Here is a 1,151,214-nt window from a genome sequence, read left to right as displayed (position 1 = left end):
TTCTATATTATATTTTTAAATATTTAGGATGACGGTCTTTTCGTTTGGCGCAAGAGAACCACGAGGACGCTTCTTTCTGGGAGAGAGAAAGTCTGACTCCTGTGCTTTGTCAGATGGGGCTATTTCCCGGGAAGGGCCAGGTTGTGGCTCCATAACGTTTAAAATCAACAAACGATCACATCGCGAAAGTTCAACAATCAAAATCCGGCCAAGTGCCAGTTGGAGTCGCGCATTGAGGGTTACAAGTCTACTTACCTGAGACATTTTTTCTTTTAATTTCACCATAGTATATAGTAGCTGATCGCCGCCGCGCGCGTCCGCCGCGGGGCCACTTCAGCCGACCTCGGCCAGTCCTCCGCGCCGCGCCCCTTCTACGTCAACGAACGGTTAACAAAAGTTAACCGCCAGTTAGTTAAACACATTTTTTTTTTTTTAGTTAAACACATTTATTTACAAAAGCACAATACAATTTACAGACACATAGATTTGCCAAACCGTGAGGTTTGTTGGCAGAAAATCCTCTCGTTTACAATACGAAGTTTACATTGTATTGAGCAAGTATGTAAGTACACAAATGAACAATATAAGAAGGTACAGATCAATCATAATCATCTTGATAAGGCAGAAGATAGGTAATAATACACTAGTTGTTCATATTTAATATGTCATGTACCTATGAAAATATATTACAGGACAATAAGGTTCTTTATCTTCAACAGTAAGTACAGTAAACAAAGTCACAGTAATTCACCGGGCATGTAATGTAATTTCAACTTAGTTTTAAGCATATTTTTACAGGTCAGGACAGTCCCCGGCACTGGATTCGCAAAGCCGATGATATTGTTCGCGTGTTTGGTGTCTCTTATACTCTGTAATCTACCTACTCCGTTACCCTTCCATTTGAAAAAGTATATTGACCCCTTAATATGCTCACTTAAAAATATTATATTAGAAAATAAGCTGTTTACCTGGCTATGGCTATGTTATATTAATATCATGTATAAAAAATGTATTCTTTCTCAGTTGAAAGTGGGTAACATAAATTATATTTCGTTACTGTCTATCTTAATGAACGGTTATCGCGTAACCAGCCGTACCTATTCCTATAAGTACTTTAATTGTATTAATAAACGTGTTGAATGTCATGTTGATGAGGTTTATTACGAACTTACTGTTGATTTTTTTGTCCATCGAGTTAACAGTCTGATTATTTGTTTGAGTTTATCTTGTTGTCTGGCACTGATAACGCTGTTGCTAGGCGTGCAGTGGGCTTCTACGCTTGATGTGGTATCTACCTACCTATTATGGTTCAAAGTTGTTCTGATCAAATATTCATCTAGCATTATCTATTTAAGTCATTTATTTTATTTGTTCTCATTTTATATATGTACTAGAGATGCCACGAATATTCGGCAACTATTCGGTATTCGGCCTATTCGGCCAGTTTTTTCAGTATTCGGTATTCGGCCGAATAGTAAGTAGTATTCGGCCGAATACCGAATACTTAAAAAAGTAGCAAATATCTTACAAAAAGGAATAAAAAAATCAATTTAATCGAAACATTTAACTATCAAACAATAATTAATTGCGAAAACCTGAATACAACATCACGCCACGACAGTTGCGCTTTTCTTCATAAAATATACAATACCTGCTACTGAGACACAGGTATTTTTTAACAAAATATATAAGGTTTGGCTACTGATTCGAGTTGGTACAACTGGTGGTCAACCAGTTATACAGATCTGCCGTCAGATTAAGAAGAACACTTTTTAAATAAAACTATAACTTACTGAATTATACTGGATCACCTGCCGAATATTCGGTGGCCGAATATTCGGTATTCGGCTGAGAGCGCTGGCCGAATATTCGGTATTCGGTATTCGGCCAAATCACTATTCGTGGCAACACTAATATGTACACATAATCAACAATTAATTTATACACAGACACACCTACAAAACTTGATATTATTACCTATATACAATATTAAAATAGGTTTCACTTATAGGAATGAATAAGCATAAATTATTTACAGTTGGTATTTTCAACGCCGGTTCGCTATCCACTGGACAAGATGAGTTTATAGCTACCATGCAACAATACTCAGCTGACATAATGGCTATTAATGAGACTTGGCTCAGGGAGGGGGGCGATGACAGCGCCCCGGTCGTGCCGGGGTACAAGCTGCGTCACGTGCCGCGGCCGCGCACCCTGCGAGACCGCGGCGGGGGCGTGGGCTTCTACGTCAGGCACGGCATCAACACGCGCATACGGGCACATCCCATCTCACCCACCGTCGAGCAAATGTGGCTCAGTTGCACCGTCAACTCAATCAAACTTCTTGTAGGTACTGCCTATAGGCCAGAATGGGTAAAGGTAGACACATTTCTTGACGCGCTAACCGATTCAATTACCTCATTCTCAGGCTATGATAAGTTAATTTTAATGGGAGATTTCAATATCGATCTTCTTGTCCAAAATAATAAAACTGCTTTATTTACAGATTTTCTAAGTGTTGTAAACTTAAGTCAAAAGGTACAACAACCTACTCATTTTACCGCGAGTAGCCAAACTTTAATAGATGTAGTGTGTACCGATACAGATATTACCAACTTAACTGTGGATCATATTCCAACTCTGGGAAGACATGCTTTTGTGACAGTCGGCATAAATATAAAAAAACCCAAAACACCGCCTAGATTTATTATTATTAGACCTTTTAAAGATATTCTGTGCGATTACTTTAATAGAGATCTAAACGCCATGGACTGGGAAAGTGTTACGAGGAAGGACTCTATTGATTCTATGATAGATTTATTTAATTCAATGATTCTCCAATTATTTGACCTGCATGCCCCGGAAAAACAAATATGTATCAGGGATCGCGGTTACCCGTGGATTACTGACAATATCAAACATATGATGTTCCTTCGAAACGAAGCCTTTAATCGTTACAAAAATACAAAACTGGATACACACAAGGAGTATTATTTAGAATTAAAAAGGTTGGTTAACTCTGCTATGTACAGTGAAAAACGTGCTTATTACGAAAATTACATTAATAAAAATTGCAACGACTCGGCGATGCTTTGGAAGAACCTCAAAAATACCGTACTTCGGAGTCATAAAGATACTGATTTGCCGTCACAATTTAATGATCCTGATGCAATAAATCAGCACTTTCTGGATTTACCATGCAAAGAAGACATAAATTTTAAAGAGCTAGCGTCTTTTGAAACAAAACGATTTTGTGAAAATACATTCCGATTAAAAACTGTAACCAAAGAAACTGTTGAAAAAATTATTAATAATCTTAAATCTAATGCTCAAGGTATTGATCGTATCACTATCAATATGATAGTTCTCACTCTTCCTCGCACACTGGACACTATCACTTTCATTATAAATTATTCAATTTCGTCGTTCACCTTTCCGGAACTATGGAAAACAGCACTTGTTAAACCGATCCCTAAAACTACTTGCCCTTCGACTTATAATCAGCTCAGACCGATAAGTCTCCTAGCCTGTCTATCAAAGGTCTTAGAAAAAACTGTAAGCTATCAGATGACACAATATATAGAAGATAATGGTATATTACCGTCTGTTCAATCTGGGTTTAGGAAACTGCATAGTACATCAACTGCATTGCTAGACGTCGTAGACAATATAATTGCATCACAAGACAAAGGTAAGGGTACCATTTTAACACTGCTAGACTTTTCACGCGCCTTCGATACCATTAGTGTTCCACGGCTACTAGCAAAGCTTTCTTATTACGGGTTTGATGCTGATACAGTGAAATGGTTTTACCACTATCTCAATCAAAGATCACAAATAGTAAAGTTGAGTAAAAGTAACGGGAAAACACATACATCATTGTCGTACCCAGTGACCAGAGGTGTCCCTCAAGGCTCCATCCTTGGACCCCTATTGTTTGCTCTCTATGCCGCTGATGTCGTAGAGTGTATAAAAAATTGTCAATTCCATATATATGCTGACGACCTGCAAATTTACCTATCGTGTTTTCCGGATGGCACTGCTAATGTAGTTAATAAGATAAATGAAGATTTGAATAAGATAGTAGAATGGTCCAAGAAGAACTCATTATTATTGAACCCTACAAAGTCAAAGTTCATGGTAATAGGCTCTAGAAAACAAGTCCAGGGTATTAATGCTATGAACCCCGACATAAAGGTAGCTGGAGAATCGATTGAAAAAGTTACAGAAGCTAGAAATCTAGGTATCTGCTTTGATTCTAATCTTCGTTTTGAAAAACATATTCTATGCCTGGTCTCTAGTTGCTTTTACCGACTAAAAGTATTATACCGTATTAGACCTTATATTAAAACGGAGGTACGTATAAAACTTTGTGAGAGCTTAGTACTATCTAAATTGAATTATGCAGATACAGTCTATGGACCTTGCCTTTATGCCAAAACACAGCGCCTACTACAGCGAGTACAGAATGCCTGCACTAGATTTTGTTATGACATCCCCCCCCGCACTCATGTGACACCTTACATAAATAAAAGTAATATGTTGAAAATAGCAAGTCGACGGTACCTACATTTTGCATGTTTATTATTTGGCGTAGTTCATAGACACATACCTGAATATCTTTATAATAAACTAAGGTGGTCCCGTGACTTCAACATGCACCGAACGCGAGCCTCCTCGTACCTGCTGCTCACTCCTCAGCACAAGACCGCCATATTCAAAGCATCGTTTTCTTTCAATGCTACTTCCTGTTGGAACCGCCTAGACCCAAGCTTGCGTAACCTGAAATCAGTCACATCATTTAGGTCAAAGTTAAAGCGAATTCTCATCTTCAAACAAAAACTGGGTTGGTGTCCTTGGTCCCTCTAGCAGTGTAGCAGTAGCGCTTACATTACTTGATTATTGCTCTTAAATATTGTATTATTTTCTATTATTTTCTCTCGTATATTATGTTAAGTATTATTTATTTACTATATAGGTATGTGTAGTACTTACTGGCATTCTTGTCACGACACGTGGGGGTGCTGTTTTCTCACTCAATCCCGAGAGATCAGGCCATCAGTCTTTGTGTTGATGTTCCACTAGTTTACTCTTTACTTTCTATGGTCCTCATGTGTTGTTGTTCTCATGAAGTGAAAATCTTAAACAGAAGAAATGAATTTAAATAAAACAAAACGACTGTTCAGATGAGCCTTGAACATGGTTGCTCAGCACTACAGATGCTGGGCACGCGACCTACTAAGATTCCGCTGACGCGCCGTAATACACGGACATCATACAAAGACATTTATGTGAATGTGTGTGTTAAATGAATTAGTATAAATAGCTAGGTTTTTTGTAAATAAATTTGTCTTCCACTAGCAGTCGGGTTTCACTTGTCTGTTGCGGGAGTCCATCCTCACCCTTATCCTTCACTGTGGCAAAGCCACCTTAGCCTTAATCGGTCACGTGAGTCTGCGTGATTGGCAGTGAAAAAACCTATCCTGTGCACATTGCACGCCGTGCACATCCCTTTTTCCTTCCCACTTTCCGTCTGTTGCCTTAGGTCGCCTGGCGCGGACATCCTGTACCTATTTATATATGTATATATCACACAATTATGTGTAGGGCTAGGGTTGTAGGGAATTAGGGACTTAGGCTCATTAGGTTGTAGGGTGTTAGGCACACCGGAACATTAGGGCCACCTCCTCACCCTGGGTGAGGTGCGCCTGAGACTGGCTATCCCGTCGCGAAAGTCTGAAAAAACCGCCAGACGTTTCGAAGTGGAAAAACTAAGAGACCCGGTATACAGGGAGGAGTTTCGTCTATCCCTTCGGAACCAATTCGAATTACTGGAGGAACTCGAAGACGAACAGATGGAAGAGTCCTGGAGCCGCATCCGCACGGCGTTCACCAGAGCTGGCGAAGAAGTGCTTGGTTACTCAAACCAGAGGAGAGAGGAGTGGATGTCTGCAGAGTTATGGCAAGCCATTAACACCAGAACACTCATCAAAGCCCAAATGCTGCCCCATCCTGGAGCATGTCCTACAGAGCTGCAGGAACGGTATCGATCACTGCGCTCATCGATCCGAAAGTTGGCACGACGAGACCGCAGAAGAGCTTATGATGAACTGGCCGATCGAGCGAACTCTGCTGCAAATCGGAAAGACATGCGTGAACTCTACGGAATCACCAAACGCATCAGTGGCCAAGGTTCCCGAACACCGAAAAAGCCGCTCAAGGACCGAAATGGCAGACTCCTGTGCACTTCTGGAGAGCAATTGAGCCGGTGGACAGAGCACTTTAAAACAGTATTGGACCGCACCCAGACAGAGCCATCACCTGGAGGGGACGTCAGTGGAGGGGATAAACTACTGGATATTGCTACGACTCCGCCTAGTTTTACCGAAATAGTCGTAGCAGTTAAGCAGCTGAAGAGCGGTAAAGCTCCAGGCATAGACAATATCCATGTGGACATGCTGAAAGCTGACGCCCCGACAACTGCTTCGCTACTCTACCCCCTTCTGACCCGAATCTGGGAAACTGGAGTGGTGCCTGCCGAATGGAAGCAAGGCCTTTTAGTGAAAGTCCCTAAGAAAGGTGATTTATCCCAGTGCGACAACTGGCGCGGCATCACCCTGCTTCCTTCTGCCGCTAAAGTGTTAGCAAAAATATTGCTCAATCGCATACTGGACAAAGTATCACCCACGCTCAGAGAAGAGCAAGCTGGATTCCGCCCCGGCCGCTCCTGCGCTGACCACACCAACACCCTGCGCATCCTGATAGAACAGTGTGTCGAATGGCAATCCGAACTATATCTCGCGTTCGTAGATTTTGAGAAAGCCTTCGACACCGTGAAGTGGAGCGCGCTGTGGTCCAGCCTGTACCGTAGAGGGATACCGAGCGCCATAGTGCGAATTGTCCAGTCCCTGTACGAGGGAAGCACGTGTAGGGTGATACATGAAAAAGAGCTGGGCTTACCAATAAATATCACCGCCGGTGTAAAACAGGGTTGCCTCTTGTCCCCGCTACTATTTATTATTGTGCTGGATGACGTCATGCGCGAGGTGACAACAAATGTCCAAGGCATCAGTTGGGGTACAAGTGTTCTGGAGGACCTCGACTACGCTGATGACATTGTACTGATATCGCCAACATTAGCCCAACTGGAAGCAAAGTTGGAGAAACTGCGAGACACTGCTGACCAGATGGGCCTGCGAATTAACCGTCGAAAAACAGTGGACATGCGCGTAAAGTCGACTGACACCGACCCACTTGTTCTGGAAAATGAAAGCCTACAGACAGTATCCCGTTTTGTGTATCTCGGCAGTACAGTCACCAACCAAGGTGGGACGGACGAAGACGTCGCAGCCAGAATAAATAAGGCGAAAGCTGCCTTCGCACAACTAAGACCGGTGTGGGACTCCAACGTGCTCAAGCGTCGCGTGAAAATCTCCCTTTTCAACTCCGTCGTCAAATCGGTTCTGCTGTTCGGTTGTGAAACGTGGAGAGTGACTAAGGGATTGATGAACAAACTACAAGTGTTCGTCAACAAATCCCTGAGGTCGATCCTCCGCATCTTCTGGCCGAACACAATCCGGAACGTTGACCTGTGGAACGTGTGTAAGCAGACCTCCATCGAACAAGAAATCGCATTGCGAAAATGGAGATGGATTGGCCACACCATCAGAAAAGGAGCCGAGAGCAAAGCGAGCATTGCCTTCGAATGGAAACCGCCGGGCGGCCACCGCAGACGCGGTCGCCCCGTGCACACATGGCGGCGCACAGTGGACGGCGAGCTGCGAGCGCAAGGCCTGAGCTGGACGGAAGCCAGAGCGGTTGCTGAGGACAGAACGGCGTGGCGCACGCTTGTGAAGGCCCTCTGTACCACTGGGGTACCATAGGACAGCAACAACAACAACCTCACCCTCACGTAATTGTATCTCCGTACAGTCAGCCGGTTATCATACAAACACTCGACACTATCAAGTACTCTCTTGACGCACATACAACAGACTAACACTTTACATTAACACTAGTCGGCGACTGTACAACGACATATAAGTAGTAGGTAGTTCTAATGAAGACTGCTTCAATATAATGTAGGGTAAAAGTACTAGTAACTGGCAGTTTAAGCGACTAGCAACACAAAAAAATATATTAAAAATAAAGTATTGGCCTGATTTAAGCACCGGTAGGCTTGAATTACTGGCAATAAGATGACGAACAATTATAGGCATAAATGGTAAAGATATATGATTAATATTCGATTTTAATGAAGTTTATATCCACTACCCCCAAAAAACCTAGTAACTGGCAGTAAAAATTAGTAACTGTCACATAATGTTTCAGTAACTGGCACCTTTTAAAAAATCATGCAATTAGGTCAATAAGTACTCAAAAATCAATAATATATTTGATATTAGGTAATGTACAATTACCTGTCAAGGTTCTGTACCGGCAAGACTCAAAATCACCGTTGTAATGGTCGACTTCTACGACAAAATGACAGTACAAGTATGCGACGAATCGTGGGTCCATATGAATGCAACAAATCGAGAAACCCTTGGATTTGGAAACGGAAATGGAGAAAGCAAATGCTTGTGGACCTTGATGTATTTATTCAGCAGCTTGGGAGAAATGACCTGGCTAAGTTGAAGACTGCTGAGTCTGCTGACGGTAGTATAGTTGCCTCTAAGCTGAAATTTCTTTCGGAAATTGAAGGTTTCTACGGCTTTCAGCTTCACATGCTCTGGGTAAAGACAGAATTAGTACAGCTCTTCTGAAAGCTATTACTATCCTCAAACAGCTTCAGAAGCTCTTTAACCAATTTTGTTTATAAGTCATGTTTTCAAGCTGTTTTATAAGGTCATAACGAACCGTGTTTCTATCAAGTTCTTCAAGGACTATAAGAAAGTCTTTGATTCCATTTAGACCTGGGCAGTTCTGGAATTCCCTCGTTGTAACATGCATAGCGGCCTTTATGCAGCAACAGTATATTATGTCTACCTTGGACAGTCTATTCGACTAGGCAGAAGCTGTAAGGTGCATAAAACAAAATATGTATTACTGGATTGGACTGCATAAGGGAAGATTTGACAAATTTTCACATAAAATGCCTGAAGGCAAAGGTCTTCAGTCAATGCGTCTTACTGGTGATGACGTATGGATCATAGACGTGGATCGTGACGTATGGATCAGCGGGCATTGGAAAGATTGGTGCTTCTTTGAAGGACCATATCAGAAATAAGGTACCCGTAATAGAACTTGAGTAACCGATACAGCTCTTAAATTCTGTATGCTCAAGTGGCATTAGGCCGGCCATAGCTGCCGAAGTACCGATGACCAGTGGGGCAAACGCGCTCTAGAGTGGAGACCACGAACAGGCAAGGGTAGCGGCGGATACCTTCGGGCCAGCTGGACCAATGACCTTATAAAGCTGACCGGTAGTGGCTGGATGAGGAAGGTTGAGAACAGAGTGCAATGTCACTGCTGGTGAGAGGTCCAGCAGTGGACAATTACAGACTACTGTAGATTGCCTTGATTTTAGTCATTTTTCTGAAAAGAAACATGAAAGAAATGTTTACCGCACCAGTAAGTGCCAGTTATTGGTGTTAAAAAAAATGTATGCAGATTAGTAACTGGCAGCCCCGTGCCAGTTATTGAAACAAAGCTGCCTAGACACTGGGGGTTTTTACAGTGCACTTTAAATCGTATTTTCTGTCGATAGAAGGTATAAAATAGCTTAAAATCACAGAACCCAAAATATTAGTAACTGGCAGGGGGGTGCCAGTTACTAAGTGAAGATATAAATTACATTTCAGTAACTAGCACCCTCAAATATAACTCAAAAGCAACTAAAATCACAGTGAATCGGGCTATTATGATATTGTTTAGACCTTCCCCTACTTCCTTGTTATTGTCACACTATCAAAAACTTATTTATTTTCGCGAAAACAGGCCATACAAATTTTGGTGTCTCCTTAAGAAAAACTTAACGCACGTGCATTTTTTTGGCGATCTTCGCCGCTTTGACTGAGATAATTTCCAGCGCCGGAAAATACTTACCTAGCGGCGTAAAATTAAACTATAATATCAATAAATAATTGGAGATTGCTGTAAACACATCAAAGATGGTCTTACTATATCCAAAAGCTTAATATATTTAGTTTTATAGTCAAAGTGCCAGTTACTGACACATGCCAGTTATACCACGATTTACCCTAATTAATAATTCATTCGTTTATATTATTATTATTATTACAATGTACATCAGATAGTTATCAACATAAAATGTCTTACCTTGCATGTTACTTTATTTAATTTTCTTTGCGTAGTCCGCCATTGCAAAATGGATCTTATGTAGTGTGCATTGTGTCCATTTTTCACTCACAGTAGTGTATATTTTATTATGAAACTGTTTCACAGTTGTGTTCAGCCGGACGGCACGGGCTGGTCTGAGCGCTGAAGCAAGTCAGCGATGGCGACCGGTCTCGCTCGCCCGCTGAAACGCCGATGGCTGTTTTGAACTTTTCGATTAATAGGGTAACGTAACGTACCTAGGGACATTTTCGACTACCCCAACTTTGAATGAAGCTATCGCAGCGTACAACTAAGATATTAATGTGAAATTTTCTTTATTCGGTAGGATATATAATCTATTATCACTAGTATTTGTGCTAAAGCTTTAGTGTGGCCAGATTTTATTAAATTAAGATAAAAGTAAAAATGCTTGTTTTGACCCAAGGTACGTTACACGTTTGTACCTTGGGACACTGTTTCTTATAGCATTGTACTATGGAAAATGCAAACTTCTAAATAACGCCTTATATCTCTGTTCTTATTGATTTACTGCATCTCTCTTCTGTCTAGTTTCACTCTGGCACTAATAAGAACAGAGATATAAGGCGTTATCTAGATGTTTGCATTTTCCATAGTACAAAGCCATAGGAAACAGTGTCCCAAGGTACAAATTTAATCGTGTCCCAAGGTACAAAAAAGCAATATTTAACCAAAATTTAAATATCTTTATTTTTAATTTAGGAATCTTTCAGATAATTGCCATGTCATAAAATTAAATAACTGAAAAGTTATACGTGACATCCATGTCTTTATTTTGAGCATGCCTCAATGAGATAAAGCAACACAAAAAACTATACAAAAGCTACTTTTGACTCCAAAAAACTTCATATTGTCTTCACCACACACTCGATGCTGGTATGATCACGAGACTCACTAGTTTTGCCAAGCGAGTAAAATACTATGCCTAGGGTAGAATTTTAATGTGTTTATTTAGCCGGATTTTAAAATACAATCAATGTCCCGAGGTACAAGCGTCCCAAGGTACGTTACGTTACCCTACCCTCAATTTGGGTAATATTTAATTTATAGATATTCTGCATTATGTCCTATTATAGCTTTCACTTGTATGTTATATTAATGTATATTATATTGTATTTGGTTAGTATTGCTATTTTAGTATCACATATATTATTTATTTATTATATTGTGTACGCCTTGGTACCTACTCATGGATGGGAGATAGTCACAAAGGACGCGACTGAAAATCAGTGCCGCGTCAGGTGGGTGGATGCCACCTCACTTGAAGCGGTGTAAGCTGAGGCGCGGGCCTTTTCGGTGCTGGACAACACACACCGTTATGTTGTATGCCTGTTATGTGTAAAATTAAGTATCTACCTATAAGTTTAGTCATATAAGTTCTTTTGTTTTATTTGTTGTTTGCTGTGTGTATTTCCTTGTGTATTTTTTGGTGTGTGGTGCTGGTCACCGAATAAATAATTTTTATCTTTATCTTATCTAGTATGGAGGTACATTTGTTGAAATATCAGCTTGATATCTTTAACCGTTTCTGAGAAAAAGGGTGGTGATAGACAGACGGACAACAAAGTGATCTTATAAGGGTTCCTTTTTTCCTTTTGAAGCCTTACCTCAAAAGGAAATCCCAAAAAAGAATAGTGACAATCGGATCAATACGAGATATTCGTAGACAATTATACATACCAACAAGCATATAAACATACATACATAAAATACATATATAAAATTTTGAATATTTGTTTATTAGCTCTAATAGATTGTAGACGACGTTGGAGACAGGGCGAAGTGGAGAGAGAAAACGAGGAAGGCAGACCCCACCACCATATGGGACACATAGCCTGAAAGAGAGAGAGAGAGCTCTAATAGATTGTCATATTTGTGAATATGGTGCAGTTCCTATAATCTTACAACATACCTAACATATGTACTTACCGAATTAAGAATCTTTTTTTGAAATGGATTGAAAAGGTTTATTATCCTTGAATTTAGTAGGATAAGTGATGCCATGCTAAAGAATTAATTAATTAATTAAAATTAATTTGATACATTTGTCATGAGTCGTGATCCTACTTAATATTATAAATGCGAAAGTTTGTGAGTATGTGTGTGTTTGTTACTCCTTCACGTCAAAACGGCTGAACCGATTTTAATGAAATTTGGAATGGAACTCCATTCCATAAGCTGACACCCTGGATTAACACATAGGCTACTTTTTATCGCGGAATTCCTACGGAAAAACTTATAAAGGCGAAATAAAAGCTGGTATTGAAATATTGGTTATTTTTGTATTAGTTCACTTGGGCAAGTAAGTAAATATTTAGATTTATCTTTTTGTATGAAAACATTTTTAAAAATTATTGCCCTGAAATGATCCAAATTTTTCCTTTATTCGGTGAAGATCTTTTCTAGTGGCATCACTTATGAAATGTCAGAATTCCGCGAGATTAAAAATTAGAGTATAGAACCAGCGCGTTTATCAAGAATATTTTTTTTTTAAAGTTTACTTAAATGCAGACGGTTGGAGTCTGTAACTTACAAGACTTTTTATTAAAAGAAAAATCTTGTGTAAACACACAAGATTTTTCTTTAATTTTACTTATTCTAACGATCTTCCGAGATCGATATAGTTAAATAGTATTTCCTTGTCGAGAATCTATTAAAAAAACATTTTTAATGATACGATACGATCTTCCAAAATCGATTAAATCGATTCAAAGTCATGCGGTTTAGATCGAGTATCGATTCACGGAGTTACGATCCATTACGATCCAAAAGATCGATTCAAGCCAGAAAATCGGACATCCCTAGTACAGATACGGCTTGATCGTGAGATGCAAGGAACATAGATAGATAGCATGGTTCAGGGTGTTAAGTTGTGCTGGTTTTACGGAGATAACAATTACTGGCAGGTATTTTATGTCAAACTATCATATTATGTAATTTTATTTCTTTTAAACTGTTATTTATTATTTTAATTAAATTTATTAATTGTAGTATATGTGTACTTTTTTTCACACCTACCGCCCAAAAAAAAGATTATTCTGGTTATCTAAAAACCCGCATGCAAAAAACATACTTACCTGACTTTTGTTATATTGTAAAAAAATGTATAAATATTTGTTTATATAAGTATTCAAGTTGATACCTACTTGTTAAAGTAGTAACAAAAAAATATGCGATAAAAAATATTTATTGTTAATCGTCTGATAATTCTTCGATAAAATTGCGATGGACTTATGCTAACGCTACAAAAGGACGAGAGCGGGGCCTCGAGCGGGGAAGCGGGGGAGAAATAGATTTTTGGGCCAGGTGTCTAGAAACTTTGCGCGGGTTGTATGGTCTAAACTTTTTTGGCCGAAACATCACTTTGCCAAGACTTATGTGGCATAAGCTCGGCATAAGGCTCGTTTCGTCTAAAACTCTTTAGGGACAATCTTTAAACATCTAAGTTTCGTTTGCTCAAATTAATGTTCGTCTATACCAATGTATAATCTTGTTTCTCCTAATGTTATCTTAATAAATAATATATTAAGTATAGCTGTTCCCGCGCGCTGCGCTTCGCCTTAAAATGTTTTCCCGTGGGTATTCCGGGATAAAAAGTAGCCTATATTCTTTCCCAGGGTCTAGACCGAATGTATACCAAATTTCATTCAAATCCGTTCAGTAGTTTTGGCGTGAAAGAGTAACAGACAGACAGACAGACAGACACAGTTACTTTCGGATGTAGTAAATGTACAAATTGTGGTAATTTTCTCCTACATCCCGAAAATAAAGATATTGAATGATTAAAAAATCGAAAGTTAACGAGCAATATAATTATTACAAACCCCATGAGATAAAACCTAAAGATAGGTGCGACGACGAGCAAAGCGAGGAGGAGCGTGTTAGGTGCACATGTTCATCAAAATCAAAGCGGAGCGCAGCGAAGCGGAGCGGAGCGTTTTCCAAACAGCGGAAACAATACAAGGCACCAGTTTGCGCTATAGAGAGAGACGCTCCGTCAAAGTTAAAGCCAAACAAATATTATTACTTTGTATAAACCTATTATAAGGAGGCCTATACCCAACAGTGGGCGATAGAAGGCTGATGATGATGATGATGATGATAAACCTATTAGTTATTAGGCTATTCAAGATTTGGCCATACCATTATTAGGCTAAACAAGATAATGCGAAATAACTTTTAACTAATCGAGATTTATGTCATACGATTTTCGGCGAAACGAGACTTTGACCAAACGTTACTATGCAACCGAAATGACGACCGAATGGCGTAGTGGTTAGTGACCTGACTACTGAGCCGATGGTCCCGGGTTCGATTCCCGGCTGGGGCAGATATTTGTTTAAACACAGATATTTGTTCTCGGGTCTTGGATGTGCCCGTAAAATGGCAATAGGCCCGCCCCCTATTACATTGGGACTAACGTAACACTCTGGCGAAAAGTGGGTGCAGCAATGCACCTCTGCTTACCCCGCAAGGGAGTACATTAGTACAAGGCGTGAGTGCGTGTTTTTTTTTGTGTTACTATGCAATACGAGATTAAGCAAATAAATCTTAGGCCAAAAAAGGTAGAACCATCCAAAATACTAAGGTGTTGATTTCCCGCGTGCCGATTTGTGACGCTGTCATTCAAAACCAGTCACAGTTTCATTGGATTCGCTATCCTTTTCTATCTTGCCAAATTTCCGTAAGGGATTTTCTTCTCCCTCGCTCGCTTTGTTGGTATATACGCTAGTATACAGGGTGATTGGTAAGTCGATGTATTCCTTTAAATGGGTTATAGTCGAAGGCATTTCCAGTCGATTGAACCCCATAATTCATTATCCGAAAGTCAACCATTTCTGAGTTATTTAAGTTTTTTAAGAATTTTGCTAAAATTTATGTTTAAAAGCAAAATATTTCAAAAACCAACGATTTTTTAAATATTTTTTTGATTGTTTTGCATTGGTGACACCTTAGTCAACTAATCATTATCATTAATTGCGCAAAATTTAACTTAATTTAGACACAGTGCTTCAAAATAGATGAAACGTTAAGAAAATGTTACGAAAGATGAAATCAAAAAAGCTAATTAAAAAAAGAATTTTATCTGACAATTTTTCAGGCACTACAGCTTAAAAACATACCTAATCAATTAAATTTATAAGCTTTAAAATGACATATTCCAATCTAAAATCAATTAAGGTATGACCAAGATAATAGCCAAAACAACCGCATAGGCGGACAAAGTAGGGAAACAACCAAGATTTTGTTCCAATTTTAAGGTAAGAAGTATTGTAACTAGACTTATTCGAACCGTTTACTAATAATTGTGTTCCAATAGTGCGGTTCCTCAAATGCCCAGATCTAGGACAAGGTTGCTTCACCGAAATAATGCTTGTCCGATAACACGGTTAGCCAAAAGTACCTTTCGATGACGATAGGTTCAACGATAGAATGCTTTTTAGACTTTAGACGTTAGTTTTTAAATATTTTGCTTTTAAACATAAATTGTGGCAAAATTCTTAAAAAAACTTAAAACTTAAATAACCCAGAAATGGTTGACTTTCGGATAATGCATTATGGAGTTCAATCGGCTGGAAACGCCTTCGTCTACAACCCATTTAAAGGAATACATCGACTTTCCAATCACCCTGTATACTAAGTCTATGGATAGACCGTACTTGATTGCACAGAAATACAGAAAATACAAAACATTGAAGGTAAGATTGGTGCTGGTGGCCTTAGAATGTACTTCTCTAATGAGAAGGTTATAGAGAAAATAATACTGGAGAAGGTGAGATATTCTTTAGGAAAGTTGTTCAGTTGGGTCATCATTTCTAAACTCGGATAGTCGCATTGGCCGGCAATAGCATACCTACGCTTAGAATAAAGATATTATTGACTATGGCTAGTTTATGGACACTTGTGAAAAAGTACTCTGTGGCTAATAGGGATGTGACAAACAAAACTAAAATTGGTGTCGTATATCGATAAAGTGATAGCCAATAGATAAGAGAGTAAAATAATACTAATGAGTGCCGCCGCCGTTATGAATGGTATGTACTGCATGGTAAGAAAAACTTATGAAAATGAATTAATTTTATCGATACAGCAGCTTCGCTTACTCGCCACATAAGATAATTATCTTATCGTGTGGTTATTTTTTAATTTAGTAAACATTAACAGTGCCTAAACTACCACACAGTGTTGACAGTCTCACTCTGAGCACTGTTTTTTTTTTTTTTATTGCAGTGCTCTTGTATGAAGGTTATAAGGCGCCGACACACTAGCGGACGTGGCTTACGGACGCGGCTGTCAGCCGCGACTGATAGTGCGCATGGTCTTTTGGGACAGTTAGTGCCAGATCGCTCTCGGACGTCTGAAAGCTGAACGACAAAGACGTCCGCTAGTGTATCGGCGCCTTTACAAGAGCCATTATCTCGTATCGATATGTTGTTTGTGTTTTTTTGCTAAGTTGGAACTTCTCTAGTAAAATAACCACAGATTAAAAAAGCAGCCACGGCCGCTCGCGTCGCGAATCGGATGGGATGTGTCAAAATTTCAGAAATCCTCTCAAATTGAAATTTTAATTGCCTCACGCAAAGTAAGATTTTGTTGTAACTTAAATGATGTGCGTTTCCGTAATAATGAAAAAACATTCGCTGGAGTACCTTATTATCAAGTGATGCCATTGCAAGCGTTCTAATACCCCGTTAGTGAAGAGAATTGTTGTTTTCATTTGTATGTCATCGGAGTTCGGTCAAAAATGGCTGCTCAACGACACAAGTCGCAACAGAAGAACATTTCCTCGATATTTTCCAAGCTCCACGGCGCATTTAGCGACGCCGTGTGCCCCACGAAGCTAGCGACAGACAAACGGACATTAGACAAAACGTGGAAACTCATGGACAAAGTGGTGAAGTTGTGTCAACACCACAAAATGAATCTGAAAAACAGTCCCCCGTTCATCCTCGATATTTTACCGGATACGTACCAGAGACTGCGAGTGATCTACTCCAAGTATGAGGACAATATGCAGGCGTTAAACAGCAATGAGCACTTTAATATATTTATAATAAATTTGATTAAAAAGTGTAAGCAAGCCATCAAGTTGTTTAAGGAAGGAAAGGAGAAGATGTTTGATGAGAACTCACACTATAGACGGAACCTGACGAAGCTCAGCCTGGTGTTCAGCCACATGCTCAGCGAGCTGAAAGCGATGTTCCCGAGCGGGGTGTTCGCCGGCGACCAGTTCCGTATCACTAAGAGTGATGCCGCAGAGTTCTGGAGATCCAATTTTGGGAACAGGTTAGTCAGAGTTATCATTATGTATGAAGAATATGTTTACAACACAGTGGAGTGCCTAAAAACTCTTTCTTTCAGCTAATCTAAGTCAGTGTTTTTCAACCTTTTTCATGATGCGACCCCCTTGGTACAAAAAAATATTTCGCGACCCCCTTCACCCCTCAGTTTTTTTATCATACTTTATGTATGTGTAGTGTATCATACAGGGTGTCCCAAAAGTCAACGTCATCCCTTAAAGGGCTGATAGGTCAGCTCATGAGAGGCCAGAATATCACAATATGACCTTAGTAAAAACTCGATAATTTTCGAGATATTGACACTTTTATAAATTTGCTGAAAATCGACACCTTGGATCAGTTTTTTGCGTGCCGCCGGTACAAAAATCCATATTGTTAGAATTTGTTTGGTGTTGCATCACCCTGTATAGCCCTGCTATTGATCGCAGTCAAAAAAAATATCTAGTTAAAAACACGGTTTTCAAAGTCATAAAAGGTAATCGTATTTTTTTAAAAACAACTTTGACTCTACATACTGTAAAAAAAATATACCACGCAAACCTGGCACCTTATTTGAAAAGATTGCTCATTTAATGCAGTTTCCAAAATGGTGTGAAACGTTGCTATTGTTTTAATTAACAAAAAAGTTATTGCTATTTTAGTACAAAACGACCTCGATGTAAAATTGTTTGAAGGAAATTTATCTGACTGAATTTATTAAGGGTAAGTCATGTTTGAATGAGTAAAAGTAAAATAGGTGGTGGGGTCAGCCGTGGCAACATAGATGACGCAAAAATAGCTAAGAAAAAACTTACCAAACTCTTATAAAACTTATTTTGCGTTTTTCACACCTTATTTAAAAAAAACAAACATTTATTGACTTTTATTTTTATTTTTCAAAATTATAACACCACATTATTATATTAAGTACATAATCAGCAAAAAATAATACTCATTAATGGTCATAATCATAATTTTGAGAGTTTGGTTTTGTTTAACAATAACTTTAAAATAAATAACAAGTAATTAGAGGTAATGTTAATGACAAACTGATCTGTCCCTTTTTTGGATACTGTGGGTGTACAATGTACATGTGTAAGCGTTTTACTCGTACAATATCACACATTAGCACTACTCAGGAATGTACGTTACCATGCGCTACATTTATGGGGAATGTGGAGTTGCTATAGTCCACTTTTTTCGAGAAAGATACTCAAAATGCGTTTTTTTTTTTATTAACTGTGACAACGTTGTCTCTTCACTCCCGGCCACACCACCTATTTTACTTTTATTCATTCCCACATGACTTACCCTTAATAAATTCAGTCAGATAAATTTCCTTCAAACAATTTTACATCGAGGTCGTTTTTTACTAAAATAGCAATAACTTTTTTGTTAATTGAAACAATAGCAACGTTTCATACCATTTTGGAAACTGCATTTTTTTTTTTTTTTTGTTCTCTTTCTCATCTGCCATCGACATTCTGTCTTCATCAGATTGTTTGTTCATTATCCCTCGTTGTTTTGGGTGATGGTCCAGTGAACATCATCTCCTTGGTTTCTAATTCCAGCTTATCTCCACTTAGATTCTGTCACTGAGGGACAGGATGTGCCATCGCTTCAACCGTCGAGTATCCTCGGGGTCACTCATCAGTAGATCTCTCGCTAATTTGTTGGTATGTCCCTGTAACCTGTCCTGATATTTGGAGCTGTATGAGCATATTTCCTCTTTCACTGTGGGCATCCCCAGGTACTCGTGTATTTCAGCATTTCGGGTATACCAAGTAGCACCAGATATGTCCCTGAGTACTTTATTCTGAAAGCGTTGTAGGATTTCCAGGTTGGAGTTGCTTGCAGATCCCCAGAGTTGGATGCCGTAAGTCCAGATTGGCTTTATGGTGCACTTGTACACCAGCAGTTTGTTGTTGAGTGAGAGAGGCGACTGTCTTCCTATCAGCCAATTCAGCTTCTGATATTGTAGGTTAGCTTCTGTTTTTTTGGCTTTGATGTGTTCAGCCCAAGTAAGTCGTCTATCTAGTCTCAGACCAAGGTACTTCACACAATTTTTATGCGGTAGTTGTTCCCGTCCCAAGTTAACAGGGGGGCAGTCACCTTTGCGTAGGGTGAATGTGACGTGAACCGATTTTGTGGCACTGGATTTGATCCTCCATTTTTGCAGCCAGACATCAATATCGTCCAGTTGTGCTTGCAGTTTCTGTGAGGCTAGGATGGGGTCTTTATTGCTCGAGAGACAGGCTGTGTCATCAGCGTAAGTTGCCATAACAACATCATCATCTTTGCAAGGCAAGTCGGCTGTGTAGATGGAGTATAGCACTGGACCGAGGACTGAACCCTGTGGGACAGATGCTTGGATCTCATATAGTTTTGAAGTAGTTTCTCCTATTTTGACTTGGAATTTCCTGCCATGTAGGTAAGATTTGAGCACCATGAAGAAGGAATTAGGTACCAGGTTTTTCATTTTAAATAGGAGACCCTTGTGCCACACCCTATCAAAGGCCTGTTGTATATCTAGGAAGGCTGCAGAGCAGTACTCTTTTTTTTCTAGGGACAGTCGTATCTTTTCCACAATGCGGTGTATTTGTTCAACAGTGGAGTGCTCTTCTCGAAATCCGAACTGATGATCAGGGATAACTTTTTCTTCATCGAGTATAGGTTTTAATCTTCGCAGGAACACCTTTTCAAACACTTTGGATAGTAATGGTAGCAGGCTTATAGGCCTGTACGAGCCAGGATCAGTGGGTGGCTTGCCATCTTTGGGGGTCATACATATCTGCGACACTTTCCATAGTTTAGGATAATATTGTATTCGAAAGACAGCATTGAATAGCATTGTCAGGAAAACTACTGGCTTTCTAGGAAGATGCTTCAGAATTTCCCCAGTTATGAGGTCAAAACCCGGTGCCTTTTTGTTGCTTAGCTTCATTATTGTTCGGTGTAGCTCGTTGGGTGTCACTAGTTTTATTGGAGGTGATAGTTGTTGGTCACTATTTATCACTTGGTCTATTTCTTTTTCAAATTCCATCATATTTGAACTGTTTGGTGTGAAAACTTGACTAAGGTGCTCTGCAAAGACATCAACTTTCTCTTGTGGTGTTTTAGCCCAAGTACCCTGCGGTGTTCTGATAGGAGGAATTGGTTGCTGTGGCCTTTTCAAGTTTTTTGTTATCTTCCACAATGAGTAGTTGTCTTTCTTTGTGGCTGAGAGTTGAGATAACTTATCTTTAAAGGTTGCATTTTGATTTTCTTCTATTATCTCCTTTAGTTCTCTGGCTGCTCTATTTAGATTCATTTTGTCTTGAGAAGATCGACTCAGTTGCCACTGCCTTCTGAGTTTTCGTTTTTCACCGATTTTTCTTCTTATTTCCAATGGTATGTTTACTGGTTTTGCTGAGAATTTGATTTCAGGTGTTGAACGCCAGGCTGCTTCATCAGTGGCTTCATCAATATCTTCTTCTGTTTTCAGTCTCACTTTTAGATCTACACCTTCGTTGAGATACTCTGCAAAGGCGTCCCAGTCTGTTTTATGGTTGTAGAGTGTCAATGGAGGCTCTCTATAAATTATATTTGTACTGAACGTACCTATGACAAGTGAGTGGTCAGATATTGTGTCTAGACAGGATTCCACGTCACAGTATAAATCTGAAAGACCCTTTTTTATAAAGAAATCAAGCAGGTCGGGTATTTTATTTGGATCTGTCGGCCAGTAAGTAGGTTCACCAGTGGATAAGGAAGTCAGCTTGCAGGAGTCTAAGCACCTTTTGAGTTCACGCCCTCGAGTTGTGATTAATCTTGAGCCCCAAAAGGTGTGCTTGCTGTTCCAGTCGCCGCCGCTGATAAATCTGGGGCCCAATGATTTGAAATAGCAAGCCCACATTCCCTCACTCACAGTGTGTTTGGGAGGGCAGTACACAGCGCTGACATTGATGGCTCCACTTCTACCTTCCACTGTAACAGTGGTAGCTTGTATATACTCTTCTTGGAATGTACTATGAAGGTGATGTTTTATACTGCTCCTTATTAGGACTGCTGAGCCACCTTGTGAAGTGCCTTTAGGGTGATTACTAACATAAATATTATAGCCATCCAAATTAAACTCCTTGTGGTCATTTAAGTGGGTTTCCGATATAAGCATTATGTCAATTTTATTTATTTCGAGTATTACTGATAGTTCATTTTTGCTTGACGTAAGTCCGTTTATATTGTATGTTCCAATTCTCAAGTTATTCATGGTAGTTTCTGCACAAGCGTTGTTAAAAGGTTCATAAGAATGACCATGTTGTTCAGAAGGAGTTCTATTTTTTCAGCTTGTTTATTCATTGTATTCATTAGTATTGAGTAGATATTGTTGCCGTCATCATGGTTTTGATGTATTTGGATGTTAGGCTGCGGTCTGGTAGAATCAACAGCTGGTGATGATGATGATGATAGTGGATTTGTTTCTTTAGCAGATAAACACACCGTAGCATCTCTGTAGGACATGGTAGTTGTGTTCTTGTTTTGTTCCATGGAGACAGGTACGCTGCTTCTAGATACAGTTTCCTTTACTTTGTCCGCTGTATGCTTCAAAGTGTTACGTTTGGTTTTCCTATTCATCATTTCAACATACACATTGCATCACTTATAATTGGCCGGGTGTTCGCCTTCACATAAGGTGCACTTGGCAGGGGTGTTGTTACTCTTTGTGCATTCTGTAGTTTTATGATCCTCGGCACATTTTACACATTTGTATGGCCTCATACAATTATTTTTTGTATGACCATACTTTTGGCACCTTGTACACTGAGGAATAATGGTACTTTTCCTTGGGTCTTCGATGAGTACTCGCTGGTGGAAGATATATCTTATTTCCTTTACCAGTTTGTTGTTTTCATTTTGCTCAACATTGACAATGAAGATGTTGTATGGTTCTTTAGTACCTCTCCTTCGAATGTTAACTACTTCACCTCTTACCTTGTTACCAGTATCTTCGATTGCTTTTATGATCACATCCTTTGGAGTAGTGTGATGTAGGTTTTTAATGAAGAACTTGACAGAGCGGTCTTCTTTCCTGGTGAATGTGTGCCCAATAAGCCCCTTCTCCCTAATGTGCTCAATGAGCTTTTTGTAAATGTCTGCTGTTTTAGAGGATAATATAAGCTGATTTTTTGAAACAACTTTATATGAATAGTCGTCCTGGCCTACTACTTCTTCGATGCTAATGGTTAGCTGGTTTAGGTCTTCCACACCATACAAGAATATCGGCGGAGGTTTGGAGGGTTGTTTGGGTTTCATACCAACCAAATTTGGGACAGATTTAATTGTGCTAGTGTCATCGACATGCAATGAGGAGTAGCGGTTAGTTAGTGGCACATCCTTTTCAGGAGATGGTGACTGGTTTTGTTTTTTTCTCTTGTATCTACTTTGTTGGCTAAGCACTGGCACTGTTTGCCAGTCATCTTCACTTAGTGGTGGTTGGTTTTGAGGATCAAGATTGATTTTGGTTGATAATGATAACTGGGACATTTGATTCCCAGCTGATGTTTTGGAAACCTTTCCCGTGGTCGAAACTACTGGGATTGGTGGTTTAGCAGGTTGATTCACTTGTTGTGCATTCATATTGCCGTTGTGAGGTGATTTATTATTGAAATATATAAGGATTCATCATTAAAATTTGTTGAAATTTAAATTTAGGCAAAAAAAACAATTTGAGGGTATGCAACTATTTTTTCGAAGTATGAAGAGTTGTTAGGTGAAATTATTTTCACTGATTTGGTGTTATTTCACTGTGATTTTCAAAGATAACACTTTCACAGGTGCCACTGATGTTGATTCACACTTCACAATAGATTTTAGCCACAAATTCACAATGTTTTGCATGAAACTGAAATTATTTCCTAGAGCACATTTGCTTTGGGTGACAGTTGGAGAAAAAAAAAAACTACTACTAAAATAGCATTAACTTTTTTGTTAATTAAAACAATAGCAACGTTTCACACCATTTTGGAAACTGCATTAAATGAGCAATCTTTTCAAATAAGGTGCCAGGTTTGCGTGGTATATTCTTTTTACAGTATGTAGAGTCAAAGTTGTTTTTAAAAAAATACGATTACCTTTTATGACTTTGAAAACCGTGTTTTTAACTAGATATTTTTTTTGACTGCGATCAATAGCAGGGCTATACAGGGTGATGCAACACCAAACAAATTCTAACAATATGGATTTTTGTACCGGCGGCACGCAAAAAACTGATCCAAGGTGTAGATTTTCAGCAAATTTATAAGAGTGTCAATATCTCTAAAATTATCGAGTTTTTACCAAGGTCATATTGTGATATTCTGGCCTCTCATGAGCTGACCTATCAGCCCTTTAAGGGATGACGTTGACTTTTGGGACACCCTGTATATGTCAGTATTTCCAATATTCATTCCATACGACGTACTTATGATCTTCATGATTAGGATTCGGATATAAGTACATACTTATCGGATATAAAAACATATTATTTTACAATTACACTCACGGGCAAAGAAAAGGTTCTACTCAGAAAAACAATTAATTCTAAACGGTAAAAGCTAGCTTAATGATACCTTCTGCAACATTAAAGTACATTTAACAGAGCATCAGGATATAACTAACTAATAACAGTAGTATTTTGTTCAATTTTTTTATTAAATATTTGAAATTGTTTCAGTTGTTTGGTATCGGAATTTTATGTGTTTTTACTTTTTCATTGCTCGTGAGTGTAAATACATCAAATAAGTTGCCATACGGTCCGCAACGAAAAAAAATAGTTGTGGTCGTTGTCTTTGAACTAAAATAACTTTGATGCTTGACACAATCTTTTACTGAAGAAGTCAGTTTTATACCTGGTATGAAAATGGTTTTAGATAATTTTGAAAGAATAATTGTGTAATCATTTCTGAGAGCAAGAGATATCGGAGAACACTGGGTAGAGGTGGATCTTAAATACATTTCTAAATGCAGCCATAAATGAGGCTAATTTACCAAATAAGATCAAAAGTATCTGCGGATGGGATGTTACACCTGGAACTCTTCTAATTTGAATACCTTTTGGTTAATGAGAAAAATAGAATACTCGAAATTGAGAACTGCGGCTTTGAAGTGTTTGATTCCATTTGCCACCTCGTACATACTTATGCGAGTTGTCATTTTCACCGATGGTCCAGATAAAACATTTTCATTGATGGCCCAGATAAGAAGTAAGATAAATTCAATTTGGAAAACTATTTAATACTATGTGTCGCAAAATATCAACAGATCCACAATGGAATTTTTTTTATTAATAAAAAACAACACAATAACGCGCGTCTTAAGCTGCGTACACACCGGGCCAACGAACGGCCAACGAAGGATATTTATCGTTCGCTAGCGTTGGCCTCCGCATATCCAAGTAATTATCAAATTGGACATCTACACGCTACGCTCTCTAGTTTCAACTGAGCGTTCGTTCGTTGGCCTTCGGCGATCGTCCAAACAGGGTTCGTTAAAATAGCTCGATTTCTTTGATGTTGCCGCCACGCTTCGGATCGCCGGCACACGCCAACGAGCGATCGTTGGCATTCGCTAATCCGTCCACATTGCACCAACGAAGGCCAACGAAACCCGTTCGTTGGCCTTCGTTGGGCCGGTGTGTACGCAGCTTTAGGATTTTATTTTCTGTTTATTGAAATGTTTGTGAGTAATTATTCTTTTGTTAAAATTCTCTTACAGTAAGAGAATTTTAAATCAGAGTCTTAATAATAAATATGAATATGTATTGGTCTTTATTGGTTTTCTGTACTAAAGTACTCAGTTTTTTCGACCCCTGGCGACCCCCCTACAGAAGCTTCGCGACCCCCCAGGGGGTCTAAACTATACTCAAAAGCATATAAAAGTGCTTGAGTTTCTGGAATGGTCACCTGAAAGAGAGAATACTGTGTGTGAATCACAAATATTTGATGGACTCTAGTTTATTTATAGGCTCAATAGGAGTTAGTGTACATTTTGTTAGTTTCTAATGTTACTGAGAAGGGCTCTGATTAAGATTTTTTTTTAAATTGGATGAACCGCCTATCGCCTATTGACTTGACTTGAAAATATTTGTTATTGGCACATTGCTGAATAAAAGATACTTATGCCTATTCAGAGGAGGCATAGTGCAACAGTAAACATAAGTTAGTTAGTGATTGTTGGACCAAGGTGGGTATAGACCGTTGAATCCCTTATTAAGTTAATTCAATAAAAGCATTTTTTTTACTCAAAACATGAACAATGTTCATAGTGAGAATCAAACCTGTAACCTTCATTGTTATAAACTTTCAATGAATGCAATGTGTAGGCAAAAGAATCAAAATTATTATAAGGTATTCAATTAGAAAAAAAAAAATTGTGTGAATTGAAGTAGGTATAAAGTAAACAATGGGATATCAAAATTATTGTGTTAGTGTGAATATCTGATGATTACTGCAATCAAATCTATTTATAGCCACAATGCCTAGATGGTAAATAGTGTACTTATTGCTATTTATAAGTAAATCATCATTGGTCTGTTTTTTTATCGGTCGGTCAGTTTGTGGCTGGAATAAACACGTACGGGTGGCTCACAGTCAGGCTCGACACTATTTTAATATCTGGGCATTACATGGGAAACACCTCCACGGGTGTATGCACAAAGATATGTCTCTTTCTAGGAAGAAGTTTAAAGCTAAATTGAAATGGTGTCAAAATAATCAAGACCAGATTAAAATGGACATCATAGCTAGTCACCATCAAGCTAAAAACTTCCGTAAATTCTGGAAAGAGACAAATAAATTGAACCCTAGAGTGGGCCTGCCTGTGACCGTGGATGGAGTAAGTGAGCCTCGGGACATTGCGAAATTTCTTGATCGCTTTAAGGTACAGTCTCCGTTGGGTCCAGCGGCGTCGCCGCGGGTGTTCGCGCCTGGCAGCCGGCGTGCTGGTGACGCATCTGAGCTGGGGCAAGTCGCCGGGACACGACGGCCTCAGTATCGAGCATTTGCAATATGCAGGCGTGCATTTGCCAAGGATACTGGCGCTGTTTTATACTCACTGTATAAGACACGTGTATCTACCTGAGGAGCTAATGATTAAGGTGGTGGTGGTGATGTGGTGCCAGTGATTAAGGATAAAAATGGGGATGCCTCAGATAAGGCAAACTATAGACCGATATCACTGGCGACCATATTAGCTTAAGTGTTGGACAGTGTGCTTGACTCATATTTGGAGAAACACCTTCAACTGCACGATGCGCAATTTGGCTTTAGAGCTGGATTGTCCACGGAATCAGCCATACTATGTCTCAAGCACACTGTTCGATATTACACTGACAGGAGTACGCCTGTGTATGCATGCTTTCTGGACCTTTCGAAGGCATTTGATCTCGTGTCCTATGACATATTATGGAATAAACTTTATAGCGAGACCGATCTACCTGTAGAGCTCACAGAAACATTCCGATTTTGGTACCAAAACCAAACTATAACTAACAATTCCGTACGATGGGCTGGTGCAATGTCGGACATGTATAGGTTGGAGTGCGGGGGGAGGCAGGGGGGTTTGAGCTCACCAAAACTCTTCAGCCTGTACATGAACGACCTGATCGAGAGGCTCAGCGGCGCCGCAGTCGGCTGTTCTATTGATGGTAAAATGGTCAACAATATCAGTTACGCCGACGATATGGTGCTGCTGACGCCATCAGCACGTGGACTTGAACAGCTACTGAGCATCTGTGAAAACTATGCAACCGACCACGGACTCAGGTACAACAGCAAAAAGAGTGAGATTCTAATATTCAAGGCGGGTAGAAAAACATCACCTATTCCGCGACCCTTGATATTAGACGGCTCTCCTCTGGCGCAAGTTGACAAATTTAAATACCTGGGTCACTGGGTGAACGAGGACCTCACAGATGACCTCGACATGGAACGGGAGCGCAGGGCATTATCAGTGAGGTGCAATATGTTGGCCCGCAGGTTCGCTCGTTGCACGGAGGATGCTAAAGTAACCTTGTTTAAGGCATACTGCACTACGTTCTATACGTGCGGCCTGTGGGTCAAGTATACGCAGAAATCCTATAATGCCCTGCATCCAGTATAATAATGCCTTTAGGATTCTGTTGCGGTTGCCGAGGTTCTGCAGTGCATCAGGGATGTTTGCGGGAGCGGCTGGCGGATTCCAGGCAATCTTGCGAAAAAGAGCAGCATCACTGATGTGTAGGACTCGTGGCAGCGGCAACAGTTTCCTAAGGATTATAGCCGAGAGGTTGGATGGCCCCTTCCTGCAGCATTGGTCAGATCTGCACGTCCCGCCCATGCCAGTTCAACGTGCTTTTTAACTTTTGGGTTACTTGTTTGTTTGAAACTTATTATTTTGTGACATTATATGCGAATCCTATATTTATATTCTATATGACTGCTTTTTATCAATGACATTTTAAATTTATATAAATCTTACTGTATTATTTAATTTAATTTTATTTCCTGTCATTTTATTTCTTATTTAATTTTGGTTATTTTACTTAAAAAAAATTGTGACTATTTTGTTTACTAACATAGGCTAAGGACACATTGTTACTAACACATTGTATGGATTTGATAATCTGAAAATAAATTGATTTATTTATTATTTATATTTATAAAGTTACCGATTTAGGGTCAAAAACAATATGCTAAGAAGAAGCAAACAAGTAAGAAGGTAAAAGCTAAGGACAAAAATTTATGAGGCTCCTTGAGAGAAACCTATCTCCATTCTGAACAAGAAATATTCATGGGTTTGATGGATAAGGGCTATTCAGTGCTAATTTCATAGACTGGATTGTTAAAAATATTATTATGAGCATGAGAACAAAATCTGCTAGAAAACTTTTAAAAAGAATAAAAACAAAAAATAACTGAAAAAAATATATATATGTTGGTGAGAAGATACATTTTGTGGGATTAACCCACTGTAACTGAATCATGTCAGTTGTAGGAATTAATATTATTTATCAATCTAATCAGGTAATCAGTGTTTCCCAAATAAACTCCGATTCTCATAACTTGACCAAAAACTTTTGCTTGTGAGTCAATAATAGTGGATCTTGCATATTTGCTAACTATTTGAAAGATTATTAGCAGATTACATGTTATGCATATTACGCAATAAGCTAAAAATGATATATTATTATAATTGGTCAAGTCACGTAGATTTTAGTATAATACTTGTTATCATAACTTATCTGCTATAGCCCTTATATCCATGCAATATTGATAAAACACTACGGATATCCTGTGGTAAATTGAATATTGTGATATCTAAGTACTCCAAATTTATGATAAGGGTGAAATAAAACTGATGCAACTTATATTTCAATAAAAACGTCATGACAAATTTTATTTCAATAATGGTAATAGCAATTCTTTAATAAACCTAACTAAAATTAATTTAGCAATGTCAAAACTTTAAATACTTTGTTCTGAACTTCAACTTTACTAACCACTTCATCATACAGACCGATTAGCCTACTCCCGGTTCTATCGAAATTACTGGAGAAAGCCATATCTACACGACTCAATGAATGTATCAGTGAAAATTCTAGCATACCAGAACATCAATTTGGTTTCCGTTGAAACCATGCTACTATTGAGCAAGTTCATAGAGTATGTGAACACATAAGAAATGCTCTTGAAAACAAGAAGTACTGCTCCGGGGTGTTTCTTGATGTACAGCAGGCATTCGACAAAGTATGGCATAGTGGGCTTCTATATAAGATGAAGAGAATATTACCTCACAATTTATACTCAATTTTAAAATCCTATCTTGAAGATCGCATATTTTATGTGAAGCTGAATGATGCTTACTCATGCTTCTATGATATCAAAGCTGGAGTACCGCAGGGCTCAATACTAGGACCATCACTCTACCTATTATATTCAGCTGATGTCCCAGAATCAGAAAGTGTCATGACAGCCACCTTCGCAGATGATACCGCGGTTTTAACCTCCAACGAGGACCGGGTAAAGGCTTCGAAAACACTACAGACACATCTAGACAAAGTCCACACTTGGATGAATGAATGGCGAATCAAAGCTAGTGCATTGAAATCAAGTTATATCACCTTCACTCTGCGAAAACAAGACTGCCCTGCTGTAAACCTCGGTGGAGAATTACTGCCACACTGTAATGTAGTGAAATACCTTGGCTTCCACTTAGACCGTAAACAGACCTGGAAGACTCACATTCAACAGAAACGAGACCAACTAAACCATAAATACAAATTTCTGGAGTGGCTCCTGGGGCAGAAAATCTCGACTATCTGTGGAAAACAAGACCTTAATCTATAAATGTCTTTGAAACCAATATGGACATACGGCATTGAATTGTGGAGAACAGCCAAAACATCTAACACAGAAATACTACAAAGGTTCCAAAATAGTGTGCTCTAAGCTATAGTAAATGCCCCATGGTTCTCAAGAATGGAAGATATCCACGAATACCTAGGTCTTAACACAGTTAAGGAGGAAATCAATATGAAAACAAAAACATACAAGGACAGGATTACCCACCATCAAAACAAGCTTGCCCAAATGCTTAGCGATCCACCTAAGACCAGACGCCTGAAGAGGCTTCACACTAGGGCATGCAATACCGGAACAATTTTCAATACCGGTATTGAGTTCCGGTATTACAACTCAATACCGGGATCCCGGTATTAATACCGGTATTAGACTTCCTTGTAATAAATGGCATATACTGTGTTTAAAGGTCGTATACATCAAAATAAAACAAGAAAATGCAATCATATTCTGTATTTTGTTGTAGATTTTTACGAGAAATCAGTTTTAGAGTTTAAATTTTAGAATAAACTATTTTTTTACATCCGGTGCCGGTTTACGCATGGTCAACAGTAGATTTCTAGCAGCCGAAAACTGCATTAAACGGTTGGGAACAAGTGCGCTTTCACAGTATATATGTCGCAGGCATCTGGTTTAATCTTCTTTTTGATTGAACCACTAGCCCGTTCATTGGATGCCGCTACTCAATTGTATGACTAGGCCGAACGTTGACTGTACAAGCGTCCCAAAACGTCCAACTAGTTAGCTGACTTAAAATCAGTCAGGTGGCGAACAAAACAAACATGGCGTCTAACAGCTAACAGCTGACACAAAAAGCACCTATATTGTTAGTTTTTTGCAAATAAATTAGCTTTAAAGTGCGTTATTTGTGTTAAAATAGTGTGACAACATGGATTTACCTATTATTACGCCGCGGGCAGATAGTTTCAAAGAAAAATTGTGGCGAAACTGGATAATTATGAACAACAATATGAAGGTACGTTTATTGTTATTGTTTAGTTAATTTGTGAGACAAGAGCTTTGTAACATAGTCTTTTTGTTGACTCTTGTCTGGTCATGTTCACCCTAACCAGGCATTACAAAGTTGCTTTACTATATCCCATTCAACGACTTCGCTGAATGACGTTCAGTCAAGACGTCGAACGTTACAATCAACGACTTGACGAGTTGTCCTTTAGTCATACAACTGAAAAGCACCATCCAATGAACGGGCTAGTGGTTTAATCAAACAGGAGATTAAACCAGATGCCTGCGACATATACACACACAAGGCTAACTAAATCTTAATCGCTTTATTTATAGCCTATAAAAGTCCGATTCCGGTATTACTTCAATACCGGTATTAACTTTCAATACCGGTATTGAAAAAAGCGGGAATTTTGTACGGGATCCCGGTATTACGAATACCGGTATTGCGGTATTGCATGCCCTACTTCACACATGGGATAACCTATAAAAAGCAAATAATAAAGGGTGCCTGACAGTGGGAGGGCTACCTTACCAAGCCAAAGTCTCTTAACACAACTGCTCATAGTATACGTACTGATCGCATGTTTGCAAAATCATATATAAAAAAAATAAAAAATAAAAATTTCACCACTATATTCATGGGTGACACTTTAAAATTTTCCATTTAACGCATGAATAGGTAGGTACTATTGCAAAATCTGTAATTAAATTGACGATGACCACAGATAATATATATTTCTAGAGTACGCACTTTGGTAAAATGGAACGTACTAGGGATGCGACACATCAAAGTCATCATTCTGAAAACGATTAAAATTTATACAATATTAGAATTTTTACAACATTGTATTATACAGGTTGTCCGAAAAGTCAACGTTATCCAGCTCAGGAGTGGCAGGATATCGTAATATGAACTTAGCGGTGGTAGCTCAGTCGGGTAAGCGCCAACTTCTCATGCCAGAGATGCGGGTTCGAATCCCGGCGCTGACATGGACCAATGAGTTCTTGTCTGAATTTAAGTACAATGTATACCATCGCTCTTACGGTGAAGGAAAACATCGTGATGAAACCTGCATAATATCTAGATTTAGCACATCTAGATATGTGAACCCACCAACTAGCAGTGGACCAGCGTGGTGGGAAATGGTCCAAGCTTAGGAAGGCAGTTTAGACCTTGGGGATATGCACAAAGGTTCCATTCGAGAGAGCCAGATTCGATAGTTTTCGAGATACTGACACTTTTATAAAAGAGAATGGCCAAATCTGACCCGCTTTGCAGCCATTAACCAAACCTAATTTTCAGTAATAAAAGTGTTCTAAATGAGGGATAAAGATTTACAAAATATATACCACTTTAAAAAAAATTAAAGGTGAGTTAAATAATTAACTATCGAGAGAGGTAGACAGGTAGGTAAAAACATAACTTTTCCTTACATATTCCTATTCGAGATATCTTTATTTTAATGACACTTCACTAACTATACAGGTTCGGAACAACTTCTGCTATATGACTTTAAGAAATTCTAAGTCAAGTGACCAACGAATTTTATATGGAGAACCATTTTTTCTCGCGAATTATCTGGTTAGAGTTGTAAAACAAAAGTTGTTTAGAAGTATCACCCCCTTTTAGCTTACCACTTTTACAATACCTTGTATTTTCAAAACTATTATTTTAGGGTATGCAGCCAGAAACAATACATCACCACCCTTCACTGCTAACAAAATGTAAAAATTGTTGGAGGACGCGTGTCAACATGTCACTGGCGAACACTAGGCGAAGGCGGTCGATAGAACAAAAAGAATGATACTACAGGACTGTGATCGTTTCGCTCGGATAGATTGTTTGCGAGATGAACTGATCATCAATGTCGGTGTTGACTCTGATACATCAGATTCTGAGAGCAATAGCAGTAGTAACATATACTGAAAGTGGCAATTACCTATAATGTGTTTTCCGAAAATACGAATAAATTCATATTTATATTAATCTATGGAGTATATACAAATCGATAGGTTCAAGTCGATAAGATTTCACTCTCGGACATCTCTAGAACTCAAACTCAAAACGTCCCACATATCATAGGCTCTGAAAAATGGTGTAACCTAACTTCAATCCCAAAACAACATGACAACTTTACTGCACATACTTAATGTCACGTAGAAAAGGATGCATTGTACCATAATAATAGAGAGCGACGGAAACGAGCTATAGAACTTGCTGGGCAATATTGCAGAAATATCGATCGCTCAGCGATCCTCTGGCAACCTAAATAAACAATATCGGCCATACTGGCCATTGTGGCTATATGGCTGGGATATTACTGCAACATTGCTTAGTCTGGCTGATGTTGCCGCCACAAATTGCGGAAAAATATTTCCCGTTTAGAAGCATCTTATGGTAGTCTGAGTGACTTTCTGTCAAAGAGGCCCATAAAAAAGTCAATCAAGTAAACAACGCGCCTAAAGTTGAAGTTGTTTAAAGTTTTCTTAATCTTGCTTACAAGTCTTAAAAGTTATTTATTATTATGGCTGGAAGTGGAAACTGCAGCACGGGGCAGGTGGAAGAGCTCTAGGATTTCCATCCTAGCGTCAGACCTCGCTCGCGGTCGAATGAGGAGAAAAAATATGATTATTTTTATTCTATCAATTGTCTGAAAGTGGTTTTCTATCGACGAGGCAAGAGGAGAATGTGTACTTGTTCCCTCTTATCTATAAAATCTTGTGTGTGATCCTAAACTAAAGTGTTTTACTGATCTATCAATCTTCATAAAAATGCCATATTTGTTTTGTTCACCACCTGACTGATTTTAAGTCAGCTAACTAGTTGGACGTTTTGTGACGCTTGTTTAATCAACGTTCGGCCTAGACATACAATTGACAACATTTCAAAATTTTATACAGTTGAAATTCGAAAACCATTTAGAGATATGGCTCTAATATTCACAAAAAAAATGTTTCCGATTTTTCTATTGATTTATTTCAGAGAAAAACATAAAAATCTAAATTATCATTCGTGACATCACGATGTGGCATAATAATTAAATGCGCTTTTACTTCTAAAACATGATAAAAAAAAAAACATGTTATGTCACTTTGACAATGACAATGACAAACGTCACTCAAATGTCTGTCACTTTTATGTGTCCTTGTCAATGACGGAAGTTTGTGATTGGTCCTTGCCACAAAATAAAGTTGAAGTTGAAGTTGATTGGTTCTTTGTTCATGTCAAGTTAATGTCATCCAACTTTTTTTTTTAGGTTAGGCAGGCAACGATAATATTTTTATCCAAAGCCTCGACGTGACGTCACTCATACTATAAATATTTTGAACTTTGAAATAAAAAATATATATTAAAACATAGAAATATTAAGAAATAAAAAAATACGGGTCATCTAAATTTGTGATATCTACTCGAAAATAAAATAAAATCGGTGAGCATTTTATTTGAAATGTTGTCAATTGAGTAGCGCCATCCAATGAACGGGCTAGTGGTTCAATCAAAAAGGAGATTAAACCAGATGCCTGCGACATATACATACAATGAATGGCAAGACGTGAGAAGAAACTTAACCATAAAAATAACTAAACAAAACAAAAGATTTAAAATTACAAAGTGCCTTCGCATTGTTTGCGACACTGCAATGTAATTAAAGCTTCTATAAATATTAAATTGTCATTCGCCATAGAAGTTTCATTGCTTGGGGAAAGTTGTTAGTAAGTACTGAAGTTAATTTTTTTTGGAGGATATTGCTTAGTAAATTGTTGAATTGAATGTTATGATTTGTTGAATACCTAAACACAATTAAAGCAAGCATTTCTGAGTCACCCTGGCTCAGCAATGGGTCATCCATACAAATTTTATCTCATTGATATGATAACGCACAATGATGTCTGCATGGCGTTTTTATCTACGCAGATAAACGTCACTAAATCATGATTCACGTTATACACGGCGGCGGAAATGTGGTTTAAAGTGATAAGTTAATAGTGGCACTTCTTTAATAGGGTTTATCTACATAAATAAAGATGCATCCATGCTTCCCGTTCTGGCCTGGGCATATTTAGTGTGCCAATCACGGATATTGAAGAATTTCGACTCAAGTCGATAGCAATCTGTATGACATCTTGATCAACGGCGTAACGGTTGATACTAATAAAAATAACAAAAACTCCAGTAACCCGCCCATCGACTAAAGTTGACAATATTCGTGGAACGCAATACAATACAAAATCCTACAAATATTATCAATAAGAAAGTTTGTAAGTGTGTTTATGTTTGTTACTTCTTCACGTCAAAACGGCTTAACCAATTTGACACATAGGCTACTTTTTATCGCGGAATTCCTACGGGCAAACTTTTTATGGCGAAGCGATGCTCGCGGAAACAGCTAGTACTTTCATAAAACACATACTGTGCTACCACAAAAAACTGTAAACACTGTTTAACAAGTGTTTAAAACGAAATTTGACAGATTTTGTAGTCGTTTGACAGCGCTAAACACCAGTTAAATACTGTCTACGTTTTTGCGGTAAGGCCCATATACTTTTTTTCTTTTAAAACACACATTTTTCCCATCCACCCACAGCACACTGGTGCCCTGGAAGATATTTCGCGAGGAGCTCAATAGCGTGCACCCCATCTCCAGCGGGCTCGAGACTATGGCGCTCAAGACCACGATAGACTTGACATGCAACGACTTCATATCCAACTTCGAGTTTGACGTTTTCACACGGTAAGTTAGAAAAGATTCAGCCTCAGTGTCACCATACTCTGTGAGATCGTAACATGCATTGACAAAGGAATAAAGAGAGGACATGGCATATCCACGAAAAAAATGCGCCTACCTAAACTTTGGTTTCAAGTAAAATGGCGGCTTTTTTCTTGAAAAATGTAAACAAACAAATTGTTTGACAGCTGAAGTACCTTGTGTTTGGATGTCAATCAAAATGGCGACCGGTCGCAATGTTGTAATTTTAGGCAAAGACAAAACTACTGTTGTCCTTTTTTACGCAGGATAACACCAATAAGTTAAAAAGAGACGACGATATATTTTTAAGTACCGATTTTTATGCCAGGTCCTCTCTTTATTCCTTTGTCATTGGTAACATGGGATTAGTCGTTGACTTTTGACAGATCTGTCAAGAGTTTAATATGGAGGTGACATATAATTGATGATATTACAATGTAACAGGGGTCTTAATGATCTAACAGACTATGGTGAAACTAGGCATATTTTTTTAGGGTTACTGGCGCTAAAAAGTTAATAAAAATTAAATGTATTGCTCTCTTGCTCTGACATTAATACTGTGAAAGCAAGAAAGCGAGCTCAAGACGATGGCGTTCAAGACCACGATATACCTCACATGCATATCCAACTTTGAGTTTGACGTTTTTACACGGTAAGTTTCATACAATACAATATGCTCTTTATTTGCATAAGTGCCCATTTCTCCATAGTCGGTTACCTAAGTGACTGGGATTTATTCATTATTTATACGTCATCTCCATTTAAAATTCTTGACAGATGTGTCAAAAATCAACCACTAATACTTATGCTCTAACCAATTATGGAGAAATTGGCACATGAGGTCCTAATTTAATGTATTGAGCACCTGTAAAACTTATGGATGCAATAAATGATAGAGTATTTAGTCAAATCATTTCAATCAATAATTCATACAATCTGATAAAGACTAATTTATAAAATGAAAGAAAGAGAGAAAGTAAAAAAAACCAAAGGAAATAGTTAGTACAAAAAACCACTTATAAACAAAAAAAACAGTACACAAAGCGCCTTATTGCTTAAATCAATCTCAACCAGACACAACATTTGGATGGAAGAGATAATATAATAAGTTTTAAAAGTTTTTTTCAAATAGCTTATTTTGCATAGTATACCTATCCTACTGCTTGGTAAAAGCCAGTTTATGTAAAGTCATATAAATAACGGTGTTTTTTTAAATAAATGATTTGGTGGTATTTTATTAGTGGCAACGTTTATTGCTGCAATTTTCGCTAATGATAGTTACAATCCTTGTTCATTTTTGTACACTGAAATTAAATATCTGTCCCAAGAATCCTCTACAATCAGCCTACACTTATATTTAGCCCTCATCTCTATAAATCCACAAGAAATGTAGGCAGTAAAAATAACTGTTCAACCCGCGACAGAGTTGCATCTAGCAATTAAAACACGACAGTTAAGATGAAACCCCGTAAGTAACGGTGCTCAGTCGGTTATGGCGACAATATTGAGACGACCTGTTTCGCACTATTGATTCCTTTCAAAAAAGGTAAGAGTTTACTTATCGGTATCGTATGTATCAGACAAAACAGATTTTCATAAATCTATGGAGAAACGTCGTCAGTAGTGCCGATGAAGTGGACGCACTGGTGTGAATTTGTATACAAATAATACTGAATACCGAAAGGTAGACGCTTACCCGGCTGCTTTCCCAGTAGGCAAACTGTAGGTATGCTATAGACCGAGTCAGCGGCGCGGCGTATCGGTTTAGTGTTTAGTTGGTTAGTTTTGCTCTCACTATACGCAATTTGCCTACTGGGAAATTGCGTGGTCGCACCGTGTTTTCCGTATATTTTTATGCAACAATGGTGCCTCATCCTTATTTATTATTTCCGCCAACAAATTCATTGCATGGTAAATTAAATTTCGTCAGTCTAATTATAAATACATCATTATATTTACTTGTGGTATTATAGATACCCTCGTGAGACCCAGAGACAAAAAAAATCACAACTTTCAGTTTTCGGTGGCTGCAAACTACTGCTTTGTCTGAACCCTGTCGTTGGGTATCCCCATTATGTCATCGTATAAGATCTCGGGGTCTCTATAGGCTTATTTATTTATACTATTGCACAATTTACAAAAGTATATGTACAATCAGGTGGACTTAATGCTAAGAGCATTCTCTACCTCTATAGGTTAAAATCCTAACCTATTTATCTCCATTTCCGCAGCCTATTCCAACCGTGGGGCACCCTCCTGCGCAACTGGCAGCTGCTCGCGGTTACCCACCCCGGCTACGTGGCTTTCCTGACTTACGACGAGGTGAAGGCTCGCTTGCACAAGTACATACACAAGGCTGGGAGCTATGTGTTCAGGTGAATATACCTTGTACATTATACAGGATTTGGGAATACTGAATGAAGTCATTTTAGAAGGGATAACTCAAAAAACAGCAACCATACCAAAACAAGCATATTCGCAATTAACAATCAGTGTCAAATATCTGTCAGATCTATAAAAGTTACGTCAGGTTTGACAGTCGAGCGACGCTGCATAAGGATTCTACGCTGTTCGGTGGTGGTAAACCCACAGCACATTGATGAGCTGGTGCTTCTTTGACGCTCTGGACTGTTAGTTACTCTTTGTGTTGTATCATATTGTTTCCTGTATTTATTGTTGTTGTCAGTATGTAACGTATGTCAAATAAGTACAAAAGTTTAAACCAAGTTTAGCGGCAGTTTGACCGTGCCAAACAATCGGTTTTACGTGTGACTAAGTTTTGTGGTTAGACCGATTTTGTTTATATGTATAATGATAGGTACATTATTATGAAAAAATACATATAAAAATACCTAATTTATCAAAAATCCGTTCAGTAAATTTTGCGAGAAAGTGCATCCATCCATACTTTTTATCCACTTTGTAACGTAAGTAAAATAGAATCCTAGACTTTTTAGGTTATTCGCTTCTCCTTTCCTCCCGTTATCTATTAACATTATGCCATAAACATTAATTTCTCCCATTACCCCCAGATTATCCTGCACCCGCCTCGGCCAGTGGGCCATAGGCTACCATAGTACCTTTGTTGTAATTTGTAATTTGTAAAAATTTGGAGAGTAATTTGTAAAAATTGACGTTCATCAGAAAATTTTATATTTGTACGATGAATAAAAAATTTTGACTTTGACTTTGACTTTGACTTTGTTGGTCAATTGTCATTTTTACGAATCTCTGAAGTTTTAGATTAAAAATAGTCTACAATGACTCCTTTCTTCTTATTTTTGCAACAACTGTAGATGTTTTTGTAGTCTATATGCGTCGACTCGCCTCCAGTTATGCCTCAAATATTAATTTATCTTCTAAGTATTTTACGTTAAATTAATTTTCTCCATTTTATTCCTCAGATTATCGTGCACCCGCCTCGGCCAGTGGGCCATCGGCTATGTGACAGCCGACGGGGAGATCCTGCAGACGATACCACAGAACAAGAGTTTGGTGCAGGCGCTTTTGGATGGATACCGGGAGGGATTGTGAGTACCGTATGCTGTATACACAGGGTGTTGAAAAAAGAGTATACTAAGCCGGGAGGTGTAGTTTGAACAACTTTTGTTCTGCGACTTTTGAAAATTTGTAATCCTTTTCAGCTTACTATATCAATTTTGGAACACCATGTACAGGTTACAAATGGCAAAAAGGGTATGCTTAGCCTGTGTGTGGTGACTCTGAGGCTCATTCCGAAAACATTAAGCTACGCTGTATTCATTTTACTTGTAAATGTGATTGTTTCTTTGTTTAAACCATATTTTCTGCTTTGTGGTGTAAACTCTAATTAATAGCTTTTAAGAACCATATCACAATGAAACCTCGTATTTTAGAATATAGTCGTTTATTGGTTGTTTTCAAGGACCTTACTACAAATTCATACACAAATATAAAGACATCAGCTAAAACGAAACCATACCGCGATCTACACGACTACCTACAACGCCATCTATGAGCAGACTTTGCAACTATAAACTTATAAAACTGAACAGTGGAAATAACGTATTTTTCCTCCTTACAGCTACTTGTACCCGGACGGGCGGGATTCGAACCCTGATCTCAGCAGCGCGATCATCTCGCCCTCCGAGGACCACATCACCGTCACGCAGGAGCAGTACGAGCTGTACTGCGAGATGGGTACGTCACAAATATGTCACTCGGAATAATGTGTCACTCGTAATAATAACCAAATAACTCAATATGTCACTCGGAATATTAAATCGAATGAATATAAATAATATAAATAGCCTTTGACAGTGGTAAATTTGGTGCCTTCAGAATCGCTTACCAATATACCCGAAATACTCAGCAATTATTATTATGGGACCTTGAACTGAAATCGCCATAAAACTATAGTACTTACAAAACTAATAAATGAAAGAACTGTTAATTTTTCGTGATATATCGGAGTTTGTTTATTATTAAAGTGAACGGAAAAGTCCGCGAAATCCCAACTATAAATCAATATTTAATGAATTTACGTTTGTGATTTCAGGCAGCACATTTCAGCTGTGCAAGATCTGCGCTGAAAACGACAAGGACATCCGGATTGAGCCGTGCGGCCACCTGCTGTGCACGCCCTGCCTCACCGCCTGGCAGATTGTGAGTATACAGCCTTATAATATATATATATTATAGAATAGAATAGAATAGTACCTACATTCAGTAAAAGAGAAACCCCAGGGCAAAACATTCTGCTGCTGCTGTTATTGGTTGTCACCATGTCACATGATTGTGTGTAGACTGACTTGTTTACTTTATTAACCCCAGGCCCCAGACGGAAAAAGATGAGTATTTATAAGTTAAACGTGTCTGTGTATATGTGTATCTGTCTGTAGTAGTGAAGCTCCCAAACGACTGATTAGATATTTTTTTAAGGGTGATGGATAATGTTACCTTATAGCCATGTTTTATCAGAATCGGCTCTTTAATTTATTTTCTGTACACCTAAAAAAACAATGCTGCAACTGTAATACCATTGTCTGTCTATACGCGTAACCACGTCTAACCCCCATTTCCCCCTCTACCCCCCAGGACTCAGAAGGCCAGGGCTGTCCGTTCTGCCGCGCGGAGATCAAGGGCACGGAGCAGGTCGTAGTCGACGCGTTCGTGCCGCCGCGCGCGCCGACCGACCACAAGTGAGTGAACTGGTCGAATTACGACCAGAGGTTAAAGTTGGTTGAATTTAGATAATATTGAAATTGGAGTTGTTGGGTCTTAGAAACAAGTGATATTAATGCTTTGGTCGAATTTCGACCAGACAAAAATTGTGGTCGAAATTTAACTGTAAGATTAGGAAGCTTGGTCGAAATTCGACCACAAGTAGGAGAGGAGCCAAGGAGTGTGCTGGTTGAAACTGGTTGGATTAAAGGTAGAAGTTGGTGGGATTTTGGTGAAATAGTGCCTGGAGCTTAGGCGAGTTGAAAGGTTAGTGTGCTGGTCGAAATTCGATCATATACTCCGCAGGTGGGCGACAAAATACTTTTTTTAGTAGGCACTAGAACGTAAGTACATGTTATTTGTATATCTGGGGTCAGTGGTGTCCTAAATAGGTTTTTTTAAAAACCTGTAGTAAGGACTACCGGTAAAGTAGGTACAAAAATACTATTACATTTCCAATTTACTTAAATAAAAACTATAAGTTTGCCAAATTCGACCACAAATGTTGTAGAGCTCTTCTAACCCAGCTGTTATCGGCTCTAGAGGGTTCCTCTATACTGACAAAAAACTTACGAACTAGATAGAGGCGTGGCTCTGAAACCTTAGTTTTCCGTCGTATATAGTGACCCTCCTGCTTCCAAGAGAATACCTATTGTAGATGTTGTAACAACGTGATGCGTTTCGTTCCAGATCAACTAAGACTGCAGTGAAACCGGTGTCGTCTAATTCGTCCGGGTCATCCGGATCTTCTGGGTGTAATGGGTCAAGTTAGTATCTTTAAATTACTATATCAAGGGTCACTTTTACCAAACGCTAAACGTATTTAAACGAATCTTGTACTTATTGACAGACGTTTGACAGGCGACTAAATACATTTGCGTTTGGTGAAAGGGAGACCGGCAAATATCTATGAAGGCTTTATTAAGATCTGGTCCAGAAGGGGCGCAATACGCGCGAATAAAGAGTCTGGCGTATACCCGTTTGCAATAGAATCCAACAATCATGTAAACAAACCAAATTGTCACGACTACTCCGTAATCACATACATTTGACGATCAATAAAATTATGAACATAGTCTGATTTCAACGAACGCACCATTGTTTTTACATTATCTTCAACACGATTTAACTTGTATTTATAAGTTAAATTTGTTAAAACATTTACAACAAAACAATACGCTGTCAATGTCAGTCCGCCATATTTGTTTACATGATTGTTGGATTCTATTGCAAACGGGTATAGTGCACGCGATTTACGCGCGTATTTTGAATTCGCGCGATGCTTGTGGACGCGATGTATTGAAGTCTAGTATCTCAACTACGCGCGTATGAATTCACGCGAAACGATTCGCGGCGAATTCGCCCCTTCTTAACCAGGTCTATAACTTTTTTCCCACAGGGATATGATATGATCTTCCATAGTAACTATTGTAGTATATTAAAATACCTTTCTAATGACATGTCATGTCTCTATTGGTTCTTAAACCATTATATCTAGTCCTCCTTTCACCTTAACCTACAAAACTTGTGAAAGGTTTAATTCCATTGATTTTTAAACTTCATTAAATGCCATAATAAAAGGATAAAATATGCTGGCAAAGAAAAAAAAAATCATCGTCATCAGTATGACATGGTTTATAACCGGACATAGTGGGTGACTCGCATGAGAGTCACCTCTCGCTACCCCTTCAAGGATTACAGTCGTGTGCATTTGTATGTAATTTATCAAATGTCGACCGAATGGCGTAGTGGTTAGTGACCTGACTACTGAGCCGATGGTCCCGGGTTCGATTCCCGGCTGGGGCAGATATTTGTTTAAACACAGATATTTGTTCTCGGGTCTTGGGTGTTGATATTTATATTTAGTAGGTATCTATATATTTGTGTAGATATATCAGCTGTCCGATACCCATAACACAGGCTAGCTTGGGGTCGGATGCCCGTGTGTGAGATGTCCCCACATATTATATTATTATTATTATTATGTAATTTATCAAATGTACAATATTGCAGGCTCAACAGACGCGACGTCAAACAGCGCTAACGGCTGGGCTCGGAACACGGCGTTCAACGGACTCACCGACGACATTGACGACGCAGAGGTACGTGGTGTGACGTGTTGCGTTAATTTATAGTAGTTACGTTATAGGCCCCGTAAAGTACTATTGCGCCATAGTCCATCGCTACCTTAGATTAAGGGCCAGTTTTTTGATCCGTGGTCAACTTTAACCATTAGTTAAAGGACTTGTCAAGCATGACAGCTGCATACGAATTTTGATGGTTTATAAGTAATGGTTGCCATTTTTTACCAATGGTTGAGTTAACAAGGGATCAAAAAACTGGCCCTAAGGCTGCCTGTCCACCAGTGTGGAACGAGGGAGCGGAGCTGTGTGTAAAAATGGACCAATGAGATTGCATAAAAACTCCGCTCATGCAATTTGCGCTCCGCTCATTGGATGATTTTTGCCTCGCACACCGTTCCGCACTGCGGGACAGACACCCTAACTATATAGAAATAAATGGTGTCTCGCATACAAAAACCAATTCAAAACTGTCCTCATTTTGTATACTGTCACCCTTATAACAACCATTCTAATCCTAATCCTAATTCCTAACTTTCCTAACTAATATTATAAATGCGAAAGTAACTGTGTCTGTCTGTCTGTCTGTCTGTCTGTTACTCTTTCACGCCAAAACTACTGAACGGATTTGAATGAAATTTGGTATGCATACGGTCTAGACCCTGGGAAAGAACATAGGCTACTTTTTATCCCGGAATTCCCACGGGAAAACTTTTTAAGGCGAAGCGAAGCGCGCGGGAACAGCTAGTAATGAATAAAGTCACCAATCTTCTAGCTCATAATAAGAGCTCTTCTAGAAGTGAGGAGATAACTCCTTGGCGAGAGGTTCTTTTGCACCGACACTCAATCTTGTTCGTATATTGTTAATCTAAGAGCGGAATCAAGAATGACCATTATCGACGTGTCGCCGGGACTAAGGTTAATGCACAATAGCAATTTACGGGACCTACATCGGTTCCAGTGACAGCTGATCCTTTACAGTGCATTCCATAATATCTTATGTAAGGTCAATTATATAATAACAATAGCAACAATATAATTATTCTTTTTAATATCCAACACTTCTTCAATCATTTAGGGTTATAAGCCAAAAAAAAAAAATCTTCCATCTCTTGTTTGGTACTAAGGCCCGGGTCTCCAATTACGCGCCGTAGATCGCGTCCAGCGCCACGCCGTAGGCCGCGTCACGATGCTCACTACGTCTACGCGCCAACGTCGGCGTGTGAGGGAGACCGCATCAGTACATTTCTATGGTGAGCATCGTGACGCAGCCCACGGCGCGACGCTGGACGCGACCTACAGCGAAAATAGGAGACCCAGGCCTTATTTAGCGTAGCATCAAATGCTTGAATGAAACCACGGAATAATAAAATTCTCTTGATACTTTTTTGTCAGAGAAAAATTGGCAATGCCCATATTTATATAAAAGTGTGCTGTTTGAAGTTATAAAATTGCGACCTTATGATTTTACTTTGCAATGCACTGTAGGAGGTTATGTTTGCATGTGGTATGTTTATTTGTGATTGTTTTTGCTGGAAACCACCTAAAAGGAAATATGCTTGACTGCAAACATAATTTATTTAGACATCCTCATTTTCATAATCGACATTTATCACCGATTTGTTGTCGCGATCGGATCGACCACTGATAATATTCCACCCTATGAATCTGAAAAAAAACGGAATATTCTATTTGGATTCATTTATTCTAATTTAAAATTATAACTCATTTTTTATTTTTCACACAATCATGTCCATTTCATGTAAAGCCTGGTTTATTTGTTTGCATGTCGTTTGTTTGTGTGTGTGTGTTTTGTTTTTATATCGTGTTTTTTTTATTTGCTCTTTGCAGAGGCGCGAGCGAAAATCACCGCATGCCTAGTCTTGTGCACGTTGAACCTTCCGTCTGTTGTCATTAGAGTCATTTTAGATTGTCGCTTTCAGATATTTAGGTCCGCCATTTTGAGATAAATGTCAAGATTGTGCTGACATGTAGCGGTTTCAATAGTAAACTCTTTGAATTGGTTTATGAAAAGGGCTGTATTTTCAATGGTCAGATGAATGTTATGTGGGGAATAATTCTGATGCCTTCGCGTATGTATTAAACCGTGACAGCAACCATGTGATGTCTCAGATAACATTTATCTTACTATCGCATAATCAGATATCTGAAAACGACAATTCAATTAATTATGATTGTTTTTCTAGTGTTACATATAGCTATTCGTTATAATTTGCATCTGCTGTCGGTTCACGGGTTTGTTATCGACGTAGATAAACGGCACTATATCACGATTCGTCATAGATACGCCGCTCTGCCCCTGTAGCACAGCGCGCTATTAAGACGTGACAAGAGTTCTCCGTCTCGCTCGCTCTTGAGGCTGCGCGATGTGAGTGAACGCGATGCAAAACTCTTGTCACGTCTTAAGTGCGCCCCGTACTAGCCCTTCTGATTGCTGGAGCACGCATATAACGCGTTTATCGACGTCGATAACAGCCCCGTGCCGCGGCCGCTGTGTTGTTTATATGGGATGCATGAATACAGGATGTTGTTCAAGATTTGTTATTATTATGCCGTAAAAGAATGGAAAGTATTACAATGTACTTATTTAAAAGTAAATATTCTTAACATATTTTTAACAATTTAGATTAATTTAACAACATTTTGTAAAAGGACCCGTTTTTTAATATGGAAAGATGATTAAATAACTAGGCCAGAGCACGAATATGCAGTCTTATGGTCTAAAAAACCAATTTCAGCGTGGCAATATTTTATATCTTTTTTTTTTAAACTGGCCCGAATTGAATTTAATTACATATTTTTATTGTATTATTCTTTCGCAAATGTTCAAGCAAGGCATAAATTTTTCAAAAAAAATACTTCTATGAATAGTTTAGAAAGTGAATAGTTGTATATAAATATAAATTCATGATTTTAGAATATCAGGAATAAGACATTCCATTGTGTTTATTTGTTTTTTTTTATAACACTTTATAGTTTTTTATATAAATTGGTTTGATTTACTGCTTTGTTTGTTCTTCTGTATGGTTTTTTAAATAAATGAGCTTAGTATGGTTTAGTAAGTTTAGTGAGTTTAATATGGGTTGGAATATAATCAGTGGACGTACTCAATCCCATGTATATTATTATGTGTGGCACATTTGTCACACAAATCAATCTGTTACGAGTCGAGCACAGATAATATTCCACACTATGTCATATAGGATAATTATTGAGGAGAATGACAATCAAAATTTAGTTACAATAGTAAAGGCCCAGTCATTTAGCATTGTATAAGGCGTTTGATAAAAAAAAAACTTACAATACTGGGAGAAACTACAAATAGATGTCCGAAAAATATTTTTTATTCATATCAGTGCTAAAAATAAATGAATATTTTTTGACAATGTTACTACGGAATCTGATATTGAGTTACACGAAACCACAACGGAAAGTGACAGCTATCAACGAATGAATAAAAAAATCGAATGATTAATATTTTTGACACATCATGATAAAATTGATTGGATTTTATTAGTAACTATGTTTTAGTTCTTTATTTTTATAACCTATACTTTTAACAGTAGTTTTGTATATGGTTTATTTATTGTTTAGTTATACACTGCCAGTTTTATAGCATTTCAGCATAAAAAAATTATCTTTACACGTAAAGAAATATCCAGTAAAGAAATATCACTAATATAAGGTTTTTACGTATGAGAATCGAATAATAAGCTGTGTTTTAAAAATATTATAATTATGTTCTAATGAATCTCAAATTTTTATATTTGATTACCAATTTTCGTTATTTTTTATGGTATGAAATTCTTTTTTATTTAAATTTTTTGACCCAGTGACCAAGACTATTTGTACAATGAAAAATGCATTTCAGTAAGTTTTTTTTAAATATGTTCTCTTATTAAAGTTTTGTTGTATTGTTAAAGTATTCTTTTTAATTTAATATAAAGTATAGAAAATGAGATTTCTATAAATAAAAAAAACAGATATGAATTGACAAAAACTTTTTAATGAAATGAAATCTATAGAACTGACTATGCATTTTGCTGGTAACATTTCATGATTCAATGTTATTATAATAGGTACACACGGCAACTCCAAATGGTTAGCAGGGCACACAAACGTAGTGTATGTGTGCACACTAACGTGGTCTATGTGTGCAATAAAGCAGAAATCGGTAAATACACCAGTAACAAACCACACACACACACACAACAGCACAAACGAGTTTGCGCGTAGGCAAACGCCCTTACACCAGCTGTGACATAAACATATCAACCGGTCGAGTAAGTCAAATAGTTATAAAATTGACTTGAAGCAAAATTTCACAGCTTGTAGCTATACTCTTCGTAGCTCATTGGTAGTATGTTAGACTTATGAAACATAGGTCGTGAGTTCGAGTCCACTGATGGGGTATATTTATTTTACTTTATTTAAATTTAGCTTTAATTTAAACGCTGTTGAGTATAGAATAAATTTATTTGAAATTGACAAATGACTACAAGCTGCATAGCTGTCGACTATTTCTCTTCGCAAAAAATATATGATTCGTTCTTCATTTGAGAAGTAAAACCATTCTACCCTCATACAATATGAATAAACGAAATTAGTTTTTAGTTTTAGTGACAATTCACCTCTGCGTCTGCATAGTGATTCACTTTGTGATTTGTCAATTTATAATTAATTTATCTTCGCAGTCACTATGGAAAGTCATTAACCATGTTCAAAAAGGCGGAGATAATTGTATTATATGAACAAAATATTACAATTAGTGAAATCGCAAGACGTTTAATGATATCGGTAAGTAACATAGAACTGCAAATATAATTTTATTTGACCGTTAGAATATTTGTATTTGTATATGCTAAGTATTTGTATTTTTTGTTTGCAGAGGAGAACTGTTCAATTATGGGTTCACCGATACGCAGATTTGGGACATGTAGACAGTAGTCGTCTATACGGATGCATCACCACGCCATCGAGAAATCGTAGCTGCACATAGCGCTGATCCGTTCTGCAGCACCTGTTCTACGGCCACAACACATATTCTATCCCTACGAACCGTACGGGTTCACTTGCGTGCTGCTGGGTTGCGGTGTCGGAGGCCGACGAAGAAAATTGCTCTAACCGATCAGCATCGTCGAAACAGAGTGCGTTTTGCGACTGACTATTTTAAACTTTGATTGGTGCAACAATGTGGTGATATTTAGTGATGAAAAGTCCTTTAAATCAGACAAGGATGGACGTAAGATATTATGGCGAAAAAGTGGTGAAAATTATAGTTATTGGGATTAGCTCAGTAATTTTTATTTTTCCATTTGTATAAGACTTTAGTTATTTGGTTAAATACTTATTATTATTTACAATTATGGGTAAGCCAATGTGTTAATGATGTTATTGTTACTGAGGTTGGAATAAGTTATCTTATTTCTAGCTAATTAACATGTTGTTTCATATAACTAATGACTTGCCTATTTACTTTAGTAAAACAGCCAGTCCATCCTTTTCTGATGTTTATTATTATTTAAAACTGCTAATTGAAAATTTTCCTTATTAATATAAACTACAACTATGTTTTAAAACGAAAAACAACAAAAACGTAACATCCTTAATGTTTATGTTACGGCAAGAATAAATTTGGTTATTTTAACACTTAATAACTTGTTTCATTTACTTTCTGTGTTGCTTTTATTCGTATATACTACAATACTATTATTAACCATCTTAAAAAATTAATTAAATCTATAAAAAAAACAAAAAAGGAATATTGTAAGTTCAGTGGGATTTGAACCACCATACCGAAAGTTGTAAGTCTTGTATCATACCAACTGAGCCATTCAATCTATTACAATGCCTTGCAAAATTTTGCTTCATATCATAAAAACAATGAATCATTGTCACTGGCACAACTACATGCTTACAATATCCATGTGTGGGTTGCCCAGAACTAAATAATAACGTCGACGTCGCCGACACACACATACACTACCTACGTTAGTGTGCCCTGCCGACCATTTAACGTTGCCGTGTGTACAAACACCACAAAATTATGGAAAAAATACCCCAGCAAAGAATTGTACTTAATGTATTTTTTTACACAATTTTTACTAATGACTTAACGTTATTCTTTATCGATTTAGTTAAGTATTTAATTTATTTATAAGTGTAATATAATTTTGATTGTCTGCAATATACGCTTGGTGATGTGCTTGTGTTGTTTTTTTAACGGCGAGAGTTGACTTTTTGTGTGTGTATTCTGTACCGAACCGTCACATAACTAGTCATTTTGAACAAGTCGAAATGTTTTTGAACTAATAAAGAAAAAAATATTAAAAGTGTTTTTTTTAGATTTCTAAAAGTAGAGTCGCATTTTATACATAGAATATAAAAATTGTTTAGAATGATGAGTTGTGTGACCTATTTCGGATTGCATAACATGATTTGCAATATATACCCTAAGAATGTGCTTGGAATATCATATTTTAGCATGTGCTGTTGAGTTTTTGTAAGTATATTGTTTTTTTATTATTTTTCCTTAGTCCATGTACCTAATCCGTACCTTACTTTACCTATACATTATATCTTTTTTATACTTACTTGATATAAAATATAGGTAATTTCTGTGTCCCTTTATTTAATATTATAACATATTCAAAAATTAGTTGGGCACTGGAAAAAAACTACTTTATCATCAAGCTAGCTCATTTCACATAAAAGAGACAGTCTTCTATTCAAATTTCCCTAAAGAAACCTTAAAAAATATTAGTAAAATACTTATTTTCGAAACACATTAACTCACAAAACCCCCTTCAAACCAGGACTGGGCAGAATTCAACGCGGCCACTTCAACCATCGATTCTCTCCGCCCCGCCGCAGTAAGATCGCCTCTAGCGTCTCCCAGAGCACCTAGGAGGGTGCCCCCGTCCAATGAGAATGCGTACGGGGAACTCCGGGCCCCCCCGTTACCCCCTAGGAAGAGTCTGTCCCCGGGGGAGACCGGGCTGGTTAGTGCCGAGAGCGCGCATGATATTAGGGTGGCTAAACATGGTAAGTTTTTGTTAAAATTTGTGTTTTAGGAAAGTGTTGTGATAAGTCAAACGGGTTAGTTAGGATTATTATTTTAGAATAGTTTTTTGTAATAGCTATATAGCAAAAAAATATATCTTTGTAAAAATGTTGTTACGTGTGATTATTACAAATATTTTTTACAAAATTTGTTCAGAATGACGTACTGAGACCTTTCGGCGATTTCACAAACCGTAGCCTGTTAAGTGCCTATGTTATCTGAACTAGAGTCGTAGAGTGCTACGTGACTTGGAAAATCATACACCGTTTACACGTCATATTAAATTACTTTGTCTGCTGTTTATTATCCAAATATATATCCCGTTACTTCAACTCTCATACCAAACAAAACTAAGTACTAAATGTAATCCAAAGTTTACAAGAACTTAATTTAAGCTTTAAACTTAAATACAATCTCAATAGCATACAGTTCTCCCATATTAATAATGCGCATGCAAATCTTCGCAAACTGTCGTATTCCCGGAAACACCCGAATCATTGAATCGTAAAAGCCTAAAACAATGCACTTGGATTTTGCACCTTGATTTAAAGAAATAGGAGACAATATCATGTGTACATAATCGAAAACAATTCGGACTATCGGCGGCTGTCACCAATCAGTCAAAGATCCTTCAGTTCTTGTCAGTCAGTTCTTTGGAATTATATGTATAGAGCTGTTATTACACATCTTTCTTGGTTTTGTTTTCAAATGTGAATTTAATTTCCACTTTAATAAAATTATTGTTGATGACGCCTTATTATGAAACAAATTAAAGAATAAAATATATGTCAGATTGATATATAGACTTCACTTTGTAAATAAAGCCACACCCAAAAGATCAAGTTTGTAATTGTAATATTAATGTGAAATGATCAGTGCTGTAAATACTTTTGAACTGAGATTTTAAAATTTTAATGTAAACCTTTGTTTGAAATCCATTTTTCTTCTTATAATATAAACCTTGTGTTATTCAAACCTTCTTTCATCCATCTTTACATCAGCTTCAGTAATACACTTGAAAAGTACTGTAACATTTCCGAAGTAAATTTTAATATTACTTATGACAATATTATGAATTATCGAATCATACCTATTTCGTTACTGATAAATCAATATCTCTTTTAGCACCAAATACATAATTCTACTAAAATTGCATGAAGAAAATGCACTTAACCACTCTTAATACATATAGTTTTCTAACGCTCGGGAAAAACGACTGTTGCCGAACAATGACGAAGATTTCTATGCGCATTATCAATTTTGGAGAACTGTACGTTGATGTCCAATTTTTATCCTCATCTTCTACTTAACATCCAACAGAGCCCCGCCGTAGATCTCTAGAACCAGAGCCGGACGTCCGGCATCGACTGACGTCCGTCATCACCGGGTCCACCGAGACCATCACCGGCATCATCGACACACGACACGAGGTAAGACAGATCATTTAAAGGGCTAGCACGAGTAGCACGGGGCGCAATTGACAACATTTCAAATAAAATGCTCACCGATTTTATTTTATTTTCGACGAGATATCACAAATTTAGATGACCCGTATTTTTTTATTTCTTAATATTTCTATGTTTTAATATATTTTTTTGATTTCAAAGTTCAAAATATTTTTAGTATGAGTGACGTCACGTCGAGGCTTGGGATAAAAATATTTTCGTTGCCTGCCTAACCTAAAAAAAAAAGTTGGATGACATTAACTTGACATGAACAAGGACCAATCAGCTTCAACTTCAACTTTATTTTGTGGCAAGGACCAATCACGAACTTCCGTCATTGACAAGGACACATAAAAGTGACAGACATTTGAGTGATGTTTGTCATTGTCATTGTCAAAGTGACATAACATGTTTTTTTTTGTTTATGTTTTAGAAGTAAAAGCCCGTTTAATTATTATGCCACATCGTGATGTCACGAATGATAATTTAGATTTTTATGTTTTTCTCTGAAATAAATCAAAAGAAAAATCGGAATCATTTTTTTTTGTGAATATTAAAGCCATATCTCTAAATGGTTTTCGAATTTCCACTGTATAAAATTTTGAAATGTTGTCAATTAAGACGCGACAAAAGTTCTCCGTCGCGATGTGAGTGAGCGCGATGCGAAACTTTGGTCACGTCTTAAATGCGCCCCGTGCTACTCGTGCTAGCCCATAAAACTCTGTTTTTAGTCTCAGATACTAAATTGGCAGATTCTGAACGGTTCATCAACAGATAGTCCCGCGATTAAATGACGTATCATTCTATTGGCGGGACAATCGATTTGTAATCTTACTAGGGTTCCTGCTCGAGAATTCTCGAGCTCGAGAAGATTCGAGAAATTCGGCTTGGTTCGAGACGAGAAAAAAATCTGAAGACTCGAGAATTTCTCGAGCCTTGAGATAAAAATTAAGAATATTCAATTAAAATTTTCCTGCGCCGCTTATACAACACACATGCATACCATGCCCGTGTAAATTGATTTATAATGTTTCATCTCCATTTAAGCTAGTGCTGCCCATGTAGCACGGGGCGCTATTAAGACGTGACAAAAGTTCTACGTCGCGCTCGCTCTTGAGACTATGCGATGTGAGTGAGCAAGATGCAAAACTCTTGTCACGTCTTAAATGCGCCCCGTACTAGCCCTTCTTTACTGATAATACCAATGAATGATTAAAAGATAACGTATAATAGTAATAATAATAATAATAATAATAATAAACCTTTATTTCAGGCATCAGTGGCCCATATTATAAACTAAACACATACATTTTAAATCATACAAAATAATAAATAAAATAACATAATTATAAAATTTAACTAACTTAAACTCTAGCACTATCAATAGCAGGGGATTTAATAGTAATAGATTACGTACTGTTTCTTAGTTCAGTTCAGATGGACCAAAAGAAGTCATCAGATGTTGTTTGGCTCTAATTTTTTTTTCTAAATGAAAAACTTCGATCCTGTTTTTTGATTAAGTATGTTTATTTGAACCTTTACAATTTTATTGGTAAAGTCGAGAAGATGATATAGGCCAAATGGGCGCCATCACAATTGATTGCCATACGGGCTCGTTTTATGGCATTGGCATTTCTCATCAGTTCAGCATAAACTTCGGGCGAGAGATTCTCGCATTCGTGTCGAATGTTGTCCTTAAGGGCTTCCAGAGACACGGGCTTATTTACATAAATACGGGACTTCAAAAAACCCCAGAAACACTGTCTGGGACTGTTAAATCGGGCGATATTGCATGAAAAAATGACAGATAAAACGAAAAAAAAGACGACCCGAAAACTGAATTAACACGATTATTCAGCGTTCTTGGGGAGTAGGTCCACGGTTTCTGAACTTGTATTCAGCATTTGTCTAGTCCACCAATATCAAAACTGATTTGAAATTGGCGGCCATTTGCACAAATGAGAGCAACTTCCAAGGGTGATTACTTTTGGCCCACCTTGTACTAGTAATTAGTAGCTAGCTAGACAGGTAATTATGCGTATTAGTAGAGTATTTTCTTTTTGATTACATTTACAAAGTAAAAAAAAAGGAGATTTTGAGTTTTTTTTAAATTAAGGCTTTTTTCTAAAGGTCTTCTTAGAAAGGCTCGAGACTCGAGAAGACTCGAGAATTTGGGCTCGAGAATTCTCGAAGCTCGAGAACGAAAACAGGTCGAGAAATCAGAAACCCTAAATCTTACTTATACACTTACGGGTTTTCGGTTCCTATGAATTATTATTATCATAATAACAAACATAATATTTGTAAAACTTCGCATTCCACCCACAGGTCCCGCCAGACCCTAGAAGCTTCGAGAAGCCCCGTCGAGCCTGCACCCCGCAAACCAACAGCCGGCCCCTCCCCGCGCCCCCGCTCGAGAGAACACCCCCCCTAGACCCCTCAAACCTCACCACGGAGATACGACAAATGTCCGTAGAAAACCGACATTCGCCCCAAGAAAGACTGTCTCAGGAACCGCCTAATAGATCACAAGAGACAAGACAGAATTATCCGGAAAGAATAGCGTCAGAACCGCGAATACCTCATTTAGAGCCTAGAACTGTCACGCAACCGGAAACGCTACCTCAAGTGGAACACAGACTTGTACAGCCGCCAGAATCGAGAATACAACACTCAGAATCAAGAATACAGCACTTAGAATCGAGGACACAACATTCAGAATCCAGAATACAACACTCAGAATCAAGACCTCAACTACCAGAGCCAAAAATACAACACTCAGAACCAAGACCTCAACTACCAGAGCCTAGAATACCACATACAGAAAGAGCGCAGCATTCGGAAGCGAGATTGCAACATTTAGAATCAAGAATACAGCAATCGGAAGCACGAGTTCAACACTCAGAATTGAGAGTACAACAGTCAGAATCTAGAGTACAACACTCAGAATCTAGAGTACAGCACTCAGAATCCAGAATACAACACTCAGAATCAAGACCTCAACTCCCAGAACCGCGACATACGGAAAGATCGGATCACGCGCAAGCTAGAATACCGAATTCAGAGTCTCGAAGTAATTTTGTATCTGAACATAAGCCGAGTCAGCCTCCAAGACAGAGATCCTTGCCTACCTCAGCTAGTATAGGTGATGTTAAACCAACCAAGTCTGTTACGATGCCAAAGTTTCCTTCGCAAGATATAAAAGATCCTCAGTACGAGAATGTGGAAGTGGAAAGAAGAGAAGAATTGGCAGCCGCAGGTAAAATTAATTAAATACATTTTAGTTTCATTAATAAAAAAAACACAAAAAACAAACACGCCTTGTACTAATTGTCCCTTGCGGGGTAGGCAGACGTGCATTGCTGCACCCACTTTTCGCCAGTGTTGTTATGTTAGTCCCAATGTAATAGGGGGCGGGCCTATTGCCATTTTACGGGCACATCCAAGACCCGAGAACAAATATCTGTGTTTAAACAAATATCTGCCCCAGCCGGGAATCGAGCCCGGGACCTTCAGCTCAGTAGTCAGGGTCACTAACCACTACGCCATTCGGTCGTCAGTTTCATTAATAAATTACGATTATTAAATAATACAACAAAACTTCATGTAACTATGGTACTTAAAGACAAAGACATTTATTTGCGTCAAATGCAGATTCATTTTGTAACCTTCCCAGTAATCGAACCTAGGGCTTCCGAAAATTAAGCTACGAAAACTGGCACCTACTTAAACTTATAATACTGTTGAATTTAACGTTTGTTTTTTGTCCACAGCCAAAAAATTCAACCCACTGACACACGACAAGCACGGGCGGAAATACGGCGAAAATGTCTCGTACGAAAATATAAATTTAGATTACATTGCACGTTTAGTGGGCGAGGGCTACCCCAAAGATATAGTCGTACGAGCATTGGGCATCACACGGAACGATCTAGAGATGGCCTGCGATATATTACACGAGTTCGGGGCAAAAGTACCCAGTGGTTGTTAGCAAAATACAACGCCGAGAATGTATTTAAAAAATGTGTTCTGGGAACTGTATGTTTTTTAGTCATTGTTAAAAATACAGCTGTCAGAACATGTTGGCATCTTGCGATTGTATTCGAATCTGAGGATTGTATTTATGCGAGGTGTATATCAATGTTGGGACGGTATTTGTAAAGCTGCTTGATTTCTTATGAATTAGTAATAGTCTTCATAGTTTTATTGATAATAAGGATATAATTAGGCTGGTGTATGTTATTGGATTTTCAATAAAAGCAGCTATTTGGTGACGTCTAAACTAAATGTAAATAATATTAAAATTTGCCTCGATATTGGTATAAAACTTCAATATTTTATGTCTTGTAAATTTTTGGATAATATTTTAAATAAGTTTTGACCCCCTTTAAGAATTTCGCAAACCATTTTTGATGTTTTGATCATTGATAAATTTTACCTAAATAATAATTGTGTAAGTCGTTTTGCAATCGCTGTATATATCTATAGATTTAGGTAGGACTAGCCAATAAATAACGTTGAAAACAGTGTGATAGTATTATATAGGTCTATATATCATGCAATGTTCAAAAATCTTTTCGATTTTACGAAAAATACTACGATCAGTGAGATATAGGACATAATAAGTACCGATTAAGTATCGCTGTTATGTATGAAACCACTATCTTTAACGTCTTCGTAATAAGTGCTACTTTTCAACGAATGCCGATTTTATTTTCTTAACTGCAGTTTTAAATATTGAGTGACCGCACTACATAATAGAACTGTAAACCAGACATCTAATTTATAATCTCCTAAGGGTGAGGCCCCATTGGTGCGTTGTGTCGTCGCTGCCATACATTTATATGACCGTTCCTTTAGGACGTCGCGACGCAACGCAACAATGGGGCCTTGAGGTAATATTTTCTACATACACAATGATTTGTGTTACATTGAAACCGTTTATTTACTTAACTATGGGCCTGATTCACAATGTCTGGTTAGTGGCTACCTGTGAGATAAAATACATGCTGTCACTGTCTAAAAAAATATTACAGAGAGTGACAGCATATATTTTATCTCACATGTAGCCACTAACCAGACGTGAAACAGGGCCTAAATGTTATTATATAATATATGTACTAATGCACTCCCTTGCGGGGTAGGCAAAGGTGCATTGCTGCACCCACTTTTCGCCAATTTCACAGTTATCTTGATTTTAACTGTGTGAATTAGAATGTTATATCAAAATAATACGCTCAATACTTTACACAAGTTACACCATTGACCAGAAAGCAGCCAGGTTGCCAAGTTAATTCACTCATGTTGTACGAGTAGGTAAGTACAGTGCTCCAAAATTGATAATGCGCATAGAAATCTTTGACAGATCGGTAGTTTTCGATTATGTGACACATGATATTGAGTCCTATTTCTTTCGATCAAGGTGCAAAATGCTAGTGTTATTTTTAAGGCTCTTACGATTTAATGATTCGGATGTGAAGATCTGCATGTGCATTATTAATTTTGGACAAGTGTACCTATAGTTTGTATTAAGTACATTCTTAATTTTCGCTCGATACCGAAACATACACGATCAGTATTTTTATCTTTACTCATACCTAATTGTGTTACATCACAGTAAATATGAATTTGTTAACAATAGGTAGGCATTACCGAAAATACATACCCTTATTCATAGGAAAGTTATAGGACTTTTTAGCTATTGTACTGTTTTGTCCCCCTCTGTCAAAGAGCAAATTGTTCATTCAAGGTGGATAGCAATCGGTTCCTCGATTTACACCTATCTATATATAATTTTATAGATATAGAATATATTTTTTCAATATTTATATTAAGCTGTACAATATTTTGACCGCCTGTTTCACAATGTCTTGATAAGGGTTATCTGTGGCATAAAACTAAAGCTGATACTGTCTAACATTATAAGTATTTTAAACAGTTTAAATTACTTGTTTTGCTATTTATCCCAGAAATAACTCTTATTTGCACATCGTGAAAGAGCCTTGTAATCTTAATATTCTTAGGGCCTGTTGCACAATGTCTGGTTAGTGGCTACCTGTGACCTGTGAGATAAAATACATGTTGTCACTGTCAAAAAAATAATAACAGAGTGAGAGCATGTATTTTATCTCACAGGTAGCCACTAACCAGACATTGTGAAACGGCCCTTAATGTATTGTATACCTACATAATTTGATGACACAAGGACTTATGACACTTGCAATACTAATCTATTTAATAATTATTGTGAAGAATATTTATAAGTAAATAAAATTGTTCTAGTGATAAGTAGTATCAACTGTAAACAAGGAGAGCGGGATTTAAATGCTTTTTATATTAGTAAATAGAATTCTCGTATTATAAAATATAGATTTTTGAGTTTTAAAATTATGTTTCTGTTTTTAATTTTCATTTCGTTAGAGATTCATGTTGGTTTTTTTTATTAGATTTTTGCTTGAATCGATTAAAATATGTATTAATAAGTATGAAGTCAAATTCTAAAACTAAATATAATTAAGTAGGCACTAGTTAATTAGCTCAACCTACTTAAATCTAAAAACAATGTAAAATCGATTTTAAAAACGTTTCCATTTGAAAACAACTTCAGCTTTTTAGAACTCAAACCGAATTTTACAAAACAAACATATTTTTCTGATTAAAATCTTTTTTGTATGATGAAAAACCCTTTTCTAACATTTTGATTACTTGAATGTACTTTAGGACATAGACACGACGCAAATAACTACTTTCAAAACGGAAAAGTCTATGGATATTTCTATTGTACACTTTCGTACCTTGTCTAAACTAATACATCGTCAATACATGAGTCGGTTTCTTAGTTTGAGAAGGTGTAAAAGTGTATAGCTAAAGTCTGTTTTTTAATCTCAGATATTGACAGATTCTGAACGTTTCATCAACAGTCGATAGTCCTGCGATTAAGTGACGTATCTTTCTATTGGTGGGATTATCTATCTATTCTACTGTATTCAAATCTCACGTCAGTAGAAATAAAGTATACTTACCTATAGTATTTTGAAATTATCCTCATAATATTATTATTTTTATCTCATATCTACATATACTTATTATTATTATATACTTAAAATAAATACACTTAAATCAAAAAGTTATGGTTTTCTTCAATTTTATTGATTTCCCGCTGATTTAGTAGACAACCGAATCAAAATCACACAATCTTGTAAACTATGAACAATCGATTTTCTAAGCTTCTCATACGTCATTCAGATTGCCGATAAGTTAGGTAGGTAAGGTAAGTATAATGATTTATGAAAACACTAGCTGTTTTCCGCGAGCTTCGCTTGACCTTAAGAAGTTTTCCCGTGGGCATCACGGCATAGGGCATGCAATACCGGTATTGCGTAATACCGGGATCCCGGACCAAATCCACGCTTTTTTCAATACCGGTATTGAAAATTAATACCGGAATCGGACATTTATTGGCTATAAATCAAGCGATTAAGATATAGTTAGCCTTGTGCTCCTATATACTATGGAAGTGCACTTGTTTTCAACCGTTACATGCGGTTTTTGGCCTTTGGAAACCTACTTGTTGTCCATGCGTTCTAAAATTTTAACTCTAATACCTACTCAATTCTCGTAAAAAATATTACATAATAGAGAATTTGATTGCTTTTTCTTGTTGTATTTTGCCCTATATACGACCTTTAAACAAAATATATGCTATTTATAACAAGGAAGTCTAATACCGGTATTAGTTCCGGTATTAGAACTCAATACCGGTATTGAAAACATTACCGTTTGCATGCTATCACGGCATATACCTAAACTAGCCTATGTGTTAATCTAGGTTGTCAGCATCCTGCATAGAAATTTCACCAAAAAACCATGAGTTTTTGTGTGAAAGAGTAGCATACATCCTAACAAACTCTCATGCCTATAATATTAGTAATTCTTAGAAGAGGCGCGACCAATAGTCCTCAATATAAGTCTAGAATTTCTATGATTAAACCTACTCGTCTGTTAGCCATGAAGGGGTTAGGTATCTTGTTTGTACTGGCTGCCCTGTTCGCGTTGGTTGTGGTAAGTCACTCAGCTGCGGCTACACGGGTTCGTTATCGACATAGATAAACGTCACTATTTCGCAATTCGCCACAAATACCACCTACGGCGTTGTGATTGGTGGAACGCGCATTAACAAGTTTATCGGCGTCGATAAGGAACCCGTGTAGACCTGCCAGAGTATGTCCCCAGTAGGCAAACAGTTTTCCTCCACTGCATATGGAATTATTTATTTGAATTTATTTACAGCGGTTTGCTAGTTTTGGGCTCATTCTACGCAATATGCGGCGTTATAGTTTGCTTACTGGGAAAGCATCGTTAGTGCCAATTTCTCCATAGTCGGTTAGAGCATAACCAGGGAGTAGTGGTGGAATTTTGACACATCTGTCATGAATTTTATATGGAGATGACGTTTAATTTATAACTAATCAATCCCTGTCGGTTAGATAACCCACTATGGAGAAATTGGCACTTAATCGTATTAACATGGGAAATGCGAGTTTTTACTCTGTCCGAGTAGTGGCGAGGAAACGCGAATTTGCATTTGACGGTCGACTGGTGAAGTGGTTAGTGACCCTGACTCCTATGCCGAAGGTCCCGGGTTCGATTCCCGGCTGGGGCAGATATTTGTTTAAAGACAGATATTTGTTATATTTATATTTAATATTATGTATCTAACTATGTATTTGTGTCGATATATCAGCTGTCCCATATTACAGGCTCTGCCTAGCTTGGGGTCGGATGGTTTGGGAGAGTCCTATCACCAAGCCATACCTACCTACAGTCATATTTAAGTCGATTATCACTGGAATGTGTTTAATAAAACTCTATACCCCTATAGGCCCTCAACAGAGCCGCGAGCACAGGATTCGGAACCTCCGTTTATGTTTGAGAGCACAACACTAATTTCACTTTTGGGTACTTCACTTTTGGGATTAAATTAATACTGCACGTGTAATTCCTTTAAACAACTATATTCAGAAAATTAACTTAACGACTTATATAATTTCAGTGAAACGAAACCATACCGCGATGTAGAATATGGTAGGCAACGCCATCTAACAATTTAATATGGAACTAAAAACTTTATTAAACATTCCGCCCCCCAAGGACAATTTAGTCCTTGAAAACAAAACAAAAAACAAAGAGAAAGAAGGTTTGAACAAAATTACTATGAGATTAGTTACACAAAACAAAACCTTAAAACTATATTAGACTCTAGTCTACAAGTAACAGAGAAGTGGACTGTATATATATAAAAAAAAATAATAATATTGAAATGGCAAATGGAGTTAAGAATCTGATGGTAAAGGGCACAATTTTGTTATAGGACGTTTAAAAAAACCATCCTTATATTTAACAGTAACGACTCTTGTGAGACCATCTTTACCAGGATGTTTTTCTGTTATTCGGGCTAGAAGCCATTTTCCTGGTGGTAGTCTTTCATCTTTTACTAAAACTACTGATCCAACATCGGGTTCTTTCTTCTCAATTTGCCATTTGTAACGTTGTTGCAACGTTAATAAATACTCTTGATGCCATCTAGACCAAACATCTTGCAACATTCTTTGTATCATTTGCCAACGATCCAGATGGGAAAGTCGTATATTTTCGTACGATTCTTCAGGAATTATAAAATGACTCTGACCTATCAAAAAATGACCTGGTGTGAGCGGTAGAGGATCATCTTTAGAGTTACTCAGGTAAGTTAATGGGCGAGAGTTTACGCAAGCTTCTACTTGTGCAAGTAAAGTTGTATATTCTTCAAACGTCAGTAATGTTTGGCCTATAACACGTTTGATATGCCCTTTTATCGACTTAACACCCGCTTCCCACAGTCCTCCAAAATGTGGTGAAGCAGGTGAAATGTAATGCCATGTTGTGTTATCATTTGCAAGAATGGGAATAATATCTTGAGCGAATTGAGATTGGCTATTTTTAAACATAATATCTAATTCTTTCGAAGCTCCAACAAAATTGGTAGCGCAGTCACTCCAAATATTACTACAATGTCCGCGTCGGGAAGTGAATCTTCGAAAGGCTGCCAGGAAGGCAGACGTGGTAAGATCGCTGACTAATTCAAGATGAATGGCCTTGGTGACCATACATACAAAAAGGCATATATAAGCCTTACAGGTTCGTTTACATCTCCCCGCATACAATTTTAACGTTACGGGACCAGCGTAGTTAACACCACTGCAAGAAAATGGTTTATCTGGCGTAACTCTTTCTGATGGGAGTTGGCCCATCAACTGTTCAATTGATGGTGGGTTTTGTCTAAAACATTTCAAACATTGATGAACCATTTTCTTTACAAGACTTCTTGCACCAATTATCCAGTACCGTCTACGCAATAAATTTAGAGTTAGTTGTGGTCCACTATGTAATACTTTCAAGTGAGCATCAATAACAATAATTCTAGTCAAATGACAATTCGAAGAAAGAATTATAGGCGATTTTTCATCATAGGATATAAGAGAATTTTGTAATCGACCAGACACTCTCAAAATGCCGTTGACATCGAGAAAAGGACTCAGTGACTGGAGTTTACTAGATTTGGGTAATTTCGATCCTGTTCCGAGTAATTGTCTTTCATTGTGAAAGTGCAGGTCCTGTGACAGTATTATACAGATATCTAAAGAACATTTCAGTTCATTCACAGTTAAGTGATTTGAGGAGACATCGTTAATATGATTACGGTTTGAACCTACTTTATGTTTACATCTACGATAAAATCTCATTATCCAAGCCGTTACAGAAATCAATTTCGACAGTTTTGAAAAGCGGTTTAGATAGGAATAAGAAAATATTTCATCTTGTTGGGTCATCATACTTGTTTTAATTTCAGAGGTTTTAAGTTCTATAGAAGTATCTGGTATATTTGATTGTGGATATGAAATATTTTCAGATTCACGCAGAAAGCTTGGACCGTGCCACCACATTTCGTTATCCTGTAATGTTTTAGGGCTTTGACCACGAGTTGCAGCATCTGCTGGATTGTCAGATGACTTAACGTGGTGCCACCGATCGCTGCTCAAAACATTTAGAATTTCAGTTGTGCGATTAGCGACATAAGTTTTCCATACAATTGGGTGTCTTCGCAACCATGATAAAACAATCATTGAATCAGTCCATGCAAACGTTTGTGATATATCAACATTAAGACTTTGAGTAGCATCTTTCAAAAGTCTAGCTAACAAAACAGCTCCGCAAAGTTCTAAGCGAGGGAGCGATACCTGTTTTACCGGAGCTACTTTAGTTTTAGCAATTACAATCGATACATGGACGTGTTTTTTTGTAATAACACGCAAATAAACAACAGCTGAATAAGCCGCAGTAGATGCGTCGGAGAAACCATGAATTTCCACTCTTTCGTCATTCGAGAATGTTGTGTATAGCCATCTATTTAGCGGAATTGGTTTCATGTGTAGCAATTGATCTCGAAAACACGACCATTCTTCGAGTAAATCGTGTGGAAGTTCATCATTCCAATTAACGCCACTTAACCACAATTTTTGTAATATAATTTTAGCGATAACAATTATAGGTCCCATATAACCTAAAGGATCAAACGCTCGAGCAATATCCGACAGCACGGTGGTTTTTGTGAACGTGGTTTCTTGTCTTTCAACATCAATTTTCAACTCAAAGCAATCTTTGTGTGCATTCCATCTGATACCTAAAGCCTTAATAGAATCATCCATTATTATATTCAAAGATTTATCTTGTAGTTTGTCGTGATCTGCAATTTCCTTTAAAACCACTGAGCTGTTGGATGACCACTTGTGCATCTGAAATTGACCGCGTAACATCAGAGAGGTAACACGTTTTTGTAACTTTATAGCTTCACTTTCATCACTAGCACCGGTAAGTAAATCATCCATATAAAAATCACTTTTCACTACACTCACTAGTTCTGGAAAATTTGCCTTCTCATCCTCAGCTAATTGGTGTAATGTCCGTATAGCTAAATATGGTGCACATGCCGTACCGTATGTGACGGTAAGCAAACGTTTTTCGACTATCGGTTCATCAAGAGTGTTACGCCATACAATCCGTTGATAATCAACATCTTCTTTAGACACCAAGATCTGCCGATACATTTGCTTTATGTCTCCTATCAAACAAATCTTATGTTGTCTCCAGCGCACAATTAGATTCGTGATATTTTGCAACAGAGATGGTCCTACCATAAGTCCTTCATTCAACGATGAACCATCTGACGGCTGTGCTGTACCATCAAAAACAACTCTTAACTTAGTACTGACACTTGATTCTCTGATAACAGCATGGTGAGGAAGATGGTAAATCTTATGATTGGGTATCTTACTTGGGTCGGTCACTTCTTCCATGTGTTCTAGTTTTTCATATTGTTCTATAAATTCTGTGTAGTCCTTTTTGAATTCTGGTTTTTTTACAAATTTTCGTTCCATGTGCAATAATCTGTTGACGGCTATATCTTTGGAGTTTCCTAATTTGTGTTCGTAGCCATCTTTAAACGGTAATCGAACTACATATCGTCCATCAGAATTTCGTGTGTGAGTTCGTTGGTAGTGATCTTCACATTTTGCATCTTCTAGTGTTATAGGTGCTTCGTGACATGAATACTCTTCAGTTTCCCAAAATTTTCTTAAAGTTTGATCTATCTGTACTAAAGTCTTGTTCACTACTACGTTCAGGGAGTGAGAATTGGATATCTTCTGTAAAGCTGAACCAGATATTAGCCATCCTAACATTGAGTTCTGAGCTATGAGATTTTTATGTTTGTGAAGTCCATCCAATAGTATGACTGCATATACGTCAGCACCCAGCAGAACATCAATAGGTCCAGTTTTGTTAAAAGTCGAATCAGATAGTTCCAGTTTCTTTAGTTGAGGCCAATCATCAGTGTTAAATTCTCCAGTGGGCAATGATTGTGTTAATCCTTTTATGACATGCGCGTTTACCTTTGTAACATATTTATTGTCTATGGGAGAGTGAATTTCCAAGTCCACTGCATGTTTTGTGAAAACTGGAGCGTTACCGATACCAGTAATTGTAGCTGGTAAGTTGTGCTTCTTTAGGCCAAGTGTCTGTGCAACTGATTCTGTGACGAATGTAGCTTGAGATCCTTGATCAACTAAGGCTCTCAGTTTATGCATAATTCCCCGTTTATCTTTAACTCCTATCACTGCAGTTGCCAAAACCACTAGGTTGCTGGTGGTGGCCTTCATACTAACTATCTGACTGTCTTCTCCTTCTGGTTCTAATTCAGTGGTGGTGTTGACAGCAACTTGTGATGATTCCGGTTCATTAACGTTTGTTCTATTTTCATGTAAAAGTGTGTGATGTCTTCTACCGCATTTCTTACAAACTGTTGTTTGTCGGCAGAATTTGATAGAATGGCCTTTAATTAAACAGTTAAAACATAATCCGTTATTCTTTACGAAATCCTTTCTTTGTTCTATGTCTAATTGTGAAAATTCAGTGCAATGACAAATATAGTGTTGTTTAGTGCAATATGTGCATTGCGTTTCAGTTTCAGTCGTAAATGTCTTAACTTGTCTTGTGTTGGTGTTATCTCGTTTATAAGTAGTATCCTTTTTTGTCGTGTTCTGTACCATTTCTAACGCTCTGAATCGTCCTTCAATATAATTTGTCAGTTCTTCAAGAGTAGGCAGGGTTGTGGATGCGCCTAAGGACTGCTCCCAACACTTGTGTGTTTCTGGATCTAATTTTGAAACCATGACATGAACAACAATCGGATCCCAGTCTTTGGTATTTATTTCTAAATTTTGTAAACTATTCAGACACTCTCTCGATGCATCTAAAAGCTCCTTTAAGCTACTTGAACTTTCAACAGTAATTTTTTTCTGATTGAGAAAACGGTTTAATAAATTATTTACTATAATTCTTTTATTACTGTATCGTTGCTTTAGTGTATCAAAGGCCTTTCGATAATTTGCAGCTGTAATATCAAAATGGCGCAGGAGCTGATCTGCTTCACCTGTTAGACTCGTGCGTAAATAGTGATGTTTTTCTATGTCAGATAACTCTTGATTATCATCAATCAATGATGTAAATAGATCCTTGAAATGCATCGGTAACATCCAGAAAATGTCGGCAAGCTAATAGGTGGCAATTTAACTTTATGACCAGATGTATTTGAAGTTTGTGGTTGACTGGTATGTTCTTCAGTAGACTTAAGGAAATCCTTCAGAGTACCTTTAAAGTCCATAAATAATTCTTCTGTATCATCATACACTTCTTCTGTGAAGTATCGATCTGATTTGTTTTCTGTAGTAACGTTTTGCTTTATTTGTTGATGTTGTGACTTAAATTCTGTCCAATACCCATCCAACTGTTCTAGTCTAGTTGATAAATAACCATGAGAGTATCTGGATTTGGACGTTTTCTTAAAGTTGCTAACCAATCTCTCAATCTGTTTTTTAACTTCATATTGTGAATCAGTCAACCTTGCAAACGACATCTTGTTACAATTTGTTCAATGATAAATTTTCAATAAAATTTTCTAAGTCCAGTTCGCATACAAATTTTGTTGAAAATAATTCTATGTCCAGGTTTCATACAAAATTTACCAAAATTTTTTTAAGTCCAACTTGCATACAAATTTCGTTGAAAATATTTCAAAGTCCTGGTTTCATATAAAACATGACTAAAATTTTTCTAAGTCTCGCTTGCATACTAATCTTGTCATCAAATTCGGCTAAGTCTTTTTAATACTAAACTCACGAATTATCCGGTTCGTCCTAGGACCAATGTTTGAGAGCACAACACTAATTTCACTTTTGGGTACTTCACTTTTGGGATTAAATTAATACTGCACGTGTAATTCCTTTAAACAACTATATTCAGAAAATTAACTTAACGACTTATATAATTTCAGTGAAACGAAACCATACCGCGATGTAGAATATGGTAGGCAACGCCATCTAACAATTTAATATGGAACTAAAAACTTTATTAAACAGTTTACGTTGCGTATCGTCAAATGTCACTGTCAAAATGTAAGGCAAATTTGTTAGTTTCAAAAGTGGCATTTGTTTTTTCGAAAATAGTGACAGTTGACGATACAGCAGGGCGATCACGAAGAATATAGAATCGAATGCGAGTGCGACTAGTGTCAACTTGACAGCACTTTCGAACACTTTTTACCTATCGAATTGACAGTTGTCGCACTCGCATTCGATTCTATACGTTAGCTCTGTTTTTCGTGATCGCCCTGCTGTTCTTTTTCCATATTACCTATGTAGATTCGAAAATAGTATCGAATCCTGTGCTCGCAGCTCAGGTGCTCAATAGTTACATTTTATTATTTGTTTCTCTCCTTGGCTACTCTACTACCTGAAAATCTAAACCCATGACGGCTCTTGCAGGCTAAAGAGGCCGGCGGCGATACGGCTCGCAACAAGGACTACACGGCCAGGTACGCCGAGATCGCGGCGCCGGTGCCGGCTGGCGTGAACGTGGAAAAACTGGTCAAAATATTGAAGGAGGCGAGTCGCAGGAATTATGATGACTTGAATATCAAAAATTGAAATTTTAATGATGAAGTGTAAATAAATATGTTGCTGTGATTTTGACTGATTTATTTAAATTATACAGGGTGTTGCAAAGAAGGTATACTAAGCCGAAACCTATATTTATAAGAAACCTTACCAACATGCTGCACACGCAGGTAGTTTGCAACACCATAGGTTAGGTAGGTACTTATATATACTTACATAGGTATTAAGTACTGGCGCTCGGCTCACTGCACGAGAGTGGAGGCGGCGGCGGCGGCGGTTCGCTATACAGGGTGTTGCAAAAAGTAAATCGGTACTTACTAAGCCTTAATGGGGTAAATGACTCAGGGGGTCATTCTGGACAACTTTTGTTCTACGAGTTTTGAAAATTCAAATGCAAAGTGTTGCAAAAAGGGATATAAAATGAATGAACACCGATAGGAATTAAAAATAAAATTTATTTCCACTTGAATAAATCTCACATTATGATGTACCATTGTTCACTCACGCACTACCTAAATGTACCTACACACTGAGCTAGGTGTAGTGTGTAGAGCCACACAAATATGTGATCGAGTGACAGATACGCACAACGCACTTGTAAAAAGTGCGTACGATGACATCATCTGTCACTCGGGCAGAACGATCGTGGCAGTAAAAGAAATAATTTTATATAAGATACTGGTACAGATAACTGTGACATAGTTGTAATAATCTAAACAAAGTTACCGTACCGTTAACAATAATAAGAAAAGGTTCAAAAGGCTGATAAGTATAAGATTTTTTCATGAATACAATAATTTGTCTTAGGAGGATAGATCAGTACAGTAGGTATACGTTTTTGATATCTATGGAGTTCATTTTTTTGCGATTTAGACATCCTTTGCATTTCTTCTAGTTTGGTTAAACTCCTATTTATGTAATAGGTACTTTTCTAAGTTATTTTTACCATCTCACAGTAACTCTGTACCTAATATAATAAATATCTTCTAACAGGTTGTCCCGAAAGTTGTGTAAAGACATAAACATAATATATTTTAAACGTGTTTAAGATTAGGTAAGGTTCAAGGTTTAACTGTACAGAAATAAACATATTTGTATGTAAACATGTGTCACTTGATACTGTTGGGTTTAATAAAATATTCCAGACAACCCGTATGTAAGAAATTGCAAGTTTGTACAAACTTTAACGACTATGAAATACTACTATAATGTAATTTATTTTATTTTTTAGTTTTGAATGCATTTTATTAACTTGTATTTATTTTTTAGTTTCTAATATACCACCATTTGGAAACTAATGACATTAAGTGTGTCTGATAAGGTTTTTTTGCTATCGTAAAAAATCTAGCAAAATTTTAGTGGCTACAAAAAATCACCTATACTTATGACGCCTACCGGTATATTAAAAGGACTACGAAGAAGTCAGTTCTTACACTCCAAGTAGTGGAATATTAAAAACACTATTATATTTTACTTAAATCGTGTGAAATGGTAAATGTTTATGTAGCTATAAAAGCGTAATTTGTGAGTGTGAAAATTCGTATTAAAAACACAATCGCAAAAAGTATAGTCTTACATTATAAACTTCTATGTGCAGTCAACTTCACACGTAAATTATTTACCATATTATTATAATAGGTACAGGGTTTATAGTTATTATAATTTAGGGCTTTTAATTATATTGCGAAATGACTGCAAAGTCATTCAATAGGATGAAGTACCTATATAGCCGACGCCTTTGACAGAATACCAGTCAATAAGCAGATAATTATGGTAATATTCGATAAAAGGTATCATACATTTCTCAATAGCTAATATCGTAAAATAAAATTGTTTGATGTTGACTGCACATACAACTTCTAAATATTTGATTTGATTAAGTATTTAAATGTGAGAAACCCCTCCATGACAATATATCGACACAAATGAGTGTAAACACAGTTCGAGTATCTACATTTATTTTAATAGCACAAGTGGTGAAGTTTTGATTTCCCCTGACGCACTCCCGGCGAGGCTGGCAACACAGAAATTTGAAAAAAGTCGCATGTCAAAAGTGCATCAAGATTGAAAAGTATAAATTGCGATAACAAACTTCTATTTGATAGAAAAACTCACATGCTCATCCTAACATTACATACCTACTTAAAGTAACTGACATACATCCAATAATCTACATTGAATGTTAAAAGGTTTCACTGACACATCAGTTCAAATCTGGCCAATCAATGATTCTGTAAAAAATACAATTCATAAATGGTGGTGCAGTGTTGTTAGAGGCAAATAATTGCCATATATGCCTATAAAATTAAAATATTTATCGTATTAAATATTTATATTAAATTAATAAATATTTCATATTAAAATTAAATACGTACTTAACCTTTAAACGTCGGTGTAGATTGCTGGATATATCCTCCTAAGTATATAGTATACGTTATTATATACCCACACAAAGAGCAAAATAAAGCATCACAATTAAAAATTCACATAAAACCGATGACAGTAAATTGAAAACTTTTTTATACCTACCGACAGTGAAACATGAACATTATTGCTATAACTACAAAGTTCATAATACTTTGATCACAATGACATATACATACAATACACAGCTATTTTACGAGTGATTATTTTAAAGGTGATACGAAGAATTTATTTTTCTGGCCCTTATGGTCTTTAGAGACTCAGAACTTTAGTTTAAATTCGAGTTGTAGTGTCACTATATTCTCTGACCCGGTAATTTAACGTCTGACGGATGTTGAACTAATACGTCAGATCTATCAACGGGTCAGATAAATATGTGGCACAGTATAATTTTGCACATTTAGGTTATTTTTTAATTCACAACTCCATAAAGCACATTTGAAAGCTCTGCCTTATTAAAAACAATCGAATAAAAATTATGTTCCTAAGACAATATGTTTTTGACGTATGTTTTCAATAAATGTAAGGTCCAATAAAAAAAAGTTGTACCTATTTTGACCGCCTCAATTCTTGTTTGTAGTACTTTGACTACATGCTACTATTAAATTGGTTACTAGGACATAATTTATTTATTTTAACTTTTCCTGAATATTTTAAGTGTAGGTATCTAATTTAGAAACTTCAATAGTTTTTTAAAAATTAAATTAAATAGTTTTCTTTTTACTGAAAATTGGGATGGCCAAATCGGTACCTCTAAGACAACTTGTGAAAAAAAAGTTTAATATTTTTTCAGTAGCACAGCATCGAATAAGAACAAAAAAAACTATGTGTATTTTTTTATAATAATTGATTACTCATACTCTAAAGCTAATTAACTTGAGCGCCCAAACTCTTTGTACAATAATAAAACACGGTTACATTTAATTACATAATTATGGTAAGCATTTTACAAACGACATCACTGTGCGATGGTAGGCAAACCTTGTCTTTTTTATGTAAAAAAATAATGAAAAAAACAATTTCATTGGAAATAAATAGATTTAAAAACATGGCTTACCATCGCTCAGTATCTTACGATACAAAAAAAAAACTTATATAACATATTGTTTATTACGCTAATATATATCTTATTAAACATACCATTGACATATTATTAATTGTATGAGAGCGGTCAAAAGTGAATTTTTATACACATACAATAATAATTTACAGTAAAAAAAAAACAGAATTAAACCCGGATGATTTTTGACATTATTACCATGTGGGTGACAGCCATATAAAACATACATATTGGCACATCATTAAAAAAAAACTTATACACAAGTCATTTCTTACATTCAAATCTATGTATAATAAGATTTTAAGTCACATTTCGCTAAATGAAAAACTTGACTTAATTCTAGTGTATTTTTTTCGATAGCTACGGAGATCAAAAGTTGTATTAGCTCCATAGGAAAAGGTCAATCGTTTAGAAAAATCCTCGAAAGAGATTATTTTGTATTGAAACATTGTACTTACATTACTCAAACACTGGCTGTATACTCCTAACGGATGCAATCGCAAATATATCTTAGGAGCTGCCAACACTCCGCGCAAATCTACATATATTATACACCGAAAAAAAGCGATTCTAACAACGTTGTCCCTACAGAAGAAACTGTTACACAGCTCCTAAGCTATATTCGCGATCACGCAACCAGGTACCTTACAATAGAAAAAATTAACAAAGATATACATTAGACAGTAGTATTCGAAGCGATGGATCGCCCTGTCCCCGTCCTCCATACGGTGAGTGAGTGTCGTCAGAAAGAGACAGCAATGTCGTCCTACCATTAGGTAAGGATTCGTATATTGAGCTAGGCGAGGGGAGGACGATCCGGCAACCTTCCGCCCTGACACCCCACCGCTATCACCACGGGTTGACAATTGAAACGCGTAAACACGTACAGGGAATACACGCAACGTCTAGCGTCTCAGCCTAAGCGTGAACCACCGAAACACAAAAGTGATTGACAAGACCAATCTAAAAGGATCATTCGAAAACCTCAGATTTAATTTATCTTCCACTGCTTAGAACTGATTCTGTAGACAAGTGCAAGTAAATCCGCGATTTCCAAACCACCCACTCAAGATCCGGCCCAAAGCTAACACGACGCAACCTAAAAATCGAAGGAATCGGGAGGCGGTATCGGCCCGACATCCAGACAATCACACTCCGGCGATTTCGCCCTCTTCTGTCGTCGCAGCGTCGCGTACGAATACGAGTAGCTCTGATGCTGAACCCTGGGCCTCTTCTCTTCTTCAACCCTCAGACTTAAGCTCGACTTCTGTTGCGACATCGACGGGCAAGGAGAAAGCGGCGGTCTTAGATAATCCGATCTGGCTAGAGAGAGTTCCGCTGGGGTGTAGGCTGCTAGGAAGTGGGCTAGCGCTCCGGTGTTGGTGGTCATACCTCCGTTGGCTATGAGCAGCATGTCGTCAGTGGATAGGCGGAGCGAGTCGGAGCGGGGCGGCGGCGGCGGCGGCGGCGGGGGCGGCGGCGCGGGCAGTCACAGTTTCAACTCGTTGGCGATCTTCGACGCAATGTTCTTGAAGCCGATGCTGGTGCCTGGGGAGAGATGATTCATTATTGGTATGCGCTGTTTAAATTTATCTTATGATAGTTGCAGGGGTTTATTTTATTCTATTCTATTCGTTGTGGTATCGGTTACAAAAGCACCTGGCCCTCTCGAATGGAACCCTTGTGCATAACACTAAAGTCTAAACTCCTTTCCTAATCTTGGATCACTTCCCACACATGTCGCCGTGCACACAGAGCCGGAGGTATGCTCTCTAAATACTCCTTTACTGAACCAGAAACCTCTCAAAATGCTCTTATACTAACCTAGACAGACAAAAGACGGAGGCAGAACGAAACTTCTGCCCTATATCTACAATCTACAACGTTTCCAGGCGATCCAGTAAACTAACCTTAAAACACCCAATCAATGCCCACGCTGTCCTATACCAGAGCACTATAGGCATCGTTTATCTTCCACAGTCCCTGATTCCCAAGGCTTTTAGAGCAACTCTTGGCATCGAAAGGATAAGGGTCACAAAACGCTCGACGTCCCGCTCTCTCCTATAAGACACCTGCGAGTGCAAGCGAGAGCACTCACCGGAGATCCTCTTGAAGCGCACGCCGTTGAGCGACAGGCGCGGCAGCTTGCACACCTCGATCTCCCACTGCACCAGCGAGTCTGCGTTGGGGTCTCCGTGTACACAGAGGAGCAGGAACCGCTCCCGCTGTTCGTAGTCGCAGTTGTTCGCGTCTAGCACCTGAGGGTTGGAGTATGGATACATTATTGGTCTGCTATAAGCCCCGTAAAATGCTATTACGCTTGAAGTTTATTCGAAGTGATATGACGTTTACGCCGTCAAAATGTAGTGCTCTGCATTACAGATATTGCGCTTGAAGTTTGTCAAATGAAATGAATGCAAATTTTGTCACCGAGAGCTCGTCGATACGAGCCATTAATTAAAGAAGTGCTTGCGGTGGACAGTGACAACCAGGCGCAATTGCATTTTAGGGTACTTATACAAGTCATAGTAGGTATAAATGTCTGTCTGTATCTACATTATATTGTGTATGTATAGTTGAATCTTTAAAATTACACAACTGGTTTTCCCCCAGGTGTGTCGGCCATCTGCCTCTGATTATGAGAGTGATGGAGCAGAAAGTGTTCTTGTTTACTGCGCACATAATTTGACACTATAAACTAACCCCCTTATTCATAAAAAAATACTGTACGCTTTAGCTATTGAACTGTTCTGTCACTCTCTGACACAGAACAATTTGTTATTTGACAGAGAGTGACAAAACAGTTCAATAGCTAAATCGTCTTATGGATAAGGGCATAACACATTATCTTGTAGTCTTCCACCCCTTACCTTCCGTATCTCGGCCATGATCTCATTGGGATCCCGCGAGGAAGTCGTCTTCATGCTCCACGTGAAGCGCAGCGAGCGCGGCTTGATCTGCTCCTCGTTGCCCTGGCTGCAACGCGCGAGGGGTTAACATAGTGTACCGCAGCCGAGGGGTTAACAATTGGGAGACTCTAGCTTAAGAATAACGAAGTTTCGGCGATGCGTAATACCACGATTCTATACAGAATATTTCACCCGCGTGTGCAGCAAGTTATATCTAAGCCCGGAAACACCCTGTAAGTAGCGTTAGGATGCATTTCCACCAGAAATGTGCTATGCATCATTCAAGAACAGGAACGCTGCTGAAACGTCCCGTTTGTATGACAGCTACTTATCGTTCGTTCTTCTTAAAGCTAGAGTAATCTTCCTTGTTTAGTTTATGAAATCCCACAGACCATATAACCAAGACTATGTAAAAGTAAACGGTGTGAAAAGCAAATCGGGGTAAAAGACGGAGTGTGGGGAAAGTAGTTTTCGAATCAATGAAAGTGTAACGATTTTGAAAAATTGCGAATGTATATGTATATCTCGGTTACATGTGGTCTGTGTAATTCTCTTAAAACAAGCGATTGTAAATCATAAATTCAGTACAGTGAGGTCCTGTCAAGGGACTTCTTTAGGGTGTTCGGTCCACGTAACTTGGCCATCTCTTTTTCTTTTTTAATTAAATGTATTTTATATGCGATATGACGTCGAAATTTTTGGTCAATTTACGTGAATCGCGGTATAAGAGGTTGTAAAAAAGGTATTGTAAGAAAACCAATGTCAGGAGACTGAGAGGACAATAAAATTACTTACTTACAGTCCTTTTACTTTTTTTCATAGAGTGACCTGCAAATATACCTTTTTTGGCTTGCATTACCCTTTTTCTTTCCCTTTGTATACCTACTTACTATCCCAAGACTAGACTAAATTATACAGTTTATTTTATAATAGACAAATATTTTCTTAGGGAGATAAATTTTATGTTTTATTGTGTATATTTTCAAATAAAAACAAAGGGAACATTTCAAATATAAATGCACAAAAAAAACACAAAGTACAATGACAAACAAAAGTGTTAAAACAATTTTCGTTCTTGTAAAAAAAAAGTTTAGCTATGGAAAAAAAAGTAATTATAATTACCCAAGCAGGGTTTGAGGGCTAGCACCTACGCCTACTACATGCTTCGCTGGGGTGCCGTCCATAGGCCTAAAACAAAGAAAAACCACTAAGAACAAACGCCACAAGACTCGCCAAACTATTGTCGAACTTCACTCGCATACTTAAAGTCGAATTTCCAATGCTCGTGTACAGATTTAGTGTTGGAAACTCGACTGAAAGCACTCAATAGTTCAGTTCGAAACAGTCAAAGTTAAATTTAGTGTCTTGAAGCGTCAAGAATTGGGAATAGGGGTTTTCAGATCAAACATATCGTTAAAAAATACCTAGGAACGCGACATGGCGCCATTGACCTTTTAAATAAGAAATTTTGTCTTTAGAGCCATTTTACCCCCTTATTCATAAAAAAGTTAGTGAACGCTTTAGCTATTGAACTGTTTTGGCCCAGAACAAATTATTCTCTGACAGAGAGTGACAGAACAGTTCAATAGCTAAAGCGTCCACTAACTTTTTTATGAATAAGGGGGTTAATCTTTAGGAACAGGTTATTCTAGTGATATTTTTAACAGATATCTTTGATCTGACTTAACACAGAAGGATTCATACAATTAAGGGTGACAACAGTTAACAACATGTGTCATTTAAACATAAGTTAGGGTAATGTGCATTGTTATAGACTAGGGGCGTCTTGCACAACAAAGTTAAATAAATTTAAATCTATGACCTCTTGCTCTGACATTATACTGTCAGAGCAAGAGACAAACTATTTAATTTTGATTAACTTTGTTGTGCAAGACGCCCTTGATATAATAAGAAAACACAAAAAACACACTCACACACACACACATATAAGGAAAACAAAAAAAAAACAAAAAGTGTAATTAATTGCTAATTAGGCACTTACTCAAAACGTACTGTGCATTTGTGCAATAAAATAACTCTGAAGTACTTACCGTGTTATAATACTTGTTCAGTACTTAAGTACTTGTTGAGTTTTTCTATTATTTTCACTACCTAAAATAATCTAACTTACTGCATGCAGATAGATAAAATAACAAAACAATTGTGAAAATACAGCTATAAAGTATTTCAAGTAACAATGATATATACTGTTTCAAGGTAGTGTAGTAGAAGATAGGCAGGTTTATGTGTTATGGGAGAATCGATCCTAAACAATAAATAAAAGGAGATTCTGGTCACAGATATTAAATGGTAAGTTTTTGATACATCCATAGTTATTTTGAGATACCATGCTTGTTTTTTATGATCGGTCCAGTGTTGATTTCGGTTAGTCAGTGAAAAACGGATTTAAATAAAAGAATATGGATGGTTGGATGGAATATTACATTGATTTAAAGGGACAAGTCAATTTACAGATTGAAAATGAATGACAGCTAATGCAAAGTTGATATTATTTAAAATGTACCTACATAGATATAAGAGAAACTACATCAAAATACGTAATTCAAATAACATTATAGGAATGCACTATTCCATCGAACCGGTCCTTCTATTCATAATTTAATTTTAAACCAAATCATGCCAATATTTTTGTATAATGTTTTATGTCAAAAAAATCACTCAAATAAGTCAAAAATATTAATTTAGTAAACGAACTAAAGCGAGCAATGAGAACAAATTCAGAACATTTAAAAAATACTAACAAGGTTGTTTTTATCAGTGATTGAGCCGAAAAATGCTGAAGGCGGCTAATTTGGCAACGTAATTTTTTTAATTACTTATGATGTAGTAGTTTATTGGCTTCATCAGTAGTAAAACACGTTTGTCCCTTGTCAAACTAAAATTCCGTCAGTAATTTGAATAAATGAATAGGCGGTTTGTGAGTTTGACAAGTTACAAAAGTGTACCTACTTACGAAGCATTTGTTTTATTATTGACCCTGTTTAATTGGCTAAATAACTGATAGAAATCCATCGTGTGAACTTAAGAAATTATCAACTGTTATCATTATCAATCATTGCCCGCTTTACCCAAAACCACTCCTGAATAGAAGGAAAACAAAATTTCTGGTATACCCGACTGAGATCTGATAAATTTAAACCAAATAACGCTTTCAGTTTTCACTTGTCCATTGATATATTTTGGCTCCTAAGTATTCGTGTGACCTAATTATTAGATTTCAAATTAAGTCGGAAATATTTAGTATAAGTGCCGGGTTCCAATCCAGAGGACTTATACCTACTAAATATTTCCGACTTTTATATCTATAGGAATAGGAACCAGTGTTCCTGTGAGCCAGTTACATTCTCATTACCATACCATGGCATAATAATAAAATCCTTCTTAACATAACAAAAGTAAAATGTCACGCCTTGCAGTGATAAATAAATAGTAATGTGAGGTTACCTTTTCGCGGTGGTCAGAGTTTCATTACTGCAGAGCGCAGACACAAACTGTTTTTTTTATCAACGTCCATTATTCTTAGCAAAGTCTAAATCATTACTTCTTATAAAACTCAAAAACGCCGTTCGTTTAGCATTATCAGATCTCAGTGTCCGAGTTTATAGCGTTGTCACAAATTTTATTACTACTTTACGGACTTCAAGCTAAAAATTAACAAAAAAAAATATTTTTCGACAAACCATTATGACGACAAAAAATTATGTTCCACAGTATATCTTAAAGAGACGCAACTACTATTCAAAGTGCTAACTATAACTTTTTATTAACTTTCACCGCTTTTCTTAGTGGAACTACTTTTTTAGGTGGGTATATTGTTCCAGCACAATCTGTTGCACATTTGAAACTGCCACAAAACTCAACTTGCACTAGATATAAAACTTTATTATCTCATAAAATTTATGGCTGTGTGAGTCACAATTGTAAGGTGGCCCGAGAGCGAGTCAGTAACTGAATATGACCCTAACGTCTAGTACGGGTTTGATGTTAATCGAAATCTTTAAAAGTTTACGTTTCATTGCATACAAAGTGGCACCTCTTGCAGAAACTATCATGAAACTTTTTAAATATAATGTATGCAGATGCCAGAAGAAAACCTAAACTTTTTTCGTAATCGGAAATTGCAAAACCCGTACTAGAAGCTCCTATCAGTCCGTAAAAGTAGTAATAAAATCTGACGGCCATTCACGCGGGGGCATGTCAAAACCGAAACACGTTAGATTATACTCCCAAACAGTGTACCTCCTTGTCTGTATGTCGAGTGACGAGAAAATGCGCGGTTTCTGGCGCGATGCGGGGTCGCCCAACACGGACAGGCTGCCACATATACAGGGTGATTATAAACCAATTCTGGGGTAGTAGCACGGGGTGCAATTATGACGTGACAAAAGTTTTGCATCACGCTCAGTCACATCGCTCAGCCTCAAGACCGAGCGCGACGGATTACTTTTGTAACGTCTTAAATGCGCCCCGTGCTAGCCCGTCTGTTGCTGCTTGTACTCATTTACCTGAGTAAAAGTACTGATGAAAATACCTGAAGGGGTGTTTAAGGTAAAATAGCGATGAACCATAAAACATTTACCTGTCAATGTTTGATTAAATTAATAGTTTGAGTTTGACATGTGCTAAATTAATTTATATATTATTTATTTAGGGTAAACAGTGGTGAAATTGGCCACCCCCAATAACTGGCCACACAGCTTTTTATTCGCCTAAAATAAGAAATACGATGACAGCACGCCATCTGTTACAGCTTGACACTAACCACTAGTAAGTTGTCGTTCATTTTAGTTCACACTCACTCCGCTTGAAGGATTGGTCTTCAAAATACCCGCAATTTTCTGACAGTCGGCGACAGTGCGTCTTTTAAAATGGTTGTGCGCTAAGAAAACGTTAAGCGAAGACATTATTTCGAGAGGCGATATTTTTTGTCCCTAGCTTCTGTGAGTGACTTTAAATAGTGACAACGATAGATTTTGAGGTAAGCAATAATAATTTGTACTGATTTAATCCTTAATTTGATTTTTTATTGCATTTTTCGACTTGGCCAGTTACTGGTTCCAGTTTTATAGTATTTTTAGTAACTGTCCCCCCTATGCCAGTTACCCCAATTTGCTACTTGCAAGTAAATTAACTTAAAATACAGCTTATTACCTTGGTTTTAAATAGCATTTGCTGTGGTAAAAATTTTGTAAAAATCGTTCAATATTTAGTAGTAACTGGCATAGGTATTCTAGTGGCCAGTTACTACATGGCCAGTTACTGAGAACTATTTTATGTTTCAGGATTATGCTAAAATCTCTTCAAGATAATGGTAGCCCAGCCCATCAGTCTTCTCTCCAGCTTGAAGTTGATATTCAGAGTGCCTCCAAGAAGTCGTTGATCTAAAATGTATAAATCATATTGTGTAAATCACTCTCAGGCATCTCTGGATATGTGCCGCTTGTCAGTCATAATGAAGTCGATTTCATTTTTCGTCCTACACCATCGGGGCTTGACTATCACTTCCGTTTGATCATCGTTCACTTCCTCCGGGGATTCATTAGACATTCTGGTCTGTCTCATTCGAGGAAGTCAACAAGAATTTGCCCTCTCCGATTTCTGCTACTTAAGCCATGGGGTCCTACCCTCAATTCTTTGCATTCTTGTACTCCCACTTTGGCGTCGAAGTCCCCCATCACAATGGTGTATTGGGTCTTAGCAGTACACTTGATAGCCCTAGAGATATCTTCGTAACTATACTGCTTCGACTTCTGTGTCAGAGTGTGTCGAGGTTGGTGCATATACCTGTACGATCTTCAAGGAATCCCTCTCGGTTAGTTTAAGTACAAGGTACGCTACCCGATTCGACACACTACTGATCTCCACTAACTTGTTGACAAGGATCTTGTTGACAAGAAATCCTACGCCACATTGGGACAGTTGGTTACCCTCCCGATGGTAGAACATGTGGCCAGACTTCAGGGTCATCGTGTCCCTCTCTAAGGATTTCCGATAGCCCTATTCTATTCTGTGTGGGGGTGTCAGTGCCTGCATCTGGCTCTCTCGAATGGAACCTTTGTGCATAACCCCAAGGTCTAAACTGTCTTTCTTAGCTTGGACCATTTCCCACCATGCTGGCATTCCACTGCGGGTTGGTGGGTTCACATATCTAGATGTGCAAAATCTAGACATGCAGGTATCCTCACGATGTTTTCCTTCACCGTAAGAGTGATGGTATACATTGTACTTAAGTTAAAAGAACTAATTGGTACATGTTAGCACCGGGATTTGAATCCGCATCTCTGGCGTGAGAAGCGGGCGCTTACCCGACTGAGCTACCACCGCTCTCCGATAGCCCTAAGATGTCCTTATTTTTTTGCCCAGCTCTACCTCGTGTTACATCATCTTCTCGTCCTCTCTCAGTGTCCGTGCGTTGTATGTAGCAAGTTATATTTTATACAATCTTAAAATTAGTTCAAGAAGCAGCTAAGATTTAAGGATTTGCCTTAATATAAACTTGAAATAATTCAATATGATTGTTAATAAAGATTTCTGATGATTTATAGATAAGAAACTTATTTTTTGTCATAATAATATGTGAATTGTGACGTTGTTACATTGAAGGAGTATTGAATTGTAGAAGTATTTTTGTTTTTATATTAAATTTTGTTAGAAAATCCTTCCTTCATTGGAAGGAAACCCGTGTTCCAGCAGGTGGGGACGTGATGATGATGATGAACTGTTTATTTGTTAAGAAATATTAGATATTTCTCATTATTAAGTGTTAACACATTAACTACGTCATAACACATTAATTGTAATAGGTTTTTTATAATGTTTGCAGTACTTATAAGGTTAAAACTTGTCATTTTAGTTAATTATATTAGGTGGCCAGTTACTGCAAAATAAGAGGGCCAGTTACTAAAATTTATGGCCAGTTACTACACAAAAGTGATACTTTTCATTTAGATAAAGATATTTAAATAAATTGTTCTTATTGGTTATTAAATTGATCAAAAAAACAATCAACAGGATCTAGTGAATCATTAGATATATAAATCACCTAAATCAGATCATGCATTTAGATGGAGCACACACGTAAAGTGGCCAAGGTGCTTAAGTGGCCAGTTACTACCCCTTTTCCCCTATGTTGGTACTATAAAGCTGACTGTACCTACTGCCAAAACCATATATATATATATATATATATATATATATATATATATATATATATATATATATATATATATATATATATATATATATATATATATATTTATTCTGTACATAAATCATGCCCTACAGTTTAGTTAACTTTAAGTATAAGAAATTTAATAATGATTGTTGCAACGTATTGAATAATTGATATAAAAAAGGGGTAAGACTGTATACAGAAAGAAAGCTGGAAACTTATAAGCGCTTATTACTTTACTATGGGTTCGCTTTTAGCGACAAGGCCGCCTATTGATTTAACTCCACTGTATAAATTGTTATTTGTGTTCTGTTTAGTCGATAAAGTAGTATTCTATTCTATTCTATGGATATTTTTACCGCGCTAGTTCGGTAAAGTTTGAAAAAGTAAGAGCTTATGTAGGGGGTGAGTAATTGATATATGAGGGGTGATAGACTCTAAGGAGTGATAAAGAAAACCGCCCGGATTGAATGCTGTAAAATTACTGAATTTATTAATAACTAAAATGTTGCGCGTGTAAGTAAATGATGACGGTGCGACCTACTTGAGAAATGTACGTTGCTCGTACATGCTGCCTCTCTAAACAAACGAGAAGACAGCGATTAAGTTTGGTTAAACTCTGTAACAATAAAAATGATGACCTATTCTAAATGATATAAACTCACTAACTAATGATACAAGGGTGATAAACAATATTTAAACTCTAAACTAGTCTAGAAACATTTATTAAATTGGTTTTAATCACTGATTGAAACTTTTAATTTATTATACGCACACGTTAACCTTTTTTGGTAATTCACTTACACATTGCACACGCGACACTACCACTTCACTAACACTATCGCTGGTGGGAGCGGGCTCGCCCTCGCGGCCGGCGGCCGGCGCGCCCTGCCCCCCGGGAGCCGGCGGCGCTGCGCTCTGCCCCCCGGGAACCTGCTGCGACGCTGCTAGCTCTGGACCTCCTCTCTTCATTCTCCAGTATATCGTCAGGCTTCCAACTACTATGGTGATGACCAGGATGATATATACCAGTGCATAGTGATGGATATCGTGTATGCTTAAAGGTTTGCTAGATTGCTCCTTGATGAAGTTTATCTTCGTCTGAATTTCGTTCCAGCTGTCTTCCATCTTCGGGAGGAATTCAGAGTCTTCTGATGTGTTAATAATTGTATTTAAAATTGATTTCTGCTGTGATACATTGATAGCTGTACTGATATTTAATTCGTTAAATAATTTATTGTGAGCATAAATCGTGAATGAGTCACTCTTAAGAGTGCAACCTTGACCTAGGTCTACAATGCCATTATTGTATATGGTTTTGATAGTGACACCAGCTGGGCAGAATATGCGGACGGTGCATTCATTGCAGCACGCGTACAACCACTTATTGTTATCGTGTAACTTGATCCATTTCTCGCTACACGTTGATAGTTGAGATCTACAGGTTGGTGTATTTGCTTCACTATCAATTAGATTCATTTTACAAAGAGACCTTTTGATATTTAAATTATAAATCGGCTTTTCTAAAGAGCAAAGTATTTTTTCTTCTGATACGGTTGTGCATTTTTGCAATTCTTGTTCTGATAGAAGGACTCCCATGTCCTTTCTTAAATTGAATGCTATATAAGGTAGAGCGGGAATGACATAGAAGGTATGGTTATCTTTTCGCTGTGGCATGGATATTATTTTATCTAATTGTAATAGTTCGTTATTGACGAGTGGTATGTTCACTTCCATGATTAAATAGTCATTGCGTACTCTGACAAATACTCTTAGTAGTTTGTATAAATCCTTTATGGATGCTTTGCTTATAGGTAAACTAAGATCACCCCGTAGTTGTCTCGATATGATATTGAGTTGTGCTTCTAATTGTTCCGGTGACAACAAACGAGAGTCAATATGTCCTTGACTGATATCTGTGACCATATTGATGAGGGAGTTTTGCGTTGCTCTTAAATTCGTCAAGATGATATGAATTGCTAGGGATGATGACATAATATAAATAGTGTTATTGTAGTCCAGTCTTACACCATTTATGGATGTTGTTAAGTTTTTAATATGATTTCTTATGAATGAGAACTGTTTTTTCATGATATTTTCATTGCGATGAAGTATGTTGCTTTCGGCTTCTAGAACTAATGTCTGGTTCTTTACAAGATCTTGAATATGATTTTCATTTTGTGTAATTTTTTGAATATCTTTTTCATACTGCTCAGCAAAGTTGTCATCTAAGATACCAAATAATGAGTTGGCCACATAGCCTACACCGTTAATTAGGCCTCTCTTCTTCCTTTTACTGTGGGACCTTAGCAATGTGTTGTAGTGTTCTATTTCGCTGATCTCGTGTTCTAACTGCATTGTCATACTTCCGTATTGAGTGTTCGACGTATCGCAGAGTTCTTTTATATGATATACGTATTGTTTTACGTCATGAATTCCTTGCCAATAAGTAGACATGTTATAGAATACGACTAGTTTCCAGCGATCTTTGATAAATTGCATATCGGATATCTTGTCAAAATAAAATCCTTGGCTTTCTTGCAGTGATGTCACATTGAATGTTGGGTTGTTCTGTGCTGAACTGGTTGATAACAATGTCATGAATAGAAGTAACATTGTGCAAACTAGTGATTTTAGTGATAGGCCTTTTGGCTGTTGTTTATTTTTATGCTGATTAGCGTTTACGCTTGAGTTGGCTGATGTGTTTTCTGCGGAATTTTGAACAGGTAATATGATTAATTTGCTGACTGGTCGTTTGATGATATTTCCTTGGGTTTTTAAGGTCACAACTCGGATGTGGTTGTCCTTTCCAGGGTGAATTTCAATTACTCTTCCAATGGCCCATCTCCCAGGGGGAATGTTATCCTCCCTTATCACAACTATGTCATCCTTCTTGATGTTTTCGATTGGGGTTCTCCACTTGGATCGAGCTTGAAGTTGCTGTAGGTAATCATTCGACCAACACTTCCATATCTGCTTATTCATTGCTTGGATAAGTTGCCATCTTTTTGGGAGACTGATGTTATCTGATTGTACTTGCGGCCTAGACAGTATGGGTCCGCCGACCAGAAAATGTCCTGGTGTAAGATGGTCGTAATCTGGGTCTTCAGTTAATGCACATAATGGTCGGGAATTTAAACATGCCTCCACATGAGTTAAAAGTGTGGTGAACTCCTCGTAAGTAAGTTTCTGATCACCGAGTACTCTCTTTAGATGGTACTTTAAACTTTTAACTGCCGATTCCCACAATCCTCCAGCACTTGGCCATGCCGGGGCGTTGAAGTGCCACTGTATGTCCAGATGATTGATGCTGTCGAAGAAATCTTTATTTATGTTTTGGATAATTTCTTGATATTCTCTCTTAAGCAGGCGATTCGCTCCCACAAAATTTGTCCCATTGTCGGAATAGCAATGTGAGGGAGTAGAATGTCTATTGCAAAATCTATGGAAGGCCTGCAGAAACATTGGTGTACTCAAGTCTGACACTAGTTCCAGGTGAACTGCTTTAGTTGCGAGGCACACAAATACTGCGACGTAGCCCTTGCTAGTTCTTATACCACGCCCTTTATTTGATTTTACCTCGACGTGACCCGTGAAATCTATTCCAGTGTGTGTGAATGGTCGTGATGGGGTTACTCTTGGAGCAGGGAGATCTGCCATGATCTGTTGGTGCGTTTCTGTGGTGAAACGACGACATTTGACACACTTTCGTAACTGTCTTTTGACGGTACGGATACCGCTGACTATCCAAAATCTCTCTCTGATGTACGACAATGTCAGTCTGGCTCCTCCGTGCAGTGTCCTTTGATGTGCTTGATTTATCAACAATTCCGTTAAGCGGCTATGGCTTGATAATATGATCGGATGTTTTGCTGATGCGTTAATATGAGAGTTCCGTAAACGTCCTCCGACTCTTAGTATAGAGTGTTCATCTAAGAAGGGGTTTAGGCTCACTAACTTGCTGTTAGTTGCTACTCGTCCGTGTTTTTTCAGATGAGTGATATCTTCCTCGTATTCTATATGCTGATATTCTTTTACGATTAATTGTTCCGCATTGTTTAGCTCTGCTGATGTCAATGAACTTGCTGATTCCGTATTGTGCCCTTTTGATGACTTCGCAATGAACCGTAGTATCCACGCGACGACTCTTGTTACATGCGACATAGAGCTATGTTCACACAGAAGTGTATTCGTAAATGGTGCGGGTTTGGCCTGGACTGTCACGTTTACTTGCGCTGCTTTCTTTTCCTCGATTTTGGGAGTTTCATATTTTATGGTAGGTGCGCTCTCGGGGTCATAGGTTTTTAGCCATTCTGGCCCTTCCCACCATAGTCGATGTTCTTTCAATTGCTGAGTAGATATTCCTCTAGACGCGCAGTCCGCGGCGTTATCCTCTGATCGAACATGTCTCCAATTTGATGCCGGAACCACTTCCTTAATTTGTTGCACTCTGTGGCTGACAAATTGTTTCCACCTTGTAGCTTCTCCCTGTAACCATCCTAATGTTATCATGGAGTCTGACCATGCAGTGATTGTGATGTTATCTTTACTTTCGTAGGTTTGTAAGACCGTTTTTACGAGTTGTGTTAATAACAATGCGCTGCATAATTCCAGTCTGGGAATTGTTAACACTTTGTTCAATGGCGCAAGTTTAGTTTTCGCCGCCACAAGTGTTGATATGGTCTCGCCTTTATTATTTTGCGTCACGATGTAAATAACGCAAGCATAAGCTTTTTCTGACGAGTCGCAGAATGCATGAAGTTGGAATGGGCCTTGCATGTTTCCCAGGTGCCTGGTGATTATTAAGCTGTCGATATTTTGGAAGTCTTGCTTGATTTGATTCCATTCCTGCATGATTTCTTCCGGTACTTCTTCGTCCCATGATACACCTGTCGTCCATGCCTTTTGGAACAACAGTTTCGCTCTGATAGTGATAGGCGATATCCAGCCAAATGGGTCAAAGATCCTTGAGATATCAGAGAGCAACTTTCTTTTAGAGAGTGATTTGTTGATGGTATTTTCGAGTGGGTTTTTAAACGAAAATGTATCCGTTGCTGGGTTCCACCGTAATCCGAGAGTTTTCCGTGTTTCAATGCATTTAAAATCTAACGGGGTATCCAACTGCTCAGATGATAAATCTTTGATAAGCTCCAAATTGTTGCTGGACCACTTTCTGAGGTTCATACCGGCGGCCTGGAACATTTGTATGAGCTGCTGTTGTAGAACTTTTGCTTGTTCTATGTCATCATGTCCGCTCAAGAGATCGTCCATGAAGAATGATGATTTTGCTGCTTCAGCCGCTAGGGGGTATTTTTCGGCGTGATCTAACCCAATCTGCTGGAGTGTTCTAATAGCTATATATGGGCTGGCCTTGAACCCATAGCTCAGAGTCGTAAGATGATAGTGCTTAATTGGTATGTCAGACGACTCTCTCCAGACTATGCTTTGAAGTGGCTGATCCTCTTCTCTCACCATTATTTGTCGGAACATCTTCTCAATGTCACACACCAGTACATACTTGTATTGTCTCCATTTCAGGACCAATGGCAGTAGATCTTGCTGTAAGTTTGGTCCACGTTCCATGAGATCGTTGAGGCTGCTGCCTGATGACGTCACTGATGATGCGTTGAAGACTACTCTTAGTTTTGTAGTGTTGGAGTCCAATTTTAACACTCCGTGGTGTGGAAGGTAACACGAAGGTTCTGTTGATGTGTAAACTTGGCGCATATGGCCAAGCTGCTCATATTCACGCATGAATGTTTTGTAGGCATCTGATAGCTCGGGATTTTTATTTAGTTTCTGCTCGATTTGCTTGAATTGGGCAATAGCCTTGCCCTGTGATGCACCGAGCTGTTTTTCAAACCCAGACTTCATAGGGATGGCGACTTCGTATCTGCCGCTCTCTAATCGTCTCGTGGTTGCTTGATAGAATTTCTCGCACTTCTCATCTGCTTCAGATACTGATGATTTATCCTGAATGTCCTCTATCTCCCAGTATTTTTTAATGTCGGCTAAATTATTTATAACCACATTGCAATTCAATGTTCTAACGTTTCCTGATAGAACCCAACCGAGTTTTGTTTGTTGTGCTATCGGTGCTTGAGTCGGGCCCTTTATTAGTCCACTCATAATGATATCCGAATATACGCTCGCGTCGAATAAAATGTCAATCGGCCTGGACACGTTATACTCTGGATCTGCTAGTTTAATGTGCTGGAGATGAGACCATCCTTGCCTTTCAAATGAACTGTTAGGTAAGTTGTTGATAACAGTTGATATTATTAATGCTTGAGTGGAAAATGCATGATCATCATAAATTGACTTGCATTGCATAGTTATCATGCCCTTGCTTTGCTTTGAACTCGTGCCTATCCCGGACACAGAGGCATGATAGCTGATACGTTTTAATCCCAATATTTGTGCTGCATTTTCTGAGATTAGAGATATCTGCGACCCTTGATCCAAAAGTGCTCGAAGGGTGATATAACTACCATCTGATTTTTGGACTTGAATTAAGATGGTCGTTAGTAATATTTCCTCATCGGGGCTAGCGACGTGATTAACATTGTGCTTGCTTGGTGTCGACGAACTTTGCTGTGTGTAACCTGATTTTACGTTGTTCGCAAATGCCTCGTGCAGTAAAGTGTTGTGCTCAGCATTGCATTCCTTACACCGTTTGGTCGAATTGCATGTTTTGTCATGATGTTTGTATAGACAATTTACACATATTTTCTGTTTTGAAATCGCCCTCAATTTAGTTTCCGGCGACATGGCGATGAACCTTTTGCATCTGTACAACTCGTGTTCAAAGTTGCACAGTGGGCACCTACTTATGTATGACGTACTGTTAGCCTGATAATAATTTTTGTAAGGAGTTTTCCCACTGGTGTTCTTATATTGGTACGGAGGCTGCTTAGCCGGTGCAGATGATGTTGATGATGTGTTCTCCCGTTCCTTCCTCTGAACAGGTTCTAAAGCTGTGAATTTGCACTCCAGAAACGTCATAAATTCACCTAGACTTGGTAGTTCCCTCGGCGACTTGCGGGATTCTTTGTAGTCGGTGTAGGTCTGCACGTCCAACTTCTTAGATATTAAATGAACGAGAAGTGGGTCCCATGTGCTGGTATCAACTCCAAGGTTATGTATCGCATGGATGCATTCCATCGATGTATCATGAAGCCGCTTCAACTCGAATGATGTTTGCTTATGTACATTTGGTTGGTTTAGAAATACCTCGATTTGGTTGGTGAATAATATTTGATGGTTGCTGAATCGGTGAAGCAAAATTTCCCATGCTGTATCATAGTTTTCTGCTGCTATATGGAGGTGTTGGATAAGGCGCTCAGCTTCTCCCTTGAGCTTACCTTTCAAATGCTGCATTTTTTTGCGCCTTCGAGAGAGTGCTATTATTATGGATAGCTTCCGTGAATAAGTCATGAAAGGTTGGCCACTGTGTATAATTACCCGTGAAGACTGGTATCTCCAATTTAGGTGTCGACTGATGCTGGTGAACCTTAGCAATTAGTTTTTGGTTCAGTGTCCTTTTCATGTCCTTATATAAGGTCTCGTGTTGACTAAATTCTCCCTCATACTGTTCATCCTCTCCACAAAGAATATTATCGATCTTAAAATGCAATTCGTCAATAATTTGCCAACGCGACTTGATAGTTCTTAACTCATCCTCTAATTCCCAATTTTCCGTAATGTACTCTACCTTAATGCTCTTTAAAAGTCTCGTAAATGCTCTAAAGTTCGTCCTCTGCCTAGCTATCAATTCGTCGACCTCTCCACACGGCTCCGTGGCTTGATCTACCTGCTTGCTGCTGCTGGCTTGTAGCACCGAAGAAAATGCTGTTCGGACTTCCTCGCAAAGGTTTAAAGTTGCCTCGTAGACATTTTCAATGAAGTACTTGAAGGGATTGTCCTTGTACGGTAAAAGTAACTCGTGATTAGATTCGAACTCGCCCCAAAGGTTATCGAGTGCTTCCTGCCTAGTTTTTAAATAAGCTGGCGTTTTCCGCTTAAGCGGATCCTTTTTGAAATTGATTTTAATGCGGTTGATACACTACACTGTATGTGCACTGTGTCCGTGAAACGCGAATGTCCCGCAGTTGACCACGCGTTGGTTCAAATGCTCGAAGGACCAAAAAAAATGTAGGGGGTGAGTAATTGATATATGAGGGGTGATAGACTCTAAGGAGTGATAAAGAAAACCGCCCGGATTGAATGCTGTAAAATTACTGAATTTATTAATAACTAAAATGTTGCGCGTGTAAGTAAATGATGACGGTGCGACCTACTTGAGAAATGTACGTTGCTCGTACAGCTTATAAGTTTCCAGCTTTCATTATGTACAGGGCCTTAGGTAAGTAAATAAAACCAGTCATGTAATTGTTTGAAAACTTGATTATTTGGACAAGCGTAATATATACACAAGTATATATTGTATCGTGTTCACAAAAATGCCTTATATACTCACTGTTGATACAGTTTTGCCTCTGCATAAATTATAAACTATATTACTGAATAAATGCACGCTTTATGAAAGTTTTCGACACATTCGCTGTCTAATGGGAAAAGTTTTCAAAATCAGTTTTTAACTAAGTATATTTTAGCTATTGCAAAATGTCACAGTATATTGATGATATATTATTGTGAATAGAACACTCTTAAATACATCTTTTAATTTTGAAAAAGTTAAAAATGAATTTAACTGGAATTTGAAACGGTATTTGACACATGCCTAAGACGGCGTTGAGCTTCTGTTATACAGTTTTACAATTTTGAAAGGTGATCGTTGATAAGTGTGTTTGTTAAAGTGTTCCATTCACAACAATTTAGAAATACGCTTGATTTCCATTATAATATTACTTCTTAAGTGATAAAAAAAACTATAATAATGCGTGGTAAAGCAAACGTAAGAAATAAATCTCAAATATAAAATGCTAATTTAAAAAATCTAACTAACTTAATTGATAATAACCTACAATCTACTGAAAACCTAAGATCTGAGAATTGACTCGACTTCCAAATTTAACATCACAAATATACAGGGTGAAACAGATTTTTTTTAAACCCTGTAAATATACTCGAAAATGTTGAATTTACAAAATAAACAAATATAAGATAAGTACAAAATATCGATACTTCAGTCATAGACTAGTTATGAAAAGTTATGATAAACTAACATTACATGACATATTAAACAAGAAGAGTCGAATTCTCAAATTGAATCTGTACTGCATCTGATATCTGTACAAATCATATTTATACATAAGATAAGCCCATCAATAATGGCACGAATCCAAAATGTTGGCATTAACTGAATCTACCTCTCGGCACCGTACGCAACGGACGCATCGCATTCAGTATTCTTTGTATAGAAATTCACACAAATGCGTCCATTTCATCGGCATTGCCGACGCCTTTTCTCCATTCATTAGGATATGAGGACGCTTATGTACCTTAAGACTGATCAAGTCAAAAACAACCACCATATTAGATTCGATTCTTTATCGATGCATCTTTTTATAGTCTACCAAATGTAACAAATACATAATGTAATTAATGAATTTTCTGACGTCAGTATCATTCTGACTTCAGAAAATATTATATTCAACTTTATATTTTAGGTGGCTAAAATATCTTTTGATATATCAAATTCATAATTGTTGCAACTGGTGGCATTTTAACTTCATAATGTATTTCTTACATCTGTAGGTAACTGAATATGAGATAAGTAGCTTAAAATAAAATTATTGCTCTCTACAAAATGCCAGGTTGTGCGGGATTGAACAAGCTTGAACGTCCATTCTTTTATAATCGTTATAATATAACAACAATATGATTTCTCAGAGGTCTCTTTAAATACTCGACAATACTAATATTTTATAAGAACTACACCTATATCCATCCCCTTTCATTCCACACACTACCTACTTTAGAGTAAGATAAACATAACTCGTCAGTTGTGAAAATAAACCATTTTTTGGATAAAATTTTATATGACATTACTCTACAAAAAAGACATGATGACTAAAATAATTATATAGGTAGTGTATAACTTTTTTTTGTTACGGTTACAAATTGTAAACACCCATAAACAAGGAAACAATGTTAATTTTATTAAAAAACAATCGTATTTTTGAACAGAGCACCTAGATAGACGTCATTCCTCAAACGTTTTGTTTAATTTTATATTTGTTCTCAAATCTACACGACCGTGTATTTTTCGTCGCACACGTTCAAATACTGATACTTCAAAATACAACCACAATTACTTTATGCTTACAAGAAAATGGACACAAAACACTCTATGTATAGGTCATCGCGAACCACTAGGTACGTCCCCACTGCTGGGGCACGGGTCTCCTTCCAATGAAGGAAGGGTTTAGGCCTAGTGCACCACGCTGGCCAAGTGCGGGGTGGTACTGTGTAGGTACGTGTAAGTGGTATAGGTACCTACTGAGCCGTAAAGGGGTGACTCAGAGGGTCAATCAAAACAAGTTTTGTTCTACGACTTTTGGAACTCAACTCAAAACTAACAGATAGTGATAGTATTTTTGTTTCTACAATGTATGGAACCATGTCAATAGTGTATAAATAATTTTGTTTCATTTTTCTAACATCCTGTGTCTGCTTATTAAATCTTAGAATAGTTATTTCGTTTATTAAATCTTCACATAAGCAAAGTATTGTGGTTGTAGTGTTAGAACATTATGATTAATTAGAATAAGAAAAAAAATCATTAAGGCATATGAGTAAAAATCGACAGACAAACACACAACTCCTTCCATATACATAAATTTTATTTTCTATATGCATCTTTATTTCTCTACTGATACAATATGGGCTATAGGAAAATACGGGGGTCTACTTTATACGAAATGAAAATAGACATTTGTTTGTTTGTATGTACAGAAAGATTTTTTACCATATTTACTTACTTAACCCTTTTTTTATTAAATATTTAGACTCAAATATAAATACCCATTTTTCAAAATCATCATAATTATATTTTCAGACAGATAGTTAATATTTTTATACAAGTAGGTTCCAAAGCATATTTGATAAACGCATAAAAATATAACCAAAATGCTCAATCATATTTTACCCGGCCGCGTCAGAAGGGGGCTTATGTGTTCTAGTCTTATGAGCTGCCATACTTGCTTTCACTTAAAATGGTAACACTATCTGAGTATTTGTACCAAAGCTTAGGGATCGACCAGTCACACACTAAAAACATTAATCTAACTACTGTTAACATAAATTACATGTCGTTGTAACTTAGCGCTAAGATTCACCGATCGGCCTAGGCTTTTTGTCAAAATTTGAAAACTAGAACGCAGCGCGTGCGAGTCACAGACGTTTTTTCACAACCTGCCAAGCAAATAAGTAAAACATCTACACGCTAAGACGAAACCACACATACATAGTTCTCACTCACACATTCGCAGTCGAAATGATGTTTTTAATTTACTTGTAGATTTCTCTAAGAAATATTAAAATATAAAGGGGTATATTATAGATAGATCTTAGTAAAACTACCATTAGATTTTAATTTTACAAAATATTTTCAGTCATCGAGTTTATGCCCGATTTAGGGCAAAGTTCGAATCACATATTTTTTCTTTAAACTTCAGAAATTAAATGAAATTGCCCAGATCAAAAAAGAAAATTTTCTACATCACATAATAGATTTTTTGTTAACCTCCACGATTGAAGAGTACCATAATAGATTAATTAACAGAAGAACCCTAATATTGGGACCCTGGAATGTAGACACAAGAGTTGAAATTCAATAGTTTTTACCTGCATTTTCTTATTAAACTACAAACATTGAAATGCGATGCGGAGCGACTAGATCACCCAAAACCACGTGCTGTTTTGATTAATTCATATATTTTTTTTATTTAAATTATTTATGCCAGTTATTTCACATAATAGCTGAGTTTTGTATTTTGGCTAAACACAAAGATGAATTTGATGATAGCAAATAATTTGCATTTTTTATGAATTTAAAAGTTTGCATTCTTTTTAATTATTATTATGTGCCACATAAAAAAATAAACAACACGCAGATTTAACCGCCGCCATATTTAGTCATTCCCACATATTTTACACAATGAATAATATTAATACAGTTAGAACACTACCTACGAATGGACCACTTACGACTAAAATATAATACAATGCAACATTTATATATAATTATATTTTTATATGAAATAAGATTATTCATATAAGTTAAAGATGTACAAGTTCTTTTTACAATGTAATTTTTATAACGTTCTAAGCTCTTTTAACGTACTTGCAGCTGATTTTTATGAAACGAAAAACAAAGTAAGTACTTATGTAGGTATGAATGCTAATAATAACTTACTGAGATATGGATAGAATAATTATTTTTGCATCGATGCAAGTTTCGAGTCCATAAATTCAATTTAATAAAAAACACTAAGGTGATGATAACCGTTATTAAGAGCCGTTACTATAGTAACAATAATAACGATCATTACTAAAGTTTAAAACTATCAAAGTCAAAGAAAAATCAGCGTCAAGCACGTTGTTTAATTCTTCTTCTCGCCGCCGCCGTCCGCCATCTTGTCTCATGGATTCTGATTCAACCTGCGTACAATGGAACGTTGGGTGAGCGACCGACCAATCAGGTTCAATCGCAACCCTCTTCCGCTTCCGGCGCAAAAACTGCGCAACCTCCTTTTACTTCTTACGTGCCAGTATTTTTTTCACTGACTTTTGTTTTTTTGTCTCTTCTCGCGACGCCCACAGATGCACAATACTATTGTCACTAACTCCCTCCGTATGTAAGTAAAGTATAGTAAATTAACGTACGTTGCAACAATCACGTTAAACAGGGTTGTGGATACTAAGAAGCGACGGTCTATCGTGACGCATTAGTTGAAGCTTGAACGGTTAGGGAAATAAATTAGTCAAAGACAACTGGGGATGCACGAGTTAAAAATACTAACTGCCTCTAAACAATTTTGACAAAACTAAAACTAATGTCTGACGAATAGGTCTCGAGATACCGGTTCAAAAATTTAATTTAAAATCAAATGTATAAATATTATAATTTTTTACTACGGCAAAAAAAAACAATTCGTTACTGGCAACACTTGGTGCTGGATATTTAAAATGGCGGCCACACAGTGCTGCCGCGTGGTGGACAAATTGAAACAAGCAGTACAGACAACATTGAAAGCAAGGAGATAAAACAATTTTAGTGTAAAAAAACAGCTTTTATTTGGGGGTTAACGGATACTTGAGGGTCTATTCTACGGTACGGTTTAGGGGGGAAAAGGACATCAGGCGAAAAAATCTCGGGTGAAAAAACGCGCTATTTCGTCTCTGGTAATTCCAAAATCCGGCTAATCTTACAAATGTGCGTAGAACAAAAGGGAGATAGGAGTTTTTAGCATCGTGCATCCCCGAACGACGCGAGAAAACAAAAATATTTAAATAAAATAATAACTTTTCGGAGTACGGTAGCCTCTGAGGGTGACAATTGAGCATAAAACGACAAACACAAAATATATAAATTACGACGACTTTGTTTTAAAAAAAATGTTATTTTGTAATATTGTTGGTTATTTGTTACTTTTACAGGTGTTGTTACCGTGCTTTTTTTGTAAAAATACAAATCTTATTGGTTATAATTCGTGTGCAAATAAAATAAGTTTGTATTTTTACACTAAACTGCATCTCACAACACCATACAGAAGAAAATAGATGAGGCATAGACAGAAAGGTACCATTTCTACAGATTCTGTTTTTCACTTCATGTAATAGAACCTTTTTGTCTATTGCCTTATTAGATTGAAAAGGGAATGCAAAGAAATAGAATAGAAAAAGGTATAAGTCACCCGCAGTAAACTTTTTTGTATTCGCATGAAGTGTGTTTCATAAAATTGGTAAAACTTATTTTTCATTTTTATTTTTTAGATTTCCAATAAATCTCACTATTCAATGACAGTAAAAAAAACATTACAAAAAAGTTTTACCAACTACTGTAGAATAAAAAACTATAAAAATGTTAACCTGAAAACGTCAAAAATAATATATATAGCAAAATATATATTATTCAAGAAAAACAGTTATCCACAACCCTTTTTAATAAAAAAACAACATCTAATACACCCAAAAAGAGGGTGACAGATAGACAACTATAATTAATTATTGATTATTTAAACACATACTTGTATATGTATACATATTATATTATTATCTTACATTGTGATAGTGAGTGATCAAAATATAAAGTGTGCAATGAAAAAAATGTGATGGCACTAAACACAAGTGATAGGAAAGCTAAATAGTGCTGTACTATTATTAGACCAATAGAGATCAAACCTTCTATAAGTATGTAAAATTTCACATGTTCATTTATGCGAAATCAATTATTTATTATCATACCCAAGGTTACATATTTATAGTTTCTGGTAAGTATCTTAACTGATCTTTAAAACCAATGTTTGTAAGGTAATTAAAACTTTTAGAAGTTTACCTTAAAACAGTGGTAACAACAACTAAACTATACAAAAGCAAAATGGCAGAAAGAAGAGGCCTACACAAGTAAGATTCCCAAAAACATTTAAGTATGTATACTATATTTTTTTAAATCAGTATTTACAAACTCTATCACATTACAAATGAAATAACCCATCGAATATTACAATTATAATAATATATGTAGACCTCTTCTATACCCATATTCTTCCAAATATTTTCTAAGCTACACTATTTAGCTTTTGATAGCAAGGTAGTGAGAAAAATCTATTTATGTAGACAGCAAAATAAAAAAACCAAACTTCCGGATGGTCCGTCAAATAAGTTTGGCATTTTAGGTTAGTCAAATTGTAACAAAATAAGAAATGAGTAGATGTCTTAATGTGAATACGAGTATAATTATGTTGTTGATGAATTTTACTAGCCGCATATCCACGGTATCAATGAAACCACATTATAAAATATTATATTACATAAAACAAACCGCCAAGTTCAGTTTCTTTTGATTGAAAATCTCCGAGGATTTAACTCGCGAGATTCGGGTGAATATACGGCTATGGTATGTATAATACTTTCGCTTAAAAGCTGTCTTAACAACTTGTATATACTGTGTGTTGCTCCATAAAGCTGTATTATAACTTGTATGTGTTTACTTTGTATACAATATTTATCGACGTCTACACGCATCTTTTTTAGCTCAACACAGTTACATATGGCACAAAATCCGCACTATATTTTCATTCTTCAACATACCGTTATGTGTTTTTGATAAGTGTTTTGATGTGTAATGTGTCTATGTCTATCCACCCATCTCTAGCTGAACACAGTAACATACGGCACTAAATCCGCACCATATTTTCATTCTTCATAAATGTGTTTTTGATAAGTGGTTTGATGTATAATGTGTCTTATGCCTATTATTGTCTATTTACACAACTTTTCTAGCTGAACACAGTAACATACGGCACTAAATCCGCACCCTACTTTCCTTCAACTTACCGTTTACTGAACCTGGAGGAGATCTTGCTGAAGAAGGAGGGGCGCGCGGCGTGCGGGGAGCCGCCGTCGCCGTACGCGCCGCCGGCGGACGAGCCGCGCGACCGCGTCTGACCTGCAGGGGGGGAAAGAGGGGATGATTTAGGAAAACTTTTTTTTGGCATTGCAAGTTGTAAAAATATTTGATTTTCAAACCTTTAGTCTTTTATGAGACGGCATTTTGTACTGTTTTGTTCATAAACAGATTACCTAGTTAGCTATTATTGTAATTTTGGGTAACAACTGTAGAAAAAGTACAATTAGTTGGCTAGCTTTTTAATTGTAACTTATCGCTCATCTATAGAATAGCTACTAAAACAGACAAATTCACTAGGATATATTTTTGCAAAGCAGTATTATTGAGAAACACTTCAGTTCTCTTGTCGAATTTGAAGTTTTGCTGTTGATGTTGAGATGTATAGTAGGTAATTGACACATTTACAATGTAATCTATAACCAACACTGTAGGACTACGTAACAAACACCAGCTATGTATGGTTAGCTGCATAAGTAGCTATAAACTTGTGTACCTTGTCAAACTACTTACATATCAAACCTCAATGTCTGAATGAATATTTTTTTTGTGATTTTGACAAGGTACAAAAGTGTATAGCTACTCATGCAGCTGAATGTATGTAGCTACTACTATAGGTGTGCAACTCACCTGAGTGGAAGGTGGACCTGTAGGGCACATTCCTCGGGAACACGAGCGGATTGCCCACTTACCTCAGCACAAGCTTGCTTGTGTTGGGGTCCACCACTCCACACTAGGCCAGCGTGGTGGACTAGGCCTAAACCCTTATGTATGTACCTACCTAGTCTACCTATTGTGCTGAATGCATGCACCATACCCGCCTACCATAGTTCTTTAATTATTTGTATTGTTATTGTGTTAAAGAGAGCATGCTGTACTGCCAATAAACTACCTAAAAGTTGGGCGGTGTTTAGTTTCAAGTCAAATTGTACATATTTTGTACTGAATAAATAAATAATCAGTGCCCCAGCAGTGGGGACGTGATGGGTCGTGATGATGAATTGCCATATAATGGGGGTCCAACTCACCTGAGTGGAAGGTGGACCTAGAGGGCACATTCCTCGGGAACACGAGCGGGTTGGGCACGTCGCGCCGCGCCGCCGCGCCGCCCGTCGTCAGCGCCGTGGTCAGGCTGGAAATGTACACGTACAGGGTTATACAGGGTGTTGCTAGAGTTATTATTGTTAGGTTAATGCCAACATCTTGTCATGTGAACATTATTGAACAAACTTTTTAACAGTGCTATGTTATGCCCAATGCAAAAGGGGATGAATTGATTGTAATTTATGGGAAACATTCAAGACCCAATAACTGAATCATTGTTTTTTTTTTAAGAATTAGGGCATTACGCACGAGAGAGTAAATACATATCATTTTCCAATATTCAAATGTTACATAAATGGATACATAAAAATACACAACACATAAAAAAAATACTTTTTCTAGAAAACCTACAAAAAATATAACTTTCCTACAAAATCTACGTAAGGTCCGAAAATGTGAGAGTTTTGAAAAACTCCATACTCAAACAACAAAACATGTAAAAGCAAAAAATTAAGCGTGGACTGTCCCTAAAGTCGTACTTAGGTATAAAAATGCTTAAAACCCAAAACAAAACAAATTGCCAATGAAAAAGCTTGAAAAACAACTAAAACAAAACTGTAGCTTACAACTTAGAGACCGCAGAACAATACATATTTTAAATAAGCATCATAAGCGTATCAAACTCTTAAAATGTACGATACAAATCTACAAAACCTCCTATGCATAAAAAAAAATCTATTTGCACATAGCTTATAAATGGAATGATAACTTAATTTTACAGTAAAGATAAGTCACAGATAGCCAGTAACTTAACTTAATTTCAAGCTAAGTCACATATAGTCAATAACTTGACTTAATTTTACAATAAAGCTACGTCACAGATAGCCAGTATCTTAACTAAATTTTACAGTAAAGCTAAGTCACAGATAGCCAGTAACTTTACTTAATTTTACAGTAAAGCTTAGTCACAGAGAGCCAGTAACTTAACTTAATAATTAACAGTAAAGCTGAGTCACAGATATCCAGTAACTTTAAACAATAACTTCTTCAGCTCAACAAAACAAAACAAAACCATATCTACAAAACACAGTCTATGCACCCTGCAACATCTGACCTAGGCGTGGGCTGAGCCAAGTCCCTGGCAGACGCGTTGGTGGCCGTGTCGGCGGCCGGAGACCCAGCACTCGACGATACGGACAGCGATTTCACGTGGCCGGCGCGCTTCTCCTTGGTAGTGGATGATCCGTTTTTGGTGTCCAGGTTTGTGGTGCTGCGTCCGAGTGGGTGGGCGGGTAAAGATGAGGGTTTTGTGAGAGCTAGACTTGATTTTTGTAAGGTTATGGGTGTAGATAAATAAAATGTACATACTATAATATAAATACTAACACATAATGAAGAGGTATAATATTTGCTATAGACTTATCGGAAATGGTAAGATAAAGCACTCAATTATTGTTGGTGTTAATAAAGACAGAAAGTTAACATTAGACAGGTGGCCGGTAGTGGCTGGATGTGGAATATCGAGGACAGAGTGTTGTGACTTCCTAGTTCTTACTAGCCTATGTCCTGCACTGGACGATTATTGGCTAACGATGAGGTTCATCAACAGTAGATAGCCATGAACTAACTCATACAATATTGTATAGCCAAGGAAAGCCTTGTCCACTGACAGACGCGAGTTGACTGATTTCGAGAGACGCCTATGTCAGATTAAGGCTGTCACTAAAGCTGGAAGAAAATCAGAATCTGTCAAATCTAGTGAGGGGGGGTTGAGGTATGCGGGGCGTTCTACGGACAATGACATGAAATTTTAACATAGTACTCGAAAACATAAAAGTGAAGACATGCCACTTTGTTAAAAATATACTAAGTAAGTAATATTGTTTTTTGATACGAAAATATTTATTTTTATTTGAAAGTATTTTTAATATTTAATAATTAATTATATATAAAGTCGTACCCGTGCCGATATTTATACAGGTTGTTGCAAAAAGGGTTTAATACTATGCCGAAACCTACGTGTGCAGCATGTTATTGATGTTATAGAAATAAGCCAGGAAATGAAATCAGAATGTAAAAAAATCGCGAAAATATTATCAGAGTTTAATAGTTCAGGGTGTTGTATTAAACTCTGCCCCCGTGTGAGGTATAAGAATAGTAAATAAAAAAAGTATAGTTAGCCGAAAGGGCGTTACTCAGGCGTCACTCTGAAAAACTTTTATCCTACGTAATTTTTTATATTCGTGAAAAAAACGCTTCTTCATATAATTTTTTTTTGGTCACGTGACCTTTTAGTTAGACGACCTGTTTTTTTTTGGTGTTTCAAAAGCAGAGCAGTAGTTTGCAGAACTCTGCATATACAGGGTGTCACAAAAGGTGCTGGCAAAGGGATATGGGGAGGTCACCAGAAAAATAATAACATGTAAGTACCCCCGCAAGGGAGTACATTAGTACAAGGCGTGAGTGTGTGTTTTTTTTTTTAAGTACTTATGTGTATTTGGGATATGATAGAAATAATATTTTTGTTTCTTAAAAACCAAAAAATTTACACCTTGCTGCGCTCTTTTGCTCACTGTAAGTACACCTACAAATATTTCTGTATTAAAAAAAACGGTTTTGTAATAACGATTATAAAAAAAAGGTTATTTTCATGTCAAGGAGTCATTTACCTAATTACGATTTCACTCAACAGCAGGTGAACTGAAAAAATAAGTTCTAGTTCTATCATCACTTTAGATCGCAAACATTGTAACTCCACTTTTCTCGGCGAAAAGTACTCTTTGGTGTCAATAGAAACGTTTTTTGAATTCACATGTTTTCCTCTTTATTCGAAAAAAAAAAACTGTATTCCGCATTTTACCATTTGTTTTCCTCTAAACCCCAAACCGTGATTTTTAAACAAAAAAACTTAGTAATTACCCTTTATTCTCATATACAACGTGCGATGTAGGCGAACGTGAACGAAAACTATGCAATAAGCCTTTGTTTTTATTACTACTTTAGTAAATTACAATAACATACTCAACAGTGTTATTTTTTTTTTGCAACGTTATGTTGTTAAATTAAGATCTAATATTTTATTAACATGAAGTTACTTTCAACTTTTTTTTGCATCTATGCGTCGAATCACAGTATGACGGCTGCTGCAGCTTCCTGCTGTCCTGCCCTCCAACCAATCCCACCAGTACTGCAGGTTGCGTCGAATACGAGCCATTCTCTTCGACTTGACAAGACAGGTGCTCCCGGAAGGATCATAGATCGCACGGAACCCGTACCGTATAGATATAGAGGCAACGGACTCCTTTGCAACAGCCCCCCAGATTCGGAAGTAGCCCATGCACTGCATGGCGAGCACAGCTGCAGCAATTTTTTCGTAATGAATCATTGGGATGTCATCCCCGAAGGAGGCTCTCAGCCTACCTCACGACCTGTGTGACATTAGAAAAATGCATTGTGCTAACGCCGTTTGCGAGCTTGATTTGCAGGACCGCGTTGTATGCCAAGTTCCACAGCAGAGGGGTCCAAGACCTACCGCTGTGGAACTCCGCAACTGAACTTCTTCTGTGAAAACAAACCCTCCCTTTTCGCATCCTTAATGTACTTGTTAGACACGTATGACCTCTGTCAATTTTCTGCAGATAAGAAGACAAGTGATGGTATACAAGAGCCGCCCTAAAGGTTCGCCCTCTAGGGGATAGAGTTGAACGCGGTTACTATTTTTAAGCAAACAGCCAGCGCAACAACTCGCCCGTGGTTCTTACGACTTCTCCTGCTCCGACAGTGAACGAACGCAAAGTATTGTACCCACTATTCGAATCCGCATTTCGGATGCCAAACTGACTGTCCGAAAGGTCGAAACCGTACCACCACAGAGGTATGACTCGTTCGAAGAGCTTATCAGGCTCTTACAGCAATCAGATGTGTCGGTACACTGAAAGATAATCTACAGGCCTGCTTTATTTATTTAGGAGCACTAATGGCCTCCTTTCAGTCATTGAGTCACTGGCACTCAGGCTGCGGTTGAACAGGAAGATAGACTGTCTAAACAAATCATTTTTAGGCTAGTTAAAAAAAACTTTAGGTGGGTAGTATGCCAACTAGAACTACAAATAAAACAGTATTTTTGTCTCCTCTAAAATTTGGTCACGAGGAGTTACGATGATTACGATCTAAGGTGACGCTGACGATATTTTATACAAGGTATTGAAAAAAGGGTATAAAGCTTAGCCAAAAGTGGATTTAGGTGCCATTCTGATCCACTTTTCTTCTACAATTTTGAAAATTCACGTAACAAAACCTTTTACATAGAAACTTATTCGATCACGTGACTTTTTACTATAGAGACCGAATTTATTTCTCGAGAATTTCCAAAACTTGGAGAACAAAAGTTGTTCAGAATAACCCCTGAGTCAAACCCTTTCGGCACAGTATACCCTTTTTGCAACATCCTGTATAGGTAATATCAGGTTTATAAAAGACCTGGGCCTGTAGAGTGAGACTCGGCATGGGGAGTCATAATTTATAGATCTTTTAGGTTGCAGTGGCGAATGGGCACTGGTAGCCCTGCCCTTTTCTATAACTATAACTATAGGTAATTTTATGGCAATTTAAAAATGGTATAACATTTATCTATTTGAAAAAATCATTAAAAATATATATTACCTATCACCCTAATTAAAAAAAAAAATCAGCCCTTACTTTAAACTTATAACACCCCTCTATTTCCTTCAGGGGTTAAAAAACCTGTGTATTTAATATTTTCTTATGAGTTTTTTTTTAAAAACTAGGCTCTTACATAGTTGTACATAATATTATGCGGTATTTTATTCCACTTGTAACGCATAAAATTCATAGCTACAGTAAACATTTCATTTTTTTCATGGCGAGATACAGTCGCACTTAACCGCTTTTTTGCAAAGCTTGTTAAATAGATTTAAAAAATTATGTAAATTTTAGATCTTCAATTTTTAAAAATACTTACTTATTTTTAACAACCTGTAGTGTACAGACTACCACATCTTAAAATATATATATTTTTAATTAACTACGGTTTTTGGTTTCAAATAAAACAAATTATGAACTTACTTTTCAACACTCTGTATATTGTGTAGCTTACCTACCATACACAACCGTTAAAATAAAATAAATTACCCCTCAGAATATAAACAGGCTCGCGCTTTGGCATACTGCATTGACCGTATAGTTCTTATTCGGAGAATCTAATAAGTGTCATTATGTGCAATGTTTACCTTTATCTATGCATCTGTAACTCTATAGTAAAAAATGTAAACAAATCGAAAAGGCGAAATGTTTTCTAAGAATTTTCGTCTTTTCTGCATCTAAAATGATTAGAAAATTAACTTTCCATAGCAAATGCATATGTATTATAATACTTGTAGTCATAATTTGTTGATTTAATCAGTTTTTGTGAAATATTTGATAAAAAATAAAATGGCGTGGGTATCGCTCCTAACAGGCCGCCACCAGGGCGACGACTGAAGAAATCTGAAATCTGTCACGGTGTCATCATTTTTAAACCGGAATTTATTAGTTTTTTGCAAAAAAAGTTGACTTCTGGTCCATTAAATCCAACTCTTTAAGGTAACTTTGTTAAGAATTTAATTACCTACACATACATATAAGATTCCATGAAAATGGGCCCTCTGATTTCGAGGGTTTTTTCATAATAAGTCAAAAAATGGCAAAAGACATGGTGTGTTTGCATTTTTTTTTAACATACTTATTATAATCCTGCACCAATTTATAAGCAACTAACATGTTCAGTATACCCTCTGCTACAATATATATTTTTACCAATGTGATAGAAGCCACCGTTTTTCCAATCTAATCAAGTATATCAAGCCGACTTTAGCATTTTAGCTTTAGGGATCCCCTTAACCCGCGACTTTAAAACTAGGGATGTTAACGCGTGTCTGTGTGTATGTATATGTGTATATCGTCGTGTAGCTCCAAAACCATAGAACCGGTTTCCGTTTTGTTTTCTGCCAGTAGTTCGTCCTAAACAGCACTACATTCCTATCTATATCTCTTTCTCTCTCTCCCTCTCTCTCTATGTACTGACCTGGCGGGATCGTGAGGAGGCGACAGCTTGAGCGGCGCGGGCGCGGCGGCGTCGTAGTTGGTGGTGGAGCGACGTTGGGACGAGGAGGTGCTAGTCAGGGTGCGGGATCCTGGAAATAGAATAGCTCATTATTACTGTACTGCGAACCGAAAATCGAAACTAAAACTAAACTCTTTCAAAGCAGCGGCTAATCTCTCGCGGTATTGCATAACGGACAGCCGTATTGAATGACGCATGATGTCGAATACAATCCAGCGTATTTTCATTCAGCCGTATTCAATACGGCTAAACGATGCCATACAAAGCGGCCCTGTTTTGTAATGCGGCTAGCCGCGGATTAAACGATCCGCCTGCAACATAAATACACTACGGTCCCTTCTTTAGTAGCCATCGAAGTCAATGTTTCACTGAATGATGCGGTTAGTTTGAAAAGTGTATACGCAATAACCTGGCAACCTGATGTCCCCCCCCCCCCCCTGATAAAACGCCACCCTATATAAACGAATGTTCAGGGGGAATATCGAAATATGAACAACTAGGTACCTTTAGATAGGTAAATCATTGCCAGTGTGTGTGTGAAATGAGACGTAATCATTTTCAACGAATAAAGTTACCTACTGTAGTAAATAAATCTACACATTATATCAGCGATTCACTGGAAGATTTAAATGAGAGATCTTATTAAGTAATGGACAACTTACGGGGTTCAAGCTTGGGTTGCGCACTTGTGGGTCTAGCTGCACCACCTTGGACCTGAAATTAATAAAAAAACGGTAAATAAAAAAAGTTGTACAATAGAAATCATGAAACTTGACCACTTTTAAGGTTAGGATGGCGCAGCGGTTAGCAACGCTGACTCTTGTGCCGAAGGTCCTGGGTTCGATTCCCGGCCGGGGCAGATATTTGTTTAAGCACAGATATTTGTTCTCGGGTCCTGGATGTGCCGTAAAATGGCAATAGGCCCGCCCCCTATTACATTGGGACTAACAGAACACTCTGGCGAAAAGTGGGTGCAGCAATGCACCTCTGCCTACCCCGCAAGGGAGTACATTAGTACAAGGCGTGAGAGTGTGTGTGTGTGTGTGTGTGTTTTAAGGTTAATTAAATGTATCATTAATTGTTATTTACCTGCATTTGGGCGATCCGCGCCGTGTTCTCTTTAATAGAGGCCGAGTCGATTGTGTTCTGAAAACAACAAAACAAATCATTCACTTACAAATCATGATAGGTTTTTATATTTTTTTTCTATTCAATTATGCACAAAAAATCCCGATCTAAACTAATTAATAACACAGACAATGATATTTGCCTGATATAAGGATCTTATACCATGTCTGCTGTGTATGTGCATGGATACCTAAGACTATGCCAGTTCAAACACATAACAGTATTATAACGTGGCCAAACCGCCGAATTATATTATAAACGGTAAAATGGATCCTGAAGAACGGACTGGTATGTGAATAACCGACTAAGGAAAAGCCAACGTTACCTACCTCAGAATTCGGCAACATGGCTCTATAATCATGTACATAGCGTCTGGCCATTATCCAGTGCAATTACCACTATTGACTTGAGCCTACGATGATACTATCTATGGTGTAATGTAAATATCACTTCGACTAAACTTCAGGTGTAATGTCACTTCGACTAAACTTCAGGTACATGAACAACTACAGGGTGTTGCAAAAAGGGTATACTAAGCCGAAACCGACATGTGCAGCATGGTATATCTAAGCCTGAAACTGAAATCAGAATTTGAAAATCCGCGAAAAAAAAATTCATTTTCCATAGAAACTTTGTTGGTCACGTGACTTTTTACTATGGAAAATATTTTTTTTTTAAATCCGCGAAAAAAATAATTAATTTTCCATAGAAACTTTGTTGGTCACGTGACTTTTTACTATGGTTTTTTTTTTTCGCGAATTTCCAAATTCTGATTTCAGTTTCGGGCTTAGATATAACATGCTGCACATGTAGGTTTCGGTTTAGTATACCAATTTTGCAACACCCTGTATAATAAAAAACAAAACAAACCTGTCTTTTAAAATTAGACGTGGCCGTGGTGGTGGTGGAAGTGGCGGTGGTACTGTTGGCGGCCGTCGTGGCGCTGTTGCCGCCTACTGGGGAATAACATTACAAGAATTATAATTATATGTTAGATAGTAAAGGCAAGCTTAGCGTGGGACGCCATCTGGCTCACTGAACCGATGGCCTTAGACAAGCCAGTGATGGCTGGATAAGGACAGTGGTGGACAGATTGTGGCGCTGCTTAGAATGGTGAGTAGTTGACATCGTGGTGAAGTTACTTGTCTGTCAGCTTAGGGAAATTGCAGTCTGATAAAGTTGTACAACTGATTTGTTTCAACCTGTGTAAGGAATCCTCGCTTAGGCGATACAATATCCCTTGAATCTGAGAGGACAGCATTTTATGTAAATAGCGCTTCTTCACTTGCCAATTCAAGGGTAAACTACTCATGTCCTCATGTTACGGCCCGGCGACACATGAATAAATTTAATTTCCACACGCAATAGATTTATATTTAACGACGCACTAACAATCAAAAATCCATAATCAGCACCCCTTTTTTGTCAAACCTCTGTCAAGTTATGTCAGATTAGATCGTTGTTGATATGGACCGCTGCACCGAGCGGTGCGACGCACATCTAGTGTCAGCGGCACACAGCTAGTGTCAGCGACATACTATTTATGTCAACGCCATACTATTCATGTCACTGTCTCACTCACCCTGCGTCCGTAGCACGTCAGCCCCCGAGGACGCGCGGCGCGAGGCGGCTGGCCGCGCGGTCGCCGATATGGACCGCTGGACCGAACGGTGCGATGGTGATGATGCTCCGCCTGCTGGTGATAATATAGACAATTATTGTGGAGAAAGAATTTTGAGAATCGTGTTGTAAATTACGGAGATATCGTCGTAAGTAGGACTTTTTTCATGGTAAAAAAAATAGAAGAGCATCAGCAAAGTAAAGGGGAAGCCGTGGTTGATAGCGGCTTAAGACCATAAAGTTTGTGGACACATAAAAATGCAAGCTAGGTCCGTAACTAATTTCATAAGTATTATTTTACTATGTAATTTAATAGCTAACAATTACTGTCGGTCGGAGCATCCATCATGGAATGACCCAACGAAGTCTAATATACCTCCTTGTTTCTTCATCTGTGGCATAAATACTAACCCCCTTATTCATAGAAAAGTTATACACTGTTTTGTCCCTCTCTAAGATAAGACAAATTGTTATTTGACAGAGAGGGACCAAATATTAAATAGCTAAAACGTCCTATAACTTTTCTATGAATTAGAGGGCAATATTAGCTGATGATAATACGCACCTGCATTGTGAGGCTGGGCGGGCGGCGGCTGGGCGGGGGCGCCGGGCGCGGCCGCCGTGCGAAGAGATAAAGACGATCCCGACCTACTGCCGTCTGACTCCGGCTGTTGAGAGAAAACACAGATAATTAATACCGTGAATATTTTTTTTCTTTAGGTACTCTTTCGAAGAGTTTGTGTCTGAGACTAGGCACATACGTCCTGCTGTGTTGGTGGTCTTTCTTGGGTTGTATGGAAGAATTAAGATTAAGCGATAAAATCCCTCTTTTTAGTTGTATAGAGTTAGTTAGTTAGAGTTATATAGAGACCTATCCAAAAATTGCCGATTTTTTATTCATGGCCGATGATGATGTGTGACTTACCCCTTCGATCTAGCACGTCACATTAAAATCGTTTGTAGAAATCGTTTGCGAAAATCGTTTGTGAAAATCGTTTGTGAAGCTGATCGAAGAGCAAGCAGGGATTCTTCTTTCTTGTAGGGCAGGGCAGGTGCTTGTAATGAGAAGGCTTTTTTCTTCTATTATTTGGAGGCTTCTTTGCTTCTTGGAGGCTGCGACCGGAATGATCGAGGCGGCCCGGACCGCCTATATTTAAATGCGCTCTCCGCCGCGCGGGCGGTGGGAGGCGGGGCAAGAAATGCGTCGACCAATCAGAGCGCTTTGCACCATAAGCGCCCTCATTGGTACTATCTACTATCTATTATCGCGCCTAACAAGCCTCATAGTTTATTTATTAATAAACAACTTATACTAGGTATATTTACAAACTATTACCTAACATTATACCTAACTAAAAACAATAACTTTATTATATATTTCTACCTACGAACTACTTAACTAGATAAACTTTAATTATTAAACAATAACTCAAATTATAAACAATTAAATCAATCATCTAATCTAAACAGTCTTGAACATCTCTCCCGCCGCAGCTCTTGTAGCTGGAATCTTGCGTGTTCAAGTGTTGACTGGCAGGATGACCAATTTCTTCGTAGGCCGCCGGAGTACCCCTCTGTTGGTGCGCACGTCGACTGTTCGCACCTCGCCGTCTGGACCGGGGTAGGTAGACACGACGACTCCGCGTGGCCAGCAGTTCCGTGGTAGAGTCCCGTCCGCGATGAGCACGAGGTCGTCCTTCTTGATGGCCCCGTTGGTGGCTCGGGGCTCCCGCCGGTGTTGCAGCTCCGGTAGGTATTCTCGTACCCAGTGTTCGGTGCATTTGCAACCTAACACCTTGTGCGCGCCCGCCGCGCCGCCGCCGCTTGGCGACACTTTACCTAAAGACATTAGTTCACGTTCGGACAGCAATTACGCCGCGTGTGCTCACCAGCATATCAATAATTATCATTGTTCACCATCAGTCCATTCTAGTTATAACATATTGAAGTGAAATAAACTATTATTAATTAATCAAGCATCTTATCATTTGAACTCTAGTACTTTAACGTACATTTTTGGTCCTTCGAAACCTCTCGAGGATCACGCGCGTCGGTGTCGGTAACTCGGAACTTTGACTCGCGTGTGACTTGTGTGAACCAGTGAAGTGGTGGTGAACCTAGCAGATTGGATTTCAGTGAGGATACTCCTCGCTTATCAACTACAGATAGCAAGGCTTTGCGTGTGACGCAAGCTTGCACTCAGCATCAGCAGCAGCAGTAATCAAGTAAGATCTACCCTTACTATACCTTATTAACCATGAGCATGGATACAGCAATGGATTCTCTCTACGAGAGTCAAAAGAACATCTTCGAAGCCATGACCAAGCTTCTTTCTAATATGAAAAAAGACCCTGCCGATAGACGGACTGTCGACAACTGTAGGCGGAAAATGGAAATGTTAGACTTATTATGGTCGGAGTATGACGCCAATAACAAAAAGCTCCTTCCATATGAGTCTATGGAGCATCAGTACTTTCAAAAAGGTGAGTTCGAATCAACAAAGAAGCTCTACCGTGACATCAAAGCATACATCGAGAACTTGGAAGGTGAGATCAAATCAAGCGCCGGCAGGACAGCAGCAGGTCAGCAACCAGCACAGCATCAGCAGACTAAGCAACCTCCCGGAAAATCCCAACCTGGGACATCAGCACAGCAGCAGATATCAGCCACGCAGCAGCAGACAATGGAGCCTGCAGCACAACCAGCGGTACAGTATAAGTCGAGAGGAACTAATAGCAAACTCGACGACTTACTCCGTAAGCAGACAGTTAATTTCAAAGCATTTATCAGAACGGTTAATACCATAAACATCGAATCGGTTTCCGAGAAATGGGAGTTTCAGGATTTATTGAAGTCTCTGGACAGCCGGTGGACGGTGATTGACTCTCTTCACTGGGAAATCATCGACGCATTGGAAGGTGAGGAGGACGACGCATATGAAAGTATGTTTAGCAGACATGAGTCAACATATAATCGTATCAAAAAGGCGCTAAATTCTAAGATGTGGTCAGTTTCACACATTGAAAAGTCTACACCTACAATAGAACTACCAGTCTTTACGGGCAGTTATCAACAATGGGTGTCATTTCGAGATCTATTTTTAGAAACCATACATAAAAATCCATCGTTATCAAGTGCACAAAAGATGCAGTTCTTAAAAAGCAAAGTGAAAGGCGACGCCGAGCGACTCATTCAGCATTTATCAATCAGCTCAGAAAATTACAGCATCTGTTGGAAAATTTTAGACCACCGTTTCGAAAACAAGAAGTTAATTTTTACTTCACATGTCAACACTCTTCTGAATTTACCTAACATGCAAGCACCAGCATGTAACCAAATTAAAAAGTTACATGACATCACCGTGGAAAGCCTCCATGCTATTAAGAATCAAGGCGTGGACATAAGTACTTGGGATCCTCTACTTGTGCATCTGTTATCGCAAAAATTAGATAGCATTACGTACGGTGAATACGTCGAATCATTAGGCAACTCGCGAGAACTACCAATTCTACAGGATTTCCTAGATTTCTTGGAACTTAAATTTATCACAATGGAATCAGCACGTAGAAGGCAGGAATGCACACCAAAAAGCAGCAACATTCAACAACAGCCACTTCCCCATCAAGTACCTACTCAGAAATTTTCGGCAACTTCAAGCCCAAGAAAAGCATTCATTCCCAGGAACGGCAACAACGAAAACGTGGGCAAACCGTTTTTCAAGTATTCCCACGCATCAACAAGCATCAAATGTCCACTGTGTGAAGCCGAACACGGTTTGTTCATGTGCGACAAGTTTCTGAACATGCCGAATGATATCAAATTAAAGACACTGAACAATCATCAACTTTGCATAAATTGCTTGTATGACCATCGCGGTAAAAAGTGCATTTCGACAAAAACATGCCGGGCATGTAACAATAAGCATAACACGTTGCTACATGACGCCTTAGCAAAGCAGAAATCCCAGGAAATGCCGCCGCCGGTAACTAGAGTAGCAAATAACAGAAATAATAATTCCCATGTGTCACAGTCACAGGGTGATGCGTCGGAAATTTTACTAACTACAGCATTAATTAAGGTGACTTCAAGGGATGGAAATCAACACATTATGCGAGCCTTAATAGATCAGGGTTCCCAAATTTCCTTGATAAGTGAACGCGCAGCACAGCAACTAGGTATAAAACGTCAATCATGCAACGGAGTTATATTTGGAATAGGAGAAAAGGAGAACAATTGCAAGGGGATGATCGACATAACTTGCCAATCATTACACAGTGACTTTGTTTTTAATGCAAGGGTAATGATAATGAATAATTTGATTAAAAATCTTCCGCAAAAAACATTCAGCAAACCAGCATGGAGCCATATATCAGATATCAATTTAGCAGATCCCGAATTCTATGTCAGCCGCCCTGTTGACATTTTATTAGGTGCGGAAATTTATTCATTAATCATGATGGACGGAATCATTCGTGGCGATGAAACACAACCCCTGGCCCAGTTGTCGCAACTAGGGTGGATTCTATGCGGCAGCGTGACTACTTCGTATCACTGCAACGTCGTTTTAAATCAAATTGAAGACATACAGCAATTCTGGCACATCGAAGATATCCATGATCAAACCGAGATGTCAGCCGAAGATCAAGAATGTGTGGAATTTTATAATTCTACTACGCGTCGTCTACCCAGTGGTCGCTATGAAGTAGGGCTACCACTAAAGCTCGCTGAAATTGAAAAATTAGGATCAACAAAAGAAACCGCCATGGCGCAATTCAGCAACTTAGAGCGTAAATTAGCAAGACAAGATTCTCTAGCAGAGCAATATAAACAGTTTATGAAAGAATATCAAGAATTAAATCACATGAAAATATCAGAAGACAGAGAGAAGAAGGGATGCTATCTCCCACATCATGCTATTCAGAAAGAGAGTGAAACAACGAAGGTACGAGTTGTATTCAACGCAAGTAGCAAAAGTACTTCCGGTCTAAGCCTCAATGACGTCATGCACAAGGGCCCCAATCTACAACAAGATCTCATGGGACTTATATTGAAATGGCGACAATATCGCTATGCGTATACCAGTGATATTGCTAAGATGTACAGGCAGATTATGATGAGAGAAGCAGATCGGGAATATCAGAAAATTGTTTGGCGCGAGTCACGTGATCAACCAATACAAATATATCAATTGGCGACCTTGACCTATGGAATGAAGCCAGCTTCGTATATAGCAATGATGACCTTGAAGAAACTAGCAGCTGATGAACGCCAAAATTACCCGGAAGCATCAAAAATTGTAGAAAGCTCATTCTTTATGGACGACTTAGTCCATGGCGCCCACAGCATAGAGGAAGGGAGACGAATTATTTCTGATCTTAACAACCTTCTTCAATCAGGAGCATTCACACTGAGAAAGTGGGCTTCTAACGAGCCCACACTCCTATCAGACATTCAGCAAGAACAACATAGCAACAACAACAATTATACATTCAGATCAGAAAACACGGCGAAAACTCTAGGCCTCCAATGGAACTCCGAAAATGATACATTCACATTTAAAACGGACATTCACAACCACTCATCATCAAAAATAACAAAAAGAGTTCTTCTATCGGAAATATCACGGTTATTTGACCCGCTCGGTTGGATAGCACCCGTAACAACAAAGCTAAAATTACTTTTTCAAAAGGTGTGGTTAGAGCCTAATTTACAATGGAATGATCAAGTCCCCAAGGACACACAGGAAGAATGGCTGAGATTAAAAAAGGATTTAGCTACACTAAGCGAGTTCGTGATTCCGAGATGGCTAAACAGTCTACAGGATGACGTCATAGAATTGCATGGATTTTGTGACTCATCGACTAAGGCTTATGCTTGTGTTATCTATGCACGCATACAGAGGGAGGGTCAGGTTTCCGTAGTGCTCGTTGCCGCCAAAACCAGATTGGTACCAAACTCAAAATCAGTGTCGCTTCCGAGATTGGAGCTATGTGGAGCAGAATTATTATCAAAACTCATGTCAAAGGTTACAGAATGCCTACAAAATTATCATAAAAAAATATTTGGCTGGTGTGATTCTATGGCAGTACTTGGATGGCTGCAGGGAGAGCCCCAGCGATGGAAACCATTTGTGGCAAACAGAGTTGTAAATATTATCAAAGTCATGGGACCCGAATGTTGGAGATACATAAAGACGAAAGAAAATCCCGCTGACGCGGCTAGCAGAGGCTTGACGTCATCGCAACTAAAGGAGCATTCGCTATGGTTTAATGGGCCGGCGATGTTATCAACAACAGCTGATTTGAACAAGGAGCAACAACAAGCAAACTATTCCACCAATCAGGAAATAAAAATCACCAAGCAATCAAATGTTGTCCAAAAAGAGCCACCATCATTTAACATTTATGAGAGATTGTTTGAAAAATACAACTCATTTACAGAAATGTGCCGAAGCCTTGCATGGATTCTACGTTTGAAAATACCTAGGACAGCCAAAAAAGTTAATTACCTAACATTACAGGAACTCAATCACGCAAGAATGCTCATAATTAAATACATACAAAGAAAAGAGTTTCAAGTGGATATCGAGAGATTGGAAAATGGACTTTATCCACAAGCAAACAGCAACCTATTGTGTCTCAACCCGTACGTGGGCGAGGACGGTGTGATGCGAGTCGGAGGCCGACTACGTAACGCCAACATCGACGAGGAAACGAAACATCCCATCATAATACCATACGATAGCAAATTAACAACGTTACTTATCAATCAAGCACATGAGTTGTGTTATCACGGTGGACCACAACTGACATTAGCAATTTTACGTAAACGTTATTGGATTATAAAGGGAAATCGAGCCACAAAGAAAGAATTACGTCGTTGTATCACATGCAGAAAGCAGGAACCACTGAAGCAAAAACAATTAATGGGGGACTTACCAGAATACAGAGTCAACCCAGCACCAGCATTCTACCATACAGGCGTCGATATGACAGGATTTGTTGAGGTCAAGGCCAATAAAGGCCGCGGTATCAAGACGACTAAAGGCTACATTGCGCTCTTCAAGTGTCTTGTAACAAAAAGCATACACATCGAAATAGTATCAGATATGACCAGTGAGGCCTTCTTAGCAGCACTGCGTCGGGCAAACGCTCGCAGAGGCCCAATACAGAACTTATATAGCGACAACGGCACCAACTTTTGCGGCGCCAATAGGCTATTACAGCAGGAATATGACCAAATCCAAAGCACATTCGACGACACCCTACTAGGAAGCATAGCCGACATGAACATTCAATGGCATTGGAACTGTCCATCCTGGCCAAGTGCAGGTGGTATATGGGAAAGATCAATTCGCAGCTTGAAGCAACATCTGAAAAGAGTGGTTGGACATCAGAAATTGACTTATGAAGAGTGGAGCACTTTGCTGGCTCAAATCGAAGCGTGTCTTAATTCACGGCCCTTATGCGCCCTGTCAGATGACCCGAATAACCTAGATTTCTTAACACCAGCTCATTTTTCTACGGGAAGACCAGGCCAAAGCATTATAGAGACCGCACACGATGCCAGAACTAGATGGTATTTAATCTCCAAGCTCTTCCAAGACATATGGCAGCGATGGAGAGATGAATACCTAACCACATTGTCACCGAGAAGCAAATGGTTAACACCTAAATCGAACATCAAAGTCGGAGATCTGGTAACCATCCATGACGACAACATGATATCAGCAGGAAAGTGGCCCATGGGGCGTGTAACCGAGATACACCCAGGCAAAGACGGCCTAGTGCGTGTGGTAACACTAAAAACTAAAAATGGATTTATAAAACGACCTGTTTTAAAGTTATCAATCCTACCCCTACACAATCAAGAAAATAAACAAGAAGAATTGCCAAAAAACAACACGGACAGCGAAGCACAAGGCGACAAGCATAGCAAGACAAAACAGCAAACAGCAACTCAGCATTCCAGCTTTATGGCAATAGCACTTGCCTTAATATGTTTCCTAAATATACTGTGTCCAGCATCAGCATCATACAATATAACAGATTTAGAGAGCAACAAAACATTGTATTTTGATTCATTAGGGAAAATGCAAATTCTGGGAGATGAGTGGCGACTCATCACTTACTATAACATGACACCATATTGGGAAGCAATCACGGCAGTAAATAAATATTCAAAATATATAGATCATACATGCAAACAAATACAAGAGCAAAACTACTGTCATATGATATTATTACAAGTAGGTCACGATGCCAACGAACTCCAGCATTACAACGAGTTGTTGTTGAATCAGCACTTCTCACGGTCAAGGACTCGTCGAGGCATTATAAACATCGTAGGCAATGTTGCAAACTCCCTGTTCGGAGTATTGGATGACCGCTTCGCCGAACAATATAAACAAGATATAGAGCATATTCAAAGAAATGAGAATCATTTATCTTATCTACTTAAGAACCAAACTTCCATAGTTGAAGCCGAATTTAACCTATTAAAGAGAACTGAAGAAACCATCGCCAAACAACATACCATCATAAATCAGCACATCAGTCAGCTTAGTGGAATCACCAATTCAATGCAAACAGAAATACAAGGAATGTCACGATTGCAAGATGTTACCCTGTCAGCATTAGCAGTCAGCAATATGATTCAGAACTTACGAAGAATTCAAGACACTCTTTTAAACACAGTTACTGATATTTATCACGGCCAAATAAATGTGCACTTGTTAACACCCAATCAGTTGAGAGAACAACTTCAGACCATATCAGCCCAATTAACAAATGATTTGAGACTGCCTATAGATAACATTCAAACAGATTTTTATAAGATGTACAAACTCCTTAATATTCGCGCCAGAATGTTAGAAGACTACTTCATTTTCGAAATCACCATACCATTAATTAGCCGAGAAAACTACAACCTATACAAAATAATACCTCTACCTCATCAAATAGAACAGCATATGATAAGCGTTGTCCCAGAGTCAGAGTATATAGCAGTCAATTTGAGAAAGGACTCGTATATCCTAGTGTCTTATAACGAATTACTAGCATGTAAATATGAAGATGGCTCATACAGGTGTCATTTATCATCTACTCTCAATCATCTAAACTCTGATGAACAATTCTGTGAAACCGATTTAACCAATAAATGCAAAACAACCAAAACTGTCTGTCGAAATAAATGGACGCAATTAAGCAACCCATCAAGCTACTTATACTTTGTCTGCAACACATACGCGATAAGAGTCATATGTGACAAGGAAGTAGCAGCTCGTCAACTCAGCAAGGTTGGGATCATTGCCCTCGACCATACTACTTGCATAGCAAAGGGAAGAGATATCACGATACACTCGCGTCAGCAGAACGCTCAGTCTGTAGTAAACACAGAGGCAGACGTATACATACCGAGCATATCAATAAACAATGTGTTGAATATTTCTACACCAATAGAGACAAACTTAAATGAAAATATGGACCCTAAAATTAATGGATCCTTAAGCAGACTAGGAGAACAAATTAGAGAAATGAAAACTGTAGTGAACAGCTACGAGAATGAGAGTATATCGAGTCACGACATACACCAGTACTCCATAATGTACGTGCTGGTGTCAGCAGCGGTAGTGGCAGCAGCAGTGTTCCTGTGGAGACGCCGCCGGCGCGCAGGGGCCGCCGGCCGGAGCGCGCCGCGCCCCCCCGCCCGGGCCGCGGCTGCCGCGCGCTCCCGCCACGCTTCTTGTGAGATGGCAGATATGTGTAGTGCGCGAAAAGTCTCTTTATCCGTAAAAAGTGATTCATGTGAAAATAGTGTTAGTGTGCATAAACCGAATCGTAATTTCGGTCGTAGTGTTAGTGAAAGAGTGAAGGGGAGGCAAAATAAAGCCACCTCACCAATTATGAACAATCGCGTATTTAGTGTGCACGATTCTTTAGTTTAGTTATCATTTACATTTAAGAATATTGTTTTATCACCTTGTAAGCATTTCATTCATCTCATCATTCATTATTATCATGAAGTACTATCAAATATTGTTAAATGTCTTCCAGCATCATTTCCCGGTCGGGAGCATGTTCGGTGCATTTGCAACCTAACACCTTGTGCGCGCCCGCCGCGCCGCCGCCGCTTGGCGACACTTTACCTAAAGACATTAGTTCACGTTCGGACAGCAATTACGCCGCGTGTGCTCACCAGCATATCAATAATTATCATTGTTCACCATCAGTCCATTCTAGTTATAACATATTGAAGTGAAATAAACTATTATTAATTAATCAAGCATCTTATCATTTGAACTCTAGTACTTTAACGTACACCCAGCGCGCCCAGAACATGTCTGCCAGGCGTTGACTCTTCCTCCAGTCCTTGCGGCCGGCCTCGTCGTCCTCGGTGAAGGCTCCCGGCAGCGGCACTCGTGACGGCTCGCCCAGCAGGAAGTGGTTCGGCGTGAGGGCTTCCTCGTCGTCTGCAGAGGTCGACACGTGGGTGAGTGGCCGACTGTTGATGGTGTGCTCCGCCTCGACCAGTAGTGTAGCGAGGACCTCTTCTTTCGGCGCGCGCTCGTGCAGTGTGACTTGCAGCGCGTTCTTGACGCTCCGCACCAGCCGTTCCCACGCGCCGCCCATGAATGGCGCGCTCGGAGGGATGTACCGCCACTGGATGAAGCGCACCGACGCCTCCTCCTCCATGGCCGCCAGCGCTGCTTTCTTCAACTCGACGTCGGCGCCCCGCAGGTTGGTCCCGTTGTCGGAGTGAAGCTCGGAGGGACAGTTGCGCCGCGCGATGAACCGTCGCAGCGCCATGATAGCCGAGTCCGTGCTCAGGCTGCCGGCGATCTCGAGGTGTACTGCTCGAGTGGTGAGGCACGTGAACAGCACGCCGTACCTCTTCTGCTTCGTACGACCCACAGTGACCATGAGAGGGCCAAAGTAGTCGAGTCCGGTGTAGGTGAACGGCCTCTGATGATGCGCGAGCCGTGTATGTGGATGGTTGCCCGTCGACGGCTGCGCAGGTGTGGCCTTCCGTATGCGGCAGGCCAGGCATTGCTTCACTTCGCTGCGCACGGCGTGTCGTAGTCTCAGCACCCAGTAGTGTTGCCGGACTTCATTCGCAGTTGTCTCGAACCCGCCGTGGTGAAGCTGCTTGTGTACCCAGGCGATGTACAGTCGGGTCCACCGATGATTGCCGTCGAGTACTGCCGGTTCACGTTGCGATGGGGTGATGTCGGCGGCAGTCGCTATTCTTGAACGTAATCTGATGATCTTCTCTTCGTCGAGTATGACTGATAAGTTGTGCAGTCGACTCGTAGTAGGTATAGCGACGCTTTTCTGTAGCGCAGCTATTTCTTCAGCGAAGTTTTCCTGTTGTTGCGAGCGTAGCCACAGTTGACGCGCGCAGTGCATGTGCCGAGCGCTGAGAAGTAGGTACTTCCGCACAGCCGTCTTCACGGCGGGCGTAGCGGCCCGCGTAGCTGTTCTCGGCGTAGTACTTGTCCACGCAGGGTCGGCCTCTTCATTCTTCTTAGTGCGCTTATGCAGCACTGTTTGTTTCTTCGCACGTAGTAGCTCGATGAATTGTAGTACCCGTGCCGTCGCTCGAATAACTCGCATAAAGTTGCTGAAGCGAGTTATGTCTGGCAGGGCCTCAGACAAGCGTGTGGCGGCGACAGTGACGAGTGTTCGCTCTTCCCCCGTATCTTCTTCGACGATCTTCTCTTCTCGCGGCCAGTGCTCCTCCGGTAGGTATAGGAAGGCGGGGCCGCGGTACCACCGGTGACTTGAGTTGAAGTCCGGGGGCGTGTCGCGTGTCGCGTCGTCGGCTGTGTTCTCCTTTGTAGGTACCCAGCGCCACTCCTTTGTTTTCGTAGTGTCGCTTATCTCGGCTACGCGGTGTGCTACGAACGGCTTGTAGGTACGTGGGCCATTTCGTAGCCACGTGAGTACTGTTCTTGAGTCCGACCAGTACACTCGACGACTCGGCTTCAAGTCGTGTTCTTCGATGGCGGCTTGTGCGAGGCGGCATCCCAGCACGGCCGCTTGCAGTTCGAGTCGCGGGATGGAGACCACCTTGTTGAGCTGTGCGACTCTTGCTTTTCCGCTGACGAGTGACAGGTGTGTGTTTCCCTCTTGATCGACGACCCTCCAGTAGACGACAGCAGCATATGCAGACGAACTTGCGTCGACGAAGATGTGGAGCTCGCGGGTGGCCGCGCCGCTGTATGAGGCGTAGCAGCGCGGCACGGCGAGGCGCGGCAGCTGTTGCGCGTGCTCGATCCAGCTCCTCCATGCTCGAGCTTCGTTGTCCTCGAGTTGCGCGTCCCAGTCGATGCCGGAGCGCCAGACGTCCTGCAGGATGCGCTTCGCTTGCACGGTGACTGGCGTGGCGAGTCCGAGCGGGTCGTAGATCGACATGACTGTCCGCAGCGCTTCTCTCTTCGTAGGTGTGCGCTCGCCGCTCAGTATTGCCTCGGGGATGCGATGTTTGTTCAAGTTGAAGGAGAGTGTGTCGTCCTCCGGGTGCCACACCATGCCCAGCAGCTTCCCCGGGTCCAGTTGCAGCAGTCTAGGGTCTTCAGCTTCAGATGACGACAGCTGAGCGAGCACGATGCGGCTGTTCGACGTCCACTTCTGCAGGTCGTAGTTCGCGAAGTGATGTATCTTGTTGACTTCAGTGGAGATGCGCACCGCCTCTTCTTCTGTTTCGTAGCTCGCCAGGTAGTCGTCCACGTAGTGATTTCTCACCACGGCCTCGGCTGCCTCCGGGTAGATGTCCTTGTAGCGCTCGGCGTTGCTATTTTTCACGTAAATAGCTGTACACGGTGATGAAGTCGCACCGAATATAACGCTCTTCATGCGATACTCGGTAGGTGGGCCGGCGCGTCGATCTCCCCTCCATAGGAAGCGCTGCATGTCGCGATCTTCTTCTCGGATGTGAACGCGCATGAACATATCTTTTATGTCCGCGCTCACCGCCACTGCATGTTGCCGGAACCGCATGAGAACCCCCGGGAGTGACTGCAGGAGGTCTGGGCCGGGCAGCAGCATGTCGTTGAGACTTGTCCCTCTCGTTCGAGCGGCGGCGTCGTGGACGATCCTCAGTTTCTCCGGCTTCTGAGGGTTGATGACAGCGAAGTGAGGCAGGTACCAGATCTTCTCGTTCTTCTCACGCGGCGCCTCCTCAGCGTAGCCGCTGTCGAGCAGCACCTGCATCTGTGCGTTGTACCGCGTCTTCATAGCTTCGTTCTTGTCCAGCTTCCTCTCGAGTAACTCGAGTCGTTTCATTGTACTCGAGTAGTTGTCGGGTGGCCGAGGGTCGTCTTCCTTCCACAGGAGGCATGTTTCGTAGCCTCCCGCCGGTAGTGCGCGCGTGTTTTCTTCTAGCTGCGTAAGCGCGCGTCGCTCGGCCTCTGTGTATGATTTCTTCTTGTCGACGCACAGCGACTCGAGTGCGAAGTGGTCCCGCATCATTTTCTCCATTGTCTCTTCTTGAAGCGGCTGCACCGTGAGGTGGTGCACGCGCTGCACTGCCGGCTGTCGGTACTGCACGCCGTGTAGCACCCACCCGAGCGTCGTGAGTGACGCCACAGGTTGTCCGCGCGCGCCCGACTTGAAAGCGTGCGTGAGCAGCAACTCCCAGTTATCTTGCCCGAGCAGGATGGTGGCGGCGCCTCGCTCGTAGAGGATGTCTTCTTTGATGTCCTGCAGGTGTGGGCAGCTCTCGATGATCCCCGCAGGCACCGTCTGAGGCGAGACACCGATGTCCGGCACTGTGCGCGCGCAGATGTCGACTTCGCTCGTGTTGCGCCCGCAGATCTTCAAGTTGACTCGGCGCGACTCACTGGCGTCGATCTTCATGCCTGACACCCCTTCTATGTAAAAGGGTGACGGCGGTCCCGTTGCTCCGATCTGCTGCGCGACTGCTGACTCGATGAGTGTGCACGTCGACCCGTCGTCTAGTAGCGCGTAGGTGTCGAGCGACCCCTTTGGCCCGGTGACTCGTACTTGTAGTATCTTCAGGAGCCCCGTTGCACTTCTTTCTTCTCGCGCTGTTGTTACCGCTTCAGATTCTTGGACGACTTGCGTACTGGCGGTCGATGTGTAGGTACCGCCATGCAGCAGCGGATGGTGCATGTAGGTACACCCGTCCTTGTCGCACTGCTTCGGCTTGCAGGAGTGTCGGTACTTGCGGATCTTCATGCAGCGGAAACATAGTTTGTATTTCTTCGCTATGTCCCACCTCGCAGGTACTTCGGCTCGCTTCAGTGTCGGACAGGCGGCAGCTTCATGCTTCTCGCCGCAGATGGGGCACGCAGGCTTCGCAGCTGTAGTTGTGTCGACGTGGTACGTGCGCGCAGTCTTCTTTGGCGCGGGCTCCCGCCGGTCACTCGCTGCGATGTCCATGGGCGCGAAGCGGCTGCACCGTGCCGCGGCCCGCTTGGCGAACTGCGTCAGCTTCACTAGGTCGGGGATGTCTTCAGGCTGCTCGGTGATGTAGGTGTAGCACTCGTTGCGCAGTGTGGCCGGCAGCTTTTCCACGACGTTGTTGACGATCTCCGCATTGTGTAGGTACTGCTCCTTCTTCAATGCCACCACTGTGGCCGTCGCGTTGGTCATTGTCGCGGCGAAGTCGCAGATGGCCTTCGGAGTGTCGACGATCTTCGGTAGTCTGCGCAGCTTCTCTATCTCGTGAATGATGAGTGCGTCCGGCCTCCCGAATTGCGCAGACAGCAGCTCCATCACTTCTCTCGTAGAGGGCGTCCCGATGAACAGGCAGTGGACGGCCTCCTTCGCTGCTCCTTTGATGGCTCTGCGCAGTCGAGACAGGTTCTCTTGCTCCGTGAGGGACTGCGCAGATTCTTCATAGGCCGCCTTGAATGGCAGCCAATCACTCGATGCCCCGCTGAACGTTGGTAGCTCGTTGACATGGCGCGGCGCGGCGACATGTTGAGGCGGCGACGGCAGCGCACGTGCAGCGAGGGCGATGGCTTCGGCTAGCTCCTTGTAGTCGAAGGCGCTCGGTCGTGGGTCGTAGCGATGCTGCACCGGACGCGGCGGCTCGTACACGTGCGGCTCTGACGTGTACGGGTTCGGTGGCAGCTGTACTCTCGGCTCGTCGGCACCCATGGGACACGGCTCACGACGTGCAGACGGCGGCGCGGCGTTCTCCAGTGCGGCTCCCGGTGGACTGGCTTCGATGCGCGGCTCTGGCATCGATGTCCGGCGTGGGAGGCCCGCTGTCGCTCCGGCGTCTTCTCTCGGCACGGCGTGATGTGGTTGCATGGTCAGCGCGAGAGTACTTTGTTGTACCCACTCGGACATGCGGACACCCCTTATGGTGGAGGTGTCGTCTTCTTCTTCTTCATCGTCCGTTTCTTCTTCCAGCATGGCCACCCGTACGGCGGCTAACTCCATTTGTTTCTTCAGAAGCTCTTCCTTGGCCTTCAGCAACTCCCGGCGGCGACCCTTTGAAGACGCATTTGAACATGCGCGACGTGGCGTGTGCGGCTTGACGGGCTTCGGCGTCGCAGGGGTAGGCGCGGGGGGCGCGGGGGCAGGGACACGGGCTGTAGCGGAGGCGGGCGCCGTGACTTCTGAGGCGGCCGCAGTGCTTGATGCTTCGTTCGATGTGTCCGTGGATGCTCCCGTCGACGTGTAGGTATCCCCGCTGCTCGTGGTTGCCGTCGTCGCGGTGGCCTCAGTACCGGTGCTGTCCGTGGCACCGGCTACCGAGGCTGACTTGGAGGCGCTTCTTGTGTTCACCATGCTTGATCTTCAATCCGGCGCTCGAATGGACCAGAAAATGTGACTTACCCCTTCGATCTAGCACGTCACATTAAAATCGTTTGTAGAAATCGTTTGCGAAAATCGTTTGTGAAAATCGTTTGTGAAGCTGATCGAAGAGCAAGCAGGGATTCTTCTTTCTTGTAGGGCAGGGCAGGTGCTTGTAATGAGAAGGCTTTTTTCTTCTATTATTTGGAGGCTTCTTTGCTTCTTGGAGGCTGCGACCGGAATGATCGAGGCGGCCCGGACCGCCTATATTTAAATGCGCTCTCCGCCGCGCGGGCGGTGGGAGGCGGGGCAAGAAATGCGTCGACCAATCAGAGCGCTTTGCACCATAAGCGCCCTCATTGGTACTATCTACTATCTATTATCGCGCCTAACAAGCCTCATAGTTTATTTATTAATAAACAACTTATACTAGGTATATTTACAAACTATTACCTAACATTATACCTAACTAAAAACAATAACTTTATTATATATTTCTACCTACGAACTACTTAACTAGATAAACTTTAATTATTAAACAATAACTCAAATTATAAACAATTAAATCAATCATCTAATCTAAACAGTCTTGAACATGATGATTATTACTACAAACTATAAATGTAAGTAGGTATAAAATAATATGTTCTAATAAATGTCTAAGAGCGTGTCCCACAATGTCTGAATAACGGCTACCTGTGGGCTAAAACCAATGCTGTAACTCTCTGTAATTTTGTTAAAGACAGTGATCAGTCGTTTATCCCGCAGATAACCATTATCCAGACATTGTGAAACAGACCCTAAACAAACTCACATCGGTGCTCTTCCGTCCCAGCAGCAGATACGTGGCGAACACATCGTCGTACTTCGCTTCAGCCAGAGAATACTCGATCTCCTGCCGGTTGTAGCCGAGGCACACTAGCGCTTCTGTAGACAGAGAGACAGACGAGGGGTTATAGTTAAAGTTGTAATATGGGAAAGGGAAGACTAGTATACCTTGCAAAATATTGCATGAGACCTATGACAGCTGTGAAACCCATAGATTTTAACTGTCTTTAGTTCTGTTTCAATGGAAAACGAACTTTATTCAGCAGGCTAGAATCAGTCAATCAAACGTCATAGGACTCATGCTATATTTAACAAAGCATAGCACTTTTGTAGACATACAGATAGACAGGGAATTATAGTTACTGTTGTAAAATAATTGAGGGTAAAAAGTGTATAGTTATACCCCTTGAAGAGTTACTTTTATCTGGCGATATTCGATTGCTGAGCCGTAGCAATGGGTTAATCGATATTATGCTTAATACTTAACACCAAAGAAAAGTGGGCCAATTTAATACTTAATTCTTGGCGCAGTCTTTATTGAAACCGGAACAAAAACAAAGTTTTGTCCTCTGTTCACTAAAAAGAATTGGGGTGGAAACCGTTCCAAATATTGGATTAGTATAGCGCTAACGCACTAGATAAGTATATCGTCAAAAAGGTTTTTAAAAGACTAAACGAGGTAAAAACTTATTAGTTTTATTTAAGTTTAAACAAAAAAACTTTATTTTATTTAAGTTTTAATACCTCCTTTTGACTTGTAAACCATTTTTTTAACATGGATTTCTTAATAATTCTTTAAAACTTAACAGTTATAGCATGCGTCACTATTTTTGTAGTGGTAGATAAAATAACAAGCAGTAGCAATTCTAAAGGCAAAGAATTTAGTAACTTGAGTCCTTTAGGATCACTATATTCACTATCATTATGTCTTAGATGTTAAATTTTATGTCTTTGTGAATTTAATTATTTGATTTATCATTTATCTACCACTGCAAATCTAAGCTGTAACATAGATAACAGGCCGAATGGTATCGCTAAGATTAATAATAACTTTTATAATTTAGCTTAACTAGACAAACAAGACATGCTTATTATAATAAAGTTTCCTGATATATTGTTTTTAATATCTAATTCATGCAATATATAAAACATCCTAGACTATGTAAGGTAAAAAAGTTAAGATTTAGTTTTAGATCAGAACGGATCATGCACAGTTTAATTTAACATTCAATACATTTTAGGGCATACAGGGTGTTTCAAAAAGTTACTTTCATGACCTAGAGACATTTTAAGCCATATGTAACAAAAGCAAAGCTTACAATGACAATAATTGCTATTATAAGTAACTTTTTAGCACCCCGTGATCTTATGAAATAACCTAAATATCTATTAATATCACATAAACAGCTAGATTCTATTTAAAACTAACACAAGTAACACCAAAATCATATTTAAATGCAGCCAAAAACGCGGAAAAATCTTTGAAATGCTTTCATCTACTCAAAAAAACTTTTAATTCAGAAAAAGACAAAAACACAAGACTCTAAAGTCGGACAAAGACAAACTATTTTATTCTCTAAGAGATTTTTTTCTGTAAACTGAACTGGCAAAATGTTTTCGTTCTTGTAATTTTAACTGCATGTTATGAAGTCAAATTTAAAACGATCTGTGGAAAAAGGTTTTGTAATGCGCTTTTAGAAATTAACAAAATTTATTTTCGTGTAATCCAATTTTTCACACATTATATTCTGAAAACAAATCAGATTTTAAATCAGTACCATAAAATTAGCAGCAAAATATAAATCAAATTAAATTCATTGCACGGACTTAAAAAAAAAAGACAAGACAAATACTTCTTTAAACATTCATGCGTTAAACCACAACCGACCTTATGACCTACAACATAACAGTCAAATTACAACAACAAATAGCAGTTCAGTCTTGAAAGGCAAAAATTCTAATAACACGAATAAAATTCAACGTTTGTTTAAAACGTTTCTTAAACGTACCGACTTGTGCTGTGCCTATTGGAACGAATAGCGAGCATGAAACCAAAATATGGCGCCTTACTTATAAAGGAAATATGTAGAATAACTGTGCGGGGGTTTTAGATGAAATATTGTGTTTAAAAAAATGGTATAACAAGCCAAAAGAAGGAATTCCCATATTACCTGACTATAAAAATATGAGAAAATTTAATAAGATTTAAAAAATGACAGGGATTCTGACTCCAATTTAGCTTATAACATCATTTTTTAACACAGTTAAAATATTGAAAACAAAAACATAAATTAAAATTGTCGCTAAAATTTCACAGCCTGAACAAAGAACATCGGACCGGCTGAAAAAAATACGAATTAGGTAATCCTAGCCTAACCTTTTTTAGAATACTTTGTAGATACTAAAGTTGTGTAAACCTACAAAAAAAATGTTAGAAATACGTAAGTTAGTAGTACTTATTGCAAGATTTCCTTACCTATACTTGAGTAGATTAGATATTTATGGATACAAGGTTTATCCAGAAATGGTGAAACAGTCTCTTTACCCAAAGACTTTGCACATCATATTTCACACTGCACATTTCACATTCATCTCTGATGTGACTAATAACTTTCGAACACTTAGCATCTCATTCGCCCATTTATCTTATTGTACACATATTCACAGATCCTCACCTATCCACGTGTGTTTCTTAGCTCTTACCCTCTTTCTTTCTAATCCCCTTACCATAAATGGTAGCATCGATCTAAATGCGAATCAAAACTATTGCGTTTGAATACAAATAATAATATATAATATAATATAATAATATACGAAATCAGCCCCTTTTTCTAGACAGCAACCTTGTTACTTCGATTACTAAACCCGCTCTTATCGCTGTCTATACGACTCTAGAGCTCTTATCCCCCTACAATAAAGCTTCAAATCCACTCGCCTACCTGCTTGTGGTCCTTTTAGTACTTGATATCTATTAAATACGGTTACATAGGGTACGAAGGCAGCCCCTTTTCTATACAGAAACCTTATTATACCACTAAATTTGTCTCTTCAGACAGTCTACTACCCTCGTAAATCTTATCAATTAGCTCACCTATCCGCTTGTGGTCCTTAAAGTCCCTCAAGTCCTGGCTAAGCGATTAAATACGGTTACATAAGGTATGATATCAACCCCTTTTTCTAGATAGCAAACTTATTACATATTCCCGTTTCTAAAGAGACAAACAATCCTCTCACCTATCCGCTTGTGGTCCTTAAAGTCCCTCCTAGGCTCCTGGTGAGGCCTTAACTCGTCGTCTTCGTAACCGGTGTTCATCCACTTGTCCCTCATGATGCCCTCGAGAGAAGCTCTCTTCGCCGGGTTGAGTACCAGGAACTTCTTGAGCAGGTTCTCGCAGTCCGTCGACATGTAGAATGGTATTCTGGTGAGGAGTTAAAGATGGGTAGGTAAAAACATAGAAATGTAGAGAAATAAGCAACATAAACGGTGGTACCATTGGTGGGTGTGTGCTACACAGAAATTACAAAAATTGTAGTGTAATTTCTTCTAGACTACCTTGGAGGAGAGTTATGTTTGTAACCCTTTTACGCAAAAACTACTAAATCGATTTCGATGAAAATTTTAATTTAGACAGTAGACACCCTATACTAACACAAGAAATACCTTTCATCGGGGAATTTCCATCCCAAACCCTTCTAATCCAAAACTAAGCTAGCCGCCGTTTCGTTCGATTAACTATCTCGATTGCTGAACCATATGCCCAACTGTCTGAATTGCTGAACCGATAATGATGCGTACCTGTACTTCCCGCGCAGCACCCTCTCCCTCAATTCCCTCAGAGTAGATCCGTCGAAAGGAAGCGAGCCCGACACGAGGGTATACAGGATCACGCCCAGAGACCAGACATCCACCTCGGGACCGTCGTACTTCTTGCCTGGAATAGGAGAAAAATTTACGGTTTATGTAAGCACAATGCAAGAAAGTTGACGACAGCGGACTATTTACGCGCTGTGTGTGTGTCATTTACTTTTACATGGAAGCCAGGCTGTGTGTGTTAGAAATAAATAAATTTTCTTTCTTCTTTCTTTCTTTCTTGTTAATAAAAGGATATGTATAGGTTTCACTCGGGGAAACAAGAGCAGGCTATTACAATCTTCGATACAACTATGGGTCTCAAATAATTCGCTTGATGGCCAATATGGCCATCCCTGTCGATTGTCCAGACATAAATATTAACATCCGACAAGCCAGGCAGAGTAGAGGTTGTTGTATACAATAACCTCCAGTATTGGAACAGGTTTACAACGTCTATTGTTTCATTATTTTATAAAAGTAATCATCATAATTTATTACAAATATGTGAGTGTTACATAGTTCTTAAATAAGTATTACATAGAACTAAATATAATTTATTCCATTCATTCATTCATTCTAATTCTTTTTTGCGATTGCTATATTTGTTAATAGCATACCTTGAAACAGCTCAGGCGCGGCGTAGGGCGGGCTCCCGCAGAAGGTGTCCAGTTTGGATCCCGGCGTAAACTTTTTGGAGAAACACTTCAAATATGTTTGTGCATAGCTTGAAACGTGGGACGCTTTCCTGCCCGCTGGACCGACGACCTTAGGCGGGTAGCCGGTAGTTGCTGGATGCGGAAGGCCGAGGACCGAGTGTTGAGGCGCTCCTTGGGAGAGGCCTAAGTCCAGCAGTAGATGATTATTATTGGCTGATGATGATGATGATGATACCTTGGAACAGCTCAGGCGCGGCGTAGGGCGGGCTCCCGCAGAAGGTGTCCAGTTTGGATCCCGGCGTGAACTCGTTGGAGAAGCCGAAGTCAGCAATCTTGATGTTCATCTCGCCGTCTAGCAGGAGGTTTTCCGCCTGAAATGAGAAACATGTTTGTGCGTTTATAAAAAGATCTCATATAAATCTGATTACATAATAGGTACTTGTGTATGATATTGGGCTATAAATTTCACAGATCACATTAATTTTTATCGATGATATATTGTAGTTGCGGTGGCTACAGACATGTTACCTAGAGCTTCCTGGGTATCTACCGGATACCTACCTTATTTATGCAGTGGAGGCTCGATGAGTTACCTTAAGATCCCTGTATATGCCAGCTCCCGTAGACCAATAGCGATCGATTGACAGTTTTTATACGGCGTTTTATCCAAAATCATTTTAGACACATGACCACCTAATAAGTTTACCTTGAGGTCCCTGTGTATGATCCGCTTCTGGTGGCAGTACTGGACCGCGGACACGATCTGGCGGAACTATCACTACATAGTCGCTTCCTGCGTCTGTCTGTATGTAGATTTGCTTGTACGCTTGTATCTTTAAAACTACCCAACGGATTTTGATGCGGCTTTTTTCAACAGATAAATGGATTCAAGAGGAAGGTGTCTGTGTACTTTCCATCCCAGAATTATTTTGAACTACACTCGCGAGCAACCAAATCGACTCAAGCCTTGACGGCGCAAACATACATTAATACAAGTAAAATTATGAATAGAAATAATAAAAATGATATGTCATTTAAAAGCTTAAGATGTCAGCTTTAATTTGATATCATTATTATTGAAATCCATTCATCATTTTTGAAATAAATGATGTCTGAACGCAATTGTAGGAAAAACGGGAATTTAGGAAAAAAGGGTATGGGTATCGTATTATACAAATTAAACAAAAAATGTTAAGATAAAAATTTATTTATTTAAATCAATACTTTGTATTGCCCCCTCTTGCCCTAATTACAGCCTGCAGCCTGTTTCTCATAGACCTTATCAACTTTTTGACAGTTTCCTGAGGAATGCCGTCCCACTCCTCTAATAAAGCTGTCTTCAGCTCGTCCACGCTTGCAGGGACTGGATTCCTGGCCCGAACTCTTCTTTTGAGCTCGTCCCATAAGTGTTCGATGGGATTCAGGTCAGGACTGAGCGCAGGCCAGTCCATCGTGCGCAATTCCTTCTCTCTCAGAAACTGCCGACTGACTCGTGCCGTGTGGCAGCGGGCATTGTCGTGCATTAGCACGAAGTCTTCACCGACAAATTCTGCATAGGGCACAACATGACCGAGTAGAATGTCGGTGATGTACCGATCAGCTGTTAACCCGCCTCCTCGGCCGCCTCCAGGCACGAAAACAAGTGCGGTTTTTCCCTCTAGAGAAATACCAGCCCACATCATGCAGGAACCGCCGCCATATGCTACTGTTTCAGCGAAACAACATTGGGCAAATCGTTCCCCCGGACGCCGGTAGACCCGGCCTCTCCTGTCACTGCCATGCAGACACACTCTGCACTCATCAGTAAACAGGACCGACCGCCATTGCGCAATGCTCCAATCGAGATGCTCTCGAGCAAACTGAAGACGCGCTTGTCGGTGGCCTGCAGTCAATTTGGGGCCTGATGCAGGTCTTTTTGGTGTCAAGTTGGCTTCCTTCAAGCGTCTTCTCACTGTCCACTCGCTGACAGCCACTTGTCGTACACGTCTCAGTTCTTGCTGCACATCAACGCCCGTAAGGTGTCGATTGCGCAGCGAGGTTGAGACAATGAAGCGGTCGTCTCTCTCTGAAGTGCAGCGGTGGCGGCCCGTTCTTGGTCTTCGATTGAAGGCACCAGTCTCTTGGAACCGTCTGTATACTCGGGATACAGCAGACTGGCTCAAGTGGAGCTGGGCAGCGACTGCTCGCTGACTTAACCCTTGTTGCAGCAAGGCAACAACTTGAGCAGCTTCTTCTGGTGTGGTATCCATGGGTTTGCGAAAACAAGGAATACAATGCAACGAGATGTGTACCGGTCAACTTGCAACAAGCGACTGATAAGGTACACCGGATGTGGAAAGGTTTTATAGCGGGATCAGGTAGCGCAAGGCGTGGATTCCTAATGAGGTAATTAACACTGACGGGCAATTAAAATGCGTCATTAAATCTGCGCTTAGTTTTTTTTTATGGTATTGATCTTAATTGAAAGCCTAATTCTTCAGCTTTCGAATGACATATCACTTTTATATTTACCATTTATCGTTTTAGGAAAATCAATGTATATGTGCGCCGTGAAGGCTTGAGTCGATTTGGTTGCTCGCGAGTGTATTTTTTTATTAAGAAGTGACCGATCGACAGTTTTCCATATGAAATAATCCGAAAAACCCTTGTTTTAGACACATTGCCACATTACAAATGAAGGGTTTACCTTGAGGTCCCTGTGTATGATGCGCTTCTGGTGGCAGTACTGGACCGCAGACACGATCTGGCGGAACTTGGCGCGCGCCTCCTTCTCCTTCATGCGGCCGTGGAGGACCAGGTAATCGAACACCTGGAAACATTAATATAAACTAGTGTGAGCATATATTTATTAGAGAAATAGTAGGTTTTGGCGCTCAGGGAAGTTTGTATGTTAGAATTTCGTAAACTGGTATAAGTACACTAAGCACTTTCTAGGTGCTAATATGCTTGTTATACCTACCTAGTCTACCTACCGAGTAGGATGGCTGAGACATTATCCTCGGCCGAGCACTCGGTCATTTGCTAGCCGCTCATCGGCCGATGATACTGTCTCGTCACTCTACTCGGTAGGAGTATCAGCAAGCCGGCTTTTTTCCGCGGCTGACGCTTAAATAACTGGGTAGTTAATCCTTTCACCATGGTGATATATCATTGTAATTCAACCTACCTATGATACCTTAAGAAGACGGAAACCCAAAGACTTCGGCAGGACATTTACCCTTCATGATTTATATGAAAAATAGGGGTTTTCCCTAATAAATGCTCTGGATGTGTCAGTCATAATAGACACTTCATAATTTCCTCATAAATTAAAATCAATCTCACCACATTATTATGTATATTTGGCAACGAGAGTCGAGTATATCTACAATCTATTTCGGCCTGCCAGTATAGCGATAAGATAGCGTAATCTATCGCCCTTGCCTTGATTGATATTTTTGTACTGATATTTATTTGACCATTGAGGAAATTACTTTACAGATTATTTGTTACCAAGACGCATTGACGAACCACAAAGTATGTAGGTATGTACCTAATCATGAAAATTATAATTCTTGACATAATATATTATTTAGCAGCTTTACTGATTCATGCAAACATAATGCTCACGACTGTAATCTCCGAAGGGGTAGTGGTACATTTGCATATACCTATACTCATTATGATAGGTCGCGAGCCGTATCGCCATTTTAGGATGAGTACAATGCCCTTAGGATACAAATCTAGAACCTAAATGTGCATGTTTCTTCACTATGTTTTCCTTCACCGTAAGAGCACGTGGTACAATATATAGTAATTAAATTCCTCGGGCCCTACCAGCGTTTAACTCATTTTTAGTGCTGTCAGACGCCTGTATAACAGGCACAGGGGTATAATCGTGACAGTTCTGACATTGCGAAAAAGAGACGCTTAGCTACATTAAGCGTAAGAAAGAAACGTTAAGCTGTAAATGTTTTTTGTCCTTTTTGCTGTGGCGCCTGTTTACGTCAGTTCTCTTTGCCAAACAATGAAACAAATGAAAAATCTTTGCCAAACAAAGGCTGACAGTTACAACAAAATTTTCTAAATGCTATTTATTTTTGATTTGCTAGTGATTTGTGGATGTTTATTAAGTTTATTAGACTATTATCATCACTTAACGAGTGTGTGACATGGGTGGGTGGATTTTGTTCGGTTGTATAGAGCATATTGAACGAAAACACGATGGAATGATGGAATGATGGATGAGATATATTTTCACATGTAAGTAGATACTATCAAGTTTAACAAGCTTACATTCATCATAGTACTATCTATTGGCTCGATTTTAATATAAAACGATACTAATTTTAATACTGTAAGGTCTTTTAGTATCAGTTTTAAGTAAAAATTACGAGGTACCATATCATAACAAATCACATGGTGTTGCAAGTTATTGAAAATTTATTTTACCCACAAATATTATAGTATGCAAAGAAAATACTAGAAATTGTAACGGACTCGGGTTGGGTTTACAAATGGGGCGCACGAATTCGGTTTTTGTGAAGATTGTATTTTGTAGAAGTCATTCTCCTCTTTCAAATGAGGTGCCTCTCATTGTGAGGAAACGTTCGTTTCGTTTTTTTCTTCTATGTGTGATTTCTTCTGTATAATATAAAGTTTATTGTATTGATACGAAATGCGTGTTTCCTTTAAAAAAAACCCCATCACATATTTGGCCCACGATTATAATGCTCATGCTCATCCATTTATCTCTGCTTCATAGGTTTCCGACAGAAAAAAAAATATCAAGAAAATGGATAGACATTACCGGTCGCACAAATTGGGAACCAAAGAAACATACAAAAATTGTGTTCGGCACATTTTGAAGAGGATTGTTTCGATTGGACGAAGACAATGAATCATACAATCCACTCAGTTTGTGTATATTAAATAATTATATTGAAATCAAATAAGTATGAGTAAAGTTTTTTTTCTTATATCGTCGGTTGACAGGAAAAACTCACTAAGGCTGATTTTTCAATATTCAGATAAATGTTATCTGGGTAATACAAACATTGAGAAACATTGAGACACAACAGCATCAAAATTATTTCCCAGCAAAACTTTTATCTGGCTATTGAAAAATTAGCCTTTAGTGTCTTTTTCCTATCAACCGACGATATACTCAAGTTTTGTTTTTGTTATTATGATAAGTTAAATTTCCCCATATTTAGGTTTAATTTTTTTGTCGGCAACATCTATGATTTGAGTGAGAAAGAGAATAGTGCACACGGCGATTGCCAGTCTAGAGGTAGTAGGTCTATGATAACAGGTCAAATTTTGTTTCAAACACTTGTTTGTTTTTTGAGGTAATACTAGCTGTATTTCTAACAAATAACAACTGACCTCTCCCCCGGAAGCGTATTCCATGACGAGATAGAGCGTCTTCTCCGTCTCGATGACCTGGAACAGCTTCACGATGTTCGGGTGGTCCAGCATCTTCATTATCCGCACCTGGAATTACATAACGATATCCGGTTATTCATTATTCGTACCTGCAATTACAAAAAACCAAAATTTTCTCTACGACCCACCCTCACAAATTATCACAACCCATCGCATCCCCACTGCCGGTGCTCGGGTCTCCTTCTAATGACAGAAGGGGTTTAGGTCTAGTCCACCGCTGAGAGAGTTGTCGAGTAAGTTAGCAACCCAAATGTCGAAGGCCTCTGATTAGGCTTAAGGACTGCTGCTGGAACAGCAACCAGGACACGGCTTAGCATGCCGAAAGACACATGCTAAAAGCTGTCAGTTGGCTGTCAAACGCCTTCGCCTTTCATATGTGTGTCCCCATTAAACAAGGTTTGATTTTTGTGGTAGCAACACGGATAATTTCTACACAGCACCCACCTCTCCCAAAAGTTGCTATCCCTACTTTAAAAAAGTAAACAGTCCACCCCGTCACTCAAACACTTTCTATCTTTACTAAAGTAAAAAAGAAAAAGAAGCCTTTCCACAGCACCCACCTCTCTAAACAGCTTCTGCAGCGAGCCCGGATTGAGCTGCGTCTTGTCGATGATCTTGATGGCCACCTCCTTGCCTGTGGGGACATGCTTCGCGAGCTTCACCTTCGCGAAGTTGCCCTTGCCTATGGTCTTCAGCAGCTTGTATTTGCCTGGAATGAAACACGTTTTGAGGTTAAGAAATTGGCCAAATAGGTACATGCGAAAATAAGCTTGATGGATTGACTCGAGGTTCCGTTTAGAAAGTCATGAAAATCTACTCCGATAGTGTAAAGTTTGCTCAAACGACAAAGGCAACAAGATTTTATTTGAGAGGACCATACGCATATAGGACAGGATAGAAATGGAGAAAGACATATTGTAGCAAGTTTTCAAGAGTTTCCATTAGCTGGGTGAGATAGAGTGGAGATTACCATTAGAGGTATACCTAAGTATTAAATGTAAACAGCTCCCGTAAAAACGGGCATTGTTAGCTCTTCTCTGTAAAGAATTATACCTTTTATCGTAAAAAGTACCAAATTAAATTTCTTTCCTATTACATAAAAACTTTTAGGTAAAATCTCTCAATAACGTAACTGAAGTTAGAGAATCCTCTTATAATTTGTTCATAACTTTTATGAGCCCGATTTTTGGGGCGCATTTTGTTTGGTAACTTAATAGAAGAGTGTCATAATCTTTCAATTTAGTCGAGTCCCCTTCCAAATTATCTATTGGGGTGCACAAAAGGAGCCTCCCCGAGTGACGTATAGTGACGTATCAACTGAACTTTGAATACCTCCGTCGCACCCTGGGCACCTGGGCAGTCAGCGACTGACGCTATTCCGACTATCCAATAATTTCACCACGTTGATAAACCTTAAACTAGCTCTAGTCTAGTGTTTGTCAGCGACACGCTAAGAAAAAGATGACATTCCAAACCCACCATCCGTTTCTGGACTCACATTTAACATTTAAACCCTATTCTCGATTTAGGGGCGCAAAACCCCAATAAAACCCCAACCACTCACCCAGAACCTAACCACCACCACACACAGGTTAATTGACCCGGTTCCACTTGCCAAGTTGCCAACAAGCGAGGCTGATAGAGGCAACATCACGGGCCTCGCCGTGCCAAATAGCCTGAGAGGGCGGACCAAATCGGTGGACATTCCGTTCGATTGCTAAGCCTATCGGTGTTATTTGTACCTATATTGTTATGTAACTGGTGTAATGTTTAAGTGAGTTTTCTTGAGAGCTTCTCGCTTTAGATTGCGGTCCGGATCATAGGTGTTTGTTGAACCTATTGGACTTTTAGGCCACTTCTAGGGCCATAAAGGTATAAATACTGATCTTAAACATGCCAAACATATATAAAATAGAACCATTTACACACATATTCGTATAAGAGCTTATATTCACATATTTATTCACGGGCCCTGATAAACGTCCGAAACATGGCGTAACCCCCAAATACATACCATCAGTAAAAAAACGTAGCAATAAACCTCTTACTGCCCCGCAAGAGAGTGCGTAAATTCAGGAGTATTTATATTTATGGTAGGTCCATCGCAGAGTTATCCCTAAAGCCGTATAAAGTAACATCGAGGCTCTTCCCAACACATTTATACTTATTCCAACTGCCTGAAAGCGGCTTTGCGTGAGTTGTGCAATAGTTGTCAAAGACGACTTTCTGCGCTGAAACTTCGCAGACTGTGATGTTTAGACTTCTACCCTCCCTAAGTTCAGTGGCCAGCAATGAATTTTGAGCTCACTATGGTCATTCAAAAAGTTTACCTCGGCGATTGTCAAGTTATTACACGGCAGCAGAAAACGCCGCATATTTTCTGGCCAATTAAATTTTAAGTTAGTCTATCTACCTGAATATAATTAGGTACTTGTTACAATTAGAGACTGTCGTATCCTACGCTACGCTCTAGGATGCCCTCTAGCCCGCTGGACTTTACACAGGCAGCCGGTAGGTAGTGTAACTAGTAAACGTGCCGATTGTGCGATAATTCTCGTAATTTCTTTCGTCGATGTAGAGAGTGACCCCCCTGTAACCTGATGTATTTTATCCTCAGTAAAGTCACGGTAGTATGATGGTATCCTCACCTGTGTGGGGCTCCTCGGCTGTGCAAGTGCGCGAGGAGACCCCGGTGCCCTAGCTAGTGGTAGCCGGCAGTAGTAGAATCAGAATGCCTTGAGAGAGGTTCGCTAAACAAGACGTGACATCTTCGTCGCGCTCTCTCACAACGGAGAAATTTTGTCACGTCTTGTCTTGCGGCTCGTGCTAGATATACCGATGGTAGTGTATAGCTATATAAGTGGTGTGCTCACCTATGTGTGGCTCCTCGGTGGTGCGCGAGCGCGAGGAGACGCGCGTACTGGACGATGCGCCGCCCGCCCCGGCCGACGACTCGGACGCGCTCTGTGAAGTCAAAGTCAAAGTTAAAGTCAAAGTGGGTTTATTTATTTATTTATTTATAAACACTTTATTGTACATTATAAAGTTACAATTAATAAAAGGTGAAGAACATTAAAAGAAAACTAACAATGTACAAAGGCGGGCTTATTGCCAAAAAGCAATTTCTTCCAGCCAACCCTTGTTAGGTTGGGAGAAGAGGACATTAACGCTTTCAATCAATTAATAGCACAATAAAATATAAACAAAAATTTAGCCTATCAGTATTTCTTAATCTTACTTAAACCTACCTACAAAATATGCATAACTATAGTACAATAGGTTACTTATACACTCGCGAGCTACATACGAAATAGTTCCACCTGCCATTGCCGTTCCATATTATGAGGATATACGGGTGGTAACATAAGTAGGGATAAAAGGGGTGCATGTAATAAGTTATTACAAGGAACGAGCGACAGATTTTGGCACGATGTTACTAGTACAAGAAGATTGCCAACGGGTTCGGCGACGATCTGAAGTCTTTACTTAAAAAAACTTTATTAATTATCGAAAATAGGGGTCTTAAATAAAAGGGCCTAATCCGTTACTGGTGTTACAAACTTCCTAATACCTTTTCTTGCTCATATATTTTGTGTCCAAACTTTTATATAAAATCAGTGCGCCCTTAGCTTTACTAAAATCGATTGTGCGCCTCCACAATCGCTTTAAATATCCGCTGTTACACACAACAAGAAACTAGGTAATGCTACCCACATACTACAAGGTACACACATGTAACAAGTAAACTACATAGTAACATCTTGTAACCCACACAACACACAACGCAAGTTCTTATCTCAATCGCGATTCGACTTGCGTGTTCGCACGTCATACTTACTGCAACTAATACACTTATTTATAACAATTATCACTACCATAAATAAGTGCCGTAATTTACAGAGTTTTTCCAAAGAGTTTCAATGAGAAAATGCCGTTTTTTGCAACAAGTATAGCCACATGGATTTCTAAAACCAACGTGGACACTTATGGTATACATTTTATATGGTAAAAGAAAGTGTTTATACCTATATAGTTAAATCTAGGTAGCTTGTGAGATTCGCGTCGGTACGGGTGCATTATAGATGTCGATAAACTCGTTTAATTAAAAATCACAGGGCCGTATTAATCGTGAACTACGATAAAGTTACCTAAATTATCTACGTCGTCGACAACAGACCAAACAACGTGCAGTAGGGACAGGCATACATAATACAAAATAACTTATATCAAAACATTCAACACACAGAATATGGCAGGATTTAAAATAAAACACTTCTAATCTTCAGTAATGTTCACAATTTCATGTAAACCTTGGGGTCTCTTTGAAGTAGGTAATTTCAAACAATGATTGAACTCTGAGCCCCGAATAGCTATTTACAGAAAGCCGGATTAGAAGGGAAGGCTTTACTAATTGGATTGAAATATTACCGCGTTTAGTAAGTTCATAGAAAACATGTTAAGCCCACTGAACAAGGGACAGTTAGGCAGCGTTCCCACTACGCCGGACCGGCAGATCTGCCGAAAACCGGACTACGGACAGAGTGTTCACATTACATCGGATCCCGGAAGAAATTCAGACAGTCCTCAGTTGAATTTGGACCTGCGCGCACAATGGACGACGAATTTGTTGTGTTGTGGTGGTATCTTAATAGAAGGCAAAATAAAAGAAAACATTGGGTACACCGAGCGAGCGGGGGACAGATACCGGCACAAACTCACAAACTCGTTCACATTACTCCGGGCCCGGTCGTTCTACCGGCAATTCGTAGTGACAAAACGTTCGGTAGAAATGCCGGGCTCGGCAAAAATGCCGGACCCGGGATAATGTGAATAGCTTCATATAAATTGTACAGCCACTAGCTCTTCCGGCAGATTTACCGGCGCGGCAGATCTGCCGGTCCGGCGTAGTGGGAACGCTGCCTTACCAACTGAAATAAGACAGTCGAAAATTGCTGGAATATAGACGGAATTAACGTCAGATTAAGCAAAAGAGAAAGGAGTCTACACACCAAACCCGCCGACACAGCCCGGCGGCTTGGTGTCGGCGACCCAAACCCGCCAACCCGCCAACATGTGTCATAGGGCTGTGTCGGTGAGTGTCGGCGGCAAGAAATCAGTACAACTTTTTTAGTACTTGCACGCGCGGGTACGAGTCGCCGACATGATTCTTGAAACAAAGTCGCCGACACCAAGCCGCCGGGCTGCGTCGGCGGGTCGGCGGGTTTGGTGTGTAGACTCCTTAACAAATTAAGTAAAACATAAGTCATTGGACCACACTTAAGTTAGTTTTCTACTCTTAGGTGGACTTACTTTATGTGCTTTTTTAGTCTGAGGTATTTCATTATAAGTTACGGGCTAAGGCTGTGTTTCCAGAAGGTATACTTTTCCCCCGTTAAGGCATGCAAAACTAGCAAAATGTGATAACCGCAGCTAACATTAAATATCCTTCCACTCAAAGGTTGTCTTGAAAAAATCGCGATAAGACATAAATTTTTATATAATTGTATTTATGTGTTAGTCTATAAGTTTTGTAATTTATTTTCTGTTTGTGTACAAATAAAGAATGTGTGTGTTTCTATTTTTTTTCCTTAATCTCTAGTGTCCCACTGCTGGGCAGAACTTTCCACTTATCCCTTTCTTGGGCCTGCTCACACCATTCCGTGCTAAAATTGTCCAGGTCGTCCCGCCATCTCCTTTTTGGTCTGCCTCTGCGCCGGCGGCCGTTGTTGGTGTGTGTGTAAGAATATGTTATTCTATTCTAACTCGGTCGGCGGCGAACAGTTCGACTACTGCGATCGCAGCCGTCCACAGTGAAAGACTGATTGAAACAATACGGTTTGCACAATAGCCGTACATTCAACCGCAAGGTAATGCGACCCCACGGAAGTACGCTATAGATATCGAATTTGTATTCAATTTCATTGCGTACATTGTTACCTACTTATAGTACCCAAAGTCTGTTTTAAAATTTCAGATACTAAATTGGCAAATTCTGAACGGTTCATCAACAGTCGATTGTCCCGCGATTAAGTGACGTATCGTTGTACTGGCGGGACCATCGACTGTTGATGAACCATAAAAAATCTGTCAATTTAGTATCTGCGATTAAATAACAGACTTTACTTATTTATAAGTACACCTTTTAACTAATTGACAGAAACATCTTCAGTTAGAGATCGTTCTTAGCGACAAGATATTGAGCATTGTTCCTCACCATCCATTCGATTCGGTGCCCAAAGTTACATTGAACTCTATTGTATAACTCGCTATTGTCAAAACACACCGACAATGGTGAGAAATTAGCCCGTAACTTGTGTAATTTGTTAAAACATATTTACAAACATAATTTAACAGGTCAACTTTCAAGAAAACAAAAAACTAATTCAACATATCATGCTTATGCTGAAAAATATCACATTTGATTCGACGGCTTATAGGCAGACAGATTACAAACTTGATAATTAATCCTTCTTACTTATCGGCCTGGAAAAAAAACTTACTAACGGGAGCTTACACTACGACTATGTGTCAAAACTACACGACGCCATTTTTTCTACTCCACCAGTCCATGTCCAGCATGAGAACCTAAAGAGAGATATCATGTGCCTTTGTCGAAGTAGCGACCATCCGAATAACAGATAAGAGCTTCCAACCGACCAAAAGCTACTCAGCTTACCCCATAGCGACCGGGCTGTAAACACCACCTATGAAGACCTACGTCGTTTCGCTAATATTCAGATCGCGTCTACCAATAGCAACCACGCAGCGTACAGCGCGCACCAATAGCAACCAAGCAGCACAGAGCTTCCACCACTAGCAACCCTACTGCACAGAGCTCCCACCAACAGCTCTCGCACAGCACCAATAGTGACCGGGCCGAACACACCACCTATGAAGACCTACGTCGTATTGCTGAGATTCAGTATTCAGATCACGCCGACCAATAGCAACCGTACAGCATAGAGGGCGCACCAATAGAGAGCCTGCAGCATAGAAGTGCGTCATAGAGCGCGACCATTAGCGAGAAACCGCGCTACAATAGCAACATAGCAGCACAGAACGCGCACCAATAGTATTCTTGATGCATAGAGCGCAGATTCTGAGAGCACCAATAGCAACCCTACAGCAAAGAGCTCACACCATCAGCTCTCGCCCAGCACAGAGCACACATCGCACCTCTTGCAGCGCGCACTCGGACACGCCGTACAGCCGCTTGATGTCGGCCATGGCTCTGGCGCGGCGCTGGCGCCACAGCCGCGTCAGGAACACCGGCGCCAGCAACAGCTCCCACCAACAGCTCTCGCGCATCACCGGCACAGCACGTACCTCGACAAGCGCGTACTCGGACACGCCGTACAGCCGCTTGATGTCGGCCATGGCTCTGGCGCGGCGCCGGCGCCACAGCCGCGTCAGGAACACCGGCGCCAGCAGCGGCAGGTAGCGCTGCCGCATCGTGCGCGGGTTTATTGTGACGGGGGCACTTCACGCGGTGGTGGCAACCCTGGCTGACGGGCCAGGCGAGTGCGAGGCGGGATCTTCGTTTGGTTTTTGGTGATGTAGCAGCAGGAAACCGGTTTGTGGCAACCCTAGCTGAAATGCCAGGAGCGCGACGCGATATTGTTTGGTTTTTTGTTGATAGTGTTCTTTTTTTAAATATTTTCAATTTAGTAGTTTATTAGGTTTACACTAATTAAATACAGTTCAATATAAACACTGCACTTATTGTCTTGAGTTTAAAACAGCAACGTCACTTTATATAAAAGTAAAGTACTTATACAAAACGAAGGATCTAAGAACGGTGGTGAAAATTTACCCTTTTTTAGTAACAACAACAACAACCGAAGTGTCAATAATTCGTATTTTTTTATGAATAGTAATACGTACAAGTTGGATTCATTGAATGGTTTCGATACTATTAGGTAAACCTGTAAAATTAGCACTTCGTAATACAGTGTCACTTAGCTTTTAACATGTTGTCAACTTATATCATTAGTTGTCAACTGATACGACATCTGACAAGGGTATGACAGATACAAACATGAAAACTGTATTTATATGAAAAGGCAACATCCAATGTTGTCACTAATATCACAAATATACGAGTACCTTTCAGGTATATTTGTTTGATAATAGTAAATAAAGTATGGCTAGTTTAAAGACACTGCATTATAATTTTAAAACTACTACATAAATTAAGCATAAACTGTCAAATGCCCTTTAAACAACGTCAGATTAAACAAGGAACTAAAACGAATCAAAAATTCACCAACCAAATCATTACAAACCAAAAATCGAAATTCAAAAATAGAACGCTAATGTTTTTATCGCGAATTTACTCTATTCTTAGCGGCCGGCGCTTTCCCGTCACACGGCAGACGCGAAACCTTTTACCCGATTCGTTGTTACGCATTCGATTATTTCATTTGTTATTTATTCGATTCACTTATTCGATCCTTGTCTCTCGGACAGGGGATGCCGACCACCGGTGTGATACTGACAGCATGACGAGCCCATCGGGACGAATACACCATTTTGGTGGAAGTGATTTGAGGGCTTAGGCGAGAGTAACCACGAAACATACCGTCGGAGAACTTGAAGTTAAGCAGGACTAAAGTGTGAAACGCAGCGTTGTGATTGGCTGACTTGTCACTAAGCTGCAAAGTTCACGCTTATGTAACGTTTACTGAAGTGACCGCGAAAAACGACCCGCGTAAAAAGACTTCGGCTTTTAAATTTAATGTATCGTCAACTTTTGAGGCAAAGCAGTGCTGCCGCAGCACTAGTTCTCTATATAATCTAGTCTTTCTATCTGTCTGCTGTATTATAATGTCATGTGTTTATCATTACCTAATCGAGATGTCGAGTGTTGATATTATGTCAAAGGAGCAAATATTAGCACAGCTACTTACTGCCGAGATCGACCATAGCTTATCACTGGTAGAGGATAACAGCTACATTAGGACGGCAGATTCACATCTCCCCAAACCCCGTGTCCTGTCCACGGCTCTCTATAAACAACACGTCAGTACCTACTGAAGCCTGAAAGCGAACGCCTGAACGCTTCGTAACCCAGATCGCGTTTATAACGGTATAGCGCGGGCCACGGTTATAAGGCTCGCACTGTACAAAGCTAAGCTATGCTATCTGTTCTCGTATTGTATTCTTCTTTATTTGTGAGCGTGTAAAGCCACGTTCACAGTAGGATAACTGGGAGGAAGGACTAAGTTAGCGGCGTTTCGATTTAGTATATGCAGAGTATTCACGGTTTGCTAGTTTTGCGCTCACTCTACGAAATTTGCAGCGTTAGTATGCTTTGGGTCAATATATTCTTTCCGATGGCTGGTTTTTAGATAAGGTAGTTTCTCTATAGGTACGGTCAAGTGCAGAGAAACCTGACCCCCCCTCTCATAGTAACAATGCTTCTGAGGGGGGTCAGGTTTATCTGCCTCTTACTATACCTATCATACAAGTTGGTTTCGATATAGACCTATAGCAGAATAACTTCGGTGGATGAGCAGATCGAGTTTGATCGCGGTAACTGATGATAGGGCAGTGTTTCAAGGGCTTTTAAATATTGTTATGTTTTGAAATATTGCAAGGTTTTAATTGGGAGAGCAGTGGATGGTGTAGTAATTAAAGACTTCGCTCATTAGAGAAAGAGGCTTACATATTATGCCCAGTTTCTAACTTGAAATTTCTCGGTAAGCACAACATGATTATGGAATGCAGCTCTGTCATTGGCTGAACGGATATGCTGAACAAGTCTTAAGTTTTGCTGCTTTACATTAACTTAAATCAGACATTGAGCATTAAACACTTGGCCAAATCTGGCTAGAGGTGGAAACACGTGCGAAGGATCAAACATACTTAATAAAGACAATACTCTTCTTTTTCTTTAATAATATTGCGAGTCGTATGTCACTAGTTGGTGATAAAAACCATCATGATGCTGTTAAATTTGGAATATTTTTGGTTACATTTTGGAAACACTAGACTGCAAACTAACTAACCTTCAATAATTATGCACGCATGCAAGTCATAGTTTAATTTTAGACAAATATTTAGCAAGCAGCCCATTTAGACATGGGTTTGTTGATCCATCACGTTCTTAGTGGAAACGAATAAACACGATGTAATGTGCAACCCACCTTTATTTACTAAGCTATAAAGGTATACCTTAGTCAGCCTTCGCACCTGCAAGGTCGAGGGCATATAAGTGGCAAGGCAACACTTCCTGGGAGAGTCCTATGTCCACCAGAGGACCCTTAGGTATTTATGTACAGATGAAACTGCTATATCGTACCTAGGCATACTATGTTAGTTTAATTTATCTTAATTTAAATCGAAACCGTATAATAGTTTTACCTATGTGTTCGAATTTACACGTAATTCAGCAAATTTTGCACTCATTTGTATAAGTACTATACAACATCACGACCCATCACGTCCCCACTGCTGAGGCACGGGTCTCCTTCCAATGAATGAATACCTACTATAGATACATGGAAAATAAGAAGTTTACACAAAATAAACAGACGCTCTTTACTAGTTCTCATGCGTTCGCTTTACGCAATTCTGTCAATGAGAGAGATTACACAAGTGACTTGTCTACTTCAATGAATGCACATTGTACGACGTGGTACAGTATACAAAAAACATCACCCGTCCGCAAAACTATACTGCAAGCGAGAGCATAAAGCGACTTCGAATTCTGGTCGGTGGCAGTAAGGATAACATGGTCTGCTAACCGCAGCCGCAATTATCAATCCTTAAGATAATCCTTATCTGTCAAACTTCTGTCAGTTTTGTCAGATTTGACGGATATGGAGTGCTGCTTAAGGATTGTGCGTATTTTCAAATTTTTGGTGGTGGTAACCGGGAGAAAGTGGTAATCAACAGGGCATAGTCAGGTAACTATTTCAAGAAAACTGTTAAATAGCATTTGGGTGCTTAGTTGTTGAGCTTACCTTACATTACAGTATCACAACAACTTGTGTGAACAAGTGAATGTGTGTTCAAGAATGACAATGATTTCGGGTGAAAGTTTTTATTTTTAAACAATCGAGTGAATTTTTTGAGGATGTTACGTACACTACAAATTTTATTATGCAATGTGATGAGGGTTGTGTATGTCATTCGACATTTTGCCTCGCTTAGAAAACCCCTTTAGCATAAGGCGTAGTTTTTTACTCTCAGATACTAAATCGACAGATTCTGAACGGTTCATCAACAGTCGATTGTCCCGCCAATTAGAACGATACGTCACTTAATCGCGATACAATCGACTGTTGATGAACCGTTCAGTATCTGTCAATTTAGTATCTGAGATTAAAAAACAGACTTTAGATCATTCAGATACAAATATTCAGTAACCATACCTGCACCATCGGACAGCAGTGAGTCGTACAACAACTCACTCGGATATCACGCGAGCTGCGAGTGAATCGACACATGTTCCTAAAGTTCTTCCTCATCACACTCTCTAGTTTCATGACTTCGTCAATAATGTTATACTTAAAGTCATCTGGGTACAGACACGCCGTCATTAACTTTTGCAATTTTTTCAAAAAATAAGATTTTTATGGTAAACGTTTCCCCACTCAGCGCGTGCTATGGACAAAGTTAGCCGTGTCCACATCGCTCGTTCACAATCACAAATTAATTATGTTTACCGTGAGTATATATGTACTTTTAATTATTGTATGATATTATATATTGTATGATCATTGCAAGTCCCACAAATACTATGCGCTAAAAATATTATAATCGGTAAAGACAATCCAAAATCGGATACTACTCGCGATGGCCAGCGCTGAACTAGCCAAACTTCGGGGAATCCGACCAAATGCAAATCAGATAACATAATCTAATAAACTTGATATTGACCGAATAAATGTTATGCCTCTTCAACCCTTTAGTTACCTAATCCCGCTATGGCCGCAATACATAATTAAATAAATGCTCAACGAAATCCGAAATTAATTCCTTAAATTATGAATGAGCACGTAGTACGTAGGAACTTTTGATCGATCAATCAAAACATATGGATCCCTAAAAAAGTTATAATCCATTCGAATATGTAATTTACGTTACCTTTATTTAAACATTTGTGACTTACACACTCGCGTAGGTATAAATTTCACTGCTTATTACCTGCGAACAAAAATGTCAAAATTAGTAATGTTTTGTACTTAGGGGTTACATAAATTACTCCACATACAATCGCGAACAATGAAAAAGTTCCACCAATAATATGCAGAATCCTCTGCTCTGGGATTGGGTAAATTGTCGTGACATGACGCACAAAGCCGGGTCGGCTAAATAAGGAAAAGTCTAGGAAGAAGAAGAAGAAATTGGTTAGGATATTCTGATCAGCTGTTAAATGTTCATCAATATTGCAGACGGCGCGCGGCGTTATCCTAGCCTTTTCCGTTTAAGAGTAATTTTGTGCCATGTCACTGGAACTTTTTCATTGCTCGTGAATGTACATACAGTAGGTACATACAGTAGGTACTTACATAAGTAAACAAACATAAACAATAGACGCTAAATATAATTGGCGCGAGCGACCTTCGCGGCCGTTGCCTTTAAAACTATGACTAATAGTCACAAGTTATTTATTTATACGAATTGAGCTATAACGTATTGGTATAGGTACTCATAATTTAACGTTTCTTTATTTAAAAACATATGTTGCCTGTGTGAATTTAATTCAACTTAGTAAATAAAACTTAGCCAACGCCTGACAATCATGTACCTAAGTTATATCATAAGTAATTTTGTTACTAGATGTATTGGGGTTATTTATATCATTGACTCTTGTGGCATACATAGCTCCCTAAAATATTGTTATGGTTAGTTATTGTATGTACCTATCAGAAATGTATACGTGATAGAGTAAAATTGGAAAGTCACGTTAAGTTTTAATATATTAGTTTGGTCTACAATCTACACAGACGTCACCATTTTTATATTGATAGAAAAAATATTATTCGCTTCGTACTTTTCATAGTAAACACAGTACAGTAGCTCATAAACTTAGAATTGTTATACTAGTCTGACTTATTTTTATAATGCAATACCAGTACAACAATACATCACCACCTTATTATAATAATTAACCTTATGAAAGTTTAACTACGAGTCACTTTGCCGTCGTAATAATGCCATCCTAAATAATTTGCCGATGGCACTAATTAAGTTAAAACCGCAGCACATATTTATCCGAGCATAAAAATGTGGTAGCCGTGTTCAGCCACAATACAAATACGTACAATCCAAATATAAACATACCTACTTTGGTACGTTAGAATTACCAACATTACCATTATTTTACAGCACAACCTCTCTATGTTTTGATCCGATTATTTTCCTAACACACAACCGAACCAAACCAACTATTTAGTACATGTTGTTACAATGACATATTCATATTTTTATGCATATAAATATGTACTTTCTTTACCTATTGTAATTTTACGGTCTTATGAATACCTAGGTTTCAGAGTAGCAAGATACCCAAAATATTGTCTTTGATAAACCTACACAATGATGTCGATTCTGAAGGCACGAATTCTCCCTTTTAAAATTCGACTCTATTAATTTGACAGCTCTAAAATTAGAATCTGTGCCTTCAGAACCGACATCATTATTCCTCTACTGCAACTCAACCAATCATCTCAAGACAATCACTTTATACGCTCACGAGACACTCACTCATACCTGGTTGACAGACGACCGTGGTGACGTCACAGCCTTCGGAGACGACGGCTCGGGCGCGCGGTGCTCCGCTAGCACCTTGTGCTCATGCTTGGTCCCCACCACGGAATTCTTCATCCTCTCCATCCGAGCCTGGATCGCCTTGCGACTTATCACCTTCGTTTTCTCGTCCTTCGGACCCCCATCGGCCAGTTTCCTCATCAATCTTGCTGTCGCCGCTACTGCGTGCTGCTGTGTGTCTGAATTCGTTCTCGACAGTCTAGTAGCCGGTCTGGCGACTGGAGTGGCCCCTCCTGTGCTGGATCGTGTCGATTCGTTTCTGTTGAACGGAGCCACATCGTGCTCCGTGTCAGAATCCACAGCTAAATACCCTCCACCGCCTACAGATGACACGCCAGTTCGCAGCAGATTCTCGTGTTCCGCGTATCTGACTCTTTCGTCCACTGGTAGGTCTCCGTTTTGTTGTCGTTCAAGACCTCTCTCCATCTCTCCAATCTGTCTTTCCAGTGTGCGCAACACATCGTCGGAAGGGGGCGCCACTGGGACTGGGTCGTCTGGGATCTCGATTTGTTTGAACGACTTCAGGTGTATCGGGTGGGCTCGTGTTATCTCCAGCTTCTTGGGGGCTATTCCCGCTGATGTGATCTCGTATTGAGTTCTCTGAGGGGTGGTCCTCTCTAGCATGGCTAGCGATACTGGGGACGACGGGGGGCCTCCATTGACCGAAGGCTCCTCTTCTCTTGGAGACGTCACCTTTGGAGATCGGAAGCTCTTCCGCATAAAGTCCTCTCGCGTTAATTTTCGTTCCATTTTTACTAATATTTAATCACTAATTAATACTACTCGTCCATTGTTCATCACCGACTCATGTTTTGAACTTATCACAGTTTTGCTATCACTTGCTGCTTATTTATCGCTTAATACATTAGGTCATGCGTTTATCTGTGGAATTATCTTCGTTTTATCTTCGAATTTCGACCAAGCCCTACCCACAAGCTACCTGCAGTCTATATTATTTACCGAAACAACCCGAATCGATCAAGTTGCAAACTCGATCAGAGAACTTGAGCGTGGAATAGTTCTAACAATAGAGGTGAGGTGAAGGCTTCTCCACATGCGATGGGACGTCAGAGTGACGCGTGCATTAGTCTGACGCTCGTCTGCGAGGAGCGGCAACGTCGCTCCACTGCTTTCGCAAGCCTCAATAGACGATAACAGTCAACGATCTAAAACAAGTGCACACCGACTACCGACACATATAACAATACAGACCCGCAAACTGAAGTAAATAAACCTAGAAAGTCGCATGCTCTTTTCAGGGCCCAACAAAAAGGTTACAGTTCGGTTCAAACAACTTGCAGCAAATGCACTTTTGTACCTTGTCAAACTGCCTATTCATTCTTTAAAAGATTGACAGCTCGTTAGTTTGACAAAGCACAAAAGTGCAATAGCAGCCAACTTCATAACTATCAAGTTCTTTAGACCAAACTGTACCGTATCTTAACCAATTTTTCAAAATTACTGGCAAAGATGGTTAAAGATTTTAGTATTGTATTGTGATTTTATATAGCCTTGTGTGAAGTAATGGCACCACTTAAATCAATCATGGTACGGGGGAATAGCCCACACTGCTTTGATTGTACTGAAAGATCAACTCAAGTACGCTGTGTGACGCACAGACCATTGTCATTCAGTATTGATGGCCGAGAGGCGATTAGTACAATCGATATGGACAAATATAGACCACAGCTGATGGGTCTATAATATACAGTGAAGTCGTCAAAATTTGACATGTATTTTTTTATATAATACGGATTTAACCGATAGGAATCGCAGTCGTTATCGCAACAAACATAAATTCCATAATTTTTATAAATCCATAAAGATAAAAGACGAAGACGTACCATAATATTTTTGACGAGACAACCCTTTTATAAGACCTATTCTGCAAGTACCAGGAAACAAAACAATTCGAACTATTTATCGCAAAAAATATAATAATAGCTAGACAGATTACAATTAGAGAAAAAAAGCGATTATTACGACAGTTTAGCGTGACTTGGTCACGAAATATCCGCATCACAATGACTTCAACCTTGCAGTGTCATTGATAATTCAGTTCAAAATACAAAACAAGGGATTGGAACGAGAAGTGATACGATTGCATGAAACATTACGTATGCAATAAATGCGAAGTGCGGCTTACGGAATAAGGATGTTACGAAAACTATTGATGGAAAACCATTTGCACACTATGCAAATAAAATATTTATAGACAATTAGTAAGAAATGGATGCTAACTATGTCAATTCTTCTATAAAGGAACTGAACATTAGTAGCATCAAACATTAATTTTGTCTATTCACAAATGAATACACTGAATCATAATTTGTTCACTTCTACCAAACGCGGAGTTCATTTTATACAACCATCAAGTAGTTAAGTATGTTTGCAAACAAAATGACAAAAAATACTGCACCGTATTATTCACACTATGTAATTTATCTTTAGAATGAACACTTAGAAACTCACATTAAGGACATTCAACACAGATAACGTTACTGTAGACGATGTGGTCATTACCAACTCAAACAATGTATTTAGTAAAACCTTAAAGTATAGGGAAGATAACAAAAAATATCGACGTGCAAAGAAAGGTGAGAAAATTTAAATCGATAATATTGTCGAAGACTTAGTTAAAAACTATAACTGTGGCTGCAAAACCGTAGAGACTAAAGAAATTAAAAAGAGCAGCTTTGAAGGAGGACCCGAATATCAATGATAACGCTTATTGACGTTTCCAAAAGAGCCACGATGACCAAGTGTCAAAGCAAACAGATAATCTAAGACAGCATAATCCCGAAATCCTGGGTGCGAACGGGACAGCAGATGGCCGACGATATCTGAAAAGATAGAAAGAGAACAACAGTGTTAGTAAAAGTGAAACCTGTCGACCAATCACCGAGTATCCCTTTAGCTGCACATAAAATTGTCGCCCTCGATCCACATATATCTGAAAGAGATGAAGCTACCAACACCATTGAAACAGAAATGTTTAAAGCCAAACGACACAATATGAATATTGACGATTGTGGAAATGATACCTTTTAACATAAAAGAATTAGAATAAACGATAACTCAATAATTTTCTTAGATTTGCAGGATGCAGATTTCTCATCGATCTTATTTTCATCATACTATTAGTTATTGATTGAACAAGTTTGTATATTAAAATAGTTATCCGAACGGTCTATAGTTTAGAAACAACTGCGACTAAAGATCCAGTTTTTGCTATTTATAACGTACAACAAATTAACTTGTATCCTGAAGATATAATTTTCTAATTAAGATGGTTAAAAAAAAGACGATATAGAAAGTAATCTATCAAAGGATTTAAGAAAGTAGTCGATCCGTGGTTACAGATGTGAGCCGATAAAGCAATAAAATAAATTAATCTCACAATACCATTCACCTAAAAGGATTCGGTCATTTATTAATTGGTGCTATTCATAAAAAAGAAATACTTTCTCTAATTTACAATTCTTACCTACTTCTTGCCTAGTGGTTTTTTTTTAGTATGAGAGAAAATAAAGTTAAAAGGTTCTAAGATATTAAATACTTAATAATATATAATACTAGTTAATTAATGTTGTAGGTAAATGAGAATGGGAGCTCAAAAGTACCTAATGAATTTACGGCAAACGAAATCAACAGAATCAAATAGAAAACGCGTGGAACAGTGACAGTCGATAACCTACCGTCACCTGTACCAGATAACAGATTTATTTGTTTGACCCGATCGACTGACTTATGACCTTATATGACCATACGTTCAACCGAGCCAAAGCTGAGGGTTGTAAGGACATGACATTATTCGAAGCATAAGTCGTTAGGTACTTCTTCATTTAGCTAATGGCTATGGAATATATGAATAAAACATGGTCGTTGTAAATGTTTAAACTGCACTGAAATAAAGACTGTGTACCTACTTGTATAAGGTAACATTTTATCAGTGATCTTGCCGCAAGAATTATAGCGAACGGTATAGGTACTTATATAAGTCTACGTGAATATTTTGCCAAAGGTTGTCTTGAAAAAATAGATATTAGCGATTATACCGCAATTTTTGTAGGTTACTTAGGTTATTGTGTGTGCACAAATAAAGAATATTCCATCTATCTATCTAACCACGAAACCTAATAGCATTAAACTTGACCTTACAATAATAATTACTACCCCGGTCTCTCACCACTCACAAACGTTGACAAATTAATTCAAGACTCATTCGAGCGTAACTTTTTTTTTTACTCCAAGACGGTTGAGGACATTTTCTACGGTTCACTGGTCGTATGACCATTATCTAGAGAGGTTGTAATGGTAACGATTGACTGTTAAAGATCGGCTATAAACAATACACCCTGCTTGTTGTAAGTAAAAGTCTCATTGGCTAAGATAGATAGATGGACAGACGGAAAACTAAAGTAGGTATAACACTTCTCTTTTGGCAGGGGACTAAAGGCTTTACCACTAAAAATTTAGATCAATACGGAACGCTTTTAAAACGTTATTTAACGTTTTTTTTATTGATGTATTCAACACCAAATTTGGTTTATTCAACGACAACTCTTGTCAGATTCAACGCAACAGAGATAGCAGGAAAAAAGTTTCAATTAAACCTATAACTAACTACTCAAAAACCACAATTATATTCCACTGACATTAATTATTTCACACAACATCAATTTATTTAACAGACATTAGCGCCTGTCAGAAACAGCTTTCGATGACAATTTGTTGCATTGACGTGTTTGTCGTTTGAGGAATAGCATTGCAAATTATTAATTGTAGGTAGGTACCTACATTACAAATAAATATTGAGCCATTAATAATTTACCCGTAAAGACAACATCTCAACATTGATACAGTTAATTAACATTTAGAATACTTGACAGTTGATATTTTTGATGATTAATTTAAGTATAGGAACTTAATCAACTGTCCAAGTATGCTCGAATTGCTAATGATTGCACAAGCCTTGTTTCGCTAGTATAACATCAAGTACCCATGTAAATAATTTAAAATTCACGTGTTCAATCAAACCTTGATATATCAAGTACTCAGTACAATATTACTGTGCAATTATTAAGATTAGATCCATGTGCCCACACTGTCGGTACAAGATAATTCGATTGCTCCAAAAACTCATTCAGTACGAGCAATAAAAGCATCAACAGTCAATTCAGGGTTGCCGCATTCATGTTTTATATTGTTAATATTTTATGGATAAGGTGTGGTGTCTGAATTTTAAATGTTGTACTTTATTAATATAAGTAGGTATAGATCGGAGGTTTATATGCATACTTTGATACAAAACGTAAAGGTTTTTTTCTCTAGATACATGCATAGTAGAAAAACCTGCCCGAGTTTAGTCGGCGAATCGTAACTTTAGCTTCTAACATTATATTTGATTACATCTTCCGAATACAAATGTACCTTATAAAACCCCCGTTTTTCATTACCCGTGCTTATTTTGGCGGCCGAAAACGCCTTATCCTAACTAAATTGTAGGTACATCCTAACTAATATTATAAATGCGAAAGAAACTGTGTCTGTCTGTCACTCTTTCACGCCAAAACTACTGAACGTATTTGAATAAAATTTGGTATGTACATATGGTCTAGACCCTGAGAAAGAACATAGGCTACTTTTTATCCCGGAATTCCCACAGGAAAACTTATTAAGGCTGCACTTCCAACCGGCAACCCTAGAGCGGTACCTCCAACAAGTAGGTACCTCCAACCGCAGAGAAAATTGCAAATGGCCGCGTTACGGTACTCACCCGTATACGGTCAAGATTAATTGTGACCAAAATGCGACGGTGAAACGGGGCCACGGCATGATTTATAGAGGACGAGACGCCACGCTGGCTTCAAACCGGGTTTTTAAGCGATACTTAAAAACTAAAGACTCTCGCCCTTATCCTTACTCCTTACTTATAATATTATAAATGCGAAAGTAACTGTGTCTGTCTGTGTGTCTGTCTGTCTGTCTGTTACTCTTTCACGCCAAAACTACTGAACGGATTTGAATGAAATTTGGTATACATACAGTCTAGATCTTGGGAAAGAACATAGGCTACTTGTTATCCCGGAATTCCCACGGGAATACTTTTTAAGGCGAAGCGAAGCGCGCGGGAACAGCTAGTTCATAATAAAATTTGTGGACGCTTTAGCTATTGAACTGTTTTGTCCCTCTCTTTAAAGAAAAAATTGTATCTGTCAGAGAGTGACAGAACAGTTCAATAGCTAAAGCGTCCACTAACTTTTATGAATACCTATATGTAATACGGTATATGGTCCACAGAAACAAGACATAGGTAGGTATAACAGTCAACAAAATCGAAATCCAGAGTTAAACGCCCGTCCTACGGTCATAATAAGGAGCCGAGGGTAATGAACATTCGCGGATGACGATGAATGGATAATGCGGGTGACATTTCTTGCCCAATTGCTCATGGTCTTCCCCGTAGAATATAATAGCCATTTTTCCGAATGGGGAGTATTTTATTTCAATTGTGTATGTGTAGGATTACGGGAGTGGCCAGCATAGGCCAGCTGTTGCGCTTGGTGAAGAATAGAGAGGAGTATGCAGAGTTGACCGCCAACCTCCAGTAGTGGTGAACCACTTAAAGAAGAAGTATCTTTCTTCGTGCACCCCATACATACTGATGTACTAAATAATATACCGCTATACCTACCAACCCAGCGTCTGCGTGTTATCAGCTCTATCGCTATCAGGTGTGCCTTTGGAAAATAATCTCACGTTGTCGGTGATACGCGATAACGCGATAACACTCTGTTGTATGAAAGCGTAATGGACTAAAATTAACTCTCTACTTTTGAGGAGTAGATATGAATAAGGCTGCCCATGTTTTCATCCTATTTCACGCATTACTACAGTGCAGTGGCATACAGAGGGGTTACCACCATCGAAACAATCCTTATGCAACGTCGCTCGCTTGTCAAATCTGACGTTGCTTATATGGATCTGACAGATGTTTGACAGGCAAGCGACGCGCTTACGGATTGTTAATTGCTAATGTTTCGGTGGTAGTACGGTAGCAGTTAGGAATGAAGGTATCAAGCACTACGTATCCAACTTAAATGAACCTTCATTTTGATAAGAATAGGTTACATAAAATATATATATATATAACTTTGATTTACTACAAGCACAATAATGATTACTTTTACTGAAATAGAAACTGTTCATTTGGGGGTTCTAAAAATAAAAACTTGACCTTGAGTCGAATAGAAATACAACCGACTTCTTATGTAATAGCCAACTAAATGCCATAATAGCACCCTCTTATCGTACGAAGCCCGAATACTAGCATTAATACTTTCTACGTTAAATTAGGAAGTACAAAAACCAAATTCACTCGCGAGCAATGAAAATGTATGACTGAATATTCTGATAGATAAATATACCTATGATGCAAAGAAAGACTTGAAAACATTGATATTAGAGAGCAATTTCCCGTGACAATAAAAGCGACATGCTTTTACGAGAAACCAGCAAACATCATCAAGTATAAAATGTCAATGCAAATCTATCGTGTCTAGTCTTGTGCTTCGTTTACGTGCGTTTAGATGGTAGCGTTATTTCATGGTGCTGGTGCCACAGCGAATTACGTTAACAGGAAGTTTTATAGACTAATGAGGTCTAGGATTTGAATATATTGCCTGTATTTATTAATTCATTATCCTCATGCCCTATACCTTCAATCTAAAAAGCCCAGACAATTCCTTTCAATCCAAGACCTTTTTAGCTTTCATACTTTATAATTAATCACTTTATTAAAAACTATAATTTTCTATTCAAGTAGCGCGACTCGGCCAAGCGACTCGACTGCACCGAACGCTGCACCTCACCTTGGCCGAGAAACATTCAATAGGGAAACATTCCCTTTCGCTCCCTCGCTGACGCAGGCTAATGGGTGTGACAGAGATGCACTATGGCAAGCAGTTTACACTACTGTGGCTGATGGTGATGTCAAACGTATCTACAGAGAAACCCATCTGACCCGGTGACAGATGACGTAAACATTCGCATTTCCGCCACTCTTCTGGGAATCAAGTCAGGGTCGAAGGATCAATATTGAAGAAGAAAAGTTTAATATTTTGTTATTCGTAACACTGTCAGAATGCAACAGTTACTTACCCACCAATGGCTATGTATCCCGCAAAAATCACAAATAAAAATGTAGATAGATACGGTCTTAGAGTCATTCTTAAAATCCTAAACATTGTAGGCACGCGATATGACGTCAAAGCTGCCAGGAGTGGGTTACTCAAGCTTGAAAAAAACAAACGAACGAGAGCTGTTTTTTTTATTTGGCTCACTGAACTGAGCTTAATTCTTACAATTTTCAAAATCTACAGCTTAACTACCTCTCAGTGAATAAGCCCTACTAGCTGTCTTGAAATCGGTGCGTTTAATACAAGGAGGTATAGTCGTGGTTAGCGCATCGTAGCTCTGAAACAGTTTTCCGTTACCTAGAGTGACTTGCCAGTTCTGGCATCCCCGTTGTGGTACATTCTTGGATGCCTCAAAAGAATGCTTTGAATCGCATCGCATACCTACCTGTGAAGCTTCCCTCTGGTTAGCAAGCAGCGGCTTGTATTGTTCAAAATTTTGTAACAAAAAATATTCAAATTCAAACGTTCAACTTTTATAAAGAAGACTATGAAAAGCGATGTTGTTTGGCAACTTGAGAAACTTGGTATTTCGTATTTCAATTTCCAAACAAATTAATTGCAAAACTCTTTGATCGTGTCAAAGTTTTATAGTGTTTCGGCTGTTGGCGCAAACAGAAAGCTGAAACAAATCCTGAAATGCAAATATAATATCCGTTCCGATTTTCGAAACAAAATTTGCATAACAAATGTTGATATTTTTTCAGGTTTATTATTTTGTCGATTTCATTTTGACAATCTCTAAACTTAAATATCTTTTTCCTTTGCGTGTTTACAGTCTGACTAAGCCGATTGCAACTTTTATGTATTTGCTACGTAACCAAGCTTTTATACAAAAATATCCAACAATAATACAGCTAACGTAATCCGCTAAATTTTGTTACACCTTAACACGCAAATACATTGAGTTTTACTGTGTTTTTTTTTCGGCTTATTAAACTATTTCCTCATAAAAAAATGAATTTCTAAACATGCTATTACTACATCACATACAAATATCACTATCACATCACATACATGTATCTCATACTGTATGAAAACATGTATGTCCTTTAACTATTTTCATAATCATAACGCACAGAAGCGGGCATAACACAACGCCTTGAGGGACGCCCAATAGTTTTTATAGATTAGGCGTCAATAAACTTTCATTTTTTTTTACTTTAGGCGCAAAATTATAATTTACCGAAACTATTCAAGCTCAGCAGAAACTTAACATTGCCTCTTGGCAGAATCCGTGCTTAGCCGTGTGCCATTGTGTTGCGCTCACAGGTTCAAGAGGGTTACTCTATGTCGACGAAAAACGAACCAACGATAGGGGTCGTGCAATCGGCACGTTTAATACAACGAGATAGAGTCGTGGCAAGCGCAGCAGTTTTTCCTCTTAGAGAATGACCCCCCCCAGAACCGGTCGGTAACCTTGTAAACTTTCAATTCGTTAGACTTATTGCATCTAAACGAGCTTCGGTTAACTTTGTCGATTGGTAACTTGGATTCGCTTCGATTTTAATCGGTTGTTAGTTCGTCTGCGGACTCAGTTAGGGTTTAATGGCTTTCGTAGGTTTTCGGAAATGACATGTTATTGGTTCTATATTAATCACATGTTCAACGTGGATTTATATAAATATATCCATTTTTATTTCAATTAAATTTCATAATCTTGTACTACGTGGATTTTTTTCATAGAATTTTTATTCAAATACAGTATTTTTTCAGCAGTAGTACAGAGTACCTACCTGCCGTCCTCTTAACCCAAAATAGGCTTAACGTTACCAAAGAAGAAGGAATTGAAAAAAGCTAAGTACATAAATATGAAAATATCCAAGTAAAATAAAAATCGTATCATGTTTCCGTCAGAAATGGATGTTAGCATATCATCAACCTTACATTCGGGGGTGTTATAAATTTATCTTACAATATTTTAACATAGTGTAGGAGCACAAGAAGAAAATTATAGTATAAAGTATAATAAATACCTATTTAACAAACGAAAAATCGGTACTTTTTACCCCGTATGTGTGCGATTGCATCGTTGACTTTTTTAAAGTAAAATAAATAAATACACAAAGACAAATTGAGAACCTCCTCCTTTGACGTCGTTTAATAAAGAACACCTACCTACTAGTGTATCAGGTTCCCCTCTAGATACTCATTTTGCCCCTAGATACCTCGCAACACCCTGTATGTAAAGAGGGTGCGACCCACTCAGCCGCTCGCGAGGAAAACACGAGAGTAAATACACATTCAAGGGCACTGGCGCCATTGCGGTGATTTTATCAACTCGTAACAGGCATTTCTGATATCTAATGCGACTCTTTATGAGTTTATGACACTGTCTAGAGTACCAAGTTGTCGTTTTATACAGGGTGTTGCAAAGTGGTTTAAGCCGAAATGGGGTGACAAAGGGGGTCATCTTTAACCGCTTTTATTCTACGCCTTTTGGGAAATCACTACAAACAAAGTCATCCCCATAGTACAAAGTCACATTACCAATGAAGTTTGTATGGCTCTAGCAAGTTATTATTACGACATTTTTCAGATTTTCACCGTCTCCACAGAACTTTCACAAGGTACCAACGCATCGTAGGGAGCTTCCAAAATGGAACCGTGTCACATTGACCGGGTTACTCCTTGCAATACGGGCTTGGACTATGTAGGTGGCCTACCTTTCAGAGTGAATGGTGCCGGTATTTCACCTATCTGAGAGGTTCTGATTTAAACCACTGACCCCAAAAATTGAGGTGTTTTTATTTAAGCCTTTATTGCAGAAATATTTAAATAAGTGTACAAAGGGTGAACTTAATGCTAATGCATTTTCTACCATTCAACCCAAAGGAACTGCAGGAGAAACTATGTTATTAAAAGGGTTGTAGGTAGGTATACAATGTATGGGATTTCTATGCGTTTAGTTTTTGAAAGAACTCAACTTGGTAGAAGGACTACAAAGTATTCTCATTCTCAGCTAATGAATGGATTAGCAAAGGATTAGATTATAAAAGGTTACTCCTTCCCCTGTATCTTTTTACTTTTAACCGGATAACAAAGTACCTACGCGTACTGCCTGCTATGAAAAATTCAATATAAATTTACAGAACATTCAGAACAACGGAACTCCCGTTTTCAAATAAAAAAGTCATAGGCATCAGCTGTAGATTCTGTAGAACCTCCTGCCTTAAACCACACACAAAACACTATCTTAACACAACGAGCTTACGGTCTAAATTCGAGGCTGGAACTGTTACAGGTTTCCTGAAATTGTTCAATGTACTCATATAAAGGTGGAAGTTGAACTATGTCGAATAGAGTCCAACACTTGCTGTTCAAAATTAACTCTTACTACGCACGAATTAAGACTCGTTTCCAATGTATGTATTATCCTATGCCTATATGTGGTTCTTACGGTAGGCTTGTTCAGATTTTCATAGTTTGCGGGGCGGACTATCGCGCAAAATATCAGAACTGATAAATTAAGAAACTATGTTCTGAAAAACTGAAATCTAAAATCTCATTTGAATTCCACTAAAAACAACCGTTATTGCTTTTCTCTTTTGACGAAGAGGTATTATTTTTTGTTCTTCCCTACTTTCTGCCCCTGAAGCTCCTGCAGGTTGACTGGTAGAAAATGTTTTTAGCATTAAGTCCACCTGATTGTATATGTACTCTTTGTAAATAGTGCAATTAAAGTAATAATAAATAAAAACAGATTATCCCTGTCACTTTTTGTATAAACGCTTGAAAACATAAGGTTTTTTTTGTCAAATGGCGGCGGTTATTACAGTTTCAAGTCATCAATTCCTGCAATAATCCAGCTTATGGCAATATCCCTCCGACTACGTACAAGCAACAATAGCTATAATTCATAATAGTTACCGACTATGTGTATGTACCCACAGGATGCCAAAGCAAATTGCCCGGCTTAATAATGTATTAATAACACTTGAGATTTCGATATCTAGCAATAATATTATGTAGCCAATATACACAGCCTATACCGTACACTGCGTACACAAATACAAAGCTTGAAAGCGTTGGCGATCTACCATGTGCCTATAATAATTATACACCCAGCTTCGCGTGGGACTTTGATTATTTGGTGAAAGCGTAGTGCCAGAGTGTTGTGATGTTGTGATGAAATTACAGAGTTCTACATTCACACGTCTGTTTTTTAATCTCAGATACTAAATTGTCAGATTCTGTCAGTCGATTGTCACGCGATTAAGTGGCGTATCGTTCTATTGGCGGGACCATCGACTTTTGATGAACCGTTCAGAATCTGTCAATTTATTATCTGAGATTAAAAAACAGACTTTTATATCTTCGCAAAGCCTTGAAAACGTTATTCCGTCTGGCAACACCACTTCCGTTTAAAAATGGCGGCCATTGTAACACTCTTTCGCAAGCGGAAATCAAAGCCTGGGCCACTCTGACAGTACGATTGCGTTTTTATTTTTCAATTACCATTCTTTGAAACCAAGTTTTCTTATCTGTTATGAAATTTATATTAAAAGAAAATATTCAAGGAATCCCTTTAGTATGATTTGTCCACAGTGGGTCATATAAGTTGGGTTACATAAATAGATCAAAATATTTTCTTTTAAAAATATAGGAATATAAACAGCAAACATGTCAAAATTTACATACGAATTGCCGGGAATTAAACCACGTTCTCATGTTTTTACTGCAGTTCAGTTTTTACATAAGTATTTTAGTATTCATGGCGGCAAATGAAAACAAACCATCCATTTAAAATATAAATAAAACAGTATGAATAACTTATAAGTTATATCAAGAAACTACGAATGCCGGGATTGAAAGAATCTCTACATGTAATAGTATTTTGTGGGTGGAACATTATCATTGCTCGCGATTCTATAATTTAAAGCACAAATCGCTGTCCAACACGTAACAATGTCACATCAATACTGGCCTCAACGAAGATAGAACCATAACGCACACTGTTAAGGATATAAAGTCCACCAACAATTTACACCTTTACACCTTATCTATGAAACATATCACTATCTTTGATTATATATTATACATTAGCTGTTAAAAAGATTATCTCAGATTCTCAGTAACTACCAAGGAATATCGTAATAATCTCCAACTTTTTCTGTTGCATGTTGGCAGAAGAGGACAGATGTGTGTGAATACAGGTGTTATAGATTTTCAACAGTTGGTTGGTTGTCGGTAAATACGAAGGTTTTAATAATGAGAGTAAGAGATTGTATGGTATAGTATCGCTGGAACAATATGCATAATATTTAGCGTTGTAATGTAATATTTTAGCTAAGTTACACATATTATTATGATGATGATAACAGAATGTTTGAAAACAATCAATTTAATAAATGAATCACTCCACAATACAAAAAGTATAAGGAAGGACTCAATAATAAAGTTAATAAACTATTAAAACAGTTTCACTGGATCATGACTCAAAAGTTGGAAACAACAGAAAAACCAACTCTATAACACAAGAGTTAAGGACAATCATTGGTTACTAGAGGAAGAAAGAATTAGTGATTTTAAAAAGGTATCGATATCGTGTCGTGATGTAAGTAACATTCAACAATTCCAAAATAGGTATAATAACCTACTACGAGAACTACGGCAAAAACGGAAAAGAAGTTTCGAAATAGACATTTCCTTATACAGTATTCGCAAGGCACTTAGTCACCGATAAAAAAACACAAACGACCAATACTCCAATGTCCTACAAACTGGACATAAACGATATAAACACGGTACAAAATGAAAACATACAACTTTTCCTGCACAGCGGAAATGGACCGACCAGAACGGAAACCGCACAGAACCCTGCAAAACTATCTGAAAACAGCACAATACAGATTTCCAACAATTGTAGATTATAAAAAAACACATTTATCGAAACAGCTGAAGGTCGATAAACTTTCATCGTTTAAAAACCTTATACAATGTGGTTGCACGGGCGTAGATTCGAGTTATTATCCGGAGCGGCAGAGCGAAACGCAACGGTACATCCAGATCTGTGTACAACTGCCGGAAACGAGCACAAAACACTTTCAGCGACGGCAAATCCTGACGACACTGACACTGTAAAACTCACACTCGTCAAACACCGCACTGGAGCACTCAAATTTGAATTTAACGTAAACAAAGATGGCGACGCGTCGTTCCGCGACGGCGGCCGAGACGCAACTGAAGGAGGTTACGCGGCGCCGGCGCAGCCCCGCGCCCCGTTATCAGGCTGTGCGGGGGGACCGCCGAGAAAACGCACAAGATAACAGACACGCGAAAATTATGACATTGACGCCCCGATTCCGAAAGCAGAAGTTCTAGATTAGAGCGAAATTTGTCAGGTAAATACGTGCGTACTTTTTAGTTGGAGAAAATGCTGTATTTATTGGTTACACCGATGAATCTTCAGAAAATACAGAATGTAGAGCATTCACAATGTAAGCCATATTTTATTTCCATCATTAACACATAGTCATCCTTGTTGATGAAGACATTCGCGACCATTTTTCATAGTCAATTTATATTTTTCATTGATGGACTAAATTTTAAGGCAATTTACTTCCTTTATCCCGAAACACCAAGTAATAAATATGCAATACGACAATGCATAAGACAGTCGAGTGTTTGCCCAACTGGCGAGGCCGAGCGTGGCCGAGTCGTGTTGTGGGGAGAGTTTGCCAAAACTGGTTTCGAAGCTACCGAACGCCGGACTCGCAGCAAATTATTGCCCCAAAATAATGAAAGAAAGCCTCCGCGAATTGCAAACACCGATCATTGATAACCAAGAAAGTTATACACATAATACATATAACAGTATTGTGAACAATTATTAGGGCTTTCGTTGTTTATTTGTATAATATGGATGCTCCCTGATCCCTGGGGTCCGCCAAATACACTATTTACCTTGGCCAGTGAAGCCTTATTAACCGACTTCAAAAAAAGGAGGAAGTTCTCAATTCGTCGGGATCTTTTTTTTTTTTTTTTTTTATATATTTTTTTATGTATGTTCACCGATTACTCCGCCGTTTATGGACCGATTTTGAAAATTCTTTTTTTGTTGTATTGGGTTGAGCTTCCAGGTGGTCCCATTTTTTTTTCAGAATTTTATCTCTCCCCCAAGGGTGGGTAAAGGGGTAAAAACAGGGTATGAATTTCCATTTTGGGCACATATTAACCGATTCTAATGAAATTAAGAACGTAAATATAGTTCTTATAACAAAAAAATATGATGGTGACCTTGAGCTGATCTGATGATGGAAACGGAAGGCAGTCAGGGGAACTCCTCAACGGTATATAGCAACTATACTTCGTGTTTAGGCTTGAATCAGTCGTATTGATTAGTAGGACTTTTTGGTATCATTTGCACCTTACTTTTGATTGAAAATTATTTGCAAATAAACTAAAAACTATAAAATAAAATAATAATTAAAAAAATTAAAAAACCGACTTCAAAAAACCACTAAAATGTAAGAAATAATTTAAGGTTTACACAAATTCTACTCGTATGTGACAGTACAAATATACCTAAGCAGGAACTGTTCTTTTTTGAAGTTGGTGCCATATTTCTTTAGATTACTTTGTCACCGCACCAACATCAAAAAAGAACAGTTCCTGCTTAGGTATATTTGTACTGTCACATACGAGTAGAATTTGTGTAAACCTTAAATTATTTCTTACATTTTAGTGGTTTTTTGAAGTCGGTTTTTTATTTTTTTTTTTATTATTATCTTCTTTCTGTGGTTTTATTTGCTCTTTAACACCTTTCTATTTAATTTCACAGTACAGGGAATGAAGTGACATGGCATGATATTCATTATGTAAATATTAACGCCGATTGTAAAAAATATGACAGTCATTAAAATTTTACCAGATTTCATTTACATCATGGTCATCATCATAGATTTTCAAGTCACACGCAGAAAGTGGGTGGGATGGTGGATATTTCATTTCAATCAACCATAATTTAATTTAAAAAAGTATGAACTGAAACATGACATTTTCGCCCATAACATCTGCTGCAGAATTTGTACAATATCACAAGCCCATTAACATTTCGGGTGCCTAAAACTGCCGTTAATAATAAACTAAAAGCAATTAACAAGTATGCTGCGGGTAGCCATTTGTTACTGCATAATGTTCGCGAGACGCGGAGACGTTTACCTCGACTAATAGCTCAGTTATTTCACTGCTACTAGTCAATAGGGATGCTACAACTACAAGCTAAAAAATTCTTACAGTATAATATAACTTTTTCCGCGGGGGTCTACGAACCCGCAATATGCCCGCGTGGCCTAAATCCCCTTCTTGATTGGAAGGAGACCCGTGACCTAGCAGTGGGGACATGATGGGTTGTGATGATGATGTCTACTTGCCCTGGAGTACGGCACACCACGGTAATTGTTAATGGCAAAGGAAATGATTCGTTTTACAAAGATGTTGCTCACTTACCGTAGTTTCTGGAGTGCCCAACCTTTTGTACAGTGTTCGGTTTGTGCCTTGTGATTAGTTATGTGATATGTCAACACTCACTACCTTTACTACACTAATGCATCCAAACTGGTCCCAATACTTTTGGCTGCCGATAAATTGGTATCCTAAATGTCTTTACTTAAAATGGTGCTCTCTGGAAATAGAGTTTTCGCGGGAATTGTAAATTATTGAGCGCTCAGCTGCCTCCACGATCCTTTAGTCTAAGAGACAGGCTTTAGTTGGTGACGGGCGGCAAACACGACTTTGCTCTTTATTCCTATAATTCCTTAAGTGTTATGTGAGGTTGCAGTTGAATGGAGACTGTAACTTCAAACTTAGCTTGAGACACTAAAGGCCTGTTTCATAATGTCTGGATAATGGCTACCTGTGGGATGTAAGACATGCGGTTATTATTTGACATACAACCACTACCGGATACCTATCTAAGGTCGTCGGTCTATCGAGCCGGAGAGCGTCCGACTCTACGCCTGTTCGTGGTGTCCCCTAAATATCTCGTTTGTTTGAAGTCAATTCATTTCGAAACCCAATGGCAAATTATTCGTTCATGCTACTTGCTAGAGAGCTGGTTGTGATCAGCAGGCTTACAGAATGTCACTTAGAGCCCTAAAGGCTGTTGAGGTATACGAGAAGTGACAATGTAGAGCGGACACGCAAGTGTTAGGAAACACAGTGTGGGACGGCAAAGCCACCATTGACAGCGTAGGTGGTGTGATATTATGCAAACAGTGGCCATTAGCAGTGGATTTAGAAAAACACATGGTCTGACGTGAAGAACGTAAAGGATCACTATCATAAAACCTTAGGTTGGTAAATTATAATTATTTTAATATAATTGATATTGATTTATAAAATTTGGCGAGTAATAAAGCCACAGTCGTTTATACTCCAAACTACTGTTGCCACGAATAGTGAATTGGCCGAATACCGAATACCGAATATTCGGCGACGCTGCCGGCCGAAGCGCCGAATATTCGGCCGCCGAATATTCGGCGCTACAACCTGTTTTTTTTGTTCCTGGAACTGCTTTGAAGAAGTCGCTACAGATTATATGAGAAATGCTAATTATTATGAGGCAGAATGCTGTGGCAAACGAGTTGAATTTTTATTTGATAATAGTTCGCCTAGATCGCATGGCTGATCCTTACAAGTGGTGGTCACTGGTCAGCAAACAAAAAACAATACCCGAACCTTTTAATATTTGCAAAAACTTATCTTTCTTCACCTGGAAGCAGCGTTTATAGTGAGAGGTTATTTTCTGAGGATGGTTAGAATGAAAAGCGCAATCGTGGGCTACCAAAAATGCTGAAATGCTCGTTTTTATCCAGCACAACTTACTACTGATTAATTTTAAGTACTAAAATGTTGTGATTTGGAAATAAATACACAATTTGATTAAAATAACAAGTAATTTTTTACATGATTTACTATTCGGTATTCGGCCCGAATAGTACGCACTATTCGGCCGAATACCGAATACTGAAAAAACTGGCCGAATAGGCCGAATACCGAATAGTTGCCGAATATTCGTGGCATCTCTACTCCAAACGTTCAAAACAATCCACTGCAACCTTTGACAGGCATCCAAAGGAGCAAATTCAGCCTATTCCTAAATGCCAGGATTAAAATTATGTAAAAAACATACAGCTTGTAACATGTATAAACCAAGAGAGAGAAAAAGCGAAGATTCCCAGCTAAACTGCAATCTTGTAGAGTGTTCGCGATGGAACAATGACGACCGTTGCGCTGACAAGTGAAAGTAGAGACGACACCCACCACTCCGCACTTAGCGACTTCCGATAACAATTTTAAAATATAGACTCCGCTTAGACTTGCTGCTTAAGTACTGGAGATACAACATCTGCGCTGTGACCTAGTTTTGGCGTCAACTGGATGTTAACAGGCTCTATAGATGCGTTTTAGTTTTTGACTGTATTCTGTGATACAGGTAAAATAATTGCTTCTGTTTAACGAAATTCAGTAAATTGTTATTTGGTTTTTAAACTCCGCCATACAACATCATTTATTCTCATGTAATTGGCACACGGTTGAAAAGTTACATAAAGTTTATTCAATTTAACTTTCATGGCCAATTTTACTTAACAACCTTCCCCTTTTCGGTTTTCCATGTGTGGAGACAGGACTTGACAAAAACATAATTCGAGCCGCGTCGAGATTTCTTTCCAGTTACAATACACGTAAAGTTTTCAACAATTTACTCCAAATAAGATACTCAACCTAACCTCAACAAAGGAAACTCCGAAAGTCAGTGTCAAAAATTAAAACAACAGAAAAACACAGACCAACAATGACGAATCGGCGAAACGCGACAATGAACTAGACAAGGAGGTCGCGGCGAAAAATCTAAAACTTTAATCTGTGGTCTGTTCTCTCTCAACCGACAATCACTCTAGCGGCGATCGCTTTAAGGTGTGTGGTCGTGTGGTGCTAGACTGTAGTGAAAGGCCCAAGCAGGTTTCCCGCGTCAGATGACGCAACGCCCCACGTGACGAGCTGTGAGTCAGCAATGGCTGCTCCCGCGTCGGCCATGCGTGTAATGTCAGACTCTGTCGGGTACACTGGCTCGTTAATCATCGTGTGCGATGTTGACGACTGATGAATGATGAGCATGATGATACAATCAACGGTACAGTTATCGCCAAAATTGGCAAAGCTGAAAACTTGACAAGGTTGAGGAATCATGTCAAGATCACGGAAAGTTGAGTTGACTACTCTACTCTATGTGTGTAAACAAAAAGAACAAAGATCTTATAGCAAAAACATTCAACTAAGCAATGGAGACCTCGAAATCGATTCGCGAATCACAGACAACGCGGTCAACGCGCAACACCAAATTGTAATTTATAACAGAATTACAATTTAAAGTATTCGCATCGAGCCCGCTCACTTCGACCGGTAGACAAGCCGTCGACCCGGTTCGCGAAAATCACGCCCTGATGAATCACTCTGCGAAGCTTTGTTTTTTTTTTCCGCACAACCTCCACTGGCCAGCCAGTTACTCGAGCGAGATCGGTGGCGAGCAAAGAGGACAGTTGGAAAATGGAATTTTAAAACTTCATCGAGGGACTTTTTTTTTGGTTCGATGCAACGTCTTCTTGCGCGTGTATTGATTTAACTTTTAGAGGTACCTTTTTAAAGTTTTGAATATTATAAAATCGAATCTCAAAGGTATTTCAGCCATTACTTATTTTCTTTCGGAAATAATGTTAGGGGAAATGGAACCGTTGATTAAATACCTAATCTGTTCGTCATTAAAATGTTATCTCAGCTTGCATGAGCTGAACCCTATAATCTAGCACACGTCCGTTTTCACAATAGACAATGCAATAATCAATAAAATAATTAATTGCATTTTGCTCTGATTGCGATACTTCCTCAGAGTCACAATAATACAATTTCATTACTGATCATTATTATAGCAGGAAGCTACACATTTTATATTTTTCTTTGGGACATTTTCATAGTCTAAAAAATGTTTTCTTCGAAGCCTCAAGCATTTTGCTTTTAGAGTTTTTCTTAACAAACCTAGTAGCGCCATCTACCTACAATCAACAACAAACAATAACAACTCGTTCAGCTCAAAACCAGGCTTTTCGTCATTTAAAATTCGAAACAAAATGAAGCAATGGATGTATGAAGTATTATTTTTAAGTCAATAAAGTAGTATTCTATTCTATTCTATTCTATTCTATGAATGAGAGCGGGACTGAAACATGCCGTTTTAAAATCTGCGGATGCGTTAGTTGGTGGGGATCCTGTGAGGGGTGACGAACCTTGTCACAGAAACGAAGGTTATCGACACTCTACCTACTGATGTAGTGGAAATTGACAGGGTTACTACGAGAGTTGTACTCAAAGTTAATAATAATTTAGCCCGCATGGCCAGGGTACACCAGACGTATATAAGGTAGGTACAGTTGATATGTAACTCTGGGAACCTCCCAGAGTTACATATCAACTTTCGATTCAGTAAACAATCTTCTAATTTTCCGATAACTTTCGTTCCACAAAATTCGTTGTTTTGCAAGTCCTCAGTATTTATTCACGGACTTTTCAAGATCCCATTATAAATCAGAGCTACTTATCGGGAGTCCTCGTCATCAATTATTAAAAGCAGGCAAATGTAATAAACTGGCACAGAGGATAAAAAGATTTGGGAACCCTCAAAATATATTTAGTTAGGAGAACTGACTTAGAACATTAGAACAAAAAAAACAGACAGACATGTAAAATCAATTGTGTTTTCCAGTCAGGAGTTATAAATAAAGTTACATACGCAGTACAGCATAGATATCGGCAGTGATGTATCCTATAATCGTAGGTAATACCCAAAACAACGATTTGAACCAAAAGTTAACTTTAAAAAAGTCAAATCAGTTACAAAGCCAAAGACAAGTGGAATACGACATGGGGAGTACAAAATTGAAAACCCATCAAAATACTTCCCTACCTATGGCGGGATGCTTCTCAATGGGTTAAATAGACACAATTGGTGCAGAATGACTGTAATTATAATGTTTTTTTATTCGCCAGTCACACTCCGTTTCTTATTAAGGTTAATCGTTGGCCGCGCAGTCACTTTTTTGTTTTGTCTATGCTATTTTTTTATCTTTGCGTTTTATTTTTCTCTGGTCATCTTTTTGTTTTAACTGTGTCCTTAACACGATCGAAGATTCAATCAAAAATCATTATTACTAACTAATACCAACTAAAGCTTTTTAAATTCGTCTAGTTCTCAATCTGTTTTCGTCGGCATGGGGACATTGACCTCAAAGTTTTTTTAATCACTCAACTGTAAGTACTTCAAAACATGATCCAATCACAGACCTCAATCGAATAAAAAAAACCTTCCGCAGAGTAGTTCCGAACAAAGTACTCATTATTATGGTAATCATATTGATGTCTAATCTGTTCGTGGCTTGTAAAGCCTAGTTGTAACCATTTGTGGGAAGGGGCCTTAGCTAGGTTGTTAGGCCTATGACTCTATAACTATAAGTTTTTGCAGACACGTTGAAAAAACACCAAAGTTTAGTATAGATACACGTGGGGGTGTGTTTCCTTTTTATTACTTTCACAGGAAAATTATTATGAAGTTAGCTCAAGAATGAACTAGATGGCGTTGGCAGCTGCCAATGAAAATTTAATCGGGCACTTTCGAAACCACTAGCTCTATCTACCGGTTATACACAGAACTTTTTAACCATCGACCAAACAGGTATCGACATTGTCTTATACTCAGTTTAAGTAATTTGCAGCCACTGCCAAGCTCGTACTAAGATAGATCCCTTACATTATATAATGAATTTTTAATAAGTAAATCTTTTATATAGAATAGAATATAGTATATTTGAATGATACAGAATTAAAACTTAGTTGGTGCAAAAAAAAGTTATACTTCAAACGATCAATAAATTTACGGTCAATCAAACCGTCCCGCCGACTAACCAGGATGCAGGAAGACATCCAATCAGCGAGAAGAATTGAACAAGTCCATAAAAACTGCCGGGTCTATACATAGACTTTGAGCACCTCGCGATATGACTCTGTAATCCGTTCCTGGATGATGCCTTTTCAGCCTTTGTGCGAGTGTCGCTGCAGCTGACGGGATGGAGCATATTCGAGCACATTCTTGAGGTTCTTTTATTCAAATAATAACAACAATAAATATCTTGTAAATAGATCTGCCTAACAATATTTATATGAAACTATTAGTACCTACCGAAGTAAATAGTAGATTATGAACCAGATCGCCACCGTCACTTCTTGAGATATAATTATGTATGAGGACTATGCCAAGTATCACGTCCTGTTTAAACGAAATATAGTTCTGGACATACTACCGGCTATATCATTTCATTGAAATAAAATTAAAACAGCTATTGAATACAATTTTTTTTGTCATAAATAGATTGCGGTAATGTCTGAATATAGTCAGACAAAACTTACACGTCAGTTTTTATACAAGGGCTTAAAACTTATAACACAAATAATTAGACTGAATAAAATAGCGGGAGCACATTACAGAAACATGATCGTCATATAAACGTCACCGCGTAAGCCTCCAAGTTATTTACGAGACGCTCAGTCGAGATAAGTGCCATTATTCGCTGATGTAGGTATTTGCAAGAGGAATATCCAAATTCTAGCGAAGGCATGGTAGTTATGTTATCGTAATTATGTGCGTGATAATTTCACCGATCTCCGTTCTGAAAAGTGGAATCTTATAAGAATATTATATTTTGTATTTTAAGGATTGTTTTCAGGGAATAATAATGGAAATAAAAGGAATTTACTGAATTACTCACATACAACCTCTTACAATAAACAACAAAACTAGAAATGATGCAAAATAAGATTTAGGATAATCAAATAAATCAATCATGAAATCCTCTACAAATATAACATCTAAATCTAACACAAAGGAACAACTTTGATCTTGACAATGCCTATGAATTGTTAAAGAACGAAAATGGACATAAACTCAATCGGATCCTGACAAGTTAAATAGCCTTTGATGGGTCATAAGACTCCCTCAACTCGTTTCAATTCATGCCTTAAAATATTTGCGTTACGGTTCAATATTGAACGGATATTTGGGAGTACCCCGAAAAGTTTAGTGTCCATCTTTGAATAAGGATGTTGCTAATTTTCGATTTTACTTTCATTGCCACTTAAATTTGGCGCCTGTGCTAAAACACCAAATGTTGTACAAAGGCCAATATACACTCTTTTTATCAGCATAAATTCAGGTTGAATGGCGTCCCACGTCACGTTTTAGTTTTCGTTGGTTCGTCGTGGTTTCCACAATAGAACCAAACCTTTACCCAACGTTATTCAGATAATCTCCAGATATGGCTGGCCCACAACAACTTCATTTTGCAATAACAATATCAATGATACATTAACACTTTAGTATGTATAGCTAATCATTTTATGAACAACATTATTTTACTCGTACATATGGTGATTACTCATTACCACAATGACTTATAGTTTAATAATATGTGTGTATAGGTAGAATACATTCTCAGTAGGTACTTAGCAGTTCTAATGAAATCAAACATTTGCTATGACCTAAGGGCTCGAATTCGAGGCTAGGATAATATTTTCCTGCTAGCAATTATTATATTACTATTGACATACACACACAGGTCTATATGTCAATACCTACCTATAGTTTTTTGTAGCATAACTAATGAAATGTCAGAATTCCGCAGGATTGAAAATTAAGAGTATAATAGTAATTGCTAAAATTACATGGTACTTATGTAAATAAAGTTACATCCAACAACTGGAAGACTTTTCATTAAAATATTTTCCGTTTACGTCCAAAAGCTTTATTTCCGTGACCTTCCAACGTTAACAGTCAGACATCATAACAATACCTTGTTGTGTGAAGTGTAAATGACTGGAGAGGATGAAATTTTCGCTGTGGCCTCGCGAAATACTGTCTTAATTCTAATAAACGTAGATTGCTCAAGGAATTGTGAGGAAGAGAACCGTGCTCTTTACTGACCTCATTCTTTTCAGGCGATTTGGATGTTAAAATGGCCTCTGGCAGAAAAAAATATATATTCCATAAACGTTTTTCGGGAGGGCTCGTAAAAGCGCGTTTAACAAAATGCAATTTAATTCTTATCGGTTGAGGCTCAGCCCGAAAACGATGCTACAGAATCGCGTAAAAATTAAGCGTAAATATAAAAGCTTTACTTATCGGAAAGGTTGAAGGTACAACCAAAAAGGAGGTTCATTTTCGCAGCACTCAAAAGTACGAATAACCAGACCAGTTTAAAGGAAACCCCTTTTTGCAATCCCAATATTTGGGTCAATCGCTTAGAAAAGGGAAAGCCTCTCAGGCAACTTGTTCAATTTATTGAGCACTAAAATTCGCGTTAACCTTCAGCGCAACACCTGTTCGATCTTTTATTAAATTTCATTAAATCGAAACAGTGGAACATAATCATAATAAAATACTATTCCATTTTAACTAAACACATCGGAAACCAAAAACATAATCCATCTACCTACGCACTACCGCAGCACGCAATACTAGTGTGAATAAGGGCTGATTTTTAGTAGTCATATAAATATTATCTGAGGAAACAAAATTGTTGTTGTCACTGTTTTATAAATACCACCATATTGACACGACAGCATCAAAATTATTGCCCAGATAACTTTTATCTAACCGTTGAAAAATCAGCCCTATGTCGCAAAAATCGCACTTTCGGCCAACCGTCACGTGTAAACTCAGACAAGGGAACAAAATCCACCCACCTTATGCACATGCCGATGGTGTTGCACCGGCGGCGGCGGATGGTGCTGCGGGAGCTGGTTCTGTCCTGTCACCACGACAGGCAGGCCATCCACGATCGTCACCATCACCCTCTTGTCCGCGCTTCTCCGCCTCTCCAGAGAGTTCCTCCTTCTCCGCTGCTCATCCGTCACCGGCCGAGCCAAAACCGTGCGACGCTCCAGTCTAGGGTTCGGTAGATTCTCCGCTTGGCGAGTCGCCGGCGTGTGGCTTTTGGATCGTTTGAGCAGTCTCATGACGTGGGATTTGATGGCTTCAGGTTTGCTCGCTTGCGGGATGTCTGGTTTATGTTTGTAGGACTGGTGGCGCTGGACCGACACCGTATGGCCCATGGCTGGTGGGGCGACGTTGGACAGGGATTTGACGGCGTGAGCTGCATCGACTTTGTGGCCGGCCACACACGACACTTCGTACATACCGCTCGCTGTTTGTACAATCACTCACACTTCATTTTTCCACTGCACGGAACCACTGATCAGAAATGTTGTGGCTTTAGTGAACTGTTTAGCTGTGCGTTGATATGTGGTTGATATGGTATTATCGGGAGTCAATATTGAACTGTCTATGTTAGTGTTTAATCAAGATGATAATGTGGCTTTCGGTCCTGTATATGACTGCGATTACACCTGTAATATTAGAGTTTGAATCTAATGAACTGACGGAAATCAATATTGGATGTTTAATGATCACTAGACAGGTGCGTGTATGCAATACAAATGAACCACAATGCCAACAGGCATAAAGTCTAGACTTCTCAGTAGCTGTTGACAGGTACTTTTTGCGCGTCAAGCCAGTGATACATCATTTCCTGTTAGGTGCTAGCATTGATTAAATAAAAGCTTTGCAGTTTGATGCTATGAAGGCATCCACGTGCATAAAAACAATTTGCGGTATCCTTCGCAATGTCATTGAGTAAATAATTTTCTGAAATAGAGATAATTTCCCAAGAACACGGACGCCAACCTTGACCGCACCGTTAGATTACTCGAGTCCCCCCATCTGACAAGTTGTCTGTATAATTAAATTATTATCAGTCGAGAACTCTTTATCTCGCTGTAACCGTCAAAGCTTACCCTTGACAGTGGTATCGTTAGTTAAATAGCGCGATCTGACGTCACACAGCTATTCCATCGCGACAACACTCCTTCCTATTAAGAACCAGGTAGTTAGCAAATATTAACCAACATGTAGTATAATTGTAATTGTAACTACTTGGATGTCTCACGCGATGAAAAACACAAACTGATTCAATTATTCCGCCACCGGCTTACGCACATGGCATGGAAAATCACGCATTAGAATACCGCAGGTATTATTAACACAAAACATTCGTGTTTGTAAACAAAGTTGGACTGGCAAGAAATATTTATCTTACTATGTGTTGCTTTACATATTTTTCTGGATAGAATTGGGGCGGAGCGTCGCCGCACGTCCGTTCCGGCCGGTGGTTCGCGATGAACTGAACTAATACAAAACAAACGGTGGGCGCGCGGCCCTCGCGGGTCACTCTAGCTAACAAAAATCTATATTTCTGTGCGAAACCACAACTCGTTGTACTAAACGCATAACAGCCCTCGATAGTTGATTATTTCATCAAGATAGAGTAGCCCTTCTACGCGCGTATGGGAATCGCGTTCTTTGTTGTGTTAACGTAGATTACGGACAATCGCTCGTAAAGAGTTTGATAACAAATTGTGTGTACAGTGGCATGTTTATGTCCGACAGCGTATTGACAGTGGCGGTCTACTGGGTATCAAGTGCAGTTGGTAACACGACGTATCATGAAAGTATGTATAATATTTAGTTAGACCGCTAATACAATATGAATGCTCAATGTTAGTGAAGCTTTCGTAGCCTAATAGAACAAAATGCCTGTTACTAATATTAATACCCGTTTTAATATGGATAACTTACGGAAACGGGGGTACCTACTTTTTATCTGGCATGTCTGCATACCTATATCTTCAACATTTTATCATAGTGTCTGCTAGAGGCGCTCATTTGTATGAAGAAAAAAAACGCATTTTTTTTTCGTCAAGCAAAATCTGCAAACCCACACTCAAAGTAGAATTATTGTCTCAAAGAATTCCTACGTAATCTAGGTTATCTGAGTCGGCAAATTTTATACACCATAGCAAATGTAAACACAATGTAAGCATGACTGTGTTATAGACCCTTAAACGTAAATAACCACATACAATTGCATACCTAAGGCCGTTTTATGTTACGACCGCGGCCGTGAGTACCTACCTAGTATCTGTTCTATGTGTCGATACAATTTTAATCGCATTTGAATAATACCTACATTTGCATAAAGTATTAAGGTATGTACGTGACATACCTATATGCGGATAGAATATTTAAAAATAAAACAGAAGTAATATTCTGAAATGTGGATGATTACGGGCTGATGATGATGATCCGAAAACGGTTATAAAATATAAGGGTAAATTGGGATGCATAGGGAATTATATTAAAGGTGAACTATGTACAAAGCTCGCAGGAATGCTGTGAGATGATCGCAGTTTATTTTAAAAAAGACCTAACATATCGACTGATTTGGCTGAAAATTTTAACGAACCTAAACGCGATGCGAATGAATCATTTCACACAAACAATAAGGGAGTTTCATTTCAAAATGCATTTATTCCTTGCACAACACACGGCGATATCTTCCATTATTTCAATCCAGATATCAGATATCTGGTGTGTGGTAACAGATGCGGGTTTAATACACCGGAGTGCAATAAAGTTGCCAACCACCAAGTACGGTCGTCAAAAAAGTCCCAGTATGGTCGGCAAAAAAAGAACTTTTTGCAAAAATCTATAAACATTATTGCAAATACCGTAACCATTATCAGACGCATCGGAAAACTCCCGACTTAAAATCTTTAAACATGTTAAAACATTTGTCTATTCTCACTGTACACAACACTTCTAGCACAACATTGCAAAAGCTGGCTTATTGCTCGGTGTAGTCGCAATGAACATTGCAGATGTAATTATTAGATGTGTCGGTAAGTAAGGGAAAACCTGCTTTTGTAATAACCGAGGTGCGAGCAGCGTATTGCAGAGAGCAAGAATTGCCACAGACAAGGACAACCATATTAAATTTAATCCTTTCATTTCCTCCTTGGAAATTCTTCTAAAAGATGAAAAATTAAGGACCAAAAATGATTTAGTTAAAAACATAAAAACGACTTGGGTTCCTTGGACATTTTTCGGCCAACTGGACTAAATAGTTTTGACATGCGTAAAGGGTGGACGAGGAAGGTTGAGGACACTCTGCATAAGAGATCAAATGATTTTTTGGGTTCATTAAAGTTATATTGTATTCTATAAAGTTGTAGTATAATATGTCGTGAATATGAATAGGTATCCCCGCATTTTCATAAATAATGTACACGCGCGCAGCTCAATCATGTTAATTGTAGGATTTTCATATTTTCTAGGTCACATGGACCCTGTGGGACCAATTTTATTATGCTAACGGGTGTTCCAAGGTACTTTAGGCTTACTGGGACCAGTAATTAAACAATTTAAGTATAATTCTGAATCGCTGGCATTTTTTTTCAAAGCATCTTACTTATTTCATGTTAAAATATTAGTCAAACTGATATAGAAAATCTGTCAAAAGTGACTCACTTGTATTGTATAAATGTATAAGGTTAGCAATTTTTAGTCAGCCGATAGGTTCTTCTTTATCAAGTGAAATATACTAAACATCGCGTTTCATCTCGATCCATATCAATCTTCATTTCTCAGACCTTTTTTCCTCAAAAAGCAAATAACCTTTCGTCTTCAATTGTTGATTCTACAACAGCTGAACTTATCGCACCGTTGTCATTTTTTCTCGTCCCTACCGAAACCTACGTCACCAGCAGCCTATTCAAGCTTCAGCAACGAATATAAACTCTATCTGAAGTATTGCAATGTGACAGCGAGCGGCGGCGAGGGTCGGAACTAGCCGACACACTGACACACACACAATAGCTGCCCTGTCAGCGCGGGCGGTTATAGCTGGATCTGTATGTGTACACACTGTATGTCGGGCGAGTTGACTGTGCATTACACGGGTTTTATTAATATCCTACTACTAACCTACGTATGTACCAATGTAATAAATGCGAAAGCGAAGGGATTTTTGCACCCTTTATGATATCACAACGGTGTGCGGGAAACAAAAAGTTTAACACGCAATGTATCTTCAGGATCAGATGAAAAAGTCCTGGTGCTTCTTAAAAAAAAAGTTACGAAGGCATATTTTTTAAGGTTCTAAATTCACCCCGCCGTGGCAATTGGCACTTAATTTATATATAGCTTACTATCTAACCATAATTATCGGTAATTTTCAGTCCAGCATTTACTTAGTGGTGACTTAATACACCTATGAGACATTTACTAGACATATCGGGGACAAATTACAGAGAACCGACTGCACGGCAACATTAGCGGTTAAATGGAAACTCAATCTTGATTCAGCAACTCGCTACAAAACACAATACTGTGTTGGAGTTGGAGCATTAATACTCACTGATATACTACTGAGATAATGTTAATATCATGTCATGTAATTTCAGTGTTTGGAGCTCAGGTGTGACAATGCAGGCATCATAAGATATATCATAACCCTATCACAATGAAAATACCTTACAATTTTTTTTGTCTCTATTATTTATTTCGGATGATGGAAGCCTTAAGTAATAACGATATTTTCTGCGACTATAATGCGATTGCCATTCATACTGAGATCATCCACATGAACGCAGCAAAATGTTGTGCCATTCATTTTTATACAATTCCAACCGAATACCTAGGGCGTGCAAAACCGGTTAACCGGTTAACCGGAAAACCGGCTAACCGGACAATATATCACGGTTTTTCATAACCGGTTTTGAGAGTTCAAAACCGGAAACCGAAAACCGGGTTTTCACCGATTTTGATCGTATTTTTATATACTTTTTTACATACATTAGAAGTTGAACCCATAAACTCTAAAAATAAAAGAATTTGTATATCGGTTGGCACACTGATGGACACTAGATTAATGGTGAAACACATAAAAAAGCACTAAAATATTGTATGGAAATTGAGTGACGATTTTCTGGTGCACATGCCGGCACTCTGCCTAGGCGCAGTAAAGCAAACACGACGTCAGTGACCGATGTGTGCGTGTGAGTTCACATTTTTTGCTGTATGAAAACTTATTGCTGTGTGAAAAAAAGGTACTCTGGGTGCAGATAATTATAACGTTGAAATCTGGCCCAATAAAGCACAACAAGGTGGTCTTCATACAAACTCTAGGTAAAACAGGACTGCATTGACCGTTGTTGAAAATATAATTAGGCCAAGTGCGGGGACTGCATTCGACGTTATGGACTTTTTAGGGTTCCGTAGCCAAAATGGCAAAAACGGAACCCTTATAGTTTCGTCATGTCCGTCTGTCCGTCTGTCCGTCTGTCCGTCTGTCACAGCCGATTTACTCGGAAACTATAAGTACTACAGTGATGAAATTTGATGGGAATATGTGTTGTATGAACCGCTACAAAAATATGACACTAAATAGTAAAAAAAAGAATTGGGGGTGGGGCCCCCCATACATGTAACTGAGGGATGAAATTTTTTTTTCGATGTACATACCCGTGTGGGGTATCAATGGAAAGGTCTTTTAAAATGATATAAAGTTTTCTAAAAAACATTTTTCTTAAAGTGAACGGTTTTTGAGATATCAGCTCTCAAAGTCGTAAAAAGTATGTCCCCCCCCCTCTATTTTTATAACTACGGGGTATAAAATTCTAAAAAAAATAGAGGTGATGCATGCTAATTAACTCTTTCAACGATTTTTGGTTTGATCAAAGTATCTCTTATAGTTTTTGAGATAGGTTGATTTAACTGTAATTTTGGTTAAGTTATTGTGCTTACTACGGAACCCTTTGTGCGCGAGCCCGACTCGCACTTGGCCGGTTTTTTCATGAAGTGTTGAGGACGTCAAATCAAATGCAGTCGTGTCCATCAATGAGTTAGGCTTTAGGTTGATATGAACAAATCTGTAATACATCAAAAAAACATTCATCATCTTACTGCTACTATAGAGTGGTCGTCAGAATCAGACGATAAATGTTTTTTTTTTCAAAATCTGCCTGTATGTTTAAAATATACAATTATTGATGATAACAAAACGATATAAAAACACCATTAAGGTGCCACACACTTTTTTTAGATGTGATAACAGTAAGTACTATGATAATTCTTATTTAACTTTTTTTCCTGTTCACTAAATTATTATTTTGTCATATGGTTGATTAAAAATAGGTAAGTATATCATAAAAAATGTTTTATTCGTATGTTTTGTGGATATCTCTATCTAAGAATATGGGTTCCTTGTTTAATTAGTACTGTATGACAAAAAATATTTAAGTAATATCAAAACCGGTGAAAAACCGGTTACCCGGTTTTGAGGCTGAAAACCGAAAATTCAAAACCGGTTTTGAAAACCTTCCGGTTTTGCACGCCCTACGAATACCTACATCACAGATAAGACAAACACTCAAACACGGTAGGCAGTGTAGGCACACGACGACGCTAGTAGGTAACGTGAAACAATTCCGTTTCAGTGCCACTTCCCGTGCCAATCAATACGGCAGGCACGACAAGCCAGAGGGACCAAGTTTAGAATCGCATTCGAAAGTGCACACCGCACTCGACATGACAACTGCTCGGGCACAATCGATTCAATCGAATGTCAGAATCGAGAACTCGGACGGGGGGAAGTGAGGCGTGTAATCGGCAGACTGAATTATGTACGTTTACTATTCACCGGCGTTGCAAGAGCAAGAGTAATAGACGATGAAATGGAACCAGTCGCACATGGGTGGTTATTGCAACGATGACTGCAAGCATTGCTTTGTCATTACCATCAGATTCATCAGCCTGTATAGCATGAGGCGTTTACCAAGGATCGTCAAAATATTGTGTCCTCGACTTTTCTCATCTGGTCGCTACCTATAGAACCATCTGCCTAGGGCTTAAGTGCTATTTCTTTGTCTTTTGTCTGTCACCATACTATCAAAGGTCAACCACGCCAAAATGCCCTACAACTACGTCAGTATATACAACATATCGTATACATCCACTATACAACCCAGTTCTTACAATTCGGTAGTCGCCCACAGCAACAACGTTGAGATCTAAGTAGTAAGTTTTTGGCGTGGTGCGTTCCGGGTAAAATTCAAATATCTTTCGTAAGATAAATTTATAAAAGCTAAAAAGGTTTTCTACAGAAACCGTTGGCGTGATGTTAACACGAGCGAATGACGTCACGAATCAACATTTCCATGAAACAATTATCTACTCTGTCGGCTCGTTATCAACAATACAACCTCTTTGTTATGTCACTTGTAAAATTATCAAAGCATTTTTTTATAATATTGTTTTCTGGACGCTTTTGGAAGTTCTAAGCACAATATCTACATACCTAATTATGAAATTTTACCATTTCTTTGAAGTCTTGATAGGAAAGTCCCTAGTATACATTTTCACCACTTCCAAGAATCATTATTTGTTTTAAGAATAATTACGAACACCAGAGGTCCCAGTGCAATGCCTTGCGGTACTCCTATCAACTTGGGCCGTTCTGCTAACACCGAGTATCAATTCTATATTATGAAACTTTCACTTCATCGCCATTCATCCGTTGTCGTGTATTGTTCGATACGGGGAAGTGTTGTACGACAACTAATGTGTTATGGTTAGCTACGGTTAACAACAGCTATGGAGAACGATATTTAATTATTAAATTATTATTTTAACCCCTAGATGTGAATCAAATCATCAAAATCTAAGCTTTCGCTCTCGGTGGATCCTCAATCAACTTAGATATCTGGGGTTACCGATTTTGGAAAGTGATAGTTTTATTTATCATAATTTTATGTAAGTTAGGATTAAATTTTTGGATTTTTTTGCCATTCGGTTTTTAGAACGATTTTTAGAAACAAGTATAGTCGTACGTTCAAGGTTTTGGACTAAGACATGGCATGACCATACTATTTAGTACCAAATAATTGAAGCAGGTACACTAGGTACATTATTTATTCACCATTAAAGCAATTGCATCTAGCTCAGTATTTCAGTGGCTTTGATTGGTTTTAAAATTCATTGCATCACTTTCAACCAATAGAATAAGGGAAATAGTGATTTGAGAATGTTTAAAAGATAACGTTTCTGGGCTTACGTCCTTATGACATCGTAAGCTAAATAGTCGGTAATTATTGGCTGAGGAAGGCCGAGGACTGAGAGTTGTAGCTAGAGGATTGGCGACTTGATGATGTGGGCTAGCAGCTTATGATGAGAAATAAAAGATCAAATTTTGTGGTAGTAATAGCCCTACAGCAAGACAAGCCAATCGTGAAATAGCGATAAATCAACCAAAACGTTTAAGTAATAAGTGCCTGTATTCCTTGCCTTTTTTTCGATTATGAAATATTGCTACTAAGATAACGATATCCGGTTTTAATCAGTACGCATGTTAAACCAATGTTTGGAGAGATATTAATCCAATATAAATATTAGCATTTAGACTGTTTTTAATTGCCAAGGATATTAATATTGGTTTACCTCTTGTGTGCAAATATTATTCCGCCGCACACATACAAAATATGTATTACGTAACTTATACATACACATTGCATTAACAATCATTTAGATATATCGGTATTACATATTTAACAATGATTAAAGTAAAGGCAACCTTCCTCATAAAAAATTATAAAAAAAATACTTTATAAAATTATCTTTGATCTTCTGCGGCTTTTTGTTTGACTTAGCTTTATCCGTACCGAATCTTTAATTATGAAAACAGCTAGCACACACATATACATAAGTTATAATAAAAAAGTTACATATATCATTTGATACATAGCAGTACATAATATTCACGTAACCACTTATATACTCAACACCAAAGTAAATAAGCGGCACGGCTGGCAAATATTATAATAATAACATGACATTCTCAGCTAGTCATTTATCAAGATTGCCATCTCTCATTTCCAAACACTATCCTTATATTCCTTACCTCATATTAAAATACGTACCTCGGGGGTGTATTATTAGCACCATTGCTGGTTGCGAATGCGGAAAAGTTTCGTATGAAGAAATATATTTTCTCTAAAGGATTATTTGAAAGATTGAAAGTTATTTTCGTGGAAAAGTTTTCCTATTTCCACTCCACCTTTTTGCATAAAAATCCAAAGTATTCAGGTTTACCCACTGTCTGTCAGTTGACACTTGAAAACTCAAATTTAATCGGGACTTGTCACATTTCATGCAGCACTATGATTGGCTGAATCGTCATTTACACTCACGGGCAATGAAATAGTTTCACTCACAAAAAGCAGACACCAAAGGACCTCAATTTTTTCCAACATTTAATTTAAAATTGTAACACAATATTATTGTTTTTAGTAGGTAATATCCTGTTGCTCTGTTAAATGTACTTTAATGTTGAAGAGGGCGTCATAAAGCTAGCTTTTTCCGTTAAGGAGTAATTTTGTATTTTTCTCAGTGGAACCTTTTCATTGCCCGTGAGTGTAGTAGAACCTTATTCCATGCTAACGTAGATATACAAACAGACACCATACAAAGGCTCATGAAACGCGATACTTTCAAAGGCCCTTAAAGTTCCAAGCTTGTAATTGTCGGTAATTACCAAGGGTCAAAAGGCCTGCTACAGGTACTTTGCTGCATAAATAAATCTCTTGGCTCACAATTTGCCATGTTGAAAATGTGGGTACTTCTTAGATACAGTGCTTTTGATTTCAATAACACATCTAAATCTAATCGTTATAACGTTTTAACTGACAATTTCATTGAACTCACCTACGAATGCATACAGTATCTTTATTTAAACTTATGTGGTTAATTTGTTGGTACGTTTTAAAAGATTTCCCGTTGGCATTCCGTGATAAAACATAGTTTATGTATGCTATAGCATCAAATCCAAGCTGTTGTAGTTTTTGCGTGAAAGAGTAGCACATAGATTTTCGCCTCTACAATATTAGTGTAATTAATGCGTGGTATTTAAGCAGTAAATAACCATCTATGTATAGGAGCTTAAGTACAAAGACAAAGTTATGTCACCAAACTATGTATAGTACCTACGTAGTTGTCTCAAATAGTTTAGGCGCAAGTTAAAATTAGGTTAAGCGTAGCTCTCAACTGTAAGTTGTTATGCCTTAAAGTAGTTGACTTAACCAACTTGTCACCAGTAAACATCGTAACATCCAGTTTCTGGAAGGACTATTGCACGTCTAGATTCCAACAACGCTAACTTTACAACAGAATCAAGGGAAATATAGTCTATCATCTTTTAACCGTTGCAAAGTTAACATTTTCTGACTGTAATTCCTTTCTGACCGGTGAGATATTTTTAGAATCGATTCTTCCTAAACTTTTCGTATATTGTGTCTATTTTATGTATTTCTATGAACGAGTTCACACACACAACTGTATACCCAATACAAACCGCAGAATGAAGTACTAATAAGATATATTGCCAATACAAACATACATTCATAAACTAAAGCATAGACTAATAAAGCTTCACAATAATTAAGTAAAACCACCCTACACGCTCGAGTGAGTTTGTTAAGAAACCATACAACTAACGGTTGCGTACTAAGAAACCATAGCTATGGTTTTATCTGTGATTGCATTACAAATAGGTACTCGCTTTACTCTCTCAGCACAAGCTTGCTTGTGTTGGGGTCCACCAACCCGCACTAGGCCAGCGTGGTGGACTAGGCCTAAACCCTTCCTTCATTGGAAGGAGACCCGTGCCCCAGCAGTGGGGACGTGATGGGGTGTGATGATGATGACTAGCTATAATTAAGTATTAATTAATTTCGAACCATTACTTAATGGAGACATCATCCGTTACACTGTCCTAGAATCTAGATATAAATAGATATACATACTAGATTTATAAGAACGTGGGCTTCGCTCGTAATACCGATATATAATTAATATTATTACGACTCGTCTGATCGTAATATTTCATATACGATTTGCATTCGTCTATCTACATAAAGTCAGTCACGTCCCAAGCTTCCTTTGTCCACTACGTATATAAAACCGTCCTTACACTACACAACTTGTTGGATTTGTCTATCCGTAGAATCAGAGCCTAGGCCTTCGGGAGCTTGAAAACATCTGTGACAGTCGAGTTGCTCACTTACCCGACAACTTGAGTGCATTGTACTCATTCAAAAACGGCGATACGGCTCGCGACCTATTACGTGAGTACAAATACTACAAATGTACAGCGAAACGCGGGTGACTCGCTTACGAGTCACCTCTGACTACCCCTTCGAGGATTACAGTCGTGAGCATATGTATGCAGTACCGGCGTTAGGGTAGGGCGCGGTTGGGCGACCGCCCAGGGGCGCCGGACTTTAAGGGGCGCCGTTAGGCGGCGCCCCTTTATATTATTTAAAACAAAAACAGGAGTAACCACTTTCTGATCAGGCAAAAACGATTTCAGACTTATGAGTTCATCGCTCAACACACATGTCTGATTTGGAATTTACATTTCATTTGACGACCGAATGGCGTAGACGACCGAATGGCGTAGTGGTTAGTGACCCTGACTACTGAGCCGATGGTCCCGGGTTCGATTGCCGGCTGGGGCAGATATTTGTTTAAACACAGATATTTGTTCTCGGGTCTTGGATGTGCCCGTAAAATGGCAATAGGCCCGCCCCCTATTAAATTGGGACTAACATAACACTCTGGCGAAAAGTGGGTGCAGCAATGCACCTCGGCCTACCCCGCAAGGGCGTGAGTGCGTGTTTTTTTTAATTGAAGATCACTACAGAGTTTGATAAGGTCGTGTTTTTCTGGATTCTGTTTTAAATTGTACAAATAAGACTAAGATTCCGAGTACTCACATAACTGTTCAAATCTTTCATTGAGTGAAGTTAAAGTTAACGTCGTGGTCGTCGTGTCCAAAAGACAGTTGAAAAATTCAACCTCAATTTTTTTTTTCTAGAGAAGTTATAGGCTCATCTTGGGCAAAAAGAGTTCGCCGATAGAAAGGCTAGAAAAGTAAAATTTTATTAGTTTTTTTAATAAATGTTTAATTTTATTATGTTTTATTTAATTTCATTATTATACTTCGCCTTATTTCGAATGGGTTTGAATTTCAGTTAGGGGGCGCCGTAGAAATCTCGCCCAGGGCGCTGGTAGTACTAAAACCGGCACTGTATGTATGTATGTTGTAGAATCAATATTCAGCCTATAAAGAGTGGCTAGGGTGTGGTTTTACGGCCTTACTATAAATACTAGACACACGTTTAACAGATGAGGTGTTAACACCGCTTAATTTAAATTGCATAAGTTTCAAATACTATGTTTATTATGATTTCGAGAATGCTAAGGTGATAACTAATAGTTCAGCGAAGAAAAAAATATATTTAATTATGTACCTAAAACACAAAAAACTGCGAACACTTTATACCCAGAAATTACTTGTTTTTAGAATTAACTTTAAACTAGTGAGTGACTAACGTCATTAAGAATTTGTACCTTGACTCAATCGGCACTATACCTGCCTAGGTACTTAGGTTTCAATACCTACTTAGGTTTCGAGGAAAAGGTAAATACACACAAGTCTGAACTTTATCACTCAGTACCTAAACACAAGGTCCTGTCACTTTGACATTTAAAACTTGTTCAGAACTTAATGAGGTGGTCATTACAATAAATTATGTATTACCGACATTCCGGTCTGGGCTCGAAGACAATAAGGCTATTGCACAGTTTTGATTTTAGTTTCAGAATAGGGACCTAAATATTTTATTTATATTAAATGTGTAAAGGTTATTATTAAGTTGCAACCGTCTTGTAATAAAAATAATCATAAGACCGTGTAAATAACTAGGTACTTACCCCCTTATTCATAGAGAAGTTACAAAGCGTTTTAACTAATAAACTGTTTTGTCCCTCTCCGACAAAGAACAATTTGTTCTTTGACAGAGAGGGACAAAACAGTTTATTAGTTAAAACGTCTTGTAACTTTTCTATGAATAAGGGGGTTAGTATCTATGCATTTTTTTATTTTTTTTAACTTATCCTAGATTGTTTCTTTATTGATTTGCTGCATAGTAACAGCTTTTTCAGATACTTTATTGGCTTTTGTCATCCTCACTGATGACCTGAAGACCTACGACACCTCCGGATGGGTCCGAGCCCTATACGGTGGCCGATAGTGGTTGTATAAGAATATTTGTTATAATATTTGGATACCTTCCTCATTTATTCTGTATGTCTTTCCTCTATCCAAAGGTTGCCTGAAAGTGTTCGCTTTTAGGGATAAGGCCGCCTATTGAGTAATATCCATTGTATTTGTATTCTAGTAACTCAATAAAGTAGTATTCTATTCTATAAGGAAGCTTTAAAAAACGCTCCTAGGGAGAGACCTATGTCCGACACGCGACACCGGACAAGCCCGACAGTGTAGGTCCGTCTGAACGCTCAAATCAAATAGCTATTCATCTACACGGCCGGCGTATGATGATGCTTAATTCATGAGTAACCGACCCTGAGTATTCATACTCATAGTCGCAATACGAATATAAACCCTATTGCCTTCTAGGCGGCGAGGCGCGCCTTTGGAATTTTCGTCACTTTACACGCCCATAAACAAATAGCAGTAAGTGTGAAATTGGAATTTACACCGGCTTTGTTCCAAGTGTGTGGTAAAGAAAAGTCGAGGATGAAATTATGAATGGAGTAAGAAATGTTGGTGTCAAAACATTGAGTGACGTTGAAACAAACAGTGAGCGAAAAGCGAAATTATCAGGTTTTAGTGGTTAACAGGTTCCGTATTGACCAATCGGGTGTTACCACAAAAACTACACACGCAAAATAGATATCAAATATTTTATTCAACTGTAAAACATACTTTGAACCTGTTTTGAACCTTTCATAGGCATTTTAATAAGTATAATTTCAGTTGGGATCAGCAAATTACAGAATCCTTAAGTACGTACAAAATATAATACTGTTAATTAGTATTATTATAGTAAGTACGTACAAAATATAATACTGTTAATTAGTATTATTATAGACATGATGTTGAATCATGTTGTATTTCAAAATTGATTACTTTTCTATACCTAATAGGTACACGAATTACAAATTCTTATAAGTAATGTGAGATCCTGTGGCATAAAAATTCACCAGTATACCTATCGGTGAGTAATCGAAAAATTACTAAAGAATTTTGTCAAGTGAGTGAACATAGATTCGTATTGCGGGACAATAATAGGATTCCTCAAGTATCGCCGTGTCACATTATAAAAGATTGCGAGAATCCTTTGTATTCTCGGTGCGTCCTTATCTGAGAGCCGAAATACTCGTTCAGGACCGAATCAAAGCTATTGTGCTACAATAATACATACAACTTAGTGATATCTGACTGAGCAATTATTTATTTATGACAATGAATGAATATGCCGTGTGGAAAAATCCACCGACAGAACCGGTCCTGCTCGGTACAACATACCGACACAGCTAAACAATTCAATAATAATACATTACAACAAAAACAAACCACATGTACACTGAATATTGTCCGAGTGTAAATCCTCCTTTAATCCAAAGAGCACACTATCAATCCAAAAATCACTGGCACGCACATCCAGAAATTCCACAAAAAGGAAACAAAAGCACCTCACATCGAATGTGTTTCACATTTAAAAATCGAACGCAGATATCGAAATCCGAATTTTCGTTTAACCGTGACGGCCCGTGCGGCGTACGGGGCGAATCGAGAACGACTGACTGCGAACAGCCAGCAAACGTCACACGAGCCTCGAGATATCGTTGCCTCAGCAAATAGGTATCCAGCCACACTACACTCACAGTACCTGCTATTACCAGCAGGCACATTGGAAAACTATGGAGATGTTTTGTAACTGGCCGGATAGAAATAGCTGTGTACACCGACCGTATTCGAATTTAGAACTACGACAGACCGCCATCGGGATAGTGTTGCCAGTTCAAAGAGGTTGATAAACAGAAGAAAAACCTTTCAACGGACGAATCGGACGATAAATCAATTGAACGGCTCTCTAGGCAGCTGAGTTTTCCCGCGTTATCTTGTTTGTTTTGATAATGTTACGCCGTGCAACGCTGTTTATTTTGCAGTCGTTAGGGTTCAGTTGGTATCGAAGGTCCTTCATAATTAGTTTCTTATACTCTATCTAGTCTATAGGTTACAAAAACAGAGGAGGAACGACGGCGTCGCGACGCTGGCCAGTGCGCGTGAAATTAGTTTTTAATAAAAAAGGAAAACCTCCTTTGTGTAAAAGAAAATGTTGATGAAAGTCAACGTTTTACTGGCTGGATGAACTTAGAGGAAAAAATATGAGATGTTGACATCGAGGCGGGAGCCAATGCACCAATAAGAGGTCTAGACTTTATCAGCCAACTGCAGATTGGAACATTCCAACTTTTCAAATTTATAAAACTGAAGATAAACGTAATGTTTGTAAATATTGAAAAATATATACAAAATTTTCAATGTAATTACTTCGTAAATGACTACCTCTCAGTATAGACAGACAGGGAACAAATAATAGGTTTATTATTAATACATAACCGTGGGATAAAGCATACAGAGTAAAAAAACTCGAAAAGGAAATGATGACAATAGAGGTTGTTTCGTCGACCTTGCGAGACGCAAGTTGGGTGACAAGTTATAATCTTGTTCTTATTTAAGTATAGCTTTCAGTTATGTCCAGATGCCCAGTGTGCAAATCTGCTAAGGGCATAAACTGAACTTCAATTCATATTCAATTTATTATCTCATAATATAATTTTAATGTGTTTCTAATGTTATGTGCTGTCTAAAGGATGTTGCAAAAGTGATAATATATTTGTTTATTATTATATTAATTGTTATAGCACTTTTGCAAAACTATGAATATTATAATACCGAACCGTTTTCATAACTATGTTTATAATGTATTTAAGCTGTGGATAGTAACTCTGAAGTATTTTGTGCCTTTGCAACAACAAGCTTATATTAACTGAACAATGTCCTTTGAAGTCGTGTACTTACTTAATTAGTTTAATTACACTCTCTTAGGTTTCAGCATTTTAACTCAAAATGTATCTCATTTAACTAAAATTACAGTTGAGTCTTGAATGTAAATTTTCCGATTCAATTTAACAAAAGTGCTAATAAAATTAGTTTCCCAGACCAACGACTCGACATCTCAACTATTTTCAACCGTCAAAATATTTATGAAGAAGGTAAATCTTGTTACTGTAAGTGCCTATTTTACAATGTCTGTCTGGATAGCTCCAAATAGCACCAGTGAGATATACCTATAGGTAGGTTATAAATACTGTAGATAAAACTTATGTTAAATTAAATCTACATGCATTTATCATACATGTCTTTAATCGCTATTTAATTATTATGAAACAAGGAGAATAATCTTCGAACAAGTTCCAACTTCCCTTTCGGTAGGTACTTAGGTAATTAGTTTCACTCTCTTATATTCATACGAATATTCACATTGACCGAACATTCGGTGTCCAATTACGAACCGAGAAAACTACTTTTAAATACTTAAAGAAAAGTACTGGCTGGCAAGAGAATTCTCTTTTTATTTTTCTTAATTCCGTAAGCTCCCAGCTATTTATTTTTCATAAATTCGTAAGCTGCCAGTGTATTTTCCGCGGCATTGTTTGGGCCCAGCAAGGAGTCACCTTGACACGCCGCTCCCGCGCAATCATCCAATTGGCGGGAAACCGGACAAGATGGCCGACTGATAAACGTCAAGGCGCTGCTAACCGTTTTGTATTTTAAACCGAGACGTATTTTAACCCCCGAGGCAAAAATAGGGCTGTTATAGGTTCAAGTATCTGTGAATGGTAGCGTATCACCCAAACGGCCGAACCGATTTTCGTTTAGTTTCTTTCCGATCATAGATTGATAGAATGATGATGATGTTACCCCGATTGTTATTAGCCCTATTTTATCAAAATCGGCTTAGCCGTTCTAAATCTATGTTTTACTGTTTTGAAGACGGCGTCATTGAGCTAGTCTTTTCCGTTTAGGAGTAATTCAGTGCTGTCACTGGAATTTTTTTTATTGCTCACGGGTGTATACGCGATAATAATAACCCATAAGCGAAACAGAAGGTGTTATAATTTTGTTAATAGAAAACCAAAACACATACTTTCAGATACAAGCCACCCAGATAACGGTGGCCCTAACCGAATGACGCAAGTCCAGTGTACATTGTTCCAAACAATATACAATATTATTGGTTGTTATCTAAACTGGCCAAGTAATTAACGTGCCATTAGAAAGGGCCTCGGAAATGGGTCACAATTTGGTAATGCACATGCCAGCGTTGCGGACGCAGTGTTACTGTTGTTACACTAATAAACTAATGTATTTCAAAACCAATTGTTGTTTTAATAATGAGTAAGTATATCTAGATTATGTGAACACACCAACCCGCAGTCTAAAATTATTGCAATCCTTTACTACCTTTTAACATGTAACGCACTTTTTTATCAATTTTCTTATTGGAAAACTTACATAATTCAATAGATTGAGCAGTAAAAGGCCCTTTACAAGTTTACCCTGATAGATCTTTCATCATCATCATACCATTATCATCATTAGCCATTGTTGGATGCATGCTCACTCAAGTTCATGTTCTCAGTTGTGAAACCGGCAGTAAGGCTACTTACTTATGTTTTTACTTAAAAACTGATAAGAAGTAACCTTGGGGCGCGGTGCCACGAATCTTCGTATTAATCAAAGGAAACTAGTGTTCCGGGAAGTCCCTATTAGCAATTAACATTAACGAGCATAGTGCTTGTGTGAATTTGAAGAAATACAGGTAGGGCTGGCTAGGCTGACGACCTAGACAGTGCGATGAAGAAGGCCGAGCACGAAATTTCATGGCGCTCCTTGGTCTTTGTCCAACCGTGGACGATTATGGCAGATGATGTTGACAGGGTAGACCGTTTTTTAAGGCATCGAATGCACATAGTTGTTAATCATCTCCCAGACAAGAAATATTTCTTAGCGTTGCAAAGGTTAAGGCATAAAATGCATCAATTGAAAATAATCTCAAGACTCACGGTATTCCGCGGTTTTCCTAAATTGGCAATGATGCAAGGCAATTGATGATCTCAACCTCAGAACAAAAACCTGCCTGAATAACTTGCGGTCATTAGGATTCACCGTTGTTTGTATAGCCGTGTATATTGCTCATCTTTTACTACATGTAGTATAGGAGTTGCATTCAGTGGCGTGCTTTGGGAGAGGCTTACGTCCAAAAGTGGCAGCTATAGAATGATGATGACGTATAGGGGTACCTTTCCACCAGAGATGTGCTATGCTGCCATGATGTGAAATGAAATCTGTTCCCATCAGTGCATATATATGATGGGTGTATATCAAACGCATCCATAGCAACGCAGAATAGCACATCCTCGGTGGAATAGCTCCCCAAGTCTGTAACCTACATCTGACCATCAATCCACCAAATAGGTATATTTGCAGTGAATCTCGACACGTGATGTTATATTGACGCATATTTCCTCACTCGCATGGTGGAACTCCCACGCCACTCCGCTCCAGTGGACTGAAAGCCTAAAGGGATTGCTGCTACCACACCCACGCATAAACGTAGTGCTGTCTAAACCAAATATAAAATAAATAAATAAAAATGTTGGGGACATCTCACACACGGCCATCCGACCCCAAGCTAGGCAGAACCTGTGTTATGGGTGTCTGACAGCTGATATATTTACACAAATACATAGATAGATAGATACTAAATATAATATGCAACAAATTGAATATTGTTTACATATGCAACCAAACAATTTTGGTATTTCAAAAAATGGGTTCTCACAGTAGTCAAATCGTTAAGTACAATTAAATAAATGCTTTACCTACATCACATACTGCCTTTCTCACAATGAAGAAAACACTCTACACCTTCTCTTAACAGTTTACCGGAAAATAGGCTTTTAGGCGGATTTGTATCGGAGCTTTGAAGGGGTCTAAAGCTCAAATTTCCCATTCTAAGATTTGATCTTTCATCTTGTCTTGACGGAGACGCTAGATATCATGAGATAAAGATAACATACATGAGGGATAATTAATAAATTATAAAATGTATGGAGTAGTATGGAGTTAGCTGTCAGTGGCTGACACCCTGTATTAACACATAGGATACTTTTTATCGCGGAGTTCCCTCAAGAAAACTTTTTAAGGTGCAGCAAAGCTAGTAACTCATAAACAGTGTGCCCCAAAAGTGAACGTCATGCATAACCACTGCACCACCCGGAGGTCTTGAAGATACGAAGCCAAGAAAGGGCTCATTAGCTGATGAATAGTAAACTAGCAAACACCGAAACCGGAACTAGATTCCACCAATCTGCATAACTGTAATCCGGAACGGGCGGGAAGCCAAAAGCGTAGCTTACATTGTAACCAAATTTCCTTTCCATCCCTCTTAATGCCTACGTTGTAAGGTTCTGGATCGTTCTAGAAGGTTCCTGCCAAGACTTGTCTTCCCGTGTAAGATATCCGCTTCTCATTTTACAAGAATTGCATTTGACCTTTCTGGTTTTCGAAGAGAAAGCCACTTTGCTTTAATTACATTTGGACGTTTGAGAGGTTTGGCGAATTTGAAAGTCCTGTTTATTTGCCTCTATTTTTTACACGTTGACCACTTTTAGCCCAAAATGATTTTCATTAACATACATATTCTATCTATGGATATATTAAATTTTTCATCCTTTTCGGACTTTAAATAGACAAACAGGCAGCTATAGTGGCGCTGTAGATAAATGTTAATTGGTTAAATATACTAAAAATACCCATCCTTTTCGTCCGAGCTTGAAAATGAACTTTATTTGCTACTCTCATACACCATATCTCTCCTTAGCTTGATAGAGTGTGATGAATCCTGCAATTTGGGGCGCACTTACTTACACTAATAAATTTGTCGGAAGTCGGAAGGCTAATTCTGGCAACATAGTGGATTCGTGGCCTTATTTTATTTCAAGCAGATGAATGAGGAAGGCTGAGGACAGAATGTTGTGGCGTTCTTTGGGGCCGGCTATTATCTATACCAGTGAATAATTAGTTAGCTGACGATAGCGATGAAAGCTTTTCAAACCGGTAGCTACCTGATCTCTTAAAGTGCCATGAGACAGGCGTATTTCAAGCAGTAGACAAATTACCCGTATGTATTCAAATTGGTCTACAAACTGACGTCTAGGATAGGAACAATCCAGGGCATCCAGGCTTCATCTGTCTAGTTTCCGCAATCAATTTAGGATTTCAAGTTTGAACTAGAGGTTATTTTTAGCACAAGCATACACGTATAGGTACAATCGGGGACTTGCTGGCTACTATTGGACTCGGAAGCTTAATTCCTGAGTCAGAAGGCCGAATATTTGACACCTCATGTTGCGTTTCGGATACAATCGCTGACTTTGACCGTATGACACATAAATGGGGTTACCTACGTGGTCAAATTGAGTTAATGTGGTGACTGCCCCGGACGGAATTAATCCAGGGTCAGAAATAGGAGATAGCTAGCTAAGCACGCTGAGGTTACGCAGTTAGTCATCGAAAATAAATATACTTAGCATCTACGATAAATAGGAATAATTTACTCTTGTTAACATATTTTTGTGACTGATGATGTTGACCATCCTTAGCCCCGGTTTCTTTTCCTTCTACTCCCTAGCATTCTCCTTATTTAGGTCGGTTTTGTGCGTCATATCACGCCATTTTACACTATCCTCTGTCATACCATCTGAATCAACATATTATCTTCTTTCAAGCCATCCAGCTACGTCTTTCTAAATCATCCTCTTTTACGTCCTTCAGGCCGGACAAAATATTTTAACACCCGAAACAGCAAGCAATCTCTCAGAATATAGACGCGGAAACACCGTTATCGACGGAGGTGGGGGCCACTCTATATGACGCTGTGTGTGCCAGGACTCTATTACACACACACACACACACACACGCACTCACGCCTTGTACTAATGTACTCCCTTGCGGGGTAGGCAGAGGTGCATTGCTGCACCCACTTTACGCCAGAGTGTTATGTTAGTCCCAATGTAATAGGGGGCGGGCCTATTGCCATTTTACGGGCACATCCAAGACCCGAGAACAAATATCTATGTTTAAACAAATATCTGCCCCAGCCGGGAATCGAACCCGGGACCATCGGCTCAGTAGTCAGGTCACTAACCACTACGCCATTCGGTCGTCGACTCAGGACTCTATTTTGTTGCATTAAACGTGCCGATTGCAGGACAGCTCTAGTTCGTTCGTTTTTAGCAGTATAGAGTAACCCTCCTGTATGCGGGACGTGGTTTCTACGTCCCATGAATATGAAATGCTCGTGGACGTGTTAACATTACTACGAAATTCCTTCAATACAGCTAATATTTGTATTGTACGATTTTGTCTTGTATGAAATAAATCGGAAGAGAAGACCCCAAATGCCTCAATTAATTACATGTTATTATCTTGCAGTTTTAAAAAGTTATTTCAAAAGTTAAAGTGTACGTTATTTCGTTTGTTTGTTCAATGGTGAAATAAGCAACGTAACGAGCGTGTCTAAACTGTTAATAACCTTCCACAGACCAGTTAAACTTAATTGGGTTGCTGAAAAGCGGCGAAAGTTGACGAATTAAAAGAGGATTTTAACAAAATTTTGAGAGTTTTCTACTCAAAGTAGATTTTTAGGAATTTGTTGCCAAGTTTAAAAAAAATAGGTAAGTACAGCAATGTTATAATTATGTCCAATTAAAACTTCGAAACAAATTAACCGCGGAAGAGAGAGAGACAGAGAGAACTAATAAAAAACATGGCAATACGATTAGGAGCAATCTTATCATTGCAAACAAAATATTTACTAAGAGGCCAGTGACGTAAAATCAATAGACCCTCCACTCTGCAACCTGTGGCGCCATCTAGTGGCGAACGACTGAACTTATTGCAGGCTTCGTAAGCTAAATGGTTTATTGGTTGCCAGTTTCATTGCTAGAGACTTATTAAGAAAAAAAGTTCTACAGTACCGACGAAAAGGTTACGCGTTTTGTTCTGATGTAATAAAATAAAGTTTCATAAGCAGTCGGTTCAACAAACGAGATATATTTTGAGTAACATAAAACGCTACCAAAAATAGTAGCCCACGTGAACACCAAATTGGATTTGAGGAGATGAAAAGTGATACTAATATATACCTACAAATAAAATGGTAAACAACGAACGTATTCTGAGCTTTTTCTTTGTCAGATACAATACAACACATGTTAAAATAAGTTATCATTATTCAATAAACCTATTCTAACACTAGATTACTACGCCCAGTTTTTCATCCCAGCAAATCTACCTTAACCTGAAATGAAATCCTGCAAAGACCATCCAGCCAATCACAGCGCTAAAGTTTCCCTCAACTCAAAGTCCTCAGTAGTTAAACCGGCGGAGTTAGAGAGTGACTCTTCAAGAAGCTTCAACTAGTAATGAAAGTTTGATGCGGGCAAAAAACCTAACACATGTTCAGTTTTAGATTGCCTAGTCCCTTAAATAGGGCCTGTGTCGTGGTATTATATACTTTAAAGTAAGGGCAATAGAGGTAGCTAACAAGTGATGTGGAGAGTCCAGGCGATTGTGGAAAATGATGTGGTATGAAACTTGACGGGTTAAAGTGCATATTGCTTGGGCTTTCTCGTGTTTTATGATTTGCAGGGCTTGTTGTTGTAGATAATTTCGATGGAATTATTATATTTACACAGTAATGTGTACGAAAGGAGCCGCCTTATCGAGTGAACATGGTAGGTGAGAAGGTTCTACCGTTTTTGGCCTAAGATTTATATCTCTAATCTCGTATTGCAACGTTTGGCCAAAGTTTCGTTTCCCCAAGAATGTTAGGGCATAAGGTCGTTTAGTAAACGGTTATATCGCATAATCTTCATTAGTCTAACAATGCTATGGCAAAATCTTGAATAGCCATATACAATTACACTAAACCAAAAAACATCTCAACAACTAATTCAGCTACAAACCGCGCCGGCCGGTTTCCACAAACTTGGTTAATTCGATAATCCGCGGACAGTTAAACCGAGACAATCGGTCACGAAATATTAAACGGATTACAACTTGCTAATCCCGTGAAGGAAACTCTAGACAAGGTTAAATTGTGCCCATCCGGCCGGCCCGTGGAATAGAGGGAGGAATGTTATCAGTGGTCCTAGACGTGTAAGTACGACTGTCATTATAAGGTGATATGTTAATAAACATAGTAGGGTTAACAATGTCGTTGTTAAACACTGTGATACTACCAAATAAATAAAACCTTGTTTAGTAAATGTTTAAATCAAAATTTGACACATTTGTGAGACGTTTGACAGCCTGCTGGCAGCGTTTAGCATGTGTCAAAGTTTTGATGTGAAGGCCCTCAATATTCATATATATTCAGACATTGATGCGAATGCAGCATAGAAGCTCCAATGTTTATCATCAGAAGCATCTAGCAGATACCAACAGCTGTTTGAGGAAAATGCCAGTAATAAAAATAATTATGCGCATAAGGCGGTGGCAACCCTCAACCTCCTTCTCAAACCTACATTGTAAGTTTTATTTACTATTTCTGAAGGTAAAGCGCATTCCCAACGCTGCATCCTTGACCGACCAGCGCCCTTATTTAGCTTATTGATCGCAGACGTGGGGGAAAACAAACAAACATCAGCATTTCATTATTGGCATTCCCCTCAAGCTGGATGCCAAATATGTTATTATGAAGGTTCGACCAATAGCTACTTGAGTTTCGCGCACGCTGCACGGCATGACCCTAATTCAAAATACTGCTATCCAAATTTTTGGCATTGAAGCGAAAGGTTCCCTTCAATCAAGGTGCAAAACTCATCTGACCTCTTCTAAGTGGCGATACACAACACTGTCTTCTTTCTGCTTTTCGGAAATGCTGTTCTTAATTCCTGTCAAGCCTTCATCCTTATTTAGGGTCTTCTTTCTGTGTCATGCTTTGGTATTTCACTCTATCCACTATGATCCCATTATCAGTCATATTTTATTTGGTCTTCATCCCTCAGACGTCACAAAGGTATCATATTAAAAAACAAAGTATTACATTTACAGTGGCGTCCTCCGATTGACCACAAACCTATAGCGGTAGCAGTTTTAATTTCAATCCTTACTTAAGTTACTTAGACATATTCTACATCTCATAACGTAGTAGTAGTGTAGTATAACTTTATTAATGTACATAAACACTTAAAATAACATTTAAGACTAAAAATCTATAGAACACTAAGGGCGGCCTTATCGCGAAAAGCGATCTCTTCCAGGCAACCCTACGAGCTAAGAGAGACAATTTTGAGTATTAATGAGGAAGTTGTACAATAACGATTCAGATTAGACTATCTTCTCCGTAGAACGGGTACTTAGTTTCTGTACGTTCAATTGGTTAAAACATAACCAATTAACAATGAAAGAATCTAACAACGAAGCAATTAACCGGACAGTTATGGCATCGCTTTTCGTGACGGACTCGTGTCATACAAATTGCTTCCTACTTTATTTATTTTAACCTCTCATCGAATACTACGTGTCCTATACGTTTGAAAAAGTGTACCACCGCATAGTTCCAAAACGATACGACGCAATAGGAATGCATCATCACGATTCACGACCCATTACGTCCCCACTGCTGGGGCACGGGTCTCCTTCCAATGAAGGAAGGGTTTAGGCCTAGTCCACCACGCTGGCCTAGTGCGGGTTGGTGAATAAGAATGCATTTTTCTTTAATTCTAGTGTAGGTTAGGTATAGGTACCTAATCCATATTTTATCATGATCACTGTTTGAAATGGTACTTTATCCAAGTTTTACACGGCAAATCTTGGTACGCCACAATAACGAATGCAAGGAACGCCTATAGCTTAGTCACTGGTTGTCAAGCACGGACCAAGCTTCCGTGGTGACGTCATAGGTGTCTCCACAACCGACTTTACGGTACCTACTGATTACCATAATATGTTTGGCGGCGCTCTAAACTATTTATATTGATGCGCAAGGCTGATTGTTGGGCGAGGCGTGGCACTGTTTTGGCAAGAATTGATAGGCTGTTGACTGGAATTTAATTACGCTATTTCAGCCTTTGCGTGCTTATGGGGATCTGTTGGGGATAGCCAAATTGAAGAGGATGCTTATGCCGATACGCAATTGTTTTTGAGATCACGTTTCTTTAGGCGACCGAACGGTGCAGTGGTTAGTGGATGCGAAGTCTCAGGTTCATTTTTCGAATGAGGCAATTGTTTTCGTATGTATAATTTCTCTCCTCCGAGGTAGTCTCGAAGATATTTCTCTTAGCAATAAGGCCACCAATTGTACCGTCTAACTACCTGTTGTAGTTTCTGTATTTGTGTGCAATAAAGAATTATCTAGGATAATCGGTGTCTGAATATGAACATGCATTGACATTGCTATGACCCGCCAGTAAGAAAGCCTAGTCGGCAATCATGATCGGACAGTTATAATGAAGACCATAGACAAACCTAGAATTATGTTCTGGGTCCGCCACGTTGCAAAACTAGGGGGCATTGGCATCTAAGTCTGTAGACCTGTTGCATAAGGCAACCCGTAGCTACCAGGCCCTCCAGAGCCGGGTTCGCAATATACGAAAACGAAAAAAGTTTACGTTTTCTTCTATCTTCTACATTATGTCAAATGGTTCATGATAGTTTCCGCTAAAGGCGGTACTTTGTATGCGGAACGTAAACTTTTATATTCATCGACAAACTATCAATATACAATCCTTTAGCATCACTTATCTGTCAAACATCTGTCAGATCCATACAAAATATGTCGATTTTGACACATAAGATATTTGCTTAGTTGTGGTAGCTGGATAAGGAAACCCGAGGATTATACCGTCATTAAGGCATTGTTCGTACTGAAATATTTATAATAACGAATTTATAACAAGTCATATATCTGGCGTCATTTAAAGGCTTTCTACAAGTAAATTTAACTGGTTTAAAAGTTTATCGATATATTTTTTAATAATAAATGGGAATTAGAGGGCGTCCCACGCGGAGTCTATAAAAAGCCCTTCGTCTATGAATAGAAGACAGTCGGATTGAGTCTTATATTGATTTTACATATGTTTTTGTTGTGAAACCTCTTTAAAACGCTCAATATGTAGTTTTAAGGCAATAAATCACCACACTTTTTCTTTAAATATCCGTAATTTTTCGTCCCGGAAAGATTCTTTCAGTAAAAGCTTCAAATTTGGACCGAATTTCATAAATTTCGTGCCAAATTTATGATATCATCGGAGGTGAACGGTAAATTATCGTAAAAAGGGGCTGTCTTGCCCTTTAAGGAGCTACAGAGCTGAGCATAATACGTTTAAAACATGTACTGTTACTTTCTGGAATAAGTTTGCAAGTTTTTAAAGGTTTACTGCCAAAAACATTGATGTACCTACCTACATATCTTTTAAAAAGTTTATTGACTTTAACGACGGTGAACATACTAATCTTATTAATTCCGAGGGTGGTTCAGGGCTAGCTAACGTAAAATAAGGTTTCCGAGCGCCTCTATCTCGTTGTATTAAGAGTACCGATTGCATGACAACTCTCGTCGTTTTTCTGTCAAGATAGTGAGGGTTACTCTATGTATGTCCTCTGGTTCGCTTATTCGACTAGGAGCTGGATGAGGAAGTCAGAGGACAAACTCTTGTCTAACAGTGGATATTTGGCTCAAAGATTACAGGCCTTGTCTCTTCAAGTACCTATCTAAGTTTTTTTCGTAGAAAGTTATACTTATTTATTTGATGCTCTGACGTGATTGTGATATTTAACTTAATTTATTTTTAATTTTATAATGTATGATTTTGGTATTTTATATTTTTGTATTTTTAATTATGATATTTTTAATGAAATTTTATTTTAATTTTAATTTAATGTAAATGTAATGTTATTATTTATGATTTTATTGCATGTGTTTTAATGATTTTTTGTAATTAATTATGGACCTGGTTGTTTGAAATAAAATGATTATTATTATTATTATTATTATTATTTGACCTTAAGATTAGCCGGTCGAGCCTTGTGCTTATCATGTTATATCATACGAAACCTGTATTGAAACCTTCTGTGCGACTGAACCAATGGCTTTAAAAAGCCGAACCAAATTATCATAATTTTATAATATGATTTTTATACGCAATCATAATTTGTAACGAGTTGTTACGAGATATTTCGGTATTCATTACAAGGCAATAGGGAAGTGGTTTGGGTGACCTTAGCACACATTTCTCTCTACTTTACAAAACAAACAATTTCTTCTGGCTCTATGGTATTTTGATAAGATGATTAAAACATAAAACGCCGTGGGCTCTGCTAGTTTTATCCCATTATCTTCCTTGTAAATAATTACGGGCATGAGTGTTAATGTTATGTGTATACATGTTACATATTACACATCGTATACGCGAGAATTTTCCAAAGTTGATTAAAATGGCCACCAAATCCGTATTTTGCAATCATTTAACGGAAAATAGATTTCAGGCAAAACTGCAATGCTAAAAATATTCAGGAAATATTTCAAATAAACTTCTAAAGTGACTACTTACAGACATAATAATATTTAAGGCAGAAGTATTTATCATCGCTTTTATGTTAATGTATCCAATATTTTAGTGAGTTTACCCACCCCATGCTCAATTGTTTGTTTAATTGGACTCCATTCAAGCTGTTACCATTTTATTTTAACTTATTTGAGTAAAGCTAAAACTATTCTGTTCATGTATTGTTAATTGTATCCAATTGAGGAACTGACTACTTAGTTTAAAAAACCGGCCAAGTGCGAGTCGGGCTCGCGCACAAAGGGTTCCGTAGCAGCAAATATAATAAACTTTAAATCAACCTATCTCAAAAACTATAAGAGATACTTTGATCAAACCAAAAATCGTTGAAAGAGTTAATTAGCATGCATCACCTCTATTTTTTTTAGAATTTTATACCCCGTAGTTATAAAAATAGAGGGGGGGGGACATACTTTTTACGACTTTGAGAGCTGATATCTCAAAAACCGTTCACTTTAAGAAAAATGTTTTTTAGAAAACTTTATATCATTTTAAAAGACCTTTCCATTGATACCCCACACGGGTATGTACATCGAAAAAAAAAATTTCATCCCTCAGTTACATGTATGGGGGGCCCCACCCCCAATTCTTTTTTTTACTATTTAGTGTCATATTTTTGTAGCGGTTCATACAACACATATTCCCATCAAATTTCATCACTGTAGTACTTATAGTTTCCGAGTAAATCGGCTGTGACAGACGGACAGACGGACATGACGAAACTATAAGGGTTCCGTTTTTGCCATTTTGGCTACGGAACCCTAAAAAGGTCTATAAATAGTTAATGAGTGGTTTACCTTATTTTCATATTATATAGTGCACAGTACAGTCATAGAAAGATCGAAAAAACCGTACTTATACAACAACAAGACTGACTGGCCTGGCTTCAAAAAATACTTGCAGGATCACGTTGACCTAAAACTGCCTCTGAAATCGGAAGACGACATTGACTGTGCTACAGAATATATAACAAGCCTCATTCAACAAGCAGCATGGCTGAGCACACCTGATTATGAAGGTCCAGACAGTAGAAATATGTCAAATAAAAATAATTTGCCACTGGAAGCCAGAGAAATGATTTTGGAAAAGAGACGTCTGCGAAGAAAGTGGCATAGTAGTAGACACCCAGAGGACAAAAAGGCCCTGAACAAAGCAGCTGCTGAGTTGAAGAAGTTCTTGGCTGAGGCTGAAAATGACACACTGCAAAGGCGATTGGAGTTATTAAATGCTACTTCCAACAATGAACACTCCCTGTGGAAAACTGTAAAGTCTTCACAGAAACCACAGCTCATTGAGTACCCACTGAAACGCCCAGATGGTATGTGGGCCAAAACTGATGAAGAAAGAGCGGAAGCATTTGGAGCCTTCCTTAAAAATGTATTCACTCCTAACACAGACACTGCAGACAATGCCTTTGAAGAGGAAGTTAAATCATTCTTACAAAGTGACCTACAGCTAAGCCCACCTATCAAAAGCTGCACACCTCGAGAGCTAAAGGGAATCATTAGAGAACTACAGCTGAAAAAGGCACCAGGATACGACCTCATCACTGCTGAAGTCCTACAGCAACTCCCAACAAAAGTGCTTGTCTTTCTGACTACACTTTTTAACAGTATGTTAAGGATTGGATACTTTCCTAACCAGTGGAAAGTCTCCCAAATAACGATGATCCTGAAAGCTGGAAAGCCACCCCATCAAACCTCATCATATCGACCAATCAGCCTTCTGCCCTTGTTATCGAAATTATTCGAAAAAGTCATCAGTCGACGACTTAACCGATGGCTCGAAGATAACAGGATAATACCACAGCACCAGTTTGGCTTTAGAATGAAGCACTCTACAATTGAACAGGTACACAGAGTATGCGATCACATCAGGCACACCCTAGAAAGAAAAGAGTACTGTTCAGGGGTATTCCTTGACGTGCAACAAGCGTTCGATAAGGTCTGGCATGCTGGACTCCTATACAAATTAAAATTATGGCTTCCTCACAATTTGTTCCAACTGCTGAAATCCTACATAGAAGATCGCATTTTTTATGTGAAGATAAATGAGGGAACGTCGTCTTTTCATGAGGTAAAGGCTGGAGTACCACAAGGGTCAGTACTGGGTCCATCACTGTACCTAATTTATACTTCTGACGTCCCAGAATCAGGAAATATTCTAACTGCCACATTTGCAGATGATACTGCCATCCTGGCATCGGACAAAGACCCCGTATCAGCCTCAAAAACTGTACAAAGACATCTTGACCAGGTCCATAACTGGATGAAAAGATGGAAGATCAAGGCAAGTGCAGCCAAATCCAACCACATCACCTTCACTCTAAGACGTGACAACTGTCCTCCTGTAAAACTCGGTGGTGAAGTTCTGCCGCATCAGACGGTCGTAAAATACCTCGGATTCCATTTGGACAGGAAGCAGATCTGGAAAACTCACATTCAGAAGAAAAGAGACGAGCTGAACCAAAAGTATCGGTCACTGTCATGGTTACTTGGGAGACAGTCAAAACTATCAGTGAACAATAAACTGCTAATCTACAAGGCTGTATTAAAACCTGTCTGGACCTATGGAATACAACTGTGGGGATCAGCAAAAACCTCCAACATCACAATAATGCAGCGGTTCCAAAATAGTGTTCTAAAAACCATAGCCCACGCACCATGGTTCACTAAAATTGATGAGGTCCATGAATACTTACAAATGCCCACGGTTAAAGCGGAAGTGGAAAACCTGTCAAGGGCCTACAGAGATAGGATTGCTGATCACCCCAACAAGCTGGCTACTGACCTCACCAGTTGTATTCCAATAAGAAGGTTGAAAAGAAAGCACATTTGGGACGGTCTAGGACCAATTGAATAAGAAGGCAACCCAACGATGGGAGGGAGTGCCTAAAACGCCATAAAAACACACAAAACAACTGCTTATGGTCACTCAAGACCGATTGCATGTTACAGTGCCTACAAAAAAAAAAAAAAAAAAAAAAAAAAAAAGTGCACAGTTGTAGCTACTTAATTTACTACTTATTTAAGTTTTTTATTTATTTATTCATTTTCACAATTCCGATTAAGATTAAAATTTTCAAAGATTTAAAATACCCCTGTGTTTGGCAAAATTAAACCATTTGGTAGGTACATTGTTATATGTGACATAAATGAATTAATATTATCTTTTCTAAAGGAAGCTGCCATGTTAAACACTCCAGTGAATCTGAATAGTATAAAACATATTAATTTCCTTACATTTAATGCTGTTAATACTTATTTTTGTAATAATCCTGCATTATTTCAGACGATTTATACATTATAATAGGTGACTATGGTAACCATTAAACTACTTGTACCTATTAATAGGGACTCCTATGTACTATATGTATAATTATATGATGACTCTTGCAGACATTAACGTAACATTGAGTAAAAAACATCACAAGAAAGCAAACAACGTCAAATGCTGAAAACATGTGGAGAAACAACACAATAATTTAACAGTCACGAAATGCAGTATGAATAATAATACTTACACCCTAGGACATACTGAGTCAATGACCATGCCATAATCATTACATAGTGTGGGACGCCCCCTATTCAACGTTATGTCTGTTTTTCGTAGTGGCTGGATGAGGATGACCTAGCCCATAATAGTGTGATGTTTCGCTGCTCTCCTTAGGCTCATTCAACCACTACCAACAGAGACCCATTCTAGATGAGGTGTACAACACTATGTTAACATTTTAGGGACCTACAATCTATGTATAGCTTGCTGTATTATAAACTAGCTGTTCCCGCGCGCTTCGTTTCGCCTTAAAAAGTTTTCCCGTGGGAATTGCGGGATAAAAAGTAGCCTATGTTCTTTCCCAGGGTCTAGACCGTATGTATACCAAATTTCATTCAAATCCGTTCTGTAGTTTTGGCGTGAAAGAGTAACAGACAGACAGACAGACAGACAGACAGACAGACACAGTTACTTTCGCATTTATAATATTAGTTAGGATGTATTGAACTGCTTGATGGGAACTATACAACAGGGTAATATGGATAAATCTGTTTAATCATAGATGTATTAGCATGTTACCTACTTATATGCATACAAGTATGTATGCTAGTCTCATGTAACATGTTATCTGATACTTTGTAAGAGGGAAACAGTTTACATTTTAAGTTATTGTGAACATTTAACAAATCGTTTTAGATTTACACATATGTACTTACCCCCTTATTCATAGAGAAGTTACAACACGTTTTAACTAATAAACTGTTTTGTCCCTCTCTGTCAAAGAACAAATTGTTCTTTGTTGGATAAGGGGGTAAGTGTTTAAATATGTTTCACCTATTGTACACTTTAAGTATACTTTGAATAAAAATTTGTGCAGTATTTACTCATTAAATAGTGTACACTGTACAGTGATGAAGTAAAATATTATTTCTCAGTTATAAATAGATTGCTAGTTCACAATAGTGCAGCAGAGGAAGAAAACATTACTGTAAACTAATAACTAGGCTGTCTTATCCAATTAGGCTGTACACTGACTGAACATGCAACAAAATCTAGGCTAGCCTGTTATTCAATACCTATTTACAAGATTTGCAAATCTTGTATTTTTGTACATGTCACAACACTGATGTAACACCATCATAAAACCGCGTAGCAACACAAAAGTACCAGGAAACTAGGAGCGCTGAAGAGTCTCCTTGCATTATTTATGTGTGTCAACGGCAGAATGACGCTAGAAGCGAGAGATTTCGGTGGCGTTCACTGACACAGTTGTACTAGGGTGTAAGAGAAAGTGGGTGGTGACTTACCTTGAAGATGGGCCGGGGGTGGCGCGGCGCGACCGTGGTGCTGGTGGTGGTGACCGGGGTGGGCGCTGGCGACGTGACATGGTCCGCCGGCAGAGATTCCGGCACTGTTTGCAGCGTAGGCCGCATCGTCGTCGACATCTTTAACACGTCAACACTTAACACCCAGCTAGCCTACGGTGATCCCTCGCATCCTCTACTCCCGCCGCGGTCACAACCCTGCCTACAGCCGAGGGCTCACCCAGAAATCTCACTCGAATGGGTAGCAAGCGCACCCTGTGCTGACTGCTGTCACATAAACACTAATAAGGATTCGCGATTAGCCGTTTACCGCGACGCGGCTGACTGATGTTGGTGTCGCGGGTGTTTTATAGAGACGCGCCGTGGATGAATACACATCCATTTAATATGAATATAACTAAATTTACACCCTAATCTCAATAAAAAGTCCCCACATTCTTGAATTCACTCTCAAGATGGCGGATCGGATTCCAGCTTTTTTTGACAGTTTGACTCTTTAACGGCTATGGAGTTTGTGTTTTTCAGCCACATCTTTCTATACTAGGAAAACTCAGAATAATAACAGGCTTTTGAAAAGTCGTTTTTCTATTTTTATAATCAAGTTATTTGTTTATAATAACATATTTTATACATAATATCATTTTATAAATAGATAAAATACCTAGAAGTCTTTCTGCTCGAACAATATTTTTGTCTCATTTATATAAACTGCGAGACTTTTTGGGACTACTAATGCCATCTATGGGGCATTTATATGATTATAATAGATTCTATCCCATCATTTTGTGACTACTAATGCCATCTGTTTTATTCTTTGAGATTTGTCTTCTTCATGGACTCCAAAAGAAATAGGGAAATAAGTTTGATCACCAACAATCAGCCGTAATCGTCCACTGCTGGACATAGACATAGTAAGTTAGTGATCCTGGTTCATTCTAATTCTCCATTTAATATCATATAGGTGCCTGTATAGTTTGAAATAAATTAACTATCGTTAGTTGTAGTACCTGCCTAGATCCATAGAGAAAAGAACACTACGTTTTAGATCTATTACATCTGCGATGTCCTGAAGCATATACTCGTACATATTATTGTAGAGATATGGTAGGTAAAAGCAAAGTAGGTAATTTTGAAAGAAAAACCAAGTTGTTTTCATGTAAGTATTTATTTTAACCATTCAATATGTACAGGATTTTCATAAAATAGAACTATAATACTATAGAATATCAGATCTTTAGGTTGAATATAAACATTGACTAGACATTAATGAATAATGGAATACACAGGATGTTTGAAAAAAACGTATAGTAAGCCGAAGGAATCTCAGCACGTCATTTTCATTAACTAATTCAAATGATTTTTTTCTCAGTATATCACATTACCTATCACTTTTCTTTATTCTTCACTAGCCTAGGTCTAGTGTTAGTCACCAACAAGCTAAGAAGAACATCTATCACTTTCCCTACTTACGCCTAAATGTTAACGTTTTTGTGTGCCATAGAGTTTAATAATTATAAACTTTGTTGGCTAGGTTAATGATATCTAAGCATCTTTTCAGCATGGCCATACTTTTATTTCCAATCCCTTAAAGTTTAAAATAATTGAAATTGATGAGAATGACGAGCTCAGATATCCACTTTCGGCTTAAAATACCATTTAGACCACTGTCGATGTAACAGTGTCTTTTCTTCTGGCACTATATAACGTCCCTAACTACATTACACCGAAGAAAAATATGTAGACTGGAGATCGCCATTTGTATACCTGTAAAATAGAAATATAAACTATTATAACAGTATGAAAACACTTTGTCGTCTTTGTATCAATTTATCAATACCTTTTTCAGTAACGTTTTAGTATGTGGACCAGAATATTTTCAGGAGTTTACTAGCAGAAAAAGTTGTTAATTGATTGATATTAAAAAATATATATATTTGAATAAAATAGGCATTAATAAAATAAAATAAAAATAGTTTTATTGTTCAAGTAAAGGTACATATTGATTCAACATTATAGAAGTTACAGTATTACTATTACCCTTATGTACTAAGATATGGAAAACTTCCAATACCTGTACTAGATAGAATCTGTATTACAGGTATCAGTGCCCTCCCTGGAATTGTTCTACTATAGTTAGGATGTAGTCATTTTTTACATGTTTATGTACTTAATTTGTTTTCAAGTTAGGTTATATTTTAGATCGGTACCTTTAAAATTACATAAAAATGAAAAGAAAATAAAAAAAAATATAATAATTTAACATGCTTTGTTGTGTGTATGTGTAAATGACTGTGTACCTATGTGTGTTAATGTATGTGTGTAAGTGTATATGTGTGAATGTGTATGTGTAAATGGATTTTGTTAGTATGATTGATTGTGTAAATTTCTTCATTCAACCAAACCAACCTTTGCCAAAACCTTCTCCAGAAAAAACTAGCTGTCAAATGTTGCCAGCTGCAAATTCAGCTGGCGCTCGATGCGAACATTGATAGTTCTGGCAACACCAGTCCAATGGCCTGAAAAAACAAAGCCAGCTGACGTTAGTTTGTATCGACGCTGTTCATTGGTTTATGCATGCACTTAACTTTATTAGACTACTATACTTTGTTAAATAAAGCATAAGTCCTATGACGATTGATTTACCGATGCTTATGCCTAGTAAATAAAGTATTTTTTTCCTTGAAAACGTACAAATGACAATTAAAAGGAATGGATTTGGCAGCTGTCATAGGACTCATGTTGAATTTTACAAAGTATAATAATAAAGACAAGATTGTTAGTAAGTCTGGATGATGATTGTTATCCTTCCTTTCACAAAAACAGGTAAAGAATGCATTTTATGAGGCATGTAAAAAGCTGACGCCCTGGATTAGAACATAGCCAAATTTCTCCTTACACTATCGTGTCGACGACAAGAAATAGAGCTAGAATGAGATTTGTCACCATGGTGAAATAATTAGCCGTTCAGAATATCGTCACTCCATGATAATCATCATCAGTCCATACATTCACTGCTGGACATAAGCCTCTTCCACAACCCACCACCTGTCTAAGGTCATCCGTAGGGCCTCCCACGAACAATATAGGCAGGTCGGATAAACCAAACCATACCGCAATGTAGAATAGCGACGACACCACCATCTAGTGAAACCTGTAGGTAAACAAAATCTTTAACTTTAACGGTCTCCCACCTCATTCTCGAGCCGATCCTCGTCGTTCTGGTACTGCACGTCCAACTCGGAACTCGTCACGCTGTTCTCCCAGTCCTCTGATGATTCGTCTGATGACGACTCCACGTCTACGTCTGGAATAGGGGAGAGAAGAGAGGTTTGTGTTATTTCGAACGTTTATATGATAAGGTAGGCCTGACTATTAATGCCTCATTCTTTCTATGAAGTAGGGGATTGACGTTATACGGTTTAGATAGGAAAAGGTGCATATTTTAAAAAAAATGCACACGTCAAATCGGACATCTTGATAATCCTCAAAGAGTCTGTTTTTGACTCTCCCGATTAAGGAGGCCCTAAAATAATATATTAGGGATTATTGTCTGAAATCATGGAACATAGGTCGATAATAAAGCTGACTGTCAGCTTTGAAAAGAAAAGATAAAAAAGAACAGAAAAGAAAAGCGTACAAATAATACAGCGACACGCTTGCGAGTCACCTCTGACTACCCCTTCGGGGATTACTGTCGAGAGCATAATGTATTGTAGAAAAGAAAAGAAAAATCTTTCAGAATACTCAACAAAAAACTATCAGTATATATGGTTATCTACTCTACTCACTGCTGGGGCTCCGGTCGCGGTGGTCTGCGCGCGGCGCGGCGCTCCCGGCAGCTACAACGGCGCGCGGCGCGTGCTGTAGCTCTGTGTAGCGAATGGCTGGGTGCTCCTGTGGGGGATTGAAGTGTTGATTGTTAGTTTTACAAAAGCTCGAGAGGTACAGGTAGTAGAAAACAGGTTACATGTTGGTTTAACAACGTATCCAAGTCTCAAATACCTACCACCTCTGGCCATCCTGACATACGTCGGAGTATCATCATCATCACGACCTATCAGGTCACCACTGCTGGGGCACGGGTCTCCTTTCAATGAAGGAAGCGTTTTAGGGTTCTTACGCTGGCCTAGTATGGGTTGGTGGACCACAACACAACACATGCAAGCTTGTGCTGAGAGAGTTGCCGGGTAAGTGGTCAACCCAACTGTCAGATGTTTTCAAGCTGCCCGAATGCCTTCGACTAGGCTTAACGACTGCTGCCGAAACAGCAGCCGGGACCCACAGCTTAAAGTACCGTCCGAAGCATGTACACAGTAAAAAGAATACTTCAAATAAGCCTAGGCCACTCTCTACTCACCGGTCGAGTCAGCTCGCAGACTGGGTTCCCTCTCATGTCTATGCATTCAATAACTGAGGACGCGATGTAGCTGTCGTATATGTCACTTGGCATGTGGGAGATCTGAAACCAACATATTTATGGTGCTAAGTTTTATTATGTATAACTTTTAAAATAATAATAATGTAAAGAGGTGGATGGATTCATGCCATCTCTCTTTTATCAAAGTTTTGTCCTACTTATGTGCAGGCTTATTTTCATAGCTTTTATAAGCTGTTAGAGCAGTTTTCTAAGAGAAGAAATAAACTTTGTTTTGTCAGCTTTTACCCTAAAGGGATGATATACACAATACATATACTGGCAGATGGACAATAGCAACTGTTTTTTTGATAAGGTCAAGAAAAAAATTGTGAATCATGATTCTTTTTAATCAAAATCAGTTCATCCTTACCTGGTTATCATTCAGCTGCAAGAACATGAGCTCCTTGCACCTAAACAAGGCAGAGGGGAACTGCTGCACCTATAAATACAATAATTATTCAAATCAGTTCAAAATCCTTTAAAGTTTTGAAAATTTGAACATTGCCTGTAAACAATCTACTGTAGGATATGCGACTCCTAAGACAATTTAGAGTTGTTATCTCCTATATGGGCAGGTGGCTTGGAGCTATCATAAGAGGGTATGATTGCTCTTCCAAAAATTAATAACTTCCTGAATATTTTCAGATATGATTAATTACAATACAATTTCATAGAGTACTTACATAAATATTAATAATACACAATGTTAACCACCCACCTGATTATGTCTCAGGTTGCAGTGGACAAGTGACTGCAGGTCCCCGACCGAGTCTGGGACCTCTTCTATGTGGTTGTGTTCCAGGGTCAGCCATCTGTCAGAGCATTGGTCGTTTAAGATAATATAATTATAATAATTGGTGATAAAATAATGCTCATATTTACAATTCCAAATTCCCGTCCAAAAAGGCGATTTTAAATTGCATGAATAGTCGTTATGTCGGAGCCGCACTAGCGTGTGGCGCGCCCCGCGCCGACGTGCAGGCTGCGAGCGCCGGCCTGGGCGCCGCCCGCCCTGCGCCGGACCGCTCCATGCGGCTGATGCACTTCACGGCTCTAGAGGTGCACCGGATAATTAAGCTACGTATACCGCATAAGCCCACAAAAGATATATATGACACATCAATGGAGTTGCTCAACGTCATTGCCGAGCCAATCGCTCCAGTATTAGCAACACTATTCAATAAATGTATCCGAGACGGTGTTTATCCGGTGCCCTTGAAACAAAGCAAGGTTGCACCTATATATAAAGGTAAAGGCAGAAGAGATGACCTAGACAAATATAGACCTGTATCTGTCGTACCCGCTACCTCGAAAATATTCGAGAACGGGATAAGTACTAGGCTCACTTCATTTCTGAGTTCGAGTTCGGCGCTGTCTCCTCGTCAGTACGCGTACCGCGAGGGCCACTCCACGGCGCAGCTGGTGCGGGAGGTGGTGGACCGCGTGCTGCGCGCGCGCGACGCTCGCCTGCAGGTGGCCGTGCTCTGCTGCGACCTGTCCAAGGCATTCGACGTCGCCGACCACGACGTCATCGCCGCCAAGCTGCGACACTACGGCATCGGTGGTATGACGTTAGCCCTCCTCTCAGACTTCCTGAGAAATAGATCACAGGTGGTTGTTGGGGATAAAGGTAAGACGAGATCAGACCCACTGAGTACGACAATAGGAGTGGCCCAAGGCTCGTCGGTGTCCAATATACTGTTCTCGCTACTGCTTAACGACCTCCCCGACGCAGTCAGCGGTGGGGAGGTGTTCATGTACGCCGACGACGTGGCGGCGGTAGCCACTGCACCCACTGTTGAGGGCCTCGAAGTGCAGCTGAATGTTACGGCATCTCAGCTGGCTCAGTGGTTCCGACTTAACGGTCTCGTTCTTAACATTGAGAAAACCCATTTCTTACACTTTGACCTATCAGGGCGACCACCGAAGCCAATACATGTCGTAGTCGGTAACTCGAACATAGATCAAGTAGATGTAACTACGTTCCTAGGTTTCGAGATGGACAGAAAACTGACATGGGGGCCGCATATTGATAAGATGTGCGGACGGCTCGGCGGCGCGTGCTTCGCCTTGCGGCGAGTGGCGCGGGCCCTGCCGCGCGAGGCGGCGCGCGCGTGCTACTTCGCGACCGTGCACTCCGTGCTGCAGTACGGCACAGAGCTGTGGGGGCGCGCTGCCGACTGGGAGCGTGCCTTCAGAATGCAAAAGAGGGCAATTAGAGCGCTAGCAGGCGTCTCGTGGGATACCTCAGCCAAGCCGCACTTTAGGTCGCTCGAAATCCTCACGTTGCCGTCGGTACTGATACTGCAGATTGCACTTTATGTGAGGCAGAATCTACCCACATACAAGAAGCACAGTGACGCACACGGATACGCGACCCGGGGCGCCGACAGACTCGCTGAACTGCCGCGAAGACTCGCCAAGTTCTCCAAGACCACTCGCATCGCGGGCCCGGCAGTGTATAACTCTCTGCCAAACGATGTTACGTCCGCCACAAACATACATTGTTTTAAGTCTAGGCTTAAGAAATGGCTTGTTGAGCAAGCATTCTATACCTTTGATGAATTATTTACTGTATAATTATTCCAAATACCTATCTACGTACTTTGGCTATTTTAATTATTGAATTTATTTTAATCATTGAATTTATTTTAATCATTTTTAATTATTTTAATTATTGTGAGTTTGACTACGGGTACACTCTCTTTTTTTTTAAATCTATTGTGAACATAATGAATATTATAGTTACTTATAATAAATATAATATTTGTAACATTTTTTTTTTGACGTGTAATGTAAAAACTTACCAATAAATATGTTTCAATGTTTCAATGTTTTTCAATGTTACAATTTATTTTATTTCCTTTATTTTTTATTTAACTCTTTATGTACAAATATTACAATTTATTGGAGAAATTGAAGTTGACCATAATACCTACTTATAAATGAAGGAAGGTCTCAAATTAGTTGAAGACATGGCATTCAAAGTACAAGATAATTATATTTTGTACTGAACTAACTTGGCCTATAAATAAAAGAAAACATGTGTAGCTACAGTCTAAAAATAGCTACAATCAACTTGGCCAATGTCAATGCAATAGACAAATGTAAAAATAGATACTTGCCTGAGTTTTGTTAGTTTTGAAATTTCTTCCGGTATTGTTTTCAGCTCATTGCCTCGCGCCCCGAGCGTGTCCAGCTTCTGAAGCTTCCCAATCTCCTTCGGGAGCTCCCGGAGCCCTATTCTATTACACCACAAAGCCTCAAGGTTCTCCAATTCACCAATTTCAGGAATGAGAATGCTCAATGGATTGTAACTTAAGTTTAGGTTCACCAAACTCTTCAGGTTCTTTATTTCCGGCGGCAAAGCGGATATGTTGTTGTAATCTAGCGTCAGAGTCGTCACATTTACCAAATTCATGAGTTCAGGGGACAGTGTTGTTATTTTATTCGAATGTAAATAAAGATGTTGGACTTCGCAACAATCATAGAGGAGGTCCGGAATATCAACGATTTCGTGCGAGTTTAAGTTCAGCCGAGACTTCTTTTTGGCCTTAGCCTGTTCTATTTGAGCCAGGATATGGTGATCACGGATAAATTTTAAAATCGCACTCATTTTCTTATGTTTTTGATAACATTGCAAAATTTTAGAAATATTTTTCTATGGCGTTTTGTTTTTTTTTTTTCGTTTAGTAATTTTAGTTTGACGTGGACAGTTATGGATTTTTATTTCAGTTTCTAAACTGAAACGGAATTTGAACCAATCAAAAATGAGCAAAAGTTCATAGACACGAAAGAGCAAGGATACGTTCAAATGTTATTTTCATCTACGAAGAATTTTAAAATATCGGAATAATGACGTGAGCAAAACGATCGATTGATACTGAGGGAGTGCATCAGCCAGTGGAGCAGGCTGCAGCTGCTGCTACGGTGCTGCTGCAATCATCAGTAATAACTTAAAGACGTTGGAGCATCAGTGATGTTATTTTACTTATTTTACTAAGATATGGTGGGAATGTAAAGCAATAGCTAGCCAGCTGGGGCGAACCGAGAGAGTCTTCTTGAGATTTCTTGAATGTTCGTTAGTTTCAGACTTTTAGGAGGTGACATGATTTTTGAACGCGTTCATAAAAAACATGGCCATGGCTGTTGATGGCGACTGTTGAGTGCTTCTTTGTGAAATAATGTATTTGTTTCTTTGTTTTTTCAACGTGTGAAACCGTATATTTGTGCAAATCATGCCGTAAATAAAGACGCTGATATTAATTAGTTGGTAAGTTCAGCTTCTGTTGTGTTTTTCAATCTCCTATAATGACCATTCACCAGCAACGTGTGAAAAGAAATTACGTTAGCATTTTACAATGGAAGCTACATATCCGATTGTTTCAAGGTGTTTTCACGGAAATACATGCTGATGACCTTACCATAATTGTATGGAACCTTTTAAGGTGTTTATCTGGTGAAAATATTCTCAAAATATGACCTTACATGACATAGCACGCAAGATTTGGGGTCATCGAAGTTTTTCAATGGTTCATTCTTCCGAGTTGGTTTCGTGTCATTATAATGTACCAACAATGTAATTGTTTATTTTACTAATGTACGCTAGCGCCGCTTATCAGTGATACTAAGATTATAAACATAAACATGTATAGAAATGGACACTGGGGTGATAAATAACAGTGTAGACAAGAATTTCAAACAACTTTCCTATCTAGACGCCGATTTGCCGTTATATTATTTGTTGAAACTCTCACATTATCATTGTTGAATGTTAATTGTTGATAATGTATCCCTAGATGGTACATTATAATTGCAGGAACACTTTCTTACCCCCTTATTCATAGAAAATGTATAGGATGTTTTAAATATTGAACTAGATAGGACCAAACAGTTCAATAGCTAAACTGTCTTACAACTTTTCTATGAATGAGAGGGTTAGTTTCAATAAAACAATAATTTATTTTCCCTTGTAAAAGCTATGTTTAATATTCAACTCATTAATTATCTACCTATAATATACCTACCTATTTATAAATTTTCATCATTATAGAAAAAAATGACAAATTGACCCTCTCTTTTCATACCTGGCTCATAGGTTCCCATAATGCTAGCTGCATTACCTTGCTGTATAGCAAGGGAGATCCTTTGAGCCAGATACAATCCCGCATCTGTTTAAAATACTAATAATAACTACCAAGACTACATCATAACTATGTACAATACATTATTATGCCTACAACGGGTAACTTTGTTGTGTACATTTGTGCTCAAATGATTATCTCAATTTTTGAATGACTACAATGGGTACACATCTAGAATGTAGATGTGTAGGTTTCCTGAACATGATTTCTGTCACCATAAGAATACAATAATAAAATCCTTCAAAGGTTCCCATGATTATTTTCTGATATCTACATCTATGAATGTGTACAACCCACTAACCCAGCCTAGCTCAGAAAACATACTATCAGCAATTTACTGAATGCAATTAAATAGTATGACTTTAAACTTCAATATTAAATTACCTGTACTGTCAACAAAACATTATCAGCTATACCCTGATTACACCTACTGAGTAGAGTGGTGAGACAGCATCCTTGGCCGAGGATAATAAAATAAAACAAATCATCTTATTTAGATACTTCTACAAAACAAAAACTTCTCATTATTCCAGATATCCTCCGACTACGCCATCCAGCAAGATTCAACATAACATGAATACAAATTGACCCACCTTTAGCAATAAGTGTAACCAATACCAAGACAGGTTTCATTTTAAGTTGACACAGTCTACATAAGAGATCAAGATGTGGCCGGCATCGCAGTACTCGTCACAGCATGTGAACCCGATCCAGAGTAACCAGGCGAGGGGTAATGACCATCAGAACCAGCAGAATTTGAAGACACTCGGCATGACATCCGCTATTTCTATGGCTGGTAAGTGGTTTTACAAACATTTATTACCTTTGATGGTGTATTTTTTATTGGCCCTGACTACTATGCAGAAGGTCTTGGGTTCCATTGCTGTCATGGATTCTGCCACATCTGTCACAGTATTTGATCAGTATATGGGAAAAATATGGGTTTGCACTCTATCTGTTCAGTATTATATACTTGTGTTCTTCCAAATAAGTAAAGGTTGATTCTTTTTTAATTGAAGCCCTGCTTAGTCATTGCCCCAACTTACCTGTTTACCCACTATGTCAATAACATAACTAGCTTCCGATTTACTACAACCACCCTCTCCATCCACAGGCCCAAAGCCGATAGACATCGAAAAGACCAACGAGCTGAAAGAGTCCCTCATCCCCTACGGAGTGTTTGAATCTGAGGCTGAGCTCCACCATCGTATGGAGGTGCTGGGAGCCCTTCACCGCATCGTGAGGCAGTGGATCCGGGAACTGTCGGCCAAGAAGAACATGCCTCCGAGTGTGGCCGACACTGTCGGCGGGAATGTTTACACCTTTGGCTCTTATAGGCTCGGGGTATGTAGCTAGCGCATTTTTTCTTTAAACACTTTGCTTAAGCGGCCGCTAGCGCTACACGAGTCGATAAACTCTTTAAACGCTCGTTCCACTAGTCACAGCGCCGTATTTATATCACATCGCGATATAGTTATACTGTCGGCCGGAACGTGTACACCTTCGGATCTTACAGGCTCGGGGTATGTAGCTCTTTATCCGCATTACTTCAGTAGCTGCTACACGGGTTCGTTATCAACATCGATAAACTCGTTTAACGCTCGTTCCGCTAATCACAGCGCCGTATTTATGGCAAATCGCGATATAGTTTTGTTTGTCTACGCCGATAACAAACCCGTGTATCGGCAGCAGTCTTTACTAAATCGTAGTAGTAGTCTTTAGTAATCGGCAAATAGGTAACCCCGACGTGATAATGTCACTTCACACTTTATCGATGACAAGACGGTGTCAGTTGAAGTGTAGCGTGGGAAACCCCTTTCATTCGTTTACATTGCTCTGAGTAATCGTAATCGTTAATATGTCGGCCAAGAAGAACATGGCATGGCCATGGCCGTGCACGGCGTGGCCGAAATGTGTACACCTTCGGCTCTTACCGGCTTGGGGTATGTAGCGTGGGACGCCCCTCTTTCCGTATGCGCTGCGGAAACTATTGTTGATAGAAATTGACAAAAGATTCTTCTAGAATTTTTACAAACACACAGTTCTTACATTTTTACGTACCGTTATGTCGTGATCACACTATTTCATTATTGAAAATATAAGGTTGTGGAAACCTTGATATTAAACTCGTAAGGTTGTCCTCAACCTTGTGTAATAAAGTGATTCGATTTTTTTTTGACAATGACCTCGAAATTATTACTAACCTAAGTTAAATTAAAAACCCACAGCAATTATAATTAAGTATAACAGGATTTTATGGGTGTTATTTAACGCAACGAGCGTTTACCTAATAACAAAACTACTTCGCTGTGTATGTTTTGTATGAATAAGAGGTCAGCATGCATAAGTTTCACAAGGCAGTGTAGCTACTTTTATAAATCCGCCTGTACCTATCCAACAAATGAAATAAAACAACACACCTACAAAACCTAAATCCAAATGTATTTCTTGTTAACACACAGACACACAAAACTCATAACACCTCTCTCCCCGCAGGTGCACCACCGCGGCGCCGACATCGACGCTCTGTGCGTGGCGCCGCGACACATCGACAGAAGCGATTACTTCCAGTCGTTCTATGAGCTGCTGAAGCAACAGCCTCAGGTAAGGTGGCAATTTTTGTTTATTGGGGAATATTTACTGTTGTGGCGCTCCATGGGAGAGGCCTATGTCCGGCAGTGGATGATTATTGCCTGATGATGATGATGATGAAGGGGAATATTTATAAGTATATTAAAAGAAAATAGTTTAAAGCAAGTTTAAGAGGCGGTAGATAGATAGATGTGCGTGGCGCCGCGACACATCGACAGAAGCGATTACTTCCAGTCGTTCTATGAGCTGCTGAAGCAACAGCCACAGGTACAGTAGCCATTTTTATTTATTGGGGAATATTTACTGTTGTGGCGCTCCTTGGGAGAGGCCTATGTCCGGCAGTGGATGATTATTGCCTGATGATGATGATGATGAAGGGGAATATTTATAAGTATATTAAAAGAAAATAGTTTAAAGCAAGTTTAAGAGGCGGTAGATAGATAGATGTGCGAGGTGATGTGACACATCGACAGGAGCGATTACTTCCAGTCGTTCTATGAGCTGCTGAAGCAACAGCCTCAGGTTGCACTGTTTATGGAATATTTACTGTACATTCCTACAATAACCTGACCAATATAAAAAACAACCATCATTCAACACTAAGCCCCAGTTTCATCATACTCTGTTAGATCATAACAAGGGATTAGATGTTGACTTTTGACACATCCATCTATCACGAATTTAATATGGAGATCACGTATAATTAATGAGATTACAATGTAACAGGGGTGTTAATGATCTAACAGAATATGGTGAAACTAGGCATAAAACTAGCATAACTTTAGAATGGCTAAGCCGATTTTGAAAAAATATGGCTATGAACACTCAGGCTAACATTACATATGACCCAAAAAAACAAATCGAAAGTTCCGCTGTTTAGGACCTACGCTACCACAGACAGATACACTGATACGTTAAACTTATAACTCACCTGTTGCCATTTTTACTTTATACAGATCTTGTTACTCTTAACACAAGATTCAAAATCTCTCTTCGCTTTTTCCACAGGTGAAAGACCTACGGCCGGTGGAAGAGGCGTTCGTGCCCGTGATAAAAATGAACTTTGACGGCATAGAAATAGATTTGCTATTCGCGCGGCTCGCGCTGAAAGAGATACCCGGTAAGTCTCAACTATGTGAGTAAATGCGACGCTTTTGTTTATTTATTGTGTTTGTCCTTTGTTTGTTATATTATTTTAATTAGTTAACGATACACTAGGAGAGACGTAACTTGACGAAGACTATTTGTAACTTTTTTATTGCGGCTAGAATGCGCTCCGGTGTCTGAATATTCTCTTATTAGGGCAAAACACCCAGTAACTGACCATGTGCCAGTAACTGACCACCTTCCTCTTCAACTCCAATAAATAAGAAATATAGCCAAGCAGGGCCATCTAGTGAACATCCAGTCTATTTTGTGGTTCATTGAGAGCATTACTGATACCAAAGATTTTGCCAGCCGCCAACAGATGGATAGTGAGCGATCGAAAAAGTTCAGCTGGCGCGCGAACCGAGTAAATTGCAGTTGTGACTAACGTATTTGTTAAGGTAAGTGAATTTTTTGATCGTAAAATTTACCATGAAAAAAATTGAAATCATTGAAAGAAAAAATTATACCATATAGATTTAATTATAAAGATTACGTTTTTGATAAGATTCAGCTTGTTATTTGACGTTTGATTGTTTTTAATGGGCTGGACAGTTACTGGATGACAAAACAGCGATTTTCCAATAACTGACCACCTATGTCGGTTATTGGGATTTTTGGTTGAAGCTGAATTTAGGCAAAATAAGAACGTAATATTAAAGCTCATATGTGCCATTTTCTTGTGTCAAAATATGAGCATTCTATCTTCACTCCTTCCATTTACTGACATAGGTGGTCAGTTATTGGGTAAATTGGTGGTCAGTTACTGGTATTATTATATATGATATATTTTTACAGCTTTCAGCGAGATGAAGAAGCGCCAAGATGGCAAAAAAGTATAGAAAAGGCAATTCCACTTGTCTGAGACAAACTAGGATCAACAAGACATTCCAAAATAATTCAGGGTGACTTGCAAGCACCTTTTAAAATATAGAGAATTCAAACATAAATTCCAAGTTTGTTCCAGATTCGGTATTAGCTGATGAGGAAGATAAAAACGCTAGTGGAGCATACTATCAGCCTAGGATAATGTGGATTCTCCAGGATAAAGACAGATGTCACCATTTTTCCTTAAAGATAATCCCTGGAGCAGTCCTTTCAAGAATGCAAGATCAGGAGACAAATGGCTTTCACCATCTCACTCTATGAAAAGATACTCAAATGCTATCTTCAGAACAGCTGAAGGCGTACCTAACCAATGCCAGCGCTTGTGAACCAGATGAAATTGGTTCCCCGAGCACAGAAGCACTTGGCGAACAAGACCTCAATGACGCCATTAATGACCCAACCCGAATATACGTTACCGACGAAACGCGCCTCCACATTTTTCCAAAGACAGGCAAAGCCACTTCAGCAAAATAGGAAAAAGAAAGCATCACTACAATGCTAGCACCCTCACCCGGTGCACCAACACGCCCTTCAATGGCATTATGAACGGCCAGCGGATTTCAAACAGAACGGTAAAATTGGCACACCAGAAATGGGGCATTCTTCTATAAGTTGTTACCACGACCAACACCCCAGCCATTTGGAACCGATACCACAACTATCCGGAATCCACTGGCAACGCTATACTATCATTGGCAGACACATTAGTCCAGCAGCGGAAAATGCAGAAAGTACAGCGATGTTCTGCTTCAGTGACGCCTCTTCAACGAGGAAAAGATTCCCTGTCCCCCTTGCAGAAATGACTACTCCTGTCTTTGGCCAAATACTTACCTACGAAAGCACTTTTCAACAGCATCCTAAATATTCCAGTTGAATCCTCAACAAAGTCATTGAAATCCCATTCGTCAAGGCATCCATCTTTGTATCCTGAAAAACTAACCCCCAATATTTGATTCGGTCATAATTACAATGGCTAGCCTCAATGACTCTTTTAGCCGCACTGAAAGTCTCTGGGTGGGGTTTCAGCAATAATGAAAACCATCTGTCTCTTGTCCTACATCCTTGAAAGGACCGGCGGGGAAAGGGCCTACTTTTCCGGCGGGGAATTTATGTTTTCACAGGCCGACAATACAATCCGCCACGATTCCTCCTCCTCATCAGTTGATACCGAATATGGAAAAGACCGGCTTTAGCGCTTGGATTCGCTACTTTATATTTGATAAAATGCTCGTTTCTGGCACCATGAATGCTTCATGGGCCTGTCCCACTGATCCTGGCTTGTTCCGGACAAACAAAATCGCCCTTTCTGTGACTTATCTGACTACATTGGGGCCACTTAATCTCCCTGAAAGCTGTAAATTTAAAATGCGTGTTCACTATGTGCATGTGTGTTTATTCCTTTGTTTTTAGTATTTAACAAAAATGCATAAACTTGTGTTTTTAATAAATAAATGGTTGATTATTAGGATAAGATATCATTTAAATTATGCATTAATCTGATTAATTAATTTAATGCAATTTTCAGTTAAGAAACCTTGAGCAAAAGTGATGTGTCACACATTAAAAGAGACCAGAGGATCGGTACTATTACATGAAGTAATCAAATAAATAAATAATAATAAGATTTAATCATAATTCCATTTTTAAACCATTTTAAATTGGTGGTCAGTTACTGGCATGGAGTGTGGTCAGTTACTAGATTTTAGTGGTCAGTTACTGGGAAAATCACTACTTTTTGTTTGCAAAAATATATAAAAAAATGAGTAACTTCTACATGTTTGCTATTTACTCAGGAATGTAGCTCTGTTATTCTAGTTTCTAAAACAAAAATCGGATTTAATAAGGGATAAGAATTGAGCCCGCTACAGATAAATTACTGGAACAACTCCCTTAAGGTGGTCAGTTACTGGGTGTTTTGCCCTATTACAAATCTGGTCATTCTGGTCTAAGTTACATCAAGGTGAATATGGCCACCATTTTGGTCAAGTCAAGTGGTCAACTATTCGAATAGGGAGGCCTTTGCCTTTGGGACATATACCCAAATGTCTATCTATCCAAAAGTAAAAGCATTATTTTATCGTTATCGGATTGCTGGAAAGCTCTTTTTACCACGACTAAAAGTATTTTTTTATTTGTTGGACACGCATTTGCTTTATCTGTAACTGCACCATTAGCATGTAGCGCAAGCTGCGCAAGATTTGATAAAAGCTTTAGTATTGTGTATAAGATAATGTGCTTGTCCCACAGAGATGTGCTATGCAACCTTGCTTTGGATGCGTTTGATATCCACCAATCATATTCAATGGTCTACATCACAACGAATTTGAGCATAGCTGCATAGCACATCTCTGTTGAAAGGGTGTCTTTCCTTATTGCATGCATAACTACATACTCGATATTTAATGTCTACCAAAATCACACTAAATAGTGGACCAACGAAAAGAGGGTACAATAGTTATACAGGGTTATTGGCAAGTAGACCGGATCCTTTCAGGAGGTGATAGAGGAAGGCATTTCCAGTCGATTAAACCCAATAATGCATTATCCTAAACTTAACCATTTTTAAGATATTTAATATTTAAGGTTTTTTTAATTTCTTGCCAAAATTTTATGCTTGAAACCGAAAATAAAAAAAACTAGCCACATTTCAATATTTTTTTTGGTTGTTTTGCATAAGTAACACCTTAATAAACTAATTAAAATAATCAAATGTGCATTGTTCGGCTTAAATTAGACATAATACCACAAAATAGTTAAACATTTTGAAAAAATATTCAAAACGCGAAAACAAATAAATTAAATTAAAAAAGATTTTCATATGACATTTTTTTGTGCACTTTAGCTTAAAAACATGGTCAACTAATAAGCTTTCAAACAAGATAATTCAATACCAAATCGATTAAGGTATCACCAAGATATGGCCTTTTTTAATTTAATTTATTTGTTTTTGCGTTATGAATATTTTTTCAAAATGTTTAACTATTTTGGGGTATTATGTCTAATTTAAGTCGAACAATGCACATTTGATTATTTTAATTAGTTTATTAAGGTGTTACTTATGCAAAACAACCAAAAAAAATATTGAAATGTGGCTAGTTTTTTTTATTTTCGGTTTTAAGCATAAAATTTTGGCAAAAAATTAAAAAAACCTTAAATATTAAATATCTTAAAAATGGTTAAGTTTAGGATAATACATTATTGGGTTCAATCGACTGGAAATGCCTTCCTCTATCACCTCCTGAAAGGATCCGGTCTACTTACCAATAACCCTGTATATAACAAAAGTTGTTCAGATTGACCCCCTGAGTCACTTTCTGTTGGTCCACTCCATTATTTAGGGGACAACCTTTATAATGCATGCATAACTGTCTCCCCTCCCCTCCTACACTACAACACCCAATTTCCCTCCACAGATTCCTTCGACCTCCGAGACGACATGCTCCTCAAGAACCTCGACCAGAAGTGCGTCCGCTCGCTGAACGGATGCCGAGTGACGGACGAGATCCTGCGCCTGGTGCCCAACATAGACAACTTCAGACTGACGTTGAGAGCCATCAAGCTGTGGGCCAAGCGTGAGTGAATTACCTATAGCTGTACATTTTTAGAGAGAAAATTGGAAAAAAAGGAGTAAATTAGCTATACTTTTGTAGAGAGAAAATGGGGGAAAAAGTAGGGAAAAATCGGGATAGAAAGGTGTTTTTCGTATTTAGACAGCTCCTAAATCGAATACAGAAGCATCAATAACAAAAGCTCTGGGCCAAGCGTGAGTGACTTAGCTATATATTTGTAGAGAGACTGTGGGCCAAGCGTGAGTGACTTAGCTATACTTTTTTAGAGGGGAAATTGGAAAGAAGGGGAACAAAAGTAAGGAAAAATGTGACCAAAAGTGCATTACGAAACGGGCACTACATCGAATAAACTACTATTCAGCAAGCGGAGGACGCATTGGCCGCCGTGAATGTTGTGTTGTGCTGAAGGTCTGCGGGTTCAATCCCCGCTTGGGCACACATTTGTTTGTTTTTTGTGTAAGCGGTATGATTTCATCCATATCCAATCAGTCTTGCAAGCGACCCGTGTCTTGCAGTTAACTTTAAATGTATTGTGTTTTCAACCATTTCTTTCCATCCGCAGGTCACGGCATCTACTCCAACACACTAGGCTACCTCGGCGGCGTGTCCTGGGCGATGCTGGTGGCGCGAACCTGCCAGCTGTACCCGAACGCGTGGCCGGCGACCCTCGTGCACAAGTTCTTCCTCGTGTTCAGCCAGTGGAAGTGGCCGCAGCCGGTGCTGCTGAAGCAGCCCGACGAGGTCAACTTGGGCTTCCCGCACTGGGACCCCCGGGTGAGGAGGATGTGGGAAGATGGCTAATGAATTGTAGATGGGATGTAGAAAGCAGTCATAATAGCAAACTAATAGATAGATAGGATATAGGAACTGATCAAAATAGCAAATACCCCGGGGTTAGTGATTGCTGCTAGTGGCATAGGATTTAGAGGATTTAGGGGATTTGCACGAATTTTGCAGATCACACGCTCCGCTCAGCTATCAGTGCTGGAGAACATGAGTGCCCGATTCAGCTAAAAACTGTACGGGTTTCAGTATCACCCAGTATCATCATCATCTTTAGCCAATAATCATCCACTGTTGGACATTGGCCTCTCCCAAGGAGCGCCACAAGACTCGGTCCTCGGCCACGATGTCACCCGTGAAATAAATGAAATTATCGGGATCGTATCTGGCTCAAAGAATCTCTCTGGCTATACCGCGAGCTTTTTGATTAGGTTAAGTAGTTTGTAATTTGCATGTTTATTTGTTAATTAATATTATTTTATAGTTCTTTAAGTGACATTGATTTATTTCAACAGTATTTTTCTCCATTTCAGGTGAACGTATCCGACCGCTTCCACCTGATGCCGATCATCACGCCCGCGTACCCGCAGCAGAACTCCACGTTCAACGTGTCCGCGTCCACCCGCAGCGTGATCATGGAGGAGTTTAGACTGGGTATGTGTGTCGAGAGACCGAGATTCGACCACCCTAGAATCCTAATCCTAACTATCCTAACTAATATTATAAATGCGAAAGTAACAGTGTCTGTCTGTCTGTTTGTTACTCTTTCACGCCAAAACTACTGAACGGATTTGAATGAAATTTGGTATACAGATAGTCTAGACCCTGAGAAACAACATAGGCTACTTTTTATCCCGGAATTCCCACAGGAAAACTTTTAAAGGTGAAGCTAAGCTCGCGGGAACAGAGGTAGATAGGTAGGTACCTCTGACTACCCCTTCGGGGATGACAGTCGTGAGCTCACATGTTTGAGTAGTCGTACTCGTCTGCCTGATGCCGATCATCACGCCCGCGTACCCGCAGCAGAACTCCACTTTCAACGTGTCCGCGTCTACTAGGAGCGTAATCATGGAGGAGTTCCGGCTGGGTATGTGTGTCGAGAGACCGAAAATCGACCACCCTAGTATCCTAATCCTATCCTAATATTATAATTGCTAAAGTAAATGTGTCTATCTGTTACTCTTTCACGCCAAAACTACTGATCGGATTTGAATGAAATTTGGTATACATACGGTGTAGACCCTGGGAAAGAACATAGGCTACTTTTTATCCCGGAATTCCCACGGGAAAGCTGTTCCCGCGCGCTTCGCTTCGCCTTAAAAAGTTTTCCCGTGGGAATTACGGGATAAAAAGTAGCCTATGTTCTTTCCCAGGGTCTAGACCATATGTATACCAAATTTTATTCAAATCCGTTCAGTTATTTTGGCGTGAAAGAATAACAGACAGACAGACACAGTTACTTTCGCATTTATAATATTAGTTAGGATTAGGATTAATTTGACACAAAAAAAAATACATACAAAATTTTAAAAAAAGTATATTTAAAGACTAACAGAGGTAGATAGGTAGGTACCTCTGACTACCCTTCGGGGATGACAGTCGTGAGCTCACATGTACGAGTAGCGTGACTCGTCTGCCTGATGCCGATCATCGCGCCCGCGTACCCGCAGCAGAACTGCACGTTCAACGTGTCCGCGTCCACTAGGAGCGTGATCATGGAGGAGTTCCGACTGGGTATGTGTGATGGGGGATGATGAATTGAAAAAAAAAATTACACCATAAACAGCACATTTACTAATAAAAAATACTTATAGACTAACAGAGGTAGGTAGATAGGTAGGTAGATACTTAGGTACTAGAAGAAAAAAACAATACATTAATGCGTCTACCAGGAGCGTGATTATGGAGGAGTTTAGACTGGGCATGTGTGTTGAGGGACCGGGAATAGTTGCGGTAGATATTATTCTTAGCGTGTTGGTGGCAAGTACGAGATACTAGAGTGTAATGGCGGCGGGTAAATTGATTTGTTGGGAAGCCGGTGTGAAAGCTGCATATTAAATATCAAATCAGTCAATGTAAAAGGGAAGCCATAATGCGCGTAGGGTTGGTTACCGTATTGAAGGGATGCCAGTCAGATTATTTGTCATTCCATGACTGCCAATTTGCACAGTTTATATGTATCGCGCGAAGGCTCGCTTCATTTATTTATTTATTCATGCCAATATATTTTTCGTTATGTAAAATAACATCTTACTTAACGAAAGTCAAAAATAAACTTACCCCAGGGCTCGCTCGTAGCACTGTTTTAAACTGCAATTTAAGCCTCCAAACACCACACACTCAACCCATTCCTCTATCTCTTTCCAGGCCTAGCGATAACCGACGAGATAATGCTCGGCAAATGCGGCTGGGAGCGCCTATTCGAAGCGCCAAACTTCTTCACCCTGTACAAACACTTCATAGTGCTGCTAGCTTCATCAGCTGATGCGGACAGCCAGCTCCAGTGGTGCGGGCTGGTCGAGAGCAAGATACGACATCTTATTGGTGAGTAATAATAATATGTGGGGATCATCTCACACACGGCCATCCGACCCCGATCTAGGCAGAGCCTGTAATATGGGTATCCGAACAGCTGATAAATCTACACAAACCAATATTACATAGGTACATATTAAGTGTCTTTAAACAAATATCTGCCCCGGCCAGGAATCGAACCCGGACCTTCCGCATCGCAGTCAGGGTCACTAGTCGCTGCACCATTCGGTCGAAGACTAAGAGACGAGGGATTCATTTACACAGTTATCACTCTTATTCCATCTATAGCGGTGCTGAAGCCTGAAAATTTGAAAATGCAATGGTGGTGGTGTAGGCTGGCTTTCAAAAAAGTCGCTTTGTGCCTGAAATTCAGGCCCTGAACTTTATGTAGTTCCGAATTACATTGAGAGCTAAACAGAAATACTACAAAAAACAAACTTTATGAAATACCCGGCGAGGAGTTCAGTTCAGTAATGAAAGTTACTTTGTTTTATCACTTTGCAAACATGCGATTAGTACGTGTACTATTAGCAGTTGTGTTGAGACACTTTGGCAATGAACGTTACCTATACATTTATTAAATGTGTACGTTTGTTCACAGGCACCCTAGAACGCAACCAGCACATCACGATAGCCCACATCAATCCCGAGTGCTTCAATTCAGTCCCGCTCAGCACCAACAACGGACAACCGCTGGCTTTGCCACCTGGTAACTATTTGAATCCAAAACATTCTGTGTAAACACAAGCATTTTCATGTTTATTGATTTCTCTGTCCAACACAAAACTCATCTGTTTTGATTATTGTAACTCGATTTGACTGCATCTTCATAATTACCATATCGCCAGTGTTGTGTTGATCTCAGAATTTCTATTCGAATTCAGGCGAAGGCTTGTGAAAGCTGACGATGACGTTATAGAATTTAAATAAGTATACTTAGTATCTCTTTCCCAGTACTAAAAATATGGTATTCATACTTTCAGGCACACCTGTACCTGAAATACCACCTGGAGAACCAGCAAAGAATGAAAATGTAAGTATCCATAAATATAACTTCTGTAAGTACGGACGCCTGAATCCTTCGAAGAGGCTGATTGTGAAATGTGTCAAATTAAATAAACCAACCCACTAACCACTAACCAACTCTTACTTCTAACTTTCAGGGAGAAGTCATAGCAAACCTCTGCTCAATGTGGTTCATCGGGCTGGTCTTCGAGAAGAGCAATGTCAATGTGGACCTCACCAATGACATCAAGTCGTTCACCAAGTCTGTTCACTACCAGGCCGAAAACTGCTCCGTGCTGAGAGAAGGGATGAGCATTGAGGTAACACTATGAAGATAAAGAAACATTTATTTGACACACAGACAGCAACAACACCAAAAAATACCGACGGTAAAACAATAGCTTTTGCCGTCCAGAGCGTCAAAAAAGGCACCAGCTCAGCATGTGCTGTGGACAGTCAGGCAAGGCGCTGGTTTTTAGATGATAATTATCAAGTTCAATTAAAATCCTCATTGTCCGTAGCAATTAAAACAGGGTTATGCCATAGCCTGCACGCTTATTGGGCTGTTAGGAAATAGCATAGAAAACAGAATCATGACAATGAATGGCAAAGAACTCGGTATCCCCTCCATATCGTATGTCTTTATGTAGCCGTCTCTATATACCAGAGACGGCTATATAAAGCTGCACTGAATCCCGAAATCTTTACACATACATACTTCTATCTCCCTCTAACACCTACACCTATCTCCCTCCATCCAAAGGTTGTCTGGCAGAGATCGCTTTCAGTGATAAGACTACCTTTTTTACCCTAATTAAGTTTCTATTACTATTCTATTAGTCTTTGTTGTCGTACAAATAAAGTGTATTCTATCTATCTATCTCGCTCTCCCCCAGGCGCGTCACGTGAGACGCAAGCAACTCCACCAGTACCTGTCTCCCTCGCTCCTGAAGAAGGACGGCGCGTCCAAACGCAAGACCGAGCCCGCGCCGCCGCCGCCGCCGCCCGTGAAGAAGACGAAGCGATTGTCTGAGACTAGCGTGAGTTGAAGGGAAAAGATTTTTATCAAAGTAGAAATATATGATTTTAAAATTAGGCTTTTATCCCACAAAGGATAAATAGTCATGTCAATTTAAGAAGCTTTCTCTTTGTCGTCGATAGATATTTGGATAGAACACTCCATATTTTTCACCATAAAAGAAAATATTACAAAACAACAACTGTAAAATAAACAATACAAAAAGCATCCTATTCTACTATACTCATTCTCAACCCAACAGACGGACGACGTAAGCGTCCTATCCTACAACGAGGACTCAAACTCTTCCAACCTCTACGAGGTAACTTCAAACGGAGCGCCGCAACCCACGGAACAACCTGCCACCACCGAAACCATCACCAAGCCTGAGAACGTTCCAGAGCACGCATCGACATCGACCATAGCATGCACGTAGCAGTACGAAGAGTGGCGGAGACGCTTCATATTCGGACATAACAAGTGGCCGCGGGTCAAACGGAACGTGTAAAAAGTATAAAACAGTGTAGTGTATAAGTGACAGTGTTGGTACGGACAAAAGAGTAAAGATAATCTGTGGTATGATTATAGTGCAATGTTTTGTGGTGCAGTGCAGAATTGATTTTTTGAGTTGGTGAGTAGTTTTGGATGTTTAAAGGATTGGAGCGTTGGTGCGGCAGTGTTGTGGCAAGGATCTTTGATGGTATGGAGAGAAGTGGTTGTGAACTCTATTAGGATTGAGTTAAAGTGGTGAATTGAGTAGCAGTTTGGCCTCAGTTGGTTGACTATGTGCAGTTAAAAATGTGCTACAACGCATAGGTTTAGGTGTTACTTTACTTTGCAGCTCCAGACTACAGATTTCTGGTTACAACACTGTTGCATTAACATTCCAGAGACTGATGGTTAGGTCTTTATTACAAACTTTCTAATTTGGTCGTGTAATGTGTTTCTGTCTCACTTTGGTCATATATATGTGCCAGTGAAAGGAAAATATACATACACTGACTGTATTAGGAAGGTGTAATAAATGTTTAAGCTTTATTACGCTATACTCTGTCAATGATTAACACCTTGTTATAATGCTGAAAGATAAGGAAAGAATATGAAAATGGCTATCTCACTCTAATTGTAACTCTGTCTTATGGTCCTACATACAGGCGCCATTTAAATAATGTTTCTTTGTCTGTCAGCGTTATATGACGGACAAAGGCTATTTCACAGTTTGTGTTAATTGATGACTGAGTCTAGTGGATATAGGCTCTAGTCTTAAGAGTCTTATGCGGCTATCAAGGTTATATGTTTTTGTGAAAGTCGCTCCGTTAGTGTGTTAACACATTTTGAATGAGGATTTTGTACAAATGACTCATGAGAGTCATGAGTCATGGCAATATAGGGGCAAAAGTAAATTTTGTTGCAATGACTCAAAGTGCTATTTAAAATATGTGATAAATATCTGCTCTCCTCTCCTAGCCGATTTTATCACATTGGAAATAGAACTGAAAGTCATTGTTACAATGTTTATTTTTGCACCTATTTTGACATTATAGAATTGACTATTATTTTGTCTAAGGTCGCTACTTGCTACAAATCTTCTATAGATACAACTTTGATTATGTACGCAACTACCCCATGAATCTACATAATGAAAATTCATTCAATAGGTTCTGGAGCTCAAGTTTATATAGAGCATTTCATTAAATAACACACATGAAACAAAACAAAATCTAACCTCATTCCAATGTGATAAATATTGGTGCAATAAATAAATAAATAAATAAGGGTTTTGACAGATCAAATAACTGGTGAAACGGTATCTCCCTACTTATTTAATTAATATACCTATATATTGTATTTAAAAGTCTTCATTCAAAATGTGTTGCCACATTAATATTGTATTTTTCTACCTATCTGTGGTCACTCTTAAGATTCAACATGTTTTTATAGAAAATATAAAACCACCCTAATTATGTACCTAATATACATAAAATTGTATTTAAAACGGTCTCAATTCGGTGTATGTTTGTTAGTAGAAAAAAAAAACAATTACACGTAGAATATAAGTATCTCCAGTTGTAGACGAAATTTGTACTTTATAGTCCAGGTTTTTATTCGAGTCTATACCGCATACCTAGCACGGGGCGCAAGACGCTCACGACAAGACGTGGCAAAAGTTTTACGTCGCTCTCGAAGTCCTGCTATATTAGCGAAAGGATTTTTATCACGTCTTGTTTTGCTTGTCTTGCGCACTGTGCTATGTATGCTGAATTGAATATTATATTGAATGGCTCAAATAAAAATCTGTGAAAAGATAGCTGCATAAAGGCCGTATTATGTATAATGGCATATGAATATTATCTACCTGATCAAATTACTTTATTTTTTACTTCTCTAATTACGTAATAAAGTGAAAATGTAAAAAAAATATCAAAAGACAAATAATGAACATAAAAATATGATTAAAAACAAAATGATTGTATGATATGTATATTATTTAATATTAATATGTGTATTAAAGTATTTGTATCTTTAAAATTTTATAGACATTGATATTGAAAGCATTTTTGGCAAAATGTGTAGGTACAAAACTTTATAAATGTCTGTAGGTTCTCCCAATGCTGATTGGTTAACAGACCATCCACAAAAGGCGATATAAATGTATGAATTTTATTTACAAAAAATGTAGAATTATTATATTTTGGAAGGGAAAGCTAAATTTGTGCAGTTTTCGCCAAAAAGGCTTATCGAGATTTGGTACCGACTTCCAGAAAACGTAGGAGGTTCTCAATTTGTAGGGATATTTCTTTTATTGGTTGTCAACAAGCCCAAACTACACTTCGTTGTAAATCGAATAGAAATTAATGCAGATATTATTATGAGCAAGTCTTAAATTGTCTTTGGCATCATCTAAAATAACTTTCATATAATAGTTGTACGAAATTGGTCCCTTTTGCCTACTATCTACTACAGCTGCTTCATTTTTTATTTATATTTCTGGTAAAGAGTTTGTGTTGCCAGGTATATGAAAACATTACCCCACAATTAACTACAATTACTATTGATAAATATTTTTTTAAACTCTTTGGTTTTTACACTTGAGAACTAGTTTTATCAAGAAACAAAAAAGGCGACATCGATAATACTACAGCAATGGATATTATCAAACAAAGTAAATAAATATTTTTATGCATAATGTGTCGGCCACTCTTTTTAAAAAATAAATTATTTATTGCTTTCTGATTTGTCCAAAACAGTCGGCGAAGAAAGCGTCCTGGATTCGGTTCCCCAATAAGGACAGTTTTCTTTAAGTTTCACATACAAAAGTAAAACGTCAGTACAGGCGTAAGTGACCAATATTTTACTATGTGTTCTCTTATTTTCGTACTGACACAGGTATAATTTTGTATTTGTCGAGTAAATTTCCTGTCGGCAAGTCATATCCTTGTCTAATCACTTAGTTATGCCAATTTATTTACTAATATTTCCATTTAATTTTCAAAATATACTTTTTTGGTTAAATAAGCAGCCAATTTTGATTGAAATTTTGTTCGTCCATTACGATGTTATTTTAGCCAATATTGTATACATTTATGTTTTTTTCTTTATTACTTATTATATTTTATTCTTGCAAAAATAATATGTGTAACTTCTAAGCTAAAGTGAGATACACATTTCTTATAAAACAGATTCATGCTTAGTAAAATTACATTTATTTACAAAATAGTGTGTAAAAGTGTTGATCTCCAAAAATCAAACCACAAATCAAATAACTTTGCCAACGAAACATACCCAAGCAAAGATATTTTTTTAGTTCCCATACAAAATTCCACAGTTGTTATGAAACGTTGTATTAGACCGAAAAAGAACTTACATTTGTAAGGCTATCTTTCTTTAAGTAGGTTATAAAGTTTTATGAATAGAAAAATCTCGTGGTGAAATTTATCGGTGGCATATCTTTTACTCCCTTTATAATGCTAGTAAAAAATATCTTACTGGAACATTTAGGCTCTTTACAAAAAGGACGCTTTTTGAACTGATGGAAGTGTCAGTTTCATGCTATTTCCGATTCATTGCTGATAAACGCTTTCTAAGTATCCGAAGAAAAAGCTATCTGTACTGGAAATATAATCGTTCTTTCTGTATACGACCTTACTCCTCTCTAATCCATTCTTATTCTTTACAGATGCAAAATATTTCTTTACGTAAGTTTAAGAACAAAATGTATCAAAGCAATACCGAGAGATATTATTGTTGTTTGCCAATGAAATAAGTTGAAATGGTGGAAATACGAAATTATAAAGATTATTATTTTATCTAATGCGGATAATAATAGCAAATTGTCGTCAGCATACTGTTAAAATGTACACAGGATGGAACATTATCAGTAAAAAAGTGAAGAAATTATAGGGAAACCGGAAAATGATAGTTTTTCATGCTGTAGTTTATTTTTTATACCGCGCCATTTTTTTCTATTTTCACAAATTGATAAAGTTCCACACTGTATATTCGATCTTATCCAAGCTAAAATACCAATATCAAAACTACCTGCAACTGTTATGTTCAATGAGAATGAAGAATATGTTTATTAGTACCATCGGGACTCAGCTAGGCGTAACAATACATGCTCAGTACATGTCATATTTACTAAGTACAGTTCAAGAGTATTTTATTGCTCAAATTATTACAAAACAACATCAAAAGTATCAACTGTCTTTGTCTCTAATAGCTCATGAACTGTACATCTTTCATACATTTGAACTAAACGCAATAAAAGTAATATTAAATGTTGCCAGGGCCAAGCTCCCGATTGTACTTTTAATATCTTACAATCTGTGACACAAGACTATGTATTTGTTTGAATATTTTCCTAATATCCCTGCAGATAAAATTCTAAATACACATTGCGGAATGTAAATGGGGCAATACAAAAATGATCTCCGTATTATTATTTATAATTTTTGTCAGCATTTTCGTTATAATGTCTTTATGTGTTGCAGTTACAGCGTATTTGTTTTCGAAGGTCGTTAGTCGTCGATTTTAGCTGAAGCCGCATCAGTCTTCTGCAAAGCGATGATGGTTTGACGCAAGGCCTACAACACTTGGTTAATAGGTTAGTTTAAATCAACACTTTAATGAATCAAACTCATAAAAAACAAGTTCGTTTGAATGAACGGAACTATCGCGTGTGCCACATTTCGTCTATCGTCACCATAGCGCACTTGTTTTTTATTTGCAAATGTTTACAAAGTAGCGTAATAGATTAGTGTTTATAAAGTGTAATAGTATGCGGGTTTCCGTCCGTTGATTCTCCTGCGATCATGCACATTATGTGATTCAATTATGAAGCGGCATATAACATGTCTAAACCACTACCGGATACCTGTCTAAAAATTGTTCTCATGGAATGTTTACTGTCCAATTCCAGGATATCGGTGACCCAGCTCATGTCAGTTGTGAGGGCTTCCAACGTCCGAGAATCAGGTGAAATCGCTTAAACCTCAACTAAATGAAGGTACTGTTACCCTTGCTGCGCGGCCCCTCTTACTTGCGGTGGATGTTTAGTTTTTAATGTAACTTATCGAAATATCCATCATCATTTTAACACCTCACTTTAAGGTTCCAAGTATTCTGACTAACAAACATCCTCGAATGTTGTAATTTCAAATTTCCTCTAACCCTCTAAAACTATTACTTCTTTGTTATATATGGTATTTATTTACTTGGTGTTAATTTTTATACCTCCAATAACTATAGGATTATTATTTATAATCACCCACTTAGCATGGTAATATATTATAATCTTCTGTATCTAAGGAAGGCCCATAGTTACTCAACTATTCATCCAAAGCCACAATATCGTTCAAAATTATATAAAAATTATGCAATCGTCTTCTCAAGAGTGTGACCCAAGGATGGCCATAACACTTAATCCTCGGCCTTCCTCATCAAACTACTTCCATCTACCATTCTGTCGTGGGCATCCCGTTGCGTCTCCACTTGAAAAGTCGTCTACCCATAAATGTCGCACCTTTAGTACATTAACGACCTAAGGCTGGTTTTAGTGTACTGCACTGATGCATTGCACCCCTCTGTACACTGTGGCCGTCAGGGTGATACTAAAACGACACGCACTGATGGTCCGCGCAATACTAAAACCAGCCCAACCCAAAAATCCGTTTAAAGGGGAAATCTCAAAAAAAGAGTGGACTAAGTGGAGTCCATTCTGTTTTTAGTTCAGTCGATACTGTACTAACGGTGCGTGCAGTCATATCCATATCCATTCCTAACTAGCATAGAGTCTCAAAAAATAATAAAGTTACATACAATTCTTTGTTTCAGGTAAAAACCATCGCAAAATTTGTAGTTTTCCAATTTATAAGAATTTATTACTGTGCGCCGTACAAAGGGTTTATTTAGACGAGTGGATCATATGGTCCCGAAAGGGGGATCATATTAGTAAGCGGTTATTTTTAAATGAGGTTCAGCGGTACGTTATAGTTAATTTTTTAAGGCCTTTAGTTGTGTACATAGGTAGGAATAAACAATATATTGATTGAAATTAATGTTTATGTGTTTCATTTTATTACCTTACCTTACCACAATGAACATAATATTATCTGAATGTTAGGTATATATATACCTATCTGAGGAAAGGAAACCTCCAGGAAAAGTGCATTATAATTTATTATATAAGTTAATAGTTTATAGCAAAAATAAGCACTCTGGCCTAGAAGGATATTTTTATTGAACCCTTGACCGATTGGTAGTTTATTCAGATCCAGTGTGCCAGCCGAAAATAACTAACTTCTAGTGTCTGAAAACGCTAACCCCCTTATTCATAGAGAAGTTAAAACGTCTTGTAACTTTTCTATGAATAAGGGGGTTAATTTGCAACGGGTATGTAATTCTTAGCAGATTAGTAGGTACTTTTTTGATCCCTAAATCCAGAACGATGAGACCTAATAAATTTTATTTGATTTTGGCATTTGTTTCTGTTGCAAACTTAACGAGTTTTCGGAATACTAACGCCATCTATGATTCAATTAATAATCTTTCAGAAAACTTCCTGTTTCCCTAGATTTCGGGAAAATTTATTAAACTTGCAACACAAGCATGACTCAGAATCGTTCAGAAACTTGCAACATTAAAATTTCGTTTCTGTCATGGAAGTAATATTATGGTTTTTATTACATCATAAAAACATTATTAAAGATAATTTTACAAAAATAACTACCTGACTTTATTATAAGTTAAGATTTCCTCTTAAAACCTAGCTAGGCAGCTAGCTTTGCTCATGGAATACCTATTTAGAGTTTCCGGACGCACATTAAAAAACAACTCAACTTTCTGACTTTTTGTTGTTGGTAAAAATCAGGCTGATTTTGTTTTGATAAATAGTTCCTTTTTCGAATACTCACAAAGAATGGTGGGCGCTATGCCTGTTAATTTAATACCAAAATTTTGCAACGGCGCCATGGACAGCCAGAACAACCGACAGGACGGCGAGCTACTGGTCGACATCGGCAGCCGTATCAAATGCAGTGAACATTTTGCCACCGTCAAGTATATCGGAGAAGTCCAGGGCTACAAAGGGACCTGGTACGGTGTAGAATGGGATGACCCTGCCAGAGGAAAGCACGATGGCTCTGTTGACGGGATCCAGTACTTCAAAACATCGGGCCCGAAGTCTGGCTCTTTCATTCGCCCTAACAAGATTGAGCCTCTAGTAACTTGCGCCGAAGCTATAAAGAAGTGCTATGGTGATAAGGAGGTAAGTTTGTTAGCTTTAGGGTCTATTTATTGGGTATTCAGAATGTTTCAAGTATGGGGAGGCTTTCGTTTGAAGCTTACAAATGAGGTCATCCACCTACACAAAGTGATTGTTATTGTAGGTTCTATTTAAGCTTTTCTATTAGTTTTATTTACCTTTTTTATAGTTAGAGTTTTGCAGTTAAAACTATTGCTGCTGCTGTATATAATTTACAACAAATGTAGTTACTTAAAAATTGAGGGTAATAAGATATATTTAAACAGTGGACCATACAGACAATAAGTTAGTTTGCGAATGAAAAGATATGAAGATTCTTTTTTCAAAGTCACAGAAATGCAAAGCAAACACCTAATATCTTCACTGGCTGGAATCCAAACCAGTACTTTCATGCTGGCCACATTATACTGGCAGGAAACATGTTTCTAGAGACCTCAGTGTTTTTTTTTTTTTTTTTTGGGCCCCTTTCTCATCTGGCATTGACATTCAATTCTGTCTTCATCAGATTGTATGTTCATTATCACTCGTTGTTTTGGGTGATGGTCCCGTGAACATCATCTTGGTTTTTATTTCCAGCTTAGCTCCACTTAGCTTCTGTAACCTCAGTGAATAAATTGCATTAAATTGTAGGATGAGATGATTGCGGCGCACCGCAAGAATGTCATCAACGAGTGGAAGCGGGAGATGGGTGCTCCGTTCATTGAAATGGTGGGCTTCGAGAAGATTCATCAGAAACAGTAAGTATAAAAATTATGCTATTGTATAATATCAGCACTTGTACAATCATAAAATATAGCAAACAACAAGATGATTGTGTAAAAATTACTTTAATAAAACACCCTGACTTTCCAAGACCATTCCAGCAAGTATTCCTGATAAGCAATGAAAATAAAAGCACAATTTCAGTTTTTTATAGAGCATAGTTCCATATCAAACCTGGTTACAAAATAATGGTATAAATTTATATGAATATAATTACATTTCATCCTATGCCACAAGCAGTTTTTAAAATACACACACCGAATCAACATCAACCTTTTCTCCAATCTCCTTAACAGGAAACTGGACCGCCTCGTAGAAGTGTGTGTGCACAACCAGAACGTCTGCTCCGCGGGGGATGTCTCCGCGCTCTGCCCCGGCGTGCAGGTGCTGGATCTGTCCAAGAACCTGTTCTGCAACTGGCGCGAGGTGATCACGCTGGGGGGGCAGCTGCCAGGCCTGTGTGATTTGGATGTCAGGTAACCAAATATTATACAGTAATTTATGGATCTACAGTATTTTTTGGAAAAGTAGTAATTTTTGGAATAGGGATAATCAATATATAGTCTAAAGAGCCATACCAGAATTTAAAAAGTGATATGGTTCAGTCTTCAGTGCCCGCTACAGAGTTCCTGTTCATTATCGACATAGATAAACATAACACTATCGCGATTCCCTATAAATATGGCACTGTGATTGGTGAAACGCGCATTAAACGAGTTTGTTGACGTCGATAACGAACTCTCACCATGTAGACTATACATGCAATTGCTGCTCACTTGTATGTATTGCCAGACAGATAGCATCTGTTCGCTATTTGTAAATAGCTTCTTTATTCGCGGATGTTACACGTACCATGTAGGTAGCAGATCGCATGAAATAGTTCAGGGGCAACTTTTATAATATGGCGATCTAAAACAAGCATTTAGATGTAATAGTTTGATTTATTACTAACCCTAAAAATCTATTTTCCAGCAACAACCGCATGCCAGTAGACATTCCACAAGAAGCCCTCGCCCAACTTTCTCGAAAGTTCCCGAACCTTCGCAAAATAAACCTCTCTCACTGCGACTACGAATGGTCTGACATCGTGGCCCTATCCCAGCTCTGGCCCCAACTCACAGAAATGGTCGCCGCTTTCAACCAAATACACAGAATATTCCCCCCAACTGACGTTTTAAGCAATCTATCTGCTTTGTGGTTAGATGGCAACCCTATAAAGTCGTGGGGGGAGGTGCTAGGGTTGGGACAACTGAAGAGTTTGAAGATGTTGAGTCTGAATGACTGTGCGATTGAAGAGATTAGGTTTAACGATGTGCCCAAAGAGAAGGTGGATGCGTTTGAGAATTTGGAGCTGCTGTTTTTGAACAGGACTAAGATTGGGGATGTGAGTATTTTTTTTTAATTGTTGATTTTGTTGGCTAATCTGTACTTAGGATGTGGATGAAATTTTATTAATGAACTTCTAGAAAGATGGTCAATGCACCCAACATTAGATATACACACTAATACTTAAATTCTGTTCTTCAGACACTAATAAGTCCACTGTTTATGAGTCTCTTTTTTTGCACTTATGTGGTAGAGCTCATTCAATAGAGTAAAATCTAAAGTTTTTCTTAAAAAGCGGACTAATTATTTTCTACCTCTGAGGTACAGAATAGGACCATAAAAATTACATTGTAATGATTGATTCACCAACGTCCAACAGCTTTATAATACAGAAATTTATAATTTCAGTGGCGCTCAATAAGTGAACTGAATAAACTGAAGAACCTGAAAAAGCTGTACTTCCTGAAAAACCCGATACAAGCCGGCGGGGACTACGAGACCACCGCGCAACTGATCGTCGCTAAAATTGGATCTCTACAGGTAATATATACAATATTTACATAGTTATTGTTTGTTTTCTTTTTATTCTATAGTACACTTGATCCTAGTTGATCATAAATATCCTTCCACCCTAAGGTTGTGTTAGAAAAATCAATTTCAGCGATAAACCACAATTTTTGTACCTACATATGTGTTGGAATTTTTATATTATGTACTTTTTATCCCTGAATTCCCACACCTTTTAAACCTTTCCTGTAAAACCATTGAGAGCTAAACGAAGCTCGCAGGAAACCTAAATATCTTTTCCCATTCAGAAATCGAGTGTTTCTGATTGTAAACCATAGGCAGTTTCTAATTTACGCCATAACATTGCAGGAGCTAAACGGCTCGCATCTCACTCCTGAATTCCGTCGCGGCGCAGAATACGACTACATGAAGCAACATGGCGCCGAGTGGAAGAAGGCACAAGCTAATGAGGCTATGAAGATGGCTTTTGATGTGGAACACCATCGCTTTGATGAGCTTATTACTAGTGAGTATACAACTAGCTTTCCCGAAGTATAAGTAAAAAAAAAACGTCCCGACTAAAAATACCTCAATAATGCCTACTACACTGGCTGGGTTTCATTAATTTAAGATGAAAGATATAAGAGATGATGTAGGTAGATGACAGATAAAAACGATAAAAAGTTAATTAATGCGTAATAATAATTATTGCGTAAATTAATGGCACTTGTTTTTTAGCGTTTTCATCACCCAAAGGTGGATCTACTACTAGATCTAGACATTGAAATCACTGTTATTTGTTACAGAATACGGAATCCCAGACGACAGCCTTCTCGAGAAACAAGTGAAAAACAACTCGCTAGTCTCCTCCCTGCTACAAATCACATTACAAGACGAAAACGGAACGAAATACGTCAAGAAATTCCCCGCAACAATGTCTGTGTCGAAACTGGTCACACTGGCTCAAAGACTGTTCGCTAAACATGGCCACACTGGAACTCCAAACTTGTATTGTTACAATGAACAGAGAAAAGACGCAGAAATACATTTGGATAACATTATGAGGGATCTTTCGTACTTTTCCGTCCGAAACGGCGACACAATTTTGGTCCGATGAAGTTTCTGAACGTGGAAATAAAGATGGCGGCCGTGGGTTTTGGCGCGCTTTTGCCTTTTAATCGATTTTTCTTTTAGCACCGTTTAGCGATTGCCTCGAATTTGTTTTGGTATCGTTATTGAGAAAGTGTGCCGTGCGTTTTTCAAAAGCATCTGGGATGAGTTTATTTATTATGTTTTTTTTTTGTAATTTTATTTATTTTATTTTGTCTTATTTGACGCTTTTTGTAAAAAAAAAACGAGTTTTAAAAAGTAAAAAGAAAAGTTTTGTAACCTGCCAGTAGGTGGAGATTTTGTTCGTTTTTTTTTTAGTTTGCAGTTGCTTTTGAAAAACGCCAACAAAATGTAACTAAAAATATTGATTAAAAAACATACAAAAATAACAACTACACGCAGATCTAAATAAAATATAGTAACCTTAATTTTAAAATGATATATTTTGAGTAAATTATATATCGGTATTTACCACGGAATTGAATTGAGTAAAAAGTCCAATAAACAATTCACTTATCTATTTATAACTGCAGTTTTATTGTATGATAGAAAATCGTTGACTAAAATAAGTAATATAAACAAGGTGGAGTTATATCATTGAATGACCTGAAACTCGTCCACTATCAGCGCGGCGGGCGTTTTAGGGTGCCCGCACACGATAGTTACTAATATTTTTTACCGAATTTCTGTAGGACCTGTGCTTCTCGTTATTTATGTTCATTGGACGTGCGTTGCACTATTACCAACAGTTCGACTTTTCCCCCTACAAAAAGTCGGTCACCGATTGTCGGTCGTGTGCGGACACCCTTGTGCAGCAAGAGTTTGTTCATGTGAAGTAATCTCAAAATAATAATTCAGATTTATCACAATATATTTTTAAATAACAACACCAAGGAGTTTATATCTCTCAGTGCTGGCATGGTGCTGGCCACTCAAGGTTGCGCTGCCATTGGCAACGGCTGTGTCAACAAATCTTTGTTTACAAGTGGCAGATCGCTAGCACGGACACAGCCTCGATTTAGTTACAAATTAATATTTCTAACACAAATGTAATGGGTAACTGTATAGCCAGGGTATTACGGCGGCGAAAAATCAAAAGGCACATAGTTTTAATCCTTATAGGCTTGGACAATGCGGGTAAGACGAAAACAGTCCACAATTTAACAGGAGAAGCAAACTCTGATGTCGTCCCAACAGTGGGATTCAAAGCTGTTAACTTAGTCCACAAAAGTACACCAGTAACCATCTATGATTTGGGTGGTGGGACAAATTTTCGGCAGATTTGGTGCCAATATTACAGTGAGGTGCATGGGGTGATATTTGTTATCGATTCGAGTGATTTCGCACGCTTGGATGAGTGTAAAGAGGTGCTAGAAGAGGTGCTATCGCACGATAGAATATCGGGTAAGTTGTTTGTTGATTTTCGCACGGTAATCGCTATGGTTACTCGGGGTTTGTGGGTAGGTAGGGTAACGTAACGTACCTTGGGACGCTTGTACCTCGGGACATTGATTGTATTTTAAAAACCGGCTAAATAAACACATTAAAATTCTACCCTAGGCATAGTATTTTACTCGCTTGGCAAAACTAGTGAGTCTCGTGATCATACCAGCATCTAGTGTGTGGTGAAGACAGTATGAAGTTTTTTGGAGTCAAAAGTAGCTTTTGTATAGTTTTTTGTGTTGCTTTATCTCATTGAGGCATGCTCAAAATAAAGACATGGATGTCACGTATAACTTTTCAGTTATTTAATTTTATGACATGGCAATTATCTGAAAGATTCCTATGAATTAAAAATAAAGATATTTAAATTTTGGTTAAATATTGCTTTTTTGTACCTTGGGACACGATTAAATTTGTACCTTGGGACACTGTTTCCTATGGCTTTGTACTATGGAAAATGCAAACATCTAAATAACGCCTTATATCTCTGTTCTTATTATTGCCAGAGTGAAACTAGACAGAAGAGAGATGCAGTTAAATAAATAAGAACAGAGATATAAGGCGTTATTTAGAAGTTTACATTTTCCATAGTACAAAGCTATAGGAAACAGTGTCCCAAGGTACAAACGTGTAACGTACCTTGGGTCAAAACAAGCATTTTTACTTTTATCTTAATTTAATAAAATCTGGCCACACTAAAGCTTAAGCACAAATACTAGTGATAATAGATTATATATCCTACTGAATAAAGAAAATTTCACATTAATATCTTAGTTGTACGCTGCGATAGCTTCATTCAAAGTTGGGGTAGTCGAAAATGTCCCTAGGTACGTTACGTTACCCTACCTATTGAAATGACGTTCGTTCCAGATATGTTAGTTTATGTGATAAAAATGGTAATTAAGTGTAGGTGTCTGGTGTTATCACTTTAGGTACTTACCTACTTATCCTAACTAATATTATAAATGCGAAAGTAACTGTGTCTGTCTGTCTGTCTGTCTGTCTGTTACTCTTTCACGCCAAAACTACTGAACGGATTTGAATGAAATTTGGTATACATACGGTCTAGACCCTGGGAAAGAACATAGGCTACTTTTAATCCCGGAATTCCCACGGGAAAACTTTTTAAGGCGAAGCGAAGCGCGCGGGAACAGCTATTTGTTATAAAATTACCTAACCAAAGTTAAAAAGAGGTAAGTGGCTAGACTCATAATCATCACCAGCCAGTTACACACTGCTGGACATAACTAGGTCTCTCTCAAAAAGCGCCTTCAGCATTTTACCTTTGGTCTTCCTCATCAAGCCACTACGGGCGTGTAGGTAGGTGGTCATAAAAGCTGGATACGGCGTCCAACACTTCTTTTGCTTCCAACATCTGAGTTAAGCATAGAAAATGTGTGGTTACCATACTGAATTATTTCTGAATAAATAAACTTACATAGCTTCCTACCCAAGGTTTTAAGTAATTGTTCATAAAAGACGAATCAACCACGTTAGTGAATAATTCTTGCGTAAGAATTTTCACGGATTTTATAAATGTGTCACGGCTACGCTACCTACAAACACTTACCATTAGAAGTAAATAGCTAAGCAAACTGCTCATTTGCCTTGTCCTTGGCATAAATTTAGATTGAATGAAATACAGAAGTATAGGTAATTTATATGAGTGAAGGTACGTATTTAAGTACCCACCTGAAAAATACATTTACTTAAGCATTAACTAAAAACTTACTAACTACCTATCTAAAGTCGAGCTAAAGGCCTATTAAAGGTACTTTATCTATTTCAATCTGGCTAATTTATTCAGCAATAAATAGGAGTGATCGTTATGTCATTACGATCGATTGTCAGCCGTAGGCATAATATAAACCTACGCAAATCACCTATTCAAAGATATTGAAATGAAAAAACTCTTATCCAAGGAAATGAAGTTAAAGATGGTGGCATCGCGTTTCTGCTGAAGGCGGGAAATCAACGGAAATGAATGTTTCTACCGTGTTTCTGGTTCCATTTACCTCATTGGATAATCGCTTCCGTTTCCAATAATCATTCATATCTGCGCTATAAGTATTAAAAATAAATCATCAGGGTATTTAAATATTTTTGGCTGTAACTATGGAGGTATTAATATTGTTTATGTTCTAGGTAAACCGATCCTAGTTTTGGCCAACAAGCAAGATAAGGCTGGTGCTTTAGATGACATAGACGTGGTTGAGAAACTCAACATTGAACCATTAGTGAATAAGTGAGTAAATAACCAAGTTGTTATTAGTAGCTTAATTATTTAGTCAACAGATGGCGCTGTCATTACATTACTCTCTCTACAACCAAGAGGTTATAAATAAATGAACTTTACAGATACCGATGTCCAACCCTAGTAGAATCTTACAGCGCTTCACTGAATGTGAAAAACAAAAAGGAACAAATAGACCCAGGCTTAAAGAAGGGTTACCAATGGCTGTTGAACTACATCGTCCGGCGATACGACGACATCAACTTGCGAGTTCAAACTGACATTCACGCTGAGCTGGAAAGACGGAAGATTCAAAGCAAGGCGCACAGGGCATCACAGACTTTCACGGCTGCTAGCGATGAAATAACGACTCAAACAGGTTTTGACAACCCTACCTATGATAATTTCACTAAAAACTCCACGCCAATAAAACAAAATGGTCAGGAATGTGGAGTGATTATTGTCAAACCTATCCGACATGAGAACAGCAGTCGCAATACCACAGTAACGATAGAAAGTCGGGAAGATTCTGGCAACACAAGCCTTCCGCGGCCGAAATTATCGCCTTTCTTTGGCAAGGAAAGTGATAATTCGACAATAACGGATGGTGGAAAGATTGAACTGGATGTGAGAAGTGAATTTAGGAAACTATCACCGATTGTGAGGAACTTGGGGCCGGTGAATGGGTTTCAAAGCCGCTCCGATTCGTGCTCGTCTAAAAAGTCAGAGGTGAGGATGACATTTTCATATTTATTCCATTATAATAATGCAGTCAGTCATCTGGCCCATATAAATTCCGTAAACACCTGCATAACACTCTATTTCTTTTAGGATGGAGTGGTGGTAAGCAAGAATTCGTCGCAAATATCAAAAAATGACACCTCACAAATTAATCAAAATGGCGCCTCTCATGTTTCTCAAAATGGCGCCTCCCAGAGTTCACAAAATGGCGGCTCGCAGAGATCAGCAAATGTGACAGAGGTGTGTCTCGGAGACTCGTGGGACAAGAGACCAGTGTTGGTCAATGAGGCTGAGGTTAATGGCGACAATAAAGAGGTTTTTCATCTGGATCGATGTGAGTTTGACGCTTTTATTTAATGTTCACCTAAGTATTAACTAATTGCATTTTATCGAACATTTTCAATTTATAGTCCAGTCAATAAATAACTCAAAATGAGGTGTAGAGTGCGTGAGCAGGTAACTAAGCGATTCCTTCAGAAACTTGTTCAGGGGGCTTAGGTTGTTAACATACCAAAAGTCCTGACTCCTAGGTGATGAGCGGGGGGGGGGAGGGGGGATAAAGGTACGATTTTTTGGTTTTTAGCTTATATCTCGAAACCGGTGCATCGGAGAGAAATATTTTCGACTGATGAAATGAAGTTCATAAAATTATCTAAAACTTTTATATCATATGTTTTTTCTAATTCCTAACAGTTTACGAGCTATTACCCTCTGAACAAGTTGAAATTTACAAGAAAAATGTACTCATGTCAAAACATTCATAAACATTGCATCATATTGCCTAACCTATTCATAAATGAAAAAAATGAATAGAAAAGAAGTTATAGATTTTTAAATTCTCTTTTAGAATATATATACATATGCTGGTTAATGGCCAACCCACCTAAAGTTACTGCTATTTTACTTACACTTATGCTTACTAACTCGGTGAGCTATGTCAGTGTGTTAAGCAAAATGCAAGTATAAAATAGCTGTAACTTTAGGCGGGTTGGACATTGACCAGCATATGTATATATATTCTAAAAGGGAATTAAAAAATCTACAACTTCTTTTCTATTCATTTTTTTCATTTATGAATAGGTTAGGCAATATGATGCAATGTTTATGAATGTTTTGACATGAATACATTTTTCTTGTAAATTTCAACTTTTTCAGAGGATAATAGCTCGAAAACTGTTTGGAATTAGAAAAAAACATATGATATAAAAGTTTTAGATAATTTTATGAACTCCATTTCATTAGTCGAAAATATTTCTCTCCGATGCACCGGTTTCGAGATATAAGCTAAAAACCAAAAAATCGTACCTTTATCCCCCTCCTCCCCCCCCCGCTCATCACCTAGGAGTCAGGACTTTTAGTATGTTAACAACCTAAGCCCCCTAAACAAGTTTCTGAAGGAATCTCTTAGTTACCTGCTCACGCACTCTACACCTCATTCCTTGACTGGACTATTAACTTTCTGACTATAATGGTTATTTGCGACGTCGCATTACTTTAACCACGAAAATAGCACCAGAACAACACTAGATGGCGCTCTACATTGTTCTTATTAACAAAAAATCCTTGATGTTGATTCCAAATGTAGCCAAGGGCCCAAATTAAAGGTATCTCTCATCAAGAAGGCCATGCCTCATTCCTTTTATGACAACGCAGTTTTGGACACTAACCACTGTCGATTCTTACCAGAATAAATTTCAGTTCTTAGGCATTTCGTGTGCTCTTTGCTACGTTTGACTCTCATTCATAATTACCATCTTTCCTTTCCCCCGCTAGCAATCTCCAAGACTCCCTCCACCCTCCCCGCGCGCCTCGCCGCCCCCGCGCGCCCCGCCACCACGTCGCAACTGGTGCGGCGGCAGCTGGAACTAACGGCCACTACGCACAAGCGGCGGCTGAGTTTAAGATGTGAGTGCTTTTTGGCGATAGATGGCGCTATTATATTGGGTGGAAGTTTACTTGGAAGTTTTAAGTATGAACTCGAATTTTACCTGCCAACGGGAAGTAACTAAACTGAAAATTCCCCTCTGTATAGAAAAAAAGTTTATTTATTAGGTTATTGTAGGTATAAGAAACAAAATTTCATAGTATTTACAGAAACACACACATCCTTGTAGTAGTTAACTAATAATGATATACATAGAGTGAAATTTTCAGTGTAAAAAAATATATTTTTATGATACCTACTTCCAGATCTGCACCGCGCTAAAACGTCTCCGGAGCCGGAGGGGCTCCGGGTCTCGGGTTCGAAGCACGACAAGGGTGACTTTGCGCAGGTAATGTAGTATAACGGCCGTAGATAAAGAAAAAATATGGACATGGTGGACGGACGTGATTAGGTAGGTAATGCTATGTCGACCTGTACTATGATATTCGTAGATTAAAAAAATACTAAAAGGATTTTATGTTTATTTTAATCGAATGCATGTCAATAACTTTCTGAACCCACTTATGTCACGTCCGCCATTTTCATATTGCTTCTTTATCTAGGCCAGTTATACTAGCTAGCCTAGTTTTAACTATACATACCACAATATTTAATCCTTACTAATATTATAAATGCGAAAGTAACTGTGTCTATCTGTCTGTCTGTTACTCTTTCACGCCAAAACTACTGAACGGATTTGAATGAAATTTGGTATACATACGGTCTAGACCCTGGGAAAGAACATAGGCTACTTTTTATCCCGGAATTCCCACGGGAAAACTTTTTAAGGCGAAGCGAAGCGCGCGGGAACATTAATAATAATTTCCAAAGCTTAAAAATATATTTTTGACAATAAGTACTTCTCTAATATAACAAATATTTTTTACAGGCGCTCAACTATTTGCGTCAGAAAGACCAAACTCAGTGATACCGGTTTATAAGGTAAGTTTTGCTTTATAATATAATCAAATTATTTCATTGATTTTTCGCCTTTGACTCGTTAGGTTAAAGTTTAAGGGATAACCTACATGTGTATACGTAGGGGAGACCAGGGACAAAAGTAACAGTTTGTAGTTTCTGTCTGATTTCTCGTTATTAATAACATTTACGATAAAATAAATATAGTCACATAAAACTTTCGTATATAGTCTACAACTACGAATTTTAGAAAATTTAAAGCCTCAAAAAAAAAAGGGAAATCGTTACTTTCGACCCCATGGTCAGGGCGAAAGTAACAAGGCATGGGTCGAAAGTAACAACCCATAAATTCTGCCCAATGTTATAAATACGATTCAAAATAAAGAACAAAAAAATCAATCAAATTATTTAGTTTAGAAAACTTCTTAAAAAACTATCAAAACTAAAAAAACTTATAACTTATTGACAAAACTAAAAAAAACTACTTAAGATAAACTGTAAATGAGATCCATCATTTAAACTGAGTAACTGATAAGAAGTTGTTTTATTTGTGCTATAATATACAATATTATGGCACAAACATCTAATCAAAACAACAAAAAATAAAAATTTACAATGTGACATGGCAAACTTACCAAAGTAACATGTTACTTTTGTCCTGCCGCGAGCTGTTACTTTTGTACCCATCCCCATTTTTGAAATATCAGGTTATTCGAAAACAATTTATAACATGCTACAGACAATCTTATAATGAATCAATGAGCAAATAGTCATATGGTTCATGGCATCTTATTTCTACGTAAACACTAAATGAATAAACACCAAATAACTTACTTTTGGTGTGTAAAATCACGAAATGCCTACTAACACAAACTTGCACCGCGGCTCGGGCGCGGAAAATGATATCATGCGCGGGGGGCAGTGCAAGCTGACAACCAGCGGTCGCGAGCGACGTTTCGGCTATTGGGGAAGTCTACAGAGTCTTTGTTACTTTCGACCCGCTGTTACTTTTGTCCCCGGTCTCCCCTACGGTGGCCTGCGCCTAAAAGTACACAGGCAGAGTTTTTAAAATAGCGATCTCAAGCTCACATGCTGTTCAAGCACATCCACATAAACACCACTGCTACACACATCACGTCCCCGGATTTATAACAGATGTAGCTGGTCCCTTCATCATCAGGGATCGCTATTTTAAAAACTCAGCCTGTATACTTTTAGGCGCAGGCCACCGTACATAATATTGTTTTATTGTTTACAGAGATCGCACATCAAGATGGATGCTTCGGTATAAAATAGAAGAATGTGATGTATTTGTACTTTCGTAGTTAATATTCTAGGTTTTCAGTCAGGGAATAGGTACCTATATATATATCAGTTTATATACAAGGCTGTATGCAACGAATTTAAACGGGAAATACTATTTAGGATCGTGTAGAAGGAATAAGTATATTTATTTTAATTTTGTTTTTATGTGAAATTATTACTGTGAGTAAGTACCTACTTGCATTTAAACTAGACTAGGCTACGTTAGTTAAAACCTAGTTATAAAAACTGTTATCGTAAAATGTGTACTAGAGGTAACTTTTCTACACAACATTTTGTAAGTTACAAATTGGAATACTATATTCATAATAAAACAAATATATTCGTTAATTTTACTTTTTTTTTATTTCGTCCCTAGTACCTAACAATTTTTTGTCAGGATTAAAAATAAAACAAGTTATTTATAATAGTAATAAATTATATATTTTTCGTTTTCCGGTAGTCAGTGTTGGATACAAGATTTGGGTACAAGTTAAGTTTACTATCAGATACTACGTGTTTTGAGGGACTATTAATCTAGGTTTAGGTTAATGTTGAATCGGATAAATAAGTCAGCACAGTTTCGTTCACGTAAGTTGACCAATTCGCAGAAGGAATTTAGGAGGTGCATTATAACTTCTAGGACTAGGAAGGACTAGGCCTATACCCTTCCTTCATTGGAAGGAGACCCGTGCTCCAGCAGTGGGGACGTGATGGGTCGTGATGATGATTATAACTTTATCCATAAAGGAACAACAGCCGCCGTTTTGGTCTTATTTCGTGAACGGAACTGTAACTGTGTGATTTTGGGGATATTTCAATCCTGTCGCTGGCCATATGAAATATCGATACAAAGCTATTACGTAACAGACATTGCTATTTCATACACTTAGGTGATATTATGTGTGTTTTTGTGATGTGATTTTCTCTTACAATATGCACAGAGTAGGTACTTAAATGAAAGATATCTTGTTCAAGCCTAAAAACTCTTATACTTTAATAACTATAAATAATTTACACTCATTTAAGAATTAGCTAGGTATAAATAAATAAAAAAGTTAAAAAAAAATTGAATCTCCATGGACTAAAGCCTCGTATTCACTAGGCGACAAATTTTCGCAGAACCTGTCTAGGCACATGTCGTCTACGTGTCGCCGCGACGTCGCGCTCTGTTCTGCGACGTCGCACGCGACAATATAGCGACATCTACGTGTCGCAGAACAGGTTCCGTGTTTTGGCTCGCGAGACAGAACTTCCTGCGACATCAGTCTAGCGCACAGAGTACTTTGTGTCTAGCGACCGCTGTTGCAGAGTGTGGACGCGTGCGCGACTTCTAGCATCAACATGCCCGTAGAAAAAACTTATTGACTTCCTCGGGCGACATCTCGGCGGAGACTGCTGGTGTGGACAAGCAACATGTATCACGACATGTTACCAAAATGTTCTGAGAACACGCACCGTAGATGTTCTGTAACAGTCTCAGAACTTGTGCCCTAGTGAATTCGAGGCTTTAAAGAATATAAATACATAATTATTTTATACAATTTTGTTACACAACAATGAAAACATCTTAAACACAAATTTATTATGTACAAATGGTTTGTGTATAGGTATATAATATAGGTACTTATTATATTAAGCTATTTCACTATAAATTATATAAAAAAGAGCAATACTGTTTTTAGTTAAATTGATTTAAATGCAATTCATAGGATACTTTCTAGAACGTTATGAGTTATTATATTAAGTATGTCATGTACTTACGAATCTCATTTTTATCAATAAACTTACCAACCATTTTATATCTACAGACAAAAATATCTACATAAAGGAAAACAAACATATACGATGGCACACACATAGGTACTGTATCATAGTAATATAATCTTAACACCCTATAGTATAATATTTATTTAATTTACATTAAATTTATAATATTATGTCTATGTTAAGATAAGTCTCTTAATGAAATACTTACGTTTTGCAAAGAGGATATAAGAATCAATATAACATATTTTATAGGTACTTACACTTAATTTAAAGTTTCACTAAATTGTCACTGTAAAAAAACTTTTCCTAAATACAAAAACTAACCTTAAATGCTATTGACTGTACAAAAAAGAGTTTTATACAAAAGAGCATAGTCTTAACGCATTGAGCGATTTCTATCGGACAACCTAGGAACGGACTAAAAGGAAGACTAAATACGATTTTTTTATAACTAGGAATGCAATGTAAAAAGAGATCTTTGGTAAATACAATACGTATGAGTAATTAATGTGCGATTTAGAACCATTCACCAGCAAAATTATCCACCAAAATAAAACCAAAGCAACAAAAAACAATTTATAAAAGTAATAATAATCCTAATAAACTCGCCTAACAAACAATAAAAAACAACAAATTCAAAATTGGTTAATTGTGTTCTGGGCCTACAATCTTCTTAGTGATTCGGTAATAAACACTAGAACTGGACTAAAGTTTGTCACCAACATAAGTAAAATATACGCTCTTACTAGAGGCTAATTTCCACAACCCTATCGCGAGCTATGCTGCCTAATAGACGAGTCATCATCATCAGCAAAACTTGCCCTATTCCTCGACCTTTCACAACGTTTTTGATGTTGCCTTATGAACGCACTCAGCCTATTCAAAAGAAACTGCTTATCGTGACCCTCCAACACCAACTGGCTTTTGAGAACAGTCACCATATGTCTGTTGGCCGCCGATACAGCCCAATAGTAGTACAAGAAGAAAAGTAAAATGGCAAATGCTGGGACGGCGAAAGTCGATGTGCCTAGAAGGAAGATGATTTCCCTGAAGAATCTAGGAAGACGCTCGAAAGTCTCTATAACAAAGGCCCAAACTGTTGCGTAGGATCGGAAAGGACCACAGTTTATAGATGGGACGATTTCGGCTATGGAATAGGCTACAGGGGCTATGGATACTAAGAAACCTAGCAGCAGGATTGAGGTGAAAAGACTTTTTGAGTTAGAAGCTCTATAGACGGTCTCAGATGGCGTGCAATTGACTAGACACGTAAACTTTTTAATGTAGAATATTAGGAAGTAGAACATTGTCCCCAAAATCGGTAGAAACGGGCAGAAAAACGCACCTAACCATATGATAGTTTGTGTATAAACTATGTCTAGAACGTGTTTAGGCAAGTAGAAGTGTTGTTCGCCGACGAATTTTAAGCATTTAGACGACCTGTGTCTGGCTAGAAATGCTCGGGGCAGGTTTATGAAAAACGTCGTTATGAATTGGATGACGAAGTCTGTGATTATTAGCTTGTAGAATTGTTGTCCCGCGTAGCTTTCCCAACATTCCATTATACTGGAGTCTGTATTGTCATAAGAACATACATTTCTGTTTGGAGCTGTTACCCGAATGTATAAGTTGGATAGAAGAACACCCAAAGATGACAATCTTAGAAGCACTGTTCTTAACAGAGAGAATATAATGACCCTGGCTGGGGTGTAATTCTCGAATGCGATCAAATAACCGAAGACTTCTGGCACAATTATATTCAAAACTACAATACAAATGAACGGCAAAAACTCTAGCAGAAGACTCTCTAACTGACCAAGCAAATGCATGTCATCTCTATAAAGACTTAAGGTTAACTTTTCCATGAGAGTTCCATTGATTTCTGGGGTCCAATGCGTGTTGGTAACTCCAGTTCTTTCGTTCAACTTATCCATCGAATAGTTAAACGAGACATAAATTGCCAATCCTGCAGCTAAAAGAATCGCTATCACTATGATATTGATGACTATCCGGCGAATATACAACAGTATTACATTCTCTCTTGTCCTTAACTGTTTTTCTTCTTTAAACCTCTCTTCTTCTAAGCAACCTCGTAATTCATTGAACAAAGCTTTGTGTTTGATATTTGAGGACTTATCATTATGTATGCAAAAGTCCCAACCGCCGAAAACCAGGTTACAATACTGGTAGAATTGACCTTCATTTTCTACTAACTTTTCTTTAAAACCTTTAGCAGCTGACTTTACAATCGCTATTAAAGAAAATAACGCCCAAGATATAGCCACTAAGATATAGGCTAATGGCATATTATAATACAAGACTTCTGTCCATAGTTTAAGATAATACGCATAGATTTGATTACTATACACGCCGTAAAACAATATAGTCCGTTCAAAGACGCCTGTCCCTTGAATTAAATCCACGGCTATATTACTATCGGTGACATTTCTCTCTAAATATGTTTGCGAACAACAATCAGTGTGATTCGTGTTGAAATCGTGACACACCACCTCTCTTTCGACTAGCAAAGTTTTGGGTAAGACTAGAAACAGTATTATGGTAACAGATATGGCTAGGTTTAGGAACAAAAGCCAGCGAAGGAATAGAAAGAAGGATACGACTCCTGTACCGAAATTTCCTTCGATTTCCTTTAAAGCTGAGCTCCATAGCTCCATTTTTCCGAGTGTTTCCGTCAGGCGGATGCGGAAACGGTGCCACACCTTCCGTTGCCGCCACTGGAGTTGCTCCAAGCCTTGTAGACGGAGTTTTGTTGCGTTCTGGGAAAAAATAATTTTATAGTTAGCCAAGAAATCAGGTAAAAGTTCATTTATGACATTATGAGTCTTATGTTCGTTCATGGTCAACTCATCGATTTGTCCACTTTCATTATAGATAAGTATTGGAAGTCAGTGTTTCAGTGCAAAATTTAAAATTACATATATTACATCTGTAAAAAGTGTAAAACTAAAATGGCGTTACATTAGTTTCTCGAATGGATCATATAGAAACAATTTACTATAGAATGTAATATTTAAGTGGAACCTCAAACCAGTCGGCAGTCTGCTTACGGCTTAGGGTATTTCTGCATTTCTGTATTTATTTCAGCGAACATCGCATCTAAACATAATAAATTTAATAAATATAACCCTTATTTATACTATAAAACATTTACGATGGGACAGACGACTGTGAGTGACCGACTTTTTGTAGGAGCAAATAGAACGAGCTCACGTCGGTCAGAAAATGTAGGTAAGTATGTAAATGAGAAGAAAAACAAAACGTCCTGATGATCTGCCCTACAAAAGTCGGTCGTGTGCGGGCACCCTTATATTAGTAGTTAATGTATGAGCTTCCCGACCTGCAATCTCGCCTTCAGCTCCCGCTTCTGCGGCATGGGCACCGGCATGGCCTTGATCTGCATGATCTCCTCCATAGGCTACTTTTTTATCGCTAAATTCCCACGGGAAAACTTTATAACGCGAAGCGAAGCTCGTGGAAACAGCTAGTTTCAAAATAAATGTTTTAAAAATTGGGTTCTTTTGGTGTCGGCATTTTGTAAGTGCAACAAACTTGTTACTTGCTCTAGTGTAGTATGTTAGTAAAAGTGCGTGCTTCCCAACCTGCAGTCTCGCCTTCAGCTCCCGCTTCTGCGGCATGGGCACCGGCATGGCCTTGATCTGCATGATCTCTTCCCATGTGCGCTCCTCGTTGGATAGGTTTTCTGGGGAAAAATCATAATGTTGAAATTAAACCCATCATGTGAGGTCACTTTGATAACGCTTCTGAGGAAAATGTAATATCTTAGCCAAAAGAGAGTGACTCAGTGGGTCATTCAAAAAAACTTTTGGAAATTCGCAAGTGGAAAAATGGCTTTATAACCTCCATAGTAAAAATAAACGTGACCAAAAATGGAGAATATATTGAGTGAGCCGCAAAGTGACGATCTGAAATTTGTGTGAGCTGCAAACTCAAATTAATTTTCGGTTCAAATTCGGTTCCGGTGGGAGTCGGCCGCGGCTGCTCACTGAGATAGTCAGGGCGCGTAACGCTGTAAACTGCGTACAGTGAGCGCAAAACTAGCAGACTGTGGACACTCCATTTCAAATACATATATGGAAGAGCGTACTAAATCGGTAAGCCGCAAACTCAGTCGGTCGCTAATAGTTTGCCTACTGGGGACACGCCGTTAAAATATCATTGAAAATTCTATTCTAACGTACCTGAGAGGTCGGGCAACATGGACAGCGTGATGTCTCTGCTCTGCGTGGTTCTCGCGAACGTGGACTGGCGCCGCTCATTTTGGGATCTCACTCGTTTTACTGTAGTTGCTGTTGAGCAATAGAAGGGTTAGAATATCTTACAGACTGCGACATTTGTTGAAAAAATTAATAGTCAATAATAGAAATGAAACGGACAAACCGTATACCTATCCAGCCGAATAGTACCTATCTATCCGGTATATGGTGTAAGGAGTTAGGTAATATGGTAAGTAAACGCCCTACCTTACATACTGAAGATAGAACATTTTACAAGAAAAATACCTTTGAAAGGAAACAGATTTTTTTGTTAAAACTCGTTTCGTTTTGGCTGATCCTGGAATCAACCCGCTCAATACAGCAAAAAATTAGATTTTACTCAGATTTTACTGGACTGTTATCATTCCCTAATGTCATTTCCATTCATTTTCTCCCATATCTTACTACTCTGTCATATATTATGTTTACCATAGCTTCCGCTAGAGGCAGCACATAATTTACCTCGAGTGGTAGCTGTTTGATAAGATTAGTTTCACATTATTTTGTTATCGAGTTTAATTTCCTTTTTTCTAATGAGTACGGATTAGACAGATAACAGTAATTTACATGTGATCAGTATTTATCAATAACATATTTATCACCGGATGTACATAGATATAATGAAATTATTTATACACACACATTCCTTAGCCACAACCAAGACCCGAGAACAACATGACTGCATACATGTGATTAAAAATATCGCACTACCAATCACTTTCTCGCCATCACCTAAAGCTAACTGGTAGAGAATGCTACTAACCTTAAGTTCGTCACTAAAATTGGCATCATTGTTACCAAATAATGGCACCAATTATTATATTTTTTCTCTAGCGTCGATCGTGGCTGGATGAGGAATGCCGAGGACAAAGCCTTGTAGCGCTCCTTGCGAGTCCTATATCCATGTCTAGCAGTTGACTATTACGGCATCATAATCATGAGGGTAGGGTAGGGTAAAAGACGAAGCGAAGCTCGCAGGCAACAGTGCAGCGATTATAAGGGCCACTTGCAGAAACATATTAGTGTCAATTTTATATGAACTGACAGTCTGTCAGTTAGTACAAAATGTATTTAAAATTTGATTTAAATACAATTTTAAATACGTTTAGCGTTTGGTAAAAGTGACCCTTAGTGTAGTTTCGAAAATAGTATCGAATCCTGTGATCGCACCTCTGCTAGTTACCTATGATAATAGCCACGTATCTACCTGTCGCATGCCTCGAGTTTGCTTGAACGAGATCCAATGCTCGGTATGTATGGCCATCATCGAGGGTACTTTTATACAAACCGAGCATTGGATCGCGTTCTAGCAACCCGAGGCATGCGACAGGTGGATACGCGGCTATTGACGTTTCTTTGTGTACAACATTTAACCCTCGTCGTGAAAAGAGTGGTATAACTCTACTCACTGTTCCGGGCCTGCTTAAACGGCAGTAGCGTGTGCAGTTTTTTTTAAATATTATCATGATTTGTTTGTAAGTGTCCCCTGAGGTAAAAAAGGGGTGTTATAATACTCACTGTTCCGGGCCTGTTTGGACGGCAGCAGGGTATGTAGTTTGGCCGCGTCAGCCTTCTGCAGATGTTCGAACAACTCCTGTTCCCCACCCGGGTACAGCTCCTGTGGGTTATTGAATAAGGGTTGGCTTTAGTTGTGGAGTGTAGGGGATAGGATGGCGCTGTGGTTAGTAAGCGTGAATGTTTGGTTGAGGGTGCGGGTTTGAATCCCTGTCGGGGCAGATTGGTAGTGACCGGGAAATAAGTGTAACCCTTATTTTTATGACAGTGATTATAAATAAGTAGATATTAATAAAGTTACAATAAAGGCTCTGTAGGGGATTTCTTATGTGAATCAAGGTAAAAAAAATACTGGCCAAATATGGGTGCTATGAATCCATATACATAATTGAATAGCTAGTATCTAGATTTTAAATCAAAATTCTTTGGCCAAATCGACTTGCTATGATTCACATGACTCTGATTGCTTTACCATTTTCCGTCGCAGATTTTTTATCTTAGAATTCACAAAATTTCAAATCTGACTACTTAGGGGCCGAAATTGCCATAATATTGTGGAGATTGCCCAGCTTGCTCACCTGATAGAACTCCCCCCCGGCCTCCTCCCACCCCTCCGTCTTCTTGGAAGACCGCGCTTTGTTCTTAGAGGAGTTTCCCCCCGACATGGTGACGGATTAGTGGGACATGGTGGAGGTTAGTTGTAGATCTGTGGATGAATGAGAATATAATTTATAAATACAATAATGATAGTATGCTTCTGTTTATTTTATGCTTAGTTATTTAGTTCACAAATGAAAAGAGATTTATAAGTACGTTAATTAGTCCTCCTGTCTTTGTATGCAAATAATAAATATGTGGTGACATCTCACACACTGCCATCGGTCCCCAAACTAGGCTGAGCCTGTAATAATTGGGTAAGTATCAGATGGCTGATATACCTAATACAACACATATCATAGAATATACTGAAAACGGCGTGGCGCACTCTTGTGATGGCGTCTGTACCACTTTAGGATAGCAACTAGTATACTTAGAACTTGACCTATCTATATGAAGTTTTGTAGGTCCAATTATTGGTTCAGGGTCCTAGAAGACATAGTCTCTACTCGAAAAGGAGTTCTTGTGGAGACCAAGAAAAGGCAAGTTTAGTACGCGACACTCTGAAGTTGAAGTTCTTTGAAGAACTAATGATTTTAAACAGGTGGCCGACACTGGGTGACGAAGGCCATGGAAATGTGACATGGGACACTCTTTGGTAGAGGCTTAGAAGGAGGTTAAGGAAACAACAACTGAATAAATCTGAATTGTATTGTTTATTTCAAATATCAAAGATATATTTGATAAAGTTAAAGCATGATTAGCTTATTCATAAATGAATTTGCTTCTTTGTTTTCCTCATCATCAAAATGTTATCAATATCCTATCGGTTATCAAAGATATAGCAAATCACAAATAAAATTCCCATCTTGATAATAACTTAATGACATGATAATGAATGGCTTTCCCCTAAACCTAAAGCCAAGAAGTGTGTTTACTAAGACGTTTTCCATGTACATGCTATAAACAAGATTACACTTCAATTAATCCTTTAGCAAGGTACATAACCTCGTCAAAGTACCTTCAAGAGGACCTTATTGACTATTGACTACAAAGGTAGACTGGAAGAAATCGCGTTAAGGCGATAAGTCCGCCTTTGTGTACATAGACTGTCAACCTGTAATGATCTGTATGATATATATCTCTATACCTACTTTGTATGTTTCTATGTGTATGCAATAAAGTGAATAAAGAGTTTAAATAAATACTTTCCTGCTTCATCTACTTAGTCTACTGTTTTTTCCACTTCTGATCCTAAGGAAAGCTTCAGATATTTCCAAGATTTATTGAACAAAATAAACCTAAATACGTACAGGGTGTTGCAATTGGCAAGTAAAGTAGGCCAAAAGGGGATTATCAGGGGGGTCGAGGCCCCCAAGGACAAGGGGAGTAGCGCTGCGATTACGCGCGCGGCACCCACTGTCCCGGCGACCACCACCGTCCCGGCGACCACCACCAACACCGCTGGACCTCGACTCCCCACTCCCAGGGGTAGCAGGGGTAAAAGGAGCAGCTATGCTGCCACCGTCGCGGCGCCGGCCGGTGGGCTTCAGTCCACTGGTGAGCGCAGGCCTGCTGATGCCGAACTAACCTCGGCTAAGCGGGTCCGCCCTGACGAGACAATCTCTCCGAGGGGTGGCGCCAAGCGCGCAAAAGTTGCTCCTGCAGCAGGTCAGGCCCCAACCTACGCCAATGTCGCGCGGACACACCTGCATGTCGCCCTCGTCACCGTGCCGGCGCGCAGCCTCACCGAGGACCAGGCCAACGACCTGAAGGTGGCCGTGCAGAAGGTGATAATTCAGCAGCTGGACGTCCCGCTGACTGAAACACCCTTCTGCCCTCTCTTCAAGGGAAAACCACACCTCAGCCATGGGGCCTTGAAGATGTGGTGTGAAGACGACGAGACCCTCGCGTGGCTGAAGAAAACGGTCGAGGTGATGCCATCGCCTGTGCCTAACACCAAGCTCGCGGTCATCGGGCAGTCGGAGCTAGTGCCCAAGGTGAGAGCTGGACTGCTGGTTCCTGACACCTGCACTGTCGAGCCGCTGAGCATCCAAAGAGAGACTGAGACGTAAGATTAGGAAGCTGTTTAATAGGGCCAAAAACACTAGACACTATGCTGACTGGGAGCTATATAAAGAAGCTCAAAAACATTACAAAAAACGAATAAGAATCCGCCAAGGAGACTCATGGCGTCGATTCTGCGAAAACATTGAATCCAACAACGAAGCAGCTAGAGTCCGAAAAATCTTAGACTGCGGTCAAAATAAAAACCTTGGCTGCCTAAAAAAAGCCGATAAAACCTATACTAACAACGATAAAGAAACGTGCCAAGTACTCCTTGAAACGCATTTCCCAGACTGCCGCCTCGTTGATGATCTGACCTGGGATAATAGCGAGCACTCGAACCCATCAATATCTGATTGGATAACCGCCCAAGAATTAGTAACCGTTGAAAAAATTGAATGGGCCATAAACAGCTTTCTACCTTTTAAATCAGCTGGTTTGGATGGTATATTCCCCGCGCTCCTAGTGTGGGGACAACGGGTTATCGTGCAAAGCTTGACGAATATTTTTAAGGCTTGCTTAGCACATAACTACATTCCTAAACAGTGGAGAGAGGTGAAAGCAACCTTTAAATGAAATGAAATGAAATGAAATAGGTTTATTTGCACGAAAAGTGGTACAGTATAGGTGTTTAAAGAGTTTACATTACAATAATATAGGTTCCTCACAATTCACCTGTTAAGGCATGCAAAAATTTGTCACAAAGCTATACACTATAATTCATGTTAATTTTAATGTTAGGTATCTTAAACTGACATTATTTACATAATTAAAACTTAAGTAGGTGTATTAGAATTTACAGTTATTTACGATATTATAAATGTAAGTTAGTTTTATTAGTTATTCGATACAAATATGATTAAAGTTAAGGTACTCTTCGATGGAATAGAAACATTGATTCACAAGCCATTTATGCAATTTCTTTTTAAATATGATAAGGGGATGACTCTTCAATGGCGCTGGTAATTTATTATATATTTTAATTAACATTCTGTAACAGCTGCGCTGGCAAAATGTTGTTCTACATGGTGGGTACACTATTTTGTTTGGATGACGAGAATTCTTTTTTATGTCATCATACCATGTGAACAAGGTTCTATGTTTGTGAGCAAAACACGCCATTTCGTAAATGTAGAGACTCGGCAATGACAAAATATTCAAGTTTTGGAACAATGGTTTGCAAGTGTCTCTAGGGGCTGCACTGCAAATGGCCCTTATACACCGTTTTTGTACAATAAAAACTCTATTGATGTCTCTGGCGTTTCCCCACAGTATGAGTCCATACCGCAGAACTGATGCTACATAGCCGTGATATGCTGTAAGTGCTGTAGACTTATCAGCGGTCTTGTTTAGCCTGTGTAGGGCGTAGACAAAGCGGTCTAATTTGTTACAGACTTTTACTATATGCGGAAGCCATGTACATAACTCATCCATGATTATGCCCAAAAATGTTGTAGAAGTTGTATTTTCAATAATTTTATCGTTACATTTTAGTGTCATATTTAGTTTTGTCATTTTGTTGTTTCTGAATTGTAGATATTTTGTTTTGTTTTCATTAACTTTTAGATTGTTTGCACTTAACCAGTTTGTCACCTTATTAATAGTAGTATTTATATGATTTTCAAAATTAACAGTGTCATTATTTTTTATAACTATGGAAATGTCGTCTGCGAATAATATACACTTATCATTTGTGATTTCAGGTAAGTCATTGATATATATTAGGAATAGTAAAGGCGATAAAATCCCTCCCTGTGGAACACCATAGTTATTTGTTTCGGGTGTAGAGCTGTGAACTACCAGCTCTCTGTTTTGCGATAGTGTTGTTATTTGCACTATTTGTTTACGATCCGATAAGTAGCTGTTTAGCCAATCGCGTGCTATACCTCTAATCCCATATTTCTCGCATTTTTCTAGGAGCACTTTGTGGGATACAAAATCGAACCCCTTAGACATATCGAAAAATACAACAGCTACTGGCTTTCCTTTATCGATATGCTCTACCACTTCAGTAATGAGTTGGAATCCAGCTAGGCTCGTAGATTTATTTTTTTGGAACCCATTTTGCTCTATTCTTATAGTGTTATGTTTTAACAAAAAATTTGTTACACGTCCTTCCATTGCTTTTTCGTATATTTTAGACAATATGCTTATAAGTGCAATGGGACGATAGTTGTTAATGTCAGCTTCGTCATCTTTTTTATGGAGTGGCTTAACAACAGTAAATTTCAAAGCAGTCGGGAATTTACCCGTAGATAGAGAACAATTTATTAAATAAGAGAGTATGTCAACTAAGTAGAGTGCACATGACTTAATAATTTTTGTGTTAATTTGGTCAAGACCTACTGAGTTGGTCACGTTAAGAGATTTTATAATGGTCATAACTTCTTTGCTGTCGCAGGGTTTTAAGTATATAGAGTCATGAATAGATGTTTTCTGTTTTATTTTCAAATTGGTGTTTTTTGATTTAGTTTCGCTATCGATAAATGTTTTATAGAACTCTGTAGCTATGTCAAGTGGGTGGGTCAATGTTTTATTATTTAAATTAATTTTTTCTATATTGTTTTTTTGTTGATTTTGTCTGTTTTCTTTTATCAATGTCCAAACTGCCTTACATTTATTTTTTGAGTTGTTAATAAGTTTTTTACTGGCCATTACTTGTGCTTTGTTAATACATTTTTTTAATGTTTTTGAATATGTTAAGTATTTACATTTATTTTCTTTTGTTTTACTTTCATAATACTTATGACGTAGATATCGGCTTTTTTTGCATGCTAGTTTTATGACTGGTGTGACCCATTTTAAGCCGTTGCGGTGTGTATTTATTTTAACTTTCAAAATAGGAAAGCAGAGGTCCTAAAACAGTAGGAACATTTCTTTGAACTCTACAAATGCTTCGTCAGCGTCTTTAATTTTGTATACGTGTGACCAAGAAAGTGAGCTTATACAATTTATGAATTTGTCAATGTTATCTTGGCTGTAGTCTCTTTTTTTAATATAGTAATGATGGTTACTTGCTTGTAGGCATGTTTCGGTAGGAAATGTCATCAATTGGCATGTGTTGTGGTCAGACAAACCGCTTTGTACAGTTTGCGATGATTTTATGTTAGAGATGTTACTGGCAATGTTGTCGATACAAGTTTTTTGTCGAGTAGGTTCCTTTATGTGTAATTCAATATTATGGTTTATTAATAAAGCGATTAGTTCTTTCGTTTCTTTGGTATTTTTTAAGATGTCAATGTTTAAATCCCCGCATAAAACAATATTTTTTGTGCGTTTGGTGTTTAATTTATGTAAAAGACTTTCCAGTTGGGTGAAGAATGTGTTTAAATTTGATGACGGCGTACGGTATATACAGATTACAATACATTTAATTTGTGGAATCTCTATTCCACAACATTCAAAACATCTCTCGATAGAGAAGTCTTTCAGAATTGGAATTTGTTTTGTTTTAATCTCGTTTTTAACGAAAATACAAACTCCGCCCCGTTTTTGAGTTTTGCGTGAGTATGATGACGCCATTTTATAGCCTGAGAGATGAGCATTGCTTTCGCTGCCCTGCTTGATAAATGTTTCACTAAGGCAGATTATGTCAGTATGTATGTCTTTTTTGTCGAGATCGCTAAGAAATATCTGTACTAGTTCACGTTTACCTAAGAAACCTGCGATATTTTGATGGAAGCATGTAACATAATTTTCTTTACACTGAGGAGGGACGAAAAAAATTGTTTTTGTTTTGATTAGTCGGAGTGTTTATAAGTTTGTTTGTTACCATTTTCGTGATTGGAGTTGGGCTTGGCAATTTGCTATTTTGAGTGATATTATTTTTATGCAATAATGATTTGATGTTTTTTATAAAACTATTATCGTAGTCTCTACAGTCAATAGAAAAGTTTATGGCTTTAGCAGTTTGTGCAAGGTAAGCTTTCCTGCTTAAGAAGTCAGGATTAGAGTCCAGAAATTCGCAATTGGGGAAGCTTCCGCATACTGTTTTAAAAGTGCTGTTTATCATGTTTTCATTAAGGTGAGAGCTTTTGAAGACTCCTAGTACAATAACTGAGCAGTTTTGACATAATTTCAAGGCAAAGCAAAGTTCTGCGGTTAGTCTCGTAGGATTTGTGTCGTTTTCTCCCAAACATAGCACCACTAAGTCTTCATGCTTAAAATTGATAGCTCTCATAGATCGCACAATTTCATCGGATTTTGCATTCGGTTTAATAAATGAGAATATCTGGTAGTCTTTGTATGGTGAGTCTTCTCTATCTATTGATATTGCTTTCGATAGTCCTCTACATTGTTGAGAACCGAAAAAGTATATCTTGCTTTTCGAGTCCGGTTGTGTCATCTTTGATTTATTTAGGGTTTCAGAAACTGCGCTATTTGACTCTTGACATCCATCAACCAAATCTTGTATCTTTGCGCTGGTAGAGTTTGTAGAGTTTGTAGAGTTGTCCGATATTAGACTCGTATTTTTAGATTGGTCCTCCACGTCGACGGTAAAATCTAGTTTCCTCTTATTTATACGTTTCTTACGGGATTTTTTTCCTGATTTTTTTGTTGTGCTTATCTTGTCATTGCAGATTTTCTTTAAAGTGTTTATTTTAGATTCATTACCTTTAGTCTTGTTTCGTAGTTCGGTGTTTTCTAGAGTTAACCTGTCAACCTCTGCGTTTGCGCTTTTTAATTGCGTTTGTAAATCGATTATTTGCTGTCTTAGTTCCTGAACTTCTGATGGGCCACCATCAGTAGATAAATCAGGCAGACTTGTAGTTTCGAAGTCTGACTCACAAGTGGCGCAGCTTGTCTCGCTATCACTCGGTGTCAGAACCTTTCTATTATTATTTTTATAGGTTGCATAGTCGTCACGTCGGCCATGTGAGTTACTGGAAGCTCCTTGGGAAAGACATGCGATGCATATGTATTTTTCTTTGTGTTCTTTTGTCATAAGACAATACCGTTTGTCGGATACATTCTGGCAGTCTAGGCAATATGACTGTTTGCAGCTTTTACATAAAAGTGACTCATTTTTCTTTAGTGGCATTTTGCTGCATTTGTGGCATGATGTGTTTGCATAATTTCTTTGCCGTTTATCCATGTCCTTTTATTAATCAAATAAAATTTATGTTTGCGTGCCCTCTAGTGGCGGTTTTGATTCCAATTACCTGTATATTCAATTTAGTGCCCTCTAGTGGTGAGTAGCAAGATTACTTAATCACCTATTGATTATATGCCAGGTTCACTAATTACAACCTTAGTAAAGCAGCTAGTTTAGTAGTTCTGCGTTCTTCTACTAGATGTCACTGAGTTGTGTTATTTATAAAAATTTGAATATTAGGATTCGTTAAGTCCAAAGGTCATTTGTATTGTACACAGGTTTTTGTAAAAATTCTTGGTGTTTATATGCGAAATTGATCACTTTGAGTATTTAACTGAATTTACCTTGTGAGTTATAATATTGTCACTTTACACTATTGTTGATATTATGTGTTTATAATTTGGATAATCGAAAAGTTATCAGTATATCCTTTTATAGCACTTTTTAACACTTTTATAAGTATATACACTGAGATAACACTATCACTTATTATTTGGTCTATCCTGAGTATTTCAATATATTTTTTTTATTGATTCTATTAACTTTTACTTTGTAAACATTTAAAATTACGTGGAGTTAATGTTACTCGTGACACTAGCGCCCTCTCTCTCTTTATTCCTAAATCAGGAAAAAGTGACTACACGGATCCAAAGTCCTACAGACCTATTAGTTTAACGTCGTTTCTACTAAAGACCCTAGAAAGACTTTGTGACAGACACATACGAGATAATAATCTCAAACAAAAACCATTACATAACAGCCAACATGCCTATACCGCTGGCAAATCGACCGAAACAGCACTCCATAGCGTAGTGAACAAAATTGAGTGTGCGCTAACAAACAAAGAATCAACACTAGGTGCCTTTATAGACATAGAAGGGGCCTTTGATAAAACAAACTTCGATAGTATCAACATTGCCTTAACCAAATATAATGTTAATCCTACTCTACGGGGTTGGATAAATAATATGTTAAAGTTAAGAGCAGTACAACTCAACCTAAACGGGACAACCAGATGCATTGTAGCTAAAGGCTGCCCTCAAGGCGGGGTCCTTTCACCTCTACTGTGGAATCTGGTAGTTGACGACCTCCTTAGACGACTCAACAGCAGCGGCTTCTATACAGTCGGCTATGCAGATGACCTCACCATCCTCATTAGTGGGAAATTCGAGAACCTCCATTGTAGCGTTATGCAGGCCGCAATGAAGATTGTCGAGCAATGGTGCAGGGAGTATCGACTAAAAGTCAATCCCAGTAAAACAGAATTAGTCCTATTCACTAACAAGAGAAAACTCAATAACATGAGCTTGCCTACATTATTTGGTACTCAACTAACACTTTCAACTGAAGTGAAATATCTTGGCATAACGCTAGATAACAAGTTGAACTGGAATAAACATCTCGATAACAAAATAAAACAGGCTACGATCGCTTTCTGGCAGTGTAAGCGAATGTTAGGAAAAACCTGGGGCCTCAAACCAAAATTAACATTATGGCTGTACAAAGCTGTCATACGACCTACCATAATTTACGGTTCTGTAGTCTGGTGGCCCAGAACAGAACTTAGCTCAGTAAAAAACAAGCTGCAAAAGCTACAAAGGCTTGCATGTGTAGCCATCACAGGATGCATGAAATCAACACCCACGGCCGCACTCGAGGTACTTCTCGACCTTCCACCATTACATCTCGTGGTGAAACAGGAAGCAGCTGCCGCCGCTTTTAGACTAAGAGCAGCTGGCCTCTGGGCAAATAACTCAACAGCGTCACACACATCCATTACGTTGGAAGCCATAAAACATCAACCAATGATGGCAGCGATTGGTGATCGAATTCCGCTTATCCATATATTTAATAGGCACTACAACATTCAATTGCATGAAGAACCAAGAGATCAGTCCAGTATATATGAACTGAGAATATACACTGATGGATCCAAAAAAACGTCAGGTACGGGTGCTGGTGTCCACTCAGATGACCTAAACATTCATTTTTCACTGGCACTAGGCAAATACAACACAATCTTTCAGGCTGAATGTGTTGCTATTACACGGGCCGCTAACGCAGTCAAATCTAGAAAGGTTACGAATCAACGTATTCGTATCCTATCTGATAGTGCTGCAGTTCTGCTAGCTTTGTCTAGCAAAACTATAACTTCGGGGCTAGTACTAGAGTGTCACTCAGCTCTAGAATCGCTTGCCTCACAAAACAATAACATAACCCTCCAGTGGATAAAAGGGCACAGCGGGTCGCTGGGGAACGACGCTGCTGATGAACTTGCACGAAAGGGATCTGACACTGCACCAATAGGCCCAGAGCCGATAGTACCGATCCCTTTCAACCAAATTCGCTCTTGGTTACGTTCCCGAACGACAGAATGCCACACCAATCTCTGGAGTAACAGTGCCGAGTGCAAACAAACAAAAGCTTTTGTACCACTAATTAATACTAAACTAACACGCAAATTATTATGCTTGGACAGAGCAAACTTACGTGTCGTGATAAGTACCATAACAGGCCACTGCCGGTTAAATAAACACCTATATCGCATGAAAATCTCCACCACTCCTCTTTGCAGAAGTTGCATGGAGGAAGATAAATAAATAAATAATAAATATAAATAAATAAATTCTTTATTCACAAAAACAAGTGGTACATTACAGGGTTTGGGACTCTCCAGTTAAGTATAAACCTGTATTTGAAGAGGCCCGCTCTTTTTGTCCAATATTACATTCTTGTTTACTTATGAAGTTAAAATTATGCATATAACAATATTTTAGGTATGATAACTCATTATATTTAATTTAGTTACAGTGAAAAGTAGCTATATATGTATATAATTATTATAAACTCACGTGCAAAGAGACAGTTCCACTTAGAAAATTTAGAATTTGATCACAATATTGACGTTTTTAGTTGGTAATATTCTGGCGACTCACTGAGTCAGCTTTTTCCGTTTAGGAGCAATTTGCTGCTTTTTCTCACTGGAACCCTCTCACTGCCGTGAGTGTATTATCAAAGAAGTTAAAATTTTAAATAAACATAAGGTTGGTATTGTAGGTACAAAGTATGAATTTACGTTAATAATTTAATGATTTAGCAAAGTATGAATTTAGTTATGTAGTTAAAATTATATAAACAAAAGGCTTATTGTTACTTTTAACAGTAGGTATTTAGGTTTCATAACAATAAATTTAATGATGTAACTGTTACTTAGGTTCGTGATTTTAGAGATTCAATATTATTCTGAATAATATACCTAAGTTATGTTTTATTATACATTATTAGATAAAGTTAATTTTATAATAAGTACTAGTATGTAGGTTCATAATTATGTTAGGTACAATGGTTCAAGATAATAAATTTTCTATTTCTTCATAAGTTAAGGATTTCAACCAGATCGTTAAAGTTCTTTTACATTCACGGTATGTTAGGGAATAAATGTTTAGAATTCTATTTACTTTATTATACAGGTTTACAGATTGAGCTGAGAATTGTTTGGATGCAAAATTTGTTCTTACTGTTTTAGGTTTAATTACACTATATGCGTTTCGTTTTTGAAGAATATTTAAATCAATTGTTGTATTTTTGTGGGTTATAAGGAGGCACTGTAAAATATATAATTTTCTCACAGTTAACACATCGGCGTCATGATACAAATGTGCCGTTCTGTATCTTCTGTTCTTTTTGAGCATGACTTTTAAAATAGTTCTCTGTGCCCGTTCGATACTTATAAAGTTAGTTTTAAAAGATGAAACAGCTTTCCATGTCTTGTTACATTGCAAAGGCGTGGAGACACTACGATCAAAAATCCTCGGATCTCCGGGGTCCCTCCGGGAAGCCATGAGCAACCTAGGTCGTCTACTGGCTTTCTGGCGTGAGCTTGGGTGGCTTAATAGCTAGTCACCCAATAGGTATTTCACGCATAATGGCCCACCTTGGAGGCTAAATGCGGAAAATCAGCTCGCCATGATAGATAGATCAGGGGGGTCATTCTGAACTAAAAATAAATTTAGAAATTTTATTTTATTAATATTGGTGAATAATATGAAATTTTATTTCAACAAAGTACAACAGTGTAATTATGGTTCTGCACATGATTGTACCCCATTGTACGCATCATAGCTAGTGAGTCAGATTGAGGCAATTAGATCTGAATAACCACTGAATGGCCACTTCAACCAACCTGATGAATTATGTAGATGATATTAATTGTAATATTAGTCTTAGCATGTTGGTGACAAACCTGGCTTGGTTCTTATCCCTAGAGCCAAGCCCTAGGGTTTGTCACTATGGTGAAAGGATCAATCAGTCCAATTAGTTCTCAATTGCTGACTATCTAGGGTGTATTGGGCATATAGATACTCTCCGGGATGCCACTCCACTAATTCAATAAAATTCATATAAAGACTGACCTTAAACATAATCTGCTCCCTGAGTACCGCACACCCCACATTCAAGCTACCTCAATTGCAGTGTATGATAAGCAAGGTGCCTTGGCTATTTCATCTATATATTGTCCTCCTAAACATAAAATAACAGCTACAGAGTTCAATAACTTTTTTGGTACCCTCGGAGGAAGATACATTGTTGGCGGAGACTGGAACGCCAAAAATACATTCTGGGGCTCACGTCTCACAGTCACCAGAGGAAGAGAACTCAAGAAGAGCCTAGACCACAATGGACTTCGAGTGCTGACTACCTGCCAACCCACATACTGGCCAACGGACCCTAATAAACTACCTGACCTCCTGGACTTCTTCACATATAAAGGCCTGCAGAGCTACTACTACAAAATTGAAAGTAACTTTGATAGTACATCTGACCATACCTCTGTAATAACTACAATGAGCATTACAGTCATAGAAAGATCGAAAAAACCGTACCTATACAATAACAAGACTGACTGGCCTGGCTTCAAAGAATACTTGCAGGATCATGTTGACCTAAAACTGCTTCTGAAATCGGAAGACGACATTGACTGTGCTACAGAATATATAACAAGCCTAATTCAACAAGCGGCGTGGCTAAGCACACCTGATTATGAAGGTCCTGACAGTAGAAATATGTCAAATAAAAATAATTTGCCGCTGGAAGCCAGAGAAATGATATTGGAAAAGAGACGTCTGAGAAGAAAGTGGCATAATAGTAGACACCCAGAGGATAAAAAAGCCCTGAACAAAGCAGCTGCTGAGTTGAAGAAGTTCCTGGCCGAGGCTGAGAATGACACACTGCAAAGGCGATTGGAGTTACTAAATGCTACTTCCAACAATGAACACTCCCTGTGGAAAACTGTAAAGTCTTCACAGAAACCACAGCTGATAGAGTACCCATTGAAACGCCCAGATGGTATGTGGGCCAAAACTGATGAAGAAAGAGCGGAAGCATTTGGAGCCTTCCTTAAAAATGTATTCACTCCTAACACAGACACTGCAGACAATGCCTTTGAAGAGGAAGTAAAATCCTTCTTACAAAGTGACCTACAGCTAAGCCCACCTATCAAAAGCTGCACACCTCGAGAGCTAAAGGGAATCATAAGAGAACTACAGCTGAAAAAGGCACCAGGATACGACCTCATCACTGCTGAAGTCCTACAACAACTCCCAACAAAAGTGCTTGTCTTTCTGACAACACTTTTTAACAGTATGTTAAGGATTGGATACTTTCCTAACCAGTGGAAAGTCTCTCAAATAACGATGATCCTGAAAGCTGGAAAACCACCCCATCAAACCTCATCATATCGACCAATCAGCCTTCTGCCCTTGTTATCGAAATTATTCGAAAAAGTCATCAGCCGACGACTTAACCGATGGCTCGAGGATAACAAGATAATACCACAGCACCAGTTTGGTTTTAGAATGAAGCACTCTACAATTGAGCAGGTACATAGAGTATGCGATCACATCAGGCACACCCTAGAAAGCAAAGAGTACTGTTCAGGGGTATTCCTTGACGTGCAAGAAGCGTTCGATAAAGTCTGGCATGCTGGACTCCTATACAAATTAAAACTATGGCTTCCTCACAATTTGTTTCAACTGCTGAAATCCTACATAGAAGATCGCATTTTTTATGTGAAGATAAATGAGGGAACGTCATCTTTTCATGAGGTAAAGGCTGGAGTACCACAAGGGTCAGTACTGGGTCCATCACTGTACCTAATTTATACTTCTGACGTCCCAGAATCAGTAAATATTCTAACAGCCACATTTGCAGATGATACTGCCATCCTGGCATCGGACAAAGACCCCGTATCAGCCTCAAAAACTGTACAAAGTCATCTTGACCAGGTCCATAACTGGATGAAAAGATGGAAGATCAAGGCAAGTGCAGCCAAATCCAACCACATCACCTTCACTCTTAGACGTGACAACTGTCCTCCCGTAAAACTCGGTGGTGAAGTTCTGCCGCATCAGACGGTCGTGAAATACCTCGGATTCCATTTGGACAGGAAGCAGATCTGGAAAACTCACATTCAGAAGAAGAGAGACGAGCTGAACCAAAAGTATCGGTCACTGTCATGGTTACTTGGGAGACAGTCAAAACTATCAGTAAACAATAAACTGCTGATCTACAAGGCTGTATTAAAACCTGTCTGGACCTATGGAATACAACTGTGGGGATCAGCAAAAACCTCCAACATCGCAATAATGCAGCGGTTCCAAAACAGTGTTCTAAAAACCATAGCCCACGCACCATGGTTCACTAAAATTGATGAGGTCCATGAGTACTTACAAATGCCTACGGTAAAAGCGGAAGTGGAAAACCTCTCAAGAGCCTACAGAGATAGGATTGCTGATCACCCCAACAAGCTGGCTACTGACCTCACCAGTTGTATTCCAATAAGAAGGTTGAAAAGAAAGCACATTTGGGACGGTCTAGGACCAATTGAATAAGAAGGCAACCCAACGATGGGAGGGAGTGCCTAAAACGCCATAAAAACACTCCAAACAACTGCTTATGGTCACTCAAGACCGATTGCACGTTACAGTGACTACAAAAAAAAAAAAAAAAAATATAAAGACTGACTGATTACGGGTTCCGACACCAGGCTGAAGCATTCTGATGGAAGGATGCTGCGATCCCTAGGTCCCTGATTAGGTGTAATGGGATTGATGACAATAGCATGATTCAGTTACTTATGATGGTATACATAGCTGTGTTAACAAGTATGAATTATAATTTATATGTATTTCAATCTCACTGCTCGAAAGCCATGTTTAAAAGTTTAAAAAAGAAATAAAAATCATGGTCATTATAAATGCTGATGCACTGATGGTTTTAAAATAATGATGTATTTAGATACTTACAGTCGTCGAAATATAATAGGCCTGTTTGGATAGGTACACAAAATTGCTATTTACTCTTGATTTACTAGATGAAATACATAAAAAGACACATAATCTGGCATATTATTTAATGGCCAAAAGAAAAAATAACTTTTAAAGCACCAAAAGTTACTTATTGTTTAGATTTTTTATGATTTAGGTTTGACACCAGCTGTCATCCCATACATTTTGGAACTGTCCAAACGGGCCTATTATATTTCGACGACTGTAACTTTTTATAAATAGTGGAATTTATACATATTATATAGATTTTACATGGTGTCTAGCAAATCAGTGTCATCATCATCATTAGCCCACACCCTCCCGTGTCTCAAACAGATCACACCTGCTTTTGTTCTAAATAAGGTCAAAGATCATTGCTCTCAGAATAAAACTAGTTGCAGTGCTACTTAGCAACCAAAGGTTAGGTCTTATTAGCCTAAATGATTAGCACTTAAGTCTAAATCCAGGCCATAGCTCGTATTTTAAATCCCGAAGTTATGTGAATTGTAAATATTTACTTATGTTGTGAGAATTCTGTTTATATCAGAAGAAGAAGAAACTATAAATAGTCTCAGTTAGGAATCGGAATATTTTGATTATTGCTGTTGATTCTACAAAATAGGTAAATTACCTCGACTTTGCAGGTCTACCTCCGTCTTTCTTATAGATTTCCATTGATAAATTTGTGTTGTTTTTTACTGTCGCAAAGTTTTTTTCTATTTATCGGTAATACAATAGATTTTAAGAACTTACCCTTCAAGGATTATGGAACGAATATTTCACAACACAGCAATTCTCTTCAATATAACTTGGTAATAATCACTGTAATTCTGATTTTAATAAACAATTAATTTAAAATTGAGGTTTTATGAAACGAAACTCGGATCGAAAATTGCACGGAAAATTGACTTTTTTCTTTGTTTTTTTCCAGTGTTGCTATAATATAAAGCGTATTGTTCCTTATTACAGTATCTTATTGTTTTCTTATTAAAGTTTTTTTCTTTGCAATCAAAACAAAATTAATTACATATACGCGTAGGTATACGCAAACAGGAGATAACTAAATAACCATCTTGATAGAATCGACAACTTTGTGTATTATTTCACAAGAATATGTCACTTTTATTTTACACTATTTTCCCTAGAACACGGGAACCGAATGGAAGAGCGATTGTTCAATTTCTGCTTCTGTCAAAGCTGTCAAACTCGATCTGTTCAAAAACTATCTTATAATTTTAACCACCGATGCGTTAAGAACTTAAAACTCTTTCTGCCTTTTTTATGATTAAATTTACAATATACCTAACTTTTTATTAATTAAACATATTGTAGCAAGTTGTAAATAAGTATATTTTTTTAATTAATTACTCACTTTTAGTCCTATCCTCTATGTTAATGAGATGAGGTTTTTCGAATGTGTCAAATAAAATAATCCCCCTCTTCAAGTTCACGCATTTCGAATCCCTTACTCGAAGTCACTCCAACCAAATCACTTTGCGCTTGTTCAAAACTTCGGCCACTGATATTTACCTACTTACATTTTATGACGTAGGTAGTTATATCAGATACCTATAGTTAAAATGAAAATCTTCTGATTTTATGAAAGCTTTAATATAATACCGAAATAGGTAGGTATTGATTCACAAAACAATTTCCAAGTCAACTTTGCAAAAAAATCGGTTTACCGCTTTATCTGCGGGAAATCTAAAATCACATTTCCGTTTTCCGACTTTCCGAGACAGATCCACCGACTGAAAGCGACAACCGTCCGCGGCTCGCGTAAATAAATCTGAGGAAATTGCTTCAGACTACATCCGGTGTCGTTAAGATTCGCTCAGTTTCGCGGCAATTTTGTGCGCAGCCAATGGGAAGAGCGCATTTTAATGCTGACCAATCAAGGGCTCGCATTGCGGATAGCGATCCTAATTGAGCCAATGCTATTACCATCCTGCAACGCGACGATATCCTGCGTGGAAAAGCCCGGGAACGCGCTCTGGAGAAATCACCTGCGCAGCATCGCTCCAAACGCCGCTGCGAGATCACATCTCGCGAAAAGTAATGATTATTTTGGTCCACAGACGTTTAGTTCTGCGTACTCCCGTCTGGACGATGCGCGGCGCACGGGAATCCGTATTTTCCTACAAACAGTTAAAATGTAATAATTCGTGGTGAAAAGTGTGGAAAATCGTCGCGTAGTTTTCCATACGATTGTTTTAAGTGGACGTTTCAGTTTTGTACGGATGTTGAGTGGGTTCGCGGGTGTTGTGTCTTGACAGCGGGAGATTGGCATTCAAACAATTTCGTGACCCTCCATCGCCCATTAGCTGTTTGTGCGCGTATTGTATTGCGAGGTGTGGGCTGTCGCTCCTGCCTAGTACTTCATGTAGTGCGTAGAATGTGTTAAGTGTACCGCAGAGACTCCGTGTGTGGACAGTGCTAACATGCCCCCCATCCGAGGTTTATCGACCGACTTTGGAGGCGTGTCTTGGAGACCGGCCATATTCTATCTTCGCACTTCGCCACATTGCGTGAGGTCGCGATCCTGAACAATAAACAGGGACAATTCTAGCGTGCGTGTGCCGTGTGGGACTCTGTTATGTGGGCGAGCGTGCCGCCAGCCGTGCAATATGCGTTGTCCGAGAAGTGCGACCGAGGCGAGTGGCCAGAGACCAGCCTAAACACCACCCAGCTGTAATGGCGCTGGCTAAAGCGGTACTCATCCTGGTCTTGATCGCGGCAACCGTCGCCGATTACGACAATGAAGTCGAAAGCGAGGCTAAAAAAGCCGTGGCGGCGGAAAACGCGCAAACCCGATCAGCGAATCCGGGGAAGGAGAAAGGCGCGTTCCAGAAGCTCAGTCTCATGCTGAACAGAACTGAAGACGGGAAGAGACGGCGCGGCAAAGAGAACCTGTCGAAAATCTTCGAGATGAACCGCAAACACAAGTCTCAGAGCGAACGCCATGACCACAACGACATGTTGAACGACAATGAAGGCGCCATCATCAGCGAAGCTGAAAACGATACTAATTCGTTAACAATAAAGATGAAAGAGCTTCGGAAAGACCTTCCACCAGCTTACGAGGCGGTCAACAAATACACAGTCATGCCAAAGATCACTGGTGTCTTCTGCAACTTTGAGAACAGTTCCCAAGTAGACATGTGTCTCTGGGAATGGAACACCACTGTGTCTAACTACGGATTGGGGTTCAAAGTGGCGACGGCGGCTGATGTGGAAAGGATGAATGACTCCACTTCAGGGTTGCGGTTTTCAGGGCCAAGCACCGATGCGGATGGCAATGTCGATGGTACGTTTGCGAATGATGTTTTTAGCCCCGTAAAATGCTATAATTGAGTCTGAAGCATAGTAGTGATAATAAGGTACTTACTTACATGTAATTCACGGCTTCAACGTTTCATCAATATTATACATAGACTTAGATAATAATGGTAATTATTGCTTACGTGCACTTTCATCATCAGATGCAACTGCTTTTACGGTGCTAGTGACGCAAAAGTTGTATAGAATTAAAAGCGGAAAGTCAGACATTGGTTCAGAGGTGCGAATGGTGCGATCATAGGATTCGATACTATTTTCGAAACTACAGTAAGAGCCACTTTTACCAAACGCTAAACGTATAAAAAATAGTACTTAAATCAAATTTTAAATACATTTTGTACTAACTGACAGACGTATGACATGCTACTTTGGACAGACAGACACGTTTAGCGTTTGGTGAAATTCTACCTAACATGGAAAAAACAAATGTCACTTTTGGAACTAACAAAATTGCCTTACATTTTGACAGTGACAGTTGACGATATGCAACGTATACGGAGGTTTCAAATCTTATAATCGCTGCACAGTATACTTCCGAACCGGCGTAAGTACATCGTAAAGCAAAGCTGCGAATTTTAACACTTCTTGACATAATGTACTTTCGAACTGACGTATATCGATCGCAATAATGGTAGGTATACTTTATGCCTCACAAGCAGAGGAATTCCATAATTTCGAACTGATGGAGGTACACATCGGAATCATAAACTTTATAAATTACAAACAGCGCAATTTCGTACTTCGAAATTCAGTGGCGGAGTCGAAAATACAAGAGCTTACATGTGTATAACAAATTAGTAATAAGTTGGTAAACTAAGGGTCTGTTTCACAATGTCTGGATAATGGCAATCTATGGGATAAAAAAATGCTGTCAATGTCTAAAACATAATTACTGAGATTGATAGCGTGTTTTTTATCCCACAGGTTGTTAATATCCAGATATTGGGAAACAGGCCCTAAACATATTAAAGATGCAACATCACGAAATTAGTAAAGAGGTATACCAAAACTTAAAAAGCAATATGAGTATAGGTACCTAAGTACCTAAGTTCCTACTTATTATTAATGTGTCTATGAACTACTTTTAGGTTCTAACTAAACTGAAATCCTTTCCGCGATTTTGCACTATTAGCTCGTTCATTGTATATACGTAACACTTTTATTGTTTTCGAAAAAAGCTAAGTAGTTATTGAGTTTTTACACTCTTGACACACCCGTGTCCGATTCTCACCTAACTCACCCACTTTCGGCTTTCAATGCCACGTTTGCATCATTATATTTACAGGATAATTCATGTACTTTTTTAAATCCCTTCAAAAGCAAATAAAAACAAAATAAAGAATTTAAGTACTGTCACGGTCATATCCTAAATACTTCTATCACAGGATTCGATACTATTTTCTAAACTACAAACATATGAAAAAAACAAATGTCACTTTTCTGGAACTAAAAAGTTTGCCTTACATTTTGACAGTGACACTTGACGGTACTGTTCTTTTCCATAATATGTTTGATTCGATGATAGTATCGTATCCTGTGATAGACGTACAGACAGATTACCCAAGTCCTCGTTGTTCTATGGTTCAGACAGTGTGCCATGTTGAGTTCAGCTGAAGCACTGATAAAAACCCATTGCAATAAATTCCACAAAATCAATAAATTAATAGACATTAATAGACATCTCTGGAAAAAACCAGACATAAGAAGTAGCTCGTATCTAATAAAAACTTAAGCCTACTTACATAAACGTGTAGGACTTAGGTAGGTTTTTAAGTCTACTCAAGTAGGCTTAATACTAATAGGTATTTTGTGCCTAATTTACAGTATTTTTTACCTAATTACATTAAAAAAAACGGCCAAGAGCGTGTTGGACACGCACGTGAAAGGGTTTCGTAGCCATAAGATGGACCGACCGCTGGACAAAAATTTTTTCCATACATTACCATTTAGTTAGGTTAGGGCAACGGCACGTTATAAGTTGGTTGAGTTGTATAAAAATAAGGGGCCGTCCATTAATCACGTGAGGTCGTTTTTCTCATTTTTTGACCCCCCCTCCCCCCTGGTGATATTTGGTGAGGTTTGGGACCACCCCCCCCTCCCCCACCCTGGATCACGTGTATTTTTTTGGTAGTCTATGTAAAGGCTATTTTTGACTAGAAAAAATATAACGAAACTTGCGTTTTCAATTGAAAAACATTTATGTGAAATTGCAATAAAATTTATACTAGGGTAACAGTACCGGTTATCGGCCACTTAAGCGACTTGTTGACTTCAGAGTTAATTTCTATCATAATGTTGTGTGTCAAGATTTTCCAAAAAAATATCATTGGATCTTTCAATAGTCTAGTTTTATAAAACCTTCAGTTTATAGACGTAGCAGTTATACATGATTTTAAAAAATATATTTTTTGTAAAAATAGCAAATATACCGGTTATCGGCCATTTTACCCAGTTATCGTCCACCAGTGCACTGGTTATCGGCCACGTAATTCACAGTACAAAAACGAGTCTTATTCAGTAGTTCATATAGGGTTTTTGAAATAACAAATTAAAATCAAAAGTCAAATTAGCTACTCTTGGCATTGGCATCCATAAAAATTATAGGCCGTTTTATTATCTAATGGCCGGAATCAGGTTTAATTTTACCTATTTTCGGCCGCCTACTATTTCAGACGGCCGGAATAAGGTGTAATTTTTACCTATTTTCGGCCGCTTATTTCGACGGCCGGAAACAGGTTTTGTTTTAACTGGTTATCGGCCGCTAAACATTCGATATTTTTTTAAGGTCATATCTTTGAAACTATGAGGTATTCTGGCGGCCGGAATCTAGTTGTCAATTCACAAAATTCTAGCTGTTCACTAATATAATGGAATCTATGTTAGTGCATTTAAGGTTTCCGCAATATAGGCAAAATTGAATGACTACACTTATACCGGTTTCCGACCACCCGGCCGGAAACTAGATTTTGAAATAAATCGATAACCTATTGTCCGACCACCAAAAATATTACTGTTTATTAATGTTTAGGGTGGTTTAGGCACTTGAATATTGAAATTAAACATACTTTAATACACACAAACCAATTCAATTACTAATAAAACAGTAGGAATACTTAAAAACTTACCTCTGAGAATCAATCCACCTGCTATTTTTTCTGCTAAATTTGCCACGCATCCACACACAAAATTTTGAAATGGTGACTGAGGGCTCAGTTCGCAAATTTCGAGGTCATGCCGTTGGATTATGAACCTTGATGTTCGTTCGGGTCGAATGGCGCGAAAATAGAAAGGAGATGTCTCAATACTATCCTTTTATTCAAAATAATGTGCGAAGTGGCCGGAAAGGGGTAGTGGCCGGCAAACCGGTACGTTTACCCTATAAATCGTTCAAATTTTTAGGCCGTTCAAAATTTCGGTTCAGAAATACCTCGCTTTTTGTCAAAAAATTAATACACGTGATGTGTAACGAGCCCCCCCCCTCCACCTGGTGATGTTTCGTGAGGTTTTCCGTACCCCCTCCCCCCCCCCTTTGAGCCTCACGTGATTAATGGACGGCCCCTAACTACAATCGAACTATAAAGTCCTGACATTAAAGAGTGCGATTTAGCAAAGACTTTTTATCATTATCAGTTATTTACTTATTACTTTTACATACATTTAAAAAATAAAATACCATTATAGCTTTTTAACGGATTTGCCCTTTAATAAATAAAATAAGTAGGTACATCGATTAAATACGGTTTGTAACAATTAGTTAGGATCCACTTCCGTTTTCAGGACTTTATAGTTTTAATGTAAGTATAATGATACAGAGTCCGCTGTAGTTTTCGTTGAAAGTACCTACTTGCTTGGAGGTACCTACACAAAAAAATTTGTTCAGAATTATTGTAATAGTAAGTATTTCAAAAGTTTGCATTTGTTAGAGGGGGGGGAGGCAGTCCAATTATTTTTCGATAATTTTAAAAACCAATTCTTGTATTCTCAGTATACAAATACATCTCTCCACCAATTTTCGTGGCAATCGGTGCAGAAAAGGCGGAGAACGAGTCAGGATAGATAGACAGACAGACGGACAGACATGACGAAACTATAAGGGTGCCCTAGTAGACTTACGGGACCCTAATAAAAAAAATGCATAGCACTCAAAGTTGGTACTTATGCAAAGCCATTATAATATCTGGACTTTACTAGACAGCCCTTTTATTTATAAATAGTTAATTGAAAAATTCCCTCATTTAAATCACTATAAATTATCTGTGTTTTCAGTAAAGTATGATTTTTTTTTTTTGCACATAAAACACATAATAAGTAAAAATTCAATCTTATTTTACAAAACAAAAAGTATTCTTGCGCACATCTTACATTTAAAATCACAAAATGAACAGGGGCCCCCGAACTAGGCTTTGCCCGTATCTCGGGGTACCATTAAAATCAAAATCTTAATATAGCAACCTGTTTTAGTTATGTAAGCATTGGTACCTACTTAACTGTTAAGTACCATCTATTTGCAGAACAAACAACCTCTATATCATTCTTATTAGTTCTTTCTTTCTAAAACTTACGTACCTATATGCTAACCTCTGATATCCCAATACCTTTAATTATTTTAAATCCAACTTTAGCTTGATTCGTTCCGGAGCCTTGTTACACAGAACAGAACGTTGCCGGTAACAATAAAATACTTATGTAAAATGTAACAACAATATTAATTAACCCTTATTTATAACCGTACATGGATGCCACATTGTTTTGAGTTGAGAGTTTAGGTAGCTAACATAATTTTAATAATTTATTAGGTACACAAATTTTATTATTAAGGGCGGATTCGACCAACGTCGAGTAACTTTTTACTCGAGAGTAAACTACCAGTTACTCGCGAGTAAGCAGATTTTGCATTCTACCAAACCTGAAACCAAGATAAGTAGCTTATCCCAAGAATAAAATGTTATACCGCCAAAATTTACCGTGTAACGAGCTTATCCGAGAGTAATTTTGTAATGGCGGCAGGACATCAGCTGATTAGAAAACCGTCATAATGACATAAACACATCTGTCAAATCATAAACAAAAGTACGTTAAAAGGCAAATTCTCAGAATAACAACAGCGAATAAAATATTAAAACATAAACAATTTCCTACTATTATAATCCATTCAAACTAAGTTGGCATGTCATTTCTATTGCATGCTTTGAAAACGCAGCTATTTTTATTTTAGTTGCAGTATAGTTTCGTTCCTCGTTCATTCAATTAATCATGGTATAACTTGGTAGAATGCAAATGTACTTATCCCAGATATTTACTCGCGTACCTATTAATTTTATTCCGGTATAGTTATTCTCGTGTAACGAGATGTTTGGACGAATCCACCCTAAAGCGACAAACCTCAACAATTTTTGCCGGATAGGCGGAATTTTGTTTAGGTTTGTATTTGGTACATTTTTTTCTATAATAATTTTACTTATTAAGTACGTTCCTACTTAGACTCTCTGTAAAGTTCTAAAAATAACTACTACTAAGCTGTATAAATAGGTACCAAGTATGGGAGTGATAGTAGTTGACCAATAGGTAATTATACAGGTGTTGCAAAAAGGGTATACCAAGCCGAAAGGGAGTGACTCAGGGGGCTATTCTGAACAACTTTTGTTTTACAAGTTTTGGAAATTCTTCTTTTTGCAACATCCTGTATGTGCTAAGGCACAAAAACACCACAATGCCACAATAAGGGAAGGATACAAATTTTAAAAACAAAACATCTTGCTATTAAATAAATGATCTAAGTAACCTTGCTTCATTTGTCATGCAATTCACTATGAGAAATATAGAAATAAAAAAAATTCTAATATCAAGGACCTAACAAATGCGTCTAACGAAGATGAAATTGTGCTTTTACAAAATTATCTAGTTGTTGAGATGTATTGATCAATGATTGCATCCAATTGAGTTAAGTAGTTAGTTAGGTTCCTACTGTTATTGCAACCTAGAAATTTATTTCCAACCGTAATTTGAACTACAAGCGTAGATACCGTAGACGTGCTACAACGCAAACTTTGCAACACAAACAAATGCCAGTACATAGAATGATCGACGCCCTTGGCCACCACTCCGATACTGCTTTGGTCCATCTGCCGTCTTCGCGCCTTGCCTGTTGCGCTGCCCATCTCCATTTCAGCTTCGTGATCCGTCTCCCAACGTCTTGAACCTTAATCCTAACTATGTCGAATCTCTACGTTCTTACGTTATAGGGAAAAAGTCTCCCATCGTTGGCCCGTTGCAAAGTTAGCGTTGTTGTCCAGCATTGCATTGAGTCTGCCTCCACTAAACAACAATGGTAGTTCATTAGACCGGGATTAGTATTCAAATCTCGATGTCACACACAGGCCATCGGTGACCATTGTTGTATTACCGAGCTGTAGGATTAGATCTCACTTAATTAGGGCCATAGTCTATGGTTTTAGTCCAGCCCCTGAAAAGCTATGTACCTACTTAGTTATTGCATCTACAGTAAGGGTCAATTCAGACGTACCACAACCACACCACAGCCACAACCACACCACAACCACGCGATGTGGTCGGGCGTATATTTTGTATTGACAATGAATAATCCAATTCACACGTGCCACATTTTGCCGTTGTTATCGACCACCTGTGTAATACGACCACATCGCAACCACATCGCAACCACAACGCAACCACATCGCAACGGCAACGCCGCCACGCGGCGGCGGCACCGCGGCCACCTCCTCTCCCTATTAAATGCACACGACGACGTGGTTACCACATCGCAATGACAGCGACAACGCAACCACATCGACATTTTGTCGCTGCCACAACGCAACTGCAAAAAGCCGCTGTCACACTATTCACACGTAACCACAGCTTGACCACATTTTATCGCTGCGACGTGGTGTGGTTGTGGTACGTGTGAATTGACGCTTAGGTCCGAGCCCCTAGTACGGGTTATGAAATTTACAAAAACGAAAAAAGTTTAAGATTCTCCTGTCATCTGCATACGTTATGTGTCAAATGTTTCAGTCTAGTTTTCGCTAGAAGGGCCACTTTTTATGCAAGAAAACGGAAACTTATAGTTTTTGACAAACTATCAAACCTGTACTAGAACCCTGCGAACACCTTGATAGTTCCTGAAATTAGCTGAAAATGCACTTTTGTCCCTTGTCAAACTAACGAACCGCCTGTTCATTCTTTCAAAGATTGACCGTTGGTTACTGTGACAAAGGACGAAAGTAATCGCAGCCTACCATATGGACCAATATGGTATAAATGGTGAAATGGACCATAACAAATTGCCGTTATTTACCTAATCGATGACCTTTAGATCAGTTAGATCAGTTAGATTAGATTAGTTTATTAAAACGGCCAAACGCGCACAAACATACACATACAGGTCACACTGAGAACCTCCTTTTTGAAGCCGGTTTAAAAGTGAGTTCAGCGCAAAATAAAACACGTCTTACCATCCAGACTGGGTTACTTTAGAATCTCTAGATTGACAAAAACCGAACGAACGAGAGATGTCTTGCAATCAGAGTCGTGAGCACAAGTTTCGATCCTCCGTTAACGTTGCGTATCGTCAACTGTCACTGTCAAAATGTAAGGCAAAGTTAGTTCCAAAAGTGACATTTGTTTTTCCATATGTTAGGTGGAATTTCACCAAACGCTAAACGTATTTAGTAGCCTGTCATACGTCTGTCAGTTAGTACAAAATGTATTTAAAATTTGATTTAATTACGTTTAGCGTTTGGTAAAAGTGACCCTTCGTGTAGATTCGAAAATAGTATCGAATCATATGCTCGCTGCACCGTACGTTTAACACAGCGAGATAGAGTCGTGGCTAGCAAGTAGCACATCAGGGATCCGAAACTACGTTTTTCTTAAGCTTCAGTGACCCCCCTTAGATACGCAAAACCACCCACATAGTGACATTTAGCACAAACTTGTGTACACTTATTTCTATAAACATGTGTATGTATAACTTATGTATAACTATGTATGCTAGGGCTAATTTTAAGGTAAGGAAAACCATCCACCATTCCGACTTGGCTAAAGATGTATCAAACACGCTAGTAAAAAGTCACGTGACCAATAAAGTTTCAAAGGAAAATTATATATATTTTTTCGCGAATTTTACATTCTGATTTAATTTCCGGGCTTAGATGTAACATGCTGCACACATACGTTTCAGCTAGGTATATCCTTTTTGCAACACCCTGTATTATTATCACCAGGCCTTTCGACATTGCATTCAAAACACGTTTGTTGTTTGCAGGTCACTTCTTGTACCTCCCCGTGGACCCCACTACCGACAACATGGTGATCAAGTCACCACCCTTCAGGGGACTTTGGGAGTTTTGTAAGGTAAGGTATTTTCAGACTATAAATATTTAATGTTGATGAAATTGTGGGGTAAATGAGTTATTAGATTGCCGACCTACTATAGAAGTTGACACCTTAAGAAAAATAAGAAATGAGTTACTGATTGGAGACCACGAATTACCAAAAGTAGCGTCGGACGCCTTCCTGCTGAACCATCGGCCTAGATAGGTAGCTGGTAGTGGCTGAAGAGGAAAGCCGAGGACAGAGAGTTTCGGCGCCCCTTGGGATGCCTATGTCCAATAGTGGCCGATTACTTGCTGATTATGATAATGATTTAAAAAGGTTTTGCTTTGAAAAAATTACTAAAGTACCTACCCATATATATAAACAAAACGTACTCAACCGCTTCATTTTGTAGAGGTACTTATGAGTTGAGACTTTACAACTACATTAAGTGTGAGGACTGAGGACCTATTAAAAGAACGGTCTTAAAAAATATATGGTATCAACATCGCTGCTGCCTTACCGCTGCGCTGCGAAGCCGCAACGTATCAATGGGGCATCCATCCTAACAAAATATACTAATTTGCCTGTAGTTACCTAAGTAGTTACTGCTGACATCCATAAGCATCGTCTCTCGTCTGTCAAACATCCGTCAGATCTATACAAGTAACGCCTTTACTAGCGAGCGCCGGCGCCGTTGCGTTGCTTATGGATTGTTCGTTGATGATACCCCAACACAACTGCTCTCCCTCTAACTAACCCCCCGTCTCTCCCACAGTTCGAGGCCCACATCCACCAGTCCAAGATGGCCAACGCGAGCATCCGCCTGGTCTCAGAGTCCACCAGCAGCGAGGTGCAGTGGATTCTACTGGAGCTCACCGGGAACAACTTGCAAGTGTGAGTACAGTCGACAACAGAGATATGTGACCAGAGCAACATGTGTCAGAGTGTACCAGCAGCGAGGTGCAGTGGATCCTGCTGGAGCTCACCGGGAACAACTTGCAAGTATGAGTACAGTCGACAACAGAGATATGTGACCAGAGCAAGATGTGTCAGAGTGTACCAGCAGCGAGGTGCAGTGGATCCTGCTGGAGCTCACCGGGAACAACTTGCAAGTGTGAGTACAGTCGACAACAGAGATATGTGACCAGAGCAAGATGTGTCAGAGTGTACCAGCAGCGAGGTGCAGTGGATCCTGCTGGAGCTCACCGGGAACAACTTGCAAGTGTGAGTACAGTCGACAATAGAGATATGTGACCACTACTGGCCACCCCAGTTTGATCCTCGCGTATGCACTAAAATATTTTTCATTGGTACAGTCCACAATAGAGATAAGTGACCTCCCCGTGTGCACTTTTGCAGACAGACGTAACAGTGTGATCCGTATCTATCTTGAAAGCTGGTAGAGGTTCTTACATTTAGGGCATAGGAAAGATAGATCTGGGTTTGGATAACCTGCTTAAGTAAGTATCTCTATAGCTGTCTATACCCACGCCTGTCTCTAAGAGGGGTAGGCAAAGATTAGGGATCTCCACGTGTAACGATTGACATATTTATTTAACTTATTTTTCATTGAGCGCAAAATTTAGCACTAGTACGGTCAACAAAAACGATAACCAGACCCTGGGCCAAACGGTTTTATTTAATGCCTTATCCGAAATTCAACCTTTTAAAAGGCTTGTATTTAAACCTCCACCAGAAATTATATGATACTGCCGCCAATAAATTCGAAATCTCCGCCAAAACGGATAAATCATCACCAAATCATGCTTCCCAAAATATTTTTGAAATGAACCAAGTTATTTTTTACTGCATACTGTAAAACTATATTGACACCATTAAAATTTATTTCAAACCAAATAAAGTATATCATCGCTATATAGATGTAACCAATATATTCTTTTATCAGTATCATTTTAATAATCCTTTCTAACCAAAAAAGTAAAAGTAAATATTAAAAATTTAGTTTATACCAAATAATAAATAGCTTATCCCAAAACAAAGTCACTTGTTAAATTGCTTTATGAATTAATGAAATCATTAGTATGTGCCTAGTAAAATCTATCCGTTACGCCATCTCGACTCCCATTCGTGTGGCCGAGGGTTTGAATTTTGCCATGTACCAATAAATTCTATAGAAATAAGGAATTGAAATACAATTTATTATAGTTAAGTGCTTGGTGCTTGGGGTTTCTCTGATGGATCGTATCAGAAATGAGGTTATCTGTCAGAGGACTAAGGTTATTGACATAGCTGTCAAAATATGCAAGCTGAAATGGCAGTGGGCTGGTCATATCTGCCGAAGAACCGATAACTGTTGGGGTAGACGAGTTCTCGAGTGGAGACCTCGAACAGGCAAACGCAGCGTGGGACGCCCTCCTGCCCGCTGGACTGACCTTAGGCGGGTTGTGGTTGGATGAGGAAGGCCGAGGACCGAGTGTTGTGGCGCTCCTTGGGAGAGGTCTATGTCCAGCAGTGGATGATTATTGGCTGATGATCATGATGATGATAGGTAAATGTATGTATATGAGTATGCGGGCGCGGGGGGATGGCGCCGCTTAAATTTGACCTTGTCCAGAAGGGGTGAATTTGCCGCGATGTATTGAGGTCGATGTACTAGACATCAACATTGCGTCCACAAGCATCGCGCAAATTCAAAATTCATGCCGCACCACTCTTAAAGCCGCAAATGCCTACATATTAAAATTAACAGGTAAATCGATTACCTTTATTTATACTATATTTTATATTGTTTTTGGGTAGGATAACTTGGTGATATAAAAAAAAATTGAACACTTAGTTTTGGTGTCAATGTTTATATTTTAGTATAGCATAATTTGGTGATGATTTATCCGTTTTGGCGACGAAAAAGATTTTTTATTGTAAACTTGCAATGGACAACATTTCATTTTCTTTACCCTATATGTTTATTAGCTATTCGGAAAGGTTATAAAAAAATTGAGGACCCGTATTTTTTTTATTTTGTATATACATGAATTTTTGCATGTTATTTTTAACTTTAAAGTTAATTATTTTAAAACCGGAAATGACATCACATATTAGGCTCAATGTTTATTTTTGTCTATTGCCTTAGTCTCGAAAAAAAACATAAATGACACTGACAAGTGACATTTAAACTTTGTTTACATGCCAACCAACAAATGGGTCATTTTCAAATGACATTGATATTTCTGATGATACAAAGTAGGTACTTATCATGTAAAAAAATAAACAGAAGCATTTTTTAAGCTATGTAGGTGGTGGCACGCTCTGGGACATATTAAATAGAGGTAATCTCTTAATAAGTACTAACCATTTTAAATTAAAAAAATAGTCAGAAAGTGTCAGAAAAGAATTTATGAAAATGACCCAAATAAACAACAACGACTCGATAAAACGTCAACGTCAATCAAAAATGAAAGTGACAGTTACTTTGTTTTTTAAATCTATAGGCTTTGATCATCAAAATGCATCGCACCTGATGCATGACGTCATCAGCACTTTTTTACTATTTTATGATTTTCTCGAAAATGATACATCCAAAAAATACAAAAACATTTTTTTTTGTGGCCTTGAGAGCTAAATCTCGAAATGGTTTTCGATTTATAGCAGCTTTAGTTTTTTGAAATGTTGTCCATTATTTGGAGGCGTGTTTATTTATTTTGGAACGTAAACGTTTTTTTTGGGGTTTCGATTTTGGAGTTCATTTAATTAATATGGTTTTAATTTTTTTTTTTGGTGCAATGTATTAGCGTACAATTATTTTTTTTTGGTGATGATTTAAATTGTACCCCTTTTAAAAGACATTTTAATTTAAGGTTTTTTTTTCGTGACATGAATAAATGTCACCTTTGATCGCACCGTCATGGGTCAATGGAGGTTTAAAACTAAAGTACAATGTTTGCGCTGGAGGCGGTCTCTTTTGCTGTCTGTACTACTCTGATACTATAAATGGGGCAATTTTTCAATTTATATTTAAAAGAGACGACTCGAGTGGCAGATGTGTCACCTCCACATCTAACTAAGTATAAATAAATTATGGAGCGAGACAGAACTATAAGCCTATTCTGAACTGCCCCTGCCGCCGCCGCCGCCGCCGCAAATTTTACTTAGCTCTATCTATACAGAAACACAGTTCGGTTCAAACAACTTGAACTGTGGTTCTGTGTATAGAGTAGGTTTAGTGTCGGTTCAACCGAACAATCTTAATCCACTGCAGGATATGGGCCTCCTCCATAAGACTGGAAGGTGTTTGCCATAATCTCCACGCTTGTCAGGCGGTTTAAAGTCTTGGAGATGGAACAATATCAAATCAAATGATTTACTTAGGTGTTGCTAAATTGCTATCCCACTAACTACTGACGCTATAAAGGACACTGCCCGTCTGTCTGTCACTAGACTTTATATTTAGGATTCCGCGGCAAACGGCTCTAAACTCATGTAAGAAGAAGATAGAATATGTAAGTGCAAGTTGAGTTCATTTTGTTCTGTTTTGTGTCTGGATTTAGTCTCCTTCCCTCGCATGAATGTAGCTACTTGTGTAGGTAGGCGGTTAATGCATTGTGTAGAGTTAAGTTGTTGACCGGAAAGGAATTCAGTTATCGTGGGTGTTTATTGTGTTTGTGTAGGTAGCCTACATACTAGGTATTAATAATGCAACAAAGATGGTTTTACCTATTTAGGTTTTAAGTTTTGATCTTGAACTTGCACTTGCCAGCGAAAAGGAGTTACAATAATGAACCGACTGTGCATTGTATACTTAACAGAGAATATACCTAGGTAGGTACTTAATTAATTATGAAATATGATTGCTAGGCAAGGCTGCTAGGCAGGTATCTACGTGCTGAAAACAATAAAAAAAAAAAAAAAAAACACGCACTCACGCCTTGTACTAATGTACTCCCTTGCGGGGTAGGCAGAGGTGCATTGCTGCACCCACTTTAACTTTTGAAAACAATAAAAATGTATAATTACTAATATTACTTAGGTACTTATGCTAATCCATGAGCTCATTAGATTTTGTACGTGATTATCGTAAAACACAATTATTACCAAACCGTGATAAATATTTCCGTCAAGTCTCATTATGATTCACAATTTCACTCGTCCTTGTATCGGGGATATAGCTCAGTGGTAGAGCATTCGACTGCAGATCGAGAGGTCCCCGGTTCAAACCCGGGTGTCCCCTGGTAATCTCTTTTGTTTTATAGTTTTTTTGGTTTTCTTTTTATAATGGAGGCGTTTTTAATTATATTTTGATTCCTTAGACGGTGCAGTCAGATAATGATTACTAACTAAGATTATGATTCTAAGGGCTGATTTTTCAATTGTCAGATAAACGTTATAGATCTGGGTCTGGGGAATAGAATTGTTGCTGTCACTGTCTCCTACAAACATTCTGACGCGACATCATCAGAATTATTCTCCAGATAACTTTTATCTGACCATTGAAAAAACAGCCCTAACAATAATTGATTATCATACCTTAGGTATGATGGATAAGACATAGGTATTAGGTACGTACTCGTATTCGTTTTGTTCTACTTATTTTAGGCCCCGAGTTCGAATTTCAGATTTCGCCCTCGGATCTATACCTTATTTAAGGATTTCTTGGGTCTTTCATGGGCAATTGTTGGCGGGCACTGATAATGACGACAGGATGTACTTATCTACATTGAACCCCATTAAATTGGCGTTTTATGAACTTTCAGAGATGCGTAAGAGTGTTCGCTCATTCCCAATACAAAGAGAGGATCCTCCGACAAATCGGGTGGTGTGGAGACAGTGGAGTGGCCCGGCAGCGATAGACCACCAACTAAAATTATAGTATACTCAATGATGACAACTAACCATCATAATCCTTGTCCCCAGCTGGCACCCAATACGCTTCACCATCGGCAAAGTCCTCCAAGAAGTCCGAGTCATGCTGGAGATCACTCGCCCGGCGCAGATCTCGCTCAACCAGCCGTTGCCCCACATCGCTGTGGACAATATCAGGATGCTGGAGTGTTTGCCGGAACCCCCGGTGTTTAATGGGGAGTGCCAGGCTGGGCAGCTGAAGTGTAATATTATTAATGTGAGTAGATTTGAGAGTATGTTTTGATTAAAGATGGGGAAATGCCCGTAAAAATCAATTTCTCGAAATTCCTTTTGTAACTTCTTATTTCATTGAATTGCAACTTAACAGACTATACCCTACTAAATTAAGAAGTCACTCCGTTTGCTCGTGAATAACGTGTATTAAAAATGGGAGGACCATTAAAAACATTCTTATTCTATGTAACTACACGGACATTCTTACTTTAAACGATGGGAACGCGGAATATGAACATCGGTCCTTACGTCTTCTTAATTTTAGAGTGTTTTGTTTAACATACATATTTCACATTACAGCAAGAATCCTGCATCAAGCTGCAACAGGTGTGCGATCTAGTCAGGGATTGTGATGATGGCAGCGATGAACATCGGAATTGTGGTAAGTTGTGATCTTCTTCTTAAAGTGCCTCTCCACTACTGGAGGTTGGCGGTCAGCTCTGCATACTCCTCTCTATTCTCTAAGTTGTGATGGTTTTATCACAATATTTTCTAAAAAGGTCACTGAGTAAAATATTTTCTAATATGAAATCTGAACTAAGTATACTTTTATTTTTATATGCGTCACACTTTGTTTCGTTTCAGATAAAATGCCGTATGGAGCATATTGTAACTTCGAACAAGACAATTGCGGCTTCGAGAATGTACCACAGTAAGTATTTTTTAATATTATACAGAAACCTAAACGGACCTGAGACCGCTCCTTGTGGTACCCCTCTATAAAACATGAACAAAACACAATGTCTAACTCAACCTTTCTTTCACAGACCGATCTTAAAATGGTCCAGACACAGTGGCCCAACTCCGACAGACAAGACTGGACCAAACTACGACCACACGTGTGGACCACCAGAGCTTTATCCAACCTCAGTCGTTGTCCCACCCCTTTACCCTGCACATTTGAACTACACTCTGTCCTGTCTTGGATACTATTTCTTTGTGAACATGAACGTGACGGGTCCAAATAAGGAGAAGGCGGATTTTGCATCGGCTGCCATTATGCAGTCGGTGCTGTTCAACCCACCTCCCTCGGTCCATGGGAATATTAGCTCGCCGTATTATAATTGCTGTATGGTAAGTGTTCTCCCCTTATTTGATAACCTTATGCTACTTAAATATTCGGTAACCTATTGTAATCAACTCCATTTTAATTAAAGCACTCTTATCGTGAAAATCCGGCTTTAAAATCTTTAAACATTTTTCTTAGAAATCAAAGCTCTTCTGCACTCTGCAACATAAAAAATGCCTTTAATTTTCCAACTTACATTTTACTTTGCCTCTCAAATTCACTGTGTTCAAATAAATTTTCAACCCTATCCATCACACCAAAGCTACTTTGTCAAACACCTTCATCTCTTCCAGATCCGCTTCTACTACCAGCAAAACGGCCGCAACTACGGCTCGCTCAGCCTCGACGTGGTAGAGTTGACCGCCCGGGGCAACATCACCACCCCGCTCTGGTTCTCTACGAAGGACAAGGGAGAGAACTGGTATAGGGCGGCCATCTTCCTTCCTAATGTTACTAGGAGGTATGATATGGGTTGATTTACCTCCGTATTCATAGAAAAGTTAAAGGAAATTTTAGCTATTGTACTGTTTTGTCCCTCTCGATCAAAGAACAATCTGTTCTACACAGTTCAATAGTTAAAATGTCCTTAAACTTTTCTGTGAATAAGGGTGTTAGACTACAATAATCAGTATAGACTTATGGTTAGCTGTATTTGTTTGAATGATTTTTGAGTAGGTTCACTGCCAACTTCTTTCTTGAGGTTAATAGGAGGTAGGCTGATGATGATACCTTCTGTGCCACACTACCTACCTACTATCTATAATATGAGAAACTTTATTCACCACCTCGACTTATTTTTTTTTTCTCTATCATCCTCAGGTACTTCTTTCAATTCAGAACACGCATGGGCATGCGAATATACTCTGACTCGGCTATAGACGACTTCTCTATGGCACCAGAGTGTTTCGGACTGAATATACCGAAGGAAGACTTGAAAGGGTACAACTATTATGAGCCACTGCTGCATGAGAATACTACGCCGCATCCAGACTTCCAAGATCGGCCATGTGAGTAATTAAAATAATTTTTCAATGTTTTTAAGTTACAGCGAAATGTTTTAAGGGTCAGGAAGGTGATATGGATGCAAGAGATAGCTTAGCAACTGTAAGAGACGATGTGGACGATAAGATTAATGGTAACGAACCAATTTGCTGCTTAATAGCAAATGATCTTCAGTTGATTGTAATAACCACCCGCTGTGCAGTAATTCTTGTTCTATTAATCGATTTAAGTCAACATCCAGGAAATCTATATTGCTAATCTGTAAACACGAGGCAAAAGGGTTCATCCTATTGGCGTAACTGAACTTCATATCTGAGATTGTGATTTACATAGCTGGTTATGTGCATCATACAGTAGTATTTTGAAAGAATACATATACTGCCCTTTGTTTGACTTACTTATATTTAAAATTGGTGCCTTCTGAATTAGCTAAACGCTGCACTTTGAAGGATAGGATACACTATTTACAGATGTATACAGCATGATACGAGTACCCAGTACTATAATTTTATAGAGATAGAAGATGGAACTTCGATTGAAAAATATCTAATTATACAGCCATTCCAAATATACCTCAAACCAAAACACAACATTTCCCTTCACAGACTACCGTTTCTCCACTTGCGGTGCGACCGGCAGATTCGGCCCCAACCAGACGATGTGTGACACGGCCTACCACAACACTGACGTGTCAGTCACTGTGGTGTCAGCACCCCCTTTCCAGGGCATACAGGTGTGGGAGGTGCCGGAGGAAGGGTATTATACGTGAGTATAATCTTAGTTATCTAAAATCGGGGAAAGCTATGGATCGCACCCAGTGCCGTGCTTTGGGAGAGGCCTACGTCCAGCAGTGGACTGCTACAGGCTCATGATGATGATACTCTTAATTATCACTATCTGCCAATAAACTGGCTTATTTACATTTGTCCAGCTCTAGTGCTTGTCGAATGCTAAGAAGCTGAAGAAGATCTTCCACTACGATGTCGTGTAATGAGTGCCAGAATACTCTGTCCTCGTTATTATTCATTTAACATTCCGGCGGACTATAGGGATATTAGTGCTTCAGTCACTTGAGTGGCACTCCTTTGTTTTTGTATAATCTGGTAACGATAGAAGTAGCATTACCAGACTGCTTGTGTGATAATACAAAACCAATCCTCTCCAACTCCCAACATCTCCACCCCCAAACTACAGCATCATACCTATTCCTCCCCCAGTATAATAGCGCACGGCGCGGCCGGCGGCCTGGGGTCGGCGTGGACCGGAGTCTCCCACGGCGCCACGGCCCGGGCCATGTTCCACCTGCACAAAGGAGAACTCATCTACATGCTGCCTGGCCAACAGGGGCTGAACGCTTGTAAGAAGGTGAGTTTCAATAACATTGCCATTCCTCCAATGTCACAAGGCCTCTTGTTGACACGCGATTTTTGCCAACTTTAGATGTTCCATCTGGATAAGATCGAGCTAATGTAATACTGTCAGGACAACAGGGACTGAATGCTTGTAGGAAGGTGAGTTTCTAAACTGCCATTCCTCCAAGGTCTATTGATTTTCCATCTGCACAATGGGTCATATCTACATGCTGCTACGGTAACAGAGGCTGAATAAAAGTAAGTAGGCGGGAGTGAAAACTAAGATTTGCTATGGGTTTTTAAATAAGTATTATAGTCGGAGTCTCCCACGGAGCCACGGCCCGGGCCATGTTCCACTTGCACAAGGGAGAACTCATCTACATGCTGCCCGGCCAACAGGGGCTTAATGCTTGTAAGAAGGTGGGTTTCTAAACTTCAACTGATATGATTGGTTTCAAAACTGACATTCCTAAATACAATAGGCTTCTCTTGTTGTCGCGCTTTTTTACCGACAAAATCTACATTGACCAACCAGTATCAATGGACCAACCGAAGATTTTCCATCTGCTCAACGGAGAACCTTATCTAACTAGGTATATGCTGCTGGGGTAGCAGGGGCTGAATGCTTGTAAGAAGGTAAGTTTGAAGGCTGCGATTCCTCCAAGGTCTATTGTTGTCACGCGTTTTTGGTGGCAAAATCTGCACTGACAAATCTTAGATGTTCTATCTGCACAAGGCGTCATCCACAGCTAGGGCAACAGGGGCTGAAGTATTGAGTTCGTTACTGACACGTTGAGAAGGCAGGTATTTAAGGTCCTTAATTTTCAACTCTCTCACTAAGCCAGTCCTCCAACCCACACTAGTCCAGCGCGGTGTACTAGGCCTAAACCCTTCCTTCATTGGAAGGATACCCGTGCTCCTGCAGACGTGATGGGTCGTAATGAATTTTCAACATATCTTTTCCATTTCACAAAACCCACATCTTCTTCCCACAGACCCTCTCAGCGCAAGACAGCCAGGAGTGCGCGCGGCGGCCGCAGAACAGCTCACAGCTGTACACCAGCAAGACGCATGAAGTGAGGAACACTCACGTTCAGGACGGTGGCGGGGGCGGCGGCGGGGGGACCTACGTGTTTGTGGTGAGATGTTATTGTTACCTATTCTATTCTCTTCTATTCTCTGTGTGGGTGTGAGTAATTGCACCTGGCTCTCTCGAGTGGAACCTTTGTGGATATCCCCAAGGTCTAAACTTCCTTCCTAAGCTTGGACCATTTCCTACCACGCTGGTCTGTGCAGTGGCGGGATGGTGGGTTCACATATCTCTAGATGTGCTAAATCTAGATATGCAGGTTTACCCAACCCATATTTCTTCATCGATGACAACACAACTTACTACACGTACGAATTAACTGTGCACAAAAACCAGAGGTCATATTGAAGTGCTTGCAGCTTTGGCATACCCGGCGTGACCCCTGGTTCTTGTTGGCCAGGTGCACAGTTAATTCACACGAGTAGTTAGTATGTATATCAACAATATTTACTTCACCACAGCGCGGCAAAGACGGCGATATCCAGCCGCTCCTAGTGGCGGGGGGCGGCGGCGGGGTCTCCGTCGGGGTGTTCAGAGACGACGGCACCCACACACTCTCATGTCGCCATGGTGTTGTGCCTCAGTGTTTAGTTGGCGAGACTCCTTCCGCCTTTTTTTCTACTTCGATGGTTTCTATTCTATTCTATTCTATTCTGAGAGGGGGCGAAGTTCCTGTACGTGTCTCTCTCGAGTGGAACCTTTGTAAATGTCCCCTTAATTTCAGCTCAGCCAGCCTAGCTCCCGAGTAAACTGGAGCAGCAAGCCTGGGTGTTGCAATAGCTGAGATAGGGGCTCTGTTGGTCCAAGAATAGACAATCTTGTTTCTGTAGTGGGTGGACATTGGACAAGCTAACAGAATGTGTTCAACCGTCTCATCCACTTCCTTGCATGTCCTACATAAGGGACTAGTTGAGTTACCTATGGTATGTAGTACTTCGATGCTTATATCAACATTCCTTCCCACAGCGCGGCAAAGACGGTGACATCCAACCGCTCCTAGTGGCGGGGGGCGGCGGCGGGGTCTCCGTCGGGGTGTTCAGAGACGACGGCTCGCAGCACGGGAAGACCTTCACTAACGCCACGCCCGAGTCGGGGTACATGTATGGGCAGCCGGGGAAGACTTCTGGTGAGTTTTAGGGGAACTTTTCAGGGACCTTTTCTTCTTATCGTGTCGGTGACATAGACACGAGATAGATTGGCCAGTGAGATAAGCGATAATCACTGACTGTTTATAAGGATAGGTGTGGTCACTTGGTCGAAGAGCTTCTTTATTAGATTAATACTTAGTACCTAGTAACTGTAACTAAGTAAGCATTTAACTTTAAGTTTAAATTTTTTTTTTTTAAATTATTTAATGTTAATTACCTATTTTATTCATTTAAGAAATTTTTATTTTGTTTTTTTTATGTTCAACATTATATAAATTCCGCGATACAGGTTCGCCTAGTGCGGAATTTGCAGATAAAACCATTGTAAAACATGTTTTATGGTAATAAATACTTTTTACTTTTACTTTTACTTTAATTTATGCAATGCAATGCACCTCTGCCTACCCCGCAAGGGAGTACATTAGTACAAGGCGTGAGTGTATTTTTTTTTTTACTTTACTTTACTAGGGGTACTTCCCCTCTCCGCGGAAGATCAAAGACCTAAGTTACTCAGAATATAAGGTTGAGGATGGCGATTTCTACATTTTTGGACGGGATCGAAAATGGGATTCCGCGGGTAACATTCTATTATGTTTTCGGATCTTTAATATTACTATACTTAAGCAGGAATCTTAAAACTAGCAAATCCAACATTTTACTTTTGAATGTAACTTCCCATGTAATGTTAACTGAATCTCAACACAACCATTCCCCTCTCCCAGGAGCGGGCGGCGGCTGGCTAGCGCGCTCGGGCCCCTCAACCCCTGGCTTCGAGCTGGTCCGAGGGTCCGCTCTCAGGGCGGGCGGGGCGGGCGGCGCGGCGTGCACCGGGGGCGCTGACGGCGGCTTCGGGGGCGGCGGCGGCGGCTGCGTTAGAGGGGGCGGCGGGGGTGGGTGGCTCGGTAAGATAGATTTTTTTTTTTTTATTTTATTTTATCGTATTCGGAAAACTTACAGCTATCTTAAACTAGTTTACATTTATATGATGCATCTAAGAGCCATTTAATAGTTTTCGCATATGGTAGTAAATTATTACAAAAAGAAAAACAGTTATGGTAAGTCACATTTCATAGATAGAATATTCTTTACTTTTACACAAACAGAAAAGAAATGACAACACTTATACAGACTGTTGCAAAAAGGGTAAACAGTATACTAACCCGAAAAATAAAATGCAATGCTGCACATTAAGGTTTCGGCTTAGTATACTTAACCTTTTTGCGACACCCTGTATAGTAACACAAACATAGGTACAAACATGGCGGTCTTATCGCTTAAAGCGATCATTACAAGACAAACTTTTGGTGGAATGATATTTAATGATCAGATAGGTCAATAGTACTAAAGAAAGAGCTACAACTAAGTCCCGGCTTGGAGCTAGTACGAGGGTCCGCTCTCTTCGGCGCGGCGTGCAACCGGGGTGGCTCGGTAAGATAGAAGATAGATTGTTAATTGCGAAACTCGGGTGTTTTCGCGTTGTTCTATGATTGCGAATGTGATCTTGGCATCAGACGCAAGAAGTGGGGTTAAGATGACCGAACACGCCTTTAACAATCCTTAAGTATCGTCGCTTGCTCGTCAAATCTGTTGTTTAGAGGGGGCGGCGGCGGCGGGGGCGGGTGGTGAGATGTTGGGCGCTTGGAGTAGTGAAATGAGTAACGCGTCGTGTCTTAACTGTATTGAACTCTCTTTATTCAGTAAAATAGTACATATTTATATGAAGGTTCTGGAATGCGCTATGACGTAAACATGTCAATAAAGTCTAGTTTGGCTATCTATTAAATAGAAGGAATGTGACTCGTGACGTATGTTGTTTAGAGATAGTATTACAAATATTTATGGAATGCATTGTACTACGTCACATGCTACAGTGGCTCGGTAAGATAGAAGATAGATTGTTAATTGCGAAACACCCGAGTCCGCGTTGTTCTATGATTGCGAATGTGATCTTGGCATCAGACGCAAGAAGTGGGGTTACCATGACCGAACACGCCTTTAACAATCCTTAAGCAGCGTCGCTTGCTCGTCAAATCTGTCGTTTAGAGGGGGCGGCGGCGTGGGCAGGTGGCTCGGTAAGATGTGTTTTGAGGAAGTGGGAATAAGGTCGCCGGTTTCATTACCGGGGGTGAATTGAGCCGTGTCGTGATTCAATTTGAAAGTGATTTTTGAGGATCTCTGTAGGGTGGAATAAGTACTTGAACTGAGATCTTTTCAAGGTATATGTATTAATGTAGAAAACCTGGTGCTTTCCTAAAACAGATGTACTCAGGCATGATACGGAAGCGTTTGCTGATATCCAGTAGACACCAATCATATTATCATTTTGTCCACCAAGTTTGGACTGATATCACCAAGGACTTTGTATATGATATCACTGATTTCTTTCACATCATCGCAGAATCGCTTTGTGCCCAACTCTGGTGGAAATACACCCTAAACATTACTTCTGTCTTCGACTGTAGACAGACTTTCTTCCAGACAACCCGGCCAAATTAAGAAGGTACCTGAAATGCCCAAAAACAACTGATTTAATTACAAATTATTTTCAGGTGGCAACACAAACCAAGGCCTGCACGGCGGTGGAGGCTACTCCTACATCGATACGACTCGCTCTGTCCGTGAGCTGAGCTCAGTGAACATTGCCAATCACATGAGTTCGGGGGAAGTTATCATCATACCCGCTATACATGTGAGTATATTTAAATACTAGCTGTTCCCACGAGCATCGCTTCGTCTTAAAAGGTTATCCCGTGGGAATACAGAGATAAAAAGTAGCCTATGTATTAAACTAGGGTGCCAGCTAACTCCATACCAAATTTAATTACAATCGGTTCAGTCGTTTTGACGTGAAGAAGTAAAAAACATACACACTAACAGAGTATGGTGAAACTGGAGAGACTGAAACTTAATCTCAGATAATAAATTGGCAGATTCTGAACGTTCATCTACGGTTGTCGGACATCGATTGTCCCGTGAGGAACCGTTCAGAATCTGTACATTTAGTAAAAGTTATTGCCGAGTTGCAGAAAGGAACTTTACGCTAATGTCGTCATTAAATCTATGTCTCTGTCCGTATACTGTAAAAGCAAGGCTTTAAGTTACTTTCGCAACTCAGCGTATGTCTGCTGTAAATTAGTGGAAGATGTTATTTATAATTTGATGACGTCACCAGGCCTGCGACTGCGACTATCGCTGCGTGGCCCTCAATGAGTTCCGGAGCGAAGTGCGCTGCTACTGCCCCACCGAGAGCTGGTCCCTCGACGCGCCAGATGGCACCAAGTGTGTCTGTAAGTATCCCTATAGGACTAATTGTGTGTTTTGAAACGGGGTCGCTAGATGGCGCCTCGAGTCAGCAAGTGTGTTTGTAAGTACTGCTATATGTAGTTGGTATAAGATGTTCTTATTGTTATCACTAGATGGCTCTGATGGTTTTATGTTTTTTGTACGTTTTTTTCACGTCGCGCCAGATCGCATTAAGTAGATAATTAATAAACAAACTCATGAAATATAGGCTGGATTGAGAAACCAACCATACCGCGATGTACAATGGTGACGACACCGCCATCTAGTGACACATATTACTCAACGAGTTCCGGAGTGAAGTGCGCTGCTACTGCCCCACCGAGAGCTGGTCCCTCGACGCGCCAGATGGCACCAAGTGTCTTTGTAAGTACCCCAACCCGGCATTCCCTAAAGCCTAACCTTAACGGCATTTTCTAAAACCTAAAGAGCTGAGCGAAACGAGGTCATATAAACCAACCTCGCATTCCTAAACCCATGAGAGCCGAGCGAAGCGAGGCAATACATACTTAAAACCGACATTTCCTAAACCTTAAAGAGCCGAGCGAAGCGAGGCCATATATCTCAACCCAGCATTCTCTAAAGCCTAACCTTAACCCCGTATTCCTTAAAACCTAGAGTACCGAGCGAAGCCAGAGCGATCGACAAATAATTGTAAAATTTTACGTCGATTAAACCATTTGACTTGACTTTGAAGCGAAGCAGCGCAAACCTAACCAGGATTCCCTAAAATGTAAAGAGCCGAGCGAAGCGAGGCCATATAAACCTCGTATATCTAAACCCTTGAGAGGTTTTTATTGCCTCGCTTCGCTAGAAGTAAGGGGTGACCCAAAAACTCATTCTGAGTGACTTATTTTTAAAATTTTCAAGAGTCGAAGCTTCAATTAATTAATATTATAGGTAAATAATTATGTAGTCAAAGTTTGAGTGCCAAGTAACTAGGTAAGTACCTTAATTAAAATTTTAACTTCGTATTCACGTCAATATACGGTTGTGTCCAAGGGGACACAACCACACCCCCTTTTATAACGATGACTTTACTTACTATACCTTGATTTTTAATTCCGTAAAATTCTGACCTTTCATAAGTGATGCTACTACACACATAACACATACACTCACGCCTTGTACTAATGTACTCCCTTGCGGGGTAGGCAGAGGTGCATTGCTGCACCCACTTTTCGCCAGTGTTGTTTCAGTCCCAATGTAGGTAATAGGGGGCGGGCCTATTGCCATTTTACGGGCACATCCAAGACCTGAGAACAAATATCTGTGTTTAAACAAATATCTGCCCCAGCCGGGAATCGAACCCGGGACCTTCGGCTCAGCGGTCACTAACCACTACGCCATTCAGTCGTCATTCACTAGATGCTACTAAAAAAGCTCTTTACCGAAAAAAGGTAAAATTTGGATCTATTTCAGGACAATAAAAAATAAAATGACAGATAATGTACCGAATAAATTTTTATTACTATATTTGATTCTTTAGCTGGCATCACTTCCTACTAAATTCAGGGATAATAAACCTTTGGATATCAAAAAAATATTCTCGATTCGGTACATATTATTATGTTTGTAAGATTATTGATCAAAACATGATTGTATGTAGTTATGTTTATAAGTTTGTTGGTATGTATGTTTGTCCACGCATATCTCCGAAACGATTGATCCGATTGCCACTATTATTATTTTTATTGCCTTACATTGAGCAGTGTGAGTTTCATCAAAATCGGTTAGTATTAATAATGATTCATCATCATCAGCCTTCTATCGCCCGCTCTTGGGTATCTAGGCCTCCTTATTTGTACCCCAATTCTTCCGGTCCTGTGCCGCTCTGGTCCACTGCTTCCCCGCGACCCTGCAGATGTCATCGGACCATCTAGCAGGTGGTCTGCCAACAGCTCTTCGTCCGTCTCTACGCCACCACCATCCACCAATGATTAGAGATTTAAATAATTAATTATATTTTGTTTGTGATTAAAAGTATAAGATAAATGTTTTTTTGAGCGCCGCACTTAATAGAAAGGATACATTCACTAACAAATAAAATGTATAGACTCAGATGTTCAGGGGGGTCATCACGAGACAGAGCCGTGGTTCACGAGCGCAGAAACTTTGGAAAAACAAATATGCAGCGATAACCACGACTCTATCTCGTTGTATTAGGCTTACCGATTGTATGACAGCTCTTGTTCGTTCGATTTTGGTAGTGGCCCTCCAGATTCGTATTGAAAAACGTGCCCAGCCAAAAAATGTTTGTGATCTCTGACATGTCAAAAATTTATAACTGTCAGAATACTACGGAATTAAAAATTGGACTTTACAATACAATCAACATTTGGAACGTAGAAGCCAGGATCCACACTTATAGTTCAGAATGACCCCCTGAGACATAGTTTCAGTTTCAGTTTACTTATTTCAAATTTATAGCTCTCTCAATAAATGGAAGGGTGTCAACAATAGGGTAGTTTACCCTACCTATAAAGGTATACCTACTGTTTTGAAAGTATTAAATCGTATATTTCAGGTTGTAATTATGAATTTGTGTAATATTGATCCGTAAAATGACACAATTTTGTAAGGTTCACTAAATAAAAAATCGCTTATAATTAATTGCCTTTATAGTCAGTGGCCTATTCTTAGATCAACATTATCTATTCTTGGACTAACAGAGCGCCTTTCTCATGACTTGCTGCTCCAGTTTACTCGGGAGCTAGGCTGGCTTAGCTGAAATGAAGGGGATAAGTACAAATGTTTTACTGGAGAGACCCACGTACAGGAACTTCGCCCCCTCTCAGAATAGAATAAAATAGTTGGTTGCCGACTAATTACATATTTTCAATAAGAAGGGAATGAGGTGATAATAAGGTAATTAATAAACTCTGATACACAAGATACATTAATGGACAAGATTGTTGGAATAATGATATAAACTAGTACAACCTTATTGTGTGATAGAGTTCTATTTTAGAAAAGCAATGTGCTCTATGTACAACTGACATCTTCCTCTTTATCGTCTTACCTGTCTAACCGTGTACATATCCAATAAAAATCCAAATTACAAAAAGTAATCTAGCTGTTTTCAATTACGCCTACCCAATAGGTTATGGGCCCAGAGCTTAAATAAAACACTGAGCATATTATTTCGGCAATATTTAAACTAATTACCGGAAAAAATAATATTGTGAAAAGTGAACTGTCATATAAGTGTCGCAGGCAATTTGTAATATCTCGCCGTTTACATACGGCGTCGTCAGTTTACAAACGCTCGCTGTTTTGTAATTTGCCGAAGGCATATTGTTAACTCGTTCAATCGTTCTGATTTCGATGTTAATTGAAGTTTTAGGGTGACCATGATAAAACACAGTTTGAACTTTGAACAAATGGAAAAATCTGACTTTATTTCACGATTTCAAGTAAGACTTTTTACTTTTATTTTCTAAAGTAGGTACCTAAGCAGGTACATAAGTTTAAATATTTAATAAAAAGATACATTTTAATAAAAAACGTAGTCATTTACACAGAACAATAAAACTAGGCATTTCCAGATAAAAACAATCACTGGTGCTCGAATGCATTAAACTTAGGAAAACGCTAAACACTTTACTAAACAATTTATGAAGCTCTAAATTAATATCCTGCATGTGTCCTCCGTACACCGGGATCTATGGATAACGTAGTAGTTTTTAGGTGCGGGATAACCTCAAAAACTTTGTCGCTTGTCTACGGCCCTTTTTACTGCTCCTGAACTGTTATAAATGACTTTAAAGTCACAATTATTAGGTGAAAATGCTTCTACACTCGTAATATTTGCACTGTTTTGAGTATTTATTGAGTCACAGAACCACTACGTGACGCCATTTTTGTTGTCGTGATCTACAGCGCCGCGCGTGGTAAGAACCAGAACTAAATTCTTCAATCTGCCGCGGCATTATGTAAACGGCGTATGGATTGTCAATGAAATCATTTGGCATATTATAAAATGACACGGCAATTTACATTTTGCCTTCGGCATATTACAAAACAGCGAGCGTTTGTAAACTGCCGACGCCGTATGTAAACGGCGAGATCTTACAAAATGCCTGCGACATAAGCATGGCGAACACAGCGGCGACTGCTTTTCCTCTAGAAAAACTACGAGGTACCTATGGATCATTATACTAATTGGAAATTACTAATACACGAAGATCTTTGGGATTGCTATCAAAGCATGGAAGACTACATCGGCAGGGTGAGTGATGTCTCTCTAAGAGACATGGAGCACTTATAGAAGACCACTTCCTGGCAGTAATTTTGCTTAGTGGGTCTATATTACTGCGATCCACTGATAAAGCAAAGTTACAGCAAGAATGCCAGAGATGAGAAGTGAAAGAGGAATCAGCAAGCGCTTGTAGAAAAGTCATGATGATGGTGACATTTTCTACGTGATGGAGTCGGACTCATTGACAAAAGAATAAAGAGGACTTGGCATAAAAATCGGTACTTAAAAATATATCGTCGTCTCTTTTTAACTTATTGGTGTTATCGTACGTAAAAAAGGACAACAGTAGTTTTGTCTTTGCCTAAAATTACAACATTGCGATCGGTCGCCATGTTGATTGACCAAGATTGACATCCAAACACAAGGTACTTCAGCTGTCAAACAATTTGTTTGTTTACATTTTTCAAGAAAAAAGCCGCCATTTTAATTGACACCAAAGTTTAGGTAAGCGCATTTTTTTTCGTTGATATGGCATGTCCTCTCTTTATTCTTGTCAATGGTCGGACTGCACAGCAAGTGGCAGTGGGCAGTGAGGAATTGATGCTGTCATCTGATGGTTCCGCTGCTAGTGCAGGTCCTCCTTCGAGTCAGAAGCGTGTATAGGGTAAATGTCCCTATTGCTGTACCTATTATTATTAGGGTAAAGGTTCCTATTTTTGTATCTTTATTTTGTTGTTATTATGCTTATTGGCGCCAGGTATCGACAATATACATGTAGATATGCTGAGGGCTGATGCTCCAATGTCTGCTACTTTACTGTTCCCCCTTTTGACCCGTATTTGGGAAGCCGGACAAGTACCCGCTGAGTGGAAACAAGGACTCCTGGTGAAAGTTCCAAAAAAGGGGGACCCATCGCGATGCGACAACTGGCGCGGCATCACGCTACTGCCCGCTGCCGCCAAAGTCTTAGCTAAGATCCTGCTAAACCGCATCGCGCCGAAAGTAGCAGTGACCCTCAGAGATGAGCAGGCTGGCTTTCGCCCTGGACGCTCCTGCACTGACCACACCAACACCCTACGGGTCCTTATTGAGCAATGTGTCGAATGGCAGTCGGAGCTATTTCTGGCCTTTGTAGACTTCGAAAAAGCCTTCGACACCGTGAAGTGGACCGCGTTGTGGTCAAGTCTACAACGCAGAGGCATACCAGCCTGCATCATCCAAGTGATACGCTCGCTATACGAGGGCAGTACATGTAGGGTCGTACACGAAAAAGAGCTTGGGGCCCCAATACGCATTTCAGCTGGCGTCAAGCAGGGATGTCTCCTGTCACCGCTCCTATTTGTTATTCTCCTTGACGATGTGATGAGGAACGTGGTTACTATCCCGAGAGGTATAAGCTGGGCTTCAGGTGTCCTAGAGGACCTAGACTACGCGGACGACATCGTGCTGATTTCGCCAACTCTCGACCTATTACAAGAGAAACTCGCACACCTGCAGGAGGAAGCCAGAGTAATGGGTCTGCGAATAAACCGACGCAAAACAGTCGATATGCGTATCAAGGCTAAAACCTCGGACGCCTTAACACTCGATGACCAACGCCTGGACTCGGTCGATGCATTTACTTACCTCGGAAGCACGGTCACCTGTCAGGGAGGAGCAGACGAGGATATAGAGAGCAGGATCAAGAAGGCGAAGGCTGCGTTTGCCCAGCTCAAACCTGTTTGGGACTCGAATGTGCTCACAAGGCGGATAAAAATCTCCCTCTTCGACTCCATCGTGAAGTCCGTATTGCTCTTTGGTTGCGAAACGTGGAGAGTGACGAAAGGGCTGACGAACAAACTGCAAGTGTTCGTCAATAAGTCCCTCAGGTCGATCCTACGCGTTTTCTGGCCGAAGACAATACGTAACGAAGATCTGTGGAAGCTGTGCCGACAATCTCCCATCGGCAAGGAAATTGCGAAGCGAAAGTGGAGATGGATTGGGCACACTGTACGGAGAGGAGCTACGAATGCCGCAACTATAGCCTTTGACTGGAGGCCACCAAATGGCAAGCGCTCCCGGGGACGCCCTGTCCAAACATGGCGCCGAAGCGTCGAAAACGAGCTGCGAGCCGCTGGACTAAGCTGGAGTGAGGCCAAAACTACAGCCGAAGATAGGCGGAAGTGGCGGACGTTAGTGGAGACCCTCTGCACCTCTGGGGTGCCATAGGACTGCAACATGCTTATTATTTTTATTAAGGGCCACTATTTAACACAAAATGTAGTGAATGTATAATTTTATAGAGACTGATTGTATTTTTGAATGTTCTTGGTTTGTATTAAGTAGTACTTTTGTTTTTGTAACTTAAGTTTGTGAATTAGTTTCACGTTTAAGGAGTAAGGTCACAGTGCATATTATTATACTAGTTTAAGGGCCACTGTTGGAATAATGATGTAAACTAGTATAACCTATTTGTGTGATTGTGTTGTATTTAAGAAAAGTAATTTCTATACTTCATCTATGTGTACCTGACGTCTTCCTCTTTATCGTCTCACCTGTCTAACCGTGTACATCCAAATAAAAATCCAAATTACAAAAATTAATCTCGCTGTTTTCACTTACGCCTACCCAATAAAGATTTCATTTTTTTTACCCTATATTTTTATTAGCTATTCGGAAAGCTTATTAAAAATTAGAGGACCCGTATTTTTTTATTTTTTATTTACATAAATTTTTCCATGTTATTTTTAGCTTTAAAGTTTATTATTTTAAAACCGGAAGTGACATCACATATTAGGCTCAATTTTAATTTTAGTCCTTTGTCCTTGCCTCGAAAAAAAAACGTAGATGACACTGTCAACTGAAAACCAAGAAATAGGTCATTTTCAAATGACAAAAAAAGTGTGACATTGATAATTCTGATGATACAAAATAGTTAAAATGAAACATATATTTTTACTAAGCATTCCAGTCAAGCATAATTGAAATACATGAATACATAATATATTACTATTTTAAAATAAATATAATGTACCCCAAATTTTTCAGCTATGTAGGCGGTGGCATGCTCTGGGAAATATTATATAGCGAGTCATCTCTTAATGCGTACCAACCATTTTATACATAAAATAAATAGGTACGATCAATAAAAAAAAAGTCAAAAAGTGTCTGAACAGAATTTATGAAAATGACCCAAATAAACAACAAAACGTCACAATAAAACGTCAACGTCAATCAAAAATGACAGTGACAATAGGCTTTGAGCAACAAAATGCATCGCACCTAATGCATGACGTCATCAGCACTTTTTTACTATTTTATGAATTTCTCCAAAATCATACATACAAAAAATTCAAAAATATTTTTTTCGTGGCTTTTAGAGCTAAATCTCGAAATGGTTTTCGATTTATAGCAGCTTTAGTTTTTTGAAATGTTGTCCATTAAAAATTACTTTTTTAATGTTTTATTTTCATTATTATTTCAATAATTCTATTACTATACTAATTATTTATAAATTTTTAAATTTTTTCTTTAAATAATACTTTAACCCATTAAATAAATGGGGGTTAAAGTATTATGATGGGGGTAATTTAAAAATTAAAATTATTTTTATTAATTATAAATATTTAAATTACCCCCATCAAATCAATTGAATTAAACAATATGTTTTCAATGTAAATGAAATTCTTAAATTAAGCTTTAATTTGATCTTTCTAGAAACACTTTCCAGTACCTCTACTTTGTTACGACTTATTTCAATTTATAAATGAAAGCGACGGGCAATATGTACATATTTTAATTTTTAATCATTTTAATAAATTAAATAAAATTACATTTAAATCCACTTTCAATAAAAATTTTCAATTTTAAATTCATTTAAATAAATTTATTGTAATCCATTATATTCTTAATTATATGGACAGGATATCTCCTTCATGCTTCATGAAAAAAAAACAATTTCACCCGAAAGAACCGTGTATTCACGAGAATTTTATTCAGCATTGCTTTTAATCCAATTGGTGAAGGCAGACACCTTAGTGTACCTCGTAAGTGAAAGATCGGTACAATTTGTACGGGTCGTCGCGACTAATCCAACAAGCATGCCATCCATGTAGAGAGGCCCTCCCGAGTCTCTATTACAAGTGTATCTTTCTCCACCGTCTAGGATACCAGCACAAATCATGTTCTCCGGTAAAGCTTGATAACCAGCGGCAGCGGCGACAAAACGACGGCTGCATTCGTCGTGGTTTATTGTGTATACGATCGCTTGTTGCAGAACTTCGGAATGGTTACTGAACTAAAAGGAATAAAGAAAAATATATATTTTAAAGGTCCTAGAAGACCAAAATGGTATTGAGCGTCATAATAGACTCGTAATCGACTTTAACAACACCGGACACTAAGTTTACTATTGTTTAAGTGCGTCTCTTGAAGAGGAAAGAAGGATCTGCGAGTGACGTAACTATACGACGATCGTACGACGACGTAGGTATACACCAGTATGCGACGCGTGACAAAATGTGGTATTGTTCTGTGTGGTGGTGTTGAGCCCTCCGTGGTAGGTAGACTATTCCTTATACAGGGTGTTGCAAAGTGGTAGGTATACTAAGTCTAAAGGGGGTGACTTAGCAGAGGGTCAATCTGAACAACTGTGGGTGTCTCTATTCTATTCTCTTATTCGTGGGGATGTAGGTACGGTGGCCTGCGCCTAAAAGTATACAGGCGGAGTTTTTAAAATAGCGATCCCTGATGATGAAGGGACCAGGTACATCTGTTATAAATCGGGGGACGTGTTGTGTGTGATGTGTGTAGCAGTGGTGTTTATGTGGATGTGCTTGAGCAGCATGTGAGCTTGAGATCGCTATTTTAAAAACTCCGCCTGTATACTTTTAGGCGCAGGCCACCTTACATGCACCTGGCAATCTCGAATGGAACCTAGAACCTGCCTAGGAAGGCAGTTTAGACTTTCTCGGACCATTTCCACCACGCTGGTCCACTGCGGGTTGGTGGGTTCACATAATCTGGATGTGCTAAATCTAGATATTTATGCAAGTTTCCTCACGATGTTTTCCTTCACCGTAAGAGCGATGGTATACATTGTACTTAAGTTAAATTAACTCATTGGTACATGTCAGCGCTGGGAATCGAACCCACATCTCTGGCGTGAGAAGCGGGCACTTACCCGACTGAGCTACCATCGCTCCAGACCCGACTGAGCGACCACTGCTCCGTGCAATCATACCAAGTACTTAATAGAAAACTTACCATCGTTTCACCCCAACCAGCCTCCTGAACCTCATGGTTGTCGGGCACTTCCAAACCGGATGGAACGATAAAAGCAGGCTGTATAACATTAGACATCGGCAGTCGTGTCCTTAGCGTTAGCAAAACGATATTAGAAGTCCAATTTTTTCTAACAAAGTCGGGATGGATCTGGTAATTTCTTACGCGGACAATATGGCCACCCTTTTCATATTTGCTGGATCCTGCGCGGATACGCAGATTACACGGCTTAACTTTTTTAGAGCTGTAAAAAGGTAGTTTGTTAGGAGTGGCACCCATTTTTTCGTTATTATCTTAAAGAAATTAGCCGAGAATAACACAAACAAAGCTCATGCCAATCAGAAAACAGTCGTCTGTCCTATTCCGTTTCGTCGTGTACAGAGTAAAGGCGGCGGTTCGCGCCCGCGACCGCGCCCGAGGGCCGAGTGTTGTGACGCTCCTTGGGAGAGGCCTATGTCCAGCAGTGAATGATTATTGGCTGATGATGAGAAGTAACAATCGACTCAATTTGTATAGGGTATACAAATTCGCGTTTGTTCAAGTCCCCATCAGGGTCACAAGTATAGAGAATAGGTAACAGAACTTATTGAATAATGGGCTACTAACAAGCGGTTCGCAGTAGATACGACGGTGCGTTTGGAAATAATTACTGCGCCGCAAATAAAATGCCATTTGCCTCCATCACGTCTTTCCACTTGCACTATGCTCGGGTATTCTTCGACGCTCGAGGGTTGTCCTCCGATGATGTAGACCCCAGCATCCTTTAGCGCAGTCGCTGTGGCTGCCAAGGCTGGGGATAACGACGATAAACAGTCTAGGTGCAATTAATAACGAAATAATTTTGTCATCGACCCACCTATATCTCAAACGCTACATTACTCACATGTCAAGCTTAGTGCCAATTTCTCCATAGTCGGCTAGAGCATAACCAGGGAGTAGTGGTTGACTTTTTACACATCTGTCATGAATTTTATATGGAGATGACGTATAATTGATGAACCAATCCCTGACGGTTAGATAACAGACTATGAAGAAATTGGCACTTAGCCTTTGCTAACGATAAAACGATTATTCCTATCAAACGCTCCATCATCATCTCATCATCTTCAGCCTATAGCAGTCCACTGCTGGACGTAGGCCTCTCCCAGAGCACGCCACTGGATGCGATCTTTAGCTTTCCGCTTCTGAAACGCTCCATCAATTAGCCCAAACCAAAATCTCTGAGTCTCGAAAGATTTATATGGAGTCGCAAAAGTTTCAATAATATTTCTGTACTTGTAGGAAAAAAAACTTTGTTAAATTAAAAAAAACTTACTAATGATAATGAAAGCAGAAGTGGTCGAAAACATCATAATATCGCTTCTCAACTACCAACTGTAATGTCTTGAAAAGTAATGTTAATTTAATTTCAAAGTATCTATAATCGCATATTCCAGGTGAACATAATTGAATGATTGAACATAATGTAATCGTGAACCGTTAAATGAGATAATTTGGTACACAATATTTTTATAGTTGTATTGTACTATCGGGGAATCGGCTGACTTCTTTTAACTGTTAATTTTGTCTGAAAATGCCATAAAAACTTTAATTCCGTTAAATGGAAAACAGCAAGGAAATTATGATAAATATATACTTAATTATGTATAAACTTATAGGATTATATTTTTGCAATAGGTAATCTAAACCAGTTTTTTTTTTAAGTTACCAAAAGTGTACATTTTATAGTAGACAGTATAAACATCCCATCTTGTTCCAGTCGAGGACGACTGGCTGCGCATCCCGTGGTACCTGACGATGGTGATGTCGGGCGGATTCATCGTCGCCCTCGCCATTGTGTTGTGCGGCTGTCTGTACCTGTGTAAGTATCGTGCGCGGAACTAGTTGGCCGCGCCTTAGGTATGTGAGCGGTGGGACGGGGAGGCGGGGGCGCTTGTTGTCAATGTCATTACTACTAAGTCCAAGCGCCCCCGCCTCCCCGTCCCACCGCTCACATACCTAAGTCGCGGCCAACTAGTTCCGCGCGCACTATAGCTAATCTAACCCATAGAAAATTACCTACATCTTCAGTTAGCGAGCGTTGTGAAATTTGATTTTCAGTTTATGAGCGTGAAACTGATAAAAACAACAAACAAGTTAACTGCGAATTGCGTTTGAAAATTATGGTTAACCGACCAAATTAAGACCGACCTTTTTATATGCAGCGACCCTGCTATTTCGGAGACGAAAAGTCAATCGATATAAATTTATAGCTTAAATAGAGATTTAACACTAAATCTAGATTTAATATGACTGTGCAAGTGGCCCCTAGCTTAGTTTGTGGCTATTTCACGTGAATGAAATAGCCACAACGCATGGAGTGCTGCTTCGCGTGTTTTGAAACTATACAAGGCCAGAACGCAGAGGGTGGGCTCACGTATATTTTCAAATTAAAATGGTGCCATGATTTACTTGAAAGTATACAAGGCCATTACGCACTAATCGCGTATATTTTCAAGTAAGTTGGGCTAAAATTATGGCTTGAAAATATACTGCAGCAGTTACCACTGCGTACTAATCGTGTATATTTTCAAGTGCCAAGCGGCCATCCGAGCACTTGAAACTATACGTGATTAGTTACCAGGTAGCCCTTCTGAATTGTTGCTCTCTCTTTCTTTCATGCGAAATAGTAATAAGTCTATTGTTTTCGAAACATTGCATTATCATTCAGCACTTGGCATTGTTTTCGTAACGTGTTTTTTGTTTACATTACATGGTACAGTTAAAAAGTAAATTGATTTAAATAAAACTGAAGAACTGTTTTAAATAGTAAAAATTATCTCAGAAGAGGGTGTAGAACAATTCATAAAAGACAATTACGGTGAATTCAAAACTTGATGAAAAATATGTCTGTAATAGGTCTATAGGGTAATACCTACTGCACTCACGAGCAATGAATAAGTCCAAGTAGCAAAAGGTCAACACCAAATGACCCCAATTTTTTAAAACATTTAATTTAGGATTTGATCAATATTTACTCTTTTAGTTGGTTATAATAATATTTTGATACACTGTTAAATGTACTTTAATATTGCCCACGGCGTCATTAAGCTAGTCTTTTCCGTTCAGGAGCTATCGCCACTGGAACTTTTTCATTGCTCGTGAGTGTAATAGGTATCACCCTTAATTCATATAAATAATAAGATATTAGTATTCTTACTTGTTATTTATCAACATTCTATAGGTATGACAGGCAGAACAAGTAAATTGTAGTCTTGTACATTTACCGAAATAGTTAAGTAAATCAGAATCAGCATGTAGGTATAAATTATACGACAAGTACGCCAACCAAGCAACGTGCGTAATAGCAATGTATATTTTCAAGAACGATTCAGTAAATCCCAACTTGAAAGTATACGCGATTAGTACGCACAAATCGTGTATATTTTCAAGTAAAATAATATTTTTTTTCACTTGAAACTATACAGTGCTAGTACACTATGGGTGCGTTCTGGCCTTGTATAGTTTCAAAACACGCGTGCTGCTTCTATAGTAACAATAATAATACCTACCTAATGTTTTACGTGATTAATCCAAGAAATTCCAAGTAATATCTCACCTTATCCGTCATTTTGCATAGATATCTGAATTTTCGCTTAACAATTATTCAAACCAACCTTCCCACCGCCAGACAACTCCTACCAACGCAAAAAAGAGGCCGCAATCCGTCGGAAACACCTTCTAGAGCAAGAAGTCCAGTTGCACCGCCTCCGCAACCCGCCAGGGGGCGGGGAGGGGGCCCTGTCAGCCTTCAACCCCCACTACGGGAGTGAGAGCATCCTACCCCAGGGGATAGATGTGAGGGGGTTGCCGCAAGTCGCTAGGGAGAGCCTTAAGTTGGTCAAGTAAGTTTTGGTGATTTTTGAATGCGTGTGGTAAATGCGTACAGTTTGGGGCAGATAAAGCTGACCATTGAGTGTCAATGTTACGATACGAGGGTTGGGTTTCTCTGCCCAGTGTTAACATAATTTTTTGAGGATATTTTTTTTAGTGATAGATCCGGTACCTTGTTATTATTTTAGCATTTGTTTTGCTGTAGTTACCTAGGTATAGAGATTAAGTTATTTTCGGGTCAGTCACTAATAAAAAAATCTCGTAATGGTGATGGTTAAATAGAATATTCGGAACGTTTTAACTAATCCAACAATTTGCGTGTTTGAATTTTCCTTATGGGCGAAATCTTAGATTATTTAGTATTTGCACGCTAGCGCTAGATAAGTAGGTACTTTTGCTGAATTGTTTACATACCGCTGGTTGTAGGTTTGAGCTGGTTTAAGTTGAGTCAAACCATAACATTTTGATACTTGAAGTTATATTTTTTGTTTACTTACTAAATTCTCATTCTGTAACTCGGTTTTTCTTAACTTAAGGGTAGTTTCAAATAAGCATTTTTATTTTATAGGAGTATCGGACAGTACCGTCTGGCATATTGCAAAACAGGGCTCTATACTTAATGGAATATTTCTATCTCCTGGAAGAAACAGAACAGGCCGTCTAAAAAGAGAAATTGATGATTTTACTATGTGTGCCCTTGGTCAACAAATCCGGATATTTTATACAGTTTAATAACGTTATCTAAATAAATATTTATTGGTTTCACTATTAGCCTTCATATTAATACCTTCTAGCTTGAATAATGAGCTTTTTGGTGGATGGTAAGTTGTTTTTAAATACAGAAATAAGGTAGGTAGTCACAGGCAAAATTTCAAGTATCAAAGTCAGTTTTGGTTCGCTATATAGGGTTACTACATGAAAGATAGCTGCGCCCTCATTTAATTTCAGGACTTTATAGTTTCACTGTACGTTACAGCAATTTTGAGGGTTTATACTCCTATTTTTATCCACAAATAGGCAAGATATTTTTCTTCAAATTAGCGTTTTCAAACTGTATCTAGGCATAAATTAGATTCCAAAGAGCTCATTACACCCACCATGTAATTTTATTCGGGCGTATAACCGTTGAGCAACCATAGCTCCTCTCATCCACAGCCGTAACAATCCATGGAGATGGTATGTTTCTTTGTACACAATACATAGATAGGTAACACTTGACATGTCATCGCTCAATGTTCCTATCATTACTTCATAAAAATCGATAAGTATTGGAAGAGAGACTGTGCTGTGTAAACCTAACCTAACTTCGTTCATTTCATCCATTCATTCGTTAACATTATATCTATTCATTCGTTCAACCGTAATATCAAAGATTGCTTGCGCATTTGTTATCTTAAGGCCTATTCTGACATCATACATCACAATGTTTTCAGTTACAAAAATCGTGTGACAAAATATGTATAAACAAAATGTCTGAATAGGCCTTAATAATTGACCGAAATATACTGAGTGAGCCTTTATAAAGTACACATCTCAAAAGGGATTCTAAATTCTGAATAACTTTATTTAGATTAAGAGAAAATTGCAAAACACTTTATAAGCACTCATCTGTATATTATGTTTTGTACCTAACCTTTTCAGCATTACCTGTTTGACACTAACAGCATGTTAATTTGTTGTTGTACTTTGTTCGTCAGACATAAATGTTTATTATGTGTCTTTTAAAAGTACCTACACCCTAAGCAAAAACTAAGGGAGCTATGGTTTGACATGTGTATCTGTTTATGTTTATGTGTTTATATTTTTATATTTATACCTTTTCTGATGAGAGTTTGGAGTTTGAAAAAGTTTTGAAGGCTTCGGCAACCGAAATCCGTCCAGTTTAACTAAAGACCTACACATTTAACTTTTATATTTTTCTTAATTTTTTATTTATTTTAGAGGCCAATAATAACATTATTCATTATTGACAGTGACATCTAGCGGATAATAATCTAATTACTGCAAAATCTATCACTCAGGGCCCTCGGACAAGGCGCGTTTGGTGAGGTCTACCAGGGTCTTTACAAGCATCGGCTTCAGGATACGGTGGAAATGCCGGTCGCAGTCAAAACACTACCGGAGTTGTCTTCGAGCCAGGTCAGTAGCAATTTTGTCCTTTAAATGGTGTTGGAATGTTGTTCCAGCAATATCTTTCCTAATTTTTGAAACTGCCTCGTAAAGCTGAAGTTCTGGGGACATAAAACTCTGTATTAGTTACTTTTTAAACGCACATACAATGTTTGTTTCAGGCTGAGTCCGACTTCCTTATGGAGGCAGCCATCATGGCAAAATTCAACCATCCAAACATCGTCCATCTGATTGGAGTATGCTTCGATCGGCATCCAAGGTAAAATTCTTATTTATTAATTATATATTTTCCTTGAAAAAGTGTTCTGTCAAATTTTCATCTCTATTCCATCCAAAAAATATCTGCTACAGATAGCTATATGCAATAAGGCCACTTTCAGCACTGTTTGATTTTTGGAGCATTTAAAGTGTGTATTGTGTCTTTTAAACAAAAACGTTGCTTCATTTCTACATTCCACCGTTAAAACTTCACATACCCACTTATCTTGACAAGAGTTTTATACCCTCAAACAGATTCATAGTGCTAGAGTTGTTAGCTGGTGGAGATCTGAAGAACTTCCTTAGAGAGAGTCGTCCGAGAATCGAAAGGGCCACGGCTCTCACTATGAAGGACTTGCTTCTCTGTGCGTTGGACATCTGCAAGGGTTGCCGATACTTGGAAGCTAAGCGGTTTATACATAGGTAAGTTAGTCTAAGGTTAGCTTCCAATAGTAAAAAGGAAGTAATAGTGTGTGGTGACTTTAATGTTGACCTATTAAGTGACTCTCCTAATAGGTCGAAATTACTGTTACTTTTTAAATCATTTAATCTTTTTAATGTCTTTCTGGAACCATCTAGAATTACATCCACGTCTGCCACTTGTCTAGATAACATATTCTGTAACTGTGAGTTTAAAGACAGTAGTGTGATAAATTGTCTGAGGTCAGACCACAGTGGGCAGACCATTACCTTAGTAAACACTGACAAGACAAATAAAACTAAGGTGAGATGCAGACCGATTACTACAAAGAAAATTGACAATTACTTGAAGAAACTAGACGAAAAACTTCCGAAGGTTAAAGTAGATTGCAATTCTAATGAGATGTATACTAACTTATTTAAGATAATAGCTGATGAGTTTGAGAGTAATTTTAAAACGAAGGAAGTTTTGATAGACAATAAAATTAAATTTTGTGACTGGGCTACAGATGGTATTCGCAAAAGCAGGGCGACATTATATGATCTGTATGAGATGAAAACATTCATACTCCGCCCTGACTTTCAATCTTATGTGAAGAAATATAGCAAAATGTACAAATGTGTCTGTCACTGTGCGAAGACAATTTTTATTAATAACAAGATTAAAGACTCGGCTAACAAATCTAAGGCCATTTGGAATATAATTAATAACGAAACGGGGAAGAATCGAACACGCGAGACTAATTTATCTTTAAAGGTAGGCAATGACATAATAACATCAAATGACGAGGTGGCGAGAGTCTTTGAAGAGTTTTTTACGAACATTCCTTTAGAGACTACCTACTTGCAACCTAGATTCTTCAGCTACATTAGCTGAAACCCTGGCGAAGGAGAACGCACCTTCAACCGATAAGGAATTTAAATTCAGATATATTAATACATTAACTATTATAAAAACATTTAAGTCTTTAAATATGAAGAAAACTGAAGACTTGTGGGGAATGTCAGTTAAATTTGTTCTTTCTATTATTAATAAAATCGCCCCAATTTTGGCTAACATTTTTAATAAATGTATCGTTGAAGGTGTGTTCCCAGATCTTATGAAATTGAGTAAAATTATACCTCTGTTCAAGAGTGGGGATATGGAGGACCCTGCAAATTTCAGGCCTGTCTCGGTTCTTCCAGTTTTGAGTAAAATATTTGAGAGGGTCATACTCAATCAGATGCTTTTGCATTTCAATGAAGCTCGATTGTTTCATAGCCAACAGTATGGTTTTACAAAAGGCAAATCAACAACCGATGCCGGTACTGCGTTAATTAAGCACATATTTGACGCCTGGGAAGACCATCACGATGCTATTGGAGTCTTCTGTGATCTATCGAAGGCGTTTGATTGTGTAGACCATCAGACTTTAATTTCGAAACTGAGATACTATGGAATAGGAGGAAAGGCTTTAGATTTGATAGTTTCATATTTAGACAAGAGGCAACAAAGGGTCGATATTAACAATACTAAATCACAGGGGGCTCATGTAAAGATAGGCGTCCCTCAAGGATCTATTCTAGGACCATTTTTATTCCTCATTTATATTAATGACTTGCCTTTTATGGTTGAAAAATTGACTAATATAGTTTTATTTGCTGATGATACTTCTTTGCTTTTTAAAGTTAAAAGAAGTGAAAATAATTTTAATGAAATTAATTCTATTCTATCTGACATACACGATTGGTTTACCGTTAATAATCTTCTATTGAATTCTAAGAAAACGAAATGTATTAAATTTACACTGCCGAATGTTAGACAATGCGATACTAACATTATTCTAGATGGGAATAAATTGGACCTAGTTAATGATACTGTTTTTCTTGGGATGACTATAGATTCAAAGTTACAGTGGGGACCTCACATTGAAAAATTGGCTGGAAGGTTGAGCTCCGCAGCTTTTGCTGTACGGAAAATTAGACAACTGACCGACGTTGAAACCGCCAGATTAGTTTACTTTAGTTATTTCCACAGCTTATTGTCGTATGGCATTTTGCTTTGGGGAAGAGCCGCTGATATTGAAACTATATTTGTATTACAGAAAAGAGCCATCCGCTCTATATACAAACTAGGTTCCAGGGATTCATTGAGAGAACTATTTAAAGAAATTAACATCCTTACAGTTCCATGTCAGTTCATTTTTTCCAATTTAATGTATGTACGAAAGAATATTTCAACTTTTGATACAATTGGCAGTAATCATGACATTAATACTAGGAACAAGCATAAGCTGGCTTTTCCAGCGATGCGTCTGGCGAAAGTTAATAAATCGTTTTTAGGGTACTGTATTAGATTTTATAATAAGCTTCCAACAGAAGTTGCTCAAATGCCAGAGAATAATTTTAAGTGTTACATTAAAGAGAAACTCTGTAAAAAAGCTTATTATAAAATTGATGATTACTTAGAGGACGTTAATGCATGGCTGTGATAAGTAGTTAGCTCTGCTCATATTATTATAATAATCATTATTAAGCTTATAAGTACCTATTGTATACCAACTAGTTTTAAGTCTTTTTTTTGAAAAGATGGCTCAGGAGTTTCTTGCCTCCGTTCTTCTCCTTAGACAGAAAGAGCCCCCCCTTGTCCGAACGGAGAGTAATTTGTAAAAATTGACGTTCATCAGAAAATTTTATATTTGTACGATGAATAAAAAATTTTGACTTTGACTTTGACTTTGTTAGATGTGACAATAGTGGGTGTGATGATCGGTCATTAGTCCATTCATTTCAGTAAATATAAAATTTACTAAAGGCCACATTTACGAACAAGCGCAGCAAGTTGATAAAATATATCATAACTTCAAATGGGTTCATAGCATTTTTTTAAAATCGCTATGCTGATTTAATTTCTTGAATCTAGCAACTAAGACGTAGACTATGAAAGGGGGTCAGGATTCTCTGCCACTGTGACGGTACCTACCAAGTCTCTAGAAGGCAATTTAATTTTAGCCGGAGCGGCCTTTTATATTGGAAATTCATTACCCTACAAGATTATAAGATAAATAAAAATATCAAACGCCTAGTAAGCCTTAAAAAATAAATATCAAACGTTTTATTGTCCTCTAAAACAGAGACATCGCTGCCCGCAACTGCCTGCTAACCTCGCGTGGACCGGGCCGAGTGGTGAAGATAGCAGACTTCGGCATGGCCCGAGACATCTACCGCTCAGACTACTACAAGAAAGGTGGCAAAGCCATGTTGCCCATCAAGTGGATGCCTCCAGAGGCTTACATCGATGGAGTGTTTACTATTAAGACTGATGTTTGGTGAGTAAAAATGACAGCTACAATTTTTGGTACTTTTATGCTTAGTTTTCAACTTGAGAATGTTACGTTCATCTTTATTCAAGTATGGTATGCAGCGCCGTGATTTGCTGAATTGGGACTTAAGATAATTAAGCATACCTTTGGTAATTTACTTACTTATCTGTATCAAAAGGGCTTGCACCAAAAAGTTAATCAAAATTGAATCTTTGCTCTTTTGATTTGGATATTATACTGTCAATGCAAGACAGAAATTGATTTGATTGCGTTTAAATGTTTGGTGCAAGCCACCCTTAGTTTAGTTTTTAATTGGTATTGTCTTATTTAGGTCGTTTGGTGTCCTGCTATGGGAAGTGTTCTCTCTTGGAGTCATGCCGTATACAGGGTGCTCCAATAGAGAGGTCATGGAAATGGTCTCAGGGGGTGGAAGACTTGAAAAACCTTATGGTATGTTACTAAACACTAAGATAAATAGGTTAAATTTCGAATTATCATACATTGGCAATTGCAAAGAAATTATTGTTTATTAAGTTTCACTCATAATGTGCTCTTCAAATTAACATAGTTTTTCAGCTAAAGTAAAGCACTTATTCAAACATTTAACTTCTACAGGTTGTCCTGACGAAATCTATCAGCTTATGTGTGAATGCTGGAACCCCATTCCTGAAGAGCGACCGACATTTGCCTCAATGTTCGACAGACTTAATACTTTCCTTCAGGTGGTAAGTATAGGAACAAACACTCTGGAACTATAAATTGTAAACAACGCAAAGGAAGGCAGTTAAATTATGTCATCCAAGTAAACTGAAATGACTGTCATTTTAACGATGCAAATGCATAATTAAACCATTGACATGTACTAGCTTTAACAAAGTAAAAGAGTAACAGAATATTCTTGTAAATTTTATTGACTTATTGGATTAAAGGGCACAATCCATTACACTTTTCTTCAACACGTAAAAATGATCGTATCCCTTTACCAGGTCTAACTATGTATAATACAACTGTTCTTCCTCTAAAAAGCATCAGTCAACAGAAACTTTTCAATACATATCATCTGCCTGCGACAGTGAATGAGATGGCCAATGACCAACATTTTAATGATATTTATATATTTTATAGGATCCAGAAATCCTTAGCAATCCATTGCCAGTACTTCGTACTGCTCTTCCACCGTCTGAAGAATTTAACACAAGACCTAATGGAATACAGGTATGCAGACTTTTATATTACTTAAATAGATTTAGCAAATACTTATAGTACTTGGTTAGCAGTTAACATCTATTAGTGATTTATTATATTAATTACGTAGTATCACAAAAATTTCGTCAATCTAATATAAAAAAAAATATAAAAAATTCAAAACATCTTAACATCATGTCAACTGCAAGCCAAGGTTGTTAATACTTTGAAATAAGGTTTTACTTTACGACCAAATTTAACATAATCTTCTCAAATATTCTAGTCATGAAAAGTATTTATTTGAGTGTGTAGGTGACCCCCCACAGATTAAAATTCCTAAATTACTAATAATGCTGAATTTCTTGTTTTTTACAAACATTTTCGCTCTGGCTACTAGAAGCAAGTAATGGGAGCTAATTCGAATTTACATACACTCCAAAATTGGTCATTGGACTAGTATTTTACACAAATATTGACAAAAACTAAGGATTACACTTTGTACATAATTAAAAGACTGAATCCGATCTTAGTTTCTGTCCGAAAGTAAATGTCAGTAAGATTTTGGAGTGCAAATGTAAATTATTTAATAATAATAATATAAGTGTTAGTGGTTCGTGGTTTTACATTCGTGCTTGAGAGTGCCGCATGAAACTTATAACGATTTCTTATAACTCTCCCCTTTTTTCCTCATTTGAATGATTCATTGCTTAGAAACCCATAGATTACCCTGCCCTCGTAGATAGAGATTAATTGGAATGTTAAAATCTATCAAAATTATGAATTTAACGTCTAAATTCAATGCATGATGAATTATGACTAGTTTCAAGTTTAAAAAAACTAAAATTTAAATTGGAAAATTACCAATAATTACCTGATTGCATTTGTTCAATATATTATATCAAGAGTCCGCTTTTATGGTTTTCTCATTGTTAACGATTATTTATTTATATTTTTAACTGGCTCCATATGACCACGAACTTTTTTTTACGTAAGGGACGACACTTAATAAGGTACATTTCAAATAATCTCGTAATCTTATAAAAATAATACGAATACTAACTAAATGTTTACTTGCCTAGTAGCTATAGCGGGAATTTATACCTTTCTCTTTTAATCTACCTTACCCCTTTATAGCACTGGATTTTATAAAAATACTGAAGTAAGTATATGTATTCAAATCAAATTGAAAATGTGTTTTTTTATAAAATCCAATGAGACTTTTTGTGCACGACTAGAAAAAAAAACTTAAAAGATACAAGATTATAATCCAAAAGCGCTATGCTATGATGCTAAAATATACCTAGTCCGTGCACTTTTAATAACTGCGATCCGAACTATAGCATTTAAAAACCGTAACTAGACTATTTTAAAAAATACAAAAGCTAGTGAATTCCGATTATTACGGTGGATGCTAAAGTTCAGATCGCTTGCCCAGTAGTAAAAGCGTCATAGATAAAACACTACAATTTGTAGATGGACAATTAAACATAACCAAAAATACGACAACAAAATTAAATAGTCCAAAAATTAAAGACAAGGAAAAGGACGGAAAAAAGTAAATTGTGCTTTGAGTTATTGAAGCGCATTTGTTGGTAACCCTACCAAATTGCGGAGTCATCACGATGACATCATCCAGATAGATTGTCCGTGTACGACTAGTAGTGTTTGATCCATGGTGTGCATGTCTGCAGCGAGCCCCCCCTCTGGACTACCTGGTGCCGCTGGGACCGAACTCCGAGCCGCAGCCCGATAGGTACGACGGGTTTTGGACGGCTGGCAGATTTCGAAGATTACATGACATTTACATTACATGTTTACATGATCGTATGCTTTATGGCGAAACGAGCAGTGTTCGCTACCTATTATTACTCGCAAAGTGCTCTTAATAATTATGAATATTTGGTTTATTATTATAATATTAAATTTTTGCCTGTTTCCTAATACTTCTACAAATCAAATTATTATTAATTAGCAAAAACCAAAATGTTGCCTGCCTACTAGAGGTAAATTCGTTGTCATTTAAATTTTCTTCCTCGGTACAAAGCTCACTAGTTATGTACAGGCTCATTAACCGTGTTAGGATATGAATGAATGATTGATGATGATTTCACATTTTTTCCTATAACTAGAATGAACCTAGAGTTCTCCCTTAGCCTTATTCTAGACATTTTATTTTAACCTACATAGGTCTCTGCCAGCCAACCAAAACTTTCAATTAATTAAACCAATTACCTACCTATTTAAATTAATTATTTTTGGCACTACCCTTTACAACTCGATGTTGTCAGTATAGTAACAAACTGTTAACTTTTTCCGCTTGGTGATTATTTCTCAGGTTTCTGAATTAAGTTAACGTGTTTATTACGATTAGTTTACTTAGTATCTGTTTTGTGAAAGATGACTATCCAGTAACTAATAAGTTTATCTTATCAAACCTTGCAAAATAATTGTTGATGTTCTAAATAATTACTTGTTAAGTACATACAATACATTACTACTGCAAGTGAGCTTGAGAAATCATCACAGATTAATAATGCCTATGACTAAGTTAACAGCCGAAATATTATTTCAATGAACTCAATTTATGGAACAATATTTTTCTCTACCGATCATACATAATTAAATACGTAACTACTAACAAAATTCTACTTCGGAAGTTTTAGCTTTGTCAAAGGTATGTATCTAGGTAGGTATTCTAAATTACTCTTCTTCCAACAATTTCATCCACTGCTATGATTAGAGACAAAAGCAGACCTACCTATACATATTTGAGCATGTCATTAGAATTTTTAAACCAATTTTTTCCGCCGCATTCCCCATAGTAACATCATCTATGTAAATAACTTAGTCAGTTACCAACTTACAAAATTAAATACTTACCTTGGGGTTAACCCTTGTTTAAATCCAAATTAAATTTCGAGTCCATCTTTAAGTTCCTTTAAATTGATATCATATCATTTTATTCATCAATACCTACATTATTTTTCTACACATTTTTGGTATTGAAATACATACTTCTTACCTTATTTCATGAAATCCACCTTCTTGAAACTAAACCTGTTTTGCCAACATTTAGGCTAACGGACCCATTGCTGGATGCTCATAGCAGCTCCCCAACGGTGACACCAGAACAGCAGAAGGATTTTCAATATCCACCTCTGCTGAAAGGTATGTGAACTGCATTATTGTTTCTATAGTCTGGGTATAAAGGTTCAAAGTAGGTTATGAAATCTGGAGTACTCAAAACTTTTACATACTTTTACAGAATCTACTTTTCTTCACTTAGTTTTATTACTTGAAAGAAAATAACTGATCAATGGTACGGATAGGTACGCCTTAGCTGTTATTCCTACGAAGGATAGATACTAGAGCCATAATAATCATGTTTTTTCTTCAATGCATACCAGTTTCGACATGAAAGCAATTCTGTTTAAGATATTGTTTATTGCGAATGCGCGGTGGTGGTACGGTATAAGATACTGATGATTTTATGGCTACAGCATCAGCCGGGCTGTATTAGGTTAAAATCTGTCCTTACCAAGTCGTTTCCCTTGCAGCATCACAAGACTATGGCAGAATTCCAACGGGCGGGTGGAGAGACGCAAGAAGCGACGCTGGCGCTGGCTCCTCTCACGAGAAGATCACAAAGTTTCTGCCGTCTAACTCCACTGACAGGTTTCTTACATTTTTATATCCTTTGGTCTAAACTCTAGACTCTAGAGTCTAGAGTCAACAGTGACTAAGGAAAGGAGTCCATACAATACAATTCCCATCTGCTCCCCTTTTGGATTGACTAATTGTACATGACGATATTTCATGGTTACTTAATTGTTTAAAAAGTTTTGTGTCTTGAAGTTTTTGGTACGTCTTTTTTCGCTTAAGCATTATTGAAATCCCATTGCTAAGAAAACTGTAATTTAACACAACTGATACTTTCCATTTTCCAGACTAATAAGCTCAGCTGAAGATCAATCGATAGACGACGACGATGACGATGATGACCTGGACGAAGATGATATGGTTAAACCATACAAACAGAAACCAACATGGAAAGAGACTTCTTTCAGTCAAGTGGCCGTCACTGTAGAGCCGAAACCCAAAGAGGCTGCACTAGCCGTAAGTTAAACAACGATTTCAGAGGATTAATACACAGATTGATGCCAATTAATTTTTATAGTCCAAATTGTCTTTTACGTCTTTTGATTAGGATGTTTAGAATTAGGCCTTTCAAATAAGTTTAAAAAAAACTTGATGAACAGTTATTGCTTTATTCCTTGCTCTCACTTTCAGCAAACCCGAGCAATTTAGTAATTTTCACATAGGTACATTAAGAGGCAGATAAACCTGACCCCCCTCAGAAGCATTGTTACTATGGGATGGGGGTCAGGTTTCTCTGCACCTGACCGTACTTATGACATGTACAAAGATGACTGCCTAAGAATAAGACATGAACTATAAAATATTGGCAGATTCTTATCACTTAACGTATAATTTTCGCAGGTCGACAAGCTAATAAGCATAACACCGACGTCACCGAAACCACCAGAAAATGCATTATCTAAAGCCATAGACGCAGATAAGCCTAAAGACAAAAATTTGGCAGTTGAAACAAAAACGGCACCAATTGCTTCCCCTGACCCGACAAGAATCAATGCATGGGCTAACAACCCGCCACCTCTTACGGCTAAGCCTAAGCCTTTATGTCTAGACGCTGCACAGCTGGAACAAAATCTGAACGCATTAAAAAAGAACTCGGGCTCAGTTAATCTGAACACTATGAATATATTACCGCCATACATTAATGTGGTCACACCTAACAAGCTCTCCGAATCAAAGACTATAAAAATTGATCCCAAAAAGGCGGTAATACACGATTTGCAATCGCCCAAAGAGGAAGAAGTGGTTAAAGAGGAAAGCAAACTGAAAACCTCTAGTTCGGCTGCTAGCCTTTTGAATGGACCGATGACTGATGTCCCGTACGCCGACAGTGATAATGCCTCATCGGGCTCCAGTAATGCGCCTAACCACATCACAAACATACAGAAGAGCGTTCAAAATAACTATCAAGAAGTCAATGTAGGCAAGAAGAAAGTGACAAAACAGGGTAGCAATGGCGGCACTGAAATAGCAAACGAATCGGAAATCAGCTGCTAAACGCCGTTTAGTTTAAAAATGGAACGGTTCGTTTGGAAAACAAAGAGTTGTATTCTTGAAAAGAAGGCCGTCTATCGAAGTTCTAAAACTGAGCTGTTATTGGTTGTGGTGCGAAATTAATCATGTTTTATACGAATATAAGTGAAGTGTCACCGTTGGTAAACGCGGTTAAAACGATTTTAAACGTTAGTGAAATATTATTACCTGTAAATATATAAGGATTTTTTAAATACACTGATATATTTAGTGACTGTTATTGATGTAGGTAAACTACGAACGGAAGATAATCAATTGGTATGTAAGGCCGTAACTTAGGAAAATTGTAACCAAAGCATAGCTTTAAGATAATATTTTTTGTCTTGTACAAATTGATGTGTTGATTTTTTAAATATTTAATAAAATATATTATAAGTAAGTGACATAGACATTGTTGTTTTACAAGTATGTATAATGTCTTCCCGAAGACCAGCTGGCTTGTAGTTGATTAAAGTATAAATATGTTGTTTATTACATTTGCTCAATGTGCTCAAATAGTTCGCCATGTCCAGTGTTCCATTAGCAATATTACATTTGGCAGAATCTATAAGAAAACCATGCCATGCATCTTGTATATTAAACCCTAGCCCATAACCTTAAATGTAAATGGCTAAGAGAACACAGCTTTTTTATAAAAAATAAAGTTTTTTACTCTAATATTTAAAGTCCTCCCTAATTTTCCCGTTTTATACTTTATTTCACTAGCTACATAGATTTTTATAAGAAGGTTTTTTTTAAGTTTTTTTGTTTTCAACATTTTGGGTTAAGACTACCATAAAAATCACGCAAATTAAGTATAACTATACCTACTTAGATATAAATAGGTGTGATTATAAACTTTACCTATAGATATGAAAACAAAAACAATGAAACATTCTCTCTTTCATACTTCATACCCAATCAGATACCTACTTTGGAGAAACAGAAAGAGCAAAAAAATATATAGGTAGGTACACAGTCCGTGTTTCAAAAAAATGTAATAAATAAATTAGGTTGTTATGTTATTTTTCATTTTATGTGATGAAAATTGCGTGTCATTTTCACTATGTGAAGGGAACTTTTTAACAAGAATCAGTTCTTTTACTTATAAAGTTGTTTCAAAACGCCGTTATTATGCAAAAAGAACTACAGTTTCGACTACACTTTCATCGTCTTTTCTAAATAAAATCAACGCTGTAAAAATCTAACTTTCATAAAGATTTTGCTCGAAGAGGATCTCTGAATAGCTCTGTATAATTTTCTAAAGAAGTTGGATATTTAATTTTTTCCCACAACCCTATTATTAAAGATTAATTTATTTTAATAATATACCTAGTATTTTTTATTTTTTTTTGGATTTGCAAAATATATTTTAAAAAAATACAATGGAACTTTGTAATTAGATTTTAAGTAAGATCCGCCCCAGTAAATTGATGAAAATATGAATTATTTATAAATCATACATACTTAAGTATGAAGTGTTGGAAGTACTAAGTGCTAAAGAACTTTCATACCAACCGTAGTTTAAATTCATTTATGTTATTGAAGCTATATTGAAATACAGTATAACAATTAACTATTTAAGGTTTTATAAAACTTTAATAAGGCACATGAAATTAAATACGTAACAAAAGTCAGACTCTCCTCATACATGTATACCTACTTGTTAGTGCATATAATTATATTAGATCCATAAGTACTTACTGATTTGTTATCATAAAACCAAAGCCTGATAGCGTAGGTACGTACCTATACATTTTTGTCAATTTCGCACCTTATTTCACAGCGTCACAAAACACAGAATGACAAAACAGAAAGAGATTTGACTCAGAAGTTATGATGCTAAAAAGTATGAAATTTTATGTCTACAGTTTTTTTTGTATATTGTTGAGTATTCTGGGCAAAATAGAACATGAAATGGTATCCGCACTGTAACTATTTAAATGGTTGAAAATTGTATTTTCGTGTTTTATTCAAACCATACTTTTTTTGTAAAAATCCGTCTGCTGATGTTAAAATATGATGAGTTCTAACAAAACGGATTTAAAATGTCGTATGTGTTTATCACATAAGTGGAGAGGCTTTAATTACAAGTAAGATATACTTAGTAAATTAAGAATATTTATAACAAGAATATAAATTATTTCGCTTTTTTGAATAGTGCCAGCAGTATTTCTTGTAATGCCAACTTTTCATGCATTTATATTTATTTCACAATTAGGCATGAAATGACAGGGTATGGGGTTTTTATTGCTTTTATAAATACTTACCTAAAGAAAAATCTCCTAAATGTATAGTCTCCTAAATATGTAGCACCATAAAGCATATTAAATGGTTTTTCCATTTTCTTTTTTGCTCGGTGAATAACGTTTTACTGTCACTAGAGAACGACGTTGCTCAATTTTAGAATATTTCTTTTATTATGATTCCTTCTTGCTTTTTAAATAATAATTCGGAAAAAGGAAAATGTGGTTGTGACATAATGTATAAAGAAAGAAAGCTAAAAGACATGGCAAAGTTCCTTTTTATATTTCTACAGTGACTTTGAAATGTTATTCCCCTTTTTAGTTTTAAGAGACCAATTCTATCATCTGGAATTTTTTTTATTTGGAAAAAAAACAACGAATATTTATCAATTCTCTTGATCTAAAACTGAAAATATTATGCTTATGTTATTTAGTTTGTGTTCTTCAGACACACAAGCACAAACTAACATACTTAGCCTTTATTAAATACAAAAAAAAATATTTTAATGCACTTTGTTTTAATCGATTTTTTTTTTGTAAAAAGTTTAAAATGTTTTAATTAAATATACCTGCCTACCTTAAATAAAAAAATCACATGATAAGCTTTTCAATCAACGCGATGTGTGTAATCAAAATCATATACTTACAAAATATGTGTAGTTAAATTGTGCTAAACACAATACATCTCTACATTACTAGTATGAACAATGAAACATTAAGTATATCTATCGTGCAGTGAAATTCAATAGACAAAACTTGACGTTGATCTGTGTACAGATGTGTATAATATACCGAATAACCATTTTTATATAACAGTAGGTATGAAAATGTGCTTTGAATTTACTGAATGTGCACATTAATTTATATAATACCTATTGCATGTATGTATGTGAGAATGAAATGTAATATTTATAATATAAAAGAAACGAACAGTGTTGAAATAAAATAATAAATGTAAATATTTAATGGTTTTTCTTATAAATCCTTTTTATTTTATATTTTTGTAATTATCTACCTAATTAATTATTTCGAATTCAATTTATAATTTAAGTCTACAAAAAGCAAAAACAGATATAAAAAAGATTTTTTTTTATTAAAAAAAAAGTAATTTACAGAACACACTCTTCCGTAACATTTAATATATATTTTATATCTGACATTCACAAAACATCATCTCGTTAACAATATTAAGTAGTAATTATACATACACAAGAAGTACAATTTATACGTAGGTACAATACATTCATTTTCTGGGGTTACGTAAAATTAAACATTCAATAAACAAAAAAAAGCAGAATTACTGATAGTATTTTTAGTATCATGCTAAGTTTTTGTAACTTCTGTCTGGTATATTATTTATTTTCTTTAATAAAAGTTTGTAGGTAACTGCTCAAGCCATATTTTAGCACATTTTCAATACTCAATACTTTATTGCATCCATTTTATTTGACTTAAGTATTAATTATAAGTAGATCGAGTGTGCTTAGCCATTTCAATGAATATAGGTACCATACCATAAATAACTTATACACTAGCCGATACCGTAAATAGTTATAGGTACATCACCATGGTAACTAGTTAGTAACATACTGCAAAACTCATTTTACATTATAATATTATGTAGATAAGTAAGTATTTATGTTTTAAACAAGCGCCTTGTCGAATGAATACGTCATTTAATTTAGTATTTTTATTGCACAGACAAATTAAATCCTACATTCAATATAAATAATTTCAAAAAAAGTATATTTAACAAATGACTATAAGTATTTGTGCGTGTCATAACATAAGGTAACTAGAAGAACAAAACATAACTGTATACTAATGATTAAAAAACAAAATATAAAATTATCAACATAGTTTCAAAATGGTAAAAGTTACTGTATTGTCATTTTTTTTCTACAAATGAGGTAGAGTTAACACTTTTTTAAACCTCAGCTTTGAATTACTCAAACCAGATGTAGGTTTCCATATTTCATTGTTCCCAGCCAGCTAAATAAATAACAAACAAAAGCATTTTCGCTACATTTACATAAAACAACAGTAAAAAAATATTGAAAAAAAAATCAAAAGTGTTTATTTTGCCAATAATTTATTGTAAAATTCTGCCTGGCTTTGAGGTTGGGCACTAGCGATCTCTAAGACTAATCCTACACTTTGTATAAAATTTATTTTGTAAGATACTTATTTTTGAATATACCAAAACACTTAAGTAATCGCTTCCAGAAAACCATTTTTATCCTTATATCTAATGTTGTAATGTCTACACGAGTTGGTAATTAATTATTTTTTAAATATCATTTATATGTAGCATTAAAATTTTAATTGTAAATATGCATTTTTGTATAAAAGATCTAGTTATTAGCACTTATTTATAAGTAGGAGATGTGTATATTTCCTAAATTAGCATTATTATAATGTAAATGGTAAACTGCATCTATACATAATATAGTTATAAATCTTTTTTGTGCAGACATTGCGGTTGTTTATCAGATCTGTTGTTTCCGATTGTAACACTATTTTAAATGAATCTATAACATTCGTATATTTTTGTCCGTGTAAGGCGACGAGATGTAATTCCTGTAAAAGAAAATTTAATAATTGAAAAAAAATTCACCTAATATTTTTATACAAAGCGTGGTATTTTAGGGCTGTAAAATTGAAAAAACACATAGCACAACAAGTCTTCTTCTTTTTGCAATATAGTTTAAATAAAAGAGTTTTTATCAGATTTAATTAATTCATCATCCTTTTCGACCTGATAAAATACCATGCTGCGAATCATAATGCACAAAAACCACTCAGAAAATATAACGCGACACAACAACTAGAATGTAAAATGTTATGTGCTAAAACCAAAAATAAAAAAAGATTAATTATTTAATAAAAAAAAATAAAAAAGTTTTACTGCAAAAAGTCCTGTGTGAAATCGGTAGCAATAGCAAATACAATTTAGAGTTAACCGACCAAATTAAGGAGACATAAAGAATATTTCATTTACGATTATAAATAAATTGATATAAGTAAAACAAATACATATAACAGCATAATAAGAATAGTTATCACTAAAGGCTAGATCGTGAAACAGTTTCCTTTAAAGATTTAACACACATCGATAATAATTATATTTATTTTAAAGCTATAAGTGCATATCCCGAAATGTTGTTTAATTGGCAATAACGAAATTGGAAATGTGCAACTAGGTTAAATCTATCAAATAAAAAATTTAAGAACATGCAAATTGCAGCAAAAAAACATGCAGAACCACAAACACCAAATTATTACTACTTTAATACATTTCCTAAGGACCTGATTTGAGAATTAGTTTCTGTGCTTTTTAAAAGGAGGTTGGCCTGCAGTCTTCTCGATTTATTCACTCAGCACTGGGAGCATAGATCTAGAAAAATAATTATAATATGTTCATATACCAAAGTAAAATAAATATAGGTACTCGTATACTAGAGAGCTAGAAGCTATACTTAACAAGTTTTTTTTTTAGTTTAAAAAAAATATGATGATTTTTATAAAAAATATATTTTGCTATATAAAAACTACTGTTTACCTTCCATTCCCAAAGCTATGGGAATGAGACCTTGGCAGCGTAGAAAAATAAATAAGCATAAATACTAGCCAATTTTAAATATTCACTAATGCTAAACAAAAGTGTCCAATATCAATTAAAGTGAATCATTAATTAAGTTCATACATTATATTAATAAAAGAAAGGACCAGTAATTTTATATAGGACACCCTGTAGGTAGTATATGTACAGGGTGTTGCAAAAAGGGTATACTAAGCCGAAACCTACATGTGCAGCATATTATATCTAAGCCCGAAACTGAAATCAGAAATTGAAAATTCGCGAAAAAAAAATTTCATTTTCCATAGAAACTTTGTTGGTCACGTGACTTTTACTATGGAAAAAAAAAGTTTTTTTCGCGAATTTCCAAATTCTGATTTCAGTTTCGGGCTTAGATATAATATGCTGCACATGTAGGTTTCGGCTTAGTATACCAATTTTGCAACACCCTGTATATACTAAGTTTGAAAAACTTATTACTACAATGTCTACGATGGATGGGGGTGAATAAGCTGCATGAATCAGGAAGAGTCTATAAATGCAACACTTTAACCTGTAAAGTAAGGATTACGAATATTTTAAATGGAGCTAGAACGGAGTTAAACATTAGAGTATTAGAAACTTTGCATACAAAAAAAATATCTTTAAGTAGAGGTAAGTTGAATCTATCAAAGCATAAAAAAGTAGGTAAAATCTGTAATAAAAGTAGCGTATATTTTTGACTCACAAAAGAAAAAATATATAACTACGCCACTTGAATTTTTTAAAGTATTGCATTTAATTAGTTTTGTTAGACTATGAAGCTCTGCAAAGATCTTATTTATAATTTTCTAAATGCTTTAAAACATTATAAAATATTTTCCCATGTTTCTACTAAATGAAAGATAACTAAATACTTATATTCACTATACGAGTCGTAAATTAAGGGCCAGTTTCTTGATCCGTGGTCAACTTTAACCATTAGTCAAATCAAGCGTGACAGCTGCATATTAATTTTGTTGTTGTTTAGCCATTTATGACAAATGGTTGAGTTATGTGAGTTATGAGTCATTCACAAACGGCGATGCGGCTCGCGACCTATCACGTGAGTACAATGTACATCGAAAAATGGCCCAAAACCTCTGACTACCCCTTCGGGGATTACAGTAGTGAGCATAATGTAGTTATGTATGTATGGTTGAGTTAAATACGGATCAAAAAACCGGCCCTAAGCAAACAAAGCTGCCTCCACATTTATAAAATTTTAAATTACCTACCTATTTCAGACATTGCCGCTACGCTAGTAATATTACTTAAATGATTTCAGACCATACTAGCGTACCACGAATCTCTACATTTTTTTAAATCTTATACCTACCAAATTTAAATAATAAATATTTTTGTAATTATAAAAAATGAATTTAGTACTTAAGTTGCCGCCGACCGCCCTTATTGTAACTTGTCGGTAGTACGTATGTGTAAGGTACGGTTTACGGTACGGTGAAGGAAAACATCGTGAGGAAACCTGCATATCTAGATTTAGCACATATAGATTATGTAAACCCACCAACCCGCAGTGGACCAGCGTGGTGGGTCCAAGCATAGGAAGGCAGTTTAGACCTTGCGAATATGCACAAAGGTTCAACTCGAAGCCAGGTGCTGGTACTTACACCCCAAAGAGAATATAATAGAATAGAAGGAATTCATTTAGTAACTTGCCAGTCTGTACGTTTGTGACGCCGCAGACAACCCTTGTAACCTGTCGATAGTATGTATGTATGTGTAAATCAACTCACAGCTCCATACTCTGCACGGTGGACCGGGGGCAGGTGCCGGGCACTCTCACGTGGCACTGCTTGTGGCAGCGCAGCAGGCAGTCGCGGCACTCGTAGCCCTGCTTGCCGATGCGGCGGGCCACTGTCTTGGTGCACACTTCGCAGGTTGTGCCGCTGTAATGAGGCGTTTATCAAAAAAAAAGTAAAAAAAAAACTGTCAAACCCTCAGGTCAAAGATTTTGTGTTGGGTCACTCATAATAAATTCTGAGAGGCTGACGATATTGTTCTTCTCTTTTGACTACGCCATCTTTTAACTAACACAAAAACTCAACTGGCAGCTGTCAAGGAAAACTATTTCACTCATCACCTATTTCATTCATCATCTCTTTAATTCATTAGTCAAATTCATTTTTGCTTTCGTGTCTTTTATACATTATTGGTATGTCATTCATCACCTATTTCGTTCATCGGCTATTTCATTCCTTTCTCATCAGTTTCATTCATTCATCAAAGACTGCTTGTGGCAGCGCAGCAGACAGTCGTGGCACTCGTATCCCTGCTTGCCGATCCGACGGGCGACTGTCTTGGTGCAGACCTCGCAGGTTGTGCCGCTGCAATGACGCGATTGTTAACAAAAAAGGCTTAAATTATTGGAGAAATAAAGGTAAAAAAACTGTCAAACCCTCAGAACACAGATTTTGTGTTGGGTCACTCATAATTTATTCTGAGAGGCTGACGGTATTGTTCTTCTCTTTTGACTACGCCATCTTTTGACTAAGATAAAACTCAACTGGCAGCTGTAAAGGAAAACTATTTCACTCATCACCTATTTCATTCATCATCTGTTTAATTCATTAGTCAAATGCATTTTTGCCTTCGTGTCTTTTATACATTATTGGTATGTCATTCGTCACGTCTATCACATTCATCGTCTATTTCATTCCTTCCCCATCAGTTTCATTCATTCATCAAAGACTGCTTGTGGCAGCGCAGTAGGCAGTCGCGGCACTCGTAGCCTTGTTTGCCGATCCGACGGGCGACTGTCTTGGTGCACACTTCGCAGGTTGTGCCGCTGGAATTTTATGGGGGGTTAGGGGTTGTGGATGCTTAAAGGATGAGTCAAGTCGTTTCTATATTTGTCTCTGGTATTTCATTCATCATTTGTTTTGTGTGGTGTTTCATTCATCATCTATTTACAATATTTTATAGGTGTTTCAGTCAGCTCCATCGAAATATGTATAATGCGCGTTATTTTAATTTCGTTATTTCATTCATCATCTATAGGTCTATTTCGTGCGACATTTCATTCATCATCTATTCCACACGTCGTGAAATCATTTCAATCATTATCTATGCTATACGACATATAATATTTCATTCATCATCAGTATCTATTATATTACACGGCATAATCATAATTAATCGTATAATAAAGTATTTACACATACTCATGTCGTTTACCAAGGAGCAGAGAAAGCTGTTCCCTCTCAGAAGCATTGTTACTATGAGAGGGGGTCAGATTTCTATGTACCTGACCGTACTATTTCATCCATCTTAAATTTTAACACAACTCACCCGCTCAAATGTTTAGCGATAAACGTGTGCTCGTTATAGATGTGCAGTTTGACACCTTTCCTCCGCCATCTTGATCTCTGCGCGACGGTCAACGGCACCAGGTAGTGTTTCTTTATGCCAGCCTCTATGGTCTCCAGAACCAGGGTCGACGCCTCATGGATGAACGTGCGCGCCGACGCTGTACTGAATCCGGAAACTTCACTAAGGGAGGACCTTTGGTTTTTAATTTTAGAACGATTTGAGAGGATGTTGAAAAGCGCGTTCAAGTTTCCGAACGTAGTTTTAGCGTGCGAGTGAACGTTGCGTTCGTTTTTTAAAAACGGTTGCGCAAAGAGGTGCATTGCGGTCAATTTTGAAAAAAGAATTGATTTGTAATAAAAAATAAATTAGAATCGATTAAGTATGTAGTTTTAATTTTAGAACAAATCCATGCAGAATAAATAAATGTGAGAAGAAAACGTGATTCATAGACAAACAAATGAATGCAGAAGCGTGCAGAAAAGAGGGTTTCGTATGATTTTAAAAATATATAAATATTTTTAGTAAAAAAACCGATGTTACCAGATTGCAGAGTGCGATTACCCCCAGCGTAAGTGAATGTTGACAGATGAAAAGAAAGAAATTACACTATTAGTGCTGAGTGTTGGCACAATTATTAAAAATATGTGTTTGTTTATGTCATCAGATATAATAACCTTGTGATGTAGGTATAATGAAATTGTGTCAATCAGAAGACATAAACAAAACAGAATTAGTTTGCAGTTGCTAAATCAAAAATCTTCATTATTCCCCAAAAGTATAGGGACCAAAACTTTTGTATAAAAGGACGTCGTGTCACCTGAATGAAATAAATAACAATAATGAAGTGATATTTTTCTTCGTATGCCCAGAAAGAAGGCCAAATTTTCCTATGTCTTTATCCTTCACCCTTTCCTCAATAGTGAAAGTAACATTTACAAAAGAGTTGACATAAATATCTCCTTCCACCACCTCACATCGTCTCCGGTGTATGAATGATAGACGAATAACAATTTAGACATAAGTACATGAAATGTATGAAAGTAGCCCTGTGTAACTCACAAACAATATAATCCAGCCAAATCAGGAAGTTTTAACCTCCCACTCATAAAAATAAATAAAGTCATAGATGGCGCTAGTTAATAACTTTTACATAGAAGATTTAGGTAAAAGTTAGCTAATAAGTAGCCTTGTAACTTTTAAAACCATTTCTTTCGTCAACAAATATTGAATTTAAATTATTCGACAAGATAACCGTATTTTTTTTTCAGTTTTCCTAGTCTGAATGTGAGTTACACAGAGCCAGACAGAGACAGCTATACACTAACAAGTGGTGTAAGAAAGAGACGACTATACCTGCGTGAAGTCCTTGACTCGTCGCCGGACTGCACGGGCGACGCGCCGGCTGAGTAGACGTTCCTGTTGGGCACGGCTAGCGCTTTATCTGTAATATGAGAATAAAATGTAACTATAGCACCTAATATACAGGGGAATGTTACCCACTTATGAGTACCCAAATTAGAAAATTTATAAAAAGTACATATTTTCAATAAATAACTATTATATAATTAAATATTCAAAATATAAAATAAAGTGCATGAAATTAAATTATAATTACAAGTTTATAATATTAGTTAATAAAGTAAAACGCTTTTAATTTAATATATTATTTACAAACTATGTTATTTAAGAATAACTTGATATCATTTGGAAATAAATGGCTATATTATACAGGGGAATACATAGTGGACGAGCGTTGATATGCTACAATACGAAAAAATATTACTAGATCTTTTCTGATTTATACATTCTCTAGGCTACATTTTTAGACAAAATATAACATACAAAAATTTTTAGTTATTTCTAAAAGCGATGTACCAGACAATCTTTTACCAATTCAATACTTCGCGTAAATGAGCTCTATCACTTAAGTAAGTGTTAAAAAAAAGAGACTAAAAAAATTGGCTTATTCCTGTTTGCCTCTAAGTACAGATATACATTCACCTTTACTTCTCACTGCTTGTAAGTAACATTAGACTGAGGGCTTAGTTTAGGTTTTTCATTACCGATCAAGCAGTGAAACCTAACGTAAAATTATATCTCTCCCACGCCATATAAATCCACGTTTACTCAACTTTACGAAGAGGTCCTAATCTAAAAATGTAGCCAACAATGTATACTTCAATTAAAAATGGTCTAGTCATATTCTTTCGCTTACTGCTTCTCAAACAGTGTAAAAACTCCACTCACCATGATGGTTTCTCTCAGCGCTGATGCTGCGTATGCGGTTGTTCTCCGCGTCGCTGTCCTGCTCCATGGACTGTCCGCGCGTGCGGGACCTCCCCAACCTGGAGGTATAGTGGAGATAGGTTATACAGGGTGTTGGGGAAATGGTAGTCAGAGTTACAGTGATGATTTTGAACGACTTGTGGGTATTTGCTAAATTGAAAGACTTCTTTAAGTTTTTGTTTGGTCGTGTTTAGAGTTTTTGACCGATACCATAACTATAACCAGGGCGAATTAGATTGACTCCGACACTTACTAACTGACTGACTCTGTCCTTGTCGGTCAGATGCCAATGTCCCATGTTGTACTATCAATAATTGTTTTTTATTGGCTCGGATTAACTTAAGGTCAGTATTGCTATTCTTTTAGATCCATTTTGTTAAGTAAGTCTTTCTTGTCCAAATCTTATCATGATCCATTTTAAACCAACTTACTTATATAATATTGGATTTAATTCCTATCTTACCTTCTCTTAATAGTTCCGAAGAAGTCCCTCCTCTTTCTCCTCGGTGTTTTCTCCGGCGGCAGATCCGTGGAGTCGTTGGCGTGGTTCACGTAGTCTCCTTGCTGTTAACAGTTATTTATGTGAAAAATATATTTGCAATAGATCCGCCATTAGGGCCGTTTGAAACCGCAAGTCATCCACTACCGGTAGCGGTAACGGTATACTTCGCTTTTTAGTTCCACAATTGCCATTATGTACCTACGTAATACCGTAAACCAGGGCGGCGGCGGTTGAGTCGGGTAAGTAATACGAGGTATAAAAACGAATGGTATAACATTCACAAGGTATACGCCCATATGATATAAATTTATTAAGTATAACGATCACTGTGCATAACATACGAAAGGCATAATTACTAAATACATAATTTCGTAAAGAATAACGTTCAAAAAGTATAATTTCAATTGATATAACGATTAAAATGCATAACGTTTATAATATATAACATTTATAACATATATTCTACAACGGATATAATTATCATAATGTATAATGCACAAAAAGTATAGAAGATTGTCGTATTGTATTTTCATTATCATTGATGTTATGTGGGGGGAACGCTCCGCTCCGCTTCGCTGCGCTCTGCTTTGGTTTCGACGAACATGTGCACCTAACACGCTCCTCCTCGCTTTGCTCGTCGTCGCACCTATCTTTAGGTTTTGGTACTAGGGGTTTTGGCATTATTATTATTATTGACGCTATGTGGGGAGACGCTCCGCTCCGCTTCGCTGCGCTCCGCTTTGGTTTCGACGAACATGTGCACCTAACACGCTCCTCCTCGCTTTGCTCGTCGTCGCACCTATCTTTAGGTTTTGGTGCTAAGGGGTTTTGACATTATTATTATTATTGACGCTATGTGGGGAGACGCTCCGCTCCGCTTCGCTGCGCTCCGCTTTGGTTTCGACGAACATGTGCACCTAACACGCTCCTCCTCGCTTTGCTCGTCGTCGCACCTATCTTTAGGTTTTGGTGCTAAGGGGTTTTGACATTATTATTATTATTGACGCTATGTGGGGAGACGCTCCGCTCCGCTTCGCTGCGCTCCGCTTTGGTTTCGACGAACATGTGCACCTAACACGCTCCTCCTCGCTTTGCTCGTCGTCGCACTTATCTTTAGGTTTTGGTGCTAAGGGGTTTGACGGTGTTTGGTAATTAAACACAGATTATGTTATTGTATGTTAGTATGTTTTATGAACTGTATACTAAATGATAGTATATATTTTAAACGATATACGTAATGTATGTTATACGAATTGATATTAGTCCTCGTAAGTATTATATATTTTGATATTATATAAAATGTACGTTATACCAATTGAATCTTATACCTTATGAAAATATAGATTTTGTTGTTATACGTAACGTTCATTATATGTTGTGAACGTTATTAATGTGAAATTATACATTTCGTTTTTATACGTCGCAATACGCACCCGTTGAGTCTGCAATTTGAATTTATAGCACAAAATATTAGGTACTTAAATATCTCAGTACCTATGTACACTTGTACTTGTACAGTATGGGAGAAAGAAACCTGATAATGCTACCTGAGAGAGGTCATGTTTCTTTACTGTATGGCTACTACACGAGAGTTTAGTAAAACAATCAGTCATGCAAAGGGCGGTAAAAACAAAATCATTCATAACATTATATTTAGTTAACTTACAAAAAATAAAAAAAAACCTTACCGATGAATCGCCGTTCGTAGCCCCGTTCTCCTTTATCCGAACACTCTTCCCAGGACTTTGGTTAGGGCTAGACGTGACCAGTTTTCTATTCTCTGCTAGTTCGTTTTTCTCGCCATTAGATGGCGGTACTGAGTTCTGGCGCTCCACTTCGATGAATTTGCCGCATTGAGTCATTTCGACCTTTTCGTCAAATCACGGGTTAGTTTTTTAGTGTGGCAACACAAAGGAAAAAAATTAAACACATTCAGTGTGGTTTGTTTGGGTTATTCAAAACATTAACAAACATAGGTATTTTTCAGTAATTATTTACAAGGCAGATAAAAATAATCCTTATTGTATGTAGGATATGTAACATTTTCAGATAATCAATTAAATATTTTCCTATCGAAATAAGTAAAATAGTAAACTCACCTTAATAGACTGCTTTGGCTCCTTTTCATTTTCAAAGTTATCCAAAACATGCATCACACCATGCGAACATTGAAAAGAAAAACAATCATTTGTTAGACACTTGAATACAAAAAATGTGCATTGCGGGTAGAAACAAGTATAGTCTAGTTATTGCCTATAAAAATCCCTCCGCACCATCATCAGACTGTTGGTCCACTGCAGTGCATAGACCTCTCTCAAGAAGAACCATAACATAACATTCTGTCTAAGGTCATCGCTCTAGCGGACCGGAGGGCGTCCCATGCTTTGAATGCCTGGTCGTTTTTAGGTTTTCAGGCCTGACTTTAATCGGTACCTAGTTTTAAACCTGCATTGGAATTTTCGAGTACAACAGTAGCCTCCACTTTGACTGCCATTGCAATTGAGATGGGGTCAGTTTGTTCCGCCCCTGAATGTACAACTCACCCGCTGCACGGAGTGTATGATGAGGGTGGACTTGTTGGCGGCGCTGGTGGGGGACAGCTCCAGCTCTCGCAGGGCTTGCTCCGTCAGCTGTTGGTGTTCTGGACCTGGGGGATGATTAAATTTTATAAAGTAAGGTAAGTGCTAGGTTTTCAGGTGTGATTCGCTTCATCTTAAAAGGTTTTATCATGAGAAATTCGGGATGAAATCTGACGGCGCGGAAATCAAACTGAAAAATATAGTAGGTACAGTAAGGTGCAGAGAAACCTGACCCCCCTCAGAAGCATTGTAAGTTTGAGAGGGGGGTCAGGTTTCTCTGCACCTGACCGTACCTAGGTCTTCGACAGTTCATTCATTTTAAATGTCGGCAGCCATTCTAAATAGTTTTGCACTTAATTAAATTTCATGTTTTTGAAGGATGAACTATTCAAAAAGGAAGAAAATCTACTAGACTATATAAGCGGTGGTGGGACCCCTACAAGTCTGCGTATCTCACCGTTCTGCTTGAAGATAGTCTTGGTGGTGGTGGTCAGTCCCTGCGGCGTCTGCTGGCGGAGCGACTCCTTGATCTTGAACGGACGCGAGCCCATGTCCGGGATGTCGGCACCCTCGATGAACAGGAACTGGAAGAAGAAAACATTATGTTGTAATAAATCGTGTGTTTCTTGCCTCCATTCTTATCCGTTCAAAGATAAATGAAACTTTCCAAGCGTAGTGGTACTCATTTTTTTGATTTGTTTGTGTACGATGTTCAACGTATAAGTAGTACAGTCCATGGATGCAGATATATATCTGATCCGTCCCCAATACAAATTTTGTACCGGCTATTCAAACACGTTGACTCTGATAAATTTCAAACCCGACAAACTTTACCTTACATAACTGTGTAACTGGTTTAGCAAAGGTGTAAATAATTATGTATATCTTACCTCAACAGTAAGGGTTCCTGTGACGTCATGCTCATCCTCCATAGGTCTGGTTTGTAGAGCAATCTGTTGCCTCTGGGACGGAGCGGCTAACAGCTCGTCTATACCAACTAGACCGAGACCCAGGAATCTGTCAAGAGAATAACGTATCAAATAGTATTTTGAATTGTTTTAATCATTTATTCATTCCAAGTCTCGTTGTATTGTGGCACGTGATTGTCTGTAATGAGAAAATTTATGACTTTACGCAGTGAAAATCTATAGAGTCGATTTGGAAATAAGCGTTAACAAGATCAAAAGTAAAAATTCAAGTTGGTGTTTGTTTTTAGTATAAGAAATACGAATCGTTTGAATGTTTCCTTCACTAAAAACAGATGTTTTATAAGGTTTTTATAATGCTGACGACTGCCAAGTCAGGACCATATCTACTTCCAATAGTGGTCTTTAACATACTGTTAATTTGATGCACTCCAGATGATAAGTAGGATGACGATGATGATAGCGACAATGATAATGATGATGATAATAAAGATGGCATGTACTTTAAGTACTTATTATGTCCTTGAAAGATGGTGACAATGATGATGATAATAATGGTGTCGATAACGATGACTCACCGGTGCTGGTTAGACGCAGTTCCTGTCGCGGGCGCGGCGCTCCGGTCGTACACCTCAAATAGCAGCTCCGCTGTTTGTGGCGACAGGTCACTGGAACAAGAGAATAACATTAACATTTATATACATACAAAAATATACAATTTATAGCGACATCTGTGGTATATTTTTCCTTCAACTGAAATCAACTTAAATATCTTTCTACCGACAGGTCTATCACCGTGGTGAAAGGATTGGCCAGTTTAAGTAACTGACAATGATGACAAACAATAATAATATGATCCTATGGAGAAGCGAAGGTGTCGCCACTTCTGAATTGACAAGGCAGGATTGTCCAACCAAGCTGGTCGGTATAGCTTGGTGGGCGACTGTCCGATGGTTGCCTATTGGATATTCGTACTTATTTGAAGATGGGATCTAGGGCTTGCATATGGCTTTCTCGCCACACTGCCATCTGTCGGTATTCTCTTTGCAGGATCTATATCTTTAAGCTTTCACAAAAAACCTGATACAAGTCACTCACAACAAGAAGTGCTCCTCCCACTGCGGGGAGTCGGTGTCTCGCTTGAAGGCGGTCTGGTTGCGCTGCGGGGGCTCGTCCATCTCCACCACGCAGTAGGGGGAGTGGCAGCCGGACTTGCCTGAGGGCAGGAAACTTGGGTGTTAGGTATACAAATAATGAAGTGTTGAAAAAGTGGTATAGGAAGCTGAAAGGGGTGACTTATGACCCCCCATCCTGAGTATATTTTGTACTAAAACTTTTGGTAGTTCATTAAAAAACATCTACTCCCTAAAGTCTCAGTTGAGTCAGAGTAACCCCTAAGCCCCTGACTCCTTTTGGATTTACAGTTTATACAGTGTACAACATTTCTTATGTCATTTATGTCTTATATGGCCAAAAGCGAACTCTACAGTATAGGGTGAAATATTATAAGCGTATTAAAGGGAATACAAAGAATCTTTCATTTACGTAGCCGGTAGTGGTTTTATGAGAAAGCTCTTAGGGAGCATTTTATCAAATTGTAACTCAATGCTTGGGGAAGGCCTATGTCCAGCAATACGACGGACAATAATTACGGTATTTTGACGATGATGACATATTATTTCTCACCTCCAATCCCCTTAGCGCCGACCACTTTGACCAGCAGTCGCTTGTCGCCGATGAGCTGCGCGATGTTGGTGGTCGAGTTGGATGTCGGCGTGTAGAGGGCGCGCTCGTGAGATAACTGTGGACGACGGAGATTTATTTAACATAGCTGTTCCCGCACGCTTCACTTCGCCTTAAAAAGTTTTCCCGTAGGAATTCCGAGATAAAAAGTTGCCTATGTTCTTTCCCAGGGTCTAGACCGTATGTATACCTAATTTCATTCAAATCCGTTCAGTAGTTTTGTCGTGAAAGAGTAACAAACAGACAGACAGACAGACAGACACAGTTACTTTCTTATTTATAATATTAGTTAGGATTTCATTGATGCGTGAAAATAGGGAGAGTTACTGTAGCTTGATGAAAAACGAACGAAAAATAGCATGGCCAAGTCCACCGCAAGCAAAAACTACCATTGATGAATTGTAATTTTTTCAAATTTCAATCCCGCTACCGCAGGCAGATTACTGGCCAATAAATTATTATTGCCTTGTAAAGGCCATGATAGCGTTTAATATCAATTCGGTGCAATAGCAATTAACGTGGCGTGCACTCGATAAGGAAAAAAACGAGAAAGAAAGTGGATAACGCAGCAGCGCTCCAAAACTTAGTTTTAATAAGCTAGGGTAATCTCTAATGAGGATTAAAAATCTATTTATTGCCTAACTATTTCATTGGGTTTCACCGTCTAAAGTTCAAAACAACCGTTTTTCTAAAATCCACACAACCCTATGGTTCACCCAAAAATTTAATGAGCTGTTACAAAACCACCCCTATTGCCACATACCATAGAGTCATAATGCAGCGGCAGGCGCGGCGCGGGGTCGGCGTGTCTGCGCAGGCGCGGGCAGGTGGGGTACCCGGCCAAGTTGAAGTGCACGTTGGTGTTGCGCAGAGCACAGACTACGATGTCACTGGAATTTGGTATGGTTATAATTAGGGTAAACAAGGCATGAAGGTAAGCGTGAGTAATTTATTGGGGTAAGATTTTGGATCCCGCTGTTAGTATTTATAAACTAATGTTCATCGCATAGGTATAGTAGGCACTGTCTGTAATGAGCTCGTGAAAATATATTTTAACGAATAAAAACTCGCATTAATAAAATTGTTGTGCAAAAGGGTCAGGTTTCCCTGCTCCTTTTTGTACAGTAAATAATTAAAATACAGAAAGTAAAGATAAATATTAAATAATATTAATCGCTAATAAATCCTTTAGTGATATGCAAAACTTTAGTTATTTTAGCTACCTTACTGCAATGGTTAGGCTGACTTTAAGGATAATATTATTGTATAAATTAGTTAGTAAAAAAGTTTCAATTTCATGTCTTACCTGATGGTGGTCTGTAGATCGCTTTCCTGAGTGTTGGGTCTCAGCGGTCCGACCGGTGCTAGCGCCACCTTCACCTAGAATTGAAAAGAAATTATAGCCATTAATACCATCTAGCTCCCTGGTACTCAACCTTTTTTTTTAAGGGCCCGTACAGGGTGACGTGCCGCGCCAATTTTGGGTTTTCAATGCTCTTCACACAGCACACGCAGTGATACGCACACATGTAAGTTTGCACAGTGGGTCGATAAACTTTTACTCGCCAACTTTATTGACAATTATGTTCAAGTACATTTTGGGTGATTGTAGGGTAAGTAAGTATAATTCTTACTTACACTGGTAGGCACCAGGAAAGAGTAGAAATTAATAGGGGTGCCACTTTACTCTATACTCGGAACCCGATTAGCTTTCTCAAACAAATGTGGTATTTACTTGTAGAAAGGTAACTACAAGTATTAAAGTGTAGATAATAAGTTTCGGGCATCCTCCAGCCAACTGAACCCCGACGACAAAGCAAAGTAAATACATAGTGTCGCAAAAGGGCTATACTAAGCCAAAAGGGGATGACTCAAGGAGTCATTCTGGACAACTTTTGTTCTACGAGATTTGCAAATTCGCGAAAAAAAATATTCGTTTTCCATGGTAAAAATACAGTCATGTCCAACAAAGTTTCTATTTTGATGTATGAGGTATTGTTAGAAGCCTATTGATGGCGCGATGGTTATAGGCTATGTGACGTTCCATTAAAATGTACATAGCGCCCTCTAGAGGACATAACGTGATGATCGAAAAAATAATAATTCAACTTTGCCGTGTAAGGTATCAAATGAAAGGGCTTGATTTTCACATTACAAAAATATGCATATTGAAGGTATTTAAATAACAACACCAAAATTATTGAAATAAAAAATGATCATGACGTAAAATTTCATAAAATAAAAACAACTAAAAAGTTACAAATAAAAAAATACAATTATAAACAAACGAAAAACCCGACTGTACGCTAAAAACATGAAAACAAGTCCCAATGTTAATGCAAAGTATCGCAGGCGGGGAACAACTTGACCGCCACTCAAGGCCGTTTTCTAAGTAACATTCAGCTAAATGGTGAACCCTCTGCTGGTCCCCGCCTACGATACTTTCCATTAACATTGGGACTTGTCAAGAAAACTCAACAGGGGTTTCCATACTAAAGTGAACAGGACTGAAAACCATCACACTTTTTACCTTTAAATTGCGCTAATTTTGTTAGTTTTTCTGTTGAATTTTGTCCACCTTTTCTGATTGTTTTGGCCATATCTTGGTGATACCTAAATCGATTTGATATTGAAATATCTCATTTGAAAGCTTATAAGTTGACAATGTTTTTAAGCTGAAGTGCACAAAAAATTGTTGTATGAAATTCTTTTTTAATTTAACTTATTTCTTTTTAGGTTTTGAATATTTTTAAAAAATGTTTATCTATTTTGAGGTATTGTGTCTAATTTAAGTCAAATAATGCACATTTGATTATTTTAATAAGTTTATTAAGATGTTACTAATTCAAAACAAACAAAAAAAGTATTGAAATATGGCTAGTTTTTTTATTTTCGGTTTTAAACATGAAATTTTGGCAAAAATTCAAAAAATCTTTAAATATTAAATATCTTAGAAATGGTTAAGTTTCGGATAATGCAATAGGGTATAATCGACTGGAAATGCCTTCCTTTATCACCTCCTGAAAGGATCAGGTCTACTTACCAATAACCCTGTATACCGCTTTTTCAATACCTTTAAGTACAATTTTTGGTAGCAGCATAATATTTTTACTTAATTTTAGGGTTTCGAACGTCAAAAGAAAAAAAGCAACCGTTATAGGATCTCTTTGTTGTCCGTCTGTCTGACTGACTGTCTGTCACCACCCTTTTTCTCAGAAACGGGTAAAGATATCAAGCTGATATTTCGCATAGATGGGGAGTACCCCAAAAAAAATATTATGGTACTCCCTGTCCCACACAAGTAAATTGGGGCTTATATTTTTTCCAGTTATTTTGATGTGTATCCTTTTTTTCTTTGTTGTTTTGTATAAGTATGTGTTTCTTTTCTTTAAATCTGTATTTTTTTTGTTGTTGCTGTCTATGTGTCGAATAAATGTATCTTTATCTTCAAATCACGCCATCTATCGTTTGTTTTTTTTGTGGCTACTGTCTATAGAAGAAATTCCGTCATTGACAATTTTACGTTACGAATTTATTTTTATTTATTTTATTTTTATTTTTACATTTTCGTGGAGAACCAACAGCATTTTGTTAATAAATAATTATTACTTATGAACACATAACAACTTGATGCCATTAACAGAATGAACTTAGTAAACCCAGTAAACCTAACACATCCAGAGGAAAAATAAAATCTCTTTCTCTCTCTCTGAAAAACATACTTAATAGCCTAAACTCGACGCTTTTAGCTATTAACATCTTTGAAATAAAATTGAGCCACCACCGTGTTACTGCCCTCATCAGATCCTCACGAGACCATACCTCAACCAGCACCAAGAGACTGTATTTTTGATCCCTAACCTAATGTTCGTGCGTATTGTCATCACTTAGATCCATTCGCTATATTCCTGCTCCTCATCAGACCTTTACGAGACTGTAATGTCACGAGAATATTGCACACTATCTAATTTAATTTAATGTATTGAATATACTGGAAGAATTATGCTTCCTCAATTTCAAATCAAATTATGTTGGTGTCATAAAAGTTGAAAAAGTGCAATGACAATCAATGTGCAGTGATTTTGTATCTGTACACGATAAGATCGCGAGCTGTCAGTGCTGCCTAAACCGACGTGACCCTTCTTTGGAGGCCAGCGGCCAACTGAGTCAAACGTCACTTGTGTTTATGATTTTATAACACAGAAAGCCGCCATAGATATTTGTATGAAGATTTGAGGGAAAAAAATTGCTCAAGTTTGGGATTAATTTACACAAAATAAGTGTGTGTTTATTAAAAAACAAGGTATTTAGCGCCTAGTCAAAGCCTTTAACTTTATAATATGATAAAAATCATATGAAAATTCTTAATAATTACGACAAAGTTGTTACAATACGGGAGTGTGATTTTCTGGTTTTTCGTCATATTCTGAATTTTATTTACAGTTATCCATAATCATTTACTTGAATTCGAATCATTCAGCACCTAGCTAGACTCTTCGGCTACCTGTGTGATTTTTTTCAAGGTTGTAGAGCATTGTTTACTACATAATTCTATGACAATGCCAACCCTCGATTCCCCCTTGCAGACCCTTAAGGGCCACAAAAACGTTTGAGTGATGCTGTCGCTGGCCAAAAGCAAAAAAATGAATGTTTTTTTAAACTATTATAAAGCGATGTAAACTATTGAATAAAATATATAAAAAAACATGCATATTCCCTATTATCTCTCATGGCATGCGGGCTACTGATAAAGGCCTGGCGGGCCGCAGGATGAGTATAGCTGTATTCTAGCTAGAAAGAAAGAGTATTTGTGTGAACCTACCCACCCGCATTGGGCCAAAGTGGTGGGAAAAACACCAAGGTAGGTAATATATAGTGAGGTCTCCAACACAGGAGGAGGAAAAGATTGCATTGGAGTAGTCAAATGATGATTATGATGATGTTGATGATTACTATTATAATTATAATAATAGGAATGCATCGGTCGATTAACACTAAGCTATTTTGTGTGCCAAACGTTCTTTGGATGAAATATTATGTGGTTCAGGGGGTAAAGTAACTACAGAAGTAGGTAACGAGAGCTGTTTATTCGATTTATAAACTACCTATCGACATGGGTCAATATCTACTGTGGATGAACCATACCAGACATGATATTAATAATGCTTGCTGATAATTATGCTGAAAGCGATAAAGATGATATTGATGAAGATGATGATATTGCTGAAGATGATAATATGGATGAAGATGTTGATAATAAAGATGATTAGGTACATACCTCGGGCCAGCCGTCGCACCGCAGCTCCCCGGTCAGCTTGTCGGTGATGCACACCACGGAGATGCGAGCGCGGAACCTGGAGTAGAAAGAAAAAAATATATGTATATATTACACAGTTCGCAATTCATACTTTCAGACCCCCATAATCAACCATCCTCTAAATACTAAAGATTTTCGGAAAAAATAATCTTTCTAAGTGATATGACAGCCTAAAAAGGTTCGCTTAAAGAAATAGTAAGTGATAAGACCGCCTTTGCTACCTCTATCCTACTAATAAGTATTATAATGGCGAACTTACTTAATATTATAAGTAAGTAGGTCTCCATGGATGTTTGTTACTCTTTCACGCGAAAATAGCTAAAGCAACGGATATTGAAAGCTGCTGATACCCTGGATTAATATTATTATCATTGGCAAAAGCTACGAATAATAAGTTCTGCAAGGAATGCAATTTGGGAGTACAAATAAAGAATATTTCTAAACAAAATAAAAGAACAAAAGACTCAACTTTTACGTAAAAAATGAACACATGTAAATTTTCTCACACTTACGGTAGGTACCAGCATGTTGCCTACCTCTTGAGAGGTCAGGGACGCTTGGCACGAGCTAGACATTATTATTATTTAGAAAACCGTACGTATTCGTATTGTAATATTTTAATGATAGCTACTATTTACATAAATTATGTGTCCTTTTGTTTCTTGGTGTTGAAATATAGGTTTCAAACACACTTTTCGTATTTGTTATAAGTATTTAGGTAAGGTATGGGTAGGGTCTACTAACTGTACAAGGTTTTAACTGAGTCATAATCATGATATCATCATCTTCTCAGCTACACAGCACTGCTGAACATAGGCCCCCCAATGTTTTCCACCTTAACCTATCGGAGGCGGCCCGCATCCAGTGCTTCCCCGCGGACTTGACTATATCGTCCGTCCATCTCGCGGGGGGCCGCCAAACGCTGCACTTGCCTGTACGTGGTCTGCACTCGAGGACTCTTCTGTTATTTCGCATTCCGGCATCTAGCCACCATAGAGTAAATAAAGTACGTTAACGGCCACTACCGGCTAGGTACAGCTCAGGTGGCAGACAATCTGACCTATCTCGGAGTGCCAAATGCTATAAAATCTACTGCCACAAAAGCCTGCAGAATTAAAAAGTAACTTACTTGTTCACATTGACCCGGTAGTGGGACACCTCCACCTTTTCCCCGCGTTGGCTGAAGGCCTTCAGCTGAAACGCGGGCGTAGCGTCGCAGTCACAGGTCACAGTCTGGAATGAAGAGGAGGTAAGGTTTAGAAAGGTATTAAAAGAAAAGTATTTATTATTAAAACATAAAAATATCACTGGTACTTTTATTTAAATGCAAAACGTGTACACCTTCCTCTTTTACTCTTTAAGTCTTTCATTCACCCAAAGGTTGTCTGGAAGGGATTGCTTTTAGCGATAAGGCCGCCTATTGTGCTTACTCCTTTTTTGTTATTTAATGTATGTTGTGTGTTTTTTCAATAAAGTTGTATTGTATTGTAAAAGTTATGTTCAATACTAATATTATAAACGTGAAGTTTGTAAGTATGGATATGGATGGATGAATGTTAAAAACGGGAAAACGGATGGACTATTTACACCGGAATTCCTACTGGAAGCGAAGCATAAGTAGTGGAATTTTATGAAAGGAGATCGAAAAAGAAAGTCAATTTCCGATTGTATGTTTCTTGGGGAATGTTGTTCAGTTTGACCATTATTCAGATCATTTTATTTGCTACTTATCACAAGCTATTACAGATTAAGTAGCTATTAAAATCACGCCATTTACCCTACACTACTTAAATAACAGAATTTATACAAATATAGACCTAATTCGGGTCAGACTACTCAAGACTTTCACAAAAAGTTTGTTGCTGCATAATTTCGCTGAACCAGTTTTTTAAATGCAGGTATAGGTAGCCTTTAGTGACCTAGTCCGTGTTATTAAAGTATACCTACCTACCTATCCTAACTAATATTATAAATGCGAAAGTAACTGTGTCTGTCTGTCTGTCTGTCTGTCTGTTACTCTTTCACGCCAAAACTACTGAACGGATTTGAATGAAATTTGGTATACATACGGTCTAGACCCTGGGAAAGAACATAGGCTACTTTTTATCCCGGAATTCCCACGGGAAAGGCCTTTTTAGGGCGAAGCGAAGCGCGCGGGAACAGCTAGTAATCTATAAAGTTTACGTCCACGAATGGACAAAAAACATGTTTTAGGAGAAGAGGGGGTGCAGTGGATAGCGGGACGCAATGACTCACTATTGTGATCACACACACTCATATAAGTACATTAGAAAAAAATAAGAACCTACTTATGTACTTTCAGATTTGCAAAATTAGAATTGCACCTAGCTCTTTCACTTTCAATTTACTGTGCATTTTTGCAACACCCTGTATAATTAGGTAATAAACCTACTGAACACGTCTTGATGGTACTAATGTACTAATGACTCAATCAATGTAAGCATCAACACAATGTCTTCTTAGTCACGAATAGTCACGATATTTACTGTGGGAGTAACTACATTCATAGTTATGTTATGACCGGTGCCATTTCTCAACCACTCGCCTTTAAAGGCGTCCGTCGCTTAATTATTTTATTTTATTCGCAGATCTATTAACTTTGGCACACGCCTCGAAAGTCGTGTGTCGAGAATGTAAGCCATTTCTGGAGACTACGGAATTTCCAGAACAAAAGTTGTTCAAAGTTATACCCTCTTTCGCTTTAGGTTTCGGCTTTGTTTACAACACTCTGTATGGCGCCAACAGTACGAACTACACACAATTGCATATTGTTTGTTATTACGAGTATGAGTGTTGTGACCTTTGCCAAAAAATCTTAATGGCAGCATCCAAACTACGCACGCACATAAAACCAAGGTAAAGGTTGACTTTTAGACTGTAAAAGCTGGTTCATTAGTCGTTTTACTATACAGGGTGGAGTTTATCAGTGCGCCACCCGAAGGTCATCGTATCTGTAACCAGTATTGTAACGTATCTGTAATGACCAGCTATCCACACTTGTATCACACTGTACTTTTGAAGTACTTACTTACCTACATGTTGTACCATCTTAGTATCAACAAATCATTAAAATTTTAACGAAATTATCGCAGTACTTAGTTTTTTTGTTTATAAAAACTTATGTTTTTACATCGTTATGTAAAAATAGTCTGTTATTATGACTCTGCACAGCTACCTTGAGTCTTTTAATGTGTGTTATTTCGAAAAGCCAGTGTCATGGCAAATCATTATGTCAGAAATTAACTTTACTTCTTGTTTATGTATAGTATAGTTACTAAGAGCTCGATACCGAAGATACGGAGATATAAAAACTCCAGAACCGAGATATTGCCAAGATCTCAAATGAAATTTAATAAAAGTATTCTAGCGATCTTCTAGCTGGCATACTGTTACAAACTTTTTTAAAAAATTAAAAAGATATTATCTAATTTGTAAATAAGTAATTTGTAATTTATATTTTAATCATGAAAAAAATATTACAATATATTATTGTATAATATTATAGTAATTTGATGTTAAATCCCTGCACCTAAACCTAAAAGGACACTCCTTTTTCACCCAGATTGCATTAGATAAAGTTTAAAAAATCTAAATTTAAGCAGGTCCCGTTATCCATTCACGCCACGCCATGTTATGTTTGTAAATATGTAGTTATCAGTGTGTCAACATTGCGTGCTTTTGTAACACAAGTGGGAACACATGCTAGAAGTAAAACAAGCCCAGAGGGTCAAGTGTAGGGTTGTCTTAACCGATCGAGCAGTGAAATTCGACTCAAATTTGTATGGCAAGGAGTTAGCGTCTCTCCCGCGTCATACAACTACTTTATATCTGGTTTACTCTTTGTATCTGGATGTAAAAAAATTACGTTAAACTGTCTACAGTCAATAGAGCTCCTTGGGAGAGGCCTATGTCCAGCAGTGGATGTGTGCCATGTTATATTCCGCATGATCATTTAAAAACTGAACAGTCATGCGACATGAACGCAGACATAGCAAGTGGCAGTCCTTCAAGTCTGCTTGCTAACTAATAATTAACTAAGTTGATGCAAGATGTAAGCAGATACTAATAGATTTGTACGCAAATAGCCGTCGATACAATACTCATTTACTGAGAGCTAATTAAGTAAATGAAGGAAAACATCCTGAGGAAGCTAGATGTGTAGGGACAAGGGACGTCTAGAATCTCAAAACCTATTTTTTTTACTCTTGACGGAAAAAGAGTGGTATTATAAGTGTGTCTTGTTACTACTAACACACACACACACACACACACACACACACTCACGCCTTGTACTAATGTACTCCTGCGGGGTAGGCAGAGGTGCATTGCTGCACCCACTTTTCGCCAGAGTGTTATGTTAGTCCCAATGTAATAGGGGGCGGGCCTATTGCCATTTTACGGGCACATCCAAGACCCGAGAACAAATATCTGTGTTTAAACAAATATCTGCCCCAGCCGGGAATCGAACCCGGGACCATCGGCTCAGTAGTCAGGGTCACTAACCACTACGCCATTCGGTCGTCCATACTACTAACATAGCTCCCAAATGGCTGAACCCATTTAGGTTTTGTATTTTTAGGATCGTAGGATTCGTAGGTAGGTAGTTAATGTTACCCCGAGTGTTCTTAGCCACGTTTCATGAAAATCGTTATGCGACTTAGAGGAAACTGACTTATTCTAGGGAAGAATTTCAGGTATATATAGGAAGATTAGGAAGTAAATATCTAAGAATGTTTGTAAATACTTATAAATAGCCATATTTTTTGTATTGTATTGTGTTATCTGTAAGTAGATAGGTACATTTGTGATTTCGGCACGTGAATCACCGTCAAAGTCAACACTAATCGACTAATGCACTGGTTACGTCATAGCTATGTTCGATGTGATGATAATAAGCACATTTTACAGGCTTGTGAACTCATCACTTCATCGGTAATGTTTATAGCAGACATGAAGGGTTCGTCAGTAACCGTCATATGAACTTTCACGTTAAATTATATGCATTTATTTATATTATTTTAACATTATTTGTTAATTCCGGGACAAAAAGTAGCCAATGTGTTATTCCAGTGTCACAAACTGAATGATAAATTATTTTAAAAAATTGCAATTATTGAATTTAATGAAATATAAGTTTTGACTTTGGATAAAGATGGGTTGTGAAACCGGCTATGAGACACATGTCTTAGACAAGCAGTCATCATCCGTTTAAAATCATTTGAATAAAGATGCGCCTTATAAAAAACCAAACCGGTTCGCAATCATTAGGTATGAACTGTATAACGCTAGCATAGAATATCCGCTAAAACTTACGATTCTACATCTTCAAATTATAGTAGGTATAGTATAGGTAAGTACTTACTTAAGCCTTTCTTATTGTAGTTAAGGACTAACTTTTAAAGCTCACACACGCTCTTGATGCATTATCAAAGTATCAAGTAAAGGAAGTGTCAATCCTGTAGGTACTACTTAGACGTAAAGGCTTGATTTTTTCTTTATACAGCTGCCGCTATAAGAGTTCCTTATCGACGTAGATATATTTACTATAGCGCGGTTCGCCACAACTATGGCGACGCTGTGGTTGGTGGAACGTGCAATAAACGAGTTTATGGACGTCGATAACGAACTCGTGAGCGGCTGCAGGGTGTTGCAAAAGTTATACCTAATTACCACATTAGTAAGTTGTTCAGGATGACCCCGAGCATAGACATTTTGTTTTTGTCCATGCCCCGACTCACCCCATTTTGGCTTAGTATTCCCTTTTTGCAAAACCCTGTATAGTTTCTATGCAGTCTAATATTACAACGTTTATAAAGTACAACTCACCACGTCATCCTTGGAGTCGCACTCACAGAACACGTTGCTGATCGACGGCGGCTGGCTGTCCAGCGCTCGGACCAGCTCCACGCCGATACCATGCTGGAAGAAGAGCGGCGGTTAGTTAGTGAAGTGTGCTGTTTGGTGGAATGGATTTACAATACAATACAATACAATCCTTTTTATTTGCACTAAAAACAGAAAAAATACAGAAAAAACTTAAAAATAAAAACAGTACAAAAAGGCGGCCTTATTGCTTATAGCAATATTTATATACGATATATAGGATTTACAATTGGTACAAGATTCTTAATTGGTGCACCAAAAGGAATTTATGCAAAGAACACATTGCTGATGGAGCTTAAGGCAGAAGAAGGGGGGTTAGTGCACTGTTCGGTGGCGTGGATTTACTTCTTATACAAGTATAGTGGTAGACATATCTCAGAAGGGCTAGTACGGGGCGCATTTAAGACGTGACAAAAGTTCTTCGATGTGAGTGACACACACACACACTCACGCCTTGTACCAATGTACTCGCTTGCGGGGTAGGCAGAGGTGCATTGCTGCACCCACTTTTCGCCTTTTTTGTTATGTTGGTCCCAATGTAATAGGGGGCGGGCCTATTGCCATTTTACGGGCACATCCAAGACCCGAGAACAAATATCTGTGTTTAAACAAATATCTGCCCCAGCCGGGAATCGAACCCGGGACCTTCGGCTCAGTAGTCAGGGTCACTAACCACTACGCCATTCGGTCGTCTGATGTGAGTGAGCGCGATGCAAAACTTTTGTCACGTCTTAAATGCGCCCCGTACTAGCCCTTCTGATTTACTTACAACAGTCCGTACTGCACGGGTCAGTTATAGAAGTCGATAAACTCGTTTAATGCTTGTTCCACTAATCACGGCGCCGTATTTATGGCGATTTGCGATATAGTGACGTTTATCTACGTCGATAACAGGCTCGTGCAGAGCGGAGACAGTATTACAACTTCACAACTATACAAGGAAGCTTTTATGTTCTATGCTGATGTTGTGTAGTAAAACAACATGGTGGGGATTGGTGCGCTATTTGGTGGAGTGAATTAAAAAATAATATTTAGGGATTACAACCGTATTGTTTATAAATAAAGGTTACAAGTTGTACAACTATACCTAGGTAGAAACTAGATAAAGGCAGACAACGCCAACTTTGCAACGGATGGAACATTTTTTATACACTTTTTTGGTGTTGGCACTTGTTTATATTCAAAATATAATACTATTTTAATATTTAATTAATATTAAAATACTCTACTGGCGGTAAGTGCGCTGTTTGATGATGGATTTACAATAGTTGATCAAAAATATTATATCTATATAGGTATTTTGTGAAAAAATATGTTGACATGTAAAGAAAGGTTACTGAATTAAATGTGTTCTTAACGATTGTTGGTAATGAATGGCGCATTAAAAATAACAAAGTTTGGGGACATACACAGAACCCGACTTACCTATAGATACATTAATTTATCTGTCTAGCTAGCCAGTCTGTGCCAGTGACTTGTCTGACCTAACGATAAAAGAGTAGTAAGTAGTTAAGTACACCTACATGCATTTACCGATTTTGTATTGGACTAAATGACACGGCTACTTATTAAGGTACTAGCTACCCGCGAGGTTCACTTTGCCTTAAAAAGTTTTCCCGTGGGAATTCCGGGATAAAAAGTAGCATATGTTCTTTCTCAGGGTCTAGACCATATGTATACCAAATTTCATTCAAATCCGTTCAGTAGTTTTGGCGTGAAAGAGTAACAGACAGACACAGTTACTTAGTTAGGATTAATTAGGATTTCAGGTCATCACTTAATAATAGGGGCAATATTCAATAATACACGCACTGGCAATGTAAAGTTCCAATGAAAATAGCACCACATTATTCCTAAACGGAAAAGGCTAGCTTAATGACGCCATCCGCAATATTTAAGTACCTAAGTAAAAGTACATTTAACAACGCATCAATATATTAACAACTAGAAACGTAAATATATTTTGTTTAATTTTAAAATTGATTAAAATTGTTTTAAAAACGAACTAACAACGTAGGTAAGTAACCGTATGTCAATCAGAGCAATGATTAATAGTGGGCTCAGTAATGCTAAGTTCGTTAATTCACAAAATGCTAGCGTCGGTTGCCAAGAAATAGTCACTGATAAGATAATAGTCACTATTTTGAACGTTGGCATGCATGCATGCATACATTATATGTAGTTTATATAGTATATACATACATAGTATATGCATACAGTATATATAGTATTTAGGTAGACAGGTAGATAATATTTTAGCTCGTGTGTTATCAATGTTATCATTATCAATGGTATAGAGCGGTGGTAGCTCAGTCGGGTAAGCGCCCGCTTCTCATGCAAGAGATGCGGGTTCGAATCCTGGCGCTGACATGTACCAATGAGTTCTTTTAACTTAAGTACAATGTATACCATCGCTCTTACGGTGAAAACATTGTGAGGAAACCTGCATATCTATCCACTAGATATGTGAACCCACCAACCCGCAGTGGACCAGCGTGGTGGGAAATGGTCCAAGCTTAGCAAGCCAGTAATAGACCTTGGGGATATGCACAAAGGTTCCACTCGAGAGAGCCAGGTGCAGGTACTTACGCCCCCACAGAGAATAGAATAGAATGAATAGTAGAATGGTATGGGTATACCGGATGGTTAACAGATTATCTATTCTGGCCACAACGGTGGTAGCTCAGTTGGCTAATGCACCGGCTTTCCAAGAAAGAGGTGATGATTCAAATCCTGGCCGTGAATGTTAATATGTAGGTAGCAATTACAATCATCATCAGCCAATAATCATCCACCTGCCAACATCCTGCTGGACATAGGTCTCTCCCAAGGAACGCCACAACACTCGGTCACCGGCCGTCCTCATCCAGCGACTACCATATATCTACCGACTACCCGCCTATATAAAGTCGTCGGTCCAGCGGGCAGGAGGGCGTCCCACGCTGCGTTTGTAGGTTGCAATAGCAATAAGTTACTAAAGAGGATATTCCACACATTTACTGCTGGACATGTACTTAACTCAAAGTTGTATCTTTTCTTTTCTCGTAATTGCACAATAGCAAAGAAAGATCAATAAAAAATGTTCCACCTATAAAATGTCAATACCAAAATTGAGCACATTTAAAAAAATATTTAATTTAGAATTTGATCAGAATTTTTTGTAACAATCTCATGCGCTGTTAAATGTTCTTCAATATTGACGGTATTATTAAGCTAGTCTTTTCCGTTTAGTAATTTGCTATTCCGGCCGGGGATCGAACCCGGGACCATCGACGGCACTTCTTTTGTTCCTACAATGAGGTCCAAACTTTCAGGCACACCCTGTATATTTCAGAACTCAGAAGTGCAGAGCATAATTTATACATATATATGAGTGTTCTTGGGCTGTACGATGCATTGAAGATAGTAAACATCAAATATTTGTTAACTTAAGAAATACCTAGGTGACCTAGGTATTATGCGTATCTTTTTCCTTGTTATTACTTACTTAGGTATTGAATTTAACATAATTCTACACTTTGGCTTAGTACCTACTGAGGTGCTTTGTTTATATATGTCGCAGGCAACTGGTTTAATCTCCTGTTTGATTGAACCGCTAGCCCGTTCATTGGATGACGCTATTCAGTTGTATGACTAGGCCGAACGTTGAATGTACAAGCGTCACAAAACGTCCAACTAGTTAGCGGACTTAAAATCAGTCAGGTGGTGAATAAAACAAATATGGCGTCTAACAGCGAACAGCTGACACAAAAAGCACTTGTATTGTTATTTTTTGCAGCACAGCTTTAAAGTGCGTTATTTATGTTAAAATTGTGTGACAACATGGATTTACCTATTATTACACCGTCGGCGGATAGTTTCAAAGAAAAAATGTGCTGAAAATGGATAATTATGAACAACAATATCAAGGTACGTTTATTGTTATTGTTTAGTTAATTTGCGAGATGAGAGCTTTGTAAAATAGTCTTTTTGTTGACTCTTGTCTGGTCATGTTCATCCTAACCAGACATTACAAAGTTGCTATACTATATCCCATTTAACAACTTCGCTGAATAACGTTCAGTCAAGACGTTGGACGTTACAGTCAACCACTTGACGAGTTGTTCTTTAGTCATTCAACTGAGTAGCGTCATCCAATGAACGGGCTAGCGGTTCAATCAAACAGGAGATTAAACCAGTTGCCTGCGACATATACATATTAATCTACAAATTTACTTTAAGTACCTACCTTTAAACTATATGCTATAGTACCTAGGTTACCTGTGTTATATAGGAAAGTAATTTAATGCATAAGTACTTATACCTAGGTACATGTACTTATACATATAGTAAGTACATAATGTAAATACCTTGTGCGACATAATGCAATAAAACTATCGTTGACTCCGAAACAGTTCCAGACATACGAACGACTGCTGTTCCTGTTAGGTTCAGGATTCAGAAACATTTGTATGTATTAAATAACTATAGTTTTTCAATTTACTAGGTAACCTACCTACTTGACAAATTATTAATGTGAACTTAACAAGACTATGTGACCTGATAATCTAGACTTCATGCAAATATAGATCGGTCTAGATTTTTGTGGCTTGCCTGCTACCCCATCAATCTTCGCGGAAGTCATTCAAAAAACTCATCAACAGTGTTGCCAGGATAAATATATTACCCAATTATAAATATATTTTTATTACTAGCAACACACACTGGCATGTTGACAGTTTTCCTCCATTAATTTGTCAGAATTGTATTTCCTGTAAGCAGGTACTTCCGGTATAACTACTTGTTATTTTTTTACTATTATTTTTATTATGGTTTTCTAATCTATAATAAAGGTTGATGGTGGTTTGCAATGATATTTTTACATAAGTTAACAGGAAATGCAACTTACCTCTTCGACGGACTTTTTCGAAAACTCGTTCATGGACACAATCCATTGCTGCACCAACTCGTTGGTGATCACTAAATCGTTATATAACCACGTCAACAGATCGTTCACCCATTGCACACTCGGGGGGTCCGGCCCCGTACACGTAGGGACTATCAAACTTTGATGCTTTTTTAAATTAATAATAGTTTCTGGGCCCGGAGACATACGACCTAACCTCCTCTTGTTTGGCGGCGTTGGCGGCACAAACCCTGTGCCCTTAGGCTTAGACGTAAATGCACCAGTCTTCACTTTAGCACTAGTAGCTAACACACTGTCAGCTGTGTTTATTATTTCGTTCGCTATATTTTTTTTCGGATCCTCGGCCGCTACGGGCGTTTTCGTCGGTTTCACTTCTGCCTCCACTGGTTTTTTCGTCGTGAAACGGGTGTAAGCCCATTTTGCTATGCCGAGCAGTACGATGGAGAATAGCAACCAAATGAACATCAACATCACTAGGTTATCCATGGCTGTGTCCATATAATCGAAGCTACATATAAGATCGTCCACTGCTTCGGCTAGATCGGCCATAGCTTTCCATGGTTTTTGCCACCATTTGGCAAGGGATCCCTCGCCCGCCGCGCTACCGTATGTTACTGAGGCCTGGCCGAGCATTTTTTTTCTATTTTTGAACAAACTATTTCTGGACGGAGCTCGCTATCTCTTTCCCGCGTTATTTTAGTTTTCGAGTGCGTTCCGTTTGTGCGTTTAGAAAATTATTTTAAAGCGTTCATTTTGGTAGTCTGTGATTAGGCAGTGGTGAAACGGAACGGGCAATATTTTGTAATTTTTTGGCTTAGCGCGCCACAATTTGAAATTTTTGAAGCCGGCAGTTTTAATTAGTGTTGCTAGTTTTGAGAAGTTTTGCACTGATTTTTCATTTTCACTTCCTCTATGAATTTTCACATCTGAAACAAAAGAAAAGCGATTATAGAATGTCATATCTTTTAATACAATCATAATAATAATGGGTCTGAGCCTGGATACATAGGTCAAATCTCAATATGCCTCTCTTATTATTGTTACATATATGCATAATTACTTCATAACCTTGCTGATTCAACCATGTGAGACCAATATCTTATGCCCTAGAATGACAACGTTTGTTCTAAGCGGGCTATTATTTAGAGAACAATAGTCTATCAGAAGATTATCGAATATCAATCAGAAGGATTGGACTGGATTTAAATAAGGTAGGTCCCTTGTCTGAACGTCGAAGTACGACAGAATTATAGTGGTATACATGTCGCAGGCAACTGGTTTAATCTCCTGTTTGATTGAACCACTAGCCCGTTCATTGGATGGCGCTGTTCAGTTGTATGACTAGGCCGAACGTTGATTGTACAAGCGTCACAAAACGTCCAACTAGTTAGCTGACTTAAAATCAGTCAGGTGGTGAATAAAACAAATATGGCGTCTAACAGCTAACAGCTGACACAAAAAGCACCTATATTGTTAGTTTTTTCCAAATAAATTAGCTTTAAAGTGCTTTATTTGTGTTAAAATAGTATGACAACATGGATTTACCTATTATTACACCGCGGGCGGATAGTTTCAAAGAAAAAAAGTGGCGAAACTGGATAATTATGAACAACAATATGAAGGTACGTTTATTGTTATTGTTTAGTTAATTTGGGAGATAAGAGCTTCGTAACATAGTCTTTTTGTTGACTCTTGTCTGGTGATGTTCACCCGAACCAGACATTACAAAGTTGCTATACTATATCCCATTCAACGACTTCGCTGAATGACGTTCAGTCAAGACGTCGAACGTTACAATCAACGACTTGACGAGTTGTCCTTTAGTCATACAACTGAATAGCGCCATCCAATGAACGGGCTAGTGGTTCAATCAAACAGGAGATTAAACCAGTTGCCTGCGACATACACATATTATATTTAAGGAAATACCTAGAACTACTTCCTTGAAAATTTAAATTAAAGACATTAATCGTATTTGTATATAGAACACAGGCTAGGTACATATATATTCTATAGGTATATATTGCGTTTATTTTAAATATATCGATTTATCAATATGTCTTTATAGGATCAGAGAGCCCTCATCGTATCTTTTAATATCTACAAAAGCTATTTTTATTCGCATACCTACGAGTATATCAGTTAAAAACCTATAACTATAGTTAACATTTTTCCGCAGTTAGCAAAAACGCCATAAAGTTTATTACTGTTCTGTAATTATTTTTTTACACACCTAGCGAGCATGACTCAATGAACCACGAATATATTCTGATAGCCCAACCTTATGACCTGACCTTCTGGCCACGACATGACATCATACAGACTCGATAAAGATACCAGTGTGTGGAATAAAAATACGTAATTATTAATTTTAGACCGAACTTTTGAACTGGTGGAATTGCCAGACGAACCTTGGGCTTCTGTTGGTTGGTAGACTGAATTGTTTGAAGTGTGCCCCGATGCTAAACAGATTTCTATAATAGAAAAAAACTGCATCATCGTACTAGATAGTTAGGAGTTTTCGCTGAACGTTTACCGGTTATATCATTATTTTAGAAGGAAAAACTCACAATGCCATCCACAAATAATTAATGTGGTTTTTACAATTTCGTAATGACCTAAGTATTTTTTCGACGTGTAATTAAAGCAATTCCTTGGTTTGTACATGTCATGTTAATTAGTTTTCCCTTGATATTTTGTTAACATGGTTCGTAGTTTTCATGGTTATTAGTAATTACTTCATTGGAAAAAAATACTAATTTGCTCAGGGTATTGTTAATTATCTCTTACCTTCAATAGTCAAAAGGATACTATTTTCAACAAAGCTATTTTTACAGTAGGTTGAAGTACTTACCTACTTCTTAAAATGTTTAGGACAATTTCATACATAATTTAGATAACTATTTTAAATCATAACCGGATGCACACGCTATGTGCGGTAAAGATATAAAAATGTAGATAATCATCGTGTAAAAGTTCCCACGCATAAAAATTACAAACAGAAAACTACAATATAGGTCAAAAACATATTCACTTTTTCAACGACTTTTAGTCACAGATCTCCCCTTTAACTCAGAAAATAAATTTATTTATGAACTATTCTTTGCCGATTTTTATTACTCTCTGCCAAAGTTTGTAAATAAAGTTGCACGTTTATCAAATTCACCAATGGTTCTCCTAAATCGGGTCGACTAAACTCACCACTTTGCTAACGAGATAACGTCTTCAAAACCAGGCTAACTTACCACTCAACCTTATTTCAAAGCGATATTGTAACTGTGAAGAATATTAGTTAGTTATGTGCTGTGGATAACGTATTTGAAGACAGTTATTTATGCCACTAGCTAAGTTACCAAATGTAAAAACAAATTAATGCATGTTTTTAAGTGTATAATATAAAGATATATATAAAACGTACGTAAGTAGGTATGACACAAAGTAAGCGGTAAAAAGGAAAATAGTAAAGAACATGATAATAATTAAAGGGCCCACCGAAGCAAATCACACTAGCAAGGGCTATTTAACCAACAGTTATTTTATGGTCTTATTACGTACGTACATACTCATTCGTACTTTCCAAAAAGTGTTCAAGTATACTGTATCTTGTTCATTTTATGGTTTATGTTTAACAGGGATTTGTTCATATTTGTAGCTCTAAAAAGGGTGACGCAGTTCTTTATTCTGATCAACTTTTATCCCTTAATAACAACTTACTACCCTGTATTAAATAAAATCATTGTAACTTGTTAGTTAGGTATTTTCAAAAAAATATTTTCTACGCCTCCTATCGTTTGTAGCTTGTCCCATTGCTGGTCTACGGCCTTTTTATAGATGATGCTCTTCTTGCCTAATGGACTTCATTCAAACAATATTACAGGTCCTTAACACGAAACGAAAAAAAAATAGCTTCATAATTTTTACTTTGTTAATCCGTCTGTCGGTTGTTTAGAAGCCTTCTTGGGTGTGAATAAATTACTATTGTTTTACCTTATAACTATATAACTAAAAATAAAATGTAACCTTTGGTAGGTTCTTAACATACCAAAAGTCACCAATCACTAATTCATTTCATTCTAATCTCGTACCCCGTTAAACAGAGGTCACACATCCACATTTTAGCGAGGGATTGTGTCATCGGCCCCATTTAAATCTCTGTTCTTATACCTACCTATGTAGGGCGAAGTGAGATGCGATAGGAATTAGCATTTTATGAAATGTTTTATGTGTACGATTTATTATGAATTATATGGAGACGACTTTCTATGTCGTACACTGTAAAATATATTAGTTAAATATACAAAAAAAAAACTAAGTAGTAAGTTGGCAAAAGCCTAACGGTAGTACCTCCAAACTTGAGTAATTTTAAGTAAATTTCGAATATATTATAATAAATAATAAATTTAAAATATAACTAATATAGTTAATTTAAAAAAAATATTTATATATATTTTTTGTATAAAAAATTAAGACTTTTTTAGAATACGTGTAGTATATATACCTACTACTACTACGAATCTAATATTGTTTATAATAGGTACTAGGGTAACAGTACCGGTTATCGGCCACTTAAGCGACTTGTTGACTTCAGAGTTAATTTCTATCATAATGCTGTGTGTCAAGATTTTCCGAAAAAATATCATTTGATCTTTCAATAGTCTAGTTTCATAAAACCTAAAGTTTATAGACGTAGCAGTGATACATGATTTTTAAAAAAATATTTTTTGTCAAAATAGCAAATATACCGGTTATCGGCCATTTTACCCAGTTATCGTCCACCAGTGCACTGGTTATCGGCCACCTAATTCACAGTAGAAAAACGAGTCTTATTCAGTAGCTCATAGGGTTTTTAAAAAACAAATTAAAATCTTCAAGTCAAATTAGCTACTCTTGGCATTGGCATCGATAAACATTATCGGCCGTTTTATTATCTAATGGCTGGAATCAGGTTTAATTTTACCTATTTTCGGCCGCCTGCTATTTCAGACGGCCGGAATCAGGTGTAATTTTTACCCATTTTCGGCCGCTTATTTCGATGGCCGGAAACAGGTTTTGTTTTAACTGGTTATCGGCCGCTAAACATTCGTTATTTTTTTAAGGTCATATCTTTGAAACTATGAGGCATTCTGCCGGCCGGAATCTAGTTGTCAATTCGCAAAATTCTAGCTGTTCACTAATATAATGGAATCTATGTTAGTGCATTTAAGGTTTCCGCAATATAGGCAAAATTAAATGACTACAATATACCGGTTTCCGACCACCCGGGCGGAAACTAGATTTTGAAATAAATCGATAACCTATTGTCCGACCACCGAGAATATTACAAATTATGAAAAGGTTTGTTAGTTTAGGCAATTGAATATTGAAATTAAACATACTTTACTACACACAAACCCATTCAATCACTAATAAAACAGTAGGAACACTTAAAAACTTACCTCTGAAAATCAATCCACCTGCTATTTTTTCTGCTAAATTTGCCACGCATCCACACACAAAATTTTGAAATGGTGACTGAGGGTTCAGTCCGCAAATTTCGAGGTCATGCCGTTGGATTATGAACCGTGATGTTCGTCCGGGTCGAATGGCGCGAAAATAGAAAGGAGATGTCTCAATACTATCCTATTATTCAAAATAATGTGCGAAGTGGCCGGAAAGGGGTAGTGGCCGGCAAACCGGTACGTTTACCCTATGATATCATTTAATATTTTGCACACGATACTTTATAATTACCTACTTATTTAACAACAAGTAAATTATAATGGTATTCCTCCACTTTACAAAATACTTAACACGATTTCGGTTAATTTATTGCCTAATTTTCATGAATGAGGTAATCACACGAACGGAACTAAATATTCAAGTCCGAAATAATGTCCAACATTACTCATTAAGACCGGTCCGCGTAATGTCTGCATTAACTTTTAATGCACCTAGTCGGCATACCGTGAAAGTATTGATTGAAAACAACTTAAGAACTCCTTACTTACCTAACTTCATTCATGCCCAAATAACAATTCCGGCATAACACGTTTACACAGCAATGTTTTCAGTCATCCAAAGCGTGCTTTACAAACATTTCAATATTTAACTGCAGCCACAATATTGCACACACGGAGAACGGTCTTTTTAGTGACTTCACAACGTTATTCTGTCACGTTTTCCTTAAAAAAACATGACAATAACAGAGTCGCTTTACTTAAGACCCGTGGAATCGATAGAATTTGCCGCGAAAACGTGTCCCCTACGCTGTTGCCCGAACCGCACTGCAGTGCCGGTATTGCTATTGGATCGCCTTGGTTACCCTTTAGCCTTACCTTGTTGATTCTATTATGAATCCACTCGGAATATGATTTTGTACACAACCTTTAATAACCTACATGATCTATACGAAATTTATATAAGTAGATGTTTTATAGTCCCATTAAATATAATTACATAGTATAATATTATTATTAGTACATATTTTGTTAAGTTAACTCACTTGTTCAAAAAATATTTCTATCGGCACTGAAACAAATGAGATATTGTAAAAAAAACGAAAGTAAAAAGTATATTTTAACAATACGTTACATTTCATAATGGTAATCATAACACAACTTTTAATAATCTGAATATGCAAAATATAACAATCAATAAAAATTTATCGAAATCAAAAGGAATTTAATTTTATAATTACTGGCAACATTTTGCTTCATTGTCAATGTCAAAAATCTAAATTAATTTTTGTTTGTTGTTGTTTTTACGTGAATTTCAATTTGAGAAAACTTGTAAAACATTAAAATTTATTACAAATACGAACCAGTTACTTACGCTATGCATACTTAAGAAGCCCTAAACCTTCCTTCAGTCTTGGTTATCCAAAAATGACCTCCACTAGCCCATTAGACGAGAATTTGGAGGAATTGAACAACGTCCCCTACGATAATTTCGGAAGCAACCAGCCAGAATTCGATTTAAATGCTGGAGAGAACGTCGTGGCTAGTGCCATAGACTACGGAGACGTGAACGAGGATGACTCTAATGCTGAGAGCGGCTCTGAGGGGGCTCCCACGGAAGATACAGACGAGGAATCTGAAAATGAGACGATTGATGCAGAAGCTTTACCTGACGAAATTCCTATTGTAAGTTTTGGTTTTGTAGCCTAAATTATACGGCAGGCTCCCGGTGCCTGTTCGTTTTGCTAACCTGAATCCTATATATCCTATTTCACCTATGTGTAATGAAATTCTTCATATTTTTTTTAAAGAAGATAAGCCTTACTTTTTTATCAATAAACTAAGTCTTTGCTATCCAACGCCCACCACTTTTTGGAATTCTCCCACATTCATGTTATATTATTTTAGTACTTACCAAGCCAATTCTGGGAAGAAAAGCCTTTATAACTCAGCAATATAGCAGTGTTGTAATGGTTAAATATTTCTTAAAGTTCATTCTTACATTATCAGTGTAGATTATACTTACATCAGTACCAAACCTCTCCAGGACATTCCAGCTCCAGTTGACACCAAACCCCCAGCTCCGGAGAGCTGGCCGACCCTCGAGATACTTCCAGGCGGAGTCATCAAACCAACAAAGGAAGAGGATCTCTCCGAACCAGAGAACGAAGAACCGATTGAAGATAAAAGCGAGGATATGATGTACGCTTGCGCTAAATGCCCGCAACGGTTCAAGTTTCTGTTTGCGCTGGTGAAGCACGTGAGATGGCACGAGGATGAGAAGAAGAGGGAAGATGGGGCGGATTTGAGGAATTTAAGTAAGTATGCTACATAGATAGAGAACCAGGTGCAGGCACTAACACACTCACAGAGAATTTGAGAGAATATAATAGATTTGCAACAAAACTTCTTTAGCTCTACCATCCAATCCAATATTGCAGTCCTTTAAATACTCAACTATTTAACCCATTTTACAGTCCATAAAATATAGTTATTAGGATAAATTATTTTATTCTGCTTTCAGGCAATTTGGAGAGAGAACTCATATCAATAAAGAACACAAGACTACAACTCACCAAGAAACATAGGAAACAAAAACTCGAAATAATGGCTAGGTAATGCAATACTATAATAATTACTAATAACAATAATGGATTTTACTTTGTTTCAGCTATGATCACAATTTTCCTAATTACGCACAAATTCTATTGCAAACCTGTGTCGATTATATGTATTGTCATTGGCTTTGACTCATACAATAAATTGAGAGACCAACAGAACTCTATATAGAATTTCAGTATGGGGTATCTTTAAACTGTTAAACTCAAAACATCTCCATAATGACACAGTAATCATCTTAGCTGAAACACATGCAGCAGGGACAGACTCGCAAGTCGAACTTATTACAAGTCTCTTTTGTAGTATGAAGTTAATGTTATTTGTTTTGTCATTTCAGAATGGCGAAAGCAGTCGGCGATCTTACAGAAATTAAAGGTCTCAGAAATAGAAGACAGTGAAGACCAAGTGTTATAATAAGCCGTATAAGTTAAGTTGTTATTATTTGTTTTTTTAATACATAGTTTTTCTACTTTAGATTTGATGTCTTTTCAGACTCTTTAGGTCAGAAAAAGAAAATCTCAGGTTTTTAGGAGTAAAGAAACATTGTATGTCCGTCAATAGACTCCGCTAAAGTTATGTTTGTGACAGCCTACTAATACTACTTATATTTTATTTAATGAAGTATTTATGTCGACAGGTTTAGTAGGTATAACGCGAGCTGATAAATAACTATCTCAAAATGGCGGAAGAACTTATGCTATATCCCTCTCTAATCGCAGCTTTCTACACTCCTACCACCCCCAAAAATGTAATGGCCGCCATTTTCATATTCATGAAGATAATCAGCAATGCTTACTATTGTCCAGTGGAAAATGGACATTATACAGAGTGTTGCAAAAAGGGTATACTAAGCCGAAAATGTATAGGTACCCTTTTGCAACACCCTTCATTTTACGATGTGCGTATAACCTATACGTATAGTATAAGAGACTCTAGTCAATTATTAAAAAGGAATTGATCCAGTGTAAAGCATTTCTTTAACTTTTCTAATATAATATTTTCATCTCATATTTTATAGTTTTCCTAATCATTTTCATAATCATCATCACTCGATCTCGATACGAAATGGGACGAGTTGAAGGCCCGACCACCAGCGGCCATAAACTATAATTATGTAAACGGTGTCTTAACGTGTGCCCAGTGTGCACGAACGTTCCAAGCCAAGATTGGCTATATAAGTCACTTGAGGGCACACCAGCGGAACCCTCAGCAACTATAAAACACGGAGTTTGAACGCAGTCGCCATGGCCGAATACGGCTAGGAGAATATATATAATCATTTTGGGTAAATGGTAGTTGGGAGATAAGTATATGTTCAAGTTTCTTTGCAATAAGATGTGTTAGCAAATCATAAAAGTGACTTATCTTTAAACTTACTTAAGACTGTGACTAGATGGCACACTTTTCATGAAGAATTCCCAACTGTATACAGTGTGACTCGACGGGAACAAAGGCTATGTGCCTTGCATAAATATTGTTCGGTAAAAAAATATACTAAAGGTAGGAGGGAATAACGAAATGAAACAACTGATCTTCACTTATATCGAGTGTATTCCGGAGATACATTGGTTACAAAATACTTTCCAACCGCCCTGCCAGTGAATTCAAGCTATTTAAATATAAGCTTTCGCAATTCCGTGTAAACTCTTGAGGCGATCTCGCGTTCCTTTATTATATTACATTCTAAAAAGTATAAAAGCGGACCTTCTTTCGCTGACCTGACGCAATAATTTAATAAAAAGAAAGAAAAAACCACCGCGCTTAGTTGAAGTTAATTTTACTTTGAGCTAAACTTATTCTTTAGTTAGGAAAAAAATATATAATTAATAATTATTAGTATAATTTCAATTATCACTTTACATAAATATCGTTTCTACTGTCATACGAACCAGCCTATACACAGTAATATACAAAAACCGGTTTATACCGACTGGGAGAAAGCTTAGGAGAACGATATAGTATAAAAAGAACCCACTGATTGCGGTTAGCCGGCACATCACATTGTTTTCCATCGCACCCTATACAACGCTACCAGAAAAAGAAACAACCCATAGACAACGCTTTGAAAAAGTTAGATGACAAGACCTTCAAAATTCGAACATGAAATTTCGATGATTCAAAATTGCACTTCCGGTTTGAGGTTTTTCTTTCCTGGCAACACTGTTAGGGCGAGATGGGATGCAAAATGGCGTCCCGGCGTAGTGGCTTAGATAAATGCGTTTACTGGCGGTCAGTGGCGCGTAGCTTCTCCTCGACGGCCTCCTGCGAAGCCTCCGACAGGTCAGTGGCCTGGATGTACTTCTGTACACCGACCAGAGATTTCTTCAGGGCGTCGAAGGAGCTGGAATAGGGAAAATAGAAGAGTTAATTTTAAATTTTAATAAAGTTCTAACGTAAATGGCTCTGTACCTGCACTGCTGGACTTAAGCACATAAGCCTCTCCCAATGAACAGCATCTCACACTAATCGTACAGGCTATGCATAGTGTGATGACCCGTGTGTTGTTGTCGTTGAAGAAAAAGACATTCAGAGAATTCCGAGAGTAAGTCGTCTTTTAGGCCCGGGTCTCCTATTTACGCCGTAGGTCGAGTCCAGCGTCACGCCGTAGGCCGCGCCACGATGCTCACTATAGAAATATACTGATGCGGTCTCCCTCACACGCCGACGTTGGCGCGTAGACGTAGTGAGCATCGTGACGCGGCCTACGGCGCGACGCTGGACGCGACCTACGGTGCGTAATAGGAGACCCGGGCCTTACTCGAGAGTAGGCAACCTAATACGTCAACTCATTCTCGTAATCCACCCATGCATCATTGATGAAATCGGGCCAGGCAACGATCAGACAATGTTTTAAAACACCCACCTAGAGTACAACATCTTCTTCTTGACCTTGGCGGTGTCGGGACACCACGACATGAGGAACAGCTTCTGTTTCTTGCTCGCCTCCGACGTGCCCTGGCACTGGTGCGTGTACTCGAAGTCGAAGAGGCCATATCTGGAATATGGAGGGTTTTAGGTTAGAGGCCATATATGGAACGTGAGGGGATAGGGTTAGAAAATAATGTGTCATGTGTAGAAGAGAGTTGATAGATTCTGACAAATTAATTTGAACAAAAGATAGTGCTTCTAGGATAGAAGGCAGAACATCTGATATCGTAAGACTTGAGCAGCACACTGATCTGGGCAGTCTATTGCTCCCAGTTATATCGGACGCTCTTGTGGATACCTAGATTCTCAGACGCATACCTTTAGAATCCGTACCGATAGTGTCTGTGCCTTATAAAGACACAAAAGCATCGACAATTTGCCACAGAATCTCGACAAACGCTTCAAAACACGATTTGGCTAGGAAATGAAGCCCAAAAACGCTTACACCCACCTGCTCCCTCCAAGTGTCTCACTTCTGCCAATTTTGCAATTAATTACGACAAAAAATCATCCGGCTAAGATTGGTCCTTGGTCCCCTAAAAGATGGTTAAAACACCATCTCCAGACACCCACCTGCACTCGCCGGTGCCGCCCTTCTGCAGGTCCTCTAGGAAGCCGTCATACTCGGCGTTGCGGCCGCCCACCGTCTCCACGTCGATCTGCTTCTCGTCGCGGATGTAGAACACCACGTAGCGGTGCTTCTTGTCCTTCTTGATCTCCTCGTATGTGGTCTTGCACGCGTCCGACACGGTCACGCCTGATGCCTGGTTGAGGAAGAGATTGTGATAAGTTTGGGTGTCGGAAAAGTTCACAACAGATACCCACTGACACATTTAAAGCAATTACAATCCATACGCAGCATCGCCTGTCAAACATCTGTCACATCCTTATAAGTTACGTCAGATTTGCAAGTTTTGCGAGTGACGCTGCTTATGTATTTTTATTGCTTATGTTCGGTGTTGGTAACCACAGTACAGTTTGATCCTAATAACTTGAATGTTCCTGAAGTTGGCTGCAACAACTTTTGGTAGTTTTGGTTCCTACACTTTTGTGCTTTGTCAAACTAACCAACTGTCAATCTTTGAAAGTATGAATAGGATAGGCCGTTTGTTGGTTTGACAAAGCACAAAAGTGTAGTAATCGCAGCCAACTTCAGAAACATTTAAGCTGTTTGGTCCGGTGTCGGAAAAGTGCACAGTATAAGTACACATAAACACGATACGACGTCGCGGCGTAAAAACTTCTTCGCACTCACAAATATTCGATAGGAGAGAGCGAGAGAGTGGCACGTCGCGACGTCGCCGTCGTATCGTGTTTTTATGTGCCCTATGGAATAAGAGTTGGGGTTTCGGAAACAATTGCCCTAAAAATTATCGAACAGAAACCTCTTAAATGTAGAATAATACCATTGTCAGGTCAAAGAAATAAGGTAGACGGTTATTTGAACAGAATCACATTAAATATATGGATATACGAAACGGCTGCCAAATATACCTAAGTAGCTGTTCCTGCGAGCTTCGCTTCGCCTTAAAGAGTTTTCCCGTGGGAATTCCGGGATAAAAGTAGGCTATGTTCTTTGTCAGGGTCTAGAGTGTCTAGATCTAGACCATATGTATACCAAATTTCATTCAAATTCATCCAAGTAGTTTTGGTGTGAAAGAGTAACAGACAGACACAGTTACTTTCGCATTTATAATATTTGTTAGGATTATAATATTATTAGCATACGATACACTCATAGATACGCATTCAATCACATCACTTCCATAAATAAATGTACCTAGCAGGCTTAGATCAACCATGACCAAATCACCTAGCAAAGGATAAAATTGCAAATGAAATCAAGAGTTCTACAATCGAATTGGAAATCTGAAACCTGAGGGCCAACACTACCGCTTCGCGAAGTTTAAGACCTACTGAGCTAAATACACACACGGCGTTGCGATAATAATTGGCCTCTTTGGCCACAGCACATGCTGAGCTGGTGCCGATTTGACGCTCTGGACAGCAACCTAGTTTGTGTGTTTATATTATTATTTATTATATTGTTATTTTTTTGTTGTATTATTTTTCTTTTTTTCTGTTTTTGTTGATCATTGTGTCAAATAAATGTTTTCTTTCTTTCTTTCTTTCAATAAAGGTAGCGTTGGCGTGGCAGTGATCTGATATAAGAATAACATGGTATTCGTAAAGTTGGAGTAAACCCCTAGCTACGGTTGATTTGCTACGTTGCCGCTCTGTCTTCTAGATTAGCAGAATAATATTCCACAAAGTGATAAACTGCAGTTTTCACGTCAACACCAAAATTTCAAAGCTACGGATAAAGATCTGACGTCATAATGTTAATTAAATTACTGTATTCTAGCCTAGCTTTCACTGGGTCATAAATTTACATGAATCTCATCCTAATCCATGCGTCCTAGTTTCATATTATATTTCATTTCATAAATGAAAGTTGGTATGTAATGAATGGTCGCTAGAAATAGTTTTATGAATATTTTATTTAATTTAAAAAGTATTTAAGGATATTTTTTAAACTTACGATTTAGGATGTAGTTCTTTCACGTCTAACGTCTGCGAGAGTAAACTATGAATATTATCAAATATTTTCGAAGTTTACTTCATTAATGTTACTGTTACACATTACATAGCATACGCCATTACCTAACAGCCGCATAGAAATATAAAATTACGTCCAAACTTCATGACCATATAAGGAAATGTTCTTGCTTTTGCAATTTCTGCAACTGTGATGACGATGAATGGCGTAGTGGTTAGTGACCCTGACTACTGAGCCGATGGTCCCGGGTTCGATTCCCGGCTGGGGCATATATTTGTTTAAACACAGATTTTTGTTCTCAGGTCTTGGATGTGCCCGTAAAATGGTAATAGGCCCGCCCCCTATTACATTGGGACTAACATAACACTCTGGCGAAAAGTGGGTGCAGCAATGCACCTCTGCCTACCCCGCAAGGGAGTACAGTAGTACAAGGCGTGAGTGCGTGTTTTTTTTTTTTGATGACGATGACTAATTATTATCTCAATACATAACGTTTTAGATAACCAAGTTAGGAGATATATTATTATCAAAATAACAAAACCTCATGAGTACAATATAATCTAATCAATTGATATCCAGCTGGTAAATAGCTATGTATTGATAATATACAAGTATTGAATACGACATAAAGTAAAGTTTCAACAATGGGTGCAGTACATACAGTAAAACTATAAAGTCCTGAACTCCTGACATCAAAGAGTGCGATTTTGCTAAGACTTTTTATGATCATCAGATATTTACTTACTTTTACATACATTTATAAATAAAATACCGATCGATTATGGATTTTTAACGGATTTGTACTTTGATAAATATAACAGATCGATTAAATACGATCTTAAACAATTAGTTAGGATCCAACTTCCGTTTTCACGACTTTATAGTTCGACTGTACACAGTTAATGTAACCTGTTAGGTTCTTACCACTACAGACACGAGACGTTTCGCTTTTAGGTATTCATATCGGCGCTTGGGAGAAGCATTTTGCATGAAGGGCGTAATTTCTGTATATTTAGTATAATCGTAATAGTTAAGACGAGATAATAAATCGACCCCACGTGACACGAATCCAGATATACTGTAACCTTGAACACTTGGCGCTGGATCAAATTTTACTTTTGTTAATGACTTGACTTGCTCTCGCGGCGTTTACTGAAATTCACCGAAAATCTCATGTCGGCTTTCTATCGGAAGGTTTATCTAGCTTGACAAATACCGAAAGCAATATTAAATATTATTGTTTAATTAAGACGACCGAATGGCGTAGTGGTTAGTGACCCTGACTACTGAGCCGAAGGTCCCGGGTTCGATTCCCGGCTGGGGCAGATATTTGTTTAAACACAGATATTTGTACTCGGGTCCTGGGTGTTGATATTTATATTTAGTATCTATCTATCTATGTATTTGTGTAGATATATCAGCTGTCCAACACCCATAACACAGGTTCTGCCTAGCTTGGGGTTGGATGGCCGTGTGTGAGATGTCCCCCCATATTTATTTATTTATTTATAATTTAATAACTACAACGAAATAAACTCGTGTTTAGTTCAGCGCTCCGAAATTTCGTTTTTCCTATGAATGAATAGAATGACCCCTACGCATTGAAATTTGTAATGTATGTTACGGTGCGGTTAATATTTCCTTAGTAATATTTATGAGCATTGTAAGAATTATTTTGGACTGCAATACGTTGTTAATTATGTTGTGTCTGGCGGGGTACAGAATACATACATTTAAATATATCCTAATCCTAACTAATATTATAAATGCGAAAGTAACTGTGTCTGTCTGTCTGTTACTCTTTCACGCCAAAACTACAGAACGGATTTGAATGAAATTTGGTATACATACGGTCTAGACCCTGGGAAAGAACATAGGCTACTTTTTATCCCGGAATTCCCACGGGAAAACTTTTTAAGGCGAAGCGAAGCGCGCGGGAACAGCTAGTTTAAATATATTATTTATAAAAGAAGTGAGAAGCCAGCCCCAAACGCTCCGCTACTATTAAGTACATAAAAGGAACTACCATTATTAAAAGAAAACAGTTATTTACGGCCATCATACCTACCTACACCTTGTTTTAAACGTTAAAGCAATATAATTGAAAACCATTGTAACAATTCCAAAATCCATGTCTTATTAGGAGTTAAAGACTACATCTATCCCTTTCCAAGCTCTCCCGACACAAACGAATAGACACACGCGCACAACGTATAACATCTTTCTGTTTCAATAACTGACTAATCATCATCACACTAAACGCCGAAAACGGTAAAACAACTAGTCATACAGACAAAACACCCGTCACAACTCTCTTTATAGCTTCGAAACAAAAATTGCACGCTAAATCGCTAAAATCAATGAGTGCGCATGTAAAAAGGTCAGTGACTCATACCGCGCTATTCCAACCTCTACGTCTACGGAGTAAGGTCGCAAACCTTGAAACACATTATCCGTACATGGCGATCGCCTTATGCCTGATACAGATGTTGTTAGTAATGACTTGAGCTTGTTTTTTTATAATAATTGAGTCAGTGAAATATACATTTATTATTGTGATATTGACGTGACGTGGTCTGGAGTGGAGACTGCTAGGCAAACTTAGTGTAGGACGCCCTCGGCTAGGTGGGGTGACGACTTGCGAAAAGAGACTGGTAATAATTGGATGCGGAAAGCTACCATCCAGTGGCGTGCTTTGGAAGAGGCTGATGATGATTGTGGTTTTAGTAATTTATCAACTTTCCACTTGTGAATATTCGGACACTTCAAAGTACGGCCGTATAATAGTTATAACTCAGTTAAATCTAATATATTACTGTTCAATCTAATATAGTAGTTATAGAACTGACAATGACTAATACTACACGACTGACGATCTCAATAAGGTAAGCTGAATATTAAAATTTGTGCTCGCGCGGTATGATAGGTCGTGTATAGCCTTTTCGGAATCTAGATTTGCAGGTTTCCTGATAAAACATCATGAGATGAGACAAATTGACAAGTACAATCGACAAATCATATCTGTAACCACCTTCTGTTAAAGAGCCTTTATCAGTCAAAGGTGAAAAACGAGCTGAATATTTTATGGATAGGTAGCTGTATGTAATATTATTTGATAGATAGATAGAAGAAGCTCCATTAAATAAGCTTTTTAGGCTATGAATAGACCAAAAATACCTCCCGCAAAGATAAAGTTGAATGAATATACCTAATGGTGTTTTTTACGATTAACAGATGAGATATTTATGGTGTGATAATAGAGTATTTTATAGTAAAATAATGAAGGAATTTGTTAATTGTTTATCTGTTGGTAGTAAGAGGGACTATCCAATATTTTGTTAACAGAATTAATTTAATACCATAGACATTTTATAGGAAAGTTTTTTTAAAAAGGAAATCTTATTCATACATCAGAAGGAGTAGAAGAAGACAGTATACCTAATAGGTAGCGATTTTACCTATTCATCTAAGTTTAAGGTAAGTATCACTTCAAGCAAGTGAGATTGCCTAGGTATAGATAGGCCCTATCATCTTAGATGGCTGTTTCGACTGGATTCTACAACATATTTTTTTACTTTGTAGGTACTTTGTTTGGGTTAGTTAGAAGATAAACATAATCATTACTCACTCTTAGCTCTTGATCTAGGGGAACTCCACTGTATAATACACCATATCCCTTGTAGGGAAATGAGATCTAGATTCAAAGCTGATTGAATTTTCTACAAATTAAATTTTGTAAAATAAACTGCAAAGAATTATAAATGGGCTCCTCTTGCTCAAGGGCTAAGGGTGAGTACTTGATTTATCTTCTAACTAGTCCAAACAAAGGTACAGCTCCATAATATCATATTTTTTGTGTAATTCTTTACGTAGATGATTACTGAATCAGTAAAAATGGATCTAGGTATATTAAAATATGACATAAATTATATGATCATGCATCCTAAAACAAATTAAAATCCCAAATCATGAAAATTTAAAAGTTCTTAATAGTTTTATAGCTAGACAAATATGTCCATCATGGTTTTGGAATGGCCCATCCCCACATATTTATGATAGGAATCTTACAAAGAAATGATTATTTCATGTAAAATGTATAATTAGTTATTTCCAGACTGAATATTTACAAAATAACAACCAGTAAGAATGCAATGCTATCCTCTCTTTAAAAATAAAATTTGTTTACTAAACATTGATAAGTAAGACTGGCTGAAAATTATAAACAACTCAACAACAAGAGATTAAACCAAATACCTATTCAATTAAGCTGAATTGATAATTAGGAAAATTTAGGTAAGCCTCAAAACATTATTAATAATTCATTAAGAAGTCCAAAACATTTTTTACAACCTACCTACCTATCACTAGTAGAAGTCAATGACCTCATCAGTATGCAGATTACACCAAATTAATTTAGCAGGTAAAATATACTCAGAAATAGCTGAAGCATTCACAGATAACTGTTTCTTGTAACTTGCCACATAAATGCTTCACAAAATAGGAATACAACCTCTTTGTACAAAATTATTCACCATGATCAAGCAATAATGACTCTTCGCGACTATGATTCATCCTATAGGAAACGTATTGAGTCGTATTGCGTTATTCATCAAACCTCACCGACAGAAACGCGGTAAGCATTCACGAAGACTGTTATCACCCCTATGAGTCATACATCACAAAAACAATCCTGAAACCTCTATTACTCAGTCTACAGTTGTTTGGGTGTGTCAACTTAGCAGGTTGACGATAAAATTGTAATCCGCAATATACGACCTTGACATTGCCGTTGCAAAGTAAAAGTCGAGATGAAGCCACGATGTGTCTGGGTGTTCTGACGACCACAAACAGAGTGTATTGCCCCGAAATAGACTCGGAACGGCAGCGACGGACGCGCGGCGACGTCTATACCATATATGGTAAAAGTGGCGTGCGGCTGCGCTGTGCAATCCTTGATAAACGGTTCGACGCCCTCTCCGCTCCGCCGGCCGATAACACGATGTTATTACGAAAAATATAACACCAACCACGGTATTTCACTGGCCGCTACATTCCTACATCCTGCGGTGTGTCTAAAAAGACGTTGCAGACACGTAAACTTTGCGCACTTGAGTGAAATTTAACACCAATGAATCGCGTACCACCAACGTGGATGAAACACTGATGATGGGCGGTCGGGAACGGCTTGAGAACACTCACTTGCAAAATCGGCGAAAACACAACACGTGGCGGTAAAAAGCACTGAACAGTGACAATTATTTCAACGAAAAGGCATACGAAATCGGTAATGGTGTGCAAAATATGGCGGCACCGGTCGTAGTCGATAAATTTCCGTTTGAACTGCACCTTTTAGGCGGACTCTCGGACACTTTTAGACATCATCAACACAACACGTTTTTGTTTCACTATTTTATTTATTTCACTTACCATTTTTTGATGTTATACACGTAAAACTCCACCACTTATTTCTACACCGACTCTACGACAACGACGGCAACGACACGAATAGTAAAAAAAATACTGATGTTGCCATCCTAATCTCTAAAAAAACTACCTCATAATTAAAAAAAAAAAAACATTTTGTGCCATTGTCTTGAGTACAAACATAAAATAACTCGTTATTCTATGGTAACGTAACGGCACCAGTAATGGACATGGAACCAGTAATGGACACTTACAAACTTATTTTGTTTAAAATAAGAGTATGCATAGTTTTACGAAAATTGCAACTCCTTAGTTTCAAAGCCTAGACATCCCTCCTTGTTATATAGACAAGTTACTTATGTCATCCATTTAGATTCAAAATTGTGAGGCAAAAAAGTTTATTTGACGGGGGTTCACAAATGAAACCGAGATTTGTTAAGGAATTCGTCAAGGTCTTAAGTGTAGATTTTGGTCGGTGATTTCGTTTTATTTTAGGTATATCAAATTGCTGTGATTTTATGGAAACTATACTGAATTACGCACATATTTTATAAAAGAATAGGAGAGCTTACGTTTATAGAAATGATTTCAGAGGGGGGTGTTCATTACTGGTTTGCAAATTTTCATTAAATCCAGTTATGGTCAGGTGTCGAAAATAATGTTTTAAGGTAATGTTGAATTTTCTTATTTCATTGTCTTTAGAATTTCATTATTATATTGGTAGTTTTTGTAAATCATGAATAAAATGAAGGATACCAGTATTGTACAGGTGTCCATAATTGGGTGTCCATCACTGGATTTTTCATATTGTCTTAGAAAAACGTATATACGCCCAAGCAAATGGGAGATGCTATTATGGATGTACATGATGGCCACTGCAGCCATGCGTTATGGAGACACAAAACACACACTAGTGTTCCAGAAGAAAATTATCTTTATTTAAAACATTATTAAAAAAAACATTTACTTAAAACTTATTACGATACTTAAAACTTATTATGATTGAGAGTGGTGCCTTCCTTGCACTGCTCACTTGACACACTCAATATATTGTTTATTTTGTTAATTTTTAAATAACAGCTTAATTAAAATGTCACCGATTACCCACAGTCAAACCAAAAATATTGGTTTTGTGGGAATTCTTCTGTACCCTATGTATCACTGCAATGTTTATAAATAAATAATAATAATAAAAGTATTGATCCAAGATGCATATGAAAATCCAAGTCTTCACGCGACTGTTGCTGTTGTAGAAAAACACGCTCACAGAAGCAGAATGTACCTAATTGAAATAAAACTAGTAGTAAGTAAGTAAGTAGTTAGCACATCTAAATATGTGAACGCACCAATCCGCAGTGGACCACCATAGTGGGAATGGACTATTTCCCTTAACTTAGGAAGGCAGTTTAGACCTAGGGGTACAAGCACAAAGGTTAAATTCGAGAGAGCCAGGTGCAGGTACTTATAGCCCCACAGAGAATAGAAATAGACAGTGATCGTGTGACGAATAGAACAGTTAAGCTTGGTAAGAATATAATGAGAATTTGAAAAGAAGGGATTTTAAAAGGAGAAGGAATCAAGAGCAAAATTTTTGTAGAAAAAAGGGAAGTGAGATAAAAGTGCGAGCGTCCGTAGTCGAGCGGACCTCAGTGATCGTAACTGATCGCTGAGGTTAAGCAACAACTGACACGGTCAGCCATTGGATGGGTGACCAATTTCAAGTGGTGCTTTTCTGGACGCTTCCGTGCTTCGGACGGCACGTTAAGCCGTGGGTCCCGGTTGCTGCTTCGGCAGCAGTCGTTAAGCTTAGTCAGAGGCCTTCGGGCGGCTTGAAAACATCTGACAGTCGGGTTGCCCACTTACCCGACAACTCTCTCAGCACAAGCTTGCTTGTGTTGGGGTCCACCAACCCGCACTTGGCCAGCGTGGTGGACTAGGCCTTAAACCCTTCCTTCATTGGAAGGAGACCCGTGCCCCAGCAGTGGGGACGTAATGGGTCGTGCGTGCGTGCGAAAAGAAAACACTTAAATTAAAAGCATTTTCTGGCTGGTGTAAATGCAAGACCTGGATAACCCAGATGATATGATATGACAAGAGGATTTTAGGAACGCAAGAAGTTGAGACGAGAGTGTTGTTGAGAGATGGTGGCATTGGCTTAGATGTGGGTGCCCGTACTTATACGGTCAACGGTAAATTTACATGTCTGCGATACATGTGGCAGTCAAAACACCTCTCCATTACAGTGAAAGATATGTATCACCAACGATACTAATGTCGGTACTGTTATACGCTTGCGACACCTGGTAGATCACAAAGATACATAGGTACACAGAAGGTGCAGGTCTTCATTAAACGCTGTCTCCTGTGGAAGATTTTCTGGCCCGAGATGATCTTGGAGGAGCAAGGGGGAAGTTTAAAGGAAAGAAACTGACCTGGGAGGAACGGTTGTCCGACTGGATACAGTTGCAGGCCGCATATGGCGCTGGTTGGCCATGTATGCGCTGCGTGGGGCGTCTCCTCGCTGGTCTGCGACGCGACCGCTGCGGGTGGGGATCACCGACGGACACTTGGATGGACTTGTTGGGAAGCGCCACCTTATCTCGGTCTATTGGTGCTTGACCCATCAAGATCCATCCGAAGATAGACCTATGTGCCGTAGGTAGTCCTTCACCCAGCTGGTACGACGACCCATCCAGGATTCGACTGTAGAGGTCCACGCCTATCAGGAAATCAATGGGACCCGGAACAGACAGTCTATCATCAGCGAGCGTGATGCTTTTGCACCGCTCTAACACGCTCGGACACAAAGGCGCACTAGGGAGATCCCCCGTGATGTGCTTCAGTACGACGGCTGTGGCCACCAAGGCAGGCTGGGATGCACCCTGAGGGGATGCGATCCTGCACTCTACGCTGCCATTGGAGCGCTGCTTACCTCCCAAGCCGTGAAGAAGCCTAGAGCTAGTGCGGGGAAGCCGCAACTGCTGCGCCAGTTCCTCTGTGATGACAGACACCTGCGAGCCGCTGTCTATCAAGGCTCTCACCTGGTGTATGTGACCATTGTGGTCGTACACCCCCACCATGGCAGTTCCTAACAACATGGTGTTTTGAATTGAACCATGGCAGACCGTGGAGCCGGGCGATGAGTCTGCGGGTCGACCATCCTTAGGTGCTGTAGATGATGATGATGATGCCAGACTACATGATGATGATGATGATGATGGTGGCAGGTGTAGTTTTGTGTGATGATGTCCACCACACACTAGACACCTGCACTTGGACGTGCACCTACTTACTGAGTGTGCACGCAAGCAGTTACAACACAAGCTCCCTGCGCTGAACAGGTGTCAGGGAATTGAACCTGTCGCACCTATAAATGGTGTGATTACCCCGACAAAGGGCACAAGACACAGCCACTGCAGTGAGAGTCACTGTAGTGTGTGAAGTCCCCGTTTTGACATTATTAGAGTTGCTTGACCCCCTGGAACCCGAGCCACCAACAGTCTCCAAGACTCTCAACTCTGTTTCCAGAAAGCCAAGCAAGTCTTGGAATGTTGGGATAGTATTAGGTGAACCCCCTAAACCGAGTTCGAACCTACTACGAAGGTCAAAGGGAAGCTTTCTTAAAATTATATGGAGCAACAAGAAACTCCATGCCTTGACCTCAAAACCAAGCACACTCAGAGCCATAGTATTCTCCTTTAGGGTGTTGACTAGCTTCCGAAGGTTGCCAGTCAACCCTTGTTGACCGAGTGTCACAGCAAGTATGGACTCCAAGTGTGTGTCGGCAATGAGTCTCTTGTTGTCATATCTTTCCTTAAGGAGCTGGTAAGCTATCTCATAGTTCCCATCGGCCAGCTCCAGATGCCTAACTAAACTAAGAGGTTCCTTGTCCAGAACACTCAAAAGGTAGTGCATCTTTTGCACACTGGACAAGTCCCCATTAGTGTGTATCAGACTGTCGAACAATCCAATAAAATTTGGCCAGTCAGTGTAGACCCCAGAGAAACTGCTCAGACTAATCTCAGGCAACTTGAAGTGAGTAGTTGATCTCACTGGCTCCACATCCGCGACGCTGTCTGTCGACAATAATCCCTCAGCTATCACTTTAACCGAATAAAAGATCTCATAAAATTTGTTGAAGCGTTGGTCAGCCTGCTGCAGCACGGCGTCATCCACAGGCAGACCCTTCAGGCTGGTGTAAGCGCCCTGGTACTGGTCGCGCATCCGCCCCAGATCCTCGAAACGAACCCTGAACATAGATAGACCAGGCGCATCCGATTTTGCCTGAAGGTTACACGCCAACTCGTAGACCCCAAGCAAGTACTGCTCCGCAGTGTCCAGCTGGGCCATACATATTTTAATAGGGTCGGCTGAGGCACCCTTAACATGTTTAATTTCCGATTTCATCATTATTTATAATTTGATTTACAATAAAAATATAACCTAAACAGTCCCAGTTGAATTAAAAAGTAATTTGTCAGACGTCAACCAACTAACCGATTTTTACCGATTGACCATAGACAAAGGGAAAAACTAAGTGACGTCACGATGACACACACAAAACAGCTGGCTAGAAGACTTCAGTTACGTGCTGAAGTTTAGACAAATGTTTGTAAATAATAAACCGGGATGGACTGGAATAGGGAATATCCGGTTTACGAAGGACCATGAAATGGAGGAGCAAGGGGGAAGTTTAAAGGAAAGAAACTGACCTGGGAGGAACGGTTGTCCGGCTGATCAAATGCGTTTGACCTCTTCGATTTTCCACCCGTGCTTCTCCAGGTTGATGTGCTGATGTACCGGTGCGCGGCGTAGAGCTACGTGTGTTGTAGTACGCGGCGGATTGTGCTTCTATCGCGGATTGAGTGACGGGAGCGTAAGGTGCGTCGACCGACTCGAATCGCGGCGGTGGTAGAAGTGGACGAGGGTTGGTCGTTGAGGTGGCAGATGACAGCTAGTGTTCATCTACCTGCAGTTTCCGTTAGGATAGGGAAGGTGGGAAGGAGTTACAAACATCTGTGTACCTGTCTGTCAGCTGTTTGTGTGTGTACCCACGAAGTTCCTTGACCCTATGCCTATGGCCCCAACAGATCTCCAACATAGATCTGAGGAAAAGCTGCCATGAAGATCCTTTTGGTTCACAGACAAAACGCCGCAAATGAAGTTGGAATAGCCATACCCTGCGTAGAGACTAAAACAAAATCCTGAGACAGGCTCTCGAATGGAATCAGCAGGGTAAGCGTAAGTAAGGCCGCTAAATAGACCTGGCGGCGCTCGATCGGACGGAGATGTGGGAAGTTTGAATCACGTGGTCCGATGCAAAGCTGGCTAATGTCAACAGTATGCGATAGAAAACTGTTGTGTTTGCCCTCTGCCCCACTGGGGGAACATAATGATACAAAGAAAATGAATAAAATGCAGGAAGACAGGATTTATAATGTTATGAATTGGAAATTTTAGTGTTTCCGTAAAAACTTTTTTTAGAAAGTTAAATTAGCCGTCTTTGATAGCTCCCACAGTGTAACTGGCGACCAAGCCTGTTTGTGTAAACGTTTATGATTACTAATCATAGTTATAATTATAATAATATAAGCATAAAATCATATTTTATACTTTTATCCAATAAAAAATCACTGTCCAACATTGGGTGTCCATAACTGGAGTTTGGGTGTCCATTACTGTGGTTTTAGGACATATTTTACAAATATACAATTTCCTGAAATACTAATCGTTCAAATCGAGCTAGTGTACATTCATCTTAAACAGCAAGATATTCCTACGATTCATACCAACTTTCAATATTCTAACTCAAAAACTGAGCGATTAACTTCCAAATCATTTGTAAAAAATCCTTAAGGTGTCCATTACTGGTGCCGTTACGTTACAGGAGATCTACAGGAACGACCGGTCGTGCAGCTTATATTAATACGACGTGTTAATATAAATATAATATAATATAAATTCATTTATTTCAAGTAACCACGGACTCATAATATAAAACATCAAATTTACACATTAAAAATACAATTTACACATAGAACACAAACAAAATTGGATTAACGGATCAAATTAACAGAAAATTTAAAAACATTCATTAGGTACAATAATATTATGCAGTAAAATTTAAAATAAATTATCAATAAGTAAAATAATATAAATAGAAAACAAAGATACTTTTTTGAATAATATTGTCAACGTAAATAAAATTTATATAAAAACAAACATACAAAAAATCATAATAATTAAAATTTAATAATATTATATCTGCCACTGTTCGTTGTGACATGTTTTTGACAGCAGTGGCGGATATAAGGACACTCCTCTTTGTTTGCAATCATCGCAAGGACAGTGTTGGCGCTGGCCCGCACCCTCCGCACCAGGGACGCGCAGCGCTTCCGCACGGTCGCGTGGAAGCAGTCAGTGCGCGCCCACGCGAACATGCCTGAAGCGCTGCAGTAACGGGGCAGCCCCAACACTGCCCTTAGCGCGTTATTATACTGGACTTGAAGGGCCCTAATAGACTTCTGCGTGTAGTTAGCCCACAAGCTGCACGTGTATAATGAGGTACAAAATGCTCGGAAGAGAGTTATTTTTACATTTTGTGAACAACGTGCAAACCTGCGAGCCAACATGTTTGCTCTTATCGATAGGGCCCTTCTTTCCCGCTCTATATCACAGTCTTTGAGGTCTGGTGTTAGAACATGCCCAAGGTATTTAAAATGTTCCACCCGGTCCAAAGGCACGCCATAAAGTCTGATGGGCGGCACACCGTCGGGACATTTTGAACCGGCCGCAAAGACCATGTATTTGCTTTTCGGCACATTATATTTCAGACCATGACTCATTGCGTAATCCTCACAGATCCGCAGAAGCTTCCTCAGACCGCAGACCGACGCGCTCAGCAGCACCATGTCATCTGCGTAGCTCAAATTGTTTACACATACGCCGTCTACGTGACATCCGACATGCTGCTTGCTAAGCGCGACGATCAGCGCATCCACATATAGATTAAAGAGTGAGGGGGAGGTTAACCCCCCTTGTCTCACCCCGCACTCCATACCGAAAGACTCGGACATCACGCCCGCCCATCTCACGTTGTTGACCTGGTGCGAGTACCAGTACTGAAAAATTGTAACTAGCTCATGAGGCAAGTCGATATCCCTCAGTTTTCCCCATAAGATGTCGTAGGAGACCAGGTCAAAGGCTTTGGAGAGGTCAAGGAAGCAGGCGTACACCGGAGTCTGTCTATCGGTGTAGTACCTCACTGTGTGCTTTAAACTTAGTATTGCACTCTCAGTTGATAGGTTCGGTCGAAAACCGAACTGATTACCGTGCAATACCAAGTGATTTTGTAAATGCACATTCAGTAAGGCATCAAAAACCTTCGCAAGGATTGTCGCCAGAGATATGGGCCTATAGTTATTCATATCTCCAACGTCTCCGGTTTTATTTTTCAAGACAGGCACCACCACCGTAATTAACATCTCAGGAGGTAAGTAAGAGTGTCTAACACATAATGTAAGGAACATTGCCAGAACCCTAGATATATGAGGACCCGCGTATTGGAGATGCTCAATGCTGAGACCATCATGACCTGGAGATTTTCCTCTAGATATAGACCTTATTGCCTTTGCTATTTCTTTTGCTGTAAAACGAGTACTCATTTTCTGTACATGGGTCTCAACATTGGGCATCGTCCGAGCAGGGCCCAGGGGAGAATTGATAGTAAACTGGTCCCTAAACAAGTTAGCAATATCCTTCGGGTCACTCACTCCACCAACACTCACCGGGTTAAACTAATAAGTTTTCAGTTAAGTACAATAAGCTTTAGTGAGATTTAAGTAAACCTACTTAAATTAAATTCTTATAACATGGTGCTCAGATGCGATTCCCTTACCTAGATGACTCAATCATATAAATGTTAGCTGAAAGTTAATAAAATATTAGGAGCCAATCCAAACAGTGCCTCCAAGTAGAAAACCATAGTTTAAAGAATACCTACTTGGAGGTAGGTACTTTTTCATTTACAAAAGTCATTACTTTAGGCACATGATAGGATTCAATCCTACGATGTCTCGAATTAAATGCTTGTCCATAAAACTGCGTTGCGACGTTGCATTGCAATAATCTGCGACTATTTTGTCAGTTTTTAAAGGCAAATGCTTGATTGCTGTCGCGTTTTTGCGATGCGAGGTCACAACGCAGTTTAAAAAAAAAACTACCAACATAGTAGGTTTTTTATGAAGTAGGAATACTTTTATGAGTTAAATTTCTTTATGTTGGTAATTAGTAAGTTGATTGTCCAATGAACAGATTTGTCAAAATAGTTGATTGAGGTCAAAACATGTTCTCATAAATTCATGTAAAATACTGAAATATTAATGTACGATATAATTTTTTTTATTAAACCTTTTGTATAAAAAAATAATATTGGTATGTATAAAAAAATTACTAGTGGAATAAACTTGAAAAAAATACCAATATTAGTATAACATTTGAACCGGATACAAAATGGCTACAAACCTAACAGAAAAAATTAAAATGCTGCCAGATAAGAAAAAAAAGGCTATTTGGTTATATTTGAGCTGGCAAGACTTGAAAAAACTAGTTTTGTTGTTGCCAGTTGAAAATATGGTTGATGCTAAGAATAATGTCTCCAATATTTACAACAAGTAATAAAAAAAACAGAATAGAAAAAGAAAAACGTATTTTTTCTGTCAGACAATATAACCTCAAATTCATTTTGAAATCCTCTTTCATTTCAGTTTTTCAATATTATGCCGCTTGGAAAATTCGGGAAAATTACGATTTCTTGGTAATTTGTCTCTTTTATTCTAACCTGTACTGTTTTTGTTACCTTACAATAAGTTCTTTTGGTATAGGTTATTTCATGAGAACATATTTCATAATATCTTCGTAATCAACATTATTCTTCATAAATTTCAGTCAAACTGACGACATAGCTAGGCAACCGAGCTAGCTCGCTTAGACAGACAGTTTCCATAAGAACCTAAACAATTTTTTTCACATTTTCAGGGCGATAATCACAGTCACTAGTCTATCCCTATTCGTAGTATCACGGAACTCTATCAATGCTAACCGTATAGAGAATATGAAAGCTCGAGAACGCATGCGAAGATCTAACGAAGGAGAATACGAAGACGTCTACAGAAAATTGTGAAGAGGACAGAAACTCTTCTGTAATTTTTACTTGTGTAAGTTTGCTGACTGTATTTTGTTTAATGCTTCTTTACTTTTGTGTAAGGGTCTTGGGTTTGATTCCTGGCCGAGGATAGTGTCAGTGCAAAAACTAAATACAAAAGTATTTACATTAACTCATTAATAAAGGCAATAATTAATATTTGCCATTGACAACCCTTATCAGAAAAGAAACTACCATTACATAGTACAAACTTCTATTCCCTAACAATAAGCACCATCCTTTGTCACCTTACAGAACTTCCAATAAGAAACCCGTAGCACCACAAATCCAAGATGGCCGGAGTGCAGATAGACCCCGCCAAGCTCCAGATGGTACAGGAGCTGGAGATCGATATGATGTCCGACATGTACAACCGCCTCGTGTCCGCGTGCCACCGCAAGTGCATCCCGATTAAGTACCATGAAACTGAGCTAGGTGGGTTGGATTGGGCTTATGTAATTTTTTGTTTTATTTACCTTTTGCATCCCAAAGTTGTACAATACACAATAGATTGTTATTGTGTCTGATTTCACAGGATGGAACTGGTTGAAGTATTGCATCATCAAGCCCTAACAATACAGAGATTTTGAACAGTCTTCTCCCAAACAGTTACCTACACACTCAAAATTATTCTTTCCTCAACTGAAAGTGGTATCAGACAGACAAATAAAGGAAACTTTATTCATTTCTGTAAACTATAAGAACCTACTACAGACACCTGCTAACCTACATTATAATATGCTTTGGAGCATTGGAAATGGGTAAGTAACACGAGGTATAAAAACGAATGGTATAACATTCACAAGGTATACGCCCATATGATATAAATTTATTAAGTATAACGATCACTGTGCATAACAAACGAAAGGCATAATTACTAAATACATAATTTCGTAAAGAATAACGTTCAAAAAGTATAATTTCAATTGATATAACGATTAAAATGCATAACGTTCATAATATATAACGTTTATAACATATATTCTACAACGGATATAATTATCATAATGTATAATGCACAAAAAGTATAAAAGATTGTCCTATCGTATTTTCATTATTATTGACGTTATGTGGGGGGAACGCTCCGCTCCGCTTCGCTGCGTTCCGCTTTAGTTTGGACGAACATGTGCACCTAACACGCTCCTCCTCGCTTTGCTCGTCGTCGCACCTATCTTTAGGTTTTGGTACTAGGGGTTTTGACATTATTATTATTATTGGCGCTATGTGGGGAGACGCTCCGCTCCGCTTCGCTGCGCTCCGCTTTGGTTTCGACGAACATGTGCACCTAACACGCTCCTATTCGCTTTGCTCGTCGTCGCACCTATCTTTAGGTTTTGGTAGTAAGGGTTTTGACATTATTATTATTATTGCCGCTATGTGGGGAGACGCTCCGCTCCGCTTCGCTGCGCTCCGCTTTGGTTTCGACGAACATGTGCACCTAACACGCTCCTCCTCGCTTTGCTCGTCGTCGCACCTATCTTTAGGTTTTGGTAGTAAGGGTTTTGACATTATTATTATTATTGCCACTATGTGGGGAGACGCTCCGCTCCGCTTCGCTGCGCTCCGCTTTGGTTTCGACGAACATGTGCACCTAACACGCTCCTCCTCGCTTTGCTCGTCGTCGCACCTATCTTTAGGTTTTGGTGGTAGGGGGTTTGACGGTGTTGCATAATGTAACACAGATTATATTAGACGAGTATGTTAGTATTTTTTATGAACTTTATACTAAATGATAGTATATATTTTAAACGATATACGTAATGTATGTTATACGAATTGATATTAGTCCTCGTGAGTGTTAGTTATTTTGATATTATATCAAATCAGGGTGTCCACTCAGAATCCTCCAAAAAATTCCCTGACTTTTCCCTGACTTTCCCTGACCATTTCAGAAATTTTCCCTGACCAGAGATAAAAATAACCAAAAGCTTGATTTGAAAGTTTTCCGTTCATTTGCGACACTTATTAAAAAAACTTCGACTGCGTAAAATATTTGGCTGTAAAAAGTGTATATTAAGCAGAGAGAGAAAGTGACTCAGGCAGATCATTTTGAACAACATGAAATTCTAAAAAAAAAGATTTTCCACACAAACTTTGTTAGACAGGTGAAGATTATGAGAAAAAAAACGCGAATTTCAAAAACACGTAGAACAAAAGTTGTTTCGAGTGATCACCTGAGTCACCATATTTCGGCTATGTACATCTACCACTATTGCAACATTATGTATAGAAAGCAATCCTAATCCTAACTAATATTATAAATGCGAAAGTAACTGTGTCTGTCTGTCTGTCTGTCTGTCTGTCTGTCTGTCTGTCTGTTACGCTTTCACGCCAAAACTACTGAACGGATTTGAATGAAATTTGGTATACATACGAACTAGACCCTGGGAAAGAACATAGGCTACTTTTTATCCCGGAATTCCCACGGGAAAACTTTTTAAGGCGAAGCGAAGCGCGCGGGAACAGCTAGTGATAAATAAATAAGTACCTACCGACTAATTTTTTTTGTACAACAAAGTTTGAATACTTTTATTTTGCCATAATGTGTGTTTCTTTTTACCCGACTGCCGAAGGAGAAGGGTAATGTTTTTCGTATAAATTTACAAAATTGAGAAATAGGTATATATTTTTTTTATTTTCAAAATGTCAAAAGTTTGAGGTTCAAACTTTAAATGACTTTTTCTTGGGTTTCAAGCGGGATCCACTGGTTATTATTGCAAAAGACGTTAGTTAGACCTAGTTAATTTTATTTAAGCACACTTATGACTTATGATGGTAGGATTAGTACAGAGTGCTTTGAAGAAATACGCCTCCTCATATTTTTTTTGTTAAAATGAGAGTTTGGAAGCAGGTAGATAAAATAAACTTTTAACTTAAATAAAACTAGTACTAGCACCTTGTATAGTAATCTTATGACCTTCAAAACCGAAATAACTCGAGTAAAGCGTGTTAAGCTTTGTAAATACCGTAATTAATTTAAATAAATCAAAACCAAAATCAAATATTTTCGTATGGGCGCGACGTTTAAAAAAATCATTAGGTGCCGCGTGAAGGAAACGCTTCTGCATGCGCTCCCGCTGCCGTAGCAAATTATGAGAATTGATGAGTGGAATTAGCGCCGATTCAGCGCGTCTGCACCAACACGTTAGGTGGGGACTTATCTTTCATCACAACTCTTAAAACAAAAGTTGTTCAGAATGGCAAGCTGAGTCACACTCTTTTGAAAGAATTTTAATTAAGGGAACATCATTTTACTATTGAACAAACTATGAACTGAGTCTGGAATCTGGCTTACGAGATTTTATTTTATGACTTACATATTTTACGTTTAAAAAAGAAGATAATTAATAACTAGTCAAAGAAAGAATTACAATTTTGCAATAATATATGCTTTGCTAGTCATTTTTCCCTGACTTTTCAGGTGGCCCATCAATTTCCCTGACTTTCCATGACCACCTTGAGCTTCCCTGACTTTTCCCTGACTATCCCTGACTTTCCAGAAAGTGGACACCCTGCAAATGTACGTTATACCAATTGAATCTTATACCTTATAAAAATATAGATTTTGTTGTTATACGTAACGTTCATTATATGTTGTGAACGTTATTAATGTGAAATTATACATTCCGTTTTTATACGTCGCAATACGCACCCATTGGAAATTCATGATAAACCTTCTTCTGAAATTCGATTGGTCACATAACTTCAAGACCTAAGGAAAATTCATTATAGTCCCATGATCATCATCCAACATAATAATATTAATATAGGTAATTTACCAACTCTAATTACCTAAGTCTCACTCCCTCTCTCCCATACACCCCCAGACAAGAGCAAAGCAGTCACATATTCATTATTCACAACATAAATGACGTAGTATACTAAGGCGGCCTTATCGCTAAAAGCGATCTCTTCCGTAGATATTCTTTATTTGTAACTACACCTTAGCATTCCAACGATATACAATATAAAACTATGTGTAAGTCCTTTCAATAGTTTTATTTACTCTATTCTTTAACAAATTGTCCCCTGAATCTGCAGGCAAGGGCGAGGCGGTCTGCCTGGACCGCTGCGTGGCGAAGTACCTGGACGTGCACGAGCGCATCGGCAAGAAGCTGTCCACCATGTCCCAGGGCGAGGAGGACCTCACCAAGATCAACTTGCAGGAGAACAAGTAGTTGTGTTTGAAGTTTAAAAATGTAAGGTGCGTTGGTAAAGAAAAGGATCCAAAATGGCGTCGCCTTGCGAGGTAACTCTAAGTTACGAAAAACTGTCATTGTTTGTTTTCACTACATGAGCTCACGTTCGTTACACTTTTTGTAAAACTATAATTAAAACCCTCTTGTTCTGTAGTAGACAGTCTAAAGTTGAGACCGTAAACTGGTATTACGAAGTACGAAACTCCATTTTAGATTCGTTTCTTTAGTTTTACGCCTTATACGAAATATAGTTTATTTTTTACATTGGCTATTGTGGAAAATTTACAAGACATTTCCACAATTTACTGTGACTATGTAAATCATTCAAATAGAGTTGTCTTCACCTAAATTGGCACATAGACGTAATTTGTAACTATATGTTGCCTTAAAATCACTCTAATAAACAATAGCTTTAAAAAATAAACTTAGATTTTATAAGTTGAGAAAGGTTTAATTTTCCAAAAGCAAGTTTGTAAAGCTGTTGAGTACCTATTTAGTTTTTTTTTGTAATTACAATATTTTTCTACAATGACATGATGAGTGATGAAATATTGAAAGTACTTATAAAAAGAAGCATAACCTATTCTAAATAGAGTACAAAATCTCCTTCAAAAGTGCATTTGCTGTTTGACTAAGTTGGCTTGTTAGATATAGTGGTTGTATGTGTTAGAATAGAAATGTTAAATAAAAAAACGTTAATTTTATTCCATTTTTTATTGAATAATATTAAAAACACTGCGAACTATACTAACTAATCTACAGTAGGCTTAAAATGTCATTTAAAGTCACACAACACCGATACTACAATGTTTATATGTTTTATATATTTTTAGACTAGAATTATCTAGTGTGTATAGGCATAATATAGACACCTAATCATCCCTGACCTCCCTTGGAATAGGGATGACATCGCGATAGCCAAACGCATACGTCGTACTAAAGCTCTGAATAATCTTCCCCAAAACATACACATTGGAGCAGAAAAAGACTATACCTTTCAGCCAAATCATTATAAACACCTCCCTACTCTTAAACTCTACGAGATAAGCGTAGAAAAGCCAAGCTCCTTGAGCCAAGAACCAAATGATAGAAAACAGGACCGCGCGAGGTGGTTTTATCCTCAAATTGTGCACAACTAGTGGTAATAGTGACAAGAACCAGATGAAATACTGCGATGTTAGGACAGAATTGTAAGCGACCAATACAACTGCTTGGCAGAACAGGCAAAAGTGCAGTGTCTTAGGCGAGGTCCCGAAAACTAAGCTTAGCCCTCCCAGAATTATCATTTCAAACGTCTGGATGCAGATTTTAACGGGATCCACGTTGACATTGCCAGCTGTTAGGTACGAATAGTAGAATAGCACAGAAAAGTTGTGTCTAGTATCTTTGCGGAATATATGGTAGATATAAGTTTCGAACAAGAAGTCATAGCCGTATAAAGAATACATTTCGTGAGTCAGACTGCCTAATGTCGTAATGCAAGCGACGGTTAAAGTCAGCTGCCTTTCGTTCGGTAATAGACTTTGTACATAGTCCCTGAAGGTTATATTCCGGTCAAAGTTGTACTCGCCGAGAGATAAATACATGGGTAGGCTGAAAACTATGGGGTATATGCGTAAATGTATGGCTACGCCGAGAAATATGCCAGCTATGATGTACTTAGGACGTCCAGTTGTTATATGCGTTTCAAGAAATAGTAGGGCTAGTATTATACAAAGGCAAGGGATAGAATCTGCGTTGCCTCGAGTCGATATAGCAATGCTCATAGGATTGTACAGCCAGAACAGAGAACAGAAAAGCGCAACTTTTTCTGCATTCTCCTTGTTCTTTGCTTGCGGTAACAATTGGCAACGAATCAACATGTGGATACTGACGGTAATAAGATTATCAAAGAAGGAAAAGAGTACTTTTCCGAAATACTTCCCGAAAAATAGATTCGGGACGAGCATATACGCTATCAGTGGGCTGTATCTATAGGTGTGGCGTTTGTACGGACTTTTGCCGTAAAACACATGCCTGGCCGCATCTGTGAAGACTTTGTAATCGACATCAGTGTATGGCACCTCGGAATACTTGTCGTGGTATTCAGCATACAGAATCAAGACTAGTCTGATGAGACTGCCTATAACCAGATGCCATTTCAATGGCAAGTTCAAAAGGTCTTTCAAATTCATTTTCACTGATTTAACTACACAGTTTCTTAAAGACGAGTTTTAAGTCCTTTAGCAGCGGATTGCAGACACGATTTAAACTCTACAAATTCCTTTTCACACTCGGATTTCTTAACGTCCTCGTTTAGCAAAACACACCGGGCATACAAGGTGGCTTGTTTGGAACACTTGGCGAAAACCACAGGATACTTCGCGAATCTTTCTTTGGCTTTTTTGACAGCTTCCATTATTTAGTTCTCAACGGTTTTCTGGTTGTAGATAAAGGTGGTAGGGGGTTCGCTGAAGTCGATTTCCTCTCGGGGCGCGATGAAGATGTCGTAGATGGGTTTGGAGAAGAATATGGCCACTCCGAGGGTGGTGAATGTGAGTTGGAAAGTCTTCGGGTAGCGGTAGATCCAGCTGCGTTGACCTAGAGTTTTACTGCGGCGCGGATCACGAGGGTCCATTATTCCTGGAAAGAGAGGTTTATTTTGATTTTAGAGTAAGTATTTGTATAAGGTAAGTTAAGGAAATTTATAATTAGGTAAGTATCCACTTTCATAACAACTTAATGTTAAGATCCGGTTAGCCAGTAGTGGTTGGATGAGGTAGGCCGAGGATAGATTGTTGTGTTTTTTTTGGGATTGGCATACCTATAATACGTTTAACAGTGGACTATAACGGGTTAACGATAATGATGATGATTATAAAATCCTGTGAAGATCTAGAATCTGTTAGCACTGGGGGTGGATAGTCAGGCATGTATGTGTTTGTCAACTCTAGGTTAGTCACCTATTGTAAGTAAAAAGAGGGCGAACATCTTTTATAGAATGTCCAAATCTCTCCCTTTCGGTTGACATCCCTCAGGGTGCCTATCTACCAAAGATTATAGCACATATTATCTGGATGGATAGGTACCCTAGGGTCACTTTTGCCAAACGCTAAACGTATTTAAAATTGTATTTAAATCAAATTTTAAATACATTTTGTACTGACAGGCTGCTAAATAAATAAAAACCTAATATGTGGCAATATCTCACACACGGCCATCCAACCCAAAGCTAGGCATAACCTGTGTTATGGGTGTCGGACAGCTGATATATCTACACAAATACATAGATAGATATATACTAAATATAAATATCAACACCCAAGACCCGAGTACAAATATCTGTCTTTAAACAAATCCAGCCGGGAATCGAACCCGGGACCTTCGGCATAGGAGTCAGGGTTACTAACCACTACACTAAATACGTTTAGCGTTTGGTGAAATTCCACCTTATTCTAACACCCTGTTTAACCAACTCCTTACCTTGTCAGGCCTGTCAGTGACCGGCGCGAAGACTCGCGGCTCCAGACTATACCCCTCACAGACGAGCGAGCGCGGCTTGTGGCGGATGCAGCACTGGCGCATAGCTTCGAATACGGACGCGCAGCGGGCCTCTTGGTATCCTTGTTCTGAGGGTGGAGTGGATATTAGGGGTGGTATAGACTGGGAGGTTTATCTTGGTAACTTGTTCTGGGGGTGGCAAGGCGGTATTAGGGGTGGTGTAGACTGGAATGTGTTGGTTTATGTCGGGTACCCACTGGGGGAGAAATATCGAGCGTCTTGTGACTCTCTTTAGTAAGTAATTGGCTTATGGTTGCCCTGTCTGCTGTGTATGGACGATTGTGTTGGTAGTGTTAACAAGGTGGTGTTTGTTAATCTTGCTTCTCAAATTCTCAGTACTCCATCTACATTTTGATTTAAAACTTTCAAGAGTTTTCCGCTAGAGGCGCCACTGAGTAGGCATGCCAGAAAACGTAAATTTTCTATCATTTACTGTAAATATGAAAACCCGTGGCTTACAGAGCTTCTATACACGCGATAGGCTCATCTTCTCAGTTCTGACCAGTACTCTTATTTTTCTTCAAGTGTAATGTAACTTAGTAGACAACGTTCAAGAAAGACACGATGTAAAATTGCGAATAAGCTCATGCTATCGTTAGGTACTTTTAGGTTTGTCTACGCTCCTTCCTTAGGATAAGCTAAGGATTTTTTTTAGCGTGTGGTGACTAACACCAGAGGTTCAGGGGTTTGTCATCATTGGTGAACGGATTAACCAGTCAGATAAGTTTTCAGTAGAGGAGGAAGAACAAATTTTATTTGATGGTACTGTTGATAAGTACACTCTTTTCTTGATCCCTTTGGGTCCATGATGGCCTATACATAAAAATATATAAAAAGATTTATACATATTCAAATAAAACGACATATTTAGCAATTTATACATACTTATATTTCATTTAACAATATTATAATATGATATAATCGACATTCGTGCCTAATCTCATAATTAGAAAAGAAATACAGTTTAAATAAGTGAAATAAACTCATTAAATGTAATTATTAATTACAATTCGAAAATAATAGTTAACATGACTTTCACCTAGTTTACAAAATAGTATACATTTGTAAAATATGCTATTATAAAACAAGACACCCTCAGAATCGAATATATTTTTTGTCTTTACTTGATGTAGATACAAGACAATACGATATGAACCAAAACCACAATATTATAGGCGTTATAGCCTCTAGGAATAAAGCTCTGTATTCTATACAATATCGAATGACCTTCTTAAACCATCCCAACACTGTGGCATAACGTTTTAAGAATTAGTTAAAAACAGGTTTAAATAATTACAATTTTAAAATTCCATAGACAACAGACTGACACATTTTTTTTCAAATCGTATTTGTATGTTAAAAAAACTTAGTTTTATAGGCTTGAAGACTTTACTGACTCGAAAAGTTTATTTGAATACCTTTGCGACCGCTATTAGAGACAGCTCAACAAACTTTGCATAATTTACCAGATTACTTTTGAAACGACAATGAAAAGTTTGTATTTAATGTAAAATTCAAATTTCTATTAAAAACACAGTCCTCAACGAATGGAGTGTCGCACGAAGAGTAAATGATTGCATTCAAATAAATTAAAGTCAATTGATGTTCGTTGAGGCTAAGCAGGATATCACTCGCATCGACTGCGATAACTTTGCATTCCTCCCAATTTGGACAAAAGCAATAGTTGATTAAAGTTTTTAGCTTTCATACCATAAAAAACAGTCGTTATTATCAAAAATCTTTGAACATGGCGAATTTGCATACGAATGTCTTATTAACATCTGTTTCCAAACTGATGTACTAATTAACATTACTGTGTTGGTCAATGTAGTATAACAGAAACTATACCTACATTGAATGGCAATAATTTCATACAAAATGCTGTTGTTGTTACTTTAAAACATTAGCCACCGTTCTTGATTGTAATTACAACAATTTCTCAGTAAATACATCAATTTGTTTAAATCTACAAATCACTTTTACTTTGTACCTATCCTATCCAAAGAATAACAGATTTTATAACAACTTAATTAACAGTTCAAAAATATTATAAGCAGGTAAGAATTTTTCCAATAAACACAAGCCATATAAGTTTAAAAAACAAATATTGACGGCCGACTAATGCCGTGTTTCTCACTTGAGAATGTCTATGATTGGCTGAATTGACAAAACTTAGGTAGCTTTACTCAAATGAGAAACCGCGCCATAGCAATGACCTAAGTTAAAGTATGTAGTGAATATTACGTGAGTGGACAATTAGACTGCACTATATGGCAACATCGCAAGTCACCTGAGAAGGTCCTATATCAATTTATCACCCTCAGCAGTACTTTATAAACGGGCTTATACATAGGTAAAGATAAGAACAGTTCCTCAAACAATAACATACAAAAAGAATAACGAATTATTCTAGAAATAAAATGAAAACAAATTTAATGTTTGTTGAAAGAATCATCAAACTCATTTATATTATAGTCATGTACTAACCATTATTATCTATATAAAATAGGTATTTTACACACATACAGAGAGTTTATAAATACTGTGTTCTGATAACAGTATTCTTTTTTATTAATGACTGTATTGCTTCAATGTATTTTTTGATAAGCTACACTAGGAGAGATAGCAGAAGTTTAGTATAACAATAATTAATGCAACATAAACTGAAATACATAATTAATAATACAGTTAAAATGGCTCTTATTTTAATAGTTCAACCTTTATTGCTATAATATTTTATTTTCAGGACAAAGAAGAAAGAAGTCCTCATAGATAAAATGTCCATGCCACGTATGATAAGAATGCTATAAAATAACTCTGAATATAGGTACAATTACAAATATTTTATCTCCTGAAATAAAGGTTCCCTATTAAAATAGAGAGAGAATACTTTATTTAGATGGATAATGGCATATAAAAGCATAATTTTCTAATCCTAAAGGCCTGAATATTTAAAACAAGTCTCAACTAATATACAAAAAAATATTTGTTAAAACAGGCAATGCTAGTCTAAAATATTTGATTATTTAAAAAACAATATAAAGAGCTTATATATCTTCAGTTAATTTAGTGCTCTATGATATATACACCTACATTTAATGAAAAATCTATGTAAATAAGCCTTACCACAGAATCAACATTAACATTATTTTGTTTTACAATTATTTATTTGATATCTAGGACAGATGGGACTTCATAAAGTCTTCATGATTCTAGTGGTGACTCCAATATTTTATATTCAATATGATTATTTTGGAATTTGCTTCCAGATTCAAACAATTGTTTTCAGGTATGAGAACGTGCAAGACACATCGTACTGTGCTTGCACGTTGATGTTACATTTACACATTGGCTATTGATCACCTTGACTTCCTTCCGTACTGTCTGGTCGGGTCAGCACAGGCTTCTCGGCTATCTGTGGTTTCTCTGCTACAGCTGGTTTTTCTGCCAGCTGAGGTTTTTCTACCGCCTGCGGTTTCTCTACAGGTTTATCTTCCTTGTGAACCTCAATGTGTGTATTCGCTAACTTGTCCGTCACTTCTACAGGAGATTCCTGCTGCATTTCTGAAGGACCGTTGTGAGTTTCACTGTTTTCAGGAAACGGTGGGGAGACAGATCTGGGGGGTAATGAGTTTTGTGTGCTCGCTGGAGATACAGCCCTGTTCTGATTTTCTTCGCTGATGGCAGACTGCTGTCGTGCCTGTATTGATGGATTGGTTGGGTGCTGGAGGGTTTGCGGCAAATGTGGATTATGCAATGGGAGTCTAGATTTGTCACTTTTCCTCCATAGAGTCACTTCCTGCTGTTTGAAGTACCTCCTGTCTTCCGTGTCCATCAGAACAAGGTTTAGGAAATACCGTACAGAGAATTTGTTGTTTATATCTCTCATGGTCGGCGTGAGGTCGTAACCGGCTAAGAAGACCCTAATTGGAATGCTTTCTCCTCTAACTGGAGCTCCGTCCATAATCTCATACTTCGCAACAGTTTCGTTCTCCGTGAAAGTGTTTGGCCCGGACCCTGTCGTCTCTCTCTTAATAATGGATATTTCCATGTGTTTAATCTTAATGCGTACAAGTAGAAAGTATATTTTGCCAACAATCACGTCTTTCAAATGATACTTGGACTTGTTGTATTCGAATTCTATGTGGAGACAGTCTTCTATGCCAACCTCCATTTTGATGGAGTTGAGCACGTCAGGGTAGCTACAAAGCGTATGCACGGCAATATCCACCTCCTTTATGACATCCGTGAGCCGCCTGACGATAGTCGCTCGAAGCAAGTAGCGTAGTCTGACATTAGAGCCGCTGTAAACCTCATAAGGCTTTTCCACATTCGCGAACTCGAAGGGATACGACGTGTGCTGGAGTAGGTCCCCCGGCCGCGCGAGCTCCTTCACTAGCGATATGAACTCGTGGTGGTTCCCTCTGTCGTAGAACAACTCGATCTGACCTATCAGTTCGACCTTGATGCCGTGGTGCTCGAGCTTGGAGCCCGGCTTCCTGAGCGTCACGTTCACGCGCCCCGACACCGTCTCCCCGTCGTAGTATAGTAATAGCTTCTCCTTCTTGCCATCCTCAGTTTTCACTTCAGCCACCTTCCGTTTGTCAGCATCATCGAACACTATTTCGATATCAGCCGTTTGTCCGAACCCGAAAAAACTCATTTTCGCACTTAACTTTTAACCGAGATTCACGAACGGGTTTACGCTTCGTTTGTGGAGCGAAATAGTGGTTTACATAAGTAAAACATTGAAAATACGGCGACGAAACGCCCGCAATATTCGTAGAGGCGATTGGATTGAAAGATAGAAGTAAAGATGGCGACTAATTTCGTGTCGGCTGTCGGGAAAGAAGTTGATAAATAAATTAAGTTGATAATACTTACCAACAAGGCATTTCTGGATACCACAGGCGAATTTTTTACATGGATCTTTCGACATATATTTTTAGAATTACTCTTTTTACACAAATTTGGAGAAAAAATCTATTTTGATCATGTGAACAACAATGATCTTCCCTTGAATTTTTCAACATGGCAATAATCTGTAATCAAAATCTTGGAATAAGGATTTTTGCATAGAACATGTTTGTTTCTTTTCTATGATCCTCCTAACTTTCTCGGGATGTTTGTTGCTTGTTTGTTTCCATGATTCTAAAAACTTTCTCGGTCACCGGCTGGGGTGGGGCGGCCCCTTCTTTCGACTACTACCTTTCTGAGGTCATCATTATTAGTTCAGGGGGCTGAACGTTTTTACTTGTGTCCGAGGCTCAGAACCAATGAACATAAGTACTCCTCTATACCTTGTTTCACGGGGAAAGACATCTGATACAAACAATAACTACCCTTATTCGAATGTAATAAGGGTCCTGTCAGATGTCTTTCCTCGTGAAAAAAGGTATAACGAGTACGAGAAGCACCATATTTCTTCCATGAGAAGCACAGATCTATAATGATCCGTATCGAAACGAAAATCCGGCTAAACGTTGATCCGCCACATTGCAAAGGGGGCCCTGTCTTTTAATGCGGCTAGCCATAATGAAATACGGCGGATTTAACGATTGGGCTGCGACATACACGCCTATAATCAACAGTGCCACTCAACTTGCCAGTTGACTCGCGACGCTCCTCTCATCCGACATGTCCGATGTTGTAACGTAAAAAAAATATGCGTCGAAAATCCTAGTTTCAGAACGAATGCTATTGGATTTGACATTTCTTTGACAGTTTCTTTTTCTTTGGTTTTCGAACGCGGCCTACGATTTTCCACAAAACGGGGCCGATTATATTTTGTGAATAAAATCGTTGAATTTTTAGTATAAAACATGGAAATATCTCGTTCTACACTTGGACTTGCAGCTGGAATAGCCGGGACCCTGTTCCTTGGCTACTGCGTCTATTTCGACCAACAACGTCGCAAGGACCCCTTGTTCAAAAAGAAATTGAGGGACCGTAAGTTCAATAAATCTGATTATTCCCTACAGTTACTAAGTTCTAATTACGTAAGTAAATATATCAAAAACCTAATTCTCAATTCTGCAAACACTAGCTTTGTTTCATAATTAAGACATGCTTCACTGCATTGCATCTGTAACCTATAATTTTCTTGTGCACTTTTCTTAGTGTAACCTACAATTTTCTGTGAGAGTGCATTTCTTTGTTTGTTTTCTGATAGAAAGTGAAATTTCACTATTCCATTGTTGTTTGTTGTGTAATGGGAACGGGGCAGTGAATCTTGTGACATTGAATTGATTGCCAAGATTTACATACATAGTGCAATATAAAAGTACATACAACTTCTCTTCTATTCATCAATAAAGCTTAAGCAAATTGAACAAAGGTATTTTACACTTAAGAATAACAACTATGGATAGGCGATGCTGTAAGAAATTCTTATAATGTATAGTGCACATAGAACTTGTGCCTTCTCTCATATCACACTCATTGAATTAAGATGGAATGAAGTGGAGATTTATTCCCCCAGTAAGTCCCCAAAAAAAAAAGTCCCCGTTAGGGTGGGGCACAGGAATGATTGGTCTATTTCCGAAACGCATATTAAGATTAAATTTTATATTCAGGTCTATCAGGTCTACTTTTCCTTGAAGCTAAAACTATGCAAGGTCCAGGACATTTCAGCCGGTTTAGTCCTTTTTTTCATAGATTACAAAAACTACAAAAGTTTTCATTCCATGATATTGTCCTTCCAGGCAGGAGGGCAGCCCAGCAGGGTGGTTCTGCACGGAACCTCGGCGGTCCTCTGCCAGACATGAGCGACCATGAGGCCATGCAGAGATTCTTCCTGCAGCAGGTATGATCTCTCTTGCTATGATCGCTATGCTTTCTCCAATGGAAGCTTTGTCCATATCTTGCAATGGTCTAAAGTTCTAAACTCTATTGCTATTTTGAGCTTAAACCATTTCCTACTCTCTCTCTCTCTCTTTCAGGCTATGTGTCCCATATGGTGGTGGGGTCTGCCTTCCTCGTTTTCTCTCTCCACTTCGCCCTGTCTCCAACGTCGTCTTCAGAGACTTGGCAGTGTCGTAGGTCTTTTTGCACTACGTCTATCCATCTGGTTTTAGGTCTTCCTCGGGATCTCCGACAGGGGGCGGACAGGCGCAGTGCTTCGTTTCCAACATAGTCAGGTGGTTTTCTCTTGACATGTCCGAACCATCGCAAGCGGTTTTCTTGGAGTTTGTCGGCGATGTCGCGTACTCCCAGGCTGCCGCGAACGTACTCATTGCGGATTCTGTCAAGCCTTGTGACCCTGCACATCCACCTCAACATCTTCATTTCAGCCGCTTGGACCGCTCTGACATGCGTTTGCGTCGCTGCCCAGGTCTCACTGCCATACATTAGGACCGGGCGTATGATGGTTTTGTACACAAGACCTTTCAACCTTACCGGCATTCTTCTGTCACAAGTAACACCAGTTACTTCGCGCCATTTTAGCCAGGCGGCAGCTATTCTGTGTTGGATGTTGTATTCCACTTTACCAGAACTGTGCATCATGTTTCCCAAATACTTATATTGGTCGCACTTGATGACTTGTTGGCCGTCGATGATGATGGGGCTGTCATCTGGGTCTGGTTCGTTGCATGCCATGTATTGGGTTTTAGTAACACTTAGCTTTAGGCCGCCTTTTTGCAACTGATGTTTCCACTCCAGAAGGGCCTTTTGTAGGGAGGTTCTGCTCTCCGTGCAGATTGCTACATCGTCCGCGTATACAGGGTGTCCCAAAAGTCAACGTCATCCCTTAAAGGGCTGATAGGTCAGCTCATGAAAGGCCAGAATATCACAATATGACCTTAGTAAAAACTCGATAATTTTCGAGATATTGACACTTTTATAAATTTGCTGAAAATCGACACCTTGGATCAGTTTTTTGCGTGCCACCGGTACAAAAATCCATATTGTTAGAATTTGTTTGGTGTTACATCACCCTGTATAGCCCTGCTAATGATCGCAGTCAAAAAAAATATCGAGTAATGCTGTACGTTTAAAAAAAACACAGTTTTCAAAGTCATAAAAGGTAATCGTATTTTTTTATAAACAACTTTGACTCTACATACTGTAAAAAAAATATACCACGCAAACCTGGCACCTTATTTGAAAAAATTGCTCATTTAATGCAGTTTCCAAAATGGTATGAAACGTTGCTATTGTTTCAATTAACAAAAAAGTTATTGCTATTTTAGTACAAAACGACCTCGATGTAAAATTGTTTGAAGGAAATTTATCTGACTGAATTTATTAAGGGTAAGTCATGTTGGAATGAGTAAAAGTACACCCACAGTATCCAAAAAAGGGACAGATCAGTTTGTCATTAACATTACCTCTAATTACTTGTTATTTATTTTAAAGTTATTGTTAAAAAAAACAAAGTCTCAAAATTATGATTATGACCATTAATGAGTATTATTTTTTGCTGATTATGTACTTAATATAATAATGTGGTGTTATAATTTTGAGAAATAAAAATAAAAGTCAATAAATGTTAGTTTTTTTTAAATAAGGTGTAAAAAACGCAAAATATGTTTTATAAGAGTTTGGTAAGTTTTTTCTTAGCTATTTTTGCGTCATCTATGTTGCCACGGCTGACCCCACCACCTATTTTACTTTTACTCATTCCAACATGACTTACTCTTAATAAATTCAGTCAGATAAATTTCCTTCAAACAATTTTACATCGAGGTCGTTTTGTACTAAAATAGCTATAACTTTTTTGTTAATTGAAACAATAGCAACGTTTCATACCATTTTGGAAACTGCATTAAATGAACAATCTTTTTAAATAAGGTGCCAGGTTTGCGTGGTATATTTTTTTTACAGTATGTAGAGTCAAAGTTGTTTATAAAAAAATACGATTAGCTTTTATGACTTTGAAAACCGTGTTTTTTTTAAACAAACAGCATTACTCGATATTTTTTTTGACTGCGATCAATAGCACGGCTATACAGGGTGATGCTACACCAAACAAATTCTAACAATATGGATTTTTGTACCGGTGGCACGCAAAAAACTGATCCAAGGTGTCAATTTTCAGCAAATTTATAAAAGTGTCAATATCTCGAAAATTATCGAGTTTTTACTAAGGTCATATTGTGATATTCTGGCCTCTCATGAGCTGACCTATCAGCCCTTTAAGGGATGACGTTGACTTTTGGGACACCCTGTATAAACGTCCACGCAGCCGTACTCTGTGCTGTTTCCGTCAGCGCATCCAGGACCAAGCAAAACAGGAAAGGGCTTAGGACTGAACCTTGGTGTACCCCTTCTGCTACAGCAATGGGCCGAGTAGCACCTACAACCGTCCTCACAACAGACCTTGCATTTTTATACATGTCCGCAATGATAGTGACATACTTCTCAGGGACGCTTTTTCTGCGTAAGCTCCACCAAATAGCAACTCTCGGTATGCGATCGAACGCTTTTTCCATGTCCAAAAATGCGATGCATGCACAGGGGACAGTTCTTAGCACGGTATTCTTCGGCAATAGTATTTAGAGCGAACATGGGATCCGTAGTGGATACGCCGGGAACAAAGCCGTAGTGGTTTTTTGAGAGTGAGCACTCCTGCCTCAGTCGGCTATCAATCACTCTTTCGTACAACTTCATTGTATGGCACATAAGTTTGACTCCACGGTAATTATTACACTCAAGTTTACTTCCTTTCCCTTTGTAGATGGGTACGATTGTACTTAATCCCCATGCAGATGGCATTTTCGATGTCTCCATCATGCGATTGAAGAAGTTTGTGAGTAGAATAATGCCGTGGTCACTAAGGCACTTCCATGCTTCTACGGGTATTCCGTCGGGACCTACTGCTTTCTTATTCGACATCTTTTGCAAAGCCCTCTTTACTTCCCATGCATTTATTGGAGCAATCAAACCTTGGTTTTTGTGTGCTTCTGGGAGATTGATATTAACGGGTATTTTGTTTAACAGATCTTCGTAATATTTTTGCCAGGTTGCTATGATTTCTTTGTCTTTATACAGTAAGTCGCCATTCCATATATATATTCCATAAACCATTTCCTACTATGATGGCTGATATTGTGGATTGGTTTTTACCTTAAGGTGCTTTAAGTCTAGATGTGTAGGATTCATTGACCATGGCAGCACAATTATGGGTTTGTGGGTCGTCTTGGGCGTGGAATAAAAGTACCTAAATCCTTATTTGTAAAGAATTCACATTTACAGTTTGCCAGTTTCATGGAACATTAGTAAGTTCCAGTCATGGCCAGCAAAACCCTATAATATACATAGTACATGCATATTATGCTCACAGCTGTATACCCTCTTTTCTCTCTACATTTGTACTTAGTGATAGGTCGTGAGCGATTTCGCCATTTTTGAATGAGTACAATGCACCTATGGAACACATCTACATCTAGATAATATAATATACTTCATCAGAAACTAACCAATCTGTGTCTCCTACTCCAGATCCAGCTGGGTGAGGAGCTGCTGGCTGCGGGCGAGCTGGAGGCCGGCGTGGAGCACCTGGGGCAGGCCGTCGCCGTGTGCGGACAGACGCAGCAGCTGCTCAGCGTGAGTGTCACACTCTTTAAGATTACCCGTATTATATGTATTTGAGTATTGTGGTTGCAAGGTTCATGTCGGCGTCCAGTCGCCGATTGTAGTATTATGCTGTTAACACAGGATTGGCCAGCCAGATTAGTCATGTCGTGTGTGACTACCCAGAATTCTCCAAAATTATATTTAAAAAAATGACAGATGATTTGTTTCAAAGTCTGTTAATAAAGTACAGTTGATATTCACGAAAGCAGCCTTCCCAAACACCATAAATAAGACTAAAACCACAAATGCTTTTCACTACGATAAGATGGTACTGCAAATATGACACACAATAACATTTTCGCTTGGTGTGATCATCATCTCTAATCCCTGGCTATAGTGCTGGACACAGGCGTCGGCCTTCCTCATCCAGCCACATTACCGGCTCATATACATATAAGTTCGTCAGTCTGGGCCAGAGGGCGTCTCACGCCACTCTCCCTCCTATATATACCAAGCTTATAACTATACAACTACCTTTTTCCCTCACAGGTGCTGCAACAGACCATGCCAGCCCCAATCTTCCACATGCTGCTGAAGAAGCTCCCGGAAGTGTCGGAGCGACTGCGGGCCTCCATGAAGGCAAGCGGAGCCTCGCTACAGGAGGAAGATGTGGAGTAGGCTAGTGCGGTTGTGGAGGTTTAGTGCTGTTGGGACTTAAGTTTTGTGTATAATGTGAAGTTTGTGTAGAAGTAAAGGGCAAGATTACAAGTTACAAAACCCAACCAATTATAAAATTGGTAAATAACGCCCTTAACTCAAGGGGTTATAGTAAAAAATATGGTGGGATACGTAGTATTATATCCTATGGTGGATTGAGGTTTAAATTGAGTCATGCTGGGCTGGGTTTTGACGATATTCTCGGACCGAGTGCTAGTCTGTTTTATCAAGTATGAACCTTGTAAATATCTCTAAATCACTACCGTAAAGAAAGCTATAAACATTGTGTGTCCCTTAAAACAATCGGAATTTGCTGCGTTAGTCACACACGGCATAAAGCCACAAACAAAGATTGATTGATTGACCTTGTTCCTATCAAGGAACATATGTAAAAGATACGTCATTTAATCGCGGGAGAATCTGAGATTAAAAAACAGACTTTACATTGAATTTAGTTACAACAGCACTAAATTTATAATTAATTACTTCAGATTGGCTCTACTGTAGTGGCTTTGTGGCATTGGATATGTTTTACTTGGAAATGTTTGTGTTATACATTAATAATATTCTTGTGTCAATATGCATAATTATGTTGAAAATCTTGTCGAATGATACCAAAGATATCTTTCATCCTATTAAATTGATATAAAACTTGTTAAAGGATCTTATCTAATGCCGCGAACTCACAAGTCTTAATTTCCTGTTGAAATGTAATGTAACCAAGGCACGGGTTAATAATTTGTAGATTAATTAAAGAACAGTAGTATTTAATTTAATGAAATTGAAATAAATTTACTAGATTTCACCAAACTTTATAGCAAGATATTATTTTTGATAATCATTTCATTCCCAACTATGTTGAAAGTTGAAAACAACTAACTCGTGCCTTTTGCAAAATAAAGTTAGCGATTAGAATTAATAATTTAAATAGAGATGATTATAACGCCATCTTTTGGCGCAAATTTATATCTTGAAGCTAAGCTATGGTTGGTCAATATGTTTACAGCTCAGGCCAATCAGAAGGGTCGATAAAACCTGTCTCAAATCTGATAGGCCCTTTCGATTATGTACCTACCTTATTGCTATTTGTAGGAAGTAGTACTTTACTTTCCATTTTTGTTCGAAAGATGTAAAAAAGAGAGAAAACCAAAATAAAAATTATTGTAAAATTTATGTAAGAAAAGAATAATAAAAATGTTGTGCAAAAAAATATAATACTTCTTATTTCTTATCTCTACGCTGGCATCAAAGCCTATACCTATACAGATTTATTTTTTACTGCTCGTACTGTGTGTTATGTCCTGTGACTCGTATTCACGATAAGGGCATGGTAAGTACTTAAATCATAAAAGAAACTATTTTTGGTGCAATTAACATTTTTATAAAAGTAATATCTACAAATACATGATAAGCCATTATTATTATTATATTAATACACAATATCGAATGCAACTGTCAGACTTGCTTGTTAGCACATTTTTATACATAGGTATTATCCGTAATTCAGATTGGCTACTGAACATAAATGAACTTGACAAGGTTTTGTGTTCTAAAGACTATAGCCAAGACATAGATGCCAAAGTTCAGACTACGTAGGCTAATTCCATGTTAATTTTGTTTCAATATGCATTACCTAAGCCCAGATGTCATTATCATCAGCCGGTAATTGTCCACTGCTGGACATAGACCAAGAAACGCCACAACAATCTGTCATCGGCCTTTCTCATCCAGCCACTACCGGCTACATATCTGAGGTCGTCGGTCCAGCGGGCCGGAGGGCGTCCCCCGCTACGCTTGCCTGTTCGTTCCCCAGATACTATTATAATGGTTGGAAATAACGACTGTATGGGTATAAGTATAAGCTAAGTCTAATACAAGGATGGGATCAAACTGATTTGAATAAAGGTACCTATGTAAATGAATTCTGATATTAGATAAGAAGTAGGTAACTAAAGATTCATCGCTATCAGTCCATACTTTAACAGGAAAATTAAATACCAAGTTAATTTAAAATTCAGTAGCCATCACAATTTTCTTTAACTGATTACAATTACATATGTCATGGAATCTATTTATTCTTATAATAATTATTCAATTTTTCAATACGCATAACACGGTACTGTATTGTGGCCATAATTAACTGTCTCTAAAGATGCAAAAAACTACGTAAGTCTTTCACACGGGATTAAAAACAGGGATTTCATCTTTTACCTTTATAATACCGATTAATATTCCAGGTTTTACAGTTAATCATCAGTGTCAGTATGACCATAATTTGTTTTAATTCAATCATTTGGTTTACAGTTAATATTAATTTTCTAGCTTGCCAGTAACACAAGTAGTGTTCCTCTGTACAATTAAACGTGAAAAAGAAATATGTTTACAAAACTTTATCTTGACAAATGTTAAGCGATCTGTTACGAAGGTTTTATAGCGCTAAAGAAGCTGTTAGCTGAGATAGAAATAAACTTATTACAAATAGCATGTAACAGAGAGCTTAACATTAAATTCACATATCTGCAATAGTTTGCTACAAATTCGGTAAGAGGTTTTACACAATACGAGAAGTTAGTTGTATTAGTTAGAAGACTATACGCGATTTAGTATGGCGTGGTCCTACCGCCATCTAGCGGTATACATTTGCCGTAGCGCCATACAAATTGTCTTTTCGTTTTTAATGTTCCAACTGTGAGAAAACCTCCTACTACTTAAACCCTCAGAAGGTATCATGTACTACATTTTTGTAAGTCACAAATAGTTTATTTGGTAGTCCTAGTTTTAGTCAGATTCAAAGCGATACATGTTAAATTTTTTATGGAAACATATTTCGTCCACAATGATTGGCACCTAAATTTGCACCCACATTATTATTTACAAAAAGTTTAAGAAAGCAAAGAAATCGCGTAGTGTTTTTATTGAAATTCTTTCAGGAGGCAGTGTTAGATATTTTGTGGTGAGTTAGTGGTTGAATTTTTTATTTTTATTTTACAGTCTTATTAAATAATTCAGTTATGCTAATTTAGCTATTCATTTGTTTTTTCTTTCACGTTTTATCAAAACTGCGGGTCAGTCGGTTGAATAAGTTTTATCGAAAGAGGTTTGGGGATAAATTTCTGCGTTCATCTAATCAGGTTTTGCTAAAAAGGCAGTGTTATTTTGAAACTTAGGAACTTTTAATTTGTATCTCTGTGCTTGTTGTTACATGTGTGCGAAATACGCGCGGACTAAAAAGAAGCGTGATAGGCAAAATTTACTGAATGAAATAATGAAATGAAACGTACCTAACTCTAACAGATAAAATTAAATAGGATGTTTTTTTCATGATAGATAGTTGTTGTGATAAGGTGAAACACATAGTACTTATATATTTTACTTGTTCATGTTTGGACTGTTTGGCGATATTATAATATTATTTATATTTCAATGATTTGAAAATGATGTTTTATTGATACTTTTATGTTACATATTTAAATATAACCACCCCGCATGTAACATACAATGATAGTACATTAAATACTAATTTTACACTAGAAATTAGGATGTCATTATTTGAATAAAAAGATTATTACCATTTTACATAAAGCTATACCGAATCAATTCTCTACATTCCCAAATTTGGTACCTTTATTTTTCGGTATCATAATAATGCGATATCAATATCGGACCGTAACGATATTACGGTACCGAAACAACATACCTTAACTAAGTTTATGCATTTTCCATTATGAGTGGGTTAGTGGTATTATTACTGTCCCGCAAAAATACACTTTTGACACCAATAAAAAAGCACAAATTTATCATAAATTGACTCAGTGTGTAGATAGCTTTTTCTCCAATCCTAATTATGTCGAAATTTTAATTTCGTGCTCATTTTCTACATCTGTAAAACTATTTTTGGGGTTGTAGTATCAAAAAAACTGTCATAAGTGTATTTTTCGGAAAATTCATAAGACATACAGTTTTTAATATATGTTTGTATATCTTACTTACATAAAATTGCGATTCACGTACTAATCAGTATATTTTATTAGATGAGTAACTACTACCTTCGCATAATCGCCAGATTACGACTCTAAATATAATATGAATATTACACTTACTATATTATGTATATATTTTTTGCGTATTTTTATGTAATCACAGTACATAAATATTATAAATGTCTAAGTAACCTAAGCATATATAGTAGTCACATATTTCTTTTTGGAACATAATCTTAGAGATCAGCAATATCGAATAAATCTAAATGTCTATAAAAAACGCACACAAAAAATAAATTATTCTCATACAAAATAATGTCTACAAGTATAACACAAACCGGTTTTAATAACCGTTTCATTTTGTTCAAAACCCATACATAAAAGTACGCAAAGATATTATTCAAATGTTCGAACCCTTACTTACTACACGTACATTTATAATAATACAGATTATCGAATAAATATTTTTAAGTATAAAATTTAAAAAAAAACACAACTTGCTTCGATTTTCGTGCGTTACGACCTAACCTTCATTTATATTATTCCTTTACTTTAGTTATAGCTCCAACGTATATTTCTTTACATCAATTTCCAATACATTTCTCAAGCGTACCTAATATAGGAGGCACTTTGTCTATAGTCTGGCAACTTTGTGCATAAACTGCCTAATATAGAGGGGTAGTGGGATAGAAAACGAAAAAATATTTCATCGGTTAACCTCAAGTCAAAAGACTAAATGGGGTAATGCTGATAAAACCGTTATAAGTACGCCAGTTGCCGTTTAATTCCTCAAGTCGGTTGCACCTGAAATTGCCAGACTAAAGAACAAGTTTTGATAGTTTTTGAAAACTTTGTAATGCCAGATGTACGGAATACAACATAGTATACACAAACTTTCAAAACCTTTCAAACTCTTTTACCTTCAAGCATTAAATATACCGCAGTGTATATTCCTTTCTAGCCATGTTTTTGGTAAATTCATCTTAACATTGTATTTTTGGAATCATAAACAAAATAAATTAGCAAAACAATTTTTCAAAACGAAGGGTTTTATTTACATAAAGTAAGAGCTTTCTCATAATTTTGTGACAAAGAAAAACTTAAGTCTAGTACTGTCTTATTGATAAAAAGGGTAATAAGTAATATGTATGATTCCAAAAACACCGCCATTTCCTACAACCAATTCAATTCATACATTCAATACGTTGATGTTTTTTTTAAACAGATTAGTGTACATTTTAATTATTCCTCAATCTACTTCTGCCACAGAGTATCTCTTTCTGAGTTAACAGATTAAGAAACGAAATCCTATACTAATTATATTTTATCTGTTAGTCTCATTTGACACAACTGAGAGTTAGACATAGTATATCCCAGCTGCCGCTACACGGGTTCCTTATCGACATCGATAAACTACATTTAAACGCGTTCCACCAATTACAGCGTCGTATTTATGGCGAATCGCGATATAATAACGTTTAACCCGTGAAACGGCAGCTGGTTGTAATATTATCGGTAAAAGTCACTCTCAATTTGTCTTTTTGGACTCTGTGACAGACAAACATGCCTACAATCATTATTATATATATGTAATACGTCGTTTAATCACATTGTGACCATGCCGCGCGGATGAACCGGAAAATCTCGAAAAAATACTACAAAAGTGTCTAAAGTTAAAAAGAGCATCTACGTGATAGCAAAAAATTAGGCTCTATTGTAGGTATGAATAAAGTACATTGTATATTAGACCCATTTAGCACTTATAAAATAAATATGGTATATGTTACTGTATGTGCGAGTTCAGTTCATAATTATGCAGTTTAGGTAATCACTACCAATACAAATGATCCAAACTATTTTAGTACCAGTTGTCTTGTAAAATGTATAAATCAGAACCGTTTTTTAACGCATGCATTTTTAATCGCATAGGATATGCGATCTGAATGAAGAGAATCTCCAAAAATCAGTCATACAAAACCTACAAAAAGCAAAAAGTGATGATAAAAAGTCATAAAACAGGCCCAAAGACACAACTCTTTCACCTTTCATTTTGTTTCTACGTCCATACGTAAGTTGTAACTTCAAGGTTTCACATTCGTTGTAAAATGAACCTTATAGCGGTGCAGTAAGGTAGAGGATTCATCTGGCGGCGGCCGGGACTAGTATTGGGAGGCCTACGCCTTTACCTGCGCGCCAACTCGGCCTTCATGGCTGAAACAAGGAATATTTCATTAATATCACATCCTGTGTAGCGATCACAGGATTCGATTCTATTTTCGAAACTACACAAACATATGGAAAAAACAAATGTATCGTCAACTGTCACTGGCAAATTTGTTAGTTCCAAAAGTGAAATTTGTTTTTGTTGTTTGTTTCCTGTGATCGGGGCTCTGATAACACTACAAAGCAGTTATTTTCTAATAAGTAATTTAAATAAACTACTGAGTTTAGGATACCGGTATAAAAATACATGTCAAAACCGGTACGAAAAGTAAGTCAATACCGGTATTAAAATACCAGTTCATATATATTTTTAAAGTGCACTATCATAATAAAATAAAAAAAAAGATATAGAGAGATAAAGAAATAAAATGATAGTTTTGCAGATGGGTAAGAAGTATTTCAACACCCAGAGGTACCTGGTTGATCCCCGAGTGCGAGTACTTTCTTTGTCTTTTTACGTATAAGAACCGATATCGTACAGGATGTTGCCAAACTGCGGTATACCCACATATACCAATAAGCAGAAAGAGGGTGATTTGGCGGTCATTCTGAACAACTTTTGTTCCACGACTTACACACATAAGATATTTATTTTGACATTTTCATGGTTCATACGCACGTACTGAGTGGGGAACCTTTTCTAAACAGGTATTTCTGCAACACCCTGTATATCTAGCTACACTACTCACCGTCCACGATCTCCCGCTTCATCTGCTGTATCTGTGTCTTCACCTCTCTGAGCAGCTCCTGCTTGAACGCCTCCCACTCGCAAGCGCCGGGCGCGCCCTCTGTTGAGCCGTTCACTTGCTGTGGGGGGAAATTGGGGTTATTAATATGATAGAAGTGGTAATCATAGATCGAAGGGACGATGGGATTTTGTTAATTACTCTAGTTGTTTTCCCGTCAAAGAGTAAGCCCTTTCTCCCACTACGCGACTTTCAAGCGACGAGATGTACGCAACCCATGATCGCCTATAAAAACGGGTCTTCAACGCGTCGTTGAAGACTCGTCAAATGTATGCAACCAAGGGTTGCGTCGCAGTCGCGTCGCTTGAGAGTCGCGTAGCTGGAGAAGGGGCTAACAATCATTAATCCATACTCATCTACTATACTCTGTACCAGAGACAAATAAAAGTGACCTCTTATTATTATGTTAGTGTCAAAAGAAAACGACACGTATCTCTCTCTATGCACTTCTGTCTTTTCTGTGTCGATCCCACGGAGGTTCCGTGGTACAGAGCGGGGTGAGCGACGGCGTCAATCAGAGATAGCAAACCTTTTTCTACGAGTTTAGGTTTTGAAAAGTAGTTCAAAATCTATTTATCACCAAAAAAGAATGGTACCTAATCACTGTGTCTTGTATATAATGTAGCCACTTGTTAAGTTTCCATAATATCTATATAATGTGGGTATGTTGGTTAATAATTATGTTACCTTGAGTATGGTCTCCTCGCTGGCGGAGCCGAAGCGCTTGCGGGCGGAGCGCGGCGACTGCGGCGTCTGTTGTTGTTGCGACTCGGCGCTCGCTGCAAGAATAATTTTATATTATTTTATAAATTGATTTTTTATTATACAGGGTGTTGTAGCATGTTATATCTAAGCCCGAAAATAAAATAAGAATGACAAAAGTCGCGAAAAAAATGAATCATTCTGCATAGTAAAAAACACACGTGACCAAAAAAGTTTCTATGAAACCCTTTTGTAACACCTGTATAAAAAATTGCTATTATAGTGTTGATTTGAGGGTTCAGTTTTTACCGGAAAAACAGAACCCTTATAGGATAACTGTATTGCCCGTCCATCTGCCTATCAAGAATGTTTATCTCGGGAGCTCGTGAAGACCTAGTTAAACTTTAAACCATACATTCACTCAGCACATGCGTTTGGACTCACCGTTTCCATTGCAGTTGTTGTTGAGGCGGTGCGGCAGCGTGGCGGAGCGCTCCCAGCTCTTCATGGGCGTGTTCGACAGCGAGCTGTCCGTCGACGACTCCTGCGAATAGACAACGCAATGTTTTAGCCCTCTTAATAAAGTACCAGGAGAATACCAGGAGAGGATGAGGACACACCAAAGAGTTCATACAGTAGAGAAATAATTATACTCACTTCTAAGGCCAAATTGCGTGGTCCAATAGCAACGCAGTAAACGGGTTAAGCAGTACCTTAAATAAGACTATAGTATGTAGAACGTTCGCCGCAACCGCCATCTAGCGGCGAGCGCAGTAAACTTTTTATTATTTATTTTAAACTTTTTTTCTTTCTAAACACTCACCATATTCTCGTTCTTATCAATATGAGCGCGGCGGCGGGCGAGCGTGCGCGCCATCTCGTGCATGAGGTGGAGGGGGGGCGCGCCGCGCGGGGAGGGGGGGGACGCCGCGCCGTTGGAGCTGCTCACTGCTGGCGACTGCGGGGGGGGGATAAAGGGGATTAGTATTTTTGTGGCGATACGGCTCACGACCTATCACGTGAGTAAAAATGTACAGTGGCTCAATTGCGAGCCACCTCTGACTACCCCTTTGGCGTTTAAAGTCGTGAGCATAATGTGTATATGTATTTTATGAGCTATTACTGTGGGAGTTCCAGCAAAAAAAGTTGCCCCAGAGACTACAATTTTATAAAAAATAGTCCCCGCCATGTTTCCGTCCTTCATTCCGGATCAAACGTACCTTAGTACTCCTTAGAGTGACCTGCTGCAGCTGCGCGGGGGGCGGCGGCGCGGAGGGCGGGAGGCGGGCGACTATCGCCTTATTGGAACCCCGAATCTTGTCATAGCAGTGTATAGCACACTACAGACTAGATAAGACATTGAGTAAAAAATACTTCCCACCATTTTTCGGTCGTTTTCTATTCAGTAAACTATGTCCAACCGACTTTTTCTTAGCAAAAATTTTCCGTCCTACTATCCGGATCAAACGAGCTAGCACCTTATATTTTAGTCAACTAACCTTGGTACTCCTTAGAGTGACCTGCTGCAGCTGCGCGGTGAGGGCGGGGGGCGCGGGGGGCGGCGGCGGCGCGGGGGGCGCGGCCGGGGCGGGCGGCGGCGCCGGCGGTGCTACTGGTTGTTGCGGCTGGGGAGTAATTATATTGTGTTTAGATAGCTTTTTAACCCTCCAACAAAAAAGAAGTATGTTATATCTGTACCTCTGAGGTAGACAGTACCATGCGTAAATTAGCTCTATCACATAAGTGTAAAAAAAGAGACACAAAAAAAGTGGACGTGTTACTGTCTAAGTCTAACTCTAAAGTACAGCAACAACTGAGTGTTCTTAGCCATATTTTAACAAAATCGCCTTAGCTGTTTTAACAGGTTTAGGTTATTAAACAGTATTCTCCTTTTTTTGATTACTTCATTCAGATACCAGCCATTTAAGGTCGTCTCACGCTACGCTTTCGTGGTCTCCACTCGAGAACTTGTTAACATATAACCGAGTTCTTCGATTATTTATAATTCTTTTATGTTATAATACATACCATGGGTGGTGGTTGCGGCGCGGCCGGCGGCGTGGGCGGGGCCAGGGGACCCTGAATAAAAAAATACATTATTACTAATAACTCACACCTAAAAAAATATTGACGATCGGATGGCGCAGTGGTTAGTTACTCCGCACATATTGAACTCCGCAGTGCCGGGTTCAATATTTGTTTTTGTGTAAACTAAACTATTGTTGACGGGTTTTGTGGAGTTGTTTGGTTTGAGTTTGGTTGTGGGTTGAGTGGTGCCTGAAGGATACCAAAATGGCGAGTATTTTATTGCACCTAAACACAACACAGGCAAAAATCGGGTGCAGCATTGCAGCTCTGCCTACCTTGCAGGGGAGTATTGATAGTTATAGCCGCGATTGATTTAATTATTTGTTAATTCGTAAAGTAATATAATTATGGGTCTAAATAAATAACTATTTCTTTGACCATCATGTGTAGTGTTCGTTCATTAACTCACATTGTTGGTAGGCGGCAGGTTCTGGTGCGGCGGCACGGGCGGCGGCGCGGGGGGCGCGGGGGGAGCCAGGCTCATGTTGGGGGGCATCGGGGCGCTGAGAAAGAACATGTATTAGTATCATATAAATTAAGTCTCTTTTTTAATCTCAGATTCTGAAGAATCCACAACCGTTCGCCGACGGCCAGTTCGCCATAGGACGGTTGGTCGGCAGGACGTTTCATATTTTTCCGTTTCCCCGACAGGATCTTTCACCATGGACGTTTTGGCGACAAATTTCAGTTTTAAATCCTCGGGCAACAGTTAATGCAACGGGCATTGCCCTTTTTATATTTGTCTCTGTCGCACACGCACAGTAATATTGCCCTTACTTTCGCACCTTGATGGCCGGCGGCAGATTGTGATTGGTTATAGATGCAAAGGTCAACGTTCGATTTTTACGTGCTTTCCGACCAGCCAGTTTCTGTAATCTATTCATTCCTCTAAACTAAACAGTAAATTATACTATGCTATAGTTATTGGGATATTTACCTAGAAGTGCGATGATGCCCCGACGCGGGCGGCTGATGCGGCAACGTATTGTGAAGACCGTGCCGTTCATTCATCTAATCTAAACACTAAAGTCTACTTTACAAGGTGTTGCAAAAAGGATATACTAAGCCGAAACCTACATGTGCAGCATGTTATCTTATTGTTATCTTAGCCCAAAAATAAAATGAGAGTTTCAAAATTCGCGAAAAAGTTTATTAATTTTCCATAGTACCCTTTTTGCAACACCCTGTATAAGCTAAACCCACCTAGAAGTGCGATGATGCCCCGAGGCGGGCGGCTGATGCGGCAACGTATTGTGGAGGCCGTGCGGGGGCGGCGCGGGGGGCGTCGCCTGTTACTCTAGCTTGACGAATAACTGACAAACTATAATGATGCCATCCATTACACCAGGAGAAAGAGCGTTGGTCAACGCTGCATTCCTCCAAATATTTCATTTTTGGTGTTCTAGATAGAACTGGTAACTATAGTTACCGTAGTTTCTATAATTTCTTCTTTCCTCTAAACTCTAAACACTAAAGTATAGTGATATGGATATTCACCTAGAAGTGCGATGATGCCCCGAGGCGGGCGGTTGATACGGCAGCGTATTGTACAATCGGCTACAAAGAGATATCTGACCACTCCTGACTTAGCAATGGCATAATACAAAAGTACTGTAGCAGATTGTATCAATAAAGAACGTTGGCATTGTTGGAAATTAACCAGTATGAAGGATATTAACTCACCTAGAAGTGCGATGATGCCCCGAAGCCGGCGGCTGATGAGGCAGCGTATTGTGGAGACCGTGCGGGGGCGGCGCGGGGGGCGTCGGCGCGGGCGGCGGGGTCGGCTGTTGCACCTGGAATGTAGACGGAATATTTAGTGTGTGATGGAGAGATATTTAGTTCGCGCCTGGACATAGGTAGTTGAATCGTATTTTTCCATTTACATTGGGTTATTGTTAGTAAAATAACGGTTTTACCACCGAAACTATTCACCGAGATAATAAGCTTGTGAGTTTCATTCAAAGAACCGGTAACCGATGGGGTAAACATGATCTGGAGTGGAGAACGCGATAAGGCAAACGTTAGAGTGGGTCGCCCTCCCGCTAGATGCGGTTACAACTTACAAAAGATTGGTCAAGGATACGGAAAGTTATAGATCACATCCAGAGGTGTGCTTAGGTAGAGGCCTTCGTCCAGCAGTGGACTACTAGATAGATTGAAGAAGAATTACTCTTTAATAAAGAGCAGTATGCAGAGCTGACCGCCAACCTCACACTCACACTAGAAAAAGAATTAAAAAAGTAGCTCTCCCCCCCCCCTCTCTCTCTCTCTCTCTCTCTCGCTACCTGGTGGTGTGTATGCGGCGCGTGGTACTGGCTGGGCGCGTGGTACTGCGGCTGCGGCTGGTGTTGCGGCGCGTGGTATTGCGGCTGTTGCAGGATGACCGCGTCCTCTCGCGTCATTGACAAGATTGGCTATAGCTATATAAGCCACATCCGGGCACACCAACGAAGCCTAAATCTCCACTAACAGTCGCCGTCGCCGTATCGGCATGGAAGACATCTCTCAAGCTCACTCTCTCTCTCTCTCTCTGTACCTGGTGGTGTGTGTGCGTCGCGTGGTACTGGCTGGGCGCGTGGTACTGCGGCTGCGGCTGGTGTTGCGGCGCGTGGTATTGCGGTTGTTGCAGGATGACCGCGTCCTCTCGCTTCATTGTTATTATATCTGTACTTTTGGCATATGCGGTCGGACATTTACCACCGGATAATATCCGGATAATCAAATTTCAAAACGGATAATATCCGGATAGTAAAAAGTTCCAGATCTTGCAAACCCTAGCTCTCGCTATGTCATTGTTTCTGTACCTGTGGCACATCCGGGCACCAACGAAGCCTAAATCTCCACTAGCAATCGCCGTAGCCGTATCAGCTTGGAAGACATCTCTCAAGCTCACTCTCTCTCTCTCTCTCTCCCTACCTGGTGGTGTGTGTGCGGCGCGTGGTACTGGCTGGGCGCGTGGTACTGCGGCTGCGGCTGGTGTTGCGGCGCGTGGTATTGCGGTTGTTGAAGGATGGCCGCGTCCTCTCGCGTCATTGTTCTGAGGGTTGGAGAGAAAGTTTAGGTTTAGTGAGGTCCGGTGATGATAATGATCGAAGGAAGGAAGATACAGGGTGGGGAAAGATTGAGAGAATAGAAGGAGAAGGTGCAAAAGTTGTTGTAAATATGGATGTCACATGAGTGTTGAATGTTCCTCGCATTTGCAGTCAAAATACTCAATTTTAAGTGTTAGTAACATGTACGTTATTACATACTATTGGTATAATAAACCATAAAACAAAAAATAACTAAATAAATCATCGCCCGTACCCCATATCCTCATCATATGTTGGGTGCTGGTTGTTGTGTCCGTTTTACGCACCCAGAATAAGGACTTCAAACCGCTGATTTATCTTCTAACGGATAACTTAACATGTACTTAACTTAAACTTAATTTACTTAACATAACGAATATTTCGAACGGATTTACATGAAATTTTGACTAGGTACAACATAGGAAACAAAAACAAAAAATAACTAAACAAATCATCACCTGTACCCCATATCCTCATCATAGGTCGTGTGCTGGTTGTTGTGTCCGTTGTAGGGCGCGGGCGCGGGCGGCGGCGCCGGCGTGCCCGGCTGCTTGTTCGCTAGTACCTGCGGGGTAGGGGCGAGATTAGCATGGCTGCTTTGTATGATGAGGGGAGGGGAGGGGGGATTGGGTTGTATGCTAGTACGTGCGGGGTAGGGGCGAGATTAGCATGGCTGGTTTGTATGATGAAGGGAGGGAGGGTTGGGTTGGTGAGCCTGGTACTTAGGGAATGCATTTTTATATGATGTTAGAAGGATGGGATTGTTAGCTACCTGTGGGGTAGAGGCTAAATTCTAATGGCAGTTATGTATGTTGAGTGAATGGTTGGTGGTTTTGTGTTTAGTGGGGGGTTGGGTTGCGCTTTTGAAGAATTTCAACTGCAACTTAGCAGGTTATAACTTCAACATCTTAAGACGAGGGTTGTAGGAAGTGTAGAATAGGTAAGTGAAAGAGATTAATGCACCCAAAACTATTTTTAGTGTGGAGCCAAGCTAAAAACACAATTAAAACTAAAAATAACTTCAGTCACAAACAACAACCACAAAACACATAATTTAAGACCATCAATGGATCTATATTAAAACACACACCTTTCTCAACTGGCACTGAACCAAGAATTCACCAGGAAAATGATCACGAGACAAAGGACTTTCAGGGAGGAGCGACAACTTTCGACTGAACTGTTTTGGGTGAAGGAAAATGAAAATACACAGGTGGGCTATTTAGAGTATCGATGCGATACAAATGCGACTATGATATAACACATCGGGTACCGAAATATCAAGATCTTATACTGCCCTAACCACCATAAATAGATGTTTCAACCCACTGTAGACCACTTTTAAGAAAAGGCCAATTTTTTTACCACGTAAAGCTCTGTTTTCATTTGTATCATGTGCCTTATCGCTTTATAAACGCTTCGTCACCCTGAATACGAAGCCAGGTGTTACTGTGTATTTTTGTACTACAGCTCATTGAATTGATCATGCTGTACTTGAGCTAAAAGTTCTTGCGAAACTGTCTAAACCAACATCGTGCAAGAACAATCCCCGAGCCCGTAACGCTGTAGCGTTGGCTACAACTTACAGCAAATGCTGATATAGTTCTATTTTTCACCTAATATTTAATTAGTTTTATTTTTATTGCATATTTTCTTTTTTTTCTTCCTTTTCTTTTAATGTATCCTACATCGTGCAAGAGCAATCCCTCGATCCGCCCGGTTGTACTATGAACCTACATCGCGGAAGACTATTCCCTCACCTCGAGCGTGTGCATCATGGCGCGCGCGAAGCTGTCGGCGTCCTCGCGGCACGAGAAGTTGAGTCCGTACACGTGGCGCGCGTCCCGCCACTGGTGGAACGTGGCCGTCGCCTGGTTGTACTTGAGGCCGCGGACGATGCCGCAGTTTATTACTACCTGGAATTGGAGGAGGTTGAGGTTACAATGTGGTAATGAGGCAGCTGAAAGGGCGGCTGAAGATTGTGGTTAGAATGTGGAGTTTAGGTAGCTGAACGGTATGTGATATTACTACCCGATGAATGATTGTAAGGCCTTAAGTAGACAGAGCATGGGATATGGATATGAGTGCAGTGTATTACTACCTGGAAGTTTGAGAGGTTGAGGTTAGAATGTGGAATGGAGGTAGCGGGTAGGGGTGGTAAAAACGTTTAGGGAATAATTGTAAGACTCTAAAGTAGACAGAGCATGGAATATAGATATGAAATCCAGCCATATTAAAAATAAAAAACAATCAGACACATGGTAAACACAATTTTTATGAGGAAGGCTGAAGACAGTGTCGTATTGTGGCACATCGTTGGAGAGAAAATGCGAAGCTCGTGGGAACAGCTAGTTCTATATACATTTATTTTTTGACCGCTCTGTCAATAAAGAAATGGACCAGTGAACCAGTGTTGTTAGCGGCGGAAAAGTCCAGGGTGGACCAAAATCTTATAAAATACTAGCTGTTCCCTCGCGCTTCGCTTCGCCTTAAAAAGTTTTCCCGTGGGAATTCCGGGATAAAAAGTAGCCTATGTTCTTTCCCAGGGTATAGACCGTATGTATACCAAATTTCATTCAAATCCGTTCAGTAGTTTTGGCGTGAAAGAGTAACAGACAGACAGACAGACAGACACAGTTACTTTCGCATTTATAATATTAGTAAGGATAATTCAAACGCAGAATGCAGATTTTGGTTAGTTTTTTCATGGCAGACTAACAAACATACACCCAACTACCAACTCATAAACTTTCGCGTTTATAAGTTGGACTAAATGCCTTTATTATTATCATTCCTCCACTAAAAGCCATAAAATTATCTCATGTACTGAAGCGGAATGTCTTTATTAATTGAAGGCATCCCGCTAAATATTTGCGGCCTTTAATAATCTGATCGCGTACTAAATAACAAATTGCACTGATTGCCGCTACTATGTAAAGGTCAACTCATTCGGTGGACGGCAAATATGAATCAAGACATCTTTTTAATTCATACCGGTTTAGTTTTAAATGGCACTGGCGATGGCGATATGATCAATAATCGATAACGTAGGAACGGAAGTTTCCACGTTAGTATCAAAATACAACTTCTTTCTTATTTTAATACTTTATTATTATTAGGATTGGAAAATTATATATTAAAAGTCTGGTTTTTAAGCCAAGAAATTTGTTCATAACTTTGCAACGGCTATACAGATTTTTGGTCTTTGCTGCATTTTATACTAAAGTTTACCAACTTTAGTTGTTTAGTCATTTTCTCTGGTATGAAACAGACAACAAACTAAAAAATAGTCTTTTAAAATCAGTCCACTCGTAATGCCTACAACATCCCTGTAATTAAAACCGAGGGGTTAGAAATGTAAATTAAAACTATTAATATCTCCGAGCGCCGGCAATCTAATATGCTGAGTGAAGAGTTAAAGTCACTTTAGCGTGCTTAATGACCGATGTGGCCCACTTCAGACCATTACTTCTTGCTTTCATGACTTCGGTATTCGGTATCGTAACGGAAACTTTCATTTCAAGGTCAAGAATAACTTATTTACTAGAGTTTGCAACAGATATATATTATAACACCACCAAAAAAGAAAGGGCAAAGACTATTCTGTCTTCTTTTTAGCGTGAAAAAGACACTAGAAAAAGAAGAGCTGGCTCTACACGGGTTCATTATAGACGTAGATAAACATCACTATATCGGGATTCGTCATAAATACACTGTGATTGGTGGAATGCGCATCTGACGAGTTTATCGACGTCTATAACGAATCCATGTAGCCCTGCCAGGATTTGTCACTGAGGTGAAGGATTGGCCAGTACAATTAGCCGTATATCATCTAGGACACTGGGCACTTGCTGGGCAGTCACGAACTGATGGTATTCTGACTGGCTAATCGGCTACGTAGTAGTCTACATAGTTCACCCAGCGCTTCTGTCTATAGCTCTCGTACAAGCTGCAGAAGAGACAACTGACCTCGTGGTCGTTGAGCTTCCGTCCGACGACGCGGAAGGTGTTGTGTTGCGTGTGGTGGTAGATGTGCACCTTGGACAGCCCGCACGAGGTCCCTGATGGGACCCAGCGCTTCTGTCTATAGCTCTAGTAATGTCCTCCTAGCCGAATTTCGACCACGTTCTATCACTCTCATAACCCAATGGGACGGATTGACCGACACGACTGGAGAGAGCAAGGCGCAGGACCGACTGCTTTACATGCCCATCCGACAGCATGGATCGCTACACTGTTTCGGACCTCAGGTGATCAGCCTTCTATGTCTTAACCAAACTTAGAAACACAAATTGATGGTCCCACCCGGGAATCGAACCCGGGACCTCAATACTCAATACTTTTATTGCATCCATAAGTAAGTTTTACAGGTGTATGACCTCAGGGTCATGATGCGAAGCTTCTACCACTAGACCACAGAGGCAGTAATATAGCTCTAGTACAAGCTGCAGAAGAGAGAACTGACCTCGTGGTCGTCGAGCTTGCATCCGACGACCTTAGGCGGGTAGCCTGTAGTGGTTGGACGAGGAAGGCCGAGGACCGAGTGTTGTGGCGCTCCTTGGGAGATGCCTATGTCAAGCAGTGGATGATTATTGGCTGATGATGAAGAGACAACTGACCTCGTGGTCGTTGAGCTTCCGTCCGACGACGCGGAAGGTGTTGTGTTGCGTGTGATGGTAGATGTGCACCTTGGACAGCCCGCACGAGGTGCCTGATGGGACCCAGCGCTTCTGCCCGTCGTCGTACACCATGACCGAGGCGCGCGCGCTGCTTATTGATTGCTCGCTGTGGAAGAGAAAGAGATTGGTTAGTCAAAAGTTGGTAACAAATGATAAATTTTACAACCCGAAAGACTAGTAAGCAAATCCGAAGGTGGCTGTATGGGGCATTGGTTGCTGGTCATAACCAGGCGGGTTACTCTATACTGATGAAAAACGAACGACCGAAAGTTGTCGTGTAATTGGCACGTTTAATGCAAGATAGTCGTGGCTCGCGCAGTAGCTCTCCGAACCTTAGTTTTTCGTCATGTAGAGTGATGACTCATACAGTCTTGATAGAAATCATGACAAAAGCGGCCTCTTTCGGCATCTTAAAGTTACTACTACATTCTATAGAAACTATGCACTTATTGCTAGGTCCTATAAATAGTTATTCAACGATATACTATTTTCTCACTTTGCGCAACTTTGGAGTTTGTGATTGTGACAATTTTTTACTCAAACTCGTTCATTTAATTTTCATCAAGTTTGTAGGTTCAAGGAAATGCGATTGTATTTAAACGTTTTGGTCCCATTTCCTAAACAGCCATTGTCAATCTTACGGCGAGACATACCACAGAAGTTATCTCACTGTGTTATTGTAGGTAATTATAATAACCACTTGTAAAGTAATTAACAAACATAACATTTACAGATAACTGCCAGATAACAATGTTTATTATTAATTAATGTCGGTGTGTGATGCATACCTTCAGATGCCATAGTTGTAATTATTAATAGTAGGTAGGTAATTATAATTTTGCGTCGCACTTTGAAAACGGAGTGAGAATACGTAGGTTACGTACGTATAAGGTATACATATACAAAGACGATATTATGCATAAACAATAATTACGGTGTATTTGTATACGTATATTACGTATTCTCCACAACATTCTGAAATAAATATTATTTTAACCGAAAATTAGATGTTAAGACCTTTTCTTTTCTCTTTTTATTCCTTTGGCCAAAAGCAATTCCTAAATTTCCTATGCCTGTAAGGTGTCTTTGTGCAAGGCAGGAAGTTAAACTGTATTATCATATTAGCGTCACAGTTACTATGTAGTACAGAGTGGTTACAACACTATCAGTGCTGCACTGCACATAGGTACCTACTACTTGTAAATGTAAATACACCATGAATCAGTGGCACAGTATATTGATTTATAGAGTAGAAGGTCTGAAAACTTTTACTTTGCTTTCATTTTCGTCGGTCAGGGGCCCTAATACTAGAGTACTGTTAAATTTGCAAGAAAAAAACGTACTGTATTTTTATTGAACGACTATTATTATTTATTTAATTATTCATACACATTTTATTGCATACAAAACATAGTTACAAAATGTAAATTTAGAAATAGTAAGTACACAAAGCCCGTTGCCAAAAAGGTGACTCCTTCCATGCCATACATTTATCTATCTTCTACACTGCCCTTAGTTCACCTGTGCCGTGGGTCCGTTGGTTAGATAAGAGGCTTCCCAGCACTAGTGTTTGCTGCGTGTAAACGGACCGAGTGTTACGTCGGCAGATAAGTGCAGTAATGAGCGTAGGCCTGCGCTATGTAGGTCAGGCGTAGGGGCTAGGAAGCGTGGATTTTTTCCTTTTGGAAGTCTTCGGATACCTTTTTAGGGTTCCGTACCTTGTTTTCCGTCTGTCTGTCGTTCATTGCCCTGTTTCTCAGAAACGGGTAAAGATAATATCAAGCTGATATTTCGCATAGATATTATTATACAAAATTAATTAATTATTTTATTAATAGTAGTCTTGTACGGAACCCTCAGTGCGCGAGTCCAACTAGCACTTGGCCGGTTTTTTTAACTGTTTTCCTACTTCGTCTACTTCGTTAACTTAGCATAGTTGCAGACTGTTTAGTTATTCTTTATATTGAGCAGGCGAAGGTAATATTGCACACAGACAGATGGGCTCAGATCGCCTCTGACTAGGTGCCATGAAGGTCCGTTCACTCAGACCCAGAGGTTGTGCGACCTGGTCTGTGTGAACGGACCCTAAGAACGCTTCTGGCGTAGTTAGCCAAGGCGAAAATATCGAGAAAATCTCGTTTTTTGCCAGTATGACCGGAAGTGGCACAGAGCCGAGCTTCTGGAGTATCACTCTAAGAAGAGTCAGGTATATGTGCAGGCCACTGTACATAAGAACTCAACTTTAACGACATTATCACATAATAACGAGGACGTGGGTGCAGGACAACCGGGTCAGCGGTCCCATTCCTCGGGACTCATCGTACTATGTATAGTGACTACTGCAGTAGACTAGTAGTACGCAGACAGCGGAAGTACAGGATAGAAGCTTCATCATCCTACTGAACCGAACTTTTAACAACCTGTTAATTTTGTTCCATTTCTGGATACCTGTCCTTTTCATGGCCCTCTTTGCTACTACTAAATCTGACGTAACTTGTATTGATCTGACTGAAGTTTGACAAGGGATGGTGGTACGGTAACTAGAAGAAGATGGTGCTGGTGGGCAGACCATGATGCCATCATTGTATCAAAGATAATGTGTCGGTGGTGTTAACCCCAGCAGTGGACGGCGATACTAAAACTACTTATTCTTTAAGTCATTCCTCCACCCAAAGGTTGCCTGGAAGAGATCGCTTTTAGCGATAAGGCCGCCTATTGCTTTAACTCCACTGTATAAATTGTAATTTGTGTTATTTTTAGTCAAAAATTTTTTATCCAATGAAGGAAGGGTTTAGGCCTAGTCCACCACGCTGGCCAAGTGCGGGTTGGTGGACCCCAACACAAGCAAGCTTGTGCTGAGAGAGTTGTCGGGTAAGTGGGCAACCCGGTACATATGAAGAATTATCCTTTAACGACATTATCACATAATAACGAGTACGTGGGTGTACCACAAGCGGGTCAGCGGTCCCATTCCTCGGGACTCATCGTACTATAACTGCCGTAGTAGACAGAGGGAGTGTAGGGGGAAAGCTTAGTATCCTACTCCATTTTCCTCCTCTCCAACTCCATTTCTTTAGCAACCTTTGGAAAAGGTCTAATATCCTTGTCATAATGGAAACTCCAATTATTATGAAAGGCGTCCTGGTCATCCCACCATCCACATACTTCTGGGTCAGCATATGCGCAAGACAATATTAACTTGATTTTATTTTTTATCAACCATGAGAAAACATTGGATCAATGCTCACAGTGGTAAACGTTCTATTTTACGCAAATGAAGAAATTTTCTTCCTTCATTTTCGTTGACATAATTTCTACATGAGCTTGTATTCTGCACTCTCGGTTTGGCGACTCAACACAGCGGAAGGGCTAATCATCAGGAAGGTTACTACATTACAAGCGGAGGACGAACGTCATTGTACTCGTTTAAAATAGTGTAAAGACAAAATAAAAAAGTTATTTAAACGATACAAATGTGTGGTTTTGTCCATCTCAGCTTAAAATGATAAAACACTGTATAAGATTTAAGCTGATATTTGAAAAGATGCTCGATATTATTGTGATTAGCACAAGACAAGTCTTCTGCTGGACATAGACCTCACGCAAGGAGCACCACAAAACTCTGTCCTCGGCCTTCGTCATTCTGCCACTTCTCAAACATGAAAAAATAGGTAATTTTAATCGATCTACAGTGTATATTATAAGTGTGATATATTATAAGTGTCTGTGTCTTGTGTAGACTCTACACAAGACTCACTCATAATTCATAATACACACAACTTAGGAAGTGTATTTAACACCCTCTTTTTCCGTTGGGATAGACGTATGCTTTAGAATCGGTCTACATATAGGTACACAACTTAGGAAGTGTATTTAACACCCCCTTTTTCGGGATACAGATATAAGATCTATGTATACATGCGGCCATAAAGATTAGGGTTAGGGGATATTTATTTTATTACTCATACTCCAAACATAAGTCATACGGAATACGGATAAAGCCATAGGGAGTGAATGAGTCACTCTAAAGTTATACGGAAAATTGTATTCTAGGTATTTTCCATATATGACAACGTATAATAAATATAATAACGATAGGTGTTTTTAATTAAATCGATGTTTTTATGTACCGTTTACCATGAATTGGGAAAGTTTTGCCTTATACACGCGATGTTTGCGCAAGTTCAGTAATAAACAACTTAATAACCTGTCTGTCTGTGTAGTTAATTAAATAGACTTTTGTTGTATTAATTTGAAAAAGAATACCTACTTTTTGTTGATCATAAAAGGATCAGTAGGAAAGTTTACAAATATACAATACTTTATTCTTTCTTTATTAGCACCAAAAAACACAGAAATACAAAAAAGTATACTTAAAAAGAAAAACAGTACAATAAGGCGGCCTTTACTTAGTAACAAAGTTCGCAAGTAAGGTTTTTTCGTGAATAAGAGTCTAAAAACTTTTAATAGATAGACTGGTCAACCAAAGACTTTTACCTAACTATTTAGGTAGGTATGAGGTAGGTATAATAAATTTTCACGGCATAAAACATAACAATAACAAAACAATAGACGCATTCTATCTAACCCTTAATCATTGGACAATAGGTCGGCAAAATGCCAATGCATTGTGCACCTACTCCACCTACTTTCCATTCTTGGAGGTTTGCGTAAATTCCCGTATGTTTTCTTACAACATACATAATCTATTAATCACTCATGCCATGTAGGTCATTGTATTTATCCCCTTGGAAGGTAGGAAGAGATGCATTGTTGAACCCATTTTTCGCGAATCTTGAGTCTCAATGTGTTAGGTAAATAGGAGGATAGGCGTACTATTGTATTATTTAGCGACTTTGTTGGTTTGCCGTCGACACAATTTAGGCAGTATACTAATAGGAGACTTCTCTAGCTTAACTAAAACGAACGAACTAGAACCGTCAGAGGTAAAGGTATGTTTAACGCAACGAGATGGAGCCAGGTTTAGCGCAGTAGCGCTCCGAAACATCGTTTTTCGTAACCCAGAGTCACCTCCCTGTTTGGTTGTCATAATAATTAACTTTTAAAATAGATTGTGCTCCTAAGGTTTCCTTTAACAGTCTGTTGTTTACCACATGGTAGCGGCATAGCCATGCTAGTAGTAGCAGGTGTTGTATGATCAATCAACTGTGCATGAGTAATTTCACACTATGCTGCTTCCATGATGGCATTAAGTCAATTTCACAAGTTTTTTCCCCACTATGCTCCTTATTTGTTCAGTTTATTAGCAGTGTATAGTTAATGCTACATGACTAATTGTATAATGAAATGGCACAGTCAAATGAGATTGATATAATGATGATGATGAGTGAGGCAATACTGCTACTTAGAATATAATACAAGTCATAAGAACATTAGGTAGGACAGTAAAGGGTATTTATGACTAATAGCCATCTCATTCAGACAAACTTTGGGTGTGGGTTATGCCACTACAAATAATCCCTTGTTAATAAAAAACCTGACCATATTTTTATGAATGAATGTTTTCATGTAGAAGAAAATCTATGGAGGATAATAAAATAATAATATCTTTAGAGAGATTAGGTGCTTAGTTCTATTTTTATGGTAATAAAACCACATACCTAAGTACTTCATGTCGCCTACTCAATGATACTATGGCTCATCAGTGAAGAGGCTTATAAATACATCAAGTGGAGGAATATATTAATTCCATTGTTTGACAAATGCTTAGACATGTGCAATTAGACATTTTGAGATAAACAATATAAACATCCTATGAAAAATATACTTAATATTCAACAATAACTGTTGAATTGGTTGGCCCAATACAGGATAATTAAGAAAAGAAAACAAGTCTCATTCAAAAGCAGACGGGGTTAAGGCCAACATGTTTGGCAATGGCAAAACCATCAACTTGTTAAAGGGACATTCAGTTGACTAGTTGGTGGGCCAATTAATGTGATGTGCAATCCAACGAGATGTTTAGCTGTTGGGAGATAAATAAAGTTACTTGAGAATTAACTAAATTTATCCTGTATTGATACTTTTAATGCAACAAAAATATGATAAATAAAATTGGAGAGCAAGGGTGTTTCATGTTTCACTTTTTTTATATTTATGTCTAAACATGTTCAATGTTTTATAATTATGAATTTTTGACCATATTGAACTAACAAAATGTAGAAGTTTATGTTCAAATGTACATTTTGCTCCTTATATTAATTTTTTTTCAAATACCTAGTGTAACACTGATGGTAAAATGTATTTTTTTTTGTCTGAAGCACTGAATTAGATGTCTGTAAAGCCCAATTCATGAGCAATGGACAGACAGGAAGGAGAGTGGTAAGGATACCATGGATGGACGGTTTTAAAAGGAATGGATAGTCTGGTTATATCATCCCAGGGTGGGTCTAAGGTACATCTCCATCCCCAATGAATTAATATAAATAACTTGTACTGTTCATTGGTTTGATCAAGGTAAATAACAGTTACATAGAACAGGATAACGTAAGGTAAATAACAGTATACATAGAATGGGATGACTAACATAAAATGTGTCCTAATATTTTTTGGTCAACATTGAATTATTTATCTGAAGGAAATGGCCTAGATGTGCATCCGGGTTTTATTTCATTGATAATAATTCAATTTTCGACTACTTTTTATGTTAACACAATGCACAGCTGGAAGGCAAATAAATGGGGTTGCTTACAATGAAATTAAATAGGGTTTTAAGCTTTAAACAAGGGAAGCAAATATATACTGCTGATAAGTTATTATCGCGTCGATACTTGAATCAGAAAGACTCACGCATCGCTCCTAAAATTGGTTCATTTCGTAAGTTTTTTCAAGTGCAATACAAGCTTGCAAGCTAAACAATATCGACGGTGTCCTATTCACCACGTTGTCGGGAATAGGCCTTGACCAGCGTATCCTACTTCGTCTCTTTACCACTGAATTTCTATCAAAAATACCATGTAGACCACCCATGGATCATTATATTTTTACGTTTCTATGTTTTGTTTGGGTGTGGAAGTCAGCAATCGAATTTATTGTATTGTATCGTGTTTACATGTTGCAAAAATAGCACGGCGGCCTCGTAGCCAAAAGGAAGAGGCTGTGAGTAATGTTTTCGCGAATATTGGTATTGTCTTTTCATTTATTTTGTTAACGAAAGCAGTGAAGTGCGATGAACTCGCAAGGTACCCACCTCATTTTGGAAGCAATTATCCTTTGTATTAACTATGTAAACGCACTAAAGCACATCACACCACAATAGTTCACTTATAAACAGCATATTCTCACTGATACAACAACGTACAATGAATCATTATTATTTTATCGGCGCAAAAACACTTCCCGGACACCACGAAAGGTAGCCATTTTTGACAAAAATCGCTTTTTCATTTTTCACATCCCCCGAATCCCGATTTTGGAAGACGGACGGACGCTTCAGTGTTGCCAGAAATTATCGATTTTTTTATTCGACTAGAGATGACATGACAGTCTCAATGTCTTTTTGCCGTAAATGTTATTTGTTAATAAAAATCATTTGATAAACATACTCGTATGAGTGGATCCGCGTAAAAATATTTATAAACAGTAGGTATTTGAAAATAACTTTAAGTTACACATATTCATGTAAGTTATTTTAATGATAAACAGATGGCGTTGTTTTATTGATAGATAAAACAACGCCATCTCGGAACAGCGACTTGACTGAATGTTACTCTCTCAGAATAATGATGGTTTTCCACCGGCGGCGGTGGCAAGGCAAGAAACATCTTGCTTCGCCATGATGGAAATCTACCATAATAGCGGCATCACGATGTTTGATTTCTCTGTAGATCGATCTTACAGGTTTTTTAAATAATCGCTATACCTTGCTGTGTAGGTTTGAATACCTGAGTCCGCGTTGTTCTACGGTGGCAGCCAGCCATGCATTGCTCATTATAGTTTTAGGGGTATGTAAAGTTTAGTAGATGTCTAATAAAGCTGCGTACAGACCGGCCAAACGAACCCCAACGAACGGCTTCCGTTGACCTCCGTTGCCGCAATCTGCCCTGTATTATGTTTGATAAATATCCATCGATGGGCGTTAGTTGGGCCGGTCTGTATGCAGCTTTCGAAGAGCTCTCTCTATACAAACACAAATGTAAAAAGAACATGTTTTATTAGCACAAAACTTAAAATATAATTTATAACATTTAAGCATTACCAGTATACTTATGATATTTCTTATAATTCGAATACATGTTAGTCAAAGTGACCTGACCAGGTTGGCCGGCCAACTCGCGCCGAAGGAACGTCATAGTATGTGTAGAATCAGATGCTTGGATCAACAGAGCTACAGAATTTTCCAGATGCTGCCGCAGCTGTTTCGGAGGTCCATTTATTTCGATGCTGGCACAGACATCGCCGACGGTGTAAGCGGCTAGGCGAGATATGTGCATCTTACGCTTCACAATAGCTTGTGTTAATCTGTGGATAAAATAAAATAAAATATATATTTAGAAAATGGTAACACTAAAAACATTTATAAATTTTGACACATGGCAACACCGAAGCAAATTGCCACATGCAAAAAATGTACACCCAAACAGGCAAAATACGCACTTCTCTATTGAATGTCCGGTTCTTGCAAGTCTCTCCTCTATACTCCTCTCCAAGGTGGTATCGGATGCCCTTTCACAGGCACTCGCTACGAGCTCCCTGTAACAGTGCAGGTAGCATGGCCATCTGCAAGAAAAAATGAAAGGTTTAAGTATTCATTTCTGTTTCAATAAAATTCTGCCCATAATCATTAAGTTTGGAAAGCTATAAATCGCATCCAGTGGCGTGCTGTGGGAGAGACCTACGTCCAACAGTGGACTGCTATAGGTTGATTGTCGCTTCATTGATTGCTATTAACTTTTGTAACTTGTCGAACTCGCATGATTGAATGAATAATGTATTTGTGAGTTTAATAAGGTACAAAAATGTATAGCTACTAGAGAAGCTTACTGTATGGCTATTAAAGAAATATCTAACAAACCTGTCTTCTAAAAGCTCCTCCCGGTTCTGTAGAAACGTGTTCAGCACCGCGACAACACCCTCCGAAAGCTCAAAGTACGCTTGCCAAGAGACTTCGCACTTCACCAGGCTGGTCTTAGCGCCCATCATCAGTTGCGCCATGGCCAGGCACTCGAATATGGAGTCTATGAATTTGTAGTCGAGAGGGATCTGGAATGAAAGAAAATATATTTTATAGCATTATGTTAAGCGGCTCACGATAGTCACTAAGTCACCAGCACCCGGATCTGGAAAAAACAGAGACAACAAAGTACTGTAACTTGACAGCACCTTCGAATAGAATACGAGTTAAAACACTCGAACTCGATTCTATACATTTAGCTCTGTTTTTTCCGGATCGGGGTGCAGGAATAAAGATTTAAAAAAATATTTTTTTGCTCTATAAAAATGATTACCTTCTTAGCAGCAGTAATAACATCACACAGCGAATCAAGATCCAACTTGAAGATTTTACAAAACCCATCATCTACTTTCACTACGGTAACAGTATTTTCTTCTTCATCTTCTTCATCATCGTTTAAATCATTTTTAATATCCACCGACTCGTAGTTTTCATTAACGAACTGGCAAACATTCTCACAAATGCGGTAAAATGTTTTTGATATGGCAACACATTTTCGTTCGACGATATTTGACTTTAGGCACGATGAGAGAAGGTATTTCAACGCTTGATGGGATGTTGTTAGAGTATTGTAACTGGATTCGTCCAGCTTGCCTTTTGGAGTCTGCAACAATAAATAAACGTATAATGTATAATTACAGATACTTGGGTGTATATTGTATAACGTGCGCAGATAAAGCACCAATTTCAAAATGGCGGCTATACCATAAGTGGGAGTAGCAGGGAGCATTGACCGACCTATGAATAGGGAGAAACAGCACGACTCTGTACGACATTTTCATATGGATTCTTTATGTGCGGGCGTTATACCACCTTCACCACTTATACCAACTTAAAGGAGTACCAAGAATCAAATGGCTACCAAATTAGATTCACGAATTTTGCTATGGAGATGGATTGCATTTTATGCCATGATATTTTAATATTTTATCTTTACTTGCAGACAAAAAATAACCTCAAACTCACCTTCAAAATAGACAAAGTAAACAGATCATTGACCACATTCCCAACGAATCCATCAACTGAAAGCAGCTCGCACAGCAACTTAACGGTCAAAGAAATCTCTTCCAGGGCACCCTCCTTATTCTTTCCTTGACATTCAAACAAGAGCAACAATCTGTCTTTAATACTTTTCCATATTTGTATCAATGTTTTGTCTTTTTCTTGGAATATATTGTGGGTTTCTAGTTTCTTCGAGTTTCGCAATACAACGTTGAGTAGTTGCACTGAGAGCTCGACATGCTCGGTCTTGGCCGCCGGCGTTCGAATGAAGGTTATCTGGAAGAAATGTTCACCATGTTAGGTTTACATAGATTTATGTATAAAATGGCTAATATAAATATTAACGTCTAGTACGGGTGTCATAGTTTGTGAAAAACAAAATGTACTTATAACTGTAATATCTATAAAATATAAATAAAGAAACTTACAGCACTTTGAACTAAATACTCCAATCCAGTCCATAGACATTCTAGATTCTGTATTTCATCTGCATTTGTCGTCTCACAATATTTAGAAAGAGTCAGAGAAAATGCTTCCATAGCATTCAATGTTGCCAGGTTACTTTCTGTAATTACCCCACCGTCGTCAGTGTTGCCTGACTTATCGCCGATTTTCCCCAGTTCAATATTAAAATTGATTCGTTTGAGGCATTTCAGTAGCGCTTTGTGTAAGTCCTCTTGGAGTTCAGCCAAAATTGATCTGTAAGCACTGGTGGTTATGGCCCGTTTCTCTTTGGCAATAATTGGCAGAGTCAAGCAAGTGATCTGAAATACTTTTTCTGTAAAATATTCGATGTTTAATGTTTCCTTTTTGACTTTTTGGTTTGTCATCAATATTTTTACGAGTACTTTGACTGTTGCGCTGTCCGTCTTAACTTTTTTTACTGCAGACTCCAACAAACATTTGACGATAAATAGTGGATTTACATTCTTGATTTTCAATGTTAGCAAGTTGATGAAATCTTGATTTTCGAAATCGAAAATGTAGTCTATAGGAAACAGCTTGTAAACATCTGGATACTTGGAAGAAAGCTCAAATATCGATACCAACAGATGGTCAATACTTTTCTGGAGCTTTTTGGAGTCAGCTGACTTTTTCAATGCCAGTAAAACAAATATGGCTGACAACTGACAGTTTTCATCCAAGTTTTGTATTTGCAACTGTTTTAAAATATCTATGTAGCTGGCAACACTACTATCAAATTCCCTCTTGATCGCCATCTTTTCAAAATACTCTGGCGGATTTTTAATTTCACTCAAAAAGTTTGTTAATTCAAAACTGTTTTTGCCGATGGCTTTACTTAATAACGGGCTAACTTCAGCCGTTTCTATGGTCTTTGCCAGATGTTTGAGACATTCCATTACTAGTGCATTTAACAGCTCTCTATGGTTTGAAATGGCTGGATTTTCCAGACACACTTCTTCCGAATTTGCCAACAATGCTTTGATAATCGTCTTAGCTGTTTGTTTTAACTGATGAGAGTTGAGATTTGTGAAGATGGCTCTGGCTATAAAATTATCTTGTGCTAATTCTTGTATATTCGATGGTAGACTTTTGACAACTTGTGTTTTACTTTCAGTGATGACTTCGGAAGCTTCTCCGCCGTTGTTGAGAGTTGTTATCAACTCAGCCGCTGTGATTTTTACAAGTAGGAGTTTGTCCTGAAATAAATAAGTAATTTTAAATTTTATAGCAGTAGGCAAAACTAGGAAAGTTATTAACATAGGCAGAGGTTCCTGCCTCGATCAGGAATCGAACTCGTGACTTTATTTAATGTCTTCACGTCGCACTTTGCCAGAACTATGCAATCATCCAATTTTGTATATTTTCTCAAAATAAACAAAATTTCATATTCTTTCAATAACACCAAAAACACTCACCAAAGCGACCTTAGTCTCTTCATCTTCTACCCTAGAGGCCAACGCAGTCCACTGCTCCCCACTCAAACATGGAAGTAAGAAATTAAAGTCATATACTTCGGCATTCTCCGGCAGTTTCAGAGCAGTGACTTTGACATGGCTGTTGTGAATGTTCAACAGTTTTAGTTGCGCGTAGCTTTTGCATAGATTGAGGTAGGAGCGCGTTAGTTGGGCATTCTGGAATGGTAAAAAGAAATTCTGTAGAAACAATTTAAAATGCAATATTACTATTAGTACCTAATACTATGGTGTATGTACATAGTGCCAAAAATGAATGGAATTCGACCAGGTGTTCCATCTAACGACGGGTCTGTCATCAGTGCAACGCAACTACACTCACGGGCAATGAAAACGTTCCATTCACAAAATTCCAATACCAAACAAACCAATTTTTTTCAATCTTTTAATTTAAGACTTGAACAAAATATTTCCGTTTTTTGTTGGTAGTATCCTGATGCTCCGTTAAATGTACTTCAATGTTGCAGAAGGCGGCAGTAAGCCAGCCTTTTCCGTTTAGGAGTAATTTGGTACTTTTCTCAGTGAAACCCTTTCATTGCCCGTGATTGTAATTCGAATCGACAACCTTTTAGCCATCGACACGGTAATACGGCGAGTGTAATTTCTTGATTCGCATAAGTTACATTTCTATGAATATTTTAACTTTAATTTTTATTTTTCAAAATAAATCAAATCAAAATCTTTATTCATAGTAAAAAACAAATCAACGTAACATAATAGTTTTGACGACTACTATCATAACTAGGCTCACATGTAGCCTGTATTTATGATTAAGTAGACCTCTTATGAGGATCGTAACAGTGATCGGCGGTGACCTGTTTTTCAATGTTCAAACAATATTTTTAATATTAATATTAATATAGTCTAGACATATTCTGATAAACACTTACATAATCCACTTTCAGCAGGCATTTACCGAATTTCTTCAAAACATCCTTCTCAAAGTTTTCAAAACTCATCCAAAACTCCTCAGCAGTCGCCGCCGGCACTGTGTGGTCCGCCATTTTGTTGCTTTCAAAATAAACACACAAAATGGAGGACAGTACTTCTGCCAGTGTCGTAGTTGATGGTCCTGAGAGAAATATTAATAACGTTAGGGATAAAAATGGTTTGGTAACATTAATAATAATATGTCACAACATCACTAGGTATATCTAAATTGATAATTATTCTAACACTACAATTTAATGTACGTTTTTTTGTATCTTGTAATGTTAAAGTGTGTAATATGGGTGTCTAGCCTGAAATTAATGACTATTTTTTTATTACTATAAATAAAGGTTATAATTTTGCTGCTAGTGACAGTCGAGATACTTGACGACACGTTGTTATCTACTGCAAACTGCAACCTAATGTAATGCACAAATTTCTATACTACTAAAACTTACCAACATCTTCTTGCAACATGGCCAAGCAGTATTCCTCGAAATGATTGCAGAGAGTTCCAAACAGATCACTACTCTGTCTAAATAACAGGGTTGATGCCAATTTCCCATACATTTGCAAACTCTCTTTAGGAAACACATCAAATCCATTCAATATTTTAAGTTCAATCTTCTGAGCATCAGTTCCATTTTCAATACACTCCAATACTTTTTTCTTCAGTTCTAATTGCTCTGTGTTGCCAGCTTCCAATAAAGACTTAATATGGGGTAAAATTTTGCCCACAAATGTTGTCCCTCTGCTTAATTTAAAAAGTATTTGCATCAACAAATTCAATGTTTTTGAGTATGATTCTTGTATTTGTAAGTTCGTTTTTTTCGCCACCATAAGAGGCGGTAGAATGACATCTAACTTCTGCTCAATCAACATGGGGTCCAATTTTAATACGGTTTTAATAATTTCCAAGGTTGTTTTATCGATTTTGCCTTCCAATTTCAACTGCCCCATCATCAGTGATTGTAGAAATGTTGCAAAGGTCTTCTTTATATGCATTTTGGTGCCACCAGCAATGTACGTCAGTTTTACCGTAACATCAATTTCATTTTCCAGTATAACTTTTAACATGTGCAGCAACATATTTCTTTTGATTTTCTCAGCATTGCCTTCAAATACTATGGTGGGCATTTTAGTAGTTGGCCTCAAATAGTTTTGCTCAAAACCTAAACAGTCGGCTGCCATTACATAGAATAAGAACACCAGTTGACTATCATCTTTGAAGCTTTGTACGAAAATTCTTATATACTTTTCCAGGAAAGTCAGGTCATTTGTTGTCCTTCCATTTGGGAATGTGTAGAATGCCGTCATGACTTTTAGTATACCCTGAATACTGTCCCCTTTCTCCTCTATAAGTTCGTTGACACCTTCTTTTTGGAGCACTGTTCGTAAAAATACAGTAAAGAAAGACTTTTTGCTATTTGGAAACAGGATGCTTTGACAAACATTATGCACATCATTTTTGTTTTCTGTGTCTATGTAATCAAGAATAGTTTCTATATTATCTTTTTCCAAAATTTTGGTTATCAATTCAAGCTTCTTCCTTGAGTCTTTGTAGTACTTTGTGAGTCTAGTGAGGACTCTCTTTGCTAATTCAGTATTTGATTTAGTTTCTTCATTTTTAAATAGTTTTAGCAGTGACTTTGTTAGAAAGCAAAATTCATTTATATGTGAATCCAGCTGGGGCGAGATTTTATCATTTTCTATGAATGTCAGAATGTGTTGAACATCTTTTTCAGTTAAAGGATGATTTTCGACATACTGTGCGGTCAGCTGAAACATTTATTAAGCCATTTAAATACACATACTTAAATAATAGTGATAATCTACCAAAACATGTCGTCCACTGCCATAAATTTTCCACTTTCTAGTCTAATTAATTTGTGGACAAATAAATTATTAACAAATATTATATGAATAAGTTAATTTCAATATTTACAAGTTGAAAATTTACTTTAAAAATATCCTAACAAAAAATATCATTATAAGTTGGGAAGTATACTTGACCATAGAAAGGCAGTAACCAGTGTGCATACTTACAAGGATCAATTTCGTCTTGAGTTCCTCGCTGATGTGATCGGCGGTGTCCACCCAGCCCAGAACATTTCCAAACTCATCACCACTAAGTTTGTTTTCAGATGAAACTTCAAGTAACCATTCTCCTATAGCCCTCTCCTTGGGCACCAGCGGGAAGTAGTGTGTTAAAACTACATTCTTGGCTAGCTTTAAACGCTTCGGCAAAGCGAGAGTCTCGTCTTTTAGTTTACGTTTGAGAACTGAAAAAGAAAAAGATGTGTTTTTTTAGGTTAGTATGTTCAAGTTTTTTGTCGTTTTTAATACAATTATGGGTAATTTTTAACCAGCCTATGATAGTTTGTACACCAGAATACTTATTTAAATATAAATCTTACCGTTTATAGGGTTTTCAGACATTTTAATTCTTAAACTTCGTGAACATAACCTCAAGTTTTTGTTGATGTTGAGGTTGTTTTTTTAATTTTGTAACGTGGGTTTGACATCTGTCAGTTTGAGAGCGCTAAAATGTTGCTATTTTTGCTAAGTTTCTAGATTCTGTACCATAGACAAAGCCAGATATTCACCATCAAGCATGTCGTATGAGTTTTCAAAAACTGGAAACCATAGACAACTATGAAAACTATATTTTTGAGGTGGCAACATTACCGGACGCGCCGCCATTATCAAATAATTTCGCTCGCGCCTCGCGCCATATTGATTTGTGTTCGCGCTGCCTTCGAGAAATAGTGAAATTATTTATCCCATTGCTATGAAACTACAGCAATATTCGTGTTGATAGTAGGAAACTTAAGATATCGTGTCAGTGATCGGTGATTAACCATGGATCCTGCTAAAATGAAAGTGGTGGACCTGAGGTCCGAACTCGGAGCCTTGGGTTTGGATACGAAAGGGAATAAGCCGGCGCTTGTAGAGCGCTTGAAAAAGGCTCTAGAATCAATGACTGGGAAAGGTATTGTCTCTATGATTTGATTTCCTTCCACGCTACGTTATTTATTAACAACTATTACTGGTCACAAAATATTTGCGCCTTTGTTTTGTAACTAGTTTGGTTGACCGCCAATGCCTGATGCTTTCCCAAACAACACGTGTCAAAACCCTACTTGTTATATCATTATACCCGCAAATTTTTCTCCTCACCTAATATTGAATGTTATAATATGTAGGGTTATGTACAAACCCAACCATCATCAGCCAGTATGCTTTTGATAACCATAATAAAGTTGTCTGCATCTTCTCAACATAGCCGTTGTTTGGGCGGCATTTTGGTCGATGACAACAACATTAGGTCATATTTGTGTTCCGAAGGTATCATTTGAGATATAACGTTATACAAAATTAGGATTAGCATAAGCTCTATGCTTTGTTGATGTTGGTTCACAGCAGCAAGCTTAAACAAAACCTTGTAAAATTTATAATATTTGGTATACATTCTGTGAGACTTGAATTATAAGCAAAACATAATAACATACCACATAAACATCAATAGGTCCTATAACCAAAAGCCTTTACTTTTATTCATGCTTCCCTTACATTTCAGTTCTTCCCGACACCTCAATCTTGGACACATCAACGGAAGACCTGGATGAGACGGGCACTCCGAGGAGAGCTGGCCCCGCCGCCCGGACCCGCCGCAGGTCGTCATCCACCAGGATCCAGGCCACTCCAGCTAAGGTATTGTGTAGATTGTTTTAATGGGTTTTTTGTGGGAATTTTAAGGTAAATTATGTTGGGAATTGATGCATAAACACTTTCTTGCTAGCAATAAGCTTGGATGTAAGATTAGTGGGAGAGGAATTAAATAGTCAGTGTAGCTTACTATTCCAAATCTTCCAAAAGTTTCATTTTATTTCTCATTATAATCATGTCACTACCCATTATTAAAAAAAATTAAATGATGGACTTAAAATGATTACAGCTATATTATGAGTAAGTACAATATTTCACCATATATACTAATTCTAGGCACCGCGGATTGAAGAGCCTCCGGCTATTGTCGAGGAGGAGCCCCCAACTACTGAAGAGCCTGCAGCTGTTGTTGCGGAAGAGCCCAAGGAGATTCCAAAGGAGTCCACACCAGAGCCAGAACCGGTTCAAAAGCCTGCAACCCCTGTCAAAGAACCAGAGCCAGAAAAGCCAGCAACACCCGTCAAGGCCCCAACACCTGTTAAGGCACCTACACCGGTGAAAGTGCCGTCTCCAGTGAAAGCAGTGACTCCTGAGAAGCCGAAAGAGCCAGAGAGAGCTCCGTCACCACCCAAGGAAAAGGAGTCGAAGCCGGATACTGGATCGGAGCTGTATGAGCCAGGACTGGACTCTGGAGATGAAGGGGCTGATGATGCAGGGTAAGGTTTTTTAACCTTTGTGTCCCGTAGTTGCGATATTGGGCGAAAAACAATAGATTATTACTGTGTCTGATTTCATGATTCAAACAGGTTCATTTAATTCAAAAATAAGTTTGAGCCTAGGTGTAAAAGTTGGTTTATTATTGTAAAACAAGCAAATGGTTGTATGTAGGTATCTATTCACCAGACAAATCACAACTACCTACTATGGTGTAACAATTTTATGATACTAGCAGTGGGGCTTGTTGATAAATATTTTCTGATATTTCAACCATATTGTAACATTTCTAACCATACAATGTAGGTCAAAGCATTGCCATAGCAAATATAGTATTGATTTTATGTAGATTACTGGTTGTTTAATAATAAGCATAATTACATAATAGTCATTGGTCATGAGCATGAATCATAATGATCCGTTATTAGATAGATGGTATCAGGGTCGTGTAATTTTAGTTAATTGTAATTTCATATATTTTTCAACATTTATACTTTATTTCAGGAGCAAATCCCCACCTCCAGCTGAAGAAAAAGGTTAGTTTTTTTTTAAGTTGTATTTTTTATGTTCCCAAACATAATTCAAAAACTTTTTTAAATGTAATATCTTCATAATTTATCACACGAAGAGGGCGATATCATTCAACAGTGCTAAGTCGCAAAGTGGCATTTGTTTATAAACAAATTCTTTCCTCTTGAATCTTTATTCACACTTCACCAGACTTCTCTTCAGTTGAGAGGTGAATGATTCAACATAGTGATTTATGTGTTGCAAAAATTCTGTTACAACCCTAGATACCCCTCAAGATTAGGGCCAATATCAACAGTGAAAGGGACGCAAAGTGAACAGTAGTTTTATTTATAAGACATTATAAACTGTATGTGTAAAGTCCGAATGTGTAAAAACAATTGGCACTACATTCAACCGTTTTTTCGCATTGCACAAGACTTCAAGAATTGCTCTTTCTCGCTTCCCATTCAGTGTAGATTATGCCTTATTCACATCACAGCCTATCACATCGTCACTGCACGGGTCTCCTTCCAATGAAGGAAGGGCTTTAGGCCCATATCTTATTAACCTCTAGAATGCCGTGTGCCAGATCTGTCCCAACCCCCCTTGTCTGCCTAGTGACAGATCTGTCCCAAGAGCACTTCATCGCGATTTTTGTGATTTTAGTTATTAATTACCACGAAATAGAGTATGAAATCACCTGTAATTTATTCTATATGAGTGAAACAACCATCGACAACATTCATTGAGTCAAAAACTTCACTTGTTTACTAGTAGCGCGAAATTCAAATTTTGGTACCTTGAACAGTCCTTGTACTCGCGACTGTTGGTAATAAAATAGTGATTTCGTATGGAAAAAACGTCAAAAGGTAAGTAAATACTATGTTTTCTTGTTATTTATTCAATTTTGAAGGTATAGTGATAAATCAATAATATAAAAAATTACAAAAAATGTAGTTTTTATCGATCTAAAATTGTACCGGATTATTGCCTGAAGGGTGCGTAACTTTCTAAACTGTTTTCTAGTCTTTTATGTAAAAACATCAATAAATTATTTATTTCATTTATAAAGATAATTTTATTGATAATACATATTTATATCGGTTTATTCAATAAATAGCCAAAATATTAGAGAATATCTATATTTATCAAGGTGCATCCAAAATTCACACACACACATACGCAAACAAAATGGCCGCCGCTCGTGTGTGTACACGAAGTGCGTTAGGTTGTTATACAGCGTGTTTTATTTTTTAGGATCTTCGCTCTAGTAAACGTGAAGTTTAGGCTCTTTAGAATGATATCGGTGTGTAGATGAGTCTGAGAGGGTGATCACCTGTCCTATTTATATAAATAAATATATGTATTTATATATGTATATATTTATAGTATGATATTTGTGGAAAGTAGGTTAACAAATAACTAAATATGATTCAGTAAGTAACTTACTTTTAAGTTTTTATAATTTAGTATACTAAAATACGAAACATTATAAAAATATTATCATTCATGTTTTATTTCATCAAAAGTGAACACCCTTGATTTGGGACAGATCTGTCACACGGCGCACTGGAGCAAGCTCTTGTCACGCACACATGCACATGTACAGAAAATTGAGTCTTTTGAAATAAAGCAAATTATAATCAGTTTTCAAAATGTAAATTATGAATCTATTTACTCTAGAGTTTATATTTTATTGATATCAGTTGATAGCTATATAATCTCTTCAAGTAATAAATATAAAAAACCTGGATTGAAACTAAAATTATATTGAAATAGAGGTATTTTTCTGTGATGGGTGCAGTTTCAAGTAAAAATCTGTAATCAATGACCTATAGAAATCAAATAAAACAATTGTAACCAATAAAATTCATTGTAACACGTTCGTTAGCTATCTAACAATAAATTACAATCGATACATTATTGATTACCAAACAATAATACCCAAATATTCATATAAATGTGATTCCCGCGCGGGCGCTCTCTACTGTCAAAAAGCGCCGGCAGACGGCGGTTACATGTGTGCGCGGCTGCTCGGCATAGGAAAGGTTAACAGTAACTTATTCACTTGACATTCCACAGCTGCCCCCGAAGAGTCGATGGAGACGGATCAGGCTTCGGAGGAGAAGAAAGATGGTGATGAGGCTGGCAGTCAGCCGGCCGAGGGAGATGCTGAGATGAAGGATGGAGAGAAGGGCGAAGAGGTAAGAGATTCTTTACCATATTTTTTGCCCCCAATAAAAAGAGGGTTGTTATAAGTTTAAGATGTCTGTATATCTGTCTGTGGCAATGGCTGAACCGATTTTCGTTTTGTTTTTTAGGGAGACATTTAATGTTACTTGGAGTGCCCTTATCCATATTTCATAAAAATCGGTTCAGTAGTTTGAAGATAATCAGAACTTTCTTACCATATTTTTAAAAGTTGTTTAAAAGTCGTCATAGTTGGCCAAGTGAACAAGTTGACTCTTGTGCAGAGGACGTAGGACTTTAGGTTCATGATTATTACTCCTTCGATAGTAGTAGTATTTAATTATCGAAATACACACGGAGAACACTGGTTGTAATGTGTAATATGCGTAATCAGGCCAGGCCAGTTCATCTGTTAAATTGCAAAAGTTAAAATAATTCTTTTTTTTACGTAGGTAATAGCATTAAGTTCAAAATATCGTTGCCATATTTAGACTAATACTGGTAAAATCCTAATCCTAACTAATATTATAAATGCAAATGTAACTGTGTCTGTCTGTTACTCTTTCACGCCAAAACTACTGAACGGATTTGAATGAAATTTGGTATACATACGGTCTAGACCCTGGGAAAGAAGTTAGGCTACTTTTTATCCCGGAATTCCTATGGGATTTTTTTTAGGGCTTAGCAAAGCTCGCGGGAACGGCTATGCTTAATAAGTTTGTTCCTTACAGCGTCAGCGTTACATGACAGAAGAAGAGGAATGGGACGAGCTGAACGAGAGACTGAAGAAGAAGGAAGAAGAGCGGATCGAGCGAGAGAAGCAGCAGGCGGAAGAAGACGCCAAGAAGTTGGAGGAGGTCAGCAAGGTAAGCTAAAGTCAAAGTCAAATTGATCATATGAAATTCTCATCCAAATTGTCATCCTTTCAAAATAAGACTTGAAACTAGTTGGTATACAATACAATATAATCGTAATGTGTGTATGAGCAGAGCTAACTTCCAATCACCACCATGCATTAAGAGCTATGCTGTTTTTCATCATCAGCCAGAAATCGTCCACTGCTGGTCATAAGCCGTCCAAGTGATCCATTTGCGAGAAAACAGTCGGTATGCCTACAGTACAAACCTACATAGCCAATGGAGGATTCAAAGGTCTGGCAATATGGCTACAAGGAATGTTTTGTTTGTAAACAGTTTGTAGACGCTTGTTATAAGAAATCGCGATAAAGGCATAATAGTTGTAAAACGATAAGGCGACTTAAGCATTGATAACAGTCATAAGCATTTGAATAAAAACGACTCGTAGCTCTAGCATACTATACGAAACCAAGTTAATTTTATTGTTAAGCACTAAGTTTCTTAAAAATAGAATATAATATAATTAGTTTATTAAGAGTGAAGTCTGAATCCACAGACAAACCAGTAAACTGGTTTTGTGGGTCATTGTCAATTGTAATGTGTTTTTATGATTACTTAATAAATACATTGAAACAAACAACAAACAAGGATGTTTTACATAAATAAACATTTCTGGCTGATGATCAATTTATCCTTTAATAAAGCAAATGCAATATGAAACCGAATATGACACCTAAATATGAAATAGGCGTTTCTCTGATGGATCGTATCAGAAATGAGGTTATCCGTCAGAGGACTAAGGTTACATAGCTGTCAAAATATGCAAGCTGAAGTGGCAGTGGGCTGGTCATATCTGCCGGAGAACCGATAACCGTTGGGGTAGACGAGTTCTCGAGTGGAGACCACGAACAGGCAAACGCAGCGTGGGACGCCCTCCTGCCCGCTGGATTGACGACCGTAGGCGGGTGGCGGGTAGTGGTTGGATTAGGAAGGCCGAGGACCGAGTGTTGTGGCGCTCCTTGGGAGAGGCCTATGTCCCATAGACTTAGTATATACTAGCGTATAGACGAACAAAGCGAGCGAGGGAGAAGAAAATCCCTTACGGAAATTTGGCAAGATAGAAAAGGATAGCGAATCCAATGAAACTGTGACTGGTTTTGAATGACAGAGCGTCACAATTCAGCACGTGGAAAATCAACACCTTAGTATTTTGAATTTTTTGCGTACATCGTGGTTTATTTTCAGTATATCTAATTGTATTCAACAATGGTAACATCTTCTGCGAGTGATTGTGGCGTTAATCATAGAAATAATCCTGAAAATTGCACATTTCACAGGTAAATACCAAAATCGTCATCACTGCTATGACGCGTATATTTTTGGTTAAAACTTGTCTTTTATCCTGTATTTAATATAAAATAATGCCAATGCTGTTGTTTACTTTCATATTTTATGTATGTGGAAGTCCATTTGTTAATAATTTACAAGATTTTAGTGGATATATTTTTCTTCAATTTATTTTACATGTACGCTAGGGATTGACTCAAATTAATCGATATCATTATCGATATTTTATCTTGAATGTTAGCTATAAAAATAAGTCAGGGCAAGGCACATCTTTTAACAAATACATAAACTAATTATTTTCTATAATTTGTCCAACAGATTCCCTCTATAGATATTATAATAAGCCGAACGTGGTTGAAATAAGTTGGACGCGTTGGTTGGAATCCAAAGAAGAACTCTACCATTTGCAGCAATTCGACTTAAGAATGAATGTAAACTTCATAATTTAGGAAACGAAACTGTAATGAACCAGTTAAATAAATAAATATGTGGGAACATCTCAGACACGGCCATCCGAGGCAGAGCCTGTAATATGGGTCAGACAGCTGATATATCTAAGATTGTTCTGTTTAAAAGTCAATAAAATAAGGAGCGATGAAAAAAGTGTTTTTATTTTTATTTATGCATTTTTTTACACTATGTCAAAATTATAATCTGGACAACAACAGTCTATGGAACAACTCTCCAAGGGTCGAACATCGAACTTCAATAACTTATCGATGGTCCTCCAAAGTAAAGAAAGGTACATCACTAGCTAATGCACACACTGAAAAATCAAAATTGGTCACGTTTTATCGAGCTGTCAGTTCGTCTATACGCTAGTATATACTAAGTCTATGCTATGTCCAGCAGTGGATGATTATTGGCTGATGATGATGATAATATGAAACCAACCTCACAATTACATATATTTATACGCACTATAATATGATACTCGTACGATAAAACGTATAGAATCTAAAGTTCTTAAAATATTTTGTGCATGGATAGGTCTTATTATGATGATGATAGTAAGCATACGCATGATAAGGAGATTTTTATGGTACACAATAACACACCATATATTATGTTACAATGAAATAAGAACAAAATTATAAGATTCATCAACTTATTCACCTGCACTTTCAAAGGCTCCTAAAAATGGTCAAGGTACATGTTTCATAGTGCATTAATTACCCAACAGGACCCCATAAAGCTGCAGCGTCTGAAGCGCAAGCAGGAGAAGAAGAAGCGCTGGAGCGACTTCTACAGCAACGTGGCCATCACCAACGAAGTGCTCACGCCGCCCACGGTACGTATTACACCAGCTGCCGCTACATGGGTTCGATATCGACGTAGATAAAAGGCACTATATCGCGATTCGTCATTAATTAGGAGTTGTGATTGGTGAAACGCGCTTTAAAGAGTTTATCGGCGTCGATAACGAACCCGTGTAGCGGCTGCTGTTTTAAAGTATAGAAATTCCAAGGTTGGGACCCTGTCATGTGAAGGCCTAAGGATCCGTTCACAGACAGACTTGGAGAAGAGAGCATTTTCGAATTAGTACCTTCAGTCATTGTAACAATGTTTATTTTCGCATGTGCGCCCATTTTTACATTAGGTACTGAATAAATAGACACAACCAAAAATTTACTATGTTGCTCAAGGTGTTCTCAAGGTTCTATTTCCAACATTATCTTTTCTATCTGAGTCATTCTTCTTCCTTTAGAATACTGAATCATTTAACAGTAATGTAATAATACGTGTTTGTTCGCAGGAAGAGCCAGCGGCCGTCGCTAAAGGCAAGAAAGACGAGGTGGCCGAGAAGAAAGTTACCGAGCCTGAACTTGATGAGGACAAGATTACTCTGTCTTGGTGTAAGTAGCTCTGAAGCAACATTTGTTAAAGTGCTGTTGGTTAAAGCTTTATGGCTCGCGCACATTTTGAGTTGTGCCCCAGTATTACTAAATAGCTGTTCCCGCGAGCATATCTTCGCCTCAAAAAGTATTCCCGTGGCGATAAACTGTCTTGACTTTCATACTTTCATCCCCTATTTTACCCCTTTAAGGGTGGAGTTACTGAAAATCCTTTCTTAGTGCTCACTTACACTACCTAAGAAGCCTACGTGTCAAGTTTAATGATTGTAGCTTGAGCCGTTTAGGCTGTGCGTTGATGCCTAATCAGTCACTTTCTTTTATTTATATAATTAATTAAAATTTACAGACGACAGCGACCTAAACCAGTACATCGAGGTGCCAGACCTGACATCAGTAGTGCCACTAACCGAGGGCGCGTTCAGCCACGCGTGGGCCGGCGCGCGCGCCTCGCACGCCGTCAATAAGGGGAAAGTGTGCTTTGAGGTACGTTTATTATGTATTACTGACATAGACCTCACCAATTCGGCTTTGTTAATCTGTGAAATCCATACATACACTTTACGTCAGCTTCGACAGATAAGCAAAATCGAGCACAGAGAAAATCGAACGTCGCCCTTTGCATCTACATCCAATTACAATCTCTGCCGCCGGCCATCAAGGTTACTGTGTGAGCGTGAGTTCAATATTACTGTGCGCGCGAATGCCCGTGTGTGTTTGCGACCGTGCTTTAGTAAATCAATATCTGGTGACCCCGACGTGACTAGTACCCAGTACATCGAGGTGCCAGACCTAACGTCAGTAGTCCCGCTAACCGAGGGCGCGTTCAGCCACGCGTGGGCCGGCGCGCGCGTTTCGCACGCCGTCAATAAAGGAAAAGTGTGCTTTGAGGTTAGTTACTATTAATTAAATACATGTATTCGTCATTTTCAGACCGTAATAAAACCATGCCTCACCAAAAAAAGCTTGAAATTCTGCATTCTCTCTTCATCTGTCAAATCCATACACGTTACGTCAGTTTTGACAGTTATTAGTGGTGGATGCAAAGGTAAATGTTCGATTTTCTCTATGCTCGCTGACCATGCTTTAGTAAAGCAATATGGGCTAGTACGTGGCGCATTTAAAACGTGACATAAGTTTTGCATCGCGCTCACTCACATCGCGAAGCCTCAAGAGCGAGCGCGACGGAGAACTTTTATCACGTCTTAAAAGCGCCCCGTGCTACAGGGCCTGGATTATAATAGTATAACATTAGTGGTCCCACTGGAGAGGTGCTTTGAGGTCAGTTATCTCATATTGTATCTGTGGGGTATCCAACTAATAAGGCCACTGCCAGTTTCTATAACTCTATCTTCCGATGACTGGTAGTTACTTTCATAATAATATGATTTGGACAGTTTGTAACTTTTAATGTATCGAAATATTATGAAAGTATGTAACTACCTATGTTATTGAAACTGGCAGTAAGTCGTGGCCTTGCGATAAACTTTATATTGACAACATCGTAATCTAGAGTGACCCTCCTAGCCTTACCTTCCTCCGCCTACTTGTTTTGTATCTGTATGTGGGTGTTTGTATTTTTATTTTTTTGTGTGGTCTTGTTTTAGGTGCGCGTGGGTTCTGTGGTCAGTGCGTCCGAAGACGGCACGATCACCAGCGGGATCCGGGTCGGATGGTCCACCGATGACTCGTCCTTGCATTTAGGTGAGAATACACACACTTAATTCCCATTCCACGGGAAAAGACATCAGGCCCTGTAGCACAGGGCGCTAATAAGACGTGACAAAAGTTCTCCGTCGCGCTCACTCTTGAGGCTGCGCGATGTGAGTGACGGCGATGCAAAACTTTTATCACGTCTTAAATGCGCCCCATACTAGCCCTTCTGACAGCACCCTTATTACATTCGAATAAGGGTAGTTTTTGTTTGTATCAGATGTCTTTCCCCGTGAAAGGGGATATAATTACTTAGCTGTGACATACTGCAGCATATTAGGCCCACCGGACCCTGAGAGATGGTTTTTCCGCAAAAACAGACTACCAGACTGCAATATTACCACATATTTACTTCCTATGTATTTAAGTTACTTGAACACATGGGTAAAAAATATATAGTAGGTACCTATCACACATAATATTCTACAATGACTTGTGAGACTTTTACTTCACAAATCAAATGTAGGATGCGGTCACAATTTTAAAATCGCTCCGCACTGTTGTTACAAGTCCTAATAGAAAGAAAGAAAACGTAATATTTGAGCATGAACCGCGAAAATGATGTCAAACCCCCTGATTTAATTCACACGATGCTAAAACACCATATAATCCCTACAACGATGATTGATTTAATAAACAAATCTATCCCCAGGCGAAAGCGAGCTGAGCTGGGCGCTAGACTCATCCGGTCGCGCGGTCAACAACGGGGAGTTCAAGGACTACCTCGGCGAGGGGAAGGCTCTCGAGGAGAAGGACGTCGTTGGCGCTTATGTTGTGAGTATTATTGATTAAAATGTGACCATTGTGGTGTTGCAGAAATGGACTGTAAGATAAATTCGATCTTAAATGTATTGCTGCCTTGCTTTAACAGTATATGGAATGAAAGAAACAGATAAATCTTTAATGCCGAAATAAGCCTAAAGTCCCTCTCTGCAACTCGGCCTGGCCATGGCCTAATTAATTGTTGTCAAGTATTTTGATTCAAACATTATGAAAAACTGGGAACACCCAAATATTCCGAAAAACTTTTTTCCGAATTTGATAACCCCGAATATGTAATTTACGAAATATTGCAATACCGATTTTTTTAAATACCGAATTATAATAATCACGAACATTATAATTTCGAATATTATAATCACGAATATTGTTATTACGATTGTTAAATATACGAATGTTAAAAAATACGATTACTTTAATATACGAAAAATAAAATACCGATTTATTATAATCACGAAAAAGTCAAATCCCGATCGGAAATATGATAATTCGTCATTTTGACAAAAAACATAAACGTATTTAAAACTTTAGAACCAAAACCAAAAGATAGGTGCGACGACGAGCAAAGCGTGGAGGAGCGTGTTAGGTGCACATAGATATCGAAAAACAAAGCGGAGCGCAGCGAAGCGGAGCGGAGCGTTTCACATAATATAGCTTAAAAAATATTGTTTTTATACGCATTATGCTGCATTATTCATATAACCATTTCTTGTTAACTAAGAAACATTCGGGAATTTGTATTTTCGGAATATTAAAACTTCGGGATTCGTAATTTTAACAATTCGATATAATAAAAAATCGTACTTTTGAAACATCGACATAATAATATTCGGAAAATTGACTTTCGTCATTTTAATAAATGTGTTGTTTGAAATTTCGTTTATAAACTATTCGTGATTTTCGTTATTCGGAAACTTAAAATTCGGGATTGTGAATTATTCGGAGCTATGAAATTCGAAAATTTAAAAATCGTTATTTTCATATTCGTAAAAAAGTAATTCGGAATTATGTAGTGTACCCTGAAAAACTATATCAAAATTCACGATACGGAAGGCCGAGGACCGACAAAGACAAAGACATTTATTTGCGTCAAATTATGTATTACCTAATGTAACATCATAATGTTACATTAAATTTTATAATCAGTTAAGCACATTTCACCTTACAGGCATGCAAATATTTAGGCCAATAAAAATTTATCAATGAAATTTAGAAAAATACAATAAGTTGAAACTAATAAAAATCTAGACCCATAATTTAATTACAATAAATTAAATTATATACATATAAATAATTATTACACTGAATTAAGACGACCGAATGGCGTAGTGGTTACTGACCCTGACTACTGAGCCGATGGTCCCGGGTTCGATTCCCGGCTGGGGCAGATATTTGTTTAAACACAGATATTTGTTCTCGGGTCTTGGATGTGCCCGTAAAATGGCAATAGGCCCGCCCCCTATTACATTGGGACTAACATAACACTCTGGCGAAAAGTGGGTGCAGCAATGCACCTCTGCCTACCCCGCAAGGGAGTACATTAGTACAAGGCGTGAGTGCGTGTTTTTTTTAAATTATAACATACATTTTTGTTTATAAAATAAAATAATCCAAATTACAAATTCAAGTTACAAGTCCGAGTGTCGAGTCCGAGGCTCTCCTTGGGAGAGACCTAGGTCCAGCAGTGGATGATTATTGGCTGATGATGATGATGCGACAAATTCATATAACAGCTGCTCAGGTGATCCTACAGACTGCAGACCCTAGCCCTAAAACGATTCCTCTATTCCAGGACCTAGACTCCAGTCCGTGCACTGTAACCTTCACGGTCAACGGGGCGGACGCGGGCGTCGCGTACCAGTTCGACAAGACGGCGCTGGGGGACAAGCCGCTGTTCCCGCATGTGTTGACCAAGAACCTGTGCTATAAGGTCAACTTTGGGCAGGAGAAGTGAGCATATATTGTTTTACGCACACCTATTTATAACGATTATAGAATGAAATTGAAAGTACATCGCGAGCATGGTAATTAATAATTATAATCAGCTCGTAATCATCCACTGCTGGACCCCACACTCAGTTGTAGACCTTTCTTAATTAAGTCTGTACCGTTTAATTGGACGGTTTATCAGAGTGTCTGCAGGTATGTCATTCTCAAGGCATTGCCATGCCGTAAAACTACCTCTATTAGCCAGGCACATTTATCTATGTACACTTTTCATGACATAATTATGTGCTTCTCCTCATGTTACAGTCCATATTTAAAGGAGAGGACATAGTTATATTACCATTAAGTAATTCCTAACCTCATCATTTCGGTAATTCCTCATTCTTTCTTTAATCCTAATGTTTCAACCCTTACCCCAAACAGGTACAACTTCCTGACCAAGACCAAGATAGTCCGCCACCGCGTCGAAGTGCCCATCGAGCAAGTTCTAGAAGAGAAGAGACAACGCGAAGCCGAGATACAGAAGGCAAAAGACGAGGCAGCCAGGAAGGAGACGGAGAGACGAGAGAGAGATAAGAGGGAGAGAGAGGAGCGAGCTGAGAGGAAGCGACAGGTGAGTGTAGTTAGTGAAGGGTTTTAGAGAAGAGACACAGTAGTGTAGGGTTAAGAGGACAAAAGAAGGAGACCGAGCTGAGAGAACGGAGAGGAAGAGAAGCCACTTGTATTGAAGGGTTATAGAGAAGAAACAGGAAGGAGAGAAAGAAACATGTGGGAGAGGGAGAAGAGAGGGCCGAGAGAAAGAGGTGAGTAGATACAGAAAGGTAGTAACTTGTAAGGGTTATAGAAAAGAAGAGACAGGAAGAATTTTTTTTAGCACTTCATTTTTGTTTCATACCTTCAAAATCTCTTCCAAAACTCACATCCATCAGTATTATTACTAATTCACAAAACATTCCACCACAGGAGCGTGAGAAGCAAGACCGCGAGCGCAAAGAACGCAAAGCGCAAGAGGACAAGGAGGCCGGCGTAGTTCCCGAGGAACAGAAGGAGACAGAAGATGGAGAGGGAATCAAGAAGGAGACAGAAGATGGAGAGGGGGTCAAGAAGGAGGGAGACGATGCGGAGAAGGAGGGAGACGTGGAGATGCCGGCTGCTGATGATGCTAAGGTATGCTGGAGTTTCAGTGATTTTTTTTGTTAGTTGGTTTTGATATGAACCTGCGGAAGCTGAAACGTTAGTTTCCGAGGGCTGTTGAGCTAACGATGACTCTATCTCGTTTTATTGTATTAAACATACCATTTTCAGGCCTTAAGGACAGCTCCCTTTTTTGTCAAGCTAGAACCACCACCCTGTAATTTGTTGCGTGATTTTCCGCATATCTGTGCACGCACTGTAGCATCAGGGGCGGTAGTCAAGTACAAACAATGAATAGCACAATCATTGGTTCAGCAATATTTCATGTGTTTTACAGACAGAAACTATTGGACTAATTCTACCAACAACCCTTTATTCTTTTGAACTCTATTCCTTTGAGTGGTTTAACCTTACCACAAACCTTAATCTCTACAGGAGAATGGAGCAGAGAAGCCCGCAGAAGCAACTCCTCAAGAGGAGACCCCGGCCGAAGTGAAGACCGAAGAGAGTCAAGATGCAGAGATGAAGGAAGAGGTGAAAGATGAGAAAGAGTCAGAGGAGAAACCAGAGAGCGAGGCAGGTTAGTACACCCTGGCAATAAGGAGTAACATTATTATTAAATTCTTTATTGCACATAAATTTATTTGTACATAGGCGAACTTAATGCTAAAAGCATTCTCTTCCAGTTAACCTTGGGCGTTGTGGAGAAAATGATAGGTAGTGCGAAAGACAATGAGAAAAGTTTAATTCTGTTTAATATCTATTGTTTAACACTAGAATATATACTTACTTATACATAATATCATAAAATAAACGTAAAAAATATACTTATAAATACATAATATATACATAAATAAATAAAATATATAGTTACTATAACAAAAAATAATAATATCATCGTCACACTTACAAACTACAACAAAACAGATAAACTATATATTAGATCTGCTGCTGATTGTTCTGTTTCTGGAGGTAGTGCAGACGAACCTTAGACTTAAAGGTTTCTATGGACTGCGATTGCCTTATATGCAATGGTAACTCGTTCCACAGGCGAACCGCTGACACGGTGAAAGAATCCGAATACCCTGCCGCATTATGCTCTGGGGTACGAAAGAGCAAATTTCGACTTGACCGTTGAGGACGATCAGTAAAGTCAAAGAATGAGAAGCGATCGGTTAAGTAAGAGGGGGCACAAGGATTATAGACTATACCATATACTAGGGAAACAATATGAGCATTCCTTCGATGACGGATGTTGAGCCACTTGAGTTTATTACGAAAATCGGTGACATGGTCATACTTACGCAGGCCAAAAATATAGCGAATGCATAAGTTGAGCAGACGGTCGAGTTTATCAAGTAGCTCTTCGGTGATATCAGGGTAGCACACATCTGCGTAGTCAATGATAGGGAGCAACAAGGAGTTGACTAGCGTAACTTTGGTCGAGTATGGCAGGAAATTCTGCAACCGTTTTAGTCCATGCATCGAGGCATAGATCTTGCGACTAATTTCTGAGACATGCAATTCCCATGACAGGTTATTCTGGATATGAAGACCAAGGTTTTTAACACTGTCACAGTAAGGCAAAGTAACCCCATCGAAGATTACTGGTGGTAGTGGGCCGTTTCGCAGTCTAGCCAAGTGATACCTGCTGCCAACAAACATAACCTGGGTTTTAGAGGGATTAACTAGGAGACCGTAGTTTGCTGTCCAATTTTTGACTGCATCGAGATCAGCAGTCATCCTGTCAATAGCCTCCAAAACATCACCGGGACCACAGGAAACATACAGTTGCAGATCGTCAGCGTACAAGTGGTAAGAGGTGAACTTGAGAACGGATACAAGCGTATTGATAAATACTGAAAAAAGGATTGGGGAAAGGACACCGCCTTGGGGCACGCCGGCTGTGACATCACACCAGTCAGATTCAATGTCATCGGACCGGATGCGCTGTCGGCGACCACTCAAGTAGGAAGAAAACCACTCGGCTACTGAGCCAGACATATTAAGAGAACGGAGTATGGACAAGAGGATATCATGATCGACACAGTTGAAGGCGTTGCTAAAGTCAAGAAGTGTAAGGAGGGTTAGTCGGCTATCGTCCACGGCCTTACGAAGGTCATCAGTAATTTTAATTAGAGCAGAGCAAGTACTATGGGATGGACGAAATCCCGATTGAAGGGGGTTTAGGAGATTGTTAGAGGAGAGAAAATTCGAGAACTGCCGCAACACGACGCGTTCAAGTACCTTTGAAAGGAACGGGAGAATTGATATGGGCCGGTAGTGTTTAAATTCAACAGGACTCGAAATTTTTGGGACGGGAACCATGAAGGCCAATTTCCAGAGGGTGGGAAACGTGCCTGAAGATAAAGAGAAGTTGATGATAGAGGTAATAGAAGAAAGGATAGAAGGGAGAATCGGAAGCAGCATGTCACGGCCGATGCCGTCACTGCCAACCGCCTTGCTGGGGATAGAGAGAATAATCTTATTAATATCTGTCTCAGTAACCGGTGTAAAATGGAGGGGAGAAGATACTGCGATAGGCAAAGCTTGAATATTGCTGATGGTGAGGGCTTTAGTGACAGGATCAAGGATATGGGGAGGGGATGAGAAATGTCGGTTGAGGCCGTCCTTATCAACAGACAGTGGCTGGTCCTTCCTACACCTTCCTAAACCCAGGGAATGGAGAAACTGCCATAAGTTCTTGGATGAACAGTTTTCGACTGACGAGTGGATATGCCGACGCTTTGCATTTCGGATCATCTGATTGCAGCGGTTTCGCACGAATTTAAAATTATTCCAGTTGGCCTCCGATGGAACCTTCTTATGCTTGCGGCGCAGTGCGTCACGGTATGCCATCTGCTTGCGTATCGCAGGTGTCAGCCAAGGGGCTGGGGGCCGCTTCATTCGGACTGGATGTAGAGGCGCATGACGATCCAGAAGGTCGGTGACGAGGCTATTAAAGCACTTAACCTTATCGTCGATATTGTCAATGCGCTCTATTTGTGTCCAATCGGTGCTAGCAGCATCATCAGCCAGTCTTTCATGGTCCATACTCGCAAAGTTACGCTGAAATATAATTTTAGGTTTCAGTTTGGGAATTCTTAATTTGTACGAGGCAAATATAAGATCGTGATGGGAGAATCCAGAGGCAGTAAACTGCCCATGGGTTGCAATCCGTTCACTGCTAGAAGTAAGAATATGGTCTATAAGGGAATGAGAGTCATTTACGTGGTGAGTGGGATCTAGTTTTGGGATATGAAGATTTAAAGAAGAAGTTAATGTGAGAAACTTACGGGAGCGGGCACTATCTTGCAGAAGGCAAGTGTTAAAATCACCCATCAGGACAGCATGTTCATATTCTGGCAGATGTGTGGCAAGCAGTTGTTCAAGCGCGTCCAAGTAGTCGGAATTGGGAGGGGCATAAACGACACCTAACATAAATTTATTAGTGTTGAAATTAAGTTCGAGGAGAATGAATTCCATGCCTTTTTTATAGTGAGGTGAGGAAGTTGCTAGTATTTTGTACTTAATGTCAGCACGAAGGTAAATAGCAACACCTCCACAACCCTTATCAATTCGGTCATTTCTTATTAAGATATAACCCGGCAAGGAAAAAGATGTTGTAGGGAGCGACGGTTTAAGAAATGACTCCGACACTAGACACGCATGAATACAATTACTGGTGAAAGTTGAGAGAAGTTCGGAATAATGGGAAGGAATGCTTTGAGCGTTAATGTGGCATAGATTCAGATTCTTAGGGAATGGAGAAAAAGTGTTGTGAAGCAGATCACTGAGATGAACGCAGTCACTAGATGCATCTGAAAGGTTATCAATCGAGTCCAAAGAGTAAAACAAATCAGAGTCAATCGATAAATCCATACGCTACAGGTAGAAGTATTGTGTGACGATGACGAATATAAATAAATAAATAATATTATATATACTAGAAAAGATAATTATACTATATATTATATAATTGCTATATACTATGGCTATTAAACTATTTACTGAAACCTAAACACACTTTGTCCACATCCACCGCCGGCACACTGTGATGAGAAGAGATCCTGCAACACAAACATAATTCCTCGGAACATTAACTAACTTATTTATAGAACACAGAATAAAAAGGTAAGACAAAATATTTTTTAAGTTGTGGCAACATTATGCGATTATCACGTGACTTAAGTCTGTCAATGTCACTGTCACAAACTGTCTATGTCAAAAATCACACCACATGTCCACATAAAAATACAAAAGATAAAGAAAAGTCGTAGCAAAACAAAATAGACTACTGAGGGTAGGTAATTTCGAAAGTGAAATATTATTAATAAAACTCAAGATATAACAAGTACTATACAACTACCTATGAGGTGGACAGTTTGGACTTTTGGACTCATGTTATGCAGCTTATGACTACAACTTTGTGTACGAGAATGAAATTAGGTTGGTAAGCAATTTATCGGTTAAACAATAAAGAGTTCTCACACTTGGGAACACCCAAATATTCCGAAAAACTTTTTTCCGAATTTGATAACACCGAATATGTAATTTACGAAATATTGCAATACCGATTTTTTTAAATACCGAATTATAAAAATCACGAAAATTATAATTTCGAATATTATAATCACGAATATTTGTTATTGCGATTGTTAAATATACGAACGTTAAAAAATACGATTACTTTAATATACGAAAAATAAAATACCGATTTATTATTATCACGAAAAAGTGAAATCCCAATCGGAAATATGATAATTCGTGATTTTGACAAAAAAACATAAAAACATCTTTAAAACTTTAGAACCAAAACCAAAAGATAGGTGCGACGACGAGCAAAGCGAGGAGGAGCGTGTTAGGTGCACATAGATATCGAAAAACAAAGCGGAGCGCAGCGAAGCGGAGCGGAGCGTTTCAAATATAGAGCAAAACAATTGCCAGGATTTTTATTGTGTTCAACCTTAAAAACCTTAGGACCTAAACCTAAAGATAGGTGCGACGACGAGCAAAGCGAGGAGGAGCGTGTTAGGTGCACATAGATATCGAAAAACAAAGCGGAGCGCAGCGAAGCGGAGCGGAGCGTTTCAAATAATAGAGCAAAACAATTGCCAGGATTTTTATTGTGTTTAACCTTAAAAACCTTAGGACCTAAACCTAAAGATAGGTGCGACGACGAGCAAAGCGAGGAGGAGCGTGTTAGGTGCACATAGATATCGAAAAACAAAGCGGAGCGCAGCGAAGCGGAGCGGAGCGTTTCATATAATATAGCTTAAAAAATATTGTTTGTATACGGATTATGCTGTTAATAAACCTACTATTCCTAATATATATCTATTTCTTGTTCACTAAAAACATTCGGGAATTTGTATTTTCGGAATATTTAAAATTCGGAATTCGTAATTTTAACAATTCGATATAATAAATAATCGTACTCTTGAAACATCGAAATTATAATATTCGGAAAATAAACTTTCGTCATTTTAATTAATCTGTTGTTTGAAATTTCGTTTATTATACTATTCGTGATTTTCACTATTCGGAAACTTAAAATTCGGGATTGTGAATTATTCGGAACTATGAAATTCGTAATTATGAAAATCGTTATTTTCATATTCGTAAAAAAGTAATTCGAAATTCTGTAGTGTACCCCTCACACTTATTTGTTGGCAGTACCGACTAATTTGGCCTTTTTTGCAGCCCGGTCCAGTGCTGGTCGAGATGCTCCGTCTGCCTGGGTCTGTGTGGGCGCCGGGGTCTGGGCGGGCACCGGTATCGCGTCGAGGTCCTGTCTGGAATTGAGACGGATCTTGTGGCCACCGTCCGGAGACTTGAGGAAGACATTGCCGTCCTGAGTCCAGCAATACCTCATTCCGAACCGGCGACGGGCTTCTAGGAAGATGTCACGTCTTCTGGCCGTCAGGAACTCGCAGACAGAGACCGGTGTGCCTTTGAGCACCTTTTTATTGTCCCACACAAGTGCCCGAGTAGCCCTATCACTAAACCTGACCAGAATGGGACGTGGTCGGTCTGTGGCTGTAGGAGAGCCACTCTGAAGTCGGAAGCACTGTTTAATCTGGGACTGCTTGAAGTCACTGAGACCCAGTTTCTCGACACACATAGCCGTCACCACAGTGGAGATCCCTTCATCAGGGGATTCACTAACACCACGGAAGAGCAGGAACTTGCGTCGCCCCTGGTTGTCGAGATCATCGGAGACCTGGGCAACTGCCGAAATCTGCATCCGCAGGACATTGAGTGCTTGGAGCATGCACTCCCTGAAGCTCCGGAAGTCTGCAGCCAGCTGATCCAAGCTGGGAGTGGTGGTGCTGGTGGCAGCCAGGCGAGCATCAAAGGCGGCCAGCCCCTGGCTCATCTTGGCCTCCAACTTGTTGATGGCAGCCACGGGGTCGGGTGATGCCTGTGTGGGCTTGCTGTTTGTCCTCTTCTTCATGTTGTGATCGTTTTTGAAGTGTCAGCAGTGGATTGTGTTAACTGATTATTTATAGTGCATAGGCCAGTATCTTTTATGTACTTTGGTAGATAATGAAGTAAGTATACTTTTAGTAACAAAAGTGTTGGAATAAATGTAAATAAACAAGATATTTTTAATTAATTAAATAAGAAAACAAATACACAAGTGTATCCGTTGACTACCCTCAAAAAAAAAAACAATTAACAGGGGAACCTGTTTACTTAATACATGGCAGCACAAGTAGCTTTTTCAACGGGCACCTTAACGTTGTGCCATTTTATAGCTCCCTTGATTAAAGAAACATAAAAATGCCGGTTGTTACATAAGTAGAATTATACCTACGATTACTTTGAGATACCATGAGTCACACCTCAATTTCCTCTGTACGCCTCCGCAATCTGTAAAGAAACAATTTAGTTATAAATACATACATACAATCCCCGAAGGCGTAGTCAGTGGGGACTCGCAATCAACCCGCTTTTGTTATAGTGTCCTATACCTATGAAGTCAAATCTATCGCACTTGAACACATAATAACCTCATTATGTCATTGTATCAACAGAAGGCCCCGTCCCTGAAGTGACCGAAGAGGAGATGTCTACCGCTGGCTTTGTACTGGACAAGAGGATCAAGTTTGTCATCAGGTTAGTACATACATAAGTAAATAGAATTTGTCAAAAAGTTAAAAGTCCTCTCAGCAGAAGCATTGTTATTTGTTACTATGAGAGACGGTTCAGGTTTCTCTGCACATGACCGTACAGCAGGTTGAGTGGCATTCCACGCTGCCTTTTTGAAGTTAATCGTTTACTGGGTGTAGCAAAAGTGGTATATAAGCCGGAAGCGGGTCATTCTGAACCGTAGTAAATCCCGTGACCAACAAAGTTTCTATCTATATATTTTTTTGGCGAATTTACAAAATTTGTAAAACATAAGTAGTTCAGAATACCCTCTGTCTTCTTTGTACACCACTTTTGCAACATCCGGTATAGCAAAAGTATATTTTTTAACGTCTGTAAACTTACATAAATGCCCTCTTTGTCCACAGATTTAACGTGACAGAAGAGATGGACGGGTCAGAGCCTCCACTGCTGGAAGGCTACGTCTTCATAGCGAGTGCCGAGCTAGTACCTGGGCCTAGGAGGCCGCTCACTAACGCAGACTGTGAGGTAAATGTTGTGTGCTATTCTAGATAACGTAGGGTTCGAAACAGAAGAAACCCCAATACACATCGTGATATTAATAGTTGTCTATCTACACGTGTTCGTTATCAACGTTATGTACGTAACGTCATGGCGATTCACCATAAATACGGCGCTATGATTTGAGGAACGCGTATGAATTAAAATGGCTATCGATGCCGATAACCAACTTCTGTTGCGACCACTGATCAACATAGCCTTCTAGTATACTCAACCTAGGCAGTATATACCCACCCCCATTCGGCCTTTACTTACTAAACCTCCCCTTTCACAGGTGATCCTAATGGTGGGCATGCCGGGCGCCGGCAAGACGCACTGGGCGCGGCGCCACGCGGCCGCTCACCCCGAGCGCCGCTACAACATACTGTCTACCGGAGCGCTGTTCGACAAGATGAAGGTACGTGGGGGGTGGTGTGGAGGGGAGGGGGGTGGTGACGCCGCGGATTGGGTTGGGTCGATGGTGGAACTTGTTGGTGGTAGGGTGTTGTTTTATTGCAGTTGAGAATGTTTAGAGCTACAACGTTTTTAGATCTAATTCGTGTCCATAACAAAATCCCTATTACTTTTGCTACGGCCAACTTGTGCCGCCAGTTGCAAATGAATCATAACTTCTGTTTAAAAGCGTCTTCCGAAAAGTAAAAACGATTAGATTGTACTGTACCTTTTGGAGAAAAGCTTTTGAAAATAAGTTACGCTTTTTATTTAGATTGGCGTCTCAGATTAGCGCAGGCAATAGTAATTAGGCATAGTCCGATTACTCTTAAAGTTATACATGAAAAATAATATATTTAAAAGGTCACGATAATGAGTTCCATCATTGATCCAAGTTTGGTTTGCGGCGTTGTTATCACCCTGTCAATGGCTAGTTCTCTATTCGGAAACCTTACTCTATGCCACATAAATTAATGTCTAACGAATAGAGAATTAGTGCCTCCAAAGAGATTTAAAAAGATTGTATGCCAATGAATAAACTAATAAACAGTTCTTTTCAGCTAAAATTAAGGTTTGACTGTGTATGAGAAGTGGCACGGCAGTGCAATGTTACTAATGAAACGTCTGTATTTTCAACAGGGCAACAGAACAACCAATTTGTACACACAAACCTAATTCGATACATTTACTTAGACAACATTTAGCCGACAGAGCGCCACTGGCACTGTTATAATGATACCAGCGGACTGACAAGCAAGGAAGGATATTACCGCATCGGCGCTCGGATCCCTGGTATCATAAACCTATATTTCTCTAAAGCTAGACCTAAGTATCTCGCACCAACCTCTACCCCCTTTTATTATGTCATATTACGCATTCACTAGGTGGACTGTAAACCATTCCGTGCGACCTACGAGGGACGATGGGACGCTTTGGTGTCCAAATGCGCGAAATGCGTGCTAAAACTATTGGAATTCGCGCAGACGAGACGACGAAACTATATTCTGGATCAGGTGAGACTTAGACCGTAATATATTAAGCTTATAATACTATATTGCAACTTGAAAACTGTTTATTATGATTTGATTTTGAGATGTGTTGCGCAGTTGACCTTTAATCAGGAGCAATCGAGATTGAGAAGACGTTTTGGCGAAGTGAATGGCTAATGACCTTAAAGAACGTTGTACAAACGACAAGAGGATTTTAAAATGCCGTTGTAATGATAATTAAATACGCAGAACTAATGTTTTTGTTTAGATCTTCAATCGCCGCGCGTAAAAGGTACGTTTTAAATCTAGCCGTAAGATTCCAACAGTTACATGACCGTAGAAACGATACACTGCTTCCCCAATAGCTTGTAAGGTTCATTCCCAACAGATGACGTCCAAAGGTGAGTTAAACCCAAGAAGCAGTGTATGTGACTTTGCCAAACGCTACGCATCTCTATTGGGCTTGTTTGAGAGCACTGCCAACAGACAGGGGATGAATATACTCAATTAAAATGGTTTTTTTACAACTTTTGCTTCACATCATTCTCCGTGCGCCGGTCGTCATCGTCATATCGGTTTCGATACCTGGTATTTGCGTACGTAGACGAACGTATACCCGTCGGCGCAAAGGCGGAAATTGCGGGATTTCGACGGATACCGGCGAGTGGCCGTGGTGATAGTCCCCGATGAAGCCACCTACGAGGAGCGACAGAAGCAACGCGAAGAGGCAGAAGGCAAGGAGGTGCCCGACGGAGCGATCATGGACATGAAAGGTTAGACAACCGAGACAACCTCCTTCGCAACACACAAAAAAAGAAACAAAAAACGAAAAAAAACTGGCCACTAATGTTAAATTCTATGTTCCAACAGCAAACTTCTCGCTGCCGGAGAAATGCTCGTGGCTAGACGAGGTGATCTATGCGGAACTGGACGAAGAAGAAGCTAAGAAGGTTCTCGAAGGGTTCCACAAGGAGGCGAAGGCTGCGGGGGTCAATCGCGAGAGGGAGAAGAGAGACCGTTCGCAGTCGCGCGACGGGCAGCAGAATAAGAGACACAGGTCGAACGACAAGAGGCATAATAGAGATGACAGAAGGGGAGGCCGAGACGGCGGGAGGAGCGATCGCAGTGGTATGTAGGCTGTAGAATACTATGCTGTTTAATGAAGAATATTATTTATTATAATTTTGGAACTGTGCTAGAATAAAATTGGTGGAGGCTGCATTTATCCGGCTCGAAGGACCAATGTTTAGTACTGATGACAAAAGTAGCTTGTGAATGTTAAACCTAGCCATTGATGAATCTTCATGACCAGCTATTAAACATCCACTGCTCAGCCAGAGAGCGCCTGATCCAGCGGGCAGCATTGATGAATATTTAGTGTACAAGAATTAGGCTGAAATAACTATACACAACAACTCTCGACTTCTATATTTAATATAATAACAAGTTGCTTAGCAAATTCACTGTTTAATCATTCTTGTCTTCTTATGGGGATAACTGCAAAAATCTCTCTTTAACTAATCACTCTCTACAGAGGACCGCTGGGGCGGCGGCGGCGGCGGCGGCGGCGGCGGGCGCTGGGGCGGGCGCGACGCGCGCGGCGGCGGGGGCGGGCGGGACTCGCGCTGGGGCGCGCCCCGCGACCGCGGCCCTCCGCCCCCGAACAGGGGCGGTGATCGGTGGAACAAGTATGTATTGCTGTAAAATATTTTTACAATGGTCAGGTAAAAGTTATATGCGGAATGGTTCGATCATATATTCGAAGGGGGAATGATTCTCATTTTGTATTAGACAGGGACAGAAGCCCTATTCTTTACATCTATTTTTTCCCCAGACAGATGTTCAAGGCGAAGCGGGTCACGCGATAGGTATCGGGCCGTATCGCCGATTTGCAATGAGTACAATGCACTTAGGGTACACCTCTAGAAAACTAGGAGTGCAGGTTTCCTCACGGTGTTTTTGTTCACCGTGGTATACTTAAATTCCTTATTTCTAAAGAATTTATTGGTATATGGCAGGATTCAAACCCACGATCTCACGAACGAAAGTCGAGATCTTATTAGTGGTGGGAAAAACAGCTACATTTTGATAACACGCTACAGACGCTATGTTACACATTTATAGCAGGTTATTTAATCCGCTACATTATAACGATATTGAAGAGCAAAAAAAAAAATTGATGAAAAAAAAAAATTTATGAAAAAACCAATGAACTTTCCTTCATACTTTACAGGCTTAGGACTGTCTATAATGGCACATCACTGTTTCCATAATGGCACATCACTGTTTCTCTTCATTTTTTATGAATTATTGTCAAACGTTCTTTAATTGCAATAACTATTTACACAAAACACTTTCAAACCACAAAGTAATATCCTTTCAATGTTTCATCCACTTACGAAAACACACGTAAAGTAAAGATAGGTAAATTGTCCAGTCAAAGTTCAATCACAAAACATTTAAAATACGAAATTGTCCTCAGAACCAAATTGTCCGTTAGAAAGTACCTATTTACACTTACACAAACACTATTTATTTTCAATTTTACACTAAACCTAAATAAACACTATACATATTTTAATACGTAATTTAAACTATTTATTATTATGTATATTTACAAATATTTATTTACAGCACTCAAATGCAACAAAACAAACAACGCGATCGTAATTCGTAACGTTGCGCGAGGCACAATTAGCATAGCGGCCACCCGTGGCCGTTGCCAAATCGCGACTGCGGAGCTAATTTCAGCAGATAGCGGAGCGCTATTGCGTAGTGAAGCTTGCAGCTTCGCAGCGTCTCGCTCTCTCACACGCGAGTCGCGCGACGTTGCACCGTTGAGAGAGCGAGACGCTACAAAGCAAGTGAATATCGCCTGCGCGGTCATCGCGCGCCACGTCTCGCGGCTGCGAGAAATAGCGGAGCCGCGAGGCTCCGCTATTTCTAGCAGTAGCGTCGTGGCAACGGCCGCGGGCAGACGCTGTCCAATTTTGCGAGCTAAGATCGCGAGGGCGCGTCGCGTTATAATTATAGCAGCATTTGCGCGTTCATAAAGCGAATGCTATTCGTTGCGAGCAAATCACTTGCTATGTTTTTTAGCTATATGTTATATTAACCTCCACTAGATCTTATCACACAACCACGGCTCAATATTATGTATTATACAGATGTAATTGCAAACATCTGCGTTTCCGTAAATGATTCTTAAGAAATAAAGAAAATTAATTAATAATAATCATAAGGAAAGTTATGTATATTCCAACCATACCTCTAGATTTTAACCTAGCTTCCCATCCACAGTCGCGGCGGCAACGACTTCGGCGGCGGCGGCGGGCGCGACTTCGGGCGCGACGGCGGTGGGTTCCGCGGGCGCGGGCGCGGCGACCGCTCCGGCGGGCCTCCGCGAGACAGGAACCAGGGCCCGGACCGGTTCAACCGAGGAGACAGGCCGAATGGTGAGTTAAATCAAAATTTGGCACAGTTATAAGGCGTTTGATAGCCAACTATCCAAGTTTTAATATCTAGCGACTTGGGTCTCTAGACATTGAAACTTAGCCTGCCTTTGGTTCCTGTTGCATCAGTAGAATAGACACCATTTCCGCGGTAGCTTCCATGGGATTTCCGGAGTAAAAAGTAGCATATAAGCATTCAGGCATAATGTAGCCTTATGATGGTAAAAGAGATCCGTTAGTCTAGCTAGTTAGTTGTCGGCGGCTGTAGTAGTGACTTCGGGCGCGACGGCGGCGGGTTCCGCGGGCGCGGGCGCGGCGACCGCTCTGGAGGGCCTCCGAGAGACAGGAACCAGGGCCCGGACCGGTTCAACCGGGGAGATAGACCTAATGGTGAGTCAGGAAGATACTTTTGACATACTGACAAACTACAATGAACGGTTAACTTAGCTAAGAATGCGTAGCAGTCTGAAAAGGTTCTTGGAAAGCAGGCAGACCAATTCTAGAGTGGAAACAGAAGGGATTGTAGTGTGTTTACAGTTCTATGATAATGATAGATGATAAGATTTGGGGTTATGTTAAGGCTGATAGTACCAAACCCAATGAGCGCTGTTTTAACACTAATTTATTTCCATTATAAAATATTACTGCATAGTAAACAAGTAATGTATGTGTGTGTAAGTATCAATCTGATTTCAACCTTATAGCAATATACATAATACATATAACATCTAAGTAAGTACCTATTGTACGGTAGCCGTAGCCCGTACATCCTGCCCACTCAAAAGAAGGAAGAGCATTATATAAAATAAGATTTAAATGTTACTGTAGCTAAAGTAAAGTTGCAAGTATAATGATAACTGTAAATTAAATTAATTAGGTATAAAATGCAATGTTAAGATATTGAACTTAAATATTTCATTCAAATACAAAAAATACAATATAGTAAGTACTTAAGTATTTCATTCACACACTTCACTATTAATGATTACGGAAGGAATGTCTAATCTAACTGAGCGCGGTCGAACAGTCGGCGTAGTCCAAGTGTCGTGGTGGTCCGCGCTTGGGGTGCCGGGGGCGAGGGCGGCGGGGGCCGGGGCGCGGGCGGCGTGGGCCGGGGCGGGGGCGCGCGCTCGCAGCAGCCGCAGCGGCAGCGCCGGGGGGGCGCCGCGGGACTCGATGCTCCTTGTGGTCAGCTCGAGGCGGCGCTTGTATTTTCGCCATCGCAGGAGAGAGTATACAGCTCCGGAGATGATGACGACTCCCATTACGGTGTACATTACCGAATACTGGTGCACATCATGAATGCTGAGGGGTTCGTTAGCTTTCTGCTTCAGGTCGTCAATCTGTGTTTTCAAATTGTCCCAGTCTTGAATGTGGTCTTCTGGAACGAACGGCGTCATATCTGACGTATTCACGATCTGGTTTAGAATTGATGATCCAACAATGTATGTATTATCAGTTTCCATCTGCATGTGGCTCATATAGTTGCTATGTCCAATGATCGAGAATGTCGTACTCTTTACTGCACAACCTTGACCTATATCCAGTATACCGGTCAACGACTTCAATGTCATCTTGTTATCAGGACAGAAAATGCGCAGCGAGCAGTTCTCACAGCATGAGTACAACCATCTATTGTTGTTGTGTAATTTAATCCACAGCTCGTGGCACGGCTCCGCTCTTGTACGGCACATGGGTTTGTTATGAATGCTGATGTTGCATATGCTCTGTGTCATCTGAACTTGATGTATGAGTTTATCAATGGAGCATAGTATTTTATTCACTGATGTGTGGGTGCACTCCTTTACTTCACTTTCCGATAGCAATATAAGTTGATCCCTTCTCAGGTTAAATGCGATATACGGAGTTATTGTTTCGATGATGTAGGACTGGTGAGGTAAACTGATTATTTTGTCCAGCTCGTATGTTTCTTTGCTCACCAGCGGTATTCTGACTTCAATAATTAAGTAAGATTTTCCGACTTCCACATGAATTTTCATTAATTTATACAAGTCTCTGTAGTCATGTTTATCAGTAGGTACAGTCAGATCTTCAGGCAGGTGACTGTAAATGACCTTCATTTGCTCCTCCAGCTGTTCTGGTGGCAACAAGTGCGCGTCCAGGTGCCCGTGGGTGAGGTCTGTAATGGTGTTGATAAGGTTCTCTTGTACACGGCGCACGTTGGATATCATGATTGATGCTGAGAGGGCCGCTGATATGATATAAAGTTCATCATTGTTTTGCGTCAGCAGTTTATTATTGGCGAGTTTCACTTCTTGAAGGTGTTTTTGGATCATCCCAAACTGCTTGTTCATGATGTCCTCGTTCCTTTGTAGAATGTTCGACTGTGCTTCTATGACACTCGTCTGGTTCTTGAATAGAAGTAGTAGATGGTTTTCGTTCATAGATATCTTCTCAATGTCCTTCTCATACTTTCTTGCGAATCGATCATCTAAAACTCCAAATAATGAGTTGGCTATGTATCCAACTCCGTTGATAAGGCCTCTCTTTTGCCGTTTGGTGACGTGTTTCTTGAGTATTTTGTTATAGTGATATATTTCTGATAAGTCGTGTTGTAGCTGATATACGATACTCTGGTATTGTGTTGATAGATGATTTGAATCCAGAAATTCTTCCAGCTGATAGACGTATTTTTCCAGGTGGTGCAGTCCGGACCAGTATGTACTCATATTATAATACATGATTAATTTCCAGTCGTCTCGGATGATGCTCATATCGTACATCTTGTCGAAATACATGTTCATGTTGTTGTTAAGTTGTGTGATATTGCAGTCGCATTGTGCTGAAGTCATCATTGATAAGAAAAGTAGTAGCGCCATGGATATGTAGTGACAAATGCCTTTCCTTGTTGTTCGCTTTGGTCGCCCGCTGGCCTTGACCGTGGGAGTTGTCACTTGATCGGGCGCGTCTGCTTGCGAATCAGCTGTTGTGACGTCATCAGTCGTTGGTGTCGTGCATTGTACGTCGCTTATCTGTGACGTGGCGTGTTCTTCTCTAACTGGCAACAAAGCCAATTTTAAGATCGGTCGTTTTATGATGCCGCCTTTCGTTTTCACAGTAGCTACCCGGACGTGTCCGTCTTGGCCCGGGTGTACGGCGACGATCCTGCCCAACGCCCACTTGCCAGGGGGTAGGTTGTCGTCTTTGATAAGGACGACGTCATCAACTGCCATGTTTTTGGTAGATGTTCTCCACTTTGTTCTTATTTGCAACTGTTGTAGGTAATCTGATGACCACTTCTTCCAGAACTGTTTGTTCATTGATTGGATTAAACGCCATCTCGTAGTCAAATTCATTTGCTCGGGATCCGTCTTGGGCCTTGTGATTAGTGAGCCGCCCACCAGGAAGTGTCCTGGAGACAAGTATTCGCCATCCGGGCTTTCACTTAATGATATGAGAGGTCGTGAGTTGAGGCACGCCTCGATCTGATGCAGTAGAGTGATAAACTCTTCGTAGGTGAGTTTCTGTTCGCCAATCACTCTTTTGAGATGATATTTTAAGCTCTTGACGGCAGCCTCCCAAAGGCCTCCTGCTGATGGGTATGCTGGCGCGTTGAACTTCCACTGTGTGTGGTATTCACTGCTGATCTTACTTAGCAGGTCTTCATTGATAGTTTGGAGGATCTCTTTGTACTCCTTCTGCAGCAGCCTGTTGGCGCCTATAAAGTTGCTTCCTCTATCGCTGAACATGCACCGGGGTGTAGACCGTCTGGCGCAGAATCGGCGGTAGGCAGCTAGGAATCCAGGTGTACTGAGGTCAGATACTAGCTCCAAGTGTACGGCCTTTGTTGATAGACATACGAATACCGCCACGTAGCCTTTGTGTGTTCGCACGCCGCGTCCTTTGTTGGCCTTGATGTCAAAGTGCCCAGTAAAGTCGACACCTGTGTACGTGAACGGGCGGGATGGCGTCACTCGAGGCTCCGGCAGGTCTGCCATGATCTGATGTCTCTGTTCTGAGTTGAATCGCCTGCATTTCACGCATTTGCGCAATTCTCGTTTCACCGTTCGGAGCCCGCTTAATATCCAGTATCTGTCTCTGATATATGATAATGTTAGGCTCGGTCCACCGTGTAGCGTGGCGGAGTGGGCTTGTTGTACGATGAGCTCGGTGAGTCTGCTGTGACTCGGTAGGATGATGGGGTGCTTGGCTGCATGACTGAGAGACGAATTGTTGAGTCGTCCGCCAACTTTCAGCAGTTCATCACTCGTATCGATGAATGGGTTGAGGCTCAGTAGTTTACTAGAAGTCCTCATATTCTCCTTTTTTGACAATCTTGATAAGTCTTCTTCAAATTCGACCGATTGTACACTTTTGTCAATTAAATTATGTGCTTGTTGCAACTCCGCAGTTGATAGGTAGTTTTTATATGATACTTGTTGTTTATTTTGCAGCCACTTTATGTAACGTGATAGCCAAGCGATAGTGGTTGTTACTCGGTGCAGTGAACTGCATTCGTTTAATAACTTGTCCACTAGGTCATTCTTATGACATAAGGCTGCGTTCACATTGTTTTTCTTGGTCTCAATTGTTGGAGGATGATATGTCTTTTCTTTGATCTTCTCTGTTTCGAATGTGGACAACCAAGCCGGGCCATTCCACCACAGCGGGTGTTTGTACAGCTGTGCAGCAGTTACTCCTCGTGTGGCACAATCAGCTGCATTTTCCTCTGACTTGACGTGATGCCAGCATGTAGCAGGGATGATTTCCAGTATGGAACGTATTCTGTTGGCGACAAATGGTTTCCACCTGTTGATGTCTCCGTGGATCCAGCCAAGGACCACCATAGAGTCGGTCCATGCGAAGATCTGTGTGTTGTCTGATATGGTCTCCATGACTTTTTCCATAAGTCGTGATAATAGGAGCGCGCTACAAAGTTCAAGTCTGGGTAGCGACGGTTTTGTTTTCATCGGCGATAATTTTGTTTTCGCAGTCATGAGTGTTGATGTAAACTCGCCCTTATAATCATGTGTTGTGATATAAATAGAACAAGCAATAGCCTTCTCCGAGGCGTCGCAAAATCCATGTATTTGATAGTTTGATTTATCTCCCAGATATCTAGGTATCTCGAAATGATCTATGTGTTGAAGATCTTGTTTTAGTTGCTCCCAGTCGTTGTTTAGCGATTCTGGTAATAGTCCATCCCAATCTAAGGGTTTCTCGGACCATGTTTGTTGGAATAATAATTTCGCTCGGATAGTAAGCGGTGATAACCATCCTAGCGGATCAAATATCACTGATATCTTTGATAGTAACTCTCGTTTTGTGAGTCGTTTTTCATTGTTTTCTGATTGATATTTGTTCTGGAATGTGAACGTGTCACTTGTAGGGTTCCAGCGGATGCCCAACGTCTTCCTGGATTCTGAGCACTTAAAGTCGAGGGGGGTGTCAAGTTGCTCGGCTGATAAACCTTCAGTTAGCTTCGCTGTATTGCTGGACCACTTTCGGATATTCATGCCAGCCCCTCCCAAGATGTCAATAAGTTCTTTTTGTAGCTGTTTTGCTTCTTCGATCGTGCTCGCTCCTTCTAGAAGATCGTCCATGTAGAATGACGTCATTAATGCCCTTGATGCTAATGGGTACTTGTCTGCTTCGTCGATCGCCAACTGTTTCAGTGTTCTCATTGCCATATATGGCGCGGCCTTCAGCCCAAAGACGATGGTCGAAAGTTGATACTCTTTCAGGGCTTCTTGTGGTGACTCCCTCCAGACTATGCGTTGTAGATACTGATCTGACTCTCTGACGTTGATCTGTCTGAACATTTTCTCTATGTCTGCAGTGATGACGTATTTGTGTTGACGCCACCCCAGTATCAAGCTTTGTAAGTCTTTCTGAAGGTTAGGACCACGTTCCATCAGGTCGTTCAGGCTATATCCAGACGAAGTCTTGCTTGACGCATTGAATACTGTTCTCAATGCAGTAGTGGTTGATTCTAATTTCAACACACCGTGATGTGGGAGATAGTACGAAGTTTGTACTTGTTCGCTAACTAAGTGCATGTGGTTGCGATCTTCAAAATCTCTCATGAATTTTATGTAACTTTCTAAAAAGTTCTGATTTTTCTTCATTTTGTTTTCTAAATTATGGAACTGTGCTATGGCTTTTGATTTTGATTGTCCTAGTTTTTCTTCGAAGTTGGGCTTCATAGGTATAGCCACTTCATATCTTCCGTCCTCCAGACGTCTGGTAGTGGATTGGTAGAACTCCTCACAGTACTGCTCGTCCTGTGTGAGATCATCTGGTTGATTGGTAATCTCTTCAAGCTCCCAGTATTGAGAGATGTCTGATAAATTATTGACTACCACGTGACAATTGAAGGTTTTTACGCTTCCTGATAATATCCAGCCCATTCTCGTCTGCTGGGCGATGGGTGCCATGTTAGGACCCTTGATAAGACCACTCATAATTATGTTAGAGTAGATGCTGGCGTCCAGTAGTAGGTCAATAGGTCTTGATACGTTGTACTGGGGGTCGGCCAGCTTGATATGTTGCAGGTGGTCCCATGGTTTTTGATTGAAGGTCATGTTGGGAAGATTCTTTATGACGTGCTTTATGACTAATGCTTGAGTGGTGAAACAATAGTCGTCATGAATTGATCGACAATCGAGTGTAATCATTCCTTTGCCTTGTTTCGAGCCATTTCCGATGCCTGATACTGAAGCATGATAGCGTTGCCTTGGTAAGCCTAACAGCTGAGCAGCATTTTCAGATATTAGGGATATCTGGGAGCCTTGGTCGAGTAGGGCCCGCAGGGTGATATAACGACCATCAATGGACTTGATTTTTAGTGAGAGGGTCGTCAGTAAGATCTCTTCGTCATCTGTGGCAACGTGATTTACGCTGTGCTGCTTGTTATCTTGGCGCGAAGTTGAAGGTGAAGGCATCGTAGGTACTGTATGTACGGGTGTCGAATTCGACACGGACACGGCGGCGGCTTCATTCATGCGCGGCATATGTGCGCGCGGCGGCATTTTGCTGACATTGGCGTAGGCATCATGTAGAATGGTGTTATGTGTGTTCTGGCACTGTTTGCACCTTTTTGTTGAAACACACGGATTGTCGTAGTGTTTGTAGAGGCAATTCTGGCAAACGTGTAGTTTTATTACTGTAATCAGCCTTTCCTCGGGGGTCATTCTGACGAATTTGTTGCATTTATACAACGCGTGACTGTTGTTGCATAGCGGGCAATTCCACGTGCATGTTGCAATAGCTTGCAGTTCCCTTTTTGGAAATTTTCCACTGCGATTCCCGCCTTGATTTTGATAATACGGCTTGTTCTGTTGATATGGCCTGTTTGATGTAGCTGATGTTGTTTCTCTTTCTTTCTTATGTATGGGCTCCAACGCTGTGAATTTGCCTTCTAGGAACTCCATAAGCTCAGAAAGCGATGGCAGGTCACGTGGCGATTTCCGTGCTTCTTTGTAATCACCATAGGTCTCGATGTCCAATTTTTTTGATATGAGGTGCACCAACAGAGGGTCCCAAGTACTTGTGTCGATACCCAGGTTCTGTATGGCATGAAGACACTCCATCGTAGTATCATAGAGACGTCGTATCTCAAATGATGTCTGCTTCTGCACAATCGGCTGATTTAGAAATGCTTCAATATGCTTTGTAAATAACAATTGTTGATTATTGTATCTATGGGTCAACAGATCCCATGCTGCGTCGTAGTTTTCGGATGATATATGAAGATGCTGGATGAGTCGCTCCGCATCTCCGCGTAGTTTCCCTTTCAGGTGCTGCATTTTTTGGCATTTAGAAAGGAGATTGTTGTTATGGATGCTTTCCACGTAGAGGTCGAAGAAGGTGGGCCACTGTGTGTAGCTTCCAGAGAACACTGGGATGTCGATGCGAGGGGTTGATTGTTGAAGATGCGCTGTTGACGCTAGTTTAAGATTCAAGTCCCTCTTGATTGATCTGTAGGTATTCTCGTAGATTCCAAATTCTTCTTCGTAAATTGAATCTGATCCCTGGAGATAATTATCGATCTGTAAGTGTAAGTCGTCGATCGCACTCCATCTTGATTGTACATTCTTCAGCTCGTCTTCCAGTTCCCACTTGTCGCGTATCTCGTCCACTTTGATATTCTTCACCATTCTGTTGAATGCTCTGAAGTTGGTTCGCTGTTGCGAGAGGAGGTCAGCCACCTTGCTCGGGGGGGCCTCCGTGGACGTGGATGCGGAGGGCGCCGGGGGCGCGCGCGCCGCCGGGGGGACCGCAGGGGCGGCCGCGGCCGACGGGCCGTAGGCGGACGGGGTCAGAGCAGTAGACGCTGACGGGATGGGCACTGACGGTATCGTAAGTTTCACCTGTCTTGGATTCACTAACGGTGATTTCGGTTGCATTTCCTCACCTGATGCAGCGGGAAACGAATGGATCTTGCTGCGCACAGAGTCGAAGTAGATCCTTGATTGTGAGTACTGATCTTCTTTGAAGTAGGGCTCGATGTCATTTTCGTAAACGGCCAGCTTGTCATTGTTTGACTGGAACTCCGCCCACAGTTTATCCAATGTATCCAGACGCTCGTCCAGATACGTGCGTGTCTTCCGTCTCGCAGAATCCTTGCTGAAGTTGCGCTCGATCTGTTTGATCAGCTCGATGATATCAGATTGCCGTTGAATTAGGCTTTCCATGTTGATAAGTTGAGACTGTTTGTCGCTGTCTTGATATGACTGTATGTCACTTGATATACTTCCTCACTAATGTCGAAGCGAGAGCTGGTCCTCGATGATAGCAGATGAACTGCGTGTTCCGAACCTGGGACTTCCAGATACAGCCTTGTGCGCCTTCTCAATCTGACTGGGGAGGGCCGCTGGTGGCAGGCCAGCCAAACCGAATCGCAGCTGCACCAAGAAATCACCAGAAACTTCACACTATTGATTGTTTATCACCACACGGACCGCTGGTCTTTATTTTCGAAGGACCAAAAACTGTAGCTACCGGAGAACACTGGGATGTCGCACCTACTCATGGGAAACACAGTATAATAAAAAACCGACTTAAAAAACCACTAAAATGTAAGAAATAATTTAAGGTTTACACAAATTATATGTGACAGTACAAATATACCTAAGCAGGAACTGTTCTTTTTTGATGTTGGTGCGGTGACAAAGTAATCTGAAGAAATATGGCACCAACAACAGTCGGTTTTTTAATTATTATTTTATTTTATAGTTTTTAGTTTATTTGCAATAATTTTTAATCAAAAGTAAGATGCAAATGATACCAAAAAGTCCTACTAATCAATACGAATCATACACGAGGTAGTTGCTATATACCGTTGAGGAGTTCCCTTGACTGCCTTCCGTTTCCATCATCAGATCAGCTCAAGGTCACCATCATATTTTTTTGTTATAAGAACTATATTTGCGTTCTTAATTTCATTAGAATCGGTTAATAATTAATATGTGTCCAAAATGGAAATTCATACCCTGTTTTTACCCCTTTACCCACCTTTAGGGGTGAGATAAAATTCTGAAAAAAATGGGACCACCTGGGTGCTCAACCCAATACAACAAAAAAAGAATTTTCAAAATCGGTTCATAAACGGCGGTGAACATACATAAAAAATATCCCGACGAAATGAGAACCTCCTCCTTTTTTTGAAGTCGGTTAAAAAGTAGCCTATAGGTAAAAGAGCCAGTGAGATTAGTTGTCGGTGGCTGTAGTAGTGACTTCGGGCGCGACAGAGTAACATGCGATGTACAACGCATTGAAATTACCGGGGTCAATTTGCCATGGAGCATAGTCCTTATGAAATTCTCCTTCCATGTAGCATTTACGTTAGTCTGTACAAGGTTTAAACAAGCTACTTGTATCCAGTGGCGGCTGCACCTCAAGTGCGCCCGTGCAACGCACTACCATTTAAAAACCTTCTAAAAATGTACCTTCCTTCTTCCTATACCATACTAGGTACGTGTAAAAAAAAACTTCACAAAAAATACCAATATAACAACCGTAATACCTACCCTAAACAGAAATTACATAAATCTGATTATCGTTACGAGTTAAATTAAATCGAGCTGGCCTATTTTGATTTCTACTGCGAAAGAATTAGATCTTATTTTTGCTTGAACAAAAACGGCCTCGTGCGCTCGGATTGTCGCACGGCGCGAGCTCCTACACATAGTATGAAACAGGATGGAAATCGCCCGGCGCGTGAGACGGAAGATGTTCAGTACAAACTGTATGCAGTTCTAGGATAAATCCGTGCGCCGCACGCGACCGGAAATTGCCGAAACAATACGAATGACGCCACGGGAGGCGCGGGCGCGGGCGGTGGCCTTGACCGGTGGCGTGACCTACGAACGATGCACTTGTCATGTCATTGTCAGTTTCACCTTTCGCGCGCGAATACGTTATTAATTTGCTAATTACTTATTAACTAAGAAAGTAGTAAAGATTTCGTGTGTGTGTGAGTGAAAATGAGTGCAAAATACAATATTGACTTCATAAAAAACAATAGGACATTGCAAAATAGACTGGACATTAAATCTGCTGGGCCGCCTCGGCCTTTAGTGCAAAACAAAAAATGAAACTTATAAGTACCTACCTGAATTTTCAAAAGTGAAATGTTCAATAAAAAGAAATGGTTATGTGGATGTGAGAGACTAAATGCTTTATTTTGCTTTCCGTGTGTTGTTTTCGTTTCGTCGGAGAAGCTATTTCGCGTCAATAAATAAGGTAAAATATACTTATAATTTTTTTACTTCTAATTGTAATAGTTAATCTATTTTTCTCCAAAAAATTACTAAACCCATAAAGTGCACCACCGGGTATCTGAGGCACCAGCCGCCACTGCTTGTATCCCTGTGCGATGTCGACAAAAATCGGCTTGCACGTGGGATTACGGGATAAAAAATACCCAATAAAATACAAGGGCTACACCGAAAAGATCGGGAATAGAATACTTAGGAATAAATTAGAGTGAAACCTTTTTGGTGTATCAAATGTAGTGGTTTTTCAAACATAATTCCATTTTCGAATTTTAAAAAAAGTAAAAAATAAAAGAGTATTGACCATTTGAATTTGACAAGTCGGTGTAAAAAATGGAGCTTACGCGGGAACATTTCCGTGCAATAATTTTTCACAACTTTCGTCGAGGTTTATCTCAAGAACAATGTCTCGCCGAGCTTGTTTCTATTTATAAACTTGAAGCACCAAGTAAAACGACTATATATCGTTGGTATTCTGAGTCTCGCCGTGGACGTTCCTCTCTTACCACAGTCCCTTCTACTGGTCGGCCACAAACAGCGGTAACACAAGATAACATCGATGCTGTACGCCAGTTAATAAAAGAAGATAGACATGTGACATACGAGCAGATTCGGGCTTCTCTCAGCATTGGTATGACAGCCATTCAAACCATTTTACATGAAGAACTGGGTGTCAAGAAGTTAGTTTCGCGCTGGGTGCCCCACCGGTTTGACCGAGGAACAAAAGTCGGCTCGTGTTAATTGGTGTCGATCTGCTCTGCAACGGTTCAATGGAGGCAGTTCAAATGCTGTCTACAATATCGTCTCTGGTGATGAATCGTGGATTTATTCATATGAGCCCGACAGAAAACATCAATCGGCAGTTTGGGTCTTCGAAGGTGAGGTCAAGCCAACAAAAGTTATTCGCTCACGCAGCGTGTCGAAAAAAATGGTCGCTTCGTTTGTATCGAAAACTGGCCATGTGGCTACGATTCCATTACAAGAACAAAGGACGGTTACTGCTGATTGGTACACAACAGTTTGTTTGCCGGAAGTCGTAAGAGAACTTCGTAAAACTAACCCGAATCGTCGTATAATCCTTCACCACGATAATGCAAGCTCTCATACCGCTCGCAAAACAAGAACGTTTTTAAATATGGAAAACGTGGAGTTGATGGACCATCCTCCGTATAGCCCTGATCTGAGCCCCAATGATTATTTTACATTCCCAAGAATTAAAGATATGCTACGTGGTCAACGGTTTAGCGGCCCAGAAGAGGCGGTCGAAGCTTACAAATCAGCTGTTTTGACAGTATCCACTTCAGACTGGAATTACTGTTTCAATGATTGGTTTAATCGAATGAAAAAGTGCATTGAATGTCACGGAGACTACTTTGAAAAACAATAAAAGTAAATAATTTTATGATATCTTTGTACTTTTTTCTATTCCCGATCATTTCGGTATCGCCCTCGTATGTACCCTGTAAAAACATCTATTTGCCTTATCCATAGCTCTCTTCGTGAGACTTACATATTTATAAAATTATATTCTATCCCCAGGCGGCGGCAACAACCCGGGCGCGGGGTCGTGGCAGCGCGGCGGGCAGATGAACCAGAACCGCGGCCCGGGCGGCCCCGGGCAGGGCCCGAACCGCGGCCCGCCCGGGCAGAGGTCCGGACCTATGCAGAAGGTAATATATGTAGGATGGCAGGTTTGCATAGTGAAATTTAATGTATAACATTTACGTCGTATGTTCGACGTCATTTTATCCCGGATTAGCAGTTATTTAGATTAGAGATTTTGCTGTATAATGCATGCTTTTAATATAGCCCATAGTAGGGTTGCATACATTTTGGTGGTAGCGGCGACTGTACTGGTCGCCCCGCTATGGCGTCCCGAAGAAATATATGCCATTGAGTATTTTGAAAGAGAACCTAGGCAATAACTGTTTAGATATGAATTATGAACATAAAAAAGAAACTCAGATATCTGCTGAAAATTTCAAGTCAATTCTTAGCTACCTATCTAAGAATATTTCGTCGTATCTCGCCTATTTTCTCACATTATTTGCGAGTAAACAACTAAATAAAAAATATTAATGATTAACAGAACGGCGGTCCCCCGAACCAGGGCGGTCCCGGCGGGCAGCAACAGAACTGGAACCAGTGGGGCGGCTGGGGCAACTGGGGGAACTGGGGCAACCAGAACCAAGGTAACGCACTACTACTTCTGCTCGGCACTCATTATCTGCATTAGCAGGCATCAGCGGGTAGATTTCTTATTAGGCACGTAGACATTTCTCGTATGCCTGCATATAGGAAATGTCTAAACACCAATAAAAGTAACCCAGGCCAATTATTAATATAATTTTTATAATTTTATCTTAACCTCTAGAATGCCGTGTGCCAGATCTGTCCCAACCCCCCTTGTCTGCCTAGTGACAGATCTGTCCCAAGAGCACTTCATCGCGATTTTTGTGATTTTAGTTATTAATTACCATGAAATAGAGTATGAAATCACCTGTAATTTATTCTATATGAATGAAACAACCATCGACAACATTTATTGAGTCAAAAACTTCACTTGTTTACTAGTAGCGCGAAATTCAAATTTTGGTACCTTGAACAGTCCTTGTACTCGCGACTGTCGGTAATAAAATAGTGATTTTGTATGGAAAAAACGTCAAAAGGTAGGTAAATACTATGTTTTCTTGTTATTTATTCAATTTTGAAGGTATAGTGATAAATCAATAGTATAAAAAAATACAAAAAATCGAGTTTTTATCGATCTAAAATTGTACCGGATTATTGCCTGAAGGGTGCGTAACTTTGTAAACTGATTTCTAGACTGTTATGTAATAACATCAATAAATAATTTATTTCATTTATACAGATAATTTTATTGATAATACGTTTTTATATCGGTTTATTCAATAAATAGCCAAAATATTAGAGAAAATCAATATTTATCAAGGTGCATCCAAAATTCACACACACACATACGCAAACAAAATGGCTGCCGCTCGTGTATGTACACGAAGTGCATTGGGTTGTTATACAGCGTGTTTTATTTTTTAGGATCATCGCTCTAGTGAACGTGAAGTTTAGGCTCTTTAGAATGATATCGATGTGTAGATGAGTCTGAGAGGGTGATCACCTGTGCTATTTATATAAATAAATATATGTATTTATATATGTATATATTTATAGTATCATATTTGTTGAAAGTAGGTTATCAAATAAGTAAATATGATTCAGTATGTAACTTACGTTTAAGTTTTTATAATTTAGAATGCTAAAATACGAAACATTATAAAAATATTATCATTCATGTTTTATTTCATCAAAAGTGAACACCCTTGATTTGGGACAGATCTGGCACACGGCGCACTGGAGCAAGCTCTTGACACGCACACATGCACATGTACAGAAAATGGAGTCTTTTGAAATAAAGCAAATTATAGTCAGTTTTCAAAATATAAATTATGAATCTATTTCCTCTAGAGTTTATACTTTATTGATATCAGTTGATAGCTATATAATCTCTTCAAGTAATAAGTATAAAAAAACCTGGATTGAAACTAAAACTATATTGAAATAGAGGTATTTTTCTGTGATGGGTGCAGTTTCAAGTAAAAATCTGTAATCAATGACCTATAGAAATCAAATAAAACTATTATAACCAATAAAATTCATTGTAACACGTTCATTAGCTATCTGACAATAAATTACAATCGATACATTATTGAGTACCAAACAATAATACCCAAATATTCATATAAATGTGATTCCCGCGCGGGCGCGCTCTACTGTCAAAAAGCGCCGGCAGACGGCGGTTACATGTGTGCGCGGCTGCTCGGCATAGGAAAGGTTAAAAATTATAGGCCAATTAGTTTCTCGTTATTCCGATTTTTTTTAACAGGATTTCCGCGTGCACTTAATTAACCATATTTCTCCCCCACAGGCAACTGGGGCCAATGGGGCCAGTGGCCCAACTGGCAGCAGGGCCAAGGCGGCCAACAAGGGCAAGGCCAGGCGGGCCAGCAGGGGCAAGGGCAGGCGGCGGGCAAGGGGCAGGGGCAAGGACAAGCGGCGGCCGGGCAGGGGCAGTGGCCGGCTAACTACACTGCTCAGCAGTGGTACCAGTGGCAGCAGTGGCAGCAGCAGCAGGGGTGGCCGGCGGTGAGTTTAACCTTAGATAGGGATGCTTTACATGCCGTCCGAAGCACGGAAGCGCCCAGAAAACAACCGGAATCGAAATTGGTCACACATCCAATTAGTGCCATGTGTTGCTTAAGATCAATGACCAGTTACGATCACTGAAGTTAGCTCGACTATGGACGACTTGCAATAAGTCCGGAGCTACCGTGGCACTGACACACGATAATCTATTTTGATTTTGTACACGCACTGGGCCTCAAGTCTGCTATTGGTTATAAAAAATATCAATGCAGATATCCTATAGAGACTCAATAGAGACTCCATTGTGATTGGCCCAAAAACGGTAGTCCCTACGACTCACGGCCAGTCTCGATAAAATATAAATGCTATTGACACAGAGTGATCGTGACGTCATCTTGGCATATTATCAGTGTTGCCACTTTTGTTAGAATTGTAAAGCCAGCATGCACGGATCGTCCGACTTGGGCTTAATTTGAAGATTTTTCACACTATTTATTTAAAAGTATAACTGTTTTATCTGATTCGATGCTTTTTAAAATCAATAAAAGACGTGTTATGGCATTTAAATATATTTTTCATATATTAAACTGGCTGTATAATTAAGACCATAGGCAAAAAAAAAACTCTATTGTCGTGTCGATTTGTTTGTTACACAGAGTAGGTAATATAATTATTATATGGTTTTGTTTCTTATGTCAACTTTAACATTGCATCGTTTTGTTTTGTTTCGGTTTTCTCTGTTAGTTGTGGATAAAAAAACATACAGACGAATTCGTTCATTTCCCTGTTGAAAAGTGATCTCTTCGCGAAATTATCGCAAATATGGATTATTTATCGATGAATGTGCAGTTGTGCACGCTTTGAAAGCTGAATTAAGGAAAAGAGGCGCATAAATAAGCGGTCTCAAAGAGCACCTAATTCGGAGGTTAGTTTGTTTACTGTTTACAAACTTATTTTTTACCAAATGTATGCTTGTTTGCTTAGATAACAGTTATGTTTTTTCTTTTTACAGACACCAAGACTATGACCGTAACAGTAACTTGGTTGGAAACGTAGAGGACAGCATCATACAACAAAATGATTCAGTGTATACTGTTGAGTGGCCTTCAGAAACTTTGTATAGCAGTGTGAACACTAAAAATTAAACTCCAGATCTAGATATTGTCACCAATGAGTAACTACTTTGGAATTTATGCACAGTGTACGGTGGCCTGCGCCTAAAAGTATACAGGCGGAGTTTTTAAAATAGCGATCCCTGATGATGAAGGGACCAGCTACATCTGTTATAAATCCGGGGACGTGTTGTGTGTGATGTGTGTAGCAGTGGTGTTTATGTGGATGTGCTTGAGCAGCATGTGAGCTTGAGATCGCTATTTTAAAATCTCCGCCTGTATACTTTTAGGCGCAGGCCACCGTACATACCATCGCTCTTACGGTGAATGAAAACATCGTGATAAAACCTGCATATCTAGATTTTCGAACCCACAAACCTGCAGAGGACCAGCGTGGTAGGAAATGGTCCAAGCTTAGGAGTGGAGTTTAGACCTTAAGGCGATATGCACAAAGGCTCCATTCGAGTGAGCTAGGTGCAGGTACTGACACCCTCACAAATAATAGAATACTTAGTATACTATACTACCATTATTTAGTTTCAACTAACAACTCAACCAGCATTCATTGTGTGGATTACTAATGTGTTATATTTTTTGTATAGCAGTGTGTTTAAACGGAAAGGATAAATAAAAGTTAAATCAGTGTGTAACTCTTTTATTTTTATTGTATTTATTAAATGCCTAATCCATATTTACATTATGTTCTTTCTGAAATTGGTTATAATGATTTTCACAAACACGAGATTGTCGGATAATAATTATTTCACAAGCCACTGTTTTAGAACAGTTTTATTACTTGGTAACATATGTCCTCCTTTTCTTTCCGAACATAACGGATCTGCACAACAATGCGGGATAGTAACTCGATATGATGATAGTTATTTTATAATTAATAAGCTTATAAGATTCAAGATTTTAAAACTTTATTGAGAACCTGCTCCTTTTTTCGGAGTATGTTAAAAATATGGCTAAGAGAATAATGCAATGAGTATCTGAAACGTATAATAAGTATACCTAAGTATTAGATAGTCTTCTACCATCCAGTTCAGAACAATTTTTTGCCAAATTATAGACGGCTCCAAACCTTCATAGATATACCATCTTTCCTGCGTTATTCTTTGGCTATCAGGGGAGTTAAATCCGCGGCAATCTCCTTCACCACATGCTTACTGAGGCGAAATGTCCTCACAAACTCCGAGTCCGGCAAACTCACGAGAGGATCGACATTCCGGCTCATGAAGGCGCGATTTCGACGCCGCTCCTTCAACTCCCGCCGACCTCTGTCCACTCTGTCTGCTAATATTAGCATTTCCCACCGCAAATTTAAATTATAATTCCGATCCATTATGACAACATCTGAATAATACGTGTATATTAGGTGTATCTGCTCAATGGCCTCAGAATGGTAATTTTTGACAGATAAACCGTAATGAAGCAACTGACGGAAACGTCAATAAATAGTGGACTACGCAAATTGTCACCCGAGAGACGATATCGGTGTGGCACTTGTCAGTGGACTAGCGTGTTGTTCAATGTATTATGAGTGGCTTCCATCCAACTTCCATCGAGCTGACACTATGGTCTTAAAAAATACAAGACTGCCAAATGTGTAATTTTGCGCTGTTGACATACAATCGACATACAATTATACTCTAATGCATTTAGTAGACTTGGGGCCCTGTTCGAGTGGCTTAAGTGAAATTACTCCACGTTCTGTTTCGAAAATTCTGTCATTCATTAATAAATGTCCACCAACCCAACAACCGCGATAGACCCATCCTTCATTGGAAGGAGATCCGTGTCCCAGCAGTGGGGGCGTAATGGGATGATGATGATTAATAAATGTTACTGTTTGTATTCCAGTACCAGGGGCAGCAGGGCCAGCAGGCGAGCACGCCGGAGCAGCAGCAGATGTGGGCCCAGTACTACCAGGTATATTCAGATTTAGATTTAAATATTTTTATTTATAAGAAAAAAACACACATTTTACACGCAAATTTACGCGCAAAACGCGTACAATAAGTCGTGGCAAAAGTTTTGCGTAACTCACGACGCGCGGCCTTCAGATTACAGTTTTTTTTAACCTATGTCAGAAGAAGAAATGCGTGTGCCATGGAGTTAAGTTTTAAATATTTTAACTTTTAACCTCTAGAATGCCGTGTGCCAGATCTGTCCCAACCCCCCTTGTCTGCCTAGTGACAGATCTGTCCCAAGAGCACTTCATCGCGATTTTTGTGATTTTAGTTATTAATTACCACGAAATAGAGTATGAAATCACCTGTAATTTATTCTATATGAATGAAACAACCATCGACAACATTCATTGAGTCAAAAACTTCACTTGTTTACTAGTAGCGCGAAATTCAAATTTTGGTACCTTGAACAGTCCTTGTACTCGCGACTGTTGGTAATAAAATAGTGATTTCGTATGGAAAAAACGTCAAAAGGTAAGTAAATACAATGTTTTCTTGTTAATTATTCAATTTTGAAGGTATAGTGATAAATCAATAACATAAAAAAATACAAAAATAATAGTTTTTATCGATCTAAAATTGTACTGGATTATTGCCTGAAGGGTGCGTAACTTTCTAAACTGTTTTCTAGTCTTTTATGTAAAAACATCAATAAATAATTTATTTCATTTATAAAGATAATTTTATTGATAATACATATTTATATCGGTTTATTCAATAAATAGCCAAAATATTAGAGAATATCTATATTTATCAAGGTGCATCCAAAATTCACACACACACATACGCAAACAAAATGGCCGCCGCTCGTGTATGTACACGAAGTGCGTTGGGTTGTTATACAGCGTGTTTTATTTTTTAGGATCTTCGCTCTAGTGAACGTGAAGTTTAGGCTCTTTAGAATGATATCGGTGTGGAGATGAGTCTGAGAGGGTGAACACCTGTCCTATTTATATAAATAAATATATGTATTTATATATGTATATATTTATAGTATCATATTTGTGGAAAGTAGGTTAACAAATAACTAAATATGATTCAGTAAGTAACTTACGTTTAGGTTTTTATAATTTAGTATGCTAAAATACGAAATATTATAAAAATATTATCATTCATGTTTTATTTCATCAAAAGTGAACACCCTTGATTTGGGACAGATCTGGAACACGGCGCACTGGAGCAAGCTCTTGTCACGCACACATGCAAATGTATAGAAAATGGAGTCTTTTGAAATAAAGCAAATTATAATCAGTTTTCAAAATGTAAATTATGAATCTATTTACTCTAGAGTTAATATTTTATTGATATCAGTTCATAGCTATATAATCTCTTCAAGTAATAAATATAAAAAAAACCTGGATTGAAACTAAAATTATATTGATATAGAGGTATTTTTCTGTGATGGGTGCAGTTTCAAGTAAAAATCTGTAATCGATGACCTATATAAATCAAATAAAACAATTATAACCAATAAAATTCATTGTAACACGTTCATTAGCTATCTGACAATAAATTACAATCGATACATTATTGAGTACCAAACAATAATACCCAAATATTCATATAAATGTGATTCCCGCGCGGGCGCTCTCCACTGTCAAAAAGCGCCGGCAGACGGCAGTTACATGTGTGCGCGGCCGTTCGGCATAGGAAAGGTTAATAATGTCTTTTAACAATTTAAACTAACGTTACGTTTTTTTTACAGAACTACGGCGCTAACGCGGCCAACGCCGCCGCCGGCGCCGCCGCGCCCGCCGCTGACAAGAAATGACATCCAAGAGACAAGTACGACAAGCCAGACAAACGATGAACACTCACACCACCGTATAACACCTCGTCATACCATCGAGCGTCGGTGCGGAGGCTAAAGATGCGTTGTTATCTCATTTCGGTAGTCCAAAGTTAGAATTGTATGGCAACACTGATATTGACTGTTTTGTCTGAGTATAAACTCTTTTAACATTTGCGTCCCGAAGTCAAAATATCGCGCCTGTCGATAATAGATTTCAAGCGGTTATATTGGTAAATTGTAGATCAATCAGACTATCCCATTACCCATCGCAATACTTACAGTGACATAACGTATAGGTACTTTTTTCTCAGGCCATGAATATATTTTGTTGAGACTCAGAGACCAAAAAATTCACAACTGTCGGTCTCTGGGTCTCCTAGAGGTTAACTGAAGGAAATAATTATGTCTACATCGGCGCTTGTTGGATGATTAGGCTGTGTTTGCTACACTTTACAATAGATTTGATTATGATAACACTCTTTGCAAGGTTTATGAGTTCCATAATACTGACTTTTAAGTTTTAAACTGTAATAAGATGTAACTCAAGTTTTAAAGTCGCATAGCCAACCGTGGACAGGTCAAGATATGTAAATTTTAAGTAAACCATTTAAGTTTGTGATGACGATTGCTTAGTTTGTAACAACTATAGGAGAATGTACAATACCTTTTACATTTAGTATGTTTTACTAAGAATAGTCTTGTATAACAAAATTGAAATAAGAAAAACTTTGGTTTTTTGATGGACAGAATGGGAAGTAAGAATATCATGTCTGAATGTTTGTTTAAAATTCGCTTTTAAAGTACATCACCAAAGGACTAAAGTTGATTAAATCAAATATTTTGATATTCCATCAAAATTGCTACGATGAATGCGTAGTTTTAATATTTTTAAGATTACCTCTATGACTAAGTTACTGTATGAAGAAATGTATGGAATTTGTATGAAAGTTTTGTATGCGCGGATGTTTAAATGAAAAATGAAATTTAGTTAAGCACTCTAGATTTGGTGTCAGTTTGTTTTTAAATATCATCATACTGATGTTAATTGATTTAATTTTAATATAATGTATGAATTAGAGATTGAGTTGTTTTATTTCTTTTATCTGATGCCATGCAAGGCCGAGGCCAATACATAAATAATACCTATCTTATTTTCGTACAGTCGTTGGTACCGTTAGCAAGTAATAACATAAATAAGTACATACATGTAACGGGATAGTACCTATCAAATAACATTCGTACCCGACGCAGTAGTTAGGTATATCAATTTATAAAGGCAGTAGATAAAGAAACAATAGGAATATACTGGATTGAGTTCGTACGTTCGTAGGCCTGTCAATACTTATGGAACAACCGCCATTTTCACATTCAAATAAAGATACAACGGAGAGCCTACTATATTCTTCTCTCAAGTCATACCACCATACCTACCTACTTGTATTGCTGACGGTATCTACAGGTATAATATATTATGTAAACCGAACTTGGTATCACCGTGTGCCAACCACCTAGCTTCGCGTGCTGGCTGTAATGAACGCTGCAACCTTTTTGTTTTGCCATTCTTAAAGCTTACGTACAATGAAGGTAGCTATATCATTCAACAGTAACTAAATATCATACATATAAAAACATTTAGGTACACAAAAGTACAGAACACTTACACTTTTACGGGGCCGAAAGTTAGATCAAACGCGGGACCTTTGGCATAGCAGTCAGAGTCACTAATTTCCGATAGAAGTTCTTACACGCGTATTAAGAGTACCTATATCGTATATACCTTCGCTTACCTTCTACGTTTCAAAATATTCAAATGTAACGGTCCCCTTCTAGTTACGACGCTCCAGTATATTAGTCATAAATTACTGAAACTAAAACGCAAAGATCGCGTGCCTGTAATGTAACCTATCGGTTACTGATTTTCCCTCCAAAACTGGAAAATGGCAGCCCTTTGTCTTTCCACACGCGAGACACTGCCAGGCGCGTGGTCCGGGAGCTTACTTCAGAATTGTTGTAGAAGAAGGAAATAGTATGCAATGTACAGAGGTGTCACAAAACTCACAAAGCAGTAGCAATAGCAAAGGTAGAGCCTATAGGTTATGGCTAGTTTTTCAAAGTTTTTGACCAAATTGAACATAAATAAAAAACTCGGTCAAAGTATGGATTTAAAAGCACCACGGCCATAGCCTAATAATGAGTTCTAGGCATGATAGGTAAATATAGGTAACCTGATAACTGTTAACTCATCGAGCTTTGAATGAAACGTCTACCACAGGGCATTATTTGTAAAAAAAATATGAGGGAAAAGTCCTCTCAAAATTAAGTCGGAAAATCTGCCGCTAGCTCTTGGACTATAAGAACACCTACCCATCCCGAGAAAAGTTTCCGTTAGAGTGAAATCGACGTATCAGTTTTCCCACAAGGGAAAAAGAGATAAAACACAGGAAGCCAAAAGCTTCTTATTTCGAATTTCATTCTTTTCCAGAGCGGCAACACGTTCCATCCGGCCGCGGTTTTTTAAATTTCGAAAAAATTTCTTCGCAGCCAGTAACAGTTGATTTTATTTCTAATTAGTGTTGCTGTATTGAAAAAATATATCTGAAACTAGGGTAATAGTTTGAGACATGGGTTCAACTAGTTATAAAAACGGTGGCTACAAGGTGAAGAGTGGATCCAGTGTCGGCAGTGACAAGGAGATGAACGGAAAGCTTCGAAGGAGTAAAATTAGGTGAGTTAGTTATTAAAAAAACATTATTAAGATACTTTGTTACCTATGTTTTTTTTTTTAGATTTACCTACTGGTGTGGTAACTCGTTATGTCGGGAACGCTGACTGTTATCTAATAAAGGGTCCCAGGTTCAAGTCCTGGCGGAGAACATTTGTTATTTAAAGGCATATTCTTATGTTCTCTGACGCTTTAAGGCCTAGGATTAATCTGAGCTATTACATCTATTAGGACTAAAATAGCATCTATCTAGGTACCTAGGTAGAAATATAGCCCAGGAAGTCAAAGGGAATACCACCGGTCGGTGTTACCTACTAACCTGTGCACCCTTAGACAAGTAAACCACGCACCACACTACGTCTCATACATTTGTAATTTCCAAAAGTTGTCGACGCAGAACAAAATTTGTTGAAAATGACCCCCTGCTTCACCACCTTAAACCGTTTTGTATCATTTTTGCAACACCTAATACCTATAACGAATGCACCTCACTCTGGTCATACATCCGTAAATGTTATTAGGTAGGTAATAGTTTATTTTTTTATTTTTAAGTCTTAATGTTATAGGTACTTATTTATAAAAATGTTGGTGTCTCAACGTTATACTTATTTACTTATTTATAAAAAATTGGTAAGTACTAATCAAAAATCAGGTTACGGGTTAGATTCCCGGATGGGACTGTATGTGTGTATAGCTGGTAGAACTATAACTATTAAAATTATTTATTTCCGAATACGTTTACAATAACTACTATACTGCGTAAGGTCAACCGGGGCCAAGTCGCCTACGGGGCTAATGCCTCGAATCCATTTATCTTCCGAACCACATACTTTAGAACTACTGGAGTCATCTGCTATCTATCTTTGTAACTGAAACTTTTACCTCTGACCAATAGATGTCGTTTCGGCCACCTCAGGTTTCCTGACACGTTTTTTTGAATCGTTCCAAATGTGTGTTTGTTTAAAAGAATCTATGTTTCCTAACTGTAAATACTGTTATTGTTTTGTTGCTTTACATATTGTTTTGATTATTTTATTGAAATAACGTAAGATTCGGACACAATATGTAATTACAAAATTGTAGGTTTAGCTTTTATTTTGGGTAAATGCCTCTGGGCTGATGGGGTTATTGCCTCTATTGCGGCGCAATAGCCCCATTTTCAGAGGTTCTAAACTTTTTATGTTATGAGAAATGAATTTAATACACTCACGAGCAATGAAAAAGTTCCAGTGACAATTAGCACCAAATTACTCCTAAACGAAAAATACTACGTTAATGACGCCTTCTGCAATATTGAAGAACATTTAACGGCGTATCAGAATTAACATTCTTAGATTGGTAATCCAACTAACACGTAAATAATTTTAATATATGATAAACTAAATATTTTTAAAAATTGGCGTCATTTGGTGTCGACATTATAATGTTGTTAACACGGTATATAGAAAATAATCATATAATAAATAAAAAATATTCATTTTAACAGAATGATCCCACTTGTTTTTAAAACTCTAAATAGTTTTGTAATGATTAAAATTCTGCCAGACTCTAAAAATGGTATACTTACTAATTTAAAGTTGCGGTTTGATTGCAAATTATAAAAAATATGCCCTTGTATGCTTTTACACTGTATTTTAATTTGTCACGTAAGTATTTATACTTTTTTAAGTCCAATAAAGTTATCATAAATAAAATGTTGAGCACCCCTGGAATCTTGGATGGGGTAAATGCCACTACAAGAAATTAGGCTACGCAGGCGCCATAGCCCCAAAAATTTTTGATCAACTGATTCTCCTTAACTAAGCGCAGTATTTAGTTTACAAGCTAATAATTAGCTACGTTAATAGTAATTCTATAAATTATATCTACTTAAACTTGTAAAAACCTCTTCCAAGCACACAAAACTAGTGAAAGAGGCATTAGCCCCACTAGGGGTTATTGCGCCTAAAAATGCCATTTTTTGTAGAAACCTCGTTTACACGTAGAATATATTTAAAATTCTACAAAATTGCATCAAAATATGAAACTAGATAAAATTTCCTAATATGTATCACAAGTTATAGCTTAATAGGGCGTATAGTCTGTTTGTTATGATCAAATGAATATGAAAGTCAAAGTATTGTGGCGCAATGGCCCCGGTTGACCTTATTTTCCATGTTTAATAGTCTGATAGGTACCTAAGTTGATGTCTGAAAATTTAAATATTACATGCTGTTAAAAGGTCATCAAGGGACTAAAACGGAATTTTGGGTGTTCCCATTTAAAACAGTTGGTCCGGCGCCTGGCTCTTAATTTTCAATCGTGTCGGTCGTCAGACTCATCAGTCCCGTTATTGGGTGTAGTTACCTCTATGTTAAGGCTTATGAGTATACAATAGGTGATTGGAAATTAGAGGCGGATTCTTTAAAAAGAGATAGAAGATAATGTACCTAGTTACCTAATTGTAGTCGATTTCAATAAGGCATGTACTATCCGAAAGTGAACCAAATCTGATATATTAATTTTATTTAAAAAATATAAAAGTTGACCTTTTTTGATGGATTTACATTATTAAGTTATTGAATAATATTAGTAGCTATTAAATGAACATAACTAACGTTATCTTAGGCCATAGACTTCATAACATCAAAATTAAAATAAAATAAAACACTCACTTTACAGACAAAAACCTTTCACTTTCGGATAGTACATCCCTTAATGAAATCGACTAGAATTGACCTCTTCTATCTCGCCTTAAGGGGTCCGCCACTAATTTCCAATCACCCTGTATAAGATAACAGGCATGGGACATGCGCTGGATGATGTCCATGAAATTGGCCGCCAAGATCGACCGAAAAGAGCAGTGGTTAGAGACGCTGATTATATGCCGAGAGTCCCGGGTTCAGTCCTAACAAGTGCGTGCAGAATGGCACTTCTGCCTACCCCGCAAGGGCTTCTAAAATAACCTATGAGGTATGAGAGTGGCTATATAAGTATTTTCGGTTCTATCAGTACAATCGAGAGTATATAATTTTATGAATAGATATTCAATTCAATAGATATCGTTAGTAATTTTCCATGTAGGATTCACATAGGATGTGCCGCTCTACTTAACTTAGATTAGATAACTACATAGGTAGGCATTTGCCTCCTCTAGTACTTAATCCAAACTTATTTAAATCAGTTATTGATCTCTTTGCACCCCTGTCGTTATGCACTTGTTTATAACGACGTGCGTTACCATGGCAACCGTTAAATCGATAATTAACAAAAATCCCCCAGTTTACAAAAAGCCGTAGCGCAATGCGCAAGTTCCCAGCATTCCAACGAAAAACAATTTATTAATATTATTTTAAATCAAAAATGTAGTTTCTAAACGCAACCTCTTCAGTTGAAACTTTTTAAACAATATTCCACTTCTTTTCGCGGGAAACCTAAACTCTTTTTTTATTTATTTTTCTCAAACAGTTCCAAATGTCCTCAAACTTTTTGCTCTAAAATTAAATTATTAATATTTTTCTTTTAAAATGTTTTATCCGTACAACACAAGGAGGCCGAGCAAGATGGAGTTCGGTACGAAGCGGATTCCGGACTACACCGAGATGGCCTACAAGGAGGCCGTGGGGAAACTGCGATATTTCCTATCTGGGAATTATTCGCCCAGTGTAAGTAATTTGGAGATTTTATTTGGCAACATTATATGTAATTTGAGATGGAGTGGAGGTTCCGTTTCCGGATTACTTGATTGACTTGAATGCGGCCAATGCGCAGGTTTGAATCCCTACTGAGGTTAGTAGAAATAGTTACCGATAGCTAATTAAAGCATTTAACCCTACAGAAAATACAATGAGATTTTAGTTAGAAGTTCAAATATAAAAAGCTTGAGCCTTTTGGGTACCTTTCGTAACAAGCATAATTAACCACATAGGTACCCTACGTTCAAAATGAAAAGTGGGGGGCCATGTACAATGTAGGTACTCACATAAGGCATCGGTTTTTTTTTTAAGTTTATAAATTTTCTTTGCGCCGTTAAAGCCCAAGCATGAATTTATAAATCCATGTAATTTTATTTACATGCTTTTAGAAACCATAGCATCACCGATATCCTTAAATAAAATCTGACTTAAATTGTATGGATCTGACAAATGTTTGACTGTCAATTGCTAATGTTCGGTGGTATTAACCCCCCAGGTCCGCTCCTACGTGGGCTCCGCCTCCATAAAGAACCTCGACGAGCCCGACCTGGACAAGAAGTACCCTGGCTACCTCCCCGACTACCGGCCGCGGCCCAAGCTGACTACGAAGTACACCACTCTGTATGCGGACAGCCTTAGCAACTATAACCCGGCTAATGTGGGTAGTGGTGAGTTATTGCGATTGTTTAACATAATTAAATAGGTGTGCCCGTAAAATGGCAATAGGCCCGCCCCCTATTACATTGAGACTAACATAACACTCTGGCCACTGGTACTAGTTATTATTCTGTGCTCTGGCGAAAAGTGGGTGCAGCAATGCACCTCTGCCTACCCCGCAAGGGAGTACATTAGTACAAGGCGTGAGTGTGTGTGTGTGTGTGTGTATATCTATTACACGACAGTCGTAGAAAATTAAAAAGTCTCACCTGCCAATGTCGTTCCATATCACTTTTTCCGCGAGCATCGCTTCCCCCTAAATGGGTTACCCGTGGGAATCCCGCGATAAAAAGTAGATACAGTCACGTAAACCTTCCTCCGTAACAAACAACATTTATGCTACAGAACTCCTTATAGCCCTCCCTGACCACACGGCTCCTTAATCACACCCACTAGTTCAACGTCTACCCACGCTAAACCATTTCTTTTTAATTTAGGGGCCGTCCATTAATCACGTGAGGCTCAAAGGGGGGGTGCGGAAAACCTCACGAAACATCACGAGGGGGGAGGGGGGGGTCTCATTAGACATCACGTGTATTAATTTTTTGTCAAAAAGCGCTATGTACTAACCTAAACCGAAATTTTGAACGGCGTAAAATGTGAACGATTTGTAGTTTGTAGTATACCTTGTTGACACGGATAGGATTAAAATAATAAATTTTATTGCAAGTACACATAAGAAATGTTTTTCAATTCAAAACGCAATTTTCGACATAGGTATTTTTTCTAGTCAAAAATAGCCTTTACATAGACTTCCAAAAAAATACATGTGATCCAGGGGGGGGGAGGGGGGGGGGTCGTCCCAAACCTCACCAAATATCACCGGTGCAGATATATCAGCTGTCCGATACCTATATTACAGGCTCGGCCTAGCTTGGGGCCGCATGGCCGTGTGTGAGATGTCACCACATACTCGTATTATTTCTTGCAGCGCCCCCTGCGCCCCCCGCGCCCGCCCCCGCGCTCGCCTCCACCAGCCCCGAGGTGGTGCACTTCATACAGAAGCAAGAGGAGTATATCGAGCAACTGGAGCGCGAGAGCCAGTATTGTCGGGTATGTATAAATGGCGACATAATGTGAATGCGCACTAAAAATTGATTTGAAAATGCCGGTCGTTTCTTGAGGCACAGACGCGACGCTGCTTGGTATTACCATTCTGAAGATGAGTCAATCTGAGCTCCAAAGAGTACGTGAGTAGTAGTGTGTGTCATACTCAGGTCGACAAGGTTTTTGAAAGCTAAGCTACCCAAAAGTACGATAGTAGCAGTCAATCTTTCGTCTGAAAAGGAATCGTTGAAATCACCACCTGCCAACAATGGTTCACTACTGGACACAACACTCCACGTTCTTCTTGTTCAACAGTCCAAGCATTTCGGAAGGCATCCACTACATTTACCTGTTCGTGGTCTCCCATCGAGAACCTCTAAACCCACACTTCAGTTTGGTATACGTTCTATCTATTCTTTTCTCTGCGAGAGGGTATTAGTGCCTACACCTCACACTCTCATAACGAACCTTTGTGCAAAACCCCTTAAGATTTAAACTTCCTTAGCAAACATGAACCTTCCACTTCCAGGACGTGCATGTATTACTTGTACGAAACCTTTGTGTATAACTATCCCCTTAAGGTTCAAACCGTGGTTTACTTCTATCTTTCCACATCCCCAGGACGAGCTAAACACCCTCCTCGGTAAAGTCAAAGAGGTCATCTCCGAGAACTCCCAACTCCACTCGGCGAAACACGGCGAGCTGCTGTCCCGCGTGCTGCAGGGCGCCGGCTCCGAGACCGACGAGCTGCGCGACGAGGGCAGCACCGGCGCAGACAGCGACCATCAGGTGAGGAGGTCTTTAGGGTCTTTAGGTGGGGTTTAGGGACTTACTCAGCCATCTCAGCGACCCAAACGTGGCAACAGACACAAGAAGTAGTAGTAGCCACAATGGGGTCCTTAAGTAGCGTGTCGCTCGCTTGTCAAATCTGTGGTATCTATCTTGTATGGATCTGACTGGTGTTTGACAGACGAGCGGGATTGTTAATTGCTAATGTGTCGGTGCGTGTTGATACGGTAGCTGCTGGTCTCTATCCAGTCGCATATCTCTGAACTCTCAGCTACACTCGGGTCAAATCTTTCGTAACTTGTATGGATATGACACACGTTTGACAGTCGAGCCACACTACTATACGGATGCGGTGGTGGTTCGGTAGCTGGTCTCTCTCCAGTCTCGTGTCTCGTCGCTCTCAGCTGCAGTCGGCGGCGAGCTGCTGTCCCGCGTGCTGCAGGGCGCCGGCTCCGAGACCGACGAGCTGCGCGACGAGGGCAGCACCGGCGCAGACAGCGACCATAAGGTGAGCTGGTAGATAATTTATACACAATTTTTAGGTTCGCATACATTTTATTGATGACTCAAAGAATATAGGCTGGATGGTGAAACCAAACCATACCGCGATGTAGAACGGTGACGACACCGCCATCTAGTGACACGTATAGGAACTAAAATCTCTAACTTAAACATGCCGCCGCCCAAGAACGGTTACGTTCTTCAAAATGTGTAAATAAACAAGGTTAAACAAATCAAAACTTTGAGCTACCTATCTAACGAATAAATGAATTGAGATCATATAACAACAATACAGTAGGTAGTAGGTAACCTTATTCAACAACAATAAAATATGTGAGTTTACAATTTTTAACAAAAACAATCTAGCTTTTCTAATTAAGTAAGTGCTTAAAACTAATACTAAAACTAATAAAAACATTCAGGTCAAGGGAAGAGGGCATAATTTTGTTACAGGTCTTTTAAACACATTATTTTTACATTGTAGCGTAACAACTCTAGTTATGCCATCTGCACCTGGATGTTTTTCAATCACCCGACCTATTTACCAGGGGGTAGTCGATCGTCCTTTACCAATACAACGGTTCCTATCGGTATATCAGGTTGATTTTTGGACCATTTATAGCGATGCTGCATATTTGTTAAGTACTCTGATTGCCAGCGACGCCAAAGGGTTTGAACAAATCGTTGCACTGTGTGCCAGCGATTAAGGTGAGAGACGTTAGTATCGACTAAGCTTTTTCCTGGTACTACAATAGGAGGTTCTCCTATGAGAAAATGTCCGGGAGTTAACGGAGGTTCATCAGGAGATGAATCCATTACAGTGAGAGGTCTCGAATTCACACAAGCCTCAACTTGCGTAAGGAGGGTTGAAAATTGTTCGTACGTGAGTAAAGTCTGTCCGATTACACGTTTAAGGTGTCCTTTTATGGACTTTACACCGGATTCCCAAAGTCCGCCAAAATGTGGGGCACTTGGTGGGTTAAAATGCCAGGTTGTTTGATCATTTGCCAGAAGTTCAGCAATTTCTGAGACGACAGTGGATTTCAGACTCTTAAAAGCCAAATCTAATTCTCGGGAGGCACCGACAAAATTGGTACCACAGTCGCTCCATAGATCCTGACAGTGTCCACGACGTGATGTGAACCGCCTGAATGCGGCTAAGTAAGCAGCGGAAGTTAAGTCACTCACTAACTCCAAGTGAATGGCTTTTGTGACGGTACACACAAATAGAGCTATGTAAGCCTTGTAAGTCCTATTACATCTACCTGGGTACATTTTCAACAAAAACGGGCCAGCATAGTCAACACCGGATGTGAGGAAGGGACGAGTTGGTGTAACTCTATGCTTCGGTAAATTACCCATGAAAGGGGCAGTTGGTTGTGCTCGTTGTTTAAAACATATTATACATTTTCTTACAATTCTTTTTACAACATCTTTACCACGAATTATCCAGTATTTATGCCGAACATAATTAAATGTGAGTTGGTGACCGCCGTGTAATGTCTTGTGATGTGCATCAGAAACAATCAGTTCACTCAGATAACATTTATTACTTAGTAAGATCGGTGACTTCATATCATTTGAAATAGGAGCATTTACAAGCCGACCTCCAACTCTCAGTACATTGTTGCTATCCAAATATGGGTTCAATGTGTACAATTTACTTGTTATAGGAACAGTTTTTCCTTGTGACAGTAACTCAATTTCATTCTTGAACTGTACAGATTGCGACATTTTTACACAAGTATTTACAGCGTAATTCAGTTCAGTTGTAGTCAGGTAAGTAACTAGTTTTTGTTTCTTTTCTATCTTAGCCTTACAATTATTTACAAATCTCAGACAAAAGGCTGTGACACGAATCAGTCTCAGTAAAAGTTTAGTTACTTTATCACTCTTAAGGTCCATATTAATTGTTAATTCGAACAAATCACTTTGAGAGTTCCACTTTTTACCTTTAATGTTCACTTCACTTTCAGGACCCTGCATAGAATCGGGTATTTCACATAACAACTTTGCACTATTAGACGACCATTTGTGTAGAGGTAAACCGCCGCGTCTCATTTCTACAGCTTCTTCTTCAACTGCGTGATGTGGTAAGTAATATTTACTTTGTGTTTCTTTCTCTTTTTCAGGTGTTAATCTAATTGTGTTCTTTTCTTTTTCAGGTATCAAATCAACATCGTCTGTGTCTTCGTCTTCTTCAGTGACAATCTCCATATGATCTAGTGAGGGTTTTTGAGTCGGTGAATATTCTTCTATCTCCCAGAATTGTCTTAGCAGGTGAAGAGTGGTTACTTTAAATGAGTGTGTATTTACAATGTTGTGTTTCTCTGGTTGTGATACCTTTCCTGATATCAACCATCCCAGTTTTGAGTTGACAGCTATCAGCGATTCATGTCTCTCTATACCTTCAAGCAGAATCTGTGCATGAACTTCAGCTCCAAGTAATACATCAATCGGACCTGGCTTGTGGAATTGTGGATCTGCGAGTATCAAATTCTTAGATGAAGGCCAGTCGGTTGTGAATTCTCGTATAGGTAAGATAGATGTGAGTTTCTTCTTTAGTATGTAAGCGTTTACTTTCAGCGTGTCTATTTTCAGTGTGACCATCGATTTTATGGGTACAGAATAGTGGTGGGAAAAACGGCTACATTTTGATAACACGCTACAGACGCTATGTTACACATTTATAGCAGGTTATTTAATCCGCTACGTTATAACAATATTGAAGAGCAAAAAAAAAATTGATGAAAAAAAAAATTGATAAAAAAAATTGATGAAAAAACCAATGAACTCTCCTTCATACTTTACATGCTTAGGACTGTCTATAATGGCACATCACTGTTTCCATAATGGCACATCACTGTTTCTCTTCATTTTTATGAATTATTGTCAAACGTTCTTTAATTGCAATAACTATTTACACAAAACACTTTAAAACCACAAAGTAATATCCTTTCAATGTTTCATCCACTTACGAAAACACACGTAAAGTAAAGATAGGTAAATTGTCCAGTCAAAGTTCAATCACACACAATCACAAAACATTTAAAATACGAAATTGTCCTCAGAACCAAATTGTCCGTTAGAAAGTACCTATTTACACTTACACAAACACTATTTATTTTCAATTTTACACTAAACCTAAATAAACACTATACCTATTTTAATACGTTACTATTTAAACTATTTATTATTATGTATATTAACAAATATTTATTTACAGCACGCAAATGCAACAAAACAAACAACGCGATCGTAATTCGTAACGTTGCGCGAGGCACAATTAGCATAGCGGCCACCCGTGGCCGTTGCCAAATCGCGACTGCGGAGCAGTGTTGCCGCAACGGAGTTCTCAAAACGCACATATCCAGCGCTGAAAACGTACATTTAGGGTTAAAACCGTACATGAGCTGTTTTTTTACTAAAATCACTCAATTTAGCTTTTCCAGCTCTTTCGCACCTGCTCGTCAGCAGAAGTACTATATTTTAATAGATTTTAGTCGTGAGAAACGTACCTATATTTATTATAGCATTTTAAAAAGTGTTACAATGTCCTAAAACCTTCAGAGTAGGTACCCCGCAGTTTTATGTATGATATATTTATACTCATTGTAATCATGTAATAATCATATTGGTTGAGAAAATAATCATACAAGAAAATCAAAATCGTAACTAATTGTGGTTAATAATTTTTTTGCTGCGATTCCAAAAAAAATACGTAAAATAGTCCATAAACAAAGATTTTACACATGATAATCATGATATTGGAAGTTAAGTTTAAATGGTACATTACATGGACCAATTATATACACATTACACATGGGAGGCTAAAATAGTACGTCAAATGTGTAAAATGTACGCTAATGGCAACACTGCTGCGGAGCTAATTTCAGCAGATAGCGGAGCGCTATTGCGTAGTGAAGCTTGCAGCTTCGCAGCGTCTCGCTCTCTCACACGCGAGTCGCGCGACGTTGCACCGTTGAGAGAGCGAGACGCTACAAAGCAAGTGAATATCGCCTGCGCGGTTATCGCGCGCCACGTCTCGCGGCTGCGAGAAATAGCGGAGCCGCTCCGCTATTTCTAGCAGTAGCGTCGTGGCAACGGCCGCGGGCAGACGCTGTCCAATTTTGCGAGCTAAGATCGCGAGGGCGCGTCGCGTTATAATTATAGCAGCATTTGCGCGTTCATAAAGCGAATGCTATTCGTTGCGAGCAAATCACTTGCTATGTTTTTTAGCTATATGTTATATTAACCTCCACTAGTACAGAATCGTTTGCTATACCTGTGACATTTCCGACGACTGAAGTGCGATCGAGTTTCAGTAGTTGTGCTGCTTCTTCAGTCACGAAAGACGCCTGAGAACCTTGGTCTATGAGGGCTCGAAGAATGATTGTATTGCCGTTTTTCGCTTGAACAGGAATATGCGCTGTGGCCAAAATTGTTTGTTCACTTTTCGTTACGGCTTTCATCGAAACTGTGCATTGTGGGTCATTCTCTTTAGCTGTGGTGGTCTCGGGTGTTGTGGTTAGGTTTGTTGTGAGGTTCTTTGGATTCGTGTAATGCAGCAGAGTGTGATGACGTCTTCCACACTTTTTACATGATTGGCTCTGTCTGCAATTACTGACTGAATGACCTTTTGTCAAACAGTTGAAGCATAAGTTGTTGTTCTTTGTGTATGTTTGTCTTGCTTGTATCTCGAGTGATGCGAACTCCTTGCAATGACAAATGAAGTGATTTTGTGAGCAGTATGTACAAGTGCTTTCTACTTCTGCAGCGAATGATTTATTTACAGTTGATTTTTGTGCTGGTAGTGTGTGTATTTGAAATTCCCTTTTATATGTACAGTTTCTTTGTGTTTCTTGTGTAGATAACAAAAGCATTTCTAGGGTTCTGAACCTTCCTTCCATAAATGTTGCCAACTCATCAAATGATGGTATTTCGGTGGATGAACCCAATGATTGTTCCCAAAGTTTGTGAGATTCTATGTCTAACTTTGAAACAATTGTGTGTACAATGATGGCATCCCACTTATCCGTCTCTATTTTCAAATTGTTCAGGGAATTCAAACTTTCTTTAGTTGTGTCCAATAATTCCTTCAAACCTGTGGCAGACTCAGCTTGTAGTTTCTTCTGGTTCAAGAGGCGATTTAATATAGTATTTACAATAACTCTTTTGTTATCATACCTCGCTTCCAGCATCTTCCAGGCTTCATCATAGTTAGCTTCCGTTAATGCGAAATGTTTCAGCAAGTTTTCAGCTTCACCAGACAATGCAGATTTAAGGTAATGATGTTTCTCAACTTTCGATAGGCTATTGTCATTATGTATCAAGGATGTGAAAATGTCTTTGAAGCTTATCCATTGACCATAGTCTCCAGAAAATGTAGGTATCGATATTGGTGGTAGTCTTGGTCTTATCTTTGATGTTTCAGATTTTTCAGTAGTACCTGTGTTCTCCTGTGAAGGCTGACTTTCAGATTTTTGTATAGTAAACTGGGCATCTTTTATTAATGTTTTCAACTCCATGTACAGTTCCTCAGTTTTGTCATAGTTCTCATCTGGTTGAAAATCTGATTGCCTCAATACATCTTCTGATATCGTACGTACTATATTATCATGTTGTGAAGTATAATCCGACCAATATTTGTCCAATGTTTCTGAACGTGTCTCCAAATAACCTTTTGTAATCTTACTTTTAGCACATTTCTTTGTATTTACATTTAACTTTTCGATGCGTTTTGCAAGATCAATTTGAGCCTTGATAATATCCGCCATAGTTTTATTTGTGATTATTCTAAGTCCATAGAATAAATTTATGAAAATTTTACAAGTCTTTTTTCAGCACTCACCGCCTCGCGCGGGAGAAGACTTGTCAAAAATATTAACCAACGTAGCACTGCACTTGCACTTTCACTGACTTTTATTTACAATCCGGTTCGAAGGACCAATAGATAATTTATACACAATTTTTAGGTTCGCATACATTTTATTGATGACTCAAAGAATATAGGCTGGATGGTGAAACCAAACCATACCGCGATGTAGAACGGTGACGACACCGCCATCTAGTGACACGTATAGGAACTAAAATCTCTAACTTAAACAGCTGGTCTGAGGGACTCCTAGTGCGGGCGATCCAAATTGAAGGTGTCTGGTGTCTAAGTTACTAAATTGCTCCGCTGGCTCAGCGACCCGAAGTGGATCTTGGATTCAGACACAAGAAGTAGCTACAGTGCAGTGGGATCCTTAAGTAGCGTCGCTTGCTTGACAAATTTGTCACGACTTGTATGTATCTGATAGATGTTTGACAGGCAACCGAATTGCTAAAGTGTCGGTAGTGGTAACTATAGTAGTCTCTACTGTACCATCACCAACACCAATTAAGAATCCTTCAGCAGCATCGTTCGATTGTCAAATCTGTCGTAACTTGTACGAATCTGACAGATGTTCAAGACAGTCGAGCGACACTACTATACGGATGCGGTGGTGGTTCCGTAGCTGGTCGCTCTCCAGTCTCGTGTCTCGTCACTCTCAGCTGCAGTCGGCGGCGAGCTGCTGTCCCGCGTGCTGCAGGGCGCCGGCTCCGAGACCGACGAGCTGCGCGACGAGGGCAGCACCGGCGCAGACAGCGACCATCAGGTGAGCTGGACTGAGGGACTTGTCGAGGCGATCCCTCAGACCAAAGTATTATCTCATCACATTATATAAAATTTGACAGATAAGCAGCGCTGCTTAAGGATTGTCGATCGGTAATATTCGCTGGTGATACCACTGCTGGTTTGGGGTTTACTTACTTACTCCGCTGGCTCAGCAACTCGAAATGGATCTTGGTATCAGACACAAGACGTCATCATTGTTTTCTATCCTGCGCGATATCTATCCGCTCAAGAAAATTATACCCTCGTAAAAAATCACATCATAATGTAGGTTATGTTTGTCCTGTCCTCTGAAGCGTTCCTGTTTGCTGTTAAAATTCCCTCTAAATTCTATTATCTTGTCTACCAGCACTCGCCATCCAAGCCCCGCCGCCGATCATCCAGACCCCGCACTCCCAAGATGGAGGGCTCCAGCATCATGTTCGAGTCTCAGAATTAAGTGCAGATTTAGTTCTGTAGGTTCTTCTATAGATAGCTATGATAAAAACTCACTTCATATGCATAATGTCGTAATGTTTGCCCTGTCCTGTGAAGCGTACCTATGCTGATAAAAGTCCTCTAAATTCGTTATTTTCTTCTCAACCAGCACTCCCCATCCAAGCCCCGGCGTCGCTCATCCAGGTCCCGCACTCCCAAGATGGAGGGCTCCAGCATCATGTTCGAGTCTCAGAATTAACTGTAGATTTTGTTATATAACAAAAAATGTATAGGCTCTTTCTAAAATGCTATAGGTAGCTTGGTGGGTATACTACCACCGAAAAACAGAAATTCGTCAAATCTGTCGTAACTTGTATTGATCTGACAGATGTTTGACAGGCGAGCGACGCTGCTGATTGATAATTTCTAATATATCGGTGGTGGTACCGCAGATGGTCTCTATCCTGCGCGGTCGCTCTTACTGTATCCTGACTAAAAATTATATTCATTTCCAATAGCACTCCCCATCCAAGCCCCGCCGCCGCGCGCGCTCCCGCACTCCCAAGATGGAGGGCTCCAGCATCATGTTCGAGTCGCGCATCGCCGAGCTGGAGGCGCAGCTCACGCAGGCCAGGATCGACTTGAAGAAGAGCCAGGTAATAGCCTCCCGAGACCCAGAGGCAAAAAAAGAACACTACTTTCAGTTTTCGATGGCTGCAAACTGCTTTGTCTGAAGCCTGTCGTGGGTCTGCCCTTTATGTCATCGTATGTGGTCTCGGGGACTCTAGAGATTAGGTTAGCCAGATAATATACAAACACACACGTACATATATCCGCAAAATGGCAATAAGTTTGCTAGTGAAGGAAAACTTTCGGTGAAGGAAAACATCGAGAGGAAACCTGCATATCTAGATGTATCTAATGCTGGATAAGGTTATCGCTTTAGTCTCCTCGCTTGGCAGGTTGGAGATAGGTATGAGGCGAAATAAACGTACCCACGGACGTATGACGGACCGGATGCATCATGTAAAATAGGCTTGCAGTGCAGGCAGACACAACATGCAATATTTGACAGCAGTACCTATGTTGTAGTTACTGACAGAACTACGATTAGAACTAGAAAGCATGAGTCGTCCACCATTTTCAAACAGTTTCTTTATTCACACCCGTTTACCGAATATCGCTTTTATTTGGTTGACTGCCTTACTTGTTAAGTAAATACCTCAAGGTGCTTGAAACTGATGATTTTCTGTTAACAGGAAGAGAATAACGACAACAAGCGCAAGCTGGCCTCGGGGATTGTTGACTCAACTTGCCTCGACGGCTTCAAGCGACAGATTGACAACTTGCAAAGGTTCGATTTTGTATTGATTTAATTAACTATGCGTCGGAAAGCTATAGGTCGCATCCAGTTTCGTGCTTTAGGAGAAAACTACGTCCAGCAGTGGACTGCTATAGGCTGATGTAGATGAATTACGCAGAGCGAAGGTGTTGCCACTCCTCCATTGAAAAGGGAGGAACCTCCGACCAACCCGGTAATAAAAAAAATCGCTTGATTGACAAATTATATATTTTGGTCATGCCATTTTGACGCACTCGATTTCTAAGCTTAAATGCCTATCGAGGATAGATGGCACAATGCAGTTGGACCTAATCGCGATTACTATCAGCATTTAGATAAAATATTAGCAAAGCAGATGTGTTTTTGCCACACAATCTATACTTTATGCTCTTCATGGCATTTTTTCGCAGGGACAAAAACTCTCTCGAGTCGCAGATAGCCAAGATGAAGCTGAGTCTGGAGCGGCGCGAGGACCCGGACTGCTACAAGCGAGGCTCTGACGCCGTCGAGCAGCAACTGAGGGAAGAGAGGAGCAACTTGGAGGCCGAAGTGCGCAGGCTTAAGGTGAGGGGAATATTTTGCTTTGTTCTATCTGAATATAGGCTTACTTACTGCGGCAGCTACCCAAAATATGTCTTCATCTGGAATGCTATGCTCGTCATTTGTCGCGGCCTTCACGCAGTGTCTTGCTAGTCGTGAAGTTTTTATGATTAGATTAAGAAATGCTACATCACTCGCCATCGATTTTTGTATTCGGTAACCTGCAGTAGTCTACTCATACGGTTTATCTGGACAACGATGTCGGAACCGAAAGGAGTCGACTCAGGGGTCATCATCAACAACTTTTCTTCAACGACTTTTAAAAATTCACGGATATCTATCACTATTAGAGTAATCTAACGGACGCTTACCTTAAACCTCCATCCACCGGCCGTCACTGCTTCGGTTGGAAAAGATTAAAAAACAATTTTGTTACAGTAAGGAAAAAATATCTCCCACCTATACACGTTCCCAAGTCAGCGTTGCCGGACTGAACCTACATTGTTCCACAGGAGGACCTAGCCAAAGAGCGCGTGCGGGTCCGCGAGCTGTGCAGCGAGAGCGCGCGGCGCGCCGTGCACGAGCGCAGCGCGGCGGAGCAGCGGTACACGGCGCACTTCGACGACCTGTCGCACGATCTTGCCGCGCAGTATGATAATGTTGCTAAACTGCAGGTTAGTATCGCCCTTTGGTACCTTGTCAAATTAACAAACGATGTATCATGGTGGTAATAGGTCCACTAGAGCAACGCGGCCGAGCAGCGGTACACTGCGCACTTCGACGACCTGTCGCATGACCTGGCTGCCCAGTATGATAATGTCGCTAAACTGCAGGTAAGTTGGGTTGCTTTTGTACCTTGTCATACTAACAAACGACATTCAGAATTCAGACACAACTCACATAGTCACTGTAATGATTAAATGTATCGCAACCAACGATATGCTGGAAGATACAACTTATCATATTAAATATCAGCCCCTTGTAAGGACGTGCGCTAGTTAAATATTATTGTATATTTATAAGTCGATTGTAGTTACAAATTTAGAAAATATTAGTTTTTTGAATATTTATTTATATTCCAGCTGGAGTTGGAAAGACAACGTCGCGACGACAATGATTTAAAAAGGGAAATTTCCATGAAAACTGCCGTCATCGAAGAGCTGAAGATGGAATTGAAGAACAAAACTTGTGAGTGACTCTTTTTCCTTTGCATGGATCTAGCGAGGGGATTCTACCAAATATCATTCAAGAATCATATCAATAGAATCATTATAAAACCAGCTTTTTAAAGAAGATTTGTTTTTCATTAATTGGTACATCGGGAACATTTTTAAACAATTTGTTTTTACTCTCAAAAATCTTTGTTATATGAGCTAACATATTGTTAAATGCATAACGTTTACCTAGATGATATAATTGTATATAAACGGAACTCATTTGTCTCTCCAGCCTCTCTCCAGGCGGACCTGGCGCAGGCGCACGCGGAGAAGGCGTCGCTGGACGAGGAGCTGGCCAGCGCGCGGCTCGCCATCGAGCGCCACCAGCGGCAGGCCAAGCATGAGACTAACCGACTCAATTCTGAGGTAACGTGTGTAACCGCTACACGGCTTCATTATCGACATCGATAAACTCGTTAAATGCGTGTTCCACTAATCACAGCGGCGTGTTTATGGCGAATCGCGATATAGTGACGTTTATCTAGCTGCAGCTGAGGTGTAATAATGTTAACGCCGAACCATTTGTGTTGTTTTAAACACTGCATAGAGTTAGGTCTAACTGCTATTTCAAGCCTGCTATTTGACAAATTTTGGAAACTGTTTTATTTATAATTACAACTGGTTTATTCGGAGTTTACGCAGCCAATCATAAAGTGGAATTATGAAAATGAATGACAAAGAAATTTACGTTTGCTTAAAATTGTCCTATCAAAATGTTTCAAGTTTTTTTTATATATAACATCCTGTTTCAGATCCAGTCCCTGCGTCAGCGCCTGGATCGTGCCGACGCAGATCTAGTACATGCTCGTCGCGAGAACTTGCGTCTCACTGAACAGATCGCTAATTTGGAGACAGAGGTAATATCATTACTATAGAAACTTACTTATTTTTAGAATGTACTTCTACTGTAACTTCCCTTCTTGTGTCATTTACTAATTTCGGTCTTACATTTTAAAACTCCGACCCGCTTGCCAATGAGGAGATAATGAAAATTTCCCTCCAGTCTTGCAAGAGGCCCATGTCCTACAGTGGATTGCTACGGGCTGGGTGTGCGTTTAAATACTTGATAGAATAGTTGTTGAAAGAAAGATAAAGTTAGTAAAAAAAAACATGAAACACGAAATCTTTTGATAGTCAAATTGTATAAATTGCATTTTAGGTAAATTGATAGTTATCCGTTCTATTCCTTTTTATGTTTTAGTTGAAGATGAAGGACTTGACTCCAACATCTCCGGTGAGGAACAAGAAAGAGAAGGAAATAGAACACGGTAAGTTAGACTCTTAGAATAAAATAGTATTCAAATAATAATTATAAAGCTTGCATTAATTTGATTGATTGGCAGTTATTTAACAATTCTTATAAAAATACAGCAATAGGTGGAACCAGCAAGCAAAGCACTTCTGAGTTTATTATTACTTAGATGGTTAATATTGTTATGTTAATTTTTACGTTCATCTAATGGGTAAACTATTGGTGTTTTGAAATTATTACAACTAACTACACTATTATCGACTTTATCATACAAATTAACTTCAAAACATTTATAATTTACCTTTTCATACATAATAGTTGCATGAACTGTCACATGAAAGGGCTTATAATCTCAATAGTTTATTCATCAGATTGTTTCTCTTGAGAAGAGAAAGGCATAAAACGCTTTAATATATAGTATTTATTATAAAAAGCATGATGAAATGACGAACAGCTTTGCTGATACATTTCTATTAAGTTTAAGGAGTTTTAAAGCATAAGGGTCAACGAATTATACAATGAAAATGCACCTAATCTTACCTTATATTTTCAATCTCCAATATTTGCATTGCTGTAAAATTTCCTTATGTAAAACTCAAGTCCCTATACCTGATAAGGTCCATGGTTTAAGCAAGAGCTTTTCCGCAGCTAAAACCGTGGCCGAGCTGGAGACCATGATCCAATCACAAAACAGTCTGATGGAGAAACTCACGGGTGAATGTCGCTTGCTCACTGACAAGCTCGACGACGCCAACCGTAGGCACAAGTACGGACATTACTTAACTATCCTCGCATGCTGTTGAATAGTATTCCTTGATCACATTTCTGTAAGCCGTGCGAGATCATCTACTTATATTTTTACAGAAAGCTTTAATTAAATCTTATGTACTATAGAAAGGTGATGGTCTCTCAATGTTTACAAATACCATTCTCTTTTATTCTATTTGCACCTTTGTACTTACATAAATTATTGAATGTTCACATTTGTGTATTGTTATCATTACCCGTACAAAGTTAAGTGTCAATATTAGATTGCTAAATAAAATCGTGCTGTGTTTTTATTGGTGGCAGGCAGAGCGCAGAGTCGCAGCCGTGCAGACGATCCAATGAGAACACAGCGCGATCGCTCAAGATCCAGAGAGCAGCCTATCCCGCGGCGTCGTACGCGCCGCTCAGAAAAAGAGTCCGCTTCGTCGAATAGTCAACCACCGATCATGGTGGGGCCACTGACGACAAGACAGGATCTCACAAGCGAAAAGGGAGAGAAGATCTTCAATCTACCGCTGACTATTCAACAGCCCTTTTTACGAGAGAAAAAGGAGCCAATCAAAGTTGATATAAGCGTTAAATTAATACCGAAATCTCGAAAGAAAGATCAGAAAAGAAAGAGCCGTGATTCCAATGTTAATATTGTAGAATGCGATAGTCATAGAGGTGTAAAGAATAGCATTAGTATGGAAGTTGCAGAAGGTAGTGTAAATCTTCTGAAAGAAAATGTTGAGATAATAGAAGCTGACGATGATGGCGTCGCTTTAAGCACGGGATCATCGGAATTACAAGTAGAAGCACCAAAAGTAGAGGAAGTAGTTGTTGAACCAATTGAAGAAAATCTTGCTTTCGGAGAAAAGGAAGATAATCCAAAAGAATCAACAGACATCAAAGAAAAAAGTTTAGAACAAAATATGACAGTGGAAGTCAATGAACCAGAAGTAGAAGTAGTCACGGCTAGTAACTCGGTACAGTTACCACCAGAAAAAGAAACAGAAGACGATGCTGAACCAAATATTTCCGAACCTTCAGAAAAAGAAGAAGGAATTCCCGGGGAAGAGCTTATCAATAATGAAACAGATCTTCCAAATACAGATGAAGTAGAAACTGTCGAACAAAAGCCTAACGACACAACATAAGTCTAGCTAAGCGTATTTATTGCTTTCACAGCAAGTGCCTTACTGAAAATGTGTGATTTAATTGACCCCATTGAAGTTAAATAAGATCCCAGCCTTTTCTAGACTTGTGTTATTAGTCTTCATGCTCATTTTTGTTCGTGTAAATAAGAAATTCACCGATACTGTATTTTAAATTAAATGTTAGAAGTAGATACACGTGTGCAATATTCCTTCAAAATGTATACTTCTATAAAAATATGAATCAACCATCTATTAACATTAGTGATGTAAAATTAAGATTTTATTGTTATATCCTAAAATTTTAGTACGTGTTAATTTCAAAGAGTTTGTGTTATTAATTAATTACATGTTAATATTTTGTTAAATGGTTAGATTAGAGTTTTTTTACATTGATGTATAATAATTATTATTATCTGTTTACTATATTTAACTCCTCGTGTAAGGGTAATGTTAACACTACTTAAAATTGTGCATTAAATGTTTTTTGTGAACTAAAAGTACTTTTTATCATAGTCACTTAGAACGTTGATCCATTTTATAGAAAACGATTAGATGGTAAAATAGCTTCCACCTAAAATTGACTATATCTAAGCTTTTAATTACTTTTAATACCTATACAATCACCTGCACAATCATAATCTTTGTTTTACAGAACAGAGAGGATACAATTGCTTTGCAGAAATTCTGAGCTTATGAAGAAGCTACGCAACCTTTGGTGTTCCCATAAAAAGTATTGCACTACTGTTGTTGCACCTATCAGGAGTTACACACCCATAAGTGGCTATCCCCATAGCAGGTCGTCTTACGACATCGATCGCACCTACCCTAGATACAGTAAATACAGACAGTATGAGGGTAACTTGGGAAATCTAAGTCGATGTCTAAGCGATCTGTCTTTAGACAAATACGGTGGAGAGTCAGACGATGATCCGTTGAAGGTAGATATGGAGAACGGTTTTTAGCAATTGCATGTCTATTTTATTTCGTAGAATAAAGTTTTGTATATTATTTGATTATTTATGAGTGTCGAGTCTTGTGGGTATTGGATTGGCATTATGTTTATTTTGTATTATTTGCTTCTAGCATGCGAGTTGCATTGAATGATAATTTCCTTCTGATACATATTTACCTAGGTGATGGTATTGTAAATGGCAATACATGTATAAGAAATACTGACCTAGGAGTACCAAATCTAAAAAGAAATCCAATAGACTTTATTAATATTAAATCTTTTTCGCATGAGGTCAATAAAAATACATACCTGAGTATCTCGCTGCATATATCGGAGTGTGAGTTTGTGAATAGTAAAACTTTAGCACTTGTTTTCTGTGTGAGTGTATTTCACTGTGTGGTGTGGTTGCTTCAGGGAAGAACTGGCCTCTCTGCATCGCCAAGTAGACAGCCTGGGCCGGACGATACAGCATGCTAACGCACCCAACACCTATTATGAAGGTAACGAATACAATGCGGGTAATTCTTAACTTTTAAAGATGCTTGGGCTATTTAAAAAAAAAACGATATTCCTATACTCACTGTAACGGCACAAAAACTGCTGTGCATAGTGACCACTCAATTATTAAAAATACCACATTCGCATTACTCTGAATAATTAAATTGTACAACTATTAAAATAATTTAAAACCTTTGTAGCACCTTCCACGCACGCGGCCGCAGCCCACGGAAATGTCGAGCCAGCCCCCCCTCCCGGACCCGACCATACCCGAGGCCACCCCCCCGCTCACCCCGCGCTCCGACGACAGCCTTCAAACTCAAGCGTCGGAGACCGCCACAGTAACTCGCAATCCCGACAACTCAGTCGACAACCTTCAAAAAGCTCTATAAGAATGGAAAACCAGCCCGAAGCTATGCCACCAGTTAATTCACAAAACGAACAAGAATATGTCAAAGATAGTCCCGTTAAAGAGCAGTATTATGTTGATGAAACGCCAGTGAAGGAAACGTACGAAAATGCTAAGGTTGCTGAAAACATATCAGAGGTGGAGCAACAAAATTACGAACAGCCTCAGCCAGAATATGCACAAGAACCAACATACAGCGAAGAACCAAGCCATTTTGAACAGCAACAGGGTGAATATAATCAGGAGCAGACTTACCAGGACCCAACATATGCACAGGAACCAGCTAACTATGACCAGTCTTACGCACAAGAAACTCCCACCTACCAAACTGAAGGATATGACCAAAATTATGAACAGCCTGCTTACACAGAAGGACAGTATCCTGAGAATTATGAACAACAGTATGCTGATCCAAACGCACAATATGAAGGCCAGTATGAAAATTATGCAACCGACCCTAATCAGGCTTACCAAGGTGATCCGAACTACGGTAATCAAGCATACGATGCTAGCAATCCAGAGTATTCTCAGGTACAAGATGCTCAGAATACAGAGTTTGCACAGCAAAATCAAAATATACCCGCGGAAACCAAAGATTACGTGGAAAGCAAAGTTACAACTTCACCAATCGCAAAAGTACCGACTCAAAGTTAGCTAGTTTAAGCAAATATATTAAAATAGCCAGAAGAAAATTCTTCAGTATTAAGTTAGTTCAATTTACTTGAAGAATGTAAGTAAGTATAATAAATATTTTAGAAAGAATATCAGAACGCCATGCAAGGTAAAATTAACTAATCCCTACACATAACAAACTTTCGTATGTCGTCGGTGACCATTTGGCAAATATGTTGCTATGGTAGAAAATTGGGATAACAGGCTAAACAATATAAAATTTCCTGTTAGATTATAGACAGATCTCTAATTAAATGCTCAAAAAGTTTATTAAAGGGCACAATCTCCTATAGTTTATAAGTACAATTTTATTAATTTTTGTGCAATATTGTTGATGTTTTTGCTTAGATGTTTTGTTTTAGAGAAAAAATAGTAGGTATATTTTGCAAAATTACAAAGGTTCTGGAATAAATTATGTAACTATGTCAAGGACTGTTATTAAACACAGTATTAAAGTAGTGCTTTTGATGTTACGGTTATAGTGAATGTACCTTTTTATTTTGTGAAAATTAAAGGAAAAACTGTTGTTGCTTTTTTATTGTCTACTCTTTCTACCTCTATTACACTAGCGATAATTTTGGAATACCTAAGTAATAGTTTCTTAAATTATTAGATTAAACTATATGGACAGTTGAAAATTCATATAGATTGAGGACAATAGGCTGTCATAAGAAAGACGAAATTCAGAAACTTCAATATATTTTATTACATAACTTTATAAAGTACACGATGGTATAAGTAAACAGTTTTACAAATATGTTGAAACCAAATGTTATGTATTCTTTAACCAAAAACCAAGCTGAAATCATAAGTTCATAATCATAATTTTACTACTAAACATAGAATGAATATCTTTGAGAGGCAGTCATGGTAGTGGTACTGTTACCTAACTACAAAACAAAACTGTCTGGAATAATTTACGTAATTATTGTTATTTTCGATTAAGAGCATTTTGGTTTTCACAAAGAGATGTTTTACATTTTAAAGTGAGACTCAATAACAGTGATTTATTTCAGCGCTATTTAATGTTCAATTTATCAAACATAAATAAAATTGTTGACCTCTTTCAAAAGTCCAGCCGAGGGTTTTTAAATTCAACTTGGTATTTGTCTTTTTAGGCTGAGTCATAAAAACTAAAAGACTATATAATTATGTTAAAATAAATGCACACACTAAACACGACAACCAAATTCGCGCACACGTAAAACGGTGTATGTATACAGTAAGTTGTTAAAACATATATAACTAATACTAAAAATGCTTTGGATAATATCTAAAAACTAAAATCAAAGACTATAAACTAAAATGGCCAATCCAGAATCGCTTAGAAAAAGTGCAAAACACAAGTTATTGTCATGTTAGCAAAATTGATTTAAAACCATAAAAAGTAAATAGTAAAAAAGTTATTATATTTTATGTAACTTTTATGTTTGCAAATCTTATTATTTTAGATGGTGATAACAACAACATAAAAAATATTTTCGTCATCATTATCGCCCATAAAAAGTCTTAAAATTAACTACTTAGGTATAGAGTAAATTCCCATAGTTTTTTTACATCAAATTAATTTAATATAACAATCATTATATCTAAAAACAAATGTAGATTTATTTTATTCGATAGGGCGGTTTAATTAACGTATATGTGTATAAACCAATTAACCTAGTTATGATGTTAGTATTCATTAGTTGATGGATTATCCTTATCGAATAAAAAAGTACCGACAATAAACCTTTTAAATTATGCTTTGCAGATATTTTGGAGATCCGTAAGTTTATGAAGGTTTTACTTAAATACTCAACGGTTATTTCATTTTATAGGGCAAAGCATTCACGTTGTGTAATTCGTGCGGTGAAATAAAAATTCAAGATTCTGTATTAGTCACTAACTTGGAAAAATTTTACCAATTATATCACTGAATTCTAAAACTATGTTATTGTTATTGTGTGTTTCATTATTATTATCATCATCATCATTATGTTATAGGATAGATTTGTATGTGAACGTAACACGAGTTCAAAATTAAAAATGCTTTTGTCCCATAAATAACATACAAACTTAATTAACTGCTTGAAATTTAAGTTTAATGTTATACATTTAACAAGGGTCTTAATAGCGATTGTATTTAAGTTATTATGGACGACAAGTACATTTTTCTCCATTAATTCCCTATATTAGTATATTATCCTAAATTTTCAATTTAATATAGAAAATTCAAAGTTCACTCCTTATATGAAACACAAGGGTGTAGTGGCACAAAAGATTACCCCCCTGGACTAAGTAATAAAAGTGATAACACCCTTTAAATTAATAACTCATTGTGTCTGTGATCTGTACTGTCAAGATGCTGATTATTATTGTAGGTGTAGGCAAGTTTTTACCAAGAATAGGTACAACAAATATTTGAATTTAGACCATGAAGTTTCATTTGTTAGTTTTGGGGTGTTATACCTTTATTATAAGTAAGGAGTACACAACACATTACTACCGCAGCAGTTAATAGATTCATAAGTTTGTAAAACTTTATGAAAATTATTATATCATCAAGATAAACGTGCATGTATGCATACAAGTTCAATGCATAATTATGAGTTTAAAATGAATTTATACCGGAGATTCTCCAAAATGATTAAATTAGAGAATAGCAAGCAAGGAGCAACTAATCTCATTGTTACGGTGTAATAGTTGGTACCGGTGGTAGCTGCAAACATATCTGGTGATATTCACTTACTAGATCCTTTATCCAGTTAAAAACAACCTAAATATAAAATGGGTGTTTGTGTAACGCAGACGGTAGTAATGTAAATTTTAACAGTCCCTATGAGGGTAACATGACATGATTCTTTATTCTGACATTCTAAAGAATCGTATTATGTTCAAGCTCTAGCTATAGGGACGAACTTAACTCTTATTTTATTTAGGAGATATAAAAAGTATCTTTGGCGCATTGTCAAACTCGAGAATTATTTAAACATGATTATTTAAACGAGATTGCACGGCATAGAATTTTATAATTGAAATTCAGAGAAAATATTTATCTGTTGACTGCCGACTTCTCGACTGATACTACCTAGGTAAATCATAAAAAAAGCAAACTAAAAATAAAAGCAGAAATGATATCCGAAACTAAATTTATTAAGTAAATATATTATTTAAAAAACGTGGTAGCTCCATCTAGCGGCGAGCGCTTGGACTTCGTTTGACAATACGCCAAGTTTATTCTTACATTAATTAGATCTACGGTTTGATCGTCTGATCGCGGCCCGACGCCAGCGCACGCCGCCGTCATCTGAAAATAATAGTAAACGGTTTTGATATGTAATATTAGATTTAATATGTAGTACCACAAAGATTAAACAATGTTTGAAGAGTGTGTAGAATGGTATTTGAGATATATTTATAATGTATTTGACAGCTCTAAACATCTGTTAAACACTGTCTACGTGAACACCTTTTTCAAAAGAAATTTCCGGATTATATCCAATATAGCCTTACACCAAACTGCAAAACTACTACTTTCTCAACGATACTACTAGTAATTAGAACGTCCATAAAACCAATTGTTGGGACAAGACTCTCTATTTTCATAAAACATTATCCTTCAGACCCTAGAAACAATAACAAAAAACGTGTGTCTATACTTCAAAGTGTACTCACAATGCTATTGAGGCGTTTGTGGCGAAGAGGAGCGAGAATGCGCCGCCAAAGAGTGCTGTAGCGCGGCAGGGGTCAGCCACTCTCTGGAAACCACATGCCAAACGGTTCAGCATCGCTCGGCGGCGAGTACGGCGCCCTCTGAGCGCATCTGTCTAAACTACACAAATTCGCCGGCGTCAAAACGGGGGTTGTTACATTTGATGCCATGACCAATCCCGTTGCGGCGTTTTTTAAAGCTTGATGATTTTACGATTATGGATTCTAGAAATGAATTTTTTTTATGCGCAATAATTACAATGTTTTGTGAGAAATTATACGAATAACCGTTAATTATAAAAGATATGAGATGATATGGCAATGGTCACTATAATTTTTAAATCAAGGAAAACCTAAATAAATGTACTTCGCCATAAAAACAAAAAACTACACACAACAATAACCAATAATGAATATATCGGATTTAATGCAAAATCACACAACATATAACACAACTAACGCCATCTATTGGTAATCACGACAAGATGAATTATGATATAACACAGCAAAAACTCACATGCGATCAAACCGTAACCAATTAGAAGCAAACTTGGCATATTTATTTAAGAGTGTCTGCACGTCTTATAGTTATTGCAGTCGACGGTACTGCAAAACGAGTGGACTTTGTTATGTCAACAATAAGGAAGCCATAAGTTGTAAGTTTAGAGCCTTAAACGCATAAATTAATTGAAAAAATCGTTTGAGATTTTACTCGATTAATCTTCGAATACATTTTGCTAATGAAGAATTGTGAAATTTGCAGCTTGAATTTAAGGCAAGGTAATCTAAGGTTCAGGCGATGACTGAAAGATGCAGCTAAAGGTAAAATGACTAATAAAGGATGAAGCGCCGAAGGACAAACAAGCTTGCAGCGACATCTAGCGTGCTTGACTTAAACTATTCGCAGAAATTCTCGCAATCTGATTATGTACATGCTTTCATAGAACATGTAAATCTCATTTTCCATATTCCGAATAAGAATAATTGTGACGGTCCAAACAAATTAACTTATCAACTTCTTTAAAAATTACCATGTTTATAACGTCTTTTATCATTTATATAAGGCGTTTATAAGACTGTCATCAAGGTCAGAACCATATATTCGCTTATCCCACGACACACAACACACAAACGTATAACAGCACTCACTTGGGCAGGCACCGCTGCAGGAAGGGCACGCACGAGCTCACGTACGCGAGCCGGTTCACCCACGCCGGGATGTCCTGGTTGCATAACGCCTGAGGGGTTAAGGGTTAAAGTTTAATATTGCATAACGGCTGAGGGGTTAAGAGGAAAAGTTTAATGTTTAGGTGGGTTTGCAGCTTATGTCGATGTGTTAAGATGCTAAATGAGATGGTCTTTAAGAGCCGGTTTACCCACACCGGGTTGTCCTGGTTGAATATAGCCTGATGGGTAAAGGGTTAAGTTTAGTATTGCATAACGCTTAAGGGGTTAAAGGTTAAAGTTTAATATTGCATAACGCCTGAGGGGTTAAGAGGAAAAGTTTAATGTTTCGGTGGTTTTGGTCCTTAAGTCAATGGCGATAGGAGTATAATGGGATGGTCTTCTTTAACCCTAGAGTGCTCGCGCTATGAGCATTTTGCCCCGCTCAGCAAAGAATGTTTAATATTTTGTGAAGTATGCACTCCTCAAGGTCCAGCGCCTATGTAGCTGCCCTCTCGGTCCTCTCCTACATGTAAATTAAATTTGGAGAAATTCAGTGCACAGGTTACAGCAGGAAGAGAGAATTGAAGAGAGTGTGTCGCACGGGGCGGCAAAATACTCACTGCGCGAGCACTCGCGTCACTAAAATTAAAGTTATTTTTTATACATTTTTTATGAAATATTATAAGTTTTTCAGTGTTTTTTGGTAATATAATGTAAATGTAATGTAGGTATGTATTTATTTCAGTTTACATTCGATTTACGATATAACTTTGTTAATTTGCTAACCAGTTCATTTTTCGAAGAATTTACCTGAAAGAAATAGCTCTGCCCATAACTACACCACGTTTAACAATAAAATCTTACATATGGACAGTACATAAGTGTTTTTTGTTGGTTCGGTGGTACCAATCCCCCGTTTTGTACCATCGGACCAACAAAAAACACCCTAAAGAAGGGAGGGCACATGCTTATAACTATGTCCATATAAGAAAAATAGCAGGTCAAAAAAGGGTGCAATACATGAAGAAAGTTACTGTGCAACGAACACTTTAAGTTCATGTTTCAGGATTGTATTGCTGAAATAAATGCTCTAGATGACGATAAAGTCAATTTTTTTTAATAATTTTGAGATTTGTTGATTTTGTGTGGCTTAAGACACATTGATACCTAAAAGGTCAGAAATTTTCCCAAGGCATGAACGATAGGTCATATAGTGAAAAATTATAATATTAAAACTATAAATATTACTTTTTCTAATACCATATGATTCATTTTATTCAAATTATATACATTTATAAGTTATCGTATTTATTAAGTGTCCAAAAAATACATTTTAATATGGGCGGCAAAATGCTCCCCACGCGAGCACTCGCGTCACACAAAAAGGCGCGACTACTCTAGGGTTAAGAGCGTGTCCGAGACAAACAGAGCTAGACTATGGTTTGTCATTGTGGTAAAAGGATTGGACAGTTAGATCAGCGTCAGTTTCCGACTGATCAGGGTGCGCCCGACGTATAAGGTACAGTCAGCAAAAGATATTGTAACTTAAGATATATGTATGCTTATTCTTAAGTATAAGTTATTGCCAACCCAGCTCAAACAGTTTGAACCTAAGACTAATTGGTATTTTTCTGACTGTAAGTACATTTGACGTCTTCAAACTTCAATTAAATTCCTACATAATAAAGTTATAACCATAAAATGAGGAAATAACCAGTTCACCAATAATAATAGGAAGACTAAACAAGTAAACTGAGTACATATTTCCTAACCTTGTGAACTCAACGACAATAAATCCATAGATAATAAAGCATTGTTTCACACTCGTGTCTGCGATAATGACATTTAATTAGTTACGAAACAGCAATTATTACGGTAAACGACATAATTGGATGTGTAATGTTTTTATTGTTTATATGAGGTTTGTTATTATACAGACTCCGAATAGCCAATCGTAACGTGGGACGCCCTGCGGCCTTCGTTAGATCCTAATTATCATTAGCACGTAATTGTTCACTGCTGGCCAAAGCTCTGTCCTCGGTCTTCTCATTCAACCAATACCGGTAGCCAGTACAAAGAAGATATTCTAGTGGGCTGAAGGGTGTCCCACGCTATGTTTTACATGTATTCAAAATACCAACCAGACAGAAAGCCGACGTGAAGTGATTGCAGTTGTTGTTCATTAAGTGGTATCTGAAAAGAGGCGAATTTTTTTTTAGCACATTATTATTTTATTACCAATATTTTTTTCCAACAGTTGAAGTAAGTATAGTTATTTTAAATAAGGTCACACAACTCGTCATTCTAATCACTGTAATACGGCGAGATGGCGCAGTGGTTAGCGACTCTGATCCCGGGATCAGGCACCGGCTGCCCCGCCGTATTAATAAAATATTCAAAGCTTTTCATAAGTAAATTTAGGATCATTAGGGTTTACTTATTTCTATTGTAAATTGTGGGTTTAATGGACCGGGTTTCGATGCCTTAATCGCCACCGAACATTAGCAATTAACAATCCATAATAAAGCAGCGTCGCTCGCCTGTCAAACATTTGTTAGAACCATGCAAATTACGTCGACGCTACTACGACTGTTAATAGCTAATGTGTCGGTGGTGATAGCCCCGCTGCACGCACCGGTCCCCGCGGAACTGCTTGCCCAGCTCGGCCACCAGGCGCCGCACCTCCTCCTCGGAGAAGCGGGTGTAGCCGATCAACACACTCTGTCTGTCAACACATAGGGAACAACATTAATATACAGGGTGAAAAAAAACTAATGGGCCTTGGAGTGAAACTAAAGTCTTTTTTAATCTCACATAATAAATTGACAGATTCTGAACGGTTCATCAACAGTCGATTGTCCCGCGATTAACTGCCAGTTTCTACTAGTGTTGCCACGAATAGTGAATTGGCCGAATACCGAATACCGAATATTCGGCTACGCTGCCGGCCGAAGCGCCGAATATTCGGCCGCCGAATATTCGGCGCTACAACCTGTTTTTTTTGTTCCTGGAACTGCTTTGAAGAAGTCGCTACAGATTATATGAGAAATGCTAATTATTAGGAGGCAGAATGCTGTGGCAAACGAGTTGAATTTTTATTTGATAATAGTTCGCCTAGATCGGATTTCCGATCCTTACAAATGGTGGTCAGCAAACAAAAAACAATACCCGAACCGTTTGAAATTTGCAATAACTTATTTTTCTTCACCTGGAAGTAGCGTTTATAGTGAGAGGTAATTTTCTGAGAATGGTTACAATGAAAAGCGCAATCGTGGGCTACCAAATGCTGAAATGCTCGTTTTTATCCAGCACAACTTACTACTGATTAATTTTAAGTACTAAAATGTTGTGATTTGGAAATAAATACACAATTTTGATTGAAATAACAAGTCATTTTTTACATGATTTACTATTCGGTATTCGGCCCGAATAGTACGCACTATTCGGCCGAATACCGAATACTGAAAAAACTGGCCGAATAGGCCGAATACCGAATAGTTGCCGAATATTCGTGGCATCTCTAGTTTCTACATGTCTATCTATCCATAACTGGTTACTTTCATACGATTTTGACATAATCAAAAGTAACAATCTGTCAAAATCGTATGAAAGTAACTACCACTTATACAGGGTGTTGCAAAAAGGGTATACTAAGCCGACACCAGCATGTGCAGCATGGTATATCTAAGCCCGAAACTGAAATCAGAATTTCAAAATTCCCGAAAAAAAATATTTATTTTTCATAGAAACTTTGTTGGTCACGTGACTTTTTACTATGGAAAATGATTATTTTTTTTCGCGAATTTCCAAATTCTGATTTCAGTTTCGGGCTTAGATATACCATGCTGCACATGTAGGTTTCGGCTTAGTATACCAATTTTGCAACACCCTGTAGATAGATAGAGTTATAGAAACCGGCAGTTAGTGACGTGTCGTTCTATAGGCGGGATAAGCGATTTTTGATGAACCTGGCAATCAGTTCAGAATCTGGCAAATTAGGTAGTATCTGAAATTAAAAACCAGACTTAACCTTTTACTGAAACTACTGAAAGGAGACTTTGATTGTTTTGAAAACAATACAAACTGCAGTCGAATTAAGCTGGGAATCGAACCCAATGCGGTGAAAATAATAAGTTCGGATTTTATTACACCAATCTAAGGGGTTAATCATGGTGATAATTTTCTTTGAAGTAACATAGTATCTTAAGTAAAAGTAAAACCATGGTTCCGCAACTTTTCCACTACGACTTCAAAAAATCTTGTCAAAAATCGGTCAATAACTGTACAACTAATTTATTGAAAAATACTAATTTAAGATCGACCCATTTTCTATAAATATTCGGAAAAGGTCAACTCAACCGGATACTCCAGACGTCTACTCGGTTCAAGGCTTTAGCGAGACAATTGGCCATGCTACCAATTTATGATATGTATTTTTTATAATTTATTTTGAAAATATAGACCATTTTAAGGAACTAATTTCGTTATTTTTGTATTTTATTCATTACAACTATTTTTAATATTTATTTAAAATTTGGCCGGCTGAATGTAAGTATGACGTCACATAACATTATATATGCATAATAGAATTTATCCTTGCCTGCGCCACAAAAAACAAGCAAGTGTCTCTTAACGTCAGTGTGGCAACAGTGAGGTAGAATGTCATTGTCATCTAACTCTAAAATCATAACATTGTTAAACCCTCACCTGTCGGCGGCCATTTTTCATATTTCATCATTCAATATCGTTATTTTCGGGATGTAGGAGAAAAATACCACAATTTGTATATATACTACATACCTACTTAATATATTATTTATTTAGATAATATCACGAGAAACAAGATTAAGTTAGGTTAAGTTCAACGATTTCAAAAGGAATGATACGCCCGTCAGAACGTTTTGTCAAAAGAAAATGAGACCCGCGCGCTAGCCCTAATTCATACAAATTATGACCGATTTATGAGATTTTAGGGCCAACGCGAGGGTGCCATTTTCTAGAGCGGTTGGGCCTGTCCTTACGCTAGTAATATATAAGGCAATGGTTAAGTTGGTGATGATTAGGAAAAAAAAGTTTAGACCATACGAGTTATGCAAAACGAGTTTTGGTTAATAAAGATTAGGGAAGATGAGGGGAACCAAGTTAGGATAATATAATATGTAATTCAAAATTTATTTAATTCTTTATTGCACAAAAATAAGAAATAAATGTACAAAAGGAGGGACAGGAGGTACAGCAAAACTAGTACAAAATATTATTTATATTACACTAATAAATTAAAATAATACGCTTCGTTGATCATTTTTACTATTTAATAATTTTTTAATAACGTGCCTCATTGAGGCAAATCGAGCGCCAGGTTTTATATAAGGATATAAAGGTCGTTTGGCAGCCGATTTAACAGCCGATAGGTTATATGCCATCCTTGTCGTTTTTTTTACACTTAGTTGAGGTTAAAGCAATAGTTCACATAGGCAATATCGCTCACTTAAATACGGCAGACCAGTAACACCTTTAGAGAAGGCGGGACATAATATGTGAGCTATTTATTGTCCACCTTATAAAGGTTGGTCGACAGCCGAGGGGTTAAGCTTCGGGCAAATTTCGAGAGTCAGCTTTTTCGAAATGAACGATCTTTTTGCCATCTTAGTATCCGCTGGTTTATTATTTATTCGTAGTAGAGTTTCAAAACAAGGTAGAAAATAAATCTTCTTCTTGTAGTGCCTCTCCACCATGCTACTTAGGCGAAACAAGTCTTCCCGTTTATTATTGTAAAACGTAGACTAAATATATTACTAGTTTATGCTACCAGCTTTAGTCTACTGATATGTGTAAAATTTCTGCATTAAAACCGGTTCAAAATATTTAAGTACCCCCCCTTATTCATAGAAAAGTTATAAAACGTTTTATCTTTTGCACTGATTTGTCTCTCTCGTCAAAGAACAAACTGTTAAGCTAAAACGTTCCATAACTTTTCTATGAATAAAGCAAGGGTTGTATTAGAGCCGATGCATCCGATTGCAGTCCGACGCGACACGTTGCAAAACGCGGCTTGGCTCTCATATAACCCTGGCTTAAGGGGGTGAGTCCACGTTTTATGTATATTAGGTAGACGTTTAGTATAGGTTTAAAATCGACCGCCACTCACCGAAACCGAAAGTGCTCCCCCAGCTCCCGCTCATCGCGCGGCGTGATGTCAAACACTCCCGTGAACGAGTACGGGTGCCCCCCGTACGCGTACTCACAGCCGTGGACCTGCACGCCGCTGTGGAACACGCCCAGCCCTGCACCCGCCGTGTACCTGGCAACACCACTCCTGTGTTACAAAGATAATAAAATAACGGGTTTTTGTGTGAAAACTGCATCGACATCGGATGAGTAGTTTGGGAGATAGAAAGGTTTGATTAAAATTCAAGATGGCGGACGTTTGTTAGACGCCATCTTGGGTTTGGTGCGTCAGATAGATAGCGCAGGGTAAGACGAGTATTTATCTAAAAACGGCATCTAAATCGGACAATTAGTTTGGGAGTTATGCTAGAAAGTTTAAATTGTGATGTTTGCCATCCGCCATTTTGAATCTACAGTGGCGCGAGGCGCCGTGCACCTGCACCCCGCTGTGGAACACGCCCAGCCCCGCGCCCGCCGTGTACCTGGCAACACCACTCCTGAATCAGGCAGAGAAAGACTAGTTTTTATGTGAAAACTGCATCCAAATCGGACGATTGGTTTCGGAGATAGAAAGATTTGATTGAAATTCAAGATGGCGGACGACAAACGGCTGCCATCTTGGATTCATTACGTCAGATAGATAGCGCAGGGTCAGACGAGTATTTATCTAAAAGCGACATCGAAATCGGGTGAGTAGTTTGGGAGTTATGCAAGAAAGAAGAAATTATGACGTTTGTCATCCGCCATTTTGAATCTACAACCGCGCGAGGCGCCGTGCACCTACACGCCGCTGTGGAAAACGCCCAGCCCCGCGCCCGCCGTGTACCTGGCAACACCACTCCTGAATCAGGCAGAGAAACACTAGTTCCTGAATCAGATAGATAACAAAATAGTGGGTTTTTGTGTGAAAACTGCATCTAAATAGGACGGTTAGAGGCGGAAATAGAAAGGTTTGATTGAAATTCAAGATGGCGGACTTTTGTATTCCGCCATCTTGGACTTAGTGCGTCAGATAGATAGCGCAGGGTCAGACGAGTATTTATCTAAAAACGGCATCGAAATCGAACAATTAGTTTAAGAGTTCTGCTAGAAAAACATAATCGTCCGCCATCTTTAATGTAAATACGAGCGAGGCGCCGTGCACCTGCACCCCGCTGTGGAACACGCCCAGCCCCGCGCCCGCCGTGTACCGTAGAAGGATAACGTAGCTAGGTTTGGTGAAAACTGCTTCAAAATCGAGTGAAAATTGCATCGAAATCGGACGATTAGAGGCGGAGATAGAAAGGTTTGATGAAAATTCAAGATGGCGGACATTTGTCAGCACTAAACTTGTAGCCTCGGCCGAAAAAGTGTCTTCCGCGGATAGGTCAAGCAAGACTCAAGATTTCAACACAACACTCACCAGTTAGTCCAGTACATGTCATAAACGTTGAGCGTGACGGGCGCGTGCCCCGGAGCCGGCGTGGGACGCCCCTCGCGCCGCGACAGCAGCGACATGCACGAAGGAAACATCGCGCACGCGCCGCACGACTGTGGGACGACATTCAGATTAGTTTATGAAGGTGCTCCTATGGGTGCTTACATAGAGAATCGGGTTCCCTGTATCTACATGTACCGGTAACCTGATTATTAGTGATTATGCAAAAGCACTCTCATTTCTAAATCTCTCAGTGCGCGCTTTCGCATAATCAGGTTACCGGTACAGGCAGATACAGATACCCGATTCTCTATGTAAGCACCCTATGTCTTGATACATCGCAAAGGCATCGACTGGCGTGTAGACATAAAAAAAACATTTGGATATCAGTGGTCTCTCCGGGAAGTCCTAAGTGACCTATGTCGTCTACGGGCGTTCTGGCGTGAGCTCTGGCTGACAGCTAGTCACCATAACCCACAAGCGCCGCACGACTGTTGTACGACCGTAGATTTAAGATAAGATGGTGATATTCTATCGTATCCTATCACCATCTATTCTATTGATTGATGGATGAATAAATGGTGGGAGGACCGTAGATTTAAGTTATGATGGTGATATCTTAGGGTTTCTCACCGTGATGAAAGGATTGGCCAGTCAAATTAGCGTCAGTAACTTACTGTCCAGGGTGGAGGAAAGAAAGAAAATCCCGAAATGTTTTTTTTTACAAATAGTATGTATGTATGTAGTTATTACACGTGGAATGCATTATTTATAATTTATAATTTATAATTTATAACGAACGCTAGCCGCAACACACTTACGACGCCGTCGGCCGTGTGGCATCGCTCTAATAGTTTCTTACTTACTCTTAAATAGTTGCTTACAAAATAAACATATTTTATAAAGAAATACAAAGATATAATATAACTTGTGAAATGCTATCAAACAAAATATCTACTACGTAGGTGCTACGAACGGAAAAAATGGCAAAATGAAATCACATCTACAAAGCTCCTAAATAATATTTTTTACAATAGCATCAATAAATTCTGATTTATAACAACTACACGATTGATAGCCTAGACAAATACCTTGATTTTAAAAAGAGAGTACCTACTCTATTGAAGTCTTTTCTCGCTTAGTTAAAATATATTTTTCGCTAATTATATCAACTGGTTTTAGCAGTAGGTATCCACCCTGTGTAAAAACAATATCATCAACATCATTAAGTTACTTACAGCTAAAGCAGCTAGTAGAAGAACTGGCATTTCAGATGGAAAGTGGATATCGGTTTTTCAGACATATTTTTATTTGATGCTAAGTAATTCAGGCTTTCATTTTTTGAGGGTTTATTCTGAGTGGAGAAAGAAAATATTATGTTAATTTAATTACTAGTAATTATTAACTACTGATGATATTTCATGGTCTATGCTCGACGTTTGTCTCATAAAGTCATCACGTAATATTCTATGTTTTGCTATCACTCATCAACCTGTATTCATCCGCTGCTAGACATAGACCTCTCCCAAGGAGCGCCACAACACTTTGTCCTCGGCCTCATCCAGCCACTACCGGCCACCTGAATGGCTAGCACGAGGCACAATTAAGACGTGACAAAAGTTTTGCATCGCGCTTACTCACATCGCGCAGCCTCAAGAGCGAACGCGACGGAGAACTTTTGTCACGTCTTAATTGCACCCCGTGCTAGCCCGCCAGGAGATCGTCCGGCGCGGCGTCCCACCCATGGTACGTTCAGAGAACTCATTTACACCACCGGTCATCACTTATTGGCCATATTATTATTATACATATTTAGAAATACAGCAGCATTATCTACACTACACCTACTAAGCTTAGGAGGAAAATTTGGTAAGTATTTCTATGATTTCGGGGAATTCAAAGCTACTAGAATACATTACTTTTTCGATATCATTATTTATTCCTCTGTATTTTCTTTAACATAATAATATGTCAGTGAATGCGTGGTAGATTGGAGTTTATTATTTTCTTTATTGATTTTTCTTTTTTAGTTTAATTGATTAAGGGTTCCATTATTTCAAAAAAACAGACAACTTTCATCTTTGTTGGGGGTTTATAACTGCGGTTACATTATCAAATTCTAATAGGTGTTGTATTTAGACTAAATAATTTAGTATATATCATTTGATTTTATCTATGGTTAGATGGATTCGTGTGGGTAGCTAATATGCAGTTACATGACCATAACATATAGATTTATGAATGTAGTTTCTTTCCTGACATTTCTGGAGCAATAAGAGATGTAGCAGGTAGGTACTTAATTGAAGTATGATAATCTACCTATGTACGATAGGATACGTATTCAGCCCTTTTGTCCAAACACCCACCTCCAGCAGCTACTTCACAGCTCCCCGATGCCCCGGATGGCTCCGAGTGCACCCCTGTGGTCACGTCCGACGAGGTCCTTGCCGCAGTATTTTCGTTCAAGAACGGATCAGCCGGTGGTTTGGATAGTTTATCACCCCAACACCTGAAGGACCTCCTCTGCGGGTCCACGGGGGCGGCGGGCGAAGCCCTGCTGGCGGACCTGACCAGGCTGATCGGCCTGATGCTGTCCGGCTCAGTCTGCGAGGACATCACTGAAATCCTATACGGTGCCAACCTGGTCGCACTTATTAAGAAAGACGGAGGCATCAGACCGATCGCCGTAGGGAACACTATCCGCCGTACGGCCTCCAAGATCTGCTGCCGTAAAATGCTCCCGGAGCTATCTAAGAAGTTCGAGCCGATTCAGCTCGGCTTCGGGACTAAAGGGGGCTGTGAAGCGGCGGTACACGCTGCCCGAACATTTATCACCAAGGGAGATTTTCAGGTGCTGCTGAAGGTGGACGTTAAAAATGCCTTCAATTCCATCAATAGAAGCGCTCTGCTGACAGAAATCCGATCCCACGCCAATCCAATTTATAAATATATCTGGCAATGCTATAGCAAACCTTCCAAGCTGTCGTACAAAAACCACCACATCCTTTCTGCCACAGGCTGTCAGCAGGGCGACCCATTGGGACCAGCAATATTCAGCCTGGGCATCCATCCACATATTTCGAATCTAAATTCCAAATTCAATGTATGGTACCTCGACGATGGGACCCTAGGGGGCGATGCTTCCACAGTGCTGCAAGACCTTAATTCGATCATACAAAATTTCAGCACAATTGGCTTGAAACAAAATTTTGGAAAATGCGAACTCCATCTCAACGAATCCCTTTCAGACACAGAAAAATACGACATAATTAACAAATTCAACGTCCTGGCCCCTAACATCAAAATTGTCAAAAGAGACGGTCTGCGCCTCCTAGGTGCCCCCATCTTGGACGAATCCATCCCTGGCTACGTTCAGGACCAAATTAATAAATTCGAGGATTCATACACCCGCATGTGTGACATCAACCCACACATGGCGATGCACATTATGAAGTATTGTTTGTTCGTGCCAAAATTAACATACGTGTTAAGATGCTCCAATTTATGGAAGTTTCCACTTTACCTATCACATATAGATGAAGTCATTAAGTGTTCCATAACCGAAATTCTGAACTGCCGCATGGATGACCGAGGCTGGACTCAAGCCACCCTACCTGTACGCTACGGTGGCATTGGGATACGCAAAGCCTCTGACGTAGCACTGCCCGCATTTTTGTCCTCCGTATACAGTACACGGGACCTCTTTGGAAGAATTATAACTCCATCACTTGGTGATTTAGAGGTGCCGTGTCTGACGGAGGCCAAGATTGCATGGCTGAATGCTGCTGGTCCCGGGCAAGATATCCCGACAGACACGACGTCACAGAGGCTATGGGACGCGCCACTTTGCGCAAAAAAAGAAAAGCAACTATTGGAAACCGCAACCGATGCAGTAGACCGAGCCCGTCTCCTGGCCTCCAGCACTCCACAGTCGGGATATTGGCTGAATGCCTACCCTTCGGCAAATCTAGGCACGTTGCTGGACAGAACTACTTTGACAGTGGCCATCAGCCTGAGACTAGGGCTTCAAACCAATGAGCCACATCGCTGCCGCTGTGGGGAACATGCTGACCGCCGCGGTCACCACGGCTTATCGTGCGGCCGCAGTGCCGGGCGTATAGCGCGCCATGCCGCACTCAATGACACCATCCGCCGGGCCCTTGCCAGTGCAAATGTTCCCGCTACCTTAGAGCCAAGCGGGATCATGCGGGACGACGGCAAGAGACCCGACGGCATGAGTCTGGTGCCATGGAAGAGGGGCCGGCTGCTGGTGTGGGACGCAACATGCGTGGACACACTAGCACCGTCCCATCTTCCATCTACCTCCAGAGAGGCTGGCGCTGCGGCCGGGCGGGCGGAGATGATGAAAGGCCGCAAATATGCATCCCTAGGAGAGGGGTACATGTTTGTGCCTTTCGGAGTCGAAACCCTAGGGCCGTGGGGACCGGAGGCACGTCAGCTTTTTAAAGACATCAGCATCAGACTAATAGAAGTCTCAAGGGACCCTAGGGCTGGCTCTTACCTCGCACAAAGGCTAAGCATCGCTATACAGCGGGGTAACGCGGCCAGCGTCTTGGGTACCCTACCCGACAGTGGCAGCGATCTGGCCAGCATTTTCTTTTTAGTTTAATTTTAATTTTGGGAACACCCAAATATTCCGAAAAACTTTTTTCCGAATTTGATAACCCCGAATATGTAATTTACGAAACATTGCAATACCGATTTTTTAAAATACCGAATTATAATAATCACGAGAATTATAATTTCGAATATTATAATCACGAATATTGTTATTACGATTGTTAAATATACGAATGTTAAAAAATACGATTACTTTAATATACGAAAAATAAAATACCGATTTATTATAATCACGAAAAAGTCAAATCCCGATCGGAAATATGATAATTCGTGATTTTGACAAAAAACCATAAACGTCTTTAAAACTTTAGAACCAAAACCAAAAGATAGGTGCGACGACGAGCAAAGCGAGGAGGAGCGTGTTAGGTGCACATAGATATCGAAAAACAAAGCGGAGCGCAGCGAAGCGGAGCGGAGCGTTTCAAATATAGAGCAAAACAATTGTTAGGATTTTTATGGTGTTTAAACTTAAAAACCTTAGGACCTAAACCTAAAGATAGGTGCGACGACGAGCAAAGCGAGGAGGAGCGTGTTAGGTGCACATAGATATCGAAAAACAAAGCGGAGCGCAGCGAAGCGGAGCGGAGCGTTTCAAATATAGAGCAAAACAATTGCTTAGGATTTTTATGGTGTTTAAACTTAAAAACCTTAGGACCTAAACCTAAAGATAGGTGCGACGACGAGCAAAGCGAGGAGGAGCGTGTTAGGTGCACATTGATATCGAAAAACAAAGCGGAGCGCAGCGAAGCGGAGCGGAGCGTTTCAAATATAGAGCAAAACAATTGCTAGGATTTTTATGGTGTTTAAACTTAAAAACCTTAGGACTTAAACCTAAAGATAGGTGCGACGACGAGCAAAGCGAGGCGCAGCGAAGCGGAGCGGAGCGTTTCACATCATCATCATCATCATCATCATCAGCCTTCTATCGCCCACTGTTGGGTATAGGCCTCCTTATTTGTACGCCAATTCTTCCGGTCCTGTGCCGCTCTGATCCACTGCTTCCCTGCAACCTTGCAGATGTCATCGGACCATCTAGCAGGTGGTCTGCCAACCGCTCTTCGTCCGTCTCTAGGCCACCATTCTGTGACCGCCTTTGTCCACCTTCCGTCCTCCCGACGAGCCAAGTGTCCCGCCCACTCCCATTTCAGTTCGGCGACCCGCATACCGACGTCGAACACTTTGGTCCTTTTGCGGATCACCACGTTGGGAATACGGTCTCTAAGCGAAATTCCTAACATGGCTCGCTCCATAGCTCTCTGTGCAACTCTGATTCGGTGCACAGTTTCCTTGGTCAGCGTCCATGTTTCGGCACCGTATGTTAGTGTGGGTAAGACACATTGGTTAAACACCTTGGTCTTCAGGCATTGTGGGATCTTAGACTTCAGGACATCATCAAGTTTTGAAAAGGCGGCCCATCCCAGTTGAATCCGCCTCGTGATCTCTTTGACCTGGGATTCTCGGCCAAAGGATAAACAATGTCCAAGGTAAGTGTATTCATTCACCACCTCCAGTTTATGGTTTCCAACAGTAATGTTGGAAACTTCGGTGGGAATGCTGGACATGACCTTAGTCTTGGACATATTCATCCTCAGGCCAACCTTCAGGGATGCTTCATGCAGTTCTGCGAGCATACACTGTAGATCCGAAACGTCTTCAGCCAGAATGATGATGTCATCAGCAAACCGCAGGTGCGACAAGCGTCTGCCATTTATGTTGACTCCTCTCTCATCCCAGTTAAGAGTTTTCATTACATCTTCCAGTACATTTGTGAAGAGCTTGGGTGAGAGAGTGTCTCCTTGGCGAACACCCCGTTTAATCTGAACGGGGCTGGTAAGGTTATGCATGCGCACCTGCATAGTGGCGGATCCATATAACTCCCGGAGCGTGTCAATGTATCGCTTGTCGATGTTGCAACGATGGAGAGACTGGAACACGGCCCAGTGCTCGATGCTGTCAAACGCCTTCTCATAGTCGACGAATGCGCAGCATAATGGCCGATTTCACATAATATAGCTTAAAAAATATTGTTTTTATACGCATTATGCTGCATTATTCATAAAAGATAACCATTTCTTGTTAACTAAGAAACATTCGGGAATTTCTATTTTCGGAATATTAAAACTTCGGGATTCGTAATTTAAATAATTCGATATAATAAAAATCGTACTTTTGAAACATCGAAATAATAATATTCGGAAAATTAACTTTCGTCATTTTAATAAATGTGTTGTTTGAAATTTCGTTTATAAACTATTCGTGATTTTCGTTATTCGGAAACTTAAAATTCGGGATTGTGAATTATTCGGAACTATGAAATTCGAAATTTAAAAAATCGTTATTTTCATATTCGTAAAAAAGTAATTCGGAATTATGTAGTGTACCCTTTAATTTTATATTAGTTAGTTTTAGTTAGGCATTAATAATAATTTAATTAAGAAGTAGTATGTAAAATGAAGACGTTCAACAAAGCAAGAAGAAATACAATAAGATTTTATATGTGAAATGATGAAATCTCAGAATAACCTATGTACTTTACATAGTTACGATATAAGCTGCATTTTATCACAGGATGTAAAAGTTAAGACAAAAGTGACAACATAACAGACCAACCCATCATAGATTACGAAATGACCAAACAAGCATAGATTACAATAATCCTTCTAGACTTGGAGACATAAGTTCAGTAAACAGAGATACCTATTAACAGTACATACCTCAAGATCATTAACTGATTATGTTTGCTACATTTCAGATAACAGATAGGCAGGGTAATAGAGGGACAGTGATATGGACAACCAACACTAAGAAATGTAAAGATGAAATTATAATTAATAATCTTTTGGATGATTTTTTACCCTCTTTTCATTGACAACAAAACCTAGAGCTAGACTAGGTTTGTGTTTGTGGGGATCACAGTATAAAATAATTCTCCTTAATCAATCAACTAACTAAGGCCAGAGCCTTTGAAGTTCCTGTTGTGGTAGGTGCTAAAAGCTGGTTGTATTTTGTGTGAACACCACATTCGGCCTACTGGCCCAATATATGAAAATATCAAAATATATGAAAAAAAGAATCAAAATATATGAAAACCAATCAGATTTTCCCTACATTGGCAATTAATACATAAAAATGGCAGAGAAGCGAAAATAATATTTTAAAGCCTTATTGTGCTCTCATTGCTTTGCTTGCAGTTTGCAGTATCCACTGTACAGTTATACACACATGCAAGACATAGACTGAACAGGACATAGACAAAACATTACAGACACAAAACAGATAACGCAAAGTGCTGCACAATACAATTTTGTGAACAACATAAATAAACAACGAGACAAAACATTCTTTCTTACGATGTTAACGTTATTGAAGTGGTCGTCACTGAGACTGGACAGTGAGTCTATAATGAGCCTGTCCTCCTCTCCGTCTCCGTCCTGCGGAGGACTTCGTTTGTAGCGGACTCGGCACAAGTCACTGTCACATCTCCTCATTGGTAATCATGCCCGTCCAAGTACGCTGAATACTGAAGGGAATTCGTCATGAACATTTGAAATATTTTATTGTCTTTTTTTAGCTGTTGATAAGTTTGCAAGTTAGTTAATTTCTTAGTTCAAAACTTTGCTAGGCAAACTGCTTTTATAAATTATTATTTTATGCAGCAAAACTTAGAATACTACACAGAGGATGTCATTTTCAACCTTTGTGTTTCTAACACGTGTAGAATGCCTAAAAAATGACGAATCAAATGAATGTAAGGTTTAACTTGACCAAATCTGTAGGTAGATTTAGAAGTTGAAAAAATTACTGCAACATGATGTGACTATAAAAGTACTATGATTTCTAGTTGTGACGTTAGAAATTATCATCTAATTTGCAAGCCAGCACTTTATACCTTAATTAAAATAGGAAAACTCTAACTTACAATTAAATGCCGCCTTGTTTGGTGTGCAAGTTTGTTCCATAGAATTCGGCTGCACTATCTAATATTTAGCTCCATCACTAAATTGTTTTAATTAATGGTTTTTAGCTGTAAATAGTGGCTGCAATACGAAAGAGTATTTTAGAAAACAATCGACATATTATTAAAAAATGTGTATGAATGACAAATCTGACATTTAAAGTGTAGTGATACCTTACCAAAATAAATAATTTACCCCAACCACTCATTTCTCAGTGTTCGATTGCAAAGTCGCCGGGCGTATCGCCGTTCATATACGAGATAAGACCAACCATTCGTACGGTGTAGGGAGTTTTCAAAGACAAAGTAGAGGGTAGAGGCGGAATGCAATGCTGCCAACGCAACAAAAGCAACATTCAAGTTGTCACTGTCAAAAACAGGTGTTTTTCTCTGGCTTCATGTTTTTGGCTTTGTTTGTTTGTGTTCCATCTTCAATAAACGTGCTTATTTCGACGATAATAAAAATATCTAGCAAACAAAATGCCTAAACCTACCAAGCTCCACGCCAAGGGCAAGCCCACCTCCATACAGAAGCCGGTAACTATTGACGATACGGACTCGGTGGATCCTGAAGAAACTGCGAAACAATTCCAACTGGAACTCTGCTGGTGCATACAGCAGCTGGAGAAGACGTTGAGCGACAATAAGGCAGAGCAGAAGCATTGTGAGTAAACATTACCAGATCCTCTGCCTTAATTTGGTTACAAATTATAACCAAAATGGTTTGCCAACATTTAACCTCAAATCTTAATTATTGTTATAAATTATTTAGGCAAGTTATTTACTGAACAGCTGATTCTTATGAGTCTTTCTAGCTGCTTATATTTTACAATTGCTTATAAAATTGGCTAAGATCAAAATTAAGATATAATTTTCTTAGTAAAAAACTTATTTTAAGTAAGTACTTAGTTATGTGCTATACTTACCCCACAAAAGCATACTTTAATACTTTTTACCAGTGCTGAATCCTTATATCTTCTTATAATGAGAGAAAGAATTACTTTCACCTAAAATTAATAGAATGGCTTAAGTCATATCATAAAGATATTTATTGTGCCTGTAACTATACTTATTAATTTATGGACTTTTAAATAAATGATTTGAATTTGAATTTTCTTATATTTCAGTACAAGAAACATGGAAAGTATTGACAGTGCTCAAGAACAACAACCAGCCCATCATCAGAAAGAGACAGCTCATGAGGACACATTTTGGAGATTACCGAGCAAAGATGGCCGCTGAGGAAAAGAAATTAGCTAAAAGTAAGACGAAATTTGTATTTTCAATGAATCAAATAATTACTTTGTGGCTCTTACCAAGCAGATGGGTCTAGTGAGAGTTTTGCCTAACTTAACTGTTTTGTGTATCTTAAGTTAAAGTTTTTATCATAAGCTTGTCTTCATAAACAATAATAATAATGTGTCTTTTCTGTTTCAGTGGCAAGTAAAATCAAAATAAGCGACAGTTCATCAACACCTAAAGCTACATTTCTGAGAAAATCTGCTTTTCTAAGCACTGGGGATAGTTCATTTCGGTTCAACTTTAATGTACCTGCAGATCAAATTGATACTGGCAACCCAGAACCTGCCATGCAAAGTAGTAATGTTGGCAACACTGAAGAAAAAGTTATCGAGCCAGCAGAAACAAATGATAGTGCCAAACCTTTTAAATTTAAGTTCAGTGACACAGAGTTTAAATTTAATTTTAATAACTCATAGATTTTAACGAAAATATATTTAAGTAAACAATAAATCAACTTTATGTAATTTATATCCTTTATTTATTTAACATTTCTTAAGTAAATTAGTTACAATACTTTATCCTGTTAGATTTAATTACATTTATCGTAAAACATACGCTTTTTAGATAGTTCTTGTATCATAGAATACATAATTATTTTACCGAAAAACAAATTTAAGCCACAAAACTTATAAGATACTTAGGATCACCATAAAATAAAATACATGGAATAGTGTGGCGATCTCTTATTTTACAGGCACTTTAAGTCTGCCTGTAACCTATAACATCTATGAAAAAAATAATCATAATATTCTCTATGGTACATAAATAAAAATATGGCGCCAAAAGGCCAAAAGTGAAATTAAAATGGCGTCTTAGTTTACACTTCAATTTTATTGCAACAATCGCTTTTAAACCACCTCATAGCTATCGGGGTGGAAGCTGATTTCCTGTGAGAAGTCTACAGGCGTTCCGTCGTCCGCCTGAGTGACCTTCATAGCCTTGATCATGGCGTTAGACGTCTCTGAGGTCCATGTCACGTTGATGGGGAAAAAGTCGTTGGGGACCGCTGGGTTTACGCTGGAATCAGAAATGGGTTTGGTTGAAATATGTTTGATCTCTAATGCTACAGTACACACTAACCAATTTGGAGGGTGTTGGTAACAACCAAGGAAATTGGAAGAACGTAGCACATTGGCGTTCGTTAGTAAGCGCGGTGTGACTGGGCATAGTCATTAGATTAAATTACCAAGTTTATAAGGCGTCCTGCCAGTGATGAAGTATGGTGCAGAGACGTGGACACTGACGGTAGGACTGGTCCACCGATTTAAAGTCGCTCAGCGTGCTATGGAGAGAGCTATGCTTGGGGTTTCTCTGATGGATCGTATCAGAAATGAGGTTATCCGTCAGAGGACTAAGGTTACCGACATAGCTGTAGCGAAGGTATAATTTTCTTGAGAAGTTGGCCCTGTACATACGTTAGTAATATATAAGTCAATGTATGTGGGATGAAAATAAAACCGCAGGTGCACTTAAATAAACGTTATTTAATTTATTAAAAACCCATGAATCGACAGAACAATATTTCTTGCTAAACGCCAATATTCGAGAGACTATAAAAAAGTTAACATCATAGATCATAGACAATAATTCTATTACACTACGTTCAGAAATTATTATAGATCCTACAGCTCGGCCATCCTGCAGATAGTCTGCCCTCAGACTATAAAAAAAAAATTTTATAAAGTACTCTACCTTTAAACATCATGTTGAAAACTTTTTATAAAAATATAAAATCTGCAACTTTCAGTAAATTTTACTTAATACTTAACAAAATATAAACTTTACAACAAAAATACTTAGCACTATTAAATGTAGTACAATGTAAAGGATGTTCTTTATTGATGAAATGTTACCTATTTAAATACTACATTTAATATAACACAATATACCTACTAAATTTAACATAACAAAAACATCCTGCCTGACGCAATTTTCACCCAAAAACTGTACATTATGCAAAACACAAAATATAAAATTAAACCCGGTTGATGCAATGCCTTTAAAATTACATAAACAAAAACAGATCCCCTGAAAACATGAACTTTCAGTGAATAAAATACACACAAGGATCATACCTAACTATTAATAACCTAAGGTCATAGGCCATGGCTTCATGCAGTCTGCAGCCGTAGATGTGTTGTATGGCCCTTCTGCAGAGCTATCCGCCTTCTGCACATCATAGCGGTCTTTGCCTTTCACCTTTATAACTTTGTATGGACCAAGGTACTTTGCTCTTAGTTTCATGCTAGTTCCAAACTGTGTCCGTTTGATAGCTACCAAGTCACCAACCCCATACTTGACACTCTCTTTTCTCTTCTTGTTGTAACTGCGTCGATTTTCTTCCTGCAACTTCATTATCTGAATCTTAGCCATCTCACGGTTCTTATCTCTACTATCCATAAATTCTTTATGTTCTTCTTCTTGTAGTAATTTGAGTAACTCTACATCTTCCTTCTGTCTCATTTTTGTACCAATGAGTAACTCATACGGACTCATGCCCACACTTCGCTGATATGTACTGTTAATCATCCTTTGCACACTGCTTACATGTCTATACCATAACTTTTCATCTTCTATGCATAGCTTAGTTAAAACTGAAACTATAATTCTATGAATCCTTTCCACTTGCCCGTTTCCTCGAGGAACTCCAGTTGTTATTTGAATGTGTTGGATATTCTCACGATTACAGTACTCTGCAAAGTCATTACTAGTAAAGGCAGCTCCTCTATCTGATATGATTCTGTCAGCATTTCCAAATGTCTGTTGGTGGATGAGCATCTTATCCAACGTCTCCTTTGCTGTGGTTCCTTTGGTGGGGAATAACCATACAAACTTGGTAAAGGCATCAACCACAGTCAATATATAGTTGTATTGCTTCTTCGTCTCAGAAAGTGGTCCTATATGATCAATATGTAGCGTACTTAGTGGTATACTTGCCTTCTCAATGCTATTTAAGTAACCTTCTTGTTTGCCTTCTTTCTTCGATGCTAGTATGCATGGGATACACGTTACTATAAACTCATCTATCTTCCGTGCCAAGTCTTTAATAAAGTAGTCTTTATCGATCATGTCTAACATTTTCCTCTTAGCGAAATGCCCAATTGCATGTGTTCTTCTTATTATATCTATTTCCATTCCTTTTGGTATGACTATCTGTCCTCTATCACCTTTGTATAGCAAACCATTATGTTCATAGTAATCAGCATAAGGTTTAGTCTGAACCACCTCCATTATAGCCTTTACACCATCATCTGATTGCTGCGCCAGTCTTATTTGGTTGTGAATACCATTCGTAACTACGGCAATGCATGGGTTCCGACTCAAGGCATCAACATGTCTCATCTTTGAACCGGACCTGTGTTCTACTGTGTAATCATAGTCTTGCAGTAACAAAACCCATCTTGCCACCCTCGTAGTTAAGTCCTTCTTCTTAAGTGTCATCTCAAATGCTAAGCAATCTGTAACAATCTTGAATGGAATGCCCAACAGATATTTTCTAAACTTCTTTACACCTTCAATGATTGCTAAGGCCTCCAGCTCATAACTTGTATACTTCTTTTCAGAATCTGTTGTCTTCTTACTCATGTAATATACAGGATGCATGGTGTTGTCATTAGGATCTTTCTGCATGAGTATAGCGGATATTGCTTGCTGAGAGGCATCTGTATGTAATTCTGTCTGGAGAGCAGGATCAAAGATCTTCAAAATTGGATACTCACACAACTTCTTTTTCAGATCTTGAAATGCTTTTTCTTCCTCTTCACCAAAATGAAATGGCACATCATTCTTCAACAGCTCCGTCAGTGGTCTGGCTATAACAGCATATCCTTCAATAAATTTTCTGAAATAGGATGTCAATCCTATGTAGCTCTGCACCTGCTTCACGGTTTTGGGCTTCGGGAAGTTCATCACAGCATCCGTCTTGTCTGGTGATGGTCTGATTGTTCCGTCTTCTATTACATATCCAAGATATTCTACTTTAGTTGTTAGTAGCTCACACTTGTTCCAGTTTATCTGCAGACCATATTCAGCAGCCACCTTTAACACCTCGGTCAATCTCTCCAAAGCCTCCTTGTAATCAGTTGCTGGTATAATAATATCGTCGATGAAGACCATAACGTGTCCTTTATTCATCAGCTCCCTGAAAATGATAGTGATGAAACGTGTGAAATAGTTCGGGCATATTGATAATCCAAACGGTGCTCTCGTGAACTCGTACTGTCCGTTATGTGTCACAAATGCCGTGTACTTTGTACACTCATCTTTTATTTTCAAATGAAAGAACGCATCTTTTAAATCTATCTTGCTATACACCTTAGCCTTCTGCAGCTTGTCAATATGATCCTCTATAATCGGTAATGGAAATTCATCTTTCACCATCTTTTCATTGACACGCCGATAATCCACACAAACTCTTAGTTTACCATTTTTTCTTTTTACTAAGACCAGAGGACTAGCATACTCCGAAAAGCTTGGCTTTATTATGCCCTTATCCAACCACTCACCTATTTGGTTATCAACATCCTCTTGCTCCTTAAATGACAGTCGCCTTGGCCGCTGGGCAACTGGCATTTCATCTTTTAAAATTATTTGCATCTCAATTGGGGCTTCTTTTGTTTGTACAGGCTTGTAATTATTCACTAGTTGTTCAGTTTTGCGTCTTATTTCAGGATCTGGTACATAAGCTATTGGTGTTACATCTGATTCATCTGAAACCAAACATTGTAGGTATTGATACTCACCTTCAGGTATAATATTCACTGACCCTTTATCAAAAATAACCATTGTTTTGTCCAAGAAAGGTTGACCTAAAATCATTTTGTAAGGCATTGCATCTTCAGGAACAATAAAGAACAGTAACTCATAACAATTTCCGTCTATTTCTAGTACAGAGTTAAACTTGCCTAAAGACGAAACTTTGGAACAACCTAGGCCAGACATCTCAACCTTTTCTTTTACATAATTATTCACCGTCATCATCGGAAACACATCTTCAGTTATTAAATTTAAATCGCTACCGGAATCTACCAAACATTCTAACTTTTTTTCACCAATCTGAATAAACTTTACCGACATGTTTTGTTTTCGAAGTTTGTTTACAAAAGTTTGACAACTCATAGGGGTTTGACAACTGTCATCACTACTCACGTCAGAAGTGTCAAAACATCCACAGACTGTTGCAGTGCTGCCAACTTGACCACCATCTGTATTATCGTGCGCCGCCGCCGCCGCCGCCGTCGTCGCTGTCACGCACATCGACCGTCGTGGCTGTGTTCCGCTCGTACCAACCTCACGGCCTCGATGCTCTGCCATTGATGTTGTATTTGAAGTTGCATGACAATGCGGAGCAATATGGCCGAACTGATTGCACTTGTAGCATTTCACCCCGTTTTTGCAATCGCTGGCGAAATGGTTCACGTCTCCACACTGGAAACATCTCCTTTGAGGTGGTGTGGGAGTGTTTCTCGCCGCTACCGCTGCACCTGTCCTTTTTGCCATAGTTGTCGCCGCCGGATGGTTATTCTTGGCGGAGTTCTTCTTCATCGTTTCGTAGATCTGCAACCTCTCCTTGAGTACAGAGTAGGTAGATACTCCGTACAGCATGACTTTGTTCGTCTCAAAGTCGACGATGCCATCTACTATGTATTGTATTGCCACGTAGTCCGGGAATTTACCCCGCTTCCCCAACTCCTTCATAATTAACATGTACTCATAGCAGCTTTCGTCCCGTTTTTTCTTTCGATTGGTCATCAGCTCGTGAATATCCTTCGTGTTCACTTCATCGGGGAACTCCTTTAGCAGGGCCTTCTGCAGTTCGTCGAATGTTTTGAAATTTTTTTCAGAGCGGAGCCACAGAGCTGCTACCCCAGTCAGTGCCCTTCGCGCCATCAACAGTTTCTGTGAAGGAGACCAGCTGAACACCTCCGCGTTGTCACCGATCTCCTCCACCCACTTTGCCGCCGTGTACGTCGGGTCCGCTCCCGAGAACCGCGGTATTGTTGCCTCGATGTTGTGCAACAAGGGTTGTCCCGCCGCCGCCATCGTGTCGTCTTTATCGGCCATTACGTATACACCTTTCACCGTATTCAAATATATCACCTTCTATGCTTTTATGTCCACCTTAATTTCACCTTCATTAATTTATAATTTTCACCGAATTTTCACAATAATGTTCCTTCTAGTACGCCGCCATCTTTGCTGTGTGGGAATCGCCACCAACACGCTACCCCTTTTACACCTTATTTACAACATCTTCAGCACCTTTGGCTTATTTCCATCCCGGACGAGCCCCCAAAAGTTGTGGGATGAAAATAAAACCGCAGGTGCACTTAAATAAACGTTATTTAATTTATTAAAAACCCATGAATCGACAGAACAATATTTCTTGCTAAACGCCAATATTCGAGAGACTATAAAAAAGTTAACATCATAGATCATAGACAATAATTCTATTACACTACGTTCAGAAATTATTATAGATCCTACATGTATATACCTAACTAAGATATAATATACTCACGTGAACTCCAGAGTGCCGGTCTTGTGCTCCTCGTCTATGACGGGGATACTCCACACTAGCGACCGTCCCTTCTGCGAGTAGCTGCCCTCCCATTGGTGGACCACTACCGAGCTGTTGCCGGATCTGTGGAGAGAGATTGACGGATAAGTGAGTGGTGCTTGAATTTAATATAAATTGGTCACTACTGTGCTATAGCCGAAATCCGGTTTTATGTTATGTGAATCGGAAAGCCGTACCTTTCCATATTTTTTTAAAAATCAGATCGCGTATTAAGTACCCGTTAAACTTTGTGTATTTTTTTATGTAATACAGTAGTAAGTATTTTTAAAGTTGAAACTGAATAACTCACGGCAGAGGAATTTTGAGGACGACATCAGTGAACACTATATGCTCTCTAAGTCTCTATGCAGCTCAAAATGTTGTATCTTTACTATGCCCTATGTATATCACTTTTGCAACATCCTGTATACATGCGTACTCACGGCAGAGGAATGTTGAGGACGACATCAGTGAGGACCAGGTGCGTCTGCTCCAGCTCAAACTCGATGTTGACGTCGCAGCCGCCGCCCGCCGCCTCCGACGGCCAGCAGTTTACTGGAAGAAATTGTCGGTTATTAGATATGTAGATGTCAAACCGATAAATATACTGCGACCCCTATGTCCCTCATTAAGGTCTGTTTTTTTAATCTTAGATACTAAGGGCGTCTTGCACAACGAAGTTAAATAAAATTAAATAGTTTGCCTCTTGCTCTGACATTATACTGTCAGAGCAAGAGGTCATAGATTTAATTTTGTTGTGCAAGACACCCTAAATTGACAGAAAACGGTTAAAGAAAATTAATTACAAGAAATAATTTTGTTTATATTTCCGGTTTTGCCACTTAGATACAGTTACTCACAACTCCAACTAACTGTGCAACAGGTAAACAACAAAAAAATACAAAAAAAGTTTCTGCAGTTTTTTCTGGTATAGCCACTTTGCTTCCGTTGCAAAGTTAGCGTGGTCGCACTCTAGATACTTACTAGAAAGTGGGGTCTTGTCCCCCCCCTGCAGCCGCCACTTGAGCACGCCCACGTCGCTGTGCAGCGGGAACGGACGCTGAGATTGCTTTAGGGCAATAAGTCCGCCGGTGCGGAACGCCTCTTTGTCCACGTTCGGGTGGGTCTAAAGAGGAAATGGTGGGTAATTTTTAATATAATAATAAGTTTATTACAGAATAAGCTTAAATCTAATAAGATCCGATGTACATCAGGCATCAGCGCTCTTCCAATAGAGTCAGTGAAAATAATATACCATCAACAAGTGGTAGGTTCAGGCCCCAGTCGGGAATGAAACCCGGGAGCAGCTTCATTACCTACACATTTATAGGTTATAATGTAGCTATCTCTTTCGCGGAAAGAAGTAATCTTTAATTGTACTTTATACTACCGCCCGAACTAAAGCTATGCAGTACCTAAATATTAAATTCTGTAGACTGCGAATAATATGCGGTCTTATGACTAAGAGCAATCTACAGTGAATATTTAATGACCAATCAAGCTAATTAATGAACAATCTACAGTGAATTTACCTGTAGCTGAAGTGCTCTGGTGTCCTTGTTGTCGAGGTGCACGCGGATGCGGCCAAACTGCTCGTTGCTGATGCGCAGAGTCAACAAGCCTGCCGGTAACAATGACCATACATTAATTTATAATTTTATTAAGTCTGCTAGTACATTTTTTGTATTGGTAACCCTTAACAATCTCATTATTTAACGCTTCAATAGATTTTTTCTAGACCTAGACCTAGTCATTTTGCAAAATTAAAGTGGCACATTGGTAGCGGACGATATAAGTAAGTTCACCTATGTATTTCTATAGAATTCTTTTGATAGCTAGCGACAAGGCTGCCAATTTACAACAGTCCCAAAGAAATAAAGAGATTTTAATGATAAGGTCCAACCGCTCTCGCCCGCCTATGACTAATTGGGTCGCGTACTACTACATGGGTTGCGTCGCAGTCGCGTCGCTTGAGAGTCGCGTAGTGGGAGAAGGGGCTAAGGTCCAGTGGGCCGGAGGGCGTCCCACGCTACATTTGGATGCACTTACCTGATAGCTCGTAGTGTTGCACGTCGCCGTCGCGCCCCGCCGTCAGGTTCAACCGCTCCTCGAAACGAAGGTGGACACTGAAACAAAATAAATACATGTAATATAATGTATAAGTATACTATATTAATACACTGACGAGCAATGAAAAGTTCCATTTACAAAATGTCGACACCAAATGACCCCAATTTTATAAAGTAAAGTAAAGTAAAAATGGTTATTTCCTTTAAAAATATTTTGATAATACTCTGATGCGCTGTTAAATGTACCTACTTCAATATTGCAGACGGCATTATTCTTTTCTGTTTAGGAGTAAATTGGTGCTATGTCTATAGAGCTTTTTCTTAGCTCGTGAGTGTATTTTAACCGTACTAACCATTCTTTTTCCGGAAGCAGTGTTTTGACAAACTCTAGCTGTATTTAACCTCCTGACGCCCAGCCGTTATTTTATTTTTTAGGACTATCTGCCCACGGTCCTCACACAAGGACTATTGCGTTTACCTAGCTTACTGCCCAGAAACTTAAACGTGAATAAATGTCGCAAAAATTATTACATAGTGTTCCTAGTAGTATGTACGGTTAATGCATTAAAAAAGGAACCAGTTTCAATAGGTTTAAATTCGAAAATCATTAGTTCTCATGTGAGGACCGTGGGCAGTTAAAAAAAGTTTAATTTATTGGTAGGAAATATATTTATAAGGTAATTTGTTAGAAATAACAAAACTTATGAAATAAGAACCACTTAAGAACACATTTAACACTTTAAATCAGTCTCACATAAGTTTAGAACTTATATTTATTCTAGATAAACTCTTATACTTATCAACTATTATAATTATTGGGATCAATATAGGAACAAAATAAGATAAAATGAAAGGCTCAGCTAGCAGCTCCTGGGTATCATCATCACAAAATTCAAATTCTACGGGTTCATGGTGAGTCATTTATGTCATGTCATCGTCCTCCGAGAGATCTATGTCCGACATAGCTAAATCTGCTTCAATTTCTTGGATTTCGCATTATATTTTGTAAAAAAATACATAAATAAGTATATCTAAAATTATAGTATAGCGGTCCAGAGTCCTCAAGTGAGGACTATACGTTTATGCCATTGACGACCACGGTACTCAGACGAGTACTAATGTAAATAGATGATCATAGAATATTATTTAGAACCTTAATTGATAAAATATTACTATTCGTCTCTTGCTAATATACTTAACAATAAGGTTTTATTAAAGTTATTGTATTAAATGATTAGATCACATACGTAAAATGAGATTACAACTTACTTAGTCGACGGTGGCCCCGCCATGGTTCCGTTTTTTGACGTTTTTACAATGAACGTTTGATTATCCTCAGATGTCACTTAAGACAGCTGTCAGTGATGGAATGTTAAATCCATTGATGCAATCCCAAAAAATAATGGCGGTAAATTCAAATATGGTTCAAACACAAAGTATTCGTCCTCGGAGAAGGACCGTGGGCATTTAGTCCAGAAAAAATATGTTATAGCTTGGGCAGAGACAACTATACTCGTTAAGTACTCACAGAAGGACCGTGGGCATCAGGAGGTTAAAAACTATAACTTATAATAAGTCTTAAAGTACTTGATTTTAGTTAAGTGAAGTTAAGAGTTTAATAACAATTTTACTCACTCATTGTGATCTTTATGAACCACTTCCTTCTCCTTCCCGGGCGCGGCGGCAGTTGGAACCGTGTCGCCCTCACTGCGCAGACGCGAGACAAAAGAGTCTGCGTCCGTGGACTTACACCCGCGTCCTATGTCCAGCTATGTACATAGGACACGGAATGCTACTAAAACTGGGTGGCATTTTATCAGTGACGCTGTAATTTCCAGTTTCCAGGTACGCTTCATACTGAGCAAATTTCATTAAACTTACATATTCATCTGCAATTTCTACAACAGCTGTTTTTCCCGCGACTTCGGAATGGGGCCCTCACTTCTTAGCTACATTACTCACTCGTTATGATCCTTGTGCACCACTTCCTTCTCCTTCCCGGGCGCGGCGGCAGTTGGAACCGTGTCGCCCTCACTGCGCAGGCGCGACACGAACGAGTCTGCATCCGTGGATTTGGAGCCTAGCTTCATGGCGGACCGGCCTGAAGGACGCCTGTTGGAAGGGGAAATGGGTTTTGTGAAAAATTTCGGTAACTACCAATGACTGGCAATGACCAGCGGGATAGTCATTGTGGTAGCGGCAAATTTTGCATAATACCTGAGAAGAATCCAACCAATATAAAATGTCCGCATTTTGTTTACTGTCAAATTGTTTTAAAGTTCAACCTAATGACAACCATTGTACCAATGAATAAAGTTACAAATCTTCTTACAGCTCAGTGTTAGAAGTGGGGTGTTATTTGTCGAGACGTTTCTTTTGCACTGACACTCGATCTTGTTAGAATATCGTGAATCTAAGATTATGAATTTCATCATAAAAATCCCGTCAGTTTTGGGTGCCACAGACAGACACAAATAATTACAAACACCCATCTTTCCCCGTCAGTGGTTAATTAAATACATACTGTTGCTCGCGCGCCGGTGTAGTGTTCACTTTCTCCACGTAGGGCTCGGCCGAGGAAGCCGACGACATGGACGAGCTGCCGAAACCACCGCTACTGCCTGGAGGATAAGGGTTGGAATTGAATAAAATGTCTGTGATAGTTTTGAAATTGTGCGAGAAATATGGTTGTTCCCAGGTTACAAACAGCAATTTATTGGATTATGATTTTATTTTACATTTTTTTAGGATACAAATGACATTTGCCTATGATCTATCTAAAGCCATGAACAGTTGGACTTTTACCTACGATCTCACAAAAAAAGACCAAGTAAAACTCTTGTTTAACGTTATCAAATACTTGACAAATGTTCTTATAAACTAGTGTTAAACCGTGTTTTAACTTTTTAGTAGGTAACAATGCAGTCATTTGCTTTATCATTAGCCCTTACAATATTCTTCTACTTCAGAAAGATATTCACCAGTGAAAGATTACCTAAAATAGAAAGGTTCAGAATCTGTCGATTTAGTATCTGAGATTAAAATACAGACTTTACTTGACAGGCATATATCCACCAGTGAAAGATTACCTGACGATGTTGACAAAAGTAAAATAGTCTCTACACCACTCACCATAAGACATATTACTGCGCGGCCCGCCTCGCTTGGCCGCTTCCAGTTTCTCTCTCTGTAGCTCCTTCGCTCTCTCACGCATGCGGTTAGCGGCCTCTCGCTCTTGCGTCTATGAACATAAGGGTCATAATTAGTGGTTATTCTGGAAGTGTAGGGTAGTCTTTACATAATGAGATTGTCTATGTCTATGGTTTTTCTATGGTTAGTTTGAATAGATAGTGATCGTGTTTTTCATCAACTCTAGAGTTACAACACAACCTTGAGTTACGGGCAAAAACCAATAAAAAAAATTATTGGCATGCATTAATAAGGCTTCAATTTGTGAAAAAAAATTATATATTACCTGTCTGACGGCCTGATAGATTTTCTCTTCATGGGAGTCCATTTCAACAAAAGAGCGAACCTGTAATGAAAAACAAAATAAGTGGATTTTTCAATAGCTTATTGTACTGGTCAAGATTACATAATGTACGCGGTATGTTCAGAAATGACAATAAAAAAAATAAAAACAATAAAACTCTGTTAATACTTCTTCCACTTATGGAGTAATCAAAATTTTTCACGATATTTGCACGATTAATCAAAGCAGGACCGGCGAATATCTATGGAGGCCGTTAATGTTTCCTGGACCATTCTGTCCGATCTTTCTGTACGTCGAAAATGTGCATAATTTTCCATAGAAACTTTGTTGGTCACGTGACTTTTATTTTAAAGTATGGAGTATGATATATTTTTTGCGAATTCTGTCATTCTGATTTGATTTTCGGGCTTAGATATACCAAGCTACACACGTACATAGGTTTTAGCTTAGCTAACCCTGTTTGCAATACCCTGTATAATTTGAATATCTTCCATAACCATTTACAACCGTCACGAACCTGTGCCAAGTTAACGCTCTCCCGGTAGCCGAGCGCCACGATCTCGTCGAAGGCGAACAGCAGGTTGAACGCCTGGTTCAGCACCTCCGTCTCCGTCAGGTGCTGACAGTATTCCGGTACCTGCGGGGAATTGAGTGATTGTATTGTATTTTTTTTTTTAAACATGTAACTACCGAAATTGAAATTGTGTTGCCACGTACTTTTTTACTGCGTTGCTATTGGTCCTAACAGTGACCCATCTCACTCTGACAATATCGAAAATCGAGCCGGAAATGTGCTAAGGACTTACTAGTACTCGATTGTTAAAAAAATTGATTATAGGATTAAATTAAGGTGAAGTTTTGTGATAGTAACTCTCTGGTAAGTGTAACTAAGATATCAACTAAGATTTCTTAGATTCATATAAATGAAAGCATGTAAAATATGTTTGTCTATGAATAAAAAGTATGATATTCTTCTGATATTGAAAATCTTTGCTGGTGAAATTCACAGCTTTTGAAAATTCAGCAATAATTTATCACAGAAAAGTGTGGGTTCAAAGTTATAAACTTTCTGAATGAAAAAATTAATGGGGCCGATCCAGTACTGACCACTCGACTGAAGAGGCGCAGAGTCTCCAGGTCCTCAAGGATGTTGCTGGCCTTCGTGGTGATGAGCAGCATGTACAGCTTGTCCAGCGGCTGGTACACATACCTGGTGACAGATTGTGTGAGGAATTATATACATGGAATGATAGAGTAGTTTCATCAGTAGGTTTGAAAATGTAATTTATTGACGCGGATTGTGTCAGGAATTATACATGGAATGATAGGGTTTATTCATCAGTTTTATGGTATGAGAATCAACATTTTGATTAGTCTGTTAGAACATAACCACTTGAAGGTTTGTATATTTTTATATGATTATAGAAAGTAAGAATTGGATTTTCTAAATGATAATATTAGTAGAAGGGATAAGTGCATAAGTAACAACCAAAATACTACTAATGCAACTTCACTGACCTCACAGACTCAGTCTCGACGAAGGTGTGCTGCCTTCCCGCCGTCATGAGCTTGGGGAACGCGGCCAGCAGACCCTCGATGCGCGCCTTCGTCATCTCCACGAACTGGCGGGACACCAGCGCTGGAATTATAATCATAGACTATGATTCATAGTGTAAATCTACAGTGCAATATAATTAGTCTAATATTTTTTGTCTTTGTTTGCACCATTGAAGACAAGTTCAATTCAATTTTGGTTGAATGGCTCTTTGCCGTGTGTGACTAATGATCCTGAATTAGGTAGGAGGTTATAGCATTATATATCCAAAGTAACAGTGTTTAAAAAGAGGCGCCTTTAAAGCTTAAGTCAATCTCTACCAAACAACCTTTGGATGGAAGAGTTGACAGACTCTAAGTATTTTTGACCAATGATAACGCACATAAATAAATGATTGTGTTAGCATGTGTGGTAGTATATAGGTGGTGTAGGTACCTTTTCCCGATTTCGTACATACTGTAGCTGCTATGAGCACCTGAAACACAAGAAAACACTAAATTTAACAACACAAATTCGTAAACATAAGCCGGATGGAAGACGTTTTTATCGGTTTTGGGCAACTGAGGGAGAACTTAGGTATCAGAGGACATGAAATAAAAGGTTTTAGGTAGTCGTAAGTAAATAACATGTGTACCATTTTGTTTATAGCCGGAAAATCAGCAAATTACATGAAAATTCTGAAAATTGAACGTAAATTGACAGCACACGAAGCTGACGTGTAGATATATTTTTTTATATAGTGTTGCCAGCACATGTAAATTCTGCCAAAACATACCAAAAATCTCGCGAAGTTGCGAACCGTATAACCGTTTTTGGCTTGTTACGTTGGTAGCCATGTCAAGTGAAGTATATTTTCTATGCCTTGTCTATGGATGTCAATGACAACTGTTAACTGTTACTAACTTCATTGTTTTGGCCGCCATATTGAAGCTTACATTTTATAAACTCTGTTAGTTTTTCAACTATAAATTAAAATCATGACGACTACGAAAATAGATCAAAAAGCATACTTACAGAAGTACCTCACAGGTTCCTCTGGAGACAAAAAGAAAAAGAAGAAGAAGAAGGCCCCCAAACCTACTGGGTACGTAAACACTTTTAATTTTGAGGTTAAACCTTTGAAAATCATCTCAAATGGCATTTATTTACCACATTCTTCCTCAAACAATGTCCACAATCATTATCCCACCCTATCACCACCCATATTAACCTTCAAACCTTAAATTCCAGCTTAAAAATCATCGATGATGATTTAGACTACTCCAAACTTCGTTCCCTTGACGGTGATGAGCTGGATATCCTAGACCAGGGCGAAGACGCGCCTCAGATAGCTGGAATAATCGATGAGCGCCCCGAGGAGGTGATCAAGGCCGAGGAGTACAGCAACCGGAGCTCCAAATGGAGAGTTATTACGCAGGTTGGTGTTGCATCATGTTGTGTATGTCTTACTCGCCTAAATACTCAGAGTCACCCACATAGTCTACCAAGGGTGGAGATTATGGCTATAGCCTCTCCAAGCTACCTGCCAAGAGTGGAGATTTCTTGGAGGAGCTCATGTTCTGCAGTGGAGTTATTAGGGGTTGTGTTTTTTGCATTTCAGTACTTAGAAAATCTGGATTTGTTTGCCCAAGAGTTGTGGCACAGTTTGTGTCATCCCATGGTCAGAAATTATTATTAAATGAGGCTAGGTAAGCCTGCCTAATTCACAGTAGTCCTCTTATGAAGTAAGCTGGTAACTGTAACTATAAAATTGCCTAATTAGGAAAACTTTTGTATTTCAGGATGATGGCTTCAACAGCAAACTAAAAATTGAAGAGATTACAAAAGACAAGAAACAAAAAGAGAAAGAAAATGAAATTATCTTTGGAAAAATGTACAGTGACTCGGAAGATGAAGAAAAGAAGGGTTCTGATGCATCACCTCCAAGAAAATCTACCAACTCCAAACAAAAGCCTGACATAAGTAAAAAACCACAAAATAATAGTGACAGTGATTTTAGTCCTCCTAGAAAGAACAGTAAGAGATCACCTCCACCAAAAACTACTAAAAGTAAAAAAGATTATGATTCAGATGTTTCTCCTGTTAGGAAATCTAGCAGTTCACATCAGAAGTCTCATAAAAGTAAAAATCGCCAAGATAATAGCGACTCTGACTTCAGTCCACCTAGAAAGGATAGCAGGACTTCTTCACCGCCCAGAAAAGCATCTTCAAGTAAAAATAACTATGACTCAGAAGTATCACAGCCTAGAAAACATGACAGTAGAAACCAATCTAGAGAGAAAACTAAGAAACCCAGCCGCTGGGGTGGCTATGACGAATCTAGAGAAAAAGAATCTTCTAAATCTAGAAGAAAATCGCCAGAATCAGACATTCCAGTCCCAAGAAAGTCTAGAAAATACTCATCAGATGCATCACCTCCTAGAAAGACAAATTCTTCATCAAAACGCAGGAAATCTCCAAGCGAAGATCCATTGCCTCCGCGTTGGAAAAAGAATTACGATTCCGACCAATCACCTCCAAGGAAGTCCAGAAAAGACTCTCCAAAGCGACGGAAATCACCAGACTCAGACGCTTCACCACCTCGGAAAAGAAGATCTTCAATTGACAAACATAAAGATCAAAGATCACAGAAAAGGCGTCAATCATCGGACTCTGATATGTCACCGCCACGGAAGAACCAAAGGCATAGAGCCCCATCACAAGACAGTGACGCTTCGCCACCACGGAAAAACAGAAGACCAGAATCTCCACAAAGAATAGATAAAAACAGTAGAAGAAGAAATGATGACAGTCCACCACCTTCAAATAAAAAGATGGAGAAAACTCTAGATGGAAAGCTGGCTGGTCTGCAAGACGCTGGCATGTTGAGGAAGGAGAATGAGGCTTTCAGGAGAAGGGAAGATGAGGTGTTTAGCAAAATGACGGATGATGTTTCGGGGAGGAATGCTCAAGTGGTGTCTAGAAAGACTGGTGAGTTTTCTTTGCTTACCTAAATAATTAAAAGGCTCATATATATCAAAGATACATCATGAATCATCAGAGAATTTCATGGTTATGATATCCTTAATCTTCCCTATACATATAAACAGAAGTACACTGTGTACTATGTGACCTTTAGAAATTGTAACAAGATTGAACTTAGGATATGGTACGATTAAAAAAAAAAAAAAAAAAAAAAAAAATTAAAAATTGTTTATTTCAAAACTTTCTTAATTTTAACAAAAACAAGGTAAAGGCCTCCTATTAAGTATAAAAATACCTGTGCCAGGAGGTCTCGCTCTCCATAACAAAAATAAAATAATAATACTGCACAGTTAAGAAATAAACTTTAAGAGAAAAGAAAACAATTATATCTAATATTTGTAGTGTGTATATGTATGTGGTATGTGTGTGTGAGTTTGATTGTGAGTCTGAGTGTAAGTGTGAGTGTGAGTGTGAGTGTGAGTGTGAGTGTGAGTGTGAGTGTGAGTGTAAGTGTGAGTGTGAATGTGAGTGTGAGTGTGAGTGATGGTTTGCACAATGTTTCGAGGGTTAAGTATTGTATTCCAATATTTTTTCTGTTTCTTTATAATTTATTGTTTTTATCCAGATAGTTAACGCTTTTTTATTTTCGTACAAAGTCTTTGGGTATAAAAATAGAATTTTATTAATCTGATTATATAGATGAGCTGATTGGTTATTAAGTTGCTTTTGAGCAAATAGTGTGTTGCAAGAGCGTGTGCCTGCGACCGCATGATGTCTTCTTCTGGTTAGGATAGTGGGATCATATGTTAAGCTTTTATGTAATCTCAAAATAGTATATAGGACATATAGTTTTCTTACTGTTAGTAAATTGCTTATTTCATATAGTTTCTCAGTGGGGAACCTGTATGGTTTGAAAAACATTACTTTAATGAGATGACGCTGTGCTCTTTCTAATTCTATAAATTTTGTCTTATATGCCCCACCCCATATTGGAATGCAATATGTAATTACAGCCTGAGCCAGGGCAACATATACTCTAGTCAATAGGTTAACAGAAGCCACATGTCTTAGGTTTTTAAATATCCAAGTAAGTTTCCTAATCCTATTACCTACCAAGTCGATGTGAGCGTACCATGACAGGCGCTGGTCAATCATGACTCCAAGATATTTTGTACTAGTTACCTTGTCAATGCTAATACAAGTGCAGTCATCATTCATATGATTTCCACAAGTGTGTACTTTAATGTTGAAATCTGTGTCTGGCTGTGAATTGTTATATATGGAGAAACATATGTATTTTGTCTTTGAGATGTTTAACGATAGAAGATTCCTCTGAAGCCAGTTTGCCACCCTGACGATTACTTCCCCATTGCCGCTGACAACCTTCATCATTGCTGTTCTTCAAATATAAATTTACTATACAAATGGTATAACTTTACAGGTAAGAAGAGAGAAACATCAGAGGAAAGGAGACAGCAGCAAGAGAAGGCAGAAAAACAGAAAGTTATAGATGACTTGTACAAGAAATGGGGCAAGGGGTAAGTTCACACTATTCTACTTTTGAGTTAGTTTTCATCATCATCATCAGCCTATAATCTTAATGATCCACTGCTGGACACTGTTGAATTAGTACTATACCGATATTTTATTATAAGTACATAATAAATTATTGGTTTCTGCATGAATTCTAGAGTAATAAGTAGCCTACAACCTAAATTTTGCCAGCTCTATGCTTATAGTAATATTTACTAGACAAAATATATCTTCAGGTTTAGTACCTGTGTATACCTATTTACGAAGTAATAAAGTTTTGGTTTGTTACGATCATATCCATATTTTACAAAGAAAGTGTGTCAGTACTTCAATGAACTTACCATATTACAAAATCTTACAAAGTTCGCGTTTATATTTCCAGTCTAAAACAAATAGAACAGCAAGAGTCCCGCTACCAAGACTTCGTGCACGAGGCAGCCAAGCCGCTCGCCCGACACAGAGACGATAAAGATTTAGAGTCAACGCTGAAAGATGTGGAGAGAGACGGAGACCCGATGTTAGCGTACATTAGAGAGAAGAAGCGGGATAGAGGGGAGTTGCCGCCTGGTGAGTTTTTGAGCAATTTGATTAAACATAAATAACATAAATACAGTACAAAATAAAAGTTTGTTGCGGCCACAATAAAGAAACAAATGTAAAATGGCGGCCCTACCTAACTATACTGTAATGACTGTTGAGACCTTCCGCACAACAAGGATGCTAGAAAAGCTGACAAAGGCTGTGTGGGTCAATTAATAATATAATTTTTAGTGCCGCCATTTTATATTGCCTTTTTTGATAGGCGCTTACTTATAGGTACTTACCAAAATTCCAACTTTACCTAAAAATCTCAACCTATTTTCTCCCGCCAACAGAGCTGCCAACCTACAAAGGCAATTTCCCGCCAAACCGCTTCAACATCCGCCCCGGCTTCCGGTGGGACGGGGTCGATCGCTCCAACGGATATGAAACCAAATACTTCGACACACAGAGTAAGAAGAAAGCTCAGGCCGACGAATACTACAAATGGAGTTCTGCGGACATGTGAATTTAAGAAAAAAGTTAATGTTGGCGCCATTTTGAATTTGAGCTGTCAGTGTCAAAATTAGTGGTTGTATTTGGATAGTACAGTCAGCTACATAAGGACTTAACATTTTCCTTTTTATTCAAACATGTACGGTTTTTTAGTTTGACAATATGAAATAGTGCAAAATGACAGTACTGTTAATTGAATTGTAAATAAGTGGAATATATAAAGTTATTTTAAAGTAATTTATTTTTCCTTGCCTTACCATTAAACATTAAATAGATCAGTAGAAGTATAAATGTTATAGAAACAAACTTTAAAATAATGTTGATATTATAAATTAATAAACCTATTATAACTTTATGTCTTATCTGTAAAAGGATGACAGCAATATATTCAAAATGGTCTTCATTCATAAAGTTCATTTCTGAAACTGGGAGGATAAGAACAAAGATAGATGGTATTTTCTTATGACTTTTTTATTTATCATAGTATTAATATGTACAACATAGCACGAACTAAACGCATTATTAATATAACGAAAAATTACAAACATGACTGCGTAAATAAAGTTAAAGACAAGAAGTAAATAATTAGGTAAATATATTTTATATGAGAATCGATGTATAATTCCGACGTAGTCGTCATCACAAATTAAGGAATATTCAAAACTACTAAATAATTTAACCAAAGAAATCATTTTATAAAGTCCAAAAATAAAAAAATTCAAGAACATAAAAAATTATTGTTTTTTGTTCTTCAATGCCAGTAGTTTAAACATTTGCAGAAAGTTTAATATTGATCATAGAAAGGATATATCATGGTAGGCCAAAACAAGCAAAACTACCAATTTCATATTATTAAGAAATTCATAGATAATAACAAAATTATTGTTTTCATCGCACTTTCGCAAAAATGGTTAAGAGTTACATAATAGAATTTTCACAGTTTTATTTCAAGATTCTACTTTTTATCTAAGCTTCGCATCACCGTATTATGCCAATTATATTTTAATATCAAGTTTCTACTATACAGCAATATAAAGACTTGATACATTTCACGCCTTTCTACATAATATACTATTGCACAGTAAGTATATAATATTATGCCCATTAAATTTACTTATAGTAAAAGTAAAACTCTCCCACTTTAAACGTTATCTTTAGATAGCAAACATTTTGTTTCGAAAGCAGTTATAAACTGATATTTAAAAATAGCAACAATTTTATATAATTCCGTTTTTTCTAACATACTTATTACAGATATTTTAGAGAAATAAGCATTGAAGCATTTGCGTAGATTTTTCTCTCCTATTTCACTGTTAGAATACAATTTCATAAATATTTTGATGATCGGACGGATTCTAGGCGAAAACATAAAGTATGTATAAACAAATCGCATTGTATTTGAGCTAACAACATTAATTTAGTTATTTCATAAAAAGTTTATTAGAGAGATACAGTCATGGCCAAAACTGGAAACCCATAAGTATGAGAACAAGATAAAGATAAGTAATACAAAACATTAAAAATAAACGAATAATATGAAAACTAAGAATACCGATTCATTAAACATAATATTATACTTAAGTCTTTTTGGTCTTGACTGTACAAAGAAATAAAAATAGACATCAACTACCTTACATACAACATCTAAAATTTAATAATTTCACTAAAAATTCTATCAGCAACTAACAAATACGATTTCTTATTGATATTTGCACAAAAACAATCCATTTTATAAATATACCTATGGAATTGCTAAACCCAAAGTTAATCCCGAAAAATCTCATCACTTTCGTTTTTTTTACAAAATGACTGAAAGTTTAGTCTTTTTGTATCAAATCCGATTAATGTATTACGAAATCTCAGTTAATTAGAACAATTGAACATTCCGACAACAGTTATTAAGGTATAATTTTTAATAACGTACAAACCCTATATAAATCCTATTACATACACATATCACATCGTTTTCAGACTAACTTTAATCGTAGGACTGTGACTGTAAAATTATTTTTAAATAATATTTTAATCAATGTGTTTTATAGCTGTAACCTGTAACTATTAAAAATCATTAGATATAATATAAATGTTGGCTATTAAATTCATTATTGCCTATAAAACAGTTAATAGAAATGAATTTATATGATAAATAGTTACTATAAATTATAATCACAGTCCTAAAATCAAATAGACGCATCTTAATTTTGACAGAATCTTCGTACATAGTATAAAATAACAAGTGTCTCAAACATTTGAGCCATTCCCATGTTTGCACAATCCCTAGGCAAAACTGTCCTAAAATACGCTGGTCACGGCAATACCGACGTATTATAAAAATCCTGAAATTATTGATTATTTTATCACTCAATGTATAAAAATAACTATAAGCGAATAAATAATCTGAAATAAATATTATAAATTAACCATAGGCATCCCGTATGCTTGATTTCCATTCAAGTAGACTTTAAATTTAATGTGAAAATTCCTAAAATGGCAGTGGTTATATTGGATAGAATTGAGCTTCTCTAATGATGACGAACAATTATTAAGAGTGGGTGCTTTTACATCTCAAGATCTTGCGACACACAACACTTTTAACTGGTGTTATATTTTAATGTATGAAGTGGGACCAATAAGCTCCGATATTTTAAGACAGTTCTGCCTAAATCTACACCCAATTCTATACATTTCCTTTACATCATTATAAGCGTAGTTTAATTCGTTAAATGGTTGGCTACAGCTAAACACAAACAACTTTACTCAGTAGTCAGCTTCAAAAGTCATTCTAATATTCTCCAAACCATAACTTTTGTAACCTGAATTATTTTTTTCTTCGTGTGCTAAAGCCACGTGTTGAAAAAGATAAAGCAAAGTTTATTTTAAGTTTAGTTCGTTTCAAATTGCTTACTTTAATTAACAAGCTAAGATCATAGCAATTATTAATTAAATGTTTACAAATGCATTTCGCCAACATTGTGAAAATTATACTAACTTAAGAAACCGACTGTCATTCTAACAATATCTACCATTCTGGTAACAAAACGCTACGTTTTTGACACTTCTCTTTAAGCTGCAGCAATAAGGACAAAACATGGCTACCAAAAGCACTACGAACGATAGCCTGGCCAATCAGAGAATGCCATTTTGCCATTTATCAAAATGGCTGCTCGTCCAACCAATCACAAGAGAGCTTCAGTGGCGCCATCTCCAATTAGCTTTCAGCCGATTCAGAAAGCTACAAAAGTGTGTCTACCTTTTTATAAAACAAATGTTTGATCTACTCTGATGGTCTGAAAGTAATAATTTAACTTCAATACAAATTCGCCGTTTGTTTTTCAGTCGTTTTCGATCGTAACGTCTTAATAAGACACTTTCAATATTGCCATTACAATAGTCATTTAATTACTTCTCGATTCAAACTTTGCCAAGGAGTTTTGTACCTTAACCCGTTATGTGTTTAGAAGCCATTGTCGCTCGACACTTCTCGATTCAACCCAAACTTTGCCATGGAGTTTTGTACCTCAACCCGTTGTGTTTAGAAGTCGTTATCGCTGGACACGTCGTAGGATTCAACAATTTGCGTCGACGGCGGCTGGTAGCGCAGGGTGGCTGACGCTAAGACCGGGCCGTGGAACGATTGTGAGCGGAGGACACTGCTGTAAGAAGATTCAAGAAGTTATTATAAAAATGTAGACCAAATATGCCCAATATAGAGTTTTGGACTTTGTGCCGTGGATTTAAGGTACAAAATCTACAGACTGTTGCAAAAAAATAAATGAGAATGTAAAAATTCGCGAAATTGCGAGTTTTGGCATGAATTTCCGGTCTTAGATATAACATGCTTAACACGTAGGTCTCGGATTAGTAAGACTTTTTGCAACATCCTGTTTATTTTATTTTCTGTTGTACTAAGGGAGAGGGTAAGTAAATTGTAATAAACAGTTAACGTTCAATAAAATTTTAAAACTGAGTGCAAAATTTCTTCTAAGTAAAATTAAGAATACTGAAAAATGCAGTCGAATAAAAATTTAGTTAAATGTAAAATTCAGGGAAATTTAAAGAAAACCAGACAATGAAACACACAGTAGAAAAGCTTTCTGACATCATGTTATATCGCATTAAAAGAGACATACTCATTTTACACAGTGAAAGACAGAATTAGTGCGTATAAAGAACCGATCCAAAGTTTTAAAAAAAACCCTTACTTGTTTACGAAAATACAAAATTTTTCAGGATGAAAGTTGTAATTTGAAATAGTAAAAAATATGTAAATTACCACTTTATATTAAAAAAACGGTTATTAGGTATTAAAATTTAAGTTAGTCAAGCAGAATAGGCGTTACATAAGCGAATACCCGAAAAAGTTAGTGCTTATTATAACTGCCATAATAAAGTAGGTAAGTAATTTGGGTTAGGATTAAGCATTGGGCATATTTGATATTTATACCTTACTTATATTTAAATAAAAAACTGGTGTAAAAAGATTTCAAATAATATTTTTTGTTAAAAAAAAAGCTCAGTGGATTGTTTTGTTGCATACACCAGTTTTTTACGACACCCTGTGTAAAGATAGTGATTCCCATAGGTAAGCGAAAGCATTAAACATAATCATCATATTATAATCATACCTTAAACCAGAGTTTTACTGATTTAGTATGGAGGTCGATTTCAACAATATCGAAATAAAATTTAGTGGAAGAGGTCAGTCATTTCTGTAAAGAAAATAATATTGTGAGTTAAAAATTATGTTATGAAAAGGTGTTACCTGTGTGTGTTATTGTCTTGTTTTTATGTTATTTACCAAAATATACATACAATCTATAAATATGGATGGTGGACTCTGTGGAGTGTAAGAACCTGCACCTGGCTCTCTCGAATGGAACCGTTGTGCATATCCCCTAGGTCTAAACTGCCTTCCTAAGCTTGGATCATTTCCCCACCACGCTGGTCCACTGCGGGTTGGTGGGTTCACATATCTAGATGTAGATATGCAGGTTTCCTCACGATATTTTCCTTCACCGTAAGAGCGACGGTATACATTGTACTTAAATTCAAAGAACTCATTGGCATGTCAGCGCCGGGATTCGAACCCGCATCTCTAGCGTGAGAAGCGGACGCTTACCCGACCGACCTAAGTGCAGATTATACGTCACTTGAGAAGGCTCGTATCCAGCTGTTGGTATTACCTGGACGTGCTGGCGGGTTGCTTCTTGGCGGCGGCGGCGGCCTTGCGCGGGTCGTAGGACGCGCGCCGCTTCCACTTCTCCAGCTCCTGCTTCTTTTGTTCTGGGGATTGTAGTGACGCCATTTTAAATACATAAGTACTTATTATTAAAACATAAAATAATATCTCTAGTATTTAAATGCAATATGTGTACACCTTCCTCTTTTACTCAATAAGTCTCTCATTCACCCAAAGGTTGCCTGGAAGAGATAGCTTTTAGCCATAAGGCCGCCTATTGTACTTACTCCTTTTGTTATTTAATGTATGTTTTGTGTTTTGTTCAATAAAGTTATATTGTATTGTATAAATTGAAAGTTTTTAAGTTTATCAAGACTCATATGACATGCGATTGAGGATTTGAAACGTAGTTAGGGGAATTCTTGTGTGAAACGAGCTATTATAAGCGTTTAAAATCTGCAAGTAGAAATGGCAGTGGATCGACCACATAGAGGTATAAAAGTATGCCAAAAAATAGTTCTCGAATGGAGACCACGAATTGGCAAACTTAGAATGAGTCAATTTAATATTTTAATTCCTGAAATCCCATGGAAAACACCTAAACTCTTTTACCAGCAGAAGTCGAAATTTTGAACTACATTATATGCTGTTAACTTAAGATCCAAAACCGAAATATTTCATTGTATTTAAACTTTTCTACCAGTTAAATGGTTAAAACAAAGGTTTCATTTTAAACAAAAACATTGAACCTTGATTGGGCAACATGCTTATGGATTTATACCATTGAGTTAAGATTAAAAAACCTAAAAAATATATTCTACTAGTCATGCCCTATTAAGGGTTTAAAAATACAATTAAAACCTCACCTAATTCATACTGCTGTGCACTGCCCTTATTAACCTTCCCCTCATGATTGGGCAGCACATTCACATACGTCTTGCTCGGGTCCCTTCGCAGAAAGTTCTTGGGACTGCTCTCGTTCTTGTACTTGGATATATCCAGGTATCTCGGCTGGATGTTCTTCTTGCCTTGGGTTATTGATGTGGTGGATGATGACATTGAGTAGTCGCCGCTGTATCTGTGGGGTTGCGGGTGGTTTTTGAGTGGGGGTTTGGGGTGGATTTTTGGAGGAGTAATGGTGAGATTTTCAGTAAATATATTTATTTAAAACCCAATAATTTCAGGTCGAAAATCTTGTTAAGATTAGATTATGGATTCAATTCATCAATCATCCATATGAAAATGGGTTAAGCCGAAAGAAGACTCATGGATTATTATGAACAAAAATTTTGCTGCCTCATAGAAACTCTGTCACGTCACCTGACTTATTACAATGGAGAAGCAATAATTTTTTGAGATTTTCCAAAACTGAGCAAAAGTGGTGCAGATTGAGCCCCTGAGTCACAAAGTTTCGGCTTAGTTTACCACTTTTGGAATACCCTGTATATCTTTTGCAGTCTGTACACACACACCTGTTAACATTAGCCGTCCCGCTCCCTCCCGGGTGTCGTCTGACTACCTCAGCACTCTCTGTCCCACTCTTATTACCTGTATCTGTCTCGCTCTATTGTATAGATAGTAGATACCTGTTAACATTAGCCGTCCCGCTCGCACTAGGGTGTCGTCTGACTACCTCAGCACTCTCCGTCCCGCTCTCGTTGTCGGTGTCACTCGCGTGGGTTAGAGATGTCTTCTCGTGGCTGAATATTGATGAGTTTCTGTTGGAGAGAAATGGTGGTTAGAGTAAATTATGTGTGTTAGGGGATTGATGGTCTAGCTACTCTAGCTATTCAGTTTGTCAACGTTAACCGGAAAAAAATCCTCGAGGCCCTCAGAAGACCTAGCATGGGGCGCAAGACGTGACAAAAGTTTTACGTCGCGCTCACTGCTAGGCTAGCAGGACATACAACACACAGACTGTGTAATGGTAATACATCAACATTCGATTACCCAATAAATTTTTAGCCCACAGATCTTTTCGTCCAACGAACGTATCGACCACAAAATATGTACGTACGTAGTTTGAGGACGAACGTTCGTTGGGCGAAACATATTCTACGGACTAACAGTTCATGTGTCAATCGACTGTGGATAAATCGCTACAGAGTCGAATTACGTAATAATATTGTTTTGAAAAAGGACAAGTATATTGGTGGTATAACTACCGTACATAAAGAAACACGATGACAATCACGTCTGTTACATAAGTCTGAGCAGGAAAAGCTATTGAAAGACCTACGATTAAAGCGAGATAGCATTATTCTCTCCGCCATTTTCATACTGTTTCTTTATTCAAGTGCGTTATAAAAAATACACTTATGTCTAATAAACTAACCTCGGGCTGCTACCATTAGTAGTAGAATTCGTATCACTGTCCAGTATAAACGTCTTCCGTTTCTCTATGGTGTCTTTGAACAGCTCTACATTGTCTCTGGTGGGTGTGACGTCATCGAGGATGAATGTTTTTCGTTTGTCCGCGTCCGCTTGGCGTTTTAGCGTGTCTGTTGAGTGGTTTTGCTGTGGAGGAGAAATAAAAGAATGAATTGGGATGAAACCATTGATGCACACAGGACGTGTGGTGGCTAAAACGCCTCAACCCCTCATTCAAGAGACCGAGTTTTCATATCATGGCAATGGTGATGGAAAACATCGTGAGGAAACCTAAACATCCTGATTTTAGTTCTATGTATGACTTTGAATAATTTAGGTTTATTTTTACTTTTTATAGTAGCTAGATCCTTGATGGTGATGGAAAACATCGTGAAGAAACCCCCACATCTAGATTCTGGATGTCTAGGTCTTAAAATATACTGCCCATGCAACTAAAAAGTTACGCCAAAAGATTATACATATATCCCAAATTATCCGTAAGGACCTCTGGACCCCTAAATTACGAGTACTACTTTTCCACCATCCTCTGGCCTAAATTCCGAACCGACTGAACCAATTTGGATGAACTCTCTCCTCACCGTGTCCCTAGTCTGCCGTGCCGGTGGCGGCGAGTGGTCGGAGCTCATCGTCGCGTCGTCGTCGAGGTCGGAACTGTAGTTGGGGTAGTGCACTGGAGAGGAGTGGCTGGAAGGAAAATAGGAGGAAAAAAAACATTAGTAACCAAATAAATCGTAGTAATGTAATTAATTTTTAATTATTTTTTTATGGGCATTTAGCATTTATGCGCTGGGGGCATAAGCATAATCTGACCAGTAAAGCTGAAGGTGGAAACGTACTTACGTGTCGTGTCGTGCCGTGACGCACCAAAAGCATATCGGTTTCATACATTTAATATGGTGAGGGACATATTTGCATGTCGTTTCGCGACATGTTATGCGAAATGTATGAATCTGAGCGTCACGACACGACACGACACGTACCTAAGTGTGCCGGGAGCTTAATTCCACAACGTAAATTTTAAACCTACTTAATATACTGTCAAAGAGCTCTATGAATTCGGGGGTTCTTTATAGGCAGTCTAAAAATACAAAACCCACCTAGGACTGCTCAAGTCATCCTTACTGCACCCGTTTCTCTTCGCCTTCTCCTTTCTCTTTCCCTCCTGCGCGGCTCGCATGGGGTCATATGTCGCTCGTCGCTTCCAGTTGGTGAACTCAACCTCCTTGGTGGCCAGGGCTGAGGAGGAACGGTGCTGGCTGGGTTTGTGGCCTGGGGGTAGAAAAAGAAGAATAAAAAGGTTGGTAGAAAAAGAGGTTTGAAAGAAGAAAGTTGGTGGACAAGGGAGGTCTTGATAGCAAAGAGGTTGGAGATTAAAAAGATTGGTAGGTACAAAAGAGATAACAAGTTATGAGCTGTATTTTTTGTAACCTTAGGCGAAAAAGAGGGGTGTTATAGTTTTAACGTGTCTGTGTATCTGTCTGTGGTAGCTTAGCTCCCAAAAAACTTAACCGATTTTCGATTTGTTTTAATTTTTTGGGTCATAGGTAATGTTACCGCGAGTGTTCTTAGCCATACTTTATCAAAATCGGCTTAGCTGTTCTTTAATTTATGCGACTTTTAGTGTTGAATGTCGGGAGTTTTTAGCGTAGGTTAGATTATTCGATTATTTGACAAATAAATTATAGTTTATAGCTCTACAAGCCTATCGTTTCGTTTCATCCCAAATGCCAATACTCCTTACAAATCTATTTCAAAACATACCACTACAGACTCTAACAACGGAAGCGAATATCATAAAATTCATAACACAAGTTCTCTTTGAAAATCGATCGCTAAATAACTTTCGACATATGGTTTCCATGATACGGCAACATTCAGACGTCTGGCCGACGGTAAGTAAACACATGTGGCATAACAATTACTCGAGTAACAATTGTTAACAGCGTGTAAGGTTTGTTGGTGCAACGAATCGGTTTTGAGGTTAAGGGGAAGTTCGTTTTATAGTAACAGGAACTAAAGAAACTCACTATCAATGAAAAACTTCCAGTGACATAGCATAGCACCAAATCACTCCTAAAAGGAAAGAAAGCTTAATGACGCCGCCGTCTGCCGTATAGACGTTCGTTCCTTTAACAGCGCATCAGAATATAACCAACTAAAAACATAAATGTTCAAATCCTAACTAATATTGAATGCGAAAGTAACTGTGTCTGTCTGTCTGTCTGTTACTCTTTCACGCCATAACTACTGAACGGATTTGAATGAAATTTGGTATACATATGGTCTAGACCCTGAGAAAGAACATAGGCTACTTTTTATCTCGGAATTCTCACGGAAAAACTTTTTAGGGCGAAGCGAAGCTCGCGGGAACAGCTATTTCAAATAAAATGTTTGAAGAAATTTGAGATATTTGGTGTTGGCATTTTGTGGGTTTTTTCATTGCTCGTGAATGTAATAGACGACTTATAAAGTTTTAGAATAGCTACTGAAAATAAAATAGAAAGCATTTTAAACATTAAATTTTAAATTTGTAAGTTATTTAACGTGAAAAGCACTTCTCCTTAACAAGTAAAGAATGCACAGTCTGAAGGTTAACGCCAATATGTAACATTTATCGACATGATGCCAAAAATATACGGCCATTACGAGACGGAACCAATCTTACAAGTATTTCTTTATTTTCGCCATAATGGGCTTTTAACACGAGTGGTGTCTGTGTTAATGTTTCTTATAAAATTGCAAGAGAATCAAGTAAATAGTAAGCTTAGCGTGGGACGACCTTCGGTACTCTGACGACGGTCTTAGATAAGTAGCCGTAAAAAGGGTATTTTCATGATTCGGATTTACGAGTATCATCAGCCATTAATCGACCACTGCTGGACATAGGCCTCTCCCAAGGAGCGTCTTCTTCACCCATCCACTACCGAATACCCGACTAAGGTCGCTGGTCCAATGGGCCGGAGAAAATTCTGAATAAGATGAACATAAAAGAAAAGCCTTACCTTTGTCCTGTCCTTTAGGTTGAAACTCCCTTGTAGAAGACCTGGACTTGGTCAGCCTATTCGTTGCCACTTGCCTCGGCTCCGACACCCGCCGGCTGTGGTGATTGGTTGGCTTCGACCGCTCCTCTCTGCTGATTGGCGGTTCAGACATCCGCGAGTTCAACGGCCGCTTCTCATTGGTCAAGCGGCAGGAGTTCCTGACCAATCCCGGCCCGAATTTCCTTTGCATTTCCGGCGTATTCGGACATCTTGGCGAATTGCTTGGCGCTACAGATTTCAAATCTCGCACTAACGGTCTTTTGTATCTTAGATCGGGTGAGTTTTCCGGATTCATAATCCTTCCAGAATCAATGTAATTATTATTTTGTCTGACAGTATTAAAAGAGCTGGATCGTCGCATGGCCGACCCAAAAGCGACGTTACACGGAGTGTATAAGATCTTCAATGGCTTGTCTATGCCGTCGCTATACACCCTTTGATGGCCCGCTTTCTTATCGCCTAGGTTACGGGATTGATCAATCTTTTCATTATTATTCACAGTTTTAAGCCCTTGCATCGAATACGAGTTCCTTAAATCACTACAGACATTACCCTCTTTACTATCAAAGGATTTGTGCCGTGTGTGTTGTTTTACGTTCAAATTACTCAGTGCCACAGGCCTATCTGACGACGGACTGTACAGACTAGCATCGTTCTTCTGATCCGTATCTAGAGACCTTGACGCGCTGTTCAGAAGCAGTCTCGTGCTTTCTGGAACTTTCCCTGAACCGGTGATGACGTAATTGCCGGGATTTCTCAAAGGACTGCCCGGTTCTGCAGTTTTCCTCTTAAGACGGTAGTTTAAGGAGTTGGACCTGCTCAACTGGGATACAGGGAGGCGGGATATGACAGTCTTATCCGTGTGCAGACTGGAGGTGAGTGAAGCCGCCATATTGAATGGGTTTGGAGTGTTTCTGGACGTGTGCAGTTTCGCTTGTAGGTTCGTGATGGCGTTTTGCGTCTTTTGGAGATACGATTCGGTGTCTTGCGTGGCAGGGATAAGGTCCTGTAACAAACAAGATTACATTTTGGTTTATTTAAAGAATTAAATAGTGTAACTTAATTTAACCGACGATATGTAATACGGTTTTTTGCACATTGGTTGAATCGCATAGTTTCCTGCAAGTGGCATATGCACGTTGGCTGATAAATGATTTTATTTATTGAATACATGTTACACTAAAATAAGTGTACAAAAGGAAAAAAAATCATCTCTTAATTCTAAACGGTTGTTGACATGCTTAAAATATTATTATGTATTATTTAGGTATTATGGCAGGGGTGATTGACTGGTTTCTTATGTTATAATACCTACATATAAGTAAACAATTATTTTATTAAGCACTATGTAGAGCAACATTATTACTGTACTCGTAAAGTCATAAACCTTACTTATTTCTTAGCTTATCAATCAAGTATCAAAGTTATCATTCTGATTCATGAATGGTATGGAAAAACAACAGTAAACTAAGTTCAAAATACTATGTAAGGTAAGTACATCATTATAACTGAAAATTTCATGACAGCAACAGTTATCATTAACTGAAAGCTTAGTTTTGTGGAAATTAACGTGAACCTTTTAACGTTTAGTGCGGCGCGCCCAGCCCGTTAACAAGGTATTTGCATGCGATAACGCAGTTTGCGTTAATATATACCTACATGGATGTATTGTGTTTCTTCCATCCGAATAATGTCTGGTAGAGATGGCTTTAAGGAATCAGCAAATAAACTGAAAAGGGTCATAAAACTCGTCATTCTAAACAACTTGTCTCAAGAAATTTGTAAATTAATCTTCGGTAAACAAAACATATCTATACGGTCTTACCGAAAAAGCTATAGACATGTTAAGCACTGTAAAATCAAATAGCGTATGCACCTGTCATAATTATATCGTGTCAGACACCCGTTAAACCTGTTGAAACTTTGTCGTAAATAGAATCGTAATATTTTTGCTATTCTTTATACTAATGAGGCATTAATTAAGTTTCATGATTCATAAATATAATGTTCAATAAAGTTACCGAATGGCGTAGTGACCCTGACTACTGAACCGAAGGTCCCGGGTTTGATTCCCGGCTGGGGCAGATATTTGTTTAAACACAGATATTTGTTCTCGGGTCTTGGATGTGCCCGTAAAATGGCAATAGGCCCGCCTCCTATTACATTGGGACTAATATAACACTGGCGAAAAGTGGGTGCAGCAATGCACCTCTGCCTCTGCTTACCCCGCAAGGGAGTACATTAGTACAAGGTGTGAGTGTTTGCAATAAAGTCTTTATCTCAGCCTGTTTAATTTAAAATATTTTAAAACCATAACCTCATGCACTACAAAGACCTAAGGAACATACGAAAGGAACTGTAAAAATATACTTTCTAACCGTTTAAATTGGCCTGTCTGTAGTCTGTGCGTTATTTTCCATGGCCCGCTGCCCCTCACACTGTGTTTTACTCAAGTATTATTGAATGAGTACTTTTGTTTTCGCAATTAAATGCGTTTTAAACACAGATTTTACGGTCTAAGCGGAATTTGAATTTAACGTAACGGTTAATACGTAATCGGCCTATTTAACTGAATAAGTAATTGCTAATTAACTAGTGGTAAGTGCGGCAAATTTTTTATTAGACGAGGTACAATATGAATGTGTGAAAAATTCAAATAGGCACACTACTAATAAAATTAATTCACCAATTTTCGGTATACGTTTACGTTGCTACTCACAGACATACATTACATCCGAAAGAGAGTCACTATTATTCGATATATAAAGATAGTATCGGATTTTTTAAGTTAAATTTTATGCACAAAAAAAAAAGATAAAACAAGCACAGGAAATAAAAATAAAACAGTCAAAAGACAGCCGGTATTGCACAGAAAGCTACAGGTGATGCAAAAATCGTATACCTAAGTACCTACTTAGTAAGCCTATATTGGTCGACAATTTACATTAATTCAAACTTATGACACCCCTCATCTCGGCCTTGGCTCAAAAGTTGTCAATACCATGCCTTTCCAACTGCACCCACAGTCGGATGCGCGCGCGGTTGCATACCAAATTATGTCCGTCCGATTGTCTGTCTTGCAACACTGAGGGGACTCTACCTAATGGAAAAGTAAGTTTCGGAGCACAGCTGCGATAGACAAGACAAGAAAGCAGGGACGGTCAATAACACTTTTTCTTAGTCACATCACACGACACAAACAACACACACATTGAACATCTAAGTAAGACCCAAGAACAAATAGTTGTCTGCCCCGGCCGGGATCGAATCCAAGATCTTCGGCATAGCAGTCAGAGTCATTAACTACTAGACCATTGGTACTCAACCTTTTTTATATAAGGGCCACAAACACGTTTAAGTCATGGTGTCGCGGGCCGCAAGCAATTTTTTTTTACTATTATTAAGCAATGTAAACTATCGAATAATAAAAAACACATGCATATACTACTCTGTGTAAAAAGTACCGGGATAAGATCAATAAAACAAAAAAATACTTATTGTTATTCATCCAAATTTATTTTATCCTTTTCAAAGTATACTCCTTCAGAAACGGTACACATACGCCAACGAATTATCCAATCATCACAACATTTTTTTAAACGCTATTTCCAGAGTTGTGTTTCTGTTTAGTATATGCGGCAAATTTTCCTTTTTGTCTTCTATCGATGGTTAGTTAACTGTTTTCTTTGACTAACTATCGAGGTGTTATTATTTGCGGGTTATGTAGAATTAAATACAGCAAATTTGACGAAGAAGGCCAGATTTGTAGAAAAAAATTCGTGAAAAGATTTTGCACCACGATATCCCACCTTTCGCACAAGAATCATCATTGTGAATGAATTTTTGAGCAAACATTCAACAAATACCATCCCACCATATTAAATCAGATATATGGCTGCAGCTCACGGCTCTAGCTTCTTTTTTTTCTAAACTCAAATTACCACTTCGAGGCACTGTTTTCAATCGATAGAAGACAAAAACTCTGAAAACAGCGTTTAAAATAATGTTGAGATGATTGGATAATTCGTTGGCGAATGTGTATCGTTTCTGAAGGAGCAAACTTTGAAGGTGATAAAATAAAATCCAAATTTGGATGAATAACAAACATTTTTTTTGTGTTATGGATATAATCCCGATACTTTTTACACAGAATGTATATTCTCTATTATCTCTCACGCGGGCCATTGATAAAGGCCCGGCGGGCCACATGCGGCCCGCGGGCCGCAGTTTGAGTATAGCTGTACTAGACCATTAATTGGTATAAGCTATAACCACGACTCTACCTCTTTTAGTGGACTAAAGTTTCTTAAACGACACACTCAGAGAAAATTAATGACTTAAAAAAAGGCTGATTACAAAGCCTGTAAAATTTTATTTCAATGCAATGAAGAAGTTTACTCATTGTGGTAAATGCACTCGGTTTTTGTATACTGCTGTAGACAGAAAGAGCCCCCCCTTATCCGAACGGAGAGTAGTTTGTAAAAATTGAAGTTTATCAGAAAATTTTATATTTATACGATGAATAAAATATTTGACTTTGACTATAGCTAGAGTAACCCTTCAGAGCGCTTCCTTTCATTCTTGCGGCTATATTGTGATTGTTGTTTATTGTTCTTGGTGATTTGATGAAATCTGTTTTTGATCGAGTGTCAATATAATAATACAATGCGGTTGGATGAGGAAGGCTGAAGTCAGAGTGTTGTGGTCCTCCTTGGGAGAGGCCTGCAGCATTCGACCTCTGTTGGCTGGCGATAAGAATACAGTCTATTAATTTCATAAATACCGTGACAAACTCCCATAAAACCAGGGGTTCTGCTTAAGTTATAAAGTGTAAAATATGTGTAGGTAATAGTACATTATTTAAACTAACTACAATATTTGGATCATCACGACCCATTACGTCCCCACTGCTGGGGCACGGGTCTCCTTCCAATGAAGGAAGGGTTTAGGCCTCGTCCACCACGCTGGCCAAGTGCGGGTTGGTGGACCCCAACACAAGCAAGCTTGTGCTGAGAGAGTTGTCGGGTAAGTGGGCAACCCGACTGTCAGATGTTTTCAAGCCGCCCGAAGGCCTCTGACTAGGCTTAACGACTGCTGCCGAAGCAGCAACCGGGACCCACGGCTTAACGTTCCGTCCGAAGCACGGAAGCGTCCAGAAAAGCACCACTTGAAATTGGTCACCCATCCAATGGCTGACCGTGTCAGTTGTTGCTTAACCTCAGCGATCAGTTACGATCACTGAGGCCCGCTCGACTACGGACGCTCCATATATTTGGATGCAAGAGATAATTTAAACAGTGACTAAACCCGCATCTCTGGTGTGAGAAGCGGTCACATTACCATTTGAGTTATCATAATAATATCGCCCTTCTAATTAGGTATTTACCGGATAATGTTGGATATGTAGATAAAAGGTCGCTATTTTTCAAGGTATATGTCAGCATCTGCATGTTGAAAAATAGTGACCTTCCTTCCTTCTCAGCAGATGTTGCATAAATTTAGCTAAAAATAACCTCTATAGTGCCATTAAATGACTAAAGGCATATATGGTCTTAAAATATATGCCACGGTACGTAATCATACTAAAAATCGTCCACTTCTGGACATAGGCCTTTCCCAAGAAGTCTTCGATACAGCAAACCACTAGATAGTTTCTGAATTTAGCTGCTTTTACACAATTGTGCTTTATTAAAGTAAACAAGTTTAGTGTCAATATTTGTAAGAATGAGTTTAATCGCAGCTAACTTCAGGAATTATCAAGTGGTTCAGACCGAACTATACCTGTCTAAGGTCACAAGGTCGTCTAAGTACATCATCATTATTTGCCCTGTTTCCCATCAGCATGGTAAAACACGCTCGATTGCCTCAGAACAATGATTCCACCTGACGTGTGCGCACAGTGCGTCATCCCATGACTCACGCCGTGCGAATGTAGCGCGCATGGAAGGTGTACGTCGCTGTGCGCGCAAAAAAACGACCAAAAAAGCGCATGAACTGTTAGCGGGGGTCAGTTCCGCTAATTTTAGAATGGAATTGTGGATGAGGATGTAGGAGTCTAGAATTGGATGGTAGAATTGATTGGTGAATTGGTGTTATGGTTTGTTGACTGTTTCTGATGTGTTACATAACTGTATGAACCGATGAATTGGTGATATTGAAATCATTTTTGTAAGAGTAAAATCCGTAGAATTCTGTCTAAATATGTAGCATGAAATCTAAGGTAGGTACGTAGAAAAATGTTTTTGTATTTGTTGTCACTGTAAGCTCATACATAAATAGCTTCAGGCTGTCAATAATTTAAATTTAGAACTACTATAGATAAATATATATATTTAGACGTTTATGTTAAAGTAAAAAATAAAAGTGCTAAAAGTTTTTTAAGAAAGTCTAAAGAAGTTTAGCAGAATCGCTCCAGGTGAGCTCACAAATTAACTGTAGCTTGAACACAACAAAAGGAGATAAATTGAGGTACTTTTCACTTTGCAATGATGATGGTGACTCAGACTTTCGGACCTCAACTCGTATCGAGTGGAGGTATAGCTGTCTCGTTTATCAATTTGTTCGTGTTGGTAGATAGATAAGTAATAAAATAATATTAAATATTATGTAGGGACCACTGAGTTTGAGAGTAGTTTGTAAAAATAGACGTTCATCAGAAAATTTTATATTTTTACGATGAATAAAAAATTTTAAGTCTGAGTTTGAGTTTGACAACGGCTATCCGACTCAAAACTAGACAGGGCCTGTGCTATGGGTGTCGGACAGCTGATATACCTAAGCATAGTAGTAGTGTAGTCTACGTTTTGTTATTCTGATTTGTAATCTAAAACTTTATAAAAGTTTTTCTTCCGTTTCCTTTCCGTTTGTCATCGCAGTTGGGCTATTCAGACTGATCGTATAAACTAAGTTTCATCTAAATCTATTAGTGTCTGAGTGGATACGTAACAAACATACATATACAGGGTGAGTCTTTCGTAGGCACTTCTGTATTTATGCACTTTTAAAATATTATAAGTAGGTATCTTCTACAAAGTTTTAGAACAAAAGTTGTTTAGAATGGTAATGGCAACCATTATTTCTCTCGATCCAATACGATGTATTCATACACCTTGTATTCCTAATGTATTTTAAAACACCGAAGATGATAAAGCAATTTCCAAATGGATACTGTGTTAGTTGACTCCATAGGTACATTTGTGAGAAAAATCGAATCTTACGCAACAGTTAGAAAACGTCGATGGAAAAGTTAAAATATTTCACTTTCACCTTATGAATTTCGGTGTCATACTCTTATCTACCATTATTCTGTGGTATAATACACATCCAGTTAATAGTCCACTGAAGAAAAGGGATTCCTCCAAGACTGCAGGGTTATTGCCATAATCTTGCCATAAATTGATTGCCAGGCGGGTTGGAGATATCACAAAACACCCCCAAGGTCCGAGAAAAATCATATAAATATGTATTTTTAAACAAAATATCTGCCCCGGGCGGGAACCGAACCCGGGACCCTCGGCACAGCAGTCAGTCACTCACTGCGCCATCGGTCGTCAATCAAAAGTACCCATATTAAAAGTAGGTCGGTATAAAAATGTTTAAATTTTGATCGAGTGTCACGATAATTTCACGAGAAAGCCACTTCGCATTACATCTATCACTTTTACTTCGTAAATTAGATTCTTGATTAATTAAAATTCTCTCAATACGGAAAATTGTTTTATTAAATCATCTTAAAAATGTTTTGTACCGTTCTAGAAAACATGTTATTTTAATGTTTACTTCCTGTTTAAAATCTTCTTCTTACCGTGTCAATGACAAACAGGAAAGCTGGCCTAGGGTTTGTCACTGTGGTGAAATGGATTAGGTGATACTAGTTGATAACGTCAAGTTTAGCATAGCTTATTTATGGAATTCAGCGTTGTTAATACCTAAATTGACGTTGAGCAAGACTTAGTGCCAATTTCTCCATAGTCGGTTAGAGCATAACCAGGGAGTAGTGGTTGACTTTTGACACATCTGTTATGATGAATTTTATATGGAGATGACGTTTAATTTATAAATCAATCCCTGTCGGTTAGATAACCGACTATGGAGAAATTGGTACTTAAGTTCATTGTTATGTAGGCCTAAACAATATAAATAATTAAACTTTGAGAAGGCGTAAATATGCCTCTATTTACTTATTTATGTAAGATTTATGTTAAAATAATATTAGCTTTGACGGTTTCTATTGGTTTGACCGCCTACGCTGCGCCTTGTCAAGATGGTGGATGGAATCATCACAAGGATGAGAATAAAGCCTATTAATTGACCTTTTAACACAATAGCACATAACATTCTTCTGGATGGAATGTGCCGTAATCTAAACACTTAGAAGATAAGTTAAATCTAAGATCCGCACGAAAAAAAACTATTTTAGAAGGTTAAAAGTTGTTTAGAATGGCCACTGTTCACACTGCCCTTTCGTCTTATTACACCCTACATATTTTCAAACACCCTGTATATGTATAACCCGTGGTATATTGGAAATGGTACCCTCAGCTTTAAGAACCAGTGCTACCCACTACCCAAAAATGGTGACAAATATTTGAATGCATGTGTGCCAATAATTTTGACAGCTGTGACAGTGACACACATACAAGTCCAGTTATAATAACTTTCTACAGTGTGTTTATTTTTTTATTTTATTTTGTCAAATACCTAAGTAATATTTTGTTCCCTTAAAAAATAAGATTAAAATCATCCCACATCCTTTCTAGAGATGGTTTGTAAATATTTATTTACTAAAACTCCAAATATACTTTTTTTGGTTTATGAATGGTATGAATGAAAAAAGTTGTTTTAGAACAGTCAAAAGTCTTAAATTAAACTTTTAATAATATTCGTTGTAGGTATTATCTCATAATATTATCTACTATCCAGCAAGCTACAAGTATTTGTCAACAAATGCTTAAGGCGAATCCTGCGGATTTACTGGCCACGAACCATTTCAAACGCGGAACTGTGGAGACTGACCAAGCAGAAACCTATCGACCAAGAAATCCTCATTAGAAAATGGAGGTGGCTGGGGCATACCCTTAGAAGACCTGGAGAAACTCCTTCGAAGCGCGTACTCACCTGGCAGCCACCTGGAAGCCGTAAAAGAGGCCGCCCAAAAACAACCTGGCGACGTTCTGTGGAGAGTGAGGCAAAGGTTATGAGGATGGAGTGGGAGGATCTCGCAGCCGCTGCCCAAGATCGAGTCAGATGGAGAAATCTTCTCAAAGCCCTTTGTCCCTGCTGAGGGACGTCAGGATGGATGTATGTGTATGTGTATGTATTATCTACCTGCTATTAAAAATAAATCTGATGATGACTTGATGACTGCTATTACCCTTGAAATGATGTCAGAAAGGTAACACTATAATTGGACGCGAGATCTGTTTGAACATCATTAATGATGATGATACAATAGATCAAACATGTCACTTACAACATTTAGCGATTTGATACAGTCATGATAATGGTTAATACGGCTTTCTTACGGCGAAAGCGTAGACCGAAATAGCAGCAGTTTAACACTTACAATAACATTCGGTCTTAGAACTAGTTCAAACAGGCGGACTTATCGCTAAAGGCGATCTCTACTATCCAACCTAACCTAAGGTGACTTAGACTTAGACTTTGTGATGTAATTGGCAAGTCGTACCAACATTATAAATACCTACGGAAATAGAGGAAATTAATACCTACTAATGTTTCATAGCTACATTGACTTGGTGATAGGTTCAGCTGAAAAAAGGCGGGATGGGTCTTTCACGAAGTTTAAGGTTTTAAATTTATATTTTTAGAAATTACCTATAACTTCAAAATAATCATCATGTACACAGTAAGCGTAGGCTCGCCATAAAGCGCTAATTAATTCACTTTCGCCGACCTTGCGACCGCCGCTCCCGCGCGGTGACATGCGCCCAATGCGGACACGCCTTTAGAATTACATGCCTAATTGGCCATGCTAACTTTCTGAACAAGAATGGAATGCTTAAAACCGTTTCGAGGAATATGCTTTCTGTACAATTTCTACTTATCAGATTTTAAAATAAGCCTCTATTTTTTGAATTATTTAATAAAAACCATAAAAACTAATAACCTTCATTTGCCCTTTAAATTTTTTGTAAATTTGGATTTATGCACAAAATGCATTTGCCAATTAACAAAGTACTCTGTGGCATTTGCCTACAAAAAAACAGTTAATGTCAAACTCAAACGTCAAAACGTGTGTTTATTTATCTTTGCCATTTGTTACAGAGAGGTTAGAAGTAGTAAAATTGATTTAATTTATAAATGAGCAAAGTAGAAGGAAAGAGAAGGTCTGGAAGGAGGAAATTGACGTAGCTGTGCAATATCAAAGAGTGAACCGGTGTAAAAACCGTGGAAGAAATATTTAAACTAGCCAAGAATACAGAGCGCTGCAAAGAGCTGACTTCCAATGGTGGAGAGGCAATACAAGAAGATTTATTTTCTACCTTGTTTTGAAACTCTACCACGAATAAATAATAAACCAGCGGATACTACGATGGCAACAAGATCGGTTCATTTCGAAAAATCTGACTCTCGAAATTTGCCCAAAGCTTAACCCCTCGGCTGACGACCAACCTTTATAAGGTGGACAATAAATAGCTCACATATTATGTCCCGCCTTCTCTAAAGGTGTTACTGGTCTGCCGTATTTAAGTGAGCGATATTGCCTATGTGAACTATATTTATGTTGCTTTAACCTCAACTAAGTGTAAAAAAAACGACAAGGATGGCATATAATCTAATAATCTAATATAATAATGATATCGGCTGTTAAATCGGCTGCCAAACGACCTTTATATCCTTATAAAACCTGGTGCTCGATTCGCCTCAATGAGGCACGTTATTCAAAAATTATTAAATAGTAAAAATGATCAACGAAGCGTATTATTTTAATTTATTAGTGTAAGTAATATAAATAATATTTTGTACTAGTTTTGCTGTACCTCCTGTCCCTCCTTTTGTACATTTATTTCTTATTTTTGTGCAATAAAGAATTACCTAAATAAATTTTGAATTACATATTATATTATCCTAACTGGGTTCCCCTCATCTTCCCTAATCTTTATTGACCAAAACTCGTTTCGCATAACTCGTATGGTCTAAACTTTTTTGGCCGAATCATCACTTACTTAACCATTGACTTATATGTATATTACTAGCGTAAGGACAGGCCCAACCGCTCTAGAAAATGGCACCCTCGCGTTGGCCCTAAAATCTCATAAATCGGTCATAATTTGTATGAATTAGAGCTAGCGCGCGGGTGTCATTTTCTTTTGACAAAACGTTCTGACGGGCGTATTTTTCCTTTTGAAATCGTTGAACTTAACCTAACTTAATCTTGTTTCTCGTGATATTATCTAAATAAATAATATATTAAGTAGGTATGTAGTACATATACAAATTGTGGTATTTTTCTCCTGCATCCCGAAAATAACGATATTGAATGATGAAATATGAAAAATGGCCGCCGACAGGTGAAGGGTTAACAATGTTATGATTTTAGAGTTAGATGACAATGACATTCACTGTTGCCTCACTGACGTTAAGAGACACTTGCTTGTAGTTTGTGGCGCAGGCAAGGATAAATTCTATTCTGCATATGTAATGTTATGTGACGTCATACATACATTCAGCCGGCCAAATTTTAAATAAATATTTAAAATAGTTGTAATGAATAAAATACAAAAATAACGAAATTAGTTCCTTAAAATGGTCTATATTTTCAAAATAAATTATAAAAAATACATATCATAAATTGGTAGCATGGCCAATTAAAAACGGTACCCTACAACCTAAAAGTGCCATATGCTACTAATATTTTTTAATATTTAGTGAGGTATTTTTTTATGAAATTAGACCTTTTAAGCAGAACAAACATAAAGGCTATTTTTTATCCCGAATTCCCACTGAAAATCTTTTTTCGCTATTATTAAGAAAAAAACATAAAGTTCCATAGTTAACGCACACTATCAAAACCCGTGGGTACTAGGGGTACTACTAAACGGAAACGGAAACCACAAAAAGTTTTCTAGGAGCCACTGGGTCCTGTAATCGATATTGTATAACCACCTGCCCAGGGGCGTATTTACCCTAGGGCTAAAAGGGCTACAGCCCGGGGCGGCAGGCGGCGAAGGGCGGTCCAGGGGCGGCCGGAAGGCCGCCCTTGGGCTTTAGGTTAGAGTATTAAAAAAGTACAGAACAATATTTTAGGTCGTAAGCCTAGAATGGCCCCGAGCCATCTTTCCACATGTTGATTTCATGTCTTAAGAAATATGATTTAAAGTATGAAAGCCGGCCTTTGTTCTTTTCTGAACTGGTGGAATAGTCAAAATTTTTTTCGCCTCGGTATTTTTTTAAAGGAAATCTAAAGACAAAAAAAAATTGCCTCACTCAGTCGCCCTGCACAAGTTTATTTCTAAAAGTTCTAAAATGTTCTCGTATATCCAGAAAAATCTTATTTTTTTGTTCGGAAGATATTTATTTATTTATTTATTCTTTTATTGCATATCATTATCTATGCAAATCTATCACCACAATGTTCTTATACATTTATGTAGGTCGGTAGGTAATCTACACTTCTTCTTCTTTCGTGTCAGTGAACATGAAATTTTTTGAATTTTTCCAGACCAAAAAGAAGCAACTTTGATAGCATTCTGGTTGAAATGGAGTAAGTCTTCCCGAGTGCAGGTGAAAGGGCACAGGGTACAGGAGCGCAAATGTACCAACGGTATAGCCCCACTTGCAAAGATTGACCTTGCAGCAGCCTACCCCTGCTCGCAACCGATTTCGAGTCTTCCAAATGTGCCAGGGGAGACTGTTACCGGGAGCAAGAGGTAGGAAAGGATCCTGGGGCTGCTTTTCCTCCCAGAGCCTTAGCCTTGCGTTTTGTGGGTTTTCATCCGTTAAGGACACCTCACTATTTAGAAAAGCTTTGCGGCTCTTAAGGCGGGAGGGGCCGCAGTATGTGATTACTCACAGTGGATGTCTGGAGTCGCATTCTTGTTTGGCTTTCTCAACAGAACATGCCACTTTTCGCCGTATGCTCGGGGCTGCTATCCGAGCCAGAGAGTAGACTTTGTAGAGCGGTGTCGGTTTGAGGCATCCCCTTACTATACGAACTGTGTCGTTAAGAGCAAAATCTACTTCTCTAGCATATGTGGACCTTGCCCATATCATCATCATCATCAGCCAATAATCATCCACTGCTGGAAATAGGCCTCTCCCAAGGAGCGCCACAACACTCGATCCTCGGCCTTCCTCATCCAACCACTACCGGACTGGCGACCTAGGCGGGTACCTAGGTCGTCAGTCCAGCGAGCAGAGGGCGTCCCACGCTGCGTTTTCCTGTTTGTGGTCTCCATTCAAGAACTCGTCTACCCCAACGGTTATCGGTTCTTCGGCAGATATGACCAGCCCACTGCCACTTCAGCTTGCATATTTTGACAGCTATGTCGGTAACCTTAGTCCTCTGACGGATAACCTCATTTCTGATACGATCCATCAGAGAAACCCCAAGCATAGCTCTCTCCATAGCACGCTGAGCGACTTTAAATCGGTGGACCAGTCCTACCGTTAGTGTTGAGAAGCAGAGTGCTAGGCTACTTGTTCGTAGAACTTGCGGACAGGCGCCCCAGCTGATAGACGTAAGCCGTCGCAGCAGAAGGTTGTTTCAAGAGCTGACTTTCTTCTTGGTGTTTTGGCAGTGGAATTGTACGTGAGTGATCTATCCAGCGTCACTCCGAGGTATTATGGTGACGAGCAGCGCTGGATTTTTTAAACATGAAAGCCGGCCATTGTTCTTTTCTGAACCGGTGGAATAGTATATTTCTTCCGCCTCTGTATTTTTTTTAAGGATATCTAAAGGAAAAAAAATTGCCTCACTCAGTTGCCCTGTACAAGTTTATTTCTAAACGTTCTAAAATGTACTCGTCTATACAGAAAAATATCATGAGAAAAATATCATAAAAAATATCGGAAGATATCATTATCTATGCAAATCTATCACCACAATGTTCTTGTACATATGTAGGTCGGTAGGTACTCTACACTGACTGCTCTTTTTGTTTTCTTTCATTCCTTGGTGGGGCGGAAAACCACAGCAGCCCAGGGCGCGCAATCTTTAAATACGCCCCTGCACCTGCCCTGTGGGTGCACTTTGCAACTTCCTTTGACCAATGATAGAAAAAGAGGGACGTTATAGGTTTTACGTGTGTATCTGTGTGTCTGTGAAACGTAGTTGCGAATGGAAAAGAAAGTCTTGATCGATAAAAGTGATTTTAAAAGGATTTTACACATAATTTCATTTAAAAACTGTTAATGCAAATAATAAATTCGACTCCACTTAAGTTATTATTACTATAGTGATATCATCAATATACGTATAAAAGTTACATACTTCATACATACCTACGTCTCGTCTGATGACGAATTGGCGTAGGCTGTTCAAACATGGCAACTTTGTATTAATAAACTGCATGTACGTATATCTACAACTTAATTTTATTCACACATTATAGGTAAACAGTTGCTCAATTAAATTCAATTAATAAATCATCAAGTTTTTCAACAAACACTTAAAAGAGCTAGACTTCCAAAATTTTAGCATTACGCCACAAATGCTAAACAGTTTTCGAGGCTGTATTTATGCGAAAATTAGCCAAATCGCGAAATACTAGACTTACTAGCGAATATGTCTCGTATTAGCATAACAATAGCCTATTTCCTACCGCATTTGGTTTTAACTGGCGTTTTGACCTCGAATAATAGATGTTTTGACACAAATAGATAGATATAACTTGTTTTTGGTATTTTTATTTATTATTTATAGCTGGTATTAACAACCTATCAAATAAGAACGTTTGCAATATGAAAAACCACATTATTTAAATTTAGGGTGCTAGTTTAAATCATAAACAAAGCTGAAGAGTAACTGCCGATGCCGATTTTACAAACTAACTGAGCGTAACCAACGTAAAGAATAGAATAGAATATAATAAAATTTTATTTCAGACCACGTCCATAAAACATAAAGTAAAGTAAGAGTAAAGCCAGCTCCATACTCCCTACGAGAGGTTTTGTCTCGGGTCTCGACACTATTAAAACCAGGTACAGGCTGACTCTGCACTCTCATTTTCGCTGCTTCTCTTGTAGTTTTGTCGAGAGTCTAGACTGCGCTTAATTTAAGTTAATGCAGATGTCATAGGGTTTTTACAAAGTGTATAAAGGCACGTTAAGCCGTGTGTCCCGGTTGCTGTTTTGGCAACAGTCGTAAACCTAGTCAGTGGCCTTCGGGCAGCTTCAAAACATCTGACAGTCGGGTCGCCCGACAACTCTCTCAGCACAAGCTTGCTTGTGTTAGGGTCCACCAACCAGCTTGTTGGACTAGGCCTAAAACCCTTCCTTAATTGGAAGGAGACCCGTGCCCCAGCAGTGGGGACGTGATGGGTCGTGATGATGATGATGTAAGTGACTCACCGGTGTCTGCCGCCGGTGCAGGGTGCCCACCGGGCTCGGGATCTTGGTGGGCGTAGCAGCTGACGACAGCGAGGCGCGGGACCCGCCTGCAACAACACAAATTACATTTTGAAAAAAAATATTACATATACAAAAATTGTTTAGGCTGTTGTAATATCGTGCGGAATCTATCACGCCTCGTGCCCCGCACGCGTAAAAACGCGATAAAATAATGACGTGCGATGCGAATGCTTGATCAAATCCGTACCATATTATAAACACCCTTACAGGTAGCACCTGTAAGGGTAACAATCCCTATAATAAAGTTGGTGTGATTATTGGTTCGAAGTAGAATATAAACTGTCTGCTATCAATAAATAAATACCTATCTACTTCGATGCCTAATATATATAAAGTATTATTTTCCTCGAGTTCAGTTAATCCGGGGTGTCTTTCTAGATACCAAATTACATCAAAATCGCTCCACAGCCGTCGTCTCGTGAGAGAGTAACGAACATCCATACTTACATTTAATTTCCCGTTTATAATATGTATAAGTACTAAACCTGACTATACTATCTTCTTATAATGCTAGAACGATGTAATTTTTACTACAAGAGATAAACTAACACTAAAACGGCATAAGACACGTACGTAAACAATTAGTAGTGATAACTATACCTACATTTAAATCATGTCGTAATAAATACCTACATATTGAAATACGTATAGCATAACATAATCGTTAACGCATTGTAATGTAGGTAGTAGGTTGTGCAGTGATGCACTAAATTTTCGCCTATATCCCAACCAAATACTCAAGAGATTTCTAGGCACCCTTAAATGCTTTTCTTCCAAATAGGTATTACAATACAATACAATACTCTTTATTTGCTCAAAAAGAGAAAAAAATCCTAACTAATATTATAAATGCGAAAGTAACTGTGTCTGTCTGTCTGTCTGTCACTCTTTCACGCCAAAACTACTGAACGGATTTAAATGAAATTTGGTATACATATGGTATAGACCCTGGGAAAGAACATAGGCTACTTTTTATCCCGGAATTCCCACGGGAAAACTTTTTAAGGCGAAGCGAAGCTCGCGGGAACATCTAGTATAAAATAAAACTTAAAAATTAAAATAAGGCGGCCTTATTGCTTATAGCAATCTGTACCAGACAACCTTGAGATATTATATGCTATGCAGTTATGCTGTGATGATATGAAAGAAATCCATTTTCAACAGTGCTGTGCTATATGGACCAATGAATATGATTGGTGGATATCAAACCCATCCATAACATAAGCAACGTAGCATAGTACATCTCTGGTGGAAAAACACTCTAACGTCCAAAAACAAGAATGAATCCCACGTTTGCATACGATTAATGTCTAAAAATCCAGGGAGGTCTAACAAAGCCAGTCTATCTATCCAGACTTCAGCCCTGCCTGTAGGATGTGGCGTAAAGCGAGGCCGCACCGCATTAATTATTAACAGAGGATGCCCGTCCATAGTAACCCCCTTAATATGATGCTAAATGTGAGGAGAACTAATATTATAAGGTATCTTTAATAATTGCTCATGTAAAAAATGTACAAACTATTGGCTATTTCCTGAAAGCGTTTGACATTTTAAAAAACTCTCGAGGAATTTATGGGATAAAAGGTAGCATCATAGCCATAGGCCTATTTACAAAACGCGTGGCTGGCCTGGGATTCAATCCCACTTTGTAATCATTTTTTTATAAATAAATGATCGATTTTACATGACGAAATTAAAAATCCTCGTTTTATTTCAAAACAACAACTGAACGGAAAGGTATGCATAAAACTAGTTACTTCAAAGAGATTGGCTTTTGTTTATAGCGAGCAGTATTAACCTTGGCCATAGTATCCGGTTTACGATTCTATAACATTTGTAAGAAGTTTTGTAATACCTTTTAATAGTTAAAGGGATTTTAGGTAAGGTCAGAGAGTTTTTATCTTTCAAAGTTGCGATTTGTTAAAGTTACTGGTTGAGTAGGTACAATATACTGCACTGCATAGAAGTAGCCACATATAAGAGTATTATGTTCCTTGCACATATAAGAAGCTCGTCAGTGCTAATAGGTTGAGGAAAACCTGTTTTCATAAGTCCTAAAAATCCAAGGCCCGAGATATTCACGAAAACATTTCTACTAATTGCTTCCATACATAGTGCCAAAATCGTGCCCGCTTATTCAATCCTAAGGTAGGTATTTAGCACATGAATAGATAAAGTGTATTTAATATGTTGGCATGCTGACAACAGCTTTCATCACATATTTATGAAGGGTGTGGCAGTCAGAGACAGAGAGAGCATTTTAATTTTATTAATTGTTTTAGCATTTTGGGTTCAGTACAGTCAGCAAAAATAATGTATGCCCTCCAGTGCAAAAATACTACAGAGGGGTGATACATGACATGAAATATACTTTACACCAAAGCCCATTTTTAAAGTACGGTCAGCTGCATAAGTAGCTATACACTTCTGTACCTTCAACCGTCAATGTTTCAATGAATGGATATTAGGTGGTTTCAGATTGACAAGGTACAAAAGTGTACAGCTGACCGTACCCTTCAATTAATTAGTAGAATAGGTAATCTAGGAAACCTAGATTACAGTTAGGATTAGCACTGGAATAAGGTTAAGTAAATTACCTAGTGATGGTGATTACTGGGTACTTTGATGTTGCTCCCATTTGTTTCTAATTAGGGTTTCAGGTCAAAGCTAATTGAGTGTAGAAATTAGTCCAATACCAATACTAGCAGTAGATTATTTGCTCGTTTGATTTGCGGACAATAAAAGGACCTCATATGAAATGAAAGGGTTTGTCTGTGGGAATTTCCAAGGTTGAATATGTACCGAAAATGTAGGTATTAGATGTCAAAGTACATTAACTAATCTTGTAAAGTCAGAAAAAAGGATCCACCCCCAGTCGTTTTCATATTAGAACCCAGTTAGGGAGTCATAGAGGACATGAATAAAAATTAATCATCTCTTTTGTTGAATATTTCAGGATATACCCCTTATAAATTAAGTTTCCCCTTTACCTTATAACATAATTATTAATTAAAGTATACTTACACTTATTCACATCCCATCTAGGGCTCAAAGGGTTCCTGTCAGGATCACCAACAAAAACACTAGTCAAAACAGGTTCCTTGCTGAGGGAATTGTTGTTATACTCCTTAACACTCTCAGCCCAATCCTGGATCCACGTCTTGTCTCCTTTACACCGGTTTAGGCTCATATTGGACAGCTTCCCTACTACTTGGTCCTGAGATATCTCAGCGTGGTCCCCGCAGTCATCCCGTAAAGCTTTCAAAGTGTTACGCAGAGCCGTGCTTTCAAACTTTGCTTCTTCAAATGGAGGTTTTGTTGTGCTCAATGATATGGGTACGGATGATTCTCGTGATAGTCTATGTACATAATCGGTTTGGTCTATTTCTGACTTCGCTAGACTGCAACGTCTGCGGTTGTGAAATTCGATTTTAACAGGAGCCTTAGAGCTTAGCACACCTGATGTGGTGACAGAAGTGAAGTTACCAAGATCAGGTTCCGGTTCATGTTTTGCGAATGTTTTCTCTGTTATGGTTCGTACCCTGTTTTTTATTTTTTCTAAGTAATTCCTAGTTGACTTAATTTGTTTACTAGTTTGAGCAGCCAGGTCATGGTCTGTAGGAGATTCGTAACAGCATGATATTTCTAGAACATTCTTCTCTTTTGACACCTTTGTGGGTATGTCAAAAGTCTCTTGGCTTAATAGTGGACTTCGTAATTTTCGAGGCTCTTTAGTTATGGCAGTGGGATAGTCAAATACAAGTTCTGGGTCTGATTCACCAGCAGCCTGCCTTTTCAATGTATCCTTCATTGTATCTGTCAACATATCTGATCCAAACTTTCTATCAATACTCATTCTAGCCTTCTGTTCCTCAGTGTAGTTATCTCCCTCTATAGTGTAAGTCCCAGTTGATGAATTATTGGACTCCCTATCCACTTCATCATCAATAAACAAAGTGGTTTCAATCACCTTTTTAAACAACATATCTGGAGTTTCTGACATGGCTCTTGCCTTACGAATAACTGGGCTTCTTGGTCCATGCTCAGGAGTGGACAAACCATTATCTGGTGTTAGTATATCTAACTCTGGACTAGAGATATCAGTCAACATAACCGCTTCAGGGCTAATAATATCTGGCATTGTACTTTTAGGTTGATAACTGGATGCAAGGTTGCCGTAGCTAGGTGTCCTGTGGACATCCCTCAAGTAGGAACTGTTTGTGTTCTTCAATGGAAGGTTCAGGCTTTGCCTGGAAGGAAGGATATCACTTCTCGACATTATACTGTCAACAATTGGGCTTTTGGACACTCTCTTCGCTAAAAGAGGCTCTACGATTGGCGACTTAAGATTCCTATGAGTATTGGGGCTGGTTATGTGCGTTCTATCTACATTTTGTGCCAGTGGACTCTGTTTTAGCTTGATGGAGCCGGAGAGGCAGTCTTCCTGGTCTGATGAGAAGTAGCCTTCAGAGTTGTACCCTTGGGCTTTCCGCGGCAGTTTAGCGCTGACGGGCGGCTTGGTGACCACCGGGGCAGGCCGCGTGAGGCTCGCAGACATCGACTGTATCCTTTGATGTCTCGCCTTTGACTTCTGAGCCAGCTCCTCCAGTCTACTCTTGTCGACTTGCTTCCCCTCGCCGAAGTCGATGGTGAAAGCCATGGGGTGCACTTTAGGGGAAGTTTCAGCCTCCTTTCCTTTCTCATCTTGAATCTTGTTGGAATTATCTAGGCTGTCACGGCTCGGTGATTTACAGACGGTTGGATCCACAACGCTCGGCCCGTCCGGTAGAGGACTGGAGGCATCCTCCGCGACACTCGCACTCATCGTTTATGGGTTTACAGATTTGTAGCACAATGGTTTCATGGTCACAATTACGAACACCTAAAAAAACCACTCAGCCTTTGTTTCACTATCACGAAACTGTATAAGTAACGGCACAGTGTAGCGTTATCTACAGATGCTAATTAGGCACTACTAAAATACTTTCCAAAAGTGAAAAGAGAGCATTATTTATTCGAATTTAGGTAGGAAAATATTAAAACTCCACCTATCGCGACGAGAGAAGGGTGGACGATTATTTTCAACTCCAAAAAAATGTCAAAGCAGAAAGTCGAAAACGTCAAATTTAGTGTTGCCATTGTTGATAGGAAGAATAATAAAGATTTTGATCATCATATTCATCCTCATCACCATCATCAGCTTGTAAAGCGATGACTGCTGGATAAAGGCGAGGGCCTCACTGAACGCAAAATGTATTTAGATTGGGGTTGGTACCTATACTAGCTTTGGACTTCTCTCGATTTGCCGGACAGTCATTGATATCTAGACCCGACAAAAATCTACGTGTAGGTCATGCTGCCATGCTGGATCATACAATCACAAAATTCACAAACTAATCTGTGATGCACTTGTACCTAACTTCATTACTTTGGTCTAAAAAACTGATTGATTTTCAGCTAACTTCAAGGCACAGAATGTCAAAAAATCTCACGCACGTGTTTGTGTTTTTATTCTAGTTTTACGAAAAATATAAAAATACATGAAATAAAATGAAGCACAAAAGGTTTGAAGAGAACATATTAGTGGACGAAGCCTATACTAACTACAGTCGGGCCGACAAGAATGAGGATCGCAAGAAAACCGCTGGTATTGCAAAGCACTTTGCAGAAACTTTAGAATACGATGAGAAAAAGAAGTGGTTTCATCAGGTAATGTAGCTTTATAATCGTGTATCAGTTAGTTACTGCTTCTAAAATTCAATACCAATAATGTGTACTGTCGAAATCAGCGAAATTTTCAAGAAATCGTTTAAATTGTTAGGTACTTTTACAGCATGCTTTATATTTATTTTACTTGTTATAATTAGTTCTTAATTTATAAAATATATAGCGCCTCTGTTCATACAACGTATTAAGTCTACTCTCCCTGTTACAGCTGCCCCAGGAGCCTCCAGTCTCATCAAAAACTTTAACCCCAGAGAAAATAGAAGAGCTTCGGAAGGAAGCTAGCAGTGCGTTGCACGGGGACACATTGGCTTATGAAACAAGTAAGATCTTTACATGGTATTTATACCAATAGAGCAATTTCGGTTATTTCATATTTCACATAATATTATAAAGAAGTAAGATTTGTGTGTATCCAAATTGTGTGTGTCTGTAACAAGAAACTCAAAAACGAATGAAGTAATTGCTTCACTATTTTAATACCAATGCTACTTTACTTAATATCCAATAATTTTCACAGGAAACCCTTTAAAAATTGTGTGAAGCTTGCTCATATAGGTTTTATAAAGTAAAAGATTCCAATACAAGGTGTGTAGGATAAGTGGCTGTTTCAGGAAGACGTAAAGACAAAATTCCTAAGGAAACCGCTAAACCAATTTTATAGTGATACAATAGTAAACTGTATTTTATTATCTTCTTTCAGAGTCCAACAGAAGTGGTTCATCAGATCAGCAATGGGCGAGGACATTGCTCAACAAGGGTGCTATTGGTGACAGAGTGGCCGCTGCCACTATTTTAATTCAGGTATATTTATTATTAATTAGCAACACTCTCATATTTTATTTGGACTTGGTAATCTGATTTACTGTCAGTAAAACTAAGTCACACTGATAATTCTGTTATTATTTTAGGGTAAGGTTTATAATAAGTGAAATAAAGAGTTAATTTATTTTCAGGATAATCCTATATTCAATTTGACTGCATTGACAAACCTTATAAATCAAGTGAAACCAGCAAAGAAGAAGGATGGCATTGCTATTATAGGTAAGATCATAGATAATAATTTAAGCTGTGTATTTTTCTCTACATAATATAGAAGGAATAATATTTTGGTACAGTACAGAATACAGAGGGCCTTTACAATCCCTGGCTTATGACTAGCTCTATAAAAAATCTTCTTATAGTGCCTCTCCATCATTGGAGGTTGGTAGTCAGCTCTTTGCAGCACTATCTATTCTTGGCTGGTTTAAATATTTCTTCCATTATAAAAATTGGCAGTAAAAATCTAGCTATATATATTTAAAAAACCTATTATCCGCTTTGAAGGCAAAAATGTTTAAATATTTCATTGTATTTTCACCTTACCTCCATGACATACTTTTGAAAATAAGGTGGCAACATTAGTAAAAGGTACTAAGGCACGGTTTCGCGATACTCGGTTAGATCATAACCAGGGATTAGTTGTTGACTTTTGACACATCTGTCAAGAATTTAATATGGAGATGATGTAGAATTGATGAACTAATCCCTTGTTATGATCTAACCAAGTATCGCGGAACCGGGCCTTAGGGCCAGTTTTTTGATCACTAGTTAACTCAACCATTAGTCAAAAATGGTGACCATTAGTTAAAAACCATCAAAATTCATATGCAGCTATCATGCTTGACACACGACTTGACTAATGGTTAAAGTTGACCATGGATCAAAAAACTGGCCCTTAGTTAGTTATAGGTACCTACCAAATACCAATATACTATTATAGCTAATACCTTCTCTCTCTTCCAGATGCCCTATCAGAGCTGCTAGTCTCAGAGCTCCTCATCCCAGACACAAAACTACGTACATTTGAACAGCACCCGCTGGCCGAGATTGAAGAGATGACTTCTGGCAATAAGCAGGCCAAGAGGAACGTGCTGAAACTGTGGTTCTATGAGGACAGGTTGAAGGAGCTATATGGGAGTGAGTATTCTTTTTTTTCTATTTTTGTATGTTTTTTTTATTGCTGTTTCTTTTTGACATTAGTAGAAGGTACCTACTACCAATTAACCCATAATTTTGTATCCAATGACAACACCAGCCTCCCATAAATCGACTGGCAATAACACTTTAAGTACCAACAAATATGTTGCATGCTTAAAGCATCCAAACTTGCTCAACAATAAATGATACTTACATTTATACACATAATGGAGCTTTTGTCAGTACACAGCTCTCCCCATGTCATGAAGTCATCACATCTGATAAAGGCTTCAAAAGCTGTTGGCAGATAAAGCAATATTTTTTTTTTCTCTCAAATCCAAGATGGCCTACTAGTTATTGTCAATGACAATTATTACTCTAAGGCAACGGTCAGCAACAGGCGGACCGCGGTCCGTTTGCGGACCGCGAAAGGTTGAACCTCGGACCGCCAAATATTGTAATGAAGGCGACAAGTATAAATGAATACGTAATATTTTGAACCATCCTAACTTAGTACCTACCTAATCTAATTAGTCTGTTTACAACATCGACATCGATCAAATACATCGCGCCGCCGCTCGCGCCGTCGAGTCGCCGCGCGCGCTCTGTTCTTATTTACTTATAGCTTCTCCAATGTCCATAATAATTATAATAAGGTGAACTCTGAAGAATTGCAGTGTTTACAAAAATTTTGGCCGATCTTAGCAACGAAATCGCCACAAGGTTCCAAGACTTTGGAGATATGGGCAAGCTATCTCTGTTTCATAAGACACCCTTTGAAGTTGATGCAGCCGCCGAATGGAGTAGATGTGTTTGCTAAGCAAAAGTCCTTGCTCCAAAGTTATGTTATTACAAATGGAAATAATCGATCTGCAAGAAGATGTGTCTTTGTAAATATATATAAAAAGGTGTCAACTGAAGAATTTTGGGACAAACATGTCCCATAAAATATCAAAATTGCAAAAAACTTGCCATTAATTTGGCGACTATGTTTGGATCGACATACATTATGCAAAACATGTTTTTCCAAAATGTTTTTTTTTTAACAAATATTGTTTGAGATTAACATACGCTTACTTAGAATACACTCTTCGAATTGCTGTTCTTTACGAGAACCAAACTATAAAAACCTGGCTCAGGACCGCCGATGCAATTTTTCTTACTGATTTTAGTAATAAATAGCTCTACTTAATTATTATCAAAAAAAAATTCTGGACCTTTTAAAATTTTTCGACCAATATCCGGACTCTACCTAAAACTACTTGCCGACCCCTGCTCTAAGGGCTGATTTTTCAATAATCAGTTAAAACTTATCTGGGGATTAATTCTGAAACTGTCGCATCTGTAAGTTAGTATTAGACAGTGACAGCAACAACTTTATTAATCAGATAACATCTATCTGACGATTGAAAAATCAGCCCTAAGTTGTCAACATATTTATTTATTCATTTCATATTAAATATAACGCCACAACTCTCCTCAGCATACGTGGAAGCGCTGAACAAGTTCGCTCACGACTCAGTGGAAGCTAACAAGGAGAAGGCGGTGAGCGCCATGTCCTACCTGCTGATGCACCATCCGGAGAGGGAGAAGGTAATTCAGTGGATATTGTTGAGTCCTGGAGTTTCTTTCTTCCCTTCTGTTCATAGAATAACGAGTACAAAAATAAAATGAAAAATTATCAAGAAAAAAAAGTTTTATATAGGTAATAATAAAAAAAAGAAAATTAAGTGCGAGTTGGACTTTACTACCACACTAGCGTACCATTACCTAGTAAAGAGCAATGCATTTCTTTTTACCATAACAAATAACTAAAATGCAAAAAGTTGCTGGTTCGATCCTCGACTAAGGCAGATATTTGTTTAAAGACGTTTGTGTCGTGCAATACCTCCAACCCGCCTGCCAGGCGTGGAGATTATGACAATAACCCTCCAGTCTTGGAGGATCTCATACCCTGCAGTGGATTATTACAGGCTGTGCTTATTTAGCCTTTAAAATAATTTTCGGCTTACCATACCACTTTTCAACACCCTCTATATCTCCCACAGATGCTGCTAAACAACATAATCAACAAGCTCGGAGACCCGTCCCAAGCTGTCGCCTCGAAAGTGGTCTACCACCTGTGTCAGTTGCTCTTCAACCATCCCAACATGAAGAGTGTCGTACTAGCTGAAATTGAGAAGATGTTGTTCAGGTAAGGATTTTATGAAATTTTTGTTTTCAGCGGTTTTGGCAAAATTTGTAACCGCGGAAATGCCACATTTCACGCGGATATACATTTGAGGCGAAGCTCAGAAACTGCTAGTTCTAAAGAGATGGTCTCTCATCTTCTATTAATTTTTTCCGATGTTTTCAAGTCAGGTGATTCAACTCACACCTCTTGTAGGTTGACTGGTTGAAATTGCTTTTAGCGTTAGGTCCACCCTTCTTACACTTGTATGAATATTTTTGCAATTAATAATTTAATAATAATAAAATGCCTCATATAATTCATAGATTTATTTTAATAATTTTACTGTATTGTATATAGCTAGGTACAGTTATAACAGTTTGTTGATATTCATGGATTATGCCTGTACTAAATATTCATAAACATTTTCTTTCTTACTCATCTATCTACCTTTCGATTTCAGGACAAACATCTCCCCGCGAGCGCAGTACTACGCGATCTGCTTCCTGAACCAGTTCTATCTGGGCAAAGATGACTCGAAGATAGCCGAGAACCTCATAAGAATATACTTCTCGTTCTTCAAGGCCGCTATTAAAAAGGTGAGTTTGTAAAACAAAGTACTAGTACATATTCCATTGTCTGTGACGGTGTAAGTACCTGCGTATGGCTCTCTCGAGTGGAACCTTTGTGCATATCCCCAAGGCCTTAACTGCCTTCCTAAGCTTGGACCATTTCCCACCACGCTGGTCCATTGTTAGTTGGTGGGTTCACACATTTAGATGTGCAGGGTTTTTAACAATAGTTGCTACACTGGCATTTTATTTGTGACAAACTAACTAACGCTTTTTACCACTTACAGGGTGAAATCGAATCCCGTCTAATGTCAGCAATCCTAACCGGAGTGAAGCGAGCCTACCCATTCGCAGACAAGGAACGTCTGACCCAGACGTCCACCCACATAGACGCTATATACAAGCTAGTGCACCTCGCTCGCATGAACATAGCTATACATGCGCTGGCTCTGTTGCACCATGTCACTGGTGGGGCGGAGAAGGACTCAGATAGGTGAGGTTATAACAATATATACAGGGTGTTGCAAAAAGAGTATAGAAGGGGTAGTAGAGAGGAGGCTATTCTAAAAAAACTTTTGTTATATAGGACTTGGGGTATTACATAAGTTTTGCATCGCGCTCACTTACATCGCGCAGCCTCAAGAGCGAGCGCGACGGAAAACTTTTTCAGGTCTAAAAAGCGCCCCGTAATAGCCCTTCTGTATAGACAGATAGACACAGAGAGTTGACATAGACGCTATATACAAGCTGGTGCACCTCGCTCGCATGAACATAGCTATACACGCGCTAGCTCTGTTGCACCATGTCACTGGCGGGGCTGAGAAGGACACAGATAGGTGAGTGTATAAGTTTAAATCTAGGATAAAATGTATATGTAAGCAAATACTAGAGTCCTTGACAGTGTTGATGGGTAAAAGATAATATTTTAACTGGTAGCTATATAAATAAATAATGAACACTAAGATTAACCACCTATTTACCTTGTAGATGTAAATGGCTAGCAAGTGTATATCAACAACAAAAAGACTCACTCATCATGAAGATATACACTTGCTAGCCATCTTCCATATTACCATTCCACAAGGAACTTTTTCGTCTAGTTAGTAGTTACGCATACGTAATGAATAAATTTGTGTAGGGTTGTAATTTTTCTTTCATCATATTATATAATTTGTTATTTCCATTACCACTGTGTTTACTTCGGGTAAACCCCTTATGGAGTCCCTCGGGATTTTAGCAACCTCGCTAGCGCAATCCAATTTCATCGCTTGAGTAAAAATACCATTCCTTCTCCACAGATTCTACACAGCACTCTACCGCAAACTAACAAACCCTGAAATCTTCAACACGACGCATTCAGCATTACTCTTCAGTGTCATATACAAGTGCATCAAAGCGGATACTAATGTGGAGAGGGTGACTGCGATGATCAAGAGACTGCTACAGCTGTGCGCTTATATGACTCCTGCGCAGGTCAGTTTCTTGTGTGAAAATGGTATATGTATTAGAATAAAATATTACAGTGCTAAATCTCTGTTGAATTCTATACTTTTGTGGTAAGACCAACTGTTTCTATCTATCCGGCTTGAAGGACCACTATTTGAGTCTCAGGCTCCTGGTATTTATTTTAATTGAGTTCGTAACTTCTTGAATGATACTCAGATAGAAATAAGAATAGACTGTATTATTTAATACAATAAGGCACTGATTGTGCAAAAGATCGAGAAATATGTTGCGCGGTCGCAGAGAGCGAGAGTGTGAAAAACATCAATTTACAATCACATGTACAATATGTACATCACTGTTTTTGTTGTTTACTTCCAGGCTTGTGGTATGCTGTTCCTGATATCTCAAGTGCTGAAGGATTCCAACAAGAAAGAAGCCATCAAACTCACTTGGACTAAGAGGGAATTGCCAGAAGATGTAAGTTTATTTTAGTTTCAAAATACATTGGTACTGTATTACCACAAAAAACTTTAAACATTGTTTTACAAGTGCTTAAAACGTAATTAGAAGATTTACTACGCATTTGATAGTGTTAAACATCTGTTAAATACTGTCATTTAGTGTTTATGGTAAGGCCCATAGAGTTTGTTGAAGTTTTATGACCAATATATAAGGTTTCCGTTTTTTCCTTTTGAGGTATGGAACCTTAAAAAATAATTGGTATAACAATCACCTATTGCATTGTTATTAGAAAAATGTTTACTGTTTGATATATTTTCGACAAATCTGTTCTGAAATTGTGTTTAAATCAATTTTATTTGTATAATTAATTACAAATTCCTATACAATACCTCATTAAACTAAACTAAACAGGAGGTAAAAGAAGAAAAGCCTGAAAAATCAGACGAACCGAACGCAGAAACCTCTACTACAGAAGTGAATAACACCATAGAGTCAGTGGAAGACACGACAACGGTCGAGGAAGTGAAAACTGAAGACAAGAAAGTGAATCTACTTATTGGTGATAAGAAAGATTTGTGGGCAGGTTAGTTAATTAATTTATTAATTATTATAGTAGCTTTTCTGTAAGATGTTTGCCTCGCGTTAAAACAGGGTTTCTAGTGGGAATTCAGAAATAAAAGCACTCAGGGACACTGTAGCTTTATAATGGTGAGCAATTTGGCTACGTACGAACGAACACGTATTTACTTACGAATGAGGAGAGAGGTTAGCATAAAACTAAAACACATTTTCCATCTCATCACACCTCTTCTAAAAAATTGCAAGAATTGCCTGAAAACACGCATGAAAATTGATCTTCTGACTCTCGTGTTTAGGGAAAATTTCTTTCTTACTAAGATTGTTTCTTAAAATTAAAACGAAATTTAATGATGACCGCACCCCACCCCATATTCTCCTCTTCATTTAATATTTACTATCGAGCGAATATTAACATAGATCACAACTGAACCACCCCCCACTAACACCCCCCTTTCTCCCCCCAGACGACGACGAAGAGCACTACGTAGACCTAAAGCTAGACTCCCAAGGTCAGGTCAAGGTCGCGCGCCGCCGCGCCGCCGCCGCGCCGGGCTGGCTGCACAAGACGCTCGCTCGGGCTGATGATGATGATGAGAAGCAACTGAAGAATTGCATACTGATGAAGAAGACCGCTAATGTTGATAAGGTTAGAAACTGTTGCTGTCGCTTTTTTGGTATGAAGGGTTTAGGTGCACGATTTCGACTAAAATATACCGTCTAAAGGACTATTCGACTGGTAGCAAGCAATATCATACAGGTTAGTTTATAAAATATAAAGAAACTAAATAAAAATGGCGGCCTAAATTTGTAGCAATACAGTTATAATTACAGCTGTATCCGCTTATAAAGAGCAATATTAAAAATGGCGGGTAAAATAATAACAGTGTCACAATATACAATAAGAACACCAGATAGACCTGAAGCCAGACTCTCAAGGTCACGTCAAGGTCGCGCACCGGGCTGGCTGCACAAGACGCTCGCTCGGGCTGATGATGATGATGATGAGAAGCAGCTGAAGGACAGCATACTGATCAAGAAGACCGCTAATGTTGATAAGGTTAGATACTGTTGATATCACTTTTTCCCAGCTGTCCGCCGATTTTCGACTAAAATCAACTGTAAATAGCAAGCTTATGAAGGAAACCGTTAATATTGATAAGGTTTGATACTGTTTCTGTAATTTTTTGCTGATGGAGAGTTTAGGCGCCTAAATGCGCACGATTTTCTACTAAAATCGGTCGCTAAATAGGTGGAAATCAATTGCATACAGGTTAGTTTAGTTATAAGATTCATAAATAAAGAAACAAAATGATAATGGCGGCCAAATTACAAAGAAATATGTTTGATAACTGTGTGCATAAAGAAACAATATTAAAATGGTGGACTACAAAGAATGCGTTATTATAAGGTAATAAGATCCCTACGTAGACCTAATACTAGACTCTCAAGGTCATGTGAAGGTCACTGGCCCGGGCTGGCTGCACCAGACTTCGTGTGCGAGTCCGACGCGCACATGGCCGGTTTTTTAAATATACAAAGTGAAGCCCCTAGTGGTCACAATGATGAAACAAATGACAGAAGGTGTACTTACGACATAACGTTGTTTGTAAAACCTGTATTTAGGGTGGTGTTTACAACAGTGCTATTCGCTATATCAGTGGTTTCATCCGTTTTTTGCATAACAAAATTGCGTGCCTCTGGCGGAATAATCATGAAAATTATGAGAGATTATATTACGAACACATTTTCGGTTTCCACACTAGTTAAAACATGTAATTTGCATATATAATTCCAGGAAATAACCTCCTACAGTCCCTACATGCGCAACCCCGTGTTCGCGGGCGCCACTCCGCGCACATCGAGCTGAGTGTACTCGCCCGACACGCGCACCCCACTGTGGCTAGATACTGATAGTGTGTGGAAATGGTGGACAGTCTAGTGTCTAAATTCTTTACTAGATTATGTAAAGGACGCCATTTTCACAATTATTATTTTTTTTATTTTTTATTTATAGACACTTTATTGCATACTAAAAAAATAACATACACAGACAAAATACAAATTGAGAAGAAGTTAGTACACAAAGGCGGGCTTATTGCCAAAAAGCCAATTATTGTTTTTTTATTCACAAAGCTCATCTAAGATACGAAATCAAATGATTGTAATAAACCCGAAACCGCGACAAATCGACACAAAACACACTAACCACTGCGATTTACTTATAATACCAGATACTTTATAACTGAGCTGAGCGTGCTCGGCCGACACTTCCACCCCACTGTGGCTAGATACTGATAGTGTGTGACAATGGCGGACAGTCTAGTGTCTAAATTTCTTACTAGATTATGTAAAGGACGCCATTTTCATAGTAATTGTTTCTTTATTCACAAAGCTCATCTAAGATACGAAATCAAATGACTGTAATAAACCCGACATCGCGGCAAATCGACACAAAAGACACTAAGCACTGCGATTTACTTATAATACCAGTGCGCTCTGGCTTTATAACACTAGGCTTAGTAAGGGTTGTAATGGTTTTCGCCGTTTTCCATTACAAAGTGGCGCCTCTAGCGGAATTTACCATGAAACTTTTGACACATAATACTTACCGTATTAGAAACCACTGCGCTATCCGCTGTATTTATAACAAAATGGCGCCTCTAGCGGAATATACCATGAAACTTTTGACAGATGACGCTGTTAGGCAGTAAGAAAACTAAAATACCTGTATTTAGGGTGTTGTTTATTATAATTTCCAGGAAATAACCTCCTACTCTCCCTACGCCCGCAACCCCGTGTTCGCGGGCGCACATCACTCGGCGCACATCGAGCTGAGTGTACTCGGCCGACACTTCCACCCCACTGTGGCGTTGTACGCGCAGAGGATTTGTAACAGTGAGTTTATACATATTCATTGCTATAAGATTAAGGCCCGGGTCTCCTATTTACGCCGTAGGCCGCGTCACGATGCTCACTACGTCTACGCGCCAACGTCGGCGTGTGAGGGAGACCGCATCAGTACATTTCTATAGTGAGCATCGTGACGCGGCCTACGGCGTGACGCTGGACGCGACCTACGGCGTAAATAGGAGACCCGGGCCTTATACTTTTTTTACATACATATTATGGTCACGACTGTAATCCCAAAAGGGGTTTTTTAAAATTAAAAATAGTTACCCCCATTATCTGGCCGTTCACAGATGAAATTAATCTGTCACACAGTGTTCTTATAACTATAACCACTGATATTCTAATATAAAAAGAGGAACACACGACATATAGCCCTCCCAAGTGCCTCTCAAAGTATTCTCAAAGTTGAAGCGTGCAATAAAAGATAGTCTTTTCTCATATAGTAGAAAGAATACATGTTTATGGTCATGAAATACATACACTGCCACCAACTTATCTGTTCTTATATATTTTCTTATACAATATGTTTTTAGTTTTTGTGAGCATGGTCAATCTATAAAAATATCATAACTGTCATTGCTTATAACCATTGTAACCCCTCCACAGACCAAATAATCCAGTACTCCGGCGACCCTCTAAAAGACTTCTCCGGCATCCGTTTCCTGGACCGCTTCGTGTTCAAGAACCCGCAGCGGAGACCTGAAGTGAATGAGGATGAGGGAGTCAAGACTGTCCGCGGGTCGCACCCCAAGTTCGCTGTCAGGAAGAATTATGTTGCTAAGGGTTTGTAGATTAATGTAAATTATGGCTATATAAATTCCGCCGCAGAAAAAATCTAGAAAGAGTGGTTTTGTTTTGTAACACTAGCGCTATGCTACGACCGATGATGGAACTTCTCACTGAATATAAATATGTTCAATATAAGTAGGAATTGTGTGGCTAAAGGTTAGTATTTAATAAATAAATATGTGAGGACATTCACACACGAAAATCCGATTGAACTAGGCGTGTAATATGGGTGTTGGACGGCTCATATATCTACATGAATTCATAGATTGATGTAGAGTGTTGCAAAATATGTTTAATCTTTAGACAACCCCTAACGTTACTATAATTTATATAACATCATTATGTGCGCTATAATAAAAGCAACACAACACTCTGTCCTCGGCCTTCATCATTCACCCAGACAGTTACTTTTATCAGAAACAATTTTATCTGTTTAGTCATAATGTTTGCAATCATGAATTCATTATATTTCAGGAATAAGGAGTATACCGGTGACATCATCGACGTACCTGAACGAGGACTCCAAGAATATCCCAGTGGACGAGCGGTTCCTTTACGAGTAAGTGACGGTATTCATTATAAAAATTGCAATGAAGGCTGGAAGGTATCCCTTTTAGCCCTAAGATCGCTTATAAAATAAGTCTCTTTGTTATAAAAGCAGACAGTTTATTCGTGAAACAAAAAATGTGACTATTGAAAAGTCTATTCTAAAGTAGAATGGATTTACACACTATATCAAACTCAAATATGTTTCATATACATACCTACATACATACACGCTCACGCCTGTCTCCCAGAGGGGTTGGTAGATATTACAGATTTAATACAATATGTTTCAACAACTACATATTTCTAGGTTCTACCTTTTTTGGCATAAGATTTATTTGCCTAATCTCGTATTGCATAGTAACGTTTGGTCAAAGTCTCGTTACGCCGAAAATCGTATGGCATAAATCTCGTTTAGTAAAAAGTTATTTCGCATAACATTGTTTAGCCTAATAATGGTATGGCCAAATCTTGAATAGCCTAATAATGCTATGGCATAGGTTTATATAAATAAAGTAATAATATTCGTTTGGCTTTAACTTTGACGGAGCGTCTCCCTACACAGCGCAAACTGGTGCCTTGTATTGTTTCCGCTGTTTGGAAAACGCTCCGCTCCGCTTCGCTGCGCTCCGCTTTGGTTTTGATGAACATGTGCACCTAACACGCTCCTCCTCGCTTTGCTCGTCGTCGCACCTATTTTTAGGTTTCGATCTCATGGGGGTTGTAATAATTATATTGGTCGTTAACTTTCGATTTTTTGATCATACAATATCGTGATTTTCGGGATGTAGGAGAAAAATACCACAATTTGTACATTTACTACATACTTAATATATTATTTATTAAGATAACATTACGAGAAACAAGATTATACATAGGTATAGACGAACATAAATTTGAGCAAACGAAACTGGGTGCGTATTGCGACGTATAAAAACGAAATGTATAATTTCACATTAATAACGTTCAAAATATATAATGAACGTTACGTATAACAACAACATCTATATTTTCATAAGGTATAAGATTCAATTGGTATAACTTACATTTCATATAATATCAAAATAACTAACACTCAAGAGGACTCATATCAATTCGTATAACATACATTACGTATATCAATTAAAATATATACTATCATTTTGTATAAAGTTCTTCTCATATCATACAGGGTGTCCCAAAAGTCAACGTCATCCCTTAAAGGGCTGATAGGTCAGCTCATGAGAGGCCAGAATATCACAATATGACCTTAGTAAAAACTCGATAATTTTCGAGATATTGACACTTTTATAAATTTGCTGAAAATCGACACCTTGGATCAGTTTTTTGCGTGCCGTCGGTACAAAAATCCATATTGTTAGAATTTGTTTGGTGTTGCATCACCCTGTATAGCCCTGCTATTGATCGCAGTCAAAAAAAATATCGAGTAATTCTGTATGTTTAAAAAAAACACGGTTTTCAAAGTCATAAAAGGTAATCGTATTTTTTTATAAACAACTTTGACTCCACATACTGTAAAAAAAATATACCACGCAAACCTGGCACCTTATTTGAAAAGATTGCTCATTTAATGCAGTTTCCAAAATGGTATGAAACGTTGCTATTGTTTCAATTAACAAAAAAGTTATTGCTATTTTAGTACAAAACGACCTCGATGTAAAATTGTTTGAAGGAAATTTATCTGACTGAATTTATTAAGGGTAAGTCATGTTGGAATGAGTAAAAGTAAAATAGGTGATGGGGTCAGCCGTGGCAACATAGATGACGCAAAAATAGCTAAAAAAAAACTTACCTTACTCTTATAAAACATATTTTGCGTTTTTTACACCTTATTTAAAAAAGCAAACATTTATTGACTTTTATTTCTATTTCTCAAAATTATAACACCACATTATTATATTAAGTACATAATCAGCAAAAAATAATACTCATTAATGGTCATAACCATAATTTTGAGAGTTTGGTTTTGTTTAACAATAACTTTAAAATAAATAACAATAATTAGAGGTAATGTTAATGACAAACTGATCTGTCCCTTTTTATGTGTAAGCGTTTTACTTCATTATATCACACATTAGCACTACTCAGGAATGTACGTTACCATGCGCTACATTTATGGGGAATGTGGAGTTGCTATAGTCCACTTTTTTCGATAAAGATACTCAAAATGCGTTTTTTTTTACTAACTGCGACAACGTTGTCTCTTTTCCCACTCCCGGCCACACCACCTATTTTACTTTTACTCACTCCAACATGACTTACCCTTAATAAATTCAGTCACATAAATTTCCTTCAAACAATTTTACATCGAGGTCGTTTTGTACTAAAATAGCAATAACTTTTTTGTTAATTGAAACAATAGCAATGTTTTATACCATTTTGGAAACTGCATTAAATGAGCAATCTTTTCAAATAAGGTGCCAGGTTTGCGTGGTATATTTTTTTTACAGTATGTGGAGTCAAAGTTGTTTATAAAAAAATACGATTACCTTTTATGACTTTGAAAACCGTGTTTTTTTTAAACATACAGAATTACTCGATATTTTTTTTGACTGCGATCAATAGCAGGGCTATACAGGGTGATGCAACACCAAACAAATTCTAACAATATGGATTTTTGTACCGACGGCACGCAAAAAACTGATCCAAGGTGTCGATTTTCAGCAAATTTATAAATGTGTCAATATCTCGAAAATTATCGAGTTTTTACTAAGGTCATATTGTGATATTCTGGCCTCTCATGAGCTGACCTATCAGCCCTTTAAGGGATGACGTTGACTTTTGGGACACCCTGTATATGTGTTTAATTACCCAACGCCGTCAAACCCCCTAGCACCAAAACCTAAAGATAGGTGCGACGACGAGCAAAGCGAGGAGGAGCGTGTTAGGTGCACATGTTCGTCGAAACCAAAGCGGAGCGCAGCGAAGCGGAGCGGAGCGTCTCCCAACATAGCTTCAATAATAATAACGCTGTGAAAAACCCTAATACCAAAACCTAAAGATAGGTGCGACGACGAGCAAAGCGAGGAGGAGCGTGTTAGGTGCACATGTTCGTCGAAACCAAAGCGGAGCGCAGCGAAGCGGAGCGGAGCGTCTCCCAAAATAGCTTCATTAATAATATCGCTGTGAAAAACCCTAGTACCAAAACCAATGATAATATATTTGTTTGTTCATTATACATAATGATATTATATCCGTTGAATAATATATGTTATAAACGTTATATATTATGAACTTTATATGTTTTAATCGATATATCAATTGAAATTATACTTTTTGAACGTTATTCTTTACGAAATTATGTATTTAGTAATTATGTCTTTCGTTTGTTATGCACAGTGATCGGTATACTTAATAAATTTATATCATATGGGCATATACCTTGTGAATGTTATACCATTCGTTTTTATACCTCGTATTACTTACCCAACGAAACTTAGGTGTTTAAAGATTGTGCCTAAAGAGTTTTAGACGAAACGAGCCTTATGCCACATAAGTCTTGGCAAAGTGATGGTTCGGCCAAAAAAGTTTAGACCATACGAGTTATGCGAAATGAGTTTTGGTCAATAAAGATTATGCGAGATGAGCGGAACCCATATTTCTATTCAGCTAGTTCAAGTTGACACCAACCGTTACTAAATTAGCTGGCTGATCGACCCGTAGTGAATCTCGGACGCCCCACCTGGGTGGCGCCCAGAAGGCTGCCCAGGATAGGATTTTGTTTAAAACAACCCCCCTTTCCCCTACCCAGTTACCTCCAGAAGCGTCGCTCGGCGAAGGCCTCCGACGACGAAGACAGCGACAGTGACAACGACTCCGTGACCAGTGAGGACTTCGAGCAGTACCTGGACTCTGTCACCGGCACCGCCGCAGCAGGTATTATATACTTAGATAGACTGATAACATAATAAACCGTCACTATACAACATTTTTTAAGAAAATTTATAAGTTAGTGCAATATATTCAGATTCAGCGTCAATCAAAACCGTTATTACTTCCTAATTTACATTTTTTTTGTATAGTGACGGTATTGGAATAAGAGTGCGCCATGCTCACGACTGTTATCCCCGAAGGCGTAGTCAGAGGTGGCTCGCAAGCGAGTCACCCGCTTTTGGCTGTACATTTGTACTCACGTGATAGGTCGCGAGCCGTATCGCCGTTTTCACATCTAGAATATCAGGTACTTAGGTAGAATATCAGTACGACTCCGTGACCAGTGACCCCCTGGCCACAGCCAATTGCGGCGCGGCGTGCGGCGCGGCGAGCGGCGCGGCTAGCGGTGAGCGCCGAAAACAAACGCTAGACAACGTACGAAGTATGCCACAGCTAGCCGCGGCGCGAAATGCGGCGCGGGTTGACTGGCGCGGTGCGCGGCGGCGGCGGGCGGCGCGGTGTGCGAGCGAAACAAATGTACTAGAGAGTATCGAGGCGGCCACAGCTCAAAGCGGCGCGCGCGGCGGCATCAAGTGGACGGACTAGCCAACGCGCGACCAAAACAAATAATTTTGTTAACGCCGCCGCGGTCGCAACTGGTCGAGCTGTGGCATACCACCGCAATCCGCACCGCCCGCCGCCCCTCACGCCGCACCTCATCCCGCACCGCTGAAAGCTGTGGCCACGGCCTGAGGACTTCGAGCAGTACCTGGACTCTGTCACCGGGACTGCTGCACAAGGTATTAACACTTTCCCGTGTTTCACTTTAATTTGTTTAAACTGGAACACCACCAACTCAAATTTATAATTTCATTGTAGAAGCGTAAACTTTGACGTGGTTATGACTAATTTATGAGCTATCTACAGAGGCGCGAGCATAGGATTCGATACTATTTTCGAATCTACACGAAGGGTCGCTTTTACCAAACGCTAAACGTATTTAAATCAAATTTTAAATACATTTTGTACTAACTGACAGACGTATGACAGGCTACTAAATACGTTTAGCGTTTGGTGAAATTTCACCTAACATATGAAAAAACAAATGTCACTTTTGGAACTAACTTTGCCTTACATTTTGACAGTGACAGTTGACGATACGGAACGTTAACGGAGGATCGAAACTTGTGCTCACGACTCTGGTTATATGCCATCAAACTATTGACAGGGTAGTTAACCTAACCAAAAACGTATGAATGTAACTACTACTAAACCAACCCATAACTTCCTAACAAAAGGCAAATACATATTTAATTTAATACTCCAGACTACTGATCCGAAGGTCCCGGGTTCGATTCCCGGCTGGGGCAGATATTTGTTCTCGGGTCTTGGATGTGCCCGTAAAATGGCAATAGGCCCACCCCCTATTACATTGGGACTAACATAACACTCTGGCGAAAAGTGGGTGCAGCAATGCACCTCTGCCTACCCCGCAAGGGAGTACATTAGTACAAGGCGTGAGTGTGTGTGTGTGTGTATAAGCTATAATTTAGTGAATTACTAATAATAATGATTTTTATCAATTCACAGAAGACTCGGACGAGGAGCTAGACTTCCTGACTGAGATGGAGAAGGCGAAACAAAACAAGAAATCCAATAAGAAGAGCAAAGACGAGGATGAACAGAGCGATGATCAGTTGGGAGGTATGTGTTTAAATAATTTGAGAAAACAGTGCTTATTAGTATAATAATTAGTATACAGGGTTTTGCAAAAGTGGTAACTATAATTAGCCGAAATAGGGGTTATAAAAGCTCGGTATTCTTTGCAACTATTGGAAAAAGTAAATAATACAAGTTCCTATTTGTAAAAAGTCACGTTACTAACAAAGTTTCTATGGAGTAGACATTCATTTCGCAAATGACAATGGGCGTTTTGGGACCTATGTCCAATAAAGACGAGACATACATCGTTGGATAGCTATTTTCAAGTGAGCAAAAAAGTATTATGACGACAAATCCGTATAAGTTGTCCATTTCGAAATATATTCATCGGAAGGAAGTATTTTTCTATGGCATTGCACTCTCTCTTTTGATGACAGTTAGCGCGTAATACACGTAAACACGTATTATTGAAATTGGAAAAATTACTTTGAACTGGTTTTATTTACAGAGATAATAAAAAAATATAATATTATATGAAATATGATCATTTTGTTATAAAAAATATAAAAAGAAAGTGAAAAACTAACAAAAACATTAAAATTACAGAAATAAAACATAAAAACTTTCAAGGTACGATTATACTAATTGGACAGTAAATCAAGACTAGCGCTTCCGTTATTCATATTCTGCTAAAAAATACCTTTTCAACGACGTATCACTCATTCCTATTGGTGCTGGTCCCAGCTTCCATAAATTTTTGCCCATCATCATTTCTAAAAGTTGTAGAGGTCGGATCGACCCCATGAGTCACGACTTTCGGATATTTTTTTTAACATTTAACTTAACACCGGCAACATAAAACATAAATGATAAAAACGCGTCGTGTTGACCACCTCAGCTGAGGCAGGGAAAAATAATAAAGGTGCTTCAGGGGGTTCTTTAACGAATTCTTCTCCACAATGACCGTGGCTTTTGCAAACTGTGGTAGACTTATTAAAATATTTTTTCACTAGACAAATAATTCTAAAATTTTACTTCGAACAACGAATATTTCAATTTCAGGTGACGACGACGATGATGATGAAGAAAACGAAGCTGGCGGATTCGATGATGATGATGATGACATGGAGGGCGAGGAAGGTGGGCTTGACTTTGGTGATGATGAAGGTATGGTATAGTTTTTACTTCTTAACTGTTGTCCACTTGACGTTTCTTCTTCTTCTTCTTCATTCCCGCTACTCCCCTTACACTTTACGTTTGGTCATAAAAAAACGAGGGAATTTCGGGAAAAAAATAACCCTATCCATGTGTACCTATAATCTATGATGTTGGCTTTCTACATAATATTATGCATGTGCTCTTTTTGAGAAACATCAATAGAAAATTCCGTGTTTAAAGTTACTTATTAGTACCTATATTTTTCATGTTCCGTATGTCTCTTATATTGTTAAGAAATATGAGTTATTCTTCACTCCATTACAATTACAATACAAAAAGAAATTTTGAAAGTCCATAAACCAGCTCAAAATACCTATTTTCTACCACCCAACTTTATAAATTAGCTCAAAACGACTTTTCACTGAAATCCCTATTGTTTCCTTGTACAGAGCTACTCCTAGAAGGCAGTGATGATGAAGAAGATCAGATTGAGGTGCCGGGCGCCAGCGGGAAGAAGGGGGGAAAGAACAAGCTGGGGCTGAAGCTTAAAGGTATGCTTCACATAACATTTTATATTCTACTGCTGTATCTGCTGAAGAACGAATGATCAGCGTAGTAGAATATCAAGTAGAGTATACGAACAGGCAAATGTAACGTAGGACTAGAGAACAAAAACTATGCAGCGGATAAAATATAGGAGATTATTTTATTCTTTGCAAGGCATATCATGTCAGTGTCCAAAATTTATAACAAAAAATCTTTTTTGTGTGGGCTTTTGTTTCCGTTGCGAAGTTAGCGTCATCGGATTCTGTGGTTAAGTGGCGCTCTTTGCCAGATGCGAAGCTCATTAATTTTACAACTTGTCAATCACTAAAGTTTAAACATCACTTTGCAGGCAAAGACGACCTCGGTTCCCTCTTCGCTTCGGCCGAAGAATTCTCCACACTCCTAGAAGACACGGCGACCAATAGTAAACAAGGCTCCAGTAATGCTGTCTCTAACACAGACAACTCAAGCATGAAGCAACTAGCTTGGGAGGACACCAGAGACAAATGGCTCAAAGGTTACAACAGGAAAATGCACGGCGCTAAAAAAGGCAATTTCAAAAAAGGAAAGAAGCCACAAAATGGCGGATTCAACAAGATGGCGGATAAAAAGGCCGGGAAAAGGAAAGGGGGGAGTATAGGTGCGGCCGCGTCGAAGAAAAAGAAGTTTAAGTGAATGATAGTTGTAAATAAATGATTGTTTAATGTGTATTTTTATGCTTTTTTTTTTAATTTGATGCCCTTTATTTAGTCCCCGACTGAGCGTAACGGCTTTCACCCCTTGAGTAACAATGTATTCAATGTTCACCTGTTATCTCTGTTTTATTCATCTTAGCTTAGATGTATAATTTATGCATGTTTACATAGCTCCCTGACCTCTAAAACAAGCAAGGCTACATGATATTGATTTTACCTTGAAAACTAAGACATTGTGTTGTACCTATACTTGAATATAGGTTTCACTAGGCATAAACAGCTCTTCAGTTATTCGTATCATTCGTATGATACGTAATGTCTAAGTTTATATTGGTTGGGAAGGTACTTATTAATTTGATCCACGAAATAGGTATTATTATTATGAAAGAGCTACAAGTTTTACGTGCAGGCAGTTAGTTCGTTACCTCTGTAGCTCCATGTTTTATGAATGGAGTTTATATGCCTGTTAGATTGGATACCCGAGCTTTTCGTAGTAGATAATTAGTTACAAACATCGATATCGTCACATTTTACAAATAGGCAGATAGGTAAGTATCTCAGTTAGTAAGTCTTATTCTATTGAAATTAATTACGTAGCCCACCAAATATTTTTCAGGTTGAATGCTATTTAAAGTTCCATTAAGGTCCCAAGGTCAAGTATGATAAATTTAATGTAGGTGCTTCTTCCTTTTCCTTTATCATAAGATAAGGACCGCACAAGAGCGAGGTTACGATTAGCAACTCCTTACAAAGCAATAATATTGCAAAATCGAAAGTAAGTAGGTACCTACCATTACTGCTAAATCGATTAGCAATACATAAATATGCAACGATTGAATGTCCAGTCAGCCCATTTGTTGACCGCGCAATGTATAGCGTCGCTTGTTGACAGAAGGATCAAGTTTAGGTACCTATACACGATACCTATAGATATTAGATAGGTATTCAGCGCGCCGCGATAGCTGCGCTGTGTTTCTATGGAAAATAAACCTCAGTGACCGAAAATACGCGTCATTTGCACCGAAAGCCATTGCGTGTGTACCTGCAACTGCAATATTCACCAACAAGTTGTTATTATTTTGTGAATGGACTAAAAAGCGCGGAATTCTCAGTGCATGTTAGTACAGACAAGTTATTTATAGCCGGTTTGTGTGTGATTTGACTGTTTTATGTGACTTTTTGTGTGCTGGGCGGAAACCTGGGAATTTGAGTTTAAATATACGCATAATATTGTGTTAAAATAACAATAACTATACGTTAAATTCCTTAAATTAGCTAGATGCGTTTAATTACAAACGTTCCTGTTTACGGAGTTCAGTGTATCGAACTATCTACATACTAACAGAAGTTGGAAAAGTGTATAAAAAATTCTGAAAATAATTTTTAATATTTTCAATAATATTCCCGAATTAATATTTTTAATTCAGATGCATTGTATATCCTGTTGTTTGCATTTTATTTAAATTGGTAACAAATTATATGTGTACAACGGAACGTAACAATCAGGAAATGGCAAAAGGGCAAAAACAAATCTGACAACTATATTGACAGCTTGATAATTGCCAGATGAAAAATACTTTCTCCAAACTCAGACATTTTTAAGTAAAACTTGTCTTTGGCTATAAAATCAAGATGGATTTACCATTACCAGATTATGAAGAAGTAACGAACATATCGGATACAATAGTATCCTCAACCACAACTATGAGTGACAGTCTAGCTTCACCAGACACAACAGATACATTTCGCATGAGCTTGGATAACTTTTCATTGATTGGTGAAAATGTTACAATTGGAGAAAGAAACCTGTCATTTGATACTGCGGCCTGTTTTAATGTTGCTACCCCATGTTCTTCAACGCCAACAGTTGATAAGGTTGACCCCTTCATACAAGGAACTTCTACTCCACTGCAAAATTCTGCGACACAAATTAACCGACCGAAAAACTTAAAGTTGGATATAAGAAATGAATTTTTAAAACCATCGCCTGTTGCAATTATGTCGCCGGCAAGAATGTTACAATTTGAAATGGACAAAACCTCAAGCGCGACGCCGACAATGAAAAGAACTCCAATAGACTTTGACTTCTTCACAAAAGCAAATTATGAGAAATTTATGTTTGAAGAGCTCAAAGATGAGGAACAAGCAAATGAAGAGGACAAGACAGAGAAAGAGTTTGAAGAAACACCTGTTATCGTGAAAGCTGTTCGTCATGAAATTGGATATGGTATGTATTCATTTTATACTTTTGTAGCACCGCCCGCTGGCGTCGTGAATGCGGCCTAAGATCCTTCAAGAGGACCTCGTCTAATTTCCTACTATCGTCTAACTACTTTCTTATTTCGTCCAATATTCTTATGTATGTTTGACCAGTTTGACCTACCGCCTACTGAATTTTATATAGAGGTTCTAATGTCGCAGCCCTTTGCTTGCAGCAATAGAGTGGCTCTCAGCTGCCGAATGTACCTATGTGTAAATTTAATAATCATTTAATTCAGATCGGTACAGTAAGGGCGAACTTACCCACGTCCCAGACATGTTTAAATAAGCAACGTTCCATGTGGGAGACGCAGAATAATAATTCAAGTACAGATATATTTTATTAAAATTACCTACTTATTTACGTCATATTTCATATTGTCTGTAGGTGTCATAGTTTTAAGCATAAATTGTAAAGGTGTTGATATGAAGTAATAGTTTCTGCTACAAAATATAAGAAGTAATATTTATTATACAATTTAAAAGTCAGTATTTATTAATGAAGAATTAAAGAATTAAATGATGAATTAAAGATCCGTATTAAAAGTTATGACCTTCAAATCGTTTAGGGAACCTACCCATAAGCTGTTCAAAGATTGTGAGGTGTTGTCAGTTCGGCAATTATACATACTAAACGCAGTGTTAGCACAACATTCAAAAACTATTTATGATCCCCAACTTAAAACAATCAAACGAAGGCATGACATTATTTGTCGAACTCAATCTTTTAACACTATATTCACTAATAGATTCTTTTGTTTTCTTGGACCATATATATACAACAAATTAAATAGCAGTTTAAGTTTATACCCAAACTCCAGGGCTGTAGCTAAAAAAATACTGCAAAAGTGGCTCATAAACAGAACCTATCAGGAAACTGAGGACTTGTTGGTTGTTGTTACCTAACTAATTAATTAGTAGAATTACAGCTAGATACATTATTTCATTGCTATTATTTTATTTTATTTTTTGTTAAAAATCCTTTGCATCTAATTTCATGTTACCCATAAATAATTATAAAATTAATTACCTACACTATAAACTTCATTATAAACTTTATTGTTTGTTTAATTTAAATAGCAACTCAAATTCTCTTAGTACTTATCTGTATGTAACTTAACAATGTAACAAGAGTAAACGCTCACAAAATACCTTCATTGTCAATACTACATGTACCTACTGGCTAGAAAAACATTTCCTCCTATAGTACAGGCTAGACCTAGTTTAGGTGGAATTAAAAATGTAAATAACACATTCCTAGATTACCTAAGTACCTATATTGAGCACTGTTAAAACACCAATAACTTAAAAAAAAAAAAAAAAAAAAAAAATGTTCAGAAATAAACAATATAATAAACAACAACAAAAAAAATTGTCATTTTAGGTTCAGGGTAAAAGTTTAGAATAAAATAATGATAATCCATTCGTGACGACTGGCAACACTGGTTATTTTTCTGCGTCGCGCTGAGCGAGCAAACGTCTCCCTCGCGCTAGCATTTTATAAATATTTTTATAGTTTACATATCTAGTTAGTTATATAGCAAATTAAACTGTTAATATTTGTAAAGCAAATAGTGTAGTGACAGTGTAAAAAATATACACTAACGAACTGTGCCGTGAACGGATTGTGCCCGCAGTGTAGTGTTTTTTACGATTACCTGGATTGACGCGTAGCTAAAGTGCAAACGAACCGAAATATTCGGTCTTAGGAGCGAATTTCGATAATAAAATAGTGTGAAAGTACAGTAAACGCGAGTGAAATTGTCAGCTAACCGACCAAAAAGGTTGACATTCGGAAAGGACAAATCGCAACATGGAGAAAGGTTTTCAGTTTGGTCGGGTTATCTGACGTTAGCAGCGCCACCTGGTGGCGACAAATTTGCGGGTCGCCCGATCGTCGGCCGATTATGCTTGCAAAAGAATATACGTGTCGCCGATAGGTACTTTCACCAGTAAAGTTCAAAGTAGATTTATTTTTAATTTATTTCCGTCGGTCCGCGCGCGGCGTGACGCCCTCACGCTCGCAACTGTCGTTACGACGAAAAGTTTGTGGTGAAAAAGTGTGGTGTTTTCGGTGCTGATGGTGTTGAGCGGCGGCTGACACGATGGCCACCGGCGAGATGTCAGTCCCTGACAAGAAGCCCGAGCACGAGTCCGGCTACTATGAGGGCAGCGACCAGGAGGGGAGCATGGAGTGCGGGTGCCCCTCGCCAGTAAGTTCCAGAAACTCCTCGCATTCCACCAAGCTTAAGAGGAGGAACTCTAAGGGCAAGATGCCGAGTAAGAAGCTGAGGTCGGACCAGGCCAACGGGGTGTGCAGCAAGCACAGACAGGACAAGAGTGTGGAGATAGTGGAGTGCAGTGGCGGCGAGGGGAATGTGACCAAACAGCCGGAGACGGTGGCCGCTGTGCCGGGCCCGAGCAAGCGCAGCTCGTCTGTGGAGCTCATCGGAGCAACCGTGCCCGCGCCGGCCCGGGATTCCATTGATTGGAATCTCGTGGAGGCCAGTAGGATTAGGAAAAGAAGTAAAGGTATGTGTTGTTTTGGTTTTTTAAAGTAATAGTTGTTAAAAAATATGACTCTGAATGTTTATCACTCTATCAATGTTGTGACATCTTGTACTTGGTAAGAATTTCTTTTGGTTACTAAAACATGCTGTTTCTTTAAATAAATGTTATACTTTATTGCAAAATTTATTGATAGACACAGCCACTCTAATAACAACGTGAATAAAAACACAATGCATTAACAAACAAAGTAAAATAGTCAAAAAGTGGAATATTTGTTCCAGCCAACCCTATGTCAATTTCCAAGCGTTGTTTATAGATTACTATTGCATAAATTTTGGATCACATAGATATTACCTATGTGTTATACTTACCAAGATATGTTTTTATTATTTTATGGGATTAGCAATTGGTGGTCAGTTTATAAGAAGCCCTTTCCCCAATAGTGGGATACTTAACAGACTACATTTTAAGAAATAATTTTTATGTAATATTGCATAATGTAATACAAGGGAAACCATCCTTGTTCATTCCACCATGGAACCCTTCAATATAATAAATTTAATCAACTCACAATATTTCATTACTTTGATTCTAAAGTGGAAAATAAACTTAGGTATAGGTCTACCTACTAACTAAGTGGAACTGATGTCTTTAATGGGTATTAAATACAATAAAAAACACACCTAATAACATATTTCATATAATGTTTGCTACAAAAATGATTTAAAATTTAATTTAAATTGAATTGGGCAGATTAGAAATTAACAGGAATACAGTAATGGTCGATACTTCCCCACCCTGCACAAAACAATCTACAAACTCATTTCGTGTGTATCAAACACTATCAGAAGTAAATTTAATTTTAATTAAATGTTCCATTCCGTAAGTAGGCCGAGTTATTTTTAGTTGTTGTGGCCAGTGCCAAGCACATTTTTTCCCTTATCACTCCTTGTGATATGAACTTTACTTTCATTGAGTATTTGACACACTTGGTTTGTGTTATCTTCTGTGAGAATAACCTAGAATAGAATATGAAAGAACTTCTGAATGAATGAACCAATGCTGATGAAAGAATGAAGATGGAATCATGTAACATACATACAAATAATGTATACCAAAGAACCTATAAACCAAATATACATATATATAGAAAATAGAAAAGAATAGATTTGTATTCTATAGCAGCCATATCGCAATAGAAATGTACATAGGAAACTTCACCATCCTCTTTTTCAGTTGGTGTTTAGGTAAAAATTTAAATATAATAGGTTACAAAGACAGTCTTGTATGTGTCCTAATTTTCTAATGGGGAAATAATAATATGGGGTATACAATACAGACACTAATCTGACTGGCCAATCCTTTCACCACAGTGATAAACCCTAGTCTATTAGTGTATGTCACCAAACTCACTAGCATCCCAAGAATAAAATTGAAGACATTGCCTGTTTATTTATACAATAGAATAGATATACCTATAATTACTTGATGATATTATATTTGTAGACTATAATTAATTAATATTTATGGGCTTGTCCCCACAACTTGTGGTTTACACAAATGATAAAACACGATAAAATTGTATGCAATTAATTTCATATTATCTCTTACGAAAGTAAAAGCAAATGGCACATAAATAAGGTAGACAATTATAAATAAGTTTGTGTTTTTTTTATTTTACAAAGTCAAGAGTGCATTGACATGTTGCTCGTAGGTATTTGTACACATGCACATATGTTTAGGATCTGTTCACAGTTACACTAGTTAATTGAATATTTCTTTTGTAGGATGAAATGACTAAACTTAGTTTTTTCATTAGATACCTAATTTCAGTCAACAAAAGTTTGATACCTACTTAAAGTCACAGGAGAGAGTAGATGAGTCCACAATTTCGTTCATGTATTGGATTAACTTTCATAAAGCCTGTAAATCATAATATTGAACAGTGTTATACAGGGTGCACCTTTACTTTTGTTGACCAATTACTGCACAAACCATAGTCAAGTAAAACAAAACTAAACCTTCACATGTAGATTCCAGCTGAGTACCATAAATCTAAAACGATGATTGGCTCGCGACAACGACAATTCACCACTTAATTACCCATCAGGGATTACCCCACACAGTAGAAAGGCACAACACCCATTTTTTGCTGTAAGTTAAAACTGGTAACAAGCCCGCTGTGCGTCTGCCCTAATGCTTCGCGTATCCATTAAACAAAAGATAAAGATGTGGTAATTATGAATGCGGAGTGGCGATTGGTAAATGAGTTTCACACAAAAACTAATTAGGATTACAATACAATGAAAACATATTTTGCAATGTTTAGGTTTTTTCCTTTTTGTTTTTAAGGCAGTAGGGGAAGTCCAAGAGAGAAGGTTTTAATTGCTAAATAATATATTCATCATCATCATCAATATTACCATATATTTGTGCACTCCTGGACATAGGCCTCTCCCAAGGAGCGCCACAATACTGTCCTCTGCCTTGAAAATGTTACAAAGTTATAAGTCCCTTTTTCTGTCGCAGGTTAAACATTTATACACAAATAATTGTTATCAGTTTGCCTGAACTGTTAACCCCTTATCTGCCAGATGGGTTTCCCCTATCTGTGGATAAAAACATAGAGAGATAATTTTATGCCTAATGGAGGCATATGGTGTAGAAGATTTTGTATGCATTGGTTTTTCTAATGGTAATTTTTGACAAATAATATTTTTAACCCTTTGATCGGAAATTTGAAATGAAATGTTGTTAGTTTAACTAGTCTGGGTGTGTTCGTGGCAACTGGCATCGTAGAGTACGAACAGATGGACCGATTTTAGTAGTTCATTTCGGTTTTAGTAACATCTTCACAAAATATTAGCCTTTAACTTAACTCAACGTTTTTCTCTAATTAAGTACAAATTACGTTCACGCTCAAGTATATTTTTTTTTATACACATATGTAAATATCCAGAAACGAGAACCAATAACCTTGTGTTTTGACCTAGCCATGACTTTGTATAGAAACACTCGCCTATATACAACATATAAATTCATACATACATCATACATAGCCAAAGTTATATTATTATCAAAGAAGCCAGTCTTTTTCACAATAACCAGAGATGTTGAGCTAATTTCAACAGTAATATCAGGTGTTTAGTGTTAATTTAGAGTGTAGTGACCTTCCACGTGAAACACGTGGCGCTAGGGTTGAACATTTCGTTGTTTTGTTTAGGGTTGTCAACTCTTGAGGAAAAGTTTGTTATTCTTTTTTAGGACTTGTTTGTATGGGTTCCATAAGTTTAGTTAGATGCCTGATTTTGTGTTATTTATAATAATATTGAAATCAAGTATAATTATAACGAGTTGTATACTGTATGTTAATTCAGATTGTGGTTTAAGATTAGTTATTTTAAACTGATTTTTTTAAGCTATCCGGTTTTTGTTTTACAATATTTAACGTACATAAATTCATAATTACCTACTTGAGGTCTATACGTTATCAGGTTTTGAATAGGTACAAACCACTTTTATGTTAATTTATGGTATTTTTTGCAGTGACTACTAAACTAACATATTTTTTTATAATAACAATTCAATTGTTTTGTTGCAGTTAACCTCAATGGGGCGGCCAAAGTTGACATATCACATTTCGATTTGCTCAAAGTGCTTGGCACTGGAGGTGAGTTTATTAATTTTTATTATATATTATTGTTAATGCACCCTGAAATTCGTAAACTGTATTGTAAAATTTACAAGAAGGTAAAAATTTACTTTGAACAACACGAGTTTCGACTCTTTACGTCAGTCGAAATTCGTATAACACAAACGTCAACTTTAAACCTATTTTAAAATGTCAAATAGCTCTATGAATTCGGGGGTGGTAATCATAAGTGGCGGTTATTCAGATCCGTAACCCTGGAATATTCACCCTTGGGTGGATTCTGGTAAATGCATGTCCGATAATTTAATTACCACTTACTTATAGGTAAAAAACAAATTTTTTTAGAATAGGCGTGAGTTTGTATTCAAAAGGAGGTGTAAAATTAAAAACATGCAGACGCCTATTCATGATGATTATGATATGTATGTAAGATACTTACAAATAATTTAATATAAGTACAATAACTACATATTTTTTAAATCACTCTAACGAACTGTAACTTGCAAAAGTAGATTTTTCAGAACTACACGGGGGCATACCTTTAAGTGACTCATGTCATGTTCCTACACACTCATAACTAACATAATAATCCTCTTACTGCATCTATCATTTGATGCAATTACTTACACACGGCTGTAGGTTTTGCGTTTCCACAAGACGTGAGGGTCAACTGGCCTGTTTGTGTCCGTTATACGCTTTCGTACGCGATAGAAAGAGACAGGAGGTTAGGGGAGTGCGTTCGTGATGAGCAATGTTCATATTTGAACCGTAACTGTGCATGGTAAACTGTTTAAATGTTTCTTCTGAGAATGAGGTTGCTTTTCTCAGTAGTAGGTAAAACGGTTGAGGCGGAATCAGATATTACAGGTCCATAGCACTTCTGTCCTCTACCTTCCTCATCCAGCTAAAGTACGAATGAATTATAATACTATAAATCTATAAAAAAAACCTAAGTTTGTATATATCACCGGGCCTTACTCTTCTTTTTTGTCCCGGAATTCCCACGGGAATTTCAATGTGCAGCTCGGGCCCAATTGCCAGTTTAGTAATAAGATTGTGCAAATGTAAATAATTGCTGTCTGTTAAAAAATGAGACTTTACTTTTCTATATCAATAATAATTTGACTTTGAACAAAAATAATGTCTCTTTTGTCTTTTGCGCAGCTGTCCTGTTGCCAGCCAAAGATATTTAAGCCAACATTTCTTTTTAAAAATTGAATTTCGAACATCATTAAAATCAGCCGGTCACATTGTCATCGAATCTAGTTTTAAAATAACTCTTATCCCAAAGCTAGAAGATGCTATTTTCTTCGCACGAGCGGTATTCTCACGCCTTATCCTTTTTCGAAAACGTTAAAATTTAAATGTGACGTGTGTGCATTGACCATAGAGGGGGTCGTTGACCCCAACAGCTGGCTAGCTGTGGGGTGTTTAATAACTTTACATACGATTTTATTAGCACTTTTTATTACTGCATACATGCAATTATTGCTTATGTGTGTGTGTGAATTTTTTGCTAACTCTTTCGTGTGTGATGGTAGTTTGTGACTTTGTTGCAGTACTGAACTTTGGCTATCGAATAAAACTGATACCGTTACTTTCTAATATCATTATTTTTTTCTTGGCTTGTGTGTCTCATACGCTAAAATTTGTTTTTGAATCTCACACTCAGGGATAAACTCTATAGCCTTTCTTTAAAGTCTGTTTTTTAATCTCAGATACTATGTTGACAGATTCTAAGACGGTTCATCAACAGTCGATTGTCCAGCCATTAGAAGGATACGTCACTCAACCGTGGTAAAATCGACCGTCGATGAACCGTTCAGAATCTGTCAATTTAGTATCTGAGATTAAAAAACAGACTTTAAAGAAAGGCAGTATAGTTTATCCCTGTGTGAAAGAATCAGCCAGTCAGTATTTTCGGTCGCTAACTGCCCATAGTGCACCGGACGTATACTACACCACACGGTAACATCACATAACACGTGATTAGATAGCGCTAGGAACAATACGCCACCGCAACGTGTGGTCGACAGTACCCACATCCTCTGGCGATCAGGTTACACGGTTCAAGATAAGCTGTGGAAGAGGGAAGTACGAAAAACTGTTGTGGCGGCCTGTTGACACTGTGACAACCCTATTCACTGTCCCTGAGCTGGTGATTTTGATATTACTGTCAAATAGTTTTGTTTATAGATTAGTTATTCATCCAACCAAAAAATGGTTTTGGCAATAAGGCCGCCTATTGATTTCATTTGTAAAATTTACTTATCATGACTCTTTTATGTATAGAATAGAATAGACTTTTTTATGTATAAGTCTACAATTAATTTCTTATATTATCGCTGGGCAATCTGGACATAGGCCTCTCAAAACTAATCTTCGTCCTTCCATGTGTAGCCACTACCGGCGACCACGATTAGCAAAGACTGTTTTAATTACTCTCTCAGTCAGTACGGACGGAGATATGCGAAGGTTTTTCCCATGCAATTGTACAGTCGAAAGCAAAAGTTTTCTGATAATGATGTGAGTCGAAACATACTTGGTTGGTTGATTAAATATAATATTTAAATACAGTTACCATTTATGTCTACCACGAAATATATTTAAGAAGACTATCTACTCCAATCTGCTTATTATAATTCTTTGTCTATCGCACAATTATAACTATGAGTTCACGAAAGGCGCACGTAATGCCAGACAACCTACAAGATAAGGTCGATATACCTATCGTTGTAATGTTCCGATGCTATTATTTTATACCTTTTTGCTCTTCGTGAACGCTTCCTGCACAAAAACAACAATAATTACTTTTCCTGTATAGTCCATGCATTTCATTAAGACGGTAACGGTCTCTGACATGCTTAGACTATAAATGGTAATAAGTTAAAAGGTTACAATCGGTAACCTTTTTTTTTTAAACTTCCTACTTTGTCTGGTTTATGCTTCATTGGTTGTTATGCGATTCTACCTAGCCAGTGTGGTTTGATATCTGTTTTATAGTAAAAAATCCAAACTAAAATGATCTCTTATGCATAATCTTTAGGTGACGAACACTAGGGCTAAGATTTATCACCGTGTTGAAATGATCGCCCAGTCAGACTGCCCATGGATACGTCACTCCCTACATGCTTTATGCATATTGTGATGTGATGTTAATAATTTTCAGACAATTATCTGTATCTAAAATCTGCAAAATTGTGAACTAAATTTATTCTTAGACAGCTATTTATTGGATCACGATTACCGTCACAACACTTCTTGAGATACGCAACAATGTGATATGTTAATACGTGATTACGTGTAACGTATTATGCTGGGCACCGAGTAGGTTCTGACAGCACGGGTGCATAACAAGACGTTGTTTTCATAGCGAGATCAATGGTGATTTAGATCGGGGGTGTCCGATTACTTAGCGGAACCTACAGAGGCCCTCAGGGCTACCGGGAAAAGTCAGGGATACTCAAATTAAACATTAACAAGGCATAGGATAGGGTTGCACCAAAAAAAACGGCGAATATAAATAGTACCTGTACTGTAGGGTTAAGTATTAGGGTACCGCTGATCCAGATATCTTCCTCAGGAATAATGACTGTATTGTGTTACCTACCTAACGGAAGTTAAAACCTCGAACAGGAGCCAAAATTTGAAAGGATGAACCGTGTTTGATTAAACATGGCTAAGTAGTGGGAACAGTATTGATTAAGTCGTATTTATTATAACCACAAAAATAAATATTGAAATGCGTCGATCCGCTTTTTAGCTTGTAGCCATGACCACAGACAAACAAACAGCTACTCAGCCACACTTATAAGAGCTACATTTTTCCATCAAATACAAAACAAGAGCTACATTTTTCCATCACATATAAAACAAAGTTACAGTGAAAGCGAATGGTCTTGCGCGTAAACTGTTGATGGATTTGATGCACAATAGATAATGTGAATTATAGGTATTATTTGTGTTGTAAATTGACTTGATGACGTCAGTATTTATCTCGTGCAAAACATGCCGTCTTTATGCGCATACGCAGGACCTTACACATAACATTGTGTACGTCATAGCACGCGCCGCCCTGCGTCAAACGTCATACGTCACAGTGACGTTTCCGGTTGTTGACCCCGCGTCGTGATGATTTGAACCCGTGCGGTAACTTTTATGAGAGGGGTATTGCTTTAATTAGTCATTTGATACATCGTTGAGAGACTTGGGAGGTTTGGTGCAGTGCAGATGCTATAATGTTTTATAAGAGTGAAAAAATATAAACAAATTACTCACGCCTTGTACTTGTTTATTTTGAGTGGTAGGCAGGGGTGCATTTATTGCTACACCATGTTTTTGCCAATGTTACACCCAATTAAATGGATAATAAGCAAATTGCGTTTTTCGGGCGCTATCAAGATTCGAGAACAATATGAAAATTCATGTTTAAACAAATATCGATTGCCTTACGAAAATATCTCTACACAGGAAATGATGATGTTTTAGAAACAGCTGCTAAGACATTGAAGTATCTGAACAAAGTCACCCTACATCTATGTTTATTTGAGGCTCACTATCAATACCAATTACCAAACAGAACTATTTTCGGAGCTATGTAACTGAAGGGTTACTCTACACTGACGAAAAACGAACGAACCAGAGCTGTAGTACAATCGGCACATTTAATACAACGAGATAGTCGTGGCTCCGACAGACCTCCGAAACTAGGTTTTCCGTTATATAGAGTGACCCCCTGGCCGGTAATGATTCGAAATTCCATAGACAAATTACATGTGCATACGAGCGCGGGCCATGCACTCAAAGAGGTTTAAATAGTTTAATGTAACGTAAAAACAAGCGGTTGGTATGGATGGTATTTAATAATGAATACAATTTTGTAGTAACATTGTGCTTTGGTTTAAAGTTATATTAAATAGTGTGGAGTATTGAATGATATATCAAATAATATGGCTGCTTAATGTGTCCGATAAACTGATCAATATCCGATAAAAAGGTCCATTATCCTACTTTCGGGGCGTTTACTGATAACTTACACCCTGCAAGAATTAGGTGAAGCAAAAATTGGTCCAGTGTCTCTAATGCTCTAGTTAAATCAACCAAATCAACTTCGTCTACCTACACTACAGAACAAAGACTTCCAATTAAATGGCAAAGACCACCTTACCACAAACAGCCTATCCCAAATTTAAAACAAAAGCCTGCGCGTTCGATATTCAAAAATCGAAACGGAGACCGTAATCAGATCTCCTGTCGTGTAAAGGACGTCCGGCGGGTCGTTGAACCGCCGAATCTGGCGCGCTTTGTAACGGCAATGGCGGCAGGTCGTTCGCCCGTCCTTACCGCGCCGCGACCTTACGCGATTGATGACTCCTGGCAGCCTGCGGAAAAAAAAACAAAACCTTGTCTATGAAGAATAAAAACCCACGTGTGCTAGTCTGTGGTGGTTGAGGCCCGAGGAGGGAATGTTGGTGCGCTTAGTTCCTCGTGGTTTCTGACAGCCTGGTACTTTTGGTCTTGTTGTAGCTTATAATCAATATCCAAAGGTTGTGTGGTAGAGATGGCTATAAGCAATAAGGCCGCCTCTTGTCATGTTTTATTTTTCAGAATTTATTGTTCTTGTTGCAAATAAAGTGTATTGTATTGTATAATTTCGACTTATTTATTAGTACAGTGCACTTGTCATAAAATTATATTATTGATAAGGCCTTTTAAGCGTTTTCGGAATAGGCAGAGGTGAATGTTTGCGTTTTGTCGATGGTATGTAATAGGGGGCGGGTTTATTGATATATTCTAAGTAATTTGTAGTCAAGACTCCAAAACAAAACGTTGGACTGTTTCATTAATTATTTTAACTAAAATTCTTTATCATAAATAATATTGGGCCGGCATTTTACTTTGACTAAGTATTTGCAGAAGTCTTCATGTAAAGTAGTACGTACCTATCTTCTTTTATCTTTTTTCAATAATGTATTGGCATTTGGCACTCAGCACTTCCGTTCGTGTGCCATTTGAGTAATAAAAAGTCTTTAATGATAATTACTACTTAATATTCCTGCGACCTTATGATTGCCTGGTAGCAAGGTTGATGACTCCTAGAGTTAACGTAATGGTCGGTGGTTTCGAGAAATTCAAAATGGCACTTTTTACACTGGTTGTACCTACATAGCAACTGTTTGCTAAAAGGTTAATACATATTATTTGGAATAGGTTTGTTAATACATATTATTTGGAATAATGTTAAACTATTGCCCGTGAACTATCAAAAGGACAGTGTTGTACAGTGTGGAAATCACAGTAAATCTAACTCTTTTTGAAGCCTCTAAATAAAATTCAGAATGAATTAAGAACCCTTATTGTAACGCCCAATGTACCTACCAAAACAAATAATGAAATCTTACAGAAGAGAGCCCTATTGTAAATATTATGATGTAGGATTGTAAACTTTAAAAGTACATGAGTAGGTTGCCTTTTAACGTCTATGGAGGACAAAATAAGAGCGAAGGATGTTTAAAAATACGGTTTCGAAGTATCTTATTTACGATTTAGTAGCAACGCTTATCTTGACCTTACGTAACACTGGCTCATGAAATATTTAAAAGTGTTTGAAATCGTTTGAATTGACAAACTAACCAAGATTTCAGCTTACTCAGTACTCACGTTTCCCCTTAATTATGACATAAGGTAATTAGTTTGAACAACAAAATATGCGTGGGTTTGATGTGACTGTTCTGTTTATACCCTAAATATGAATAATATTACCTTTTATTGTAAGGGGTAACACATAATTAAAGCACTAGAATTACAATAACGTTGTTACATCCATTGCTTTTTGAATTTGAATCCTCGTCAATAGGCCCTATTACAATGCAAAACGAAGCCAAGTAGACGACAGACCAAAAAGGATTTAACCTAGAGTTTGTTAACCGTCCTTTCTGGTTCGCGACCTCGTTTCAACCGCGCGAAGTTTGATGACTCTACGGGCGTGGAAAAAAAGTTGCTCGCGCCGCCTCTTTGATACTCTGCTGCCCTGGTATAGTGCCACAATCTTATCTGTTCCGGTGGTCAAAATGTGTACTAACGAGACGTCATTGTCAAACGTCATTTCATACTCTGTGCGTTATTTGAGTTGTCAATTTCTGCGAAGAGGCTGACGCTACGTTATTTAATTTGTTTTGTGATTTTCGGGGTGTAATAATGCCAAAAGCGCTGAAAAGTGATGCAAGAAAAGTAATACTAGATATATTGGCTTTTATGCAAGAAGGATAACGTATTCAGGCGCCTTTAATTCCGTTTGAAAAATTGGAAGAACGAGTTGCAGCGGTTACAGGTTAGTGTTGCCAAATATGACGAATAATTTTACCCATATACTCACATGTAATTTTATTAATATTTTCCCGAGTGACCCGTACCCCAGCAGTGGGGACGGGATGGGTCGTGATGAAAGTATATAATCTTTATTTTTCTTTGATTACAGGTGTGAGTGAAGCTGCGATCCTATACCTTAGGCAGTATACCAAGAATAATTTCTCGCACCTGCAGTTATTTTAGACGAAATAATGATGATTAATGATCATCATCTTCTTCTTCCACTACGAGTATCAAGGGTTGGCTGGAAGAAATTTATTTTTGGCAATTAGCCTTTGTACATTGTCTGAATTTCTTTTAATTTTATGCACTTGTTTCTTGTTACTTTAGAAAATGAAAATAATAAAGTGTTCATAAATAAATAAATAATAATTAAGTACTTAATAGTTTTTTTTAAGTCTATCTATCTCGTTATTCCCACGACCCACAGATATTACCTATATCATTGTAAAATCTAGATTTAATGTCTTAAGTATAATAGAACATAATCAGAACTATTTTTGTTTCTGTTCACCGTGGACAAATTTTTTATACAACAAATGTCGTTTGATATATTATATCCTCTTTCATTTACTATCGACCCTATATTTTGATTTATCTATACTTATGAATGTACCTACCTAATTATAAAAATAGGTAATAGCAGAAATGCATTGTCGTTTAAACCAGAAATAGGCAACATTTAATCGATGGCATCACTGGCTTCGATCACAGTGACGTCGCCACCGGAACAGATAAGATTGTGGCACTATAGATGAGTTTACGTGTAAGTGAATATCTAATGTGAGGAAATTAATATCTACTGTGAATCTTTGGTGTTTTGTGAAGGTTTTCTGGATAAGATATTTCTTATCGTGAAAAGCTGTACTTACAAGAATTTAGTAAAAAAAAGTTATTTAATGTGTACAAATATTGTAGAATATCTATTTCAGCCATCCGATTTTGGTCGTAGAGTAAAATAAGTACTTGCCAAAATTCTGTAAGGCCTATTTTGATGACGATTGGGTATTATATTATGTAAATGGGTGACACAGGCTGAGAACCAATCAGGGTGGAGGAACACCGACAATTCAGCCAACTAAGCGCATAAGTAGAAACAAACACCTTCATAACATGTATATGTCGCAGGCATCTGGTTTAATCTCCTGTTTGATTGAACCGCTAGCCCGTTCATTGGATGACGCTATTCAGTTGTATGGCTAGGCCGAACGTTGATTGTACAAGCGTCACAAAACGTCCAACTAGTTAGCGGACTTAAAATCAGTCAGGTGGTGAATAAAACAAATATGGCGTCTAACAGCGAACAGCTGACACAAAAAGCACTTGAATTGTTATTTTTTGCAAATAAATTAGCTTTAAAGTGCGTTATTTATGTTAAAATAGTGTGACAACATGGATTTACCTATTATTACACTGCCGGCGGATAGTTTCAAAGAAAAAAATGTGCTCTAACTGGATAATTATGAACAACAATATCAAGGTACGTTTATTGTTATTGTTTAGTTAATTTGTGAGATGAGAGCTTTGTAACATAGTCTTTTTGTTGACTCTTGTCTGGTCATGTTCATCCTAAACAGACATTACAAAGTTGCTATACCATATCCCATTTAACGACTTCGCTGAATAACGTTCAGTCAAGACGTTGGACGTTACAGTCAACCACTTGACGAGTTGTTCTTTAGTCATTCAACTGAGTAGCGTCATCCAATGAACGGGCTAGCGGTTCAATCAAACAGGAAATTAAACCAGATGCCTGCGACATATACATAATTATCTTAAAAACAAAATTTGTAGCAAGGCATCTACATAAATACACTTTCATTGTTCATAATGTCGGTTTATTAGTAATTTTACGCCACCGTTGCATCGCGTGAGCTACCGACACTCTCATCTTGACTAGAGAATAATCTGTGACACTTGCTCATAATCTGACATCTGGTGTTCGACACGAAAGTAAGAAATGCTTAACCGCCGTGCAATAATTAGTGTATTGTACGTTGGTGGCACGGGTCTGTGAGATTTCACCAAATAACGTACTGTAGATGAAAAACTGGTTACAGATCAAAATCGATTTATTCTTTTGGGATCTCTACGTTGCCACACACATAGACAGTCAAAACACACACACAAACATCGTGTCGGTGTGGTTAAAAAAATAACATCTGGAATATGAGACCTATAATTCATGCCACTAACCTATTTTGAGTCGTTCTAGTTTTCGTATTTTTGTAACCCAATTTGCTTACTATTACGTATTAATGAGAATTGTGTATTATTATATCGATTCTATGACCCAAAAATGGATGTAAATTAATCTCTATTAAATTGATCGCTTCACTAATCGAATGGTGGTATGGTAACAGAGATCCTAGGGTTGTTAAAAAGGTCAAAACATGTTATTTATTATTACTTTATTTCCATATGTATTTGTATATTTATAAATAAACAGAAAAACCTAAAATATGATCACATCAAAGATTGGCATTCAGAGTTCGTTGGCCGGTGTCAGTAACCTGCTATCGTTTGAGGATTCCAAATAAATAGGAACTATATTTCTGCTAACTACTATATACTATACTAATATTTCGCGTGATTTGGGTTTGTAGCTTTAACTAGGTGTTATGTAAACTTCGGAGCGTCGCTTTAATATTTTTCTCCCGTGGGATTTCCGGGACATAATATGATTTTCTGTTGGTCCTTTCCAATCCTTTTTGTTTTAAAATTGATCCAATCTTGTTTAAGTTTTAAAACAACAAATATTGTTATACAAAACTTTCACCCTACACATTCCGCACGCAAAATCTTCGTCCTACGTTAAACGGCGAACAATATTCAAAAGGCGAGCAGTATGCGGGCATATTGTAAAAAAAATATGGCCACCTGGCGTCGAGCCTTCGTGTTGCTACCCTACGGCTTCCCGTTTAGAAATAAAAACTGTCAAGCGTGTCGTTGATCTGGTAAGGAGGGGGTTCCGTTGATCATTTGTATGTGTGTTAATTTTGCAATATAACTTATTGATGCGTAGATAATTAGGCGGTCTTATGGAGAAAAGGCTGAAAGATATTTGTGGGTGGTCGAATGAGATATGAAAATAAATAATTGATGTTGAATAGTAAAGTTAATTAGTAAGCAGTATCGCTAGAAACGATATATTTTATAAAGCATATGTGTTAATCCAGGCTGTCAGTTAACTCCATACCAAATTTCATTAAAATCGGTTCTGCCGTTTTGACGAGACGGAGTAACAAATATTAGCACTCACACACATACTCACAAACTTTTGCCTTTATAATATTAGTAGGTTTTGTACAATGAATAATGAACTCAATATTTGACGATTGAACCCTGCATCGGATGCGTGCGCGCAGGTGATACCGCATCTCCAGTAGTCAGCTGTTGCACCCAAGGACGTCTCTGGAGGCTTGCCGCGGTTACTGTAGGCCTTAGTACAGGTTTTGTAGAGGTAGTTTGGAATGACTGAAAGTTTCTAAAAGTTTCCGCTAGAGGCGCCACTTTGTATGTTGTAAGAAAACTATAACGTTGCCGTTGATTGATTTGATAGTAATTTATACAACTAAGTATCTATTGTATACTATACTTCTTGCTAATTAATTTCGAACAAACAAGTATAAACCGGATAATGCCTTCTCAAGTTCACAAAATCGGGATACCTTACCTATGCTTTACCTAGTTTACCTGGCTTTACATGCGGGTAATGAGCTTCTACGTAAATTGTTAGAAATATATTTGCCTTAACTATACATTTTAAAGATAGACTTTACATTAAAATGATTTTTTTAAGCGAAAAAACCTAGGATTACCCCAGCATTTGTTAAGTCAACACATCTATTTATTGTATTATGTAAAGTGCAGTCGATCAGAGGCTATATAAATTTATTAAGTACAGTACTTACTGAGTTTTATAATATTGCTGACCAAAGAAAATTATCTTCAGATAACCAGCACAAACTAGACAACATATTCGGCACAAATATCTACACAGATATCTATCACGTAGTTACACACGACACGGGTATCCGAACGTGCGTCGCGCACACACGTGACCTGCCCACGTGGGGGTTATTGTCAACTAATGTACATAATGTGTAATGTACGTTTAACTTTGCACTACCAACACCAAAAAAGTATAATAATATGATGACAACGTTTTTCTTGCCCCCAAGAGGATGGCAATGGCATAGCATACGAAATCCCATAGATATTTGATGACTGCATAGGAAACCAACTAAGACATAAGTGAACGTCAAAAACGCATTCTCTCAACCGCCGAAGTTTAGTGTACTAAGCTCGGTACAAAATAAATAGATAAAAATGTTTTTTTGTTTTAAATTTCAGATATTGATGTAGTAGATAAAAACTACCATCTTTTGCCCGTTACATAGTTAGCATTGGTCCCAATATCGCTGTAATCTCCAAAGTGGTGCACGCAAGTTTTAATTTGTGACACAAATGCATTCAGGAAAGAAACTTATGTCAATAACAGTATTTCAGGCATCATCCCGTCTAGTACAGGTTTCATAGTTTATCGAAAATTATAAAAGTTTACATTTTCCCGCATACAAAGTGGCGCCTCTAGCAGAAATTATGATAAAACTTTTGACAGATAATGTATACAGATGACAAAGGGAAACCTAAACTTTACATACTAGTAACTAGACGGTCTGCTCTCAAGAGCTTAGGCGCCACAGTAGCCACACATCGCCTGCTGAAACATAATGTCTTGTAAATTCACGGAATATCATCCAATCTCTGCGTTTCTTCGTAGGTATAGCTTCACAACAATCGGACAATAACAAATTCAATTCTGTCACCGCCATTATCGACCTTACTGTTAGACAATAAAGCCCTAAAGGGGCCCTCTTAGATCAACAGATGGGTGGTAAATTGACCTGCAAACACACAGGAAACAAAGTCTGAACGATCGTTTTATTTATCTGTTGACAAACAAACGAATTTGCGCGGATATACTACGCATTAGGGTAGTGGGTCAGTCAACTTGGTGCTTGCTTTGCTTTGGCTCTATATGATGTGTAGATGTAAGCGAGTAGGTACAGAGTACAGTCAGCCAAAGAGATACCTGTCCTGCCTCAGTGTAAACAGTTTTATCATAATAGTCACAGATGATGGAGTGATTGCAGATATTAAATTATTAATACGTTATAGGTATTATACTTGATAAACGAGGTATATTGTGGTGGTTAATATAAACATTAAAACTGAGGTAGGTAGATGCTTATATCTTTTGCTGAAATACATCCATCATGGGTTTCCAAAGTAAACCTAATAACGCTTTCTTTTTCATTCATCTGATTTCTCGAATATGTACTGATGTGGCCTCTATCGGAAGCTATCCTGAAACATTTGACAGAAAATGTGATACTACTTATTGCTGTAATGTGTCCTTACATTGTATTTGTGTGAATGATATTGATAAAGCCACTAGCCCCGCAACTAGCGATACATTTGATAAATAAATAAAGTTATCAACAGTTTTATCGTGCAATCAATTCAATCAATACGGTTTGATTGGGTGTCCGGCGCTTGTACGTTGTGTGAAATTGTTGTTTACAATTTAGTTGTATTTAGTTTCGCATGGTGCGAGAAATGTTGACTTTTTCATGGAATATTTTAATATACAGGATGTCGGTAAAGTGGTAGGTATACTAAGCCGAAATGGGGTCACTCTTAAACCACTTTTCCTTAACGAATTTCATAAATTCTTAATAAAAATATACTACTTATAAATGGCTATGGTTGGATGGTTGTCTAAGTTGGATGGTTGTCTAAGTTGGATGGTTGTCTAAGTTGGATGGTTACACTACAGATGAAGATAAGTTCCATGAAAATGGCACAGACGTAGACGCTAGCGTGAATCAAAACCACTTTCATTATTGACAAACAAAAGCATAGTTGGCAATCTTCATATTGAATTGTCGCTTGAGTTTCACCTCGGCTCCTTATTCTGATTGCTTTTTACTAATGTTACTTTAAAATAATTATGTATCTGTATATTAACCGGTCTTTAGAAAAGCATGCTGAAGATGTGAAATTCCAAAACTGTTCCAACTCAGCATTATGGTATGTAACAACATCAAAGCGATGGTGGACTTCCAGTTAAGAGGCATAATTTTAATTTAATCATCCAAATGTAAGTCTTTTCAAAGTTTACTAACCCAGACGTAAAAAGAGGGGTGTTATAAGTTAAACGTGTCTGTCTCTGTGTAACCGTATGTGGTAGCTTTCAATCGTCCCAACAGGTCGTTTATTCGTTTTTTTTTAAGTTAGTAAATTATCATTGAAACTGTTTATGAAACTGCAATGTACTTGCCTAATATTTCTCCAGAATATGTATGCCTGAATCATGCTATCGGACAAAGATGTATAGATTATGACATAGCTCGGTCTCTTTCGCCCATCGCAAGTATTTGTGCAGTCTCAAATTCTTCGTTCTAACGTTAGATATGAACGGTTACCCGACCAAGTGAAATATACTTCTCGCAACTTGGCCTAATGGCTGAGGGCGCTCTATTTTAAACCCTTGTCAGTCGAAATAAGGTTGATCTTGAAATTATCATGTTTTACAGTTAATGTAGTTAACGGCAGATGTAGCTATTATCGCCTGTATGCCAAAGAGATAGAGGCTATTGTAGTGAGAGTTGCATTAGTATACCAATAATGTACATTACAAACAAAGTGCTCCTTAATTTATCACAGTAACAGTTGAAATGTTTCGATTTATCTGCACTTAGTCCACTATCTTTGAGGTTGTGTATTGTTTGTGGATAGTTTTGTTTTAGTGCCGTTAGTAATGGAGTTTAGTGTCCATTTTTAGGATTGCATTCTTGCTTTATGGTGCATTTCAAACTTTTTTTAAACTAAGTAATGTATCTGATTTGTCCGGAAATCTAGAATTTAGATTCTAGTTCTTTTAAAATTTTACTATAATCGTATAGAATACTTACCCTACTCCGTAGATTCAGTAGTGAACGGTACTTACACAGAACATAGAACGTAACATAACGCCCTGTACCCTGGAGCGATGCCGATGCGGTAACGGATCGCCAGTCGTACGGTAACGTGCTATCGTCATCGCTCGCATCGCGATCGGGGAAATTGACGTGTTGTTAGTAAATAACACACTTCTGTAGCTACAGTAGGTACTGGGTACCGGATGGTGCAGTGGTTAGTGGCTGAATGCTGTGCCGAGGGTCCCGGGTTCAATCCCCGGCTGGGCAGAATTTGCTCGATTTTATAGGGTGGATTATGTATCTGTTTTGCTGACTGTACATACATAGAGAATAGTATGTCTATTGCTGGACATTGGCCCACTCCAAGGACTGGAGGGTAGCGTCGGACGCCATACAGCTCACTGGATGAATAGGTATACAACCGGTAGAGGTTGGATGAGGAAGGCCTACCGTGAACTATTGTGGCGATCTTTGGGAAAAGCTTATGTCCAGAAGTGGAAGTTTGTTGGTTGATATGATACAGGAAATTTGTATATTCTGTTATAAGAGATTGAGGTTTTACTTCGATTCAAATTAACGAAGAAAGCGAGTAAGGGCCAAAGTTCACTATGTGAAGGTGATATCGTGATTTTCGCATACAAAAAGTAGGTTTTGGTGTCACGCATGCGAATTGTGTAAAAACAGAGATAATTCTTTGCTTTTCTTGAAGAATACATAATGTATTATTATTATAAGGTACTGGACTAGGTCATTGTCATGTTTTTGACGCGAAAAAGGAAACTTTTCCTGTTGGTCACTAGTCGATTCGCTAACTAACCGGGGGTTTCACAACGGAAAAAGTCTAGTTAAACAGGAATTAAGTATGAAATGCGCTGTGATTGGTTGAATTGTGACAGCAGGACATACGGTCATGCTTAGGTAGATCTATATAACCTGACTGAATACCTATCTCTGTCGGTTTAAATAATTTTCTCAAAATATTACGCTCGCAAAGCATGATACACAAAGCAGGTAGGTATTATATTCTCAGTTCACTATTGTGTCTATATCGGGCCTCAATTTACTAAAAGCCTGGTCTAATTATTCAAAAGCCCTCAAACTCCCACGCCAGACCTCAAAATCAAGTACCCCCTTATACTCCCTGTCTGTGACCTCACCTACAGACGAGCTGAGGTCACGGGCCGACCTTGAGGGTCACGGGCCCAAGTTCATGACCCCAAGGTTGAGGGCACCAAGGTCAAGGTCGGAAGTTCGGAGGCTGTATGTACGACCTGAGGTCTCTGACTTCCAGATTACGTAAAGGGTAGTGATTTATTAGAGTTTCTGAGGGGATTTCGATTGGGTTTTATGAGTTATGATTTGTTCAGCGGTGAAGATTATTTATGTAATTGGTGTTAGGTAACCCCTACATCGGGACTCGTGTTTCTTTAATATACTCGCATTTTACTTGCAAGCATCGCAGTAACAATAGTCATGATGTGTTTATGAAAACCAAAATTACATTAAGTTTCTATTTTTTTTAAATCATTTAAATTAAATGTCTTAAGATTTCCGCTTTTTCAGTCTGTTTCAAAGCAGTTTAAGGTATATCAATCCTCCATGTCATAGCACTTATTACATATGCCTAGTTCGGTCAGTTCTTTATGTCCTCGGACCAACAGGCCGATTACCACCTACCAACAACCTCACAACTTCCACCTCAAAACCAGGAGTTCCCTTTAACCTTTCTAACCAATATGTGCCCAAAGGCCTCAAGCCACCTCAAAACCGTGATTTCATTTGTAAGCTTCCTTCACTCGTTGCAGCATACGGCTGTTTTTAACAGCTTGCACATTTCCTCACGCATGCGGGATTGCACGCCATTTTCCAGCGTACATATTCCATGCGTTACAATGATTACTTGCACGAACACGTGCAGGGCAATCCCGCGTGCGTGATAAAATCAGCATGCTGTTAAAAACAGCCCAAGGCAATGCCAGCAATCTATGCAGTTGCGGAAGCCTCCAGACTACGTCACACCTTATAGAGTGTCCTAATGCCCCAAAGTGCAGTCAAGGAGACCTGATGAAGGCCAATGATCTCGCAATAAGAGTAGAAAAACACTGGAGGAAGTTAGCTTAGTGCATTTACACGATAGAAGAAGAAGAAGCCCAAGGCAATCAAATCCAGTTCTTCACCTTCCTAACCTTTTCTCTCTGTTTGTTGCAGCATACGGCAAGGTGTTCCTGGTGCGCAAGCGCTGCGGCGCGGACGAGGGGCAGCTGTACGCCATGAAGGTGCTCAAGAAGGCCTCCATCGTGCAGAAGCTCAAGACGGCCGAGCACACCAGGACTGAGAGACAGGTGAGGGCAGCAAAATAACTGATGTAGGGCGATAGTAGGTAGTTGTAGGGCGAAAAGGTAGGACAACCGATTTAGTCTTAAATCTAGGTACTTTTTAGCCCGGATCTGGATGTTTTCTAGTTATGTTGTAAGGGCGAGGGGCAGCTGTACGCCATGAAGGTGCAGAAGACGAAGACGGTGCGACGCAGGTACGAAGGACGGTGCTATCGCGAGAAGCGGTGTTTTCCAGACGCAAGGTTTGTAACGTTCCAGATGCTGCTTATAACGATTTCTTCATAAATTACATAATTAAGGCATATGTATGGCAAACAGTTATAAATAATGAAATACGCATGGTAACCGTCTACTATTTATGGTAAAATACGTGGATAGTGTGAGGCGCCTAGAAACAATCATACTATCTGTCCTTGACTACGGTTGGTTCATTAGAATCTTCATCAAATTACACCTATTTCACACTCAGATAACAATATTCCGTGTTTGTGTTTTGTAAATTAATTGCTTATCAAAGGTCACACGATTTGTTTCCCTGTTTACTTCGGCTAAATGTTTAATAACTGTATGTAACAGTTACCTACAAATATTATAATATGTTGTTAATAACACATTAGGCCTAAGTTGTCGATTTAAATAAAATAAAATTAATTAAAATTAAATTAATATGTTAGTTTAGGTGCATGTATTTATCCATAGAAAATAAATAAATAAATAAAAGACAGACCGTAGTCCAGCTCTCCTGTGTTTATTATAATCCAAGAAGATTATCGCAATGTATAATTTCCACGAATTAAACAAACGTATGAACTCGCCAGATAATTACTTATTCATAACTACAGATTATGGTTAATTCTTATCAGAAATTACTGTTATGAAATAACCTCAAATTACTCAAAAAATATGTAGAATCTTGAAAAAAATGAATGCGAAAATCGTGCCTAAATGCTTAGTACTCTCCGCCAATGCCACTATACATTTAATAATGCTAAAACTGTTTGTAGGTCACGGCTGGTACCGCTAGTTTAAAGAAATTAAGGCTGCGCAATACGTTTCTACCAAAAAGCGAGGCAGCAAATTTTGACATTTACTTCATAGAATAATAGTTTGGTAAGATCATCCAGAGAAAGGAGAATAATGTTGGAAAGGGCCAAAAGGAGGTAGTTCACCAATTCCAGAATCCATATTTTTAACACCTGTCGCAATAAGATGGGATTTATAAGTTCAACGCGTCTATTTTATGTATCTATCTGTGAGTTGTAGCGTAGCTCCTAAACCGACTTTCGCTTAGTTTTATTCGGATCATAGATAACGTTACCATGAATGTTCTTATACATATTTTGTTAAAATCGGCTTAGGTATTCAAATGTTATGCGGCTTTTAGTGTCGACTCGGAGGTATTTAACGATTGGTTAGGTTATTCATCATCATCATCACCCTATAGCAGTCCACTGTTTGTCGTAGGCCTCTCCCAAAGCATACCACTGGTTAGGTTATTAATAAAACTTTATTGTTTTGCCCTCAGGTGCTGGAAGCGGTGAGAGAATGCCCGTTCCTGGTGACCCTCCACTACGCGTTCCAGACCGACTCCAAGCTACACCTTATACTCGGTAAGTCTATGCGTTTGTTACCGATTCACTCCCTTTCATAAGCAGTATCGCTTATCAGTCAAACATCTGTCAGATCCATACAAAGTGTCAGTTTTGACAGATATGAAATGTTCTTTAAGAATACCACCGTACATTTTAACTTGCCCTACTGTTTCCTATTTCCACACATGACATGATTTTTCGGAATTGACTGTGCTAAGTCTCGCACAGTACAAGTGCCATACAAAGCAAGAATAGAATAGAATTTTGTTTTTTAAAGCTAATTCGTGGTGGTGGTAAGGTCTGCTACGTTTTGTTAAGATATTTTCCATTGAAAAAACAGTTAAAACTTTACTAACATAGTACGTAGAAAATACATTTTCTGTCAAAAGTTTCATGATTGTTACCGCTAGAGGCGCCACTTTGTTCGCTAGAAAACGTAAACTTTCATAGTTTATGCAAACTATTACCACCCGCATACTAGGCACACATAGGCTACTGTAAAATAAATCTTTGTGATAATAATACTTTTTTTTGTTCTGATAACAGATTTGTAGTCACCTTGCGATAAGCATACGTCAAGGTTAAATATAAATATTTTAATGTTTATTTCCGCACATCAACCAGATTTTGTTCATCTTATCTTAAGGATTGGTTGGTTTATTAGACTACTGGATATAGCCCTCACTCATTTCTCTTCTTTTAACCCTTTTACGTCAACCAACCCTCACTAGGCCAGCGTGGTGGACTAGGCCTAGTACCCTTCCTTCATTGGAAGGAGACCCGTGCCCCAGCAGTGGGGACGTAATGGGTCGTGATGAATCCTTTTACGGACAAATATTGCCACCATATTTGGAAAGTGATGCGGATGATAAAGTTTATGTCAAAATACCATTAATCCTTTTAACTATTCTACGTTGTAAAGGTTTAGATTAATTATAATTTATATTCCGGAATTGAATAGAAAAGTTTTTATAAACGACCCCCAAATTCATACCATTTCGACTTACCACTTTTGCAATTCCCTGTAAATATATTTCTGGATAAGGAAACCTTTTCTATCATCAAACGGTTGCTATACAGTGAATCTAACGACAATGGGCCACACACCTGTTTAAATGACTCATTAATTCAATTGACTACTAAAAAGTTGTACGTTTGTGTTAGGGACAAAGTTTGTCAATTTGTATTTACAAGAAGATGATGATTGTTTATTTAGAGGTGCTCTTATTAGTTTTTTTAAAATAGTTTATGTATTTTCCCACTGCTTAGCAAAGACCTCCTCTTTAATTTTCCACTGGATTTTACTTACTAATAAATCAGATTAACTTACAAATGTAAAGCAAAAGTATCGTAGAAAAGTCTCCTTACAGTTATACAAACAAACAGGTCACCAAAAAATTCGGTTACCTCACAATTATAGTTACCAAGCCGACCACTGCCGTTGGAAACAAAACCTTAAGCGTATGTAAATAAGAGCTACTAAACCGCAAAGCTAAAGTGGTACATGCATTGAGTTACTTACGCAAGCCTCGAATGCTCCCTTGACACACTTTAGCGCCGGTTTCAAACACTTGATGATAAAAACTAACAATCAATTTTCCGCCTTATCCTTAGACAAATAGGGTTCATTTTCAACCGGTAGTAATGAGCAACAATAGGTGAAAAAACGTGGAAATTTCAGCTCTGATATTGAATGATTTGAGGTGATTTTTCAATGGATAAGCGCAGCGAGATGTAATAGTTTTTCTGTAACGATTAGTCATAATAAAAATACGGTATTGAATCGGTTCGACAGGTAAAATAGCGGAGATGGGTGGATGATTTGTTTCGTCTATGAACTACCTATTTATTTATTTAAATTCTTTATTGCATACACATAGAAACATACAAAATAAGTACAGATGATTACAGTTTACAGTCTATGTACACAAAGGCGGACTTATCGCCTTAACGCGATTTCTTCCAGTCAACCTTTATGGTGATTTGGCAGAATTTCTCTAGAAATAAGCTTTTGTCCTTCTATCATCGGACGAAATGTAACTAATTTCTTTCCTAAGTTTCCAAAACGGTATTTATCTGGCAAAATTTTCTGCGAAATGGATGGCTTTGTTACATTGTTTGTTTAAATGATCGAGTGTGTTCCATCAAAATCAGATCAGTATACCGGAAAAGAAATGGTTCAGGCATGATAGGGTTACCTTACCCCCTATAATCATAATCAGATAACTTCTTTAGGTACCTATCCAACGATTTCGAAAAAACTTACCTAACATCTAAAATCCAGAAACAAAATGTACAATTTGTCTTTTGTAGAAATGGGATTTCCAAAATGAGCTATATCACATAAGTTGAAATAAAAAAAGAAACCTCACAAAAGGACTTCGTTGTACCTAACTATACTTACTAAATCTGTGTACTTTTCGTCAACATCAATTCGTATGAGTTGCAGAAATTAATAACAGTTTCCGCGAACAAAAGTCGACCCGAATCGCATCGGAAATACTCGGCTGCTAAATATAGATCGCCCGATACTACTACCCACCTTCCCCGTGCGAGGGAATCAAAATTAAATGCACTTTATAAATAGACTGCTCGACATTTAGAATAGAATACTACTTTATTGTACGAGCAGCGAGAGAGAGATAGGTGTCCCGTGGGAATCCCGGGGTAAAAGGTTGCGTGTAGCAAGGATAATGAGGGATGTTATTAAGAAACTTTTGTCCGGGATATTTATGTGCCATGGTCTAAGGTCAAGTCTAGTAACAAATTTACCGTGTACACAGGATGTTGCAAAAATGGTATACTAAGCCGAAAGGGGGTGTCAAAACAACAGACTGCAGAAGAGTTTCATATTTTTTCAAGTGTTTTATAAAAGATTGTGATCTTTCAAAATTTGCAATGTCACCTTGACCTAGTGGTGTCTCGCGTGTACTCTTTATTTGCACACACTATTGTATTTAATATTTAGTATTGCAATGGATTTAAACTATCTATTTTTATTTTTTTCTATAGAAACTTCGTTAGTCACGAGACTTTTTTATTATCTCATTAAAGTAATTTGTCGAACTCTAACCATTTATCGATGACTTTTATTTCCCCCTATTTTCTTAACACCTAAAGTGTTTAGATGTATAATTTAGCACTTCACACAGCCTACCGTATCGCATAGATCAATCTCGTTTTTTCTCACGCAAATGTGATCTTTATTATTATTGAAATAAGAGCGGAATGTGATTAGAAAACTGATATTGAATGGCAGTATTGTCAGTAGGATTGAGGTTGGGAACAGAGGCAAGAGTGCGCTTGAAATATTGTTTAGTTTTAAGTATGTTAACTGGTTTAGTTATAACTTGTTACTTCTTCTGAGAAATTACCTTAATCATAACCATAACTTTTCATATGAAATAGCTGCACCGGTTTTGACTAAACATCTTATTTTTCTTCAAGCGAAGAACAGAGAGGAGCTGCTGAGTCAGCTGAGTGACTGACTCGTGAAATCGGATAAAACATTTAATATTATAATTTAAATTATAATTTAATATTTTCTTGGATCATCATGATGTGTGTTGTCCTTTTTAAAGCCAAAATTCGATCCATGCGTCAAAATTTGCGTTACTATCACCCCTCTTTTAACGTAAAGGGAAGTAAATGTCCGGAAATATTACATGTCATCCGTTAAGCACACTCAAACAAGCAATATAAAATACTCCTATATGATTTTATAATCTAGGTGAGCTATAGTTAACACCAATTAGCATACTAGCTCTGTCCCTTTCGCACTCACGGGCGTGTGCGTGGGTCGGAAAGAGACGATGGTACCAACTCGACGATATCTTAAAATAGACCATCTTAACTTTGATTAGGTGTCGCGCACACTTTGAATTGAATTACTGTAAGTTGGTGGTTATGAGGATACATGTATTGTTTTTTTTTATAATTGGATATTGACGATTACCCATCCGCATTTTTAAAAATTATAATATTATATAGCTTTAAAATTTATACAGCAATATTGGTATTGTTAGGTATCCACCAATTATACCGCCAAACAAGGTGTAACTTTTTTTAAAAAATGTTTCTTAAATAGTTTTACGGGTTTATATTTTATATATTTTTCTGGGTTTATATTTATATATTTTTCTGGAGACCCTTGCCAGCTACGTAACCTTTTGGGATACCCTGTGTAAATACTAATAAGCATTATGAAACTGACGTATTAAGTTTGTTGTATCTTGCCATCGACAGTGCTATAATAAAATAATAAATAGTAATTTATTTCAGGCTAGACACCCATATTACACACACTTTAAGATTACATGATATATATAAACAAACGTATTTACACAGATAAATTAAATTGTAGTATTACAATATAAGCTACAAGTGTGCGCCGGCCCTAACGCCGGACGATCCGTGCCAAGGTCCGTAATAAGTTTGACCCAGATATCGCGATATGCAACTGTTACACGCACAATTTGGCAAGTTTAAGGTTCGCCAATCATTAGAGAAAAGGTTGACGGGCTGTCCGGTAGGAAAACGTGGCGTGGGACGCCCTCCTAGAGCATAGGCTGCCTTTTCACCAGAGCAAGCCAGCGGAGCAGTGTGTGAGGTAATAATCGTTCAAGGACATTGAATAGGCTGAGTTTTTATCCAATTTCAGTGGCCGATATTTACCTCGCACACCGCTCCGCCAGCCCGCTCCACTCTGATGGGTAGTCAGCGACTGGCATCTAACTGGCTAACCCTCTTACCACGGTTTAAAACCCTAGTTCAGCTCTAGTGTTTGTCACCAAAACGCTAAGAAGAAGAATAACAATAACTACCTAAATAGGTTAAAATACACGTAATAAAATACCCCAAAATTGAAACCACGCGACCTAATTTGATTAGACATAGATAATACTGAAACTAGAATTTCCCTGATTACAAGGTTTCACCTTCAGGTCAGCACACTTTTTTATAATTATGTGCAAAATTTTAAGTTTATAATTATTTCTATTATTTAATTCTTTATTGCACAAATATATTTAATAAATGCACAAAACTTGGCCAAATGCTAAGAGCATTTTCTACCAGCCAACCTACAGGATGTATAGGAAAATTGGTAAAAATATGTGCAAAAAAAAAAAGTATGTAAGATGAAAGAACTAAAAATTATGCCGAAATTTGGCAAGGTTTAGGTTTTCCCAAAGGCTGTGAGTCATTGGGCGTAGGATCACAAATACGCATTTAACCCGCATCGTATTGTTTTGGTTGCACCATTTCGGCTTTTTGTCTTTGACCTACTTTAGTTTAGGCTATTGGTTTACCTCAAATGTAAAGTAACGTTGGAATAGGAAATAAACTAAATGTTTCTCTCTTGGCTGAATCTACTTAATCATGAACTTTAGCCTCTGGCTGCATTTGGACTACAATGTATGCAATCATATAGCATTACATCGGAAAGCTATAGATAGATCGCATCCAGAGACTGCTATAGGCTGAAGAAGAATAAGATGAAGAATTCATAACGGAAGCTTTACTTATATACAGAACGGCTAAGCCGATTTTGATAAAAATATGACTAAGAACAATACCTACGGAACTTCGCAACCACAGACAGATACACACAGACACCTCAAATTTTTCTCCGGGGGTAAAAAATACAGTTATCAGGCAGTTTATTGGCCACAAATTCACTCTCACAAACATCTCATTCACTCAATCGGCACACATTACATCACACGGCGTCAGTTTCGCAAGTCTAGCAGCTAGCCGCGTCCGATATGACCTGGATACAGTGTAGCTATGCATAAACAGTGCCGCAGTTTGTCAAGTTCAATGTTTTGTCCCACCGCCCACTGAATATGAATACTATTAGGTTTGACGCTGGGAAAGAAAGTGGGTTTGTGAGAAGACGGAAATAGGGTTTAATGAATTAAAAAAGGAGGAGGTTCTTTTTATTTTATTTTATTCGGGAAAACAAACAATTGTACAATGTTTTATACTAAAGAAGTTCTCAATTTGTCTCTATGTTTCGTTTTTGTGAATATGGAATATTATAGTGTGTTGTTTATTAGCGACGAGTGTGTGGCTGTATCGATTTTGATGTAGAGTATATTTTATCTTTGCTCCTTTTTACTGTATATGAGTACATTCTACATGAGGATGGGAGAAAGGCACCCAGGCCAGGGGTAGTGCTACAGTTTTTGAAATTCGTGAAAAACAAAGTCGTTTCCATACTAAAAAAGTCACGTGAACAACTAAGTTTCTATGTATATAGTTAAGTAAAAGGGCTATATTCATATTATTATGATGCAATACCTTTCGTAGTACCTAATGGTTATGTGTAACTTTTAATAACTGACGCCACAATTTTATTTTCAATTTATTACGAAGATATTGATAGTCATGTTACAAGTATTTGATTTGCGTAAATGTTGTAAATTGATGCATTAAATTAATAGTTTTATTTTAGCACTTAACTTTTTGGGAAAGCCGTTTAAAAAACCAAACTATTATGTGATTTCGATGTATTATTGATTATACATAGTTTCTATTACACGTATACCATTACACTGTATCGTAATACTCGTAATATTCTGATTCAGTGGTGTTACCACCATCAAACATTAGCAATAAAAACTCACTCGCTTGTCAAATCTGACGTTTCTTGTATGGATCTGACAGAGGTTAGACAGGCGAATGTCGCTGCTTATGCACTGTTCGCTACTACCTAACCACCACCGCACATTAGTAATCAGCGATCCTTATGCAGCATCGCTTATCTGTAATAACTGCCAATTTTTTTATAGAACTGACAGATTTAGGCAGTCAAGCGATGCCCCATGGGTTGTCGGTCGTGGTAGGCAGGGACAAGTGTTTGTCTCGCTATGTCTTCTTCTTCTGAAGGAAATACTTCTGTGGTGAAAATATTTGCCTTACAGACTACCTCATAGTAACTGACAGTTGATTCATCCGTCGAGGGGGATTCTTCGTCCTAATAATACACTCACGAGCATTTAAAAAGTTCCACTTACAAAACTACGACACCATTTAAAAAAAAAAAAAATTTAAACTTTGAACACATTAACTTAGGTTTTTATTTAAATAAATGAGGTAACACAACAACGTATAATACCCCTATCTCTCCCGCAGACTACGTGGCGGGCGGCGAGCTGTTCACGCACCTGTACCAGCGGGAGCACTTCACTGAGGATGAAGTGAGGATCTACATCGCGGAGATCATACTCGCGCTGGAGCAGCTACACAAGGTGATTACGGTTTAGACCGAATGGTGTAGCGGTTAATGATGCCGAAGGTCCCGGGTTAGTTTCCCGGCCGGGCAGATGTTTCCACTCGGGTAGATACATATATACATATGCTCACGACTGTAATCCCCAAAGGTGTAGTCAGAGCTGCTTTTCGCTGTATGTATATAAGAACTAGCTACGAGCCGCTGGACTAAGCTGGAGCGAGGCCAAAAGTACAGCTGAAGATGGACTGAAGTTGCGCCTGGTGCTGGAAACCCTCTGCACCTCTGGAGTGTCATAGAACATCAACATCAGCTTGTATTGTCCACTACTGAGCAAGCTGTATAGGTGATCTATCTTATCTAGTGCTAGAGACCCGAGGGTTTTAGCATAAGTGTCTTCAGTTGCATAACAAGACATGTAAGGTTGATTCATCTACCCCCTTAAATTTAGTTCTTCATCTCTTTCTACTCCTCATTGACACTAATCTCCCCATCTCTCTCCCTTACCAGCTCGGCATAATCTACCGCGACATCAAACTCGAGAACATCCTGCTGGACGCTGAAGGCCACATCGTACTCACAGACTTTGGTCTCTCCAAGGAGTTCTGTGGCAATGAGAAGAGGGCGTACAGCTTCTGCGGGACCATAGAGTACATGGCGCCCGAGGTGGTGAGGAGCGGCTCGCAGGGGCATGATATTGTGAGTCATTTTGTTTTATATATACCTGCATACATCCATTCTGACGTCCCTCAGCAGAGACAATTGGCTTTGAGAAGATTTCTCCTTCTGACTCGATCTTGGGAAGGGAATTTTGTTTTATTGTGCTTTTTAATTTGTCTGTGCATATAATGTATAGACCACCAAAAGATCAAGAGGGTAGCTATGTTCGTAAATGGAACTATGACTTTAAAAATGAATCATACATGATTCGGAGGACTGCATTGTGACATTTCGAGAAACGGCTTTCCCGTGGACAATCCGAGAAAAAATTACCTAGCCTTTGTTGGTGTTTTTTTTTTCAACTATCCAGTAGTTTCGAACAATAATTTACAATCAATCAAATCTTTTCAGCAAAGTTTTTAGTTTAGATTGTATAATACATCGTCCAATATACAACAGTAACTCGGCTAATGAGTGCAAACATTGTACATAATATACTGAGGATAAGTGTGTGGTGCACAAATCCGTTTAGCTTGTCAGCCGGCCCACTGCCCCACTATACATTGACCTGACCTTTTTGTATACTTATGCTTACTTGGCGGAAAGAATAATCTTAAATACCTATAATAATATACATAGGATAACTACAGAAACAAAAAGGCCATACCCCAACATAACAACTGAAGTTATTGATTATATAGGTTTTAAGAAACTCTGTCCCTGAATACTCTAGATAAAGTCCAATCTAAATAAGACATATTCCAATCTTTCCATCGAATTCGAGCTCACAGGAGCACAGACACTCAAATCTGCATCTCGAACGTATAAAATACGAGTAACAACCCTAGTTAGCGTTCAGTAGTTAAAACAACTAGTTTTCCTCTCACGTTACACGAAGCGATGCAATGTCGCGGCAAATATAAAAGTTATATTATTTCAATTAAAACTTTCGCCGCCGCCTTCGTATGAGGTCACTCTATGTTACGAAAAACTAAGACTCAGACCACAGCTGCGCGAGCCACGACTCTATCTTTCTATTAAATTATTTATGGTATACTATTAATTCATAGTACACTTAACCCTTTTCATCGAAATATCCTTCCACCGAAAGGTTGCCTGGAAGAAATCGCTTTAAGCGATAAGGCCGTCATTTGTACATATGTGTTTATCTAAGTTTTTTGTAATTTTTATCCATGTTTTTGTGTACAAATAAAGAATATCTCTTCTATTCTTGTTGTAGTAAACGTGCCGATTGCACGACGGCACTCGTTTGTTTGTTTTTGTTAGTATAGAGTGGCCCCGCTGCAGCGCATGAATACGGGATTCCCCGTGCGGTGAAACTGATACGTTATCTATGTACATACAATGAAATACTGTTAACTGCTTTATATTTTCCATCAATAACGCTAACTAACGTGAACGGGGTAAATAGAAATGGCAGAGGTACACATAGGAACATTAATCTGCCTAATCAATTATCGTTAGTATCATTTAGCATAATAAATAGTGCATACTTACCTAGGTAAATAAAAATAAAAAACCTATGTCTTCTGGAAAAGTTGATGTTCCTATGTACCCCTGCCATTCCTATTTATCTCGTTTTACGGTAGAAAGTTAATTTACCAACAGTTCAAGTACAATTTTTACTAGAATAAAAGAGATATTGAGCTTTGTAGAGCCATGTTATGCACATTGGAGGATTACAGATTACAATATTTACGATACACAGGGTAGAAAAAGGATCTTCTGTATATTTATAGTATATTTCATCATATATTTTTCTATGTAGACATAATTTATAAGACCACGTAGGTTGCAGTTGGTGTTAACATAAGATCATATATTTTGCCAGTGTTGAAATTGTAGTCTCACAGAATTAAACGTTAGAACCTATTTATGATCAGCTGAAATATTGTGTAGCGCATTTGTTGCCCAATATTAAGTGAGAATCTCTCATATATTTTATTCTGATGGCAGTTCATCATCATCATAAACTAAACCAGGTCTGAGTCCCATTCTGGATGTAACATACGTATACATATAATACTTACTAGCTGTGCCCGCGAGCTTCGCTTCGCCTTAAAAAGTTTTCCCGTGGGAATTCCGGGATAAAAAGTAGCCTATGTTCTTTCCCAGGGTCTATACCATATGTATACCAAATTTCATTCAAATACGTTCAGTAGTTTTGGCGTGAAAGAGTAACAGACAGACAGACAGACACAGTTACTTTCGCATTTATAATATTAGTTAGGATTTCATCATATCTTTCTCTATGTAGACATAATTTATAAGACCACCTCGCAGTTGGGTAGGTGCTAACATAAGATCATATATTTTGCCAGTGTTGAAATTGTAGTCTCACAGAATTAAACGTTAGAACCTATTTATGATCAGCTGAAATATTGTGTAGCGCATTTGTTGCCCAATATTAAGTGAGAATCTCTCACATATATTTTGTTCCGATATTTACCGATGACAGTTATAATAATTTCATCATAATTCATCATGATAATAAACTTTGTGAGTATTGATTGAGTCTGAGTCAAATTCTAGATAGGTATATAATATAATACCAAAGGACACACTCAAAATGAAGTCGCCCTTTACTCATGTAAAAATATCAATCGTTCCAAAAGCGAATTGCCAGAAGTTATGCACGTATTATCTTTGAAATAAATAAAATCTTATAAAGTAACGAGTGCCGGCCAAATATAATCGCGAAGGAGACCTAATTCTCGTTATCAAACGCAAAATTGAGATTTAATAACCTCGCATCAAGGCTCATAATACAATGACAACGCGCTCAGCCGAGTCTTCAAACAATGAGATTTAGTTTTTATTCCCAACAGTTGAACGTGCGTTTTGGAATGGCAGCGATTCGTTCCGTTTTCACTTTCACTGGATGGCCCGTTATTAATGAATCTTTTTCTCATGCCTTGTGTAGAGAAGCGTTACAGTTACTTGTTACCAGTGTTATGTGTGGATTGTTCTAGAACTCTGGTATTATGATAGCTATTGGAGAACTGTGAAGCGAACGTCAATCCTAAGTAATATTATAAATGCGAAAGTAACTGTGTCTGTCTTTCTGTTACTGGATTTGAATGAAATTTGGTATACATATGGTCTAGACCCTGAGAAATAACATAGGATGCTTTTTATCCCGGAATTCCCACGGGAAAACTTTTTAAAGCGAAACGCGCGGGAACAGCTAGTATGAATATAATATTTTTGACGCCGAGAGGTTGACAACATAATTTTGACTATGGTCTTATGTTTGCCAAGGTTATTATATTTAGTTGTATTGACCTTTAATGTTACCCAAATATAAGTGTCATATCGGATTTAAGTATTTAGCTACTGTGAGACAAATAATATCAAATATACCATTTTTGTTCTCCCCCTTATAATGTAGAATTTATTTTATCAATACCTTCATTTATTATTACTTAAAGCAGTATATTTTCCGCCATTTTGTCACGAGGCGGTTCTCTCTTTCGAAGAGAAAGTGCCTCATTTACTGTATCAAAGAGGATGGAATAACTTTAAAAGAAAATACTATCAGTGCAGCGATTATAAGATTCGAAACCGTTTACGCTGCGTGTCGTCAACTGTCACTGTCAAAATGTAAGGTATTTTTTTAGGTCCAAGTGACATTTGTTTTTTCCATGTTAGGTGGAATTTCACCAAACGCTAAACGTATTTATGCGTCTGTCAGTTAGTACAAAATGTATTTAAAATTTGATTTAAATACTATTTTATACACGTTTAGCGTTTGGTAAAAGTGACCCTTAGGTAGTTTCGAAAATAGTATCGAATCCTGTGATCGCACCTCAGTAAAACTTTAAAAGAAAATACTGTCAGGTTGTTTGGAAAACGCAATAAGGAAAAAACACCCTCAGATTATGTTACAGAGTACACCCAACACTCCCACGTGGAAAAATCACGAGATACTGTTCATTAGACAAAGCTAAACAATCTTTTGATATTATTACCCATTGATTTTGGATTAATTTCTCGTATTCGACGTTTTATACAGGACAATTTAAGAATATTCGTGATTATATTTCACTTCCCATAGTTAACTTACCAACCAATTTTCTATGTAAAGGCAAATTTTATTTTCCGCATTATCAAAAGTCGGATAACAATAGTTGTTTAGGATGATCTCTGTCACTCCCTTTCGGCTTACTGAACCTTTATTTTTACACCCTGTATAAAGTCGGTGTTTCACCTACTTAATCTGCAATGTAATTCACATACCTACGCTTATTATCGACAATGCGGCCACAATGCTAAAAGCATTGCCAAAAAAAATGTAACTCAAATCAGGGCAGTTCACAACTCGTGATCAGTACAGTAGAAATATTGCAGGCAGTGCTACAACTTACAACTTGATGACTTGCGGGTCAGTGTATAGTTGTATACTGGGGGAATAGACAGTCAGGCGGTAGTGAATGGATGAGGAAGGGTGAGGACAGAGTGTTGTGGTGCTTCTAGAGAGATACCTATTTCTAGTTATCACTCGGATAATACAGAGTCCTATACTTATATCGCTCATATAATTATTGCAAGATTATGTACATAGTAACGCCTGGCATTGTTTAAAATAAAGTGGTCCTATTAAGAAGTCGGCATTTTTTCTATCTGTCTTCTGGAGAAGCAGTCCTTATGACCGAAAATACAGGTTCCAAGTAATCAATACATCAAACAATGGCTGTTTTAAAAAGTCCTTGCTCATATCATATCCCTAACAATCAGATCCAAAAAAAAACAACCTGAAAAAAAATCATCCAAAACACCTGAAACCCACAAAAGAGGCCGCACGCAGCCATCTCACTGTCGATGTCGCCGCGCCGCCTCGAGGTTGCGTATCTCGGTCAGTGGGCCACCGCCGCGTCAGTGGGTCGGCCCGCCCCGCCCCGCGGGGGTTGGAGGGGGGGAGGCATCCGTGAACTTGAACCGGGATGGTTGAGGCTGGTTGGTGGGGCCTATTGAAGAAGTCATGCGTAAGTTCTTGTTACTTCTGGAAAGCGTTTCAACAAAAATGATAGGAAAGTGTTAGAAATTGGACCTCGTGCAAATAAAAAAATTTAGGAAGCATGGTTACACGGGTTCTTTGTAGATGTCGATAAACTTGTTAAGTGCGAGTTCCGCCAATCACAGTGCCTTATTTATGGCAAATCGCAATATGATAAACTTCTATGTCGATAACGAGCCTATGTAGCGGTAGCAGCTCTCAGGATCAAGTACGTACCTAGAATTGGCAATTTCATAATTATTTCTTGAAGTCAAATGTATAAAATCTATCTTTACATACTCAATTGAAAAGGTTGAAGTGTGAACTTAAAAATTGGCATGGGAAATTGCAGTTTTTACGGCTTGCGTGATTGCCTTCCATCGGTCGATTGTTAGTTCTTCGTCTTAGTAAGATGACCGACTGACATTGACACATTGACAGCTTGAATTTAACAGCTAACCTTAGTTCTCTGACGGCTGACCTCATCATCACCTATTGTAGGAAAGCTAAATTAACTAGGTTCTTAGCGATTGCCGAGGGTCTACGGTTCGATTCCCGCACAGGGCTAAATGCCTTTTGAGGTCTTGTGATGTTGATTGTTTGTGTTGTGTGATATCTCGAACCCGCCTGCTAAGCGTGGAGATTATGGCAATAATCCTGCAGTCTTGGAGGAGGCCTATGTCCTGCTACCGTACCACGACCGACACATTAGTAATTAACAATCCATAAATAGCGTCGCTCGCTTGTCAAACAGCTGTCAGATCCGTACAAGTTACGTCAGATTTGACAAGCCAGCGACGTTGCTTAAGAATTGCTAATAGCTAATGTTCGGTGGTGGTAACCCCACTGTAGTGAAGAATTTTCGGACTGTGTGTGTGTGGATGCAGAATTCGGGCATAAATATGTAGGTCGCAACCTTAAAAGATATAACGGTAGACATAATTCTGTATGAAGAGATGATGTGATAAATTATAATTATTAGACAGTGTGAAATACGTGTGAGAAAGTGACCATTGTAATTTGTAATTAAATGATTGTGATCTGGCAGTGTTCTTGTGAGGCCGAAGTTTGTCCGTTTTAATAATAAAATTCATGCTGTATACATTATAAGTAGTTAGGTAATAAATGTATTTATTCCTGTATAGGGTGTTGCTAAAGTCACATAATAAGCCGAAATGGGGTGACTTCAGAGTTACCAGCAGTGGCTAACACACTGAATGTCGGCTAATACACAAAAGATTACATATCGTTATGAAAGCCTTAGAATTTCGTTTAAATTTATCATTCAAGTTCCAACAAGCAATCAGCATACCCAACCGAATACCGCCGGAGAAAATATTGCAACAAGAAAAAAAAACAGGCTCCGAAAAATTACAACACACTCGAGCTTGTTTAATCAAACGGCACTAAATAGATTCCGGTTTTCAAATTAGCAAGATCCGTTACCTACGGTCCGCCATTTTGTTTTGCCAACGTAACAAACAAAATCAGCTGTCTTCAAAACTATAACGTCCGGTTTGCAATTGCGAATATACCGGTTTAAAATAAGGTTATTTTTTCGTTTAAAACCAGTGTTGGATAGGTTCAGGGTTGTTGGTTTTTTTACCGTTATGTTTTGTTTAACTGAATCATTTGCTCCTTCAGGCTAAGTTGGAGGATATTGCTTTTAGCGATAAAATATATAAGATACTATTGAAAGTCAGCGAATGACTATTCTGACTGGCTGATCCTTCCACCACGTTGACAAACCCTAGTCCAGGTGTAGTGTTTGTCACCGACGACATGCTAAGAAGTGATATAAGTATTCTATGACGTTTTTTATATTAAGAAACTGGCATTTATAGTAACAGCTACTTTAACATTAAAACTGTAAATTTGACTATTTAAAATACATTTTAAACTATTCAAAGGTATTCTCATTCAGCTGAAACATTCATAACCCTGCACCCGCGCCGCAGGTCGACATTAAAATTAATTAAAATCGGTTCAGTAGTTCACGATGCATTGAGCAACCGCTACATTGTAGATTCAATACAATTTATTTAATACAAAGCAAGTGTGGCATTGTCTGTTTGTGTGTAATACAGGAAAATATAACTTGTTCTCGTAATGTATGTGAATAACGGGAATCCTGGGATAAAAAGTAGCCTATAGCACCAAGAAAATATAGTAGCAAGATATGGTGCAAGAATTTATAAATTGGTTCAGTAGTTTCGGAGCCTACTGATTGCAAACAAACTTCAGATAATATAATGTTTCCTATAATTCATATTAGTGTAGATACCTACTATTTTTGCCCCACAGTAACCGTATCCTATTTTTCCTATAGCATAGTAATGATCTTTACATAATCACAAGTAGGTACCTACGGCCATAATTAAGCAAATCAGGCAAATGAAGGGCGTCCAACACTACAATTCATCTACCATTTTATTAAATCTTTACAACGGTTATCATAATGCAGCCATTTAAATACAAACTTCGCCAGCACCCGTGTTTCAACATAGTTTTTACTTTCATTTTAACTTTTGATTTAATCTCCCAGTCATGTTCTACCGAAAACATCTAACATTACCAACCATACAATTCAACTAGTCTCGCCTAGTACTCAGCTTGTAGTCCGTATTTCTGTAGCATTAAAGAAGGTTTTCGTTGGACTCGCAACAAGTTCATGAGACAGTTTTGTATGAACGGCGAGTTTTACCCACACTTGAAAGTTTATTATAATAATGTTATGTGTATCAACACTGATAATTTTAATACGCACTAGATGGAGTGTCAGTGCAAAAGAAACGTCTCGAAAAATAACACCCCACTTCTACCACTGAGCTCTTATTTTGAAATAGTTCGGTTTGACTATTGTGACTGTATTATTTGGTACAATGGTTGTCATTAGGTTCAAATTAAAACAGTTTTTTGCTTTGTTTTTGTATGTGACACATCTTCTCCGTGCTTCGGACGGCACGTTAAGCCGTGGGTCCCGGTTGCTACTTCGGCAGCAGTCGTTAAGCCTAGTCAGAGGCTTTCGGGCAGCTTGAAAACATCTGCCAGTCGGGTTGCCCGACAACTCTCTCAGCACAAGCTTGCTTGGGTTGGGGTCCACCAACCTGCGTAGTGGACTAGGCCTAAAACCCTTCCTTCATTGGAAGGGTACCCGTAACCCAGCAGTGGGGACGTAATGGGTTATGATGATGACACCATCTTGTTCCTACATTATTAATCTAAGTGTATCACACACACACACATATACAGTCACATCGGTCGCGTTTCTGTCTCAAACATTTGCGAGACCTGAATTTATTCGTATTATCGCTACAGAAATGAGGTTACAATACGTTTTGTATGTTCGCTGTAAGGCACTGGCCACTTGGTAAAATATAAACTCTTTGGTGTCGTTATGACTTTAATAAAAAGTTTAGTTGTTCAGATCCCAGACAAATGATAATGTAGAGCTATGTAGAATATTATACACAAAAGTTGTACAGGGTGATCGAAAAAGCGTATGGTTACTATAGTTCGCCGAAGCTGGGTGACTCAGAAGCTCATTCTGAACAACCTTTTCTTGGGAAAATTTGCTTCTTTATACAAATTTTGTTGCTTACGGACTTTTTCCCGTAAGTCGTAGAACATAGTACGTTTTTCAGAATGACAAGTTAAGTGAAACGAAGTGAATTCCCTTTATTTGAAATGATTTTATGATGAATTAATTTATTTCTACAAAGAAACCTCAAATCGCATCAAATACATCAAAATTCAACGCCCAATTTACTGCCGAACCAAAATCCGCATTCCCACCGGCCCCCTGCAGTCGAATTAGCATCTTATCAACCGGTAATACGGTCGATAGTTGCGTAACGTTGCGGCGGATAACGTCATTACTTTCTTCGTACCGTTATAACGTTGGTTGAAAACGAACGTTACCGTTTAGTGAGAACCTGAGACACGTCACGTAGGGATCATGTAAAGTTGGCCGCAGTGTCAGATTTAAACAAGTTATGTCATTTAGAAAATGATTTTGGTAGGGGACCTTCGAGTAGAAAGGTTCTGGAGTGGAACCCCGTGTCGGCAAACGGCGTGTCGGTCGCCCCCCAACCCGTTGGTCTGATGATCTGCGAAAGGTAGCGGGAAGCCGCTGGATGCAGATGGCAGGTGACCGTTTGGGGTGGCGATCGTTAGGAGAGGCCTATATCCAACAGTGGACTATAGAAGGCTGAGAGAGAGAGGGGGACCTTGTAAAAATTAATGATTTTCTGGAAGAATATGCCATGGTTGTCGATTAGTAATAAGGCGTCTAATTCTGATATATATTTTTTGTTTGATGTAATTACTATTGAACAAAAGTAGTTTTGTCTTCATCTTCAGCTATGCCACCACTTTACTAAGGACTTGTTGAAGTCATGTGTAAGTTAACATCTACCATTTTTCCAAGATCTGGTATGACATTGAGCTTAAACGTGCTCATAACTAAAACAAAAATATAGTTTACGTGAAAACATCTAGTAACATGCATGCACGCATAATATATTATTAATAATTATAAATGGGAAAGGCGTGATCTATTTCTTATAAATATGAAGAAAACATGTAAGTACATCTAGTGGAGTTTTCTAGGAAAAAGGAATGATTTGAAAATTCTCGTTTTTTCTTATTTTTAATAGAAACTTTGTTGGTTTTGTGACTTTTTACCATGGAGAGTTGAATTTTCCAAACCTAAACGACCCCTCGGTTTCTCCATGGTGAGTAAAAGACAGGAAACCTCCCAACTCATACTCTACAAGCGACCAGCCATCACTTCACTTTCACCGTGTAGTTTAGTTCACAGATTCACTTTAAAAAACGAATTCGGTCCGTCACGGCCAATTTCACAACGGGTACACAGTGAAATCTATATTAAATACATTACTCTTACATTACTACAATATTTATGTACAGGTGTTGCAAAAAGGGTATACTAAGCTGAAACCTACATGTGCATGTGCATGTTATATCTAAGCTATGTTATTCAATAAATTTTGGGATTTCAATTGCTGCATCTAGGTCTTTTATAACAGAAGTTTTTCAGAGATCCCGTTGTGGTCCTGAGTCAAACTCTTTCTGAGGGTTATTTTACAACTTATCCAACACATATTAAGCAATATAATGTATTTGCTCTGATACATAATAGTGTCAATATGAATAACTGTTTATATTTTTACTCTATCAAATCGATTGCATTTCTTTTCAATACAGAAATATTATTATAACCTCGCTATAGAAGAATACATAACTACATAATATAATACATAACGCGATGCACGTGTATAAAATCAAGGATACTGTACAATTATATCATGTTATATGTCCTTGTTATGTAATTTAAACCTGTGGGAATCGGTAATGTCACAGGTTTTGTATTGTTTGTTTATGTATTTTAAAATGATATGTTTTGTGTTCTCATTATACCTCATTATGTACGTAAATGTATTTGTTTCCGATTTATATTTTCTTGTCTTATAGTGTCGGTGACAAGCACAAGAGCTAGACTAGGGATTGTCACCTTTGGTGAGATTGGCTTGTCACTAGATATTGTGTCAGTGTCAGTCGCTGACATATTTAAGTACTCTAATATCATTGTAGATGGTTTTTAACTTTGGATGTGTTGAAACTGAAGAGTTATATGTTACCCATAGCACATAGCGTTGGCTACCCATAGCACAGGGTATCCTAGTTTCTTCTTCAATCCCGCTACTCCTCCGAGGAGTCTGGGGCTGACACCAGGCGCTTCCATCCTTCTCTATCCTAGTTTGGGAGCCAGGAACCCATTTCCAAACCAAATAGGCAAATAAATGTTTTCATTTCATTTTCATGTTGCAGTTAATTTCGTCTACTCGAGTCAACTAACGGTTTTGCGGCAGTCACAACCAAACTTCAGTTTGAAATGAAATTTCAAATCCACTGTTGCTATCCAATATACTGCCAAAAAATCTGTAAAATCTTCTCGACCTACAAACTAATATCTTCACTTGCATACAGCCCTAACTACCCACCCCTGTCACCCGAATACCGCCTCTAAACTTCACCTATTAAGGTTAATTTTGCATTAGCCGTGTAAATGTCTACAGGAAATATTATAGCTAGCGTGTTTCTCTGGCCTCGCTTGCGCCACGATCAAGGCTCGCTCTCGCCGTTCTATTTTCGTCTTTACGTGTGTTTGTTTAAGGACTGTTTTGTATTAATAGCGGCGGCAGTGTATATTGTCTGTGCTGAAACTGTCCTAGGCAAGGTTAGTTATGTATTTGTAATTTGTGTTATAAGTTTGTTTGTGAATGGGCTGAAATTCGTGATTTTTACTGTTATGGGCAAATTAGTATGATCATTCGAGTTATATCGTATTGTATCCTAAACAAGTTAGATATTAATGTTTCAAAGTGTTTTTCGGTATCGTTTGGCCGTAAACGAAATCTCGCAAGTGTCTCTTACAGTATTTACACCGAAACCATTACAAGTTGTAATAAAATCAGAGATTTGGGAGTGATAATGGACACCAAGTTGATTTTTGGTCACCACATTGAGAGCGTGGTTAATAAAGCATATAGAGCTCTTGGTTTTCTTATACGGTCTTGTAAACATTTTAAACGAATGAAATCGATCAAAATGCTCTATTGTGCTTTAGTAAGAAGTCATCTTGAATATGCATGTCAAGTTTGGAACCCACACTATGAGATCTACAAATTGAAGCTGGAATCCATTCAGAAAAAGTTTATTCGGTACTTGTGTTTCAAATTTAAAATCCCTAGAATAAGTTACGAATTCCATTGTAATCAATTCCATTTACTTCCTCTTTATATTAGAAGAGATGCGTCAGACATCGCATTTCTCCTGAAGTTATGTCAGAATCTCATTGATTGTCCTGAATTATTAAATAAAATTAACATTTTAGTTCCCCAACGTCAAATCCGCCGTAAGTTAATTTTGCATGTGCCGGTGGTTCATACGAATTACCGTCGTAACTCATTTCTTTTAAGAGCATCCCACTTGTTTAACTCCCTGGCAATTGAATGCAGTGATATTGATTTATTTAATAGTGATGTCAAGAGCATTTATTATTTCTTAACTGATAAGTTTAGTTCTAAGTTTGTCTAGCTTTTTTTTTGTGTTGCAATTATCTTACCTTTAAGAATGTAGGTTTTAGTTTTATTAATATTTTATTCGCAATTGGTTGTACAAACAGCGGCTTCCCTGGCTTTTTTAAAATTGTAAGCTATTAGTGAAAACTTTTAATTGGCTTTTTGTTTTTTACTTTTTACTATATATAATAAATGTGTTAGCTGTAAGTTTTCTTAAATAAATAAATAAATAAATTAATTAAAATTTTATCAATTTGATTTTATACTATATACATAACTTTTCATACTAAAATTTATAGTTGTGCTCATTTTATCAGCCTACTAATATAAAGTTCACTGTCAAAATTTAACCTGTATAATACACTCACGGGCAATGAAAAGGTTCCACTGAGAAAACCACCAAATTACTCCTAAACGGAAAAGGCTAGCTTAGTGACGCCTTCTGCAACATTGAAGTACATTTAACAGAGCATCAGGATATTACCAGCTAAAACAGTAATATTATGTTCAAATTTTATATTAAATGTTTGAAAAAATTGGGATTGTTTGGTGTCAGTTTTTGTGAGTGGAACTTTTTCATTGCCCATCAGTGTATATTGGATGGATTTTTTGCGAAGGAATACACAGGTATAGTAGCTGTCAAAGATACAATAAGTCAAGTTTAAACGGGCGATAAAATCGCATATAATGCATTGTTACCTAGCAATAACAAAGCTATAACCTCAGTTACCAAGCGAACTAATATTCTAAAACCCGGTTTCACACTTAAGTTACTCTACCTAAGATTGAACTTATGAGCTACTCAACTACAATTCAGCCAATCGATGCGCTGCATTCAACAGTTAAGTTCTGCTTTACTTGACATTATTATAAGTTGTGAAACTGACAGTTGAGCATATTTTGTTATCATACATAATTATGTATGAAATTAATCATAATAAGTACCTACAAGAATTGTTAAATTGAACCATAAGTTTCAGTATTTAGATTTGCAATTTCATATTCAGGTTTTCATCCTGTATTGTTGGTATTTGGACTATTTGGTCCATGTCTACTTTACATTTATATGTCATTTCATTTCGATGTAATTTATCTGTTCAGGCAATTAGCCAAAATTATCAAAAACGTAGGTACATTCTAGAGCAGATATACCCCTCAAGCAGCAGTAACACTCTGAGAGGGGTCAGGTTTTTTTCCTCAGACTGTACTCTATGCCTTCATATCACATTTTGCTTGCCACTTCAAAATAAAAGCTAACTAAGTAAGCCAACAATGGCGATTTTTTTCCTTATTATACACGTGTATTGCCGCTTTTGTATGAACATTCCTTTATTAGGCTGTTTGTTGGCGTCTATGGTTATTCAGGTTTTTTTTTCTATCTATAAAATGCCTGTTGCCTTGTGAAAAATCTGTCGGTAATCCACTTCTGGTTGTGTTAGCCGAAGTACAGTAATATAGAGTCAGACATCGCTAACTTTGCACCGGGTAAAAGATGGTAGATATTTTTTTCTTCAATGGTATCCCCAAATGAATGAAAATTATTATGAGTAGTGGTCAGTGCTAGAAATTACAAAGAATAATGCCGTAATAACCTTATTGTTGTTATTGGCACGAGTTTTTGATGCAAAGTTACAATTGTCGGACTCTAGACGTGAACTTGAGTTCGTAGAATGCATTATCGTGTGTTGTTATGTAGCTGTATCAGTTGTATTGAATTAACAGCTTTTCACATGAAAATAAAATAAACACTCAATACATGTAAGCTCATACAAGGAAAGCAGAAATACAATATTGCATTCACTACGCTTCCGTGTAAGAGTTCATAGTTCATACAGAGTGTTACAAAAAGGGTTAAGTAAAAGTTTTTGACGATGACCACCTGTGTCACCCCCTTTCAACTCTGACTCACAACACCCTGTATATGAACGGAAAGTCTAGGTAGAGAAGTGAGCGTCCATTGCGGGATGCAATCCTAACTAATATTATAAATGCGAAAGTAACTGTGTCTGTCTGTATGTCTGTCTGTTACTCTTTCACGCCAAAACTACTGAACGGATTTGAATGAAATTATAATAATAGGTATACAGATGGTCTAGACCCTGAGAAAGAACATAGGCTACTTTTTATCCCGGAATTCCCACGGAAAAACTTTTTAAGGCGAAGCGAAGCTCGCGGGAACAGCTAGTAATAAATAAATAACGGGCAATAGATTTCACAATTCTTGCAATCATTAATAACGATGTTGATGTTAACTATCGAATATAAAAGTAAATAACTATTGAAATATCGAAGCAATAAACGTATTGAATCTTCAAATATCGTGATTTTGATGTCGTGCAAAAACTCGAGCCAATAAAAGTAGGTTTTTAACTAGCAACCCCGATTGATTTATGGCTTTCAAATACCTTTCTTTATGTGTACAAACTAGAGTTGGTTCGTGGCTGAAATTGGACTAGATAAATAATATAAATATTTTTGTATTTATGGTTCCATGTTTGTCACTTGGTATAGTTTTCACAGTATAAGGTAAATACTTTCTGTATTACAAAAACAACAAAACTTTAAGCATAATTTAATAAGTGTTTAAAACGAACAAGTGTTTTGACAGCGATAAACATCTGTTAAATACTGTCTTTAGATTTTGATGCAAAATCTTTGTTGTTTACCTACTAAAGTCACAAAAGATTTGTTTCATCACAGTAAACTGTAATGCTTTTAGCATTAAGTCCACCTTTTGTACACTTATATCTCATATTTGTGCAATAAAGTATTAAATAAATAAATAATTTTATCGTTTGCACAAAATATCAAAACATACACACAATTTTGTAAAAAATAGCAGATATTGTTTAGTATCATTGACCAGCCTTTAGGGAAATTCGCTTATAAAATTCCATCCCATCTACCTGTTCTTAGACAAAAAATATCTCATTACTTTGGCAAATTGACCTTGTTGTAGCAGCTAGTTGGTTGGCTTGCGAAAATTTCTAAAGAGCGGAGTGAAAGTCGGCGTATACTCTTTGGTACTGGCACGATTTTGGGCTCGCCAAATACTTGGCTAAGTACTTTAGTCGCCAGAGAGAATTGTATGAAAGTGTTGCTGTAATCGGCGAAACGAAAAAAGTAAAGAAATTAAAGTAATTCGAAGTCGGTTAAAAATGCCAAAGTTTCATCGAAACGAACAGGCCTATTTTATTATTTGTTATTTTGGTTTAAACATGACCGCAAGATTCGCAAGTTTGTTATTTTGTAATAAATCTTGTAAGTAACACACGTAGGGTATAAATTGAACTTGGTTAATGAAATTGTTTAGGTAAACCTTGTATAACCTAGTGCCCGGCCACTAATCGATAAAGTATGATGAACAAAAAGAAATAGAGCGGATCGCTTCCATTTTCTTTGCCATTGAATAGGTTTTAAGCCCTGTTCCACTAAAAGTATTTGCATTAGTCGACATTAACAATGCTTTCAGAGAAGCAGGTTGTTTAGTTTTTTATAGATTACTTTTTATTCAGCGAAATTAGGTTATACAAATTGTTAATTCCTCAAGTCGTGTATTGTCAGATAAAGAGATGCTCAGTATGTCCATTTTCCATATTTCAATATTTTTTTGTTGACTGGTAAAATTTGTAAAACTTACTGCAGAGTATTAGCTTCTCTTTCTTCGACTTACTAACTAATAACACTGTATCCCCCATAATGTAATCACACTACCGATACCTTCCATTATTTACCAGAATGGTAGCGTTGAACACGTTTAGTAATCGATATCCGAATAAGGTTTTAATAACTCGGTTCTTTGTTGTACTAAACTTCGTCGTTTATTTATATTTGGCAAGGGTCCTTGGATTAAATTGTGGTAGTTTGCTAGTTATAATAGTTACCTATGGTTAAATCTTTTCTGGATACTGTAGCTCCTTGGCAGAGGCCAACAATCTTCCACAACTATGTGTTATTTTAATCCAGGTGTCCTGCTAACTAAATCTCAAATTTCTAAAAAAATTGTCCATCCGATTTCTTGTGAACGAGTAAAAAACATCCATATTTACATACAAACTTTCACGTTTATACTTAGTATAATTTTTATTATTGTTGCAGCACAAAATTTCATATTATATGGTACTTGCAGAAGTATGTTTGCCACGCCTATTTACACCGTTGCAGAGACGACCTCCGCAATTTGTATTCCCAGCTTTATACCCTTGTTACACCTACCGAGTAGAGTGGCGAGACAGCATACTCAGCTGATGCTCGACCAATAAACGGCTTGCAATTGACACTGTCTCGGCCACTCTACTCGGTAGGTGTATTCATACCCTTAGCGAAGAAAAATCACTCTTTTACCATATCTAATAGCAAACTTTTCCTTCCTTCCCAGGCGGTAGACTGGTGGTCGGTGGGCGTCCTCACTTACGAGCTACTCACGGGCGCCTCACCCTTCACCGTCGAAGGAGAGAAGAACACACAACAGGAGATCACGAAGCGCATCGTGCGCTGCAGCTACCCCGTCCCGCCGGACGTCGGCGCCGAGGGGCGGGACTTTATCAAGAAGTAAAGCGGGAGGCGATAGATGGCGCTTAGACAGTATTTAACTGGTGTTTAGCGCTATCAAACGCCTACAAAATCGTTTTTAACACTTGTTAAACAGTGTTTTAAAAATCTGACAAATTTACTTATATACACTTGTTTAACCGTGTTTGTGTAGCGTGGGACACCCTCATGTTGTCCGTTCACTGTCGAAGAAGTGAAGAACACCGGCACCGTAGAGAGAGTGTAGTGTCTCCTGCAGGTTTACTGGCAGAAAATGCTTTTAGCACCACCTTATCGTACATTATTACTGTTTGTAAATTGTGCAATAAAGAATAAATAAATAGCAACACTCAGCAGGAGGGCATATATTATGATAATACTAAGATGAATGACATATTAAATATCCTAATCCTAATAATATTATAAATGCGAAAGTAACTATGTCTGTCTGTCTGTTACTCTTTCACGCCAAAAGTACTGAACGGATTTAAATGAAATTTAATATACCGATCGTCTAAACCCTGAGAAAGAACATAGGCTACTTTTTATCCCGGAATTCCAACGGGAAAACTTTTTAAGGCGAAGCGAAGCTCGCGGGGACAGCCAGTAATTAACAGTATTATTTGTGTATCGCAGGCTGCTGGTGAAGGACCCGCGGCGGCGGCTCGGCGGCGGCGAGGGCGACGCCGAGGAGCTCAAGAGACACCCCTTCTTTCAGGTACGGACTTGTATACTATGATAGACATAGACATCATTTCAGTTAGTGTGTAGTATATTAATGAAACTACATTCCTTTTTAACATGTGTTTGGTGTATCTACCTATAATAAATAAATAAATAAATAAACATGTGCACTGCACCCAATCTTAATCTAAAGGTTGTCTGGCAGAGAGCGCTTTTAGTGATAAGACCGCCTATTGTATCCTTATTAAATTGTTAATTGTACGTTACAATATAATTGTGCAGATACATACTTAAATAGTCGAGAAATATTAGTCTGGCTCTTGAAAGAAACTATTTTGGATAATCTTTAGCTATCAAAAATTACAGTATCTCATAATTATTCTTCTACCATTTCAGTTACAAAATTGCTGCAAAACTGATGCTATCGTTTAAAATCATTGTCTGAACCAAAACACTCACTTTTTTCCTCAATCAAACCCCTATCTTATTTAACACATAACACACACATAACAAAATACAGCATCTTCACCATCACCTCCATCTCTTTCGCAGAAACTAGACTGGGAGCTGGTAGCGCGCCGCGGGGTCGCCGCGCCCTTCGTCCCTTCCCTCTCGCACGCGGCCGACACGTGCAACTTCGCGGACGAGTTCACGCGCATGCCGCCGACCGACTCGCCCGCCGCGCCGCCGCAGGCCTCACACAAGCTGTTTCTGGGTGAGGGGAATTGTCTTCCGCGATGTAGGATTAGTTCAAGCAAAGAGTTTCTGGGTGAGGGAATCCATCATCGGCCTATAGCAGTCCACTGCTAGACGTAGGCCAAAGCACGCCACTGGATGCGATCTTTAGCTTTCCGTATCCAATCATAAGCAGCCACCTTTCGGAAGTCGTCACCCCATCTAGGACACTCCGGAACACGATTTCCCCATCGGTCATCGGTTCTTCGACATAGTGACCAGCCTACTGCCACTTAGCTTACTCTCGGTGAGCTGTGTCGGTGGCTTTAGTTCTCTGTCGGATTTCTTCTTAAGCTTACTAACTCGGTGAGCTATGTAGGTTCTTTACTTCTCTGTCGCATGACTTCGTGCCGTCGCTCTCGCACGCGGCCGACACGTGCAACTTCGCGGACGAGTTCACGCGCATGCCGCCGACCGACTCGCCCGCCGCGCCGCCGCAGGCCTCACACAAGCTGTTTCTGGGTGAGGGATTAGTCTTCCGCGATGTAGGATTGGCTTAGCTCAAGCAAGGAGTCGCCCGCCGCAGACAAGCTGTTTTTGGGTGAGAGGATCCATCATTAGCCTATAGCAGTCCACTGCTGGACGTAGGCCTCTCCCGAAGCACGCCACTGAATGCGATCTTTAGCTTTCCGCATCCAATCATATCCAGTCACCTTTCGCAAGTCGTCAGCCCTATAGCAGTCCACTGCTGGACGTAGGTCAAAGCACGCCACTGGATGCGATCTTTAGCTTTCCGCATCCAATCGTAAGCAGCCACCTTTCGCAAGACGTCACTCCATTTAGCCGGAGGGCGTCCCATACTACGTTTGCCTAGTCGCGGCCTCCACTCCAGAACACGTTTACCCCATCGGTCATCGGTTTTTCGACATAGTGACCAGTCCACTGCCACTTAAGCTTACTAACTCCGAGTTAGTAAGCTTAAGTGGCAGTGGGCACGATACCCGTTTTCTAAACTACGTATTATTTTATAGTGCCTGTCATTCCCGACGACTTGGTCATAAACAACAGGCACTATACCTTCAGTCAGACGGCAGTCTGACATCAGGGATCCATGGAGCAGTGGATCTAGCCGCTGCAGCGTATAGCCACAGTACTCACAAGGAGAGTGGCAGTGGGCAGTGGTGGCAGTTACTAACTCGGTGAGCTATGTCGGTGACTGTAGTTCTCTGTCGCATGACTTCGTGCCGTCCCTCTCGCACGCGGCCGACACGTGCAACTTCGCGGACGAGTTCACGCGCATGCCGCCGACCGACTCGCCCGCCGCGCCGCCGCAGGCCTCACACAAGCTGTTTCTGGGTGAGGGGATTGTCTTCCGCGATGTAGGATTAGTTCATGCTAGGACTCGCCACAGGCTAGCCATAAGCTGTTTCTGGGTGAGGGGATTGTCTTCCGCGATGTAGGGGTAGGGTTACTGGGGGTTTGGTATAGGAGTGGTCGACCTTAGGGCTGATAGTGATGGTTGTTGGATTTATGATATGAGTCTGCCTGTAAGGTTCCGCAGTGGCAATATAACACCCCACATAAGAATGAACATCAAAGCATTTTCCACATTAGAACTGTATTAGTGATAGACATACAAGGATAACACAAATAATTTTTACCACTGCCAAACTTAAATAAAATACCAATGTAGTAAATGAAACTTACGTAACCGATCATAAAGTTGTAACTCGAGCAATGTCTTTTACGTTTTAGCTGAAAATTGGTGCCTCCAGAATTACCACCATTCATTTATTCTCTGTATAAATATATAAAAAATATTTAAAAGCAACTAAACCGTCCTTTCTTTACATAGACATATTCTAAACCTATCCATTCTCCCTTCCAGGCTACTCGTACGTGGCTCCGAGCATCCTGTTCTCTGACAATGTCATCTCTGATCAACTCTGGCAGGAGGCCACCGGGCAACAGCAGGATAAGCTCAAGGGGTGGATCGCTAAGGTAACCTATAGAAATAAATCAGTCTGTAATCGTCCACAGATAGACATAAAATATGCCTCTCCCAAGTAGCTACACAACAGTCGCCTTCCTCTAGTACTATGTATGTAGTACTATGTACATTGTAGAAATTTTACAAATATGGCCGGCTCATTGCCACTTGAGCTTGCAAAGAGCTATGTCGTGTCGGTTATTTGAGTTCTCTTACGTATATCCTCATTACTGTGCACTATTTTGCAGAGAAACCACGAGTATAACAATACGGTTACTGTTACTATTACTACTAACTCCCTGCTCCCTGTCACAAAAATAGCTGTTGTTGTATGCATGATACATAACATTACATATTTTTCTTTTGTAATCGGCAGGACTCGCCGTTCTTCCGCAAGTACTCAGTGGACCTGTCGGCGCCGCCGCTCGGGGACGGCTCGTACTCCGTGTGCCGCCGCTGCGTGCACCGCCAGACCGGCGCCGAGTACGCGGTGAAAGTGAGTACAGTATGAGTACAATGTACTCACGAGGGAAATGTGTCGTATAGGGTGTGCCGCCGCTGCGTGCACCGCCAGACCGGCGCCGAGTACGCAGTGAAGGTGAGTACAACACGAGTACAGTGTACTCACTCTGAAGATAGGTCCTACTGTGCGTCACAGTAGCGTAGATTATGCCGTACAACTGTACTCATCCCGTAGAAGGCTCTTACCATATTCTACTATGCTACTTTAAATGGTCCTAGCCCAAAAACTAAACACGAGTGAAATAATCTGTTAAATTCTCGACAATCATATTCTCAATTCAACTTATTTTGATTTTACACTAAATCTTTAACATATCGCTATTTACCCGTCCACAGATAGTGTCCGCCCACGCCCCTCACGTGAGACAGGAGGTGGAGTGTCTCCGCGCCTGCCAGCGCAGCCCCCGCGTCGTGGAGCTCGCGGACGTGGTGCACGACGAGGTATGTACACACTATGTACACACTATGTACACTGTATGTATGTAGTAGTATGTACAACAGGAGGTGGAGTGTCTCCGCGCCTGCCAGCGCAGCCCCCGCGTCGTGGAGCTCGCGGACGTGGTGCACGACGAGGTATGTACACACTATGTACACACTATGTACACTGTATGTATGTAGTAGTATGTACAACAGGAGGTGGAGTGTCTCCGCGCCTGCCAGCGCAGCCCCCGCGTCGTGGAGCTCGCGGACGTGGTGCACGACGAGGTATGTACACACTATGTACACACTATGTACACTGTATGTATGTAGTAGTATGTACAACAGGAGGTGGAGTGTCTCCGCGCCTGCCAGCGCAGCCCCCGCGTCGTGGAGCTCGCGGACGTGGTGCACGACGAGGTAATAATAATAATAAATATGTGGGGACATCTCACACACGGCCATCCGACCCCAAGCTAGCCAGAACCTGTGTTATGGGAGTCGGACAGCTGATATAGGTATTTACACAGAAACATAGATAGATATTATTTAAAAATGTTATTGGTATGAAGATTGCGAAGTTTTTGCGAAGAAGGTACCACAGAAGAAGGTGAATCAATCTCCTGTATCCTGATGGAATATCATTCCAGGATATTCAAACAGGTCTTAAACGAGCTTGATTTGTTTTACTTTATGAAAGAATGCAGTTTAGGTCGCCCAGGACTTTTCAGAGCGTCGTATAATAAAAGCTGTTCAGATTGATCGCCCGAAACGCCCGTTTCTGCTTAGTTTTATACATCTTTTCTCTCTTTCACTAACAGTATTTCTATCCCCAACAGGCCTTCACCTACATAGTAACGGAACTATGCACGGGCGGCGAGCTAACCCTGCACAAAGTGGCGGCGATGTGTCGCGACACGCGCGCGCGGCTCGCCGTGCAGCTGAGCGACGCGCTGCGGCATCTGGCCGCGGAGGGCGTCGCGCACAGGGACGTCAAACCAATGGTGAGGGGGGGATGAGGGTGGGTGAGGAATGGAGAGGATGGTAATAGTAGTGTAACTTATAAGGGAGGATTGAGGATATTTAGGTTCCAAAAGAAGGAGTAGGAAAAAGAATTGACAGGCGTACAAACAGCATGCTCAACCATCACCGTCATCTTTAGCAGCATCGCTTGTTCGTCAAACTTCTGTCAGATTTATACAAAAATTATGACAGTTTTTGACAGATAAGCAATGCAGCTGTTGACGCTACACGGGTTCGTTGTCAACGTAGATAAACTACACTGTATCGTGATTCACCACAAATGCGGCGCTATGATTGGTGGAACGCGCATTAAACGAGTTTATCGACGTCGATAACGAAACCGTGCCGCGGCCGCGGATTGTTGATTGCTTATATTCGGTGGTGATCTTGATAAGAAAGCAGCTTCACATTCATTGGACAAAATATTACCATAACTTTATAAGTATCTTATTCATAACATATGTTATTTTCCTCTTCCCAGAACATTCTGCTGACGTCGCCGCGGCTTCAGGAGGCGGACATCAAGCTGGGGGACTTCGGGTTCGCGCGGTTCATCCCGCCCGACCGCTCGCGGATGACCACGCCTTGCTTTAGGTGAGAAATTTGAAAATAATTAGGTTTACAAGTGGGAATTCCGGGATAGAATGTTAATATCGGGTTGTGTGTTAATTCAGGGTGTCAGGTTTCATAAAAAATGGCCCAGAGGTTTTCCCGTGAAAGAGTAATAAACATCCGTCCATCCATACTTTCAAGTTTCAAGAACGAAGCGGAAATAGCTAGTGCTAAATAACGTTTCCAAGATTTTCTCTTTTGGTCTTTATTTAGCGTCGTCGTAAAGAAATCTCAACTTTCCAAAAAGTTTTAAATAAAATTATGCACAGTTAAAGTACATGATGAATCACGTTATTGATGTAACCCTGCTAATTTAGTCCCCGAGCGAGGAGGAGTTTGGCGCCTGAGCGAAATTATCAATTTGTATCCCCTTTTTTAGCCACTTTTATCTTCAGATCCTGACTGTACTACCACAAAAAACTTGAAACAGTGTTTAACAAGTGTTTAATGTGAAATTTGACAGATTTTGTAGGCGTTTGACTGCACTAAACAGCTGTTAAATACTTTGTAATAAGGCCTTGAATTTTTCACATTGCAAACTAACCTCCCCTTTCCTTTCCAGCCTCCCCTACGCGGCGCCCGAAGTCCTAGACCGAGTCATCGGAGTCTCCACGTCCTACACCGCGGCCTGCGACCTCTGGTCCCTCGGCATGACCCTGAGATACCTGCTGCTGGGAGTCGAACCCGGGTCTACTAGGGAACCGATACATACCGCCCACGCAAACGCGCATAATTTTGTGTTGGAAGGTGAGTTTTTTTGGAGAATTCCTCTAAGTTCCTCAGGTTTCCTCAAGTGTCCTCTTGAGTTGTTTCGGTTTCTCCAAGTCTTATACTGCCGTCTGCGACCTCTGGTCCCTCGGCATGACCCTGCGCTACCTGCTGCTGGGAGTCGAACCCGGGTCCACTAGGGAGCCGATACATACCGCGCACGCGAATGCGCATAATTTTGTGCTTGAAGGTGAGTGATTTTTTAAGAAGTCCGGTATACTATGAGGAGTCAGTGACTGACGCTAACGTTTATCTAACTGGCCAATCCTTAAACCATGGCGACAGTTGGTGTTAGCCACAGACACATCGAAGAATATAAGAAATTAACATCTTATACTTTTAGTTCCAGGCAAATCTACACTGAACTTTTAGCGGCAAAAATATATTTAATTTTATTTCCAAATCCGTGATTACTTTCTAAAGGAATATTCGTGGTGGATACATGTGGTAATTAAAGATAATTAATCAGTTAACTCGTTTATTTTAAAATGAATAACGGATTACGAAAAAAGAACAGATTTGACAGCTGATTCAAAATTAAGTCTTAGCACGACAACAGCGCCATCAGTGCAGAGCAGAATTAGAAACTATATTTGGTTGCGTTCCAATATCACTAACACTTTCCGCTACATCATTTATGTCTCATTTTGAAACGACAACTAAACCCTAAATTTTCATATCCACAGGTCCAGAATTCGACGCTGCCCCTGACTACGTAAAGAAAGTCCTGACCGGCTTACTACAGCAGGATCCGTCGCGCCGCATGCCGCTGGAGACCGTTCTGGAAATATTGAGGACCGCAGTGGGGATGGACGAGGACCGCTTCCAACTCACCGTGAGTATCTTACTCGTATTATATTACAAAACGGTGACATACCCTAGTCGTCGAAAAACTTGTTTGATGCGCGTTCTACAAATCACAGCGCTGTATTTATGGTGAATCGAGATACAGTGACGTTTATCTACATTTATAACGAACCCGTGCAGCGGGGACACAAATTATTGAGGTAGATAAACGACACTATATCTCTATTGGCGATAAATACAAGGCTTTTATTGGTGGAACGCGCATTAAACGAATTTATCGACACAGATAAAGCATACAGTGTAGCAGAGACGGTAAATAAAGGTAAGTGCGCTATAGTAGAGCCCCCGACTACGTAAAGAAAGTCCTGACCGGCTTACTACAACAAGACCCGTCGCGTCGCATGCCTTTGGAGACCGTTCTGGAAATATTGAGGACCGCAGTGGATACTGACGAAGACCGCTTCCAACTTACCGTGAGTTTCTTACAAATATTTTATTGCATGTAACGGTGACAAACCTATTCTAGCAGTGGCCGCGGCATGGTTTCTCGACGTCGATAAACACGTTTAATACGCGTTTTACGCGTTGTAGTCAGAGGTGACACGTAAGCGAGCCACCGGATTTTAGCTATACATGCATGGGTATTTTATAATGTTACTACTTATTGACGTAGATATATCCTGAACTGCGATAAATACGTCGATAACAGACCCGTTTGACATAACTTTTTGTATTGTCTGCCACAACTTCTTTTTAAGTATTTGAATTTGTAATTATAACAACATATTCTTATTTTCATTGCAGGACATGACCAAAGCGGACCTCTACAAGCGGCGCAGCAAAAACAAGCAGCAACCGAGCACCGAACCCAGGACCTCCAGCGAAATGGAGGTCGACACCAAGGATACCCTCATGGAAACTATCAACAACATCAAACAACGCAACGAAATGAATTCCATAGAGAATGACGTAGAACTGATCCGAGCCAACACACAAGATACACCCGTCAATGAAATCAAAGAACCTACTTTCACGCAAGAGGTGGAAGATATACCTCATGTCAAACCTGTAGAAAGAACCTACGCCAAGTCTAGATCTAAGCTGGATGAGTTTATTTACATAGAAAGCAGTAAAGGTTTGGATGGAACAGAAGTGGCGTTCCCGAAATCTACACGCTCTAAGAAAGCTAAGGAAAGCCCGTCGCCTGTACCTAAAAAACGTAGGAAAGTTGAGGCAAAGGCTAAGGTTGATGATACAGTGAGGCAATTGAGAAGTAAGGCGGTAGAGAAGAAAGACACAAAGAAGGTAGAGGCTACTAAAGTGGAGACAAAGACTCGGGCGAAAAAGACAACGAAAGAATCTATAGAAAACGACAAGACTACTAAAGTGACTCGCGTTACCCGCAAACGTAAACATGAGGAGATTTCCAAACCGGTCCTTAGAGAGAAAGGACAGAATGCAGATGAGACGAGCAAGAGCGAGATAGCTGCTAGAAAGACGGCTAAAGCTAAGAAAACTAAACCAGATCTTAAGATAGACGTAGAAACAAATGTGCATATGACGCGCTCGAGACAGAGAAGATTAGAAATCAGTCTTTCCCCGTCTCAAGTTAAGAGCGTAATTCCAGCATTCTCCTTCGAATCTGACCGTAGAATGACTTCAGTTGATAGCGCAAAGTCCAAGTCGCCTAAAGGCAACGCTAAAGGAAAGAAAGCTAAAGTAGCAACTAAAGTAGCTAAAGCCGCTACGAAAGTAGCTAAAACAGCAACTAAAGTAGCTAAAACGGCGACTAAAGTTACTAAAACGGCGACTAAAGTTGTTAAAACAGCGAAAAAGACGCCGGTTCGTGCGACTAGAGCCCGGGCGGCGCGTAGGTGAAAGTGCTAAGATAACGTTGATTTCTAGGCTATAAAAAATTAGGTTACAATTGTGTAGTGACGAAGAGGGGTGATCCGAAGTGATCTAAATATTGTGGTGGACAGTGCATCAAGTGTTGTGTTAAGAACTTGATTAACAATCTTTGTGAAATAATGGAACAATGTTTATTTCTGAATGTGTACGCAGATTTGGAAATTGATTTTTGTTAAGTCTTTAATATCTACTCGAGTAATGTACTTGAGTTTATCAAAGATAATTTAGAATTTGAAAGGACGAAACTTCACGAAAGTTTCAATATCGTTTGAAGGGAAAAAAGTATGGGTATTTATGAAAAAGATTTTTAATGATAAAAGTCGTCAATTGACGAAAGACATGTATAGTTACTCCAAACTAGGAATACAACTAATGATGACATGTTTTAATATTGTTATTCGTTTTATTTAATGTTACTATTATTTCTTAAGGTATTTTCGGTCTTAATAATATTACCATTAGATTTAATTCTTCTTCTTCGTTATTTAGTGATGTGGAATAGGTTATACAACGGCATTTCTTTGGGGTAACTTTCCAATTGTTACCCATGAGGTGTTGGGGTACCCTTGCCTGAAGTCGGGATGACCCGTTTCACACATCATTAGTTAGTTATGTATTGCATAGTTGATAATTATTAATTTAAGGATGTCTTTGGCATATGATGTCCCGTAGTAATTTCTAGTAATTTCATGGAATTACTGCACTCATTTTACCGTTCATTCTTAGTCTAACAAATAATATATGTTGTATTCGGAAAATAATTTAGATCTGTAGGGGGTGATTTCAAAATCGCGACCCACAAGAGGCTACGAAAATTCACAAAATTCAAATCAATAAACAGATCTCTTTCAAATAAACATGATTTTAGGTTGTTTGTGTGTGTGTATATTTGTTTAATTATAGAGAACTAGTTCTTAAAATGGTAATTGATAAATTAAAAATTAATGATGGATTACGATTTTCCGTTCTTTTCGTCTGCCGATTTATAAAAAAATAAAATTATAAAAAAAGGTGGCATGATTTGTTAGGTTTTATCAATAGATTCGTTTTTAAATTTAAAATATATTATTTTTCTTAGGCTACTTTCCATTTTTTGCTTTTTTTTAAACGCTTTTACCAAATATAAAGCAAATCTGTTATTATTTGATCTGAAATACGCAGATTCCTCTGACTTTTTGAAATATTTAGCGGAGCTAAGTATTAAACTGAGAATTTTTCAGGTCACATAACTTATGGATTTTGCACAAATATGTTTGTATGTACATAATAGTATTTAGTACAAAAATGGTGAATGAAGTATATTATATGTACTATGTATAGCTAACAAGTGGATCTTAATACCAAATTTGTTGTTGATTTTAACGATCTTCAAAGAATTTATCTCTGTTTTGTGAAACTTCCATTTTCTTATAAAAGATCCGCATAAGAAGTCCTCATATCATTTATATCATAAATAACTTTATACAATACTGCTGTTAATCTTACAATCAGATGAACAATCTTCTTTTCCTAGCTCTTAACTTAATTTTCTTCCAAAACTTTTTATTATCACTTATAATTAGCAAATCTGTATTTTTAATTTATTTTTCTGTAACTAGTTGTTGAAATTTGTAGTTTAATTAACATCGAAACGAAGAGTTCTGTCGAAATGTTATTTAATGTTACACTGAAATCCGTTATTCTAGGTATTAGCTGAAGTCGACGTCAGGGATTTTGTGAAATGACCAGTCGATCTGACAAACGTGCTCAATTTGCTTTGACTAGGATATTTATAAAATGCTTGACATTTACTTCGCGCGCGGCGTGGCATTAGAGACAAACAAAGTAATATAAAAAGCATAATTAAAATATTTATAAAATTAAAGATTGATTTGAAGAATATGTACTTGTGCTTACAAATATAAGTCTGAATCACTCAGTAATAACTCAAGTGTACTACCGCATTTAGTCTTTACTGATGTTGAACACGAATTATAAATCATTTATATGTTATTTAACTTTGATCTGCGTGTCAAAAACTAAATTAAATAAATCTAAGCTTTTGATTGCATTACAAAAATACATCTCAAATTGTTTAATGAATGTATTACAAAATGCACTTGCCATGCTAGCTCGAGCTATAGTTACTATGATTAAATTAATATTGTTACCAAATCACATAAAATACCCAAATACAACTGTGAATTTTGGTCGATATTATTATCATTTACTAAACCGAGCTCGCGGCAAATGCAGCTAAAAAAGTGGCCCGAATCTAGCCTTATTTTCCTAAAAAAATTAGATAGACGCTAACTTTGGCTTTGCTCATTATTAGAGGACATTTCAATTATAGAAATTTCTGACAAGTTCGGAGAATTCATGTGAGTTAAAATTACACCATAAGGCAGTAGGGCTACTTTATCAGTATAATAATAGCATCATAACCGTAGAAACAATCAAATTTATGTAAAACTTTAATTTCTCATTCGTTGGAAATTGAGAATTTCCCTAAATGCTTTCGAAAGCCTTACGCGTCGACGTAAACATTTGTTAAGTGCACTTAAAAATGGATGAATGTACCAAAAGATTATATAATTTTATAATAAAGTGTATAGAAGTTGTTAGTGGGTCGAAGTGAGTTTTGTAAGAGGGTTGTAAGCTGGTGGCGTACGGATTGTAATAATTATACCATTTTAACAATATTCCTCTGATATTTTATTTTTCTAACCCTCAACATTAAAACACCAAACAACCCCCTAATGTCATTAAAAATATAGGTAACAAAAAGGGGTTTGTTACCAGCAAAAAGTGATTCAGGGGTCTTTTTGAATAACTCTACGCCTTTTGAAAATACATGAAACAAGTTATGATTCTCCATAGCCCTTTCGAACCTGAGATTTTTTTTCTATCATATGTTAAAAAAATTAGCATAAAATTGCCTTTTATGCCTAAAAGGGCCTGGAAAAATAATAAAAAAATTCATGCATTTTCCGTTTTCCCGGAAAAGCCATAGCACGTTCGTGCTATCTGGGTTTCAATACCACTAAAACACAATTGTGCATTACCATATTTTACTTAGGATACCTATTTAATTGACTGAAATAAAAAACAGAAAATATGTATTAAACACTTTCTTAAATCAATCATTGCAACAATATTATAAGAATTATAAAAAAAACTTAGCTTTTTGACTATTTTTTTTAATTCTAATGATAATAATATAGTTTTGAATTCCGAAACATAAATAACATATTTAAGGCGTGAAAAATGAAATCGAAGTGCATATTAAGGTACAACACTAAAAATAAATCATTATTAGCTTAAATCTTAAGTTTCAGCATATATTGAAAATAATAATAATAATGATAATCATAAAATAGCAGGGCAGCTTCTGGCCAGCTGTTAGGCATTAGGGACTCCACCCACCAGATTCTACGGAGAACCCCTGTTCCTCGTCTCTGGCTTGCCTTTACTGGTTTTCCAGAACACTGAAGAGGAACAGGATCTCCCACCCCTTGCTTGGCTGGTTTGAGTGGTGTTTCGCTAGAGCAGAAATGCTCAAGGAAGCATGTGTTACCCAGTCAGGTATTGTAGAGATCTTCACCCATAATTTGATTATTCTGAGAGCTGTGGAATCCCTCTCCATCCTTAGTACCTCATGTCATGTTGCCCCCTTGCTGCTACGCCACTGTAATGTGCTAGCGACTGTTTTGGGGGGTGGGGGTTCACGGGCTGTGTGTGCAAGTCACCCCCTGCCTTTTTATCCATGTGCGAAATATATAGGTCAGACAGGAGCCATAGTCCTTCCATAGTCCCAGTTACCGAGTCCATTTAGCACCCATTCCATAACCCTTTATTTATTTTCTCCATATCTTAGAACAGTCCTGCACCAACTGGGGGGTTTCTTTGGGCTTTCTTCTATAGTCTAAGCAGGGAATATCGTCGGTTGGTGTCACATTTCATATAGATTAATGTTGTCAAACGGGTCCCTACATAATAATTTGGCCCATGAACGCCTTCCAAATGTCTGGGACCCCATGAAACTGGTTCATGGAACGAAAAGTACTATTATTATGACAAAACCTACCTCATGCAATTTTGTGCATTTGTACATTTTGAACCTGAACCGCACATTTGTGCGTTTCAGTTTTGTCGGTCAAAAATTATCACTAATCATTGTGTTGCGCAAACTTTACTATGCTAACAACAAAGATAAGACTGTAATATTACAATGTAGGATAAAATATGTGAAGAAAATTTGCTAAAACAGCAAAATTACATTAATTCCTAAACACGCTCGCTTTCAGGTTCAAGGAACGCCGCCAATTTTTTCGCCTGTCACAGGCCAACTGTCTTCAAATATCAACCACAATTTTTTTTGGCATTTACAACGATACGCACAAACGATGCGTTTCGGTTCCACGCGGTGAAATAAGTTTAACGCTAAAGTAGAATTTCTATAAAATCGAGCGCACATTCGTATCATTCAGGTTCGAAAGGGATAGGAGCATATTGTTATTCACGTAGCTTTTTACAATGGAAAAATTTATTTTTATCGTGATTTCCAAAATAGGTAGAATAGACTTGTTCAGAATTACCCCATGGGTCACACCATTTCGGCTTAGTATACCACTTTTGCAACACCTGGAGATATATATAACTTCCGTTAATAATGAAACAATATAAAAATGGCGGTTGGTACATCAGATGGAGTTAGAAGACAGAAGAATTACTTACTAAAGTGGACATAGCACGAGTCTTTAATTCATTTTGATATTGTTTCTTTATCTGCTCGTGTTATACCATGAAGATAGCTTATGTGTATGTAGTTATAATGTATGAGTTTATAAAAGAAAAAGACAAGAAAAGTAGGTACTAATTCATTTTTATTAAAAGCGTAGGTAATTTGTGATGCTACAATTATTAAAACTGACCTTTGACAAAATGTGTAAGTATATTACAGGTATATTACACAAAAAAACAATTATTTCGTATTTTTAAATTATGCATGAAAATGTGCAAACAGGAACTTGTTGGAATGGTAACAAAACATTCATTTGTGACTTGAAAGTGTAAAGTCTATCAATGCCTATCTATCTATACCTATACAGATAAAAATACATAACTACTCTTATTACCCAATTTCTAAAAAAAAATTATGTGTCCTTTACTAGGAGGAAAATTTTGCGTCATTGAAAAAAACCCTTATGGAGGACCGACACTCCTAACCAGTTATCAATAAGTAAGTTTAAAATTTGTCATTAATAATTATTTTATAACACTTTCACCACAAGTATATTTCAGTGAAAGTGTTACAGCCGCTTTCATTCATCATCCGACCCCAAACATTCGTCCAACACCACACCATCATTCAGTAGTGAAGACATATCGCTCATATCTAATTTATCAGTTAAACTCGCATCTTCTGCTGTCTCTATGCCATTTTTGTCTTCCTTTATCTCTGTTCCATTTTTGGCTTCCTTTGTTCCAGTCATTTTATCATCTTTATCCATTTTACTTTCTTTGTCATCTTCATCAGCTTTTTCTTTCTTGATGTTTTCTTCTTTAACATCCACTGTCTTTGCTTCTGTAGTTTCCTTTGATTTAGTTTCTCCATCGTCATTCGTGCTAGTTTCTTTTTTCACTTTACTTTTTGTTACTTTAACTTTCACTTCTTCAGGCTGTCTGATGAAGTTGCACATGGGAACTACACTCAGTGAAACCCCTCCTGTGAAACAAACAAGCCATATTTAATATTATCATGGCAAGGTTTTAAGTTTCGTGAAACGTAAGGACCTTTTGAAACTATGAATCATTAATATTATTAAACATTTGGTGCTTTTCCACCAGATATGTGCTATGCAGGTATGCTACGATGTGAAATAAATCTGTTCCTACCAATGTTATATGAGGACCAATGCATATGATTGGTGGATATCAAACGAAGCCGTAGCAACGTATGATAGCACATGTCTGGAAAGGCATCCTTGTTCTATCAGTAGAACTAAAATCTTGCCTATGGCATTGTACTATCTGTATGATAGGTTTAAAATATTAAGGCTCTGATTTACAATATCTGAATAATAGTGTTAATATTTTATGTATCTCTAGATATATCAGCAGTACCCATATTACAGGTAGAATAAGTTGTGGTCGGATGGCCGTATGAGTGATACAAAAACATAATAATGAATATATAATGGTTACCTGTGGGATACAATACATGCTGCCACTCTCTGTATTTTTTATGTTCTAGACAGTGGTAGCCATTATCCAGATATTGTGAAACAGGTTCTAACTAAATGTTCTCTTGGCGATGGTGGTATCAATCGTCTGTTGATGAACCGTTCAGTTGGTACAACAAAACTTTAAACACTGTTTAACAGGTGTCTAAAACAAAATTTGACAGTTTTTGTAGGCGTTTGACAGTGCTAAACATCTGTTAAATACTGTCTAAGTTCTTGTGTATCGCCCTTAGAATATAAAGTTTAGACAGTCCTACTCACGGCTCCTCCTCATATGGAGCGCTTGTACTCTATCAAAGGCGCTATAGCTCTCGAGGCGCACTATGAAGGTCTAGCGCACTATATACTTACCAATTTTCCTCCTATATAAGTAAATAAATAAAGGCTAGACAGAAAGGCTAGCACAGAGCGCAATTAAGACGCGACAAAAGTTTTGCATCGCGCTCACTCGCATCGCGCAGCTTCAAGAGCGAGTGCGATTGAGAACTTTTGTCACGTCTTAATTACGCCCCGTTCTAGCTCTTCAGAATTACTCACGGCTCTTCCTCATATCCAGTGCGCAGACCCTATCAAAAGCACTATAACTTTTGAGGCGCACTATGAAGGTCTTGCGCGCGCCGGCGTGCACGAATTCGCAGCTGCGACACTCGTATCGGGAGAGGAACGACGTGAGCCATGCGGGGGGCATGGGCGAGAGAGCCGTGATCTGGAGAAAGAACAGTGATAAGGGTCATAAAGTCATTTCTATTCTTCTGTTGCGAGCTCGCGAACGCATGGTTGGCAGAAGAAAAAGAGGCAATCCTACGTCTCGTTATGCTTATAATTATGTGCTGTGACCTTTATACAGTATGACTTTATGACAGTAAAGGCACTCGTAGCGGGAGAGGAAGGACGTCAGCCTCGCGTGGGGCATGGCGGTGAGCGCTGTTATCTGGGGGGAAAGATGAGTGTCAAATGTGTTGAAGTCAATTTTGATACGAAGATACAGACCTACCCTAAGTGCATTGTAATCATTCCAAAGCGACGATACCGCACGCGACCTATCACGTGAGTGGAAATGTACAGCGAAAAGTGGGTGACTCGTTATAGCGATCTTGAGTGTGAAACGTGTTGATATAAATTTTGATACGGAGATACCCTAAGTGCATTGTACTCATTCCAAAACGGCGATACGGCCCGACCTCACGTGAGTGCGAATCTACAGCGAAAAGCCGGTGACTCGCTTACTAGTCACCTCTGACAACCCCTTCAGGGATTACAATCATGAGCAAATTATAATGTATGTTGATATGAAGGCGGAAAGTTGCGCGCTACAAAGACCACCCGACAGACAAACCGAGTCTTTTATAAGCTAAAGCGTATGTAAACTTATTTGATATTTGTATTTACCTTGGCGTACAATTTCCTTGGCACATTCAGTATTCTTTCTGACACATTCATCGCTATAACCTGAAATAAGAAAATAAGTAGATAAATATGTATAATTATATTTTACTAGTAGTGAATGTGAAAAAACTATATTAGGGTAACAATAATTCTTTGTAATAGTAAATAATAAAAAAAAAAACATAAAGAGAGGCCGATAAGAATCGTGTGGTATGACGGTATGAGCCACTCATGGCTGCAATTTTGTTCTGTCACTATACTCACTATACATTCACGGGCAATGAAAAGGTTCCACTGAGAAAAACACAAGATTACTTCTAAACGGAAAAGGCTTGCTTAATGACGTCTTCTGCAACATTGAAGGACATTTAACAGAGCATCAGCATATTACCAACTAAAAACGGAAATATTTATGAAATTGGATTTAAAAAAAAATTAAATTTATGAAAAAAATGGAGTCGTTTCGTGTCAGCGTTTCGTGAGTGGAACTTTTTCATTGCCCGGGAGTGTAAGATATGTACAAAAAGTTTAGATAAAAACTTACACTTTTCAGCGTATCAAAGGTTTCGGTCTTCAGTTTCTCGATGGCCACGCGCTCCACCTCCGACCTCGCGTTTTCAGGAAACACGCTCTGCGCCTGAAAACACATGGAAAAAGTATTAGTAAGATGCCGCTTCCGTGGTTTCCCGTGGGAATTCCGGGATAAATAGTAGGTACATACTTGTGATAAACGGACGTAACGTTAGAGGTGAGAGTAGCGTTGTAAGATTGTTTTGCCGAGTACGAGGGCTACACCGAAAAGATCGGGAATAGAATACTTAGGAATAAATTAGAGTGAAACCTTTTTGGTGTATCAAATGTAGTGTTTTTTCAAACATAATTCCATTTTCGAATTTTTAAAAAAGTAAAAAATAAAAGAGTATTGACCATTTGAATTTGACAAGTCGGTGTAAAAAATGGAGCTTACGCGGGAACATTTCCGTGCAATAATTTTTCACAACTTTCGTCGAGGTTTATCTCAAGAACAATGTCTCGCCGAGCTTGTTTCTATTTATAAACTTGAAGCACCAAGTAAAACGACTATATATCGTGATAGACATGTGACATACGAGCAGATTCGGGCTTCTCTCAGCATTGGTATGACAGCCATTCAAACCATTTTACATGAAGAACTGGGTGTCAAGAAGTTAGTTTCGCGCTGGGTGCCCCACCGTTTGACCGAGGAACAAAAGTCGGCTCGTGTTAATTGGTGTCGATCTGCTCTGCAACGGTTCAATGGAGGCAGTTCAAATGCTGTCTACAATATCGTCTCTGGTGATGAATCGTGGATTTATTCATATGAGCCCGAAAGAAAACATCAATCGGCAGTTTGGGTCTTCGAAGGTGAGGTCAAGCCAACAAAAGTTATTCGCTCACGCAGCGTGTCGAAAAAAATGGTCGCTTCGTTTGTATCGAAAACTGGCCATGTGGCTACGATCTACGATTCCATTACAAGAACAAAGGACGGTTACTGCTGATTGGTACACAACAGTTTGTTTGCCGGAAGTCGTAAGAGAACTTCGTAAAACTAACCCGAATCGTCGTATAATCCTTCACCACGATAATGCAAGCTCTCATACCGCTCGCAAAACAAGAACGTTTTTAAATATGGAAAACGTGGAGTTGATGGACCATCCTCCGTATAGCCCTGATCTGAGCCCCAATGATTATTTTACATTCCCAAGAATTAAAGATATGCTACGTGGTCAACGGTTTAGCGGCCCAGAAGAGGCGGTCGAAGCTTACAAATCAGCTGTTTTGACAGTATCCACTTCAGACTGGAATTACTGTTTCAATGATTGGTTTAATCGAATGAAAAAGTGCATTGAATGTCACGGAGACTACTTTGAAAAACAATAAAAGTAAATAATATTATGATATCTTTGTACTTTTTTCTATTCCCGATCATTTCGGTATCGCCCTCGTATGTTATCAGGGTGTCCACTCTAAATGCTCAAAAAAAATCCCTGACTTTTCCCTGACTTTCCCTGACCGTATCAAAAAAATTCCCTGACCAGAGATGAAAATAAAAACTTTATTTAAATAATTTTAACAAGAAATTGATTCGACACAGTTTTGATCACAAAAAACCGGCCAAGTGCGAGTTGGACTTGAGCACTGAGGGTTCCGTACAAGTCTACTGTCCTGAGATAGTTTTCCTTTTAATTTCGTCATTATGTCCTACATCCGTGATTTTTTCTTGATTTTTTGAACCAACCATTTAGTCAGCAGGACACTTAAGTCTAACAAAAATTAGCACTTTGAAGCTTAATATTTCGTAAACCAATAACTGAATCAAAACATTGTTTAAGCATACCTATAAACATTTTGAAAGACCTATTAAACGATACTCCACACCATCAAAACTATCTCAGGTAAGTAGACTTTGAAAGTTTACGAGTAATAATATTGTGATTACAAACTTACATTTAAAGTTTCATTATTGACCACGACGTAGGTATATCGATGTAGGGCAAAATATAATTTCAACTGCAAAGTTAGTTTGTTTTTTGAGAGAGCTTATCTTTGTACGGAACCCTCAGTGCGCGAGTCCAACTCGCACGTGGCCGGGTTTTTCAATATTTTATTTTACTACTTTGTTGGGCCGTATGTCTCTGGGAAATAATAGGTTGATAAGCTTACTCATTTCTATAAAAAGGGTGGTGACAGACAGGTAGACGGATTCGACAACAAAGTGATCCTATAAGAATTCCTTTAAAAAAGGGAAAAATCCTTTTGAGGTACGAAACCCTAATTACGTTACTTGAGATGTTATAATTTTGAATCTTTAGCAAATTTAGAAAAAAGTATAAAATCTATAATCCTAGTAATTTATGGTGTCAAGTTGTCAACATTCAAAAAAATCATGGATATTTAGAAGTAGAAAAAACGTTTTCTCTTTTTGAATAGACGAACAAGTGATATACTTCCCTCTTAAAACTAAATTTGTTTTGAATGGTGAGATGAGTCACCCTCTTTTGCAATAACTTGTATACAGGAAACTGTTTACATTCTAATTTCATTTTCGGGCCTAGATATAACATGCTGCACATGTAGGTTTCGGCTTAATATACCCTTTTTGCAACAGCCTGTATATACGGGACATAATAACCATTCAGATAATCTTTTATAATTCCTAATATTTTTATTTCCATCTGCCATATTTTATTAAACAATGTAGATTTAAAAAACTTAATTCAGTCAGAAATATTCCAAAACGTAAAGAGATTTTTTATTTTATGACTTATGTGTTTCACGTAAAACAAAGTACTTGTAAAAGAGAGTACAATTATGCTAGAAAAAGGTATTTTTTCCCTGACTTTCCAGGTGGCCCATTAATTTCACTGACTTTCCATGACCACCTAGAGCTTCCCTGACTTTTCCCTGACTTTCCCTGACTTTCCAGATAGTGGACACCCTGGTTATATAACAAAAGCGTCTACAAATGTATACAAACCTTTCTTGTCGCAATAAACATTTCACATTAACAAGCAATAATAGCATTTTGAGTTTCTGAATTTAACTATATACTTATTAAAGAAGATACACAGAAATTCCTGAAAAAAGTTCTATTCCCTACAGTTAAAAAGTCACGTGACTAACAAAGTTGCGCAAAAACGTTTTTCTTCCCCTACATAGCCTTTTCCAACACCGTGTATATGTACCCACCTCTTTCATAACCTCCTGTAGCTCTCCCTCCAAGGCGTCTCTAAGGCAGGGGCTCAGCTCGTACTCCCTCTCTTTCTCTCGCGGCTTCTCTTTCTTGGGGGCCAGGCGCGCTGACTTTCTTACCGCTGGAACAAAATAACATAATTAGGTATTTAATTATTTTATACACCCTTTATTGTATACAAAAGCACAGTTACAAAACAATCAGTCAGAAGAAAATTAGGTGTATGAATAGGCGGGCTTATTGCCAAAAAGCAATTTCTTCCAACCACTAGTAGTAGTGTGTAGTACTTATTTACATACATAACATACTGACTGTCCCAGCAATATGACGAGTAAGATACTATTTAAAATTGAGCGAAGTGGTGGCATAAAGGATAGGATATCTTCGTAGGCATTCGATTTATAATCGAAATTATATCCATAAAAAACTAAAAGGTTAGGAAACCTGTTTATTTTTAAATAGCTACAAATCCTAAAATTTGACTAGAATAGAATGAAACTACCAACCTCTACTGGGTTCCTTCTTAACATCTTTCTCCGTAGTCTTCTTAACTTCTATCCTCTTCTTGTCCTTCTGTGATTGTCGCCCTTCTTTGGCTGGTGTTTGAACTTCTTTCTTGACAGTTATCTTCTGTTGTTCCTTCTTTACTTCTATCTTCTCTTCTTTTATCTGCTTTTCCAATTTCGGAGAATCTTTCCGATTTCCTATAACAATAGAAGGGTTTTTTGTTATTTAGATATTAGTATTAGATTTGGATATTAAAACTAACGGTAACGAATATCGGAAAATTGCCCATAGGTTTTCTTGGAAGAGATCGCTTGTAGAGGTGAGGCTGCCTGTAGTATCGTTGTTGTAGAATGTGTGAAAACTCATGTGTAGGTTCTTTTTCATAGCCCTGAAATTAATGTTTAATATAAAGAAAAACACATAGAGACAATTATTACATTACACTTACCTTTAAGTGTAGTGGAATCAATGCAGCCAACAGTATTAGTAGGTCGTTAAGTTGACATAACTTTACTGCTTGTAGAACACTTCTGCATACTAGGATACTGCAATAAAACTAAACACTTACCTATTTCTGTGAATTAAACTCCTTGAAATCATGACGCCTAAATATAAAATGAGAGAAAGAAAATCAGAAGCTTAGTGGAACGAAAAGAATAATAATTAACAACAATATGTGGATCCATCAAGCACCCTGGAGCGATAAGCTTAAACAGCTATGTGGTAATGGCTGGATGAAAAATACCCCAGTGTATGAACACCTACACGCAAAGGTCGCATGGGACGCCCTCTTGTTCGCTGGACCAGTGACTTAGTCAGTAATAGCTGGGTAAGGAATGAAGTTGAGTCGGAGCAATCTAATTTTCTTTGTAGAACCTTAGTAGAAGCGTTGAACATGACTCGTCCAAGATCATACTTAGTCTTATCCGTTGATTGGTTGGCAGCGTTAAGGCGCTATTATAAGCAGAACTAGCGCCGCCAGTTGAAAAAAACATAACTTTCGTTTGAAAGCGTTTTTCCAAAAACTGCCAAGGCAATCCCCCTCGTCATGCTTATTCCAATGTTTAGAACCTACCTCATAATTCCTTGTGCTAGAAATCTAGAAGTTAATCTCAAAATCTCTGAAAAAACTGCGTTACTGAAGAAATTACAAAAATGTATGTACGGAAGCAAAGGTACAATATGTCATATCAGGGAAACCCATGCTAAAAATAGACTGAAGACCTTCAAATTGCAATACCAAGAAGATTACACTGTGCCTGTTATTTTAAAGCTCAGAATTGAAGATTGCACCATCTATATTAAGATATCATCAGAAAGTTTGGTGTTAGCGGAGCTCTGAAATAAATTCAGAAGAACATAGGCAACGATATTCATCCCATGGATTAACGGATACCGACACGACTGAAAAAGATGGGCACAGGGCCGACTGCTTTACGTGGCCATCCAACTGAATGATCACATCATCATCACAACCCATCACGTCTTCACTGATGGGGCACGGGTGTCCTTCCAATGAAGGAAGGTTTACAGGCCTAGTCCACCACGGTGGCCAAGTGCGAGTTGGTGGACCAACTGAATGGATTATCAAATCTATCAATCATCAGCTTTCTTCGACCTGACAAGTTTCCTATGTAGTGTAACCAACGTTAGAAACCCCTGAAATTCAACACCAAAAATAGGCTAACTTTTGAACGGTTAAACCGATTTTGACCAACACTCAGGATAACGGGGCCTCTATGGTCTTGTTGAAAGGAGAAACATGTTCCTCTTATGTGTTTACTACTGCAAAACTGTGACAATTACTGGAAAAATCCTCGGTACTGGACTCGGTGACTCAGTACGCTAGATCAGCAGACCAAAACATATACAGACGAATTAAGATCCCCCTCCTTTATTCGAAGTCGGTTAAAATAGAACACACACTGACTGAATCTGAAAAATCCTGAGAAAAAGCCTTAACTAGGAAAGTTTTTAATATTTGAAAAAAAGGGTACCTTTGATACTGTTGATGACTCCGCAGGCTCGATATTTGCCTTTGTAGTTTCAATTCATGATACAATGATGTGCTTACTAATCATGTAGACCTCCTATTAAAATAATTAAAATACTAGAATACTAATCTTAATAAAAGATTTTACAAACCTTAACCAGCTGGCTCCCAAACTGAAAAACAACATCAGCAATATAAAATTCACAACTGAAAATAGGGTACTCACCTGAATATCTACTGCAAATTCTTCAGCCTAAAAGTTTCCTCATTCGCAGCTCTACGTATCTTTAGCGACAGCATTGATCTTCACAGCTCCTTTACAATACACACATTCTGAAAAATAACTTAAAACACAAACATCTTGAAATTACACACAAAATCATCATCAACCAGTAATCATCCTCTGCTGGACATAGGCCTCTCCCAAGGAGTGCGACAACACTCTGTACTCGGCCTTCCTCATCTAGCTTCTACCGACTACCCGTGGTCCGCTTTCATTTTCAGGACTCGAGAACTCGTTTACTGGTTTTTATCTGGCTCACTGGCAGCTTGCAAAAGCCATGTCTGTCACGTTAGATGACTGCGGAGAAGGTAGCAAATCATCAAGTTAAATCGGTGGATCGTGTATCCAACTGTCAGTGTCCACATTTCTGATCCATAACTGAAAATAACAAAGTATACGCCATACCATTTCAAATACGTACCGATTTCCAAAACGTTTTTTACCACGAAATAAAATAAAATCCTGGATTTTAGTCTCCCTGAAACCAAGTAATGCACCATCGTCCACCTGAAAAACATACTAAAACAGATCAATGTTTTACAATAAGCCACCTACCGTATCGCTTACTCAAAAACCCTTTGAAAACAACTTCAAATAAAACAAGAATTTCGTCTACAATAACACCAGTTTATTAAGACATAAAACAAACTTATATTAGAGAAATACAGAAGATTTTTTTTCTGAAACAAAAAACTTATTCTAATACAATAACTTCAGAATCTTTGTCGTCAGTAATTTGCACGCCATCACTAGAAGATCCACTATTATCAGACCTCCTCCGTCTGCGGTTGCCATGTCTATCTCTGTCAGACATTCTACGATCACGGCCGCCATCTCTGTCTCTTTCTGACCCGCGCCTACGGTCATCACGCCTGCCTCTTTCCCCGTCCGAAACGGCATCTCTGTCTCTTTCTGACACGCGTCTACGGTTATCATGCCTGCCTTTTTCCCCGTCCGAATCGGATTCCAACTCCATATTAGCCACATCGTAGCTATCCTTGCTCTCAGACTTATACTTTTCAATCAGTGCGTCCAAATCCCAGTAATTATGCTCGACTTTAACCGTCTTATCGCGGTAGTCCAACGTGAAAGATATATTCTTCAATGCGAGCACAGAATCCAAGTCTACGTCCACATTCAATTGGGACCTCTCTTTCATCCGTCCGATCGAGAATATACTCCCGTACTGCCACTTGTGGAAGTCTAGACCCTTGATGCCTCGATTGGACGCTTTGAGCGCATTGAGAATGTTGGACTTGTAATCGGTCGCATGGATGTCTCTAGGCAAGGCCCAGTTGAAAAGCAGTTTCATTTTGAAGTATTTGCACGATGACACATCGTCGCCCATGACCATGATTTCGTGCTTATTCAACTTGCCGATATCGGTCAGGCGGACCAGCCACTTTCGCGATTCGTCGTTCTCTGGCAATATTACGAAATAACCAGGGTTACAGAAGCCGTATTTAAGGAAATCCGTTCGCAATTTAGCTTGCGGATCCTTTAGGTAGCTGAATAGTTTGAAGATCACGGATTCTTTGATCCCTTTCGCTTGTTCTGGCGATATCATCTTGTTTCCTTTCAGGCACATCTTTACCATCTTCGGATCATAGGAAAGGACAGGCATCGGTATAGCTGTGTGAGCGTTTTTCACCTCCGCTTCAGAAATCGAAACCCCTTTCAATCCCTGATCGAAAGCGTCCTTATCAACGGCTATGGCTTTCAAAAACACGTTGACCTTTTGCAGTTCGTAACTGAGCATCATTTTGCTCTTTTCGAGCACTCTGGCTGACGACGGTGGCATGTCGACATAGATTCTGGTGCCCATGTGGTTGACCAGTTTTTTGACCAGCTTCCACTTGCTAATGTTGATGCCTTCGATGTTTCGATTCTGCATCTCTAGCTTCTCGAGAGGTTCGAGTTTACGGAACTTTGAATGCCCAGGAAGCCAGACGGCTGCCCTTTCGTACCAAAGCTCTTCTTTAGTGTAAACCAAAATGTTGAATGCTTTCAACGAACTAAAGTCTAAATGCATCAACCAATTCCTGGATTGCTCATCGGCAGTAGCCACTTCGTAACGGTGAAGACTTTGCAAACCCTTTAAAGTGAAGGCGGGGGCCCAACCGAGATTCGCGTTGGACTCAAAAATTTGCGAGACCAAAAAGTTTTTGAGCGCCTCAGCCTCTTTGCAAGTTATGATGTCAAAATCGTCTTTGCACAGATACAAGTTGAAAGAATCCTCATCAGCGTTCATAAGTATTTCAGCGGCCTGTTGCTGATTCTGTTGTAGTTCCATCATCGCACCCCCGATATAGCCTGTTGGGTTCAACCCTTGAATAGGTAAAGTTTGAGGCAACATAACGTTTCCTGGCATAATTTGCGGGGCTACCGGAAAGCCGCTGACTAATCCAGGCGGCGCGGCGATGTCCCAACCTGAAAACGAAGGACTCCCAAGTTAACATCCGACATCTTGACAAAGACAACTCGTGTTTGATGGAGGATGGGTCAGACTTACGTGATGTTTGCGGTTCCGCGGGTGCACCTACAAAGAAGGATGAATGCTCAGTTAGATAACGCGGGTTATTCACCGAAATATAAACCAAGTGCTTTATGTAAAAGCTCCTAATGGAGCAATTTGAGATTTCTCATATTCTCCAATGTTATTTTTTGATTCGACGAAAAAAAAAGTTTAATTTTGTTATTTGAGGAATTATAAAAATTTATAACAACGGATGAAAATGTTATGGTTTTATTTTTAAGTGTTGTAATATATTTTGAGTAAATGAAATAACACCGCTATAATCTATTGTTATTAAAATCTATTGTGTAATTACGGTATTATTAGTACTTATTTAATAAAATGAAAAAATGTGACGGTTTGTATGAATTAATTTCTGTTTTGTTACCATTCTTGGGGCCTAAATAATTAAATTAACTTTAGGTATTCCTTCAATTTAACGTATTTAAAGGAAAGCCACAGTCTTCTGAAATGACATTATCAATGGAAAAAAGTAGTATATTCTTTAGAAATCAGTTAAAAATTCAATAATGTCTCAGTTTTGTTACCACAGTCAACAAATCAAGAATTATTTTTAATGCCTGAGGCGTAATTTAAACAACAACACATTAATAACTTTTACATAGGTTGGGGAATAACTGATATTAAATAATTAGAACCAAATAAATTATAAAAGTAAAGAGTTGTCAACAAAATAGTACAAAATCTTCTAACAAAATGCAGGGACAGCTACAAAACGGACGGTAACAAAATTGTTGGGCTTGGTTTACATGGCACCAGCACAAAATTTGAAAATGATGAATCTAAAACATGAGCCTAATTTCACATGAAATTCACTTCAAACATCTTCATAATAGGTTTAACTCTAAATTGGGTTATATCGCTCGAAAAAACACATTTAAAACAAAAAAAATACAATAAATAAACAGTCATAACAATCCGACTTCCGTTATTAAAGTCGCCATGTAAACCTGTCGATTTTGTTACTTTTTCGTTCCAACTATATGTTACCGTACCCACGGTAACAAAACCGAAGTAACAAAACACGCCCACCTAACCTTTGAAAAAATATAAGAGCCGTTCAATTACTAGCAGTGATAAACCAAATACCACAATTTATTTAGCATTAACCATGCCTTTTTATATTAATTTATCGAAAGAAATGTGTTAATAAATAATTGATTACGGTAGTAACAAACTTGACGACAAATTTGGTCACAGTTCGACCGGTTATAGAGACAATCTCACTGAGCTACCCACGGAGGCCTTTTTAAATTTTTTAAGCGGCAATCTCTAATTTCTTAGTATTGCCATATTTTAAAAACGAAAAATAAGCATTTGGTAAATTTTCTATAGGAAAAAATGCGGTAACAAAACCGACATTTCCGGACGTATCAAAATGAGGGCCGCAATTGTTTTCGATTTAAAAATATAAAACGGCTATTATTCGCACTTTTAATGATGTCAAACGATAATTATTTAGTAGATCTTCCGTAAAAACCACTCCAAAAGTTCGGCTACTTAGTAAAATTTTGAATTAATTGAGCTTATAGTTTCATTTTATGCTGGGGACAGGGCAAAATCGTGGGTCACGAATTGTTAAAATATTTTTGTAAAATTCAGTTTAAGAAGGATTTAATTACATTTTAGTTTTAAATATAGTCAATAAGTTATATTTTCAGTTAAAAGGCATTGTTTACCAATATAAGGAAAGAAATCCCTGCAAATAAATAAAGAAGTTGAGGGACATGCCAAAATGGCCGTTGTTATAAATTTTTATAATTCCTCATTTATAAAATAGGGAACGTGAATTATAAAATTAGTTATATTACCTGCATGTGTCACGTTGCTAGGAGATGGCCTGGTAATCTTCTGAGAGTTTTCAGGCATTTCTGAAACATAAGATTACATTTGGAAAACATATTTTGGATGAGGCGAAAAAGGGGAACTATTAAAGCGTTGTAGATTTTGCGTAGATTTGGACTTCAAAAATGTAGATTTGGTGATAGCTGAAAATGCTTGCAAGTTGAAAACATATTTGCTGAAAAAAAAATACACTGTGGATGCCACTGTTCACTGTTTCTTAAATTTGTTTTCAATCCTCAATCCTTGAGGGAAACCATATTTATAAATCACGAGTTATTCATTTAAAAACGTGAAAGTTGCATATAATTTAGAAAATATCATTGAAATTTTAATACCGCCATTTTATTACATGTAGCCACGTGGCCCCGATAGCTCTAACAACTAATTTTCATGGCGCATTTATTAGAAAAACATATTTCTGGGCGCTGCTAGTTATTGATTGAAACATTGCTTCCGAAACTCAGTTTTTCGTCAAACCAGAATGGGCTCCTGTACGATATCACGTTTTATGGTGTTTAAGAGGTAATTGTTTCAGTTAGTCAACTCTTACTTTTTATTTTAAACTTCACTTTCATACCAGCGGCATGGCATACCTATTCATCTACGACCATCAACCTCGCCAATCATATCAACGTGATTTAAGGGTGCCATCCTAACATAGATTTGCTATTCAGCTATGCTGCGATGGTGTGAAAAAAATTCGTTCTGAACAGTGCTATGCTATGTGGAACAATGAGTAGTAGCATATCATATATCTGGTGGAAAAGCACCATCGGCAGATCGTGATGTAGTGAAATTTGAATCGCTCAAATTAATAAAAACGATTATTCAAACAATATTAGTGACCGTGACCAAAAACGGGGCGGTGGTTTAGCCGTTTTTAAAAATAAATGATTCGGAAAAAACAAACACCTTGAAAAACTTACATAGTTGAAACACTGATTTCAATAAGAACAAATTTCAGAAAGAGTACTAGTTGTGATATATGCTTGATGGCTAGTTATTGGACAGGAAGGAAGGGAAAGGAAATATGATGTCATCACTAGTAACAAGAGGCCTATTAGAAATTAATCAATTGACATGTTATCTTTGGAAATTCAGGGGCATTCTTATTGTAATCAGTATCAGTATTGTTTACCATGTAGCTTTTGTAAAACCGACCATAAAATTATTAAAGTAGGGCAGTACTTAAATATTGAATACCCTCGAGAGTGTAAAAGCACTCTTTCCGCGAAACATGTAAAAAAACATCAATAATAAAAAGTCCAATGATCTTACCTGCAGATTTCCTTTCAATCCCAATCTTCTGGAAAACATCGTCCATCATTTTCTTTTCATCTGTCTTGGTATATGCGAGCGAATATTTTTTATGAACGTCGCAAGAAGGTCCAAACTTCTGGCCAAAGTTTAGTAAAATCTTTAGCAACACCATGTTAAGTTCTTCCAAAATCCGCTTAAAGTTTTCTCCGCTTGGGTTTATTCCCTGGTCCTTCACGATTCTACGTCGTATCTGGTCTATTGCCATCTTGAATTTTTCTTTCACCAACTCCTTTTGTGTTTTCAATGCCGCCGCGTCCGTTTTCTGAGTTTTCGCAGCGGGTTGTGCTGATGCCGCTAAATGTGTCATTGAACAACCATTTAGCCATATCAAGCGATTTGAAGCCATGTTACATAAACGTAAACATATAAAGATATAATTTCATTTATCTCTATTGAAATCTGGTCTACTCCAATCTTTACAGGTAAGAATAAAGTGATGCTTTGAATAATGTCGGGGGTATTTATAACTTTACAATAACACAGTGACTTCGTTGTTTTAGCCGACGCCGTGAAAATCAACAAGGAATTTCATCAGAACATTTACGTAACCATAACAGAAAGTAGACGCATCATAAAAATTCAAATTACATTTGTAACAAGGGGGGCCATCTTACACAGTAACTCGCATACTCGTATCGAACGAAATTCATTCTTGATTCTCTGAAACGCCGACTCTAAACCACTACTTACCTTCGCCGGATCGCTTCAGCGATCTACCCTTCGGCAGACTTTCCACCACATCTGCCAACATCTCACTCTGTTCCGCCTCGTTGTACCTCTGGATAAACCACTCGACAATATCGTTGGTCGCCACCGTCCGAGACCCGAAGTTGCTGAATACCTTCATCGACAACGTCACCTTTAACTCCTCGTAGACTCTCGAATCCGACACCTTGTGTTTAGAGCAGATTCTATCAGCGATCTTTTCGGCCGCACGGTCCCTTTGCTCTTTGGCTAAAGACGGTACGCGTCTGTCTTGGAAACGCGGCGGAGAATTTTGACGCCGTGCGTCTTTAAAGTCTGGCTTGCGAAATTCTTCCTTTCTGTAGTCATCTGGGCGTCTGTCATCGTGGCGATCTTTAGGATCGAAGTCTTTCCTATCCACAGTCCTCTTGAAGAAAGAGTCCCTGTCTTCTTTGTCGTCTCGTCGGCGGAACGGTTCTCGATCGAAATCCTTTGACCGCAACTCTTCTCTGCGCTTCAAGTCGTCTTCGGGACGATACTTCGGTACATCTCTAGACTTCCATACGTCGCTGGTGTCTTCCTTACGATGGTCGCTTCTTGATGGGCCGTCTTTGCGATAGTCGTCGAACCTCGAGCTGTGGTGATCAGGTTTGTCGGGCCGTCGCTCCCAAACTGCCGGCCGCTTCTCCTCCTTCTCGAATCGTTCTGGAACCTTCGGTCTGTTGAAAGTGTCACTCTTCCCGTGCCAAGCCGGTGGCGGAGGGGCGTCCAGCATATCTGGACTGTTGCGTTTCTCTTGAGCCCAAGATCGTCTGGGAGACCTAGGCGATGGCGAATGTCGTTTAGCGCGGAACCCTATAGGCGAACGATCGCGGTGGACGGGCGATCGCGATCGCTTCTCGCCAGGGCGATCGAAAGGCCTGGTAAACTCTCGCCTATCGTCTTCGGGTTTCTTGTAAGAGTTGCCGTTTCCTTCTACCCAGGGGGATGTACGTTTCGGTACGGGGTACTGAACGTTTTCAGTGATGCTGCCGCGGTATCCACCTGAGTATTGGCTTGGGGCCTGCAAATTAAAACGGTTATTGCAAAATGCACAATGGTTATGGTTTTAAGATGGTGGAATATGTGGTGCTGAAGATAAGCCTGCACGGCTTCCCAAAATATTTGGCTGCTGATTAGGTACTAATATAATAATTGCTATTTAAAAATAACTGAGATGCGGAGTATTTTGAAATATGGCATCCCATTGAGAAGACTTTGCAACTCTTTGCAAGCTCCAATATACATAATAATGTAGACACCTCATTACACACTTGGAATAAAATTGATGCTGATAATCATATAAGATTGTTGAACTAGATCATATTGCCTTCTGAAACGCCGGTCTGTATTAAACTTCTGATAGCATCTTGTCCATAGAAACTAACTTTCTGCGTTGTATCCTTCTTTGAAAATCTTTGCGTATAATTATGTCTCTGTGTGTATAAAGATACATATATATTTAATCCTTCAATTTCGGTTGTCTATTTGATCAAAATAATATTCATTATGCAATATGGGTTTGCATCGGTGCACGCAAACCCATGTTATGTTTCCGATATCTTCGTGTTCCTGTCTCAATTCATAAGATTGCCAGTTTACTAAAAACCTCTGTATTTTTATTTTTATTCAGCATGACTATACGTAAAATTTTACATCGATTTTCGTTGGGATAAAGTTCAAAACGATGTGTGAATTGTGATCTATAATAATTTTGCCCAATTTAGGGATACATCTTCTAGATTAGCTGGTTTCCGACTCGCTGCACCGTCGACAGGTGATGGTTGGATGAGGAAGGCCGAGGATGTAGTACCTTTTATTGCGCTAATGTCGACTGAAGGTTTTAACTCTCTGCGTCTCCGTTAAACCAGGTAAATCTGCACTATTTCACTCGTAGTTCAACATAAGAGGTGTAGGGAAAAGTGCTTTATGGCTTATAGAAAACAGCAGTTTCTGAAGACTCGGTGAATTTGGGGTTGCTTGTATTGTATTGCATTACACCCAGCCAGGAGTTACCCAGATTCTCGGATTACGCCGGGCCAACCAGGTAGCAGTTTTTTAAGGTTGATTTCCACTTCAAAGTTTAGCTTATGTGTTGATTTCCCTCGCATTTAGCATTTGACCAATTGCACCAATACGCAATGAGACACGAAGTCCAAGTTTGTTTACTTGGCTTGTTTCTTCTTGCCAAATTGGATTCACAAATCTTTATAGAAAACAGCTTGAAGATTTCGCTTCTATCCTTTTTTATCTTCGCTGGGTATACTACAGCGCCTGTCAAAGTCTGCACAAAATGGCTACCCTACCCACGTTACGATTAAATAATGAGATCCATAAATTCAGAAGAGCAGCAGTCAAAGTAATTAATGTAATATCGCTGGCTGATCATGAAATGATAATAACTTTGGTATTTCTTGTGGTCCGATATCTGATTTTTCATATTCTTTTCAGGATTTAGCAACTTCTAAGACCTGTTTAGTCCAGGATACACACATTGAGACTGGTGATAGTTCCTTAAATTAAATATCAATCAGATTCATATTATAAAGGTTGTGTATGTAGCACGATAGATCTTTTAGGTCGCAGTGGCGAATGGGCACTGGTTGCCCTCCCCTTTTCTATAACTATGCAGCACGATGACAGTTGAAAATTGGCGTCTTCTCTAAAACCAACGAATTCGCCAAAACATGGCGGGGAGCGCTGAGAGGTAGTCTTGAGGTTGTAGTCATTGGCTCCGGCGGTGATCGGCTCGCATGTAGTTCCAATTCTATATGATGCCAAATACATAATATCTGGCAATGAGTGGTCTATAGGCTGCGTCGTTGAGCACGTTCTAACATCGCTTTTCAAGTCAATCTTCCAATCTTCTATACCCGTCCCATCAAATCCTATGGATCCTATACAATGGTGTCATGGCGATGATACGGTGGTGTAGAAAATGTGATGATAATGAAGAAATGGCCCTTTAAAATACCGATACCAATTGTCTCGTAGAGTTTTCAGAACCTGTCAGCATTCAATCAGGACATAGAAGAATTAAAGTATGATTAGCTCATGTAATGTGTGTTGTTGATGACTTATAATCAGGAACCAAAGTTTCTCTCGCAGCTTCTACTATTCCTAATGGATTTTTGCGTATTTATTTAGTTCTCCGTAGATATCTATTCAGGATATTATGATAAGTGGCTCAAGCTGGTAATAATAATGTCCTCCTGGCGCCGAATTTCAACGACGGCGACCAATTTGCCACCTACAGTAGTGTAGTAGTAGATTATAGTGCCCAAGTGTGTGCGTAGTAAATACGAGCACTCTTTCTTCCATCAACGGATGACCAACGCGACTGGAGAGAATACCGTTAATAACATATTATTCAGGTGACATTCAAAGGGTTAGGTTTCCGTAATATCCATGAAATTCCTTATTTATTTCAAACAGTTGTGCGTAGAGGTCCTGCAACTACGGATTAACGGTGAAATTTCGACGCTCTGCAGGGTGAAAATGATGTGATGATGCATCCACATTCTAGTATTGCCAGTAAATACTTTGATCCGTATTTGATTCCGCTAAATGTATTTCCAGAGTTTGTAGTCCATTAGTAACTTCTATGTGGAAAATCCAATCGAAAAGTCTTAGAATAAGCTCGAGAAATTAGGTCCGGTTCCGTAGGTACGCTCGACTTGCTTGTTTTCCCATCTTTTTATATCTTTTAATTAATACATTTGTTCTGTAGTGTAGGTACTTTTCCCTTTTATAAATATTGTACATGTATTGTACTTTAATGACTTCTTAAACATTTCACAATTATTTTCAATCCATTATGTACCAAATTTCACAACCTAAACTTAATTTAATTTAACATAACACTTTTCCTAGTGTGAAAATATTGCTCCATCTAGCAAAAATCACACTCACACAATTTTTTTACTCCCTGAAAAGACCGTAAGTGTAAGAATGAGTTGTATTATTTTTTTAATATGTTTAAATGACTTACCGGCCCCGGTTCATATGCTGGCCGTACTTGTTTCACGGCTGGTCTGGGTTCGAATTCCGGCTTTTCATACAGACGGGATGGCGAGTACCTTTAGTAAGAAACAGTCGTGTTAGACTTTAGACTGAATTACAAACAAAATATATAGGATGTTGTGCAAAAATCGTAGAACAAACGTTGTTCAGAATGACTACCTGACTCCAATGATATTAATACAAATTAGATGGAGTGTCACTGCGAAAGGAACGTCTCGATAATTAACATCCCATCCTGCCACTGAGCTCTTATTTTGAATTACATATTTCAGTCCTGATTATTTCACCCTGGGCACTCAGTCACTGACTGACTGACGCTAAACTGACTGGCTAATCATAACCTAATGGTGGAAGTCCATACTGAAAAATGCCAGTTCAGCTTTTACGCTAAGAAGAATATACACATCAAAACGTACAAATATAGCAAAACTATCAAACCTCTGCGGGGACCGTCTTGGAGAGACTTTCCTGCCCGGAGACAATCTTCTACCAGGAGACATCTTCCTTCCAGGGGAGATCCTTCTACCAGGGGAGATCCGTCGACCAGGAGACATAGGCCTTCTAGAAGGAGACATCCGTCTGCCAGGGGACGGCTGTCTGGGGGAGACCCGTCTAGGGGACATCCGACGGGGCGGGGAAATCCTTCTTCCTATGTGGGGGAAATGCGTATTATGTCTTGGTGAATTTGTCGTCAATGTGCTTTGGAGTGAAATGGTATATTGAGTTTTTTTTTTGTATTTTTTACTTTATGAAGTTTCTTAGCATTTATAGTTTTCAGAGCAAGTATATTAATAACTGTGGATTTTATTTATAAAGAAAAAAAAATCATAAAAAGGAACTACAAAAATTGGCAAAAAACTTACCAGGCGACATCCGTCTTCCCCCATCATTATCCCTCCCCATATCCCTTTGCATCTCATCCCTTCGTCCAAAACCATCCCCTCTCCCGTCACCCCCAAATGTCTCCTTCCTTACAAACTCATCCTTCTTAACCCCTAAATCTGGGTTAAACAAATCATTCCTTATTCCCAATTTAAATTCTTGCCTTTTTGGCTCCGGTTCAAAATCTCTTTTGTTTTCCATAGGTCTTCTGTCATCCATCTTGTTAAATTCATCCCTGGCATCTCTGAAATCCCGTTTTTCTGGCCCACGTCCCATAATGTCCATCAAACGGTCTTTGGCCGAGAAGAAAGGTTTCTCATTTGGTCTGAAACCTTCTGGGACTCGCAAAATGCCTCCTTTAACTTCTGAAGGTTTGTCTTCTTGGTATGGTTTGTTTTCGTAAGGGGCTGGTTTTGAGTAGTTGTCTGCTGGTTTTTGGTATGGGGGCTGTGAAAGAAGATTTCAAAGTCAGTAAGTCAGTTCATTGTGTACAAATAAAATATATCTATTGGATGAGATGCTTACATGGGACAGCTTTATATAATACGGGACCGAATTGCACAGTGGTTACAGACTTGGCCTACAGATAGGTCTAATGTGAGCCATGTGTGATGTGAGTGTAACAAATGATTGTATTTTCTTTTTTTTTTGTTCCTTTTGTGTGTATACTTAAAAGGCAACAAAAAGTAAGGTGTAGTAAGCCTAAATGGTATGACCCAGGAGTGTTGTAAATGACGTAAAATTTGATGTAAAATTTTACAATTGTTTGTCAATAGTCATAATATTTCTCTACCACCATTGCACAAAGGCTCTCGGCTTACAACACCACTGTTACAACACCCTGTATATAACCAACCTGTGCGCTGGCCCAGGGCTGCGGTAAAAGTGATAGTAAGTATTAAAAAAGGGTGTAGTAAGCCGAAAGATAAGTAATTTTGAACAACTTTTGTTCCGAAAATGACAACTACTACTGGTGCCGTTCCGGCTTACTACACTAGTTCTGCATCACCCTGTATATAATGGGAGATTTTCAACCATAGACAAACAACCATAGATTATAGATGACTTCATACTCAACACCAACAGCACCACATTTTTTTTTAGATGCCGGCTAATAATGCCGATTGTTTGTCTATGGTTGAAAATCTCCCAATAGTCCCATTACTAACCTGTGCATTAGCCCAGGGCTGCGGCTTGGGCGGGTCGCGCGCGTACTGCGGGGGCTCCGGGCCGCGGTACGACGAGGGGCCTTGGAACGTGTCTTTCGCTATTGTTATCTGTGGGTGGAAAATAAATTTTATGTTGTTAATCCGTGTGTTTATATGAAAAGTCTAAAATATCAGTCAGCAATAAGTAGGTAAGTATCCGAAGAGTCAAAGGAAAAGATTGTTGATTAGACGATATTCATCTAGATTCTAGAAGGTTAACAAAATGGCTTCTTTTGGTGATGGTATTTTTTTGGAAAATGGTGGTGGGCAGGGTTGCCGGTAGTGGTAGGATGAGGAAGGCCGTGGACCGAGTGTTGTGGCGCTCCTTGGGAGAGGCCATGTCCGACAGCGGATGATTATTGGCTGATGATGATGATGATGAAGTGTTAACATCTCTCCCTGGAACACCTTGTATATAGCAGTAACTAACCGGTTTCTCAGCAGGCGATACATAGGGCCTGCTCTGCTCTATGGGGGTGTCCATGATCTCTATGTTACGCAACACGTGAGAGCGGCCGGGCGCGCCGTGGGTATTGGGGTTGTTCTGTTGGAAAAATATTTCATATATTAGTCTTTCCCGTCTTTGGGGCCGTCCATTAATCACGTGAGGTCGTTTTTCTCATTTATTGACCCCTCCCCAGGGGGGACCCTGGTTATATTTGGTGAGGTTTGGGACCACTCCCCCCTCCCTCCACCTGGATCACGTGTATTTTTTTTGGAAGTCTATGTAAAGGCTATTTTTGACTAGGATAATTTTTTTTCAAAAATTAAAATCAATTATCTAAAATTAAATTTACCGCGGGGAGTCGTTGCTTAGCAACGGCGGGCGAGTCAATCAAGGTCATACTACTATTCGTTCAAATTTTTGCGCCGTTCAATATTTCGGTTCAGAAATACCTAGCGCTTTTTGAGAAAAAAATAATACACATGAATAATTCATGTGACATGATGTCTCACGAGACCCCCCCCCCTCCCCCCTCGTGATGTTTCGTGAGGTTTTCCGTATCCCCTCCCCCCCTTCCTTTGAGCATCACGTGATTAATGGACGGCCCCTTTGCTTCAAATAGTTTCCCATAGAAATGAAATGTTGGCTATGTGTGTATGTGCCAGAGTGTCAGCTTCTTACACATCAAATTAAATATAAATTTGGAAGAGGAAAAAACAACTATCTATCTCTACAACTATCCTATTTCTGTACTGTTTTTTATTTTGTATTTTTTTATTCATATAAATAAACAGAAACAGAATAACGACACGCCTATGACCACATAAAATAAAAGGTTATGGTGCAAGTAAACAGAGTTTGATACACTACTGACCTGTTGTGGATTCACATTAGCCGGGTACTGTCCATAGGCCGGCGTCGGCTGGACCGGAGCGCCCGCGTACGCCTCGCGAGGGTGCGGCTGCGGCGCGGGCTGTTGCTGTGGGCGGAATGGTGTTATTGTAGTAATGGCAGTAAGATACTTGAGCTTATTGACTAGTGTTTTAAAAACCATAGCCTGTGAACCATGGTTCACTAAAATTTATGAGGTCCACGAGTACTTACAAATGCCTACACTCAAAGGAGAAGTGGAAAACCTACAGAGATAGGATTGCTGATCACCCAAACCAGTTCTATTCCAATAAGAAGGTTGAAACGAAAGCACATTTGGGACAGTTTAGGGCCAGTTGAATAAGAACTAAGAAGGCAACCCAACGATGGGAGGGAGTGCCTAAAACACCAAAAACTATGTGTCAAACAACTACTTATGGTCACTTTGTTGATAGCATAAATGATTGCTAGAAAGAGTAGCCTACATTCATATGTGCATTTCAATATTTATTAGCTGACGCTTTACAAAACTGCAAGCCGGCAAGGCCAAATAGGTAGTCCCATGATACAGTAGAGAATTATGTTGCTTGGGTTATATTGGGCTCCTTGTGTGCACTCCTCCATTCATACTAATTCACTTATATAATATACAATGCCCAGCACCTTAAGAAACAGACATACCTGCTGCTGTTGCTGTCCATATCCCATACTCTGCCCCTGGTACCCATAGTTTCCTTGAGCCGGCACCGGGTTAGGGGTCCACTGCGGCTCCTGGCTCCATGGGGCTGGGGCAGGCTGGGCTCCATAGCTCTGCATGGGTGGCTCACGGGGCCCTCCGTAAGTTGGTGCGGGGGCGGCGCTGTGGCCTCCATAGTTTTGTGACGGTGCATTGTTGTAGGCCGGTGTGGGGTTGCCGTACTGGTTGAAGTTCTGCTGTTGCGGCTGTGGTTTTTGTTGCTGTGAAGATAAAAACATGTAACATACAAGATAAAATTGCAGAACTGAGGATTTGTTCTGTATTGCTAGAAGTTTTGTTAGCAAACTTTCATATTGTTTGTGTAATTGGGTTTAGCCATAGAATAAAAAAGTAAAGTAAAAGTAAAAATGTTTATTTCCTTTAAAAATATACAAGAGATGGTGAATGTACTGACCCCCACACTAGGCAATGCCTGTCCCGTGGAGGATAGAGATAATAATTAATTAATTAACCCATTTAAATACTGTTACTTTTGATATGTTAAAGGAAACCCAGTAGGTCATTCAGATTTAAAAGTTACAATAATGTAGCAATAGTGTAGCCATTTTAGGGGCAATACTGAAATAAAGATTCTTTCATATTCATTCTCTTTCTGCATCAGGTAGAATAGGGGTAGTCAAATTGAAACCATACAACTCCTAAATCAATGTATGTGGCATATAACACTCACGGGTGGTTTCCCAACCGGCACGACGCGAAGCACGTGCCCCTCCAGCCGGAAGCGGTCCAAGGACCTCATCAGCGCATTCCCCTCATCATCATTAGCCACTCCGACCCTGACTTTCTTCATGTTAGGGTCATCGTCGTTTATCAGGTTATCCAGAATCAAATCGTCGATGTTGCACTGATCGCGTATTAGCTGCTTCAAGTCTTTGTATTTTACCTGTAAAGCAAGATAGAATGGTTTTGGAATATGAGAGTTGTTTGGTTCGAAGTTTGGAGTGGATTTTTGAGGCTATGTAGCAGTGAAATTCAGTGGTGGATTTTCACTTACATGCGCTGGTAGTCCATGGATTGTGAGCATCATCTTTTCAGTGTTTTGTGTTACTAAACTAAATTAATCTGCCAACCAGGAATTGCACACAAATTATCTAAATGTAAGAAAACAATAATTTTCAGAATTTTCGGCAGGCATCGGCTAAGCCATAGAGAAAATTGTATTGTTTTTTTAATAAACCATAAACTAAAAAAACATAATAAATTTTGCCAGTATTGTCTCATAGACAGAAAAACAGCCATACACTACCAGATTGGTTGGTTTTCAGTACCAATCCATCCGACCAACGTTTTTATTCTGAGGGTGCTTGTTTGTACTTCAGCTATGGCATGTTTTTTTAGTCTGTGGTGCGTTGCTGCTAAATGTGTTCTGTGGTTGCTGCTCTATCTATATTAGTATATTGTCCGTCCGTGGTGTTACTGCTCTGTTTTTTTGTGCGGCGAAAAATCATTAGAATTTTAGTAATTTTACTGATTTATTATTAAAATAGGTTAACGTAACGTGATTTCTACGACGCGAAAACAAACAAAAAACCACGATGCTGCTTACAATACATAATTTACCGCTTAACGTAAGTAACTACATCTCAGCTATATTACCTTCTCCTCATCTGCTTTTCCTTTGATCCAACCAGCCACTAATCGCTTAAAAATGCTTCTTCCAGATGCGGTATGGTGACATCAAGGATCTGCTGAAGGACAAATGCGGCCTCACCGACCTCATTCTCGACAAGTTAACAAAAGATGGCGACTCAAAGAAAGTCACAGTTGGAGTGGCCGATGATGGTGATGCGGCTATTCTAGTGAGGAAAATTAACGGCCTGTATTTGGGCAACTTGCAGCTGTATGTGGAAGACGCTAGGAAGAAACCGGTACGATACAAGCAACTTTAAACTACTCCCTTTTTTATAAAACATTGACTTAAAATTGTGCTGGTTCAGTCCAGAGCCAGAGCTTTAATACAAATTTCATCATCATCATCATCATCACAACCCATCACATCCCCACTGCTGGGGCTTGGGTCTCCTTCCAATGAAGGAAGGTTTTTTAGGCCTAGTCCACCATGCTGGCCTAGTGCTGGTATGTGAACCCTAACACATGCTTGTGCTGCAAGCATATTTTACAAAAAAAATATAACTTCACAGCTTTTATTAGTCTATCTAAGAGCCAGCTCTCTATGGAATGTGTCTTATTCGTGAAAGACTGAAAAATCATCACTTAAACTCAAATCATTTGTTGCAGGACTCCGAACAACCTTTCCGCACTAGTTCAATGATGAACACGGGAAATTTCCTGCAACCGCCCCAAGTACGAATGCCGGCTAACAACATACAACAACAACAACAACAGACACCGTACGCCGAAGACATCCAGACGAGATTCTCCAGCGAAAGCCAACAGAGATATCCTAACAACAATCAAAGCAATCAAAAGAGATTCCCCAATGATAATAACTATAATCAAACGCATTATAACAGTGATCAGAAATCGGGAGGCTCAAATTTTCAGAACAACTATGCTGCCACGTCTGCCACTAATATGCCAATGGCTGCGGCAGCAATGTATCCAGCGGCTGATCAAATGAGCCAGCTTCAAGGCACGGCGGCCATGTACGCTATGCAACAACAGCAGATGATGGCCAACTATCAGATGATGGGGTATTACATGCCGCAGGTTCCGGTAAGTTTTGTTTTTTGTATTATGTACTAGCTGTTGCCTGTGGGAATTCTGGGATAAAAGTATCCTATCCTGGTTCTTAGCTACCTCTCTACCAAGTTTCAGCTGATTTGGTTAAGCATTTTTTGAGTTATATATAGTGACAGGACTTTGTGAAGGTGAGGGATAAACTAGCATTATAATGTGGTATAATCTAGTTGTGGAAACTGTGGAAACCCATTAACCGAATGAACCAGTGTGGAGGGAAATGGTCCAAGCTTGAAAAGGCAGTTCAGACCTTAAAGGTTAATGCAAAAGTATCATTTAAATGATCTAGCAAGCACTTAGGGCGCCTTCAAATTAGTCGCTAAGTGTCGCGCTGCAGTCGCGCGACACTTAGCGACTAATTTGAAGGCGCCCTTAGTCCCCTGCAGAAAATATCATAGAGCATTACATAATATCCAGAGTATAGATTTGCTGAAATTGCTAACAGGCTTATTATTTTTTGTGATCCTGTATCACAAAATTATGTGCTATTTGCAGATGTGACCTTGAGGCATTGACATCTTTGAGAGACCTGATTGCTGAATATTGGTACACACTTAGCACTCATAGCAGTCATAGCCCATAGCAGTCAACTGATGTTGTTGATATTACGTTTACTTCTTTTCTGACATGTCCCCTGCTTATTTGGGCCAAGCTCCATGACATGTTAAAATTTACTGACCTCAGGAATTACACAAATCATAACTGTGTTTTGTGGGAGCAAATGTTTGGGATAAATCATCATCAGCCTATATTCATCCACTGCTGGACATAGGCCTCTCCCAAGGAACGCCACAACACTCGGTCATATTTTGACAGATATGTCGGTAATCATAGTCCTCTGACGGATAACCTCATTGCTGATACGATCCATCAGAGAAACCCCAAGCATAGCTTTCTCCATAGCACGCTGAGCGACTTTAAATTGGTGTCCTACGTCAGTGTCCACAGTAACCGGAATTATTATGCCACAGATCTCTGTCTACAGGCATTCATGATATCAGTTCTGGATATCATAATTTCTGGACATTATGGATTTACATCACTTTTGATGTAAACCTATGTAACAGTCACACTGTTCTGGATTTTATAACTTGAATTGCATAAACACTGCAAACTAAGGCAGTGGCCAATTTGGCAATTCTAAAAAACTGTGAAATGTAATAATATCACGAAGGTCTGCTAACTGCGACTTTTTATTTTGAGTACTTCTGATGTGATCGCGACTTTCTTAACCGCTAATAAGGAATGCTGCCTAGACCCTTTGTTTTCACTATTAACTCAAAGGGTTTAACACCAATACAAGGCGGGATCCATATTCCCATTGCCATAATAAGGGTTATATCGTAGTGCACCCTATAAGCCTAGAAAATGTTTATATTCTGATGAGGCATAACAACACTACCTACTCTTTTATTATACCGCCTACACTACACTACCTATGTACAAAAGTTTCCGGGTAAATACAAACTTTATTAGATCTTTAATATCTATGTAAAGTTATGCATTTACTCAAAAACCACCACACACGTCGTGTTAATTTTCACCCTAAAGGTTTGTTCACAGGACCAAAACTATAGCGCTTATGCTGCGGGTAACCAGGCTGTGGCTACGAATATGCCTCAAGACATTCCTCAGAACACTGACTGGCCAGTCCAACCTTCCGGAAACGACTGGGAAGAACCGCCAATGGAAACGGAACCGGAATACCGGGGAAGAAACCAGTCCGACCGCCGGCCGCGCCCACGTCGGTCTCGCTCGCCTCTACAGCCGCAAAACGATCGATTCGATTTCGGCAATCGATACGAGCCGGCGAACGACAGGGGACGGGACGACAGACCAGTCGAGTCTGGACGCCCATCTCGATTCCACGATAAGGACGCTGACTTTGGCAACGCTGGAGGTTTCGATAGAAACGGCCGTCGTGATAGGTCACCGCCCCGGAAAATGAGTCGCTTTGACCGCGACAATAAGACCGACTTCCTTCTGCCTCCCGGTCACAATTCCGGGCCAAGACCTGCCTTTGGTGGGAGGAATCATCGTGATGAGCCTCCCGCGCAGAGAGGTCTAGGTCAAGAGGAGTCTTTTGGACCTAGAGGGTCTAGACCTTCTAGGTTCGAGCGATCGGACGACAGGGCTCCAAAGCGTAGATACGATGAGACCCGTTCTGGGCCTAGATTCGACGAGACCCGTTCTGGACCTAGATTCGACGAAACCAGATCTGGACCTAGATTTGACGAATCCCGCTCTGGACCTAGATTTGACGAGACCAGATCAGGACCTAGATTTGACGAGGCCCGCTCTGGACCTAGATTCGACGAGACCAGATCTGGACCTAGATTCGACGAGGCCCGTTCTGGACCTAGATTTGACGCTCCGACCCGCGAACCGTACCCTAAAGCGTTCCCGGAAGGGCGCGCTGACCGACCGGACAGAAACTTCACGCAAAAAGAACGAGGATTCAAGCAAACCATGCCGGACAGGTTCGAAGATTCGAGGGGTCCCAGAGACCCAATGTCGAATCCGAGACCGACTGTCCAATTAACCCCGGAACAGTTGGCAATAAAGCAACAGAATCGATTGAACACCTACCGTGGAATGGCGACTGCGACCATTTTGAAGGAGGTCCTGCAAGGCAGACGCCCGTTAGAAGTGCCAGAGCAGAGGGCTTTGAAACAAGCGATTAGAGCTAAAGTGGACGGCATAAATGTGCCCAGAAAAACTCCTGTGCCGATCCTAAAGGAAGAGATAATACGTTTGTACCGTCAAAGGTACTCGACCGCTGGTGATACTAAGTTCTTCCATGCGGTCATGCGTGATTTCAAGAAAGACTTGGAGAGTTCTCTAGCAGGTAAGGGATAGTTTTCATTGATATTTCAAGGGTGTTAAAGGGCTGGTTTAACGTGGTAAAACGTTTAGCCTGTTATATTACAACAATTACAATTAGGGTTCTAATATGAACAGCTCTTTAAGTGAATATGCCTTTCAGTAGAGCTTTTATGAGAATTTGGTTCGAGATGTTAATGAATTTGATGTTTCTACTATATTATTATGACCCCTTTGATATATCTATGAATACCTATGCTAAAGTATAAATTCTTAGCTTGTTTCGGATTGCATTTCTAACTGTATGGACTTAAAACTTCAATTTAAGTACGGTTTGAAGCCAGAATTTTTTTTGTATTAGTTTTTAGCCTCTACTAAATAGTCGCTAATCTAAGGTTGAAAATCGCGAGATAATATATTATTGTTGATATTATTATCTGTTCCCCAATAAAACTCCAACATCTTGGAGTTTCAAAAAAGTGAACACCGGAAAGTTGAAAAGACATGATTTTAGACATCAAGTGCATTAAGAAGTTTATTTAAAGAATGTAAGAAGAATGTTTTTTCGGAGCATTTTCTTTCGCAGTATTTTAACGAAACTATAACTCTTGAAATATGCCTACATTCTTTTGTCACCTCAGTATTCTGACCTAGAAGGTATGGCTCCTAGAGGAGATATGGTTTCTAAAGGTAACAGGACATAAGAGGTATATATAGGATTACTAGCTGTTGCCCGCGAGCTTCGCTTCGCCTTAAAATTATTTTGTCGTGGACGACTCCCGAACTACCTACCCAATAACATGCCATGGTGGTATTAAATTAGATGAAAATTGACAAATAAGTACAAAGATACTTGACTAAAAATGATTTTCATGACTTCATTGAGCAAAGACTTGTGTAGCAATGGCAGAATAGTAATTTATAAATGTTTAATTTTAAGCATCTAACTTATGCAGTTTTGGTTTTTTTCATACTACTTATTTTTTTCACTTTAACTCCCATTTTTCAAAACAAAACCATAACTTTACTAAGGTGTGCAGACATGTTAGATTGAAAAATCTAGGTATCTTGCAATATCCTATTGTAACTAAGCTTTACGGCTGTTTTAACAGCATGCAGATTTCATCACGCACGTGGGATAGCACGCCATTTTCCCGCATCTCGTGTGCATATTCCACGCGTTACAATGAATACTTGTATGAACGCGTGCGGGGAAATCCCACTAACTCCGGTTTTTGTGGGAAAATACGGTACCTACCTAAGCTACGTCCCTTTCAAATTTCAAGTGTCTACGCTACGTTTAGCCTGTGCGTTGATATCGTGTGCGTGTCAGTCATGGGAATTCCGTATAGAAAATCTCTGCACATTTTTCCTAAAACACCTACGTAATAAGTTTCATGGTTTTATCTTCAAAAATGACGCATAAGAACTATTAAGAACCAAATGACAATGAATGATGAATGAAACCTCGTATTGAAAAGTACAGTCGTTTATTGGGTTGTTTTCGAGGACCTCCAAAACTTACTATATAAATTAAACTTCTAAAACCTAACACCCATAAAACTTTCAACCCCTATATTACACCCCCACACTGGGATTTTTAAAAAAATGCTAATTATAATTTTTTTGTGATTATATGTAGTGCCTAAATACAAAATACCTATAATGTTTTTATCTTCAAAAATGACGAACTTCATACAAAATATGAACCCCTATTTCATCCACTCACAGGTCGAAGTTTCAAAAACGCTAGAACAAAATGTTTAATTATTACTCATCAAGTGCTTAAATATAAAGTTTATTTAAAAAAAGATCTACCCCGGCCGGGAATCGAACCCGGGACCTTCGGCATAGCAGTCAGGGTCACTAACCACTACGCCAGTCAGCCGTAGTATTTTTATCTTTTAAAATTAAGTATTCGCATACAATTTTAACCCCCCCTTTTAACCACTTACAACCTCCGTTCCGCAATAAAAAGTAGCCTATGTTCTTTCTCAGGGTCTAGACCATATGTATACCAAATTTCATTCAAATCCGTTCAGTAGTTTTGGCGTGAAAGAGTAACAGACAGACAGACAGACAGTTCCGGATATAACCAACAGATGGCACTAAAAGCGCAATACAGAGAGCTTGTATGGAACCGAGGTCAATTAATATGAAGATCCTACATCGCGGTATTAAAGTTTTTCAGTTGTCTGAAATAAATACAAAAGCTAATATGTAAAATCTATTCTATAGTAGTAGAGTCAGACAGTGACTTTCGCATTTATAATATTAGTTAGGATTATATCTGCCAAGCAGATATCTGATCCATTTATGATCCCATATCAGGAAACAAAATTAACTGCTTCGAAATTATCAGAAACAGATTTATAACAAACAGCATTTTTCTGTTTTGTTAATGCTCAGACTGATTCAGATTCATAATTAAATTGACGTAAAATTTAACAATAATTTTTGGATGTCAAAATTATGAATGTATCTTCTGTCTACACTGAGGAGAAGAAATGGCAAATGGACTCCTCGAGGACCTGTAGTCCAATGTTGGACTTGAACCTCCAACTCTGAGTTGAACCTGACTTGGAGACCAATGTTGGTAAGTGGCTATTTACTTAATCTCCACAGTTGGTATACTGATTGGAGACATCCAACATCCAACCATCCATTGCCCGATTATGTTAAATTTTGAAATATTTCGACGAGATATTCATAATCTCGAATCCTAAAAGTATTCTGTACTTATATGAAAAGTCAGAAGCAAATGTGGAACCGAAAATCTATGCATAGGTGCATTATCCGATAACATAAATAAATAAATAGTAGCTTCAAGCAGACAGATGTTTAGAAGGCATAGACCAACCAACATTTAAACAATTTTAAAACATTGATTGGTCTATTTTGTGGCAATATACCTATAGTTAGTATCTACACGTTGCATCCACAAGTGTGTATCAAGGATGTTTTTTAGATATTCAGTGCATCCACATCCATTGCAAAATGCCATTGGATGTTACATGCAGTTTTTTGCATCCAGAATTGGTGCTGTTACTGCTCTTGACATGGTTTTCGGTGGAAAAACCAATCAGAGAGTGCAACATCATACAATGCTGCTAATAAGTTCAAAGATTATGGCTATGCTCATGCAATAGCTTATAGACCAAAATGCCATGGTATAAGAATATGGTCGAAATATTGCCTTTCACGATAATGCTATTAGAAGCGTCAAGCAACTACTTTTATATAGCGATATTTAAGCTATTAAAAGCTATGGCGTTAATTGCACAACTATGATTTCTAATAGACTTCAGGTGAATTGGCAATTTTCGGGACTTCTATAACAAATATTACTTTATAGTAAACTTGAATGCAGTTTGCCGTAAAAACAAGCGATTGTTGAAACTTTTCAGCAACAATAATAATTATATCATGTATCTCTTCATTCTTTGTGTTATACGATTATTAGCGTCTCATCAAATATCAAATCGAAGATGTTTTATAACCTAAATCTATCGTTGCAAATTGCAATTAAACTCCCTAAGCACAATTTAAATTAATAGAATATTCATAGAAAATATGTATATAACCTTAATTAATAGATAAATAAATTGGTGACTATATTTCAGAGGGGGAGCCAGTACATGACAAGAGTATAGAAAAACCCACTGGAAACGGTACAAGGCCTCCTAGACAAGGTACAAATTACTACAAGACCGAAATTCAAAACCAAAACTTTTGAACGTCTGAACCGATTTTCATGAAACATGGCTAAGAACACTCGGGTTAATATTGCCTATGACCTTAAAAAGCAAAACGAAAATCAGTTCAGCCGTTTGGGAGCTACACTACCACACTCAAATTCAAAATTTCAAAATTTATTTCAAAAATATACAGACACTCAGATATACAGACACGTTTAACTTATTAAACCCCTCTTTTTCCGTTGAGGGCTAATAGGGAATATGCATAATTTTTTAAAATACTTTTATTGGATAGTTTTACATCACTTTATTATAGTAAAAAAAAATTCAACGCCTTAATAAGTAATTTAAGGTATTTTAAAGAAAGTAAAAAAATTACAACCATCACGACCACTTTGAAATTCCCGTCAGGATGGCGGGCTGGTGTGACGTCATAATCTTTTAATTTCACGGCTCAGAATAATGAGTCCCGTCAGTCGGCATAGTTTTTTTTACCTAATCAAGTAATCACAGAGTACTTTTGTATTTTCAACAAACCAATGTTGTCATGGTAACAAACGAAAAAGGAAGTGTATAAAGTGTGATCAGTGGCTGTTTTGTAATGGGAGCTCGTAAATAGCTACTAGTAGCTCTTTTGAAATGGGAGCGCGCAAACCATAGGACCTTTGTACACAATATTACGCTATTATGGCAATATGAATATAAAGTAATATTTGTATTGTATGTAAGTACTCACTGTAACTTTGGTTCTCAGTAAGAGAGGCTAGGGTTAGTGGGTCATTCTATTCTATTATCTGTGGGGGTGTAAGAACCTGCACCTGGCTCTCTTGAATGGAACCATTGTGCATATCTCAAAGGTCTAAACCCCCTTCCTAAGCTTGGACCATTTCCCACCACGCTGGTCCACGCGGATTGGTGGGTTCACATTAGGGTTTCTGATTTCTCGACCTGTTTTCGTTCTCGAGCTTCGAGAATTCTCGAGCCCAAATTCTCGAATCTTCTCGAGTCTCGAGCCTTTCTAACAAGACCTTTAGAAAAAGCCTTAATTTTTTTTAAAACACAAAATCTTTTTTTTTTACTTTGTCAACTTAATCACAAAGAAAATACTCTCCTATCCTAACTAATATTATAAATGCGAAAGTAACTGTGTCTGTCTGTCTGTCTGTCTGTCTGTCTGTCTGTTACTCTTTCACGCCAAAACTACTGAACGGATTTGAATGAAATTTGGTATACATACGGTCTAGACCCTGGGAAAGAACATAGGCTACTTTTTATCCCGGAATTCCCACGGGAAAACTTTTTAAGGCGAAGCGAAGCGCGCGGGAACAGCTAGTTACTAATAAATTAGCTGTCTAGCTAGCTACTAATTACTTGTACAAGGTGGGCCAAAAGTAATCACCCTAGTGGAAGTTGCTCTCATTTGTGCAAATGGCTGCCAATTTAAATCAATTTTGATATTGGTGTACTAGACAAGTAGGATACAAGAAGCCGTGGAGTGATACTCCCCAAGAACGCGGAATAATTATGTTTATTCAGTTTTCGGATCGCCTTTTTTTTCGTTTTATCTGTCATTTTTGCCTGCAATATCGCCCGATTTAACCGTTTCAGGCAGTTTTTCTGGGATTTTTTGAAGTCCCGTGTTTATGTGAATAAGCCCGTGTCTCTGGAAGCCCTTAAGGACAACATTCGACATGAGTGCGAGAATCTCCCGCCCGAAGTTTTCGCTGAAGTGATGAGAAATGCCATAAAACGAGCCCGTATGGCAATCAATTGTGACGACGCCTATTTGGCCGATATCATCTTCTCTACTTTACCAATAATATTGTAAAGGGTTAAATAAACATAATCAAAAAACAGAATTGAAGTTTTCCATTTAGAAAAAAAATTAGAGCCAAACAAGATCGGATGACTTCTTTTGGTCCACCTGAACTAAGAAACAGTATTACTACCTTATCTTTAATTCATTCATTGGTATTATCAGTACAGCATCTAGCTTAAATAGAGATGAAACATAATAAATCATAATACACGGCATGGTATGCGTGTGTGTTGTTAAGCGGCGCAGGAAAAAGGAAAATTCTATAGATTGGCAAGTTGCTTGGCGACCCTCCTTGCGGGGTGAAAGACGCGGAGGGGACGAGGTACCCAAGACGACAGCGGGTAGCGGGAGGGTAGCGGGGAAGGGCAACGCGTGCACTGCATGTCATTTTTACAGCAGTCTCGGCCGCGCAGCCGAGGCGGCCACATGTCTTATATAGTCTGTCATAATTTGAGTGCGACCCATATGAGATCATTGATCCTGAGACCATTAGTCTTAGGATGAGTGTTGAGGCCTTTTTAATATTATCATTATATTATTATTAGGTATTCGTCAACAAAATAACGTTAAAAACAACAAATCGTATAATGTCTCAATATAGGGGCTTCTTGTAGAACAGCGTACCGGATCAGTCATGCTACGCGGCTAAAGGTTGGTACTGCGCAGTCAGATACAAAAAAGTAAACAACAAAGACGAAGAGTCCACATGACAGTGCGTCAGTGGTCAGTTCTTGTAACTAGGAAAGCAACCAAAATTTATGAGATTTAATGAAAGTAATTAATGAGCAAAACACAGAGAAAAATAACAAAATTGATGAAATTTTGAAAGAAAATGGTCATATCGTGCTTCGCCTACCCCCATACCACCCGGAATTAAATCCTATTGAACTTGTTTGGGGGTTCGTGAAAGGCGAGCTCGCAAGAACGTCGATTGACTCTAACTTAGATAAAGAGATAAAAGACTTTGAGTTGCTTTTCTCTAATTATTCGCCTGAAAAGTGGAGAAATTGTGACGACCATGTCATAAAAAATTAAGACGAATATTATAAATCTGATAGAGTATTTGACGATGTATTGGACAGTTGTTAAGGTAAGGTATGTTATTGTTTATTTATAATTTAATGTAAATTAAACATAAAATATTATAGGTGTACACTAAACTAATATGACTGGCGTACTCTAGTACATTATACTTCAAAGTAGGTATAATGTTTTTTGGTTTTTGTCTTAGATTTATAATTGAAGTTAATGAAAACGATGATGAAGATAAGGATGACGACGACGATGAACAAGTTCAAACAGAGAGTGAACATGAAAGTGACATGGAAATTGATTTATAAAATAAAATACTTTTACATAAATAAATTAAAATTCAATAGATATTCTGAAGGTAAACATCCAAATTTTAATGCTGTCAAACTATAAATTTTAAGCTAAATATGACATTTACGGGAACACTCATAGAATAAAATTTTACTTACGTCAGAAATAGTTACAAGCTATCGCGAGATTAATCCGGGCACACTTTTCTACGTGTGTAGCATGTCGTGCTACCTCGCCCCCGCCACTTCTTTCACCCCGCAAGGAGGGTCGCCAAGTAACTTGCCACATTATAATTGAATTAATTTTTATCTCAAGGCTCGAGAAATTCTCGAGTCTTCAGATTTTTTTCTCGTCTCGAACCAAGCCGAATTTCTCGAATCTTCTCGAGCTCGAGAATTCTCGAGCAGAAACCCTAGTTCACATATCTAAATGTGCTTAATCTAAATATTGAGGTTTTCTCACGATGTTTTCTTTCACATGCTACATGATTATCTCCGAATTTAATTCTACAAAAATAATAACGTATAACATACATATTATCTTTTATTTATAATAAAAACTTTTCCGCAGCTGGCCACAGTTTACTCGTTCATACTGCGTAATAAATTTAATGTGTCCAGTTCTTCTGATTACGAGAATTCTTCCATAACTTAATTTAGAAAAAAAAATAACTTTTGAAATATACTAACGACCATTATAACCTAAAAGTAGAAAGAGCAACTTGTGTCATGTTCATGTCATAATACTTACAATACAAATTTAATTTAATTGTGTTGCAATATGGAGCATATTTGAGTGGCTCGTTGACTAGCGAATGGCTGTTTACGCCTCATTACAAAAGAACAACTAGTGGCAGCCCATACACTACCAACAAAAAATATAAAAAGTCCTAAACTTTGCAAACAAACAAGCATTTCAAACAAGAAGTGGAGAGGTTATAGGAGGCTAGGATCTATTAGAAGAATTTTTATGTGATCCATCGTATCTGATCACAACGAGCATCACAAACACTCGGTGACATTAACATTTCTTTGTTTACACTTGACATTTATTTAACTTCCGCCGTAAACGCAAAGAAGTTATTATTCTGAGATTGATATATAAAGAATTTTGACGTCACATCCGCCCTAAGAAAATCGGTGACGTTTCTCTGAAATTAGAATTTACCGAAGTATTTTTGTACTTTTCAACTTCATTTACTTGCTCAAAAATAAATTATAATCAAAAATATTGATGGAGGCGTAGTTATTAAATAACAAAGTTTATTATAAATAATATTTGACCTTTATTTGAACCTCTTGCATATTCCCTATTACACAGATACACATTCCATAAATAGTGTGAAATTGATTTGTGATTCTGTTTTTAATAGTGTAAATGAAGTGTTTTGTAAAAAAACGTTAAATTTTGCAGAGTCGCGTCCCGAACCGAACTCCATCATAAAACAGAAGCCAGTGAAAGGTGGAAAAGCAAAACCGAGTAAAAGTAAGTAAATTCTAATAGATTATTTACATACAATACATACATATGCTCACGACTGTAATCCCCGAGGGGGTAGTCAGAGGTGACTAGCAAGCGAGCCACCCGCTCGCTGTACATTTGTACTCACATGATTGGTCGCGAGCCGTATCGCCGTTTTTGAATGAATACAATACCTATACCATTTTCCAGGGGCAAAGACATGGGTGACACTTTAAAATTTTCCATTTAACGCATGAATACTATTGCAAAATCTGTCATTTTATTGACAACGACCACAGATAATATATATTTCTAGAGTACGCACTTTGGTAAAATGGAACGTACTAGAGATGCGACAACTCAAAGTCGACATTCTGAAATCGATTAAAATTTATACAATATTAGAATTTTTACAACATTGTATTATACAGGTTTTCCGAAAGGTCAACGTTATCCCTTAAATGGCTGATAGGCCAGCTCAGGAGTGGCAGGATATCGTAATATGAACTTAGTAATAATTCGATAGTTTCGAGATACTGACACTTTTATAAAAGAGAATAGCCAAATCTGACCCGCTTTGCAGCCACTAACCAAACCTAATTTTCAGTGATAAAAGTGTTCTAAATGAGGGAAAAGATTTTAAAAATATATACTTAAAAAAAATGTATAAGGGAAAATCTAGTACAGTACAAACACTTGATCTTTCAGCACCTATATCTTCGTTCTCCCATGCCTGTATACGAATAATTTCATATTTATATTAATCTATGGAGTATATACAAATCGATAGGTTCAAGTCGATAGGATTTCACTCTCGGACATCTCTAGAACTGTCTAACTCAAAACGTCCCACACATCATAAGCTCTGGAAAATGGTATAATAGATTTTTTTTCTCTAAAATACATAATCTTGTGTTTAAAACTAAACATTATACAGAATAATAAAATAAACTAGCACTAACTATTTACTGTAGGTACTCGTATTTAAAACTGTACTCAAGAGAAATGCAATAAATATACATTAAATCTAACTGTTGTATTCCTTTTTTCAGGTATGAAAAGCGTCTTCAAAAGTAAGTAAACGAATCATTGTACTCCTCAAGTATTTTTTATCGTTTAATTTAAATTTTTAGATACCTTATGTTTACGGGTTTAGGTAGCCCGGACCAAGACGCAAAAGCTATGGCGGTCGACCAACCAGCTTTAGAAGAAACTTCTAGAATGACATCGAAGAAAACCGAAAACGAAATTCCGATACTAAATGTCGAATGCTCGTGGCAATATTTTGACAGCAAAGTGAAACGCAGCGAAAATGATCGCGCGAAACCCATTCTTTGCAGCAATATTCCATCTGATTCAAAGATGGCGAATTCTTTGGCCGGTTTAAGCGATGATGCAGCGAAAACGCGCATTGAAAACTCTACTGACAAAGCTGAAACGACCATTTTAAAACCCGATTCTAAAGAGGCTACTGACGCTGCGATCCCGCGCGATTGTAGTTGGGGTTTAGAGACAACACATAAACGCTTAACGCCCAGAGGTTGTAGGGGTAAAAGGAAAAAGAAGAATCCTGCATCAAAATCTGGGCTTACAGTTGAGCAGACGACTCTAGAATCTGACCTTGAAGCTATTTTAGCCGGAGGATATACGTTTTCATACGATGATGTTAAAGACGTTCCTTACCAATTAAGTATAGCTGTAATCGTGGCTCCTAGGAGAGAAATGACAGAGACACAAGCGAATGACATAAAACTGGCATTGCAAAGGAAGGTTTTTGAGCAAGTAGATACGGAAGATGAAGGATTTGTGCCACTGTTTCGTGGTATACCCCAATACAGCGAAGGAGCCTTAAAATTGTGGTGTGTAGACTACGAAACGTTATCCTGGATTACGGAAATAATTGAAACTGTACCCTCTCCTATACAAGGGACAAGATTAAATATAGTTCAACAGAAAGATTTGCTGGTAAAAGTGGGTATTTTAGTCCCTGACTTTAGTGAGAGCAATCGGTTAATACTTCAATATTTTACTCGTCAAAATGCGTGCTACGATATAGGGTCATGGAAGATTTGGTCCAGAGAAAAGCATGGCAATAATACGTTTCTTACTCTAGGAATACCGAAATCAGAATTGCCAAAGATTATGGAGCGAGAGCGTAGAATAGACTTTCTGCTTGGGAGTATTTATGTTAGATTCTTTGATAAAAATGGCGTGTTGAGCAGAAATATACCTGAAGACGTATGTTGGGAGACAACCGAAGCTGAGAAATCAGTTTCTATAGAGGAATGCGGTTCTAGCGAAGAGACTGATGAAAGAACTGTTGGTAAATTGAAATCTTGCATCCAAGGATGCATTCAGAAAATTGGTCCTCTTTATGTCATCTTTTAACTAAAAAATCTTAAAGTGGCGCAATTTTTGTATGATCCTCAATAACAATCTCTGAGTATTGTTACTTAAATTAATTAATTTAATTATTATTATTAATAACATTTATAGAGCGATTATACGGGTTGATTTAGCAATGCGAACAGTCGCTTCACCCGTGTAAATGCCCCATTAACTCCCCATTTTATATGCATGCATTCCTAAATCTCCCTTTTATTTCTTTATATAAAGATATAGGTATGTAGGTATAATATGTATATATTTTATTATGAATAACATTGTTAATTGTTATTTACATTAAATTCGCAGCTCAAAAACAGCTTCAGAAGTTGGAATACAGCGGGCAGACTGTGTACACTCTAGAGCCACATTTGGAGAAAGCACTAGAAGAAGAAATAGATATTTTGGGTGAAGTGGTAAGTTCAGTTAAAACACATTGTCTTTCATCATCATCATCATCACAACCCATCACATTGGGGACGTTGTATACTGGGGCACGGGTCTCCTTCCAATGAAGGAAGGGTTGTCTTTCATACCAAACACAAGTCCAGTAAATATTTAACCAAAAGGAAATAGGCCATCTCCAACTGGAGAGTTATAGCTAAAATGTCCAACATTGGCAGTTAGATAGGAAATATCACACACAATTAAGATCCGAGAGTGATTATTAGTGTTGCCACGAATAGTGAATTGGCCGAATACCGAATACCGAATATTCGGCGACGCTGCCGGCCGAAGCGCCGAATATTCGGCCGCCGAATATTCGGCCAACCTGTTTTTTTGTTCCTGGAACTGCTTTGAAGAAGTCGCTACAGACTATATGAGAAATACAGGAGGCAGAATGCTGTGGCAAAAGAGTTGAATTTTTATTTGATAATAGTTTCAAAATTAAAAAAAAAAATCCTAGATCGGATGGCCGATCCTTATAAGTGGTGGTCAGCAAACAAAAAACAATACCCGAACCTTTTGAAATTTGCAAAAACTTATCTTTCTTCACCTGGAAGTAGCGTTTATAGTGAGAGGTTATTTTCTGATGGTTACAATGAAAAGCGCAATCACGGGCTACCAAAAAATGCTGAAATGCTCGTTTTTATCCACCACAACTTACTACTGATTAATTTTAAGTACTAAAATGTTGTGATTTGGAAATAAATACACAATTTTGATTCAAATAACAAGTCGTTTTTTACATGATTTACTATTCGGTATTCGGCCCGAATAGTACGCACTATTCGGCCGAATACCGAATACTGAAAAAACTGGCCGAATAGGCCGAATACCGAATAGTGGCCGAATATTCGTGGCATCTCTAGTAATTATGCTAGCACAAAAAAACTTTAAACTTTGTTTAACAAGTGTTTAAAACGAAATTTGACAGATTTTGTAGGCGTTTGACAACGCTTAAACACCTATTAAATACTGTCTAAGTTTTTGTGGTAAGGCCCAGCAGCCTTACTCCCAGCGATGAGTGGCTGAATCGATTTCACAAATATCGCTAATTTCTTACTCCCACCGCACATTTTTGCGGCTCATAGTGTTATGACGTCACGCAAACCGTTCAGTGAAAATTATAGCGTTACTAAGCCAGAAATTCGCACCAGATTATAATGTCAAAATTGCACTGAGCCGCCCCTTTGAAAAAAGTTCCTATTCTTGCAACGCAAAGCCATTACAATGGCTAATTTTCCTATTTTTGTAAGAAAAAGAGCCTGTAATTATACCTACAAAGTGATGTGAAAGTAGTTACTGAGGATACGTGAGGATTGCAAACCAGTCTCCCTGGATATTCAAAGGAGTTGACGGACAATTTGATTGAAGACTTTAGCTCCATGAAACTAGCTGATTTTAGGGTAACAAATAAGGTGAGTATCCACGAACATAATAGAGGTACATGTGAAAGTTTCTTCAACTAAAGGCGGTGATCCATTCGCGAGCAAAACCTCCAATAACCTCTAAGTCCGCGGTCTAAAAAACCTCCAACGAGGTTACAAAAAGAAGGTTTGCTGAAGTAAAGTGACAAAGACCCTTGGTCTGGAAGCACGCCACGACTTTGCCAATGATGAGTGTAGACTGTTTGGTTCGCTAATGGATCACCAACGAGATTCGACAAGCCAACAAGCAACAATCTATACCGTCGCCTCGCCAGTGGATGACCGCCTTAACACTCATGTTCTTAAGGCATGAAGAAGAAGTCTTAAAGGAAATATCCTTCAAAACAAAGACAAACCTTATTTTACCATTGTTGTAGTCCTATGGCACCCCAGAGGTGTCATAACATCTGCCACCTACAGTATTGTGCAAATTAATGTGAACACAAGTGAAAATTTGAAAAAAATACATTTATTAGTTCTAGAATAAAAAAAACAGAGACATATTAATACAATTTAAGTTGTTTTAATAGAAATAGTGTCTTCCTTGGCTTTTATAACTTCTTCAAAACGTTTTGGCATAAAATCGACAAGGTTTTAACAGTTTTCTGATATTAACTGGTCTAAAAAACTTGTATGAATTACAGCCTCAATAATTTTTGTTTTTCTTGTGCAATCCGTTTTACGAAGTCTAACTTTCACGATGGCCCACTTATTTTCAATGGGATTAAGTGCCGGTGAGTTCTATGGCCATCCAAAGGCATGATATCTTGTTGTCCTTGAAATATTTAAGCATAAATTTGGACACGTGGCATAGAGCCGAATTTTGTTGAAAAACTTATTGACCGTTAGCATCAACTTTTCTTAGTTTGGGGCTGTTTTTCTTATATAGGTACCGGATGACTTGTGCCCATCGAAGGGATGATGGACTCGCTAAAGTACAGTGACTTCCTAGAACGGAGATTAGAAGTTGAACTAAGAAAATTTTATGATAACAATCACTAAGTTTTTCAACAAAATTCGGCTCCATGCCACGTGTCTAAGATTATGCTTAAATATTTCAAGGACAACAAGATATCATGCCTTTGGATGGCCAGAGAACTCACCGGCATTTAATCCCAATGAAAATAAGGGGGCCATCGTGAAAGTTAGACTTCGTAAAACGGATTGCACAAGAAAAACTAAAATGATTGAGGCTAGAATCCATACAAGTTTTTTAGACCAGTAAATATCAGAAAACTGTTAAAACCTTGTCGATTTTATGCCAAAACGTTTTGAAGAAGTTATAAAAGCCAAGGAAGACACTATTTCTATTAAAACAACTTAAATTGTATTAATATATCTCTGTTTTTTTATTCTAGAACTAATAAATGTATTTTTTTTTAAATTTTCACTCGTGTTCACATTAATTTGCACAATACTGTATCTTTGTTTAAACCACCTATGTTTGGTCTCGCTCCAGCTAAGTCCAGTGGCTAACAATATATACCTACTAATAATAATAATAAGATAAACCTTCCTATACTATCATTATGTCTGTAACCTAAACCCCATGATACTAACCAGAATTTTGGTATTTGTAGGTTTTTACTGCGTTGCAACTGGCTCCAGACTGGAATTTATAACCAAGACTAAATATTCAAGTGCCTATCTGAAGTACTTAACAACAAGTTGTATTTAGATCTTATGAAGTTAATACCTACATAAGAAACTAAATTGGCATATCATTCTGCTACTGAGTAAGTCACTTAAGCTGATTTCAATTTACTTATTTGTAGCAAAAAAACCCTAGCACAAACACTTTAATTTTATGATGCACTGACAGTATGAAAAATAATTTACTTGGCTTGCTTATCTAGATTCTATATCTATAAAATATTATTTGATTCATCTGTTTTCTAAGTACCTTAGGATTAAACTGTAGTGCTGCGGTGGGTATCTTTTGTAGTAAAAAAATATACCTATGCTGGCTCAATCTCCACCTACTACAGAAACAAGACTATCTATTCTTGGACCAACAGAACGCCTATCTCAGCTATTGGAACACCCAGGCTTGCTGCTCCATTTTACTCGAGAGCTGGCTGGCTGAGCTAAAATTAAGGGGATATGTACAAAGGTTCCACTCAAGAGAGCCACATACAGGAGCTTCACCACCTCTCAGAATAGAATAGAAAATCTACTAAATAAAGTTGTATCAATACCTTGATAGTACAGTCAGCAATAGATATTTATGCCACCCCAGTAACAAAAATTTGATCCTCATGGGTGGAATAATAATATTTTATCTATACTTACTAACTTAAGTATTACTTACCTTAATATTAGTTATCATTATTTTCCATGTTACATAAATATTACCTATCAGTGGTCATAATATCTAAGGGCTTGCGTTGGGGTGGCATACATATCTCTTTGGTTGACTGTACATATATTATTATTATATCCTAACCTATAGAATTACTATTAATCTATATTTCTATCTTATTTCAGATAATCAAGAAGCAGTTTTTTAGCTAATAGAAGAGAACCTTATGCTTGATATTTCAGAACACTAATAATAATTGTGATGTGATTTAATATGATACTTAATAAACACAAAATACAGCAAAAACCATGTTTCATTTAATTATTTACCTGTTGATGTTGCACTTGACTAAGAGGTAATTCATGATCCTATTGATTTATAAAGGCTTGATAGGAAGTATTCCTTCTTAAGAGTCCGGCAATGATAACATTGCAACATGGAAGAATTGTATAAGTATGTAACATTGTAAGTTGTACTTTTAATATATGGATACCTTACCTGTTGCAATGTTATACCCTTGCTATTTCACCAACTGAGCAGAGTGGCAAGACAGTACTCTTGGCCGATCTAAGCCATTCCGTGGATCACTATTTAACAGAGTGCTCAGCGGAGGACACTGTCTCCGGCCGCTCTACTTGGTGGTGTAATCAGGGTGTTAGCATTATCTGCTTTATGAAGATTAGCTAGATACATTTTTTTATGTTTAAAGCAGGGTTTACTTACATGATAACATTGTGTTTTTACATAAGCAGACACTTGGTCCATGCATAATGTTACAATACAACTAATATACTATTACTGCTTTAAACATAAAGAATAAAAAATAAAACAGCCGCATTCAACTTTTAATATGATTAATACATTACGAGTAATCGTTTATAGAGTTTACAATGCATGAGTCTAATAAGTACATACCTAAACTATGATCACTTACGACTTACGAACTTTTGGATTTCGATATGATTATGGAATTGTATTAAGTATGTGGTTGAAAGCACGATCTTAGAGTATGGGTTTGCACTTATTATTCAGAAATATTATCACGGTACTAGATATTGTCAGTATTTCACTGTAATTCTAGGTTATGTTGAGTATTTTTTCAATAAATTTCCGCCTTGATTTAAAACTTTCACAAGATATTTCCTTGGCTATACGGTGACACGCAACGTCTTCTTCTTCTTTCTGTAAACAATGATTGATAGTTTAATATCTATCTAACTTTGTAACAAATTATCGTAATATTTTATCGGTCTATTTTATAAATCGAGTCGATCTGAGTCTGCAACTTAACCACTCCATCAGAATACTATACTTACGTCATATTATTATGTATTTAGTGCACAAATATCTATTTAAATAAGGAAATTCCATTTGTAATTTTGTTTCATTGTTATTGTATGTTGTATGAATGAATTTCACAGGTTCACAGAGTATTTTGATTTTTAGTTTGAATGCGTTCAAAAGCCCCTAATTTCAAATTTTAACGTTTACAAAGTTAAGTTTTTGTGAATAATAAGTAAAAAATGGCATGAGTGATGACTTTAAACTAGTGTTTAATAAGTATTTTAATTAATATTTTACTAACATTGAAAAAATAAAAACATAATATGGAGTGATGATTACCGGATTTCTTATTTCAAGCTTCGCTAGTACTTCGAACGCACACCAATTTTTTCCTTGTCAGAGCGAGAAAAAACACAAGATCTTATACAATTTTATAGAGCGACATCTCTTTCTTTCACCTCTATTGAAATACGATCGCAACATCGGCCTGATATCGGCTTACTTCGGCTACCGTTTCAAAAATAATCACTAGTCGTTTCTTGATATATTTTCTACGTTGTCCCTGGTCCGCGGCTCAGTCAAAACCGAGGTGGTGGTACCAACTGAATCGGCCTAAATTTTTGAACTGAGTTTTAATTGGCTTTTTTGGATAGCAACTATTAATCGCTGGGAGTAAGGCTGCTGTAAGTTTTTGTGGTAAGGCCATAAATGTTTATCTGACAAATATCTGACTCAGCCAGAGATCGAACCCGCGATCCTCACACACAGCAGTCAAGAGTCAGTAACGACTATTTGATTGTGCCCAACATTTTTGGGTGTCTATTTTTTTGAACACTATACATACAATACATACATATGCTCTAGAGTTCTAGACTATAATCCCCAAAGGGTTAGTCAATCTAGATGTGCAGGTTTCCTCACGATATTTTCCTTCACACGCTGAACATTAAAGCCTGTTGTATTCTCTGACTCAGCCAGAGAAACACAGCAGTCGTGAGTCAGTAATGATTATTTGAGTGTGACAATTTTTTTTATGTGTCTAGTTTTTTGAACACCTGTATGTTAAAGCCTGATGTATTATTCACAGGTGAAAGAGAACTGCGAGGCTCCTCAAGACGAGGCCGACACCGTCGTCTACAACCACATCAATGATGTGGCCCTTGACGACTTTAAACAGGTAACTACGCCCTTTTAACGTGTCTTTTGTAACATTCTGGCTACGCTGAAATACTTTCCCTCAAATTCATACACCGTATTTTAAATTTACAAGCAGGTTAAAATTGACATTGAAACACGAATTTTGACTCTTAAATCAGTCAAAAAGATGAAATTCGTATGTCACAACGTCAATTTTAAAACTTATTGTAAAGTGTCAAAAAGCTCTATGAATTTGGGGGTTGTTTAAAGTCGATTGTTATCTTTTTTTTCTTCTATTTATTGTAAGAGAGAGCGACATATTAGCGAGCCATGAAAAAGTTACAGTGACCACCAAATTACAATTAAACGGAAAAGACTAGCTTAATGACGCCGTTTGCAATATTAAAGTACTTACATTTAATAGCGCACCAAAATAATTATTACCAACTAAAAATGTAAATATTTCGTCCAGGTTGGTTCAAATGTCAAATTAAATTATTGGAAAACTTAGGGTCGTTTGGTGTCTGAATTTTTTTCATTGCTCATGATTATTTATTTATTTATATAAGACACATCAACAGTACATGTTACAATACACTTATAAAAGAAAGGTTAGAGAGGTACTTATCAATAACACTTTTAGATATCCGACCGAGCATTTGTACCATGACTGTGAAGTGCTCAATGTCAGGCAGCTATACATTTTGTCGACTGTTCTAAGGTACCATAGAAATGCTCTATTTACATTAAATGTTTTGTCAAGAAGGAAAAGACAAAATGTATGGCTGGTGCCTCACACGCGCACAGCTTTTGCTAGGCGTGCACCATGCATCCGAGGACCATTCCTCTATAGTATTGCAGATATAAAACTAAAAATTTTGACTTGCACCAGATACACTTGCAAGAAAAAACTGAAAAAGTGGTTATTAGGACTTAATTATTTTCAAACTGAACGAATTCTTGTTCCTCTAAAGTGAATTTTTCAATTCATTATCGCCACGCACAGTAATAAACACACCCTCAAACTCAAACGTACATTACATATACTTTACATGCACTAACATATTCAAACTCTTCTCACATACTCACACTCACGCACTCTCTGTAACTCGCACACACATATACACTCTCTCTCTCAAGCACACACACACACACACACACACACACACACACACTCACACACACACATACACACACACACACACACACATACATACATACATACATATACACATAGACACATACACACACACACACAAACCCATACACAAACATCAAATAATAATAACTATAAATTAAGATGATAACATACAAAAACTATGTACAACTATAAGTTACCTACAGTATTGCTTTTTTATTTCTTTGATAAGTCTCACTTATACCTTATTTAACTGTTACTATGTATTAAGAACGAAAGAGACTGGCGCCCCCAACACAGGGTATCCTAGTGGGGGAGCTAGGGATCTTAGTTTTACTAACTTGTACTCTTTTTCGAATCTAATAAAGAAAATTTATTATTATTATTATTATTACACTGAACATTTTTTTATGAACCCGCTTTTCTGATTCCAGACGCTATCCATAGACGTAAAGAAGCGCATCCTCAACATCAAATCGGGTCTAACATTGCGAGTGTTCTTCAACCCGCGTCCGCCGAAACGACCCGTTTTCGACGAACACATGAAGAAATATGGCGTCGTTTCGGTGAAGAAGTCCGAAAGAGGGAAGTTCTGGCTGATCGCCCTCAATTCGTATGCGAATTATGACAAGTTGTTCGCTCTGCAGACCACTACTATAGGTGAGTGGGGTTTATTATTTAATTTAATAAAACGTTTATTAGAAAAATATATTCAACGACATTTAAAACCCCCATCATTCAACATTAAAAGACTCATATTTTTTAAACGGCTAAACAGATTTGATTACCTTTCACCCAAAAGAAAACGAATTCAAAATCGGTTTCGCCGTTTCGGAGCTACTACGTTACCACAGACAGATAAACAAACTCACAGATATACACAGGAATGGTACACCTATAATTAAGGCACCCATCTTTTTCATCGGAATCCAGCCGTTTTCCCGTGAAAGAGTAACCAAACATCCATCCAGCCATACTTACCATCTTATATTCCTGATGACTTACTAGTTACACATGTCCCCCACAGAGGGCAGCACAGTCAACTTCAAGCCTCTCCACGAGGGAAGCCCCCTCCAAACCCTACCCTACCCTACCTTACCCAATACCCAACCCTACCCTACCATTCTTACCTTTTAAACCTTCCCTGGACCACGACAATCATTTCAAGTCCAAAATTTGCCAAATCGCTATAGCCATTCTCGATCTTTAAAAGGAGACTAACGAACATCCATTAATTTTTATTCATATAGATAGATAAAAAAAGGGTTCTCTGACTTTTTAATACGTATTCTGTTAAGGGTCTGCAATAGGGAATCGAGGGTTGGCATTGTCATAGAATTATGTAGTAAATGATGCTCTACAGCCTTGAAAAAAATCACACAGGTAGTTGAAGAGTCTAGCTAGGTGCTGAATCATTCGAATTTAAGTAAATGATTATGGATAACTGTAAATTAATTTCAGAATATCAAGAAAAACCAGTCAATCACACTCCCGTATTGTAACAACTGTGTCGTAATTATTAAGAATTTTCATATGATTTTTATCATATTATAAAGTTAAAGGCTTGGACTAGGCGCTAAATACCTTGTTTTTTAATAAACACACACTTATTTTGTGTAAATTAATCCCAAACTTGAGCAATTTTTTTCCCTCAAATCTTCATACAAATATCTATGGCGGCTTTCTGTGTTATAAAATCATAAACACAAGTGACGTTTGACTCAGTTGGCCGCTGGCCTCCAAAGAAGGGTCACGTCGGATTAGGCAGCACTGACAGCTCGCGATCTTATCGTGTACAGATACAAAATCACTGCACATTGGTTGTCATTGCACTTTTTCAACTTTTATGACACCAACATAATTTGATTTGAAATTGAGGAAGCATAATTCTTCCAGTATATTCAATACATTAAATTAAATTAGATAGTGTGCAATATTCTCGTGATATTACAGTCTCGTAAAGGTCTGATGAGGAGCAGGAATATAGCGAATGGATCTAAGTGATGACAATACGCACGAACATTAGGTTAGGGATCAAAAATACAGTCTCGTGCTGGTTGAGGTATGGTCTCACGGTGGTGGCTCAATTTTATTTCAAAGATGTTAATAGCTAAAAGCATCGAGTTTGGGCTATTAAGTATGTTTTTCAGAGAGAGAGAAAGAGATTTTGTTTTTCCTCTGGATGTGTTACTGGGTTTACTAAGTTCATTCTGTTAATGGCATCAAGTTGTTATGTGTTCATAAGTAATAATTATTTATTAACAAAATGCTGTTGATTCTCCACGAAAATGTAAAAATAAAAATAAAATAAATAAAAATAAATTCGTAACGTAAAATTGTCAATGACGGAATTTCTTCTATAGACAGTAGCCACAAAAAAAACAAACGATAGATGGCGTGATTTGAAGATAAAGATACATTTTTTCGACACATAGACAGCAACAACAAAAAATACAGATTTAAAGAAAAGAAACACATACTTATACAAAACAACAAAGAAAAAAAAGGATACACATCAAAATAACTGGAAAAAATATAAGCCCCAATTTATTTGTGTGGGACAGGGAGTACCATAATATTTTTTTTGGGGTACTCCCCATCTATGCGAAATATAAGCTTGATATCTTTACCCGTTTCTGAGAAAAAGGGCGGTGACAGACAGTCAGTCAGACAGACGGACAACAAAGAGATCCTATAACGGTTGCTATTTTTCTTTTGACGTTCGAAACCCTAAAATTAAGTAAAAATATTATGCTGCCAAAAAATGTACTTACAGGTATTGAAAAAGCGGTATATAAACAAATTATACCAGCAGAGGGTTCACCATTTAGCTGAATGTTACTTAGAAAACGGCCTTGATTGGCGGTCAAGTTGGTCCCCGCCTGCGATACTTTCCATTAACATTGGGACTCGTTTTCATGTTTTTAGCGTACAGTCAGGTTTTTAGTTTTTTATAATTGTATTTTTTTATTTGTAACTTTTTAGTTGTTTTTATTTTATGAAATTTTAAGTCGGTAGGTAGTTCATGATCATTTTTTATTTCAATAATTTTGGTGTTGTTATTTAAATACCTTCAATATGCATATTTTGTAATGTGAAAATCAAGTCCTTTCATTTGATACCTTACACGGCAAAGTTGAATTATTATTTTTTCGATCATCACGTTATGTCCTCAAGAGGGCGCTATGTACATTTTAATGGAACGTCACATAACCTATAGCCATCGCGCCATCAATACGCTTCTAACAATACCTCATACATCAAAATCTATCAAGCCGTTTAGGCTACAGGAGGGAATAAAGAAACAGACAAACATACATATATACATACATACAATCAAAAAACATTACCCTCCTCCTTCGGCAGTCGGGTAAAAAGGAGTAAGACAGGGGGTCATTCTGAACTTTTGCTCTACGAGTTTTGGAAATTAACAAAAAAAAACCTTTTTCATAGAAACTTTGTTGGACATGTGACTTTTTACCATGGAAAACGAATATTTTTTTCGCGAATTTGCAAATCTCGTAGAACAAAAGTTGTTCAGAATGACCCCTTGAGTCATCCCCTTTTGGCTTAGTATAGCCCTTTTGCGACACTATGTATTTACTTTGCTTTGTCGTCGGGGTTCAGTTGGCTGGAGGATGCCCGAAACTTATTATCTACACTTTAATACTTTTAGTTACCTTTCTACAAGTAAATACCACATTTGTTTGAGAAAGCTAATCGGGTTCCGAGTATAGAGTAAAGTGGCACCCCTATTAATTTCTACTCTTTCCTGGTGCCTACCAGTGTAAGTAAGAATTATACTTACTTACCCTAAAATCACCCAAAATGTACTTGAACATAATTGTCAATAAAGTTGGCGAGTAAAAGTTTATCGACCCACTGTGCAAACTTACATGTGTGCGTGTCACTGCGTGTGCTGTGTGAAGAGCATTGAAAACCCAAAATTGGCGCGGCACGTCACCCTGTACGGGCCCTTAACCAGGGCTGTAGGCTGTGACTATTCAAACTAATCCAAAATCATATAGGTAAATCGGTTCAACCGTTCTAGAGTTATAAATATAGATTCCTGATTGCTAATTAGTTCCCCTTTTCCCCACAGAGGGCAGCACAGTGAACTTCAAGCCGCTGCACGTGGGAGGCCCTCCGCCGAAGCTCACTCGAGACCAGTTCAAGCAGATCAAGAAGGCCCGGGTCGCCAGCAAGATACACGACTATGATGAGGAGAAGTTTGTTGTGCTTGGTGAGTGGAATATATGCAGATTTTTATAATTATGTACGTGCAGGGTGTTTGCTGTTAAAGTGGTATACTAAGCCAAAAGTTGTTCAGATTGAACCCTTGAGTCACCCCTACAACTTAATTCGTTCTACGATTTTTGGAAATTTTCGCGATTTTTACACTATAAAACAGTCACATGACCTTCAAATGTTACTATAGAGAAGCATTTTTTTACTAGTATACCATTTTTGCAACACTATAGATTGAAGTTATAAAACTAAAAGCATTTTACAAGAAGCCTGTGCAGCGATTACAAGATTTTCGAACCTCCGTTTACTTTGCGTATCGTCAACTATCACTAGCAAAATGTAAGGCAAATTATGACAATGGGCAGATTGGGACCACCCTCCAATAGCATTAAGACTAACATCGTTGGATAGGTCTTGTCAATAGGAATAACTTTTGCTATGACAGCTTTGTTGTCACAGTTGTCCGTTCAGAGATATTTGACTTATAAGTTCCGATACTCGTCAGTTCATCTTACTGCTATTGGAGGCTGGACCACCCTCCAATAGCATTAAGGTTAACATCGTTGGATAGGTCTTGTCAATTGGAATAACTTTTGCTTTGTCAGCTTTGTTGTCACAGTTGTCCGTTCAGAGATATTTGACTTACAAGTTCCGATACTCGTCAGTTCATCTTACTGCTATTGGAGGCTGGACCACCCTCCAATAGCAGTAAGGCTAATGTCGTTGGATAGGTCTTGTCAATAGGAATAACTTTTGCTTTGACAGCTTTGTTGTCACAGTTGTCCGTTCAGAGATATTTGACTTATAAGTTCCGATACTCGTCAGTTCATCTTACTGCTATTGGAGGCTGGACCACCCTCCAATAGCAGTAAGACTAATGTCGTTGGATAGGTCTTGTCAATAGGAATAACTTCCAGCCTCCAATAGCAGTAAGATGAACTGACGAGTATCGGAACTTATAAGTCAAATATCTCTGAACGGACAACTGTGACAACAAAGCTGTCAAAGCAAAAGTTATTCCTATTGACAAGACCTATCCAACGACATTAGTCTTACTGCTATTGGAGGGTGGTCCAGCCTCCAATAGCAGTAAGATGAACTGACGAGTATCGGAACTTATAAGTCAAATATCTCTGAACGGACAACTGTGACAACAAAGCTGTCAAAGCAAAAGTTATTCCTATTGACAAGACCTATCCAACGATGTTAGTCTTATTGCTATTGGAGGGTGGTCCCAGCTCCCATATATTTTTGCCCATCCTCTTTTGTTAGTTCCAAAAGTGATTATTTTTCCATATGTTTGTGTAGTATCGAATTGACAACATTTCAAAATTTTATACAGTTGAAATTCGAAAACCATTTAGAGATATGGCTCTAATATTCACAAAAAAAAAATGTTTCCGATTTTTCTATTGATTTATTTCAGAGAAAAACATAAAAATCTAAATTATCATTCGTGACATCACGATGTGGCATAATAAATAAACGCGCTTTTACTTCTAAAACATGAATTCAATTCAATTCAATTTTGGTTGAATGGCTCTTTGCCGTGTGTGACTAACACGGCTAACTGGGCCAGAGTCACGTGACCAATGCTCACAGTATTGGAAAGCAGTCGTTACGGTTATTTTAGACTATTTACACAGTTAAAACCTGAAACAACCAGACAAACACAATATATACAAACAATAAGTGGACATCACAAGTAATGGTTAGATTTGTTAGTATATATGTACAAACACATTTACAGTTTAATATTGTTAGTCTTAAGGAATTTGTACAGTATATTAACAAGGGGAGTATGTACAAGGGTAAGAAGATAGTTAGTATTTACAGGTTTGGGAATGGTGGGGGGGAGGATGTCATATAGGGAGGTTTGAAGGTTGGGACATTCGAAAAAGAGATGATCAACAGATCCTTCACTGGCACCGCAGTCGCAGACAGAGCTATCACGGACCCGAATCCTAGCCAAGTGCACCGGGGTGCACGCGTGGCCCAGACGCAGTCTACAAAGAGTGGAAGTTGCTGGTTTATCTAAGTGTTTTGCTTTAAAAAACCATGGCTTTTTTGGGATATGAGGTTGGATATGGGAGTAAAATTTACCTTTAAAATTCCTAGAAGTGTCCCAGGACACTTTCCAGGATCTATCCAGCCTCGGTCCTGCGAGCGAGGCAAGGTCATGGGCAAAATTTTGGTAATGAGTGTCCAGGCCCAAGCTAACGGCATCCTTAGCAAAGGAATCTGCACACTCATTACCAATAATACCACTGTGCCCAGGTATCCAAGCGATAGCTACTTCTATACCCTGAGTCATGCAACGGAATAGGGTTTCTCTAATTTTTAAAATGATAGGGAATTTGGATTTGGATTTAAAGGGAAAGGAAATAATTGCTTGTAATGAACTGGCCGAATCAGAAAGGATAATAGTTTTGTTAAGTTTGTGTGACTCAGCGTACAGAAGCGCCTCGAGAATAGCTGTTGCCTCGCCCGTGAAGACCGAGGACTCAGGGGGACGCTTAAAACTGAGTGCAACTTTGTACTTGGGCAGCCATACGGCCAAACCCACGTTGCTGTTTTCGGAGAGTTTGGATGCGTCAGTGAATATGGGGAGCCAGCCTGGCCACTCTGAATTGAGTTTCGCACTTAGAGCTTTTTCAGCGGCAGGAGAGTCTTTACTGATACCTAAATCCATTACTACATTGGGCTGAAAAACTAAGGCGTCGTAAGGAACATCAAACAGAGGGTAAATACTAAATTTGGATGTAGGGTGGGGGAGGTTAGAAGAAAAGATATAAGTTTTTAGTAGATAGGAAAGTCCATGGGTTTCTTGAGCATTACACAGACGCTTAAGGATATCAAGTTTGGGCAACAAAGGATGGGAGTTAGATTGCCAGATTCGAAAGAAAAACCGATCACATAAGTATTGTCTCCGAAGTGAGAGAGGAGGGTCAACACACTCAACCTGGAGGGCATTGGTAGGGGAGGATTTCATCGCACCTGAAACTATGCGAAGGCACTTGTACTGCACTTTGTCAATTTTCTCCAGAGCTGCTTTATTGCAAGGGTCTATAATGAAGGCAGCATAATCGAAATGGCTCCGGACAATCGCATTATATAGCAGTTTTTGTGAGTAAGGGTGGGAACCCCACCAAACACCCGACAGTGATCTGAGGACGTTGACACCCCTCTCACACTTCCGAGCCACATAGCTCATGTGATGGGTACCCGATAACTTGGAATCCAATATCACGCCTAAGAATTTTACTTCACTTGATACAGCAATTGAATCTTCTCCAATAACGATGTCCACGTCAGGGACGTTGCGCTTCTTGGTAAATACGACTGCTGTACATTTTTGAGTGGAGAGGGATAAGCCATGTCGAGTCAGCCAGTCCGAGAGGTATCTTAGGGCCAGGTTCAGCTGGACATTTGTCTCTCCTAATGAAGAAGAAGCGTGGTAGAGTGCAAGGTCATCAGCATATTGTAAAATGTCGCAAAAGCAGTCAACGGACCGTTCAAGATCGTATGTATAGAGGCTGTACAGGAGAGGGCTCAAGACTGATCCCTGGGGGAGGCCTTTCCAAACAAATTTTGGGTGGTCTAGGGAAGATGATGGGGATTTTATAAATATGGATCTCTCCATTAGTAGGCTGCAAACAAGACGGGTAAGCTTCACTGGAATACTCAGCTGGCGCATTTTCTGCCTGAGCACAGGAAGAAGTACGTTGTCGTAAGCAGATGCTACATCAAGAAAGACACCCACCAGGTATTCTTTCCTCTTAAAGGCAATTTGGATGTCTGTAGTGAGTATCGCAAGGCTGTCCAAAGTACTCATGCCTTTCCGAAACCCAAACTGGGTTTTGGCTAAGATACCTTTGTTTTCGACTAGCCATTCGAGCCTGCACTTTATTATGTGTTCGAGAATTTTAGCCAAGGAAGAGGATAGGGCGATCGGTCGACGGGAGTTTGGATCACGAGGGTCCTTTCCGGATTTCAAAATAGGTACGACTATTTGTTTACTCCATGAGCTCGGAGTAACTCCGTACTCAAGGAAGTAATTTATCAGCTCCAAGTAGACCTGCTTGACCTTGAGGCTTGATTTTGAAAGAAACGAATATGGAATGCCATCAATGCCTGGAGTTGAATCGGATAGACCTGATAGAGCAGATTGAAGTTCGTCCATAGAGAACGGTGAATCCAATCTGTCTGAAGATTGTATAATAGACGGGGGAGGAGGAAGAGAATCATAGTGTGGGACATATGGAGGGGCCAGCTTGTCGCTGAACCCTTCGAGCCATACAGAGGGATCATTGGATGTGATGTTTTCGACGTTCAGAGATCCACGGAAACGTCGAATGTATCTCCACACTAAGGAAGGGGGAGATCTGGGGGAGAGACGTTCACAAAACCTGAACCAGCCCTGTTTCTTCTTTTTTTTAAGAAGCCTTTTAGTGCGAGCCGCAATGTGTTTATAATTAATAAAATTGTCCATGCTCATGTTTGAGAGATAAACACCCTCAGCATTATTGCGCTCGTCTATGGCCGTGGTACAGTCGGAATCCCACCAAGGCGGTGAGACTCTTTGGCATTTGCGAGTTTTCTTGTTTTTCGCTGAGGATGTCAATGCTCTCTCAAACATGTCGTAGTTGGCGAGAAAATTGTCACTAGTACAGGGCTGGATCAGGCTAAGTTTATCTTCTACTGATGAGATGAAGATGGACCAGTCTTTCTCGCCAACCATGTACCTTGGAAAGGCACATCTGTCGGTAAGAATGCTGGACCTGTTGGGAATAGTGATTGAAATGGGAAAATGATCACTTCCAAAGGTATTTGGAAGGACCCTCCAGAATATTGATGATGAAAGAAGAGGAGAGCAGAAGGATAGATCCACTGCACTTTTAGGGTTTTGATGAGGATGGACTCGACGGGTTGGAGACCCGTCATTTAAAATGCAAACATCTAAGGTATCAAGCACGTCTAAGAGGGCGACAGAGAATGAGTCAGTACGATAAGAGCCCCAAGAGGAATGGTGGGCGTTAAAGTCCCCCATGATCAGGAGGGGATGGGGGAGGGAAGAAATTAAATTGTAGAAAGAAGGAAGAAGAGAAGGGTGAGGATCAGGGAAGTAGACGGACACGAATGTAACGCCTATAGCCCTAAGAGCCACGACGTTAAACTCCTGCCCGTGGGGAGGGATAGGGATAGAAGAAAAGGTAAGGGAACGCTTTACTAGCAAAGCGCACCCAGCATACCCGTCATCCCTGTCATCCCGCAGACATGAGTAACCAGAAACCCGAAAACGGGAACCCGGCACAAGCCATGTCTCCGAGATGGCAAGGACAGCGGGCTTGATGTCATCAATTAATGTGAGCAGTTCGCTTTTCTTGCTGTTAATGCTCTGAGTATTCCACTGAAGAACCCGGATCGGGTTCGCAGCCATTGGGGATGGGTTCAGAGCCATTGTGGCATAGAGACGAGATAACTTGTAATTTTTGGGCAACGTTGGGCGGTAGGGTGTCACTGAATTTAGCCAGCAGACTAACAACCAGAGACAAGAGGTGGTCAAGCAAATTGTCGTTAGGAGTGATTACACTCAGGGCACTTCCATTAGGAAGTGAAGAAGATGGAGAAGAGATGATAGCCTGATGGGCAAGTTTGTCGTATCCAGGACGAAGGGGAGACCTAGGCCTGCGTTGTGTGACTACAGTTTTTTTGTAGGAACGGTTGGGAGACTGGCCATTTGGTTTAGTTGAAGCGACTTCAGCAAAAGACTTTTTGCTTGAGGGTAAGCGAGCATCTGCCTCAGCAAATGAGATGCTGTCCTGCGACATAAGCACTTTAATTGATTTTTGCCTTGACTGTTCAGGGCAATTCTTGTCAGTTGAGGGATGATTACCAGAACAGTAAAGGCATGTTGGTTGGGAAGTATTGCACGATTCACCCAAGTGTGGTTGAGCACACTTGAAGCACCTTGGTTTTGAACGGCATTGAGCCTGGGTGTGTCCAAATCTACAGCAGGCATAGCATTGAATTGTGGGGTAAGTATACCTCACAACTTCTACTACAGCCCGGAAGGAGTAAATTTTCTCAGGTAGATATTGTCCCCTGAATGTAATCACTACATTTTGTGTTGGGACGTGTGTTGTTATACCTTCGTTGACCACCTTTCGGCTGAATCTGCGGGCTTTCAGGACAACCCCACAGCCATGTGGGAGATCAAGGGAGTTGACAAAGTCATCTAGTGATAGATCCACCGGGACTCTTTTGGCCACACCCATTCGGGTTATGTTGTATGTGGGGATTTCAGCTTTAAATTTGTTTGGTGCAAGTGCGGGATGATGGACAAATTCATTGGCTGCCTTTGCGGTCTTAAACTCAACTGAGACTCTGTTTCTACCAGTCATTTTTACACCATCTCGTGTTATGTCAGCTACTTTGTTTTGATATAAAAATTGACCAAACTTGATAGCCCTAAGGGGGGCACCAGAAGCAGGATTTCCTGATTGGATCTCCTGACTAACATTAACAAGAAATGGACCTGCGTCTGTTTCGTCGTACACCTTGGTGGCGTCGAGGCTTGGGTGGGTATAGATAGTCTGGATGCTAGCGGATGCCAGATCTGGACTAACAATAACGCGCTTACCTTGCGTTTGCGGTAGTTGATCATCCCTGGGACGCTTTCGCGTCTCCTGGGACGGTTCCGTGAACATCGGGGGGGATAGCGGGGGTTGATCGGGTGTAAGCATTTCGCCATCAGGGGGATCCGGCGGGAGCCGGATCGGAGGATCCGAATGATGCTCCATTATTTAGAATGGAACCGACACTTTTAGAGAGAAGGGATTTATGGACGAACACAACACTAAACACTTACCAGCACCACAATTACGACAAAAAACAAGAGTTAACTGGTTAAATTGACCCAGAAAGGGGTCCAAGAAACGCGAAAATTGAGGAACACGTGAGCACCAACCAACGCGAACCCCGGAAAAAGCTAAAACATGAACAAAAAAAAAAAAACATGTTATGTCACTTTGACAATGACAATGACAAACATCACTCAAATGTCTGTCACTTTTATGTGTCCTTGTCAATGACGGAAGTTCCTGATTGGTCCTTGCCACAATATAAAGTTGAAGTTGAAGTTGATTGGTCCTTGTTCATGTCAAGTTAATGCATAGTTAATGTCATCCAACTTTTTTTTTTAGGTTAGGCAGGCAACAAAAATAGACGCATTTTTCCTGAAATAAAAATGACATATTATGTATCTAGCCTATCTGAAACCTAGTTAAACATTGTGAGATTTGGCGTTTCGACTTTCTCCGTGTTCGGCATCATAAGGGTCACAGTGACAGTTAAATAAAGTCAATTTTTCTCTCCACCTTTAGTTTGCAAGGTGCGGGTGCCTAGGTATATAAATAGAGTGAGTCGCCCGCGCGCCTCAGTTGTAATATCACCATGCAGAAATGACTAGGTTTCAGATAGGCTAGATACATAATATGTCATTTTTATTTCAGGAAAAATGCGTCTATTATGTAGTCTGAGCCTATCTGAAACCTAGTTAAACATTGTGAGATGTGTTTATTATCGCATGGTGGAGAGAAAACCAACTGTGACCCATAAGCTACTGATGAGTGTATCAGTAGATAAATATTTGAATCTATAAATTTATAATGCATAGATTTCTAGGTAATAGATATACTAAAAAGAAAGGTATAAGTATACATAAGACTTAAGTACTTCCTTAATATTCCTGACTTGTCAGAAAGTTATGGAAGGTATGTACCTATACATATAGGTAGGTATTTATACATATGGATACACACAGTGCCTCTTCGAAAGCAATACTTATAAGTAATTATTGATCAAAATCTTGTTATTGTCAAGGCAATATTTTTAACATACACTAGCCGAATGGATGGAACCAGTGAAATACTTTGCAACAATATTTAAAAGTTGTAAAATGTAGAATATCGATCCAGGCCGCTGGGGCTCAGGTCAGCACATGCTGACTAGGGTATGTAATTCTGGACTGACCTCAGAAATGCAGCAGCCGACCCTGGAGCCTCGAGGACCTGCTCAGTCAGCCCTGTATGACGACACGGCCTGCAACACCTGGCGCGGCATCTAGTCCTTGGAACGAGGAGTGGTGCTTGAAGGGAAGATAATTTTACTAAATATCTCAGCCTCATCAGCTACTGGAAAAGATTAGATGAAGGCTGTGACACTGGCGGATAACTAAGTATTCAGTTTTTCAAAACATGATGCAGGTCACTATATTCATATTCTAGATTGACAAGTAACACACAGTCTAATTTTGTATTCTAACTAACTCGGCGGTTAACGAGTTCCTGTGCAGTCCTACTAGGAAGGAAAGTTATTTTATAAGCCTTTGCACCGATTTTGTGGGCTACTATCATTCTGTATCATCATGTGTGAATATTATGAGCTCTGGCAGCATTCCTTGGTAGATGACATCAATTAATAAAGATTGATTAACACAACAATAACAATTATAATAGTTGATAAATGAAACCCGGCTAACATGTCTTAACTGGGTAAGTAAATGATCAGTCATGCCACCAGGATAAGTAAAATGTTCAGTACTTCATATGAAAAACATTAACAAGGTCACCTTTAGGTATGTTCGTCAACACTAAGGGCAGGTCTCGGCCAAAACCTTAAGGCTTCGCCTTGTTGCAACTTCAAAGATACGTATGTAGGTACCTACTTACATTGTTGTAGGTTCGATTTTAAAACCATTAAGTCAACCTAGATAAAACAAAATAAAATAGCTCGATTAAATAAAGATGGTACGTAAAGATGTTAGTTGTACCTGATCAGACCTGATGCAACGACAGCCAACATAGACTCTCTAATCTGTGGAAGCAACAATCATGGTGGCGGGAACATGGACAGTTGGACGAGCCACCTCGAGCCTGACTTATCAATCAGAACTGACAGTTCGCCAACAGCAGATAGCTTGCGGCTATCTATAGGTAAACTTAGGTAGTTAGCTATACCCAAGAAAAATTCCTTGGACATCGATATTACAGTGGAACTGCGAATAACTGTGACATTCTTTAAAACAAAAAGGCTTGTTGTGGTTGTCCAGCTAAGGAAGGTTACCTACTTCAGCGACCTGGTATTGCATTCTGAAAGAACTGCGAAGAGCTACTATTATGACTAATAATTATTACTTATTTAGAAAGTTTTCAGCAAACTCTAATAAATCAAGCAGCTACCACGTCACCGCTGCCCGGTTATAACTCTGTACTAGCTTAGTAGATATATATACCAGTTCTAGCCTTCAGCTAGAGGCCAGGAGCTCCTAAATGAGATGCGAGTACGAGCATGACACAAGTAATTTTTTACTCGGTAACTAGTTACGTAACTAACTGAAAGATCCATAAAACGGTTGAGGATTACTAAAATGGAATTGTGAAAACGGCACGTCTGCATCTTAACCAGTCAGTCTAAGTAGTTTCAGCAGATACAGTGTTGAAAAATAGTTATGAAACGTTTGCGCCAGAATCAAATTAAAATACATTTTCATTAGAGAAGCCGTTTAGGCATGAATAGGTACTTTCACCCTTTGGATTGTGCTCCAAATGATGACCTTCGAAATTCATAGAAATTTAATGACGACTGCCATTGTTTATTATCTAGCCCCGTACATTGAGTAGGGCTGCGGCTACACGTGATGTGATACACAGTACACAGTAGGTATATGCATGTTCCCAGAATAGTGGAAGTTATAATTTTACCAAAAGGTAGTCGTCTCGTGCAAGAGCACCGTTACTCGATTTATTCGATACACAACTAGTAGACAGCTGCTGCGTAGGAGGTTCACGCATTTTTCAACAAAGAGCTCGGATACACACTCACAATCCACTGGGACATAAGGAAGACAGCTAATATGGTGCCACTCAGAAACCGCGATGACACTCCGATCATGATCACCCGACAGTAGGATCATAATAAATTCGGTAACTTGTGAAGCGGTATGGTATAGCAACAGTGACTTTCACGAAATCAGGAATTAGCTCAGTGCTTTTAGGATGAACACTCGCCGGTGGGATTCACTTTGCTCACAGACGAGAAAAGAAAATACTCAAAGCTGGAATCTGCCGATGTGTCATGACACTTAAGATAGTGTCTGGGGGGTCACTTTATATCACGAAAAACGAACTTTCAGTGCACTGCGGCGCGAGCTATCTGTTTGTATGTATTAAACGTGCCGATTACCTACACGACAGCTCTCGTTCGTTCGTTTCTCATCAGTATAAAGTAACGCTCCTGTACTTACCGTGCGTCACCATTCCCATGAGCAGTCCAATGATCTTTAGGCAGTTTAGAACAAAAGCTGCATTAGACAGTTTCTTCAGCAGAGACATCGAAATAAAAAATTGATTGCACAACTATCCCCAGGAGCAGTCTACAGGTCACTTTGGGCAGTTCAGAAGAAAACTCCTTTAATAGAATACCCTACCTCAGCGGAGGCATCAAATTGAAGTGCTATAACACTTTTAGAAGCGGTGCACGTACGTTACCCGATTTGTCGTCATCCATGCCGATGCGGCTACGGCGACTGCAGGTGGTTACTCAGTCTTCGTTGGTGTGCCCTTGTATGGCTATGCTTGGCAGTAAACGTTCGTCTGCATATGCCAAAATCACTGATGAATAGCGCACGTTACTCGATACCTTCTAAATAAGTCACTCCTAATGATGGCTGATGATGATGATGACCGTGCTAGCAATAGTGCAGGCGGTTCCGCTGAGCATAAAATCTCTTCCCAGACAGGGGGCGTTTGGATCCGGCAACCAGAACAGGAGTGCCAGGTGTGCGCAGCGATGCAGGTGGGACAACACAGCGGCCAGGGCAGGAGTACATGGTTGGGTCTATGCAGCGATGCAGGTAGCACAAACCGGTGGCCAGGGCCAGGACCGGGTGTACGCTGCGATGCAGGTGGCACGAGACGGCGGCCAGCGCAGGAGCACAGGGCCGGGTGTATGCTGCGATGCAGGTGGCACGAACCGGTGGCCAGGGCAGGAGCGCAGGGCCGGGTGTACGCTGCGATGCAGGTGGCACGAGACGGCGGCCAGCGCGGGAGCACAGGGCCGGATGCAGGTTACACGAAACTTCAATTTCACCGAATCGGCCTGCCTACCCTTCAGCGGGTAGGTACCGGCGGATCACATTACTCGCCGCACATGCCACAATGTCCCAACATACTGAAACTCGGAGCCACGTGCTTCCTGTAAAAAATCCTATGACGGTCCTGGAAAGCTCCTGTTTGTAAAGCCTTACATAAGCTATAATAAAGTGCATTATTGTAATAGCAAAGTTTTTATCAACTGTTTTCTAAAAATATTAGAAATTGAGGGTAGAAAAATATATTTTTATTATTTTTTCCTGTATAAAATAAACATTATGCTTTACTTAAAGCGATCATTAATGTAAGTATCTAGCTCAGGCGCCACTAGTAGGACCGGAATATGTGATCAATCATCACCACGACTATTGAATCGGACCCTACTGCGTGGGATAAAAACCCCAAGCGCCGGAGCATTATGACCAGTGGCTGAGCTTTTAAAAGCAGTAATTAATAGCATTTTACTCACGGCTTATCAGCTCAAACCTTCGTTGCGAAATCCTCAGCAATGGCTGCGTGCGCAGCAGCCGGTAGTCCTCGCTCCCCGACGCCACGTGTCGCGGCGGCCGCGCCCCGCGCCGCCTGGTCCGCATCACGCTGCTCCCGGCAGTGAGGACTCCGCAAATTCAATATTATATTTTTCCTCGTTCGGAGCGAAGCCGACGAGAACCGTGGCTACATTGAGCCATTTTGCCGAAGTGTTCACTTCAAAAATCAAAAACCAACTGAGGCGCGCGGGCGACTCACTCTATTTATATACCTAGGCACCCGCACCTTGCAAACTAAAGGTGGAGAGAAAAATTGACTTTATTTAACTGTCACTGTGACCCTTATGATGCCGAACACGGAGAAAGTCGAAACGCCAAATCTCACAATGTTTAACTAGGTTTCAGATAGGCTCAGACTACATAATATTTTTATCCAAAGCCTCGACGTGACGTCACTCATACTAAAAATATTTTGAACTTTGAAATTAAAAAAATATATTAAAACATAGAAATATCAAGAAATAAAAAAATACGGGTCATCTAAATTTGTGATATCTCGTCGAAAATAAAATAAAATCGGTGAGCATTTTATTTGAAATGTTGTCAATTGCCACCTTAGCCCGTGGTAGGCCCTCTGTAGAGCGTCATCGTGATCCTCGAAGTTTGACTCTTTGTATTAGTTTGATTACGTATCAGTTGTCACGATGACGCTTGCAAGCTACTTATAAACTTACTAATTTATTGAAAAGTAGGACGTTGTAGCTATTAGTTCTTTGACGGAGAGGGACAAAACGTCCTATAACTTTTCTATGAATAAGGGGGTTACAGTTAGATAGATGAATTCGGGGGTATGACTATAATGATGATGATTCTTGGATTCATACCTACGACTAAAATGTTTTTTTTTCTATTACAGATCAAGATTTCAGCACTGATGTTATAGAATCCGAAGAGCCTGTTAAAACACCGACTCGAGCCAAGGAAATAACTCAAAAGAGCGGCGTGTTGAATGAAAACGATCTGAACGACTTATTGAATGTAAACGAAGAGGATTTAGTGGATTACTGACGACAGTGAGAGGTCCTAAAGGTGGCAGTTGGCGGACAATGCGACATGTCTTCGTATGCTGCTGTAATGTCATGTAGTCAGCCGCCAATTGGTACCCTTAGTGAATGATAAAATGTTCGGCTCTTGAGCATATTAGGGATACAAAATTTAAGCTTTTGTATTTGTAGGTGAATAATACAATAATACATTTACAAAATTTTGCTTCTAAATCTTGGACAAAGAGCGATCCGTATGTATCAAAATGAATTAGGTAAGTACTTACTTACCAAACGTAAATGTATACGTACATTTATCACATTTAATATAAATCTTATAAACATATGATTTAGGTTTAAGTTCAGGAATTAAGCGAATGAATTTGATTTAAGTGTTAAAATGTTTGATTGTATTTGGTTGGAATTATTGAATAAACGAGTATTGTTTATTAACCGTTGCTGTTTTAATTGCATTCCCAGTTGTGCATTACTTACCATTCTTACCACATTGTGTTGTGTGTGTGTCAAAAATAAACAATAAATAACATTGTTTTTAAACACACTTTTATTTTAAAATGCTCTATTACACTAGAAGCTAAGACATTCAAATTGGTTTATAAATTAACAATTTTAATATGTACTTTATAACAAAACCATCAGATGTTTCCAGGTTAGGTACAGTTCGGTTCAAACAAGTAGGTAGTCCTTAAGTTGTCAGCTATAACTGACTATACTTAACGCTAAAATTGTACCTTGTCAAACTAACAAACCACCAAAAAGTGAATAGGTAACTACCTACATTCTTTCTTTTTATTAGACGGTTTGTTACATCGACAAGGTACAAAAGTGTTGTAGCTGACATCTTCAGGGACATCTACTATATTTTGGCAGAATTGTACGGTTAGCATAATTTTCTTTTGGGCAAATTGGGCAATAATTTATGTGCATATTTATTTGTTCACATTATTTAAACACGGTTTCTTAAATAATCCTTAGTACATTATTGTTGTAAAATACTTCGATAAAGAATACATTTGGTGTTGCAATAATAATAAAAGAACTAAAATAAATTATGTCTATATTAGTAGAAACACACGGATTTCTATGGAATAAGGCATCTTAAAAGTTAAATAAATATGATGGGCATTACTGAATCTCGCATTTATAATAATTATAGATTGTTAACTGATATTAATAACCAGATTAATGTAAATTAATAAAATTATTTAAGCTTAACTTACTTATCATCACTAGGTTAAATATATTTTTATGTACAATAACTAACAAAATTAATTATTTAATTTAGCGTTGTAAGTCCTTAAGAGTAATATTTTTACAATATGTTTTTATACTATTATAAAATACACGACACGTATTCGTAATACCTACCTACAATTATATTAAGAGATTGCTCTTATATATTATTTCAAGCCAGTTGATAAATATATATATTTATTCGATGATTTAATTCATACGGACCGTACAAAGCAAACTAAATTGGCTGTAGGTTACGTTTTTATATTTTAATAACGAATGGGTAAAATAATTTAATTGAGTATGTACAATGTTGAGAAAACATTAGTCCACTGAACACAATTGAAGTATATAAAATCTAGGTAAGTAAACTCCAGTATAAGTAATTCATTATTTTAATAATTAGTTAAGTAGAATGACATCGTTTAGTCAAATCACTGACTATTTTATCAACGTCTTTACTTACATTATCATTAGGATTTATATCTCAAAGACAAGTTTAGTAGGTAGTCTAGGTAGTAATTATTAATTTCGAGTTTTATTTAAGATCCGAGCTAGTAGGTACTCCTCAAAACATGTTTGCATTTCCACAGAAACTAATTCTATGAAAATGCTGATCTGAAGTATCGTCTCAAATAAGCATAATTATGTGTGTAGCAATACCTACTTAAAAATATCGAAGTCATTACTACACATCTACTAGAAAGATGCTGCTTCTTATTCGTATTCTTAAAACGCTTTATCTTGTACATGATAAAAAGTCAGATCGGTTACATTCCTGTAATTTCAAGTGTCGCTTATTTTTTCACCACTTCTATATTCAAGACGTAGGTAATCCAGGATATTTCTGACCAGCATGGCATCGCTCACGCGTGGCACCTTTGTGCATTTTCATCCTAGTTCCCATTAAAATTTCCCACTTGGGATTTTCAACAGCTACATAGCGAGCTTCCAGATTTTAAAAAGTCCTTTCATTATTTAAAGTTCTCAAAGCTGCCACTGTACTATCACGAGTGATCTACCATCACATTCCAGCTATTATAGAGGTATGTACAAGCTTTCAGATCTTAACACGGAGTTGCACAAAGGAACTTTAAGCTAATGTCGGCATTACACGACATCGCCTACAATACTATTGCTGCCTTGCTTTGGCCGTATGCTAACAGAAAGAGACAGACATAGATTTAACGCCAACATTAGTGTATTGTTCCTTTCTGCCGACATAGGTAAGTCCTTCATTATTTAAAGTTCTCAAAGCTGCCACTGTACTGTCACGAGTGATGGTAGTGTAGATGAGCCAGCGGGTTGTCATACAGCGGGTAGAGCGGCGCGGGCGGCGCGGCCTGCGGCGGCGGCGCGTCGCTGTCGTCGTCTGTGGATGAGTCGAGTTGCTTGTCGCCGGTGCCGTTGCTGGAAGAGAGGAAACGTTTTGAGGTTAGGTTTTGATTTTTTAGGTTAGGTTTTGGATGGTATGTGAGTTGAAGCTGGTAACTGAATTCTGAAAGAACGTCGGTGGAGCGAAGGACGTATGGGATAGATAGATCCTTCTTTATTATTAGGTAGTATTGAGAGGTTTGGTTGCAGCTTATACGGATCGAAGGATAGCACTGGTAAAAACTGGATTCAGCAATACATAACTGTCTGCGTAGGCATAAATATCCCGGAATGGAGCACTTAACGGTTATTTACCTAACCCAATAACGTCCACACCAATATACTAAAATTAATCAGCTGATGCATTGAAAATGTCGAAGTAAAAAACGTCTAGACCACCCCTATTTTATAAACTACCTCCAGCCCTACAGCATCTGTAGAGTAACAAATAAAAATATTCGTCTATTCTTTATAAAAATAATAATAATAACAACCATCCTTTACAGACAGCGCACAACGCCGGCCGGGTAACCTGACACCGCGTCATAATGTGTTTAGAAGGACGAATCCCCCATTATAGTGGCTAAACGAATAAGTGCCGGCTTAGCATAGGATGTAGGTAGAGATATACAGGGTGTCCCAAAAGTCAACGTCATCCCTTAAAGGGCTGATAGGTCAGCTCATGAGAGGCCAGAATATCACAATATGACCTTAGTAAAAACTCGATAATTTTCGAGAAATTGACACTTTTATAAATTTGCTGAAAATCGACACCTTGGATCAGTTTTTTGCGTGCCGCCGGTGCAAACATCCATATTGTTAGAATTTGTTTGGTGTTGCATCACCCTGTATAGCTCTGCTATTAATCGCAGTCAAAAAAAATATCGAGTAATGCTGTATGTTTAAAAAAAACACGGTTTTCAAAGTCATAAAAGGTAATCGTATTTTTTTATAAACAACTTTGACTCTACATACTGTAAAAAAAATATACCACGCAAACCTGGCACCTTATTTGAAAAGATTGCTCATTTAATGCAGTTTCCAAAATGGTATGAAACGTTGCTGTTGTTTCAATGAACAAAAAAGTTATTGCTATTTTAGTACAAAACGACCTCGATGTAAAATTGTTTGAAGGAAATTTATCTGACTGAATTTATTAAGGGTAAGTCATGTTACGTTGTGTAAAAGCGTTTTACTTCATTATATCACACATAAGCACTACTCAGGAATGTACGTTACCATGCGCTACATTTATGGGGAATGTGGAGTTGCTATAGTCCACTTTCTCGAGAAAGATACTCAAAATGCGTTTTTTTTATTAACTGTGACAACGTTGTCTCTTTTCCCACTCCCGGCCACACCACCTATTTTACTTTTACTCATTCCAACATGACTTACCTTAATAAATTCAGTCAGATAAATTTCCTTTAAACAATTTTACATCGAGGTCGTTTTGTACTAAAATAGCAATAACTTTTTTGTTCATTGAAACAACAGCAACGTTTCATACCATTTTGGAAACTGCATTAAATGAGCAATCTTTTCAAATAAGGTGCCAGGTTTGCGTGGTATATTTTTTTTACAGTATGTAGAGTCAAAGTTGTTTATAAAAAAATACGATTACCTTTTATGACTTTGAAAACCGTGTTTTTTTTAAACATACAGCATTACTCGATATTTTTTTTGACTGCGATCAATAGCAGGGCTATACAGGGTGATGCAACACCAAACAAACTCTAACAATATGGATTTTTGTACCAGCGGCACGCAAAAAACTGATCCAAGGTGTCGATTTTCAGCAAATTTATAAAAGTGTCAATATCTCGAAAATTATCGAGTTTTTACTAAGGTCATATTGTGATATTCTGGCCTCTCATGAGCTGACCTATCAGCCCTTTAAGGGATGACGTTGACTTTTGGGACACCCTGTATACCTAGCACTTTCATAAGAATCATAATTAATGAGTTCGTGCAAAAATATTAAGTACCTACCTACATATCTGCAGATGTTGGTACAAAATGTACCTAACTAGGTACTTATCAAAGCATTTTAAGGTCTGGACAGGGTCGTTTTAGAGGGGATAACAGAATGGTTTGAGCAGACTTGTCAAATTTTATAGAAATCCTTGAAACTTTGTAAAAGTAAAAAGCATTTATTTCCATAGAACATGTTAACAGTGGTTCCATCTGCAAATTCCGCACTAGGCGGACCTGTATCGCGGTATTTATATAATGTTGAGCGTAACGTTTGTTCATTGCAAAATGGCTTAGCCTGTATACCTACGTAATAATTAAGTTAAAATTCACTCATTATTATTAAACTTGCATATAATATCGGTGTCATTAATTACACCATTAGGTACCGACCATTTTGCCCTCCCTCCCAATCATAACCAAAACCCCTGCCTCATTACCTTTCACCTACCAAGCATTAATTAATCCATCCAACTTCAATATCTGAAATCCTGTTATATTATAACGCGGTTGCCATCAGCCGTCATTATCTATGGATTGACGAGACGAGCCGCCCCTTCTGCCAACAGTGAAACCCGATACGCCGCCATGTTGTTTCTCTCCAGCTGGCTTTCAACTTGGACTGCTCGGTTCGACCTTTTTAACTGAAATACTGGGTCTTATACGATTATGTTTGTGCAGGTTTGTAGGTCTCTTTTTGTGTGAGACTAACTCATCTCATACCCCATAGAAGCAAACGACGTATTTGAAACGCGCAGACGATAACTTTACTGTATCGGGAACCCGAATTTTCGGCACCGTAGAAGCTGATGGGTTTGCTTCTATGATATACCTAAAAGCACCAACAAACAAAGCACCTATACAACTATACATAGGTACCCACGCCGTATTAATAGGTACGCCATAGTGCACTTTAATACCCGTTAAACGTTGTTTAATATTTTTGATCGTGTGGCATTTTTTTATGAATATGTTAGCTGACTGAAAGACCCATGTTTGCTCTAAATTACAGATTCAGACGATGAAACTATCCAGTTGCACTGACCCACTTTATTAACAAATTACATTGTCTGCGTCTAGCCCAACTGTCTAATAGTGCATGTGGGGAACCATGAACTAATTTTACATTTAATTATTAACAAATTTTTGCTAATAACTACTAATATTTTAAAATAATTGTTTATAAAAAAACATAAACATTAATTTTACACCATTTCGTAATTTGCCCAAAATGCATTTTGCCCAAATTTCCCAAACGCTATCTTTTTTGCTGATTCTATTTTTACCTAATTAACTCTACTAGCTTTGCCCTAAGTGTCGCTTGTGGGGACATAATAAAAAATTAAGTTGTCCAATGCCCAGAGTACTCCTACTTTGTTTTAATGTGCATTGAAACTGCTGAACCAATTTTTATAAAACCTAGGTAGGGTAACTGTGGCTACACTGGATCGCATAAGTATACAGTGAATCATCGATTCCGAAGTCGGACACATTCGTCATAATGTCGATATTTTTGTAGGAAAACGCGGGACAATCGACTGTTGATGAACCGTTTAGAAACTGTCAATTTAGTAAGTAACTAGGTATCTGAGATAAAAAAACAGACCTTAGGTTGGCACTATCGATCGGCATCAATCGTCTAACAAAATATCGATAGGTTACGCACCTGTTAAACGTATGACGCCTCTTTTTCCGTCGAGGGTTATAAAATATAACCAGTATAAGAGCATAAAACTACGCCATTTGGCTGGCTTCAACCAAATGTAACCCGATACTTTACTGTTAATAAGGACGAACGACACGTGAATCTCAATGTTACAGCTTTAGAATTAAAGTCGATTTTGTATTGGACGTTGTGAATAATTAAAGTTGCTTTTAATAATTTCGAAATGTCTAGATATTATTGAGCTGTAGTTTAGTTTTAGCTCGTTACCCTGTTTTCTGTTTTGACTATCGGTTTATTAACCCGTGACTGTAAGCGGGGAATGTTTTAAGTTTCCGAATGACGTACTTAGTGGTTATTGACTCTGACTACTGAGCCGAAGGTCCCGGGTTTGATTCCCGGCTGGAGAAGATATTTGTTTAAACACAGATATTTGTTCTCGGGTCTTGGATGTGCCCGTAAAATGGCAATAGATAGGCCCGCCCCCTATTACATTGGGACTAACAAAACACTGGCGAAAAGTGGGTGCAGCAATGCACCTCTGCCTACCTCACAAGGGAGTACATTAGTACAAGGTGTGAGTGTTTGTTTTTTTATGTTGGTTTCATACCCCCTTACGTTACTTATGTAGGTACCTACCTATTTAGCATTGCTGCACGACTTATCGGCAGTGTTTAATGCAAATTTAGTAAGTAAAATAGTAGTTTAGTACCTACGTTTTAAAGTAGCCTCCACGAGAGACGTATTGCTCAATCAACTGCATTATACAGAGTGTTTCAGCCGAAAGAGGTCTCAGGGGGTCAACCTGAACTTTCGCTCTACGACTTTTGAAAATTCGTCCGGCGCATCCTGTGCAGTCAGGCCCGGGTCTCCTATTACGCGCCGTAGGTCGCGTCCAGCGTCACGCCGTAGGCCGCGTCACGATGCTCACTACGTCTACGCGCCAACGTCGGCGTGTGAGGGAGACCGCATCAGTACATTTCTATAGTGAGCATCGTGACGCGGCCTACGGCGTGACGCTGGACGCGATCTACGGCATAAATAGGAGACCCGGGCCTCAGCGACTGACGCTAATCTGACTGGCTGGTCAGTGGTCAATCCTTGTACCTACCTCGATAACAAACTCTAGACACAACTACACAACCTAGTTTTTGTCAGTGACACGCTAAGAAGAAGAATACTTCAGTGAGTGTGTAGACAGGTACACTAATATATGTACACTCACGGCGGGCAATGAAAAGGTTCCACTGAGAAAAACACCAAAATACTTCTAAGCGGAAAAGGCTAGCTTAATGCCGTCTTCTGCAACATTGAAGTAGACATTGTGCAACATTCAACAGAGCATCAGGATATGACCAACTAAAAACGGTAATATTTTGAGTCAATTTTAAATTAAATCTTTGAAAAAAAATGGGTTCGATTGGTGTAGACATTTTGTGAGTGGAACTTTTTCATTGCCCGGGAGTGTACTAATCAGATTTATTTAGTTCCTATGTACCTAATCAGATTTATTAACTTATTTTATTCTAACTATTCTATTCTCTGCGGGGGTGTTAGTGCCTGCCCCTGCCTCTCTTGAATCGAATGGAACCATTGTGCATATCCCCAGGCCTAAACTGCCTTCCTAAGCATGGACCATTTCCCACCACGCTGGTCCACAGCGGGTTGGTGGGTTCACACATCTGGATGTGTAGGTTTCCTCACAAAGTTTTCCTTCACCAAAAATATTTTAATTTTTTTCTCCCATCACAGGCATTCACAGGCTTCCAGAAATTAGCAAACACGTCACATTCATTACGGAGCCACTACTCAACATGTCGGCGCGCCCACCCCGGGCAAACAAAGCTGAAATCATAGACAAACGATGGGTATAAAAAAACTTTTGGGGTTCCGTGAACTTTTGGCAATTAAAAAAAACTTGAAATGAGTTTAAAGTAACTCCTATATAATAGCCTACAGTCATAATAATATTATGATAATACCTGCATTGACAGTTCTGGAAATCAAATGAAATGTGCCTAGATTTTCTGTCAAATGTTTTATTTATTAATGTTTTTAGTTGGGTTGGGTGTAATTAATAACGCACATCAACTGCTTCATCAGGGATTGCAGTAGAGTGACTGACTCTCGATTCTTATTTCTCCAAAACTGTCTCCAGTCTTAGAAAAAATGGTCATACTTCTTATCAAAATTGTGAAAAACAAAGCTAAACTAGAGTTTACCACCGTTATTAAAGGATTGGCCGGTCAGATTAGCTTCAGTCGACTAGCCCTGCCCAGTAGTCTGGACTGTCAAGTAGTAATTCGTCACTAATTAATTTCCAGAATAAATATGACGGAACCACTCCAGTAAGAAACAAAAAAAAGATGCCGCATTTTGCCCTTTTTTTCCTTCAGTCTCGGCCGGGCACCGAACTCGGGACTTCTGCTCCAGTGACTCAGAACAGATGCGCTTTGTCCGAGCGGAAACGAGACAGGTATATTGGAATTAAGATTTTAGGGCGGCTTTTTGTTTTTATCTTTCATGGCTGGTGCTGAAAAGTGTACGATACTTTTGCTTGGATTTGGTTGTTAAATTCGTTTGTTGTAAATGGTATTTATTCCTACAAGTGTCACATTTACAGTCATCAAAAGAGACTCATCATAATCACAACCCATCACGTCACCACTACTGGGGCACGGGTGTCCTTCCAATGAAGAAAGGGTTTTAGTCCTAGTCCACCACGCTGGCCTAGTGCGGGTTGGTGGACTAGTCTATTTATAATCCCTCCCACCAGGGTTTTAATCCTAATAGTAACAGGTGAAAGATACAGAGTTTAATAATACTTATTCATACCAACCTAATTTCAATCCGTGACTTTTAAACTAATTGCTTGCGCTGGGGGATACAATTACTGAAGTAGGTAAGTACATAATTATCTCTTTTGTAGACTGTACTTATGACTCTACCGTTCTTCACGACGGTTTTTTTCGAAAATTTAATTCCCAATATCATCGCCACGTTGCATGAATATCGATTCAGCAATTCCAAAGTTAAGTGCTCCAGTTTATTGGAGGGAATTTATCAAAAATTATGCAATGCTTCTGTCCGAAGTGTACTTTAGAGTCGGTCCAAATACCCAGTAAAAAAATTGCTCAACAGCTGATTACAATATCCGACTCAGCATATCAAATGACACACATGTTATTTAAAACGTCAGCACATAGCATTGTTCTGTTGACGACACACTTGCTTTAGCTTTTTTAAATAGAGTAGCTCGGTATTAAGGTAAATTTAATACCTCTCTGTAAGTACCTACCTATTCTTCATACTTAGTTAAGAATTACGAGAAAATGTCGAATAAATAAATAAAAATGGAAATGGGTGAAGATCACCACAAGGAAGTGTCCTAAGTCCTCTTCTTTTCGTAATTATCTCAAAGTACTCACCGTGAGATGAATTTGTATACACATAGCATATAACAATGATATAGTATAGGTCATCAAACATATAAGATATATAGGTATTCCATGCTTATAGGTACTATAATAGAATATATTGAGTACTAACCTGTCTTTATGTTCAGCTTGCCTGTCCCTTTGTCTTCTATTTTTGAACCAATTTGAAACCTGAAATAGTAAATAATGGAATTTAATTTCTGATATAACGCAACGCACATTGAACTTTCCCCATCGGTTATATACTTCTTATTACGTAAGGAAGTTGTCAATTTCCCGGCTGATGATGAACAGAAGCATATCAAATCTAGTGATAATTTCTACAACCTTGGGAGCAAAACGACTCAATATTTTTTACTTCACTTGACAGAATGATAATAGTATTTGTCTACCCCGTGACCTGACTTATCCCCTTTCATTATACCCTTTTTTAACAACCATCAGTCCTAACACAAAGACACAAGACACACACGCCAAGACGTGACAAAAGTTTTGCGTCACTTTCGTTTCTCTTCGTCATTTTCGTCGTCAAACTTTTTATCACGTCTTGTCATACGCGTCTTGCGCCCCATGCTAGGCCTGCTGGTACATACCTGCACAGTGGTAAGTCCAGTGGTCTCGGCCAGCTCCCGCTTCTCGCGCGGCGAGGGGTACGGGTTGTGCATGTACCAGTCGCGAAGCACCGAGCGGGACTTCTCCTGTTGGACAAGAGGCTTTGGATAATGTTGTCTACAGCTAACGTACCATGACCATGACCGACACATTAGCAATTAACAATCCATAAGCAGTGTTGCCCGCCTTTCAAACATCTGTCAGATCCATACAAGTTTGATAAGCGAGCGACGCTGCGGTGATAAACCCCACATGTGTACAAAAGATGGGCGATTCTTTCTATACCTTGTAGTCCGCTATGAATCAAGAAGAGTCAGAAATTACAAAGAATAAATATTGCAACGTTAGCGTTGTCGGATGGATTAACCAGTCAGAGTAGCTGTCACTATCTTATACCACTGTATAGCTACCGTAACACCATCGACACAATTTAGCATTTAACAATCCATAAGCGTCGCTTACTATCTTGTATCATAAGCAGTGTCGCTCACAATCTGTCGTATCTTGTATGAATCCGACATATTTTTGACACACTAGCGTCGCTGCTAAAGCATCATTAACAGCCGCTGTGTCGGTGGTGATACGGCCGCACAGGGCTCGGCAGCTCCCGCTTCTCGCGCGGCGAGGGGTACGGGTTGTGCATGTACCAGTCGCGCAGCACAGAGCGGGACTTCTCCTGGGAAGTGGCAATTGTTTTGATTATTTAAGTACTTTCACAGAAGTCGTGAGACTCGTGAGAAACTATGGCTTACACGAAGGCACCTAAATAGGTATGTAAACACGAACGCTACCAATTTTGCAACAACAAAAAAAAACGAACACTAATACCATAATTTAGCAACAAAAAAAATGTAGCGTTGATATTCCAGCCCGACTTTAGCCAGCTGATAGTAAAAGGCGTACGGCAGGGTGTTGCGGCGTTCCATATTTATAAGATGCTGGGCGTTTAGTCATAAATGGATGATTGTTTTCCGATGATGATGACGATGCACATGATAGAGGTATATTATAGTTACATTTATAAATGTTTCTATATCGTCAATTTTCAGACAATCGCATCAACGTCTAGTCTAATCGAATGCGGTAGCCAACAAAACTGTCCTGCGATCACAAACAATTTATAATAGGTACGGTCAGCTGCATAGGTCGTTATACACTTCTGTACCTTGTCAAACTGATGAACCTTCAATATTTCAATGAATTGATAGTTGGTTTCAGAATGACAAGGTACAAAAGTGTATAGCTACTTATGCAGCTGACTGTACGTTCCGAAAGGATATGACAGCGACGCTTTTATCAAGATCTCATACAAACCCTGGTGAACCGCCTATAGAATAGTTCAACATTCTTTATAGCTGGACCCGCCTCCATGTAGCTGGTGGAGGAACAGGAACTAACCTTGAAGCAGTAGCTGGTCTCCTCGCCGTCCCAGATGGTCCGGGGCAGCGGGAACTTGCGTCGCACGCGGTACTTGCCCACCGCGCCCAGTGGCCGCCCGCGCAGACGCTCCGCTTCCATATAGTGGGCTGGTGGAGGAAGGTTAGGTTAGAAGAGGTTTATGAACAACTGTTTTCCGCAAGCTTCGATTCGCCTTAAAAAGTTTTAGGAATTCCGGGATAAAAAGCCTATATGGTAATACAGGATGTCAGCTAACTCCATACTTACTAAATTTCATTAAAATCGGTTCAGCCGTTTTGACGTTCAGAAGTAACAAACATACTCATAAACTTTCGTCTTTATAATAATTAGTAGGATAAATTAAATTTAACATAGTATCTTAATATCAGGACTTAATCAGTGCTCCCCAGGGAGCTTATTTAAGCCCGTATCCTTTCTTAATATATCTCATATACCCTACTGTTATTACTTATGCTATAAGTAGACCCAAAAAAACTTCTCACCTTTAAGCCACAACGTCTGCAACTTCGCATGGTTATGTGGACTGAAGGTATGCGACTCTAACAGCTTATAGAGCTCCTTGAAGTTGCCTCTGTGGAAGGCGACAGTGGCTTTGGCCTTCAGGGCTTTTCCTAATATATCTCGAATGCCCTACTGTTATTACTAATGCTATAGACCCAAAAAAACCTCTCACCTTTAAGCCACAATGTCTGGAGCTTAGCATGGTTATGTGGACTGAAGGTATGAGACTCTAACAGCTGATAGAGCTCTTTAAAGTTGCCTCTGTGGAAGGCGACGGTGGCTTTGGCCTTCAGCACCGACTCGTGTGCGTGGAGACGCTCGCAGGCGGGTAGGGACCAGAGGAAGCGGCCTAGGCGCTCGATGTTACCAGCTTGTTGGAGTACCTGGAGACAGTGAAGGTATAAGTACTTTGTTGATGCGATAGTGGTAGAATTAAGTATTTTTGAACGCTTCCTTAGCTATATGTTTATAGTCGGCGGTGGGACAGCCAACTCCACCTAATGGTAGGTAAGTATTTGATACTATATTGAACAGACATTTAGATTTAGATTGGTACATACAAATAGGAGTGCAAAAGGTACGCTTAACGCTTAAATTTTATACAGGGCAACATACAGTTATCTCACACATTTTTTTGACCACCATACTCTGCTGGTAATTATGCAGCAAATGTCTTAAGATTCGGTTTCTCATATGAGTAAATCTACCCTAAACATTCACTTAAGTCCTGTTAATGATAATTATTCAGCTAAGTAATCTTATTCTGATGTTCTGATTGTTGTAACCGGCAGTAAAAATAATAAATAGTGTTTATAAAGCAGAATTTCATGTACCTACTTATCAAGTTTAAAGTCCATGTTTTGTCTCTAGTATAGTCGAAATTTAGCTGAGCTAAGGTATTATTGGGCAGAAACGCCTACTACCTACATATTTTATCCTATGCTCGTGTAGAAACACGTTGTTTGCATGTTGAAAAGATGCTCGCGGAGTTTCTTGTCATGCCTTCTCCTCGGTGACAGCCTTTGTGAAATGGTGGTAGAGTAATATTATGACTATCGACAAATAATTGTAAAATTGTATGTTGAATAAACTGATAAGTATACTCAATTATATTCTATAATTTCAATGCCTATTGTAAGAGTAAAATTATTGTTTACTGATGAGGTCTTGGGTTCCAATCGAACGGTGCAGTTGATAGAAGGGTGGGTACAGCGTTAGTGACTGCGGGTTTGATACCCGACCTGGCATATATATATATTTGAAAGAAAGAGAGAAAGAGAAATCATTTAAATACTTACTTGCTAAAGGGTAAGTAATACGAAGTATAAAAACGAATGGTATAACATTCACAAGGTATACGCCCATATGATATAAATTCATTAAGTATAACGATCACTGTGCATAACAAACGAAAGGCATAATTACTAAATACATAATTTCGTAAAGAATAACGTTCAAAAAGTATAATTTCAATTGATATAACTATTAAAATGCATAACGTTCATAATATATAACGTTTATAACATATATTCTACAACGGATATAATTATCATAATGTATAATGCACAAAAAGTAAAGATTGTCGTATCGTATTTTCATTATTATTGACGTTATGTGGGGGGAACGCTCCGCTCCGCTTCGCTGCGCTCCGCTTTGGTTTCGACGAACATGTGCACCTAACACGCTCCTCCTCGCTTTGCTCGTTGTCGCACCTATCTTTAGGTTTTGGTACTAGGGTTTTTGATATTATTATTATTATTGGCGCTATGTGAGGAGACGCTCCGCTCCGCTTCGCTGCGCTCCGCTTTGGTTTCGACGAACATGTGCACCTAACACGCTCCTCCTCGCTTTGATCGTCGTCGCACCTATCTTTAGGTTTTGGTACTAGGCGTTTTGACATTATTATTATTATTGGCGCTATGTGGAGAGACGCTCCGCTCCGCTTCGCTGCGCTCCGCTTTGGTTTCGACGAACATGTGCACCTAACACGCTCCTCCTCGCTTTGCTCGTCGTCGCACCTATCTTTAGGTTTTGGTACTAGGGGTTTTGACATTATTATTGGCGCTATGTGGGGAGACGCTCCGCTTTGGTTTCGACGAACATGTGCACCTAACACGCTCCTCCTCGCTTTGCTCGTCGTCGCACCTATCTTTAGGTTTTGGTACTAGGGGTTTCGACATTATTATTGGCGCTATGTGGGGAGACGCTCCGCTCCGCTTCGCTGCGCTCCGCTTTGGTTTCGACGAACATGTGCACCTAACACGCTCCTCCTCGCTTTGCTCGTCGTCGCACCTATCTTTAGGTTTTGGTACTAGGGGTTTTGACATTATTATTGGCGCTATGTGGGGAGACGCTCCGCTCCGCTTCGCTGCGCTCCGCTTTGGTTTCGACGAACATGTGCACCTAACACGCTCCTCCTCGCTTTGCTCGTCGTCGCACTTATCTTTAGGTTTTGGTGCTAGGGGGTTTGACGGTGTTGGGTAATTAAACACAGATTATGTAATATGTTAGTATGTTTTATGAACTTTATACTAAATGATAATATATATTTTAAACGATATACGTAATGTATGTTATACGAATTGATATTAGTCCTCGTAAGTATTATATATTTACCCCCTTATTCATAGAGAAGTTACAAAACGTTTTAACTAATAAACTGTTTTGTCCCTCTCCAACAAAGAACAATTTGTTCTTTGACAGAGAGGGACAAAACAGTTTATTAGTTAAAACGTATTGTAACTTTTCTATGAATAAGGGGGTTAGATTTTATATAAAATGTACGTTATACCAATTGAATCTTATACCTTATGAAAATATAGATTTTGTTGTTATACGTAACGTTCATTATATGTTGTGAACGTTATTAAGGGCCCGTACAGGGTGACGTGCCGCGCCAATTTTGGGTTTTCAATGCTCTTCACACAGCACACGCAGTGACACGCACACATGTAAGTTTGCACAGTGGGTCGATAAACTTTTACTCGCCAACTTTATTGACAATTATTTTCAAGTAGTGATTCGAGGGTAAGTTTAATTTTTAATTACACTGGTAAGCACCAGGAAAGAGTAGAAATTAATAGGGGTGCCACTTTTCTCCATACTCGGAACCCGATTAGATTTCTAAACAAATGTGGTATTTACTTGTAGAAAGGTAACTACAGGTATTAAAGTGTAGATAATAAGTTATACTAAGGGTATACTAAGCCGAAAGGGGATGACTCAAGGGGTCATTCTGAACAACTTTAGTTCTACGAGTTTTGCAAAAACGCGAAAATAAAAATTCGTTTTCCATGGTAAAAAGTCACGTGTCAACAAAGTTTCTATGATAAAGGTTTTTTTTGGTTAATTTTTAAAACTCGTAGAACAAAAGTTCAGAATCAGTCTCACTTGTTTTAACCCGACTGCCGAAGGAGGAGAGTAATGTTTTTTGATTGTATGTATGTTATGTTTGTAAGTATATTTTTTGGTGGCAGAATAATATTTTTTCATATTTTTAGAGTTTCGTACCTCAAAAGGAAAAAAGCAACCGTTATAAGATCTCTTTGTTGTCCGTCTGTCTGACTGACTGTCTGTCACTGCCCTTTTTCTCAGAAACGGGTAAAGATATCAAGCTGATATTTCGCATAGATATGAGGAGTACCCAAAAAAAATTGGGGTACTCCCTCTCCCATACAAGTAAATTGGGGCTTGGGGCCGGTTATTTTGATGGTGTAGGTAGGGTATCGTTGAATAGGTCTTTTAATATAATAGGTATAAAAAAAAGGTTAAAATATAATTATTTGGCTTTTACCCTTAAATTTGGGGACCACACCATAGACAAATCCTAATTTAAAAAATGATTTCAATAGATGGCGTGATTTTATGTTGGGTAACTCAGAATAAGAAGTGATGATATCTCTGAATAATAATGGTTAATGGTGCTATTCCGCTGAGCATCGAAACCGGTGGGACGCTAATGAAAAGTGGTCATGGAAATGCACCAGGGTAGACCCTGCTCCTAGAACAAGGCATGAGTTTGTGATTTGTGTGCGTGAAAAGCGAGGATGGAAACTTTGAATATTTTCTTGATTTTTTTATTATTGATGCAATAACATATAATTAGTATTATTCTGAGTTACCCACCGAAGTCACCCCGTGGCAGGTTGACTAGATAGGTACTTTTGCGAATCACGCCATATATCGTTGTTTTTATTTGTGGCTACTGTCTATAGAAGAAATTCCGTCATTGACAATTTTACGTTACGAATTAATTTAGTAAACCCAGTAAACCTAACTAATCCAGAGGAAACCTAAAATATCTTTCTCTCTCTCTTTGAAAAACATACTTAATGGCCTAAACTCGATTCTATTCTATTCTCTGTGGGGGTGTAAGTACCTGCACTCATATCCCCAAGGTCTAAACTGCCTTCCTAAGCTTGAACCATTTCCCACCACGCTGGTCCACTGCGGGTTGGTGGGTTCACATATCTAGATGTGCTAAATCTAGATATGCAGGTTTCCTCACGATGTTTTCTTTCACCGTTAGAGCGATGGTATACATTGTACTTAAGTTAAAAGAACTCATTGGTACATGTCAGCGCCGTGATTCGAACCCGCATCTCTTGCGTGAGAAGCGGGCGCTTACCCGACTGAGCTACCACCGCGCCCAAACTCGATGCTTTTAGCTATTAAATCTTTGATATAAAATTCAGTCACCTCCGTGTTACTGCCCTCATCAGATCCTCACGAGACCATGCCTCAACCAGCACCATGAGACTGTGTTTTTGAATCCTAACCTAATCTTCCTACGTATTGTCATCACTTAGATCCATTCACTATATTCCTGCTCCTCATCCCAGGGCCGTGAGGACCGGAGGCACGTCAGCTTTTTAAAGACATCAGCAGCAGACTAATAGAAGTCTCAAGGGACCCTAGGGCTGGCACTTACCTATCACAAAGGCTAAGCATCGCTATATAGCGGGGTAACGCGGCCAGCGTCTTGGGTACCCTACCCGACAGTGGCAGCGATCTGGCCAGCATCTTCTTTTTAGTTTAATTTTAATTTGATATTAGTTAGTTTTAGTTAGGCATTAATAATTATAATTTAATGAAGAAGTACCATGGACTTAACTAATAAAAAAAATTATCATTTAATTTATTGAATATAGTATAAGAATTATGCTTCCTCAATTTCAAATCAAATTATGTTGGTGTCATAAAAGTTGAAAAAGTGCAATGACAACCAATGTGCAGTGATTTTGTGTCTGTACACAATTAGATCGCGAGCTGTCAGTGCCGCCTAAACCGACGTGACCCTTCTTTGGAGGCCACCGGCCGACTGAGTCATAGAGAAAAAATAAACAATTGTGTAAAGAGTGCCATCTGGAGGAGTTTTTTGTCATACTCTATACGTCATACTAAGCCTACCACGCCATCTCTTTATATTGCTCAACCTCATTGTACATACATACAGGGTGCCCTGTTGGGACACCCTGTATATATAGATATTGTTATCACAAGTTAATAGCCGGATCTCCACCAAACGATCCAATGCGATCCGATCGCCCGATCCAAGAAGTTTAGTATGTAAGATTCCTTGGATCGCGCGATCGGATCGCGTTGGATCGTCTGGTGGGGATCCGGCTATTAACTTCAATCTATAAAGATATAAGACATATTTGCCTTAACGTACATACACCACACAACAGTTATTACATTTATCAGCTAAATTTAAGTTCAATCTATTTATGTACCTACCTACATGCAACAATAAATAAAAAACAAATTATTATATAATTCTTTATTACCTCGCATATAACAATGTTTCAGTTCAGTTTTGTTCATGTCACTTTTAAAATAATATGCGAGTGGGTGTGTGTATTCCTTTCACCATGAAAACCAATTCATGTTTTGCTAGTTTATGTTTCCCAAGAGAAGCAAATCTTGTCACTTGTGGTGATAAAGTCATTTCGTCCAATAGTGCATCATTTATCCTCGCGAGGCAAATCTTTGACGACATTTATCAGTTTGGTACACATAGTATTTTAATCTTCAGCGGATATGAAGATGTCGATCGCTCTTTGCCAGTGCCGCCATTTCAGCTCGGTTCCCGTGGAACCACATGGAACCTGGATCCATATGGAATCTGTCAGGTCACAAGAATTTCATAAAAACACTTTTTGCGGATAAAGATGCTTTTTCTTGACACACCATGTTTATTTTTATTTGTAGGTATATAAAATTTATAAATAACGATATACCGAGAGTAAAGGCTTTTATTACAAAAATGTTATTTGCGAGACATTGTAAGACAACTGAACTGACACTGACACGCAATTTCTTCATAAAAGCCATAGATCATGACAATGTTAACATTCAAATACTACTTATCTATGTGTCTTGTTATTGTTCTATGGTCTTGTTGATAACGCCATCTTACATCTTTTTTGGTAGTAAGAGTAATATAAAGAGATGGCACTACCTTCTACTAAAAGTTCAGCCATTAAGGCACTGACTCCCCCCTGGACTGAGTCAAACGTCGCTTGTGTTTATGATTTTATAACACAGAAAGCCGCCATAGATATTTGTATGAGGATTTGAGGGAAAAAACTTGCTCAAGTTTGGGATTAATTTACACAAAATAGGTGTGTGTTTATTAAAAAACAAGGTATTTAGCGCCTAGTCCAAGCATTTATCCTTATAATTTGATAAGAATCATATGAAAATTCTTGATAATTACGACACAGTTGTTACAATACGGGAGTGTGATTTACTGGTTTTTCGTAATTAATTTACAGTTATCCATAAGCATTTACTTAAATTCGAATGATTCAGCACCTAGCTAGACTCTTCGGCTACCTGTGTGATTTTTTTCAAGGCTGTAGAGCATCATTTACTACATAATTCTATGACAATGCCAACCCTCGATTGCCTATTGCCGACCCTTAATGTGAAATTATACATTTCGTTTTTATACGTCGCAATACGCACCCCTTGCTAAATAAACATGCAAACCTATTTGTACTATAATAAAAGGCTTTGAGCATTAAGTCCACCCTTTGTACTTTTATTCGTAATATTTGTACAATAAAGAGTGAAATAAATAAATAAATATGGACAAAATAATGATGACAATAATTTATGAAAAAGACACGTCTTGAAAGGGAAAATAATCATTTCAGTCAAATTACTTACTGATATCAAAAGTGATAAGTAGGTAATAAATTATTTTTATGTATATACTTGCACCACAACTACCTCACAATCATATAGACTTACTCTCTTCCATCCAAAGGTTGTCTGGTAGAGATTGCTATAAGCAATAAGGCCTCCTCTTTGTACTGTTTTATTTTTATGTTTTGTTTTTTGTAATTTTTGTTCTTGGTGCAAATAAAGTGTTTTGTATTGTATTGTAAATTAAAATTATTCTGTTAGTATCAATAACATTTGGTTCCTATTCAATTCCTATTACCTACATTGATTCCATTTTGTTTCCATGATAATAATGATGTAACTGCCTCTGTGGTCTAGTGGTAGAAGCTTCGCTTCATGACCCAGAGGTCCCGGGTTCGATTCCTGGGTGGGACCATCAATTTGAGTTTCTAAATTGTGGTTCTAAGTTTGGTTAGGACATAGAAGGCTGATCACCTGATGTCCGAAACAGTGAAACGATCCATGCTGTCGGATGGGCATGTAAAGCAGTCGGTCCTGCGCCTAGCTCTCTCCAGTCGTGTCGGTCAATCCGTCCCATTGGGCTATGAGAGTGATGGAACAGAGAGTGCTCCTGTGTACTGCGCACACACTTGGGCACTATAATCTACTCCTGCGTAGATGGCTGATCTCAGTTGAGATTGGCCGCCGTGGTCGAAATTCGGCTAGGAGGACATTAATAATGATGTGACTTATTAAAAGCTTGCTTCGTTGAAGAGCGCTCATTAAATATAATTTTCAACAACTTCCGTTTGAAAGCATTATTTAATATTATCTCGATGTCCATTTGTTTACATTAATTATTAAATTAGATTAATTTATTTTCTGGGGCCCTATCGCGAAGTCCAAACGAAATAACATTTACGAAGTATACTTTATAGTGTCTAATTCACAGTTCGCGATAGGTGGAGTTTTTTTTTCATTATCACACACCGTTTTGGTTATTATTCTGAGGTAATAACCCCCCGTGGCGACCGCCCCTCACTTCGTCACAATTACTTAGGTGCGGTAAGCGATACCCTGCATTAGGGGGTTGAATCGGCAATTTCGTATGTTTGTTTGTTTCATCTTCAAGTTGAACAGAAGAATCCCTATGGTATTGTTTTTATCATGTTGAAAAAATACGCGGATATTACGGTGACAGAATTTTTATAAACAATAGGACTTTATTTCTTGGACAGTAAATCAATCATGCTAAGACCTAAATCATCATGGTAATAAATGATCTATCGCTAGTTACGTAGGTAGTGCCGATGCAGTTTAAAACTTTGCAACTTTAGTATCCCAGAAATCTGTTTTCTTGGTTATAACTAATAATATCTAGGTAGGTATCTACGATGCAACATGCATTTTCTCATTGATTCTATAAATAAAAACAATTCAAGCTCATAACGACCCTTGTGTGTTAAAAAAATCCCAAACAGCTAGGATTAAAAAGTACTCAATCAACTTTAAAATTGGAACAATAAAATCCTTAAATTTACGCTTCACGCACTGGCTGCGGCGAAACGAAAAAAAAAGTAAACCGATAAGAATCACCAACTCCACAGAGGTTGAATAGCGTTTATTGATTTAGGCCCCAAAAAGAAATAAAAAATCTACCGGACGTCCTAAGCTACATGTGGGTGCAATCCTTTGCAAATATAGCGCAAAAAAAGTGCAAATATGACAGCTGTGTAGGGGCCGATGCGAGGTACCCGTCGACTCCAATCAGTAAAGTCAGTGAGGAGTTTAGTTCACAAAATATATTAAATAAGTATTACAGAAAGATGGACTGTAATGGTTCAGTTGTAAGTGACGACTGATCTAACTATGTAAGATCTAGGTTAAGTAAACTGCTGCGTAAGACAACATAACTCTAGGTATGTGAAAAGGCTGTAGCCTGTACATGCTCCCAAGGGCACAAAAAAGGAAAAAAAAATTAAAGTACCTTAAGTTTTAAAAATCTCTAGTAAGTAAGTGTATATAAGTTAAGTTATTATATCACCTAGCTAATTACAAAATTAACAATAAAACTCTGAACCATATCAGTTTACATAGCAAAAAATTAAGTAAAATAATCAAAACTAAAAGTCAAAATTAAATCCTTTTGAGTTCGCTTGCTTCTGCGACTCAATAGGAATAGCTCTCTGGTGCATAATCTCCTGTAACTCCATTCCTTGGTTGGAGTGAGTGTGTCGACCCGCGCCGCCGCCGCCGCCGCGTGCCGCCGGCCTCCTGCCGCAGCGCGCTCGCATCCACCACCAGCATCCGGCTGTGGCTGCTATCACCAGTAGTATTGACGACACCGCGTAGTTGCCTATCTCATGCACGGATATCGAGTTCAATGTCACCTCGTGCTGCTTCTGCTCTAGAATTCGCTCCTCAAGTTCACGATGATTCTCAGTCAAATTTAGTATTTGTAAGTTTTTATCCACATGCTTCAAATTGACGGTGACCAGGTTGTTAGTAGAGTCTATAGTAGGAACTTGTATCCCGGTATCTACATCCACTCTATTGTTTCCATAGGTGTTGTATGCGTAAATAATTTCATCCTCCTTCTGCATTACGCAATCCTGTCCAATCACAATCATTCCGGTGTTATTCAATGTTGTACTGGTTTTCACCTGACCCCCGCACATTATGCGTAGTAAATATGAATCACAACAAACAAATATCCAGTGATTCGGTTTGTGCAATTTGATCCATTTTTCCGAACATGTGTCTTGAGTGTAGTTGCATTGTAAGGCATTTCCCTGACTTAACAATTTAGCTTCGCACGGAGCCGCTTTATTGTATAAGTTGTATATTGGGTGCCGCGCGTGACATAATATATTGTTATCGTCTGTTGTTATACATTGCTGCACTTCTAATTCATCCATGGCTATGTAAGTGTTTTTCACAAAATTAGTAGCGATGTAATCCATGGACCGCCTTATCGTTAGTTGACTCTGTCCAATTTTCATTGGTACCGGTATAGTGCGATATAAGACATATTCGTCATCGCTTATTAGTGGTATGTGCAGTTCAAATAGCATGTAGTTTGTTATTCTCGCTTTGACGTAGATCAACTTGTAAAGGTTGTTTATGTCTTTCCGTAGGTCTTTGACCGGAAAGGAGAGTCTTTTCTGTAATGTGGATGAAATATGACTCAGTTGATCAATCAGCTGACTGGGTGTAAACAGTCTCATATCCAAGTGTCCTCGGAGTACGTCAGTAAGTGCGTTGGTAAGCATTTCTTGCTGTTGTTTCAAGTCTGCTATTAATAAGTTCGCCGTCAGTGATTCAGCATTTAACTCATTCATTACTGCTAGTTGAAGTAATCGGTTTTCAATCTTTGAAAAATCCGATTCAGTTTCATTTATGTATTTATTGATGGTTTGGAATTGGCTGTTGATAAACTTCTCATGGCTCTTGATAAGTGAATTCTCCGCTTCAATTATAAGTGTTTGATTCCTCATGAATTCTACTTGGTAGTCATCGTTCATTTGCAGCTTTTGTATGTCTTCTGCGTACTTATCGGCAAAGTTTTGATCTAGTACGCCAAATAAGGTTCGTGCGAGACTTCCTACGCCGTTTATGTAGCCTCGTTTCTTTCTTGATGAGTGGTCAGTTAATAACATCATGTTGTTTTCTGATATCATTTTTATTTCATGTTGCAAATGATCTGTCACTTGACTACAGTACCCGACTTCTAATCTTCCACACTGCTTGCTTAAGTGATCTACAAACCGCTGAACCTTTTCCGTAGTTTGCCAGTAATTTGTTAAGTTGTAGTACACCAGTACAATCCATTCGTCGTGTATGACTTGAACCTTGGCTATTTCATCAAAGTACATTGGTCGATTAGCTTCAAATGGCGTAACTTGGTATTTCGCTGATGTTTGTGCATTACCCGTCGGGAATATCATAAGTGTTAGCATAAGTGTTGTTATAAAGTTGCACAGTCTGCTCCTTTTGGTTCTAGGCTTCAGTTTGTTAGCAGTATCTGTCTCTTTTGATTTATGTTGATCCTTTTCAGTTGGTAAGTTATTGTCAGTTTTCATTGGCAATGGAGTCAGGAATACTCTGAGCACGGAATAGAATACAAACGTGGGGATTTTATTATTCTAAGGATAGATGAGATGAGATCAAGATAAATAACATGTGAGTTTCTGGTTATTTGGGTGCTATGCTAATTTTGAGTTTTTTTTTGTGAATGGTTACCAGAAGTAAATTATTGGCCATTCAGTTAGTAAGCTTTAGAGTTAAAGTACCTAGATTAGTTTTTACGGGACTTTACTCTTAAATTTATAAATAAGTAACGTTTTATAATCTAAGGCCGTGTAGTGTAGGCACTAGGAAAACTGTTAGCGTTGAGATACTGAAATAGTCAGCGCGCGTAACGCTGCAAACTGCGTACTAAACTAGCAGACTGTGGACACTTCATTTCAAATATAGGTATGGAAGAGCGTACTAAATGTATAATACGCCGTAAACTCAGTCGGTCGCTAACAGTTTGCCTACTGGGGACACGGCCTAATAGTTTTGACTGCAAAGTTCAAAATTTAAATTTTTATTCATTGTGCATTTTACGCCACACAAATCATAATCATTAATTGACACATTCCTCCTTCGATACGATCATATTTTAATCCGTTATTTCATGGATGTTTTTTTTATCGCCAGCCAGTATCGTTTATTTACTCTTCATCGATTGCGTCACACACATACAGCCTGTATTCATCCCTCCGGTAACCTTGGCAACGGGGAGCGTTACTAACCGGATATCCGGTGTCGGTGGGCGTGCCCATTCCATTTAACCAATGAGAGTACGGGGTTCCCTAAAGTATCTACCCCCAGAATAATTATTCATAACATGTAGTTAGTGTTAAACGTTTAAAAGTTTAGTGAGTAGGTAGGTACCTATATATAGTCACTGTAGTTAAGTAGTTAAAAGAGTTATAATTAAATTATTACTTCCTACTTGTATTGTTTATTAGAAAGAAAGAAAGAATAAACCGTGTTTAGTACTTACGTTCTCTTTTCAAAAATCAAACGATAAAATCCTCAACTTACTACACTATGGAAATCCGAATGATTTTAAAACGATAACGGCATGAAATGGCTTACCTCGCATACGCACGCCACTTGCTCCTGTGTGAAGCCGAAGCTCGGCAGGGGGGCATCTTTGGGGGGGCTGGCCTCCCGCTGGCCCCACTCGGGCCCCCCCAGCATTTCCAAGTTCTCGTCCCCGGCCACTTTGACAGATTCACAGACAACTATTTTCGCGCCAACGCCGCGATACCGCAAACGTCACTTTAGGCCTAAAACCGCGTTGCGTAAGATTAAAAAAATATTTTGTTTAGCGCGCGTTGCGTGAGATTTGAAATTAATTTGGTTTATTTAAGTTTGTTTTGTTAGTAGGTATTTTAATGCGTTCACTGATTTGTTTTTGAAATGCACTTTAAAGGCTTTAAAGGTACACAGGAGGCGGCAGGCCCCGAAGCGTTTACACAAACCGATTATTTGATGTTTGGTTTCCAAAAGCACAAAACCGAGTTTGTTTACTAAGCGGAGTAAGTTGTTTTTCGGGTTATACGGTGGGAAGGTTTGAAAGTTTTAGTTTTTATCCGAATTTCATATACTGCCAGTCTCTATCTGGTTTCACAGTCAACACTTTTATTTAATTTGAACGTTATTTTATTTGTGAATTTGTTTTGAAAACAAATATGGCTTTCGGTTTTTCGTCTTTTTCTCATTGTAGACGAAAAGTTGCTGTATTTGGCGCCGCCGCAGTTATTATCTGAAACAAGAGAAACGGTGATTAGTTAAAAATAGACCTACAGTCATAAAGGTTAGGTTTAAAGTCACATATTTAAATTATTTTGTATTTAAATCAAATTTTAACTACATTTTGTACTAACTGACAGACGATTTACGGGCGACTAAATACGTTTAGCGTTTGGTGAAATTCCACATAAATACCGTAAAAAATATAAAAATATAAAAAAAATCTAAGTATAGTGCCACAAACTTATCTGTTCCGGTGAGAGCGAACTAAATTGGTCCATACCTCATTACTTACTAAATGAATTTCATATTGACATAGATTATATGGACCAATTTAGTTCGCTCTCACCGGAACAGATAAGTTTGTGGCACTATACGTGAACGTAAAACTCAATATTTCAAACTGTTTTACTACAGAATGAGAAATTTCCCGACGCCGCGTGTTGGAATGTCATCAAGATTATTATTTTTAACTTTTTTAAAACAAATTGGAGATGTTGTTCTCTATATTTTTACTATAAGTAAGTACCTACAGGTATTTATATTACACACTTTGTTCTCTTCACCTTCACCTTAGTTGTAAAAATATTTATTTGGTATATTGTTTTATAGAGCTTAACTGTAAAATTAAACAAATCAAATAGCACATAACTCGACTCTTGTAAAAAAAAATATATCTCACCGTCAGGCATTAGTACCTACCTACTTTTTGTCATAATATCATAGAGAAGTTAAATTAATTTATATACTACTTCTGTAGACTAACTACCCAGGCCTACAGAAAAAAAATGCTATAGAATAAATGACACATGAATATATAGTTTACCTACGATAAGCTTTCATAATATCTTCTGAATCATCACCTCTTTGTTTTCATCGCTAAAAAATAAAACACCAAAAAATACCTTCCAAATTTAAATTCCGAACACTGCCACAAAAATCCTCAAAAAATTCGAAAACAATTAGTAAAAGCAACCGTCTCCCTCCCTCTATTGCTTGTAATCGATGTGTGAACGAGACAGAGGTAGGGTTTAATGTTAAATGTTAGTGTTGTTTATCATCGACACGATCTCAAGGGGGGCCTCGCTGATGTATGGAGTTGACGAGCGCTCTAGTGTTGGGTTTTATCGATAACGTAATTGTTTTTAGGAATGCTTACTTATTATAATATTACTTACCTATAAAAGAAACATGCTTCTGAAATGTTATAAATTGCCCAACTGGGAAGTTCATTAAACAAGACAAAAAATATTTATTTTTATTTGTAGTTCTTGTACTTTTTTAATAACAGTAAATACATACTTGGTACTTTTAACATTCATGTAACTAAGTATATGCCATTATCAAATTATTGAAAAGCCTCTTGTTCTATTCTAAATACGTACCTACTCATTGGAAATTTTAAAAGCTTACTTATTACTCTTCCTCTTTGTTTCCTCACAATAGTTACAAAATAATATCATTCGTTTTTAACTGAGTACTTATTAGGAGTAAGTACTTAAGTTCTTACCTCAAAACCTATATACACGGGTAGGTACTATTTAACCATCATACTACCAAACTATACAGAACATACACATACACCCTCATCAATTACAAAATAACAACTGCATCGATATCGACAAAACAAAACAATAATCGCGTCCCAACACTACACCCCACGTGGCATGATGGCATCCCCGATCCTTATCAAACGACACCAGCTGTAAAACATACGATTTATCGACATTTTACATCGGAACGATAAATGGTACAAATCACATCACTATTAATTTAAAATGATATGACCGGGTAATGTTTTGAGATTTGGACGCTACTAAATTCGTTTTAATGTTGGTTTTTAATTTTCGAGCTTTGTGTTAGAGAGATTTAAACTTTATAATATTTTATGACTAAAATGCACGGGCCTACCTACCTATCCTACTTAAGTATTTAATTCTATTTATAAAGACGACCGAATGGCGTAGTGGTTAGTGACCCTGACTACTGAGCCGATGGTCCCGGGTTCGATTCCCGGCTGGGGCAGATATTTGTTTAAACACAGATATTTGTTCTCGGGTCTTGGATGTGCCCGTAAAATGGCAATAGGCCCGCCCCCTATAACATTGGGACTAACATAACACTCTGGCGAAAAGTGGGTGCAGCAATGCACCTCTGCCTACCGCGCAAGGGAGTACATTAGTACAAGGCGTGAGTGCGTGTTTTTTGTTTTTTGTTTTGTTAGTTCCAATCAGTGGCGGATTAACCTATAAGCACGACAAGCACGTGCTTGGGGCCCCGGGCCACCAGGGGCCCCCATCCTCTGCTGCTGTTTCATTTTATACCTACATTTAATTCATCCACAATATGTGCGATGTAATGAGCTTGCTCTGATTAAAAGGCCTCACGCGTAGTAGTAAGTAGGTATCACCACAGTTTTGCCTGCGCAGGCCGGCTTAGACACGGAATACCGTGCGTGTGGTTGGTAAAGGGCCTACCACACGCGTAAGTGTTACCACAGTTTTGCCTGCGCAGGCCGGCTTAGACACGGAATACCGTGCGTGTGGTTGGTAAAGGGCCTACCACACGCGTAAGTATTACCACAGTTTTGCCTGCGCAGACCGGCTTGTACTGTACATGGAATTCTGTGCGAATGGGTGGTAAAACTGTATACCGCGCCAACCCCGAAGCGCGGCTTGCGCATTTTTCGACATGTTTGAAATTTTGATAATTTTGCCATTCATTAGTCTTCTCTTAAATCCTTGAGTAGTTTAACATGTGAATGATTTTTTCAATTTTAGGTACAGCATTTTTTGTCCACTTCGATCGTGTACGGTTTGATTTTTGGGAATAGCAGGCAACTAGACTTTTTTCTAGTGAAATAATTACCATAACCAGTAGAAGAAATGGTTCCTCTCCTCATTGGGAAACATTGTTTCCAGTTTCCACGCCGAAGATTTTGACAAAAATGAGGCTTGCGCGTACTTAACTGTGCCGTGTGATAGCTCGGTGTACCTGCGCAGTAGTAGGGTAAAGGCGGGATAGATGCCCCAGTGGAATAGGCGCCCCATTTTTAAAAAACCTAACTTCCCAACTTCGCAATTAAGAAACTAGACGCCGCAAGCCACCCGCACCTCGGGTAGCCAGGCACCGTCGTCGAGTGGTCACGTCGCGTTTCGCTCGTGTGTGAATTCATATCCGCGGCGAACATAACGAACGCGTAAAAAAATTAAAGGTGCATATTTGCTGTTGTATAACTTTATAAATATGTGTTATCTCCGTCATATTTTTTATTACGTCAGTATATTGTTTCATAAAGTATACATTCTGATCTAAATGTAAAGTATAAATAGTGGCTCATTTATTTTTATTTACTTTATAAAATACGGTGGCATCTATCCCTGTCAAAAAGGATAGTTGCCCTGATTTTTTACAGTATAGGTGCCCCTAGGGGCATCTATTCTTCCATACATCCCGTATACCCAGATTGTATTATAAGTGCTTTGAATATATATATATATAATTTTAATATATTTTTGCGTTTTATTTTTATTTTTCAAGTGTTTATGTATAGATATTTACACTTTTTATGGATTTACTTTTGTCTAAGTTTTTGGTCTTTTTACTGATTATAGCAGAATATGCCACAAAAATACAAAAGAAAAGAAGGAGTGTGAGCGCGTTGTTCTATGACTTTTGTGTTTTATATTTTTTCTAAACTATATGACTTAAATACTGGGGATAAATGAAAAATACTGAAATTTTGCCATTCCATCAAGAACATGAACAAATACTTTTAGAATTTCATAGTGATCGTGTTATTTACTTCATAATGACAATGACCATAAAAAGATTTAAAAAACTGCAAAATACTTTTTCAAATAAAATAAAGACCAAAAAAATATATGAATATTATTAATATAATATACTTGTACAGTATGAAGGGCATCTATCCGTGCTAGTATTTTCAAGGTCGGGCAACTATCCATAGGGCATCTATCCCCAACAATGGACTTCTGCAAAAAGCAAAAATCTGAAAAATCTATAGTTTATAGGTCCAAAAAGACAAATCCCAGCTAAACATAAAGGATTAAACTAGTTACATTCATAAGGATTATTTATGAAAAACCAATATTTTTTAAATTAGAAGCATATTTCAAAAGGTGGGACATCTATCCCGCCTTTACCCTACTCGTAACTGTGGTGATACTTGCGCGTGTCGTAGGCCTTTAAGGCAAGCAATTATTTTTTTAAATGTTTTACATCCTTTTTTACAGAAAATTTATAGGACGTTTTAGCTATTGAACTGTTTTGTCACTCTTTGTCAAGCAACAAATTGTTCTTAATTAGGGGCCTACTTAGGCTTTGTGCTTAGGGCCTCCGATGCCCTTAATCCGCCACTGGTTCCAATGTAATAGGGGGCAGGACGCTGCTGCTCTTAGAGTAATAATGCTGCTTATGGTTTTGTCCGTGGTGGTACGGTAGCAGGGCTATAGTGGGCAAAAGTGAAGGAGGCGGCTCAAGATAGGTAAGCGTTGAATATCTAATTATCTATAGCCCTAATGTGTACCTACACATGGGAGTAGCAAGACTAGAAGTTCAGTTTCAAAGCTGAACTGCTGAGAACGTCAAGATAAGCAGAGTTTGAATGTGGAATGCAGCGCTGTGATTGGCTAAATTATAAAAATTGAGTTCAGTTCAAGCTTAGGTAGATTTACTTACTCAAGCGTTAGAAGAAAAAAAAACTGATGAAATTTTAGCGCGAATACCGCCCGCCGAAAAACACAGATTACGCAACGTTTTTTTTTTCACAACTCAGGGGTTAACAGAGGACATGGAACTCTCTTAAAACAGCCTAATGATTTGGAGACAAAAATATTCTTAGTTTCAAACACACGCACAGTCGTTCCCTATTTATAACTTTTAGGTCAGCGACGGCGCCCAACTTGCGAGTGGATTGTTGATTTCGATGTCGTTTTTGGTTTTTCTGCGAGACGCGGGTTATCAATTTATCCATATTGACTGTGTGCACACCAATAATAATAATATATCCATCATGAAATCATCTACAGGGTGTTGCAAAAAGGGTATAAGCCTAAGCCGAAAGGGGGTGACTCAGGAGGTCATTCTGAACAACTTTTGTTCTACGAGTTTAAAAAATTCATGAAAATAAATTCGGCTTAGTATTATAGCCCTTTTTGCAACACCCTGTATACCAATAATAAACATACATACCAACGTAATATCAAGTAAATTCGAGGTGTTATTGTTGCGGGGAAGCAGTTTTAACCAAAGCGGCACAGGACCGAAAAATAGCGTACAAAAATGGAGGCCTATTTATAGCATCTGTACCCAAAAGTGGGCTATAGAAGGCTGATGATGAACGCTCTGTAAGTATATATCATAAAATTCATAAATAGGAAAACCTTTAAAGATGCAGCAAGGAACGCAGGCATCAGATAGGTACAAGGGTGAATTTCCCGCGGCCAAAATTTGCGTGGCATCAATGAAATCGGTACTAAAAAACAAAGTTCTAATTTTCTAATATTTTTTCCGGTTATGTGGAATAGTAATCTATATGAAGCACTAAATATTGTATCAATAGGATTAATGGATACTTTACAAAAAAATATTAAACCTCCAAATCTTTCATTGCCGTGTTTGTCCCCAGGTCATCTCGTTTTGTATTATTCTTCATTGATGAAAAAATATTGAGTGTTTAGATTTAAACTTAGTTTCATTTGATACATTAATAGTTAAAGTATTGTTTCGAAATACATTTATTCAAATAAATAAAGAATATAACGAACGGTAAGTGAAAATTCATGTGTCCCAGAACTACATTTCATCGCCGTGACCTAAACATGATCAAGGATATTGTTTTATCTATGAACTTGGGTCCCCCACTCGGTGCGCTAATCGTTTTTTACAAGTGTTGCCTAACTACTCGACGTGGAAAGAGGTACACAGGTGTCCACGTTTTCGCGCTACAGTGAAAATTATATTTGTTTTTGGTCACTGGACATTTTTTCTTTCATCGCCGTGGATAGATATAACTTCTATAAAATTAAGTTTGTCTTCTTGAGTAAGCATTCAAAAGAAAGCATTTTGAAAATATTCATCTTGTAAAGTGTTTGTTTCTTCGAATAGTAAATACATTTTTTGTTATTTATATTTAATGCCTTGATTTTCATCGCCATGCTTTCATTTCCGTGGTTTCCGTGGCCAAAATTTGCTATGGCAATGAAAAAAAAGTCACGGCAATGAAAAAAATTTCATCGCCATGTCTTGTAAAATAATATGTATTCATTGCCGTGGCCTGGTTATTCATTTCCGTGGCCAGGTTATTCATTTCCGTGGCCAGGTTATTCATTTCCGTGACATATGTTTTCATCGCCATGGTATGTACGATTAGGCAAATAAAAATATATTTACCATCTTTTGTAATACAGTTAATAATACCGATCACTGAAATTACCTACAGGACTTGTCAAATTACCTTTTTTTGCAGTTCGATAAAAAGGGGGGGGAATCGCGATGTATATAAAAAAATGTATAATTTATCATTAATAGCAATCACAAAATAAGTATTATTATCGTCACAGGACTAAGGTTACCGACATAGCTGTCAAAATGTGCAAGCTTAGGCAGGTAGCCGGTAGTAGTTGGATTAGGAAGGCTGAGGACCGAGTGTTGTGGCGCTCCTTGGGAGAGACATATGTCCAGCAGTGGATGATTATAGGCTGATGATGATAAAATACATTTCATATTATTATATCAATTAAAATATACTTTCATTTAGCATAGAGCTCATAAAATATTCTATCATATCACGTAATCTGTGTAAAATCCATCAACATCCACAACACCATCAAAACCCCTAGCACCAAAACCTTAAGATAGGTGCGATAACAAGGAAAGCGAGGAGGAGCGGTTAAGTGCACATGCTGCGCCCCACTTCGCTGTTGACGAACATGTGCACCTAACTGCACCTATCTTTAGGTTTTCGTGCTTTTGGTGGTTTGTTCGGTTATTTGTAATTCAGCACAGATCATGTCACATCATAATATATTTTAAAATTAACAGTTCGTATACTGTATAATATTATCATCATCATCATCATCATCATCATCATCATCATCATCATTATCATCATCTCAGCCATAGGACGTCCACTGCTGAACATAGGCCTCCCCCAATGATTTCCACCTTGTCCGATCGGAGGCGGCCCGCATCCAGTGCTTCCCCGCGGCCGGTACGTGGTCTCCACTTGAGGACTCTTCTGCTCCACTGACCATCAGTCCTTCGAGCAATGTGTCCGGCCCACTGCCATTTCTGCCATTTGACTCGATAGGCCATGTCGGTTACTTTGGTTTTTCTACGGATCTCTTCATTTCTGATTCGATCACGTAGAGATACTCCGAGCATAGCCCTTTCCATAGCTCGCTGGGTGACTCCGAGCCTATTTAAGAGGCCTAAAGACCACGTCTCGGCACCGTAGGTCATCACTGGCAACATGTATAATATTATACTTTATGAAAATATAGATGTTATACTAGGTAAGGTTAATTATATGTTGTGAACGATATTAATGTGAAATTAAACATTTCGTTTTTATAAGTTGCAATACGAACCTCATAATACTACTTAAAGAATTCCATACTACATTCTTTATTATTTTATACATACTGTCGTTCTTTCTTTCGTTTCAATATCTATCCAAATATTTCTACCATACATAATCTGTCTAAGTTTGCGTTTCCCTCACAGTTTTTTTTTTATTGCAGTGGGTTAATTCTTTCATATCCATAGCACAGTTCTTTCATTGCCGTGGACGTTAGTTTCATTGCCGTGGATGTTTTTTTCATTGCCGTGGACGCTTATTTCATTTCCGTGAACGCATGTGTCATCGCCGTGGCACGAAATTTTTGATCATCTGTATCTCGTTAAGTTTTTAACTTATCTGATAGCCATTAAGTAAGAACACTAACATTAACAAAAACTTTAATAAAAGCGCTTTTTCAATATAAAAAACCTAAAGATAAAAAAGTCCACGAAAATGAAGATTTTTTAGGACTTGTTGAAATCCACCCACAAAACTCATTTGGTTGGTGACATGAGTTGCTGATTCTGATGCCTATTCTATGGTGAAGTAAATATAAAGAAATGTTTTCACAATTACACGGTACCGCTACTTCAGAAATTACAAAGAATTATTTTATTTTTGCCCTAATATTTTGTTTTTGGAATTTGCACTGCTCCTATTGCAAAGTTAGCGTTGTCGATTTCCAACATACACAAAGCCGATTATAAATCTACAATCGACATAGGTAGTGACACAAAAATAATCTTCCCAATTTATAAAAAAAACTTCGATCTGAATGACTGAGACTCAAAGGCTAGCTGGAAATCAGCGCTGTGGCCTTACTGTCCACAACTTATGCTGAGCTGGTGCCGTTTTGACACTCCGTTGTGTTATTGTATTGTATTTTGTCTGTATTTTTGTTTTTGTCTCATCTTCTATTTTTTTTGTTCTTGTTGTTTTGTATATATATTATGTATTTCTTTAAATCTGTATTTTTCTTTTTGTTGTTGTTGCTGTCTCTATGTGTGTTGAATAAACGTATGTATCTTTATCTTTAATCAACGCCCAGCCTAAGCTATTGAACGTATCCTCCTGAAACTTTCAGGGATTGTTTTTTGTAGCATCCGCTAAGAAACGATTTTCCAAAGTTCGATTCCTAAAGGGGTAAAAAGTGGCGGGGGGGGAAGTTTGTATGAGATAAAGTGATTCCTGAGTTGATTTTTGAGTCTAAAACATTAATTAGGTAAATAAAAGTATACTTACGTAACTACATAAATCTACTTACCTAGGGGGGTATTCGCTTAGTTTGGAGAGAATGCCTAGTGATAAATTAAACATACATTAATACAATACCTTCCTGTCAACGTAGGTATATTTTTATTGTACAATTTGTAATTAATAATACCAGAACATATCAATAATGCAAACGTATAACTACATTAACTACTGTCATAGGAATCATAAGCATAAGGCTGGCTCCCTATCGCGAATCTGTAATCCCCGAAGGGGTAGTCAGAGGTGACTCGCAAGCGAGTCATTCACTTTTTGTGATAGGACTATAGGACCCTAATCACTTCGTAAAAAGTACTTTGTTTTGACTTCGCGATAGACTCCCCGAGTCCCAGATCAATAATGCAAACCTAGCTACTGTAATAAGCATTACGCTTCTAAATTCATAAAAAAAATTACAATACAATACAATCCTCTTTATTTGCAACAAAAACAGAAAAACATACCAAATAAAATAAAAACAGTAGGTACAAAATTGCGGCCTTATTGTTTATAGCAATCTCTACCAGACAACCTTTAAAATAACCCTAACTACTAACTATATAATATCTACTATTATTGCCTGATATCTCGAATCTGAGGGGTACCCTCATTTTGCTGGATCGCATTTGCAGGATTCCAAAGTCTATGAATGAAGGTATTTATTTGTGTCTATAGGTACTTTGTTACATTTTAAAGTAAAGGTGGCTTAGCTCTACCTATTAAATTGTGTTGGTTTGGAGGGTGTGAACCTAGGCATTCAACTGGATAGCTTTATCAGCTACTTAGGTAGTTACCTACCTATATTCTAGGTTGTAGTGACAACGTTTTGCCCTGACGTCGGCAATATGCCAACAAATCCATGACCAATTCCTATTATAAAGTCGGTTAAACGGCCGACATTTTAAAATTAAGGAAGACATCCAGAAGCATACTTACAATCATGTGCGTCGCTAAATTAAGACCAGCCTCGCATCACACAGCACCAAGTAAAAGCTAAAAATACACGAGCCAGCACAATAAACAATTTACAACAACCGTATGCCTGTTTTACACTGAATTTCCCCACGAAATGCCTTCTTCTGAGCACTATTAGGCAACCGATCACAATAACACTGGCTGACACACGAAAAAAGTTTTTATTCTCTTCCTTAAATGCTTCGGTTCGGAATTTGAAAATACGTGCGCGCGGACTCGCATCGAAAATGGAACTAGTTTTGCTCGAACGAAGAACTTCCGTTCCGCGCTCTGATTGGTCGGTGAGAATCCGGGAGATGGCTCCGGCCAATGGGAGTTGACCGAAGTGTTAACGGGTAACGCCTCCTATTGGTTGGGTGATGGATTCGCCATTTTTTTCAAGTTAATAATCAGTTGGGTGTGTTTGAGGGCGGATGCAGGTTGTACCGGTTTTGAAACACAAAGGGGCCTGAAAAGGCTTCTATTTTAGCACACAACGGCAGAAACAGCTGACATCCTTGCAGTGAACTCTATCCTACCAAAACGTAGGGTGGCGTATAACTACTTAACTATTATTGGCCATGTAAGTGTTAAGTATTAATAAACATTTTAGTGAGTCACAATAACTTTTCATGACTTATGCTCTGAAATCACGTGAAAATTGCCTGAAAAGAGGGATGAAAATAGCAAGCGCTTGATAATATGGGATATGGTATAAGTTACTACCTACATAGATACTTAGAACAGACAAAGGTAGCATGGGACGCCCTCCAGTCCGCTGGACCGACGGCCTTACACATAGACAGCCGGGAGTATAAATTATGAGGAAGGCCGCGGACAGAGTGTTGTGGGGCTCCTTGCGAGAGGCCTATGTCCTGCAGTGGGCGATTACGGGCTGATGATGATGAATGACAGAGAGGTACAGCAGATAATAGCTTTGTAAAGGTAAGCGTCCACGTTTCGACATCGGACGCAACGGACACATCGAATTCAGGACTCTTTGTATAGAAAATCTCACTGCGTCCACTTCATCGGCTTTGACGCCGTTTCTCCATACATTTATGAAAATCCGTTTGGTCCGATACGTACGATACCGATAGATGGACGCTTACCTTATGGAATTACGGCGGGAAACCACGCCCAAACAATCAAAAGTTCTTAATTAAGAAACAAAACTCAACAAATTATGAACGAATGCCGACCACAGTTGTTTAAACAATTAACGACTCTAACGAGTCTATTTAAATAGTTATTTTCGAGCGTTTTCAAAAGCTTCTTCCAAAATGCCGCACATGCTCATTTGGTCTATTCTTCGGTTTAAAAAAGTAGGTTCTACATCTACAGGTATGTTTTTTTATAAGATAACTTAATGACTAAAAATACCGATCACGTGGTTGCAGGTGGTCAGATGTTTAGTCGCCTATAACAGAAAAGAAGATCTTAATGATCTTATAAAAATATCAATATTTTTTTTATAATCTGGTCTATTACTATTAAGTAGGTAAGTACTTAACTATGTAAAATTTTCTGTTAAGTATGACTGCCGGTGATAAGTACTTTTTTAATAAATAAATAAATCATACTTACCATAAAAAGTGTAATTGTACTGGCATTTGTTAATTAAAAATAAATTATAACTTCATAAAATACATAAATATATGTATAACTTAATAAATAATAAAGTATATACTACCTACATAATTGTATGTGTATAAGCACCAAGCATCGATAATTGCACAATTAACTACCTCTAGCTTCTGATAGAACCAAAATCCACCAGTCTATAAACTTAAGAACTAAGAAAAGCAGCCTTTATCACCTTCTCTTAAGCCTCTATTTCAAATAAATAACCATTGTGCCATACCAATGCATTGAATATGGTCATTATACGCATATTTGCTTCTTTTGTGAGACCATAGACACACATTTGGAGAACCATACGTCTTTTGTTATTTGACGTTTAGCGGTAGACATCTTGTTTTTGCTGTCAGATTTATAATAGGTTGTTCCTTCTTTTTAGGGCTGAATAATGCAGTGAAAGAAACGATGCTTTAAGATTGCAAGCTTTAGCTTTCCCTAGTCAAACCTTCTAAGCTCTCCATTAGAAACTTCATTAAACAGCTTTCAAATGATTAAATTACTAATCAGCAGTGACAGATTTAAGTAAGTATACCTATATAAAGGGTAATTGGTAAGTAGACCTGATCCTTTCAGGAGGTGATAGAGGAAGGCATTTTCAGTCGTTTAAACCCTATAATATCCGAAACTTAACCATTTCTAAGATATATATTTAAGTTGTTTAACTATTTTGAGGTATTATGTCTAAAGTCGAATAATGCACGTTTGATTAAAGAAGATTTAAGGTCGAACTTAGTTATGTAAACTGAAAAATTTTATAGCCTATATTATTTCTTACAAACTTCACCACAACTGTTTTAAACCTACACAGTTCATTAGGTAATATAAAAAAATATAAGTACTTAACTTATTTAATAAACAACAGAATAAGTAGCATAATACGGAACCCTCTAAACTTAGGCGCCGTTTCAGCACAAAGGACAATGGTTTTTTTTCCTCAAATCACAAAGGAGCAGTCAAGTATATCAATAGGCTGCTATACTATAGGATTATCTATACAAGATCTTGTACCAAATAATATCAGATAACATGTCTATTGTTTTTTTTTTTCGCATCTTGCAAACTACTTAAACTTGTTGAGATCGGAAAAGATGAAAAAATCCAATGAACTGTGTGATTTTTTAATGTAGGATAGATTATAGTTGCGCGTTTTTTTTTTTATAAAAGCTCATAAATAAGATAAAATTGCTTGAGAAAGTACCTCTAATCAACAGCAATTGAAATTTTGCAGCTTTGGAACTTATAAGGTCTGTGGTATTTTTCAAATATGTATTTTTTATCAAAAGATGTATGCCACCCCAGCGCAAATACTTAAATTTTACTTTTACTTTACTTTACGAGATATGAAAATTAAGTTTAACCTAGCTATAGAGATTTTTTAGTAGGTAGGCATACCGAGTGTTCACAGTTTGTTTTCTGTGAACGCAGCCAAAACTTGTGACTCTTGTGTGAGAATCAATGTAGGTACTTATTGGTAAACCGCAAGGACGCATCATGTCGTATCGTGTGTCGGGAACCGAACCGGGAACCCTCTGGTTGCATCACTGTGGGAGACTACTCTCTCACCCTCACAAAAATTCATACCCTAAATTTCATAAGTAGTTAAGTATAGGTTTATTAATTAAACTAAGTATATAGATGTATTCCTTTTAATAAAGTAGGTACGCCAGTATACCTACCCAACAATCTTTTAGTTCATACACCCAACAGTTGTCTGGAGTGTCCGCTTTAGTCATATTTATTGGTGTGCAGAATCAAATAACGAGTAAACATAGGTAGGAAGGTACTCTATCTACCTACCTAACTCAAGTTTCTGAACAAATTTTCATGAAATTTAGGTACTTAAGTAAGTATACATGAGCGTATATACCTACAGCATACTTACCAAATTCTGTTCTTAACACGTATGATACTTTGCATCCCGGAATTCCCACGGGATCTCTTTTTAATGCGAAGCCCACTTTCGGCAGTTAAGTAAAAATTAAATAAGTAAGTAAGTACTTACTTGTATATACTTACCTATTTTCTATCTATACGTATCTATAATACATGTTGTTATAATTTTTTGTCTTACCTGTTAAAAAGCGCTCGTTAATCAAGCCCCGTATTACAGAACACAATAGAAGGCGAGTGGCCGACAATATGTCGAGTAATGACTTAAAAGCTACCGATAGTGTAATAATTGTTATTGTTATGGTAACAGGAGCGTGATTCGTGTCACAAAAAACCCCGTCGCTTTCATCTCGTTTTCAGATTTTTACGAACGAGGTGTCAAATTGCGATTCACATGGCACTAAAACCCAAGCTACATAGTAAGATCGTTTAGAGATCGCAAAATGAATGAACGAATGGAGAATGACGCGATTCATGTCATTTTTGTTGAACTTTTTGATATCGCCTATCTGTCATATTTTGACGTTTAAGCGATTTTAAACTTTCGAAGAAAAGGGTGAAATTGTAAGATCGTTTTCAGAAAAAATACCTACTGCTAACAGTGAAATTGACCATGTACGCATCTCTCCAACATCTTCAAGCCATTTTTCAGCCGGACAGCCGTCCCTACGAGATTCCATCTTTACCGAATTCGTAATTTTCCTTTATAGTAAGCTTGTATTAGTGATATTTATTTGATTGGCGTGGGTTTTAGCCTGAGGCCCTCGCAGAATGAGGAAGAATATTTTTCCCTCAGTGTGCAAATTGTAAGTTAATGAATTAAACACATTGTAATGCATGTCTATTTTATTTATTGATAGAACTAATAAATTCTATGAATTATCACAAATACATATATTAGGTCCCTTTACCACTTAATAAAGCTACAGATAATGGCAATCAAAGATTAAATTGTCTTATTTTTTCTCATATTCTCTCTTATAGGTTGACTGTTACAAAATGCTTTTAGCCTTGTGTATAGTTATTAATACTTATATAATACAATATTTTGTTAACAATTATTAAACTATTATTGTATATAGGAACTTAGGTAATCAGTAATCACAGGTGCTCCTCTGTTTGAATTGACGCATGAAGAAGAGGAAGAAGAGAGGCGTGAGGCCATTGAAGGCCAGGCGCAGGGACGGGATCCTCCCGCGCACCGCCAGTCTTGATTGTTCCTTTCATTAGCCTAGAAAAGACAAAATCAAAAGTTCAGTATGATATTGTTCTAAAAAATTACAGACACTAACAAAACTACACTGTAACATAAATATTCAACATCAGTTTTCCTAACACATTATTGGGGTAGCAATGAAGTTAAATTCTATTCTATTATTTAGCCAAACATTTAGGAATAACCTTTTTCCATATGAGGAGCCCCTGCTCAAGAAGCCTCTCATTGACTGCAGCCTGTCTGTTCATTGCTTCAGCTATTCATTGTGAGGGCTGAAGCCGTGGCCCTCTCACAACGCAGTTGCTCCATCTGCAACTCAAGCACATCGGCTGCTGCTTGTGTTCATCTCGTTCATGATTCTAAAACAATTCAAACAGAAATTGGATACATTGTAAATTACAATACCTTCTTGACTACAACCGGTTATATTTCCAAAAAAATAGGTTAATACATTGATACTTACATGTCTCAGTCGTATTTCTCTAAGTTAGTTAAACTTCCTTTCTTCTTATTTTCCAAAAAAACTACGTTGATACGAAAATGAGCAAAGAAAATCAATGTTTTTATGTAGAAAACATGGCGGCTGTCAAAAGTGCCACAGGTTATGAATTTCTTCAACGTTGAATTAAAAAGCCGTTTCTGGATACTTGCTATCGACACTAATTCCAACAAAATATATTGTAGGAACAAAATTATTTAAAACAATTAGTGGTAGTATTTATAATTTTTGCATGGCAATTAAAAAAATATAGTTTCATTCATTTCACTCAAGCCATCCCAATACGAACTAGCGATATGAAAACGAGATCAAAGTATGTGTGCTATGAATCGCGTTTTTGAACATTGCGGATTTCATCTCGTAACTCGTTCGTATCGCTTTACAAATATTTCGGTTGAGATATGAATCGCGCCCCAGGAGGGGTGTTTGTTGAAGGGGCTTTTGGTATCGAAGCTTGTTATTTTATTATGAATGGGTTTTTGGTGTAAGATTTGGTTTTTGAGCTTAGTGGCGGGATTTTGCATGGGGATGAATATTGGAAAGCTTTCGGCTGTTCATTGACAAAATTGCATCATAATTATAAACGTGACGATGGCTTAAAGGCCCAGTGGCCAAGCCAAAACCCTTATAAAAAAAAAAAAAAAATAAACGTGACGATTACGATTCATAAGTAGAACTCAGAAGGCGTAAATCAGTGTTTTTCAACCTTTTTCATGATGCGACCACCTTGGGAGGAAATTTTTTTTCGCGACCCCCTTGACCCTTCGGTTTTAAATGGTCGTAAATGACACGGTTTCTAAATAAAGTCTGACAACGCTATCGCTAACTTAGGTACCGACAAATGCAAGATAGGATACATATAATTTAAAATGAATGAAGTAAATTAACTATGCAGTAACATGGCAGTAACTAGCTGTCAGTGTCGGAAATTCCAAAAAATAATGTGAAGACGTAATTTAATACTCTGAGCCCCTGTTCCACAATGTCTGGTTAGTCGCTACCTGTCGGATAAAATACATGCTGTCACTGTCTAAAAAATAATAACAGAAAGTGACAGCATGTATTTTATCCGTCAGGTAGCCACTAACCAGACCTTGTGGAACAGACCCTGAAACTTTTTTAGTGTTTGCAAATGGTTTGCACTTATAAATACCTAAGTTTTAATTTTTAAAGCTTTATCGCACTCTATTATTTGGTCTTCGACTTTGAGGGTAGGTATAACTACCTAAGTGGCACACCCATTGACGCACTTAAAGAAAATTACACTGTGAATAATTGAAAAAAAAACTCTTGAAAGTATATATAAATCTACTTGTGATTTTATCACCTAAGAAAGATGAAGGGGCTGATAATACGCACTTCAACTCAACAATAGTAACAAGTAAGCCAATTTGTTATTATAATTTACAATGGGGAACACATATCTGACTGAGGATTATCGAAAAACAGATGGGGTGTACGAAATAAGCCTCCCCGAGTAACTTAGACGTACTCTACCTTATAATTTGATCATCATCATCATCTTCAGCTTATGTCTACCGACTGCAGGGTATAGGCCTCTCCTATGCTATGCCTCTTTCACGGTTCTGTGCTACACTCATCCAGTTTGGTCCAGTTAAGTAGGTACTTTCCTAATGTCATCGGACCAACAAGCCAGTGGTCTGCCGACCAATCCTCGTCCTTCTCTTGGCCACCACTCCGACACTGCCTTGGTCCATCTGCTGTCTTCTCTCGCCTTGCCAGATGTCTCGTCCTGCCCATCTGGGGATTCAGTCTTACCTTATTTAAACTAGTGCAATTCCGACTGTTAAAGCAGTGATAAGGCCTAAAAAATCTTATGGTTGCCTGTTCGTCCGCCCGTTTCTTTACCCCAAAGAGCGCCAGAACTCACTTAGCTCGGTCTTTCTAAACCACAGCCACAACTAGATATAACTGTACCTGTATAAGATCTTTGGTCTAGCTGAAGGGCGTCCCACACTATCTTTGTCTGTTTGTAGGTATACTTCTTCCAGCATCGGTCTTCACGCCGATCCAATAACATTGCGATAAAAATCACGATCGTAATTATCCTTTTTTCTCGGTTTGGTCACTAAAATGTTGTATTTAATGGTTTTACCGTCGAGTTGCGACTGTTAATGTTGAATTCTTAGCATTCTGATGTCGTGTAGGACATTAGCTTGTCTTGTTTCAAGTAAAATGTGTGTTTTTAGTCAATTTATTGGGCGTGGAGTAAGCGCGAGAGGCGAAGGGGCGAGCGTAGGGATGGGCTAAGGATTATCTCTTTTTATCGACGACCAGATGATGAGTGGTTAGTGACCCTGATTGACAAAGGTCCTGGTTGGATTCCCGGCCGCGGCAAATACTTGTTTTATGACGTTTTCTTTTTTTTGTCCATACTTATGTTGTTATACATATACTTATCGAGCTTAGGAAATCTGGTGACCGTATGACAGTAGAATTCCCCACTCGACAATACAGTGATACATTTTTGTTGAACTTCTATTTAACAACTCTACAAGGAAAAAACCTCAGAGGCTTGAGTAAAAATTCATTTGGTTAGTGGGCGTTTAGTTAACTGGCTTTTAACTATACAAAACCCCTTCTTTTTTAAGCTTCCAACAAACTTCAAGTACCTAATTGACTTCTTTTCTTATGTAAGAAGTATTTTTTTTTTTTTTAATCTTTATTATTTATAGGGACTTTTGTACACTATGTAGTGACGATGACAGTCCCATCGTGACTATTATACTAACATTTACAAATAATTAATAATTCATTTTACATTAATAAAGAATATAACATTCTAGCTGCTCCCGAAGTGGGTTCAGCCAGAATATTATGAAACACACCAACATCAGTAACGTTCAGCTGCAAAGTTTGAATAATCATATTTCTTTTGGGTGCGTAACGGACACATTCCAGTAGTAAGTGGTATAAATCTTCTTTGCCACATACCTCACAATTGGGAGAGTTAACCTTTCTCATTAAAAAAGCAAATTTGTTAGATGGTATATGGCCAGAACGCATCCTATGAGCTACAATTATTTGTTTTCTACCCAATCTAGCACACAAGAACCATGGGATACGAGGAGGCTCGCTCTGAATGCTTTTATACCAAATGCCTTTCGTTGTAGATCTTTCATCAAAGTATTCGCGCCATTTAACGAAATTTTTTAACTTGTATTTACCCAAGACTTCTGAGTAATTGGGCTGAACATTCAATGGAAAACCCTCAACTAAAGCTCTTTTTGCGAGATGGTCAGCCTCCTCGTTTCCGTACAAACCAATATGAGCTGGCACCCACTGCATTGTCAATGCTATGTTATTGATTTTAAAATTATTAACTTGATCTAAAACTTCGTAGGCGATTGAAATCCCCCTGTGTCCAGATGCGCATCGAGTCACATGCTGTAAGGAACTTTTGCTGTCTATTAGGATAACTATTTTTTGAATTCCCAAGCCGCTTGCGTATGTCAGAGCTTTGGACAATGCAATGAGTTCTGCGGTCATGATAGAAATGTTACATGTTAAATTAAATATTTCAAAATAACCATTATTAGGATCATAGAAAGCTGCACCACTACTTTTATCTGTCTTAGACCCATCAGTATAAATAGCGTACCAGCCATTATAGTTTGTACGAAGTTCCTGGACAACATTGCTCTTCAAAAGATTTCTCTCATACAATAATTTGGAATTCTTTATACTATCTAGACTAGTCTTAACACTATTTTTAATATCAATGTTGGCGACCCATGTATTTAAGGTAAACATATGCAGTGTATTACAACATGATATAATTTCATCCTTTGTTTCATTAAATGAGCTGAGCAATAATGGAATCTTCTTTTGCCTCCAATTATGGGATACACTGAGGTCACCTAGCAATTTAATCGTTTCATTATTCGACCAAGAGTGACTTTTTAAACAAAATTTATAGGCCAGGTATTGCCTTCTCAAAGTTAACGGTGGAAGACATAACTCGCTCTCCATTACGTGGATGGGTGTGGTTTTTATAAACCCACCAATCACTCTTAAGGCCTGATTTTGCAATGTATCCAATTTGGAGATATGGCAAGTGGCTGCATTATCGTATAAAAATGACCCATAGTCAATTCTGCTTCTGATAAGTGCTATGTACAATCTACGGAGATGTAGCGGGTGAACACCCCATCCAGAACCTGCTAAAACTTTTAAAAGAGATAAATACTTTTGGGCCTTTTCGCATACTTCATTTATGTGCTTACCCCATCTTAAAGATCTGTCCAACCAGATACCCAAGTATTTTATGCAATCAGCAGATCCAAGCGTAGTCCCCTTGACAGAAATATTAACACATTCTCGCCTATGGCCTCTACTAAAGATGCAAACTTTAGATTTAAGTACTGATAACTCTAGGCCTAGTTGTTCTATGAGTAATACAAATGTATCCAATGATTGCTGTATACACTGCACGCTATCCTGAAGTTTGTTATTATTAGCATAGAGCACAAAGTCATCGGCGTATTGCCCTATAAATACATCCTTAATGTTACGACAAATATCAATAGTGGCTAAGTTGAACAGTAGAGGGGATATGGGGTCACCCTGGGCAATACCTTTGCTTGTCCATCTGATATGTACTATATTGTTTTCTTCATCGCTTTTAATTTGAAGATGTCTTTCTTTTAGATACTCCCAAAGGTATAGACATATGTTGGCCCCTACTTTCAACCTATCCAGTATAGTAAGAGCTCTATCGATTATAATATTGTTGTAAGCACCTTCAATATCCAGGAAGCAAGCCAAGGTAGCATAATTCTTAGTGAATCCAAGTTGTATATGTGTGATCAGTCTCGCTAAACAGTCCAGGCAAGATTGAGCTCTCCTAAACCCAGTCGTATAAGGAGATAATAACTTATTATGTTCCACAAACCATTCAAGGCGTTTAGTGATCATTAAATGAAACGTTTTGCACAAGCACGACATCATAGCTATTGGTCTAAGCTTAGAGATAGAACTGGTAGATTTGGGGATTGGCATTATGATTACTTCTCTCCATTGAGACGGGACATAGCCAGTACTGAAAATATAATTGTATAATCTTAGTAAGTACTTCTTTGCGTCGTCTGGGAGCTGAGCTATCATTGAGTAAGAAATTTTATCGATTCCAGGTGTTGTGTCTTTAGTTTTTAAGCTATTATCCAGTTCCTGTATTTTAAAATCGGCATCTAGAGTTGGGTTAAGGGATGTAAAAATAGGAGTTAGGGGTGTTACAAAATCAGGTGCCAACGATGTCAGTAGTTCATTTTTACTCTGCTCGCTGGAAAATGACTTTGCTTGTTTGTAGCCCTTCATCCATCTCATTTTCCGCCATAAATCAGACGAAGAGGTAGATTCATCTATAGATGAGCAAAATTGATACCAGCTCTTGCTCTTAGCCTGCCTTATAAGTCGTTGTGCTTCTGAGATTTTTAGCTTTAGACTGTCTAAATTTTGAGGAGTCGGATTTTGCCTAAACGATTTGAGTGCTAATCGACGTTGAGCTACTACTTTAGAAAGATCTTGATTCCAGTATACTTTAGGCACAAACTTTCTAGCGGGATTTGTACAAAGCTTTATGTCAGGAATATTTTCCGAAGCAGACTTGTTTAATATATCTAAAAAGAAATCATAACTTTCTTGCACGTTTTGAATCTCAGTGGCCGATGATAGCGCTAAAGAAATGAAATTTCTGTATTTAGGCCAGTTGGCAGCTTTGTAATTCCTTTTTATAACAAAATTAAGGCAATCCCGGTATTGTATACTCATTTTGATAATTAGATGATCACTGCCTAAATTTTCATTGGTTACATCCCAATCAATGTTCGTGGCAATATCTGTGGAACAGAATGAAATATCTGGGGACGTCTTTTGAAGCACTCCATTCACTAACCTTATTCTCGTTGGTCTGCCATCATTGAGTGAGATATAACCATTATCAAGAGAGCTGTCAAATAATTGAATACCTCTTGGATCCGTTTTACAGGACCAGTTTGAATGGTGTGCGTTGAAGTCTCCCGCAACTATAGATTTTTCGGGGAACATAGCGAAAATACTATCCCAATCCGACTGAGAAGTACGCACTGGGGAAGTACAGTAAATTGAGAAAATATTTTTAACTAGCTTACAATTAAGGATTTTAACATGTACTATTTCTATACCCGGATTACTAATGTTAACTGGGCTTACAAATGCTTTTATAGATTTATGGCACAGTACTGCAACGCCATTACGCCACCGTAAGAATCGCCTCTGTCTCTCCTGTACACATTATAGCCACTTACATTAAATTGGGAATCGGGGTCCAACCACGTTTCACTGAGCACTGCAATATGAACCTTTTCTCTATTTAGTAATAGTTCAAAATCAATTAATTTTGGTATGACACTTTGGGAATTCCACTGAAGTATATTTATATGCATATTAGAATAATTACTAGCCATTATTTAAATAAGAAAATATTTTGTTGATGATATCTCCCTCTCTAATAGTTTGTACAAACAGTGTTGTCAGCTCTTCTAATATGGTTTTTATGCACAAATTTATCTTCTCTTCTAATGGTTTTTCAGATAAAACAATGTCCTTCATTCTGTGTAATGTCTTCCAAATTCCTAAGTTGCTTTTTTTGTTTTCGACATATTTCTTACTTTTATTTGGATGTAAGTCTTCTTCTCCTTCTTCTTCAGTGTGATGTGTATTGTTCTTCCTTTCAGTTGTTTTCCTCTTTATTCTACATTTACGTCTCCCAGCAGGTTTACGAGAAGGTAGGATTACAGATGCATTATCTACTTCTTCGCTAGTTTCTTCAAGGCATGAGAATGATTGTGTTAGCTCCGTAGTATGTTTGTTGGTTAGTGCATCTCTATACGATTTATTTCTGTTTGGCTGGTTGCCTGGAGGTAGGGTATGTGCGTCCAGTGTTCTTTCTTCCAAATGAATGGGTTCTGGTACATAGTCGTTAGTTGGTTTCTGTTTAACGAGCATTTGCAAGGCTATTTTGTATGTGAAGTTATTTTTACTCATTATTTCTCTGATTTTCTTTTCTTTTAGATATGCTGGGCAATTTTTATCTAAGGCAATATGAGGTCCCCCGCAGTTAATACATTTAAATTCTTTTGTGGCGCAGTTGTCATGTTTTTCACCACATTTAGGGCAAATAATTTTCTTTGTAGGGCAATAGTTTCTTGAGTGGTTAAATTTCCAGCATCCACTACATTGCGAGACAGGAAAGGTGTATGGCTCAACCTTAAATCTGCACCCGTATCCAGATATATACGAGGGTAAGGAAGGCCCTTTAAACCGTAAGCGAATCACTTCACTGTCCACCCACTGTCCATCTTCCGTAAGTCGTTTCAGTCTTTTCATAGCCAGAATGTCGTACTTACATGTGTACGATTTCATTATCTCTTCCTCATCTATATCTAAATCAGCATTTCTGACTATCCCATAGGTAGAATTCACTTGATCCGTCTTTTGGCATCTATAGTCTAATTCCACAAACTTTGGACAGTTTAGTAACTTTTCCGCATCCTCCAAGTTCTTAAATACTATGAAGGCTTTGTACGGACCCTTGTATTTAATTTTAATTATGTTTGAGATGTTTTCCGATTTTAATAATTTAGCCATGCCAAATTGCTTTGGTAGAATTTTTTTCGACGTCACACTTACTTCAAAATTATTCGGGGAATCTGAGTTTATTTCAGATTCCGACCGGCTTTCGTTTCGTCTTGAAAAACTTCTCAGCAACTTTTTAGCCTTTCTACTAACGACAGTAAATCCCTCATTATCTTCCTTCTCTTTACTCTCTTCACTCTCTTGCCTCGGTCTTTTCTCCGAATATCTTGTAGGTTCACCTACTTCTCCGCATTCCATGTTTTCTGAGAGTGGTTGGACACACTCAGAATTCACAATCGTATCTTCATGTATATCACTTCCCGACGGATCGCACTCAACACTCTTTGACCGTATAAAACTATCCATTCTCGTAATAAAATAACCACATGTGGGTAGTTATAGATTACACCGGCACAAGAAGCGAAGTTTAACCGAAAGACGTGTTCTCGCTTCGGCGGGTCACGCGCGACTGATGTAAGAAGTATGTCGTTTTATAAACTCACCCCCATATTCATAAAAAAGTTACAGGACGCTTTAGCTATTGAACTGTTTTGTCCCTCTCTGTCAAAGAACAAATTGTTGAAAAGAGAAATGAAAATGAAAATGAAAAATGAAAAACGTTTATTTGCCATAAGAGAGGGACAAAACAGTTCAATAGCTAAAGCGTCCTGTAACTTTTTTATGAATAAGGGGGTCATACTCCACCCTACCAATCGACAACCCAAAACCATCGACACTCCTACCCCATCCCTACCGCCAACTGACGGGGACCACCTAGTCGTAACCCGAGCCGGGGCTCCGGTCCGGAGCGAGATGGAAGCGATGATAGCCCGTGGCGTGGCAACTAGGGGGTTTTATGAAATATTTGTTATTTACACTATACACTCACGAGCAAAGAAACAGTTCCACATTTACATACAAAATATCAAAATACTAAATGCCTCAATTTTTAAAAACTTTTAATTGAATATTTGTTTACGTTTTTAGTTAGTAGTATTCTGGTGCGCTTTTAAATGTAGTTTATAATATTGCAGAAGGCTACATTAAGCCTTTTCCGCTTAGGAGTAATTTGGTAGGTACCTACTTTTTTCACTGGAACTTTTTCATTTCCCGTGGGTGTATTAAATCTTTGTTTCCTACCTATAAAAAAGGCTTTCAAACTACAATTCTCAAGCCTTTAAAGTAAGGCTGTTGGTGGCGTCACACTCGATATAATAATACCTATATAGTGTTCATTTTGCGAAGCTTGGCTAAAAGCTACTTTATAATAGGTACAATTTCTCGAAGTTTGCCTGAAAGCTACTTTATAACTAATATACATATTAACATATAACATGCCAGCCAAATAAGTACTTAGAAAGATAGTCTACTTATCATACCTACCTACCCCATTGGACTACACCAGATGTCATTTTAATTATAACACCTCGTTTTTGGTCCGGCGGTTAAAGAACTAAAGCGGTAATTCAATCTGGGTGCTTCGGCCCAGACCGCAGCCCACAATGTCGGTGAGAGCTCATAGGCCATCTGTATCTATCGCACCCTGTATAGATGGGTTCAGTAACTTGGTAGTAGGTAGGTACTTAACCAATTTTCCATTATTTTTTTATGGGAAGCATTTTGTGAGCCTCTTAAATTACTAATGCCGAGTTGCAGAAAGGAACTTTAGGCTAATGTCGACATTAAAATCTGTGTCTCTCTCTTTCTGTCCGTATACTGTCAAAGCAGCAATATATTTAACATCAACATTAGCACTTAGCTTAAAGTTCCTATCTAAAACTCAGCGAAAATCATAAGTACAAACTTATACAGGGTGTTGCAGAAATGGTAAGTATATAGTCAGCCGAAAGGATCATTCAGAACAACATTATATTATGTAGTCTGAGCCTATCTGAAACCTAGTTAAACATTGTGAGATATGGCGTTTCGACTTTCTCCGTGTTCGGCATCATAAGGGTCACAGTGTCAGTTAAATAAAGTCCATTTTTCTCTCCACCTTTAATTTGCAAGGTGCGGGTGCCTATATAAATAGAGTGAGTCGCCCGCGCGCCTCAGTTGGTTTTTGATTTTTGAAGTGAACACTTCGGCAAAATGGCTCAATGTAGCCACGGTTCTCGTCGGCTTCGCTCCGACGGGGAAAAATATAATATTGAATTTGCGGAGTCCTCGCTGCCGGGAGCTGTAGCGTGATGCGGACCAGGCGGCGCGGGGCCTGCCGGCTGCTGCGCACGCAGCCATTGCTGAGGATTTCGCAACGAAGGTTTGAGTTGATAAGCCGTGAGTAAAATGCTATTATTTACTGCTTTTAAAAGCTCAGCCACTGGTCATAATGCTCCGGCGCTTGGGGTTTTTATCCCACGCAGTAGGGTCCGATTCAATAGTCGTGGTGATGATTGATCACATATTCCGGTCCTACTAGTGGCGCTTGAGCTAGATACTTACATTAATGACCGCTTTAAGTAAAGCATATGTTAATTTTATACAGGAAAAAATAATAAAAATATATTTTTCTACCCTCAATTTCTAATATTTTTAGAAAACAGTTGATAAAAACTTTGCTATTACAATAATGCACTTGATTATAGATTATGTAAGGCTTTACAAACAGGAGCTTTCCAGGATCGTCATAGGATTTTTTACAGGAAGCACGTGGCTCCGAGTTTCAGTATGTTGGGACATTGTGGCATGTGCGGCGAGTAATGTGATCCGCCGGTACCTACCCGCTGAGGGTAGGCAGGCCGATTCGGTGAAATTGAAGTTTCGTGTAATCTGCACCCGGCCCTGTGCTCCCGCGCTGGCCGCCGTCTTGTGGCACCTGCATCGCAGCATACACCCGGCCCTGTGCTCCTGCGCTGGCCGCCGTCTCGTGCCACCTGCATCGCAGCGTACACCCGGTCCTGGCCCTGGCCACCGGTTTGTGGTACCTGCATCGCTGCATAGACCCAGCCATGCACTCCTGCCCTGGCGGCTGTACACCCGGTCCTGGCCCTGGCCACCGTTTTGTGCCACCTGCATCGCAGCGTACACCCGGTCCTGGCCCTGGCCACCGGTTTGTGCTACCTGCATCGCTGCATAGACCCAGCCATGCACTCCTGCCCTGGCGGCTGTACACCCGGTCCTGGCCCTGGCCACCGTTTTGTGCCACCTGCATCGCAGCGTACACCCGGTCCTGGCCCTGGCCACCGGTTTGTGCTACCTGCATCGCTGCATAGACCCAGCCATGCACTCCTGCCCTGGCGGCTGTGTTGTCCCACCTGCATCGCTGCGCACACCTGGCACTCCTGTTCTGGTTGCCAGATCCAAACGCCCCCTGTCTGGGAAGAGATTTTATGCTCAGCGGAACCGCCTGCACTATTGCTAGCACGGTCATCATCATCATCAGCCATCATTATGAGTGACTTATTTAGAAGGTATCGAGTAACGTGCGCTATTCATCAGTGATTTTGGCATATGCAGACGAACGTTTACTGCCAAGGTTGGTCATGTTAGCCATACAAGGGCACACCAAGGAAGCCTGAGTAACCACCTGCAGTCGCCGTAGCCGCATCGGCATGGATGACGACAAATCGGGTAACGTGCACCGCTTCTAAAAGTGTTATAGCACTTCAATTTGATGCCTCCGCTGAGGTAGGGTATTCTATTAAAGCAGCTTTCTTCTGAACTGCCCAAAGTGACCTGTAGACTGCTCCTGGGGATAGTTGTGCAATCAATTTTTTATTTCGATGTCTCTGCTGAAGAAACTGTCTAATGCAGCTTTTGTTCTAAACTGCCTTAAGATCGTTGGACTGCTCATGGGAATGGTGACGCACGGTAAGTACAGGAGCGTTACTCTATACTGATGAGAAACGAACGAACGAGAGTTGTCGTGCAATCGGCACGTTTAATACATACAAACAGATAGAGCGGCTCGCGCCGCAGTGCACTGAAAGTTCGTTTTTCGTCATATAAAGTGACCCCCCAGACACTATCTTAAGTGTCATGACACATCGGCAGATTCCAGCTTTGAGTCTTTTCTTTTCTCGGCTGTGAGCAAAGTGAATCCCACCGGCGAGTGTTCAACCTAAAAGCACTGAGCTAATTCCTGATTTCGTGAAAGTCGCTGTTGCTATACCATACCGCTTCACAAGTTACCGAATTTATTATGATCCTACTGTCGGGTGATCATGATCGGAGTGTCATCACGGTTTCTGAGTGGCACCCCAACAAACATTTTACCCTCAGTTACAGCTATTTTTATAACTTTAACCTGTATAACTGTGTTATAATTATCTCAGTTCTAACATAAAGCGATAAAGATGAGTTAACAAATGAAATTAGTGTTAACAGCAGGTTTAAGTGTTACAATGGTATTAGTCAAAGCAATTATAATTAAGATGTTATAGGTTTAAACTGTTTCTAGAACCTAAAGCTATACAAGAGTGCTCACTGACACCTGTTAACACTTATGGTTGTTAAGTGGTTTCCTTTAATACTCATATAAATCTTTAGGTGTCATATTGAATTTAGGCTGCAGGAATTGGTTATAAAAGAGATTTTGTCAAGAGTGCAGTAAGACAAGATTCTTACAGTGTTGGAAAACTCAACAATGCAGTTTTAATCTTTAAGGTTAACTTAACTTACGCTTATTGCGTTAGGCAAGTAGACTGTAAAAGTAAAGGTGTTAAGCAAGACTGTGCGGATCGACTAAGACTGCATAATACCCTTGGCTAAGGGTGTTCTATTTCAAAAAGTGTAATATATGACTTAGGTGAGTCTATATGTCTTAAATGTAAGTTCGCCATTTGCATTGACGACCTAACCTATAAATTGCTGGGATAAACAATATTATGCTTTAAAATACTTACTTATTTATGTGAATTTTGTCATTCCAGTCATGCCAATCGATTTATGAAACTAATGGACATACAGCAAGGATACAAAAAAATACAAAATTGAGTCGTCTATTTTATATTTACTTATGTTTCATTTGAAATCCTTAATAAATTCGGAGCGCATTAAAATTGAGGTGGGAAATATGGTATACATTACAGTAAAATTACAATGGCATATTATTTTCAATTCACAAAACATGTTAAGTCAAGTAAATATATTATATTTACTGTTATTTAGTAATAATCAATACTGTCACTCAAATACTGTCGCGTATGATTGCTGTTGACACTATTATTTTCAAAGACATACAACTTGTATGGTAAAAGTGTATTCGAAAAACGGTAACATACTCACTTAACCCTTTTTTACCAAACAAATAAGAGTTAGGGAGTCAAATAACCATTCTACAACTACAACTATACCGGTAAAAGTTCTAGCTGAGAGGGATTAAACGCTCTTCTATAGTAACTTTAGCACTTCAATGACACCGTACTACAGGCTTTCTATAACTTAAACACTTCAATGACACCGTTTTACAGACTTACTAAAGCCTTTACTCTCAAAATCGTGGGCCTCTTTCGTGGTTATAAGTGAGTTAGAGCACTCTCCTACACTCTTATACAGCTATGTCTTAACACTTTAATTTTCGAATGGAACCATTATACAAGTTATATGAGAGTTTTTTTAACGCTACGATGTTAGTTGGGACCATATTAGCTGTCTTCCTTATGTCCCAGTGGATTGTGAGTGTGTATCCGAGCTCTTTGTTGAAAAATGCGTGAACCTCCTACGCAGCAGCTGTCTACTAGTTGTTTATCGAATAAATCGAGTAACGGTGCTCTTGCACGAGACGACTACCTTTTGGTAAAATTATAACTTCCACTATTCTGGGAACATGCATATACCTACTGTGTACTGTGTATCACATCACGTGTAGCCGCAGCCCTACTCAACGTACGGGGATAGATAATAAACAATGGCAGTCGTCATTAAATTTCTATGAATTTCGAAGGTCATCATTTGGAGCACAATCCAAAGGGTAAAAGTACCTATTCATGCCTAAACGGCTTCTCTAATGAAAATGTATTTTTAATTCGATTCTGGCGCAAACGTTTCATAACTATTTTTCAACACTGTATCTGCTGAAACTACTTAGACTGACTGGTTAAGATGCAGACGTGCCGTTTTCACAATTCCATTTTGAGTAATCCTCAACTGTTTTATGGATCTTTCAGTTAGTTACGTAACTAGTTACCAAGTAAAAAATTACTTGTGTCATGCTCGTACTCGCATCTCATTTAGGAGCTCTCTGGCCTCTAGCTGAAGGCTAAAACTGGTATATATATCTACTAAGCTAGTACAGAGTTATAACCGGGCAGCGGTGACATGGTAGCTGCTTGATTTATTAGAGTTTGCTGAAAACTTTCTAAATAAGTAATAATTATTAGTCATAATATTAACTCTTCGCAGTTCTTTCAGAATGCAATACCAGGTCGCTGAAGTAGGTAACCTTCCTTAGCTGGACAACAACAACCCTTTTTGTTTTAAAGAGTGTCACAGTTATTCGCCGTTCCACTGTCATATCGATGTCCAAGGACTTTTTCTTGGGTATAGCTAACTACCTAAGTTTACCTATAGATAGCCGCAAGCTATCTGCTGTTGGCGAACTGTCAGTTTTGACTGATAAGTCAGGCTCGAGGTGGCTCGTCCAACTGTCCAGATTAGAGAGTCTATGTTGGCTGTCGTTGCATCAGGTCTGATCAGGTACAACTAACATCTTTACGTACCATCTTTATTTAATCGAGCTATTTTATTTTGTTTTATCTAGGTTGACTTAATGGTTTCAAAATCGAACCTACAACAATGTAAGTAGGTACCTACCTACGTACCTTTGAAGTTGCAACAAGGCGAAGCCTTAAGGTTTTGGCCGAGACCTGCCCTTAGTGTTGACGAACATACCTAAAGGTGACCTTGTTAATGTTTTTCATATGAAGTACTGAACATTTTACTTATCCTGGTGGCATGACTGATCATTTACTTACCCAGCTAAGACATGTTAGCCGGGTTTCATTTATCAACTATTACAATTGTTATTGTTGTGTTAATCAATCTTTATTAATTGATGTCATCTACCAAGGAATGCTGCCAGAGCTCATAATATTCACACATGATGATACAGAATGATAGTAGCCCACAAAATCGGTGCAAAGGCTTATAAAATAACTTTCCTTCCTAGTAGGACTGCACAGGAACTCGTTAACCGCCGAGTTAGTTAGAATACAAAATTAGACTGTGTGTTACTTGTCAATCTAGAATATGAGAATATAGTGACCTGCATCATGTTTTGAAAAACTGAATACTTAGTTATCCGCCAGTGTCACAGCCTTCATCTAATCTTTTCCAGTAGCTGAAGAGGCTGAGATATTTAGTAAAATTATCTTCCCTTCAAGCACCACTCCTCGTTCCAAGGACTAGATGCCGCGCCAGGTGTTGCAGGCCGTGTCGTCGTACAGGGCTGACTGAGCAGGTCCTCGAGGCTCCAGGGTCGGCTGCTGCATTTCTGAGGTCAGTCCAGAATTACATACCCTAGTCAGCATGTGCTGACCTGAGCCCCAGCGGCCTGGATCGATATTCTACATTTTACAGCTTTTAAATATTGTTGCAAAGTATTTCACTGGTTCCATCCATTCGGCTAGTGTATGTTAAAAATATTGCCTTGACAATAACAAGATTTTGATCAATAATTACTTATAAGTATTGCTTTCGAAGAGGCACTGTGTGTATCCATATGTATAAATACCTACCTATATGTATAGGTACATACCTTCCATAACTTTCTGACAAGTCAGGAATAATAAGGAAGTACTTAAGTCTTATGTATACTTATACCTTTCTTTTTAGTATATCTATTACCTAGAAATCTATGCATTATAAATTTATAGATTCAAATATTTATCTACTGATATACTCATCAGTAACTTATGGGTCACAGTTGGTTTTCTCTCCACCATGCGATAATAAACACATCTCACAATGTTTAACTAGGTTTCAGATAGGCTCAGACTACATAATAGACGCATTTTTCCTGAAATAAAAATGACATATTATGTATCTAGCCTATCTGAAACCTAGTCATTTCTGCATGGTGATATTACAACTGAGGCGCGCGGGCGACTCACTCTATTTATATAGGCACCCGCACCTTGCAAATTAAAGGTGGAGAGAAAAATGGACTTTATTTAACTGACACTGTGACCCTTATGATGCCGAACACGGAGAAAGTCGAAACGCCATATCTCACAATGTTTAACTAGGTTTCAGATAGGCTAGATACATAATATGTCATTTTTATTTCAGGAAAAATGCGTCTATTATTCTTAACATAACGTGTATGTAAGGAACAGGTGATAAGTCATTAGGGGATAATCTTTTCTTGCACTTCGAAAGCGTCAAAGTAGGTAGGTACGAATACGGCGTTATTGAAAAACAAACTGCAATATTCGTACCTACCAAAATGTGTGGTGTCGGTACAACGTGGTACCATTATTGGCTAATTTTGAACGATATCGTTCAGAATTATCATATAAATAGCCTCAGAGTGATCGTCGGAAATCTGAATAATTCAGACATTACCAGCATGACACTATGGAGGAATATACAGGTGAAATTTTATCAGTGATGATCACGGTCCCTTTGCCTGATGCTTAAATTTATCGATTTGTAGACTATAAGGGCCTTACCAAAAACTTAGACAGAATTTAACAGGTGTTTAGCGCTGTCAAACGCCTACGAAATTCTGTTTTAAACAGTGTTTAAAGTTTTTTGTGGTAGCACAGTAAGTAATTATATTATCTTAAGGTTGTTGCAAAAATGGTATGTAAAAGTTATAGAACAAATGTGCTGTCACCCCCTTTCGGCCGGCACTATACAATCTATACATACCACTTTTGAAACATCCTGTATTGTAATTTACCTACAATTTGAGAGATAAATAAGACTTGGTTATGTTGTTTTAATGCAAAATAAAACTTTATTAATAATTGGAAAAAAATGGAAAAATAAATAGGGTAGGTACATTAATTTCATGACATAAACTATGTCAAATTATACGCATAATCTCGCAATATCGAGGTATCTATAACTGTTATTTAAATACAATTAAAATTGCTACGCTAACAATAATATAATACAATTGACTAACAACTAGCTGGAATTATTATACGATAATTAATTAATTAATATTTTTATTTACAAAAAAAGATAATTGTAATATATTACACAAGCAAAGCTCTTTAAATTCTATGTTAAGACTAATATATCGAAAATTGTCTTTTATTCATTTGTTAAATATTTTATGATCTCTTGTTATTCACCATTACAATCACATATATTTGGTTTTAATCTTGTTTTAATTGAATACAAAATAACATAAAAAGGCTAAATATGGAAGTGCTAATAAAATATGCGAATGGCAGATCATTTTTGTTTTAAAATCAATTTAACATGCTATGTAGAGCTAGCAGTCCAGCAATGCTAGCTTTGCAACAAGATTAACTCGTGATACAAAAATATATACATATTATTAGGGCAATAATTTATTATTCTTTGTAATTGCGAATCGAACTTACGTCTTTTTCTTTTTTATTGATAATAATAAATGTTGTTAAACGGGCCTCTATATGTTGGTTTCGGCCCCGTGCAAACCAATCGTCCGGGATCTAAGATGGTAACGAAACGACATAATCATTATCATCATCATCATCATCTCAGCCATAGGACGTTCACTGCTGAACATAGGCCTCCCCCAATGATTTCCACATAATCATACATCAGATAAATAAACATGAAAGTAACCTTACATATTTCACCTGTTGCAAAGTTGTTAGATTGTCTGACTCTACTCATAGGTATTCAAATAATCATCTAGAAATACTAAAAATATTGTTTTCTTTAAATTCCTTTAACACATATTTTATTCTAATGGTGTTCTTAGTACTTAATCCTACATAATTATTTGAAGAGCATAAAGTTTGTTAGTTTGTTTTTTTAAAATTTTCGGATTGGCAAGTAGCTTGATAGAGAGTGTTTTAGCTTATTTTGTGCATAATCAAAATCAGTTCAGCAGAAAAATCTAAAACTGTATATAGGGAGGGGGTGATGACTATGACGTATGATTGACTAAATTCATAGATTTGCAAATGAGAAGACTAAATAGATCTAGATTAAATACGTGTTTCTAGATCAGATAAAAAGTTCATAATAATAATAAAAGTATAACCATAAATAGATATTAAGTTTAAGTAAATACACAGTGCAATTTTTTAAAGATAAAGCATGCTGAAAATGCCTGAAAAATATTGCAACAAAATTTTGAACAGTCACAAGACCTATGTGTATGGAATCCCATACATTTTGAGTTAACAACCACAATAGCTTAAGAGTAGAAGGTTCAATTTATTGTTATCACATTAATAAAATATCTTATATAATTTCTAATAATTTGAATTTTTAATGTGGTATTCTATCGAAAATTCACTCATTTCATCATTTCCAAAAGCCTCAATATATTTCAATTTATTTCAAAATATAATATTTTAAAAGGCTCTGAAACAGTTTTCTGTGATTGGTTAAATTGATTCGCCATTTTGAATAAACATTCGACAGTGCTGCCAAAGTTTCATCACTCTAATATTACAGCATTTAACTCTAACATTCCAAGTCAATTTTCGCATAAAATACCACTAAAGAGAAGGGAATAGGTGCATAAATCGCATACAATATTAATTTCTACAGCTAGTCAAAACATTCGCTGTATAATTATTGCAGTTTCGCCCAAAATCTGAGCTAACTCGGCCGATTTTAGTGTTTTTTTCTCTCTCTCTTCAGCATCTCATTAAAAAAATAACTAAAATTATAGATGGTGTTCTAAGTTCCAAGGATTCTTGGGTTGGGTAAAAAACAGCCCAAAGCATAGACGGAGTGTCTATACTTTGGGCTGTTTTTTACCCAACCATCATAACGTAATCATCTATTTCACGAGCAATAAAACAGTTCCACTTACAAAATGTCGACTTTAATGTAGAATTTGATCGAAATACAGGTTGAGTAGTTCGTAGGTGCATGTCCGGAAGTATGTTACAGATCTCTTCATTCTGAACAACTTTTGTTATGATGACCTTGGGATATAACGTAAAAAAAAGATGCTTCCCCATACAAAAAATTCTTGTTTACGTGACATGGGATGGGGTATAAGTATATGGGGAGTAGATATTTTTTATCGAGAATATCCCAAGGTCATTATAACAAAAGTTGTTCAGAATGAAGAGCTCTGTAACATAATTCCGGATATGCACCTACGAAAGACCCACCCTGTATTTACGGAGTAATATTCTGATGCGCTGTTAAATGTACTTCAATTTTGCAGACGGCGTCATTAAGCTAGTCTTTTCCGTTTAGGAGTAATTTGGTGCTAGTATCATTGGACTTTTTAATTGCTCGTGAGTGTATTTAGTTATTTTTTTAAAGAGCTGTCTAAAAACTTCTTCAATAAACAAATGAGTCTCCATGTATTTTTTGCATTTAAACCAATCAATCGCCAATTTTATCATTATTTATTCATTTATTAAAATCGACCACAATTAAATAGTTAATGTTAATACTTTATCTTTTTATTACCTATCGATATAGATTTTTATCCTTATAAGGGGGGTCCATTTTCTACACAATCTATTATTTGTGTGCCTGATATCACAAATTATTATCATTACCCGAAACTATAGTCTCAGTAAGCTTAGTAATAAACTGCTGAGGAACCCATAACAGGTACCAAGAATTTTAAAGTATAGCGTGGGACGCCCTTTAGCCTTCTGGATCGACGGCCTTAGGGTGCTTACATAGAGAATCGGGTTCCCTGTATCTACCTGTACCGGTAACCTGATTATGCGAGAGCACTCACTCACGGAGCATTTCCCGGATTTTTAAATGTCATGAGCGCTTTCTCATTATCAGGTTACCGGTACAGGTCGGTACAGGGAACCCGTTTCTCTATGTAAGCACCCTTAGACAGGTTGCCGGTAGTGGCTGGATTAGGAAGGCCGAGGACCGAGTGTTGTGGCGCTCCTTGGGAGAGGCCTATGTCCAGAAGTGGACGATTACTAGCTGATGAACAAAAAATATCTCACAAAAAAGTACTGTAATAATTTGTGATAATTTTGGGCAAAAACTATAAAGGAAATATTAATAAATATAATCTAATTTATTTAGTTTACACCTGAAATGGGTCAAAATAGCACGAGATCTTTTAAAAGCTAGTATTTTAAACGGTATTAACTATTTATTGCTTTCAAAGAACACTATTATTACATGGAATGGTAATTTAATTATACTTTAATGTTCGACCAAACATAATGTTAAGTATTAAGGGCCTGTTTCACAATGTTCTGTGGGATAAATAACACACACACACGCACTCACGCCTTGTACTAATGTACTCCCTTGCGGGGTAGGCAGAGGTGCATTGCTGCACCCACTTTTCGCCAGAGTGTTATGTTAGTCCCAATGTAATAGGGGGCGGGCCTATTGCCATTTTACGGGCACATCCAAGACACGAGAACAAATATATGTGTTTAAACAAATATCTGCCCCAGCCGGGAATCGAACCCGGGACCATCGGCTCAGTAGTCAGGGTCACTAACCACTACGCCATTCGGTCGCCATAATGTTAAGTATTAAGGGCCTGTTTCACAATGTCTGGATAATGGCTACCTGTGGGATAAATAAAAGACATGCTGTCACTCTCTGTAATTATGTTTTAGACAGTGACAGCGCATATCTTTTACCAATGGTAGATCTGCAATAAACGTTTGGCCAAACATTGAAATATAATGCAGGTTTTATTGGAAATGGCAGTGCTACTTATACAGGGTGTCGGAAAATCCTCATACACACTTTATAGTTTATTAAGTAAAGTATGCGTAGGGAATATTTTATAACGAATTTCCAAAAGTCATTGAGCAAAAGTTTAGTTGCTCAGAATGACGAGTTACAATGCTCCTTTTGCGACACCCTGTATATTATATTAATTAATAATGCACGTTTTTGAAATGCATATTACCTATGGATTTATTAGTGTTAAGAAAGATAATTGGAATATTATAATTGGGTTAAGGAAATGTATTTAGTAAGAAGGTTTAGTTTGTCTCTAATCATACGCCATCTTTTTTCCAAAATACGCACCGAATCTAATTTTTTACTTACAAGGCTAAGAAATGTGAGAAGAAATTTTGTTTTAGCAATAAGTCCGCCTTACTTATATCATTCCAAATATCTTTGTTCAAAATATTGCTGCTTTGGTGTTCATTTCAATTTAAGTCTTAATTTAAACTTTTAGCACAACATTTTACCCTAGTACTAATAAACCTCGCATCACTTTGGGTATAGTTATTATTAAAATTTTCGTTGCGATGATTTTCCATAATTTAGACTTTAGATATACCTATAGGGTTTTGCAAAAAGGGTATACTAAATTGAATTATCAAAACTCGTAGAACAAAAGTTGTTCAGAATGACCCTCTGAGTCACCCCCTTTCGGCTTAGTATACCCTTTTTGCAACAGCCTGTAGTTCACGGATTACTTAGTCCAAAGTTATGCCTGGTTTATTAGTAAGATCATTCAGGTTTATTCCAGTGTTCATGTTTAGACCTATTTCATTCTAAATCAACTTAGATATACTAACTTTCATAGGAATCGCCAAATCAATATTAATGTCATCGAAATTTCTCTCTGAAACCAACCTGTGGGGTTACCACCACCGAACATTAGCAATAAACGATCCTTAAGCAGCGTCGCTCCCTTGTCAAATCTGACGTAACTTGTATGGATCTGACAGATTTTTGACAGGGGAGCAGCAGTTAATTGGTAATGTTTCGGTAGTGGTAAGGTAGCTGAACACTGAAATTTTCCTAAAAAAACTAGGTATTTCACTATCATTAAACATTAACTTTAAATTCATCACTATAATCTCTATACACAGACTTTTAAACAATCAAATCTAACTCTTTTACCCTATCACATAAGGTACGTTTTTAATAATAATTGGAAGAGAAAACTCGCCTTGCCGTGCGACTTTTAACTGTAACCCTTATTGCATAAGGTCGCTTATTCAGTAGGACGCCTCGTGTCCCGCTAGAATGTAGAGGTCATTGCCATCATCACTGGAAATCGCATTGTTTTGGACCAGCCGAGATTCTAGTACCACCACCCTGCGGAAGAAACAATTGCATTATTTATTTAATTCTTTATTGCACAAATATAGGAAATAAAGGTGCTAGTGCTAAGAGTTAATTAATCCTAATGTTATAAATTATAAATCACACGAATAAAGAAATGATATATCAGCCAGAAATATTATAAATTGTATTTTATATGCCACGTCCATAAGGAAAAGGTATAAAAATGGCGGGCTGACTCATAATATTCTGCCATTTTTAAAATTAGCGCGCGTTATATTATGATAATGAATAGAAACCCTGGAATAACATTCATAATTTTAGAAACCTTTGAGTACCTATCATTAGATCCAATAATACACAACAGTGTCAATTTGAGTACAAGTGTACTTGCCTCCGCCTACACTTGTACTCACTTCTCCCCATACCCAGCACTTTACACCGTTTGAGTACACTGTACTCTCCGTGATTACACTGTACTCACTTGTCGGCGCCCAGCAGCCGGTACACGCGCGACTGGTCCGTGATCTCCTGCGTCACGTCCCCGTTGCATATCTTAGCTGAGTACACTGTACTCACACCGCGATTATCCTTTTACTCACCTCCCCATACCCAGAACTTAACACACACAAACCCCGGTACATATCCTAGTCACTTGGCGGTTGAGTACAGTGTACTCATCTTGTACTCACTTGTCGGCGCCCAGCAGCCGGTACACGCGCGAGTGGTCCGTGATCTCCTGCGTCACGTCGCCGTTGCGCAGAGACCGGCCTTGTACTCCGTGCCGGTGGAACGCCAGGACTGAGTCTTGGAGGCACACTGGGGAGGTGGGTTGGAGGTTAGATTTAGGCAAGACAGGTAGCTTAATACCTAGTTTCACCATAGTCTGTTAGATCTTTAACACCCCTTTTGTATTAGACGTCGTCTCCATATTTAATTCGTGACAGATACCTATTCCAAAAGTCAACAACTAATCCCTTGATATGATATAGCAGAATATGGTGAAACTGGGGTTAAAAATATAAGTTTCATACTGTTATTGTTGTAATTGGTTGTCTGAGAAAAGTGTGTGTGTACTGTTCGTAAGACACTCATGAGCAACGAAAAAGTTCCAGCAACACAAGGAACGCCAATGGCAGGTGGAATTTTAAATTATTGCTTGTGAGTTTAATTTAAGTCCGCCGTTTGTACAATAATTTCATTTCTGTGACTATTTTTTTATTGTAGCTGGTAGTGGCTGGATGAGGAAGGCCGACTACAGAGTGTTGTGGCGCTCCTTGAGAGAAAGCAGTAAAATATTACGGGCTGATGATGCTTGGACGCTTACATACGTACTAACCAGTGCCTCTAACGGTCGCTTCGCCTAAAAACTTATCCCGTGGGAATTCCTGGATAAAAGTAGGTATCATATGTTCTTTCTCAGGGTCTAGACCATAATATGTATGGATACCAAATTTCATTCAAATCCGGTCAGTAGTTTTGGCGTGAAAGAGTAACAGACAGACAGACACAGTTACATTCGCATTTATAATATTAGTTAGGATTCTACTTACATATCCGATCAATATGGAAGTCGAACACGATCCGGCTCACAAAATTACTCTTCTTCTCCTCTGGAGCCCGCCATCTTGCCGCGTCCAGCGACGGTGGTAATACGGGGACCAGGTCGATTATGTTCTCGTGGCATACTAGCACCTGTTGGTAAAAGGGTTATTGTTAAATGGCGACTTGTATTGTGTATACTACACAAGTACTACTGGATGGTCACTGTAGCTTGACGACAAGCTAGCTAACGAGAGCTGCACAGTCAGCTGCATAAGTAGCTGTGCACTTTTTTACCCAGTCAAACTCACAAACAGCCTATTAAAAAAGTTTGTTATGTAGCTAGTTTGAGAGGGAACAAAGATTCAATTGTGCAACTGACCGTACCACCACAAACGCATTAGCAAAAATAACGATCCATAAGCTTCAGAAAACTTCTGTCAGTTCCATACAAGTTACGTCAGATTAGAAAACGCGCGACACCGCCTATGGATAGTTAATTGCTAATGTTCGGTGGTGGCAACCTCACTGTTATGCAAAAGGAACGTTTAATAGAACGACATAGAGTGGTCATCGCAGAAGCGCTACGTTTTCGAAAGATACGGTGTAACCAGCGGCCGCTACACGGGTTCGTTATCGACGTCGATAAACTCGGTGGCTCGCGTTCCACCAATTATAGCGTCGTATTTTTGGCAAATCGCGATATCGTGACGTTTATCTACGACAAGCCACCACAGCATGGTATCTTTCTAGAAACAGATAGATCTTAATACGAGTATACATGGATATTTTTTCCAATTTTGTGTCAAAATATCACACATCTTAAGCACAAATCCTATGGACGACGAAACTCTTAAATTTGTGGGTCTTCAGCAGATAATAAATAGACACAGTGTGTAGATATACTCACAGTGTCCTTATTGAGCTGGTGCGCGGTGTGCACGGTGTGCAGCCGCTCCGGGCGCGGTATGACGGTGTTGCTGCTTCCTAGTGACAGTTCTAGTTCGTCGGAGTGGAACCAGGTGGCGCCTGCGAAGGAAAATGATATTTTTAATGATGTTACAGATTCTCGCGACTGTAATCCCCAAAGAGGTAGTCAGAGGTGATTCGAGTTTTCGCTACACGCATTAAAATATGTACTCACGTGATAGGTCGTGAGCCGTACCGTTTTATTACCGTACCACGAAAGACACATATACTAGCAATCAGCAATCCGTAAGCAGCACCGGAATCGCTTATCTGTGTCAAACTTGTCACATCTATACAACTAACATCATCTTACAGTGGATACTGATGGAGTAAGCGGAGTGTCATAAGTTTAACGTGTCTGTGTATACGTGTGTGTCTATCTGACTGTGGTGTCTAACGGTTGTTCCGATTTTCGTTTAGTTTTTTTTCGGATCATAGATAGCACATACTTTATCAAAATCGGCTCAGCAATAACTCACCAGAGTTGATGTTGATGAGGTGCAGCCGTATCGGCCTCCTGCCGGCGCCGACACAGAGCAGCGGGTACTCCAGCTCCGGGACTATTATCAGCGAGAACACTGTGAGGGGTGACGGCACCACGCATTCTATGTTCTGTGGGCAAGAAATTGGAGGGTAAATACAGGGTGTTTTGAGGTGAAATGGGTCCAAAAGGTTTTTATGATTATTTATTTATTTTTATAGTTACACCAGCACCATATAAATTATAACTGTTCTAAAAGATGTTCAGAAAGACAGTCATATTATTGTGTTAAATATACATAAATTTACTCAAATTTAATGTAATGTTACAATGGAGAGGACTGACAAGAGCGCCATCTAGTATCAAACCGAAGAAACAAATTATGCTTTAGGGCCACTTTCTAGTTTCTACCGACGACGGCGCTCTTTATGTCTCTGTATCTCCGAAACTACTGGACCGATTTGGATGATTCTTTCTCCATCTAGCAGCTCATTTAACCCTGGTTTATCTTCCTTTGATAGGTCACCTTGACCTTGACCTTCTCACCTTGAGCAGCATAAACTTGTGCAGCGGGTCGTACCACTGCATGAGGAACAGGCCCGACGGCGTGGCGCCGCACAGGTACTTGTAGCCGTTGTACGGGTTGCGAGCTACGGCGCAGCGGGTGCAGCCTGCGGAGGTTTTAGGGGTTTAGAATGAGTGGAAAATTTGGAAAGTTTTTCTCTGTGTGTACTTTATTTATCATGTAGCAATTGGAAAATAATCATAGACGCTAACTTTACATCAGGGAACAGATGCGATTTTTTTTTCTATCTAAACTTTGTAATTTATGAGACTGATAATTATGTCTTGCTAAACTTCATTAGTTTATGGCTACTGGCTAAATATAAAAATAATTTTCCATATTGCCAATTTAGCGTTTCAGCATATAAAGAATATAGTTTTGAGGCGGTCAAAACTGTTGTTTTTATTCGCAACACTTATTTTCGAACTAACAATCTTCTTTCATATTCTTGGTATCCTATGCCCCACGGCAGGGGACAGAACAATACATCATGATTCACGATGTGCAGTTTTTGGTGTCAAATAAATTATACACTATTCTAATAATACATAAAACAATATAAAACCCCACATACCTCTAGTATCACTAGCCCTAGTCGACAACGCATGCCGCCGCGGCAGCAAGCGCGGCGGGAGGGCCAATAGCGTGCGAGACTTCCGTGCCGCGAGTAACGCGACCAATGAGTGACGGTAGAGCGACGGCGTCTTGCCTGGCGGATCAATGGGAGAACAGATGTTAGAAACAACTCAGCAGTAAAAGTTATTGGATTCATTTGATTGAAGAAATGATTGGGACTCTTTGGTTAGATAAATTCAGAAATAAGTTTAAAAGGGCCAATAGCGTGCAAGATTTCCGCGCCGTGAGCAGAGCGACCAATGAGTGGCGGTAGAGCGACGGCGTCTTGCCTGGCGGGCCAATGGGAGAAGATATGTTACAGGAGTAATTAGAATAGTGGACCAATGGGACTAGTGTTGTTATAGTAACGGTTACAGTTGAAGTTATTTCGAAGTATGTAGATGGCTGTAGCGAAACACTACAATATTGTCTGAATAGAACTTTTTACGGTTTGAACAGAGTTTAGTGAAACCTACCAACTAGTGAATCTGTCTGTATAAATAATTATTTTTTTTAAATAATTTGTACCGATCATTGACTTCTAGCGTAAGGACAGGCCCAACCAGCCCAAAATGGCGCCGTCCAAAATGGCGCTAGTCCTTAAATCTCATATCCCAATTTGTTAGAATAAGGGCCAGCGCGGGTAACATTTTCTTTTGGCAAAATGTCCTGATGGGCGCATCCTTCCTTTTGTAACCATTGGTATCGATATATTTATGAAATATAGGATTTAATATGTAAAAACACACCTGACAGCGACATCAGCACGTCTTTAATAACGTGCAGCCATATCGTCCGTCGCGGGTAGAGCTGGTCCATCGCCGTCTCGTGTAATTCGTTCAGGTTTAACGAGTATATGCCTTCTTCAGCACCTGTGTGAGGGGAAATATGGGTTACATGGTGCATTGATACCCAAGGGGTGAAAGCCACTTATTTCATCACCGAGCGGGGTTTAGCGTGGGGCGATAATAGACCGAGGGATTAAATAAGGGGTGCAAATGAGGTAAACACTGTGCTTTTCATTACGAATGCGAATAAAAATAAACGTGAATGACAAAAAAATAACACTTTATCTTCTTCCTATATTTTGCGTATATATTTGCAATATACAACAAAAATATTTGCTCTATTATTGCGACCAATAAAGAATTATTGGTCGCAAGTTAAATATCATTGAGCCTTTGGTTTTTGAGAAAGTTTTTACTTGAAATTCCTTTGCATTTGAGATGTCAGAAAGCAATATAAGTGATGAAAGGACTCACCAATAAGAATATACTGATCTCTCGTTTCAGGATTGATCCAAGACGCCGTACAGTTTATTCGCAGCGGACATCCGTTGAACACCTGAAACAAATAAACAATATGATGATAACGCCATCTAGTGACAATTATTTAAACTCTATTAAAGATGGACGCAGTGGGGGCACCAAAATAGCCCTTTTTTGTAGAAACTAGCGCCATCTAGCGGCAATTAGTTAGTATAATGTACACACGGCAACGTCAAATGGTTGGCAGGGCACACTAACGTAGTGTATGTGTGCACACTAACGTTGTCACGCAGAAATCAGTTTACACACCAGTAACAAACCACACACACACACAACAGCACAAACGAGTTTGCGCGTAGGCAAACGCCCGTATACCAGCTGTGACATAAAAATATCAACCGGTATCGGTAGTGTTAGTGAAATAGTTATAAAATTGATGTGAAGCAAAATTTCACTGCCTATGTCTATACACTTCGTAGCTCATTGGTAGAATGTTTGACTAATGAAACATAGGTCGTGAGTTCGAGTCCACGGATTTTTATTTTTATTTAACTTAATTCAAATTTTGCGTTAATTTAAACGCTGTTGAGTATAGAATTAATATATTTGAAACTGACAAACGACTACAAGCTGCATAGCTGTCGACTATTTCTCTTCGCCAAAAATATATGATTCTTTCTACATTTGAGAATTAAAACCATTCTACCCTCATACAATATGAATAAACGAAATTTGTTTTTAGTTTTAGTGACAATTCACCTCTGCGTCTGCAAAGTGATTCACTTTGTGATTTGTCAATTTAATTAATTACTCTTCGCAGTCACTATGGAAAGTCACTTAACCATGTTCAAAAAGGCGGAGATAATCGTATTTATATGAACAAAACATTACAATTAGTGAAATCGCAAAACCGTTTAACGGTAAGTAACTTAAAATTGCAAATATTTTATTTGACTGTTAGAATACTTGTATTTGTATAAGCTAAGTATTTGTTTTTTTGTTTGCAGAGGAGAACTGTTCAATTATGGGTTCACCGATACGCAGATTCGGGACATGTAGACAGTAGTCGTCTATACGGATGCATCACCACGCCATCGAGAAATCGTAGCTGCACATAGCGCTGATCCGTTCTGCAGCACCCGTTCTACGGCCACAACACATAATCTATCCCTACAAACCGTACGGGTTCACTTGCGTGCTGCTGGGTTGCGGTGTCGGAGGCCCACGAAGAAAATTGCTCTAACCGATCAGCATCGTCGAAACAGAGTGCGTTTTGCGACTGACTATTTTAAACTTTGATTGGTGCAACAATGTAGTGATATTTAGTGATGAAAAGTCCTTTAAGTCAGACAAGGATGGACGTAAGATATTATGGCGAAAAAGTGGTGAAAATTATAGTTATTGGGGTTAGCTCAGTAATTTTTATTTATCCATTTGTTTAAGATTTTATTTATTTTGTTAAATACTTATTATTATTTACAATTATGGGTAAGCCAATGTGTTAATGATGTTATTGTTACTGAGGTTGGAATAAGTTATCTTATTTCTAGCTAATTAACATGTTGATTCATATAACTAATGACTTGCCTATTTACTTTAGTAAAACAGCCAGTCCATCCTTTTCTGATGTTTATTATGATTAATATAAACTACAACTATGTTTTAAAACGAAAAACAACAAAAACGTAACATCCTTAATGTTTATGTTACGGCAAGAATAAATTTGGTAATTTTAACACTTAATAACTTGTTTCATTTACTTTCTGTGTTGCTTTTATTCGTGTATACTACAATACTATTATTAACCATCTTAAAAAATAAATTAAATCTAATAAAAAAGTTCAGTGGGATTTGAACCACCATACCGATTATTGTAAGTCTTGTATCATACCAACTGAGCCATTCAATCTATTACAATGCCTTGCAAAATTTTGCTTCATATCATAAAAACAATGAATCATTGTCACTGGCACAACTACATGCTTACAATATCCGTGTGTGGGTTGCCCAGAACTAAATAATTACGTCGACGTCGCCGACACACACATACACTACCTACGTTAGTGTGCCCTGCCAACCATTTAACGTTGCCGTGTGTACAATCAGAAGTGGGACAAGATGTTTTTTGATTCTTAGAGGTTGCTAGCTTCATGTTTAGATCCTCCTACCTTACTAAAGCAAGCGCCCATGTGCACTTTAGGCGTGGGGGGTAGTCCATTGGGCGCGCGGCGGGGGCGGTAATATGAACCTTATTACTAAGAAACTAATGCTATTTAGCGGTGGTTCTATGTACTAATGTATAATCAGAAGTGGGATAAGATGTTTTTTGATTCTTCTCTTCTTCTTCCTAACTTCATGTATAAATCCTCTTACCTTACTAAAGCAAGCGCCCATGTGCACTTTAGGCGTGGGGGGCAGTCCGTTGGGCGCGGGGCGCGGGGGGGTGTGCGCGCGGCGCGGGCGGGACCGGCGGGGCGGGACGGGGGGGGTGCCTGTGCCTGAGAAGATGGGATTGAATGGTGAATCAAATTGTCATTTATAACATATAAGGGCCACTTCAAACGGAAGCGTTTTCAACCCCCGACAAAAAAGGGGTGTTATTAGTCTAACGTGTCTGTGTATTTATCTGTGTGCCTAGCTCTCGACTGCTGCGTTACGTTACTCAACCGGCACAATAATTAAAGGAATTTTAAATCGAATCATTACCTGTGATGAAAAGTGGATCCTCTACGAACTAGACTGGACACTAAACAACCGAGGCTGGTCAATCGCTCTAGGCCACTGCTGCTTCAGGACAACGCTAGACCACACACTGCACAACAGACGGCTACCAAATTAGAGGAGCTTCAATTAGAATGTCTTAGACATCCACCGTACTCTCCGGACCTTGCTCCAACAGATTACAATTTTTTTCGCAATTTGGATAACTACTTGCAAGGAAAAAAATTCAACTCCGATGGGGCAGTCCAAACCGCCTTCAAAGATTTTATCGATTCCCGCCCGAATGGTTTTTTTAGTAAGGGGATCAATGAACTACCTATGAGATGGCAAAAGTGCATACATAGCAATGGTACATACTTTGATTAATTTAATATATTTCATTTAAAATAAAAAACGACTTTATGTTCCTCCTATAGAAAACGCTAATTTGATATGTAAGTACCTAATACATTGGTGCATGGCAATAGTGGGATATAATGTTATAATTTACGTGTATGATCAGTAATATTGCCAAACTGATCTGATGCATGCGCTATTAAATGTACTTCAATACTGCAGAGCTTTTTCAATGCTCGCGAGTGTATTTCAACTAGGTACTTTCGTCTCCGTATAGATGGTCAAAACCATAGAATAACAAGTACAGTAGTACTAGTACTCGTTATTCTATGGTCAAAACACTTTAGTACACACACACACACACACACACACACACACTCACGCCTTGTACTAATGTACTCCGTTGCGGGGTAGGCAGAGGTGTATTGCTGCACCCACTTTTCGCCAGAGTGTTAGGTTAGTCCCAATGTAATAGGGGGCGGGCCTATTGCCATTTTACGGGCACATCCAAGACCCGGGAACAAATATCTGTGTTTAAACAAATATCTGCCCCAGCCGGGAATAGAACCCGGGACCTTCGGCTCAGTAGTCAGGGTCACTAACCACTACGCCATTCGGTCGTCTTTCACACTTTAGTACTTACTGTTATTATCTAATTTAGCCTTATCCCGTTGGCTATCAGACAGACTCCGTTGCCGCTGACTCACGCCCGCGCCCTCGGAGGCTGTGTCTGTGCTCTTGTTATCTCGGCTTATCTCCTCGGCGATCCTGAAGAGAGTATATTCATTGTTATTAATTATTATTGTTATGTGGGGATGTCTTACATACGGCCATCCGAACCCATGCTAGGCAGAGCCTGGATTATCGGATAGCTGATGTATCTACACAGATACATAGATGCAAAGTTGCTTACATATTATATTATTATATAGATAAACGACAACCAGACACAAGGTAAAAACAAAGTGATCATCACACGAATGTTTGGGCGGGATTTGAACCTGCGACTCTAGAGCTTCGGAGGCAGGTTTACTACCGACTGAGCTAGGGTGTCCTCAATTATTTCACTACACTTCTGCCAACATGCCAACTATGCGTTTTAAATCCTCGACCTTTCATTCAAAAGTTTACCATATACAGTATTGTACTTACCTAAATATCTCATCCACTGACGACGTTTTCCTTTTACTATCGATCTCGCATTGACAAAACTGGTCTAAGTCTATGCCTTGCGTTTCAGTCTCTACTCTATTATGACATTTCCTATGTTCCGCCTTGTCATCCATGTCTAAACTCATGTCAATTTTCCGACACAACTCTTCATCCGTTCCATTCTCTATCCTATCCGAATCTATTGACAAACTGTTCGCAATTTGCAACGCTCTGAAGTTAGAAACAGATATCTTCTGCTTCTTGCAAACGTCACAGTAAACTATCCCTGAATCTGAGTTCTGATTGGAGCAATTCTTGTAATAGCTCAAAATATCCCCGTTTGAATTACAGGAATCGCAATTACATTTAGGAGGCACAGATCTTTGTAAATCACTTAACGCGTTGTCATTCTTCTGAGGTTTCGGACAGAGTAGGCACTCGCAGTTGGGATTTCTGATCTGTGGCGAGTCGAATACTTGTTCCGAGGTTTGGTCCGCATACATTATGTCTGCGTCGAGCTTTCGGCTTAGGATATCGTCGGCCGGTAGTCGAAAATTCGCCGCAATGCTTTGGTAAGTGTTTGTTGAGTTTAAGAAGTTTTGTTTCAGCTGTATGCACTGTGATAAGTGTTGGTCGTGGATTGAAAGGCCGCTGCCAGACTGTGCCATATTCGAAGCGTCAGCTGTCATCGGTAGGGTTGCCCTGTGAAAAAAATATAGTTTTACCACTTCTGAATTTTAAGTCTATTTTTTTGGGTTAATACAGATTGCCTTTTTAACACAAGGTTTTGTGCTTTGCATCACTGTGTTTGTTATGGTGTCAGTAATAAAGCTGATACTTAGAAAATTAGTAGATTATGATTAAAACGTGATAGTAAAGTGTTTTAGTTGCATTCAATATTTTTTCATTGGTCATTGCAAAATTAGCAACCACGGAATGTTGTTTAAACAGAATAAATACACTATTTTGTAATAAGTAAATTGTGGAATAATATTAGCAAATGCTGATGATATATAGACAATTAGACATAGTGTTGGACCTTTTCGAACACACTGAGTTAGGACAGAGTGTTGTGGCCTTGGGAGAGGCCTATGTCCAGCAGTGGATGATTTAGGCTGATATTGATGGTAACGATAGCTAGGGCAAAAGATGATGTAGTTATTATAATTAATGATGATGCAGACATGACAGGTAATACTACTTTAAGCCTAAAGTGATATAAAAAATAAATAAGTACATAGTTTGTGAATAGATACGTTTGTTCAATATAACAATAATAAACCTTAAAGACTTTGATGTATGATATAGGCTGCACCAATAAAGAATAGGGAATGAGTTTAGAGACGCCATTTTAAATTCGTATGTTTGTTGGCGCAGCTTATTTTCATTGTGAAATTATTATTTTTTAATGTGGAGTTAAATAAATATAATTGTGGTATACGGTACTTGAATAATAAAATACAAAAACAAAATAAGTTGAATGCTAATAGAAGAATCAAAAATACCTTAAAACGTAACTACATGCGTTCACAAATACTATTTCACAAGCATAAGCATAAATTTATTAGCACTATTAAAGCAGTATTGTAAAAATAAAAGGGTGTTTAACATTTATTAGTCAATTGTGAACATTTTATAGTGTGACGTGGTAAAACAAGTCATTCTGGCAAGTAAGTAATAACTTCGTCAAACTCATTATTATCAGGAATCTTAAAAAAAAATAAATGTAACGGTCATATTATAAAACAGTCCATAATCTATAGAAATATAAAACGATATTTATGTTTTATAACCAGCCGACATTTTGATTTGCATGGAAGCCAAACATGCTAACCAAAAATAAATATTTTGTCCTACATGCAAAACCTTCAGTGTTGCCAACTTTACTATCATAATAAGCCATACTTTTTCCTACTTAATTTCAAGTCTTAAATAACAATATTGAACATCAATAATTTTGAGGTACATACTATACGACTGTATTAACAATGAAACAAAGAACCTATGCTGCCATACTAATAATAAATAAAATATAATTATACATTTTCCACACCATATTTTACCTAAATAGTTGGCAACACTGTAAAAAAAAAACTCAAAAGTGCTCAACACAAATGTTTCTCTATCTACAGGTCAACACAAAGTATGGGGCAATTCCTTACGCTCAAATTTTAAACTTATATGTGCGAAATTAATAAGTAATAATTTATATAAAACAGTATTTATCGAAAAGCGAATTTTAGATAACTTAAATAATGCAAAGCTCTGTTTTTATTGGCTAGTTCGGCAGCCATTTTGTTTACCCAACTCTCTGTTTGGCTAAAAACATTCGACAGTGCTGCCAAAGTTTCCAAATTACACCGTTGTTTAGGTTTAAAATTTGCGCGTTTGGATATAGCCCCTATGTCCATGCATTGAGAAGCCAGTTTTACCTTAGCATCAACTCTTCGTCAATGTATTGTAATAGGCTCCTATAACAAGACATAAGAATGGTATGTAGGCATAATAGTGGCAATATACGGGGCTTTTAGGGGGAATATTTACTTGGTATAGTTTCTTTTAGCATTTAATGGAATAAGGGCATGATATCGACCAATAGGGGTACAGAATTCAAGCTACGTGAGTGAGTGATCTTTCCCTATTGGTAGATATCATAACTGAATTTGAATTTATTATATTCTAGTGGCTACTTTTAGTCATATCGTGACGGTAAATACTTTTCATCTTTAGCATAAATCAGAGGGAAATATGTATAAAATCGTTAAAAAAAACTGTCTTAAGATTTTATGATCCACACGGTATCACAAAGAGGGTTATTAGTAATCAAACTTAAAACAATAAAAGAACGTTATAAAGGTTAAAAAAAACAAAAGAAAACAAAACTATTAACGAATATAAACTGCCTGAAACGAGAAAAAAAAGTAAAAACATTATGGATGTAAATGATTATAAAAGTATGGGGTCCAAGAAATAATTGTAAAAATAAACACTTAGTCAAAAAAAACAACAACACTATTAATTTAAAACAAACTAAAAATAGGGGGAACGAAGATTTTAAATTGTATTTTCATCAAAACGAAAAATGGTTTCTCAAACTCACCCAACTACACTACCAACTAATAATCATGCAGACAAACAAACCAATAATAACAATATTTACAAACATACAAAAAGAACACATTTATGTATACACGTTCCAAAAAAAACTTATTTCTCAGCCAAAAACTTTCAAGTCAAAAACGTTCCAAAAACATAACAAAAAAAACTTTAACCGAACCTCATTTCCGAAAGAATAATCGATAAATATCTGAAATAAATGGGAGCAAACCAAGAGTAAATACGGAAACTTGAATGTAGGTATGTAAGGGGTATAATTTGATAATATTTTATAACCTAATAGTGTACCTAGTAAAATCATTGAATAGTGTTGAATGGACATCTGAAAGAATCACAGTGATTATATGGAATGTGATTTTGTACATCGTTCTATTTTTATACCAACTCATGAATTTCATATCCCCATTTTCACATTGTTTAAAATCCTAACCTCTGTAAAAACCCTAATAATCATAAGACAGCGAAAAGCGGGTATCTCTCTTGTAAGTCACCTCTGACTACCCTTTCGGGATTACAGTCGTAAGAATTTATCTACTTGTTGCAAAAAGGTACACTAAGCCAAAACCTACGTGTGCAGCATGTTATATCTAAGCTCGGAAATGAAATCAGAATGTAAAAGATAATAAATAATTAGATATAACATGCTGTGCGTTTCGGCTTAGTATACCCTTTTTGCAACACCTGTATATTGTATCATTTCACCCACTCCTAAACTAAACCATAAAAACAGTCTATACTCACTTCTCGCTAGCCGGCATGGTATCAGTGCTCATATCCTGAGGATTGTGTTTGGGACAGGACATGAGCGAGGCCACGCTCCAGCCCTCCGTGGACTGTCTGTTGTGGTGGACTGTGGGGAGAAAACCATGTAGGATTAGAAGGTGGAACCAGTAAGACGATAGAGCTTTGTAAATTGCGGTCCTAATCTTGGTGTTTTAGCATTATTAAACTCATCACTGTTGCAAAAAATTACAGATTATGGTAGCTGAATATATTTTTTAGCTCGCAATGACACTAAATAAATAAATAAATAAATAAATATGTGGGGACATCTCACACACGGCCATCCGACCCCAAGCTAGGCAGAACCTGTGTTATGGGTGTCGGACAGCTGATATATCTACACAAATACATAGATAGATAGATACTAAATATAAATATCAACACCCAAGACCCGAGTAAAAATATCTGTCTTTAAACAAATATCTGCCCCAGCCGGGAATCGAACCCGGGACCTTCGGCTCAGTAGTCAGGTCACTAACCACTACGCCATTCGGTCGTCAAATCCCCAATATCCCGAAATTGAGTTGATGAACACTAAATAGGGTCTATATAATGTCATTTTAAAGAGCTAACCTGGAAGTTTCTGTTATGGACTACATCAGGAATGAGAACTAAGGTCCGTATCTGAGAAGTAATCGATAACCATTGGGGTAGAGTAGTCCTTGTGGAGTAGAGTAGTGCGAGAGACCACAAAAGAACATGGCAAAGGTTGCTTGTTATTGAAATATATCCAGTCATATAATGATTCAGAGACCAAGATTGACGATGGTGATAATGTCAATAGTGTATTACTCAATATAAAAATAAAAATAAAAAAAAACACTCACCATTCCTCTTAATAGTATCCCCTTCGCAACTCCTCGAGACATCCGCCGAAAAGTTAATAACAGTCGGCATAGACCTCAAACTCAAATCATCATCCGCATCCAAATCCACTATCGGCGACCCATCATACACCCCCGAGCGTCTATTGGACGAATCCTCCGCTAACAACCTCACGCGATTGGTCGAAGTCTCATCGTCCAATAGCGAGGTGGGACGCGCGACGTTGTCTGACATTAGCGAGCGGGGGCGCACGTGATTGGCTGACAGGTTTTGCCTGCCCTGCTGTTGGTCCGTTCGGATGCCTCGAGCCGTGTGCTTTGACGCTATTCGCTGGGGTACGTTTGATAGTGCCTGTGGAAGGAAATTTGAGGTTGTGTTTTATTCTGATTATAGCAGGATTATTGTCAATATATGCCCTGATTGTACTACTCCAAACACTTTAGCAATCAAGAATCATAGCAGCATCGCTTGTCTGTCAAAAAACTGTTAGATCCATATACATTATGTCAGTTTTATTAGGTTAGGAATGCTGATTAGGGATTGTTAAATGCTTTTGTGTTGTGATGGTACAATTACAATAGCTGATCTACTGGATACTATAGGGAAGGACTTAAATAAAGGGTGGTATTTCATCAATGAAATTCTCAAAGGCATGTACGAACATAGCATAAAGATAATGTAGGGTTTCTTATCAACTTTCATAACGGCATCAACTTTAATATTTACAAAAAACCACAGTATCTAATTGCCTATGGGAAGCTCACTGATAAAATTCAACCCAATATTTTACTCACTCCTTCATCGTCCTCTTGACTATGGCAGGTGCTCGGCGGGTTAGAGTACTTCTGCAGCAGTTCCACTGATAAACGCTTACTCAATGAATCTTGCATTACGAAGGGGTGCTGTGAACAAATAATTATATATAATTAATATATTAATTTATTAATGACTTGTGTTTAAGGATTATTTATTCTGTGTGAATTACAGGTTGAAAAGGTAATTAGGGTAACCCATTATTTAGTTTGGTTGCAATTTTATTCTGCATACGTGTATACGTACCTGAAATGTTGTCAACCAATGAAAATTTTGCTGGAAGATATTATCATAATATGTATGTACGTCGGTTTTGTATTTCTAATATTGTACTTAATATAAAACAAACACAATAGGTATATAATATTAGAAATGACATTTTTTTCATTAACGTGGGACGACCCGGCACAAGTATAGTGCGTATACATATGTTCTTGTGCGACTCCCTTTCGACTCACTTTCAATAACTTGTCGGCCGTGGGTCGTTTCTTGGGGTTCTTAGTGAGTGCCGCCTTCAGGAACGAGTGACGCCGGTTTGAATCCCGACTTGGACATCAGGAAGAGCACCCCGTATAGTATAGAGCGTACTTGTGGCACTAGTATACAGGGTGTTGCAAAAAGGGTATACTAAGCCGAAACCTACATGTGCAGCATGGTATATCTAAGCCAGAAACAGAAATAAGAATTTCAAAATTCGCGTTAAAAAAAAACATTCTTCATAGTAAAAAGTCACGTGAACAACTAAGTTTCTATGGAAAATGAAATTTTTTTTTCGCGAATTTCCAAATTCTGATTTCAGTTTCGGGCTTAGATATACCATGCTGCACATGTAGGTTTCGGCTTAGTATACCCTTTTTGCAACACCCTGTATAAGTATTTCGACTCACTTGCAGCAGCTTGTCGGCCGTGGGTCGTTTCTTGGGGTTCTTAGTGAGTGCCGCCTTCAGAAACGAGTGGAAGTGTAGGGACCAGCGCTCGCGCTCCTTCAGTACCGCCGGTTTGAATCCCGACTTGGACATCAGGAAGAGCACTCGCATTGGGTGTAACTCGAACATCGGTGGTTGGAGCTCGGCTAGCTCTGGGAATGAGAGGAAAAAATATGGTTATGCAGGGTGTTAAGGATTCAGAAGTGGGACAAAGAGGATTCGAAATGTCGACAATTTGAACCACTTTTTTTGTTCTACTACTTTGGAAAATAACGTTTTTTATATTGCCTGTTGTAAGCTAATCTTTGTTGAAACTTATATTTACAGTTATTGAACTGGCAGCTTTTGGTAATTGAGGCTTATAAGCTGTAAGTAAGTAAAGATAGAAAGAAAATAAATATTGTATGTTATACCTATAGCTGTAATTCCACACGCCCAAATATCGCAGAGTTGGTTGTAGCCACCTTTCCGTTCCACGGCTGCCACCTGAAATCAGAAAAAAATTTATTGTATTGCTGACTAGTTTTTTAAATTAAAGCCAAACGGCAGTAAAAATAGATAGGCGCAAAAACTTGTGAAAATTATCTCCATTAGAGGGTGCTGTAAAAGTGGTAAGTATAGAATCCAAAAGCGGATGACTCAATTGGTCATCCTGAAAAACGCTTGTTCTACACCTTTAAAAACTCAGGATGAAGGTTTGAAAATGAGCCCCTGATCCACTCGCTTATCAGATACACCACCTTTGAAAAAACCTTTAAATATCTCAACGCTAACAACTTAAAATACACCATGATTCCTCCCACAAAACATCCAAACCCTACCTCAGGCGCCATCCAATACGGGGTCCCAATGAAGGACTTCCACTTGTTTATGGTGGCCGTGATCTGAGCGGACACTCCGAAGTCATCTTAATTACATTTTCAATAGTCATATAAGTGTTATCTGACGAATAACATTGTTGGTGTCACTGTCCATTACAAACATTCAGATGCTGTCATCAGAATTATCCCCCAGATAACTTTTATCTGGCTATTGAAAAATTAGCCCTAAGTGCAAAAGCTTGTCATAATAAATAATCTCCTTTTTTTTTTACTCTCAATCAATATCAAAAACCCTACCTCAGGCGCCATCCAATACGGGGTCCCAATGAAGGACTTTCTCTTGTTGATGGTGGCCGTGATCTGAGCCGACACCCCAAAGTCCGCCAGCTTCACGAATCACACATCTCACATACACGAATCATGACGTTTACGTAAGTCGATAAAGATGCCATGCAACGGGGACAGAGTAGCTCTAATCTCAACGTTTCACTACTTGACTCCTAGCACTATTTACTTGGAGCTTTCTCATAATAATATGTTCCTTTAGCTGTGTTTTGGCGGTTCAGTATCATCCCTATTGCATCCCTGGTGCTATTTCAGTCGTCGAACTTTCAAATTATTATGTAGCTACTAAAGTATAGTCTTTCAGATACCTTTAGATGGACAAACACATCCAGAAGGGCTAGTACGGGGTGCATTTAAGACGTGACAAGAGTTTTGCATCGCGCTCACTCGCATCGCGCAGCCTCAAGAGCTCTTGTCACGTCTTAATAGCGCCCTGTGTTACAGGGTTAGAACCTACCTCAGGCGCCATCCAATACGGGGTCCCAATGAAAGACTTCCTCTTGTTGATGGTGGCCGTGATCTGAGCGGACACTCCGAAGTCTGCGAGCTTCACGTCCCCGCACTCTGTTAGTAGGATGTTGGCGCCTTTTATGTCTCTGTGGGGGGGAGATTTGGGGTATTAATGTAAGGAACAATGAGCAAATTTTACTGTACTACCACAAATAACTTTAAACATTGTCTAACAAGTATTTAAAACTAAGTACCAACTTCTCCATTGTCGGTTATCTAACCGAAAGGGATTGATTTATAAATTAAACGTAATCTCCATATAAAATTCATGACAGATGTGTCAAAAGTTAACCACTACTCCCTGGTTATGCTATAACCGAGAATGGAGAAATTGGCACTAAGTTTGACAGATTTTGAAGGCGTTTGACAGCGCTAAACACCTGTTAAATACTGTCTAAGTTTTTGTGGTAAGATCCTTAAGGTATTTTTGGAGTTGCGCGTGGAATGTGTCATCATCAACACGACATATCACGTCCCCACTCCTGGGGCGTCCTCCTAATGAAGGGAGGGTTTTAGGCCTAGTCCAGCACAAGTAGAGCTGGACTAGGGTTTGTCACCGTGGTGAGAGGATTAGCTAGTCAGATCAGTTGTCAGTCGCTGACGTACCAGGGTGCGCCAAATATGCATAAAATACAGTTAATACGTCAATCGGGAAGGCTCCTTTGTACCTCATTGCAATAAATGCAAAGAACTTAGCTATTTTCGTAAAGTAAGGGGCTGTATACTGTAAAGTTCTTCAGAGATTTCTATCGTGAGTACATACAAAGACGAATGTATAGCAAAATAACGTTTTCTTCCAGCCAACCTTTGCTAAAGATATACCTGTGCATCTTGCCCATGCGGTGTAGGTACGACAGGCCGGTCAGCGTCTCGCGACACATGAACGCTATCTGGAGCTCGGTTAGGGGACCCGTCACGTGGTATATGTCCTGGAGAGAAAGAGAGATAGGATTAGTGGGGAGAAGGAGAGAAAGAAATGTTGGTTTAAGGTCATATATGTATGTGCTATACAACTCTGTTGCGTGAAAGAAATCTGTTCCCACCAGTACTATGCTATGTTGACCAATGAATATGATTAGTGGACATCAAAGGCATCAATAGCTATTTAGCATAGCACATAGCTTGTGGAAAAGCACCCTAAAAGTTGATTAACTTCAAACGAATGTTGAATATAAATGAACCTTGAGTCTTTGGTAACAAGATTTATAGAGTCTCGTAGTTGCTGCTCATAGAATCCGACAACGCTAGCTTTGCAACGGGCAAAAGATGGCAGATATTATTATTGTCAGCCCTGAATGAACGAAGAAGAATAAGACGTATCTCGTCTGTGTCAGTAATTACGATCTTATTTTGGTATTGGTACTTCTGTTACACAGTTAGCATTGTCCAACTCTCCACAGACGGACACTGACAAAACTAATAACACCACTCCTTACCTGCAAGCTCCCTCCACCACAATACTCCATAGAGATCCACAGCTTATCCCGTCTCAGATACGACCCGTAGTACGCGACTATATTCGGATGTCTACAGTCCTTCATCATGAGGATCTCCTGCTGGATGATGGCGAAGTCATCTCCTGGCTCCAGTTTGATGACTTTGATGGCCGCTAGCTCCCCGTTGTTTGTGAGGCGTTTCGCCTGTGGGAGAAGAAAGGGAGGATTGAATGAATATGTGGGTACAGTGCTCCAAAATTGATAATGCGCATAGAAATCTTTGACAGATCGGTTGTTTTCGATTATGTGACACATGATATTGACTCCTATTTCTTTCGAACAAGGTGCAAAATGCAAGTGTTTTTTAAGGCTCTTACGATTTAATGATTCGGGTGTGAAGATCTGCATGTGCATTATTAATTTTGGACAAGTGTATATGCAATCAATGGTGGCCCAAGCCCTAGCTAGGCAGAGCGTGTAATATGGGTATCGGACAGCTGATATATCTATACATATATACAATACATACATAGATAGATTAAAACCCAAGACCTGAGTACAAATATCTTTCTTTAAACAAATGTCTGCCCCAGCCGGGAATCGACCCCGGGACCTTTGGAATAGCAGTCAGGGTTACTAACAACTAAACCATTCGGTCGTCTATTGTAAACGGGAAAAAATTAAATTTGTAAGTAAGGATGGACAGATGCTTGTTGCTCTTTTACATTTAGTATGTGGGAAGCTGACACCCTGGATAAACACGTAAGCTAATTCCTAAGTGATTTTTTAAGCGGGAACAGCTAGTTAAAGGATAAAAGAGCCCTATATCCGGCACTGTAAAACATTATGATGGGTTATATATAAGTATCTTCTATTTAAAGGTCATGGCATGAGCAATTATTACCTACTATACCTACGTATCTTCATTACATGACTCACCCTACAAGTGTTGTAGGTACCTACAGTTTACTTATTACCTTGTTACTTTACAAAACGGCGTCATCTAAATTATATTTCCTTATTACGTAGATTATAAACGTATCATCATAGTATTCATAATTATATAGTTTATTTACTACATTTAATTGTTCAACGGGTATATTTTCATAAGGTCTATGTATAACATTCATTTTATTCTTAGTGGACGCTAATCCAACTGGCTAATCTTTAGATACGTCACTCGGGGAGGCTTCTTGTGTGTACTCTATACCGTATCTAGCAATCATCATCAGCCCGTGATCGTCCACTACTGGACATAGGCCTGTCGCAAGGAGCGCTACAACACTCTGTCCTCAGCCTTCCTCATCCAGCCACTACCGGCTACTATTCTTTCTCGTTCACACTTCGCTTATCGTATCAATACGGTTTTAAAACCATTTTCCGAGGGGGGTTACTCTTGCTTCATCTAATACTGAAGTTTCGGGGTTCAAAGAGCGACTGGGCGAGAAAGTTAAAGCACAAAACGGTCTATAAAAACCCGTATTACAAATTAAATAATTCGAATGAAAGATTTGAAAAAAAACTGTATTCTTCAGAACAATAAGCAATGATGTAATCGCGTTAAACTCCCTCGTTTGTATGTTAATGATAACGAGACGCGTGCATTTTTAAACAGCTGTAAAAAGTATAGCAAGTGTGAATCGTAATTGCACATTACTTAGGACCTGTTTCACAATGTCTGGATAATGGCTACCTGTGGGTCAAAAGACACGCTGTCACTGTCTGAAACATATTTACAGAGAGTAACAGGTAGGTATTATCCAGACACTGTGAAACCGACCCAATCTAATAAACTCCGATTGCTTATATGACACCCACCCTAAAACCTTGTGTCTTTCTAATAATGCTAAAAAAAACGAGAAATTCAGGCGTTTTTTTTTTCAGATCTTTTAAATACTTCCAGGAAGCTTTATCGGTCATTTTTGTTGTGAATAAATATCTGCCCATGTAGGCTGTTGAACCATCAAAAACTTCAAAAAGAAGTCTCAAAAACTATACATTTCGCCGCGGAACCCAAAATATTCACAACATGATAATGATGATGCAACGCTAAAACGAAAGTAGGCCGCGAATCAGTCAAGTTTACCGAGATAACAACGTTTTTCAGAAATATGGCGTATTTCCGTTGCAAATATTCTTCAATGAGTATCTAGGATAAGTATTCCTTTGTAAAAGAAAATAATGGTAGGTATATATTTTACCTGCCTGGTCTTATTCCATTCTCTGTTGGGGTGTAAGTACCTGCACTTGGCTCTCCCTTTTTATGCAAATCCCCAAGGTCTAAACTGCCTTTCGGAGCTTGGACCATTTCCCACCACGCTGGTCCAGTGCGGGTTGTTGGGTTCACATAATCAAGATGTGCAGGTTTTCTCACGATGTTTTCGTTCACCGTAAGAGCGACGGTATACATCTAGTACTTAAATTCCAAAGATCTTGTTGGTACATGTGAGCGCCGAGATTCGATCCAGCATCTCTGGCGTGAGAAGCGGGTGCTTACTCAACAGAGCTACCACCGCTCCTATACCTGTCTGGTTTAAATACCTACATATTTCTTTTGTTCCCACAAACACGCATGCGAAGTTAAAAGGCAATTTTATCGGATTTACCACTTAAGCCCATTTCCTTCAATAAAAAGGGTAACTAAATTAGGTACATAAGTCATTCTGCAGAGATTTGCAAAGACATTTCCTGTATTATTTGTTTGAAAAAACATATTTTATTTACTTTCGTTTACAGTACCTACTCTACGTAGTTACATAAGATGCAAAATATTATGTAGTTATTCAACCTTGCCCAACAATTTTGATAAGTATTATTGTAGTAGATAAAGGTAGCGATTCTAAAAGCACAAATTATCAATTTACACTATCAAAACATAAATAGCATATTTTTTTGGATCATCACTTGTTAAATAGGTAAGTAGCTAGTACTTCAGAACTAGCAAGTGTTTTGAACTCAACTTTACAGAGGTTTAAGTACTAGATAAACATTAAATTTAATCCACAGTCTAGTTAAATCTATGGATTAAAATCCAATTTTCATTGTTATTGTACACTGACTACACTATATACATGTAATATTGTATCATCTCTAAGATAATATCATACCATTGATAGCCAGTGATCAGGTGAATTCAGGTGCAATCTTATCTATACTGGCAATGCCTAACTTAAAAGATTCACATCAAACATGATAGGGTCTGACAATGGTAACTTTGAAAAAGATGATATATATTTTCTTTCTGATATGAATGAAGAATAGTATGACAAAATGTGTTAATCATCAGAGGTAGTTAACCGAGTAAATAATTTTTATCTTTAGTTTTTAAATAAATTCAAATAAAATTAAACACTAACATTGTTTACCTTTTATACCTTGTACCTGACTCTACAAGTAGAACCTTTTTGTCCTTTGCCAGCCTATCTATGAGCTCCTTACAGGTACATAGAAAAATATATTAGATGAAATGGTGCTATTTAGTTAGCATAAACATGCATTCATTTAAACAAGTCATTGGATATTACAGCTTCGAGATTATGTAAACAAATTCTTGTAATAAACAGGAACATAGATAAGAAGAATAGACTGTTTTGTTTAAGGATGGACCCAATTTGAGTAGGTAATTGGATGGGTGGGGGTGGAAATAAGTCACTTTTAAGGCTAGAATGGGGTGCATGTAAGAGGACTCCCCAAATAACATACCAACTGAACTTCGTATAAGGTGCAGGTGGCTAATTCAGCACTGGTTGGGTTGTTGTTACTCATGTAAGGCCATACCCACACCAAGATTGTTTACCATTTATGCCAAGTATGAAAAAATGCAGTCCTCTATCTATACATCTAGGCAATCAAAGACTAATGCACTATGTCTGGATAACATTTTCACCATGGTAACAAACCCTAGATATGGAGTCTTGTGTTTGTCATCGACACACAAAGGAGAAGTAGTCCAGAATCCCCACAGGATATCTTTTAGGTGAAGTGAAGTGTGTTTGCAGGAAAGACTAGTTTGAGTATAACTTTCTCACATATGTAAATGGTAGCCACATGTTGGCTTAATTCGGAATGCAAGTGTTGTACAACATGTGTGTTGAATGTTGAGATGGAATTTATAAAAAAAAGTAAACTTAAACAAGAAAATAATTTTAGGGTGCATGTTTTATGTGTTTCAACGACTTAAAAAGCGGTCTGAATGGTGAAATACGTGTAAAACTATGTAATTACGAACGGGGAAACGAAATCGAAGAGTTATTTACAAAATTATGAACGCGAGAAACGCCTAATGAATGTGCCAGCTAAACAGATAATTCTCGTGTTAACCATGACTCATCCGAGTGATTAATGAAAACTGTGAGAGGTGTGATTAAAAGCTTTCTTTTAATACCTTGTACACATCTCCATAGGTTCCTGAGCCAATTCTTTGAATAAGTTCATATTCGTCCTGCGGGTTTCTTCTGGATATGTCCGAGCTAAGGACACCACCGCCGTGCGCCATAATCACTAGTGTACACTAATTTTATTTACACACTTATTTCATTGTTAGAACATAACTGTGATAAATTAACTGGTTTAAATAATTATTTTTGAAACAAAAATTAATCCTACTTTCGACATCATCTATCTTGATTTTTTTTGTTGTTTTTTTTTAGGTGTTGCCATGCGCTTCTTAATGTCATCAATAATATTCAAGCATAGTCTGTGCCTCGCTCGGGGCCTACACTGCGAATGCGAGAGGCTTATCTCCACCATTGTAAAACTGGGATGGCATGGGGAGAGGGTGATGATGATGAAGTTAGCAAAATGCCTACGATGACTACAGATACTTACTACCCGTTGCGTAAGTTTGTTACTCAGGGTGCCTCGATCTTTCGGACATATCCGTACGTGTATGGCTGGCTGAGCTGACACAGACTATAAACGGTTGCCTGTGTTCATTTTGACCTTATTTTGACATAATGATTTTTACAGCTGACACTGACACTTCTAATGACAGGTGACACTGACAGATAGTTTCAGTTCAGTGCCAGAAATCTCAGAATTTACTGTTTCTTTTACTGTTTTGCTCCAGTTTCCGCAAAGAAACAAAATAATGCTATACTAAGTGTTGTTCTAAAATACACAGCAACCATGGAGATCAGCACGACCGTTGATAAACCCAAGAACATAGCGCCCGACGTCGCATTGAATGCAGTTCTGATTCCCAGCCAAGATTTGCCCAAAGAAACCCCTACAGTTTCCGGGTACGACTGGGAAAATGGCACAGACTACAACAAAATACTCGAGAGTTACCTCCGCACGGGCTTCCAAGCCACCAGCTTCGGGAAAGCTGTTGAGGAAGTGAACAAAATGCTAAAATGTCGGTCGGTACCTTTGACAGACGAAACTAGCGACCCTTACGAAGAAGACCTTTTTATCAAGAAGAAGACCAACTGCACGATATTCTTAGGCTACACTTCCAACATGATATCTTCAGGGCTGCGTGACACAATACGGTTTTTAGTTAAAAACAAACTTGTTGACTGCATAGTGGCTACTGCTGGTGGTGTAGAAGAAGACTTTATTAAATGCCTTGCCCCTACTTATATTGGCGATTTTAACCTCAGTGGCAAATCCTTAAGGACTCGAGGAATCAACAGAATTGGTAACCTCTTAGTGCCTAACGAGAACTACTGCAAATTTGAAGAGTGGGTAACACCATTACTAGATGAAATGGTCACAGAGCAAATAAAAGACGGTGTTCTGTGGACCCCATCCAAAGTGATAGCTCGATTAGGAGAGAGAATTAACGATGAGAGCTCAGTATGCTACTGGGCGTGGAAGAATAACATACCAATATTCAGTCCTGCACTAACTGATGGCTCTCTCGGTGACATGATGTATTTCCACTCATTCAAGAAGCCAGGTCTCGTCATTGACATTCTGTCAGACTTACGCAGACTGAACACAATGGCAGTGAAAGCAAATAACACTGGTATGATCATACTCGGTGGTGGTGTGGTTAAACATCACATTTGCAATGCAAACTTAATGAGAAACGGTGCAGATTTCTCTGTTTACATCAATACAGCGAGTGAGTTTGATGGCAGCGATGCGGGGGCACGGCCCGATGAAGCCGTGTCATGGGGGAAGATCAGACCTCAAGCTACTCCGGTCAAACTCTATGCGGAAGCTACACTTGTGTTCCCATTGCTTGTCGGACAAACATTTGCTAAATATTACTTTAGTAATAAGAAGAATGTTTAGTCAAACCGGGTTTGGTTGATACTCAGAGACTTATTATAATTATTATGATGTTAAAAAATATTCTTATGTTATGTTTCTTTTTATTTTAAGACTCAAAAAATGAATAAAGTATTCTCTCACACCTTTGTGTATTTTATTCATATGAATTTTAGGTTACCTATAGGTGCCCAAGAGTTTTATTTTTGAGATAATATTCACAATTATTTCACCAGTGCCTACCATACCATCAAGCTGAGTTAGAACTCTTTCCACCGGTAGCAACGCTCATGCATTTTTTATATTAGGTACCTACCTACTTTCTTATTATTTTAATAACTACTTACCTACTTATATTGGAGTTGTTTCTGTGTATGTGAAATCAACGTATTTTGACTACTTGACATAGGCGTCACCCAATGAGCTCCACATTCCTGTCCTTGGCCAGCTACACTCTCTAATCTTGAAACTTTGTAAGTACCTAAGTACGAGTGAGTATAATAACGAGCACCGAGCGGAGGTAGCTCATTCGGGTAAGCAACCGCTTCTCACGCCAGTGATGTGGCTTCGAATACCGGCGGGGGCGCTGACATGTAGGAAGGTACATACTTACTGATGAGTTCTATGGAATTTAAGTACAATGAATACCATCGCTCGGTAAAGGAAAACATTGCGAGAAAACCTGCATACCTAGATTTAGCACATCTAGATATGTGAACCCACCAACCCGCAGTGGACCAGCGTGTGCTGGGAAATGGACCAAGCTGGAAGTCAGTCTCCTAGAATATGTACGTCGGAAGCGATTATCTTATTATTTATTTATCTGCCTATTTTTTACCTAACTACGAAGTAACGAATCTAGTATTTAGTAGGTACGTATACGATACTAACGAGGCTTTGAACTCAAGGGCAAGTTTTAATTTGAAAATAAATCGTTGATGAAAAAGCTCGCTCCAGCAAGAAATTAAAAAGTAGCGGAGCGTTTCGAGCTTCACAATAGCTCGTGTTGGAATACCTAGTTGTTCGTATTTTAGGGTTCTGCGGATATTTCGGAGTCCATTATTAAAAATAAAGTTTCTAAAATATCGGACCCTGACTGCTTAGCCGAAGGTCCCGGGTTCGATTCCCGGCTGGGGCAAAAATTAGTTTAAAGACAGATATTTGTACTCGGGTCTTGGGTGTTGATATTTATAATTACTTAATTTGTATCCATGTTACTATTTGTGTAGATATATCGTCTAAGCCCTCTATCCACCATGGCCATAGCACGATCGAACAATCTACTGCTACTCGCCGCCAGATGGCGTTACAAGAGTAAACTTGTCTTGTCAATGATGTCGTAGTGGCGTGGTGTAACGGATAGGGTCTCGATGACTCTCGGTCTTGAGGCCGTAGGTTCGAATCCTGCCGGGTACGTACCAAGTACCAAACCGCCACCACGAATTCTTTAGGAATAATGAATCTAAGTACAATTATATTATGTATACCAGTGTTTTTCAACCTTTTTCATGACGCGACCCCCCGGGTATTAAAAAAAGATTTCGCGACCCCCTTGACCTTCGGTTTTTTAACATGTACCTAGGTATGTATAAAGGGCCCAAAATAAATTTGGGTTTTGTTTTATGGGCTACCATTTAAAAGGTCCTAAATACAGTCAAAGTATCTTATTAGTTATGTTAAATTCAGGGTGTTGGAAAAAGGGTATACTAAGCCGAAACCTACATGTACATAATGGTACACCTAAGCCCGAAAATGAAATCAGAATTTCAAAACTCGCGAAAAAAATATCCTTTTTGCGTAATTCGATTCGGTTATTATTAACAGCCTCTGGATTCACTTTGAAAAATCTGAGAAGAGTTGTTAATTTAGACGTAATTTTGAAAACCATTTACACTCCCGGGCAATGAAAAGCTCCACTCACAAAATGCAGACATCAAACGACCTAAATTATTTCAAAGATTTAATTTAAAATTGTAACAAAATATTACCGTTTTTAATTGGCAATATCCTGATGCTCTGTTAAATGTACTTCAATCTCGCAAAAGACGTCATTGTGCTAGCTTTTTGCATATAGAAGTGAATTTCTCAGTGGAACCTTTTCATTGCCCCTGAGTTTAATAAAGTTAATATTATTTCTTATTATTTTCTGCACTCATTGGAAGCAAACAATCAAACCTGAATCAATCAAAAAACTTCTCTAATTTAATAATTTACGGTGGGAGGCAAGATGAAGTAAGAGTAGACTCGAGCTAATTGTATTCATCTTCTGTATGTAGGTATCAACAAAAGATTTCTCGGGAAAACTACATATTTTGGCCAGATTTAGTAGTTTGCTATAAAAATCTATGCTCGCATGGATGGAGCAAAATGCTTATGAGCGCTGATCTATCTTATAAAGAAATATTGATTAAATTATTGTCTATATGGTTTTTATTCACAACATACCCAGCTTTTTTGGCCTCTGGCGACCCCCCTACAGAAGCTTCGCGACCCCCCAGGGGGTCGCGACCCACAGGTTGAAAAACACTGATGTATACCACATCCTACGCTTACGGTGAAGGAAAACGTCGTAGGGAAACCCCAACAAGTTCTAGATTCTAGATTTGTACCTTACGTGAAATGTACTTACAGTGAAACTATAAAGTCCTGAAATTAAATGAGGGCACTGCTATCTTCATGTAGCAACCCTATATAGCGAATCATAACTGACTTTGATACTTGAAATTTTGCCTGTTAACTTCCTACCTATTTATGTATTTAAAAACAACTTACCATCCCCAAAAAAGCTCTTATACAAGCTAGAAGGTGTTAATATGAAGGCTAATAGTGAAACCAATAAATATTTATTTAGATAACGTTATTACAACTGTATAAAAAAACTGAATCTGTTGACGAAGGGCACACATAGTAAAGACATCAATTTCTCCTTTTGGACGGCCAGTTTTGTTTCTTCCAGGAGTTAGAAATATTCCATATTTTGCCCTCTTTGGCACGCTGGTCCGATATAACTATAAAATAAAATAAAAAAATATTTTTGAGTTACACAATGCCCCCCAAATTCACACAATGTGAATTTAGTAAGTAAACAAACATATATCTTCAAGTATCAAAATGTTAAGGTTTGACTCAACTGAAACCAGATGAAACCTACAATCAGTGGTATGCAATGATTTCAAAAGGAAGGATAGGCCCTTCAGAACATTTTACTCAAACCTTCTTCATACAAGCAAAATAACTGTTATCTGTCATAATTTGTTTAAACTATGTCAGTGCCTAGCAACTATCTTGACGACGTAACCTTGTACGTGCGTTAATAATTTACCATCCCGGACATTGTTTTATTATTTGCAGGCGCCATATCAATAATTTAAGACAAATCCAACTACTAAAATTAAAACTGTTATGGGCTGTAGACCTGTAGAGCGTCCCGTACAAATGGACTAAAAATCACGCTCCAAAACGTAAGTGTGTGCAACAAGAAAATGTTCTCGGAGGATAGTCAACAAAATTCACAAGACCATCTCTCGGCCACAGACAACTGTCGACTGAGGAGCGTTGGCCCTAAAATTACCGTTTTAGGGCCAACGCGCGGGTGCCATTTTTTTGAGTGGGAGGCCCTGTCCTTACGCTAGTAATATATATGTCAATGGTGGTATGTAAACAATGTTCGACTTGGGCTCTAAACCTAGGTTTATCGATAAATGAAGCGTTGGTACTAATAAATAATGAGTTATTACAATTTGTACAATGCTACATACCCGTCATAGACGCTGTACGAGCGTAAACATCCTCCAAATTCGACAAAATGTGTCCAGCTTGATGTTCCGCTAAACATTGCATTAAAACTCGATAAATAACTTCACTAGCTTCACTACGAATATTTTTCTTCATCTTCCTAATTGCAACCAAGCGTAAATTGTTGCTTTTATCTAGATTATCCTTATGATTAATAAGAAAATTCAAAAAAACAGCCAACCGCCTATTGACATAAACAATTGTTATGACTTTTATGTTTCTTTTGTAATGGTGCCAGGCTCCTGAAAATTTTAGTTCCTCAAACATTAATTTCAGGACTTTATAGTTTCACTGTACTAATTAAAAAACGGTGATACGGTTCGCGACCCGTAAAAGAGTACCTAGGCCTATGTAAGATATTTATATTTAGTATCTATCTATCTATGTATTTGTGTAGATATATCAGCTGTCCGACACCCATAACACAGGTTCTGCCTAGCTTGGGGTCGGATGGCCGTGTGTGAGATGTCCCCACATATTATTATTATAAGATTCTGGATCTAGACTGAACTTAATAATATTATTATATGGGTGTTAAGTGTAGGTATAGTAGGCCGAAATTACCTAAGGATCATTCTGAACAACTTTAGTTCTACAACCACTAAGTTCCCTTTCGGGAAACAACACTCTGTATATAGACAGTATTGTAGACAAATAACATGCATATAACTACAAATAATATTTATGCGTTTATTTATAACTAGCTGTTCCCGCGCGCTTCGCTTCGCCTTAAAAAGTTTTCCCGTGGGAATTCCGGGATAAAAAGTAGCCTATGTTCTTTCCCAGGGTCTAGACCGTATGTATACCAAATTTCATTGAAATCCGTTCAGTAGTTTTGGCGTGAAAGAGTAACAGACAGACAGACAGACAGACAGACACAGTTACTTTCGCATTTATAATATTAGTTAGGATTCCACTACGTTCGTGTTAAAATTCCTTCGGGAGAAGTTTGAAACTCTGTTGGAATTTCAGCCTCCCCAATAATAAAAGATTACCAAAATATACCCAACTAACATCTGTCTACCACACCAAAAGGCGTGGGCACCTAGATCGATTGCATACATAAGTAATTTTAAACTACAGCCTGGCATTTGGACACTAAAACGATGCGCCCAAAAATAACCAAGTCTAGAATGAACGACCTTAGGTCATTCACAAAAATACCTTCGATTCAACTCTATTATTCCACATTTAGGTGAATTAATTTGAGGACAGCCGCAGATGTATGAAATAGGCCAAGGAGAGGCAGTGCGCATGCGCGAAACAATTGATTTTCCCGCTTTTTGACGTCAACCAAGATGTCCGCTCGCACACAGCCTCAGTATAAAACGGAAATTTAACTTAAACCCCTCGTTTTACCGACAAAACTGTAGATCTAATCCTTAAGCCAAAAGTTGCAGTGATAGTAACAAATATTATATTTTGAATAGCGTTTTTGAATAGTGTTGAAAGAAAGGATTGTTAGATCTTAGTCGCGATCGGTATGGCTTCAAAATTTGGCAAAAAAGGATTACTCCTGACAATGGACGGGGCTGCACTTGTGATTATGAAGTTGTTTTGTATATGTAAGTACGAAATTTAATTATTTCTTAACAGTATTAATTAGTATTAAACACGATATTCAATAATTTAATACACGAATTTCCGTTACTACAGACGCCATAACATAAAGGGAAGGAAAGAAATGGCTTCCATTCCATTGTTTCAGATATATATTTGTAGCAAAATTGCTATTTTGTGGAGCGGTTTGTAAAATGCTGTAGTCGTCAAAATAGGCTTTTAAATATAAAAACTGAAAAAGATTAGTAATATCTCCAAAAATGTTATGAAAAAGCGCATGTGAGAATCTTGTCAGTATTTTTTCATGATTTGTAGGAATCCTTATAAAATAATAATGAATTCGTTATTTTTATAGCATTATGCATAAATGGTACATGCCACATGCCTCATCATTTACTAGTCTAGACTTATTAATGGGTACTTAACTAACTAATATAGAAAGTACCTATGTGGAATATTGTATAATTTCTCATCACTCATATGCCGAGTTGCAAAAACTTTAAGCTAATGTCAGCATTTAATCTTACTGTCCATAAACTGTCAAAGCATACAATACGACAGCAATACATTTATTTAGCTTAAAGCTCCTTTATGTAACTCAGTGATAAACTTTAAACGTGTGCCTAATGCCGTTTGAAGGCATTCGGTACCTTGAAGACCTACTTAGTCTATTTTCCCATTTTGATCACATGGTGAAGCATTTGTCCTACCTCGTTGAGTCGTTGTATCTAGTCATACGAAATCTAGGTACCTACCTACATCTAGCCTAGCTCATCTCGCACTATGTAGGTATGTAATTACTATCTTCTTGTAATTTCTTTTCCTGACTAAAGTTAAGCATCCACCTTTTGGAATCGTACTCAACGGACGCATCGCATACAGAATTCTTTGTTTGGTATAGAAATTCACACAAACAAGTGCGCATCCACTTCATCGGCATTGCCGACACCGTTTCTTCATACATTTATGAAAATCCTATTGGGTAATCCTAGTGCGATACATGCGATACCGATAGGTGGACGCTAAACTACCTTAAATCTACCCTAAATAGCCAAATAATATTGAATATTGCACAATACATGGGCCTACAACGACCTTCTTCACCCAACCCTTCTTCATCCAATCGCTATCTATTTACGTCTAAGGACGTCATTTCTTAGTACCTACATACACTCGCTAGCAATGAAAAATTTCCAGTGACCATTACTTTCTAAACGAAAAAGCAAGGCTTTTAATGACTTCATGACGCCTGCAATATTGAACCCCATACCACAATGATCAGGTGACAGCGCATCAGAATATTAGGTACTTACTTACCAACTAAAAACCTAAATATTTTTATAAAATTCTAAATTAAATGTAGGACATAAAATTGGCATTTTGTTAGTGGAACTTTTCGTGAGTGTATTAAATTATTGCACAATTCCGATGAAACACATTCGAACGTCAGCCGCCCGCCCACGGCGTGAGTGGGCGGCCCCACGGCCGGCTGATTCATTCATGAGATCACGACCCGTAGTAGCTTAGTAGGAAGGAGTTGCTTAGTACGGGGAAGGTTGAAGTTAGATCTGGCGCCGGTAGCAAAATAGCAATCTACCAATTTAGCCCCTCAATGACCTAAAAGCCGTACGAGCTTTCTTATGTCTTTAAGAATACCTACCTATCCGAGATTTTGCAATATTCAGGCTTGCTGCTCCAATTTACACGGGATTAGTAGTTTTACTGGCTGAGCTGAAATTAGGGGGTATTTATGAAGGTCCCGGGTTCGATTCCCGGCTGGGGCAGATATTTGTTTAAACACAGATATTTGTTCTCGGGTCTTGGATGTGCCCGTAAAATGGCAATAGGCCCGCCCCCTATTACATTGAGACTAACAGAACACTCTGGCGAAAAGTGGGTGCAGCAATGCACCTCTGCCCACCCCGCAAGGGAGTACATTAGTACAAGGCATGAGTGTGTGTGTGTGTCACTAGAGCGTTCATTGGATGGCGCTACTCTATTGTATGGCTAAAGGACAACTCGTCAAGTCGTTGAATGTAACGTTCGACGTTACTTGACTAGTTAAGTTCTATTCTGAGAGGGGGTGCTCTCTCAGAATAGAACTTAACTAGGTTTAGTATACTGGTCTACGTCTAATTTGTTATACCTGATTATCTTCAAAGATAGGAAAGGGAAGGATGTCCTAATCGCATTAGAAGTAACCCATTAAGGTTATCAACTTATTCTTACTTCTGACCTTTAGTATTCGCTTAGGTACAAACTGCGGGATTCGTTTATTTTTTGTAACTGAATTCGACTTCCCGTGGGAAATCTACCTATTCCGAGGGTATTAACAAACTTTCTGCATATCCCATTAAGTGATAAATGCCTTAAAACTTGGCTCATTTATTCCCACCACTGGTCCACTGCAGGTTGGTGCGTTCACACAATATCTAGATGTGCAGGTTTCCTCACGATGTTTTCCTTCACTGTAAGAGCGCGTGGAATAATTGCAGCTACTTAAATGCTTTATTTCTGAAGAATACATTGTTACATGCCACGATTTGAATCCAAAACCTCTCCAATAAGAGCAGAGATCTTATCCGTTACGTCACCACGGCTCTCACAACTACAATACAAAGTTTTCCCAGTTGAAAACACCGGTAGTTCTGTTTCTGAGTTTACAGCGCAACCTGTCCAAACTTGTCCTGTGAAAAGCTTTTAGAAGTTCTCGTGCTTTTAATGATAACAGCTGTTTCCAAGTTAAACATTAGCTGTGCTGTGAAAGTAGGTAATTAGAATACCTTAACAGAAGTAGTTTAGTCTATGGTCTATATTATGCTTATGTATACAATGTACATGAGGTAACCACGCAAGGAATTTAGTCTATGGTCTGTATTATGCTTATGCATGAGTAATGTAGAGGTTAAATTGTAAATTAGCTACGAATAGCTGTTAAATACCTCCCTACAGCTACGGTGGTAGTTTTGATTGGAATTTAGTAGTTAAATACAGTATGTCGGGTGCTTAAACTACATTTGGAAAGTTATTATACTGATAAAAGTCCACCTTTTATATTTAAAAAGGGCAGCAGGAAAGAGTTCTAATGCAACATATAATTTAATCCGTAATGGATTCCGATAACGTTATGATATTGTCATGTAGGAAGCACGCTATCAAACCATCAAGGCCTTAATAGAGGGTCTTGATTTGATGTGGTATAAGGAAGGTGTGATATAATTTGAATAGTCTACTTACACCTATAGTACCCCTATTTAATTACTAAGGCCCACCAATCGTACCACCATTTCATTATAGGTTCTGGTCGACTCTAATAAATAAGGTATAATAATATCCCCACGGTCCAAACGCTCATCTAAGCTTTGACCATTTCCCACAACTATGGTCCCTTGCGTTGTGAATATCATTATGGTGACCGAACCACTTCTTCCAGGAGCCGTTGAGTGTGCGCGATGCAAAACTTTTGTCACGTCGTATAGCGCCCCGTACTAGCCCTTCAGGAGCCGGTTCCTCTAATTTATTTATTAATACTTTTATTGCACAATTTACTAAAGTACATGTACAATCAGGTGGACTTAATGCTAAGAGCATATCCATAGGTCGCTGTTTCATATCCTGCTCGAAGGACTATGTTGCGCAGCGGACTGTATGTGGTTGATTTGTAGGCACTGGGGTTGCTTGTAGCTCGAGGAAGTAATTAAAACGGGAATTGTGGATTGATCCGTGTATTTTCTTGTTGAGAGCGAGAGAAACGGAAGAGGAAGTTGTACATAGACAATGAAATAATTTATATAGATGATCCATAGACAATTAATGTTTCTAGCCAACACATTCTCTACCAGTTAACCTCATCCCGCCTGATTGTTCCAGTGCTGCTGGCGGGCATCAGCCAGGGTCTGCAGCTGGAGAGCCAGGCGTCCACGCGGCGCCCCCGCGTCACCAAGTACAGCAAGACGACGGTCGCGCCGGGCGGGCCTACGGTTAGTATCTCCAATTCTCCAGTATCTACACTGTACAGTGTACAGCCTCGCTAATAATATGGACCTGCTACCGTACCACCAACGGACATTAGCAATAATCAATCCATAAGTACCAGCGCTGTGGCCTCACTGTCCAAAGCATATGCTGAGCTGGTGCCGTTTTGACACTCTGGACAGCATCCTTTATTTGTTTGTTTTGTTTGTTCTGTATTAAGTATTCTCGTTATTTTGTTATTGTTTCTTTTTCTGTCTTATTATTTTGTCCCAGTGTGTCAAATAAATGTATCTTTCTTTCTTTCTTTCTTTCTAAGTAGCGAGCGTCGCCCCGCCTGTCAAACATATGTCCGATCCATACAAGTTACGTCAGATTTGACAAGCCAGCAACGCTGCTTCACACTATTGTTTGGTAAAACGAAATTAGATTGGCCGGAGGGCCTTCTGTATAGAAACTGGAGGCTACTTACTTTTATGGCTATCGGTATATGGCTACGGTATCCTTATGGCTGCCATCAATTGACTTACATAGAACAGCTATAAAAAATCCTATGGCGATACGTCAAATGTGGTAATGTCACGTGTAAGAATTCTGGGGTCTGTGCTTGGTAAACATTCGAAATTAAATATAAGTACCTAAGGGATAACAACACAAGGGTCTATGTTTCACTCATCAAGATTTTTTAAAGACCTAATTTTAAAGAAAATAGAAATATGTAGGTAGGTGCATGGATAGAAATAGCCAATGCTAACCGTTGTTAGCCTATCATTGGAAGCTATCGTATTAATTCGAAGCCCTAGTGTATTTCCATTTAATGGCGCAAACTAACCACCACCTATTGCATTGAATTCGCCCTTCACGTTTCTAAATGCAATATAAATTGCCTGGCTCACAGCTCGAAAGTACCAAGTGGTAATTTCACCACGATCAGAAATTCTGAGGCCGATGCTTGGGGCCTTGACCACACGACCCGCCTTGGATAGCTTCTATCAGTGCGGTTTGAAGGATTCGCCCCTGACCAACTACGACTGTGATAATTATTTGTAGGCACTGTAATCAGAGGCAGTCTTAAAGTTTATGCAACAGAATAACATTTATTAGGTATGTATAAAACTTTATTAGGGCAACAATTTTGTCTTTCTAATTTGTGGCACTGATGTGGTATGACTTTTTCTTCTTCATTGATTTAGGGACAAGTACTTACCAGTTAATAAAGACAATCATATTTTACCTGTTGCTTAGGTTGTAGAGGACAATTTTAGAGTATATAGGCACTGAATCGATTGTGTTTTTGAATACGAAGAAAGCTTAATTATGTTTTTAGAGTAGGCGGAAGCTTCGGTATGTTTTTAGAGTACATAATAATATTTAGGTCATTTTTATCCCAGAATTCCCACAAAAAAGCTTGCAAAGCTTCTCAAAGAGATAGCTTACGTACCTTAATAAGTTTTATATTTTATTTGAATGTGTTTTCACGATCATTTTCGTTGAATGTTAAACCGGGAGAGTCGGTAACTTGAGTCTAGCTTTTCGCGTTTTAGGCCAAGGACTTTGGCGAGGATTTCGCCGCAACATTGTAAACTTGGCGTAGATATTAAAATATATTCAGTTTCTGCCCTGAATACGCAGTATATCGTTACATAATATTAGCGATGTTATTACTTTGGTCGTTAGTTTGTTGAATATGTATACGTACTTATTTGTATTAAATAGGAATATGCAATATCATCATTCAAATTCTGTGGTTTCTATTGTACCACCGTCTTTAACAATAAAGCTAGGTTAGGTATAATAAGTTTAATTAGGTATAACGGCTACTATTGAAAACTAGCCTAAGTCCAATGGCTATCAGTTCTTCAGCAGATGTGATTATGCAACTGCCACTTCAGTTTGCAGAATTTAACATCTCAACTAAGATGGTTGATCTTATTTTCTGAAATATCCTTTTAAATACTAGGGGGTCACTCTATAATGTCGAAACACGAAGTTTCGAAGCGCTGTTGCACAAGGCGCAAGCCACGACTCTATCTCGTCGTATTAAACGTGCCAATTGCACGACAGCTCCCGTACGTTCATTTGTGTCGTCGGTATAGAGTAACCTTCCTGGCCACTCGCACACAAATTGCAGCCTCGAGGGCGTGTGTGCCATAAACTTTAGTCACAGTTGGTTTAACACGCCATTTTACGCGTCGGGAAGCCAAATTCTCAGTCGCATGACTCGAAGTTATTCGCATAAGGTGGTAACTTTATACAGGTGAAATGTGCTCGGCTTATATTTTGCTTGCAGTCTCTCTGAAAGATCGCATCCGCAATTAAGTGATCCGACAGAGAACTAAAGTCACCGATATAGCTCACCGAGTTAGTAGTTAAACTTAAGTGGGCTGGTCACATCTGTCGAAAAACCTTTATTTTATTTTCTAACATATATCAAATTTATCCAAGATTGCACTGTATAAGTTTTATGTTCTTGTAAAGCCGTATTTAAATGGGTTAATTATTATCTCTATCCTCCACGGGATAGGCATTGCCTAGTGTGGGGGTCAGTAAATTCACCATCTCTTGTATATTTTTAAAGGAAATAAACATTTTTACTTTACTTTACTTTACCGATAACCGATGGGGTAAACGTGTCCTGGAGTAAAGACCACTACTATAGGCAATCGTAGTGGGGGCTTGCAGCTGCCTTACAGCCTTGCCTTGCCTTCCAGCTAGATGGCTTGACGACTTGCGAAAGGCTGGTAATGTTTGAATGCGGAAAGCTATAGATCGCATCCAGTGGCGTGCTTTGGGAGAGGCCTACGTCCAGCAGTGGATAGCTATAGACTGATGATAGTGATGATGAGAATTGGGTTATAGATTCTATTGGATGACGGCACCGTAGCTAAGGCGGTAGTGAAGCTGCTTTTGAAGCTTGGTGCCGCGGGTTCGAATCCCGAAACGTCTGTGTGATGAGCATTTCTGTTTGCCTTGTGTCTGGTTGTATTTTATCTATTTACTATGTATCTATCTATGTCTTTGTGTACATAATAATATATCAGCTGTCCGACACCCAAATCACAGGTTCTGCCTAGTTTGGGGTCGGATGGCCGTGTGTAAGATGAAGATGTCCCCACATATTTATTTATTCGACGTCCAATTTTCTAAACCTCTCCTCTATCATTCTCCAGCAGGAGCCAGCCACAGAGCGGGCGCTGTCCACGGCCACCTACCGTCTCCAAGGTCCAGGGGGAGAGACTTGCATCCTGCTGACGGTGGACGCGCTCATCGACATCTCCTATGTGACCAAGCTTAATGAGCGGGCGGTGAGTTTATATTACCTATACCGTTTTGTAAATTCGCGAAAAATAAAATCGATCTCCATAGTAAAAAGTTACATAACCAACAGAGTTTCTATGGAAATAATTTGCGAATTTGCAAAAGTTGTTTGGAATGACCCCCTGAGTCACCCCCTTTCGGATTAGTATAGCTTTTTTGCAATACTCTGTATACCTTTACGATATAATTCTTGAGATGCTATAGCATGAGGCGCTATTGCACCGACATGTAGCCACGGAGCACGGAATTCCACTTTAGCGTGTAACTATTACTGGAGGCTTGTGTGTGTGTGTGTGTTTTTTTTTTTTATTTTTCTGGAGGCTTCAATGGGGTGTTTGATTATTAGTCACTGATACGCCAGTGGTGTGAAGTAAGGTGCAGTAGCTACTCTAGGAGGTTATTTTCATGATGATACTTAGTTACTACCAAAATATTTGCGTGGCAGGATCGTTAACCACGGGAAATGTACAGGTTACAGTAGGTAAATAGCTTGATTTAGAATTTGTGTAACTAATAGAATTCATGGAAAAATATAAAATAAAATACCTAACCACCATTTCTTCCAGGACGCGAACACATTCGTGCCGAACAGCGCTAAGGTGGACGGCACGTGCCGCGACGGCGACGCCGAGACCTTCGCGCTCAGCTTCAAGGAGTTCACGCTTGAGTGGACCTTCGAGAAGGTTCGTTCTTGAAATTTGACTTTGGCGCCCGACGTGGGACAAAATAAATCATATATTATTGACACCATTAGACACAGGTTTACAAGATATTAAACAGTAAGAAGGTAATAGTGGAATTAATTATTGAGAGTGGACTGTGGAGAAATGTTTACTGCTTTGTAATCCAAACTTTGTCGAAACAGTAGTAGGTATGCGTTGTGAATAGTTTCAATAGTTAAATATATGCAAATAATTCGTTATTTTTGAATCAAAACTGTCTAACAGGTATTGGTACCCAAACATGGGACACTATTTGACTTTTGCGCCCGATGTGGGACAGCTTCTTAAGTTTGGCTTTAATTTTTGATGCCTCTTTCTATAGTTTGGTGAAAGGTTTATTAATAAAAATCATTTGGTGTAGTTGTAATGAGTTACGGTTCGAATAAGTTAATCTGTAATTGGTCCCAGGTTGGGCGCCAACGATAAATAGTATCCCATGTTTGGGCGCCAATATTGTCCCATGTTTGGGTGCCAATACCTGTTACGCAGTCTTTGAACTTAATCACCTTATGTATTTCTTTGTATATATTTAACTATTGACAGTAATTGATTGAAATGCACACAAATTTATTGTATTCCCCCATATTTATAAATGTTGGATGCCAAAGCAGTCCCTCGATGGGCGCCAAAACGTACCCTGATTGGGCGCCAAAGGGTCAACAAGTCTATGCACAATAAATAATGCAGAACATGTACCAACTTACCTTATGCCATTTTTTTAAATTAATTTAAAAAATATTTCAGACACCTGGTGGAGAGCGTTGGTATTGTGACAATCTGAGGCTTACGTATAACTCCAGCGCCAGAATTCTAGAACACGCCGCTAAACAAGGTGAGATAGTTAGAATTGTATTATTTATATAATTTACTGGGATACTAATTTTTTCATTATGATCAAAAAGTTAAAATGCTTGCTTCAGTAATTAAAATTCTTATAATAGAGTAAGTCAACACAAACATTATTTTCCAGGTCGCAGAGTGACGTTAGCAGCGCAGTCCACACTGCTATTCCCCACACCCGTCGGGAAGTCCTTCTTCTGTCCCGAGGAAACCGTCATCGACCTAATAGAAGGAGATGCTACGTAAGTAAAGTTTATACCTATTTTTTTATTCGTATTCCGGTGGGACCTGTACATAAATAGACTAATTATAAAACAAAGTTTTACAAACATACTTACATTAAGTATTTACATGCTAAATAATAATGTAAGGCGGTGGTTTACTACATCATCACGACCCATCACGCCCTTACTGCTGGGGCACGGGTCTCCTTCCAATGAAGGAAGGGTTTTAGGCCTAGTCCACCACGCTGGCCAAGTGCGCGTTGGTGGACAATTACGATCACTGAAGCCAGCTACGTACGCTTCGTAGTCGTAGTCGACTACGGATGCTTCTACATAAATATCCGATTTAAAATCTCTTATCGCCTTACCGTGTCATCGAGGCTTTACTCAACCACGGCTCTAATTTGTGATATGTTTCCAATATTCCAGTAACACGGCGGGCCACCGCGCCAAGCTGTACCTGCGGCAGATGCGGCTGCAGGCGTTCATGTTCAAGCGCGACGGCGAGTTCGGACCGCCCTGGCACTGCTCCGACTCCGCTAGAGCCAGGTAATACTAACTATACTACCTCTATGTAGAGTAGGGTACTGAGAGACCCTTTATAAGCATAACCCAGGATAACCCAGGCACTACTCGTCCAGCAAACTGGTGGGTGTCTCGCGCTACTGAGAATACTGCGATGCAACTCATAGTCGCCTATCAATCGCGAAGTTTACACATTGTGTGCGTATCCAGCCGAATATATGTACCTATATATGGCAACTTATCCCAAGCGACTCGCAACAGAAGCACAAGTAGGTAGCTTGGGAGAACGGGCAAAAGCCCTCTAGATCCCTCTAGATTTGCTTATAGGGGCACGTAGCTATACTTGAGGCAGATGCGGCTGCAGGCTTTCATGTTCAAGCGCGACGGCGAGTTCGGACCGCCCTGGCACTGGTCCGACTCCGCTAGAGCCAGGTAATACTAACTACCTCTATGTAGACTAGGTACTGAGAGGGAAAACCTAGCATGACACATGACCCAGGCGTTACTCGTCCAGAGGTCTGGTAGGTGTCCAGCGGGCCAGTAAGTGTTTCATGTTACTGAGAATGCTTACTTCTCTCACGACGCTGTTCAAATGCTATACGACTGCGCTGCAACCCGCGTTAGCCGAACAAACGAGAGAGTACGAATCTAGCGGAAAATCATTTACACCGCATAGAAAATTTGCCATATCTATGCCTTTTGACTTAACTTTAAATTTAAACACAATTTCCATAGCCTCAAACCATACCAAGGTATCATAGCCATTCATGACACACTTAACTTTGCTAAACTTCGCGTTATACCTATATGAAATATTGTGAATGCGGCATCATATCGCGCCAACTAAATGAAGAGAAAAGTGACTTGGGCTCTAACTATACACTATCTGTTTTGCTGACTGTGCCTTTTCTCTGTCCACAGATCTGAAACAGCCCCGGTGGCGGTGGGCGCGGCGCTGGCGCTGGCGACCGCCGGCACGCTGCTTGGGTACGCCGTCTGGAGATACGTGAAGGTCAAGAAGGTGCAATACGACACTATGGAGTGAGCAGGTTTGTCTTGTAATAGGTAATAGTGAATAGACTAGGTAGAAAAGTCTGTGGTACAGTGAAGGAAAATATCGTGAGGAAACGAGCATAGCTAGATTGATGAATTATGCCACGTGTTCGCACGGTCATAGACAAGGTAGATAAGTCTATGGCACACAGGGAAGGAAAATATCGTGATGAAACCTGCGCGTGTACTTAGATTTAGCACCTGCACATCTTTTAACACCAATTTACTGCCAGTTTCTATAACTCTATCTATCTATAACTGGTAGTTACTTTCATACGATTTTGACATAATCAAAAGTAACAATCTGTCAAAATCGTATGAAAGTAACTACCAGTTATAGATAGACAGAGTTATAGAAACTGGCAGTTAGATGTGAGAACTCAAAAACCCGCAGGGGATCAGCGTGGGGGGAAACTGCCCAAGATTATATAATATAATATAATAATATAATATGTGGGGACATCTCACACATGGCCATCCGACCCCAAGCTAGGCAGAACCTGTGTTATGGGTGTCGGGCAGCTGATATATCTACACAAATACATAGATAGATATATACTAAATATAAATATCAACACCCAAGACCCGAGAACAAATATCTGTGTTTAAACAAATATCTGCCCCAGCCGGGAATCGAACCCGGGACCTTCGGCTCAGTAGTCAGGGTCACTAACCACTACGCCATTCGGCCGTCGAAGGTCGATTAAAAAAGAAGGCATTTTAGACCTTGTAATTTAGGAGATACCTACTTACATATTATGAAATATGACTCGAGAGCAGGTACAGGTATTTTCAAAGTAAGTAATATAATTAATTAATAGGTATCAAACCAGTTATACTACAAGAGATGAGGTGACCCTTCGACCCCAAAGTCACGCCATCTAGCGTGCAGTAGCGATATTCATACAGATAATACTAGTGATGTACTACATTTCTATATAAATATAATTAAAAATATTAAACATAATATGTAATTTAAATATAAATAAAAATATTTACTTTCAGACCCACAGTGAGGGGACAGTAACATCATAACACAAGCAAAATAACGTGTACAACTAAATAAATGAAGGAGTGAATTAAAAAAGACGCTTTTAAAATAAAATTAAATGGAACACCAGGAAGAATTTGTTAAAAAATATAGTGTAGTAGCTGTTACAACATGTAATTTATGTTACTTTCAGTAAAATAAATATGTTACAGACAAAGTGTAAAATGTAGGTAGGTATTAAAAGTTGCATGTAATGTAGCTTTCGTGTAACCTGTGGTCGAACGTACGGTCAGCTGCATAAGTAGATATACACTTGTGTACCTTGTCAAACTACATAACCAACTGTCAATGTTTGAATAGGCAGTCTGTGAGTTTGACAAGGTACAAATGTGTACAGCTACTTAAGCAGCTAACTGTATCACCTATTATTCTTATTATTTTGATTCAGCTTTATATTTTGTATTTATGGTTTTATAATGGTTATGATGTTTTCCGAATGCGTAATTTTATAAAAACTATTACCTATGTTATCATGTCTGCAGTGTACGTTATACGATCTAACATATTATAGGTATTTGCTGAGGAAGTACTTAACTACTTACTTTACATAAACGAAAAAGATATTCTGTCAACCAACAAAAACACATACTGAAATAAATAGCTACTTTGATAAGTATAATTCAAATGTAATATTTCAGATTTTAAGTATATTTTCAAAATAAAGAAAAATTGAATCATACATAAAATAAATTGTGCCTAGTTTTAGGTATAACGGGTTGCATAGCATTTGTTTCTGTATTAAACGACCCCAAATCACACTGTCGTGTTTAACGCAAATCTGGATATAGTGACATTCCGTGCAGCCCGGACATAGCGCTTTTGAAGAAATATGTATGTAGAAAACCGATTAATGAATTAAAGATTATTTCAAGATTCAAATACATTATTAATGTTGTTGATGGTGATAAAGTTCTAGAAGTAATATAAGGTCTTACTTACTTTAAAATATAAATTATATATTTAATCCCATATAGCCCCCAAATATGCGATAGGTTAGATTATAGAAGTTCATTTTAGGTTATTTACAACAAAATGATGTAAGTAGGAAGAAATTGAGATATTTTGTGAAAATGTTTGTCTATCAGTTGAAATTCACATAATACTCTTGCATTGTTATTTATTTGTAAGTCCATGTACTCAATTATTAAAGACTACGATGTATATAATTACATAATATACTTAGCCCGGCATTCTTATACGCCTTAATTTATTCAATTGAAAATATCTTAAAATGTAGTAGAAAGATACAGCCAAATATTTAAATAAAATCTGACGATGATATAATAATAATGAAAGTGAAGTGAAATGAAAAGTACTTAGTGTAATTTAAGTAAAGTTGATACTGTTTAGTAGGGGGAATATAACCATCCACTGTTACATAGAAAGAAAATCTATAAATAATACGCAAAGAGTACCTAGATGACAAATGATAAAGTCAACAAATGAGGAAATATAATTGTGGATAAAAGAATACTACCGGCCCATTGCATGATGTTCATGATTTAAGGAGTTGTATAATAATTATATATTTATATTTAAAGGACAATGCTCGTTGAATTACTTTGAATACATATCAGATATGATAATAAAGTATAATTTACGAGGAACACTATATTTAAATTGTGTAAGATAAATTATTTATTTACGAAATAGTTTGCGGTAGAAGCGGACATTTATATATATTATGGGAATATTACGTGTAAAAGCAATAATGAGCTATATGTTTTTATTGATGCCATTCTTTAAATGAGATGGTTGACTTTGATGTCGTATATTTATTTAAGACTTTTTGTTTACTAGTGTCTGGTGGAAATATTAATTCATAAATCTGAAGTATATAAGCAACAATATTATATTTTAAGTGTACAAACTTATATTAATCAGTAATTGTTTAAGATCTATAATAGTATAAGAATTTCCATTTATGTGTTGTGTAACTCGATCATTTTATCTGTTTTTATCAAATATACGGCTACCTCTCTTCTTCTTCCAAGTAAACTCGCAGATTTTGGAAAATTTTAACTCTTCCTAAACTATTTTCCTTAGCTTTAGATGTTTGTACAGTACCTATAAATGTTAAAAGAAAGACACTAGTAAACATCTAGTTTTAAAATTGTAATGCTTTCAAAGAGTTTTATATTATAATTATTGTAATATTATTACTTGTACGCCTAATTTTCACTCGACATCTATACCTAGCGATAATCTAGCCAAAATTTGGGAATCAAAATATTACCGTCTATGTAAGTCGTGAAATAAACATTAAGGGCCTTACCACAAAAACTTAGACAGTATTTAACAGATGTTTACTGCTGTCAAACGCCTACAAAATCTGTCAAATTTCGATTTAAACATAAGGTAAACAGTGTTTAAAGTTTTTTGTGGTAGTACAGTAAGGGTCGAAACCATTATAGAAGGAGTTCAAAAGGAGAAAGATGGTTCCATAGACATCATATTCATAAAATGCTGAGTAAAACGTTACCTACTTATATATTTTATTCAGATAAAAATGGCTGAATCCGGAAATTTGTGTAGTAAACCTGCCAGTAAAACATCTTAAAATACAAATAATATCAAGTCTCGACATAACTGATTCCCAATAGAACCTACATGAGATATATCTAGATCAAGAGCATAGGTAGGGTAATAATAGGTTAGTGGATAAGCGATGCTGATTTATTATGTATATTGTGTATTGTATAAGTTAAATACATAAGTCAGTTCCAGTATGTGATTTTGTAAACCTTATTTGTATGAGGCTAGTGTGACATTAGATTTTAAGTTTTAAGAATATATTCCTTCGTAATTTCTGTGTTTGTTCGTTGCTTACCGCTGTATATAGAGTGAAGCTTTCGTTTTTATAATATGATCCTTACAACCCATTTTAAGTACATAATTGTACGTGATGTGATGATATCAAAACTAATTAAGTACATGACAATTTGATTTGACACTCCATAAAATTAAGTTCATTTTTTTTAAAAGCTCATAAAGACACTCAAAAATATGACATTCCAGAAATGATTGACTGGTTTTGACAAATGCCTAATCAAGGTTTTCACACGCTGGTTTTTTTAAATGATATTTTTCATACATTATTACTTATTGAATTGAAATTGATTTCTTCATTGCACAAAATTACTCCAAAAAAATAAATATATCCAGTTTTCAAAAAACTATTACCAAAACTGTTTGAAAATTTTCAGAAGCATTGTCTACTTAAATATTATAGATAATTGAATCTATTTTCCTAATATTTTGTATGCACCCCCAGTAGATGTTTTCCCCGGATAGTTTTGTAGCATTGTTACGAATATATAGGTGCATTTATATTTAAAAAAGATAATGTACTAAAAATTATTATATGCCATACGATTTGTCTTCCAATAACATTGATCTTATAACAATAGCGTAAAGTATTGTAGCTTATTAAATGTAAAGACGTAATTCGTAGTGTTGTACTTATCATGGTATAACGATGAGGTTAAAATGTCTAGTCATTTAAAGAAAAGGGTATAAGTTTATTGTAGGTATACTATGTTTAAAATAACAAAACAAAGATCCAGAAGCATTTTTTTTGCTAATATCAGCATTTGTTTTAAAAGACGTGTTTTTTTGCCACACTTTACAAAAAAACACTTCGCAATATATCGTAATCTTTTAATTAAGTAGATTTTCATTAATGACTAGACTTTTCCCGTATTGCTACATCGTGATAAGTGACTACGGGCTACGCAAATTAAATTGCCATTTTGTGTGGTGCTGTTATGACTTTATTATTATTAAAACATTTTTTCAATTACTAGAATAATGTCGGTGTGCAAAATTTAATAAATACCTATTGTATTTGTGAATGAACTTTTGACCTATGGCTATAAAATGTGGGTATTTTGGTGTGGTTTAAAGCACATGACCAATTGTGAGCCATTTGCTAGCTAGAATAAGAGAGAAGGTTTTCTGCAGTAATAAGCTTCACATAATGCTATAATTACCTTCATAAATTTTTCCAAATCTTTAAATCCTAAACTAATCTTAATGCATTCAAATTAAAATATTCTGCCTAATTAAAAGCACTACAATTTTGAATTTTAGCCACTTAAATCCACACATCTGTGTTTGCCTAAAATGAAGAAAATAATTAATATTTAATAACGACATAACAGTCACCATTGTGTTATATCTAAGTGACATATCTCAAATTATTGTAATTTAGTGAGTACATTTATTGAAATTGTCTTTATGAATAAATGACGTCAAAATTTGAAAAGAAGACTTTTTTTATACTTAAAATTAAATTTTATTATCATTGACAAGATAGAACAAAACATACCTACATTAAATAGGTATATAATTATATTCGTATCATAATACTATAAAAAAATTCTTGTTAACAAATTAAAATTGTTGTCAACACATCACTAAATATCATTTCCCATTTTAGCGCCATCTGTGCACTCAGCAATAAAATTAAAGTTCCCGCTACTCGCCGCTCGATGTCACTACGTGTATAGGAAATGCATACTGCACTGGATGGTAAGATAAAGGTAGGTGGTACCTATACAGCCTATACAGTAATATTAAAATTTATTATAAATCGGCTAATTCGTTAAAACATCATCATCATCATCATCAGCCAATAATCATCCACTGCTGGACTTAGGTCTCTCCCAAGGAGCGCCACAACACTCGGTCTTCGGCCTTCCTCATCCAACCACTACCCGCCACCCGCCTAAGGTCATCAGTCCAGCAGGCAGGAGGGCGTCCCACGCTGCGTTTGCTTGTTCGTGGTCTCCACTCGAGAACTCGTCTACCCCAACGGTTATCGGTTCTTCGGCAGATATGACCAGCCCACTGCCACTTCAGCTTGCATATTTTGACAGCTATGTCGATAACCTCATTTCTGATACGATCCATCAGAGAAACCCCAAGCATAGCTCTCTCCTTAGAACGATACAATAAATATAATGATGCGGTAAGTATAAGAAATGAAAACGATAATCTTTGGTTGCCGGTTTCTACAGGTATATAACACTTATAACATAACTAGCTGTTCCCGCGAGCTTCGCTTCGCCGTAAAAAGTTTTCCCGTGGGAATTCCGGGATAAAAAGCCTATGTTCTTTCTCAGGGTTTAGACCATATGTATACCAAATTTCATTCAAATCCGTTTAGTAGTTTTGGCGTGAAAGAGTAACAGACAGACAGACAGACACAGTTACTTTCGTATTTATAATATTATTTAGGATAGTTAGGATTAGGATTGGGATTGGGATTATACCATTTATACTTTAGTTAGCTGAATGGAAGTTGCTCAGCAGCACCGTTTGAAAATACGCGAAATACTTTTCCTACCATTTTTGAAATCTCAGTATAATAATAATAATATGTGGGGACATCTCACACACGGCCATCCGACCCCAAGCTAGGCAGAGCCTGTATTATGGGTTTCGGACAGCTGATATATCTACACAAATACATAGATAGATACATATTAAATATAAATATCAACACCCAAGACCCGAGTACAAATATCTGTCTTTAAACAAATATCTGCCCCAGCCGGGAATCGAACCCGGGACCTTCGGCATAGCAGTCAGGGCCACTTACCACTACGCTATTCGACCGTCAAAGCATATGTGTCGCAGGCAACTGGTTTAATCACCTGTTTGATTGAACCACTAGCCCGTTCATTGGATGGCGCTATTCAGTTGTATGACTAAATGACATCTCGTCAAGTCGTTGATTGTAACGTTCGACGTCTTGACTGAACGTCATTCAGCGATGTCGTTGAATGGGATATAGTATAGCAACTTTGTAATGTCTGGTTAGGGTAAATATCACCAGACAAGAGTCAACAAAAAGACTATGTTACAAAGCGCTTATCTCACAAATTAACTAAACAATAACAATAAACGTACCTTCATATTGCTGTTCATAATTATCCAGTTTTGCCACTTTTTTTCTTTGAAATTTTCCGCCCGCGGAGTATTAGTAGGCTAATTCATGTTGTCACACAATTTTAACACAAATAACGCACTTTAAAGCTAATTTATTTGCAAAAAACTAACAATATAGGTGCTTTTTGTGTCAGCTGTTAGCTGTTAGACGCCATATTTGTTTTATTCACCACCTGACTGATTTTAAGTCAGCTAACTAGTTGGACGTTTTGTGACGCTTGTACAATCAACGTTCGGCCTAGTCATACAACTGAACAGCGCCATCCAATGAACGGGCTAGCGGTTCAATCAAACAGGAGATTAAACCAGATGCCTGCGACATATACATTTCTTGAAGTATTTATAGATCGAAGATGTAAAAGCAACCTACATGATATTATTCTCGGCCGAAAATCAAACTTGAGCCATCTCACACCCTTTGCACCTGCACAAAACAGTCCCGATAATCAGGTGGGTAATTTAACCAACTTTACGGATAATTTGCGATTGCTGCGCCCTCTAGCTTTGATGTTGTTACACTAACATATGTCCGTGATTTGCGTATAATCTTGACAGAGGGGCAGTGTGTTTGTACCCTTATTTTTGCAATACTTGTACAGCTTTGACTTCGAAGATTGAACCCGTAATTAAATAATATAATTTGATAAACGATTTGTTATAATAACAGCTGCAATATTTACAAAAGTCTGTTTAACCCGGGATTTAAACCTAACCGTAGTTGAAATTTAACATATGATTCATTTGTAAATGCATGAAGTTTGTTGGATGAGCCGATTTTAATAAAATTATGTCCACATTAACACAAAATAACACTATCACGCAGGTATAATATTATTATTAGGTACGTAATTTTAAAAAAATGCTCGAATTAATTTCGAAATTAGTTCATAACTATATTTTTTATTACATCGTTTCGTACACTAGTATACTAGACTAGAGTATAAGATTAGCGTCAGTCGCTGACTGCCCAGTTGCCAAGGTGCGCTAGACATATTAGGCCTGGGTCTCCTATTTTATGCTATATGCGGCGTCCGACTTTGACGTAAACGTTTCGATCAACGTCCTACGGCCTACTTGTCGGCGTGTGAGGGAGACCGCATCAGTACATTTCTATAGTGAGCATCGTGACGCGGCCTACGGCGTGACGCTGGATGTGACCTACGGCGTAAATAGGAGACCCAGGCCTTACAAATGACCAGCTACCGTACCACCATCGACACATTAGCAATTAGCAATCCATAAGCAGCGTCATTCACCTCTCAAACATCTGTCAGATCCATACAAGTTCAGATATTTTTTATTGCTAATGTGGCGGTGGTGGTAAGCCCACTGGAGACCCGTGCATTATAATAATTGGTAATAGGTGGATGTGGAAAGTCAAAACGGGTCCACGCCTAGATTTGTTTGTAATACAACCCCATCTGGGGTGTCGCCGCGTTTTCGCGTCAAATTGGCCATAAAACAAATTGTCTTGTCAACGAATTTATTTAATTAACCCCTCTGGGACGTGACGCTCATTATTATTGTAAAGGAAAATTGGATTTAATTGAGTAGTTTTCTTTTAAAGGGGTGTGTTTTTTTATTGTTAAATATTGGACCGTACTCGTTGTAAAAATCTCCAAAAGTCGAAAAAAAAGAGTTTTTTTAAGTATTTTTTTTATTAATTTTGGTAACAAACAGTACCTACCTACTTACTTATCTACTTTAAAAGTTTCTAGAGTTTAAGAGGTTTCAAAAACACGTTGAATACTTAGATACTACGTTTTTTTATCGCTGTTTTAAAAAATACGCGTGTAAAATATTCCACATTCTCAAATATACTTTTACAACCACGACAAAAACACCCAAGTGACAAATTGATACAAAAAAGTCTTACAGCGACCTCAAGGTAACAAAAATGCGAAGCTTTTAACTTTTTTTTGCACAAAAACAGTAGCAATATGTCTAAAAAATCCCAAAATATCTTAATTAGAGGTGTGCTTTAACATTTTTGACTTGTCTTTTTCTTCTTACACGTAATTTAAAAGAACAGCAATTTATTTTTAACGCCATTTCTTGATTTATGAACACCAAAAGGATGTCGTTGGTTTCAAATTATCACGATTATTGTCTTGTAAAGGAGAATAAGTGGTGGCTTTTTATCAGTGTCGTTCCCGTTACCGTCAAAGTGCCTAGTACCAACGTACCTACTAAGCAACTTCTATTACAGGATCAGATAAAATCTAGTATACCTATTCATATTTATTTTTACAACTTAACATTTGCAATTGCCAGCTAGTTGTTAGAGCCAGCAAAGTTATTATAAGAATATAATAAACTTTGTGTATTTTATTATGTCTCTTCAAGGATTAATAGTACATTAAGGTTACATTACATACCTTAGATTTAGCCATGTTATTTATACCTATATTAAATTAAGGTAGGTAAGTTAGTTCAAAAGTTAAGTGAATGTCACATTTATTTAAGTAGGTAAGGACAAGGTCTATTAATAACTTCGGCTACACTCAGTTTTTACAAAACAAATGATTTATTACAACCAAATATACTTACTTACTAGATCAAAGTGCGCAGTCCTCAAAATCTCAGAATAATAACCTCTTCACAGCCGCTCAGATTGCGTCAACACATTGCGTTCACACAATAGAGCTGTTCATATGCTCAGTAAACTATTGTGTTATTGTTGGAATACTCGTAACACGGGATTAATACAGTGTCACGCCTTTGCCCTGCGGGTTTGAGAAAAAAAATGGGGAGTAGCGCTTTGGTCTATGGTCATTTTGGCGCGGAGGGTTCTGTAGTCTTTTTTGTTTAATTTTTTGGAGTAGGTAATAATATTTTTTGTCAGCAATATGGTATCTATTCTCCCAGTTCTTTAAAAACTAAATAGGTACACAATTTTAGTATTAATGAGTTTAGGAACTTTAACTATTGATAAGGTACTAAAGACATAAAACTTGAGTTCATGGGTTTAAAGGTATTTGACACGAAAGATATTTCACAGCGATTAAAATCCCCCATTATAACCTGGACTAGTTATTATTCTGTGTTATGACTAATAGTAGAATTTCACAGCTGCCTAGTGAAGATTAAATAAAAAAAATGTTGTTAGTAACAAAAAGCTTTTTGTTTTTTTATCCAACGGAACCCTAAAACGCAACACATTGGAAAATAGCACTTAACTTCTAACGCATCAAGCACCCATATCGCTTTGTTAAACAAACACTATGCCACTGCACAAATATGTTCCATAATCCGTTATTATTAGAGCACTTTTTGTGTGCTATGAGAAATATGGATATTTCCGTAGTGGGATCCGGAGTTTGGACTCAAACTCAAATAATCGGCGCAACTAAGAAATATAGGTCATGTATACTACGGAGCAATAGAGTCAGTAAATTATAACTTTACAACGGGGTAAACATTTCCTTACATAAAACCTGCATTATCTGTACCTACATATTTCTAAATTAATGAAGAAAGTAAAGTAGTTCACTTTACTTAAGTACCACTTAAAGTGACATAAATTACAATATACTGTACGGTGGCCTGCGCCTAAAAGTATACAGGCGGAGTTTTTAAAATAGCGATCCCTGATGATGAAGGGACCAGCTACATCTGTTATAAATCCGGAAACGTGTTGTGTGTGATGTGTGTAGCAGTGGTGTTTATGTGGATGTGCTTGAGCAGCATGTGAGCTTGAGATCGCTATTTTAAAAACTCCACCTGTATACTTCTAGGCGCAGGCCACCGTACATAGCAGGAAGCTTAGAGGTGGTACTGTTAGAGTGAGAGTCTGTTGCAAAATTATCGTTCAACTTAGTTAAATTCAAATAATTTATTTCCATTTACAAGTTTATTTACCAAAACAAATTTAGGGCCCAATCCAACAGTCTGAAGCGGTCTCGCACTAAATATTCTATTTTCCTCAAAATTTGAGGATTACGGATTATCAAAATCTCAACAAGATAGGCGTGTGATATGGATCAAAGCTTCTAAGGACATTTTGCAAGTGTTAAATCCTTAATGGGCCGTAGAATTCTGTTCAAATATGTCACACAAAAGACCATTTTTTTCTTTGAGTTGTCGCGTTGCTCAATTTGATTTTATGCGTCAGTGGTTTTTTTATATGTTCTGAACAATATGTCATATGTGAGTATAGTTACTGTTGCTCCTTATCAAAAGTATAATACATATTAAGTAGGTACTATATGTACTATATGTGTATCTGAGGGAATCGTGTCCCTTACGTCCTTAGGCAGTAGGTATTTATTAGGTTTTAAATTGTAACGTAAGAAAAATAGAAGATTTATTCATAAAGGTACTAAGTACTTAAATTAAATATCTAGCTACCAGAGTGTATTTCGCTTACTTAGGTAGGGATAGCAAAATAAGCACAAATTTTGTAAAACCGACATAATTACGTTCTCAGTCTTAGATTAACAATATGTAAGTAAACAAGATGGAGTGTCAGTGCTAAAGAAACGTCTTGACAAATAACACCCCACTTCTACCACTTGAGATATTATTTTGAATTCATCATCATCATCAGCCAATAATCATCCACTGCTGGACATAGGCCTCTCCCAAGGAGCGCTACAACACTCGGTCCTCGGCCTTCCTCATCCAACCACTACCGACTACCCGCCTAAGGTCGTCGGTCCAGCGGACAGGAGGGCGTCCCACGCTGCGTTTGCTTGTTCGTGGTCTCCACTCCAGAACTCGTCTACCCCAACGGTTATTATTTTGAATTAGTCCGGTTAAATATATTGGGACTTTATTCATTGGTACAATGGTTTCCATTAGATTAAACTTAAACGGTTTACCAGTAAACAAAATGTGGACCGTTTTTTGCTTTGTTCTTGTATGTGTCTCACCATCCTATTCGTATATTGTTAATCTAAGTACTTAGTACTTGTATGATTCTGGGTGGTAAATATCAACAGCTCATGTTGATCATTACTTACGTAATTCAACCGTGAGAATGAAATGTTATCGTGAAAATGCTAACATATTTACTCAGACAATTTCTGAATATAAAATCCTAATCCTAACTTAATATTATAAATGCGAAAGTAACTGTGTCTGTCTGTCTGTTACTCTTTCACGCCAAAACTACTGAACGGATTTGAATGAATTTTGGTATACATATAGTGTAGACTCTAGGAAAGAACATAGGCTACTTTTTATTGCGGTATTCCCACGGGAAAACTTTTTAAGGTGAAGCGAAGCTAGCGGGAACAGCTAGTAATTAATAACCAATGCAGTTTTACGAAGAGAGGTTTACTATGACTAGGGTGTCGCAAAATCCGAAAAAAATTGACGTGTGAATACTCGTATATAAACAAATTCTGTTACAGAACTTTTGAAAATTTATGAAAATAAAAATACTCCATAGTAAAAAGTCGCTGGACCAATAAAGTTTATATGGGGAAGCTTTATTTTTAAGCCAAATTACCTATATATTATGTACCTTTATTATGCAGGAATTTTTATAAACAAAATAATAGAAGTCCTAGATAAATACCTAGATAAATCTTACAACACCACTGTTTTCGTTCTTACGAGTATTTCATTTATTCGAGTGGCGCCAATAATCCAATTAAACAATTAATTTATTTACAATATTGTAAATTTAAATTATGTATGACTTGTATATGACCCCCCACAGAGTCATAGCCAGAATTGGCCTTAGTTCTTATACCGCTGGTTTTTAAATGGATGTGTTTATGTAAACATTACTGATAGGAAATCTTTTATGGGGAGCGAGGCGGCGTATGGTGTGTATTACCTATGTAGATGTTTGTATGCGTATGTAAGGTATATTATAATAGGGGAACCCGGGGTAAGATGGGGCCACGGGGTAAGACGGGACCCCCCACATATATGCAAAACTATACATCTTAGGAATCTAAGTAATGAGTCAATAGAAAGGCTTAAATTATTGACCTTTAGTGCGCCAGTGACAGCAGGCGTGAGCGCATGCGTTTTTGTGTAAGCTCAATTGTTTGTTTTTGCGTAGTGTCCATGTTATTTTGACCGGTAGAAACAACGTCACAACACAGTAACTAAAATAGTGGTATTTTTGGTAATTGTGTGTTTTTATTTAAGGTTTGGTACGCTTTGTTTAAATATCGGCAAAATCACTTTAACATTGAAAGTATTTTTTTTATGAATTATTTTTATAAAAAATATAACGTGGGGCAAGACGGGGTATTTTTGGAGGGGCAAGATAGGGTACGGATCTGGCTTGGTTAAGTATTTTTTTTCTCCAAATCGATATTTGACATTGTAGAAGGGCTCTAAAAGGGCTACAGGGAAGTTTGCTAAAAAGACAAAGCAGATACTGCCTACGAAGAAGAATAACAACGAAGATGACTATGTCTACCTCTACTGTGAGGATATCAACAGTCCTACTTTAAATCAAAGGAAAACTGGGTCGGATGTCAAAGGTGCAGGCGTTGGGCTCACACTGCAGGTGCTGGTGTTGACGATAAAAACACAGAAGAAGTGTTGTTTGTCTGTTTTGTACCCCACATTGTATACTTACCCCATCTTACCCCGTACACGGGGCAAGATGGTTTATTTCCCATTTTTTACATTTCTTAAAATAAGTCAATTGTAATGATTACTTTTTTGGCAAAAGCTGTGCCAAAGTGTTCGTCATTAAGTTCCTAATGAGCCATAAATAATTGATAACGTTGTGGTTATAAAAACCTGTTGTTCTTTTTATTTTCCCTTAGCGACCCCGTCTTACCCCGGGTTCCCCTACTAGCTGTTCCCGCGAGCTTCGCTTCGCCTTTTCCCGTGGAAATACCACAGTAAAAAGTATCTTATTTTCTTTCTCAGAGTCTATCCGTTCAGTAGTTTTGGTGTGAAAGAGTAACAGACAGACAGACAGACAGACACAGCTACTTTCGCATTTATAATATTAGTTAGGATTATAATATTTGTAGACTAGCAGACGTAGGTTCCCGTCATAATGAACAGATATTAGACGTCATATTAGACCAACTCAGAAAATGCTGTTGAGAATGCCCTTATAATTGCCATTATAACCATTGCCATTTAAATTTGCCATTATAACCATTTAAATCCATAGATTTAAACTATTCAATTATATAATGATATAGAACAGCAGGTCCATTCATAAAATTTCACCCTGTATGTACAATTTATATTATTGACCGAAGCTATGAACGTTACAAGTTCGATTCCAGGCACCGTTGCACGGGTCCATTATCGACATCGGTAAACGTCACTATATCGCGCTTCGCCATAAAAAAATCCGCAAAACGGCCGTATAATTCTGCCTCCTATAACATTAGGACTAAGTGCAATTTCTCCATTGTCGGTTAGAGGTTAGAGCATAACCAGGTATTAGTGGTTGACTTTTGACACATCTGTCAAGAATTTTATATGGAGATGAAGTATAATTGATTAACCAATCCCTATCGGTTAGATAACCGACTATGGAGAAATTGGCACTAAGTATACAACTATACAGTATTTCTACTAATAAAAGTATAGATTGCATCCAGTGGCGTGCTGTGGACTGCCATAAGCTGATGATCATGATGATAATGATGAATGTTTCTACGAGTAATTTGACTGAGTAATTCTTTGACAAACAACGCTATTATTAGATCCACTCACATTTCATATTCTACCATTTTGACAGGATTCATGCTCGGGTTCGAATCTTGACGGTGCGTAAAATGAAATTTTAGTATGATACAGTCATCTTGATGTAGGTACCTATCAAATATATTACGTGTGTGTAAAAAGAAACATAACTTACCTATGTGAAAATGACGTATAGACACATAATCATGACATGAGGTGGTTATTCTTAACATCTTTTGTCCTTCAAGTATTTTAAATTCGTGAAAATAATACATACCTACTGTTTAAGGAAATGTTTTTTGCGCATTTACAAAATAGGCTAGAATGATCTTTTTGTCACCTTTTAACACACTGTAAAAATCGTAGGTTTATCAATATTCCATCCTCCCATTTATGTACAATGGCTCTCATTTTTTTTAACAAAGGGTTTTATTCCTTGTCTGGCTATGCTATTTAGCTACCAAAAGCGATATCACGTGTAGACTCCAACTGTCTCCAACAATGCTATCTTTGCAACGGGAAAAATATAGGATATTATTTTTTAATTTATACTTTAAATAAATGAAAAAAAGTAAATCTGGTAAGTAATAGTGAACACTTTTGAAGCCTTCAAAGTAAAATTACTTTTAAGGTGACACTATTTTTTCTTCCAACGCTACCACATCAGTGCCAGGAATTACCTAAAGTCTGTTTTTTTCTCTCTCAGATACTAAATTGTCAAATTATGAACGATTGTCCCGCAATTAAGTGACGTATCACTCTATTGGCGGGGTATTCTATTCTATTCTATTCTGTGGGGGTAACAGTACCTGCACCTGGCTCTCTCGAATGGAACCTTTGTGCATATCCCCAAGGTCTAAACTGCCTTCCTAAGCTTGGACCATTTTTCCCACCACGCTGGTCCACTGCGGGTTGGTGGGTTCACATATCTAGATGTGCTAAATCTAGATATGCAGGTTTCCTCACGATGTTTTCCTTCACCGTACGAGCGATGGTATACATTGTAGGTACTTAAATTCAGAAAAGAACTCATTGGTACATGTCAGCGCCGGGATTCGAACCGGCATCTCTGGCGTGAGAAGCGGGCGCTTACCCGACTGAGCTACCACCGCTCCATTGGCGGGGTATCTGAGGTTAAAAAACAGACTGTTACGAGTTACGAAGCTACCTTTGTGACTCTAGTTAGCTGTAACGTGCAAAAAGACACCGCACCCGGTTCCCATGACATCCGAAATGGCTATTTTATGACGTTTATCAAAGAGGGCTTATCAATGAGTGTCAGGTTACAAGTGTTGTGTATGCTTTATGCTGTGAGGTGGTTTGAGTTTACTTGTCTTAGGTATGTTTTAATTAGATAATAAAGTCGATTCTGTAGGCACAAAATGTTATGTTAGCAATGACAAACTAAAAAAATGCTAATTAAAACTAGGATTTTACCTCCTCAGGTTTGAAATGAATATAAATAAAACTGTCTGTTACTCTTTCACGCCAAAACTACTAAACGGATTTGAATGAAATTTGGTATACAGATAGTCTAGACCCTGAGAAAGAACATAGGCTACTTTTTATCCCGGAATTCCCACGGGAAAACTTTTTAAGGCGAAGCGAAGCGCGCGGGAACAACTAGTATTCAATAAGTAGCAAAAGAAAATAATCATTGCACCTTGAATTTTTTAAAGCTGTAACACGCCGAAATTACGAACTTAACACCGGTACATGCAGCTAAATCACTTGAAAACACATTTAATAACCCTCGAAACCTGAAACCTTAACTACCACCCTTCAAAGCGACGGCCAATCAGAACGCGCCATTTTCACCCTCGCGCCTTTTCCAGCCAACCAGCGAGCGGCGTTCATTCGCCGCCATTTTGAATGTCAAATTTCTGGTTTCGGGTTTTTGTCCTTGTCTTTTAAGGGATATAAGAGAGGGAAGGAAGGTGTGTTTTGCGTTTTATGATGCTGAATTGAGGAGTACCGGTGTTCAAAGATTCTTGGGTGTTGAATTACGGCAGAGGTGAGGTATTGAGGCACACATTGGGAGCGATTATGCAGCGACCAAATATAAATTTAGTGGCAGTCCTTATTAGTTTCATGTTGGTAGGAATATTTTTGTTTTGATATACTTACCTAACATCTCGTAATTAATGTTTATGAATCGACAAATTTTAAAAATAGTAAGTAGTTAGGTACTTAATTGTCTTTTCTCATTCTATGCTTTTCTTTTTTTCCCGGGCCTCTTTCGTGTATCCGTATAATACATTCCCATCATCAGCCAATAATCATCCACTGCTGGACATAGGCCTCTCCCAAGGAGCGCCACAACACTCGGTCCTCGGCCTTCCTCATCCAACCACTACCCGCCACCCGCCTAAGGTCGTCAGTCCAGCGGGCAGGAGGGCGTCCCACGCTGCGTTTGCCTGTTCGTGGTCTCCACTCGAGAACTCGTCTACCCCAACGGTTATCGGTTCTTCGGCAGATATGACCAGCCCACTGCCACTTCAGCTTGCATATTTTGACAGCTATGTCGGTAACCTTAGTCCTCTGACGGATAACCTCATTTCTGATACGATCCATCAGAGAAACCCCAAGCATAGCTCTCTCCATAGCACGCTGAGCGACTTTAAATCGGTGGACCAGTCCTACCGTCAGTGTCCACGTCTCTGCACCATACGTCATCACTGGCAGGACGCACTGGTTGAAGACTTTTGTCTTCAGGCTCTGAGGAATGGCCGAGGAGAATATGTGACGAAGTTTAATACATTCCCACCTATTACAAAATACATTGGTTAGACTTAATTAACTAGTACAGTATTAGTTAAACGTATGTTTAATCCCCCCAAAAAATATTAGTTATGTACCTACTTTTTACCTTTTGCTTTTATTGCAAATTATGTATGTATATTGTATACCTACTTACATACACTTACTAGTTCAGTCCATTTAATGTTCTTTTTTAGAAGTCTAGACTTTAAAAAAGTAACAAAATCGCCTGAAATCTGATACGCGCGTGCCTAAAACTGAATTTGCCTGGCCAAAACTTTTTTATGTTTTGTTAAAACAATACTTACACATAGTAATTTAAACCAGGTAACCCTCTTAATAATTATTCCTTTAAAACAAAACACAATGTCAAAAATGTTACCTAAATTTTGGTTTACAAACAATAACCTATAAAAGCCAGCAACACTATAAAAAAGATTATACCGATGTCCGATAGACTTAAGTTATTTAACATGATCTCACTAGATCAACGTAGGACTTTCCTAGGGCAGACTTTTCTTTTTAAATTGCTCAATGATCAAATAGATTCCCTTAACCTACTTTCTAAAATATCAATATAAGAGTTCCTAGAACATCAGCTCGTGTCTGTAACCTACAGCCTCTCTTCGTTGCACACACTTCTACTAAATATACTGGTAATTCGCCTTTAAATAATTTGTGTAAATCACTTTGATATCTTTTCTAACTCTTTTAATAAATTTAAAAATATTGTATTGAACAGCTTTAAAGTACGTGAAGATGCATAACTAGCACATTTAAATTTTTTATAAAAAAAAAATTTTGACGAACGACTAAAAGGTTGTCTGATAGAGATAGCAAGCATAAGGCCGTTTTTTGTACCTTCAAGTTGTCATTTTGGAATATACTTTCATTCACGGTGCAAAATAAAGAGTGTTCTATTATATTCTACTATTTTTGCAACACTCTGTAATTAGCTCTTCCGCTCTTTGCTCATGTCTTCAGTATCACCGATTCTTAGCACAGTAACTGTGGACATCAGAATGTACGGGGTAAATTCCTACAGGCGATATAAGTTAACTCGTACTACATTACAACATACAGTGTGACATGGCTAATTTTCCTACATTAAGGTGAGTATAGATAGACTTTAACATTTTGCCGAGCATTCCTGTGTAATGTAACGTTCTTATACGAATAATAGAATACAGGCAAAATCGTGATAAAAAGTTCGTTAAAAAACATATCAGAGAGCGGCTCGTTGTTTTATTACAAGTAAATGTTGTAATCTATACTGACCTTTAAGGGCCCAAACACACACACTTCGTTGCGACGTCGCATCGTAAAAACATGCGACTGTTTTGACGGTATTTCAGGGCATATGCTTGGTCGCAGGTTTTTGCGGTGAGACATCGCAATTCAGAGTTGTGTCCAAACCTTATGGTTGGCATATCTCTGGTCCAAGCCCTTATATAGTATCTTCTTCTTCTTCTATTAAAAGCTGCGGTCTTGTTGATGCTCTATTCTATTTTATTCTATTCTCTGTGGGCGTGTAAGTACCTGCACCTGGCTCTCTCGAGTGAAACCTTTGTCCAAGGTCTAAACTGCCTTCCTAAGCGTGGACCATTTCCCACCACGCTGGTCCACTGCGACTTGGTGGGTTCATTCACACATCTAGACGTGCTAAATCACACTACAGCCATCACACTAGAGTTGGCTCGTTGACTCTATATTTATTACGCAAAGAGGTTATAATATAATTTGTAAGTATTTATTTACTTATGGCATTCACAATACAAGGCATCCTAGGTATTTTCTCCGTCTGGGTGTTAAATGACAATTTTACTCGGAACCTGTGGTGTTATGTTAATATTGGCGAAGTCACAGGAAACAACACCGTATTGTTTCATATAGAGTCCAGCAACGATAACTTTGCAACGGGTAAAAGATTGTAGTTTTGCTTTTATTGGTAACCATTAAGGGCTTAGGTAAGTATGTAGGTAGAGGTACTATGTAGATAAATAAAACGTATATACGTCACCTAGTCATGACAGTGTAAAATGATTTAAAAGAATGATTGTTGCCCTAATATAATTTATTATATTATAATATATTTTTGTCGTGGAATTCCCACGAGAAATCCCAAATAAAAAAAGAAACATAGTAACCACATGCCATCTTTCAAAAATCTTTTATTACCTACCTAACTATTCATATTTATTTTCAAACATTGAATGGAAGGAATTTATATTTTGAGGCTTTTATAGAAGTACTTATCGAGTTTAAAATACGAACAGGAAAACGGAGCGTGGGACGCCCACCAACCCGCACACTCACGGGCAATTAAAAGGTTCCACTCACAAAATGCCGACACCAAACAACCCATTGAATTGAAATTTTGAACAAAATATTTCCTATTTTGGTTGGTAGTATCCTGATGCTCTGTTAAATACTCTATTACTTAGTACTTCAATGTTGCAGAAGGCTAAGCTAGACTTTTCCGTTTATGAGTAATTTGGTGCTTTTCTCAGTGGAACCTTTTCATTGCCCGCGAGTGTACATCAAGCGGGTGTCTACCTAGTGATAGATTGATGAGGAAGACCGAGGACAGAGTGACGTGGCGTTCCTCGGAAGAGGCAAGCCGTGGACCATTTTCGCTGATGATGATAACAATACAATACAATACAATATAACTTTATTGAACAAAATACACAACATACATTAAATAACAAAAGGAGTAAGCACAGGAGTAAGCAGGTAAAAGCGATCTCTTCCAGGCAACCTGATAAATTGATGATGAAACAATAACTTTACTTTTACTTACATTTCCAAGATATTTTCACAGCAGATTGCAAAAAAGTCCTCCTAAAGGAACCTTGAAGGCTGTGTAACACAACAATGACAAAAGAATATTTAAAAAAAACTATAACAAAACGTTTTTTGAACTTCGAACCAGTTGCAAACGTAGCTCCGCCCCTTATTCTATCTCTGTCATTCATGTGTTACGTCGCAGTCTAGCGCTTTGAAAACCTACACCTTTTCTGTTATTTGACCCGCGATGTTGGTGCGGCGAGGGTGTTCCAAAATTGAATTTTTAAATTGTTTTGTTTTTTTTTTCTAAGCGGAGTGTAGACTCGGCTGCAGTGATTCGGCAGCCTATTGGTGCAGTGTGAGTTTCAAGATTTTTTGTGCGGTTATTGTGAATTACTTGTTTAAAAAGAGTTAAAAAGAAATTTCAGGAGATTTGCGCCTGAAAAAAGGTTAGTTTATATTTTGATATGTTTTAATTTATTAAGAAATCGTTTCCATATTTAAATGCCTGCCAATCCTTTATTAATTGCTAAGCCTCAATTATTTAAGTATAAGGTACTTACAAATATCATGTAGTTAAAACATCTAGGTACCTGCAGAAATCAGATAAATCATCATTCATATTAAGTACTAGCTGTTCCCGCGAGCTTCGCTTCGCCTTAAAAAGGTTTCCCGCGGGAATTCCGGGATAAAAAGTAGCCTATGTTCTTTCTGAGGGTCTAGACCATCTGTACACCAAATTTCATTCAAATCCGTTCAGTAGTTTTGGCGTGAAAGAGTTGGTAGTAACAGACAGACAGACAGACAGACACAGTTACTTTCGCATTTATAATAGTAGTTAGGATTATCATAGGACTTGACTAAAAAGCGGCTTTGCTGCATTACAAACCCAACTTAACCGAAATCAGTAAGAATTATTAACCGGTACAAGATCCGAAAACATATCTACCTACAAACAGTGGCGGATTTACAAATTTGCCGCCCGTAGGCCATTCAATTTTTGCCGCCCCTATTGACTTCTGAAATTCAATTTGTTAGTTTAATCCCGTTATTAGTATGATTGTGAACTTAATGATGTGGATATTTCTATGTCTATCTGTCACCAACTTCAAATGTTTCATCAAATCTTATTTAAGGTTCCGTACCTCAAAAGGAAAAAAGAAACCCTTATAGGATCACTTTGTTGTCCGGCTGTCTTTGTCTCAGAAACGGGTAAAAATATCAAAGCTGACATTTTGCAAAGATATACAGTTACCCAAAATTGATAATGCACATAGAAATCTTCGTCATTGTTCGGCAACGGTCGTATTCCCGAGCGTTAGAAAACTATATGTATTTAGAGTGGTTAAGTGCATTGTTTTCATGAAATTTTAGTAGAAATATGTATTTGGTGCTAAAAGAGATAATTGATTTATCAGTAACGAAACTGGATTCGATAATTCATAATATTGTCATAATATTAAAATTTACTTCGAAAATGTTACAGTACTGTTCCAGTGTCTTACTGAAGCTGATGTAAAGATGGATGAAATAAGGTTTGAATAACACAAGGTTTATATTATAAGAAGAAATGGATTTCAAACACAGGTTTACATTAAAAAATTAAAATCTGAGTTCAAAAGTATTTACAGCTCTGATCATTTCACATTAATATTACACTTACAAACTTGGTCTTTTGGGTGTGGCTTTATTTACAAAGTGAAGTCTGTCAATCTGACATATATTTTATTCTTTAATTTGTTTCATAATAAGGCGTCATCAACAATAATTTGATTAAAGTTGAAATTAAATTTACATTTGAAAACAAAACCAAGAATGTGTAATAACAGCTCTATACTTACATATAATTTCACAGAACTGACTGACAAGAGAGCTGAAGGATCTTTGACTGATTGGTGACAGCCGCCGAGAGCCCGTATTGTTTTCGTTTATGCAAACATGATATTGACTACTATTTCTTTCAAGCAAGGTGCAAAATCCAAGTGCATTGTTTAAGGCTCTTACGATTCAATGATTCTGGTGTTTCCGGGAATACGACAGTTTGCGAAGATTTGCATGCGCATTATTAATATGGGAGACCTGTACAAGGTGGGCCAAAAGTAATCACCCTATTGGAAATTGCTCTCATTTGTACAAATGGCCGCCAATTTCAAATTTGTTTTGATATTGGTGGACTAGACAAATGCAGAATACAAGTTGACAAGCCATGGAAGCCACACTTCCCAAGGACGCCAAATAATTTTGTATATTCAGTTTTCGGGTCGCCTTTTTTTTCGTTTTATATGTCATTTTTCCCCGCAATATCGCCCGATTTAACCGTTTCAGACAGTTTTTTTGGGTGTTTTTTCAAGACCCGTGTTAATGTGAATAATCCCGTGTCTCTGGAAGCCCTGGAAGATAGGATCTTGATTGGCTCTGCTGACTTTTTGATCCACCTTGTACAAATGTACGGCATCGACAGACAAACTGGTAAAATAAATTAATGAAAAAAAAAATGTTACCTTCCATACATGTAAAATGGGGATGATTTTTTTCGTTGGTGTAAGGTATTGTACAGGTCTTTCAAAAATATCAAAGGTCTTCTCAAACCATTTTTTTATTCAGTGACTGGTTTGCGAAATTACTTAGTACATTTATGACAAAATTCCACATTATCCACATATAACCATTACAGCCGTTTCCAGTTTCTCCAAATTCGAAAGTATTCCCGCCGCTTCTTGTCGCGTTACAGCCTTTTTAGTAATATCATATTTGATTGATTTCAAAGAATATGCATGCCAAGAATCTCTTTAACTATTTTTACTATATTTTCTGGCTGACTATCGTCTCAAATTCACTCTATTCCGGGTTTTGCCTTTCCCGATTTCACTCATTTATTTAAGCCAGCGTTGTGTCGAGTTTAAAAAAAATTCCTGAAGCAGCATGAAAAAGCGTCAATCTTGGCTAGTTTAAGACGTGACATAAGTTATTGCATCGCGCTCACTCACATCGCGCAGCCTCAAGAGCGAGCGCGACGACGTAGAACTTTTGTCACGACTTAAATGCGCACCGTACTAGCCCTTCTGAGCATAATTCAGCAGTTACAGTTGCCACTAAATTCAAAGAATATAGGTACATACTGATTATATGACAGTGCGTTTATTTATATGTAGATTGTGTACACGTAAATTTATATTTAAAAAATCTGTAAAATAAAAAATGCTAAATTTGCCGCCCCTCTAAATCTGCCGCCCTAGGCACTGGCCTTTTTGGCCTATAGGTAAATCCGCCACTGCCTACAAACCTAATAGTTATTGTGATAAAAAATCTGTTCCGGCCGGAAATCAAACCTAGGAAGCTCGGAGCTTTAGGCTTGCAAACCTCCAATTTCTATCGTAGATAGAGATATGAAACTGGCAATAACTCAATCTTACACCGCGATCGTTATAGTCCCCCTTATTATAGAAAGTATACTAAAGATGGTTCTGGTTTTAAACCGACTACTGATTTGATGAAAGTCTACAGTTGTAGTAGGTAGTTAACAAACCTAACTATCTTTAGATTCTTTAGTCTACGTTTTATAATGAAGAGAAGTAAGTCCGAATCGCGTAGTGGTTAGTGACCTGACTACTGAGCCGATGGTCCCGGGTTCGATTCCCGGCTGGGGCAGATATTTGTTTAAAACACAGATATTTGTTCTCGGGTCTTGGATGTGCCCGTAAAATGGCAATAGGCCCGCCCCCTATTACATTGGGACTAACATAACACTCTGGAGAAAAGTGGGTGCAGCAATGCACCTCTGCCTACCCCGCAAGGGAGTACATTAGTACAAGGCGTGAGTGCGTGTTTTTTTTTTTTAGAAGTAAGTCCAACCACCACCTAGCCTCGTTTTAGCTAAGACGACTCCTGTGACAGTTCACAGTTTTCCGAATTACAGTGCCACAAACTTATCTGTTCCGGTGCGATCTTTTAAAATTAGTTAGGATCCACTTCCGTTTTCAGGTCTTTATAGTTTTACTGTATAGGCAGTATAGGTGCCATCACAAGAAAAACGGTAAAATTCCACTTCAAACAGTTGAAACCCTCCGCCGGACATGTAAAAAAAATAAACAATAACATTGTTTAAAATATTACATAAAAATTGTATACACAGCAGCTTACCTAGCTAATATCTATGGTAGGCATAATTAGTAATTACAACTCATTCATAAAAGATTGCAATTCAGATATTTTTTACTTACAATCCAGTTTAAAAACTCTAGATAAATAAACTCATTAGCATCCAACAATCGTCCACTGCTGGACATAGGCCGGCCATAGGAAGCCCACACTCTGTCCTTGGCCTAAACTGCTGAATCGATTTTGATGAAAAATTACTACGAACACTCATCACAACGTCAGTAAACAAATCCGGATTCAGAATGTGCAAAAGACAATGATGAATTATCGTTATTTAGGACCTACTTTATAGCGTTTAATGGAATACTAAGAACTTATAATAAGTAACAAAATTTTGTCGCCAACTTCGCTTTTCATTAAAAGGTTTCCCGTGGGAATTCCGGGATAAAAAGTAGCACATTAGCAGTTTTCACGTAACGTACTCACAAACTATCGCAAAATATTAGTAGGATATTTTTCTGCTGAATTTCAATTTTGATTGTAAGCACATTTAAATGCGCATTATTTATAGCAATATTGCAACACATTTCAAGAAAACAATGTGAGTTATCTAATTAAAGAATAGGATATCATCAGCGTTTTTACATGTCAAATGTGGGAATTAACGTTATTATTTCATCATAACTTTTCATAGGTATATCTACAGGTAAAATACACATAATGTATACAAAATATGGACACCAAATGACCCCAATTTTTTACTACCTAATTACCCTGGGCGCTTTGTCGCGAGCAATGAAACAGTTCCAGTGACAATAGCACCAAATTACTCCTAAACGGAAAAGATTAGCTTAAAGACGCCGTCTGTAATATTGGATTAAGTACCTACATTTAACAGTGCATCAGAATATTAGGTAAGTACTACTTAACTAAAAACATTAATATTTGGGTCAAATTGTAACCTTAAATGTTTTTAATAATTGTGGTTGGTGTCGACTTTTTTGAGTAGAACTTTTTCACTTATCGTTGGTGTAGTTTTTTGTCCCGGATTTCCCGCGGAATAAATACCTTTTAAGGCGAAGCGAAGCTCGTGGGTCCACCAACCCGAACTGGGCCCGTATCGTGGACTAGCTAGGCCTAAACCCTTCCTTAATTAAAAGGAGCCCCGTGCCCCAGCAGTGGGGATGCGATGGGCTCGTGGGAACAGCTAATCATTCACAAATTCGTACCGTGTCAATTAAACCATTTGTTGTTTACGTTTTAGCGTAGAAATTTTGCGTCCGGCCATCGAATTTCAGTTATGAAAACATAGTGGAGTATTTTTCTTAAAGAAACCTGTTTTTCGAATACAACGTCATTCATATTTCCGTTTTTCATGTAAAACATAAGCTTTATACATACTCAGTGTTACTTAGGTGTTTTTAATAACTACTTATATATGTGTTTAGTGGAGGAAAGACTTTAGTAGAATGAATAGGTATAGGTACATGTTCCAAAGGGTAATAAATAAATGCTTGCCCGATTTTAGCAAACATATTTAAGATTATTTTTATACATATAAGACCTGTTGCTCTCGAGATCTCGAGCTTTGGCTGTGGGTTGATTCAACGTCAGTCGTTCAGGACAAATGATTTAATAAATAAACATAACTTGAACCAGAACCCAATACTAAACTCAACTTTACACTATTTCAATGAATTGTGCCTATGTATGTTAAGCCTAGTGGTGGATAGGTTTTATTCTATTCTGAGAGGGAGCGAAGCTCCTGTACGTGGCTCTCTCGAGCGGAACCTTTGTACATATCCCCTTAATTTCAGCTCAGCCAGCCTAGCTCCCGAGTAAAGACACACAAGCCTGGGTGTTGCAATAGCTAAGGTTGGCGCTCTGTTAGGTGTGATAGGTTATGATGATAGTCTTTTTTGCCAAATAGGTGACTTGCGGGAGTTGCGAGCAAGCACCACACATGTCAAGGGTTATATTTTAAATCTTAGGGTCAGCGTGACGAATTAGTGACATTGTAAATTATGGGCCAGATGTTTGTGACAATGGTTTAAGAACAAAGCTGAGGGGTATAATGACTATGCCAAATGGGGCACTGACTTTTTTTGTCCAGCCATTGCAGTGCTATGTAAAATAAATAATTATGATTATTTTAGAGGTTGTAGTAAATTGACAAATGAAAATAGTCCATATTACTCATTTATCTAGAGTCTAGAGTCTCACCTACTATTAATTTGGTAGATTTACTGAAATATTAATTCACAAAACTATTTTCTTTATTTACAGATTAAACCTAACGGCGAATAACTTTATTGAGGTATCCTAATGAAATCAACAAACATGGAATCATGCTCCGATCGCCTTAGTCCATCCAGTGACCTGACGAATGAATCAGAAACGTCATTACCAGCCTTCCCTTACGATAATACGAACGGCAACTTCTATAATCAACCAGATCTGAACGAAAAACAATACTTCGCTTACAAGCAAAAGTCTCCAAAGGCAGATGATAGAAAAGAAACCTATTTGCAAGACAACAATCGAATGGTTTCCTTCGAAAACTATCTGTCACCGCAAAAGAATAAAAAGTATTTGAACTTCGAACTAAAGTTGCCGCCAAATAATGACAGCTCGTTTTTTTCTCAAATAGAGAACGAGGAGGCAAGGACTATCCGCTCGAATGCCTACTACAGCGATGTGCAGAAAAGCTGCGTTCAGAAATGCGAAAACAATCCAAATTTAGAAACGAAAGTGACCGTGCCGGTAACCTTCGAAAATGTGAAAAGCAATGATAGAGACCGCGTTTCTCAGTCGTTTTTCGGTGAGAATGAGAACAATAATATGAGGAGGTGTCTGAATTTCAACTCGGAGCAGGTTCAGTGTGTGTGTGAGGCGTTGCAGCAAAAAGGTGACATAGAGAAGTTGACGGCCTTTTTGTGGAGTCTACCTCCTTCTGAGCTTTTACGCGGGAATGAAACTGTTTTGAGGTAAGTAAAGTGAAACCTCTTTTAAATTCTGTTTTTTATCCTAGATACTAAATTGACAGATTCTGTACGTCTAGTATAGGTTGTTGATAGTTGACACAACGTTTATAGTTTCAGTTTTCTTCCATACATTTACAAGCAGCGCCTCTAGCGGAAACTATCATAAACTAAAATTGGTAGTATGAGTTATTTCAAATCGTAGTTTTAAAAAACGAAATAAGTTTACGTGTAAATTATAGCTTTTTGGTAGTACGAGTTACATGTTTGACAGATCTTAGGTAGTCAGCTTCAACGAATTCGAAAACTTTCATAGTTGTTGCTCTCACTGAAAATTTGTAGGTGAGAAGCGTTTTGTTGTTGGTTAGGATCTAGTTAGAATTTAATTTGTGACTATCAGCGATCATATTTTGCGTGGCGAATGGCTGCAGAGGCAGAGGAAACCCTATTAACCACTAGGACGTTTATTCCGAGATCGTTTGGCCAACGCCATTCATTGCGCAGCTTCACCTACTATTTGATAAAATCTATTTTTGTTTCTAATTTAACCTAACACAAACTTAAGAATGCGGAGTAATGATGGCAGGGATAGTGCTTGTTATTAGAGATAGTTTAAATTGGTTCAGTGACTGGACCCAATAGAGTACTATGTTGGTACTGATCCCGCTTGGACGCTATTTTCAACCAAGTCCAATGCGACTGTGTCGTGAAATCTGCCTGCCACGTATTTGTTGCGTCCAGGCACTGAACCAATGTATATCACCATTAGGGTGCTTACATAGAGATACTGGTTACCTGTATCTACCCGTACCGGTAACCTGCTGTTTATCTTTCAGCGAGTGCGCTAGAGCATTTCACGGTTTTAAATTTCTCAGTGAGCGATACCTAATCAAGTTACCGTTACGGGTAGATACAGGGAACCCGATTCTTTACGTAAGCACCCTTAGAAATGAAAAATAAATGTTTAAAAATAATCATTTATTACTTATATAGTTATCCATTACATAAATGGCCTAAATCCCCACGAGAGGACGATAGCGTCGCGGCGTTGACTGCCTCGGACGAATCACGCGTCGACGGGTTGTCCTAGGACTCTGCCTTGGTCTCAGTGGGGCAACAAGTATTAGGCTTCTTCCGACGACAGGGCATCTTGGGCTTCGTCCAACGACAGAGCGTCTTGGGCTCCCCACATGTGCAGAATAGGTCGTAGGAGATTCTACACCATGTACGGACATTTATTTATGGCAGTTAACCTGCCGTGGGGTCCATCGGCAGGCTTGTTTAGGTCCCCATTCCTGTAAATAGTACGAATAGATTAGGTCTAGTAAAATATTATTTATTCCTACAATTTTACCTTAAGTTATCGTAAACATAATAAGTATATAGGTAGGTAGGTACTTACCTTTCCATAAAATCTACAATTAGGTACTTCGAATTGCGATGCACTTGTGAGGATCATTCTTAATTTTATAATTTTTATAAATAAAAGCTTGTAAACCAAATTTCAGTTTGTTTTTGTTAGAGTCATTGACATTGATTGACATATATATTTTGGTAAGAGTCATTGACATATAATATACGAAAATCAAGACGCCAAAATGACATGTGTGTTTGCCCTTTCTTTTTACAAGCGCTAGAAAGAGGTAAAGTATCTAGAGTGAAGTTCGCACAATCGAGTTGTAGCATAAACGATATCGCATGAACTATAATAAAAAAATGTAACTCATACTACCAATTAACTTGGAAACTAATAGTTTGGCGTGCTTACGATTTCTATCAACGTTGACATATATTGCAAGCCCGTACTAGACGCTCTGAACGGTTCACCAACAGTATAGTGCCACAATCTTATCTGTTCCGGTGAAGGCATCGCTATGGTCGAATCCAGTGATGCCATCGATTAAATTTTGCCTGGTTTAAACGACAATGCATTTCAGCTATTACCTATTTTTATAATTAGGTATATCCATAAGTATAGATAAATCAAAATATAGGGTCTATAGTAAATAAAAGAGGATATAATATATCAAACGAAATTTGTTGTATAAAAAATTTGTCCACGGCGAACAGAAACAAAATTAGTTCTGATTATGTTCTGATATAAGACATTAAATATAGATTTTACAATGATATAGGTAATATCTGTAGGTCGTGGGAATAACGAGATAGATAGACTTAAAAAACTATTAAGTACAACATTATTATTCATTTATTTATGAACACTTTGTTTTTTTTCATTTTCTAAAGTAACAAGAAACAAAAGCATAAAATTAAAAGAAATTCAGACAATGTACAAAGGCTAATTGCCAAAAATCCATTTCTTCCAGCCAGCCCTTGATACTCCTAGGGGAAGAAGAAGATGTCATTAATCATCATTATTTCATCTAAAATCGCTGCAGGTGCGAATAATTCTTCTTGCCTAAGGTATAGGTACGCAGCTTCACTCACACCTGTAATCAAAGAAAAATAAAGATTATATACTTTCATCACGACCCGTCCCGTCCCCACTGCTGGGGTACGGGTCTCTCGGGAGAATAGTAATAAAATTACATGTGAGTATATGGGTAAAATTATTCGTCATATTTGGCAACACTAACCTGTAGCCGCTGCAACTCGTACTTCCAATTTTTCAAACGGAATTAAAGGCGCCTGCATACGTTATTCTTCCTGCATAAAAGCCAATATATGTAGTATTACTTTTCTTGCATCACTTTTCAGCGCTTTTGGCATTATTTCACCCAGAAAAACACAAAACAAATTAAATAACGTAGCGTCAGCCTCTTCGCAGAAATTGACAACTCAAATAACGCACAGAGTATGAAATGACGTTTGACAATGACGTCTCGTTAGTACACATTTTGACCACCGGAACAGATAAGATTGTGGCACTATACGTCTAGTATAGGTTGTTGATAGTTGACACAACGTTTATAGTTTCAGTTTTCTTCCATACATTTACAAGCAGCGCCTCTAGCGGAAACTATCATAAACTAAAATTGGTAGTATGAGTTGTTTCAAATCGTAGTTTTAAAAAACGAAATAAGTTTACGTGTAAATTATAGCTTTTTGGTAGTACGAGTTACATGTTTGACAGATCTTAGGTAGTCAGCTTCAACGAATTCGAAAACTTTCATAGTTGTTGCTCTCACTGAAAATTTGTAGGTGAGAAGCGTTTTTGTTGTTGGTTAGGATCTAGTTAGAATTTAATTTGTGACTATCAGCGATCATATTTTGCGTGGCGAATGGCTGCAGAGGCAGAGGAAACCCTATTAACCACTAGGAACTAACACAAACTTAAGAATGCGGAGTAATGATGGCAGGAATAGTGCTTGTTATTAGAGATAGTTTATATTGGTTCAGTGACTGGACCCAGTAGAGTACTATGTTGGTACTGATCCCGCTTGGACGCTATTTTCAACCAAGTCCAATGCGACTGTGTCGTGAAATCTGCCTTACTGCGTCCAGGCACTGAACCAATGTATATCACCATTAGGGTGCTTACATAGAGATACTGGTTACCTGTATCTACCCGTACCGGTAACCTGCTGTTTATCTTTCAGCGAGTGCGCTAGAGCATTTCACGGTTTTAAATTTCTCAGTGAGCGATACCTAATCAAGTTACCGGTACGGGTAGATACAGGGAACCCGATTCTTTACGTAAGCACCCTTAGAAATGAAAAATAAATGTTTAAAAATAATCATTTATTACTTATATAGTTATCCATTACATAAATGGCCTAAATCCCCACGAGAGGACGATAGCGTCGCGGCGTTGACTGCCTCGGACGAATCACGCGTCGACGGGTTGTCCTAGGACTCTGCCTTGGTCTCAGTGGGGCAACAAGTATTGGGCTTCTTCCGACGACAGGGCATCTTGGGCTTCGTCCAACGACAGAGCGTCTTGGGCTCCCCACCAGTGGCGGCTGGTGCCTCAGATACCCGGTGGTGCACTTTATGGGTTTAGTAAATTTTGGAAGAAAAATAGATTATTACAATTTAGAAGTAAAAACAATATAAGTATATTTTACCTTATTTATATTTTAATACAATTCTGCGTTCCTTTATTGACGCGAAATTGCTTCTCCGCCGAAACAAAAACAACACACGGAAAGCAAAATAAAGCATTTATTTAGTCTCTCACATTCACATAACCATTTCTTTTTATTGTACATTTCACTTTTGAAAAGTCTGGTATATTCCTAAGTTTTATTTTTTGTTTTGCACTCCTGTTTTAAGATGAGAAAAGGCCCAGCAGATTTAATGTCCAGTCTATTTTGAAATATCCTAATATTGCTTTTTTTATGAAGTTAATATTGTATTTTGCACTCATTTTCACTGATACACACACATACACACTCACGAAATCTTTACTAATTTCTTAGTTAATAAGTAATTAAACAAATTAATTACGTATTCGCGCGCGAAAGGTGAAACTGTGACAATGAGATGACAAGTGCATCGTTCGTAGGTCGCCACCGCCACCGGTCAAGGCCACCGCCCGCGCATCCCGAGTCCCGTGGCGTCATTCGTATTATTTCGGCAATTTCCGGTTGCGTGCGGCGCACGAATTTATCCTAGAACTGCATACAGTTTGTACTGAGCATCTTCCGTCTCACGCGCCGGGCGATTTCCATCCTGTTTCATACTACATGTAGGAGCTCGCCCCGTGCGACAATCCGAGCGCACGAGGCCGTTTTTGTTCAAGCAAAAATAAGATCTAATTCTTTCGCAGTAGAAATCAAAATAGGCCAGCTCGATTTCATTTAAGTCGTAACGATAATCAGATTGATGTAATTTCTGTTTAGGGTAGGTATTATGGTTGTTATATTGGTATATTTTGTGAAGTTTTTTTAGATGTAGGTACCTAGTATGGTATAGGAAGAAGGAAGATACATATTTAGAAGGTTTTTAAATGGTAGTGCGTTGCACGGGCGCACTTTAGGTACAGCCGCCACTGCTCCCCACATGTGCAGAATAGGTCGTAGGAGATTCTACACCATGTACGGACATTTATGTATGGCAGTTAACCTGCCGTGGGGTCCATCGGCAGGCTTGTTTAGGTCCCCATTCCTGTAAATAGTACGAATAGATTAGGTCTAGTAAAATATTATTTATTCCTACAATTTTACCTTAAGTTATCGTAAACATAATAAGTATATAGGTAGGTAGGTACTTACCTTTCCATAAAATCTACAATTAGGTACTTCGAATTGCGATGCACTTGTGAGGATCATTCTTAATTTTATAATTTTTATAAATAAAAGCTTGTAAACCAAATTTCAGTTTGTTTTTGTTAGAGTCATTGACATATAATATACGAAAATCAAGACGCCAAAATGACATGTGTGTTTGCCCTTTCTTTTTACAAGCGCTAGAAAGAGGTAAAGTATCTAGAGTGAAGTTCGCACAATCGAGTTGTAGCATAAACGATATCGCATGAACTATAATAAAAAAATGTAACTCATACTACCAATTAACTTGGAAACTAATAGTTTGGCGTGCTTACGATTTCTATCAACGTTGACATATATTGCAAGCCCGTACTAGACGCTCAGTCCATTGTCCCGCCAATAGAACGATACGTCACTTAGCCCCTGTTCCACAATGTCTGGTTAGTCGCTACCTGTCGGATAAAATACATGCTGTCACTGTCTAAAAAATAATAACAGAAAGTGACAGCGTGTATTTTATCCGTCAGGTAGCCACTAACCAGACATTGTGGAACAGACCCTTAATCTCGGGACAATCCACTGTTGAGTGTTGATAAAGAATCTGTAAATTTAGTATCTGAGATGAAAAAGCAGACTTCAGTTGAAACTCGCCAGAATACCTCTAAAAGTTAGATTACGTGAGGCCTTTGTCTTGCAGTGGGTGATTACGGGCAGATGATGTTGATAGCACTTATCCGACAACTCTCTCAGCACAAGCTTGCTTGTGTTGGGGTCCACCAACCCGCACTCGGCCAGCGTGGTGGACCAGGTCTAAAACCCTTCCTTGGAAGGAGACCCGTGCCCTAGCAGTGGGAACGTAATGGGTCGTGATGGTGATGTTCATAGGGATAAGATGTATGCATGGCAGACTGTACTGTACTCTACTAAAGCAAAAAAAAACATTGTAAATGTACAGAAAGTGTGACTAATTGCTTTACTTTGGGTCATCTCCTGCTGTGAATTCAATGCCATTGTCTAAGTTAATGGGTTTCATAATGGTTAGAGGGTGTATTATAAAGTCTTAAATTACCTAGTTTATTTCAATACGCATTAACTATTGCAAATAAATATTGTGTTTACGTTTACTCGGCATTTTGTGGGTGGAAAATTTTCATTGCTTTAGAGTGTATTTAATTTCTGGTGTAACATTTAAGTCTACCACTACCTTATACTTATATCAAACTGCTTTTAGATTATCTTTGACCCTTCCATCATGTTTTTTTTCAGGGCCAGAGCTCTAGTTGCCTACCACAACGGCGTGTTTCAAGAACTGTACGCCATCTTGGAAGCGCACACTTTCCCGCCGCGACATCACACCGCTCTGCAGAATCTATGGTTCAAGGCTCATTATAAGGAAGCTGAGAAAGTTAGGGGTCGACCTTTAGGTGAGCTACTTAAATTAATTTAAGCGATTTAGGGCCACTTGCACAAACATACTAAATCTAGATTTAGAGTCAAATCTCGATTTAAGAAACGTCTATCCATATAATTTATGGCTTAAATCGAGATTTAACACTAAGCCCCTGTTTCACAATGTCTGGTTAGTCGCTACCTGTCGGATAAAATACATGCTGTCACTGTCTAAAAAATAATAACAGAGAGTGACAGCATGTATTTTATCCGTCAGGTAGCCACTAACCAGACATTGTGAAACAGACCCTTAATCTAGATTTAATATGTTTGTGCAAGTCGCCCTAAGTTTATCTATCGGTATCGTACTTATCGGAACAGATGTATTAAGTATTGTATGGAGAAACGGCATCGGTAATGTTGATGAAGTGGACACACTTGTGTGAATTTCTATACAAAGAATACTGAATGCGATGCGTCCGTTGCGTACTATGCCGAAAGCATACCCAACTCAACTTTCTGAGAATCATAATTCGTCACTTCATAACTTAAGCTACGTTTATAAATTGTTTCCTTACATACATTGTTTAAGCCTATAGCCTATCATACAGTCGTTAAGCCTAGTCAGAGGCCTTCGGGCGGCATGAAAACATCTGACAGTCGGGTTGCCCACTTACCCGACAACTCTCTCAGCACAAGCTGCTTGTGTTGGGGTCTACCAACCCACACTAGGCCAGCATGGTGGATTAGGCCTATAAACCCTTCCTTCATTGGAAGGAGACCCGTGCGCCAGCAGTGGGGACGTAATGGGTCGTGATGATGATGATGATAAATAAATGAACAATAAACAAAAAAAAACCATCAAAACCCTTATATTTCATTTCAGGTGCAGTGGACAAATACCGGCTGCGCAAAAAATATCCGCTTCCAAAAACAATATGGGACGGCGAGGAAACGGTCTACTGCTTTAAGGAAAAGAGCAGGAATGCACTGAAAGACTGCTATTATAGGAATAGGTCAGTTCTCCAAACAGTTTTTAACAGTTTTACAGAGTGTGGGAATTCTATAGTAAGCCAAAGGGGGTGACTAAGGGGGTCATAGAAGCTTTATAGAATTTCCCAAAGTCGTAAAACAAAAGTTATTCAGAATTAGAGCCTTAATCATTCCCTTTATTTAAGATAAAATTTTTGCAACATCATCTATTTCAAAGAAAACACTTCATAAATATTTTGTTCAAGTTCCTACTCCTAGCGCCATCTAGCGTCAAGTAGCGTAATAATTATTTCCTCAGAGAGAGCTTTGACAACTGCCATCTAGCGCCGAGTAGCTGTACTATTTAAAGCTCCAGTGTTCGTCCCGTAAGGGGCTCTACATTTTCGTAGCAATTCGTAGCACCGGTATTCGTAGTAGTTTCAAAAATATAACACAGTACCTAAATAAAAACGACTTATATTTTAGAAATATACATTTTTCTTAACTTTTCTGTAAAAGATAAAGATTTATCCAAGATTCGCTGAATAATTAAAAACCAACTATTTTTACTAGATATACAGAGTGTAATTTTATATGTGACCTTCTCCTTACCCTCACACTGAGGAACTTACACTATGGGACTACAATTCCAAGAATATCAGCTGCAATCTGAAATATACAGTACAGGGTGTTTCTAAATTAGTAAAGTATTAAAATAGTGAGCCATAACGGGGTGATGCTTAACTAGTTATGTTCTGCAACTGGTAATTCGTACAAAAATGCTACTGCCTCTAGCAAAAAGACACGTAAAGCCGGGTCCAGACGAGTGTAACGTGTAATGTAATTTACCATGTAATGTAACGAATTCTACGTGTGGACGTCACAACGAGCATTACATGTTACGTTCGCGGTTAATCCATCGGCTGTCGGTTTTTCGCGCGAACGCAAAAGCGCGCGCAGTGCTCGTTTGGTTGAGTTCGTGTGCCGTCCACACTGTTGACGCTAAATTACACGTAATGTTACATTTCACGTTACACTCGTCTGGACCCGGCTTAACCAATACCGTTTTCGTATTGTTTTTTTTTAAATTGTAGAACAAAAGTTGTTTATAATTACACCCTTAGTGCCTTACTTAGCCCTTCTCTTAACATCCTGTGCACACATAATAACCACTACATCAGTCAGCCGTTTTACAATACTCCCTCTGCAACTCACCCACCGGCCCTAATCCTAAATCCTTTACCGCCAGATACCCGACCCCTGACGAGAAGCGCGCCCTGGCCCGCAAGACCGGCCTGACCCTCACGCAGGTCTCCAACTGGTTCAAGAACCGGAGACAGAGGGACCGCACGCCTCAGCAGCCTAATAGACCGTTAGTACACTTATCTGTGACGTAAAAGAGAGGTGTTTTAATTTTCACGTAACTGTGTGTCTGCTTGTGGTAGCGTAACTTCCAAAGGACTGAATCGAATTCCGTTTTGTTTCTTTAGGGTCGTAGATAATATAATGTTACCCCGGGTGTTCTTTGATGAAAATCTATTTAGCCGTGTTGAATTGGGGTTTTTAATTATTTTTGAGGTTATCATACGTTCATACATTGAATAATCAACCTTCATAAACTGCTGGACGTAGGCCTTCCTCATCCAGCCACTATTACCGGCTATAGACCAGTAAACCTATGTCAAATGTCAGAAAAATCAGTAAACCAAATTATAATACCTACCCTTTCTAAACTATGTGTAGTTTTCTAGTATTTTCTCTTTAGTCAGGTTGAGAATATATTATTAGAATACCTATCCTAAAATATGCCCTCCCTTTTCACAGAGAAATGCTGGTGCCAGCCCAATACGCTGGCCCTCAAGGAGGCCTATCTCAAGCCCTATTGCCAAACGCCTACTACCACCAACTACAAGATCCTTCGCACTTCTTACACGGAAACGCACCGTAAGCTCAGAATAATAACACGCGCCAGCCGTGCCATAGACGAAAGAGTTTAAGAAAAAAGGTTGGTCTATGGTTTGTTTGATAGTTGCTGTCACATTTAAAGTGATTTAGTTTGGCGGTAATTTATGTAAAGTTGCGAATTCAATTGTTATTATTTTATTACTTTACCTCTTGATTATTAAGAAATAATTATGTAGTGAATTACAATGCAAATATTGTTAATATTAATGCCATATTTAACTGTATAAGCCATTTCTGTACGGGTTTTGTGAATAAAATAGGTAATTGTCTATAATACCGACAGAAAATATTCAATAAGTATTAAGGTTGTATAAAAATATCATTTATACTATTGTGATTTGATTTAGTCGTAGCATGTAGGTACCACTGTGTAGATTTTATTGTAAAAAGCCAAAATTACAATGCAATATTACATTAATGAGTAATTAAAAACCTGACGAGTAATATTTGTTATTTTACTTGTAATAATAATAATTTAAGTTCATCTATGCAGCGGGTAGGAGGGCGTCCCACACTACTATTCTCAGTTCCTTTGCTTCACTTAAGCACTCCTCTGTCCAAATGGTTGCTCGTAGTTTCATCATCATCAACATCAGCCAATAATCATCCACTGCTGGACAAACATTAAATATAAAATCCACCCTAGCTTCGTCAAAAATAAAATACAAAAAAGAAATAAAACAAAAAAAAACAAACAAAACACAACTTACTTAGCTAAATAAACCACCCCAGGACGCACCCGACCCAAAAGTCCCCATAACGCTAGCTGCGTTGCCGCGCTGCACGGCAAGGGAGATCCTCTGTGCCAGGTACGCCCCAGAGCGGTAGTCAAAACCGCGGCTCCTCAAGCGTCGACATAGGCCTCTCAAAAGGAGCGCCACAACACTCGGTCCTCGGCCTTCCTCATCCAACCACTACCGGCTACCCGCCTAAGGTCGTCAGTCCAGCGGGCAAGAGGGAGTCCCACGCTGCGTTTGCCTGTTCGTGGTCTCTACTCGAGAACCCGTCTACCCCAACGGTTATCGGTTCTTCGGCAGATATGACCAGCCCACATATGCTCGTAGTTTAATTCATTTTAATTATTACACAATAACCTTACTACTCTTACACATGCAGACAGCTACAGTCGACAAAAGGAAAATTTTAAGTATCCACCCCTAGCACAAACAGAAGGGCTAGCACGGGGTGCAAGACACGCGCGTCAAGACGTGCGACGACTTTAAATAAAGAAAGTGTAAGCCTTACACTCGACTCTTTTACTAACGGGGTCTTTGTGAAATGGTGGTAGAGTAATATTATGACTTTTGAAAAGTACCTGCTTAATTGTAAAATTCTACGTCAATTTCATTTCATTCACTGTACTTAATTCACTTTATTCCACCAAGCTAATAAGCACCACTCCCATATTCTAGTAAGTAGATTAAATAATAAAAACCAAGCCATGTAGGTAAGTACATTGTGCAAAGCTCACATTAAATTGTAATGTATGTAGCTAGGCAACACACATACTAACTAACCTTACGACGTTAAATTTATAGCTCTCTAGAGCAGGAAGCTTTTAGTTTGAATACTATTTTTTTATACAGGGTGTTGCAAAAAGGGTATACTAAGCCAAAACCAGCATGTGCTGCATTTTATATCTAAGCCCGAATCTGATATCAGAATTTCAAAACTCGTGAAAAAATTAATTGTTCTCCATAGTAAAAAGTCACGTGACCAATGTGAATTTTGAAATTCTGATTTCAGTTAGAGCTTAGTATACCCTTTTTGCAACACCCTGTAGAACACGTAGGTAGGTACCCTATTTTGTAGGTTTTTAAATTTTAAGTCATGCTATAGATGAGTGGCTGTACCAGTTTGTATGTACACTGAAATTCTCGTAACAATACAATGATGTCATTGTTGATTCTGAATGCACAAGTTCTAATTGTAGTGCTGTTAAAAACTTTAATTCGTACCCCCTTATTCATAGAAAAGTTATAAGACGTTCTAGCTATTGAACTGTTTGGTCCCTGTCTCTGTCAACTACCAAACTGTTCAATAGCTAAACCATCCTATAAGTTTTCTATTAATAAGGGGGTAAGTTTAAAATCTACAGAATTACATTATGGCGTGTCTAAAACCGCAAAACTCAAAACGACTCCATAACATAATCTTACCTGAAACGAGGTAAGTACCTAATACCTATAGCATCTTCTGTCTTTATTCTGAGCTATATCTTTTTTCTCGACATTGATTTGGTAAAAGAAAACAGGCTGAATCTTCTCTTTGGTTGGAGAAATAAGATGGCGAGATATTTTCTGCCACCCAACTGTCACCACATAGCGATCTGTAACTTTGACAGCTGTCATTGTGGATTTAAACGCGCCAACTTCACTCTGTTGATAGTTTGAAAAGAGGAACAGTACCTACAGAGCGTTTCATCAACTAAAACATCTGAAGCAAACAAAAACTACCCTTATTACAATGGAATGGAAGGGTTTTGATATTTTATTTGGTGAAACGGTTTCTATATAAGTAGTTAGTGCAATATTATGGCACTGTGCAATAGTTAGTATATAAGTATATAAATTGCAGTTGATTAAACACCACACACTTTAATAACATGACTATACAGGATGTTGCAAAAAGGGTAAACGAAGGCGAAAGGGGGTGACTCAGGGGGTCTAGGTATGTTTTTTTTAAATCTACGTCCACCAATGTCACCGCTACTTATTGACCGATTTTGACAAGTTTTTTTGATGTATTAGGAGGTCCCATTTATGCATATTGGATATAGGTAACTACTGATAATAATTAAGTACTTAGGAGGATTAGTACTATTTAGCACGAGCAACACCCTCTGTATCTGCACAAATTTTCCAAAACGAAATGATCTATTTCCAGAAACCGAGATCATAGACACAACAAAATAAACATTAAACACCAATGAAACCGGCATCAAATCTCAGCATAAAATATGAGTCATCATTATCGGATCATAGTTTGAAAATAACATGCAAATCCAAACAAACTATCAACGTTTATTTACAATTATTTCCATCCATCAATTCGAAAATGTTATTAAGGAAACGTTACTTCAGACAAGATGATGTAAGATGGATATAAATCGTAGTCGGAGCGAAAAAATGGACTGACGATCTTAGGCGGGTGGCGGGTAGTGGTTGGATGAGGAAGGCCGAGGACCGAGCGTTGTGGCGCTCCTTAGGAGAGGCCTATGTCCAGCAGTGGATGATTATTGGCTGATGATGAAGTGCGCGTCGGACCGAACTATGGAACTCTTCTCACGGGCCACGCGTGGAGGGTTCTGTACATAGGTTATGACAAATAGCTAGATTAGATGGATTCGGACTTAACTTGTTGAAAGCGGGTAAATTTTTTGTAATATCTACGTGTAGATTGGGTCAAAAAAACTGAATATTATCAGAAATTAAGGGAAATTTTTACCAGCCATAAAGATCTTTCTCATTAAGGGGTCACTTTCTAAATCGAAGAACGAACGAACAAGAATTATCACGCAATCTGCACATTATCATCATCATCATCAGCCTAAAGCAGTCCACTGCTGGACGTAGGCCTCTCTTAAAGCACGCCACTGGATGCGATCTTTAGCTTTCCGCATCCAATCATATCCAGCTACCTTTCGCAAGGTCACCCCATCTAGCCGGAGGGCGTCCCACACCACGTCAATCTGCACGCATTGTATGAACCCACTTATTACGGGAAAAATAAAAATCCGAAAAATTACAATGAAACATTAATTTTAATTACTTGTCAGTAAACCTATACAGGGTGTTGCAAAAACGGTATGTATATTAAGCCGAAACCTGTTTTTTTAGCGAATTTCGAAATTCTGATTTCAAATTCGGGCTTAGATATAATTGCTGCATGCTGCACATGCTGGTTTCGGCTTAGTATACCCTTTTTGCAACACCCTGTATTTATGTTACTTTTTTGACATGTGTGTGTCCTTAAAGGAACAGTAGTCATAAGGTTGTAAATAACAAGGTAGAGCCATGATCAGCGCTGCAGTTTTGAAGAAGGCTTTTTTTAATAGAACCTTTTCATTGCGCATTAAAATATTTGTATTAGAATATATATCACTGTCCGAAAGCATGAAACTTATAAAGTTATATTCTAATCTGAAAGGAGAATGGCCATTTCTCTATGGCGCCATGACCCTCCAGTGCAGCCATTGACGAAACATATACTGATGTGTAGCCCATGACTACAGTATATCCTGGTGTAAACTTTATTATTATGAGGCATGGGAGAACGAAGATATAGGTGCTGAAAGATCAAGTAGATGTTTCCCTCATACAATGTTTTTTTTTAAACGTGGTTTAGATTTTTTTAAATATTATTCCCTGATTTAGAACACATTTATCATTGAATAAAAATAGGTTTGGTTAGTGGGTGGAAAGCGGGTCAGATTTGGCCATTATCATTTATTGACGAAGTACTTATATTGAACTGTGTCTACTGAATACCATTAAATAGGACCACGTCTATTATTAGAATGAGTTATTTGCTAGCTTATTTTGGTGAAGTCGTCTGGAGGGCAAATGCTTTTATATATTTCCAAAAATAGGGTAGCGAAAATCCACCCTAATTTTTTTTGACGACCGAATGGCGTAGTGTTTAGTGACCCTGACTACTGAGCCGATGGTTCCGGGTTCGATTCCCGGCTGGGGCAGATATTTGTTTAAACACAGATATTTGTTTTCAGGTCTTGGATGTGCCCGTAAAATGGCAATAGGCCCGCCCCCTATTACATTGGGACTAAGATAACACTCTGGCGAAAAGTGGGTGCAGCAATGCACCTCTGCCTACCCCGCAAGGGAGTACATTAGTACAAGGCGTGAGTGCGTGTGTGTATATACCTACCGCTTGTTGGTGACCCATCTGTCGGTATCGTACGAATCCGAACAAACGGATTTTCAATAATGTATGGAGAAACGGCGTCGACAATGTCAATGAAGTGGACACACTTGTGTGAATTTTTATATATCTACAAGGAATACTGAATGCGATGCGTCCGTTGCGTACGATGCCGCGTTGCGACGCAGTTACCAAACAGTACTTACCTATGTATAATACAGGGTGGATTTTTTACAGTAACCTTACCATTGACGGGTCGATGTAAGATACAGCTTTAATAAACAAAAAGGTAGTCTATAGTCGTTGTATAGCAAAGTTAAACCGTGGAATTCAGACTTTATTAAAGTTGTAAAGAAAAAAAAACTTTTTGTTCAATTAAATTTATCTTAATTAAGCAAGGAACGAATAATTGTAGCTACAAAAAAAACAATCAAAACCAGATCTGCCAATGGAAGACGAAAAGAACTTATTATTCTTCGAAGGACCAAAGCCGAGACACCTAGCAACACAATTAAGAAACCCCTTTTAAGTCACAAAATATAATAGACTCGAGTGAAATTATTTCGCCAGGCGATAGGGGGGGCGGGGGGTGGGCGACCGGCAACCTCCCAAAACTGGTATCAGCCTGAAACATTTAGTTTTCACTCGACCGTCGAGCGAGGAGGTTATCGCGCGCGCCGCAAAACTCAGCTGTCAAATCGTCCTACATTTTCCCCCCAAAATTTTCATTGCAACGCGTGTTTTCGTAATTGACAGATGACGTTCCGTGTTCGCAGAACTGTGCAGTGATTGGCTATTGTTTTTCTTCTTCTGTATTTTGTTGTAACCGGCCAGTGTTCGTGTTGGCTCGCGGAGAGGTTGTGTTTTTTTTTCTGGTAATTTTTGTTTTTTTCCGCTGTGCTAATTTGAAAGGGAAATTGTTTTTGATTCGATTTTGTGATGGGTTTCGAGCGGGCGTGAGGCGATCCGGTTGTTGTTCTACGTAAAGAAAAACAAGGTAAGGTTATTAAATAACATACAAATTTTGCTTTAATTTGTACTTTATTTTAATAACATAAACCACAAAACGTATTTAGAATACTGTATCAAATGAAGGCTTTATTAAAGTAGGTAGCTCCTTAATTATATTTAATCAAATGCGGCGCCAGCGGTCGAGAAGCAATTTTTTACTCTCCCGCAAATCCGTTTTGCAGCGTAATTTTTTTCGCTCAGACAACAAAATCTAATCCAATTGGAAAATATATATATTTTCTCATTTGATCAATCCTAACTAATACTATGTGTCTGTCTGTCTGTCTGTTACTCTTTCACGCCAAAAGTACTGAACGGATTTGAATGAAATTTCGTATACATAAGACAGGGTCTAGACCCTGAGAAAGAAAATAGGGTACTTTTTATCGTGGAATTCCCACGGGAAAACTTTTTAAGGCGAAGCGAAGCTCGCGGGAACAGCTAGTTTTAAAATAATATATGAAGCTTTTATATTTAGTAGCTATATGTTTAGTATTGTATTGAATATTATACTTCAACATTTTGGTAACTTAAGCAAAAATAAAACATACTTAAATAAATAAAACCCAAAGGTTTCCATAACGCTATCGGCTTTTTCGCAATTAGTACAGCCAGGAAAAGAGATAAAAATCCACCCTCAGTGCAAACAGTGAGATGCGCCTGAAATATTAATTTAAGATCAATCCAGTATATGTATAATACGATAGCTTCGATGGTACCATTTTTTTTGAAAAACCAAAGTTAAAACGAATCATAGTTTTTAAAACCCTAATAGTTTTCCGAAATATAAAGATAAAATACTCTTTATTGCACACAAACAGAAGCAGTTTCACAAACATAGAAAAGAAAATAAATAGTACAATCGGCGGCCTTATTACTAAAAGTAATTTCTTCCAGACAACCACACTAATATATATATATATATATATTTGGAATGAAAAGCTATAATCTTTTGTATGTACACTTAGGGAAATATTTTCTTTCGTGAAATCAAGGTTGTAACCATCTGTCATCCATCCAAAGGTACTGAAAGAGATTGCTATGAGCAATAACACCGACGTGCGTACTTTAATTTAACTGAATTTCTATATTTTCTTTTATAAATATCCATCATCCTTCATCAAACGAACATGGAAAATCTATACAACATAACTTTATTGAAAAACACACAACATAAATCACGTTACAAATTAAGAGTAAGCACAATAGGCGGCCTTATCGCTAAAAGCGATCTCTTCCAGGCAACCTTTGGGTGTATGAAAGACTGTTTTTTATATTACCTTGACCACAGGCAATATAACTATTATATTATATAAGATAGCTACTGTACTGCAAGAATGATCACGTAATTTCCAAGTAATCTTGATAATAATACCTCATCAAGACAGCTTATCTTTCAAGAGTACACAAAAAAGGTCAACAATTTTATGCCGTACGTAACGTAATGTCTTTGATCACAAGATTCCACCAAAAAACAACGTTAACGAGCTATATTCATGTAAGATAGTTCGATCTACTAGTTTTCCTGTGATATTTTTCTCTCTATGTCTTCTTGGTAACGAGTGACAAACCTAGAGTTATATGCAAATTTCTCCATACTCGGTTATCTAATCGACAGGGATTGATTTATAAATGATAGGGTAAATCGTGGTATAACTGGCATGTGTCAGTAACTGGCACTTTGACTATAAAACTAAATATATTAAGCTTTTGGATATAGTAAGACCATCTTTGATGTGTTTACAGCAATCTCCAATTATTCATTGATATTATAGTTTAATTTTACGCCTCTAGGTGGGTATTTTCCGGCGCTGGAAATTATCTCAGTCAAAGCGGCGAAGATCGCCAAAAAAATGCACGTTCGTTAATTTTTTCTTAAGGAGACACCAAAATTTGTATGACCTGTTTTCGCGAAAATAAATAAGTTTTTGATAGTGTGACAATAACAAGGAAGTAGGGGAAGGTCTAAACAATATCATAATAGCCCGATTCACTGTGATTTTAGTTGCTTTCGAGTTATATTTGAGGGTGCTAGTTACTGAAATGTAATTTATATCTTCACTTAGTAACTGGCACCCCCCTGCCAGTTACTAATATTTTGGTTTTTGTGATTTTAAGCTATTTTATACCTTCTATCGACAGAAAATACGATTTAAAGTGCACTGTAAAAACCCCCAGTGTCTAGTCAGCTTTGTTTCAATAACTGGCACGGGGCTGCCAGTTACTAATCTGCATACATTTTTTTTACGCACCAATAACTGGCACTTACTGGTGCGGTAAACATTTCTTTCATGTTTCTTTTCAGAAAAAATACTAAAATCAAGGCAATCTACAGTAGTCTGTAATTGTCCACTGCTGGACCTCTCACCAGCAGCGACACTGCACTCTGTTCTCGACCTTCCTCATCCAGCCACTACCGGTCAGCTTTATAAGGTCGATGGTCCAGCTGGCCCGAAGGTATCCGCCGCTACGCTTGCCTGTTCGTGATCTCCACTCTAGAGCGCGTTTGCCCCACTGGTCATCGGTTCTTCGACAGCTATGCCCGACCTAATGCCACTTGAGCATACAGAATTTAAGAGCTATATTGGTTACTCAAGTTCTCTTACGGATTACCTTATTTCTGATATGGTCCTTCAAAGAACCACAAATCTTTCCAATGCCCGCTGATCGATTTTGAATCAGTGGACCAGTCCAACCGTCAGTGTCCACGTCTATGATCCATACTTCATCACCAGTAAGACGCATTGACTGAAGACCTTTGCCTTCAGCCATCTTGTGAAAATTTGTCAAATCTTCCCCTATGCAGTCCAATCCAGTAATATTTTGTTTTATGCACCTTCCAGCTTCGTTTTCGAAGTTCCTTCTGCCTAGTCGAATAGACTGTCCAAGGTACACATAATATATTGTTGCTGCATTAAGGCCGCTATGCATGTTACAACGAGGGGATTCCAGAACTGCCCAGGTCCAGGTCTAAATGGAATCAAAAGCTTTCTTATAGTCCTTGAAGAACTTGATAGAAACACGGTTCGTGATGACCTTATAAAACAGCTTGAAATCATGACTTATGAACAAATATGGTTAAAGAGCTTCTCAAGCTGTTCGAGGATAGTAATAGCTTTCAGAAGCGCTGTACTAATTCTGTCTTTAACCAAAGCATGTGAAGCTGAAAGCCGTAGAAACCTTCAATTTCCGCAAGAAATTTCAGCTTAGAGGCAACTATACTACCGTCAGCAGTCTTCAACTTAGCCAGGTCACTTCTCCCAAGCTGCTGAATGAATACATCAAGGTCCACAAGCATTTGCTTCCTCCATTTCCGTTTCCAAATCCAAGGGTTTCTGGATTTGTTGCATTCATATGGACCCACGATTCGTCGCATACTTGTACTGTCATTTTGTCGTAGAAGTCGACCATTACAACGGTGATTTTGAGTCATACCGGTACAGAACCTAGACAGGTAATTGTACATTACCTAATATCAAATATATTATTGATTTTAGAGTACTTATTCACCTAATTGCATGATTTTTTAAAAGGTGCCAGTTACTGAAACTTCATGTGACAGTTACTAATTTTTACTGCCAGTTACTAGGTTTTTTGGGGGTAGTGGATATAAACTTCATTAAAATCGAATATTAATATTATATCTTTACAATTTATGCCTATAATTGATCGTCATCTTATTGCCAGTAATTCAAGCCTACCAGTGCTTAAATCAGGCCAATACTTTATTTTTAATATATTTTTTTGTGTTGCTTGTCGCTTAAACTGCCAGTTACTAGTACTTTTACTACGTCATCTCCATATAAAATTCATGACAGATGTGTCAAAAATTAACCAGGGAGTACCCTGGTTATGCTCTAACCGACTATGGAGAAATTGGCACTTAGACTTGTGGCTGTCACCGTGGTGACAGGAAGTCAGAATAGATATCGAATGGAATGGATAATATATGTAGATATTAGAAGTGTATTAAAGGAAGGAAGGAAGTGTGTTATAAGGATTTAAGGAACGTTAATTAATATGTATAAATTGTATGGGTACCCTGTACTTATTTATTTATTTGTTTTTTCTCAATATTTATTATAAAAAAACATAATTACTTAACATTAAGTTTAGCATTCTCTAAGCATACCTGAATCATTGCAAACAAAAACCTTTTTAACTCTAATATTACACACACACACACACGCACTCACGCCTTGTACTAATGTACTCCCTTGCGGGGTAGGCAGAGGTGCATTTCTGCACCCACTTTTCGCCAGAGTGTTATGTTAGTCCCAATGTAATAGGGGGCGGGCCTATTGCCATATTACGGGCACATCCAAGACCCGAGAACAAATATCTGTGTTTAAACAAATATCTGCCCCAGCCGGGAATCGAACCCGGGACCATCGGCTCAGTAGTCAGGGTCACTAACCACTACGCCATTCGGTCGTCTCTAATATTATTTAATTTATAAACAGATAACACGCATAAATTAAGCTCGTCTCAAACTTACTACAGTACTTGGGATGCTAAAGTCGACCAAAAAGCTTACTTTACAATTCAATTCTACTATTTTTCCATCGCATTTGTTTATTTTACCCTTAGATTATCATCAGCCAATAATCATCCACTGCTGGACATAGGCCTTTCCCAAGGAGCGCCACAACCCCCGGTCCTCGGCCTTCCTCATCCAACCACTACCGGCTACCCGCCTAAGGTCGTCAGTCCAGCGGGCAGGAGGGCGTTCCACGCTGCGTTTGCCTGTTCGTGGTCTCCACTAGAGAACTCGTAGATTAACCTAATAATGCCAACCATTGCACCAATGAATAAAGTCACAAATCTTCTAACCGAACTAATTCAAAATAAGAAGAGCTCAGGGGTAAAATTGGATTGTTATTAACTGTCGAGACGTTTCTTTTGCAATGACACTCCATCTAGTTCGTATTAAAGTATCGCTGATTCCCAAACCAACACTCTGTTCCTGGTGCATACACAGGAAGAAAAAGAGACCTTGACCAGCCAAGGGTATGGTGAAGGAATGGGCTCACGCGTCCTAACCATACACGTAGCACAGGGATTGACGTACGAATCCGTTATTATCATTAGAACAAAAGATAAAATAAAGCTGCATGATAGCGTACCTCACGCAGTAGTGGCGCTGTCGAGGCACACCACCGCCTGCACCTACTATGCGGATGACACCGAGGACGCTATCGGCAACCTCGCTAAAACGGCAATAACAGCGCCAAAGAAACGCATCCTCGAGTACAATCTAAAAATGGCAGTTAAGAATCGAGACGAAGAGGTCATTGCACTTTCTGGGGAAATGTTAAGAAGGCATAACGGGGCGGAATAAAACATAAAATATAATTTTGGTTAAGAGCGCAAAATATAGGCCAAATTGATTATTATATAATTATTATAAAAACTAACAATTAAAATAAGTTATCTTTAAGAACAGAGTCACACACTAACATCAGGCAAAACATGACCTATAACGACTGAGGGGCCGAGCCATTGCCAGGTGTCTACTAAGTTCTCCGAAGAAAGCTGGCATTGGCCCTGTCCTTCTTAAGTTTGTTGCCATTACTATAATACAATACTACAATAATGTATCTTTATTGGTCACCAAAAATTAAAACATACTCGTTTAACGAAAACTTATAAACTAGGATCAATGAGCAATAGGCGGCCTTATCGCTAAGAGCGATCTCTTACAGTCATAAAACGAACTGTCAGTTTACAGTGGTTTCCAAGCGTTATCTCACTGGAATTTTAACTTTCTGTCTAACAATCTATGATTTTTGATGGCAAGAGTCTAACTTCTAGTGTCTGCACATCTAGATTCTAGATGTGTATCCTAAGTGCATTGTACTTATCCCAAAAACGGCGATATGGTTCACAACCTATCACGTGAGTACATATGTGCTGCGAAAAGTGAGTGGCTCGCTTGTGAGCCACCTCTGACTACCCTTACGGGGATTACAGTCGTGAGTGCATATATTATGTATGTAGTATCTGTTCAGTGTATCTTGAATGTTTAAAAAAATGGGGTTATTTGGTGTCGGCATTTTGTAAGTGGAACTATTTCATTGCTCGTAAGCTATCTATCATACGTCACATGATTTTTATGTTGAAGTTGTAATGGCAGTTACTGGGTTGTTAACCCTTATATCTTTTGCTAGTGTAAAATTCATTTTAGCAATAGATTTCACCAGTATGCCTGCACAGTTAGCTTTTATGTAAGTTAACCAACCTTACACAAGATGAGGGAAAGATAAAAAAATGGAGGAATTTTAGTATTTTGTTTTCTTTAAAAACTTCGTAAATAAATCAAGTATTTCAGAAGTTTAAGTATCAAATAAAAAAGTCCTACTTTTGCAGTGACCGGCATAGTATTTGTTGATATAAAGGGTGGATTTTATTAGTGGACGCGGCAGCTGTGTTACCTTACTTTTAGTACTTAATTCATCCAGACGAAGCAAGCTAAAAATCGGTTCACCCGTTTTGGAAGTACGCTACCACAGACAGATACACAGACACGTTAAGTTATAACACCCGTCTTTTTCGCCGGGGGTTAAAAGTCGTCAAGCCCGTGTTAAATACAGATAGCTAGGTACCTAATAATAAATTAAAGTAAACATACAAATATACATGTCCCATTAGTCAACGTCATGCTGGAGGTGATACAAATCGTCATTCTAAGCAACTTTTATACATAAAAAATATGCCAATTTATTGGAACAAAATATGTATACTTCTTCCCATACTAAAAAGTAACACAACCAACACAATTTGTATGAAGAAAATTTGTATGGCGTCCTGCCGCCATGAAGTTGATTAACGGGACATCCTGTATATCCAGACAGAGCTTTGACAAATTCATTTCTCTTGATTATGAAGGTAGGTAGCCGGAAAATTTACCAGTAAAATTGAGGGGCTTTTACAAAAAAGCCAGGTCGCTTTAATTTAAATTCTACTCAATAAAGAGGGTGATGAATTCTGGTCAGTTCAAAACAGACTTTTTTATAAAGATAAAATACTCTTTATTGCACACAAACATAGAAAAGAAAATAAATAATACAATTGGCGGCCTTCTTACTAAAAGTAATCTCTTCCAGACAACCACATTGAAAGGAAATCGATAGTATAAAGAAAGGAGTAATGTGTTACAAGATAAGAGATAATACAACATAATTACTTAAATTGTTTATGATTGTCAGTGAATTAACTTTTTATCGTTATGTCTGTACAAATGCGATATACTCGTACATGCACAAATTAGATAAATGACAATGGGCGTTTTGGGACCTATGTCCAATAAAGATGAGACATACATCGTTGGATAGCTCTTTTCAAGTGAGCAAAAAAGTATTATGGCGACAAATCCTTATAAGTTGTCCATTTTGAAATATATTCGTCGGAAGGAAGTATTTTTCTATGGCATTGCACTCTCTCTCCTGATGACAGTTAGGGCGTAATACACGTAAACACGTTTTATTGAAATTGGAGAAATTACTTTCAACTGGTTTTATTTACTGAGATAATAAACAAATATAATATTATATGAAATATGATCATTTTGTTATAAAAATTAGAAATGAATGTGAAAAACTAACAAAAACATTAAAATTACAGAAATAAAATATAAAAACTTTCAAGGTACGATTATTCTAATTGGACAGTAAATCAGGACGAGCGCTTCCGTTATTCATATTCTGCAAAAAAATACCTTTTCAACGACGTATCACTCATTTCTATTGGTGCTGGTCCCAGCTTCCATATATTGGTGCCCATCATCATTTATACGAAAAAAGTCATGTGGCCAGAATATTTGTAAATACCAGCATAGAAATGTTGGTATATTTTGTCAATTTAAAAAAAAATCTGGTTAGTGTACTGGTTTTTGCAGAAATGGTATGTACCAAGCTGAAAGAGGGTGTGGTGACACCCTGTATTGTATATGCCAACTCCATTTTTTTATTTCTCCCGATTTTAAACCGACTGTAAGCAACCTCTACAATTCCAAAAATAATGTAGGGTATGCCGACGATATGCCAAGTTTATTAATAAACCAGGGATTCAATTTTGATTTATTCAGTGCTCAATTAAATGGCGAGATGCGGGACTTCCCTAGTCGCATACCGGATCAAAAATGAGGTTTATTAATGCTTTGAATTCTATTATAAAACTAAAGTATATATACTACACGAATTAACTCGCAAGCAATGAAAAAGTTCCACTGAAATAGCACCAAAAAATAGAGGTGAAGGAAAACATCGTGAGGAAACCTTCTTAATTATCTAGATTTAGCACATCTAGATATGTGAACCCACCAACCCGCAGTGGACCAGCGTGGTGGGAAATGGTCCAGCTTAGAAAGGCAGTTTAGACCTTGGGGACCATGCACAAAGATTCCATTCGAGAGAGCCAGGTGAAGGTACTTACACCCCACAGAGAATAGAATAGAATAGCACCAAATTACCCCTAACAAAAAATACTAGTTTAATGACGCCATCTTCAGGTACATTTTAGCAACGCATATTACCTACCAATGGACGGCCGAATGGCGTAGTGGTTAGTGACCCTGACTACTGAGCCGATGGTCCCGGGTTCGATTCCCGGCTGGGGCACATATTTGTTTAAATACAGATATTTGTTCTCGGGTCTTGGATGTGCCCGTAAAATGGCAATAGGCCCGCCCCCTATTACATTGGGACTAACATAACACTCTGGCGAAAAGTGGGTGCAGCAATGCACCTCTGCCTACCCCGCAAGGGAGTACATTAGTACGAGGCGTGAGTGCGTGTGTATTACCTACCAACTGAAAACTCAAATATTGTGTTGAATTGGAGCGTAGTATGGTACAGTCTAAAACAAATCTGAAATATACGCCTTTAAGGATTTTATTACCTAACTAGGAAAGCTCTTTCAATCTTACACCCTCTGAACATTTAAATTATATAAATGTGTATTTTCGCCACGTAAAAAACCTCACTTTTTATTGCTTTTTAACCCACTGAAAAGCCACTTCAGGCTAGCTTTATACAAGATCCCAATTAACACGTTCGTTTTATATTTTCAGGCTGAAAATCCCGAGTTTTAAGCTGATTTCAGGACACTAATTACATTTAAACTCAATGTTAATCTCATACAGTTTAAGTTGTGGCGAAAAAACATTAAGGAATAAACTTCTGTGGCAATATTCTAAGATCGTGAGTTATTATTGAGAGCCTGAGTCGATTTTTAATCCTAACTAATATTATAAATGCGAAAGTAACTGTGTCTGTCTGTCTGTTACTCTTTCACGCCAAAACTACAAAACGAATTTCAATGAAATTTGGTATACATACGATCTAGACCCTGGGAAAGAACATAGGCCACTTTTTATCCCGGAATTCCCACATTACATTACATTAGTAAGTTAATAATCCGTTCCTTAAAATGTAGGCATTTTGTTGGATGACTAATTGAAATAGTCAGGATGTGAAAATGATGCTCCCAGGAAGAAAAATTACATACTTACCTGTGTATGTATTTTTTTAAATGGGAGGTCGAAAAAGAAGGTGATTTAACAATAATAATCTTAAAAAATGAATAATGAAGTACTTATTTAATAATAGTAGCGTCTCTACACATAATTATAAATTAAAGTCATCCCGCCATAAAAATTAGGTTAAAAACTTATGGTCCTTATAGTGCCACAAACTTATCTGTTCCGGTGACAGCTTCAATAAATCTCTAATATTTCTTAATTCTATAAGATTTTAAGTTTGCTCGTATTGTTATTTCGCTCTTCCGGTGTTAATAAACCCATCTAATGTTTTAAAATATACAATTCATTAGTAAGTAATGAGATATGGATCAATTTAGTTCGCTGTCACCGGAACAGATAAGTTTGTGGCACTATACTTTAAGGAAATAGTAAAAAAAACATCAAAACCGCATCTTTTAAAAACAAAAACACGAGAAACAATTGCGTATTCTAAGATGGCGACATTAAAGCTCCTGTCAGCTTAAATGAAATACTTCTTTCCATCGTAACGTGTGTGACCTAATACCTTCATAGTGTTGTGTACGTGGCCGAAAGCGTTCGGCTATTTTAGAGTTGCACTAATAGCCACAGAAAGTCCTACCTAACTGCTAATCACAAGCTCCTGTATTTATATTTATTATTATATATATTATTTGTTGTTCATTTATTTATAATATTTTTTTAATAATACGTACAGTGCTCTTAAACTTTGTAAAGTTTGAATGAGAAATTTGGAATATAAATCAACCCTGCTGAGTCCTATTTGACAGGTCAATCTTCTCTGTGTTTGTCACCGACACGCTAAGAAGAATAGTCGTCACAGCTAACTCAAAGCCGAAAACGTATTTCTGTACCTCAGAGGTAAACAGTAATAATTTCTTTTTTTTAAGTTAACTTTTTTTGCTCTTTTGAGATTTGAGATTGCGTGAATGAGCACTATCACATAAGTGTATGTATAAAAAAGAGACAAAAAGTTGACATATTACTGTTTACCTCTGAGGTACTGATTTATTTTCGGCTAGCCGAAAACTTGCAGTTCAGCCGAAGCCTAATCCATTTAGCATTTACCCCCTCCCTACAAACACGAGGCATTGACGCCACATATTGACAGGGTAATAAACGCACCCAATCGAGTGAGGGCGAAGCAATATCCATCTTTATCACCAATTTTACTGAACCCGAGGTACTCCCAGTCACACCCTGTAGATACAATGGAACGTCGTGTTTTTTTTCTAATAATAGGTTGATTGTGCTTCCGAAAAAAATAACAACATACTGGTAAGCTAAGCTAAGTAAGTTTGAATAGTTGTTACGTTCCTTTTAACATAATTAGGTTACTTTTTGAATAGAATAGAATATTACTTTATTGATAAAACAAAACACAAAAATAAAAATAAATACACAATATAGGCGGCCTTGTTGCTAAATGCGGTCTCTTCTAGGGAACCTTTGGGCGGAGGAGTGACCTTAAGTGTGGATCAGGAAACATTGTTTTTACAATAAATACTTAGATACAGTATAAATTAATTAATAATATTATTTTGCCAAACACTTAAATAAATAGTTACACACTTACATTATTACACAACATTATAATACTTACCTACTACTATATATTAAATTGACTAATATATTATCTAAGAAGCTAAGATTTCGGGACTCTTCCAGTAGGTTATTCATAGTGCAAATATCTCGTGTCAAATGTAACACCAACACTTATTAATAAATAAAATAAATATTTAAACACACCCATGACAATGACAAATTTAATTAACGCATATAAAATAACGGGTTCAAATATACATTACACGTTAACAAGTGTCCGTTAAAAAGTGATACACGACTATATACGAAATATTTGTGTGAACCACCATTTCTGTACAGTTAGCAAATAAGTCAACTATTAAAGTCAAAGTCAAATATAAATATTCATCGTATAAATTTTTTTCTGATGAACATCAATTTTTACAAACTACTGTCCACCATTCGGATAAGGGGGGGGTTATCTCTATTATTTATTTATTTCTTCATCTTAAACCAATGACTGGACAGTCAACCGACTGGAAGAACAGCGAAAAGCCTTTTTGTAAAGATAAAAGATACATAAAATACAATAAATTCTATTGCACACAAACAGTAACAGTTTCACAAACATAGAAAATAATGGCCTTATTACTAAAAAGCTATCTCATCCAGACAACCACATATACATTACATTTTTGTGTACCTTCAAAACGTCCCAAGCAGACCTGGCGACGCACGGTAGTGGACGAAGCGAAAAAGATCGGGAAGTCTTGGAGTGAAATCAAACGCGAAGCTCAAGACAGGTTGCGATGGAGAGTCACTGTGGACGCCCTCTGCCCCATCCAGGGGACATAGGATACTAAGTCAGTAACTTCAAAACCCATATCCCAGCAGTGAGGACGTGGGTATGATGATGGGTAATGGACCTAATGGATGATACATTTTTGTAGGTTCATAATTATTTATTCTGATGTTCTGTACCCTTCCTTTAATAATATTTTACTGTAGGTATGCTATAAACTCTAAAAAGTGTATAAAAAATTAAAATACTGTTATCTACTTTTAAGGAATGAAATATATTGCGTACTTAGTAAATTGATAATTTATTAAGTTTTTTGCCAGACAAGGCTTATTGCCAACCAGTTGATTCCTCCAGCCAGCCTTTGATTGGTAGATAAGTAAGGTACTTAAATATTATATGTATTTATTTTACACCATAACACAAAATTTATTAAGTAAACTTTTGTTGCACACCGTACTTCACTAACTGAACGCGTGACAAATTATGAATTCTGTAAACAAAATGGCGTTAGATTAATTTCTACATTTTAGGGCACGGCCAAACATTGGTGGAAAATACCTACTTTGATATTTGTTATCGGACTAGGATGTGCATGAAAATTGTATGTCCCTGAAAATTTAATCGCTTTAAGCAAAAATACCGCTATTTGTACCGCCATGTTAGTATACAATACTTCTCTCTCTCTCTCTCTCTCTCTCTCTCTCTCAGCCTTCTGTAGTCCACTGTTGGACATAGGCCTCTCCTAACGATCGCCACCCCAAACGGTCACCCGCCATCTGCATCCAGCGGCTTCGCGCTACCTTCCGCAGATCATCAGACCAACGGGTTGGGGGGCGACCGACACGCCGTTTGCCGACACGGGGTCTCCACTCCAGAACCTTTGTACTCCAGCGGTCGATAATACTTACATGGGAGATAATACTTACTCGCTCAAATAGTCGCCGTTGTCTAACGTCTCTTCGCGTCCTCTCGGCTATCAGTGGTTCTCAACCTTTTTTAAAAATGTTGTGCGCGAGTTGCGATAACGAAGTGAATGATAGTGCTAAGTGTTCGCAATGTCATAAAAACCTCTGTTTTCGCTGCGCTAATGTCACCGAAGCTGGGTTTCGTAAATTAGGTGTCGATCGAAGGGCAACATGGAAATGCCCTAGCTGCCGCATCTCTTCACCTGCTGCGCCAACTAGCACCCGCCAGATCACTGGCAATATGGAGGAAGTCCTGCAGAAACTGGCCGAAGTGACAGCCAAGCTGGACGATCTTCCGAAGCTAATGCTCGAAGTGGGGGCGCTTAAGTCCAACATGGATGAAGTTAAGCAGAGCTGCAGTAAAATTGACGAGTTTGCCGCTAAGCTGGATGGTATCGACAAACGCATTATGTCTTTAGAACTCCTTAAAGATGAAGTTTCTACAATTAAGGCATCATTCGAGTCCCTTAAGGAAGATTTTGCCCAAAAGGACCAGTGGTCCCGACTTAATAATGTCGAGATAAAGGGCATACCTATTAAGAAGAATGAGAACCTTTTTACCGTGGCTAAACTGCTGAGCAACCATGTGGGTTATCCTATTGAAAATTCCCAAATCAACTATATATCCCGGATCCCGATACATAACTCCAAGGAGAAATCAATCTTGATTAGCTTCTTAAATAGATATGTGAAAGAAGAGTTTATCTCAACAGCAAGAGCTAAGAAGATAACTGCTTCAGATATGGATCTGGGTCCAGCAGATCAACGTATTTACGTGAACGACCATCTGTCGCCTATATACAAAAACCTACTTACTAGGGCTAAATCTCTGGCGAAGGAGAAGAACTATAAATACGTTTGGGTAAAGTTCGCAAAAATCCACATGCGTAAAAGCGACACGACACATGTAATTACCATAAACTCTGCTAATGATTTAAACAAAATAATTTAATCAATTTTATATGCCTAAATAGCTTAAACTTTTTTCATAAAAAAACTCACTTCATTGTCATCGTAAAATTGCCTAACTCAGATAACTTCGCTATTTACTACATGTTAACCACCCCTGCATTCATATTACTTATTGTAATAACTTGTTCTCGCCTTATTTCCTATTTGCCTATCGCTCGCTTATTTTTATTCTCAGTCCGTGTACCTGTTGTTGTTGCAAGCCGGCCGGGCCGCTTGGACGGGATCGGTATGAAACTAGCTTCTATTCATGCTGCTTATAAAGTCCGCATCTCGCTGCTGATAAGTTACCACAGTTACCTACAAACTCGCTGTCCTATGTTCTTATCTGATTTACCTATAACTATCAGCCAAGCCAATTTTAACGTTGCTGCCTATGCGTTATGGGTCCTCTGCGTTCTGATAACAGACTTTTTGAATACTTTTATGTTCCGATTACTTTATTTTTGTATCGTTAAACATTTTTAATAATGAATAGTAAAATGTTGAGTGTCTATTATCAGAACGTTAGGGGACTTAGAACTAAAACTAATCAATTTTATCGAAATATATGTTTACACTCATTTGATTTGATAGCGGTGACGGAATCATGGCTTAATGATAGCATATATAATAATAATAAATAATAATAAACCTTTATTTCAGGCATCAGTGGCCCATATTATAAACTAAACACAATACATTTTAAAAATACAAATAATAGATAACATTATATACTTAATTATATCAAAAATAAAAGTAACTTAAACTCTAGCACTAGTAACAGGGGATTTAATACTCTGTTTCGCCTCCCTGTAGCGACGGAAAACGATTCCCGCAGGCCAGAAGTCTTTGTCCAGTAGAACCTTCTGCTGGTCGGCGGGAACCCGAAGACGGAAGGACTTGAAGTCCGTCTGCTTGGCGGACTGCAGCCTCTCGATTGCCAGCACCTGGACTGGCTGTTCGGTGCGGCCGACACTCCTCTCCTTAACATAGCGCATGATGTTATCATGCGCCATATTCGCATGGATGCGGGAGACGTAGATGTCGACCGTGGGCGTGGCGGCCTTCAGCGAGCAGGCGGCCGGGGCGGTGCCGCGCTTGTTGCGGTTGCGGCGACGGGGGCTCCTCTTCTCCACCAAGATGAAGCCATCCTTGTCGACAGCCGCGTTGCGCGGGGCACGGGGGGGCGCCGCCGGAGCTCCGGCGGCCGCTAGCGTCACCTGGGGTGCAGCTTGCGGCGCGGCTCGACGGCGGCGGCGGGGGCGGGGGCGAGGGCGGGGGGGCGCGGGCGCGGCCTCCTGCTGGCTCCTGGTGGTGGAGGGTACAGCAGCAGCGGGGCGCGGCGGCGCGGGGGCGGCGGCTCGCAGCGGGCACGCGGCGTCACGTGTCCACTCGGCGTTGGTCGCAGGCGGCGGGTCATTTACCCGCCGCGAAACGGTGTCAGTTGCAATGCTTGCAGTCAACGGAACTCGCTGCGCTTGCACTTCACGCGCAGGCGGCGGCGACGCGGCGACCGCAGCGTCAGCATTTCGCATCGTCGACAACTCACGTTGCATAGATGCGCTGGCACGTTCCGAGGCTTCTAATTTACCCCGTATTTCATCTATCTCGGCCCTCAACAGGACGATGTCCTTGAGCAGCCGGGTCACATCGACGTGGTCAAATGTAACCGGCGGCAGCTTATAGAGGTCCCGAGCTACGTACGTCGGGATATCATCCGGATCGGTTTCCTGGAACACCCGGATGATGTCCTGCAGGTCTCTCTTCATGGAGCCATCGCCGCGGCGCGGCACGAGGCGCACGGCGGTGGTGGCGGTATCGGCGAGCAGCTTCTTGGCGGCGGCAAGCTCAGCCTCCTTGAAGCTGGTCAGACAGATCTGCTCGAGGCTGATCACGTCCATTGTGTCCAGCTTGTTCTGAACGAAGGCGAGCACCTCGCTCACCATGAGGGTGTCCGAGCGTTTAGTGGCTGTGGCCATGTTGCGGTCGTACTCAGTAGTGAGTCACACGTATTGGCTACAGACGGCGCCGCTAGAAAGCGACCGTCCGCGCCGATGTCAGAGTTGCAACTGACATACGCGCCGATGTCAGAGTTGCAACTGATATATGACAGTGAGCTGTTCGACGGCCGATATTGTGTTTGGAGGCGGGACCGGGACTACAACCTCACGAATCAGGAGCTGGGTGGTGGAGTACTCTTGGCCACACGTAAACATCTATCGGTAACTCCAAGACCAAATTGGAATTCCTCAGCGGAAGACCTTTGGATCTCGATTAACTTGAGTAGGAAATCTGTACTACATATAGGAATTATTTATTTATGTAAGCAAAACCAGGGCTATACCAAATCACAACAACTATCTAACTTTTTATTGAAGCTAAATGACATAATATTATCACATCCTTCCGATAAATTTCTAGTTCTAGGTGATTTTAATTTAGGTAACATTAATTGGACTAAGCATATTAAATTGTCACATTATTTACCGTCAAATTACAGTGACCATGATGAGTTAAATTTTGTTGACCATCTAGACACATTTGGTTTTAGCCAGTATAATGGTATTAGTAACCAGTACAGCCGTTTTCTGGATTTAGTAGTGTCAAACAGTGATGTTTCGGTAGAAGAGTGTCAGAGTCCCCTGGTACCATTAGATCCGCATCATAAAGCCTTATGTATTACTTATAAATGTTCTGATTTTAACCCCCTTAAATCACCTCCACGCACTGTGCACCTCTATTCTAAGTCGGACTGGGACTCTATTAACACGGGAATCCAAAATTTCGACTGGAACAAGGTATTTCACGATAAACTATTACATGAGTGTGTTGAAATTTTTTATGACAAATTGTACTCACTACGAGATCAATTTGTACCATCTAAAGTTTTTAAAAGTACATCACATCCACCATGGTATTCACCGGCACTAATAAAAATTCTTAAAGAGAAAAATAAATACTTTTTAAAATTTAAAAACTATGGTAATAAATCGGATTTTAATTCATACTGTATATTACGAAGTAGAGCTAAAATGTTGGAAACCGAATGTTACGACGCTTATATCACCCGAGTTGAGGAGTCAATCAAACTCAACCCAAAAACATTCTGGTCATTCGCAAAATCCAAAGCCAAAACTAACTCCTTGCCCAGTTGTATGACCTTTGAAGGCAACATAACTTCCTCGGGTGATGAAATTTGTAAATTATTCTCGGATTACTTTTATTCCACTTTTCTAGAGCCTGATATACTAAATCCATCTGATTCTCCTGGTGAAGCTGAGAACCTCTACCATGATTGTCATATATCCTCAATTCAACTAGATCAATCAATTATACATAACCATCTCAAAAGACTTGATACCTGTAAGTCCGCCGGTCCTGATAAAATCCCTCCTATTTACTTGGTAAAGTGTGCTGAACAACTTTCGTTTCCCATATACCTCCTCTTTGAAAAGTCACTTAAAGAGGGCAAGGTTCCAGATATTTGGAAAGCAGCTTTTGTGTCACCTATCCATAAAAAGGGGCCAAAAAATGATGTAAAAAACTATCGACCTATTTCCAAGCTTTGCATAATAGCAAAAGTTTTTGAAAAAATTGTACAACGTGACCTTAATGTGGCGCTTAAGACGGTTTTTAAATCTACTCAGCACGGGTTTCTAAGGGGTAGGTCTACGGTTACAAATCTCTTGCTGTATAATGAGTTACTTACGGAAACAATGGACCAAGGTTACCAGGCTGATGTCGTATACACAGATTATAGCAAGGCGTTTGATCGTATTGACCACTCGCTCCTGCTGATCAAGCTCTTCAAGGCGGGAATTCGTGGCAATCTCTTCAGATGGTTTTCGTCTTATGTCAGTAACCGCACCCAGGCTGTCGTGGCCAGTAACTTTCAGTCTGACTGGGTTAAAATACCAAGTGGTGTGCCACAAGGCTCTATATTAGGGCCTTTACTATTTTTATTGTTTATTTCCGACATTGATTCGTGCTTTAGTAACTCTAGTATTTACATATTTGCAGACGATATGAAAATTGTTAAACCTATTATTAATGAAAATGATATTATATTATTACAAAATGACTTAAATAACCTAGATAAATACTGTTACGACAATAAATTAGATTTAAATCCATCAAAATGTTCTACCATCACCTTCACTAGAAAAAGACAACCTACTTTAACTACTTACTTCTTAAAAGGTCATGCCATCGGAAGAGACAGTAAAATCAAAGACCTTGGTGTAATCCATGATTCGAAGCTGTTGTTTGATGCCCACATTGATGCGATTACGGCTAAAGCAAGCAAGGCTCTTGGATTTATAATGCGGCTTTCAACTAACTTCAAACAGGCAAAAACCTTTAAAATCTTGTACTGCACCTATGTCAGAAGTAACTTAGAGTATGCATCACAGGTGTGGAACCCTAGATATACGGTATACATTGATCGCATCGAACGTATACAAAAAAGGTTCATGAGGTATTTAAGTTATCGTGTTAGGTATCCCTTACAAAACTATAAGGAAGGTTGCCGCCAGTTTCACATTCTACCATTAATAAACCGGCGTGAAATTTGTGATTTATTATTCCTCCTAAGAATTGCCACCAGCCAAATTGATTGTCCTCAATTATTGGAAAAATTAAAATTTTATGTTCCGAATCGTTCCCGTCGCTTCAATCCGACTTTCAGTAACACCACGGTGTCTACCAATTACCGACAGAATTCGTATCTATGGCGTGCTTGCAACAACTTTAACCACGTATCGAATAATTTGGACATTGATATATTTAATACAAGCATTAATAAGGCGAGAAATATTCTAAGTTGTACCTTTTTTGATGTCTAAGAGTTTAGGTATAATATAATTTCACAGTGTAATTGTTATTAAACATCTTTGTATATAAACAGTTTAGTACGTTTGATTAGGCGTAGATAATATGTTAATGTACCTACTTTAGTTTGCTACTTTGTATTAGCGTAAATATTATTAAGTTATTTCTATCAGTGGAAACTTGTAAAAGGCCTTTTACTGCTCATTCTATTGTTATACCTTTAAATTGTGCTGTAAGTTTTCCTAAAATAAAATAAATAAATAAATAAATAAATGGGAGGAAAATCAGCGGTTTGCTCCTGGAGTAAACATTCACGCTGAGTTACTTCACCCTTTTTGTCTGAAGCGGACACACAGCCTGCTAAGTACAAAACTGTCTTTACCATAGCTACTATTTTGTTATAAGTACAACTGTGTATATCTGTCATTGTGATTTGTTGTGTATGTAAGAAAGTGGAACAAATAAACGCTCTACAGGTGTTGCAAAAAGGGTATACTAAGCCCAAAACCTAAATGTGCAGCATGGTATATTATCTCAATGTTGTTGGCAGAGTCACAGTGTACAGATGTTACTTCTAGGCTATGTTTAGTAAACACTGCGCTACCGTACTGACGATGTGGGATTTCTGCAACTAGTTTCATGCCTGCAATGTTTGGGCGGCAGTTGTTCTTCGCCCTGTGCGTTTCCTGCAGGCAGAGTATATCACAGTCGTGAGATTTGCACAGGTCGCTGAGAAGATCTTGTTTTTGCCCGTTGTCGTTGCCCGGACGAAGGACAATTTAAGGCGATGGGATAGGTTCTACCTTTTTTGGCATAAGATTTATTTGCCTAATCTCGTATTGCATAGTAACGTTTGGTCAAAGTCTCGTTACGCCGAAAATCGTATGGCATAAATCTCGTTTAGTAAAAAGTTATTTCGCATAACATTGTTTAGCCTAATAATGGTATGGCCAAATCTTGAATAGCCTAATAATGCTATGGCATAGGTTTATTAGGTTTATACAAAGTAATAATATTCGTTTGGCTTTAACTTTGACGGAGCGTCTCCCTACATAGCGCAAACTGGTGCCTTGTATTGTTTCCGCTGTTTGGAAAACGCTCCGCTCCGCTTCGCTGTGCTCCGCTTTGGTTTTGATGAACATGTGCACCTAACACGCTCCGCCTCGCTTTGCTCGTCGTCGCACCTATTTTTAGGTTTCAATCTCATGGGGTTTGTAATAATTATATTGGTCGTTAACTTTCGATTTTTTTATTTATTTATTTATTTATTTATTATTTATTTATGGAAAACCAACAGTTACATATAAAAAATAAATTTAGACAGAAAATTATAACTTAAACCAAAAACAGTTTCCACTTATAATATAACTTAGATAGTTAAGACAGTATATTTTAATTTTAATTAACCTACCGATATACAAAAAAAAAACATTAAGAATAACTTAAATTAGGTATGTCAGTCAGTATGTAAGTTATTTTATCTATTTTTAAATAAGGTATGTCAGTCAGTATGTAAGTTATTTAATCTATTTTTGAGAACATTGCTTGATAGCATAAATAAATCTAAATCTTTACAAACTTTATTACATAATTTACTGGCTCTGATAAGAAAAGAATTCTGAGAATAATTCGTTTTAGCATTTGGTATTGAAAACGTTAAACATGATCTAGTTAACTTAGCCGGACAATTAAAGTTAATCTTACTCAATAGAAAAGGTGTATCCAACAAATTGTTAATAATCTTATGCAAGAACATAATATCACTGTGCATTCTTCGAGTTTGAAGTGAAGTGAGCTTAAATTTTTCATCACCACATAATCTAAAGTTAACATATTTAATAAATTTATTTTGAATTTTTTCAATCATATTAATATAGATGTGATACTGAGGACTCCAAATAACAGAGGCAAATTCCAGCACACTCCTCACGTATGCAAAAAATAAAATTTTGTAAGTTGCTGGATTTCTGAAGTCCCTACATGATCGGAGCACAAAGCCCAGCATACTATAAGCCTTGTTGGTTATATGCTCAATGTGGGGAACAAAAGACATCTTCTCATCCAGAATGACACCCAAATCCCGAACCCTATCTACCCTTTGTATATTTTGGCCATTTAGATAATAAGTAGTAAACGTGGTGTTAGTTTTGCGAGAAAAGGATATAACATTGCATTTGGAGACATTCAGAGACAAATGGTTCACCGAGCAAAAGACACATAAATTATTGAGATCACTCTGCAAATTGGTACAATCCTGAGGCTCCCTGATTATTTTAAATATCTTTTTGTCATCTGCATAGAGCAAGCAATCTGAATGATGTAAATAATATAATATATCGTTTACAAATATATTAAATAACAGAGGACCCAAATGTGAGCCCTGGGGTACACCAGAGTGGACTGGCACAAACGCAGAAGTAAATCCATTTATAGCTACAGCCTGACATCTATTACTTAGGTAAGATTCGAGCCAACGTAGTAGGTCCCCATGTATACCGACTGCTTCCAGTTTACGCAACAAATGAAAATGTGATAGTTTGTCGAACGCTTTGGAATAGTCAGTATAGACAACGTCCACTTGATGACCATCCTCCATAGCCTTCAGTACAGTATGGGTCAACTCGCAGAGATTAGTTTCCACTGATCGACCAGACACGAAGCCGTGCTGGTTGTTGATTATGGTTGGACGAATAAGGGGATAAATAATGTCGTAAATAATTTTTTCGAACAATTTTCCAAGGACACATAATTTTGAAATTGGGCGATAATCAGTGACTTTATGCCTACTACCTGTTTTAAAAATTGGAATTATGTTCGTCCTCTTCCAAATAGCGGGAAATATACCTTGTGAAAGTGATTTATTGAATATAATAGTTATAGGTATGTATAAAACACTAGCGCAGTTGACCAGAAAAAGGGGATGAATGCCATCAGGGCCCATACCCTTGTTAATATTAATGTTTTTAAGATATATTAGAACCTTATCCTCATTTAGGATGACTTTTGATATATCTAACTTTGAATCAATGTGAGTGAGGTCCGGTTCTATAGACGATGGAGGAGGTTTCTCATAAACCGATTGAAAGAAATTGTTAAACAAATCACAAATACCTTGAACATTGGCGGCTGATTGATCACCATATACCATACTATTAGGTAGTCCATTGCTGCTCTTTTTATCCTTAATAAAGTTCCAGAAAAATTTAGGGTCACATTTAATATTTTCTTCACAGTGGGCAATATATTCTGAGTAACATTTATTCTGCATAGCCTTTTGACGCTCACGAAGTAAGGAGAAGGTGCGATAGTCATTTAAGTTCTTATATTTTTTCCATTTTTTATGATATTTTAGTTTTTCTTTTATAATTTTTTTTAATGATTCGTTAAACCAGGTAGGGTATTTGTGTGGTTTTTTGATAACTTTAGTGGGTACGTGGAGATCAACAGCATCATACAACTTATTATAGAAATATGTGCAGGCGGAGTCCGGGTCAAGACAGGCTAACGCGTCGGGCCAGTCTGTTTCTGCCAGGCAGGACCTTACAGAAGTGTAATCAGCCTTGTGAAATAGTTTCACAGTTTTATTAGGGCATTTTAATGAGGGTTTGACATTGATATCAATTAAAATATCCAGAGATGGATGATGTCCATCCTCCTTTACTACTGGCATAGGGCATCTAGATACTGTGCACTTGACAGAGGACAAGATCAGATCTAACATTCTGGAATTGTTATTGGGTATTGTATTATATTGTAATAAATTGGTATAATTCATAAAACGATTCAGTTCTGTGACCAAGGGGGGTGATAAATTACCGAAAATTAATTTACAAGCACCATCTGGAGACGGTTCCCAGATCGCGTGTGCAATATTAAAATCACCCACTAACAAAAAATCATCATCAGGAAATAAGTTTCTTTGTTCCTCGATAAAATCTAAATACTTGCTTAAGGATGTTAATTGTTTATTACTCTGAAGTATATAACAACAATAAATACGTATACTCTTAAGGCAGTTACCAATGTCAGAGTACTCTAAAACAAGTCCCGTGAGCTCGATGTCGGGTAGAGTGCGGGGGTCGGGCAGCGGCGCCGCGCGCGTGCTGAGCGAGCTCCGCGCCGCCAGCAGCACGCCGCCGCCGCGGCCCACCGACAACCGCTCGTATGGCCTATCAGTACGGTAAACTACATATCTACTATCGAAAAGTTCTTCGTTATAAATACCAGGCAAAAGCCAGGTTTCTGTAATGCATATTAAATCATAATTGGAACTCAATATACTACATTTGAATTCACGAGTTTTCGTACGTAGGCCGCGTACATTTTGGTACAGTAGTTCCAGAGTCATTTTAAAAAGAAAACCAAAACACACAGCAAATAAATACAGTTAGTTAATGTATTTGATGGGGTCAGCGGGATCCTCAGAATCAAAACATCTTGTAACATAACCTTATAAAACTTCGTGTCGAATATGCACAATGATATAATTACAAAAATTAAATTCACAATTGCTATTCTCAGACTATTCACATTATCAATAAAACTCATCATCAAACAATACACCTCATAACATGATTCAATGAAATGCCGAATACAGACAGACAAATTTAAAACAAAGATTATAAGGAGAAGTGAATTGCCTATACAGTAATTTTTTTTAAATCCTTGTCTTTAGAAATTGACAAAATCGGGGATGTTGCATTCTTGCGAACCAGTATTGTACAATTACGGACCCAGACATACTCGTAATTGCATTCAGAAGCAAGTCTCTTTGTTTCGCGAAGAAGATCCTTGTTGCGCAATGTTAGGTGATCGTTAGCAAATATCTTCACAGATTTGCCGTCAAAACCAAGTTCGGATGATTGCACAAACTTTTTTTTACGAAAGCATGCTAAGAAATTGTCCTTCCGGTAACGTGAGAGAAACTTCACCACAATGGGTTTGGGTTTTCCTTGGATCGGTTTTTTAGCAGCTACACGAGTAACAAAGTCAATGTCTGCGTTTTGCAAGTCGAAATCACAGGTTTTGGCTATGTTGAAAACAATACGGAAAAGGTCTTCTCCCTTTTTCTCTGGAATATTTACTAGTTCAATGTTCGAACGTCGACTCCATTGCTCTCTTTGTTCCGACTCCGCCTCCATTGCATCAACCTTGTTACTTAGGGAAACTACCTGTTTCTGCAGTTCGTCAACCAATTTAAACTGGCTCTCAAACGTATCTACCTTCCTGACCAGGTCCTCCATCTTACTATTTGAAAATTCCATTGATTGCTTAAATGATCTAAGCTCATTACGAAACTCGTTAATGTCCGTAGGCAAAGAAGACAACTTTAGCAACTGCACTTCTATGCGTTTCAAATCCGCTGCGATATTGGGCGAAGAAGATACGTCCTTGCTCTTAGTTGCTAATGTCGATGCAGTGGCAGGCATTTTAGTGCCCGCGGGAACATCTTTACTCTTTGATGTTGTCGTAGCAGCAGGCATCCTCGTAGGCGTGGGCTTTTGTTGGCAGCTGCTGCATTGCCATGTATCCTTTTTATCAGAACTTAGATTGCGATACTTAGTTTCCCGAATCCCAGAACAGTCGTAGTGGAAGCTGCCAGTGCAAATGGAACATTTTGGCCCTTCGAATACGGGATCCTTACACTTGATACAACAATTATCGGCTGACATTGTGTACTCGAGGAAAAATAAAATAAAAAACAAAAAGCAATCTTGTCGTTGATGGGAATCGAACCTGCACTAGAACGACGCTTGACTTAGAAGACACGCTCGTTACCGTTTAGGCTAAGTTGTCGTTATATCGTAGTGCGAATATCTTGTATATATTTCACTCTTGTGTTTTTGATGAATGACTTTATGACGATCAAGGTCGGTTCAATGACCGTACGATTGAACTGTTCACTGTTTTTATGCTAATATTCACTAATTACGCTTAGAAACTTCGAAATAACTTTATGAGTTTAAACATTTGTCACTATTATGCACTTTATAATAGGTTTAGGGTTTAAACTGTTGATATAAACACACTTTTTTATTTAATTAACGAGGAGAGGGAATAACACGTCTTAACTGTTTCGATCTACCGTACGTATTTTATCATACAATATCGTGATTTTCGGGATGTAGGAGAAAAATACCACAATTTGTACATTTACTACATACTAAATATATTATTTATTAAGATAAAATTACGAGAAACAAGATTATACATAGGTATAGACGAACATAAATTTGAGCAAACGAAACTTAGGTGTTTAAAGATTGTGCCTTAAGAGTTTTAGACGAAACAAGCCTTATGCCACATAAGTCTTGGCAAAGTGATGGTTCGGCCAAAAAAATTTAGACCATACGAGTTATGCGAAATGAGTTTTGGTCAATAAAGATTATGCGAGATGAGCGGAACCCGATGGGATATGCTCCTAGCCAATGCCAGCACTCAATGCAGTTGCGGAAGCCTCCAGACAACGTCACACCTTATAGAGTGTCCTGATGCCCCAAAATGCAGTCAAGGAGACCTGATGAAGGCCAATGATCTCGCAATAAGAGTAGCAAAACACTGGAGGAAGTTAGCTTAGTGCATTTTACACGATAGAAGAAGAAGAAGCATGGTATATCTAAGCCCGAAACTGAAATCAGAATTTCAAAATTCGCGAAAAAAATATATTATTTTCTATAAAAACTATGTTGATCACGTGACTTTCTAGTATGCAGAATGACTTTTTTTTTTCACGAATTTTGAAATTCTGATTTCAGTTTCGGGCTTAGATGTACCATGCTGCACATGTAGGTTTCGGCTTAGTATACCCTTTTTGCAACACCCTGTATAATAATAAACTCATGTCACGAGCAATGAAATTGTTCCAGTGACACAGGTGGAACTTTTAAATTGGTTGCCAGTATGTGTACTTAACTTATTTTCTTGTTTAGGTATATACAAATAAATAATATCTACATCTATAAATCATACGGGTCATCTCGACTATTGGAGCCTTCAGGTCCATAATGTCCCTTTCCCAAAATGTCCCTTCCTTAAAGTGTCTCTATCCTAAAATTTCCCTTCCTTAAAATTTTCCTTCCTCAAGATGCTTAGCCATAACCTCCACGCTTAGCACTCCTTTTGGAGATACAGAGGAGATACGTCACTCGTATCGTAAGTACCTGGAAGCTATACCAGCTCATTTGGCATATGGCGTGTATGCCAGCTCCGTATTGACACAGCTATTTGGGTGGATGCCAACACGGCAACTGGAAAAGCATTTCAAACTAGGTACCATCTTTATTTGGCATGTTGATCTAGGCTTGCCTTCCATTGATCATCCATACGTTGTATACATACACATACACTCAACACACATATATAGGAAAACGTATATGGCTGATAATGATTTCCACATTCTAATTCTAACTAATATTATAAATGCAAAAGTAACTGTGTGTCTGTCTATTACTCTTTCACGCCAAAACTACTGAACGGATTTGAATGAAATTTGGTATACAGAATACCCTGGAAAGAAAATAGGCTATTTTTTATCGCGGAATTTCCACGGGTATTTTTTTTAAGGCGAAGCGAAGCTCGCGGGAACAGCTAGTGAAGAAATATTTTTTTGTTGATAAGTACTAAGTGTTATGAAGAGCTAAACCCATGGCATAATTGCTTTATTTATTTATTTATTTATTTAAGGCACATCAACAGTACATGTTACAATACACTTACAAAAAAAAGGTTAGAGAGGTACTTATCTATAACATGTACCAATTACAGATATGCTCAACACTTTTCATATAGGCACATAACAAAACATAAATATAAACACAATCAAATACAGTTTAAAATTAAAAAAAGAGATAGAAACAAAACTTTGCTTACATTCTTAAAAATTTCTGACACTTAACAGATAAGTCTATAAACTTATTTATTTAAACTATAAAAACAAAACAAAACAATTTCTTATATTGCTTCATTCTTCTTCTATATATTGCTTTCATTTAATTCCATCGAGCTGTGAGTTTTGCGGTCCACACGTAGATTTGAGTACTGAGTATAACGATAGTGAGTACTGGCCATAAGAGAAAACATGAAGTCAGAATCTTCTTTACAGAATAATAATATGCAAAAGATGCAAACAAAACCGATAAACAATTCACCTTCAGAGTTTTGAAACAACAACATACTTTTCCTGCCATCTTTGGACAGGAACTAATTATAACTTTTTCTCCAGCTACTAAAGTATTTAAAAGTACATGATAAAAACAAGCCAGTGGCCAGGTTGAGACTGAAACTATGTCCTAACTTATGCTGTATACAGGGTGTTAAAAAAGGGTATATTAAAGTTGACAGGAGAAGACTCTCGCGTTGATTCTTAAAAAAGGTATATTATTAAACTAAAACCTATTTGTAGGTTAAGTCACGTGACATTCTTAATTTGGGAGTAGATTTTTATAGACTGTCAAATATGTTGCAACGAATGTTAGTGAATATAAATAGGTAAGCTAAATATCATCGTCTTAGGGCGGATTCGGCCAACGTCGAGTAACTTTTTACTCACGAGTAAAGTACCAGTTACTCGCGAGTAAGCAGATTTTGCATTCTACCAAACCTGAAAACAAGATAACTAGCTTATCCCAAGAATAAAATGTTATACCGCCAAAATTGACCGTGTAACGAGCTTATCCGAGAGTAATTTTGTAATGGCGGCAGCACATCAGCTGATTAGAAAACCGTCATAATGACATATAAACACATCTGTCAAAACATAAACAAAAGTACGTTAAAAGGCAAAGTCTCAGAATAACAACAGCGAATAAAATTTTAAAACATAAACAATTTCATACTTTTATAATCCATTCAAACTAAGTTGGCATGCCATTTCTATTGCATGCTTTGAAACGCAGCTATTTTTATTTTAGTTGCATTACAGTTTCGTTCCTCGTTCATTCAATTTAATCATGGTATAACTTGGTAGAATGCAAATGTACTTATCCTAGATATTTACTCGCGTATAATTTTAATCCCGGTATAGTTATTCTCGTGTAACGTGATGTTTGGACGAATTCACCCTTAATAATATAATAATGTCGATTCTGAAGGCACAAAGCTACGGTTGCCAGTTCATAACTCTTGAGTAGCTTAAAGCGTTTAATAAAAAAGGAAAACTTATTTAAGTTAAATTATAAAAGCAGCTCAAAAGAAGAAATATTTCATTATTACCTTTTCAAAGTAAGTAAGTAAAACTAGCTCCAACAGTCTCTAAAGAATAATACTTCCAGCACTATCCACTACACTGAACAGACACGGATTCAGTGGGGATCGCAAAAAATGAGAAAAACGACCTCACGTGATTAGTGGACGGCCCCTAAGGCAAGCGTCCAGGTATCGTAGGTATCGCACCAAAATGATTGTCATAAATGTATGGAGAAACTGACGACTGACTGACGTTTTACGGAAAAAAACGGAACTACTGTAGTCTATCATCCTATCTGACAGTTCATTCTGTAAGTGCAACCAAATAGTAGACATTGATGTCGATTCTGAAGGCGGAAATTCTAATTTTAATGCTGTCAAAACCTTAATTTCTTTGTTTAAAATTCGACTCTATGACTGTTCCCTGAAATCTAATTTTAGACTAGCATTTTTTTTTGTTTGACAGCGTTAAAATTAGAATTTCTGCCTTCAGAACCGACATTATTATCGATGTAAATATTAGTTTTTAACTACTCTCTTAAGTTTTATACATTGTGTGTACATGTACCTATATAGATATTTATCCTGTTAGGCTATTTTTAGCAGCACGCGGGATTGCCCCGCACGCGTTCATACAATTATCCATTATAACGTGTGGAATATGCACGCGAGACGCGAAAAAATGTCGTGCCATCCATCTGAATAACAGGGATAGTGTTTATGAATAAATAAACAAACCCCCCTGAAACAAATTTCCCAATCCATCCCTGGTAGCCGTGGAAACTTCTCCTAATACCACGATATCGTCGGTACCACCTTAATCCACACGTTCCTACGTGAGAGAGAGAGCTTTACCTTCTAGTCTTCTTATATAGGGTGCTCTAGTTTCATATTGGGTGTTATAAAATTTAATTATTATTGTGTTTCTGTCTGTTCCCGCGAGCTTTGCTTCGCCTTAAACGTACGGGTTAAAAAGTTTTTCCGTGGGAATTGCGCGATAAAAAGTAGTCTATGTGTTAATCCAGGGTGTCAGCTAACCCCATACTAAATTTAATTAAAATCGCTTCAGCCGTTTTGATGTGAAGAAGTCTCAAACACACAAACTCTCGCCTTTATAATATTGGTACGATTGCTATGTGAAGGGGTTATTTGACTGTCAGTGCTAAGGTTAGATGTGTAGAATGGTGTTATAAGTTTGTGTACCAAACAAATCTCTATAACCGTCGCTATTTTCCATTTAAACCTTAAAGATTCGATGGTTTGATGTTCTGAAGTCAACGCTTTTAATACAAAACCTCTTTTATTGATTTAGGTTAAATTTTTGATGATGAGAGCTGGACAATATTAACTTATTTGCTATACAATACCTACTACGTGTATACAAAGGCCTACATGACTGTTTTATCTGTAATTTTCGCAACACATAGGTATACGCTGTAAAGCGGAACATGAAACAGATTTCATAACAGCTACTTTAGATACCGGCTGGATAAAAAAGATAATATTCAATATATGCACGAGTACTTAGGTACTATCTAAAGAGCTTCCGAAATAACATTTTGTTAGTTTTTGCTGAGTAATATAATATATTATAAATATACAGAATGATTCTAATAATAGTAGGTATTTCTTCACATTTGAAACGACAAAAAAAATATGATTCTTTTGATGATGTAAGTATATGCAACACCCTTGTATCCGTCCTTAACTATAGCTCTTACCACCTGTACGCTGACGACCTTCAGTTGTATGTTTCATGTGGTCCCGATGACGTCCTAGAGGCTATTAACAAGATGAGTGCCGATCTCGAAGCAGTCAAAACTTGGACAGCTCATTATGGTCTCCTTGTTAATCCCTCAAAGACGCAAGTTATGTTTGTGGGCAGCAGGTTGCCAGGCCAGACTTGGTCCATTACCACCTGTCGTGTTCGATGAAATTAGCTTGTCATATTGTGACAATGTGAAAAATCTTGGTCTCCACATACAGAGCAATTTGTCTTGGGAGCTGCAGGTTTCTGAGGTCAGCCGTAAGATCTATGCATCATAATACTTGAACTTCCTGTCGTACTCTACCAAAGTTACGCTAGTCAACTCATTGTTGCTCCCAATTATTGATTATGCAGATGTGTGCTACCCTGATCTCACCGAAGAGCTACTTGATAAACTCGACCGTCTGCTCAACTTATGCATTCGCTATATTTTTGGCCTGCGTAAGTATGATCATGTCTCTGATTTTCGTAATAAACTCAAGTGGCTCAATATCCGTCACCGAAGGAATGCTCATATTTTATCCCTCGTTCATAGTATAGTCTATAATTCTTGTGCCCCATCCTACCTAACAAAACGCTTCACGTTCTTCGACTTTTCTGACCGTCCTCAACGGTCAAGTCGCAATCTTCTCTTTCGTACCCCAGAGCATAATGCGGCAGGGTATTCTGATTCTTTCACTGTGACAGCGGTTCGCTTGTGGAACAAGTTACCACTGGATATAAGGCAAACTAACCCCCTTATTCATAGAGAAGTTACAAAACGTTTTAACTAATAAACTGTTTTGTCCCTCTCCAACAAAGAACAATTTGTTCTTTGACAGAGAGGGACAAAACAGTTTATTAGTTAAAACGTATTGTAACTTTTCTATGAATAAGGGGGTAAGTCTATAGATCTTATTAAGGGTCTGCAATAGGGAATCGAGGGTTGGCATTGTCATAGAATTATGTAGTAAATGATGCTCTACAGCCTTGAAAAAAATCACACAGGTAGTTGAAGAGTCTAGCTAGGTGCTGAATCATTCGAATTTAAGTAAATGATTATGGATAACTGTAAATTAATTTCAGAATATCAAGAAAAACCAGTCAATCACACTCCCGTATTGTAACAACTGTGTCGTAATTATTAAGAATTTTCATATGATTTTTATCATATTATAAAGTTAAAGGCTTGGACTAGGCGCTAAATACCTTGTTTTTTAATAAACACACACTTATTTTGTGTAAATTAATCCCAAACTTGAGCAATTTTTTTCCCTCAAATCTTCATACAAATATCTATGGCGGCTTTCTGTGTTATAAAATCATAAACACAAGTGACGTTTGACTCAGTTGGCCGCTGGCCTCCAAAGAAGGGTCACGTCGGTTTAGGCAGCACTGACAGCTCGCGATCTTATCGTGTACAGATACAAAATCACTGCACATTGGTTGTCATTGCACTTTTTCAACTTTTATGACACCAACATAATTTGATTTGAAATTGAGGAAGCATAATTCTTCCAGTATATTCAATACATTAAATTAAATTAGATAGTGTGCAATATTCTCGTGATATTACAGTCTCGTAAAGGTCTGATGAGGAGCAGGAATATAGCGAATGGATCTAAGTGATGACAATACGCACGAACATTAGGTTAGGGATCAAAAATACAGTCTCTTGGTGCTGGTTGAGGTATGGTCTCGTGAGGATCTGATGAGGGCAGTAACACGGTGGTGGCTCAATTTTATTTCAAAGATGTTTATAGCTAAAAGCATCGAGTTTGGGCTATTAAGTATGTTTTTCAGAGAGAGAGAAAGAGATTTTGTTTTTCCTCTGGATGTGTTAGGTTTACTGGGTTTACTAAGTTCATTCTGTTAATGGCATCAAGTTGTTATGTGTTCATAAGTAATAATTATTTATTAACAAAATGCTGTTGATTTTCCACGAAAATGTAAAAATAAAAATAAAATAAATAAAAATAAATTCGTAACGTAAAATTGTCAATGACGGAATTTCTTCTATAGACAGTAGCCACAAAAAAAACAAACGATAGATGGCGTGATTTGAAGATAAAGATACATTTTTCGACACATAGACAGCAACAACAAAAAAATACAGATTTAAAGAAAAGAAACACATACTTATATAAAACAACAAAGAAAAAAAAGGATACACATCAAAATAACTGGAAAAAATATAAGCCCCAATTTACTTGTGTGGGACAGGGAGTGCCATAATATTTTTTATGGGGTACTCCCAATCTATGCGAAATATAAGCTTGATATCTTTACCCGTTTCTGAGAAAAAGGGCGGTGACAGACAGTCAGTCAGACAGACGGACAACAAAGAGATCCTATAACGGTTGCTTTTTTTCTTTTGACGTTCGAAACCCTAAAATTAAGTAAAAATATTATGCTGCCAAAAAATGTACTTACAGGTATTGAAAAAGCGGTATATAAACAAATTATACCAGCAGAGGGTTCACCATTTAGCTGAATGTTACTTAGAAAACGGCCTTGAGTGGCGGTCAAGTTGGTCCCCGCCTGCGATACTTTCCATTAACATTGGGACTCGTTTTCATGTTTTTAGCGTACAGTCAGGTTTTTAGTTTTTTATAATTGTATTTTTTTATTTGTAACTTTTTAGTTGTTTTTATTTTATGAAATTTTACGTCGGTAGGTAGTTCATGATCATTTTTTATTTCAATAATTTTGGTGTTGTTATTTAAATACCTTCAATATGCATATTTTTGTAATGTGAAAATCAAGTCCTTTCATTTGATACCTTACACGGCAAAGTTGAATTATTATTTTTTCGATCATCACGTTATGTCCTCAAGAGGGCGCTATGTACATTTTAATGGAACGTCACATAGCCTATAGCCATCGCGCCATCAATACGCTTCTAACAATACCTCATACATCAAAATCTATCAAGCCGTTTAGGCTACAGGAGGGAACAAAGAAACAGACAAACATACATATATACATACATACATATAATCAAAAAACATTACCCTCCTCCTTCGGCAGTCGGGTAAAAAGGAGTAAGACAGGGGGTCATTCTGAACTTTTGCTCTACGAGTTTTGGAAATTAACAAAAAAAAACCTTTTTCATAGAAACTTTGTTGGACATGTGACTTTTTACCATGGAAAACGAATATTTTTTTTCGCGAATTTGCAAATCTCGTAGAACAAAAGTTGTTCAGAATGACCCCTTGAGTCATCCCCTTTTGGCTTATTATAGCCCTTTTGCGACACTATGTATTTACTTTGCTTTGTCGTCGGGGTTCAGTTGGCTGGAGGATGCCCGAAACTTATTATCTACACTTTAATACTTTTAGTTACCTTTCTACAAGTAAATACCACATTTGTTTGAGAAAGCTAATCGGGTTCCGAGTATAGAGTAAAGTGGCACCCCTATTAATTTCTACTCTTTCCTGGTGCCTACCAGTGTAAGTAAGAATTATACTTACTTACCCTAAAATCACCCAAAATGTACTTGAACATAATTGTCAATAAAGTTGACGAGTAAAAGTTTATCGACCCACTGTGCAAACTTACATGTGTGCGTGTCACTGCGTGTGCTGTGTGAAGAGCATTGAAAACCCAAAATTGGCGCGGCACGTCACCCTGTACGGGCCCTTAAATCTAAAGTTCGTCTCCACTACCTCCAAGAGCAGAACATTCAGCTTAACTGATCCCTATCTATGTGATGATGATGATAGTAATTTTAAGTTTATGTATGTATATGTATATGTATGTAATGTATGTATGTATGTATCATGTATATAATTATTTACTTATAATGATGTTGATTCTGAAGGCAGAAATTCTAATTTTAACGCTGTCAAACTAAAAAATTTGCTAGCATAAAATGACATTTACGGAAACAATCATAGAGTCGAATTTTAAACAAAGAAATTAAGGTTTTGACATCGCTAAATTTAAAATTTCTGCCTTCAGAATCGATATCATTGTATAGGTATAGTTATATTAATATTTTGATTAGGTACTCAATTTAGACCATCTTTTATCGTAAGCACTACCAATCACTTTTTCAACATCACCAAAGGTTAACTGGTAGAAAATGCTGCTAGCATTAAGTTCGCCTTTGTAACAATTTATTTTGTTCAATAAAGAGTTTAATAATAATAATATATTTTTGTTGAAATGAAACACCAGTTTTTTCGGCAATTCCGTTTGAAATTAAATAGATTTAACTTTAATATCATTCCTTATACAGTCACCATCCAGTCCTAATATTTTCCGTGGCATTTTGAGCTATTCCTTCCTTTGGGCCAGAATGGACAACATTTCATTTTCTTTACCCTATATTTTTATTAGCTATTCGGAAAGTTTATAAAAAATTAGAGGACCCGTATTTTTTTATTTTGTATATATATTAATTTTTGCATGTTATTTTTAACTTCAAAGTTAATTATTTTAAAACCGGAAGTGACGTCACATATTAGGCTCAATTTTTATTTTTGTCTATTGCCTTAGTCTCGAAAAAAACATAAATGACTGACAAGTGACATTTAAACTTTGTTTACATGCCAACCAACAAATGGGTCATTTTCAAATGACATTGATATTTCTGATGATACAAAGTAGGTACTTATCATGTATAAAAATAAGCAGAAGCATTTTTTCAGCAGTGTAGGCGGTGGCACGCTCTGGGACATATTATATAGAGGTCTTCTCTTAATACGTACTAACCATTTTATATGATAAATAAAAAAAATAGTCAGAAAGTGTCTGAAAAGAATTTATGAAAATAACCCAAATAAACAACAACGTCACGATAAAACGTCAATGTCAATCAAAAATGAAAGTGACAGTTACTTTTTTTTAAATCTATAGGCTTTGATCATCAAAATGCATCGCACCTGATGTATTTTGATCTCAAAAATGATACATCCAAAAAATACAAAAACATTTTTTTGTGGCCTTTAGAGCTAAATCTCGAAATGGTTTTCGATTTATAGCAGCTTTAGTTTTTTGAAATGTTGTCCATTGTCGTGTCGTGGTTAGGTAATGTTATGTAATTTGTTCTTCTATATTGAAAAAACCTTCGGGAACCTTAATAATATACGCTTTCCAACGCTAAAAACTCCCACATGATTCAACACTAAAAGTTACATAACTTTTGAAAGGCAGAGCCGATTTAGATAAAATAATTACATTAAGGGCCTGTTCCACAATCTCTGGTTAGTGGCTACCTGTCGGATAAAATACATACTGTCACTGTCTAAAAAATAATGACAGAGAGTGACAGCATGTATTTTATCCGTGAAGGTGGTTGTTCACTACACGAGTTATATAGAGTGGAAATTTATCAGTGACATTCAACACTTACTTAAAGTCATATAAGTTTTCAACGGCTATGCTGTTTTTGATAAAATATAGGTAAAACATTAGGCGTAGGTAATCTTTTAATGCTATCGATTTCCTTTTAATTTGGTTGTCTGGAAGAGATTACTTTTAGTAATAAGGCCGCCGATTTTACTATTTATTTTATTTTCTATGTTTGTGAAACTGTTTCTGTTTGTGTGCAATAAAGAGTATTTTATGTTATGTTTATGTAACATTACCTACGACCCTAAAAAAAACAAAACGAAAATCGGATCGGAAGGTACGTTTCCAGAGACTGATAAACATACAGAGTTATAGTAGGTAGGACATAATTTTTTAAAGTAACTGAGTACCTTTACTTGAACAGCAATAAATCATTTTCAAGTTTACGTTTTTTTTTTAATAGCTGACTCATTTGCGCGACAACCCAACACCTCCGCAACACTGCCATAAACAAAAGACACGAAATAAAAACCAAATAATGTGAAAGTGCAACGTAAAAGACAATGGAAGAATTATTAACTACCACTAGCTACAGAGATGCTGAATTAAAATGAAACTGAGGTAAGTAAACGATTCGGTATGGTTTAAGGGTTCCGTGGATAAGTGGGAACATGTCACACACGGCCAACCGACCCCAAGCTATGAAGAAAACTCAGGTAGTCATTCTGAACAAGTTTTGTTTTTCGACTTTTGAAAATGCAGTTCTTTTCTTAAGCTGCGTACAGACCGGCCCAACGAACGCCCAGCGGATGCCCAACGATGGATATTTATCATACTAATGCAGGGCAGATTACAGCAACGTAGGTCAACGAAACTCGTTCGTTGGCGTTCGTTGGGCCGGTCTGTACGCAGCTTTACACGAATATCTAAAAGTTGTTCATAATGGCCCTCCGAATCACCACATTTCGCCTTCCTATACGCTTTTTATGCTTTTTTTAACACCCTGTATAACTGGAGAGGTTCTTTTATTGCACGCCGGAACCCTAAACCTGCTATTTGGAACAATAGCCGTTGTCCCAGTTGTGTTCCAGCTATGTTGCAAGGGGTCACTCTATATTATAAAAAACCGGCCAAGTGCGAGTCGGGCTCGCGCACAAAGGGTTCCGTAGCAGCAAATATAATAAACTTTAAATCAACCTATCTCAAAAACTATAAGAGATACTTTGATCAAACCAAAAATCGTTGAAAGAGTTAATTAGCATGCATCACCTCTATTTTTTTTAGAATTTTATACCCCGTAGTTATAAAAATAGAGGGGGGGGGGACATACTTTTTACGACTTTGAGAGCTGATATCTCAAAAACCGTTCACTTTAAGAAAAATGTTTTTTAGAAAACTTTATATCATTTTAAAAGACCTTTCCATTGATACCCCACACGGGTATGTACATCGAAAAAAAAAATTTCATCCCTCAGTTACATGTAAGGGGGGCCCCACCCCCAATTCTTTTTTTTACTATTTAGTGTCATATTTTTGTAGCGGTTCATACAACACATATTCCCATCAAATTTATATTAAATTTATTTTACGTCCACGTTCCATCAAATTTATTTTACGGGTACATCACTAGTTACATATCAATGTAACTAGTGATGTACCCGTCACCTATCGGCCTTACAAATTATCGATCGCTGAAAAACTCAAGGTTCGCGAAATCATCAATGATCTTCTACAAAAGAACATTATCAGGGAATCGCAGTCAGAGTACTCTAGTCCTATTATCCTTGTGAAGAAGAAGGACGGGTCGGACCGTCTCTGCGTCGACTTCCGCGCTTTAAATAGGGTGACTGTCAAAGAGCGATATCCGTTACCGTTGATCGACGATCACATCGACCGCCTAGGTGATAAAAATATAACGCGATACTCCTCACTTGATATGGCTTCGGGTTTTCACCAAATAAGGATCAGTGATGAATCCATACATCGGACAGCATTCGTCACACCCGAGGGGCACTACGAATATTTAAAAATGCCCTATGGACTCTCAAATTCGCCAATCGTGTACCAAAGGATTATTAATAAAACATTGCGCAAATTTATAGACGCGGGACAAGTCCTGGTTTATATCGATGACGTGCTGCTGATGAGTACCACAATAGACGAGGGGATAGAGTTGCTGAGGAAAGTACTCGCCACCTTAACCGAGGCAGGGTTTTCGATAAATTTACGGAAATGTGTCTTTCTAACCACTGAAGTCGAATATCTCGGGCGAATAATAAGTCAAGGTCAGGTTAGGCCGAGTCCTCATAAGATTCAAGCACTGGTAAATTCACCCGCTCCGGAGAACGTAAAACAGGTCAGGCAGTTCTTAGGGCTAGCTGGTTATTTCCGGAAGTATATCGAGGGATACGCGACTAAAACGTTTCCCATCTCCCAACTAACCAAAAAGGGCGCACAGTTTAAGTGGGGTACCGAACAGGAGAAAGTGCGACAGGAAATTATTACAATTTTAACTAACGAGCCTGTCTTAGCCATCTTTGATCCAAAATTACCAACGGAGGTGCATACTGATGCGAGTAGCGTTGGGTACGGCGCGGTTCTCTTGCAAACCCACCCGGACGGTAACAAAAGAGTTGTAGCCTACTTCAGCCGGACCACTCAAGGCGCAGAGAGTAGGTATCACTCCTATGAATTAGAGACGTTGGCTGTTGTGAAAGCATTGCAGAACTTTCGACACTATTTGATTGGGCTTCAATTTAAACTTATTACAGACTGCAATGCTCTCAAATCAACCGAACGTAAAAAGGACCTGCTTCCGAGAGTGGCCCGCTGGTGGATCTATCTCCAGGACTTTACTTTTGATATGGAATACCGAAAGGGAACGATGATGTCACATGCCGATTACCTGAGTAGGAACCCCGTTCGCGAAGTACTGAATGTGACTCAACATCGCAATTGGGCCCAAATAGCACAAGCTGCAGATAATGAAACACGAGACCTCCTCGAGAAACTTAGAGAGGGTGGCCTCGACCCCAATCGCTATGTTGAGAAAAATGATCTTCTGTATTACAAGTACTCGCCAGTAGGCGAACAGTCGCGACTCCTTTGTTTTATTCCTCGCGGTCATAGACTTAGCTTACTTCGCGTGTTTCACGATGAGCACAATCACATTGGCTACGACAAAACCCTGGATTTAGTATTAAAACACTTTTGGTTCCCAGGTCTAAGACAGTTTGTTAAAAAATACATTGAGCACTGTTTGATTTGTATTTCGAAGAAACGTGTACCTAGGTCCCAACAGCAAAATATAACTTCATGGGAAAAACCTGATCAGCCCTTTTCAGTGCTGCATTCAGATGTACTGGGTCCCCTTCCCGAATCGAATGGTTTTAAGTTCGTACTACTAATTGTGGATGCATTTACTAAGTACACGTTGCTTTACCCAATTTATAGGCAGGATGTTGAGGAACTTTTACGTGTGTTTAGAAATGCAGTTTCATTGTTTGGTGCACCAAAACTCATTGTAACAGATAGAGGTAGAATGTATCAGTCTGCTAGGTTTCTAGACTTTGTAAAGGGGATAGGGTCAGAGATACACCTGATAACGGCAGAGATGCACCAATCAAATGGGCAAGTTGAGAGGTATGCCCGCACAGTTCTCAACCTACTACGCATCGAGACCAACCACAAAGGGGCGGCCTGGTCTGAGACGCTGTGGAGACTGCAGCTGACCATAAACGTGACCAAGCAGAAGACGACCCAGGCCTCGCCACTAAACCTATTGGTGGGTGCAGACGCAGCGACCCCTGTCATCAGGTCACTAGTCCGTGACATCACATTCGAAGGCGAACAACCAAATCGGGAAGCTCAAAGGGAGTTACGCCGAGCCCGAGCGAGTGATCTGTTGAGACAAAACCAATCTCGACAGGACCAGTATGTGAACCGCAACAGATGCCCTCCAAGGGTGTTTAATGTGAACGATTTGGTCTTTGTGATTAAGTTTTCGCAGGCTACTGGGAAGATGGATCACGGCATGCGCGGCCCGTACAAAGTCACACGCGCTCTGCCAAGTGGGCGGTATGAGCTGCGGTTGTTGGCAAGTTCCTATGGGAAGACGACGCAAGCTGCTGCACAGTATATGGTGCCATGGAAAGGGGAGTGGTGCCCTGAGACTTGCGCTGCATTCTTTGAGCGTGAGTACATATGTTTGTGCACTTTAAGGGGTCTGCATTGCTATAGAGAGCCGTGTAGATCTCCATGTGATGAGACGGTAGGCGGACTGCGAGACGCCTACGTCAGGTAAACTGCGAGGTACCTGACAAGTCTCTCACGGGTACAAGTACATGTAGAGGACGGACTGCGAGACGATCCTTTTGGCGATTTGGTAATTGCCCTACATGATGGGTCATATGGAGGACGGACTGCGAGACGATCCTTTTGGCTATAAAATGCCCCATATGACAGCGAATGAACATGGATCCATGTGTATTGTGTGATGTACGGCTGATGATGACATGAGTTGTAATGTTAATGTGTGATGAATGGAACTTTATGAAGTACTAAGATACAGTCCTAGTACTGCATAAACATATCTAGCTAGTTGGTGCGTGTGTTTGATGACTGAAAAGGGCCTTGTAAGATGAAACGAATGGCTGTGAAGAGTAGGCCAATGTGCTATGCTAGCACTTGTTATAATGTTTTGTTCGTTTCGCAGAAGGCGACCTGTCCGAGGACACCACCACCCCCGCTCACCAGGACCCAGAGCCAGTCGCTGGTCCTTCTCGTCCTGCCAGCGAGACCCGCGAGGCACCCGCGCAGCACTTGCCGGACATATCAGATGCTGTCGAGGACGACGCATGATCAGGATGGCCGTGTTGGATCCTACTACCCTACGTAGGAGCAAGGGCCGGGCGTTCCCTATAAAAGCGCAGCGAACGGTGGCGCAGGCCTCTTTTCTCGGCTGGACTCGGTGGCGTGCGGAAGCTCTGCTCGTGGTGTAATCTGCTGTTCGGTATTTGTGTCTTTCTTTAATTTCTATTGTTGATTTGTATAATTGGTAATAATTCTGTTCCTCTGTTAGTTTGTTAAGTTTGGTTATAATTTTTGTAAATACATGTGATTAGTTTTTAGGTTAATAAATAATTCTTTTTTTAATTACAATTTCACTTCTGTCCTAACAATATAATAATATCATCGTCACACTTACATACTACTTACAACAAAACATGTATACTATATTATTATCATATATTATTCATACTATATTTTACAAAGTATACGTACTACAAGTGAGTATACTTTGTAAAATATACAAACCAAACTATTTAGACGATCCTTCGTCTACGTTGTAGCTAAGTATTTTTTTTATCTCATATACTACTACTAATTGTCTCGCGATTAAGTGACGTATCATTTTATTGGCGGGACAATCGACTGTTGATGAACCGTTCAGAATCTGTCAATTTAGTATCTGAGATTAAAAAACAGACTTTACGTTGTAGCTAAGGAAACTCTCACCCCTACAACCACATCTACCGTAAAACTATCGCAATACCAATAAAAGACTTTAAAATCCCATACGTTCCGTATCGACCAGTTAAACTAGACCTCTGCTCTCGCCTTCCACTTGCAATGGGAGATTTTCAACCATAGACAACAACCATAGACAAAAACCGATTATAGATGGCGCTAGTAAAACTTCATACTCAACAGCACTGCATTTTTTTTGCCGGCATGATTTTCTAATTTCAGCCGATACAAAAACTCAATGGATGTGAATTCAACCATATGCAATAAGTAGCTGTTATATTATGCATAATTTTAAGTGTTAACTAGTTTAAGACAGCTTTGTACCATTTATGACATCTTCCGTCTTCTCAGCAGAATGCAGCTCATATAAAACGACATCATCATCATCATCACAACCCATTACGTCCCCACTGCTGGGTCACGGGTCTCCTTCCGTCCGCATAAAACGACATGCCGGATGCCATCTATTGGTCGATTTTGGAACTTTTAAACGTCATAAGAAAATCTCCCATTCGAACCTTCAGCTGCAAGGGTCATCGTTATTGGGTTAGTTGGTTATAAAACATTTTACGCTGTCGTCGCTCCATTCTACAGCCGCGGGGTTTAAAAGTGTACGCTGTTTTAGATTCTACTTTGTGGCGGTTATAACACCTGCTTCCCGGAGGAAATAAGGTATTGGCGAGGAATCGGTATTCTAAGCCGAATTCGAATCGTTATTTTAATGGGGAAGTGCATTCTAAGCCGAAACGGGGTGACTCAGGGGGTCATTCTGTACAACTTTCGTTATACAAGTTTTGAAAATTCACGATGATTCAGAATTACCCCCTGAGTAACCTTCTTTCGGCTTAGTATACCTACCGTTTTTGCAACCACCTGTATAATATGATAACGCAACGTTCATACATTTTATGTATATTGAACTATGCGTGTTATTTTCTATATAAAACGAAGATTCATTCAACTTCCGACGATCCTGTTGACAGGTGGATGTACCTACAATATAATATTATTATTTACCAATAATATTCTTCATTGATCGAACAAAACACAAAAATAACAATTCTGTACTAATTTTGTTTCAGTAGATCATAATGTCTTGGTGTCGAGATAAACCCTTCTGGTTTAGTGGCACTTACCTACAACATAATTTCTAACGATGCCTATTAATGTAATCCGATACTTAATACATAAACAAAAAAACGAATAAATCTTAAAATCGTTATTCTCTTTATAAAGAAAACCGTGAGTGTTCCTGACATCACGCTGTATTCAACACAGTTTTCTCACCACATCAATAGCATGAAAACGGTTCGAATCGAATCGGATTTAACCGACGAGATATACGTTTAATAGTGTTGTGCCATTAGTTAATAGCAGTGACTATCGAACGTGGTATCGATAAACTGTAAATAAATAAGTAAATAGTCATATCATTACACACATACCATCATATCCTTACTGCTGGGGCACGGATCTCCTTCCAATGAAGGAAGAGTTTTAGGCCTAGTCCATCAGGCTGGTCTAGTGCGGGTTGGTGGACCCCAACACAAGCAAGCTTGTGCTGAGAGAGTTGTCGGGTAAGTGCGCAACCCGACTGTCGGATTTTTTCAAGCCGCCCGAAGGCCTAGGCGACTAAAGACTGCTGCCGGAACAGCAACCGGAACCCACGGCTTAACGTGCCGTCCGAAGCATGGAAGCGCCCAGAAGACAACATGAAATCAAAATATTTAGTAGTTATCTAAAACTATTTATCGATAGTCATCATTATTAAAACTCTGGTGCATCACTAACGTGAATCTGGAAACTTTTAACACCTTTTTGATCTTGACGCTGAAATAAACACGATTCCTATTTAACGAGCATCGGTTTTTTTATATCCCTCTCCCCCCTTTTTATACCCTGCGATGTATATTTAGAATATTTATTTGGAAATCCAGCTTCGTCTGACGGATTGGTTAGGTATTTATTTTATATACTTTGGCGTAATAAAGTTTTATGATGACATGCGTTAGTCTTCGATTTGGCTTGTTGGTAATGAGGAACTAATAGATCTGTATGAGTGTCTAGTTCTGTATTTACTCCCTTGCGGGGTAGGCATAGGTGCATTGCTGAATATAGGGTATAGGTACATAAGGTAAGCGTCCACTTTTAGGTACCTTACGTATCGCACCAAACGGATTTGCCTAGACCTAGACCTAGGCGGAGATGGCGGGACGACTTGGACAAGTTCCTACCTGAGTGGTCTGAAGTGGCGGAGGAACGCGATCGTTGGACCAAATATAAGGAGGCTTTTTCCCAGCAGTGGGACACGAATATGGCTATTTAAAAAATATATCAGTACGAACTAAAATAGGGCCAAACGTATGGAGTAAGAATACGCGACCTTAACCCACGAAGCGCCGACATTTTAATTAAGAAAGTTAACCCATCGGATGCCATAAAACTGCCATGGACGGTCAATTTGTCCTCATAATTGGTGGTGTTTGTGTTTTTATTTGTATGGCGTCATCGCGGCGACGCCTACATTATGTATTGAACGTATATGTATGTATATTATGTATTGTATATTTGTATGGTGGACGATGTCTATAGCATACTTATTTACGTATTGTATTCTGGTTAGGTCTGGCTACTATGTACCTAGCCATAGACTAAGTATGAATCCTATGACCCAAAAAATACTAATCGAAAGTCAGTTCATCCGTTTGGGAGTTACGCTACCATAGACAGACAGACTTTAAACGTATAACACCTGGTTTTCGGGGATTAATAGAACACGAACAATTGTTTCAGTAGTGAGGACTGGAGTAAGTCACCAACTTGATATGAATATTGTTTTTAAATTATAACGCAGAATGAAGGTGCTGCGCACAATTCTGCGAGAATTATTGTAGTATCTTTAAGCTTGTTTTTTTATGTATTAATTCATACCTATAATTCAATATATAAATAAATAAAAAAATTTGTACTGTGGCAGGTCGGGGGCCGTAACGTTTTTGAACATACTATTCCAGTAATTTTCAAGGCTGTATTCAGAATCGCGGTCGCCTGAAAGACTGCTGTCAGTCGCGTGGGCGGTAATGAATATAAAACAAACACAGCCATATGTCGTGAATAGGGCCGCTTACATACTGTTATGTGAAACCTACACCAAAGTTGAGGATGCTACCAGGCATGTTTAAGGTTACAGCACACATATCAACTCGGAAAGGGATCGTGACCGTACTAACTCGAGCCGTTATTTATTTTTATGAAACTCCCTACTGCAACGCACAATGGGAATCGTAACGTAATCGCCTCGCCTCGGGACAAGTGACGATCCTTTTAAGTGTGATCTGACCTTCACGTATGTGATAATTTGCTGCTGGTGCCTCACTCTCTTCAATGTGGTTGTCTGGAAGAGATTACTTTTAGTAATAAAGCCGCCGATTGTACCATTTTTCTTTTCTATGTTTGTGAAACTGTTTCTGTTTGTGTGCAATAAAGTGTATTTTATCTTTATCTTTATCTTTTATCTCTATCAAACAACGAACGAAAAATAATTGTCAAATCTTACCAAAACTTGGCTTAAACATTGAACAGGGCTTCCGAAAATATAGAAAGTACCAAGAAACCCTAAGTTTCTGCCTGAGCTAGCATGTTTGAACTCATAAACTGACGAAGCTTGAATCCGATAAATCTATATTTTATGGAATCCTACAAGCGACTGAATCAATGGCTAGAACTCAAATTTTATGCTAATATATGTTCTGTTGACTTTCTATCACGAAGCTTCCCCTTAAACTTAAAAAACCTATAATAACAATAATCCAGTTTCTTACTGTCCTCAGCTACCACCCTATAAATTTTCAGCTAAATCGGTTCAGCCGTTATTGAGTTATAAATCCACAATCTTCATCAGTGGCTTTTACTCCTATTATGAATAGGTGTAATATAATTCGTATTTCGGCATCAATACCTTTACCTACTCTTTACAATAGCAAGATATAATAGGTACTTACACAACAATTCTTGCGTAAACATTTACTGCCTAAAGGCAAATATATTGTAAATATTTCATGAAAATATCAAAAAGCTAACGATTTCTGAAAGGTTACTTTTTTGTTGTTAAATATGCGGTCCATTCTTTGATTCTTTGATTCTTTGATTCTTTAACCAACTTTAAAAGCCCTCGACATTAAAAGCACTAAAAGTCGCGTAACTTAAGAACGTCTAGGCCGATGTTGAAAAAATAGTCACTAGGGGTAACTTACCAATCACCCTAAAAAACAAAACGGGAATCGATTACATAGTTTGCAAGCTACGGCAACACACACATATACACAGACATGTTAAACTTATAAAACCCTCTTTTTCACCGGGGGTTAAAAATATGCCGTAATATTTACCTACACATGACGAGATGCCCACATCCAAAACTATAAAAAATACGCTCTCCTTCATTACAAGGTAAGTGTCATCAGAAGGGCTAGCACGGCGCGCAATTAAGACGTGATAAAATATTTGCATCGCGCCCACTCACATCGCGCAGCCAAGAGCGAGCGCGACGGAGAATTTTGTCACGTTTTAATTGTGCCCCGTGCTAGCCCTTCAGCCGCTTGGTTTTTTTCTTGAAATATGCTTCAAATGCATCATCATTCATTTGCATGGAAGTAATAATACAACAGGAATGCGCACTCACCAAAATGATGCAAACAAAAATAGACCTAACTTATTCATCTTAAGATTTATATTTGAAGTGAAAGAGGCCGCGAGCCGATAGAGAGGGTTACCACAGAGCCCTTCCTCTCTTTCTAACAATTGCCAGGATTTAGTTGTGTAAACTTTAGTAGATTTTGTACGAAGAGAGCTGTTCACGCCGACGCCTCCTTATTACGAGCGTCGGGCTCTATGCCCGGCGCTTTAATTTTAGAAGAAATTCACGTCAATCACATTACGAAAATAACATCAAGAAACCACAACACACTTTAATACTTACTAATTCTAATACATAACTCTTAATTCTTATCTTGTAAAATACTTAATTTAATAAACCACTAATAAGCGAATTTCTATATCTCTTCATCGTCTTAATCATCACCGTCACGCTCATCGACCCTCGTCTTCGAGTCTTCGCCAACATTTTTTGGGGAGCATGTTCACGCCGACGCCTCCTTATTACGAGCGTCGGGCTCTATGCCCGGCGCTTTACGTTTAGAAGAAGAAATACGTCAATTAATGAAAATAACAACACGAAGAAATCTCTACCACAATAATTCTAATTCTTAATTCTTATCTTTTGTAAAATACTCTTTAATATACTATTACTAAACAAATCTCAATATCTCTTCATCGTCTTAATCATCACCATCACCGCACGTCACCCTCGTCTTCGAGTCTTCGCCAACAAGAGCTATGCAAAAAAAATATTAAATTAACTTATAGACTACTGTATATCATATCATTTTCAAAAACAAATTTATAATAAATCATTATAAACATGTAATTGTAATGAAATATTTGGTATTTGTATGAATAATAATTTCATAAAAAATATTGGTAGTTTTTCTAAATACTTTACGACAAGACCGAAGTTGTCAAGATGACGGATGACGTTTATACTGTTGTGAGAGACGTTATGGTTAGGGTGACCATTTATTCGTACTTTTGAATCACTTTCCATTAATTAGGACCTGTTTCATTCAACTTTTTGTTTTATTTTATACCTAAGTATTATTGTGGCTGTTATCTTATAAGGCTGGTAAGAGTTATGAGCTGTTGATTTTTTTGGTGATAGATATGAGTATTATAAGATAGAACAGAATAGTAACGTGTAAATAAAGAAGATCCAATAAATACATTGTATTATACTTATTATAAAAATGTGTGTTGTTTGATTTCGCTCATCTTATTATTTACGTCAATCCTAACTCTCTAATTAAAACCAGCCCATCTTAGTAGAATTTGGTAAAAATACATATTGTTGTTGCTAGTTCAAACCTTGGGAATATCTAATTGATTTGGAAAAAAAAACATATCAATATTACATTGCAGTTTGCGCTGCAACAACATATCTATACAAATTTTACCTTCTCCCCATTTGTTTACTCAATTGACATATCACCAAAATACATTCGTACCTACATTGCAATCGAATTATTCGAATAATAGGTGACTTTGAGACCATCGACACCTATTCGCGACATGATAGATTAGAAGTGATGTCTCATGAATTACCTAAAATTATGGTCACCAAAAAATAGAAAGAGATGGAGGGCTCCGTGCCGACTATCTCTATCGGCTCGTTTTTTTGGTGCAGTGCGCATTCCTGTTGTATTATTACTTCCATGTTCATTTGCATTTCAAGAAAAACGTCATTTAGAAAGCAAATTTCCCTAGCGATAGGAACAGTCATTTTCATCCTTCTAGGTGATTTTACTTTCAGAGTTTGAGGGATGAAACATCGTTTTTCGTCCCAAATATTCGCGATAAGTAAATTACTCGCAGGTTTCAGGTTTTCAGGCACACGCCACGGTCGACTGAAAGTTTCATCTGACAAAAAGCTTCATTCGCTAAAAATATCTTCGGGAATTTACACGTGAAAATTGTGGAATTTTTCCCGAGATACATCGGGTGGACTGTACACAGATTGTAGAGGTACAGTCAGCAAAATAGATGTGTATAACCACCCCTGGAAGATCTATAACGTGCTTGAATCAATTATATTACGTACTAACTGTTCCCGCGCGCTTCGCTTCGCCTTAAAAAGTTTTCCTGTGGGAATTCCGGGATAAAAAGTAGCCTATGTTCTTTCCCAGGGTCTAGACTGTATGTATACCAAATTTCATTCAAATCCGTTCAGTAGTTTTAGCGTGAAAGAGTAACAGTCAGACAGACAGACAGACAGACAGACAGACAGACAGACAGACACAGTTACTTTCATATTTATAATATTAGTTAGGATTAGGATTAGGATAATATTTGTAAGTGTAGTAAGGTATTAAAATTTAAGTGTTTGCACTGCAGTGGCATAAGTCATAACATTTTCTCTTTGGCTGACCCTACATACTATCGGAGAAATCCGGGCTTTTCGTCTAGCTTTTTCAAAAAGCTTACTAACAAATGACAGTAGTTCCAAATGAATCGTTATTATAATCGTCACACAAAAGTAAACTGCTCACTTTTAACCATCCTAACTATCCTAACTAATATTATAAATGCGAAATTAACTGTGTCTGTCTGTCTGTCTGTCTGTTACTCTTTCACGCCAAAACTACTGAACGGATTTGAATGAATTGGTATACATACGGTCTAGACCCTGGGAAAGAACATAGGCTACTTTTTATCACGGAATTCCCCCGGGAAAACTTTTTAAGGCGAAGCGAAGCGCGCGGGAACAGCTAGTGATTATATAAATCCATTACTTGAATTCTTTAGTATAATAAATGATGTTATTTCAACCTACCTAAGCAACTTCAGACGGCATAAAATGTCTTAACCTTTACTCAAGTGAAGATAATAATAAAATAAACTTCAAAAGGTTTAGATAACCTATATTATAAGAGAAAGAAAGGCGTAATAGGATTTAGGGATGACAGTCGAATCTTTTAGTGTTTTTTTATACCCTTTGTGACGACGCCTTTATTATTTTTAACCGTTCGGGTGGATGAGTTCTGAGGGGAGACCGTGAACAGGGAAAACTAAGCGTGGGACGCCCTCGCATTCGTCACATTTTCAATTTCAAAAGTGTAGTGGTAAGGTATAGTAAGCCTAAAGAGAAAAGAAACTCGGGGGGTCATTCTAAATAACTTTTACTTTTTGTCATAGTAGGTATATTGGAATCGTTTTTGCAACACCCTTTAATAGTTAACATCAACGAGGAAATCAGTGCAGTAAATGCAATTCTGCCTAAGTAGTACAAAATCTAGGATATTAATGAAAGAGCTTTCATAATAAAACGTTTTACTCAGATTTCTTTTCAACATTCTGTTTGAATATGTTACCCCTAATCAAAATATGTCAAGTGACAAGTAGTGTAAGGAAAGGAAAACGTTTTCAAATGTATACGTATATAGGTACTTATTTGTTTATTCTTCTCTTCTTAAATAAAATTTTAAGAGTTTTGCTCTTGTCAGCCTTTTTGGAAATTTACATAGCTTTTTGTTATTTCATGAAATATTTACACACACACACACACATTCAACATTAACCTTGTTGCAATGACTTACGGTTATACTTGCAACCCTGAACAAAATCTGCTCTTCTGTCCCAGCCAATCGGTATGACCGTACCCTTGGTGTTGGTGCGTTTGTTCACCAACGCCGTCACATTCACGTCACGAGAACGAGATTATTTAATACCGAGTTAAGTATGACTTGACGGCGACGTGACGGATGTACGGTGGACACGTGGCTAAGTAAATGTATGTATAGTGCTACAAACGTATCTGTTCCGGCGAGAGCTCACGTAAATGTTTAATATTTCTTAATCCTATAAGATTTTAAGCTTGTTCGTATTGTTAATTCGCTCTTGCGGTGTTAATAAACCTGTAGCGACACATGTTATAGTCACGTTTTGCAATGTCAGCTTTCTAGTAACTTCCAGTAGCGAACAATGCGCAGACGCTAGTCGTCTCGCGCCCGTCACTTAGACAACATACTTGTAAAATGTAATTGGTAAAATCAGTAAATAGTTTGGCCTCAAGAAATCCTGCATTCGTCATTTACCACAACCCCGTAGTCACCCATTTTTAACCCTAAATTGGTGACCCCGACAATCTGAACACGCAACCTTCGGAAGAAACGATGGAGTCAGCACGGCGATGACGCGGCGCAGCATGGAACGGCGTGGACGAGACGGCTCCCCCAGCAAGGCCATGGGGTAACAACGACAACATCAGGAACATCATCTACTGGAAGTGCATCGCCCCTTCACAAATTTGGGTTACTATACAACGACGAAGAAATTTGCGTATCGAAGCATCTCAAGTCAGCACCTGGACGAGCGGAACACATAGAAGGTACGATTGCGCGTTCACGACGGCAGGTCAACGGGCGGTAATCGGCGCTTCTGAAGTTAGCGAGTTTGGGCGGTTTCCTCGCTGCGAGGCTGCCGAGCTGGAGCATAGTGGACTGGTCACCCACGCGGAGGCTCACTCGAGGGTCCTCGTGGAAGTTCCTGCCAGGATGGATGAGAAGTGCTAAGAAAGAAGCTATTTTTAGATCGGAAATTCCCACATGGTTCAATCACACACGAGGTCGGATTCGTAGAACCGAGGTAGCCGCGTTCATCTTGCACGGTCAGCGGAATGTGATAAGCGCGTCGCGAGTGAACATAGTGCTACGTAGTTTTACCAAGTGGTTTATTGTGTGATTTATAAGTTTGATTTGTTAATTTTGTATCAGTATTGAAATGTAATTTTGTGATTTCTGTTTTGTTTGATATTGTATGTTTCAAGTTTAAAGCTCCGTAAGAGAGGCTTTTGTAACATAGGTATTACGTATTGTACTTGAAAATTTTTGAGGAAAAATTTGAAAAACGGGGGAAGTGATGTAGCGACACATGTTATAGTCACGTTTTGCAATGTCAGCTTTCTAGTAACTTCCAGTAGCGAACAATGCGCAGACGCTAGTCGTCTCGCGCCCGTCACTTAGACAACATACTTGTAAAATGTAATTGGTAAAATCAGTAAATAGTTTGGCCTCAAGAAATCCTGCATTCGTCATTTACCACAACCCCGTAGTCACCCATTTTTAACCCTAAAAACCCATCTAATCTTTTATAATATACAGTTCATTAATAAGTAATGAGATATGGATCAATTTAGTTCGCTCTCACCGGAACAGATAAGTTTGTCGCACTATACCGCTACTTTAGATCTAGTAAGACCTTCTTTCAATGTATATTTTAAAACTGTAATAATATGTATGCTGTTGGGGGTTCCGCTCATCTCGCATAATCTTTATTGACCAAAACTCATTTCGCATAACTCGTATGGTCTAAACTTTTTTGGCCGAACCATCACTTTGCCAAGACTTATGTGGCATACGGCTCGTTTCGTCTAAAACTCTTTAGGCACAATCTTTAAACACCTAAGTTTCGTTTGCTCAAATTTATGTTCGTCTATACCTATGTATAATCTTGTTTCTCCTATTGTTATCTTAATAAATAATATATTAAGTTTGTAGTAAATGTACAAATTGTGGTATTTTTCTCCTACATCCCGAAAATCACGATATTGTATGATCAAAAAATCGAAAGTTAACGACCAATATAATTATTACAAACCCCATGAGATCGAAACCTAAAAATAGGTGCGACGACGAGCAAAGCGAGGAGGAGCGTGTTAGGTGCACATGTTCATCAAAACCAAAGCGGAGCGCAGCGAAGCGGAGCGGAGCGTTTTCCAAACAGCGGAAACAATACAAGGCACCAGTTTGCGCTATGTAGGGAGACGCTCCGTCAAAGTTAAAGCCAAACGAATATAATTACTTTGTATAAACCTATGCCATAGCATTATTAGGCTATTTAAGATTTGGCCATACCATTATTAGGCTAAACAATGTTATGCGAAATAACTTTTTACTAAACGAGATTTATGCCATACGATTTTCGGCGTAACGAGACTTTGACCAAACGTTACTATGCAATACGAGATTAGGCAAATAAATCTTATGCCAAAAAAGGTAGAACCTGCTGTTGGTGTATCTTTACCACATTCAACGCCATCAAAAATTTTGTGAATTTCCATTGGGGCCATGGCGGACAGTGCTGGGCGACAACAAGCTTTTCCATTCGGGCCGTGTCGGTCAACGGTGACCGCGAGTCAGAGTCTTTTTTGACTTGCTCCCAGGGGCCGACGGACAGTAATTCTTAGGTAATTGAAATGAAGGTTGACCCGCGTGGCTCTCTAGTATGTCCTATACCACTTGTTTTTTTTTAAATGTTAAAGATAAAATTTTTAAAATCAAATATCTAGGGTCATGACGCCCATCATGTTTTTTTTTTTTTATTAGAAAGGGAACTATGCGGATAAAATGACGTGGTGGGTCGTTAGTAATTGATATAATTATGTATATAACTTAACGGATCTTTTGAAAAACTGACGGTCTTTTAAGTTTGGGGCATAGTTAGCTACTAGTGGGGGGTGGGTGACACACTGTGGCCGGGGCTGACCCGCGCGGCTCTGTGTAACGAATTTCCGGTTTTCCATCCTTGGAGGCCGCGTCGGTCATTGCTGGGTGATACGTGATACCCCATAATTCAGTAAATAATCAATATAAATACACCGCTGCTTAATAGAAGACTATTAAAATCGGTTTATCTATTTAAATAACTCAAAAAAAAAGTTGCGAAATTAAGACATTTTACAGATTTGAATTGGCCCGATTGAAATATACCACTGTTGCCCAGCAGTGACCGACATGGCGTGGAACGTGTTAATAAAAAAATACTTTGGCGACGTCATCTTGTTCTCGTGACGTGACGTTGACGGCGGTGGACAAACGACCTTATAGTGCCACAATCTTATCTGTTCCGGTGGCGACTTCGCTGTGATCGAATCCAGTGATGCCATCGATTAAATTTTGCCTATTTCTGGTTTAAACGACAATGCGTTTCTGCTATTACCTATTGTTATAATTAGATACATTCATAAGTATAGATAAATCAAAATATAGGGTCGATAGTAAATGAAAGAGGATATAACATATCAAACGACATTTGTTGTATGGAAAATTTGTCCACAGCGAACAGAAATAAAATTAGTTCTGATTATGTTCTGATATAGGAGATTAAATCTAGATTACAATGGTATAGGTAATATATGTGGGTCGTGGGAATAACGAGATACGACTTAAAAAAACTATTAATTATTATTTTTGAACACTTTATTTAACATTTTTAAAGTAAATAGAAACAAGAGCATACAATTAAAAGAAATTCAGACAGTGTGCAAAGGTTAATTCATCATCATCATCATCACGACCCATCACGTCCCCACTGCTGAGGCACGGGTCTCCTTCCAAAGGCTAATTGCCAAAAAGCAATTTCTTTCAGCCAACTCTTGATAGGTTGGGAAAACAATGATATGTCATAAATCATCATTATTTCGTCTAAAATCGCTGCAGGTGCGAGAAATTCTTCTTGGTATACTGCATAAGATTTAAAGTATCATGTCATGTCCTCACACCTGTAATCAAAGAAAAATAAAGATTATATACTTTTCATCACGAGTATCACGACTATTCACGACCCATCCCGTCCCCACTGCTGGGGCACGGGCCTCTCCGCTCTCGGGAAAATATTTAATAAAATTACATGGAGTATATGGGTAAAATTATTCGTCATATTTGGCAACACTAACCTGTAGTTGCTGCAACTCGTTCTTCCAATTTTTCAAACGGAATTAAAGGCGCCTGAATATGTTATTCTTCCTGCATAAAAGCCAATATATATAGTACTACTTTTCTTGCATCACATTACAGCGCTTTTGGCATTATTTCACCCAGAAAATCACAAAACAAATTAAATAACGTAGCGTCAGCCTCTTCGCAGAAATTGACAACTCAAATAACGTACAGAGTATGAAATGGCGTTTGACAATGACGTCTCGTTAGTTGCACATTTTGACCACCGGAACAGATAAGATTGTGGCACTATACCCTCCGCGCAGTAGGGTAGAAAGGGCAAATATTACCCAGGGTATTCGGGATCAATTAGGGAAACGAATTAATCAATTATTTCGCTCGTGTACCCAATGAGAATTTCAATTTAAACATATATTACAATTATTACAATGTCAAGAAAACGACCCCAATTATAATTAAGGACCCACTTGATTTTAAGATGATGTTTAATGAGCTGAGTTGGGACCTTTTAATAAATTTTACACAATGTATTTTATTTAATTTAATTAGACCTGTAAATATTTCTTCTATGAAATGCTTCCTATTATGTTTTCATTTGAATATAATTTATGTTGAATTCTATATTTAATCTTTTCAGGTACCCTATCCGGTATTTTAGCAGCAGTTATTATAGAAATGGTACGTCAGTACAGCCGAAAGGAGGTAATATGAAAAAATAAGTTTACATTATATTGGAGAAAAAGATGGCGCTGTCTGAGTAAACGAGACTAAAATAGAGGTACCTACTATTTAAAATAGTGAGTTCTTATTCTGAGTTTCATGCTTCAATCTCTTTGGTCTCTATGTGCAATATTTGACAGTGCTGTACACTTTGTTAGTCACGACATCTATCGGCTTACCCAAAAACTTAACTGACAACTGTCAAGGAAAACGGGTCATTCTCGTTCGTTCGTACGCGAACGCACCTGTATAGCTGAACACAAAAGAGTAGAGATTAATGTTTTTGGAACTAAACAGATTTAAACCTGGCAATAAAAAAAAACTTGTGATTTGTGGTCTGTTTCTATGGTTTGAATGTCAAACTCGCCCTGTTCCTGTATAAACAAATCGAATTTTGCTTAATTTTGGAGTTTTGTGGATTGTTGAGTTTGTTCACGAGGTGAAAATGAATAAAATCATTCGCAGCGAAGCTAGACAGATGATTTACAGCGTTTACCTACGATGTTTGGCGGAGAATGAGACTGGAGAAGTATTAGTCAATATACACGATGTTTATGAAAGAGCAGCGTTTTATACTGGTGAGTAGGTACTTAATTTCTAACCATTAACATACATTGCTTATATTTCTTGTAAAAAAGTACTATTTTGATGTAATAGAATGCCTTTCAATGTGTATTTGTTATTCTTATAGAGTTTAGAAAATACTAGTGTCAAACGTTACATGACATCAGGGTCTGGATGCTAATGTTGTTAAAACATCAGGTCTAGATACTTTTTTACTAACCCCCGACTCAAAAAGGGTATCGATAAGTTTTACAGCTTTAGGTGTCTATGTGTGTCGGTCTCTCCGTGTTACGAGTCCTATTGTAAAAATATGTACCTATGTGTAAGAATATGTAAGAGTCGGTATAAATTCCCCAGACATAATAATTTGCAAGTCACTGCTTTTCTGACCAATTAAATAATTTGTTGCAGGAAAATCGGTAAACACAGTTTTAGAAGAATTGCCGGGGCACATTTGAACTTTTTCCTGAGCAAGAAAAAACTGTAATAAAATATCGATGTGTGATACTATCACTTTTCTCCTATAGTAATTACATAATGGGATAACCAACACGTGTTTCAGTGCAATAAAACATTATGAAATACACAATGAAATAAAAGTTACAGTTGATTTGATTTAATGAAATTCATTCAAGACTGCCCCCCTCTCCCCTACTAATTTCTTCTCTTAACATAAACCTTCCCAAAAAAAGGCATTTTATAATTAGTAAATATTTGAAATATTTCTCGTTTTGATTTTTTCTGCTAAAGTATCGTGATACTTTTGTCCGTTTTCTATACTATAATAGTGTGGCCACTTTCTTAGATTGCCACGCCCTCAATTATTCTCTACTCTTTTATGTTCAGCTATAACATAATCACGAAATGACAAACTATAACCGCAACGTTAAGGATGATTCACACACTGTTTAGTGCGAGTGCGAGCAGCCTGCGAGTAGAAGTACATTGCTGAGTATGTATGGCACATTCAAAAGTTTTGCAAATTACTATTATACAGTGTGTTGCAAAAAGGGTATACTAAGACGAAACCAACATGTGCAGCATGGTATATCTAAGCCTGAAACTGAAATCAGAATTTGAAAATTCGCGAAAGACTTTTTACTATGGATTTTTTTTTTCGCGAATTTCCAAATTCTTATTTCAGTTTCGGGCTTAGATATACCATGCTGCACATGTAGTTTTCGGCTTAGTATACCAATTTTGCAACACCCTGTATACTACTAGCTGTTCCCGCGAGCTTCGCTTCGCCTTAAAAAGTTTTCCCGTGGGAATTCCGGGATAAAAAGTAGCCCATATTCTTTCTTACGGTCTAGACCATATGTATACCAAATTTCATTCATATCCGTTCAGTAGTTTTGTCGTGACAGAGTAACAGACAGACTGACAGACAAACAGGCACAGTTACAATATTAGTTAGGATTAGGATAAGCCCAGCCATGTACTCGTACGTCTACTAAACACTCGCACTAAACAGTATGTAAATCGGCCTTTACGCGTGGCGTCTTCCTCTCCCTTCCTCTGTCTCTAGCTCTCACTAGTAAGAGTAACCCTGCCTTTATGTGATTCTACACGGGTACAACACTAGTGTTGCGAAAGTATCGATAGATTGAAATGATTATATCGATAGTGGGATTAGAGTGGGTTTTATTATGCTTCGAAATAAAAAGTTACCGCTGGCTTAGCGTTCATGCTATTAAAAATTACAAGAACGCCACCCCGACGGAAAATGGGAGGTGTTATAAGTTTACCGTATCTGTGTATCTGTGTGTGTGTGTATCTGTTAGTGTATTCTCTCAAAACGCTGACCCGATTTAGGTTTGTTTTTTTAAGAACATAGGTAATTTTACTCCGTGTGTTCTTAGCTATGTTTAATGAAAGTCGGTTAAGCCTTTCAAGAGTTATATGACTTTCAGTGTTCAATGTGGGGGGTTGTTGGATTGGATATTACACTTTCAAGCAAGGAAAAAGTTCTACTCACAAAATGCCGACATCAAAAGGCCCCAATTTTTTAAAACCTTTAATTTAAATTTAAATTTAAATTCCTCGTAGGCCCGTCACACCACTCTATCCTCCCTTAAGGAAGACAGTTCTTGGGGCCAACTCGGCAATTCCACGCATATGCAAGCTACTTAATCATCATAGTGGATCTATAGATATTTTCGCAACCACAATATGTAATATACGAAACAGTATTTTAATTAAACTTTTTATATATACCAACTTACTTCATTTGTTAATAATTTAAGTGGTAGTCACTAAGCACCTTTATTATTAGGCATGCTGTGTTTATTCTTAATTAGGTAGTGTATTTAGCCCTATTATTTAAACTATGTGTGAATGTACCTGATACACTATATGTGAATAAACCTTAATAAATAAATAAAATAAATAAAAATAAATTCTGAATACCTTTTAGCGATGCAGCTGGTTATTGAGGTGTAGATTGTAGAATAATATAAAACATGGTCTTTTGGTGTGGCTTTATTTACAATGAATAAAAAGGGTGTAAAAGTATCTAGCAAAGTCACAATGACCTAAAACTATAAACAATAAAAGGTTCCAAATTCAAACTATATAGGTACATGGGGCCTCATAATAAGGCGTTGTGGCGTCGTCAACAATACCTTTGTACTTAATATTGCAGACGGCACGGCTAGTCTTTTCCACCTTGGAGTAATTTGGTGCTATTGTCACTGGAATATTTCAGTGCTTATGAGTGTATTCTTTTCTATCGATATATCGATAGTTTGCAACAGACAGCACTAGTCTACTGCTTGGTAGACACGCTAATTAGAAGGCAGATGCCGCGGCTAATTGTGTGTTGTGTGTGTGTCTGTGTGTCAGTCTGTAATATCGTCACCTTGTACTGTGTAACCGTATCTAGCAGACGTGTGAAGCCTACCCTTTGACAGCCTCAATGCCATATTATTTGTCACGTGTCTTGTATGTGAGGAGCTTTCAAAGTAACCTTAATTTAATCAAAACGACGAGTTTAGTCACAAACAAGTTTTTAAATAAAACATGAGAGGTAATGAAATACTTATTACTAAAAACTGTTACCTAAGCAATAAAACCATTTATTTTGTAGTTTATTTGTTTGATAATATTTTGATTAAAAAGACACACTAACTGCCAGTCTCTATAACTCTATCTACCGTTGCGTGTTAGGTAGTTACTTTCATACGATTTTGACAGGTTCTAACTTTTAATGTCCAAAATAGTATGAACGTAACTACCGGTCATTGTATATAGATAGAGTTATAGAAACTGGCAGTAAGATTGCTAACTTTTTATGACAAGTATAAATGCAGTTTACCTAGAAGACAATCTTTACCGTATTTACTCCATCCTCTCTTCTTATATAATGTGCTACAAGAGTAGATACTTCTCAAATTGCCTTTTATCCCTGTCATATATTGTAGAGAGGCTTTTTAATACTTTATTACCTACCTTTAAAGAGGAATATGCATTAGCGGAAATGGCTCTGTGATCTACGTTGAAAGTATCTAGTCAACGAGATAAACACTCCTAGTATTGAACTAGACAATCTCTTGCAGGGTAGGCAGCGGTACATTTATGCTTTGGTGCATTTAAAAGATAAAAGATAAAAAGATAAAAATTCATTTATTGTAAACATGGGTAAATAAAATGGTGTTACAAAAATATTAGTTCTCCATGCTTTGCACTATACAGTACGTACAACTTTGGGGATTACCTACACTATAGAATTCATGCAAATTTATATAAATTAAGTTCAAACTGAGATAACACAATAATAGCAATATAATAATTAAATAGTCATACAATAATCGTCATTCATTTAGTTATATAATAAGTTATAAAATGTCATTTAGGTAGTCATTAATTGTATAATAACATTTTTTTGGAGAATACAATTCAGTTCATTTTTAAATTTAATAATGTCAAGACATCTTATATTGTAAGGCAGTTTGTTGTACAGCTTAGGGCCCATACACACAATACTCTTAGTTAAGAGCGTAGTGTTGTAGCGCTCAGTGAACAGCCTGTCTCTGTTGCGACCTAGTCTTAAAGTGACATCGGTCATTGTTTTAAATAAATTTGGATTTGTTTTTACAAATAGTAGTATCTCATAAATGTACAAGCAAGGAAATGTTAATATACTGTTTTTGATAAAGTATGGTCGACATGAATCAGTGCTTCTTAAATTAAACATTGCTCGAATGCACTGTTTTTGAGCTTTGAATACCTTATCTTTATCTGTGGAGTTGCCCCAGAATATAACTCCATATCGTAGTATCGAAGCTGCATTACCATGATAAGCAGTTAGGAGTGTTTTTAGATTTGTAGTACGTGAAAGTTTGTGAAGGGCGTACGCAGCTTTACTCATTCTCTTACATACATGGTCTACATGGAATTTCCAGGACAGATTGCTGTCAATCAATAGTCCAAGAAAGCGAGTGACATTAGTGGTTTCAACCACCTTTCCGTCATGGCTTACATTTATGTGATCTGGTAGTTTTCTCTGGTAAAAATGCATAAGCTTAGTTTTCTCCAGGTTTATTAAAAGATTGTTACCTATAAGCCAGTTTATAACTGTGCCAAGTGAGTCATTTACTTCAATTTCATAAGATTGAGGATCATTGCATTCTATGAGAAGTGTGCTATCATCTGCGAATAGCACCATTGGAAATTTTGTGTGAAGGGGTAGGTCATTAATATATAAAATGAACAATAGAGGCCCTAAGACACTACCTTGGGGTACACCACGACTGTTTATCCTCTGTAGAGACCTATAGGTAGTTTCACATTTAGTGTCCAAACTTATTTTGGTTATTTCTACCAATTGGAATCTTTCGCTTAAATAGGATTCAATAAGCTTATGTATATTGCCACGAATTCCATAAGAGTGTAGTTTCCTAAGTAAGAATTTATGGTCGACTAAGTCAAACGCCTTAGTCATGTCCATAAACATTGCACAGCAGGGTTTTCTGTTGTCAATGTTAATCAGTGTTTGATGAAGAAAATTAAATATGGCCATGTTTATTGTTGTGTTTCTCCGGAATCCGTATTGTTCATTTACAAGGATATTAAATTTGACAAGATACTGGTAAATAGAATTATTAATATATTTTTCGAGAATTTTTGAGAAAATGGATAACAGGGCAATAGGAAGATAATATTGAATACATTCTTTGTTATTTTTTTTGTGAATGGGGATAATGACAGTCGTTTTGAGTCTCTTTGGAAATACACCCAATGTCATACATAGGTTCATTATATAGCTTAGTGGGAATGATATTGATTCAGCTACGGTTTTTATGACCTTAGTCGTAACTTCATCATGACCTACACTATTAGTGTTCTTTAGCTCTTTTATTATCTTTAAAATGTCAGTGGGGATGGATGGTGGCATGAAAAAAGTATGATTTACATTGTCTAGTAGGTTAGGTTTAATGTCATTAGAGGGTAATTTAGGTTCGTCAATAAAATAGTTATTAAAAGCATTAGCAATGTCAGTTGGGTCAGTGATTATATGAGAATTAATGTCAATTTTTGAGATAGGCTCTTTTATGTTATTAAATTTTGAATTTTTTATTATTTGCTACATAGCTTTGGACTTAGAATCAGCAGTTTCAATGAGATAGCCGTTTTGGGCTCGCTGTGTCAACTGAATTACTTTTTTAAATCTATTTGAATATATCCTAAGTTTATTTTTATTCTCAGTTGTTTTATTATATTGATATATCCTAAGCAATTCTCTTTTCCTTTTACTGCATTTTTTTATACCCTTACTTATCCACTTAGGTGTTTTCCTGAGAGAAACTTTTATTTTTTTCAAAGGGAAACACAGTTTATATAGAAGAGTGAATAGCTCTATAAAGCTAGTGTAGGCAGCGTTTGGATCGTCGCAGTCATAGACCTCAGAAAATTAAATGCTTTCAACGTAAGATTTGAATTTTATTAGATTTTCATCACTATAGTCAAGACGTTGAATGAACCAGGATTTTAATGTGAATGACTTTTTGACTGGAAATTTAAGAAGTTGAGCAGTATGATCAGATAGACCAAAGTTAAGTACTTCACTATTACAGCCATTGGCATTGTGAGCAAAATTATCGAGGCACGTTTTACTGATGAGTCTTGTTGGTTCTCTTATTTCTAGTTTCAAATTAAATCTTAATAGTAAATTTTCAAAATATTTAGATTGATTATCATTATTTAATATGTCTTTGTTAAAATCGCCGCACATTATGATTTTTTTATTGGACCTAGTCAGTTTTAACAGTAAAATTTCTAGTTTTTCGTAAAATTCAGTCAATTTCGCTATATTTTTTGTGGGTGTTCTGTACAAGCATATGATAATGATTTTGTGTTGTAACAGTTCAATTGCACAACACTCAAATATGCCTTGAACAGAACTACAGTTAACTTCAGTAAGGAATAATTTGTTAGATTTATGTTAAACTAGCTGCTCCCGCGAGCTTCGCTTGGCCTTAAAAAGTTTTCCCGTGGGAATTCCGGGATAAAAAGTAGCCTATGTTCTTTCTCAGGGTCAAGACCATATGTATACCAATTTCATTCAAATCCGTTCAGTAGTTTTGGCGTGAAAGAGTAACAGACAGACAGACAGACACAGTTACTTTCGCATTTATAATATTAGTTAGGATTAGGATGAGCAATGTAGCCTTTCGGAATCGCTCAAAACCTCCTTTGTATGCAAATTAAAAAAGAAAATCCGTTTGTCCGATACGTTCGATACTGATAGGTAAACGCTTGCCTTTAAACAACACTCCTCTTTTTAGATTGAGTGGAAAACGTAACTTTGAACACAAACAAAACTTTATCTCAACCGGAAAACAGCGGCAATTTCAAATAACCTTAAAGTTAAATTGAAACATGATAAGTCCAATAGGCAATGTTTATCTACACGATAAAGTATTATAAAGGACTTTGTGATTAAAAATATGTTATTTTTAGGACAAGATTTAACTTTTGGTCAGACCCAAATATTCGGGATAGGGCTAGAGCTTAGCATGAGTATTATAGGTAGGTAGGTATATAAATATAAATAAATAAATAATTATTTAACTTCGTAATGGAAGAACTGTGAAATGGTGGTATTGCATGACTATCGACAAATAAATTGTAAAGTTTTACATCAAATTAATTACGAATTTGAAATCTGATTCGCTATTTCTTTTGGTTCGAGCGTAGAAGTATCATGATCATTATGTACCTAGTTTATAAATATCTTCAGCTTTCACACTCTACCCATAGTATCCATACTTTACTCTACTTACTCTCATCTTTACTTTATTTTTCCTATGTAAGCTATGTTTTTTTTTTTTTTTTTTATTTATCATAACAAATCTTAGTTTTCTAATACATTGTACTAGCATATTTTAACCACTAAGGTTAGTATTAATGCTACACAGTCGTTAACAATTTAGAAAAATACACAGAGAGGTTAATGCGTTATAGGTACTAGTATTACTACATATAGGTACAAACGTAATAAGAATACTTTTAGGTATAGGTATGACTTTTGGTAAATACTCGTAGATACATAAGTAAGTATTACAATTTTATTTATTCTAGTTTTATTCTTAATTTAAAAAAAAAAAAAAACCAATACGAGTATCTATGTAGGTATAATATACCTAGTAGGCATACTCGTATGAATACGGGAAAGGCACCGCTAAGCATGCATGTTCTCAATGAAGTATGATTTTAGTTTAGTTTTATAGTTCATAGGCGTGATCTTGTTTATCAACTCGATTGGCAATTTATTTATCAGTCGGGGCACAATGTACTCAGCGGTCCGCTCGCCGTACGTATTTTTTGCGCGTATGTAAGTGGTTGTCTGTAAGATATAAATTTTTAGTAATAAGGCTGTACTATTAATTTCTCTGTTAATCAATCTGTTTGTGAAACTGTGTACAATAAATAATATTTTATCTTTATCTTTAAAAGTTTATCAGTAGATGAGTTAAATTTGTAATGTAACTGTTAAGCCGCCCACCCTGTAAAACCACTATAATATCGGCTAGTAACATACCTACATTACTTTATGGAGGAAATAAAATGTATTGCATCCTTTTGAACTCATTTCCCTGTGGGCTGTGCCATGCATTTACCGAGTGAAAATTTTGCTCAAATATAAAAGTTCTAAAAAGAGTTAAATATTTGAAAGATACGAGTTTTGTTTAGCATATTTTTAACCTTAACTATTTTAAGTTTAATTTTAACTATTTCAAGCATATTTTTAACCTAAACTATTTTAAGTTTAGGTTAAAAATATGCTAAACAAAACTTGATGAAGATGAATGATAAAAGTTTAACAGTGTTGTGTGTGTTTGCTTGAGACTTTGTAAAATATAAAACCTATATACGTAGCTTTTAAATGATAGTACAGGTTGGTCACTATCTGGGTTTACAAAAAACTATGATCATCATCATTTAGCCTATAGCAATCCACTGCTGGACGTAGGCCTCTCCCAAAGCACGCCACTGGATGCGATATTTAGCTTTCCGCATCCAATCATAACCAGCAACCTTCCGCAAGTCGTCACCCCATCCAAAACACTATACCTACCTATTAACAGGCAGAGTTTCTTTTGAGTTCTCCATCCACTCCATCTTGTTCCTATATTGTAAATCTAACTTCGTCAGCTGCTGACAACACATAGGTAAACTCGTAAATAGTCAAGATAGAAGAGAAGAAATTGGGAAAACAAATTTTAATAAGGTATATGGCAATTTTCGTCGTTTAGCAAACACTTTATGAATATTATTACGATATACTAGACAGTGTGAGGTGTTGCCAGGCTACCGTTTTAGGGTGAATATATTTATTGTTTAATCAGTGGTGTTGTGTTTCCTGTTAGTGGGGGAAAATTGTGATATGAAATTGAATGTAAATATCAAAGTTATTGTAGCTCCAACTTGAAGAGCTAGTAAGGAAACAGGTAATTATTATTTTCATAACCTAACCAATTATAACCAACATTAAAAACCCCCAAGATTCAACATTAAAAGTCGCATAACTTTTGAACAGCTGAAACGATTTTCATGAAATATTGCCAAGAACACTCGGGATAACATTACCTACGACCATAAAATAACAAAATGAAAATCGGTTCAGCCGCTTGGGAGCTTCGCTACCACAGGCAAATATACATTTACAGATCCACAAGCACGTTAAACTTATAACACCTCTGTATTTCTGGTAGTGGACCAGCCACACAGGATATTCTTAAATAAATTACTTTAGTATGTATAAATGTGGAAGAAGCGAAAGAGGTGTGTCAGAATCGTGCCCAGTGGAAATCCGTAATCTCTGTCTACCCCTCTAGGAGACAGGCGTGAGCGTGTATGTAAAATTAGTTTAGAAATAAATTCATCTTTTTAGTATATAGAATGCTGATAAATTATGAATGAAGAACCAGCAGTAAACAATGTAAGACTACGTCCGCAGCAACTAGTAATGAATAATTCACAGCCAGTTTCCGAGACTCAATACAAATTTAAGCTAAGCGTCCTAGTCAGAGGCCTTCTGGTGGCTTGAAAACATCTGACAGTCGGGTGGCCCACTTACCCGACAACTCTCCCAGCACAAGCTTGCTTGTGTTCGGGTCCACCAACCCGCACTAGGCCAGCGTGGTGGACTAGGCCTAAACCTTCTTTCATCGGAAGGAGACCCGTGCCCCATCAGTGGGGACGTGATGGGTCGTGATGATGTCGGCATCGTCGGCAACGGATGCATCGCATTCAGTATTTTTTGTATAGAAATTCACACAGCATTGCCAATTCCGTTTCTTCATAATTTATGAAAATCCCTTGGTCCGATATGTACAATACTGTACTGCTACTCTTGACACGCAAGACGGTTATTCATATTGCGGTAATATTGCCTTCGAGTCATTTGGCACTCTGGAACACGATGGTAGCGCCACCTTGCCTACCGTATTTGGTGGTTTTCGGGTGAACTAGTCTAAATTCGGTTACGAACGCAAGTTGGTACTCTTGACCGCCATTTTGACAGTTGTCAATATTGAACAAACTGGATATACGCAATCGCTAAGGCAAGAAGAAAAAAGTAACTTTATTACTTGTATTTGTACTTGTGAATGGCGATTTTGTGTGGTTTTGTGTGGTACTGGTATTTGAGACTAAAGATGCTGTGTTATGGCTTATTTAGCACTACGAATAGCGATTTAGCGCAATGCGCAGCGAAGAGATATCCGGAGGCGCAAAAATCAGCGGCGAATGATGAGATATTTGGACGAAGCAGTGGAAATGGGACAGGCGGAGTTCGTCGATAATTACCGCCTCACAAAAGAACTTTTTGATGAACTATGTGGAGACATAGAGCCCTTCATGAAGGAAGGGTTTAGGCCTAGTCCACCACGCTGGCCTAGTGCGGGTTGGTGGACCCCAACACAAGCAAGCTTGTGCTGAAAGATTTTATTTATTTATTTGAAGACCAACAAATGATACACTTGTTACATACATCAAGGCTACATAAATAAAATACAGTACAGGCCTCTGACTAGGATTAAGGACTGCTGCCGAAGCAGCAACCGGGTCCCACAGCTTAACGTGCCGTCCGAAGCATGGAAGCGTCCAGAAAAGAACCACTTGAAATTGGTCACCCATCCAATGGCTGACCGTGCCAGTTGTTGCTTAACCTCAGTGATCAGTTACGATCACTGAAGCCCGCTCGACTACAGACGCTTCGATAGTGTCAACTTGACACTATTCACGACAGTTTTTGTTATTTTTTCCTTTTCATTCATTCTTTCACAAAGTCGATAAAACAGTTTCAAACAATCATAACCAAATTTTAAGTGAAACCGAATTGTAACCAAATAGACGTCAAGAGTACCAAATCTAAATTGAAATTGGTTCTGACTCGAGCACAATATTAACGCAATATGAATAACCGTCTTGCGTATCAAGAGTAGCAGTACTGATAGGTGGAGGCTTACCTTTAATCTGCTTTTCTTAAGCGTTGGTTAACTATAATCAGCGTTACAGAAACTGGTCGTTGCTGCATAATGCAGAATGCACTTCAACTTTAACCACGAATTTCGCGCTCGCAATTTTGCATAGTTTTTCATAGAATTAACAATGTAACGTTTTTAGTGAAATTATAAAACAACAGAGCGGACTAATTTAAGCACAGGGTGGCTATTTAGGGTGGAATTTAATCAGTGCTCGACTTGATCGTTGTCATGGTACAATAATATTTGGTATAAAAATATTGTGATGTATTTTTGGATAGAATGAGTTCGCTGATGAATGTATGTAAGGAAATGTTAGAGAGAAGTATGAAAGTGAGTGCTATATCTATATGTTAAATTATTATTGTAACGATTTGGGTTTTGTGTACCTGTTATGTTACAAAGTGATAAATAAATATTACAGAGTAAAATGAAAATTCACCTAACATCGGTAGGTTAAGAAGACGACGCATTTATTTAACTATTTGTTGCACATTATCATTATATTGCACAAAATATAGGATATTTAAATATACGAAGGGTGGACTTTGCTAAAAACATTTTCTTCCAGCCAAACTGCAGGAGGTAAACTGATCAATCATTATTTATACAGGGTGAGTCTTTCGTAGGTGCATATATCCGGAAGTATGTTATAGAGCTCTTCATTCTGAACAACTTCTGTTACAATGACCTTGGGATATTCACAAAAAAAAAATCTGCTCCCCATACACAGTGTCACGTAATCAACCAATTTTTGTATGGGGAAGCATCTTTTTTTTTTCGTTATATCCCAAGGTTCTTGACATTAGTCACTATATGCATTAGACATTATAATAAAAGTTGTTCAGAATGAAGAGCTCTGTAACATACTTCCGGATATGCACCTACTAAAGACTCACCCTGTATTGTCAACGTCAATGAGAAGGGGAATGGTCATCGAAATAGATTTTCTGTCCGCAACTCGAATTAATCAATGAAATAGCAATTGTACTGCGGAACAGTTGATTGATAGAGCGGGGCACGGCCTTTAAGGACGATTCACACTTTCGAAGTCGCATTGCCAGTAATTTATGATGTATAAAATTCAGAAGCAACATGTGTATTTATTATGTCAGTAAAAGATGGTTCTGTCTGACTCAGCATAATGCTAAGATCATAGATAATTATTACTAAAAAATATACGAACAAATTGACGGCACTTTGACAAATAGTGACAAGTGTGAATGCTCATATAAACTACTTATAGTGCCACAAACTTATCTGTTCCGGTGAGAGCTCACGTAAATGTCTAATATTTCTTCATTCTTTAAAATGTTAAGTTTTCCCGTAATGGTAATTTACCCTTGCGGTTTTAATAAACCCATCTAATCTATATCAATATATAATTAATAAGTAAGTAATGAGATATGTATCAATTTAGTTCGTTATCACCGGAACAGATAAGTTTGTCGCACTATACATTGGTATCGATACAGATTTAGTAATTATGTTTTATATGACTGTGTTTTCATCGAAATAAAACCATTTACATTATTTCATATAATGGAACTCACTTATACAGGGTGTTGCAAAAAGGGTATACTAAGCCAAAAGGGGGTGACTCGGCGGTCATTCTGAACAACTTTTGATCTACGAGTTTTGGAAATTCACGAAAAAAAAACGTTCTCCATAGTAAAAAGTCACGTGACCAACAATGTTTCATGACAGTTTCACGACACCCGTCACAACCAGGTATCATGACATCTCGGAGATAAAATATTATTTTTTGCACTTCCCTACTTTCTGCTATTAAACCTCCTGCAGGTCGACTGGTAGAGAATGCTCCTGATTACTTTTGTAAATTGTGCAATAAAAGTTTTAATAAATAAATAAGTAAAAATATTATAATGAAAGGCTTCACTGTAGTGTGTGAATCAGTCATTACAAATATACAAGATGGCGTCTAAAATCCATCTGTCGGTGTTGACAATGCTGCCCATTTACTTTATATGATAAAATATAGCATACTAGCTGTTCCCGCGAGCTTCGCTTCGTCTTGAACAGTTTTCTCGTGGGAATTCCGGGATAAAAAGTAGCCTATGTTCTTTCCCAGGGTTTATACCATATGTATACCAAATTTCATTCAAATCCGTTCAGTAGTTTTGGCGTGAAAGAGTAACAGACAGACAGACAGACAGACACAGTTACTTTCGCATTTATAATATTAGTTAGGATTAGGATTAGGATATATGAAGCCATTTGGATGATATCTACACTCAAGTCACGAGCAATGAAAAAGTTCCACTTACAAAATGCCGGCACCAAATTTTATTTAAAATTTGGTCACAATATTTTTCTTACTAACCCCTGAATTCTTAGAGCATTTTGACACTTTAAAATAGGTTTAGGTATTTACGCTGTGAATTTGTGAAAGGTATACGAATTTCAAAGAGTACTGACGTAAAGAGTCGAAACTCGTGTGTTTCAAAATCAATTTTAACATTGTCGTAAATTTACAATCATCATCATCATCATCATCAGCCTATGTCAACCCACTGCAGGGTATAGGCCTCCTCCATGTTATGCCAAGTCCCACGGTCCTGTGCTACACTCATCCAGTTTGGTCCAGTCAGTCCATTTACAATACGGTCTATGAATTTGAGTGTTAGTTTTTCGAATTAGAGATAGAGCCTATGCAATCCGGACTGCCAAGAACAGACCCTTGGCGGATTATCAAGGTGTTTCCGGTTGCTGTTCCGGATTTGTTTTGATTTCTTACTTTTTTTTAACATTTTTCAGAAACAGAAATACCTATAAACCAAACGAATATCCACATGTTTTTGTGCGTTTACGATCTGTCCCATATTTTCACAATTTTCACCAAATATGATGAAGTTTACTGAACGGATGCTCTTCTGGGTAAAAAGCCGATATATTTTGATACAAAATGTCATTTATATCTCTACAGGGACTTCCGTGAAAGAACATTTTCAAAGATAAATAATAATGGTAGGTTTCTTCAGGGAATAAACATTCTTGGGAACTTTGGAATACTCACAAAAACACGTTATCTTTCAGTGTCATCTTTTTGTACTATTGTAGATACAAGGAAAATACACAAAAATAAAATATGTACAACGAAGTTATGTTGTCGAGCTACAGGGTGTTAGGAAAATAATATTTTTTTGGGGTTTTTTTAATTACTTTTTTTGATTCTGGTATACTTTTTAATGATAAATAAACAATGAGATGGCATTCTGAACTAGTTATCAAAGAAGAAAAAAACTTACATGGAAACTTTGTTGGTCACGTGCATTTTTAATAAGAGAATCATTTTTTTTTACATTGTGAATTTGTAAACCTTATAAAACAAAAGTTTTTCAGGACGATCACCGGCACCAGACGTCATCACAGGACGACCCTTAGTCAGCGTCTTTCAGCTTACTATATCACTTTTGCAACAACCTGTATATTCGTCGTCGCTTTGAGAACACTCTGTATAATAAAAGTAGCCAACTTACAAAGTTTCTTCAACTTATCTTCATTTACCGGTTTTTTCTTCACTGAAAGCACCTATACAGGGTGGATTTTTATGAGTGGCGTTTTTGTATATCATACCTACTACTATAAGTAGTATAAGTACTCTCACGAGTAATGAAAAAGTTCCAATGTCATTTTGACATTCGAAGCACGAAATGACCTACTCCTAAAAGGAAAAATATAAAAATACTAGCTGTTCCCGCGCGCTTCGCTTCGCCTTAAAAAGGTTTTCCCGTGGGAATTCCGGGATAAAAAGTAGCCTATGTTCTTTCTCAGGGTCTAGACTATATGTATACCAAATTTCATTCAAATCCGTTCAGTAGTTTTGGCGTGAAAGAGTAACAGACAGACAGACAGACAGACAGACAGACACAGTTACTTTCGCATTTATAATATTAAGTTAGGATTAAACTACATTTAACGCATTCAGATATTACCAACTATAAAAGGAAAAATATTGTCTTCAAATTTTAAATTAAATGTTTTAAAAAAATGGGTCGTTTTATGTCAGTATTTTGTCATTGGAATTTTTTCATTGCTTTTATCGCGATTGTTTTTATTCTTATTCTTCTATTTATATATTTGGTTGACTGTACCTTCCGTACTTAAACCGTACGTACTGAGTGATGGCAGCGCAAATGAGCCAACTTTTCACGGCTATGTTTTTTTAAGAACAATGCCCAGAATCATAAATTTTAGGGGCCCTTAGGTGCAGTTTCGTTTAAGAAATTGCATCACTTGTATGATTCATACAATAATGATATCATAAACTTCCAGAAAACAGAAAAAGCGTATAACTACCTAATTAATAAAAAAAAAATACGAATTTAAAATCAACTTTTTCAGATATTAATATTCTGAAATTATTTAACTTGGAGAAAGTGTACCTTTTGAGTTACAAAACAGATTTTTACAAAAAAAGTGCAAATAGATATAATATAATGTAGGTACTTTAAAATGGCTCCACAAATAAAAGGCAGACTTTGTGAAATGGGCTTTTACCATGACGTTTTTGATCATTTATATTTTTTTTCTTCCTTTTATTAAGCGAAGAGTTATGACTTGAAATTTATTTAATTTTAAGACATATTGCTGTAATTTTTTAAACAATAGCTGTTTTGTTCTGATGTAATTAGAAAGCGTGGCGTGAGGCGCCCTCCGACGATACAGGGTGATATTTTCGACGATTTCGACGAATTCTTGTGACGACACTTGTGGTGACATACAGAGTGTTGCATAAGTGGTACACGATTTCCATGAGTCGTAGAACCAAAGTTGTCCAGTATGACCCCCCGAGTCACTTTTTGGCTTACCATAACCTTTTTAACACCCTGTACTTGCTAAGTACAGTTGATTAATACTTCACTCAGGGACTATGAGTGAAAATGTTACTAAGTCCACTACTAAATTGGCAAAGTGTGTAAACTCCCAAGCCATAAATCCATAAAAAAGGTGTGTTCCATCACTTACATTAATTTCAATTTTGCCCTTGTAAACTTTTACAATTCAATGTTTTATACCTACATATAGGTAATATAGGTATGTCACTTAAGAATATACATTTTTTAAACGGACATACGCATTTATGTCTGTTTGGCAAATTTAAAAACCATCAAGTATTATGATCGCTCATAAATACTATAGTACCACAACTACCTCACAATCATATAGACTTACTCTCTTCCATCCAAAGGTTGTCTGGTAGAGATTGCTATAAGCAATAAGGCCGCCTCTTTGTACTGTTTTATTTTTAAGTTTTGTTTTTTTTTGTAATTTTTGTTCTTGGTGCAAATAAAGTGTTTTGTATTGTATTGTATAGTAAGTTAGTAGCAGCTCAGCATTATTCGAAACTCTATCGAAGTTAGTCCAGCAGTTCTCAAGACAGGACTGATAGCGGGTCCTCGCGACATGCCCACGAACTAGCCATATTGGGGTGCTACGAAGTATACAGGTTGTTGCGAAAGTGATAAAGTAAGCATAAAAAAAACCACTAAAATGTAAGAAATAATTTAAGGTTTACACAAATTCTACTCGTATGTGACAGTACAAATATACCTAAGCAGGAACTGTTCTCTTTTGATGTTGGTGCGGTGACAAAGTAATCTGAAGAAATATGGCACCAACTTCAAAAAATTATTTTATACTTATTTTATAGTTTTTAGTTTATTTGCAATATTTTTCAATCAAAAGTAAGGTGCAAATGATACCAAAAATTTGATTGGTAGGACTTTTTGGTATCATTTGCACCTTACTTTTGATTGAAAAACCTACTAATCAATACGAATCATTCAAGCCTAAACACGAAGTAGTTGCTATATACCGTTGAGGAGTTCCCCTGACTGCCTTCCGTTTCCATCATCAGATCAGCTCAAGGTCACCATCATATTTTTTTGTTATAAGAACTATATTTACATTCTTAATTTCATTAGAATCGGTTAATATGTGCCCAAAATGGAAATTCATACCCTGTTTTTACCCCTTTACCCACCCTTGGGGTGAGATAAAATTCTGAAAAAAAAATGGGACCACCTGGGAGCTCAACCCAATACAACAAAAAAAGAATTTTCAAAATCGGTCCATAAACGGCGGAGTAATCGGTGAACATACATAAAAAAATATATAAAAAAAAAAAAAAAAAAGATCCCGACGAATTGAGAACCTCCTCCTTTTTTTGAAGTCGGTTAAAAAGGGTAACTCATCCCATCAATTGAAAACAATTATATTCTTTATAATTTTATAAAGGTGAGATTTGTCGAAAAAATTACAAATCATCATGTTGTAGCAATATGACTTTATCTAAATTCGTTCAGTAGATATATTGGATGAAAATTAACAATAATACACACACACACACACACAAACTTTCTCCTTTTTAATATTAGTTTGATATGACTCAGTGTATTTTTTATATTTGTGTTATTTCTGGATGTGTTTTAAATACCTATTAATACAAAAAAAATCTTTAAAGAATCTGTTTTGGTAACTGTGCTGTCATTTACCTTGCCTCGAATATACTTATCCAGCGGGAATCAAAGATGAAATAGGTATCTACAGGATGTGTCATAGCCGCAAGCAAACTAACTACCGAGTTACTAAACTGATATCACTCTTAGTTTCCAAGATGGCGACGGCAGACGTTTGACAGAACATTATTGTTTGTCAAGTTGTCAAGCGATAGAACCGTTGTAAAGTTTCTGTAGTTATAATTGGTATTAAATTACTTTTGTACTTGAGACGAATAGAGGTTGGATGTTTGAAAGGATGTTATTTATAGAAGCAATCTGTAAATGTCAAAATAATTTAAATTGTTATACTTGCGCCTGTAATCATTAATAATATTCGTATACAAAATGATAATGATTTTAATTAATGCGCTAAAGAAATGGATACTTACTTTGATGTTAATTTTGAAAATCTTAAAGAATGATTTTGATAAATTTCATTAGGCAAAAATTGGGAACTTGTCCAAGTTTCCAAATAAGATGTTTTGTCAAAATACGATAATTATCATATCGTTCTACTACGACATAATTACGACACATGTAATAACTATATAAAGTATACCTACCTTCCTATATTTTTTACAGAAAATGCGGTAATTCCCAAATTTTCAGAACTCTTTTTGATAAAGTTTTTTTTAAATTAAATGTCTATACTGAATTATTTGTTATTTTGAGACGAAAAGAACAACACTACATGAAGATTTAGGTTCACTCTTTAAATTAACAAACGAACGAACGGGAACTGTCACGCGATCGGTACTCTTAATACAACGTAATAGAACCGTGGTTAGCGCGGCAACCCTCCAAAATTTAGTTTTTCCTAATCTAGATTGACCCCTAGTACACAGACAACATAAAAACTTTATGTGCTAGTAAAAGTTTTATTTATTTTCCGCATAGAATGGACGATAAAATAAATGATAATTGAGGTAATATATATTATATTATGTGACGATATAGATCAGGTTACGGGTTCACAAATGTTTTATGTGCCTACGTTTTTTGGGTCACAGAGCTTTTGGATATTAAATTTATGTCCGTGACAGAAAATTCAGGATTTCGGCCAGTATTATATAAAAATCTCAACAAATCAAGTTACTTAAGTAAATTACATGCAGTCGTTAGGTAAATTAATATCTTTCTGACCTCCAGTCACTACCAATCAATTTGTCTACAAAATCAGCAAACGTTTACTGTTAGACAATTCTATAAAGTATTAAAGTTCGCCTTTATACTTCGTATACAGAGTGTTGGAAAAGTCGTTAACTAAGCCGAGAGGGGGTCAGAACGAAATCCATGTCAGGTTTTTGTTCGCTGTGAAATGTTACTTAATCTTAAGTATTTAAAAAAAAAAATCTGGTATCTTTGTTCTACTGTGTTAGAAATGTATTTTTAACGGAGCCTCAAAAAACCTCAATTTACCTCTATTGGAAACTATTTTTCCTCTACTCAGTAATATATTTCACGGACTTATATACTTCACACGATATATCATTCGACCTGTAGGGTTACTCTATACTGACGAAAAACGAACGAACGAGAGCCGTCGTGCAATCGGCACGTTTAATACAACGAGATAGAGTCGTGGCTCGCGCAGCAGCGATCAGAAACGTAGTTTTTCGTCGTATAGAGTGAACCCCCAACCCGGGTTATTGGATTGAGGCAATAAACGGCGTGACAGAGATGTATCGCCATTTATAAGAAACACCCTGTATGTATCAAAGACGAATGAGGTACGGAAATAAAAAAATTTATAAGTATTGCTCTCTATTTCATAATAATAAGATACAGGTTTTCGCCTATTGCTTTCCAGCTTTCTTTCTGTAGGCCTAAAGCTAACCTTGTAGGGTAGGCGGCACGGCATGGTTATCGTCGACGATAAAACTTTGCTGCGCGTTCCACCAATCACAACGCCGTATTTATCGCGAATATCGCCATATACCATCACGACACCGTATTTACCGTGATATACAACAACATATGCTCACGACTGTAGTCCTCGAAGGGGTAGTCTGAGGTGATTCGCAAGCGAGTCACCCGCTTTACGCTGTACATTTGTACTCACGTGATAGGTCGCGAGCCGTATCGCCGTTTTTGACGATATACCTAGCGATATTTATGTTTTATACCTGATAACCCGTGCAGCGGGGGCGGAAGGCTATGCATTCCAAAGCAGTTTCCTCCAGTAAACCTCCTGAGAAAAGTTCTTAAGCAGATTGTCATCGTGAAGTTTCACAAACATTCGTATACTTTAGCCCAGATTTTAGCGCGACCGTTCGTGTGACACAGTTCTATTCGCAACAAAAGCTGTCGCCACTTGCAACTCTGTCGCACTTTGTATTTCACAAAGACGGCCACAAACTTTGCTGTGGAATGTAGGTTGTGTTGGATGCAAAACTTATAATAATGTATGGTCTGCTAGTGATTTTTTTCAGTCAACTTTGAAAAGGTGAAATTGGGAATGACCGGTTTTCACTGCAATATTTAGTGCCAATTTCTCCATAGTCGGTTAGAGCATAACCAGGCAGTACCTAGTGGTTGAATTTTGACACATCTGTCATAAATTTTATATGGAGATGACTTTTAATTTATGAATCAATCCCTGTCGGTTAGATAACCGACTATGGAGAAATTGGCACTTAAAGTCTGAAATATCTGTCTTTGTGAGAAAAAAACTTTAAACATAGTATTTTTTTAGGACTGGATGGGCTGGCGGTTAAAACTGACTTTTAGGTCACGGGTTCGATTCCCTCGGAGTAAGATAATAGTCGTTCGTAAAAACTGTTAGAAAATTGAAAACACCCTAATAAATAATTATTAACATTACTGTTTTATGCTTTTGGTCCTTATAAATAGCAGACTATTAAATAAATGTTTCCTTTCATAACTTATACTGTAGGTACCTACAGATTTTAAATTGGCTAATAATGCAAAATATAATTTATACACTCCCGAGCAAAGAAACTGTTCCATTCACAAATTTGCGAATCTGAATTGCCTCAATTATTTTTAACATTTAATAAGAAATTCGGACAAATTACGTTTTTAGTTGGTAATATTGTGTGCTTTGAAATATAGTTCAATATTCAAGATGGCGTCATTAGACTAGTCTTTTTCGCTTAGGAGTAATTTGGTGTTTTTCTCAGTGGAACCTTTTCATTGCCCGTGAGTATATGATAAGTTCATTATTTGAACATCTTCCGAAGACCTAATCTGTTTAAAGCATTATTCAAGATTTCAAGAACAAAAGTATGGATTACGCTCATTGTACCTTCTTAAGATTTAGAACACAAACAAAAGTATCAACAGGGTGGCTTTTTATCATTTATCTTCAGCAAGTAATTTGGACTCCGAAATCACGATAAAAAACTGAATTCCTACTATACCATCATTGTTTTTTCAGCGATTTTACAGATTATTCCAAAATAAATGTTGCTCAGGCGGTCTAGTACAGGTTTGATAGTTTGTCAAAAATTATAAATGTTTACGTTTTCTCGCATACTAAGTGGCGCCTCTAATGGAAACTATCATGAAACTATTGACAAATAATGTATGCAGATGACAGGAGAAAACGTAAACTTTTTTCGTTTTCATAAATATCAAGACGACCGAATGGCGTAGTGGTTAGTGACCCTGTCTACTGAGCCGATGGTCCCGGGTTCGATTCCCGGCTGGGGCAGATATTTGTTTAAACACAGATATTTGTTCTCGGGTCTTGGATGTGCCCGTAAAATGGCAATAGGCCCGCCCCCTATTACATTGGGACTAACATAACACTCTGGCGAAAAGTGGGTGCAGCAATGCACCTCTGCCTACCCCGCAAGGGAGTACATTAGTACAAGGCGTGAGTGCGTGTGTGTTAAATAGCAGAACCCGTACTAGACGGGCAGTATACAGTGCGTGATATGTACACAGATAAATAGATGGATACATAATATTAGGTACACCATTCGGTAGTCTAGTTAAGTATGATACTACGTTCATCTACCAAAGAGACGGCGACTGATAACTTTCCACCCCGCATATTAGATAGATAGATAGATAGAATATTCTTTATTTGTACACATAAAAGAAACTTACAAAAACTTAAATACTAACAAATATGTACAAAAATGGCGGTCTTATCGCTTAAAGCGATTTTTTCAAGACAACCTTAGGGTGGAAGGATATTTTGTTTAAAGAGGGGTCAAGTGTACTAAAGAAATATTACTGTGTATATCCGTGTTCTGCATGAGCATTTAGTCGGGAGCTTTAGCAAGTTCCGCCGAACAAGGATTATTTATGATAAGTGCCTCGGCGTCACCTGCGCTTGTGGAGGGTGCGGTTTTATCAGTGACACACCCGGCTGAATGTATGACTCTGCCAAAATATTGAATTAGATTTAAATTTAAAAAGCAAATATTTTCGATTAATCTTTTTTAGCTTAGAAAATGTTATTTGCCTGTTTTATTTTTTTGTAAACTAATTTATGCTGTCTGTAGTTTTTGTGGCTAATAAATTTGATCAGAACTAAAGGATTGCAGTGCTGATATTGGTTTTAAGTTAGATTCAATCAAATGAGAAGCTGGGTTAGGTACTATTTATTTATTTATTAATTCTTCATTGCACAATATACAAAAGTTATTATGTACAATTAGGTGGACTTAATGCTAAAAGCATTTTCTACCAGTCAACCTACTATCTCACTGTAAAAAATCCACACTGTACGTACTCGTAAGAATGGGAATAAATTCAGTAATTTTGTGTGAAATATTGAGTCAATTTTTCATACATTATGAAGTTTAATTTTACTGTACCTACCTACCATACCAAAACGATATGTTACCCTCGAAAATTTACCCCAATTCCCTAGAAATATAAGGGTCTGGAAAACGTAAGTCAAAAAATTTACCCTATTAAAAAAAAAAAAAACACGCACTCACGCCTTGTACTAATGTACTCCCTTGCCGGGTAGGCAGAGGTGCATTGCTGCACCCACTTTTCGCCAGAGTGTTATGTTAGTCCCAATGTAATAGGGGGCGGGCCTATTGCCATTTTACGGGCACATCCAAGACCTGAGAACAAATATCTGTGTTTAAACAAATATCTGCCCCAGCCGGGAATCGAACCCAGGACCATCGGCTCAGTAGTCAGGGTCACTAACCACTACGCCATTCGGTCGTCTTTTAAACAAATATCTGCCCCAGCCGGGAATCGAACCCGGGACCATCGGCTCAGTAGTCAGGGTCACTAACCACTACGCCATTCGGTCGTCTTTTAAACAAATATCTGCCCCAGCTGGGAATCGAACCCGGGACCATCGGCTCAGTAGTCAGGGTCACTAACCACTACGCCATTCGGTCGTCTATTAAATTCATTTTAACCTATGGTAGTGTAAATCCTAGGATATTAATTTCCTAGAATCTAACTAGGGTGAATTTTATAGGGTAACAGAGTGCAGCGATCACAGGATTCGATTCTATTTTCGAAACTACACAAACATATGGAAAAAGAACTGTATCGTCAACTGTCACCGTCAAAATGTAAGACAAATTTGTTACTTCCAAAAGTGACATTTGTTTATTCCAAATGTTTGTGTAGGTTCGAAAATAGAATCGAATCCTGTGATAGCACCTCTGATAGGAATTATCGCTAGAAGCAGCTCGTTTTCCTCGAGTCCCCGTCACCTTACATGTCATAACTTTATATTGCTCGTCAGTTTTATAAAGACATCTATAGGCTATCTAAACTTCCCCCGTTGCTAAGAGGGAAACTTCGGGATTACTTCCACTGGTGTCTTAAGCAGCTTACCTAATTTGACTTAGATTAACAATGTACGAATAAAATGGTGTGTCACATAAAAAAACAGTCCGCATTTTGTCTCGTGTATTCAGTTCAACATTGTACCAATATCATCAGCCAATAATCATCCACTGCTGGACAGATAATAATGTAATAGTAGGCCTCTCCCAAGGAGCGCCACAACTCTCGGTCCTGGGCCTTCCTCATCCAACCACTACCGGCTACCCGCCTAAGGTCGTCAGTCTAGCGGGCAGGAGGGCGTCCCACGCTGCGTTTGCCTGTTCATGGTCCAATAATAAAGTCACAAATCTTCTTACCGAACTAATTCAAAATAAGAGCTCAAGTGCACTGGTAGAAGTGAGGTGTTTCTTTTAAAGAAATAAAGAAATATGTGGGGACATCTCACACACGGCCATCCGACCCCAAGCTAGGCAGAACCTGTGTTATGGGTGTCGGACAACTGATATATCTACACAAATACATAGATAGATAGATACTAAATATAAATATCAACACCCAAGACCCGAGTACAAATATCTGTCTTTAAACAAATATCTGCCCCAGCCGGGAATCGAACCCGGGACCTTCGGCATAGCAGTCAGGGCCACTAACCACTACGCCATTCGACCGTCTCTTGCACTGACACTCCATCTAGTTTGTATTAAAATATCATTGCTTAAGCAGCTCACCTAATTTGACACTCGAAATAACATCGTCAGTTAGCTTTACATATCTACAGGAGGTTGCACAAGTAATTAGGTACTATACAACGTAAAACCATACATTTAAAAGACAATAGAAATTTGCATTCAGTCGCCAACATGCAGTGGTATTGGAAATTCTAGCCATATCTATAGGTTGTATACGTCGCAGGCATCTGGTTTAATCTTCTGTTTGATTGAACCACTAGCCCGTTCATTGGATGGCGCTATTCAGTTGTATGACTAAAGGACAACTCGTCAAGTCGTTGATTGTAACGTTCGACGTCTTGACTGAACGTCATTCAGCGGAGTCGTTGAATGGGATATAGTATAGCAACTTTGTAATGTCTGGTTAGGGTGAACATGACCAGACAAGAGTCAACAAAAAGACTATGTTACAAAGCTCTTATCTCACAAATTAACTAAACAATAACAATAAACGTACCTTCATATTGTTCTTTATAATTATCCAGTTACGCCACAATTTTTTCTTTGAAACTATCCGCCCGCGGCGTAATAATAGGTAATTCCATGTTGTCACACTATTTTAACACAAATAACGCACTTTAAAGCTAATTTATTGGCAAAAAACTAACAATATCGGTGCTTTTTGTGTCAGCTGTTAGCTGTTAGACGCCATATTTGTTTTGTTCACCACCTGACTGATTTTAAGTCAGCTAACTAGTTGGACGTTTTGTGACGCTTGTCAACGTTCGGCCTAGTCATACAACTAAGCAGCGTCATCCAATGAACGGGCTAGCGGTTCAATCAAACAGGAGATTAAACCAGATGCCTGCGACATATATAATCCGATTATTTGTAACTGACTCTGAAAGCATGGAAGTAGAAAAAAAGACGGAAGGAATCTCGCTAACTAAAAAGTGAGGCACCAAAAGTCAGTTTCATTGTTCAAGCCCGCCACACATACATACAATACAATACACACTCAAAGTAAGTCAGTCCGCCGCCGCGCGCCAATCACGTCGCACCTACGCACCCACACACTCTCATGTCGCCACCATTATTGTGCTTCACTTTTTAGTTAGCGAGATTCCTTCCGTCTTTTTTTACTTCCATGTTTATTCTCTAAATGTGTGAAAAATTCATTTAAGAACGAGAAAACGTCTTCATATCGTAGAGAAGAATTCATTCATTTAAATGATATTATCACCATGGCACCCTGTTCAGTTTGATTCATATTTTCAGGGACACAAGGACCAATGGCCCGTACCTAATAACCTAATATAGCAGTGGCTCGGCCTGAGGTCACAATGTACTTAATATATTAGGCGGCCCATATTTTATGAAAGGTTCAACAAAGCTGTAAAAACTGTCTGCCACAAAGGTCTGTGGCCTGAAATTAATTTGCTAAAAACGCTGGATTTTTTGCCTTACATTTATTTAGAACTAGCAGTTCCCGCGAGCTTCGCTTCGCCTTAAAGAGTTTTCCCGTGGGAATTCCGGGATAAAAAGTAGCCTATGTTCTTTCCCATGGTCTATACCATATGTATACCAAATTTCATTCAAATCCGTTCAGTAGTTTTGGCGTGAAAGAGTAACAGACAGACAGACACAGTTACTCTCGCATTTATAATATTAGTTAGGAAGTAAGCTGGGGAATACATTAATAAGTACTTATCTAGAACATACCAAATAAATCTAAATGTAAGTTTATTAGATCTATATTGTATATTAGCTGTTGCCGGCGAGCTACGTTTCGGTTTAAAAAGTTTTCCCGTGGGAATACAGGGATAAAAAATTGCTGTTAATCAATGGTAACACACAAAATTTCATGAAATCCGTCCAATCGTTTTTTTTTTTATAGAGTATTATAGATCCATATTTACAAAAATGCATAACATTTACGGTAAAAAAAATATCAATTTTTATAAAAATTACAGCTAGGTATTTCAGCCGTACAAGTGGCGTGGTTCAATTTAGACTGGCCAGCGTAAACTGGCTATTTCTTATTATTTAACCATTTCGTTTAGCAGCGGACCTAATTAATTAATTGTTCAATTAACGGGTTCCCCGCTGGGCCCAATCACCACCTGTTTACGCAGAGAAAATAACGTTAATTATAACGTTTAACGGGAATTAGTAACGAACCCAAGTGTTATAACGTTTCTAACGCAGGTAATGGGAGGTAGGTGACATCTTGACTAAAACTTTGAGACTAAGGTTATATTTTATTAAACTAGCTGTTCCCGCGAGCTTCGCTTCGCCTTAAAATTCGCCGTGAGTACTAAACACAACTCTGGAAACAGCGTTTAAAAAAATGTTGTGATGATTGGATAATTCGTTGGCGTATGTGTTATGTGTATCGTTTCGGAAGGAACATACTTTGAAGTGGATAATATTTTTTTTTATGAATAACAAACATTTTGTGTTTTATTGATCCAGTCCCGATACTTTTTACACAGAGTAGTATATCCCTAATATGTACATTTTAAGGTCAATCAATTTTCTCTTTTATGGAACGATTAAGACTTATTTTAGCCGATTAAATTTATTACTACCCTTACACTAAGTACTATCGTAATTTATGCTCCTAGCAGAGTAAAGTAAAAAAGAAACATTAATACAAAAACGTTTGTTAATAAAAACAGGGTAAATGTTAACCTCGAAATGTTTTGCGAAACAAATAATTATTAAGGAGGTCAGAACATTGTACCTAATATAAAGAAGAAAGAGGTCGAAACAACATCTCTTAGATAAAATATCTCATTGTTCAATAAAAAATACTACCTATATTTTTTTATAAGGACGACCGAATGGCGTAGTGGTTAGTGACCCTGACTACTGAGCCGATGGTCCTGGGTTCGATTCCCGGCTGGGGCAGATATTTGTTTAAACACAGATATTTGTTCTCAGGTCTTGGATGTGCCCGTAAAATGGCAATAGGCCCGCCCCCTATTACATTGGGACTAACATAACACTCTGGCGAAAAGTGGGTGCAGCAATGCACCTCTGCCTACCCCGCAAGGAAGTACAGTATTGTGCAAATTAATGTGAACACGAGTGAAAATTTGAAAAAAATACATTTATTAGTTCTAAAATAAAAAAAACAGAGATATATTAATACAATTTAAGTTATTTTAATAGAAAATATGTCCTCCCTGGCTTTTATAACTTCTTCAATAGGTTTTGGCATAGAATCGACATGATTTTAACAGTTTTCTGATATTTACTGGTCTAAAAAACTTGTATGGATTACAGCCTCAATAATTTTAGTTTTTCTCGTGCAATCCGTTTTCCGAAGTCTATCTTTCACGATGGCCCACTTATTTTCAATGGGATTAAGTGCCGGTGAGTTCTCTGGCCATCCAAAGGCATGATATCTTGTTGTTCTTGAAATATTTAAGCATAATCTTGGACACGTGGAATGGGGCCGAATTTTGTTGAAAAACTTATTGACCATTAGCATCAACTTTTCTTAGTTTGGGACTGTTTTTCTTATATAGGCACCGGATGACTTGTGCCCATCGAAGGGATGATGGACTCGCTAAAATACGGTGACTTGCTAGAACGGAGATTAGAAGTTGAACTAAGAAAATTTGATGATATCGGTCAATAAGTTTTTGAGCAAACTTCGGCTCCATGCCACGTGTCTAAGATTATGCTTAAATATTTCAAGAACAACAAGATATCATGCCTTTGGATGGCCAGAGAACTCACCGGCACTTAATCCCATTGAAAATAAGTGGGCCATCGTGAAAGATAGACTTCGGAAAACGGATTGCACGAGAAAAACTAAAATTATTGAGGCTGTAATCCATACAAGTTTTTTTGACCAGTAAATATCAGAAAATTGTTAAAATCATGTCGATTCTATGCCAAAACCTATTGAAGAAGTTATAAAAGCCAGGGAGGACACATTTTATATTAAAATAACTTAAATTGTATTAATATATCTCTGTTTTTTTATTTTACAACTAATAAATGTATTTTTTTCAAATTTTCACTTGTGTTCACATTAATTTGCACAATACTGTACATTAGTACAAGGCGTGAGTGCGTGTTTTTTTTTTCTATAATTTTTCTATGATGATTTCGTTATAAAGTACAATACTGCTTATTATTAATGTATGCCTTCAGAAGAAACTATGAAATTCTGTGTTGTAAAATTAATTATATGAGTGTTTCTATTTATCTCATTTTTCATTGGCAAAATTTATAGTTTGCACTTGCAAAAATTAAATGTTTTAGGAACAACATTTTATTTTATTTTTACTTAAATTGTATGCACTATAATAAGCCTATCAGGCACTGTCGTTGGAAAGTGGTCACCGATATAATTTGTTGACTGTACATGAGTTCCATCCTAACTTATATATTACTAGCTGTTCCCGCGCGCTTTGCTTCGCCTTAAAAAGTTTTCCCGTGGGAATTCCGAGATAAAAAGTAGCCTATGTTCTTTCCCAGGGTCTAGACCGTATGTATACCAAATTTCATTCAAATCCCTTCAGTAGTTTTGGCGTGAAAGAGTAACAGACAGACAGACAGACAGACAGACAGACAGACACAGTTACTTTCGCATTTATAATATTAGTTAGGATTAGGATTAGTTAGGATTAGGATTAGTTAGGATTAGGATAAATACGAAAGTAATTGTGTCGGTCTGTCTGTTACTCTTTCACGCCAAAACTACTGGACGAATTTGAATGAAATTTGGTATAGGTACATATGGTCTAGACCCTGAGAAAGAACATAGGTTACTTTTTATCCCGGAATTCCCACGGGAGAACTTTTTAAGGCGAAGCGAAGCTCGCGGGAACGGCTATATTACATAAGTATACATAAGTAGACACTTTTCCATCTACAGGCTAAAGTTCAATGACCCTGGTGATTGATTATGCTGAAAAGTTGAATGTACTCGGACATAGAACAGATACAAATACATGAAACTTTCATTGGCTGTTGGAATCTAGCACTTCGTGCGTAGAAAATAAGACTTGTACGAAGAAGTGAGTGTGAAGTTAAGTAGGTCCCTTTGATAGCTTGGACCTAATCCATTCTGACTGACGCGAATGGATCTAGGTTGTCTACAATCTAGACAAGACTGATACGCAGGGAATAATGAAGTGACACTTGTCTTTTAAAGAACCTTTGTTTACAACGTAAGTACTTATATTGGAAGATACAGGTACCGTACCACCGCCGACACATTCATCATCATCATCATCATCATCAGCCTTCAGCCGACACATTATGAATAAACAATCCATAAGCACCGTCGCTCGCCTGTAAAACATCTGTCAGATCCATACAAGTTACGTCAGATTTCATGCAAGCGATGCTGCTTAAGGGTTGTTAATTGCTAATGTTCGGTGGTGGTGACCCCACTGATCCAAACACCTAGGTATTGCAAGAGTGGTAAGTAAGCCAAAAACGGAAGAGTTGACTCAAGGGGTCAATTTAAACAACTTTTGTCACTACGACTTTTGGCATTTATCGGAAAAATATAGATATTAAACAAAATCAAACTGTCCTCATTGTCTTTCGCACTACCTATCACTTTCTCCACAACGCCCAAGGTTAACTGGAAGAGAATGGTTTTAGCATTAAGTTCGCCTATGTACAAAATTAATGATTATGTGCAATAAAGAAATAAGAAAAATCATTGTTTTAAATAGAAACTTTGATGGTCACGTGACGTTTTTACTGAAAACAAACTTTTTAGATTGACCCCTTGAGTGACCCTATTTGGCTTAGTGTACCACTTTCGCAACACTCTGTAGAGAAAGTTTTTATTTTATTTTAACACTTTATTGTACACAAAAAACATAAATACATAACAATTTATAAACACAGTAAAAGCATACAATGGCGGGCTTATTGCCAAAGAGCAATTTCTTCCAGCCAACCTTTGTTGGTGGATAAAAGAGTTACTTACGAGCTATTAAGTTACAGGTACAACAGCAGTACTAATTTAATACTAATATAATACAGCCTACAATTCTTTTTATGTGATCCAAACTAATTATAGACAGATTTTTTCACAAATTACCTACCTACAAAAGTAGAACAGAACTTTTACTTTATGCTCCACTTGGCCACGCCCGTAAGTAATTATATTTAGCCCCTGTTTAACAATGTCTGGTTAGTGACTACCTGTGAGATAAAATACATGCTGTCACTGTCAATAAAATAATAACAGAGAGTGACATCATGTATTTTATCTTACCGGTAGCCACTAACCAGACATTGTGAAACAGGGCCTTTCTCTTTTGTTAATTTTGTGTTTTACAATTTTAACAGAGTCTACGGACTAACGAAAGAAATGGGATTATCAATTTAAATTATGTAAAAATACGGGTGATTTTCTTTTGGTTTTAATTTCATAATTACTTAATTAGACAGGAAAAAAGTAAAATGATGAAAGGGGTTCTCGAGCTTCTTCTTAATCGTTTTGTGTGTTTTTTAATAAAAAAATAAAACTTTATTTTTGGCCTAGTTAATATTACTTATTAAGTTTTTAGTAAAACCTACATCATTGAATATATCAGGGTAGTCAACGATTTCCATACTGTAGAAATTATTCAATATTCGACATTATCGCTAAAAGCGATCTATTCCAGGCAAATCTTATCAAACAAATGATTATTTATTTATGAAAACAGCAAAAAAATATGATATACTTATTACTTATTACCTATTTATTATTAAGTATTTGTGTGAAATAATAATCTTACACCGTACCTTATAATTTAAAGGCAGAATTTTTGGAGTTATGAAAAAGGAAACCCGAAATTACAAACTTAGGGTGGCTTGCGTGACTTCCTATTTAAAGATATTTTAATTTTAGTTAGCTAAACGCATTTATCTCAATAAACGTATTTATACTAAACACAATTTGTATTGTCTTGCACGGCTCATTTGAAGTTGTAATTTAGCTAAACGTATTTAGCATGTGTTACGTTTCATTCTATGCATATTTTCATCTAAACTTTTAAGTTTTTAAATGTTTACGGCTAGAAAAATGCGTGAACAGAAACAAATGCCGTCAAAATTTTACTGACACTGTCACTAAGTGACACTTGACACTACACAAACAATAACAATGCCAAGATCTGTACAACATAAGAATTGAATTGATTTCTCCCTCTTCTGCAACTCCTCTGTCCTCTCCATATCCCCTCTAGTTCTGTTCTCCTATGAAAGCGTTGCGTTAGCATACCTACAGATGTTGGAATTTCATTTCAGTTTGTGATAAAACTCAAAGTAAGTATGAGTGGAAAAAGTGGCTCACCAATATCAAGCAATACCATGAATGAAGGAAAACATCGCGAGGAAACCTACATATCTAGATTAAGCACATCTTGATATGTAAACACACCAACCCTCAGTGGACCAGCGTGGTGGGAAATGGTCCAAGCTTAGGAATTGTAATGGTACTAGGTATAGGTACGACATGCTTCATTGCCGCCGTTTTTGACAGATACAATGCCACTAAACGTATTTAGCGGCGCTAAACAGCCAATTTTTGGTATTTAACTTTGACACTTCGATAAACGTATTTAAGAACAAAATTTTTGCTATGCAAGACGTTAATTGCATTTAACAACTTAGGGTAACGTAACGTACCTAGGGACATTTTCGACTACCCCAACTTTGAATGAAGCTATCGCAGCGTACAACTAAGATATTAATGTGAAATTTTCTTTATTCGGTAGGATATATAATCTAGTCTCACTAGTATTTGTGCTAAAGCTTTAGTGTGGCCAGATTTTATTAAATTAAGATAAAAGTAAAAATGCTTGTTTTGACCCAAGGTACGTTACACGTTTGTACCTAGGGACACTGTTTCCTATAGCTTTGTACTATGGAAAATGCATACTTCTAAATAACGCCTTATATCTCTGTTCTTATTGATTTACTGCATCTCTCCTCTGTCTAGTTTCACTCTGGCACTAATAAGAACAGAGATATAAGGCGTTATTTAGATGTTTGCATTTTCCATAGTACAAAGCCATAGGAAACAGTGTCCCAAGGTACAAATTTAATCGTGTCCCAAGGTACAAAAAAGCAATATTTAACCAAAATTTAATTATCTTTATTTTTAATTTAGGAATCTTTCAGATAATTGCCATGTCATAAAATTAAATAACTGAAAAGTTATACGTGACATCCATGTCTTTATTTTGAGCATGCCTCAATGAGATAAAGCAACACAAAAAACTATACAAAAGCTACTTTTGACTCCAAAAAACTTCATATTGTCTTCACCACACACTCGATGCTGGTATGATCACGAGACTCACTAGTTTTGCCAAGCGAGTAAAATACTATGCCTAGGGTAGAATTTTAATGTGTTTATTTAGCCGGTTTTTAAAATACAATCAATGTCCCGAGGTACAAGCGTCCCAAGGTACGTTACGTTACCCTAAATGTGTTTATTTTACCCCTAAACACAATTATCATACGTTACGCAAGCCGCCCTTAGTGCCATAGTGCGTTAGAGGAGCATAAGCAATAATTGCTTGTCTTTTGACACATCTGTCAAGAATTTAATATGGAGATGACGTACATATAATTGATCAACCTTTCCCTGGTTACCATCTAACCGACTATGACGAAATTGGAGCTCAAAATCGTATAATATTTGAACGGCTATACCGATTTTGATAAAATATGGCTTATTACACTCAAGACAACATTACCTATGACCCAAAAACCCAAATCAAAATCGGTTCAGTCGTTTGGGAGCTACACAACCACAGACAGATACGCACACCCCTATTTTGGCGGGGGTCACCAACTCCTGTGAAAATATACCCTCATCAGAAAAGAATCCTAACTAATCCAAACTAATCCTAATCCTAACTAATATTATAAATGCGAAAGTAACTGTGTCTGTCTGTCTGCCTGTCTGTCTGTCTGTTACTCTTTCACGCCAAAACTACTGAACGGATTTGAATGAAATTTGGTATACAGACGGTCTAGACTCTGGGAAAGAACATAGGCTACTTTTTATCCCGGAATTCCCACGGGAAAACTTTTTAAGGCGTAGCGAAGCGCGCGGGAACAGCTAGTACTTTTACTATAAACGTATCCTCCTCTCTACTGTACCCGTTTTCAGGGTTCCGTAACTTCTTTCCTCGGATACTTACCATATGGCTTCACCCATTTCATCCAGTTTTACGAGGGGGACTTATCCCAACACTTCTGTATTCGCCTGGTAGATTTAGTCACAGATTGCGTCTGGAGTACATGTAGATTGTAGGGGTAAAGAAGTGCTGATACCGTGTTCCCTATTAAGTCCCATATCGTGGTTGCCTAGGTAAAAGCAGTCATGTTACATTTTTGAGTTTTCAAGAAAAATATTAGATTTCATAGATTAGATTAAAAAAATATATCTATTAGGTCTATTTAAATACCTAATAAATATTAGATTATGTTTAAGTTGCTTTATTCATTTATGTATCAATATGGCTATCTGTGTCAAATAAAGTCTTTCTTTTTATTTCATATAAACGACACGAATACTTATCTCGTTAGCTGTCTGCACAAATTGTTAATGTACAGTAAGGTGCAGAGAAACCTGACCCCCCTCAGAAGCATTGTTACTATGAGAGGGGGGTCAGGTTTCTCTGCACTTGGCCGTACATACAATACACCCAAAGCTTGCCGGGAAGAGATCGCTTTTAGGAATAAGGACGTATTTTGTACTTACTCTGCCTTTTTGCTCTACCTCATTCGAGAGACTAATATCCATTTTGTTTCCTTACAGGAGAATTTCTGAAGAAACCATCAACAGAGGTATGTAAAACAAAATAACTGCACACACAGAGTAAAATCACTCTGAGATTTTTTTAAATCAGACAAGTTTCCTAATACTTTTTTAAAAAAGATAAAAAATATTTGGAAATTATCTGTTTTTTTTTAATTCTTTAATATACTTTTTTCCTTATAAGTAGGTACGGACTAAATAGAATTTTGATTTTCATACCTACCATGGATACTTAACCCTATTTCATGGTTTGAAGTCTTTGTGAGTATATACGATCATGAAGGCCAAAATGTAAGTCATCCATATCATTCCATTTGGTACGGAAATGTGACCTGAAAAGAGTAAAATTGGATATTACTCACAAAATCGTGATCCTATCAAATAAAATATTATATTTCCTTGGTAAAAAGAATTGTTTGAGTGACGGGGTTTATGGGAATTTCTTACACATGACTCGAGCTTTGGATTTTATACGAGAAAATATATTGTACTATGTTATATTTTATACATGTGATTTTATATTGTGATGTGTATATCTTGACCTAATACTACTTTTGTATACTTTTGGCATACTACTTACTATTTTTGTAACACTTTGTGTTTTTTTATGTGATATTGTACTTTCTGTATTTTTAAGACTTAACGTCATAACCTTCTTTATAAATACCTTACATTGTGTTATGTAAATCAATTTCCGCTTTGAGACTTTTAACCGACTTTGCCGAAGCAGAATTAATTAAACCAGCTTTTCCTGTTCAATATCAGCCCCGGTACAGTACCGACCACGTAACTTGACCATTTTATACTTAATAAATAGTAATAAATATGTGGGGACCTCACACTCACGGCCATCCGACCCCAAGCTAGGCAGAAACTGTGTTATGGCTGTCGGACATTATCTACACAAATACATAGATACTAAACATAAATATCAACACCCAAGACCCGAGTACAAATGTCTGTCTTTCAACAAATATCTGCCCCAGCCGGGAATCGAAGACAGGACCTTCGGCATAGCAGTCAGGATCAATAACCACTATATACACCATTCAGCCACTACACCATACCACAGAATAATAACTAGTACCAGGTACAGAAGTCCATCTTCGCAATGGCTATCAAAGAAATATGACTCCATCCCATAAGCAATAAGATCTAATTTAGATCGCGCTCCAGCCGCACACGTTTTTATTTACTTACCTACCAATTTATTTTTGAGGGAATATGCGCCTTATTTCACTGGACTACGGTGCATAATAAGTTATACGTGGTTATACGCATTGAAAAAGAAGCCACCTTAGGGTTGCCTCAGCACCACAGACTACAACGTTTACTAAACAACGGACTGAGTTTGTAAAAAGAATGTCATGATATTAAAACAAAATAATTTGAATTTAGAATACAAAGCTATTCCAAACTTTTTTTCTATTGGAAATAACCAGTAAAAACAATGACAATTTCATAGTTAAGATATTTTGAAGTACATAAAATATGTATGAATCTAAGTACCTAAAACATTTAATTTTGTGAAAACATGTTTTTTTTCGTTATAATTTATATTATGGATATAATTTATATTATGATACAGAACGTGTTAGTTTCGTTAAGCACTAATCCCACTCAGCGCACATTTTATAATCGATTCATTAAAACATTTTGAAGGTAGTTGTGTCTGTAAGGGCCGGTTTTTCAATGCCAGGATAAAACGTCAAATAACTATCTAACGAATAATTTTATTTGGCTGTTTATCGGCCTGGTAGTTGTTTAACCATTTTTCAATTGTGATTTATTCCATAGATAACTATCTTACCGATTTTTCTATTTGAACTCAGGAGAGATGAAACAAGTATATGCGCAGACACTAGTGCTAAAGCAGGACAGACTACTATTTCAATTGTCAGTGTCAACTATCACTGTCAAGCAAATAGCAATCAAGCCACAAGCCTCACTGACTGTTTGGTTTGGTTGTTTTGATTTTGGTATTTAAATTTGTTATTTTTGAATCACAATGGTTTCACAAAAAAGAGAGCGTTTAGCGAATTTTAATAATGCTGAAGTTACTGTGAAGTGAGTTTGGTAGATAAATTCAAACATGTCATAGAAAATAAAAAGACCGATGCTGCAATAAATAAGGATAAGGAGACTGCATGGAAGAAAATTGAGTTTTCTTTTAACTCCAGTGGTATAACCACAAGTGTCCGCTCATGGAAAACCCTTAAGTTAAAGTACGAGGGCATCAAAAAAACAATGAAGATGAAGTCTTCCCTGCAAAGGCAGGAGATGTACAAAACTGGAGGTGGGCCCTCAAATGCACCTCCATTTATCGATGTAGAAGAAAAGGTGTTAGGCATTTGCTCCAGCATTACCATTCAACATATCCTTAATTTAGAATTAACAAATAAAAACTGAAAGAAATAATTATAACACCTATGTTTTATTATCAAGTACTGGATGGTTTCTCTCTTTTCTCCTCAGCCTATAGCAGTCCAATACTGGACATTGATGATCATCCCGCCAAGCCGGAGGGATGTCTTAGATACTTATACATAGCATAGGTTACCTACTTATCCTCAAATGAAAAACTATATTAATAATTTTTTATGAAGGAAGTGCTGCTACATTCCTGTTTTATAAAATTAATGATTGAAAATAAATCAACATAATGTTTCTAGTCTGGTGCCTTTCGGCGATGAAATTCTTTTGCATCCCCCATACTATAATGATCAGGCCTCGTTTTGACGACTGTGACTTTCCTTTCAAATGGATTAATATATTTGTTCATTACTGCCTCTTCTTCGATCGCCATATCATCAATATCATCGAAAATATCCATTGAAAATGACGATTATTCTCTGCGCTCGGTAGTTTAGAATTGATATAAACGCAAAAAAGAACTTACAATAACCTCAAATGTCAAATTATCAATCGAATAAGCCCTATCTGGCGGCCCAAGCAGCAGATAGATTTATTCCCCAGTTAACTGAGTTATTGGACGAATAAGCTCTATCTGACATTTGAAAAATGTAATATTTCGCTATCTGTCGAATAAACGCTATCTATCTGTCTATCTGAGCATTGAAAAATCGGCCCTAAATTTAATAATTTAACGAAAAAAATATTGGAATAGACTTTGTTCAACATGGAGAAAAAAAGGGTTTGTAGTTCGAATTAATTTCATTTCAAATAAGGAACGTAGAAGAAATCAATAAAATACTTAGATTAGTTTTACCTGTCAGCATCTTTTGGTAATGTAAAAAAATTTAAATTTGGATCACGATCCGTATTTAAGCAATTAAATACGGCACAGTATCTTTTTGCTGCTTTTTTTCTTTTTATGTCCATTTTTCTATTCATAATTCGCGCGCGCGTGTATCGTCTTCCGCTTGCGGCAGCCGACTAGATTTGCCCACTCGAAGCGGCAGGCGCCAGGCTGGCGCCAGCGCCGCCCACGCGCGGAGTGACACAGGCCTGACCATACTTCGGTACCTAATTTATTAAGTATATGCAAAAAAATTACCTAATTGGCTTGTACCTTATATCCAGCAGATGTCGTAAGTTGGAAAATTTACCCTACCAAACCCTAACACCTAGAACATAGACTATAATATGGTCTATGCCTACAGTAGAGAGTCGTGGCGTTACGGATAAAGTCTCGGCCCTCATTCGTGACTTCGTAAGGCAGTGGGTTCGAATTCAACCAATGAATTCTTTAGAAATGAAGAATTTAGGTAAAATAAAAGCACGTAGGTACTCTTACGGTGAAGGAAAACATCTTGAGGAAACCTGCACATCTTGAGGAAACCAATCGTCGTCAATCTTAATTCTGCTATAGACAAGAAAAACTTAATAAAAGGAATAAAGGCTTTTAACTCAAGTAATAAAAACGACAAATTTAATTCAACTCATCTTGGCCTTGAAGGGCCCTCTAAGGCGGTATATGTTGGAGAGCATTTGACAGCCAAAGCAAAAAGATTATTTTATCTCTCACGTGAATATGCAAAATCTAAAGACTACAAATACTGCTGGACATCGAGCGGAAGAGTGTTTCTCAGAAAAGATGACAATGCACCTTACATATTAATCGCTAATGAGAAACAATTGGAAGATATCAATAATTTAGCACCCAATCCCAAATGACTATGCAAAAATGAATTGATTACTTGCTTGTTTTATGTAATTTTGTCTTTAATAACCTATTTTGTAAGCACGCACTACTATTGTTACACACACTCAACATCTCCATCATCCAGTACTGCTCACACAAATCATTCACACACTTTAAATCACCCACACATACTACCTTTTACACACCGTATTCTTAATATCCAATTCCAATCCAAAAAAAAATCTATGTATGTTCAACTCCAACACAGAGCACTTGCAGGGTTCAAATCTTACAAGATAACATGCTCCTGGAAACAAGTTCGTTCCAGGTTCTTTATACATCATATTAAAAATCATGATCAACCACAGGGATATAGGACCGAGCATTGACGAAGTCAATGTGTCTCGATCCTTCTACTTATCCGAACCCGAGCAGTGCAAGACATACATAAAACTTAATAATAGGACAGTTACAGCATTATCCTTAAACATTCGTAGTATTTATTGTAATAAAAATTTTGACAACTTTGTGTTACTTTTGAATCAAATAAACTCAGACTTCGATATCATTATTCTTACTGAATGCTGGCTTTCACAACAACAAAATAATCTTCCTCAAATTCCGGGATATGATATCTTTACTTCTAGCAATTACATTAACCAAAATGATGGCATCGTTATTTTTATTAAACATTCCCTACAAAATTACAAAGTCATTGAAGAGAAAATTCCAAACACCAATTGCCTGGTTATCACACTTGGTAAGGAATATGCTTTCATAGCTATATATAGACCACCATTTAATAGGAAACTATCCGAATTCTGTGACGAACTGGACCTTATCCTTGATAAATACAAAATGTTTCCTAACCTATTCATTCTTGGAGACGTAAACCTGGACATAAAACATAATAACAATAATGAAATTGATGCCTCTTACTATCTCAATATGCTGGCCACGCATGGTTTGCTCCCAGGTCACCAATTTCCAACTCGGGATCCTAGCAATACTTGTCTTGACCACTGCATGATCAAGTCCATGAATGAGTCTACAGTAGTAGTTCTGCCACCCTCGATTACAGACCATTCACCTGTCATCCTCTGCACTGAATCCCGCACTATATGTATTGCCCATAAAAATAAAACTAAAACAAAAATTAATTATAACGCCATCTGTCAGGAGTTGGAAACAATACAATGGGACGAGGTACTCAACTCTGAGAACGTAAATGAAATAACTGATAAATTTATAACCATCGTATCCAATTCAATAGCACACAATACTACAATAACTCCTATACCACGATCAAGGCAAAATATATCCCCATGGGTAACAGTTGGGCTAATGAAATCTATAGCTAAGCGAGATAAACTGCACAATAAAGTAAGAAATAATCCCAAAGATGCCACTCTCAGAAAAACCTATCTAGATTATAGAAATATATGCAAAGCAGCCATAAGAAAATCTAAAAACTTATACGACCAGGCCGAGTTAAAGAAACAAGGAGGTGATAGTAAAGGAGTTTGGAAACAAGTTAAGAGAATATGCAACACCAATAATAAGTCTAATAACTCTGATGGATTATTAAAAAAGGGAATGGATGTGAACGATTCACTAAACAAAACGAATGAATACTTTTCGACTATTGGATCTACATTGGCACACAACATCTTGTCCAATACAAAATGCACAGAAACTGAGTTGGCCCACAAAATTAAATCGGATGGATGTGCCTTGGACTCGTTCTTGCTCCTACCACCTGATGAATTCGAAATTAGCTCAATGATAAAATCCCTTAAGAGTGACTCGGCTCCTGGAGTGGACAGGATATCAAATAGGCTGATTAAACTTGCTCATGACTCATTGCTGATGCCTATAACTAAAATATGTACCCTCAGCATTGATACTGGAGTAGTGCCTGATGCTTTAAAGGTATCTACAATCCGTCCTATTCACAAGGGCGGGGATGGAGATGACGTATCAAACTACAGGCCTATATCTCTTTTACCGGCACTTTCTAAAATATTGGAGAAACTGGTAAATAAAAGGCTGAAAAACTTCCTAGAGTCCAGAAATATATTATCCAACAACCAATTTGGGTTCAGGACGAAACGGTCAACTGAGGATGCAGTTACTCAACTCACCAGTTTTGTTACCAGTAAACTCGACAGGGGGGAGAGGTGTTTAGGCGTTTTCTTGGACTTTGCCAAAGCGTTTGATACCGTGTCCATCCCCATACTGTTGGCAAAACTGGAAAGTATTGGAATCCGTGGTCTGCCCTTGCTTTGGTTTCAGAGTTACCTCTCAAACAGAAAACAGAAAGTGAAGATTGGTAATGACGAGGGTGACTACGCTGTTGTTAATTTTGGAGTGCCACAGGGAAGTATACTGGGCCCCACACTGTTCCTCGTGTACATTAATGAACTGTGTAAGATGACCATCACAAATGGCCAAGTAATTACCTTTGCTGACGACACAGTTCTCTTGTTTCATGGGCCATCTTGGGCAGATGTTCAGCAACACTCTAACGAAGGTTTGCGAAAAGTTTCTGCTTGGCTCCAAGATAACTTACTGACTGCAAACACAACTAAGACAAAATACGTCACCTTTGCAATCACTGCACGTTCGCTCCCATCAAGTAACCTAGACCTGGTGTTGCACGGGTGCAGTAACACACTGAGCTGTAGTTGCCCTGTATTAGAGCGGAAATCTTCAATAAAATATCTTGGTGTCATCATCGATGAAAAACTTAACTGGTCTGAGCATATCCGAATCCTCTGTGGTAGAACTCGCAAATTGATCCGCATCTTTAAAAAGCTCAGGCATGTGGCAGATCGTGATGTATTAATGATGGTCTACTACGCTCTCGCCCAGTCCATACTTGGCTACTGCATCACAGCATGGGGTGCCGCAGCTCAGACGCATATGCTCCCGCTGGAGCGCGCCCAGCGCCTCCTTCTAAAAGTGATGTTTTTTAAACCCAGACGTTACGCCACAACTCAGCTATACAATGACTGCTCAGTGTTATCAGTTCGCCAACTATATATAAAACATTTAATAATAAAACAACACTGTACCATTAACCTTGATGAAATAAAAGTTAAAATGAATACTCAAAGAAGAACAGATCGTATCTTTATAATGCCATCGACTCACACTGTTTTTGCCCAAAAAAAACACTCCTTCCTAGGACCTTTCATTTACAACCAACTGAGTAAAACATTAAATCTATTAAATCTAACACGTACCCATTGTGCCAAACAAATCCACAACTTCCTTTCAGAAAAGAACTACCTAGAGACAGAGGAATTCCTTAAAACAAGTTACTAACATGAGCCATACACGCATAGGTATACACACACACACACACACACTCACACACACAACACTCACACACACACACACACACACACACACACACACACACACACACACACAAACACACACACACGCACCCAAACACTCATAATATAATTACTCTCCACTCAACAATGCATGTATTTAAATTATTCTCTTTTAATATTATTTATAATTTTGTGTCTATTACTAAAATTGAATTGCATATTTTTATTTAAATTATATTAATGAATGAATGAGTGTATTTGCACAAAAACGCATGATAAGTTTATATTCAAATTTAACATACTTACCTCTTACCTAAAAGAGCTATGTTATGATTAGAGTTATCAATGTTAACATCATTTAAGTTAATTCAGTTTATAATAATTAAAGTTTACTGTTACTTGTCACACCATTGTAAACCGCTGTGACCCTACAATACAGGATTACCTAGTGTAGGGAACAGAGGCAAATAGAATCTATATACAGACCACATTCAATATAGCCTAATTAATATTAAATTTTTTATAATACTGTACCTCTGTAAATGAAAATGAAATAAAATTATGATTATGATGATGATCTAGATTCTATAGATGTGCGCTCTTAGTGCATTGTACTCATTAAAAAACGGTGATACCGCTCGCGACCTATCACGTGAGTACAAATGTACAGCGAAAAAGCGGGTGAATCGCTTACGAGTCATCTCTGACTCTCCCTCGTGGATTACAGTCGTGAGAATTATGTATTCTATTCTCTGTGGGGGTGTAAGTACCTGCACCTGACTCTCTCGAGTGGAACCTTTGTGCATATCCCCAAGGTCTAAACTGCCTTTCTAAGCTTGGACCATTTCCCACCACGCTGGTCCACTGCGGGTTGGTGGGTTCACATATCTAGATGTGCTAAATCTAGATATGCAGGTTTCCTCACTGTGTTTTCCTTCACCGTAAGAGCGATGGTATACATTGTACTTCAGTTAAAAGAACTTATTGGTACATGTCAGCGTCGGGATTCGAACCCGCATCTCTGGCGTGAGAAGCGAGCGCTTACCCGACTGAGCTACCACCGCTCCCGCGAGAATTATGTATGTATGGTCAGGTTATATTACTTTCATTTGTTCGGCATTCTTTGTACCAGAAAGAATAAATCTTCTGGAGAGTGGAACATTTTTTATTAAACTGCTCTCTCATTCTCGCAAGTACATCATTGTTGGTACTTAGCTGGCTTCTTGGGACTTGCTACGGATGTCTGGTACTCTGACAGACACGTTAATTATAAAGCATTGCACTTTTTATACGTACGCCTTAAGAGTGCAGTTGCAACTACAATGGTTGTTATTTACTTTGTCTGGCATTGTACCTTGTACTAGCTCTAATGAGAAAGTTAGAAGCTTTTTTTTGTTCAAGTCCAGACATTTTGCTACATTTACAGAGCTATGTTGTAGTAGGGACCGTGTGAAGTCAGTAAAGTCAAAATCAAAGTGGAAATTTGTAGTAGTAGTATACGACTAAGTACTACTACTAATTTCCACTTTGATTTTGACTTTGTTGTAAATAACATTAAATACTTAAAATATAATACAATAAGGGCGGCCTTATCGCTAAAAGCGATTTCTTCCAGGCATTTAAGAATAGAATAGAATAGAATAATATTTATTTCAGACATAAGTCCATATTTGTGTTAGTAACAATTTGGCTTATTATCTAGGTTAGTTACATTATTAAATTAAAAAGAATAACATTATTACATTATTAAATTAAAAACAATAATATTATTAATACATTATTAAATTAAAAAATATATAAATTATTAAATACATATGTATTTAATCCAAATGCTCCTTGCAAACAAGTATTATAAATACTTATTTACAAAAAACTTTTGGATTTTTAGGGCTATGGATTTTTACCCAGTGACACAAAAGTATTTAAGTACAATTTCTAGCTTTTTAGTCTAGTACACCTTAAAGAACCGATGACCGATGGGGTAAACGTGTTATGGAGTGGAGGCCGCGACTAGGCAAACGTTGTGTGGGACGCCCTCCGGCTAGATGGAGTGACGACTTGCGAAAGGTGGCTGGATATGATTGGATGTGGAAAGCTAAAGATCGCATCCAGTGGCGTGCTTTGGGAGAGGCCTACGTCCAGCAGTGGACTGCTATAGGCTGATTATGATGATGATGATGACACCTTAACGCCTCAGGCGTTGAGTAGATAGCATTATTACGTGGTTCAACATTTTGCCATAGCGCGTTATAAGGCCATACATGATAATGTGATATAAGTTTTTACAAAACGAGATTATGTAACGAAACGATACTTTGGCCAAACGTTATTATACAATACGAGATTAGGGGAAAATATTAGGCCAAAAAGGTGGAACCTGTTGTAATACTTTATAATACCTTCATAAGTTGCTATTTTATAGCAGAATGAAGGTGCTTAAACAATGCTGCGAGGATTTTAGTATCTTTAAGATTGTTTTTATGTGTTGATTCTTACTATTACCACTAATTAATTATTAATAATATAATAAGTATTTGTACCCTTTACCAATCGGGAAACAAGGTTGTGAGAATGTACATCATCATCATCATCATCATCAGCCAATAATCATTCACTGCTGGACATACTCTCCCAAGCAGCGCCACAACACTCGGTCCTCGGCCTTCCTCATCCAATCACTACCGGCTACGCGCCTAAGGTCGTCGGTACAACGGGCAATAAAGTGTAAGACTAGATAGGTATTAAACATTATTCGCTGTCGACTACCTTATTCATCAGTCTGTTGTATGTGTGAATGTACTTATGTGTGGGTAACATGAATACAGACAGTTGTTGATCACACGCCGAGCTGTTTGATTGCGTCTCACCTCCCTAGACTCTTTACATGGTGTCAGGTGTAAAAATACTAGTGTATTTATTAGTTTATTAGTTTGGTGCATAAAATACAATGTCGTTATCAATACAACAACCGGGTCCCATGCTAGAACACGGAAATCTAGCTGTAAACTGGCGCGAGTGGAAGACATCTTTCGAGTATTATTTAATTGCTTCGGGTTCTGATAAGAAACCGTGTCGTGAAAAATGTGCATTGTTCCTTCATATTATTGGAAAATATGGACGCGAAATTTATGAGGAATTTGACCTTGATGCGGAAACATTAAAATACGACCAGTTGGTGAAGAAATTCCAAGAAAGATGTGATCCTACTCTCAACATAAATTACGAACGCCATGTTTACTTCGAAACATACCAAAACGGCGATCCGTTTGACAAGTTCTTGAGCAATTTAAGAATTCGGAGCAAAAGTTGTGAATTTGGTACTCTGCGTGACAGTATGATACTTACACAAATAATTCGAGGTTTGAAAGACTCACAAATGCGAGAGAAAATGCTGGCGAAATCACAACTCAAATTAGAAGATGGCATCGCATGGTGTCGGACGGCTAAACGAGCGAGCCAGCAGGCGGCGGCATGCAGCGGCAGCGGCGCGCTGCACGGCGGAGCCGCGGCGGCGGAGCTTGAAGAGATGGCGCGCGGCGCGGCCTCGCGCGGCAGCGGCGGCCCCCGCAGGCGCGGGCGAGGCGGTCGCGGCCGCCGGCCTGGCGCGGGCGGCCTCTCGAGCGGCAGCGGAGGCCAGGGCGGCGCCCGGGGAGGCGGCGCTGCCGGGCCCCCTCGTACGTCCCCAAATGGAAGTGTTTGTGGTAGATGTAGTGGTTGGCACGGGCCTGGTGACCGCTGTCCCGCATATAATGTGAAGTGCTACAGATGTGACCGCTTTGGTCATTTTTCTAAGTGTTGCAACGTTAGGGCCGTGAACGAGTTGGCTGATGATCACGGTTACCACGGTGAGGACATGGACAGTGGTGAGTTCATGCTATATAACATTTCAATCGAAGCAACAGGAGACAATAAAACATCATGGTATGAATCAATCTCAGTAAACGATGTGTCTGTGAAATTTAAACTAGATAGTGGTGCTGAAACTTCTGTTATGTCACTGAGTAGTTTTTTAAATGCCGGCTTTCAGGTTGATACGTTGCATAAAACAAATATTGTTTTAAAAGAGATAAGCAAAAACCGTTTACCCGTAATGGGCTACTTTACAGCGCAACTTAAATATAAGGGATTTATTAGTTCCACACAAAAAATATTTGTTTTAAATGTTGAATGCAACAATCTGCTTGGGCTGAAAGCATGCACAGATTTACAGCTTATTGCACGCATAAATGAAATAAGTCACAACCAAATTGATAACAATTTATTTGAGGGAATTGGGTGTTTGCCAAATTTATGTAAAATATCGATTGATAAAAGTGTCCCACCAGTAGTAAATGCGACTAGAAAAATACCATTAAAACTGCGTCCGCGTTTAAAAGATGAACTCGATAATATGGAGAAGCTTGGCATAGTGGTCCGGGAGGACGGGCCCACCGACTGGGTCTCGAGCATTGTTTTGGTTGAGCGATCTGATAAGAAGCTTAGGGTGTGTTTAGATCCCTTTCACTTAAATAAAGCCGTGCGACGAAGCCATTTTCAGTTGCCGACACTGGATGAAATCGCTAGTGAGCTAGATGGGGCTACCGTTTTTTCAAAGTTAGATGCAAAAAATGGGTTTTGGATGCTAAATTTGGATAATGAGAGTTCTAAATTATGCACCTTCTCCACACCGTTTGGGCGTTATCGTTTTCTGCGCATGCCATTCGGAATTAAATCAGCGTCAGAAATATTTCATAATGAAATGTTTAAAATATTTAAAAACAAGGGCGTTGCGGTCTTTGTTGATGATATCTTGGTTTATGGAAGGACACAGTCTGAACATGATGAACGATTAGAAGAGGTGATTAGAAAGGCAAGCGAGAATGGTGTAAAATTTAATAAAGAAAAATGCACTTTCGGCGTTTCGGAAGTGACATTCTTGGGTCACATTTTTAACGCAAACGGTATGCGTCCCGATTCCAATCGTGTTAAGGCTGTAGTTGATATGCCTATTCCCAAAGACAGAAAAGAGCTAGAGCGTTTTCTGGGTATCATAAATTATTTGTCGAGATTCATACCAAATTATAGTGAAATCTCATCACCGTTAAGAGATCTCTTAAAAAAAGATAATATATTCGAATGGTCATCTACTCAAACTTTATGTTTCAATCAACTGAAATCGATTATCAGTAACGCGCCCGTGTTGAGATATTATTCCCCGTCGGAGCCAGTGACCGTGTCGGTGGACGCGAGCTCGCGCGGGCTGGGCGCGTGCCTCATGCAGGGCGGGCAGCCAGTCGCGTACGCGGCGCGCACGCTCACCCCCGCCGAGTCGCGCTGGGCGCAGATTGAGAGGGAACTTCTCGCCATTGTGTTTGGTTGTACACGGTTTCACCAGTACATATATGGTCACGACAGTGTAACAGTTGAAACAGACCACAAGCCTTTAGAGTCAATATTCAAAAGACCGCTTAATGATACACCAGCACGCTTGCAAAGCATGCTATTAAAATTACAGACATATGTGATAAATATCACATATAGGCCAGGCAAATATACAGGGTGTCCCAAAAGTCAACGTCATCCCTTAAAGGGCTGATAGGTCAGCTTATGAGAGGCCAGAATATCACAATATGACCTTAGTAAAAACTCGATAATTTTCGAGATATTGACACTTTTATAATTTTGCTGAAAATCGACACCTTGGATCAGTTTTTTGCGTGCCGCCGGTACAAAAATCCATATTGTTAGAATTTGTTTGGTGTTGCATCATTCTGTATAGCCCTGCTATTGATCGCAGTCAAAAAAAATATCGAGTAATGCTGTATGTTTAAAAAAAACACGGTTTTCAAAGTCATAAAAGGTAATCGTATTTTTTTATAAACAACTTTGACTCTACATACTGTAAAAAAAATATACCACGCAAACCTGGCACCTTATTTGAAAAGATTGCTCATTTAATGCAGTTTCCAAAATGGTATGAAACGTTGCTATTGTTTCAATTAACAAAAAAGTTATTGCTATTTTAGTACAAAACGACCTCGATGTAAAATTGTTTGAAGGAAATTTATCTGACTGAATTTATTAAGAGTAAGTCATATTGGAATGAGTAAAAGTAAAATAGGTAGAGACAACGTTGTCACAGTTAATAAAAAAACGCATTTTGAGTATCTTTCTCGAAAAAAGTGGACTATAGCAACTCCACATTCCCCATAAATGTAGCGCATGGTAACGTACATTCCTGAGTAGTGCTAATGTGTGATATTGTACAAGTAAAACGCTTACACATGTACATTGTACACCCACAGTATCAAAAAAAGGGACAGATCAGTTTGTCATTAACATTACCTCTAATTACTTGTTATTTATTTTAAAGTTATTGTTAAACAAAACCAAACTCTCTAAATTATGATTATGACCATTAATGAGTATTATTTTTTGCTGATTATGTACTTAATATAATAATGTGGTGTTATAATTTTGAGAAATAAAAATAAAAGTCAATAAATGTTTGTTTTTTTTAAATAAGGTGTAAAAAACGCAAAATATCTTTTAAAAGAGTTTGGTAAGTTTTTTCGTAGTTATTTTTGCGTCATCTATGATGCGTAGGCTGACCCCACCACCTATTTTACTTTTACTCATTCCAACATGACTTACCCTTAATAAATTCAGTCAGATAAATTTCCTTCAAACAATTTTACATCGAGGTCGTTTTGTACTAAAATAGCAATAACTTTTTTGTTAATTGAAACAATAGCAACGTTTTATACCATTTTGGAAACTGCATTAAATGAGCAATCTTTTCAAATAAGGTGCCAGGTTTGCGTGGTATATTTTTTTTACAGTATGTAGAGTCAAAGTTGTTTATAAAAAAATACGATTACCTTTTATGACTTTGAAAACCGTGTTTTTTTTAAACATACAGCATTACTCGATATTTTTTTTGACTGCGATCAATAGCAGGGCTATACAGGGGGATGTAACACCAAACAAATTCTAACAATATGGATTTTTGTACCGGCGGCACGCAAAAAACTGATCCAAGGTGTCGATTTTCAGCAAAATTATAAAAGTGTCAATATCTCGAAAATTATCGAGTTTTTACTAAGGTCATATTGTGATATTCTGGCCTCTCATAAGCTGACCTATCAGCCCTTTAAGGGGTGACGTTGACTTTTGGGACACCCTGTATGTACATTGCTGACACGTTATCGAGATCACCAACAGAAAGAGTTGTATGTACGGAGATGAGTGATGACGTCACCATTCACGTGAACGCCATGTATGAAAGTGTGAATGCAACGGATGAATGTTTAAAAAGAATTAGAGATGAAACAGAGAAAGATGAAACGCTTCAGTGTGTTAAAAAACACTATTTTGAAGGCTGGCCTGACAACAAAATTAAAGTTCATAATTTAGCCAAACAATATTGGACAGTAAGAAATGACTTGCATTATGTTAACGGCATACTTTTTCGTAACAAACAAATAATAATTCCTAAATCCATGCGTAGTGAGATGCTAGAAAAAGTGCATGAAGGACACTTAGGGATCGAAAAATGCAAGAGGCGAGCTCGTGATATATTATTCTGGCCGGGCGTGTCCAGCGAGATCGAGCAGCGGGTGCAGCGCTGCGAGCCGTGCCAGCGCCACCGCGCCGCGCTGCCGCGGGAGCCGCTCGCGCCGCACGCCGCGCCCACGCTGCCCTGGCAAGTGTGTGCCACCGATATATTTGAATTAAATCAAAAACATTATTTAATCGTCGTGGACTATTATTCAAAATATTTTGAAGTTGCACCATTAATTGACCTCACGAGCCGCACCGTTATTCAAAATATGAAAAATATATTCAGTCAACACGGTATACCAAAAAAGCTGATTTCGGATAATGCGACCCAGTACTCTTCTGCGGAATTCCAAGAATTCGCAAAATACTGGGAATTCATTCACACCACAAGTTCACCACTATATCCAAAATCAAATGGTCTCGCCGAAAGATTTGTTCAAACTATAAAAAAACTTCTCATTAAAGCGCGCGAAAACAACACCGACTGGCAATTAGCATTATTAAACTTTAGAAACACACCTGTGACTGGTGAAGAATACTCCCCAGCACAGCTGTTGATGGGTAGGAAGCTAAATACTAGACTACCGGTATCCGAAGAAGAACTTAAACCGACATTAATTGACAACAAAAAATTAATTAAAATGCGTGAAAAACGAACGCATTACAATAAACAATACTACGACCATGGGACAAAACCGTTATCACCTTTGCAACCGGGTGAAAATGTTAGAATGCGTGATAAAGGCATATGGATTAAAGCTAAGGTCATAGGACTCGCACGAGGTAATCGATCATATTGGGTACAAACTGAAAATTCTAGGAGATATCGCAGAAATAGGTCTCATATCCTCAAACAAAACAATGACGTAGATAGTCAACCAAATGATTACTCATATCTCGATGAGCCGGTCGATGAGCCCGCCCCCCCTCCCCGCGCGGCCCCGGCGGCGGCGCACCCAGCTGATGCCCCCGCCACGCATCAACATACTTACATTACTAAGAGTGGCCGCATATCTAAACCCCCTAAAAGATTTGAAATTGTTAATTAAAAAACCTATGAGATAAACTGTACAAATAAGATTAGTACCTAAGAAATAAGAAATAAGAAATAAGAAATAAGAAATAAGAAATAAGAAATAAGAAATAAGAAATAAGAAATAAGAAATAAGAAATTTATTGGGTAACAGACTTCAGTAAGTAAAAATAATAATCCTCTAGATTCACAATGACATGTTTTGTTAAATATATTTAAGTTATTATTATGGTTCACGTCGAAAATCACACTAGGTGGACCCTGTATTATGATTTCCGACGCTCCCCCCTCAGAAAAGTTCGCTAGTTAACAAAAAATCATTTAAATCAATAAAAAACAAAAGAAAACAATAGACTTGTAAATACCTGTACGATAGAAGTTAGGTATACTTATATATATTACTTAACTCTGGTGTTTTGGATACAATTACATTAGGTTCAACCACGTAACTAAGCACCTACTTTCTTTTACAATAGTTCAATTAAAAACAAAAACATCATCAATTGAATCAAATATTTCGCTATCATAGATATCGCACAAAATCAAGTCAATGAGTAAATGTGGGTAATTTGATAACAAATAGTCCATCTCAACAATCTCAAGTTTGCACGCTTCGCTATAACAAAGTAAACTGACAAATTGATCTCATGTAAATTAGTCCTTATGCATACGATGTAAGGTTCATATTTTATATTTTCCTATTGGTGATTGTTACATTTTGATTTATAAAGAATACGGGTTACACAGGTTAGACAACGATAACTTTCAACTTCGAACATTTGAGTCGCTTAATATAGACGTAAGGTGAAAATATTTTCTACCAATAGTAATTAACAGATAACAGGTTTGTAGATAGTTGATAGTTAATAGTTATGCAAAATTAGTACTTTTAGTTGTATGAGATTAGTTTTTTTTCTCCATTTGTAAATTATTTTAAAATAAATTAAAAAAAAAAAAAAAAAAAATATTATAATACATTGTTTGAATTATTTATCAAATATTATTCAGAAAAAAAAAAATTAAAAAAAAAATATGGGTTTAGGTATGTTATGGATTCTTAGTTATTAGGTTATTTTAAGGAGAATTGATTCAATCATCTCGTAATCGGTGCTGAGAAGCCAGTTTTTTGTAAGAATTTGGCATTCGCGTAAGTTTTTGGGGTATAATAAAAGAATACGATTAATTTTATTGTATAGAAAAGCAGAGAGAAATTCTAAGTGCCATTTAGCAAAAACAGTTCTAAATTTTGGAATCTGGCAAACTAGGTCGTTTCTTCTTTTGTTTTTATAAAAATATGCATCAAAATTTATTTTTTTATGTTGTTTTATTATAATTTTACTAATAAAAAGCTGTCGTATCGATAAGACTTTAGCTTCTTTGTATAGTGTTGCGGTCGGATATCTATAAGGTTTGAAATAAATTACTTTCAGCAGAGATCTTTGTGCACGTTCAAGTTTTATTAGTATCGTTTTACATGCCCCACCCCAGACCGATATACAATAGGACAGGATTGATTGACCTAGTGCCATATAAATTAATGTTATAAGTTTTGTTGAGGTGACGGATCGAAGTTTTTTGAATATAAATATTAGTTTGCGAGTCCGACCTGCTAAGTTATCGATATGCTGCGACCAGGACAACCGGTCATCCAGGGTAACACCCAGGTATTTAAGTGATGAAACTTTAGTCAAATGGTTACAGTCGCACTGTGAGTTTAAAGGGTAGTTACAACAGTGTGCTTGTAAGGATAGTTGTGATTGTGATATTTTTTGAGAACGAATGGAAAAGTACATATATTTAGTTTTTGACAGATTAAGTGATAGCAGGTTATTTTGTAACCACGCCATCACCTGTTTTAGTCCTAGTTCTGCATTCATTCTAGCTTCTAACCAAGTGTCACCCTGAAACACCAGTGCGGTGTCGTCAGCAAATGTAAATATTTTACCATGTGATGGCGAATGCAGACATAGTTCGTTAATATATATTAAAAAGAGGCTTGGACCCAGCACACTGCCCTGCGGCACACCCATGGTCACGGGCAAGTCCGAAGATGTCAGGCTACCTATCTTGACCCTCTGGGTTCTATCCGAGAGGTAGTCTTTGAACAGGCTGAGTGGTAGGCCACGAATACCTATACTTTCCATTTTGGATAATAGGATGGGAATAGAGACAGTGTCGAAGGCTTTGGCAAGGTCCAGAAATATACCAACACATTTTTTATTACTATCTAGTTGATTTACTATATAGTTTGTTAGGTTAGAAACAGCATCTTCTGTGGATCTGCCAGCTCTAAAACCAAATTGCGAGTCCGATATTAGATTTTCTTTTTCTAGATAATTTATAAGTCTATAATTCATTAGTTTTTCAATAATTTTTGATAGAGCTGGTAAGACCGATATTGGCCTATAGTTATCGACACTGTCTCTGTTCCCACTCTTGAAAATGGGGTGTATAAGTGATTTTTTTAGAAGTTTTGGAAATATTCCTTGTTTAAAGCACATATTAAATATATATGTAAGATATGGTGTTATGATATGTTTGGTGAATTTTATGAATTTTACTGGTATGCCGTCAATACCCGTAGCAGAATCGGCTTTGAGATTATTTATAATACTTAATACCTCCATATCATCACATTCAAGCAAAACAAAAGAACGCGAGTGTGTTTGTTTGGGAATGCCAGAATCCTTCGTATTAAAATTCGTTTGTAGTATTTTATTAGCCAAAGTTTGACCAACATTTGAGAAAAAACTATTTACATCATCTATAGAATTTTGTTCTCCTGATTTATTCGTTTTTAGCAGTTCTGTTGATGAATCATTTTTCTTATTAGTGTAGGTAATTTCCTTAATAATACTCCAGGTACGTTTTGGATTGTGAGTTGCTTCCTCCAACTCTGTTTTTTCATAAGAAGATTTTAGTTTTTTAAGAAGAGTATTGCAATAATTGCGGTATCTCCGATAGGTAATTAAAAGGGTTACATTGTCAGGTTCTAATCTGCTTTTTGAATGTAGCTTGTCTTTATTTCTGATACACCTTAGTAGACCATCTGTCATCCAGGGTTTTATTAGGCGTCGTTTTTTTGGTATTACGACCACAGTGGAGTTAGCACTAATTGCCTCCGACATCTTGTTAACAAAAAGATTAGCGGCCTCATTTGCTTCTTGAACATTATAAATTTCGGATAGGTTTGAGTTTAAAAGGTGCGTGATTGCTTTGTCATAATCTATTTTACTTCGCGTTGGTTTTGGCTGAAAATTGCGGACGTATGATTGTCGAGTGATCACATGCATTATTACCGGTCTATGATCTGTTAAGTTAGTTTTCAGGACGAAAGTTCGCGCGGGAAATTGCGATTTGTAGTTCGCGTGGTCAAGACAATTGTTTTCTCTGGTGGGAAAATAGTGGCCAGATAACAAGCCATGTTCAGCTAAGAGGTTAAGATATGTATTCGACGAAAGATCTTTGTTATTTGGTTTGATATCAATATTGACGTCACCAGTGAAAACAATATTCTTGACATGTTTCAGTGACTCCAAAACTTTGTTTATAGATTCAAGAAATTTTTCTGTTTTCTTAAATGAGGGTGATCTATAGATCGCCACTACAGTGGTATCACAATCTAATTTTATAGTAAGACAGCTAGTTTCTTGACATATCGGTTCGTCTACAGTGCACAGAATATCTTCACGTATGTACGCGACTATACCATCGTTCTGGTTATTTAAATTTTTAGTCCTATAAGTATTATATCCATCCAAGTGTGGTACCGGTTTGTTGTCATCCAGCCAACACTCTGTCAGAACGAGAACATCAAAAGTGTCCGAAGTTCTTTTTATAAGTAAACCAAAGGAGTCAAAATTTTTGTATATGCTTCGGATGTTTTGTGTTATTATCTTATATGTTGCTGTGGACTTGATAATAGGGGAATATTCTTCTGGGTCATATAAATAGCTATCAGAGACACTTACAGAATCGATTTCGTTTTGTATTTGAATTGAATCAGCCATTTATATAAGTAACTGTTTGTCGAAGATGTGGTTTTTCGCGGATGTACAGTTGACAAAATTTTAGAGTGAGAGGAAATTGATTGATAAAAAATATCGAAATATAAGCTTTACATTGGAATATCAGAATTGCCAAAACATCATCAAGGTATTTACATTTACAATATGTTGACTTTCTTAAATCTATATTAAGAGAAAAAGTGAGGCATGCATATTGGGATGGTTCCCATTTAACTAAGATACAAAAATATACTGTAATGAAATTCATGAGATACCTTTCATACAGTCACACCGATTTTAGTTGATGAACCTGTGATTCACTTTTTATCAGTATGATCGGAGTGTCGTCAGTCTTCTTCACAAATATCTTCCCATTGGATGACCAACAATATTTGAAGATATTGGATTTTACGAGATCCCGAGCCAAGAAGAATAGACGGTTGGCGAGTGGAGTTAGGTGATCAGATACATAGATCGGAGTATTCTGTTTTAAGCCCAAATGAGATGCGTTCAACTTCGCATTCCTGTGTTGGATATTGAACTCTTTAGCTGCCTTTAGTACACAGATTTTCTTCTCCTTTGTAGCAAGTTCAATTATCACAGGTTTGTTGGCTTCGCGTTTACCGGGAATACGATATATATCTTTTATTTCACTGGGAGTGGTCTCTACGCTCATTGCCTTGCATAAGGTGACAAAAGAATCTGAGAGGGTTTTTTTGTTCTCACCTGCTTCTGCTGGCACATTTCTTAGCTCCAGACAAGTTTTCCTCGATTCACGCTGTAAATGTTCTACTTCATTCTTCAAGGATGATATAACTTCTTCCTGTAATATAGTTTTTTGCTCCAGTCCATTTATTTTCAGAGACATCTCTTCATATTGCGATGTAATGAAGTCCATAGACTTTTCCAGCTCTCGTGTTGTATTTTTTATCTCTGTAAGTGTTTGGTCCCATTTTATGTGTTTGTTTTCATCTTCGGCTCTCCAAGTTGTTAGTAGGGTCATAATCTCGGACTTGAAAGTTCTTAATTCTTCGGAAATGATCGCTGTCACATCGTCATCAGGGCGCTTGCGTTTGTCGCCTCTCATTCTGGACGTGACTTTATCTGCAAAGTCATCATGACGGAGCAGATTCGTGTCTGAGCCAGACTTGGTTGGCGAACACGACATTTTAAATTGTGTTCAAAGTTTTCGTGGTTACACAAAACTTGACCAGTTTATATTGGTACACTGTTACTGATCTTCAATATCGTAACAGGGTTCTTGATAAAATGGTTATAAGTATTTACGTTATTGACTTTAGTGAATTGTTTTGTCTATTTAGCGCAGCAGAAAACACGTCTTAACGCTAGCGCGGTCCGGAGGGAGGGGAAGTACCTATTAGGTTATTAAAACTTACCTACTTATCTAATTATACTTAGTTTTATCTTACATAACTACATTATGTTTTGCAATGTTGGTCCAGCTAATGACAAACAATATCGATCCCAAGAAATAAACATAAAAATTTCGCAGGGTTAGCTGGCACTATGTTCATGCAATGATCAGTATTAAAAAAGTAATAACTACTTACAGGTTAACACAGGGTGTCAACTGTGTTTATTTTAGTTAGATTAGAAATCTTCTTGAACTATCATTAAATGTTACTTTTAAACTTATACACATGATTGTAAACCTATGCACCTACATTCTCACTTGTCTAAAGAGTAGGGTGTGTTACCTACTTATATTAAACTCGTAGATATCTATCAGACCTGTTATAGTAGTTATAAGCACTCATCTGATAAGATAGACATTTTTTTTTGTTCCTTGCTTATGCTTACTTTACTTTATTAAGCTACTTGATATACTTACCTAGATATAAGATGTACTTACCCCATATTAGACCACTACCTATAGTCATTCATCAAGTAAGTAGGTACTTAAATAACATTGTAACTTTCAATTTACTCACTTATTAGTAATGTTTGGAATATAATTATAGGCAGTTACTTAGATACATATTTAAGAACTTAGATTTATACTCATTGTTATATTTATCATTATAAGGAGAAAGATGTTGTATGTGTGAATGTACTTATGTGTGGGTAACATGAATACAGACAGTTGTTGATCACACGCCGAGCTGTTTGATTGCGTCTCACCTCCCTAGACTCTTTACAAGTCAAACACTAGTTGAAATTTTGTGGTTACATTTAGAATGTTTCGAGAAAATCACTCAAACTACACAGAAAGCCTTTGATGTCAAAAATTTGATTAAAAGTTTCATCAAAGTCACTTTGTTTAGGACCAACTTAATTTTGTTTTATAGCTTTTACTTAGTTGCGACGTTATAGCACTATCGTGTACAATTTGTACTGTGTAAGACTGATGAAGGCTGTGATAACTTGAGCCAAGTTATCCTAACTAATATTATAAATGCGAAAGTAGCTGTATCTGTGATAGATATTTATAATATAGATTAATTATTAATTGCAATGAAACAACCGACCGTATAATTCGACTTGGCGCTTTATTACTGAAAACCATAGAGTTTGACCATAGACTATAAAGGTCTTACCAAAGAGTATAGAGGGCACGATGCAACGTGCCAGTGCTACGTCTACACAGAGTACACGACATACACATCACTCCTCCACACTAATTTAGAAACATGTTAACGAAGTATTATATGACAATAAAACTACATTTAAAAATAAGACTTATGCTAAAACTTATAACTAACATTCTTATTTCTGGGCCGTAAACACATACGAGGTGGCGATGTAGGTGTTAACGGCCGATCAGTCTGAAGTGGAGGTGTTAACGGCGGATCAGGATGATCTGAGGTGTTCGGATCCAAAATCCCTCGCTCACAACACTCCACAAGCCCCTCCTCCTCCACTATTTGTTCCACGGGCGGGTCGGCTGGGACCGCGCTCGGCACAAGAGCCTCGGTGTGCACTGTTGGAGATGGTAAGGCCAACGGCATGGAAACTGATTGATACTCGGCGGATCTATTAGCAATGACCGAGCTCCCTGGCGATGATGAAGGTTGACTTACATCTAAGTCACAGCTAGCTACACTCTTAAATAGCTGGTCTATATGTCTTACACATACTTCATTATAATCTATTATATACACACTGTACATTCTATTACCTAAAATTTCTTTAACAATCCCCTTTTTCCAAACCCCTTTTCTCGAACTGTACCAACGTACCCAAACTACATCACCTTCATTAAATTTCCTTTTTGAAACAGGTTGTTTATTTACACATGACTTGTCCTCATTGGGTAAAATTAAGTCTAACCGTGAACGTAAATTTCTACCAAACATTAATTTTGCCGGAGGCTCGCCTGTAGAACAATGTTCTGTATTTCTGTACACAAATAAATAATCCAATAGCCGTTCAGAAATAATTTTCTGCGGTAGATTGTCACCAATAGAGCATTTGATCATTTTTTTACAGATTCTAACAGCATTCTCAGCTTGCCCATTACTGGCTGGATGGTATATGGGTGACGTCATATATTTGATACCGTTATTGGAACAAAATTCCCTGAATTGTGAAGAGTTAATTTTGGCATCATTATCTGAAACTAGCGTATTACAAATTCCAAAAACTGAAAATAAATATTTTAGCTTCGAAATCAGCGCGCTTGCAGTAGTGCCGTTATTCATAAGCAAACATTCTACCCATTTCGAGTAGCTATCCACCACCACGAGGTACACACTCTGTCCTAACGACATGTAGTCGATGTGCACGCGCTGCCAGGGGCCGGCGGGGCGCGGCCAGGGCGCGGGGGGCTCGCGCGGGGGCGCGGCGCGCACGCTCACGCACGTGCCGCACGCGCCGGCGCAGCGCTCGATGTCGGCGTCGATCCCCGGCCACCACATCCGGGCACGAGCATTGCACTTCATCTTAACTACACCCAGATGAGTGCTATGAAGCTCCACTAACATTCGTTCTCGTAACGAGGACGGAATAATAACTTTATGACCTCGCAATAAGTAACCATCAGGCTGTTAAATTATGGAACGATCTGCCCATGGAAATCAGACTCGCACCCTCTCTACCATCCTTCAAAAACAAGCTCAGACAGCATTACTTAAATTTAGCTTATCCAGATTAGAATAAACCAGCATAATATATATATATAGATATTTATTTATGTATGTATTGTATTATTACATATAAGGTCTAGGTATATAATTATTAATAGCTATGTAGGTTTAAAGTATTTATATGTGTTCATAATATATTTAAGTATTATTGTATGTAGGTATTTACACATTGTTCATAGTAATTATGTTGTATTTTCTCTTGTCTTGTCACACGTTACCCCTTTCTTTATACTTTATATTTCCTTTCAATGTGGTTGTCTGGAAGAGATTACTTTTAGTAATAAGGCCGCCAATTGTACCATTTTTCTTTTCTATGTCTGTGATACTATTTCGTTTTGTGTGCAATAAAGTGTATTTTATCTTTTATCTTTATCATTCTCGTATTGTAGGTCTGCTTTACATCTAAAGTAAGGTAGGATAGACTGACAATGTACTGAACGCGGCCATCCGTGTTGCATGTATTTGATGACAATTTTCAAGACTTTATCATTATCAGTGGCCCTTTTAATATCGTCTAACAACACGGCCGGTGTACTTTCGTCCAGGAATTTCAAAGAAGTGTGTGTACATGTCGAACTCTCTGTCACTATCAGAAACCGTTTCTGCAACCGGGGCGCGCGAAAAATAATCCGCTACTACGTTATTTGGGCAGTTCTTCTTTTTAACCTACATAATGAGTAAAAAATTATCCCAAATTCGAAAAAAAAAACTATAGCTTTTTGGTGAACTCTTATCATTTTTATGATAGCTTCATGTCTATTCTATCGAAAAAGGTGGTTGGCCGCGTAGTTTACCAATTTTTTCAATATTTTAAGGACATAATACGTGGATAAGGCACAAAAAATTACACCTTCGTCACATTATCTTTTATTTTTTTTTAACGAGATAGTCTTCGTCGTTTGAAATGAAACTTTTTTGATACGCTAATAAACAAAATACCATTTTAGAAAACATATGAAGGAATGGATTTTTAGTAATAACAAAATATTTATTAAGTAGTTATTACCACTCTGTCACAATTTCAGCTAAAATGAAGCTTGTTTTTGTTATAAATATTTTTTCGCTGCTAATTACAGTAAAAAATTAACAGCATAGACGTTAACATCAATTACTAAATTTAATATGATTTTTCCAAAGTTGTACTATTTATAACATAACATATAAACGACCAAAAATAAGTTGACTACCAGGAGACACCAATCGTTACAAAGTGGTAAACGATGTGACAGAGTTGTTACTCTATTAAATATTAGGCAGGATTTGGAATAAAACAGTTTTATTTAATAAGAATAATTTAGTAACTTACATATAAATCATTATGGTTTCAATTTAGTCAAAGAATTAACTGGATATATCTTTATAATTAGTATAACTAATTAAAATCACACTTGAGAACCTCTGGAGACTGAAATATCCGTATTTCAGGAACTTAAAGGACAAATTTGTTCCAACTACATAAATTAATGTTTATCTGCACAAATAATATTTTCGACAAACTAAAATTTAAGTAATATAACGAAAAATTACGTAATTTCTTAAAGTTTTAATCAGCCATATTTCGAAAGTACAGAAGTGGCTCTTAGAACTTGAAAAACTATTTTTTTTACTTTTTTAATTACCTTAGAAGCTGAAGAAGCTTTAATGTAATCATCAAACATCCGATAAATCAATCTCCACAATATTAAACAGTCTACCACATTCATCGTCTGTTCTTGAGAACAATAGCACGAAATCACCTTTTTCACTAACGAAACTTTTTATTACTGCAGCGCAAGTGTATTGGACGTTCCTTTCGCTTCGTACTTTAACCAAAACGTGTAGTTTCTCTTCAATTTTTCGTTGATGAATATCCTCAGGTTGGAGTGCTTGGTAAGAATGTGACAGATTTGTCGTGTGACAGAGGGGTAAAATGTATTGCAAAGTCGAATAGTATTTAAACAGTAACATAAAATGTATAATTCACATGTTGATTGCAAAGAAATCGTTATTTCCAATGAGTAAATAACAAAATAATAATTTAAATATATTTTATTTTAACAATTACCTACGTGACGAAGCTGTCGCCAAATAAACACACGCACCTCCTGTCACACTTTGCGGGTGGCCGATACGCGGTATCTGGATCTCTAAGGGGAAATCTTACCAAGGGGGAAAAGGAGATCTTAAACTCTGATCGATGGCAATAAGGACGAGTGGCTCAAACAAATATTTTAAATGGCAACCTACGTGACAGAGTGTAACTACTAAAACATTGGGTAGTAAAAGACAATTTTTCAACAATTTTTTTAAATATTTCAGAAATATTTTAAAAATATATATTTTGTTTTACTAAATAAGTAATACCTTCTGGAGTTTAAATAAAATTTTATATTTTATCTCGTCATATATTTTTTTTCTAACATTATGAAATATACGCAGGATGAAGTGGCGGGAGACAGCCAAGATTCGTATGAAATACACCTCTGTCACGCGGATTTACCACTCTGTAACGTAATTTTAAATACAAAAATATAAATTTATATTTTTGTAAACGTTCACAGCCGTTGTGTTTTTAGTACAATGCACGTTGAAATATAAATAATAAATAAATATTTGTAAAACTCATGATATTTTCCTCACAACTGGTGGAGACACAGTTATGTAGGTTAAAAAGAAGAACTACCCATTTGCACTTGATGTATACTGAATGACATAGTTATAGGCCGACAGAATAATCGCATATCTCTGCAAACGTAACGCCGTGGTTACCGATATGCCCGAATTTTGATTAAAAATCGATACTAAAGGCCTATGATCGGTTTGTAAAATAAACGGGTCGCTGCGTCCGTATAGGTACTGATGGAACCTTTTCACACCGAAGATTATAGCCGTAGCCTCCTTTTGAATCTGGCTATAATTTCGTTCGCTAGCATTGAGAGACCGCGAGCCGTAGGCCGTAGCCGTAGGCCAAAGGTCGCTCGGAGCCATCCTGCGCGCGCTGCAGCAGCACGGCGCCCAGCCCGTGCGGGCCTGCGTCCACCGCCAGCACCAGCTGCGCCGCGGGGTCGAAGTGCGCCAGCACGCGCTCGGACGCCAGCTCGCGCCGCACGGCCGCCACGGCCTGCCTCTGCCGCGCGCCCCACTGCCACGCCGCGCCCGCCTTCAACAGCTCGTGAAGAGGACTCATTACAGCCGACGCGTTTGGAATAAAATTCCTGTAATAATTTACAACGCCTAGAAAACGCTTGACCTCTGTGACATTTTTGGGCTCCGGAGCATTTAAAATAGCTTCGACCTTTTTAGGGCAAGTTTGTAGACCATTTTTGTCTATAACATAACCTAGGTAGGTGACACTGTCTTTGAAGAATTCGCACTTGTCTTTTTGTAAACGGAGACCCGAGCTATTCAATCTATGTAATACCTCCCGTAGTCTGGCCAAGTGAGTAGCTTTATTAGGCCCCGTGATGCAAATGTCATCGTACCAGCAACTAATGCCTTCTATCCCGGATAGGACTGTCTCCATCGATTTCTGAAAGATAGCCGGCGCGCTGGCTAGGCCGTACACCATACGGGTGTATTTAAATAATCCTTTACTAGTATTAATAGTTGTAAGCTCTTGGGATGGTTCATTTAGAACATATTGATTGTACGCGTTTTTTAGGTCTAATTTTGTGTACTTCTCTCCACCTCCTAGTTTTGCGAACACTTCTTCAATGCGCGGTAATGGGTACTTATCGACTAAGAGGTCTTTGTTCAAGGTAACCGAGTAGTCCCCGACTATCTTGACCTGTCCGTTTTCCTTCAGTACCGGCACAACAGGAGTCGCGTAGTTGGAGTGGTTGACGGGCACTAAAATACCTAAACGCACTAACCTATCAAGTTCCGCTTCAACTTTATCTTTTAAAGCGAATGGTACCGTGCGTGGCTTGAAAAACTTAGGTACGGCATTATCTTTCAATCGAAGGTCAACTTTAAATTTATTGAAAGTACCTAACTCATCGCGCCACAATTCAGGGTATTGCTCCAACAGCGTGCCTACCTCACCATCAGTGTAAATTTTATTTAAATTTGTAGTTAACACTAAGTTAAATGCGGACATGAAATTTCGACCCAGTAATGGCGGGCCGCCATTTTCCACTACAAATATCCTAATCGGTTTTGTCTGACCATTGTATGTAACATTCGTTTCGAAATAGCCCAGGGGAGAAATTTTATGCCCGGTATATAGACACATTGTTATATTACAAGGCAGCAGTTTATACAATGAGAAGTTACTCTTATAGAAACTATCTGAAATTACAGTTGAGCCTGAGCCAGAGTCCAGTTCCATAGTAACATTCTGTTGTCCTACTATCAAGTCTAAAGTAAGCGGTTTATTTGTCACATACCTTATATTTAAAGTTCTGGCATTCCTCACACCCCGAGTTATTGTCGTCATTCGTAATATTATTTATTCTTGAGTTTTTATTAGTACACACTTTTCTTAAATGGCCCTTACACTTACACTTTTGACACTTGTAATTTTTAAAACGGCACGTATTTTCTGAGTGGTTCTTCATACCACACACCCTGCACCGGGTCTCTGAGCCCGGGGCGCCGCCGCCGCCGCCGCTGTCTCCCGCGCCTCCGCCGCCAGCGCGGCTCGAGCCGCCGCCGCCGCCGCTGTAGCCGCCTCCGCCGCCGCTGCGACGCGGGCCGCCATCGCGCTGAGACTTAGCATCAAACGCAGGGTTGGTTCTTCCTTGATGACCAATTTATCAAATTGTTTCGAATCCCTTGTATACTCCGCTTGCCGCGCCAACTCCAATGCCCGAGCAAATGTTAATCCTGCTGGATTTTGCTCAAACAATTTGTCGCGTTCGGGACCTGAGCCCAGGCCGAGGACGAAACGGTCCCTGAGGTTCGTCTCCAGGGCTGCGCCGAAGTCACAATAGCTTGCTAGACCTCTGAGTCGCGCCGCCCAGTCCCCTAAGCTTTCGCCTGCAGTTCGAGTCGCCCCGTGAAACTTAGCGATGTCCACGAAGGAACATTGTCTAGGCTTGAAGTGAGCGTCGAGTAAAGCCACCAATTCCTCGTAGCTTAACTTATCCACATCGCTTGGATAAGCAAGATTTCGAACTAGACGGTATGATTCATCGGAAAGATGCGTTATGAGAATGGCACTTTTACAGTCTTCTTCCACTTTGTTCACTTTCACAAATTGTACCAAGCGTCCTTTGAAAATGTCCCACTCGCACGATTTGTGGTCGAAAGTTGCCAAATTACCCAAAAACGCCATTGTTATCCGTTTTTGCAACACGTGAGTAGATGATCCTCGTTCGACAGTGATAGATATTTATAATATAGATTAATTATTAATTGCAATGAAACAACCGACCGTATAATTCGACTTGGCGCTTTATTACTGAAAACCATAGAGTTTGACCATAGACTATAAAGGTCTTACCAAAGAGTATAGAGGGCACGATGCAACGTGCCAGTGCTACGTCTACACAGAGTACACGACATACACATCAATCTGTCTGTCTGTTACTCTTTCACGCCAAAACTACTGGACGGATTGGAATGAAATTTGGTATAAACATGGTCTAGACCCTGACAAAGAGCATAGGCTACTTTTTATCCCGGAATTTCCTCGGGAAAACTTTTAAGGCGAAGCGAAGCTGGTGGGAACAGCTAGTAAGTTATAACACTAATAACCCAACCTAACCAACTTTTAAACCCCCCGACATTCAACACTAAAAGTCGCATTAATTTTGAACGTTTAACCTGTTTTTTTATAAAAATATGTCTTAAAACTCTGGGGGTAACAACATTACCAATACTTTACCTAAAACAAAACAAATCGAATTATCACCCTAAAAACAAAACGGAAATCGACACAGCCGTTTGGGAGCTACGATACCACAGACCGATACAAACTGACACACAGATACACAAACACGTTAAACTCATAAGACCATTCTTTTTCGCCTAGGGTTAAAATTAAACGACCGAATCGTTTCTACATTATGTAATGAAGCCAAATGACTTCACACAATTTATCGGCAAAAGTTTTATTTTTTTATACATTGAAACCATTCAAAGTTTTAATACTCCAGAACAAAACGACGATTAGTGTTGTGGATTTTCTCTTTTACGTCTAATAGCTTTTTGTTTCATAACACAAGAAGTTAGACGCTTTATACAGGGTGGAATTTGAAGTGTGTTCTTGAAGTCTCTATATTCAATAAAATATATGTATAATACTATTGAATTGGCAATCCTTATCTTTATCATCATCAGCCAATAATCATCCACTGCTGGACATAGGCCTCTCCAAAGGAGAACCTTTGGTCCTGGGCCATCCTCTTCCGGCCTTAGGTCTTAGGTTCAGCTGGCAGGAGGGCGTCCCACGCTGTGTTGTGACCTTATACTTTTGTATATTTTTGGCATACTACTTACCATTTTTGTAACACTTTGTGTATTTATATGTTATATTTTTATAAACTTTCTGTATTTTTAAAACTTAACGTCATAACCTTCTTTGTAAATACCTTACATTGTGTTATGTAAATCAATTTCCGCTTCGAGACTTTTAACCGACTTTGCCGAAGCAGAATTAATTAAACCAGCTTTCCCTGTTCAATATCAGCCCCGGTACAGTACCGACCACGTAACTTGACCATTTTTATACTTAATAAATAGTAATAAATATGTGGGGACCTCACACACACGGCCATCCGACCCCAAGCTAGGCAGAACCTGTGTAATGGTTGTCGGACAGCTGATATATCTACACAAATACATAGATAGATAGATACTAAATATAAATATCAACACCCAAGACCCGAGTACAAATATCTGTCTTTCAACAAATATCAGCCCGAGCCGGGAATCGAACCCGGGACCTTCGGCATAGCAGTCAGGGTCACCAACCACTACACCATTCAGCTACTACACCATACTTAGGTAGGTACAAATGGTAAAATTTTTACCTAATTGGCTTGTATCATATCTAACAGACGGATGTCATAAGTTGGAAAATTTACCCTCCCCTAACCTAGGGTAAAGTGCAGAGTCGTGGCCTTACGGATAAAGTCTCGGCTCTCATTTGTGAGGCAGTGGGTTCGAATCCAACCAATGAATTCTTTAGAAATAAAGAATTTAAGTAAAATTAAAGCACGTACTCTTACGGTGAAGGAAAACATCTTGAGGAAACCTGCACATCTAGATTCTACAGATGTGCGCTCTTAGTGCATTGTACTCATTTAAAAACGGTGATACCGCTCGCGACCTATCACGTGAGTACAAAATTTTAATGTACAGCGAAAAAGCTGTGATCTGTGGGGGTGTAATTACCTGCACCTGGCTCTCTCGAGTGGAACCTTTGTGCATATCCCAAAGGTCTAAACTGCCTTCCTAAGCTTGGACCATTTCCCACCACGCTGGTCCACTGCGGGTCGGTGAGTTCACATATCTAGATGTGCTAGATCTAGATATGCAGGTTTCCTCACGATGTTTTCCTTCACCGTAAGAGCGATGGTATACATTGTACTTCGGTTAAAAGAACTTATTGGTACATGTCAGCGTCGGGATTCGAACCCGCATCTCTGGCGTGAGAAGCGAGCGCTTACCCGACTGAGCTACCACCGCTCCCGCGAGAATTATGTATGTATGGTTAGGTTATATTACTTTCATTTGTTCTGGATTCTTAGGACCAGAAAGAATAAATCTTCTGTCTCGGAATATGGAGTTAAAGTGGAACATTTTTTATTAAACTGCTCTCTCATTCTCGCAAGTACATCATTGTTGGTACTTAGCTGGCTTCTTGGGACTTGCTACGGATGTCTGGTACTCTGACAGACACGTTAATTATAAAGCATTGCACTTTGTATAGCTCCTTATACGTGCGCCTTAAGAGTACTTTGGCCCGCATTGTACCTTGTACCTACTAGCTCTAATGAGAAAGTTAGACGCCGTTTTTTTTTCGTTCAAGTCCAGACATTTTGCTCCATTTACAGATCTATGTTGTAATAGGTAGGTACCGTGTAACGTCAGTGAAGTCAAAATCAAAGTGGAAATTAGTAGTATACGACTACTACTACTAATTTCCACTTTGGTTTTGACTTTGTTGTAAATAACATTAAAATACTTAAAATCTAACACAATAAGGGCGGCCTTATCGCTAAAAGCGATTTCTTCCAGGCATTTAAGAATAGAATAGAATAGAATAATATTTATTTCAGACATAAGTCCATAGTTGTGTTAGTAACAATTTGGCTTATTATCTAGGTTAGTTACATTATTAAATTAAAAAAATTAATATTATTAAATTATTAAATTAAAAACAATAATATTATTATTACATTATTAAATTTAAAAAATATATATATTATTAAATACATATTTATTTAATCCAAATGCTCCTTAATAAGTATTATAAATACTTATTTACAAAAAACTTAACACAAAAGTATTTAAGTACAATTTCTAGCTTTTTAGTCTAGTACACCTTAAAGAACCGATGACCGATGGGGTAAACGTGTTCTGGAGTGGAGGCCGCGATTAGGCAAACGTTGTGTGGGACGCCCTCCGGCTAGATAGGGTGACGAGTTGACGACTTGCGAAAGGTGGCTGGATATGATTGGATACGGAAAGCTAAAGATCGCATCCAGTGGCGTGCTTTGGGAGAGGCCTACGTCCAGCAGTGGACTGCTATAGGCTGATTAAGATGATGATCATGACACCTTAACGCCTCAGGCGTTGAGTAGATAGCATTATTAGGTGGTTCAAGATTTTTCCATAGCGCGTTATAAGGCCATACAAGATAATGTGATATAAGTTTTTACAAAACGAGATAATATCATACGGTGTTCGATGAAACGATACTTTGGCCAAACGTTATTCAAATCTAAACCCAAAAAGGTGGAAACTTTTGTAATATTTTTAAATACCTACTTAATTTGTAATTTTATCGCCGAATAGATATTTTTCACACAATCCTGCGAGGATTATATTTATAGTATCTTTGTTTTCATGTGTTGATTCATTACTCATCAGGTTCTACTAAGTAAGTCATAATAATTCAATGAGTATTTTTTATGTCTGTGACTCTGTGCCCTTAACCAATCAGTCGCTTAAGTGTAAAACTAGGCATCCAACATTATTCGCTGTCGACTTCCTTATTCATCAGTCAAACACTAGTGGTAAATTTTGTGGTTATATTTATAGAATGTTTCGAGAAAATCACTCAAACTACACAGAAAGCCTTTGATGTCAAAAATTTGATTAAAAGTTTCATCAAAGTCACTTTGTTTAGGACCAACTTAATTTTGTTTTATAGCTTTTACTTAGTTGCGACGTTATAGCACTATCGTGTACAATTTGTACTGTGTAGGACTGATGAAGGCTGTGATAACTTGAGCCAAGTTATCCTAACTAATATTATAAATGCGAAAGTAGCTGTATCTGTCTGTCTGTTACTCTTTCACGCCAAAACTACTGGACGGATTGGAATGAAATTTGGTATAAACATGGTCTAGACCCTGACAAAGAACATAGGCTACTTTTTATCCCGGAATTAACTCGGGAAAACTTTTAAGGCGAAGCGAAGCTGGTGGGAACAGCTAGTAAGTTATAACACTAATAACCCAACCTAACCAACGTTTAAACCCCCCGACATTCAACACTAAAATTCGCATTAATTTTGAACGTTTAACCTGTTTTTTTATAAAAATATGTCTTAAAACACTGGGGGAAACAGCATTACCAATACTTTACCTAAAACAAAACAAATCGAATTATCACCCTAAAAAACAAAACGGAAATCGGCACAGCCGTTTGGGAGCTACGATACCACAGACAGATACAAACTGACACACAGATACACAAACACGTTAAACTCATAAGACCATTCTTTTTCGCCTAGGGTTAAAATTAAACGACCGAATCGTTTCTACATTATGTAATGAAGCCAAATGACTTCACACAATTTATCGGCAAAAGTTTTATTTTTTTATACATTGAAACCATTCAAAGTTTTAATGCTCCAGAACAAAACGACGATTAGTGTTGTGGATTTTCTCTTTTATGTCTAATAGCTTTTTGTTTCATAACACAAGAAGTTAGACGCTTTATACAGGGTGGAATTTTAAGTGTGTTCTTGAAGTCCTATATTCAATAAAACACGAATTGTCTTGTCAATCCTTATCTTCATCTTCATCATATTCAGCCAATAATCATCCACTGCTGGACATAGGCCTCTCCAAAGGAGAACCTTCGGTCCTGGGCCATCCTCATCCAGCCTTAGGTCGGCGGTTCAGCGGGCAGGAGGGCGTCCCACGCTGTGTTTGCCTGTTCGTGGTCTCCACTCGAGAACTCGTCTTCCCCAACGGTTCTTAGAAAACCATTTCTTCGGTTTATAAGTTTTTCCCCGTATCTAATTGCATGAACACTGTCAGAGGATGCCATTTAAAAGATAACTGCAACTAAGCAATATGTCAGAGATAGAAGCACTTGTAATGGTCAGTGGTCTGTGATATCTCACAGACACAGTTTCAGTTTTCGCGTTCTGTGAAAAAGTAGGTCCCTTTTCTTACATGTTTTTCTATTTATTATGTAGGTGTTTTTTTCTCAAAATTATCAGACATAGGTACACACACAAGCAAGAAAAAAGTTCCAGTGAAAAAAATACCAAATTAATCCTAAACGGAAAAGGCTAGCTTTAAGACGCCGCGCCGTCTGCAAAATTTGAGTAAGATCATTTAACAGCGCATCAGAATATTATCAATCAAAACCTGTTCTATATTTAAACAAATTGTTAAAAACCTGTTTACTGGCTGTCAATGACACAGGCCTAGCTTAGTGTGGTAGCCCTTGAAAAAACCTATATTTTTTGTATCTTCGTAATCTTGAATTTAAATAAATAGGTATATATTTCTAATTTTCATTTTTTCAAAACCGTAAACATTGTGTTAAAAAAACTAGCCATTTAGAGTCAGTATTTCAATGAGTAAGCTCTACAATACAAATCTAGAACCAAAATATGTACAGGTTTCCTCACAATATTTTCCTTCACCGTAAGAGTATGTGGTTTAAATATTGTTCTGAAATTCCTTATTACTAAATAATTCATTGGTACATGGCAAGATTCAAGCAGAAGGCTTCACGAATGAGAGCCTAGGCCTTATCCATTACGCCATCACGACTCTTTAGTATATAAATTTTACAGCTTGTGCTGAAAGATGACTTGCTGAAATGCACACAGCTCATCTCGACTAAACCTGGTTGTTCCAAACAAGTCGAGTTGGAAGCAATAATTCACACTGGAAATCCTTTAAAATCCTCACCAGTCCCCGTACCGTAAAGCACCATAAGATCAAATCAAATGTTGTTTATTCGACGAAAAATTTTACAATTATTAGTTGTCGATTGTCATAATAATATTACTCTTCCACCATATCACAAAGGCTCTGTCACTAAAGAGAAGTAATGGCGAAAGAAAACGAACTGAATTGCATAACCAAAATATTAATCGTCAGTCTTAACAACTTTTGCTCTAATAAATCTTGTCAAAATTCGTGAACAACAAATTCTGCGAAGTACCATAGTAAAGAAAGAAAGAAAGAAAAATATTTTTATTTGTCTCCATAACACATATTAAAATGAAAATAAACTAAAACTAATAATAAATTAGAGACAAAAAGGGGCAGACTCAGCATCTGCTGCGAGCTGCAGGGCAGCAACGCAACGCTGTTTTTCAGCCTGTCCCTGTGCATGCACTTACGTTAAACATAATTATGCAAACAAATAACGGAACTTGTATTAAACACACTATATATAAACAATAGTAAACAGTATATTGCATCGCTTAAATCAACAGTAGTTACAAAGTCACGTGACAGCCGGCCTGGCACAGCTGTCTCAGTCAGTACGCCTAGTAGGTAGGTTCTACGCAGTTCTAGCCCTTGATCCAGTACCTTTATTTACTCTAACTGTATCAAATATACATTTAATTTACTTTCGAATTATCTTATTTCTTATTAAGTGATTAATTACAGTTGATTTTGACTGAAAAAAAAACGGTCAAATTAAATCTTCACGTATTCCCGAAATAACCGGTCTTGAGAGATAGACAGACTGACAACAGAGTACCTATTCCTATAGCTATACCTATGGGTTCAGCGTTTACCTTTTGAGGTACGGAACCCTAAAAAACTTTTGGATAGCTTAAAGCGATGGTGGTACGGCGTCTAAACCCATTTATCTACTCTAGTCTGCTACAGAACTTAAGCTGTTGTTGTATGATACACTGTTTTATACAGGGTGTTGCAAGTTGTATAGTTAAGTGGGTGAGTCAGTGGGTCATTCTGAACACCCTCTTTGGCTTACGATATCACTTTTGCAACATTGTAGTTACGTATATAAGTAATCAGTTGTACATAATAATGTTTAAGTATCACAATTTGTTTATAAGACTTTATGATATTCATGAAAACGTGACCAACAAAGGTTGTAAGTACCTAAAAAGAGCTGTTTCTTCTTAAAAAAATCATAGCTTAAATTATCTGTGATAACTCCAGTCACCCTCAAAACGTACCCTTTTGTTAACAAAACGTACCCTTTTGTTTAACCCCCTGAAGACATTCTATAAAATGAAACATAAAAGTTAAGATTTTAAAACAAAGCTAGCTTTATCTTATCTTACAGGTAGCCATAAATACTGCCTCTTAAATAAATAATTAAAATATTTTAATTGTTCTCGAAATGCCGGTAAAACACACAATCTCGCGAATTTATATATGAAATGGGATTTATTTTAATAACCCTACCAAAGCACTCCTGTTACCCCTGACAAAGATAAGCGTGGAACTTTTTAACGGTTAAACGTTAAACCTACGGTTAATATAGGTACCTTGTTTCAGTCATGTATTGAACACCTGTAAAACTTACTTATGAATGCAATGAGGCGTTTGTTAAAAAAAAAAAAAGTTCCTTTTTGGAGAAATAGATGGCGTTGTCTGGGGTTGTACCAACTTTCAAACCCTCAGAACACACTCAGATCACAATATTTTATTCTGTGAGGCTAACGAAATGTGAAAGTGACGTAGGTAGGTAGAATTGTAGTATTATTTTCTCAATGATGTCGACGGCACACATTCTCATCTTGTCTTGTAAGTATTTCTTTGGGATCTTATTTAGGATCATACAATAAATAAAAATAGAAAATCAGTTCTCGCACGCAGCACCCGTTCAAACGGCGCGCATAGAGAAAAGAACACTACGTGACGGTGCGGGTAGAACTATTCACAGAATACTTAGCACTATCCCAAGCCACATGCAGTCTGAGCCTCGGAAGGATGGCTCGCGCTACCACCCGACATTTAATCACAACTAGTGAGATCTTATTCTGAGTTTAGTACTCTTTGCTCTCTATGTAATTTTTGAGAGTTGGTACACTGCGTTTTCACGCCATCTATCGGCTTACCCAAAAGCTCAACTGACAGCTGTCAAGGAAAACGGCTCATAAAAGATTGATTATTGAGTTATGATGATTCCTGTGACAGTTCCAACATTTTATTATCCGAACGCACAAACACTGTTGCGAAATTACATTACAACATTATCTAACAGTAAAAAAATGTCTTTGTGGAGTGTAAGAGTGGTATAGTAGGCAAAAAAGGGATTTATCCGGGTTTTTTTTATAAGTGATAGGGCGTTTCACATAAATTAATCCATCTATTGTAAAAGTTCATTAGAATGAAAACTGACAATACAATAAAGCACCAGATACAAAATCCCACTTCTTATTTTTCATCTCAATCTTCTTCGACACGCTCCCAATATCGCAATTTCCAATAATAGAATCCTGTTCCTCCATAAAACCGTATTGTGTTTTATATATTTCGTTTGTATTAAATTGTAGCCACGTGCTAGTCGTAAAACTTCACAATAGCAATACAGGTCACTCTAGCTAACGAAAAACTAAGCCTCGAATTCATAGACCGTATTGTAAAATTACAACAAGGTTGAAATTTACTTTGAAATAGTTTCAACTTTTTCCGTCAGACAAAACGTCAATTTTAAACCTAATTTAAAGTGTCAAAAAGCCCTATAAATTCGGGGTTAGTTTTGGAGAATAGCAGATACTTTGCAAAATATTGCGTGAGCCCTATGACAGCTGTCAAATCGATACATTTTATTTACTCGGCATGAGGAAATGTCAATCAAACGTCATATGCCTCATGCTATATTTTACAAAGTATAGCCACTATAGAGCTTCCACTATGTTATTGTATTTTTGACGTTTCATTATGTCTGGTAAGTAAAGTTGGTTTTCCTTTTGAGGAGGTTCTCAATTCGTCTGTATGTGTGTTTTGTAAACCTAGAGTAACCCCCACGCTCTCTACCTTACAAAGATCTTATCCAGACTCTGACTTAACTGTCCAATTTTAAAACTTTTGTTGATTTGTTGATGCCGATTGTTCCCCGTTTCACCCAAGTATATTGCATTTCTAGGACTTATCTTAAAATGTAATACATGTGTTATTTTCACACTGCTGCCGCTTCACGGGTTCTTTAACGTAGTACATGTGCAAACAAACAAAAGCTAATTAATACTAAACTAACACGCAAATTATTATGCTTGTACAGAGCAAACTTACGTGTCGTGATAAGTACCATAACCGGCCACTGCCGGTTAAATAAACACCTTTATCGCATGAAAATCTCCACCACTCCTCTTTGCAGAAGTTGCATGGAGGAAGATGAAACAGTTTCCCATGTCTTGTTACATTGCAAAGGCGTGGAGACACTACGATCAAAAATCCTCGGATCTCCGGGGTCCCTCCGGGAAGCCATGAGCAACCTAGGTCGTCTACTGGCTTTCTGGCGTGAGCTTGGGTGGCTTAATAGCTAGTCACCCCATAGGTATTTCACGCATAATGGCCCACCTTGGAGGCTAAATGCGGAAAATCAGCTCGCCATGATAGATAGATGATAGATAACGTAGTAGATAAACGTCTCTCGTATATCGCTATTCGCCATAAATACAGCGTGGCGAGTATATCGGCGTCGATTCACCTGTCAAAGATCTCGGATCTATACAAGTTACGTCAGACTTGACAAGCAAGCGATGCTGCTTATGGATTGATTGTTGACTTAAGTTTTCTCAGTTTTCTTACCCCAAGATTTCCTTTTCAAAGAAAAAATCGCATAAATAAATATCATGAACAATCTATGGAATAGTTACAGAGACTTTGTCTCTGTATCTTGAAATGACAAGTGTAACTATACTTTAACCTCCATTATATATTTCATCACAATGTATTTTACTATCTTCATCCCAATATCCGGTTCTGAGAGTACAGATATAATAATAATAATGTATAGGTATCAACCTATTTTATACCCAGGATGTTGCCAAAGTCAGGTTGCACAAAAATGTTCCTATGAAGAAGACACACGTATTTTTTGTTTCGCGAATTTTAAAAGTCATAGAACATTATACGTTTTTAAGAACGATCACTTGAGCCACGGATTGTATACTATATTACTTTTATGTGTGTGTGTACAAATAAAGAATATTCTATCTATCTATCTATCTATATTACCTTTTTTCAACATCCTGTACATGTTTTTAAATTTGTTCAGATTTACCCCATGATTCACCTCTTTTGACATTGACACTTTAACAACACCCTGTAGATTAAACAAACCTTCGATATCCACTTCTGTTTCCTGTCTCCACCCCTTGTGCTTACTAGTTTGTAAAGAAAACTTGACAATATCATAGTCGATATCAATTTATTTTGAACAAACAATGAGATAAAAATGAGTAAGTATTTCACTGAGCAAATATCAGCTTTTATTGTTTTTAACTTCCGGACCATAATATTGGATTTATTTTATAAGCTTTAGTGCGTTTTTCCACCGCCGCCGTCACCGTCACGGCACGAAAACGAGCATATTTCAGGCCGAGTTTTATGTGACTTGACGGCGACGTGACGGATTGTATTGTATCGTATTTTATTTCATATAACAATATTATAAATTTTATTTGAAAATCTTAATCTATCTTAATCTCTACACCACCACCACATAACATAATATAGTTAATTAATATGACTATATAAAATATTAAAAAAAAAATCGGTAGATAGAGTTATTGAAACTGGCAGTAAGTAAAATATATTATAGAGCTTCTACTATGTTATTATATTTTAGACGTTTCCTTAGTTTGGTAAGTAAAGTTGGTTTTCCTTTGCAGTCATCCAATATGTATGGGATTTCGACTGTCAAAAAAACAATTATATAATGGACAGAGTAAAAGTACCACTACTTTGGCGCCGTCATCTCGTTCTCGTGACGTGTTAGCGACGGCGGCGGTGGACAAACGCTCTTACTGTATATTGCGTGTATGACATTCCTCCCGAATAATATTTATATCAACTACAATATTATACAAACTACAAGAATATTGATATTGAAAAAAAAATACTGTACAATGAACGGGATTTGTTAAATATAATTATTTATATTTTATCCTTTGTATTTTTCAGTAAGTACAGGCGGTTTAAATTAAATGTTTAAAAAAAAGGGGCCATTTAGGCTGTACGTCTAGTACGGGTGTGATAGATTGTCGAAAACTATAAAAGTTTCAGTTTTCCCGCATTCAAAGTGGCACCTCTATCAGAAACTATCATGAAACTTTTGACAGATAATGTATGCAAGTGACAGAAGAAAACCAAAACTTTGTTTACGTAAATTGCAAAACCCGTACTAGAGGCCGTTGGAAAATGGAACGTTTTCATTGGTCGTGATGGTTTTTTTTATTATAGATCCTCATTCCAGACGACCGAATGGCGTAGTGGTTACTGACCCTGACTACTGAGCTGATGGTCCCGGGTTCGATTCCCGGCTGGGGCAAATATTTGTTTAAACACAGATGTTTGTTCTCGGGTCTTGGATGTGCCCGTAAAATGGCAATAGGCCCGCCCCCTATTAGATTGTGACTAACATAACACTCTGGCGAAAAGTGGGTGCAGCAATGCACCTCTGCCTACCCCGCAAGGGAGTACATTAGTACAAGGCGTGAGTGCGTGTTTTTTTTTTTTTTTTAAAGATCCTCATTCCCTATAACAGCATGTAAAGTAACTGATTTACAAAGGTACCTACTTATAAGACATAGCTAGTCTAAATTGTAAATGGTTGCATATTTCCCGAAATGCAGCTCGTATGTATCACAAAATGAGTTCACTTTACAACGGAGATGCAATATAGTTAGTTACTGAATACGCTTCTGAGAGTCACTTTGACTTTGCACTGACAAAGATCTGGGTTACATCTAGGTACTTATGCTTAGGGTTGCCAACAAAGACTTTTTATTTTATTTTGTTAAGCTTAGATTAACGATATACGATCAAGTGTTTGGTTGGTTTTTCTATGTGAGAGACCATTTTGTTCGTAGACGGCTAATGGTGGCCCTGACTGCTTTACCGAAGGTCCCAGGTTCGATTCCCCGCTGGGGCAGATATTTGTTTAAAGACAGATATCTCTAGTCGGGTCTTGGATGTTGATATTTATATTTAGTAAGTATGTATCTATCTATGTATTTGTGTAGATATATCAGCTGTCCGACACCCATAACACAGGTTCTGCCTAGCTTGGGGTCGGATGGCCGTGTGTGAGATGTCCCCCCATATTTAAATTGTTAATCTAAGTATAATTTAATTTTTTCAAATTCAAATCATTTAATTCAGACTCAAAGTCCATAAGTTAACACAATTAATATTCACAATCAAATTAAATAATTTAATGCATTCTGAAAAGTCACCTGATGTTTGCGCCATAAACTTGCATGTATCGAGTTATAAATTTCACTTGTGAAGCAAAAACGTACAGAAGTGGGTTTAAAACGTAAATTGTACCGTGCACATTGAATGATTAAAAATATGATTCGGTTCGGATTTCAAACAAAACAAAAATCGGTTCAGATACAGACGCACAGATACACAGACATGTTAAACTTATGACGCCCCTCTATTTCCTTTGGGGTTTAAGAAATATACTATTATTTTCAAAGTAAGTAAGTAGGTACGTAGTTCAAGATTTTTTTTTTATATAAAAAAGAAAAAGTCGCGTGACCAACATAGTGTCTATTGGAAATGGGCATCACTGTACATTGACCTGCCTTCGGGAAGCGAACTGATAAATTTCCACCCTGTCCTTACTTGATAAAAGATTGCCTTTATCGATCACCCGAGTCCACTTTACTTAGGTTACACAGAGTATAGAGATTGGACATTTACTTAGGTTATACAGGGTGTTGCAAAAAGGGTATACTAAGGCGAAACCTTAATGTGCAGCATGGTATATCTAAGCCCAAAAATAAAATCTGAATGTCAAAATTCGCGTTTTTTTTTTCATTTTCCATAGAAACTAAGTTGGTCACGTGACTTTTTTTATTTTTTACTGTCGCCATTCTATGACCACGAACAGTCGTGAGCATATACACTCACGAGCAATGAAAAAGTTCCAGTGACTTAGCACCAAATTAGTCCTAAACAGAAAAGACTAGGTTAATGATGCCGTATGCAATATTGAAGTACAATTAACAGCTCATCAGAATAGAATATTACCAAATAATAACGTAAATATGTGATGTGATCAAATTCATAATTAAATGTTATTAAAAAATTGGGTCATTTTGTGTCGGTCGACCTTTTATAAGTGGAACTTTTTCATTGCTCGTGAGTTTAGAATTTTAACACAGTTTTTCTCTAGCTACTCTCCAGTTGACAAAAAGTTTTCCGTCGATTGAGTTAGCGGCGTATAGGTTTAGTATAAACCCTTCCCTTTATTAAATACTTCAATGGAAAGTTTTTGCTTGTTTTGCGCTCACTGGAGGATTGCCAAATGGGGACGCAGCCTTATGGTACCTGTCATTACCAATGAAATGCAATCATTTTTTAGCGACATAGGTACTGCAAAGTATTTAAGAGATTATAAAGTTTTAAACAATAACAAGTATAAAACTTACATTTTCATTACTTACTGGACTATCCAGTAGGTAAATAATTATATAATTATATTGTTAAATAATCATAACTTATAATGCTAGAGTCTGCAAAGATTTTTGATTTAGAAATCGGTCTAAAGGTAAGCGTCCACCAATCGGTATCGTACGTATCGGACGAAACGGATTGTCATAAATGTATGGAAAAACGGCGTCGGCAATACCGATGAAGTGGACGCACTTGTGTGAATTTCTATACAAATAATACTGAATGCGATGCGTCCGTTGCGTACGATGTCGAAAGATGGACGCTTATTTTATTTCATTTTATTTATTTGGTACACAAAACAGAATAAAATCATTACAAATTAAGAATATAAGCATTGAAGTACATAGATCTAGATTTCATTCCAAAGCATGCATACACATATCATATTAATATAAGGAACAGGCTATTACATAATTAATTTATCATAATATTATCTATCAAGTGTTCATAATTTCATTCAATAGGTACAAACAATTTTTCATTTACTTACCTTAAACCTACTGCTTTTCTTTTTTTTTATAAAGGTCATCATTAGCCTATAGCAGTCCACTACTGGACGTAGGCCTCTCCCAAAGCACGCCACTGGATGCGATCTTTAGCTTTTCGCATCCAATCATAACCATCCACCTTTCGCAAGTCGTCACCCCATCTAGCCGGAGGGCGTCTCACACTACGTTTGCCTAGTCGCGGCCTCCAATAAAGGTCCCTACACAATATTCCATTCACTCAGCCAAGTCCACACTTTGGTCGCGAGACTCATGAGCCGGCATTGTCTATGAAACTGTCTATTAATAATGCAGCGCAAATATGCATGGCTAACTGTTGGCCAAGTTGAATGACCGCTTTTGCACAGGGTGGTACTTTTCGGCGCTTTTTGACATGCGACTTTAAATATGTATAAATATTACTTAACTAGTATTTTTTTTAAGTCTAAGGGCCACTTGCACCATCATAAGTGTTAAGGGTTTTATGTAAGTACAATACTTAAATTAAAAAAAATTAAAAGATTGTGTTCCAAGAATTTTTATCTATAATTTCATAGTGACTTATCTCTCTTTGGATCAAAAGTCGTGTGGTCGACAAATGTCTCCTATCGCACTAACGTTCGTAATGATAAGCATATTCATGAATCCGTGTACCCTTTCTTGGAACCTTGTCACAGTGTTTACACGTCACGTTTGCATTCATTCAACGTGGCACATTCACATCTGCCTACCCACTGAACCATTCTGGGTTTAGCTGATCCAAGCACCCTGTGGTTTAAGCTAGAACTAACCTTATTCGTTTGAGCTAGGGTTTATTACTTCTAGTCTTGGGTGTAACACGGTCTTATATAGTACCTAAGTAAGTACGAGTATATATTCTTTGTTTGCTTTCTGAAATGGTCATCTTGGGTTGGAGAGAATAGAATCATGCTACACTAGCTGTCGCGTGCGTATTTATTTATTTATAGACACTTTATTGCATACTTAAAAAATAACATACACAGACAAAATACAAATTAAGAAGAAGTTAGTACACAAAGGCGGGCTTATTGCCAAAAAGCTATTTCTTCCAGCCAACCCTTGGTTGGTGGAAAACTCAGGTAAATTTAAGAAAACTCTTTTATACAATAATGCGTATTTTTCTAAGCCTTAGGGCGAGGCCTCATTGATGTAAAAATTGGCCTGTTGTAAAATTAGTTGAGACAGGGTTAGGTAAGTAAGACTAAGGGCAGTGTTGTAGCGCTTTGGAGAATCCTATACGGACGATTAGATGACTGATGGTAATGGTGTAGTGGTTAGAGACCCTGACTCCCGAAGGTCCCGGGTTTGATCCCAGGCCAGATATTTGTTAAAAGACAGATAATTATTGTAATCGGGTCTTGGGTGTTAGTCTATCTATATGTGTCTGTGAAGATGTATCAGCGGTCCGATACCCAAATTACAGGCTGTACCTATCTTGGGGATAGACGGCCATGTGTTAGATTGCCTCACATATCATTATTCTTATAATATGTATATGTACATATGTAGGTATATACACTCACGACTGTAATCCCCAAAAGGATAGTCAGTCACTATTCGCAGCACATTTGTACTCACGTGACAGGTTGCGAACCATATCGCCGTTTTGGAATAAGTACAATGCACTTAGGATACACATCTAGAATCTAGATGAATTATTATTCTTATAATGACCGCATTTTTTTTTCTATATACGAGTTTTTAACCGCTGCACTTTCCGTAATATAAAAAGCTACGCAAATCATTATACATAAACTGGGGAAAATACCACTTTCATTATACTGGTGACTTCACCGCAACATTGCGAATAAATTCCAGACTTTACGATTGCATATGACGTAGTTACGTGGGGCTCGCGTTTACAGGAAAAATACCGATTGGCCGGGTTTTTTCCCATAGCTTTTTAGGGTTCCGTAATGAGCGAAACTTTAATTAACCTTTATTCATGAAAAATCAGCCCTAAAAATTAGTATACGCCTTTAGGCTTACACTGTACTCAACACTAGTCAACTCTTGTTCATAAAGTAACTCTATCAACTCAAGGCCTTAGCTTTAGAAGCAACACTAAGATAACATAAACGCTACACTTGTAGTTTGAATCTGAATCTTATGACTCACGGATTAAGGTCGCTTCGAAGTTCGAAGCGTTTGTTAAGCCAGTTTGCTACTTTGTACTATCGGGGATCGGCTCAGCAGAGCCTTAAGATAAACTTCCACCTTTCAGCATAGTACACAACGGACGCATCGCATTCAGTATTCTGTATTTAGAAATTCACACAAGTGCGTCCCGATGCCGTTTCTACATACACTTATGAAAATCCGTTTGGTGCGATACGTACGATACCGATCATCAGCATCATCATCAACATCAGCCAATAATCATCCACTGCTGGACATAGGCCTCTCCCAAGGAGCGCCACTACACTCGATCCTCGGCCTTCCTCATCCAACCACTACCCGCCACCTGCCTAAGGTCGTCAGTCCAGCGGGCAGGAGGGCGTCCCACGCTGCGTTTGCCTGTTCGTGGTCTCCACTCGAGAACTTGTCTACCCCAACGGTTATCGGTTCGTCGGCAGATATGACCAGCCCACTGCCACTTCAGCTTGCATATTTTGACAGCTATGTCGGTACCGATAGGTGGACGCTTACCTTTAGGGTCAATTCAGACGTACCACAACCACACCACAGCCACAATCACACCACAACCACGCCGTGTGGTCGGGCGTATATTTTATATTGAAAATGAATAATCAAATTCACACGTGCCACATTTTGCCGTTGTCATCGACCACCTGTGTAATACGACCACATCGAAACCACATCGCAACCACATCGGAACCACACCGCAACGGCAACGCCGCCACGCGTCAGTGGCACCGCGGCCACCTCCTATCCCTATTAAATGCATACGACCACGTGGTTACCACATCGCAACGACAGCGACAACACAACCACTTTGACATTTTGTCGCTGCCACAACGCAACTGCAAAAAGCCGCTGCCACACTATTCACACGTAACCACAGCTTGACCACATTATGTCGCTGCGACGTGGTGTGGTTGTGGTACGTGTGAATTGACGCTTACCCACTGGTACATCGATTATACTTCAATATGTTACGGGCGACATGTGGAAGTTTCGATTTAGAACGATTCGGTGTTCGTACAACGAGGTTTGTTCGAATTCGGGGAAACAGCGTTTTAGAACACAAAGCCGTGTAGTTATCGTGTTGTGAACACAGTTACATGAACATCAAGTAGCTGAGAAATACGGATTAATTGCAACGAAAATATCTCAAAGTTTTTTAAACCGATTTGCGATAAAACTCGTATTAGATCAAGATAAAATACTCTTTATTGCACACAAACAGAAATAGTTTCACAAACATAGAAAAGAAATAGTACAATCGGCGGCCTTATTACTAAAAGTAATCTCTTCCAGACAACCACATAGATAGGAAATAGACAATATGAAAATGGGTAACGTGTGAAAACAACAGATAAGTACTTAGATTATATACTTATTAAATACTAGAATTTAGATAGAGTAAGTACTCTTTATTTGTACACCAAGAAATAATTAACCATTATTTAACACTAAAACTTAATTAGGGCACACAAGGCGGTCTTATCGCTAATATCTATCTCTTCAAGAACAAATTAACTTAATTTGATTGTTAGAAATTGGACATAATAGTGTACTTACTTGGCTATGTTTTATAAAAATCGATTCTATTATTGCCCCTTTACCTCATTATGCTTATACTTAGGTACATAATTATGTACGCCATCAATGAACACTTGTATAGTTCACACGGTACACTGCGGTGCACGTAAGATGACCAAAAATTTGGAGCCAAAGGAGAAGGGCCATTTCTCTAAGGCGCCATGACCCGCCAGAGCAGCCATCGATGAAACATAATTATGTGTAGCCCATGACTACAGTATACAATATTTATTATTTTTGTATTTTTAAAATGTATGTGTTTAGTTTATAATATGGGCCATGATGCCTGAAATAAAGGTTTTCTATTCTATTCTATTCTATATCCTGGTGTAAATTTTATTATTATGAGGCATGGGAGAACGAAGATATAGGTGCTGAAAGATCAACTCTTTGTACTGAGATGTTTCCCTCATACAAATTTTTTTTTAAACGTCGTTTAGATTTTTTTAAATATTTTTCCCTCTTTTAGAACATTTTTATCATTGAATAAAAATAGGTTTGGTTAGTGGCTGCAAAGCGGGTCAGATTTGGCCATTCTTATTTGGAGCCAATTTTGTCAATAGCATTAGCAGCTCGTAAGGCGAAAACAGTAAATACGTATATCAGCTTGAAAACATCTGACAGTCAGGTTGCCCACTTACCCGACAACTCTCTCAGCACAAGCTTGCTTGTGTTGGGGTCCACCAACCCGCACTAGGCCAGCGTGGTGGACTAGGCCTAAACCCTTCCTTCATTGGAAGGAGACCCGTGCCCCAGCAGTGGGGACGGGATGGGTCGATGATGATGATGATGATGAACCAGTAAGTAGTCAATCGGACAATCAAGAGGTTATGATGTATCTTCAGTGCAGCGATCACAGGATTCGATACTATTTTCGAAACTGCATAAACATATAGAAAAAAAAAACAGTATCTTCAACTGTCACTGTCAAAAATGTAAGGAAAATTTGTCAGTTCAAAAGTGACATTTGTTTTTTCCATATGTTTGTGTAGCTTTGAAAATAGTATCGAATCCTGTGATCGCTGCACAGTTGGCTGAAAGAAACAAGCCGAATGTAGGTGATAAAGACGAAAAATGAAACAGGAAGATTGGTAAAAAAGTATTTTGTTGGTGGTTGGTAAAAAGTATAGATTTTCCTCTTAACCCACATGAAGAAAAACTTATCTCAAAAAGCGGTCAACAAAAAACGATGAAAAGTTCCTAAAATGATAACACTGGCGGCGAAAAAAGTGGCGAGAATAACATAACATTTTTGGGAATATTTCTCAATATTTTTGTACACAAAAAGACACAAATACGGATCTTATCCTAATAGAAAGGTGCAAAAGGCGGACTTCTCATTAAAAGTGATTTCTACCAGACAACCTTTCGGTGGAAGAAGGTATAAATCTGGCCAAAAAGATGTCACGAAGCTTGCAGAGCTTCGCATCTGAGTATAAAATAAAATATAGGTCAAGAAAAGTGAGGCATTTGCAAAAACTAGCTTCCGGCAAATTAAAGATGGCGGCGCGTTCAAGGAAATAGCTAGACTATTTTATTAACAAACAGCACTTTGAAATGGTGACTGCACTTTGAATTTCCAGTGTTTTTTCACGTTAACGCCCACCCTTTAATTATTATGGAGCTGAAGACAAGTCAAAGGGCTGTATCTACAGGGCGTTGTAAAGGTTATAGATAGATAGATAGAATATTCATTATTTTTGTACTCAAGAACAGAATTTATAAAGCTCGTATATACTAACACAATAAGGTTATACGGGGTATTGAAGGAGGGATTCTGAATAACTTTTCTTCTATGACTTTTATGAGTCCTGAAAAACAAGTGACTGTCTATAGTTTGTTTCTTGGTCAACTGCTGATTTTTACTATGTATTAGGATTTCCAAAAGTTGTTCAGAACGTTGCCCTGATTATGAATAATCCCCATTCGGCGTAGGTACTATACCATATTTGCAACACCCTGTATGTTACAGTACATCCAATACTGAAAGTTTCTGGGAAATGGCTATAAATACGCACATAATATTATGACGACCGAATGGCGTAGTGGTTAGTGACCCTGACTACTGAGCCGATGGTCCCGGGTTCGATTCCCGGCTGGGGCAGATATTTGTTTAAACACAGATATTTGTTCTCGGGTCTTGGATGTGCCCGTAAAATCGCAATAGGCCCGCCCCCTATTACATTGGGACTAACATAACACTCTGGCGAAAAGTGGGTGCAGCAATGCACCTCTGCCTACCCCGCGAGGGAGTACATTAGTACAAGGCGTGAGTGTGTGTGTGTGTTATAATATTATAGTATATTTAATCATACTCACATAGTACAGCCAACCAAATCGAATTTCTATTGTTATAATGTTATTACAGATATCTTTACATCAATTAATTGGAAATCCTTTAGTGGCTTCTGGGGTTGAAATTCCACGGAAATTAATCGAAGGCTACAGGGTGTCGCTAAAAATAATATTTTTTTAACTCGTTTTGGTAGTGACATAATGAAATGGGACTTGAATGGTTAGTGACTGCTATGCCGAAGGTTCCGGGTTCGATCCCTTGATCGTGTGCGAGATTTTCCCACATATTATTATATATAATTTTATATTTTTCATGGTTCCGGTGTTTAAAATATCTTATGATACGCGTAAGAGCGGTTAGAATTCTAGAAGTTTCCTTCTTAAAGTCATTCTAACGTATGAATTTAACTAGATAGTTGAGGGATTCAAAGAAAGCATTAAATTGGTTTACGAAAAAACAGTGTAAGAATTTATCAGTGATGTTCCCGTTGGAAATGTAACCGACATACTGAACAACTATGTTATCGCGAAAATACAACTGCTTCATAGTTAAGGTATATACCTACCTACTCCAATAGAATTTCGGTAATGGGGAAGAGAACCAAGTGAAACTTTGGCAGCACCAGCGAGTGTGCCTTGTTGGTTTTGACCAATGACATTGTTGGGGAGAAAAAATGGCGACTGAACCAACCAATTAGAACTGAGGAATTAGGCACAGTCGCCTAAGGCGCCATCTTTAATTATCTTTTAGTTTTTCTCCCCATTGCAGCATCTTTATATCACTGTTAAAATTTCACCCTGTATGCATACTAATTATTTGAGGTATTGGAACCTCAAAAGGTAAATCTGGAACCCTCTAGTCTATCTGGATGACCTAGTACGGGTAACAGTGACACTATAATGTTACAATTTTACTGCTCAATTTTTTTATTTTTTTATTTCTATGTAGGTAATTATTGCTACGGAACGGAACCCTTTATGCGCGAATCTGACTCGCACTTGGCCAGTTTTTTCACCTCAAGTCCTTCCGTTGCTTGCCAATCAAAAACTTACTTCTCATTTCATGAACCCCTTTTTAATTAAACTTTACGGCTTCGAGTCTTCGTAGAGTCCAGATGTCTTTTTCAGAGTAAAAATGTTGAAAATAACAACATGTTGATTAGTTGGGCAGATGTTCTAGCTTTTTTTATTATGTAGTTACTCTATTTTTTTCCTTGCCAGCTTTAGCATTTCCAAATTCAATTTGTTTTTTTATGGTCATAGAAGTAATGTTACCACGAGTGTTCTAGCCACAGTTTTGCAAAATCTGCTTACTTACTTACTTATGTATGTATAGACCTGCTACACCCCTGTGCAGCTCAGGGCTACACATACCTATTCTTCGCCACGCTTCCCTAACTTGAGCCGCCTCCTTCACTTGGGCCCACGATAGACCTGCTCTCTTCATTGCCGCCTCCAAAGACCTTCTCAAAATCGGCTTAGCCCCAGTTTCACCATACTCGGTAAGACCATAACCAGGGATTAGTGTGACTTTTGACAAATCTGTCAAGAATTTAATATGAAGATGACGTTTAATTGATGAACTAATCCCTTGTTATGATCTTCCCAAGTATGATGAAACTGAGGCTTAGTGCCAATTTCTCCATAGTCGGTTATCTAACCGACAGGGATTGATTTATAAATTAAACGTCATCTCCATATAAAATTCATGACAGATGTGTCAAAAGTCAACCACTACTCCCTGGTTATGCTCTAACCGCGGTTCAAAACTTAAGCGATAGAATGTCGGGATTCTTATCGTTATTTCTGAAGTTGTATTTGTGAAGCCTGTCGAGATCTCGTCGTCTAATAATACGATTTTGTGAGGAAATTAAAGAAAGGGGACGGAGTAAAATGACGAGCTATCAAAGAGGAAATCATTTTACGGTCCTGCTTCCTGTCCTTTGCATGTAATTTTAGACCAGACGAGGGCTACTGGTGAAATAAATTTAAATTATATCGCACCCTTATTCTTATCACCAGACACTACACAAAATTTTGAAAAATACTGTTGCGATGTTTCATATTTCTATTTATTTTAGCAAGTAACTTTAGTAGTGAATAGATATTACCAGTAAATAGATTAAGATAAGTATGTAAGTAGTTTATAATGAGAGCATGTCTGCCGATAAACTGTTTTAACAGTTTGGCGGAATATTTGTGTATTTTTCGTGTTTATTATGATAAAATAAAATTTTAAAAATCAATCAAAAAGTACACTCAGGAGAAATGAAAAAGTTACAGTGAGAATAGCACCAAATTACAACTAAACGGAAAAGCTGAATGACGCTGTCTCCAACATTAAAGTACATTGAACAGTCAGAGTATTATGAACTAAATACGTTAATATTCAGTAAATTTTAATTCAATGTTTAATAAAATTGGGCCATTTGATTTGAGCATTTTGAAAGTGGAACTTTTTCATTGCTCGCGAGTGTAATAACGAGTTATTTGCAATATTAATAAGTAATATTCAGATTTGGCGTCGGATCCAAACCGTCACTAACAAACATTTACATATATTTTTTTGTATAGCCATAGTATTAAAAGTCGAAGTACAAAAGTAGCTTAGAATGTCGATATGAGTCACTTTCTTTCTACTTAGAATGAAAATTATTATTGGCTGACGCAGTTTGAGATAAAAACTCGCAACAAATTTTATATAATTTTTATCCATACAAAATAGCATGTTGGTTTCAACGGTAGGCCTTTCTAAAACCTTTATAACGACTTTATAGCCGGATATCCTTTTCTAACAATTTAGAGGTTTTATTTACCTCTTCAAAAATAGCATTCCTAATATAGAAAAGCATTTTAGATTACCTATAGGTTAGTAGATAGACCTAAAGCCAAATTAGTTTGGAAAAAAGTAGTTAGTGGCGACCGAATGGCGTAGTGGTTAGTGGCCCTGACTACTGAGCCGAAGGTCTATTTAATATATGTTCACGGGTCTTGGATGTGCCCGTAAAATGGCAATAGGCCCGCTCCCTATTACATTGGGACTAACATAACACTGGCGAAAAGTGGGTGCAGCAATGCACCTCTGCCTACCCCGCAAGGGAGTACATTAGTACAAAGTGTGTTTGTTTGTTGTTTTTTTGGAGGCTTTTACGTGCATTCCAGTTTATACAGTTATTAGTTTTATATTTACTTTATTTATAAGATATTCTATAATATTTTCTGTGGCGGTGTAAGTACCTGCACCTGGCTCTCTCGAATGGAACCGTTGTGCATATCCCCAAGGTCTAAACTGCCTTCCTAAGCTTGGACCATTTCCCACCACGCTGGTCCACTGCGGGTTGGTGGCTTCACATAATAATACAGTGTGTTGTTTTTCGGACCCGACAAACTTTAAGGGTGGATTCGACGAGTAATTTCATCGAAAAAAAAACCCTCATACGTGGGGGTCTAAGTAACTGAAATTAGATTTTCTTCTTCTTTATAGAAAATCATATCTCGAGATTAAAACGCCTTACGGACATGAAATAATATAATGCTTTTATCCGCAAAAAGTTATCTCTATCCAATAAAAATATCCAAAACTGCTTAAAAGTTACATAAAAAAGTTCAAAAAAACTTAAAAATGGCCGCCATTTCTGAGATTTGACCCCACACATGGGGTTTTCGATGAAATCACTCGTAGAATCCATCCTTAAAGTTTGTCGGGTCCGAAAAACAACACATTTTATATCTAGATGTGGAGCGGTGGTAGCTCAGTCGGGTAAGCGCCCGCTTCTCACGCAAGAGATATTACCAATGAGTTCTTTTCTGAATTTAAGTACAATGTATACCATCGCTCTTACGGTGAAGGAAAACATCGTGAAGAAACCTGCATATCTAGATTTAGCACATCTAGATAATTGTGAATCCACCAACCCGCAGTGGACCAGCGTGGTGGGAAATGGTCCAAGCTTAGGAAGGCAGTTTAGACCTTGGGGATATGCACAAAGGTTCCACTCGAGAGAGCCAGGTACTTACACCCCCCCAGAGAATAGAATAGAATAGAATATCTAGATGTGCTAAAATATGCACTAGAAACTAAATAAAACGCTCAAATATTTAAACCCGATCTCAGTTCCAAACCAGCGATGCTTATTTTAAATTTAAAGCAAAAGCGATTCGCAGTCGTCCCCTGAGAATAACCACTAGGAAATGCTATTTGAAAGTCGGTCAAAGCAGTCACTATGTGGCGATATGTGAAATTCGATTTTGTAGCTCATTTTACATAACTTAAATAGATGCGAACCGCAGAAGCAGTGCATCGAAGATTGTTTTATTTTATATTAAGATTACAATTATTTGAATGTGCCTATATATATTTTATATCAACTAAATACAGGATGTCCTACATAATGGATCCATCCTACGTAAATGGATTCATCATCATCACAACCCATCACGTCCCCACTGCTGGGGCACGGGTCTTCTTTTAGGGAAAGGTTTAAACGGGTTGGTGGATCAAAATTTGAATTTATTCAATTCTAAATAGGTATAACTGCATAAAACCATGTTTTTTTCTGGTAGTAGGTTAGGTACAAATATTTAGTCCAAAAATAGTGTACTGATACTACCTACTATATAGTGAAAAATAAAATAAACTCAACCCAGTAGCTAAAAGACCTTTGAGTCAAAAAGTTGTCGGCAGAATTTTAGATATTATATTTGCATTTTTGTGTCCGCTGTGGGAGCTAAAACCAGTGGTATCCGGTATCTAATATCTAGCTTATCCAAATGTAACTCATAGCACTTTTACCGGCAGTTTTGGGATATTTCTGGAGGAAGCTACATCTCTGTAAATTGTAATGTGTTTATGTAAACTCTTCAATAGGGTATAGGCTATAGGCTGCAGTGGTATGATAATCAAAATTCTATTAAGTTTGTATTTTTTGAGATTATAAAAAGGGGAATGAAGAGCGAACAAAAAAAAAACTTTGCGACTGATGTTGACATACTGTTTTAATAACTTGAGCGGTATGAATTTGAGTAAGCGAAAAATTAACTAAACTGACGACGGATATTGATTTATAATAAAATCCCGAACGAAAATAGCACTTTAAAGTCGTCTAAAACCTATTTAAAGTAAACTCATGCGGTTGAGAAGTGTCAACTATTTAGCCATTTGTACCCTCTGTCATCATCAGCCAGTTATCGTCCACTGCTGGACATAGGCCTCTCCCAAGATACGCCACAACACTCTGTCCTCGGCCTTCCTCATCCAGCCCCTAACAAAAGTGGTCAAAACGCTACGTGTACCTGTTCGTGGCCTCCTAATGAGAAACTATGTTAACAGTTATGCAACAGTTAGGGCTGTCTGGTGTCGTTTAACGATAGTTTAGTTGAACAACTATAAATAATTGAACTGTTACTTACTTTATTTGTCAATACGTTACATAAATGCTATTTTAACCCCCAACGGAGAAAGGGGGCGTGCTATAAGTTTAACGTGTATACAGATAAAATTTGTGAAATGGTGGTAGATGACTATCGACAAATAATTGTAAAATTTTACGTCGATTAAACCATTTGAATTTGAATTTGAAAAAGATACGTCAAACTTATAACAACTATCTGTGTGACATCTGTCTGTGATAGCGTAGTGTTAGTGTTCTTAGCCATATTTTATTAAAAACTCTTTAACTTTTTAGTGTTGAATGTCGGGGGTTTTTATTAGGTTATTTCTTATTTACTCTGCGTTGCCGTTGGCCATCTCTATTCAGCTCAAACCAGCGTCTTGATTAAGCTAAATAATGAAACGTAATCAAACCCAAGACCTCTTGATTAAGTCAGTATGCATTGCGGTTGCTGCGCACTATATTTGCTCACTATATAATATATATATCTACATACATTTATCCTAACTATCCTAATTAATATTATATGTGGCTCCTACATACTATAAATAAATAAATAAATATAAATATGTGGGGACATCTCACACACGGCCATCCGACCCCAAGCTAGGCAGAACCTGTGTTATGGGTATCGAACAGCTGATATATCTACACAAATACATAGATAGATACATACTAAAGATAAATATTAACACCCAAGACCCGAGTACAAATATCTGTCTTTCAACAAATATCTGCCCCAGCCGGGAATCGAACCCGGGACCTTCGGCTCAGTAGTCAGGGTCACTAACCACTACGCCATTCGGTCGCCATACTTGTGAGATAGGCCGACTTGTCATAATGTAAAACACAAACTTTTTACTGTTGTTATCTTTCTCTTAAAGCTTAAAAACATCACGACTTATTCATGATTCTACGTCAAAGATAAATTACCTACCGACAGATATTTTATTAAAAAGCCCGATGATCATAAAATGATAATACGAGGAAGTGAAGTTGTAAACCTGAGATCGAAATAAACCTCTTTACTTACTCAGAATATCAACTCACCCTTTAAACAACCTGTGTGGAGGTTCCATAGACAATTTTACGGCCAGTAACCTCTTCAAGCCCAATCTCTGGAGGGTTAATCTATATACTGACTAAAAAAGAACGAGAGCTGTCGTGCAATCGGCATGCTTAATTCAACAACATTATTATTGGTACACCGCCCTCTAATTTGTCACTTTGTTTCCGCAATATATAAGGTTGCCTGTAAGAGATCGCTCTCAGCGATAAGGCCGCCTATTAATTGTACATTAATTCTAGTCTATAAGTATGTTTTTTTGTATGTCTGATTTATGTGGTGTTCAATAAAGCAATAATATTCTATTCTTTTCAAGATACAGTTGTGACTCGCGTAGCAGAGCTCCGAAACTTAGTTTTTCATCATTATAGTATAGAGTGACCCCGCTGGCGCGGCACGGTTGGCTGAAAGTGTAAAACCTTTGCCGGTTCTAAAAAAGAAAGGATCAAAAGCGCGCCAAGCCACCATTTTGTGAACTTATTTTTGTTACGAATATACTGACATTGCATTATTATATTATTCAACTACTTACAGAGAAGAGGTGGTTTTCTTAATTTTAAAAAATATATATTGAGTCTCTAGTAGGAAAGTTACGTGAATCTAGGTAAATGGAGATGCCGCTGTTTTTTTTTTGTGAATTTTCAAAAGTCGTACAACAAATTTCAAGCTTCTGGGTCTTCCTTTTGTTTCGAACATACTTTCATACATAGACAAGATACCCTGTATAACTTACCTTATCTACTATATTTGGTGGCTGGCGGTTAAAAATCATGTTCGATCGAGACAAATAAGATATGAATTTATTGAAATGGTTTGGTACGAAATGTAAATTCTTGGAGCTCAAACGGTCGGAGGGTAGATTTCTATAGATCGAGTGATTGACAGAATTCATTTGAATAAATTTTAAGTAGGTAGGTACCTAAGTAAGTGAAAATATATATATACTAATTGGTTTTCGACTTACATAATTAGCACACCCTGTAACATAGGGGCATAACTCAAAAATCATTGATTTTAAAAAATTAGAACTTCATTATCTTATTCTTCATTAACAAAACTAATATTTTCTATTCGTTTGGGCGAAAAGTTTATAATAAAAAATAATTAAGGCTAAATTAGTGAAATACAGTCACCTTTGAGCGTCATTTTTGTTGTTGTTGTAAATCTGGATGAATTAACGACTTATCTTATAAAAATATATTAAACAAATATTCTACCCCCGCAATAAAATGTTATCATACTGTTGCTTTGCTTGCTCTATGTTCCTGACCTATAAAACTATCATAAAATTCCTTGAAATTTCACAAATAAGGGAACCCTTAAATTTTATAGTGGCGTTGGAAATGTAATAAAATATTTTTTATGGATTTAAGGGTAGCTGCACTTTTTGGAGAAAATTTTAGGAATTTGACATTAAAGAAAGATGTTTTAAATAAGATACCTACTTGTATGCAGTCCAACTATAATCATCATCATCATCATCATCATTTCAGCCCGTATCTGCCCACTGCTGGGTATAAGCCTCTATTTATAAAGTCATGCCTAAACTTTTTTAGCTTTCGTAAATTTCAAATCCCGTACTAGAGGCTCTGGGCTGTCAGCTACTCCCAACTAATCAGACTGGCTAATCCTCTCAACATTGTGACAAAACATAGTTCAGCTTTAAGCCGATCTAAAACTGCCCGCATCACGCAGATTTTTCCGTGAAATGTATGAACGCATTTAACCACCCGTGTGTGCGGGGCTGTGTGTTGGACTGTGCGTGTTTTCTACAGGGTGTTGCAAAAAGTGTATGCTAAGCCGAAAAAGGGGGCGACTCAGGGGGTCATCCTGAACAACTACTGTTCTACGAGTTTTGAAAATACACGAAAAAAATATTTCCTTTTCCTTTAACTTTGTTGGTCACGTGACTTTTTACTACGGAAAAAGATTTTTTTTTACGAATTTCCAAAACTCGTAGAACAAATGTTGTTAAGGATGACCCACTGAGTCACCCCCTTTCTGCTTAGTATGCCCTTTTTGCAACACCCTTTATACAAACGGAAATACCTAGAAGCAACGTAACGCATTCACGTAACATGCAGCGTGATGCGTGTGAGGGTGGCTTTAGCGTTTGTTAGTCCAAGTCAAAGTCAAAAAAATTTTGACTTTGACTTTGACTAACAAACGCTAAAGCCACCCTCACACGCATCACGCTGCATGTTAAATATAAAATTTTCTGATGAACGTCAATTTTTACAAATTACTCTCCGTTCGGATAAGGGGGGCTCTTTCTGTCTGTTACCGACACACTAAGACAGAAAAATGTCCAGGGACATTTTTAAATTTGCGGTATAAACCTTATGATAAATATATATTTAAAATTTTATTCAAACAACCTGCCCTTAATGGGTAGTTTTATTGTCCAACCGTGGGCCAGAGCTGACTTCAGAGGGCACTAAAATCTGTCTCTTCTGAAATCCTGAATTTCTTATTGGTACTTAATATAAATTGTACAGTTGTAAAAGCGCTTTCGAACTATTCAAAAGATTAAAAGTAAGTATCTAATATGATTTTATTTGTTGGACTTAGTTAACGTGAATTATAGTAGTTAATATATTTATTTATTTATTTATTTATTTAATACTTTATTGCACAAATATGAGATATAAGTGTACAAAAGGTGGACTTAATGCTAAAAGCATTTTCTACCAGCCAACCTACAGGAGGTACAAGTAAAAAGGTGAAAAGGTGCAAAAAAAGATAAGTAGGTATATGAAAGCAGGAAAAACTAAAACTAAAAAGTCACTTGATAATTAACTTAAAAGAAATACATAAAATATACATATTACAAGAAATGATAAATATAAATTATATTATTATTACGAGTATTATTAGAATTAGAAAAAGTAACTTTATATTCAACTACACAACTTTAGACTTATTTGCCAGATAACAAACACCAAATAAATATAATTATATTTATACTTATTTACATTTATAGGTTTCGATTCATTCTTAGTTGGATTCAACGTAACAAGGCAGAATCAAGTTCAATTTTAACACGACATATTTATTACTATTATAAACATAAAAACAGCATACAATACAACAAGCTATCGCCTATCATGCAAAATTTCCACCATGTGTATGAACCACTATATTGTATCATTTCCTGAATACCATTTAGTCCGCAAATCTGCCTTACATTATCGCAAAGTTAATATTAATACATTCAACATAATTCACGTCATTTCCTAAGTCCATTTTTTACAGACAAAAAACGTTTTTTACCTCTCCGTCTGTCGCAGAGCAGATAACAAAAAGGCACCTCAAGGAATCATCAATCTTATGTACGTTACAATTGGGTCTAATTTGACGACGTACGAGGGCAATTCTTCCTTCGCAAGGAGCAGAATTGAGACATTCCTACGCACTTATGTCGTCCTGGTACTTTCGGGTTCGTAAATTAGATTACCATTTACAAAATAATGTTTCTAAAAGGATTCTAAAGGGACTTCCTCAATTTTTATAAATAAAATGAAATCATTTTTAAGTGTTTACCTAAAATATTAAGGTATTTTAATAAAAATATATAAATAATACTGTAAAAAACAGGATTAAATTGAGGTAATGGACTTAGTTACTATAATCATAATCAGTCAACAGTGGATTACTGTGTATAGATGTAAAAGTCAAAAATAAAAGTACGCTCTTAATACGCATACTAAAAAGCCTATTTTTGCCATATTCACTTGCAAGTGAATAGCAAAAACTTTTCCAAAATGCACAGTAAAATTTTATTACAGCACGTAAAGGTTACCTGAGGGAGAATTACCTCACATTGAAGAAGGGAACAGAAAATTAGCTTTGGGAATAGCGAGTTTCTTTCACTATGACACACTCTATTGCGGCTAAATTGGTGCCGTTTTACACAAATTGGTGCTTTTTATACTATTACTGTAACTTTTCAAAATTAAAATTTATATGTAGTTATCTAGAAAAAAAAATTAGTTTTTTGCCACAAATCAGAAAATACAACTAAACATGAAACGATAAGTCGAGGTAGTCTGGAATACAGTACTCTTAGTAGCATTGACGCCAATTGTACCATATTATTATATTTTGTGTACCGCCATGCTTATAATTACTTTATATGTGTGAAAAAAAAAACTCTGTTTTTCTATGAATAATTTTCTCTCTGAATTTGTATGTATAATGAATATGTAACAATTTCACCCTCAAAATACCCCTTTTTGAAAAACCTCTATTATTACATAGGGACAATAAATTTAAAACGGATTACGGAAAAAACACAATTTGTGACTTATGCCTTCGTTTTTCTCGTTCCGGAATTAAGTTTTGAATTTATAGCTGCCAACATGAACACACCCTAAAGTCGAGAAGTAACTTAATGTTGTGAGATTTATGTACCTAGTGCCCGACACATGTTAGGCCTTGTTCACAACTTTCACTTAGAAACTATGAGTAATAAATCGTTTTCAACAACGGCTGTAGTTTAGCTTGTTTAACGGGAAATCAGACACAATTGAAAATTTACCTACTTATACAGGGTGAGTCTTTCCTAGGTTCATATGCGAAGTAGGTCACTAAACTCTTTATTCTGAACAACTTTTAAACGAATATGGGACTGTATGCAGGATGGTGTAAAAGGATTTTTACGAATTTCCAAAAGTCGAACCGAATTTGTTTAGATTAACACCCAGAGTCACCCCTTTCGGCTTAGTATACCACATTAGCAACACCCTGTATATAAGGAACCGGTGATAGGTAATTTGAGGAGGCTTTTCGTATACACTAAAAACATATTCAATTACTATTATTTACAAAACACTGAAAAAGTTCCACTCCAATCAATGTAAAAAACGACCGTTTCTTGCGGTAACAACATGAACTTCTAGCGCCTTACCACTTAAACTTAACAGATATATTAGCGCTGTCATGGCCTACAAAATCTGTCAAATTTCGTTTCAAACACTAGTTTCAAACACAGATTTCAATAAGGCATTTATAGTGCAGAAAAAATGCTTGAGGGCAATATATGGCAAAAAACAAACAGACTCATGTAAGCCACTGTTCAAAAAATCAAAAATAATGACACTTGTTTGTATGTACATACTAGAGGTTGGCAGTTGGCATACATGTCAAAAGTAACCCAAACCTTTATACAAAAGTAGGTAATGTTGTAAATTTTAACACCAGGAACCAAGAAAGACTTGTGTTACCTAAAAATAAAAGTGCATTATACAGCAAAAACTGTCATATCATGACCATAAAGATTTATAATCGTATTCCAAACGATATAAAGCAGTTGCCACTCAATCATTTTAAGCAAAAACTAAAACAGTGGTTGACTGAAAGAATGTTTTATGCAATTAAAGATTTTTTTTATAATAGTTATTAACTAATATTAAGTGTTATTAAATTGTATTATTAATTAGTAGAAATGAGAATGAAATTAAATTATATAAATTGTATTTTAAGCTTTTATAAATAGACATAAAGTATTATAAATTATTATTGTTGTTGACTTAATAGCATATTAAATCAATATAAATAAATTGCATGAATTAAAATTGTACCTATAATTACATTAAAATTGTATTTCACATACCGTCTGCTCGGTGAAACATGATTGTCTCTATAAACTGTACTTTAAGAACTACTGTATACCTTGTTTCTGGTGAATAAATGAATTCTAATTCTATTCTATTCTAGTTAAACAGTTACAGTCTACGTACTGAGTATTGGGAAGTAGGTTCTAAAAATCAAGTGTATTTATTTTCAGACTAAAAGTCTTGTATTAACGTATGAACCGATAGTCAAGTTGAAGTATATGTATGCATAAGTTTACATTATTTTACATATTACCTATGTAGGTAAATATTTAAAGTTTCAAGGAAACTATATACACAAACAACTAAAAAAAGAAAAAAAAGTGTAATATCTGAGCAGTACAAAAGCAACAGCCTGTATACCTCCCCAATACCTACCGCCTATAGTACAGGATGCTCTCTTAACTCCAATAAAAGATCAAAATGAGTCGTTAGCTAGGTCCTATAAAAGCGAATAGATCGTTAATTAGAAAGGCTGTAAAAAGGTACCGTCTTTTCACCGAATCATTATTTTTTGCTTAAACATTAATTAGATGGGTTGTAGATCATACCGTGGAGTTTATCAGTGATCGAGCCAAGCAGATATTGTTGTTGTTATAGTCCTAATAAAAAAGTTCCACTGAGAAAACCACCAAATTACAAACCTACTCCTAAACAGAAAATGCTATCTTAATAACGCCATCTACGTCTGCAATATTAAAGTACATTTAACAGCTCATTTAATCAATATTTGTGTTGGGGTCCACCAACCCGCACTAGGCCAACGTGGTGGACTAGACCCTTCCTTCACTGGAAGCAGAGCCGTACCCCAGCAATGGGGACGTGATGGGTCGTGATGATGATGATGATTTAACAGCTCATCACAATACAACTGAAAAAGTTAATATTTTGTTCAAATTTAAGTTAAGTATTTGAAAAATCGTTTTGGTGTCACCATTTTGTGAGTGGACCTTTTTCATTGGCCGCGAATGTATTTCTCATCACTTCAATGGTTAGTAAGTTCAATATTACAAACTTAGTTAATCAAATCTAACAAACTATAACTGAACTATAAAGTTTCCTCCGGGCTAAAGTTCTCGGTTAGTCTTTGATCTATTTCAGGCTTTGTATGAGTACAGGGTGCTCTAGAAAAGGGTGTTGTAAGCCAAAACACACACACACACACACACACGCACTCACGCCTTGTACTAATGTACTCCCTTGCGGGGTAGGCAGAGGTGCATTGCTGCACCCACTTTTCGCCAGAGCGTTATGTTAGTCCCAATGTAATAGGGGGCGGGCCTATTGCCATTTTACGGGCACATCCAAGGCCCGAGACATATATCTGTATTTAAACAAATATCTGCCCCAGCCGGGAATCGAACCCGGGACCATCGGCTCAGTAGTCAGGGTCACTAACCACTACGCCATTCGGTCGTCAAAAGTCGTGTAAGCCAAAAATGTTGTCGTATTAGGTCATGTTTATAAACTGTAATGTTTTTTCAATTTTGTTTTAGTATTTAGAATTTAAAGGAAGCACCATTTCTTCTTCATAAATGATTTTGACTATCTTTTAAATAATAATTGTTTTAGAAACTATAGTACCTATCTTGATTTATAATTTGCCAATAATATATTTTAAATTCTTAAGTTACGCATTACCCAGTAGAACCAATTAGACCATGTAATTTTTGGTACAGCCTGTATATATTGAAAACCTAGATCCAATGATACCTACTTGGATATAGGAACAAAAGGTAGGTCAGAGTTTCTATCCTAATATAAACTGTATTAATAACTTAATATTAGAATTGTCTGCTTTCAGTATAGATATTGAACTGTAGGAACTATTCCTGAAATGAAATGAATGAAAAAAATGTACAATTTTACAATTACTTGTCAAAAGTAATTGTATATTACTCTACCACTCCTCTGGTATTCGTTTCCGTCCATTATAAATTAAATTGAATATTCCTATACAGGTGTTAAATATTGGTATAGTAGCCGAAAGGGTCAATAAGGTCATTTAAGATTTATTTAGACCACTAGGACCGACGTGTACGTGTAGGCCTCGGAATGAACTTGGACAAGACGAAAGTCATGTACAATGCTCACATCAAACCGGAGCCGGTCGCCGTTGGTGAGGCAACACTCGAAGTTGTGCAAGAATATGTCTACCTCGGGCAGACTATTCGGCTAGGCAGAAGCAACTTCGACAAGGAGGCTGCAAGGCGCATCCAACTGGGTTGGGCTGCATTCGGGAAACTTCGTCACATATTCTCCTCGGCCATTCCTCAGAGCCTGAAGACAAAAGTCTTCAACCAGTGCGTCCTGCCAGTGATGACGTATGGTGCAGAGACGTGGACACTGACGGTAGGACTGGTCCACCGATTTAAAGTCGCTCAGCGTGCTATGGAGAGAGCTATGCTTGGGGTTTCTCTGATGGATCGTATCAGAAATGAGGTTATCCGTCAGAGGACTAAAGTTACCGACATAGCTGTCAAAATATGCAAGCTGAAGTGGCAGTGGGCTGGTCATATCTGCCGAAGAACCGATAACCGTTGGGGTAGACGAGTTCTCGAGTGGAGACCACGAACAGGCAAACGCAGCGTGGGACGCCCTCCTGCCCGCTGGACTCACGACCTTAGGCGGGTGGCGGGTAGTGGTTGGATGAGGAAGGCCGAGGACCGAGTGTTGTGGCGCTCCTTGGGAGAGGCCTATGTCCAGCAGTGGATGATTATTGGCTGATGATGAGACCACTAGAAGCTTGCGCAATGCCATAAGCGTGAAGCCTATTGCAACACTTGCTTGCTACTCCAGTTTGCTCGGGAGCTAGGCTGGCTGAACTGAAATCAAGGGGATATATACAAAGGTTCGACTCTAGAGAGCCACGAACAGGAACTTCGCCCCCCTACCAGAATAGAATAGAATAGAAGCCTGAAGCCATGAATGCCATAGAAGAGCAAGAATCTGAGTACGCACAGAGACAAAAAGTGTGAAGCTAAAAAATACGATTTTTATACGCGGAATACTCGCGTAAAAGCGTAGCGGTGAAAAGCATTTGAGTAATTGAATACGCACCATTTTTCAGTTAGGACACTTTGTATGGGAGGAATTGGTGTACAAAAAGGCGTTTTTTGACGACTGTAACTTGAATGTACAATACTGTTTGCAAAGAATATTTATTTTGTACTGTATTCTTAAATAAAATAATGCAAAAAATACCTAATTACAGATGAAAAATTAGTATACTACGTGGCCTTATCGCTACCAGCGATCTCTTACAGCCAACTTTACCCTATCCCTGACCATCCAAAACGTAAATTTATAATTAATAGGGTGATTCAGCCTTACTATGACAAGGTTAAGGTCTTTTGACAATATCATAAGCGTATCTGCTTACTACGGAATTTCATGAAGGGTGTAATTTAACCCAGCCACGAGGTACCTTTTCTTGCCCTTTCAAAGTGTAAGGACACGAATTTTCAGGAATTAATGAGGGCTCCTTCCTCTGAAACTATGTTAGCTGTGTCTTGTCCGCAACTTAACAATAGTTTGAGGGTTATTCGGATAGTCATGTGTCACATAACAAGATGTGATGGAGGTCTTTCCAGAAACTGAAATCTTGGCATATACAAGGTGGGCCAAAAGTAATCACCCTATTGGAAGTGGCTCTCATTTGTACAAATGGCCACCAATTTCAAATTATATGTTTTGATATTGGTGGACTAGACAAATGCATCCCGTGTGTCTGGAAGGCCCTAAGGTCAACATTCGACACGAGTGCGAGAATCTCTCGCTGCAGTGATGAGAAATGCCATAAAATGAGCCCGTATGGCAATCAATTGTGACGGCGCCCATTTGGCCGATATCAGACTTGACCAATAAGGTTCAGATAATCATAATAAAAACAGAATCGAAGTTTTTCATTTAGATTTTTTTTGTATAATTATTATGACATTATTCTACAGGCCAAGTGTAAGGGCTCAATCGAAAAAAGGATAACTTCCGTTTGAAAGGGCTGAAAGCGAAAGTTCGCTAAGGAAAATATTGTTATTTGAGCGGTATACACGGTTATTGGTAAGTAGACCTGATCCTTTCAGGAGGTGAAAAATTAAAAAAAAACTTAAATCTTAAATATCTTAGAAATGGTTAAGTTTCGGATAATGCATTAAAGGGTTCAAACGACTGGTAATGCCTTCCTCTATCACCTCCTGAAAGGATCCAGGTCTACTTACCAATAACCATGTATACCAAAATTTATATACTTACTTTTCAAAGTATCCCACAAAAGTATACCGAAGTGCGAGTGATAAATGATACTCACTTATGGTGGAAATATTGCAGACAGTGTTCCATCCGATGTGTTCTGTTTGACATTTTCAAGGTCATAACACTACCAGGGCCGATTTGCTGCTAACTTCAGAGCTTCCAAGGTCTTTGAACCGTACTATAGGTACACTGTTTCTTGTCAAGTATATACAGGGCATGTTGCAAAAAGGGCATACTAAGCCGCGAAAATTCGAGAAAACAAAATCATTTTCCATACAAACTTTGTTAGTCTCGTGACTTTTTACTATGGAGAATGTTTTTTTTTTCGCGAATTTTTAAATTCTGATTTCAGTTTCGGGCTTAGATATACAATGCGGCACTTGTAGGTTTCGGCTTAGTATACCCTTTTTGAAACATCCTGTATAAATAAAATAAATAAGTAAATATGTGGGGACATCTCACGCACGGCATCCGACCCCAAGCTAGGCAGAGCCTGTGTTATGGGTATCGGACAGGTGATATAAATAAACATATATCTGATAGTTTAATTTAAGTATTTAATATTAAACTATTAATTACTAATCCATTCTATTATATTATAAACTCACAAGCAATGATAAAGGTCACCTTGTCATTGAGGTTCCAAATGTCACTGCAACTTTTTCATTGCTCGTGAGTGTAGCTACACCACTAAAACCACAAAAAAAAATTATTAATAATATATAGGTATATATATATATATATATAAAAGATAAAATATATATATTATAAGCTTCCACATTGAGTAGTGAGTAGTTAAAAGATGAAGATAAAAAACAACCAACTGACAACATACTGATTCCCAATTAAAGGGTAGAGGTGGAGATTACCGTCAGTGATCCGAACAAAAGTTAGAGTTAAGAGTTGAGAAGGGTCAAATACACACACGCCGGCCTCCGTGGATTGTTGTTAGTTTCTGAAACTTTCAGGAATAGGAAAGTATGGTAGGTAGTGGTGTAGCTTTTTTTTTTTTTTATAGATTTTATTATCACTCCACAGACTTTATGTCCGTGCCTTTTTGAGAGATCAATATATTGTGAGAGTTTGGTTGTTTTTTATCTTCATCTTTTAACTACTCACTACTCAATGTGGAAGCTTATAATATATATATTTTATCTTTTATATATATATATATATAAAAGATAAAATATATATATATATAAAAGATAAAATATATATATTATAAGCTTCCACATTGAGTAGTGAGTAGTTAAAAGATGAAGATAAAAAACAACCAAACTCTCACAATATATTGATCTCTCAAAAAGGCACGGACATAAAGTCTGTGGAGTGATAATAAAATCTATAAAAAAAAAAAAAAGCTACACCACTACCTACCATACTTTCCTATTCCTGAAAGTTTCAGAAACTAACAACAATCCACGGAGGCCGGCGTGTGTGTATTTGACCCTTCTCAACTCTTAACTCTAACTTTTGTTCGGATCACTGACGGTAATCTCCACCTCTACCCTTTAATTGGGAATCAGTATGTTGTCTGGAAGAGATCGGTTTCAGCGATAAGCGAAACAGTACGCGTTCGGGTTTTGTTGTGTTTCCCTTTTGTGTAGTATAGTTTGTAGCACATATATACTTTATTACAATAATAATAACTTAAATTATACTATATTCCTTGAGTAAGTACACTGTACCCCTTTTATATCTCTAGTCCATCCATCCAAAGGTTGTCTGGAAGAGATCGCTATAAGCGATAAGACCGCCCTTTGTACCCTAGTTAAGTGTCTATGTAAAATTGTTAATCATTTCTTGGTGTACAAATAAAGAGTACTCTATCTATCTATCTATCGATTACTTACATAACTGTGTTAAGGTCGTTGATCCAATGTACATAATATAATACACTCGCAAGCATTGAAAAATTTTCAGTGACATAGCACCGAATTACTACAAATGGGAAAAATAGCCTAATGTCGCACTTTCGCACGATTCTTCTGCAATATTGAAAATCATTCAACAGCGCATGAAAATATTAACAACTAAAAACGTAAATATTCAATTGAAATTTTAATGTTATAAAAAATGAAAAAATAAATATTGGGCCTTTCGGTGTCGGCTTTTTATAGTGTAATTTATGTGAACCGTTAGTGTGATTTTATGTGAACCGTCACGCCTTAAAATGCCCGGTCCTACACAAGTTTTTGAAATTAATAATTACGTAGCTACCAAGATAGTACTTCTGGCTTTGTCTAGCTAGACAAAACTATCACCAACCAATCCTACGATAGTACAGCCACAATTTCGGTCAACTATCCCGAATCGCACTGAAACATAAAAGCTCCAGACGTCAGCTTGAAACCGGAAGGAAGCTGAGAAAGTCATGTTTCCTAGAAGTTTTGCACAAAAAGTTAGGAACAAACCGCTAAACTTACCGGACGTCTGAGCTTTGTCCACAAAGGAATGTCAAGTCTTTTGTCCTAGTTTTTGCTGGAGAGCCGAGGATTTATGTATCGCCTAAGGGCGAGGCCGCATTGGTGCGTTGCGCTGCGTCGCATTGGTCGTTCTAAAGGAACGAATGTATTTTGTTATGATAGCTACTTTTAGGACGTGTGTGAAAGCGCCAGTTTCACAATGTCTGGATAATGGCTACCTGTGGGATAAAATACATGTTCTCACTCTCTGTAATTATGTTTTAGACAGAGACAGCATGTCCTTTATCCCACAGCTAGGTAGCCGTTACCCGCACATTGTGACACAGGCCCATTTCGCATTATGTTTTTAAAATTTTACAAATATAATAAATTCTAAACAGTCTACACAGGGCTAATTTTTTAAAGGTCAGATAAATGTTATCTGAGGAATAAAATTGTTACTGTCACTGTCTAATACCTACAAACATTCAGATGCACGACAGCATTAGAAATATTCCTTAGATAACTTTTATTTAACGTTAATTTTAAACTTACTTTATAGTATCTAAAATCACTATGAATTTGGGGGATAGTCTTCAACTTACTTCTTTTTGCTTGTTTTTTTATTCTTCCGACTATAAAGTTGTATAATTATCAGTTTTACAATGTCATTAAGTTACTGTTTCATCTTAGTTAAAATTAAGTGCCTAAATTAGAAAAATGTGAAAACCTGTTATTCGCTTGAAATGTCATATAACCCCCATGTAACATAAACTTGTATTTTGCTGGTTGGTTTTCCAAATATAAATAAATAAATAAATAACCTTTGAAAAATCAGCCCACAGTAAAGTAATCTACCTGAACACGAACACATTTTATCTGTCAATCATTCCGACATTGCGAGGCCCGAAAAATAAAATTCTTATCCAAAAATAGAGATAATCTACGAAAACGAAGTCCCAAGTCCCTACCGAGGGTCTCTCTAACCCTTTCTTGTTACATAGAGTGGCCGACGGTTAGACGAATGTTATACAGAGAAGTGGTATTTTAACTGACCAATATCCTAACTAATATTATAAATGCGAAAGTAACTGTGTGTATCTGTCTGTCTGTTACTCTTTCACGCCAAAACTACTGAACGGATTTGAATGAAATTTGTCTAGACCCTGGAACATAGAACTGAAAGAACATAGGCTAGTTTTTATCCCGGAATTCCCACGAGAAAACTTTTAATAAAAGAAAAAAAAAATCTGTCTTCAAACAAATAATATCTGCCCCAGCCGGGAATCAAACTCGGGCCCTTCGGCATAGCAGTCGGGGCCACTAACCACTACGCCATTCGACCGCCAAACTTCTGTTTAAAAGCGTTTTTTTGTCTAAAGTGCTAAGTAACAATTTGTCATGATAATTCCAATGCACGCCAAATTTGACATTCTGGGCTTAGATAGAATTTAACATGCTGCACAAGTATGCTTAGCTCCAATTTCACAATAGTCGGTTAAATCGTAACCAGGGAAAGGTTGATCAATTATACGTCATCTCCATATTAAATTCTTGACAGATGTGTCAAAAGTCAAGCAATAAGTAATCTCTGGTTATGCTCTAACGCACTATGGAGAAATTGGCTCTTAGTACCTTTTTCCAAAATCCTATATACGTTCAACTATTAATTTTGTATAAGTACTTAATATCTTAAATTGACGAGCAAAATGAAACTTCCTTATCTCCCTATTTCAATTATTCTTTCGATTCAATACCTCCACTGACAAGTCTTAGTGATTCTTGAAATTTCTTCTTCTGATAAAGTAGTATTTACAAAATGTCCCGAAGGCTCGAGTTTAACTACAGGGTGTCCATGAGAGTGTGGATCAAAAGGGAGCCACTCTATCTAAAGTCGTCATAACAGGATATTCAACACTGAGTCGCATAACCTTTAAACGGCTAAGCTGATTTTGTTAAAATATGGCTTAGAACACTCGGTAACATTACCTATGACCCAAAAAAAAAAAAATCGAAAATCGGTTGTAGAAGCAATGTGTATTGATATATTATAAAGGTTATTGACAAGAAAGAAATCTAAATACCGAGATACAGATTCCTGGATACTGACAACATCTATTGATACCTATTCACAGTTGAACATATAGCCACACTCTTTTTATCAGTAGTTTAAAATATAAAAAGAATGACGTGGGTGACTTATTCCGAACTAGGTATATATTAAGTTAGAGAATCGAAGAGTAAATCCGGATCAACGTTCCACAATATCAAAGGCAAAGCTTAAAAAGGATTTATTGACCTGATCATTCCGATATTTCTTCGTATTTTAGGCAGCACGGTTTTCTTTTGAGGGTTTATATTTGTGAAATCACGGGTAAAATATCGGAAAATAGCTTAGACTAACAATATACGAACCCGATGGTGTAGGACAAATGGTGTAGGGTAAAATTATTTCATCATCAGCCAATAATCATCCACTGCTGGATATATGCCTCTCCCAAGGAGCGCCACAACACTCGGTTCTCGGCGTTCCTCATCCAACCACTACCCGCCACCCGCCTAAGGTCGTCAGTCCAGGGGGCAGGAGGGCGTCACACGCTGTGTTTGCCTGTTCGTGGTCTCCACTCGAGAACTCGTCTACCCCAACGGTTATCGGTTCTTCGACAATATGACCAGGCCTATCTAGCTATATTTATTTATGCAAATGCTAAGTCCTCCTTCTTCCTTCTCCTAATAGGAAATTGCTGTGCCCTCCCGGGACCATAATGATCGCTTGTTTATTTATTTTTTAACACCTTATGTAAGTAACACTAAAATTATGGAATGCATTGCAATAAAGATTGAATTGGACGCCCTCCTAGAAAGGTAGACTAATGATTGGATGCGGAAAGCTATAGATCGCATCCAGTGGCGTGCTTTGAGAGAGGCCTACGTCCAGCAGTGGACTGCTATAGGCTGATTATGACGAACAAGACTGTGAACGCATAAAAAAATAAACAAAAACGGACATTTTGTTTGCTGTCATACCGTTTTAAGTTAAACCTAATGACAACCATTGTACCAATGAAAAAAGTCACAAATCTCCTAACTGATTTCAGCGGCGGAATTGGGATGTTATTTGTCGAGACGTTTCTTTTGCACTGTCACTACATCTATTCTATTATATTCTCTGTGGGGGTGTAAGTACCTGCACCTGGCTCTCTCGAATGGAACCGTTGTGCATATCCCCAAGCCTAAACTGCCTTCCTAAGCTTGGACCATTTTCCCACCACGCTGGTCCAATGCGGGTTGGTGGGTTCACATATCTAGATTTGCTAGATCTAGATATGCAGGTTTCCTCACGATGTTTTCCTTCACCGTAAGAGCGATGGTATACATTGTACTTAAGTTAAAATAACTTATTGGTACATGTCAGCGCCGGGATACGAACCCGCATCTCTGGCGTGAGAAGCGGGCGCTTACCCGACTGAGCTACCACCGCTCTCTTCACTGTCACTACATCTTGTTGGTATATTGTTGATCTAAGGGTGAAATGTCGGAAAATACGGTGCTGATAAGAATGAATCTGTCCCCCGACAGTCGAAAATGGTAAATGTGGCTGAGTTTATGATGGACTACGTAACTCAAGCCTAAGAATAACTCTGTTTTAGGAAGTTTGATATTTATTTATTTTTGTTACCTATCTACGACTTTTTTTTCTTTACCATTCTTATCTTTGCAAAGGTTAGTTACGGGGCTACATATAAAAGGGTACAAATTTAAATTGTCACCAAAAAAAAATTTTGTACGCTACGGTTTAGCACCAATAAAATTGATTAGGACCATATTAATTAAACTTACTCTAATTAAACTGAGATACCCAAACAATAAACTTAATTGCTTGTATTGGAGTCAGTATCACATAATTTCTGGTGGATGTTTAAATACAAGCCCATCCTAACGAATATCATAAATGCGAAAGTAACTGTGTCTGTCTGTTACTCTTTCACGCCAAAACTACTGAACGGATTTGAATGAAATTTGGTATACATATGGTATAGACCCTAGGAAAGAACATAGGCTACTTTTTATCCCGGAATTCCCACGGGAAAACTTTTTAAGGCGAAGCGAAGCTTGCGGAAACAGCTAGTATAAACTATATTTTACAGTCTGTAATACAGGTCTTTTCCGCTTTTGGCTGTACATTTGTACTTAAGTCATAGGTCGCGAGCCGTATCGCCATCAGCAAAACGAAAAATTACGCAAAAACCTGTAAATCCTAATCCTAACTAATATTATAAATGCGAAAGTAACTCTGTCTGGATGTTCTTTCACGCAAAAACTACTGGACGGATTTGAATTAAATTTTGTATACCTATATGGTGTAGACCCTGAGAAAGAACATAGGCTACTTTTTATCCCGGAATTCCTACGGGAAAACTTTTTAAGGCGAAGCGAAGCGCGCGGGAACAGCTAGTATAATATAAGTAAACAAGCACGCGTCATACACACCCATCTCTCACTTAGTTCGGAAATTTATCTCGTTTATTCAGCACAAAATTTGAAAGGAACATGAAACTTTTCGAAATTGCTTCCCATTTGTAAGGTTTGAGCAAATTGTTGGAGGTTGACGGGCGAAAATCTGCTGCGGGTAAAAAAGGAAACTCTTCACGTTGAGTAATTGATTCCTTTTTTTTTTTATTTGACGAATATAAAGCCGATTCTGAAGGCATAAATTTAAATGTTAACACCTTCGAAATATATAAGGTTTGGCTCAAATCTGACCTTAGAATAGAATATAATAGAATAGAATATAACTTTATAGGTCACCACAAATATTAAAAAATAGTTACAGACAATATTTATAGTCTAACTAGAAACAACGAACAATAGGCGGCCTTATCGCTAAGAGCGATCTCTTACAGGCAACCTTAAACCTTAACCCACTCGTGAGTAATCAAAAAGTGCCAGTGGAATATGGAACGGCAATGAAAAGTGGAACTTTTTCATCAGTGTATAATGATGTCGATTCTGAAGGAACAAACATAATTTACTGCTCATTAAGTGCCAATTTCTCCATAGTCGGTTAGAGCATAACCTTGGAGTAGTGGTTGACACATCTGTCATGAATTTTATATGGAGAAGACGTTTAATTTATAAATCAATCCCTGTCGGTTAGATAACCAATAATGGAGAAATTGGCACTAAACCTAACATTTTCCCAACTAGTGGCGCCCTCTCCTCGCTCCACTCAATCCCGTCGTTCTGTACTCGTATCTTGAACTACTTCACAGCAGTACTCAATCGGTCTGTTTGTTTATACAGGACGTACAACTCGCCATATACAGGGGGTCACTTTATAGAACCGACGAACGAACGAACGGGAACTGTCACGAAATCGGTACTTATTGAAACGAGATAGAGTTGCGGTTTGCGCTGCAGTTTTGTTGTTCCGAAGCTTTGAAGACTGCGCTAGCCACAGCTCTATCTCGTTGTGTTAAGGGTGCCGATTGCGTGACAGTTCCCGTTCGTAAGTTGATTCGACTTCTGTAGTGACCCGGGGAGGGTTACTCATTCGACTGAAGGGATTTTTTGAGTACATTCAATTTGAAGACGTAAATAAGTTATTTTATACTTGGACTGTATTTTTATATTATTATTGCACTATTTGTATGTTGTCGTAGGTCGATACTTATTGTATTTTTTCTGCTCAGTGTCTTCAGAGTCAAAAATTTAATTACAAAACAATCAATTAATTTTTTTTTTATTGTTTCAGATAATTGTGTTGCTGTAAAACTTCACCTGATTTGATTTGAAAGGTAAGTTTAACTATTACTAGTATCATAGTACAGTTGTACTACAGTACCAAAAGTGATCAAAACTAGCGCCATGTACAGGGTGTTAAAATGACTACGTTTGATCATCAAATGGTAGATAAAGCTAATCATACTGTACACATGATAAAACATTAAAATCTAATTTTATTAAAATTAGTTCTGTGACGTCATCAACCCTTCATAAGTTATTGGGTTTCCATTTCGTATAGGTATCTTGATTTATTTGTCAGACTGTACAGTACTGAGTATCAGAATAATAATTATTCGGAGTGCGCCGCACAAAGGGAAACCGCAATGACAGCGGTGTCGAAGGCGGCATAGGCAACAGACTGCGTTTTTTTCTGATGTAAAAACTTTTAAATCTGAAAAAAACGGAGAATTCACTGCATTAGGGTTTATCTAAAAATAAATGGAACTTTTAACTTTCCAACGTTACAAAATATTTTTTATGTCAAAAATGCAATGAAAAATTCCCATATGTGTATGAAAAAAACATTAAAAACTTATCCTTAAGATTTTCTTTTCGTAAAGATTATGCGTTCACAACTTCACACCAACCAAAAAGAACCAAAAACTTTCGACTTTTCTTACTTAACTTGTTAAATGATGTTCTAAAATTCTGAAGGGATAAGAATTTTATTACACGGCTTTAGACAAAAAGAAAGGAATATATTTTTGCAGCTACATTATTTTCCGTCCCTGGAACATTTAATAAACCTGTCTTTTTCATTGCAAGCGTTGTAAATGAAAACGAAAAAAATACGGGGACTTTTATGTACATGTAAAACACTGATTTCGTGGCTTAATTTTGGTAGGCTGTATGCAGTTGAGTCCAGTACTGGCTTTAATTAAAAAAGTTCTCGACTCGAAATTTAATGTCAATATGACACTATTTTTTTTTGTTACTGCTCAGCTCAGAGTAAACTTGGATATTTCTCAGAATAAGAAAGAGATATTGAAAACACCAAGGAAAAAATCAATTTAAGTTTGGAAGAGATACTTTTTATCCAAGTTATATGATGGAGAAAACTTTAAAGCACTTTCTCTGAAGTTAGGGCCGGGGGTCACTCTATGTGCGTCACTATAAGGCTTCCACTGAAAACCAGCGCAGTGTCCTTTAAACCAACCAAAGGCGCTGCAGTAGCTGAGTGGACACCGTTTTGACGACGACAGCATATTATTTATTGCCTATCACCAATACTTCTATATTATTATTTTTTTCTCATTATTAGATTTATATATATTTAGATTGATTAGATTAAGTACCTATATTTATATTTCATTCCATCTTTCTTTGTAAATTAATATTGCTGTCTAAGCCAAATAAAGTTTTTCTTTCTTTCTTTCTTTCTGACGAAAAACTATGTTTCGGTGCGCTGCTGCGCGAGCCACGACTCTATTTCGTTGTGTTAAACGTGCCGATTGCACGACAGCTCTCGTTCGTTCGTTTTTCGTCAGTATACAGCGTGTTGCAAAAAGGGTATACTAAGCCGAAACCTACATGTGCAGCATGGTATATCTAAGCCTGAAACTGAAATCAGAATTTGAAAATTCGCGAAAAAAAATATTCATTTTCCATAGAAACTTTGTTGGTCACGTGACTTTTTACTATGGGAAAATAATTTTTTTTTTCGCGATTTTCCAAATTCTGATTTCAGATTCGGACTTAGATATACCATGCTGCACATGTAGGTTTCGGCTTAGTATACCAATTTTGCAACACCCTGTAGAGTAACCCCCTGGGTCGGACCTTCTTCGAAGAACATCAATAGATATTTTTTCAACTTTCTTCTTCGCTGTGTCCGTTTGGACCACTGTTTAGGGTGGAAATTTAAGAGTGCTCGGGCAGAAAATCTATTTTAGTTTTACAACCAAAAAAAAATTATCAGTATATACAGGGTGTTGCAAAAAGGGTATACTAAGCCGAAAGCTACATGTGCAGCATGGTATTTCCAAACCCGAAAATAAAATCAGAATTTCAAAGGGCTTAGTATGCCCATTTTGCAACACCCTGTATATATTGAGGGCATTTTAAGATTTTACCCTAGATAAAAGCATCAAAAGACTAAATTAGTTTCAATAGATGGCGCGATTTATAATAACTTTGGCTAAATTAACTGTCGTTGAGTTGAACTTGAGTTCATGCTTATACATAACATTCACTCAAGTCAGAAACTGGGCCTAAATCTTCGTAAACCTCTGAGCTACAAGAGTATTTCTGGAATTTCCGTGCGTGAAAGAATTATGGTAATAAGGTTATAATACCGCATACCATAACTTGAGGGGTACAGGCGGAACCTTAATAAATAGAGATCATCGTGAGATGCGCCGCAGCTGTGGTACAGACGGCCTCCCATTATCATAAGGTACCTATTAAGAAGGGTACAGTATCTAGAAGACCTGTGTAAAAAGGACACATTTTAATAATTCCTATATTTTAAATATTATGGAAAGTATAAGTAAGAAAAGCCGCCAGAACGTAAGTTGTATGCAGTATGCACTGTTTTTACAATTTAACTATAAATATTCTTTTTTACGTAAAATACCTTATCTAAAGATAAATATTTAAGGTAAAAGTAAGCACCCCTTCATGTGGCATCGGTTGACACCTGTATATCTAAGTTAAAATAAGCAGGAATTTCTTGCCTCCGTCAGGAGTTTTTGCCTCCGTTCTTCTCCTTAGACAGAAAGAGCCCCCCTTATCCGAACGGAGAGTAGTTTGTAAAAATTGACGTTCATCAGAAAATTTTATATTTTTACGATGAATAAAAAAATTTGAGTTTGAGTTTGAGAGCAGAAGTCTTTAAAATTGTTTTAATTGTTTATTAAATTTATAATTATAAACGACCTTATACACATTCGAAATACTGTACCTTCCTGCTGTATCACAGTACAAGCGAACTACCGAACTATTATGTCGGGAGTGGTACAATATTTTGTGTCCATTACAGTGCGTCGTTACACAGTGGCTATATACTATCTAACTTTATATGGAGGCTGTATTATTGTGTACACTGTAAGTATATAATACTGTACTTATGTACATCTTACCTTTTGTTAGGCCTAATGTATGTAATGTCAGCAAAAGAGATAAGTATCTACGACCTTACCTTGACCGATACCAACACTCACGACTTACGAGCAATGAAAAAGTTCCAGTAAAAAAAAAGGACCAAATTAATACTAAATGGAAAAGGCTAGCTTAATGACATCATCATCATCATCAGCCAATAATCATCCACTGCTGGACATAGGCCTCTCCCAAGGAGCGCCACAACACTCGGTCCTCGGCCTTCCTCATCCAACCACTACCCGCCACCCGCCTAAGGTCGTCAGTCCAGCGGGCAGGAGGGCGTCCCACGCTGCGTTTGCCTGTTCGTGGTCTCCACTCGAGAACTCGTTTAATGACGCCGTCTGCAATATTGAAGTAGGTAAATTTCAAACAACGCATCAGAAATATCAGAATATTACCAACTAAAAACGTAAATGTTCTGGTCAAATTCTCAATGACTGTTTAAAAAAATTGCGATCGACGTTTTGTAAGTGGAACTTTCTTCATTGCTCATGAGTATAATAGGTACTTTGAGCTGCCGATGCCAAGTCCACTGACAAAACTCAGCCTTGCTAGTGTAATATACATGCAAATGTGTGGAAGCGCCATATTTCATAGTCTAATTTGTGCACGTCATGACATAATACCAACACAGATCCGGGGAGCCAGTTCTGCTAAATCGTTGTTCGATTTCAATTATTTCTGCTACCGTACCACCACTGACATATTAACAATTAACAATCCATAAGCAGGATCGATCGCCTGTTAAATCCATACTAGCTAATACAATACAATACAATACAAAACACTTTATTTGCACCAAGAGCAAAAATTACAAAAAAAAAAAAAAAAAAACTTAAAAATAAAACAGTACAAAGAGGCGGCCTTATTGCTTATAGCAATCTCTACCAGACAACCTTTGGATGGAAGAGAGTAAGTCTATATGATTGTGAGGTAGTTGTGGTGCAAGTATATATATACATAAAATATAAGCTAAGTCAGTTTTGACAAGCGAGCGTCGCGTCGCTGCTTATAGAATGTTTGTTGGTGGTAACCGCACTGTTTATATTTTTTTTGGCATAGGTATTGGATGTTGCAAAATTGTTATAGTGAACTGAAAGGGGGTGACTTAGCTCACCATTCTGACACTTACAAATTTTTCGACCACTTTTGGAAATTTAAAGAAAAAACTTCATTGGAAGGAGACCTGACCTGCGTGAAGTTAGCAGCCTAAAGTTAGCAGCCTTTGAATACCCGACCAAATTAAGATGGTCACTTCAGTCATTATATACTTTATCAATTAAAACACGTAAAAAGCCCCAAAAACATTGGAATAATAATGCTAGGTATTTATATAAACACTAAAATATGTTCTAAAATAAATAAATTCAAAAAAATACGACGTTTACTTACTGAAGCTCTTGTTGGTTAATGGATATTTTGTATGGGGGCGCCAAGATGCTATAGACCTGCCCGCATCTCACCTGGTTTATTATGTGTGTTGTGTCATTATAAAACACTGACAGAAGTTTCATCAACATTGAAACGGTATAGCAGGTGTCCAGGAGCCACTTTCTGACAGATTTTGGCTGAAAAATTGACAATATTTCACGAATATTCAAGTTTGCAGGTGGAACCTGAAGAGATTAAGCTGCAAATGATAGTTCATATGAAAGGTATTATTAATACCTAGAAATGGTTTTCAGCAATTTCAGATTAAATGACTTTTGGTGAATATTCAAGGTGAAAACCAAAAAATAAAACTTAGCAGCCCAAGATTAACATTTTGTATGGGGGCACCAAGATGCTTTAGACCTGCCCGCATCTCACCTGATTTATTATGTGTGTTGTGTCATAAGAAATCACTGACAGAAGTTTCATCAACATTGAAACGGTATAGCAGGTGTCCAGGAGCCACTTTCTTACAGATTTTGGCTGAAAAATTGACAATATTTCACGAATATTCAAGTTTGCAGGTGAAACCTGAAGAGATTCAGCTGGAAATGATAGTTCATATGAAAGGTATTATTAATACCTAGAAACAATTTTCAGCAATTTCAGATTAAATGACTTTTGGTGAATATTCAAGGTGAAAACCAAAAAATAAAACTTAGCAGCCCAAGATTAACATTTTGTATGGGGGCACCAAGATGCTATAGACCTGCCCGCATCTCACCTGGTTTATTATGTGTGTTGTGTCATTAGAAAACACTGACAGAAGTTTCATCAACATTGAAACGGGATAGCAGGTGTCCAGGAGCCACTTTCTGACGGATTTTGGGTGAAAAATTTACAATATTTCACGAATATTCAAGTTTGCAGGTGGAGCCTGAACGGGTACAGCTGCAAATGATAGTTCATATGAAAGGTATTATTAATACCTAGAAATGGTTTTCAGCAATTTCAGATTAAATGACTTTTGGTGAATATTCAAGGTGAAAACCAAAAAATAAAACTTAGCAGCCCCAGATTAACATTTTGTATGGGGGCACCAAGATGCTATAGACCTGCCCGCATCTCACCTGGTTTATTATGTGTGTTGTGTCATAATAAAACACTGACAGAAGTTTCATCAACATTGAAACGGGATAGCAGGTGTCCAGGAGCCACTTTCTGTCGGATTTTGGGTGAAAAATTTACAATATTTCACGAATATTCAAGTTTGCAGGTGGAACCTGAAGAGATTCAGCTGCAAATGATAGTTCATATGAAAGGTATTATTAATACCTAGAAATGGTTTTCAGCAATTTCAGATTAAATGACTTTTGGTGAATATTCAAGGTGAAAACCAAAAAATAAAACTTAGCAGCCCAAGATTAACATTTTGTATGGGGGCACCAAGATGCTATAGACCTGCCCGCATCTCACCTGGTTTATTATGTGTGTTGTGTCATTAGAAAACACTGACAGAAGTTTCATCAACATTGAAACGGGATAGCAGGTGTCCAGGAGCCACTTTCTGACGGATTTTGGGTGAAAAATTTACAATATTTCACGAATATTCAAGTTTGCAGGTGGAGCCTGAACGGGTACAGCTGCAAATGATAGTTCATATGAAAGGTATTATTAATACCTAGAAATGATTTTCACCAATTTCAGATTAAATGACTTTTGGAGAATATTCAAGGTGAAAACCAAAAAATAAAACTTAGCAGCCCAAGATTAACATTTTGTATGGGGGCACCAAGATGCTATAGACCTGCCCGCATCTCACCTGGTTTATTATATGTGTTGTGTCATTAGAAAACACTGACAGAAGTTTCATCAACATTGAAACGGTATAGCAGGTGTCCAGGATCCACTTTCTGACGGATTTTGGGTGAAAAATTTACAATATTTCACGAATATTCAAGTTTGCAGGTGGAACCTGAAGAGATTCAGCTGCAAATGATAGTTCATATGAAAGGTATTATTAATACCTAGAAGCAGTTTTCAGCAATTTCAGATTAAATGACTTTTGGTGAATATTCAAGGTGAAAACCAAAAAATAAAACTTAGCAGCCCAAGATTAACATTTTGTATGGGGGCACCAAGATGCTATAGACCTGCCCGCATCTCACCTGGTTTATTATGTGTGTTGTGTCATAATAAAACACTGACAGAAGTTTCATCAACATTGAAACGGGATAGCAGGTGTCCAGGAGCCACTTTCTGTCGGATTTTGGTTTTCACCTTGAATATTCACCAAAAGTCATTTAATCTGAAATTGCTGAAAACCGTTTCTAGGTATTAATAATACCTTTCATATGAACTATCATTTGCAGCTGTACCTGTTCAGGCTCCACCTGCAAACTTGAATATTCGTGAAATATTGTAAATTTTTCACCAAAAATCCGTCAGAAAGTGGCTCCTGGACACCTGCTATCCCGTTTCAATGTTGATGAAACTTCTGTCAGTGTTTTATTATGACACAACACACATAATAAACCAGGTGAGATGCGGGCAGGTCTATAGCATCTTGGTGCCCCCATACAAAATGTTAATCTTGGGCTGCTAAGTTTTATTTTTTGGTTTTCACCTTGAATATTCACCAAAAGTCATTTAATCGAAATTGCTGAAAACCATTTCTAGGTATTAATAATACCTTTCATATGAACTATCATTTGCAGCTGAATCTCTTCAGGTTCCACCTGCAAACTTGAATATTCGTGAAATATTGTAAATTTTTCACCCAAAATCCGACAGAAAGTGGCTCCTGGACACCTGCTATCCCGTTTCAATGTTGATGAAACTTCTGTCAGTGTTTTCTAATGACACAAAACACATAATAAACCAGGTGAGATGCGGGCAGGTCTATAGCATCTTGGTGCCGCCATACAAAATGTTAATCTTGGGCTGCTAAGTTTTTTTTTTTATTTTCACCTTGAAGATTCACCAAAAGTCATTTAATCTGAAATTGCTGAAAACCATTTCTAGGTATTAATAATACCTTTCATATGAACTATCATTTGCAGCTGTACCTGCTTAGGCTCCACCTGCAAACTTGAATATTCGTGAAATATTGTAAATTTTTCACCCAAAATCCGACAGAAAGTGGCTCCTGGACACCTGCTATCCCGTTTCAATGTTGATGAAACTTCTGTCAGTGTTTTCTAATGACACAACACACATAATAAACCAGGTGAGATGCGGGCAGGTCTATAGCATCTTGGTGCCCCCATACAAAATGTTAATCTTGGGCTGCTAAGTTTTATTTTTTGGTTTTCACCTTGAATATTCACCAAAAGTCATTTAATCTGAAATTTCTGAAAACCATTTCTAGGTATTAATAATACCTTTCATATGAACTATCATTTGCAGCTGAATCTCTTCAGGTTCCACCTGCAAACTTGAATATTCGTGAAATATTGTAAATTTTTCACCCAAAATCCGACAGAAAGTGGCTCCTGGACACCTGCTATCCCGTTTCAATGTTGATGAAACTTCTGTCAGTGTTTTATTATGACACAACACACATAATAAACCAGGTGAGATGCGGGCAGGTCTATAGCATCTTGGTGCCCCCATACAAAATGTTAATCTGGGGCTGCTAAGTTTTATTTTTTGGTTTTCACCTTGAATATTCACCAAAAGTCATTTAATCTGAAATTGCTGAAAACCATTTCTAGGTATTAATAATACCTTTCATATGAACTATCATTTGCAGCTGTACCCGTTCAGGCTCCACCTGCAAACTTGAATATTCGTGAAATATTGTAAATTTTTCACCCAAAATCCGTCAGAAAGTGGCTCCTGGACACCTGCTATCCCGTTTCAATGTTGATGAAACTTCTGTCAGTGTTTTCTAATGACACAACACACATAATAAACCAGGTGAGATGCGGGCAGGTCTATAGCATCTTGGTGCCCCCATACAAAATGTTAATCTTGGGCTGCTAAGTTTTATTTTTTGGTTTTCACCTTGAATATTCCCCAAAAGTCATTTAATCTGAAATTGCTGCAAACTATTTCTAGGTATTAATAATACCTTTCATATGAACTATCATTTGCAGCTGAATCTCTTCAGGTTCCACCTGCAAACTTGAATATTCGTTAAATATTGTCAATTTTTCACCCAAAATCCATCAGAAAGTGGCTCCTGGACACCTGCTATACCGTTTCAATGTTGATGAAACTTCTGTCAGTGTTTTCTAATGACACAAAACACATAATAAACCAGGTGAGATGCGGGCAGGTCTATAGCATCTTGGTGCCGCCATACAAAATGTTAATCTTGGGCTGCTAAGTTTTTTTTTTTATTTTCACCTTGAAGAGTCACCAAAAGTCATTTAATCTGAAATTGCTGAAAACCATTTCTAGGTATTAATAATACCTTTCATATGAACTATCATTTGCAGCTGTACCTGCTTAGGCTCCACCTGCAAACTTGAATATTCGTGAAATATTGTAAATTTTTCACCCAAAATCCGACAGAAAGTGGCTCCTGGACACCTGCTATCCCGTTTCAATGTTGATGAAACTTCTGTCAGTGTTTTCTAATGACACAACACACATAATAAACCAGGTGAGATGCGGGCAGGTCTATAGCATCTTGGTGCCCCCATACAAAATGTTAATCTTGGGCTGCTAAGTTTTATTTTTTGGTTTTCACCTTGAATATTCACCAAAAGTCATTTAATCTGAAATTGCTGAAAACCATTTCTAGGTATTAATAATACCTTTCATATGAACTATCATTTGCAGCTGAATCTCTTCAGGTTCCACCTGCAAACTTGAATATTCGTGAAATATTGTAAATTTTTCACCCAAAATCCGACAGAAAGTGGCTCCTGGACACCTGCTATCCCGTTTCAATGTTGATGAAACTTCTGTCAGTGTTTTATTATGACACAACACACATAATAAACCAGGTGAGATGCGGGCAGGTCTATAGCATCTTGGTGCCCCCATACAAAATGTTAATCTGGGGCTGCTAAGTTTTATTTTTTGGTTTTCACCTTGAAAATTCACCAAAAGTCATTTAATCTGAAATTGCTGAAAACCATTTCTAGGTATTAATAATACCTTTCATATGAACTATCATTTGCAGCTGTACCCGTTCAGGCTCCACCTGCAAACTTGAATATTCGTGAAATATTGTAAATTTTTCACCCAAAATCCGTCAGAAAGTGGCTCCTGGACACCTGCTATCCCGTTTCAATGTTGATGAAACTTCTGTCAGTGTTTTCTAATGACACAACACACATAATAAACCAGGTGAGATGCGGGCAGGTCTATAGCATCTTGGTGCCCCCATACAAAATGTTAATCTTGGGCTGCTAAGTTTTATTTTTTGGTTTTCACCTTGAATATTCACCAAAAGTCATTTAATCTGAAATTGCTGAAAATCGTTTCTAGGTATTAATAATACCTTTCATATGAACTATCATTTGCAGCTGAATCTCTTCAGGTTCCACCTGCAAACTTGAATATTCGTGAAATATTGTAAATTTTTCACCCGAAATCCGACAGAAAGTGGCTCCTGGACACCTGCTATCCCGTTTTAATGTTGATGAAACTTCTGTCAGTGTTTTCTAATGACACAACACACATAATAAACCAGGTGAGATGCGGGCAGGTCTATAGCATCTTGGTGCCCCCATACAAAATGTTAATCTTGGGCTGCTAAGTTTTATTTTTTGGTTTTCACCTTGAAGAGTCACCAAAAGTCATTTAATCTGAAATTGCTGAAAACCGTTTCTAGGTATTAATAATACCTTTCATAGTTCGAAAGTTATGCGACTTTTAGGGCGTCTTGCACAACAAAGTTAAATAAAATTAAATAGTTTGTCTCTTGCTCTGACAGTATAATGTCAGAGCAAGAGGTCATAGATTTAATTTTATTTAACTTTGTTGTGCAAGACGTCCTTAGTGTTGCATGTTAGTTTTTATCCTAACTATACTGGTTGTTGCAAAATTGGTATACTAAGCCGAAACTTACATGTGCAGCATGGTATATCTAAGCCCGAAACTGAAATCAGAATTTGGAAATTCGCGAAAAAAAAAATTAATTTTCCATAGTAAAAAGTCACGTGACCAACAAAGTTTCTATGCAAAATAGTAATGCGTAATACCAGTTTCAGGCTTAGATATACCATGCTGCACATGTAGGTTTCGGCTTAGTATACCCTTTTTGCAACACGCTGTATAATATTAATATCATAAATGCGAAAGTAACTGTGTCTGTCTGTCTGTCTGTTACTCTTTCACGCCAAAACTACTGAACGGATTTGATTGAAATTTGGTATATAGGTATATGGTTTAGACTCTGAGAAAGAACATAGGCTACTTTTTATCCCGAAATACCCACGTAAAAACTTTTTAAGGCGTAGCGAAGCTCGCGGGAACCGCTAGTATAGAATATAGATAGAATATTCTTTATTTGTACACAAACAGAAAGTAAATTACAAAACTTATATACTATAACACATAGGTACAAAAATGGCGGTCTTATCGCTTAAAGCGAATGCTTTATATCCTGATACTAAATTCCCACCTAGCCTAAATATTAACCTTTTAGTTAGGTTTGATTTAGTAGCAGTAGTTATAGAGAAATAAAACTAACCATCCCATTGTACATTAATAAGATATTTTACATAATAATAAATACTACTTTTGTGAAAGTGAGTAAAAAAACATAAGTAGACTTCGTTTATATTCGGACATAAGTTCTATTACATGAATAAGATATGAATGTCATCGCATTTACATGGGTTGGTGAATACCTACATGGGAAAGAAGAATTGAGGAAAATTTTTGCATTATAAAAGTAAGCGTCATCCTTTTGGCATCGTACGCAACGGACGCATCTCATTTGATACATTGTCCATACATTTATGGCAATCCGTTTGGTCCGATGCGTACGATATCGATAGGTGGACGCTTACCTTTATACAGGGTTGGCTTTTATCTCTTTAGCTGCCTGTACAAAGCACTACTTACGTACATTATATTACCTAACTCATTCAACGTAAGGGCCCTTATAGTGTTTTGTATCATAAGAGAAAATTGCAGTGACGTTATTGAAAAACTCTTTTTATTATCCTATAACTCTATCTTTCTTATAAAGGGTGTTGCAAAATGGTGTTTTAAACAGAAGGACATACTTTTTTAAATAACAAAACACACACACACACACACACTCACGCCTTGTACTACTGTACTCCCTTGCGGGGTAGGCAGAGATGCATTGCTGCACCCACTTTTCGCCAGTGTTATGTTTAGTCCCAATGTAATAGGGGGCGAGCCTATTGCCATTTTACGGGCACATCCAAGACCCGAGAACAAATATCTGTGTTTATACAAATATCTGCCCCAGCCGGGAATCGAACCCGGGACCTTCGGCTTAGTAGTCAGGGTCACTAACCACTACGCCATTCGGCCGTTTTAAATAACTATTCTAACTTATATTCCGCACAACTTTTTTGCACGATTTTGGACATCGGTAAAAGCACTTTGAGCGACGACCGAATGGTGTGGTTGTTAGTAACCCTGACTGCTATGCCGAAGGTCCCGGGTTTGACCCCCAGCTGGGGCAAATATTTGTTTAAAGACAGATATTTGAACCTAGGTAGATATACAATGTGTTTTTTTTCGAACCCGACAAACTTTAAGGGTGTATTCTACGAGTGATTTCATCGAGAAAAAACCCCCCAAAACATGTGGAGTCAAATCTCAATATTCTAGAAATGGTGTTTTGAACTTCAATAATTCTTGACTGCCTCGACGTACAGATACGGTTTTGGTATCATTGTTTAGCTTATTTCAAATACTTTTAAATAAATACATAAATACCATCAAAGGGGGGCGATTTTCATAGTTATTCAAGTAAATGTAATTTTTTTCTCTTTTTTTGTCAAAACTGTTAGATTAGGTGCTTTTAACTTATTTTATGTAATGTTTTAGCAGTTGTGGATATTTTTATTTGATAGAGATGACTTTTTGCGGATAAAAGCATTTTATTTCATGTCCGTAAGGCGACTAAATCTCGAGATATGATTTTCTATGAATAAGAAGAAAAAATTTAGTATCTAAACTTTAAAATGGCCGCCATTTCTAGAATATTGAGATACACATATGGGGTTTTTTTCTCGATGAAATTACTCGTAGTATCCCCCCTTAAAGTTTGTCGGGTTCGAAAAAAAACACATTGTATATCAGCTGTCCGATACCCATATCACAGGTTTTGCCTAGTTTTCGCTAAGTACTCATTAAAAAACGGCGATACGACTCACGACCTATCACGTTAGTACAAATGTGCAGCGAAAAGCGGGTGACTCGCTTGCCAGTCACCTCTGACTACCCCCTCGGGTATTACAGTCGTGAGCATAATATATATTGTATACACGTATGTGAATAGCAGCGCCAGTCGTTTTCTACCCAGTACATTCTTACTAATATTATAAATGCGAAAGTAACTGTGTCTGTCTGTCTGTCTGTCTGTCTGTTACTCTTTCACGCCAAAACTACTGAACGGATTTGAATGAAATTTGGTATACACACGGTCTAGACCCTGGGAAAGAACATAGGCTACTTTTTATCCCGGAATTCCCACGGGAAAACTTTTTAAGGCGAAGCGAAGCGCGCGGGAACAGCTAGTTTTATATATTTAATACATTATTGCACAAATATGACAAAGGTTATACAACTTATATACATTATGTGTACATTATTTCCGTTAATTTTATATTTAAGAATGACTACTACAATTTTGACTCACATAGTACTTACAGGGGCCTTTTCAGAACATCCTGTACATTCACATACAAAACCTTCCTAAAAACACCTATCTTTTGTGAGCGGTAAGTAAAGCGTAGCGTTGCAGCTTGTTGTTTATACAGGGTGTTGCAAAAAGGGTATACTAAGCCGAAACCTACATGTGCAGCATGTTATATCTAAGCCCGAAACTGAAATCAGAATTTGAAAATTCGCGATATCTAAGCCCGATTCTGATTTCAGATTCGGGCTTAGATATACCATGCTGCACATGTAGGTTTCGGCTTAGTATACCAATTTTGCAACACCCTGTAGACAAAAATAATAAGAAGGCTGCATATTTCCCTGCAAATTGCCAATGAATTTATTTATTAAATCTATATACTATTAATGAGATGGGATGGGTAACTTGTTTTTCTCCTTTAGTGTAAAATACAGGGTCTTGTTAAAGTGGCACAGTTGAAAGGCGGTGTTTTGTCAATCTGAACAACATTACTTATGATTCGAAAGAAACTGCATGAAAATCGGTCCAGCCGTTTTGGAGCTGCACTACACAGATACACAAACACGTTAAACTTATAACTAACTGTTTCCGCGAGCTTCGCTTCGTCTTAAAAAGGTTTCCCGTGGGAATTCCGGGATAAAAAGTAGCCTATGTTCTTTCTCAGGGTCTAGACCATATGTATACTAAATTTCATTCAAATGCGTTCAGTAGTTTTAGCGTGAAAGAATAACGACAGACAGACACAGTTACTTTTGCATTTATAATATTAGTTAGGATTAGGATAACACTCCTCTTTTTGCATCGTGGGCTAAAAATAAAACTCATCTAACTTGCGCAAAACCCATCAATAAGCAAGGCCGAGTTTCTCACAGTATTAACATACTTTAACATTGACACGTGGGGCATAAACATTATCGATTCTTATACAGGGTGTCTCGGAAATGTTCTTAGGGCGCGGGAAATAGGTCACATAATGCGGTGACAGGAAACTGTTCCATTATGATCTAATGGTGAAGGAAAACATTCCATAGGATAAGTTAACCCTTCTTTGAATAGAAACAAAAACTAAACTACAAAAAAACTTTATTAGTTGTGACTCTTAACTTCGTGGAGTGAATTTTATGATTTCAAGCCTGCTGCTTAACATAAATCGGAATTAAATTTTAAAATATTAAAAACCAATGAATTAATTTCTTATTCAATTAATAAAATTAAATTAAATTAATTGTTAAGCTTGACATAAGAAATGCATTTAACAATTTAGAAAGGGACATAATTCTGTCGAAAATACAGGATCACACTCCGACTCTTTTTCCGTTTCTGAACCAATGCTACTCAAAACCAAGCCAGTTGTTCCATGGTCCAGTGCCAATATTATCTCAGGTTGGAGCGCAACAGGGGGACCCACTAGGACCAATGATTTTTAGCTTGGCAATACATGACATTGTCAAGCACTTGCAGTCCCTATTAAATATATGGTATCAGGATGATGGAACAATTGGTGGCAGTGTTAATACAGTTGTGAATGATGTGCAGAAAATTGACGAAGCGTTGAAGGAATTGGGTCTTGAGTTAAACTCCAATAAGTGTGAGGTATTTTGTTGCAACCCGAACGAAGACATCTCAACCTTAACAGCAGTGGTTCCAGGTCTGAAAATATTGGATAAAGCAAACTTCACACTTTTAGGAGCACCTATCTTTCCAGAGGCTCTACCATCAATTCTGGATGCTAAAAAGGATGGTATCGTTAAGTCGCGGGAACGTTTGAAAAACCTGTCGGCTCATGTGGCATTGACTATTTTTCGCAGCTGCTTGTCAATGCCCAAGCTAACATACACAGTGAGAACTTCCCCGATTTGGCTGTATCCCGATAAAACGCAAGGAATCGACGATGCCATTAGGTGTACGCTTGAGGATTTGCTCAATGTTAGCCTTGATGATGTCCAATGGCAACAGGCTGCATTGCCCATAAGACATGGTGGCCTCGGGATTCGTCGGGTACAAGACACTAGTCTTTCGGCTTTTTTGGCCTCGGCTCATGGGGTAGTGGAACTGGTCACTCGTATTCTCTCAGTTGATGGTGACGGGTTCCGCTTGCCCTTTGTGAACGAGGCTTTAGCAGAATGGGAGACTCAGCGTCCGGGACAGGTTACTCCCGATAATCCTGAGATGCAAAGGAACTGGGATGAGATTAACTCGATGGCAATATTAGATAGTCTCATCGAGACCAGTTCAGGTGTGGACTTGGCCAGACTTAGAGCTGCTTCTGCATCCGAGTCAGGTGCTTGGCTCCATGCCTTGCCTTCACCACAAATGGGTACATTGCTGGATAATGACACATTAAGGATAGCTGTAGCTTTGAGGCTGGGGTGTAATATTTGTGAACAGCATGTGTGCATCTGTGGAGCACAGGTAGACACAAGAGGACATCATGGATTGAGTTGCCAGAGATGCGCAGGAAGATTTCCTCGCCATCACGCCTTGAATGAAATCATTCGCAGGGCAATGGTCACCGCCAACATTCCCTGTGTTTTAGAACCTCCTGGTTTAAGCCGCAGTGACGGTAAACGCCCTGATGGCTTAACCTTGGTCCCTTGGGAGCGTGGACGTAGCCTGCTGTGGGACGCGACTTGCGTGAGCACATTTGCTGCCTCTCACCTTCCAGGGTGTTGGTTACGTGTGGTACGTACAGCCGGGTCGGCGGCGGAGAGCGCAGCTAGATCCAAACATTTGAAATACGCTGCCTTGAAGAACTGCTACACATTTATTCCTGTAGCATTTGAGACAAGTGGAGTATGGGGGTCTGAGGCAAGGTCTTTTTTAAAAGGCCTTGGACGACGTATAGTTATCAGAGGTTATGACGGCCGCTCCGGTTCGTACCTCGCTCAAAGGATATCACTCGCTATACAACGCGGTAATGCTGCGAGTATAATGGGTACCTTTGGGCCAGGTACGATTCGGGGTGGCCTTTTTGAGTGATTTTTTACGAGGCATATTGCTGATAACGTTTGTTATATAGTTTTTTAATAGATATTTCATAAAATGATGATCACTTAAATTGTATTCATTAATAAAATGTAATAACTAACATAATTTAATATTTTGCATGACATTTTACTAACTATACATTTTGCTACACCCATTGGGTAAAATTGCATTTAAACTTTTTTATAAAATGATATAATGTAAATCTATATTTTGCAACATGTGATTTAAGGCAATAAATAAATGAATGAAATGAAGTAGATTGTTTTTCTCGAAATGTTAATCAGAATAACAAGCTGAGTTACCCATTTTCGGCTTACTATATTTGCAACAGCATGTATAGAAACCCGCACCAGGCCTACAAATTACAACACCTACAATTTTTACGTTTTGTTAACCACAAAACGATGTACTAGGAGGTCACTCTCTTAATGCGTTGGCGTTGGCCGGACGAAGGACCATTTAAGGCGATGGGATATCATTATTATCATCTACATCACGACCCATCACGTCCCCACTGCTGGGGCACGGGTCTCCTTCCAATGAAGGAAGGGTTTTAGGCCTAGTCCACCACGCTGGCCTAGTGCAGGTTGGTGGACCCCAACACAAGCAAGCTTGTGCTGAGAGAGTTGTCGGGTAAGTGGGCAACCCGACTGTCAGATGTTTTCAAGCTGCCCGAAGGCCTCTGACTAGGCTTAACGACTGCTGCCGAAGCAGCAACCGGGACCCACGGCTTAACGTGCCGTCCGAAGCACGGAAGCGTCCAGAAAAGCACCACTTGAAATTGGTCACCCATCCAATGGCTGACCGTGCCAGTTGTTGCTTAACCTCAGTGATCAGTTACGATCACTCAGGCCCGCTCGACTACGGACACTTTGATGGGATATGCTCCCAGCCAAAGCCAGCACTCTATGCAGTTGCGGAGCAAGCCTCCAGACTTATTATTATTATTATTACGTCACATCTTATAGAGTGTCCTAATGCCCCAAAGTGCAGTCAAGGAGACCTGATGAAGGCCAATGATCTCGCAATAAGAGTAGCAAAACACTGGAGGAAGTTAGCTTAGTGCTTTTACACGATTGAAGAAGAAGACTCCCTTAATGGTATGAACGAACGAGAAAAACACGGGAGCGATAGAAATGCACTGCCGCTCGCTACTGACAATAGGTACTTTTTTTTGGTGAAATTCTGGTTTTGGGAGAAAACGTTTTACACTAAATAAATATCAACCAATCTCTTTGATTTTGATCTCAATCGCCTCAGCACAATATACTGTAGGTTTATATAGGTTTCGCTTTTTTTAAATGCATTGTTATACTGGTTGATTCAACAAAGTTTTGATCACAAAAATAACGTTATTTTAGGTACATATAATTTTAAATGTATAGAAAATTTAGAAAAAAGGAAAAGCTATAAACCTAGTTGTTACTTGTGTCAATAAAATATTTAAAAAACATGGAGATTGGATAATATGTAGGAGTAGTAAAACGTTTTCTCTTTTTGTATGGACGAGCAAGTGCTATATACTCTTAACCACGACCCAATCTCGTTGCATTAAGCGTGCCGATTGCGTGACAATTGTTATTGTTTACATACCTAAATTTATTATTGTACATTTTAAGAGCTTACATTACATACATTCGATAACCACCAATCAAAGGTTGGCTGGTAGAAATTGCTTTTTAGCAATAAGTCCGCCTTTGTGCGCAAATTATAAGCTATGTTTTTAAAATGCTTCTGTGTAAAAATTGTTTTTTGTGTGCAATAAAGTGTATATAAATAAATTCTCGTTCGTTCGTCAGGAGTGACCCCGCCGGTAGGTAATCGGTCACTCAACAAGTCAATCGCCCTGCATTATGGATCACGCCGCCATATTGGCTCTGATGACGTCATCACGGGCGTGACGTCATCAGGTCGGATATGGTTGACTGGGCGATTATGCAAAATGAAGAGCGCGTGTTATACAGGGTGGTGCGAAAGGAAATATGTTGTGCTGCGCCGCCAAGGTTTTTTTTACTTTTTATTTTCGGAGGCCTTTTGGTGAAGTTTTCGTTATATCAGAAACTTCCAGGAAACAATTATTTATTGGACACTTGAATTCCATATGTTTTTGAAAGTGTCCCATTTATTTTTTAAACGTAGGTAATTCTATAAATTATTGTAGCACAATAACAGGCATACACTCTTTTCTCGCTAGGTTATACAACTCTTGCAACACCCTTTAGATAAATATAATTAAGGTCAAGTGGAAATGAATAAAAGCGTTATGAAGCTTTTTTTATTTATTTGTCTAATATCACATTTATTTGTAAAACTTATCCTGCCACGTGTATTATTTTCGAACATCCTGTACATAGTCCAGGATGCAATCTCTTTACCTGACAGTTCCATTCTAGTTCAGTGAACGAGCGAAAAACACACAACACTGTGATGGAAATATTGTAAAAACAGACAGTGAATCTGAGCGAGATTTTACTCAGTTCGAACCGTGTGAATTTGTATGGCGCAGAGATTTATTTATTTATTTATTTATTTCAACTGGAACACCAGCAGCTTATACAACTAACATTTTAAAACAGATATTGAAATTAAAATTTCGTTATAGAAGCCAATTAAAGGTGTACACAACATTCGTAAATTATCTAAGACAACTTAAAATAAAAATTTATATAAAATTAACAATCTATCTATTCTATTCAATTCTAATAAGAATATTATTTCATACATTGGATTTTTTTCATAAAACAATTATACGAATCGTGAAAAATGTCAAGGTTAACATTATCCAATTTGTTGGTATAAATGTTATGGAGATCACATAGCTTATTTACTGGTGAATGTGAGTCTAAATTTGTACGATGTTTAGGTCCACACATTAGTTTTTTAATAGGGTACCTCGGATATTTGAAGGGAATCGGGAAGGAAATACTCTCAAGTAGATCAGGACAGTCTATAAGATTATTAATAATTTTATAAAGAAATAAAAGGTCTCGTCTATTGCGTAATGATTTCATGTTTAATAAAGTTAAGCGGTGATCATACGGAGATTTATGAGACACATTAGAGGAAATAAAAGCAAGATGACGGGTAAAGGCTCTCTGTATAGATTCGATACGATGTGAGTTGGCTGCATAAGAAGGACTCCAGGCAGAGGAAGCAAATTCGAGATGACTACGAACTAGGGAATTGTACAGGATAATCTTAGTGTCAGCTCTAAAGCCTTTACTCTGGCGTTTTATAAATCCTAACATTTGCGCTGCTTTTTTAATAATAGAATCTATATGAGAGGAAAATTGTAGTATATTGTAAGAGATAGTGTAGTGCCATACAATTTTGCGTTAGCATAGACTATAAGTTCGGGAGCTACGCTACCACAGACATATAAACAGATTCACATACACGTAAATTTATCATAATTTTCTTTCAAAAGCTCACTTCTTTCTATGCTAGCAAGGTGCCAGAGAAAACATAACATATTCACAAATTATGCAAAGCGACGTCGCTCACAACATAATAAACCAATTTACCTCCCACATGCAGACAGGCTTAAGGAAGAAAGCAGTACCTAACTGCATAAGTTAACTTAACTCAGTTACGTTTATTTTGCTTGACGGCGACGGAGTATTTCATGGAACGTCAAAATTGTGCTAAACATGTTAGGAAGTGAGGTCTGAGTAATAAATATTTTATAACGTTAGCCTAGCTTTACTAATTATGTAGAAGAGGACTTAAGTTATACAGGGTGTTGCAAAATTGGTGTAGTAAGCCGAAGGTGACTCAGGGGGTCTTTATGAAGATCTTATGTTCTACAACATATAGTAAAAAGTCAGGCGACCAACAAGTTTGTATAGGTAGAAATGCATTTATTTTCGCGATTATGTAAAAGAGTTTTAGCATCACCCTGTATTCGAGCAGAATCCAAGAACACCAATATGTAAGAAAGATTAAGCTCCTTTTCTCTCTGTTTCCATTCTAGCCAAATCTAGGTTATCCAAGCTTCAAATAGTTCTCACTCACATATTGTATGAAATCTGGAAGCCTTTATAAGCCCTTTGTATGCTCAGTGCAGAGATTTGGGTCAGAATCTCCGAGGGAAGCTCAACTATCGGTACAGTGAAACACGTTACAGTGGCGAATAGAAAATAAGTATTAAAAAAATATACTCTCGAGCAACGAAAAAATTCTACTTTCAAAATTCCGACACTAAATGCCCTAAAATTTTAATACATTTACATACTCAATTAAAATTAGACCACAATTTACGTTTTTGGTTGGCAATATCTTCAATATTGCAGACGGCGTCGTTAAGCTAGCCTTCCGTAGCCAGTAGTAATTTGGCTTAGCAATTAAATTTTCTTATAAGTCCACTAGTTGATAGTTCTCTGGATATTTGTAAACTAAAATATAGCTTAATTTTAAATTGTCGGCTCTCCGAGTCCATAATAGTATGTAAGCCTTTAAACCTTTATTTTCATAACTTATGACTGTATGAAGCCAAAATAAAAATAAATAAAAAATAAAATAAAAATTCTTACTGGAACTTTTTCATTGCTCGTGAGTGTAGAATTTTTGGTGTACGATAAGTTTCTTTTTTCCTAAGAAACTCTCCGCTTAGATACGTGAAAGTCCTAATGTAAAAAAAATGCTTATGTAAGTAAGTGTGATGTTCTGTGTATGAAATCTGTCCTTACTGCTTTCGCTATGCACTGAAGTGACTAAGAATATGACTACTGATAGTACCTATTGAGAAAAATAAGAAATACTTTCGATACTGTTCTTGCTATGTACTGTAGTGGACACGAACATTACTTTTGATATTGTTGAGAAAAAGATGGAGCTAGGTATTTCTTTAACTTTATTTATATTTGTAGACCACTGGTTGCCCACTTACCCGACACAGTGCATTGTTTTCATTAAAAAAAAACGGCGATACGGCTCGCGACCTATCACGTGAGTGCAAATGTACAGCGAAAAGTGGGTGACTCGAGCAAGTCACCTCTGACTACCCCTTCGGGGATTACAGTCGTGAGCATATGTGTGTGTGTATGTGTGTGTAGACCACTGTTATCCGAAACTTCACAATTCACCAACACCTTAGGCTACAAATGTAATATTAAAAGTAGCTGTATACTCTCCTTAAATCGTCTTTCTAAAATGCAACGTGCATATATTTCCACACCTAGCGCTGAATTCGAGCCTTCTTAAGTTACTCAAAGGATCAAAGGGACTACGTAAAGATTTATTTTTGACGCCGGAAAATCCACTTTCCTAGAAATATTCTTCTTTTAGTGTGAGTATACAGGGTACGCCGCACGTATACAGGATGTTGCAAAAAGTAAGCTGAAAGGGAGTGACTCAGGGGGTCATTCTAAACAATGTTGGTTCTAAAAGTTATAGAAATTCCCTCAAAAAAAAATATTTGAGTCTCCGTACTAAAAAGTCACGTGACAAACAATCCTCACTTAATATTATAAATGCGAAAGTAACTGTGTCTGTCTGTCTGTCTGTTACGACACGTGTTTCTTTCACGCCAAAACTACTGAAAGAATTTGAATGAAATTTGGTATACATACGGTCTAGACCCTGAGAAAGAACATAGGCTTCTTTTTATCTCGAAATTCCCACGGGAACACTTTTTAAGGCGAAGCGAAGCTCGCGGGAACAGCTAGTGTTTCTATAAAAAAAAAATTTTTTCGCGATTTTCAAAAGCCCTAGATAAAAGTTGTTGGATGAATCCTGAATTTGCCCCTTTCGGGTTATCACACCCTTAATACCCTTTTTGCAACCACCTGTAAACTCATACGTTAGTGGCTGAAATGAAATTAACGTAAGCCTTATTATTAAATCCTTTATGGCACATAATTAAATTTGTACATAGGTGACCCTAATGCTAAAAGCATACTCTTCCAGTTGACCTTGGGCGTTCATATATGGATACAATTTCACTTCTTACTTATAACAGGTGACCATCTTACACGGAAGCTCGTGTTTGGAAACTTTCGGTAAGCTCGACTTTTTGGCGGAATTTTCCTTTAACTTCCCTTTGAAGAGAAAGTTTCTGCGACAGGATAAAAATACGGATATTTATGGTCTTAGAAGTTTATATAATTAACTGTGGCACTTTAGATTTACTAGCGTCCTATGGTTAAAGTATGTTTTTTGCTTTTACTATTTATTATTAGCCTCTAGCAGTCTACTGCTGGACGTAGGCCTCTCCCAAAGCACGCCACTGGATGCGATCTTTAGCTGTCCGCATCCAATCATATCCAGCCACCTTTCGCAAGTCGTCACCCCATCTAGCCGGAGGGCGTCCCACACTACGTTTGCCGTTTACACTGCGTGTTGCTTTTACCATTGCTATGACCTAACCAAAGTTAAAAGCCCCCGACATTCTACACAAAAAGTCGCATAGTTTTAGAACTGCTGAACCAATTTTGATAATAAATGGCTAAGAACACTTGGTTTAACATTACTTATATTATAACCGAGTGTGTTACTGATAATGCTCAATTCTTAATCCATTTACCTATTAATTAAAATACTAAATAAATCAAACATAAAATCCACCCTCGCTTCGTCAAAAATAAAATACAAAAGAAATAAAACAAACAAAACACAACTTACTTAGCTAAATAAACCACCACCAATTCTTAGTTTCTTTAAATAGGTATTGTAGATACTTTTTGTGAACAAAGGTAGGTAACTATGTAGGTAGAGAAGCAAGTTATTTTTTCAACTTAAAACAGTCCCTTTTCACCTTGCGACACTTTTTAAGCTCTCTTATTAACATCATTACCTTGAGAGCCCTCTTGACCCCCTGAAGGGCCTAGGGTCTGAGACTACGAATGCTTTGATAAAGGACTTCGCCACTCCATCTTTCATTTTCATTGTCTTGAAAGAACACTGTAATTTTGTCTTAGATTAACAATATAGGAACAAGATGCTGTGTCACACACAAAAAAGAACAAAAAACTTTGTGTTGTGCATTGTTCAATTGTCATATAGCTTTAATAGATGTCACTATCCTTCAGCCTATATCTCGGTATTAAGATTTCTTTCTTGTTAATAACCTTTGTTCTCATGCCAATAAACATTGCCTCACTACCAGAGCGATCCGATCATAAGGCTACCAAGCTGTTTCATGGTCCTTCGAGCCGGATTCTTTGTTTACTTTAAACTGTGTTTTAAGGTAAACCTGATGACAAACATTGCACCAATGAATAAAGTCACAAATCTCCTAACCGAACTGATTGAAAATAAGTGCTCAGTGGTAGAGGTAGACGACCGGATGGCGTAGTGGTTAGTGACCCTGACTACTGAGCCGAAGGTCCCGGGTTCGATTCCCGGCTGGGGCAGATATTTGATTAAACACAGATATTTGTTCTCGGGTCTTGGACGTGCCCGTAAAATGGCAATAGGCCCGCCCCCTATTACATTGGGACTAACATAACACTCTGGCGAAAAGTGGGTGCAGCGATGCACCTCTGCCTACCCCGCAAGGGAGTACAGTACAAGGCGTGAGTGCGTGTGAGTGTGGTAGAGGAGGTGAGGTGTTATTTGTCGGGACGTTTCTTTTGCACTGGCACTCCATCTAGGTCGCATTTAAATATCGTTATTTTTTGTGAATGTATTTTCATTTCATTTTAAACCGCTTTTTTTGACCAGATGTTGTAAAGAATCAGCTAAGACTTTTTTGTGGTATTAAAGCATTCATTAATTAACTTAAATTACGTTATTCTTGATATTGTATGATCATAATTATGTGCTATTGGTGTGTCTTTTTTTGTAAAATGAATAAGATATTTAGGGATGATGTAAAATTTATTCAGACAATATTTCCTTGCATTTCCCAAATGGTATTCATAAGTAATACAAAAATGGTGTTATTAAATTAAATCCTAACTAATATTATAAATGCGAAAGTAACTGTGTCTGTCTGTCTGTCTGTCTGTCTGTGTCTGTCTGTCTGTCTGTTACTCTTTCACGCCAAAACTACTGAACGGATTTGAATGAAATTTGGTATACATACGGTCTAGACCCTGGGAAAGAACATAGGCTACTTTTTATCCCGGAATTCCCACGGGAAAACTTTTTAAGGCGAAGCGAAGCGCATACAGCTAGTATGAAATAAAAAAAAAATGTTACGGATTTTTTTAAGTATAAACCGACCAAATTAAAAAGCCTTCCTAAGAATTAATTTCAGGCAAACCGGTGTTGAATTCAGCAGTCTTTGTAAACCAAGTGCGGTAGTTGGAAGAGATATGACAATTTGTGCTGTTCATGAAAGCCTGCATTGAGCTTGGAGTACTATGAGAACTAGTGGGGAGTTTTTTTATGCAATCGGTACTTTTAAAGTTAAGCTTCCACCTATCAGTATCGTATGTACCGGACGAAACGGATTTTCTGATAAATGTATGCAGAAACGGCGTCAGAAATGCCGAGCGAAGAGGACACAATTGTGTGAATTTCTAAACATAAAATACTGGATGCGCCTTACCTTAAATCAAATAAAAGCCTGTGCCTTCGCGAAGTTCACTTTTATAAAATGCCACCTGTATACAGGGTGTATAAGTATTTTTTTTTTCGATTTCCCATACAAAGTTAGATACCTACTGTGGGATTTTCTATGGGAGATGGAAAAAAAACATTTCCGAGGGTAGGTTTCTTGGGGAAAGTTGTTCAATAGATCACATGATTTCAGTTATCGGGAGCATGTCATTTACACCCTGTATTTTCAAGTTCAATCTCTCAGGCTCAGGTGATTACGAACAGCAGGAGCTATAGCCATTGCTGCGCCCAGTAATTACTTTTCAGAGTGTCTCGGAGGTCTCGGGTTCGAGTCTGGGGGGTCTATTTTGGAATTAATTTGCATTTACTTGCAAATCTGCCGGTCTGGTTTTAAATCTTGTTAAACGAGGTTTGTGGGTCTTTATAATTGTTTTTGTGGGTTATTGCTTTGTTTTGCACACAGGGTGTTTAAAAAAACGTTGGAATTTCCAAAATTCATAGAACGAAATTTTGTTCAGAAAGACTCCCCTGTACTGTAGCATAGAAATAATTTATTTTTTAAACATAGGTTTAAAGATTATAGTAATACATAGTTTCTTTAATCACCCTGTTTGTGCTTTTATGGAGTATATACACTAGATATATCAATGAATATTTTACTTTCTGCTGATTTCGCCAACATGGCAAAAAGTCACATAACTTTGTATAGTAAATAAAAGCGTCTTTACACAAAAGAATTTCTTCCACTAAACCTTAGATCAACTGTAAAAGCTATTAGACTGTTATTTTTCTAACAAAAGACCAAGCAGACATAGTTTGCAATCTTCTACTTATCATATTTATTAAGACGTAGCATCCTATAGTCTACAGTCTCAAGTCTAGACTTAGGTCAAAGGGGATAGCACTAACGACTACACCGTTTTGTAGTCTGCCACGATAAGCGCCATGTAAATAAGTTTAATTGGTTTTGTCTTCGACTTTTTAATACCAACCAGATGGAGGGTCAGTGCAAAAGAAACGTCTCTACAAAATAACACCACACTTCTCATCTCTTATTTTGACTTAGTTCGGTTAGACGATTTGTGACTTTATTCATTGGCCCAATGGTTTACATTAGGTTGAACTTAAAATGGTTTGACAGTAAACAAATGCGGACAGTTTTTTGCTTTGTTTTTGTATGTGATACACCATCTTTTCGTATATCGTTAATCTAAGGGTTAGAATGGCCAGACTGATCGGGTACCATTATATCATCATTTAAAATATTTCATCATCATCATCATCAGCCAATAATCATCCACTGCTGGACATAGGCCTCTCCAAAGGAACGCCAGAACACTCGGTCCTCGGCCTTCCTCATCCAGCCACTACCCGCCACCCACCTAAGGTCGTCAGTCCAGCGGGCAGGAGGGCGTCCCACGCTGCGTTTGCATGTTCGTGGTCTCCACTCGAGAACTCGTCTACCCCAACGGTTATCGGTTCTTCGGCAGATATGACCAGCCCACTGCCACTTCACCTTGCATATTTTGACAGCTCTGTCGGTAACCGTAGTCCTCTGACGGATAACATCAACTTAAAATATTTAAATAATCATATATCAGAAGTACTCCTTCTTACAAAGTTTTTAGACTCCACTTCGCATAATTTGCAAATTTCGCCATAATGTTTACCTGTGTCACTGTCAACTATAATGGTAGAATCGGCCTTTGTGGAAATCCAACTTAAGTGGTGGATTTAGGACCACTAGGGTTCCACTGACATTGGCAAATTTCAGAGCTCAAAGCTTAAATTTTAGCACCGGGGAATGTCAGTTACGGCGTCAATGATAGGGTAAATAGCTAATTAAAAATAATTTCGGCCATAATAGAGCATAACTTCTAAAAAAAAATCATTGCTTATCGCCTTAAGTTATACATATATATACAGCGAATTTTGAAATTCTGATTTCATTTTCAGGCTTACATATAACATGCTGCACATGTAGGTTTCGGCTTAGTATACCCTTTTTGTAACACCCTGTAGATCAGTTGTGTCACTATCTCTCTGATGTGAACTTTCACCTGGGACACCCTGTATCTGTGCGTGTGAAACGAACTGTACCTAATACAGCTTATGTAGCACCTATATATACATATAGTCCACTTAACATAACAGCCATCAATTATGTTATTTACCTTGTTAATTACGTAATACATAACAGTATAACAGCTACTGAAGTGCCTAGGTGTGGCGGTGATGTTAGAAGTGGAAGTCGATTAGTGAAATAGGTTATGCTATTATACAGGGTGTTGTGAAAAAAAAATGTTTTTTTCCAGACGGTGATTATACAGGATGTTGCAAAAATGGTACAGTAAGCCGAAAGGGGGATGCTCAGAAGGTCGGCTTACTGTACCATTTTTGCAACATCCTGTATAATCACCGTCTGGAAAAATTCAGTGGATCATAAAATTTTTGTTTCGCTGGTGTGACCTACGTATCTATTTTGCTGACTGTTCATAAAGGTGAACCGGGTCGTCTACATCCGGCTGAATCGATTTTAATGAAAGTGTCACACATTGTGTCGATAATCTGGGTCGGTCGTTAGTTTCAAAACGATATCTCGAATACGTTCCGGGCTCATCTAGGGATGGGGTAATTTTTTTTTAAATTGCAAAATTATGTTTATTTTCATTGTTGTTTTGGCAAAATCTGACGTAACTTGTATAGATCTGACAGATGTTTGACAGGCGAGAGGTGAGTGACGCTGCTTATTCTTCTTAAGCGTTGTCAATTACTACTATGTCAGTGGTGGTACGGTAGCTGGAAGTAAGTATAGTGCCACAAACTTATCTGTTCCGGTGACAGCTCACGTAAATGTGTAATATTTATTCATTCTATAAGATTTTCAGTTTGCCAGTAGTGGTATTTCGCTCTTGTGGTTTCACTAAACCCATCTAATCTGTATAATAATAATAATAATAATGCGGCAGGGCAGCTTGTGGCGAGCTGTTGGGCATTAGCGACCCCACCCACCCGATGCCGGGGAGAACCCCTGTTACTCATCTCTGGCTTGCCTTTATTGGTTGTCCAGAGTGAACACTGACGAGGAACAGGATCTCCCACCTCTTGCTTGCCTTCATTGGCTGGCTTGAGTGGTGTACCGCTAGAGCAGCAATGCTCGAGGAAGGATGTATTACCCAGTAAGGTGCTTGTAGGGATCTTGACCGATAACGCGATTGTCCTGAGAGCCGTGGAATACCTCTCCATCCTTAGCACCTCATGCCATGTTGCCCCTTGTTGCTACGTCACTGTAATGTGCTAGCGACTGCTATGGGGGGCCCATTTACTGTGTGTGCGAGTCACCCCCTGCCTTTTTATCCGTGTGTGAAACATATAGGTCAGGCAGGGGCCATAGTCCTTCCATAGTCCCAATTACCCAGTCCATTTAGCACCCCCTTCCATAACCCCCTGTATTAGTTTTCTCCATATCCTACAATAGTCCTGCACTAACCGGGGATTTTCCTTGGGTTTACTCCATAGTTTACACAGGGAAAATCGTCGGTTGGTGTCACATTTCATATAGATTAATGTTGTCAAACGGGCCTCTACGTGTTGGCTTCGGCCCCATGCACGCCTTCCAAATGCCCGGGACCCCATGGTCCCGTGATGGTAAAGACACAACATAATAATAATAATAATAATAATAATATGTGGGGACATCTCACACACGGCCATCCGACCCCAAGCTAGGCAGAACCTGTGTTATGGGTGTCGGACAGCTGATATATCTACACAAATACATAGATAGATAGATACTAAATATAAATATCAACACCCAAGACCCGAGTACAAATATCTGTCTTTAAACAAGACAGCTGATATATCTACACAAATACATAGATAGATAGATACTAAATATAAATATCAACAACCAAGACCCGAGTACAAATATCTGTGTTTAAACAAATATCTGCCCCAGCCGGGAATCGAACCCGGGACCTTCGGCTCAGTAGTCAGGGTCACTAACCACTACGCCATTCGGTCGTCGTATCAATATATAATTCATAAGTAAATAATTAGATATGGATCAATTTAGTTCGCTCTCACCGGAACAGATAAGTTTGTCGCACTGTAGGTAGTACTACTTACGAAATTTAAATATTTAATTGTAATTTTAAATGTCGGATAGCATAAACAATATTAGAATTCCTAGCGTCCAGTAACAATTTATTGCGAAAGTTGGGTTCGTGTTTTTGTTGGAGTCAGATGGAATTCTAATAATAAAATGATTTGTATTCAAACTGGGTGTTTATAAACTTTTCTCCATTTTAGTTTGTTTCGGTTCGGATTTAAATCAGCAAAGCATATTCTTCTTAGTGCCCGTACCACAATTATTAAAAATTAAAATTAAAAAGTCTTTATTGACTACACTAGACACCATACTTAAAATAAACAATGCCTGGGTAATGGCTACCTGTAGGACAAAAGTCATCCTGTCACTGTCTAAAACATAATTACATAGAGTGACCGCATGTATTTTATCCCATAGGCAGCCATTATCCGGACATTGTGAAACATAACCATACAATATGGTTCATTCAATTTAAATTCGCAAACACACAGCTTGTAATATGGTGCAGTGCGTCTAGTACGGGTTTTTGCAATTAACGAAAACCCAAAAGTTTACGTTTTTCTCTATCACCTGCATACATTATCTGTCACAAGTACATGATATTTTAAGAATGCCGATGAAGTGGACTCAATTTATATATTATATACATTTTATTGTATACACAGAACAAAGACAAAAACATGAAGACAGAAAAAGTAAGAAGTACACAAAGGCGGGCTTATTGCCAAGAAGCAATTTCTTCCAGCCAACCCTTGGTTGGTGGAAAACTAAAGTGATATTCACACGAAACTCTTTTATTTATACAATAATAAAAATAAAATAAAAAACAATTTAAAACTAGACATAGAACTATACTAACGACTAACATGTCCAAAATATACCGATATATTTAGTGAATTTATATACAAATAATACTGAATGCGATGCGTCCGTTGCGTGCGATGCCTACAAGTGAACGCTTTCCTATATTCGGCTAGCCGAAAATCCGGTTAAACCGTTTCCCAACCCTAGCACTAGTGTTAACTCTTACACCTTGAGCTGATCGATGAGGGGTATGAGAGGGGCAAGGGGGGGACTTTTGTCTAGTATAGAGGGGTAGCTCACTTACTATTAACGATTTTGGTACTTATCAGGTCTTTAGAAAGAAAGAAAAGAATGAATTTATTTGCACCTTAGCATGGGTAAGTACATAAGCATGCTCACGACTGTAAAAGTTGTCATAGTTTAGATTTTTTATGCATTTGATATAAACTAGGTTTGAATTCATAGGGCTTTACCATCAAACCTTAGACACATGTCGGTTTGCTGTCAAACGCCTTAGAAATGTGACCAATTCTAATTACAGTGCCACAAACTTATCTGTTCCGGTGACAGCTCACGTAAATGTGTAATATTTCTTGATTCAATAAGATTTTAAGTTTGCCAGTTGTGGTAATTCGCTCTTGTGGTTTCAATAAACCCATCTAATCTATATCAATATATAATTCCTTAGTAAATAATGAGATATGAATCAATTTAGTTCGCTCTCACCGGAACAGATAAGTTTGTCGCACTATAAGCACATTAAACAAGGTTTCATTTCTGATATAGAAGATACAAATACAGATAATGTTTTGTAGCTGTCAAAACTATCCTATAATATTGTGACGAATTTAAATAATTCCTAAATGTTTATAATAGCCAGGTAAGTATATGTTATTACGATAAGGTACATATGAAGTTATGTCCATCTTGAATAGCCTTTATACAGGGTGCACAATAGTCAATCAAGTATTAATCCGATGTAGCATTCATGTAGCCACCCTGTACACAGTATCAATCAATCGCCTTGTGTTAACGTTCCATCCTGTAGATTGATTTTGAGTCCCCATACTGTAAAGGCATTTCCAATATGCAAAGTACTGGATTACACACACGTGGCGTAAGTTTGATAAATCGATGTTTCCTAGAAACTCGTAGCTAGAGTCTCACAAGGCTAACTTTGCAACGGGTAAGATGTGGTAGATTCTTTACCATAATTATGACCGAAAAAATTAAGGGTAGTCACAAAATCCGCTCTTTTTGTTTAAACTGAAGTTTAACCGGTTAAATGTACCTATAACACATAATGTTATCCGTAACATTTACACTTCTACTGTGTAGGTACCATAAAGTTACACTGTGGGGTTATCACCACCGAACATTAGCCATTAACAATTATTGAGCAGCGTCGCTTGTCCAATCTGACTTAATTTGTATGGATCTGACAGATGTTTGACTGGCGAGCGACGGTGCTTGGATTGTTAATTGCTTTTGTTCGGTGGTAGTAATACCACTGTGCTAACAAGTTGATTGAGATCAGTGATGCGACTGAACTGGATCTGAATCAGTGAATCAACAGTACATTGATCCATTAAATAGTCAATCAACAGAACAATATTACATAAGTAGTATCGGAAAAACGAGGCAGAATTTAACAAAAAAACTATTTAAAATCCTAACTAATATTATAAATGCGAAAGTAACTGTGTCTGTCTGTCTGTCTGTCTGTTACTCTTTCACGCCAAAACTACTGAACGGATTTGAATGAAATTTGGTATACATATGTTCTAGACCCTGAGAAAGAACATAGGCTATTTTTTATCCCGAAATTCCCACGGGAAAACTTTTTAAGGCGAAGCGAAGCTCGCGGGAACAGCTAGTAAATAAATAAACATTATACATTCACGAGCGATATAAAAGTTCCAGTGACAATAGCACCAAATTACTATGTACATATTTGCAATATTTATGTACATACACTTGTCCAAAATTAATAATGCACATGCAGATCTTCACACCCGAATCATTAAATCGTAAGAGCCTTAAAAAAACACTTGCATTTTGCACATTGTTCGAAAGAAATAGTGACTAAGTAAATATCATGTGTCACATAATCGAAAACAACCGATCTGTCAAAGATTTCTATGCGCATTATAAATTTTGGAGCACTGTACATTTACATCGTTTCAGTAAATTAGGAACTAAGCAGTTAACGGTGAACAATTGAACAAACTTACATAAATGAAGAAAAAAACATACAAACGAATTGAGAACCTTCGTCTTTTTCCGAAGTCGGTTAAAAAAGTAGATATTGTGTACAACTTTTAAATTAAATGTTTTAAAAATTATGGCCGTATGGTGTCGACATTTTGTAAGTGGAACTTTTGTGTTTTAAGCCATCCATCCAATGGTTGCTAGGAAGAGATCGCTGTTAGCAACTAGACCGCTTGACACCACAAATTTAAAGTCAGTTACTGTTAAGTTTTTTTTTTATTGGTGCAAAATAAAGAGTGATCTATAAAAGTCCTACTAGGTACGTTTTCTCATGAAAAGAGAAAACATATTAGGACTTTATGAATAGGGATCGCTTTGAGGAAATTAACCTGACCGTTTGAATAGAGCGGCCGGGGAATGACATCCTTTCACTTACTAATTACTAGCTTGGTAGATGGCGATTTGTATCGTTTAAATCACAGGTTGTCTTGAAAAAAACGCCTTAAGTGATAAGGCCGCCATTTTTGTACATTTATGTTAGTATTTAAGTTAGTAAGTAAGTATTGTAAGTTAATTTTATGTCTGTGTACAAATAAAGAATATTCTATCTATCACTGACAAAAAGACGGGTGTCACTAAGATATAGTAAGGTGGATTCAATGAAGGTTTAGGCCTAGTTTTACCATAGTCTTTTAGATCATTAACACCCCTGTTACATTATAACAATGGATTAGTTAATATGTGTCTAATCTAATATTAATTAAGTATTTATAAAATCCTTGGTCTGAGCGACTTACCGAGGATCAACGCACAACCGTAACTACTGAACGTAAATGTTGAACATACCAAAGTATAAAAACAAAAATGAATTCAGAATTTCAGAATTCGCGAAATAAAAAAAACCATTTTCCATAGAAACATTTCCGGGCTTAGTGTACATATAATAATGATACACACGAAGGTTTCGGCTTAGTTTACCTTTTTTACAACAGCCTGCATGAAAGACAATTCATTAAACCACTGCAGGGGTACCCGGGGTAAGACGGGGTCACTAAGGGAAAATAAAAAAAACAACAGGTATTTATAACCACGACGTTATCAATTATTTATGGCTCATTAGGAACTTAATGACGAACACTTTGGCACAGCTTTTGCCAAAAAAGCAATCATTACAATTGACTTATTTTAAGAAATGTAAAAAATGGGAAATAAACCATCTTGCCCCATGTACGGGGTAAGGTGGGGTAAGTATACTATGTGGGGCACAAAACATACAAACAACACTTCTTCTGTGTTTTTATCGTCAACACCAGCACCTGCAGTGTGAGCCCAACGCCTGCACCTTTGACATCCGACCCAGTTTTCCTTAGATTTAAAGTATGACTGTTGATATCCTCAAGTAGAGGTAGACACAGTCATCTTCGTTTTTATTCTTCTTCATAGGCAGTATCTGCTTTGTCTTTTTAGCCAACTTCCTTGTAGCCCTTTTAGAGCCCTTCTTCAATGTCAAATATCGGGTTCGGGAAAAAAAAAACTTAACCAAGTTAGATCCGTACCCTATCTTGCCCCTTCAAAAATACCTTGTCTTGCCCCAAGTTATATTTTTGATAACAATAATTCATTTAAAAAATCCTTTAATGTTAAAGTAATTTTGCACATTATTAAACAAAGCGTACCAAACCTTAAATAAAAACACAAAATTACCAAAAATGTATCTGTTTTACTAACTGTGTTGTGACGTTGTTTCTACCGGTTAAAAATAACATGGACACTACGCAAAAACAAACAATTGAGCTTACACAAAAAGCGCATGCGCTCACACCTGCTGTCACTGGCGCACTAAAGGTCAATAAATTAAGCCTTTTTTCTTATTGGCTCATTACTCAGATTCCTAAGATGTATAGTTTTGCATATATATGGGTGGCCCGGTCTTACCCCGCGACCCCGTCTTACCCCGGGTTCCCCTACCACTTTTGCAACACCTGTGTATGGTACAGTTGATACGTCATACGAGACTCCTTTCGTGCACCCTGTATAAACAACATCTAATAATTAATCCACTGAACTTTAAAATGATGTTTTAATTTAATACAGGGGTATTTGCTCCTCAAGTTAGAACCAATTATTAATTTAAATTGGGTCCATTGGTGCTTAATAATACAATTAAATGGTGTTAGTATAATTAATGTAAAGTCTGGGTTCAACATCGGAAGTTTATTAATTTATTTTGTAATCATTTTACGAACAGTCACGGAATGCTGTTGAATTTTGGCTTAACTAAAGTCTGCTTTTTAATCTCAGATACTAAATTGACCGATTCTGAACGGTTCACCAACATTTGATTGTCCCGCGATTAGTGACGTGTCGTTCTATTGGCGGGACAACCTGTCAATTTAGTATCTAAGGTTTTAAAAAACAGACTTATTGCAAATTTTTACATTCTCGGTTAGAGCATAACCAGGGAGTAGCGCTTAACTTTTGACACATCTGTCATGAATTTTATATGGAGATGACGTTTAATTTATAAATCAATCTTACTTAGCTGTACAGTCTGAGGCAAAGAAACCTTACCCCTATCAGAGTAACATTGTTCCTGGTCAGGTTTCTCTGCTCTAGCCTCTAGTGTGTGTATAAAAGAGTTTGCATCAATGCACTTAATAATATGTGTGCGAATAACCAGTGCCGTCGACAAGTAGGTAGATACAATGGTCTCTGAATATTGTAGAAATACAGTACATAGAAATGAATAAATAATGTTTTTTTGCAGATAGATACACCTTTATAATTGTTTTTACCAACTGAATAACGTTTGAAATGCGACTATTTACGTTTAATATTTTATAAAATTCCACCGTAGACAATTATTCTTAAAAAATCCAAAGACACTGTTACACAAAAATGGCACTGCTCAGGGAGTGATAATAATAATATCTTATTCATACTTGAGAGAGTAAGTATTATCATTGTCCCAGTGTCAGTAACTGACAACGGTGCTGAATAAAATATAAATGACGAGATCTCGACAAATACATTTTCGGAATTACCTTGAGTGCTTGTTGGCACTTGGGACAAAATGTTACCTTTACTTCAAGAAAGTTCATGTTTTTAAAATGTATTAAAAAAAAAAAAACACGCACTCTCGCCTTGTACTAATGTACTCCCTTGCGGGGTAGGCAGAGGTGCATTGCTGCACCCACTTTTCGCCAGAGTGTTATGTTAGTCCAAATGTAATAAGGGGCGGGCCTATTGCCATTTTACGGGCACATCCAAGACCCGAGAACAAATATCTGTGTTTAAACAAATATTTGCCCCAGCCGGGAATCGAACTCGGGACCATCGGCTCAGTAGTCAGGGTCACTAACCACTACGCCATTCGGTCGTCTATTTTTGGTCGTCGGTGTATTTTTTTATCTGTTAATTTAGAGATTCCTGATAATAATGAGGCAGATTTTTGTTCAGTAGGTATACTTACAGGGTTTTAAAAAAGTGTCATCATTTTGAACAACTTTTGTCCTGCGACTTTTAGAAAGTCGTGAGAAAAAATTCAACTCGTCGCATTTCCAGATTATTTTCTGATTTTATGATCGCTGATTATCGAAAAGTACAATTATGCCTAGTTTCGCTTTAGTCTGTCAGTTAATTAACACCCCTGTTACATTGTAATGTCATCAACTATACGTTACCTCCATATTAAATTCTTGACAGATGTGTCAAAAGTCAACAACTAATCCCTTGTTATGATCTAACAGAGTATGGTGAAACTGTGGGTTAAGCTGTTTCGACTTCGATTTTTTTAAGTTCATAAAATTGAATTGATTTAAAACAAACTTTCCTTTGTCCACAGACACGAACCATGTGACGCCACGAACATAACCTCAAAACTATGTGACACTGACAGCTGTCACTAAAAACAAAATGGACACCGAAGACCGGATCGACTTCTACCCGCTAGCAAACACTTCGCGCGTGAACTTCAAGTCGCAGTCGCTAGATGGCGCTATTCTGACAAATGACGTTTTGGATTACTCCCGCGCAAACTTCAGTCTGAATGAGAACCAATCGGATTACGGCCCGTTCTACTCCAACTTCACTCGATACGACGACTACTGCTCCTCAAATTTGTCGCACACTTATTTAAATGTGACGTGCGAGTTTCCTATCAATTATGCGGAGCCTATGTATGGGTAAGTTATTCTTTTTAAATCTTTTTTAAAACTATGTACACCTACATAGGTACACTATTTTAATAATTCAAAGGTCTGTGTGCATGTGTTGGGTGGGTGTGTGTGTGTGTGTGTGTGTGTGTGTGGTAACGGGTGAACAGTTTGCGTTCTGGGAACGCAGGATTTAAGTTGTTAAAACCAACAATTCTCAACAGGCAATCATAATAATAGCTTTTATTTTAACACTGCCTTGAAATTAATTTACAGTCTCTACACATTTTACACTTAACTTTATTTTTTTACACTTTTTGAACTTATAGCACACAATATTTCGTCGCGGTATATTTGAAGCTTGTAGCCGTTTCGTAGCAACTTCGTAGCAGTAGCTACGCCGCGGCGTAGCACATGAAAATTTTAAACTATTCACATCTTATCTTATTGTACTATATTGTATTGGATGTTGTTTTGAATGATATTAATGGTAATGTAAGTATATTTAAAATATAATTTTCTACAAAAAACATTTATGTGGAAACATACAAAGATGTTACTTTATATACATGAAGACTTACTATGAAAACATCAACACTAATGTAGACATTATTTATTTTGTACTACTTTCTATAAAAACATTATTATACTCGTATGCACTTGAAGCGTCCGTAGTCGAGCGGGCCTCAGTGATCGTAACTGATCGCTGAGGTAAAGCAACAACTGACACGGTCAGCCATTGGATGGGTGACCAATTTCAAGTGGTGCTTTTCTGGACGCTTCCGTGCTTCGGACGGCACGTTAAGCCGTGGGTCCCGGTTGCTGCTTCGGCAGCAGTCGTTAAGCCTAGTCAGAGGCCTTCGGGCGGCTTGAAAACATCTGACAGTCGGGTTGCCCACTTACCCGACAACTCTCTCAGCACAAGCTTGCTTGTGTTGGAGTCCACCAACCCGCACTTGGCCAGCGCGGTGACTAGGCCTAAACCCTTCCTTCATTGGAAGGAGACCCGTGCCCCAGCAGTGGGGACGTAATGGGTCGTGATGAACTGATGACTCGTATGCATATTTTTGGCGAAAATAATATGTATTTAAGTTGAACATTTTTGCAATTTTAATAACGGAATACTAGAATAACAATTTCGCGGAAAACTCTTTTGATATGACACTGAACGGAGAGCTATATTATATTACTAATATGCACCTACCTACATTACTGTACAGGGTGTTATAAAAATTGTATAGTTAGCCATAAGAAAATATCTCAGGAGGGCATTTAGAACAAACTTTGGTCTACGACTTTTGACATACCTACATATACAGGGTGTTGCAAAAAGGGTATACCAAACCGAAAGGGAGTGACTCGGGGGGTCATTCTGAAGAACTTTTGTTCTACGAGTTTTGGGAATTCACGAAAAAAAAAACGTTCTCCGTAGTAAAAAGTCACGCGACCAACAAAGTTTCTGTCGGCGAAGTTGTTCAGAATAGCCCCCTGAGTCACCCCCTTTCGGCTTAGTATACCCTTTTTGCAACACCCTGTATATGTATGAAGATACCTATACGTACGCGTAGAGTAGGATCTTCTAAGACAAAAAACTTTAATTTTAAAACTAAATTGCACCTCTCTGACATTGAAAAATTATTTAAAAATATATTATACATCTTAGGTATAAGGAGGCCGTAATTATTCTGATATTTTGTCAGTAACACATGCATCATCGCACGCCATTTTACCGTGTACGTGCATATTCCACGCATTAAAATAAATAGTTGTATGAAAATAACACGTGGTGAAATCAAAGAAATCAAATAAAAGTTTACTAATCGGATAGGTAGATTATGTTTATTTATCTCCAAATCAAGTTACAATTAATAAATACAAAACCAAACTAGAACTAACAGACCAGGTAGATTTGGATGTAATTTTGGATAGAACATAATTGAATACAATAATGCAAACAGTGTATTTTATATCATAATATTTATTACTAAGTACTAGCTGGTCCTGCGAGCTTCGCTTTGCTTAAAAAGTTTTCCCGTGGGAATTCCTGGTTATTTCACAGGGTCTAGACCATATTTATACCAAATTTCATTCAAATCCGTTCAGTAGTTTTGGCGTGAAAGAGTAACAGACAGACAGACATATACAGTTACTTTCGCATTTATAATATTAGTTAGGATTCTGCGTTATGTATTCTGCTGTGATACAATACTTATTTGTGTCACAAAACTCACACAAACATCGAGTTTCCGCTCGGAAATTGATAACGGAAAAACTATATCTACATCCGCTTCTGGTATTAAAGTGACAAGCACATAAATAAGAAGGGTAAGATATTATGTACCGTCAGCAAAAGAGATATGTAGTATGTAGGCCTTTTTTCTTTTCTATTCTCTGTGGGGGTGTAAGTACCTGCACCTGGCTCTCTCGAGTGGAACCTTTGTGCATATCCCCAAGGTTTAAACGGCTTTCCTAAGCTTGGACCATTTCCCAACACGCTGGTCCACTGCGGGTTGGTGGGTTCACATATCTAGATATTCTAGATGTGCTAAATCTAGATATGCAGGTTTCCTCACGATGTTTTCCTTCACCGTGAGAGCGATGGTACATTGTAATTAAATTCAAAGAACTCATTGGTACATGTCAGCGCCGGGATTCGAACCCGCATCTCTGGCGTGAGAAGCGGGCGCTTACCCGACTGAGCTACCACCGCTCCTATGTAGGCTTTCTTCGCAAACACTTTAGTTTTATGACCCAATGAAGGGTAGTTTGTGTGTATCGATAAAATATTATAAACTAGCTGTTCCCGCGAGCTTCGCTTCGCCTTAAAGAGTTTTCCCGTGGGAATTCCGGGATAAAAAGTAGCCTATGTTCTTTCCCATGGTCCATACCATATGTACACCAAATTTCATTCAAATCCGTTCAGTAGTTTTGGCGTGAAAGAGTAACAGACAGACAGACAGACAGACACAGTTACTTTCGCATTTATAATATTAGTTAGGATAGTTAGGATGATTCATCTATCTTCCACCCATGAGTGCTAGGCTAAAACTGTTTGAGTTTGGGTGGTATACATATCTCTTCTGCTGATTGTACATTATAATATGTAGATTAACCCCCAAATTCATAGAGCTTTTTGACACTACACAATAGGTTTAAAATTGACGTTGTGATACGAATTTAATCTTTTGGACTGACGTAAAGATCTCGTGTCTCTCTCTCGACTCGTGTGTTTCATTGTAAATTTTAACCTTGTTGTAAATTTAAAATATAGTGCGAAAAACTTATCTGTTCCGGTGAGAGCGAACTAAATTGTTCCATATCTCATTATTTACTAATGAATTATATATTGATATAGATTAGATGGATTTATTGAGACCACAAGAGCGAAATGCCACTACTGACAAACTTAAAATTTTATAGAATGAAGAAATATTACACATTTACGTGAGCTGTCACCGGAACAGATACGTTTGTGGCACTCTACCTTCTATGAATTTGAGGGTAAAATTTTAAGGTGTTGTATACTTAGTAAAATAAAAACTACTGAACTTACCTAAAAAAATATTTTGCCATGTTACATTAAAATTAGCTCTGAATAACATAAGAAACTTTTTTCTGCTTTCTTCGAAGCGTATGGGAAAAGTCGTTACAAAAATACGTATTTACAATTTCACGTACCTAAGTAGGTATCATCATCAGCCAATAATCATCCACTGCTGAACATAGGCCTCTCCCAAGGAGCGCCACAACACTCGGTCCCCGGCCTTCCTCATCCAAACACTACCGGCTACCCGGCTAAGGTCGTCAGTCTAGCGGGCAGGAGGGCGTCCCACGCTGCGACGCTGCTAAGTAGGTATAAAGTCTGTTTTTTAATCTCAGTTACTAAATTGACAGATTCTGAACGGTTCATCAACAATCGATCGATCCCACGATTTAAGTGACGTGTCGTTCTATTGGCGGGGCAAATTCTGACAATTTAGTAATATCTGAGATTAAAAAACAAACTTTAGGTACTTACATATTAATATTAAAAACAATAATCTTTTTAGTCTAGGTAATAAATACTTCTATTCGGCCCCAGGCACGGGAATATCAAGTGAAGCATATCAAATATCTGATTACTTTTAATTCAATTATTTTAACTCGTGGTAGTAAATTATATTATAGTCGAAGGATGGTTTTTACGGCGACTAAAATTCGAATAAGTAAATTTATGGGGAAAGATGAGGGATTTATGGGTAAACCTCTTGCGAAGCGGACTTCAGCTTAGTAACACACACACACACACACGCACTCACGCCTTGTACTAATGTACTCCCTTGCGGGGTAGGCAGAGGTGCATTGCTGCACCCACTTTTCGCCAGAGTGTTATGTTAGTCCCAATGTAATAGGGGGCGGGCCTATTGCCATTTTACGGGCACATCCAAGACCCGAGAACAAATATCTGTGTTTAAACAAATATCTGCCCCAGCCGGGAATCGAACCCGGGACCATCGGCTCAGTAGTCAGGGTCACTAACCACTACGCCATTCGGTCGTCAGCTAAGTAACATTTATAAAAATTCTATGGTTGCTGAAATTTTTATTGATTTTTCAATTATTACCGCAACCACACCCTAGGCCCATGAAAAAGTACCAATTACAAAATAACCCCAATAGCGCCGATTAAAAAAAAATAACAGAATTTTTATTTATTTTCACTTTTTTAGTTGGTAAATATGCTGAAGCGCTGTTTAATATGCTTCAGTTTTGAAAATTATAAATAAAAAGCATAGCTATGCTTCTTCCTCTCATAAAACTCACCCTGTATACATGGGACTCACCGGATTGCAAAAACGGATAACGAATTGGAAGTGGTCAACATTTATTGACATAAAAAGCTGACCTTCCCAACAGTTTTAGGGTTCCTCAGGCCAACTGAAAAATAATATCATAATCAAAATATGTTTATTTATTTATTTTTATTTATATCGTTGTTACGAGTGCAAGCCCTCTCTACACATATTTCGTCATACCCATATTCAAAGGAACTGTATTGTGATTGCTTCATTATTCATTTAGTGCTGACAAGTAAATTCCAAAAGTTCCGTGGGACAGTTTTTAGTGTAAAAGGTGTCTTTGTGCTCCAATCGCGGTAGCCGAAGGTCAATCCTCTGATCATCGAGATCAGATAGTTATAAATTAGTTTTAATCACTTCTATGGAATCATTTATTAATTAATTAAATATCTCAAAAATCAATTTGAGTTTTTAAAAACCCTCTTCGGCGTCCAGTTATCGTAATTGGCGCAGTCGACGGAGAGGTAGTCGAGTCAGTGATTCCAACTTCGATCTACTGATAGCAGCATCGCCGCCGCGTTGACTATCTCTACGAACCTACAAGTGTCGCCGACAGAGGACCCACCCGCGTCTTCATCCGAACCTCGATGAGCCCAGGCGCTATGCAGAATCATCTGTTAATGTGAGTAGCACAATATTCCTATTAGTTGCTATTCCCATTCCCTACCCAGTAAGATCCTATTTTTAACTAGTAGTAAATTAAAGTAGTAAAAATTTTTCACCCAAGGAGTAATAAGGGTTCTAAACCCAGTACAACTAGCCTTCGACAATCTTTTAGATTTCATAAACACCTATTAGATCAATTAGAAGAGTTAGAAGAAGACTCAGAGATGGAGAGTAGAACACCCTCCAGTACTCCGAGTGTAGTATCAGAAGGACGTCCTAGCAACATGCACGACGTCACAGACCAAATTTGGAGAGCTCTTAGGTTAGTTCCTGAATTTAATGGTAACACTAACGTGCTGGTCAGATTTTTAGACATTTGCGATCAACTGATCTTAAATTATATGAACCCAGCCCCTGGAAATGAACTTACTAACTCAGCCCTTTTGAATGGTATCCTCAATAAAATCACGGGACCCGCTGCTGGAATGCTAGCAACAAATGGCATTCCCAGGGACTGGAATGGCATAAGAAATGCCCTCATTAATAGTTTTTCGGATCACAGAGACGAAACAGCATTATATACCGACTTATCTATGTTAACCCAAAAATCTGACACCCCCCAAGTATACTATGAGCGTGTACAAAATCTACTAAGTACCATCATGACCTATGTAGAACTGCATGAATCCGTTTCAACAACTGTTGAAGCTAAGCGCGAACTATATAAAAAACTAGCTCTACAAACCTATATTCGTGGGTTAAGCGAGCCACTTGGTTCTCGCATTCGTTGCATGCGTCCTGATTCACTCGAAAAAGCATTAGAATTTGCCCAAGAAGAATTAAATGTCATGTACTTGCAAAGTAAAAATAATTATGGCACCAATCCTAGGAAACAATCTATGTACAACTCGCAAGACAATTCCCCCAATGCAAATCAATTATTTAATCACCCGTTTAAAGGACAATTTAGGCCCAATATCATGGTACCAATGCAGAATATTAATTCTAACTTTTCACCAAAATTTAACCAGCAACAACAACCACAAGTGTCGAATTTCAGACCACCTTTTCAGGGTATTTCTAGGACACAGCAAATGATGAAAGCATTACCCCGATCTAACATGAGCACAGGGTTTAAGATTCCCCCCCGCCCTAACATGCCCCAACCCATTTACAGCGTTCAACAGCAATACCCTAGGCCTATGAGTGGCGTGACTCACCCACCCGCCCGTACGCTGCCTCCTACACCGCAGTACCGTCTGCAGCAGCAGCTTAATGTTAATGAAACATGTGACCCTTATTTCAGCGATTTCGACTATGCTACAGACAATTACTATGAATACTGTCCAGAAACTTACATAACTGACTATAACTATGACCAAAACGTAGTTACTATTACCGAACCACAGACTGAAAATTTTACCCAAAACGAGGACGAAAATTTTTGCAAGGACCAGTTGAATACGGCCCCAGAATAGAACTTAATTCACAGAATAAGCGTAACTTACCGTACATCCAAATCAATAACCCACCATTAAAATTATTGATCGATACAGGCGCGAATCAATCTTTCATCAGCCCCGAAGCAGTACAAAGCTTTTTTGCTGACATTACCCCTGATTATCCGTTCACAGTGACCAACATTCACGCGACAACCCAAAATCATTATTCTATAACCATCCCATGTTTTTCGGAAATCAAAGACGAAAAACCAATCAAACTCTATATCTATCGATTTCATGAGTACTTTGATGGATTGATTGGATGCGACCTGCTGGAACAGTGGCATTCAAAAATTGACCTTAAGTCCCGATCACTAAAGACTGAATATACAGAAAATCCCATTTACATGTATCAATCAGGACAAAGTACTAACTTACTTGAAGTTATCATACCCGCACAGTCCACCCGACTAATACATGTGCCGATTGACATTTCTGAAGGAGACGTTTCTATTGACGGACAAACGATTAGTGGTTGTAATATCATAGACTGTTTGTCTACTGCCAAAAATAGTCATGCTCTAATAGAAATTTCCAACCCGACCCACAATGACCAAATTTTCACCCTAAGCGAACCAATGCGCGCACATATATTTAGCGAACAGACTATGCCATGCACTTATTATAACAATGGCAAGACCGAGCGATTCCAAGAAGTCCTATCGCGGTTGCGCACCGACCATTTGAACCCAGAGGAGAAAGCCAACTTATTATCATTATGTAATGAGTACTCTGACATTTTTTATTTAGAAAACGAGCCTTTGACTTTTACCAACCAAATCAAACACAAAATTATCACAAGAGACGAAATCCCGGTACATAGCAAAACCTATAGGTACCCTTACATTCATAGGGAGGAAGTTAAGAATCAGATAGACAAAATGCTTAGCCAAGGCATAATTAGGCCCTCATCATCTGCTTGGAATGCACCAATATGGATCGTACCCAAGAAAGCCGATGCATCTGGCAAAATAAAGCACAGATTAGTAGTTGACTTTAGGAAGCTCAACGAAAAGACCGTGGATGATAAGTACCCCATCCCTAATATCTCAGACATCCTAGATAAGCTAGGAAGATGTAACTATTTTTCTAGCATAGATCTTTGTAGTGGATTTTACCAAGTTGAAATGGATCCAGCAGACATCCACAAGACTGGATTCAGCGTAGCCGACGGCCATGGGCACTACGAATTTCTCCGTATGCCCATGGGTCTTAAGAACAGCCCTTCCACATTCCAGAGAGTGATGGACAACATCCTCAGAGGCCTCCAGAATGTGATTTGTGTAGTTTACTTGGATGACATATTAGTCTTCAGTACTTCACTGCAAGAACACGTAGTTAACCTCGGAAAAGTATTTGACAGACTCAGACAATCTAACTTCAAAATTCAAATGGACAAGTCCGAATTTTTAAAACGCGAGACCCCATATTTAGGACATGTGATTACACCCGAGGGAGTGAAACCCAACCCAGAGAAAATTTCGGCAATAACTAAATATCCCATCCCCAGGACCCCCAGACAAATAAAAGGTTTTCTCGGGCTATTAGGATACTATAGGCGTTTTATCCCCGACTTCGCTCGTCTAACCAAACCGCTAACTGCTTGTTTGAAAAAAGGCGCGAAAATTAATTTGTCACCCGACTACGTAAAGTGTTTCGAACACTGTAAAACTTTACTGACTAATGATCCCGTACTTATCTACCCAGACTTTAGTAAAGAGTTTCTATTAACCACCGACGCCAGTAACGTGGCCCTAGGAGCGATTTTGTCGCAGGGACCAATTGGGTCTGACCGACCAATAGCTTATGCGTCAAGAACGCTTAACGATAGTGAGCTTAACTACTCCACTATCGAAAAGGAACTCCTCGCTATTGTGTGGGCCGTTAAATACTTTCGGCCCTACCTTTTTGGCAGAAAATTTAAAATAATCACCGACCATAAGCCGTTGCAGTGGCTTATGAATCTTAAAGAGCCCAATCCACGCCTTACTAGATGGCGACTCAGCTTATCAGCCTATGATTATACTATTATATATAAAAAAGGGAAAAATAATACGAACGCGGATGCACTATCTCGGATCGAAATTAATAATAATGAATTAGAGTCAGTAGTTGTGAACATAAGCTCTAGTTCATCATCCAGACGGTCATCCCTTACCTTGTCCGCCCCAGATGAAAGACCATTGCGGAGTCAATCTTCAACTGATACCGCCCCCAGTCAAAACCCAATTTTCGATGACGACTTACAGAATGACTTACCCGTAACTACAGCTCACACTAGTGTAGAAGATCCCATTTTAGAAATACCTTCTACTGATGACCCCCTGAATAAATTCAAAAGACAAATTCACATTAAAATTGTCAATAAAATCAATAAAGCGAAACCAAAAACCACAAAACCATTCGATAATTTTCAAAAAACCATAATAGAAGTCAGCGAGAATTCATTCGAAAATGACATAATTTCAGTGGCAAAAAATCACATTGACCCCAAATTCAAGACAGCAATCCTGGTAGAACCGTTAGATAAAATGTATACTATCGTCCCGATTTTACAAAAAACTATACAGAGTTCATCCCTTAACCTCGTCCTAGTTAAAAGAGAACTACAAGACATAACCGACTACTTAGTACAACAGGACATCATATCTAAGTACCACACAGGAAAAACCAACCACCGTGGCATAAATGAAACACACCTCTCTTTATCTCAAAGATATTTCTGGCCAAAGTTAAAAGAGAGTGTCACAAAATTGATTAATGAATGTTCAATATGTGGACGAGCAAAGTACGATCGTGCACCCCCGCGTCAGGAATTTCAGATTGTTCCCCCGCCCTCAAAGCCATTTCAAATAATCCACATGGATGTGTTAACTATTGAGCACGAAAAATACTTAACCATAATCGATACATTTTCAAAATACGCCCAAGCGTACCGGTTACCAGATTGTACCGCCCCGAACATAGTAAAAGCTCTTATCTTATTCAGTAGTCATCACGGTTTTCCCCTTACTTGCACCACAGACAACGGAACTGAATTTAATAATCAAGTCGTAAGCGAATTCCTCAAATTGCACAAGATACACCACCACACCACAGCCGCACACGCCCCAAACGAAAACGGCGCCATAGAACGTTTTCACAGTACACTGCTTGAACACCTGAGATTACTAAGATTACAATACCGAAACGAGCCCGTGTCGAACCTCACCCCAATAGCACTAATAGCGTATAATAGTTCAACACATAGTTTGACCAAAGCTAGACCGTTCGAATTAATAACTGGACATTACGATCCTAGAGACCCCACTGACTTAGATTTGAACCTAAGATTATACCAACAGTACATACAAGATCACCGTCGAGCAATGGAAACAGTATATGGTGTCATTCATGAGTCTTCACTGTCAAACCGCGAGTCCTTAATGACACAGCGTAACATTAGCCGTGAACCTGTTGTAGACTATAACGTCAACCAGGAGATATATATTCGAAACCCTGCCGCACAGCGACAAAAGCTCGCCCCGCGATACACTCACGATAAAGTTGTAACAAACTTACCTATACACATCTATACATCAAAAAAGCGCGGACGCATCGCTAAAGCTAGAATTAAAAAACCTAATAAAACTCAATTGTTACAGACCGATAATGACCCTAATGGTGGTCCAAGCACAAGCCGACCATCCACAAGCAACCAACATCCGACTTGACAGTTTAGCTGACAGCCCTGGACTACTACCCTTCAGACTTGGCCCCACTAAAATTATTTCCCACTACCACACATTCCTCGAAGAGATAGACCTTGAAAAAATAGACCAACAAATAGATCTTATAAAACTTCAACTTACTGACTTAGCTAACAGGATTCCAAATCAGCACTTCCTATCTTTTAAATACATTATCTTTCACCTAACTAATAGACTAAACAAAATTTCAACTAAAATCAGCACTTTTGAACCCATTCGAGTTAAACGCGGTTTATTTAACCCGCTAGGCACCTTTATAAAAAGTATATCCGGAAACCTAGATAACAATGACGCTCTGAGATTCGAAAATGCACTCAAAATTCTGCAGAATAATGAAAATTTACTGTCTGAAAGTTTGTCTCAGCACGTTAGTCTATATAAGGAACTATCCTTACAGCAAAGTCAGGTATTGAATAACATAAGTAGTAATCAGCGAACATTAGAAAAGGCTATCAGTTACATAGTTAATGTCACTAGTACTGATAAGGACCTTTCAATAAAATATATGCAGCTGTCGCAACTGTTCACGATATTAAGCTATAATATTCAAAAGCTTTCCGACGAAATTAGTAGAATAGAAAATATATTAGCATTTAGCCGCACTAAATCCATTCATCATTCTTTACTATCTAGCAAAGATCTTAAAGGAATGTTGACAAAATTAAAACAGTTATATACTTCAGATAATATTTTAAGCTTAGATATTAGGTATTACTATGATTTAATTAGCTTAGGATACTATTTCATAGAGAAAAAAATAGTTATAGTATTAAAGTTTCCTTTAGTTTTACTGCCCACGTATGACCTCTATAGACTCTGTCCCGTACCTAACAAATATTCCCAAATTATCCTACCCACACTCCCTTTTATGGCAACTAATTCCAAGGAATTTGTCTACATGGAGGCTGAATGCCAGAAAGTCGCTACGTGGTACATCTGCAATCATAAAGCGCGGATCCAGAACAAGGAACATCGAGATTGCGTCTATGACCTCATCTACCAACAGGAGATAGAAGGAACGTGCCACCCCACGCCTATCTCTCTGTACAAGGAAGCTCTACTGGAGCTAGATAGTCAACACTATATCATGTCATTCCCGAAACCAACTAAGGTGCAACTAGAATGCGGTCAAGAAGAACATCGACTATTAGAAGGCAGTTTCCTAGCTACAATTCCACATAATTGCTATATAAAATCCCCAGAATTCACTGCTTACAACATCGAAAATAAAGTTCTTGGATATGCCGTTGAAATCACCGCTTCCCAGAAATTGCCGGAGTCATCAAAATCACGAGTTCGCTATAACTTTACAACAATCGACTTGAATAAATTGCACAATATTCAACAGCAAATTATGACAGAATCGCCAGCGAAACTCGATACTGCTGATGTGAGTTCACTGTATCACACCACTATACCTGTGTACATCATCATACTATCCGGTGCATCTGTACTGACAATTATTATACTGATTCAACGCCGTCGAAGAAACATAAAATGGAATCCAAAGCTGCAGTCGAATGCTGAGACGAAGCTGCCCTCTTCTACGAATGAGTCCATGACGTCCCTGGAGGAAAGGAAAGCCGCGACATTTGCTGTACACGTCAGCAAATAGTCACTCGTCTAGGAGGGGAGGTGTTACGAGTGCAAGCCCTCTCTACACATATTTCGTCATACCCATATTCAAAGGAACTGTATTGTGATTGCTTCATTATTCATTTAGTGCTGACAAGTAAATTCCAAAAGTTCCGTGGGACAGTTTTTAGTGTAAAAGGTGTCTTTGTGCTCCAATCGCGGTAGCCGAAGGTCAATCCTCTGATCATCGAGATCAGATAGTTATAAATTAGTTTTAATCACTTCTATGGAATCATTTATTAATTAATTAAATATCTCAAAAATCAATTTGAGTTTTTAAAAACCCTCTTCGGCGTCCAGTTATCGTAATTTCGTTCATGGAGAACCAACAGCATTTGCGGGAACTTATATGGTAACAATAATTATAAAATTCTACAAAACACGGAAATGCCATTAATAGGTTCCCACCTATAGTGACAAAAAGTAATGACTGTAGTTATAATAAAAATAAAAAAAAACTATAATTATTACATAACAATAATAGCAGCAAGCGCCACGTCTAAGTACACTTTATTTATTTAAAAAACATGTGAAATTATACAGATCTTATATCTATTTAACTTCTAAATATACTTGCCTTCATTATACCATTGACCATCGTCCGATGTTAAAAAACAAACCTTAATTATATAATTAAGGTTTGTTTTTTAACATCGGACTAACTTTCGACACTTAAGTAAGCTCTGGGCCTTACGTGCATGGTTCATAAAAATTATAAACCGATCTTTTATGTTTAATATCTCAATAATTTTATAAGGGTCATCACATCCAATCATTTGCATGACAATAAAACGCCATAAGCACACTAGTCTATTGCCCTAGTGTTTGGGCATGCTAAGAAAAAGAATCAGATACCTGCTCTTTTTAGGGGTAAAATTAGGCCTACAGGAACCTTCTCTAGAGCGGTGGCGGCGTAATGGATAAGGCCTCGTCCTCTCAATCGAGAGGCCGCGGGTTCAAATCATGGCCTGTACCAATGAATTATTTCAATTGGGTTTTCAATTAAGGAGTTTAAGTACAATAATACCACGGTGGTGGAAAACATCGTGAGGAAACCTGCACATCTAGATTCTAGATTGTGTATCCTAAGTGCATTGTACTTATCCCAAAACGGCGATATGGTTCGCAACCTATCACGTGAGTACAAATGTGCTGCGAAAAGTGGGTGGCTCGCTTGTGAGCCACCTCTGACTACCCCTTCGGGGATTGCAGTCGTGAGTGCATATGTATGTAGGAACCTTTTCGTGACACAGGTATTCGTGCTTAGCCTTTTCAGTAACATTAACCGATGGTCACGTTTGAGTTATGGCCCCAACTTGGCGTGGAGCCAGCGAATGATCCATAAAAGACCTAACTGACGCCGTTCTGCCAATTTTATGACGCCATTTTAAGCAGTCTTCCGTTTTAAAAATCATAAATCGGACCTTAATTTTTTATGCGCGGAAATCTTGGCCGAATAATTGTGTATGTTGGTTGGAAAATATTGAAAAATCGAATTTTTGCTTAAAAACTCAGTTGTCGCATAAATTTTGGATAGCTAAGTCGATTTTTATAAGATATGGTTAAGAAAACTCGGCGGAACATTACCTATGACCCAAAGAAAACAACCGAAAATCGGTTCAGCCGTTTGAGAGCTACGTTACCACATATAGAAACACACACAGATCGTTTATTTTGCAATGACACTCCATCTAGTTCGTATTTTGTTAATCTAAGGATATAAATAAATAAATAAATAAATAAATATGTGGGGACATCTCACACACGGCCATCCGACCCCAAGCTAGGCAGAACCTGTGTTATGGGTGTCGGACAGCTGATATATCTACACAAATACATATATAGATAGATACTAAATATAAATATCAACACCCAAGACCCGAGTACAAATATCTGTCTTTAAACAAATATCTGCCCCAGCCGGGAATCGAACCCGGGACCATCGGCTCAGTAGTCAGGTCATATATGGGATAAGGTTCTCTCATGGAGCGCCACAAGTATATCTATCCTCGCTCTTACTGATCCAACCGCGAGAAGCGAGATAGAAGGCGTCCCACGCTTAATCGTATCCACTTGAGGACTCGGATATCGGTTCTTCGGCAGATATGAGCGTATGATAATTGATTAAATTGCTTGACACTTGTTATACTGATAAATCTGAAAATCCTTGTAGAATGTACCACCTTCGGAAATTATCCATTTTAAAACTCATACTTTAACAAAATTCCATGGGTTTATTGTCAAACCTAGGGCGATTTGCACAAACATATTAAATCTAGATTTAGTGTTAAATCACCATTTAAGCCATAAATTTATATGGACTGACGTTTCATAAATCGAGATTTGACACTAAATCTAGATTTAATATCTGTGCAGGTGGCCCCTAAAATTTTTAACGTAAAGACAGCCATTGTGCCAATGAATAAAGTCAAAAAATTTCTAACCAAACTAATTCAAAATAAGAGCTCTGTGGTAGAAGTGGCATTTTATTTGTCGATATACATAGTGGTCTGAAAAGTTTCCGACCTCAATGTGAAGATGGCAGCACACATCAATTAAAGTCAGGGAATGTAACTGTGCATCTTTTGACAGCAACACTTCAAAGTTTCAGCCATTTTTGACGCGTGGTTTTTATTTTACAGTCGTTTGAGTGAGTCGATGTGAGCATTTCTGTGAAAATTTAAAAAATCGAGTATCGAGCTGTCTTAAAATATTGGTTTTTGAAAGGGAATACCCCTACGCAAATCAAAGATGAGTTTGATTCTGTGTACGGGGACTCTTCACCGTCATTTACCACTGTAAAATTTTGGGCAGCCGAATTAAAACGTGGCCGTAAGAGCTTCGGAGATGATGAACGTTCGGGACGTCCAAAAACTGTAACTACTGGCGATAACATCGCTAAAGTTCTCCAAATGGTGTTAGACGACCGCCGAATTAAAGTGAGAGAGATAGCAGAGGCAATGAAAATGTCCATAAAACGTGTTTATCAAATATTAAATCAAGATTTAGGCATGAGAAGGCTGTCCGCGCGTTGGCTGCCGCGTTTGCTAACGTCAGACCAACGACGTGTTCGAATGAACATTTCCAATGCTCTGTTGGCGCAGTTTAGGCGCACTAAATCCGTGTTTTGGCGCCGCCTAATTACTGTTTTACAGGCTATGTAGAAGAATAAAAATAAATTTTAAGAAAAAAAATCTTGTATCTATGTTAGGTCGGAAACTTTTCAGACCACCCACGTATATGAACATTTGAACGAAATATTACTGTTTTTAGTTGGTTACATCCTGATGCTCTGTTAAATGTAGGTACTTTAATGTTGCAGAAGCATTTTTCCGTATAGGAGTAATTTAGTGTTTTTCTGAGTGGAACCTTTTCTTTGCCCGTGAGTGTATAAGTACATTTGTTTTGCAGTGACACTCAACTTAAAATGTCGTTGGTTCATAGCTTACTTATTATCTACTGGTAGCTAACAATACTGAAAATGGGCTTAATCCGGATATGTCCTAAAATCGTTGAGTGGCGATAAAAAATATGATAACATATTGTTTTGTCAGATATCCAGGAGGGGTTATTTAAGTAGGCATTAACAAGCAAAAAATATATATGTGCGGTAAACTTTATACAGGGTGTAGCAAAAAGGGTATACTAAGCCGAAACCAGCATGTGCAGCATGTTATATCTAAGCCCGAAACTGAAATCAGAATTTGAAAATTCGAAAAAAAAAAATTAATTTTCCATAGAAACTTTGTTGGTCACGTGGCTTTTACTATGAAAAAAAAATATTTTTTTTCGCGAATTTCCAAATTCTGATTTCACTTTCGGGCCTAGATATAACATGCTGCACATGTAGGTTTCGGCTTAGTATACCAATTTTGCAAAACCCTGTATAAGTACCTATAGGTACACTTTTGTACCTTGTTAAACTTACAAACCTTTTTTTAAGGTATGAAATGCGGTATAATAATAATATAATGTAGAAACTCGAGTGACGTGGACTTTTCACGTAATTTTAGCCAAATTAATTTCCATTTTCTAAATATAAACGTGACAAAAGTAACACAATCTACCCTATCCATATCCGGATATTAAGGGCAACCTGTATACGGGCACCCTGTATATGATAGGTGACGAGGGTGCGACAGGCGTCTATATGGCTTAATCAGTTTTCGTTCCTTGTGTTAGTTTAAGCCTCGTATTCACTAGGCGACAAATTGTCGCAGAACCTGTCTAGGTACATGTCGTCTACGTGTCGCCGCGACGTCGCGCTCTGTTCTGCGACGTCGCACGCGACTATACAGCGACATCTACGTGTCGCAGAACAGGTTCCGTGTTTTGGCTCGCGATACAGAACTTCCTGCGACATCAGTCTAGCGCATGGAGTATATTTTTTTACTAGGTTTAGCGACCGCTGTTGCAGAGTGTGGACGCGTGCGCGACTTCTGTATCACGACATGTTACCAAAATGTTCTGAGAACACGCACCGTAGATGTTCTGTAACAGTCTCAGAACTTGTGCCCTAGTGAATTCAAGGCTTTAGCCAGATTGTCCCTGTACTGAGTATACAGGGTGTTAAATGTTACAGTGACTCGGGGGGTCATCCTGAAATACTTTAAAACCATTCGTGAAAAACCTAAGTTTCCATGGAGAAGCTAATCATATTTTCTTGGGTTTTTGAACGTTTTAAAACAAAATATGTGTAGATAATGTACACTTATATCATTTTTAACACCTTGAATAATGGGATGCACGAAAAGAGCCTCCCTGTAACTGTACTTTATCTGTTTATACAAAAGTGTCGGTATTTGTTGTAAAAGTTTCGGTTTGTGATTGCTTATGTGTCGGTGGTGGTAAGGCAGCTTAATGTGTAATATTCTTTTCCACTCATAAACTCATTAACACTTAGGTACAGTTCATTATTGAATGTTATCAATGAAGTATAGTAGGTATTTATAAATATACATATTTAGACGGCCGAATGGCGTAGTGGTTAGTGACCCTGACTACTGAGCCGATGGTCCCGGGTTCGATTCCCGGCTGGGGCAGATATTTGTTTAAACACAGATTTTTGTTCTCGGGTCTTGGATGTGCCCGTAAAATGGCAGTAGGCCCGCCCCCTATTACATTGGGACTATCATAACACTCTGGCGAAAAGTGGGTGCAGCAATGCACCTCTGCCTACCCCGCAAGGGAGTACATTAGTACAAGGCATGTGTGCGTGTTTTTTTTTACATATTTAGGTAGTAGGTATAGTAGGTAACGGGTAGGTCATTGATAAATTTGGACCCCTATTTGGCTAAGACGGTGGTAGGGTGCTGCCATGTTAATCCACATCTGGTGTCAAACCACTAGACAAGGTACCAGGGTCACATAAGTAGTTGATGGTTACTTGGCAGAGATTCAGATTGTTCCATGGTATTAGGAGGAACTATACAGGCTGTTTATAAATGGGTTAAGTAAGCCGAAAGGGGGGGTATTCTAATCAAGTGTGTTCTGGGAATATTTTTTTTTTTGCATCTCCTTATGACCTTCTTTTCACATGATAGATACCTACGAATAGACACAAGTTGTTAATTGTATATAAATTATAACGCAGAATGAAGGTGCTGCGCACAATCCTGCGAGGATTATTGTAGTATCCTTAAGCTTGTCTTTTTCTTATGTATTATTACCTTTAAATAAATAAAATAATAAAAAAAATGACTTTTAACTAGCACAGGATTCGAAACCTCAGTTTACGTTGCGTATCGTCAAATGTCACTGTCAAAATGTAAGGCAAATTTGTTTGTTCCAAAAGTGGCATTTGTTTTTTCCATATTTTTGTGTAGATTCGAAAATAGTACCGAATCCTGTGCTCGCGGCTCAGTCTTGTTAGGTACGAAATTCGAAAAGTCTATCTATAAACGCTGCCGCTGTTGTTTAGAATGATCAGTTGATTAACCCCGTTCCAATAATCTACAGATTATACAGTCACTGGGGAAGGCCATTTAAACCATTGCAAAGGCTGGCTAAATCGCTGTATCGCATCAAACGAAATTTACGGAGAAATGGCGTCGGCAATGCCGATGAAGTGGACGCACTTGTGTGAATTTCTACACAAAGAATACTGAATGCGATGCGTCCATTTCGTACGATGCCGAAAGATAGACGCTTACCATAATACCTCGATTGAAATGTGGATAGGCTTAAAAGGAATCATTCATCCGTTTCGTTTTCTGCAAGTAAGTACAAAAATATAGGTACTTATTTTGATTAGGGGGTAGTTTCACCAATCACAATATACACTCACGGGCAATGAAATAGTTCCACTCACAAAATTCCGACACCAAACGACCCCAATTTCTCAAAGATTAAATTTAAATTTTTAACAAACTATTTCGATTGTTACTTCCGTTTTTAGTTGGTAATATCCTGATGCTCTATTAAATGTACTTCAATGTTGCAGAAGGAGTCATTAAGCTAGCCTGTTCCGTTTAGGAGTTATTTGGTGATTTTCTGAGTGTGTCTGGTGTTTTCCATTTCATTGCTGGTGGCTATACCATGCTGCACATGTAGGTTTCGGCTTAGTATACCCTTTTTGCAACACCCTGTATAAATGATTAAAACATTCATTGAGTTTGAGATTCGTATATTACAGTGCAACTATCAACTCCTGACAATAAAGAGTGCGATGTTGCTGGACTTTTAAATTTACTTAAAAAACGTTCTTTAATAATTAGTTAGGATCCACTTCCGTTTTCAGGACTTTAAAGTTGCACTGTACGTATCATTCGTACGTTCAAGTGGTGTGAACGAGGCTCCAAGATGGCCGCCTGTGAGTGTGGACCTGCCGGTGAGGTGACGCCGACAAATTGATTACAACTTTGAACAGCTCGCAGGTCGGTGCTGCGTTGAGATTGGGCTAGTGGAAAGATGATTATTTACTTTGATATGGGCTGTCACATAGGCCTGCGGAACTGTCGATCCAGTGCCTAAATGTACAGGTCATGATACTGATATTACCGATAGGTGGACGCTTACCCTTACTCGCTCCAGTCAGGGTCATCCGACTTAACACACGCACTCACGCCTTGTACTAATGTACTCCCTTGCGGGGTAGGCAGAGGTGCATTGCTGCACCCACTTTTCGCCAGAGTGTATGTAGTCCCAATGTAATAGGGGGCGGGCCTATTGCCATTTTACGGGCACATCCAAGACCCGAGAACAAATATCTGTGTTTAAACAAATATCTGCCCCAGCCGGGAATCGAACCCGGGACCATCGGCTCAGTAGTCAGGGTCACTAACCACTACGCCATTCGGTCGTCATCCGACTTATATTATTACTATTATGAGAGAGATGAAACCAGAAAGTTGTCTATGTTCTTATTTATTGTGTAAATACTCTCGTCATTATTCGCCGTGGTCGCGTATCAGCTAGGAGCGCATTATATTAATTACTTTTAATTTCAATCAGATAAAAATATGTGTATGAAATATAAAAAACCAATATTTGCCATCGGCAAAGGTCAAAGCTCTGCTTGTAGTTCCACATACGTAAATAAATAGCCTTCTATTTTGAGAGCAGTTAAAAAGAAAATCCTCCATTCATTTCACTTTAAGGTGACGGAGAGCTGGCTCCAGCTACTTGAACGACGTAAACGCGGCGTAAACAGAGTCCCTTTGAATAATTACCCGAAAAGGAGGGTTTATTGAGTAAGAATTTATTGTATTAGCTCAGCGATATTGTTAATTCTGCATTTAACAAGAGAACGAAATACTTAAATCGTTTTACATTTACATCATTGGAATGGCTCAAATTATGAGTAGCATAGACTTTTATAACTTTTATTTTAAGCCCCTGTTTCACAATGTCTGGTTAGTCGCTACCTGTCGGATAAAATACATGCTGTCACTGTCTAAAAAATAATAACAGAGAGTGACAGCATGTATTTTATCCGTCAGGTAGCCACTAACCAGACATTGTGAAACAGACCCTAAATCTTCTTAGCGTGTAGATGACAAGCAAGGGGTGTCATTGGTGGGACACACATTAAACAATTTCATCGACATCGATACAGCGCATTTTCTCAGCAGCGCAGTATTAACGGTGAATTGCGATATAGTGACGTTTATTTACGTCGATATAGATCCCGTGCTGCGGCAGCATCAGGGTGCGTGGGTGGTAAGCACGTTTTATACGTAACTTAGATAGACTCCTCTTAAAATTCAAAATTTGTAATTATTAATTCACTGACATTAAACCCGAAGTATCTAGAAACATTAGCAGTTTCCTAACGATTTATACCGTAAAGCTTCCAGATTTTTCCTAAAGAGAAGCTGCAAAGTTGCAGCTTTTGCAGCTTAATGGGTTATCGATAAAAGGTTAGAAAACGACGTATGTACTTACCACGTGGCTATCAGACTGTGACCTCAGGGTATCTAGATATACGTGTCTGTAGAACGAATTGGGGTGCAGAAGTCAAGGTACCGGTTAGCATTATTTTAGCGCCGATCAAAGAGAGGGGTAGTACTTACTGTTTTGTCTTTTAAATCGGTGTGTCAGTGCATCTAATTCTGTAAATCGTGTATGAAACTATGCCATAAAAGGGACTGATGAACCAATTCTAATAAATAGGATATTTGGTTTAAGAAAAATAATATGGTAGATACATAGCCAAGATTTTTTTTTGTCGGTTTAGCCCCAGTTTCCCCATCCTTTGTTAGATCATAACAAGGGATGACTATTGACGCATCTGTCAAGAATTTAATATGGAGATGACGTCAATTCGTATAATTGATGACATTACAATGTAACAGCGGTGATAATGATCTAACAGTCTATGGTGAAACTGGGCATTAATCTGAGGTATTTTAGTCGATGTTTTTTACAGTTTATAAAAGCTCTACCGATACTCCTGTACCTCCTGCCTGGAACCCGCTCAATTTCCGCCATTCTTACACTATCCATGACCTACATGGAGCGTGTGAGCGGCCATTATCTGCCTTAGCGGTGTTATTCTTCAACTGTTCGGGCGCCTTATTGGCTGATCAAGCTTCCGTACTCGAGCTAGCTTCAGTGATCGAAACTGATCATTACAGTTAAGCAATACATAGCACAGTCAGCCATTGTATGGGTGACCGATTTCAAGTAGTTGTTTTCTAGAAGCTTCCGTGCTTCGGACGGCACGTTAAGTCAGTCCCGGTAGCTGCTTCGGCAGCAGTCGTTAAGCCTAGTCAGAGGCCTTCGGGCGGCTTGAAAACATCTTAGTCAGATTTCCCACTTACCCGACAACTCTCTCAGCACAAGCTTGCTTATGTTGGGGTCCACCAACCCGCACTAGGCCAGCATGGTGGACTAGGCCTAAACCCTTCCTTCATTGGAAGGAGACCCGAGCTACAGCAGAGGGGACCAGATGGGTTATGGTCTCAGCACATATAACCGCAACGTAAAGGGATCGCCTCTTTTTCTTCCGTCTACCAGTAGAACACAAGAGTCAGTAAAATACATTCGAAAATGCCGGTCGCTTCGATTACTTCACAAATCGAACCGCGTGGTCAGTACAACCTTCCATTCGGCAGGCCGCGTTCAATGACAGCAGACACTTACATGTAGCTACTGAGAGACGGCAGACACTCGGAAATTAAACCGAACGGGAATGGCGCCGCCTGCGGTCCGTATGTGACGGTGGCAAGACAATAGTGGGGACGGCAGTTATTCTAGCTTGCTGCGCGGTTTTGGTGCGATTGTACATTTGCTGTAGATTTTTGAGCTCGTGGCGTTATTAATCCCTAATAAGCCAAAGGGAAAATAGTTCCCACCTTATTTTCCAACTCTAGTACTTTGAGTTACGGGCAAAAACCAATGATTTTTTTTTAATGCCATGACTTATTAAGGGTTAAAATATATACTCGCAAGCAATGAAAAAGTTCTACTTACAAAATGTCGGCATTAAATTTAAATGCCCCCAATTTTTTAAAATATTTAATTTAGAATTTGATTAAAATATTTACGTTTTTAGTTGGTAATATTTTACACAGAAGTCTCCTTGAATGACGTATAACCTTATAAAAATATTTTCGTCCGACGCACTGGCCAAACCTTTTATTTCGCAAAGTTGTTCAGTTTGACCAGTCATTGTGATACTTATTGTTTTTCGAGGACAACCTGTATAACGCCGCAAAACTGTCGGCCTTGTCAGAATTGGTGTGTCAGTACCCAGTCACCGACATTTCTTTTGTGTTGTCGGTCAAAGTCCAAACTTAGTTGGGATTTTAATTAAATTTAGTTTAACGATTTCACGCTCCTGTAGTTTATGTTAAACCGCTCTCGACGGAGTCGAGTTTTGCATTCAAATTAATTTAATTGTAATGCACTGCATAAATGCATGGACAATGGCGCTTTCTGATTGCATGCAGCATCGTCATCATCAGCTAAGAATCATTGGTAGTTATTACGGTAGTACGGTAGTAGTCTAATAGACGACCGAATGGCGTAGTGGTTAGTGACCCTGACTACTGAGCCGATGGTCCCGGGTTCGATTCCCGGCTTGGGCAGATATTTGTTTAAACACAGATATTTGTTCTCGGGTCTTGGATGTGCCCGTAAAATGGCAATAGGCCTTCCCCCTATTACATTGGGACTAGGGTTTCTGATTTCTCGACCTGTTTTCGTTCTCGAGCTTCGAGAATTCTCGAGCCCAAATTCTCGACTCTTCTCGAGTCTCGAGCCTTTCTAAGAAAACCTTTAGAAAAGAGCCCTTATTAAAAAAAAAACCACTAAATCTCCTTTTTTTACTTTGTCAACTTAATCACAAAGAAAATACTTTACTAATACTCAAAATTAGCTGTCTAGCTAGCTACTAATTACTAGTACAAGGTGGGCCAAAAGTAATCACCCTATTGGAAGATGCTCTCATTTGTGCAAATCGCCGCCAATTTCAAATCAGTTTTGATATTGGTGGACTAGACAAATGCAGAATACAAGTTCAGAAGCCGCGGAGTGATATATTCCCCAAGAACGCGGAAAAATTCATTTGTTAGTCGTATACCTCGAAATCAAAAAATCCTTGTAGCTTTTCACCTATTCGCATTTCACCTTGATAGCGTTTTTTGTTGTAGCGTATAATATCGGTAGTATATTTTGTTACTAGCATATATTTTTCACAGATTTTTACAACAGTAGCAAATTTTTATGTAGCATGTATTATCAATAGCTTATTTATTAAGCTGCATATATTTTGAATAGCAGGTAAGTATTTTATGTCGCATCTTATTTGGGTCGCATATTGTTGTAGTGTAAAAGAAATATCGCGATATGTACCTTATATAATGCATTAAAAACAAATATCTATCAAGGTGAAAAGCGACTACAGTGAAGGCAGGCAGGAAAGTAAATCTACTATGATTTTTTCAGACAATTGTCAGTAGCGATCAAAAATTATACTACAACAATAAAAATCTATTCAAAAATTTTGATATCGCGGCGAAATGCGAATAGGTGAAAAGCTACAAGGATTTTTTGATTTCGAGGTATACGACTAACAAATGGAAAAATTGTGTTTAATCAGTTTTCGGGTCGCCTTTTTTTCGTTTTATCTCTCATTTTTCCCTGCAATATCGCCCGATTTAACCGTTTCAGACAGTTTTTCTGCGGTTTTTTGAAGTCTCTGGAAGCCCTTAAGGACAACATTCGACACGAGTGCGAGAATCTCTCGCCTGATTCGCCTGAAGTTTTCGCTGAAGTGATGAGAAATGCCATAAAATGAGCCCGTATGTCAATAAATTGTGACGGCGCCCATTTTGCCGATATCATCTTCTCGACTTTAACAATAAATTTTAAAGGTTCAAATAAACATAATCAAAAAACAAAATCGAAGTTTATCATTTAGAAAAAAAATTAGAGCCAAACAACATCGGATATCTTCTTTTGGTCCACGGGTACTAAGAAACAGTACGTACCTAACTATTACTACGTTATCTTTTAATCATTCATTGGTATTATCAGTACAGCACTAGCTTAAATAGAGAACTCACTCAAACTCAAACTCAAACTTTTTTATTCATCGTACAAATATAAAATTTTCTGATGAACGTCAATTTTTACAAATTACTCTCCGTTCGGATAAGGGGGGGCTCTTTCTGTCTAAGGAGAAGAACGGAGGCAAGAAACTCCTGAGCCATCTTTTCAAAAAAAGACTTAAAACTAGTTGGTATACAATACATATAAGCTTAATTATTATTATTATAATAATATGAGCAGAGCTAACTACTTATCACAGCCATGCATTAACGTCCTCTAAGTAATCATCAATTTTATAATAAGCTTTTTTACTGAGTTTCTCTTTAATGTAACACTTAAACTTATTCTCTGGCATTTGAGCAACTTCTGCTGGAAGCTTATTATAAAATCTAATACAGTACCCTAAAAACGATTTATTAACTTTCGCCAGACGCATCGCTGGAAAAGCCAGCTTATGCTTGTTCCTAGTATTAATGTCATGATTACTGCCAATTGTATCAAAAGTTGAAATATTCTTTCGTACATACATTAAATTGGAAAAAATGAACTGACATGGAACTGTAAGGATGTTAATTTCTTTAAATAGTTCTCTCAATGAATCCCTGGAACCAAGTTTGTATATAGAGCGGATGGCTCTTTTCTGTAATACAAATATAGTTTCAATATCAGCTGCTCTACCCCAAAGCAAAATGCCATACGATAATAAGCTGTGGAAATAACTAAAGTAAACTAATCTGGCGGTTTCAACGTCGGTCAGCTGTCTAATTTTCCGTACAGCAAAAGCTGCGGAGCTCAACCTTCCAGACAATTTTTCAATGTGAGGTCCCCACTGTAACTTTGAATCTATAGTCATCCCAAGAAAGACAGTATCATTAACTAGGTCCAATTTATTCCCATCTAGAATAATGTTAGTATCGCATTGTCTAACATTCGGCAGTGTAAATTTAATACATTTCGTTTTCTTAGAATTCAATAGAAGATTATTAACGGTAAACCAATCGTGTATGTCAGATAGAATTGAATTAATTTCATTAAAATTATTTTCTCTTCTTTTAACTTTAAAAAGCAAAGAAGTATCGTCAGCAAATAAAACTATATTAGTCAATTTTTCAACCATAAAAGGCAAGTCATTAATATAAATGAGGAATAAAAATGGTCCTAGAATAGATCCTTGAGGGACGCCTATTTTTACATGAGCCCCCTGTGATTTAGTATTGTTAATATCGACCCTTTGTTGTCTCCTGTCTAAATATGAAGATATCAAATCTAAAGCCTTTCCTCCTATTCCATAGTATCTAAGTTTCGAAATTAAAGTCTGATGGTCTACACAATCAAACGCCTTCGACAGATCACAGAAGACTCCAATAGCATCGTGATGGTCTTCCCAGGCGTCAAATATGTGCTTAATCAACGCAGTACCGGCATCGGCTGTTGATTTGCCTTTTGTAAAACCATACTGCTGGCTATGAAACAATCGAGCATCATTGAAATGCAAAAGCATCTGACTGAGTATGACCCTCTCAAATATTTTACTCAAAACTGGAAGAACCGAGACAGGCCTGAAATTTGCAGGGTCCTCCATATCCCCACTTTTGAACAGAGGTATAATTTTACTAAATTTCATAAGATCTGGGAACACACCTTCAGCGATACATTTATTAAAGATGTTAGCTAAAATTGGGGCGATTTTATTAATAATAGAAAGAACAAATTTAACTGACATTCCCCACAAGTCTTCAGTTTTCTTCATATTTAATGACTTAAATGTTTTTATAATAGTTAATGTATTAATATATCTGAATTTAAATTCCTTATCGGTTGAAGGTGCGTTCTCCTTCGTCAGGGTTTCAGCTGCTGCAGCCGAAGAATCCAGGTTACACGTAGTCTCTAAAGGAATGTTCGTAAAAAACTCTTCAAAGACCCTCGCCACCGCATCATTCGATGTTATAATGTCATTGCCTACCTTCAAAGATAAATTATAAATAATAATTATATATATAATAAGAAAGAATCTACACGCGCATGGTATGCGTGTGTGTTGTTACGCGGCGCAGGAAAATTCGAATTGAATATTTTTAATTTTTATCTCAAGGCTCGAGAAATTCTCGAGTCTTCAGATTTTTTTCTCGTCTCGAACCAAGCCGAATTTCTCGAATCTTCTCGAGCTCGAGAATTCTCGAGCAGAAACCCTAATTGGGACTAACATAACACTCTGGCGAAAAGTGGGTGCAGCAATGCACCTCTGCCTACCCCGCAAGGGAGTACATTGGTACAAGGCGTGAGTGCGTGTGTGTGTGTTACGGTAGTAGTCGTCTAGTACGGTATTCGCACTTTACGAAAACGAAAAAGTTCAAGTTAGGTATGTTCTGTCACTGCATAACTGGTTCCAGGAAACGTAAAATTGTATAGTTTTCGACAAACTATCGAACCTGTATTAGACGTTCTGGTATAATTCACGTCCTAACAATTACATTGATTGCACCAGATAGCGATAGGTGTCTTGAATAAGCCGAAAAGGACTATTAAATCTCATATTTTTTTTATAACAATTTAATTTTATTGCTTAATTTATAATTGTAAATTAAGTAACAATGTATGTAAAATGTTAGTGTGTAAATGTGTTTAAGTGTATGTATAACTATGGGACCTGTGCCTGAAAAAAATTTCTTTTATTTTATTTATTTATTTAAAACGGTTTGTTTAATTCTTAAAACTAGAAATTTATAGAAATTAACTGTCACATATTTACTTAACTTTTTGTCGCCGGAATTACGTAACTAAAACTGATTCTAAAACAGAATTATATAAGATATCAATTAGTCTAAGATAAGATAAGATAAGATATTCTTTATTTGCACACAAAAATATGGACAACAATACAAAACTTAATCCAACACATATGTACAAATGGCGGTCTTATCGCTAAAAGCGATTTCTTCCAGACAACCTTTTAGTCTACGTTTTGTAATAAATAGTTTAATTCAAATTATCAAACCTGTACTAGGTAAGTATACCTATTTAAGGTTGATCAGCCTTGGAAGATAAAAATATACGTACTTCAAAGTAAAATAAATTATCTTACTGAAGTAAACTCGAAAATAAATTTAGATAAACAAAAGTCTCTTTCGTAGTATCTTCACTTAAATCTACATTCACTTACTTATTACTTAATATATTTACTCACTGGAAATCCTTTGAAGAAAATTGTATTCCTTATAAGCTTTAATTAAATTTACTATGCATTGAAATTAATAAATTATTTTCTCTTAGATTTTCATCTTCAATACGCTCATAATAGTTAATTAAATACCAGTTATTTTAGAATTTCCAAAATCCACGGAACAAAAGTTGTTCAGAATGATACCCTGAATCACATTTAATAGAATAGAATACTCTTTCTTTTGCACCATGAAAGAAAACATCAAAATATCACAACTTATATATTAAAAAAAATACAAAAAGAGGCGCTCTTATGGCTTAAAACAACTCTACCAGACAACCTTTGGATAGAAGAGACAATTGTAACATAATGGGATTAGAGGGCAAGGTATACTACTTAAACAGTACAGTTTAATATGGTTTAATCTTACCGCTTCTGCATCACCCTGTATGATTTTTAGGTGGTCTTAACTTCGCTCAGTTTATACATAAGGTAGGTTTATTTACTCGTGGCCAGGTTTATATGTTTGTTTTATTGAGGCCACTAAAATCCGACCACGATAAGAATGCTTGCCGGTACAGTTGAAACAGTGCGTAACTATAAAAATCTAAGGAGAATATTCTGGCTAGCAATGCTGTTTTAAAATAGTTCGTTATTTCTATACCTCGTTTCAGAAGGGCTAGCATGGGCGCAATTACGATGTGACAAAAGTTCTCCGTCGCACTCGCTGTTGAAGCTGCGCTGTGAGTAAGCGCATGCAAAACTTATGTCTCGTTTTAAATGCGTCCCGTACTAGCACTTCAGCTAAGATTTTTCTGAGTTTTGCAGTGAAATTCTATAGATGTTGTCTATCCAATTATTGTATCGGTCGTATTCGTATCCAATGGAATGTACCTAATTAATTCACACAGATTTTTCAATATTATTTGTGCGTGACTCGCTAAAAATGTTAACTGTCACAGGAATCATCTTAGTCAGATTTTTTTATCTAGGTTTTAGGTTTAAACGTTTATTCTCAAAAGAACATAATATACATTTGTTCACTTAAAATGAGATGTTAATTAATTAACTTAAGTATCTATGTTAGTCCTTAAATAATAATATTTACATTTTTTGCGCATGCAAGTTGTTGAAAGTTATACAATAGTTGTAGTTATAGTTAAATATTTTTGTATTATATTGTGTAGGTTACGTAGCTAAACAAATAATTAGTACTTAGCAGCTATATTACTATTTTATAACAGTGACATTTTTATAAATATAACCCTTTAGCAATTTTTTTAATATAAATGGCGATTTTACATTTTTGATGTCTTTAGGTAATTTGTTGTATAGCTGTGCTCCCTCATAAGCTATACTTTTCTTGCCATACAAAGTCCGGTGGGAGATTAACTTTAAATTATTTGCATTTCTTGTGTTGTATTTTTGTTGTTTTTTAGTGAAAGATAGTTGTGAATGTGTAGTTTTATTAAGTACTTTATGAATGAAAATGCATGTTTTAAAAGTGTATAGTTGATTAATGTGCATCAATTTAGTTTTTTCGTAGATAATTTGTGTTGCTTCTAAATAATCAAAATTGAACAAAGTTTTGACAAGTTTGTTTTGGGCAATTTGTATTTGTTTAAGATTCGTTCTGGCAGCTGCTCCCCAAATTTCTATCAGGTATTCTAAGTGAGGTTTAACCAAAGAATTGTAGATTGTGTACCGGACACTAGTTGGTAAACACCCCACAATTCCTCGTATAGCCCCTCTTACTGAAGACAGTTTCGTTTTTATTCGGTCTAGATGAGGTTTCCATGTTAGTTTAGGATCTAAAATTAGACCCAAATATTTTTCCTGGTTGGATTTAGTAATGGTTTCCCCGTTGATGGTTAATGGATCATGATCTGGAATTTTCTTATTTTTGGCTGAGAATATCATATAATTCGTTTTGGACGTATTCACAGTTAGAAGGTTGCACTGAAACCATATGGAAAGTTTATCTAAGTCTTCCTGAGCCTCTTTGATAATACTGTCAATAGAACTTCCGAAATAAAAAAGACATGTGTCATCAGCATATAGATAAGTTTGTCCTGTAAGCCCAATATCCTTTATGTTATTTATGTAAATAAGGAAAAGTAAAGGACCCAAAATGGATCCTTGTGGCACTCCACACTTGATGAGTTGAGCATTACTTTCAAAGTTGTCGATCTTAACTATTTGATACCTATTAGTAAGATATGATTGAAACATCTCATAGGCTGTACCAGTGACTCCAATACCTTTTAGTTTTTTTAGAAGAATGCTGTGACTTACTGTATCGAACGCTTTTTTCAGGTCGATAAATATACCCAGAACTATATTTTTACCATCGATGCTCAGTTTTATTTGTGTTGTCAAGTCGATAGTTGCAGATAGTGTATTTGATTTTGGGCGAAATCCATACTGTCGTTCAAATAGGAAATTAGTGGAATCTAAATATGATGCAAGTCTAGTATGAAGTATTCTTTCAAGTATTTTTGATGTCACTGGCAAAACTGAAACTGGGCGATAATCCCCTGGGTTTTCTTTGTTACCAGACTTAAAAATTGGTGTCACTTTCGCGATTTTCATACTATCTGGGAAGTTACCGTTACTAATACATAGGTTAAGGCAATGAGTTAGTTCGTCTTTCACAATGTTTTTAATGCACTTTATGGATTTTGTAGTTATTTTATCTATCTCAGCACTAGTATTTGAGTCTAAATTGTTAATAATTTTTTCAATCTCTTCTACCGTGATAGTTTTAAGTTCTGAGAGTATATCTTTTTCGTTCCCTTTACAAGTTGTATGCACATCATTATTTTGATATCTCAAAGGTATTTGGTTAGCCAGTTCAACACCGATTCCAGAGAAAAAATTGTTAAATCTCTCACAAATTTCATTGCCATCAGTTACAGTTATGTTATTTATTTTAAGCTTTGAAGGAACACAACTACTCTTTAATTTATTGTTTGTTAATTGTTTAATAAGCTCCCACATTTTTTTAGGTTTTCTAGCTGTTTTCTTGAAAGTGTCTATGTAGAATGCACTTTTGGTCTTTTTAATTTTTCTTGCTAACCAGTTTCTTGATCTTGATAGGGTCTCTTTCAGTTTGTTGTCTCGAGGATTGAGTTTATGTTTTCGCCAGAGGTGGTTCCTGTCTTCAATTCCTTTGATGATGTCTCGATTTATCCACTCATCTCTAGGAGGATTGACTATCCGTGTTTTTATCACTGTGCTTTCTTTAATGCATTTGAGAATATTATTTTCTAGGTTCGTATAGCCGCTATCTTCATTGAATCTGACATTCGACATTGTTTCGTACATCTTTTTGTAGTCAATGGCATTGTACGTTACCTTAGGTTTTAGTTTGTGTTGGAATTTTTTAATTTCAAAATATATTTGCTTGTGATCTGACATTGCTGAATCCAAGATTGACATCATATAGCTATGTTCATTCAAATTTGTGCAGACATGGTCTAATATTGTCTTGGTTGTAGCTGTCTCTCGTGTGCAGTACTTAGCATTTATTTTATTTAGTATTGTTAGGCCACACTCTTTGCTTGTTTTCTTGTACTCTTTTGTCTGCTTGTCGGGATTTAAGAGATCGTAATTAAAGTCACCAAATATTATTAGTCTTTTCTTGGACTGTAGTTGCTTTTCATATTCATCCAAAAACTCTTGACAATTTGTATCTCCTGGTTTGTAAATACCACCAATATCTAATGCAAGTTTATTTAGGTGAATCCATAGGTAGTTATTACCGCCAATGTATGCCTCTTCTAAGAATGAGTGCTCTAAGCTAGAGTGTATATAAATCGATACACCTCCGCCGATGACATCTGTTCTGTAATTATAGTAGTGTGAGTAGTTATCAAGACTAAGATTTTTTGCGTCATCCTCTGATTTTATCCATGTTTCCGTTAGAATTATAATTTGTACAGTAGTAGGTATTTCTTTAAGTATGCATTTTAGTTCATCAAACTTGCCACTTTTTACAATACTTCGTGTATTGGCATAGAAAAACTTTAGGGATGATTTGTTTATTGAAAGACTGTTGTATGTATCTGCTATTTCATATTGTGTATTTTTTGTTTCATCATACTCCTTATCAGCTATTGCATCTTTTCCAGTTAGAGTATCTAGTTTTTTGGAGTGTGAGATTGAATAATTTTAGGTATTCCCTTTATGTATTTTATTATTAAATCTTTTTCTCCATTCTCTTGTCTCTTTTTTATTTCGACCTGTAGATTTTTAAGAAATTGCTGTTGTTTTGGTGTCTGATCATAGTAAATTTTGTATTTTTTATCAACTTTATCTTTATTTTGTAGTATTTTTCTGCTTATCGTATTTGATTCAAATGAAACTTTAATTGGTCTGTTTTTGTTAGAGTCATATTTTCCAAGGCGCATCACTTTTACTGGGTTAGGACAGTTAGGAAGTAATGTTTTGGTAATATTCAGAACTTCTGTCATATCGGACTCTCGACGGCGCTCCGGATTATCCAGTTTTGGTTCTTCTATTCCAGTTATTATAACGTTTTTCTCACGAGAGCAACGTTCTTGGAATTCTTGTACTACACTTTCATATTCGGATGCTGCCGTTGGGTGTTCAGCGGCTTTCCCTGAATATGACCCTGTTTTTAATTGGATAACATCAGTTTCAATTGTCTTCAACTTTTGTTCAGTGCTGCTTTGTAACTGTTTAAGCTCAGTTAGATCTATTCTTAGTTCATTTTGCTCACGAAATAGCGCCTCATTAGATGTTTTTATCTCGTTGATTTGGTTGCGTATTGCGGACATGTCGTCCCGAATATCTGACATATTTTTTGTTTGCATGTTTCCGAATCCATTGATCGCTTCCATCATCTCTTCGCGAAATTTTGCCATCATTTCTGCAACGTCGCAACATTCATATCTCCGTTTTACTCGCTTAGTTATATTTAACTTGACGTTTTCGGTTTCACTTAAATCAGATGTGGAGCCAAATGTACTTTGGGCACCTGTACCTTCTTTTGTTGTGGTTTTCTTGGGACTGTGTTGAATACTCATTTTGTTATACTCAATTTAACAATTTTATAATACAAAAAGTGAAGTTGCAGTTGGTGGGATTCGAACTCGGGTCTCTTTGGTACGAGTCTACTGCTTTACAGATTCAACTACAGAGGCGTTGAGTGCAGATGCGAAAATCCAGTACTGTATCAGTGTAAGTATAAGTTGTATGACAACTGCTTGTTGTGTATGCGATCCTGGTACTTGAGACTTAATCGCGCATCACCTGGTAGGAGGTAAATTCAATACGTCACTCACCGACAAAGTGTAGTAATCACCTCTTGCTCAGTTATTTTTTCCTGGTACTTCAAGTTTAGATTTTTTTGATGTCCCGTCGTTCCCGGTTCTCCTTTGGGAATAATATATTTCTTCTCGCTCTTTTTTCAATATGGCCGCGGCCTCTTAGCGAAAACACCGCAAGAAGAAGTAGGATAGACTGCTTTTTACAATTTATTCACTGATTTAAAATATAATTTATTATTTAATGTTTTTTCGAACAACTTGACACACGTCTGCTTGCGACAAAATTCTTGGACGAAAAAAATTATTATTTATCTCAGATTCTGAATGGTCGATTGTCCCGCGATTTTTTTTTATTTTGTTTCGTTGATATATCATATAGGTGCAGTCAGCTGCATAAGTAGCTGTACACTTTTGTACCTTGTCAAAATCACAAACTGCCTTTTCAAACATTGACAGTTGGTTATGTATGTAGTCTTACAAGGTACAAAAGTGTATAGCTTCTTATGCAGCTGACCGTATATATTAAGTGACGTATCGTTCTATTGGCGGGACAATCAACTGTTGATGAACCGTTCTCTGTCAATTTAGTGCCTGAGATAAAAAATCTGACTTTGGCTTAAACGTTATAGCTGCTGTACCCAGAATTAGGACGCTCAGCTAACATTACGCAATGGGTTTTTATTTATTTTGGGCGCATTTCGCGGCCATTTCCTACGTGCGTTGTGGCTGTTTGAGTGCCGCTCAATATTGACCGAAGCATTACAATTGAGTTCCACTCAGTATTGACCGAAGCATTACTGTCTACTCTGTGCTATTGACTGTGAGCTGCACAGATTAAATACGAAGTCACAGATCAACAGAAAACATAGCAATACAATACTGGGCCTCAAGTCTGCTATTGGTTATAAAAAATATCAATGCAGATATCCTATAGAGACTCAATAGAGACTCCATTGTGATTGGCCCAAAAACGGTAGTCCCTACGACTCACGGCCAGTCTCGATAAAATATATAGTGCCACAATCTTATCTGTTCCGGTGGCGACGTCAGTGTGATCGAATCCAGTGATGCCATCGATTAAATTTTGCCTATTTCTGGTTTAAACGACAATGCATTTCTGCTATTACCTATTGTTATAATTAGGTACATTCATAAGTATATGTAGATAAATCAAAATATAGGGAGGGTCGATAGTAAATGAAAGAGGATATAATATATCAAACGACATTTGTTGTTTGGAAAATTTGTCCACGGCGAACAGAAATAAAATTAGTTCTGATATAGGAGATTAAATCTAGATTACAATGGTATAGGTAATATATATGGGTCACGGGAATAACGAGATACAACTTAAAAAAAACTATTAATTATTATTTTTGAACACTTTATTTAACATTTTTTAAAGTAAATAGAAACAAGAGCATACAATTAAAAGAAATTCAGACAGTGTGCAAAGATTAATTCATCATCATCGTCATCACGACCCATCACGTCCCCACTGCTGGGGCACGGGTCTCTTTCCAAAGGCTAATTGCCAAAAAGCAATTTCTTTCAGCCAACTCTTGATAGGTTGGGAAAACAATGACATGTCATAAATCATCATTATTTCGTCTAAAATCGCTGCAGGTGCGAGAAATTCTTCTTGGTATACTGCCTAAGATTTAAAGTATCATGTCATGTCCTCACACCTGTAATCAAAGAAAAATAAAGATTATATACTTTTCATCACGAGTATCACGACTCATCCCGTCCCCACTGCTGGGGCACGGGCCTCTCGGGAAAATATTTAATAAAATTACATGGAGTATATGGGTAAAATTATTCGTCATATTTGGCAACACTAACCTGTAGCCGCTGCAACTCGTTCTTCCAATTTTTCAAACGGAATTAAAGGCGCCTGAATATGTTATTCATCCTGCATAAAAGCCAATATATATAGTACTACTTTTCTTGCATCACATTACAGCGCTTTTGGCATTATTTCACCCAGAACATCACAAAACAAATTAAATAACGTAGCGTCAGCCTCTTCGCAGAAATTGACAACTCAAATAACGCACAGAGTATGAAATGACGTTTGACAATGACGTCTCGTTAGTAGGGATGGCGAAATAATATCGATGTATCGATATATCGATATATTTTAAAAAATATATCGATATTTTCCGACGATATATTGTAAACCGATATATCGATACATCGATATAAATAATCAAGTATCGAAAAAATATCAAAATCGATATTTTTTCATTAACAATACTCTTTTGTTGGCGTCACAACGCAATGCGGCGATACTAGCTCGCAACCGTGTACCGAGCGAGAGTGTAAATAAACGACATTGGCACAAAGTGACAGTTAAAAAATAGTGTTTTTTAATAATTCCATATTATTTGATTTCACAAGAATTTATTCCTATAAAGCTACCGATATATCGATATATCGATATTTTTTTTCGATATATCGATTTCAGTAACGATATAAAAGAAAATATCGATATATCGAAATATCGATATTTTTTTGCACTTTCGACATCCCTACTCGTTAGTTGCACATTTTGACCACCGGAACAGATAAGATTGTGGCACTATAAATGCTATTGACACAGAGTGATCGTGACGTCATCTTGGCATATTATCAGTGTTGCCGCTTTTGTTAGAATTGTAAAGCCAGCATGCACGGATCGTCCAACTTGGGCTTAATTTGAAGATTTTTCACACTATTTATTTAAAAGTATAACTGTTTTATCTGATTCGATGCTTTTTAAAATCAATAAAAGACGTGTTATGGCATTTAAATATATTTTTCATATATTAAACTGGCTGTATAATTAAGACCATAGGCAAAAAAAAACTCTATTGTCGTGTCGATTTGTTTGTTACACAGAGTAGGTAATATATATGGTTTTGTTTCTTATGTCAACTTTATTAACATTGTATCGTTTTGTTTTGTTTCGGTTTTCTCTGTTAGTTGTGGATAAAAAAACATACAGACGAATTCGTTCAATTCCCTGTTGAAAAGTGATCTCTTCGCGAAATTATCGCAAATATGGATTATTTATCGATGAATGTGCAGTTGTGCACGCTTTGAAAGCTGAATTAAGGAAAAGAGGCGCATAAATAAGCGGTCTCAAAGAGCACCTAATTCGGAGGTTAGTTTGTTTACTGTTTACAAACTTATTTTTTACCAAATGTATGCTTGTTTGCTTAGATAACAGTTATGTTTTTTCTTTTTACAGACACGAAGACTATGACCGTAACAGTAACTTGGTTGGAAACGTAGAGGACAGCATCATACAACAAAATGATTCAGTGTATACTGTTGAGTGGCCTTCAGAAACTTTGTATAGCAGTGTGAACACTAAAAATTAAACTCCAGATCTAGATATTGTCACCAATGAGTAACTACTTTGTAATTTATGCACAGTGTACGGTGGCCTGCGCCTAAAAGTATACAGGCGGAGTTTTTAAAATAGCGATCCCTGATGATGAAGGGACCAGCTACATCTGTTATAAATCCGGGGACGTGTTGTGTGTGATGTGTGTAGCAGTGGTGTTTATGTGGATGTGCTTGAGCAGCATGTGAGCTTGAGATCGCTATTTTAAAATCTCCGCCTGTATACTTTTAGGCGCAGGCCACCGTACATACCATCGCTCTTACGGTGAATGAAAACATCGTGATAAAACCTGCATATCTAGATTTTCGAACCCACAAACCTGCAGAGGACCAGCGTGGTAGGAAATGGTCCAAGCTTAGGAGTGGAGTTTAGACCTTAAGGCGATATGCACAAAGGCTCCATTCGAGTGAGCTAGGTGCAGGTACTGACACCCTCACAAATAATAGAATACTTAGTATACTATACTACCATTATTTAGTTTCAACTAACAACTCAACCAGCATTCATTGTGTGGATTACTAATGTGTTATATTTTTTGTATAGCAGTGTGTTTAAACGGAAAGGATAAATAAAAGTTAAATCAGTGTGTAACTCTTTTATTTTTATTGTATTTATTAAATGCCTAATCCATATTTACATTATGTTCTTTCTGAAATTGGTTATAATGATTTTCACAAACACGAGATTGTCGGATAATAATTATTTCACAAGCCACTGTTTTAGAACAGTTTTATTACTTGGTAACATATGTCCTCCTTTTCTTTCCGAACATAACGGATCTGCACAACAATGCGGGATAGTAACTCGATATGATGATAGTTATTTTATAATTAATAAGCTTATAAGATTCAAGATTTTAAAACTTTATTGAGAACCTGCTCCTTTTTTCGGAGTATGTTAAAAATATGGCTAAGAGAATAATGCAATGAGTATCTGAAACGTATAATAAGTATACCTAAGTATTAGATAGTCTTCTACCATCCAGTTCAGAACAATTTTTTGCCAAATTATAGACGGCTCCAAACCTTCATAGATATACCATCTTTCCTGCGTTCTTTGGCTATCAGGGGAGTTAAATCCGCGGCAATCTCCTTCACCACATGCTTACTGAGGCGAAATGTCCTCACAAACTCCGAGTCCGGCAAACTCACGAGAGGATCGACATTCCGGCTCATGAAGGCGCGATTTCGACGCCGCTCCTTCAACTCCCGCCGACCTCTGTCCACTCTGTCTGCTAATATTAGCATTTCCCACCGCAAATTTAAATTATAATTCCGATCCATTATGACAACATCTGAATAATACGTGTATATTAGGTGTATCTGCTCAATGGCCTCAGAATGGTAATTTTTGACAGATAAACCGTAATGAAGCAACTGACGGAAACGTCAATAAATAGTGGACTACGCAAATTGTCACCCGAGAGACGATATCGGTGTGGCACTTGTCAGTGGACTAGCGTGTTGTTCAATGTATTATGAGTGGCTTCCATCCAACTTCCATCGAGCTGACACTATGGTCTTAAAAAATACAAGACTGCCAAATGTGTAATTTTGCGCTGTCGACATACAATCGACATACTCTAATGCATTTAGTAGACTTGGGGCCCTGTTTATTTGCACCAAAAACATAGAAATACAAAAAAGTATAAGTACTTAAAAAGAAAAACAGTACAGGTGGTCTTATTGCTTATAGCAATGTCTACCAGACAAAATTAATTTAATAAAACCCTCTGGTTTATTTAAAAAAATGGCATTTTATAGAAACTAACACCTCTATTGCTTCCCTTCCCAGCTACGTAACCTTTAGGGAAACCCTACTGTAGGTATAATATTATCTCTTTCTGGAGAATAACAATAGTTAAATGGAATAAAATAACCAACTTACTAGGAACCTATATATTTTTCCAACTTTTCTCTAGTTCTGCGTTTTGCATTGTGAGAAATCACAATTTATTCGATGCGGTACGAAATATTGAATTTCAATCTACTACTTGTATTTCAGCAAACAAACAAATTATACCTGCCTATCTTTCTGAGTAACAGCAATATAAAGCTAACAAACTTCTATCCTGAATAAACATAAAATTTAACATTATTTACACAAAACATCATTTGTTTTGGTGAATCTCAAATCCCAGTGTGCACAAAATTGTGTCGTAAAAATGCTAATTAGGTCCGGATGGCGAAAACAAACCGATTTTTTCTTTTTAAGAAGTAAATGTTAATAATGAGGTCACGCACCAGAAGAGTTATATATTAATTTCGTGAAAATCCTCTTTTCTAGATAACTGGGACTGTCGTGATGACAGTGCTGGCCTTTAGGCTAAGAAAGTCTATTCTTTAATCTCAGATACTATAAATTGATAAAGTACAAGTCTTAGCTCAATTAGGAATATTGGGAGGAAATTCTACGAACCTACTAAACGAAAGTGAAATAAATTTAACAGATTCCTAGATACTCCGAGATATTATAAATATACTTTAATTTTATTGTACTTACATAAAACTGGACACTGTAACATACACTTGTTGGTATCTATACTAACAATTAGGTACAAAATTGGTTTCATATTTCACTTTATAATTAATAACAACCTCTATAATATCAAAATTGAACTATTAATTACCTGTGTATAAATATTATATACTTAATATACTAATTACCCAGTGTACATTAATAACACTGCCATCATACAGTGGCTTGTCAAAGTAAGTACAGTAAATACATAATTATAAAGAGCGGTGGTAGCTCAGTCGGGTGAGCGCCCGCTTCTCAATCAAGAGATGCGGGTTCGAATCCCGGCGCTGACATGTACCAATGAGTTCTTTTAACTTAAGTACAATGTATACCATCGCTCTTACGGTGAAGGAAAACATCGTGAGGAAACCTGCATATCTAGATCTAGCACATCTAGATATGTGAACCCATCAACCCGCAGTGGACCAGCGTGGTGGGAAATGGTCCAAGCTTAGGAAGGCAGTCTAGACCTTGGGAATATGCACAAAGGTTCCACTCGAGAGAGCCAGGTGCAGGTACTTACACCCCCACAGAGAATAGAATAGAATAGAATAGCCATTCTGAGCAACTTTTCTTTTCTACGCGCTATGATAGCACAAAAGTTCCATGCGTTTGGAGCAACAAAATGTTAATAAGAAAATGTTAAGGTGCCATATTTATTTTTACAGACCAGTGTAGTAAGCAAGTAATTGACTTCATTAGTCCCTATGGAGCCAAGGCTCATGGCAACACGTTATAATTATGTTTTAGTCCCATGTTAATAATGTTGTCTTATCTTCATAATTATAGTGCAAAAATGGCGGTTAACTACAAAGCTAGAGCTAAATAGGTAATTTAAAAAATCGTAGATTCTTTTAAAATAGCAGTTTCCTCTTATTATTTGTATATTGTATACTTAGGTAATACGTAAGTACAGCTTGTAATACGCAGCATCGCTATAGAAATCTTTTATCAATAAGCGATCAGAGGAAAAAGATGAGATAAATCACTTATAAAATGCCTCCTGGGCAGAAAACTCAAGCGTCACAGAAAAAAATGCAATGTAAAAAGGCATTTCCATCCGGTTCTGATTTTCATTACGCAATTTTACACCTTAATTCATTGGAGATAAGAGATAGAAGGCTGTGGTAGTATCTGATTGACTGTAAAACTTGCTAGCGTCGAAACAGCTTCCTCGATCTGGATTTTTCATGCCTGAAATTTTACAGCAGTTTTTATTTGAGCGATCCCCAAAAAGACGAAGTTCTCAATTTCACGTTTCTGGCATCGCTTTGATAGAAGTGAATACAGGGTGTTGCAAAAAGGGTATAATAAGCCGAAACCAGCATGTGCAGCATGTTATATCTGAAACTGAAGTCAGAATTTCAAAATTTAAAATATTTACTGTGCTACCACAAAAAACTTTAAATACTGTTTACTAGTGTTTAAAACAAAATTTGACAGATTTTGTAGGCGTTTGACAGCGGTAAACATCCGTTAGATACTGTCTTAAGTTTTTGTGGTAAAGCCCTTATTCTTTATAGTAAAAAGTCACGTGACCAACTAAGTTTCTATGGAAAATGATATTTTTTTTTCGCGAATTTTGAAATTCTGATTTCAGTTTCGGGTTTAGATATATAACATGCTGCACATGCTGGTTTCGGCGTGATATGCCCTTTTTGCAACATCCTGTATATGCCCGATAAATACTTCTACAACATTTATGCTGTTTGGAAAAATGGGAATGCTTTCTAGTACAGAGTCGAAGCACGATGGATGCACATGCTTGCATCGAGTCATGAAACAAGAAAAAAGCAGCCATCCGTAATATTTTTGAACGAATGACAACAAAAGATTCTGACGGCGTCGTGCCGTGAATAGACCAATAGCGGCCGAGCAGCATAGCGTGCACCAATGGCTTCGCGCGGTTTCGACACATTCCGTCCGCTCCTCACCCCGCACCCCTAAAGATACCTAAAGAGCCATACACTTAGTATATACCAGTATATACTAATTCTATGTAAAGAGCCATGTCTCCCATAGATTTAAGTCTGTTTTTTAATCTCAAATCCTAAATAGGCAGATTTTGAACGGTCCATGAACAGTCGATTGTCCTGCCAATAGAAAGATACGTCACTTAATCGCCAAACAATCGACTGTTGATGAACCGTTCAGAATCTGTCAATTAAGTATCTAAAATAAAAAAACAGAGTTTAAAAATGTCTTTTGCCCACAGATTAGGTAATTCACATACTTCCTAACCTAATTTCTACTCTCTTTTCCCCACAGATACATCGCACCATTCCTGCTTGCAACAACGACCGTAGCCAACACGCTAATAGTGGTGGTTTTATCGCGTCGACACATGCGGACTCCCACGAACATAGTCCTAATGGCCATGGCTCTGTGTGACATGCTGACCATGCTGTTCCCCGCGCCGTGGCTGTTCTACATGTACACGTTCGGAAATCATTACAAGCCGCTCACTCCGCCGCCGGCTTGCACTGCGTGGAATTATATGAATGAGGTGAGTTTCTGAACTGTTCAGGGGGTGAATATATGACGAAAAACGTAGAGTCGTGTTGGCGTAATGGCAGGGTCTCGAATCACAGTCGTGATTCCGTGGCGTGTTTTGAAACCATACAAGGCCAGAACGCACCCATAGTGTACTAGCACTGTATAGTTTCAAGTAAAAAATAATAATGTTTGACTTGAAAATATACACGATTTGTGCGTACTAATCACGTATACTTTCAAGTTGGGATTTAATGAATCGTTCTTGAAAATATACATTGCTATTACGCACATTGCTTGATTGGCGTACTTGTCGCATATAATTTATACCTACATATGCTGATTCTGATTTACTTTACTATTTCGGTAAGTGTACATGACTACAATTTACTTGTTCTGCCTGTCATACCTATAGAATGTTAATAAATAAAGATGAATAAGCTCTAATTTGATTGATAAATTGATATTTATAGCAATCATACTTGCAAGTAAGAATCTTTTTTTTTTTAACACTTTATTGTACACAGAAATATAAATACAGAACAATTGAAAAACACAGTAAAAGCCACTCAAGTGGCTCCCTATTCGCCTTCGCCGGAATACCCATATTCTCTCTCTGCTTTATTCGATACTGTTTAACCCATCTTCACCTGCATATCTTAAGGAACGTTTTGAGTTTCGTTTCACGACTCACAATAGAAATCTGCGTTCCAATGAAAACCTGCGAATAAATATTCCGTCCCATACAACCAGTTTTTACTCAAACTCTTTTACTGTCCAAGCCATCCATCTTTGGAACGCTCTCCCCTTGAACATAAGGCAAGCCCCATCACCTGCATCTTTCAAACGCATGGTAAAAAACCATTATCTTCAAGAATAAATATATTATTTTATTAATCTATGTTAAATTCTATTTATCTAATATATATTTTTTTTGTTGTATTAAGCGTACTTTGAGCTGATATACCTAGGTATATTGTATATTTATCCATACTATATATGTATATAATATATATATATATATATTATATATTTATTTATTTATGTATTTATTGTATGTATTTATATGAGTATTTAATTAATAATAGTTAGTAAGTATCAATGTTATTTGGATATGTATTTTTCTTTTTAAAATATTATTTGTAAATACACCTTGTAAATGCCTTTTTCTATGTTTAGTTCTTTTCTTACAACGGTTGTCTGGAAGAGATCGCTTTTAGCGATAAGACCGCCATTTGTGCATCTCTGTTATTTAAGTTAGATCTAAGTTTTTTTTTTTTATGGTGTGCAAATAAAGATTATTGTATTGTATTTTTTTTTTTTTAATAAATTATTATCACTCCACAGACTTTATGTCCGTGCCTTTTGAAGAGTGGTAATTTTTATGAGATAGTTTTTAATTCTTTTATCTACTTTCTACTCGGTAAGGAAGTTTCATTTATATATATTCTATCTTTTATATATATATTGTTCTTATTTTCTTTTTTCTCTTTTTTTTTTTTCACTGCTGGGGGAAAATCCACATGGACACCTGGGAAGAGGACCCAGGTAGTGTCGGGCGTTAACCGACTAAAAACCCCCAGCCGTGTATCTCATTATACAAGAAAACTTTTTTTTTTTTTTCCTTTTTTTTTTAATTAATGGTTTTCAGAGTCACACTTACATTAGTAATGGCAACAGACTTAACAAGGACAGGGCCAATGCCAGCTGTCTTCGGAGAACTTGGCACCTGGACACCTGGCAATGGCTCGGCCCCTCAGTCGTTATAGGTCATGTTTTGCCTGATGTTAGTGTGTGACTCTGTTCTTAAAGATAACTTATTTTAATTGTTAGTTATGATATAATAATCAATAGGTTAGTTAAACAAATTATTTTCCCAATTTGGCCTATATTTTGCGCTCTTAAGGGGATCCCTAAAGCTAAAATGCTAAAGTCGGCTTGATATACTTGATTAGATTGGAAAAACGGTAGCTTCTATCACATTGATAAAAATATATATTGTAGCAGAGGGTATACTGAACATGTTAGTTGCTTAGAAATTGGTGCAGGATTATAATAAGTATGTTAAAAAAAATTGCAAACACACCATGTCTTTTGCCATTTTTTGACTTATTATGAAAAAACCCTCGAAATCAGAGGGCCCATTTTCATGGAATCTTATATGTATGTGTAGGTAATTAAATTCTTAACAAAGTTTTCAAATTTAATGGACCAGAAGTCAACTTTTTTTGCAAAAAACTAATAAATTCCGGTTTAAAAATGATGACACCGTGACAGATTTCAGATTTCTTCAGTCGTCGCCCTGGTGGCGGCCTGTTAGGAGCGATACCCACGCCATTTTATTTTTTATCAAATATTTCACAAAAACTGATTAAATCAACAAATTATGACTACAAGTATTATAATACATATGCATTTGCTATGGAAAGTTAATTTTCTAATCATTTTAGATGCAGAAAAGCCGAAAATTCTTAGAAAACATTTCGCCTTTTCGATTTGTTTACATTTTTTACTATAGAGTTACAGATGCATAGATAAAGGTAAACATTGCACATAATGACACTTATTAGATTCTCCGAATAAGAACTAGGTATACGGTCAATGCAGTATGCCAAAGCGCGAGCCTGTTTATATTCTGATGGGTAATTTATTTTATTTTAACGGTTGTGTATGGTAGGTAAGCTACACAATATACAGGGTGTTGAAAAGTAAGTTCATAATTTGTTTTATTTGAAACCAAAAACTGTAGTTAATTAAAAATATATATATTTTAAGATGTGGTAGTCTGTACACTACAGGTTGTTAAAAATAAGTAAGTATTTTTAAAAATTGAAGATCTAAAATTTACATAATTTTTTAAATCTATTTAACAAGCTTTGCAAAAAAGCGGTTAAGTGCGACTGTATCTCGCCATGAAAAAAATGAAATGTTTACTGTAGCTATGAATTTTATGCGTTACAAGTGGAATAAAATACCGCATAATATTATGTACAACTATGTAAGAGCCTAGTTTTTAAAAAAAAACTCATAAGAAAATATTAAATACACAGGTTTTTTAACCCCTGAAGGAAATAGAGGGGTGTTATAAGTTTAAAGTAAGGGCTGAATTTTTTTTTAAATTAGGGTGATAGGTAATGTATATTTTTAATGATTTTTTCAAATAGATAAATGTTATACCATTTTTAAATTGCCATAAAATTACCTATAGTTATAGTTATAGAAAAGGGCAGGGCTACCAGTGCCCATTCGCCACTGCAACCTAAAAGATCTATAAATTATGACTACCCATGCCGAGTCTCACTCTACAGGCCCAGGTCTTTTAAAAACCTGATATTACCTATACAGGATGTTGCAAAAAGGGTATACTGTGCCGAAAGGGTTTGACTCAGGGGTTATTCTGAACAACTTTTGTTCTCCAAGTTTTGGAAATTCTCGAAAAATAAATTCGGTCTCTATAGTAAAAAGTCACGTGATCGAATAAGTTTCTATGTAAAAGGTTTTGCTACGTGAATTTTCAAAATTGTAGAAGAAAAGTGGATCAGAATGGCACCTAAATCCACTTTTGGCTAAGCTTTATACCCTTTTTTCAATACCTTGTATAAAATATCGTCAGCGTCACCTTAGATCGTAATCATCGTAACTCCTCGTGACCAAATTTTAGAGGAGACAAAAATACTGTTTTATTGTAGTTCTAGTTGGCATACTACCCACCTAAAGTTTTTTTTAACTAGCCTAAAAATGATTTGTTTAGACAGTCTATCTTCCTGTTCAACCGCAGCCTGAGTGCCAGTGACTCAATGACTGAAAGGAGGCCATTAGTGCTCCTAAATAAATAAAGCAGGCCTGTAGATTATCTTTCAGTGTACCGACACATCTGATTGCTGTAAGAGCCTGATAAGCTCTTCGAACGAGTCATACCTCTGTGGTGGTACGGTTTCGACCTTTCGGACAGTCAGTTTGGCATCCGAAATGCGGATTCGAATAGTGGGTACAATACTTTGCGTTCGTTCACTGTCGGAGCAGGATAAGAACCACGGGCGAGTTGTTGCGCTGGCTGTTTGCTTAAAAATAGTAACCGCGTTCAACTCTATCCCCTAGAGGGCGAACCTTTAGGGCGGCTCTTGTATACCATCTTGTCTTCTCTATCTCGTCATCTGCAGAAAATTGACAGAGGTCATACGTGTCTAACAAGTACATTAAGGATGCGAAAAGAGAGGGTTTGTTTTCACTGAAGAAGTTCAGTTGCGGAGTTCCACAGCGGTAGGTCTTGGACCCCTCTGCTGTGGAACTTGGCATACAACGCGGTCCTGCAAATCAAGCTCGCAAACGGCGTTAGCACAGTGCATTTTTCTAATGTCACACAGGTCGTGAGGTAGGCTGAGAGCCTCCTTCGGGGATGACATCCCAATGATTCATTACGAAAAAATTGCTGCAGCTGTGCTCGCCATGCAGTGCATGGGCTACTTCCGAATCTGGGGGGCTGTTGCAAAGGAGTCCGTTGCCTCTATACGGTACGGGTTCCGTGCGATCTATGATCCTTCCGGGAGCACCTGTCTTGTCAAGTCGAAGAGAATGGCTCGTATTCGACGCAACCTGCAGTACTGGTGGGATTGGTTGGAGGACAGGACAGCAGGAAGCTGCAGCAGCCGTCATGCTGTGATTCGACGCATAGATGCAAAAAAAAGTTGAAAGTAACTTCATGTTAATAAAATATTAGATCTTAATTTAACAACATAACATTGCAAAAAAAAATTAACATTGTTGAGTAAGTTATTGTAATTTACTAAAGTAGTAATAAAAACAAAGGCTTATTGCATAGTTTTCGTTCACGTTCGCCTACATCGCACGTTGTATATGAGAATAAAGGGTATAATTACTAAGTTTTCTTGTTTAAAAATCACGGTTTGGGGTTTAGAGGAAAACAAATGGTAAAATGCGGAATACAGTTTTTTTTTTCGAATAAAGAGAAAAACATGTGAATTCAAAAAACGTTTCTATTGACACCAAAGAGTACTTTTCGCCGAGAAAAGTGGAGTTACAATGTTTGCGATCTAAAGTGATGATAGAACGAGAACTTATTTTTTCAGTTCACCTGCTGTTGAGTGAAATCGTAATTAGGTAAATGACTCCTTGACATGAAATTAACTTTTTTTTTATAATCGTTATAACAAAACCGTTTTTTTTAATACAGCAATATTTGTAGGTGTACTTACAGTGAGCAAAAGAGCGCAGCAAGGTGTAAATTTTTTGGTTTTTAAGAAACAAAAATATTATTTCTATCATATCCCAAATACACATAAGTACTTAAAAAAAAAATACACACTCTCGCCTTGTACTAATGTACTCCCTTGCGGGGGTACTTACATGTTATTATTTTTCTGGTGACCTCCCCATATCCCTTTGCCAGCTACGTAACCTTTTGTGACACCCTGTATATGCAGAGTTCTGCAAACTACTGTTCTGCTTTTGAAACACCAAAAAAAAAACAGGTCGTCTAACTAAAAGGTCACGTGACCAAAAAAAAATTATATGAAGAAGCGATTTTTTCATGAATATAAAAAATTACGTAGGATAAAAGTTTTTCAGAGTGACGCCTGAGTAACGCCCTTTCGGCTAACTATACTTTTTTTATTACACGGGGGCAGAGTTTAATACAACACCCTGAACTATTAAACTCTGATAATATTTTCGCGATTTTTTACATTCTGATTTTATTTCCTGGCTTAGAAATAACATCAATAACATGCTGCACACGTAGGTTTCGGCATAGTATTAAACCCTTTTTGCAACAACCTGTATAAATATCGGCACGGGTACGACTTTATATATAATTAATTATTAAATATTAAAAATACTTTCAAATAAAAATAAATATTTTCGTATCACAAAACAATATTACTTACTTAGTATATTTTTAACAAAGTGGCATGTCTTCACTTTTATGTTTTCGAGTACTATGTTAAAATTTCATGTCATTGTCCGTAGAACGCCCCGCATACCTCAACCCCCCCTCACTAGATTTGACAGATTCTGATTTTCTTCCAGCTTTAGTGACAGCCTTAAGGGCCCGTACAGGGTGACGTGCCGCGCCAATTTTGGGTTTTCAATGCTCTTCACACAGCACACGCAGTGACACGCACACATGTAAGTTTGCACAGTGGGTCGATAAACTTTTACTCGCCAACTTTATTGACAATTATGTTCAAGTACATTTTGGGTGATTTTAGGGTAAGTAAGTATAATTCTTACTTACACTGGTAGGCACCAGGAAAGAGTAGAAATTAATAGGGGTGCCACTTTACTCTATACTCGGAACCCGATTAGCTTTCTCAAACAAATGTGGTATTTACTTGTAGAAAGGTAACTAAAAGTATTAAAGTGTAGATAATAAGTTTCGGGCATCCTCCAGCCAACTGAACCCCGTCGACAAAGCAAAGTAAATACATAGTGTCGCAAAAGGGCTATACTAAGCCAAAAGGGGATGACTCAAGGGGTCATTCTGAACAACTTTTGTTCTACGAGATTTGCAAATTCGCGAAAAAAAATATTCGTTTTCCATGGTAAAAAGTCACATGTCCAACAAAGTTTCTATGAAAAAGGTTTTTTTTTGTTAATTTCCAAAACTCGTAGAGCAAAAGTTCAGAATGACCCCCTGTCTTACTCCTTTTTACCCTACTGCCGAAGGAGGAGGGTAATGTTTTTTGATTGTATGTATGTACATATATATGTATGTTTGTCTGTTTCTTTGTTCCCTCCTGTAGCCTAAACGGCTTGATAGATTTTGATGTATGAGGTATTGTTAGAAGCGTATTGATGGCGCGATGGCTATAGGCTATGTGACGTTCCATTAAAATGTACATAGCGCCCTCTTGAGGACATAACGTGATGATCGAAAAAATAATAATTCAACTTTGCCGTGTAAGGTATCAAATGAAAGGACTTGATTTTCACATTACAAAAATATGCATATTGAAGGTATTTAAATAACAACACCAAAATTATTGAAATAAAAAATGATCATAAACTACCTACCGACGTAAAATTTCATAAAATAAAAACAACTAAAAAGTTACAAATAAAAAAATACAATTATAAAAAACTAAAAACCTGACTGTACGCTAAAAACATGAAAACGAGTCCCAATGTTAATGGAAAGTATCGCAGGCGGGGACTAACTTGACCGCCACTCAAGGCCGTTTTCTAAGTAACATTCAGCTAAATGGTGAACCCTCTGCTGGTATAATTTGTTTATATACCGCTTTTTCAATACCTGTAAGTACGGTGGCCTGCGCCTAAAAGTATACAGGCGGAGATTTTAAAATAGCGATCTCAAGCTCACATGCTGCTCAAGCACATCCACATAAACACCACTGCTACACACATCACTCACAACACGTCCCCGGATTTATAACAGATGTAGCAGGTCCCTTCATCATCAGGGATCGCTATTTTAAAAACTCCGCCTGTATACTTTTAGGCGCAGGCTACCGTACATTTTTTGGCAGCATAATATTTTTACTTAATTTTAGGGTTTCGAACGTCAAAAGAAAAAAAGCAACCGTTATAGGATCTCTTTGTTGTCCGTCTGTCTGACTGACTGTCTGTCACCGCCCTTTTTCTCAGAAACGGGTAAAGATATCAAGCTTATATTTCGCATAGATGGGGAGTACCCCAAAAAAAATATTATGGTACTCCCTGTCCCACACAAGTAAATTGGGCTTATATTTTTTCCAGTTATTTTGATGTGTATCCTTTTTTTTTCTTTGTTGTTTTGTATAAGTATGTGTTTCTTTTCTTTAAATCTGTATTTTTTTTGTTGTTGCTGTCTATGTGTCGAAAAAATGTATCTTTATCTTCAAATCACGCCATCTATCGTTTGTTTTTTTTGTGGCTACTGTCTATAGAAGAAATTCCGTCATTGACAATTTTACGTTACGAATTTATTTTTATTTATTTTATTTTTATTTTTACATTTTCGTGGAGAATCAACAGCATTTTGTTAATAAATAATTATTACTTATGAACACATAACAACTTGATGCCATTAACAGAATGAACTTAGTAAACCCAGTAAACCTAACACATCCAGAGGAAAAACAAAATCTCTTTCTCTCTCTCTGAAAAACATACTTAATAGCCCAAACTCGATTTTAGCTATTAACATCTTTGAAATAAAATTGAGCCACCACCGTGCTACTGCCCTCATCAGATCCTCACGAGACCATACCTCAACCAGCACCAAGAGACTGTATTTTTGATCCCTAACCTAATGTTCGTGCGTATTGTCATCACTTAGATCCATTCGCTATATTCCTGCTCCTCATCAGACCTTTACGAGACTGTAATATCACGAGAATATTGCACACTATCTAATTTAATTTAATGTATTGAATATACTGGAAGAATTATGCTTCCTCAATTTCAAATCAAATTATGTTGGTGTCATAAAAGTTGAAAAAGTGCAATGACAACCAATGTGCAGTGATTTTGTATCTGTACACGATAAGATCGCGAGCTGTCAGTGCTGCCTAAACCAACGTGACCCTTCTTTGGAGGCCAGCGGCCAACTGAGTCAAACGTCGCTTGTGTTTATGATTTTATAACACAGAAAGCCGCCATAGATATTTGTATGAAGATTTGAGGGAAAAAAATTGCTCAAGTTTGGGATTAATTTACACAAAATAAGTGTGTGTTTATTAAAAAACAAGGTATTTAGCGCCTAGTCCAAGCCTTTAACTTTATAATATGATAAAAATCATATGAAAATTCTTTATAATTACGACACAGTTGTTACAATACGGGAGTGTGATTGACTGGTTTTTCTTGATATTCTGAAATTAATTTACAGTTATCCATAATCATTTACTTAAATTCGAATGATTCAGCACCTAGCTAGACTCTTCAACTACCTGTGTGATTTTTTTCAAGGCTGTAGAGCATCATTTACTACATAATTCTATGACAATGCCAACCCTCGATTCCCTATTGCAGACCCTTAAGCAAAATTATATTTTATGTTTTATTCCGCCCCGTTTTGCCTTCTTAACATTTCCCCAGAAAGTGCAATGACCTCTTCGTCTCGATTCTTAACTGCCATTTTTAGATTGTACTCGAGGATGCGTTTCTTTGGCGCTGTTATTGCCGTTTTAGCGAGGTTGCCGATAGCGTCCTCGGTGTCATCCGCATAGTAGGTGCAGGCGGTGGTGTGCCTCGACAGCGCCACTACTGCGTGAGGTATGCTATCGTGCAACTTTATTTTATCTTTTGTTCTTATGATAATAACGGATTCGTACGTCAATCCCTGTGCTTCGTGTATGGTTAAGACGCGTGACCATACCCTTGGCTGGTCAAGGTCTCTTTTTCTTCCTGTGTATGCACCAGGAACAGAGTGTTGGTTTGGGATTTGGGAATTACTGCGTCAGTTAACCTTTTCAGCTGCAGGGATTGGATGCGCGCTGTTGCTGCGTATATGCCTGAGTATACTTCCTTTAGGGCGTATGCAACGTCCATGGGGTTTCTGTATGAGCACAACAGCTCCTGGGTGATGTTTGCTACCAGTGTTGGGCGATTGTACCTAAGCTCGAATAGGTTCTCTCTGTCGATATATGGTAGCTGATTGATGTCTCCGATCAGAGCAATATCACAGGCACGAGACAGGTGGGCGGCCATTACGATTGCCCCGAAATGGTTCATCAGGGCTTCGTCAATTATCAGGCGTTGGCAACCGACATGTTCTCTAAAGCCGTTTACCAGGACTGATGCCATCGTACGCACCCTAGTTTTGACCATGTCACCAATACGATGCGCTAGCCTGTTTCTTATGTCGATGGCCGCCTCAGTTGTTGTTGTGATAATGGTGTCTTTGCTCACATCGAAGTTATTTATCACCCAGGTTGTCTTCCCACATCCAGGTACCCCGTTCACCCAAGTGATAGTGGGCATCGTCCAGTGATTCCAGTTGGCGTTGATGGTTTCCACTTTTGCTAGGATTTTATCCTCTAGCATAATCCTGGTGCACTGGGCGACGACCACTATTTGGTTGTTGTGTGGCACAGTAAATTTTGAGGAGTTGCATTCCCAGGGTACAAATCCGCTTTCCTCGCTGTAAGCCGCCATATACGCTCCAGTCATTTTGCCTCTGAGGACTTGGCAACTACTGTTATCGTATATGCAGGCTTCGGCCTCCTCGAGTAGAATTTTTAGCCGGCCTTCGTTTTCTTGCCTGTAGGTCTGCATGATGGTTTTGCACGACAAGAGGTTTACCTGCTTTGTGGCGGTTGTTATTGCCACAAATTCTATGACGGCATTCTCCAAATGCTCTTTAGGGGAGGTTGCTGTTTTTAGCTTCGGTGGGACCACCTGACCCATGTCGGCTCTTGTTATGGTTCTTTGGGCCGTTCTTTTTCGGATGGGGCCTTTGGGGATTTGGCGCCACTCAGGTGTCCTCTGTGGTTTCCCCATAAGGCTTTGGGCAGCTGATTTGAATGCCTGAAGGAACCCTTGTGCGCGCCCCTGCGAGATTCTGCTCTACATCCTCATATTTATTTCCTGCTGTTCAGCAGCAGCGACGGACTCGGAAGCCATCCTCTCCTGTAGGCGTTCTGATCCGGTGACCGCTTCAGTTTGTTGGTGGTTGTTGTTCCTCACGGGTATGTGTCCACTGAGAAAGCTTAGGTCTTCACCTCTGTCCTCATACACAACTATTTCGTGTTGTTTTGAGGCTTTTAGGCAGCCCAGCTGGTCAACAATTTCACCTTTCTTATGCTCGATCACCATTGCGTCTACGCTTATTATCTTGGGGACGTTACTATCTTGTGCTCTCTCTCCAAGCGTAGTGAGCCATGAGCATGCCTGGACAAACGGGGTGTCATCGGCCCATTCCAATAGTGCGATGGTCTTGTTACGGCATCGTACTAATCTGCAGGACTGATCTCCCACTAGTGTTACCGGCAGTGCGTCATAGGCTTTACGTTTCATGGTAGCTTTGGATGTGCTTCCATTTAGGAGAGAGGCTAGGCCGGGTGATATGGCTACACGCTTTCGCGCCCCCGAGACGCAGAAGCTGATGCCGAGTCTTTCGCTGCTACTGTCCATGAACAGAGCCACACTTCGGCGTCCGGCTTCTCCTTTTTCGCCACAAGACAACAGTTAGTTTGTCGCTGTTGCTTTTGGAGTCACTTGTTGTGGTGCTGAGATGGTCGGGTTTGATGATTGGAATACTGATGTTGATTGGGCTTCAGGGCGAGAAATTGTGCTGTTTCTCCTTGCTGCTACTCGGAAGATTCGATCTGCGTATGATAGGAAATGAGGTCTGTGATTGGTGTCTGCCAGAATATCTTTTAATTCCGACTCCACCAAGTTCCTGTTTATCAATGTCTCCAGATCATGTCTTGCAGCAAGAAAACGGGGGCAGTCCAGAATGATGTGCCATACCGATTCACTGATGTTGGGGTCGCAATCACATCCAGGGCTTCCTTTAAGTTTGAATCTGTACAAATATTCTCCTATCCCCCCGTGTCCGGTCAGCATTTGTACGTGAGCGGGGGTCAATTTAGAAGTTCGCGTAATTCGGTATGCTTGGTTGACATCCGGTAGAAATTTACGCGTGACTGCTCCTGTACTCGAGGTCGCGTATCGATCTTGCCATTTTCGGACCGATTCCTCTCTGATCTTTTTTCTGACATAGGACAGGGGAACTTTGTCATAGTCGTGGAAGGTGCTGTGTAGTGCTGCTGTTTTGGCGAGCTCATCGGCTCTTTCGTTCCCGGCAGTTCCTACGTGCGCCCTCAACCAGAACATTTGTATCTCTCCGCCATTGCTCACAGCCCTCGCAATGTTTTCCTTTATGCTTCTTGCCAGGGGGTGGCTGAGTTTCGGATTTTGGAGCAGATCGAGTGATGATCTCGAGTCGCTCAAGATGTTCACTTTTTTATCCGTGCTAGAGCTCACCAGTTTTGTTGCCCTGTGAAGTGCATAAAGTTCCGATTGGAAGACCGTGCACGATGGGTGGAGACCAAAAGTCTCGGACAGTTTTTCTTTGCCATCCTCCCACCAACTTAGGGCGGCGCCGACTTTTCCCTCTATCTTGCTTCCATCCGTGAAGATTTGGGAGCCGGTGTCCAGCAGGGTGGTGTTTTCAAGGATCTCGTACTTGGTAGAGGTAAGTGTGGACGGATGTGGTAAGTCCAAGTACCCTACATTCCGTTCGAGATCTTTGCCCGGTGGGAGGTAGTCAGCTGACAAGAGTTTTTTTGATTTGTACAGATTTGCTGCCTCCTGTATTCTGAGATCGAGAGGCAGCAAGCCCGACAGTGCCAGTGCAGATGTGAGCGACACTTTTCCGTAGGCTTTACATATTTTTTGTGCGAAACCTCTTTGTAGCGAGAAAAGCAGTTTTTTGTTACTTTCCAGTTCGACGGCTTGTGACCAGACGCTTGCGGCGTATGTCATGACGGGCTCCACTACTGCGATGTAGATTGTCCTCACAATTTCACCGTTTAGTCCCCAGGTTACCTTCGCTGCGCGCGCTAGCTGTTTGTGAATGTCTGCTGCCTTTTTACACTGAGCGGTTATGTGAGCTTTGAAAGTTAACCTGCGGTCTATGATGAGGCCCAACAGTTTTATTTCCTCTACGAGGTTTATCTTTGTACCAGCCATGAATAGTTGGGGCAAATCGTATTTCAACTTCTTCGTTAACAGCATCGCGTTGGTCTTATGTGGTGCAAAGTTGAGTTTGTTTCGAGTTCCCCATTCCACTATTTTATCGAGTACTTTGTTAGCCGACACCTCTAGGGTTTTTACTGCTAGACCTGTGAAGACAAGGGCCACGTCATCTGCGAATGCTTGACAATACACTCCTTCAGCCTCTAGTTTGTGCAACAGTGAGTCGAGGATGATGTTCCAGAAAGTTGGTCCTCCTATGGAGCCTTGGACACATCCCTTATATTGTGTATTGTATTGTATTGTAAAAGCATACAATGGCGGCGAAGAATACTAATATCTTATTATTTATATGAATTAAGTTCCAGTGACGATAGCTCCTGAACGGAAAAGACTAGCTTAAAGACGCCGTCGGCAATATTAAAGTATATTTAACAGCGCATCAAAATATTATTATAACCGACTAAAAACGTAAATTGTGATCAAATTCTAAATTAAATGTTTTAAAAAATAGGGGTCATTTGATTTTGACTTTTTGCTACTTGGACTTATTTATTGCTCGTGAGTGTAGTAGGTATTACTCTACAGACCTATTACAGACATATTTTTCATCAAGTTTTGAATTCACTGTAATTCTTTTATGAATTGTTCTACATCCTCTTCTGAGATCATTTTTACTATTTACAACAATTCTACAGGTTAGTTTAAATCAATTTACTTTTTAACTGTACGATGTAAACAAAAACACGTTACGAAAAGGAAGGCATTTTCGGAATGATGATGCAATGTTTAGAAAGCAATAGACTTATTACTATTTCGCATGAAAGAAAGAGAGCAACGATTCAAAAGGGCTACCTGGTAACTAATCACGTATAGTTTCAAGTGCTCGCATGGCCGCTTGGCACTTGAAAATTTACACGATTAGTACGCAGTGGTAACTGCTGCAGTATATTTTCAAGGCATAATTTTGGGCCAACTTACTTGAAAATATACGCGATTAGTGCGTAATGGCCTTGTATACTTTCAAGTAAATCATGGCATCATTTCAATTTGAAAATATACGTGAGCAGTCCCAACCTCTGCGTTCTGGCCTTGTATAGTTTCAAAACACGCGATTCCGTGGGTTCGAATCCAGCCATGTACTAATGAATAAATCGCTCTTATGGTGAAGGTACTTAAACATCGTGAGGAAACCTGCACATCTAGATTTCTAGATGTCATTGTGTATTCTAAGTGCATTGTGCTCATTCCATAACGGCGATACGGCTCGCTACCTATCACGTGAATGCAAATGTACAGCGAAAAGGGCTCGCAAGCGAGTCATCTCTGACTACCCATTTGGGGATCATAATCGTGAGGATATATATATGGATCTATGTAGTTATGAGTTTCTGAACTATTCAGGGTTGTCACTCTATATAACAAAACACATAGTTTCGGAGCGTTGCTGCTCGAGCCACGACTTGAACTCCGATGTATTAAACATGCCGATTGCACGATGGCTCTCGTTCGTTTGTTTTTCATCAGTATACAGGGTGTTGCAAAATTGGTATACTAAGCCGAAACTTACATTTGCAGCATGGTATATCTAAGCCCGAAACTGAAATCAGAATTTGGAAATTCGTGAAAAAAGAAATCCATAGTAAAAAAGTCACGTGACCAACAAAGTTTCTATGGAAAATGAAATTGCTGCACATGTAGGTTTCGGCTTAGTATACCCTTTTTGCAACACCCTGTAGAGTAACCCTCTGAACTGTTGAGCGTAAAAATCGGCCGATGAAATTGCATGAGCGAGGTATTTAATCGTTTGGCGCCGGAGGTATTATTGTGTTGAGTATCATTGTTCGCTCGAATATACTGACGTAGCAACATTCGCCAACAATTCGCACCATAAGTGCAAATGACAATGGGCGTTTTGGGACCTATGTCCAATAAAGACGAGACATACATCGTTGGATAGCTCTTTTCAAGTGAGCAAAAAAGTATTATGACGACAAATCCGTATAAGTTGTCCATTTTGAAATATATTCGTCGGAAGGAAGTATTTTTCTATGGCATTGCACTCTCTCTTCTGATGACAGTTAGGGCGTAATACACGTAAACACGTATTATTGAAATTGGAAAAATTACTTTCAACTGGTTTTATTTACTGAGATAATAAACAAATATAATATTATATGAAATATGATCATTTTGTTATTTAAATTAAAAATGAATGTGAAAAACTAACAAAAACATTAAAATTACAGAAATAAAATATAAAAACTTTCAAGGTACGATTATTCTAATTGGACAGTAAATCAAGACTAGCGCTTCCGTTATTCATATTCTACTAAAAAATACCTTTTCAACGACGTATCACTTATTTCTATTGGTGCTGGTCCCAGCTTCCATATATTTGTGCCCATCATCATTTCTCCATAGTCGGTGAGAGCATAACCAGGGAGTAGTCGTTGACTTTTGACACATCTGTCATGATATTTATATGGAGATGACGTTTAATTTATAAATCAATCCCTGTCGGTTAGATAACCGACTATGGAGAAATTGGTACTAAGGGTGCCAGTTCACCAGTTCATCGCAGCGACTGGTTTCAATGCCTTGTTTAGGCGTTCGCAGGTAAAGCATAGGTACACTGAAAAAACAATTAGTACATGCAAAGCGACACGCAACATGCACAGTAATTCGTGGCAGTCTGATAACCCCCTTAGGATGAATGAATGAATTGCACCCTGCCTTTAAAATAGGTCCAAAAATGGATCGCTGGGATTACAACATAAAGCGAAGCGTTTTGCGAGCTAAAAGTCGACCAATAAAATAGCAGGAGCGCAGTTTTTATGCAATTTCATTGGTTGATTTTTACCTCGCACACCGCTCCGTTGCCCTGCCTTTTCCGCTTTGGAATCCTGAACAAGAGATGGAATGGAATGCAAGTGAACGAAATAAACTTGAATGGTGTGTAAAGAGGCTGTGTCTTACTAAGACTATGTGAGGAATTCATCGATGTTGACTCATTGAGATTAAGGTTAATCAAAGTCAAATTCTAAACAGTTTGATAATGTTGTTACTGGCTGTTAGACAGTTTCAATAACTCTATCTACCGATGATGATGAAGTACAGCTACCAGTAGTAACGTTCATTCTATTTTGACACATTAAAACTTACAACCTGTCAAAATCGTATGAAAGTAACTACCAGTCATCGGTTGCAGTGAAAGTTACCAGCGCAGTATCCATTGAGGTAGCCAAAGGCGCCGAGTTGACTGGACACCTTTTTGACGACGACAGCAAATGAAATATGGAACGGCAATGGCGGTGGAACTTTTTCATTACTCGCAAGTGGATTACTATCAAGTTTGCTGTCAGTGTCATATGAAGTTTCTTTCTTTTATTTTATGCTCTACTGTTCTCCTCAGCTCACATCCACTGATCTCCCCCAATCTCCCCCCACAGGTGATCCCGGCGATGTTCCACACTGCGAGCATCTGGCTGACGCTGGCGCTGGCGGTCCAGAGATATATCTACGTGTGCCACGCGCCCGTCGCCAGGACCTGGTGAGTTCGTTCACTCATTCATTCATTCATCATTTCGTTCAATTTATGGTTCATTAAATTAATAGATTATGGAGGAGCGAAGGTGTTGCCACTCCTCCATTGAAAAGGGAGGATCCTCCGACCAAGCTGGGCGGTTTAGCTTGGTGGGCAACTGCCCGACGGTTACATGTCGGGATTCTGTATATATACTGAGTAGCTGTAATTCTTAGATACCGCGATGTAGGATTTGGTATTTTGCTGCCATCTGTTGGTCGTCCTTGATATCTCTTTGCAGGATCTATATCTTGACTTCTATGCTTGCGCGTATTCATTATAGATGTCGCCAAATCACTCCCCCCCGAGACCGTAGGTCGATATTCTTCAGTGCTTCTGATACGTCTTGTTCACCAGGCCAGATTGCCGCTAGTCCGCCTTTCAGGACTATCTGCGGTCTTCATTCGCCGTAACCCCACTTCGTCTTCAACCGGGAGAGTTGACGCTCGATCGTACCGGCTTGAAGAGTAGTGCATGGTTAGGCGCGTGGCGATGTCCCCAATCCAGCTCCAACCGGGAGAGTTGACGCTCGATCGTACCGGCTTGAAGTGGACTGCAAGGATCGCTCTGCTACGACTGTTCCGGTGCGTTGCCCCAATGCTTCTTCGACCAGGAGAGGTGGACCCTGGACCGACGCTGCTACGGCTGGTCGAAGTGCACTGCAAGGTCGCTGCAGTCTGTCTGCTCGAGGGTGTGACCAGGCTCGCGCATTTCCGTTGCAAGCTGGTGGTCACGGTGCCCATGGAATCTGCAAGCTGGTTGACTCGGGTGGCTGCTGAAGGATGCTGTGGGGGTGATGGTACTGCTGGACTTCATCTTGTAGCTGCTGGAAGGTCTGCTGATCGTCTGTGAGGTCATCGACATGGTGGAAGATGTTCTGCTGCTGCTGTTCTGCATGGTCATCATCAGGTCGTGTTCAGGTTGTAGGGGTCACCAATATGGAGGAGCGAAGGTGTTGCCACTCCTCCATTGAAAAGGGAGGATCCTCCGACCAAGCTGGGCGGTTTTGCTTGGTGGGCAACTGCCCGACGGTTACATGTCGGGATTCTGTATATATACTGAGTAGCTGTAATTCTTAGATACCGCGATGTAGGATTTGGTATTTTGCTGCCATCTGTTGGTCGTCCTTGATATCTCTTTGCAGGATCTATATCTTGACTTCTATGCTTGCGCGTATTCATTATAGATGTCGCCACAAGATGGTTAAAATCTGAAGGAACCCCATGTATAAATTGTAACATTATCAAACTCGTGACTACCTATACTTTATTAGTAGTAACACAATTCTGGTCATATCTGCCAAAGAACCGATAACCGTTGGGGGAGACGCTCTCCTGCCCGCTGGACTGACGGCCTTAGGCGTGTAGCCGGTAGTGGCTGGATGAGGACGGCCGAGGACCGAGTGTTGTGGCGCTCCTTGGGAGAGGCCTATGTCCAGAAGTGGATTATTATTGGATGATGATGATGATGAACACCCCTTTATACAGACTCTTAGCGACATACAATAGCGTCCAGGACTCGATTGATATTTTTGGATCCACTGTCTCATCAATTAAGTACCAGTTGAAAAGTTTTATTATGTAATGTATTTGTTTTCGCGTCTACGGGTTGTTTTAGTTAATTAAGTAGGTATAGCAATAACAGCACACAAATATTGTTGTGGTACTGATACTCTTATTTATACTGTAGTATGTAAACTTGTAAATAATTTGTTTAAGTAAGTAGCATAAGTTGTTCAATAATTAAGTTATTGGAATAGCACTAAGTTCATTTTTGTAAAAATTTAATTCTAATTTTTTATGCATGTTGTGCTCACTTCTAGTAGGGCTTATTCATTGTAAGGTAGTTAGGCAACTGTTTTTGAAAACTGTAAGAACTAAGCTCAGTTTAGTGAGCCAAATAAAAAAAAACACAATTCCCGAAATTAATAATAACAAAAGAATTCATAAATAAATAAAATAGGTAATTAATCGGTGGTTAATTATAGAACTCCAGGAACTTTGTGGATATCTTTTTCCTTTCATGGCATGTGTATTGTGTATGATGATAATGAAAGTTTAAATTATATTGTTCGAGTTGTTTGATAGCTTTTAAGCCTTTGTCAGTTTAAATTTGATATGTTGTAAATTACTTATTTAAAGTAACTTATACCTTTAAATTGTAAGTAAATATGATACATTACTTATTTACACATGTAAATGAGTGAGTGAGAAATGAATGAGTGAGTAAATATAATAATATTGAAAGGGTGGAAAAATACAAATTCCAAAGCTATGTAAATCTTTGTTCCTTGGCGAATTACAATACAATACACTTTATTTCCACCAAGAACAAAAACTAACAATTGAACCGTACAAAGAGGAGGCCTTATTGCTTATAGCAATTTCTACTAGTCAACCGTTGAATGGAAGAGAGTGAATTACGTCATATCTTACATAGAAACCCCGCATATTTGCTTGATAAATACCATCGTTATGAAGCGAACCACAAGCAGATAATAAACTTATCTATGGCAATTTGCTCACCGAAAATGCCTACAATCTAATCTGGTATTTAGCTTCCAATAAGGGTATCTTACAGGCAATTTATACGCTCGCTTGCCCACTAGAGGGCGTTGCTAAACTAATTTGTCAATACCGACGCGGCCGAATCTCGGAATAATAACAGAGCCATTTTGACACGAAACAAAATGGTTATCGAGATATTTTACTTAATTTGTCGGCAATTGAATGCTTTGGGGGAATCTGCCAATCAGAAACTGCCTCTGTGGTGTAGTGGTTGAATGATTCAAACGTCGGGTTCGATTCTCACAAGGGGCTAACAATTTGTGTATCTAAATTGAGGTTAAAAGGTAGTTTGGTTTGGATATAGAAGGCTTACCACCTGATGTTGTAAAAGCGTGATGATCCATGCTATCATATGGGTTTAGTAAATACTTATACAGCGTGAGTCTTTCGTAGGTGCATATCCGGAATTATGTTACAGAGCCCTTCATTCTGAACAACTTTTGTTATAATGACCTTTTGAGATTCTCGAAAAAAATATGTACCTACTCCCCATACACAGTGTCACGTAAACTACAATTTTTTGTATGGCAAAGCATCTTTTTTTTCGTTATATCCCAAGGTCATTATAACAAAAGTTGTTAAGAATGAAGAGCTCTGTAACATACTCCCGGAAATGCACCTACAAAAGACTCACCCTGTATACATTAGCATAGCAAATCTCTGGAGGAAAAGCAGCCTTAAGGGCCCTTGCAAGAGACTTATCAGACACCAGACTTTAGCAATTTACAAGAACTTGTGATGTTAAAATACACGGAAATATTATTAAATTACTTACCCGCCTAGCTCAAAGGAGATTACAGTATAATGGTATAAAATAACAGACTTAAATAATTGAGCTTAATTGTTTCAACATTGTTACGAACCTTTAATAATGCCTATGAGTGAATGAAGATTTTCTTACAAAACCTCTCCAAAACGGCTTTACTGATTCTTATAAAATTTTAGCGTGTTTTACATGGTATTTGACGGTGATAAACAAAGGTTTTATGTTGTGTTATGAACTGATCTATTGCCGCCTATTGCTTTAACTCCACTGTATAAATTGTTATTTTTGTGTTCTTTTTAGTCAATAAAGTAGTTTTCTATTCTATTCTAATCTAAGTCAGTTTCACATTTCGGCACCGAGAAGTAACATTCATGCTCATTTTTTATTTATTTTTATTACTTTTTAACCTTTACTTGTAAATATATGATGTGTTGTTTCTGTGTGTGTTAGAAATTTTCTTTCTTTCTTTACAACAGTAACAACTGATGACAAATTGGCCCAACCTTCTTACGGGAAAGAACTATGATATGAACTATTTGAACTTACTTCCTCTTCTATTTAAAGGAAAATATGTGCGACATATATAGGTCTATCCATGTTAAATATGCATGAACATCCAATAGACTAGTGCAGGGTGTCCAGTGTCTACTATTTCGAAATCTCACCCTCAAAACTTAGCGTGGGACGTCCTCCGTCTCGCTGGATCGACAACCTAGGATATTTAGCTGGTAGTGGCTGGATGAGGAAGACTGAGGACAGAGTTTTGTGGCGCTTCTATGGAATGGTCGTGGACGAATACGGTATGATGATGTCAACCAAGGGTTGGCTGGAAGAAATTGCTTTTTGGCAATAAGCCCGCCTTTGTGTACTAACTTCTTCTTAATTTGTATTTTGTCTGTGTATGTTTTTTTTTTTAGTATGCAATAAAGTGTCTACAAATAAATATAAATAAAATAAATAGATGTAGATGATTCTTCTTCTTCTTCTTCCTAGCCTTCTTAGTGCGTCATGTCACGCCATCGGGCCCTATCCTCTGTCATATCCTCATTCATTCCACACTCTCTCATAATTTCTTTCACGCAATGATGTAGATGATTAATTAATGGAATTTAATTTGGGTATCGTAAATATAGTTTATAATGTAATTTCCTTCTAGTTGTGGTTGTCTGGTCTAGATTACTACTAATGAGGCCGCCGTTTGTTTAATTTCGTTTTTTGTTTACCTACATAAACGTAAAATAAAGAATATTTTACGTATTTATCTTTATGCTTCATCGCCTTTTAATCTTTTACTAGTAATTACTAGCTGTACCCGCGAGCTTCGCTTCGCCTAAGGTTTTCCCGTGAGAATTCCGGGATAAAAATAACCTAAGTGGTAATCCAGGATGCAAGCTTACAACATAGCAAATTTCATAAAAATTAGTGTAGCCGTTTTCCCGTGAAAGAGTTACAAATTATGAACATCCATACTTACAAACTATCACGTTTAGAATATCAGTAAGATTACCAGACTTGTGTCCCAATAGAGTAGTTCTCTAATGAATATGTAGGCCACGATTTACTTGTCTCTCCTATATATATGTCTACTTATCTATATTGAGGAATTAATTATTGAGTGAAATAAATGGATGTAGGCACTCACACTCACTCACATAAGAGATTTGTCGCGGTTTTCCTGAATACATGAATTACAAATTGAGTTTATGTAAAATGTACTTACTTTACTTTTAAAGTTTTAATTTTGTCTACAGTTAGTTTTACTTATTACCTATTTTTTCTGTACCTCCTGCGGGTTGACTGGCAGAAAATGCTTTTAGCGTTAAGTCCACCCTTTGTACTTTTATTTGTAATATTTGTACAATAAAGAGTTAAATAATAATAATGATAATAGTTTTGTTCAGGGACGGACGTTTATTTATTTATTTAATACTTTATTGCATAAATATGAGATATAAGTGTACAAAAGGTGGAGTTAATGCTAAAAGCATTTTCTACCAGCCAACCTACAGGTCTAGGCCTAGTATCTAAATGATTTAAAAGCAATAAATATACCGAAAATAAGTGTCCAAAATAAGAATGCTACGCTTCGTAGCAAAAGCTCAAAACGTAGCATATTCGTAGCCATTCGTAGCATTTTCGTAGCCTAAATTGAATATCATAGCAAAAGTCCTTCTACTGCTGGACATAGGCCTCTGCCAAGGAGCGCCACAACACTCTGTCCTTGGCCTTCCTCATATACAGGGTGATTCTTTCGTAGGTGCATATCCGGAAGTATGTTACAGAGCTCTTCATTCTGAACAACTTTTGTTAACATACTTCCGGATATGCACCTATGAAAGACTCACCCTGTATATTTTTCCTCTACACCACAAGGCTAACATAATTCTTGTATGAACAGAGTTATTTTGAGGACTACCGGCTGAAATAAGAACCTTCAGGAAAATGATAGATAAGTCTTAAGTTTCTTAATTAAGTTGAAAACTTCGTTAATATCGGATAGTTGTCTGATTCGGATGATAAAGTATCTTTTAAAAAAAGATTACGAAAACCTTTCTGTGGTTTCCACTTAGTCTAGAGTCTAAATTTGATTAGAGATTTATTATTGGGGTTTTATTTTCAAAGGGACTGGTTTCGGAGGTTAACTATCGCCCTAAAAATAAAACTGAAATCTGTTCAGTCTTTCAGGAGCTACGCTACCACAGGAGATACACACACAGATACATAGACACACAGACACAAAAACTTATAACACCCTCTTTACTATCTGAGGTAAAAAAATATCGCGTTTTTTTGTTACTTTATAATTATTTGACAGAACAGTTTGACTTCCGCTTCTCAACCGAAATGTCTCAAGGGTAACATCGATAAGACATTAACAAAATAAGAAAAATATACTCATAAATAAGTACTTATAATAACAACGATATTTCATCAAAAACTAGATGGAGTGTCAGTGCAAAAGAAAAGTCTCGATAAATATAACCTCACTTTCCTAGTCTAGTCGTGTTTTGAATTAGTCTGGTTAGAAGATTTGTGATTTTATTCATTGGCACAATGTTTGTCTCAGGTTGAACTTAAAACGGTTGACAGTAAACAAAATGCGGAGTTTTTTTGCTTTGTTTTTGTATGTGACACACCATCTTGTCTGGTAGAGATTGCTATAATAAGGCCTGTACTGTTTTTTTTTAAGTTTTGTTTTTTGTAATTTTTGGTCTTGGTGCAAATAAAGTGTATTGTGTAATGGATTTAGGTATTTAAGCAGATACATAATAGTGGGTACTAAATAAACTAATAATAGAAAACATAACTAATTTAACTAATGTATATATTTACGTGTTGGTGGCGCTCTTCTGTTGCAACCTACCCAAAGGTAACCATGATTGTATTGTATTGTATCTTGTTGGTATATTGTAAATCTAAGAAAATATACTTATAAATAAGTACTTAAATCCAAGAAGTTTGTCACGAAATCAATTCCAATTTTCATTCCGTCGGTTCTATAATAATTGAGTGACGAAGGCGATTTTTCCATTTACTTTTTAATAGGAAAATCCTGCTGTTTGCATAATATACAGGATGGCTCGTAAAGAGTGGGTCAACGGAAAACTGGTGATACAGGGTTTACACCGCTTTATTCATAGCCTAAGTAGATTTTAAGATAAAAAAAATGTTATATTACCTTCTTGGATTTTCCCTAAGTACTGCGTTTTCCGTTGGTTAACTCTTTACGGGCCATCCTGTATATACTTATAGTTTAAGCTACGCCATTATAGTTACTGATACATAAAAATTTATTTCTGCGTCCGCAATTTGTACTTTACAGAGTTCCCTAGTTGTAGTTTCATCTCATTTTAAAGACTCAGCAAATTTGCGGGCATGTTAGTAAAAGTCATCATCGTTATCATCTAGAAATACTTAAGCGTAGGAGAGAAGTGAAGAAGAAGATGACTCAAGGAATGCCACAAAATGATTCTTACGCCTTTCCTCATTCAACCACTACCAGCAAATTTCTGGTCTTAACAAAGCAAAACTTTCCCACTTTTCTTACCGAACACCCTGTAAGTACTTACATTCAACCCTTCATTCCAGGTGCACGATGCCTCGCGTCATCAAGTGCCTCATCTACATCGGTCTGGCCGCCTTCCTGCATCAGCTGCCGAGGTTCTTCGACCGGCGGTATGTGCCGCACGTCACCGTGTGGCGGGGGCAGCTTAAGGACGTGTGCCAGGTTGGTAGGCCTTGTGTTTGTGCAAGGTTGATAGGCCTTGTATATCGACGATTTGGAGGTCAACTAGTCTAACTAAATTAAAAAAAAAAAAAAACGTTTCAGAATTGATTGAAGTCTACGGGGATCAATCATTCTAAGCCTCAAAAAAATGTAAGTAGGACTAGTTGACCTGCAAGGCGATGATAATTGCAAGTACGATAGGCCTTGTACCGGGTTGAAATACCTTGTACAGGTGTCTTATAATAATGCGGTTGGTATATAGCTACTCGAAAGCTTTGGTAAAGTATTTTATTTAAATTTTAACACAATATTTAAGTTTTTAGTTGGTATTAATATTCTGATGCGCAAATGAATGTACTTCAATGTTGCAGAAAGCGTCACTAAGCCAGTCTTTTCCGTTTAGGAGTAAAAGAAGTAGAACAAAAGTTGTTCAGGATAACACCCTGTATATAGCCCAATGATGATCGAAATCAACGCAAATATCGATAACTGCTGAATACGCCCGGTTCACATGGCAGAACAATTAGTACATAATGTATGTATGTATAGGTAGGTACATAATCGTATTGTCATTTCGATCGAGTCAGTTCATATCTTCCATGTGTATATTATGTAAATGTACATAAATGTGATATGGCATGCTAACTAAGCGGGATTCTTGGAAATTCCTACAGCTAAGGTTTAAGATATGTTTATTTCCCTTAACAATATTACATCATATTACATCGCTTTAAGCGATAAGGCCGCCATTTGTACATACATATGTGTTAGATTAAGTTTTTTTGTAATTTTGTCCATGTTTTTGTGTACAAATAAAGAATAATCTATTCTATTCTATCAACATACACTTAAAATAGGGTGGCTCTTTATTGCTAAAATAATATTCAACTTAAAAACTGTAAATATTGTTTTTGCAAACGCAGCACTTCTAAAAATTTGTGTAAGTCAATTTTGAAATTCCCTGAAAATTTTCCGTACGTAATTTTTGTATGGTAATCTCAAGGAAATTGGGAAAGATTTACTACCTTCCGTAAGTTATGGCGCATCTTTGCCCCTCGGTATATTGGTCGCGACATGAAGCCTTTATACAGGGTGAATCTTTTTTTTAGCGTGTCGGTGACAAACACTAGAGATGGACTAGGGTTTGAGAGCTGTGGTTAAAGGATTGACTGGACATAATATTATATTTATTCGAGTTCACTCACTCACTTCACTCGACAGTCGAGGAGGCTTCGTTTTCTAATTTTATAAAGTTGTTTAGAATGACCCCCTAGTTCAGCCCTTTTCGGCTAACCCTTTATTTAACACCATGACTGTACAGCTATAGATTTTGTCATCGATAAGCTAAGAAGAATAAATCAATTTTTATTTAATGGCACTTGTACTGTATGTGACGAAAAAACCTTTTGATTATACCACACCTCAGCAATCAGATATAACGATATTAAATCAATCCAAAATTGACTTACGTATACTACCATTATAACACCTCTTTTCCTCATCAGTTGTTAATAAACGTGTTTCATCTACATCAAAGTGTTACGTGACCGCTAGTATAGTATGGCTTAATTAATTTGTTAACCCCTCCCGCGCCCCTTACTTATTCCTTTGCCTATCCTCTTTTTGAAGTGGTGTTGCCAGCGTTAATAAAAACCCACCGATAGTAATTAGAAATGAGGTCGTCTCTATGAAATTGCCTATGTCATAACCTCCTTTCCTTCGTTCAATCGAGTTGTTGTTTTTGCATGTTTTTTTTTTAGTTTCTTGCCCTTATTCTTTTTGGTACACTAAAAGAGCCTTTACTGAATGATGGGCAGAAGTTTATTTCACTTGCGTTATGAATTATGTGATTTGCAACAGCAAAAATATTTCACAATTAAAACAGCTGAGTTAAAATTATAAAAACCTATAGGTACTCGTACGTAGCTTCTTGACTTAGACATCTATTGCTTTAGCAAAAACGCACTCAGTTACATTCTTCAAAGTTTTTCAGATAGTAGAAATTAATATGATAATAATCATCTTCATTTGCACACCGTAAAACAAAATATATCATAATTGGTCATATCGCTGAAAGCTATCTCTTCCAGACCGTTGTAAAAGCAGAGTATAATTCTTATACATTTTGTTACATAATTTTCCTTTGGAAGTGTGTTTTAGGCATATTACCTGGTGAACAATAAGGTTTTACTTTTCATTTCTTACCACGAACAAAGCGGGTATTATTTTGATTACACGGCACGGTTATTTTCCTGAAAATAATGATGTAAGTACGTTCAAACGTAGACATATTTCTCTTAAATAATATTAATTTTCCGTTGGCAACACTGTTGCTAGGCGCACATTTGATTGAGGTTAGATACAACAGGATAGGGTGGGGTTTGATTACTCGGTTTTGTTCTGAAAATATTGCGCATATTATATTGCTTCAATTTTAGTTTTGTTTTATGTTTTTTCGACGAATATGACGACCGAATGGCGTAGTGGTTAGTGACCCTGACTACTGAGCCGAAGGTCCCGGGTTCGATTCCCGGCTGGGACAGATATTTGTTCTCGGGTCTTGGATGTGCCTGTAAAATGGCAATAGGCCCGCCCCCTATTTCGGACTAACATAACACTGCAATGCACCTCTGCCTACCCCGCAAGGGATACATTAGTACAAGGTGTGATTTGTTTTTTTTTGGTGTTTTGTTTTATGTTTTTTCAACGATTTGTATTTCTCTTTGTTTTGACAAGAGGTCAAAACAAAACGTCGAAAAAACATAAACCCCAAAAAGTGGGGTCACCTTATTCCATAGTTTTCCGTACCTTAACTGGCAGACAATACTTTTAGCACTTGTATTTGTATTTGTACCAACTTTTATTTTATAATATTTGTGTAGGTTATAAAGAAAATAAAATAAAAGTAAGTTTTGTTTTCAGTAGGCACTATAGTTAGTTTATTAAACTCAGGTGGTATACTATTTTTATTTTCAGTTAGGCAGTAGAATTTTAAAAATACCTAACTTTATTTAAATGTTTTAAAGCTTTTTATGTACACTGAAAAATAAAAAATGTAGAAGATGAGAAAAGTTATTACTAACCCGTAACGTAGGTTTTAATTAAAAAAGCAAGCATTATGAAGAAGAGTAGTAGGTACATAAAAACTATAAAAAGCCTTATACAGGATGTTCCTTGAATACATGATCTAACCTAACCAACGTTAAAAAAACTCCGACATTCAACAGAAAAAGTCGGGTCAGCCGATTTTGGTAAAATATTACTTACCTAAGATCAGAATAAAACTAAACGAAAATAAAAATAATAAATATTTCTGTAAGTAATATAAGTACATATAGCATACTTACCAATTTTGTACCAGTTTTGTACAATCTAGAATGTTTAATATGTAAATTTCCCTGCAAAGTGGTCCGATGATGCAACTAAAGTTTATAATCACCCTGTATAGTGGGGCTTAATGTTTAATACTGTGTGTTCTAGTGTAAGCTCGTAGGACTTAAAAACTTTCATACTATCAGTATCATGTACTATATATAGTTAAGTGGAATCGGAAATTTCACAAAATACTTAATAACTGCAGTACCTATATTTATGGACTTTAACACGGTGACAAACAAGTCCAGTGCAGCGATCACAGGATTCGATACTATTTTTCGAATTTACACAAACATATGGAAAAAAACAAATGTCACTTTAGGCTGACAAATTTGCCTTACATTTTGACAGTGACAGTTGACGAGACCGTTCTTTTTCCATATGTTTGTGTAGTTTCGAAAATAGTATCGAATTCTGTGATCGCTGCACTGCTCAAGTGTTTGTCATTTTTGTCCCCGACAGGCTAGAAGAATTGTATACCTAACATTACCAGATGGACCATTAAATAGTTGAACCAACTCTACCAAGCCACCTAGTTAAGTAATTTGTGATACAAAACAACATGTTAACATAATTGTACATAATTATAGAACAACACTCGTGCTATAAGAGTTAACTAGATTGTACAATGAGTTGGTCAGTATCTATAGGACGGTCGAATGGCGTAGTGGTTAGTGGCCTTGACTGCTATGCCGAAGGTCCCGGGTTCGATTCCCGGCTGGGGCAAATATTTGTTTAAAGACAAATATTTGTACTCGGGTCTTGGGTGTTGATATTTATATTTAATATCTATCTATCTATGTATTTGTGTAGATATATCAGCTGTCCGATACCCATAACACAGGCTCTGCCTAGCTTGGGGTCGGATGGCCGTGTGTGAGATGTCCCCACATATTATTATATATTATTATTATTATTATCTAAAGTCAACTATACAGGGTGTTAAAAAGGAAAGGGTAAGCCGATAGGGGTTGACTCAAGGGGTCATATGGGGGGCTTACTATATCAATCATCATCATAATATGACCTAACACCAGTCATTGAGTCTTAAAATTGAAGGGCCATCAAAACTTAGACGAATGCTAAACGCTGTAAGTTGGCTGTCAAACGCCTTATAAATTTTGACTATTTTTTTTAGTTGATTTAAACACCCAGAAACATTTTTTTTTAACACACAAGTGTTTGCGGTGGGTGGTATACGTATCACTTTCACTGACTGTACTAACATAATGAATCGGCTGACTAATTAAAATAAAATTAAAACTCGATATTTAAACATTTATAACTCAAATACAAGGTTTCCCGCGCCGGGTATATTTATTTTTAAACTTGGACGTTCGGAAACCCTCTCGTCGAAGTCAAAGTCATTGAATTATAAATATTGTATTAAAATTACGTTCGAAAACTTCTGATGAAAATTTAAAATGAGTTCGTAAATATAGATCTGATTATTTCTCGATTGATATTCAAAAAATATATAAATTTCTGATGCATACTCGTATTTAAGCCTATCTACTTTCTACTCGTTATCGTATCGGTGATAACCACTAGAGCAGTCATACTAGGCTTTGTCATACGTGTTCTTTATCGACGTCGATAAACTCGTTTAGTGCGCGTTCTACCAATCACAGCGCCATATTCAGGTTTTGTGAATCGCGATATAATGACGTTTATCTTCGTCGATAACGAACCCGTGTAGCGGTAACAGAGTGCTCCAGACTTTTACACGTATAAGATATAGTTATTTATTTATTTTATTTCAATAACTTATTCTACCCTTACAGCTAAGCCAATTCGATAGACAAGTTCACAATAAAAATATTACACTAAAACAGAAATTAAGTACTTACTTCCATAATTATAAATAGGTATTTAAACTAGGTAAGATATCCTATATGCTTATAATACGGTGAACTTTTTTTTTCCGTTTTTGCACACCCGTACTTTTTATCTTTGTACCTCCTGCAGGTTGACTGGCAGAAAATGCTTTTAGCATTAAGCCCACCTGTTGTACATTATTACTATTGTAAATTGTGCAATAAAGTATAAATAAATAAATAAAAAATAAATAAACTGCCTCTCAGTACATGCAAATTTGTTTCACTTATTAATACGATACATCACTCGTGCAGGCTCCTTCTTTCACCACTTGCTTAGGTTTACATTTACACAAAAATGACGAATAAAAAACAAACATAATAAAAAAGAAACCTTTTTAAGAATGCAAAGGAAAGCTACACGATTTCATACACACAAATATTATTATCATTCGGAATGTACTCATATGTATTCGAATGCTTTTGCTTTCGTATTCTTTAATAACATGTTAACATGTTCTATTTGTACTGTATTACATTAAACCGTATGTGTTTAATAAAATTATCATAAGTAGGTTTATTAAATTTGAAAGACAAAAGTACAACATGTACATATATTATTTCCATCTCCTTATGATCTTAATTGTCTTGGAAAACATAGAAAACGAAAGCACAAAAGCTCAAATCTATTAAAGAGAAACTAAGCTCGCGGGCAAACATACATAAGTACATACATGTATTATAAAATGTATAAACTACCTTTTTTCGTGAGCTTCGTCTCGCCATAAAGTGATTTCCCGTATTATACACTCACGAGCAATGAAAAAGTTCCAGTGACAATAGCAGCAAATTACCTACTCCTAAATGGAAAAGAATTGCTTAATGAAGACGACGTGTATGCAATATTGAAGTGCATAAAATTTTACAGTGCATAAGAATATTGCCAACTGTAAACATAAATAATAAGCTTTATGTCTTTATGTACAATTTTATGTGTTAATTTAAAAGGTAAACTATTATAACCAGTTTAACTAGTATAGCCAGTGTACGTGTGTTTTAGTGTTTAATGTTACAGACTTTTGTTATACATATCCTTTTGTGTATCTGTGAAAACTATTAATTGGCTTTTTGTTGTCTTTTATTTTTGTCTAATTGTACTGATTTAGCTGTAAGTTTTCCTAATAAAGTAAAATAAAATAATTTGATTAAATTCTAAATTAAATGTTTTAAAAATTGGGATCGTTTGGTTGGAACTTTTCATTGCTCACGATTGTCATATACAATTTATGAAATATAGCTTTTCCTACAGCTTGTTTGGTCACTATGCAAGCTGAAGTGGCAGTGTGCTGGTCATATATGATTTTTATATTTTGACATGTTTTACTAATTTACTATGGATGATATATGTATCTGGAAATAAATGTTTAATAATAATAATATCTGCCGAAGAACCGATAACCGTTGGGGTAGACGATTTCTCGAGCGGAGACCACGAACAGGCAAACGCAGCGTGGGACGCCCTCCTGCCCGCTGGACTGACGACCTTAGGCGGGTGGCGGGTAGTGGTTGGATGAGGAAGGCCGAGGACCGAGTGTTGTGGTGCTCCTTAGGAGAGGCCTATGTCCAGCAGTGGATGATTATTGGCTGATGATGATGATGTTTGGTCACCAATTTCATGATTAAAGGCGCATTGTATGCGGACATCTAGGCCTACTTACCAACCATTAAATGATCTTATACCTACTTAACTGTATGTCTCGAATTAAACACACGCTAACACTAAACTTCTTTCGCAGATGGAAATGGCGCCATGGGTCAAGACGATATCTCTAGACGCGTACTTCATAGCTTACTTCGCATTCCGAGTACTATTCGTCCACCTCATCCCCTGCACATCACTAGTCGTGCTCAACGTTCTTCTGTTCCGAGCCATGAAGAAAGCACAAATCAACCGACAGAAACTTTTCAAAGACAATCGGAAGTCCGAATGCAAACGACTTCGAGATTCGAATTGCACAACCCTAATGTTGATAGTCGTTGTAACTGTGTTCCTATTGGTCGAAATTCCGGTAGCTGTTGTCACAATACTGCATATCATCAGTAGCACAATTGTTGAAATATTAGACTATCATATTGCGAATATTCTTATACTTATAACGAATTTCTGTATCATAGTTTCGTATCCGATTAATTTTGCTATTTACTGCGGTATGTCTAGGCAGTTTAGAGAGACTTTTAAAGAGTTGTTTATAAGGGGAGCTGTCACTGGAAGAAAAAATGGCGGGTCTAGTAGATATTCGTTAGTAAATGGACCTAGAACTTGTACGAATGAGACTGTACTTTAATTACTTGTTTTTAGGTACAATAGTACGACTGGTAAATCAATTTCTGGTGTATGATATTGCGTACGTATTTATTTGTGTTGAAATAAAGTTTGAAGTTAGGGTTGGTAAAATAACTCTGCTATGATTTTGTTATCCTATATACTATTCTGTAGTAATAAGGATTACTTATCATTGTTAGAAAGTTCTAGAGTGGATATTACGAACAGCTACCATACCACCAACGACACATTAGCAATGAATTAACAATCCATATGAACGCCACTCTCCTGTCAAAAACCTGTGAGATCTAAACATATTACGTCAGATTTTATAGTAGACAATATTCTACAGGCAAGAGAAACGAAAGACCCTCTCTAGCCCACTGGACCGACGACCTTAGGGTGCTTACATAGAGAATCGGGTTCCCTGTAATCTACATGTACCGGTAACCTGATTATGCGAAAGCGCTCACTCACGGAGTATTCCCCGGATTTTTAAATGTCATGAGCGCTTTCAGATAATCAGGTTACTGGTACAGGTAGATAAGGGAACCCGTTTCTCTATGTAAGCACCCTTAGACAGGTGGACAGTAGTGGCTGGATGAGGAAGGCCGAGGACAGTTGTTTTATACGTGTAATGTGAGTTGATTTTTCATCAGTCAGATAATAGTTATCTTGGGAATAGAATCTGTTGCTAGAGAATCAAGCGATTTTCTCGAATAAAACTGTTTCAGACTGGCATTGTTTATATTTTCATTATCACCACAGATATAACTTTAATAATTCTGTTATTTCATAGGCCCGCCCCCTAATACATTGGGACTAACATAACACTCTGGCGAAAAGTGGGTGCAGCAATGCACCTCTGCCTACCCCGCAAGGGAGTACATTAGTACAAGGCGTGAGTGCGTGTGTGTGTGTGTGTATTTCATTTATTAATCTGTTCATATACATACCATTCATACTTACCTAGAACTACATCATAGCTCTTTATATACCTACATAATTAATATAATATAATTATTCCTAAAATATCTGTCTATACATAGATATTATTGGTAATATCATAAGTAGGTATTTAGTCATTAATTTTATACATAAGTTTATCTGGTTGATCGAATGAATGTAATTTATATTGAGATTATAGTTATGAAATACTTGATATAGTGCAATTATAATGTATGTAATACTAACTGCTGAACAGATTTTGATGAAATCTTGCACGTGGCTGCTAGTTACAGGTACTTAGTACTTACCTGATGTATTTATTTATTTATTTGGAAAAAAATAAGGACTTACATGGGCTGCAATTAAACACAAAACTTATAAAAATATATCAACAAAAAAGTTTTTAGCAGGCTTATACATAGGTATTATCTTTGGGATTATATTTGATGAAATTATACCCTGTGTAAGTTTTGTATTTGTTTACACGAACGAAACATTTATACTATGTGCTTCCCAATTAAAAGAAGCTCAATACAATTTATACTTTTTGGATATTTTTTACAAATAAAAAAAAACATTGCATATAGTCAATTACCTGGATCGATCAGTCGAATTCTGGGTTTAACACCCGTCAAAATACATTAAGGCCCTGTTTCACAATGTCTGGTTAGTGGCTAGCTGTAAGATAAAATACATGCTGTCACTCTCTGTTATTATTTTTTTGACAGTGACAGCATGTATTTTATCTCAAAGGTAGCCACTAACCAGACATTGTGAAACAGGGCCTCAAACTTATTTGGGGTTACACAAAAAGGTCGGTTTTTTATTTATTCATTTGTTAATTGTAATTAGTTTAAAAATGTTAAAATAGAACCAGGGGCCCTATTGCGAAGACAAAACGAAACAACAAACGAAGTAATTACTGTCAAATTTTGAACATTTTGAATTCGAAAATCCCACAGTTTCGTACCAAAAAGTTAGATATTAACTTTACTAACTTATAAAGCACAATGAATTTTAGGCAGTTACATAATAATATTTACAATTATAGTTATACATTGCATATAGTTTTAAGTAGATAGTTAAAGAAATAAAAATATTGTACCATATATTATATACGATTAAACTAAATATCCTATTATCTTTTAGACTGTTCGATAGTGCAATGAGAAATGTTAGAAGTATAAATATATTTAATATTTAAGTAGGTACCTATACTTTTTGTATTTAATATATAATATTACACCATTTAACGGTCTTTTAACCAAATGAAGAGCCCTCATGTTGGTTATTTAATAAGATATTTAGATTTAATCTAAAAACGAAAAAGATAACTCTATGTGAATATTATTCATAGTCTGTGTCGTGCGTACCTATGTCTGTATTTTTTGTGTAACATTATATAACATATTATATACATAAATATAGTAATATACGTAGTTGGATTGTAAATCGTATTAATTATTTATGATGTTTGTAAATAAAACGAAATATAGTGAATGAAAAAATGTTGGCTTTTGTTTTATTATTTAGAATTGCGAAACGTAATGATAATTGACGATGAGGAAGGCCGAGGACGTAGTGTGGGACGCCCTCCGGCTAGATGGGGTGACGACTTGCGAAAGGTGGCTGTTTAGGATTAAGTATATTATGCGGAAAGCTATAGATCGCATCCAGTGGCGTGCTTTGGGAGAGGCTTACGTCCAGCAGTGGACTGCTATAGGCTGATGATGATGATTATGATTGACGAAGAAGAATAAACTAAACTAGGTACAAAACTTAAATAAAATGGAAGACACTATACAGTATGTCTGAAAGCATGGATCAAACGAAACAGGGCCATGATAGCTTTGATTAAATCAAAGGGCTCTCACCCTTTATAATTATCATTTCCAGTAATTAATTGCTCTACGGTTGGTTCCGGTTCAAAACACCCTGTATACAAAATAGAAGTCCCTACATACATAGCTCACATGAGCCCTATGACTTTTGATCTTTTGATTCTCATGATGCCTGGTGAATAAACTTCGTTGTCCCTTGAAAACCAACAAATGACAGATAAAATGTATGCATTTCACAATACATGTAGTATGTAGGTATAATGTCAGTGGACTGACGACCTTAGGCGGGAGGCGGTTGGATGAGGAAGGCCGAGGACCGAGTGTTGTGGCGCTCCTTGGAAGAGACCTATGTCTAGCAGTGGATGATTATTGGCTGATGATGATGATGATAATGTCAGTGAGAGTATGCATCAAACAATACAGGGTGATAGAGGATATAATTTCGAGCAATTAATTTATCTACGGTACGGGGCAACGGACACCCTGCATACATAATAAAAGTACACACACCTAGCTAGAAATACCTACATACTCATACCTAGCTCACACAACATCAAAAACCTCTTTCGCTCGTGCATCAGCTGTGAAAAAATAAACAAATTCTAAAAGGAGGCCATTACACAGTGCCTGGTTTATTTTCAGATGGCTATTAACTGAAAAATATTCTCTTTTACGTACATCGGAGGTCAGTCCCCGTTTGACTGTGTGTTTGACCCCTACTATATAATATATACTACTATCTATATACGATTAGGTACCTAATCGCTTGTGTAGGTAAAAACCAGAGTGAGGAGAGAGGCCTTTAGATAAAAAATTAAAAATCATTGTCTAAGATACAAATCTAATAGTCTAGAATACAAATAACTTAGCAATGTAACTGAACTTCCAATATAAAATTTTGGTTATTTATTTTGTTTTTAGATAAAATGAAAAGAGTCATCTGTGCTAGGTTTCTTGGCTTATACCTCGTTTCAACTAAATATATTAGGGGCCGTCCATTAATCACGTGAGGTTGTTTTTCTCATTTTTGACCCGAGCTGAAACGAGGTATACTTAACAAAGGTGAATTTGGTAAACCATTGC

The 1,151,214-nt window shown here is 38.2% G+C and overlaps 41 protein-coding genes, 8 long non-coding RNA genes and 2 other non-coding genes across 98 annotated transcripts; 26 read left to right on the top strand and 25 right to left on the bottom strand.

The window, feature by feature from the left end:
* Positions 1-16,804: 16,804 nt before the first annotated feature.
* LOC105391330 (E3 ubiquitin-protein ligase CBL) lies at positions 16,805-56,517 on the top strand. Of its 2 annotated transcripts, XM_011562793.3 has the most exons (13): positions 16,805-17,607; positions 35,509-35,655; positions 37,902-38,045; positions 39,075-39,200; positions 39,734-39,849; positions 40,208-40,314; positions 40,747-40,850; positions 41,563-41,639; positions 42,886-42,974; positions 49,790-50,018; positions 51,358-51,467; positions 53,811-54,741; positions 55,256-56,517. In XM_011562793.3, the coding sequence occupies exons 1-13, from the start codon at positions 17,066-17,068 to the stop codon at positions 55,471-55,473; spliced, it is 2,940 nt and encodes a 979-aa protein (XP_011561095.3). In that variant the 5' UTR covers positions 16,805-17,065; the 3' UTR covers positions 55,474-56,517. The 2 variants fall into 2 exon arrangements, with proteins under 2 accessions (XP_011561095.3, XP_048488163.1); XM_048632206.1 differs by lacking the exons at positions 49,790-50,018; positions 51,358-51,467; positions 53,811-54,741; positions 55,256-56,517 and adding an exon at positions 44,805-45,385 and having other exon boundaries at positions 16,809-17,607.
* Positions 56,518-59,179: 2,662 nt separating this feature from the next.
* On the top strand, positions 59,180-67,099 carry LOC125491122. The gene is made up of 2 exons (XR_007268133.1): positions 59,180-59,543; positions 66,899-67,099. It is a non-coding gene; the product is annotated as an uncharacterized LOC125491122 (long non-coding RNA).
* Positions 67,100-71,851: 4,752 nt separating this feature from the next.
* On the bottom strand, positions 71,852-204,504 carry LOC105391331 (serine/threonine-protein kinase MARK2). 17 transcript variants are annotated; one of them, XM_048632225.1, is made up of 24 exons: positions 204,334-204,504; positions 146,383-147,321; positions 135,534-135,624; positions 133,221-133,369; positions 132,601-132,708; positions 129,920-130,042; positions 127,469-127,604; positions 126,521-126,656; positions 125,959-126,143; positions 122,711-122,823; positions 106,689-106,791; positions 106,086-106,199; positions 105,374-105,459; positions 104,465-104,521; positions 104,038-104,089; positions 103,337-103,445; positions 98,369-98,524; positions 97,239-97,342; positions 96,141-96,252; positions 77,684-77,758; positions 74,546-74,611; positions 73,385-73,490; positions 72,613-72,772; positions 71,852-72,062 (listed from the first exon to the last, which is right to left on the bottom strand). In XM_048632225.1, exons 2-24 carry the CDS (start codon positions 147,187-147,189, stop codon positions 72,004-72,006), a joined length of 3,207 nt encoding a protein of 1,068 aa, XP_048488182.1. In that variant the 5' UTR covers positions 147,190-147,321; positions 204,334-204,504; the 3' UTR covers positions 71,852-72,003. The 17 variants fall into 17 exon arrangements, with proteins under 17 accessions (XP_048488182.1, XP_048488185.1, XP_048488192.1 ...); XM_048632228.1 differs by having other exon boundaries at positions 204,458-204,474; XM_048632235.1 differs by lacking the exons at positions 146,383-147,321; positions 204,334-204,504 and adding exons at positions 171,426-171,933; positions 186,074-186,976.
* Positions 107,129-116,956, bottom strand: LOC125491104. Its single transcript, XM_048632240.1, has 2 exons — positions 116,446-116,956; positions 107,129-107,888 (listed from the first exon to the last, which is right to left on the bottom strand). Exons 1-2 carry the CDS (start codon positions 116,929-116,931, stop codon positions 107,643-107,645), a joined length of 732 nt encoding a protein of 243 aa, XP_048488197.1. The 5' UTR covers positions 116,932-116,956; the 3' UTR covers positions 107,129-107,642.
* Positions 204,505-205,169: 665 nt separating the features above from the next.
* Positions 205,170-212,177, bottom strand: LOC105391333 (leucine-rich repeat protein soc-2). 2 transcript variants are annotated; one of them, XM_048632325.1, is made up of 8 exons: positions 211,566-212,177; positions 209,159-209,252; positions 208,811-208,879; positions 208,381-208,482; positions 207,812-207,917; positions 207,215-207,327; positions 206,430-206,557; positions 205,170-205,787 (listed from the first exon to the last, which is right to left on the bottom strand). In XM_048632325.1, the coding sequence occupies exons 1-7, from the start codon at positions 212,054-212,056 to the stop codon at positions 206,486-206,488; spliced, it is 1,047 nt and encodes a 348-aa protein (XP_048488282.1). In that variant the 5' UTR covers positions 212,057-212,177; the 3' UTR covers positions 205,170-205,787; positions 206,430-206,485. The 2 variants fall into 2 exon arrangements, with proteins under 2 accessions (XP_048488282.1, XP_048488283.1); XM_048632326.1 differs by having other exon boundaries at positions 206,430-206,539; positions 211,566-212,176.
* Positions 212,178-212,554: 377 nt separating this feature from the next.
* Positions 212,555-228,342, top strand: LOC105391334 (poly(A) polymerase type 3). 3 transcript variants are annotated; one of them, XM_048632270.1, is made up of 15 exons: positions 212,555-212,713; positions 214,118-214,380; positions 214,699-214,928; positions 216,081-216,188; positions 217,185-217,311; positions 221,624-221,782; positions 222,342-222,553; positions 223,096-223,160; positions 224,241-224,296; positions 224,930-225,106; positions 225,699-225,806; positions 226,081-226,130; positions 226,261-226,422; positions 226,999-227,142; positions 227,383-228,342. In XM_048632270.1, the coding sequence occupies exons 2-15, from the start codon at positions 214,251-214,253 to the stop codon at positions 227,554-227,556; spliced, it is 1,902 nt and encodes a 633-aa protein (XP_048488227.1). In that variant the 5' UTR covers positions 212,555-212,713; positions 214,118-214,250; the 3' UTR covers positions 227,557-228,342. The 3 variants fall into 3 exon arrangements, with proteins under 3 accessions (XP_048488227.1, XP_048488226.1, XP_048488228.1); XM_048632269.1 differs by lacking the exon at positions 224,241-224,296 and having other exon boundaries at positions 223,096-223,216; XM_048632271.1 differs by lacking the exon at positions 224,241-224,296 and having other exon boundaries at positions 212,556-212,713; positions 217,185-217,296; positions 223,096-223,216.
* A 3,402-nt stretch (positions 228,343-231,744) lies between these two features.
* On the top strand, positions 231,745-233,677 carry LOC105391335. Its single transcript, XR_960930.3, has 3 exons — positions 231,745-232,224; positions 232,540-232,626; positions 233,454-233,677. It is a non-coding gene; the product is annotated as an uncharacterized LOC105391335 (long non-coding RNA).
* Positions 233,678-234,465: 788 nt separating this feature from the next.
* On the top strand, positions 234,466-239,111 carry LOC105393443 (tubulin-specific chaperone E). Its single transcript, XM_038114564.2, has 7 exons — positions 234,466-234,885; positions 235,513-235,619; positions 235,941-236,120; positions 236,617-237,028; positions 237,379-237,510; positions 237,847-238,003; positions 238,284-239,111. Exons 1-7 carry the CDS (start codon positions 234,538-234,540, stop codon positions 238,592-238,594), a joined length of 1,647 nt encoding a protein of 548 aa, XP_037970492.2. The 5' UTR covers positions 234,466-234,537; the 3' UTR covers positions 238,595-239,111.
* Positions 239,112-239,524: 413 nt separating this feature from the next.
* LOC105393442 (ADP-ribosylation factor-like protein 13B) lies at positions 239,525-247,500 on the top strand. The gene is made up of 8 exons (XM_048632293.1): positions 239,525-239,991; positions 242,176-242,275; positions 242,389-242,992; positions 243,095-243,338; positions 244,778-244,909; positions 245,195-245,277; positions 245,818-245,870; positions 247,105-247,500. Exons 1-7 carry the CDS (start codon positions 239,640-239,642, stop codon positions 245,854-245,856), a joined length of 1,554 nt encoding a protein of 517 aa, XP_048488250.1. The 5' UTR covers positions 239,525-239,639; the 3' UTR covers positions 245,857-245,870; positions 247,105-247,500.
* A 1,165-nt stretch (positions 247,501-248,665) lies between these two features.
* Positions 248,666-255,393, bottom strand: LOC105391336 (transmembrane channel-like protein 7). The gene is made up of 5 exons (XM_048632178.1): positions 255,307-255,393; positions 254,732-254,831; positions 253,139-253,246; positions 252,539-252,639; positions 248,666-251,695 (listed from the first exon to the last, which is right to left on the bottom strand). Exons 1-5 carry the CDS (start codon positions 255,391-255,393, stop codon positions 249,686-249,688), a joined length of 2,406 nt encoding a protein of 801 aa, XP_048488135.1. The 3' UTR covers positions 248,666-249,685.
* A 15,837-nt stretch (positions 255,394-271,230) lies between these two features.
* On the top strand, positions 271,231-325,546 carry LOC105393449 (ALK tyrosine kinase receptor). Its single transcript, XM_048632177.1, has 30 exons — positions 271,231-273,119; positions 281,436-281,524; positions 282,264-282,382; positions 287,357-287,561; positions 287,879-287,960; positions 288,164-288,230; positions 288,346-288,652; positions 288,941-289,107; positions 289,467-289,654; positions 290,255-290,414; positions 290,867-291,014; positions 291,997-292,140; positions 293,058-293,217; positions 293,962-294,141; positions 295,789-295,928; positions 296,412-296,526; positions 307,762-307,863; positions 309,673-309,886; positions 311,897-312,014; positions 312,167-312,264; positions 312,519-312,686; positions 315,797-315,991; positions 316,317-316,435; positions 316,601-316,710; positions 317,111-317,200; positions 318,862-318,923; positions 320,247-320,338; positions 320,728-320,845; positions 321,118-321,286; positions 321,671-325,546. Exons 1-30 carry the CDS (start codon positions 272,507-272,509, stop codon positions 322,322-322,324), a joined length of 5,193 nt encoding a protein of 1,730 aa, XP_048488134.1. The 5' UTR covers positions 271,231-272,506; the 3' UTR covers positions 322,325-325,546.
* Positions 286,602-286,673, top strand: Trnac-gca. The gene has a single exon. It is a non-coding gene; the product is annotated as a tRNA-Cys (tRNA).
* LOC105393441 lies at positions 304,428-306,857 on the bottom strand. The gene is made up of 2 exons (XR_007268126.1): positions 305,985-306,857; positions 304,428-305,016 (listed from the first exon to the last, which is right to left on the bottom strand). It is a non-coding gene; the product is annotated as an uncharacterized LOC105393441 (transcript).
* Positions 325,547-325,659: 113 nt separating the features above from the next.
* Positions 325,660-361,962, bottom strand: LOC105393438. Of its 8 annotated transcripts, none has more exons than XM_048632284.1 (23): positions 361,667-361,962; positions 355,662-356,605; positions 350,717-350,809; positions 345,999-346,102; positions 344,831-344,906; positions 340,859-340,932; positions 340,316-340,442; positions 339,496-339,610; positions 338,908-339,025; positions 338,388-338,477; positions 337,774-337,900; positions 337,341-337,467; positions 336,848-336,951; positions 336,404-336,424; positions 335,993-336,172; positions 334,266-334,366; positions 333,764-333,861; positions 332,870-332,957; positions 331,496-331,708; positions 329,941-330,093; positions 328,148-328,177; positions 327,895-327,982; positions 325,660-327,165 (listed from the first exon to the last, which is right to left on the bottom strand). In XM_048632284.1, the coding sequence occupies exons 2-22, from the start codon at positions 356,310-356,312 to the stop codon at positions 327,955-327,957; spliced, it is 2,718 nt and encodes a 905-aa protein (XP_048488241.1). In that variant the 5' UTR covers positions 356,313-356,605; positions 361,667-361,962; the 3' UTR covers positions 325,660-327,165; positions 327,895-327,954. The 8 variants fall into 8 exon arrangements, with proteins under 8 accessions (XP_048488241.1, XP_048488243.1, XP_048488245.1 ...); XM_048632286.1 differs by having other exon boundaries at positions 331,496-331,696; XM_048632288.1 differs by having other exon boundaries at positions 331,496-331,678.
* Positions 361,963-362,397: 435 nt separating this feature from the next.
* LOC105393437 lies at positions 362,398-364,207 on the top strand. Its single transcript, XM_011565197.3, has 4 exons — positions 362,398-362,800; positions 363,162-363,432; positions 363,639-363,729; positions 364,071-364,207. Exons 1-4 carry the CDS (start codon positions 362,543-362,545, stop codon positions 364,129-364,131), a joined length of 681 nt encoding a protein of 226 aa, XP_011563499.2. The 5' UTR covers positions 362,398-362,542; the 3' UTR covers positions 364,132-364,207.
* A 1,059-nt stretch (positions 364,208-365,266) lies between these two features.
* On the bottom strand, positions 365,267-374,801 carry LOC105393436 (cofilin/actin-depolymerizing factor homolog). The gene is made up of 4 exons (XM_011565196.3): positions 374,649-374,801; positions 367,235-367,425; positions 366,597-366,728; positions 365,267-366,074 (listed from the first exon to the last, which is right to left on the bottom strand). Exons 1-4 carry the CDS (start codon positions 374,649-374,651, stop codon positions 365,954-365,956), a joined length of 447 nt encoding a protein of 148 aa, XP_011563498.1. The 5' UTR covers positions 374,652-374,801; the 3' UTR covers positions 365,267-365,953.
* An 8,500-nt stretch (positions 374,802-383,301) lies between these two features.
* LOC105393435 lies at positions 383,302-383,826 on the top strand. The gene is made up of 2 exons (XM_011565195.3): positions 383,302-383,460; positions 383,682-383,826. Exons 1-2 carry the CDS (start codon positions 383,423-383,425, stop codon positions 383,824-383,826), a joined length of 183 nt encoding a protein of 60 aa, XP_011563497.2. The 5' UTR covers positions 383,302-383,422.
* A 314-nt stretch (positions 383,827-384,140) lies between these two features.
* On the top strand, positions 384,141-388,750 carry LOC119690291 (mitochondrial import inner membrane translocase subunit Tim10). The gene is made up of 2 exons (XM_048632359.1): positions 384,141-384,282; positions 387,889-388,750. Exons 1-2 carry the CDS (start codon positions 384,141-384,143, stop codon positions 388,023-388,025), a joined length of 279 nt encoding a protein of 92 aa, XP_048488316.1. The 3' UTR covers positions 388,026-388,750.
* Positions 388,578-390,220, bottom strand: LOC105393434 (GPI mannosyltransferase 1). Its single transcript, XM_011565194.3, has one exon. It carries the CDS (start codon positions 390,218-390,220, stop codon positions 388,919-388,921), a length of 1,302 nt encoding a protein of 433 aa, XP_011563496.2. The 3' UTR covers positions 388,578-388,918.
* A 26-nt stretch (positions 390,221-390,246) lies between these two features.
* On the bottom strand, positions 390,247-396,628 carry LOC105393433. Its single transcript, XM_048632360.1, has 3 exons — positions 396,471-396,628; positions 391,509-391,654; positions 390,247-390,668 (listed from the first exon to the last, which is right to left on the bottom strand). Exon 3 carries the CDS (start codon positions 390,442-390,444, stop codon positions 390,247-390,249), a length of 198 nt encoding a protein of 65 aa, XP_048488317.1. The 5' UTR covers positions 390,445-390,668; positions 391,509-391,654; positions 396,471-396,628.
* On the bottom strand, positions 393,759-396,416 carry LOC125488512 (vacuolar protein sorting-associated protein 26B). Its single transcript, XM_011565193.3, has one exon. The coding sequence runs from the start codon at positions 396,247-396,249 to the stop codon at positions 394,939-394,941; it is 1,311 nt and encodes a 436-aa protein (XP_011563495.3). The 5' UTR covers positions 396,250-396,416; the 3' UTR covers positions 393,759-394,938.
* Positions 396,629-397,308: 680 nt separating the features above from the next.
* Positions 397,309-403,826, top strand: LOC105393432 (mitochondrial import receptor subunit TOM20 homolog). Its single transcript, XM_011565191.3, has 4 exons — positions 397,309-397,535; positions 398,291-398,391; positions 402,030-402,134; positions 402,654-403,826. The coding sequence occupies exons 1-4, from the start codon at positions 397,409-397,411 to the stop codon at positions 402,780-402,782; spliced, it is 462 nt and encodes a 153-aa protein (XP_011563493.1). The 5' UTR covers positions 397,309-397,408; the 3' UTR covers positions 402,783-403,826.
* A 4,911-nt stretch (positions 403,827-408,737) lies between these two features.
* Positions 408,738-427,771, bottom strand: LOC105393446 (protein enabled). Its single transcript, XM_048632176.1, has 15 exons — positions 427,524-427,771; positions 420,254-420,419; positions 417,395-417,550; positions 416,093-416,199; positions 415,480-415,600; positions 414,244-414,356; positions 412,970-413,063; positions 412,501-412,551; positions 411,972-412,097; positions 411,693-411,812; positions 411,296-411,430; positions 410,917-411,016; positions 410,458-410,549; positions 409,714-409,831; positions 408,738-409,012 (listed from the first exon to the last, which is right to left on the bottom strand). Exons 1-15 carry the CDS (start codon positions 427,526-427,528, stop codon positions 408,984-408,986), a joined length of 1,533 nt encoding a protein of 510 aa, XP_048488133.1. The 5' UTR covers positions 427,529-427,771; the 3' UTR covers positions 408,738-408,983.
* A 698-nt stretch (positions 427,772-428,469) lies between these two features.
* Positions 428,470-435,923, bottom strand: LOC105385937. Its single transcript, XM_011556401.3, has 11 exons — positions 435,793-435,923; positions 435,422-435,657; positions 433,834-435,154; positions 433,336-433,517; positions 432,389-432,604; positions 430,937-432,169; positions 430,473-430,784; positions 429,781-430,110; positions 429,348-429,535; positions 428,930-429,052; positions 428,470-428,794 (listed from the first exon to the last, which is right to left on the bottom strand). Exons 1-11 carry the CDS (start codon positions 435,812-435,814, stop codon positions 428,521-428,523), a joined length of 4,437 nt encoding a protein of 1,478 aa, XP_011554703.3. The 5' UTR covers positions 435,815-435,923; the 3' UTR covers positions 428,470-428,520.
* A 157-nt stretch (positions 435,924-436,080) lies between these two features.
* On the top strand, positions 436,081-482,444 carry LOC105393445. The gene is made up of 28 exons (XM_048632175.1): positions 436,081-436,367; positions 436,956-437,089; positions 437,381-437,760; positions 438,263-438,294; positions 440,351-440,472; positions 441,190-441,324; positions 443,846-443,953; positions 444,419-444,518; positions 444,865-445,001; positions 446,123-446,219; positions 446,881-447,002; positions 448,801-448,958; positions 449,379-449,568; positions 449,919-450,122; positions 450,525-450,669; positions 457,130-457,211; positions 457,613-457,733; positions 458,041-458,163; positions 459,083-459,211; positions 459,792-459,960; positions 460,058-460,315; positions 460,722-460,875; positions 462,488-462,642; positions 474,918-475,048; positions 475,468-475,570; positions 477,322-477,539; positions 480,515-480,583; positions 482,330-482,444. The coding sequence occupies exons 1-28, from the start codon at positions 436,238-436,240 to the stop codon at positions 482,393-482,395; spliced, it is 3,972 nt and encodes a 1,323-aa protein (XP_048488132.1). The 5' UTR covers positions 436,081-436,237; the 3' UTR covers positions 482,396-482,444.
* LOC125491136 lies at positions 442,556-443,501 on the top strand. The gene is made up of 2 exons (XR_007268143.1): positions 442,556-442,652; positions 442,981-443,501. It is a non-coding gene; the product is annotated as an uncharacterized LOC125491136 (long non-coding RNA).
* LOC125491135 lies at positions 453,771-456,748 on the bottom strand. Its single transcript, XM_048632351.1, has 2 exons — positions 455,745-456,748; positions 453,771-454,575 (listed from the first exon to the last, which is right to left on the bottom strand). Exon 1 carries the CDS (start codon positions 456,544-456,546, stop codon positions 455,752-455,754), a length of 795 nt encoding a protein of 264 aa, XP_048488308.1. The 5' UTR covers positions 456,547-456,748; the 3' UTR covers positions 453,771-454,575; positions 455,745-455,751.
* A 2,522-nt stretch (positions 482,445-484,966) lies between the features above and the next one.
* On the top strand, positions 484,967-507,989 carry LOC105398145 (serologically defined colon cancer antigen 8 homolog). The gene is made up of 16 exons (XM_048632336.1): positions 484,967-485,141; positions 488,668-488,782; positions 489,309-489,480; positions 490,461-490,582; positions 491,198-491,365; positions 499,460-499,597; positions 500,201-500,295; positions 500,694-500,847; positions 501,336-501,497; positions 501,906-502,011; positions 502,273-502,406; positions 502,793-502,897; positions 503,242-503,308; positions 503,941-504,058; positions 506,566-506,651; positions 506,850-507,989. Exons 1-16 carry the CDS (start codon positions 485,038-485,040, stop codon positions 507,710-507,712), a joined length of 2,709 nt encoding a protein of 902 aa, XP_048488293.1. The 5' UTR covers positions 484,967-485,037; the 3' UTR covers positions 507,713-507,989.
* A 423-nt stretch (positions 507,990-508,412) lies between these two features.
* Positions 508,413-528,943, bottom strand: LOC105398068 (deubiquitinase DESI2). The gene is made up of 9 exons (XM_038114593.2): positions 528,736-528,943; positions 528,167-528,336; positions 520,161-520,288; positions 518,739-518,891; positions 515,226-515,315; positions 514,732-514,783; positions 512,573-512,661; positions 511,388-511,470; positions 508,413-511,019 (listed from the first exon to the last, which is right to left on the bottom strand). Exons 2-8 carry the CDS (start codon positions 528,302-528,304, stop codon positions 511,392-511,394), a joined length of 729 nt encoding a protein of 242 aa, XP_037970521.1. The 5' UTR covers positions 528,305-528,336; positions 528,736-528,943; the 3' UTR covers positions 508,413-511,019; positions 511,388-511,391.
* Positions 528,944-529,134: 191 nt separating this feature from the next.
* LOC105398067 (UPF0488 protein CG14286) lies at positions 529,135-530,873 on the top strand. The gene is made up of 3 exons (XM_011570119.3): positions 529,135-529,435; positions 529,899-530,033; positions 530,209-530,873. The coding sequence occupies exons 1-3, from the start codon at positions 529,252-529,254 to the stop codon at positions 530,487-530,489; spliced, it is 600 nt and encodes a 199-aa protein (XP_011568421.3). The 5' UTR covers positions 529,135-529,251; the 3' UTR covers positions 530,490-530,873.
* LOC105398066 (coatomer subunit delta) lies at positions 530,533-544,510 on the bottom strand. Of its 2 annotated transcripts, XM_048632334.1 has the most exons (16): positions 544,384-544,510; positions 544,185-544,224; positions 543,713-543,833; positions 543,302-543,404; positions 542,712-542,831; positions 542,177-542,236; positions 541,834-541,942; positions 541,226-541,322; positions 540,775-540,813; positions 540,337-540,447; positions 538,682-538,758; positions 538,165-538,253; positions 537,617-537,758; positions 537,076-537,187; positions 536,594-536,716; positions 530,533-531,090 (listed from the first exon to the last, which is right to left on the bottom strand). In XM_048632334.1, the coding sequence occupies exons 1-16, from the start codon at positions 544,384-544,386 to the stop codon at positions 530,922-530,924; spliced, it is 1,515 nt and encodes a 504-aa protein (XP_048488291.1). In that variant the 5' UTR covers positions 544,387-544,510; the 3' UTR covers positions 530,533-530,921. The 2 variants fall into 2 exon arrangements, with proteins under 2 accessions (XP_048488291.1, XP_048488290.1); XM_048632333.1 differs by lacking the exon at positions 540,337-540,447 and having other exon boundaries at positions 540,664-540,813.
* LOC125491127 lies at positions 534,644-536,535 on the bottom strand. The gene is made up of 2 exons (XM_048632335.1): positions 535,222-536,535; positions 534,644-534,782 (listed from the first exon to the last, which is right to left on the bottom strand). Exons 1-2 carry the CDS (start codon positions 536,134-536,136, stop codon positions 534,768-534,770), a joined length of 930 nt encoding a protein of 309 aa, XP_048488292.1. The 5' UTR covers positions 536,137-536,535; the 3' UTR covers positions 534,644-534,767.
* A 154-nt stretch (positions 544,511-544,664) lies between the features above and the next one.
* On the top strand, positions 544,665-549,483 carry LOC105398065 (BUD13 homolog). The gene is made up of 6 exons (XM_048632332.1): positions 544,665-544,833; positions 544,980-545,166; positions 545,531-546,719; positions 548,155-548,251; positions 548,629-548,813; positions 549,122-549,483. The coding sequence occupies exons 1-6, from the start codon at positions 544,727-544,729 to the stop codon at positions 549,292-549,294; spliced, it is 1,938 nt and encodes a 645-aa protein (XP_048488289.1). The 5' UTR covers positions 544,665-544,726; the 3' UTR covers positions 549,295-549,483.
* Positions 549,484-549,733: 250 nt separating this feature from the next.
* On the bottom strand, positions 549,734-580,584 carry LOC105398144. 3 transcript variants are annotated; one of them, XR_007268120.1, is made up of 11 exons: positions 578,511-580,584; positions 575,427-575,512; positions 559,854-560,898; positions 557,949-558,120; positions 557,430-557,535; positions 556,796-556,977; positions 556,047-556,178; positions 555,327-555,538; positions 554,465-554,564; positions 553,907-553,990; positions 552,803-552,934 (listed from the first exon to the last, which is right to left on the bottom strand). XR_007268120.1 is itself a non-coding variant. In XM_048632268.1 (10 exons), exons 1-10 carry the CDS (start codon positions 580,309-580,311, stop codon positions 552,814-552,816), a joined length of 3,957 nt encoding a protein of 1,318 aa, XP_048488225.1. In that variant the 5' UTR covers positions 580,312-580,584; the 3' UTR covers positions 549,734-552,813. The 3 variants fall into 3 exon arrangements, 1 of the variants encoding a protein (XP_048488225.1); XR_007268121.1 differs by having other exon boundaries at positions 552,857-552,931; XM_048632268.1 differs by lacking the exon at positions 553,907-553,990 and having other exon boundaries at positions 549,734-552,934.
* A 359-nt stretch (positions 580,585-580,943) lies between these two features.
* Positions 580,944-600,592, top strand: LOC105398143 (CCAAT/enhancer-binding protein zeta). Its single transcript, XM_048632315.1, has 21 exons — positions 580,944-581,195; positions 581,422-581,533; positions 581,914-582,014; positions 582,167-582,254; positions 582,996-583,169; positions 584,653-584,762; positions 585,218-585,363; positions 585,803-585,938; positions 586,199-586,404; positions 587,210-587,384; positions 587,736-587,834; positions 588,231-588,402; positions 588,863-589,044; positions 591,158-591,293; positions 591,915-592,091; positions 592,572-592,656; positions 596,395-596,519; positions 598,107-598,220; positions 599,241-599,345; positions 599,786-599,887; positions 600,232-600,592. Exons 1-21 carry the CDS (start codon positions 581,037-581,039, stop codon positions 600,555-600,557), a joined length of 3,030 nt encoding a protein of 1,009 aa, XP_048488272.1. The 5' UTR covers positions 580,944-581,036; the 3' UTR covers positions 600,558-600,592.
* A 919-nt stretch (positions 600,593-601,511) lies between these two features.
* LOC105385805 (ribosomal protein S6 kinase alpha-5) lies at positions 601,512-663,921 on the top strand. The gene is made up of 17 exons (XM_048632160.1): positions 601,512-602,804; positions 608,949-609,017; positions 625,565-625,698; positions 627,218-627,302; positions 634,422-634,537; positions 635,029-635,217; positions 651,680-651,852; positions 652,468-652,549; positions 653,068-653,230; positions 655,079-655,191; positions 655,557-655,676; positions 656,039-656,143; positions 656,959-657,123; positions 657,624-657,736; positions 658,317-658,501; positions 659,209-659,357; positions 660,134-663,921. The coding sequence occupies exons 1-17, from the start codon at positions 602,210-602,212 to the stop codon at positions 661,205-661,207; spliced, it is 3,630 nt and encodes a 1,209-aa protein (XP_048488117.1). The 5' UTR covers positions 601,512-602,209; the 3' UTR covers positions 661,208-663,921.
* Positions 658,315-658,714, bottom strand: LOC125491078. The gene is made up of 2 exons (XR_007268108.1): positions 658,601-658,714; positions 658,315-658,389 (listed from the first exon to the last, which is right to left on the bottom strand). It is a non-coding gene; the product is annotated as an uncharacterized LOC125491078 (long non-coding RNA).
* A 2,271-nt stretch (positions 663,922-666,192) lies between the features above and the next one.
* LOC105395454 (serine/arginine repetitive matrix protein 1) lies at positions 666,193-691,109 on the bottom strand. 10 transcript variants are annotated; one of them, XM_048632251.1, is made up of 19 exons: positions 690,949-691,109; positions 690,625-690,837; positions 689,879-690,154; positions 689,202-689,306; positions 688,313-688,429; positions 687,844-687,951; positions 686,656-687,121; positions 686,231-686,441; positions 685,761-685,848; positions 681,737-682,793; positions 681,005-681,340; positions 679,693-679,752; positions 677,858-677,884; positions 673,069-673,266; positions 672,559-672,683; positions 669,395-669,487; positions 668,854-668,913; positions 668,002-668,170; positions 666,193-666,947 (listed from the first exon to the last, which is right to left on the bottom strand). In XM_048632251.1, exons 1-19 carry the CDS (start codon positions 690,979-690,981, stop codon positions 666,544-666,546), a joined length of 4,146 nt encoding a protein of 1,381 aa, XP_048488208.1. In that variant the 5' UTR covers positions 690,982-691,109; the 3' UTR covers positions 666,193-666,543. The 10 variants fall into 10 exon arrangements, with proteins under 10 accessions (XP_048488208.1, XP_048488210.1, XP_048488209.1 ...); XM_048632252.1 differs by lacking the exon at positions 677,858-677,884 and having other exon boundaries at positions 666,195-666,947; XM_048632254.1 differs by lacking the exon at positions 681,005-681,340 and having other exon boundaries at positions 666,196-666,947.
* A 244-nt stretch (positions 691,110-691,353) lies between these two features.
* LOC105395455 lies at positions 691,354-730,867 on the top strand. 3 transcript variants are annotated; one of them, XM_038114461.2, is made up of 13 exons: positions 691,354-691,522; positions 691,616-691,822; positions 692,193-692,630; positions 694,218-695,502; positions 699,101-699,169; positions 703,731-703,802; positions 704,831-704,851; positions 704,935-706,101; positions 706,473-706,579; positions 712,708-712,797; positions 714,330-714,555; positions 717,998-718,138; positions 730,701-730,867. In XM_038114461.2, exons 1-13 carry the CDS (start codon positions 691,490-691,492, stop codon positions 730,850-730,852), a joined length of 4,008 nt encoding a protein of 1,335 aa, XP_037970389.2. In that variant the 5' UTR covers positions 691,354-691,489; the 3' UTR covers positions 730,853-730,867. The 3 variants fall into 3 exon arrangements, with proteins under 3 accessions (XP_037970389.2, XP_037970388.2, XP_037970390.2); XM_038114460.2 differs by having other exon boundaries at positions 694,206-695,502; XM_038114462.2 differs by lacking the exon at positions 704,935-706,101 and having other exon boundaries at positions 694,206-695,502.
* LOC125491137 lies at positions 707,770-710,642 on the top strand. 3 transcript variants are annotated; one of them, XR_007268145.1, is made up of 3 exons: positions 707,770-708,025; positions 709,615-709,770; positions 710,522-710,642. It is a non-coding gene; the product is annotated as an uncharacterized LOC125491137 (long non-coding RNA). The 3 variants fall into 3 exon arrangements; XR_007268146.1 differs by having other exon boundaries at positions 708,014-708,050; XR_007268144.1 differs by lacking the exon at positions 707,770-708,025 and having other exon boundaries at positions 709,473-709,770.
* A 2,033-nt stretch (positions 730,868-732,900) lies between the features above and the next one.
* LOC105395460 (homeobox protein SIX2) lies at positions 732,901-766,046 on the bottom strand. Its single transcript, XM_038114463.2, has 7 exons — positions 765,776-766,046; positions 755,344-756,016; positions 743,234-743,444; positions 742,540-742,667; positions 741,123-741,227; positions 740,642-740,700; positions 732,901-733,491 (listed from the first exon to the last, which is right to left on the bottom strand). Exons 2-7 carry the CDS (start codon positions 755,446-755,448, stop codon positions 733,353-733,355), a joined length of 747 nt encoding a protein of 248 aa, XP_037970391.1. The 5' UTR covers positions 755,449-756,016; positions 765,776-766,046; the 3' UTR covers positions 732,901-733,352.
* A 4,112-nt stretch (positions 766,047-770,158) lies between these two features.
* LOC125491134 lies at positions 770,159-771,175 on the bottom strand. Of its 2 annotated transcripts, XR_007268142.1 has the most exons (3): positions 771,004-771,175; positions 770,726-770,899; positions 770,159-770,555 (listed from the first exon to the last, which is right to left on the bottom strand). It is a non-coding gene; the product is annotated as an uncharacterized LOC125491134 (long non-coding RNA). The 2 variants fall into 2 exon arrangements; XR_007268141.1 differs by having other exon boundaries at positions 770,726-771,175.
* Positions 771,176-791,646: 20,471 nt separating this feature from the next.
* On the bottom strand, positions 791,647-816,661 carry LOC105385070 (mitogen-activated protein kinase kinase kinase kinase 3). The gene is made up of 22 exons (XM_048632244.1): positions 816,384-816,661; positions 812,000-812,203; positions 811,386-811,492; positions 810,511-810,649; positions 809,301-809,373; positions 808,849-809,039; positions 807,943-808,050; positions 807,151-807,499; positions 806,282-806,390; positions 804,856-804,894; positions 802,424-803,125; positions 801,915-802,039; positions 800,588-800,712; positions 798,209-798,290; positions 797,696-797,818; positions 796,906-797,040; positions 796,313-796,437; positions 795,765-795,897; positions 795,227-795,345; positions 794,328-794,469; positions 793,467-793,593; positions 791,647-792,807 (listed from the first exon to the last, which is right to left on the bottom strand). Exons 1-22 carry the CDS (start codon positions 816,492-816,494, stop codon positions 792,708-792,710), a joined length of 3,468 nt encoding a protein of 1,155 aa, XP_048488201.1. The 5' UTR covers positions 816,495-816,661; the 3' UTR covers positions 791,647-792,707.
* Positions 816,662-816,990: 329 nt separating this feature from the next.
* Positions 816,991-818,363, top strand: LOC105385059 (probable deoxyhypusine synthase). The gene has a single exon (XM_011555373.3). It carries the CDS (start codon positions 817,127-817,129, stop codon positions 818,240-818,242), a length of 1,116 nt encoding a protein of 371 aa, XP_011553675.3. The 5' UTR covers positions 816,991-817,126; the 3' UTR covers positions 818,243-818,363.
* Positions 818,364-823,252: 4,889 nt separating this feature from the next.
* LOC105385071 lies at positions 823,253-836,066 on the top strand. Of its 4 annotated transcripts, none has more exons than XM_048632242.1 (9): positions 823,253-823,578; positions 827,444-827,553; positions 830,719-830,850; positions 831,430-831,546; positions 832,330-832,417; positions 832,556-832,667; positions 833,079-833,198; positions 834,096-834,215; positions 835,233-836,066. In XM_048632242.1, exons 1-9 carry the CDS (start codon positions 823,497-823,499, stop codon positions 835,252-835,254), a joined length of 903 nt encoding a protein of 300 aa, XP_048488199.1. In that variant the 5' UTR covers positions 823,253-823,496; the 3' UTR covers positions 835,255-836,066. The 4 variants fall into 4 exon arrangements, with proteins under 4 accessions (XP_048488199.1, XP_037970477.1, XP_048488200.1 ...); XM_038114549.2 differs by having other exon boundaries at positions 823,257-823,578; positions 830,716-830,850; XM_048632243.1 differs by having other exon boundaries at positions 823,258-823,578; positions 834,096-834,223.
* Positions 836,067-854,655: 18,589 nt separating this feature from the next.
* On the top strand, positions 854,656-871,419 carry LOC105385060. The gene is made up of 6 exons (XM_048632309.1): positions 854,656-854,855; positions 860,791-861,491; positions 867,923-868,080; positions 868,932-869,061; positions 870,267-870,389; positions 870,842-871,419. Exons 2-6 carry the CDS (start codon positions 860,830-860,832, stop codon positions 870,963-870,965), a joined length of 1,197 nt encoding a protein of 398 aa, XP_048488266.1. The 5' UTR covers positions 854,656-854,855; positions 860,791-860,829; the 3' UTR covers positions 870,966-871,419.
* LOC125491123 lies at positions 862,449-863,311 on the bottom strand. Its single transcript, XR_007268134.1, has 2 exons — positions 862,888-863,311; positions 862,449-862,780 (listed from the first exon to the last, which is right to left on the bottom strand). It is a non-coding gene; the product is annotated as an uncharacterized LOC125491123 (long non-coding RNA).
* A 5,086-nt stretch (positions 871,420-876,505) lies between the features above and the next one.
* On the top strand, positions 876,506-1,147,522 carry LOC105382966 (sex peptide receptor). The gene is made up of 7 exons (XM_038114644.2): positions 876,506-876,860; positions 964,579-964,607; positions 1,074,524-1,074,863; positions 1,115,796-1,116,033; positions 1,132,133-1,132,233; positions 1,139,689-1,139,827; positions 1,146,816-1,147,522. Exons 3-7 carry the CDS (start codon positions 1,074,595-1,074,597, stop codon positions 1,147,362-1,147,364), a joined length of 1,296 nt encoding a protein of 431 aa, XP_037970572.1. The 5' UTR covers positions 876,506-876,860; positions 964,579-964,607; positions 1,074,524-1,074,594; the 3' UTR covers positions 1,147,365-1,147,522.
* On the top strand, positions 889,927-890,889 carry LOC125491089. The gene is made up of 2 exons (XM_048632174.1): positions 889,927-890,547; positions 890,833-890,889. Exons 1-2 carry the CDS (start codon positions 889,927-889,929, stop codon positions 890,887-890,889), a joined length of 678 nt encoding a protein of 225 aa, XP_048488131.1.
* On the bottom strand, positions 961,930-963,293 carry LOC125491114. Its single transcript, XR_007268125.1, has 2 exons — positions 963,231-963,293; positions 961,930-962,412 (listed from the first exon to the last, which is right to left on the bottom strand). It is a non-coding gene; the product is annotated as an uncharacterized LOC125491114 (long non-coding RNA).
* Positions 984,896-985,777, bottom strand: LOC125491088. Its single transcript, XM_048632173.1, has one exon. The coding sequence runs from the start codon at positions 985,775-985,777 to the stop codon at positions 984,896-984,898; it is 882 nt and encodes a 293-aa protein (XP_048488130.1).
* Positions 1,147,523-1,151,214: the final 3,692 nt, after the last annotated feature.

Source organism: Plutella xylostella, chromosome 31 (genome assembly GCF_932276165.1).
Source record: "Plutella xylostella chromosome 31, ilPluXylo3.1, whole genome shotgun sequence".
NCBI classification, from domain to species: Eukaryota; Metazoa; Arthropoda; class Insecta; order Lepidoptera; family Plutellidae; genus Plutella; species Plutella xylostella.
This window is presented reverse-complemented; position numbering and strand designations above follow the sequence as displayed.

Bases quoted from the DNA above. Each gene is read 5' to 3' on its own strand.
- LOC105393442 (XM_048632293.1), top strand. From the start codon at position 239,640: ATGGGTAACTGTATAGCCAGGGTATTACGGCGGCGAAAAATCAAAAGG. The intron at 242,276-242,388 runs GTGAGTAAATAA...TGAACTTTACAG, and splicing joins ATTGAACCATTAGTGAATAA to ATACCGATGTCCAACCCTAG. The intron at 245,278-245,817 runs GTAATGTAGTAT...TATTTTTTACAG, and splicing joins ACAAGGGTGACTTTGCGCAG to GCGCTCAACTATTTGCGTCA.
- LOC105391330 (XM_011562793.3), top strand. From the start codon at position 17,066: ATGGCTGCTCAACGACACAAGTCGCAACAGAAGAACATTTCCTCGATA. The intron at 39,850-40,207 runs GTACGTCACAAA...TTGTGATTTCAG, and splicing joins CGAGCTGTACTGCGAGATGG to GCAGCACATTTCAGCTGTGC. The intron at 41,640-42,885 runs GTTAGTATCTTT...ACAATATTGCAG, and splicing joins TTCTGGGTGTAATGGGTCAA to GCTCAACAGACGCGACGTCA.
- LOC105393446 (XM_048632176.1), bottom strand. The intron at 412,098-412,500 runs GTATGTATTATA...ATTACTCCCCAG, and splicing joins CGCCGCAACCACCACCCATG to CCGCAACAACCAGTAGCACC. The intron at 411,017-411,295 runs GTGAGTGTTTAG...GTCTATTCGCAG, and splicing joins TTGATAAGAACGAGAATATG to GAGTCGTCGACGGACAGCTC.
- LOC105398067 (XM_011570119.3), top strand. From the start codon at position 529,252: ATGCCTAAACCTACCAAGCTCCACGCCAAGGGCAAGCCCACCTCCATA. The intron at 529,436-529,898 runs GTGAGTAAACAT...CTTATATTTCAG, and splicing joins TAAGGCAGAGCAGAAGCATT to TACAAGAAACATGGAAAGTA. The intron at 530,034-530,208 runs GTAAGACGAAAT...TTTCTGTTTCAG, and splicing joins GGAAAAGAAATTAGCTAAAA to TGGCAAGTAAAATCAAAATA.
- LOC105385060 (XM_048632309.1), top strand. From the start codon at position 860,830: ATGAAATCAACAAACATGGAATCATGCTCCGATCGCCTTAGTCCATCC. The intron at 861,492-867,922 runs GTAAGTAAAGTG...GTTTTTTTTCAG, and splicing joins GGGAATGAAACTGTTTTGAG to GGCCAGAGCTCTAGTTGCCT. The intron at 870,390-870,841 runs GTTAGTACACTT...CCCTTTTCACAG, and splicing joins CCTCAGCAGCCTAATAGACC to AGAAATGCTGGTGCCAGCCC.
- LOC105393432 (XM_011565191.3), top strand. From the start codon at position 397,409: ATGGAAATATCTCGTTCTACACTTGGACTTGCAGCTGGAATAGCCGGG. The intron at 397,536-398,290 runs GTAAGTTCAATA...TTGTCCTTCCAG, and splicing joins CAAAAAGAAATTGAGGGACC to GCAGGAGGGCAGCCCAGCAG. The intron at 398,392-402,029 runs GTATGATCTCTC...CTCCTACTCCAG, and splicing joins AGAGATTCTTCCTGCAGCAG to ATCCAGCTGGGTGAGGAGCT.
- LOC125491089 (XM_048632174.1), top strand. From the start codon at position 889,927: ATGGAGGAAGTCCTGCAGAAACTGGCCGAAGTGACAGCCAAGCTGGAC. The intron at 890,548-890,832 runs GTAAAGTTCGCA...TTTTATTCTCAG, and splicing joins AGAACTATAAATACGTTTGG to TCCGTGTACCTGTTGTTGTT.
- LOC105393443 (XM_038114564.2), top strand. From the start codon at position 234,538: ATGGTGGGCGCTATGCCTGTTAATTTAATACCAAAATTTTGCAACGGC. The intron at 234,886-235,512 runs GTAAGTTTGTTA...ATTAAATTGTAG, and splicing joins AGTGCTATGGTGATAAGGAG to GATGAGATGATTGCGGCGCA. The intron at 237,029-237,378 runs GTGAGTATTTTT...TTATAATTTCAG, and splicing joins ACAGGACTAAGATTGGGGAT to TGGCGCTCAATAAGTGAACT.
- LOC105393449 (XM_048632177.1), top strand. From the start codon at position 272,507: ATGGCGCTGGCTAAAGCGGTACTCATCCTGGTCTTGATCGCGGCAACC. The intron at 312,265-312,518 runs GTAAAATTCTTA...ACCCTCAAACAG, and splicing joins TGCTTCGATCGGCATCCAAG to ATTCATAGTGCTAGAGTTGT. The intron at 317,201-318,861 runs GTATGCAGACTT...GCATGTCTGCAG, and splicing joins CAAGACCTAATGGAATACAG to CGAGCCCCCCCTCTGGACTA.
- LOC105395460 (XM_038114463.2), bottom strand. From the start codon at position 755,448: ATGCTGGGGGGGCCCGAGTGGGGCCAGCGGGAGGCCAGCCCCCCCAAA. The intron at 741,228-742,539 runs GTTAGTTCCTGT...CTTGTCCAACAG, and splicing joins AGACCAGCTACTGCTTCAAG to GAGAAGTCCCGCTCGGTGCT. The intron at 740,701-741,122 runs GTATGTACCAGC...TTACTATTTCAG, and splicing joins CTGGACTTACCACTGTGCAG to GTTTCAAATTGGTTCAAAAA.
- LOC105393437 (XM_011565197.3), top strand. From the start codon at position 362,543: ATGACCTCCACTAGCCCATTAGACGAGAATTTGGAGGAATTGAACAAC. The intron at 363,433-363,638 runs GTAAGTATGCTA...TTCTGCTTTCAG, and splicing joins GGCGGATTTGAGGAATTTAA to GCAATTTGGAGAGAGAACTC. The intron at 363,730-364,070 runs GTAATGCAATAC...TTGTCATTTCAG, and splicing joins AAACTCGAAATAATGGCTAG to AATGGCGAAAGCAGTCGGCG.
- LOC105393436 (XM_011565196.3), bottom strand. The intron at 366,729-367,234 runs GTGGGTGTCTGG...TCCATATTCCAG, and splicing joins GGCGGCACCGGCGAGTGCAG to ATATGGCCTCTTCGACTTCG. The intron at 366,075-366,596 runs GTGGGTGTTTTA...TCCCTATTCCAG, and splicing joins AAGAAGATGTTGTACTCTAG to CTCCTTCGACGCCCTGAAGA.
- LOC105385071 (XM_038114549.2), top strand. From the start codon at position 823,497: ATGGCTTCAAAATTTGGCAAAAAAGGATTACTCCTGACAATGGACGGG. The intron at 823,579-827,443 runs GTAAGTACGAAA...TGATTGTTCCAG, and splicing joins TATGAAGTTGTTTTGTATAT to TGCTGCTGGCGGGCATCAGC. The intron at 834,216-835,232 runs GTGAGCAGGTTT...ATTTACTTTCAG, and splicing joins GTGCAATACGACACTATGGA to ACCCACAGTGAGGGGACAGT.
- LOC119690291 (XM_048632359.1), top strand. From the start codon at position 384,141: ATGGCCGGAGTGCAGATAGACCCCGCCAAGCTCCAGATGGTACAGGAG. The intron at 384,283-387,888 runs GTGGGTTGGATT...CTGAATCTGCAG, and splicing joins GTACCATGAAACTGAGCTAG to GCAAGGGCGAGGCGGTCTGC.
- LOC105393435 (XM_011565195.3), top strand. From the start codon at position 383,423: ATGCCGCTTGGAAAATTCGGGAAAATTACGATTTCTTG. The intron at 383,461-383,681 runs GTAATTTGTCTC...TCACATTTTCAG, and splicing joins GGGAAAATTACGATTTCTTG to GGCGATAATCACAGTCACTA.
- LOC125491135 (XM_048632351.1), bottom strand. From the start codon at position 456,546: ATGAAGAAGAGGACAAACAGCAAGCCCACACAGGCATCACCCGACCCC.
- LOC105395455 (XM_038114460.2), top strand. From the start codon at position 691,490: ATGCTGCTTACAATACATAATTTACCGCTTAAC. The intron at 691,823-692,192 runs GTACGATACAAG...CATTTGTTGCAG, and splicing joins AAGACGCTAGGAAGAAACCG to GACTCCGAACAACCTTTCCG. The intron at 699,170-703,730 runs GTACAAATTACT...TAAATTTTGCAG, and splicing joins TACAAGGCCTCCTAGACAAG to AGTCGCGTCCCGAACCGAAC.
- LOC125491104 (XM_048632240.1), bottom strand. From the start codon at position 116,931: ATGGCGCTGCGACGGTTCATCGCGCGGCGCAACTGTCCCTCCGAGCTT. The intron at 107,889-116,445 runs GTGTACGTTAAA...ACCGAACACTGG, and splicing joins ACATGTTCTGGGCGCGCTGG to GTACGAGAATACCTACCGGA.
- LOC105385070 (XM_048632244.1), bottom strand. From the start codon at position 816,494: ATGGCGCACGGCGGTGGTGTCCTTAGCTCGGACATATCCAGAAGAAAC. The intron at 807,500-807,942 runs GTGAGTAAAATA...TTCCTTCCACAG, and splicing joins GTCAAGAGGACGATGAAGGA to GCACTATCAAACGTACCCCA. The intron at 794,470-795,226 runs GTGAGTATATCT...TTTTACCAACAG, and splicing joins ACCAGCTCAATAAGGACACT to GTGCTAGTATGCCACGAGAA.
- LOC105385937 (XM_011556401.3), bottom strand. From the start codon at position 435,814: ATGTCTGAAAACCCTATAAACG. The intron at 435,155-435,421 runs GTAAGTATGCAC...TAAATGTTTCAG, and splicing joins TCAAGACGAAATTGATCCTT to CTGACCGCACAGTATGTCGA. The intron at 428,795-428,929 runs GTGCGTATTTTG...TTTTATCCACAG, and splicing joins ACCGGACATTCAATAGAGAA to ATTAACACAAGCTATTGTGA.
- LOC105391331 (XM_048632225.1), bottom strand. From the start codon at position 147,189: ATGGAACGAAAATTAACGCGAGAGGACTTTATGCGGAAGAGCTTCCGA. The intron at 104,090-104,464 runs GTAAATAACAAT...TATTAATTTCAG, and splicing joins CGCGGATCGCCCAAATGCAG to GTCCAAGGTGGTGCAGCTAG. The intron at 96,253-97,238 runs GTGAGTTGGACC...CCCCCCCTGCAG, and splicing joins TAGGTCCACCTTCCACTCAG to GTCAGACGCGGTCGCGCGGC.
- LOC105398143 (XM_048632315.1), top strand. From the start codon at position 581,037: ATGAAGCACAAAAGGTTTGAAGAGAACATATTAGTGGACGAAGCCTAT. The intron at 581,534-581,913 runs GTAAGATCTTTA...ATCTTCTTTCAG, and splicing joins CACATTGGCTTATGAAACAA to AGTCCAACAGAAGTGGTTCA. The intron at 592,657-596,394 runs GTAAGTGACGGT...TCCCCTACCCAG, and splicing joins GACGAGCGGTTCCTTTACGA to TTACCTCCAGAAGCGTCGCT.
- LOC105395454 (XM_048632246.1), bottom strand. From the start codon at position 690,981: ATGATGCTCACAATCCATGGACTACCAGCGCAT. The intron at 688,430-689,201 runs GTCAGTAGTGTA...ATATTTTTCCAA, and splicing joins CTAATGTGAATCCACAACAG to CAGAACAACCCCAATACCCA. The intron at 686,442-686,655 runs GTAAGTTTTTTG...TCCCCCACATAG, and splicing joins GGGAAGACGGATGTCGCCTG to GAAGAAGGATTTCCCCGCCC.
- LOC105385059 (XM_011555373.3), top strand. From the start codon at position 817,127: ATGGAGATCAGCACGACCGTTGATAAACCCAAGAACATAGCGCCCGAC.
- LOC105393433 (XM_048632360.1), bottom strand. From the start codon at position 390,444: ATGGAAGCTGTCAAAAAAGCCAAAGAAAGATTCGCGAAGTATCCTGTG.
- LOC105398144 (XM_048632268.1), bottom strand. From the start codon at position 580,311: ATGAGTGCGAGTGTCGCGGAGGATGCCTCCAGTCCTCTACCGGACGGG. The intron at 556,179-556,795 runs GTTAGTTTATTA...TCTCTCCAACAG, and splicing joins ACTAATGGTAGCAGCCCGAG to AAACTCATCAATATTCAGCC. The intron at 554,565-555,326 runs GTGAGGTTTTAA...TACAATCCCCAG, and splicing joins TGCACAGCAGTATGAATTAG to AACAAAAGAAGCAGGAGCTG.
- LOC105382966 (XM_038114644.2), top strand. From the start codon at position 1,074,595: ATGGACACCGAAGACCGGATCGACTTCTACCCGCTAGCAAACACTTCG. The intron at 1,116,034-1,132,132 runs GTGAGTTTCTGA...CTCCCCCCACAG, and splicing joins CGTGGAATTATATGAATGAG to GTGATCCCGGCGATGTTCCA. The intron at 1,132,234-1,139,688 runs GTGAGTTCGTTC...CCTTCATTCCAG, and splicing joins GCGCCCGTCGCCAGGACCTG to GTGCACGATGCCTCGCGTCA.
- LOC105393438 (XM_048632284.1), bottom strand. From the start codon at position 356,312: ATGCTCGGCCAGGCCTCAGTAACATACGGTAGCGCGGCGGGCGAGGGA. The intron at 339,611-340,315 runs GTATGTGGCAAT...CGTCGTCCACAG, and splicing joins CGCTGCATTATGACTCTATG to TTATCTCACGAGCGCGCCCT. The intron at 332,958-333,763 runs GTGAGTGGAGTT...CTCATATTACAG, and splicing joins CGCTGAGAGAAACCATCATG to ATAAAGCGCTAGCCGTGCCC.
- LOC105391336 (XM_048632178.1), bottom strand. From the start codon at position 255,393: ATGTCGGGGGGAAACTCCTCTAAGAACAAAGCGCGGTCTTCCAAGAAG. The intron at 252,640-253,138 runs GTACGTTAGAAT...ATTTTTCCCCAG, and splicing joins CATGTTGCCCGACCTCTCAG to AAAACCTATCCAACGAGGAG. The intron at 251,696-252,538 runs GTTGGGAAGCAC...ATTTTTTCCCAG, and splicing joins AGCTGAAGGCGAGACTGCAG to AACGCAACAAAACTCCGTCT.
- LOC105398068 (XM_038114593.2), bottom strand. From the start codon at position 528,304: ATGAGGAGATGTGACAGTGACTTGTGCCGAGTCCGCTACAAACGAAGT. The intron at 512,662-514,731 runs GTTGGTATTTTG...TTAACCCCTCAG, and splicing joins TCACGTCGGCTTTCTGTCTG to GCGTTATGCAACCAGGACAT. The intron at 511,471-512,572 runs GTGAGTGCTGTT...TGTGGTTTCCAG, and splicing joins CTGCAGCGGTGCCTGCCCAA to AGAGTGGCTGACCCCTGCCG.
- LOC105398066 (XM_048632333.1), bottom strand. The intron at 541,323-541,833 runs GTGAGTGGTGTA...CTTATCCTCCAG, and splicing joins GCGCAGTAATATGTCTTATG to GCAGTAGCGGTGGTTTCGGC. The intron at 538,759-540,663 runs GTGAGTAATGTA...ATTTTGTTTCAG, and splicing joins GTGCACAAGGATCATAACGA to TGTCCACCTTCGTTTCGAGG.
- LOC105391333 (XM_048632325.1), bottom strand. From the start codon at position 212,056: ATGAGTGCGATTTTAAAATTTATCCGTGATCACCATATCCTGGCTCAA. The intron at 207,328-207,811 runs GTGAGTAGAGTA...CCCCTATTCCAG, and splicing joins CCGCGACCGGAGCCCCAGCA to ACGTAGACGTGGAGTCGTCA. The intron at 206,558-207,214 runs GTGGGAGACCGT...AACTAACGTCAG, and splicing joins AGGATCGGCTCGAGAATGAG to CTGGCTTTGTTTTTTCAGGC.
- LOC105398145 (XM_048632336.1), top strand. From the start codon at position 485,038: ATGGGTTCAACTAGTTATAAAAACGGTGGCTACAAGGTGAAGAGTGGA. The intron at 500,848-501,335 runs GTGAGGGGAATA...ATTGTTCCACAG, and splicing joins CCGAAGTGCGCAGGCTTAAG to GAGGACCTAGCCAAAGAGCG. The intron at 506,652-506,849 runs GTAACGAATACA...AAACCTTTGTAG, and splicing joins ACCCAACACCTATTATGAAG to CACCTTCCACGCACGCGGCC.
- LOC125491088 (XM_048632173.1), bottom strand. From the start codon at position 985,777: ATGTCGTGTTCGCCAACCAAGTCTGGCTCAGACACGAATCTGCTCCGT.
- LOC105393434 (XM_011565194.3), bottom strand. From the start codon at position 390,220: ATGAATTTGAAAGACCTTTTGAACTTGCCATTGAAATGGCATCTGGTT.
- LOC105393445 (XM_048632175.1), top strand. From the start codon at position 436,238: ATGGATCCTGCTAAAATGAAAGTGGTGGACCTGAGGTCCGAACTCGGA. The intron at 445,002-446,122 runs GTACGTTTATTA...GTCTTGTTTTAG, and splicing joins AGGGGAAAGTGTGCTTTGAG to GTGCGCGTGGGTTCTGTGGT. The intron at 480,584-482,329 runs GTATATTCAGAT...TTTTTTTTACAG, and splicing joins TGTGGGCCCAGTACTACCAG to AACTACGGCGCTAACGCGGC.
- LOC105385805 (XM_048632160.1), top strand. From the start codon at position 602,210: ATGGATTTACCATTACCAGATTATGAAGAAGTAACGAACATATCGGAT. The intron at 609,018-625,564 runs GTGAGTTTATTA...TGTTTGTTGCAG, and splicing joins CAAAGTGCTTGGCACTGGAG to CATACGGCAAGGTGTTCCTG. The intron at 657,124-657,623 runs GTGAGGGGGGGA...TCCTCTTCCCAG, and splicing joins ACAGGGACGTCAAACCAATG to AACATTCTGCTGACGTCGCC.
- LOC105398065 (XM_048632332.1), top strand. From the start codon at position 544,727: ATGACGACTACGAAAATAGATCAAAAAGCATACTTACAGAAGTACCTC. The intron at 546,720-548,154 runs GTGAGTTTTCTT...ATAACTTTACAG, and splicing joins AGTGGTGTCTAGAAAGACTG to GTAAGAAGAGAGAAACATCA. The intron at 548,814-549,121 runs GTGAGTTTTTGA...TCCCGCCAACAG, and splicing joins TAGAGGGGAGTTGCCGCCTG to AGCTGCCAACCTACAAAGGC.
- LOC125488512 (XM_011565193.3), bottom strand. From the start codon at position 396,249: ATGAGTTTTTTCGGGTTCGGACAAACGGCTGATATCGAAATAGTGTTC.
- LOC105391334 (XM_048632270.1), top strand. From the start codon at position 214,251: ATGTGGCCGGCATCGCAGTACTCGTCACAGCATGTGAACCCGATCCAG. The intron at 214,929-216,080 runs GTATGTAGCTAG...CTCTCCCCGCAG, and splicing joins TTGGCTCTTATAGGCTCGGG to GTGCACCACCGCGGCGCCGA. The intron at 226,131-226,260 runs GTAAGTATCCAT...TCTAACTTTCAG, and splicing joins AACCAGCAAAGAATGAAAAT to GGAGAAGTCATAGCAAACCT.
- LOC125491127 (XM_048632335.1), bottom strand. From the start codon at position 536,136: ATGGCCGATAAAGACGACACGATGGCGGCGGCGGGACAACCCTTGTTG.